Source organism: Strongyloides ratti, assembly GCF_001040885.1.
Source record: "Strongyloides ratti genome assembly S_ratti_ED321, chromosome : 2".
Lineage (NCBI taxonomy): Eukaryota > Metazoa > Nematoda > Chromadorea > Rhabditida > Strongyloididae > Strongyloides > Strongyloides ratti.
Window position 1 is genome coordinate 9,718,276 of NC_037308.1, and position 1,153,433 is coordinate 10,871,708.

The window sequence follows — 1,153,433 nt, forward strand, 5'->3', positions numbered from 1 at the left end:
ATATTTTAAATATAATATTTTATAAGATGTATAAAAAGCCATAAACTTTAAGACATTTTGCTAAGAATGTGTAGCATGCTTTATCTACTTACTTTTTATTGTAATTTTTAATGGAATACTTAATTTAGCATACAAATAGATAAGATGAAACTAGATATATGTTGGGATTAATTTTTTCAAATATATATATATATATATATATATTTTAAATAAAAGAATTACTTGTAAAAATGGGTAGAACATAACATTGTAAATAATAGTGTAACTCCATATATATATTAACATTAAATTTGATATTTGAGATTGAAGATATCAAAAAGTCATAATGATAATATGATTTTTAAATGTTTGGTCAATGTTGGTATTTAAATTATGGTTCCATATATACTTCAACTGATTCTATTACCCTGGAGAGGATAAAAAAAAATGTACTTTTTTGCAATTCTAAATTTATAGAGAAACTAAATACGTAGTTATTTTATTGCTTTTATTTATGAGTATATATATATAATATTATACAGTATAGGAGTAATTAATAAAGTATATTTAATTTTAAAATAAAAGATTAATACGTAAATAAAATACATTTAAGAACTACTATTAAGTAACTTTTTTTTTTTTATAAAGTTAAAGAAGTTTTTAATAAATGGTTAAATAAAAAAAAAAGAAACAAAAATAGATGAAGCGTATCTAATTAACAAATTGAACAAGTAAACCATAAAAATTTTAAACTAATTCTGAAGATTAGTTATTTTCAAAAAGAATTAACAAGGCAATATCTTATTATCTTAATTATACAAACGTCCTTCCTCTTCATAAAATATTTGAAAATACTTTAAAAAGAGATATATTAAATATATATGCATCTAATATCAATTAAATGTGCGAATAAAAAAAAAAAAAAGTAATTTATTTAGCATTTACAATACCATATTTTATAATCACACTGGTAGAATGATTAATTAGTTGTAAAACAAAACGATTATATTTAAACCTGTCCCTCATTTTACAATAATAAAACAATTGATTATATATTTATACAATTTTTTTTTTTATTAATGAACAATGATGTATGCGCATATAATTGAATTGTTAAAAGACTAGAAAAATATATACATATGTATATATTTATCAGTAAACATCATAATCTTCTTTACTCTTTTTCTATAATAAGAACTAACATTAGGTATAAAATTCTATAAATAGAAAAAATCCCTAAGGATTTTTAATTTAAACAAGAATAAGCATCCTACTAAAAAATATTTTCATGGATTTTCAACTGTATATATGTGCATATATGTTTTATTAACTAAATATATTGTTGATTTCTGTATGCAAGACCTATTGTTTTCTGATGGAGGGAATACATTTAATATAAGGTCAACATCTAAATAATATTATCTTTATTCCAAAAAATATTTTATTATCAAATTTAACAATTGATATTTTAAAATATATAAGCTATACCATATATATATATATATATATATATATATGTTAAAAAAAATCATTAATAAAATTTATTAAAAGTACAATACAATCGTTGGCAATTTTAAGTTTAAAAAAAAAACCCAAACAGTATGATTTTTAAATTTTAAATTTATTTTAAAGAATAGGTTGGAAAAATCTTTTTAATGTTTAAAAATTAAACACAGTCAGACTAAAAAAAACTCCCTTCTTAATTTTTTTTTATATTTAAAAAAAAAGAAAAAATTAAATGAACAATGTAGCTACTAAAGTAAACGGCATCCGTCAATTACAATCAAAAAAAAAAATATATTACAAATGACATGATTTATTAAAAGAAAGAAAAAAGGATATATAGGAGGGAAATGATGTCTATGAAGAATATATAAAATTAAAAAAAAAATTTACATATTTCAGAGATGATGTAATATCTTTAAATGGCAAAAAATCTTTTGTTAATATTAATGAAACCTTTTTTTTATAGAAACATGGAATCCTATCACAATAGAATAGTAATAATATGATATTAAGTAATTTTATCATAACTAAAATTTTTTTTACTAATAATAAATTTATATTTTAATATAAATACTATGACATTATATCATGTAATCAAATATCAATTAAATAACAAAAACAAAAAAATAATAATTTACAAGATAAATTTATATATTAACTAATTAAAAAACAACAACAAAAAAGTATTATATTGTTATAAAAAAAAATAATAACTACTACTATAAATGTTGTACAATTAATTACTAAATAGCTTTTGTATCAATTGTAACAGCATGCCATTGTGATATATAATCTTTTAAGGCTCCTGTAACTAACTTATGTTGTTGAATTCTACTTTTTCCCTTAAATTCTTCACTTTCAACATATATTTTAAAGTGTTGACCGCAACCTCCAGATACATCTTCAGTAGTTATTTTCACAGCTTTTGGAAAGGATTCCTTTAATACTTTATTAACAGCTTCTTCCATATTAGTTACTACTTGAGAAGATAATTTACGTAAACTAAAAGATAAATGTCTAAACATACGTAGTTAATTAAATTCTTTTATTATCTACAAAAAAAAAATCCATTATATTTTTATGATAGATAAGAAAAATTACAATATAATGAACATTATTCCATAACAATCAAAACATTCTTTTAAAGAATTAATCTTATCAAATATTAATTTTTTTATACCCAAAAAATAACTAAAGATTATTTCTGAATGTCATTACTTTCTAAAATTATTCCTTCATTAGTATCATCTAATTTTGTAGTAAGAAGAATGACACAAACATCAATAAATAGATGTAATCTTGTAGCTGTCCTCCAACTAACCAGTACCCATGACATGGAAGATAATTATAAAATATGTAAAGATATGATAATAAGAGCAAAAAAAAGAGGTGCTGCAATGGTATTTTTACCTGAGTGTTTTGATTATGTTGGTCGTAATAAGGATGAAACAATAAATATGGCTATTGATATTAATGGTGAATATATTGGAAGATTTAGAAAATTAGCTAAAGAAAATGATATATGGTTAAGTTTAGGTGGTTTTCATCAAGTTGATCCAAATAAAAAAGTTCTTCCTTTTAATAATCATTGTATAATTGATAATGAAGGAATCACAAGAGGTGAATATCAAAAGTTACATCTTTTTGATCTTGAAATTCCTGGAAAAGTTAAATTACTTGAGTCTGAGTTTAACTCAGCCGGTAAAACTATTCCATTACCAGTTGAAACACCTATTGGAAAAGTTGCTATGAATATTTGTTATGATGTAAGATTTCCTGAATTAGGATTAATTCATAGAAAAAATGGTGCTGAAATATTAACATATCCTTCAGCTTTTACAGTACCAACAGGTTTAGCACATTGGGAAGTATGTTTATTAATTTAAAAAATATTACCCTTTTATTTTTAATAATAATTTTAGAGTCTTTTACGTGCTCGGGCAATAGAAACACAATCATATGTAATAGCTGCTGCACAAACTGGATCACATAATCCTAAACGTTCCTCATACGGTCATGCTATGATTGTCGATCCATGGGGTGCTGTTATTGGGCAAGCTTCAGATACTGTTGATATATGTTTTGGTGAAATAAATTTAGATTATCTACAAAAAGTTCGTCAAAATCAACCTGTATTTGATCATCGTCGTAAAGATATCTATATGTTAGTTAATAATGAACAACAAAAATTATATGATAATGACAATTATATGTTTGCTAATATTAAAATTCCAAAAAATCACGTATTTTATAGGAGTAAATATACTTATGCATTTGTCAATATTAGGCCAATTGTTAAAGGCCGTAAGTTTAAAGATATCAAAATATCATGATATTAAATTGTTTATTTTATTTATTTAGATGTTTTAATATGTCCTATTAGATATGTAAAAAGGCTTAGTGATTTAACAGATGAAGAGACTTGTGATATATTTTTAGTAGCAAAAAAAATTCAAACAGCATTAGAAAAATATTTAAACAGTACTGCTTGTACAATATCTTGTCAAGATGGTATTGATGCAGGACAAAGTGTGGAGCATGTTCATATACATATTTTACCTAGAAATAAAGATGATTTTGGAGATACTCCAGATGCTATATATAAAGAAATTCTTGAACATGATAAAGATGGTAGAGTTGGAAGAAGTGATGAGGAGATGTCTCGTGAAGCAGATGAATTTAGAAAACTTTTTTATACTTCTTAGTAACATTTTACATATAAATTTTATTTAAAATTAAGATAAAATAAAATAAAATAATTAATATGTATATTCGGCTTTAAAATTTTTTGCCATAACACCAAAAGGATTATTTGCTACACAAGCATATATACCCTGGTCACCCATTGTTGCTGGATCTATTTCTAATTTACTCCAAATTTCATACTCATTTATTACTCTTTCATAATACTTAAAATAAAAATTAATTTTTTTTTTATTAATTATTATTTTTTAAAATAAAACATACATGTATATTATTTCGTTGTTGCATTTCAGCACCCTCCTTAAACCATTTAATATTTGGTCTTGGATCACCTTTAGCTCTACATATCAAAACTAATTTATATCCTAGTCTAAATGCTTGAGCAAAATGTGAACCTGTTATAATTTGTGCACTCTATTAAAAAAATATATTAAAAAAAAGGGCAAACTATTTTTCCTTACTCGATTATCAGAAAGTTCATTTTTAATTAATGAAAATTCAGCAACTTGTGCCATTTGTAAATTAGTTTTACCTTTATTTTTTCCACCTCTTCTTGCACCCCGAGACTGAATTAATATAGCAAAAGATAATATTATAAAAAGAATTATTAATAAAAATCTTGTTTTTATTAATATTTTAAACATTTTTATAAAATAATCAATATTAAAATATTCTTTCAAATAATATTTTAAATAAACCAAGAAAATAAAATGATAGAAAAGAAAGAAGTTTATCAATATGTTTTTATAAATATATTGACTGCCACCAACATTTTAGAAGAAGAGGGGATATTTTAAATATATGCCAATATAAAATATACATAGATAAAAATGAAAAAATATTTTACTACATATTCATTGTGATGATAATGTAAAAATAATTTGATAAAAAAAGTTTAATAAAAAAAGTTGTTATTAAGTATGTTAATTTTGTAAATCAGACTTCAAAGTAATTGTTTTTTTTTTGTAAGCTTTAATATATAATTAATCTATTAATAATAAAAAAATTTAAAAATGTACTTTTGAATATATTTTAAAGAAAACAAAAAAAAATTAGTGCTATAATTTTCCATGTGTTATTTTTAAAAATTACAATTATCCAGAAAAACAAGACATAAATAACTCCATAATAGTAGACTATGCATCAAAGACAATTAAAAACCAATAAAAAATGACAAAAGCAAATTTTCAAGCAACATTAAAAAACTAAACTGTATATAAGACAACATCTATTAAAAAAAACATATTAAAAATGGTGATAAACATGAATCGAGATACAAAATATCATTTATTTGCAAATATAAATCATATAGCTTTTATGGAAAAAATAGCATCACATAATATAATACAAGAAATATATAATAAAAAATCTACACTCAAAGATAATCCATATAAAAATTGGTTAGTATTGAACAAAGAATGAAGGATGAAATACAAAATTAGTAGGATCCTCCTTGGTGACAATATCCTTCATAAATAAATCAAAATTCTCATCCGAAGCCCATGAAGGGATATTTCTTTCATCAAAATTGTATATAAAGTTGGTGGCATCATGAAGTGAAACTTTTTCAATGTCAAAAGTTATAGTTGTTTCGTCAAAACGAACACTTTTATCATGTTCAGCTCTACCACAACTTTTCTTTTTTAAAACTCCTTTAATTGGTTTTGAAATTAATTCTTGATCTGCCTTATTTTGTTTTTTTTCCACTTTTTTTTCTACACAACTTGGTAAAACATTTGCTTTTTTCACAAAACTTCTCTTTTTGGTAGAACTAATTTTTTTCAATTTTATACTAGTTTTTTGGCGTTCCACCAAAGCACCATTAGCCTCCTTCAATTTTTCTCTTTTTAGATGTCTTTGGGAATTCCGTGGTTTTGGACCACTTAAAAGACACATCTTTGGTTTGATATTATTCGAAGCATTAGTAGGCTTTACTGAGCACATATTTCCTTGGATATCTACGCCTTGCCTACGATTTAATGCAGCATTTTGGCGCTTCTCACGCTCCCTACAAAGAGAAAAATAAAGTATATGAAATGATAAAAAAAATGATTAAACACACTCTTTGACTTTTAAAGCTTTTGCCTTATTACAATCCGCAATCGCTTTGCGAACTACACTTGTTCTTCTACGTTTCTTACTACAAAATGGAGAATGTCCCTCCATCTTTTTAAGGCAATGTTTGGTGACCTGTTTCTGAGAACTTTTTCCTTCCTTAATCTAAAGAAGAAGAAAAAACAACAATTATTAGTAAAAATGATATCAAACTTGCCACATGATTAGGAACATTTAATTGTTCTTTTTTTTCTTTGAGTAATCTCCGAGTTCTCCGACAATTCTCAGTACAACTGTCAGATATTGGTTTAGCAAGAATTTCATACTGTTTACTAAGTTCCTTGATAAAGTTTTCTATACGGGTATTTCCATGAATTCCACCAAGCATCTCATTATCAAATAGAGTACAGGTAGTATAACCAGGAACCAAAGTAGGATCCAATTCGGCTTCCGCAAGAAAACGATTACAACTGTTAGTTTTTAATGACATTGTTAGGAGAAAGTCAACCTGTGAAATGAATTTTAGTCAAATAAATATTCACTTTTAAATGACATAATCACTTTAGCATTATATGTTTGTCATTGTTTTTTTTTTACGAGTAATTGTATATTTTAAATAACTTTACTACAAAGTCTTTTAGGGTGACATTTCATTATTTTATGGCATTTCATGTACTCTTTTTTTTGACTAGATTAAAAGGTTAGTAAACAATTTTGTCAAGTATGGTTGCTAACACTAATAATGTTAACCTTATAATTTTAAATAATTTTCTTTAAAGTTTTGGTTTTGTTTTATCTTCAATTTTTAATATTTATAAATCTCACTTGAAAGTATATAGATTTTCTCTTCAAAAATTTACTGAGAAATTTCATTTGTAAACTCTGGGAATTAATTTAAAAAATGGTTGGTTAAACTTTGATAAAACTTTTTTGTCAAGTCTTTTTAAAATTTTCAATGTGTTTTAATCCAATTCTAAAGTTTCTGTCAATTTTTAAGTGCTTATAAGTTCTTTGGAATGAATAATATAGTATTTCTTTTTAATTGTTACTATTAACCATAATTTAAGTAATTTTATATTATTCTGGTATTGTACTATTTCTTGGAAAACCAGAATTAAATAGTGTGGTGAAGATATGCCGTCTACTTTAGATTAAGTACGAAGAAATTTGAGCAGTAGGTGAAAGTAACCATACTTCTTTAGTATAGTATTGTGTTTTCGTGAGATATACACGGAAAATTTTTCTTGTTTTTATAAAGTATTCAAACTACAAAGTTATCTTTTATGCAAATAATTAATAACAAAGTATATTAGAAATTCAAGAGTGGTTGTATGTGGCGTGGGGTACATCCAAGTTAAGTTTTAAATTAGGGATACTTCAGTGTTACTACATGTCTACAGGCTTATTAGGGGTCGAGACAGGAAATGGGGAATTGTATTTTTAATACATTTTGTAATATACTTTTTTTTGGTATTAAAAAGGATTTTCAACTCAAGTGATTTAATTGTTTTTTAATAAACTTTTGGATTTTATGTTTTTATTTATTGTATAATATATATTGGCAATTGAATTATTTAATAAATTTTTTATAACGACATATTTTTCAAGGTTTTTTTTTTCCAAATCAGTCTATCAACTAAGGAAATATGTAGTTTTCACCATTTCTTTTAGAAGTAAATTTATTCTGATACAAAAATAAGAAAAACATAAAAAAAAAATTATACACGTAAACAAATTTAAGTGACCATGTTAATGTTAGTTTACAAAAGTAAGTAAATTAATTAACCAATTACTATTTAATTTTCTAAGAGATGTGTACCAAATTTTCATTGTTGATTCTTGAATATTTTCATAATTTAGCAACTGCTCAGCAAACATCAAAGAACAAATTCAAAAAAGATTAAGCATTTAGAAGTTTTATGTTATCAATGATCTGTATATTAGTTTGTAAATTTACTTAAAACAATAAAAAAAAATAAAAGTTAATAAATAGAAATAAAACACGTTAAAATAAAATTGAAAAAGATTAAGATGTTACTGGTGTTGATGGCAGTTCTTCTCTAACAGTGATAACCAAATCGTCATTACCTACTTCTATTTCATTTAAATGTGCTAGTTCTTCGTAATTTGACAAAATAACTACATTTTGTTTGTCTTTTTCAACACTGAAAGTCGAAAGTAAATAGAAAGCACCAGAAATAATACAAATGAAATTTGGTAAAAAGAAAGCATACTGTAATGAACGGAATTTTAAACTTGGATCATCACTATCTCCTGATATCAAATCTGATATTACACCAATAATATATGGAGAAATAGCATCACCTAATGCATGTGATACAAGTGTTTGAAATGCTGTAGCTGTAGCTCTACAATTTGATGTTACTGTATACAATACCATATCTGCATTGACACTCCAATTCATACACATTGAAGCTATTCCAATAAAACATAATAACCATGCTAATGGTATATTAAATTGTAATGTTATTAAGGTAAAATATAAAAATGGAACAGCAATAAGACTACCAATGGCACAAATCATTGGATCAGCATATGGAAGTGGATTAATTCCATATCTTCCATCACGCCATATCTCAGATATTGTTGATCCAAATATAACTCCAACAATACCAGCCCCACATGTTATCATTCCAAAGATTAATGAAATTGAAGCTTTAACAGCATCAGTAATTGAATGGAAAGGAGATCCCATTCTATAGGCATACTCAACAAAAGTAGGTGCCCAGAAACTTAAAGCACCAACACAAAAAATTACACATGTTAATCCTAATGTATTAAAAATATATGTTCTAATTGACAAAAGATATTTTAAATCTTCTAGGTAAGTAGAATTTCTCAAATGTACATGTTCTGAACTTCCACGTTCTGGATTTTCCATATAAAAATGTATCATAAAAAGGCATAAAATACCAAGAATAGGTGTTGCTCTAATTCCCCATTGCCATGAACCAGTAATTAAAGAGATATATGATCCTGATATATAACCTAATCCACTACCAAATGGTATGGCAAAATAAAAAATCATCAAGGCATAACTTCTGGCTGAACCAGTAAAAAGATCAGCAATAATTGTTGGTGCAATTGTGGCATATGAAGCTTCACCAACTCCAACTAAACCACGACAAAACAGAAATAAAACAAATTGATTATTTTTACAGAAGGAGGATGCCAAAACAGAACACATCCATATTATTAAACCAACAGTCATTATTAATTTACGATTATATCTATCACCTAAATAACCACATAATGGAGCACACAGCATGTAAAAAATAATAAAAGCTGTTTGAAGAAGACCTAATGAAGTATCATCAATAGTATAATATTTTTTTAATTGACTTAAAACTCCGGATATTGTATAGCGATCCATATAGTTTAACAAATTAACTGTTAACAATATTAACAATGATCTTTTTGCACCATCTAGAGATAGAAATATGAAAAATTAAAATAATTATATATATTATTACCTCTAAAACAGTGTGTTAATTGTTCCCATCTTACTTCCATTATTATTTCCTCCTATTTATGTATAATTAAAAAAAAAAACAATTAATAAAGTTTCTTTAAATCTTTAATACAAACTATATTAAATCACGTGTTTTACGACAAGGAAATAATATCTTCCTGTGTATAAATAAAATGGAAATGTATTTTTAACACAAAATTATCTCACTTAGTTAGCAAAAAATTATAGCAGATAATAAACATTAAATTATTTAGTGTTTATAAAATTTAATATTATTTATCATTTACTTTAATATATTTATAATAATACAAAAGTTATTATATATATTTGATCTAGAAAAACATTTCATTTCTCAAAGTCTGCTTTATTCCATCAAATTTATTCCACATAAGAGATGCTAAATAAAAAATAAAAAAAACGTTTATTTTTTTAGTGATAATTTAATGAGTAGTATAACTATATAAAACATTAAATATAAAATAAATAAATATTGCCACAACTAATCTTTTCATTGATTCCATTGATAATAACATAAGATTAACTTTAAAAATAAATTTTTTAAATTAATAATAAAATATATCTTTATCAAACATACCTTTATCTACTTTGGGTGCTGTTTTTCTTATCTCAACCATAACATTTGATATAACAATCATAAATATAGATGGAAGAAATGGTATATTAGTAAGAGAAAATATAATAACAAGAATAAGTAGAGATATATTAGCCCTCATTGAAAAGGTATTTGGTTTGATAAGTTTACTTATATCAAGATTATCTATTTTTTTCAATGATTCCTCCAACTCTGTATCTTTATATTCATTATCATTATCATAAAAAGCTTTTCCTTTATTTATATCAGTCTTATCCTCCTTCTGAATATGATTATTTATTGTTTCATGTAATTGATTTTGAGTTATACCATCTAATGCTGGAGCAGCTTCAGGTCTAACTATTACAAAACATTTTTAGAAAAAAAATTATCAAAAAAATTTACATACCTCCTGCAACCCCGAATAATCTATTAACTCTTCCTTCAGTATTTCCTAAAATTTTTTGCCTCCTTAACTCTCTTTTTTCTGATGGAGTTAAATTTCCACTATTTTTTGATATATCCATAGTTATTCTTTAAAGTTAAACTAAAGATAAAATCATAACAAAATATATAATATTTACATATAACATATTAACATTTTTAATATAAAATTTTCATGATATTAAATAAAAAAAAAATATTAACAAGCTGGAATTAAAGGCCGTATCTTAATTTAACATTTTTTTTACATTTTTATCATACCACTCTTCTATATATGTTATCATTTATTTCTAAATATCTTTTTAAAAAAATTATATGTATCTCTATCACTTAAATATTCTTAACTATACATAGGGAAACTATAATATAAAAATATAGAGTGGCATTATATCCTACATATTAAAATAATAGCAAAATAAGGAAATGGTCAAGGCAACCTCTCTATTACTAATCTTGCGACGACATTTGGTATGAGGAATATAGCTTCATTTTTATGATTACCAAGAAAACTTCAGATATTTAGAAAAGTACACATATATAAGGCTGTAGAAATACAAAGTATTCCTAGTATTTTTACCAGCTATTTTCAATTGATTTCTCTCACCTACTTTTAATTACATGCAAAATGGCCTCCTCTGCAATTTTTATATTGGACCTTAAAGGAAAGGTAAGTTTATTAAAAAATAATAAAAAAAATATGGTAAAAATATTTAATAAAATACAAAAAAAAGAGTTAATAACAAAAAAAAAGAAGTTAAAAACAAAATTAAGTATATTTTATAACCCATTCATTAAATATACATCGGTAATTGGTTCAATTTTATTAAGTCCATCCATAGATTTATTTAATAATGAATCTGGTGAGGAACTTGAAACAGTTTCATTACTTGAGTAGGATGTTGATAATTGTTGATTATAATAATTTCCAGTATTATTTCCAAAAGTTTTGTCATAATAATCATTTTTAATGTCATCTTTAATTAAATTAATATTATTATAATTTTTAATACTATAATGTTCATTCTCTAGTTGTTTTATTTTTTCTTTTAATGTATAATTTTCTTTTTCTAATTCTTCCACTCGTAATTGTAAATTTCTTTCACGTTCCCTTCTTTTACATCGTGATTGTTTTGCTGCTTTATTATTTCTATCTCTTCTTTCTCTATATTTTTTTTGCTCCTCTGCGTTTGGTAGATTTTTATCATTAAACATAAAATTTGTTGTATCTTGAAAGACATTTGTGAATGATGTTTGGGGGACTAATGAATTTCCCATTACTGGTGGTATATTTTCTTGATATGGTGTTTGTAAATAGGTATTCATTTGATTTGTTGTTGAGTCAAATGGATTATAAAAATTTAATGATGATGACATTGGATATACATTGTTAGATGAGTAAGCTGCTTGTAACATTTTTTTTTTATTTTTTTATTTATTTTTTTTTATTTTCTAAAATAAAATTTTAATTAGATAAAAAAAAAATTTAATTTTTGTTAAAAGTTACGGTTTTTGTTGATTACTTATATATAGGTATCAGTATTAAAATGTTTAGTAAAATTAGTAATATATTAGATAATTATTGTTGATACAATAAGTTATACTAGAATAAATTACAAATGACGCAATATGAGGAAATATTATTGTTAGAATAAATAATTATTGTTAAGACATTGTTTTTGAAATTAAAAACTCCTCCCTCAGGAAAATAGGATGTTGGGTCAGGAATGGTTAAGGATTCTCCTGCCCTCCCGTAGGGCCATAAAAAAAACAGGTGGACACATACTGAGAATGAATTGGAAGTGATCATTAAATCTGTTCATTTTTAAGGACATAATAAAGGTCATAAAATAGAGATGATTAAGCATAAGATTAGGTAGATATAATTTAAAGAAAACATGAACAGTAAAGATAAGCTATGTAATAAACTTTAGATAATCCTAATATGTCAATCAAAGCAGATGTGGTAAAGAAATTTTATGGATAGGTATTTATGATAATTGTATTACATCCTTGATTTTAGGTAATGATCTCACGAAATTATCGAGGAGACATTAGCATGGGAATCATTGAAAAATTTGTTCCACTTCTTATTGATATGGAAGAGGAGGGTTTACAAAGTCCATTAATTGAATATGAAGATTGTTCTTTTGTTTATATAAAAACAAACAATATATATTGTAAGTTAAAGAAATATTAATCTTATTAAAAATAATAAAAAAATTTTTATTACAGTAGTCTCAATGGCTAAAAAGAACATTAATGTAACATTAGTATTGTCTTTTCTTTATAAATGTGTTCAGGTGTTTGGTGAGTATTTTAAAGATGTTGAAGAAGAATCAATTAGAGATAATTTTGTCATAATTTATGAATTACTTGATGAGATGATGGATTTTGGTTATCCTCAAACAACAGAGGGAAAAATATTACAAGAATATATAACACAAGAAAGTCATAAACTTGAAATAGTACCTAAATTACCTATGGCTGTAACTAATGCTGTATCATGGAGATCAGAAGGTATCAAACACCGTAAAAATGAAGTTTTTCTTGATGTCATTGAATCTGTTAATCTTTTAGCAAGTGCTAATGGAACAGTTTTATCTAGTGAAATTGTTGGAAATGTTAAAATGAGAGTATTTCTTAGTGGAATGCCTGAATTAAGACTTGGATTGAATGATAAAGTTTTATTTGAACATAATAATCGAGGAAAAAATAAATCTGTTGAATTAGAAGATGTCAAATTTCATCAATGTGTAAGATTATCAAGATTTGAAAATGACAGAACAATATCTTTTATACCTCCAGATGGAGAATTTGAATTGATGAACTATAGATTAACTACAGTAGTTAAACCATTAGTTTGGATAGAGGCTGTTGTTGAAAAATTTTCTCATTCTCGTATAGAATATATGGTTAAAGCTAAATCACAATTTAAGAGGCGTAGTACAGCAAATAATGTTGAAATATTAATTCCAGTACCATCAGATGCTGATTCCCCTAAATTTAAAGCTTCTATTGGTAATGCAAAATATGTTCCAGAACAAAGTGCATTTATTTGGACAATTAAATCATTTCCCGGTGGAAAAGATTATCTTATGAGAGCTCATTTTAATTTACCTAGCATACAAGGTGAACAGTTGGAGGGTAAACGACCTATTAAAGTAAAGTTCGAAATTCCTTATTTTACTACTTCTGGAATTCAAGTGAGATATTTAAAAATAATAGAAAAAAGTGGTTATCAAGCTTTACCATGGGTGCGGTATATTACCCAAAATGGTGATTATCAACTACGAATGGCATAATACTATAATGTATAAATAATAAAAAAAAATTATCTAACAATGAAAATAATTATTTAAAAATGCTTTAACAAATGTAACTAATTTATAATTTTTACTTACAATAAGAAAACAATAACATACTTACATTTCATATAAACGAATAAATTATTTTATATCAAATTATCATAATTATTTGTCAAAAAAAAGTTTATTACTTTTGTTTATATCTATTAATTACATCTATTATTCAATTCCTAATTTTTTTTTTACCTCTTTAGATGTTAAGTAGGATAAGGATAACAAAATCCTTGTTAAGTACTAGATTAATTACTTTTCAAAGATCTTTTTCAGTTAATGTCGATGAAGTGTTATTAAAAGAAAATGAAATTAAAGGTATACCTTTTATCAAAAAAATAACAACAGAATTAGAAAAACAAAAAGATATCAAATATATTTTACCTTTTCATGATGATGAGTTGATGAAAAAAATTACAACTTCATTTGATTATTTTACAAATGTTGGTATTCAACCAGAATTTCTTTTAGATGCATGTTTAAATGATCCATTATTTATGAAAGCAATGGTTAAGCAAGGTGATAAGATAATAAAAATTATTAATTTGTTAGTTGAGACAACAAATATGACCTTTGAAAATGCCATTCGTCTTTTTACTATATATAAAGATGATTTGCTAGCAACATCCATTGAAAATATTCAATCACACATTCAAGTTTTTACAAGTGGTGGTATTAGTGAACCTAGTGATCTTTGTAATATTATTTGTAAATGCCCTGTTCTTCTTTTTTCTGGTGATTCAAAAGAAATGCTTAAACTTGTTGGATCATTGTCAAATTTTTTTACAAAAAATCAAATTAAATGTATTCTTCGAAATTCACCTCAATGTGTTTTAATGAATTTTGAGCAAATTGAAGAAAAATATGAATATATATATTTTTTAATGGGAATAGAAGGTGATGAATTTAAAATGTGTAAGAAATGGATAGATATGCCACTTGATGAAATTATTAAAAGGCATGAGTTTTTATTAAAATGTGGACGTTACGTAACTCCTGATCCTAAAAGATTACAGCTGCAAAAAGAAAATCCTCCATTATACAGAATTATAGATACTGATTCAGTTATTTTTGCTACTCAAGTTGCATCTGTTACATATGAAGAATGGGTTATTTATGAGGGTCTTCATGAAAAATTAAAAGAAATGGAACAAAAAGAAAGACCATTTGAAAGAGTTAAACCTTCAGTTAGGAAAGCTTATGAAAGAAAAGTTAAAAAACCTGAACCTAATGAAGATTTTATTCTTGAATCTCAATAAATGATTTTTATTTTTTTTAGGTATTTACTACATTATATATATATAACACTGTTATTTAATTTAAAATTTGTTTGTTATATTTGTTATAAAAACTCTTCACATTTATTTTATTTTATTAATTTATATTTATTTTATTTAATATCTTGCTGTGCATCATGATTCCTCGTAAGTACACATCCTTAAACTCCCCTATTATGGCATTAAATGTTATCACAAGTTGTCTTAGTACGGTACCCTCTGACTGTTCTTCAATATTTAGTGTCATAGATAATGATTGGAAGGTTAAAGGTGAATTAATAACAGAGACAGAAATTTCACAACTTTCTACAATAAGTAAAAAAGAATTTTATAAAAATGAAATTGAACTTGAATATCAAGATTGTTCTGATGATCCATCAATACTTTTTTGTAATAATAATATTAAATCACATACATCAACTATAATTGATACAAAAAAAATTAAATCAGCTTTACCATTATGTTAGTTTAATTAATTTTTTTTTTTGTATATATTAATATAATATTCAAAATAATCATAATTATTATTTTATAGATATATTATATACATATCCTATCACCAGAGCACGTGTATATAAAAGTTTTGAAAAAATTATAAATCATGAAATAAGGTATGCCAAAGAACAAGCATTATGGAGTCAACCAAATAATCATGGTATACATTCTGTTGTTTTGATGGTTTCCAGTACAAATGGAGTAGAACAAAAAAATTTTCAACCACCTATTATTGAAACATCAGACAGTATTTTGAATGTTAGTTGTACTAATAAAAGTTGCAAAATTATTGTTGAGGAGGAATTAATTAATTCAGCAAAACTAGAAAATGATATTGAATGTTTTACAAATGAAGAAATTACCAGTATAATAGGAACAATAGAATATACAGAAATATCAGATACAAGTACCAAATATATTGAAAAGCCTAAGATAAAAAAAAAAAAGATAAATATTGAAAAAAATGATGATTTTGTTGAAGAAAAATTTATTTCAAAAAATTTTAAAGGAATTATGAACATCAGAGATCGTATTGCTGATTATAAAAATTCTGACATTACTGATTATACTAAAAAAGTAATCAAAAAACGTTGCAATATTGCACCACATCCTTTGAATGCTTTTTTTTCAAAAGAAAATATTCAATTTAAAGAATATGTTAACTATGATGAATTAACTGAAAAAATAAATCAAAAACCACATATTGATATTAAAAAAAGAATATATGCCACTAAAGATGAACACGAAACTTCAACAATCGTTAATACTATAAATGAAAATGAGGCTTTAGAAGAGGGTGATATAAACTATTCAATGATAACAACAGAATTAAGCGATATTGAATCATCAACAAATTGTAATACCACAATTCAGCAAATAGATTGTGAAAAATTAACACGGAAGTTAAATAATATCAATATTGATAATGAATATACAGATGACTCATCAAAATTAATTTCTCTTCCCAATACATTTTCATTTTTGTCAAAAGACTATACAACATCATGTGAAGTACAAAGAACTGTTAAAAGAAATTATACAGATACGTGTACCTTTACTAAATTTGAAAATGATGATGAAGTAATTATTTATGAAGATATGCTCCAACAACTTAATTCAATTAAAAATGTTTTAAATGATTTTGATATGTCATGATTAATTTAATTTTAAAAAAAATTTTTTTTAAAAAAAAAAAGATTTATTTTGTCAATTTAATAACTTTAATGAGAAAAAAAGATAAATTATACTATTAAAATACAAATGACATCCTTAATAATAATAAATTTTTAGTCAAATAATAAAATATACCACATTTAAATTGTACTTTTATCTAGTAAAACAATGACATATTATTATAATGAGTAGATAAAAATATGTTTTGTTTAATTATACTGTTATAAGATATGAAATATTTTAATAAAATCCCACAACTTTAGTATTTGTTTTTAAAGTTTATACTTTTTTGTAATATCAAAAAATAACACATATTGTTTATTAAAATACTTTTAAAATCAAATAGTTACATAATACATTTTTGAAATCTTATATTTAAAATTATTACTTTTTTAAAATTAATTTGCATATATCACTTTTTGTTAAATATAACCTAAAAATTTTGAAATTATTATAATTTAATTTTGTGTTATAGTATTTTTATTTTGTTACTATTAATCGAATGAAACAAGTTAAGTAACTAACTTATGTAAATGTTTTAATAATAATTCGACATTGAAAAAAAAAACTAAACTATTTTTTCTAGTAGATATAAGATTTATAAGAAAAAATAAAACTTTTTTATGTAAACTATTTTTTTTAAAATGATTGATTACTATTTTTTATAAATATATTTTTTTTAAATATTATAAATGTTTAAAAGTACAAGAAATTTAATAAATCTTACAGACTTTTGACGTACCATGTACATAGACAAAAAGTAAATGTTTTGAAAATTATACTCAAAATAATTCTTGCAGCGAAATATTTGTGTTGAATAGTGATACTCACATCAATGAATTTTTGTGATAACAAGAATAATTTTTTAATTTTTATTTTTATTAAGTTCCCCAAGATATGTACTATTCTCCAAAACATTTGGAAAAAGAGTTGTACAAATTTAATATATTTATAAATATACATACATCTAGAATATACTTTAGTATTTTTTTATTTATATATTGACACGTGATAAAAATTACCATAAAAGTTTGTTATGTTTTTTTTTTAAAACTTCTCTAATTTATAGAATATTAAATTTTGTTTATTAAACATTTAATTCTACTTTTTCTTCGTAATATATTATTATTATTACGTTCTTTTTTTTTTTTACATATATCCATTTTTTTATAGAGCGAAATTAATAACAAAAATTAATATGAGAGCTCCGGAAGATGTGCCAGTAACACATCTTATTGTTGATGCTGCCGGTTTTCTTAAAAAGGCAAAATTAATTGTATGTTTTTTTTTTGTAAATTTACTTTCTTTTTTTTTAAATTATTATATTTTTAATATTATAATTTACTATATATGTATAAATATATACTATTGTTTAATTAATTTAATCAAATTTTTTTTTTATCTTAGGATATTGGTTCAAAATTATATACAACATCATCTGTTGTTAATGAGATTAAAGATAAAGCTACCAAAGAGTACATTCAAAGTATTCCATATGATATTGAAATAAAAGAACCAACAAAAGAATCTCTTCTAAAAGGTAAATTTTTTTTGTTGATATTTAAAATATACACGTATTATTTATAAATTTTTTTTCTGTAACATTTATTATTTTGAAATATTTATACTCATTTTATATTATCATTTGGAAAAAAAAAATTTAGTTTAAACATTTTAATTTTAGTTATTGAGGTTGCTAAGAAGACTGGTGATTATCCTTCATTGTCTGGACCAGATTTAGGTATTATAGCATTAACACTTGATATTCATATAAATAATGTTGGAGAGGATGATGTTAACTATGATATAAAAGGGAAAGTACAGGAAAAAGGAATTGAAAAAAAGAGTGTTATTGTTGATAATTTTGTTGGATTTGTTAATCCTGAAAAAAAAAGTATAATTAAAAAAGATGATCATACTGATAGTAATGATGAAATAAATGATGATAATTCTTCTAAAGATGACGAAATTAAAAATGATATTGAAAATGAGGATGTTAATTTAACAAAAGTAGAGGATGAGTCATTAGAAGAGGAAGAAGATTGTGATTCAACAGATGAAGAAGGATGGATAACATCTTCCAATTTTACAGAAGCTGTCTCAAAAATGGATTCATTAGGAATGGCTGATAAACATCAGGAAGTTGCCTGCCTATCTACTGACTTTGCTGTACAAAATGTTCTTAAGCATATGAATTTGGGAATCGTTTCTGTTGATGGTTATCAAATAAAAGTACTTAAATCATATGTACTTCGATGTCGTGCCTGTTTTCAAACAACATCAATTATGACAAAGAAATTTTGTTCTAAATGTGGACACAATTCATTACATAGAGTTGCTGTAACTGTAAATGAAGATGGAGAAATGATATTACATATTAATTATGATAAATTACATTCTAAACGTGGTATGATATATTCATTACCAACATTTAAAGGTGGTAAACATAGTAAAGATCCTATAATTTTTGAAGATCAACGTGTTCCACATAATAGAATGGCAACAGTACATGATTCTAAACAAATTGATTCACCATTTTCTTTGAATGATGTCACCTCAAAATCAGCTATGCTAGGATTAAGAAGTTATGAAAAAGCATTAGGAGGAAATAGAAATCTTGGTGGGAGAGGAAGAAAACGTGGTGGTAAGAGAAGATAAATTTATAAATTGTTATCAAGTATTAATTTATAAATATACTATGTTGTTTTTTTATTGTTACATATATGTTATTTGTTAATGTTTTTTATATTGTTTAGGTTATTTAATTAATACTTTTACAAATTTTTTTATAATATCAAAGTTATCAGTTTTTAAATCTGTTTAATATTTTTATAATTAATATATTATGATTTATTAATAATGTTTTTAGATAAAATTCATTTATAAAAGTAAGAATGGACAATATATATTATTGCCACCATTGTCGAGAACCAGTTAGTTTAAGCGCAACCGTAAGATTATTATTTTTTTTTTTATATAATATTAATTAATTTATATTTAGGATATTGTATGTTCTAAATGTAATGGTGGATTTGTTGAACCTCTACAAGATTATTATGCAAATAATCCAAATGGACCAAGAGGTATTCCTTTGTTTACTCAAAATATACCTAGTGGAAGTGGTATAAGAAATGCCACAGCAATATTTGGTTTCCCTACAAATGGTTCTTCATTTGGTTTTGGTACAGCACATTTATCTACTTCTGGTGTAAATGGTGAACCTTCAGGTTCTAATAATTCAGGATCTACATCTACAAATAGAAATGATAATTTATCATTTACTGATATATTAAATGTTTTACAAAGAAATTATGGACAAAATGTGACAAGAAATAATCGAGGTTCTACAAATAATACTACAACTCCTGGAACTGATAGTGAAGTTCACCAAGATAATGAAAATACCACTAATACACATCAATCAGATGTGTCATCAGAACAAAATACAGAAGGAACAAATCCTAGAACTACAAATAATAGTAATGGTCAACCTAATAGTGAACAAAACAATTCAAATGTTCTTGTTAACTTTATTGATAGTATAATTCGACGAATTATTCCTGCTCCACGATTTAATATAAACATTAATAATTCAGAAATTCCAACACCTCCTAATACAACGAATAATTCTGAAGCATCAACTACTAATGTTACAAATGCCAATAATAGTCCAAATCACCAAGAAAGAAATGATGGAGAACAAAATCAACAACAACAACGTACTACAAGATTTGCTGATTTATTGGGTCAATTAAATAATGCATTTAATAGAAGAAATCAACAAAATCTTTCTGATAGCGAGACAACAGCTAATGTTTCTGTTTCTCAGTCAAATAATAACCATGAGAACAATGATAATTCTTTATCAGGAACAACAGAGGGAAGAGAAAATACTGAAGATGAAAATAGGAGAGATGAACAGGATGGAACAGGAAGAAGACCAGAAATTGGACAATTATTTATAAGGTTTCAAGAAAATACCAATGGAATTGTATTAAATGTTACTCCTGATGATGTTAATGTATCTTTATCTACGGAAGATCTTATAAATGATTTGACAGAAGCTCTTCGTAATGCTACCTCTACAGGTGGTGAAAATTTGACAACTGAAATAAATACAGCAACATTTCAAAATGTTTTACGTGACATAACACGATTAATGTCTGATCCACAAAGTGGAAATGTTTTAAATGTATCTAGAAATGGTATTACACTAGGTATTGCACCAAATGAAAATGTTTTTGAGGGAATTCTTCGTATTGTAGAAAATATTGACGAAGTAGCAAATGCTAGAAGAAACAGACTTTCAGATGTAGAGATAGCTCGTATACCAATTGTTGAGGTAACAGAAGAACAAGAAAAAAATGAATCCCAGTGTACAGTATGTATGGATATATTTGTAAAAAATGAACTTGTTTACAAACTAGCATGTAAACATATATTTCATAAACAATGTCTCAACCCATGGGTACAATCACATAGGTCATGTCCTGTTTGTCGTCAAGAGATAAAACCATATGATTTTCCAGATGTAGAAGCTGAAGAAAATTATACAGATGATATGGAATTAGATTAATAAAAATAATAATGATATTTTATCTACCCTTATTCTCATTAATATTCCCTTGTTGTTTTTTTGATTATTATTACTTGATACATATATTTGGTTTTAGAAAATGACTGGGGTGTCTTATCCTTTTGTATACATTTAACAATTATCATATGTACTCATAATAATAGTTTTTAATGATAAAATTGTTACTGTACAGGTTATTAAAAAAATAAAATTATATTGAATTAATTAATTTATATAAATTATAAACCACTTAAAGTTTTTGTAACATGATTTATTAGGTTTTTTTTTTTACTTTATATAGTAATATAATTATTAAACTTTGTTGTATGTCTTTTACGTTTGGTTTTTTTTTATTATCTACAAAATGCAAGTCTTAAATGTCATTTGTCAAAGTAATAAAAATCTGATAATATTTATACATGAAGTTATACAAAAGAGGTGTAAATATAAAAATCGATTTATTTCTTATCTTCAAAATGATAGTCAAAAAATTTTCTGCATTTCATATATTTTTATTTATTACATTTATAACAATATTTATAATTAATTTATTATTTGTTTGTAAGTTTTTACAACAAAAAAAAGTAAATTTAAAAGTAAAATGGAAATGGAAATGGAAAATCATAATGGAATGCATATGAAAAATAAAATGTGGATGTGGTTTCATACAACTCTTGATGATACAATCCTTTTTTCAAATATTATTATTAAAGATATTAAAGGTAAATTATATTTAATATTAAAACAAATTTTTTTTTTAGGAATGATATTATGTTGTGTAATATTTTTTATTTTATCAATTGCACAAGAATTTTTAAAATATTATAGATGGCGTTATGAAATAAATAGAAAATCATTTTCAAATTTAAGGTAATTTAATTATATTAAATATAATTTATTAATAAAATTAATTATTTACTTTAAAGCTATTTTAAAAGATTATTTTCAATTGATAGTGGTATAAGAACAATATTATTTACTATTCAAGTTACTCTTTCATATATTATTATGCTTGTTGTTATGACATTTTCTATATGGTTAGGTTTAGCAATAATTATAGGAACAGGTATTGGATATTTTATTTTTGGTAGTAGAATTCATGACTAAAAAATAATTGAAAGAAAAAAAATATTATGAAATGTTATTCTCTTTAGAAAAATATTTGATTATTTTTATATTATTATTAGTAATAAAAATTTAGCTATATAAAAATACTATAGTTTCACAGGACATTAATTTCAAAATCAGATATGCCTTTTATACATTTTAATTTTGAACTAAAATAAACTAATTTATAACTTCCTTTTGAAATACCGGGTAATTCTGCTGACATTGTATTTGAATCAATTTCATTTGTTATACATGTAGCAAGGTAAACCCAACAAATTGGATTATCCATAAAAAGTAATGATGAAAATATTCCTATCCAATCAAAATTTGATCCATATTGATTCCAAAAATTATTTTTAAAAGAAAAATTAACGATTAATGGTGTATTGGAGTACCATAAAAGGCGATTGTGAAATTGTATCGGAAATACCTGATGATATTTATTTGGAATATTTAAAGGAATAAAAAATTTCTTTATAAATAAACCAAAAACTGGTAAATGATCAGATATATTGATAGTTGTATTAGATGTGTAAAGAAGATTCTGTATATTATCACCCTTATATAATATTCTATCACACCATGATGATACTCTTGTAGATTCATAGATATTTGTACCTATTTTTAATTTATATGTTGGCATAAAAAATATTGATGGTTCCTCAAAATCTTCAAAAGCACTACCATCTTTTTGAGCTTTTTTTAATTGACAATTATTTTCAACAAAATCATTTATTTCTGTTTCTCTTAATTTTTCTAATTCACGTGATATACTATAGTGATCCATTGAATGTAATCTCCAATTAAAATCACCCATCCAAAATATTGAAACATTTTTTTCTTTTTTATCATTAAATGTGCATTTTATACTATCTCTATATTGATTTATCCTTGTTTGATATTCTTTAGCATCATGAATAAAATGAGATGATAAAAAAATTAATCTTTCATTATTACTAAGTGTTATTTTTACTGATAAAGTACCTTTATGTCCTGACAATCCCATAAGACCAAATCTATGAAACCTTGTTTCAATTTTTTCTACCTAAAAAAAATTATAAATGATAATTATAAACAAAATAATAATCACTCACAAGTGGTAGAATATTTTTTTTTGTAAATATAACAATCCGATTTATACTTAAATATGTTGAATGAAGTAATGTTAAATTTATATTTTTAAGTGACTGTGCTATCAAATATGGCCATGTTTCACTTATAGGCGTAGCTCCTGAAAATTCAGATAAAGCTATTTCTTGAAAACCAAATACTACAAAATGTGCCTCATGTAATTGATTTTTAAATTCTCCTAATAATTTTTCAACATTATTCTTATTAGCTAATTTAAGATTAACATTATATGTAAAACAACATATTTTACAATTCGTTATAACTTCAGACATATCTTTTTTTTAAATATAAACAAATAATTATATACTTTTTATTAACAACTGATCTAACATTTGACTCTTGATAGTTGTTTTTATTATAAATAATAGAAAATATAAAAAAATACTCATATGCTTTTGAAAATTTTTTTATTAAACATCGATTACGTCTCCATGATAAGCAGCTTGTTTTTAATTTGGTATGTCGTCTCTTGCTGATTTTTTTTCATTAATATTTATCATACATGTTGAAGAAATCGTCATCCTTTCTATAATCATTTTTAGTTCAAATTATATTTAAACCAATTTTTATATATAATATTTTTCTAAAAAAGAAACTTTATTTTGTGAAAATAATGGCCAGAAAAATTAATGGTAGTCAATCAGTTCAGAAGACTTCACATGTTCCTACACAAGATGAACTGGAAGAAATATTTAAAACATGTTTAACACCTGAAATTAGAAAATTATTTTTTAATCAACCAATTTCTAAATTAATACCTTCGTTGCAAAAATTATTAATTGATAGTAGTAGTTATTACAATAAAGGTGAATTTGAAAACTCACAGTTAATTGCCTCTAGAACTGTTGTATTAGCAAAAGAAGTTTTACAAAGAAATATGAATAACAAAGAATTATTAGAACCTATAAAAGATTTAATTTCTCGTTCTTTAAGAATATTAGAAGATTTAAAACAACTTTCAATAAAATATCATACTAGTAATAGTGATTTAGATGATCCCTGTGAACAATCAAATGATTATAGTAATAATTTTACAATAAAAAATGCAATAAAACCAATTGACTTACTTGATTTGGTAAAAAATAATAAAAAAATTCTTTTGGTAGATTATCGTGGAGATAGCAATAGTTATTTATCAATTCCTCAATATTCTAATTTAGAAACAGTTCAACTATGTCCGATGGTATTGGCAAAATATTTATCTTACAATGAATTATGTAATAAATTTCCTGTTGATTATCAAGAAAAACTTAAAAAATCATTTTATGATTTTATTATATTGATGGGTGATAAAACTGAAGATGATAACGAAAAAGATATAAGAGAAGAAATTTTAATTAAAGGTTTTACTGAAATTAAGAATATTTCACGTAATCAATGTTTTCTTCCAGTCTTACCTCTTCAAGGTGGTTTTAGAGATTTTGTGTTACATTATCCCAATTATGTTAAGAAGACAGATAATTTATATTCTAGTTTTAGTTACCATCAAAAATTCTTGGAATTTTTAGACAATCATCGAACTGAGAGTATTAAAAATATCCAAGAATATCCCAGGCTGGGGAAAAGTGTACCACAAAATAAATCAGATATGAAAATAAAGAAAGAATCTTTAGATGAGACAAAAGAAAATAATTCATCATTAATTAAAAAGTTAATTGAAGCAGACATGATTGTACCTCAAGCACCTATGCCTGTTAATTATCATTCACCTATATCAAAACCTATACCTCAACCAAGAGGGCAAATTAAAACACCTGATATAAAATATGAACCTGAATTAACACCACAAACGATATATAACATTTGTGATTCATTAGATCAATTAAATACGACTGTTGAAAAGCCAATAATTCCTGATAAAAGTACAAAACCTCAAATAATGGGACCAAAAATTCCTAATCGAGATTTAAAAGAAAACATTGTAAAGAAAAGAAAATTTTTTGATGATCGTATTATTGAGATATATTCTTATAGTTTGAAAGATTTACAAAGAAGATCAACTGAAGGAGGTGTTTCGCTAGGAATGACTGGACTTGTAAATTTAGGCAATACGTGTTTCATGAATTCTGTTCTTCAAGCTCTTTTTCATCTACCTGAAATGAGAAATTTATTTACAATTGATAATGTTATTAAATATATAAATGAAAACAATAAATTTGGTACTCAAGGAAGTATAACAGCAGTATTTACATCTCTAATGGACTTATTTTGGACAGGAAAATATCGAAAAATACATCCAGAATGTTTTTTAGTTACTTTTGCAAATCAAGTTAATAGGCGTCTTGCTGATCGTTGCCAACAAGATGCCCAAGAATTTCAAATTTACCTTCTTGATGCTCTCCATGAGGATATCAATTATATATCAATTAGAAAAAGTTTCAGACAAAATTATAATGGTACTAATTTATTTGAAGATTTTAATGATTACAAAAAAAAAGTAGAACAATTTTCACATTCTAAAGTGAACTCGCTTTTTAATCTAAGGACCGTCTCAACTGTTGTTTGTTCTGAATGCATGTATCAAAGTGTAACTTTTGAAGATTCTGTACAAATTTCTGTAGAATTACCTATACAACCACAGTCAACTAAACTTTCTGAATGTTTAAGTAATCATTTTTCAGTTGAAACATTAAATGATGGTTGGAAATGCCCAAAATGTGATACTATTAGAAAGTCAACTAAAACTCAAAGAATATGGGAGCTTCCAGAGATTCTTGTTATACATAAAAAACGTTTTGCTTACGTTAGCGGATGTTGTGACAAAAATAATGTTTTTGTTGATTTTGATATTAATAATTTTAACGTTAGTAGTTTTGTTCATGAAGAAAATGTCAAAAATGTCAGATATTTGTATGATCTTTATGCTGTTGTTGTAAGTTTAATAAAAATTTTATCTCTATTAAATTTAAATATTATTTGTAGAATCATATGGGAACATTAAATAGTGGCCATTATACCTCTTTTGTAAGATCAAATGATCAATGGTTTGAATGTGATGATGAGACAGTTAGACATTTGAATGATTATAATCAAGATATCAAAACAAAAACTGCTTTTATGTTATATTATAGATTAAAAAAATAAAATTGTCTACCTTATATTGAGATTAATGATATCATATATTAAACTTATATCTCTTATGTATTAACATACATTCAAGTGTACTTAATCTATAATTTTGTTTAATTTAAAATGAATAAAATAATAACTTAACAAGTCATCAAGTACATATTAACTCTGGAAAAAAAAAACATTATAATTATAAAATTTGCATATGATAAATGACAATTTATTAATACTCTAATGTATTTTTCTCCTTAAGATACAGCATATATTTTATATGACATAAGACAAAAAATTGTCATAGTTGTTTAGTTTTACCACAAAATTATTTTTTTTTTGTCTAATTTTACTACTATTTTATAAATATAGTAAGTCTTATTAAAAGTTATTCTAATGAATACCCGGGAAGTAGCTGGTCAGCCGTTAAGTCGTGAGTTTTACACCTTAATTTTACACTTTCTAATCACCATAAAAACTGTTATTTTTAGAACGTGATTATGAAAGTTTAATTTCTCAACTAAAAGATGACTGTTTTAAAAGTATGTTTTTTTTATCATAATCCAATTACTAACAATAGTTTATATTTAAGTAATGAAACAATTTAGAAAAAACAATTTTTTACTATCAAAAGAAACAAATATGGTAGAAATTTTAAATTTAAAAGAAAACTTGTTATCCTCAGAAAGGGATGCAATTGAAATGAAATGCAAAATATTTGATGATACTAAAGAGATATTAGAAAAGGAAGCTAATAAGTATTTAGTAAATATGGTTAATTGTAGATGGGTAATTGAAAATGGTTATCAAAATATTAAATCAATTTTGAATGATCAATTATCTAATGCCAAGACATATGATAGTGATGTAACTGAAGATATTAAATCAAAAAATCGTTCATTAAGAGAGGATATTTCTCAATTGGAGGAAGAAAAGAAGAAACTTCTTGAAGAGATATCCTATCATGAAGAAAAATGGAAGAATTTAGATCCTTCAATGACAGAAATTGATGTGAGGCTTCAGGTGAAAAAAAATGTAGTAAAATCTAACAGAATCGTTAGAAACAACTTGGCTATTCTTGATTATAAACGACGAAATACTTTATTTACAAACTCATAAAATATTGTTAAAATTTATATTTTGTTATTATACTATTTTGTGTTTCCCTATAATTTGTTTAAAATTATATTATTGGGATATATACATTAGAAAATAAAATATTTTATATCGTTATAATTGCAATAAAGTAATTTTGATTTTTTTACAATAAAATTCTATTTGTCATACAAATATTTAAACAGATGTGGTAACTTTTTTAAATAAAATATAAACATTATTAGCAATGGTCGATGGAATTTAGAATATTCAATAAAATACTTAAGATTTTTAAAAATATTGGATAAATTGAAAGATCTAAGAGTACAAACTATATTACTACAAAATGCAACAATATTTTTAAACTATGTTATCACACTTATTATGGATAAAATTAACGATGAATTATATATTTTATTTAAAAATATAATATTTGGTAATTGGGATATTATATAATAAGATAATTTTTCTTAACGTTCAACGGTAACATTAATACGATATTATGCAAAATAATTATTTAAATGATTATTTGAAACTTGTATCAATAAAACTTTTTATCAACATATAAAGTATTATATGAAGAATGTGTAAAATTTAATTGGTTCATATATAAATACTACACTATTTTTTTGCTGATACTGAAGTTTCACTTTTTTGAGTCTTGTCTAATTCATCTGAATTTGTAATATCTGAATTTGTTGAATTGGTACATGGTGATTTACTATTTGTCTTTTTTTTAATACCTTTCATTTGTTCTGGACTATTGGAAACATTTTCATTAGGATTTATAACATTACTATCTTCTTGAGATCCTCTTGATGTCATCTTTTTCTTTTTTTCTTCATATACATTTAATGAATCAAAACTAGGAGTTACAAACCGATTTATCACATCTCTAGTAGCATCCTGGAAAAATGTGTAACACACTAATATAAATGTTGTCAAAAATAATACTGTTATCATTTTAAAAAAACTAAGGTCACCATATTTGAGGTATTTTTGTTTTTTAACCACAATTAATGATTACAAATTTAAATATTATTTTTTAAACCACTAGTAAAAAAAATGAATAAAATATTAATTCAATCATTATGATGACAAAACAAATAAAGTATTTATTTTTAAAATTTATTTTATTAACTAAAAGTGTTCACTTCATTTATTGCTAACAAAATGTTGTGTAACAAATATTTATAATACTGTAACTTTTATAAACTTTTCTAACAGATTTATTGAAATTTTTGTACATTAAATTATTTTTTTTATCTGAAAGCAAAGAATGAAATCTAATATAATAAAAAGAATTTAAAAAAAATTGATCTTTTTATATGCAAATTTTAATAATTTGTTTAAATAAATATATTAAATAAAAAATAATAACTTTAAAAAACAATTAAAAAAATTTATTTGCATCAAATTTACAAAAATTAGAAGACATCAATTTTGCAAAAAATTTTGAAAAAATTTTAAAATACTTCCTGTAGGGTAATCAACTTGTTTTTATTGTTAGGATATAACCCAAGAAGGAACAACCCCGATAACTTTACGTTTTTCGCTATTTTTTTCGTTTATTATATTTGAAAGATGAGAAATAATTTGATTAGTGACATAATCGACATATCTTCTTTCTTTGGAAGTAGTAATATTATTAACAAAAAAGTTTATTGAAATATTTTAAACCTGTTATTGACTTTTTCATGAATAATTTTCCATTTCTTTTTATTACTACAGTCAGTACTTTCAAAGTATTTTTTTTTGTGTATTCCTTGAATGATTTTACTAGAATACATTTTGCATTAAAATGACACCTTAATTTTTGTGAAAATAGCAATTTTAAAAGTACGGTGTGTCACAAGTTTAACATTATCATCATTTAGTTTCCTCATTATAATATTTTTAAAATCACATTTAAATGTAATTTTAGAAATATCATCTTCAGTTATGTTTATAATCTTTGCTTCCTTATCCCTAATCATATTGTTAATCCATACTCATTGTTAATATTAATTTTAATGAGGTTCATTTTTTTCTTCTCTCTCTCTTTATTATCAGCTGAATAAATCAAAATTTTATTTATAATTTTTTATAACTTAGGTATATAACTGATTTTAAACTGAATTAATTTATCTTTGTTTATATCATAGACCCAGGCAATTCTTTTATTACTATATTTAATAGAATCTATATGTAATGAAATGTAGAAAATTATATTTTAACTGAAATTTTTCCAGAGTTCTTATCTTTGACGTTATCAATATTTTTAAAAATACTGATATCTTCCAGAGATAAAGTAACATTTACAATGAGCCATTTTTTTCAGACTTTTGACTATTGTTTTTTTAATAAGTATATCTACTTTTAAATAATTACTTAATCTGATTAAACTTTACAAAATTACTGTCATTTAAAACATAATTAAATATAATAAAATGTGTTATATCCCAAGACGTATTTATGCAACAAAAAAAAAAACTGAACTAAATAAAAAGATTTTTATAAGAATATTAATATTTAAAAAAAATTTGTAAAAAAGTTAAAAATAATCTAAGAAAATAAAATTTCATATTTGGTAAATATATTTTATTTACTTTTACAATTCGCAAAGGAAAGTAATATTAAAAAAATGAAAATGCAAATTTTGTGTTAATAAAAATAAACTTTTTCTTCTAAAAAAAAGATTGTTTTAAATGTTTGAAATAATATATCAACTAATGTAAACTAGGTCTAATTATTAATCATATTTTTAAGTTTTAAATTTTTATTTTTAAAAATTAAATCAAAATGAATGTTTTCCAATAAGATTATTTTTATGACACTAATGATTTTAAGAAAAGTTTTTATTTTGAATAGGATATTGTTTGATATTTAAACTTGTTAAGTGATTAAAACTTTATTACAACAATCAAATCTTTTTATAACATTTTATAATTGATATTAATGTTTGTCATTTTTTGTGTTAAAAAATCTACATATTAATTTAATGTAAAATATTCAAATTTTAGAAATTTTGAAAATTTAAATTTTAGATTTTATTAATGTAAGAGTTTCTTGAGTAACAAAAATGATTAACTTTTAAAATATAAAAATTAAACTAATAGATGCACAAATTACTTTTGATTTTTTTTATTTTAAATATATTTATAAATTTTATAAATGGAATTTTACAAGGAATTTATGTTGAAGGAAAAATTTTTTGCAAAAATCAACCACTTCAATATATTAGTGTTGAATTGATGGAAGAAGATAGTATGTTTTATTTTAATTCTACAAATTTAAAAGTTTTATTTTTTATAAAGTTTTTTATGATGATATACTTAATCAAGGTAAAACAGATAAAAATGGTTATTTTAGTTTGTATGGAAAAGATGAAGAGTTTACTGTAATTGAACCTTATATAAAAATTAATTATTCTTGTCCAATAAAAAATGAAACAAATTTAGGAAATATTATATTTTTATATTTACCAATTACAGCATTAAATTCATATAAACATTATAGTGAATATAGTCATAATTTTGGAAACATTGATTTATACAAATTATTGACATAAAAAATAACTATTTTATTTGCATATTTTTTAAATTATCTTTAATATATATTTATAACTCTAAAAGAGAAAATAATATTCTAATGTATTATTTATTTTTTATGTTAAATGATTAAACTTTTCATAATATATATAATTATTACTTTTGTACTTTTAAAAACCAATGGTTATTTACAAGGAATTAAAGTTGAGGGTCGTATTCTTTGTAAAAAAGTTCCTGTATCAGATTTAGAGATTATATTAAAAAATGAAAATTGTAAGTAATATAATATTTTATATAATTTATTTATAGTATTATTTGATAACATATTGTCAAAAGGAAAGACCAATAAAGATGGTTATTTTGTATTATCTGGTAAAGATAATGAATTAAGTAGAATTGTTCCTTATGTTCAAATTACTTGGACATGTCCCAAAGAATACATTCTATCACATTATGATTCTATGAAATTTTATGTATTAGAAAATGCTACAGTATACTATTATGATTATTTTAAATATTATTATAATTTTGGTGTAATTGATCTTTATAATGTTGTAGATGATTTGTATCAATTTCCAAAAACGTATGTTTAGTTTTTTTTTTTAATTCCTGTAACAGTAAATTTGAATAAATTTATGTACTTCTTTATCTAATCAGAAATTATTAAGAAGAGTAATTTGTTATTTTATCAGTAAACAATCACAACTTTTTTTTTACCATATATTTATATTTAATCTGTATAGTCAATTCAAAAAATTGGTTTATTATTTTAACAAATACTAACATTTTATATTTTATCATTTGACTTTTGTAGTAAAATATAATTTTGTCTATACAAAATAAAAATGAAATGAAGCATAAAAATAAGAAATAAGTTAATTTTAAAAATAAGATAAATTACCTTTAAATAAAAATATATACATTTTATAGATTTTAATAAAGTTAAATGATATAAATAAAAATTATTTATAGAATTTTAATATACTTTTTTTTTGTTGAATAAAATACTGAATCATCATTCATGTATTTCTTTGTTAATTTTATATTTATTCAGAAGTAAGAAAAGTTATTTTAATGGTATGCATGATTTATTTATTTACTACAAATTAAGAAAAATATACATAATAAAAACAGTAATTATATTTATTTTATTTTCAAAATGATATAAAACGTTTAAATGTGACATGATTTTTTGTACCCTTTTTAGAAAATGATATCAGCCGTTATAAAACACAAAGAACAAAATTTTTCCTAATAAATAAAACATTTTAAATTTAATATAATCAATTAGAAGGGAAATTTAATTATATTACACAATAATAAAATTGAAATGATAATATAAAATGATTGATAATAAAGTACTATATAATTTTTTAACAAACTTGATATAATAAATATTAAAAATATACATAATTTTATTATTTTTGATTTAATAAAAAGTGATATAAGATTAACTATAAATATAAATCTTCTAACATTTTGTCATACTCAAATATTTTAAAAACTCTTATCATATGGAATGCAGATTGTACTGTATTGAGATTTTCCTTAACACATGATAAAAGTAAAATCATGTTACCTATTTTCTCAACACCATCAATATTTCCTTGTTTGTGATAAAAATTCATCCACTCCCTAAATACTTGATTGCGCCTTTCTCTACATATATGTGATGCAGTTGGCGTCAACCCCGGTAAATCAGGATTAAAAAATGACACAAGAAAAACTCCAATATATTCAATTGATGTTATATCAATCTCTTTCATAGCATTTAGTAAAATGTTAAATGTCTCTTTGACAGAGACTAATAATATTCTTTTAACATTATCAAAATTTGGTCCGTCATAATGACTTTCTTCTTGCAAATTATCACTTTCACTACTTGAAGAATGATGTCTAGGCTTATTAAATAACTCTATATTATCTAAATTTGAGAGATCAACGTATGTATTATCTGGAAAGTATAAATGTTGGTTTTCTAGACCACCCCTTTTTAATGAAATAAAATGACGTTCAAGGAAATAAGAAAATAAAGCTATATTCTTTAATAGTAATTCTTTATCATTTCCTTCTATATTTTCATATCCTCTAATGTCATTAAGAAACATTATCAAAATTCCTAAATCAACTTTATATGCATCTGGTTTGATATGTTCTCCAAATTTAATTTCTTTAGCCTCAGGAACTTCATCAGAAAGAAGACTTTTAAAATTTCCATAACAATTAATTAATCTTCTTTGTTCCCATTTTCGATTAAAAAAAAAAATTGAGTTTTCAAATATATTATCAATATCAGGAATATGACTTTCACAACATGTTGATCCATGATTATTTTGTCCTGAAAATGATGGACTTAATGAAACTTCCTGACCATAATGTCCCTGATATTCAACATCATTAGGTTGATAAGTTGAAATATTATAATTTACTTCTGAGGTATCAATATATTGATGATTATTTGCTATTAAAGTTACTTGTTCATTTTTTAAAGGCAATCGACCAATAGGATCATGATGAGGTTGTACTGCGCTTGGATCCATACCACATGAAAGGCATTTTTTCATTCTACATGCTCTACAAGAATTTCTAACAAAAATTGTTACATCACAATTTCCATTAAATCTACATTTAAATACCCGTTTATGGACAATTGCTCTTCTAAAAAAAGCTGTGCATGCTTAAAAATATAAAAATTTTAATAATTATAAAAAATATTATAATATACCTGCACAACTTTGTGCTCCAAAATGATATCCTGTTGCAATACCACCACAAATACGACATTCTTTGTTTGTTTTTGAGCAAATATTATTCCTTGGAAGTTTACGATGAATAGTATAAATAACACCTTCATCCTCCCTTTCATTATTAATATAAGGAACATCTTGCCTATTTAAATAATTTGTATAATTTATTGTTTCATTCATTAACTAAAAACATTATTAAAAAAAAAATAAAATATAAACAAATATAGTTTTTTTTTAAAAAAAAAAATTGTCAATAAACAACAAAATATTTTAATGATATCGTTCTTAACTTGTAATAAATTGTCATCAATATTAAAATAAGTAATTATTATAAACTTTTTTAAATGATTTTAAAAACATTTAAATTAAATAAAATAAATATCTTTTTTTAACAAAATTTTAATATAACAAAAAAAAAAATCATGAAAATCTAAAGAATATAAATTTAAAAGCGTACTTTATTAACAAAAACTATTTAATTTTCAATCATTAACATTAAAAATAGAAAATATCAATATATCAATAATATTTATACATTAAAAACAAAAAAAAATTGATCAAAGTTCTTTATAAAATTTTGGCATACACTTTATAGCAATTATATATTATATTAGACTGTTTATCGACAATAATTTTAATGAATGAAGATGCATGCATATCTTGTGAATAAAACAGATAAGATTATTAAACCTTTAAATGATAGTATCTTATTATTACAACTTTAAACAGGAGACCATCATCACCGCAATATATATTTACTTTTTAGTTGTTCTTAAATATATTATAAAAATATAGATGTAGATCAAAAAGTTACATTTTAAATTAATAATAGAAAAAAAAAGAACTAATTTAAGAAAATTAATCATTTAAAAAGATAAATTTAGCAAGAAATTTTGATATATTATATATAAAAATAATACAATATTAAAAATTCATTAATCTTATATATAATATAAACAACCATAAAAGATTGTATAGTTAATAAATTTATTATTTTTATAAAAAGATCTATTTTCCAACACTAGAAAATATTAATAAAAATTATATTATAGAAGGCAATTATAATATTATATAACTTAAGAATTTCTAGACATTCAAATATGTATAACCATAAGATATATACTTTAACAACTGATTAATTAAACTCTTTATTTTAAAAATTACTTTGTACTTCGTACTATATTTTACCTAGTATTTTAAATTTTTAATGTGCAGAGAGAAAAGAAGGCGTAAATTAGTACCTTTTTGTGCTACTTTGTGTATACTATCATTTTGTTTATTATAAACTTTAAATAATGATATAATTATATATTTCATAGTTATATGTTTCCAATCAAATCCAAACAAGAAAATTATTCAAATAGATCTTTTATAACCACGTTGTCCTTTTTTAAATATTGTTTGTTTGCCATTTTACTTAAATAAATAAATGTTATCACCTATCTATTTTAGATTTTAACTATTTAATATTTATTATTAATAAATAAATTGTTTCTCATTTAGTATTTCCATATTTTATGGTTTCTTTTTTTATTAGCAAAATTTTAAAATAATTTAAAAATGAATATTTGTTATTATTATATATTTTAATTTTAATATTACCATAATAAGAGTCATAAAATATATATATACGTATTATCTATTATTTTATCAATGAGTTTTATTTTTAACATTTAAATTTATTAATTATTTTTAGATATTCATCACATGAAAAAAAAAAATTAATTTAATTAATCATTTAAAAATTTGTTCGTCTATGTTCAAACTAAATAACGATTAAATTATTCTGGAAAAAAAACCAGTATAATAGTAATAAAAATTACTAAATGATTTCATTAAAAAAAATTAGAGAATCTAATTTGTTTGAGCCGGAAGACTACTTTCAAGCACATAAACTATGGTCAAAGTAAGTTAATTATTTAAATTTATATACTATAAATTTTTTTTAGAACAGAAACACGTTTTTGGACGATAAATTTTTTTATAGGTACTTGTGTACTATATGCTTCAAGAGCAGCATTACCAATATGTGCAACTGTAATGGCTCAAGAATATGGATGGAATAAAGAAAGTTCAGGAACAGTTATGTCTTGTTTTTTCTGGGGATATGCATTAACACAAGTTGGTGCTGGTAAATGTGCTGATAGATATGGTGGTGAAAAAATTTTAAGTTTTACAACACTTATTTGGATATTTTTAACATTTTTTACACCTCAATTATTTGATATAGCATATTTTTTACCGTTTTATTCATTATTTTTTGTTTTATGTGTTAGAGTGTTTACTGGAGTTGGTCAAGGTTTTCATTTACCTTGTATGGCTTCAATGATATCCAGACATTTAAAGTTGAATGATAAAGCAAAAGTTTTTGGTTTTACTTTAAGTGGTACACATCTCGGTACTGCTATTGCCGGTGGTGTTGGCTCATTACTTTTAGATTTTTTTGGTTGGAGGCAATTTTTTCAATTTGCAGGATTAATAAGCTTTATTTGGTGGATATTATTTAGACGTTTAGTTTCGAATAAAAATTTTAGACTTAAAGTTTATAATATGGGAAAACAATATCCAAAACCTTATTTTAAAGCAAAAAATTCTTTTGAATCACTACCATTAAAAGAAAATATTGATGAAAAACCAATAAATAACGAAAGACAGCATGTTGTGTTACCAGCAGTTGATGTTCCATGGCAAAAACTTTTAGTACATCCTTCCTTTTGGGCAGCTGTTGTAGCACAGTATTCTGGAGCTAATGCATATTATACAATGTTTTCATGGCTACCCTCTTATTTCCATGACAATTATCCAGAAGCCAAAGGATTTGTTTACAATGTAATTCCATCTCTTGGAATTGTTGTGACTTCCGTTGTTGCACCAACAATAGCGGGAAGAATATTAGCCAAAGGTAAATCTGTAACATTTACTAGAAGAATAATGGAAGTTTCATCGTTGATAGGCATTTCATTATGTTTAATATTAGTATCATTAGTATCAACCACTAATTATATCATACCCGTATTAATATTTACAACGGCTATGGGTTTTCGTGGTTTGCATCATGGCGGTGTAGCGGTGAATGTCCCTGACTTTGCTCCAAATCATACTGGAGCAGTTTTTGGATTATTCAATTCCTTTTCAGCAATAACTGGATTTATAGGTGTTTTTTTTGCTGGGAAAATTCTTCAATTAACGGGTAATAATTGGAGTATGGTATTTTTATTTACAGCTTTACAATCTATTGTTGGTGCCATTGTTTATGGTTTTTTAGGCACTGGTGATAGAATTATTTAATAAATCAAATTTTATGTATTCAAAAAAGATCTAAATTAAATTAATAATTAATATATTCTATAGAAAAAAGTAGTTGTTATATTTGTTTTTTATTAGATTATTAATTAGCCAACATATTATACTATATCAATTATACATTCATTAACAACAAATACCCTTTTTTCCATTTTTACAATATTCAACTAATTCTTCAAATGAGTCAAAGGATTTTCTTTTTTCAGTTCTTATTTTAATTGTAAATTTATTCTTTGTCTTACGGTACTTGATTTCAGAATGAACAATAAGATCAACCTCATTCTTAAAAACATAATATAATTTCAAAGTTCTTGGATATTTTATAAATGTCTTTGAAGCTTTGAAGTTATGATAAAAACCAAAACTAGTACCAATAAAACTTCGTAGATATTCTTCAACATCACATTTTCTCATTATTCCCAAATATAATGGTTTGTTCTCTTTTCTAATCTGATCAACATTGACTTTTAAATTATCAACATTATCTTGTTTATTGTTATTACCACTGAAATCTTCTGATTCACTAAAATAAATCTCCCTGTCAAAAAATGGTATACCTTCAAATTGTTCTATAATATTTTTAGTTCTACAACAGTTTTGTTTTTCTTTGCCACTCATTGCCTGGAAATTGAAGTAAATGTGGGTCAAAATTAGGTAATACACAACAAATATTTTATAAAATAAAAATAAAAAACAAATTTATACACAAAAATTAGCGTATTAATTATTTTCTCCATGCAACAAATACATCATCAGTCCGGTAACGTTGAGTAAATGTAGCATCTTTGACATCACAATATTGACCACTTTTAAGCATCTCCCATCCAGCTTGAGCTATCATTGCTCCGTTATCTATACAAAAACGCATGTCAGTTGCAAATAATTTTGCTCCTCTTTCTGCAGCCATCTTTCCCATCATTTCTTGAAGGCGTTCATTACATCCAACACCACCCACAACTAAAACTTCATGAGAATCATTGTGTGCCATGGCACGTTCTGTTATTTCTATTAACATAGAAAAAACTGTTTCTTGTAATGAAAAACAAAGATCTTCAGGTGTATATTCACCTGAATCTATTAATTTTGATGCATTTTTTTCAATAGTTGTTAAAATACCAGAAAAGGATACATCCATTCCTTTTACAGAATATGGAAGCATTAGTAATTTCTTACCTTTTTTTGCTAATTGTTCAATATTATAACCTGGACTAGGATCATTTGGAAGTTTTAAAACTCGAGCAAATCTATCTAAACAATTTCCAACAGCAATATCTAATGTTTCACCAAATATTTGATATTTCTGATGTGAATATGAGATAACTTGTGTATTACCTCCTGATACATATAAAATTGTAGGATTATCTGCTCCAGTTATTAATCGACCCATTTCTATATGTCCAATACAATGATTTACTGGAATAATTGGTTTTTCCCACATTTGTGCTAACATTCGCGCTACCACAGCTCCTACTTGCAATGGAGCACCCATTCCAGGACCCTTTGTATAAGCGATCCCATCAATTTCTTTTTTTGGTTCCTATAAAAATAAAATTTTTAAAAAAATTTTTAAAAAAATACCTTAATCTTTGCATCTTGAAGAGCTTTCATAACCATATTTACACAATGTGTGCGATGATGAATAGCTACCTCACTTGGTCTGAAACCTTCACCAGATGAAGCATGAAAAGTTTCCCTTGGATTACTTAAAACAACTCCATCCCTTATTATTCCAACACCAATTTTATTTGCACTACCTTCAATTCCAAGAATACAAACCATTTTAAAAACTCATAATTTATAATTTCTTTTAAATAGAAAATGATAAACATATTTCCAAGTAGAATGATAAACTGACAATTTTACATTAACATAGTATAAAAAAGTAGACTTTTTTAATTACATGTTAATCCAAAGCAAACAAGTAAATTATATTTAGTGTTAACATTTTTTTTATTTATTTTACATGTCAAAAAGAGCTAAATTGATTTTGAGTATTTATTTTTCAATTATTTAAAAAAAAATATTTTCATAATTTATGAACATCTATTTTTATTATTTTAATCGTTTCAATACAATAAGTAGTTTTTATTTTAACTAGTTAGTAATTGCAATAAATTACTTTTAACAGTTTACTGTTTGTTTTAATAAATTTTTTATTTATTTTTGTAAAATAAGCTTTTTTACTATGAAGTAGGAAAATGTTACAAGAAATATTTAAAAAAAATAAATTATAAATAATTTGAAACTAACTTGAAACATAAATTTTTTATTATTTACATAAAGTTTTTTTTACCAAGTTTAAGGTATAGTATATGTTATTGTTTTTTTTTTTTAAAAATAAAATAATGCTTAAATAAATTGTAAAAGTATAAAATATATAACTTATAATAATTGATGAAATATGTGTACTAAGTAATTTTTTTTTGTATTACAAATAAATTATTAATATACACAACAAGTTTTCTCTGAAAAGACTATTTAAACACAAAAATTTAAATGATAATAGTCATATTTTTCAATTACGTTATTTAATTATGATATTCACTTTTGTATTAATTTTCATATTACCAGCATTAACATTATGTGGCCAAACTGCAAAAATTAGAATGTATCTTGTACAAAAACCTAATGAAGCTCCAAAAAAATATATTGGAATAATAAAGCTCACACAATATAATAGTGGTTTGATTAAATTCTATGGAACCGTTAAAGGTTTGAAACCAGGTGCACATGGATTCCATATTCACGAAAAGGGCGATCTAGGTAATGGTTGTAGAAATGCTGGAGCTCATTTAAATCTTTACAATAAGCCTCACGGTGGTTTGAAAGGTTCTAGAAGACATCAAGGTGACTTAGAAAATATTATCGCTGATAAAAAAGGAGTAGCAATTGTTAATGTAACTGTATGTGGACTAGGTTTTAAACGCCCTGTTGAAATAATGAAAAGAAGTCTTGTAATTCATGAAAAAGAAGATGACTTAGGATTGGGAAATCATGTAGATTCTCCTACTACAGGTAACTCTGGAGGTAGAGTTGCTTGTGGTCTATTTTCTAAAAAATAAAAATGGTAAAATGTTCGGACACATACAAGAATATGAAAATATAACTTTATAATAAACTTCAAGTGAATGGAATATTGGTTTTTAACAAGAGCAAATAATTTCATAATGATTATTGCTTAAAACCATTTTTTTAAAATATTTTTAATCATATCACTTGTTTATATATTGTTAAATTTAATATTCACAACTTTTTTTAGATAAATATTATTTTTAAAAATATAATTTATTAAGTTGCAAAATTTTTTACATATAATTTTTTTCATGACAAATTACATTAATTTTAAATGTAGTTAAAATGACTATTTGGATCATAGTAAAGTTTTTTTTTTGTGAATTGTTCTGGAATATATTAAAATTTACCTAATCTCCAATCTCTGTTATTTAAAAATTAAAGTGAATGCTTTTTTTTAACATTTTTGTTAAAATATATATATCAAATATTTAAATATGTTTCGTAAAAATTTCAACAAATTTTTTTCATAGTATAAATAAAATATTAATATTATTGATTAATAAATAATTAAATATATTTAAAACACTATTTATATAAATATATTTTAGCTGTTTATTCAATTTTATTATAAAATTATATGTTAAAACAATAACTTTTAAAATAATATTATTACTAAAAAAATTTTTAAAAAATTAAATCTCATTTTTTAATAAATAATATAAAGAGTTATAATGAATTTTTTATTTTTGTTAAAATTTGTCCATGACAAACTCTATTAGCCATATTTTTTGATTCACTATTTAATTTCACAACGAACTCTGGTATCACTTTTCCACGTATTTTTGGTGTATTCTAACTTTCTGTCATCTAAGTAAATTCATTTTAATCCAGGAATTTTGTATCAATGGCTACTACAGTTTTTTCGAATTATGAAAATATAAAAGAAAAGGGTGATCGTAAGTTTTTCAGTAATACTAATATTTTTAATGTTTAAAGTTGATTTTTCAAATTATATTCTTAAACTTCAAGAATATTGTAACAATATTGTTACACAAATGTCAAAAGATACAATTCTTAATTGTATAAATGAATCAGATACACGTACTAATAATATATTTCTTTGGCACATACTTTCAACTTATTTTAAAAAGTTTCATGACAATCGTTCTATTAAATCATTAATTGATTTTTCTATAATTATGAAACTTGTTTTTGATACTGATGCCAGTGAAGCAAGGCGAATATTTGATGTTATTGATAATGTTGGAAGAAGCTTTATAGCTCGTTTAGTGAGTTCTAATGATAATGATATGGCAAAAGATTTATGTAAGAGTATTATTAGTTTACTACAAAAAGGAAATACTAAAGTTATTACAAGTTTTCATTCTTCTCTTATGAGTATTTATGATAAAGATGAGGATGTTACGGGTGCATTAAAATATATTATTTTGGATGATTACCAATTACTAAATGAAAGATTTATGACAAAAGTAAAAAAGATACCTCCAGTTATTAATCCTTGTTCATTAGTGAGTTATTTCTACTACTCTGGAAATGTATTAATGAAAGTGAGAAAATATGTTGATGCTTTTGTCTGTTATGAATCTGTAATTCATATTACTAATAAAATATCTACACCAAATTCTGAAATATTTAATGCTGCAATTATAAAATATATTTTATCTGGTATTTTGGCTTTTCAAAGATCACCATTGATGAATTTTATTTTAACAAATGAAACAATACGGAATTTTAGCTTTTACTATAAAGATTATGTTTCAATTCATAAATATTTTAAGAATGGTTTAGTTATTGACAATATTACTTTTTCAAATTTCTCAACAATTATTGATACATTGGTTAAAAAGACGGATGATGAAACTAGAGAAAATTGTGAATATCTATTATTAATCAAAGATAATATTATAAGGCAATCTGTTATCAAATTTGCCAAAGTTTACAATAGAATGACAATTGATGAATTAAAAAAGAAATCTTTTGTACCTGGTACAATTAATATGAGAGAATACATTAATGATTTGGCTAATGAAAAACTAATTAATGTATCTGTAACTGACGGTAAAGTTATAACATTTATTGATGATGAAGAAATAGATACATCATCAGTCTACAAATTATGCGGTGAAATTGAAGTTGCACAAAGACGGCTGGATAAATTAAAGGATCTTTTACTTAGTAATTTTTCAAACGAAAAAAGTTTTGTTGATGAAAAATTTGACACTAGTTCGTTAGAAGTTATTGCATGCATAGAAGATTAAAATATCTAGCCTAATGAATAATATGATTCTATTTTATTTATACCATACTTTAAATTTATTTTTTGCAATGTTTAATTGTTTATAAGTTTAAAGTTAGAAATATTTGTGAATTTTAATGTCTCCAATAGTTGTTGTACTTTTTGTAGTCTCTTTAAAAATATTTACTAAATAATGGTTGTACAAAATTTACGCTTTTTCATAAATAATTCAACAATTTAGTGGATTGTTTTTATTCAACATTGGTACATTAAAAATTCTTTTTAACAATTCTGCCTGACTTTGTTTTACATTTTATAATATCTCTAAAAATCACTTGAAGTTAATGTAAAAAAGAAAATAGTAAAAAAACATTTTTTTTGTAGCATTATCCAATAAGTTAAAAATAAATTATTCTTGTTACTAAAATATATATAATTTACTCAAACTTTTTTTATTATTTTGTGTTATTAAATTTTTTTAAATACTTTAGTTATATCTTACTTTATTATTTTTTAAATTAGTATATAAAAATCAAATACAAGTAAAAATTTTCGGCTAATTTTATTATCTTAAATCACATAATTATAATAAATTTACAAGAAAATACGCAATCATTAAAAAGAAGGAAATATTATAAATTACTAGATTATTTTTTGCTTTTTAATCTACAAAATTTACAAATTGGATAACTAAAATCTACATAGAGTAAAACGATCGAAATTTAAAAATAATTTTATAAGTTTGTTCGATTACAGGAACTACTAGTCTCAATAAGCCTATATAGATGTTCCATTGCCTTTTTTCTCCCTTCTTCCGTCACAGGAACATCATCAATTGACCTTGTTATTCCTGAAATATTAGTGCTCCTTGGTTGTCTTATACCAATAATTGACTGTTTTGGTTGTCTCGATAATCTACCTGATATAGGTGTTTCACAGTTAAAATTATTTGATAATATATTATCTCTATTGTGTGTGATAGGTACAAAGTCATCTGCAAAACAAACTTTCTTGCTAGATTTTATTTTATTTACAGAATTTGTAATTCCACATGTCAATGTTTGTTCATTACTTCTAAAAAGTTAAATATATTTTAAAAAAATAAATAAAACATACACAGGATGGTGAGGTGAATTATATATGTGTTTTTCTTTGTTATCATTATTTGATTCTAATTTTTTCGAACAAAAATTATTGTATGAAGGCTTATTTAAAGAAAATTTACTCTCCGATACTTGATCATTTTTTTTTACTATTGTTTGTAGTAGCTCCATGGCTCGTCGTTTTCCTGCATCAGTAACAGCAACGTTTTCAATATTTTCTACTTTTCCCTTCAGAAAATCATTCATTACTTTTGTACCAGGGAATGTTTGCTTCGATTTTGGTAAAACACGACATGACTTTGGAGTGGCACATTCAATATTGCTTTCCAAATTTTTATCAAAATTTTCTTGTAACGGTCTAAAATTACTTTCAATTTTTCGTATTTGGCCAAGGTGAAACTCTCTGGAAGATGTTGTTTTGTTTAACTTTAATCGCGTCAATTCACTATAATAAAACTATAAAAAAAATTTCAATTTTATACATACGTGTATTTTGATCTAGCTTCTTTTAATCGTTTAATTTTTTCTTCACGATTATCCATAGTTAATTCTCTGAATTTAGGCATTTAAAATTTTTTACCAAATAATATATGAATGATATATAAAAAAAATAAACATTAGTTTGTTGGCGGCTAATTATATATAATATATTTCCATTTGAGATGAATAAAACTACTGGATGTAAACAAATTGGAGAGAAGATTATGTAACTTCATCTTACGACATTGCCCCGGTTTTTCTACTTTTTTTAAAGTATCTGAACAATATTTACTTAATTTATTATATATTAAATGGTTGTATGATAATTATTTCTAATTTTTAATATTTTACATATATAGAAGTTAATGATGAGTGGGGGTATATCTAAAGTTGAAGAATACGATGAAAATGCTGAGATGGTTCATGAGATTCCACAAATTTTGAAAGATTTAACGTCAATAATTGGGAAATTATTTTATGAACCTGTTAGTTTCTTAGCATTACAATTGATAATCAACAATACAATTATAAATGAAGAGGCACTAAGGGTTAAAATGAAAATTGATGCAAAAACTATGAAGACACTCTTGCAGGCATTAAAAGATGATAAAATTGTTAAAGAGAAGTGTACTTCTACAACCAGTGAGGAAAGTAATCGTGCAAAAAAGGTTTATTACATGTTCGTTAACTATCGCGCTTTATTAAATGTTACAAAGTATAAACTTGATCATATGCGTCAAAAAATTGAGAGTTTGGGTAAAAAAGAAGCTTCTAAAGCTTATTTTAAATGTGGTAAATGTGATACATCATATGATACAATGGATATTATGCAACTTGCACAACCAGGTTCGGATTTATTGATTTGTTGGCGTTGTGGAGGTGAAGTTATTGAAGTTGACGACAGAAATAAAGAGGGGAATTCTACTGGAAATTCCATGGCAAAATTCAACTCTCAAATGGAGGGTATTTTTAAATTAATTTCTAAGCTTGAAAATATTCGTTTTTCTCCGCAATTACTTGATCCACCTATTCCAGATGTAAAAGAAACTGTTGAAGTAGTCGACGACAAACCTATTATTGCTCCTGGTGCTAAAAGTTTTAGTAAGGGTGATAACAAAAGGTCTGATATGGTTGGAAAAGACGTTAGTATTAATTTTGATAGTGGAGAAATAGAAACTGCCAATAAGCCAAAAACCGCTGTTCCTTGGCTTACGCATAACACAATTGAAAATGGAAGTACGGATTATACGATGAATAATACAAATACAAGTGTAAATGGACCTGAAACTTCAAAATTTTTAGCTTTAAGCAATGATAAAATAGACACAAAAGAATACTTACGCAAAGTTCTTGGGGAAGATGATTCTAAGATCGAAGTACGAAGAATGTCAAAAGAAACTGAGGTGATACTTCGAGATGAACCACGACTTCAACGGGAATATGATGCAATGTTTGCAGAAAGAAAACAAGCTTTCAATTACTTCGAATACATGTCTGATGAGGAAGAAGAAGAAGAATATAAGAAACCAGATATATATTTTTGTCCTACCAGTTTTTCTGTTTTGTAAATATATCTTCATTGTTATGTAAAATGTTATAAATTTTTTAGAATGTAAAACTTTTGAATGAGAATGAAAATTCTTTTTCTAAATTATTACACAGTTTGTATTGCTAGTATTTAGTCCTAGATATTTCTTAAAATCTAAGAACGGTGGCAATTTATTTTTTTTGCTTTTATAAACATGATGTTTTTAATGAAAATACCTCATTAATTATATTGTCAATAACCATATGTTTCTCACAAAGATTTCCAAGTTGTTTGGGAAAGTGTTACTTCATTTTAAAAATAATTTTTATATATTTTTTAAAATATGGTTGTTATGTCTGATTCAGATGACGATGATATTAAAAGTCAATCTAAATTTGAGAGGTTAAAATTAGAATTAGTTAATGAATTTCGTGATACTACAAAAATTATTAAGAAAATATGGAAATTTGTTAATAAACACATAGATAGTGTAAGTTTCTTCTAATATTTATATAATTAAAATTTAGGATGAAGAAAGAAATGATATAATAAATGTTTGTGAAAAATTAGACTTTATTCCTCTTCTTCTTTTTAATTATACTGGTAGTTTATCAAAAAAGGATAAATATATATATGATATTTTAAATAAATTAGAAGAAAATTATGGTATTTCATTGTCTAAATTTATGCCATTTTCAATTGGAGAAAAAGCAAAGGATTACTATGAAAATTTACAAAAATTAGGAGTTATTCTTCACCAACGTCAGTCTTTTTCTGAAGCAATAGACCAACTTGACATAGAACGTATGAAATTTTCAATAAAAACTTTATCTACTATATCTTTATTATCTAAAAATGTTCAACATCATGTTTATGATCCTCGATTTTTATTACGCATGTTTTGTACTATGCTTGAACCTGGATCGGATTTAAGTTGTAAAGCTTTTATATCATCACATTGCTTAGCTTATTTATTTACAGTAACTTCTTTGGATGATAGTGATTTACGTGGATTAGGATATGTTTGTCTTCAAAGATTTTTTGGACACTTAAACTTATTAACTACTGATAGATTTGAAACTAAAAGATTGATTCAACAATTAATTAGATTATTCAAGGAAAGTGTTACATCAGTTAATCAAAAAGTACCTCATATAATTTCATATTTTTTTGCCAAAGCTTCAATAGAATTATATGATCCAACATCTCAATTATTTTCTAGAATAGTTAATTGTGTTATTAGTTCACCAATTATATCTTTCTCTCAACCATTACAATTTTATAATATGCTTGAAAGTTGTCCTGCTGATAAACCTAATATTGAAACTGAATGGATTTTGGAACTTTTATCTGTCTCAATTATTGATATGGAAGATTTTACTATTCTTGAACGTATTGGAGGATTCAAAGCATGTCTTTCATTATATGGTTCTGAAATTTCTTCTATTCCTGTGAGAAAAAATATACTTATTCTTATAAACAATATTACTAGTAATTCAGAGTGTTCCTTGATGCTTCTTAGAGTATATAATATTCATGCTTGGATAATACAAGTTATGATAAATGACAAGGCATCTAATTGGGAGTGTTGTTTTTTGTCACGTATATTTTTTAAAATTTGTTTATCTTTCAAAAATTATACTCTAGAGGGAGTATCTAATGCGGATTATGAAAAGATGGTATATTTATCTCAATCATTAAAATTTGTTGGTAGTATTATTTTACAAAAATTTAAAACAGCATTTAGTCAACAGTTGAATTCATTGAAAGATATTTCACAAAAATTAGATAACTCTAAGCCTGAACAATTAGAAGAATTGTTAAATGAAGAATGGATAATTAATAAAGTTTAATGAGATGGCTTTATTTTTGTTTTTATTATTGTAAATTGTTTTTTTTACTTTTCAATATTATTTTGTTGGTATTTTTTTTTATCAATGTTTTATTTTATAAACATCAAATTTATAGAAAAAAAAATTGGTATATAATTTTCTTAGAAACAACAATTGTGACATTAATGTTTAATTTGAGTTTAAAAAAAAATGAGTAAAAAATATTTTTAAAGAGTTTATAAGTGAATCAAAGGTGAATGATGATTTTTATTGTTATTATTGTTTTTTTTTTTTTATACTTTATCAATTATATAATATTATTTTTTAATATGTTTGTTTTCAATTTCAAATATCAAAATGTCATTTTGACGTATTTAAGGAAAACATAATAATAAAAAAATATTATAATATTATTATATTTTCAAAAAAAAGTAAATTGAATTATTAATAATTTATTAATGGTTATTTAAAAATTTCCATATATTTAATACTATGAAGTTAATATTTTTATTCCTTATTTTAATATATTCCTTAGTGAGAAATATAAAATCATCCCTGATACAAGTAGTAATTTATAACTATAATGATGAAATTTTGGCTAAAGGCAGAATTCACCATTTAAGAAGAGCATACTCCCTCAAGCGTTTAGTATGCGGAGATGAAAAATTATGTGATCCAAATTATGCTTGTTGTATAGATAAAGAAGGAAAACTAGGATGTTGTAAAAGAGAAAATTATCAAACTCAACCTATAAATAGATTGTAGTCTATTTTATATAATTAAAAAAATTGCAGTTTTTTTGAAAAAAAAATTTATAATCCTAATTATAAAATAAAAAAAATGTAAATAATGGCTAATAAAGTTTTCAAATAAATAAAATATTCAACACAGCTGCTATTTTTTTTTTAATTTTAAAAATGGTAAAAACTTATAAATAAAAAAAAAATATCTATATAGATATATAATATATACACATAATTAATCATTTTTGTTTTAAAACGATATTTTTTATTTAGTTATATTTTTATAATTATTTTAACTAGATGAAAACAATAAATAAAGTATTTACAATATAATTGAAGCTTTTTAGCTACTTGCACAGGTGGCAGTTATATTAAAATTACAATTTAACTTTTCCTCTTTTATATTTTGATATTACAATGTACCTGTGTAATGTTCCAAATTACAATGTAATCTACTATAACATAGTGGTTTATAGAAGACTGACTCAGAGACTGGTGTTATGATATAAAACAGAGGCGATCGATCTTTAATAGAAGGTTATCCAAAATAATGATGGCTTCACTTATAATTATACATATAACACTAAATTAATAGATATTTTTTTCTATAATTTTCAAAAATTATTTTTACTATTACACTTATTTATAATATATTTTTTTTATCAATATATTCTTCAAGATTTATTTAATTAAGATTTTACTATTTAATATTATTTTATATATTATCAAAGAATATTCACGTTTTAGTTAAATAAAGTTGTTTACATTATATTTATCTAAATTTTTCAATTTCTCCCACATTGCTTATGTTGATAAACTTGAACGATTTTATTTATTAATTCTATTCTATATATTTAACAATATTAGTTATTTTAAAAGTAAAATTTTTATTTAAAATTGTTATTGTATTTTTTTTTTTTAAAGTTTCTATTATTATTTAAAAATTAAATGACTATTTATATTTATAGATCATTATTATAAATACTTTTTCTTTATAATTTATATCTTTAAACGTTACATTTTTAAATAAATATATTTATATTTTAGAGTTATATTTATAATAGAAAAAAAAACAACATATATTCACACTTTTATCCTATAACATTCTTATTTTTAAAATAATGTTGGCATATTTTATTTAATATCCTTTTTTTTTTAGTATGTAAGATAGGTTTAATAATTTTATAATAAATTGTACAAACAATATTTATAAAGAAAATAGAATGCTTTTCTTATTTAAAAAGTGTCCTATACCAAACTTCCGAATAAATAATGTGCCTTATGATATTTCTTATATGATATATCTAAAATTTTTAACTACCATATCATTTCATTATCGCATTTCATTTAAAAATGCATTTCTTTTTTCAACAAATATATTTTTACTTCATTGAATATTTTGGATGGCATTTAAATACTGAAATTAATATAATGTATTAAATTTTTAACTTACTTACTAGTATTTATTTTTATAAAAATTTTATATATATTGAAAAATCATTACTATTTATGTTATTTGAATATATAAAATTTCTAATTAGTAGCAATTTCAAAGAATATTTTACAAATAGTTTTGACTAATTATAGGTTTAAAAAACAAACAGTTCTAGTTAATAGTTATGATATCTTTTATATATATATATAATTATTATATTTTGTAATTCAAGAAAATTATATTTATATTTTTAAATTTTTATATATGTATATATATAAATAAAATAATAATTTATTTATAGAATTAAAAGAAGTATAGTTTTAAAATTTTTATAAAACATTTTACTAAAAATATATATATTTTTAATTAAATATTATAATATTGTAATTAAATTTCTATTGTTTACTTTACTATACCACATGTCATCTTATTTTAATTAATTTTTTATAAGATATAAAAATTTAAAATACACCATACATAATTATATCTGTTTAGATCATTAATTAATTTATTTCCTTTTTCATTTTATATAGAAGCGTGTTATTGTTATGGTCCATTTTTATTTATTTCTAGTAATCTTTTGTTAACTATCAATATAAAACTATCAAGTACTTAATAAAACTCTCCCGCAAGCTTTCATTTTATATAGTTAATGGTCAAAATGTTGTATACCAAATACTGTTTGTGTCATCTTGTCTTTTTACATTTTGCATGGTAAAATTGTTTCTCTTCAAGATATATCCTACCAGTTATATGCTTAGATTGTGTGCCATTAGTTTTACGTTCTATAAGACTTTTGTTAATCATTTATAGATAAGACGTTGTGTTAAGAAAATAACATATATGCCTGAAAAAGTCTTATGATGGTAATTAAATGCCAATTGTATTGGTACTTTAAAGTTCTCTTCTCCATTTCATTGTTTTGAGAACGTTATACTATGATAAAATAACAAAACAAGCTTTTTTTTTATGATTCATATTAATTTTTATAACTTTTCTTTAGTAATATTTTGTTTTAAAATGTTTCTTGTTTTTTTACATTATAGTAATATATACTGTAATTTATAGTAATAGTTATATTTTATCATAATTTATGAGTTTTCTTATCATTTTAACCATATGTTTTTATTAATTTAGTTTAATTATCATTTATTATTATTTTTTTTATATTTTTTATAAAACTAATTAGCATACATTCTTTTTTATAATTTTCATTGATTTAATATTACATTCAATTTATATTATTATATTGTATTTCTTATTATTAAATTTTTAAATAACAATTATTTTTTTATCATATAATATTTTAAACTATTTTTTTCTTTATTTTTTTTCTAAAAAAGTACATTTTAAATCATTATTTATTATACTTTTAATAAAGATACATATATTTTTTTTTATTTATTTAAAAAGTTTTTCATAAACAAAACTGTCAATTATTCTTTTATATATACTTCCGTTTGTATGACTAATTAAAGATACAAACTCAAGTAAGAATATTAAATTATCCTATTTGTAAATTGGACTTATGACTAATTTTCTACTAAATTTTTATCTAAACTTTGTAAAAAAATATTTAATCGATTGAGATACTGGTAAAATTAGTAAAAAAATTATTAAATTTTTAAATAAAATTAAATATACTTTTAATTTCCTATTAATATTATTTATCTTTTATTGGTCTAATAAAAACATTAGATCTGTACTTTTGTCGTCTATTAAATATTTTATAAACTATTTGGTTTCTTTTATTAATTCATTTTTCTTATAAATGTTAAATTTGCAATTTTATCATTTATCTAATACAAATAATTAAGATGCACAATATCTTCAGTAGTCTTAACTTGGAATAGACATGAAAATAAGTTTATTGAATGTGCCAAAGAAACGTTATTTATATTTTTGTGTTTTCTATATGTTTTCTATTTTTTTTTAATATTTTACCATGCTTTTTAATTAACTTTATGATGCTTATTATAAATTTAAATTCTAGTTATTTTTTTTCTTTTAGATTTTTATTTAAAATATAAAAAATTATTTTCCAAGTTTATCTGTATATTTTTCTAAAAAAAAAATTTTTTTTTAATACTTATTAAAAAATAGCATTAAAGTTTATAATATGACAGAATTGACAACCGTAAATATGGCTACATCCTCAAATTTTGATGAGATACAACAAATTCATCGTGAAGTAAGTAATGAAAGTACCAATGTATCTTCCGATACCTCTCCTTCAAAGTTTTCTCAAATTTCAACGAACTCTGATAACTCACAAGTATCTCAAATTTTATCTTCTCTACAAACATCTATTCCACAACCGAACATATCAGATATTGCTCCTGACAAATTTCAAGAAGTTATCTCACAATATATGCAATCAATTATGTCTGCAGCAGCTAATCGTTTTCAACAAGATCCATCTGCTGCAGCTGCATTTTTAGCACAACAATCTGCTTTACTACAAACAAGTCCATTGACTTCTTTGTCAAGTCCCTCTAAAATTTCAACTAATAACTCAATAGAGTCAACGTCAATGTCTTCGAGTCCAATACCTATTAATAGTTCTTCTGATAATAATGGTAGGTTTCGAACAAATGTACATGCTTATTTTATTTAACTTATTTCTTAATATTATATATCAAATATAATTTTAAAAGTACGTTTATGTACATTATAAATCAAAAAAAAAATAACATTTTGTTCGTTCATTATGTTATATTTTATATTTGAATTGTTAATAAATTGTTAATAGATTTTATATTGGTTATCCAATATGTTTTTATGTTTAAATAGAGGAAAAAATATTTTTACAACATGTATTTTTCATTATTATTTATTCTTATACAAAGTTAATAATGACAGTAACTTTCTTTATATTAAATATTCTGATATAATAGCTTTTAAAATATTTACAAAATAATTTTAAGACATTGAAGTAACTAAACAAATGACAGTTCTTGAATTTCAATGTATACATATATTTTTTTATTAAAATACATTGCTTTTTAGTTATTCATCATTGTGATTTTTAGTAATTTTTATTTTTGCTGGTAAAACTTTTTTTATATTCATATAATTTTTAATACATAAATTAATTTATAATAAATTAATAATAATAAGTCTTAAAATATTTATATATTAATAATATTTTTTAAGTAGCGTATTAATATATCAAATATAAAAGTTTATCTATATTCCATTTTATAAAATATCATTTTATAATTAAATTTTTTTAAATTTTTAATACCAAGAAAATTTTAATTTATATTAAAAATGATTACTAAATATTTTTATTTTAAAACAATTTTTTATATATATATTTCTTAAGCACAAATGAACAAAAAAATATGCAGTCAATTTAATTTTTGTACAACATAAAATTAAATTAAAATTATAAAAATAAAGAAAAAAGTAATTTGGTATGAGTAGAATTTTCTAAATTAAATTTATTATTTTAAAATAATAATTAACTATTTGAATAAAATTACAATGTTTATAATTGAGATAATAATATATCTTTTTAATATTTAAAGATTTATTTTGTAACTCAATAGTGTTGTTTTTTTTAAGTGTAGCTTTAAAAAAAAATTTTTTTCTTTATTTAAATTTAGTTATTATTCATTTTTTAATAAATTATATGTCATAAAAATTTATTTTTCAATATCTTTTTTAACTTTTTTTTTTTATTATGTTTTGATATATATTTTATTTCTTCATCTTTAGTACTAATATTCTTAAGTGATGCTTGTTCTCATCAATAACATTCACTTGTCCTATTTTTCTTCAATTCTTTAATATATATTAAATAACAAACTTTATATCTACTTAAGAGTTAATTTATATTTCTTATCTCTTATTTCATGAATTATTTTGGTATACTTATATGTTATTTTTTTACTATTTAAAAAGAATTTTTATATTGACAATGTTTATATATATTATAAAAAAAATATCTTTTAAACATATATAATATTTTAACAATATATTTGATAGAAATTGCCATTTTTTTCTCAATATTTTTTTTTTCTAAAAAGTTTTTAAATTTAGAAAAGAATAAAGTGGCTAATTTTTTATAGATATATATGTTTTTTTTATATATATATATAAAAATATATATAAAAAAAAATTATATACATAAAAGAAAATATTTCATATTTAGATATATAGACTTATTTATGTTTATACCAACAAAATTCTTTATATATTGATATTATTATTAATGCCATTTTAACTTGTTTTTCCAAGTGTATTTTGTATAATAAAATCTGATGTGAAAAAGAGTTTTATGCTCCTTGTATCTATCAAAAATTTTATTTGTCAGAAAATTGTATACATCTTTTTTTTTTTATTAAAATTATATCTTATAAAATTCTTTTTTTAATTTAAATTTATATCTACCCGTGATATTTAAAAGAAGGAATATATTATTATATAGTAGAATTATAAAGTCAATAATTTGTTAAGATTTTAACTTTTTAATCAATTTTTAGTATTAGAAATTTAAATTTTCTATTATATTGTGAAATGGAGAATCTCACAATATACATACTTTTTTGGTCTAACTCTTATTTTGTTGCATATTTCTCTTTTTGTCACTCTTAGTAATAGAACTTACATAGAAATATAATGTAGACTATTAAAGGGAATACTACTCTCTTATATAAACTTTTACCACAATATTTTATAACTTTTTATTTAAAATCTTTCAACATCCATGGAATAAATTAGTTTCAGTTTGACAACAGTTTAAGAAATTTCCTTTTAATAATATTTTATTCCAAAACTTCTTATTTCTTTTAGTACTAATTTTATATTCTTTAAATAAAATAAGAAATGTTTTATTTAATAATATAAATTTATTATTAAGTTGATGAATACAAAATTAAGGGATATATGTATATTTTTTTATGTATTTATATATGTATGTATTTTAAATGAAAAATATAATGAATAAATATTTTCTTTATACAATATTTATAATTAATATATATTATTTTTAGATGCTCAGAAACAACTGGATACAATAGAATTTGATGAAAGTTCCTCCACATTACAAGATATGAATCAAGTAACTGTAACAAATAAAATAGATAAGTTAACTATTTTGGATGACGACAAATCTGTCAATGTACCTACTAATAAATATTCACGGGTGGATAAAGTAATTTTTGAAGAAGAGTATGTTAATGATAAAATTAGCCATAATGTGGAGAGTGACAAAAAGTTATGTTTTGATGACACAAAGCAATCCTTATCCAGTCAAGAAAGTGATATACAATTAAAAAATATTGATAAATCTTTGGAAAGTAATAAAAAAAATAGTAGTGTAAAAGAAAGTGATCCACATACAAGTGAATTAATTAAAAAACAAATGAATGAAATTGATAAAGAAATAAGTAGAAAATCTAAAAACAAAAATATACGTAAGGTATGTTTTATATTTATATTTATTTTTAGGTTAAATAATTAACTTATTATTATTTTTTAATCTATATATTAACATGCACACCACCATTAACTTATATTGCTTTTTTTTTACATTCCAATCTTTCAGATTGGTGAACAGGAATTAGCACAATTGTTATCTTCTATATCATCAGAAGTTGATGGGAATAACATATCTTCTAATTTTCCTATTTCTTCCCAATCAAATAATATGCTTCAAAATTCTAACCTTCATCAACTAAATATATCACATAACGCATCTGATAGCAGCGGGTCTTCTGTCAATTCTCATATTAATTGTAATAATGTACAGGTTGGGATTTATTTTATATTGTTTTTTCCTTATCCACCATAGTGTTTTTAATAATTTTTGAAGTGTGATGTCTTATCATAAATATATATATATATGCATATTTTTTTTATGTTTTATTAAATTTATTTTATTTTAGGCTGCATCACCATATTCTGTTGTTAGTAATTTACAATCTATTGACGATTTATCACAAAAACCATCATTAAAATCTTTACAAACATCATTTTCACCGCCAACAAATAATATTGTGCAATCGGAACATAATATTTTTTCTGGAACAACTTTCTACTCTGGTCAGGGAATATCTCTTCATTCACAAGAAACCTCAAATATTACATCTTCTACTTCAAATGAACAACCAGGTGTTATTCCATTTGTTCCTTCACAACATACTAATGTTGCTGGAACAGCAAGTGGTATTTCATATTCTCCATCAATGCCTTATTTTAATGGGCAATCACATCAAACAATGATAAATTCAAATTCATCTAATAGTATAAATCGTTTTAATCCATTTTTGGCGTCTCCTGAAACACCTAATCATTTTCAACCATATCCTATGTCCCATTGTCTTCAACAGCCTTCACAAGTACAGGAAAAAAATCAAGAATTTTATAATCCTTTAAGTTGTAGTCAATCTAGTCTTCCCTCTGCTGCCCCACCACAATTATCAAACATTACATCAGAACTTGCCGCTGAAATATTATCACAATTACATCAAAATCCATCATTACTTGAAAATATAGCTAATTCTGCTCCTAATTCAGCAGCTCAATCAGCTGCATCTATCCTTTTACAAGCAACTACATCTAAACCATCTCCTGAAACTGCAAATCATAGTTCTGATAATCAATTAACAAAATTGCCACCACCACCAGCTGCAGGAAGTAAAATTCAATCAGCAAGAAGTAATTTAATTACTTCAACACATACTACAACTAAAAATTCTCTTTCTCATAAAAAAAAATCAAGTCAAGATTGGGGTGAGAGTAAAAATGAACCAACAAATAAAGAAAAATATAATAGAGTATCTGATGATAAAGAAAATACTGATAGAGAAAGTGGAATATGGGTAATTAGAGATGGGGCAAATGATAATGAAACTTCTGATGGAAATGGAGTTCCTTCACTTGATCCTGACTCCGATATCTATGCTACAATTAATGATGATACAACAGTTGAAGATGAAGAAGTAGAGACAGACAAACTTTTATCTAAAATTTCAAATCCAACAATACATTCACCACAAATGGGAAATTACCAAAGCCATAATTCTCACAATGCTAAAAAATCAGGATCTTCAAATAAAAAAGAAGGTAAGTTTAAAAAATTAAAAATATACATCCATGTAAAAGTATGACATGGCTTGTAGCGAGCATCTACCTAGCTTTGCCTTTATTAATTTATTAAAAAAAAAATTTTTTTGCTATATTTTTTCTTAACTTTTTATATTTGGTAAGTTAATTTTAATATGATTTTATTTATTCTTTTGCATGTAATACTAAAAAAGTTTATAATGTATTTTTTTTTTATAAATTGTCGTCATATTTGTGGTTGATAGCTATCATTTAATATTTAGAAATTTTATTACATTTTTAATATTTTTTTTTTTAGTATTAATTTATGAACCTGCAGTTTTAATTGAGGGAGTATTATTTCGAGCAAAATATTTGGGATCAACACAATTGGTGTGTGATGGTAGACCTTCCAAATCCAGTAGAATGTCACAGGCACAGGAAGCTGTAGCAAGAGTAAAGGTTAGTTTGACTTTTTTTTTCGGATAGCTAACTACCGGTGTTTTCGCAGGCCCCAGAAGGAGAGATACAACCAAGTACAGAGATTGATTTGTTTATTTCAACTGAAAAAATTATGGTCCTTAATACTGATCTTCAAAGAATTTCTGATACTGATGTTAGACAAGTATGTTTATTATAATAAAAAAAATTTTTTTTTAATTATATTTTATAATTATAGGATATTTTGATGGATCATGCATTACGAACAATTTCATATATAGCTGATATAGGAGATTTAGTTGTATTAATGGCTAGAAGGATGTCCAATTCACCATCTTTAGATGATTCTGATGGAACTGATTCAATTAAAAAGACACCAAAAGTAATATGTCATGTGTTTGAAAGTGATGAAGCAGCTTTTATTGCACAATCAATTGGTCAGGCATTTCAAGTAGCATATGTTGAATTTTTACGTGCAAATGGAATTGAAGATCCTACCTATTTACGAGAAATAGATTATCAAGAAGTTTTAAATTCTCAAGAACTTTTAGGTGAAGAATTAGAAATGTTTGCAAGAAAAGAAACACAAAAAGATGTTGTTGTGCCAAAAAAAGTTGGTGAACAATTAGGAATAGTTGTTGTTGAATCAGGTTGGGGTTCAATGTTACCAACAGTAGTTGTAGCTAACCTAGCTCCAGGTGGTGCTGCATCAAGAAGTAATCAATTAAATATTGGTGATCAAATTATAGCAATAAATGGAATATCATTGGTAGGTTTACCACTAGCTGCTGCACAACAAAATATAAGAAATGCAAAAACTAGTACAGCTGTAAGATTAACAGTTGTTTCTACACCACCAGTTGTTGAAGTTAGAATTAAAAGACCAGACACAAAATATCAATTAGGATTTTCCGTACAAAATGGTGTTATTTGTTCTTTATTAAGGGGTGGCATAGCAGAACGTGGTGGTATTCGTGTAGGACATAGAATTATTGAGATAAATCATCAAAGTGTTGTTGCAGTTGCTCATGAAAAAATAGTTAATATTCTAGCTACTGCTACAGGGGAAATTCATATGAAAACAATGCCTACATCAATGTTTAGATTATTGACAGGTCAAGAAATTCCAAATTATATATAAAAAAAAAATAGTATACAGAGTAAGGTTATGGTATTAAAGGTTTTCTTCAAAATACATTAAAATTCAAATTAGATGATAATACCGTTTGTTATTTATTTTAAATTGTAATTTTTACTACTATAAAATATTAAATTTACACGCTAAATCTTTTTTTAAAAAATATATACATAAAAAATTTTCAATTTTATTAGATTAAAATGAATAATACATCAATTGAAAGTATAGATGATTGCCAAACTGCTCATATATTAGAACCTTTACATTATTTTGGACAAATTGATTGTACCCAAGAAACAATTAATGAAAATGAAATAAGTACTGCAAAAGAAGAATATCTCAATAAAAATTATTCAGAAATTTCATCTAACGGTTAGTTGTAATTTGTTCTTAGTAAACAAATTTTTTATTAAAGTGTCTTACATTTCTGTTGAAAGTTTTAGTGAAAGTCAATTTAAATATGATTTTTTTGAAACATTAATATATTCTCGATTACCTCATCATTATTTAGGAGACCTTATTGGTGAAGGAGGTTTTGGAAAAGTTTATGAAGTATGTTCTTTTAAATCAAGAAAAAAATATGCCATTAAATTGATTAAAAATAAATGTTCTTTTTTATTAGAATATAAATTGATAATGAAAACAATGGCAATATCACAAGATTACTTTTGTAAACTTTACATGGCTCATTGTAAATCAGATGGTGCATTTTTAGTACTATCTCTTGAAGGTAGAGATTTAAAAAGTGTAATGATTTCATTACCAAAAAAAAAATTTAGTACTCATACATTGTTACGATTAGCTTTACAGATGCTTTTAGCTATTGAAACTTTTCATAAAACTGGTTATGTTCATCAAGATATAAAATTGGCAAACTTTGTCTTGGCTAATGATCATAGAAGTAGAATAAAAATGATTGATTTTGGAATTGCCAAAAAATATAAACATTCAAATGGATGTATCATTCCAGAAAACAAATATCCAAAACCAAAAAGTTATGTAGGAACATTAAATTATTGTAGTTTAAGAATCCATAACCTATTTCATTCATCTCCAAGAGATGATATAGAATCATGGCTTTATTGTGTCATTCAAACTGTTGATGGAAATTTACCATGGCACAAAGAATCTAAAGGTGACAAACACGTCATAGCTAATATGAAACAAGATATACGTTTTTGGAGCAAAGAAAAATTAAAAGAATACAAGTTTCATGCTTTTCATAAGTTATTTGTAGTTATTGATAAATGGGAATATTACGATGATGTAAACTACGAGTATTTAAAAAAATTTTTAAAAAAATTAATGATTAGTAATAATATAAATTATGATGCAAAGTATGATTGGGAGTATTAATATTAAGTAGGTTATAATACATAGATAAAAAAATAATTATTAATAACAAAATTTTATTTTACAATTAAAATAAATTGCTTTATTCTTTATTTTTTCATAAGTGATGAGTGTCGTGGTGGAGGTATTGGTAATAACTTGACATCTGATTGTTTCTGTATTTCATTATTTCTTATAGATAATAATCCATACACGAAAAAAAAAGAATAGTTGAATTTACAAAAAATTAACAAAGGGACAACAAAAAATATAAAACCAAAAAAAATCATAAAAGACTGCCAAAATGTAAAACTATTAAAAAATAGTAGTATAATATTTACAAAGTTTTTAAAAATTTCATAAATATATTCCATAAACATAGAAATAACAACATTTAATGGAGATAATGACCATAAAATATTTCTACTAACAACATCTTCATATTTACTGCACTTTCTAAAACCAAAATATTCCAAATATGTATTAGAACATGAATGTGGTAAACCTTGTTCTAATGTAAATGATAATTTGTAGTAATATTTATAACCAAGTAAAAACATATGAGCTATGATAAAACTCGAAATAACAAAAGAAATAATATCAGAATTATGTAGTAAACGAGTAGGAATAATTTGTTTAGTGTATTTAAATATTAAGAATAAGAAAACAGACCAAATAAGAATAAAAATAATAATTTCTATTAGTAGAATAGACTCATTGCCAAAATTCATCTAAAAAAAATTATTTATTAATAATATAGGGAATAGTATATTAAGGTATTAATAACCGAAACGTTAGCGAAAAATAATAAAAAAATTTTGTACAAATAGTAAATATTTATTTAGTCATTAACTATCTTCAACAACATCTGTAATACCCTCAGCAGAAATCGCAAATCGACTTTCATTTTCAGCGATCCATGGTGAATCATATACTTTGCAAATTCTTTGTTCACCTTTAGCTTTCTTAAAATATAAACGGGTGGTTGAAGCATGTGCCATAATATGTCCACCAACTGGTTTTTTATTGTCACCTCCATACATTGCACTTCCGTCAACATTAGCCATAACTTGATTTGTCATGACTACAGCAACTCCAAATTCATCAGCTAATCTTAAAAGGTGACGCAAAAATTTGCCTAGATGTGCTTGTCTATCAGCTAACTCACCACGTCCTTGAAAATCAGTCCTATATAAAGCCATTACAGAATCAACAACAATAAGAGAGTGTCTGTATGCAGCCATCAAAGCAGCAGCTTCAACTAAAATCTCTCTTTGGTGATCTGAATTAAAAACACGTGCACATGAAACATTGTCCAAAGCTACACCAGGATCCATTTTATATCTTTCTGCAATTTGAGCAATCCTCTCAGGTCTAAATGTTCCCTCAGTGTCAATCCAAATACATCTTCCCTCGGCTCCTCCTCTGGAAATTGGTAATTGACAAGTTACTGCAAGATTATGACAAAATTGAGATTTGCCAGAACGAGATTCACCAAATATTTCAGTGATACTACCGGTTTCAATACCTCCTTTTAATAGTTCATTAACTCTTTCACTTCCAGTACCAATCATAATTATATCTTTACGTTTAACGTAAATTTCTGATGCAGATGTAAATCCCATATTCACATAAGAACTAACTAATTGTATAATTTTGTCAACTTTCCTCTCACTTAATCCTTCAATTGAAGCCAATTCTTTCCTTGTAGCATACATTATAGATTCATAAGTGTGAAATCCTCTTTCTTTCAATTTTTCAATATCACTTAATGTAATGTCTTTATCTGAACCCTACAAATTTTGTTAAAGTTAATCTTGGAAAAAAAAAACATACAACGAGGTTTTTTAGAAGATGATAACCAGATGTTTTTTCTTCTACAACTGCAGAAGCTCCCTCTTCGACAATGGAACATGAGTTAAAAACTTCTTCCGTGTTCATCGATCGTTCAGATGCACCAAAAAACTCATCTACATCCTCAGCACATTTTTCTCCTCTTCTCTTAGTTCGATTACTGCGTTTTTCCTTTGCACTTTGCATGACCTGAATATCTAAAAATTGAATTATTATAAACAAATAATTAAAATAAAAAAAGGATTCAAACCACATAGCGAATAAACGACACTTATTAATATATACAACAGTTATTAGAATCTTAACATTAGAAATATCGATAATAAATTATTGTTTTTCATAATCTTCAATACCACCATCACCAACTTTAAAAAGACATTCGCTTTCTGGTAAAACAGGAGAAGAAAATAATTTACAAATTCTTTTCCCCCTCTTTCCTTTTTCGAATGATGCTCTTGTAGTAGAAGCATGAGCTAAAATATGCCCACCAACTGGTACTTTCTCAGGTGCCCCCATTTGAACAGAACCATCAACTGTAGCAGACACCTGATTTGTCAAAACAATTGCAACACCAAATTCATCAGCCAGCCGAAGAAGGTGTCGCAGAAATTTAGCCAGATTACATTGTCTGTCTGCTAGTTCACCCCTTCCTCTAAAATCATTCCTAAATAAAGCCATAACACTGTCAACAATAAGTAAAGAATATTTAGAAGTGGTCATTAATGCTGCAGCTTCACCTAAAATTTCCATTTGATGTTCACTGTTATATATTCTTGCAATTGTAATATTGTCCAGAACACATTGAAAGTTTAAATCTAAAGCTTCACTTATCATAAAAATTCTTTCTGAACGAAAGGTACCCTCAGTATCTAGCCACATACATTTTCCTTCACCTCCACCTTCATCACCAGGGAGCTGACAATTTACAGCCAATGTATGGCATAACTGTGTTTTTCCTGAACCAGCTTCGCCAAAAATTTCAGTAATACTTCCCGTTTCTATACCTCCACCAAATAAACGATCCATTGCTCTACTACCTGTACGAATCTTAATCATATTTTCACGTTGTTCAAGAATTTTTGATGCACTAGAAAATGTTATATTGACGAGTTTTTTTGCTTCCCTTAATATTTTATTTACTTTATCTTCACTAAATTGGTTAATATTAATTAAAGACTTCCTTGGTACATATACTAGCGACTCGATAGTAAAAAATCCAGCATTTCTTAATCTATCAACATCCTTTGCATCTATTCCATACTTCTATACAACAATATTGAATATACTAGCAAGAAAACTTACCTCAAGAATTCCTATTTTTTGATATCCCAAATCTAATTCCTCTTCCTCTTCTACAACATCATCAACTTTATCTTCTTCCAAATTGAAATTTTCAGATATAAGTTCATCAGCCTCTATAGCTGCCGCCCGCTTTCCACGTAACTGACGACGATTAACTGTCGTTGCCATAATTATTGGGTGATATAAAATCTGACAATTAACAATGGCAATGTTTTTCTTAAAAATGATTTGATATAAAATTTAGGTTGTATAAATAATATATAACCCGCGTAATCAGATTTTCTTTCTAAAAGACAATGGAAAAAAATAACATTTTCCCAAAGTCTACATAATAATAATAAATAATGTGTCAAGTTATTAGATAACATGATTTATTATTAGCAACATAAATATGTGCCTCAAGCATGTTTTTTTTATTTCGTTTATTAAAGATTCACCATTTTTCAAAAACCAACAACAATATTTTTTTTCCTAACTTTTTTTATTTGTTTTAATTGTTAATAAATTTGAATTTTTATTACACCAATATACAACAAAAGAAAGTAAAATTATATACTTTTTTTTTAGCATTTACAAAAAATTTAATTTAAAAGTTTAGTAGAAGTTGGTGTATGTTAAATTTATTTGTAATCATTTTAAAAATTATAGTTAAACTTTGTTTCCAAATTATTATTTACTATTTTGATTAAATTTCTTTAATTTTTATGTGAAACTAATTTTAAATATTACATTATTAATTTATTTCTTCATTATAAAAAACTATGCTATATAAAGTGTAAATCTCGAAATCTTCAAGAATGTTGTCTTTTTGTTAAAAAAGATTTGCCTTGTATTTCAAGTATAAAATCAATTTGGTATCAATTCGAAAAATGAATATGTTTAAAGAATTTATTTCCATAATAGTTCTTAATCGAATATTCTATCATGTACATAATACATCATTTTAAAATTAATAATAGGATAATAAGAAATGTTTTGGATAACATAGGAAATTTACTAACTTTAAAACTAATTTTTTTTTTCTAAATATACGAACAACAAAATAATCAAAAATCTGATTTTGTTAATTTAATAGCATTTGTATTTGTAACATAGAATAAAAAAAAGAATATTAATGTAAAGATATTCTAGTATTAAAATAACATTTTAAACTCGTTTGATGTAAAAGTTATGACAACTCTAAATGTGATAAAAAAAATATTTTTTTTAAACTTTTGTATTGATAATTCGTGAAATTACACTATATCTATATTGTTATTTCATTTCCAACATAAAAAATCTTAGTTTCATCTCCTGATTGGAATAAATTTATCTTTTGGTAATAAGTTTATTATATTAGATATTTTAATTTGTCATATTGAAAATCTAAAATGGCCAAGGTAATTCGAAGTAAGTTTTTTTAATAATTGTAGTAAAATCATTTTTTAAGATTGCTATGTATTTCGCCCACATAACCGTGTGTGGAGGCATTTACCCAGAAGAGTAGAAGGTGTTCGTGAATATGATTTTGAAAAAAATCACGCTATGCCTAGAGATTTTCCTGATAAATTGCAAGAAGAACCTTCAAAGTTATTACTAGTTTGGCTTTATCGAGATTTATCTGGTGAACCAAAATGGACAAAAGACAAGGTTAAAAAAATTTTTGGAGATATAACAGTAAGTTTTTTGTTATTTTAAAAATATTTTATAACTATTTTCCAGCCTGGTAAAATGCACGTATTCAAAAATACAGAAGTATTTAACAATGAACTATGGCATGTTAAACATCTCATTGATGTTAAACCTTTGAAATTTCCAAATGGTGAGCCAACACTTGAAGATATATACAGATTAGAGGTACAACCAGATGGAAATTGTGTTATTAATAAAGAAAAAGAATGCAATCCGGAGAAAATCACACTGGCCGATCCAATGAAGCAAATGACGACAGGTTATTTAAGTTCAAAATTTGCTTCTAGGTACAACTCTCACAAGGAAGTGTATGAAGATACTGTATATGGACCAAAAAAAATAAGTGTAATTGATTAATTATTTTTAGTAGTTATTGACGTTTTTTTAAAATGTATCAGTTATAATAAACTTTTTTTCTAGTTTTAAAAATAAAAAATAAACAAATTTGAAATAACAACTTTTTTTTTTAATTTTTAACACGCGTTAGCAACAAAAATTATAACAATGCCAATCGGAAGAAAACGTCTTGTAGTTTTACTAAACTTAGGCGTTGCAAGCTTCAGCCCAATCGTCAATTTTGTTCAAGTTGAGGGACATATCTGCCTTGGCAGCGAACTAAAAAAAATTTGTTATTTAGATAAAAAATAATTATTAAACATACATCTTCAACTTTTTCTACTGGGAAGTCAGCTTTTTCGTTAGCAGCAACAGCATCCTCCTTTTCTTTCTCTTCTGGGTCACGGTAAAAGTAAAGATCAGGCATGATAATTTTATCTTCAAGAACAAATCCAGTAGATCTTGAAATTTTTCCCTTTAATTGAAGGATTTCACGAGCTAAAAGCCACCACATCAATCCAATTGCTTGTTTTCCGTTGTTATTACATGGAATAGCGATGTCAACTAATTTAAGAGGTGAATCAGTGTTGACGAAAGCAATTACAGGAACATTAGCAAAAGAAGCTTCAGAAACAGCTTGATGGTCGAGACGTGGATCAGAAACAATAATAAGTCTTGGCTCACGGAAATTTTTTTGCATTTGATTTGTCATGCATCCTGGAGTAAATCTTCCAACAATGGCGGTACATCCAGTGTGTTGAGCAAATTTAAGAAGAGCTCTTTGGGCGTATGGACGTCCAGATACAACACAAATATCAGCTGGATTCTCTATAGCAGCAAAAGCACGAGCAGCTAAAAGAAGCTTTTCCCAAGTTTTGTTGATATTGATAATGTGAACACCTAGAATCATTTTAATTAAAATATTTTTCTAAAGTAAACATACCATCGGCACGACGAGCATGAATATAGTTTTCCATTTGATAGTTGCCATTGGTAGATCCAAGATGAACATTTGTAGCTAACAATTTCAATGCATCATCATTTGTGAGTTGGAAAATTGGGTGTCCTCCGGACATTTTATGTGTACTACCCTAAAAAAGAGGTAAAAAAGTTAAAAATAATTAAATATGAGTGAAAAATATAAATTATGTCTCAAATTATATTTAATTGGGGCCATTAAAAATCGAATATTAAATTATATAGAGAATAACCATTTTTACAATTACAATAAGATCCCAAAGATACGTAAAAACAGGAAAACAAGAAGTTTTTTAAAATTTTCTTTTGACCATAATACATTATTCCACACTTCTCTGTTTAGATTTTTCTTTTGCGAAATAGCCTGCACATCATATAAATTTATTTCACATTATGACAACTATTGACCGCGTCACAAATTAACAAATATAATTTTTTTAATTTTGTACCCAATTAAAAATTATCTATTAAAAGTAATTGAAATAATATTTTTATATAGATTGTTATCAAATTTAATATATCAAAAAAATTTGTATATTGAATTATATTTTAAATTTTATATTCTATATTTTCACATTAAAAAATATGACAAATGCTTATATTTTGGTAATAAACGATTTTTTTATAGTAAAATAAAAGATTGATAGAGTTTCCAAAATTATTAACATTTTTTTTGAATTTTTATTTGATTTTTAAATATTTGATTTCCATTTAATTTTTCTATTTAAATATCTAATAACAAATAGATGGTTTCTTATATTTTCATTAATTTTTTTATATCCTTATAATAAGGTAATAAAAATCCCGCACAAAATTGTAATGAGAATTTTTTTTTGTATAAATGCTTATTAATATAATTTCATTCAAAAGATTTATAGTTTCAGAAAGTTTTTATAAAAATTATTTTAATGCTTCAAAATATACGTTATTTTTTAAATAAATAAAATCATAGAGTAATCTTTCATGTTTTTACTCAATTACATAAAATGAGAAAAGTTATAACTTCAAAAATTAAACACTAATTATTTTATTTGGTAAAGTTTAATATTTCCGTTTTTATAATTTTCCCTATTACATGGAATTTTTAAATAACAAATATGATTTGTTGCTTATGCGGTATTATTAATATAATCATATTAGTTGATTGTTATTGTATTTATGAATATTATTATTAAAAAAGTCACGAGATGAATGTCATGTTATCATAATTTACCATTAAAAATTTTTTCTATCAGAAAAATGTTATTTTTTTGTATGGCATTATAAATGAACAAATTTATAAGATATTAAAAACATATAAAAAAAATACTTTTTAATAAATATATTAGAATCTTCACGAATGCATAATTTTACACATAATAATATTTCAATAAGAAATATTGTTTTTAACATGAATTTTTAGTTGTGTATAACACAATACAAATTTTCTATAAATATAGACATTTTTTTATAAAAAAATAGATTGTCAAAGTTTTTAAACCAAATTTCAATTTTCTTATTATAAGTGTTTTTTAATATGATAACAACATAAAGATAACATTCAATCAAGACAATATTAAAATTATCAAGTTAAACTTAATGTCTCAGAGATTAGTTTTATAGATCTAGAAAGTTTTCAGAACAAATGAGATTTTTAAAGTATGAAATTGTTCATTAAGATGATGGTTGATAGATAGTATTATATTTATAGAAACGATATGAAAAATTATTCAACTTTTTCATTATTTTTGGAATTAAAAAAAAATGTATTCACGATTTTTATCTTATGAAAAATGTTTACGGTAATAAATTAATTATTAATATCAATTATTATTGAATTTCCACCAAAAAAAAATTTTTTTTCATCATTGATACTTATTTTGTCTCTACTATATATAATCAAATTACAACATGAACATGGTTCATTTCTTTTTCTGAGGATTATAAATCAAATTTAAAAAGAGATTATTTATATTTTTTTTATTAAGCCTAGGTTAAAGTAAAATGTTCTTGAGAATAATAGTTTTTATCAACATTTTTTCATTAAAATGTTTGTCCCCTTCCAAGAAAATCAAATGTTTTTCAGAATCATATGTATATTTAAAAGTGTCACTTTTCGTCATTTTAAAGTTTAACATTCAATTTGTTTTTTACACAAAATTTTTTTTCTATTTATAATTTAAAATAACTTTTGGTAATTTATACCAATTTTAAGAATTAGTATTTTTTTTACAAAAAAAAAGTAGAAACACATTAAGATAATACTTTTGAAACACATTAATCAAAAATCAGGAGCATTAAAATTTTTATGCTAAAATAACCATATTATTTTTTACGCTAGTAATGAAATAGAAAAAAGTTGAATAAAATAAATTACATAATAAAATTTTCAATAATCAAATAAAATATATTTTTAAAAATATTAATTTTAAATAAAAAAAAGTTTATCAATTTGACTATTGATGTATGTTTATTTATGGGTATAAAAATATAGTGTTAATTATTTTGTTATTTTAAATATTTTTCTAAAGAACTTTTTCAAATGTTATTTAAAAAATATTTAAATATGTTTATTGACAAAAATTGTAGATTAATTTTATTATTTTGAATTCATAAATATTTAACTTTAAATTATTAAATTTAATTAGTATAAATTACGGTAACTTAATTAAATTATTTATTCTAAAATTAGTCAAAAGTTAATTAAAACATAGACAGTTTTTAAAAAAAAATTGAACTGTTTTTAAAAATTAAAATATTTAAAATTATTTACAAAATTCTGACACTCATGCAATTTACCTTCTAAACTATGTCAAGTTTGCAACTGACTTAATTAAATATGATATCAAAATAATTTAAATTTTGATATTACTTTATTATTAATATAAACATCATATCAAAATTTTATAAATAAAAGTTGTCATAAAACTATATGTACCCGCTAACTTCTGTGAACATTATAAAATTAAATAAAATATCATGTTCAAAAATTAATTAAAATAAAGTATAAAAACACTAAACAATCTTACAAGTATAAAAAAAATAGTTTTTTTTATTTTTATAATTTGAATATTCATAAATTTATAGAAAAAATAATTTTTTTATTCACTAAATATTCAAGGTAATAATAAAAAATGTTTTTATTTTGGCCATTACATTATTATCATTAATTTTTTTAAACTTTAACTATCCTTGATCAATGTTACTTTTAATTGTATATTTTTATCTGAGCACATTTTTTAATTCTGTTAAATATTACAATTACTTTTTAAAACAATTTACCCTTTAATGAAAAATAAAAAAGTTCATTTAAAAATTTTCAACTTTTAAAGTAGTTATATTTTAACACAAAATAACTTTTAAAACATTAATATTTAAACTTATTTAAAAAAATTCTAAAAAATATTGATTGTCCCTCAAAAAAAATTTTTATTTTTATGATAAACCAAAAAATATGAATAAATTATGAAAATTATTTTTGTAAATTATTAGTAAAAAAATTTTTTCTAAGATACATATAAATATTGACAAATTTTCTCTGGATAAATTAAAAAAGTATTATTTGTTTTTTATATATATAATTTTTTATGAATATCATATTTTGTGATATCTTCTTACAAACCTCTTTTTTATGACATATTAAATTTTTACAAACAAAATTATATTTCATACAAAAACATTATACCTTTTAAAAATATAACCATCAATAAATAAAAAGTTTCTTGTCTAAAATAGAAATATTTAGATAAACTTTCAAAAAGTTATAAAATTCAAAAATAAAAAAAAATTAAATTCTAGAAAGAAAAATATGACAATCATTAATATGTATATTTTTTTTTTGTTTAAACTTTTTTTTTCTCAAATAGCATTTCGTTTTCTAAAATAAATTATGAGAAATATTAAGCCAGTTTCTAAATAATAATGTTAAATAAATAATATTTTTTTACATAAAATATTTATTTTTACAAATGTTTTCAATTTAATATTTGTATAGTAAAGTAATTAATACTCATTTTTTATGATATATCTGAAACATTACCACTGCATAATAGTTTGCAAAATAAATAATGATCAATCAACAATGTGATTGACAACTGAAACCAATTTTTTTCTTTTTACCAACTGTTATAATTTGTTTATGACTGAAAATATTATTATCTTAAAAGTAATTAATGTATATACCAAACATTATGAAAAAAAAAAAACATAAGTATGAAAAATACTAAAAAAAATCTGGTGTTTTTTTATTATATGTTTAACTACAATAAAATTTAGTTTTCATGTTTACAAAAATGTTCATTATCAATTAGTGTGGTACAATTGTCAATAGTCGCGGCAAGACCACCTACTTGATTGAATTGTTATTAATTATTGTATTCTATTTACGCATTTTTATCTCTATAAACAGTGTGATTTTAAAGAAACATCTGCTTTTAATTTTAAATGTTGTTATATCTAGAAAAAACTGTTATTAACACATCAATCACATGATTTTATAGACAAACTATTTTTTATTTTATGTACCATGGATATTTCTGAGAATTCAAATGAAAAAAATCAGAAGTCATTTGAGGAGGCATTCAATACAATGTTTGACAATATCTCTTTAGATATTGATAAAGAAAAAAAAAAGGATGTTAAAACAAAAACAATAAATTTTATTAATTCAGATATGCAAGAAAAATTGGCAAATACAATTGTTGGTATGGCAGATTTTCGGTAATTACTATATATATACATATTTTAGTATATTAAATCATATGATTTGTTATTATAGAGATTCTCCGTTATTTCCATCATCAACATCAATACATGATAATTTAATTATTACCACATCAGCATCATCTTCAAGTTCAAAGTCATTAAGTGAACTTAAATGTTTATTAGATAAACCATGGATTAAAGAGTATCTTAAATGTTCAGAAAATATTTGTAGAGACATATGTTCACAAAAACTTCCTGATATACCATTTGAAGTTGATGATGATGAAGGGATTGCTGTTAAATATGTAAAATTAGTTAAACATAATGAACCTCTTGGTGCTACTATTAAATGTAAAACAGATGGAAGAATTGTTGTATCTAGAATATTAGCTAACGGTATTGCTGATAAAAGTGGTGTTATTCAAGTTGGTGATAATATTATTGAAATTAATGACATCTCAGTTAGTGGTATGAAAGCTAATGAGGTAGCAAAATTGTTAAATACAAAAAATGAGATAACATTAAAATTAATTCCTGCTTTAATGAATTCAAATAATGATGGAAAAAATGTACATTCATTTTATAGGGCAATGGTTGGGTATAATGGAAAAAATGACCCAAATCATCCTGTTCCAGAAGCAGCAATTTTATTTGATCGAGGTGATATCTTAGAAATTTTAGTTGCTGATGATCCAATGTGGTTACAAGCAGCAAATTTAGGAAATGGTTCTCTTGCCAGTATTGCATCTATGACAAAAAAAGAAAATGAAAATTTTAAAATTGGTCTTATTCCATCAAATATATGTTTTCAAAAAATTGTTAGTTCCATTGAAAGTGAAAGAAAATTTCAAAGAATTTATTATGAAAATGTTGTTAAATTTTTCCCAAAAGTTGATTGTTGTAGGCCAATTGTATTAATAGGACCTGCTGGTGTTGGAAGAAATGAATTAAAAAAACGTTTAGTTTTATTGAATAAAGAAAAGTATAGTACCCCTGTTCCGCATACAAGTCGTGCTATGAGGTAAATTTTTTTTTTATTTATTTATATACATTTAAAAAAAAAAAACAAAATACTTTTAGACCACATGAAACAAATGGTGTTGAGTATAATTTTGTTTCAAAACGACAAATGCAACAATGGATTAATGAGGGTCGTTTTATTGAACACGGTGAATATAAAGGTAATTATTATGGAACTCTTGATCTCTCTATTTTATCAATTATAAATGAATCAAAAATTCCTGTTTTAAATCCACAACCAACATCCATTAAATTACTTAGAAATCATATTTTCAAATCAATTATAATATTTATTCAACCCCCATCATTTGATATTCTTAAAGAAACAAGACTTCGAAAACAAGCTAAAGCTTTATCTTCCAATCAATCTGCTATCTCTTATGGGGCTGGTTTTACAGATGCAGATTTAAGTAATATGATAACTTCTGCCGCAAAAATTGACCATATATATGGGCAATATTTTGATGCTAGAATAGTTAATGATGATCTCGAGATTGCTTTCAAAAAATTAAAAGATATTATCCATGCATTTCATACACAACCAAGTTGGATACCAAAAGATTGGCTTCCTGATTATCAAACTTAGTTATTTATTTAAGTTAATAATTAATTAAAATATTACGATAAAATAATTATTATAAGGAATTTATTAAAAATTTGTAAAATAATAATAATTTGTCATATGATTAAGTGTTATTATTTTAAATTCTAATATACCTGTTTTGATATAAATTTTATGAAGAGTCCCGTTTATGGAAAGCCACGAATAAAACATAATCTTTTTAATATTCGTTGAAAGGCTAACCGGAAGTCTAGGGAGAATACTGTATAAATTATTGGATTTATTGCTGAATTTAGATAACCTAAAAAATTTAAATTAATATTATTTTTTATCAGTTAAAAAAATAAATATATTTTAAAACTAACCTAACCAAAGTGTTATTCCTTCAATTATATCTGGTATTTTACATCCACAGATAGGACGATATAAACTAACAAGAAAAAATGGTGTCCAACATACTAAAAATGTTCCTGTTATTATAGCTAATGTTCTCCAAGCTTTTCTTTCTCTTCTACTTTCTGTGTTCATCTCTTTACTTCTTCGTTTTCTTTTAATTTTTTTAGGAAATTTAAATTTTCCACTGTTTATTGCCTTTAATGATGTTTTTGGTCCATTATTATTTGGATTAAAAAATGTTTTTATAGTTGGAAGACTTGACCTAGAATTTCGACGATCTTTTGTAAATGATTCATTTACATCATCTGATTCAATAAAATGTGATATTTTTACCATACTTTTATCTTCTTCATTACTACTATTACTTTCACTTTTTTTACTTATACTCATTTCACCATTATCCTCTTTTATAATAACAGGAATTGTTGGTAAAGAATCTTTTTTATTAATATGTTTATCATCATTTTTAGTATCATTTTTTAAAAATTTATTACTTTCTATTGATGTATGAAGACTATTACCACCATGACGAATAACAGTTTTCCTATCTCTTTCTCTTTTGAAACGTTTTTTTGCAGCTTTCATAATACGAAAATAAATGCATATTATAGCAATTAATGGTATATAAAATGCAGAGGCTGTTGAAAATACCTTAAATAAAAAAAAATATGTATGTATATATATACATATATACAATTAATAAAAAAAAATTTAATTTAATACCTGATAACTTATTTCTTGTGATATTAAGCATACATGTTCCTCTAAAACACGAGAAGTAGACATGGCATCTTTCCACCCAAATATTGGTGCTACAGAGATCAAAAAAGAGACAAACCATATTATAATTAGCATGCACGTGATTCTTTTTGGTGTTCTATTTTGAACATAATAAATATCTGTTATACTCCAATACCTTAAAAATAAAAAAATTAATTAAAAATTATATTAAAAAAAAAAAAAAAAATTTTTTTTTTATATTTATTTTAATTAACCTGTCAAGTGCAATTGCAACAAGATGTAAAATACTTGCTGTACATAAAAGAACATCTACACTACTCCAGAAATCACATAATGCTTCACCAAAATTCCAACCACCAGCAACTGTTATCCATGCTCCTAATGGTGTAACAACTAATCCAACAAACAAATCAGCTACAGCAAGAGAAAATATTAAATAATATTGTGGTCTACTTCTTAAATCTCTTTCTATTAATATTGCTAAAATAACCATAAGATTTCCTATAACACAAAATAATATCAGTACTACAAGAAGAGTACCAACAAATATATTTTGTAAAAGTTCACTTTCTTTTTCTGTTAAATATGGTAATTCTTGAATATCTAAAAGATGATCCGTACTAGACATAGAATTTTTTGTATGTATTGTTTGATTAATTGTTATATTAGAATATAAAATTGATGTATTAGATATCAAATTCATACCGTAAACATTTTTGAATCTTATTCTTATTATTAGAATTAAAAATAATTCAAGAAGTTTTGTTCAAAAATTATTAAATATACAAATATATGGTTTGGTAATTAAAGTAAAAGTAAAATTCAATAGAGACAACTGTTTCTGAAAATAATATAGATATATTTATATTACTCTGACTTAGCTTTAAAGTACAAATTATTAAATGAAGATTTGTTCTACTATTTAATACAATAATATAACGAAAAAAAAAAAAATATAATAATAATAAAAAAAAACTGTTATAGAAGTAATAATATAAAATTTAATAAAAAAATTTTTTTTTCTTAAGCTTTCTTAACTAACAATATGATATAAATATAAATGAATTAGATAAGTGTTAAAAATTGATAAATGAATAAGAAAACGAGAAATCGGGAAATAAAGTAGGTTGTCCTATGTTGGTTATAAAAAAATATTGTTATTTTAATAGCTAACAAAAGTGGATATTATATATGATATTAATTTTTTTTTTCTGTAAATCAAAGTTTAAAAATATGTTAATATAATATTTATTTAAATTTTTTTTTGTAATTTTTTTAATCAAATTAAAATATATTATGAATATGTGATGTAATAATATATGTAGTAATAATGCCATTAATATTTAAAAATAATAGAATTTTTAATAACATGGCTATTATTATGTTGTAAGAATGTAAAGAAAAATATTGAAATATGATTTGAATATTTATTAACAATAATTATATATATATATATATAAGTATTTATTTTTTTAAGTAAAAAAAAAAAAGATCTTTTTCAGTTGTTGTAAACTTAGAAATAATATCTTCTTTATGATATATCAAAAAGATTTATAGAAAAATAAATTGTAATGTAATGGATAAAAAATATAGAATAATAGAAGGAAAAAAAAAATTATGATGCATAGAATATAAATGAGAGATTCTAGTAAACGATTCTATGAAAAATATTTCTTTTTATTGAAATTAAATTTCATTAAATTATGAAGAGAAATTAGATATGTGAGTTTAGATAACCTGATTACGTATATTCATATATCTCTTTATTCAGTTCTCTCTTTCTCTTATAGTAAAAAGCAAAATAAAAGTTTCCCTCAAGTATCATCGTTAGCTGTTGAGGATTCTAATATGGTGAAAGAAAACTTAGAATAGAATGAAAGTAGACAAATTTTTGGTAATGCTCTTAGCTAAAAAAAAAAATCAAGAAAATGAGTAACTACTCAAATGCCTTATGTTGGTTAATCTTTTTATAGAATTGAATAATTCATAGCACGTATAAAAGTAAACTTATTTTGTTGTTCATTTTTTTTTTTTTAAGAAAAAAACGTAGGAATAAATAATGACAAAATGTCGCAATTGTAAGTAAACATCTGTGAAGATATATTTAAAGTTTTGTTCTAAAAGATTGACATTATTTGGAAGTTTGTGAGTATTTGTAATGTTTTTAAAATGGCACAAATAATCAAATAACTTTATAATTCTTAGTTTAAAAATGAAGGTTCAAGAAAGAAGCAATAAAATATAATAAGATTTGTTTACAAGATAAGTAGATTGCCGGATCATTTAAAGGGTCTTATAAAATTTCATTTTACGACTATATGTCAACAGCACAAAATACTCTATAATATTGGTAGATAGATAAAAAAAAAAATGAAAGTATTAGAAATTTTTTTTTCTTTTATCAACAAAATATATTATATTTTTCAACATCTTTGTAATTTTTAGATGGTTTCATTTTTTTATACTATTTTTATTAAGACCTCCTCACGACATATATATCTTAATAGTGTCATGAAATATATATGCAATTACAAACATTTCATCATGAACCATAACTCTTGTTTAATCATATTTTCTTTAAACAATTTTTATATGTAAAATAACTTTACCTCAATAATTGAAAAATAAAAATAAATTTAAATTGCAAGTCTATACTTCTTATACGTCACATCTAATTTAATTTTTTTTTATTACTGTCAACATTTTATCAGGAACAAATAAAAAATTTTCTTCATTTTTTTTTAATATTAAATAACATTATTAAAAAAATATTCATTGAAATTTGAATATTGTTTTAATAATTGTAAATATAAAAGATTTAATTATCAAAAATATTAAATTTTTTTTTTTAAATTGTCAATTATTAAATAGTATATTTGTAAAAAAATTGGTAAAATATTTCTAAATAGAAAACGTTAAAAAGTTACTAAATAAATTTAAAATAAAAATATTAGATGTTAAAAAAAAATTTATTTTTCATCTTTTTTAGTGTGCCAAAAAAAGTTTATGAAAACATTATCATAAAAACAAATAATAACATAGGAACAAAAATAAAATTGTATTTTTATAGTTGAAAAATGCGTGATGAAGAGTTATAATGAGAATGTACTTTTAAAAATATTAATTATTCTATGAATTAACGAAGTAAAAAAAAATACAAATAAAAAAAAAAGAAAAAGTTGAAATTCAAAGAAAATATAATTTAACAATATTATATAATAATCACTAATAAATATTTTTTTATTCATTATTATCACCTAATCTTCCCTCTTTTAACTTAAAACAATCTTTAATCTTCTTATCTTCTCATAAAAATTTTCCCTATTTAGTGATTCAATACTTATGAACCCACATTTTTGACAATGTTCTACTATTGTAAAAGACCCTCTAAAAATTTAAACATTACCACTTTTGAAACAATTCTAAAAAATTTTTAAATGTGTAAATATAAAAGTAAGATTGTAGACAAAAAAAAAATTTTTTACAATAAATATATTTTTAGACATGCTATTGTAAATTAAACATAGTTAAAAATATACTTATAAATAAAAATAAATACGCATATATAATATTTAACCACGTTAAAAAAATATATTGTTGATGAATTAAAATGGAAAAAAAAAAGATTGATTAAAATTTATTTACTCAATGAAACCAGAAAAAATGTAATAAGCAAAGATATATTTTTTGATTTATCCTAAACTTTTTATTAACCACCAATTATTAAAAAAAAATGTAAGTTATTTTGTGAAAAATTAAGTAAAAAAAAGAAGTTCCATTATGTTAAGAGAAAAAGGAAACTTTTTTCTCTTCTAAATATATCTTTTTATTATTTTGAAAGCATCCTTCAAAAACAATTTCTTTAAAAGGTTATTCAGAAAATATTTCAAAAGTTACCTCTCTATTTATTTACAAAAACTATAGTCTATACATTTCAATCAAGAAAAAAAATTTTTTTTTTATTCTTAAAGTAAAGATTTTCAACAAATATATTTATCATATAAATTTACTATCATTAACACATAATACTATTTCTTATCATTTTCATAATTCTTTCTTTTGAAAATTCTTTTATATTGTACATAAGTAAGAATGGGTTTGGAAGATGACAAAGTAAAATATATTATATATATAATAACAATTCCGGTAAACTTGTTTAACATTCTACTATTCATTAGATAATGGAACTACTATTTAGAATATATAAAAATTATATATATCTCTTTTTTTTAATCTTTTGTATTTATATATGAAATAAAATAAGTATATCTAATTAGAGATAAGTAAAAATTGATACATTTTTAATTTTTACAAATTTTAAAAGATATTATATAAAAACAAAGTAAAGAAATGAGGATTTATAAAATAAATAGTTAATTCCACTAAAAATTATCAATTTTAATTTTAAACAACATAAATATACATATTTTATTTACCGAAAGGTCATTTTACAAAGTTCTACAAGTATTACTTCATATATACATTTATAGAGAAAATAAAAAAAATATTGAATATGAATAATTATATAATATGTTACAATATATAATTATTTAACTTACTTGAAGCAAAAAAAAAAAATTTAATAACTTATATAATAAATAATTTTAACATCTCAATGATTAATAATTTCTCAATCACCATTTAATACAATGGATCAAAATGTTAATAGTACAAATGAAGTGTAAATTTACTCTCGAAATATTCTAAAAAGTCAAAGATAAAAATTAAAAATAAAAAAAAGAAAGAATGCAATATATACAAACAAAAAAGAGTTTTTTTTTTTTTAATTAAAATGTGTTGACTTTCAAAGAAATATTTTTTAATTCAATAACTGAGGTTTGTTTGGTAAATAGAACAAAATTATAAAAATAATAGAATAATACTATATAGTCTTTTGAAACAGGATATCAAGAATTATAATAAAACTAATTTAAAATAATTACAATTGATTTAATTATATTTGTCTACCAAATAATTTAATAAAATTTACGTTTAATGCTAAATAAAACAAAAATATAAGAAATAATTTATAATATATTTTTTCTATTTTTTTTTTCATAAAATTAATCGTTTAAAATTTAATATATTTTATTGAAGTAGAAAATGGTACAATTTTACACCACTAAACATCTTATTATTATTTTGCTATAAAGCATACCTAATAAAAAAAAAAAAGTTTAATCAAAAGTCAAAAGACATTATTTTTTTTTTATTTTATATATTAAAATTTATTTCTTATTTACATTTATAAACTTTGGTTTAAAACTAATCTCAAAATTTTGTGTTAACTTTTACCTTTTAAAAATACATAAATTTATTTTAGAAAGAAAAAAAAATGAATATTTAGTCAAGTATAAGATGTTTATCCTACTAAAAAATATTTTTTATTTTTTATAAGTTACTTATAATAATTTTAAGAAAAAAAAAAAATTTGTCTACCAAATATTTGTAAAGTACATTAAAAGATAAATAGAACGTGAATATAGTGTCATATTTTATAAATATCATAAATTTATTTAATGTTATACTTTACAATATCTGGTAATAATTTTTCATACTGAAAAATTTAATATGAATAATGAAAATGGTTATATATATAATAGTTTAAAAAATATATATATCATCGCTTCTTCATGTGCGGTTTATGACTTTGTAAAAAAAAGAAAAAAAAAAGAAAAAATATTAAAACATATATACATATATCATTACTATAAAACAAGAAAATTTGTAAAAAAAAAGAACTTTATTAGTTATACTATAAAAGACATTGAGAAAGATTCAAAACATTATCTAATAAACTTATTTTGGTTAAAGTTTATAGTATTCAGAAAAGTAAGGAAGAAATAGATTTATTAAATACCGTGTGAAAAGAAAGAATTAAAATAATTAGTCTTTTTCCAAATTACTCAATTAATGTAAAGAAATTTTTGAAGTATATTAATATAAAATAGAAAAATTTCCAAAATAAAAAATATTGGTTAATATAATCTTTTTAACATTAATATGATAATTTTACAAAGCTTTAGATAAAATTATTGAAAAAAAAAAGAAGAAGAAGGAATGGCGCCAACAACATATGTGTATTAATGCATTAGAAAGGCACCTACAGTATTATTTATTTATAGTATTTGATTCATAATAATAAAAATTTAAAAATATATTTTAGAAAACATTTTTAGACAAACAATGAGGCAAACAGTATAATGGATTATGAATTGTTGATAGAGTTACAAGAAAAAAAAAATAAAGAAGTCTTTATTTTCAATCACTAAAAAAAAAATCATCTCTTATCAGTTATTTATGATATTATATTTTTACTTTACTTACACCAAATGTAAAGATAATGTTTACTTAATTTTATAAATTAATAAAATTTTAAATTAATACCAATAAAATAAAGAATTAGAAAAATTAAATTTGTTATAATATCTAAAAACTTAAGAAAAAAAATGTCCAAAAATTTATTAAACAAACTTTTTATGACATATAAGTTAAACTTTAATTAATTTTTATATTAAAGTAAAATGATAATTTACTAAAAAAAATTATAAAATATTGATAAAGCACCTTAAGTGTCACGTTATGTATGAAAGTTTTTTTTTTTTTTTACTAAAAATGTCTGAAAAATGATATTTAATTATAAAAGATATTGACAGATAAAAAATTGGAGTATAATAGTGAATGTAAAGTGCAAAAAATTTGGCTAATTCTATTTTTGGGTCATATCAAGTTGTATAGTTTTTGTCTATATTTTATTTAATGTGAAAAGACCCTTAAATAGAAATTAACGCTATTTTGTCATTTGATCTTTTTTTACAATTCCCAATGGTTACCAGCATTCATTATAATATTTTTTTGTTTGAAAGATATCAATTTTTCCATTTATAATTGAGATTCCTTTAAAAAAAGAATCATATTTAAATATATATATATCATTGTAACCTTTATAATATATATTATATATATATCATTTTTAAATAATTCCTATTTTTAGCGTTTCTCTCAATAACATGAATTTATTATATCATTGTTGTCAAATAAAATTTACCTCTATTATATTTAGCACTTTTCATTACAAATGATAAAAAGAATAAATATATTGATGGTTTATTTAAAAAAGGCCTGAATATCATATTACTTTTTATCATAGGTTTACTAGTTTTAACATTATTTTTATTATATTTATAAAAACACAACGGTTTTTTATTTTCAAATTTTTATAATTTTTTGAAAAATGATGAATAATTTAAAATTGGAATGCTTATAAAATGTTAATAATACTAAATTAATAATTGAATTATATTCAAATATAAAATAAGTTGAATAGTTTTATCTTCATTTTTTTTTTGAACAATATTTTTATATAACAAAATACAATAAGGTATAAATTAATTAAATAATTTTTTTCTAAATAAATATAATATCTTCAATTAAATAAACACTAATATTATGTAATAATAAAATTATATTTCAAGCAATTTAACATCAAAATATGTCCTCATATTTAAATGAAAAAAAAAAAATAAATATAATATAGTTTAATGAGAAATATAATTAATTTATTAAAAAGTATGATGTAATTAAACTTAATATAGTTAAAGTAATTAAAAAAATTATATTTATAAAAAAAAAAATAATAAAAATATTACACTATGAAGAAAATTTAAAGGGAAAAACTATTTTTTAATTTTAACTGATAATCTCTTACTTCTTTATTATTAAAATGCGCAATATAATCATTTTATAAGTTAAAATATACGTCTAAATTTCCTCGTTATTTACTTATTTCTGAAGAAATATTATATGAGAGAGATAAAATTTGTCCACATCTTTATACAATTATTATCACTTAAAGGCATATAAATAGTGCATTAAACGAAGCATATCTTATCACAGCATCAAAAAGTAGATTACTTATAAAATAAAATGATAAATGGATAAAATATAAAGTGAAGAATCCTCTTTTGAAAGGTCAAAAATAGATAAGCTTGATTATGAAAAGTTTAATGGAATTTAAAAGAATTTTGGCACTTTATAATCATTATAAAAATAATTATATGTCCTTAAGCTTTTGTACTTATAAAAACTAGACAATTATTATTGAAAATGTTTTTCAAATGATAATTTAATTGAAAAAAAAATTCACAGCTTCATTTAGTTTTATTTTATATAAAAACTCTTTTACATATATTTTTAATAGTCTCTTTTTAAAATAAAGGTTTCTGAAAAAATCTTAAAATTTAATAATAAGCCTAAAGATAAGTTTCTTCTAGAATTATGTGAACTTATAATAAAATTTCTAGTATCTAATAATATTATTTAAGAAATAATATAATACTACCCATCTCATGAGACGTCTGATTTGAATGCTTATCATACTTTAAATAAATTAGTAAGTATCATAATCTAAATGTTCAAAAATCGTCCCCTAATGGAGGATAAACTTCCGTAAAGTAATAAAATTTATTTTTACAAACTAGTAATATGGCAAATAATAAAATATGTTTAAAATGATGGATTTATTAAAACACAAACTTAATCTTGGTAAAATAAAAAAAAAAAAGATAAATATTTAATTTTTATAATAGTTCCTTAATATCTTTTTGAAGAGAGAGAGAATAAAAAAGTTGGTTAAAAAAAAAATAATGCATGATGTTTAAGTCTTATAGATGTAAAAAAAAAATTTATTTATACTCTTACTAAATTTTATAACCTTAAATAGTAATAATGAATATAAAATAATACTTATGTAAAGATTTTCTCTTAATATTTTAAAAAGTTATAAATTGTAAGAAAAAAAAAATTTTTTTTAATAAAAATTTAAATTAATTATTTTAAACGAGTTATATATTTATAACATATGTTAGTTGTTTATTAAAATTAAAATAGACAAGTAGTATTTTATAATGATAGAAAACTATAAAAATTTTTAAATTGAAATTGATAAGTTTTAAAAAAAATAATAAAAATAAGAATTGATAAACTTTTAACTTTTTGAGGCAGACGTCAAAAGATTAAATAAAAGTAAAAATATGATTATATATATAAAGGAATAAATAAATTTCGTTGTCGTTTTATCAAATATCTTTTTAAAATTTATGTTTTATTAATTTTTATTAATCTTTTTCTATATATAATATATAATCATCATGATGACAGTGGACTTTTTTTTTATTGATTTTTCATCATCTAAGAATTATAATTAAATGTTTTATATAATAAGTATATTCTTTAGTTTTTTTTATTTTTTTTTTTGCAAAATAGATACTTTTATGAAATATCAAATAAGCAATTATAGTAAAAAAAAATATAAAGCAAAGAATTTTTTTTTCTAAAAAAATAATGTATTAATAAATATTTAATTATGGTAAATACAAAAATTTAAAAGATATAATTAGGGAAATAATGAGGTAATGATAATTTTATTGCAAATGTAAATAATGTTATTAAAATTATGATATATAAAAATAAATTATTATAAAAATAAAAGAAAAAAAGAAAAAAAATTCTGAAAATAATTAAAACAAAAATAAATTTAAATGTCTTAATTATTTTGTTAATAAAATTTGTAAAATAAATTATACAAATAACTTTAATATAATTAACTTACCAACAAATTCATTTAAATATATCTCTCCCAGTTAAAAACAATATTAAACAAAATGTTCACTATTTTGTTACAATTAACAGATAACAATTGATAATATACAGATGTAAAATAAAATATTCTAAAGAAATAGATTAAAAGATTTCTTTTTTTTTTCTAACGAATCGTTTTATAACAATTTAAAAAAAAATACATTTTCCAATTAATGTTATACTATTCTTCATGATTTTAAAAAAAATCAAATAAACAAAATTAGAAAAGTTTGAAAAAATAATATAAAAAAGAATTTTTTCTAAGTTTGAAGGAAATTTGTTATTTTAAAAAGACTATATTTTCTAATCAAGTAAATGTTCAAAAAAAAAAAAGATTATAGAAAGTAATATAGATAAGAATGTCATTAACAAATACATAATTTAGAAAAAAAATTTCACTTTATCCAGTACAATAAAAAAAAAAACTTTTCCAACTTCCTTTATTTTTTATTTTTTTTTATTTGTTATTGTAAATGAAATTATTTCAAATAAATCTTAGATATGATATATGATCTTCAAGCAAATATATCATATTATATAAAAATTTCCAATTAATTCTCTTTTGACAAGCAAACTAACTAGCAGTTAGTGTATGTTGTGTTAATAAAATTATGTAATAAAATCAAAAATTATCGCAACTTATTTTCAACCTAATCATAACTAAAAATATATTTTCAAAAGTTGTAAAAAAAAAGATGTTAAATTAATTGAATGTTATAAAATCAACAAACAAAAGAATAAATAGTTATTAAAATATAAATAAATTTCCAATCATAATTATCAACAACTTTTTTATGTTACAAAGAAAAAGTAAGAATATTTTGACAGGAAACAAAAAAAAAAACAAATATTATATTTCTAATATTGTTTTGAAATAAAAAAAAAATCTCCTAAATATTATATATTTATATAAAAAAGAATAACAAGTGAGTAAAGGAACATGATAGTAAGATTAATTGTTAAAAAATTTTCACACCATTAATTCGTTATTGTTAAAAAAATAACTAATAATTAGTTAAAAAAAATGATAAAATATTTTTGTAATTATTTATGTTCTGAAAGATTACATTTTTTTTTCCTATAAAAAAAAATAAATTAGTTGTTAGTTGGATGTTAATGAATGGTAAGAAAATAAAATATAATATATCATCATAACATTATTTAAATAATAAGAAACTAATTTTTAATAGGTACATTTTATATTAACTTAAAAATACTAATATACGTAATAGACAGGAGGATAGAAGTAGACTTTATATTTTTAAAAATAATTTTAAAGAAATTTAAATATATCTACTAAAATACAAACATTACTGAGATTAGTTATTTAAGTATTAATTAAAAAATTACATTTTTAGTTTTAATTTAACCACTTATTATAAGTTTAAATAAAATAACATTGATATAATAATTATAGTATATTTTAAAAATTAATAGTTATAAATATTAAAAAAAAAATAACATTTTATGACAATTACCAATGTTTATATATGCTAATAAAGAGACAAGAAAACTTCATTGATAAATTAAAAAAAATATATATATTATATTTCAAAATAGAAACAAAAAATTAATTTTGATGTCCAAAATGATAAATAATATATGCATATTTTGCAAATTTTTTAAACAACTAATTCTAATATAAAATACATATATCAAACAACCAAGTTAATTTTGACATTCGGAAATGTGATTGAAGTGATATCAAGTAATTCAGGAAGTATATAGCTTTTGCATCATATCAAACACCAATTCATTAATCGAATAGCCATCAATTTCATCATTGGCAATTATGATACAAATATAAAATTTGCAAAAAAATGTCTGTTCATTAAAAGAATAAAAATTCAAAATTAGAATAGTTTTATACTTATAAAAAATATTAGTTTAAACAAAGTAGTGATGAAAAGTTAAAATTATATGAAATTTAAAATGAAGATTCAATTAAAAAGTAAATATTTTATATAAAGTACAAATATCTAGTTAATATTTTATAGTAATAGCAAAAATAACTTTATTTTATATTATTTATGAAAAAAAAAGGTATGGTAAAATAATATTTTTATAAAAACAAATTGATAAAACATTATTAAATCTATTAATGGCAGGAAACATTTATTGCATAATTTCTACTTTTCCTTTTTTAACCAACTTTTACTACCTTTCGATGTTATTAAAATATTTTAACAGGATAAGGAATTTAGGAAAATGAAAAATAAATATATAATCATATAAATCTTAAAGCTTTCTAGAATTCCTAATTTTTTTATATGTGTTAGTTAATATATTATAGACTTGAGGGAAAAAAAAATGATATCATCATTTTATTTTTAAAAGGCATTTGTAAAAAGTTGTAGTGAATTTTCATGTACCCTTAAATATAGATAATAACCTCTCTATCCTGTTGCTTGTTTAAAAAAATGAGAGAACATACATAAACATCCTAAGATTTACAAAACACTAGGCGATATTTTATTTAGTATAAAACCATTGAATTTAAAAAAATGGGAAATTATTAAATATTCTGTATTGTAAATTTTTTCCATAGTTTTTTTTCAAATATATATTCTTAATTTTCATAATGTAATAACATAAAAATTGTATATTTAAGAAAAAATTTTTTTTAGCTTATAACAGGAGAAAAATGGAAACAAAAATTATATTTAAAAAAATCAAAAATAATAATGTTATATCAATAATATTATTAAAAAAAAATAAATATATTTAACTAACAAAATAGTTAAAAAAAGGTAATAATAAATAGAATAAAAAAATAAGTAAGTAAAAAATAGACTTAATTTTAAAATCGTTGTCATACTAAAAAATTTCCAATTTTTTCTTCTATTAATCATATAAAAATAAATACAGCACTGACTTCAAATTTGATCCAAAAAAATAAAATTACATTATAATAGTAAATGAGGTAGATCACGTTCTTTTGGTAAATTAAAGTTTTTTAACACATCTTCCAATGATTCTATCTCATCTGCAGAAGCTCTTTTATGACATTTTTTGTAATTTATTAGATATCTATATATACATTTTTGAAGTAGTGGTAATTTAAATGGTTTTAGAACTCTAACAGCGTCTGTTAAGTATCTTTCTAGAAAAAGAAAAAAAATTTTTTTATCAATATAAAATATTTACCTGCTTCCGGTGTGCCTACACATTCAGCATGCATATACATTGTCAAATGGTATAATGCTTGCTCTATTACCGGTAATTCTGATTCCATCTGACTACGATGGCTCATCAGTAAAGCACCAGCCTGTTGAATACGTCCAACTTTTAACTAGAAATAAAAGTATAATTATAATAATTCCATGAAACAAATTATAAAAATTTTTTTTTATCATATATTTTTATAATTATATCTTACCATTGATGTTGCCATTCTTCTTATCAACATTGTACATAAATTTCTAAGTCCATTTTCTTGAGCTAACTTCAAAGCTTTTTTAAAACTATCAAATGCCATTTCCCAATTTTTTATATGTAAATACATTTGACCTTGGACCATGAGACACCGTATATATTGAAGACTAGTGGCATTTTGATTAGAAAAATTTCCAATTAAATTATTTAATCTTGAAATTGCTTGACTTACATCATTTGTGCAACAATCAAGTATTCCAACTCTCATGTCATATTCAAAATAATTATATAAATTTATTTCTTCCAACAAAACTCTTAATGTTTCCCATTCTCCTTTAAAAAAATTGTAATCAAATTGTACTAGTAGTTTAGTTAAGCGTAATTGTGTATAAGACTCTCCAATTGAGTCTTTTGGAAAATATTTATCATATTTTTCTAAAACTTTGAGTGCTCCTTCATAATTACCAGAGTAGGCAAATGAGACAGCTGCATTAGCAACAGCTTGAGCATGAATTTCGGTTGCCAAAGAAGGAATATTACGTAATGGTTCAGTTATACTATTTAATGCTATTCCGGCTTTAAATAATGCCTCTTTGTAATATCCTTTTTCAAGGGACATTGTACTTAATGCTACAAGTGCTGCGTCCTTAATTAATTTTGTTTGAATAAAACGATCTGAACCAAAATCGCTTTCAAGAATTATTTCAAATAATTTAGCACATAAATGTTTATTTTTTCCAGCTTTTGACCATTCAATTGTTTTAATATATAAAAAATGTTTAGCCATTTGATGAAAGAAAGCTTCAGCATCATCAGGATCTGCATCATACTCAAAACAATGTTCTAATTTTTTTTTATCATGATCATTTATGATAAAATTAAATTCTTTACAATGAAGAACAGGATATACTTCTTCTAACTCTTGAATAGTATGATTTAATGCTGCATCCTCATCAATATTATCATCATTCCCAATACTATCAATATAAAATGTTTCACCAATTGTATCACCATACTTATCCATACAATATTTTATCATCAATAACTCAGCTTCAGCAATAAGATCATTGTTTACCATATTTTCACTTAAAATTTTTTCTAAAGTACATGCTCTTACACCAATCAAATCTCTAGAGGCATGACTATGTGTTGTTGCTTCCTCAATCAATGCCTGACAATTTCTTTTAGCTTTCTGTAACTTATAAATTCTTGAACAAATCAAAGGGCCATATATTAATGGTTTTTTTTCTGGAATATAAAAACTTGTCACCAAATTGGAACGATCTTTGATTATAAGTGATGCCTCGTTAAAATATCTTTTTCCGTAACTTTCTGCTTCTATATAGTTACCACACCGTAAAGCATTAAGCATTAGAAAAAAAGACTAAAAAAAACAATGTAATTTATTTTTTTCTTGATAACTCACTGTTTTTGTTATTGTTGGATATTCATCCTGTAAAATGGATTTCATCATTTGAATACATTTTGTTGACAATGCATTTTTTGGACATAATTGCATTAACAAACATTGTCTATTGATAAGATTTACAATATGATCATGAGGAATAATATCACATATCAATTTAGAAGCAGGAAGATTAAAATAAATTGGAAATTCATGAGGTTTCTCTGTAAAATGACTAATATATGAAAACAAAAAATTTAAAATAATATCCTTTTTTTCAGAATAAAATTCAGATATTTTAATATATGGTTTATATGGTTCAATGTCATTTTGACTTCTCCAATGTTCAAATGACTCAATAACATAAAAATCTTGACTTGGTGTTGAGAAACACTCTGATGCCTCAATACCTCTCAAAAAATAACCAATAATACTTCGACTTTTGGCAAATTTTATCTCTTGTCCCTTTCCTTCCTCTGAATTTGCCTTATTTACTGTTAATGTTTTCATTTCAAAATTTAAAATATCATTATTAAAATTTCTAATAAAATTGTCGTTGTTTGAAAAATTTTTAACAATTTCTATTAATGTTGAATATGTTATGTCGGGAAGATTTATTAATCTTGTAACTAACCATGACAATTTCTCCGCTTCCGACAATAATAAAATATTTTGTGTATATGATTGTTCAATTGTATTGAGTAAAATTGTAATTCCTAACTAAAATTAAAAAAAAAATCAAGATAAAAAATAAGATAAGATATTATTATTTATATATATTTTTTTAATTTACCCTATATGCAGTTTTAGGTACTCCTATGGGATATTGAGATGCCAATTTAAAACATTGTTTATTATTCATTTCTAAAAATATAAAAAAAAAAATTAAATAATAAATAAAATCTAAAGATAAAAAATAAACGGGGATATTCAGGAATGAAAAAGGATAACATTCCAATAAACAGTAATAAAAAACAGCCTTAACTAATATTGTTAAACTGAATGTACTCACTACACCAACACAATATTAGCGGTATCGTGTAAGGACAATATTTTTTTTTTATGTTTGTTAGAATAAATAATTTTATTTCAATACTTTTTTAGTTAATCTACAAATAATTTTATTAATTTAAAGTAAAAAAAAAGATTTAAAAGAATGATAAATTAATTTCATACTATTCTAACAAAATTATTTTACATACAAAAGTTTATTTAATTTTTATTAAATCAAAAATTAGTACTATTTTTAACAAAAATTTTTAAATAAAATAATTATTTATTTACAATAATATAATTATAAAAAAAAACTAACATATTTATTTAATAATATTATGAAAATAAAATATACATATAAATATTTTATAGTTAAATTGCAGTAACATCCTCCAAAGTTCAAATTAAATATTTTAATTTGCTGCTTTTTATAAAATAATTTTATATATACCAATGTAAAAAAGTAACATAAAACATCAATTACTTTATATAATATATAATTGCTTTTAAGGATACCTAATTTAAATTATATTGTGCTTTTTTTTAAAATATTTTAAATTAATAATCAGAAATAAATTCATTTTCTGAGTATTTTTTTTATATGAAAATGCAAATATTTTCAAGATATGCATTTTTAAATTTTTTTTCATAATAATAAAAAATAGTATTGAAGTTGTCATATAATTTTTAAGTATATCTTTAAAAGTTTCAAATAGTTTAATGAAAATAAAAATGCAAATATGCAAAAATACAGCAAATTGTCGTTTACAATTCAAGAGTTGTGATATGCAATATTATATGTTTTCATATAATACATTTTTCTTTTTGTTTTTGTAATAATTTTCAATCACATTATGGCGCATTTTCCTTTACCTTTTTTTTTTTTTGATAAATTTCCCGACAAACCGGTATTCACCAATGATGACTATAATTGAATAATTATATTAATTTTAAATAATAAATAAACTTACATCATCATCATCTTCAGATGGGAATGATTTGACAATTCTTACTAATTCATGAAATGCAGCATCAACATTAACTGGAGGATCTTTTGCAGACGTTTCAATATATGGTAATTTTAATTCTTCAGCAAGTTTACGACCTTGCGTTTCAGTAACCTTACGTTGTGAAATTAAATCAATCTAAAAAAAAATATTTATAATCAAAATAAATTTTTAAATATACCTTATTAGCTACTAATAAAACGGGATATTCTGTTGAATCTTTAACTCTAAGAACTTGTTTATATAACTGTACAGCTTGTTGAAAACTTCGTTCATCAGTAACAGAATAAACTAATAGAAAACCTTTTCCTCCACGTATATATTGTTCTCTCATGGCAGAATATTCTTCTTGACCTGCTGTATCTAAAACATCCATAATAACCCATTGCCCATCAACTTCACAATGTTGAATGTACTGATCTTCAATTGTTGGATCATAATAATCAATGAAATGTTTTTGAAAAAATTGTATTGTTAAGGAAGATTTTCCAACACCACCTTCACCAATAACAACAAGTTTGAATACCGGTAATTTAGAATCGTCTTCTGGAGGTTTTTTTTGCATTATTGATATTAATATATATTTTGATATATATACAGTTCTAAAAAAGGAAAAATTATATATATAAAATTTAAACTATTACAACATTGCGACAACTTCTTTTTTTTTTTAAAAATTACATAATTAAAAAAAAATATATAATAATAATTCATGTGATTTAATAATATATATATATATATATATATATATATATAAACTAAGAAATGTCATATGTGGACACTAATAAAAATATTAATAATTAAGATATCTTATGGATAAGTTGTGTGTTTCGATTTACTTTACAATAGATATTTGAATGGTTGATATGACATCAACAACTAATACATAGTTATTAAATAAGAAAATATTAAACAGATTAGTAACGTTTAAATATAATATTTATGATAAGTAAGAAAATTGATATTATTTTACCAAGTCTTATATATTTAAAATTATTCTAATTTACACTTGAACAATTACCTTTTCAAATCAACTATGTAAATGGATACAATCACTATAAATCTCCATTTTTAATAACTATATTTAAATAAAAATATTACGATGATCCCAAAAATAAGATTAATATAATTTAAATTAGTCTTAAAATTTCTTTCATATATATAATAAAAACGCTTCAATGGTATATATGATCAATAATAAAATCTTGCATATCATTTTATTTGATAGTTTTAATAATTAATTTTGCCATTTGTTTAAATAAGTATTGAAAGAAAAATAAAAATACAATATTATGTTAGAATAAATTTAAATTGATCAAATTATATTCTTTAAATAATTAAAATTTTTTTTTTTTATAAAAATTACAGCAAAAAAAAAGTGTGTTTTAATGATTTCTTCGACTATCAATAAATTTAATCACAAATGGGCAATAATTTTATCAGTAAATTAACATACAAAAATATATATAAATATATATATATTATTTGAAGGGTAATAATTAAAGGGTAAATAAATTGTTTAACAAAAACTTATTTAGAGAGTCATTACTTTTATGCAACACAACTACAAGGTAATTTTTAACAGGGACTGATAACTTACCCTGCCCTTTCAATGTCATTTAGATCAATTATTATTGAAAAAGTTTTGCCTCTAAAAAAAATGTTAAAGTTATAAATCTTAATATTACATATTTACAATATTTATAATAATTATTTTTTTTTATAAACATGTTACATTTTTGTAGTATTATTTTTAAATTTATTATATATAACTTGAATATTAGTGTAACATTATATTATACATAAAAAAAAATTTTTATAACTAATAATTAAAATATAAACTTAGTTAAAATTTTAAATACAATATTTAATTATAATAATTATAAAAATATTTGAATTATTATATATTATTAATATTAATGTATTAATTTCCTAAAAAGTTTAAATATATATATATATATATATAAGTGCATTTATATTAAATAATAATAATAATAATGATGTGATAGAAAATTTTCTATATTTAATATAAAAAAAAAGTAAGATCTTTTTGACAAAATATTTTGATTGTTATAATAATATATTATATATATATATACATATATATTGAAGAAGATGGCTGCCATCAATTGACTAATACTTTTACCGTTTCTACTACCCGTATTAATAAAAGTAAGTATAACGCTTAGACATGCTTTGCAATTATAATACACCTAAAACTTGTTTATTCCTGAAACAAAAAAAAAATTAGGTTTCATTCTCCAAAAATAGTATTTAAATTTATTATTTTTTTAAAGTATATTTAATAACGTAAAAAAATATTAATTAAAATAATTTTTTAACTTTATCAATTTTAATAATTTTTTTTCATTTACTTAGTAAAACTATTTATTAAAAAATAATTTTTAGTTAGAAATTTTGTACATATATTTTATTGTGTGATTTTTAACTATTTTCTAATTTTTTTTTATTAAAGTAAATGAAATATTATGTAAGCTATTGAAATATTTAATAGATGTGCACAACTTTAAAAGGTTTTTTTTTCTAAAAGGAAAATAAATAGAGTTTTATACAAAAATTATATAGAAACTGACGAGATTTTCTTTAAAAATATTAAACATTAAAAAAATAAATAGTAAAGTATATTTGTATATTTAGTATTTTTTTTAAATGACATTATATTATGGTTAAAGAATTGTTAAACAAAAAATAATAAAAAAAAACACTTAAAAATGTAAATTTGTAATATTAAGATTACAATTATTTAAAAAAGAAATAAACAAGTGAATAGTCAATTATAATTTTATTCACTTTTATTACATGTTATTTTGTATTTTGTACTTTTTTTTTTATTTTATTTTATTTAATATAAATAAAAAAAAAGTATATAAACTTATTGTCTACCTATTTATATTTTTTAATTCAATGATTATTTAACTTACCACTAACTATATTATTTCATTTAATCCATCTCACTAACTTTGAAAATGATATAAACAAATATTGTAATACTTTAATAAATTGAGGAATATACAAAAAATCATTATATAAAAATACAATATTTTAAAATAAAAGGTAAATTAAGATGATTTTTATAATACTTTTTTTTGTAAATAAACTTTTGTCAAGTTCTTTTATTTATTATTACATCTGTGTTAACTTTGTTATTTTTAATAAATATAATTATCGTAATGATAAGTTTTTTTACAAATATTATCATATAACTTCTTTACCATTATTTTAATTGCCCTTCTAAATTTTTGTTAAAATACATTTATTCTTCATATTTAATAATTTGAAGTATTATTTAAAAAACTTTATAAAATTATTATGATTAATATTTAATTTCAAAATTATGACAAAAATGCAAGTAAATATAAAAAAAATTGTTTAATTACTTATTTTTTGATTCATATTTTTTTTTAAATTTGTAATGATATTCTATTATAATAAAGTTTATCAAAATATTTTACATTCTTTTTTCAATATAAATATATTTTTTGTATATTTTATAATAATACTGTGAAAAAAAAATTTATCTTTTCATTCATTAAAAGTAAAATATTTTTTATACACTAATTTTACTTCTTAAAAAATAATATTATTTGAAATAATAAAACCATAAATAAATATTTCAATAATTGATAGCAATAATTTACTCAAAGTAAAAAAAATTGTTTTAGTTATTTGATAATAAATCATTTAATATTTTTTTGTTATAAAACTTTTTATATATTCCATACAGTTGTGGTAAAAGAAATTGTCAAAATACATTCTATCAAAATTAAGATACTAGTAAATAAATTTGATTTAAAAAAAAAGATAACTTTAGCTTTTTCTTTAAAAACTAATTAAATGAAAAAAAAAAGAAATTAATAGATAAACTTTAAACTATTTATTACATTAAATGAAATAAATATAATAGTATTTTCTTAAATTTTAATTTGTTATACTATTAGGAAGTAAATTTTTATGTAATCTCATTTATTGTTTAATGAAAAGAAAAATGGATTATAAATTATTAAATTAATTTTATTTTATTAATGCAATTTTTATTTATATTAGATATTTATTAGCTATAATATTTTAAAATTAGGGAAAATGTATATGTGTTTATATGTTTAATGGAAGTAAAATCAATTAGAAGATTTAGCAAAAATATGATTTGTTTAATTTTATCTATACTATAAAGAATTGTTGAAAACTTAATTTTTAATCAAATTATTAACGAAATATCATTATTACAAAGTTAAAATTATTTTACACTAAATAACTAAAAAAAAAACAATAAAACTTTTTGTTAAAAACATCATTTTCAATAATTAATAGTTAATGAAATACAAATACATGAAGATTTCGTGCAAAATTAACATCAAATTTCAGATTCAAAAACCATCTAAAATCTTTTTAACATTATTCTTTAAAAATTCCATTTTTCATGTGTATAATTTAAAATATTATTCAATTTTTATCATTCTATTTTGAAAGTTTAAATGTAGCTTAAGGATATAACTAATTTATATTCCAAACAAAAATTAAGCATCTTTTATTTTTTTTTTCAATAAAGTACACCAACAATATAATTTATTAATCTTTTATTTTTCCAAATTTTATAGTTTTTAGTTTAATTTTATTAACATTAAATTAATTATCATTGTTAATATTATGGTGATGAGATTTGAAATTGTATTATTTATAAGATATTTAGTATGATTATTTTTTCTTGTAATTTAACTTTTTTCACACAAAATTTGTTTTCAAATTTATCAAAATAAATATAAAATAATCTCTTTTTGGCAATAAATTAGAAAATCTTTATAATGTTAAATTATTTTAGCTTCTTGAAGTTTGAACATTACTTTTTATTTCCTAAAATTTTATGACTAAATTCTTTGTTCAGAAAATGGCAAATTTATTAATAGTTACTTTTATACTATAAATAGAAATTAAATTAAAATGTTATACTACTTAATATATATAACCATTTAATTTTGATTAGTCATCTCATATAAATTGACATTCTACTACGATAATCTTTTTAATCTTATAATAATTAAAATTTAGATTTATACAATAACATCATTCACCAATTAATTATTATTCTATATTTATTCACGTACTTTTTGACAACATAGTTAAATTCATTGTTTATTGATAAACTTATTATAATAAAATTAAATAAATTTTTTTTTAACCAACGTAAAAATTATCAACACATCTAATCAATATTTTTTACATAAATTGTATTTAAATAATGGAAAAATAATTTTATAAAATACAAATTTAATATTATCTAACTATATAATTGTCATAAAAAAAAGTGTTGGGTTTACTATGATACTGATACCAATAATAAAACTAAACTTTTTTATTTTTTTTATTTCAATATGGCAAAGTTTAGTAACATCAAAATCATATGTAGAACAGGTACATTTATCTTTGGCAAAAGATCCCCGTACTATGATAGTTTCATGGGTAACTTTTTATGATTATTCAGTTTCTCATAGAAAACCAATAGTTAAATATGGAACATCTAGTAGTTGTATGAGTAAAATAAGTTTTGGTAGAAGTAAAAGTTTAATTGAAAATAATAACTCATCAATTGTACGATATTATCATACAGTTTATTTAAAAAATTTAAATTATAATAAAAAATATTATTACAAAGTTGGTGATGGTAGAAAATGGAGTAAAAAATTTTATTTTAAAACATTTCCAGGAGGATCTAATTTTGATATGAAATTATGTGTTTTTGGTGATATGGATACAGGAAAGATGGCAACAATAAAGAAGGTAACAAAAGCTGTCAAAAAAGGAGAATGCCAATTGATTATTCATCTAGGTGATATAGCTTATCAATTACAAAAAAATGATGGTTTAATTGGAGATGATTTTATGAGAAAAATTGAACCAATTGCAGCATATGCACCTTATATGGTTATTGTTGGAAATCATGAATTTGATTGTACTGGATTTACTCATTATAATTATAGATTTATAATGCCATTAGATAATGATAATATAGATAAAACTGATCATTTTTATTCATTTAATCTTGGATTTGTTAATTTTGTTGGACTTTCTTCTGAAGTTTATGGTTTTTATAAAATGTATGGAATAGATCCTATTAAAAGGCAAGCAGCATGGCTTCACAGAACATTAAAAAATATTCAAACAAAAAGATATAATAGACCATGGATAATATCATACTTTCATAGACCATTATATTGTTGGTATAAATTCTCTAAAGATGAATGTAATGAATATGAATCTACAACATTAAAAAGTGGTACTAAATATATACCAGGATTAGAAAAATATTTGTATGATTATAGTGTTGATTTAGTACTCAATGGACATGAACATGGTTATCAAAGAATGTATCCTGTGTATAATCGAACAGTCTACAAATATGATAATGATATATATTATAATACACCTGCTCCTACTTATGTAACATCTGGTGTTGCAGGATGTGTAAGATGTACTCCAGTAGTAATAAATAAAACTATGATATCACCATTTTCAGCTAAATTGTAAACAAAAAAAAATGTATAAATATTTTGATAAATTTTTTTTTTTAGATCTGTTAAAATTGGTTATACACAAATTCATGTAATGAATAAAACACATATGAAATTAACCCAAATTAGTGCTGAGGACGATAAAATAGAAGATAAATTTTGGATTATTAAAAATCATAATTTGAATATGCAAAAATTAAAAAAGAAAAATAAAGGTAAATATTATCCTTATAATGGTAAAACAATATATCCATATTTACAAACTTCATCATTTATCCAGAAATGTTTAAATTTTTATAATGCTTCAAAATTAAAATAAAATTTTTTTTATGTAAATAGTTATAAAAATTTTTAATGAAAACTAGAAAAAGATATAGAAAAAGTAAATGATAATGAAAATAAACATGTAAATTATAATGAAAATACCATAAAAAAACGTAAATTTTTAAATCATACTTTATAAATTATGTTTTATTCATAATCTTATATTTATCATCTTTCTCTAAAGTAAAAATTTTATATTAAATTGGATAAATTTATAACAAAGTTTGTATCATATATAAATACTTTTATTTCATAAACTATAAGTACAATAAATTTTTTTTTGATATATAATATATGTAACATTACTTGATATAACCAAAAAATGTAAAAATTTCTAATAAACAATTTTTAAAAATAATTTAAACTTTTGAAAAGAAATGTTTTCTTTCAATTGAATGTTTATATCTTTTTATAAATTTAGTCATCAAAATAGATAAAATAAAAATTGTTAAAATTAAATAAACAATTTTTTTTAAAACTAATTAAAAAAAAATTAATATTTCAAAATTTGCCTCCATTAAACTTTTTATTTGTTTAAATTTTACTAGAAAAAACAAAACTGTAACATTATATTAATAATAAGAATCAAAACAGAATAATTTTATTTAAAATATCAATTAGATCATTTTTAATATTTTTAAAAAAAAAGATATTTAAACATACTCTACCAGGAAAAGGATATAAAAAGCAAACATGATACAAAGTAATACACAGGAGAAAGATTAAAAAAAAATATTAATTTAAAATATATCTTTCTTCTAACTATAACCAATTTTTAGTCTTAGTGATTTATATAATTGTATAACTTTAATATTTTTTTTTATGCCTTATTTTTATTTTATTTGAAAAAAATACAAAGTTTTTTATTTACTAAAACATTTTTTTAATTTATAACACTAGTCATAAAATTGTATAATGTTTAAGATTTATATTTAAGTTGTGATTTTATTTTATTATATTAAAGAATAATTTTTGAAAAAAAAAATAAAACAAAGAATTGTAAATAGTTTTGTTTTGAAAGTAATTTTGAATAAAAAAAATGTATTTTTTTAGTATACTTTTCTTTTATATTATTTTCTTATTTATAATTTTAATATCTATATTTTAAAAACTAATATAATGTATTAAATTTTCTTAAATCTTTTCTTATAAATTTTAGTATAAACTAATACACTCCCTTTTTATTACATATGCAAATAAAATATTAATAAATTGTCGATTAAGAAAAATAAGTCATTTTTCTTATTATAAATTAATTCATTTAAAAAAATTTTTTTTTTCCAATACTTAAATGTAAATAATAATTTAAACATATTTTGTTTAAATGAAAATGTTTGCCTATCCATAGAAATGATAATATTTCAAATAAAATTTATTTTATATATTTGTAAATATATAAATTTTAAGTCATTATGCTTATATACAATACTATCGTATATTAAACACAATTTATGACATTTTAAAATTACGATAATCTTTTCTTAAATTAATTTTAATTAAATTTTGATATGGTTATAGATTGTAAAACAAGCAAAATAAACAAATTAAAAATATTAATATGATAAAATAATAGCTAATTGTTCTTATCAAAAAGTTAAATTGCTTTTGTTATGTCAAAAATGAATAGTTTATTAAATTATTATGATATAAATCTAACTAATTTATATAGAAAAAAATTTCTTAATACTCATAATCTTATTATTATCATTGATATATAATTTTTATAATGATAATATAAAAATTTATATTAAAGTATATGTAGTTTGTCATATGTCAATTACAAGATATCTTATTTAAACTTTTCAATGTCAAAACTTATAAAATATCATATGAAACAAAAATTGTTTGATAACTTATATTTTCCCATTATTTTGTGAAAAATTTTTTATTAGTAATTTAATGGTATCATTTTTAATCAGTTATTAGCATTTTTTTTTACTTTAATTTAAAATTATCAAATATAATGACTAATAAATTTCAAAGATATAAGATTATTATTTATGAAAAAAAAAAAATTACTAGAAAAATCATTTATCTACTTTTGATACTTCACTTTGTCTTATACTATTTTGTAATTCATAACAATATCGAAAGAAAATATATCATATATTGTTTACAACATATACTAAGAATGAATAATGACATATATTTTTCACATATTATCAAAACACATTTTTTAATTACTAAATAAAATTCACATTTTAAAATTATACATTTTCTTTTTGTTTATTTTCAAATATACCTTTCAAATTATATAGAAAAATTTATATATTTAAACTTTGTATATTTTAAAATTTAAAAAAAATTTTAGAAAAGCTTAAATAATTATATGAAAATTATATTTTGACAGTAAAATATAGGTAGACTACTATAGTATCATTCTAGTACATTTTATAGATGTTTAAAAATTTTATATCACTAAAAAAAACTACCTCTAACTAATTATCATAGACATACATTCTCTTCTAAAACTGGCAACTATAAAACTTCATCTTTTCCTTTACTTCTAAAATTATCATTCATTTTCATATAAGTATATAAAAAATTTTTTGCAAAAAAATAAATGTAATATAGAAAATTCTAAATTATATTTATTTTTAGTTTTAATTTAATACTTCTATTGTAAATATTAAAAAAAAACAAAAATTTACTTATTATATTACTTAAAGTTAATCAAATAAATGTAAATATGCTCACTTTTTTTTGTAATGAAAAATATCATTTACATACGTTAACTACATTTTCCCACAAATAGAATAAATAAAAATTAATATGGTCCCGCAAAGACGGGAAAAAAAAATTAAAATTAGTGGATTTTTTTAGTATGAATAACCTTGAAAAAAAAGTAACTAAAAGCATATTTATAATAAAAATATAATTTATCTTTTAAAAAATTTTTTTTTTACATCATTAATTGTTAATCTACTATTTTTCAAATATCAACTAAAATATTATGATATCTTTTTATTATATTTATAAATATATATATACCTATATCAAAGTGATGAAAGCTTCTAGATATTAATTTATTTTAAAATTTAACCCATTTATAATTTTTTTTTACAATAATTATATAAAGTATTTTTCAAGATTATTTATAGTAAAAATTTCTTATTAATTTTTTTAATAATTATATTAAAAAAAAATATGTAAAATTTAATAACAATACTATTGTTTATTTTTTACCAAAAATAATTACTTTTTACTACATTATTTTATATTTAAAATCTTATTTATCAATTTATTTCTTGGAGTTTAGTCCCTCGTTTTAACTCAATCATCAATGAAAAAATAAGAATACTTTGCAAAGGGTAATTTAGTAGTGATATATTGAATAAATACATTTATAACTTTTTGCGATACATCTTGTTACATTAATCATTATAAAAGAAAATTACCTTTGGTATTAAAAAGAAATTCCATAAGTATATTTACCTTACATTTATATTCTCGCACATAATTTTATATTGCCATTTTATAAATTATTAATAAAATATTTATTATATCAATAATTTATATTTAATTTTAGTTTTTGGTATCTTGAACTGGATAAAAAAAAAAGTATTTTATTAATTAAGATTAATTTTTTTCAATTGATATTATATCTTGTTTAATTTAAAGATTTCTATTATTTGATATGTCAGAGAATTGTGATACAACAACTCCATTAGTAAAAGACAAAGAAGTGAACAATATCAGTTTGCTATCTAATGCACCTTCATCTTCTACTGATACAATTGGTATTCCAAGGCATAATTCTATTTCAAAAAGTAGTGAAAGAAAAATATCAAAATATTATGATAAACAAAAAGAATTATTAGAGGCATTCAAAGAGGATGAAGAACAGATACAAAAAAGTAATAGGAGAAGACATATCTCAGCATGTAGTGGTACATTAGAACAACAAACTTTTAAAGAGGAAGATAAATTACTACCTAACTGTCCAGTTAAAACTTCAACTGACAATGGAAATTGTCTTAAAACATCCTCAAATAATTCATCCAGAAAATCATCACAAGAAATTGTTCCAGCTGTAACGTGTTATCATGCAAATGACACATCAGATGATGACAGTAAACGTGAAGATAAAGCAGCTAAGAGATTGGCTTTTATAACACTTATCGTTAATATTACACTTTTAATAATTAAAGCAATTGCCTCATATCTTTCTGGATCATTTTCAATTATTTCATCATTTGTTGATTCTGCTGTAGATATTACTTCTGGTCTTGTTATATGGTTAACTGTTCGTGCCATTAAAAAACGTGATCCTTATCTTTATCCTCGTGGTAGAACACGTCTTGAACCGTTAGCTCTTATTATAGTATCTGTTATAATGGGTGTTGCTTCACTACAAATGATTATTCAATCATTGAAATCTATAATAGAAAAAAGCATTGACCCACATGTTGGTTTTATTTCTGCTGGCATTATGATATCAACAATTATTATCAAATTTATTTTAGTAATCGTTTGCCAGCGATTCAAAGGTAATGCATCAATTGATGTATTGGCACAAGATCACCGTAATGATTGTATCTCAAATTTTGTTGCTTTACTTTGTGCTGTTGGTAGTAGATATTTATGGATATATCTTGATCCAATAGGAGCTATAATTGTTTCATTGTACATTGCTTATACGTGGTTTTCTACTGGAAAAGAGCAAATGAAAATTCTTAGTGGTCGTTCAGCTAGTCCAGATTTTATCAATAGAATTATTAAGATCTGCCTTGATCATGATGATCGAATAAATTTTATTGATACAGTATATGTATACCATTTTGGTACTAAATTTTTGGTTGAAGTTCATGTAGTTTTGGATGAAAATATGTTATTAAAAGAGGCTCATGATATTTCTGAAGCATTACAAATTAACATTGAAGCTTTAAATGATGTTGAAAGAGCTTTTGTTCATTGTGATTATGAATATGATCACTCCCCAACTATTGAACATAAAGTAGTTTAATGCATAATTATTTATATATATATATATATGTTTTTGAAAATAATTTTTTTATTAATAATTTGAGTTGTATTTGTTATTATTATAAAGTTGGTTATATTATTAAAATAGATAAAAATATTATCAAATTAAATATAAATAGTTCCACATCTTTTTTTTATTGTCTAGATGTCAGTTTCACTATTTTTCAAAGTTCTTCAATATTTTCAAAAGTTTAATTTTCCATTAAAACCATACATACGTTTCTTATGAAGTTATACAATTGACAGCATTATCATAACTTCTTTTTTCTTTATTTCTTAATTTATGGTCTTCAAAATAAATATTTTGGAAATTCTTATTGCTAATAATTCATTAATTACATTTCAACGTAAATTTTAAATCAAAATCTTAATATCATTATTTAAAAAAACTCACTAGAAAATTTTTAAAATCAAATATAATCTTTTAATATTACAAGCATTAAATATTTAAATTAATTTTTTATTTGCATTTCCATAGTTACCTTTGAAATTTGAATTTTCGTCTAAATCTCTAGCATGTTATACTAAAAAGTCACCCTTATTTTTTTTATCAAAAAATGGCATATTAATATATTTGTTATCAATTACATTTTTTTATATCAATTACCTTTTTTTTGTGTAAACTTTTTAATCTGTTGACTTTTTATTTATCTTAGTAACTAGTTTTTAACAGTCCTAATATAAACATGTCACCTGTTGACAAGTTATTTTTTACTTTTACCAAAATATTATATATTACAATTTATAATAAATTTAATATGAAAGTATTTTCTTAAACAACTTTTTGCAAGACTTTATTTTTAGTATCACAAAACTTGTGTACATAAAATAATATTAGAAAATAACATCGTGATAAAAATATTTGAAAAAAAAACTTTTCAATCTTATAACATTTTTTATTATTTAAAAATAAACATTAAAACGGAATGTTAAAAAATATTTTATAGGAATAATAAATTGATATATATCATTAATTATAAAAATAAATAATTATTAAGATGAGAATTAGTCTTACAGTATCACAGTTAAAAACTTAACTATAAGTATTTGTTGCAAAAATTACAAATTTTAAAACTAATTTTTTAAAAGAATCTTTTCGAGTGCGATTTAGAAAGGAAAAATATACCTGAATATAGGTTTAAAAACTTAAAATATTATTTTCAAAAATGTTATTAATATTCCCCTGAAAACAGTTTTTTTTTTCAAGGATGCATGTCAAAATTCAATTTTCAAAAATAAATTTTTTTCTGTATATTTTAAGAAGTATAAAAAAAAATATAAAAATAATATTATACTCGAAATATTAAAAAAAATCCCCCTAAAAACTTTTTTTATTTCACTGATTAATGTTTTTTGAAGAAAGGGTAGGTCTTTAAAAATTATTTTTTACAATAATTTAACACCATAATTTACTTTAAGAAAAAAAAATTGCACTTTTTGTTATCATTCATTTTTTTTATATTAGAAAAGTTTATTAGAAATAAAAATAATCGAAAACATTTTTCACAGTTCATTTCTCGTCTATATATATTAAGGATATAAATGAGACCAACAAAAGTGGAATATATCAGTAATAATCAGAAGAAAAGTCAACATCTTTCTTTGAGGTTTGGGGCACAGTAGAATAGTTAGTTTTTGGTACTCGATGAGGTGGTATACCATAAATAGCACCATTCTCTGCAGAAATATTGGGATGCCCACCAGGGCGTTTTGTTACCGGCTCTGGCATTGCTTCTGCTCTGCGTTTTGTTCCTGCTAAATTATTACGTTGTTTTTTGTTTCCTTTTCGTGGTGGTGTTGGATAACTAGACATAATACCATTATAATCTTGATATCCTTCATATATTGGATGTGGTGGAGGATAATATTCATAAGGATCTTGGTAATCATAATATGGATCATAGGGAGAATATCCATGAAACGGCCTATACCCGTGCATTGGAGGCATAGGTGGATAACTTCTGTATGGTGGTCTTCCTCCATATGGAGGTATACGTGGTGGACCATGGGCAAAAGCCATGTGTTGTTGATAATAATTATAAACTTCATAATCTGGATGATCATAAGGTAACCTTTTTCGTTTATCAGATTTATTAAATTGTTTATTTACTTTTTTCTTATTTGGATCTAATTGTGGTTTAGCTAATGAAATTTCTAAAATACCTCCTTCAAATTCTTTATTATTCATCTCTTCCATGGCTTTTATACAATTATCACGTTCTTCAAAATCAACAAACGCAAAATCACGTATTCGTTTGACACTAAGAACATTACCAAAAGCAGAAAAAACTTCTTTAACTTTTTGTTCACTAGCTCCTTCTTTTAAATTTCTAACGTATAACATTTTTACATTTCTCATAACTTCCTCGCTAACTTCACTTTGTTGTTCAGCCCATTCACAAATAAGATCTGTATTAAAAATTTTTATCCTTCCCATTTGCATTTTTCTTTTACAATCTGAAGCATTCTTATGTTCATTAAAATCAATAAAACAAAATCCACGACTTTTTTTCTCTTTTGGATCATCTGGATTAGTATACATAATGACATTTTCAACACCCTCTATAAAAGTTAATTTATTTTTTATATTGTTATAAAAAAACTACATTCATAAGAACGTAGCACTTTTTAAATTTTTAAAAGTAAAATAATTAAATATCTAATTGTAACTTTTCTATTACCTGCAAACTTTTTAAACTCTTCTAAAATATCCTTTTGTGTTTTTGATTTGGGTAAATTCCCAATATATAAACGTCTATTAGCTACCGAAACATTTACTTTAAGGTTACATCCAGGTTGGATTTCGTAACCATTTAACTGAAAAATTAATTTTTGTAAAAGGGTGTAATAAAAATGCCGAAAAAAAAAGTGTTTTTTTAAAGGTAATATGTGTAATGTCACTTCCACTTAAACTAGTAAATATTTAAATTACTTACGTTATCTACAGCAGCTTGAGAAGCCTCAACATCAGTATACGCTAAAAAAGCATAACCACGAGTTCCACCATTTATAGGATCCATTAAAATTCGTAAATCCCATATTTGTCCATATTGTGAAAATAATCTAACTAAAACATCTTCATAAACATTTTTTGGTATTTGTCCAATAAAGACTTCATTTGAAACAGCACCTGGTGCTGGTCCTTCCCAGCCTGGTGGGCTATGGTACTTTCTTTGTCCAACTGTAACTTCTAATTTGTATCCAGTTTCATCAATAAGTTGTTTTATTGATTCATATTTAGGCCCTGGCATAATTTGTTGACTAAACGAAAATTCTAAACCTTGTTGTTTTATTCTATCATTCATATGCTTAACAGTTGCCATAAAATAGGATGGACGGCTATGGACACCAAAAAAACGAGTTCTTTTAGTTTCTGCAATCAAAAATAAAGCCGTCTTAGGGTGCATTGTAGTAAGTTTATCAATTACACGCTCATCATAATCATCATCCGTTACGATTTCATTAAAAAATAAATCCATTATAGCATTAGCAACCTCTGGATTACAATTTGATTTTATTAACAAATTTTTTATTTTTCCAAACTTTTCTTCTTGATCATCAGATAATCTGATTTGCAATTCATTAGAATTATCAATTTTATAATTATTATCAATACCTCCTTCTTCCATTTGAATACTCGTATCAATGCCATTATTATTAACATTGGTATTCGCCGATTCCATATGTACATCAGCCATCTCTAAAATTGTTCAAATGAATAATTATGCAACTCTTCCTTTAGTTTATTGTAAATAAATTAGTAAAACATGTAAAATATTTCTAAAAGAAATGACAAAATTAAAAAAAATAATTAAAAAAGGAACTAAAAAAAATTATAGCATTATAATATGATAAGTGTACAAATACATAGTACAAACTGTGATTTGTAAACGTAATGAACATTGATGCCGCAAATAAAAATATTAATGTGATGTTGTATTATTGAGACATACTAATTAATTGATTGGAATAATGTTGAAATTTTCGTTGGAGAACAATCAACGTTATTTGATCAAAAAGTTGATAAAAGAATTTAATATTTTTTTTTAAAATGGCCTTTCTACTATTTTATTTTTTTATTTTCGTTAGACTAATCAATAGTACATTTTACGTTATATTTAGTTTTATTTACCATAAAAATGACTATCGGTATTTATTAGATACTATTTTATAAAACATTAATGTTTTTTTAAATAAAAAATTTTGTTTATAATTTAGTTAATTTTCATTTTAACCAACTAAATATTAAAGTTTTTACAGTTTTACTCAATTATTTAGTTCAGAATTAAAAATCAAAAATAGTAGTAAACATAATATGTATAGTAATATACTAATCTGAAAAAAGTTATTTTTGTTTGAATATTTTGAATAAATTGTTACACAAAAAAATTTTAGTTTTATAAAAAAGTGTTTTTTTGACAGTTCTAAAGAAGAAGCATAATATTCAAAAAAAAAAATTAAAAATTAGCATATAAAAAAATAATTTTATTATTTAAAAATAAATCATATGTTATCTCAAAAATTGTTTATACTGATAATTTTAAAATATTTAAGACAATTTTATAATTGAAACAATATGACGAAACTTTTAAAAAACTTCTAGAAAATTTTTTTTTAATTATATATAAAAAAAATACATAAAGAATTTATTTTAACATGAATACATTTAATGTCTTTTTGCATATGATTCCCTTTTTAAAATAAGATTAACACCAAAAAGCATAAAAATGTTTTAAAAAGAGAAACCATAATTTTTTTGTGTAGTTAATTAATTATTAAAATTGTGGATTCCTCTGATAAATATAAAAGAAATTCTTAAATTTACACATTAATTATTACTGTATTTTTGATTAAATAATAACATTGGAAAAACGGTTTTTTTAATATATGTTACGATAACTTTTATTTTTAAATAAACTCATCTCGAAAAGAAATGTGAAAGATTTATATTAAAAAAAATACATGTATAAAATATTTTAAATTGGTTTAATTAGTATATAAAATTTTTATATAAACAAACAGCTAATTGGTCAGTTGTCGTCAGAATTTAAAAAAAAATATAAAATTATGTTTACAATGAAACTTAATATATCTGTAATATACTCATTAAATATGAAAATATTCAATTATTAAAATAATTCTGTTTAATATAATATTTATTGTTATCTTAAGCATATATATTATTTATTAATTAAGCAATTCTGTATTTAATTTTATATTATTATATAAAATTTATTATTTTAAACATTATTTTCATTTTATTAGATTTTTAAATTGTCTTTCAAAAAAAAAAATTAAAAACTAACAAATTTATATTTTTAAACAATTATAAAAACATCATTTGTAATTAAAATTTTATAATATAACTCCAAAGTAACATAAAGCACAATTATACAATCTATATACAAATATAAAAATTTATCAACAAAAATTACATGAACGAGCACAATCCCGAAACATGTAGATATGAGATGTCTGACATATTGATGGAGCTTGTTGTATCCAATGACTACACCATGATGATTTATCATAACAACCAACAGTTTGAGACTGAGAAGTTGAGAAAGAATTAATTTGTTGACGTAGATTATTTTGTCTTTCATTGAATTGCCTTTGTTCCATTTCTTTACGTTGTTTTTCTTCAATAAGCTTTCTTCTTTCTTCTAAAAACATTCTTTGTTGTAATTCACGTTGCTTTTGTTTTTCTTCAAAAAGTTTTCTTGCCTGAAGTTGACGATCACGTACTTCCTGTACTTGTCTATGTAATCCAGTTCTTAATGATACACCTGTCGATAAAATTTTATTAACTGGTTTGTTACTATTTGATTCAACGGATCCAATTACACGTTGCGTATTTCCTAATCGAACAAATTGAGGTTTTACTCTTGAAGATAAATTATTACTTATTTTTTGGGAAACCTGTTGATTACTAACTCCTATATTAACATTTGTTGAAATTGTTTTTGCTTTTGATTCTTCAAGAACAGCATCAATTACAACTTTAACACCTTCCCATGTTTCTTTTCCTGTAGGAATTAATTGAGATCTATCTAAAAGAAAACCTTCCCATTCTTCTTCACCAGGCCTTAATTCTAACAAATAAACATATTTAACTTTAGCTTTATCTTTTGCCCAGTCATCAGAACCTCCTGCAGAAGGATCTAAAATAATATCAAAAAAAAATTAATAAAAAAAAGTTAAAATAAATATTATACATAAAATATCAGCACCAGTACCAAATTTAAATTTAGTTCCATATACTTTTTCAATTGCTTTAACTCCAGCTTCTCCAACTTTTCTTAAATCATTTATATCATATGGAAAAGAATGTCTTTGATGATTAAAAGGATGAATCCACATTTGTGAATATGTATGTAAACTAATAAATGCATCTATTTTTCCATACAATTCAGAACTTAATAATTTATCTCTAATAGCCCGAGATTCTGGTTCACTAAAAACACTTTTTCCCTGATAGATGTCAGAACATAAATCATCAGACGAACCTGATTCAGCCCAATGAAAATCAAAATTTCTATTTAAATCAACTCCACTACAACATTTTAATCTTTTCCATTTATCTTTTTTACAAATTTCCTCACCTCTATTTTTTCTCCATAACCTGACTGTAGGTGTAATATCTGACTTGGTATATTCAAACCCATCAGGATTAGCAACAGGTAAAATATAAAAATTTAATGTTTTAACATAATCGGTTATTTGTTTATCAACATTATATTTTGTTATTAATTGTTCTATAAACCATAATGCTGTATGGACTGCTGCCCATTCTCTGGCATGCATACCACCATCAATCCAGACACCTCTTTTATTTGAATTTTCTATAGGATCACCAATTTTAATACCTTTAATATCTCTTCCTTCATGTGTCTTTCCTATTGTAAAAACTTTAGAAATTTGTGGGTAATGATATTCAATGTCATTTAACCATCTTATTATATCATTATAATCAGTATATTCACCAAAAGAATATTTTGCCTTATTAAATGATTTAAATATATCGTCTTTTAGTCTTGATTTTAAAAATGAATCTACTTCATTATTTCCTGTTAAAGTAACGTTCAATCGTGATTTTCTTTCTTTTTCATGAATCTTTTTTTCAACATCATTGATTAATGTTATATAGCTAATGTTATTTTTTATAAATAAATCATTAATAAAGAATGTCTTTGATGGTGGAACCATAATATCAGAAAAGTCAAGATACAAATATGGTGCTTTCCAAAAATTTAACTGAAACAGTACATTATTACTTTTAATTATATTTTTATACCTCTAGTTCTGTTGATTTCTTGAATAATTCAAGAATAAATTGTTGTTGTTTATCATTTTCTGGAAAAACACGAATTACTTTCCATGTATTTGAAGAAATTATTTCTAGCTTTTTGTCATTTTTTATATAATTAAATCTATTACAATAACTATATAATAAAAATGATAATATAAAAAAAAGTAGTCGTATACTATTCATATATATATATTCAAAATCTAAAATCAATTTTAAATAATTATATAAAACATTAATAAATAAAAGCTTTATCCAATTGAATATAAAAATAACTATATGAATAAAATATGATGGCGCAAAATTAAAATTATCCTTGACAACTATGAAACATGTTCCAAACAGGAAAAGACGTCTCTTTAAATAAACAATGGAATATTTTTAAAAAAGCTAAGATAAATCTTTTTGATTGTAGCTCAATAAAAATATAATTAAATATATATTATGTGTTATATATATTTTAATATATATATATAGATATATATTAATATATGTACAATTATATCAAAATATAGCTTTGACTAGTTAAAACGTCTCATTTTATATCAACTCTTATTTGATTTACCTTAGACATTTATTAAAAGCAAAAATTCAAGGCGTTTTCTAGTTATATTTGACGACCCAGACCTTCTTATTATCATGATATTTTAGTTATATGTTAACGGGAAGCATATTATGTCTATTCCGCCTTTTCATCTCCATTCTTAATATTACATTTTTTAATTTTATTATAACGCATTGTATTCTTTTATATATATTTATATATTAAATATCTTCTAAAAAGTAAGAAATAAATATTATGTAAAGTATAAAAATAAAGGGCAAAATTTTACTCTTTTAAAAAATGTTAAATAGAAAGTTTTAATTAAAAATGTAAAAAAAAATCAAATAGGTTTAGTTTAGTGTAATTTAAAAATCGTTTCGCTTTTACAATCACTTAAATTTCTTGAATTTGCCCATCTATTTTATTTATTTTTTTTTATATTTAGTACAATGTTAGATTAAATATATTAATAAATTACAATTCTCCACATTGTTCAATAACAACATTTAATTTTGGCTTGTTTCCACTACCAACAGCAACATTTTCAATTTTTCTTACAGTAAGAAGACCCTCAATAACTCTTCCAAATACTACATGTTTACCATCTAAATAATCACATGGAGCACAAGTTATAAAAAATTGACAACCATTTGAATTAGGTCCACTATTAGCCATAGATAAAATTCCAGGTCCACTATGAGTCATTTGAAAATTTTCATCATTAAATTTACCACCATAAATACTTGCAATACCAGTACCATCTTTCTAAAAAATTTATATAGTAATTATTAAGTAAAAATATTATATATAATAACTTACATTAACAAAATCACCTCCTTGAATCATGAAATCTTTAATAACACGATGAAATGTACTACCTTTGTAACCTATTGGTATACCATCTTTACGATATTCACCCGTACAAAATTGTAAAAAATTTTTTACTGTTTTAGGAACAATATGTTGATATAATTCCATAATTATATCACCAATTGGTGCACCAGCTACAGTAATTTGAAAAAATACAATAGGATTATCTGGATGTAATAATTGTTCTCTCAATTTTTCATAATCACCAATACTTCCACTTGTTGGTACAGCCATCTTTAAATTTAAAATAAAATAAAAAGAAACTTTTCAAATACTATTGAATATTTTTCCAACAAAAATTTTCTTATTCCAAGTAAGAGGACATTTTTTTACAAAAATTAAGAATTTTTCTTAATTAAAGTTTAAAAACTGATTAAATTTTTAATTATTGTTAAAATATTAGTAAACTTGTTTTTTTTTTCTTAAAAATTGTTCAGTTTCAAAATTTTTTGAATGAAACAATATAATTATTTTATTCTTTTTATGATTGATGTTTATGTTCCGTTAAATGACAATATTACAAAAAATATATATTATATATAAAGAAGTTTAATGCTTATCAATACTAATTGTTCCATATAAATGATTAATTGACATTCAGATGAATCATATTTGTAACGCAAGATAAAATAAGAAAAAAAAATACTTTTAATAATAAATTTAATAACTGTCATTTATCTTACTTTATGCAAATATAACTTTTTTTTTTACATAATTTTATTATTAATACTTTATAGATTTTAAGTAAACAAAGGATAAATATATTACCTTTAAACATGAAAAAAGTTTTATATTTATTTTGAATAATAACTTGACTAAGTAAATTATGAATCATACTTTGAACATTATATTATAAAACTATATATGACTTTTTCTTATCATAATCATATATCTTATATAAATAGCAAGAAAAGTTGATTGTATCACAATTATTAATATTACTATGATAAATTTAATTTTTATATTATTTTGTATAATTTATACAAGTTATGGTTTACAAAACTATGATCCTGATATGGCATTTAATGCATATAAATTGACAGCTGCTGCCTATGCTAATGATAATGAAAATTTAATTTCACAGTGTCTTAATAATGCTTATGGAAATTTTAAAGATCTTTCTCATTCAACTTTTAATTGTTATAAAGTATGTTTATTAATTTAAAATTATATTAAATATATATAAATTTAAGAATGATGATAGTTGTACTGGAATTTATGCCGTATTTCCTAGTAAAAATTTAACAATTATTTCATTTAGAGGAACAAAAAATTTTTTGTCATATTTCCATCAAATTGAGAATGCCTATAATTTTGTTCAGTATAGTGAGGTTACATCAAATTATGGATATGTTGAAAAATACTATAAATCTGTAGCAGATGATGTTTTTAATAAATTTATTGTAAAAAATATTAATGCTGCACCACAAAATATGAAATATATAATTACTGGTCATTCACTTGGAGGTGCATTAGCTGTAATGACGGCATTAAAACTTGTTGTTACATTAACTGCCAAACCAGAAGATATTCAGGTTATTACTTTTGGTGAACCTAGAATTGGTGATTATCAATTTGCTGAATTTGTTCAAGGAAACCTTCCAACTCTTTTCCGTCTTGTTCACAATAAAGATATCATTCCACATTTTCCTGGTTGTACTACAAAAGCTGGAGATGCAACAGTATGCCTTCGACTATCACAAAAACCTTTTCATCATACTCAAGAAGTTTTTTATAACAATGACAAAGATAATTCTCAATATACTTTGTGTGATAAAGATAACGGTGAAGATTCAAAATGTGCTGATAGTTTAAATGTTGTTGATAATATAGAAGGATTAATTTCAAATTATCATAATACTTATTTTGGCATTAATATTCAAAAATATGGAGAAAGTGGATGTCAAAATTCGGCATATCGTACATTTTCTTATATATTTTATATTTTTGTTATAATTAAATTATTAAGTAATATTTTGTGAATTTAAAAATTGTTAAATAAATAAAAATTTTTTTTTAATTTATAAGAAATTTAATATAATTTAAAATATACAAACATTTGGTATTGTAAAATTTATTATTTTTTTCATATGATATACAAAGTAATAAAATTTAATACTGTTATTTTTAATACTAAATAAAACATTATATTTTAAGAATATTGAAAATATTGAAGAAAAATTAAAATTACAGTGTAATTAATAATTTATGATAATGAGCAACAGATGATAATAATATTTAATTAAATTTCATTAGTTGCTTAGCATTGAAGAATAAACTGTTTTAGATATTTTATAATAAAACTTTTTTTACACAAAATTTATTTATTTAAAGCAATCATAAGATTTATTAATCAACTGTTTTGTATTGTAAAAATATTACTACGAATAAACTACTTCGATATATTTATTTTCACATTTTAATAAAAAAAAAATTATTATAAAATACCAAATATTTATCTAATAAAAAAGTTAATAAAAAATAATGGCTTTATTTCTATTTAAAATTTGTTAATTTTGTAATTGTATATAATAACTTTCAAGTACCATGTAATTTTTGTACATAAATTATTACAATAATTAGTTTAGATTATTTTTAATCATAATCATACTAAGAAGATATACATTTCTTTATCTATATCAAAAGTATTATAAAATTATTTGTAATCAAGAAGATGCGCAACTTTTTGTGACATTGGTAGAGTATAATTTAGTTGAAAAAAAAAGATGATTCATAAAGTAGATTATGACAGTATTATATAGAATCAAACTTTTTTATAGTAATTTATCTTTAATAATTTACACACATATTATTACATTCAATTTATTTTAACAATATTGTACAGAAAGAAAATTAATAATGAAAAATTGTAATTTTTAAAATAAATAATATTTCGTTTGATTAAATAATAAAAATATTCAAAATATACCATACTTATTATATACAGAAAAAAATATTACTAAATAGATACTATATTAAATAAACTGTTAGACACGAATTGATGAAGCAAGAATTTTATCTTCAGATTGTAAAAATTCATCGAATGGATGAGGTCGTGGTAAAGGTTCTGAAAAAATTACTGGTCCATTGTTTAAAGTATTCATATTAAGTGTCATAATTTTTCCACCCTCATTTGCTTCTTTGATTTGATCTGCCGTTAAAGAATAAGCAGAAGACCTTTGTAAAGACTTCTCATTTATTGTTTCATTTGCTAGATTATAAAGAAAATTATTGTAATCCATCTCAGTAGCTATTTTTTCATTTTCTCTACTCGTACACCATGATATTAAAACACAATTTAAAATTAGCATAAAGATCAATATACTTGATAAACCCAATATAATTATTTTCAAGGATACATTGTCCTCCCATATTACAACTTTACTTTTTTCCATAACACTACAATCTACAGTTGTTGCTTCAGATTCCAAATCAATACCAATAGAAGAAAACATTAAAGTACTACCATGTATAACAACAGGTGTTTCTTTATAACATATACCATTAATCTTTTTTGAAGATATTATTGACGTTGCAGAAGTCTCAATACATGGTTTTATATAAACTTTTCCACCAACAATATATCCAGTAATATTGTCTGAACCATATATTTGACGAATGAAATCTCTTGTCTCAGAAACTGCACGAAAATCTTTAGCATTTATAAAATTGATATATTCTCTACAAATAGATGAAGCAAGTCTACTTCCAGCTGCATTAGAAATATTAGTTATATAATTGTGCTTCTTAGAGGGTACATAATATAAACCATTAATCAAGTAAATAGCTCCATCTGGTACACAATTTGGTTTTGCTGGACCCTTCCCAAATAAATACATCTTTCTCACTTTAATTCTTAAAAGTCTTTTCTCCGATATATAAACATCTTCAGTAAAACTTTCACAATAATCTTCAATAAAATTAGCTTTAATAAATGTGACGCTTTCTTTTGTATAAATGTCACTGGAATCAAGATTTTCACATATATCAAGTTTTATATTTTTACCACCACCCAGATATATTTGGCATAGTTGAAATGACCAATTTAATGGTACTAATATTAAAAAAAAAGTTAGTGATAGAAAAATCATTATTATATAAGTTTACAAATAAAGTTAGAAAAAGATTTAAAAATAATGATATAAGTTTTTTTAATTTTATAGACCAAAAAAAATAATGATATTTTTTGGAAAATTGTCACAACTTTTAGTTTTTTTTTTTTTTTTTGATTATTCACTATCCATGACTCCAAATATGATGATAAATTGATCTATGATACTTTTGGCGGTACAATTATTGGATAATATTTCTATAACTTAGTCAAATCAAATTAAAATAAGAACATTTTCATTGTCTGTATGAATAAAAGATTTTGTATAAATAATTTGAAGATACCCTTGGTATAGAAATTATTATAATTATTTTTTCCTTTTAGTCAATGTGTTTTATTTTCATGGTATTTAATAATTTATAGATTAAATTTTTACAAAAGAATATGATGGATTTTGTTAAATCAAAGTACGGTGTTTTATTTAAAAAATTTTAGGTAAATTATACGCAGTTTCAACACAGAAGTTTTAAGTTAATGGAAAAAACTAATTCAAATTTTTGTTCAATTTTATACAAAGATATTTTTGCAAAGTTTATTTTATTTGTAGAAATTTTAGGATTTATTATTCATGTAATATTACCGTCACGTTTTTTTTATAAATAAAAATTTATTTGACTAAAAGATATACATATATGATTAATGTGGTAAAGTTTTTAAATCAAAACTATTCAGTACAGTTTATATATAGGATTGAAGAAAATAGATAGTGGAAAATTTGAAAAACAAAGAGATCATAACAATTTTAAATAATTTAAGTATAAAAACTTTTGCAAATATGAATTTCTTCTGAACAAATTTTTCAAAGACTTGTTATACGGTAGTCGAAACTCAGATCACTAAAACTACATATCTGAAAACTATATGAATAAACTTTAGAAACTCATTAAATATTATATAATAATACATCATAATCTATTAAAATTTGAAGAATGATTTTTTTCATGTTAGAAAGTTTTAGTATACAAGAAATTAGCGATTAAATGTTAAAATGAATATGCCTTGTGAGGTACATTTCTTATTAAAAATAAAAAAAACCTAGAATTTTTATATTGATAATTTTAATTAATTCTATTTTGTTAATCTAAAATTTATTTTACAAGTTATTGGTTAAATATTTATATTTTTTATAATGATGGTAATTAAATAAAATAATAACTACACATTTAAGTAGCTAGAATTTCGCGGTTAATATCTTTAAAATTTTCTCTGTTATTAAATTAAATTTATAGATGCTTCTCTTAATTTTGTTAGTTTTTTTTTGGTATTGGAACTAATATATTTATACGATAATTAATGTTAAATAATTTTAAATGATTTGATAACATATTCTTATTAAAAATTAAAAATAATTAATAAAAAATTTAATCGCTGTTCCACAATTTTTTTTTCAAATTATATAATACAGACATTGGAATGTCGCTTATGTAAAAATTACTTACAACGATTTTCCTTGAATACAATTTCAAAAAGCATTCTTGTTTTGGATCACTATTTAATTACTAAAATGTCTGGTACTAACAGTAAGTTAATATTGTAATTTTTAAATAATTTAATTTTTAACTTAAGGTAGTGGTTTTTCTTTTGGAAATTCAAATAACCAAGCGAAACCAACATTTTCATTTGGTAATAGTTCAGTATCTGGAAATAGTACAACGAATTCTTCTGTTCCAGTATTTTCATTTGGAGGTGCAACAAACACTAACCCAACACCAAATGCTGGTTCTGTAGGATCTTCTTCTGGTGGTCTTTTTGGTGGAAATATAACTCAAAATTCTGGAAGTTTATTTGGAAATAAAACATCAACTCAGCCTACAGGAAGTTTGTTTGGAAATTCATCAAACACAACTGCACCAACTAGTACTAATATTTTTGGTAGTGCAAAAAGTACGACATCTGGCGGTGGTTTATTTGGTAACAGTTCGACTACAGTACCAACTACTTCAGCCACAGGAAGTTTATTTGGAAATTCAGCAACAACTGCTGGGACTAATTCTGGTAGCTTATTTGGAAGTACGCAATTTTCAACTTCTTCTACTAGTAATTTATTTGGAGGTGGGCAACCAACAACTACAAGTACAACATCTGAAGGGTTATTTGGAAATACTACCTCTAACACTACTACAATTGCAAATTCCTCATCTGGAGGAATATTTGGTAAAGCAACACCAACACCTGCTACTGGTGGATTATTTGGAAACACTTCAGCAGTGACTTTACCTACAGGAAATGCTTTTAATAGTACACCAACAGCAAATAACACTTTATCTTCTGACAGTCTTTTCAAAAATACCTCTGTAAAGACATCTTTGCCATCAACAGGTAGCTTGTTTAATAGCACTCCGACACCAACCACAGAATCGTCTACTAAAGGATTATTTGGAACCACATTAACAGGTGCAACTGCTTCAGGTGGTAGTAGTCTTTTTGGTGATATAGCAACATCAAAACCCATAGCTTCTACACCTAGTAATGTTTTTGGTAGTACGACAACAGCTACAGCATTTTCCGGTCAAAGCACTGGTAGTCTTTTTGGAAGTACTCCAGCAACGACAACAACTGCAGGACTTTTTGGAAGTGCTCCAACAACAACTACTGTTACTTCTACAACTAGTGTTTCACTTGGGAGCGTTCCAACAACAACAACTTCTTCAACAGTTGGTGGACTTTTTGGAAGCGCCACTTCAACAAATAAAGAATCTACTACTGGGACATTATTTGGCGGTATATCTACAACTACGCCAAGTGATAGTAGTCGTTTAAGTAGTACAACAGCAACAACAACGACATCTTCTGTTTCAGTAGCCGGTAGTCTTTTTGGAAGTGCCTTACCAACAACAACAACAACAACATCATCGACTGGTGGATTGTTTGGAAGTGCTACTGTAGCTACAACAACTACATCTTCATCTGGTGGTAGTCTTTTTGGTTCTACACCAAGTTCAGCTACTCAATTAACACCTAAATCTGGAGGAAATTTAAATTCTATTTCAAGTATTGTGACGCCATCAAGTTCAAAACCAAATGACACAAATATTTTTAAAACACCTGTAACTAGTACTGCAACAATACAATCTCCACATGGTTCAATTTCATTAGGAGATCCAAAGGCATCATCCACACCACATTCAAATAGATTGGGAGGAACTGGATTAAATGTTAATGAAACATCATTGGCTGATTCAGGAAAAAAACAAACCGTTGACACAACAAAACCTATGATTTACAAGAAATTTGAACAACATCTTGATCGTCTAACAATTGATTTTATAGCTCAAGAAAAATCTTTTTTAAACAACGCTTTAGAATTAAATGCGTATGATACTGTTTTAAAACAAAATCAGAATAATATTGTTAATGTATCTAATGAATTAACACAATTGGAGAAAGACAAAGATGTTCTCAAATATGAAGTAGAACTTCTTGGTCAACAACAACGTGATTTAGATGCAATTGTCACTGAAATGGAAAAAAGTGTTGGACTTGGTGATTGGACACAGAACGAGCCTGTTGGTTTCAAACCTGGTACTAGTCTTGGTTATTGTGATATTAACAGACAAAAAATATTCCAACTTCAGCTTAATGTAGATGTGCAATTAAAACAAGCTGATGATGATATAAATGAAGTTATGGATCAAGTATATCAATTAATGAATCTTATTGAACCAACACCCTCACCAGCCAGTATTGGAGGTGAAAATGGTAAGGGTGATGATGTTGTAAAAGATATTCAACAAGTTCTTGTAAATCAAATAGATAAGATTCATTGGGTCAAAGAACAAACACAATCTTTGGTTGAAAAAATGAACAAAATACACGATACTTTAGGGTATTAATTTTCTAAAAAATATTGATCCACTTATATCTTTCTTGGTACTATTCAATTTTGGTAGGACCATTTTTTTGAATAAAATCAAGTAAATATATTTTTGTTTATTTTTAATATGTTAATTTTAAATTATAATTTTTTTTTACCTTTTTAAAAAAGAAAATTTCTTTAAACAAAAAAAAGTCTTTATGTAATATTTTTTAATATCAGAATAAAAAATTTAATGATAAAGTAAATCGTCTTTTAACAACAAGGGTAGTTGTAAAATAAATTTTACAAAACAACATATTAAAATTTCAGAGAATAAACTTAGCTTTTGAATTTTCCAAGAGAAAAAATTGAAGAAATAAAGTTTGTGATTAAAATTTAAACAATATAGCATGATAAAAAAAAGTTATAAACAAATATAAGTACAATCGTTAAAGTTGATCATGATGTAGAATAAAATAACTTATCAAAAAAAATTTAGTATTGCAATATAAGAATTTTTTTGTAATCAGAATCTTAAAAACTTTATAAGACATTCTTGGGAAAAAAATATTTAGAACAGTTTGATTCTTTTAATTTTGTCAATGTCAGAAAGATTTCTAAATAGTAACCGACAAGAATTAAAAGTTAATAAAAATCTAATTCTAAAAGATGATAGAAAAGAATTTAAAATACTTGATTTTAAGGAATCGAAAAATTTTTCATATTTGAAAAATTGTAATAACAATTCAAAAAAAATTTAAAATATGTTTCATATTTTAATAGTAAAAAATTGTATCTCTTATTAATAAATCTTAATAACTTAATTTCAGAGTCAGTGACGCACTGGAAATTTTTTTAAATATTTGAATATTAATCACATATATAATTTTTTTTGAAAATTACAATGTTGATTTAATAAAATAATTTTATACTAAAACAACAAATAAATAAGGAAAAATAAGGAATTAAAAAATTTTTTTTTTAATAAAAATTAAAAAAAACAACTTTTTTTTGAATTTGAATATGCCACTATGGTTATTCGATAGCCCTTGAGACGGGATGAATTTTGAATATAATCAACAATATTCAAAAGTTGAAACTTCAGGAGTTATAAGAAATCAAAGTTGAAGGGCGAAATTGTAGAATATTTTTTTTAAATTTTGATTTCCATGATTATATTGTAAATGCTTAAAATAAATATTTTTTTCTAGATCAATTTTTTACGACAAATTTATTTAGCCTATTCACATCTTTATAGGACTTCCAAAAATGAAGTTATGATAAGAAATATGATAAAAAAAAAAGTTTTAAGAATCGTGTAATAACTCAAGTTTATGAAGTCACAGAATCATGAAACTTGATGCGCTGGGCTTCTTTCATAAATTAAGGTATACCTTACGTTGAAAAGATTTTTAAATTTTCAACCGTTCTTGAAATACAATGCTTGGTACTTTTTCGCGCGTAATCCATTGTCATCATTTTTTTATATCTCGAAAGTAGTTAAAGGTATAAAAAAATTTTGAAGGTAGACTCTATATGAAAACTCATTTGAAAACAATTGCAGAAATCTGATTGCATTTATCTTCATTATGAAGCGAGATGTGACCAAAGGCGGAAATTTTTCTAAAATATTCATTGTTCCCGACTTTCCAGTATCTCAGCAAATACTTACCCTATAAAGATGGGACTAGTTTCATTCGATTTCTATTCAAAAGTAGGTCTAGAAAATAAATTTTCATAGCTATAACATTAAAATTTTCAGAGATATAAAAATCGGCTGAATATTTTCTAGATTTCCGAGTTTACCTCCAAAAATGTGAACAAAGAAAAACAAATTTTTTTTTTTTATATTTTTATTAATTCAGTACATCAGTGACTTTAAAAAAATCCAATCTTAATAACTTTTTTAAAACAACAATATAAAGATTTAAGTTGTAATATTATTTATAAATCATTTTCAAAATAATTCCAAAAATAAAAATTATATAGTTTTTAAACATATTCTCAAATATAAAGATACAAATTTATCTTTGTAATATAAAAATTCTTTATTTCAAAAGTATTTTATTAAACTTAAAAAAAGTCATTAATACCTTGTTGAAGATTAGATTTTTTTTTGAACAAAAAGCTATAGAAAACTGTTGATAGAGGAACAGGAAACAGCGAAGTAAAAGTAAAAACATTTTCCACAACAACCATTCTGAAGTAAGCTAAAAGAAGAAAATTTATTACTTTCCTGAAATTCAATATCAAAAAAAGTTGGACAAATAAAAAATTGGCTTCATCATAATTAAAAAAATATTTCTTTCATTTTTGTTTCTTGTATATTTATTTTAGATATTTTATTTATTAATTTTATTTATACCTTTTTTTCTTAAAATTATTACTTTTGACATATTTTAACATAAATATTTAAATTTTCATTTTTATTAAACATATAGAATTTATATAAAATTTTTAAAATATTAAAAAAAGTGATTAATAATTTTTGTTTAAGGAATAATTAAATAGATAATATAAGTTGATAAAATTAGTATTTCACCATAATTAAATTATTTTTATTTTAAGGATTTAAAAAGATATTATTTATAAATAACCAGACAAATAGTTCTGGGTATTTTTATAAAAATGTATATTTTGTTAAATTTTAAGTATCATCAATATAAATTTAATTAAAATACCATATTTTAAAATTATTTTTTATTATTAAATACAACTTTTAATTAGTCAAATATATATATACATATGTATTATATATAATGTATAACAAACATAAATCATAATAATATTTAATTTACAATTCAGAAGCTATATATGCTTCAGGTACTTTAACTATTATATCTCTGTATTTATTTGACGTTGTTTCATCATAGTTTAAACTACTTTCAGAAGTTTCTGATGTCGTTCCATCAATTTCATTTTCGTCAGCAAATTTAAGAGCATTAAAACTTGTAGGCATAAATGCACAAGTACTACGTCTTTTTGATGAAACAAAAATTTCATTATTTTCAAAATAAAATTCTGCTTTCATTTCTTGAATATATTCTAATATATCTAATGTTGTTATTACCTCCTTAGTTGGATATTTTTGACGTACTTCTTCAATAATTTTTAATAATTCTTTTACTTCATCATGTGATAAATATGCCTTTTTTCTTTTAAATTTTATCTTTCTTCCATAATAATGTATCTTCCAAAAAAGCCATTTTAACTCTGTTGCTGCTAACTCAGCGCACATAGATAATACTGCTAAGCCAAATATAACAAAAAATGCTATATAAAATAACGTCATTACATTTGAAATATCTGTTGGCATTTCACTCATTGTTAAATTTGCAACTAAATTAAATGTTACAAAAAATGATTCAATAAATGTTTTTTGGGAGCCACCTCCTACTATATAAACTATACCACCTAATGTACAAAACATTAATAAAATAGCAGCATTCACTGATAATGGTAAACTTTTTTCATTTTTTTTAACTTTTTCCTCCTCTTTATAACTTTTTTTTCTTTTACGTCTTGCCTTTAACCATTTTTTTGTTTTTGATTTTTTTAAATCAGCCAATGTCTTAATTTCTGATGAACAAAATGATGGACCATAAATTATCTTTTTATCATTTGTATTTTCTAAACCAGTTATTTTTTTTATTCTTTCTATTATATTTAATATTTTTGGGTAGGCAAATAATACACAATCTGATAAAAATCTACCAATATCTACTGCTGCAAAAAACATTAATGGAATACCAATAAGACCATATAATATTGAAAATAATTGTCCTAATGAGGTTGAAGGTGTCACCTGTGCATACCCTGTTGTTGTCTATAATTTATTTATTATATTTATTAAAAATACTTTTTTTTTATTACCAAAATACTTAAAGCATATAATACAGCTGATAATCTATTCCATCTTGGTTCTAACATTTCTAATAAATTTCCTTCATCTGTTTGGAGAACATAATGCTTACCTAACATATGACTTGATATTTTTGATAATGAATTAAAAATATGTTTTTTAAAATTTTCTGGATCTGTTTCAGCTGCATCAGGACATAATATTCTAGCTTCATTATATGTTTTATAATATATTTTTAATATATTTTGCATCTTATTTATTTGTTGTTGACGATCATTATAATATTCTATTTTTGTAAAAATTAATGCTCCAAATAATAAATAAAAAAATATTATAACATATAATGCAAGATGTGGTAAAATAATTGTAATTAACTAAAATTTATAATTTATTATAAAAATAAATATTATATAAAAACTTACTCTTCCTGTTTTACTATCTTTACCATTATTATTAAAAATTTCTGATAATCCCATACCATTTTTAGTCATTGTAATATAAAAAAAAAATAAATACTATATATATTTTAAAATATTTTTGAACTTAAAAATAAATTTCTTTATTTTAACTATAACTAACTCTTAGTAATATAGTAATCTTCATAAATAACTTTTAAATTGTAAAAATATAGTAAATAGTATGAATTAAGTATTCAGTTATATAAAAATTGGATAAAATAAAGCTAAATCAAATTACTTTTATATCGCACAATAATTTATATATTCTTTTGAAATCACAGTTTACGAGTATTTACAAAAATTATTAAATTTTATTTTCTCCATATGGTCTGTTTGAAGATAACTTCATTATATTATACCCACACTGTTATTATGCTTTCATTTTATTGTTTTATATACATAATTGTTTAAAATTAATTAATTTTTCCAAATAATTAGATCGTTTTTTTTTTAAATTTTTTGTTGTAAATAAATTATATTTATTAACACTATATTTTTGTTATAGAGAGACTTTACGGATATTTTTTCGTATCAATGGATTTACCTCTTGAGGATTAATTTGTTTTAATAACATTACTTCTTGTTCTATACGTGAAATTTTTTTTTCTTCATCCTCTTTTTGATAAGGTATTAAAATCTCTTGATGATTATTAAACATTCTGGGAGCTAAAAATTATAATCAAATTTTTTTTTGTTCTTAATTTCACATACATGTTTCTCGTACCAGTCTTGCGACTTCATCATTACGGCGCCTTCTTTCTTCAAATAAAATATCTAATTCTTCTGGTCTTCGATAACTAATAACATGACTACGATCAAACTTAGGTCGAGAACGATAATTCCAAAGACATAATATTAGATATACAAAAATTAATGTTAATGTTACTGCACCAAGTACAGATACAATCCATAAAATTACTAATTTTTGATCTGAATTTATTTTATTAAATAATTCTTCAAATAATCCAATACTTAAAATTGGAACTTCTTTTTCAATAGTAGATTGTGTTGTCGTTAATTTGTTATTATGATTTATTTCTTCTTTTGCTTTTAATCTTGGAACTTCATTACTTTTATCTTTTAATATATTTCCATCATTTTTAGAGGTTGATGGATGAGCAACTGCAAAAACATATGCTCCAGCTTTAGAAGGATTTCCTACTTCTTTTTTAAATATTGCAGAAACATTTATTTGTCCTGGAGGTTTGTAAGTAGAAGTAGGTTGAATATATATACGTTTTCCATTATAAATATGTTTCTCAAAATTTTGAGTATATTGTGGTTGTATAAAATTTAAAAAATTCAATGAGATCAAAATAGTTAATAGAATATTGAAATTTAAATAAAACAATTTCTTCATATTAGGAAATTTTATATTAACAATGTGCAGTGACATTGAAGTCATAAGATATAAAGAAAACAACAATCAACAATTTTTACTTTTGTTGTTAGCAAAAAAAAAAAAAAAAAGTAATGTTAATAACAAAATTTCTCTATCATATAAAACAGCAATGATCGGACTTTATAAATTATCAATACTACGATCCCATTTGATGAAGGTACACAAGAATGCTTGATTTACCATGCGATTATTAGTGATAAGAAATCAATCTACCCTCTAATTTAATGTTAAATTTCTTTTTCAGAACCCAAACAATAGACTTATTAAAAAGGTATAACTTTATAGTGTGTATAAATGAAAATATGGTAATAATATATAATTAATTGACCATTTATTGATAATATATCTTTGATTTAATATTATTTTTTCTTCGTTACAGTTTTTAAAAACTGAAATAAAAACTAAGAAATTTATTAAAAAAATTATGAAAAAAAAATAATATAAATATTTTATAAAATAAATTTTTTTTAACTTAGACGTTGTGCAATTAGTAAACTATTTATTTATCATCAAAATAAAAGAAATAAAGAAATTATATGATTGATTAAATCTCAATTCTATGTCTATTATAAGTATATTTTTCTTAACATGTATATATATAAATATATATATTATGTTTCTGGTAAACTTATAAATTGTCCGTAATATGTTATCTGATAAACATGAACATTAAATAAGATGTTAGATACTATTTTAATTTGCGCATTACCTAGTTGTATAACGAATGTTAGTTGAATTAAATAATATGAAAAAGTAGAAATTAAAACATCTTTTGTTGAAATGATTTGAATAATTTAAAATTTATATTTTTACTATACATGGATTATAATAGAAAGAAAGATAAAATTGTATATTTATTATGTAACATATTTTGTACAAAAACTTACCATTATTTACAAAATAAATTAGTTTGATTTTTTTGATTTTATATCATTTAAAAATTGTTTTTATTTATTTCAAATGTTTAAAAATAATAATTAATATCATTTTATTTTGGTTAACTTTTAATATAATAATTTAACAATTGAAAAAAAAATATAATAATATTCTTTTTTTTATATTTTTTAATTATAACATTAATTATCTTTTATACATATTTAATGAATTAATGTTTTCATTAATGTTAAATTACATTCATATATAATAAAAAAAATTTAAAAAAACTATCAATTATGAAAATACTATAAACATGTTTAAATGTAATTTGGTTTTTTAAAACATTTCAATTTAAAAAAAAAGTAAATGATAAGAAACTACTACTTCTTCACTTATGATTTTCAATTGTGTAAACGAATATTTCTATTTTATAATATAGCAATATAACTTAAAATTAAGAATGTCACACTTGTTTTGTTATTATTGGAAAAGTGGAATTCTATATTGTTAATTGCATCTTTTTATTTATTAATTTGCATACTATTTTCCTTTCGTCATTATATGATTCAAAATTATATTTTAATTTTAATAAAATTTTTAAAAATTTTTTTATCATAAAGATTTAAATATAAAAAAAAAATACTTTAATTTTAATAGATTTGCATAATCTATTTTTCTTATTTATTACTTTTTTTTTCCCACAAACAAAATTTACTTTATATCATTTTGTCATATCAACAAAAAAAAAACTTTTATTTTAAAATATGTTTGGAAAAGTGAGTAAACTTTTAAAATACACTCTAAATAGGACGATATTGTGTTATAATATATATTTTCATATATTGTACATATTCTTTATATTTCCAGTAAGACTTATTTCAAGTTACAAAAATCAACCATTTATTGTACTAAAAATGGCTTTCATGGATACTTTTATACCATTAATTCAATTTATTAGTGGTTTATATTTTTTAACAATTAACTATATTTTTAAGTTGATAAATTATTTAATAAATTTTGAGTATGTCTCAAAACCAAATGATCAGTTACTTCTTATCAGTGCAACACAGGCTGCAGAATTGATAAGAAATAAAGAAATTACAGCAACAGAGTTACTTAATGCTTATCTTGATAGAATTGAAATTATTGATAGTGTTATAAAAGCTGTCGTTGTCAAACATTTTGACACAGCAAAAGTAAAAGCTGCACAAATTGATAATTATCTTTCAAATATTGATATAAATTCTGAGGAATATAAAAATTTGAAATATACCAAACCACTTTTGGGTGTACCGTTTACATTGAAGGATTCAATTTCTTTAAAAGGTTCAGTTTTGTCATGTGGTATGGTATGTAGAAAAGATAGTGTTGCAGAGAGTGATGCTATTGTTGTACAGAGAATGAAGGATGCTGGAGCTATTGCTCTTTGTATAACTAATGTTCCTGAAGTTTGTATGTGGTGGGAATCTGTCAATAAAATTTATGGTAGATCATCAAATCCATATGATAATCGTCGTATTACTGGTGGTTCCTCTGGTGGAGAAGCTGCTTTAATTGCAAGTGCTGGAAGTATAATTGGTCTTGGAAGTGATATTGGTGGAAGTATACGTATGCCAAGTTTCTTTAATGGTGTTTTTGGATTAAAACCAACTCCAGGAGTTGTACCAATTGATGGACATTATCCTATGCCAATAGGTTTTAGAACTGAAATGCTTACAATTGGACCTATATGTAGGTATGCAAAAGATTTAACATTAATGTTAAGTGTTCTTACTGGTGATCTCGGTGAAAGTCAATTAAAATTAAATGCCCCAATAAATATTAGAAAAACAAAAATTTTTTATATGGAAGGTTTAAATCATCCAACAATTGAAAATGTATCATCAGAAATGAAAGAAACATTAAGAAAAGCAGTTAAATATTTTGAAAAAAAATATGACATTCATACATATAAAATTGATTTTAATTTATCTAAATATGCTATGGAATATTTTTTTGCATCAATGGATGTTGAGGGAGCAGATAAATTTGGAAAGATTATTCTTGATGGTAAAGGTGAACTTGATGTTGGATCAGAATTTTTAAGTAGTTTAGTTGGCCAATCAAATCACACATTACCAGCACTTGTCACAGCTGCTCTCGATAATTTTGGTTTATTTTCTGAAAAAAGAAAGAAAAATTTATATGCTAAAAGGGATAAATTAAAAAAAGAAATTACAAATTTACTTAAAGATGATGGAATTTTATTGTTTCCTAGTTTTCCAACAACTGCCCCATATCATAATCAACCATTATTTACTCCATTCAATTTTAGTTATACAGCTCTTTGGAATGTCCTAGGTCTTCCTGTTGTTCAATGTCCTATGGGTTTAACTAGAAGTATTAATAATCCAGGAGGAGTACCTTTAGGTGTTCAAGTTATAGGATCTCCAAATTCTGATGCTTTATTAATAGCTATAGCTAAAGATCTTGAAGATGGTTTTGGAGGATGGGTTTTACCAAATTAATATATATGTAACATGATTCATAAAAGTTTTACCATTGAATCAAAGTCGTATATAATAATAAAAATAATGAAAAATATTATGATACTATTAAGTTTAGTAGAATTATTTTTACAATTTAAATGTCAATTTTATGATTATTTATACATATTTTGGCAAATTATATAAATAAATTTCTTATTATTTTTTGTTTTTGAAAAAAATGTAAAATTGTATAAAATATAAAGAATAATCATAAATAAATTTGTACAATAAAAATATATAAAATAACAATGAAAAAAATATTAAAATAATGATAGGTAGAATTACTTAAATATTATATGATATAAAAATGTATAAATAACCTATTCAAAAAAAATTAAATTTTCTTACAGCATAGAAGACAATACAGATAGTAACTATACTTTTAACCTATAGAAAAACTTTGTACAAAAATGTATAAAAGATTTTACAAACAAAAACTTTTATAGATTACCCCGTATAATTATCAAATAATTTATTTTGATAGTACTTCCTTAGTATAATTATTTATTATGTAAGATTTCAAAACAAAAGTACATTTAATTTGTATATACCATTAAAAATAAATCTTCAAACTTCAATTTTAAATATTTACCTTTCTGTTATTTTTAATTTTCATAAACACAAATTTTGAATAATATTTTTATTATACTTTATCTATGTAATTAATATTTAGCATACTATAAATATTCATATTTATAATAAAAATACATTTATTTAATTTATAATAATTAAACAAACAAAAATTTAATAATTATTTATTTTAAATAAAAGTCAACGTTTAATTTTTTTTTTATATTTTTTGTTTGGAAAAATAAACAAATGTCTTCAAATTATGTAAAAAATTATCACAATTCTGATGATAATTGGATTAAAAAGAATCAACATATTTTATATGAATCATTATTATTTTGTTCTGATATAAATAAAAAAAATTGTCATAAAGATATAAATGAATTTGAGATTGTTGAAGAGATAGGACATGGTGCATTTGGAAGAGTTTATCAAGTGAAACATATAAAAAGTAAAGAAATTTATGCAATGAAAGTTATACCAACTGATGAAATAGTTAAAAGTAACCTGGAGCATCAATTAAAAAGAGAAATAGGAATTCAAATGAGTACAAAGTAAGTAAAAGTATTATTAAAATTATGATAAAAAAAAATTTTTTTCTTTTTTTCCAGTCATCCAAATATTTTAAAATTATATTCTGTTTTAATTTATCCCAATTTATGTATTTTAATAACAGAATATTGTAAAAATGGCACATTATTTCAACTTATTAAAAAAAATGGAGCACTTGAGGAGAGAATAGCAGTAAAAATATTTTTTGAAGTTGTAAAGTCTGTTGATTACCTTCATACATTTGACATTATCCATCGTGACATAAAGTTAGAAAATATTTTATTAACAGAAAATTTTCATGTTAAATTAGGTGATTTTGGATGGTCTGTTTGGAATGATCATAAAAAAAAAATTGTGTAAGTTTTAGAAATATCTTCTGCTGTCAAATTATAAAGTTATTATTATTAGATGAAATCTTTTTTAAGTACACTCTTAAGTAGCAGGCGTATTCTTTTAAATTTAACCATACATCTATCAAAAATTATGACAATTTAAGTTGACATCATCTAAACTTGTTTTTTTTTTCAGACGACAGTCTACTATATGCGGTACTCTTGAATATCTCCCTCCAGAAATGTTAAAAAAAAGCCGGCATTATAATAAAAAAGTTGATAATTGGGCACTTGGAATTCTTTTCTTTGAGATGGTTGTCGGTTCTGCTCCATTTAATATTAATAATTTAAAATCAAAATTTTCTAAACTTGTCAAGGAATGTGAAATTCCTTTGCCAGATTACATAAGTGAAAATGCTAAAATTGTTATAAAAGGACTTTTGAAAAAAGAACCTGAAAAACGTTGGAGTTTGGAGGATATATTTAATAGTGAATTATTTAAAATATATGGAAAACATTAGTTTGAATATTAAATTTACTTAAAATATAGTTATCCTTCATTCATATTATTAATATTAATTAAATGATAATTCTATAAATTACTTTTTTTTATCAAAAAATTGTTTTAACTTAAAAAAAAATTTTTTTTTCAAATGCAAATTTAAATATTATAAATAAAAATTTTTTATTAATTTTCAAATATTTTATTTTACATATAAATATTGTTTAATAACTTTTTAATATAAATATCTATATTATCTTGTATATCTTGAAATGTTTTATTAATTTATAAACTTTTTAAATAACTTTAAAAAAAATTATCAATTAAATTATTGTGTCACCAATAAAGTACATATTAATATTTATAAATATATATTAAAATAAATTTTCTGTACCATATTATCAAAAAAAATTTTTTTTTGTTTTATTAATCTATTTGATAGTAAGAAGATAAATTCTATCATCTTAAATTATCAAATGTCACATTTTTTATCCCAAAAGATTATATATATATATATGATAAAATATACTTTTGTCGGAATCTTTATATACTATCATTTTTCTAGTAACACTTTAAACTATAAAAGATATCTGTTCTTTTTATATCAATCAAACCTCTTGAAGATGATCATCTCACAGGATGAGGTATAGAAAGTCTTTTAAAGTTAATTTATTATATTTCGTAACTAGATATCTGTATTTCTCTTATATATATATATACCGAAAATAATCTCTTAACACTAATTTCGTAATTATTACAAAATCAAAGTTAAATATTTTTATATTAAAAAAATATATATATATTAAGAAGATGATCTTTTAAATTGAACTTTAAAGGCATGTACTTGAAAAAAAAACTTTTACAACCAAACATTGTTACATTATAAAGATATCATATTTCTAAATTGTATCTTATTCAATTAAACAATAATAAACTTGATATCATTTTTAAACATTTCTTATATAAATATAATTTCGAACAATATAAATCGTAAACAACAATTGAAAATCCTTTTTTGGTAGTATTAATCCTATATAAACTTTGAAGTGCTTATATTAAGTATGAGCTAAAAGTATGGTAACATAAACAATACGCAATTTATTTTTAACAATTTAATATATACATTTAAAAATGATATAAAGTTTATTTTAATAAACTTTTAACTTCTCTTAATGCTTATTCATTTTAATAAATTTTTTTAAAGTACTGTAATTACTCTTTATTATCACCTCAAATCATACAATAATTTGTTATGCGGTATTTTATATAAAAGAATTATTGTTGTAATATAATAACATTTTTTATTAATTAACTTTAAATTTTAAATTATATTAAAGATAGGTTGTAAAATTATATGCGACTGTCAAATAAAACAATCTTTTATTCAAACCGATTAAAAATTTTTAGTAAAAATAATTCATAGCATGAAATTAACTTTTTTATTGACATCAATGTTTTTTTTTTTTTAACTTTCTTTTCATAATAAATTTATTAATGAATCATAAATTTAAAAATAAAGCTATGATGTTTGATTCATTGTATACTTCTGTTTTTAAAATTAATGCTATTAATTTCTCTTGGCTTTGTATACTTTTTTTCAATCACTTTAAATTACCTTCTAGCTTTATGATACCCTTCTCTGTCCACGGCATTTTTAATAAATATTGTAAGGTATACCTATATGAATGTTACTATATAAATAACCGCACCCAGTTATTTTTGTTATGCTTTTCCTTAAACTAACTTATTTTAACTCCACCTTATTAATAAAAATTTAAAGAATATAAATAAGAAAAAATTTTTAAATTACTTTTATACTTTTATTAAACTTTTATAATTAATTATTAGAATGTTTTCACAAAATATAAATGTTTCCCCTACTGAAATTTTTAATGGCCCTTTTTCTAATAATGGAATGATTGATATTCAGGCAAATGATGGACATTCTACAAGTAATGAGATATTTTCAAATTCTTCACTACTTCCAATTGAATCAAAAATTCTTATAGAAACACCTTTGTAAGTCTATTTTATAATAATATTCTAATAAATATTAATTATTTTATTTTTAGTGTTCCAAGAAAACGTGGAAGAAAAAGAAAATGTGACAATGGATCAGGAATTCATGATGAGGAGTCAGCAGTAAAACATGCTAAACAAATAGAAAAAGTTAGAAATACACAAATAAATATATATTTTGATCACCTTCAAAAATTGGTACCATTTGTCCCAGAAAAACAGAGGCTTCCCAAGATTAAACTTCTTAAATTAACAATGCGTTACATTGAACACCTCAAAAAATGTATAAATGGTGAATTGATTGTTGATAAAGAACATAGTTCAAATGGTTATGATTATAAAAGAGTTATTACAAGAGAAGATTTTAAACAAACAGCTATTGAAGAGTTACAACACAAAAATTCATACATTTCTAGAGCTAATGAAGAATTAAAAAGATGGGAAGAAATTAAATCTTTAAGGGAAAAAGATGGAAGAAGTAGTGCAGATTCTCAGACATCTGCCTCAACACACTCATTAGATGGAAATTCAAATTTAACAACAATTGGAAATATATGTTATGAAACTGTTAATACTAATAATTACAATTTTAATTCTATTATTGATAATAATTATCATTACCCATCACATTCAAAAAATATGATGGTTGGTTTTTAGTAATTTTTTTTATTAACAATAATTATTTGTAAATACTTAAGATTATTTTTTTTTTACTTAATATAAATTATTATTTTAACTTTATTTAATTTAATTAACCTAAAAAGTATCAGAAAAATAGATAGCTGTTATTAATTTTAATTAAGTGATCATTATATTATCCAATTAATATAACCATGTTATTTCTGTTGATGAAAAGTGTAATAAAATTTCTGTTGACAAGTCAGACAGAAGTGCGGATAAAAATTTTGTGTATTGTAAAAAGATTAAACTTTTTATTATCTTTGTTTTAAAAGAAGCTTTTTAAAAGTATTATCTCTATACAACAATAGAAAAATTGTAATTTAATTTTTATTACCAATCTATTATCTTTTATTTATTAGGTAATTTATGGTGAACTTATTAATTGTAAATAATTTTTTTTTATCAATATGAGAAACATTTTATTTCTATACAAACATTTTTATTTCATTATTTATAAAAAGAATTTAATGTTTTATTTGTAACAATAACATTTATTCTTCTATTATAGTTATAAAAAAATTCAATAATGTTAACATCTAGTAATAAATTGTGAATAAATAAATATTTCAATTATATAAGTGTATTTGATAATTTTTTTTATAACTTAAAGATAATTTTTTAAGGCTTGTTCAAAGAAATTACTAACTAATGTTCGTATACATTTTGGTTCTTCATTTTCTATTAATTTACATATAATTGGAGCAAGAGATTTAGAAAATTCTTTTCCTTCAATCGTATTATTTTTGGTTTGTTCGACACTATGATTTAATATAAGACATATGATTGGTTGCCATGTTGTTTTGTGTGATGCAGAGTCTAATAAAAGATAATATGTAATACAATCCATACATGTTTCTCTAAGTGTTTTGTAAATATTTTCAACAATAGTTTGTTCTTTCTCACTAAATCCAGGTTCAATAAGTTTAAAAAGAATACTTAAAACACAATTTACTGTTTTTGTTTCTGATTCAACAACATTTAACTTTTTTTTTCCTTTAAATAATGCTTTCCATAAAACTGTACGACTAACAGAATTAGTACTAAATTCTCTAGATACTTTGTGGCTTTTTATTAATGATGAGACAAGTTTTAATAATTGATCTGTATTAAGAAGACCAAACACGTCTGTTGAACCATATTCCTCAATATTTTCTAATGATGTTACTCCTGTTACCTTTTTAAAAAGTAATGAATTTATGGAATTAACAAGTTCTAATTGTGCTATATACTGATTTAATAAAATATTTAACTCTTGATCATCTGATTTATCTTTTGCCGTTAATTCATTACTTTTTTTAATATTTTCTTCATTATTAATTTCTTTTTTGGTATGTGTAGGAGAGATAGAATTTAATAAATTTGTTGTACAATGAGGCATAGTAATATCAAAAATTCTTTCATACAAATCTATTGTATGATCCCACATTTCTGTATTAAATTTTTCACCACATGATAAAATTAATATTTCCAAACAATTTATTGCTGATCTTGATAAATTATCATTTTCAAGTTGTTCTGTAAAAAAATATAATAATTCATAAAAAGCTAACATTTGTGTTGGAATAAGTGAATTGTAAAATTTTGTAAAAACATCAACAACAGCATATAAAGCATGATTACAAGTTGTAGTCATCCATTCATTTTTATGATTTGGATTGTCACGTAATTTTGAAAAGTCAAAAATTTTAAATAATACATTAAATAAATCTTTCCACCATTCATCTTCAAATTCTGAACCATATGTTTTAATTATATCAAACATGACTGTTAAACTTCTTGTTCTAACATCTAATTTACAATCATTTATAATATAATATAATTCTGAGAATATAGGAAACCATCCACGAACCCAAACTTTTTGCATAGAATTTTGACGAATTTTTAACGGTGAAGAAAGTTCCATAGATGGTGTTGATGTGTTAGATCCTAAATCATCAAAACAATGTTCCACAAAAATATGTGTATTTTTAGAAACATGATCAGCACAGTAACGTATTAATTTTATTGATTCCATTGAAATATCTGGAAAATTATAATTACATGAAAATTCTGAAAGGCATTTAACAGCATCTTGGAAAAAATCAACAATAGAAATAAAATTATTTTTACAAACTTCAGTAATAATATGAGTTACCGTTTGAAAAGCACACTCAACAATTGGAGATCTATTATCTCTTCCAGCTACCATAAAAAGTGAAAAAATATTTTTCCATCCTGATTTAATTCTGTTTGAGTGAGAGTGAACCATATTTGCAATACATGCCAAAATCATTTCTCTACATTCTAAAGTACTACTTTTTTGCATAATAACTTCAAAAGGTTTCATAAATTCTTTTTGGAATCTAAAATTAGGTAATTCACCTCTTTCCAAAAATTTCATCGAAAGTTGTTTTAAAGCATCTAATGCAAAATGAGAAACATTTTCTCTTGAACTACAACCAGCAACATTAAAATGTTCACCTAAAATAAGCCAAATCCTGGACCATTCAATACGAATCCTATCCATATTGTAGAAAGAAATTTCAACAATTTTTTGGAGCATATATAATCTTGGTCTACCAGGAACAGTCAACTCCTCTAGTGAGACTTTACATAATTGAGTGACAAAATGAACAATTGCATCACCATTTAATCTAGAAGAATTTTGGAATATTTTATCAACAGCAACAATAACATTTTGACTAGAAGCTTCACCTAAACATTCTTGTAATGAATGTATCAACTTTTCATCAACATGTCCATTATTTTTTAACAATAATTGTATAGATTGTCCATTTGGAGCCATATTATTTTTTCCATTTGATGTAACGAGACTTTGAGCTAATTCTAATTGTGAAATACATTTTAATACATCATACCAACATTCCTCAAGATAATCTCCATCTTCCTCACCAACAAGCATAAGTAATTTTATACTTTCAACATTCTTTGGTTTCATTTCTCTTATTGAATTTTTTGCTGTTAACAAGGTAAATCTAGCCAATGCTTGAACATAAGCATTTCTTTCTAGTGACATTTGGAAAAGACATGATATTCTAATACCTAACTTGAAACCATCTAGACAGATACTCCAAATATCAATGTCGTCAGAAGCTTGTAATCCAATAGAAAATGCAGCTAAACATGGTGTCCATGTAATTTCAAACATTGGCCTAACATGTTCAATATGTGAAGCGTTGGTAAATTCAATGTGATTCCGTGCTGCTTGTTCCATTAAAGCAAAAGCATTTTCACTAATACTTTGAAGTTCCATATTTTGAATAAGTTTTCTTTGCCGAGCTGTTTGTTGGACTAAATTATTATTTGTATTTCTTTTTCCACTTAAAGTTGGTTTCATTTTTATTTCATTACTTGCAATTTCATCATAAATTTCACTAAGATATTCTTGAGGTAAATCTGCTGAATCATTTATACCTCTATTCATAGCAATATATTGTTCTTTTGTCATCTTATTTTTAACTTGAGGTGAATGTAAATCAGTTGTAAGCATTATAATAGAATAAGACAAAACATAAGCCGTATCTGCAGAAGCAAATAATCTAAGATTAGAATTACATTCACAAAACCGTGAGGCAAACTTTTCCATAAGACGATCAATTTTTTGCGCTTCACCTGGAAGACGAAACTTTTCTAGTAATAAACGTAATGCTGCAACAATATTCATATTTGTAAAATCAAATAAATCTATATATGAATACATAACTTCCTTATTAAAGGAATTTCCATCACCTAAGTAATCTCCAACAACAGTTTTATCTAAACGATCTTCACCAAAAAAGAATTTAGCAATTTGGGCAGGTTCTGTTCCAACTATATTTTTTTCTTGTAAATATTTTATTCCATGTGTTGCCTTTTTAGCAAATAAATCTATACCATGTTCAATAATACTTTTTTGTTGTTTTAATTGTGTAAATTGTGATATAGAAGTTGTCTCTGGATCACTATCTTGCTCATTATCAGCAACTTTTGCATAACTACCAACTTCAGAATACCATTCTGTTAAACATTGTAATATTTCAACTAGTGAATTTAAACCCAATACCTTCATACATTTTTCTTTTTCTTTTATTTGAACAACAGTTAAATTGGTTGGATCAATAACAGTCCCTCCCATAGCAATTTTTGCCAAAATAGAAATTAAATTTTCAAATATATTATAACTAGTTAAATGACAATCGTAATTTACATAGATATCAACAATACTTTGAGGAACTTCACATATTTTAGCAACAGTATTAAGGACTATCCATTTATGTTCAAAAGATGATGATCCACTTTCAAGAATATTTAGTATTATTTCACGAAAAAATACTTCAATCTGAAGTTTTAGATGTGTTTTAAATTTGTTTACAAGTAAAACGAAAATAGCAAGTGATTTTTCAAAAACATTAATAAATGGTGACACAGAATTTTTTGACAATGCAACACAAAGATAGTGTCTTATAGCAAAAACAAGGCAATGCTTATCTGGTAAATTAATATGAAAATTTTGAATTATTAACAATAACATTTCAAGTGACAACAATTTCGACCGTAATTCATGACTCTTAAAATCTGGATTATCAGGTAAAGCCTTCATTGACAATCTACATAAGGCCCTAAATAATAAAAATGCATCCTTCTCTTCTGGACAAGAAAAAGATACTTGTTCATTTAAAAATTCATTTGATATTGAATCTGAGCATTCACTATTATCTTCAATAATAGAACTATTACTTGATGTTGGTTTCTTTATATTTGGATCAATTTCATGAGAAATTTTATTTATTATACTTTCTAATATATCTTTAATAATATTTTCATCATTATCATCAACTTTATATAAATGTTTCTCTTTTAATTTTTTTTGCAATGCTTCAAATACAGTGTTTATAATTTGTGTTAATATACCTCTAGCTGTTGCTTGATTAATATTACTCTTACTAGCTAAATATATATTAAAACATGTTTTTATTGCTAATAGTAACGATCCATTGTGGACGTGGCAACTCGGTGACAATACAACTGCAAGAATTGCTTTTATAATTTGTAGTTGTACTGCATCATCTGTATGAGGACCTTGAAATGGGTAACAAATAGTTTCAACAATACGATCAATTAACATTCGATCGTTATTTTCATAATCAAGAATATTTCCCTGTAAGTGACCATATGCAATTAATTTTTGTAGACAATCAAGTGATGTTATAACAATTCTAGATGACTTGGCCTGACATGCCAATTCAAATGGTAAAAAAAAATTATCTGCTAGTACAAAACCTCGTTGGGTTGGTAGTATACTTCCATTACATATATTATTATCACTTTCTTCATAAGATTTTAACGCTTCTACAAAAGTAAACAAGTAAATATATTGTAAAAATATAACATACCAAGAGCTGTTTCACAGGCTTTTTTTAAATTAATATGATCCTTTTTCTTAATATCTTTATCATTATATATTCTTTCAATACTCGTTTTTAAAAACATTTCAACATACCTTTTAAAATAAGAATAATTATAGATTTATTTGAAATGTTTTTCTAAAGAATTAGGAAGACCAAGACGTGTTACAAATTACCACATACACTGATACATATATAACCACTTTGTAGTCTCAAAGCGCTTTAATAATGATAAGGCGTGTCAATGTTTGGTATTTATTTATGTATAACCAAATATAAATATTTTACAAAATATTTTATTATATTTATAGTATAAAAAATATCTATCTTACTGATTTAGTAAGTAAATAAAAAAAAATTAATAAATTTGTAGATAATTTTAAATAAAAAAAAGCATTTCTACATATGACGAGTATTTCCCATGTTAATACCTGAAGCATTGGCTCCTTTATTTGATCCTGCCTGAAGACCAATGATACCTTCACCAGCTTTTAATTGTTCCTCAGTCCATTCCCTTTTTTCTCCTTCAGCTTCTTTTGGACCAAGACCTGGTACACCAAAATGTTTTTCTGATTTACGTGCAAGAGCCCCAAGACAAACAAGGACAGAATTTAAATCTTGAGATTCATATAAATCAACTGTTTGAAATAATTCACTCTTATTTACATATTCCTGAGCAAAAGACAAAAAAAATGAAATATTTTCCATTTGTTTAAAAGCCATAGCACTATTATTAACTTTTTTAATAGCTCCTGATTTGAGAGCATTAGCAAAACTAAAGTTAAATATTATAAACATTATTATTTCTATAAACATACTTGCATAAAACAACACCATTTTTTAAAACTTGACCAAAATTTTCCATATTTCCATTAGTATCAAAATCTTGATTGGAAACTGAACGTATCCATGACAAAATTTGCCCAGCCAACTCAGGATCAAATTTTGATTGTACCTTTTGATGAGCTTCATATGCAATACCAGATTTTTCAGCACGAGACATTATTATTCAATAGTATAAAATTCTTAGTAACTAAAATAATTATAAATGAAAAATAAATTATAATTTTTATTAAATAAAATTACTGATTAATAATATGTAACCGATATTTTAGTTTAACATTAATTCTTATAAAACAATGCAAACATTATAAGAAATAAACAAAAATGCTGAATCATTGGTTTAGATAAAATAATTCCTCAACAATAATATATTTATATATAACTTTATCTCTCTCTCTCTTTTTTACCAAGTAAAGAGAAAATTACATGTAATGATAGAATATAATCGGTTATTAAAAAATTATTACCCACAAACAATACAAGGTAATCAATGGCAAAAGAATAGAAAAAAACTTTTTAAATAATTTTCTATTTTAATAAAATATATATATTATAATCACACCTATGATATATTTCTATTCATTAAAGTACAATATAATTCCTTTAATATAGGTGAATATATATATATATAAGAAGGGGTAAAAAAAAAAAATTATTATCAAACAATTGTGAGGAGGTTGAGTCGTTCTTGTTATGGTGTTTTATAAAATAAAATTATATTGGTGAATATAATTTAAAATTAAAATAAGAATATAAATAAGAAATAATTTCTAATAATGAATATAATGATGAAATTAAAAAAAAAAAAACATTTTGTATGTTGAAATAGATATAACATTTTAAAGGACAATAAATTTATATATTTTTCTTTATATGGCAAAATAAAATTAAAAATAGTAGGAAAAAAAAAAGTAAAGATAAAAAAGATGTGATTAAATATGTTAGTTTCTAAAAATTGTTTTAAATGAATGATTTTTTTTTTCCTATAACAAAAATAATTTATTTTGAGAAAAAAGAAAATTAGGAAAATGCGCGAAGAAGCAATGTCAAATAACAAAAAGAGAAATAATAAATATAAATGTTTATAAGAAAAAATGAAAAATGACGAAAATGTTAAAATATAATTGTAAATTTATACTGTGACTTATGGTAGTGACGACTGTTTTATAAATTTAACTATTACTCAATATTATTTTTTTATCAAATAGTAAAAAAGAAATAAAAATTCATGATTTAAGAATGATTACCCAAAAAGAGTAGGATTGAAAAAAGATTATAAAATAAAAGTATATGATAATGGACGATGATTAATAATTTATATTAGAAAAAAAATTTTTATTCACTTTTTAAATAAAATTTATGAAATTTATATACAAGACACTATGTCAAATTTGGTATAATGTATTTGCAATTAAAATAACTATTTTTACCCAAAAAAATATTATACAAAAATATTTAAACTTTTATTAATAGCAATTAATAAATAAAAAAAAAGAAGCAAAAACAATTGAAAAAAATGATAATTAAAATAAAATATTATTTTGTACATTCTAATAAAAAAAAAGTAATTTGATAATTGAATATTTCTCCTTGTATTTTCTATCATTATAAATATACAATAAAAAAAAAGACAATATAAAAGTTTTAAGATAAGAAGATTTAAATATATTATATTAGAATAAATTTTTTAAAAAAAAGTATGCTTTTTCTGCAACATCAAATATAATTGTAGAAGTAAATTCTAAAACAAACTTTCGTTTTGTTGATTTTTTTGATGAAGAAGATATTGTTTGTTTGTTAAAAAAATATAGATATTTTTATATATAATTATATTACAATGAGAAATTACACACAATACTTTGATTGAAAAGTCGCAACATTACATTGAAACCCGATAAATTCACGGAAAAGTGTGATTTTGTTGTAATGGATAGGTTATATTTAAAGACCACTTATGCACAACTACTTATTTGGTGGTTAGAAGATGACAATGTACGATTATTATTTTCATCTATCTCATCATTATTACTAACATCTTTAGACATTTGAAGTTTTTTAACATTCTCTTCCTCTTCATCTTCTTCCATTAAAACATCTTCCTCCTTATGTTTAATGCTATCATCTTCAGACATATCTTTCATATGTATATCATTTTTTTTTTCTGTTTTAGAATGATGTTCATCATAGGAGATTGAAGAGGATGATGGACTATTAATATCAATATTAGTACATGAACCTTCAATACTTTTTGGTGAATGAATTTTACTATCATTAATGTAATTATTTGGACTACCATTACCATCATCACTATTATTTCCTGAACTAATTGAATCTGAAAAACTAGTATCATTTGGATCAAAAGCTTCTTTTGGTACATCAACAAATTGATATACCAATCTTTGTCCATCAACTTTTTGAAGGATTCCTCTTTGATAATAATATCTTAATGCTCTTCCCATTGTTTCATAATTCATTCCTGGTTTATTTTTATGCATACCCCATAAACGTGAGACAGCCTTCGAGTCAACTAATTTAAATATTCCTTTACGATGATCAAGCCATTTTATATATTTTGGACAATATTCTTTATCTTGAAGAAGTCTTAATAAAAATTCCCAAAGATAAGTTACTTGACCATCACGACTACGCCTTCTTGATACATGATTAGAAAGTGAATAAGTACTATTAGAATGTACATTACTATTAGTTACAGGTTCACTAAATCTTCTATTAGATAAAGTTGTATTACCGGTAATTGTTGATTCAAGACCAAATGAACTATTTGTTTGATGTTTAGAAACTTCATACAATGAATTGTTAATTTGATTCATTTGTAAATTAGAAATATAAGAATTACCATTACAAAATAATCCATTAATTCCAGTGGTATTTATAGAATTTTGTTGAAGTTGTTGATTTTTTTGATTAGCTAACATTTGATCAATCAAAAAAGCATTACTTATAGTTGTTGATGATGTAAAAGGATTTTGTGATCTTTGTGATATATTATTATTATTAGAATTTCCTTGAATTGATGATGTAGCATTAATTGCCCATCCAGGATATAATAATGCTGCAGCAGATAACCATGGATTCAAAAGATTATTTTGTTGTAAATCTATAATAATATTTATTTATTATTTTGATTATAACACATTTTATTTATTTTGTTAAATTGTAAGATTTTATTATATTTATTGAGTAACAAATTATTTAAATATTATAAGTTTATCTATTATATAAAATATAAATCTTTACTTAATATAATACTTATATCTATATAATAATATTAAAATGAAGCTTCCCCTTAAAAATTTTTTTTTTTCTTTAACTATAAAGTATTATTGTCATTTTAATTTTGCCTTTATCCTTCTTTATAAAAATATAAATATACAATTTAAAAGCCACAAATAATATCCCCCTCTGTTAAAGTCTAAAGTAAATAAATGTTGTCTCTTCAATAACCTTACAGTCACGATTCTCTATTATTAAAGGCGATCAGGTTTAATGAAAATTTGAAATAATAACGGTTACAAAATTTAAAAAGTAAACTGTAATATTTTAACATAGACTTTTCCTTATAACTAATAGAAAGTAAAAATAAAGAAAAATGTGATGTATTATTCTATCAAGATTTAATGCTACCTTATTGAAAACTAGTTTTTATATAATGTTCCATCTTATTTTTTTTTTAAGATAATTATTGTTAGTTTAAAGTAAGATTAATAATGATACAATTTGAATCAATGATGTATTTTTATTATAAGCTTCATAAATTAATGGGTAAAAAAAAAATGTTAACCTTTTATTATATGATATAAAAGAAAAATATTAATAATTATTACATATAATAATAATAATATTTATCAAGGAATAATCCATATTTATTTTGTTAGAAAAAAAAAACCTCCTTTTAAAGGAATAATATCTTTTCTTATATTATTAACTATACAAATTTTCTAAACCAGTCATTGATAAATAAAAAACTAGGAAACAAATAAAGGGTATAAATTTAATGCATTCGGGATAACGAGTACATGGTGAATGTATTCCTCAAAAATCAATTCAATTCCTTATTATTTTTTTTTTAAATCTATTCTAAAAGTTAACTATTCTGGATATTAAAAATATTTGCCTAATTGTCTTTTAATTTTTTTTATTTTATAAATATCCGGTTGTTGTAATATTAAAAAATGGAGACAATTTATATAGATGAGATCATTATATTATATGATAAATTATGATCCATTTCAAGGAACAAATTATTTTAATAATAATAATAATATATAGTAAATATGATTATATTATTTATATATATAACTTACCTTGATTAGAAATATTTCTTTGTGTTGATGCTAAAAGTGAATTTTGATTTTGTTGAAGTAACCAATTCCAATTTTTTAAATTATTATTATTAATAGTTGTAAATGCAGATTGTGGTGTTGTACCAAGAAGTATCTGATTTTGTAAATTATTTTGTTCCTGCTGAAATTTGATGGCTGATTCAAGAGAATTTAATGTCATTGTATTTGTGGTATGTGCTGATATTGTAGAGGTATCACCACCAAGTCCACTATCTGGTGAGGATGACACAGATGTAGCAACATTTTGTGATGATGAATTTATATTAGAAGATGTTGAAATAAGATGATCACCTAAAACAGCAGTTGGTGGCATTAGTAATGAAGTAAATGCAGAAGAAATAACTTTAGAGGAAGTTGATGATGTTGCGATTTCTGACGATAATTTGTATTGTTGATTTTGTTGTTGTGAAAGAAGTAATTTTTGAAGAATAGCCAAATTATTATTTAATGTATTTTGATCAGTCTAAAATATTAATAAATCTTAGTATTATATATTTATAAATTATATTAATAAATTTAATATTTAATATAATATGAAAACATATATTAAGGAAGTCTATCTTTAGGTCATATTTAAAATAAAATCTCAAGATTTAAGAAACAAGGAAATGGGTCATCGTATATCATTATTATTTTGATTGAATAAGAGTTATAATTACTACAACTCTTTCTCCCATAAAGATCTATCTTTACATGGGGGTAATGAACTTGAACATCTTTTTCTTTTAATTAATTTTATCTTCTTAATAATGATGGCATTTTATAAAGACAAAAGGTAAACATTTCCTTCTATTTTAAAATAAAACCCTGGTGTTATTATTATATAGGAATGTTCTCATTTCCGAATTAATAAAATATAATTAAAGATAGGAAAAATTTATAATAATAAAAATGATATTTTTATACTTACCTTATTATCAGTTATTGGTGTATTATTATTGATAAGAGATGATGTTGACCAAAGACAAGCTGGTGCTGAAACTCTTCTACCATCATTATTAGGAATAAATATATTTTCTTCCATTTTTGATTGATTAGAAGATGATTTACCATTAATTAAAAGTTTTGGAGTTACATCTTTTGTTACATCAATTGAATCTTTTTTGGATGGACAATCACAATTAGGAGCAATAGTTAATAAACCTTCATGTTTAGGTGTAATACCATTAGGAAAAAGATGACAATGTGAATAATGATTTTTACTAGTACTATTAATAGTATTTAATGGTAAATTATTTAAATTATCTATGCCATTATTGTTATTGAGATCCATAGAAGTATTTAATGTTAATCCTGATCTTGAATTTAATATTTCTAAACATTCTTGATACCGTTTAAGAACGGAAGCATTATCATGTTCTAGATCCATAGAATAAATTTTTTTTTTTACTATAATAAAATAATATTTGTCTTAATATAGTTAAGATAAAAACTTTTCTGAAAATAGTCTATCAAATAATAAATGCTTCATAAAATTATCCTCACAACTAAGTGTTACTCTTTTCAATCAACGTTTGAAAGTCGTGACCAATGGTTGATATCAATCAACTGAACAAAGCAGCAAAGTTCATATGATGATAGTAGGAGGAGGTAGGAAACCGGCTGTAGGAATGAAAAAGGTTTGAGGACTGATATGAGGAAAAGGAGGACGAGTGGACTGGGAATAATAAATAATTTGATCGTGACCACAAATATATAAAATCACTTTCTTTTTGCCCCTTCATAGAATAATGTACAGAATTACATATACAAATACATTTCAAATGACTGTCAACAAAAGAAGTTGCTTGCGAGAAAATTACGTCATGAATGGTCAGTTAACATTATATATTTGCTAAGCTGATCTAATACAGAAGAAAGGAATACCACTACCTCAATTGTCAATAAGTATCGTTTAAACTTCTTCAAATAGTGAAAGTGAAGAAACATGGGATAAAAAGAAAATAAATATAAAATAAAAATTTATTACCTTATTATTACTTTGATATTCGAGATTTCCTTTTAATGTGTCAAAAATTTATAATCTTTAAATATTTCTTTAATTCTTTTTGAAAAATGATAACTTTGAAATTATATAATGAAATGAAATTTAATGATACCATAGAGATATCTCTTCTAAGGAACAAAAGAATCAAATTTTTTTAAAATAAATATTAATATATATATATTTTTGTTATTAATATGATTTATTACTAATAAAAATTTATACTTCAGATGTCTTTTAAAATAAAAGATTTATTTCCTGTCTTCAATTTTTTTTAAATGTTAATAAAATAAATAGATTTATCATTTACTATGTGATTAGAAGATATATCAATACATGAAACATTTTATCAATAATACATTTAATCATAATTTTGTTGATTTGGAACTAATTAATTTTATACAATTTTAATGTATAAAATAATATTTGTCAATTGTATACTAATATATTTGAAATAGAATTATATTTTTAATCTTAGAATAAATGGTAAATAATGAAAGTAATTTTAAGTTAAAAATTTAATTAAAGAAATGTTAAAGATATAATTAACTTTTGTTTAAAGTTTTCTCAAATACCGTTTAAATAAATAAAAAAAAACTTAGTATGATGTTCTAAAAAATATAACATTATTTATTTATTGAAAAGTATTCTTATAATTGTCTCAAGTTTCATATTCACCAACAAAAAAATATATATAGATAATAAATTTAAATAATTAATTATTTCATTTTAACACTTATTTAATTTTTATAACCAAAATTTTTGAATGTATAACATCTGGAAATATTATTTTATTGTATAATGATTAACTTCAAGAAAATCACCAATACATTTGTAGTCAATTAAAAAAAAATGAACAAACACAATCTATATTTATCAATAACTTATGCTTTTATTTTTATACAAAATTAACAAGTATATAGTTTTGTGTTAAAAAAAATTGCTTATTATAACTACCATATTATTAAGAATTTAAAAAAAGTTTGAAAACAAGAAAAAAAAAGTTTACTATATTAAAGTGTAAATCGTGTATTCATTTAACAAGTGTTAAAAAAAATTAAAATCATGATTTCAATTGAGCATGAATATTTCAATTAAAATATATTTACCAACTTCAATGATCAAGAATATATATCATACAAAAAATATTAAACAATTTTTATACTTTAAATTAATAGTCAAAATTTTCACCTATAATTTTTTTGAATTAATTGTAACAATATAAATGTAAATAAATCAAATATAAAAGAATTTTTTTTCTACACAAAGATTTTTAACACCTTTTTATATATATAAAATTATTATCTATCCATTTTTTTATACACATGATAAGGAAAAAATCATAAAATTTTCCAAATTAATATATATATATAATTATTTACTTCCAGTTGTTGTTTAAAATATTTAATAGAAAAAAAATTGATTTTTATTCAAATTATTTTATTTTAAAAAGAAAATTAAAAATTTTATTTATATAGATATGGTTAAAATAAAATTTATCAATTCCATGTTATATTATTTTTTTTATATAATTGTTTTTAACTATTTAGAAAATCATTCAAACAAATAAATTTACAACTCCAATATAAAAACATTGACAATAAATTTATTTTCCCTTTATTATTATAAATTCAATCATATATTTTTTTTTATTGTAATAATATTTATAATATAAATTAAAAAAAAAATAAATTTTACTATAGATTTATTTTTTTACTTAATAATATTTTGTAACTAGTAAGAATGTTTCTAATAAAAATTTATTTTAATAATAATATAAAGGTAAATAAGCAATAATATATTTATAATAAATATTGTATAAATACATTTAATTAAATTAAATAAACAAATAGTTTAATATTTATATATACTATAAAGATATAAATATATACAATTGTTTGGTTTCCTAAAATGATAATATTAATCATTAAATATTTTTAAAGTATATATTAAAATGTTAAATTGGTAAGTTTTAAAACTTTTTTAAAGTTAAAAAAAAGAGTATTTTTTTTGGTTTATTTATAATACAAATATTATTTAATATTCATATAGTTTTTTACTAGATAGTTTTTAACAATATATCTAAATATAAAAAAGTACTATTATAATTGTGAGTATTTATTTTATAAAATGCTTTATTGTAATTAAAGAAAAATCAATGTATTTAAAAATAAAATTGTATTGTAAGTTAATCTATCATTATCTGATAGTTAAATAAGTATCAATTTACCTCAATAATGATTATTATTCATTGTTTGAACCTTATAAATTTATTTGATATGTCTATCTTTATTGTTATTTTCTTCTTGAAAATTCAATTTTAAAATAGAAACAGGTGTGTTACTAATATTGTGATAATTTTAAAAGTTACTTGACGACATCAATGAAATTGAATGACTTTTTTTTTATAAAAAATTTAAATTTTCTGTAGAAAATTCTTTTGAAAATTACTTTAAGTAAGTTTCTTTTTTTGAGTAACCTGTATCAAAATATTAAAAGAAACTTATATTTCTTAATAAAAATTGTAAAAACTTTATTTATAATCTTAAGGTACCCTTTATTTGGATCACTAAAACTATAATTATGTATAGAAGTTTTCTAACTAACACTTTTAATTAATTTTTTAAAACTTTACTAAGAAAAAAATTTACCAAAAAAAATGATATTTGAATTGGAGTATTTTGTTAATTAAATTTAATGTAATTATTTCTTTTTAAACTTTGCAATAAACTATTATTAATATAACTATTACAAAAAATAATTCTTTTTCAATGAATAATATAATAAAATTATTAAAAAAAAAGATAAAAGTTTACTAAAATTATCTTCCACATGATAACAATTAAAAAAAAAAGAAAATTGTACAATGTTTATATGTAGAATTTTAAAAAAATTTATTAAAAAAAAAAATCTTTATACCAAATATTCAAAAGTTTTTTCCTAAAAAATTAGAAATGTGCCATTAGTTTAAATTACGTTAAATGTAAATAAATGAATAGTTAATTTATTGCTTAATCAGGTATATATATACTAAAATTCAATTGAAATAAATCTAGATTTTTTAAGAGTAAATATAGGACAATTATAAATAATGTTTCTAACATTAATATTTAACTCTTTTCCCCATTCTTCTAATTTTAAAAATATCATTCTACTGGCCTCTGCATCTAATGCTGCATATCGTATTTGAGACATACGTAAAGGCCTCCTATCCCATACTGAACATTGTTCAATTTTTTCAAGCTCTTTACCCAAAATTAATTTACATAATCTTGATAATCCAGTACATGTAATTACTCTATCAAATTTTTGTACATCTGTCAACACTTCCTTTTCTTTTTTTAATTTTTTTTCTTTTATGGAATTGTTATCTTCTGATGAACCTTCAATTTTTAAAGTATCATTATCATCCATTTCATCATTAACTATAGAAAGTTCCATTAAACTTGGTCGATTTTCATTGTCAGGTATGATATCTATATCTTCTTCAATTCCAACATCAGATTTATTTTCATCATTTTTTTTATTCTCACTACTATTATTATTTTTTTTTCTTGAATTTTTTTTATCATTAAATTCACTAAAAAATTCTTTCCAATTGGGTACAATAAAATCAATGTTACCAGTAATTTGTTCAACATTATTATCACTTTTAAAATTTTTACTATCAGCAACATTAAAACGTTTAATTAAATCTGTTAGGCATAATGTATGTGTAGGATTATATAATGCATCAACATTACAAAAAGTTTTTAAAAGTTCAATAATATCTCCTTTTGGTTTTATTCCTAATTTTATTAAATTTTTGGAAGAAAATAGACTTTCTAGAAACATACCAATTAATTCACGATCTCCATAACAAGCATCAATAATAAAACATGTGTTATTTAGTGATACTTGTATAAGTGATACACTTTGATTTATGGTAAATGGTGACCATTCACAATCAAATCCAACTATAGTAAAACCTGTTTTATTTGCTATTTTAATAGCATCAATAGCTTCTATAATTTCTTTGTCTGATAAACATATTTTTACAGTTATATTACTTGGTAATGTTAAGTAGTTTTGTTTTTCAGCATACAAACTATCATTAATTTTATCTTCGAATGGAAAATATTGAGGAAAAGGATCATTTTTAATATATAACTTTTTCCACCTAGAAAGTTCTTCAAAATCTTTTTCTTTTTCTAATAAATTTTCAAAAGTACTTTTAAGGGAAGGATGTTGAGAAATAATTATATAAGCAACATCATTAAGATAATAACTGTCTATTAATTTTTGATGATAACGCATCTTAACATGCCTTTTTAATTGAACTATAGCTGTAGTCATTGAAATAGGTTCTTTTGAATTGTTTTGCCTCTTTAGTCTTGTAAATAAATTTCTTACATTTTCCCTAAAAATATTAAAATATTCAGGTTTTACTTTTCGGCGAATAGTTTTCATATAAAATTCCTCAAATAAATCAAAATTTTCCATATAACATCTTAATTTCTTTAATACTTTAATTGTATCTTGAAAAAATGTTTCATCTTTTGAATCAACTATTTCTTCTAAACTTTTAGCATGTATAGGTCCTAAAAAAGCTAAATTTTCAAAAAGTTTTGGTGAATCAATAAAAGGGAAATTTCCCTTGTCAGTTAACATAAAATTTAATATTTGAAAATAGTATTTCCCTGAATTTATTAAATTGTATATTTCATTACAAAGAATTTCTCTTGATTTAAGTAATTCAAAATTGTTCATATGTAATTTAATCAGACTATTTTTATCATCATGTGCTTTTAAACAAATTATTTCTAGTATTGCAATGTGATCAGAAGTTTCAAGTGAAAAATTAATTTTTTTTTTCTTTGCTGTTGATTTTTTTTTTAATTTGGATGGATTTTCGTCATTTTCATCTTTTTCTAAATGATTGGTATTGTAAAATAGGTAAAAACTCTAAAATCAGTGATATTTAAAAAAAAAGAAATTAAAAAAATTACTCACGTGAATAACTACTTTTCTTAATACTTTTTGATTAGAAATATTTTTAGATCCATTAAAACGTGATCTATTGAAAGTATCTAATAAGTTACTATCATTACTCAAATTTTTAATATAATCAAAATAAAGATTAACATGTTTCAAAAACTGGTTTTTTGTATTAACATTTTTGTATAATTGAAAAGAAAACTCTTTGGCATAGTCGCAATGGCATTTATTAAAAAATTTTTGAGTATTAATACTTTGTAATAGCTTTGCATTTGATAAATTAATTTCTCCCTGACCTTCCATTAAAAATTTTTTTTAAATATGTTTTAGAGGAATATCAGTAATTAAATGAAGATTTATCAAAAATTTGAAAGTACGCAGAAAGCTTATACAATGAAACACCCTACCAATAAACTTGCCAAAATAATAACCTACTTAATTGACCTACTAGAATTTATTTTTTTTTAACAAATCTAGTAGATAAACTTTTTTCGTATAAACGATAAGAAAAATTTATAGAATATTATATCTTTCTTAATGTGTAATAATTGTAATAATATTGTTAATGTCAAATAGAAATACACTGTTCCAAATTTTTTGATTGTCTTTAACAATAAGTTGAAATAGTTTTTTAGTTACCTTCTTGAGAAGTAACCTTAACAATATATATTTGTAAAAGTATTTGATAATATAAATTTTTTAAGATAATACTATGTTATTTTTATGAATAAGCTAATGTAAACATATAGATATCAAAAAATTTTTAATTTACAAGATTTTGTAATTATACTACATAAGCCAAAGAGTATAGATTATAACAATAATAATAACGCTGAGAATATAGTTAGTTTTGTTATCCGTACAATTAATAATACTTCGTAAATGTTCATCCCGTATATCATAGTCATCTTGTGTTTTATCTAATTGTTTCTCCATTATTCTAATTCTAACTTTGTTACATTGATTTAGTATAAATTCTCTGTTATCTTCCGGAATCATATTTAAATATGTTGTAACATCCTCTTCTGGATAAAGAGCAATTGACTCAAAACAAAATTGTAAAAATTCTTTTGGTGAATTACTATTTCTTAAAAATGAAGCTAAGACCAATAATTTAGAACATGAAAGTTTCATTCTACATGCTTCATGATTATTTTTTAAAAAATGAATTAATGAATCTTCAAATTCTCTTATAAGAAATCTATTAGAGAAATACATTAGTATATGAAAATTGTCAACTAAAATATGAATGTATGATCATAAAAATTAATTAAAAAAAAAACTACCTGTTATATTTTTTTTCTTACTTCTATTGTCAACGGGGCAGATGTAATCCAAAAAAATATGTAACTCCCAACTATCAATAGAATCAAAAAAGACTGTTTTTGTTCTAGCTTCGATAAAACAATTGTTAAAAAATAATGTTTCAAAGTATGGAGATAACTCGGCTAAATAATAACCATTTACATAGAATACCTCACCATCAGCAAAAATACGATATTGTCTTTTAATTGATGGTTCAGAAAAAGTATTTACAAAGATATTTTTTTCAAAATATGACATTTATTTTGTATGAAAAATAAAAATAACACTTTTTTTATAAAATAAAAGAAATCCAAGTAAGATCACACCTATTTTACCTAGTAATGTAATCAAAAAATTTAAATAAAATATGTGGGAAACAATCCTACAATCATAAAAAAAAATAAAAAAAAAGTACCTTTTAATTATATAAATTTTTATCAATTTAAAGACGTAATTTTCCAAAATGTCGAGGAATCTGGAATCAGCAAAACTTTTTAAATATTATATTTTGAAATTTCAAATCTACTTTTTTTGGAAGAAAGGTTTACAAAAACAAATTTAAGTAGTGTTGAATTATATTAACTTCCATATTCTTTATATTAAAAAAGACAAATGTAATTTTAAATGGATCTTATTTCACTCACTTTAATATTTTTTGTTGTACTGTTATCCTTTGATTTTATATAATAAAATGATAAAAAGGAATCAACGTGTATAAAAAATGAATGTAAATTATATATACCATCTTAGATTAATTAAAAGTCTAAAGTTTTTTATTTAGAGTAACATTTTTCTTTGTCTTTGTCATTTAATGATGATATACTTTGTATCATTTATAAAATTATTTTTTTTTGATACAAAATAAATATTATCCGTTCCACTTTTTTTATATACTACCTGTTATTTTTATGATATTGTATTTTTTAATTTATTTTTTAAAAATATATAACTATTCTTTACAAACTTTTTTAAATGTTTTATATTTCCAAAATTTTTATTTATTATTTTTTCTCATATTCAGAAAGTATTTATAAAAGCTTTCAACCTTTGATTATTTTATTTTTAAAATATCTTCTTACCATAATTCATGTAAAATAAAAATAGAAAATTTATAGTTATTATCAAGATAAAATAAGTATGTAAAAATACATTAATTTCTTGTAAATTACATTGGTACAAATTATTTTGAGTCTCTAATGTAAACTTAAATAAGCAAAAAAAATTAAATTTGTAGTATTTTTAGAAGAAAATTGATATAAAAATACGTAGCTGGTATAATAAATGGTAAATAAATAAAAATTTTTAAAAACAATAGATTTGTAAACTAATAAATAGCATCTAAAACAATAAACAAAATAAATATTTCATTGAAAAAAAAATTAATTTAAAATACCATCAAGTCTTTTCAAAAATAATTAATTTCACCTATACAAAAGATTTCATCTAATTTATGAACCTTGTAATTTAAAATAAAAAAAATCAAAGAATATTAACGATAATCTTATATCCCAAAATAGGTTTCATTTTTTTATCTTATCCCGCAAAAAAATTTCAAAGTAGTTTTCTTACCACATATAAAACATAATCTTTTTTTTAATAATTTAAAATTGCTTTTAAATTTCCGGATATCTAGTATTTTATTTTTTTAAATAATCTATACAGGAATTTGATGTTTGATAAATATACACATCATGCTATTTTCTAATTTATTCTTACTTTTATTCTATGAAGTTTATTTTTTTTATATAAAATAAATGTTAGTCACAAAAAAATATAGACATTTTTGTTTATAAAATAATTTTTTATCTACGGATGTTGATAATTTTCTTTACATTTTAAAAATGATGTAAAAATTATTTAAAGTTTAGGAAAAATTTTAAAAAAAAATAATTAATTGTTACAAAGGAAAAAATATATGGATAAAATTATAAAGATTTTATTTTTAAAGTGAATTATATAGTATATGATAAACAATTCAAGTAGTGATAATTTTATTAAAATTTATTATTATTAATAAAGAATTTGAAAGAAAAAAAAACAACAAATTTTATGTTTGTTTAAGAATTGTTATAAAGAAATATTTTCATTTTATCACATATAATTTTTTCTTTTATTTTATAAAATATCTTAATAATTATATAAAGTAAAAAAAAAAATTAAACAACTCATTAGTAAAAACAAGATATATAATGTATTAAATTAACCAAATTACATTGAATTTACTTTTTTAACTATATAAATTTTTATTTATATAATTTTATTTATATCTATCATATTTACATTATTTTACAATCATCTTATTTTTGACTTAACTTATCTCTCTCTGTCATGAAAAATTTGTGTGAAACTTAACAAAATTATGGAATAACGTCTCTCTAAACAAATTATATTATAATTAGATACTTATAACATATTTTTTTTTTCAATATTCTTGTTACAAATATTTACTTTATTTTTGTTGGAGAATATATATATATATAATACATTTAAAAAATTGTATTTAAATTATCATAAGTTTGTTAAAGATTTTTTGTTTTTTTCTTTAATTTTTTCTATTAAAGATAAGTAACTTGTTTGACTACTTTAAATTTAAACAATTTCATTATGTCTAATCCTTTTGAGGATGATATAGATAATAATGAATCATTGGTTAATGATCAAAATTCAAGTAATGAAGGTTATTATGAAAATAAAAATTTACATATAATACAATCATCTCCAATGGATTCATTTGAACAAATTTTGTTAGAAAAACTTCAAAATTGTAATAATGTTGATAAGAGACAAGAACTAATAGAATTCTTGGAAAATAAATTAGAAAGTATAAAAAATCAAAATGAAGATAATGAAAAAATTTTTGTCCAAAAAGCTGTACTTATATTATATTTAGTAAATTTAAAAACAAAACAAATTTTAGATGCTGCCTGTGAAAATGATGATAAAGTAAAAATTTGTCTAAATAATCTTGAAAATTTTATCAATAATTCTGAGGTTGTAAATGTAATTAGAGAAAATAAAAATGCTGTTATGAAGATGATGGAAGATAATGCATGTTTGGAGGGTAAATTAATGTTAGCTAAAATGTTGAAAGGTATAGTATGAAAATGTTATTCTTATAAAATATTATTATAGATAGAGAGACTATAATTGATACATATATAAGAATGGAATTATTTTCAGAGGCTTTTTCATATTTACTTTCTCATTATGAATTTATGTACTTTAGAAAATATATGAATTATTTTATTGATAAAATTCCTGAAAAATTAGTAGAATCATTATGTAATGAACCTGTATTTAAAAATTTACCTTCAGCTGTTTATCAAAAAATTGTTTTTGAGTTAGCTGGTAAACCTAAAAGTAGAAAATATGCTTTTACTTATCTAGAATTTGAATCTAAAAAGATTACATGCTCTAAAGAGATTAATAATCTATGGATTGCATTAACAGCACAAGATGATCCTTCTTTGTTATATCCCTTTTTGAAAAAAAAATTAGAATCTTTTTCTGGAAAAATTGACATTAACTTTGCATTAAGTGTTGTTAATAATAACAAAAATCTATATAAATGTCAGGCATTATTAAATTGTGCACTAGGTCTTTGGGATAAGGCTGTAAGTATTTCTTTAGAAGCTAATGATTTTTCTTATGCAAAAGAATGTGTTATGAAAATGGTGGAAGCTGGAAATGATGATCCATTAGATGAATTAAAGAAAGAACAATTTTTGTTTGGTGAAACACAAAAATTAGAACTTGGTAAACCAACAAAAGCTGATCAAAATAGGGTTTGGAGAATTTTGACAAATTATGTCTTAGAACATGATGATTCTCAGACAGCTCTTAAGAAATGTTTATCATTTATTAAAGATTCTAATGGATGTTTAAAATTTGAAGAAATTTTAGCTTTATTTCCATCTATATCCTGTATTTCTGATATCAAAGAACCTTTAAGAGATTGCCTAGATTCATATCGTCGAAAACAAAAAAAAATTAGTTGTGCTATGGTAAAAGCAGAAGAAGCTAATAGTAACATTTCTAAATACTTGAATAAGTTAAAAAAATGCCCAATAATTGTAAGACCACAGGATAAATGTTTAAAATGTAAAGAAAAAGCAATGAGTAAACCTTTTTATGTTTTTAATTGCAAACACATTTTTCATGATAATTGCTTTGAAGAAATGGTATCACATGAATGGAAAAATAATGAAATAAGAGATAATTATGATACAAAAGATAATTTAAAATTTTCTTCAATTTCTCAACATTGTCCATTATGTGGGTTGGATGTTATTGAAGGAATAACGAAACCATTATTTTCCCCAGTGGATTATTTAGAAGAACTTCGTTCATGGTAAAATTACTGTAGTTATTTATATTATAAATTGATATATATTAATTATTAATATAATTAGCTTTCTATTCTATTATTTTGTTTTTAATATATATCAATTTGATTGTAATATTAAAAAAAATATACTATATTTTTTGTTTAATAATAAATAAGGGAACATTTATCATTAATATTAAAAAAAATAAATTTATTTTATAATTACATCGATCATAGGATTGTATTTTTTTATTTATTTTACTTTAAATGAAAATAATATTTTAATTATAATTTAAAAAATAGATTATTTTAAGTTAATTATGTAGGTTTTCTTAAAAAAAAACTTTATATAATATGGTGAAATTTAATGTTATTTCAGATGGGAAAAGTTTGCGTATTATATGGTAAAATCTTTATCACGCAATTTATTTTTATATTAATCTTTACCCTTCGGCATGAAATTCATGTTACATACAAAGCATGTACATATTTAATTAAAATATGTATAAATAAAAATTAAATTTTGCATGGAGTAATTATGTTATATTCATTTTTATCAAAACACCCATACTTTTATTTCTTTTTATAGTTATCATCACTTGTATGATAGTTCTTCCTATAATATTTTTCCAATTTTATCCTTTAATTATAGGCGGTTCTGACATCAAAAGAAAAAAAAAATGTTATTATCATTTTCTGAATAAGCATTTGTATTATAGTGATATATCATTTGATAAAAATATTAGACACATTTAATAAAGAAAATTAATCTTTTTAATAATTAAAAATAGTTTAAATTATAATTAATAAAAATAAAAAATTATATTTTTATACATTAATTATAAAAAGATCACAAAAATATTTTAAAGATTTTATTATTGATATTTTTTTTATTCCCCTTAAAATATATATATTTTAAAAGGTAGCTTTATAGATTTTATATTTCTGTCATCTGTTTTTATTTTATTACGATCGATTCATTTTAATTATCAGGAAATTGAAGCTACTAAAGACATTTTAAATACTAAAAGAATACTTATTTAAGACAATCGAAATAAAATTTTTGTCTTTTTTTTAATTAAAATATTTATATATATATATAAATACTTTAAAGATGATGATTAATTATCAATTAATGTCAATAATTTTTAAAATATAATATATTTATTATATTTTTTACTATTTAATGTACTTTTTTTTAGGAAAATAGATACAGTTGGACTAATAACCATTTTATACATGATAAACATTATATTTTTGAAATATCGAATGTCGTTTAGTTAAATTTTTTTTTTTTTTTTGAAATATATATATATATATATTTTAATTCTAATTTATTATTTATATATATATTGTTATAAATTTATATTGTTTTTTTTTAGCAATGTTATGTATGAGAGATTTACAAAAAGCTGTTGAAGATGTTATGATAAAACCGGAACAAAATCGTTTAGAAGATATAAGACAAAGAAGCACATTAACTGCACTTGATTTGTGTGAACCAACATCCTCAAATAATAATAAAAATATAATTATTAATAATGTTGTATGTGATAATAATCACAAAACATTAAATAACTTACATTCATGGGAAAAAGGAAATTTAGTAATGGGATTAACTGATTTACCATTGTCTATAGGAAACACTTATCTTCCATATAATTCTATTGATTTTAATATGCCATCTAACAATACTGAAATATATAAAAATAATGAAAGTATATTAAACCAACCACATTCAAATAATATCTCTTGTCATACTCAAATGTATAATTCATTTGAACAATTGTTATTACGTAGTTCTTCCTCTATACAGTCATCTAATACTACTCCTTATCATATAAAAATAACAAATCCTAATATAAATGAATTAAGTATAGATGGATTAATTGAAAGTCGTAAGAAACGTTCTAATTCAGTTTCTTCTTGCTGTCCAATAAAAAAGTAAATTTTTACTATTATTTATAATTATATAATTAATTTTTAGTTTTAAATTTAATATAAATACATTTAATGATATTTCTGAAAGTAATTCAAACCAATTATATGATTCATTAGAAATACCAAATACTTCAATTGATGGTTTTAATTTAACTACTAATGAATATAATGAAAATAACGAAGATATGGATATTGAATAAATCTTTAATTTTTTTTTATATTATAAATAACAATGGGTCATTAATCAGTACGGATTGGCAACAAAGATTACTGAAAATTTCTTCTTCTTCTTCTTTTTTTTATACTAATTTTTCATACAATAAGTTAAGAATATACTTTTTTTTAAATATTTTTTATTATTATTTTTTGTTATTAATATAATATGGAGTATATTAAAGATTAATTTTATAGTATATATACTATAAAAGTTTTGTTAAACATTTACCTTACCATCAAATCCAGTTATTATAGATAAATATTTATACAACACTGACACAAAAGATATTTATGAAACGGGTGTCAAAAACATTTTTTACTTTTATAAAACATTTACTATATAAATTTATTTTTGTTCAACTCTTTAATTGTATATCATTAAATTTTAATAAATTATATTTAGTACTATTAAATGAATTGATACATATGAATATATTGCTCTTCAAAATCTGGTTAATTGTTAAAAAATTGTTTAAAATTAAACAAAAAAAAAACCCAATAAACAATTATATTTATTATAGTAAGTTATGTATATATAAAAAAAAATTATTAATGTAATTATTATTATTTCCTATGGTAATATAAGAAATATTAACTTATTAATAAAAAGTGTAATTATCTTTCTTTAATATAACATTATTATTTAATTTTTTTTTAGATAACATATATAAAAAAAAGAAATATAATATTAGTACATAATAAATATGATTGATAATATTTTACTTTAAAATGAAAAATATAATATCAATGATATTATATATATATATATGATTATAAAGTATCATTTTTCTATATCTTGAAATCATTCTTTTATTCTTTACTAAAATTATCATTGATATCAAAAGTTATTCATTTTATATACATAAAATCTGGTAAAAAAAAATTAACAAATTATTACAAATTCTGGGAATTTTCAACGGTTAAAATATTTATATGTTGTAGATTGAAGAAAGATTTTAAATTGGCAAATGTTTAGAAGATAAAAAGAAAATCATTGATATACAAATATATCTACTGAAACCAAATAAAATGTTCTTCATAGTTTATAAGGTCTTCATTCTAGTAACCTGCAAATTTTTCTATATATAAAAAAAAAGACACCGCATCCAATGTTTTAAAAAAAGTAACTTTCTTTTAATTTAATATTAAGAACAATATTATTTACTATATATAAATATATCCCATTTTAATGATAAAAGAGACATTTTAATATATAAACCCATTTCAACAGATAGAACACCTACAACAGTTTGATCCTCTTTTAGCTTTTTTGAGACTATCATTAGAATTAGGTTCTGGAAGATTTTCTCTCGTCACTAGATGCATTACTGTTGTTTTACCTAAAGGCAATGAAAGCGCTGATAATGTTACTGTACCATGTAAAAAACGACCATGATAAATTAACTTGAGTAAAGAAGATGATGTTACTTTTTCGTCATCCCATTCTAAATATTAAAAAAAAAAAATTATTATTATTATTAAAATATTTCAATTAATAACTATACCTGGAGGCCAATTATTAAATACATAATCACATACATCAGCTGCTGATGTTGAAGGTGGGAATTGTATTTCACGTACTCTACCAGAAACAAGTATAAGTTTTAAATTAATCTAAAAAGTAAATATAAATATATAAAATAATTATTATTCAAGATAAGTAATTACCTTATCATGATCTACTTGCGTTTCAACCTGTGCCATTTTCACTACCAATATACATATAAATAACTAGCTAACACTATCTGCTAATTTTAATAACTATAATATATATACGTTTAATATTATTATATTAAAAATAACTCAAACAACATTGTAATATATAAGTAAATAATGAGCAAAATAATAAATATATATTTTTTTTTTTTCTACAAAGATTGAATAAACATTTAACTATTCAATTTATCTTATAAAATAACAATAATAAATAACTTTAAATCATCATATATATACATACATATGTATATTAAAATTAATATTATTACTGTTATCATCAATACAATTTTAAAGATTTTTATATATTTAAAAACAGAATTTTAAATTTTTTTTTTTTTTTTGAAATTTTATCTCCTTAATAATACATAAACTATTTTTGATGAAGAGAAAGTCGACGCATATATATATATATATAATATAATATATATATATATCGCCAACAATAATAATATAAAATATACAACGAATAGTGATATATACAAGGAAAGTAAAGAGTTGTGTCGTCAAAACAGACATCTATATGTTGTCAGTTGCGAACATCGATTAAAATTTTATATGTGGAAAGCTGAAGGAGTGACACAGTGCATATATATATATATATATAAATATATATATATATAAATATATATATATATAAATATATATATATATAAATATATATATATATAAATATATATATATATAAATATATATATATATAAATACATAAGATAAACAACAACTAAGGAGTAAAATAAAATTTTAGATATATCCTAAAAATGGTACTTTATTTTATCATTAAAGTTAAAAATAAAAATTTTTACTAATAAAATATAGTACATTTATAAATATATAGATATATATAACTTTTAATATATTAATTTAATAATAAAATCTAGAAATAGTAAGTTATTTATCATAATAACTTCTACGTTGATGAATACACTAACTATTGAAATAAATTAAAAGTAGGTTAAGATTTATCTTTTCAATAGCTTTTAAATAAATTGGACATTTTTTTTTAACTCTTATGGATTGATACTATTTCAACAATAAGTGCAATCATGTGTTCTTAAATTATAATATATTTATGAAAAAAAGTTTTTAGGAAAAATATATTATCATATGATTAAAAACAAAATTAAATTGAGTTTTAATGATTATTATGTAGTTAATTTAAATATATATATGTTATAATAAAATCAAACAGAAGGGGAGTAATTATTATTAATAATCTAGTATCATATTATAATATAATCAAAAATAATAGATTTAAATTTATTGTTTTAGTGTTTTTAAAATAAAAAAATACAATCCTTTTTTTATTGATATAAAAAAAAAGATAGATATATACAGTTTAACATTTATAAGTAACATGGAAAACAACATATTATGTTTAGTGTATTGAAAACAAAATATTGTAGCAGTCAGTAACTTTAAATTGTGACAGATATTGAATACAAAAACAACATTACTAATGAAAAACTTTATATAAAGTGAAATTAAAAAAAATAGATTATTATCAAAAATTATAATAATGTGCTTTTGTTCAATTATATGAGTATTTTGTTTTTTTTTGATAAAAAAAAATTTTTTTTACTAATTTAAACAATTTGTTAAAACTCAAAAATAAATTTAATAAAACATAAATATTAAATATAAATAGTTATATATTATATATAAAACAGGTAAACTTTCAAGGATTAATCTATAATTTATCAAGAATCTATTTTCAATAGATTGATACAATCAAATGAAAAGGTGATAGAAAATTATAAATGAATTTCTGGTTAGCATTATAATAAATAAAAGTATATTTTATTTATCTCATGAAAAATATAATATGTTATATATTTTTAAATTAAAAATTATAAACTTTATCTTGTACATTTTTAAAAATTTTCTTATTAAAATAAATATATTTAAAGAATAGAATAATTAATAACTAATGACAATTGTGTTTTAAATAACTTTTTAATTAATTTTTAAATATTTTATATAACATTTTATAGACAATAGTCTTTTAGTATAATACTTATTGTTTTAAAAATGATTGTTATATGGCAGATTGTAAAATCTTTTTGTTAAATAATACAAAACTTATAAATATATGCTATAATTATAATATAATTGTTTAGTAGTAACTTTTATTAAATAATAATACTTTTAAGCAACTTATCTTTAATGGGTAATTTGATCTTCTATAGATTTGATATAATAATTTTATGGTTAATCAATTTATTAATCCAATATAAAAATATATATATTTAAATAAAGAAAACTTTAAATTATAAAAATAGAAATTTTTATCAGATATAAGTTAAAACATTCTAACTTATTGATATAAAAACATTTTATATGATCCTAACATCAATCATTTTCAATAATATAAATTTCTAAAACTTTATAAAAAAAAAGAGTTTACGTTTAAAATCATATATTCTCAAGAGTCCATTTTAAATAAAAATGATAAAAACAATTTTTTTTTAAAGTTTCTAGTTGTTATCTTCTATTGTATTTAAAAAAATGAGCATTTATCTTACTTATCACGCCTACTCCCATTATATAATCTTCATCAAATTAGTATGTTCATGTTCTACTACGATTTATTTGGTAAAACGTTTACAATATGTGTTTTTTAAAATATACCACTACATCGAGATTAATTTGTATTTTTAATTAGTTTTTTTTTATTTCTTATAATATTTAATTTATAAAATTATCAATAATACGTTTTACAACTCATATTACAATTTAAAATTAAATTATTTTGACATTATTAAGCATAATTTTTCATATTGCGAAATACCTTAGGATAATTACATTATTTTTGTTAAAATATTTGTCATAAGCAAAGAATATATAGTACCTTATGATAGTATAGTTTTATAATACTATTTTTGTTTAACAATATAACTAATCTCTATAGAGTTTTAAATTAAAAAAAAAAACCATCTTTTTTATATTTAATCTCTTCTTTTTGGTCCTAGTAATTGATGGGTAAGATTAAATGATATTTTGACTACGTCATTTTAAAAAATATTTAAAACCCTTAGAAATTATTCTTATTTAGACAGTCTTATTATTATAGATATTTATATTTTAAAATATTAAATTGATTACTGTATTTCTATATATAATTTATGTGACTCATAATCATATCAAGTGACTTTCAAATATACATCTTTTGCTAATTTGGTCTCAAAGAGTAAATGTACTGGAGGAATATATGTAGGTAACGCGCAATCTTCTTTCATTACATTGAGTTAGGAAATTTATTGGTAAATTGTTTACCTTTTTTATATTTCTATCAATTTTAATTATCTAATATTATTAATAAAAAGTAATAAATTATATATTATTAACAATTTTTATTTAGGTAATATTTTTTTAAGTGGCGTCCCAATATATATACATACCATATAAGTGACTCATAAAACGCCACAATGGACGATGATATCAATAGTCGTTTCTCAAGAGTCTTTAGAGAAGAAGGTTTTGGATTTAGAGGTCTCCTTGATGTGAGAAGACCTCTTCGAACGAATTTATCCTATCATGAAGAGAATCAAAATTTTAATCAAGAAGGTGATCTTAATAGTAGTTCTGAGTTACCTTGCCATGAACCATCATCTTCTTCTGAAGGAGGTCCGAGTACAGATTTGCCAACATATGAAGAAGTAATTAATGCTGGTCAACCACCTAATTATGAAGAGGCTACTCGTACTGCGGAATCTCCTGATTTTGAAATGGGTAAATATCAATCACCTAAAGTACCTGCTATTGAATATACATCTTTATGTTTTCCAGATGTGAGTGATGAAAATGGGCATGCATATGTTGGATTGGTTAACCAAGCTATGACATGTTATTTAAATTCACTAATTCAATCCCTTTATATGACTCCTGAATTTCGGAATGCTGTATTTGCGTAAGTATATATTTTCTTATTGATCGTTATATAATTTTTTTTTCTTTGATATAGATGGAAAAGTAGTGATTTATCTTTAATAGATCAAGGTAAAAGTATTGCTTTTCAGTTACAAAAATTGTTTTTACTTTTGTTAACAAGTGATCAAAGGGCACTAGAAACAAAAGATTTAACAGCATCTTTTGGATGGAATAGTAATGAAGCATATGATCAGCATGATGTTCAAGAATTTTGTCATATTATGTTTGATGCTTTAGAACATACATGGAGAAAATCAAATCACAAAGATTTAATATCAAAATTTTATCGTGGTAAAATTGAAGATTATGTTAAATGTTTAAATTGTAAAAATGAACGTATAAAGGAAGACTTATTTCTAGATATTCCTTTAACAATTAAAAAATTTGGATCTAATGATTCTTTTACATCTGTTGAGCAATGTTTACGAGAATTTACTAGTCCAGAAATATTAAAGGGTAACAACAAATATCAATGTGAACAATGTAAAAGTAAACAAGATGCCATAAAAGGATTAAGATATAAAAAGTTTCCTTACATTTTATCCATGCAGTTGAAAAGATTTGACTTTAACTATGAAAATTGTAGTCGGATTAAATTAAATGACAAAGTTACTTTTCCAGATTATTTAGATTTAAATTTTCTCATTGGAGATGACAATGAAATAGATGACAAAGATATTATAAAGCTTAAATCCTCCACAGAGGATGATTCTAATGTATGTAGTAAAACGGGAAATAATAGTAATAAAAATAATTCTACAAGTAACGATTTTGCATATTGCGAACCAGATGAAAGAGATGAAAAAGTTAAAAAATTACTAGAAAATGGTCAATATGTTTATGAATTATTTTCTGTTATGGTACATCAAGGTAATGCTTCTGGTGGACATTATTTTGCATATATCAAAAATATGGAATTAAATCGTTGGTTTTGTTTTAACGACTCACTTGTTACTGTTGCTTCTTTTCAAAATATTTATGATACTTTTGGTACTACAACATTTCGATGGGGTGTTAATCATTCAAATGCATATATGCTTATGTATAGAAGAGTAGATCCAGAATTAAATGAAAAATTTACTAAACCATGTGAACTTCCATCACATCTTTTAGAATTACAAAAGAAATTACTTGAAGAAGATAGGTATTTAGCTGAACAACAAAGAATTCAGGATTCATTAGTAACATGTCAAGTTAAATTGAATTTAATAAGACCACCTTCATTTCAAAAAGATAATGATATCATTCCTTTTCAATTAACCTATCAACCAGATACTCCATTAAAATATATTCATGAAAATTTGGTTGAAAATTTTCCAAGATTTTTTGGTAAATCTATTGGACAATCATATCATTGTAATTTGAAAAATTCACGTTTATTATTATGTAAAAGTCATCAATTTGACATAATGCCATATCCAGATGGTGTTAATGTTAATGAAAATGTCTTGAGTGATGTAAATCCCGAAGTACTAAACACTGATGCTCATCATAGGCCAGAAGTTTTCTTCTTACTAGATATTATTTGGGAAGGTTACACCGACTTTTTATCATATGATTTTGAACTTCATCCTAATGAATTTGGTGTAACACTTTGTTTGTGCCTTGTCGATTTAGACAAAGATTGTAGACTTAGTAAATTATGTCAACTTGACTTTGCACAAAAATTTTATATTCTTGGATCTGTAACTGTTGGTGAATTAAAAAGAAGAATTTCAGCATTATTAAGATTATCATTTAATGATTTTGAGGAACAAAATGGTATGCGTCTTATTGCTGAATTTTGTAAAGATAAATTTTATGAATCTGTATATATGCAATTAAATGATACTATGACAATGAAAGATATTTATTCTCATTATAATTATGATCAACCTTGCCAACCAATAATTTATGCAGATTGTAAAAATTTTAGTCAAGATACTATTAATGATAGAATGAAACCAATTGAAGAGTCACGATATTCTAAAGTATTATCAAGAAAAAAGTTTGGTCACTATGTCACTGTTCATTTTCCTAATTCTAAAGAACGTAAACGTTTTGGATTATCAGATTTTCATGATTCTATTGCTTTTCGTGAAGACATAACTGATAGTAGTAGTTCTATTAACTATTTACCAATGGATTCAAAAGATTTGACGGAAGGACTTCTTTCTGATATTGATAATAGTTCTAATCCATCTCTAAGATCTGATGATATGTCATCGGCAGGTAACAATTCCGCCAACAGAAGTCCAGTTGTTTCTGATTGTGAAAGAGACAGTAGTAGTGAAGAATCTCCAAGGTATCAAGAATTTGAGGATGATTTTAATTTAATGACAGAAGATTTTCCATTAGAAATAAATAATGATAGAATATGGAATACTGAAGATATTCCAAGTTCAAATAATGTTCAATTATCGATAGATAATTTTTCTTACAGTCAAAAACCAATCAGTTGTAGTGACAGTTGTTTTGTGGAAGTAATCCATGAAAATTTAGCTGCAAGTAATGCTATATTTTTAATTGATAGAAGAGGAAAAATTCGTGATATTTGTGCGAGACTTGCAAGATATTTTGAAATTCCTCTTCAAAATTTTAAGCTTAACAGAGCTACAAGAGATCATGGTGGTCTTCATTATACAAATTATCCTATTTCTGTTGACAATGTTAATAATATAGGAAATATTCTAGATAATGGTGATGATCTTTCTATAACACTAAAACTTAATCTTAACACAGGAGAAGAATCTGTATCATTTTATTTTATTCATTTAAGTCGTGATACTATTCAAACATGCAATATATATTGTGATATAGCATTGTCAAAAAATGATACTTACAAAGGAGCAAAAGACAAATTGTTAAGAAATATATACCATATTGATGGGTTGGCTTTTGATGGAGATAAATTACGTTTATTGCAATTTAAAGATGAAAGATTTTCAAAAGTTACAAGTATTTCTGATTTTTTGGAATCTGCTTTTGCAAATAAAATACCGTTGTGTATATATGTTAACATATTTGAAGATTCTGATATTGATTCAATTGATGCAAATAAAAAAGATTGGCATTTCATTTATGCTCGCCGGTGGTTACCTTCTTCTAGTAGTTTTTCGGATTTAATTAATGTTCCTATCCCACCATATCAAAATGAAAATAGTCATAATGAATCAATACAATATGATAAATTTGGTTCCGGTTTTCACAGTTCCGGTGATGAGGGTTCATTTGATCCTTCTGCCAAAAGAAGAAAACCTTCACATTTTTATGAGGAATTGGATCCATCTTATGTTCAGTTCGTTGAATCTCAATTGAGTAATTTCTTATGTAACAGAGATGGTATAAAGCCATCTGATTTAGAATTTACAAAAATATTCCCATTTAATGCTACTGACAAATGGCCTTTTAATATTGGAAAACTCAGTTTTATAGATCAACAAGTAGAATTTTATAGTAAACTTGTATTTAAAAAAAACATAAAGAATTTTGATGGTTGTGTTGTATATTTTCGTGATGCTTCTGAACAACCTGCTGAAATTTGTCCTGATAGAAGGAAGGAACTTTATATTGAAGAAAAGCGACATGCAAATTCAAATATTAATGTATCAAGGCGAATTGAAAGACCTTTAAGAATTAAAATTTCTACAAGCATCTCTGAAAATTGACAACTTTCATTAATTCAATACTTTTTATTTATCGACTATCTATTAAATATAAATTTCTTTATATTTATTTATATGAACTTTATTTGTAAACATTTTGTTGACACTGATAAAGTTTAAAATAGTTTTTTTTTATTTATATGTTTGCATCAATTTATAGAATGTAAAATGATTAGAAATTTAAATAATCATTAATTTTATACTTTCAATAACTGTTTACATATTTTTGAACAATTTTATTTTAATCGCATATTTTTACAGTTGCAATTTTATTTTGTTTATCTTAAATTTTTTTTTTTCTTGTTTTATATAGAAATATTTGAAGTACAATGTTTTATAATAACTAACAATTTTATCCCATTTGTTTTTTTCTTCTAGATAAAATTTAATAACGTCATTTTTTGAATTAACTTGTCTCTTAAACCTAGTAGAGATAAATTTTAACTTTTTATATTATTAAATTATTTATCTAATAACTTTAAATTTGTTTATAACATAAAAATTAAATAGTTAAAAAAAATAAACATAATTTTTATAATAATTGTCAAACTAAATTTATAAAAAATATTAACATTGGTTTATTAATAGTTAATTATAAATTAAGGGAACGCCTACATATTTTTTTCAGATGCTTATTTGAATATTATAAAAAAAATGAAATCTTTAAATTTAAATTTAAATTTATTTACAATATTTTGGAATAAAAGAAAATAATTTTTAAAACTTTGGTTAAAATTTATAAACAATATCAAAATAATTATAACATTGTTAAAAGTTATATCTAAACTTTTTATCAAAAAGGAAATTAGAAAAATTAAACATTTTTAATAATCTAAATAAATGTTAATCAAAATTTAATTTTACAATAAAATCATATATTAATTATTTAAAATTTTTTTTGTAGAAAAAAATTATGATGCAAGAAAACTTTATTTGCAAAAAAAAATTATGGTTAATAATAATTTTAGTTTTAATTATGTATAGAAAATTTGTATATAATATTATTTTATAAGATTATTCTAATATAATTCAAATTTTATTTATTTTACAGATTCTATTTTTAGTATTTTAATTGCTGCGATAAGTTTTTATTTCTAAAATTATTATATCATTCTTTAGTATATGTATAAAACGGAAGATAATTTACATATTTAATAGTTAGTTTATTTTATTTGAAAAATAATTTTATAAACTACAATTATTTTAAATGTTACAAAAATTATACTTATACTTTTAATTTAATTGTTAATAAAATATTGAATGAAAAATAATTTTCGACATCCAACAAAAAAAAAATACATATATATTTAAAATAAATATATTTAATGAAATAGGGATTAAAAATATTTTGATTATCTATAAAGAAAAGCATGAATACTTAACTGATTTCGACATAAAGCATAACACCAATCATCTTTAGCTAAAACTGCACAAACTTCACTTCTTCCTATATCAGAAATAATTTTACAAATTTTATATGTATCTCCATTAAACCAAAACATTTTTCCAGCTGCATCAAATACTATTATATCTTGTTCAGTATCCCAAACTGCAAAACGTGGTCCTTGAATAATCCATTTTTGTGAATTTTTTCGTTTCATCTTAATTCTTCCTGTCTCCAATAATTCATCTTTATTAGATATTGTTAAAATAATTAATTGTGCTTTTGTTTGTTGACTTAATAATATTTGTCTTTCTTTATCATTTTTTACTCGTACATCAAAACCTTGATACTCACCACAGTCTTGTTCTTTTTGTACAAGTAATGTTTTCCATGATTCAGTTTTTAAATTTAATGACCATATAGCTGAGAGGTGATCTGTTGTTGCTAAAAGATATACAATATCATTTAAAACAACAATTCTATGAAGTGCCCATGATGGTATTAATGGTTTCGATGGACATTCATAAGTACCTATTTGAGAGGCATCTCCAATATTGTAAACTAAAATAAACCATTTCCCTTCTGAATAAGCAAGTAAAACAATCTAAAAAAATATTTATTTAAAAAAAAATGTATTTATAAAAAATAAATTTAATTTTTTTTTTAAATTATTTTTGAAATAGTTTTAAATTTTATAAAATATTACAATATTTATTAAAGGGAAAAAAAAATTTTTAAATTATGGGAAAAAAAACTTACATAATCATTATTTTCCCTAAAACCAACACCACAAATTCTATATGGTTTTGTTTCAAGATGCATAAGTACTCTTCCTTCTGTATCTATAAAAAGAACTCCATTATCATAATCAGCTATAGCTATACATTCAAAGCCAACAGCTAAATCTACTGGATTTTCCATAGGAGGAAATAATCTATATGATGTACATTGTTTATTTGTTGTAGGTACAGATGATGTTGTTGAATCAGAACAGGAGGCTGATGATGCAACTGATGATGGTTCAATTGAGATTGATGTTGGACTTTCTTGTGTAGATGTTAAAGAATTAACTCTTTCTTCCGAAATATTTATCATTATAATTTATTTCTAGAAAACTGAAAAGAATATAAAATGAGATTTAAAGAATGAGGAAACTAAAATAATATCAAAAAGTAGTATGATATAAATTAAATTTATACTTATCAAAAATTCATAAGTTTATATATATATAAATATTCTTGCTCATCTTATATTAGTATAAATTAAGCATAATAAATATGTATTAATAAATATAAAATTATAAGCAATAAATATTCCATTGAATCTTTATAAAAATTATGATAAATAAAAAGTGACATTATTTTCTGGTGGTATGTAAAAGACTACTCTACAAACACATCAAATGTATACTCATTTAAATTTTGTGATATTTTAATTTAACTTTCATAATATATTAAATTATAAAAACAAAAATTTTAACATAAATGTATTAAAAATGTATAAACATTTTAAAGAGTTTAAAAAAAGGAAGAAATATTTTTAATAAATTTTCAAAAAAAAAAAAAGAATTTAATAATAAAACTCATTCAAAAATATAAAAAAAAATTATTTAAACAGTTATCTTAACAAATTTATTTTAAAAAAACATTTTCCAAATTTTTTACTATAAAAAGAAATTTATTCAAAGTAAATCTAAAACTTTTGAATAAATACTTTAAAACATATATTTTTAGCTAAGTATATAAATAGTATGTTGGCACTCTTTTTATTATTTATTTCTTTATCAGGTTAAATCTTTTAAAGCACTTTTTTTTTATTTTGTTTTAAACATTATTTTTCTATACTTTTTATTAAAACTTATATTTTGCTTATTTAGTGTGGATAATTTTTCTATAAACCAATAATCGTAAAAAAGAATAGATAACTATTAACTATAACTTTACTTTTATATATGAAATTAACTTCCTTTTTATAGGGTAAGCGTGAAAGAATTGTGTACACAAAAAAGTTTATTTATTCTTTTATTTACTTGATACAACCGGCGTTCCCATAGGAAAATGTAAACGATACATTTGGATATTCATTCTGAACAATTATAAGATTTATTTACAAAAATTTTTATTTTTAAAAATAAAACATTTTGAATTTTTTTTTTATATAACCATAACAACATAAGTTAGAATAATAGACAATACAAGTGATCAGAAAAAAATAAAAAATTTTTTAAGAATTAAAATAAATAATTAAATAAAAATAATTTAATCTATAAGATGTAACGGTGCAATAAAAATTAACAAAGACAAATCTTTTTAATTAAAATTTTGTACTTTTGTAAATAAAAGAACTTTAAAAAAACAATATATCTAATTAAATGGGAATATGTTGTTGAAAAATATACACATATATATGTTTTATATAAAATTACTTACACTTATAGTTATGAAATAAACATTTTAATAATTAATTTTCCAAATATTTTAAAATTTTTGACATAAATAGTTATATAATTATCAATAACATAAAGTAAAAATAATGTGACTTAAATTAAATAACAAGAATAAGTTTAATTAACTACGAAGATATTAAATAAATGGCAATTTTAATTAAACTTCTATATACTTTCAATTATGTTGTTTCCAAAGTTGACAGCAAATAATTTTTAATTATGATTATATTAAGCAATCTTTTTATACAGACATAGAGAAATAATAAATTTAATCTAATAAAAAGTAACATATATTTTTATTTAGATAGATAATTATATTTATTGTTAATATTATAATATACCTTAAAAGTATAGTTAAAAACATATTTAGAGTATTATAAATTATCAAATCATATTTATAAAATATCAAACAGCAGTGCCTATTTAAGTGAAAAATTAAGGCAAAAGAAAATCAAAAAAGCATTAAAATTTCCATTAATGTTTTTATAGATTTTTTAAAATTGACATTAACTTTTAGATGAATAGACAAAAGTTAATAATGATAACAATAAATATAAAAAAGATGATAATATTTAAAGTTTCATTTCCTTACAATTATCAGAACTGCAATAAAATTAAAAAAAAAAACTTTAAATAAAATAAAAGAACGTAAATATATTTTTAAAAAAAATAAATAAAATTGTATATTGAAATTATTCTTAATAATACTAAAATTTAATATAGTTGATGTAAAGTTTAAAATTTGTCTATAAATAGAGAACTACTATTAATCATTTAAGCGATGACATTATTGTCAATTGCTTGAAAGCCAATTTACTTTCAATGCTCATATTATATGAACCAAATTAGAAATAAGCTCATTTTAATAATTAAGACTGTAGTTTGGAATAAAAAAGAAAAATATTTCCTTGTTAATAAGTTAAATATAATAACACTAAAAAGAAAAATGTCAAAATAATTATTTTATTTTAGATTAATCAAAATAATAGTAATAATTATTAAAATAAAAAACTAGGACATTATTATTTTATTCTTTTTTTTATCAAAAACATTAAATAAAAAATTTAAAAAAATAATTGATATTTTTCATCCCGTTAAAGAACAAATATAATTAATAATAATTATTTATATGAATAGATGGTTGTAAAGTAATTCTTTGTTCTTTTAACACAAGTTATTTAATTAGCATGCTTTTTTTTTAGATAAAAACAATAACATATTTTTAAAAAACTTTTTTAAATACTAGAAAAGTAGAGATTTTTTTTATTAATTTTTTTAAAAATTAGTTTAAATAATTTTTTTTCCTCTTTGTTCTGCTGTTATATGGATAATTAAATAATGTACAAGATAAACAAACTGTTTTTGATATTAAAAAGTTTTAACAGTAATTTATATATTCCAAAAAAATTATTATTTAATAATATTATTATTTTTAGCTGGCGTAAATAACTATTTTCCTTTTAAATTTTATAAATAAATAACCACCTCCTAAACAATAAATTATTTATTTACCACACTTTTTACTATTTTCTTGTCACGAACTTTTCTACTAGTAACTGGCATTACTCCAAATACTTAGAATTTTTAAAAACTTATGTTTTTAAAATCTTTAATTACCAAACTAATTTATTTTATATAAAATTATTTTTTATAATGGATGATCGAGATAAACATGAAAATCTTTTTGGAGATATTTCTAGTTCTTCCAGTGAAGATGAGTCAGATAATGAAAGTGAAACTTCTAGGCAAATACCTTTTGAAGATACTATTATGGTTTGTTTTACATAATATTTGATTATTAATTTTATAATAATATTATTCAAATTTTAGACGGAGGATGATTCAAATTATCCTATTGATAAAGAAACATTGGATGAAAAAAAAAAGATGAATTCTTTTCATGTAAGTATATCAGCACCAAATTTAGAAGATATGAATTCAAATTCTGGATTTACACCAATTAAAAGAGCACGACTACCCTCCACAAAGGGTGATGATATTTTTGAGGCTTTAGGAATGCTTGATGATGCCAATTCTTGTGAAACTTTTGAAAAACCTCCAGCATTTCTTAATCTTAATAAAGTAACAAAAACATCTATACTTCATAAAAGTGCAACAGTTGGAGGTAATTTAGCTGGACTTGACATTTTAGAGGAATTAGATGATGCTGGAGATTCTTTTAGAAGTACATTTTTACAGACAACATTTGAAGGTTTAATTGATGATCAAAAATTTACTGGTAACAATAAAGAAGAGAAACCATCAAATTTAAATGACTCAAATGAAGATTCTAAATTTGATACAACAGTTGCTTCAGAAATGGATTTAGATGAAAATATTAAAGATAATGATACTACAGATGATGAGGAGGCAGAAATAAAAAGAAATGATGAAGATGAAATTATTCATTTAAAAACACAACTGTTAGTTGGAAATTTGGACAAAGATCAATTAGATCGATATGAAGCATATAAACGTTCATGTTTTCCACGATCTGTCATAAAAAGGCTTATACAGGAGGCTACCAAATGTACAGTTAATGTAAATGTTGTTATTACAATTGCAGGAATGGCAAAGGTATTTGTCAGTGAATTAGTTGAAGAAGCTTTAGACATTCAGGAGGCACTAGGTGATACAGGTGAGCCATTATTACCTAAACATTTAGAATTAGCTTATCAAACATTACAAGAACAAGGGAAATTGTTTGGATGTAAAGGTTTTCGTAAAAATCCATTTTCTTAGATGTGAATATATGTAAATAATATAAAATAAAGATAGTATTGTGTATTTATTTTATTTTTTTACAATTTTTAAACATTAAAATGATAAAAGAATATTTATATTATATTAGCAAAAGGAAAATGGATCTTTTGGGATTACAAAAATTTAACAAAAAAAAAACAACCATATTTTCTAATGTTATAAAAATATATTTGAAAGAATAATGGAGAGTAAATTTAGAACAAATATTTAAAAAGAACAATTAATAACACCTACCATAGTATGGTACTTATATATTAATGATAATAATTTTTTAAAGATATTTATTTTGGCGAAGTATATTTAATAACAAAAGTTAAACAAAATTTCAAATTATAACTATTTGTAATTAAATAAAAAATGAATTAAAAACTTATTATAAAATTAAGAATTAATAACTAATATTTTTTAAAACTCAACTAATTATGTATGAAACTAAAGTATAAAATTATTAATTTGTTAAATTTTAACTAAATATAATAAATAAAAATAATATCTACTATTTGTTCTATACAAAAAAAAATTTTTTCAATTTATTTATATTTGATTAAAATTTGTTGGAAAATCTGTTGTTGTTATATGTTTTTCAGTAATAAAATTTTCCGACATTATAAAAGCCCTTATGTTCCTGTCGGCAATTGTTACATTTCGAATGACTAATGTTGCAATCCAACAATTTTCTTCATATTTTGTTGAGGTATTTGATACTATGTTTATATTTTCTATAATATTTGATAAAGGCATTGCTGAGTATCTATCACTTGATTGTCCAACTTGAACAATTTGATCTTCACCATACCATATAATATGTGGTTTTGGATTAGAACAAATTTTCATTATAATTTTACCTATTTTATTTAATATTAATGTCCTTGATATAACAGAAATTGATTCCACTCCAATAATTTGAATAAAAAATTCTTCACTAGAAATATTATTATTATTATTATTATCCTCCTCTATACATTTATAATAACCACTATTTTTAATTGTTCTTTGTTGTATATGACATTCTCCGTAACTTTTGTTATCATCAATTACTTCATTTTTGCACGTATGTTTAAAAATTTCCTCATCACAGACAAAAGTAGACCACTTTTCATTTCTCGATTTTCGATATTGCCACATAATTTCAGGTGCATGTGATTTTGATGAAAAACTACAACTCATTTTAATAATACCTAGCGGGGATAACTTTAAAAGAATTAATTTAAATAAAATTTAAATTTACACTATAATACCCACTAACGTAGGCTGAATTATCATCATTTATTCTTGATTTACAATAAATTGGTGAAGTTCCATTACAAATAGAATAACATCTTTTACTTTTAATAATAACAAAATAACATAATAAATATAGTAAGAAATGTATTAACATGTCTTAATAAAGTAAGCTAAATAATAATACCTATCTACATATTTTATTTAAAAACTTTTGATATTCTTTTATAAATAGAAATTGTTATCATTTTCATTTATATATATATTTTATTTTACTATTTAAGTATTGATAACAAAATTATATTTTCATATACTGTATTTTTATAAATTATACTACTAAAAATATAAACGCCTATTTTTTTTACTACTATTATTTATTAAAAAAAATACATCCTTGAATTATTTAAAATAAATTTGAACATAAATAGACTGTTTCTATTCTGTCTATGAGTATTATAAAAATATAATCATTTCATTGAGTAATTTTATTTTTTAAAAAAAATATTGCCACCCTTTGTTAGTTTAGAAATAGTATTGATTTCCTTTTTATTAACAATATTTTTTGGCTAAAAAAAAATTTGTTGTCAAAATATTTGTGAATAAAAATTGTTTACAAACATATTATGAGATCTGGTATATTTTTTTTAATATTAATATAGTCGTGTCAAGAACCAAAATTTTGATAAGAAGGGCAAAGTTTTTTCTATATATAGTGTACAATAAACTGACTAAATGATTATTTTTAATTTTTATATTTATTAGTTAAGATTTTTAATTATTTTTTGTTACTTTAGTAATGATTTTTTTAAAAAAAATTTTTTAATACGGAAAGGTTTTTTAAATTTAAATCAATTTTAGATTATATTATTTTTTAAGTTTAAAACTTTTTAAATTATTTATGAGAATGAGGTAATGGTTTTTTTTTTGTTACTTTTTTCTATCTTTTTATTTTATATATTTATTTAAAAAATAATTTTATCAGATGTTTGTAATCTTATGTTTATATCTTAAAAATTTTTAAAACTTATCATGATTTACATTTACTTATAATTTTTAATCGTCGAAAGTTTGTTAAAAGATGAATTTATTTTTTTTTTCACATTACAATGGCAAATTGCAATTAAAAAATTTACTAATATATTTTAACATTACAACTATTGCTATAAAATATTAAGAAGAAAAACATTTTTTCATGTTGTTTTGATAAATTATAATCATATAGTGAAATATTATGTGTGATTTGTGTATATTATATTGCATAGATGCTTTTGCATTTACATTTGACAACGAAAGTGATTTTTTTTTTTCAAAATTGTAAACATCTAATTTCATTTTATAACATTTTCATTCATTTTACAACTGAAAGTTTATATTATGTATTCTTTTTAAAATTTTTTATTATTCTATATACTATTTATGAATATTATATTGTTAAAATTTTCTAAAAAATATTACCGATTTTATTTCAAACAACTTTGAGCTTGTTTTTAATTAAACAAAATTTTGTTATGTTGAATTGTATTTGTGTGAAATTTAATTCAAGAATGTTAAATTTATTCAATTTACAATTTTTCATAGTATTTTATTTTATCTATCTTAAATCCAATATATATATGTTATAGAATGTATGGCAAAAAAAATAACATTTATATGTAAATATTAATTTTTATTATAAAAAATATGGAATTTTTATCATTTTTCTATGTTTTGTTATAGTTAAAATATATCTTATTGTCATTTTAATATTTTTTTTTTAAAAAACAACTTTTTTTAATGTATACATAATAAAATATTAAATTTTTTTTTATTCTATTTCAAAGATAACTCAAAGAAAATATTTGCGTAAGAATTATTTTACATTGTTAATTTTTGTAAATTAATTATTAAATATATTATATTATTTCTATATATAAATAAGACTATTTTAATTACAATTTAATCAGTAACAATATTTTGTGAATTATAAAATAATCAATGTTGCTTTATTAATATTTACAATCATTTTTATAATTATTTTTTTTCAACAATTTATTTATTTGTGTCATGTCAAATTATATGTTATAAATATTTTATAAAAAAAAAATTTTCCTTGATATATTAAATTATTAAATGATCATAAACGCTCATTTTCTAGAAAGTTAAACAAACGTTGAAAGCACATTTCACGTTAAAAAAAACGTTCTTTTATATCTAAATATTCGTTACTTCTTAAAGACCGTACCTGCCTCTTGACTTTAGAATTAAGAGACCTTGTGATTTTTCCTGCATCTGCTAATATATATTAATTTGTAAGTTGTATTTCAAAAAAATTTATTTAAAACTATTTATCTAATTTAATGATATAATATTTTAATCATTAAGACATATATTTTAAACTTTCCATGGGATATTAAATATAATTTTATTGCACCCCCCATTAAAATAGTCTATACTTTAAACGATTGACTTTTATCCTTTAAATATGAATTTTATTTTAATATATCTATATTATTATTAACATTTACATGTACATGTACCCCTTTTTATTTCTACCTAGATTATAGTTTATAAAAGTTGTTTCAAATACTCATTTATTTTTTGTTAATAAAAATTGGAAAAGTATTTATTAAAAGATATTTTATTTTTTTATAAGATTGTGAAGTGGTATATTTTATATCATCTTAAAAATATCTTCAATTTATGGTTACATTTTAAATAAGATTTTGCACTTATTATAAATCTTGACATTATTGACGTCACTTACACGTGAAAAAGTTAAGAATATACTAAATTTAATTTTAAATTTTAGTTAATAAATTTCCATTTAAAATTTTTATATTTATAGGATGCAAATAATTTCTGTCAAAAATTTCAATCACTTGCTTAAATCTATTCAATTTACAAGAATGTCTTCTCAAAAAGTTTTAAATCTAGATAATTTAAATCCAAATGTTAAGACTATGCAATATGCAGTACGTGGACCACTTCCTATTAGAGCTGTTCAAATTGAAAAAGAGTTAGCTTCTGGGGTAGTAAAGCCTTTTAAAAATGTCATTAAGGCAAATATTGGGGATGCCCATGCTATGGGACAAAAACCAATTACTTTTATTAGACAAGTTATTGCATGTATTTGTATGCCACAGTTAATGGAAAATAAAGATATGCCTAAAGATGTCATTGAACATGCCTCAGCCATTCTTAATGGTTGTGGTGGAAAAAGTGCTGGTTCTTATTCATTAAGTAATGGAATTGAAATTATTAGAAAAAATGTAGCTAAGTATATTGAAAAAAGAGATGGTTATAAATCTGATCCAGAACTTATCTGCCTTTCAGGTGGTGCTTCAGAATCTATTAGGGTATGAGGATTTTGTTTTTTACTTTTTATTTTACATTTTTAGAATGTTCTTAAACTTTTTATTAATAAATCCGGTGGTAAAAAAGTTGGCATTATGATTCCAATACCTCAATACCCTCTTTATTCAGCTACAATTGAAGAATTTAATTTAGGTCAAGTTGGTTATTATCTTAATGAATCAAACAATTGGAGTTTAGATGTTTCAGAATTAGAAAAAGCTTATGAAAAATCAAAATCTCAATTTGACACAAGAGTTATTTGCATTATCAATCCTGGAAATCCAACTGGTCAAGTATTAGTTAAAGAAAATATTGAAGCTATTTTGAAATTTGCATTTGAAAAAAAACTTTTTGTTCTTGCTGATGAAGTTTATCAAGATAATGTTTATTCAGAAGGTTCTAAATTCCACAGTTTTAAATCTGTTTTAATGGGATTAGGAGAACCTTATTCTAGTTCAATTGAATTAGCTTCATTCCACTCTGTTTCTAAAGGATATATGGGTGAATGTGGATTAAGAGGAGGTTATGTAGAATTTGCAAATATAGATGGAGATGTATTTGCTGAATTTAAAAAAATGACATCCGCAAAGTTATGTTCTACTGTTGTTGGACAAGCTGTTATAGATACCGTTGTTAATCCACCAAAGCCAGGAGAGGAATCATATGAACAATGGAATTCTGAAAAGAATGCTGTTTTAGCAAGTCTTAAAGAAAGAGCAACTTTAGTTAAAGAGGCATATGAAAAGTTAGAAGGAATTACATGTAATCCTGTACAAGGAGCTATGTATGCATTCCCAAGAGTACACCTTCCAACTAAAGCTATTGAAAAAGCTAAATCACTAGGCCAGGAACCAGACTTTTTCTATGCAATGTCTCTTCTTGAAGAAACCGGAATTTGTGTTGTACCAGGTAGTGGATTTGGACAAAGAGAAGGAACTTATCACTTCAGAACAACAATTCTTCCACAACCTGAACTTATGAAAGAAATGATGGAAAGATTTACCAAATTCCACAATGAATTTATGAAAAAGTATGAATAGATTTTTACTTTTTTTTTAATTAGTTTAACTATATTATGAATAAAAAAATACATATATAGAAAAATCATTTTTTAAAAATTAAAAAAAAAATTATTAAGTTTATAAAATCATAATATAAATTTTTTACAATATCATGTCAAATATAAATTAAAATCATAAAATTTCTCTCTAAATTAAAATAAACTGTACAGAAACAAAAATGCTAAAAAATTTTTAAAGATTACCAACAGTAATATAGATATTTATATATAGTTTAAATTTATAATTATGTAAAATCGAAAATAACATATATATACTCTTAATATGAACAACAACGATCTCCGTAAAGTTATACATAACAATTTTTACAAGCACCATAGGCGCAACGAATCAAGAAGAGTACAGGTATAAGCCAATAGTTATCTTATTTTAGTAAAAATATTTGTATTTGATACTGTAAAATAAGAAATATTCTTTGAAAAAGATACGCCAGCGTATCTGACAGCCCATTACTTTTTTTTGTCATTTGTAATTGTTTCAAGGTACAAATAACTTTTCATTCTAACATTGATAAATATACTGTTTATGTGCATTTTTAACATTAAAACTTAAGTATTTTATCATTAGCTTTTTTATACACTATTTACTTACAACACTTGTTTAACTTGATTAATTTATTTACACTATCCCTATTAAGTACTATAATTCTATATTGTTGATGAAGCTGGAATTTGATTGGCAACAGATTGTTGTTGTTGATTAATTATATATTGACTTGAACCAAATACATCTGAAATTTGTGTTGAAGTTTTTCTTGGTGTTACCATTTCTTTTTGTCCATCACTTTTTCGTTTTCTTCTTGGAGTAGATTGTGCCGATTGGGAAGAATATGGTTGCTGGTTTATCATTCCATGTACAACATCACCAGACATTGGAATTTTAGAATAATTACCATTATAGTATGGCATAGGCTGTGAAACTTGTCCTTGATCAAATTCAAATGACCCGTTCATATGAGATGCTGGTGTTACATGGTATTCAGTTGAACCATTAATCATTGGTGCTGGGGATGAATAGTTTATTGGACTTGTAAAATATGATTGCTGATGATGAGTTCCTTGTTTTCCACCATTTAAATTAGTACAATGCTGTGATGAAGATACAATTTGAGGTTGTGGAGTTGATGTTGATGGTGTAGAACAACTACTTGGTGTATCAATCATTGCTTTTTCAATAACAGAATTTATTGTACTTGCTATTTGTCTTTCTCTTTCTATCTCTTCTTTTGTTTGTAAAACATTATCATTGGATGTTATTGGTGGTCCTTTACCTGCTACAGGTGTAGATATTTGTGATCTTGGTGTAGCTGGTGTTCTTGCAGGTGAAGGAGAAGAAATTGTTCCACCACTAGGTCCTGATACAGAAGTAGATGTTTGAGGTGACTGTTGATGATAGAAAGAGTTTGGCATTGAATGACTAGAGGATGTACCTTTAGGATAACCTAACTGTTGTGGAGTAGGAACATTTGCCATTGGATTTTGATTGATATATTGATTGCTACCATAATAACCTCCTCCTGAAGATGGTGAAGTAGTATGTTGAGAAAGAGGTCCTTGTAAATAATTATTTTGTTGTGGATGCGTTTGTTGCGCCATAAAATGACTATTTTGAAGGCTACTATTGGAAGAGGTACTTGATGTTGCACCAAGATTACGCATTGGTTCTATTGAATCCAAATCAACTTCTTCTAACAAATCATCACCAATTGTACTACAAAAATTATCATCATGTAATATTTGTGATTGTACAAGTTGAAGATTTGAATTTTGTGAAGGTTGTGAAATTTGTTGAGGATGTTGAGGACGCATCACATGTTGCTGTTGTGGATGACCTGGGGTCATTGAGGGTCCACGTTGTTGAGCCATTTGTTGTTGATGAGCAATCTGTTGCTGCTCAGACCCGCTTTGATGAGGATTCATATAGTAATGAGGCTGTCCTTGAGGATGCTGCTGTTGTTGTTGTTGCCCTGATAACATTGATGGATTAGGATATTGTGGAGACGTATGAGTCTGAGCATTTGTTGGAGGAGCATTCATCTGTTGCATATATGGTTGTTGATGAACAAATTGGCGCTGCGAATCTTGTACATTTGCATTTTGCTGTATATGTTGGGAAGTTATTTGAGGACGTTGAACGTTCTGCCACATATGAGGATGATTACCTGGTGGTGGTGGATGCATTTGTCGTTGCCCAGCATATCCATCTATACTACCATATTGTGGTGGTCCTATTCCAGGTCGATATTGTTGATTATAAGGAGATCTCATTTGATGTTGAATTCTTTGTGTATGCTGATTTTGTTGAATAGCATAAAATTCAGGATGATGTTGTTGCATCATAGGCTGTTGTATTCCTCCAGGATGTTGTTGTTGTTGTTGTGAATGATATTGTGAAGGATGAGGCTGTGGATTTCCATAAGGATCTATATGCATTCCAGCACCTGGATGATATTGTGGTGGAGGTCTATGTCCAACAGAAATATTTTGTAAATGAGTAGCAGAAATTTGTTGTTGTTGTTGTGGTTGTTGTTGAGGTGGAATTTCTTTTATTACATGTTGTTGTTTCTTTGTCACTTGTTTTTTCTTTTTACCTTTAACCGGAGATGTTTGTTGTGGTACCTCCTTAACCATTTGTCCTGGTGCTTGGGATTGCACTGTCATTTGGGAAATTTGTCTTATCTGTTGGTTATGTTCTGTTGGTGATTGCATAATGTTCTGATGTTGATACATAGGATTTTGTTGATGATATTGAGGAGTGTGTTGAATTGGTTGCTGATTAACGTGTTCCATACGTTGTTGCACCTGGTAAGAAGGAAAATTTTCTGAAGGAATATTTGATGCCTGTGGATATGATGTAGGAGGTTGTTGAGGCATAGGATAACCATGTTGGTATTGTTGAGTCGGTGGTGGTGGTGGAGGCACATTACTGTATGGGCTCTGCTTTATTGGTGTTTGTGATTGCTGATGCTGTTGTTGTTGTTGTTGTTGCTGAATAGGCACTGAAGAAGAATGTGGCATACTCGGCTGCCTAAGCAGATTAACAAGTAATGAAGATTCTTTTGGTGTTGATGTACTAGGATCCGACGTACAATGCGACAATGGCCTTTTAAATTGACTGTCTGAATTTACTTGACTTTCGTAATGAGGTAGATTTGACTGCAAGTCTGTATCAAAATTTAATGTAGCAATACCAAGATTTGAAATAGCTTTAGGATGTTCAACATAAACACGTCTTAACTCCTCAGCAATAGCTGCAGATGTAGATAAAGTAATACAAAAGGCTTTCTTACTACCGTTTGAATGATCATTCAAAGGTCTTAGAGAATCATAAACTTCGCTATTAACAACAGATTCTATAATAATCAATTTAAATATAATTAAATATAAATATAAAAAAATCTTACGTTTATAGTCTTCATTAATTTGAGGTGGATCAAGATTACTGGGATAATAATAAGAATTTTCAGATTTATTTATTAGTGTGGTATTTTTGTTAGTGCGATTTTCGTCAAGACAATCAGACTTCGTCGTAAAGCAGTTCTGACTGATAGTACGGCCAGACGGCGAGACGTTAACAAAATGGTTCATACGGCATTCAGAACACTAGAATCTGTAGCACATCAATCTAAAATGATATGGGAAATATATTGAAATATAGAAGAAAAATGCTGTTTTAATATATTCCTAAGGATATTAATGATAATCGATTTTGCTTTCAATTGGACCAATACCAAAGAAAATTTGCATACTTTTGAAAATACTATGCGCAATAGAGGTCAAAAGCGCGCAAAACTAGCCCGTAGTAGCCAATCTCCGCCCCATATATAACGCCGACGTGCGTATGCAAATCAATAGAAATGCTCAATTGATTCTCGACACGAACGGCGCAGGTGGTACAAAACTTCATATCGTGGAAACTAATGGTTAGAGTGAGAGACATCGTCATTGCAACGACGTCGCAAAACTACACCATATATTATGCTTATCACAGAAGGGGGGATTTATTTTTAGAAAACCCCTGAGAAATAAATAATTAGAATTTATCAATTAAACATGTAGATGTGCAAAATTTTTTTTTTTTTTTTTAATAAATTAATGTTAATTTTCAAAAGATATAGTTGCTAGAAAAGTACATTTATTTATATACATTTATATATATATATATATAATTAAAAATAATTATAAATAAAATTTTATCAGGATATGTTTTATGCACATTTTCCATATTTTTAATAATTATTTAAAAGTAAGGAAAAACATCATGGTAATGCTATAGTAATCAAAGTTACCACAAGTAACAATATATGGATGACGCTTTACAGCCCCTTTGGTGTCACCATCATTAGAGTATGTATTATGCTTATACATCTACAGTTCCTCTTTATCACTACCAACTTTTGGCATTATCCCTATGTGTATTTGCCGGGTTAAGATATGTTAATTTATCAATGAAAATACATATCAATCAAAAATGACAATTTTGAATGATTGAATCAAAAAGGAGATAATATATATAACAAAATATAATAAATGCCAATGGTGTATCTTGCAGAACACTTATTTATGGATACAACAAAGATTATTTTTTAATTATGAAAAAATTGCTTTAGAAGACTAAGCAAAAAAAAACAAAAGAATAAAATTTTTTTGAATTTGAAACATACATAAAAAAATCTCCATACATTAAAAAAAATAAAGTATAGAGTATATGACACCGTCAGTGGTTATTTCAATTTTTCAGATAGTTAGCTGAATATTCAATAGATTTTATTTTTCTACAAAAAAAAAAATAGTGTTGAATAAAAAATAATAACAAATGTGTATAAAAAAATTGCACGAAAATTATGTTCATAAGGTGTGAGTGATCAAATAACAAATAGTAAATGAGAAAACAAATGTTGCATTTATGTACTACTTCTGAAATGACGCCAGATCCAATAGATCAAAAATAATTCAATAAGCTTTGTTCCACGAAACATAAATTCTCATAACGATAGCGCCACTTAAATTGAAAGCAATGCCTTCCTACATTTTATAATAATTTCCAAAAATAAATTATATTGATCATGAATATAAATTAAACAAAATAAAATAAATGTGACTTTGGAAAATAAACTATCATAGAATACTTTCCAGTTCTCATAAACTGCACTTGCTTTGTTAATAACTTTTACAAGATATTAGCATCATCATTATAAATTTTAACATTGGCCTGATTGTTCAGGTTATTTAAATAACACAAGATTCAAGACTATAGAATGAACATTTATTATTTTTCAAACATAGATAATTTTAAGAGATGAAAGATCTCACATTATGAAAATCAAATACCGTATCAATTTTTTTGTACTTTTATATTGATATATTTGGATGGTACTTATTGTTTTAAGTGATATAAAGCTTCATATGGTTCAAAATATGTGGAAAAAGTTTTACAACTTGATACGGTAAAACATATTATATAAAAATTCATTGGTAATAATATATTTATTTAATACTAATTTAACAGCTACTATCTTGTAATTTTAATATAATAAATTTATACTTCTTTTATAGCCTATCTTAAACATTTGTTCTTTGTTTTAAAAAAAAAAATTATAAAAATTAATTATTGATTTGATTGAAAATAAAAATTACAAATATATATTAAAAATGAAGCCATACATATATTTTAAATAAAAAAATTACATGTTACTTATTGTTACTACAAACAAAATAATAAAAAAAAAATGCAGTTGAAAATAATTTTTCTCAATTTATATATATATATATATATAAATAAGATTGTTAATTTTGAAGGATTAAACATTAACAAATGAAACTAAATAATGATAAAAATTTTTATACAAGCAAATGGAGATATCAAAAGGTATTCCATTTAAAAAGAATAGACAGTATTGTATATAAAACAAAAAAAAAATATTAGGTAAAGAAGTTATAGGAACACTTTTTACAATAGTAGTTAGCAAATAAAATGGAAATGTTTTATAGAGAAACGAGAGTGAAACATAAGAGTTTTGTGTCATTTTACGAGGTGGCATTTTAAAGAAATAAAAATATTTTGTACGAAATGACTTTATAGAAGAAACTATACGGCTGTTGAAAAAGACTGGTACGTGCAGACTATTCAATATAATGAGTGTTGGTATAATGTGTACATGAAAAAAGATTATCTCGATATCAATTGTGGTGGAAATTTTTCCAGTAGAATTATTATAAGATAATGAACAAAAAAAAAATGATATAATTTCAATAAGCAGAGAAAAAATTATGGCATAGAGTAATAAATTAGTTAATTAACAATTTTTTAATTTTTGTTTCATTATTATTGTTAAAAAAAATGAATAGATCAAAAATGATACTACAATATATATTACTTATGTAAAAGAATAAATATATTTTGTTTTAAAGAATTAAAACATTTGTTGATAATTATTTAACTTAACTTTTAGAATTAATAATTATATATACTTGTTAGGTTTTAAAATAGTATCTTAAATTAGTATTTGTTTGTTTTTTCATTTAGAATAATATTTTAGTATTTCTATAAATATTATAATAATTTTATACATCTAATTGTGTTTTTTTTAAAAAAAAAAAGTTAAATAAAAAAAAGGTGTAAAATATTAAAATTATATCTTTTAAAATATTAATTTAATGCTTTAAAATTGACCAAAGATGAAGTTAATATTTCTTTTAATCTGTAAATGTGTTGTAATTTTATATGATTTATTTTTAATAAATGTCCATAGAAATAAATTCATACGTTTTAATTTAAATTCAATAAGTAATTATTTGGTGTTATTATATATATATTTGTTAAAAACAATTTTCTTTCTTTTGTCAAGTAATAAAACATAAAACATATAATATGTAAATATATAATAATAATGAATATTAAGTAAAACATTTATGATTATATTATAATAAAAATTAATAATTCAAAAATTTTATCATAAAATTGTTTTAATTTTTACAGTTAATTCACATTAATTTAAAGAAATCAACTAGTAAAAATAAAGAATAAAAAAGCAATATAATTTTGTTAATACAAAAATGGCATTAGTAGAAAAAAAATTTTTTTAAATAAAATATGATAAGTCATTTTATTTATGATAATTTAAAATTTACATATATCCAATTTTTTTTGCAATTTTATATCTCTTTAAATAGCACCGTCAATATTAAATTGTCTATCAATTTAACTTTCTATTTATAACTTTAGATTAAATATAATTCATCTTTTTTATTGATAAGGCAAAGATAAGTATATCATTGATCAAACTATTTGATTGTATTATTAAATATATTACATATTTAATTATTTTTTGTTGAATGTTTTTAATTGAAAGATATATTTCTTATTGTTAAAGTTTAACTTTAACTTCTTAATACTTCCTTCAACTGGTTCACTTTCTAAAGAGTATAATATTTATTTTAAAAACAATAATTTATGATATTGTAAGAAATACTTTTAAATTCCAAACAAAGTATTTGATTAAAATAAAGTATTACACTAAGTTGTATAGATATATTTCATTAATCAAATAGTTACAAAGTAATATATTATATACCTTAAACAATATTATTATCTTAGTTTTATAAGATTGTCTTGAGTAATCTATCTTTTCTTTTTTTTATGTCTTAATCTTTGGCATTATTCATATAACATCTTATCTATTTTTGATATCATTTTAGTAATTAAAATTGTTTCTTCAATTATGGATTTCCAATTTTATTAAAAATTTAAGATAAGTTAATTAATGGAAGAAGTATTTATGCTTTTGCATTTAATAAATTATATCTTTTATAAAAAAAAGGGATTAGAAAATATTTTTTTTTTTATATATAAGTTTTGAATTGTTTTTACAATTTTAATTAGTTATTATAATGAATTAAAAGAATATATTTGATTAATATTTATATAACATGTAAAATCATTTGCTAGTCTTATGTAATTATTTGTTAATAATGCTATTTACTAGAAAAAATATTTCTAAGCCCAACAATCTAAATTTAGTATATTCTTGCAAAAATTTAAAGTGTTGTAAAATTAAATTATATAAAGTACCGGTTGTTATATTGCATTAAATGTTTACTTTATTATACGTCATACATAAATTATTTATTTTTTAATAAGTTTTCAATATATCAAAATACAATTTCTTTTAATTTTAAATTTGGACTATTTTTGAAAAATAAATGAAGTCATTATATGCACAATGAAAATTTTAAATATCAATTGTCTTTGTTAACTATTGAAATTATAATTAATATGTAATTTAATTTAAAATTGAAAAATTTTTTAAAATAATTATTTAAAAAACATAAACTTTTGTTTCTTTAAACATCAAAGTAATTAATTTAAAATAGTTTAAAATTTGAATATATAAAAGTCTAATTTAATATTATCCTGCACAGAAATATATAAAATGAGTGAATGAAAATGCATCCCAATATAGTTCTGTTGTCTTAGAACGATGGCCTGTCAACTATTCCACAAATTATTGGGCAAATTATTTTTACCTCTATTTTTTAGAATTGTGTAGTAAATTAGATTTTTTAGTTTTTATCAATACTCTTGACCTTATAGTACATCACATCTATATTTTTATTTTTTTAAGAATTTTTTTATTTTCATTATTTTTGACATTTTTTTGACTTTAAAAGTTACGAAATAATTTGTAATATATTTTTAAAATATTTTAGTGGTTTTAACATAGATAAAATATGAAATATCTCGCTGCTTACCTTTTGGCCCAACTTGGAGGAGTTGCTGCTCCATCAAGCAAGAATGTTGAAGATATTCTTGGATCAGTTGGAATTGATGTTGATGGTGATGCTCTTAAAGCCGTTCTTAAATCCCTTGAAGGAAAGAATGTTGAAGAAGTAATCTCTGAAGGATCTAAAAAACTTGCTTCCGTTCCATCTGGAGGTGCTGCCCCAGCTGCTGCTGCTGCTTCATCTGGATCTGCTGCCGCCCCAGCCCCAGCTGGTAAGTTAATTAAACATATCTTAAGTAATACAAATAAATTATTTTTTTTAGCTTCCAAGAAAGAAGAAAAGAAAGAAGAATCAGAAGACGAAGATATGGGATTCGGACTCTTCGACTAAGCAATTTACAATTAAATATTTTTGTTTCTTCTATTTGTTATAATTATAAATTGTTATTCTCACAGTTTTTGTCATTCTTCTTTTCTATTAATTGGGTTATGATAAAAGAGTGTTAAATAAGATTTTGTATAATTTATTTATCCTTGGCCTTGAAATAGACAGTTAATTTATCTTTAATAAATGTTAAATATTGGATAATATAGTTATAATAATTTTATTATGATTACTTTACGTCGTAATAAAAATAATTCTAATCAAAAAAATAGACATTCATGCTATTATCAAGGTAAGAATTGAGTAAATTTTTAAAAATTATATTATTTTTAGTTTCAAGTGGTTCCTTAATACAAATCTGTTTTTATCATGAACGTGAAGTTACATTTCAAAAAGATATGGGAACATTTCATTTTGATTTGTTAACTTCAGTTTTCTCACATGTTTTAAAATCATTCGATGATCCTCTAATAAATAATATTACTGTTTTAATTGATGCCAGAAAGTTAAATCAAAAATTTGTCCGTTTACTATTAAAGACAATTAAAATAACATTTTCTAATAGAATATCGCAAGTATATTTAATTGAACCAGAAGGATTTATTATTCAACAAAAGATAAATTTTGACATTTTAATGGATGCCTATGACTATAAGACAACTATTATTTCTCTTACAAAAATTCCTAAATATATAAATAATCGAGATTTGGCAGATCCATTTGGTCCTTATGGATTGTCAACATGGACAGATATATCAGAAAGTTTTATTGAACATCTTGATCAGAAAAAATGTTCAAAATTTGTTGACAAACACTATATTATAGGAGGTGTTACAAAAATGTATAAAAAAGATAAATCTGTTTTGGTAGAATTAATTTTAAATGAAATGGAATTAAGAAGACGTGGTGATCAAAGAAAAATTGCCAGTATTATGGAAATAAACTATCAAAGAAAAAAGACATTAGAGAAAATTGAAGATAATGATTTAATGTCAGGTAAAAAGTTTGATGATTTTGATGATGACGATGAAAAAGAAGAAAGTCCAAAACTTATACCAGCTTTATTACGAGAACATTGTGAAGGGATGTCTGAATTAATTTCTTGGGTACGTGGTGCTGGAGCTAAATGGTTTGATAGTTTAAATGATGTTGGAAATTCAATTGATGAAGTCAAACAATTAGATAAAGATCTAAGACAATTAGTAAAAAAAGCTGAAGAAGCAGTAGAACAAAGTAGAGAATTAAGTGATGGTGTAGATTTTTTTGTAACTACTAAACCTGAATTTACTAATGAATTGACTATTCTTAGAGATCAAATGGAAATTTACGTATTAGATTATGTTAGAAAAATAAAAAAACATTTAGCTTTTGTTCAACAAAGCTTAAATTTTCATAACAGTTTGAATAATTTTTATAAAGAAAGTGATATATTGTTAAAAATATTATGTTGTGAAAACGATGAAATGAATAAAAATTTAAATTGTCTTAAATTAGAAATTGAAGAACTTGAGAATGCTTTTAAAAAAATGAATGAATCATATCAAGAGATGGAGAGGATAGGATCTATTTTTTGTGATAATTTAAGTAATTTTACAACATTAGATGAGAAAGACAAACAGAAACGTGCTCGTGAATTTTATAATATTAGTGAACAAATAAAAAATGCCAAAGAAAGTAGATCAAAACGAAAAGGACTAGTTGAAATAAGAGTTCTCAAGCTTCAACAAATGCTTCAATTAAAAACCACAGAAAATGATATATTACAAGTAATTGAATGGTTAAATGAAATTTTAACATTCGAATCATCTACACCAAAATTGATATATACTGTAAATGAATTATATGATTATGGTAAACAACTTTTACAAGTTTCTTCACTTCTACGTCGAAGTCTTCGCTTACAAGGATCTGTTAATTCTAATTTATCTTCAAGTTTAAATAAAGTTTTTAATGCACTTGAAAGTAAAAATGAAATGCAGAGTCGGTGTTCCCTATTAAAAAATTAATAATTAAAATTTTATTACAAAGATCAATTTTTAATCGTCATTGTATTTCTACATCATTTCAAAGTTAAATAAATCTTTTAAAGTTTAAATATTAAAATTTATTTGTAATTTTTTAAAGCTTTAATGCCTAATTTTATAAAATTGAAAAAAAAAACATTTTCTAAAGTTTTCCTTTTGTTCTTTAAATGTCAAAATAACATTAATACTTATAAATAGTCTGATTTATTTTTTCAATATGCATGAAAAAAAAAAAGAAATAACGACTTTATACTAGATCAAAAATTAATTTTAGCAAAACACATTTCAACTGTAATAAGATAAAAAAAATATTTTTAAAAATTTATTAACAACTAACAAATTTAATAAAAGTAAATGGTTAATATCTACACAAATAAATAACATATTCTTTCTATTTTTGTGGCATTTGCCCAAGCATTGCCATTTGAATAGCTATTTGCTCTGGCATTTGCCCTCCTTGCATTCCCATATTTGGCATCTATAATTATTATTAAATAAAAAATAAAATTATTTAATAAACTTACCATAAACATTTGATTTCTCATTTGAGCTGCAGCTGCTGCCTGCATTACCATAGGATTAAACATGTTCATCATTTGATTAGCGTTACCTCCTTGATTATGGAGTCCTAATTGAGGTGTCATGCCGGCAAAAGGATTAGCACCAGGAGGAAATGCAAATGGATTTAACCCCAATGTCATACCCGTTTGATTGGCTAAAGAAGTGGAAACTGAAGAAGGGCGTAAAGGATCCATTTGATAATTATTTATTCCATTTGATGTTGAATTAGCCCTACTATTTTTTGATGTACTAGGAGAAACATTAGATGGATTTGGTTTTAATTCATGAATCTTATGCTTAGTACCACCATCAGATTGTTTTATTGGTGTTGAAGCAGTTGAAGAATTAGCCGATTGCCCCAAATTATTCTTTACCAATGATGGCATACCAGGAGGTTGAAAATTAAAAGAAGCCATTGATGCTGCCATAATATTTTTTGGATCTACAATACTTCCCTGCATAAGTGACGGCGTTCCATCCATTTTTGAATTTTCAATTCTATTATTTATCTTAATACTGGACTGATTATGTATTATTGGAGATATCTTTTCAGCTTTAGGTTTATGTAAAACATCATTATTATTTGGAGAAAGATTTTTGCTAATTATCATATCAGTCATAGTTCCTATTGTTGAATATTTAATAGGTTCTATGTTATTTTGACTTTCTCCTTTAATAGTTGACTTATTTTGTCCATGTTTATTTTTTAAATGTTCACAAACATCTATTAAATTAAGAAATTGATACGTACAATTATCAAGTGGACATATCATAACAGATTCCTTTTCTTTTGTATTATCCGTTATATTTGTTGAAGAGGTAAAAAAACTACCTTCAGTATTTGAAGTAGATGGCATCAAATCGTCTAACGTCCGATAACCTTTATTATTAAAAATATTTTCTTTTTTTATTGTTTTTTCATTAAGAATATAATTTTTTGAAGTAGATGGATCAAAGTTTTCTATTCCTTTCTCGGTTTTATCATTTGGTAAAGAAATGTTTGTAGTTCCACCGGGCATTAAAATACCATGCATTTCTTGGTTATTTATTTCAGTTGAAATAAAGATAGAGGAATTAAATTTATAGTGAATTTTTACATTCAAAGAATGAGTAGATTCATTTTTTGTTTCTGATGTATCAGATTGACAATTATCTGAATTATTATGTCTATTTTGAATAGAATTAGATTTATTATCAACCTCCAAACAATGCTTTCTCTTTCTGTTTGTAGGACCTATTTCCATATTACTAAAATAAAATAAAGATATAAAAAAAAGTGTTTAAAAAAAGCTACCTATTAAAATTATTATCTTCGATGTCACACGTAATATTACTATAATCTTTTGTACCTATCGTTAAACTAGGGTTATCTGAACAAAAAACTTTGTCTTTATGACTTCCAATAATCTTTGTATCATCAGATAGAGAAGTCTTTATTGATGGTAGATTGTCAATTTTCTGTTGTGATGTAGATGAAATAATATTATTAGAAGTAGATGATCTATCTAAAAGAAGGACAATTTGAAAAAAGATATTATTTGGCGCTATTTTCATTGTTGTTAAGGGGAGTAATGGAGAGAGTATAACATTAAAATATTTTACAAGGAAAAGAAAAGTATTACTTACTTGATATTTCATTTTTAAATGTATTATGTAATGAATTTGAGGCAAAGTCTTCATTTCCTGAAACTGAAGAAGGGCTTTGTGTCGAAATATTATTAGGTGATACACAATTAATAGTTCGAATAGAAGTATGTGAAGAAAAAAAACCTGGAGTATTAATGTCATTTTCATCAAATGATTCATCTATCTTTAAATCGCAATCCGAGTCATCACCAATAATTTCAACAGCCATAGTAAAAAAATATATATATATACGTTATGAAATTCTATATCAATATAAATTTATAAATGTAGATGAATAAAAAGATTTAGATAAATAACACGACAATATTTATAAAAAAAAAAAAAAAATCAATTGTTTATGTTTCTAAATATTGAATAAAAAAATTACAATCTCTACAAAGTAAATAGCATATTGTAAAAAGTTCATAAAACTAATTAATGTTGTAAAAATTTCTATTAAATGTATTCTATTTATAGTTAGAAGACTTGTGTATGTAAGAATATTTATCCTTCAAAATTATTTTAAGGAAAAATTATAAAAAACATACTTTTAAAAGCTAGCCTTTGTCCAGAAAAAAAAAAAAAAGCATTTAAATGAACACACAGCAAATATATTTAAGTTGATTCAGTTAAATAAACTAATGCAATTGTCATAAAGCCTAATAGTCGCGCCTTTCTTTTATAAATTAATACCATCGTCCTACTTATTTGCGGTAGTAAGCCTTACTGGCGGGTAATAAAATTTGTCTTGGAGCAATAACTAAATTATCGCATATTATATAGCTTGTGAAAAGTGTAGTCTTCCGATATTTTTAAACAAGTTATTGCCTCGAATGATTAATGATGTTAATTTGTTTCAGGTTGTTGTAAAGTGTTATAAAGTGATTGATATATATTAGAAAAAGTTTATTGTGATTATCAAGAGATTGACAAACTGATTAAAAATATTAAATTAGATAAGGCTAATTATGTTGTTTTTTTTTTGTCAAATAAAGTTTAGCGATAATAATATTATTTGTAATACGATTGGTGGAAGTTAATGAAAGTAGGAAGTTATGTTGCATGACATTGCAAATGTAAATATAAAAAGTAAAATTGCGGTGATATTGGAAAGTAAGCCTATTTTATGTGATAAAGTATAGATTATATACATATTTAAAAAGTATAAGACGATCATAGGATATTATAGTTAGATTATCATGTTAATAAGTTAAAAAAATACAAGATATTTTAAAGAAATAATACTTTATTTTATAGCTGTATATTTTAAATTATGGTTATAGCATTATAGATAAGTACTAATAAAACTTAATATGTTATTCAATGTTTATTTTTAAGAAGTAATTTGAGTGATTGTTAATTAGGCCATTTATTTCTTTTCTTTTTTTTACATTAAAAGATATTTTTCTTGGAATTTATATTATACAATTAAGAGTTAAAATATATATAAGTACTATTTTAATGACAACAAAAAAATATTATAACTTTTTTTTTATAAAATATATGTTTAAAATTATTACAACATAAAAATACAATTTAACTTTATGTATTGAAAATATTAATGTATGAAGGCAATAAAATTAATTATTAGAAACAGTAAGATTAATAGTTGGTCGTAGGATAAAATTAATATATAATAATAAAATATAGACAATCATAAAATATATATATTTCAATAAACATAATGTTAGAACAATTTTTGGTACTAAAAAAAGTAATATATATAAATAATGATATTTGGAGAAAATTACATTTTCTTAAAAACATGGATCATTACTGTAACAATATTAAGGCGATTAACATATCAGTTACAATATAGTAAAAAAGATTAAAAGATACCGATTATATTATCAACAAGTAACGAAATAAACATTAATAGCTGATATAAAAATTTCGATGATAATTTAACGATTGACCTTCATACAATTGTTATTCTAACACATCTTCGAAAACAAATTAAATTTTAATTTTATTGTTATTATTTGGATAATTTTATTTTCTTCGATTAAAAACACATAAAATCTAAAATTATATTAATTACATTATAAATATTTATTGTTATTCTAAATACATATAGATGAAAAAAAGAGGTGTGAAAAATCATTTTTGAATTTTATAAACTTTTCTAAGATTAAAAAATATGCTGATAACAAAAAGTGCGATCATTTTTTTTTAAAATTTATACTTCCACATGGATACTAAAGCAAAAAGTTTAAAGATAGGATTTACTGAAAAATAATAATTTTAAAATGGAATTAAATTTAGGGGTAGAAGAGACTGCAGTATGCATTTACATTGTTAATTTTTTTTTTTTTTGTAAAAATTTAATCTGTAACTAGACTTAAATTTTTAAAATATGTTAATATATTCATAATTATTTTATAAACGTAATTATGAATAAAATTAAAAAAAAACTTTAAGTGATATTATTATTTTCTTTATTTTGAATATTATATTATATTTGTACCTTTTTATTCTCTATATAATTTTATTGGCAATAGAAAATTTGTTACAATAATTTAACAAATTTTGTATCTTTAATCGATCATAATTTTTTTTCAAAGTAATTGTTTCAATATAGTGACGAAAGATAAATTACACATATTTCTTTTTGTCTTCTTTCATGAATGAAATAAGTACTACCAAAAAAGGGCATTTTGGTCTTGAGACAAAAACTAGGAAATATTTATAGTCATTTTAATGTTTTAAAACTTTTAGAAAATTAAAAAAAGAAAAACAACATAAAATTGTTTATATATATATATTTTATTATTTGAAAATATAGTAATTTTGATATATACCAATGATATCGACAACGGACAAAGCCCAAAATCGTACCTGGTAGAGTAAAATATAAATTAGTAAATTATGCCTGTTCTACACTTCTGATTTTGTTATATTACACTACTCAACGGTTACTGATTTAGCTAAATTTCTTGGTCTATCAACATTATGACCATTAAGCTCAGCAATGTGATATGAAAGTAATTGGAGTGGGATAACGGTAAGAATACTTTGAAGACAATCAACAGTTTTTGGTACGCGAAGAACCTTGTCACAATTGGAGATAAATTCTTCCGGAACAGAATCATCAACAATCAATATTGGTCTGCCATTTCTTGCCTTAACCTGTTGAAGGGCATTTATAGAACGCTTGAAGACATGATCGTTACAAATAATCATAACAATAGGAATGTTTTCATCAACCATTGCCAATGGACCATGTTTTAATTCTCCGGACATAATGCCTTCACAATGCATATATGAAAGTTCTTTTATCTTTAAAGCTCCTTCAAGGCAGGTGGCAAAGTTATAACCACGTCCCATAATTAATAAAGACTGTTCTTTGTAAATACTTTTGGCTATTTCAAGTATTTTTGAATCAAGTTCTAAGACTGATTTGATAAGTTCTGGAAGATTTCTAAGGCCATCAATTATCTCCTGTCTTCTTTTTACCAATGAAATGCGATCGTCAGATAATGATAAGGCAAACATTATAATAGAAATAATTTGTGATGTATAGGCTTTTGTTGAGGCAACACCAATTTCTGGACCAGCATTAATATGAACACCACAATGGGATTCTCTACAAATTGAACTTCCAACAGTATTTGTAATACCAATTAACAAGGCACCTTTAGGTTTACAGTATCTTAGAGCATTCAAAGTATCAGCAGTTTCTCCTGATTGAGAGATAAAGAAACATACATCATCCCTGAAGATAGGTGTTTCTCTATCAAGAAAATCACTAGCCAATTCTAGAATGACAGGAAGTTCGGTTAACTCTTCTATAATTTGACGACAAGCAATAGCAGAATTATATGAAGTACCACAAGCAATCATAATCAATCTGCGACATCTTTTTATGTCTTGAATATAATCTTTTATACCTCCAAGAACAATATTTCCATCAACAAGAACTCTTCCTCTCATAGTGTTGACAGCTGACTCAGGTTGTTCAAATATCTCCTTTTGCATAAATGTTTTGTATGATCCTCTCATGATTTGTTGGAGTTCCATATTAAGAGAATGTACGGCACGAGTCTCAGGTGTTTCACGTTCACTGTTAGAGCGTTTAATTCTATGAATTGACAATGAACCATCTGCAATCATAGCAACATCATCGTCTTCAAGATAGATAACCTGTTTTGTATGTTCAATTATTGCACTGGCATCAGATGCAATAAAGTATTCAACTTCAAAGTTTGGATTTTCAGATGCCTTAAAAGTGCTGAAAGAATCACGGCGCTGTTTAAGATCTAAAGAAATATTTATAACACAATTATTTATATATAAAAAACATACCAAAAGGAGTACTAGATTCAAGTGGAGTTTCAAATCCAGAACCATCATGTAAGTTTGAGTAATCTAAAACTCCATTCAATGAAGAATTCAAATTACGAGCTGAAAAATAAAAGTTACATATTATGGAAAAAAAAACTAGATAATCATATTATCCAAAATATTACTATACCATCTAATATATTCCTTCTTTCTCTATCAATTTCTATGCAAAAACTTTTCCTACGACTTTCATCAGTTAAATCAACAACAAAATCTGTAACATCAACAAAGTGTTGTGTAGAACTTTTGAACTAGATATTATTATGTTAGGTAAGTATGTTATAAAGTTAAGTCATATCAAAGGTTAGTTTGTAATATGTTTAGATGGAAAAGTATTATTTTTGGATTGATCATCGATGTTATTTATGTTAAAAAAAATTACCTTTACTGAAAATTACTGGGAAATGATTTGAAGTTAACTTTGATGCACTTTTAATGCCAACCAATAAAGGACTTCCACGCCTTGTTGCGGCGAGCTGTCCAGGGAACCTCGTTGATTTGAAAGCTAAAGCGAAAGCTCCTTCAAGCTGTTGAATTGTTGTTTCAACAAGTTGTCTAAAACTAAAACTCGGATATCTATCAGAAAGATGTTGAATGAGTTTAGCAATAATCTCAGTATCAGTTTCGCTCTCAAATTCAAACCCTTTTCTGATGAGGTACTCTTTAATTTCACGGTAATTTGTTAGTATTCCATTGTGAACAACAAGAAATTCATTTTTTGAGTTTGAACGTTGTGGATGGGAATTTGCTTCACAAGGGATACCATGAGTAGCCCAACGAGTATGAGCAATTCCACAATGGACATCATAATTCATTGTAAAATCTAAGTTATCTTTTGCATAGATATGCTGACGAAGAATATCTACCTTCCCTACAGAACGAAGTGTAACAACATTACCATGTGGATTTGTTACATCATTGCTTCCATCGATAGCAATACCTTAAATAGATTTGTTTAATATTTACAGATATTCCCCCTTAAACAAACCTGCAGAATCATAACCACGATATTCCATCCGTGCAAGTCCCTGTAGAAGAATATCTACAATTTCTTGCCTGGTTTTTGGAGTTAAAAAGTTAAGATAAGCAAAGATTCCACACATTGTCTGTTAAAGTAAGAATTAGAGTCCTCTAAAAGTAAAAAATATTTGAACTGATGATAGTGTATATATAAGGGAAGAAATCTATTGGTGAAGTCACGTTAAACAAACTTTGGCTTTGGTCAACAATAAAAATATTACAAATGTTATATATTGTGTTACTGTGCAGTATTTATGAAGAAGAAAGAATTCATCAAAATGTCATTGATCAAAAATTGTTTTAATATCAGATAGCGTATCTACGTGTCCAGGTAATTAAATACATAAACAATGATTTTATAAGGTCTTAAAGCGAAAAAATAAATTTAAACAATTTAGGATAATTCTAAAAAAGTATTTTTTTTAATTTATGGGGTTTTCATCATATATATTTTAGTTATGTAACCTCAGCTTTTGTGTTAAGTTTTATTTTTTCTCAAAAAAAAGTATTGTTATAATCTAGAATCTTGTTTCATATGTATCAACAGTACAAAATTTTTTAATTTTGACAAGAACTTGTTTTTACTAATTATTAATTTAATCAGGGAAGAAAAAAATTACGAATACTACTAGTATAATGAGTGGTTTTTGAATACTTACTTCTTATTCTCCTTTGACTGTGGTATTTTGAAAGTTATTCAAATGTTAATTTTAAAAGTTAATTGAAATTAAATTTAAAAATAATATTTTATAAAAAAAGCAACAAAATTTATGTAGCAAAGAAGTATTTTAACTATGAAACTGGATTGTTTTCTTTTTTTTTGATTAAATAAGCTTGGTATAAAGATTTTTCATAAACATAAAATGGTTTTAAATACCTTGTTTTTTTGTCATGATATTTACTACTAAGTTTTTCGTATGATTTTTAATAAATTTTCTTTAAAATGTCATACTCAAATCATCAACACATCATTATATATATATACATCATTTCTGTTATTCTTATTTTATCACCAATTATAGATTATTTAAATGTTAAGTATCATGTATCAAATCTACAGTATATAATTTCTGAATATAAGATTACTATGAAATTTTTTATATATATAAATAAATTATAACATTTGATACTAACTTTTTAATCTTGTTCAATTTTTTTTTTATTATTATATTGAAAAGATTATATATTTATTCTCTAATTTTAGTCTTACTTATGTCATAAGATTATTATAGTAGTTATTTATTTTATAAGATGATTATAGTTACGTAAATGTCATTTAAAACTACTCAGACATTTTTGTAATATTTTAATATTAATAAAATATATTTTTAATTATTTAAATAAGTAAAATTTCTCGTTATTACAATAAAACAATCATTACAAATTAAAAGAACTGTCAGTAAAGTTGAATCTTAGTAGTCATGCAACTTTAATAATAATTAAAATAAAATTAATTCTTAAAATAGATTAATTTTTAAATATACGAATTTTTTTTAAAATCAAAAGTATAATTAAAATATAAATTTCAATCAATTCATCGTATAAAAAAACTATAAAATACTACCTTAAATATTGAAGGAGTTACTGTATAAAGTTATTTATAATTTAAAATTGAAACTGAAAAATTTTTTTGAAAACCCTTATAGAAAAAAATCATGAATATGGATAAATTTATAACTAATAAAAATAGAAATACATTATGTAAAATAAATGTCAAATATACTATCTATCAACTATTTTAAAATATTCTATTTTTTTAGAATAAATTCTATATTGTATTTTCATCAAAAATACATACTTTTTGAATGACATGAATACATGTTCAAATATTTATTATTTATTTTTATATTCATATCATAAATAATTTATATTAAAATACAAATTAAATTTATCATTACAAAGTTGAGCGTTAGCAGAAATATGAACGTTGCATTTAATTTAATGTGAATTTGAAATGATAAAATGTAATATATATATATATGAAAAATACGGATGATAATGTTACATTTTGTCATATGACGATCGTTTCCTTTGTGTTACACAAGTAACATTAGGTCCCATAAGTGATTTGACTGCACTGCTACTGCTGTTTTCGGCAACTATAAAATAAAAAGTTATTCTGTTACATTAATATAGAAACAAAAAAGTGATAGTTAAATTGGTTTTTAATAAATTAATATCTATTATATATATATATTAGAAATAGAAAAAAAAAATCTGTATAAATATTTTTAAAATAAAATTTTAGGATAGAAGAAAAACAGCAACTTTTTTGGTATATTATGAAATTATCACACTGAATCTAGTAATAGGTAAATCAAGCAATATTCAGTGAAAGGGTAAAATTGAAGCAGAAAATGAATAAAGATTGTTATTAATACCCGAAGCAATAGATAATATAGTTATTTTTGGGTAACATAATTTCCAGATAATAATGTACCTTGAATCCATGATAAATGTCTTGCCTCTTCCTTATTTAATACAGCTTCCATCTGCTCAGGGCTAAATTTCGCTACTGTGCCAATAACTTTTGCCAATGTCACATTACCTTTTCCTAATGTTTCTCTTTCGTACATATAACGATAAAGAATATTTCGTAAATATTCAGCTTCTGTTGGCTCAGCAAATGTATAGTTTTCTGCAGATGTAAATTGATTAGACAATTTATTAATAGAATGATTCTGAAATTAAAAAAAAATTATGATGGATAAAATAGATATTTAACTTACAATACTTTTAATTTCTAAAGCATTTGCCAAAGTATTATTTTCAACAGATCTTGTCAAATTATTTTTCTTAATTTCTTCTTTCAAAGCTGTTGTTTCTTTAAGATACTTTTCTTCAAGTTCAAAAAGTTTAGCTTGATAATTTAATACTTTTTCTCTTAAAACATTTAATTCCTCATAATCAATGACATCAAAACTTCTCTTTGTAGTTTTGTTATCATCTTTACCTCCAATTTCAGAATTAAGATTAGAGGTAGTAACATTTTTTACACAATCTTCGCTTAGATTTTCAATTTGTTTTAGTTTTTTTATTTCTTCATTAAGGGCATCATTAGTTGATGATGTCTTACTTAATTCATGGTATAATTGTTTAACTTCTTTTTGAAGTTCTTTAATCATTCTTTTTTGATCACCATCAACTTTAGCCATAGCTTTTTTAACATCACTAGCTTTAGATTGCTCCATTTCAGTTATTTTTGTTTCAAGAGTTGATATTGTTATGGCACTTTTCTCTTTAAACTCAACATAATCTTGTTCAAGTTTAGTACATTGGTCACGAAGTTCAAGAATAACATCTTCTTTTTCAAGTAGTTTTAATGTTAAATCTTTATTATCTTTTAATTTCTCCTCTAAATCAACAACTTTTGCAGAATAGTTATTAACTTTTTCATTTGCTTCTTTAAGTAAATCTTCAACTTCCATTTTTTTTGCTTTCAAATTATCTATATCCTCCAACTTGTTTTCTAATGTTGCTTTTAATTTTTCTAACTCAACTTGATATTTTGAGCATCTGTCACTTTCGACTTGAGAAACTTTCTGCCTCATTTCTTCAACTTTCATTTCAGCTTCTTTTTTAAACTTATCCATTTCTTTTTTATATTTTTCTGTTACAGATAAAGCAATTTCATTTTCTTTAACTTGACGTTTTAAACTTTCTATTTCACTGGTTAATGAATCTTTCTCATTAACAATTTTTTCTTGTTCCTCATTTTTACGAGAGATTTCCTCCTGAAGAATATTAATATGTTCTTTATGACCAATTTCCATGTCTTTCAACTTTTCTATTTCTTCCATAAGCTCTGCAACTTTACTTTTAGAAGATTCAATGTCAACAAGATGTTCTTGTTTACATTTCAAAAGAGCTTGAATTTCTTTATCTAAATTCTCCCTATCATTTTTAACAATATTTAATTCCTCACGCAATTCAGATACTAAATTTTCTTTTTGCATGTACTCCTCTCGTAAATTGTCATTTGAAAGCTTTAATTCTTCCATTTCTTTGGTTAACGTATTGTAATCATTCTTTGATAAGTCATAAGTTTCTAATTTTTGAGACAATTCCTTTATTTCATTGTCTTTTTGTTCAAATTTAGCATTGAACTCTTCAGAAATAGAAATTTTTTCAGAAAGATTTAATTCAAGCTTACTTTGTAAATCATTTAACTGTAATTTTAGGTCTGAATTTTCCTGTTTGATATTATTTAAACTTGCTTCTATATTTTTTAAACTTTTTATGTTATCATTTAACATATCAATTTCATTTTTAGCACTTTCTAATTCATTTTCTAAATTTGATTTTTCATCTTCTAAACTATTGACTTTTGTTGCCATTTCATTTTCTGTATCTTTTTCCAACAACTTTTGAAATTCGTCTTGAAGAGCAATTAATTGCTGACTAAGGTCATTTTTTTCATTTAAAGATTGTTGTAAATTTTCTTTAATTTCATTTAACTCTTGCTTAAGTTGTTTTTTCTCACTATCTTCCTCTAATTTATTAATCTCATCTCTAAGATTATTAATTTCTCTATCAGCTAAAATAATTTTTTCGTTTAATTCTTTTATATTATTTTCATTGTCTGAAATAGTAACAATAAATTAATGGAAAAGTGATTTAATAAACTTACCAACATCATAATTTTCATTTTTCATCCATAAATCTTTTTCTGTTTTTAATATATTATTTTCTTCTAAAATTACATTTTATTAAGCAAATATATATATTGATATATACATACCTTTTAATTTATTTAACATTTCATTGTATCTTAATTCAGATTGGGTTAAATTTTCTGATGTTTCTTTTAATTCATTTCTCATATCCTCTAAATCACTTTCCAACTGAGACTTTAATTTCTTTACTAGTCTGGCATCAGTCAACTCAGCCTCAAATGTTTCCTTTTCATTAAGCAAATTTACTATTTCTTGTTTTTTTGATTCAATTAACATTTTAAGCTCTTCAATCTCATTCTTTGTTACTTCTTTGAAAGTACTTTGTCTAGAAAGAAAATAATAAAAACATAAATCTTTTTTCATAATTAGTAGTTTGTTTATACAATGAAAATGTGGTCAATAATATATTTAACAATTTTACGTTAGAAAAGAAAAAATTTTAAAATAATTGTTAATATTTATCTTCAATAAAGTATTGCTAATAAATATATATATTTATCCTAAAATAATATCATAATGACCTTAAATAATTTCAAAATAATACTAATGATAAATACATTTTTAAAGATATTATTAATAAAAATAATAATGGACAGAGAAAAATTACCATATATGATAGTACTAACACAACTATTGGTAATGTTTACCCAAATAGCAGAAGTTGTGAAACTAAATAAAAAAAAATTTTTTTGGCATGTTTTGAATAGAAACGATAACTTATTTTAGTATGTAGCTACTGATAAAAACGTATTTATCAGAGACAGAGAATTATTGTGGAAAATAAACTTACTCAATTATAATTTCCTCTAATTTACTATTAAGGGATTGGTTTTCATCCACTTCAGATTGATATTTTTCTTTTAAATCTTTTAAATTTTTATCATAATCCTTTATTCTTGTCAATAGATTGTTACGTTCCTCAGTAATAGTTTTCAATTGCACTTTTAATTTATTTAATTCAGTTGAAAGATCACTCTAAAAATATATTTTTTATATTTTAAAGTAAAAGGTCATTAAAATTAAAATTGTAAAAGATTCAAACATTTAAAATGTAAATAATAAATTTGAATGTTTGTTAAAAATGAAAATAATAAAATTTCCAATGTGTTAGTTTGTTAACTTATCATTGGCAAACAAAAGAATACACATTTAGTGGTATGATAAAAAAAAAAAAACTTAAAAATTCAACGGTGCAAGATAATAGAAACCTACTTTTTGAGTATCAGAAAGTTTTCTTAATTCTGTTATAGTATCATTATTATTAATCGATTCTAATTCTAAAAGCCTAATTTTTTCACATAACTTATTTCTTTCTTCTTCAACATTTTTTGTTAAGTCGTTATACTTACATTTCATATTTTCCAGCTCTCTTTTAAGGTCATTATTTCCCTCTTCAGCCTCCTTTATTATACCATCTATTTCACTATTATGTCTTTCAGATGAAAATTTTATAGATTTTTTTAAATCACTGATTTCTTTTTCAGATAACATTTTTAAGTCTAATATTTCATTTTTTAAACTACTATTTTCTGCTTTTAATTCATCTAATACTCTTTGGTACTCTTTATCAAAACAATTTTTATCAACAAAATTTGTTGAACAATTATCAATTCCTTCTTGTAAGTTGTTAATTTTTTGTTCATATTCCTCTTTTAATAGTACAAATTTCTCTTCCCATTTAGAATCATTATTTTTAAGAGATGAAGCTAATCTTTCATTAAACTCTATTTCACATTGTTCACGTTTATACCTTTCATCTTTTTCAACGGATTCTAAAACTTGTTTTTTAGTTTCAACTATCTGTTCAAGCATCTCTTTCTTCTCCTGTTCTAAACTTTCTGAAAGTTTTACTAAATTTTCATTTTCTTTTTTAATATTTTCATTGTCAAAAATTTGCTGCGAATATTTATTACGCCAACTATTTATTTCATTGTCTTTTTCTTCTAATTGGCTATGAAATTGTGCTTTAACTGTTGCCAGTGTAATAGCATTCTCTTCTTCTAATTTTTTGATAGTTTCATTATAATCCTTACAATTTAATTGATTTGACGTACCATCCTAAAATGAAAAAATAGTTACTATTTGATAAAATTATGATTTGTGGTAAAAGTCAATTATATATCATTAAGTAATAAAAGAAAAAAAAATTATTACATCCTAATTATCTAAAAAATTAAAAAAAATTACATTTACTATAGAAAATTAAGTAATGTCGTTGTGATATCATTTTTGTCATTATATACTATTCATTCCTTATTAATATTAATCTTATAAAATATAATAATATAAACCATACCTTGTTATTATCTATATTTTCTCGTCCTTCATTTAATTTTTTTTTTAATTCATCATTTTCTTTACTTAAATTTGCTATTTTTGTTTTATTCATAAAAATGTTATCTTTGCATTTTTCTAATAATTCTTCTAATTTTTTTATTTTTTCAGCATCAGAAGGTATAGCACCACTTTGTATATTTCTAAGTTTCTCTTCAAGTTCAAGTTTTTCATTTTTTAACTTTTTAATTTTTTTTACAGTTGCATCTTGTGTTTGTTCCAAAACAGATTGACATTTGGCATTCTCCGTAACTAACTCATTATAAGTAGCAATAAGATTTTTGTATTTCATTTTATATTTAGCACTTCTACTATTTAATTTATTTAATATCGAACTAATTTGTTCTTTACTGGCACTGGCAAATGTACTAGAACCTATGACACTTTCATCTGCATTTGATTCTAACTCCGTTAGTATTGCAGATTTTTGAGGTATCAAGTTTTCAAAAGAAAATATATCAGTATTAGAGTTTGTACTAGTATTTGAACAATTACTCAAACGCCTTGTCCTAAGAGTATCATCTATTGGTGATAGTGAAAATAAGGATGTTTCATCAAATTCTTGTGCTATTGTTGTATTATCTCCATTTTTTTTATTATTCCCCTTAGTATTAGTTGATTTGCTGTTGTCAGATTCATTATTTACTTTGTTAAAATTTAATAAACCACCAGTCCCTTCTCCCGTTCTTAATTGATGTGCCATATTTTCACCATACTGTGAAACAGCAGTTGATAATTTCTTGGCCTCATCTTCTAATTTTGATTTGAGACCTTTGAACATAATTGTTTTAAACTAAAATATAAATAATTTATAGATAAAAAAAAATATTTAAATAATAACTAGTCTAGGTAAATATAGGAAAGTACCTATATTTTAAAAAAGAAAATAATATATTTATCAAATTAAACAATTATTCTTTAACAGAAAATTATGTAAACAAAAATTTAACAAATATATACATATAAAATATGCATAAGGAGAATTATTTAATCCATAATTTTCGCTTTCTTTGTCGTAACTATTTCGTCATTCGTATTGTCTTGATATTTATACTTTCCAACAATATTTATTGTTGACTTTGCTAATAAGTACATTTCCATAAAATGTTGAATTGATTTTTGAAGACTTTTCTCATCAACACTACTAAATTTTCCTACAATATATTTTCCTTCTAGTTTAAGATGGCGAATTGTTTTACTTCTACTAGGTTCTTTATCAACATTTAATGTAGTAAAAAGTATTTTTGCATCATTCTCATTCTCAATGTTGAGTCTGCATTCTCTAAAAAACATGAATATATAAATAAAAGTAGATGTAAAATTTGTATATATTTATAACATAATATATATATATAATATCTATAAATTATAAAATATTTTAACTTACAAAGTATGTAATTTATCATAATTAACATTATTATTTTCATTTATTTTATCATTCTCATAATTTTTATTATCATACTCCTTAATCATTTCTACATCAGAAGGCATGGTAATTTTTTGATCTCCCATTCAATAATTAGAAGTTCTACCATTATACTACTAACGCTTTGACGTGTATTCCTCCTGTAATATGGCGTTTTTCCACTTGACAAATACTTTTTATCGTTTCAAGAGTATCTTCAAATTATTTTTAAAATTTATATTATTCGATATAAAAAATTATATTACCAAATTTTATTGTCTTAATTTTTATAAAATCAATTTTTTTAAAATTGTTATTAATTGAAAAAAATTATAATAGTTATTATTATATAATTATTAATACAAATAATAGATAATTTTTAATATTTTAAGATATTAATGTAAAAAAATAATTTTTAATATTTATTGTAGTGATATTTATAAACATAACATATTTTTTTTTATATAATTATTATATTATCATTTATAAAATGTTCACAGATAGGATAATTTTTAAAAAATATTGTTATATCAAAATCTAATTTAAAATATACAACTAAATGAACTTAATTTTTGCTTCGTATAACTTACATGATTAAATATTATATTAAAAAAAGTGGTTTTTGAATCTTACTAACAAGACCATCAGACATTACACTTTCTTTGAAAATTTAAAAGACCATATATTTTAAGATATTATCAACTTTTATAAGATGTATTCATTTTTGTTCTATAACAATGATAAATATATTTTGTATCCCATTGATGTGTTGTGAATTATTTTTATCAAGAATATTTTATACATCTTTTTTGATAAGAAACAACCAATCTAGTTTAGAAATTTTTTTTTTTATAAATTAAAAAGATAACTCGTATAAATTTAACATTAATTACTTTCTATAAAGAATTGTAAAGTTCACATATATGTATATATGTGTATATATTTGATTTATTTACAATTATGTAATAGTAATACTAAAATTGCTGTTCTCATAAAATTTCTATCACTTTTAAATGAGGTTGGTTTTTTTTTTGCCTATCAACCTATATGGACAAATTGTTTTTTATTTTTGGTCATAATATTGTAAATTTACAGATATATATATGTATCAATATTTTTTTTTAAATATTAGAATAATAACTTCATTTGATTAAGCTATTTTTAGAAATCTCTTAACATTTTTTTTTATTACAAATATATATATATATATACTTTTTTTTTTATTACAAATTACTGGAAACAACAACTTTTATTACAAAATTTATACGTTTTTAAAAATGTTGTTGAAAAAATAAATTTATTTTTATACATATCAGATATCTTAAAGGCCATATTTTAGTTAAAACTAGACGTGAAATACATCATTGTGGATGGGTCGGTCTTCTTATACTCTTTATGTTTATAAAATTAAATAAGCCTCATAAGAAAGGGTGTTATAAATTTTTTATACAATCTTATAGACTTGAGGGAACAATTTTTGTTATATGATAATTATAAATAAACAATAAATGTAATGTGAAAAGATCAGTTATTATCATATATAATCATTTTAATTGTTCCATTAAATACATTTTTAAGCCTGATAGAGGCCATTCATTTCTTCTATCATAAATAAAAAGCTTTTGCTTTTTGATTATAATCTTCTACCATTGTAATTTATCAATGACATTAGTTAAAATTCTGCTAATACCTTTGTCAACCCAAAGACTTCTTTTATAGTTTGACATAATATATTAAGGAAGTTATAATTTTATTATTAATAAAAGTGTAAAATTAGTTCATCTCATTACTTAGTGTCATTCACATCTATTTTTTTATAATCTTTTTTTTAATATACTTTATAAATATTATAATTACATTTAATTTAAATAAATTAATTTTTTTTTCTTTCATTTAAATCGGAAAGGAAAAAAAAATTTTTTTTCTTTTAATATATATAACACTCTTGCGTGATATAACATATCTTTGATGTTTAAATAAATAGGTGGCATAATTTTATCTTAAGATGATTCTTTAAGCTTGAGTGTTTGATTGTATAGTACTGTTTTATTTTAAAGATAAATGTTAACATTTAGATATAAAGATTTTAATCGTTGTGAAAAAAAAAATGTAACATGCAAAATAACTATGTAGTGTAATGACACGCGATAATTACTGTTTATATCAATTGATCTATAAACTTAACTTTTATTAAATTAAAATGGTGATTGAGTATGATAATTTTGTTTGTAAAACGAAGTTTATTGACGATTAAATTTGTCCTTTTATTTTTTAATTTTCCATAAGTATTGTTGCATGTATAATTACAAAAAAATTAGCTTTTGTATAGTTTAAAAGACAAGTTTATGTAAGTAGAATAAATTTGAGAGATTTATCAAGCGGAAACGTATGTTTATATAGAAATGATTTGTCTGGATTGAAAATTCTTTAATTTTATTATATATATTTCTATACACAAGTAATTATAGATATAGCGTAATAAATAATTTTAAAAGAGACACCGAATTCACGTTTATAGGATAATTATTTTAATGTTTTCCTCTTTGTAACTCATTCATCAAATACTAACATAACAAAGAAATAATGTATAAACAAATTTTCAATAAGACACTATTCATAGTTTAAAAAATGCCATCAACGGTCGTTAATCACTCTACCATTGACAATCATTCTAATATATTTCTTCATTTTTTTTATACTAATAAATTTTACTCCCTCATTTGAAAGTGTTTCTTCAACTATAATATTGTCACAAAAATATAAGACATAGTACATAATATGGGTAAAAGTTTCTGTAATAATCCAATGATGAGGTATACATCTAACCTAAGTATATAACATTTTTACTAATATATTTTATATTTATTATTAAATATTGATTATGATAATTCTAAATTACTAATAAATATTTTTCTTTGTGATAAATACACAACGCATGTTTCTATTGTTATTAACTAATGAAAAATTTTAAATAGACAGATTTCTCAATGACATTCATATATGTACTTCTTCTTATTCTTTTCTTTATTATATCCTATCATTTACATTTAAACTAAAATAGCTTTTTAAATAAAAATATTTCTTTTCTGACACTAACAATATTAACGTACTTTTGGTATTAAAAAACATTACAAATTAATCTTATCACAACTATCTGATAAGATTGTCTCTCATAAATATTATTATATATTATATATATATATATATACATATATACTAAGATATGTTTCCCCCTTATAACAATTTTTGTATCACAATTTTTAGAGAAAACAAAATTTAAATTTACTGTGTTGGGAACTCGTTTTTTTCTGATAACGAAAATAAGTAACCAAAAATCATGTTTCTTCTAATTCAGCGTCAAATAACTGACGCATTATATATATGTATATGTATATATATATATATTTGTCTAATTTTAACTTGAGGCGATCTTTGACTATCTCTTATCTATTAAATATTTTTTTTTTACAATTATTATTATATTTTGCCATTTTAGTAGTCTTTCGACGGATACAACCATGGTGGAAGAAATGTTCGAGCTGGATATGGATACGGAGCCGGTGGCAAAATATGGAAAAGATCTTAAAACGGGTGTTAAAGATGGCCTAGGTAATATTATATATATATTTATAAATGTTTTGATTTAATTTTTTTAATTTAATTTTTAGATCTCTCATACAGGGAACGCGACGATATATTGTATCCTTTGCCTTCTGATAAAGTTCATCCAGAACATATAGAGGTTAAGTTAGGTAGCTCACCAGATGACGTTGGTAGTGTTACCCCTGGAGATAACAATCATTTCTTCGATGATTCTTTGAATGATTTTGAGGATTTAAATTTTGAAAAAAATAAAAATTCAGATACCGATGTTTATGAAAATTCTACCCCAACCAATTTTCGTCCTCGAGCAGAGACAACGCCGACGTCGTGTGATCCAATAGCAATTGGAAGTAGGAGAAAGACTTCAAGGGCTGAACATATAAAGCCAGTAATTGGTGAAAATAATCAAATTGATATCTTTGCATCAATGAAATCGGAATCTCTTTCACTTTATGCATCGGATCATCCAATTGCTATTTTTGGTGAACGACCTACAGATACAAATGATTCCTTCTCCAGACACTCTCTTACATCTGGCGCTAGAAAAGTTTTCACGTCAACAAGCTATTGTCCCAGTTCATTTATTCATCGTTAAATCTATCTTTATCATCCTGGAATTCACTTCGGAGCGGAACTGTTAAACAATACAAAGTTGAGTCTTCATTCTTTTTATTTGTTACCAAGAAAGCATTTTTTTGCCACAATTGTTTAAGTATTTTTTTTGCTAGGTTCTTGTTTCACATAATAGCTATCTTGAATGATTGGCTTTTTAGTCATTTTATTACTTATATACATTTCTAATTCTATCATTTATAATATAACTTTAACCATAGAAAAAACAAAAAATTTTGTCTACTTTATTTTAAATTCAATAAATTTGTTGTCCACTTCATTATAAAATTTATTTTTTCTAATGATTGTGGATTGTTCACCTGCCTCAGATTATCGCTAGATTTGTATATGTCACTAATTCATTATCTGTTACATATTATTAATATTAATTTTACCACAATTTTTGTGCATTTATTCAGCACACTATAACTTTTTTATTTTTTTTATATTAACTTGATTTTGGACTATGGTTATAAATTCATAAATTCTCCTATCAGTAATGATATTTTTAATTTCAAGTTTTGTGTATTTATGGTATAAATGCTTCTTTAATTCTATTTTTTTATATAATAAAGCTAACGTACTTATATTAAATTTTACAAAAAAAAAAAAATAAAAAGAAAATGTTCATATGCAAAGAAAAATGAAAAAAATTTTACCATATGATTAGTATAAATTTAGTATTGTAAAACATTTTACTACTACAAAATAATTAAATAAAATCAATCATTAAACTTGAGTACATTTAAATGTTGCATTTTTATTTTATTTGAATAATGTTAACAAACTGATTAAGTTACATGATAAGAATGTTTTTTAACTATCTTAATATACACGAATGATATAAATAGGTGTGTTTTATAGATTGAAATACTATTATTTTTAAATATTTTACAATTAAACTTCAATAAATTAATAAAAATGAGTAATTTGAAGTTTGATCAGTTATCTGATAATATAGTTTTATACTGATCAAATCATTTTTATGGCCATCCAAAAGTAAGAAAAAAAAAACTTGAACATATTTAGATAGCATTATAAAAATTCTATAAATTTATATAAATATCATTATACATATATATTGTACCTTATGTAAATAAATCTTTAAAAATTAATTTTATTTTTTTCACGTGTAAATAAAACATTCATTTATTATAAGACATTTGACATTATTGATGTTTTTATATATCAAAATATATAAGTGAATATAAAATCAAAGGGAAAGGAAAAAAAAAAAATAATAATTGATGAATCAAAAATTATTATAAATAGTTTAATTTTGTCACTATTTGTTATAATAATGTAGAAAAAAAAATTCCATTTATAAAGAATAAAAGAGAAAATAAAAAAAAATCTTTTATCCTTTTAATAATTAAATTTTATTTTGTATTAATTCTTTTCAAACAATTTAATTGGTTAATTTTCAAATACAAAAGAAATAAAAATAATTTAAATGTCTATTTTTATTAAATGTTTTCAATGTAATAAAATTTGTTTTTCCAATGACTATGTGTTATTTTAAAAAGAATGTTTTTCAAATTTTCTTTTGTTATACATCAAAGTTTTTGAAAACAAACTAACGTTTAAAAATTAAAAATTTAATTTCAAATATTAGGGAAATGATATGAATAAAAATTTTTTTTTAAATGTGATTAAATTATATTTTTTGTAATGTTATTTGAGGTGAATTTAGTTATTAGAATATTTAATTTAAATAATGTTTATTGGAAAACAATGAATAATAACAAAAAGTAATGTTATTGAATATGTAATTTTGGTTATAAAATAATAACTTATAATAACCATTGTTCAGCTATTTTAAATTGAATCATCTCTTAGAATAATTTATTCATTTTTATAAGTAAAAAGAGTAGAATGTCGGCATTTATTTATCTTTAATTAAAAAAAAATAATGATATTTGTTCTTAAATAATGGCAAAACTTTTTTTTTTTTGTTCTTTATATTTTGGTAATAATAAAACACATTTTAATTTAAAAGTAAAGAATCTATGAATAAAATGTTTTACAATATAATAATAATATTATATATTGTTTTAAAATCAAATAAAAGTTTGAATCATAAACTATAAATAATGTTCTAAAAATAAAACCATTAATCTTATTTTTTAAACAAATAAAAAAAAATGTATCATTATAATAAGAAATTATATTTTCTGATATTTTAAAGTTTATTTAATATTATAAGTATATATTTTATTAAGAATGATAATTTATTTTTAAAAATACATTAAATTAAATAATTCACGTACACAATAATGATGTTACGTTTATGTATTGCCTTAAAATTTTATATTTTTTTAAATTTCATGTCTACTTAACAATCATAAAGAAATCATTTAAATGTTATTAATTTAAGTTTTTTTTTTTCTATTTAAATTTAAAATTTATTATTGAGGAGAAAAATGTTATAGCGTGTTTACTATAAGAAATAATTGGTAGTAATGTATTAAAAAATATTTATGATAATTAAATAAAATTCAAAATAAAAAAATTTTTAAATTTAGGGAGAAAAAAAATTTATTTTTTCATGTGTAAGAATAAATCAATTTTTAATAAATTGATATTTATAAATAACATATTATATCTTTTTGTTAATATTTCATATAAAACAAATATATTATTACCTTGTTATACAAATGATTTTTGATGTTTGGTAGAATTCTTTGATCGAAAATTAGTTTATGATTTGATAATAATTATAAATAATATATATATTTATATGATAATATACACAAGAAAAGTCAGGCAATATTCAAACTTTCAATTTTATCACATTTAACAAAAATATTTTTTTATAATTAAAATTTTTAAAATCAACAAAGTAAATATTCCATTTTCATATACAAATATATTTTCCTTATTTTTTTATTTTAATTGAAAAGAAAATGATGCATTAATATATAAACAACAATATATTATTGAATAAATTTTAGCATTTTCAAGTCTACATTTTAATAGCTCTTATATTCCAATGATTTTGTATTTATTATATTATGTTTCATTATAGATAATTTTTTAGTTTAACAGATTAAAAAAATAAACCTCTTATCAGTTGAAATAATTATAATTTTTAATCATTCACCTGATAAGTTTACTAAAGCTTCTTATTTTTTTAAGATAAAAATATAACAGATACTTAATTAAAAATTTATTTTGTAAGTAAAAAAAAAAATTTGAAAATGGCAGGTATAATTTTAAAAAATATTAATATATTTTTATAAAATATACAATTTTAAATATTAAAAAGCAATTTAAAATGTAATATAAAATTTTAAAACATTTTAAAAATGCAACAAATAAGTAGAAAACTTATACAATTGAATTTGACTTTATACAATTTACCATAAATGAATGTTTGTATGATAAAAAACATTAAGTTATTGATAAAATTTATATGATTTAAATTGTAAATTTAAAAAAAAAATAAATAGAAATATTTGCTCATAAATATTTAATATAACATAAAAGTAAACATTGTTTTCTATAATTCTCAATTTTCAAAATTTAAACATTTAATTCCAAATTCTGCATTTTTTTAATGAATTCATTGGTGTATCAAGTTTACAACCAAATGCTTCCATAAAATCATTGTTATTAGATACAGCACCAATAACTCGATAACGTTCACTGGAATATTCACCATATTTTATTAATTGAACTTCATTTTTTATTGAACGATTTGTACAAAAAGACATACCATATGCTATAAAAAACAATTGCTCATTTGTATAATTTTTCAATACACGAATGTTAAGTTTATTTCTCATTTTGACATTTGTTTTATATGCCATAAAAGAAATTTTTAATCCCTCATTATCAGCAATATTTTCATTTAATGTTGCCTTACCATTAATGTGCATTTTAGATTGCTTTCCTATATATTTATCATATTGTTTAACAAAACATTTTGATTTTTTTTTAAACTTCTCCTCAGTCTCTTCACTAAACCACTTTGTCATTTTACTATTTTTATCAAATTTTAAACCATTCATATCAAAAGCGTGCATAATTTCATGACCAATTAAAGAACCAAAAGCTCCATAAATCATTGATTTTGGAAGTTTAATATGATAAAATGGTAAATTGATATACCCAGCTCCAATAAATACTTTATTATCCTCATCAAAATAAGTTGCCGTAGCTTTGGAAGTCAAACTATTATAATCATTATTTTCATATTTTTTTTGAAATAAATCACTTACAACAAAAGATTTTAACTTATTTTTTATCTCATTAAAGTTGTCATCTTCTTTAATAAACAAATTTTGATAATACTCATCCAAAATTGTGTAATTTGTAATTATACTATCATATGAAAAATGAAAATGCATATTTTTTACCTTCATAATAATTTCATTTTTTTCTTCATTTTTTAACCAATTTTGTCTTTTAAATGTTGTGATAAAAATATTTTTTAAATTTTTTAATACTTTACTTACTTCATTCATATCATTTTTTGTAATTTTTTCATTAACATAAAGAGAATCTACAGCATAACTCATTTGATTATTTATAAATTTCAGGCAAATACTTAATGAATTCATGGGAAAGTTACTAATACACTTATCAAAAACTATTTTAAGCATTTTAATAGTCCTTGATTTGTTTGATATATTTTTTTTAAGCAAACCTCAAAAACAATTAAAAATTGTATATAATAACATACTCATTACTTGATTATTAACAAATTCATTAAGATTATCTTCATTATTATGTAAAGACTTTTCATTTAACATATTCCTTGACAACCATTTTCCACAAGTAAATTGATAAAAATCACTACAAGGATCAATGCCTTCATCAATATATTCTTGTAGAAAATTTAATATCACATTATTTTTAGAACTCTGATTATTTTGTGATAAATTATTTAGTTTTATTTTTGATGAATTAATGTGAATTGAAGTTAAAATAATAATAATAAGAAAAAATAAAAATTTCATTGTAAAATATTAAACGAATTGAAAATTTGAAATATAATATACTATTTGTTTCTTTTTTTTCATAAAAATAACGGGAAACATATTTGAAAAAAAAAGTCAAATAAATTAAATATTTTTACTGTGTGAATACAAATAAATTGAATCCAAAAATTCATGAAAGTAATTGTATAATCAAACAAAAAATATTAAAATTATTTTATTTTTAATTATTTTTGGTGAAGTACTGTAATTTGAATTTTACAGAAATAACAATAAATGTTTTGCAATAAAAAAAATTTAACGGTTAGAAAAATGATTGTTTTTTTTAAAAAAGTATCTTTTGTATAAATGCGAATTTTATCATAAGTATGACAATTTCTATTGTGTTAGAAATATTGGTACAAATTACATTAGCAATATAAATGTCTGTCATTACAAATAGTTAATATCTTTTAATTTTTAAACGTGAATAATAAGTGTAACCATTTTTTTATTACGCTTTAAGTAATTTGAAATATAACTGTAGAAATTGTAAACTTTAGCTTATTTAACACAAACTTTTCAGTATGTTTTTGATAAACCAGTTGATTAAAGTTAATAAAATAAATACAATATTCATAAAAATAGACTATTGTTAACACAAAATTCAAATTTTTTGTTTTTACACTATTCTTTGTTCCAACTATTAAAGATATTTTTTTTAAAAATAAATACGGTAGGTAGAACTTTGAAGAATAGTGTGAAATTTCTTGAAAATTTTGATGAATTAAACTTTATTGAAAAATAGAAATTAGCTAGGTTTTCAAATGAATAGTAGTAAAAAAAATTTAATTAAATTTTAAATTCCAAGTATATTGTCTAAAATTGCGGTATAACGTCATTAAGTATACTATCATTTTAAAAGAAAAGCGCCCTTTTTTCAGAAGTACAATGAACATTCAAAGACATTTCAAAAGTCCAATTCTCTCGACTGTCCATTAAATTAACAATTTGTTAGTTGTCAATAGATTTTAAAATATAATCTTTTTCTTAGTTATTACAATAGATTTCACGTCATCCTTTTGTTTCATTTTTTACTTTATACAAGTATAATGTCGAATGTATTTGGGGATATTATTTTATTTCTATCTTCTATACCAAAATTTGAGGACACCAAATTAATATTAAAAAATAGTAAAGTGGTTTCAATTAATAAAATTGTCTTTTCTGCATATAGTAAAAAAATTTTAGAATTGGTTTTTTTATCAGAAAATGAAGGTAACTTTGAATATTTATAATAATATATTATCTTTCTCCTTAGGATATCTTTGTCTTGATGGTATAGATGAAAAGTATTTTAACATATTAAAAAAATTCATTTATGAAAGAAATGAACTTGAATGGACTGAAGAAGTAGTTGCTTACATGATTTTTACTTTATTTATTTTTGATGTTCCACGAATGCAGGTATGTTTGATCAACATAGAAATAATTTCTCTAGTTATTAATTTGATAGTTTAATATATATTAATTAGTTTATTTTATGTTCTCCAATATAAAAAACACTTTTTTCGATAGAATTTTTAAATGAGCGTAAATCAATAGGAAATTGATTTTTTTTAAAAATAATAGTAATTAGATTCACTACGTCCCTGTCAATGTGGGACGAGTTTTTTTCCACATTACAAATTAAAACATAAATCACTTGAAGCGTTAAGGGTTTTCAAGGACAGATTTTATATATAAAATGATCTAAATTTCTAGGAAAATACAGGGTAGATATAGAAGAGAGGTTCTTATTCCTCCGAATTTTGTTTTGGAATGTGATTTTTGAAAAATGTTAGTGGTGTTTTTTTTTTAAATTAATTAGTTGTTACTTTTGCTAATTTTTTTAAATTGTACACAATGAAATTCAGTATTTATTATTTCACCAGCTCATATAAATTCTTAGTACATAGTTTTTTTTGGAAAAACAGTTGTCTTACTTTTTTGTTGTATTTTATTTATACGAGATAATCATTCAAAATAAGTTTTAATGTTATATAGAATTCCCTTTTTATTATAGCTTATATTTCATTTTGAAAATCGGTTACTTTTACCCTCAAAGGTTGAGAAAAACAAACTTTAAAAAGATAAAGGTTTATTTTTGTTTAACTTTAGAGGTAACCTTTGGGCTTCTTTTTGGCATTTATTTTATTTCAAGTAGTTAGAAACATTATATCTTAAATTTATTAAAATTTCAAATGTATTATAACTATTTGTCAAATATTGGTTTCAAAATCGTACTTTTAAATGTCGTTACCAATCATTAAAGTTGACTCCTACGCCACATATCTTCAAGAACCTTTTTTTCTCAGCCTAAATATTTTTAATTTTTTTTTGACATTGAAAAAAGAAAATTTGTATCTAGAGGGGGATTTTAGAAAGTTAAAATTAAAAACAATTAACTCTTTATTTTTACATGATTTTTTAGTTTATTTTGTGATGGAGTTTATAAAAATCTAAAAAAATTCTTTAATTAATTAAAAAAGTTGTTACTAACTATCAAGCATTAGAAGAATAATTTATTTTTTTCTTGAATAATCTAATCTAAAGTACTTTTCAATAGTTAGACGTCAAAAACTTTTTATTCAAATATTTTTTTAATATTTTATTAATTTTAGAAATTTGTATTATCTATTTTCAAGAAAGTTGATCCAATTCAATTATTTTATATGATCAAAGCGTTTGCCGCTAACGATAAATTAAATTCTGATGTAGCTAACAAATCTTTTATATTTTTTGCTGAAAATATTGATATTGATGTGATAAATGAAGAAAATATATTAATGTTAGGTAAAGAGTCTATTGAACTAATATCACGTTATTTACCATTAGAAAAAAAAAGAATCAGGGGGTTATTTCAAAAATATCAGTCGGAAATAAATACCATGCTTAGACAATTATCTATTTTTGGAAGTAAAGAAGCTATTGATGAAAGTACATGCTCAAAATTAAGTTTATTAAGGACTTATGCTGATAAAGACTGTATTGAAATATGTGGACTTAAGAAATGGTTTACTTATATTGTAAATTGGTTTTTTTATAGCTATGATAGGAATGTATATGATTTTTCTGTCTTCATGGATTTTGTGGTAGATTGTGATGAAATCTGCACTGGATTGATTAAAAAAATTTTAGTTGAGTTTGAACAACGATTAGGAAATGTTTTAAGCGCTGATGAATGTAAATATTTTGTCAGATGTTTCAACAAAATAAAGAAATCTACTGATCCTAGTAAATGTTGTTGTAAATATTGCAAACAATACTTTTTTTATACTATTTCAAATGATACAAAAAGTCGAAGAATTACAGAAAACTCTACAGATTTTTTTAATAATGTTTATGATAATTCAGAAATTACTTTAAGAGATAAATGTCATGAAGGAAGTATTTCTAGTACTAACTATACTATTAGCCACAAAACTTTTTCCACATATGGACCAGGTTCTTTAATTTACAGTTCAGCACCATCCATGATTACTACAAACGTACATACAGATGATACTTCAACTTTATTTGAGGAAAGAAGTAATTACATTGAAAAATTGAAAATATTTGATAATTCTATTATTATTGCTGGAGGAAATTTCGCCAATAATAAATTGTATGACTATGATATATATTCATATGATATACTAAGAAATAAATGTGGTATTGTTGATAGCATTTGTACTGGAAGGGAAGAATGTAAGATTGAATACAAGGATGGAAATATTTTTGTTTTTGGTGGAAAAAATAGATCTGGTGAAAAAATCCATAGTATCAAGGCATTAAATATTAAAAATGGAGAAATTAAAAATATGAATGATTCTTTTTCATGTGGACGGACAAATCATGCCACAATTCTCCAAGATGATTACGTTTATATTATTGGTGGGAAATTAGATGACAAGAATGAAACTATTGTTCAATATAATTTGAAATATGAAAAAAAAAGTTTAATTTTTCCTGATAAACCATTTGAAATTATTGACCATTCACTATGTAAATATGAAAATACGATTTATATTTTTGGTGGAATTAAGGAAAATAAACTAAAAAATATGTTAATTTTTGATCCTCGATCAAAAGATAGGCTGATTAAATGCAAGTCACCTCCAATACCAATTTTCAGAACATCAATTGTACAAAATGCTAATGTTATTACTTCATTTGGTGGAGCAGAATTTTCAAATAACAGATCAGAATTAATTGCTCATGATAAAATTTTTGAATTTGATCCAAGGGCAGATAAGTGGATACAATGTGATTTACATTGTGGACGTCCATTTTACAGTGGGGGGTCTTGTTATATTAATGAGTCATTCTATACTTTTGGTGGATATGATTTCAATAGTAATCCACAAAATGAAATCTACATTTTTAAAGATAAGTCATGGAATAATATAGCAAATTTTCCAGTTTCTTTAGCAGGTTTTGATTTTTTTTTGTTACCTTAGTATTTTATTTTTATTCTTTATTTATATTTTTATATAAAAGATTTATTATAAATTATTTCTTTTAATAAATTAAAGGAAATTTAGAAAAAAAGTGATAAACTTGAAAAATATTTTTTTGAAGTTTTTACTTTATCTGTTTTTATATTACTTCAAATCTGAATGCTTTAAAGTTTGGTCTTAAAAAACAATCGTTTATGTTTTTTTAGAAAATATATAAAAATAATATTTTTATATTACAAAGTTAAAAAATCTTTATCCATAAAAAACACGGAGAGAAAAAACGCTCTTTTTTGATCCTCTGAGATCAATCCGGTACATGCAATATTTGACCAAAAAAGTTATTTAAATTTCTTACTAATTAGAAAAAGTAAAAAAATGAAATTCGCACATTTTATTTTCTTTAAAATATATATATATCAAAACAAATTTATTTATTTTAAAATATTTTCTGTGTATTAAAAATAATTTTAAAAAAGAATAATTTGTATAATCATTTTTAAAAAATTCTTTTCTTTAAAACTGTTATATTTTTTAATACACTTTACTTCATCACTTCAAAATCGTAAATGAAACCACAAGTTAAATCAAAAAAGGCGCATTCTTTTTAATAAATAAAATTTTTACCTCTATTTAAAAAAAAAAAATAATAAGCTTAAATGGTAACATTGCTTTATATATCCTTTAAAAAAATTGTTTAAAAAAATTTAAATGATTTTTGAATTTTTTTACAAAAGTTTAATTTATTTCATTGATATAAATAAAAAAAAATAAAGCTTACTATGTCAAGCCCTGCGGGCAAGCGTGTTCGAAGTAGGCGCTTGTTTTAAAATAATCAAAAATTAATGATAAATTTAAAAAAACGAAAAAGCAAGAAATATTTTTTGAAATGAACAAATTACATGATAGGAACAATATTTTTGAAATGCATTAAATTATTTTACATTAGTTTTTTTTACGAGAAATCTATTAAGTTTAGTTTTTTTTTTTAAGAAATCTTAAACTTGAAATATGATAAAAAAAATTCTAAATATGTACTCATAATTTGAGATGGAAACTCTATGGATAAATAAAATTTGATATGGTAAATTTTTTAAATATTATTTGCGTCTAAAAGAATTCTTAATTTGTAAATTTTCTTGAAAGACAACATTTAGTAATTTAATTGTACCCAATCATTTATCCATGTAACAATAATAAGTAAAGATCAGAAAATTATTTGAAAATAAAACGTATACAAAAATGAAATAAAAATTAAACACAAGAATTTGTTTGCTTAAAATTTTAATGCGAAACAAGTTACAATACAAATATAAATACAAAAACAAAAAAAATTTTTTTTAATTTTACTTTCACTAAACTTCTGATATTCCAACAAAAATATACCATACGAAAGTAAAGATAAAGTCAATCAACTTCATCTAAAATGTTTAACTTTAATGAAATGATTCTTTAGAATAAGCTTACCTTTTAAAAGAATTTTATAATACAGTTATCTACAGTTTTGCTTTTATTTACAAAAATTATACAATATGTATAAATTTGGATAAATGTTATTGTGTGTTAAGAAATGCAGCATCCAAATATAAAGTTATGTAACATTACAGGTTAGCACACAGGAAAGAAGCCATTCCAGGAGGTGCACATGATGAGGTTAAGGAAACTTAAAGTTACTTCTTAAAAAAAAAGTTGACGTAAATAGTGAAATTTTATGACCGTTTTGAGCGAAATACTAAAAATAGATTCAGTAAGAGAAGAAACTAGCGGTCAAAGTTATAGTTTTAACTCTTTAATACCTACTAATGTCTTGAATGCTTAAATACTTGGATATCAAAAAGTCACAGCTACACAACATAAAATAGTGTGGTATAATTGGATGGCATCAGAATGTGTTTTTTTTTCTCAATGTAAAATAGGCGCCTCAAGTTAAAAATATTTTTAAAAAAATTAGACAACTAATAAGAATACTTTCATTCATGTAGTACTTCTGGAATTGAAACAACTCTCATAGTTAAAGATTCTAAAGGTCATAGAGTCACAGGTTTCTAAAGATTAAGTCATTTATTATAATATTAAAACTAAAGGAGATTTTTGTAAAACTTACTTGATATCCTGTGTTGATCCTCCACTGCTTTGCCCTCCTGTGATTTGTCTTTCTGAAATAAGTTTTCTATAATAATAATAATATACTTACATTTTTTTGCTGATGTTTCTGTACAGATCCTTCACTGCCTTGCTCTCCACTGCCTTGTCCTCCACTGCCTTGTCCTCCACTGTCTTGTCCTCCACTGCCTTGTTCTCCACTGCCCTGTCCTCCACTGCCCTGTCCTCCACTGCCCTGTCCTCCACTGCCCTGTCCTCCACTGCCCTGTCCTCCACTGCCCTGTCCTCCACTGCCTTGTTCTCCACTGCCTTGTTCTCCACTGCCTTGTTCTCCACTGCCTTGTTCTCCACTGCCTTGTTCTCCACTGCCTTGTTCTCCACTGCCTTGTTCTCCACTGCCTTGTTCTCCACTGCCCTGTCCTCCACTGCCCTGTCCTCCTCTGCCCTGTCCTCCACTGTCTTGTCCTCCACTGTCTTGTCCTCCACTGTCTTGTCCTCCTCTGCCTTGTCCTCCACTGCCTTGTCCTCCACTGCCCTGTCCTCCTCTGCCCTGTCCTCCTCTGCCCTGTCCTCCTCTGCCCTGTCCTCCTCTGCCCTGTCCTCCACTGCCTTGTTCTCCACTGCCTTGTTCTCCACTGGCTTGTCCTCCAGTGCTGTTCCTCCATTGATTTGTCCACCTATGGTTTGTTCTCCTGTGCATTGTAATCCAAAATGACTTTGAATTGTCCAGCAGTAGAAAAGCTAGACTGATTTTTTTAAAAAAAAAAGGTTATATTTATAATATAATTAATATTCAAATTTACTAAAATTAGAATATTATGATTTAATTAGTAATATTTCCGTAATACAGATTATGGTAATTTTGATTTTTCTAATTGTTAGAATTTTGTATCAAGATGATTAAGGAAATAGAATGTGTGATAAACTTTGAAAATTTCACGGTATTGTTAAAAATATACTATTGTCTAATTTGTAATGATTAACCAATATACAGTTTACACCAGTTTGAAGAACTTTTTACAATGCTTTTCAAAATCTCTTTTTTTAAGATCTAAGTTCATTTTCACTTGAGATCTACGTAAAGAATTAGATAAAAAAATCACTTAAACTACAAATTTTATTAATTAAATAATATATAATCTTCTATTAGCTGTGCTTGCTTTATAATATTAAAAATTAAGCATATATATATAAATATTAAATTCTTTGTCCAATTTAGTTTTGGTATGAATAATATAAATTAATAATTAATATTCATGAAAAATTTTTTTAATTTTTAAAAATACTACGTAAGAAATATTTTTTAATAAAAAAAGGGGATCTCTTTTAGTGTCACTGACGTAGTGAATTAAAAAAAATTTTTTATTATATTCAAATTTAAATAAAAAAAATAATTTTACATAAACAACCAAGATTATCATTTAAAAATTTAAAACAAATTTTAAAATAAAATTAAAAAAGTTGATAGTAGAATTTTTAATAAAATTTTTATTAAAAAATTATTTACTTTTTATTTATTTATTATATTAAATCATTATTGTATTTTTAAAAAAAATTTATACATATATTTAATATTCAATTTTTCAAAAAAAATTTCTAATTCAAACGTGACACTAGAATGAGAAAGTTGAGAGCTGTTTTTTAACTTTTATTGATAAAAAATTTTATTAAATCATTTTTGTAACTTTAAAAAAAATTTTACACATGTATAATATTCAAATTTTTAAAAAAAAATTTTAGATCATCAGTGACTCTAAAATTAAGGCAATTATTCCTATTAATTTTTGAAAATTTTTAAAAGTTTTGTTATGTTGTTTCAATCATCAACGTTATTATAAAGGCAAAAAAAAATTTGTTTACTTTTATTTTACATAAATTTAGTATAACTTTGATTATAAATTGATCTAAAAAATTTACATAATCCTATATATATAGAGGAGAAATAAATTTCAAAAAATTATTTTTGAAAATTAAATTTTTAATAAAAGTTTCTAATGTATAAAAGCACGCTGATAACGATAAGCACATTTATTTTTTTAAAAAATAAATTTTTCATTGAGATATTGTAGCATAAATATAAAAAAGTATTATCTATAATATTTGCTGCAAAATTGTTGTTTCAAATGTTTTTGAGAAAAAAATAAAGGTAATGGTAGAGAAAGGTCAGAGAAACCGATTTCATATTAACATGTTAAAAAAAATAATTTTGAAGCAGGATATGACCAAGGTCGGAAATTTTTCTAAAATATTCATTGTTCTCGACTTTTCAGTATCTCAGAAAATACTTGTACTATGAATATGGAACTAATTTTCTTCGATTTCTTTTCAAAAATTGGTCTAGATTAATAATTTTTATAGCTATAACGTTATTATTTTCAGAAATTGGCAGAAAATTTTTTAGATTTCTGATTCTACCTCTAAAATTATGATAAAATAAAAAAAAATTTTATTAAAAAATCTACTACCAATTTTCTTAATTTTATTTTTATTTATTTATATGACAATTTTGGTTATTTATGCAAAAAAAATTTTTCTTAAACTTTTTTTTTACTGTATATCAACTATCAAATATTCAAATCACTTTATATTTATTCAAATTTTTTAAAACTTTCAAATACTTTTTTATGTTATTTTTTATTAATTCAGTACTTCAGTGACTCTAAAAGAGATCCAAAAATAAACAAGATATTTCTAATTTAATAATGATATTTGATAAGAAATGTTTAATGCGATAAAAAAAGTTATTAACAAAAAAAAATTATTTTTTTAATTGTTGTGGATAAACTTCCATAATTTCAACCTTACATTTTTTTAATTATGACTTCAATAACTTTTTCTAGATATGTTTTCTTCTTAATTAAAGTACAATAAAGCTTTTAAAAGTCAATAGAATCTTTTTGCGTAAAAAGAAAATTAGAAAATTTTTAATTTAAAAAAAAACAATATATTATATTTAAAAAAATTTCTTTTTATCATAAAATTGATCGCAGAACACAATTAGGTTGTTATAAATTATTTAATTAACTACAATTATTTGTGAAATTACATAAAATTTAGTATAAATAATATTTTTATTTTTAAATTTTATAAAATATAATTAAATTTTTTTTACAATTTTTATATATCTATATTAAAATTAAGTTTTGTATTTTATTTGGTTGCATAATTTTTCTAAATACTTTAAAAAATTTTATTTTATGTAAGAGAAAAATAAGAAAATTTTTTTAAAAAAAATTATTTGGACAAGTTTTATGTAAATCTATTATTTCAACTTAATAATTTGTACTTTTAAAATTATTTTATAAATTTATTATATGAAAAGTAAGCTGTTCGTTTTTTTTATCATAAATATAAATATTTTTAATTTTTGAAATTGAAATATCTAAAAAAGGTATACAAACATGATTCGTTTTTTTATTTATTTGATTATCAATGCTAAGAAGCAAAATCGTTAAGTAATTATATTATAAATGATAAGATTATGAAATGGTTTCATCATTTTTTTGTTTTTAAGGAAAAAAGAAAATTAAAAAGTTTTTATTTAGGATAAATAATTAAATTATTAATTATAATAATTTTAGACAAATTTTAAATAGAATTATTTAACTATTTTATTAAAATTGCTGAAAAATAATAAAAACTTTTTTTATTATGATAAAAAATATAATACCCCTTTTATATATACATATAGAAAAAGCGTCACATCATTTAAAACAAAAAAGACTTTTTAATAGACGAATTTTTGAATTCAAAATATGAATATTCATGCAATATTGAGAACTAAAAATGATTTTTTGTATGTACTAAATTGATCTAAGAGAATCAAAAATGAGCGTTTTTTTTTTTATGTGAATATAAGATTAAATAAATAAGAGAAAATTTTTTTATTAAATATAATAGTAGAATTTTACAGGTATTGTATTTTATGTTTTAATTTATCTTCTTTTACTTGGTTTTCGTTTAAAAAATTCTTTCAAATTATATACAAAATTTTTATCTTTAATAGGAGGTTTTATAATATTAACATTACTACCTTCAGTTTTAATTGATATTAATTCATTGCTAACACTATTTGATATACTACGTGATCCTGAACATTCTCTATTTATTTTATCATCATTAGTTGTTGGTAATAAAATTTCTTTACGTTTTAAAAGTACACTATTATAAAGTAATTTTTCATCATCTGACATTATACTTATATCATTTTTATCTATTTGAAGCATATTTCTTTTTAAAATTTTATATGTTTCAATATAATTAAAATTATTACCATTATTTTGTGTTATTAATTTCATAATTGTAGTAAATAAAATAGGTGTATGAATAAAAAAATTATTAAATATATCATTTAATTCTTTTTTTTTATTAATTATTAATTGTTCATCATTATTCTTTATTGATGACCATGGTAATGTTCCTTCAAATACTTTTATTCCAGTATAATACCAGCTTTCAATGTCATTTATAATTTTTGGTAATGGACTTGTATGTTCTTTAATAGAACAATATTTTGCACAATTTATTAGTTTTTCTTTTCTATTTTCATATATATTTTTCATTTTGTTAATGTATTTTTGATCGTTTAATGATGAATAATCAATCCTATAACAACATTCAAGTTCCCATAAATATAATCTTTTACCAAATATAGTTCCATCTTTATTTTCTATACATAAACTTGAAGGTTTTACATTCCTATATACAAATCCTCGATTATGTAAATATTCTAAAGCACTAAGATATTCTGTTAAAGTATATAAACCTTCTAATGCTCCTAATCGATATGATTGTTTTTTATTTATATAATCAGTTAAATTTCGATGAAATATTTCATATACAAAAAAAGTTTGATCCAAAGTATTAGAAAAACCAACATCAAACATTTGAACAATTTTTCTTCCATATGCACATTTATAATCAACATTGTTTATTACATCTAATTCAACATCACAACTTTCTTCAAAAGATACCTTAAGACTATAGGTATCAAAATTTTTTTCACATTGGTAGATAGCACTAAATTTTCCCTGTTTTAATAATTTTTTTACTGTAACAGTAGTAGAATCAACTCCTTCTACAATTTTTCCTATAACAAATGGTATATTTACCATTGATTTTCAATTTGGACATATAATTAATTTATTAATAAAAAAAAATATATATATATAAATATTTTATTACAAATTTTCATTATTATATGAGATCAAAAGTATTTGAAATGTGAATATTAGTTCTTGTTTTTTAAATTCAAAAAAATAAAATATATGAATATTATGCCAAATTATAAAAAATAAAAAAAAAATGATTTATCATAATAAGTTTTTTTTTATTATTATCTTTTACAAATTAAGACAAAAATTATTATTTACATTTTGTTAAAGTATTTTATAATATTTATAGATAAATGTTACTTTTTAAAAATGTTTATTATTTTAAAAATTTCTTAGTTTGAGTAATACTTGTTTCTTACAGTATCGCATAGATTTTTTCTATCTTCTATTTGTGATTTTAATTTTTGATATTGCACTAAAGGGAGATTTTCATAAAATTTTGCATTTATTGGAATGTACTTCTGAAAATATGTTCTATTATACAAATACTCAGCCCAGCATGTTAAACCCCCAAAATCTGTCTCTGCCTTAAATTTATTTACAAAAAAATGGGGAAGTTTTTTTATAGTTGATAAAGTTTTTATGGTTTGGAGGCAAATCCAGTGTCGTGTTTCATTTTTATCACAATTTGTCTCATTATACCATTTAGTATACCTAGTCATGTAAGTATCATGATAAATATTATCTTTCTCAAAACATTCTGAATCAATACCACCAGGAATATCTAAAAATTTGTTAGATAATAAACTTTGAAAACTCATTTCATCATTGGCATAAAGTTTCATATTATTTAATTGATTTAAAAATGTTGTTATATTTAAAACATTTACTAAATAATCAACAGTTTTTTTTGGGTAAGCTATTTCAACAAATCCTTTTTGAAATTTTATCTCAGATGCTAATATTTCTTTATCTAAATTTCTTTTATCATCTATAAAATATTAAATAATTATTTTATTAATAAATATTATTACCTTTTTTAAAAATATTTAAATGATCTAGTGTCCAATTTAAACTTAAATCTATTCTTCCATTAAGATATGGTTTTGGATCATCATAATCTATATCAATAGTTCCATTGTATATTTTTAAAATTTCTATCATTTCTCTATTAGTTTTTAGGGGCATATCATCATTCTAAAAATATTTATATTAATTATAATTATATTAAAAAATTTACATTTAATACTATTAGATATTTGTAACTTTTAGAATTTAAGTATTTCATACATCTAAAATTTGCATGATTTATATCATTTCCATTTGAATCCATATTATATTGATTACTAATTATATAAACATTTTTGAAACAATTTGACAAAGCAAATATTTTACTATGAAAATCACCACTTTGTTTTTTGTCAATAATAAAACAATAATGATTTTGAGGAGCATATGATAATAGAAATTGATATTCTAATGTTAGATAATCCTAAAAATATTTTTAATTTGTTAATTTATTTTTATATATAATCATACCGTATAAATAGTTCTCACGTATGCCAAAGGAAAATCAGCTTCTTCTTGAGATAATGGTTTATCAGGATAATATCCTCTTCTTTTAATATCATGACATGATGTTGGGAATGTATTTTGTAAGTTTTTAAGTTTTCTTAAATTTTTTGCTTCATTTTTAATATATATATCATCTTCATTTAATATGGCATAACAATTAATATTTGAAACAATTGGATGTTTCCATAATAAAGGAATTTCTTTATTAACTACAGGAGAGTAATATAATATATCTTGAATTGATACATCATATATCTTATTTTTTAATTCTTCATTTATTTGTGTTAATTGATATTGATAATCATAGTAAATAAATTGTCCAATGAGAAAGGCAAACAATATTAGATTTAAGGCTATGCTTAAATGAATAGGAAATAATTTAAAACGTTTAATTATTGTAAAATTTTTTCCTTTTAATATATTACCTTTATTAAATGAATTTTTATAATTACTATTAGAATCATAAATTGATGTATCTTTTTTAATGTACATTAAATAAATTATTTTTTTAAACCAAATATTTCTAAAAAATAATACTACTAAAAAAATTAAATAAATATTTCAATATATTTTAAAATTACAGTTTTTATATGAATATAAATGTTACAATTTTACAAAAAAAAATTCAACAAAAAGATAACAAACTTTAAAAAAAAAATAGGTAAATGAAATACATATATATTTTTAATTTTTAAAAAAAAAATAGTATTTTATTATATAAAATAAAATTTTAATATTAATTTTAGATGTTTTAAAGAAAAATAAAATAGTTAAAATATTACAAATATTGAAAGAATTATGACCATTCATACTTATTCTTAAATAATAAAGATTGAAAAAACTAGAATTATGATTAATTTAATTCTTAACATAATATGCATTCATGTAAATAATTTAATAATCAGTATAATTTTTTATCCAAGTACTATATAATCGCTTTCTTAAATTTCTCATATTTATTATATATAATAAACATTCTATTGTAAAAAGTATAAATGGATTTTAATATATTATAACAACAAATACAACAATAATAATAAAAAGCTAATGTAAATACAAAAATATATCTACAAGAATATTTTAAATAATAAGACATTAACATTTTTGATTTAAATGTTAAAAAGTTAACAAAAATTTTTAATGACATAAGTATCTTTTATATTACTTTTAAATAAAAACCTAAATAACCATTTTAATCATTCAGCTTTATTTTGTTATAATCCTAACTTATATAATCTTTTTTTAGGTAAAACAAAAAAGAAATATATATATATATATAGAAAGTAGTAGTAGAATATTTTCTAGAAATTTTTAGTATCATTTAAAAAAAAAAAAAAAGAGATAGTTTAATCATATATTAAATTTACAATTTTATTTTATTATATATATTATTTACTATAATTATAATTAAGGATTTGAATAAATATTTTTAAAATCTTTATTTTTTTATTTCTTTAAAAAAAAATATTATGCCAGAATAAATATAAAAATATTTTATTAATAAAATTGTAAATAAAGATTTAACTTAATATCTCTTTGAATATGTAAATTCATCATTGAGATTTTTTGTGGTAAATTTTTTAATATTATTTGAAGATACAGTCATTTGAGATCTTTTAGCTAAAGTAGGTGGAATATTATAGTCACTTGTTTCAACAGCTCTACAATTATAAAATCCTTTTGTAAGATTATAACCATGTCGTAAACGATAAAATAAATTTAGAAGGCTTAAAGTTACGATTATTAAAAGTATTACTAATAACAACATTATTAATATCAGAAACGTTAGTAATGTTTTATGTAAGCACCATGAGGAAGACTCCGACGATTCTGAATTAAATTTTACAAATGTCGGTGGGTATATGGTTGTTGTTTGTTTCAGATATTTTGTAAAAAATTCATTATTATCAAAAAATGGTTTATTTTCTTTTGTTATAATTTCTGGATCTGAAATTATTACTGGATCTGTTGTTACATCAATAAGCTTTTTCTCTATCACAGTAGCATTTTCAAATGTTTTATTATAATTATTTTTATTATTCTTAAAAATACTTAGATTTCTTTTCACTCTATTTAATGTCTCGAAAATGTGCTCCGACTTTGGTCGTATTCTTGTTATTTTAGGTTTATCTATCAAATCCATATCATTATCCTCAGCTGTAGTATTATTTTCTTTTATCTCTTCATTATTATTTAAAGCTATCATATTTATTTTCTGCCTTTTAAATGGATTTGTTAAAAAGTGTTTGAATGTTTTTACATCATGAACAGATCTTACAATTTTATTTACTGCATCTTTCATTAATGGTGGAATAACTGTATTATTGATAATATTTTTTATTATCCCTTTATTTACATTTTCAATGATTTCACTTTTAGAAGATGAAGGTATTTCATCTGCAGTAAATGTTCCTATAACTTTATCTGGATCAATACTTGGATTAATAAAAGCATTTGGTACAAAATCATGTCTTGATATAATTGGACAATTTGGTGGCTATAAAAAATCATTTTTATATTATATTTCTTTTTCTTAAATTTACCGTTATACCTAAACATTCATTTTCTCGAATATTACAAACTTGTATTTGACATTTAAAATATATTTGAGAACGATCAGGAAATTTATATGCCCAAACAGGAACAAAAGCTAATTTTAAATTATCAGAATATGTTATTTGTCCCTGAATGACTGGAGAAAATATTGGACATCCTCGACTATCAACAACCTGTACAGCTGCAGAACCACCATCACCAACAAAACAATTTTTTACAAGAATTCCATATTCAGCTATAAAATAATTATTAAAAATAAATAAATAATATTATATTTACTAACGATTATCACATTCCCATCGATGAACTAATTGATCTCCAATTCTGGCAAATTTTACCGGTTGCCCATCAACAGTACTCATTCTTACAGAATATGCACAATTAGGTATATGTGTAGATGCTTGTTCTAAATTTTCTATTTGAATAGTTCCAATATCTATAACTGAACGAACTTCAGTATCAGCCTGAGCATAAAAACATCTAACATTATATGCTTTATCTACAACAGTTACAAATTGTGGATGAAATGTAGTAACAAATACTAATATATAATTAATTCCATGTGGTTGTAATTGTTTAACACGTTTCATTCCACAATCACCAATACGAACAACGAATGTGGCTGAATTTTCAGAATTTTGAAAATATTCATGTCTACAAGTTTCTAAACCATATTGTCCTTTAATATATATATTTCCTCTAAATATATTTTTTGTCTTTATACTAAATATAATTGAGTTATCTGTACATTGTATTAATGGAACACCAATAATTTGATTATCAATACTAATATTTTCAATAAATACAATAAAAATAGAAAAAATAAATAAATAATAAATATTTACTACTATATTCATTTCACATTAAAACTTTCTCTAATAATAACAACAAATAAATTTTGATAAATAATTTTAGTATATTTTTTAACACAACCTAATTATGACCTAATAAATCTTTAAATTACCTCATTTATTAATGATAAATGTTTAAATAAATTAAAATGAAAGAGAGTTAAACAATGATTAACCGAATTATATATATTACTGACCCAAACATAAAATAATAATAGTAATGGATGAAATGAAAATCCCTATTAAAAGATTAGCTTTAATTTTAAGTTTTTTAATGGATTGTAATATATTTATTAGATGAAAATATATCATATTACATTGCTTTACTCTCCATAACAATGTATTTATTTCATCTATTTATTATCTTTTAATTATCCATTAATATTTGTTATTTTAATAAAAATTAATAACCGAAAATAAGTTGTTATATAATTTTATTTGTAAATAATATATCTTTCCTAAAATAAAAAATATACTTATATAAAAAAAAAAACAGAATATCAATGTTCAATCTTTTTCTCTAATAATGGGAATTTATAACATGACTTTGCAAAATTACTAACAGTTGCTGGAAAATAATTAATTGCTGTAAATATCCCATCAACAGTTTTATTATATTCATCCCGTGCCCCATCTTTCATGGTTACTAGCTAAAAAAATATTTGTCAAGATAAATAAAAAAAATAAATAAACACACCTGTTTTTGTATTCCAAGTGTTCCTGGGACAATTTCAGTTACTAATTGTTGGAACTTTTCTTCAGTTTCTTTTGAATTTGTAGAGAAGGCATTTGTATCACATATAACTTTTATAGTAAAACCCACTAATGCGATTCTTGCTGTACTTCTAAAATATTAAAAATATTACTTATATTAAAATATATATCTTAAGAATAATTTTAACTTACTTTACTAAAAATTTTGTCAGAGTCATATCAACAATTAGATTAAATGAAAATCAAATGTTTTTTATATAACCACTGGTATTTGGTAATCTATTTCTTCTTTTGATACAAAATATTCGTTATAAGACATCTATAGGAATTTGAGGATAAGTTGTAACGGCATTTCAAACTTTTAGATTAATGCGACTTTCCAAATCACAACATATTTTAAACTTTGATTTAAGATTTGTATTCATTTTTTTTTTCTTTTTGGATATTGAAAATTTTATTGGTTTATATATAATAAATAATATTACAATGCATTACAGTAAAGCAACTATTACTTGAAAAAAATGTTTTTAATATTTTTGATTTCTTTTTTAATTTTCACTAATTTTGATCATTTAAATTACTTGTTATTAATAAAAAAAAAGAGTAAATGGTTGATTTTATTTTTCAATCATAACCTTGAAATATCATTTAATTAACTTTATTATGTTTTATTTAACAATTTATATCAATGTAAATGGTACTAAAATAAAAATTTTTTAACATTTTTATTAGTTATTTTTATTTTATATACATATATATAAAAATTAGTATTTTTATTTTTATAAATTTATCCATTTCTTATAGTTTATCCGTACCAACTGTTTTATCATTTAATTTAATCAACATCAAAGAATCAATTATAATATTTTATTAAAATAAATAAAAGCAAAGTTTTGCATTTATTAGAAATAAAGTAAAGTGATATGTAAATTTTTCTAATTTCTTTTAGTTTGGTAAATTTACTTTTAAAAGTTGCACTTTTAAAACAATTCTAGACATATAGTAATGTATGTTTATATAAAAGATATTAAAATCTTTTTTTTTTATTAATGTTTATATAATTTTGTTGTAACTGTAGGCAATCTTTAATTGTTTATTTTATTTTTTTTCTTTTTGTTTAACATTATAGTAGTTGTTTTTTTTATGATATATCTTTTTTTATATATTTATTTAACTGATTTTTAAATTTAGGATTTTTAAAAATGGCTGATAAGCCATTGTCTAAAACTTCAAATAATGCAATTAAGATGAAACCACGTGTTGGTTTATCAAGTGGTGTTGCTATTATTATTGGAATAATAGTTGGATCAGGGATTTTTGTATCTCCTAAAGGAGTCTTAGTAGATTCTGGTTCTGTTGGGCTTTCTCTTTTAATTTGGTTATTATGTGGTGGTTATGCAACATTAGGTGCATTATGTTATGTAGAGTTAGGTACAACAATACCAAAATCTGGTGGTGATTATATATATATTTATGAATCATTTGGTGAAACGTTAGCATTTCTTTTTTTATGGATTAATTTAATTATTGTTATACCAACTTCAAATGCCGTTATGGCTTTAACATTTTCTAATTATATTCTTAAACCACTTTTTCCATATTGTGATGTACCAGAAAATGCAATAAAATTACTTGCAGTTGTGGCAACATTACTACTTACATTTATAAATTGTTATAATGTTAAATATGCTACAAAAACTCAAAATGTTTTTACAGTTGGTAAAGTTTTAGCACTCCTAATGATTATTTGTTCTGGAGTTGTTTATTTGTTACTTGGAAATTATGAAAATTTTGAATTTCCATCAATATTTGAGGGATCAAAGACAGATGCTCCACATATTGCTTTGGCATTTTATTCAGGAGTTTTTTCATTTAGTGGATTTAATTATTTAAATTTTATGACAGAAGAATTAAAAGAACCAATAAAAAATTTACCAAGGGCAATTTTTTTATCAATGCCTCTTGTAACAATTATATATTTCCTTGTAAACATTAGCTATTTTGCTGTTTTAACACCAGATGAACTTTTAGATTCTAATGCTGTTGCTGTTACTTTTGCTTCTAGAATAATGGGACCAGTACAACATATAATTCCACTATTTGTTGCTATTTCATGTATTGGTGGTTTAAATGGTATTATTTTAACATCATCAAGAATGTTTTTTGTTGGAGCAAGAAATGGACAATTACCAGAGTTACTTTCAATGGTTAATATCAAATATTTAACTCCAATGCCAGCATTAATTATACTAGGATTATTTTCTGCTGGAATGTGTATGACTTCTGATATATATGCATTAATAAATTATGTCTCATTTGCTGAAACATCAGTTGTATATATTGCAATAGCAGGATTAGTTAAATTAAGAATTTGTAAACCAGATTTAGAAAGACCTATAAAAGTAAGTAATAAAATAAATTATTTTTTTTCTACTAAATATTTATTTAAAAAATTATATTCTTTTTTTTTAGTATAATATTTTAATTCCTATAATCTTTTTAATTATTTGTACATTAATACTTGTCTTACCATTCTTCCTTCAACCTAAAGAACTTTTGATTGGATTAGCAATTATTCTTTCTGGCTTACCTGTCTACTACATTTTTGTTGCATGGAAAAAAAAACCAAATTTTATAATAAAACCTTGGAGTAAGTTTATTTTATATAAATCTTTTTTTTTTTATAATTATTTACATTTAAAGTTTATTGTACTCAATTAATTCAAAAGGTATTATATTGTATTCCTGAGGAAGAAGATCACATAGAGTAAAAATGAAATATATAATATTATTGATAGAGATGATTATATAATAATGGTACTTAAAAAATATTTACCAAAATCAATTGTTATACTTCCTCTTTTCTTGTAAATAATATTATAAGACTTTTTAAAAAGTGATTATCTCATTTTTTAAAAGAACTGTTATTATTTTGTTACAATTTAATTTGTTGTTAATTATCCAATTTATTACTATTTCTTTTTTGATATAATATAATTTATTAATTCAAAATGTGTGGAAATAAAATGTTAGATATTTTTGAGTCAGAAGAAGTAGATGATGAAGAAATATTAAAAGGAAAAGAATTAGTTATGGTATTTTTTGTGGCATTTATTTTGTTTTTATTATTGACAATATCATATGAAATGGTAATGCCTGTAATCAACAATCCAAATTATCCATTTTATAACTATGTTCCAGATTATACATTTACCGTATCAACTACATCCTCAAAAACATTTACATCATTTAATTAATAAGTAAATAATATCTTTAATTTTTTTTTTTTCATCTATTTATAGTTTTTAAAATTTTCTTAACTAATACATTTTCAGTTATATAAATAAAAAATTAGTATAATATTCATTGTTAATGGCAAATGAAATAGATAAAAAAAAAAATTAATGAGTATTAAAAACATAATTTTTCATCAAACCATTAGCCAAAGATCCATGCATGAATTAAACCTTATTAATTATATAATATATAAATAAACAAAATATGAAAAATAGTTTTTATGTTATTATGGTGCATATAATATATAACTTTAATATTATTTATATATATATGATAAAAGTTATTAATGACAAGTTATCATATTTTAGTTTAAAAAGATAAAATTATAATATTTTTATTTTCATTGTTTTTTTTTTCTTTTTATAATTAAATACTTTAAAAAATATTTATATAATATGGATGTAATTGTTTTATTAAATAAAAGTGATAATTGTATTGGATACAGTGAAATGTATCCAGATCCATCAAATCATTTATTAGCAATAATTATAATTGCTATATACTATACAATAATATTTATTTTGGGATTGATAGGAAATTTATATATAATTATATTAACATTAAAACATAAATCTCTTCAATCTGTTCAAAATATTTTTATTTTAAATCTAGCTATATCTGATATTTTTCTTTGTCTTATGTCAATTCCAATAACACCATTTGTAAATATTTATAAAGAATGGATATTTGGTTCACCAGCATGCCGTATATCAGGATCTATTCAAGGTATTGGTATTTTTATTTCAACATATAGCTTATGTGCTATTGCTATTGATAGATATTATCGTCTTGTTGAATCACCTAAAACATCATTAACAAAAATACAAGCAATTTTTGCAACATTAACAATATGGATTATTAGTTTTATTATAACTTTTCCATATATATATAATATGAAATTAGTTACATATAATAATATATGTGGATATTTTTGTACTGAAGATTGGGATAATGATAAACATCGTCAAATTTATACAATAATACTTTTTTTTGTTCAAGGTATAATTCCATTTTGTATAATAACTTTATGTTATCAACAAATATTTGCTAAATTACACAAAAGAGCAAATTTTAAAATTTTATCAATTTCTCAACAAGTAAATTTGTTGTCAGTTTTAACTAATACTGTCTGTAATGATGTTTCATTAGATAAAATAAAGGTAAGAAAATTTATTTATAAAAAATGATATATAATTATTTTTTTTATCTTAAATTAATATTAATAAATTTAAAAAAAAATATAATATTATAGATTAATAAATTAATAGAAAAAAAGAAGAGAATTGAAATACAAAAAAAGAAGATAACAATTATTCTTATATTAATGGTTATGATATTTGCTTGTGCCTCATTACCATTGAATATTGTAAGTATCATAACAGAATTAGATTCTTCAGGTTTATTTATTTTAAATAATGGAACAGATATAACATATATAACAAATATTTGTGCTCATGGAATAGCAATGATTATATGTATAACTAATCCTATTTTATATGCTTTATTAAATCCAGAATTTCGTATTTTAGTTATGAAAAGTTTAAATTGTTATATATCATTATTTAATATTGGTGGAAATTCTATGTATTTTACAACTGAACAACAAGAATATGTCTAATATATATTTTATTTTTAATATTTTACTTTTTTTTTAAAAAATTGTTCTTTATTAAAAAATAGAAAAATAAAATTTTTCATTTACCTATCATTATATTTTTATTTTAATATTTTTATCGTTAATGTCATGAAATAAAAGTATATATCATTAAATAAAATATAATAAAATATCTATAAATATATATAATTATTTTTTTTTTTAAATTTTAAAAATGTTATCTCAATTGTTTATTTATAACATTATGTTCATTCATTAAATGAATCTCTTGACTATTATTAATAGGATCAGATAAATTTAATGTTGATTCAGGACCTAATGCCCATTTTTGAATTCTTGCAGATCCAAATATATGGAAAAATATACCCGTAGTTATTGAAATACCAGCTAAAAGTGCAAAGACAAACATCCATTCCTCATTTGTACCATTTTTTGTCATGAAACCAATTAATGTTGGTGCTAGACTAGATGCTAATTGTGCATAAATTTGTGCATATGCTGAGACAGTTGCTGTATAAGATGGTGCTATAGATACGAGACTTGTATTATAACCAGATACATAAGCTGATTGAAATCCTAATGTTAATATTATTAAAAATAATACAATTATATTACGTTCTTTTGAAAAATATATAACTAAAATAAAAAAGATTGCTGATCCAAATGAAGCAATACTATTAGAAAGTTTTGTTATTAATGAAGCAGAAATTTTTCGTTTTTTAAATCCATCAGCTATATATGCACATAAAAATTTTGTTGACATTTGCACTATAAATGGTATAGAAGACCAAAAACCATTCTAAAATTATTAAATTTTATACAGTAATTAAATATTATAAAAATTATTTTGATAATATTATATAATATAATGACATTATAAATTATATATATTATTTTAAACATACCGATTTTATATCCATTTTAAAAATTGATTGATAATATTGTGGAAGATATGATGTAAATGTAACCATAATAAAACTTTGACAAAATGAGCATAAACATATTGCTAAGACTGCTGGTGATAGGTATAATTTAATCCATGGAATATTTATTGGTTCTGATGTTGATGTAAAACGACTTTTACTATTTTCTCCTTTAATATATGCTAACTCAACAGCTGTTATTGTTTTTGATTTTTTTGGTGTCTCTGAAGCTAATGGTATCCATATAAAAAGAAAAACAATACCAACAATTGCATACATAATAAAACTTAATGGCCAACCACCAAGAAATGAAAATGTACAGAAACGTGCTGTTGCAAACATAGCAATTGATACACCTATCTGATTTCCTGATGTAAAAAGTGCCATTGCTGTAGATTTTTCCTGTATAGGAAACCATTTAGCAACTAATTGAGCAGCAGCTGGTATAACAAAACCTTGTGAAAAACCCATTAAAAAACGTATAGGTATTGATAAATAAAAATGTGGATATAAATATATTTGTATTGGAATAATAATTGTTCCAGTAATACCAATAATAACACCAAGTGTTATTGATAATTTTGCCCCAACATAAGGAATAATTCCTTGAACAATAAATGCTGATAATAATGATCCATAATAAAAACCTGAATGTATCCATGATTGTTCCTCATAACTCCAATTTGTTGTTATTTTAGTAAACCAAAATGATGTATTAATATTTTCTTGAATATTTATTTTTTTATCTATTAATAAATTTATTGTATCATTATTATTTTTTATTGGTATAACAAAACATGCAAATGCCATTGACATAAAATTTCTCATAATACCTTGAACAAGTAATGCCATACATAACATCATAGCTAATTGAAGTCTCACTGAATGAAAACTCCATAGTGCTAAATATAAATTTAAAAAAAAAAATTAAATTATATATATTAATATAAACTTACGAACTTTTACTTTTTCTTTCATTATTATTAAAATAATAATATTATTATTAATATAAAATATTAATAACAAAATAAGTACTTATATTTTACTTTTTATTATAAAATTTATTTCTATAAAAATTTATGACCACCTTATTTCTGTATAAAAATTATCTTGACATCATTTTATAATGATTCTATTATTACTTTGATGAATGAATTTTTTAACACCAAACACTTGATTATCCGACTCGAGAAGAGATTAGAGTAGATAAGAATTTTAAAGAAATGATAAGAAGTGTTTTACAAAAATTATTTTATATACTAAAATATTAAAATTTAAAAAAATTATTTTACTTAATAACTATAATATTATTAAAAAAAAATTAATTAATTAATTAATTTTATCTTTTATGGATTAATTTTAAAATTAAAATAAAGAAAAAAAAAGTATAAAAATTTTTTTCATTAATTTTTATTATTTTATACAATTTAATTTATATGATGATAATAGATTGTTATAATTTTAATTAATATATATGATAAAAAAAAAGTTTCTTAATTTAATTAAATTGTAATTTTTAAAAAAATTATGCATCAAATATTTAAAACTATTTTATATTAAAAAAATCTATTCAAAATACTAATCAGTTAACAAATTTATATTTAAATAAAAAATTTATTTGTAAAAAGAGAAAGATTGAAAAACATTTTATGGTCGTTGATATAAAATGGAGAGATTGATTGAATTTGTAGAAAAATGATATCAAAAAGGATATATGAGTTTTTTTTTTTTTTAAATATTAAATAACATAATTTAATGATTAAAATAAAATTTATATTTTTAACATATATTTTTATATTATTAAAAGATTATTATTATGTTAGTTAGTTATTTAAATAATTTCTAAGTTATTGTCACTTATTACATATTAATTATTTGTATTTTATATATATTACTTAATATTATACTCATAATTTTAGATAATAAATGTAAATAGAAATATAAACTTTATATTAAAATGATAACAAAAGGAATATTTTATTAGAATAAAATAATGATAATTAAATTGTTGATAGTTTTTCATATAATATTTTTATAAATATTATTTTCTATATATATAAAGTGACATTATGTCATAAAAGTATTTTATAAATTTCTTATCATACAGAAAATTTTTCATCTGCAGAAATTTTTTTTTTTTTTTTTATTTTATATGTAAAGTCAACTATACTTTTATAAAATAATTTTTAGTTCTTATCTGTTATAATAGCTTTTTAAATTTATTATATATTTATAATAAATAATCATGTTTCTTAATAATATAATTATTTTTAATACGGTTATAATGGTATAAAGATTATACTTTAAAGTAATGTTTACTATTCAAAAATTTTTATTGTATTTGAATTACTACTTAAAAGTGAAATGAAATATACGTTCATTATTATGATAAGAATAAAATAATTTTAAGGTAAAATAATTTTAAATAACGATTAAATAAAATATGATGAAAAAAAATGTAATATAGTATATTTTAAAAAATTATTTATTATTTTTCTAACAAAAATATAATATTAGAAGATGTTTTATTAAAATAACAAATTTATTATGCACTTTTATTTAAATATATCTAATAATCTTTTTATAGTAAAGTAAAACATAAATATTTTTCTCTTATAGTATGATTTTATTAGTGAAACTACAAATTATCATTTATAAAAATCTTAAATTAAATTCGTTAATGCTATCCTTTAATGATAATAGTATATACTAAGTTTAAAATTTTAATACTTTATTTATGCTTTAAAATAATAATAGTTTCTTATACAATTCATTTATTATATCTTTATATATTTAAAATATAATAATTATATTAATATTTTTATATAATATATCTACAAGTAACTGTATAATATATATAAAAGTTTTATTTTAATACAAAAATTATAATTATTAAAATTTTATAATATTATTTTGTTAAATAATATGTCCAATAACAAATGTTAAATATTAAAAAAACTAATGGAAATATGATGAATGACATTTTATCAAGAAATGTTCCTTTTTTGTAAAAAGGACTTTGCTCTGAACGTGCTGACATACTCTGTCTTCGGGATTTCATTGAATAATTATTTCTACTAAAAATAGAACTAATTCTTCTTCTTGATTGTCCTTTTTTATCAGGATATGAATTAGTATCTGCAAAAAATGAGAGTTCCTCCTCAAGATTTTTCTTTAAAAAAAATTAATAGAAAAAAAAAAGAAGATGAAAAGTGTACTTACGTCATTTATTTCCTGCCTTTCAAGTAAACTGTTTGTTGGTGAATCCTCCATTAAACATGCCATTTCTATTAAAGATGAAATAGGTTTTTTGGTTCGATAAAATTTTAAAAGTGCTTTTTTATCCTAAATTATATATAATAATAAAAAATAATTCTTTTTTTTTTGTTAATTAAATATACCTGATAAGCAACATATGCTAATTCTAGAAGAGATGCAAATATAAATGCAACACATGTAAACATCCAAATATCAATTGCCTATTAAATAATTTTTTTAAATGTTAAAAAAAAAAAAAATTTACTTTGATATATGATACAGGAGGTAGAGATGATATTATATTGCCAAATTGAAATGTTAAAGCCATTAACGAATTTACACCAAGAACTATTCGAGCGGGTAATGCTTTTAAGTCAATTAAAAATGCAATCCATGAAATAAATACACTAATATATGTTGGAAGATACATCTGAAGAATATAAAAACCATATTTTCTTTTAAAAGTTACTTCAGCTGTTAATCTATACCATTCACCGGCTTTGTAATACTCAACATGACGGATAGTTGTGTAATTTGTTATTTCAAAATCATTAGCTGATATTGAAGAACTATCTGGAAGTGTTATTGGATTATTTAACCAATCAACTTTAACTGTTGCTGTATTGTAAGAGTAACTTTCAAAAACAAAATAACATTTTTGATGATCCATCTAAATATTTTATTATACTCAATTTATTACTTTTTTTTTAAATATTTTAAAAACTTACAGGAAAATCTGATAAATCCATATCACATGGTCCTTCTACACGTACTCTATAATTTAACCAAACAGTTCCATTTGACATTAACATCAGAAGAACATTTGCCTTTGGACTTGAATGAATAGAAACAGACTTTGTATTAACTAGGCATACATTTGGTAACCATAACCTCTAATTGAAAATCATATAAAATTTTTTATTTATTTAAAAAAAATTACCTTTTCAAAAGTATCATCAAATGATAAGTTACTTCTACATTTATCAAATTTATCAAAAGCCAATCTATGGTCATACCAAATAGCACTGAAATAAATATCTGCCGAAAAACTATTACTCAAAACTGATAAACTCATGACATCTTGTATTGTCATTTCAACTTTGACATCTACAGGTTTATCTACATTAGGCATTCTACTTCTTGAATAATTTGTCATTATCAAATTAATAATATTTTCTGGTGTTAAATTTGGTTTGGTACAATTAGAATATATTGTTGAGGGAAAGTAAATAATAATAAATATAAACAAAATTAATTTTTGCCATATTATAAAATAGTTTAACAACATTGTATTTAATATTTAATATCATTTAACATTTTTTTTTTATTAAATTTAAAAAACCTAAAATAAACTTTAAATAATATAATTATAAATATAAATATATATTTTAACTTTTTTTTATATATATATAAAATATATAATTTAAAAGAACTAATCTTAAAATTTTCATAAGAATGTTTTTATATAAAACATTTTTAACCCTCAAAACTTTTTATTATAAAGTATATGTTAAAAGGAAATTAAGTTTAAATCGTAAATATTTATTTATAAATTGAGCATATTTTTAAATATAATTGTAACTATTTTATTTTTTCTATCGACTATCTAAATTATATATATATATAAAAGAAATAAAAATAGAAGTTAAATTTTTAAACTTTTAAAATTTAAATAATATTATGTATCTAATGATAAATTATTAATAAAAAAAAATAGTTTAATGTTTAAAATAATTTTGATCTAATTTAAAATTAATTTATTACACAGAAAAAAACTATTATTTTTTTTTAATAATTTTATTTTTAAAAATTTTTTTTGTTGTAATAAGTTGTATTAGTAGAAATATTTTATTAAAACTAAATTTAACCATTTCTAATTATAGATACTTTTGTAATATGAATATAAAAAATTATTCTTGTTATATATGATTATTTTGACATAAAAAAAAATATGATAAATATTAAAATTGAGATGTTTTTTTTTTGCTTTATCATAAATTAAAAAATATATTAATAATTAATTAAAAATTTTTATAAAATATAATTATATTTTACTAAATTACTCTTTAAAATTAGTAATAATAAATATGATAAATATCCTTGTTTAGTATTCTTGACTTACTAATATAATAAAATTCTTATTGATTTTTCAAATTAGTTTTTTAAAAAAATAATATTAGAAAATATTTAGGAAAAAAAAAAAATTTTTTTTGTCAACTATTATGAATATGCATAAAAAAAATGGTGTGTAAGTAATGAAAATAAATTATAGTTTTTATTGAAAAGATATTCTCTTTAATTGCTTTCTATGCTTATAAATTGCTTTTTAATTATGTTTTTTTTTACTTTTTACTTATTGATTAAAAATTTTTTAAATTTTAAACGAGGGTAGCAAATGTCAAAATCAAATTAAAGTAAAAACTTTTAATTTTATCTAGTAATTTTTATAAATACTTTTGTATGTTAAACTTTGATGTTATATTTGTGTAAAAAAAAAATATTTTTTTCTACTAAATTCATTATTTTTAATGAACAAACTTTAAAATGTGGTGAAAGAAGTTAGGCAATAATTAAAGTAAATTTATTTTTATTTTCGAATAATATTTATGATATAAATTTACTTAATTTTTTTAATTACTATTTTTATAACATTTCTGATGGTAGTCAAAAGATTTTATTATGATATGTTATCCAAATTTTTAAAGAAAAAATAGTATAAAATAACACAATAAATGACAGTAGTTTTAAAAAAAAAGTTTAAAATTTCATTTTATTTTATTTTAAAAACAACATTATTTGGTAATACACAGTATTAAATTTTATATAACAATCATATGTGCTAAAAAAAATATAAAATTTAGCATAAAAATAAAAATAAATGTATGATTTATGAAATTTATCTATGTTATACTATTGGTTTCTTTGTTCTAATTCTGTACTCTAAAATAGTCTTTGTTTAAAAGCTTACTAAAATAAAATATATATTATAGTATAATCTATAAAGTTACAAGTTATATGATAATCATTAAAGAAACAATTTTTTCTAACAAAACCAAAATTTGTTCCTTCAATGAATAGTAATAAATTATCTACTGGTGTGTATAGATCCAGTTGTTATATTCAATTTTCATTTCTAAGTTTTCTTGTAAAAAAAATATAATATTGTTTGTAAATTTTAAATTATTTACAAAATTTTCCATTGTATAAATGTTTAATGATCACTTACAAATATTTTTTCAATAAACAAATTAAAAGAAATTTACTTTTAATAAAAAAAAAATAAATTATAAAATATATTATAAAATTAAACTTTCCAATGAATGACTCTTTTGTCAACAATGGAACATTCCTTTTTAAATTTAATTGGAACATTCTCTGACCGTATAACAGCAATATCATAATTTTTTAAAGCTACCAAATACAATTTTTCATTATCTTTATTTACAAATAAAGCTATAATAAAGAATATTTCATCTGTTTCATATTTCTTTCCATTTTCTGCCTCTTTTATAAGTTCACAAAGAAGTCCATGGTCATTTTCATTGGATGAAACACTGTTAGCAATCTTTTTTTCATACAAATCAACAACACGTGAATCCTAAAAACAATTTAATAATATACTAAAAATAAATCTTAAGCTTACAATAAAAGTATCTGAAGTTTGCCAAGTATCTTCTTCCTCAGGAAAACCTTTCCAACGAATTCTATATTCTTTGATACCATCGTCTCTAATACGGTGATCGACAATTCCTTCAATGTCAAAAACCACTTCTACTAACTTTTTAACTTTACCTTTACTACCATCAATTTCTTCTGATAACTCTTCAGTACTAGTATCTTGTTGACTATATGACTCCTTTAATAATGGAGTATTATTAATTTTAGTTATATTATTCTTTGGTGTTTCTATCTCAGGAACAATCTCATTTCCTATATATAACATTTATAATGGAAAAAAAAACATACCTTCGATAGACTTAGATAATCGGGAACTAGTGCGTCTTTTAACAGACATACCACTGAGTCTACATTGTCTTAAACTTCTTCTTCTAACTTCGGAAGAATTATTTATTAAATCAGATTTTTTTTCACCAGACTCAATAGGTTCAAAATCTAAATTAGAACTTTTTCTGTCTGTTTTAACAGCAAAATTAATTTTTCTTTTCTTTTTAGAAGGTGACATCTTCACTTCATTATCATTGTTATCTTTCCTTTTAGAATCCAAACTCTTTCTAACAAAATTCTTTTCAAATTTTTTGATCAATGAAGGACCCTAAAATGTGTTAATTTAAAAATTCTCCAGTCAACAAACTTACAATATTACAACTAGGTTCCCATGTTGTTTCAACATACCCCAACCATTTTACCTCGTAAAATGTAGTACCATTCATTTTTTTCTTATCAAGAATTTTTTCAACATCATACTCAACACTAGAATCATCTGAGTTATCTTTTGATTTTTTCATCATTATACCTGAAAATTGACAAAATCTTACTTTAACATTAAAATTAATGAACAATGAAAAAAATATATTAACGAGTTCTGGTAAAATTTTATAAAAAAAATACTAACGTCAATGAGGATAAAAAAAATTAGTATAATAATAATAAAACAATAATAAGAAAAATATTTTTCATAAAATTTATCCTTTGTTTTTTTTTTTATTATATTCAATTTTAATAAAATTAATTTTATTTAAGGCAACTAAAAATAGCATATATTTAAATTCATCTCATTTAAAATTTATGAAAATGATACCTTCAATATAAAGTGGTAAAAAAATTACAAAGAAAATTATACTAATAATAAATGACAAAAATCATAAATAACCACTATAAATATGTACAGGTTAAAAAGTTTAATCATAGATATAAAAAAAAAACGATCAAATGTTATATTTTCTAAAGTGTGTGTGTAGAAGAAAAATTTTACAAAAAAAACCGCCAATAAAAAGTAATATTGGTTATACTACAAGATAATGTCAAAAGTAACAATGTAACATTTGAACTATACTACAATAAATTACTTATTCCCAATATTTAGAGAAATTTTTTAAAAAAAAACCAAATACTACATAAATAAGATATTAAAATTATAGTAAATCAAAAAAAAATTTGAATAGGGTTTATCAAGAAAGTATACCTTTATATCTAAGCAGTTAGGGATCAAAAAACGCGTGAAAAACTTTTGTAGTAACTTGCTAATAGTTGTTTCTCAGCAATTTTGGTTCAACCAAAACAATGATTTTAACGAAAAAATGTGTATTGACGATATTTATTATTACATTTTTAAAATTTTATTTTTTTTACATTATACTGTATATTATAAATTTTTTAGTAAGACTCTTATCTTTGTTTATATTGTTGTATTTATGTTTTACATCAAGATTGATATAAATAAATATTGTAGTTGCAACTTTAAAATTGCAAAAATATTTTTTTATAACATTAAAAATATATAAAAATTATTTTATTTTAAAGCAAAATCTGCTAAGTAACATATTAAAGTCTACCATATAGTATATTATTATTCTAAAAAGGCAAAAAAAAATATCAATAAATATCAAGATTTATCTAAAAATTTGTAATTATTTTTTTAGAGAATGATAATATGTATTCTAAATTAAAAATGCATTTTATAACAACATTACACAAACAAAGATTTATAATAGTTTAAATCTTTTCCAATCAAAGAAAAAACTTGAATTTATGCAAAACAAGTAGTACTTTTCCAAATATTGTTTCTTATTTTTCATTTGTTTATTAATTCTCACAATTTTTTCTATCACAATGTTTGTTTATTAAATAATCAATTTGTAATTGATTTTAAAACGTCAAGAAATGTTTATTAAAATAATTGATAAATATTATCAAACTATTGTATTGTATTTTTTTTAAAAATAAATGTAACTACAAACTTGAATTGCATATAAATAGTTTAATTACTTATATATTTACACATAAAATTTTATTATTTAAGTCATACGCCCGTCAATATATTATCAATACTAAATTATTTCATTCAACCATGTTGTAACGTATACACCAAAATTTCTTAAACACATATTGCTCTGATTTTTTATTTTTCACCTAGTCATCATTAAATAAAAAATAATATTCTCGCAACGACTTGTTAAATAACAATTTTCCAAGGAATATATTTCATGTAAAAGAAAATAGTGTTTACGTGTTATTAACTAGTATAAAATTAAAGGTTAACATTTATTTGTTGTTTAATTTACTATTTTTCTTTCAAATTTATAATAATCAACTAATTATACTTATTTATTTTTAGTAAAAATGTCAATTCAGTGGACTATTGTTGCCGGTATCCTTTATACAGAAATTGCTTTTGTCATACTTCTTGTTTTACCGTGGATACGACCAACAATGTATGTTATAACAAAGTTATTATCCTATTAAATATTTAAAATTAATCATTTAGATGGAAAAAATTTTTTAACTCACGTTTTGTTACGGCCATTTCACATAAATCGACAATAGCATCTTATTCAACAATTTTCGTCCTAACTCTCCTCTTCTTGGATGCTGCACGTGAATGCGCCAAATATTCAAATACAGCTATTGTCGAGAATACTCTTATAAAGGGTGCTGCAGATGTTGACACAGCTCTTCATATGCGACTTTTTAGATCACAAAGAAATCTTTATATCTCCGGTTTTGCTTTACTTTTATTCTTAGTTATTAATAGAATTATTGGATTATTAGTTAGATCAGCTCAACTTCAAGCTAGTGCTGAAGCAGCTATGAAACAAGCTGAAAGTGCTACAAAAACAGCCAAAACATTAATGGAAAGTGGAGATAGTAATGAAAGTGCTACTAAGATTTTGGAATTAGAAGAACAATTGGAAAAAGTTAAAAAAGATAGAGATGCTATGAAGGAACAGGCTGAAAATCTTTCAAAAGAATATGAAAGAGTTTCTGATCTCCTTTCAAAAGCTGAAAATAAAGAAGTTGATAAGAAAAATGATTAAATTTCTTTATTTACTATCTATTCAAAATACTAAATGTATAGATTACCTTATTTTTTTATCACTAATTGTTGAATGAATTAATATCGAGATATGATTACTTTGTAATTATGCTGGTATTTTTTTTTAAATTAATATAATTTAACTATACAGGAGAGTTGTTTATTTTACCAGATAAAACAATGTGACATTATCTAAAAAAATATCCAAGAACCCTATGGAAGTCGGATGTTTTTGATAACTTGGTTTTTTTTAACAATTGTTATTTTTTCCGTTATATTTTGATTAATTAAAATAGTAAGTACCATAAAATGTTTGTTTTTACTAAATACTTCATCTTTAATTTTTTCGTTTACAAATATATTATACTTCAAATTAAAAATAAAAAAAAAAAATACAGATATAGTATTGCCAAAACTTTATTTTTTTTTTGTTTTTTTTTTGACAATAAACACGTAATTAAAATACACAAATTAATAATAAGAAAATCCAAAGACTTGGAGTTGGGAGTTAAAGTATAAAAAAAAATTTACATATAATACAAATCTAATACAGTTTTATTATAAGTTTTTTTTTTCAGTTTTGGCAGTCTATTTTTATGTTTGTCATTGAAAAATTAATTGATTCACTACATACATACTAATATAAGATAAAAAAAATCTTGCATTCATAAAGCAACATATTAATATTGGAAAAGTAATTGAATTAAATCAAAAGAAAAATTAAAAAATATTTTTTTTGTGCTTTTTAAAGGCTTTTTCTTTTTTTTTAAGGTTACTCCACGTCTTGTTTAAAAATTTTCATTTTTTTAAAAAAAATATATATATACATGGTACGTTTGAATGAAGAAATAGTCAAGATATTTGTAAGTACCTGCTTAGCAAGTTACTTTTTGAAAGACTATTTTTTTCCTTAAAGTTTACTCTCTCTTATCTTCTTCCATTTTTTTTTCCTTTTGTTTTAATTGAAGATATTTTATTACCATTATCACCAAAAGCAATATCTATTACATTGTTAGCATCAATGAGACTCTTTAATTTTTCTACACCCGTAACATTTTCAGAGAATAATGCATGCATAAGAAGATTTTTTTGAGCCTGCTTAGCCCGAACAGCCTTTTTATGTTCCTCTTTTTTTGCTTTTTCTAACATTCTTTGTTTTGTAGCAAGTTGTCTCATTGACATTTTTGTTTGATTTTTAACATCATTATCTTTTGTTTCATTTCCTGAACCAGAAGTTTTTGGTGTTGATATTCCAGAGACTGTTGAAAGGCAATCATCCATATCATTTAACTCATATTCTGGAATTAATTCAGGTGTTGAACGTCCTGATTTTCCTTGATTAATCAAAACCCAGTCAACGTCTTCTCCAAAATTAGAAGATGATGAGGAACGTGAGATGGATATTGGATTTTGTTGTGATGTTATAATACCATCCATTGATTCATCTGAATAGTTACTATCCTAAAATATATTATATATTATTTATATTATTATATTATTTTATAACATACCATATCATTATTGCTATTATCACCAAAAAGATATCCATAAATATTATTCATCATTTCTTTTATTTTATCAAAAAAAAAATATAGTTAAAATTAGAAGTATTATTTATAAAATAATTAATAATCTAATAATTGAAACTGTCTAATTTATTTTATGTATAATAAAATAATATGTAATTTGCCTTTTAACAGTTAAAAGTAGAACCTATAAAAAGAATAAAAATTAATAACTGTGAACAATAACAACTAATTGAAGTTGTATGGACGGAAATAAAATTTAAAAAGAAAAGGAAAAATGAGTGAACGTTAAATAGGTGGAGATAATAAGAAAGTTGGTTTCATTTGTTTGCTCTCCTGTAAAAATGTGGCGTCTTACTGCCTAGACAACATTTGATATATGGTCATATATACAAACTCTTCAACTCACATTTTTATAATATAATAGTGTAATAAATATTATTGAGGATGTTTTAAAAATTATGTTTATATATAATGTAAAAAAACATTAAAATATTTTCATAAGTTAACTTAAAAATATTTATAAAATTTAATTGACACATTTTTATAAATTAAAAATAATTTGGAAATAATAATATATTATTATTAAGTTATCTTAAAAAAAAAATAAAATTGGCAATTAGTCAAATTAAAAACCCGTCTTTACTCTATAATATTTTGCCAATGTACAAAGGGCAAAAAAAGATTAAGTTTAATGAACACATCAAATTTAAAGATCAAAGTGAAATGTTTTAAAAAATAACAACGTATTTTAAAATAATATTTAAAGACACTTGTTCTATGAAATTCACCTAACTAGCCTGTAATGTAGATATCTCGTTAAATTGACGCAACGAAAAAATCATATGATCTGAAGATATAAAATAAATTATATATAAAATTTTCTTAAAAAAAAATCTTAATTTTATTGAATCTATGTGAATTTTATAATAAGTATTCTCATAGAAAAAAAAAACCTACGTTCATTTTTTATCTGTATTATATGCGCTCAACTACAAATAATATTTTTTTTCTTTTATCATAATATAAAAAACCTTAAATAGATAATAAAAGATAACTTATGATTTCATTATTATAATAATAATAATAATGAAAAAAAAAATATATATATATAATGAAATAGTTAAGTTACAACATTTAAAATATTCTTAAATTAATCTTAAAAAATAAAATTAAATTTTGTTTAAGATATTAAAACAAAAAAAAACAAAATTTACTTTAAATAAACAAAAATTTAATTTTATGCTTAACTTTTAAAAAAAAAAATATATAGTTAATAAAAATAAATTTCATGTTAGACATTATAATCTTTTTGGTTATATATTTTATTTATAAACAAAAGGTAAATTTTATTTCATCATAATGACCAATAGATTATATAAATGAAAGTATTACTATTATTTTTTTTATTATATATGTTTACATTTTTCAATAAAATATGTATCAAATGTATGTTATAAAAGATAAAAAAAATTTTTTTTTTTACAAGTGTGAAGAATACACACAAACAATTTAAATGTTTTTTACAAAAAAAAACTTTTGCACAATGATAATATAAATATGCATTGTGTAAACTTCCATAACAGAAAACAAAAAGAAATTATTTCATTTTTTTTTTATATGATGTTTGTTAAATTATCAATTTATAACATATAGTAAAAATGAAAAACTCTTCATATATTTTAAATTATATGTTAACAATAATATTTATATTATTATTTTATAAGTAAATAAAATATATTTTTCTATATAATAAATCAAATGTGGAATTAAATTTAAATGAATATAAATGAGTATTACCTCAACTTATTGACAACAACAAATTGGGTCAAATAGTCTATATGAAATATTTCATTTTAAAATATATAGTGGCTTTTAAACATTCACATAAAAACTTCTCTATAAAATGGGGGTATTGGATTACTGGTACAATAATAAAAGAATACCCCATATATGAAAAATTAGTAATGTTTTGAAGATATAAGTATAGTTTTAACATTATACTTTGTTCTTCTAAGACATTCAAAATCACATTTTATATATAATGGTTGTTTTTGTTAAAATATACAATGTTATGTTTATAACATCATTTATAATTTAAAATATCAATATAGTAAATAAATTAAATAAAACTTAAATTATTGTTTATAAAAAGTTGTGATAAAATCTGTATATAATATTTATTTAAACTCTAACTATTAAAAGAGTTTAAAAAAGACAAACTAAATACTGTTCAAAATTAGATTATATTATTGTAGTATAAATATACATATTTATTATTATTATTTTGATAAAAGATAAACAAGTCTAACAAGAAATAATTGCTAATATCAGAAAACGATTGTCAATATATTAATTTACGATTGTGAAAATTTCAGATAGTTAATGTCATATGATTTTATCATATTTTTATATTGAATCATTCTTTGGACAGTAAATGGACAATTAATTGCTCTGTAATAACAATTAATGGTTTAAACAAGAATCTTTTATTTATGTAGTAGATTCAATTTTTATTAAGAGTCATTGTTATATTTTCATAAAATTGAATACCTCATGTTTTATATTTTAAAATTTAATTTAATTATAATTCTATTATCAAAACAAATATTTATAATATATCAACAAGATTTTTACATTACTTTATTATAAAAATTAAAATATCATAAAGAAATTTTTATTTTTATTACTTAAAGGTGTAAATATATTTAAAGATATCCATATGAAAAATATTTATACTATTTTAAGAGTAAAAAATTATAGCTTACAGATAAATTATTTAGTTGTAAAAATTTTCACGTGATAATTTTAAGTATATAAAAATTGTTATTATCAGTGATAAAATTACAAATTTAAAGGTTAAATAAAAAAATGATGAATATTATAAGTATCATTAAGATGTATTAAGATATTAATGATCAAAAATATATGTATATATTGATGTTTAAAGTAATCTTTGAATTTTCAATATTCAAATAGTATCATTATATTTTAAATAAAAAAAAAGAAATAGTTTTCGTTTAATCTTTTAATATTATCATTATTTAACTAATATATTATAGTTAAAAATATTTTAATTTAAAAGTAAACCAAGTTAAAGATAAAAAAAAATATTATATATATTTTTTGTCTTAAATATTATAAATTAAAATTTATATTTGAAACAAGTATTAAAGTAAAATAAATATTATAGACGTAAATAAAAATGATTTATTCTAATATTAAACTACATTTATAGAATTTCATGAACAAAGAATAAATATGAACATTTATTTAATAAAATATAATGTTAGAAATTTAGTATTATCTTAAGTAAAGTATAATTCTATTGTTTATTTAATATGCCATATTCAGGAAAGACAAATTGAGTAAATATAGACAATATCATGCATATTGTGAACTCAAAAAGTATGATAAAGACAAGTCTAGTTATAGAAATTGAATTATCAATATAAATGAAGGAGGTATTATTATCTTTCAATGTTTTTCAGAATAAAAAGTGGGTCCACCTTTGTAGGTGTGACTAATTATTTTCTATTTGAATCACCAACTACAATAGATTATTATAGAACTTAATTAAATCATGTGATTGAGTATTTGGATATAACATCTGGAACACTAACTTATTTTAAAAGGATCTTTATGTTTTATTATGGATGGCGGGATCTAATTATCTTACATTGGTCATAAGTTCCAAAATCTTTTCATTTATCTTACTTTTACTAACAAAAAGAATATGGGTCACCAAATTACTTATACATGATCAAATTTTTTGTCAAAAAGATATTCATACAAAAAGATAGAAACATTATAATATAATTAAAATAAAATGTTAAAAAAATAAAATTTTTTAACTATAAAATAAAATAAAAAAAATATGAAAAAAAAGAAAAATATATAAACATACATCTGCAACAAACTAGTCAAATTCATTTTGGGGCCAGAAATTTTACTCCCACAATAACAAATACTTAGTATAAATTCGATATTTTTTAAAACATAATCGTTGTTTAAAAAAAATAAATATTCAAAATTTAGAAGATTACTCAATATTTAAAACTTTTGATAAATATTAATATCCAGAACATACTAAAAAGACATATGTTATTATATAATAATGTAAATTTATAAAAATTGAAATAAATATTTATCACTTGAAACAAAAAACATTTCATAATATTTGTAAAATAATATAATATTACTAATAATATTTATCAATAAATTGAGAATCAATTTATATATATCTATAATTTTCAGTATAGTATTGTGTTTTCACTTTTTTTAAAATATTCCCTATTTATAGATAAAAAGTCACATGTCCTTATTTTGTGAAGAATTTTTTTAAGTTAAACAAATTGTTTTATATTGAGGAATGAAATATTATTAGATTTAATAAATAATAATAGTTGTTGTGGATTTAAAAAAAAAATGTCATAAATGACAGTAATTTTGTTGAAGTTAATTAATATCCATTTTAGTTATTAATTACATTTTAAAATAATGTTCATAGACTGCTGAGTTAATTATAGTAAAAGAAAAAAAAATTACAAAGAAAAAAGATAAAACGAAATTTGAACCTAAATCATGCATTAAAATATAATAATTTTTTTTTAATTATTACAAGGACTTTTATATATAATAATTTACCTGACATAAATTATCCAATAATTATTAATGAATGCCATATAATTTCTAAACATAGAAAGTGAATCTAATAAAATTTGAAATAATAGAAAACAAAAATAGATATATATATAAATTAAAATTGTTATTAATTTATAATTAAAGGTGCTTATCATAAAAGTTACTACAATTTAAGGAACAAAGATAAATAAAAAAAAAATATGTATACATTTCTTTCACATGACATTTTCTTTGATTTTCATTTTCACCATTTAACATTCTCTTTAACAATTACAAGTTTTTTTTTATTGAAAGATTTACTAAATACAGGTTAATTGTTTAGAAGAAAAAATAATCACTTAAATGTAAAAGTGGATTTTATTTAAAATTATTGTTATTGAAACGTGATTGGATGCTATTAAAAAAGATAAAATATCAAATATTTTGTTTAAAGTTTTTATATAAACATTTTTAATAAGATACATGTCAACAAGTTTTCTATACATTCTTTTTTACTATTTAATATGAAACTTTACTAGGTCTCAATTATTTAATCATTCTAAGTATACACCGAAAGATAAATTAATCATATTTTTTTTAATTCAACCAGGTGTTGACGTGTCAAATTGCGCAATTAAGTGCTAACAAAGTAAAATAATAATACATATTTACTGTACTACATTTCAATAAAAGAATTTTACTAACAATCTTATGTCATTTTTATATTCTTTTTCATTAACTCATCTTTTTAATTGTCTTGTTGAAAAAAAAATAAACATTTCTTAATATATTCTTTTAAGTGTTAGTATAAAAGTACGCCGAAAATGTTATGATTACTATTGGTTACATAAAATAATTGGTAGTGAAAAAAAAGTTATTTTTTTAATAAAAATGCCATTATAAAATGTCTTGTTATAAAATAGTATTTTCAAAATAAGGCAAAAAAAAAAAAAATAAAAACAATTAATCTTAAAAATATTTTGATAACATTTGAAACTGAGTAATGTTAATGTTAAGAATAAACTCATTTTAATATAATGTTATTTTTTACAATATATAAAATAAATTAAACCACATTTATAATAAGTATTTCTTAAAATTCTTACTAATAATTACTAGTAATAAATTTCAATTCAGATAATTAGTCAACAAGTTAATGTATTTTTTTCTAGTAAAAATACTATATATGTATTTTTATTAATTATATTTTATAAAATTTATCTTTTCAAAGTATTAATGTTAAATTCCAAAAACAATACTATCAAAACTTTAAAATATTTAATAACGGAAGAAATTCAACTTATTATTATCATTAATTAATCATTATAGAAATTATAATTTTTTATCAAGAGCAAAAAAAAGTTTATAAAAGCTTATTATTTTATGAAAAATTGCTAATAAATAATTTAAAATTAGTTTAATTTACCATTATCTAGAATTAATTATATATATATAAATATATAAGTAGCTATTCAATAGTTATTAATTCAAATTATTTAAAAACATTTACAATGATATTTAACTTAACCTTAAAAGTGGTTGTTATAATAATATATTTCCTTAAATTGACAAAAAAAAGAACCAACAAACAATTAATAACACTTAAAATTTTTGAGATGCATATAAAATTATAAAGATAAACTTGATTTTTATTTATCGTAACACATATTCGAAAAAATAAAAACTCATTTTAAATATTATAAATTTTTTTTGAAAATATTTAAAAAATGAAAAAAAAAAAACAAATGACTAAAATAAATTTTATCCTTGTTAAATACTACTAATAGCAAGAATTATTTTTAAAATATAAATGTAAAATAACAGAACTAATAAATAAAAATGTAGAATACATTAAAAAGAATGGAAGAAAAAATTTATGAGTATAAAATAAATGTCCCAAAATATAAAAATTATATATAATATTATAATTAATTTTCTCTTATTTATTGTTAATTTACTTCTTCACATTTTTTTTTTTTGAAATGACTTTGTAATTAAAAATATATTACCAAACACTTTAATTTTAAATTTAATCAAAAATTTTGTGTTAAGTAGAATATAATAGTATTATTGTAAATATAAATCTTAATATTCTATTATTTTTTTTTGTGTATTAAAGCGTAAGTTATATATCAAATAATACTTTTTATACTAGGAAATACTTATATTATCCATTATCGGTGAGTTTTTGCATCATGTTCCGCAACTGTTTGTGATGCCGTAATAAGATGTACAATTGAAATTCCACTTTTAATTGCAGCTATTGGAAAAAGGAGGACGGCAAAAATTTTTAAAATTGATATAGATAAAAATGTTGGACCGCTCCAGAAATTTAAAAGATATAACAGACCAAAGAATGCTTCATTTCCAAGGCACATAAAAAAAAGTGTTGGCTTTGATGTATAATAAAGATTAAGAATTGGATTATCAGATGATTTATGAGAAGTTTTTCCTGTTAAATCTGTGGCATGAAGGTGAAGCCAATGAGAAGCAATATCAATAATAGCTACCATCTGGAAAAAGAATGTCCAAGATGGATAAAAAACAGAAAGACACATTAAAAGAGCCATAAAAGTACATCTGTCCGTCAATTGATCCAACATAGCACCAAATCTTGAAGCTAAAGTTAATAAATTTATAAGTAATAAATTATTATATACTTACATTGATTATAAGTTCTGGCAAGATGACCATCTAAAGCATCTAGAAAACCACTTGTGCCATATAAAAATGCTGTTAAAAATGGATAGGATCTCATTGTCATAAAAGATAAAACTGCCAAAATAATTCTTCCATATCCTAATAAATTTGGATAAAAAAGAAAAACATCCTGTGAAGTTACCATATTTAATCTGGAAAAAATATAATAAATCTTTTTTAATCTAATGTTCAAAAATCTTTAAAAAAAAATTAATTTCTTAGAAAATAAAAATTTTTAATAAAAGTTTTATAAAATATAAAAATGTATTATCACAAGTAAGAAAAAAGACTTATATTATAAGAGAACAAACATCATTTTATTTATTGCATGAAATATTACTATGTATCATTTTGGAAAAATGGTGTCGCGAAGACTTACACAAATTAACTCACTTATGCTAATGGAAAAATTAATTTTTTTTTTCTTTCTAAAAAGAAGTAATATACCTCATTATAAAATTTTCTATGGTTTTTAATATATTTATTTAAGTAAAAGACATCATTTATGAGGGAATTTTTTTATTTTATTTTATAATATATTTTAAATTATAACTAACGTAGATAAACATAATATTATGTTCTTTAAATATTCATTATTGATTTAAATTCATTTGAAACAACCGCAAAAGTTTTTCTTTACTGTATGTTTGTTACTTTAATCCTGATAACACATGATAATACTACAAAATATCTTATAATATACTTTTTTATATTTACATTTCGATAATACCATAGTAATAAAATGCAATCTGATAGTGGTTATACTACTATATATGTCATAATATATTTCAAAAAATTATTGGCATACTTTATATAATAATATTTTATGTTTGATAAATTATATTTTAACAATTGACTTTAAAAATTATTTTCATGTTTTTCTTAGTAATATTTAAATTTTTAAAATTTATTTTTCTTTTTTTTTTATTATATGTTAAATATTGATAAAATGTCTTATTTCAAAGGCATACTAAAGTTAGATAGATATAAAAAATTTCTTTTTCAAAAATTTTAAAATAAACTTTAATAATATTTTTGTTTAACGATTTCTACACTTTTCCAATTGACGTCAGCATACTACATATAAATAATATGTATATATATATATATATTTATTGCCTGATTTTATTCATTGGTATATTTTTATAATATTATAAACAATTTTCTTATTATTTATAAATTATATATTGTCTTTTTTTAGAAAATATGAATACTTCACAACGAACTCCTAATGTATTTGAAACAATTTCAAATGCTTTTAATACTTTAGATAGAAAACTTGAAAAAGAGGTTAAAGATCATCTTAAGAAAGTATATGGAACATTAGCAATTTCTATGTTTACAGCAGCAGCTGGAGCAGCTTTTAATATATACTTTGAATTATACAATTTACAATTTATATTTGCACTTATATCTTTTGGAACTCTTATTGCTATCCCATCAATTCCAGCTACATTAGAAAATGAAAATAAAAGATTTGGATATTTTATGGCTTTTACTTTTTCTTCAGGATTCTCACTTGGTCCAATAATTGCTTATTATGCTTCTATCAATGCTAGTATTATAGTTAATGCTTACCTGGTTACATTGATTGTCTTTTCTAGTTTTACATTAGCAGCTTTATATGCTGAAAATACCAAATATCTTCATCTTGGAGGAACTTTAGTTTCAGCATCATTTGCTTTACTAATTACCACACTCTTTTTTAGATCTACATTTTTAAGTGGTGCTATTATTTGGGGAGGATTATTGATTAACTGTGGATTTATTTTATATGATACTCAATTAATTTGTGAAAAAAGACGTATGGGAAATAATGATTACATCTGGCATTCGGTAGAACTTTTTATTGACTTTGTAAATGTATTTAGATACATAGTAAGAATACTTGGAGAAAAAGAAAAAAGAAATGATAGAAGACGTGGAGATTAATAAAGAAAAAAAAAAGAAAAATGATATTATTTTTAAAGTACATTATGTAAAAATTTTATTTTATGTTTCTTTGAATGATATATAAATTTTTTTTTTACATATTTAATTATAGTTTCTTATTAAACGATATGATAATAAATTTTTAAAATTTTGACTACAAAGGTTGCTGTATTCCAATTAAAATTTTTATATATTATATTTTTTTAACATTATTTAAGATGTTACTTACAATTATTGTAATTATATATAATTTACGTCCAATTGTACCTGCTTCTTTTTTGTCACTTTCAATAATTCCATATGTAACATGTTCATTATTATTACATGCTTCTGGTATAATTTTACCAAAAAGACAGATTGAAAATATAGATAATAAGATGTTTTCAACATATATGAAAATTTGTCTTTTTGTATTTGAAAATTGTTCAAATGTCAAGGTAACAAAGAATTTCTTATTGTTAATTTTTAAGAAAAAAAAAAATAACATTTTTATTTTTATAGATATATGTATATGGTGATTATGATGAAATAATAAAAAAAGAAGAAAAAGCAATTGTTCTTTCTAATCATCAATCCTCTGCAGACTGGGTTGTTTTTAGCATTCTTTCTAATCGTCAAAATACAGATTATGGTCTTCGATTTATTGTAAAAGCATCACTTCAATATGTTCCACTTTTTGCTTGGTATGTTTATCAAAGAGGTTTTGTTTTTGTAAGAAGATTTGGTTCATTTGTTTTGGATCCTGTTGAGAGGCAACTTAATTATCTTTCAACTTTAGGATCACCTTATTGGCTTTGTATATTTCCAGAAGGAACAAGATTTAATGCTAAAAGTTTTACCTCTATAGATAAAACACATGACTGGTGTATTCAACAAGGTATTCGTGCATTTATGAATGTTGGAAGACCATACTCAAAAGCATTTACACTTTCTTTTAATAATCTTAATCAACATATAGATGCAGTTTATGATATTACAATTGGTTATAATAGTACTGATAAAATGCCTATAAGAGGTGAACCATTAAATATGTTTGATTTATGCCTTAAAGCAGCAGAAAATAAGTCAATACATATTTATATCAAAAAACATCATCCTGATAGTATACCAAGAAGTATGTCTGGTCATAAAGTATTTATGATAAAAAGTTTTGAAGAAAAAGAATTGTTGATGGAAAAATTTTATGAAACGGGAAATTTCTCTGATCAATCTGGGAAATTATTAGAAACAATATCTCTTTTGGAAACACTACCATGTGTAGTATTATATACACTACCAATAATTGCATCTTTTTATTCTTCTAATGTTAGAAAATGTTATTTAACATCATTAGCTTTATCCCCATTTTTAATTTTATGGACACGTTTATATAGAAAATTATAAAGCAGGTCAATAAAAATATTTATTTTTAGATTTTGTTGTTTACATATAAAATTATAAATAAAAAAAACCAATGGTAAATTTATTTTCTTGCTGTTATTTGTTTTAATAATTTAATAATATGCTTACAATTTTCAGCATCATCAGGTACTATTGAAAATAAGAAATCATACTTTTCTCTATCTGTAAGATGTAAAAACCATTCTACATAATCTTTGTACCCCATTTTTTTTATTAAATGTGGTAATTTAATATTTTCAGCTTTGTTAATCAAAAAATGTATGTGAATCCATAATGGTAAAGATAATGGTATATTAACAGTTGAATTTTCTTTTTCATTTGCAAAACTTTTAAGATATTCAGTAATTTGTTGGTAATCACTTAATAATACAGAAGCTTTACAATTTAATGGATTTAATCCTTTATCACAAAGTGATACTAAATCAGCAGCAAATCTTTGATAGGTTGAATTTTTAATCGGTTTAATAAGAGTAAAATTTAAAAGCATATTTTCAATAACATAATCTATAAATTTTGAAAGAATTGTATTATTTTCTACTAATTCTTTTAATTCAGAAACATGTGTTTTAAAAACTTTTAGATGATCTCTCATTTCTCTTATATATCCACTACATGATGAATTTTTTAATAATTTATTCATGTCTTCCTCATGCATTGAAGCAATGACTAAAGACAATAATTCTTTTATATTTAATGAAATTGATGCAAGTGATTGATCAACTAATTGTGTTAATGGTTGTGCAATTGATCTCCATTCTTCTGCTATCAAATGTGCTACATGAATCATCTCATAATTTTTTTGTTGAATTTTGTTTACTCTTCCTGTTAAATGTAAATAATCAGATTCCATATTAAGATTATTTTCAATTTTAATAGCAATATATTTAACAGCTTTTGATATATTAGATTCAACATCTTTTTGTAATGTATGATCCCAATCAACTGAAGAAAATTCTAATTTAATTTCAAATGTTAATTTTTCAGCAATTGATTCGTATTGTAAATCTTCTTCATTAAATATTTCATCGATTTTTTCATATAATATTGCTAATGATTGACTTAATATAGAAGCTTTAATTGGAATTAATGCATCTTTAATAGCTTTAACATGATTTTCATTATGTGTTGAAATAGTTTTTGATAATGTTTGAACAACTCTCATTGAATTTTTAGTATTAATCGTAATACGATTTTTAATAATCGTAGCTATTTTTTTTGACATTATTATTATATATTCACTTCCAAGTAAATCAAATTGTTCTAGTACTGTATTTAATTTTGTACTAAGTGTTGGTAATAATTTACTTAATTTTTCATTATTTCCTGAATTTATTGAAACATTTAAAAATAAAGAATCTAATTGTTTTGATGTTTCATCATAAATTTTTGCCAATTCTTCTTTACTACAATGAAGATAGTCTAGAGCTTTTAAACATGATGTAACTTTTGATGCATTAATAGTATCAAGACCTTCCATTAACTCATTAACAACTTTACTTCTAACATTTCTTGTTATTTCAGGCATTTTATAAAGAAATCCCTCATTCATCCATTTAACTTTAGACATTTCTGGATTTTCTGAACTAATAGCATTTAATTTACATACAATTTCAGCTTTTATTAAAATATCATTTTCCTTAATGACATCATCAATAAGTTTTTTACACAATAAACCATTATTTAAAATTCTTCTTAATTTCATAGCATTCTCATAAATAATAACATCTTCTTGAATTTTTTTTCTACGATTTTCAATTTTACTATATAAATTTAATGTTTCATTATAAATTCTTGACATTGATTGATGATATTCTTCCTGAACTTCATCTAACACTTCAATAGCACTAGCCTGTTCCAATAACATTGGATAATTTTCATCAACCCTTTTTCTTAATTGTTTATTTAAATTTCCTTGCATTAAATCTACTTTTTGTAATAATTTCTCATCTGTCAACTCTGTACATGCACCAACATTTTGCAAGTATTTATTTTCATCAACTCTACCCCATACAAAATCTTCTAATTTACCTGAAAGTTCTTTAGTTGTTGACATTAAACTATAAAATAAAATTAGTATTATAATTAAATTCAAGGCTATTATATTAAGATATCTTAAAAAAAAGGATAAAACCTTTAAAGTAATTTTAATTGTTGCAAAATATTTTAATAATAATAAAACAAGTTATTATGTATAACAGAAATAAAAACAAATTTCTACCTATTAAATTAACTAAACATTTAAAGATACATTATAATGATGTAGCATTTTTAACTATCTCATTCATATCAATTTTATGAAATGAATCAATGTCAACTGGCTTTAATATATCAGTTATAATACCGCGAGCAATTGTCAAATTTCTCATTCCTTCTCTTAAAGTAAATGAAATATTTTTTTCTACTGGTACATGTTTTAGAAATAGTATATGAGCTGTTGTATGTTCTCCAGGCATTACCATATCTTTTGAAATATGAAAACGTCCCACTTGATCCCATGTAGAACAAAATACTGTGTCAGAATAATTTGTTCTTATACCAACTTTTCTACCACCTTCGCTTTCATCTAATAAATAAAGTTCAGCTTTAAGTAAATTTGTTGTTTTTATAGAACCAGGAGTACCAAGCCACATTCCCCTTCGAACGTCATCTGCTTTGACTCCTCTACATAATATGGCACAATGTTCTCCAGCTGAAACTGAAGGAACAGATTTATTAAATACATGAATATCTGAAGCAACAGCTTTAACATCTCTATCTAACCCTATAAGTTGAATTGGATCACCTTTTTTAATTGTTCCTTTTTCTAATGTACCAATTACAACAGTACCTCTTCCTTGAATTTTAACTTTTTGCATTATTGGTAAAAGAAAATTTGAATCTTGTTCTCTTTCAGGATCTGGAATATCATCTAAAGCATTTATGAGATCTTCAACACTTGTTTTATCAGTACCACTCAAAGCAGATAATGCTGATCCTCTAATAACTTTAGCATTATCACCATCAAAACCATTATGTGACAATAGTTCACGTGCCTCCAATTCACATAACTCCAGAATATCATCATCAACCAAATCTGCTTTATTAATAAATACAATAATATTTTTTAAACCAATTTGTTTTGCTAAAATTAGATGTTCCTTTGTCTGAGGCATAATTCCATCTGTTGCAGCAATAACTAAAATAGCAACATCCATCTGAGATGTACCACATATCATATTTTTAATGAAATCTTTATGACCTGGGCAATCAGTATGAGCATATCGACGTTTCTGTGACTCATATCCAACATTAGCAGCATTTATTGTAATTCCTCTTTTTTTTTCTTCTTTACTTTTATCAATTTCTTCAAATTTTAAAAATTTAGCCCCTCCTAAAATATTTATATTTATTTTATTATTATTTTTTTTAAAAAAAATCTACCTTTTTCTGATAAAACTCTTGTAATAGCTGATGTTAATGTTGTTTTTCCATGATCAATATGACCTATTGTGCCAACATTTAAATTACTTTTTTTAAATATATCAGATTTATTTTTTTGAGTAACTGCCAATGATATTAATGAAGTATAAATAGTATTTTTAAATACAATATTTGATATTATTCCATTATTAATTTGAAATGGATTTAAAGATTTTGTAATAAATGTTGACAACATTTTTGATATTTTATAGTGATAAGAAATTGACAAATAAAAAAATCTTCAAATGACGTTTTTGATAGAAAAATATTAAAACTATTTTCGTTATAAGACTCCATAACGTGATCCCAATACTTACATATTGTGCATATTTGTAGTCAAGGTGATACAATACACTAATTTTTTACTTGTCATTGTATATAAAAAGTATTATAGAATTTACATAATTTTTATCTAAATATATTATAATACTTTTATTATAAATATACTGTTTATTTATTATAAATAATATTATTTATAAATTTATTGTTATTTAAAAAAATATATATATATATATAAATTAATATTTATTAAATTTTGTATTTATATCTAGATTTTATATTGAATAAAAAAATATTTTTTTATTATTTGTTTATTAAATTTATATTAAAAGAAACTGATTAGTCACAATTAGTCATTTTCATAGTTATTTTATATTTTTTTTATTTAAAATAGAGTAACATTTTAAATAGTTTTAGTGATGCAAAAATTGGTCCAGAAAGAATAATACACAATTTTGATTATTTAATAATATAGAAAATCTTTATTTTTATAATATTTCTTTTTTTATATTACTTATTTTAATCATCAAAATTTTTCTTATCAAATACTTTGCTTTTTTTTATTTTTAATAAAGATTAAATATGTATATCTTTTACTGTAAAAATTTTATTTTGAAAATTATATAGTTCTTAGTCATTATTGATAGTTATAATAATAATTTAGTAGTTATTTAGAATATCATCATTATTTATAAAATTTATAAATAAAAAAAAAATTTTTTTTTTTTAATTTTTTTATATATGGCATTTCAATATCAGGCAACTGTACAGTACAGATGTGTAGTAAGTTACAAATTTATTTTTAATCCTTTTTTTTTAATATTATTTTTTTTAAAGCTAGTAGGAATAATAGAAGTTGATCATCCTATAGGAGGTTTAACAGAATCTGTTCAGAGAGATGTTGTTAGTAAGTGTATTGAATTAGTTGCTTATGAGGCAAATTTACTTCAAACAAACAATAATTTTTCTAATGATATTAGAGAAAAATATATTGGTATACATAATAATCCACTATTAATGAAAATAGATGTTGATATGAATATTACAAATAATTCATTTACTATTACTCGTGTAAATCCTGGACCAAATGAAAAACCAGGAGTTTCATATAATAATTGGATAGATATTAGTATAGCTTTTAATGGTGATGATGTATGTTAAAAAAATAAAAAAAATAGTTAAATAGAAAAAAAAATAACTTTTATAGGTTTTAAGTGATTTCTTTGCTTATATTGCAAAAAAAAAAGGCCATCGACGATGTTTTGTGTTTCATTGTGAGCATGGGCAACCTCCACAAATGATGAAGGCAATCAGAGATATTTATCACAATTTCCGAGAAAATAAAAAACATGTCGTTAATAACATGTTTAAACAACCAATTGCTCCTCCTGTTCCACCAAGTAGGTAAAAAAAAAAAATTTATTTTATAATTTCAACTAATTTTTTTTTCCTAAAAAAAAATATACAAATAATTTAACAATTTGTAAATATAATTATAATTTAAATTTAAGGAAAAAGAAATTTTCCTAAAGAAACAAATCCATTATTATCAAATTTAGAGACATATCCATGGTATCATGGTCATAAAACAAGAGAAGAAGCCACAGCATTACTAAAAATTCCTGGAGATTTTTTATTAAGAACTAGCCGTGGAGGTTATGTATTATCTGTTGTCTGTTCAGATGAGACTGTTGGAAATTTTATCTTTGAAAAAGATGTTAAAATATATAAAGTTAATGGTATTGAGTATGACTCTTTGATACATCTTATTGAATATTTTATGAGAACAAAAGAAAATATTCATCTTGGAAAGCATGCTGAAGTAAGATTAGTGAATCCTATTAAAAGAGATTCCAGTAGTCCAATTGTTTAATTAAGTCTACTCATTTTTTTTTAATATAAATATATACTTATATATTAATATCACAATTATTATTATTATTATTTTTATTAAAATTTATAAATTCTATTTATAATAGGGTAAAATTTTTATCAAGTAAACTAATTTATTATTTCTTCTTTTTTTTTAAATATTTTATAATTAATCATTTTTATTGTTAAAAATCTAAAATTTTTGTTAAATTTTCTTTTATTATACATGGGTTGTCCTAACAATCATTTCCTCATAACAAAAATCTTCTTTTGGTGAAGGTAGTTTATAATTACAGCCTATAAAAATAGTATATATATATAGACATATAAAAGGCTCACTCATTTCATATTGAGGTATAATATTATTATTACTAGTTTATTATTAAATTCACTACATTTCTTATTATATTTCAGAGATACCGTAACTTTTTTTAAGGCATCTTTTAATACATAAAATTAATTATGTTTCTTAAAATATTTTTAATATTATTATTTTTAATATTAACTTGTAATGCTAATAGATTAGTAGATACTTCAGTCTCCTGTGATCAGGTATATAATCATTATTTTAAAATCTTTTAATTAATAATTTTTTTTTGTAAAGGATAACTTTATTTTTAATGTTCATTTTCAAAAAGTTTTTTATGGTTTAATTTACTCTGAAAATGGCTATCCAAATTGTGTTTATGTTAATGGAACAATTCAATCCAAAGATATTTATACAATAAAAATTCCCTTAAAAGGTTGTTCATCAGTTAAAAATAATGAAGGTAACCTGGAAAATTCTATTATAATTCAGGAGAATGCCAAATTTCTTCAAAAAAGTGATAAAAAATATTTATTAACATGTATACCAACACAACCAATTAAAGAGACAGAAAATTTTATAACTGTTAATTTTGGTGGTGTAACAGTTGACTCCTCAAATACTGCTCAAGAAGTTATTAAAGCAAATGTATTAAATATCAAAGATAATATTCCATTAAAACCTCCAAATGTTAAATATTCTGTACAAATTTTAAATGGACATGACCTTAACGCAACGGCATTGAGAGGTCCTTTAAATATTGGTGATGATATAGTAAGTTTAAATTACAATATAATAATTATTAGTCAATGACAAAAGAATAAACTTAAATACTCTAGTATATAAAAAAAAAGAGTAATTAAAATGTGAGTTAGTTTATATACTATGCTATTAATATATTTATGGTTTAGATTATATTCTTTAGTATAATTTAAAGGTAGTCTTTTATAAATTAATTGCTTCATGTCACGAATTAAAAAAAAAAATTACTTTTTTTTTTTCATTTCCTACTTTACATAATCCATAAGTATATTTTTTCAATCAGATCAATTATATACATTATGTAAATAATTGATATTATATTAGACAACAAAAAAGTGATAATTATTTATATTATATAAATAATAATTAAGAAAATCCAGATTGTTTATTATAAAGAAAAATAAATAATTAATTTGAATAGTAAAAGTTATTTAATTTTTTAAATATATATAATAAAAATAAGAAATAAAAAAAGTAACACTATATAAAACTTGCTCAATTAATAATACTTGAGTTGTTGATAAAAAAAAAAAGTGAAAATAATTTATAATTATTATATTTATAGACATATCTTGTAAAACTGGATGAGCCATTAGTTGATACACAAATAGGAAGATGTTGGGCTTCAGATTCTAAAAGTGAATTAGAATTATCTGATAAAAATGGTTGTACATTACAAAAAGTTGGTAATATTTGGGGAGATTTTGAAAGACTTCGCCAAGGAAATGATATTATATTTGTCAATAAAATTAGAGCATGGGCTTTTCCAACAAGTAATGAAGTAAATATATTTTGTAATTTAAGAATTTGTATGAATGGTCAATGTAAAGATAAAGAGTGTGATAAAAATAAAAAACAAAAAAATGATTTAAGAAGAAAAAGAAGGCATCCGGAGAAAAGTTTTTCAGAGATTGAGGAAATTGAAACAGTAAGTGCTCATATTCGTATAAAAAGACATGATTCAAAAATGAAGACATCTCAATTAGTCTTGGCAACCACAAATGGTAATGATATAAATAATCCAATTTTTTGTATTTATCCAGAACATATTATAATAATTATTGTTACATTTATTGTATTTATTTTAGCTTTAATTGTAATAGGATATATACTTTATAGATCAAGATCAATATTACAAGAAAAAAATTTTTTTACGTAATGTAATAAAAAAAAAAAAAATTTATCCAAATAATGTATAGCCATTGTTTAATTATTTCTGATACTATTATATTTAATATACAATAAAAATTGTTTGCCTAATCTTTAAAAGATAACAAAATAGTTTATTGTTATTTGATTAATAATATATTTAAAATTATTAAATAAAAAAAAAAGTAAACAATCTATAAATCCAAATTCTTTACAAATCAGACATAGGAAAGTAATCTTAAAATACCTTAAGAAAAATAACTATATTTTTAAGATTATTGTTTAATTTACCATTAGTAATAAAATTTTTAAACATTTTCAAAATATAAAACGCGTCTTTTGCATAATTATAATATATATATATATATATATAATTATATCGTTATTTAAAAAGAGTTTAAGTATCTCGTACTTTTCTTAAAATGTTCAAATCTTACCTATTATAAACTACTTATAAAAGTGTGCTTATTTATTAAATTTTAGTTTATCTAAATGACACGAAAAATAAGATTTTTAATTACTAAAAAGTTAAAGGTAAGGCTAGTTTTTAAAAATTATAAATTATTTCTAAAAATAATTATAAAAATTTTGATTGATTTATATATTTTTTTTTGACATTTTTATAATTATTTTATCAATATAACAATAATAAAATTATTTTTTTTTAACATTTAACAGAAAAAGTCCTTGAGTTACAATAATGATGTAGTATAAATTTTTTTATTTTTAACTTTTTTTTTTTTAAAAATAATAATATTTTATTTTTATTAGAAATAAATAGTAATATGTAATGAAAATAGTTTATATAAAATGTTTTATATTTATATAAATTATCATATTTTGTTATTAAATAATAATTTGTAAATTTAATATTAATTATATATAGCTATTTTTATATAAAAATGTATATATATTATATTTGTCTCATCAAACTTGATCTTACTAATAATTCCTGTACATGTTAACGAAGAAATATATCCTATCATCTCCTATAAATACTCTTATTCCTATACAACCCAAAAATGACTGATCCTATAAAATATATTAAACTATATATTTTCTTTTTATTCACTATTATCCATATACTATTTAATATTTTATAATTTGTATAGATGACGTTGTATTAATTGGCAGATATCTATATTATCATAATAACCTGTTACTTTTAATTTATACATTTATATATCTCTTCCGTCATAATTATAACTATAATATAAATATATAAACATATATATATATATAAAGTATATTTCTTGATATAATTATTATTATACCTTGTGGTATTTAGAGGCAGAAAAGAATTCTAATAATTTTTGTTTATATGAACATGATGACTAAAAATTAGTTTTCACTTTTCTAACATTTTTGATGCGTCTTAGTAAAATATATAATTATTACAATGATGTAATGATAAAATTATGTAATGCCTACAATCACGTCTTCTTATTATATAATTATTAATATTTAAATTAAAAATTTATTTTATAATATATTTTTTTTTTATTTAAGAAATCATATCTGGTATCATTAACTGTGGATATTTTATTTTAAAAGGAAAATTTAATGAAATTTAAAATTATCAGTATATTATTTTTGATATTACAATAAAAATGTACCATTATTTGTTATTCTTTCTATCATTTCTCATAGTAGAAATTATATCATCTCAACAGTAAGTTATTATCCAATTATTATTTATTTTTATTGAATTACTTTAATATAATAATAAAGGTAATCATATATATATATATTTATTATACTTGTTTGTATAATTAAATTATAATTGAAGATACAAGTTTCACTTCAAAATCTTTTAATTATTAGCATTATATAAATAGATAATATTATTAATGTATATTGTTTTATTGAACAAATAAAAATCTCTTATCCTTTTTATAATATATAAAACTCTATTATTATATTTGTAAAATTATTTTCATTATTATAGAAAGTATTCCTTACATACTTTAAAACCAGAAACTCAAAAACAAGTAGACTTTTTAAAACATTTAGAAGTCAATGGAACTAATGGACTTTTAGATACAAAACTTGACTTTTGGCAAGAACCAACATCACCAGGAAGGATTGTTCAAGTTATGATTAAAGAAATGGATATAGAAAAATTTACAAAAATGATGGATATTTGGAAAATTTCACATAATGTTACAATTTCAGATGTTGAAAAGTAAGTATATATATAAATATTCTGAAATTTTAAAAAAAAAAAACAAAATATTAATGGATAATTTTTTTTTAGAATTATCAAAAAACGTGCTACTGAGGCAAAAGAACGTGCTTTATTTGAAAAATCTTTTAAAGATACATCACTTAGAAGGCAATCATCATCTAGGCGTCGTGTTAATCTCAGTCATACACAATACCATTCATTTGGTTCTATAATAAATTACTTAAATACATTAGCTATAACATTTCCAGATAGAGTACAAGTTCAACCAATTGGAACAACACATGAAGGTAGACAAATACCATTAATAAAAGTAAGTTTTTTTTTATATATAAATTAAGAAAAAAAAAAAAATATAATTATTTGTAGATAGGAACAGAACAAAAAGGAAATAAACCAGCTATTTGGATTGATGGTGGAATTCATGCTAGAGAATGGGTATCACCATCTGTTGTTTTATATTTTATTGATCAATTAGTTAATGAATATGAAAGAAAATCATATATAAGAAATTTAGTTGACTCAATTGACTGGTATATTGTTCCTCTTCTTAATCCTGATGGATATGAACATTCAAGAAGTAGTACTGATCCCGAAACTCGATTATGGAGAAAAAATAAAAGTCCACAATCTTGTATTACTGTTAATTCAGGATTTTTTGCACCACCAAAAACACAATGTTGCCAGGGTGTTGATCTCAATAGAAATTATGATTGGTTCTTTGGTCAATATGGTTCATCAACAGATCCATGTTCAGAAATATTTCAAGGTAAACATGCATTTTCTGAACCTGAAACAAGAGCTGTTAGAGATTTTGTATATAAATTAAATGGACAAATTAAAACATTTTTAACATTTCATAGTTATTCACAAATATTAATGTTTCCATTTGGTCATCAACAACGAACTTATCCAAGTGATGTTGATGATTTACGTAGTACTGCTAATAGAGCAGCTGATGCTTTAAGAAGAGTTTATGGTACAAAATATGTTGTTGGTACTGGTGCTGATACATTATATCCTGCATCAGGTGGATCAGAAGATTGGGCTAAAGGTAAAATGGGTATTAAATATGCTTATTTATTTGAACTTAGACCAGAAGAGAGTGTTTATGATGGATTTTTATTAAGAGAAGATCAGGTAATAAAATTATATTTTTATCATTGATATTTTTAAGATTCTTCCAACGGCACGTGAAACATGGGAAGCTGTCAAAGTAATAGCAACCCAAACATTAGTGTCTTTTCCAGCTGGTGATTATTCCTCACAAATTATACAATCAAATAAAAATAATATTGCATCTTTTACCAGGAATGATGATATTACTTCTCAATCAACGTGTCGTGATTTAGATGCCCTATGTAAATATTGGGCAAATAATGGTGCTTGCCCAAATTGGCCAAGTATGAGAGAAAGATGTCCATTATCCTGCGGGTTTTGTAGATGATCAATTTTTTGATCAATAAAAGTAATTATTATCTAATAATTATAACCTATATTTTTAAAAAGCATTATAATAAAACTATTTATTTTTAAATAATATTACTAAATATGGATTTTATATACAAAATATAAGTATATAAACATTTTATTTAATTTTATCCTACTTTTAATATTTTTCTATAATATAAATATGATGATTAATAATATGATCCACCAGTCCATGTGTCACATAAATGTTTCAAAGACAACTCATTATCATTTTGATTAAACATTGAAAAATGTATAATTAAAAACTTAGAGGTCATTCTAATAATAAATCACCATTAGCAATATTTAATGTTAAATGTTATTTTTTAAAATAAAATTAATCTTATGTCAAAGTTTAAATTTTAATCAAACAAATATGATATCTAAATAAATACATTTACCAAAAAGTTTTTTTCAATATAAAACATGTTATTATATTTAAAGTAATTTTTAAAAATATATTTGAAAAATTTATAACATTAAAAAATTATTGTGCAATTAAATATTTTACAAATTTTATTAATTAAAAAAAAACTTGATTTCTCTATCGTAAAATGTTTCAATGACTAATTTCTTTGTAAAATTATTTAATTGATGTAAATAAGATAATTCTTAGTAATAAATTTTATATCTTCTTTGTAATTATTTAAAATTTTGTTTTTATGTTTTTTAGTTTATAAAATTAATTTAAAAATTATGTTTAAGTTTACATAGTAACCAGTTATAAATGTTAAAATTATAAATACACTAATATTAAATTATAAACAAAATAATTAAATAGTAAATAAAAGGATAATTTAAGATATTAGTTTTTAAGTTATCATAGATGTATTTCAAAAGCTCGAATTAATATAATCTTTGTTATATTTTTTTAATTCTTTAAATTATACATTATCATGTTAAGTGATTGTAAGTATTTCTGTTTAACATGGGTCCAAAGTTAAGACTACATGTCAAATATATCTATATTAAAATTTATTCAACACAGATACAATTCTTGTAGTTAGGAATATCAAAAAATACTTTGTAATTGGTATGTATAAAAAGATAAAAAAAAATAAAACTTTGTAACTTATAACAATACAATTTTTAAGCAAAATTGACACTCTTTTAATTAACTTCATTTAAAAAAAACAGCAGACATTAAGTGGATACCTGTAATTCTTTCATTATTTAGTTGCTTCCATTTTAAAGGATCGTTGTGAGACTCTTAATTTTTAAAGAAAAAGTCATTGACAGTTAATACAATTAAGATCAAAAAGAATTACTTTTTTTTTCTTATCTATAAAAAAATTTTATTATATAATTTATTAATTTACAAAAGAAAATTTATTCAAAAGTTTGTTAATTAATTTTTTAAAATTTTGGAAATAAAGTTATCTTTGTACCAAAGAATCATTTTGGTGAAATACTACTTAGCTTCTATTTGATAACTTTCAAACAAAAGGTAAGTAAGAAATATTTTTTATATAAATTTATCTTAATAAAATTTGAATAATAATGATTAAACAAAAACATTGAAAATATAGAAACCTTTAAATTAAACCTAAACATAAACAAATAATTTCAAATATAAATAATATATGTAACAAATATATAGTAATATATATAACTTTCAGGTTGTAATAAAAGAAATTTTGTTTTAGTAAAATTTGTTAAAATTTTCAAATCATAGTGGAAAAAATTCCAAAAGGCACTTTACTTAAGAACATTATACCAAATACAACACAAGTGATAACATCCAATTTTCAATGGGTTTACATACAAATATTGAGTCTGGTGTTGTATCAAAAGATAATTTTCCTAGTTTGGTTCAAACAATAAGGCGGCAAGTTTTAAAACGTGGAAGAGGTAGACCAAGAAAATCAAAAAGTGAAAAAACTGTTTTAGAGGAAGAAATTGTTAGTAAGACTGATGAGGAGATGGCAGATATTGATGGAATAAATGAGGATTCTCTTTTAACTATTAAAGATTTGTTAATAGAAAGAGATAGTAGTGAATCTGGTAGTGATCATTCATTTTTTAAAGAAAACAACAGTGATAAATCAGATTTTGTATTTTGTCCAATTACCAACAATTTATCCATTAATAGGGGAAATTCAGATAAATTAAAAAATGCAATTGGAAAGTCACTTGACTGTACTTTAAATTCTCCAATAAAATTAGAGGTTAACTCATCCATTTATCAACCATTACCTTCCACAAATAATGGTTCTAAGGAAAAACGACAAAAAAATGATATCATTACCAATAGAAATGAATGTTATGTAGATGGTTCTAGAAAAAAATATCTTGTTCACAATAGTCATTTTGTCCCAATGCAATTAGTAGATAATGTTTTTTACAAAAATAATTCTGATATTGGTCTCGGTGTTAAGTATCATGCGTTAAAAGAAATGGAAACAAATGAATATGATAAGGTTCCTAAAATAGAAGAAGCAATCTATGGATCTCGACCAAATGTGTATACTAAATTTATCGAAGAAAACAGAGATATGTTTATGAATGATTGCAGCCTCAGATGTGTTTTTGATGAGGTGGGACAAATTAGAAAATTTCCCCTGCAAGGTGAATATAATAATAATTTAAAATAGCTTTTAATTATTTGTATAAATAAAGAAAAAATATATTTATGGTTATTGAATGCTGCTGGGGCTATTTTTTTTTTGCAATGAAATTTTTTGCATTTAACATTTAGAATCTCTATTAATTTATTAAAGACAAATAGTTTGATGGAAAATTTTTAAATGATTAAAGTGTGGTATTTTTATTTATTTTATTTTAAAAATTTATCTTATATTTATTATCACATAAATATTTACAAAATATAGGTTATCAACGAACATTTACTACAAATCTACTTTAGTGAATTTATTTATGTAATATAAAATACATTATAAACTTTTAATTCATCTTTTGAGATTGCCTATGGTAAAATTCATTTTTTTTATTTTTTAAATAAATCTATTTCGGATTCTTTTTTCAGTTAATTTGATTTTTTTTATAAAAAAAAAAATAATATTTTTATGAGGTATGAGTAAAATTTTGATTTGAATATTGTCAGTAACACAAGTTTTCATTGGTTACTTTCAGAAAATTTTCTTGATAAATATTTAAAGTTTAAAAATATGTTATGGATAATTGAAATCTTCTTTAGATTTACAGTAAATATAAAAAGCATTTTTTATGCTCAAGTTTAAATTATTTCCAAAATTTATATTATAAAAAAATAAACTCAATCTAATTATTGTTTATAACAATAAAATAAATATTACAATCCTAAAATTTTTTCCATTTCTTTTTTTACATAATCAACATTTTCAGCAGCTGTAGAGTTTTTTTGAAATTCAGACTCATAAAGTCTTATTATTTTGAATCCCATTTTTTCTAGTACTCTGATCTTAAAACTTACTGCCCCAGCTTCTCTGATACCAACACCAGTTTCAATATCACTAATAACATGTCTGTTTGAAATAAAAACAAATCCAATTTTTGGATCATTGCTATTGATAAGTTTGTCCCAATCATTAACAATTCCAATTTCACTATCTCCAATATAAGTAAAAATATTATTTACTAAAAATGCATCTTGTATAAGTCTAGGACCACTACATTTTTTTTGACTTCCTAAAATACGTTGAATAGCTGAATTTGCCAATTCAATATAATTTATAGCTTTTTTATCATAAATAATACTAGTTATTTCATTAATTAAGCCAGTGTCCGTTTTGATGTATTTTTTTAGTGAAAACTTAGATCTATCAAAATCATTTAATTCATTTCTAGCAGCACAATCAATCTGAGCAATTAAATTCAATAAATACATTTTCATATTTTCTGGTTTTTGATAAAGTAGATCATTAACAAATTCTTTTTTCAAAATACTTTCTGCCATTCTTGGAGTCATTTTACCAAAAATTGCCATTCCATAAACATATCGTAACAATATATTACTGTTGTCAAAATTTTTAATTGTAACAGTATTATTAAAATAATTTAAAGGTACTTTTATGGTTTCAGCAGGTAAATTAAGTTTACTAAAAGAAATTACCACTTGAATAATACCTTTAATATTGAGTTCTTTATAGTTTTTATTTAACCAGTTTTCCATTAATTCCCATAAGTCTTTATTTCCACAATTCACAGAACTTAATGATGAAAAGACAGTAGATAATTTACTTGCATTGCTAGTAGATTTAATATTTTCTGGTAAATTTTTACAAATTAATTTTAATATTTGACTGTTACTAAATGACAATTTATTAAGAGCACTTGCCAAATCTACTAATTGATTGCTTGACAAAGGTTCATCTTGTTTTAATTCCATGTGTTGGGCAATCTCTTGAAGAAATATTATTGGTCGTTCTTTTGTAGCAGCTATATAATGTATAAGAGAAACCGATTGACTAAGAGATAAATTTGGTAATAATTCTCTTGCTTTATTAAAAATTATTTTGCTTTGATCAGGTGTCAATTTAACTTTTCCAAGAAGACCAAGGATAAAATCTATTGATGTGGTGTTACTAAAAAGATAATAATTAAGATTTAGTATAAAAACACTTACTTTACATGTAGAATAACGCGTTCTTTAATAGCATCCATTAATTTTGGATTTATGAATTCTCCTCCATATTTGTGTAGTACAAAATATAATGGAACTAACTTTTCCATAGGAAGTTGAGAAAAAGAAACTTGTTGAATATCTAAATAACATTTATTTAAAATGTTTTGGAGTAAAATAAAACTTTTATTGGTTTTATTTAAATTTTCAAAATTGCCATAGTATGAACCAAACAAATTAGCAACTGTAGTTGATGTAACAATAATTGATTCTATACTTGATGTTTCACCTAATATATGAGCATTTATTGCAGTGTCAAGTTTATTATTTTCAAAGAACTCCTTCAAAGCTAAGGGAGTTTCAGAGGATAAGAACTTGCCAAGTTGTTCAAAAATTATGGATACTTCTAATTCATTATTTGGTCTTTTAAATTGAATTTTCTCTTCTAACTCACATAATGTATTACTATTAAAATTTTTATGTGTAAGTTTCCCTTTAAACTTATTATCAGAAGTAAGTACAGCATCAAGCAACTGGTCATCAAAATTCCAATTATCTGTAGAGAATGAGCATAATTGTACAGTATTATTTGGCTTGATTAATCTATTAAACCTATTTAATCTTAATATATAATGTTGAAGACGCATCATTTTTTCTAAAAACATTAAATTTAAATTAAATATATTATTATTCAAATAAACATATGTTTAAAAACACTTTTAAAAAATAATTACTTTAAAAAAAAACTATTCTACTAAAGTAAATAACAAACAATTCTATATATATTTATATTTACAACATTATTTGTTAATTTTTATTTGTGTCAGTAATAATTTTCTCCTGAGATTCAAGTTGTTGAGTCATTTTTTTTGAAAAAGATTCTTGAAATGCAATTAACAATTCCTGATTAAGTCCCATTTGTTTTTTAAAACCTAATAAATATAATTTTTGTAATGATAAAAATATTTAAGTAACTTACATGCAGATGTACACTCTGATTCTGGAGGTATAAGTGATATACTATTTAAATCATAAATACATGCATTAAAACACCTATTTGTAATAATATTATATACTGTAAGAAATTCTTTAAGCTATTAAAAATATTTATAAAAACTTTAATATGTTAATTACCTGTTCTGGAGAATTAATAGACATGATAAATAAAATTTTTTATAAAAAAAAATTTACCTTTATAATTCACGTTAAGAGACAATATTTTGGAATTGTGTTTGTATTCTGCATTTGACCAACACAATAATATTTATCATTTGTTTTGAAATACAATAAATTAATTTTGTAAATACTTCATTCTAAAGAAATTTTCTTTCGATTTCTTATAAGTATGAAAGAAATTTTAGAAGAAGTAAACTGTTATTTTCCAGATCCTAATTATGATTATTCTTCAAAAGAATTTTTACAAAATGGCCATTCCAAAAAAATTTCAGATTACAAGTCAATGAATATAAAAGAAACTATATCAAATCCTAATCAAAAATTATGTGCCCCTTTTTTACCATGTACATCAGATAGATGTGAATGCCAAGGATTTTCATATAATGGACTTGAAACTTTTGATTTACCTGATCAATTAATACTTGAAGAATGTTATGGATATACATTATGTTATAAATGTCAACATCCATTAGGTATTACATAAATATATATATTTTTTATACTTAAATTTATGATATCATTTCAGAGTATCATGTTGCTCAGTTAAATGAAATGACAGATCAACAATTGGAGATTATGTGTCGTATAGTTATGGATTGTCGTGATGTACATGATATAGTATTAAATGATGAAGATATATATTGCAAAGGTCTTGCAGTAATCATACGTGATGGAATGATTGAATGTTTAAGAAAACAAGACTTTAATTTAAATGAGAATCTTAAACCTGGTTTTGATTTTATTGTTACAGATACAGTTAATCTTGTTGATCTTGTTTCAATGGTTAAATATAATATGAATGAACAAAATCATCATAAAAAGATAGTTATGAAATTATTGGATGCATTAAATGATTATGAATTACCATGTCCTGATGATTATATTAATTGTGATGAAGATCCACAACAATTTATTGAGTATGTTGATTTTTATAAACAATGGCTTTTTAATGTTATTATACCTCAAAAATGTAATTATATTAAATTACTTATGAATGTTCAATTTTTTGGAGCTACATTTTTGATAAAGATGCGTAAAAGTTTATTGAATGATAATATTTTAGAACTTGATTGTGATTGTCTTGAATTACTTAATAAAGTTTATGATGTTGTGGATAAAGTAATTATTCTTGGTAAGGGTAAAAGACAAATTAACTTAAATATTAAAAATAGATTGGTTAAGTATGAAAAAAATTTACGAGAATTAGAAATGCAAGAAATAAAAAATGCAACATTATGTATTGATGATGGAGAAAATTCAAATGTTAAACAAGATTCTTTACAAGTACCAAATGTAAAAATTAATGGTAATAAAAATGTATATTTGGAAAAATTTAATGAAATTGTTGAAGAAAATGTTGTTACACCTAATGTACCTTTAGATATTCGTAATGATTATATTGCAAGAGTTATTACAACAGCTGAATTAGCTAAAAATGGAAAAAAGTATGGAGCTTATCTTTCACAATTTGAGAAAGTTGTTAATACTGCTTTACCAAATATGGGAAAAGATTATGTTAATAAGGTAGTATTTGATTTTAGACATAAATCAATTATTGTTTGCTCAAAACAAACAGCAATTAAAAAAGAGCAAGTTATTGCAGGTATATGTTTTCGTGAATTCAAATTACGTGGCTTTATTGAAATTGTATTTTGTGTCGTTCAACTCAAACATCAATCGCATGGTTTTGGTTCATTTATTATGGATTTAATGAAAACTTATAGTAATCATTTAAATATTCCATATTTATTAACGTATGCTGATAACAAAGCAGCAGGTTATTTTTCTAAGCATGGTTTTGTTGAAGATATTGAATTAAATGAAGAATACTATAAAAATTATATAAAGCATTATGATGGAGCTAAGCTCATGGGTGTTAGTGTTATAGAAAAAGTAGATTATACACTTTTAAAAGATCAAATTGAATACGTCAGTCGAATGGCTGATAAATTGGTAATAGATATTCAACCAGTACGTTCATATGTCTCAAAAACATATGCTGGAATTGAACATTTATTTAAAGAAAGTGGTAAAGGTAATTTAAAAAAATCAACTATTGTTGCTCTTTCCAAAATCTCTGGTTTTGAAAGATATAATATTAGAAAATTAGCAAGAATAGATCCTCCTGAAATAGATTTTGAAAAGAAATGTCAAACTATTTTAAAAGAGCTTAAAAGTCATAAAAATATTGTATGGCCTTTTGAAAATCCAGTTTCTGAGGAAGAGGTACCAGGTTATCATAGTTTTATTGAGAATCCTATTGATCTATCAACTATTAAAAGCAAGCTTGATAAAAATGGATATTCACATGAGCATCAATTTGTAGCTGATATAAAAAGAATGTTTGATAATTGTTATCGTTACAATGGTTCCACTTCTCCCTATTATGCAATGGCATATATTTTAAATAAAAAATTTAATGTATTACAAGAAAAATATTTCCCTGATTTATTTTTACAGGCTAAACTTCCAGAGGCACCTACAAAAGAAGCATTAGAATATTGTCGATAATCTTCAATCATTTTTTTTTATAACGATCTCATTAATTTATTAAGTATAACATTTTTATATTTATTGTAATTTTTTTTCTTTAAATAAATTTCATTTAAAATTTTTTATAATTATATACTTAATTATACTTTCTATTGGTAATGTCAAATTAAATATGAAATTAAAAATTGAAGATGTTAGTTTAATATTCAATAAGAAAAGTTTTGTTTTATTAATTATGCCTTACTTATTTTATCAACTATTTTTTATACCACTATTCAGCCTTTTAAAAGAACAATTACTGTTTTATAAAATGAACTATAAGAGTTTTTAGAGATATCTTCTTGTTATCTTTTAAATACACAAAGTAGGCATTCCTCAAGTGAGTTGTATAAAAAGGGCTTATTTTAGTTAAACATTTTTATCATATAAATAGTAAAAACGATTTCTTTATTTTGTATTATATAAAAATAAGATAGCTTAAAAGATAAAACATTTTTCTTTATACAATTTTCTATATTACATAAAATTAATCATACATTTTTATTATTTTATCTAAATAAATCATATAAATATATATTTTTAAATTAAACATATATCTTTTTTTTTACTCATATTATTGTTACAATTTAATATAAACAAATAAAAAAAAAATTAATGCTCCAATTTATGGAAAAAAAATTGGCATATTTGTTTTGTCATTAATATTATTTAATATTATTCATCATTTTTCTATAGATAATAAAAGTAATTGTTGTCATTGATATTTTAAAATTAAATAATTTTTCTTATTTTTTTTTTCCTTTTTTTTTATTTCTTTATTTCATCAATAATATTATAACTAATTATATACCATACCAAAATATAATTTTAAATTATAATATGAAAAAAACTTTTAATACAAATATATTATTAAAAATTTTATAATATATTTATAACATAAACCATTTCCTTTTCATAACTTGGTATGATCAAATATTCATTCAATTTTTTTTTCTACTATTATTAAACTATTTTATGATTAAAAAAAGTATAAATATATATGTATAATATATTTTCCCTAAATATTTTATTTTTTAGTTAAATAGAAAAGTAATATTTTAAAAATTTATTTATTGGTTCGGACAATTCATATGACTTAAATATTTCTTTTATACCTATATAATTAGTCATTAATTATTATTACATATTAAATTTATTTTTAAAACAATTGTTCATTAGTATAAATGTTGTTAAGTTAAATGCATTTGTTAGATATTTTGATTGATATTTTAATTTGTATTCGTTAAAATAACACAATTTTATTGGTATACTAATATATCAATTGTGAATATATTTAAATAGATCGAACAAAATAACAACACGTATATGTTCATATATTTATTTTTTTTTTTATATCATGTTTCGAAAATACATAAGTAATGATTTTTGTACATGTCTTCTATTTTTCACTGTTATTTTACTTAACATCTTAACAGCTTATTCTTTTATATTTATTTATTATTAAAATAAATCAATTTTTTTTTTAAGTTGATTTATTTTTGATAAAAATTTACTTTATACTTTATATTATTTTAAAAAAAAAAGTTTTTATTAAAAAAAAATGTTTATTAAAAATTTTAAATTCTTTGTTTTGTATAAAAAAAAAGGAAGACATTTTTAATTTACTCATTATAAGTATAGATGTTAATAATAAAAATAATTCTACTGTACAAGGTTAAATAAAAATATTTTACTTAAAGACATGATATCAAATATCAATATTGTCAATTTTTAATGATTAATGAATAATTTTTGTAACATTAAAATATTGTATAAAAAAAGAGAGAAACATTAACATAAATTAAACCAATTATAGGTAATATAAAATTGAGTTGTAATATATTAATATATATATTTCTTCTTATCTTAATACCATATTTATTGTTTCTATTATTCAATATAATCATAAATATAAAGTTTAAATATAATATTTTATATTTTATACTATTAATCCACATTTAATATATAGATACATTAATCTATTGTATAAATTTTCATTTTCTTCCTACATATTAGCATCTCATTTCAATAGTATGTATAATACTTTCATAATAAATAAATTAATTTTTTATCACATTTACTTCTACTCTATTAATTTTTGTAGTAAAAAAAAAAAGTTTTTTATTTCAAAAGAGTGATAAATTTTTGAACTACACAAAAATGTTTTATTTATTTGTAAGTTAGTGTTGTATATATTTTAACTACTTTTCTTAAACAAGAAATTTATATTAAAAAAAAAAAATTTATATATATTTTTTATGAATCATATTATATAAAAATATTTTTAATTATTAGGTAACATTTTATTATTAAATTATTTAATAGTTTTTTTTTTTTTCGTTATAAAAAATATTTTTTTAATGTAATATAAATATCATCATTACTTATCAATTGTTTTATGTTTAATTTTTAGTTAAGATTTGTAAAAAGATAGTTATTATTTGTAATGATAAATAAAGAATTACAGTGAGGTAAAATAAATGATAAGTAAAATAAATAAAATTTGACAATGATTATATAAAATATTTTATGATAAAAATAAATGTTAAGATATTATACTTATTTTATTATAAAATTTTGATATTTATATATATATACATATTTTAATTATATTATTCAATAAATTTTTACGGGTATATTTTAATGTTAATAACATTTACAATGAAAAATTAAATAATTTACATCCTTCATTAATCCCATATATTTTGTGTATATATGTTCAATGAACAAGTTATTTCATATCTTGTTCCTTTTATATATTTTTCAATTGATACAATTACTTTTTTACAAAAGTCACATTAATTCAACTAAATATCAGTGGTTAAAACTTTCAATTTTATTATCTTCAATCATTCTCCTTTCTACTCATCAAAATTTTATTCTATAAAATATTATGATAGTGTAAATAAATAAAAATTTATTAAGTAATTTCTTATCAAAATGTCATTCTTCAAAATGTTATATCAAATTTTTTGCACTTTCTAAAATTATCTTTTATAATTAAAGAAGAAAATTTTTTGTTGAATGGCATTGTTATGTGTTAAAAAAAAGATGTTGTAAAACTAATTTAATGCAGCATTCATTGAAGTGTTTTTTTTTATTTTGGGAGTAGATTTATTTTAAGACATTAACGCTTCTCCTATATTTTTATGTATAGTATTTAATGGAGCCGATATATAATTTAAGAAAAACCATTTTTATTTTAAACAATTCTTTTATATAATCAAAATATATATATATATATATATATATAAATATATATATATATACATATGAATATATATTGATTATATTATTTTTATTATTGTTATTAAAAAAAATATTATTAATTGTATTTCTTAATCTTTTAATATTGATAAATCAAAAATACACATTCTTAAAATAGTTTACCCAATAGATAAAGGTTAATTTATTTTTTTTTTTTTGTTTAATAATATAAATATTATGTTACTTTTGTTATCTTTTATTATTTATTATATATATTAAGAAGATTATTGAACTATTAAAATATATATTTTAGACATTGAATGCCTTTCTCTAGATCATATATAGATACTAGAATTGATTCAACAAATAGAATACCCCAACAAAATAATCATAATATTAATGTTAGACCTACATATACTAAAAATGGAAAAATAATAAGAAAATGGAGATATCATGAAGGTAGAAATCGTTTTTTTTGTGATGGAAGAATATTTATGTCAAAAGAGGTTTCACTTCTATTTTTAACATTATTTCTTATAATTACTGTCACCGGATTATTTCTTGGTTTTGATGGGCCTTATTTATTTAAAAATGTCTCACCAGCCATACCAATTATTGTTTGTATATTATTTATTTTTGTAATTACATGTTTATTAAAAACTTCTTTAACTGAACCTGGTATTATTCCTAGGGCAAGTTCTAGAGAAGTTATTGAAATAGACCGCCAATCTGAGGAAGCCGGATTAGGGAGAAATGTTAGGCAACCAAAGACTGTTGTTATTAATGGAATACATTTTAAGTTGAAATATTGTAATACTTGTAGAATATATCGTCCCCCCAGATCTAGTCATTGTTCAATATGTGATAATTGTATTTTAAATTTTGATCACCATTGTCCATGGGTTGGAAATTGTGTTGGATTACGAAATTATAGATATTTCTATTTTTTTATTGTATCATTAGCAATATTAGATTTATTAATTTTAGGTAGTTCTATAACACATATTGCCTTAGGTTTGTTTTTAATAATTTTATTATTATTATTATTAAATTATATATATTTTTTTATAGTTTCAAGTGCTAAAAAAGCTTTTATTGAAAGTGTAAAAGAAACTCCTGTATCAATATTTATTTCTGGAACATGTTTCCTATCTATGTGGTCTATATTAGGATTATCTGGTTTTCATACATATCTTTTAGCAACAGCACAAACAACCAATGAAGACATCAAAGGAACTTTTGATAAAAAATTAAGGCCTGGAACTAAAAATCCTTTTTCACAAGGAAATATATTTGTTAACTATTTTAGTGCATTATGTAGTCCGGAACCTGTCTCAATGTTAGATGCTCGAGGAATCTATGATCCATACTCAACAATAACTTCAATCTCAAATTTACCTGTTTTTATGCCAACACTAACAATCAGTAATGAGAGTGAAGAGATATCAGGAATTCAAACTATCTCTTCTAATCCTTTAAATTCAGTCTATTTAACTCCAGAATCATCAATAAATAATACTGAAAGCTCAAGACATAACAATGGATTACAAAAACATTATAGTAATGGAACGAAAAAAAGTGGTATTAAAAAAAATTCATTTAATCAAAAAATTACAAAAGTTAATTATAATTGTAATGAGGAGTATCCTCCACCAATAGAAATAAGAGTTTAGCATTATTCTTCAATTTTATGACAAATATGAAAAAAAAAGAGATATATATATTTATATATATATATATAAATGAATAATTAATAAGAATATTAATAAATTAAAAAGAAGTATTTTCAATGAAGAAAATAAATTTTATCAAAATTATGAGTAAGGGAAAAAAAAGGCAAGAAGAATTACTTTAAAAGATATACTATGAACATCTAATGATCTCATTTTTGGATAATTATATGAATTAACGGGTTTAATTATTTCATCTTCCTAAACGGTACATTAAAACTTCTACTCATACCAGAAGATGAGTATTTATTAAATAATATTATATAAAATTGTTAAATTAATGTTGATTTTGTTATTTAAATTCATGTTACATATAATATATTACTCAACATCAAATATAACATTTACCAATAGATAATTGTCATAAAAAATATTTATATTCTAAATATTTAAAATCTAAATATGTTGAATAAAAAATTTTAACAATTTTTGTTAATCTAAACAATAAATAATTTTATTTTATTCCTAATTACGTATGTTATATCTTTTTTTTTTTCAAACAAAAAATTGTTTAATAAATTATTAGTAAAAAATAATGAACATTTGTTAAAACAATTGCTTTAATAAAGTACTAACAATTTATCATTATTTAAAAATATAATCTAAAATTAAAGTTAATACACTTGTTACTGATTAAAATTTTAATATATTATTACAAAGTTTACTTTAAAATAAATTAAACTTAAAGATTATACTTCTTCTCTTAAAATAATTTATTTTTTGTACTATTTTTTTTTCAAATGCTGACGTTTGTTCGTATTTTTTATTATAATTAAAAAAAATACTTTTATTGGTAATTAATTTAAAGTATGATGATATATTTTTAAAATAATAATTTAGTGTAAAATACGTAAAGATTTTAAAAAATTAACCATTTTAAAATCATTCTATAAACAAATTTGGTTAAATTTTTTTTTTTTTGCCTTAAAACAATCTATTAATATAACAATTTGATGTATACTGAAACATCTTTTACATATTTTTTTACAAATATATAATTAATACTAAAGAAATTGTAAGAAAAAAAAAAACTATTTAGAAATTAATTTCTATTATTTATTTTAACTGAAATCAAACTAAATTTTTTTTTAATTTCATTTTATGTAAAATATATCTTATATATTTAAATATTTATCTTTCCTTAAAATCTAACGGATACTAATATTTTGTCAAGATTTTTTAAAAATAGAACCCTTGAGATGTTATAAAAACAATTTTGTATTTCTCATTATTTCAAGTAATAATATTTTCTTTTATGATTGTCACAAAATTTAACATTTAATCATTTGATGTGTATGTTCATTGTTACATAATACTTTCGTATTCTTTTTAACAAAATTTTCTACAATAATTAGTTTACATTATCCCAGTCTACCATAGTATATTTTATATAATAGTACTTAAGTATTGTTAAAAATAATATATTTGAAAAAAAAAAAATTTTTTTTACTACTTCTTATCTTTTATTCATAAATATATATATAAATTTTTTTTCTTTTAACTTTATTTTTTTTCTTTTATATTAATAAATGGAAAGTTTTTAATTATCCTAATAACAGAAAAATTATTTAAAGGAAAAATTTTATGTCTATAAAATAAAGTTTAAAAAATAAATTATTTATTCAATCAAATTTTAAATTAATTTTTATTGGTAAATAGAAGTAATTGGTTAACAAATAATATATCTTTAGTTTACTAAATATTCACTTAAAATAACAACTTTAAAATTTCTTTATATGTCATATAATTAGATTAGCTCAAATTTTTATCCAATCAATAACAAATGTACCTTTATGATGAAGTATATAGGAAAAATAAAATATAAAATAATAATTTTTTGGATATTTTATTTCTAACCATATCAATTTTTTTTGCCTATCAATATATCAATTAATGTAAAGAATATATGCTAAATTTAGCAATTTATCATTTATCCATATAATATATTATTTACATCAATTTGTTATTAATTTAAATAAATAATTTCAATCTTTTTATTAAAATCTTTTAATTAATTAATTTTTATGATAAATATATTGATGTCATTATATGTATTTTAATTATCAAATCATGTTTAAGATATCTTTCTACCATACTCAATTAAAATTTTGTTTTTATATATTGATACACAAAACAAGTGGTGGTGACAAAATTTTGAAGGTTATATGACACAAATTATGAGTTATTTAACTAATAAAACATGTATTCTTTTAAAGTTAATTGAAATTTAAATATATTTATATTTTAAATATTATATAAAAGATTTTTTTTATTTTTTTGCAAAAAATTTTGTTTTTATTGTCATGTTAATATTAATAGACAAATTATTATAGTAAGTATCTAATTAATTATCTATTATATAATAAATAAATTTTTTTTTACCCTGTCTTTTAAAATTAAAAAAAAGGCACATTTAAAATTATAATTTAAATGGTAAAAAGAAAATTTTATTAAAAATTTAAATTGCCAAAATTGTCAAATAATTTAAAAATATATGTATTTTTTTTAAAATTATAAAATTTATTAAAATATTTTTCTTATATAAAATACCTCATTTTATCTTTTTTTTTTCAACCACTTGACGGTTCCGCTTCTTTTTAAAATATACTATTGTGAGTACTTAAATATTCAAATAAATATTGTCAGGATATATATAATAAAATTATGTTTATCTTTAATTTTGATCAACATTATTTGTTAAAAAAGTTAGTAGGCAAAGAATTTACCCTTTTTTTATATATTATTATAATGACTGGTAATTGTGGGGTGATGTGTTTATTAAGATCAATGAAATTCTTGTAACAACATCCAGTTAAGGATAAATATTGATAATATTTTTTAAATTATATTTTTTTTAAAAATGTTTTAAAAAAAATTTAATAAGTCTGTAAATGAAATGTGTCATATTACAATGCTACTCATTTTTTTTTATATATCAACTAAAATAGAATAAAAAGTGTAAAACACTAGTATTTATAAATAAAGTTAAAATTTATTAATGTACATGTTGTTGTCAGAAGAATTTAATTTTAAATTTTTTTATTTGATATGATGTAATTTATTTGAATGTTAAGAGGTTTCAAAAAACAATATACTATAATTATATAACTAGTATAGAGTGAGTTTTTTATGTCGCAAATACATAATCAAAATATTATTTGATTAAGCAATATGATTTAATTATTTACTTTTTGAAAATATTGTTGTAATATAATTTTATAATTTTAAAATAAATAGCCTTTAACAAATAACTATTTTAGTACGTTTATTATAGATTTTTTTAAGAAATAAATTATTATATTCATTAAATATTTTCGTTGTAAAAATTAATTTCTTCTATAATTTTCATCAATCTTATTTTGTTTTTTTTATAATTTTATGTAACAGTAAAATATATTATGTATATTTTTAACAAAAATTATACCTATAAATATATTCGTATTTGAAATATAATTTAGATTTCAATTTTTCTCCATCTCTTGAATTAGTTAGATAAGATATTCAAAATAAATATCTTATTTGAATGATGTGAATCAACTAAAAATATAGAATAACATTTTGATAAAAAAAATTTTTTTTATTGAAATTCTATATAGAGAAATTTATACTATTCATAAATTTTTCTGTAACTTTATACGCCTCATTTAAGTTTATATACTTTATTTCTTGTAACAAGTAAATTACAAATACTTTGCATTCTGTAATCTTGTACTTGAATTATTTGTATAAATGTTATGTAAATTCACAATTATAAATAACTGTACTTTCAATTGTTATTGATCTTGAGAATATTTTAAGATTTAATATAAGATATTATTTCATTTAACATTGATTTCATTCATTCATTCATTCCTTTTATAATTTAATACTTTTATTTTTTCTTTTAATAAATGTTTAATATCAAATTCTAATTACTTTCACTAATGTGTTAAGTATTTCTTCTTTTTTTTTGAAAATTTAAAAAAAAAAACAATTTTTTTTATCCCTTACATTTTCTCAATAAAAAGATACGGTCTATAGGTACTAAATACTTTAAAATCTTAAACTTGATTTTTTTTTGTAGATTAAGTTAAATAAATTATCTTTACTTAAGTAACTGAAAATATCATTTGTAGGCTCATCCAAATAACATTATGTATATTTCATTGAAACTTAAAAAAAAAAAATTTTTAATTGATAAAACATTACCATTACTAAAAAGAATTCAATAATTAAAATTTTTACCCATAAAAAACAAAAGATTTTCCCTATCTATGTCAATATAAAAAGCACACATCAAATAATATTTTTTTTTAATTATCAAAAAAGATTTTTTAAATTATTCATTCCTATCTATTTATGTAGTCTTATTTATAGACATAATAAGATTAAATTTTTATCCATTTTTTAAATATTATTTGTACTTTATTAAATTTTTTTTTTTTTAATTTTAATATTTTAATCTTTTTTTTTGTAAACATTACTAAGAGATGTTGTTTTTTAATGATTTAAAATGATATCATTTATCATTTTGTGAGGAAATTTAAAAATCTTTTTTAAACATTATTTTTAAAGTAGGTGTAAATTTCAAATTAAGTAAAAATTTATTTTATTATTTTAATACAATTACATGCTAAAATCTTATTATCCTTTTTTTATTTAGTTTTAAAAATCCTTCTACTATATTTAATAAAATAATATATTTAAATAATAAACATTTTTAGTTTTTCTATTAAAATATTACTGGATCCTTAATATTTTTTTTTAAAGATATTTCCTGTTATTTTCAAATGGATGATAATATTCTACTATGTTATTATATACATTACTTACATTTATCTAATAATTTTAATCTTTTTATTATAAGCTTAATTTTCTTTTTTTAGTATATATATATATATGTGTGAATCGCATATAAAATAAGCTTTAAGCGTTGTTTTTAAAGTGATAAATTATTTTATTTAATAAAAAACAAATCAAGTGATATATTAACCTCTTTGTCCCTTTTTTTTGTCATCATCTGATCACAAAAAGGTTTTAAAAATTATTTTGAATTATTAATCTAAAAATTTTTTTTTTTTAGATAAAAACTACATTTTTACAATAATGAGATATCTCAAAAACTTTATTTCACTTAAGTTTTTAAGCGTTATTTGTTAAAATTACATTTGAAGAGTTCTAGGTAAGTGTAATTACTTTTAGTTTGTTAAATAATATTATGAAGAGGTATCACATCTCTATTAAAATATATTTCATCAGTTAAATATTAATTAACTACGTGTTATAGAAAATGATGACGTTATATATAATTTAAAAAATATATAGTGAGAAGAATAAAAGCCAGTTTGAAATAAGTGAATTGAAAACAATTTCATAGAGATTCATTAATTTCAATGGATATTTTTATCATTAAAATAATCATAAGGTTTACTTATCCCTTTTTTTTTGATAAATATTTAAAAATATAACAATTTAAAAAAAAAAAATTTTTATTTTCTGATTTTATTAACCATACTAACTAGAAGAAAATATATTTACTACTATATTATATATCTTCATTAGGTCCCCTTACTACTTTTAAATTTAATGGGATCATTAAGCTTGTTCCGTTGTTACAATGTAACTTTTTAACATTAAATTTGATCCAATCACTATGTTAATTTATTACAATGCTTTTTAACTTTCTTTTATATCAATCATTTTAATCAAACTTCTTCCACACAAAGATTGTGTCTTAACAAAATCTTTTAAATTTACTTTATTTAACGCAATCCTTTAACCTACAATAAAAGTGATTATCATTTATATAAAATTTGATCTATTTTCAATTATTTTAAAGAAAAGTACTACATATATATCCTAACCTTTAATCCAATTTAAAAGCTATAAAATTTACACTTTTTAAATTTAATTTAAACCACCAATTAATTACTAATTGTTAATTAAAACAATAAATTATTATAAAAATTTAAAAAAAAAATCTTTTATATTAACTTTTTTTTTTTATCATCTTCTAATAGTACCTTTTTTTTATATTATAAATCTGTGTATATCAATATCATTTGATATCAATATATATCCCAAACATAATTATAATAGATATCATCAATTAAAAATTTATACAGACAAATAATGTTTTTTTTTTTCATATACTATAAAAACCAAAATTTACACTTACTCATTTATTAATATTATTATAACTACTTTAATAAATATTTATCTTTTTAAATATAAGTATATTCTTATCATCATTTTTTTTTACTCATTTACATAACATGAAAATTTGAAAAGATTTAAAGAATAAACATTGTGTAAAAAGATATCTTATTTTTCTAATTATTCTCAAATTAAAAATATACAGTTACTAAGATACACCTGATATATATTATATATATATATATATATATAATATTCTTTTTTAACTCATTTGATCATTATATTTTGATATAATATATTATATTAATAATTTGTTATATATTAAATTATTTTGCTATTTTATTATTTTTCTAATTTATTATATTGGTTTATTTATTTATTTATTTTCTTTTTATAAATAATTTTTCTAATTAATTATGAAACCTTTAATATTTCAGAATATAAATATATCTCTCATATATTATAAACATTTTTTTTTAAAAATATAAAACAAGTAATTATTTAATCTATATTTTGAAAAATACATTATTTGTTATAATATTAATGGAGTGAAAATTATATTTTATAAAATACACCTACATATTAGAAATTTGTCTTAATTTTTAAAAATTTCAATAATCTATATATATTGTAGTTCTTCAATCATTCAACATACTTTAAATACTTTGACATTGATATTATATCAAAAATTTTTCCTCAACTTGTCAAAATCACCTTATCATATTTCATCGTAAATTTCTATTATATACAAATAAATCTATAAATATCATAAAATATACATAAAATGGGTAATCATCACTCAACATCTCAATATTCTGATCAATCAACAAAAAGGATCATGTCTTTAAGTAATTCAATAAATTCAACCAGGAACCAAAAGAAAACAAATATTTTTAAACTTTGTAATATTTTTGCCAAACAAAAATTTGATAATGCTGCTTTTGCACAAACCTGTCCACCACCATTAGGAGGAGAAATGCCATTAGGAGAGTCGTGTGTTGTGATGCCTGATAGGCCAGCAATGAAATTAGATCAAAGATTAGTTTGTAAGTATGAAGTTTTAACTGTTATTGGAAAAGGATCTTTTTCACAAGTTTTAAGAGTTCAACATCGAATTACTGGTACTTTTTATGCTGTTAAAGTAGTTACTCCTGATAGAGGTATATATTATAAATATAATAATATTAATGATAATGATATAAATATTATTTTTTTTTATAGATATGGGACAATCTGTAAATAATGAATTATCAATTTTAAGTCGAGTCTCTCATCCATTTGTAATTCGCTTAGAAGAAGTATTTAGAGGAGCTTCAAAATTATTTATTGTTATGGAAATGGCATCTGGTGGTGAAATGTATGATCGTGTTGTATCTAAAGGTAGATATACAGAAAATGAAGCAAAACAAGCATTAAGAATGCTTCTATCTGGTTTAGCATACCTTCATAGTTTAAATATTACACATAGAGATTTAAAACCTGAAAATCTTTTATATAGTGATAATCGACCAGATGCTAGACTTTTAATTTCTGATTTTGGTTTAGCACATCAAGCAACTAAACCCGGTGAAACAATGAATGAAACTTGTGGTACATGTGAATATATTGCACCTGAAGTTTTATTACGTATGCCATATACAAATAAAGTTGATATTTGGGCAGTAGGAGTTATAGCATATATTTTAATGTCTGGAATTATGCCATTTGATGATGATTGTCGATCTCGTTTATATACTCTTATTATAACAGCAAATTATGTATACTATCCTCAATATTGGTCTGGTTCTGATATGGCAAAGAAATTTGTAGATTTACTTCTTAATACAGATCCAAATGAAAGATTGAGTGCTGTTCAAACATTACGTCATGACTGGCTTACGGGTGAAAATAGATCAAATCATCTGACATATTCAATTAAATCAAGACCATCAATTGAATACAATAATATCCAAAGAACAAAATCAACAAGATCTATTAGAAGTGTAACAAGAAGTGATCATGGGCATAAAGTTGATCCAAGAGAAGTAGATAAATTAGCTAATGATTTACAACGTTTAGCTAAAAATCAAAAGTATAATTCTCAAAGGGATAATAATTTTGCGACTACTAAACATTACGGAGTCTTTTAAATATTATATATATATATACACCATTTTATGTGCATTTTATAAAAACAAAATTACAATAAAATTATAATGTTCTGCCACTTGATAAAAATCTAGCAAAATCATGACTCCCCACTGTGCCATTACTATTTTTTTCCACTTCTACTGGTTCTTTATACTCAATTTCATCAAAATCATGAATAAAATATTCTGAATAAACTTTATTTTCTTCATATGCTTTTTCTTTAACTTCTTCTCTTAACCTATATTTTAATTTCATTAATTTATTAAATGTTTCATATCCATTTGTATCTATAGGTTGAAGATTATCATTATTTCCATCTAAAAATATTTTATAACCTTCAAAAAGATTTTTAATATTGTCAGAAACTTCACTAGCACATTCAATATAATCATATTCAGAAGGGTCTATAGGTTGAAATTGTACATTATTTTCATTAACCATAAAAAGTGAAGAATAAGAAGGACAGAACTGTTTTTCAAACCAGTTTCTGTTATCTTTTTTTTTGTTTTCTTCATATGTATCTTTATTTTCATGTGAAATATTTATAGGTTGATTAACTAAATTTTGAATATTACGCTGATTGTCATTGCATCCATTATTTAACCAATTTTTTATCATATTATTCATATTTTCACATTTAATTGTAAACAATTCAAATTTATCCACAGTATCTTGGTTTAAAAGTTTTGCAATCTCTACGTTATTAATATTTATATTACTAGATATAATATTACTAAAACTATTATCCATACAATTTTTTCCAAATAATTTATCGTAAATTATTCTCATTTGGTCTTCATTTTTACTAAGTAATACTTTAAAAGCTTTATCCAATTTATATAAACCTTTTTGAATAGATTTATCCCATCGCATTAATAAATCTCCATTAAAATCATATGGCTTTATTAAACAGTAAAAAATTCCAAAATCATTTACCATTTTTAGAAGAGCATCTTTATACTCATTATTTCGACATCCTAAATATTCAATTAAACGAGTAACAATATTTGTTAGTCTGCGAACCAAATTAACATCAACATTTTTTCGTGTTAATATCATTATAAAAAATGCCATAGCTCCTTGTAAAATAAATTCAAAATTTTCTTTACTTTCACGACGATATTTTTGTATCCAATTTATAGCATTTACAACATTTTCTTCAGACTTTTTAAGTCCTTTACATATATCTATAAATTCTTTAAATGATATTTTTGAAAGACTAAGAGTTTTTGAAATATCCATTATCATGTTATTTGAACGAGAAACAACATTTCTAATGATAAAAGAATTTTCACACTTTGTAAGTACATTTTTATATTCTTCATTAGCATCTAACAAAACCTCTGAATGTTCTAAATATTTTCTATAAATTTTAATCCCATTTTTTTCTTTATTTATATTATTTTCAAAATTACTTTGCATTCCCAGTAAATCTATAATACTTGGATCGGGAAATTGTTGGCGAAATGGGCCAACATTATTATAATATGGTGGAGGATTGCTAAAATTATTAGGTACAAATGGTGGATACTGATTATTAACTGATAGATTACGACTTGTTGCTTCTTCTTGCATATAATTATTATAATTTTGATATTGATTAGGAGGATGATATCCCCTATAATTATTTTGTTCTTGATCATAAGAAGGTGTAAACTGACATTGGCGATCTGAAATAAAAAAAAAATAGATTAACAAAATAATATTGACATACAATTATTCTGCCTACTTCCATTAAATCTACCGTAGTGATTGTTTCTAAAACTGTTATTACGCATGGGATAATAATTAAATATAAGAAAATAAAAAGTTGTATATATTTATTAAGTTATTGTTAAATATTTTGGTAATATGTAACAATACATTCGTTAAAGGACATCTATAAAACTGGCGGTGGTATTTAGATTAGAAAAAAAAATTTTGAAATAAAATTTTATTAAAATCACCATTAAATTAAATAATATTATTTTAATCTAATGTTTCAATTTTTTTATTACAACTTAAAAAATAATTATTTATACATTTAATTAGTATTAATTATATAATAATATATTTATTTTAATTGCATAATATTTAAATTACTATACTTTTTTTTTAATTTCATCAATTAAATTTTTATAGGTAGTTGATAATTGAAAAAATGGACTTAGTTAACATTTGTGGATACACTATTTAAAATACATAAAATAGCATTTTTAAGTTTGATTTAAAATGATAAAAAAAAAAAGTATTTAAAATACATATATATATTAAAAATTCATCCTTAAATTATCAACTATTATTTCTAATAAAATACTATTCCCCTTATTTTAATAAAAATAAATCTTTATTTGCATTATTTATCTTACCTAGTAAAAAATTTATACTTTATATACAAATATATGTATAATATTAAAAGTTCTGCATAATTTAAAATTGACTAGAATTATAATTAATAATAAAAAAAAATAGTTTCACTTTCAATAAAATATACCATATTTATTTAATATGCATCATCTTCAACTAAATGTGTGCATTATAAATAATATAAGTGGTTTGTAATGTTTTAAATTATTTTTGCTAGTGAAAAATTTTTAAATAAGTGTTGTTTAATTTTATTTACTTATTTTGTTTCAAGTTTTATTATTTATTAAAATGAAATATGATTTATAATTTATTAATATTTTTTTATATGAAAATTTCTATTTTTTATGTGAGAAAACAATACCACCTTAATTACTTAATATGTTTTTTAAAAGTATATTTTTTTGTTTTACAAAAATTTGTTATTTTAATAAAATGTTCCTCTTAAGTTATAATTTTTTTTTATATAAAAGTCTATAAATAACCACTTTTACTTGTTAAATGCCCACATGAATTTTTTTTTTTACATTCTAAGAAATACTTTATCATTAAGTAAAAGTTTTTAAAAAGAAAACGCGATTTTTGCAATTAATCATATAAAATTAAGTTTATTTTTTTTATAATTCTAAAAAAGTTATAATATATCCAGATACATAATAATATATAACATTTATTCTCTTATTCAAAAAAATTATACATAAAGTTAAATCCTGAAAATGTGGTTGTTTTATTTTGCAAAAAAAAAAAAAGCTTTACATTTAAATAAATTTTACTTTCTCTCATGCTAAAATAAATTACCAAAAAGATGTGAATTTAGTAAAACAAAAAAAATTTTAGTTATTTATTTCAATGGTTGAAATATGATACCAATAATATTAACACAAACATTACTTTGCAAAAAAATCAATTTTTATTACTTTTAAAATTGGTGTATCAACCAATTAAAAAAAAAATTATATATCTTTTTTTTTTACCCTTCAATAGTTAATTTAAAATAAAAAAGTATTAGAAAATTTATTAGAAAATAAAAGCAACATGATTTTAAATGGCATGATTAAGTTTTATTTAAATTAAGAAAAAAAATTTATTATTAAAAGAAAAAAAAAAGTTTTATAATATATGTTATTAGCATTATATAGTAAAAGAAATTGTATTTTTTTTAACCTTTATTTAATTAAACTAAGAGTATATATATATGTATATATCACTTCTGTTTAAATTACCATTATTGGGAAATTTTATTGAAATTATTATTTTAATTATGTAAAGTACATATAAAAACGGCATCGTAAATTCTTAAAAAGTTTCTATCCTTTTTTTTATGTTATAAAATGTCTCTATATATAATAAGAGTAAAAAATGAGAATAACTTTTACATTATATATATTACTTCTTTGTTTTGCTTTTTTTTTATTTTTTTGCTTTTGATGTAACAAAGATGAAAAAAAAATAATTTTTTTTTTCATCAAAAATGTTATATCAATAAAATAAAAATATCTTATATTAATAAAATATTTTAGAATAAAGATATAAAAGAAGTCGTATTTTAGTAAATTATATATATATACATAAATATTATAATAAAATTATTGTTTTGAAAACAGAGATTCTTTTTTTTTTATCTAGTAATAAAGCTGCTTTAGTTTATATAAGATGCTAAAATATGAGGGTGGGTGTATTGAATAAATATTGTGTCGTTATCAATAATTAATGGTTTAAAGAAAAAAAAAATTTATTCTGATGATTATTTTGTAGCAAAATTGTTATCGTATTTCAATGATTCTTAGTTAATATCATTCTATTAAATTCTCTAAGTACATTCCATATATAAACTCCTCCTTTGAATCTTTAAGTTGTCATATTATATTCTATATTTATTATATGTATTTATATATATATATAATTTTTTTTCTTTTTCCATTAAAGAATTATGTTGTGTAATTCAGTAAAAAAATAATTTTACACAAAAGGAATTGATATATCTTTTATATGATGTTTTTACTATTGTTTAATATATAAATATGTTTTTTTTTTTCTTAAAAAAAAACTTCTTCTTTTTTTTTAACTGATCCACCTTTTTTTTTCTATAATTTATTATTCTTAAACTTAGAAAGTTATATATTCATGAAGAAGAATTTCTAAATAAATATTAAATGTTACCATGTTACATGGAAATACATTATAATTTTAAATTATTGTTTGTAATGTTTTAAAATACAATAAATATTACTTTAGAAAACTTATTCTATATTTTGAGGGTGGTGTTTTAATATTCAAAGTTGTTTTGAGAATATATAATAAAATACAGATGTGTTTTTATTAACATATTTAAATCGTTTAGTAAATAATTTTAAAAAAAATATATATATGTTTATTCTAGATAATCTATATATCGCAAGCTACTCGTGATTAAAGATTTTTAATTTTATGTAATAAATTTTATATAGAAAAGAAATTTTTTATATGTAAATACTTAAAATATTAAAAAATTTATTATTACTTTTTTTTTCCATTATAATAAATTTTTGATTTTATAATTTCTATATTTATAAGATATTTATAATTTTAGTTATTCAAAATAAAAATAAAAAAACATTATTTAATAATGCATTTTGTTTATAGAAGTATGTATATATATATAATATATCCTGTATTTATTCTTCTTCACTCTTTATTCTTCTTTACTTGAGGGTGGATATTTTTAGCATCAATTTTATGCTTATGTTATCTTTGTATGCGACTTATTTTTACGAATAATAATTTTTTTTTAAAGAAAAATTTTTCTCTTTATATTTGATTTTTTTTTTTATTATTTATTTATAATTAACATTTAATCAGTTTATTTATAATAAAAATAAATTTCAAATTACTTAAAATTATACTAAAAAATATAATAAAATAAGTAATATTTTTTAATTAATGTTGATATGTCTTATTAATTTATTTATATAATCTTTTCATTTCAATACTTCTAGTAAAATGGCATTTTTATAAAGTATAAGAAAATATATAATATGTAAAGAATAATCGTAAGATTATAATATGAAAAATGTAATTTTCTGCGAAGGAGGAAACATTATTGAGGAAATAACAATTTATATCTTTGATCGTTGTATATTATTATATCACATTCATTATATTATTTTATTAGTCTTGTGTCAAATTTTTTAGTATTTTTTATTTATTCACAAACTTTATATTTTTAAGAATAAGTATAGTAAATTTTATTTATAAAAAAATATAAAATTTTTTAAATGATTTTTTTTATATACATATTTTATTGATATAATTGTGTTTCATTAAAAATATATTATTATTATTATTATAATTTTAAAATAGCGATTTTTAATGTTGATTATTATTTATTAATTTTTTATTAAGCGTTAAGATATGTTAAAATGAATATATAAAAAAAAGTGACATTTTTATAGGTGAATATTATAAAAAGGATAAGCAAAAATATAAAATGTCAAATTTGAAAAGAGCAAACATTTTCATTAATAAAAAATATTTAATTTTACTACCATAAATATATATATATATTTTTTTTTTCAATTTATGATATTATTAAATTTTAGTCTTTTATATATATATATATTTATTTTTTTTTTGTTTCAATTATACTGCCCTTTCCTTAGTTAATTTTATTCTTAAGGATTGACTTTATTTTTAGAGATATATTTAAAATAAAGACAGCCAAAATAAGTTTGGTTCTGGTTGCTTTACTACTTATCATTTTTCCATCGACCATGGGGTACCCTTAAAGCTACTTTTTAGATGACAGCATTTTAACACCCACACAAAGAGTTGTGTAGAAATATATAGAAATATATATGTATAAATATATATGGTGCCATTGCTCTCAATGATAATGTAATTACTTTTTTGCGCATTATAATTTTATATTTAAGAAGAATTAAAGTTATTATTTTATATGGTTGACTTGAAATGTCTACTTAATTAAATTGTCATTAACAAAAAAAAATTTTTTTTTATAAAAAAACACTATTTCATTTATTTTAAGAATAAATATTTAAAGTATGTTAACCAAATTTTGAAAAAATAAATATATATACATTATAAAATATTCTAATATAGATTAAGTTAAGTTAATGAATTTTTGATATAAAATGATTATCTTTTAAAGTTTTTTCCTTTTATTTTAAAATTATTCTGATTATTCATTAAGAATATCGTCTTTTTTTTAACTTTGAAAGATACAAATATATAAATATAATATTTATGACAAAAGCTGCTTTCATTAAGTTATAATCTATCATTTTCTATATTACATTATTATTATTTTATGCTCATAAATTATTTTCAGAAATTAACAATTAAAATTTATATATTTTTATTTATAAATATACCATAATTTTGTAATTTTTTTAACTAAAAAAAAAAAATTAATTCCTATGAAATAATTTTGTATTCTGAAAGTCATGCCATTAACAAGCACAAACGACTTTTCCACTTCTACATCTAATACCAACACTCTAGTTAAAAGTGCCTTTCAAAATATACCAAAAATTGAGGAAAAAATGTTAAGGGAGGAGATGTCTCTTACTATGAAAATTGGAAGTAACAAAAGTGCATTTACAACAATTTGTAATCCACATATTGAAAATAATAAAAATATACTATCTATGGAAATAGATAATAATATTAAAGATATTGTTGATAATAAAAAACAAATTAATAAACCTAATAGTATAGATTTAACAAAAAATGCACCACCTAGAATATATGAACAAGGACCATCAGATCCCTCAAGTCCTGTTGATATGTATAATGATGGTTGTAAAAATGAATCACCATTTTTAACTGTAGATGCTATGCAAAGAATTAATCTTCTCTCACCAAGTTATGCAATTGATATAAATAAATTATGCCCAAATTATCAAAGTAACTATGCAACATCTGACTTGGGCTCCTCAACACGTAGTTCATTTTCTATTTCACCTACAACTGTTCAATTAAATTCATTATTTACTAATTTTAGAGATTCTAAAAGATCAACGTAAGTTATAATAATAATAATAATAAAAATTTTTGTTTTTAAATTATATTAATAATTTTAGTGATTATGATACTGATAGTGATTATTGTAGTAAAGATCTCTTATCACCATATAGTGCTTTTTCACCATCACCCTTTAATTCATCTGATAATTATCCAGAGTTACCAGAAACACCATACTCAGGTTTTGTATCAAATGATGGTCGATCACCTATACTTTCACCTCTTCCTTTTAATTCAAGTACACTTTCACTCCACTTTAATTTTGATGGTCAACAACAACAACAACAACATCAACATCAACAACGTAGTACTTCCTCATTGTCCACATCTCGGTGTCACGATGAAATATCAAATAGTCAACAATTTTTTTATAATTTTCTATCACCAAATAATTTATCAGCTATATCAAGAGAACGAAGTAAATCTGAAAGTGAAATGTTAGCTGAATCATTGAATGTATTTAGTGAATCAAATACGATGTCAACATTAAATATGCCAGTTACTCAACATAAACATCGATCAAAAATTGTTGCTTCTAATAATATAAAGAAAGAACATAGAATACGCAATTGCTATTCACCGCAAACACATTATTTAGAAAAAAAATTTTTAAAACCAAAATATGATGATATTATAATGAAGTCGACAAATATTTGGGATGCAATTAGTAATGATAATTTATTTGGTAATAGATCATCATCAACACCTCCTCCAACAACAAAAGAATCTGTAACACTTGAGGCAGCCATTTTAGCTAAAGAGGCAGCTTCTTTAAACAATGCATCTAATATTCTTTTATCTTCAAAGAGTGCATTAAATCTTAATACTTTTGATAAAAATTTATCACAACTTAACTTTGATAATATAAATTCTACAAACAATTGGATAGAAACACAGTTACAAGCAATAAATCGTGCTATATCTGTTAATAGTATATCACAACCACCACCACTACATGTTCCATTAATATCACAATCAATTGTACCAACATCACAATTGTTATCTCCCTCAATGGGAAGTTATACATCACAATTGTTAGCATTATCATTACTTCAAAATAATCCTTTATCAATATCAAAAAGTCATTCTGAAAATGATTTATCCAACTCAAAAACAACATCTCAATCTATATCCCAAAAGAATGTAGTGATTGATAATAAACAAACAAATACTTTATCAAAACCATTTCCTGATGTATCAATTACAACGCCTTTAACGACTCGTCTTACTCCAACAAAAACATCCTTAATACCACCAATTGGAGCAATTCCTATTAGTTGTGGAAATGAGGCATATGTCTGTTCTATTTGTGGTCAAGCATTTGCTTTAGCAGATCGATTAGCTAAACATATTGCTTCAAGACATAAAGATCCTAATATAGATCCAATAACTATTGAAGCAAATAAAATACATAAATGTAATCAATGTGGGAAAAAATTTGGAAGAAGTGATATGTTAACACGCCATTTACGCCTTCATACAGGAGTAAAACCATATAGTTGTAATATTTGTGGTCAAGTTTTTTCAAGAAGTGATCATTTGAGGTAAAAAAAATATTTATAATATAAATAAATAATAATAATTTTTTTTTAGCACTCATCAAAGAACACATACAGGTGAGAAACCTTATCAATGTCCACAATGCAACTATGCAGCTGTAAGTTTATGATTTTAATTAAAAAAATTTTTTTTCCCATTCTAAAAATAACTTATTTATTACAACAAATAAATTTTATTTTTAGTCAAGACGTGACATGATAACTAGACATCTAAGAATACACTCAAAAACTGAAGAAAATATGTCAGCTGAAATGATATCGAGAATAAATATTTCCCAATCTACATCTAACTTTGAAAAGGAGCAATTAAATATAAAAACAACACTTGATGTGCCAACGATCTCTCTAAGTAGTCCGATGGACACAAATAGTATTAATAATGAAGAAGAAATTAAAAATAGAGCTAAAATAATATTTAAAAGTAATGGTGACACTTAATAAATTTTATGTATATATTTTTTAATATATACATAAAATATATTAATCAAATTTATTGTTTTATTTGTATTATTCATAGTATTATAATATTACGGTAAATATTCTAATAAATTAAAATAAAAAATGATTTTTTAATTTTTTTTTAATTCATATCCATAATCTAGATCTGACATTGTTTCAGGTATATTATATAATGTTTCATCTTCTGGGAAAATAATAGTTGAATCACTACTAGTTTCATTTAATTTACCTGTTTCTAAGATTTCACTAATTTCTTTTTTTTTAACACATCTCTCAATTATATTTTTATCATCTATAATAAAAAAAAAAAATTTCATTTTATACATTAAATAAAAATATAATTATATCTTACCCTCTATTTGTTTGGATGCCTTCATTAATAATACTCTTTCTTTTAATATCTTATCATTATCTATAGTAAATTTTTCACTATATCTTAATGTTTTAACTTTTTTATACCCTTCATTATTTTTTTTATTAATACTACTTATATTACAACCCATTTTAAAAATTATAAAAAAAAAATTTTTTTTTTTTCATAATATCTATCAATTAATAAAAATAAATAGTGTAACAAATTATTTTACGCAAATTTTAAAATAAAATTAATACTTAAAAAAAAACCAATATATCTTTAACTAACAAATGGTGGTAAAATTATTTGAGTTATTATATTGTGATATCAAATATCATCAAATAAACATTTTTGCCATTAAATATCTATTTGATATTAAATAAATAAAAAAAAAAATAAATATCAAATTTAGAGATGTATTTATAAAACATTTTAACACCTAAAATGTAAAAAGATAAGTAGAAAATAAATTATTAATTGATAGTATATATGTGGGATGGAAGTGTTAAGGTAAAGTTTTGACAAATTAAAACACAATACATATATCCATATCAATACTTAATCAAATAAAAAAAGTCAAGTGTTTTAAAGGAAAATGTAAAAAGAGATGTTAAAATAAATTTTAGTACATTTTCATTAGTAAATTATTGTATATTACAATTCTCTTGTTGTATTTATTAAAAATGTTACCATATTTTTTTATTTTATCTATTTATTTTTTGTACTATGTTTTTGGTGATAATGATAAATGTGTTGATCAGAATCCATACTGTACAAAGAATGATTGTACAGTAAGGCCTGGTTATGCTATGGAGTATTGTAAAAAAACTTGTGGAGATTGTGATTATTTTTGTCAAGATTCTACCTATATTTCATGTGTTGAGGCTCGTAAAGAAGATTGTAATGATGTTCTTAAAGAATATTGTCCAATTCTTTGTGGTGTTTGTGAAAAAAAAAATAATACTAATATGTCAACAACAATAATATATACCTCTACATCAACATCTCTTCCAGAGGTAAAAATTTTAAAAGTTGAAAAAAATGAAACATTAAAACATGAAAAAACACTTAAAGATGATGCTATTACAAATTCTGATGAAACTTTTTCTCAAAGAAAAACTTTAAGAAATGATAATTGGTATGATAATCAACATAATCGAAAATTACAGGGACAACAAAATAGATATTATGGATCACAGACACGGCATTTACCTTCAAATATGAATTCACCTCATTCTTCAACTCAAATGATAGATCCATTAATACAAGATATGAGTGATTCATATGTAGAAAGAGAATCTTTTCCTAATCCAAATATTCCAATTATTGGAAATGATAATACAAATATTCAATTTAATAGTTTATCACAAAGAGAAATAAAAAGAAAAGAAATTGACAAAGAGCCACATTTTATAAATGATTATAAATTAAGAAGACGTCCACAAAATATTGAAAATATGGTAGAAAAAGAAACTGATATTGAGTATGAGGATTATGAAGATCAACCAAAAACAATACCAATTAAAAAGAAAAATCGTGGTAATAAACATGAAAGAATAGATGAAAATACCTTTCTTCAAAATACTATTCTTCCATTAAATCAAAAAAATTCTATGAATCAAGGTAGAGCTAATATAGAAAATGAATATATTCCTAGAACAAGTATAAAAAGTAACGAAGAAATAGAAGATAAAGTTAATAATTTACCACCTTTAGCTATAGCTGATTTGATTACTTTACTTGGATGCCGTGATCGTGATCAACAAATTTGTAATAAAATTACAGAAGAAGCTTGTAGAGCAAGACCAGGTTTTTATCTTAAAATATGTCCTGTACGTTGTAAAAATTGTAATGGTCTTTTATGTATGGATTCAAATAAAGTTGATTGTCTTGAAGTTAAAAGACTTGGAGGATGCCGTTTACAAATGAGTGAAGAATATTGTCCAAGGACTTGTAATGCCTGTCCAACTCCTACAATACTAGCTGAAACAACATCTGTATGTAAAGATGAAATGGATACATGTGAACAGTTAGCTGAAAGTGGTGTATGTAACAATCCGATAAGGTAAATAATATATATTTAATAAGTAATAATAATCTTAATAATATTTTAGCACGGCTGTTATGCGTGTATATTGTGCAAAAAGTTGCAATTTTTGTAAAAATACTCATCTTTATTTAAGTAACTCCGAGGAAGATGATCATCCTGTAGAATTAAATGCTTTATGGATGCTGAAAAAACAAGAAAAAAATATTTATAGATATCCTCAACGAAATCCATCAACAAATCCAAGACATTAATAAACTTGTAATAATATTATATATCTAATTTATTAAAAATAAAATGAAAATACAACTGGTATTTATTAGTTTTATATTTATTTTATCGTAATAATGTTTGAAACATTTCAACAAATGGTTGTTAATAAATATTTGCAATGATTTTGTATATTACATTGTTTTAACTACTAAAAAAAATACTTTTTTTATTTAAATTTTATACTATTTTTATTTAAATTTTTTAGTTAAAATTATTTCTAAAAAGTATTATAAAAAACTTTGTGAATTATAAAATTTTAAAGTTTAAACAAACGCATAAATATATTATTAGAAAAAAATTCGCTTATGATTACATTTCAAAACTTATTCAGCTTAATTATTATCACTTTTCTTATTAAATAACAATTTTTAAAATTGTTTTTATCTAGATATTTTTTACTGATATTTGATATCATTATTTAATGTTATTTATTTTTAATCGAAATTTGAATAATCGGTAAAATTTGAAAACTAATTTTTTTTTATAATTCATTACTATAAAATGATCCAAACTCTCTTTTACTGTTTGATTAAAACTGCCTATAAATTACATGACTTTTGAAAAAGTTGTTGATTATAATCTTTTATCAGCTATCTTATGGAAATTTTTTGTTTGAACAAAATATCGAGAACAAAATTTTTTTTTAGAATAGTCTTATACAGTTTCAATTTTTGATTACAATAAAATTTCTTATCTTGTGATGTAAAATTTAATTTTTCTTTTTTTCTGATGAGTTATACCATTCTACATCAGATACCATTTTTTAAAAAATAATTATAGTTAACAAAATTTATACTAATTACCGTTATATTCTAATATGTAAAAAGAAAAATTTTTAAACAATAATATTTATTTCTTTAAATTAAAAAAAAATGCTTTAATAATTATGTTAAAAATCAATAAAACGTAATTTTATAAAATTATTGTTGTATGATAGATAACATTTAACCCTTAAAAGTGGTTATCATTTTTTGGTCAAATACGTCTCCCAAAAAAGATTATAGTCATATAAAATTGTTTTCGGTCGAAATTTGATCCAAAAAGTTGATGTTTCTAACTTTTTTTTGAATAAATTTTTTGATTACATTCTACTTAAGCATAAAATTCCACTAAAAAAATCATTTTTTCTGAAGAATGATGTATTATTCCTCGCAGAGAAGTTTTTTAAAAGTTGAAAAAGAAAAAAAAAATTTATTAACTCGAATTTAGCATACATTATGTATAAGAATCAATTATGCTTTAATCTGCTTTTAAAATTTCAGTAGCATAAATTGATTCAGGAAATAGTTCATGGTAAGCCTCTAGTAAAGTATACGATGCTTGTACTGTTCTACCTTCAAAAAGCCTACCGTGCAAAGCGTTTACAGCTTTGGTTGCTACCTCTGGATTAATTGCCTTAACATATACCTCTCCATTCTGAGAATTTTTTTCAACGTGAACATGGACAGCGCCTCCATATCCATACATTGCATCAATAACATCAAGACGAATCTCTTTATCCCAATCATCACCTTCCTCTTTGGAAGCATCAAACATATTAACTAAAAGAAAACATTGATAAGGTTCATGTCTTACAGATGATACTGCCTGATTTACAGATGTCTGTCCGGTAGACTGCCCTTCAACTAAATAATTAGGAGTACTACTAGTAGATCCTGCATTTGCAACAGGTCTTTCCATTGTTTTTGGATCAAAAACAACGACCTTTATTTGTCTCTCTACAATAAGAAAATTGTGTAAATCAGCTAAAGCTTTACGTGCATGTTCAGCTTCAGCAAAAGTTACCAAACCAACTTGACCTATATTTGGATCAGGATTTGAAAATAACTCAACCTTTTGAATTTTTCCATAACTCCCAAACACTTGCTGCAACTGACTGTTTTTCAAAGCTGAATGAAGATTACTAACGTGCAGTGTAACTGGACCCTTTCCACTTTCAGTAGTTCCAAATCCAATACTGCTAGCAACAGTTCCACTGTTGACACGATTCTTCTCCGCTAATGAACGTTGAATTACCAATGGGCATCCATGAAGACGCTCTTGATTAAGACCTAAAGCTAATGCTACAGTTTCTCTTTTCCAAAACTCAACATACGCAATTCCCTTCGACCTCATTGTTTTTGCATCCTGGATAATACGAACATCTCTTACTGGACCAACAGCGGAAAAAAATTCCTCCAAATCACGTGGTCTAGTACTTTTAGATAATTGTAAAATAAAAATTGTTCTTTCTTCTCTTTCTTCTGGAGTTAAATTTGGATTTACATCTGGTGGTGCAGGTCTTGGCTTATATGGCATTACATCTCTCCTCTCTCTCACAGGAGGACTTCTTTTATTTCTTTTCACCTGGTCGCGTCTTCTGTCTTTCACATAATCATCCTTGTCACGTCTACGATAATTACGGTCGTAGTCTTTTGATGTAGATCGTGTACGACTATGTCTTCTATGTTCGCGTGATCTAAAATTAAATGTTTATTAGTTTAAAAACAAACAAAAAAAAATGTACTGCGTGCCAATTTATAAAATTAATGTGAAGGAGTCAATCTGTAACAAACTTTTAAACTTTCTGACCCTATAAACATACCACAGACAGCACATAATGGCATCCTCCAAATCTAATAAATCCTTGAGATCAACGTATATATTTATTATCTTTTTAATGTCTAAGATTTGTTGTCAGTACAATGATAAAATTTTTAAATCACCAAATATCGGTGATAGTTAAACTTACCGTGAACGATTACGTGATGACTTATGTTTTCTATCTTTCGATCTAGACCTACTCCTGTAACGCTTAGATTTTTCTTTATCACGTTTATGTCTTCTATCTTTATCATCATCTGCAGATCCACTCCTTGAACCAGAACCTGTTCGAATACGAGAACGTGATCGATCACGTTTCCTATGTGAATCTCTAGACTTTCTATCAGATTCAGCTAGCTTTTCTTTGTGCTTCTAAAATTGTGATAAATATTAAGAAATAAACAACTTACAGGTTTGTCCTCAAAAGCTTCTTCGAGAATATTATGAGCCAACTCTGTTGTCATATTCAAATTTTATTTATTTTAATATGCAAAAAGAGCTTTGATTAACAAAAAAAAAAACTTATTAGGAGGATAAATAATATAAAAATGACAATACTATATACACTATATTCCAAGCACTTTGTTTGAGTCTTAAAACGAACGAAACGCAGATAACGTTCTATTTGTCATTCAAATTGTTTGTATAAAGCCTCTTAGTCAGAAATAACTGCTATATATTACAAGTCTAACATGGCTCCAGACACTGTTTCATCTGTCGTTGCTTTATCTAACATTTCTTCTTCAATGACGGCATCTTCTGAACAAACTTTAAGAAATTATTATCGCACAAAAGTTGCTGATTTACAACAAGTTCACGCTGAAAAAATTCAAAATGTACGTAGACTTCAGGCTCAAAGAAATGAACTTAATCGTAAAGTGAGGATGCTTAAAGAAGAATTACAACAGCTTCATGAACAAGGTAGTTATGTTGGTGAAGTAGTCAAAGTTATGGATAAACAAAAGGTTCTTGTCAAAGTTCATCCAGAAGGAAAGTATGTTGTTGATATAGATCCTTCAATTGAGATTACTAAATTAAGTACCGGAGCCAGAGTTGCTTTGAGAGCTGATAGTTATACATTACACAAACTTTTACCAAAAAAAGTATGTTTTATTTTATTTAAATTTACATTATGGATGTATCGTTGAAACTTATTTAAATTTATAAGTAACTGAATTTGTAGCAGTTCATCCTATATAAATTTGATAAAAAAGGTACTAGGATCATAAATGTTTAGGTCCTTAGTGTTTACTTTATCAAACATTAAAATTCAAATAATAATATTCAAAATATGAAATATTGTTTTTTTTAGATTGATCCACTTGTAAGTTTGATGATGGTAGAAAAAGTTCCTGACTCTACTTATGAAATGGTTGGTGGTCTTGATAAACAAATCAAAGAAATTAAAGAAGTAATTGAATTACCAATTAAGCATCCTGAACTTTTTGAAGCTCTTGGAATTGCTCAACCAAAAGGAGTACTTTTATATGGACCACCAGGTACTGGTAAGACTTTACTAGCTAGGGCTGTAGCTCATCATACAGAATGTACATTCATTCGTGTATCTGGTTCTGAATTAGTTCAAAAGTTTATTGGAGAAGGAGCTCGTATGGTTCGTGAACTTTTCGTTATGGCAAGAGAACATGCTCCATCAATCATTTTTATGGATGAAATTGATTCAATTGGTTCATCTAGAATGGAAGGTGGTAGTAGTGGTGGTGATTCTGAAGTACAAAGAACTATGCTTGAATTACTTAATCAACTTGATGGATTTGAAGCAACTAAAAATATTAAAATTATAATGGCTACAAATAGGATAGATATTCTTGATCCAGCTCTTCTTCGTCCTGGTCGCATTGATAGAAAAATTGAATTCCCTGCACCTGATGAGAAAGCTCGTATTGACATTTTAAAGATTCATTCACGTAAGATGAATTTAATGCGTGGTATTGATATGAGAAAAATTGCTGAATCAATTCCAGGAGCTTCTGGTGCTGAAGTTAAAGCTGTTTGTACTGAAGCTGGTATGTTTGCTCTTCGTGAAAGACGTGTTCATGTTACACAAGAAGATTTCGAAATGGCTGTTGGAAAAGTTATGCAGAAAGATAATGAAAAGAATATGTCTATTAAGAAATTATGGAAATGAGAAAACTATATTTATTTTCCGGTACTATTTAACTTCATTAAATTTTATTTGAATATAACCTATATAAAAAATAAAACATTAATTTTTAAACTTTATTATATAATAACGTAAATAAAAACAATGTTAGGAGGGCACAACAATTTTAATTTGTTACAATTTCTTGAAAAACATTTTATTAAAAAAAACAACTTTTTTGAGTATCGTCTAGAGAGAGTAAATTACTATTGTTATAAATGAAACAATAGTAAAGTCAACAAGATAAGGTAACAATTTAATTTAATTACTAGAGTTTTTAAGCTGTAACATTCCTAAAATAGCTTCATATTCATGTTGCGTTACTTGAGTTGTACTTTCCATTAAAACTTCATTAACAGCTTCTTCATATAAACTCATTTCACTGGAGGTGTCACTTGTAATTGATGGTTCAATTTCAATTGAAGGTGAATTACATTGTGATTGTTCAAAAATTGTTTGACCAGATATAGGTGTTGAAAATCCAGAAGAATAATTACTTAAACTACGTTCATTATTTAATTGCATTAATTTAAGACGTTCCATGGCAACCTCAGTATTTTTAATAAGAATACGGGATAAATTTTCCGTTAAAATTGGAGATTGCATAAATAAACGTAAAAAATTATCTGCCAATACTTTATCACCTTGAATTATAAGACTATGTAATTCTTCTGCAGTTATAGATGTTGAAATATCATAATCTATAGTAGATTGTTCTTTAGAAAATATAGTAGGAGATACAGATAAAATAGGACTATTTAATGATAAAATATTGTTTTCACTATAATTTAAATTTTTAAATATACTAGAATATGTCGATATCTCTGATGTTTGTAAGTTTTTATTATCTACGTTCGTAGAATTATTTTCAACTTCGTATGTAGAATTTTCTTGTGCTAATTTTACAAGAATATCTGAACTTGTTGTCATAGTAAAAAAAAAACAACAAACTTTTATAAATATCTGAAATAATATTTAATATAGTTAATGTGAATATTTATAATAAAAAATAATAATAATATATCACAATAAACAAAAAGGTGAATACGAAATAAAATAAAAAAGATGTATAAAGTAATTAAAAGAATAATTTAACTATTCATACTTTGTTAATGATAAGATAACCATTTTACAATGTACTTTTGATCATATAAAACTACATTTAAACGTTTTATTATAAATGAATAAATTATGATAATGCTTGAGAAAAAAAAATTATAATTGTAATGGCATTTTATCAGAAAATAAATTATTTTCTTTATGTATTACCATTAATATATGAAACAAAGTATTGAGCACATTATTCTTATTTAATTTAATGCTTTCAGTTGTTGTAATATCAAATTGTTACTAATAAATATTTCAAAAATGATTTGCGCAGGTAGGCTTTTATTTATTAGTAATTCAATTGTAATAGATAACTCAATATTTATATATTTAACAGGTTTGCATAGTTCAAAGCTGTCTATACTTCACGGTCAATTGATAGTAATAATATATAAGTTGGGATATATCATATTTTAAAATAATTTCCACCTAATTAATGGCATTATTTAATCATTTGCTATTACTTTTAAAAATAAAGAAAAACTTTATACTATGAATATGAAAAAAAAAAAAAATTATTTGTAAGAATTATATATACATACTTGAAGGTTAAATCAACAAAATAATAGTTATTTTAGGTAGCATTTATTATATTGTATAAAATAAAATAACCACCAATGTAGACAGTTTGAAGCAAGGAAAATGTATATATAATAAAAATATTTATATATATGTACATATAAAATTTCTAAGTAATAAAATTAATATTATTGTTAATATATATTAATACTTATTAGAAAAGAAATCAAAATCAGAGTAATAAATTTAATGTTAATCAGATTCTAGTCTAGACGATAATAAAAAAATTTTTTATATCTAAATCTGCTAACATTTGATAAGCATAACATTAAAAAAAATAAATCAAATAATAAAAACTTAACTGATATATAAAGTACAGTTTACTTTATATATTTATATTGATATCATACATTAAAATTTTTTTTAGATATGTATATATATCAATATATGAAAAAAAAACAAAAAATATTATTAAAAAATAATGGCTACGTAAATATTCTTTAATTGAAATTTAATAAATATTAAAGTAGTAAATAAAATAGGTACACTTTAACATGTTCTATGATTGGCATTTCTAAGAAAAAATGTAAAATAATGTATGTTTTACACTACAACTTGTTTAATCAAGATATAAATATTTTTATACAGGTTCTCTTAAGATAAGCAAAAAAAAAAGTAAAAATAAAATGCATTAGAAAAAGTTTTATCAAGTTTACTTGCCTAATCTATCAATGTCAAATCTTGACTACTTGATTAGAAATTTATTTAGTTAATATCTTTTTTTCTATTTGTTCCTTGTATCATTCTTATAATCATTATCAAAGATATAAATATATATAAATCTTTATTTATAAATAAAATATCTAAGAATTTAAATATAATAGTATAAATATTATTATTATATAAATTTTCTTGGAAATAAATATTTGATAATAAATTTATACTTTATCTTGTAAAGGAAAAATTATTAAATGAATTATAAACAACTATCACAAGATTGTAGAAAAAAGGTATGATTTTAAAATTATTTAACCTTCACATATGATATCCATATGATTTTTTTTTTTATTAAAAAAATTGACAAAACGCTGTTGACAAAAATATATATTTTCAAACTAATATATTTCTCTTATTTAAAAATAAAACTCAAAACTAATGTTAAAATATTTTTCAAGGTTAGAATGATTTATCAAAATTTATTTAAACTTTTTTCTAAAACTAAATTATTTCTTAGGAAATATTTAATGCCAATTTTGAGATAATTATTTTTTTTTGAAATTTACAATCAAAAAAAAAAAATTGTAAAATTATTTTATTAATATACTATTACACTGATTTGTAGATAATTACACATATTAAAATATTTAACTCAAAGGATAGACTACTATGTACTTTAAAAACTAAAATATTTCTTATCAAATTATTTGCAAACGTAGCTTAAAACTTTCTCTTATCAAATATAATTATGAAAGTAAAATATATTAAGAGACAAAATTTAACGGAAACTAAAAAGTTGAAATAGTAATTAAATAAATAAGCAATGAAAGAATAAAAGTAAATTAGCAAAATTATTATACAATTTGCATATGTATATTCGATTCTACTATTCGGAGACTAAACAATAGAGAAAAAAAATCAAATAATGCAATTGATAGTAATGAAATGTCATTAAATTACAGTTTAGAAAAATCTGTACTTTAAAATTAAAATAAATTTTAAAGGATTGACGTAAGTTTTAATAAAAATGATTTTATCATTGAACAAAGAACAATAAATAGTTTTTTCACATTGATCTTATTATTTTAATATAAAAATATCATTATTTATAGTGTAATACATTTTTAAAAAGTATTTGTAGTTTCAAAATGATGTATTTTACCCGGTTAATATATATATATATATCTTAATAAACTAAAATGTAAGTAACATTATAGAGGGAATATAAATATAATAAAAAAAAAAATTGTCTAAATATACTAAATTTTTATATACGATGTCTAAAATTTGTATAGACAATAGTCTTCTTATTATGGTATACTTATTGAATGTAAATTTACATTTTTTAATAGAAAAAAAAAAGTATAGAATGAATTTTTATTTCAATATTTTTAATATTATTAGAGCTGGATGATACATCTATTTCAAAATAAATAAAAATATGATTTCGAAATATTTAAAAATTTTTTAAGTAGTTGTGATAAAAACATAAACATTCAAATTTTAATTAACAATTTAACTAAAAAAAATGTCCTTTAACAAGTTTATTCTATAAAAAAAAATAAATAAAAATTGTAATTGAAAAATATTTTTTATGTGGACTAATGTTTTATATTCATTTATTTTGAAAGTAACAAAATAATAATATTATATTTTTTTTCCTTAAAACTTTTTAATCATACTCATTTTAAAACGTCAAAATATAAATTATTTATTCAGAAAAAAAAAATAAAACCAAAGACAAAACAATTACTAATGATTGTAAACATTTTTCATGATTTATTTATAATTCTAATAACATAGAATCACTTTCTTAATGTTGGATAGATGGAAGATAAAATGAAACAAATATTATACAAAAAAAAAATTTTTTTTTTATAATTTTCTGCTGTGTAAAAAGTTACACTTTTAAAAAGATAAATATTAATGATTTTAAAATGTGTCAAAAAAGAATAAGTGTGCCTTGTATATTTACAACAAAAGCAATTAAATAAAATCATTTGCAATACATCCTTTACTTGTCTAGACATATTATAATAACTAAAAACGCTACGTTTTGTTGCAACAACTTATTATTTTTTTTTTTTGTAAATGAAAAGAAAAATAATTTAAGATAGTAATTGCCATATGTATATTTTATCGCCTGTTGCAGATAATATTTTTGGTTCCTTTGGATGAGATACAACAGAATGAATGTAAAGGTTAGGTTTGTGATCACACTTTGCAACAACTTTACCATTTGACATTTCATAAATATACAAATACCCATCCTCTGAACAACTGACAATCTCATTTTCTGATGCCATTATACATGATTCTAATTTATATTCTGTATTTATATGTGACTCTAAGTTTAACAATGACCCGCCATTTACTTTGTCGAGTAAGGTAACATTTGAATTGAGAATAGACACAAGTATACATTGATTATCTGAAGAAAAATTTATTGAAGAAACAGGGTAACCAAAATCATCTGAAGTCATTGTACCATTTCTTAAATCATATAATCTTAATTTACCATCAGCAGATCCAGTAGCTATTTCATGATTTTTTATTGATATACATAAAACGGCATCTGTTGCTTCATTAAAAATTTGAATTGGTGTTTTAGATTTATTTCTTAAATCATAACATCTAACAGTTCCATCTTGAGATGCAGAAAATGTCATTGTTCCTTCTTCATTAAAAGAAACAGAATTAATTTTTGCTAAATGCCCAAACCATCGACTAATGTTTCTTTTTGTTTCTACATCATGTAATAATAAATTTTTACTTACACCACCACTTAAAATTAAACCATTATCTCTACTACTACGTACATCTAGTATCTCTCCATAATCACCTGAATATGTACTTAAATGTAAATTTTTATAAGGATTCCATAATTTAATACTTTTATCACTTCCTGCTGTTAGTGCATATTTGCCATCAGAATTAAAACGAACAACTCTTACTTTTTTTTGATCACAATTTATTGTTTGTATTTTTTCAGCGACAAATTTTTTGTCACCCATCTATAATATATAGAAAGTAGAAAATCATTAAAAATTTAAAAGTTAAATAAAAATTGAAACGTTTTTATCGTTTAACAAATAAAGAAAAACATAAAAGTACTTTATACCAATTTAACTAAGCCATTTGGAAACTTTACAATGTTCAATAAATTCACCACTTGGAGCGTCATCATTAAGAGCACAATACAATGGTGTTACAGTTCCTTCGTCGATTGTTAATGGTCCTTTGTAATTTGTCATATCTGTAGCAACGTACCCTGGACAGCATGCAATAGCTCTAATTTTTCTATCCATTAATTGTCTATGATAAAGCATTGTCAAGGCAATTTCAGCTGCTTTGGATACTCTATAAGATGAGCATGGATAACCATTAGTAGTTCTAACATCAGGTTCACATGATGCTATGTATTTTTCTACAAAACTATCAATATCCTCCTCAGTATAGGTATTTTTTTTAAACAATTCAATTTTTTCTTCACTATAATAACCTGCCATCTTACCACACATACTACAAATGTTTACAATTCTTCCCTCATCTTTGATCAATGGAATTAAATATTTCGAAACCATTTTAGTTCCGTAATAATTAATACCAATAGTTGATTTTGCTTGAATTAATGGTGACTCAGTAGCATCAATATTAAAGGCAAAACCAGCATTATTAATAAGAACATCAATTTTATATTTTTCATTTTCTAAATAATTTTTAAATTTCTTACAACTTTCTTCATCAGTAATGTCAAGTTGGTGGAATTTTAAATCTACTGAAGAGTCCTTCATTGTCCCAACCTCCTTTAAAACTTCATCTACTGCCTTTAAACCGAGCTCTCCATTTCTAGCTGTTAAAAATATGGTAGATTCTTTAACGAGCTTCAATAAATTTCTTACAATTCCGTACCCAATTCCTTTATTGGCACCGGTTACAATAAAAACTTTCATAACTAGAAAAAAAAAATCAATTTTTCAAACAAAAAATACAACAATTGTTATGCGTGTTTACTCTTATCTTTTGGTATGATGCTAACTTTCAATAAAGTAATACATATATGACACTTTTCTTTTAAGATAATATTTTAATTGTTAAGTTAGTGAAACTTTTTTTTTTCAATATAACTTTGCAATAATAGAGTAGTTAATACAAAGAAACATTGGTCAAAATTTTGCTTTATATTTAAATAGTATTTCCAAAGATGATATGTAAATATTTTTTGTTAGATGAAACAATAATTAAAATCTTGACTCCAAACCAATACAAGTTTCTGCATAATGAAACATTGTTGCCGAAAGAATGCTATGTATTTGTGATGATTCCTCAGAGGCAAATTTACACATTTTATCAAAAACATTTGTTTCACACTTTTTTTGCATATCAATTGCAACTATATTATCTGTTCCATTTTTTGTTGTAATTGTTAATCTACAAACATTTTTTGTTTCTTCATCAGCATTTAAATCAAGAACATAATCACTATCACAATATCCCACAGTAACTGTTGTTGGAACATATCTCATTGGTATTGAAGATGTTGCCAAAGCTACGGATGCAGCATTCATACAAGCAGCCATGACAGAACCATCATTTAATAAAATATCAATATAGATATCAATTTGAGATCTTGGATAGAGTTCTGTAACAACACATTTTCTAAATACTGATTCAAGAAAACGTGAGATAGATTGTTGTTGTCTATCACGCTTTGTATTTTCGTTTCTTTTCCTATCTCTGGTAGCAAAAGGTAGTTGATTGACAACAATATTAAGATAAACTTCTTCACGACGCATACGACTTTTATTTCTACATGGACCTGGACCAAATACCGAACAACGAAGCTAAGATAACATAAATTAATTATTTACAATAGAAAAAAAAAATTACCTCTGTTAATCCTTGTTTCCATGAAACACTTCCTTGTGCCTGCCTTTGGATACCTGTTTCATAGGAAATATGTCGTATTTCTTTAGCTAATCGACCATCGGAACGATAACCTAAATTGGTTAGAACTTTTCTTCTATTCAGATCAATCTCCATTTTTTTAATCAAACGTTAAATTTTTATAAACTAAAAATTAAAAATACTATGTTTAAAAATCTTGGAGTATCGTGCACAATTATATTCTTTATAAGAGAGATGTGTTTTCAAACTACTTTATTCTTTTATATACGTAAAATTTGATCTAATAAATAAGATTTTTTTATTTATAATAATTTTAATTTTTTAAAAACCAGAAACAAATACAATAAATTTATTTTAACATTGTAAATGTGTTTTTTTTTGGAAAATTTATAGAATATATTTGAAACAAATAACCTTAAATAAGTTTTTTTTAATTATAAAATAATTTATGTAGCAATAAGAAATAGCATTATTGGAAATTTCATTGTAAACAAACAAAATTGAGAAAATTAAATATATTTTGGAAACAATTAAAAACATTTCTAAAAATTAGGATAATTGAAATTAAATATCACAGAATTGTAAAAGATACCTTTGAGAACAGTATATTAAAATTTCATAAAAAAAATCTAAAAACTTCTTAACGGAAAACAAAAGCATTAAAAATCATTTTGACTAAATTTTAGAATCATTAACATATTATAAATTTTTTTTAATATTTGAATATTATACATATGTAAAATTTTTTTTTAAAATTACAATGTTGATTTAACAAAAATTTTTATACTAAAACAACAAATAAATAAAGAAAAATAAATAATTAAAAAAAACAACTTTTTTTTAAAATTGAATATGCCACTATAGTCATTCGATAGCCCTTGAAGTGGGATGAATTTTGAATATAATCAACAATATTCAAAAATTAAAACTTCAGGAGTTATAAGGATTCAAAGTTGAAGGGCGAAATTGTAGAATATTTTTTTGTAAATCTCGACTTCTATGATAATATGGTAAATGTTTAAAATAAATACTTTTTTCTAGATCAATTTTTTACGAGAAACTCATTAAGCCTATTTATATCTTTATAGGACTTCTAGAAATGAAGTTATGATAAGAAATATGATGATAAAAAAGTATTAAGAATTTAGTGATAACTCAAGTTAATGAAGTCACAGGTCTATGAAACTTGATGCGCTAGGCTTCTTTCATAATTTAAGGTATATCCTAAGTTGAAAAAATTATAAAATTTTCACCCGTTCTTGAAATACTGAGTTTGGTATTTTTTCGCGCGTAATCCATTGTAATCATTTTTTTATATATCGAAAATGGTTAAAGCTATAAAAAAATTTTAAAGGTAGACCCTAATTAAAAAGTTATTTGAAAATGATTGCAGAAATCTGATTTCATTTATCTCCATTATGAAAGGAGATATGACCAATGGCGGAAATTTTTCTAAAATATTCATTGTTCCCCACTTTTCAGTATCTCAAAAAATACTTATCCTATGAAAGTGGGACTAGTTTCATTCGATTTCTATCCAAAAGTTGTTCTAGATTTTTAATTTTCATAGCTATAACATTAAAATTTTCAGAGATATAAAAATCGGCTGAAAATTTTCTAGATTTCCGATTTTACCTCTAAAAATATGACAAAAGAAAACAACCTTTTTTGAAAATTGAATATGCAACTATAGTGACTCAATAGGCCTTGAAACGTGATAAATCTTGAATACAATCAACAATGGCTTAATTTTAGAGTCACGTACGTATTAGAAATTTTTTTTCGAAAATTTGAATATTTTTAATATATGCATAATTTTTATTTATTCAATACATCAGTGACTCTAAAATAAATCCATAATTTTTTTTGATGTTGCTTCATAAGGAAAATATGTGTCATTTAATTGAAATGCAAAAATTCTAGAATTTTTGTTGGATAATTACATTTAAATGTATCGTAGTATATAAATATTTTAATATAAATATTTAAGTAAATTTTTAATTATAAATCTTTAAAGTCAAATTTTTATTCATATAAGTATAAAAATTTAAAATAAATAATATATATTAAAATGACCAATATTTTATATTTTCCAATGGGAGGATCGTACTTTAGTGAAAATGAATATTGGATTGCAGTTCTTGATTTATTTTTATTCATAACAATTCTTGCTTTATTAGTTTATATTATTATTAAATGCTGTAAGATGTTGTATCTACCTCCAAAAATAAAAATAAAATCAAAATTAACTGAAAATAAGGTTGTAGGAGTTGTAGTAACACCAGTATCATATACTACAAGTGATTGTATTTATTCTTCTTCGGACATTTTTAAATATCCATATAATGACACAAATCAAAGATTAATTACAAACACTTCTATTTCACCGGGATTTATTGATACTACAGAATCTGGTACTAATAATGTAAATATATTTCTAACAGTTGAAAGTAAAGATAAAATTGGATTATCTTCAAATGAAAAAGAACTTAGAAACATTGAAGAATTGACAACATCATCAACATTAAAAACATTACCATCAAATTTCAATAATAAAGAAATTAAAAAAAAAGATGTACAACAGGAGGGTGGAAAAATTATTATGGATAAAAAAAATATTGAAGTAAACAAAAGTATTACAAATTCTTCTTTTGTAGATCCATCAACAATTGGTTACACAACTTCTGGTGAACCTTTAAGTATTGTATCTTCAAAATGTACCTCTAATCACAAATAAATAAATTAAGCATATATAAAGTAAAATATTGTTTTGATAATGTGTTTTTGTTACCATAATTTAATTATTATAGATATAAAAATTTAAAATTTTATGAATAAAAGAATGTCATTAGCGTATATTAACTTTTAATTATATATATGTATATATTTAGCATCTAATAAATAAAAGTATTTAAATAGCTGTGTATACCATTTCTAAAGAATGCTAAAAGTGTATACTAACAATCTTTTTACATTATTTTTTAAATGAAATATTATTTCATTTTACTATTAACTACTTTCTTTATTTCTACACAATTAGTAGAATGTATTAGTAAGAAATTAAATTTAATTATTATTTCAAATATTTTTAGTTTATCAAGCATGTTGTGAAAATGGAATGTGTCAGTCTTTTGAATCTCCAGAAGCAATGTATGGATCAACTTGTTGTGGTGACAATTTAATGAATAGTAATCGCCAAATTTGCTGTGATGATGTTATACGTGAAAGAAATATTGGAACACAATATGCTGAAAGATGTTGTGGAAATCAAACTTTAACAAATTCTCAAACATGTTGTAATAATAAAATTTTTAATGTACAAAATGGATTATGTTGTGGAGATAAAGCATTTATATATTCTCCAACAACACAATGTTGTGGCAACATTTTGCATGAAAATGTAAACTTAAAATCAACTTGCTGTGGATCAAATATTTTGGATGGAGAAAAAGAACAAATTTGTTGTGGTGAAAAAATTTATAATATGACACAATATGATAGTTGTTGTATAAGTAACACACTTATTCCATTATATTCTCCTTATAATTCAAAAACACATGAATGCTGCTCAACTCCAATTTCAATTTCTTCAACATCAAAATGTTGTTACTTAAAAACAGGCAATACAACAACTCCAACAATTTATAATTCTTCTACACAATGTTGTAAATATCCTTATAAAAAAATAGGTAATATTGTAGGTAAAAATTGCCAATTTACATAAAAATACTTATACTTCAATTTTTTTTATTATGTATTATTTTATAATTTACTTTTAAGTTGTTTATCTGATTCACGAAACATAATGTCTATAGCATTTGCTATAACTGTAGCTCTAAATTTATTTAAAAAATGTCCTTCTTTTTCAAAGTATACAGAAACACCTTTTGCTCCATTTTTAAAATTAATAGAAATTTTATCAATTATTTCTTCATCATCATCATGTTTATGACTTTCCTAAAACAAACATTTATTTATTATAAAAATATAAAACTTACAATAAATTTCATATTGTTAAATAAATTTGCAAATTCTATTGTTATATCTTTTTCAATCAACCAATCTTTTCCTCCTCCTAATTGAAGAATTTTAGTATTCCTTTTATTGACTAAATCAACAAATTTTGTTTGTGAAGGAAGATCAAAACTATTAATAGATCTCAAACAACATGCAGACATTTCAGGAGAATTGGTCTTTAATCCAAGCATACCATATATAACATGTATTATTGGATTAATAATTTGTTTTCTAGCAAAAGGAAATGTTTCCCATAATTTTGAAAATAAAGCTATTGGCCAAAATGGTAGGATTCCTCTATGTTTTCTTATACCAACACCATTTATTAAAACAACACCTTTAGTTGATTCTTCATTATATGTTGCAGCTAATTCTAAAGCACTTTTTGTACCACGACTATGACCCATAAATATAACTTTTTCTGAAGGAGATATTTTTCTAGTTTCCATTATTTTTTTAATATAATTATACTTTTCTTTATTAGATTCAGTAAATCTATCATCTACTTTTGTAAAACCATACCCAGGAAAGTTTATCCCCACAAATCTATATTCTTTTTCAATAAAAAATGGAAGCATGTATTTAAAATCTAAATGAGAACCAGGAGAACCAGCTATTGCTACAATTGTTCCATTCTTCGAACCATTTGGCATTGTATCCTAATTAAAATAATTATTTAAAAAAAAAAAAATATAAAAATTACCAATGTTACAGCATCAACATTAACATTTTCATTTTTTCCTGTTAAGGCAATGATTTTATCTATTTTCAAAAATTTTTCACCACTTTCAGGAGTTGGAAGATTTCTTATTACTTTTTTTAATGGTTTTTTTCCCATTATATTAATAAATAATTTTGAAATAAGGGTCATATACGTACTGAAAAATCAATACAAGTAAATCTTACTTCTGATTAAAATTATTATAATATAAACACGTTACTTACTATCTAACTACAAACTACAACCGTTTTACTATAAATAACAAACTACAACTTTGAATGAATTTAAATGATAATTTAATAATTAAAATTAATACATTATGATTCAATGAAACATTTAAACATGATTAAAAATAAATAATTTTATAACAAATTTGTGGTTATAGAAAACCTTAATACCAAAATTTGAATATATATATATATATATAAATGCACCTTTTTATTAGCCATTAAGTTGTTAAAATAAAAATATCCTTTAATCTTTGTTTATAATCCTATACACTCTTAGATTTTGATAAATATATATAACTTTGATTCTATTATTATTTATCACAAAATTTATTTATATTTATTTTTGTTGTTGATTTGAATTATTTTAAAGTTTTCAAGATTTAATAATTAGATACCTACTCAAAAAATTAAAATGTTTATTTGTTGAATGAGTACAATACATAAAAAAAATAGATTCACTTCAATGTTTACTCTATTAGATGATTATTATTTTTATAGTAGATTTCTATGAATAATATATTGGTTAGATTTTTTGAAATTGTAAAAGTAATTGTGTATATAATTTGAAATAAATGGAAAACAAATTTGAAACATACATAAAATTTAAATTTTTAATTGTGATATTATAATGATGAAATCCAATATAAACAACATCACAATTTTTTTATATGAAAAATTATTTTAAAAATATAATAAATATATTTAACCAATATTAAAAATTTTTCATCAATTACGATTGTGACTTCTGATTTACTTGATATAAGTAGTTGTAGGGATAAAAAAAACTGTTTTTTAAAGTATTTGTTTTTATTTACAAAAAATAAATGTAATGATTTACAGTTATTTGTAGGAAGAAACCGAAGAATTTAAAATTTTTTTTATTTCAAACAAACTCATAAAATAATAAAAACTGTTAGTAAATCTAAAAATAATTATTAATTAGTGTAATCAGAAACGAGATGAAAAACCGATTACCCTCAGAAAACATTAACTCTTAAATATACTAGAAAACTATGAAAATTTTTCAGTGATGATTATAAGTTATCAAATTATAATTCTTTACTCTACCATTTTTTTTAATGTTTCTTTTTTTAAGATAATTTCCTTTTCTTTAAAAAGCTTTTAATTAATGGAAGCATACATTAATTATCACTATTTTAATATATTAAAAAAAAAACTTTATCAAGTCAAGTCACGGCAATATATATCTAAGAATTAAGTATAGTAAAACTAAATTAAAATGATTTAACAAATAGAAAAAAGTATAAGAATAAAATAAGATTAAGAAAATTAAATATTCAAAAATTTCTACAATACCCTATTTTTATCAATATGAAAATAAATTTTTACACACATTAAAAAGATAATAACATAGAAAACTGTTAATAGTAATGTAGATAAATTTTAAAAATAATTAAACAGATTTCCAATTCCTTCTAACACGAAAGTTAGGCGGTAAATATTTGAAAGATCGTATTTCTTTACTTGTCATTGTTCTATTAATTTTTTTCAAAATGACTAAGAGGCCTCTTGGCGAAGAACTAACCATTGCTACAAATGTAAAAAAGAATAAAATAGAACAAAGTGAAAAGCTTGAAAATGAGGATAAGTTAGAGTTTGCAGAAATATTGGCTCGAAATGATTCTTCAACAAATAAACGTATGTTTTTGTTGTATAAAAAATCACATGGTATTTTTTAGGTGAAACTTGGCCTCGTCCTGCTGTTCCTGATGTTTATAAACAAAGTTTAGATGCAGATCTTGTAGTACAGGTTCTTGATATGGATTATGTTATGGAGGATAAAAAATTCATTGACACAAGATTATTTGGTGTTAGTAAAGATGGGAATACTGTATTAATTCACGTTCTAAACTATTATCCATATTGTTTTCTTGAGTTACCTGATGAATTTAAGGAAGAACATTTGACATACGTTCAAGGAAATATAAATAAATTACTTGTTGATGTTGCCAAAAATTATGGTGTTAGTCAGGAACTCAAAGAATTTTGTCCAAAAGTTGAAATTGTAAGAGGAAAGAATATTTATGGTTTTGATAGTTCTGATGGAAAAAACTACTTGAAAACTTATTTTGTTCATCCTCGATTGTGTTCAGCAATAAACAATTACATTGAAGGACTATCCTTGATGCCTGGTCATTCTACTGGTGATGTAAAAGTGTTTGAATCTAATATTGATTATGAAATTCGTTTTATGGCCGATATAAATTTGGTTGGTTGTGGATGGGTTGAATTAAAAAAAGGAAAATATGAATTAACTTCTAATAAAGTGTCTATTTCTCAAATTGAAGTTTCTGTTGATGTAAATGATTTGATTGTTCATGACTCAAATGATCCAATGTGGTCTGGTGTTGCACCACTAAGAGTTTTAAGTTTTGATATTGAATGTCAGGGTAGGAAAGGTATATTTCCAGAAGCAAAAGAGGATCCTATTATTCAAATTGCAACAATGGTTAAAATTGAAGGTAAAGAAGAACCTTTTATTAGAAATATATTTTGTTTGAAGGATACTGCTAATATTCCTGGTGCTGAAGTTATAAGTTGTGAAACAGAAAAAGAATTATTGATAAGTTGGGCTAATTTCTTTAGAACTGTTGATGCAGATATTATAACAGGTTATAATATCCAAAATTTTGATATACCTTATATACTTGATCGTGCTTCGGCTTTAAAAATTGACAAAGAAGTAAATAAGTTAGGGCGTATAAGTAATTCTGTAACAAAGGCACGTGATCAACAGTTATCTTCAAAACAGATGGGTTCTCGAGTCAATAAGACTATTAATATGGAAGGCCGTGTAATTTTTGATGTTTTGCAAATAGTTCTTCGTGATTACAAACTTCGAAGTTATACATTAAATAACGTTTCTTTTTACTTTTTATCCACACAAAAAGAGGATGTCGAACACAATATCATTTCCGATCTTCAGAATGGAGATGCGCAAACTAGAAAAAGGTTAGCTATTTATTGTTTGAAAGATGCTTATTTACCACTTAAATTACTTCAAAAATTAATGTCTTTCATTAATTATATGGAAATGTCAAGAGTAACTGGTGTTCCTTTAAATTTCTTATTGACAAGAGGTCAACAGGTTAAGATTCTTTCACAATTAATTAGAAAAACAAGGAAAATGAATTTGTTGTTGCCTGTTATTGAAAAACAGTTTACAGATTCTAAATATGAAGGAGCTACCGTAATTGAACCAATTAGAGGTTTTTACAATGAACCAATTGCTACACTTGATTTTGCTTCTCTATATCCATCAATTATGATTGCTCACAACATTTGTTATACCTCATTGTTATCTACACCTCCACCTGGTTGGGTTGAAGGTGAAGATTATGTTAAAAGTCCTACAGGTAATTATTTTGCCTCAACAAAACATGTTAATGGTCTTTTGCCTGATATTCTAAGAGAATTGTTAGATGCTAGAAAGCAGGTAAAGAATCTTATGAAATCTGAAAAAGATCCTTTCAAACAGATGGTTTATAATGGTCGACAATTGGCTTTAAAGATTAGTGCTAATTCAATTTATGGTTTTACTGGTGCAACGGTAGGAAAGTTACCATGTTTAGAAATTTCTTCATCAGTTACTGCTTTTGGAAGGCAAATGATAGAGAAAACTAAAGAATTAGTAGAGTCAACATATAAAAAGGGTTACTTAGATGGTAAATGTCCAATTAATAGTATCGTCGTTTATGGTGACACTGATTCTGTCATGATAAAATTTGGTGTTAATACTGTAGAGGAAGCAATGGAATTGGGAGCACATGCAGCAAAAGAAATAAGTAAAACATTTAAAGAACCTATTAAATTAGAATTTGAAAAAGTATACTTTCCTTATTTACTCATTAACAAAAAACGTTATGCTGGATTATATTATACAAAACCTGGTGCTTATGATAAATTAGATTGCAAAGGATTGGAAACAGTTAGAAGAGATAATGCTCCACTTGTTGCAAAGGTCTTAAATGAATGTTTGAATAAATTATTAATTAAAAGAGATGAAACTGCAGCTTTAAGTCATGCAAAGAAAGTAATATCTGATTTACTTATGAATCGTGTTGATATAAGTATGTTGGTTATATCTAAAGAATTGACAAAAAAAGACTACAGCTCAAAGTTAGCTCATGTTGAATTGGCAGAACGAATGAAAAAACGTGATCCTGGATCAGCTCCAAAGTTAGGAGATCGTGTACCTTATGTTATTATATCAAAAGGAAAAAATGTTCCTGCTTATGAAAAGGCTGAAGATCCATTATATGTGTTAAAAAATAATATTCCAATTGACACTGAATATTACTTGGAACATCAATTAGCTAAACCATTGGGAAGAATTTTTGAACCAATTTTAGGAGACAAAGCTGAAAAGATGTTAATTCAAGGGGAACATACAAAGAAGAAATTTATTTCCCGTTGTAAGGTTGGTGGTTTATTCGCATTTACCAAGAAAGCATATAGTTGCTTGAAATGTAAAGCAGTTCTTAAGAATGACAAATTTGCTACATGTGATCATTGCCGTATTTATGAAGGAGATGTTTATCGCGAAAAAATTTCTTCATATCAAGATGCAGAAAGAAAGTATAATCAATTGTGGTCAGAATGTCAAAATTGTGCTGGAACGGTGTGTGAAGAGATTATCTGCTCTTCCCGTGATTGTCCAATATTTTATATGAGAGAAAAAGTTAAAGTAGATTTAAAAGATACAACAGTTGCTCTAAGACGTTTTAAATTTTAATTTTTTTTTGCCATTTGTATTGTAAAAATATCATAAATAAATTCTCAATATTTTAAAGTTCTGTGAAGTGCATTGAATTTGACAAAATAAGTTTAGAAAAAAATAATATATACTAATATGAATAAATAATTTTATACTTCTTAGCAATTTTAAAATTTATTCAAATGTGTTAAATTTGTTTAATATGTAAAAAGAAATTTAAACATATTTATTCAAAAATATAATCAAATTTTAATATTTAGAAATAATAATACCCGTTATAAAATAATTATATTTATAATTAAAATGACTTGTTCAGCAATATACTTTTGTGATGAAAATCGAAAATCTTTAATATCAAAAATATATCGAGAAACAACTAGTTCAATAACAATTTTTCGTGAATATTTATGGAAAAATCAAGATGCACTTGAAAATATGCCATTTTTTATTTTTGAAAATAATTTTTATATGTACATAAAAATCAATGATATTTATATAATAGGAGTTATGGAAGAAAATAATACTTCTAATGTTATGCTTATTATAACATTTTTATATAAAATTAAAGATTTGTTGGTGTCTTTGTTAGGTGAATTAACAGCTATAAATGTTAATAAAAATTTAATTTACATTTATGAGTTATTAGATGAAATATTAGATTTTGGTTATCCACAAATATCTGAAATTAATGTTTTAAAAAGTTATGTTATGCAGAATGGAAAGAAAACTAAAAGACAGATTATGGTACCTCCAACTGTTACAAATGCTGTTAATTGGAGGGTACCAAATATTTATCATCTTACTAATGAAGTTGGTGTAAAATTAACAGAAAAAATTGACATTACCATTAATAAAGAAGGTTCTATTGTAGAATATACAATTAAAGGATTTATTGACCTTTTTGCACAACTTTCTGGTATGCCAAAAGTTACATTTAAAGTGTGTGAAAAATTTAAAGAATTACTTGGTACTAGAAACATTTATGATCACCGTGGTTTTCATTTAGATAATATTAAATTTCATCATTGTATTTTTATGACAAAATTTGAAGACTATAAAGAGATACAATGTATACCACCAGAAGGAAAAACAAATTTAATATCATATCAATTGACACCAGAATTTTCACTCAAACCAATAATTGAATGTAATTGTACACTATTAAAACCTAGTTCTTCAAGAGTTATATATAATTTATCTTTAAAATCAAATTATAGAGCATATCGATATGCAACTTTTATACAGGTTGCTATTCCAATATCAAGAGATTGTTTTAATTTGAAATACACAAGTTCTTTTGGTAAAATTATTCATCAAAAAGATAATAATGCTTTGATTTGGATGTTTAAAAATTATCCTGGACAAAAGGCAAGCCATTCAAGAGCTGAATTTTCTTTATCTACAATTAAAAGTGAAATTGAGGAGAAGATTCCGAGAATTTTAACTTTACAATTTACAATAAATGATGTTTTAATGTCAGATGTTTCTGTAAGTATTACTTTTATAAATTCTGTTATTAGTTTTTTTTAGATCAAATCTGTAAATATCTCAGAAAAGTATGATGTAGTAGCTTACTGTCAAACAAAAACATCATCAGGAAATTATACTATTCGTTTCTAAAATATAAAATTATATTTTTTGTTGACTATTTTATTAGATACTTGAATAAACATAATTAAATTTGAATATTTTTTTTAATATATATTTTATATTTTTATTTAAAAAAATTTATTAACAGATTTTTTAATTTACAACCAATCAATCAACATGAAAAATTTACATAACAATATAATGTTTCCAATTATTTTAATCAAAAAAAAAATGACATGCAATAATATAAATGAAATTTCAGAATTACCAAAAAATAATAACGAAGTAAATAATAATAAAACTGTATTAATTAATTTATATCTTCCTATTTAAATAATTTTTAATATTTATATAAATATTTTTAAATACATTTTCAGAAGTTATTAATAAATAGAGGTACGGCCTTAGAAAAAGAAAATATTTAAATTGTTTTATGTATAACTTTTATTCGTAAATATGAGTAATCCTATTAATTTGATTAAAGTAACTAGATCTCTATATAATCCATCCAGAAATTCTATACATTTCTGGAAACAATTTAAACGTTGGCAAGAAATTGAAAAAGAAGGTCTTAAAGAAAAAAAATTAGAAGAAAGAAAGAGAAGTTATATCAAATTAAATGAAGGATTATATATTACACCAGAAAAAGAATCTGACGGTAATAATGATTTTTTTTTCTGTTGATTTTATATATCATATTAAAAATATTTTTTAATAATTTTAGTAATGCCAAAAAAAGATCTTGAAGATATGACAAGAAGAGAAACTGGAGCTTTGTCAATTGAATTTTTGACAAGTCATACACAAATGAGATATCTTGATCATTCATTTGATAATATTAAAAGATGCAAAGCTTATGAACATTTTCAACATCTTCAGTTTGATCAACGTTTTATACCTGAAAGATTATTATTTCTTGGTCCAGATTTAGCTGCTGCTTATTTTATTGTTCATCGTGGTGGGACAATTAAGTTTGTTGGTGATAATGCTTGGATTAGAAAAGATAAAAAAGGAAGATATTCTTTACCACCAAGGCGTGTACCTGGTTTATATCTTGAGGCAATTGATGCTTCAAATACAGAGTTGATGTTTGAAGGTTTTGATAATCTTTATGATTTAACTAAATTAAGACTTTTATCATTGGCAAATTGTAAATATGCTGATGATTGGACATTAAGTAGAGTTGGTACTATGTTTAGTGAATCACTTGAAATGTTAGATTTATCAAATTGTAAAAAAATTTCTCCCAAAGGTTTAATGGGATTAAGAAGTTTAAAAAATTTAAAGTATCTTCGATTAAATGGTTTAAATGATCCACAGGGTATAGCTAAAGCAACAATATTATTAGAAGAAGCCATACCTAATTTAATTGTTATGGGTGTTGATTATGAATCTGCATTAGAAAGTTTCCAAAAAGAAGCAATGTTATTAGAACATGAAAGAGCTTCTGTTGATGCCAAAGGAAATATACATATAGAAGATGATAATGGTAATTTATATTATGTTAAAGGATGTATTAATGAACGACCAACTGTTGATGATAATGATTTACCTATTGTTACAAGTACCATAAAAATGGATGTTCCAAAGATGTCTGATATTGAGTTTGAGGAACTTGATAGATTAACTCAAGGAAAATTAAGGCATCTTTTAGTTGGTTCACCAAGTGCCTATAGTTGGACGGAAGCCACTGAACAAATATTATCTTTTGAAGAAAAGTATAAATTAAAACGTGGTGAAATTGTTGATCCAAAATTATTACCGTTAAGCAAAAGGGAAGATGTAATAAGAGAAGTTGAAAAATTAGAACAAGCTAGATTACAAAAAAATGAATTAAATATTAAACAAATAAGTTCTTCATAATTTTTAACAAAAATTTATTTCTTTTTTATATGTTTAGTGTTTTATTATTATTATAGGAAAATATATAAATAATTTAAAATGATTGTGTTATAATTAATAAAAAATAATATGTTTTATTTTTTATATTTGAAAAAAAAAATGTAAAACTAATGAGATAATATATAACACGTTTTTATTATGTATAAAAAATTATTACTATCCTTTTTTTTTTACATATTATAAGCAATATATATAGGATCTAATTCTTCTCTTAAGAAAGAATCTCTTAAATGCATTCTTTGTTTTTCTCCTCTTGTATTTATTGGAATCATACCCGGATCAATAAGTACAACAACCCCAACTATTAAATGATGTTCCTCGAGAATTGAGGAAGTAATGGCTGGTACTAGATCTAATGCTTCTGCTTCATCACCTTCCACTTCTGCAACTATCACTAAACGATTTGTCCATTTAAAAGCAGCACTTTCAATTATCTTGCGATGTGTTTTAACTACTGTTACTTCTATATCAACTGGATGATATCTCATTCCTCTTAATATCATTGTTTCGTCTAATGAACCAACAACAAAAACTGCATCATGTAATTCACCATTTGCAGTTATTGAACTTGTTTGTTTTAAGAAACCCAAATATCCTGTCCTTGCAAAGACAGTTTTTGTATCACCGGTCTTTAATTTAGCATTAAAATGATCTGTATGTAATGTTGCTTCTTCACCAAATATTGAAAAATACCCATTTGCATTAAATGGTGAAGAAACCCATATTTCACCTAAATGACTATCAGCACATTGACCTTTTGTTTCTGGATTAGCAATAACTACTTTAACACCTGGTAATAATTTACCACTTTCCATTAATGGTACACTATGTGGAGATCCTTTTTCAACAAGGGAAACTCTATCATTTCTTAAAGCTCTAGCATCAACATAAACAGTAGCTGGATCTGGTGAAGATGATCCTTGCATACATATACCTGTATTAACCCGACAACCAAAAGATGTTGAAATTGCTCTACTTTGTAAACCAAGTGGAGCAAATAATTTGGCAAATGCTGTACATAATGCAACTCTTGGTCTTTCCTCTGCAACAGCAACACATGTCCTAACACAACTTAAATATATTCCTTTTTCTTTTAATGAATCTATTTGTGGTGCTAATTCTTTAACACAAAGTTCCATAACACCATATGAACAAAAAACATCACGTACTTTATGTTGAGAGACAACAGATAAAAATAATGATGGATTAATTTCAACTTCTTGTGGTGGTATTATAATAGAATGATAACCAGAATAAACAGAACTTAAAACAAATAATTCAAAACCTAAACCACAATATGGATCTAAAGATAAGGCAACATGTCTTGATTTATATAATTCACAGGCAACTTTTAATGATTTACATTTCATTATAACTGATGAATTATTTATAATAATACCAGCTAATTGTCCAGTTGTTGAAACATTAAAATCAAGATAACAAATATCATTAGGTCCTCTTTTACCAGTACTGAATATATTCTTTTTTTTGGTAAATGATGATGAATCTTCAATATCAAAAATATTTGGCCATGCTTTTGTATCAATTCTATGAGCTGCTTCTTTACTTTTTAATAATTTTCCTATATTTGATGATGTTAATATTGCTACACTTTTTGATATATCAACCATTAATCTTACTGTTGGTAAAGTTGATTGAAGATTACTTTGATGTGGTGGTCTAATACATACTGGAATAAGATTAGCTATTAAACAACCATAAAATGCTGTTATTAAATCTATACCAGGTGGAAAAATTAATGCAACATGATCTCCTTCATTTAAATGTCCTTTTTCTAATAATAAAAGACCAATTTTTTCAGCTTTTTTATACAATTGTCCACATGATAATGATTCTACTTCAATACCCTTAGAATTTATTAATGTATATAAAATATGATCTGGTGATGTTGTAGCAAGATCTTTTAAAATATCTATTAATAATTTATTATCATCAGATGAATGTTGTAATTCTCTTCCTTGTGCTCCTGCTATTCTAACACCTTGTACAATATTACCAACAAACATAGCTGCTGGACCAACTTCACTTTGTTGTGGTTCTCTTGGTTTAGGTAAATTTAATACACAATTATGTGGACACATTAATAATGTTGTTGGATGAAGTGTACAATCTAAAAATCTTTGTCTTGTTTCTGATACATGAATTCCACCAAGTGGTGTTTTAGGTAAATGATTTGCTGGTACAAGTGCTAAACAATATATACCAACTTGATGAATATTATCTACAGCTTGTAGAACTTTTGTTATCCAATTAAATGCTTCCTCTTCTTGAACATCTGGTTTTTGTTCTGCAACAATACATATTCTTTCATCTCTTAAAACATTTATTGAAAATACTGCTATTCTACCTCTATAAATAAATTTCATTGGTTCTACAGCTAATACAGTTGCTATAATATCATCAGCACTATGTGATCTTCCAGATACATTCATCATTGTCGATTTATTACCAATAACAAATACTAAACCATCTGGACCAAGAAAACCAATTAAACCACTTCTTACATAAGTTAAATTACCAATTGGTCTTTCATCAGGTCCAAGTGGTTCAACTTTAAATGTTCCTGAAGAAATACCATCTAAACCCCAATAAAATGATCCTGTTGATGGTGATGAGATACATATTTCACCGATTTCATCTGCTTTACAAATTTTTGGTATTCCAGAAACTTTAACAACAACTAATATTCCACCAGGTATTATTTGACCAGCATCTTGTAATGTTAATGATGTTAATGATGTTTCTTTATCAACACGTACAACTGAATGTGATAATGCTTCCATTGATAGGACTCCTCTACCACTAGGTGTTGATGATGATACACTACTACTTCCAGTATCACTAGAATATTCCATAACAAATGGTCTTCTTATAGCTATTAAACCACTTTCACTACTTCCAGCACATGGGCATAATACTTCTGGACGAAGACCTCTTTTTTGAAATATTGAACAAAATTGATCACAGGAGGATAAAGACCAAGGATTAGCACCATCAGCAATAATAATACTTTTAATGTTATTTAAATTAATATCTTTTTGATCTTTAGATGCTAATAAACTCCAATGTAAATCTCTACTTTTTAATACAACATGACTAGCATTTAATTTTGTTGCAGCAATCATCCAACAACTAGGATTACTTTTCATTAAATTATAAGGCACAAAAGCTACTCTCATACCATTAAATAATGATGTTAAAATACTTGTCCAAAGGCCAACTTCTCTTTTAAAATCAAGAACACAAATAATTGTTTCACCCTCCTTATAATTCATTGCAGCAGTAATTGATTTTGAATGAGATATTATACTATTTCTTGTTATAGCAACACCTTTAACATATCCTTTACGATCAGTTGAATGTTCAATATATCCAATACTTTCATCATTAATATTTCTTCCACAAATATTCCATTCTTTTCCTGGTTTTGAAACATACTCACTCATAACCCATGTCAATTTTGGCCAACTTTTTAAATCAATCATATCAGATGGATGAAGATTGGTACCCTGTGAAGAGGTTGTTGAACATTTCTTTGGTAAACTTTTAAAACAATTTTCTGTTGTTAGGGCTGTTTTAACACCACAACTTCCAAGTAAAAAACCAATTTGTTGAATACCAGCATCTTTTTTACTACTAGGAACTTCAATAGGAACAGGTATTAAACCACCAATAATACAACCATAAAAAGCAGTAATAAATGATAATGGTTCATTATTAGAAAATATTAAAGCAACCCTATCACCAGGTTTACAAATACATTGTCGTAAATTTTCTTTACTTATTGATGATTGATTTTGTGAATGTCCAATTACACAATTACTTGTAATAGTTTTAGTTAATAAAGTATATGCTATTTTATTTGCTCTTGAATATAATTTACTATAACTTAATGATTGTAACATTTTTCCATTATTATCTAATAATATTCCACATAAATTTTTAGGTGATGTTGTACCATATCTATGGAGAGCAGATTCAATAGAACGTGGAAAATTATTTAAAATACTATTTAAATTATTTGTTGAATTTGAATTACTATTAGATGATTGTGGTGTTGGTATTGTTGATGGTGATGATATAGGAAATTCTCCTCTAATAGGTTGTATATAAGAACCTTCAGGTCTTGGTGCATTAGGATCAACAATTTTAGCCATAGCCTCTAATTCAGCATCATCATCATTATAATATTCATGTAATGGTTTACTTCTAGGTCTCTGTAAAAAATGATATTTTTTTAATATTAAATTAGAATGCATTTTATCAATATTTGGAAGATCAGCTATTCTTATACTTCTAACATTTCTTCCCCCTACAGTTATCATTTTAGTTTTTGTAAAACTTTTTAATTCATTATGAACAAATATAAATCCAGCATTTGGATTATTTTTAGGATACATTATTATAGAAGAATCATTAAAACTTTTATATTTTTTTTTACGTTGTTCTTCAATTTTTTTTGGATCAAATATAGTAATAACTTGAGATATATCATAAGATAATGGTAAATTTCTAGTAAATGATGATTGAATTTTACCATTAATTGTCGTTTGTGAAGAATATTTTGTCTTAAGATTATAACTATTATTATTATTATTATATAATGATGGTGGAGGATTATGTGCCGTTTGATAAATAAAACGCCTTTGTTTAAGGGAATTTGATACTGATGTTTCAATTATTGTATTAGATTTAGATCTTGATGATGATTTATTTTTTATTTCATATCTTCCTCTTATTGATAATAATTCATTAATTTTTTTTGTATCATTATCTTTGATATCATTAAAAGAATTTGATGAGGAACTCCAAACATTTTGATTTAAAGATTGACACATCATACTTGTATTATTATTTTTTTCATACTTTTTATTATCATTATTCATTTTATGGGTAGGAATAATTGTAGAAGTAGCAAGAATAAACATTATATAATCAACCTTTAATAACTTGTTTTTATATAAAAAAAAATAAATGGAATGGAAATAAATTTTCTTAAAAATGTTTTGTAGTTTTAAATATTTAGAAAAATAAAAAATTTATATATATATATATATAAAGTAAAAATAAGTATTTAAAAAAAAAGAGTAGTAAATTCTAATAAAAATTGTAATAAAAAAAATTAAAGAATATATTTTATTATAGTGATGAATGAAAAATTCTTGATAAATCTTTTATTAAATATATATAATATATGTCACTTTTTTTTACACAGAAGAGGGAGAGAAAATATTTGAAAAAAAAAATAATAAATATATTAAAAGAATATATATTCTTTGTTAATATGTATATATTTTTATTTTATTGAGGAAATATATATATATATGAATGAATGAATGAATGAATGAATGAAGAATAAAAATGTAGACATAATGCTTTGGAATTGAAGGATGATGAAGAAGAAATAGAAGAAGAAAGATGATAATGAGTTTGGCGGAAGTTTGCTATTTTGTGAGTATGGTGTGTGAAAAGAGGATATATGAATTGTCAAAGTATGTGATCTGTTATATTATCAAGAACAGAGAGTTTAAATAAAATTTAAAAAAATGATGATTTAATTTTAATGATAAAAGAATGTTTATTTTTATGTGATTTAATAGAAATATATAAATATGTATCTTTTTAAGGGATTAAAATAAAAATTGTATATCTCTCTTTCTAAAACTAATTGAAAAGAGGAAGATATAGTAATTACCACTTAAGATATTATAAAGTGTCAATTTAAAAGATAAAGAATAATGTTGTTTCAGAAAGTGTAGAGAATTTACATTAATACTAATCCTTTTTGGAGAAAAATGAGAAGAAGTAAATAAATAACAAATTGCCTTTATAATAATAATTGCTTGTTAAATTAAAGAGAGGAAAAATTTAAATGATAATGATTGAAGAGAAAGATAATAGTAAATAGTAAGTATAGAAATTTAAGAATACTTTTTTTTTCCATTTATTTTTTTTTACTAATTTTAGTTATATAAAAAAAATTTTTTTTTTTTTCAATTAAAATAAACTAACCTGTAGTGATTCTAAAAGTGCTTGTATTTTAACAGAAACTTTTAGTGGTTTCATAGCTAAAAAAAATATATATTAAATTAAAGAAAAAAAAAGTAAAACAAAAACCCAGAAAAAAAAAACAACAATAAAGTAATACAATTTTAAGTAAATATGTGTAACTTACGTAGTGAATTATTTTCCAATTCAAGAGATTTAGTAGAATTTCTACTATCATTAGTATGATAAGAATTATTAACCTCCTGGCAACTGGAATTATTTGGTTCAGAAATATTTATTGAAGAGAGAGACTCTCCATCAACATTACTTTCTTTAATATTAAAATTTTGATAAACATTAATCTTTGATTGTGATCTACTGTTAATAGTACATGAATCATTAGATGATGTTGTATTTGTTGTGTTGGAAGAAAAAGTACCAGGAGATTTCAAAAAATTAACTAAATTATTACTACCAGGTTCCATTTCATCTGCAATTGAATTAGCTATTAATTGTTGAAGAACTGTTGGTGTGGAAGTTTTTAATGAATTATTGTCTATTTCTAGCTCAATTTCATCTATAATAATTAACATAAATATATTAATTACATTATTAATGTTAAGAATTATTATTAAAATATTTAGAATTAAGTATTTTGTTTACCTCTAAAAACTAATAAAATAATATTTTTATTTTTTTTTTTTAAAATAGTGTTTTTAATACTAAGACAACATACAATATATACATAATTTTTTTATATAAATACAGGTGTGATTTTAAAACTAGATAAAAAATATATTATAAAATTATAGAATGTGCTAGTATTATGAAATTCTGAAAAAAAAATGTATATATATGAGAAAATAATATGTATGTAGTAATATTATATTACATATTTTAAAAAAGAGGAAATTAAAAAGTATTATGTAGTTTAAAAATCTATCAGTAAATTTAAAAATATGTACATAAATTGAAAATAGATTAAATGTAAAAGTGGAAATAATTGATACAGTGGCACTTATAAAATTAATTAATAAATTATAAAGTAATAGTAGTAATATCAACTTGTAAAAAGAGTAAAAATCAATGAATATTAAAAAAAAAGAAGTATATTATAAGGCAAAAAAAAAACCAATTATTATAAGACATTAAAAAGCATTTAACTAAATAAATGTGTTTTAAAAAAGATAGAATATATATATATTTAGTCAGGAATATTATTATTTTTATTTCTATAAAAGAAATAACAAAAAAAATTGGAAAGAATAATCTCAATTAAAATTTTTTTTTACTAATAAATTTAACATTTACAATTACTGTTAAATAATTATATATTTATTACATTATAAAGTTTTTAGTAATACACATAATCAAAACTAGAAAAAAAATTTTTTTTTTCCATATTTCGTAAACAATGAACCTAACATTCTAAATATGTATAATATCATATTGCATAAAATTATTGTGTGTTTTATAACATATACATCTAATCAAAAAAAAAGTATGAGGTGGTGAATAATTTTTTTGTTTATTTAAATAAAAAGGTGAAATAACAAAATAATTCTTTTTTAAATTAATAATAATTTTTATTTTTAAAACCTGTTAAATAAAAAAAAAAATTAATATGTCCTCTTACCTGTGATGCTGTTTTCCTCTTTGTTTATATTACTAATAGTAATTATTTTATCTAAGGTAAATGTATCAGTATTTTTGTTACTTTCTTTTATCTTATCTTTACACTTTTTTGTGGTAGGTTTTTCAATATCAAATAAATTATTTTCTTCTAAAATATTTTTAAAAAAAAAAATTATTAAATTATTATAACAAAAATAATTTTTAAATATATATGTTTGTTTTTTTTAAATAGTTAATCATTATCTTCTTAGTACAAAAAAAATGTCTAAAAGGGCAATATTTCATCTTTGTAAAAATAAATAAATTTCTTAAACTTTAACAATAAAAATAATGTATATATTGAAAAGAGAAAAAGTATAAGAAGAGTAATTTCTTAAAATTCATTAATCATTAAAGTAGAGGTGTGATTAATGGAGGCCACTGGAATATTGAATATAAAAATATTCATTAAAAAGGGATAATATAAACTAATAGAGTATCATAAATATATTGAATAACAAAATAATTGAGAAACAATATATAATAAAATTTTTAGAACATACCTGATTCTTGATTTACAACTATACAACTATTTTCATATATTTGTTGATCTTCCTTCTTTTTATTAATTAAATTAATGGGTGAGATTGAAATTTCAGTATTTTTATTATTAGTTCTTTCACTATCACAATTGTTCCATTGCCTTAATGCAGCTTGAACTGACTCGTGTCTTATTTCTGATTTATATCTTGATTCCTCTCTCGTTAACCTTCTCTGATTTCTTCTTTTTGCTCTTGTCTGTGGAGTACTTGAAATTTTATGATCTTCTAAAAATGTGAGAAAAAAAATTTTTTTAAATAGTAAAGTAATAATAAAAATAAAAAAAATTTTAAATATGTAATAAAATTAAGCAATTAAAAACAAAGTATATATTTTAAATATTTATAAATGATAATGTGTAATATATACATTTATGATAAGATAATTTATACTTACGATTTAATTGCGCTTGAATATATGGACCAATTAAAAGTAATTTTTTCTTATCAAAACCTTTCTGTGTAATATCACCCTCTGCCAATTCTAACTCTAATTGTTTTAATTTTATAAGAACATCATCTGGTAAAACACCTAAATCTATCTCTTCCTGAGGCATTATATACTTTTTTTTTTAAATATATTAAATATTTTCTAAAAATAAAAAAAAAAATTAAGATATTAATAAATTATTAAAAAGTAACATAATGAAATATAACGATAAAATAATAATTGTATTTTAAAAAAAAAAAATATATATATATATATATTTAAGAAATAAATTATACTTAAATATATTACAATTTTCAATGTCATTTTAATGATTTTCAATATACATAAATCTTTTAGTGTGGAATATAAAGGAAAAAAAAGACCAATTACTATTTCCTTAATCAATTCTCCTTTAATTGTCCCGAAGTTAGTGTAATTTGTAGAAGTGACAAGACATGGCAATCGTTTCTATTATAAAAGAAATATATGTATATATCTAATATTTGTCGATCAATATACATATATATATATAAGTATAAAGATATATGGTATTAATTTTTCTCATTTACTTATATTCATGAAAATCGATGTTTTTATAAAACAATGCTTTTTAGGATTGTTTCAAGGACATTTAAGATTTTATATTAATTGACTATAGTATAAAAATATTCTACTAAAGGGTATATATTTTATATATATATATCAATATCAATATATAAACATATAACATTCTAATCTTGAGTTATTTTCTTTCTTGTTATAAAGTATGTCCTTTTCTTTTTCATCAGAAAACATAACTTCATATTCTCTTTATCTTCAATTGAAAGAAAAGTATATGAACTGATATTGTGGCCAGAATAATAATAAAACTCTCATGTTTCTGATAAGTGAGTGTATCTTTTCATCTTATCAGAATAAGTCATATACTACTACTAGAACCAAATACTAAATATATATATATATATCTATATATTGAGATTAAATAGTATGAAGAACATCATTGGTAAAAATAAAGTTGAAAAGTTAATAAAACATAAAAAGTAAATAAACTCTATTTAAAAAAAAATGAAAAAACAAAACATTAATTACTTTTTAATGTAAACTTTATTTTAATATTAAAAAAAAAAGTTTTTATAAATAATAATATTATTATAACACAAATGTACAATTGTGTTACAATTAATAATAAATATATAAAAATTTTTGTTAAATAAATTAAGGAAATAATAAGTTAATGATGGGTAAAAATAAAATGGCAATAAAAGTATACATCAATTATTAATAAATATTAAAATTATTAATAATGTCGTCACACCTGCAATTTCTTTTCTTTCACTCTGATCACTCTTTATCTGATGGTAGTTTTTAAGTATATTTATTGTAATACAACCATGAATAGTAACTATATATATCTAAATATATATATATATGTTATAATAATAAATAATATATTAATAAAAAGATAAATGGCATAAAAGACAATCAAAATAATCCAATATGACAAGTAAGATAGAGAGAGAGAAAAATAATATTTAATATATCTTAACAATTCTTCTTTATTTTAAAGATAGAAAAAGAAAATATGCCAAAATTGGTGGAAAAAAAAAGTTCTATTACAAATGAAAAGCTACGGAACACGAAATGTGACAATTATCAGTTTTAAATGACATATAGCATCTTTTATTTTCATCATTATATATTTCTACATTATATATTCAAGAACATGGAAAAAAAAAAGTATGAATTTAATAATAATATATATTAACTAAAAATAAAAGTTTGGACTAAAAAATAAATTTATACATATGTAATAAGCAATTAAATATATAACAACTAAACATAATTCAAAATTATACCATATGTTTAAGAAAAAATTAATAAAATTAAAATTTTTATCTATTTTTAATGATAAAAAAAGAATATTTTATAGAGAAAGTTAATAAAAATAATGTGGTACTTTAGATTATATTTTAATATTTTTTTTTTGATATACAAAAAATATATATTAATAAATGTACTAAAATTTTTAGATCCAAATAAATATAAAAGATATATTTTAGTTAAATCAATCATTTATAAAATGTATGTGGTTTATTGAAATAGTATGTTTTTATGTCTAGTTTTACAGAATCTTCTAATTAAGTAGCATGGTTAAAAGTAGGTCTTCAGTTTTTAAATAGATGCTGTATTATTAATAAATCTATATATAATTTTTAAAAGTGCCACTTTTGAGATATAGGAGGAATAAATAATATGATTATCAATAAATAAAATAAAAAGAACTGGTTAATTTAACTTCCTGACTCTATCTACTCAATATATATATAATATAATATAAATTTATACGAACAAAAACTTTTTACAAGAAAAGTTTATAAGATATCATATATATATATATATAAGTAAAGTATAATATAAAATACTACAAATGAGATCCACTAGTCTAATTATTGTTTTGTGAAAGGCACAAATTGTTTCTCTTTTCTTAAATGCCATCAATCACCAAAAAGATATGGTATGGCAAAAGATAAAAGAGATAATATTTATTTGTCCTAACAAAAAAATATATAATGAACAGAACTTATTATCAATTGGGCATTCTTCAAAGACATTATTATTTGTACTTTTTGTTAAGAATCACTTTTTATTTGTTACTTAAGAAAAAAAAAAGGAAAAACTATAATAAAATAAAATTTTACAAAAAGCAATTGGCAATTTTTTTTTTGCATATTTTTGATAAATATTAATATTAGATTAATTTGATTGTAAAGTATATTTGAATAACATAAAAAAAATCATTTTATAAATAAATATAAGACTATAAATATATATAATTTTTTTTTTACAATTTAACTCAATATAAATAATCACATTTATTTTTTTTTATAATTAAAATTACTAGTTTTAAAAAGAAATATAATCATGGATGAAAATAAATGTCGTTACTCAAAATATGAACGTACTATTGTTTATAGAGGTAAAAAAAAATTATATTTCTGGTTAATTAAAATTTCTAATATTTTATAGATAATAATAATAAAGTTAAGAGTTGTCTCACTGATTTATCAAGTATTGGTTTAAATGATGTAGAGACACAGTTACATAAAAAAACTGATATATTAGATGATTTTTGGGAACTTTTTAGTATTAAAAATAGTGTAGTACACACAGTTTTTTCAGTAACATTTGGAATGTTATTAGGAATATTTATAGTTTTACATTTTTAAAGATTAAAAATTGTTTTTTTTAAATAATATTTATATAATAACTATTTAAAAATAAAACAAAATTATTTTAATTGATTAATTGACAATATATTAAAAGTTAAAATCATAATTCAATACAAAACATCTGTTTACAATAATGAACAAATTTTATCTCTAAACTTAATTGTCTATCCTTTTGTATTGAAAGTACTAATGACTCTTCTTTGTTTACTCAACAAATTACGACCTTAATATAGAGTAATAATCATTCAAAACTATAAATTATTAATATAAAAAGTTCATATTAAACTATTTTATATAATATAAAATATGATAAATACTAGAAGAAATAAAATAGTAATACAAAAAAATTATTTACCTATTTTAAAGATACAAATTTAATTTAATTTCTATTAAATAAATTATCAACAAAAAAAAAAACTTAAGTTAAATTAAGATAGCAAAACATTGTATGATTCTGATTACGAAAATAAAGAAAAAAAAAACTTTCCTATTTCTGTGCCTCTTTATAAATTTAATTATGTTAACATATATATAATTTACCATACAAAAAGCAAACTACAATTTTTTTTTAAAATTTCAATTTAGATATCAAATAAAAATTGATTAATATAATTATAATTGTTAAAATAACCAATAAAAATATTTATATAAAATTAAATAAACTTTAACAATATTAAAATATTATAAAATGTTTGATTTTATCAAAATTTAATAAATTATTACTTATGACAAGAAAAATCATAATAAAAAGAAAAATTTTATGATTAGAAAAATGAAATATGACTAAGAATAAAAGAGTACCAGAGATTGAAGAGAAAAATAAAAACGACAGGAAATGACACTAAAAATGTTTTAAAATTTCTTTCTCATCATAGTAACAAGAATATTTTGATTAAATCCAAAGATAACATTTAAATAAATAAAGAAAGAGGGATAAATTAAGAAATCAAAATTAAATAGTTAAAATTATATTAAATATTTTATATTTCAAAGTTTATTTTATAATTATATAAACAACCTTGAAAGAAAAAAAAAACAGTATAAAAGAATAGAAAAAAAAAATATTTATTTTAAAATTATTAATATATTATTGATAAAAAAAACATTTTTTTTTTATTATGATTATATAAAAAGTAATGTAAGTTTTTGAAAGAAAAGAAAATATTACTCAAGTATACAACATATTAACTAAAAAAATTTTTTTTACACCTTAAAATATATAAAAATTTTTGTGTAATATTATATATATATAAAAATATTTAAAGAACTGCTATAATTTCGATCAGTCATTTTTAAACGAATATCTATTTATTAAAATAGTAAATATAATTGTTGAAAGATAATATTTATTGTGGAAAAAAAAAAAGAAAACTCCTATTATGAGATGAAATTGAATGTAAAAAGAATAATAAAAATGGATTGTTTTCCATGATATTATAAATGAAATTGAAAAGAAAATGAATAATAAATATAAATTATATGATTAAATATGGTTAGATAAAATAATTGATATAAATAAATAAATAAGTAACACTTAAATATGAAACATTTTTTAAATATACAAAGCGTAATATAATATAGTGATATCATATAAAAGATATAGTTGGGAGAATGTCCAAGTCAAACAACCATATTTTCACATAGTTGAAAAAAAATATATTACAAGAATTACTATCATTATTTTTTTCTTTTTTTGTAAAATTTTTTTTTTATACTAAGAAATTTTAATTTTGTTATTTCTATCGTTTGAAATACTTTCATGTTAACATATTTATAGTTTTATATATAAAAAGTATGTTATGTAATTAAATATACAAACAAAATTTTTTTATTTAAATTTTTTTAAATATATTTTTTCTAATGCTATATTTCTTTTACATTTTTTTTTTAAAAACATTACTTCAATGTTTCTCTTTTTATTTTTTTAAAATTTATTTTACTTATACAAACTAACATTATATATAAACTAAAAATAAAAAGTATAAAAGTTATGACAATTTATATATATTACTCATATATTTTGTGTGCATTAATAAAAATTTTGAAATTAAAAGAAATTTCACCATAATATATGAATGTAATCAAAAGTATAACATTTAACTACAAAAACAAAAGGTATCTTCTTATCAAGTACAGCCTCTATCACAATTATACTATTTATAAAATTAATTTTATTTTAATATTTGATTAAAACAGGTTTTTTGAATAAAATATTAATATATTATTTCTATTTAATTTTTTGGAAAGTTGACTATCATTTTTCTGTCTACTTTCTAGAAATATACAATTTTTTATTTTTGCTATTTTTGATCTTTTATTAATATATTTTTAATTAACTTACTTTTCTTTCTTTTTTTTTTCTAGATATTTTTGATTGAACTTAAAGGAAAAAAAAAAGATGAATGGTAAATTTGGTTTAATAAAAGATATATTATTTTTATATACTTGTTTCAGTTCAAAAATTGGTTAATGATGTTGATTTGTATAGAGGTGAAGAGAATGAAGGAAAAGGATCTAGTATTTTGAAGGGACATGTTGTAGGATTGTATTTTTCTGCTGGATGGTGTGGTCCATGTCGTCAATTTACACCAAAACTTAAAGTTAGTTATTTTATAACACAATTAATGTTATTAATTTATAGAGATTTTATGAAAATGTTAAAAAAGAAGGAAAAAAATTTGAAATTATTTTCATTTCTGTAGATAGAGAAAAGGAAGATTGTTTTGAGTATTATGAAGAAAAAATGGGTAAATGGCTTATGATGGATTACAATTTAGATGATGCTCAATCTTTAAAAGAACAATGTTCAATACAAACAATTCCATCCTTCAAAATTGTTAAATCAGATGGAACTATTGTAGTTGAGGATGCCAGATCTGCAGTTGTTGATGAGGGTTCAGATAACCCTCTTGCATTATTTGAAAAATGGGAACAATATGCATTCTAAATTACTATTCTTATTGATAACAACTTAAAATACATCATTTTTATTTGAAAACAAATAAAGACTTTTTGTAGATTATATATTGTTATACTAATTGATTTGTTTTACATGCATCATAAAATTTATCATTTTATTTACAAAATTTAATTTCTATTTTACACATACTTGAAAATAACGAATTGGGTTTTTTTTTTAAACAAATCAACTGTGTTTAGATAAATTTATTGATCAAGGATTATATTAAAAATGTACGAAAATTGTAAACACTACTTATGTGAAAGCAAAAAAATATGAAAATTTTTTTTTGATCTTTGTAATATTATTCTTTTAAAATAAATTTTTAGATAACTTGAATATTAAAAATACCATTAGTTTTAATTTTTTTAAAAATATTAAACAATTTAAAGTACCTTTACATTTGATTCATAGATTATTTTTAGCTTTTATTTGAAAAAAAAAGGAAACACTCTTTCTTTTAAAAATGATTATTGAACATTTTTAATGATACACAATAGAAAGTAAAATTAAATATAGAAGATTATTTTAAAACCATATTTGAAATATAGTATTATTTATTTACTCTGGTTGTAACTTTATAAGAAATGCTAATTTTTATCTCTAAATGATGTCATCTTTTTTTTTTTTTTAAATATATGATAAGATTAGAAAATATTTTGTTTTATAATTATATAATTGAAAATTAAAATGATATACAAATATAAAACTTTTTGTTTCTTAAAACATTTTATTTATTTTTGTTGAGAAGTACAAAGAAAGTGTTCAAATTAAATAAAAAGTTATATACAAAAAAAAATCAATTATATAAAGTAAATACAAACTTAAGCAAAAAAGTTTTCATTATCAGCTCCACAAACACCTTTTTCATCTTCCATAACTTTAAAGTTATGAAAATGTAATGGCCTATTATCTTCATGATAAAATTCTTTTGGATTACCTAATATTAAATCATATTCCATAGCTGCTTCAAATCTTACACCCATGAAATTATAATTCCATATTCCTCCTACAGGAACCATATAATAACCTAAAAATGAATCTGTCAATATCATTTGAACTTTCTCATAATGACTTGGTGTATATCCTTTTGGATTAACTCCTTTTTCAAGATTTTGTTTTCCCCATTCAAAACCTGATGGGGTTAATTTGTATGAGGCTAATGATACGGATCCAGGAGTAAAAGATGCTGTCATACATATTGTTCTTTCACCATCCCATTCTGTATTATTTGATAATATTCTTGAATGTGTAATCACAGAAACTGGTGAAAGATGTGATGATTCAGATGGTTGTGTATGAATCCAACCTAGAGGTTCCATATCCTTTAAAAATTCATGACGAGGAACGTGACTAGAGAAATTAACTAGTTGATGTGTACCCCATTGTGGTGGCATAACAATACAATGAATTTCTTTAACACTAGGATTATCAGGAGGAGAACAACCATATAAGAATCCAGCAATTTGTGTTCTAAGATCAGATATTACAATAAATTTTCTAAGTAAATTTTTAGGTAATACATATGTATATCCAGTTGCTCTGATGTCATCACTATTAACATATATTTGTTGAGTTCTTAAATGAAGATTTGTTGCAGCAATAGCTCTAACTCTCCAATCTGTTCGTGAAGTAAATGTTGCTTTCTCATAGTTAGTTGTAGTAACTGTAACAATTTCATCTCCATGTTTTGTAGTTGTTTTTGTTGTTGTAGCAGTTAATTGACTTTGTTCTTTAGTTTGAGCCTCAATTTCAGCTATCTGTTGACGTTGTTTAGATGGAGCACTAATTTCCATTCCAAGAATAATATCACGAACTTCAGATTGTGTAAGACTATTAACATTAACATTATTCTTTTTTCCATAATCTTGAAGTATCATATCTTTAAGTGATAATTCAACTTTCATCCAATCTTCATCTGATAATGTTGGCCAAATATGATGTGGTTGTGTTATAGATGTCTTATCAGGTTTCAAAATAATTTTTGTTTTGTCAGGATTAATATGCATTGCTCTCATTATTAAAACAACTCTAGAAAATGCTGTATATGATGAGATAGATGTTAACCAATCATCAAACAAATTAAATAGTACCATTTGTGGTTCTGTTGCTTTAAGAATTAAATCACCAAACTTTTCAATTTTCATAATTGACTGGAATGGTAACATTAATTCACTACCTTTAATAACAATATTAGGAAAATCTAATAAATGAACTTCAAGTGGATCCATCATTGCCTTTCTTGTAACAATAATTTGTCTTGGTTGTTCTTCAATTGGTAATGATCTAATTAAAGCAGCAACTTCTTCTGCAGTTTTCCATTTAGCAAGTTGTGATAAACGTTTCTGTCCAGCCCATACTGATGTATGAATAATTTTTAAAAATAGCTGTCCAGTTCTTGGATTAAATATAAATATAGCACCATTAATAGGTTTTGTTGTTAAATTTCCTTCAAATGTTTTATGAATTGTAACTCTATATACATTAGTATCATCAACAAACCATATAGTTTGATTTGAGAATAATTCACCATAATTCTGTGATGTTAAAAATGGTTCAGTTGGTTCTGAACTATATAATTGTAAACCTTTTCTAATTCTTTCTCTTAATACATATAAAGAAGGATTAGCTTTCATTATTTTAGCCATTGCTTGTCTAACTAATGGTTTCAATCCAGGGAACCAATTTCCAAAAGCACTGTATAAATTGTAAGCTAAATCAACAGCAACTAACACACCACAAGGTGAAGGATATACAGACATATTATCACTAGTATAATCATAATATTTAGCTCTAGAATATCTTTCAATATCATGTGAATCATAATCACCCCAACGTAACTGTACATCAACCCAAAACTTTTGCATTGTCTTATTTTCACTAATATCTTTAGTATCACCAAGTAATGAAGGTTGTGATATTGGCCATTTATATTGAGCTGTAAGAAGAATATCTGCACAACTAGAATTCATTTTGTAAGATTTTCTTGGATGAATAGTTTCTTTTTGAACAGTTTGAATTTCTAAAGCATCGAGTTCTTGATCAAATACTTGACACAAATCCATAACCATACTTTCATGAATCTTTTGCCATAAATGGGCACGGAATATTTGAATTAAACTAATTTTTAATGTTGGAATTTTACCATGCATAAAAATACCAGTTAAATCAAGTTGTACTTGAAAACCAACATAAACATTAGCACGATTAATTGTGGGTGACCACCATAAAGTAAAACGACGATTTGGAATTTGATTAAGACCAGAACGTTGAGCATTTGTTAACTTTTTAAATTTCATAGATTCTTCAAAACCAGAAGCTCTCTCCCAAAACAATCCTTCCCATGTACTAAAGTATGTTCCTTTGTAAAGAGTATGTTCCAAAATACCTTCTACTCCACCAAGAGCTTGAATCATATCTGTTCTATAGTTATTTAAATTCCACAATTTTCCATCATGACGTTGATGTGTCCACCAGAAAGGATTTAATTTTAAAATTTGATATTGTTTAAATTCAGTTCGAACTCTCCAACCTTTATCATAAGCTAAAGTATTACGATCTTTCTGGAAAAGTGTATTGATACGAGGAATACCTCTATCCCAACTATCGTCAAGATCTTCTAATGTTAATCTACGATTTTGTGCATTAGCTTCTTGTCTTTTTAAAGCATACTCAGCCCATACTCTTTGTGAATCCACAAATTCAGCTTCCCATGGTTGGATATAACGATAAAGATTAGGAATAAGTTGATCTTCATTATGAGACATTCCACTTCTAAAATGAGTAATACCACCACTGTCAGTTTGTTTCATCCACCTAAGATCAGAAACAGGTATAAGAACATGACCCATTGATAACATTCCAAGACCACCAATTTCTTTGGGTGTATAAAATACAACAGGAGGAAATCTAGCAGGCATCTTTGAGTTTAATCCAATTTTAATTCTTGTTTGAATTTTATTTTCACATTTAACTAAAAGATCAAGTAATTCTTGTGTATTTACAACAGCTTCACGGAAATAAGTCATAAGACCAATTAATGCTGTATTCCATTTATTAACTATTTTTGTAAATGTTGTTGCTCCAGAACTCATCAATATTTGTCTTATTCTATTATGGAATTTCTGCATACTATCATCATCAACACGTAAATAACATTGTGCTGTACGCTCCTTTGTCTCTTCATTTTGTAAATTCCATATACCATCACGATGTGTAAAATCTTCAGTTTCCATACGACATTTAGGTAGTATTCTACATTCAAATCCACACATATCAAAAAGCATATTTGGATTATCTTTACTATAAACAGAAACAAAACTATTTTCCCATTCAATTGTTGTTATACTTCGTGGTAAACGATTTTTAATATCCCAAAAAACAGCTCTTCCAAGATTAACATCATGTTTCATAAGTCTCATTCTAGCATCACGTGGCCAACATTTCTTATTATTGTAACCAACAATATTCTCATTGTTTGGATCCGGATACTCTGTGAGATAACGTTGAATAAGATCTTTTGTAAGATCAGCATCAAAACGAAGAACCATCCATATTTTATCAATATATCTTACGTATAATCTAATTGGATGACATGTTTCTATTTCAGAATCCTGGAAAGTCAAAAAATCGTTTGGATTTTGAGGTAGACCTGCAATTTCACTTGCTCTACGTAATCCAAGAATCAACAAATCTAATACTAAACCATAATATTGTACAATAAAAGATGAGAATTGAAGTCCTCTAACAATTCCATAAGAGTTTGTGTGATTCATATCTTTGTAATTAATTACAACATTATTTTTTGATGTCATATAATCAGCAATATTATGATCAACTATTAATCTAAGTAATCTATTGAGAAGTGTCAAGTCAATTTTCTCGTACATTTTTTCTAATTTAGACTCTAAAATTACATTACATTCTCCATTTGTTGTCTCCCAGACACCATTTAAATTATTGATACCTTGACAGAATTTATGAACCAATAATGGTGGTGGTTCAGTATCAGCAGGTTTAATCCAATTTGGAAACAATCGACGTTTATCTGCCTCATACCACAAATATTGATCTAAATAAGCATCTGTAACTTTTTCTAAAGCTTCAATTTCATAAACAGGTATAAGATGTGTATACAAATCCATAAACTCAATTCCTACTTCTTTGAAACTTCTTTGAGTAAGAATATGTCTTTTAATACGTGACAAAGCATCATGTGGATTATCATAAGCATGTTCAATTAAAGCTATTTCTTCACGTTGAGCTTGATTAAGACGATTTTTTACTGAATATGATTCTTTTAATTTTTCTAAAGCTAATATTAAAATTTTCTTATCATGTTTATAATTTAATGGTGGGAAAGGTATTGGTGAAAATCTTCTAGATTCAAGCCAATGAACAGTTGTAGTGTAAATAGCAACAGCTTCTTCCGGAGAAATGTATGGTCCATCTTTTAAATAATTATGTTGTCTTTCTTGTTCCGCTTTCAAATATAATCTAGTTAATCTTCCTAAATTTTTCTTACATACAGTCTTATCTACAGTAGCTCCTCTTCTAACTCTTTCTCTATTGTAATGAGTTGAGTTAGTCCACCAATCAGCTTTAGCCTTAACATATCTGAGAATCATATTTTCCAAAGGTGTAGGTAAACCAGGAATTTTCCAAGGTATATTAGCTTTCCAACATCTCCATGCTTCAGATAAATGAGCCAAAATAATTCTAGACTTATTTTGTTGAATACCTTCAGGCATTGTATCAATAATATCATGCATAACAGCTGCTCTAAGTTCTAAGTCAAAATGAGATTCAACACGTTGTTTTGTGACAGTTTTAGCAACACCTTTAGAAAATCTTCCTTCAAATTGTCTACTTAATAAATTTCCAAGCCATCTTTCAAGCAAAGGAGTAATACCACGCATAAAGAAAAGCCAAACACGCCATCCTGGTGCCCAAAAACCACAACCTGGTCCTTTTCCAACTGGTCCAGTATTAAAACGATAATATATAACATGTTTTAGATCCTTACAAAGACGAACTTGTCTCATAAGTTTGTACTTGTATCTATACATTCCAGTAAGTTGACCAACATGAGCAAAAATATACTGCAAACCATCTGCTAATTGGTAAGCATCAACATTATTAAGACGATACTGAACATGAGCATCTACAACAAGTTTTGTTAATCGAAGTATTTCACGGCATAAATGAAAAGCATTTCCAAAACGAGATTTTTTTCTTTCTTTAGTTGTCAATGTTTTAACTGGTTTAATATTAAAATTGTAGTCCAAATGTAAGTAGTTAAGATTTTTACGATGAATTAAAAGATTAAGCATAGAATAACCTTGTCTAACAACTTGAAGTCCAGCTTCAACCCAATCAAGTGTCGTTTGCTGAAAGAATTTTGTTGCTTTAAAACTTCTAAACAAATATCTTCGTTTTTGTGGTTTTGGAGGACGATGCTTCAAAGAATTGAGTACAAAAACTTTTAAAAGTTTTTGATATGATACACGAACTTTAACAGGCATACCAGCTGGGCAATGTTCTCTATACCATGACTTTATTAAAGGAACATCAACAGCTCTACGAGTAGCGCCAGAACGTAAATTGAATGGTCTTGGAGCAAATATTAGAGATAATCCCATAGATGTATTGTCAGTATATAATGGTGTTTCAGAAAACAATGGAACAACATCTTCAGGAAGACAAAAATCATCATCATCTGGTATATCAAATGATTCTTTTGTTCTTTTTACATCTCTGCTTACAATTGGATTGATTAAAGGATCAAAATAAAATGCAGGGAGATCTCGAACCAAAGCAGGATCTGGTTTCAAAAATACAACATTAGGAGTATGATACCAAGAGGCAACAACAGGTAATACATTTCTTAAATTGTTGTATAAGAAAGGAAAAGCAATCCTATATTCAGTTCTTATTGGACATCTTATAATAATTTTATTTATATCATTGAATTCATTCCAATCTTCATCATCATTATTCAAATGTTTAACAAGTGGTTCAAATTTTGGTCCACCAGGAATAGCAACATTTAATGCTTTTGCAGTATAAAAAGATTCTAAATCAAAAAGATAAAAATAGTTGTCATCAACTAAATCTGATAATAATTGATCAGATAAACGATAAAGTGTAGACATCACAGGAATAGTAAGTTGCCATTTTTTATAACTGGGACCATTTACAAAGCGTAAATCTTTACTTAAAGGTTTATGGTCATAAAACCAATCTGCCACAAAACCATCTTCTTCAGGATCTAATTCCATTTGAATACCATCTAATGGTTCAACATCTAAAATATTATCGGCATAATCCAATGGAGGTTCTTCATCATCGAAAGGTGGAAATCTCATTCTTTTAAAATGTCTTCTATCACGTTTCTCACGTCTCATCATTATCCACATTGTTGCCCATTGTGCAATATAAATAGGCTCAACAACTTTAGGAACTTCATTTACAAATGATACTGCTCCAGTAATATGATAAAGAACATTAACATCACGTATTTGCTCCCAAGGCATTGGCATATTTTCAAGTAATTTTAATATAGCATGTGGCATATATTTCAATGCACCTAAATAAACACGCTTATCACTTCTATATTTCTTTGATGTCATATCACCATGATCTCTAATAATTTTACGAACATGTTCTAAAAAATTGTTTATTATAATTTTTAAAGTAGGCATATTATAAACTAACCTGGTGGCATTTCTTCTTTTACACCATCATAAACACTAGCAAATTTTCTCTTTTCACTATATCTTTTGCTTTGAAGTTGTTTCCATTTTGCAGATTTTTCATTTAAATAATTTTCTCGAATTGTTGCATGGTGACTGGTTTCTGAAAAACTCGGACTGAGCCCAGAATGCTCCATAACATAAGTATTCAATTATTAGTACAAAATTATACCAGAAATCTAAAATTTTAAAATAAAAAAAAAATTGAAAATAAAAAGAAAAAGAAAAAGAAAAATAAGGGGCATCAATTCAGAATCAAAAGATACATGAAATGTAACTTAATTTGTTAATGCGCCAATTCAACATTGACACAACACCAAATTTAAATATTTTACAACTTTCGTGATAGGATGTAGCTTTTTTCCAACTTTTCTTATTATTTACTAAAAACTATACAATTAATTTTTCATTCTTCTTATTTTAGTTTTCTTCTATGGTATTTTATAAATTTGTTTTTGTATTCATTTCAGTTTTCCTTATTTATTATTGAAAATTTGAATTGTAAAAATTTTTTAAAATTCAAAAATTAATGCAATTACTTTTGATTTGCAAATACTTTATTAAATGACTTTTAAAAATAACATTAAATATAAAATTCTTGAAATTGAAATTCTTGTTAATGTTTTTATTGTTTCATGATTTGTTGCATTGCTTAAAATTTATTAAATTCAAAATGGAATATTTATCAAAAGAAAAAAATGTGTGAGTTATACTAGAGGAATTTGATTTTATTGTTTGATCATTTCAAAGATTAATTTATCTAAATTGATAAAGATATATTTTTATTAAATTTTTAAAATTTTATTGATAGTATGTTTTTTTATCGAATGATAATGATAATGATAATGCATGAGATGAAATATTAGAATAATAGTTGATATCAAATTTTGAACATCACAGTTATTTTATTATTATTTATTTAAGTGAGTGTTTTTTTTTAATACTCTATTTTACTTAAGTTTCAAATAAATGTCTATTTTCATTAAAAAATATTAATATCTTTTATATTAAAAAGCACTATTTCTAAAGTTTGAAAAAAATTTCGTCATAAAAACTATTGCTGATTTTATTTTTAATATAAGTTTATTTAGAATTCTTTTGACTATAATTAATCAATGATCATTTTTTAACTGATAAAAATTCTTTTGGTATTTAAAAAGTCATACATTATATGACATCAAATTTTAATGATAAAACCAATTTTTTCAAAGTATTTTTTTTAATAATATTTGAAGCAACTTTGATTATAGTATAATGTTATTTAAAAATTTGAATTTATTTTAAGAAGTTATTCATATAACTGTGTAATTAAAACATTTCTTTTAAAATTTCTATTATTTCAAGTTGTATAAAATTCATAAAATGACTCATTATAATAATTCATACTTTTAATAATTTGAATAATATTTTGAAATAAGCAGATTAAACGCTACATATACTATAACTTGCTTATTTTTAATTAGAATTTAATTTTTAATCTTGATTATGTTAATATAAATTCTAAGTTGTATTTTTAAATGCATTTATTTTGATAAATTATTACTATTCTGTCTTGGTTGAAAATTATTTCTTTATTAGTTAAAAGAAACAAAAATTTTAATATTAAATTATTTTCAAAATCATTTACATAATTGCTTCCATTTAAGATTAAATCAATATCTATGTTTAATGATAATATTTTTTTATTTTAACATTTTGTCTAATTAAATCTTTGTTTTTAAATTTTTCATCTTTAAATTGTAATATATTCAATTTTTTTCTATTACAAGTAATTTATTAATCTTGAAAATATAAAAATTACGATGTTTATTCTTAGCAAATATTTAATAGATTTAAATTGAAAAAAAAAGACATTTGAAATACAGTTTGAGACAAGATATTAAATTACAATGTATAGTTGTCAATCTTATATATTTTTTTTTCTAAAAAAATTATATAGACAAAGACAAAGCTTTTAAATAATGTTAAAATATAAAGGAAAGCAAAGCCAGAATAAGCAGCGAAAAAAAAGATTTATCTTCGAAAATATGTAATTTATAAAAACTTAAAATTTTTAATAAGTATAAAAAAATTCCACCATGAATTTACTTTGTTTTTTCCTTTTTTGAAGAGTCATCCAAAGAGTTGGATTGATTTTTTGACCTTCTTTCTACATTATCCAAAATTTCATTTGGAGATTCTTTTACCATAGAAATTCTATTCATATTAAACCTTTCTTTCATTTCTTGATATTTTTCGTGACACGTTTGCATGTACTTAAAATTTGTTTCTTTTTTATATGCAGATAAGCTGCCACTTGAAGTAACAAGATCAAAATTTTTAATTGATGGGAGTCTTTCTGATCCATCATTGGGTAATGTTCTACTTGAAGGTAATTTAAATGTATACTAAAAATATATAAAATTATTAAAAAATGACAAACATACATCATTTCCAAATGGAACTATTGTAAAAGCATCATGTTGTATTAGACAATAAAGACAATACATAGCTTCATATTGATTATTTTTCAATAAAACTTCTTTCATTAGTCTTTGAATTTCTTGAAGTTGTCTTACTTGTACATGAATATTACATACATATTGTGATGGTTGACTATTATAAAACATATAGCAAAGATAAATACCAAAAATAATTCGTTTCAATCTTTCTGGATCGTTATCCTTACTACGATCAATTTCATCTTCAGAAAGTGGTAAATATGGTTTTTGATTATCATCAACTAATGGAACTGTAAATTCAATAGCATATTGAAGCATATATTCAGATGTTTCTACTAATTCATATGCTGCAAATTTTCCCAAAAAAAGTACACTCATATTATGTTCAGCATATAATTTTGTAAAGCTACTAAAAGTTAAAGAATTTTCGGCACAGTAAGCTTTATAAAAAATTTTTATATCCTCTAAAATTCCATATTGTCTTAATATTTCATGTTTAGAAAATATTTCTGAAGTTAAATTAACTACTACCTCTTTTTCATCTTCATTTGATTCATTATTTTCAGTTTTATCACAAGATTCTAAATTATTTGTGGTATTATCTTTACATGTAGAAGTATCCATAGGTTCTAATCCATCATCTAAATTTTTATCTTCATCATTATTTAAATTATCACTCATAGTAAAAAAATTATCTCCAGTTGTAAATATATTAAAAAAAAATTATTAAAAAATAAATATTAAATAAATAATAAAATTAGGAAAACAGATATATAATAATTTGATATAAATATCAAAAAGTATTATTATTCAAAAAAAAAAAAACTTTTTCTATTTTAATATTAAACTATTACATTCTTATATTAAAAATAAATTGGTATTAAGCACCCTTGCTTTGTATTTCACTTGTTGGAGGTTTATATTATAAAAATATTTATTATCTCTTAGAATAGTGAACTGGTTTATTTTCAATTATTTAACTTTTTAAAAGTTTTGCTCAAAAATAATCTGTTACATTATTATTATTATTTTGTTGTATATACACTGATTTATCAATATATCAATAGTTGAAATCACACATATCGATGATTCTTTTTCACCCCTCTCTTTTTTATAACTACATACCTACTGCATATAATAATAATAGTACTATTGTCATTTGTGTATTCAAACTATATTTTTAATAACGTTATATTATAAAATTTTCAATTTTTTATTATAGTTTTAATGGTTATATACTTTAAGTATTTATAATATTCTTTTTCTTGCTACATTTATGAAGAAAAATTTTTTTCTCTACAATTTATTTAAAAAAAATATAGTTGAAAATTTTTTTCTTCCTCAGGAATATAAATTATGTCACCGGCAGCTGTGAAACCAGGTTCATTAAAAGATCCTTCTATAGCTTCTTTATTTTCAAAGGAAGATCCAGAAAATATATATGAAGATTTACGTGAAATTGGTCATGGATCATTTGGTGCTGTTTTTTATGCACAAAATGTTAATAATCAAGAAACAGTTGCTATTAAGAAAATGAATTTTAGTGGTAAACAGGCGCAAGAAAAGTGGTTAGATATTATTAAAGAAGTCCGATTTTTAAAACAAGTTAAAAATAATTATATTGTGGAGTATAAGGGTTGCTACTTGAAAGATTATACCTGTTGGGTAACTTTATTTTTATTTATTTATTTTATTATAATAATATATGCCATTTAGCTTGTTATGGAATATTGTATAGGATCTTGTTCTGATGTTATTGAAGTTTTGAAAAAACCTTTACTAGAAAGTGAGATATCTTCTATAGCATCACAAGCTTTGTTAGGATTAAGTTTTTTACATTCTTTACCCCGAATACATAGGGATATTAAGGCAGGAAATATACTTTTGACTGATCAAGGTATAGTTAAATTAGGTGATTTAGGTTCTGTATCAACAACATGTCCAGCTCAATCATTTGTTGGTACACCTTATTGGATGGCTCCAGAAGTAATAATGGCTATGGAAGATGGTTTATATGATGATCGTGCTGATATTTGGTCTTTTGGTATCACATGCTTAGAATTAGCAGAACAAAAGCCACCTCTATTTAATAGACCAGCTATGTCGGCATTATATCACATTGCACAAAATGAACCACCAAAGTTAGGGAGAGTAAAAGAGAATGGAGAGGATGCAGGGTGGAGTGAAGATTTCCATAATTTTATTGATAAATGTTTACAAACAGAACCAAAAAAAAGAATGACTTCTAATGAAAGTTTAAATCATTCTTTTATTGTTAATAGAGGTGGAAGTAATCTTCCTTCAACTGAAGTAATACTAAAATTAATTAAAAAAACAAAATTAATTGTACAAGAACAAGATAATAGTCAATATAGAAAAATGAGAAAATTAATGTACTTGGATGAACAACATCATCATCATAAAAGTGGTAGTAATGAGTATAACAATGTACATCAGTTTAGAAATTTAAATATTGCCGGTGATACATGTAGTTTAGATAGTCATGGTACTGATGATGATAATCATTCTAATTGCCAAAGAAATAGTAATGAAGATCATGATTCTTTATGTAATTCAATATCAAGTTTACAAAGTAATGATCTTAACAATGGAAATGGGTCGCTAAGGAAAATTAGTGGGCAGTCAAATGAATATTCTTGTAGAAAAGATTCTACTACTTCCTTTAATAACAAATCTACAGGTAACAACTCTGGAAAAGGTCAAAATTATTATTCTGTAAATCGTCATGACAATATAGCTGGTATTACTATAGCTGAATCAACTTCTGAGACATGTACACCTACAATAATATTTTCATCAAGAGTACAAACAGGAGATGAGTCATCAGACATATCAACATTTTCTGCACCATCAACATATCCTAGAATTTATGGATCATTAAAAGGTAAGGTTGCTACTATTCCTGAAGATATTCCATTAACTACGGGACAAATTTTGACGAGTAAAAAGTCGAATGCTAGTATATCAGCTTCAAATGATGATAGTACATCATCAAATGTACTTGCATCCTCTCAAGATGATGTTAGTTCTAAAGAATTTTTGAATCTTGATGAACAATCATATGGAATTGATAATGAGAAAATTTCACTTCATGGTCCTTTATCATTACATCGTTCACCACAGGAAAAAATTAATACATTAAGGCGATCTAAATTTTCAACACTTCGTACTACAAAAATTATTTCAAAAGAAGTTGATGAATATAAAAGAGAAAATAATATGTATGAACAAATGGTTGGTTATAAACGTCTACGTCAACAACATCAAAAAGAAATTAAAATTCAGGAAGATAAAAATAATGTAGAATTAGATGGATTAAGATTAAAATTAGAAAGAGAGTATGATCAATTGATACAGGCTAGTGTTAAAGAATTGAATAAGATTAGACAACAAGCAAAATCACAAATGGATAGATTAATAAAGGAACATGAAGAAGCAGAGAAAAAGATGAAAAAACAAAAGACAAATCTTAATGATTATAAATTTAAAACTTTCGTTAATTTACAAAAAAAAGAATATAAACATAATAAAGAAAAACTAAAAGTCGATTTAAAAGGTAGAGCTTTAACTAGAAGTGATTATGAAGCTGCACTTAAAAATGCCAAATTAATACTTCAAAGAGATAAAGAAGAAAAAGAAAAAATATTTTATAAAGAACAACAAGTTAATTTAAATACTGAATATTTTAAACTTAAAAAAGATCATTTAATAACACAAAATAATTATGAGCATAAATGGTTAGAGGATGAATATACTAAAAAATCTTATCAACTTGAAACATCTCATTCATTATTAAGGAAACATCATGAATTAACAAAAGATAAAGAAGTTAGGTGCCTTGCAATGTTAGAAGAAATCAAAAAACGACATTTGGGTATTCAACATGACACTGAATTAAATCATCAGACGGATCATAATAATAGAATGATAGATGATATGAGAAAGAAACATGCTTTACAATCAAAACAACAACCAAAAGAGCTTAAAAATAAAGAGATATTAATAAGAAAACAATTTAGACATGCTGTTAAAGTTCGGGCAAAACAATTTAAAACTTATCAAAGTCAATTATTAGCAACTGTTGCCAAGGAGGAACAAAAAGAGTTGATAAATAAATTGAAAGAAGAACAAAAAAGAAAAATTGCTGCATTGGCTGATGAGTATGAAAGATCAATTGGTAATATGGTTTCCGAACAAACAGTTCAATTAGAAACTTGGCAAGAGGAGGAAGAAAAGAATTTAAATGAAAAATTGAAAAAAGATATAAATGAATTGAAACAATTTCAAGAGAAACAAAGAAATAATCTTGAAATTACTTTAGATAGAGAAAGAAAAAGTCTTTTTGAAAAAATTGAAAATAGACGTATAGAACTTGAAGAAAAGGTAAAATTATATTATATTTTAATTATTTAAAATTTTTTTTATTTTAGATATCTCAAGAAATTTTAAATTTTAATGAAGAAAAACGTCAACGTTTTTTGGGATTGGAACAAAAACAACAATTAAAGATGGATGGATTGATTGCTCATGAGATGTCTTTTACAGATTCAACAATGTATGATCTCCAAAGTGAAAGTATAAAAGCATCAAATTCTCAGTTTTCAACTATTCATCATTCTGGTAGTAATGTTACATCACCGTCATCACATTCAAGTACTGGCAATATTACATCAACCCGAGTATCATCTACCTCTGAATATGGATCACCAATTGTCAAAACTGGTAGAAATAGTGATATCACAGATCAAACGAATTTTTAGTAATAAAATTGTAACGAAAAATGAACTGAGCAAAAAGGGATATGTCAAATAAGAGCTTTTTTTTTGTCATGGTTGATTATTATATTTATAATACCAATTATGTAAATATTAGTAGTATATGTACAATAAGTTTACATTTTGTGTAAATTATTTTAAAAAAAAGTAATATTTATTTTCATTTATCTTTTTAGATACAATTAAATTTTTTTAAACAAATGTTTTTTTTTAAATATAGGTATAATAATAATAATCCTTAAATAATAATATTTTTATGAATTTGTTTTTATATAATGTTTTGATTATCTTTTTTTAGTTTTTTTTTTTTTTTACATATGGGAAAAGAAAGATCTTCTAGGCATTCTGATAGAGATAGAGGAAGGGATGATGATAAAAAGAAAAGAAGAAGATCAAGGTCAAGAGATGATTCATATTCACCAAAAAGAAAACATTCGAAAGGATCTGAAAGTTCTTCAAAGAAAAATGAGGACAAGGAAAAAAGAGTAAGGAAGTCAGATACTTCTATGATTGAGGCGGAGGCTGATGTAAAAAAAAGAAAAGAAAGAGTTGAAAAGTGGAGGGCATTAATGAAAAAGAAGGAAGAGGAAGAAATGAAAGATAATAAAGAGGAGAATGGTAACATAGTGGATCAAGATAGTAGTAATCTTAACATTTCAATTTCAGCAGAAATTTCTACTGAAGAGAAACATTCTACATGGACATTAGAAGATGAAAATGATGATGATGATGAGGAAGAAATTGTCAATAATAATTTAGAGGAACATTCTGAAGAGAAAAAAGAACAACCTGTTGTTGAAGTTCAGGATGAAGAAGAAATAGATCCATTGGATTTGTTTATGTCAGAATTAGAACAATCAAATGAAACAAAACCAAAAATTGATACAGTAACAGTAAAGAGTACTTCAAAGTTAAAAGTTATTACAGCACCAGTAGCTAAAACAATACATGAACAGATAGATGCAAAAAAAGGTGATATAATAGAAAATGATGATACAAATTATGAAGCTAAAGATGATTTTGATTTAGAAGAAGCTAAAGAACAATTTATTACTAAATCAAGAACTTTATTACAGGTTGATCATGAAAAAGTATACTATGCACCATTTAACAAAAATTTTTATAGAGAAGTACCTGAACTAACAAAAATGACTGATGAAGAAGTAAAAGAATATCGTAAAGAATTAGAAGGTATTAAAATTCGTGGTACTGGAACATTATGTAAACCATTAAAATCATGGGCCCAATGTGGCTTTGAATGGAAACTTTTAAGTTTTCTTAAAAAATTAGGTTATGAAAAACCTACACCTATTCAGGCTCAAGCAATTCCATGTATCTTATCAGGAAGAGATGTTATTGGAATTGCCAAAACTGGAAGTGGTAAAACACTTGCCTTTCTTTTACCTATGTTTAGACATATATTAGATCAACCAGAATTAGATGAAGGTGATGGTCCTATAAGTTTAATTTTAACACCAACAAGAGAATTAGCAATGCAAATATGGAAAGAAACACAAAAATTTTCAAAATTATTAAAATTAAAATCTGTATGTGTATATGGAGGTGTTGGTATTAGTGAACAAATAGCTGATTTAAAAAGACAACCTGAAATTGTTATATGTACACCTGGAAGAATGATTGAAATGTTACATTCTAATAATGGTAAAGTAACAAATTTACGTCGGATAACGTATGTTGTACTTGATGAGGCTGATCGTATGTTTGATATGGGTTTTGAACCACAAGTAATGAAAATTATACAAAATATTAGACCAGATAAACAAATGTTACTTTTTAGTGCTACATTTCCTAAACAAATGGAAGCATTGGCAAGAAAAGTTTTAGATAAACCTGTTGAAATACAAGTTGGTGGTAAATCTATTGTATGTAAAGATGTATGTCAAAATGTTACAATTATTGAGGAATGTCATAAATTTTTAAAACTTCTTGAACTTCTTGGTATATATTATGAAACAGGAAATGTTATAATTTTTACAGAAAAACAAGAAAAAGCTGATGAAATTGTGAATATGCTTATTAAAGCAGGATATATGGCAGCACCATTACATGGTAGTATTGATCAATTTGATAGAGATTCAACAATTGTTGATTTTAAACAAGGTGTTGTTAAAATTCTTGTTGCAACTTCTGTTGCTGCAAGAGGTTTAGATGTTAAAAAACTTAAACTTGTTATTAATTATGATTGTCCTAATCATTATGAAGATTATGTTCATAGAGTTGGTAGAACAGGAAGAGCAGGAAATAAAGGATTTGCTTATACTTTTATATTACCTGAAGGACAAGAAAAAATGGCTGGAGAAATTTGTAGAGCTTTTGAGTCAGCTGATCTCAAACCACCACAAGAATTAAAAGATATGTTCAAAAAATGGAAAGAAGATATGAAAAAAGAAGGTAAAGTTGTTAAAATTGGTACCGGTGGTTTTGGTGGTTCTGGATATAAATATGATGCTATTGAAGATGAAGCTGCTGTTAATAAAAGAAAAATGGAAAAATTACTTCTTGGTATGGAAAATCAAGTTATGGATGATGATGATGAAATAGAAGAACATTTAACAAGTATGATGAAAAGTAATAAAAGATATTTAGAGAAGGGTGCTATAAATTCAAAAATAGCTACTCCTGCTGTTGGTAATATTGAAGCAGCTACAGCTGCCTCAGATTCAGCTATGGAAAAGGTAAAGGCTGTTGCAGCAAGAATTGCTGCTGAAAGAGCAATGGCTGCTGAGACAAAACCAATACCAATACAATCAGGTTCTATTATAACAGCACCAAATGTTATTACTGGATCAACTATACATATTAATGTATCTGCTGCAGAGAAAGCTAAACAAATAGCTGAAGCATTAAATGAAAAATTAAATTATATTCCAACAGAAAATAGTTCAATATTTGATGCACCAGAAAATATTCATTATTTTGAGGAAGAACTTGAAATTAATGATTTTCCACAACAAGTACGTTATAAAGTATGTTCACGTGAAACTATATCAAGAATTCAAGAAATTGCTGATGTTGGTATATCAGTAAAAGGAACATATTATCCAAATAATAAAGAACCTAAATTTGGTGATAGAAAGCTTTATCTTTTTATTGAGGCAAGAGATGAATTTAGTTTAAAAAGAGCTAAAGAAGAAATAATATATACTATGAAGGAGGCATTTAAACAAATAACTGGTGCAAATAAAGGTCCTCAAGGTAGATATAAAATTGTATAATTATAAATTTTAATAATTTTATTGTACAATAAAAAAAAAATTGATCAATTATCATATTATGTATCTCAAGTTTAATGTATTATTAATAAAATTTTGATCATACTATATATATTAATTTAAGTAAACATAATTTTCAATAATAATGATTTCTATTATATAAATATATATAAGACTCTTGAAACCATCTTATTTCTATTTTAAAAAGATATACATATTTTTAAATAACTAAATATATTTTGTAAAATGACAAGTCATATAAAATACTATTTATATATTATACAAGTATTTCTTTTCAAAAGTTATCAAAAGTTATTTAAAGTTTATTTAGAAAAAAAAAAGTTTGTTTTTCACATTTTACAAAAGAAAACTTTTTATTTTAACATTAAAAAAAACGTCCTTTTTTATTATGTAAAAATTTCAATTATTACGAAACCATTTTCTAACTAATTCTTGCGTTATTTTCATTCAATTATCCATAATAACATAAAAGTTAAATAAAAAAAAAAGAAATATATTAGTCAAATTTATATATCACATTTAATTTTAAAGAACTTTATATAATTTACCATTAAATATAAAAAAAAATATAAAAAAACTTTTTAACATATATAAATTTAAAACACATTTTTTTTAAAAATTATTTATATTATATCATAAATTAAATAAAAACTTTATATTGACAACTATTGCATGATTAAAATAGTATAAAAAATATTATGTTTAAAGCAAATTATTAAATAATTTAAAAGTATATAATTACTATTTTATATTTTATCAAAAATTGTAAATAACTTCATACCAACATTCTACTAACTTATAAAATTTTAAAAAGTTAATTTAAAAAAAATTTTTTTCTTTTATATTTACTATTATATTAAATACAATAAAGAAAATTACTTTAAAAAAAAAAGGTTATGATAAATGTAAACAGGTTATTTTAGTAATGATTTTTATATTTTAAATTCAATAATTTTTGTTATCTTAATATATATTTATCTTTTTTTTTTAAAGATAATTTAAATATTATTGGCTCACATGCATTTATTTATTATAAAAAAATTTTTTAACACAAGTAAATAAGGAAGCAAGTTTTTTTTTTTTTTAATCAAAAAAATAATAATGAATATAAAATATTAACGTACTATTAAAACAAATATTGTAAAGATCTAGTTCTTTAATTATGTTATATATAAATTATTGTTTCATAAACTTTTAATATTGTTCCTATAAAGAACGGTATAATAGATTTATATATATATATGTATATGTATATTGAAGTTCATACATCAATTTTATTACTGGTAATTTATCTTTTAACAATACATAATTTGAAATATTATGAGTTTTAAGTAATAATTTACTACAATTTTGTTTAATAATGTAGATAGATCTTTTATTATAATTTATTTATTCTTTTATTATTAACCAAAAATTTGTTTTAAATAAACTTTTATATTGATAAAAGGTCTAAAAAGAAATTGTTGTTGTCTGAAATTTAATTGAATCGAGGAAGAGTGATTTAATGTGTTAATGGAAATAAAGGTATGTTAATTGATCAATTATATATATATATATAATATTTATTTTATATTAATTTTAAAAGTATCATTTTTCCTATTTTGTTATATTATTTTTCAATATTTTTCAATTAAATATATATACAAATATTTGTGGCATTTAGGAGAGCTGTCTTTGTCGGTTGAATATTAGAAAGTCTACTGTCATGGAGTAGCTCTCTTAGATGTTGCCAATAATTCATGTAATTATATATTTTTAAACTAAAATATTTATAATTCTTTCAAAAATTTTATAAGATGTTTTAAAACATCTGTTAATAAAAGTTAACAAAATTCTTTTTTCACATGTTTAAAGTTAAAATAAGGTATACTTTATAGTTTAAAACAAGATAATCTTTATTACATAAAAAGTATGCTAATAAAATACTTGAATATTAATAAATTTAAATTTAAAAAAAAAAAATTATTATTAATAAATTATAAATAAAACGTTACTTTATAAATTAAAACTATTTTTTTTTTTTAAATATTATTTATAAACTAATGTTTCTACTTCCCTCTCTCTGGATAAACTTAAATGTACTTTGAAGATTATCAAAAATTAACTAAACTAAATTAAATACACTCAACTGCATAAGCCTAAAGCATTTTATTTGTAAAAGTTAAAAAGAGGAGTTGTAAGCACAAAAAAAAAAAAAAATAAAAATAAAAATAAAAAAGAAAAAGGCAACAAAGAATCATCTTCACATCTATGTATAGTTTATGTATTAAACACGATAAAGGGACTTGCTGCTCTTTTTCATCTCAATCCTAGAAGACAACTACAACAACTACATTAAAGCATGGACCACATCATTATAATGGCATTTTTCTCTCTTATGTATTTTCTCTTTTTAGTAAAGATACATCACCCTAACTGAAGAAACATGTCCAAAATATGGTCCTCAATTTTAACATTAAATTTTACTTTCCCTTATATATATATATATATATATATATATATATATATATATATTTATTTATTTTATAAATGGAAGAAGAGACATATATATATGTATATATATATATTATATATATAAAAATTTTTTAGATGCTTTTCCTCTTTTGTTTTCTTTCTCAAGTTATATTAATACTCTTTATATACATATATTATATGGTTGATAAAAGATTTTTGATGGTATTAATAAAAAATTATATTTTAAGAGGTTATATTTAATAACTATATATTATTCTATTTATAAAAAAATAAAAATTATATTTATAATATTTTTTCTTTATTAAAATTAAAAAAAAATCTTATTATCAAAATTAAATTTTTTTTCCTCTTCTTATTTTTTTTTTACTATTTTATTTTTTTTTTTCAAACTTATTTTATAAAAAAATATATCGTCTTTTATAGATGTATTTTTATTTTTTTATTTAAAACATGCCTCTAACAAATTTTTCTAGTGCCAATCAATCAATGAAAATGTAAGTTATTCTTATCATATTATTATTCTATTCATTAAATAAAAGTTTTATTATTAAATAAAAAATTTTTTTTTTTATATTTTTTAGTAACAATAGAAATTGTGGAAATGATGCATCTCCTGTACCATTACCAATACAAACTTTTTTATGGAGGCAATCTAATCCATTTTTAGGTTCTAAAGTTAAAAAATTACATGAAGCTAGTGCCGTTACCTTTGAAAGGGTTGTTGTTCAAAATATTTTACATGGATTGTCACCATCTCTTTCTGATGCAATAAATTCAATACCAAGATGGCAATTTGTTAAAACTGCTTTTCCTCATATTGTTCAATGTTGTGGTTCTATACTTGGAGAGAGAGTAATTGATGAGATTGGAAATGGTAATTTATCGAGTAGTTTAGTTAAATTACTATATATTCTTCATTGGTTATTAATGGATTCAAGTAATGAATGTAATGAAGATCCTGATTCTAATAATAAAGATAATGATGATTGTATTGAATTTAAAAATTATGTATTTTCAATATCAAATATTCAACATTTTGTTTATATGATTATACCTATGTTACAACAAATTAAGGAAAATGAACTTGTATCACATTATAGATTAGAATCTGGAATTAAAATATGGAAAGCATTATGGGCACATCGAATACCTGATGTTATTTGTTTTTATGCTCCTGTTAAACAAAAATATTCACCATTACCTTTAATAAAATTATTAACAAAAAAAACATCAACAGAAAGTATATCAAATTGTGGGATGGGTGTATATCTTGGTGATGAAATTAATAAAAATGATATAATTAATGCAACAACATCAAGAAGATTTAGTCATACAACATCAACTATTATTAATATACCACCACCAAAACCTCCTAGGACAAATGAAACATTAATGGAAGATTTATTGTCTGGTCCATCAATCAAAACTAATGAAAATAAAAATAATGGTAAAATACAAAATTCTAGACAATCTATTGATTATAGTAAAAAACAAACAGTTATTACATTTCAAAATACTTCATCACAACAATTAAATTTCTCCCGTCAAAATACTCTTGATTCACCGGATTCTTATATAGAATATCGTTCCTCATTACCTGAATTTCTTGATGTTTCTGCAGCTAATTATCTTGATGTTGCTGTAATTCGATGTCTACTTATACAATATTGGACAGAAGATGGTGTTTTATGGAGTTTACATTATTTATATAATAGAATACATGATATACAATATGAAAAAATACATTATAATACATATATAAGATCTAGAAGTAATAGTGTACCTGGTAAAAGAAAAGATACCAAAACATCATTAAATGGTTTTACAAATATTAATACAATGTGTGATCCATTTATAAGTACAAATACACCACAATTAACATTTGTTGATCTTCATAAAAGTAGTGAAATATTAGATAGAAGATTAAGTACAAAAATAAGTATGAAAAGAAAAGTTAGTGTAGAAAATAAAAATAATGATGATAAAGATAAAGATAAAGATAATTCTCAGGTAATTGGTATGAATGAAGGAATATCAATATCAACATTAGAATTACCATCAAAAAGTTTTATTGAATCAAGAAAGATGTCTTTAAGTACAATAGAATATTCAAAAACAAGAAGATTATCCAAGTCATCAGTAACATTATCACAATTATCATCACAAATTTTTGATAATACATTAAAAAATTATAGTGAGGAAAAGTCACCTGAAATTAATAATGCAATCAAACCATTTTTACCATCAATCTCAGGAAAATATTTTAGTGAAGCTGTTGGTTCATCATCATTTATAACACATGATGGAAAGTTATCTTTTACTGTTATCCTAAAAACAATTCTTAGTATAATTGATCGTTATCAAAATATTAAAATTTGTGAAATAGTTTTATCAATATCTGATGTTATTTTATCATTAACAACAATAATTCATTCAAATGAATGTAATATCTCTGTTACATATCCATTAATAATACAAATATTATCAAAAATATATATATTTATGGGATGTTCAGTTGGTTGTAATGAAGGTATGCGTACAGCACATGCTGCATTTTTAAAAGTTAAGGCTAAAAATTTGATTGGGCAGATGATTAGATATGATGAGAAATATTTTAAAAAAATTGTTGGTGAAGAATTTGAAAATAAAAGTTATCATCAAGTTCTTGATTTTATACATTCTATAACAGCATTTTGTGGAGAAAAAAATTCTTTAAATGTTGGAAAAAGACGTAGTACAGGAGTAAATAGTAGATTAAGTTTTAATAGTTCATCATCATATAAAAATAAAATAATTAATCAAAAGAAAAATGATGAAAAAAAAGGAAATAGTTATAAGAATGCTTTTAATGAATCAATGAATGGTATAGAGGGAATTATTATTGATATATTTTTTAATTCATTAGTATCTAAATTAAATGAAAAAGCAAGAGAATTATTATTACCTGAAAATATGTCAGTTTATCATGATGTTAGAATGTTTGTGGCATATGTAAATGAATATCATGGTAATCCACTTAGAAAAACAGCATTATCAGCATTAATTGATAAATTAAAAATAATTAAAAGAAAATATGAGGATGATATTAAAAAAACAAGTATAATTGATGATAAAAAAAATTTTATAGAAAATGATATTAGAAAAAAAAGTAATACAGCATCTATTACAACAATAGGTAGTGGTATTAAAGGATATGGTAAAACAGAAAAGTTTGGTATAGATAATAATTTTTCTACTTTAAATTATAATCATATAAATAATCATTCTATAAGATCAGCATCACATTTAAAACAACATTCATATCAACCTAAACATTCAACATCATTGGATCAATTTAATGATACTGATAGTAATGGTGGTATTGGAATAGATATTGAAAGTAATTCTAACACATTACAAAAACAAAATCATATTGATTCAGAAAATCAACCATCCAATGAATCATTAGGAATTGAAGATGGTGGTGTATCAACAATACCACATCCATCTCCAATTCTTCATGGAACATATGCAAATACTAAACGTAAACAACAAAATAATTTATGTGGTGGTTCCTCAAGTAGTAATGAAAATACATTAGGAAAAGTATCAGGATCTAAATTTCAATTTGCTTTTTCATTACTTAAAGGTACCAGTGCCAATAATTCAAATACCAATTTAAGACAAGATCTTTCTGAAGAAGATATTATTTCATTGGCATCCTCTAAAAATGGTATAGAAATGATGGGTAATTTTTCTACAGAAAATATTATAAATTTAGATGATGAAAATTTATCATACTCATCACCAGCAATTGGATCATTAACATCAAAAATTGATGGATATAATAATAATTTAACATTACAAAAAGAAACAATTAATGCTATAATATGTGATAAAAAAATGGTTAATTTAAAAAATTTACGTGAAGGTATAAGAAGATTTAACTTTTTATTAGAAATGTCAAATCCTGGTGATGTTTTAGATGCTCCATTAATTGGTGCATTAATAGATTTAAAATCACCAATTATTAGTAGAGCATGTATACTTTTAGAATGTTCATTTTATATAAATAGATGTAATAAAGGTGATTGGGCTGAATGGATAAAATCAAATATATCAATTAATAATAGTAATTTTTTTGGAAGAAGTGGTTGTACAACAAATTCATCAAAAGCCAACCAATCATATGGTTTTCAATCTTCTGGTTGGTATAATGCTATTGGTATTAATACATATAATTATGGTGGTAGTCAAATTGGTGGTACACATAAAAGTGGTACAAGTTTAGGTTCAAATTTAGGTGTTATTGGAAGAAATAAAAAATTACAAAGTATGCAAAGATTAGCTGGTAAAAATTTTTATCGTTGGGGATTATGTTTAGCTGGAAAATTAAAAGTTATACTTGATAAAGAAGATGAAAATGAAAAAAATTTAGATGATTTATCATTAAATGATAAAAGAAGTAATAAATTACATGAAGAATTGGAGTGTTTTCTTGATGATGCTACTGTTAATAATAGTTCTGGTGAAGGTGCACCAAAAGCATTACAATTACTTGGATGTTTTTTACTTTTACAAATTACAACATATTTAAGAGAATCTTTTCAAATTTTACCAAAAGTTAATAAAAATATTAATGCAAGAAATTCAGGAAATCAATTTACATTACAAAATTGTGGACAAATGGGACCTATTAATGTTAATGATAGTAAATATAATTCACAAAGACGATGGTCTATTTTATCAAATACATTCATTCAACATGGTGGTTCAGTTCATTCAATTAATGAACCATCAATACCACAAGTTGGTATTATAAGTAATGTACCTGTTGAAAGAAGAGTATCTTATAGTACAATTGATGATGATTCTAGTACAAGAGGAAGTCATGATACAATTGATGAATTAAGTATATCAAATAATTTAACTGAAAATTGTAGAAAAAGTGGTTCATCAAAAAGTACTAGAATTTCACAGGGAAGAACAAGATTATTTAAAAAAACATCACCTATTAGAAAAAGTAGTACTACTGATACTTCTGGTATCAAAACAACCCATAAACGTGATTTTTCATTTAAATTTAGAAGATCATCAAAACAACAAGTTGAAAGTCAATTATCTGTATCACCAACAACTGGACATGAAAATTTATCAGAAGAAAGAGAAAATATTGAAGATATTGATAATAGTACAGAATCAGGAAATCAAATTTATCATTCACCATTAATAACACAAAATGAAGGAAATGAAAAATCACCTGAAAGAAGGTGTACAGCATCAATAAGAAAAAATTCATTACTTAATCAAGTTCATCAAAATTTAAATTCAGTTCCATCAGCTCCAGTAACAACATCTACAATTGCAGAGGAAGATGATGAATTAAGTAAAAAAATTCCATGGATTCCTATTATTTTACGTGTATTAAATTCTTTTGATTTTTCATGTAATCATGAATTAATATGTAAAAATAATTGTTTTCTAAGATGTTACAAACAATGCCATAAATTACTTGAAGCATTTAAAATAATTCATGGAAAGGATGATGATATTTTATTAAATAATGAAACATTAGATTTAGAATCAATGACTATATTTATGCCATTATTTGATAAAAGAGAAAAAATATTAGAATCATTTGAAAATTATAAACGTGGTAATTATACATTAAATAAAGGTATAATAAATCATCCATCAATTTCATCAACAAGAAGAGAATCAGCTATTATAAGAGGCTTACCAAATAATCCATCAAATTGTAATAATATTTTTGATGATGATAAAAAAATTCCTATTAGTTTAAAAGGTATAATGGATAAATTAGGAGAAACAGAAGATACTATAATTAATAGTGGACAAGTTAAACAAGGTAGTGATAAAGGTATTGATAATAAAGAATTATTAGAAATAGAAAAAGTTGAAGAAAATGAATTAAATAAATTAAATGATATTTTATCACCAATAAGTGTTTTTATCAATACACAATTAAAAAATGTCATACATGCACCTATATCATTTTTTCTTAAAAGTGCTGTTATAATGAAAAATGAAGATTTTAATAGTTGTGTTAAAACTTGTTGGAATTTATTAACATTTAATGATACAAATATTTCTTCATCTGCTGCTGCTTTATTTATTTTATGTGCTATTAAAATACCTAATGAAGTTACTAAAATTATTACAGAAGATTTAAATTCATCAAATCCTGATACAAGAATATCTGGTATACAAAAATTTTATGTTCTTTGGAGAAATAGATTTCATGTATGGCAAAAAATGGAAGATGGTGCACAAAGTATTTTTAAAATACCACCACCATCAATAGATTTTACCTTACCATCACCAATGATTGGACAGTCACATGCTCCAGTAATTGATCCACCATGGATGCCATATGTTAAAACTAGAGTTGAGGAATTATCTATAAAAGAGGAACAACATTCAACATCACAAACTATTATGACAATGACAAGAACAAGAAGAAAACAAAAACAAGAAATGGTTAAAAAAGCGATACGTGAAGCTGAGGAAAAACAAAGTGAATTACGACAAAAATATATGATTAGAAGTACAGCATTAATACAACAGTCTGCCTATGAACCAACATTATTTCAACACTCAATACAAACATTACCACCATCATCACAAGGTTCAAATATTCCTATTAGTAATAGTAATGTAGAATTTGATATTCAAGAAATTGATCCACAAGTTAATATTAATGTATTACCACAAGCAACACATTCATCACAAAAACATATGCCAATGGCTGTTATAACACAACCATTATTACCATCATCTATATTAGCTGCTGTACCACATATTGTTGAATTATATTCAGATGTAGAAGTTTCAAGAAATGGTTTATCAGTATGTTGTTTAGCTAAACAAGTAACATGGAGTTGTATAATAGAAGAACCATCATTATTTTTTAGACATTTTTTAGAAAAATTAACAAATAAAGATAAACAAGAATATATGATATCATTATTAAGAAAACTTCTTTTAGCTTTTAAATATATTCCAAGTCAGACAGCATACTGTTTATTAAATTATTTTTTTGGTTTTGTAATGTTTTATGTACGATCACCATCTGATGGATCAGATAAAATTTTATCATTAGCTTTATCAACTATATGGCTTATAACACCATATGTACATGGTTTATATTTTAAAGATTTAAAACAAACATTAAAAAAAGAACAATGTGATCAGGCATTAATGATAACAGCAAATGTTCCATCAGCAAAAAAAATTATTGTTCATGGTCCAGATCAATCTTCAGGTGGTATACCATCACAATTTCCAATACATGAAGATACACAATTTCATCAAATATTAATAGATTCAATAGAATTTTTTAATATTCCTCAAGAGGAGGCTAATCAATATTATTTAGTAGATGCTAAAACTGGTATGGTACATGTATTAACAAATTATGTACGTGATTTTTATTTTTTTCATCGTTCATTTTATCCACAATTATATCTTGTTAAATTAAATTGTCATGAAGCAATGATAAAACAAAAATTAAATACATTTTATCAAAAACAAATTGAGAGTGGAAAAGTTTTATTAACACATAATGCATTAAAACATTCCCCTGAAAATGTAATACCACAAAGAATCTTTTTTTTACATGATGAATTTACACATTTATTATCATTCCCAAGAAAAGCAATTGAATCATCATTTTCAATGTATTTTGGTGATTATGGAGATGAATTAAAGGCTGTTGATTCAATGCATAAATTAACATGGGTAAATTTAATAACATCAATATTTGAAAAAATGGAAAATGCTTTTATGTTTGGTGATTTACATTTATTTATTAATGTTATAAATGGTGTTATGATTGTTCATTGTGAAGATATATTAATATTAAGAAGATGCCTAGCAACATACCTAACAGTAGCAATTCATTTTAATCAACATTTTGCATCACAAGGATTTTTTTTAATTATTCCAACTATATTAAGATGTTATAGTCAAAGGCAAACTAATAGAATGTTTTGTGAAAGTATTGAATTTTTATGTAAACAATTTTATATACTTCATCGTAAACCATTTTTATTACAAATGTTTGGTGCTATAGCAAATTTAATTGATATGAATAATAATATGTTAGATATTAATCCAGTAAAAATTAAAGGTAAATATTTTTTTAATCTTATTAAATCAATGGAATCATTGGCAATTATTAATGATACACTTGATATATTATCACTTGTACCATATCCTAAACCATTAAAACCATTAGATTTATGTTATAAAGAAGATCCTAATGCATTTAATTTACTTACTGATGCAATGGCAAGTTGTGTAACTGTATGTTGTTATGCACCAGAATCAAAAAGAAGTTATCAAATGATACTTGTTATGGAAGCATTTATGCAACATTATTTTGAAAATTTAGAAGAAGAAACATCTAAAAGTAATAATAATATTAGTTCAGTTAAAATGGAAATTAATTTTTTTAATACTATATGTGTTGAAATGAAAGCACTTATTAATGGTTGTGATATTTTAGCAAGAGGTCCTAATAGAACATTTGATAGTGTATTAATAAGTTCAGGTGTTGGTGATATGAAATCAAGAAATTTTGTTATGGCAGAATCACCAATGTTTTTTGATCCACCAACTATGGGTGAAGAAGAAACAATAGTATATGGAAATAATAGTAATGGTGGTAAAATAAATAATAAAGAAAAATGTAGGCATCAAATTAGTTCATCTAATTGGGATAGTGCTAATAATGAAAATAGTAGTGAAATTCAAAGAGAATTATATAGAAGACCTAGAGATGCATTATTAACATTATCTGCTTTATATATTGAAAAAGGTAGTACACGTTTAAAAGAACTTAGTAAATTAAGTAATTTAACTACAGAACATTTAAAACTTCCAGAATTATTTGATCATAAATGTCATATAAAATTAGCAGAAATAGCATTATCATTATTAAAATTAGCATCATCAGATTTAATTACAATGTCAAGTGTTGGATTACAAAAATATTTTACAATAATTCTTCCAATAACTGATTGGAGTATAGAAGCTAATCGTTCTATTTTAACAATTCTACTTAGACGTCTTGATAAAACAATATCAAAAATAGGTAAAAAACCATCATTAAGAAGGAGAGCTAATTGGAATGCATTAGCTGGTTGGTTGAGTGGTCTTCATCAAACTTTAGCATTATTTCCATATATAGCACATCTTCATCCAGTTAAAACAATTAGTCAAATGTGTTTAAGAATTATTGTTGGTGATAATTGTCAAGATGATAGTGGTATAACACAAACTATTACTACTAATCCTAATCAAGGAACAACTTATACTAATACAACCAATTTTAATAATTCTCAAGTTAATGTTAATTTTGCTAATACATTAGGTTTTAATACTATTATATCACCATTTGTACCTAATATTATATTTTCAAATACTGTAATTAAATTGGTACTTTTTTTAATGCAAGCATTAGGTCAATTAATATTTTCTATAGAAACAGTCTGTTCACCAGAATCTGTTGGTTATGCATCAACAGAAAGAATTGAAGGTTTATTATGTTATATAATGATACCAATGTTTTTTAAATCAGCACATCCTACAAAAGATGCACCATCAATGGCATCAAAAGATCTTGGATATTGTTTACAAATTATGTATAATTCAATACTTCCTGTAAATAATAAACAAAATATACAATCAAATATAGCTCCATCATTATCAGTTATGACAAGTACAAGAATTAATAATACTGGTGGAATAGCAGCTGAAATAAGTGGTAGACAAGGTAGTGTTTCTGTAACAGAAAAAGGTCACTCTGCAACAGTATCAAGTTTATTTGTTGTTCGTGAATCAATTGTTCAATCAGTTTTTTTTGCATTAAAAGTAATGATACTTAGTTTTCAAAAACAAATGACATTACATTGGCCAAAAGTTATAAAAATAGTTAAAGAACTTATTGGACAAAAATATATTGGAAATTCATTATTATCATTTACTGATTTTTTAATTCAAGCAAATTTACCAATAAGTATTATTGTATTACCAATGATTGAAACAAAATTAAAACAAAGAACTAATGGTGGTACATGTGGTTCAGAAAGTGATTTATATGTTTATAATGAAATTAAAAAAAAATTAGCTATGAAAGATAAACTTAGTTTATTAGAAAAATCATCACGTTCAATGTTAGAAGAATTGAATAATGAATTAATAACAATGAGAGAGGAATTTCAAACAAAATTATTTGAACTTGTTACAAAACGTGAAACACCAACAAAAGTTTCAGGTGTTTGTGAAGGAACATCTGACACCAGCTCTTCTATTGGTTCAATAATTTCAACTATGCCAAGAAACTCAACAACAGGAATTAATATTAAAAATTCTTTAAGAGATTCAACTAGAAGGCATTCCTCTATAACTGGAAAAAGAGGTAGTTTTATATATAAAAATTTCAATAAAAGTCATGATACTGAAATAGGACATTGTAATTCACAGGTTGATGCTATTTATGAAGATAATGAAGATGAAACACCATTAATGGCTAGTACACAAAGATCTAGACAAAGTTCTATTGGAGCTTTAGGTATATGGAGAAGTATAAGACATAAAAAAAAGTTAGATACAGATAATAGTGAATATTTAAGTGGATTAGAGGATAATAGTATAGAAATGATGGAGATGCAGAAACGGATGACTGGTGTACCATTTTCAAGAAAAACTGGATCATTAAAAGCAAAAGTAGTATCAACAGGTGTTATAAATAAAGGAAAAACAATGAATGATGACTTCGAGAAAGGATATATTAATGGAAGTCCCTCAAACAGTAATTCATTATCCAATTCATATAAATTAGAAAATGACAAAGAAGGTAATATAGAATTTAAAAATTCAATACATGATAAATGTAAAGTTGTTCAATTTTCAAGTAATAAACCAACAAATTATGATATAGAAGATGATGATGATAGTTATACAAGTATAACAATAACTCATCATCTCATTTAAAACAATTATATTTTTATGCTCTTTATTATTAATATTGATAAAACGCGGGAAGACAAAGTTTTTTTTTATTAAAAAAATTAAAATAATATATTTAGCTTTTTTTAAGTGCCAATGCATTTATATTTATTGTTTTTTTTTTCTTAATCAAATAAAATAAAAAAGTTTTAATATAATTAAAAAAATACTAGTTTTATATAAAAATAATAATAAATTATATAATTATTTTTAAATTGAATCCCACTTCAAGAATCCTTAACAGTTATTCATGTTTTATACTAAAGTAAAAAAAACTATTATCTTTATGGAATGTTTACATAAAGGAACTAGATGTATTTAATATATAAAATAAATTTAAATTATCCTTTTGTTGTTGGTTATTTTTTTTTAATCCTTTTTTTATATTTGACATAATTTTTTATTCTTTTTTTTTTATTAAAAATAGTAACGTATCAATTCTCGGTTCTTTATATATATTTTCATTATTTTTACCTTTACAAATAATAATTTAACAAATAATCTAATTAAACTTTATTTTTTTTAATATATATTTAATAATCAAAACATTTTTTAAATTTTTTAAATATTAATTAATTAATTACCTTTTTTTTTAAACAACATTACAAAAAAAACAACAAAATATAAATATTTTTGTTTATTAATATTAAACAATTAACAATATCCATAATGATATGTATAGCAATTAGGTAATAATTCTCCATAACATTTAAACCTGTTTCATAAATTATATATTTTTTACTAGCTGCATCCTTTTTGATAGTTAAAAAAAAAGAGAGAGTGTAAAGTGACAATAATTAACTTGATTTTGATAACAATTCAAGAGATTTTAGTTTTTTTTTTTTATACATAATACAAACTACCACCTGTATAAAAGGAAAGTAAATTTTTTTTTATAATACATTCATTCTTTTTAAGATATTGTCTTTCTATCATAATACTCAATATGGAGGAAAAAAATAAAATTCAAGAAGCAGAAAAACTTAAAAATTTAGCTTTTTGTGGTGTTGCTATTTCCACTGTTGCTACACTTGTTTGTGCTATCTCAATTCCTATGTTATATAGTTATTTACAAGGAATTCAATCAAATATGCAAAGTGAAATTGACTTCTGTAAAGCAAGATCAGGTAATATTTGGAAAGAAATTACCAGGACACAAGTTTTATCTAAAGTTACTGGAGGTAGATTTGCACGTAAAGCTGGTTATGGAAGAGGAAGACAATCATATGGGGATGAATTCAGAATACTTCATGACTCACCATTCGGTGGTGGTTGTTGTGGATGTGGTGTTTCAGGACCCGGTAATCCTGGACCACCAGGAGCTGATGGTATGCCTGGTGCAGATGGTGAACCTGGTCTTCCAGGAAGAAATGGACCTGATGGACCTTCAGCTACACCTCCTCCAAGATTTGAATTTTGTTTCGATTGTCAACCAGGACCACAAGGACAAGCCGGTAGACCTGGACCTAAAGGACCACCAGGAAAACCAGGAAGTCCAGGTAGTGATGGTATACCAGGAAATGTTGCATCAAGTGGAGAACCAGGTGCACCAGGTGAGGCAGGTGAACCTGGAAGACCAGGTATTCCAGGACCACCAGGACAACCAGGTATTATTTTGGATACTCCTGCTCCTGATGGTCCACCTGGACCACCAGGTCCACAAGGTCCACCCGGAATACCAGGTCAACCAGGTGAACCAGGAGTTCCAGGAAGTGATGGAAAACCAGGTGAGGCAGGTGAATCAGGAATTAATGGTGCTCCAGGAAAACCGGTAAGTTATTTTTATAAAAAAAATATTTTATTATTTACAATTTTTAGGGTCAAAATGGAAACGAAGGTTCAACAGGACCACAAGGTCCTCGTGGTTCTTGTACTCATTGTCCATTACCTAGAACTGCTCCTGGATATTAAGTATTTTAATTGCAAAAATTTGCAATTATTAACATTTTTATTATATCTTTTATCTTTTTATAAATATCAATTTAATTGAATAAATGATTAACAATAATATTATACTTTTTTTTTATTAAATTGACCAAGTTTTTTTTTTTTTGTAAATAATATTCATATAAAAATTACTACTTAAAATATAATAAATTGTATAAAAAAATTTTATAATTTCAATAGTAATAATATTTTTAAAATTATATTATTGAATGAACAATTATTAAAATTTTTTTATAAAATTTCTTTTCATTATAAAAATAAGAAATATTTTTTAAACAATTTTTATATTAAGTTTTGGACAATACAATAGGCCATCACTTTTTGAGGTTAAAATTAATTGATCATCGTAAATTGAAACATCATTTGCAAAAGAAAAATATTCTCCATCATCAGCAAATGGTTCTGTTGCAATCCAACTTTTCATCATAGTATCTTGAAATCTAATACGATGAACTTTTGTTTCTTTATCATGAATTGTTTGATTATTATAATCTTGAATAAAATCATTATATAATTTTTTCCATAAATGAACATATGATAATGACCATATATCACCACTTTTTTTATCAACAAATAATTTTTTTGGTGATGAAAGTATTGTATTAATATCTGAGGCCTCTTCAAGTGAAAAATCAGGCTTAATGTAGTATGCTTTAATACTCCTCGCTATTATCTGCCCCACAAATAATCTATTTCTTTTACCATCTATTGTTATATCTTTTGGATATGACAAACCGTCAACAACTTTATTAGCATTTTTACCATCATAAAAATATATACTGCCATACTTGAGATTAGTTATAATTTCAAGTGTTTGTAAAAATACATTATTTAAGGAATAAAATGATGAAACAAGATATAAACGATTAAAGGCAACTGGTGAGAGAGATGAAATTCGAGGAATGGCAGGAATATAGTATCTTGAGTTAAATATTAACCTTGAGTGTTTCTGCTCCCATGCAAATACAATTATCTCATCAATATCTTTTTTTTCATTTATTAAATAAAAGAATATATTAAAATTAACTCCATAATATGAGATAGATTTAATATTTAATATAATATCTTTTTCTAGTTTCCAATCTATAGCTAACTATAAAATTTTTAATTATATATATTTTAAATAATTTTTTTTTTTTTGTAAACTTACTTCATTTATTATATCTTTCCTCTCAAATTCAACACCATATACTTTTCCTTTTTGAGTAAAATAAAGAATCATCTCTATTTCATCTACAACCAACATACCAATTAATGGCTCTTTAAATGATGGTTTATAACATGTTGAAGGATGATGAGGATGAATATTTTGATTCGTATCTAAGATAAGACTTTATAAAAAATTTAATTATAATAAAAATTATTTTAAACTTACATCCATCTTATAAACCATGAAGTTAAAATTGTTACAAAAAATGTTAAAATTAATTTTTCAATAAATCCAATATTATAAAATGAATTTTTAGTATGTTTGAATGTCTTTGAAACATTATCTATAATATTTTCTTTTTCTATATATTTTTTAACTTTTTTTTCATCAAAAACATCCTTTCTTGCTTTTCTATTTTCAATATTATTCTCCTCCTTCTTCTCATCTTTCTCTTTCTTTTTAAATATTTTATATTTTCCCATTTTTGTGTTTCTGAAAAGTAAATGTTACAATATATCTTAAAATAATTTTCTAAAATATAAAATGAACCATTGTGTATGGATATATTTTTAATGAAAGTATACTAATATTTTAACAGTTTTTTTTTTCTTTTTTTTTTTTATTCTATAAAATATAATATTAGTTATTTTGTGTATTCAAAACTACTAGAGGAAACCATCATAATAATGGTTTTAAAAAAAAATTAGAAGAAATAATAGTTGTTACAAACTTTTTTCCGTTAAACCAACCATTATATTTCTTTTTGTCTCTTTATGTTAAGGTTTAAAATATTGTTAGGTTCATATATACTATTTATGGCCACCCCTATATATACATCTATGAATGAGGAAAAATATGCGTGTTGATAAAAATTAAGATGGGTGTGTAGTTTTGTTGCTATAGTTATAAGAAACATAATTTTAAGTTATTCTGTTAAAATTCTATTATTAAATAAAAAACTTTCTATGTGATTGGTTAAAAAAACATGTTTTTTATTTTTTTTTTATTTTTTCTACATATCTTATACATTGAGTTTCTCATACTATATGATAGATTAAAAAGGATTAACAAAAATATATCCAATGAATATATATTGCTGTCTGTATATTTTTTATGAATAAAACACACATACAAATAATTGAATTTATCTTCAAAAGCTAAATTCTTGTGATATATATAAAAAAAAAATTGTTTTAGTATTTTAGTAACCTTATATAGTAGCTAGTATAAAGAGAAATATCTACTCACATAAAAAAGAAAGTTTATAAATGTTGTAACTTTAAAAGATTAATCTTGATAAAGAAAGAAATATAAATCCTAGTGCTGTGATAAAATGCATCATAAAATATATTTTCTTTTATTATTTTCTTACTTAATATGTATATATATGTATATGAAAAAGAATATCTTTAAAAAGTCTCTTCATTTTTATTTTATATTTTTCAATATTTAATACTTATATATACAATTTTTTTTTCAAGTTTAATAATCACATCTTATTAAAAATTTTTTTATTTATGATAAAAAAAAATATATATATTATTTTTTTGCTTTATAAAATTTATGTGAATTGTATAATGAAGTGTTTTAAAAGAAAACATAATAATAATAATATATTGTAAAATGACTTGTTGATAAAAGCTACCCTTTTGCACAATTAGATGAAAGAAAAAAAACCAATTTACTTGAAAGCACTTTTATAAATATTTTATGAACTAAAGTTATCACATTCCTTTTTTAATTCAACATTTTTTAATAATATTTTAAAGTACTTTATAAAATTTCTTCCTTTTTGTTGTTGATTAAATTGAACAAACTTTTTACAACCTACTTCTTTTATCGATTGTTTATTTGGGGTATACCTAACACAATTACAATAAATTTATTATTTTAATTTTATAGATAAAAAATAATGGCTTCTTTTGTAATGAAACAAATGGTTGGTGGGCAACTTAAAGAGATGACTGGTGGTTTAGGTGACCTCACTGGTGGAGATGCTGAAAATAAAACTGAGACAGGTGAAGATCCAGAAGTTATTGCTGCTAGAGAGGAACAGGAAAGACGAAGAAAAGAGAAACATCGTAAAATGGAAGCTGAACGTGAAAAGATGCGTGAAACTATTCGTGGAAAATATAATATTCAAAAAAAAGAAGATGGAATGCAATTTAATATGAGTGATGGAAGAATTGGTTCATCTGTAAAAAAAACACCGGAACAATTAGCTGCTGAGATGGCTGCTGATGATGATAGTATAATTGGACAATTAGGATTAACTGAACATGTTGATAAAGCTAAACAGGTTGTTAATAACGCTGTAGATTTGGTTAAAGGATTCCTACCTTTTGGAAAATAGATTCACTTATTAAAAATTATGTAAATGAAAAAAAAAAGAATGAAAGTATATATGAATATGATTAAGCAATGTAAATGATATAAAATAAAAGAATATTACTTTATATATATATTTTTTTAAAATAAATTAAACCTTGAGAACATTATCTCTTTGAAAATTATCACCATAAATTAAACGATTAAGATCACTTTTTGTTGTAGCAATTGAATACCTTAAAACCCCAACATAAGGACTTTCTTTAATATTCTGTAATTCTTCAGCTTTACATTCTTTTGTTTTAAATCTACCGGGCATTTTATTTTTCATTTCTTCTGCTTTTTCTTTCATATTATTTACTTCAATTTCACGTCGTAAACAAAATGCAGTAAGATTATCCTCAACTATTTTATAATATGATGAAGAAATAGTATTTTTTAAAAGTTTAACACATAATTTAGCATTGCACTGTAATTTTATAAGCATCATTATAGCATTGTAATAAGTAGCTGCACCTCTATCAAAGTCATGATAATGTCTTGTTAAAATAATACTCCATAAGTCAATAAGCTCCTCCTCAAAAATTTTTGCTTTTCCTACTTCTTGACGATAGAAATCAATAAATATTGCAGACATATTAGCTTCATATGGTAGTTGATTATCACCACCTTCAGTTTGATCTAAAAATCTTGAAAAAGAACGTTTCAATAATATACAACGTGCCTCTGCCTCAAAACAACGAAGTATTTTTTTTAAAATTAAAGTTAACTCTTCCATAACATTTATATCAAACATACTCCTAGCAATTTTTAACGCTGTATGAGCAAAAAATTCAGCAAAGTCATGAACATTATTTCGACTATACACATCTTCTGGAATACTATTAAGTAACTTTTCTACAGCATATGTCACCTGATATGCCAATTCATGAGTCATATATTTTGTGGCTGGTGACAACATATTAATTAATAAATATGACTTGGAATATACTTTTGGCAATTTCTCTGGAAAATCACCCGTTATTAAGAATTTCTCCATTAAGTTTAATAATTCCATATCTGTAAAAAAATATTATATAAGTTAAAATATTATTTATAAAGAATATACCGTCTGGAGGGGACCAATATATAATATTTTAAAAAAATTAACAAATATAAAATAATTATTCATTCTTAACAAAACAATAAAAATGTATATTTAAAATTTTTTTTTCATTTAGCACCAGCGGTAGCCTCAGCTGCCCTTCTTAAAGCAGCACGTTTACCAACCATAGCTGTGAATCCAGATTTAATAGCAGAAACAGAGCATTTTGAACCACAAGTTTTACACTGTAAAAAGTATAATCTTGTATCTTTTGTTAATTCAGTATCTGAAGAACGACATGTATGACAAGTGACATATTCTTTAATATATTTTCTTAAGACATTTTCAAAATGTTTTTGTTGAAAACGTCCTTTAACAATTAAACAACTATTGCCATCCAAAGATCCAGTTGTACCTAATTCTGTTAACAAAAATTGTAATACATGCTTATGTTGACGTTTTAAAATTCTACATATTTCAGCAAAATTAGTAAATGCAGTTTTTTTAGAACCAGCTCTAGCAACCTGAGGAGGTTTCATGACAAACTTTTTCTTATCACCTGTAACTAATTCTGGATTTTTTTCACGCATTATACCAAAAACTAGATCTAGTAATTCTTCATAACTATAATCTGGCCATGAACCATTAGCATCAATAAGATTTGTTCTTCCAATTCCTGGTGCTATACCATCCTCACTTGCTGATACTTCCTCAGCAGCTGCAGATTCTACGGGAACCTTTTTTTTTGACTTTTTTTTTCCCAAAACAAGTTCAGTGTCACCATCAGCATTATCAACATCATCAAGAATTGGTTGTTTCTTCTTCTTTTTTTTTTCTAATTTTAGTGTAAGATCTTCATCAGACATTATGATTCTAAAAAAAAAATTTACCATTACAAGTTAAAAAAAAAAAGTTAAAGAAAAATTGTTGTAAAAATATGCAAAAAAAAAATTATTAAAAGATTGCCAATATAAAAAAACAATAATAACAAATTAAAAAATAAAATTATATATTTTTTTTTAATTTTGAAATATCCTCAATAGATTTAAGAATTAAAAATTCACAATAACCATTTTTGCAAAAACATCTCTCCAATTTTTGATAATTTCTTTTGCAAAAACACCGGCATAAATTCTTACAACGAATTTTTAAAAAACTTCTTGGAGCCAAGAGTTTTCTGTGAAAGATTTATTAAAAGTTAAAATATATTTTGAAATATTAAAAATAATTATTACTATAAAAATTGTCACCTATTTTTTAATTTAAAACATTTATTTACATATAGAGTAAAATAAATTTAAAGTTAATAAGTAAATATATAAATTATTGAAAATTTATTACTTATAAAGTATTCCTTAAAAATTTTACTTTAATAAATTCACACACTAAATTTATTTTAATTAAATAATTTTTAAAAAAGAACTACATGTAAGTAATATATTGCATGACATCTTGTATATTTATAGAAATATTAATCTCATAATTTATATGAAAATTTTGTGAAATAATTAATTACTATTTATTTTTTATAGTAAATTTTACTGTAACAATTAGTAACACATGGTTACCTTAAAAAGTAGTAGTATAATTTTATGCTTTAAATATTTAAATATATTAACTTATTTTAATATACTATGTTAATTCATTTTTTTTATGTAGATACAATTCTCAGTAATGGTATATAATTTTCTCATATTTAAGGAAAAGAATTTACATAATAGTTTTAAAAGTTTTTTTTTTTATACAAAGTATTTACTTCATAAATAATTTAAATTTCCTTAAAAAAAATTTTGGTAAAAGAAAAGAAAAATTTTATGCATATTACATTTTAAATTTTTGAATTATTTATGTATTTACACTTTGACAGAATAATTTTTTAACTATCTTTTTTTTATCTTTGACGTTAAAACATATGTGTAATATTAAAAAATATAATTATTGTTAGAAATAAAAAAATTGATGATAATATTTGTGTAATTTAAAGTAATTACCATGTTCCGATAATACATTTTAAATTATGTCATATATTATTTTTCTAAAAATTTTGAATTATATATTTATGCCTGCATTTGTTCACTAAATCCATTAGCTAAATTTTTTATTTACTTAATCTATCGAAAAAGTTAACATTATTTTAAAACATTTTAAATGCAAAAGATTTATAAATAAAATTTTGCTAGTATAAACTTTATTATAAAAAACATGAAAAATTTTATTCTCTTTTTTTATTATGTAAAAAAAGTAACGCTTATGCAATTTATTCTATATTAAAGTTTAAATATAATATTTAGTAAATTAGGTGTAGAAAATCTAGACTTTGTCAGATTTCAGCTACATTTTATCATCAGACACTTTATCCATCAAACATTGCATAGCTTTTTCAATACTCTCCATCTTTTTAGACATACTTTCAATTTTATCCTCAAATGCCTGTGCCAATTCCATTTGTTTCTTACTAGCCATTGTAATTATTGTTTCTATCTAAAAAATTAATGAAGTGAAAATTTTAATTATTATAATAATAATGAAAAAAAAAATTAATATTAGATAAAACGTACATTCATCAATAAATCAGCTGTTTCTGCAACGGCACCATCTTTCATTTGTGCAAGTTTATTTAAATTATCCGCATGTTCACTATCAGATATCTGAGGAACTGTTGATGGTTGAGACTCTTCAGCATTAGACATTATAGCAATAAGAAAAAACTAGCAATTCAAGCTATTAGAAAAAATTTTTTGACAATAAGTGGTCACTCTACCAAATAAACAAAAGTTTTTCGTTTTAAGGTTTAGACATATATTTTTTTTATATATTTTAATACTTTAAAATTATTTTTAATGTAAGTGTAGTAATATAATTATATGATTATATTAAATTGATTATATTTAATTAAAAAATTTTTTTTAGATAAAATGTATAGAATATTAAATAAAATTATCCAAACACCTAATCTTGTTTCAAGTATATTATCAAAAGAAGTAGTAAAAAAATCTAAATATGTAATTGACTATTCTTCTCCAAATGTAGCTAAAATGTTTCATATAGGAAATTTGAGATCTACATTATTAGGAGATTTTATAAAAAATATATATTTATCAGCAAATCATGATGTCATAGGTATTAATTATCTTGGAGATTGGGGAACTCAATTTGGTATATTATTATTACCTTTTATTGAAAATAAAGAATTATTAAAAGAATTTGATAGTCTTAATACTACAGATAAAATGAGATATATGACAAGTTTATATATAGATTATAATAAAAAATGTGAAGAAAATATTGAATTAAAAGAGAAGGCTAAAAAAATATTTAATAATTTAGAAAATTATTATAGAAAAGAAAATAGTAATTGTGATGTTGATCTCAGTTATGAATTAGAAATTATAAATTTATTAAAACTTTCAAGTTTTAATTATTTGCAAGATTTTTATAGTAAATTTAATATTAGTTTTGATACGTGGTTAACAGAATCTGATACTATAAAAGATGCTTTTAAAATTGTTGAGAAGCTTAAAAAAGAAAATAAAACACAAATTACTAAAAATGGTTTAACTATTTTAAAATATTCAAATTCTGATACTTATGCAACACTTGCTAAAAGTGATGGAAGTTCCTTATATCTTACCAGAGATGTTGCTTCTATTATAAATAGAGATCAATTATATAGTGCTGATAAATATATTTATATTACTGATCGTGCACAAATATCACATTTTGAATCTTTAAAAGTAGTTCTTGAAAATTTAGATAGAGATGATTTATCAAAAAAAATTTTACATATTCCTTATGGTAGAGTTAAAGGACTTTCTACAAGACATGGAAGGACAAATTTTGTTGATGATATTCTTGAGAATGGTATACTTTTATCTAAAAAATATATTGAAACATCTCCAACAAGTAGAATAAATAGTGACAGTAAATTAGAGGAAACTAGTGAAACATTAGCTATATCAACCATAAAAATTAATGAATACCAAAGAAAAAAAACAACTGAATATGAATTTTCATTTAATGATGCATTTAAAATTAAAAGAAAAAATGCTTTAATGTTTCAAGTAAGTTATTTTTTTTTTGTTTTAATCTAATTTTTGTTTTAAGTCAAGATATAGTAGATTATGTTCATTGATAAAAAATAACAATGACCTTTTATCTATGATAAATAACTCATCATTTAAATTTGATTTAAATATACCTCAAGAATATAAAAATGATATAGAAAAGTTAATCTTTCATATAGATAAAATTGACAAAGTACTACTTAATGCACATAATACATTGGAACCAGTTATTATTATTGTATATTTATCAGAATTATGCTCAATTCTTGGTCCAATAATTCAAAATATTCGTATATCTGAACAAGGAAATGATATTGGTGCTTCACGTCTTTTATTATTTTTATCATCAAAACATATTATTGAATCATTACTAAGGTTACTTGGTGTTACACCAATTGAAGAAATGTAATTAAAAAAAAATTTTTTTTTTAGATAGTATTATTATGGATAATTTAAATGAATTTTAAATATAAAAATAATTATCATGTTATATATATTATATAAATTATACTTTAATCATACTACATTGATTTAGTTTAACTAATTCAAAAAAAAAAAAAATAATCTATATTTATTAAAATAATGTTACATATATATAAATACTATCTCTATATGATTATTTAAAATTCTTCAAAATAAAGATTTTCCCAAGTTTTCCACTTATATTTACAAATATTATCCAATTTCTTTTTATACTACATATAATTATTGTTTTTTTTATAAGAACCTATTGCGAAATAATTTTTGTCTCTGACTAATAAAACATTTATTAAGTATTATATTGATACTTTAAAATTAAAATAATATATTATACTATTAACATTATTTTTTTAGACATGAATGGTAAATTAGCAGCTATTCTAATATTTGGTTTTATAATACAAGATTTTATTTATACTATTGTTAGTTTTGGATTCTATGATAAAAATAATGGTTTCAAATTTAATATAACTATCTTAGAAAAAAATTTATTACAAATCAATGGTTATAATTGGATGTCTTCACCTTTTGATTTTATTTTTTTTCCAATATTAAGAAGTTCATTACTAATTTATGGTTATATATTTTATGTTCGTAATATTTTACTAAATTATGGTATATTTATTTATTCTCTAAATTTTATTTCATTTTCATATTCATTAATTAAATTTGAGGCATTTGCTGATAATAGTGTTAAACTTCATTTTACTCTTGGTTCATATTTAAATGTTATATGGAATGTTTTTGCTTGGTTTATTGTTACAAGTATTTGGGTACTTTTTTTACATAGAAGAAAACTTCCATTTTTTATTGAAAAAGTTGTTAGTAGAATAGAGAAAGTTTTTACTAGAAATGATTCATCAGATAATCAAAGACTATTAGAAAATCCTGAAATTATAGATGGAACAAATGATGATGAAAAAATTGAAAGAATATCAACATTTGAGACTGCCTGGAGATTATTAAAATATTGTCATAAATTTAAATTTTGGTTTTCTCTTGGATTTATCTTTTTAATTATTTATTCAGTTGCTAGAATATTTATACCATATTGTACTGGAACATTAATTGCTGGAATTGTAAATAAAAAAGGAACAGAAGCTGTTGTTAAAGCAATTATTTTAACGGGAATCTTATCTGTTATAGCATCAATTTTTGGTGGTATGCGTGGTGGGTGTTTTGATTGGTCAACAGCTTTGATACAAAAACAAGTTAGAGATGATCTTTTTAGATCACTTGTTCAACAGGAAATTGCTTTTTTTGATGAGGCACAGACTGGTGAGGTTGCTTCAAGATTAACTTCTGATTGTGAAGTTATGTCATCAGTTATATCAACAAATTTTAATGTATTTTTACGAAGTATAGTTATGATGATAGGATCATTTATATTTATGTTTACAATGTCATGGAGATTATCACTAGTAACATTTATTTTAATACCACTTGTTGGTTTTATAACAAATGTTTATGGTTCATATTATGATAAATTAGCTGAGGAATGCCAAAATACAATAGCTGAAGGAAATAAAAAAGCTGAAGAAGTGTTAAGTACAATGAGAACTGTAAGATCATTTGCCTCTGAAACAACTGAATGTAATTCTTTTGAAGTACATCTTTTTAATACACTAACTATTCTTAAAAAAAGATCATGGGCTTATTTTGGGTATACAGTTATAACAGAAATGTGTGAAAATGTTATATTAATTGGTATTTTAACATTTGGTGGATATTTATGTTTAACTGATAATATGACAACAGATGATTTAATTAAATTTTTACTTTATCAAATGCAATTAGGTGAAAATTTTTATAATCTTGGTTGGGTATTTACAAATTTAATGCAAGCTGTTGGATCAAGTAGAAAAGTATTTGATTATATTTTAAGAAAACCTAAAATAAATAATGATGGAAGTTTAAAACCAATTGTTAATGGTGATATTAAAATAAAAAATGTATATTTTAGTTATCCAAGTAGACCTAATCAAATGATTTTACAAGATTTTTCACTTCATATTAAATCTGGTGAAACAGTTGCATTGGTTGGTTCATCTGGTAATGGAAAAACAACAATTGTATCATTATTACAAAGATTTTACCTTCCACAAGATGGTGAAATTTTATTAGATGATATTAATATTAATACAATTTCACATCAATATTATCATAGTAAAATTGCTCTTGTAGCACAAGAACCAATTTTATATTCAGGTACAATAAGAGAAAATATTTTATATGGTTATGATAATGGTACAGAGGAAGAGATGATTGAAGCTGCTAAATTAGCTAATTGTCATGATTTTATAATTGAAATGAATGATGGATATAATACAACATGTGGTGAAAAAGGTATAAAAATGAGTGGTGGACAAAAACAAAGAATTGCCATTGCAAGAGCATTAGTAAGAAAACCAGCTGTTTTAATTCTTGATGAAGCAACCTCAGCATTAGATGCTGAAAGTGAACATAAAATACAAGAAGCATTAGATAAATGTTCTAAAAATATAACAATAATAAAGGTAGCTCATAGATTGAATTCTGTTGAAAACGCTGATAGAATATGTGTTGTTGATAAGGGAGTAATTATACAGGAAGGTAACCATCAAAAATTGATGGAAAATAAAGATGGTATGTATTATAATCTTGTACAAAAACAATTATTATCACAAAGTACTAAAGATTCAAAAATGGAAGAAGATATAAAATTACCATCACAAACAGCCTCAAAATCATCATCAATCAGTGAGTGATTACTTTTTAATACAATTTTTTTGGTTATCAAAATTTTTTATAAAAAAAAAGATATGTTTACATACCAACATATATCATATTTTGTTTGTTAGGAAAATATTAAAACTTTTAACACATAAAAACTAATCATTTTCTCCTATCATGTTAATGATAATTAGAAATAATCTTCATATTCTTATCTTCCTTTTAATAAAGGTTTATCAAATAAATTTGTTTCTTTTTAACAGTAATTGTAATCATGTAGAATTATTTATAGTAATTTTATTAATTTTTGACATAGTAGAAAAATTTTTTCTATATAATTTTTTTTAACAATTTATATTTATAGGTTTTCGTTTTACCAATTTTGTAATGAATAGGTATATTTCAATAAAGAAAATTGTTATTCTTACAATTTTATTTTCATTTGTTGATATTTCTGTTAATGTTATTGGTTTATCATGGCATGGTACCAATTTTAATACTAAAAATATTCTAAAAAATTTTACAGAACCATTTAATTTTTTAACATCTATTGTTGATGTAGCAATCTTAGGAGTAGTAAGAATTGTCATTTTAACTATTGGTGTTATTTTATTAGCATATTTTAATGATATACAAAATCAAATGGATAAATTAAGGCATGCTTTATTTTGTATTGTTATATTACTTTGCTCATATTCTCCAACAAAAGTTCTTTTTTTAGCTGAAAAAAATGAAATATTTTTTGTTGGTGATTATATATGTATAGTAGGAAATTTTGTTAATTCAGTTGTCTGTTATATTATTTGGAAAAAATATTTTTGTTGTAATTTTAATGCACCAGAAATTGATTATGATGACTATGATACTTTGTCAGATAATAGTTTTATTGAAGAAGGTGAAGATAAACAAACATTACAAATAGTTTACCGATTATTACAATTTGTTAAAAGAGAATGGATCTGGCATGTATCTGGTTTCTTTTGGTTATTTATATATTCATTAACAAGAATATTTGTACCATATTATACTGGTAATGTTATTGCTGCACTTGTTCCAGGACAAGGTTATACTGCATTAATTGAAGCTATAAAGTTAATGTCAGCATTAGCTATAGGAAGTTCTATTGCTGCAGGATTTCGTGGTGGGTCATTTGAGTATGGTGGTGCACGTGTTGCTAGAATAATAAGAAATGATTTATTTACTTCATTAGTACATCAAGAAGTTGCATTTTATGATGTTCATAAAACAGGTGAAATTATTTCTAGACTTGCTGCTGATACACAAACAATGGCTGATACTGTACCATTAAATCTTAATGTTTTTCTTCGTAATACAGTAATGTGTATTGGTTCAATGCTTTTTATGATGGGTCTTTCATGGAAATTATCTCTTATAACATTTATTGTTGTTCCAATAATATTTGTTGTAACAAAAATATTTGGTTCATATTATGATGAATTATCAGAATTGACACAAGATGCTATTGCTAGTTCTAATGATACAGCAGAAGAGGTTATATCAACAATGCGTACAGTACGATCTTTTGCTTGTGAAGAATTTGAATCTCAAAGATATTTTGATAAACTTACCGATACACTTAATGTTACATGGAAAAAAGCTATTTCTTATCTTATCTTTATATGGGCGTCAGAAATTTTTCAAACAGTTATTGTTGTTGCTGTATTATGGTATGGTGGGCATCTTGTATTAACAAATAGATTAAAAGGTGATCTTCTAGTATCGTTCCTCCTTTATCAAGTTCAACTTGCTGATAATCTTCGCCAAATTGGAGAAGTTTTAGCTGCTTTATTACAAAGTGTTGGAGCATCTAGAAAAGTTTTCCAATATATTGAAAGAAAACCAAATATTGAAATGAATGGTAAATATAAACCTGAAAAAATTGAAGGAAGAATTGAATTTAAAAATGTTCGTTTTAACTATCCTTCCAGACCTGATTTACCAATACTTCATGATATATCATTTGTTGTTGAACCAGGTGAGACTGTAGCACTTGTTGGACCATCTGGTAGTGGAAAATCATCATGTATTGGATTAATAGAACGTTTCTATGAACCACTTAATGGTAAAATTTTAATTGATAATATACCAATAGAAGAGTATGAACATCATTATATTCATAGAAAAATTGCATTAGTTGGTCAGGAACCAGTACTTTTCCATAATTCTATTAGTGAAAATATATCATATGGTTTAGATTATTGTCCTGAAGCTGATATTATTGAATCAGCCAAAAAAGCTAATGCTCATAATTTTATTGTACAAACAAGAGATCATTATAAAACTAATGTTGGTGAACGTGGAGGTAATATGAGTGGTGGACAAAAACAAAGAATTGCCATTGCAAGAGCATTAGTCAGATCACCGACAATTCTTTTACTTGATGAAGCAACCTCAGCTTTAGATACAGAATCAGAAGCATTAGTACAAGAAGCATTGGCAAAAAATATGAAACAAAGAAGTGTCCTTCTTATAGCTCATCGTTTATCAACTGTTGAGACAGCAGATAAAATTATTGTTATAGATAAAGGACGTATAGCAGAAATAGGAAATCATCAAGAATTAATGGCTAAAGAAGATGGTATATATAGACAATTAGTACAAAGACAAATGATTGGACAATCACCTGAATCATCAGTTAAAAGAAATAAAAAAGTTAGCCGAGCAGAAGATAGTAATATTCATAATTATTTATTAAGAGATAGTTCAATTCCAGTAGGTTCTAGAGGCATGGCTAATAGTTTATTAGCAACTAGCTTCTCTAATTCAAGTGTTTATTCAAAATAATAATTGCTTCAATAATATACATATGTATAAAGTTAAAGCCGTGGATAATAAAATATTTTTCTATGAAAATTTGTTTATATGCATTTTGTATGTAATAACATTATAAAGTAAATAATTTCTCAAAAATTAACTAAATTAAAAAAGTTTTTATCAGATGAATTTTTAATTAATTAAAATATTATATTTTTTTATAACCCTTAAAATAATTTTTTATACTAACACAACAAATAAATAAAAAAAAATAAGTAAATAAAAAATTTTTTTTTAATAAAAATAAAAAAAACAACTTTTTTTGGAATTAGAATATGCAACTATAGTCATTCGATAGCCCTTGAAATGGGATGAATTTTGAATATAATCAACAATATTCTAAAATTGAAACTTCAGGAGATATAAGGATTCAAAGTTGAAGGGCGAAATTGGGGAATATTTTTTTGCAAATCTCGACTTCTATGATAATAATGTAAATTTAAAAAATAAATACTTTATTCTAAATAAATTTTTTACGAGAAATTCATTAAGCCTATTCATATCCTTATAGGACTTATAAAAATGAAGATATGATAAGAAATATGCTTCAAAAAAAGTTTTAAGAATCTAGGGATAACTCAAGTTGATGAAGTCACAGAACCATGAAACTTGATGCGCTGGGCTTCTTTCATAATTTAAGGTATACCCTACGTTGAAAAAATTTTAAAATTTTCACCCGTTCTTGAAATACTGAGTTTGGTATTTTTTCGCGCGTAATCCATTGTAATCATTTTTTTATATATCGAAAGTGGTTAAAGCTATAAAAAAATTTTGAAGGTAGACCTTAATTAAAAAGTTATTTGAAGATGATTGCAGAAATCTGATTTCTATTATCTTTATTATGAAGCGAGATATGACCAAAGGCGGAAATTTTTCAAAAATATTCATTGTTCCCGGCTTTTTAGTATCTTAGAAAATACTTAACCTATGAAGATGAGACTAGTTTCATTCGATTTCTATTCAAAAAGTGGTCTAGTTAAGTTAATTTCATAACTATAACTTTATTATTTTCAGAGATATGAAAATTGGCTGAAAATTTTCTAGATTTCCGATTTTACCTCTAAAAATGTGAACAAAGAAAAGCAACTTTTTTCAAAAATTGAATATGCCACTATAGTCATTCGATAGCCCTTGAAGTGGGATGAATTTTGAATATAATCAACAATATTCGAAAATTGAAACTTCAGGAGTTATAAGGATTCAAAGATGAGGGGCGAAATTGTGGAATATTTTTTTGCAAATCTTAACTTCCATGATGCAATGAAAAATTTTTAAAATAAATATATGATTCTAGATCAGTTTTTTTCGAGAAGTTCATTAAGCCTATTCATATCTTTATAGGACTTCTAGAAATGAAGTTATGATAAGAAATATGATTAAAAAAAAGTTTTGAGAATCTACCGATAACTCAAGTTAATGAAGTCACAGAACCATGAAACTTGATGCGCTAGTCTTCTTTCATAAATTGAGATATACCTTACGTTGAAAAGATTTTTAAATTTTCAACCGTTCTTGAAATACTATGCTTGGTACTTTTTCGCGCGTAATCCATTGTCATCATTTTTTTATATCTCGAAAGTAATTTAAGATATAAAAAAATTTTAAAGGTAGACCATAATTGAAAAGTTATTTGAAGACGTTTGCAGAAATCTGATTGCAATTATCTTCACTATGAAGCGAGATATGAACGAAGGCGGAAATTTTTCTAAAATATTCATTGTACTCGACTTTTCAGTATCTCAGCAAATAATTATCCTATGAAAGTGGGACTAGTTTCATTCGATTTCTATTCAAAAGTATGTCTAGAATATTAATTTCCATAGCTATAACATTAATATTTTCAGAGATATAAAATTTGGCTGAAAATTTTCTAGATTTCTGATTTTACCTCTAAAAATATGACAAAAAAACAACTTTTTTTAGAATTTGAATATGCAACTATAGTTAGTTGATAGTCTTTGAAACAGAATAAATTTTGAACTTAATTAACAATGGCTTAATTTTATGTCACTTATGTATCAGATATTTTTTTGAAAATTTGAATATTAAATATATGTATGATTTTTTTATAAATTTAAAACTAACATATTAAATAATTAAATAAAAAAAGCAAATCATTTTAAAATTTTATTTTCATTTATTTATATGATAATTTTGGTTATATATGTAAAAAAGTTTTTATAAATTTGAATATAATAAAAAAATTTTTCTAAAACTTTTTTTTTTCTTGTTTATCAACTATCAAATTCTCTAATTACTATATTTAATTAAATTTTTAAAAACTTTTTTTAAATACTATATTTATCTTATTTTTTATTAATTCAATACATCAGCGACTCCAAAAGAGATCAAAATTGAAGCATTTTGGAAACTGGTGTATTACAAAACTGGAAAAGAATCTGTATTGAGATAAATAAAGTAAATAAACTTATATTTTTACCAAAGAATGCTGATAAAATGAGATATTTCTTTTGATGGATACAGGTAATGCTGTAAGTTTTTTTTTTCACAAGCTTTTTTTGCTATAGTTTATAATTATAATCATTTAATATTCATATTTTTCAATGTAGTTCTTTTAATTCTATTATTTAGAAAAAAAATAAAACAGATGAATCTTGCTTTATGTGTATTTTTTTTCAAAGTGTTTAATCCATTGAATGTTCATTTTCAAAAAATTAAAAAATTTTGCATATAAAAAAATAATGTCTTCGTAACAAGTAACACAAATTTATAGTTACCTTTCTTTGTCTGTTAAATATATATTCAATTTTAATGCCCATGGTAAAATTAATTTTAACAAAATATTTTCTATATATCAAATTTAGCTATTTTTTTACATTTAACCAATATATTATCTTATTCATAATCAAATACATAATTCTTTTAAAATATTCTATAAGAACATTTTTACAATTGTCTAAAATTTTTCTATTCATGTTAAATTTCACTTATATTAATTTTATTCATTATCATCTTTTAAATTTTTGTTATTTATATTTTATTGATGTGTATATTAAATATGCATACATTAAATCATATCTAAATATTTTTTATTTTTTTTTCAGTTATATACTATATCATATTTTTTAAGGAATGGCTTATCAACAATATAATAATGTAAGACCTCATAATATTAGACATGATCAAAATGAAATTAATGACAATCACAATAACAGAGGATTCAATAATCAAAACAAAGGTAGTTTTCAATTTTCTAACAATCATGATTATGATTTTTACAATCAAAATTATGATAATGAAATAGTATCAAGAGGAGGTTTTGATATGAAATCACATCCACATACTCATAAGTCAAAGACATGTTCTTCATCTGGATCATTTGGAATTGTAAAAGGAGACTCTGCTGATTTCAAATGTTTTGAATGTTCCAAAACTATTTCTCACTTGGAAAAAATGCCTTTTTCATTTAAAAATCTTCAGGGTATAGATTCTATTCAACCATTTATACCAAAACATTTAGAAAAAAGGAATGGTTTTACAATGTTTAATAATCAAAATGAATCTAATAAGAATGCAGAAAATTTTGAAAAATCAAAATGTGAAGAAATAGTAAAAGCAGATGAAAAAGAAGAAATAGAACAAAAATTATCTAATGAATCATTACATGTTGATGCTAGCAAAACATATAAAATAGTTTCCCCTGAGGTATCAATACCAATTTCTTCCCCTCAAAAAACTAAGGATGATCCTAATTACAATTACTTTGATAACTATAAAGTTGTAGTTCCATCATTTAAAATTGAATCACGACGTGAAATTACCAATTATAAAACTACACTTTATGATGGAAAAAATCTTTCCAATGAATTTGAACATAAAAATATAGAAAATAATTCTATTAATGATATTTCAACTGAAGCAATAGTTAAAATTAATAATAAAATATTAGAAAAAGCGAATGATATTATACAATCTCCAGTGGAAGAAAAGATGGAAATCACTAGTAGTACTCAGGAAACAAGAGATAAAAATTTATTATCACCGATAGAAGATAAATTTAATACTATACAGGTTTCCTTAAATAAAAATAATGTTGATAAAGTTATCGATATAGTTAACAATAAATCAGAAGTTACAAGTTATTTTGAAAACGAAAATAATAAAACAGAAGAAAATAATAATGTAAGAGCAAATATAACTAGTGAATCCTATGAAATATATAAAAGCTGGTTGCAAATAAATTGTGATGAAGATATTATTAATAAAATCATTGAAACAGGATATAAAATTCCAGAGGAAATAATTTCTCTTACCGTACCAACAATTTACAAGAATCGTGATTTAATTTTTGAAATTGTAGATGGTCAATCAAAATATGTCTCTTTTCTAATACCTATTGTTGATGATATTTTAAAAAATAATTTTGAAAATCAACTAAATGAACCAATTGCTTTAATTCTTAGTTCATCAAAAGAATCAGTAGTAGGAATTTCTAAAACAACTGAAATTTTAATTAATAATACTAAAATTACTTTTGCAAAATGTTTTGGACAATATCCTTTTAGACAAAATTTAGATGAATTAAAATGTGGATGTAATATTTTAGCATCAACTCCTGGAAGATTAATACATTTCCTCAAGTCTGGTGATATTTCATTAAAAAAAATAAAATATCTTATAATAGATGATGTTAACAAAATGTTAGAATGTGGATTTCATGAAATCATTTCAAATATTCTTAATGATTATGATTGTTCAAAAAAAGAAAATCGTGTTAATATTGCTACTATTACAAAATTTTCTCCCATTTTAAATGATTTATTAGGTTTGATAATTAAGGATACTTATACAATGATTTTAAAAAATACTACTGATGATTTATTTAAATTTAAAGTTAGATATGTTGAAGGACATATAAATATTTTTGAATTTTCAAAATTGTTAACAAAAAAATTTTATGAAATGAAAAAAAATAAAAATAGTAGAGGTATATCATTGTATGTTGACATACCTAATGATACAAAAGATACCATTTCTTTTGATCAATTTTAATTAATTTTTGATAATTTTAAGAATAAAATGTTTAAGTTTAATTATTTTTTTTTTCTATATATTTAATAAAAAAAATTAACTCTTCAACTATAAATTTTTTGTTTATTTATTATAGAATTTTATGGGTAATTACCTTTCATAAATGTTTAAACATAACAATTATAAAATGGTTTAAAGTGAAAAAAAAAATGAAACAATTTTAAAAGACATGTGTAGTGAAATATTATTAGTAAAAAATTTAACTACTAAAATCTATTGTTTAATTAACCGATCAATGGTTACCAAAATTATATTTTTATAAAATTTACATATAAATTTAATAAATAATCTTCTACTTTATCAATAGAACTATCAAATAATATTTTGAAGTTCTTATTCTATTTGGTTTAATTATATTAAGTAAGAGATCTTACACTCGGAAAAAAAAATATTTAAATGACTATTAAAATTATATAATTATATCATTTTTTTTTACCAGATTTATTCATTGTCATTAAATTTTATCCTTTTAACGGATGCAATTTCCATTAACCAAGGAAAATCCCGCACAACATACTTCATCACATCTTTCATTAACTATTTTATCTGTTTTACATTCAACACCTTTAAGTAATGCTAGAAGTCCACCACATTGAGTATCTTCAATTCTTCTTCTAGGACAAATTCCTTTACATGGTTGAGAGTTACAAACTTCTGTTTCTGAATCATTACCAGGACATAAATTTGAATGAAAACATTTTCTTACTCTTCTTCGAGTACCACATGAACCACAACTTGCTGTACAAGCACTCCAACTTTCCCATGATCCCCATATTCCTGGTTGAGGAATAGCTCTAAATTGTGCTTGAAATCCTTTACCACCTCTATAAAATGATCTAAATAAAACTACCATATCTTCTGTTGCTGAAATAATTGAATTTTTTGGAGTACCAGAACAACAATATCTCATACCAGTATTTGCAAAATCTGTTGAATTTCTTACTTCAACATAATCCATACATAATGAATGACGAATTTTACAATACATTTCAAATTGACCTATAAATTGAAATTGAATATGTTGACCTTTTGGTGCTGTTAGCAACCAGGAACATTCCATTCCCTCTTTAAATTCACCAGGATAATTTGGTGAAGATATTTTTGACCATGTTAATGATGCTGATAATTTACCACCACATTCAACACCAAATCCAGGCATTATAACATCACAATATGTTCCTGTAAAACCATCAGGACAACGACAACGTTCACAATGCCTTGGATCTGTATAACCACCACGTTGACATGGTAATATTCTAGGGCATGTATTTGTACAATATATCCTATTCATTAATCTTATATCATTAAAACTTAATTGATCTCTTTGACCAATTGTTCTTTGATAATCAGTTATATATGTATTTATTGTAAAAAGATCATCATATCTAGCAAAAGCTTTACTTCTATAATGCATTATACTACCATAGTCATATGGAACATTTGCTGTATCAACATCTGAAGGTTGTTCTTTTAAAAATTGTCCTTTTGATTCTCTATCAATATTTTCCCATCTAACATTTACATAATAATCTCTATCAGGTCTTGATTGTTCATGCCAAAAACCAAGAGCATGTGCTACTTCATGTGCAATAACACCTAACTATAATAAAAAAAAAAGATAATAAATTTGTTTATATATATATTATCAAATATTTAAAAATAATATAATATAAATAACCTATACAATTAAATACTATTATATAATATATAGATAAAAGTATAATAAAAAAATGTTTTATTGAAAATATCATCTAGATTTGATTTTTTTATCATATAAAAAAAAATATTACTATAAACTTTACTATTTTTATATTTTTATCATCATCAATAAATATTTAAAGATAGTAATATTTTAATATAAAATATATAACTTTATTAATACTCAATCTAAAAGACTAGAATTATGATATTTATGAAACATTTAAACAAAACCAGCATCAATTTTTGCCTACAAAGATTATAAATGTGAAAAATAAATAATTGTTTAAAATTAAAATGATACACAAAAATCTATTAATTTTAACATAAAAATAAAATATCTTTTGAGATGGAAGAGCGCAATATATTTTACTTCCAACTGTCAGTTGATAATCAACTAATAATAATACAAGTTTGTATGTAAAGAAATTCCAAAGCTATTTTATGAATAATTAAAATGTTAAAAAAGGTTATGAATTACTAAAAGGTAAATATTTTATCTTTTTAATATTAATATATTAAAAAGTTTAACAAATAAGTTTTTAAATATTATAAATTGTTATTTATATATATATATATATATATATATATATTTTTATAAATTACTTACACGAATACATTCTGGTGCCAATGATACATATTGAGGTTCACCTAATGGATGCCTTCCAACATTTGAAGCACATCCATCAACATCTGTAAATACAAGACGATTACCTTTTGGTTCATCATCTCGTCTAATAAAATTAAGACATGTTATATTATGCCAATGTTCTAATGCTAATTCAATAATTCTTTGTTCCTGAACACTATGTGATCCATCAAAACTAAAATATATAGGTTTTTTTGGATCCCATCTTCTACTTTTTGTTCCTATAAATTTTCTTTTAACACGCCGAGCCTTTTTTAATGCTGATTTATATAATGTTTCAGCTTGGTCAGGAAATAAAACAATATCACCTTAATTTTAAAATATTTTATTTATTTAATTAAAATGTTAAAACTAACCTTCAAAATAACTTTTATTCTCTTCAACTTTAATTAATACTGAATCTTTAAATCTTTCACTAAATTTATTTTTATTTATATTATCACTATTTTTTTCATTTACTAAAGAATCCTAAAATATAAATTATTCATTTAATTAGATTATCATTATTAATTAATGATAAATATATAATATCTTAAAATAATATTTTTTTTTAAAATATAAACTTACCGTATGTTCATTTAACATTAAATTATTTATTTTTTCTAAATAAAATTTAACATTATCTTCTTCACTTTTTGTTAATCCCATAAGTATTTTTTTATCATCATTAATATATCTTTTTTTTCTTTTTCTAATATGAATATTTTCATCAATTTTTTCATTATCATAAATCTGTGTTTTGATTAAAGGATCTCTTAAAAAAATTTGCCCTTGTACATTTTCTAGAGTAATAATGATAAATAATAATACATGTATTAAAAACATGTTCCAGAAAGGCATAACATTTAATGTATTCATACCTATAAAGAAGAGTTTCGGACAAAGAAATTCTTTTTTTCGAGACAACCTTTTATGCTTTCAAAGGCAGCCTCCTTAAACTTCAAAAAAGCTCAACCAATCACCTTTCTTCTTTTTTGACGCACACGTAAGATGATTATATAAAAGAAGACCCTTTTTTGCACCCTGTTCCTTGGAGGGCGGCCTAAAGACGCGCAGCAAACATACACAGTAGAGACTTTAAGATGTCTCGTTGATAGATATATTCAATTAAAATTATCGTTTAAAAGGCAATTAATAATATATAATTTTAAAATGGTTAGTGATTATTGCGGTAACTTTGATACACAATTTTTCTATAAATATATGTTATATACCTTCTAAAAATAATAGATTTTTGAAGAAGGATATATATATATATATATGTGATATGATATTATATTATATGATTGAAGAATACAGGACAATAATATAATTTTAATTGATATTACAACTTTTATAATAGAAGAAGCCTAAAATAAAATGAATGAGTAAAACTTAAATATACATTCTTTATAATTATAATAGTACTATATATTTATTAATAACTATAAAAGAGTTACTCTTTATTATAAAACTTATTTAAATAGATAAAATATTATAATATATATCCTTATTTAATATCTAAAACTAATTTGTTTATTATTAAATAAATTTAATAATTACTATATTAAGAGACTCTTCATATTGGATATTTAGATATAATTTGTCAAAAACTACAAAACTATGTCGATTGACGTTCAAATATAATACATTTGCATAACTCTTATCAAAATTTATTTAAACTAATATATTATATTTAGATGAAAACATTGCTTATTTATTATTAGAAATATATATATTTTAATTAAAGATAAAATTATTAGAAAATAAAAGTAAATAAATAAATAAATTTTTATAAAATACTTCTTCGATTAGCTTTGCACACTTTTTAACAAAAAAATAAAGTGTGACGAAATTGATAGAAAAAAAAAGTTTGTTCATGAATCTTAAATATATAAATTATTCCATGGATCAAAAATAAACTCACACTAACTTGTATAATATATATGGATGTAAATAAAATAAAAAAAAATATATATATAAGAAAACAGATTCTCACACCAACATGTTATTATTGAAGAAAAAAGTGAAGACATATACAATTAAAAATGAATCATATTGTCTAGCTTCCAAATCACTTATTTGGAATATAAAAAATTAACTAGTTTGTTGAAACACATTTTTATAGATATAACTAATGCGCAGATCAAGGTGAAGAGGAGATGATAATAAAAGCAATTAAATGAAAGATTAAATTTTACTGCTGATTTTAATAATGACAAGTTAATTTTTTAAATATTATTTTTTTTTTAATTACTATTGTATAATTTCTTCTTCATTATCCTCTTGTTCTGTCTGGACAGTAAAAGTTTTCTCTGATTCAATAAATTTTTCTTCTTTTTTTGCTTTTTTAATTATACTAATTTCTTCAAATCTTTCTTTTTCAGCCTCCAAACGACGTTTTTCTTTTCTTTCAGCCTTCTTTCGTGCTCTCTCCTCTTTTTCCTCTTTTGTTCGATTTTTCTTTTTAAGTCTAACTCCAGCTAAAAATAAAAAAAAAATATATATATATAAATATTTTAAATTTTATATAATATAAAAACATACAATCTAATTTTTCATACATATCAAAATTAAGTGATGATATTCTATCAGAAGAACCATTAGTTGCAATTTTACCTTGAGCACCATTTGCATTACATTCCATAGCATATTTTGAAGCAATCTCTTTAGCATCCCCTTCTAATTGGTACTTTTTATCTAAAGCCCCCGGTTGGAGGTCATAAAATTTTAACATTTGATCAGTAAAATTAATAATTTCTTTATCAACAATAGGAGGACGTTCTATTAACTTCCTTAGTGAACTATTATCACTTTTATATGTTTCATTTTCAAGAGGTCCAATTACTTCATCAAGAATTGAATAAATACTATCCCCTTCATTTACTTTACCACAAACTTTATTAAAACATTCCCGTAAATTATAAATTGATAAAATATCATCACTACCAAGCAACTTTTGTGTATCTAGTATAATTATTTAACAATTATTATTTAATTAAATAATAAAACTCACTTGGTGGTTTTTTCATAACACCGTAAAAACCAGGAAATTTTTCACCAACTTTTTTGTTTTCTTCTCTAACTTTTTTAGCTAATTCTATTTTTTTAGATTCACTATATTTTGAAATATCATTATCATCTTCAGCTGTTGATGTAGATAATAATGCCATTTCCATTAGTTGTGGTGATGACTTATCAGTAATTGAAGTTATTGTCGGCTGAACTTCATCAACCTCCATTTGTTTATTTATTATCAAGAAAAATAGATGAAGTAACAGACATAGATAATGTTAAGTATTTTATGTTTAGATACTAATGATTGTTTAAACAAGTCGCGGATACACTAGTTACATTTCTCCAAAATATTAAAATTTTTCAATTTCCAATTTTTCTTCTACTTTTAATTTCTTTCTTTAATTGTACAAATGACTTCGTCTAATGAAGTAATCGATACATTGGATCCCTCATTAGTTGAGGTTTTTAAAACCAAACTAGGGCACAAAGAATTAACTCCAGTTCAGGTAACATAGAAATTTAAAAAAAAGACTTTTTTCTAAATAATCTTAATTTCATCCATTGGCAGTGCGCTTATTTTCATCTCTTTATATTGGTTTTTTTTTTCGTATCTCTATTATTTTAGTAAAATTTGTTAATAAAACTTACTAGTCTTTTAGATGAAATATTATTTTATCCCCAAAAATGAATAATTTTGGTAGTAAAAAAGGCGACCATAATTGGGGTGATTATTATTTTGGTGGGCGGAAGAGTAATGCCAAACGTTCTTGGGCTCTTGAAGTTCTTCATTCTCTTAATCAAATGATACCAACATTTAATGAACTTTTTGATAAGGTATGATAATAGTTTATTTTTTGACATTCATATATTTTTTATGTGACTTCAGGAAACATTTTATATGTTTGCAATATTTGTAGTTCTCCTTACAATTTTGGTAGTTGTCATTTTGGCTAAGTTTTTTAAAATCAAAATTAAAGAACATCCTATACATATTAACAGAGAATGGAGGGATGGTAGGCCAGCGAATCCCTTTAAATTTCCATGGCAAAATGCTAAAATTGATAAAAAAAGAAAAATTGAGTAACATCTTAAATTGGATGAAATTAAAGTATTATTTTTTTTTCCATAATAATAAAAATTTTATACTTTTTATAAACATATTTTTTAATAACTTTTTTTTTATCTTATAGAAAGCAACAATTAAACATATGCTTTCTAACTATGATGTCATTTGTCAAGCACCTACAGGATCCGGAAAAACATTAGCTTTTGCTTTACCAATTTTTCATTTGTTACGTAAACAAATAAAAACAAATCAGATAGGTGAGGGTGTTGGTGCAATTGTTTTGTTACCCACACGGGAATTAGCCATACAGGTATCTAATGTTTTAAAGCCATTTTGTGAAGCCTTAAATATTCCAATGTCCTTGTTGATGAGGGATAAAAAATTGAATGAAAATAATTTTACCAAGACAAGTATTCTTATTGCTACAGCAGGAAAATTAAAACATTTTCTTCAACAACAAAAAGAACCAAAACAATTATTTAAACATGTTGAGATTCTTATTATTGATGAAGCTGATAGATTTGCTGATTTAGAATTTAAAGACAGGTATTATTTTTTTTATAAGTAAGAACTTTATAATTAAATTTTTTTTATAGTATTTCGGCTCTTTTAGCTGCTCTTCCTAAACAACGTAGAACAAGTTTGTTTTCTGCTACACAAGCTAAAGATATGGAAGAATTTTTAAAATATGGTTTACGTAATCCATTGCGTATAACAATAAAAGGAAAAGTAGATAATATTAAACTTCCAAACAAGGAAAATGATGAAGAAGATGCTCCAAAAAGCAGTGAAAAGATTGTAGGAGCACCTAAAGAATTATCGAATTACTACTTAACTGTTCCAGCTGAGAAAAAAATAATTACATTGGTTAAATTCCTTCAAAAATTGAAAAAATCGAAAGTTCTTATTTTTATGTCTAGTAGTCAATGTGTTGATTTTTATTACAGTGTTTTGAGAGCTGAAATTCCTGTACAAAGAGCTATTTTTAAGTGTAAAGGTTTATCAAAAACTTCAAAAGATGGTACTATAGCCAAATTTGAAAGAAGTGGTCCTTCAATACTTCTTACGACTGATGTTTTAGCTAGAGGTATTGATATTAAAGGAATTGACTGGGTTATTCAATTTAATATTCCTAAAAAAAGTAGTTGGTTTATTCATCGTGCTGGAAGAACTGCTAGAAATGGACGTAAAGGTAATGCTATCGTTTTTCTAACTCCAGAAGAAATAAATTATGTAAATTACATTCAACTTCATGAAAAACTTAAACTAGATGAGTATAAAATGGATGACATTTCGGATGAAGAAGTTGAAGAATTTAGAAATAAATTAATTGAGAAACATTCACATGATAGAGATGCATTAGAACTTGTTACAAGAGCTTATATGTCGTTAGTAAAAGCTCTAGTAAGTCATGATTGTCAAATTGTTTGTAAAGGAAAACATATGGATCTCGTTGGATATGCTAATTCATATGGTTTATTAAGATTACCTAAACTTCCTGAATTAGCTAAAAGAGATTTATCTGGATTTAGAAGGCCAAATGTTAAATGTTCTGATGTTCCCTATAAAGATGAGAAAAAAGAACTTGAAAGACAAAAAGCTTTAGAAAAAAGAGCTGAAGAAACAGAAAAAAAGTATGCTGAAAGAAATGCTAAAGATGCTCAAAATGGTGGTACTATGAAAAGGAAAAAGATAAACAAAAAAGAGGAAGCAGAGAAAGAGCTTAGAAAAAAGAGAAAAATTGCCAATCAAGAATGGAATGAACTTGCTCAATCACAAAATATCTTAAAGAAATTAAAGAAAGGAAAAATTTCAAAAGAACAAGCTGATGAACTTTTATAAATATCTTATTTTTATATTTTGTTGTTATTAAATTTTTGTTAATTTGTTTATTGAAATAATTGTTTTTAATGTTTTTATAAATATTTTTTTAAATAACTTTTAAACAAATTTTTTGTATCATAGTTAAATCATGTTATGAAATTTTGTATAAGGATTTCATAAAATTATTGTGTTTTAGTGGCATATAAGTATCTTCTTCAACTACGATAATAAATAATATATATTTTATTTTTAGAATATTTTGCAATCTACAGTAACTTTATATTATATTTTAAAATGTTTAAGATATGAGATTATTGCTAAATTTAACATTTCTTTTATTATTGAATAGCATATATACTTAAAATACTATTTTATCAATTTCATTTGTATTTTTTATTATTCCAATTTTTATCCAAATACTTCTAGTTATTAATTGATATCAATATTTATATAGAATTGACAATTAGTAACATACATATTCTTAGAATTTTAAAAATACAATAATTTTTAATATATGTAATTTAGCTATGAATATATCATACAAATAGTATGAGTAAATATTTAATAAAATGATAAATCCATATATAAACTAAAATATCTAGTTTTTTTAACTAAAAAACTTTCTGATTATTAGTTAAAATACCTGTTTTTTTATATTAGAATTAAATTTTAAACATTTTATAATATTTCTTTTATATGATATTCTAAATAACTTAAATGTTATAAAATGTAAAAATATCATTAATATGTTTTTTTTTTTACATTTATTAAACTATTTTCATTCATTTATATATTTGTGCAAATAAAATAAAATTTTACTAATAAAAAATTAGATTACAAATTTTAAACATATAACAATATAATAATTATTTCTAACAAAAATATTTTTATTTAATTCCAAAATGTATGTATCAAAAGCTAATATTATATACAATTTATTATTTATATAAAAATGCATATGGAAAAAATAATAAATTTTATATAGTTAATTCGCAATAAGATTAAGTATATGATTTGGCACATCCATTGACTGATCATTAACAACAACAATATCATATCCTTGCATGTATTTTGGTAATAAATTATCCACATCAAAATTAAGGAATCCTATTTTAAGAACAACACCTTCTTGTTCCACTCCAACATCCATATGAAGATCACCGAGTGAATCACCTAATAGTAAAACATTATGTCTGTTACATAATTTATGAAAAAATGTTTTTTCACCTTTGATGGCAGATGAATTTTTACAAAAAGTATGTATTAATGGTTCTGAAAAAGAACTACAAATATCATTATTATTAAATTCCATCATATTTGCAATAACATGAATGTTTTGTGGGGAATAATGAAGTTGTTGCTTAAAAAATATATCTATAATATTTCCAATTCCTGCTGAAAAAATTATTAAAGGAATATGAAAATCTTTATCTAATTTTTCAATAAATTCTTTTCCACCATCTCTTAATTCAATCTTTGAATTTTTGACAAACTCTTCAATTGCCTGATATGTAAATCCAGCTTTACAAATTTCATCATGAGACTTTTGCCACCATTCAACCATGTAGGGACTTTTTTCTTCATCACTCATAACTGGACAATATTCAATTGCAGTATACTTTTTACACATAACCAATAATTTTTCTGATAGTTCAGGATACATTTTTTGTGTACCATGAACAAATAGTTGATGGGTTGTCCAACAAGTGTTACCCTTACTATCAAAGTAACGAGATAAAGTATAATCAAAATCAGATATTACCATAAGACCATCTTTCCCATCATTACACATTTTGAATAATTTTTCTTTAACCAATTCTTGGTTTTTTATATAAACATGAGGTTTTTTGATCAAAGAATCCATTGATTTTTTAATTATGTCTACAAATTTGTAAGACATAAGAATACTGAAATTTCATAAAAGGAAATTTTCACGCTAATTTTATTTTAAAAAAAAAACAATATATTTAAAACTTTTTTATGTCAAAGTGTAAAGATCGCATATTCAGGGCAAAATAAGAGGATTCATTAAAAAAAAAAATTGAAAAAATGCATAATAAATATAATTTTTTTTAACCAGTGACAATATACCAACATAAAAATATCCGACAAATCAAATTATATAAAAAAAATAATACTTTAATGTCTGAATTATAATAATATTTTTATTTTGAAAGAATATTTAATAAATAAATTGATTATTGTGTTTTTACAACTGTTTGTGTGTCATCTGGGGAAGTGAAGTATGGATGAAGTAGGCATCGTTCTGCATCCATTCTATGAATCGGATTTGGTACTAAAATATTTTTTAATAAATCAATACCGAGAACATTAAGTTTTGGAATTGCTTGCGATAACGACATTCCTGGTAAAAATATAGGCAATTGAATATAATCTGGCAGATTTGTTACTCCAGGCCATGTTTCTTCTGTTGGTGTACCAAGTAGTCTAAAAATCCTTTTTAATTGATCTTCTACATCAGCTCCTGGAAAAAGAGGTCTTCCACCATTAGCTATTTCTGCAAAGATACATGCTGCACTCCATAAATCTATACTAGTATCATAAAGTTTTGCTCCAAATAAAACATCTGGTGGTCGATACCATAAAGTAACTACTTCTGCTGAAAAACATCTAACAGGAATACCAAATGCTCTAGCTAATCCAAAATCTGCTAACTTTAAATGTAAACCATTATTTGTTAATAATAAATTTTGTGGTTTCAAATCTCTATGAAGTACATTATGAGAATGGCAATAAGATAAACCCCTTAAAAGTTGTTGCATCAAATGTCTAGTTTGTGCTTGAGAAATTTTTCCTTCACATTGATCAAAATATTTTTTTAAATCTTGTTCACAACATTCAAAGACAAGTGTTAATTTTTTTTCAGCATGCATAATATCAAGTAACGTCACAATATTAGGATGTTTTAATTGTTTCAGTAAACATATTTCACGTAATGCAGAACTGGGTACTCCTTCATCTTCATCATCCAATTTTATGACTTTTAACGCAACAGCATTATTACTACGTTTATCAATTGCTTTGTAAACAGTACCATATGTACCTAAAAATATAAATAAATAATATGAAAAATAAATTTACCCTGCCCAATGTTCTGCAAATCACTATAATGAGTCATCTTATTGAAAAATATAGTTTACCTTAATATATTTGAAGAAAAGTCTAAAAATAGAAGTTGTTATAGAAAAGAAAAATTTTTAGACAAAGGCATAAATTTTATATCCAGTAAAGCAGTTCGCCATATTGCATCTTTATGTATAACAACATAATACTATATTTTAATTTAACCACATAGTCTAATAACAATTTTTAAATAATATACCAAGATAAACATCTTACAATGGAAAAGTTTTACAATGCATATAAAGTTTTTATCTAATTGTATTTGCTTATACAATTGTTGAGTCATGAAGGTGAAATTAAAATTGAATAATATTGTCAAATTTGTAGTTTTAATATTAATACTAAATACATGAAATATAGAAAGAAAATAACATTCTTATTTTTACTTCTAATGACTTTTCCCTTTGATAATATAAATGGATATAGTGAACCTAAATGTTGGCCTAGATTTAACTTAGGAAATCCAAATCCAGCTCCAGTTTTCTGTCCACCAGAAGATTTTTTTACCTATTATGATTGTTGTAGTTTAGAATATGGAGACTGTTGTAGATATCCAAAATGGGGAAATATGTAAGTTGACAATATATACTTTAAATGAATAATATAAATTTATAGAATTATCATAATCATAATAGTCATTGGATTAATAGCTGGGTTTTGCTGTTGTATATGTTTTATATTTCAATTTGCAAAAGCCAAAAAGAAAGATGATAAACCACCTAGAGAACAACAAACAGAAAGGGAAAGAGAAGTTGAATGCGGAGGTACCGAAATATCATTGGCACCAGAAGATAAATATTATCATAGGAATACGAAAAACACTTATATATAATATTTCTTTTTTTTTTGTGTAAAATATATTTAAATGTTTTTAAACACTTATATAAAAAATTACATTATAAATGTTAAAATTATTATTAAACAAAAAGTTTAGCACATTAAATATAAAAAAATGGGCAAAAGTTCCAGAATAACTTTTAAGACTTCAAAAGCCGTTAACAAATAAAGCAAAATTTCAAAGGATATCTTAGAAAAATTTTAGAAGCAGCTTTTATATAAAAAAAAATATTTAATTATTATCTAGGCGATCTCCTTTGAGATTTGAAAGTCCAGCCCTAACAACTTCATCAACAAGCAAAAGATTTGATCCAATACTCGTACAAGCATTAAGAGCATTTAGTTTAACAACATAGTTATCCCAAATTCCTGATGGTTCAATTGGTTTGCCATTTTCCAAATCAATTCCAACAATAACATTGCGTTTTTTTCTAGCTTCAATTAATGAAATAATTGACCTAACACCGTCATGTCCAGCATTAATAGCAAGAACTTTTGGAATAACAAGAAGAGCCTCAGCAAAAGCTTGAACTCCAAGTCTTTCTCTTCCTTCAATTTTACTTGCTTCATCCATTAAATGTACATGACAACTAACTTCGAAAGATCCTGCACCTGGAACAACACATTTATCATTGTAAACATTTCTTATAGCACGAAGTCCATTCTTAATAGCATCCTTTTGTTGAATAATTGAATGTCTATTAGGTCCTTTTAAGAGAAGTGTAACAGATTTTGGAGATTTACAATCTTCAATAAAAGTAAATTTATCTTCTCCAAGAATATGTTCATAGACTGTTCCAGCAAATCCAAGAACACTAGCATCTAAATTTTCAATAGCATTTATTGCTTCTCCACCACAAGCCAATTGTAATCTTTCCATGTTTCTTCTTTTAGCTCTACGAAGAGCAAGAATACCATTTTTAGCAAGTAAATCTAAACATGGTGGATCAATTCCTTTTTGATTAATAATAACAAATCCTTCACCGTTTTTGCATACTTCATTTTTTAAATCAACAATTTTTTGACAACGTTGTGTAATATAATCACGTTCACATTGTAAAAGTTTTTCTCTTTCCTCTGCAGTTTTGTAAAAAAGTGATGAATTAACTTCAGTTTTTTCAAATTCTAATGAAACATTGCAAGTTAAAATAAAAGCATTCTTAACATGTTTTGGCATATCTGGATGTCTACCACCATGATCCAAAACAAGACCGCTAATAAATCTTGAATCAGTTTCATTTTCATGAAGCATTTCCTACAAAAAAAAATAAAATAAATAAATATGTATTAATAAAATAAAATTTACCATAATTTCAATCATATGTAAATCTGGCTCTTCCAAATTTTCAGTATCTTTGATGGCATTGAAAGCATCTACAATACACTCAGATAAATGATCAGCAATGTTTTTTCTTAATTTTGTTCTCAAAGCACCACGGGCAACCTCAATCAACAAATCTCTATTTATCTCTGGTGACTTTTTAAATGTTTCTAAAAATTGAAGTGCCATAACTTTAGCTTTTTCAAAACCTTCAGAAATTAACCTAGGATGAACACCATCAGAAACATATCTTTCAGCCTGTTTTAAAAGTTCACCAATAAGAAGAACAGTTGATGTAATACCATCACCGGCAACATCATGTTGAGCAGTACATGTCTTTGCAATAAGAGATGCTGTAGGATGAGTTATTTGCATTTCATGAAGAAGTGTATTTCCATCCTTAGTTAATTTAACATCCCCAGCTCCAGAAACAAGCATTTTGAGTGTTCCTGATGGTCCTAAATTACTTTGCATTACCTTTTGTAATCCTTTTGCACCAGACATATTTAATTCCAGTGCTGCAGCTTGACGTGCCATTTCAGCACGTGGATTAAGACATTGAAGAGACGACATACTTCTACAGAGATTCTATAAAAAAATAAAAAATGTTAAATTTTAATGACAAAAAATAAAATATAAAAATGCACTATTATCTTATCGGGAATATTAAACAAAGTAATACCCTTGGAGTATAATGTATTCGTAATAAAGTTGCCTAGTAACTTCTAGAACAATTGCCAAAAGATAATTTAAAATTAATATAAAATGGCTCATCAGAGTGGATATTTTATCATATAATAAGTAATAATAAATTTGTAAATAAAAAGTTGGACAGAAGTTGTAAAAATTAATGCATTGTAAATAATATTTCAATTGGAATAATATTAATTATGAAACAAAAAATTTATTATTTGTATATAATATGAAATATCAAATATAATAAAGTAAATATAAACTACCGAAATTCTACAAGATCATTTTTTTTTACATTATAAAAATTAGTTATCATTAAACTTTTAAATTATTTATTATTACATGTCTGGTTTGCCCTTTTGACAATATAATTCTTTTAATGTTTTTAATTCTTCAATAAGAGCTTTATTTTGATTTTCCAAAACAGAAACTCTATTTTCTAAACATTTAACATATTCTTTTTTCTTTCTTCTACATTCTTTTGCTGCTTCACGATTTTTCATAAGACGAACTTGGCGTTTCTTTGTTGAGTCATCTCCATCAGGAATTCCTATTGAACTTTTTGATGATGCTGATGTTGGAGCACTATTAATATGATTAGAAGGTGAATTATAATTAAGTAATCCAGGTTGCCAATCACTATTGTTGTTACCTACACCGGTAAATGGTCCCAAAGTTAGAGAATCATTAATATTTTTTAAATGCAAAAGATCTGCGTTCAATGGAAGCATGATACCGGTAGGATTAGACATAACAGATGTAGGAATAGATGATGGTGGAATAATATTTAGCGAAGAACCCGTGACTGCATTTGGATCACTAAGTAATGATGGCATTCTTAATTCTGTTGAAGAAGAAGTACATTGTTGTTGTGGTCCTGAGACAATTGGTGAGACATAAGAATTTGTGCCATCCATTTTTAAAGGAAGAACTGGAACTGGTGTCGGTAGTGTTGGAACATTTTGTGGTGACAATTTCGATGTATTATTTGTTACAACAACTATATCTGATTCATTTGAATCTTTCTTATTAATACTTTTATCTGTGACTGTTTCTAAGTCTTTTAGGATCATACTAAAGAAAATATTATATTTATTCATAGTAGAATTAAAAATTTTTTTTAGATTAAATTACTTTATAAAGAGATAAACACCAAAAAACTTTTAATATATATTTTATAACTAATGGTTAAAGATGGATATTCAAAAATTTTTTAAAAGGCTATCATTTCTCAAAGGTATAAGTATGACCAAAGTTTGTTAAATGGTTTATTAAACTTATTAATTTTAATAATTTTATAATTAATGATACCTATGTTGAGTCATATTTCAAAATTTTAATAATAAATAATTACATATAGTAGCATTAAATTTGGTATTTTAAATAATCTATTAAAAAAAAACATACCGATAAGAAGGCCGTCTATTTAATTGTTCTCTACGTTTCCTAGCTTCATCTTCTGAGATAACATCTTCACCAGTTCTTAAAATGTCTCTGTTTGATGCACTTATAGTAGCAGTTTCATTCTAAAAAATATATTTTAAGATAATAATTTTAAAATATTAGAAATATAAAAAAAAAATTACCATTTTTAAAAAAATAAAAAAAAAATTATTTCTGATTTAATAAAGGTATATTAAAAAGGAATTATATTATCGTATTATAATATGTTCAGTAGAAGATATGAATTATATATATATAATAGTAGTATTTTTTTTTCAGCAACTTTGCTATTTTTCTGTGTTATACAGTCAACCTCCAGTCCATGCAATCTAAAATAAAAATATAGAAGAAAGAACTTCATGATAATTAATCTTTGTTTAAAACGTTAATATTTTAGGCTTATCTGCATTGCCTTTTAACTTATTGAAAAAAGAAAGATGACTACTTGTTAAGTAAACATAAAAATGATATTTCAAGTCACATTAAAAATATCTTATATATTAAAATGCCAATATTTAATAATTATAAAATATGATATAAAATAAATTTCTTGTAACAAAAAATCTGTGAAAATTATAATAATGTAAAATAAAAAAAAATAAAAAAAAAAAATTGTTGTTTACTATCAAATATTTAATAAGGTAAAAACATTTATTTTCTATATACAATCAAGATAATATAATGTATCATCATTAAGACATATATAATATATCGTTGATTATCTTGTTCAAGGAGGATTTATTATAAACAAATCCCTGTTTTTGCATAAAAATATTTAGAAGATTTGACAAGAATATTTAACTATAATGAATGTTATTATAAATTGATCATTAAAAAAAACACCCTTATAATTAAGTAATTGTTAGAAAAAAAAAAATTGGTGAAATGATGTTAAATAGATCATAAAAAATGTTATATTATATTATAAGGGTGGGTGGAATATTTATATGATTTAAACCATCATAAGTTATTATCCCCTGATAAAACAAATTTATTTATCATACAGTGTTGTAATATTTCTTTAAATTTAAAAGTAAAAAAAAAAAATCAAGCATAATCTTATCATTTTGAAGGCTAACAGAGGCAATACATATATTTCGTCATTATCATCTATAGTGGGCCATTCACATATGATATAAAATGTTGCTGGTGCATCGATTGTAGCGTGTGTGTAAATATAAGAGAAGAAGCTTTTAGTTGTTATGTCTCTTTCTCTTTTTACTGAATGTTTCATATCTTGGTATTCATTTTATGATGCGTGTAGTCACATATTAGCCTCTATGCAAATGATGAAGTAAGTGATAGAAGATAAAAATTATAAAATAATATCAAAATTATCTGCGTATGTAATAATGTATAGGAAGGTGAAATAATATTATTAAAATTGCACTTTTCTTATTGTTATTAATACACACCCAAATAACATATAAAATATTTTTAAAAATAAAAAATAATTAACTAATGATTAGGATAGTGTAAAGAAAAGTTGATTAAATAAATAATATTTTAAAAAAATGTCAATGAATAGTAATATAAACTTTTTTTTTTTATAATAGTATATATATTAACAGTGCTTACAAATATAAGATTTAATAAAAACCTAGATAAATAATTGACAATATGTAAATTGTTGATCAAAAGATATTTGTTTTATTTATCAATAAACTTTCTAAGAGACTATAATAGACTAAAATGGTAGATTGACAGGAATTTATTTATAAATACATTATCTACCTACTCCAGCATTTATTTTTATATTATATTAAAAATCATTCGTACCTCATATCTGTCTTTCTTTCATTGCCTCAAAAAGTCCTATTACAATATAGAATATTAAAAAAAAAAAATTTTTATTTTTCTGTATATTATAGTTGTTGTAACCAGGGAAATGAAAAAATATAATTTAAGAAAATATTACCTATATATATATATATCTTAGATATGCTTGTATAACTCTTTAATTTAACCAAGAAACAAATGTTTCGATGATGCCTTTTTAAATGTTTTATACATTCAATAAATTATTTCACAATTTTCTATAGCAACACGAAATATTATTTTTAAGTACAAACTATAATTTTATTGTTTCTAATAAAATATTGTTGTGATAGCAACCATCAACAGTCCATTAAATGTGTATGATGTTGCCTACAAATTGCTTCAATAAAATAAACATTATTATTAAATAAAAAAAAAAAAACATTAAAAAAAATGAAATAAAATATATGTATTCAAAAACTTGAAAACTCATGAAAAATAAATAAAATTCTTTAAAAAGTTTTTGCAATAAAAAAAAAATAATGTTAAAATTATATCTATTAAAACAATAAAATAACATATAAAAAAGATATACAACATTTATAATGAGTGTAATTATATATTAAAAAGAAAAAAGACAATCATATAAAGATTGACTTTATATAAAGTTTTCAAGCAATTATTAAAAAGATATAGCTACACTAGTTGTTAAATATAATCTCAATAACCAAATTTTAACATATTATCTAAATCACATAAAATTTTCTAGCTGATTAAATGAAACACGAAATATATAAAAATTTAGTAAATTAGAAATAGTAATTCACATCATATATAAATTAATTATATTATTGGTAAAAATATTAGAATATTAAAAGAGAATAAAAAATAAAGATTGAAAATTATATTTGTTAAACGTTAGGTTAATAAATTAAAAAATAATTGAAAACATTAATAAGCGAATCTTATTTTTAAATTTTGTATTAAAAACAACATAAACAAATGATGCGTTAAATGCACTTTTTTCCGTTAATTTTTCACACACTAATTACACTGTTCAGTTTATAGTCTGAATATTTTATAAAAATCTCACGTAACAAATAACACTACTTACTGCAAAACTATAAATTGTTATCATTAATTAGTCCTTAAAAATTAAATTAAAAGAAAATTATATTAATAAATATTTAATAAATTAGTACACAGTTAAACATATCACACAAATAAAAGCATATGCAAAGTAATTTCTATTTCTCATTTATTTACACATAACATAAACATATTTATATGGTAAATACATGAATATATATTAATTAACAATTAATATAATTTTTTTCTTTTCTTAACAAAAATAATATAAATATATCATTAATGTATTAAAAATATATCCATTTTTAAGGAATTTTAACATAAAATAGATCTTAAAAACAATCATTTTAAAATTAATTACATGTATTATTTATATAAAATATATGAAATATTTAATACAACATAAATTTTATTCATAACACAAAAATATTGTGAAGAAAATTTTAGATGATATATTTAGAAAAAAAAATGTAGAAAAAGAAATATTGATGATATGTAAATAATAATAATTTATAATAATAATAATAATGAAAAGTAAAAATGTAGTTTTATATGATAAAAAGGATGCCACGAGCCGGGATCGAACCGGCGACATTTAGATCTTCAGTCTAACGCTCTCCCAACTGAGCTATCATGGCTATATAAGGGGAAGAACCTTCGTGTTCTAAACGGAAAATCTTTGAGAAATGTTCCTAATTTGATGACAAAAAATCAAGATAAGTTATCAAAAAGTATTTTTATATTATATTAGAAATTTAATTTAAAAAAATTTGTTTATTAACAACCAGATTAATTACCTGTTCTGGAACTTTTTTATGATTTTAAAATATAAACATAGAATTTTAATGTGTTTGTATTTAAATATTTATAAAGTTTTTTTTTATGATTTGTTCTATTAGTATCTTTGAAATAATTTTTTTTTATATCTTTAAAGGCAAAAAAAAAACAAACTAGAAAAGATTTTTCATATGAAATTTTAATTTAAAATTTTGTTTCCTTTTTTATATACATTTTCATTTTTTAAATTTGATATTAAATAGATATACTACTGGGTAGCATATTAAAACTATTGATAATAACAAAAGTTTAACAAAACAGAAAAATGATTTAAAATTTTTAGGCAAAATGAGTTTTCTTAAATAGAAAGAATAAATAACTAAAAGAAAAAGGATGCGTGATTTCTGAATCAAAGGAAACTATTAAGTTGTTAAAAACTATTTTTAATAATGAATAATTTTAAAAGATTTTAAAAAAAATTAAAAATTTTGCCAAGCTTTTAATAGAAAGTATTTAGAAAGTATAATTTTTAACAATTAAAATGATCAACATTTTAGTATTTATCTTAAGTATTTTTTTAAAAATTTTATTTCACTTAATGTCAAAATCTAAAATTTACATATGTTGTATGATAATAATAAAATTTTACCAGAAGTAAAGACTAAATTTTTATTTCAAAACAAGTTTTTGTTTTTAAAAAATAAACATTAAATCATTTAATTAATGTTAAGAATTTTTTGATAAGCTTCTTTAACACCTTCAACAGCTGATCTTATATCAGGTTTATGGTGGATTATTTTTCCTGTGTCAAGTATACAATGAGCTCTTGTATTAACCATTTCTTTATTTGTGGATACATCAAGAACCTCATATTCTTCATTTTTTCCACTTAAATTATTATAAATTTCTTTAAATTCAGTAAAGTTAATTGGTCCAGGATTAACGAGATTTATAGTACCTGTACTTTTTTCTAATGATAAATTAAGAAGTACAGGTAAGCAATCTGGAAGAATAGTTATTGAATTTGGTATATCAATAACTTTGTTAAACATAATCATTTTAGCTGCAAGGTTTCTTGGACTATTTTCATAATTTACTGGTAATCTTATTCTTGCATTTAAACAATTATCCAAAGGTCTAAGTAATCTATCAGTAAAAAGTTTAACAGCTGAATAGGAAGTATTTTTGAAATTTCCATCATCTAATTCTTTATATCCTGGTCCTGTGTATCCATGTTCTTCGTTATATTGAAATATGCACCCTGTACCAAGATATGTATAATGAATTTTAAATTTTTGGCACATTTTTCCCAAAATCCATGGACCAAAACAATTGTCTCTTATATTTTCATTTAATTTATCTGGACCACCTTCTAAATAACTAATATTACCACATCCAGGACCTTGTGTTCTTCCAATCATTGAAACAACATTACTTGGAGCTACAGCAACAATTTCACTTTCAACTGTTTCATCTTTATCAAATCCTGGTTTAGTTTGACTAACCACATATTCAATATTATTTTTACGTAAAAGTTCACAAAATTGATTTCCTATCCATCCTTTTCCACCGAAGATTAAAAATTTTGCCAATTTTGTATTATTTTCAATAACACTTGATGTTGTTGGTTCTTTTTTAATTTTGTTAATTCCTTCCTCAAGTGTTACAATTGGTTTCCAGTTAGTTTTTTTAAATATTTTATCACTTGACATCTTAACAGTTTCTTCTTTTAATTTACCATTATTACAAAATTCTTTTAATGATTCTTCTGTTAGGCAGATGGCTGATGGAATATTATAAATTGAGGCACATTCATCTGGTGTTTCTGCTACTGCTAAAATTCCTTTAATAGCATCATCAATATATAATGGTGATAATATTTCTGAAGCTGATGGTGCAAGATTAGTTTGAACAATACTTTTAATTATATTATTTTTTCCCATTTTACCTCCATATACATGTTTGGCAAGTCTAGCAATTTTTATATTTATATGATATCCTTTAGCATAAGCATTTAACATCATTTCACATGATCCATGATTAGCAGCAACAGGATTTAATGGATATGTAGGTTCTGTCTCACTCCAAATTTTAGATGTTCCATAGACATCTTCTGTAGAGATGTGAATAAAATTGATTTTTGATGAGTTGGAGGAATGACGAACACCATCAAGAAGATGTGTAAGTCCTTCAAAATTGTTACGACAATAACCAATCATATCTATAAATGATTCTTCTATATTGGTATCAAATGCAAAATTGAAAATTGTATCAATATTATAATTTTCAATAATTTTTTTAACTAATAATTCATTAGATATATCACCAATAATAATTGAAATATCATTTTTATTATTTAATCTTTCTAAAGATGAATTTTTTGATACTTTATCAAGTATTACAATAGAAGGTTTATCTTGAGATGATAAAAGATAATTGGCAAAGTTTGTTCCAAGGTATCCTAAACCTCCAGTAATAAGTATAGATTTCATTTTTAAATTTAATAAAGTTAACAACTTTTATAAAATAGGAATTTTAATTAATAATCAATCTATTTATTTTATTATTATTAAAGGGGTGTAATATATTCTATGTATATAATATAATATAAAAAAAAATGAAAAACGTGTCAAGGACATTATTTTAAACATTTAGATTATATTTACTGATAAAATTATTTTATTATTATCAATATTTTGTTATATTTATTTATCTTTTGCATATATAAGGTCTAGCCATAAAACAAAAAATATCATTTAATTTTCCATAACTATCCTGTTCAACACAATTTTCATTATGTTCTTTATTATCAGGTGAACCAGGTTTCCAATTAATAAAATTAGTTTCTGAATTATCGGTAAAAATAAAATTACCTTCATTTTGTATATCATTTAATCCCGTCCATATAACTGTTTTGTGTAACATTTTAACAAAATTATTTTCTTCTTCTGATAAAAATGAAACTAAATGTCCATCCCATTTTGAACAGGCATGTTCAGCTGCATACCATGAAACTTTATCTTCAATAAATATATACTCACTATTATTAAAATGATGAACCTTTTTAGTCATTAATTTTATATAACGCTACAAAAACAACAATTGATAATTAAAAATAAAAAAAATTTTTATTCTACAAATTATCTACAAAAAAAAAATAAACTTACTTCATTTTTAATTTGTTCATTTTCTAATTTAACATTAATTAATTTTAATTTTTGTTCATAATTTTCTATCATTTTTTCTATTTCATTCTTAAATTTACCCTCAATATCCTCAATTTTTTTATAAATTATATTTTCTATATCTTCTCTCATCTTTCCACAACATGACATATTAGTAGGATTTTTAAAATTTTCATAATTATGATAATTATAATTAATACCATTACCTTCTAAACATAATGTTAATTTTTGCCTTAAACATCTTATTTCAGCAGGAAAATTTCCCTTAAAATCATTACATTCATAAAAATTACCATTAATAATGGTAATAAAAGTTATAATAAAAATTGTTAAAATAAATAGCATTTTTTAATAATATAATATCTTTACTTTTATTAATTTTATAAAATTAAAAATATAATATAAATATTTTTATATTATAGTGATAATTTAAAGTGAATTAAGATTATTAATAAAAAGATAAAACATATATAATAGATGTTAGCTTAATCAAATTGTGATTCATTATATTAAAATTATATTTATAAATGTCTTTTACCCTCTTCTGTTATTCTATTATTTTAACAATGAAAAAAGTGATGAAGTATAAAAAAAATTTGATTTGTTATTTTAGATTAATATATAATATTATTTTAACTGATAAAGTGTATAATAATTTTAGATATTTTACTACATATCAATTATCAAATAAAAATATAAATTTTTAACAATATATATAATTAAATATTATGGCAAAAATGACGTCACTTTTTTGTCATTTTTAAATAATTCTTCAAATTTTTCTTTCGACTCATCATTATCATCATTTTCAAGCATTAATCTTCTATATTCATTATCCCGGAGATCAAGTGAAAATTTTCGAAGTTGCATTCTAAATCCAATATTTGGTGAGGCAGATAGTCTTTTTGATGTTATTAAACTTAATACTGAATTATATGATATTGTGGTAACACTTAAAATATATAATGCTGTTACTGTGACACTTCTTGATGCTCCAATAAAACAATGAATAAGACAAGCTTCTAAATAAATAAAAAAAAATTTTTTTTTTAAATTATATTAATAAACATACCATTATTCATTCTTCCTTTATGTATAAAACTATTAATCATTGGAACAAATGTCAAAATATCTTGACAACATTTATCTTCAACTTGAATTTTTAAAGTTTTAATATTAGTATGATGGGGATGATCTTGTTTAGGAAAATAACTCATCAAACTAACAATTCTTTTAATTTTATTTTTAGCCAATTGATCTATACTAATAGAATCTCTTAAACTTCCAACAAATAAATTTGGAATTATTTCATCCATACTACTAGTAAATAATTTTTTACGATATTTTTTTAATATATCTAAACTTTTTCTATTTTTATCATCCACTACCTCCTCCTCCTTCAAAACGTTATTTTCTTTTTTATTATCAAATTTTATAGTATTATTTGTTGTTGAAATAGTATCCGTTAATGGGAAAATATTATTAAGTTCACAACTAAAATTGTTATTTAATGTCTCCTTATTTATATTTGTCATATTTCATCTCTTAAATTTTAAAATATATCAATTTTTTCTTTTTTAGTTTCCATTAAATATAAAAAATACCATAAGATATATGATGGTAAAGATAAAATATCATTAGTATTAAATTGATAAAGAGTAAGAGACAAAAAAAATTCTTTAAATTTAGTTAGAAAAAATTTATTATTCTTCTAAAGTTACACCAAAATTTTTGCAAAGAAAATTTTGACAAAAAAAAAAATGTATAGAATTTTTGCACTTCTTTTTGGTTTGTTACAATAAATATAATAAGATAACTAGAAAAGAATTACTACAAATATAATAAAAAATCGATGCTGTAGATGGATAGAGAAATATGTTAAACACTAATGTCAAATGCAATATTTTCTATCTTATTCTTACTTTTCTATTCATAATAAAACATAATACATAACAGATATTATATTATTGAATAGTGCTAATGCTCTATTTTATAATTCTTTCAATTTAATAAAATGTCAAATAAATATATACAAATATTAATAATAAAAATTGAAAAAAAAAAATTATCATACTATAACTTTTTTAATCACATATGATAATATACTGATAAAATTAGTTGATATACAAATAAAAAAAAAAACAACAATTTTTTCAAATAAAAAGTATAAAAAGCAAAAAATTTATCTAATCATATCTAAAAAAAAAGATAAGATAAAGTATTTATACATGATTTTAGAAAATGTAAAAATATTCATAAACATTATATATCATTTTTAACAATAACTATTATACTATCAATCAAAAATTAAAAAAAAAAAATTTTTTTTTTTCATATTTTTTAATCAAAAAAAAAACAAATATTTAAACATATTACTAAAAATAACGTTTAATAATAAATATAAAAAATATGTCTACTATTTATAAAAACTCTAGCAACACTTATGGCATATTTTATTTCGCCATTATTTTTACAACTTTATCATTTGTTATACAATTTGGGGAGTTTAAAAATTATTTGACTGATGAAAGAATTCCCCATTGGATGAATGGTAATCCAAATGTTGGTCCTGATTTTTCACAACCGGAACAGATCCATCTATCATATGGAGGTTTGTTTATAAAAATATTTTATCATTTAAATATTGAATAATTTTTTTTTTAAGGGGATGTAACAAAATTAATTGTAACATGGTTAACTTTTGATGATACATTCAATAGTTATGTTGAGTATGGAGAAGATATTGATAAATTAAATAATATCATCAAGGCAAAAGTTCATCTTTTTAATGAAGGAAAAAAAAGGTATATTCATACAGCTACAATAGAAAATATACAACCAGGAAAAAGATATTTTTATCATGTTGGTTCTAAATATGGATGGAGTTCTATATTTTGGTTTTATGGATTACAGGAAAGACCTGATGGTGGATATAGATATGCTGTTTTTGGTGATATGGGAAATATTAATGCTAGATCATTAGGAAAATTACAGGAGATGGCTCAGAGACATGAGATTGATGTTGTCTTACATGTTGGTGATTTTGCTTACAATTTTAATACTAATAATGGAGATTTTGGTGATCAATTTTTTAGGCAAATAGAACCTGTTGCAGCATACATTCCATATATGGCAGTTGTTGGTAATCATGAATCAGCAAATAATTTTTCACATTATGTTAATAGATTTACAATGCCTTCAACTGATGATAATCATTTCTATAGTTTTAATCTTGGTCATGCTCATTTTACTGCTTTTAGTACAGAATTTTATTTCTATACTAATTATGGATGGATGCAAATTTTTAATCAATGGAAATGGTTAATTAATGATCTTCATACAGCAAATGATAACAGAGAAAAATATTCTTGGTTAATAAGTATGGGTCATAGACCAGCTTACTGTTCAACATGGGATGGTGATGATTGTAGGTATTTCAATTCAATAATACGTACTGGTCTTCCTATAACACATGCATATGGGTTAGAGAAATTATTTTATGAAAATTCTGTTGATATTGAAATTTGGGCACATGAACATACATATGAAAGGATGTTTCCCGTTTACAATAGAACAGTTATGAAAAAAGGTCCAAATCCATATATTGATCCAATAGCTCCAGTACATATAATATCAGGAAGTGCTGGATGTCAAGAGAATACTGATACATTTATTAAACAACCAGGTCCATGGAGTGCTTTTAGAAGTAGTGATTATGGTTTTAGTGTTATGCAAATTTTTAATAAAACACATATTCATTTTCAACAATTATCAGCAGCTGAAGATAGAATAATTGATGATTTTTGGGTAGTAAAAAATAATAAAGATGGTTACCATAGAAAAGGTGCAGCAGAAAAATTGTTTCGGGAGGGTGAAACATACCTACCACCAAAAGAAAATGATGAAAAATAAAAAAAAAAGTACAACAAAAAAATTTAAAAAAATTGTTTATATTTATTATTATCAACGATTTTAAAAAAAAAATTATTTTTTAGAAGAATTAAATTCAATTTGGGTTTTTTTTATCATTTTTTAATTTTTTGTTCTAATAACAAAAATTTTACGAAAAAAAAAAAAAGATATAGGCAGATAAACATTATAGTAGAGTATTTTTAATTTAATAGTGTTAATACATACATAGAAAAAAAAAAAAATGAATCCCCAAATAAAAATGGGAATTGTAGTTAAAAAATATAATTTAAAAAAATATTATATTAACGAGTAGTAGTGTTGTGAATAGAAATACAAGATACTCCATTTTCATCAATATTTACTGTGGAATCATCATTAGTATTATTAATAGTAGATTTGTTATCCGTTGAAGATTTATTCTTTGAAGAATTAGGTACATCCAATATAAGATATCTAAGAATATCACTTAATGATACTATTCCTAATATTTTATCTTCATCATCTACAGCAACAAGTCTATGTACTTGTGATTCAACTAAAATCTGTACAATATTAATTAATGAATCAGTTGTTCGGAATGTCTTGACACCTTCAAAAAGATCATTCCTATGACTAAGTGCATCACTAACAGTAATATCAAGATTAATGTATGCCTTATCACTACACAAATTTATGGCATCAAATTTAGCATAAATATCTACAACTTTTCCATCATCATCAACTAATGGTAATGCAGATACTCTTTTTTCTAAAAATATTTTTAATGCTTCAACAAGGGGTGTATTAATAGATATTGATATAACATTCTCCCAACAACCAATACCAAGTTCTTTTGGTGTTTTATCCATAAATGTAGGTTTTGGAAGATCATTAAGATATAAATTCAGAAATTTAATCAACCTTTTATGTGTTAGAATATAGTTTACATTACCCGTCCCTGAATTTAATACTGGTAATCTATGAATTTTCTCTTCACACAACATTTGAACTGCCTTGTACAAACTATAAGATAGATTTAATTAAAAAAAAAATATATATATATATATTATAATATTTTATATAAATATTTATATTACTAACCTTTCTTGTGGATCAATAGTAATAAATTTTTTTAAATTACCATCCTCTTTAAATTGTTCTCTCCATTCAACAATTTTTTGTTCCTCTAATTCTTTTATACCTTCATGTGTAGAATCCTTATTATAATATTTAACAAGAATAGATATAAAATCTGTTATTGTTAACATTCCTACAAATTCTTGTTTTTTTGAATCATATAAAGGAGCTGCTCTGACACCATTATATATTAAAGCAAAAAATGCTTTTTTAACTGGTAATTCAATATCCAATATTACTAATTTTGATGATGTTGGTATAACATCATAACATTTGTGAGCTTTCATAAATAATGAATATACAGCATCTTGATTTTCTGTAAAAAAAAAAAAAAATGAATTATATTATTAAAAAATTTTTTTATAAAAGCCAACCAAATATAATCTTATTTATCTCTGTCAGTCCCATATGATAAGATGTTGAACTTATCCCTGGACTGTTCTCAACATGCATATGTGCTAAGGTACTCTAAAAATAAAAATTTGTTAATATTTATTAAACTTACGTGATTCAAGAGCATCATTCCAATCTTCAAAGTCATAAACACTACTAGAGTCAAGTCTTGTTGCAATAAATAAATTTCTGTTAGAATAACTTAATGAAGAAGATGTTCCACTACGAGCAGAATTTGATCTTAATGGTATTAATATTGGAACAGAAGTATTTGTTGGGTTTCTGGGTGATACAGGACCACTTAAAAAATTTTGTGAATTGAAGATATGTGGTGAGGCACTATTAGATCGAAAATGTAATGGATTCTCATGTAAAGGACATATCAATGATAATTGTGAATAAACTGGTGTAGATTTTTTTTGTTTAATTTGTGGAAAAAAATCTCCACATGTACAACTAGTTTCAATATTAATAGTAGAAAGGTATGAATCTTTTTGAGAAGTATCTGTAGAACTTTTCACACGTCCTCTTGGTGATTTTGTAGCAGAAGGTTTACGTAATATCATAAAATTATCATGTTTTTCAACATCCTCAAGAATCGGAGCTGGTGCTAAAGAATTTGAATTTTTTGATGATGAACCGGAGGATGATGAGTCTGACTTATGACGTTTATAAAGAGCATGTCTTAGGGAATTTGCTTTACCAGCAAACATTCCAATAATAGATTTTCGTTTATAGATATATTATTAATAAATATAACAAAAAAATAATAGCACTAAGAAAAGTAATAATTTATATTATTGATAATTAATTAATCAAGATAAAACAATAGAAAAATGATAAACTGTTTAAGAAAATATTATAAAATTAATATTAGTAAAAAAGTAATAATGTTTTAATGTAGACATACTTTTGAGTGCTTCGTAATTTATGGTGGTACTTGAATAATTAAATCGTTATGTAAACTTTACATAATTTTTATATATATTTCTTTCTGTATATTTTTATCATTTAACAAGAGTAGAAAAGATAAAAAAAAATTCCACTAGTTAACTTCTATGCTATGATATTAAAAAATTTTATAATAAATAAAACTTATTTTAATACTAATAAAACTAAAATAGACGTTTAACAATAGTAATATTTTGCTAAATAACAAATGAATTCATGACATTAAATATACTAATTAATATATATATCTTTATATTTAACAAAATATTAATAAAATATCATAGATACAAAAATATATCAACACAATTAACTTTTTTTTATATAACTGTCATATAAATATAATGGTATTTATCCTTTAAAATATTATTTTTCTTATAACAATAGTTTATATAATTCTTTTTTTTTTTAAATATATCTCATTAAGAATGAATTAATTAATATATAAAAATAAATAAATAAATAACTATATATATATTTAAGTTATTTATATAAAAAAATAACTACTCTACAACAATATAAATAATTTTAAATATTGTTAGTTTTATGGACTAATAATGTAAAAGTGAAATTAAAAATCTATTTATATATTTTTTTTTTTATTAATAAAGAAGCATTAAAAATTCAGATTTTTATTTTATATCCTTAAGTTCTTTCATCATATAAGTACATTTATTATATATATATATTTTTATTAAATTTACAGTACAAATAAAAAAAAAATATAAAAAAAAATAAAAATGCTTATTTTATAATAATGGGTGGAATCTATTGACTACTAAGTAGGAATGACAAAAAAAAGTCAATGCATTGTAACAAATATATATTTACTTGTTAAGGATATTATAAAAATAAACAAATAAAAATTTATTTTGACATCAGATTACTTTTTTAAATAACAAAGTTTATATATATACATAGGTAGACACACATATATATATATATATTGGCAAAATTGAAAAAAAAAAATAATTTATAAAATTAATTTTTTTCTAAAAATAATCTACTATTAGCCACATGTGAAGGATATGTGGAATGTGGCATATAAATATCTATAACTATATCATATAAAATTACATACACATTTACTTTCTTATCACAAACCGAAAACCACCGCTCACGTGGTGTTTGATGCATATAGAAGGAAAACAGTTAAACGAAAATGATTTTATACTATTTAATTTCTTGTTTGTTAGAGTTAAATATTTAATAATAATAAAAAAGATTTATTATAGTCCTTTTAAAGAATTAGAATATCTATTTGTACGTAAAACTTAAGTTTATCATAAAAAAAAAATAAATATAAAAATGTTGTATCGATATTTACAAGTATATATAGATAAAAGATCATTTTACAAAATAAAAAAAAGTACTACATTGAAAAATTAGAGCATTTCAAAATTAACTTTAGAATACTAGTATTGAAGCGTAAACAATTGATATTATACTTTTTATCTAGTGATAAGCTTTTACCATTAAATGATGGTAGAGATATAACGATTATACTACAAGTTTTTTTTTTTATATTTAGATATCTATTTTAAAAAGATAGTAATGGTACATTGGCTTAAATTTATAAATATTATTAAAATTATTAATATGCTTATATAACTAAAATATATATATATATTTTAGTTCTAACGACAACTTTTAGGGATTAATCTGAAAATATATTTTAACTTTTTATGATGAGAAAAAAGATAGATAAGCATTAATAAAGATTATATTAACAAAAAAAAATTAGTTACATTTTTGTTGTATGACCATTATAAAATTAATTTTTCAATGATAGCTCAAGGTAATATTATATTAATTGTAAAAATTTTAATTTACTTAATAAAAACAACAAAAATGTATTTTAAAAAAAAAAAGAACACTATTTTTTCAATATAAAAATTAATTAATGAAATAAATTAATACATAAAAAGAATTCAAAAAATAATTTAACAGATTTAGATGATAAAAATTTTTTTATCAAATTCCATTCACAATTATAAAAATTATTGCATAGAAAAAGATAAGAAAAAATTAAAATAATAACAGCAAAAAGAAGAGAAACAAATATTAAAGATTATCGCTAGTTAATATATAAAAAGGTGAAGGTAAACAAACCAAAATCAAACAATTATGGAGAAAAATCATTCTTAGTTAAGGTTTGATTAAAGTATATAAAAAGGGAAAGGAAGATTGAAGCATTTTAAAATGTGAAAAATAAATATATTGAACATATATATTCATTTATACTACACTATAAGTTTTATGCCTTCTTTTAATTTCCTTTTGATCATTGAGAAATAAAAGTATTAAAACCTTAAATAAACTTTAACTTTTAAAAATGTTTTGTTTATGGTCTTTGAGCAATTATAGTTTGTTATCAAAAAGTTTCTTTTTTTTCATGATGAATAATAAAATAAATTAATGACCAAAATATAATCAAATGAATAATGTAATATTTAACTTTCATCATATTATATATATTTTATATTTAAAATCAAAAAATTAAAGATTTATTTCTCTTATGTTTTTTTTTAGTATTAAAAAAAGAATATAATAATAAAAAATGCATAAATTAGTAGGAATAAAAATATTGAAGAAGCGTCAAAGAGATATTCATTTTAAAATACGCCACTTAAAGTTCATTTTATCAAAAAAGAAGGAAAATATTTATCTTAAATAAAATTTATGTAGTAAAAGAAATTGTCATGTTTAAAAGTTATTAAAAAAAAGAAAGGGAAATTGAGAGAATAATTAACTTAGTCTTATATTTTGCACTATTATGTTCTTTTTTAATATAATTACTACTTTCTAAAATTGTTTAGAAAAAATATAGAATAAAAAAAAAACATAAGCATTATGTATTGGAATATCATAAAAATATAATTAAAGTTAGTAAATCTATTGCCTAAAATATCTAGAAATTTATATAATAATGTAAAGAGAGAATAAGAAAAATTAGCATTTAAAAGTTTTAAATGTTAATAAAAATTTGTACTTCAAATCGTAAATGGCAAAATGAAGGAAAAAAAAAAGGAGGAAGTATAGTGTGATATGTTAAATGAGACAAAAAAGAACCTCATAACAGAATAATATATTGTTATATATAAGATATTACACAACAACAAAATTACTTGTGCAAAGGAATATTTTTATAGGAGGATTAAAAATTTTTTAACTATTGAATTTTTATTGTTCACCACAAATATGTGTAACAATATGTTAAAAATAAAAAAGAATAAGAGGAATTATAAAAGTATTTCAAAAACAACTTTATAGAAGGTAAATAATAAGATGCTTAAGATAAAATTACATTGGCTTTAAGATAAAATAGAATATTTCAATATTTGGACAAAAAAAAATAAATTTTAAAGTTAGTTGATATAATATTAAAATAAAATAAAAAAAATAATATTGAAACATTTAGAAAGTAATTGTTGGATATAAATATTGTCCAACAAAACATTTAATAAAGCCAAAAGAATTATATAAAAAAAAACTATTTCATTTATGATATACATATATATATTCAATTACATCATATTAAACTGAAAGAGTTAAAAAGAGGAGATCAGAAGATCAGTAGATCGGAAATGAATATATTGAAAACTTGTAAGTTTTTGATTTTAAATAATATACACATTCGTCGCTGATAAATTTTAACATATGGTATATACGGGTTAAAAAGAGAGATTACATAAACGAAAAATTAAATTCAGTTACTATAAGAGAAATGATGGATTAAGAAGGTTTAACAATACTATTAATAGTATATATATATATATGTATTGACTACAAATCCATATAAAAATAAACTATTTACAATTAATGACAACAATTTATCATATATAAATTTTATAAAAGAAAAAAATAATAATAACATATTTAGAAATAATTTTTATGTATACAATGGAATTTATTCATTTGTATACATTTATATATTTCATTTATTTGTTAAATTGTAATAAATTATAATAAATAATTTTCTTAGAATGATGAAAAAGAAATTCAGTGTTATAAAAAAATTATAAATAATATTAACAATTAATAACTAGAAGAAAAGGTCAATCATTTAATATTTAATGATATGGAAAATAATAAATTAAAAAAAATATATGAAAAAAGAACAAAACAAATAATGTGTAATAAATATTAAAAAATTTATTAATTTTAATATTAAGGTTAAACATTAACAATAAAAAAAAAATTATTAAATTTTTGTTCAAGTATTAAAAAAAAAATAAAACATCAATCTTGTATATTGGTACATTAAAATACCTAATGATATTTTTTAATAGAATAAAACAACAACATTTTTCAAATTATATTTTCCTCATAAAATCACATGCTAATACTAATATATAATAAATTATTATTGAAAACTAGAATGTACTACTGCTACTACTACTACATCATAAATAATAAAATGAAATTTTAGTGAAAAAAAACTTGACTTTTAAATTGTAAAATATTTGTTATTACTGTTTATAGAAGAAGATGCTCTTGAATCTATTAAAATTTTTATTATAATAAAAACATACCTCTTTGATAAGCAATCCTTTACCACGGGGGCTATGACTAATTTCTTCCGGTAAACCTTCAGTAGATTTTTGATAAGGCCGATTATACATCATATTAGTTGCTTTAAATGAATGAGATAATCCAGAAGTAGATCCTGATTTTTTAGTATTGTTAGATATTTGAACTAAAAGAAAAAAATATTAACAAGACAAGACGACATTTTGATTAAATTTTAAACCATAGTGTAAATATATATATATATACAATTAAGTGTAATAAATTATCTAGCATCCATTCACTATATCATAATTAAATATGTACTTTTAGTGATTTAATTACTGTTTGTCAAAAATATCAAATTAATTTGAAAGGATTAATTTGAAAAAGTAAAAAAAAGTTTTATTTATTTATTTTTTCTTATACTAATGTGAAATGATATCAAATAAAAATATTTTACTATCAAAAAAGAAACTTACTGGCCTCTGACATATTTGTATTGTTATTGTTGAATTGTTCAGAGCTAGAATCTCTAAGTAAAGTTGATGTACACTAAAAAAAAAAATTATTACGTATAAAAAATATTATATATAATTAAAAAAAAAATATTTTTAATGTTTGAAATTAATTATAAAAAAAATATATGATTAGAACAAATGTTTAAAACACTAAGATATTGATTACAAAGCTGTTTCATAGTAGTGATACAATGTAGAACCAATTATCATCACAATTGAGAGTAACATTGTTAGTAAATATATAATGTCTAATGATAGATGATGAAGTTGAAGACAATGTTTACATTGCTTTCTTTTTCGACTCCCTTAGTATTTAAATAAAAACGTTTAATACATTTTATTTATAATAACATAAAAAGAAAATTTTATTTAATTCTGATTCTTAAAAATTCATTTTATAGAAATACATTTGTTATTATAAAATTTACTATAAAAAGATTTTTTATTTAAAATTCTAATAATTTTTATGGTATTACTTTATCATTATTTAAACTAAAAATAAAATATGTATTTTTATGAATAATCAACATCTTTTTTTTTAAAATATCTTATATATATCTATTGTATAATTTTTTTTTTCTCCTAATGATATAATTTTTACAATTTTATAAAATATATATATAAAAAAATATATTTAAAAAAGTGAAAAATAATATCTACCAAAAAAAATATATCTCTTAAAAAGGAATAAAAAAAATATAAATAAAATATTTCTATAGAAAATATTTTTTAAATAATATATAAAAAGAGTGTCCATTTACTATAAAAATATATGTTTTGTTTACAGTGTATCAAAAAGTAAAATTATTTCCAGAGGTTCTCTAGAGATTTAAAATAGTAATAAAATATTTTAAAGTACTTTCAAATAATGAAATAGGATGATGTCTAATAGTTATAAAAATTATTTATCAATTGCTACCTTAAAAATAGATGTGATGTGCAGAAGTGGAAAATAAATTATTTCTACGAATAATTAAAATAAAAAAAAAAAAGAAAAATAGCTTTAGATAAAAGTGCATGGAAAAATGATAGATATTTAGTATGGGACTTTAAAAGTTATAAATTTAACAGATTGTATCTTATTATAAAATGATATATAATGTTTGACATTTTTAGAAATATATTTAATTATAATAGAGAAACGTGTATTTTACCAGTATTATATTAATTAATTAAGTAGTATATATGAATAAAATATTAATTTAAATGGGTAATTAAATTTTTATAGTCTAGTTTTATACTTTGATTGAATAAAAAAATATTTAAAAAAAACATACCAATGAAGCTGCTCTATTTCTTCCTTTAAATGTAGCTTTCATTTTTTGTGCCAATGAATGCCTTTTTTTAGTAATTGATGAAGGAGGATGTTGAAGTGATAATGGGTGTGTTTGATCATTAATTATTGGAGAACATCTTGGTGATATATTTGAATCACTATCATTAATAGAACATTCAGATAGAAGATTTGAACATGATATGTAGAGATCTCCCTCATTTGTAATATCATTGAATAATTGAGGATTAGAAGAAGCATTAGAAGGTGTAAGGTATTCAATATTATTCTGCTCATTATTTTGTGGAAAAACAAGAAAAACTCCCTGAGATTTAATAACACGATTCTGTCGTAGGAGACATGTAGCAACAGTACCATTGTTATGACTATTCATACTTCCTCTTCTAGGTTTTTCTTTATCAACACCTTCCTCAATAACATCATGAAGAGATCTCTGTAATGGAACAATAACACTAGGTGGACTTTCATGTTCCTCTGGTGGAAATCCTAAATCTTCATCAAGTGAATTAACCAATTTATGAGGGATTGACTTAAAAATATTACTTGTTGTGGTAGATCTTCTTGGTCGAATATGAAGCTTTTCCATGACATTTTCTAAAAATCTTCTACTTGGTGATCCATTATGATTAATAAAGTCATCTGAATGAACATTTCCCTTCTCAGATTCAGAAAAATATCTCCTTCTACGATTTGATAACTTTGAATTATCATGAAGATGCATAATAATATGTTAAAATTAAACTTCCCTAAGATTACTATGTCAATCTAAAACAAAAAGGAAGTCAGAAGTTTATTTGATAAATAAAAGGATAAAAATGACATAACACTGCTATCTAAAAAAATTAATATCATTTCTTTATCACAAAACGTTGTGTGAAAAATGCATTATCACAATTAATAATAAAATCAAATATAAATTATAAAGAAAAGATATATATACTTTAGTCTTCAACAAAAATAAAAGTTAAAAATGAAATAACAAACATTTAGTCAAAAATAAGACAATTCAAATGTTAAGCTACCTTTTTGTTTTCTTTTTATTATTAAAAAAAATAATAAAAAAAAAACCACAATTTATTTGACTGTTAAAAATAATGATAATTTATATTTTTGTATGACACTTGAGGTATTAAAATGATAAAATTTAAAACAATCATCAAATGACTAACTTCCGAATGAGATAATATATTCATGGATAAAGAAATGCAAAAAATATCAATCAAAAATATTTCAATAATTTATAAACAATATTGTTGTTAAATATTTTAAGAGTAACTGGACTATAAAAATAATATAAAAAAAAAATATTATATATATATACATATAACATAACTTAAAGAAAATAAGAAATGTTTTAAAAGAGAAAAGAATAACATAATGAAATGATAAATTAAATATTAAAATTTGATTATTGTTATGATATATAAAAAAATTATGTAACATCAAACTTTATAATACATTAAATTTTTACCACTATTGATATTTCAAATAAAATATTATATATAAAATATTATTTATACATTTTTAATAACAGTACATAATTTACAATTAAAAAATGCCAGCTAAAAATAAAATGTTTATTTTTTTTTCCTTAACATCTCCCACATATGCCATTTTTATCTAGTATTATAGAAAAATATTAATTGAAATCTCTCATAACAATATTTAGATATATAAGAGCAGGTGAAAATAAATAAATGTATAAAATGTTATAGGAAATGAAAAAAAAACTTTTCGATCAAAAGGTCATTTAGATATAAATTGATTTAAAATTTCTTAATGATAATTATCTATAAAGGATAATAAAAAAAAAGTAACATAAAATAATAAAATATCTCATCAATAAAAAAAAAACTCAATAGTAAAGAAGATAAAGATAAATACAAAAATTAGAATAAATAGATAAATTTAAAAATTTAAATATCCTACTAAATATCTTTCACTTTTAACATATTGAAAAATGTTTTTAAATAAATGAAAAAAAAAGACAACAAAAATTTGTATTATTTAAAAATATAAAGTGGTATCATTCTTCATTACAAAACATTTATCATACAAAATATTACATGCTTAAATAAACTTTAATTTTGTAAAATTTCTAAAAAAATTTCTCTATCAATTTTTCTTGATAACTAATCATAATAATTCTACTTTTTTTTTATGCCCAATTAAAGTATAAAAAAAAAAAATATATTTGTCAAATAATTGAATGTCAACAAAAGAAAATTTTAGTACTTTTTAACTATGAGAATATCATAATTTCTATAACAACTATAGGTATAAGAGATAATAAGTTGATATAATATTTTAAAAGTTTGTTGAAGAAAAAGAAATATATGTGGAAAAAGAAGGCAATTGTTATTAGATAAAAAAAAACATTTTTTTTGGTACCTTTTTTTTTATTACACATCTAATTTACATATATAAAAATATAAATATTTAAATTATAAATCTCAACATTAATCATTAATAAAAAAAAAAAATGTTTTGGTCATTTTAATGGAAATGATCTATTAAAGTACACACTTTAAATTAAAATAATAAGTTTATACAACTATATTTTAAATTATAAGATGTGAAATTTTTGACAAGAGAAAGGGAGAGAGAGAGACAAAATAGTCATTCAAATGACAGACACATTTTTAATGCCTTATGACAATTTTTATAGATAGACAAATTAAATAGATTAAAGATTACATTTATAGGTAAATGTTGCCAAACAGTATTATAAAAATAAATCTTTTTTTTTTATATATATATTTAATTGTAAAAAGAAAAAAAATATATATATATATATTGAAAATAGTTGTTTTACTATCATTATTTTCTTTTTTTGATTATATTATTTTAAAATGATATTGTGTGTTGTCAAAATATATTATACTACATTATTTCTTCTGTAATTTATTTATTTGTTATAAACTAAATAATATACATTAAAAACATTATCATACAGAGTTGTTTATTTTATCGGAAATGGTTAAATAAAAAATTTATCTTAAAAATCAAAAAATACTAAAGAAACATTATCGTTACATATACTAAGTAGAGTTTATTAAAAATCAACATATTAATCAGTGAAGACTTTTCTCAATGCGGCTATACCAACATATTAATAGTATTTAAAAATATCATCTTACAAATAATAAAAAGAAGTTTCCTGTTGTTATTAAAATATTTTGATATAAAGTAAAAAAAAAAACATTATATCAATAAATATGTTGTCACTATTTACAATAAATTATTTAACTTCTATTTTTTGGTATTATATTTTATTGGTCCTATTTGAAAAAGAATACACCCTCATATAGTGAAAATAATAGTGATATATATATTTTATTGTTAACTATATATGTATATTATATCATTTCTAAATAATTTAATAGTCATAACGATGAATGTTTTATGAAACAAGAGATTATCTGGATAAAAGATGATTTCATTGGGAAGTAAATTGAAATTAATACTATGCGAAGATAGTTAATTAAATAAATATAAAGAAAAAAAAGTAAATATAATGAATATATATATATAAAAGATTCAACTACAAATTTATCATAAATAAAACTTTTAACAATTGTTGCCATTTATTTCCTAATTATTTATATGAAACTAAAGAAAAAAGTTTTACTTAAAATGTACCTTAGTAAAATTTTTACAAACATAAAAATGTATGTAATTTTTATAATTATTTTATTGACAATTTCGGTGATTCAAAATGTTGTTGATGGAAAATATTTACAAAATGACAAAATTGGAATATTTAAACATAAATCAACATTTAATGACAATTTTAATAATAATATTGATAAAATAGATAAGGTAAATATATATTTTAGAATTATATAATATAGTTATATTTTTAGGATGTTTTATCACTTACACGCATATTAAATGAAATAAAAGAATATTCACCAAATTCTGAGGAAATAAATTATGATACTATAATACCACAAAGAGTTCCAAAAAATATTAAAACTCGTGAAGATAGTGATAATTATTCACATCTTCATATTTCAAGATGTTATTTTAATCCAGTTAGCTGTTAACTCATATTCATAAGTATATAAGAAAAACAAAAATGTTCATTAAAACATTGGTTTATATGTACTATGAACATGCAAAAAAAAAAATGTTCCTAATTAGCAAAACTAATTATTTATAAATACTTTTTTGACAAAACTATTATAAAAAAAAAACACTATACCATAAATAAAAAATTAAATGAAGCCAATATATTAGAGTGTGGAGAGAAACTATATAAATATTATGTTATGTTATGTTACAAACAAAAATATATTTTATCAATATTTACAAAATATAAAAATAAAAAAAAATTTGTCTTAATCTATCGGATAATATTTATATCTTAATAAATTTTTTTTCTACAATATTTCATTTTTATTTTGACATACATGTATTAATTAAAAAGAAAAAACTTATTTATCTACCGTATAAAATACTTGAAATATTACTTACTTTAAAAAAAGTTATATAAGATTTTTTTTTACAAAATGCATGATCAGTAAATAAATTTTCTTCTAAAATTACAGTAAATAAAATTAGTATTGCTTTTAAAATATTCTTATCAATTGTTATTTACTTTGAATATTGAAGTAATAAAAAATGATATTATATGTATAATAAATATTCATGATATTTTAAATGTATTACTAATTTTTGTTATTAAGATAATATACTTTATTATCTAATTATAATTTTATCAGGATGACATTTTATTATTAAATATTTCTTATTTTAATACTATTTTAGCTATAATAATAATATCATGTTGTAAAAAAAAAACTTTTAAAAATATTTTTACCATTTAATAATATACTTTAATATATTCTCCAGACTCTTATACTTTGTTTTTATCATTAGACAAGAAATGTAGTCTTTTAAGGCCCCCAAATAAACATTTATAAAATGCAATATATTAATCTAAGAATATTTTATATCACTTATTTTAAATTATGTTAAACGATAAAGTACATTTTGTATATTACTTGTATTATAATTTATTACATCAAATCTAACATTTATACATTTTCTTCCTCTCATAAAATAAATTATTATAAAATAAAGGAAAAAATATTATTCATTATTTCTAGAATAATGTAAAAAAAGTTAGTCTATAAGTTGATGAACAATTAATAATTGGTCTTTGAAATTATTTTTTTTATTGTTACTGTTTTAAAGAAAAATGTCTTTTATTACTAGAAGTCTGACTTTTTTTTTATTTTCATTTAATTGTACTTTAACAATGATTAAATAGAAAGTATAATTTAAATGTTAGGGAAAATTTAAATAGTCTAATTGAGATCATTGTAAGTTTATTTGCCTATCGAAATTTATATTTTAAAATATATTTGGTGAATTTTTATTATTGAAAAAGATTCAATATACTAATATATAATTAAAAAAAAATTTCGAAGACATCAAATATATGTATAAACAAATTACAACTATTGTGTTTAATTTACCAACTTTTGAAAATATCATGTCTATTTATTTCATCAAGTAAAATGGATGTGATTATATATTGTTAAACGATAATTTATTTTAAATTAACATCCAATTATATAGTTAAATTTTCTTTTTAATAATTATGTAAGAACAACTAAACTTTTTAATTACTTTTATTTTAACAATTAAAAATTTTAAAAAAAATAAATTCAAATTTTTTAACAAAAAAAGATTTTTTTTTTTAAAAATAATATTGTTTTTTAAAAAGTATTTAAGTAATTGATATAATGAAAAAAAAAATTTATATAAAGCACACAAAAATAGTCATTAATGTTAATAATTTTAAGCAGGAGATTGAATTGTTTCACTATTATCATTTTCAATAGGTCTCTTTTCCAGGATAAATCTTGGAATATCTTCTGGATTAGGTTCAACTTCAAAATCATAATTATCATCTAAATCTTCTATATTACCCAAATTTTTATATATATCTTTACATAGATCTAACAATTTTGGATAAACCATTGAATCATACTTATCTGAAGAAGTAATAGTCTCCCATATTTGTTTATACTCTTTAGGAAGTTCTTTAAAAATTTTTTCTCTCAATATAAATTCTTTTTTTGTTGATAAAACTTCATTTCTACGTAATGATTTCCAGGGAAGATCTCCAAGTAAAAGATCAAGTATCATATAAAAGGCAGCCTCTAATTCATCTCTTGCAAAAATTCCTGGTGGTGGTGGAAAAACATCAGCTTCAAGGAAGTAAAATGGTGAGTAGTCTGATGAACCAAGATATTTAGAGGGATTCTTGTACAAATCTTTAACAGGTGGAATTAATTTACTTTGATCAGGTTTGATATATGTATAGTCATTAAGATATATAGATCTTGAACAAGCATCAAAAGTAAACTTTTCAGTACCAATATTATGTAAAAGATAACCATATTCATGAACTTTTTGAAGAATAGAAAAAAGGTCAAAAGCAAATCTTCCAATAGTTCCGTGTGAAAATTGCCGTTTTCCCATAAATCTAGTGATATCTTTTAATGTTGGACCACTTTTGAAATAGATAGCCATATATATAAAATCATCATATTCACCAACTGAATGAATTTGTGAAAAGTATATATGTTTACTATCATCTTCAGCTGCTTTTAAAAGTTTATACTCAGTCTTAAGAACAGTTTTAGTATTTTTTTTTTTATCAATGCGGACAAATAATTCTAATTGATCACAATCAATATCTGTACAAAAATAGCCAATTCCTTGTGAATCAATATAAGTTTCACGTTCATAAATCTAAACATAAAATATATTTTAATTTTTAAAAGTATTTTTTTACCTTAAAACGTTCAGCAAAAACTTCATTAGTTTCAAAAATTGGCAATCCATTTAAAAGTTCATAAGTATTACCATTAATAATAGTTGTCTCAGTAGCTTTATATTTATTTATCGGTGGAATACATTCTTTATTTTCAATGTTATGAGATGGTTCTTCGGCAAGTGGTATAGAATTTGAAGGTGGTAGTAAATCAATTGAATCTACTTGAGATAATAAGTCTTTTATAATAGGTGTACAATTCAAAGATTCTGTCATTTCAGTAGAATCGTTCTTTAATTTACCATTATCTTTTGTACCTACTTTTTTAGGATTTTTCTTAACAGTTGAAGTAGGTTTGTTTTCACAAGGAGTTAAAGTACTTTCAGCCATTTGTTAAAAATTGAATTAAGCAATTTCGTTTGAATATAAATGAACAATATTTTAATGAATATGTTGTCACTTATTTTTTTTTTTTGCATTTTATATATAAAAAATTTGATTACAATTTAAATTTAAAAATGCTATATAAATTTTTTTTACGTATCATATTAATTTGTCAAAAAATTTCAATACAAATATATATATGTATGTTATTTAAATGCTCTATACGAAACAATGTTTTAAAAATTTAAATTTTATTACTTTAATGATAAAAAAGTAAATATTAGATTAAGGAGTTACAATCGACACTAATTATATAAAAGATCTGCATTATCACAAAACTAATTAAAATGGTATATTATCAGTGAAATAAATAAAATGCAATGATATTTATTGGCTTATCATTTCATTTTTACATTTATTTTACAAAATTCCTCTTATGAAATTATGTTAGTTTTCTATATAAAACTATATAATTATTATTATTCATTTTTAATTTTTTTTAAATTTTAGTCATGAAAATAGTTTTATTCTTTTTGGTTTTAATTGGAGCAAGTAATGCTTCTTTGATTATTGATATTATCAAAAGTTTAAATCCTGAATTGCTAACAACATATTTCCCTATTGGTAAAGCTGCAGCAAGTAATTGTGTTGATACAAGTTTTAATCATTGTCAATATAATTTTAATAGTGCTATTGGTATTAATACAGCTCTTAATTGGAGAAATGGAAGTTCTTTACAATATCAAGTTGATAAAGTTTCACAGGCGTCACTTACTTCATTTGTCAATGTATGTGCTGCTAGTACCAAATTTCTTCAATGTTTAGGTACATCTTTCTACTCTTGTATTGATCCATTTGCCTTAATGCAAAGACCAAATGCCGATTATTCTCAAGTACTTCAATACTCAAATATTTGGAATCATCTTTTTTTCACTTGTAACTCTGGATTCGAAATTATTACAGATATGGAAACTTATAATAAAATAGTTGCTCTCGGTAAAACTCAAGGAGTACAAAATTGTATGACTAATTTCCAATCAGGTATGGCAAGTAATCCAAATGGTCTTTGTTCTAATGGAGATGTATTCATTCAATGTATGAAAACTCAATATGATAGAGTTTCTAAACAAGCTGGTTGGGCACTTTGTGAAGATGCTCGTGTTGGTTTTGCTTCAAACTGTCCAAACCTCCGCTGTTATGTTTAAATTTATACTAAACATTTGTGTTAACAATTATGTAATAAAAACTTTTAAGTGACATTTAAATCATTTTATATAATAACTCATTAATTCCTTATTATTCTAAAATTTTATTAACAATACTATTGATTTTAAATAAAGTAACTTTATGTTATATATTTATATAAAAAGAGCTTGACCAATAGCTTTTAATGATGAATATGTTCCTGTAACAAATCCCAATAATCCAAAGGACATCAAAAAAATGTTTTTGATCCATACAATTGAAGTTAAACGATCTTGAGAATAATAAACTAACAATTCAATAACTGGTGGAAAAAGTAATGCTAGTGCTGTACCAGCAAAACTTCCTACAAGTGAAATAAATAAGGCAAGATGGGGAATTAATTCAGCTAAAGAAAGAATAAAAAGAACTAGACATCCACGTGCACTATATATTAACATTGTTTGTTTTTCTGGAGCAATTTTTCTAGTTATCCATTTTTCTATACGCTCAATTGGTACATAAAATTGTAAAGGAAATGATACCATTATACAAAGAACAAAAAGAATTTTAATTCCTTGATAAAAAAGTTCATTTGGTAAATTTAGAGTAATAGTATCTAAAATAGTATCTTGGAATGTTAAATAACCAAAATATCCAATTGTACAATAAACAGCTAAAACAAGAGCACAAGAAGTGTTTAATACACCTGTATATGAAATAAAATGTTCTGGTTCTGACATTTGATTTTCAATAGGTAAAATAACGCAGATTCCTTCAAATGCAAACATTACTGTACCAAAAAATAATGGTAAATCTCTGATATCTCCAATAGCTGGTACTGACCATGATGGATTGATATTTTTAAATAAATACGATATTACAATTCCTACAGCAAATACATAAACAAAATTTCCTGCTAAAGCTAATGGAGCAAGTACTTTTAAATGTCTTATTAAACATAGACCCATTATTGGTATAAAAAGTAATGCAATCCATGTTGCTTGGGACAATTGAATTGTTGATGTTTCATCAAAAAATTGTTTCAAATTATCAGCCATAAAAACAAAATATACGCAGCAAAATCCTATCTGAGCAATAAACATATTTATGTTGACAAGTTGTTTAGCAGCATAACCTCTATGTTTAATCCAATTTGGTCCCAATTCAACAGCTGTTCTCATAACATTAGCATAGTCAATTTTTTGTAAACCTTTAATTGTACAAACAAATTTGGCAGAATGAACTAATTGTCGACAACAGTATGTGCATACGAAACATATAACGATTAACAAAAATAAACCTAAATATAGGCCAGAATGTTTAAAAGCTAGTGGTAATGAAAGCATTCCTGTTCCCATCATTACTTTAATCATATGAATTAGTGCTTGTTCTGGAGTTAAAGAATTTTCTGTTTTTTCCCTCTGTGTTGGGGTTTCATTCCTATCATAATTATGATGGTTCCTAAGTAAAGGTTCTACATCTGAACTAAAAAAAATAAAATAAATATAATTGGTTTCATTATAACTTACACTCGTACTTCTTCTGTCATTGTTAAAAAGTAACTAATCAAATCAAATAATCAAACTTTTATTTATATATAAACCCCTATTACCTTATCATTATATGCTTTTTCTACAATATAAAGAAAGAGATAAAGTTTTCTTTTTATATAAAAAAGAAATTGTCAAACATTTAAAAATAGAAGAAAAAAAAAAGAGATATTTATTGATTTAATAGACTATTTGTACAATAAGACATTAGTTCATTATCAAAAAAATTACAACAAAAAGTAAAAAAAGTTTAATTGGTCAATCAAAATCTGAACGGTCTAGCATTCTTCGTTTCTTCATCGGATTGCCAACATCTCCACCAGTAAATCCTCTTTTTGAATTTGACGAATTCTCATGCTTTGACCTGTCATTTCTATCTAAACTGAATTTAGTCGTATCATCCTAGAATAATAAAAAAATATTAATACAAAATTAAATTCAAGTATGAAACTTACAAACAACGGAAGTTGAATAGATCCACTTAACGATGTAAAGTGTTTCTTTACTCCATTAACTTCATCAGAATTGCGAGAAGCGAAAACAAACTCATTCGGAGCACAACAATCAACGTAGAAACATTTTAAATTCTTGCTTTTCAAATAATCCATGAAATCACATGGACCAACACTGCTATCAACTACAAATAATTTAAAAGATTCAATATTCCCTTCTCTAGCTGGTCCACGACCTCCACCACCGTAATTACTTCTACCATTATCATTGCGTCCACCATTGTAATGACCCCCCCTTCTATCATCCCTTCTACTACTGTCGCGTCTATCTCCGCCACCATTTCCATAATGTTTACTTTGATAACTGCCACCATGACGGTTTCTATCATAATAATCTCTTCTATCATAAGAATCTCTTCTACTACTTCCTCTATTTCCTCCGTACGACATTTCTAATCTGAGATTAAACAAAAAAAAGCTATGCAGAAACACAAAATATGAATAAATGCTCACAAATACGAATATAAATAATGCAAATAGTTAAACAAAAATTAAAATTTCAATAGAAAAATAAAATACGTACTATGACAAAAAAAAAGAATAGAAATAAAAAAAAATCCAAAAAGTAAAGCTTTTTGATCACATATCCAAAAAAAAAAAAGATTGGGAATACGTCTTTGAACAGAATGTTACAGCTCAAAAGTAAAATTGTCTACGATAAACTAAAATTTAATATCACTACAGAAGTTGATATTTGGACTTTATTATTGGTGAAAGAAAAAAGAACATATAAATAAAGTAAAACAGACAAGCGGCATTATATATAAAAAAATAAAAAATGCTGTAGGGATTAAATCACTAATAGATTTTAAAACACTGAAAAATAATTTTAATGGAAACAAAAAATAAGAAATAATTTATTTGTAAAATACCATCCAAAACATAAATAATATTAAAAATGTACACATGCCCTTTGATCTATCCTCAACCTGCCAATATATAAATCAAATTTATGCATAATAGTAAACTCAAGGCTGAGAAAACATACATCCATCATCAATTTAGCAGAGAAAAAGGCAGATCAACAATAAATGCATGATAAAGATTAAAAAATAAGTATACGTAATTTGGAATTACGATATGACACTTGATATTAAGCTTCTTTCGTATAAAGAGAATATTCTTATAAAACATGAAGAAGAATTTCAATTCTGAAGATTTAATTCAGAGTAAAATATAACTTTAATTAACAACTGATTCAAAAAATTACCGCGACTATTTAATTTAATTTGTTATGATATTGTCGTACACCCTTAAGATTTATGTGTAAGACTTAGTAAAAAAAAGTATATCTGAGCATATTGTTATGCATGTAAAAAAAATAATATTATAATAATGAGCAACACTTTATGAAGAAAATAATGTTGTAAGTATAGAACTAAACATAATTGTCCCCATCCGTTAAAAATGTAAAAAAATCAAGATAAGTTTTTTTATACCTAAGGTAAAAATATTGTATTCATTTACATTACTATTGGAAAGAAATCAATCTTTGTAAGGGAAAAAATTAAAATAATTAAAGTTTTCCCTGTTTTTTTGCAGCTTCATACATCTCATCTTGAAGTGCTTCCATGATTTCAAGGCGTTGATGTGTAACACCTGTTGAATCAAAGAGTAATGTTGGTTTTTTCCAGTAGTTGTCACGAACACGTTCCCAAGACCATGGAGCTGTTTTTGTGGATCTATCAAACCACACTTCTATTTTTTCAAAAGAATAGTAGGTTGTAAAGAAGAATAAAACAACCCAACAACCAGTAAGGAAAAATAAAGGATATACTTCATAAGCATGTCCTAATTTACGTACCAAAAATCTAGAAAAATAAATAAAAATAGCAATAAAAAAAATAATATTCTACCTCATTGCAGTATCTCCTGGCTTTTGTGGATTTGAATAACGTTTGTCTCTTGAATAATCACGTTCATATTTGAAGTAACCACTTTCTGTAGCTGGCATAACTAATTTCTTAGCAGCTTCCTTTGGTTTGGGTGCTATGACATTTGATCCAGCTCTTCTAGCAGCAAATGAAAGAACGTAACGTGGAAGAAGTCCAACAGAAGCTTTAGACAATGACATCTACAAAATAAGGTATATAATTTAAATAACAAGTGAAATAAAATTAAAAATTCTAGTAAAAAAAGCGGAATAAAGTGCAAGCATAGAAATAAATAACCAAATAAAAATTGAGGACATTGTGTACATATTTTTCCAAGAAAATGTTGTTTTCTTTTGACAGTCGTTATAAAAGAAAATATTTTAAGGTTAAGGTACACATATTCAACTTGAAACGTATTCACAGAAAAGTTTTAGTTTAACGAAAAGGTGTTTTTTTTAATAATTCTAAGGGAATCATAATAATTTTTGTAAAAAAATAGAAGATAAACATGCACAAAAATCATTTTACTATTTTTTGGAAAAATAATAATGTTTGTTATCTTAAAATTTATTTATGATAATAATTATACAATTGAAGCAGCTTAATAGAACTTTTAAAAAAAATTTTCTAGACAAATTTTAAAAACACAAATAATCATTTATAAAATAAACAAATTTTGCACTTTTTTGTATACGATTACACTTTTAAAATAAAATTGATAACAAAAAAAATTAAAAGTTGTTTAAAAATTAAAAATCAAACTTTTTCTATATATAATTGTAAAATTTTTATTTTTATTATATGTTATGTTTTAAATTAAAATAATAATAATAAATATTTAAATTTTATTTCCATATCATATATTACGAGCTTCAAAACCATCTGCGACAACAGAAAATATATCGTCTAAATTTACAGGTCTGAAATTGTAATCAAGTATTAATTTTTGTTCAGATAATTTTTCAATAGTAGATAATAAATCTTCAAAAATATTTTGATAATACTTTAATTTGTATGTTATTAAATTATATTGTATAGATAATTTTGAAGCTGTAGTAACATGAGATTCAATAATGTTACAAATAGTAAGTTCTGAGAATTCTTTAGCTTTTATTTTTAATACATATTGATAACCAAGTTCATTTTTTAAAGATTGCATTGTACCTATTATTTTAATTCTTCCATCAACCATTATACATATTTTTTGACACATAACTTCACACTCTTCCATAGAATGTGAACACATAATAATTGTTTTTTTATGTTCACGTAATTTTTCAATCACATTCCATAAAAATGTTTGACTTTTTGGATCCATACCAGATGTTGGTTCATCAAGATATATGATATTTGGATTACCTATAATAGCTATACCTGCTTGAAGTTTTCTTTTATTACCACCAGAAAGATTTTTAGATAATTTATCAGCATAATCTTTTAATGACATTTGTTGTAATACCCATTCTACAACATTATCTATTGACTCTTTTGATATTCCTCTTAATAAACCATACATTTTAAAATTATTTTTAACTGTTAATCCATCATTTAATGAATGAATTTGTGGACAATAACCATATGAACCAAATGATTTAGTTTTTCCCATATCTGGATAAACTATTTGTGTTAATATATAAAATGTTGTTGATTTTCCTGCACCATTGGTTCCTAAAAAACCTAAACATTCACCTTTAAGGGCAGATAAAGAAATATTTTTAACAGCTAACTTATTATAACTATAAAATTTTGAAATATTACAACAAACAACACCATAGATAGAAGAGTTATCATTTAAATCTATTGTTTTAACTAAATTTTGTTCTTTTAAAACAGTTGGATGAGTATACTCTTCATGAAATAATGTTTTTGCAAAAACATGTTTTAAATACCATTTTCTTAAAATTTTTAACAAAGGAAAACAATCAAATCCATTATCAACAATTAATAATAATATAATTCTTATAAAAAATGTTATTGAAAGTATAACTATATGAATTGTTAATTGATCCCAACTATATAAATTTGGTTGTATATGCATATCATTCATTAACAAATTATCTTCTTTATTTAATGAATTTTCTAATTTTTTCATTATAAATGTATACATTAAAGTTTTATAGATTGTCATATTAATGTTAAATTGTGGACATAGTGCAAAAATATATAAACATATATTTTTTACTAGTATAAATTGATTTGATTCTGTTGCTAATTTTTGAAGAACAATAAATAAAACTTGTAAAAAGGATCCAAGAAAAAAACTTGATAATCCTATAGCAATATATCCTTTAGCTGGATCACTATATAAATGTTGAATTATATAAATAGATAAAATATAATTTAATCCAAACAAAAAAAACACAGATGTAACACCCAAAAAACATTTCATATTATAAATAATAAAAGTTGCTTCAAAAATATAACATATTACTAGTATTAAAATTGTACCTATTGTAAAAATAAAATAATCAAAAGTAAAATAACTAATCCAATAGACAAAACGTCCTGTCCCAGAACATCTAATAAGTTCATTTATTAATGTTTCTCTTTCTGTTATAAGTAACTTAACATTACCAGCATTCATCATAGTAAAAGAAAATAATATACCTAATGAAATGACTCCTGAAGATAACATATTTTCAAAATCTTTATCAGCTTGTGATTTTAAACCAACCATAGGATTTTTAATTGTAAAAACACCCGAATTATTATACATTTTTCCTTGTTTATTATAATTTTCTCTTAATATTGCACTTGATAATGAATTTAAAAAAGCTGTTGATGAAATATAATATCTATTGTTAAACCATATTTTTCCAACTTTTTCTTCAGCAAAATTATTAATTAATGTTTTAAATAACAAATCTATAGAATAATGAATTTTTGATAAATTATACTTTTGATGTTCTTCTAAATAAGTTAAATTAATTTTTGTGAAATTTATAAATTTTGGTATAATATATTTTAATCTTTGATAACCGATATTTTCAAAATACTTTTCTCTACTATTCCGTGACAAGTTATTTTTTAAAAAAAATTGATAACCACCAATCATAAAGTTACCTGATGATCCATTTATTATCATTCCATTTATATCTGATTGACCAAGTCTTACTTTTGATATATTTACAGAGGAATAATCTTTTAATGTAATATTTGGTTGAATTTTAAATGTTGCAACTTTTACATAAAAATTTGTTGAAGAACAATTCCAATATTTGATTCCACATCGACAGGTAGAGTTACTTACTATTGATAAAGGAAATGTCTTCTTGTCAATTATTGTTGATATGGCATTTTTTTCATAATTTTCAAATTTATCACAATCTCCATATTTTAAAGATGTAGAATTTTTGTCAGATCTTTTCACTGTACAATAATTACCCAATCCAGGAGATTTTATTAAATATTTTATAGTTGAATTACTAGACCTAATATTATAATCTTCATTATATTCATTATAAGAAATATATGATTGTAATGGATAAAAATTTAAACCATCTGAAATGTCAATATTTAATGGTACATCAACTACTTTAGTATTCTCAAAAACTTGTGATTTTTCAACAACAAAAGAATATAATAAGGCAAGAATTAATGTAAATAATGGTAATGTTCTTTGAGTCATTTCCAAAGCAAAATCATTTTTAAATAAATAATATCGTTTTTTAAGTAAGACAAAATATCTAGTCCAAAATAGTTTAAAAGTATTCATTTCTTGTTTAAATTCTGGATGTTTAAATTCAGAAATATTATTAAATGATTCTGATGAAGTTGAACTTTCATTAATATTATTACTTATTAAATTTAAATCAAATGTACTTTTTTTTTCTGAAAGTTTTAAAAAAAAATCTTGAAAATCTGATAAATAAAGTTGAAAATCACTACAAGGCATTCCAATATTTTTTTTTAAATATGACAAAAGATCTGAAATTACATTGTTTTGTTCTTGTGGTATTCGATAATGCATATATAGAGGTGAACATTTTTCTAATTTACAATATTTTGAAATATATTCTTGACATTTTGAATCTTTACATTTTTCAATACATTCTTTACGAATTTTTAAAAGAATTTCATTACCAAGTTTTTCTTTTAAAAATTTTATAGAACCCTCAGCACCAACCTTGCCAGATTGCATAACTAAAATTCTATCACCTAATACTTCTGCTTCATCCATATAATGTGTAGATAAAATTATAGTTCTATTTTCTTTTATCTTAAAAATAAGATCCCAAATAGATCTTCGTTGTAATGGATCAACTCCAGATGTTGGTTCATCTAATATAATTAATTTTGAACCACCAAGTAATGCTAATCCCATACAAAGTTTTCTTTTCATTCCTCCTGAAAGATTATATCCCAGGCAATCTTTTTTAAATATCATACCAATATCTGTTAATATATTATTTATTTCATATTCTAATTTATCATCAGGTATATTCATTAAACCACCAAAAAATTTAAAGTGTTCATAAACTGTTAAATAATAAAATAATACATTTTCTTGTGGACAAATTCCAATCATTTTTCTTATTTCATTCATTTCATATCTTGAATCTTTACCATATATAATTGCATATCCAGATGTAGCTTTTTGCATTCCTGATAAAAATCTTACAGTAGTACTTTTACCAGCACCATTATGACCTAGGAATGCTGTAATTTGATTATTATAAAAATTCATTGATACACCTTTTAATCCATAAACACCATTAGGATATCTTATAACAAGATTATGTATCTTAACACTACTAATATAATCATTTGGTATATCTTCAATAATTGAAAAATTAATTTCATCATTTTCAATTTTTTTTGAAAATATATTTATCTTTTGAATAATACATGTCCAAAATTTTGTATGTTCTAAAGTTTTTAATAGTGGAATAATAATAAAGGCAAAAATTGTATAAAAAATAACATCAATAAGTATCATTAAATATGCATGCCAATAATAAAGTCCAGTATAAAGTTTTAATGTATCAAAATATTCAAAAAATGATATATCACCTGGATACTTATTAATATAAATTTCTAAAAGTGATCCTATAGCTGATTGAGGAAATATTAACTAAAATAATTAATATTTATTAATATTAAAAAAAAAAACTTACATATATATAAGTAAATCCAAAATTACCAATAGCATGTAAAGCTGATGGTATAAAACCAACAATATAAATAAATGAAGATATACCTAAGGCATAATAAGAATTTTTAAATATACTACATATAATTATTATTTGTGATGATGTTGCTATTACATAAAATATCATAGGTATATATAGGGACCAAAAATTAATATTCATTAATATTTTTCCATAAACAAGCATTAGACAAATTAAACAACTTATAATTGAATTAACAATTATAGAATCCAAAAAATATGCTAAATAATATAGGACTTCAGATAATCCACGGATAAACATTATATCTGCAATAAAAGATTCTTTTTCACCAACAACATTTTTAACTAATAATCCAAAAGTAAAAATAAATGAAGATACAATACATAATGAAATACTATAATTAATGTCAAAAGAAGTATCATATAAAACACAAGGTGATGGTTCTTGTTGTGTATAAATACCAAATTTTGGTATTGGTAATTTAGTTTTTTGTTCAATTAAAATTCTATCAATAATATCTTGTAAATAAATAAAACCTGATGTAAAATATTTGAGATCTTGAGTATAATCATTTCGAGGTAGATGTCTTACATGAAATCTACTAAATATTTTTGTTCCAGTATCAATTAAATAATTAACAGGTCTTAAACTATAAATAATAGAATTATTTAAACTTGTAAAATTATAAGTATTAAGATCTGTTGAATTAAATACACTGATATCATGTAAAACAATTCCTGTATAAAACATATTATATTTTTGTAAACATAATGCCGTATTTTCCATTTCTGTTTCATTTTTAACAAATTGTATTCTATCAAAATATAAACATGGTATAATATTTTCTAATTCTTTAAAAATATTTTCATAAATCATATCTATAATTGTGTCTGTAAATGATAAAAAAGGATAATGAATATTATAATATGATTTTAAAATTGATATAGTATTTGTTATTTCAAAGATATCCAAAAAATAAAAATTTTTTTCTTCCTTTTCAAGAATATTTATTATCTTATTGATGTCACTGTTATTTAGTACTGATTTAATTAAATCTTTGTTTACAATAAAATATTTAATATATTCTATTATATCACTTAATTGAAATAAACCTTTACTAATTTTATCATAAATAATTTGACTTTCATTATTTTTTGGTGTTATCAATATATAACCAGCAGCAAGTGGTTTAATTTTAGCTGTTATTTCATCAAAATATCGATAATATTTACATCCAGAAACTTAATTTAAATTTATAATAAAAAAAAATCAAAATTTTTTACTTACAACTTGGTAATTTATAACCCCCACAAATTGTTCTTTCCATAGTTTTTGTCTTATGTATCCTTTCATTCATAAATTTTTCAACATTAAATACATCCTCAATATTATTTGTAAGAGTTTCAAAATCTCTCTTTAACTCAGAATCAATCATTATACTTTTACCAAAATTATTATTATCTAAAGATTTATATTTTATAATTTTGTTAAAATGATAAGATAATTTATTTTTTTTTTTAAACTTAATAGAATTATTAAATTTCTTGTATAATGATTGATTAAAGTTTTGTTTAAATTTAGATAAAAATGACGTATTATCATCATAATCAGTTTTATATTTTGATATATATAATTGTAATAAATTTTCTTGTGTTAATGTTTCAAAATTATCTATTTCACCAATAAATTTAAAAAATTTTAAAGTATACTCTCCTCCTAATGATAATTTTGATCGTAATATTTTTGTATTGATATATCTTGTATCTCCTCCAGATGTTTCAGATATTCTACATGGATTTTTATATGATATTAAAATACCATCTAACATTGGTTGTATACCAGCTGATAATAAACCTTTGGCATCATAATGACAATGTGATTTTGGATAATCTTGTGTAAAAAGGCGCATTATAGTTAAAATTATAAACATTGATATTGGAAGGACAAACTCAAGTAATATAAATCCCTTTATAAAAAAAATTTAATTAAATATTATAAATATATTATATAAAACAAACTTTTTTTCTCCATCTCTGTATCCATATTTTTTTCAATAACAATAATAAGTGTCGCAATATATTATTCATCTGTCTAGGTAAATTTTCAATAGAATTATTAAAAAATTATAATAACAAATATTAATAAAACAAAAAAAAAAAGTTTATTATAATAACAAAGAAAAAATTTTGCACTTAATAATTTATAAAAATATCTCTAATAACATCAAAGCAAAATAAATAATTGTGTTTATTACAAAACGATAACATATTATTACTATCTTATTTTAAACGCTTACCTTTATCAGTAGAAATCTGTTACATACAAATATTAATATATATATATAATAATATTATTTTAATTTTTCTTTAGTATTAATATATTAATTTTCCACATTAAAATAAATACGTAAATGGTATGAGTTTTTCATAAGTATTCAATTTCTCTTTTTAATTTTCTAATTACATTCTACATTCTTTAGACTTACTACAATAAAAAAAAATTAAATGACATTTTTATTTTCCTCTTTTTATTATTCAGTTGAAATTTTTTTTCATAACTCATAATAAAAAAATGATAATATAAATTATGCATAAAACATTGATAACACAAATATAACAATATCATAATCATGATTAAGTATTAAATAAATTTTAATTATTAGAAAATATAAATTGTTTTAATGTATAAGTTTAACATTTACTAAATGTCATGTAAAATATTTAAAATATAATGTTGATAAATAAAACCGATATTTGGAAGGAAAAAGTTTATTAATAAAATTGAATATTATTAATAACAACTTTATAATTAATAATACCTTTATAAGGTAAATTCATTACTTTTTAAATTTTCTTTTTCTATATATTAAATTTTTATCTTTAACATTGTCAATGTGACTATATGATGTAATCTTTTTTTTTTGAGTAATCCATAAAACTTTTTTCCTGACATTTTAAATATATAAATAGCAGTTGATTAAATAAATTTTATTAAATAACAATTTAAAATGTTTTAACATTTTATAAACATATCAAAAAATTTTGTAATAAAAATATTGTTTCATATTATAATATCAAAAATAAAAAATTTATTACAATTTTATTATACGTCATTAAAATTTTTTAAATCTTTTTTACTTTGTCTATAAAGATGACTAACAAAAGAAAATGCATAACATATGATAAGAAAAATTTATTGGGTTACAATTTACAAAATTACAAAAAATAAATTTCATATTACAAATATGGTCATTATTTTTTATCGTTGTTTTTGGAGTTAAAAATTGTAACTTTTAGGGAATTTTTTGGTATGTGATTTTATAATTTTGTTTCAATATGAATATTAAATATGAATCTTTAAATTATTATCTTCCAAAACTCTATTGAAATTTTTTAAAATAAGATTAAATCTTATACTATTAAAGTAAGAAACGTTTTTTACTTCCTTTGAATCTTCATATTTACTTTTAAAAGTTTTAATTCTTAAGACTATTTGCTCTAAAATCTTTTCCGTTTTTCTATAAAATCATACTGTTGGTATCTTCATTTAAAAACTTTTAATTTTTCTCTATTGTTGATTACTTCATTATATTTTCCGTCATAAATAATGTTTCCAGAAATAATTTATTATAGTTTTCAAGATTGAGAAATTAAAACATTTTCTATTTTGTAATTTCAGAAATTTCTAACTAATTTTTTTAATTTTCTAGATGAATTGCCTATATCATTTTATATTTTTCAAAATTGAATCATATGCATTAATACTTTTGTTTTTCTTATAAAAAATTTAAGAATTAAGATTTATTTATGAAACCTTAATAGAAAATTATTGAAGCTCTTTTATATAATTTCATAATATTTTATTTCAATTATTTTTGTTTTCATTAAATATGATTTTACTTTTTGTAAACATATAATTCATTTTTTTTAAATCTTTTCTTGTTGCAATAAAATTTTAAAAAATTGTTTTTCATTATTATAAATGATTTTCCTTTTTGTTCTACCAAATAATTTTAAATTTAAAAGTGTAATTCAAAGATATTTGTCAAAAATATATTGTTCAAAATTTTCCGAAAAAACATATTGTTATTGTAAAAATTCATTTATTTATGGTGATTCATTTTTTTGTGATTAATAAAATTAGTTTTCTTCTGAAATTAAAAAAAAATTCGTAATTAACATATTAGAAAATGTTTTCGGAATTATTTTGGCAAACAATAAAAATAACTTACTAAAATTATAGATAATTAATGGATAATTTTAATACCAAAAATGTTTTTTCAATTTTTTGACAAATTAAGTTGAAAATCTTAGAAAGTTTTATTAGCTAAAATTTCGCCATTATAAAATAAAAACAAAAAATTATATTATTACCATATTTTTTTTAAACCGCCCGTCGCGACTTCAATTAGCAATGGAATAGTGTTTATGAAAAATGAAAGACTAAAATTTTATATGTCTCTTGTAAAGAATTTGATTTGTACATCGTAGATGTACCATTTTTTATTCTCCCCTAATTTTGTTAGTTTTTGATGGCATTTTTTTCTAATTTTTGTTTTTAATATTTCAAAAAATTTAATATTTATTGATAATATTTTTTTGTATAGTTTCTTAAGACTTTTACCCTATATTTTGAAGTTTATACTTTTTGTTTGTGATAATCTATATTTTTGAAGATAACATTTCTTTCTACAGTTAACTGGTCTTTTATTTTATAGGTTTAAATAATTTTAGAAAATGGTTGAGGAACAAAAGAAAAAAAGAACATTTCGTAAATTCTCCTACCGTGGTGTTGATTTAGATCAACTTTTGGACATGAATCGGTATTTTACATTATTTATTACTTGTTATATTTAATTTTTTTTAGTGAACAATTTGCTGCCCTCCTTCCAGCACGTCAAAGAAGAAAGCTTGCTCGTGGACTTTCTCCAAAACACGAACGTTTTATTCAACGTATTCTTAAAGCTAAAAAGGAATGCCCAGCTCTCGAAAAACCAGCATGTGTCAAGACTCATCTTCGTGATATGGTTATTCTTCCAGAAATGGTTGGAGGAGTAGTCGGAATTCACTCTGGAAAAACCTTTAACCAAGTTGAAATCCGTGCTGAAATGATTGGACATTATCTTGGAGAATTCTCTATCACCTATAAACCAGTTAAGCATGGACGTCCAGGTATTGGAGCTACCCACTCTTCACGTTTCATCCCACTCAAGTAAATAAATATATATTTGCTATCGTTGTTTCTGTTGTTTCATAAAACTTGTTACGATAATTATTTATATTTACATCAAATTTTTAGTTTAAAAGTTTACATATTTATTTTTGGATATAACTTTAACAAAGAAAAAAATTTTTATAGTAAAATAGGTCAATTACGTATTTATATTAAAAAAAATTATACATTTTATTTTTTTTTTGGTAAATTATCTATAAGCGAAAAATTATTTTGATTTAGTTACAAAAGTGAAATTACTTAAAAAATGTATATAGTCATTATATATGTATATTAAAAATCTTTTTCTTCTTATACAAAGGGCCGTTCCTAATACTTAGCCAACACGATAAATAGTCTTAGTACACATTCTGTTACTTTTTTTTATTTTTAATGGATTTAGCTTATTGGAGAATTGGAATGTAATTTTCAATTTTAGCACGATGTCTTTGTGATATACATTCAGCAATCCAAACAATATTTCTCATTTCTTGTTCTTTCAATTTTATATAAGCATAGAAAACTCCATGATGGAATTGGTATAAATAAGCTTGGACGTTTAATTTTACTTCATGTTCAAAGAACTTATCTTCCAATGTTTTATCACCTTGATTAACTCCAGTTCCTTCAAAAAGTCCCTTGTAATCAGAGTAGAATTCACAAATTTGTTTAACTTGATCGTAATCATCAGCTCTAGCTAAACTAGCTAATCCTTCAGGATAAAGTTTTCCAACACGTGGATAAAGTTTTTCTCTGTCATCCTTTGATAATTCAGTATCAAAAGAGTTGATGGTAATTGTGATAGCACGGCGATCAGCCTCGAAAGCAAGAATTCCACACATAACCTCAGCTGTTGTTCCTCCAAGTGTTTTACAAAATTTATAAAAATCTTCAATGTAAGCCTTGTATAAAGTATTTCTAATAATTTCAACATTCATTTCATCTAAATCTTGTTCATTAATACAATCAACAAAATATGGAGCTAATGGTGTATCAACGAGAACAGCATTATACAATTCAGCTGGAGTTGAAGCAATGTGAATAGCCTCCATTTGTTCAAAAGATCCCAATGGGTGGCATTTAGATATCAATTCATTTATTGGTCGTTGATGAAGTGTTCCAGTAATGAGAAGAATTATATTATCGATCATATAAGAGTATGTAATATAATCGAGGAAAGTAGCCAATGGTTCAAGGGCATTGTTACGAATATGATTGAATTCAACAACTAGTTTTTCTTTCAATCTTTCTTCAATAATTCCAACAGTTATGCTACCTGGTTCATTAGCAAGAAAATTTCCATAATCAGTTGATTGAATATGTAATTTAAGGTCTATAAATTAACTTATCAATAATATATTAAGTATAACAAACCTTCTAATGTTTCACATTGAACTAAATTAGCATAATCTGTTGATGTAAGAATTCCAGATTTTAACCCTCTTACTAAAGCCTCTAAATATCCATGATCAATATTGAAAGTAAATTCGGACATTATTGGTTTCTAAAAAAAAACATATATATATAAAATAAACTTAATAAACAAAATTGGTTATCGATAATTGAATAAATGAATCATACAATTTTTATAAAACAAATTTTTATTAGTTATATATAAGTTTACCAACTTATTTAAAATTTTTATTGAGTTGAAAATGGAAATAGTTGGTATGTATGAGATCAAAGATTGCTCCCATAGAATTGTTTCTGTCAGACCATCGATCTTTACACCATAACATCAGTTTTTCGTTGTAAGAAAAAAACCTTTAAATAATATCTCTCCACAAATTATATTGGCGCGACAATAAAAAATTATTAAAAAATTGTTTGCCATTAAATTAAATTATGTAAAAAGTTTATCAAATGGCAATAGTTGAAATTCTAAGTTATTCCTATTATTGAATAACTTTATGTACGATTAAAATGAAACAATTTTTTTATCTAAATTATATATTTTTTTATTCTCTTTTAAAATCATATATAATTACAGTATTAACTATATAAAAAAGAAAGCAGGAAATTTAAAGAAATTTATTAAATAAAAGAATTAATTTTTTTTATTAATTAGTAAACAATTTTTTTAATTTTAAAAATATTATTAACTTGAAAAATAGACATATTATTTTACATGTTCATGATTAATTAATTTTTTCTGACAAAGTAATTTATCAAATTAGATACAACTTGTGATTATATTTATCTTCTCCATTATAATCAACATATATCCTTAATATATTTACAAAATATTTTCAAAGTTGTTTTTTTCTTTTAACAACTTTTTTTTTATCAAATAATTTTTTATCTATAATATATTGTATGGGTTTTAACATGTTTTTATTGAAATAAATTTAATTTAAATATTTATAATATAAACAAGATAGTGCTATTATTTTTACTAATATTTTATTATTTTTCTTTTATACTTTAAATTTTCTTTTATATTGTATTTTTTTTTGTATTATTTAATAAATAATAATTTCTATAGTTATAAAATTACTTTTATTAAAAATCAACAATAACAATTTATTATTAAATTTTCTATGCAACATTTAAAATATATAAATATATTCTGATGATTTAATAAAGTGTCTTAAATGCCTTGTTTGTGTGAGGTGTATAATAATAAATATTATCACATTTTTATATTCTTTTTTTTTTTTTATTAAAATTTATAATGTATATGTTATTAGGTTCGTCAAAAAATCAAGTTGCTAATATTTATAATATTTTTTATAACTCTCTTGCTATCTACAAAATAATGATTCTTTTAATAAAAATAACACTCTTTAATATCTCTATTACTCTTTTCTAACAACTTTATATATATATATTTTTTTTGTTTTTCTAAATATTTATCACACTATTTGTCAGCTTCTAAAATGAAGGAATAAATTTCAAAAGCAATTATATATTTTTTTAATTATTATTAACATTTGAAAAAAAAAACCTAACTATATATAGTATTATGCAATTTTTTTTAATATTGCCAATTTAATTTAAAAGTGGCATTTAAAAAATTTATTTTTTTTTTCAGCATATATATTATTTATACAAATTTATTTATCCTCTAATATTATTCATTGGTATATTTTTTTTTTGTATTTTGAAAAATCTAATTTTTTTTAAATAGTAGATTTTAAATAACACTTTATATTATTATTTACTTTCTAATTTCTTATTTGACATATGTTAGTGTTTTTGAAATCTTATCTATTACTGAAGATGGAAGAAGACAGTTTGTTTTATTTGACTCCGTTGTTATATATATGTATAAATGTATACGTTTTAAGTTTTAGAAAGTGTTTAATTGTTTACATACAATATATATATATAAATTTATAGTCCAATTTTATTTCTATAATTTTTATATGAACTCTTAATGTTCATAAACTAACTACGTATATTTAGTTTATATTTATTTACAAACCGTGTATATATATATATATGTGTTTTATTCATGCTCTTCCAATATTATTATAAATAATATGTATTATAAAACTAAAATATCACGATATTTACTAAAACAATTTTAAAATAAAAAAAAATAAAACATATTAATCAAGATACTACTATATTTTTTGAAGATTAAAATGAAAGAATGAGATAAAATAGTGTATACCATTAATGTAAAAAGATGTAGTAATTTATTATTTAAATGACATCAATATTAACAACAATTAACAGATTCTTATATCAATAATAATAAACACGTGCGAGGGTAAATATTTTATAAATGATATTGGGTCAAAAAAATTAACTCTTCTCTTTTAAAATCACCATCACTTTCTTGGAAGATGTTAATTAAATATGATTGCAACATTTATTTGTTTTACTAATTTTTATCTCTGACTATTTTGAATATAATAATGTTTCACAAAAAATTTACGTATATATATATATATATATATATATATTAATTTTATCTTTATTTTTACACATTTTTAAACTTTTAATTTACAAAATTCTTTTTTTAAAAAGTATCATTTATAAATTATGTAGCTATTTGTTTTTATATAATATTATTCTTTTTTATTTTCTTAACTCTTTTGACATACATTTTTATCATTTTATTATTTTAAACTTATTTATTTTATAAATTTTTTGACACCATGCCATTAAAATTTTATTTTACTTAAACTATTAATCATTGGAAAAAAAATTTTTTTTTTATTTATAGAAATGTAATATATTGTATTATTTTAACATCATTTTTTTAAACTTTTTTTTTTTTTTATTTTAAATAATATTTGTAAAATTTTTAACCTACTTATTTTTATACCTTTTTTTTTTAAAAAAAATACACTTAAAATATTTAATAATAATTTATAAAAATAAAGGATGTTATATCATAAGATCTTTAAAATAGATAAGCGGAACATCTTTATAAATACAATTGTTTTAGGGTGACAAATTGTGATGATAGAAGAAGTGTATACTATATATCGAAGTGGATTTTTATTGTATTTTAAATTCTTTTTTACAATATGCGTTTTATATTTACGCCATTGACAAAATAGAGTAAAAGTAGTGCTGTAGTCGGAAGGAGTATTTTTATAATTTATTAAAAGAAAGCTTGTAAATTTTGTGTACAAACTATTGATGGGCTGGCATAAAGTTTTCTTTATTATTTCTTTTCCAGGTCTTATTTCTTTTATAATTAACTTCAGCTGTTTTAATTTCATTTAAATTATATTAAAAAAGCAACTTAATAATATATATATATATTTCTTTTTTTTTTATAAGTATAGAAAATATATATATATATTTTTTTAATTTATTTTTAAGATTTTATAATTAAATTTTATATAAATTTTTATAGCTAACAAAAATATATTATAAGCAAATAATCAAAATAAATTATTATCAAGCTAATAAAATATAAAATTCTTAACAATTGATGACAACAATATTCTTTTGTGTGATTATGTTGCGTTAATCTTTGCAGCTGTTCATAAACATAGTATCCCCTGGGCATGTTTTATTAAGTAGCATTAAATAAATCATTTTATAACTTCCTTTTATTTACTAAAAATATGTATTTAATGTTTTTATTAATAATTTATAAGAATAGATTTTTAATATAAAAATTGAGTTGATTATGTTTACATTTTTGTATACAAATACAAATATATAAGTTTTTCAAATAATATTTTACCAATTTTATATTTATTCTTTTTTACAATTAATATATCACTTTTTATTTAAATATTTAGTAAAAATATTTTTTACTTTTTACTTAATTTATATATTATTTGTAAAGATAAAAATTTTATTTTTTCAATAGTAATATTTAATATATATTTATTTCTTTTAAATAAATACAAATCATAATTTGTTTCTATTATTTTTAAAATAAATTGTATTATTTTTATTATTATTAGGCAAAATTTTAAAATAATGTTTACTAATTTTAACAGACAGATTGAGTCTATTATAATTGTTTTATTTCTTATTGTTTCAATCCATTATTCTGCAAACATAAGACACATCATACATTTATTTATCAAACAAAATTGAACTTTTATTAACATTAAATAACTTACACATTTTATTGATAAAATATCTCTATAACATTAATTAAAAATATTTTTATTTATCTTTATTTTTCTTTAAACTTTTAGATATAATTTTAAATACTTTATTCAAAAAAAAAAGGGGGGGGGAAAGAATGATGCCCTTGAATTATTCGATATAATTTACTTTCAATATTTTAATTATATAAATAACATTTTTATATTATTTTAGATTACTAAAAAAAAGAATAATAATTATATTTGTATATGTAATAATATATAAAAATATTTATATTTTTCAATGAACTACTCTTTACGTCATCGACAAAATTTTCACAATACATCTACACCAGAACATCATCATATTGATAGAAATTCTTATTTTTCATACAATTCATCATCTCCACCCTTAACCAGGTATAATAATACAGGTTTAATAAAACAACATAGAAATATCAATTGGCAACAATTAAATCAATTTCATAATTATCATCATCATTCTCAAGATATTAATCATATCCCTAATTTTCATACTACATCATCTTCTCCATATAACTCATTATCAAATCCAAAACCATTGTCTTTAAATGACAATGTCAATAGTATGAGTCCCACTACCACATCAATTATTAGAGTTAATTTGGTTAATGGTACTTCTAAAAGTATACGTTATGACTCACATACAAATATTGAAGTAAGTTTTTTATAAAAAAAAATAATATTTATATTTTATTATTAATAATATATTTTTAGAGAGTTATACAAGTTTTATTGGCTGGTTTAAATATAGATTCTGTCTCTAATTTACGTTTTTCTCTTCGTCTAATAAAATTTCCACATGGTCAATCTGTACAAAATAATGAATCTATATGGTTACATCCAAAATTAATAATAAAAGATGTAATTAATTTATATTTTATTGATAATACAACAAAAAATCATTTAAAATTTGAATTAAGAATGCGTTTTATTCCTGATGATTTACAGGAGATGTATCAAGTTGAGACAGATGCATTTTTATATCTTTTTGAACAACTTCGTAGTGATTATCTTGCTCAGATTGCCTGGAGAATTGATTCTACCTTAGCAATAGAAATAGGTTCTATATTATTAAGAAAACGTTTCTCATCATTAACATCATGTAATATTGAAAAAAAATTAAATTTTGATATTATTGATAAGGAGGGTGGACTTAAGGCATACTTTCCTGAGGGTCTTGTAATTAATGAAAAACCAAAACATTTAAAAAGAATTATATTAAATTCTGTTAAAAAATATAGTAAATTTTCAGAAATTGAATGTATATTTAAATTTATGCAACATATGATGAAATTGTCGCATTTTGATACTGAAATATTTTGTGTATCATTAGATTATGGTAAAGGATCATCAGCTGAGTTATATGTTGGTTCATCAAAAGATGTCTCATATAAAACAGAATCTATGGCAGGACCAGTTAAATTATTTCTATTTAAAGAGATAGTTGAAATTCGGGTAAAAAGAATTGATAAGGGTAGTGATAAATCTCTTATTATCATTAGAGTTAGTGGTAATAATCAACCAGTTTTATTGGTTCTTTCAACATTAGAAATGGCTTTTAATCTTGCTCACTTGTTAGATGGTTATCAAGCATTAGTCATGCAACATGGTAGTGTATGGAATGTAAAAAGTATGTATTTATTATTTTTTTAAAATATTATTATTTATTTATTTATAAAATATTTATAATTTATTTTATAGATATTTTACTTGGATCTCCATATTTAAATGATAATAACATTTACCATACAAATTTATATTTATCAAATAGGAAAAAAAATGTTATGTTTCCTATTGATACTACAACATCCTCATCATCAACCTCTTCACCATTAACGATAAGAAAAGAAGATTTAAAAATAGATAGAACAAAAATATTACTTGAAGAACTTTTAGGGGAAGGTCATTTTGGTAATGTTTATAAAGGATCATTTACAGATAATTATAAAAATATTCATAATGTAGCTATAAAAGTTTGTAAATCAAATACTGAACAAAAAGAAATTGATAATTTTATAGAGGAGGCACATTTAATGTATAATTTTTGTCATCCACATATAATAAAATTAATTGGTATTTGTGATGATAACCCTGTTTGGATAATAATGGAATTATCACCTTTAGGTGAATTAAGGCAATATCTTATCAGACAAAAATATAGTATTGATCTCTATACACAAATAATGTTTTCATATCAATTATCAACTGCTTTAAAATATTTACATGATAAAAAATTTGTTCATCGAGATATTGCTGCAAGGAATGTTCTTGTATCATCAGATAAATGTGTAAAATTATCTGATTTTGGATTAAGTAGATTTTTACAAGATGAAGATTATTATACATCAGAACATTCAAAATTATTACCTATTAAATGGATGTCACCTGAATCAATTAATTTTAGAAAATTTGATGCAATGACAGATGTATGGATGTTTGGTGTTTGTATATGGGAAATATTATCATATGGTTTGAAACCATGGCAAGGTATAAGAAATCATGAAGTAATTTTGAAACTTGAAAAAGGCATTCGTTTAGAAATTCCAGTAGGATGTCCATTAGTTATTTATGATTTATTATATAATATGTGGAATTATGAAAAAAATAAAAGACCAACAATGGAATATATTAAAAATAGTTTGTATGATATTCTTTTACAATTAGAAAAAGGAATTCCACATAATCAATTAGAAATGATAAAACCTATCAAACGTAGTACTATAAATAATATATATAATGACAATAAATGTAGTATATATAAACCAATTGGTTCAATAAAATTAGATACAACTCAAGTGGAACCTACATTTTTAATAAAAGCTCTTGAACAACAACGTCTTCAAAGTGAGGAAGATGAAAAATGGCTTAATGAATTTGAAAGTGGAAATTTTAGTAAAGATGAAAGAGATATAGATTCAGGAAAAAATTCAGAAAGTAGTGGTTGTGGATATCAATTTGATAGAGATAATGATGCTATTTATAAAACAGTAACAGAATTAATTGAATGTATAACAAAATTTAATCAAAATTATAAAAAATCACTTTCAAATGATGATTTTGTTAGATATGTTAGTTATATTACAAATGCATTAAAAAATCTTTTTCATGAATCAACAAAAAATCTTATCTTGTTGGAGGAAGAAGATAGAAAATGTGTAGAAAAAGCAGAAACACTACTTGCAGATAATATGAATGAAATGGCAAAAGCTATGGCGTATGTTGTTGAACCTTTCATTGAAAATTGTGATATACTCGAAGAATCAAGATTAGAAGTTTTAAAGATAACTCATATGCTTGCAATTAATTCAAAACATTATCTAGAAAGTTTTGACAATGCAAGATTAAAAACAAGATACCAGAGAAGGAGAAAACGTTATGAAAGACATTTAGAAGATCAAGAAAGTTTGAAACCAGGTAAAATTAGCTTTTGCTAAAAGAAAGTATTGTGTTTTTTCTTTGTTAAAATAAAAGATATAACTATTGCCGTAAAAATACATTTTATATATATTCTTAAATATATTAATGTTAATATTGTAACGACTTTTTTTGTTGATACTTTCTAATAAATACAAACAAAAATTGGCATTATTTAAATTATTTCTTAATTAATATTTCTTAAAAGATATTTCAGTGATTATATCAAAAGTAGATACAATTTTTTTATGATTTTATCAATACTAAAGTATTTTTTAATTTTAAATACATTTTCGTAGTGATAAAGCTTTATTGTACTGTTAAAACATAAATTTTTACATTAAAATATTGATGAAAAGGTCATAACCATAATTATATATTTTCTTCCATGTCATTATGTCAAATTTTATTCTACATTTTTATAGTTATAATTTTAACAATAAAAGTAATAATTATTTCTATACCTCTGATAATTGTCTTTGTCACTTGTATGATTTTTCTCTATTTAATTACCCTTATAAAGCTTTTGAAATACACTTTGATAAATGAAAATGTATAGTACTTAATTTTATATACTAGTTATAATCGTATTAAAATTTCTTGGATGCTTATTACTTTTATCCTTTTCACTTATCAAAAATGATACGGGTTTTTGGAGTCATTCTACTATTCAACATTTTCATTAATGTTTGGGAACTCTTGTTTTGGAACCGGCTTCACAATGATTTTTTTGATAATCCTGCAGATCTCTTCAAAGCATTATTGTTGCTTCAGTATTCTTCCACCAAAAAGTGTTCATCAGTTTCTTCTATTGATGATATAAAATAATTTTCATTATTTCTTCTGATTTTTGAGCTTTCTCTTAAACTTAATTATGAAAAACTTTCAGAAGATTCACATTCATTAAGTTTTCTCTTAAGATTTCTTGGTTTGATGATTTTAATAAAAAATTTAGATGAATTAAAAGGTGAAGTTATGTAAAATTTTTATTCTTATTTACCAAATTATTTTTTAATTTATCGTTTTTTCATCATTTATTCTTCTAATATAATATCTTTTTTAATAATATTTAATGATAAATCACTTTATAACTTTTATAACAAGTTAATTTACTTTTTTTTATATGTAAAAAATCTACTTCTTTATTGTAAAAGAAACAATAATTGCTGTTTATATCATTTATCACAAACATATCTATATCAAAAAATATAGATTTAAACAGAAAAGATCAGGGTATAACTTTTACTATAAAATTAAAATAAAAAAATTAACATAAAAGATGTAAAAAATTTATTTATTTTAAACACTAACAAATTATCTAAACTATTAATAATATGAAAGTTTAAAACAATATTATTTTAAAAAATGAATAAAATTATGAAACATTGTGACTTTTTCTTTTGTCAACATAAATTCTTCATCCCTTACTATTGAAAATTGATTCTTGAAGTTGGTGATTTGGTGTAGAAATAACATTTTTATTATCGAATAACAACTGTTATGAAGTTTTGTTTATTAAATCTAAATTTATCCTATATTTGTTCAATGTTACATTCTTTGGCAATAATTACTTTCACTAATTTTAACTTTTTTTTTATGTATCAAATATTTATTTAATATATTTTTATTTATGAAAAAAAATTGTTAGCAATATTATTTACATAATAAAATATATTGGTTATATCCAATATGTTAATTTTCATTAGTAACCAGGTATTGAAAAAAAATTCATTACTATCACTTTAAATTAACAATTTATTATTTTAAAATATAAAAAAAACTTTATTATCAATTCCCTTTGACTATTTAAAAAACGTGGGAGATAAAAACAATACATATAATTTATTAAACCACTTTACTCTGTAAATTTTTCCTCCACGTTGTTTTACAAAGTTAAATTAAAGTTTTATTATAAATGTGCAAAAAAATAAGAAAACGACCAAAAAAATACCTTATTAATTACGTGAGTTGCTTCTTGAACGACTACGTTTTCTGGAATAACGATCGTCTCTTCTGTAGTCATAATCTCCACGCTCTCTACCATGTCCTCTGTCGTGTCTTTTGTAATAATCTTTGGTATAATCTCTGTTACGCCTAAAATAAAAGTTTAGTGATAATAAGTCAAAAATGAATTAAGAATTACTTGACACAATAAACAATCTTTCCATACATATTGAAGATATTTGTGTGATTATAAAAAAAATGTTAAAAATCTTTTTTTTTTGCAAACTTATAATGTTATTATAATTAAAAAATAATAAATTACCTGATCACCGACAATATACAACCCAAAAAAATGTTGCTCTTCTTATAAAATTTATATCAAATCCTAGTATACATAAATATTTTTATAATCAACTTACCTGTCATAATCTTTTTTATCAGTTCTTCTTCTATCGTAATCACGATCTCTTCTTTCTCTTCTATCATTTCGATCACTATACAGTATATCACCATACTTTTTCTTTAACTCATCTAATGTCTCATTTATTTTTGCATATCCCATATGCTGTTTACCTTGAAAATGCTCTTCCATTCTAGTTTCAGCATCACCTACAACTAAAAAGCAACTGCATATCTCACATACCTCCATTTGTTTTTGTTTATTTCCCATCTCATCAGTAGGAGCCAACATAGCTTCTATACGTTTTTCTAAAGTTTTCTTTTCTTCAACTAACCTTTCAACTATTGTTGTAATTTCAGCAGCTTTCTCTATCTCTCCTTGAAGTCCATAACTTTCAGCTTGTTTTTGATTTTCCTCTATCTCAATTTTTATCTTATTAATTTTTCTTTCAATATCACTACGTTGTTCATATTTTTTAGTTTCATCCTTAGATTGAGTAATAGCTAAACGCTCCTTGTTTTTAGCAATTTTCTTAGCCATATCCTCCTTAAGTCTACTTAATGTATTATACAATGAACGTTCATATCCAAGCTTACAATATCTAGAACTTCTTCTGTATTGTTCACGGAGAGATTCATCATGAATATAACTACATGGTCCAAGATCAGATTTAGTGTTTATAAATAAATCATGTGGACAATAATCTACTAAGAAATACTTACAAATCTCGGGATCCTATAAAAAAAAAAAAATAATATTATGAATATAAAAATATATAAAACATACATCAAAACGAGCACTAATATTTGTACCAATATCAGCATTCCTACGAGTTCCCATAAGTTCATTAAGAACAGCTGCCATTTGTTCAGTTGCCGTCATCTTCGTTAACAAAAGTAATTAAAAAATAATAAACAATTTCTTTTAGTGGTCTAAAAAAAATATTACTATAAAAAGTTATACAAAGCAATATATATATGTAAAATCGATGTATATATAATACCAAAACAATAAGCGTGGCAAAACAAGCAGTTGTGTTAATAAATGATTTACAGAGAGAAGTATCAATAATGTTTTATATATACCTACTGTGTCTAAAATCCATTGAATAAAAAATATCAATATGTTGTTTGTAATAATAAAGAAATAACTATGTCTTTTACTTAAATTTTATTATTTTGTTCTCTAATATAGATAAATAATAAACCTTTTATTATATGAATAATATAAGAAGTCAACTAGAGGAACAATGCTATATTACAAAGTAAAAAAAAGGAAAAATAGTAATAACTTTAATCATTATTACTATTTATTTTTTTTTATTTTTAAGATTTTAATAAGATAATAAATTATTAGTAATAAAAAAAATAATAATTGTATAATATTATTAGGGATATTTTAAAAAAATATAACTATTTTGGAAATTAAAAAATTTAAAATATAGGTAGAGAAAGGGGAATCATTTGTAAATTAGTGAAACCAATGACAATCTGTTGTACGTGCAGGAGAAACAGAAAATGTGGCCGCGTCTCAATGTATTATTTTTTTTAACATATATATTTTTTTTATCTATTTACTATATGTTCACAAATTTATGCATATAGCATAGATACTTTTCTTCCTCTCTCTTTTTAAAATATTTCTTCTTGTTTTTTTTTTTTTTTTTGACCGTTTTATGGTTATACCCTTGTTTAAAGATGTGAATAATTTGATTATTTTGTTACTTATTTACTTTACTATTAATAATTTTAAAAATAAAATTTACTATTTTTATATTAGTTGTGGTGTATTTTCATAGATTTATTAATTTAAATAGATAGAAAACATGATTTTAAAAAAAAATATTACTCTATATTTGTATTAGACAACAATATTCATTGATTAATGTCTTCAATTAATAAAATTTTATCTTTTTTTTATAGGACTTTGTTCTTATTATTAAAAGAATGAGTTTGACTGCCAATAAATTGAATATTTTGTATTCTAAATTAACAAGAGTTAGTGGTTTACTTTCACAGAATAAATTTTATTGTTCAGATGGAAAAAAAAATTCATCTTCGACTGGTAAAGGGTTTTTATCCAAGATACTTCATGGGCAACCTGTAGATCATGATGGAATGAGCCAACAAAGTCATTCATCTTTATTAAGTGATAATGATAAAATCTATGAAATTGTTTGTAAGCTTTAGCATTATGAGTTGGTATTTGATAAAAATTTTTTTTTATTTTTTTTAAGTTCATAGAACAAAATGTGGTGAAATGGATAATTATATGAAGGCGTATCAAAATTATGTAAAAGTTACAGAAAAATTTAATCCGAATGTTGAATTAATTGGTTCATGGAATATAATATATGGTGATCAAGATCAGGCTGTTCATTTATGGAAATATGATGCTGGTTTTGAAGATGTTGATAAAATAGTAGATGCAAGTGTTCATAATACAGAATTTAAAAATGCTTCAAGTGAGGTTGGAAAATTGTGTAGTAGAAGAAAGGCTATTTTAACAAAAGCTTTTAGTTATTGGGGTGATCCTAAACCTAGAGAAGGTAATCATGTTTATGATATGAGAAGATATATTCTTAAACCTGGTACTGTTCTTGAATGGGGTAATGCTTGGGCTAAAGGAATTACATATAGAAGAGATTTTAATCAAGATGTTGGTGGCTTTTTTGCACAAGTTGGACAACTATATGTAGTTTATCATTTCTGGGCTTATAAAGGAATGGCTGGCCGTAATGATATTAGAAAGAAAACTTGGTCTAAACCAGGTTGGGACCAGACTGTGTCGTATACAGTACCATTGTTGAAAGAAATGAAATCACAAATAATGGTGCCAACTGAATTATCCAAACTTAAATAGTTTATTGCTTTACATTTTTTGTAAAAATAAATTTTATGTAGTAGAAAGATTATTTACAACTTCTAAATTAACTTTACACTGTTTGCTTTATCGATATTTTTACTTTGAAAATACTGAGTATTTACATAAATATTTATATTTTATTATATGTAAACTTATGAAGTATTAATAAAATTAGATTTTTTATTTAATAAATTTGGTTTAAAATAGATTAGAAAAAAACATGTTAAAGAGTACATATTGTATTAAATAAAGTATATGAAATAAGATATTGTACTTTTGAATGTGTTTGTGATTTCAAGAATATAAAAAATAAAATTTAATTTAAGCTTCATTTATTTGATTAATGGATGATGTAATTGTTTTTATATACAAATAAATTGCTATACTTTTATTTAAAAGAGTGTAATTTATATTTATTCCTAAAAAATGTTTATGAAAGTTAATCGATTTTAAATAATTTTGACATTTAATTTTGGGTCAGCCAATATTTTTTATCACATGTTTAAAATGTGAATAATCTAGCACATTTTAAGTGAATTATATTTAATCAAGTGTTAAATTTTTTAAAAAAACAAATAAACACTACTATTATTATATAACTTTTGACAAACTCTAATTTATAAAAGTACAAAGATCATTTTTTATGAGAAAAAAAAATATTAACCTATAATTTGTGATGATAAAAAACTTTATTATCTGTAATTGTCACCAAAATTTACCTCTATAGTAAAAAGTACATTTTCAATAATTGTGAAAACTTGCTTAAAAGTTATTAGATTTAAAAAAACATTAACTTTTTGCCTTCAATTAATTGAATATATCAACTTTTTAATCTGTTTATCCAATTAAAATTTGTCAGAAAAAAAAGTGTAGAATTTACTTTAATTAAAGTTTTTATAAGAAAAAAAAATTTTTGTTATTGTATCAGTAATAACTAAATTATTTTGGTGGTAATTTTACTCATATATAAACATGTTTTCAAGTAACAAAAATTTGCCCCTATCAATATCTTTCAGGTTTTTTGATAAATATCTTTATATTTTTGACAAAAAAAATATTTTAATTCTAAGTAATATTGGCTAAGATAAGTTAACTAAAAAAAACAAACTAAATTTGAATTCAGAGGCATCACTTCAAAATGTTATTAATTTTTAAATTATTTTTGCCATTTTTAGTACTTTATTTTTAATGTAGTTTATATATATATATAATTCTATTTATGTATATAAAAGATACATAAAAAAATTAATTTAAATTTTTATCGTATTTATAGTATCTAAAAAAACAAGCTTAATATCAACAGGTGCATTTTTATACCATATTTTTGTATATATTAACATTAGAAATAATAATATAATCGTATATATATAAAGGATATAAATCTAAAATTTATAAACTATTATTATAATTGTTTTAAAAATTATTAAAATAATTTTATATTAAAAAAAATAAATATATATATATTCTTAATAATTTTAAATGAAATATCTATTTTAAATATATATAATAATTACAATTATAAAAATTTAAATTACCAAGTAATCATTTGTTTATTTTTGATATCTTTGTTCCAAAACACTTCACAAGGTATATTTATATGGTGAATGTAAAATTATACTTTATTAACAATAAATATTCTTATGTAATTTTATTATAATAATTTTTAGAAAGATTTTATTTATATATTTAATAATAGTAGTTAACATTTATACAATTTAGTTTTTATAACAATATCCTTTTCATATATGTAATAATTATACTGTCTTTGTCGTGCATGTATTCATATATTGATAGTTTATAAATTGTTAAAACCTATTTTATTTATAAATTTTTATAATTCTATATTTCTTTTTAATAACACATATAGATATAAACATTTTACACAATATAAAAATCCTAATTTCTTTATATTTAAATGATTTGATTTCAAATCAATAGAATATATATTTTTTTAAATCAATTTACATGTAATATTGTCATGACATACTTCAAAATCACAAGCTTAGTTATTCATTATACATTGTTATAATATTATAAAATATTTCAATATTTCTTTTTGTATAATTATTTTTTTGTAAATAATATTTTTATATGTTTATAGGTTTGAAATCATGGCTAATCCATTTGATGATGATGATGATGACTTACCAAAAAGTTATTCAAAAGTTGGAAAAAAAACTGGTGGAAATGATATTGATTATTATGAACGTGAAATTGAGAAATATATGCAAGAATCTCTTGATAGTACACAAAGATCTAGAGCTCATTTAGAAAATTCTGAAACTTTAGCTATTAAAACGGCTCAGGTATGTTTATTTATATTTTTATGGTAAGATAAAATTTTTTTTTATAGGATTTACTTGAACAAAGAGAAAAACTTGAAAGAACTGAACAAAATCTAGATAAAATTCAACATACAACATCTATGACACAACGTAATTTGAATAGTTTAAAGTCTGTTTTTGGAGGTTTTTTTAAGAATAAATTTAGTAAGAAACCAGCTGAACCTACACCTACAGTTACTCCATCAACAACATCAGATAAATTATCTTCATATGTATCAAATGATATAAAAAGTACTTCATTTAACAGTAATACAGGGCCGTCTCAACCAACATTAAGTCAGTCATCAAGAGATGCTATCAAAGATACCAGATGGGAGGAGATGAATAATGAGATTGAGGCTAATTTTGACTATATGTCAGAAAGTCTTTCACGTTTAAAACAACTTGGTACAGCTCTTAACGATGAAGTTGATGATCAAAATAAATTACTCGATAGAATACAAGTAAAAGCTGATAGAAATGATTCTGTTGTTAGAAGTCAAGATGCTCAAATGAAAAAATTATTAGGTTATAAAAATGTTACTAAACCTGAAGACACAGCAGCTTTTGCTGGAAGGAAAAAGTAATATAATATTATATGTAAAAATGCATCAAACATATCCGTTAAGAAAAAATTATTTCTTTGATTATTTCTTTAATATATACAATTAAATATATAAATTTTTTTATATCTTTGTTTAACAAATTTTGTTATTTTTAAGGAGACAAAAAAGATGTTAAGAATCTAATATTTGTTATTTGTAAATGTTTAATTTAAATTTATTATAATTTTAATACAAAATTTTTTACTATATAAATTATTGCATTAACTATTTTACAAAAAAAAACAAGAAATTTAATGATAATGAATTAAATTTCTCTTATACAAAATAAATTTTAATTTTTCCTGCTTAAAAATAATTCTTCTGATATTTCAAAAAAATTTTATAAATTAATTATAATTACACCAATTAATATAACTATTTTATTTATTAATAAAAAAAATATAATAAATTATTGAAATTAAAATATATGGCATTTTTCTATAGTAAACAATAATGTACAATAAAAGCAAATAAATAATATATACTATATATAATTAAACTGTAACTGAAGTTTTTTTATGTAAATTAATTAAACTATAATTTACATTATACATATCTTTTTCCTCAAAATTGATGTTGTCCAAATTTAATTTACTACTGTTACTTATACTACTGTTATAAAAATTATTTGAATTGTATGAATTTGAAAAAATATCATCATCTGTAAAATGTATTGGATGTTTATATTTTTTATAAGTTAATATAACTATAAATATAGATAAAGAAACTATTAAAGTAATAAGCATAATTGAAATAATTGGTCCATCAAATTCTTTATAACTAAAGTTACCATTATTATTTACAAATTTTTGTGCTCCAAAACGGAATGATTTTATTATTTGTAAAATTGTTTCAACATCATTTTCAAGTGCTTGATTTATTAGATTTATTTGACGGTCCTGTCTTATAACTGCTGACATTAAATTATTTTCAGTTTTATTACATTGTGGCGGCTAAAAATTGAAAGAAAAAAAAAGATTATAAAACTAAAAAAATTATATAAATTTACCGTAATTCCATCACAATCACCATTTTGTTTTAAACACAAACCTATTTTGCATGAAAATTTCATATGTTCAACATCTTCCAATGAAAATACTTCACTTTTAGCATAAGCAATCATTTTTTCAGATTCATAATTAATACCATTAATAGTAGTATTCTTAGTGACACAACCATTATTATCAACCATCTGAAGAATATTTTTCTTTTCATGTGTTCCAATAAAACAATCATGTATAAACATTCCATAATAATTTTCAACATTTTTCATACCATGACATTCCCATTTATGGAATATTGTTTGCCCCAATACAGCCATACTAACAATTGGACCATCCATAGAATCTCTATGTAATGAATATTTACATGTTGGTGGAACAATATCAATAGGAATAGTATCAAAGACAACTTTTTTCTCATCATTCTCAATATTTTTATTTGATGAAAAACATTGAACAAGATAACTTTTATCATTTTGACTAATCTCTTTATCATCTTTTAAAACATTCATAACAATAGTATAATTTTTTCCATTTAATTCATTATCATGAATTATATTTAAACCACAATCATTATTTTTAAAAGTAAATCCTAATTGTTTGTAACCATCACCAATTTCCATTGGTACTTTCTTTGAACAAAGACTATTATTAGAGAAATTTTTAGTAGTAAATATTCCTTGATATGATTTTGGTACTTCTAAAACTACTCTTAATTCATCATTCATACAATCAGTCTTAATTATATTAATATCATCATTATTTTTATTTTTATTACCATACTTTTTTATATTATTTGTTATAATATCAACCACATTTTTATTATTATCATTAAATGACATAACATTTTTTGGTGGTAAAATATCATTAAATATATTTTGACTATCTTCATCTTCACAAATAGCAAATACTTCAATATCATTATCTTTTATTTTTTCTATAGCATTACCAAGATTGGTATTTTTTTTGTTATCTCCATTAAATATAATTAAAAAATCTTTAGCTTCTGGTCTATTTCCTCTTAGATATGAAAAACCAAATTTATTAACTTTTTCAAGTACTATATCTAAATTATTTGTATTATTATCTCCTTTCATATAACTTGTTTCAATGATATCTTTTAAAATATCATCTCTACAGGAGTGTTTTTTAAATGAAAATTCAAAGAATGGTTGTGAGGTATATTGAACCAATGAAAATTGTGTTCCATTTAAACCAATATTATCAAATTTCATCACAAAATCACCCATCATTTTTAATGAACGTTCAAAATTTTCTCCTGACATTGATTTTGTACCATCCACCAAAAACATTACATCTGTTGGGGGTTCAGAAGATACATATGGTTCATAAGGACATGTTGGTACTGTTACATCATCACTTCTAAGTATATTAGAATCAAATACCTTATCTTTAGGTGGATTAAAATCAGGATAATCTCTATCAATAAAATTTTGTTTTAACAATTCTTCTTTATTTTTTCCATCAACATCATCATTATTTCTTACCTCTTTCTCTAATTCTTCTCCAATACCTTTTTCTAAATGTTCACCTAATTCTTTAATTTCTTTTTCCTCTTTATCTAATGTTTCTAGTATTTTTGGTATCAATTTATCTAATTCTTTTTCAAGTGTTTTTTCAAAATCAATATCTGCCAATTCAACAGACTTCTCCATATCTGTTGTAACTTGTATTGATACAAGATTTGTTTTATTGGTATTTTTACCATTTGGTACAAATTTATTTGTTGATTTATCTAATATTTTTGTTATTGTCATATTTGGAGATATAAATTCTATTCCTGTTGTTTCAGGAGCCTTAACTACGGGAACTTTTTTATTACCATTTAATATGACTACTGATTTAATTAATGTTGTTGTCGTTTCTGAAAATAACATTTCAGTTGTTGTTTCTATAGATGTTAGTGTATGTGAAAGTAGTGTCGTTTTTAGTTTATTTGTGCTTGAATTTATTGGCAATTGACTTATGTCTTCTAAAACAATTGGTAGTGGTTGTTAGTAATGTGTGAATTTAAAAAAAAATATGAAGCTTTATAGCATTTTTTTTTTAATAGTACAAAATATTGAAATATAAGAAAAAAATTATTATTAAATTTTATTTCATTTCTTAACTTACCTTCGGTTGTTGGTATACTTGAAAAAAAGAATTGTTCAGTAGTATTTGTGGTTGGTGTTGTTAACTCTCCAGAAGAGAATTCAGTTGGAAATACTTCATCTCCTGGTGTTACCTTTTCTGATGTTGATATTTCAGGGATAGATGTTGAAATTGTTACTGGTATAGATGTTGTCTTTTCTTCAATTTCACCTTCTTCAGATGTTGTTAATTTAGAGGTAGTAAATTCTAATATTTCTGTACTTTCTTTCAAATTTTTATTAGTTGTTGGCACTCTTTCTGTTGATAAATTTTCTTCCTCTGATGGAAATGTAGGAAATAAAATTTCTACAACAGGTGTCGTCGTTTCTTCACTTAATTCTATTGGAATTAATGTAACTTCAGTAGATTGATTTTCCAAAGTTTTAGCAGTTATATTTTCTACCTCAGTAGTTGAGATTGATTGTTCAGTTGTACATAACTCAGTTATATTTTTAGTTACTGTTTCAGAATCAAAATCAACAACAACCTTACCATTTGTAGTTGTTTCAGTCACTCCATTTAATGTAAATAAATTATCGATTGGAGTGAATGGTATAGAATCAATTTCAGTTTTTTGTGTAGAATTTATTTCAGGCTTTTCTGTGGTGAAAGCATGTGTAGAAGCTAGAAATATTGTTAGTTTTTTAAAAGCAATTTAGTTAAATAAAGCAACGAAAGAAGAGTGTTAAAATATAATTTACCTTCAAATATTTGTGTTGATTGTGTAGAAATTTCAGGTGTTGTTTCAAATTCTTCCAACAAAGAAGGTGTTGTTTCATGAGTATCTGTGGAAGATTGTGTAGAACTAGAGAATATTTCTGTAGGAATGACAGTAGACTCAATGTCAATGTTTGAAATAGATGTTGTTTCAATAGTTTTAAATGATTTTGTTTCTATAGATGTAAAACTTTCATTTAACATTTCTTTTGTATTCTGAACACCTACTGTTGTAGTCATTGTTTCTAAATTCATTTCTTCAGAGTTTTCTTGCTCAGGGAAAAGTGATTCAGAATGTTGTTGTGGAATACTTAAAGTTGATGTTTCCTGAGTATTTCCTTTTACAAGTTCAGGAGTTGGCTTATTGTCATCTTCTTCAAATAATTTAGTAGAAGTATCTGCAATATTAATTTTTTGTGTTGTAAAACTAGACTTTGGTTCAATACTTTCAACAGTTGAACTTTCAATATTTAATTGTTCTGTTGTTTCTTTAACTGTTGAAGATTCAAATGAAGGTTCTTTTGTTTTTTTTTCAGTAGTTGCCAAATCAATGAATGATTCTTCTGTTGTTGGTATCTCAGTAGTTTCTTTTTCAATTGTTTTTGTATTTTCTATAGATTTTTCTGTAGTTGTTGATTCAAATAATCTACCTTCAGGAATAAAAGGTATTGAAGTAATTTCTATTTCTGGTTCTTCAGTGTTTGTAATTTTTGTGACAGTTGTTTTTGAAGTTTCTACATTACTATTCATTGATGGTTGAGTTTTAACTGTAGTAGTTGTTGTAGATACAATATGATCATCAGATTCTTTTTTATCATTTGGTATAGTATTTTTTGGTATTTCATTAGTTATAACTTCTGGAATTTGTGGTAAAGTTGTTGTCCTAGAAATTATTTTTGGTGTCATAGTAAAAGTTGTTGTATCAATTGTGTGTCCTTTAGTTGAATGTACAGATGTAGGATTTATTTTTATAGTTGGAGTATTTTCTTTTGTTGATTCATTAATTTCATGATCAATAATACTTGGCTCAATTTCAATTGTAGTAAATTTAGATGTAGTTGTCTTTATGTTGTCCTGTTTTTGTGTATGATCTTCAAAAATTACAGGTGATTTTGTTATAATTTTTTCTGTTATAACATTTGATCCTTTTTCAAAGGTAACTTCAGGTGAAGTAGTCATTAGTGTTGGAAAAGTATTTGTCTCAAAGTTAAACTCAACATTACCTTTTATACTTTTTATCTCTTCTTTGTTTAATTTTTTAGTTTCTCCAAAGGTCACCGTTTGCTCTACTTTTTTTGTAGATGGTACAGTTGATAAAAATTCAACAGTTGTTGTACCAGTTGTTGAAGAAGGTAATGATATTGCTTTTGTAGATTTTGAAAATACTATTATAGATGGATTAATTTTTGTTGAAGTAGAAATGATTATTAGAGGTTTTTTCGTTGTTCTTTGAACTGGTATGGTTGAAAATTTAACTGTGGTTATTGTTGTTAATGGAGTAACAGTTTTTAGAAATTGACTTGTTAACTTTACTGGAGGATTAGTTGAATAACTTTTACTTATTTCTGTAACTTTTGGTCTTCTTGTTGTTATTGTAGAAAAACCTTTTTCGAACTTTACATCATTAGTTGATAAAATAATTAAAGGTTTATTTGTTGTAGAAATCATCCACCAAGGTTTTTGTGTTACTATTTTAGAGGATAACTTTTGATAAGGAATATTTTCTGTTGTTTTTATTGGTTTAATTGTTGTAATTGTAAAAGTTTTATGAGTTGTAGTTGTCTTTTTATCTTTAATTTGAGAAACAATTGAATTTATATTTTTTTCAGTTATAGGACTAATAGTTGCTAAATGTGGTTTTGTTCTAGTAAAGAATGGAGTTAAATTGTTTGTTTTCTTTTTTGTAACCGGGAGTTGTGGTCCATAATATCCACCTGTCATTGGTGGAGATGGTTGTAAATTGTTATAATTTGTATTAGAATTTCTGTCAAAGTTACTGTAATACATATCTGGTGATATAGGTATTGCTTCATAACTATTACTATTAGATATACTATCCGGATACTTATTATATTTTGTATTAATCTTTTGATAATTATATTTATTTATTTCAGGTATCTGTATTGGGGTTCTGGCATAAGGTGTAGTATTCTGTTTAGTTATATCAACTACTGGATAAGTCTTTGCTGTTGATTGCGTATTTAATAAATAATTACTTGTAGTTACAACTTTAGATTTTCTATCTTTAATTACTTCCGGAATGTCATTCTTTTTTGTCGTTGTGGTACTTTTTACTGTTGTTATTACACTTTTTTTTGTGGTAGTAGTTATAATGATATTAGTGGTAGAAGTAGTAGTTGTTGTTGTTGTTGTTTTTGTTGTTGTTGATAATTTATCATCTAAAATTAAAACTTTTTGAGATTTTACTGATTGTGTTACTGGAACTTCATAGTATGGGACATTTACATAACCAATCATATCACCATCATGTGTTTTTTGTACAGGATAAAATATTCCCGTATCTGACACAATTTTCTTAGTATTTCTATCAACATTTTCAATTTCACCATAATATCTATTATTTTTAAGTTCTTCTAATAAATCTTGTGGATTTTTTAATTCAATTTTTATTGGAGATTCAGTAATAGGAACATAAGGAAATGGTCCTCTAGTAAATGGTTTTGTTGCTTTATAATATCCAGGTAAAGGTGGTCTTGTTGCAAAAATTGCTGTTGGTGGTTCATATGGAGATCTTGGAATATTTGATGAACCATCTTTAGATATAACAGGTCTATGTTCTTGTTTATATTGTATAGAAGAATCAAAGATTGAAGGATTTATTCCTGGTGGAGCAAAACTGTTTACCAGAAAATTCTATAAAAGTAATAATAAATTTAATTTCTTATTAATAAATAAACTTACTATGCAAAATATTAATAAGAGGAAAATATTCCTCCAAACCATTAGTATATAACTGATAAAATTTCAAACTCTCAAATTTAGTTATAATTATTAATTTTAGATAATGAAAAATAAAACTTGTTAAGTATGTCAAAATTACAATAAACAGTCAATATTTTTATTAATATACTCTAGTTATATCTAATAAAAGTGAAATGAAGAAATTAAAAGTATGCCCGAAAATATTCATCCACAAACAAAATATTATCCGTTACCGCAATAATGTTTATTTTAATGATGGTATTTGATATTATATCTTATAAATCACCCATTAAGAAATTTTCTCTTTTATTTTAAATTACAAATAATTGTATATTTTAAACAGCGGTAAGTAATTTAGGTGAAAAATTTTAAGAAAAACTTTAAAATATATATAAGGGAATAATTTTGAAAAGTATAATATATATTTTTAATTATATCTTGTATATTTAAAAACTAATGAATTGAAACAATAAGTATTAATGAAAGAATTCTCCTTACGGCGACCGCTATCCTTGTTCAAAATGTCACATAATCTTTTTTAAAATCTTTATAATATCTAACAAAAAAAAAATCATTCCTCTATCCCAATTACTGTTATATAAGAAAAAAAAAATATAACACTATATATAAAAAATCAAAATAGATCTCTTTAAATAAAAAAAAAAGACTTTGGTTGATAGGAAACATTATTATATCCAACAAAATATCTATCAATTAATATAGTTAATTAATCATTTTATATTTTAAAGGATATATCTCTTTTATTGATATATGATCAAGACACAAGATATATTGTCTTTCAATTCATTAATATATTTTTAACATTTTTTATTTAATTGATAATTTTTAATGTTTTTTTGTTTTGTAAAATTATTTATTATGAGAAATTTTTCTTTTCTATTTTATTTTTTAATTTTTAAAAATAATTATTATCTTGATTAAAAAGGACATTTTGACACTATTATTAGTTAACGTGTAATAAATACTAAAATTTTATTACATCATCTCTTAAAATAGTTTCAAATTTATTTAGTTTATAATAAATTATTAATATTTAATATTTTTATCAAAAATTATATATATATAATATATATATTTTTTTAAGGATTCTCTTATTTAAAATAGGATATGATAAAATTTACAAATATTGGGAAAATTAAAAAAAAAAAAAATAATAATAATAATTTTGTAAATGTTATTAAAATATTTTTGAAGGTATTCATGTACATCTTGGTGGCATTGGTGTATGAGCAATTTGAAGTTTTGGAGAATATCCAAATACTTCCTCATCAGTATTGCTTTCTTTACATGGTGAAACAATTATTGTGGGGCATTCTATACCACCCTCATGAACAGAATAGTCATCTTCCATTGAAATTGCTGCTAATTTTGACATTAATTCTATATCACAAATAACAGGAGCCATTTCACGTGTCTGTTCCCAGAAACAAGGTGGTGATGCTGGTGGTGAAATAAGATATAATTTATCATTTGTAGGTAATTGTAAATGTCCAAATGAATCCTGACATGTTTTTGCTTGTAATCTTATATTCTAAAATTTATATAATAATAATAATAAAACATCATCAAATCAATATAAATTACCCTAGCAAAAAATGCTTTTAATTGTTTTCCTTTATAATTATGATGTTTTACTAACATCAAAGCAGCCGTAGCATGTTCTGGAGATGAAAATATTATTCTAAGTCTTTGAAAAGAACGAAGAAAATCAAAATGAATATCAGGTTGAAATTCATCAAATAAATTAGTAAAATGTTGTTTCTCTGTTTCATCATCAAAAACTTCCAATGGAACTTCAGTTATTATAATTGCTGTTGGTAAGTCTTCATCAGTTGTCACAATTTTATGTTCAGTTGTTGGTAAGGACATTCTTCATTAAATGTTTAGAATAAAAATAAAACAAATAACAACTATATCTAAAAAAAAATATTTTATATTTCTTTAAATAAATCATATTACTATGAGGAATATGATGTAAAAATAAACAAACATTAAAAAATAATTATGAAAAGAAATTTAAAACAAATATCATAAATTGAGATAAAGAAATGATAAAAAAAAAAATTATATGAATTAGACAATTTGCCAATCATTTCTATTAATCTTAACAATATATAATTCTTTTTTTTAATTAGTAAATAGTATAAAATAAAAAATTCTTTACTATTATATAAAGTTCAATGTTTAATTTTTCTTTATCTCAATCGTAAGTGAGTATAAATAATATTAAATAAAATAGATACATGTATATGTTTAACATATATCTCCGATAAATAACACTAATAAGTTTTCTAATTTATTTTAATTCTATTTTTAAAGTCAAATAGTTGCTTAAAATACTCTATTTAAAGGCAATCATTATCAATTGACGTAATTTGACAAAAATGTACTCTGATTTTAAATTTTTCAGATTACGTCAATATACATATGCAAATGATACTGGAAAAATAAAAAAGTAATACATATTACTTTTATAAAACTAGAACCAAAATATTTTTACATTAAAAATATTTTTTAAATCAAAATTAAAGTGTAAATGGAGCATATCGCTAAAAAGTATTATAAAGTGCTAAGTAGTAAAAAAAGTAGCTATAAAATAATGAATGAGAAAATTGTAAAAATAAATTTTTTCTGAAAACTAAAGGATAATGCAAAAAGTGTCGGCTTGGGCTTTTATATAAAAAAAAGTACACATTAAGATTATATATATTATTGATAAAAAAAAAACTTGATTGTTCAATATAAAATAAATTTAAAAAATACTGAAAAACAGTAAAAAAAAATATTAAAAGATATTGTTATAAATTTTTCTAACAACTTTTATAATAATTTATTTAAATATAACATGACAGAATAAATGATAAATACTTTTATGTTCATTTTTTTATGTTAAAAAGATTATCAATAAAAAAATTTTTATCATAAAAGTTAAGAGTCTTGAACTTTAAAGAAATTTTTTATATTATTTAAATAATGATATAAAACACTCTTTTACTTTCATTTCAAATAAATCTTTTTTAAAAAATATATTTATATGTTATATAAAATTGTCAATGTAAAAATAGATAGCTAATTATTTTCTCATGAACATAAATTTCTTTAGTCAATAAACATATAAAATATAAAAATAAATACTTTTTTAAATGATAAAAAATTATGACAATAGAAAAATTTTCTTTTTATTTTTTTTAAAATAATTTTAGAAATTATATACTAATCATTAAATTGTTTTTAAAAGAAACTTAATTTTATTGACCTATTTAATGATATAAAATATTTTTATAAAAAGTCCTTTGAATAAATTTTTTAATGTAAATAAGAAAGTTGAATTATTATTTAAATAACAATAATAAAAATTTTTTAGAAAAATAATAATTGAATAGACTTTTGTTTAACAAAATAATGTTCAAAAGAATATGAAGATATATTATCAGCTGTTCTACAACATTTCGTGCCAAGAAACTCTTATAGGTTTTTTTTTTCAAATGAAAAATATTACTTATTGATAAGAGAGTTCAGAGAAATTAAGAGGAAAGATAAAACTTTCAATTCATTATTAAAAATTGACAGTCATCTAACCATAAGAAAAAGAAGTGTAAAGAAACAAGAAGACATAAGCATTAAAATAATTAAATTTAATGATAATTTTTCTTTTCACCGAGTCTTTTTTATACTAAATAAAACAAATAATTTTATATTATTTTAAAGCAAGAAAAAAATAAAAAAGGGATTCTTTTATTGCAAAAATAATACTATGTTAGATAATAATGTCACAATAATTAATTAGATTTTAATATATTTTATATTTTATTTAAACCTAATTTATAATTAGCTTTTTTATTTTTATATTGAAAATATATAAATTATACTAATATAAATTTTATATTAGTATATTCTTCATTTTCTTAGTTAGTATTATTAACTGTGTTTAAGATATATATTTAATTTTTTTTAGAAAATTAAAGATGAAATTTTAAAATTAGTCTTATAAAAAAACTTCTTTTGTACAAATAGATTTATTAAAACATCATAAATTTGGAGGAAGTGGTGGTGAAACATCAACGGCACCTTCAAATAAACGTGGCGGGGGTGGCGGTGGTGTTATAATGTTAAATTCATTATCTTTTAAATCTTTGTCAGGTGAATCCATAGACATATCAGAATCAGAATCACTAATATCAACTGGTCCCAAATTTTGTGACGACTCCTGAGAACAAGTCATCGATGCGGGTTTCGATGAAATACTATTATTTACTGTTTCCAATACTACATTTGAAGAAACAGTATAAACATTATCTACAATTATGGGTGGTGGTATATTGGGATTAAAAATTGGGGGAGTATTATAATAATTTACAACATATGAATGATAAGAATTTGTCAAGTTAACTGGAGGAAGTACTTTTGGTTTCATTTCCTCTTTCATTTGTGCATAAACATGTTTAATAGTAGTTATATCAATTACAGATGGTTTAGAAAGATTCTGATTTTTTTCTGGTATAGTCGAAGAAAATCTTGATTTTCTTGATACACCACCACCTAAAACATTTCCTATAATTTTTTCTTTTTCCAATGCAGTAATAATAGGACGGAATTCTTCTCCCTCCGGTACAAGTTTAATTTTTTGATCAACCATCATTTCCATTATCTCTTTTTTAACATCATCTGAGTTACGATAATTTTCAAAAGCTATATTTATCTTCGTATTCCAAACACTATTTTTTAAATAATATTCAGCTATCTCTTTTTTCATTTCTTCTTTGCTAATAGGATGTTTACTATTTTGAAGTTTTTCTTTAATTAGTTGTTTTACTTTCCATTTTGTCTCAGTTTGCCTAAAACGGTAAGCATCCTACAAATTAATTAAAAAAAAAAAGTAAAAATATATTTAATAAGTAAAAAAAAAAAATAATAAATAAATAACATATAAGATTTTCATAAATTTAATAAAAAAATATATGTAATACTACCATTTCATTTTATATGTGTTATGCTATTTTGTTTTATAGACGAGAAAATGAATGTAAAGAAGTTAGAATATTCAAAAAAATTTGAAATCTATTATAATTCCAAAATTATTATTGTTTTTATATTCAAAACTTTATGAACTAGCAAAAAATCTTTACTAGTTTCATAATTTTTCTGGTTAAAAATATATATAAAAGTAAAATATTTTGGAAAAAAAAATCTAAATTTGTGATCTTTAATCGTGCGCGATAAAAAAAACAGTATAAAAAATAAATAAACAAAATATTTTAAAAATTTTGTTCATTTTAAAATTTTGTGTTAAAATTGTGTTTTACTCTCTCTATTTTGTTTTAATAAAAGATTTTATCTGACTAATACTACCTAGAGGGTCGCCAGATAATACTTAAAAATTTAACATAAACACATTTTAATTAAGTACATAAAAAATTTGAATTTAAAAGCTTACCAAATTAGAAACAGTTGAAATATGTTTTTCAACAAATTCATCAAATAATCCCGAACCAAATATATATTTTTTAAGAAATTCATCAGTATCTTCTAGTATTTTTAATTGTTTTTCTATAACATCACTATTTTCAACGGAATCTTTTTTACATCGTTCTTCATATATTTTATTTGCTACACAATTTTCATTTTGTTGAGAATCATTTGTAATACTCTGTGACAGAATTTCATCAAGAATAAAGTTTGAATCCATCCGTAAATAGTGATATAAACAATGTTAATTGTGAAAACATCCTACCATTGCATAATAAACAAATTTCTTTTTAAGACCTTAAAGTTTGTAAAGGAAAAATTGTTTAAAAATTTTTGAAAGATGTTAAATTTCAAACGTAATTAGAAATGCAATTTGCACTTTTTTCCAATATTTTCATCTTGAAACTACACTCTTGGTTCTGTTTAAAATACGTTTTAATTGAACTTTGCATTTTTAAGTCAATTATTTTGAGTATATTTTATGTTACTTACTTTCTTTGTGTTTCAGCGCTCGATTTGACTTTATTTTAATAAAAGCTTTCTTGATTATCGTTAAAATAATTTATTTCATTTTATATCTAATTTTTTCAAAGGAAAAATTATGGGAAAAAGTAAAAAGAACATTAGTGAAAATGAGGAAGAATATGTTGTTGAGGATATCTTGGATGACAAATTTGAAGATGGAATAAGGTTTTACAAAATTAAATGGGAAGGTTATCCTATTAGTGATTGTACCTGGGAACCTTCCGAAAATCTCGTAAGTATTGTGTTTTTATTAATAATTATTTTGTAAAATTTTTAGTCTAAATCTTTAATCAAGCAGTATGAAATAAGTAGAAAAAAAAAGATTCCTTTTTCTAAAGTTAAATTAGATAAAGGTGAAAGTGACAGTGGTGAAGAAGACAATGAACCAAAAATGAAAGAGATTTTAGATAGTTGTGAAGAAAATGGTAAATTAAAATATCAAGTTTTATTTACTGATGGGGAATCTAAATGGTTAAAGGCCAAAAAGGTCAAAGGTAGACGTTTAGTGGAAGCTTTTCAAGCTAAAAAAACTAATGAAGAACTCAGTAGAAAAAGATCTAAAAATTTTTCAGAAACTGAAAGCGAAGTTGAAATTACTTCTAAAAAAAGAAATTATAGTAGATCTATTTCGAGTTTTGACGAGGTAAACTCGCCCGGTTCAAAAAAAAGTGAAGGGACCAGGAAAAGTTCTAGAATTTTGGCAAGAATTTGGGACAATACCATTGAAAGAGGTAGTTGTACTCCAACTTCTGCTCTTGTAAAAGGTAAATAAATTTTTTTTTGGTCTTATTTTTTTTTTATTATTTTTAGATTTTAGTTCCATTCCAAATACTCCATCTACTCCTAAATCTCAATCAAAAGGAAATTCTTTACCAGAAAATCCTACTTCTTCTGAAGTTAAAAATAACGTATTTTCCAGTGAATTGTCTAATAGCAAGAAAAATAATAACAAAAAGTCAAAAGTTAAATCAAATGAAAACAAAAGAGAACATTACAATATTGAAAAAATTGTCGATCATCGTGTTGTCGATGGCATTAAAGAATATAAAGTTCGCTGGGAAAATTGTTCTTCTGAAGAAGATACATGGAAACCTTTAGATACTTTTAAAGTAAGTTTATAATATTTTGTTAAGATTTATTTATAATGTGTTTAAGGATTCAAATTTGGTTACTGAATACGAAAATTTAACAGTATCTTTGAAGTCTAGTAAAAGCACAAGCAAAGCAAAATGTGGTTTTCTCCAAAGACTTATGAAGAATACAAAAAAAGGAGTAGCCTATAATGAGTCAGAAATCATTGGAATTCTTGATAAACATTACAACAAAGATCATGATGGGTTTTTTTTGGTTCTTTTAAAAAATAAAGAAATAGTCTATATCTGTCCAGATGATATACCATCAAATTTTAAAGAAGAATGCATTCATGCTGAAAGAAAAAGAACTTTTAATTGTTGAAGGCACACCTATATTTTTTTAATTATTAAATGCGTCGTATTTTTACAAAATGAAATAATGATAGCTTTATCTTTATAAATGTTGCTGCTAATTTCATGGCTTCTAATTTTTTTTTTTACAGTTTTTGTAGTTTATTTAAAATTGCGACCTAAAATTGTGCATTTTTTATACTAAAACAAAATTTTTTATTTTTAATATGGCACTTCCTTCTAAAAATTGTTATTAGGTGTTTTTAAAACAAAAATGTTCAAGGTTTTTAAATAATGTATACTGAATATTTTTTTTCTATAAAATTACTTATTCAACATAAATATTTTAAACAAAATTACAACTTTTGAAGTATTTTTGTTACAATATTTATATTTTACGTGATGTAAAAAGAATTGAAATGAAGTACACTACATTTTTTTGAAAAAAAATAAAAACCTGTAAAGAGTACTATTTAGTATAAATTAAGAAATAATTATTTTAGTTGCAATCATTATTATATAAAAAATTAGAGTCTCCTTTAATTTGTGTTAGTAAAAAAAAATTAAAAGATCAAGTGAAGGTAACTGATAAATTATAAAATAAAAATATTTTAAACAATTTATTATAATGTTTGTGCTAACATTCATTTATAAACAAAAAAATATATAAAATATAAAGTTTACATCTAAACAGATAAAATAAACAAAAATTAACTTTTCAAATATTACCTATTAAATATATACCATTAAAAAAATATATTTTTCAAGTGATAAATAAATATATGTTTCATCCTGCACAGAAATATAAGTAAAATAACCTTAATAAATTTACGTGTCACCCTGGAACAGGAAGTACTTTTGTCACGAAACGCGCAAAATTTTGTATTTTGGAGTATCATCTATTGTCTTTAAAATTTTTCAACTTAGTGTTTGTAGAAGTTATAATAGGAAATTTTTTTTATTACTATGACTATTGAAAGTTTCAAAGAAAAGCTATCAACATTAAATAAATGTTTTGTAGATAAAATAACAGAAGAATTTAGTAAAACTCCTCATGCTGATTTTGTAAGTTTTTATCAAACTTTTCTTTAATTTAATTTTTTAGACACCTTGCATGTTAGATTATATTAAACATTTAAGTGGTATTGATGATGAATGTTGTGACCACTTTTCTAGGACTAATGGTGTATCAAGTCCAAAATTTCCAGCTCAAAAAATTACAGAGAATCCTTTACTGCCGACAATTGTTCCAAAATTACCTCCACCAGAACCAGTTAAAAGTGGAAGAGTAGGAGGAAAAATAAAAAGAAAAGCTTCAAGTAGTATAGATGATGAAATGAATAATGATGAAGATAGTGGATCAAGAAAAAATGGCACCTTTGTTGTTCCTGCTGCTCCAAAATCTACGACATCATTTGAATCTAAGCCATCTTTATTTGGTAGCAATGCTAAGCTGCCAGATTCTTCAAAACCAATTCCTATGTTTAATTTTCCTACAATGGACTCAAAAACAACATCTACAAATATTTTTACATCACCATCTAGTTTGACAGATGAGAAAGATAAAAATGTAACAAAGGAAAAAACGTATAGTATTTTTAACAGTGGTACTTTATCAGATATTTCTAAAAAACCTGAGGATTCTGATAATGATAAATCAAATACTAAACCATCTTATCCAAGTCTATTTGGTTCTACTGATAATACAAAACCAATGTTTTCTTTCATGTCGGCTCCTGTTAGTCAAGAAAAAGATGGAAAAACTCAAACTAAATCAACATTACCAACATTTTGTTTTCAACCTAATACAACAGTTAGTGAAAAAAAAAATGAAGAGGAAAACAAAGGTGAAGAAGAGAACGACGAGGAAGAAGAACAGCAAGAAAAGTATGATCCATTACAAGCAGACAAAGATGCATTATATAATGTGAAATGCTCTCTTCATCAGCTAATTGACAAGCAGTATGTTAAAAAAGGTGTAGCTTTCATTAATGTAAAAGAATTAGATGGAAAAAAAGTTATAATTGTAAGAGCAACAAATGCAATTGGATCAATTCTTATTAATACTCATATAAATGAAAACTTAAAAGTAGCCAAATTGGAAGGAACCAAAGTACGATTATCATTTCCAAATAGTAATGGAAGTGAAATGGAAACGTGGATTGCACGTGTACCAGGAGAAAATGACGTCAAAGAACTACTTGAAAATTTGAAGTTTTAACTCTCTTTTGTCTAGTATATACTATAAATAAATATTTACTGATGTGTTTGGCAAAATGATATTTTTTCTATCATATTTCAAAAAAATGTTTTTAAAAATATAAAATTACATCCATGAATGTCAAGTACGCTGCCGTCATAGTTCCATTTTTGTTAATTTTATTTCAGATAATAGCTTAGGATATATGTTTTCTAAATACCATTTAAAAGGTTTACAATTTAATCTCTTTCTTAGTTCTATTCTCTCTTGAATACTTGAAATTTCCATATCTTTTGCTTTGGGTCTTGCAAGGTAAAATTGTTCCTGGTACTCATCAAACCATACTTTAACAGTTCGAAGGCTATTATAAAGATTGCTGTCAGTAAGTTCAGGTTTAGATTTGTATGGTCTTCGATGTCTAAAAACGTGGCCTACTCTACTACAAGGGACTAATTTAACACCATCTCCACACAACCATGCCTAAAAAATTATAGCAATGAAATATTGAAACAAAAAACCACAAAAAAAAATACAGCATTCTTAGATAAAAAGTTATCTGTATTTTTTGTTCTTAGTAAAATGAAATTAATACTTACTCTAATACTCATTTCAACATTCTCTGCCCCCCATATCTCCATTCCCATATCGTATTCTCCTTGTTCTTTAAAGAATTTTCTATCAACAGCTAATAACCCTCCTGGCATCCCGGGAGAGTCTACTGGAATAATATGATTTTCTTCTTTATCAAAGTAATCCCATGGAATGTATTCCCATCTAAAATATAAACTCCAATCAAAGCCACTTTTTGCAAACATAGCTTTTGTATAATCAAATTTATTGGGATTAATTAAATCTACTATTGGTAAAGCTATAATTTTTGGATTTTTTTGTATTTCATGAAGTAAAGGTTCTAACCATCTATCATTAGGTTCACAATGTGAGTCTAAAAATACTAAGACATCTCCTTCTGCATGCCTTGAGGCTAAAACTTTAGCCCTTATTAAACCTTCTCTTTGTGATGATCTATAAAATTTAAAAATATCCATATTCCATCCTTCTATAGATGCATATTCTTTCAAATATTCATCAATTATTAGCTCACTATTTGTATAGTCATCAAATAAAATAATTTCTTTTAGTAATTCTTTTGGTGTTTTATTTAAAATTCCATTTAACATTCTAATTAGCACACTGAGAGCTTCATTATGATAAACTATGACAATTGATGCTTTTAAAGTTATTGCATATTCAAGCTTATCACATCTATAATATATTAATATATTAAAATAATTATACCATCTTATATTTTTATTAGTAATACTTACAAAGGATGTGCTTGTTTCATTATATCTCTTTTTGGGCCTATTTTATCACTAACATAAGTGTTAAAACCAAAATTTATATATCCCCATTTTTGTTTTTCTTCCTCTACAGAAGATTTATTTTCAGTAATAGGAGCTTCAAAAATTGTTACATTACATTTTTTAAAATCATATTTAGCCCATTTTTCTAATTCTTTCATAGGATCTATAAAAGGGCATTCCGGAAGACTATTGTTACTATCTTTTATTTCATTATTATTTTCAGCCAATGTTAAAGATAGAAAAAATAATGTTAAAAAACTAAAGGATTTCATTAACATTTATGAAAAAAAAGGATATATATATATAGGTATTTAAATCAATTTAAGAAATTTATGGTTATTATTTATCTCATTTCCAAATCATTTTCATATTTTTTAAAAAGATAGTAATGTGACCTACATTTATATTGTGTGAAAGTAATATATTAATTTGTATACGATACTCTAAAATCAATCTTCTTAAGATTCATCATTGGTCTTAATGGTATCATATATATAAAATAAATATAATATAATACACTTTTTTTTTTTTCTATAATATATATGCCCAGAAATTATGTGTACAATATCCTCTCGTCATCGAGTTTTATCATTATATAAAAAATTTATAAAATTAGCTAAGAATTGGGAAGCTATAGAATCATCAAAAACATCCATTGAAAAAGAAAATTTTTTAAAAGAAATAAAAGAAACCTTTCGACAAAATAAATCTGTAAGTCTATTTTTTTTTATTATTTTATTTAATCTTTTTTTAATTTAGCATTATTAATTTTTTTTTTTATTATAGATAAATGATGATATCAAAATTAATGAACTTCTTCTAAAGGGTGAAGAACGTTATTATTTAGCGGAAACTTATAAAATTCCATATGGTAAACTAAGTTATTTACCACCATCTAGTATTTATTGTAAGAATTATGCTAATGTTATATAATATATATTTTTTACTTATTAAAATATTTATAAATTTGATCATATTTTTTATCTAAAATATGATTTTAATTTTTTTTATTTAATTTATTTCAGATGTCCATAGAAAAAACAAAACTTTCAGCCTTCGAGGTAGAGTGTCTGATGGAGAAAAGATGGTTGATGGATAATTTTGAAAATTCTTTAGAACATGTTTATAACTTCATTAGATGTTATTACTCTTCTTCTAAAATTAATGATGATTTGTTAAATGAAATAATAAAGATTTTAAAAATAAATAATAAATATATTGATAACATAATAGGACATAAAATTTTGCTTGAATTTCCATGTAAAAAAACATTTGAAAGAAATGTATTAAAAAAGATTATTTATAAGGCAAGTTATAATAATATGGATAAGTGTATATTTTTATAATTATACATTTGCCATATATATTTATAGTTATTAAAATTTTATTTAAAAAAAAATGTTTACAGTTGGAAAAGGAAGGATTCTCTGGTAGTGATAAGATGTATGAAAGATTATCATTAGTAATGGTTGATGATAAAGATAAGGATACAGTGTCATATAGAATATATTTTGATGATAAGTTAAATAATAAAATTATTATACAAGAGTATGTTGAACAATTAAGTTGTGGTACTACGGGTTTGTCGTGTTGGCAAGCTGCTTCAGTTCTAGCTTCGGTAATTTGTTTTGACAGTGAATTTAAAGAAAAATATAATTTCAAAGATAAGAATGTCCTGGAACTTGGTGCAGGATGTGGATTAACTGGTATTGCTGCTAAAGTATTTGCTGGAGTTGGTTCTTTAAAGCTGACAGATTGTAATGAGTTAGTAATTAAACAATTAATAAGAAATGTTGAAATAAATAAACTGGATTGTAAAGAAGTTTCCGTTTCGTACCTCAACTGGAAGGATGAAATAGAAAAAGGTTCTAATTACGATTACATCATTGCAGCTGGTTAGTTTTATAAAGAAAATGATATTAAAAAATATAGATGTGTCTACTTATTTATTCTTATTTCTATCATATAAATGATAAAAAAGTTTTATCAAAATGTATAAAAGACATTATATACATGTTTATTAAAATATATACTTTTAGATGTTGTTTATGATACATCAATTCTTGATTCACTTCTAAAGACAGTATCTAACCTTTTGAAAGAAACATCCGGCATGTTTATTATAGCAAGTACATTAAGAAATCAGGATACAATAAGAGAATTTGAAAATCAAATTGGTAATTTCTTTTTTCTATATTATATTAACATTTTATTTAATATTATATTTTTATAGATAAAAACAACCTGTGTTTAATGGAAAAAAGGATTTTTGATTATACTAAAAATGTTTATCTTCCTTTTTCAACAACCATTAATGCTCCAACCATAATACATTTTTTAAAAAGCATTTGAGCATGTCCTAATTTAATTGGACTTTATATTTTTTTTTTATTATAAATACCTCTATACAAATTATATTTTTATTAAATATAATTTTTTTTTATGTTGTTATTTTGTGATGTGAGGTAAATTGTTGTTACTTTTTTTTATATTTTTTGTAGTAATAATTTTTAATATTTTTAAAAATAATTGTTCTGTTAAATAATAATGATTCTATTGGTTATACGAGTTTTTAAAAGAAAAGTTTGTGTTTTTTTTTTAAATTATTCATTTTTATAGGGTTTATTTAATGCTAATAAGTATATTTCATTCTGCTTATTTAAAACTAGATTCTTTACAATGGTTGATATACCAAAAAAAAGAGATGGATTAAATGAGGTTTCATTGAAACAAATTAGTGAAGCATTTGAAATGTGTGATGAATGTGGAAAAGGTTTAATTTCGATTAAAAAGCTTAAAGTTGTAATGAGAGCTTTAGGATTTGAACCCAGACAAGCTGAAGTTGATCATTTAGCGGATGAGTTAAAAGAAATCTCTGGAAGAAAGTCTAGAAATAAAGGTATTAGAAAAGATTATAAATAAAATAAAATATTTTTTTTTTATTTATAGAGGAATTTACTGTAGGAGAATTAAGTGAATTATTAACAGAAAAATTTGTAAAATGTGACATTAGTGAGGCAACATCTGAATTGAAGAGTGCATTCATGATGTTTGACAAAGATCAAAAAGGATATATTAATTTTGAAGATTTAAAACGTGTTGTTGCAGAGTTAGGTGAAAATATTAATGATGATGAGTTGTGGGATATGATAAAAGAGGCAGATGCAACAAAAAATGGTCATGTAAATGAGAATGATTTTATGGCTATGATGAAAAAAACATCACTTTACTAAAAAAAAATATTAACAATAATTGTAGCAAAGCTTGATCTCCAACTAGTTTGTGTAAATTTTTATCAAGTTTTGATTAATTAGTTCTTTTGTATGACATTAAAAAGTAAAACTTTTTTTAATACATTTTTTTTTTACTTTGTGATAGTATTCTTACATTTGGGTCATTTGCATTAATCTAAAAGGACGTCTTTGAACTTTTAGATACCTTTTTGCTTTCTTATATTTTATTTGTTAGTAAATATATAATGTATAAATTTATATATGTCAGACTACGCACTTTTTCTCTACTTTTACCTAAAACTCCATTGAAATTGCTACTAGATAGTAGGAGACAATTTATACAATTTTTCTCTGTACATTCTTTCTTTCACTAACTTTATGTCTTTTCATTCCACATGACCAATTTTACTCTATTCATTCTGTGCCAGTCACTAGTCGACACGAATATAAAACTCAGCTGCACACATCAATAACAGTTGATTTTTTTACTATTTTATGGATTCTTTTAAATTTTATGTGATAAGTGTTCTAAATTGATAATAAAAACAATTTTTGTATATTAATGTTCATTTCTACATCTATAGAATAATTATTGAAATTATATTAAGCTTTATATATTTAATGAAAATGAACATATTTACATTTTCTAAACTAACTTTTATTGTAATACTTATAATTAAAATATCATTAACTTTACAAGGAAAAAATAAATGCAAATATATTGATTATCATATCAAAAAAATAACAGAAAAAGATGAAGAAGTAAGTTTTTTTTTTTAATTTATATTTTTTATATAAAAAAATTATTTTGTTAGAGAGCTTGTAAATGCTATAGTAATCCAAGAATATTTATGCATCCATCAACAGCAGATAAAAGTTATGGATTTTCTGATTGGATTGGTTGTACAAGAAAAAGTGTACCTGCAATTTTTAAATCATTAACATCAATAAATGAGACAGTTAAAGCAAATATATATATTTACAATTCTGCGTTATCAGTACTACCAAGAGGAATGTTTGATAAAATAAGACCTTCAGCATTGGCTATTGAAGATAGTAATTTAAGTATGATAAGACCTAATTCTATTAGCGTTATTGGATCACAATTAAAATCTCTTATATTAAGGAGAAATATTATTAAAACATTTGAAGCTAATGTATTTGAAAATGTTACACAACTTGAATATCTTGATTTAAGTTTTAATAAAATATCTGCCTTGAAAAAAGGAATGATTCCAAATCTTGAAAAATTAGAAATTTTTTATGTGGTAAAGAATGATATTAATTTTATAGAAAATGGATTTTTTGAAGGATTTAAAAATTTAAAAAAATTAAATTTAGCAAAAAATAAATTAGAAATTATAAATTCATCAACTTTTAAAGGACTTGAAAATCTTGAACATTTAAATTTAGAGGGTAATGAAATTCAATTCATTGAAAAAGATGCCTTTATTGGATTAAAAAAACTTCAATTTTTAAATCTTGGAAATAATAATATTTTCCAATTATATTTATCTAATTTACCTGATCTTCAAAAAATTCATTTATTTTATAATGCAATTGACAATCTAACGGAACTTGTCTTTAATAATCTTAAAAATTTAAAATATCTTAATATGGATAATAATCCAATTGCGCGAATAAATAATACTGATCTTGAAACATTAAAAGAATCACCAAATATAGAATTCATTTCTTTTGCTCACAGTAAAATTGAAATTGTTGAGGCAAAAGCTTTTGAGCATATCAAAAATCTCAAAATTCTTTCTATGATGGATAATGAAATTTATGAAATTGGAAATAAAGAATCATTTTTGAAACCATTAACAAAATTAACGACATTAATACTTTCAAGTAACAGAATTGAAACAATTGAGCAAAATGATTTAAAAGGACTTTCAAATCTTCAAATATTAAATTTAGAAAATAATATGATTGTAAATATTTCAAGTGGAGCTTTAGATTCAATGGAATCAATAGAAAATTTATATTTAAATGGTAATAGATTATACTATTTACCTGAAAAATTATTTAACTCATTTGACAAAAGTAAGTTAAAAAATGTTGACTTATCAGACAATCCATGGGAAGCAATTTGTGGAAAATCTTGGATTTCACATTGGTTAGAGGATATTGGTGATGCAAATAGACCAACTGGAGATTTAAATTCACTTACAACTAAATGTGGTACTGTAGCTTTCTATGAAAATGATAATGACCCAATTTATATAACTATTGTCGCTACAATTTTAGCGGCACTATGTTTGATTAGTCTTTTAACAATAGCCTACTTCTATTTCGAGGATTCAAGGCATACATTTAGGTTACATCATTCATTGAAACAATTTCCAGCTGAATTATTAAAAAAGATATCAAATTACACAGCAAACAATGTCAAGCCTGAAACAGATAATCAAAGTCTCATTAAAACAACATTAGAATCTAAGTCTGTTATCAGACCGCTAAGTACCATCTACGAAACCGAGTCATTGTTAGAAGAATTCAATGAAGTTAAAACAAGTCATGAGGGACTTAATAATGATACAAGCAAGAAACGGGTTCGTTTTGACGGTGTTTAAGATATAATGTTTCAGAACACTTGAGAACATTCAAATAAACTAATGGACAACTAACTATAAAAAATAATTATTGTGGAAAAATCTGTTACAACTGTATCCTGATCTCTTGATCATCTATAATTTTATTTTTCTTCATTCATTGTATATAAATATAACATCTCATTGCCATGTTAAAAGTGCATTTTTTTTTAGATATTTGAATTAACTTAAAATTGGCAATTAATAAATATTCAATTATTTTTCTTATTCATTAAAAAAAATTAATATTATATTTATTTATTGATTTATTTTGTCAATGAAATTAAGTATTAAAAATTGTATTAATAAAAAAAGAATTACAGTTAGTTCAACATTACAAGTTATATTAATTTCAATTAAGAAATTTATTTTGAAACTAATACTTTAGCATTACCCCATTGTTTGCTAATCCATTTTATAGTTCTTACTGGTATTTGAGGTCCAATAAGTGGATTTAATTGATGGAGAAATACTATAATCCAAAACATCCAACAACAGACGGCTGTCAAAATAATCATAGTTCTAATGATACCTACAAACTTATTAAAAAAATTATCTGTAGAAATTAATAAAAATCTAACCTTTATTAGGGCCATTTGGAACTAAAAATGGACCCAATAAACCAACAATAAGCCAAAAAGCACTAACAGATACTAATGGTATCCATATAGCCATTTCTCTGTATATTAGTCTAAAAATAAATAACTAAATAAATATAATAAAAATATGTAATATAATGATTCAAAATTATATGTTAAAATAGTAGTTAAAAGACAAAGATCAAAAACTAATAAAAAGAAAAAAAAATTTGTTCTATAATGATATTTAAAAATGTAAATGGTATCAATGGTATAGTATTGTGATCCAAAATGATAGTGTAATTTTTTTATTTTTAACTAAAAAATATACTATTTGGAAAAATGATTTTTGTTTATGGTAGTCTTAAAAGGAATTTTCATAAAAAATTTGATAAGAAATAATAAAAATATTAAAAGTAAAATTTTTTTTTTATTTTTTTATCATGGTATCTGCATTTATTGGACCAAAATTGTCTGCCTTTCTCATTTTTATGTCTGGATCTGGGGTGATATTTCTCGGAATTTTGGGAGCATTTTTTTATTCTAATGCTGTAACACTATTTCCTGATCTACACTTCGCAGAAAACACTATTGATCCATCAGTTTTGTAAGTTTCTTATCTTTTTTTTTTGTAAAATCAATTTTTTTAAAGAGAAATTGAAAGTAAATATTATGAAAAAGCAACTCAATGCTGGATTGCTACAGCAATGTATGCTGTTACCTTCATTTTAGTACTTTGGCAAAACAGATATAATACAGTTTCAATGTTTTGAAATTATAAATAACTTTTTTAATCACCATATATTATTTTTTGGTATTTTATCTACGAGTATCAAATAAATTGATGGTCATTATTCTTACTGATAACATATTATTTAACTTTTAATTACCATCAAATATAAATATATTAAGAATGACCTTACAATATATTTATTTAATCTGTTTTTTATAACTTTCATGAAAATTAAATATAATATGACAAGAATTTTAATATAAATGTTTGATTGATAGAGAAAATTAATTTTATTTTTTTTTTGAAACAATTTTTTTTATCATTTTATACGCAAACGATAACATCAAATAATTTTAAATATTTTTAAAAAGAAAAAATGTTAGTGAAAGCTTTTAAGTGAACTTTGTTTTTTTTTTCTGTGTATTATTAAATATTATTAATGTGCAAGCTTATTTTTTTTTCTATTTGTATTAATTTATCAAGCAATTTTTTAATGTTTTTTTTTTTAAAAAAATACATTATTGTAAATTAAAAACAAATTTTTTTAAATAAATATATTAATATATTTATTTTTATTATTTTTAAGTGAATGAGATATTTTAAATGATAATATATTTTGAGATCGAAATATGCTTATATATTTTTTGGATTATTTGTGTTTCATAATAATATTAGATTAGTACAAAATGTAAATATTTTATTACTAATCTATTTACATTTTCTTTTTGCTTTGAGTGCCTTTAAATATAATCGTGTGATGTTTAATTTTGAAATTTGTAATATTTATATATTAACGTATTCAATTTGTCTTTTTGAAGCTTATGTTTTGTTGATAGCATATTTTCATCAATATACTTAATAATTTTATTTTATAATTCTGTCTTTTCAATTCATAAATATTTTTTTGTACAAGTATAATATATGCATCATGGTAAAGATTATTAAAAATTTATTAATTTTTAACATTGATAATACACTGATTATTATGATTAAATAATAAGAAATTATAATATATAGATTTTTTATTTTTTAAAGTATTAAAAATTAGTTTAATATTTAAATCAATTACATTTAAAAAGTAACCATACTAGTATTTTAAATTTTTGTAGGATAAATTGTGTCAGGAAATTTTTTTGTAAACTTTAAATTATTAAAACTATTTATCTTCTTGGTTTTAACAAAATATTGCAACACGCAAAAAAATTTTTTTTATAATTTTCGTAGTACGGAATAGTTTGTTTTTTTTATAAATTTTTTAAATAAAATCAACAACAAAAAAAATGACAGTAAATTATCGGTACACACGCAAACACTTTTTCTTTACATTTATGCACAATTTTAACACTTTTTTTGTAGTAATTAAAGGAATTAATTTTCAAATTAAAATTTTGACTTTATATTTACGATAAAATTTGTAGAAAAATAGGTAGAAAGTTAAAATTATATGAAAAATTATGATACTTTAAATAAATTGATAAATATTTGATATCAAAAAGTGACATTTTAAAAGATCAAAAAATACGAATAATATATATAAGAAATTAAAAAATTAACATACTAAACAAATAACAAGTAAAATTAACGATAAAGAAAATATTTAGAAAGTGATTGATATATTTATTAATAACTTTAGTTAAGCAATAAACAAATTACTCTGTAAACAGAAATATTAAACAACTTTACAAAAATACAAAATTAGATGTACTTTGGTAAAATAGTCAGATGCTAAACATTAATTTGTCAAACACATCAAAAATAATGTTATGGTTATAAAGAAACTATCATTATTTTTATTAGTACTTTAAATTTAATATATAAAAATATATTTTAAAAAGTTAAGATAAAATATCATTCTTTAATGTAATTTTTATTTATACAGAAAAAGCACTTGAAACTTTTTAAAGTTATTTAATTTTATAAAATAATTATAAATTTAAATAATTTTTAATAAAAATAAATTAATATTTACCCGATATTTTTAAATATTAAAAAAAATGGAGGTGATTTAAATATAAAGAAAAATTTTAAAAAAAGGTTAAAAAAATTTATTGAAAATTTTAACTAAGATCTTAAAAGAGTATCTATACAAAAAGTAAAAAAAAAGGTTTTAAAGATATTAATATTTTTTAATATCCTGATGGTTGAGTTTCTGGGACACTTGGGCTTGGAGCGGCATTGTATTCTTGTTTGGTTTCTGTAACTGTTTGTTCAACAGGTGCTGGAGCTGGAGCAACTGGAGCTGGTGCACCATATCCAGGTGCTGGTGCTTCTGGTACTGGAGCTGGTGCTGGGGCTGGAGTAACAGCTTCATCACCATATGCAGCTCCTCTCTTCTTTCTGTATCCAGATTGTTCAACTTTAGCTGGCTCAACAACGGCATTGTATTCTTGTTTGGTTTCTGTAACTGTTTGTTCAACAGGTGCTGGAGCTGGAGCAGCTGGGGCTGGTGCACCATATCCTGATGCTGGTGCTTCTGGTACTGGAGCTGGTGCTGGGGCAGGTGTAACAGCTTCATCACCATAAGCAGCTCCTCTCTTCTTTCTGTATCCAGATTGTTCAACTTTAGCTGGCTCAACAACGGCATTGTATTCTTGTTTGGTTTCTGTAACTGTTTGTTCAACAGGTGCTGGAGCTGGAGCAGCTGGAGCTGGTGCACCATATCCAGGTGCTGGTGCTTCTGGTACTGGAGCTGGTGCTGGGGCTGGTGTAACAGCTTCATCACCATATGCAGCTCCTCTTTTCTTTCTGTATCCAGATTGTTCAACTTTTGCTGGTTCAACAACGGCATTGTACTCTTGTTTGGTTTCTGTAACTGTTTGTTCAACAGGTGCTGGAGCTGGAGCAGCTGGAACTGGTGCACCATATCCAGGTGCTGGTGCTTCTGGTACTGGAGCTGGTGCTGGGGCTGGAGTAACAGCTTCATCACCATATGCAGCTCCTCTCTTCTTTCTATATCCAGATTGTTCAACTTTTGCTGGTTCAACAACGGCATTGTATTCTTGTTTGGTTTCTGTAACAACAGTTTCAACTGGTGCAGGTGCTACTGGAGCTGGAGCGCCATAACCTGGAGCAGGAGCTGGAGGTGCTGGGGCTGGTGTAACAGCTTCATCACCGTATCCAGCTGAACGACTAACAATAGATTTTGCTCCAACTGAAGCAGCAAGACCAATAAAAACAATATTAAAGAATTTCATTTTTGATTATGAAAAGTAGATTATTAAGTTATACAATCTTTGACAAGAAAGAGTATATTTTTGATAACCTCTCGAATACTTATATATACATTCTTAAATTTTTTTGGAGTATCTTTTTTATAAACATTACTAAATTTTTTACTCCTCATTGTAAAGTTCCACCCATTTGAACAGCTTTTTGAATGATAATGAAACTGGTATAATTCCAAGGTTTTTGTTGCAACCAAATATTAAGAAAAATATTGAGAAAAGTTTAGATTGATAAAATAATATAAATTACCTTGAAGATTTTAATCAGGCACTTCTTTATGTATAGGTTATTTGTTTATCTTTCAAATTCTGATTTAATTACTTTTTTTATAATAATAAAAATTTAAAATTACACTTACTATTAAACTTTGCACTCCATTGATAAAGGTTAAAATGCATAAAAGGTACAAACAATTTTTGTAAATAACTTTTATAGAATTTTTACTCCTTCGTCAATAATGATTTTCTATTATTTTTAACCTTGAAAAAGTATTTTCGTAAAAATAAACTTTCAAAATAGTAACAAAAGAAAGATAATTAAATTAATTTTTGAAACATTTTATTTATCTTTAATATTTATTATTTTAAATTATAATATAAATAAATATTGTTATTAAAAATAAAATTATATCTATTATATATTTTGGGGCAAATGTTGACCATACCATTATGTGATTTTGAAAAATTATCAATGACAATTCTGATACAGTAAGTGATAAAATTCTTACAAGTATTTGGTAAAGTAAAAAATGTTTTATATGTACATCATTAGTTGATATTTTTTTTTCTTTTAATTTATTCCTTAAAAATTTATTATTTATTTTTTATATATAAACAAAAAAAAAATTTACCAAATATATCCATAAATGATAAGATAACTTGAGAAAGTATGTATAAATAAGCGTAAAGACATTGATAATAAATTATCGCTTATTAATGCCACACTTGTAACTGATAAATCCAATGAAGAAAATGTAAGTAAATTTCCATTAAAATAAAAAGCTGCTTCATTTAATAATGTTAATGTTATAGCAGTACATTTTTGGGTTAAAAAATTATTCTTTAAAAGAATTTTTAATATATATATAAGTAAAAGTAAATATATAATCAGATATGGTGGTGTAAATAAATATGTTATAATAAATATTTTTAATATTAGTTTAATTTTCGATGATGGAATTAAAATAATATATAAAAGTGGTATAATATAAAGTAGAAATAGATAAGATATATTTGAGATTGAAAAGATTTTAATTAATGTAAAAGAAGTAAAAGGATAAAAAAAATGAATACTAAATGATTTTTTGTATAACTTTTGAATAAATATTAAAGATAAAATATATGAATAAAATGATATACTATAATGATTAAAAAAAGTAATATTATCACTAATACTAATAATATCCCTCATAATAGGTTCTAACCAACGTCCCTTTCCAACAAGATTTGAATTATTTTGTGGAATCAAATATCTTCTACGTACATGTTGCATTAAATTATGCATTATACTACATAAAAACATAATTTTTAAAGTTTTAAACATTCTAATACTATCCTTAAATTGAATCATTTTTAAAACAAGAAATGTTTGAAGCAAAAAAAACCATACATCACTAGCTTCATCAATAAAACTAGAGCCCATAAAAAATAATGATATAATGATAAAAAGAATAATATTTAATCTTTTAAGATTTTCAATTTCACTAAAGATATAACAAGATACTCCAATTAATGCTAGTGTAAAAGCAAAATAAACCAGAACATAATTTGGTGTTGGTGTATTCAGAAGAAATGGCTTTCGTAAAGTTTTTATAATTTCTTCACATTCTATTATATTTTTAATGTTTATTTTATTTTCTTTCTCACATTTAGTTATAATTTCATTAAACATTAAATTTATACATTCTTCAGCTTTATGAAGGATTTTTTTATCTAATTTAAAATTCAAAATAAAATGCTTTAAATTAACTATAACTAAATACATTTTTTCATACAAATCTGATGTAAAATCATATGCAATACCAATACTATCATTAGTTGTTTCAATACCATATAAATTTAAAATTGTTGGAGTAATATCTAATTGATAAATTTCATTTATATTTTTACTATTATTAAATATTTTATCTTTTATTGAAATTAAAAATCCAGATTCAATTTCATCTTTTTCAGAACCACCATGACTTCCAAAAGCATTCATACCATGATCACCACTAATTACAATTACATAACTATCATTTTTAGATGACATTTCATTATATATTTTAAAAATATATTCATCTAATTCATTAATTTTCTTCTCTATCATTTTACCTTTATCATTATTTAGGAAATGCCCAGCCTGGTCTAGTCCGAGAAAATATATTAATAAAAAATCCCAATTAAAATATTTATCCTTCATTACATAATTAATATGGTTACCAGTTATTAAGTCAACCTAAAAAAAATTTTTTTTAATTATTTACCAAATTAAATCATAATATAAAATATTTTACGTCGTTAAAATGCTGAAGGTCTGTTGTTGTAATTGTTTTGACAGAATCTTTTGTAAAAATATTTGGAAACCAAGAGAAAATTAAATAATCCCCTAAGCATAACATTTTTTTCCCATTTTCTTTCAATTTATTAAATAAAGTATCTCCGGAGATTATTGATGAACCAAGGTTAAAAATAGAATCCATAAATGATGCATCTCTTCCGGTAAATAATCTTTTCATTCCAGATAATGTAAAAGTAGGATAAGAACAAAAGTTTTTGTATAATGAAAATGTACCCGAAGACACTAATTTCATAACTTTTTTCATTTTAATGGATGATGTGGTATTGGAGAGAAAACGAAATGCTAATCCATCAACAAGAATAAATACAACTTTTGTTTTATTTTTATACTCAAATAAATCATTATATTTATTACATTCTGAAAAAAAAAAAATAAAAAGTAAGTTCAGTATTTTTTTTTTCATTACGCACTTTTTTTTAAATAATTAATGGTTTCATTGTGTTTTAACTTTAAAACAAGATGACTTTTATCATTGAAAATATAATTATTTCCTAGTTTAATTTTTATGTTGAAAAATCCATAGGTAAAAAAAATTATTGATAAACAAAAACATCCAACAAACAAAAATTTTTCTTTCTTTTTCATAATACTTTAAATATATTTTCTAAAATTAATATAAAAATAATTTTTAATTGTAAAAGAAACTATTTAAAACATAGTTATCTCTCATTAAAAGTTAATTATTAGTATATCAATACACGAGTGATTTTAAAACAAAAAATGAATATGCAAATTTTTCATAGATAATTTTAATTTCTATAATAAAAGATATAATCACCATTATTCTGATCTCTGGATTTTTATTCAAATTGAAGAAAATCTAAATCATGAATACAAACAAAATTATTTTTAAAAAACTTATTAAAAGACTAGATAGTAAGAATGAATTTCATTTTGTATTTATCAAGATAAAAATCATATTTCACATGTTTTTTTAAATATTCTACAAAATGGAACTAAAAATATTTCTAGAATAAAAAAATCAAAAAACAATAGTTAATTTTTAACGAAAAACGACAAATCATCTTAGCACGATATCTAATGTTCTTTTTTGGAATTTTGTTTTCCCAAATATTTTTTAATTTTTCAATTTATTATTAAATAATGTTTTGTGTTCAATTTTTTGTTTTTATCTTATTAAGTATATTTTTTCAAATTTTTTTTTTCAGTTAATTATGACATTCTCTAAAGATTCAATTAATACTACATCTGCTGCTGATTTAGCTGCTTTTAATGCTTATCTTGGAGATTTTCCATATGCCGGAGGGTAAGTTACTAATTAATATAATATTCAATAAAGTATATTATTTAGATATACAATTTCATCCAAAGATTTTACTTTATTTAATCTTTTTAAAAGTACACCATGTTCTAAAGCTTATGAACATCTTTCTCGTTGGTACAAAAATGTAGCATCATTCTCTGATTCAGAAAAAAAAGCTTTCGGTGAACCTTCAACAACTGCCGGTGCTAGTAAAGGAGATGACGATGATTTCGATCTTTTTGACTCAGAAGAAGAAGATGAAGAACAAGCTAAAGTTGTTCAAGAACGCTTAAAGGCTTACCATGATAAAAAATCTAAGAAACCAGGTCCAATTGCTAAATCAAATATTATTTATGATGTCAAACCATGGGATGATACAATAAAAATTTCTGATATCGAAGAAGGAATACGTAAAATCGAAAAAGATGGACTTGTATGGGGTGCTGCTAAAGTATTACCAGTTGCTTTCGGTATCAACAAACTTCAAATCTGTTGTGTTGTTGAGGATGACAAAGTTTCATCTGATTGGTTGGAAGAACAAATCACCGATATGGAAGATCTTGTTCAATCTGTTGATGTTGTTGCCTTTAACAAAGTATAAATTTTTTTAACTATAATTAGTTGTTGTTTTAAAAATTATATATTATATAAACAATTATTTAAAAAAAAAAAGTTTTTTTGAATGAAATAATTTATCTTCAAATTTTTAAATTTAAAATCAAAATAAGATCAAAAACGTTTAATGTTTAATGTTTAAGCCTTTTTCAGATCCATCCGATACCAAAACAAAATATATGTATCCAATAATACTTTTTCCATGATAAAACAAGAAGATGAAACCACACACATAAAAATGTTTATTATAAAAATACTACTCTTTTAATCTCCAACCATCATCATACTTTTTTCTCCAAATTTGAAATTTTTAAAAATGAATAAATAAAGCCAATAAAATGAGAAAAGTCAAGAATTATAATGTCATTTTTGACATTCATATAAAAAAAATTTGTTTTTTTAATAAAAAAAGAACCACTCACTGTGTCATTTAATTAGGTAAGCTTTTAATTAAAGAAGTTACTTCTTCAGCAAGACAACTGAAAACCATTTTATATTGTTCTTCTGTTTTTACTGCTCCATTACGATTATCGCGAAGGTACTCAAGAGATGCAGCCATATTAATTTCTTTAACACCAGATGTTATACGATTAGCTATCATGTCAAGGAGGAGGTAAGCTCCAGTACGTCCTAAACCTTCTGAACAATGAACAAGGATAGGTGATGCATGACCTCGATAAGATTTGTTTACTTTTCTAAAATTTTAACAATTATATAAAGAAATTTTTATAATGAACTTTACCTTCTGAAATCGAGAAGTGTTTTTTGATTAGGTACAATTTTATTTTCAGGCCAAGCAAGATAATGGAATTGTGTTACAGTTCTTGTTTCATTTGTTGTGATATTTTTAAGATAAAATGAACGAACCATGTAATCTTCAGACCATATATGTTCTGATACAAGATGAATTTCATAATTGTCATAAACTCTACTTCCATCATCTGGCCAATACTTCTCACATCTTCCAATTGTCATGTCTTCTTTGGTAGTCAAATTAACAATAATTGTTACTCCCTTCTCCCAAATCATTTGCCAAAAGTTTGGAATTGTTGCAGAAACAGGTGACTCAGCAGCAATATAACTTGGATGTTTTGGATTGACATCAAATATACTTGAAGCATTAATGTAAGTATTTTTTAAAGAAGGTGAAGATGTTGGTGAACCTAGGCGAATCAAACTTTCATCATAAGGTAATATTTGTTGATTTCTATTTTTTGGAAGATTCTCAGGTTTTGAAGCAATTGTTATTTGGTCATTTGGACTTTGGTAAGAAGCAAGAGATTCCCATTCTTGATGAATTTTTTGAGGATTGTCAAGATAACTTTGAAGGAAACTTAAAATAACATGTCCTGTTGAGATATCAAGATTACATGAATTCAAAAATGCTTCATCTGGCCAAGAAGAGACACTAGAATTTTGAGAAGAAGTTCCACCAAGCTTTGTTTTATTTGTAACACTACCATCATGATTAAATCCATTAACTCCTATTTCAGACATTCTACGACGACATAACTCCTAAAAATATAATTATTATACTTTAGATATTATAAACATACTTCATAAGCACCACTAGTTCTTCCTTTTCCATTTTCAAGATTGTCTATATGGTCTATTACTTCTGGATAAAATCCTCCAGCAAGTATATTTTTCTTTTTAGTTTTACAAACTTGTGTCAATAGAACAATCAAAAGTGAGGTTACTGTAGCCATACAAACAAGTAAAATTGGTTTAAAAAGCCAGTCACTTCCAGCTTTTGCAATAGGAACAACATTCTACAAAAAAAAAATATTTTTTATAAAATTAAAAACAATTTTTTTTAATTATATACTACCTTTCCGCTTCCAATACCTGCTTCATTAACATCAATTCCTGATAATGTCATAATATCTTTTCTTCTTTTGTCTAAAATAAAAAAAATAATAAAATTATAAAAACAATATTTTTAAACATACAAACAGCCTGAGCTACTCCAGAAGGACTATCAAGGCGTTTCTCTTTTTTATCTTTACTATTATCAGAATTTTCAGTAATTGAACCAACAGAACTAGCTTTAAAAGAAAGTTGATTATTTTCAAATAAGAAATCATAAAAATAAAGATCATTTGGATCACCAATTTTATCTTGAAGATAATTTGCCAATGCAATAATTTGTTCATCAGTTAAGTTATCTCTTTTAATATTAATATAAATTCTATTACCTTCAATCATAGAAACTTCACTATTTCCTTTAACAATTTTATGTTCAGTATTATCTAATCCAAGATCATCTGTAATATATTTTTCATCATCTTTTTTGAGAAGAATTTGTTGGCCATTTGCCTCAGAATTTAATGGTATAGCTTCTTCAATTTCAATATTAGATTCTGGATATCTTTCAAGTAAAAATTCATCCAAAGCAAGGTTATCAAAAAGTTCTGGTGATATTATTTCTTTTGATAATGGAATATTTTTATTTGGTAATTCATTAGTATATTTCATTGGAATTTCTTCAACTAATGGAATTTCTTCATCAATTGGTTTTTCATAGACGGTAACTTCTTCTAATTCTACTGGAATTGCTATAATATCATCTAATGCATTATCATTATTGCTATTGTCATTGATATTGTCTAAACTTGAATCAGAAACTGTAACTGGAACAACTTCAATAGAATTACTTTCATATGGTGTTTCAATAATGGTAGGAAGTTGTCTTTCTTCTCTATAAAAAATATCATTTCCATCTGTTGGTATTAATTCTTCATCATCATCATTCTCTACCAATGGATTATTTAATGGATATTGATAACTTGATGGTAAATCAAATTCATCATTAATAACATTACCATTAGAAGAATCTTTAAGTAATTCATCTAATGGTACAACAAGTAACTCTGATTTATTATCACTATCATTATTATCAATTAAATCTCCAATTTGTGATATTAAATTACTTTCTGGGATGTATATATCATCAACATTTACTGGTAATGATTCATCTTTCTCAACATACATAACAGGAATAAATTCATTTTTGTTTGTATCAATAATATTATTAACATTTTGTATAGGTTCATTTTTCTTATTAATTTTTTTAATATCAATATCAGATGTTTTAATTTTATTTTCTTGATCATTTTCATTATTTTTTATCTGATTATTATTTATAAAATTTTCTTTAATCTTATTAAACTCTTCTTCATTTATTTTTTTAAAATTTTGTTGAAAATTATTAATGATATCAATGAATTTTTTAACATTTTCACCATTACATAAAAATGGTTGGTATTCTAAATTATGGAGAAGAGAAAATTTGTAAAGAGTAATGTAACATTGAGAAACATCATCATCCCAGTTTCCATTATTGTTGTTGTATTCTAAAGTAAGGAAAAGAAATTCTTTGTTGATTTCATTTGGAAATAATGACAAATCCATAATAGAAGAATATTGAGACTGCTCTGCACATTGACCAAAAAAGCCATCTTTAAAAAAGCGATATTTTTATAGAAAAAAAATGTATATATTTTTTAATTACCTGGAAAACATTTTTCATTCTTTTCACATAAATCAGATTTTACATCACATCCTATAAATTAAATATGTAAAGAAAATTTTAATATATTTTTAATTATTTATAAAATTTCTGACAATCATTTTTTTTTCTTTGAAAAGCTTAATACTTAATATTAAAATTTTGAAAAAAAAGTTAATATAAATTTTATTATATGGCAAAATTTATTTAATTAAAAATAAATTATTGAATTTGACACTTCAAATTTACAATATTAAAAAAAAAATTTTTGTTTCATCTAATAACTTTAAAAACATTTTAATTGATAATTAAAAATTAATTAAACCTTATACAACTATTATCAAAAGGATGTTTACAATTTTCTCAGATTTATATAACATAAATCATGTTTTTAAAAATTCAAATTTCAAATAAAAACTTTTTTAAACTTTATGGTTAAAAAAAAACTTTAAACAAGTTTGAGGAAAATATGTTTAATTTTACATATGTTTTAAAATGACGTCATAAAAATAAGTTTAATTATATTGTTCATAATTTAAATAATAAATATAATATTTTTATTTTTTTCAAGATGTTTAACATGATAATTATTATTTTTATTAAATTTCAAGATATGTATATTTTAAAAAAAGAAAATGTAAAACATAAATGATATACTTTAAAATAATTTTTAAAATGATTTGAATAAAAAAAAAGTTAAATGACGTTATTTAATTTAAAATGTATTTTAAAATTAATTATCTATAAACATTAAAAGAAAAAGAGTTTTATATTGAATTTAGAGTGTTGTAATATTATAAAACACGGATTTAGAAGTATAAAAAAGTATATCGTTAAAAAAGATTTTTTTATCCTTTTATTATTACATCATACTTTTAGTTTATTTATTTGTTTTTTTAAGAAGTTTACAATAAATTATAATATTGTCAGGTGTAATATAAAATGTTCCACTCTTTTATATTATGTATATATATATATATTTTTTATAATATAAAATTTAAATTAACTTTTATATTTTAATATAAAAAAGTTTTATTCATCTAAATTTTGTTGTATATTAAAAAAAATTTTTTTTTTATTATAAAATGAAGCTATAAAAATGTTATTAATTTCTTTTTAACTAAAATATATATATTGTTTTATAATAAATTTTAAATCTTTTAGCAATGTGTTTTATTAAAGACTAAAATAGTAGTTCTAATAATTAAATTTAAAATTAATAACGAAGAAATATTATTAAAAATAAATAAAGATATATGTTTATGATTAATAAAATTAATATCATATACTAAATAAAATTATTTTATAAATTTTATTAAAATTAAAATTGATACAAAAAAAATTATTAAAACATACCTTGTAAAAGTCGGCCTTCAATTAATGTTGTTTCTGGTAGAAATGTACTAATTATGATGAAAAAAGTTAAAAATAATTTGATTATTTTAGGAGAACGATTAGATAGATTAACTCTATTGAAGTATAAATAAGGTCTTGCAGAAAAAACGGCAGCCCCAGTCAATGTTTTCATACTTCTTCATCTAAAAAAATAATTTTTTTTATTATTAGAAATAATGATAATTTAAATATTTAAAAAAAAATACGACTTTTTTTTAATTCACAAGCTTCTTAAAAATATTTATATATAAGAATTAATATAAAAACATCATAAAAAAAATAAAAAATTTTATTAATTAACTAAAATAAAATTTTTTTTATTAACCATCTAACAATTTATATTATACTATATTATAGAAAAAAAAATATAAAATATATATATTTTTGATATTGAAAAAAAAAAACAGTTTTAAATTCTTTAAGACTATTTAAATATCTTTTATCAGCTAGTAAAATATATTTAGAAGGAGGGATAATGTAGATTTATTATTTATATGAAATATTTTAAAAATTATTTCATGGACATAAGTAAATAAAAAGAAATAAAAGATGTATATCTTTTGAATCTTCAATATTATTACACAAATAAAATTATATGATACACTCTTGTGATAGAAATAACCTTATTTAGAAAATTTTTTTATCAAATATACAATGGAAAAATGAGTATGTTGTTAGTTGTAATAAATTCTTACAATTTATATAATTAAAGATATATAAATGAATGAATATAGTGAAAGAATATTATCATTTAAATTATTTTTGTCCTCGGGAATAACAATTAACGGATTTCATTAATCCTAATTTATTAATTAAAATATTTTTAAAAAAAAAAATATTTTATATTTTAATAGTTTTATCTACCATATGATTAATATATAAATAATTTTTAACTAATATTTGTGGTTGTTTTCATTTTTATATTAATAAAAAAACCGATTTTTGTTTAGATGAATGATGATGTCAAGTGAAAAGAATATTAAGCATTTTTATATTTATATACGGTATTATAAAATACTTGGATGTACTATAATATTTATACGTAATGGTGCTATTAATAGAATGTGATATTTAATAAATAGTAATATAAAAATATAATGTGACAAATTATAAATAAATATATTGACATTATTAAAATATTCATCTTATAATTTTATAAAAATATTGAAGTAATTTTATTTTAATTTTAATAGTATATCATAAAAATTAGTATTTTAAAGTATTGGTAACTCTAATGTTTTATACTTATTGTAGAGGCAGAAATGTTGTACATAGATTATAAGTACCAGTAACTAAATATGTCCCTATTAAATTTTTGTTAAGGCGAATATAAATTTTATGTTAGTTGAAAAAGATATGTTAAAATGTTAATTTTTAATGTCTTAACATAAGATAGTTATTTTAATATCTTAAAACTTTAATTTATTCATATAAAAAAATAAACAAGAAAAGAATTTTTTTTATAAACAATCCTTTTTTTTATGGTGGAATATTTTAAAGAAAATGAAACATTAAAAATACGCATTGAATAATGAATCTTCATATTATAAGATAAAAAAAAAAAGATTAAAAGTACATATAATTTAAATTTTTAAATAATATTTATTTTTAAAAAAAATATATACATATATATTAGTTATGGTAAAAATTTATTTTTTTTATAAAAAATTTATTAAAGTATATTACTATTTATAATAACTTTATATATAAAACTTTAAAAGAATCTATTATAATTATGTTATAAATAATATTTTATGAATATTTACTTTATGAAAAGGATACTAAAAAATTTGTAAACTTTTATTAATAAAAAATATTACATAATTAAACATGCAAAGAATAAAATATTATTATAAATATTTCTATGCTTATCTCTTTTGTTAAAGAAAATATAATTTTTTTTTTAATATATATAAAAAGATTTTAAAATTAATGGTAATTTTGATAAAATTGTTTAATAACACAAACGTTCACAATTATCTTTTTTTTTAATTTCATATATTATAATAAAAAAAAAATTAAATTTACTTGTATATACAATTTTAATGGTCAAAAAAAAAATGAAATTATAATTAATGGATGTACCCAAGAGATTTTATTCCCATTGAAGTTGTTTACAAAATAGTGCCTTTTTTTTAATTATGAATTTAAGAATTAACTTTTTTTTTTATGAGTAAACATAATTATCGTAATTAACTTGTCTCTAATATATTATTGAGATTTATTCCACTAGATTAGAGAAAAACAGTAAATTAAATGAAGGTAAATATGAATTTGTTTTTAATAATTACGATATTTTGTTGTGTAACAACAAATATTAAGTAAAAATTAATTAAAAATACATATAAATATAATAAAAAAAAAGGTTCACAACCATTAAAAATAAATTTTTTTCTTATTATTTTCAAAATAAATAAATACAAGAAAGTCTATTTTTCTTTAAAGTAACAATAAAGAAAAAACAAATATATTTTATGATATCATTTATAATAATACTTTTTTAATCATCAAATGTCTTTCTTATATCATATTTAAGATATATAATTCTTTTACATATTAATATAAAGAATATAAAATTTTAATTGACAATATAATAATATATAAAATTTATTAAACAAAATATATTTATAATTGACAAAAGTATCAGGTTTTTTTTTTGGCAACAAAGTAAAAGAAAATATTAAATTTTTTTTATAAAAAGTTATTTATAGAAATATATCCACCTACTGGAAAATTTTTATATAAAAAGAAAAAACATTTCATCGGATAAAAAACATTTTTTTAACTATGTCACATGGTAAGGCACGAAATAGAAATGTTATTCAATATTTATTTTGTTAAAGTTATATTTGGATGTTACTAAATTTTATGCATTTTAACATTTCTAGAATAGATAATATAATATATGCCTAGTTTGAAATAAAATATTGTTTTATAAAAATAAAAAAAATAACAAGTTGTAAAATGTAATTATTACAAGTATAAACAATAATTCATTTTTACTTTTGATTAAATAATAGCATTTACAATAAAATATATAATTATTCAAAACATTATTATCCTTGTTTCTGTACATCATTATAAAAAAAATGAAGTTTATAATTGATATTATTTATTATTAATAGGATGTATGTACTTTTTAAGATAATAATAAATCAAAAAAGTTATCCATTACATTGATAATTTTTAAATCTTTTTTTCAAACTCATTTTCAAACTTCAAATATTAAACACTTAATTGGATGATACTGTATCCATTTATATTTTTTTCTTCTTTATAAAACATGGAATTTTCCATTAAATTAAACTATGCATGCTGTTTAAATAATTATCAAAAAGAAACAAAATATAATAACGGATAAAAGTTAGTAATTTGTCTCAATTTTATTTAAAAAAAAATGCATATTATAAAAATTAAAAAAAAAAAAATAAAGTATAAGATATACATCAAAATAACAAATAGCCTTTACAATCTTATATTTCATAATTTTTATAAAAAAAATTTTTTTATTATTAAAAACAAAATAAAGTATACTCAATTTTGTTTTATCATTTGAAAAAATCATGTATAATAAAATAAAGTTAAGCTAAAAAAAACTCTTTAAAATAATGATTATATATCTAAAAAAAAAGTAAATAATATAGATATTTATGTAAAATATTAAAGTTATTATATAAACAAATTTAAAGAGAAAAAAATTTATAAAGTTGAAAAAACTAAATAATAATAATTTAGTATTTCGAGGGGATGTTTAAGAAATAGGAGGATGAAAAATACTAGAAAAAAAATTTAATGAAAGCTTTTAGTTAAAAATAGGAAACGAAAAATGATTAAAGAAAAATGTAATAAAATGTAAATTTAATAGCAATTTTTAAAATTAGAAATGGTCTTTAGATATTTATAATTTTATTTTATAAGATATTTGATATACTAAACGGAAAGAAAGATTGACAAGATCCAATAAAAAGATATCATGAATAAACTATAAATAAGCTAAAAATTATAATGCTTCTAAAATTTCTATTAGAAAAATAAATGAACAAAATTTCAATTTTTAAAAACTAAGAATAAAGAAAATATATTAAATTCTATTTAAAATTTCATCTAAAATGAATAATCATCTATCATATACCAAAAAAAAAACTAACAAAGGGATAATATTAATAATCTTTATTTTTTTTCTAAAACTTTAATACTCAAACTTTTCAAATATACAAATCTGGATAATAAAATGGTTGAAATAAAATATAATAAATATCAATACTTTTTACATTATTTAATTCTTTTTAGATTATTTTCACTTCACATAAAACTTAGCATGCAGTTTCAATCAACTCTAATAATAGAATTTTTATAAAACATTTTTTTTTCCACTTTAATAATAAAATAATATTTCTAATCATTTAAAAATAAAACATGAATTCATTATTATACATCATTTAATAACAACAAAATAATTTTCACATAATTTTCATTCAAAAAAAAATATTTTTAAAAAGGTATATATTAACTTATTTTTTTTATATGATATCAAAATATACATATGAATAGATATTGAAAATAGTAAAAACAACTGGTAATAAATTATTTATTTTATAAAAATGAAAATTTCAGGTATTTGAAAATTAGATAAAAAAACTTTTCAATTCCAGAATAGTGTTACAAAATAAAATATTTGTTAAAAATGTTATATTATTATGTGAAAATGTTACTTATTTAAGTTATAAATTTTTTAACAAAATAATTTTATTAATAATATTTTTTTTCTATTAATTTTTAATTATTTTGTAATTATACTTGAATATTTTTAACAAAATTTAACATTAATAAAAATTTGCTTTGTCACACTAGTGAAAAAAATTATTTAATTTGACAAACATTTTATGAATTCTACATATAATTTCGATGCTAATTAAACATTCATACAATGTCGTGAAATAACTACATTCACAGATGTAAATATTAAAATGAAAAGAATTATAATATCTTTTAAAAACGCTATTTTAAATATAAAAAGAAAAATAATAATAATACTTTTTAGAGATGAACAATACAAATATAATAATAAAATCTTCTAATTATTATTTATTTTTATTTTTTTTTATTTTTGTTAAACATAGATGACTAAGTGGCGAGAAAATGCCTTCATTTAATTTTGAATATGAAAAAAAAAGTAAAAAACTGATGTTTGTTGTTAGACATATTTAAGAGTTGGAAAAATTGCAATTAATCTGACAATGCCAATTGTAAATTACTCTATATTTACACTTTTTTTAATTAAAATTTTTTGGATTGTAGGCTATAAGTTTTAAAAATACATTTTTATATATTAATAAAAATTTTGGTATAAACAAAAATTTTTGCCCCAATAAATATATATGAGAAAGTAATTAATAATTTTTTTGTTTATCTTTTGTTATGGAAATTATAATTGTAATTTTTTAAGTTATTATTTTTGTTTAAAAAAACGATTGAATGAGAAATATTTTATCAAAAATTCTATAAGAAATCTTACAAAGAAGTTAGAAAAAGATTTTGGAGATTTACTTACTTTTTTTTAAATGAAATTTATTTGAAAACAATATTAATAATATTCTATAAATCTAATTGAGATAATGAGTAATCATAATATTTTTACAAAAATAAGAAATAATTTAGTGGTTATTGGTTTTTTAGCTACTATGGGAATTACTGGTTATGGATCGATTAAACTTGGTTTATATGTTAAACGTATCATGTCATCACATGAAAAAAATCTTAGCGTAGAAATGGAAGATTATTTATACAACAAAGAATTGGAAGAAAAAAGGAAAGCAACAAATACTTAAGATATGCAACAAATAATTTTATTACGTTAGCTTATATTTTTGTATTTATAAAAAAAATAGGATTTTAATAAATTATTCTTTATTTTGAATATTTAATTTTTTTAAACTACCTTTATACTGTTTACCCCCTCATATTACATTTTTTTTAATTTAAATTAGAAAAATTTTTTCTCATATTTAAAGTAGTATTTTTCCAATCCTTTTTTGCATTTCGTTTTAGAACATCTTTTTTTTTAGTTTAAAAGTAGAATTTTTTTGAAATGAAAATTAAGGTATATTCTTGGCTTCCTAATCAACCATGTTTTTATATTCAATTTGATGATTGCAATATTCTTCTGGACACAGGACTTTCTATGTCTTCAATGGATGTATTTATGCCTTTGCAAGAATTTACAAAGTAAGTATTATTTTAATATACCTTTTTTTTATATTGTCTTTTAGTTATTCTTCAGATTTATTTCCAATTCCTCATCAGGATCATAAGGAACATGATTTTTTTAAAGTACTTGAAAAACAAGCATTTATTACAAAAAAACCTCTCCTCCATCCAATAATTCCTCCTGAATATGTTATAAGAAGTTTAGATGCTATTCTTATTTCAAATGTTGAATCATTTTTAGCATTACCATATTTAGTTCCTGTAGATTCTTTTCGTGGTGTTATTTATGCAACAGATGCTGTCATTGAATTTGCCAAACTAGCCATGAACGATTTATTAATGTATTTTGAGAGAGCAGAAAAAGTTCAGATAAATGTTAATGAAGAAGATGAATATGCTCCCTGGAGAGAATATAAATTTTGGCATTCATTTTTAAATAGACCACTTACAAATCCTAAAGAATGGAGGGGAATGTATAGTAAACTTTGCATTGATACAACAATTGCCAGGGCTACACCAATTTATTTAAATTCAAAAGTTTCTATAAATAATAGTATAGAAATTATGCCAACACCATCAGGATTTCAAATAGGTTCTTGTAATTGGTTAATTTATAATGGAGTAGAAAAAATATCTTATATAACAAATTCAAGTGTAATAAGAACACACAATAAATGTATGGATTTAAAAGCTCATGCTAAATCTGATATATTGTTACTCAATTCTGTCAATCCAAATCCTATGTATAACTTTAATATCAATGTATCAACAATCAAAAGTATTGTATTTCAAACATTGATGGATTTAGGTACTGTTATTTTTCCAGTTTCCTCAGTTTCATTATTACTAGAACTTATTATAAATGTGTCACAAGTTTTGAGGCATTCTACAAACTTTAGAGATATCTCAATATTTTATGTCGCTCCAAATGCAAGAACAACAATAGCATATGCTTCAAGATTTCCTGAATATTTAATAAGTTTTAGAAAAAATAAATGTTCAAATCCAGAGGATCCATTTGAATTTGATGATTTAATTAAAAATAATCGTTTGAAAATTTATGATAGTTTTACAGATGTTTTAGCAAGTGAATTTCGTTCTCCTTCAATAGTTATTACTGGACATCCTTCTCTTCGTATGGGTGATGTGATTCATTTCATGTATATGCTTGGTAAAGATCCTAGAAACAGTATAGTTCAGGTGGATCCTGACTATCCATTTGAAAATTTATGTGGACCATTTCAAAAGTTTTCTATAAAATGTTTTACCTGCCCTTTGGATTATACATTAAATGAAACATTTGTCTCATCAAATTTGCTAAATTTAATTAATCCTAAACAAATCTTTTTATCCGATATATATAAGCCAGATTTAAATTCAGGATATGTTACAATAAGAGATCCAAGAGTTAGATTTTTTAGATATGGAGATGTCATTAATACTAAATGTAACAAAAAATTTAAAGATGTTTTGTTTTCAGAAACAATGATTACTGTTATTAATATGGAGTCAGATGTAAAAACTAATAATTTATATTCTGTTAAAGGTTTTTTGAATGCAACTGACAATAAATTTATTGCAACAAGTGAAGATTCAAGAAGAAATTTCAAACCATTAACTAAAGTACCTTTATATGGATCAGTAGATATTAGTCAATTTACTAAAGATTTAAAAAATGATAAAATAGAGTTTGAGGTTCAAGGATCTGGTAGAAGTAACTCAGTAACAACAATTATTATTTCAAAACCTAAAAATGCTACTGTAAGAGTTAATAACAGAATTAATAAAACTAGAATTATTTGTGATGATATGACATTAAGAGATAAGTTGATTAAATTATTATCAAAAACTCTTGTTTGTTTTTAATTTTTTTTTTTTTGAATGTATAAATTAGTTGTAAATAAATGTATTAAAAACAATAGGTATAATTTTTATTTAGACAATCATTATATGTATATTAATAGTATTATTTTTTGAATTATCATTATTATTAATTGGAGTAGATGTTAATTTGTAACCATCAACAAATGAATCCATTGTTAACAAACTACTTTTATCAAAAAATTCACATTTTATATCATTATTATTATATTTCACTAATTCATCATTTTTTTTATTATTATTTTCACAACTGATTACAGTATTGTTTAAATTTATATTATGTAATGGTTCATGATATAAGGCCATCAAATCTTGACAAAAACTACTTCTTTGATTTTGATTAAGTAATAAACTTATCTTTCCAAAGTTGTAATTTAATGTAATACCATGAAATTTTGTTTTTTCTCCACTAAATGTTATTGTAAATCGGTCAAATTTTAATGATTTTGCATGTTTAATATTTACTAAGATTCCTTGATTGTTACTTTTATATATTAATAATAAACCTGATTTTGTAAAAACTACAAATCTTTCTTTACATTTTGTTGATTCATTAAAAAGTAAACCTTTTATGGTACATATTACAAATACAAAATCTCGGCGTACAGGTTGAATAGAATCTAAATCATTAGAATGAAAATCTGGTAAATCAACATCCTAAAATACATAATATATAAAATATTTTTTTTTGTAATAAAAAAAATGACACAAACTTTTTTTAAATTGTTAGTAAAATGGTAATTATGGTTATCTAATCTAACTAATTTTCCAAGATATGGACGTTTATTCCAAATCATACGTTAAGAAAATCATAAATTAAAATTATTTAATAATAATAGTAAAATAATATTTAAAGTATAGATTATTTAAAAAAAAATTTGAATTAAAATTTATAGTATGTAAAAATGTTTTGCTTTTTATTGGTAATACTGTATACATTTTTAATCAAAGATTAATGTACTTTTGAGTTTATAATAAAAATAATAGTTTTTGTTATCAAAAATGATAAAAATAGATTAGAATGTATTCATATTAGATACAAATATATTAAAGTATAGATAAGATTCTCGTATTTAATATTAATAGATTCCCAGCACTTTCATAATATTCTTCTTAAAAAATACGATGAAAAAAATTTTACTAGCTATAATTTTATCACTTCTTGTTATTAATTATGGTGATTCATATAAAATATTATCTGTAGTACCACATTTTGGTGGTAGTCATGTAAAATTTATGGGAAAAGTTGCTGATATTCTTGTTCGAGGAGGTCATGAAGTTGTATGTTTTTTTTTAAAAAAATATTTTATAATATCTTTTTTTTAGACAGCTCTTATGATACCACTTGAACCAGATCTTAAAATGGTTGGTACAAAACTTGCTAAAATAATAAATATAGAAAAAAATAATGAAACAATGAAGTTGGTTGAACAATTTTTTAAAAGTAAAAATGTATGGGAAAGTGGAATTAAAGATATTATTAATGCTAGATCACTTGTTAAAAATTTTGTTTTATCATCTAAAACTAATTGTAGGGGTGTAATAACAAATTCATCACTTATTGAATATTTAAAAAATGAAAAATTTGATTTAGCTATAACACAACATATAGATTTTTGTGCTTTTGGTCTTTTTAAATTATTAGATATTCCAGCACATGTAAGTTTATTTGCTGGTGGACTTATGCCTTCACATTTCAAAAGATTTGGTCTTACATTTCCTTTAGCACAACTACCTGATATAACTTTAGGTGTTAATGATAAAGAAATGACATTTTTTAATAGACTTAAAAATATTTTTTCATTTATGATGCTTGAAATGTATAGTAATAATATGATGTCTGGAATAGAAGAAGTTTTTAATGAAGAATTTGGTGATGGTTATGTAGATATAAAACAACAACTTCGTGATGCAACATTTCATATCTCTAATTCAGATCCTTTTGTTGATCTTGCATATCCTACTTTAAGTAAAATAGTTCAAATAGGTGGTTTTTCTATTCCTAAACCTAATGCATTAAACAAAGAATGGGATTCATTATTATCAAAAAGAAAAAAAAATGTATTAATATCATTTGGAAGTATAGCAAAAAGTGTATTAATGCCAAAAGAATATAAAGAAGGATTAATTGAAACTATTAAACAATTTCCAGATATTACATTTATTTGGAAATATGAAAATCCAGAAGATGGTTTTGCAAAGGACATTGAAAATGTATATTTAAATAAATGGGTTCCACAGACAGATTTACTTAATGATCCAAGATTATCAGTATTTATTACTCATGGTGGTTTAAACAGTTTATCTGAATCAGCACACTATGGAATGCCTTTAATTGTAATTCCATTATTTGCTGATCAACCTAGAAATGCTAAAATTATTGAAAAATTAGGATTCGGAAAAATACTTGAAAAACATAATCTTAAAAGTCCTGAAATAATTAAAAAAACTATAGAAGATATGCTTGAGGATAACAATATTTATAGGGAGACGGCAAAAAATATTAAAGAAATGATAAAAAATAGACCCTATAATCAGACGGATATTTTTATTAAACATATAGAATTTGCCGCAAAATTTAAAAAACTTCCTAATTTAAATATGGAAGGTCATCAAATAAGTATTTTCCAATATGCTCTACTTGATGTTATATTATTTTTAATATTTATTATAGTATTAATTTTATCAATAATTTTTTATGGAATATACAGTATATACAAATGTATAAGAAGAAAAGTTTGTGTTAAATGTAAAAATAAGAAAGAATAAATTTATTTATAATTATATATATTGTTTTCAAATAGTTAAAATTTAAAAAAATAAAATAAAATTAATTTTGTTGTGATATTTTTTTTATGATTATCAATACATATAAATAATACTATTGTATCCTTAGTTTAAAAAATTGTATAATATTTTTATCTATTTTAAAATAATTTTTTAATTAACATAAATATTTAGCTATCATTTTATATATTTAATATTAATTTTTAGTTTTATTTATTTTAATAGTTTATTTTTTATAAAATATAGTAGTAATTTTAAAGATAAAAAAAGTAATGTTCTATATTTTAAAACAATGTAATTTTTAAATTTTTAAAATTACTCTATAAAATTTAAATATTCTACATTTATATAAATATTTGAATTTGGAAAACTTGATACAATTGCAACAAAGTTACATCTTGAAACAAAAATTAATTCCCTCATACTGGGACAAAATAAAAGGCCACTAGTAGATAAATTACATTTAATTTTTACTTCTATACTATTATCTTCAGTACATTTTACTGAATTAGGATATCTAATAAATTTAAATTTTATTTTTATTTTCATTTTTTTATCTGGACCAACTTCAAACATATAAAAACATTTTCCTCCAACTTGAAGAGTAACGTTGGATGATCGACGTGTTGCAAAATATCTAGAGGGCTGTGTACATTGAGGACTATTTGGTGTCATTATTTCACATCGTTGTCCTGAAGTAAATGGTAAACATTTACACATAAATGGATATCTTGGATGTTGATATCCATAATATAAACATTGAGGATGCCTTATTTGTGGATGTGAACAGTATCTTTTATTTAAAATTTTAGCATCATTAAAAGTTAGATATCTAGATTGACCCAAAAATGGTTGAAATAAATAATCCTTGGCACTTATAACTTTACCAAAACTTCTTGCATATTCATAGGGTGCAAAATGCATAATTGATCTATAGTCATATTCTGTACCATATGTAGTTGTTAAAATTGAATTTATTTTAGAAAAATATCTTCTAAATGAAAATTCTGCATTATCTTTTGTTACAACAACATATCTATTTCTATCAAATCTTTTATGTTCATACTCAGCACCTAATGCTCTCATCGTTTCTCGAATAATTTTTCCAATATGTTGTGAATTTGGAGGAATATAAATTTTATGAGGAATCTCAAGTCTTTTACCTAAATTTGTATGATAATGTGTACCAGGTAAATAAGCAAATAAAGATTCTCTTAAACTCATTTGACGCTGAAATATAAAACATGTCTCTTTTTTTATTCTAGAAACTGCCATTTTAACCAAAATATGATCTATTTCAGGACTAACATAATATAGTATTTCTCTTTCACTCCATATATTTGACATACTTGTTAACATAGCTCTTTTTTTTCTTTCTATTTCATGATTGCTAATTAATGATATATTCTATATAAATTAAAAAAATTTTATTTCACTAAACTTACACTCACTGTAAAAATATGTGAAATTTCAAAAAATATTATTATTAAAATAAAAATTATCATATTTTGTATGGAGTAAAATTATTTATGTTACATATCAAACAAGTTTCAAAGTTTTTATTAATATTAAATTTATTCATTTAAATATAACATTAAAAAAAAATATTAAAATTAAACAATTTTATTTACTAAAATATTTTTTAATAGTAATATAATTTATTAAATGCACATTATTGAAAAGTACAAATTGAGAATAATTTTTAACTTTAATATATAAAAAGTTTTTATTAATTTAGTTAATAATTTGGCATTAAAATACAACGTTTCAGTAGAAGTATGATTTAGAAATATGGTACAACTAAATTAAATAAGTATAAAGATAGTTAAGATTAATAAAATAGTTATTTTTCAAATACTTTTATTTTTAACTTAATTAATGTAATAATGTATTTATATATTTCATTGCTTATTTTAGTAAGTTTAACAGAATTTTTTCGAAAAAATTTTTTATTATTTGACAAAATATATAAGATTATATTTTTAATAACATATAGAAAAAATCAAAAATACTTTTTTACAAAAAAATGTCTGTAATAATAAAAATAACTTTTTTTTGTTTTAAATAAATGTGTATAAACAATAAAAAAATGTTTGTTAAACTAATTAAAAGTATATATTAGATTTAAAAAAATTGTTTAATAATACACGAAATGAAAAAAATACTAATAATGAATAAAATTAATATGTTCAGAGATTTTTATAACATAAAATAGGATGTTAATGAAACAACTGACTCTAGGGTAAAATTCAAATAAATGTTTCATCACAAATCAATTTGAATTTTTGTGCACTACACAGACAGCAAATATTAGTTTCAAGATGATAAGTTTATCAAAAATGTTTATCCTGTACTTAAATATTTTTTTAAATTTTTCCAATGCCAATATAAAAAAAATTTATATTTATTTTAAAAAAAAACATATTTATTATATGAGATACAGACATATCAAATAATTTTAAAAAGTGTATAATTAAAGAATTTATAAAATTTTGATGTATTTAAATAATTTTTATATTTTAATCAAGTCATTATTTTTATTCATAAATTTGAAAACTCCAAAATTATTATTTTAAAAGATTCTTTTTGAATTTGATTTATAAATTATATATTAACATAAATCTTAAATCAAAACTTCCATGTTTTTTTATGCAAAAAAATTATTGAAATTTTTACTTTATTTGTATTTTTTAAGATAAAAAATTAAGTAGTAAAGCAAAAAGTATACTTGTAAAAAGATATCTTTTTTTTTGTTAAAAATTTAAAAATAACCCAACAAAATATTTAAATAATATAAATAAAATCAAGAAATTAATTTTTTTTTCTTTTATTTATAATAAGAACAAAAAAGAAAAGTCTTTGAAAATCAAATTTTGACTTAAATCTTTAAAAATAAAGTGCTTTCAAAAAATTGTTTACAATGTTCTTCAAGATAAAGCTATCATCTTGCAATTTTTAACAAGAAATTAAAAAAGAATTTATAGCACAACATATTAAGGATTATAAAATATATTATTTTTCTAAGTAATTGCTAAAAAATTATAATGTTAAACTAAAAAAAAACTCACAATTAGTAATTTTTTTAATTTTACTTAATTAAAATTTATGCTTTCATATAAAAACGTTTTATAAAAAGTAAAGATATTATAGATTAATATTTAAAAAAACGAAAATTTAAAAAACACGTGTTTTTTTTATTTTAAAATGATTTAAATATATTATATAAAATTCAGTATATATTGGGTTCTTCTATATGAAACGTAGTATTTAAAATACCCTAGCATTCATTTAACATTTTTAACTATTTAGTAATAATTAAAAAAAGTTAAGCATTTTTTTTTTGATTCTACAGAATCTGCTTTATAAAATAACAAGGAAAAAGTTATAAAAATGAGGAAAAATTAATTTTTTTACATCAATATTTATTGTCTTTTAAATACCATATAAGCATTATTTTTATATATAAGCCTAAAAGAGGAACAATTCTAATAACAACAGCCCGGAATAATTATTAACTTTATGAGGAAAATTTTCTGACTCAAGAAACAATATATAAGTTGTTAAAAAAATTTAGGAAAGAAAATAAGAAGCTTGAAAATAAAAATAATTGAAAATTACTATGAAATGTTGATAATGAAGATTAGAAAAACGTTATTAGAACAAGTTCTTGACAAGCAGTTAGAAAAATGTCTAAAGTCTTTAGAATATCTCATTCTAAACTTTATCTCTGTGAGAAAATTTATTTTTGATTCTGATAGAATAAAAAAAAATTGATCTTGTTAGAAACAAAATGTTCTATCCAACAATTTTTATTTAAAAAATTATTTATTTATCACTAAATTATAAGTGTCACAAATTTTTTTTTTAAAAAATAATTGTATTTTTTGTGAGTAAATTCAATATTTTCATATATACCATTAACATTTTTTAATATGTTTCAATTTAAATAATAATATGTACTATATCTTCATAGAATATCCAAATTCAAACAAACATTTAACATAATTTCTAGTAAATGTTTATTTAAATGATAAGTAATTTATAAATATTAACCATAATTGTAACAAAAGTTTAAAAAAAAATTATTGTTTTAAATCTTGGTTATCTTATTTTCTTTTGTATAAAAATATTTGTTCAGTGAAATATAAAATTTGAATATGTAAAATAAAAATTTTTATTTTAATAAACTAATTTTAAGAAATAATAATTAACAAAAAAATTGTATATTTTTTTAAATCTAATAAGAATCATATTTCTATTATGGACAAAGTCGCTATTTGTTTGTACTATAAATTAACAATGATTAAAATAATAATATTACTATTAAAAAAATTGTAGCACACAAAAAAATTTTAACCAAAAAATAATTTTTTTTGTCAAAATAAAATATAAATAAAAAAATTAATATTTTGTTTTATATCATTTAAAAAAAGCCTAGTTTAGAGGCATAGTTTTTTTTTTTACAGATTTCACGTAATATTTTATCTTGAAAAACAAGTATGTTACTTTTTTTTATAGTAATTGCTTTGTTTAAAATTTTAAATATCATTATTGGAAATGTAAGTTAAATAAAAATATAATTTATAATTATTATAGGATATATCATTTATTTATAGCTATGAAAGACAAAAAAGAAACGTCTATAGACCTTCATTGTTTAATTGGAACTTTAGAGATTCAATTAATAAATGGAGAAATAATGATAAAATGCTTAATATTAGAAGAAAAATGACTCCAGCCAATTGGAGAAAAAATAATTCATCTACGGTTAAAAAAGAACCAAGTATTCCACAAATTACCAAAGTCAGTTCTAATTTAAATCTTAATAAAAAAAGAAATAACATAATATATTATGTTGATTCTAAACTAAGGGTTGAAACTATTCAAACAGCACTTAGTAGAATTGAAAAAGAAACATGTTTAAAATTTATAAGAACAAAAGATTTTAAGAAAACTGAAATAAAATATTTACCTGGTAGATTTTTTGAAACAATTTTTGAAAAAAATCTTGATAATCCTTTTAAAATATATGTTCCATCCAATTCACAACATATTGGAAAAATTATTCGAGAAACGATGCATGCATTAGGTGTTGAATATGAACATACTAGAAGTGATAGAAATAATTTCATATCAGTAATTAAAAGAAATATAATTGCTAGTTATAGAAAATATTTTGAAATATTTAAAGAAAAATTTAAAAAAAAATACAGTACTCCATATGACGTTAGATCAATTATGCATTATGCATCATATGAATTTGCAAGCGGAAAACAAAAAGTTTTAAATTGTAAAGATAAATTGTTGAAGGAATCAATGGGTAAATCAAATTATCTTACTTTTAATGATGCCAAACAATTAAATGAAAAATACTGTTCTTATCCAAGTATCCAATATCAATCTTGTTATTTTCATGGATATCAAAATCCGAAATTTCCAAATAAATGTAAATGTCTTCCATTTCTTACTGGTAATAGATGTGAAACTTTTTTACCAAATTCAAACCGTTGCACAAAACATAACGTACGTGTTATGGGCAGTAGAGTAGAAGTATATAACTTTATTATGGGACCAAATTGTTCATTCATTATTAGAGGAAGTTCATCCAAAAAAATTGCAGTGGATATAAAATTTACTGATATGAAATTTAAATATACATCATTATGTAGTGAGGCAAATAGTATTGAAGTTAAATATAAAAATGATTTATCCATTAGTGGAGCTTTAGTGTGTCCAAATGATAAAAGTTTTCGAGTAGTAGCACAAAACAATACTATAGTAATTGTAGGAAGTAATTTTAAGCAAGAAACAGAGTTGAGTGTGGTAGCAATAGAAGTATAAAATTAGTTTAATTATAAAAGAATTATTTAAATCATAACACTTTTCGTATGTCAAAGCTGATAATTTTGCATATAAATAAAAAATTGTCTTAATTTTATAGTAAATTTTAGACTAAAAAAGTTTTTAAAAAAAATGTTATTAATTTAAACAATTTTAATATATTAAATAATAACAATTATTGTATTTTTTTTTAAATCCTTATATTAAGTTGAATTATTTATTAATTTTAATAAAAACATTTTTTAAGACAGGTTTAGTTTTATTTATACTTAAACTTATTTAAAAATTAGTAAGATATCAGTTTTAAAATTGATTTAAAATATCTAATGCACATGATAAATATAATAATGTTATTATTTAAAAAGTATCTTTCAAAAACTTTTTTTCCAATGAAAAAAAAGTTAAAATATATTATGATCAATAACTTGATACAAAAAGTTAAATGGATTAAGTTTTGTTAAGAATGATAAAATCATCTATATATTTATAATCATTTAAGTTATATAAAACAATGATAAAATCAATACATTATTTAAAAAAATTAATTATTATAAATAAAGTAAAATTTTTATTAATTTAAATTTCTAGATTCTACACTAAATAAAAAAATAAACATATTAGTTAATTTAAAATACAACTTATTAATCAAAATTAAGGTTATTCAATTTTAGGGTTTTAATGTGAATTAAGCAAAAACATACTTCAAACTTTTTTCTTAAAATATAACATCATTTTAGGATTAAGAAATTTTATTATAAGAAAACAGTTTGAAATATGTAAAGCTATTTAAAAAATTTTCCTGGAAACATTTTCCAAAAATTGAAAATTTTTTTATATGCTATCTTTTATTTTAATTTAGGCACAATATTAACAATAAAAAATTTCACCTGTATTTGCCTTAAAAAAATGTCTTATCATGATATTTAAAATAAATAAACTTTACTTTCTAAAATTTAACATATATTAATACTAAGGATTTACTCACTAGTACTTACACAATTATAATATCAAAATACAATAAAGATAAATTTAAACCATAGGCTTATAATATATATTATAAGGTTTTTGTCCTGGTAATAAATATTTTAATAAAATAAAAATACAAAATCCATTCAATTGAAAAAAAAGTGTAAGAAAATTTTTTATTAAATAAAATTTCTACCCATTCTAATATTTTTTTAAAAATAGATTTTGACATTAACTTTTTAAAATGAAGTATTTACACCCAACTGTTTATAATGTCTATAACAATTAAATTATTAACATATAATATTCAATAGAAGATAAAAAAGACTCCGAAATACATCTAACTGAAAGTTTTAAAATATTATAATTTTCATAAGTTACTGTAAAAAAATTTTAAATTTATTTTAAAAAATTAAAAACATTATGTCTATATAATTTTATAAAATTTATTTATATTAAATGATTCTTGTAATAATAAACCAAATAATAAACTTACATGTAATTTTAAAGCCATTTTTATAAAATATAAAAATATTTTATGCTTGTACGTATGCTATGTTTAATATATAATTATCTTGGATACTATTCGTTACAATTGAAATATGATTTTGTTTTGATTTTATATATAATTTTTTTCCATTTGGACAAAACAAAGTTCCACTAACAGTAAGATCATTTCTATATTTAACTTCAATGCTATTATCTTCATTACATTCTATCGGCCTTTGTACTCTTGGAGTAAGAAATCTTAATTCCATTGAAACTTTTAATCTTGGATGTGATCTTATAAAGTATGCACAATTTGGTCCCAATCTTAATCTTTTTACTGATATGATGTACATTGCTGAATATATGTTTCGTTGTGTACATTGAATGTTATTTGGTCCAATATGTTCACATTGATTACCAATTAAAAAGGGCAAACATTTACATGTTGTAGGATTTCTTGGATTTTGATATCCCTTATTACGACAAACTGGATGCTGAATTCGTAAAAATGAACAATATTTATTATTTAAAAGCTTGGCATCATTAAAAGTAAGATATTGAGATTTACCAATAAATTGGGACATTAATTTGTCTTTAGAATGTAAAACTTTACCGGTTTTTTTTGTATATTCATAAGGTGAAAAATGCATAACTGATCTAAAGTCATATTCTATATCATATGTAATTGTAACTGTAGAATGTTTTTTTTCAAAATATTTTCTATAATCAGAAAGTATATGTCTTGGTGAAACTGTTATATACTTATCTCTGTCTCTTCTATTATGTTCATAATCAATACCAAATGCACGTAATGTTTCTCGAATAATTCTTCCAATATCATGAGCCCTCAGTGGTAAAAAAATTTTATGAGGAATTTCTCTTCCTTTACCTAAATTTGTCTCAAAATATCTACCAGGTATATATGAAAAAAGTGATTCTCTATATTCTTGTGTTTGTACAAATGTTAAACATGTTTCTTTTGCAATTCTACTAAGTGCCACTTTAACTTCCATATGATTTAACATAGGATCTACATAATACATAATTTCTTTTTCTTTCCAAGCAAATTGTGAATGCCTTAAGATTTCTCTTTTTTTTCTTTCATCATAATTGCTAATAAATGATATATTCTATATAAATTAAAAAATTTTATTTCACTAAACTTACACTCACTGTAAAAATATGTGAAATTTCAAAAAATATTATTATTAAAATAAAACTTATCATATTTTGTATGGAGTAAAATTATTTATGTTATATTTAAAAAAATTTTAAAGTTTTTATTAATATTAAATTTATTCACTAAAAAGTAATATTAAAAAAAAAAATTTAAAATTAAACAATTTTATTTAATAAATAATATTTTTAAATAGTAATATAATTTATTAAATGTACATTATTATAAAGTACAAATTGAGAATAATTTTTAACTTTAGTATATAAAAAGTTTTTATTAATTTAGTTAATAATTTAGCATTAAAATACGACGTTTCAGTAGAAGTATGATTTAGAAATATGGTACAACTAAATTAAATAAGTATAAAGATAGTTAAGATTAATAAAATAGTTAATTTTCAAATACCTTTAATTTTAACTTAATTAATGTAATATTGTATTTATATATTTAATTGTCTATTTCAACTAGTTGAACACAGTTTTTTTATAAAAAAAATTATTACTATTTGATAAAATATATAAGATTATATATTTAATAACATATAGAAAAAATCAAAAATACTTTTTTACAAAAAAAATGTGTTTGTAATAATAAAAATAACTTTTTTCTGTTTAAAATAAATGTGTATAAACAATAAAAAAAATGTTTGTTAAACTAATTAAAAGTATAATATAGATTTTAAAAAATTAATTAATAATACACGAAATGAAAAAAATACTAATAATGAATAAAATTAATATGTTCAGAGATTTTTATAACATAAAATGTGATGTTAGTGAAGCAACTGACTCTTGGGTGAAATTCAAATAAATGTTTCATTACAAATAAATTTAAATTTTTATACACTATGCAGACAGCAAATATTAGTTTCAAGATGGTAAGTTTATAAAAAAATTTTCATGTTGTACTTTTCATATTTTTAAATTTTTCCAATGGCAATATAAAAAAATTTCATATTTATTTTAAAAAAAATCATATTTATTATATGAGATACAGAAATATCAAATAATTTTAAAGAGTGTATGATAAAAGAATTTATAAAGTTATGATGTGCGTAAATAATTTTTATATTTTAAATAAGTTGATAATTTTACTTGTAAATTTGAAAACACCAAAATTATTATTTTTAAGAAATTTTTTTGAATTTGATTTATAAATATTAACATAAATCGTGAATCAAAACTTTCATGTCTTTTTATTCAAAAAAATTATTAAAATTTTTACTTTATTCGTATTTTATTAGATAAAAAATTAATAAGTAAAGCAAAAAGTATACTTGTAGAAACATATCTTTTTTTTGTTAAAAATTTCAAAACAACCCAACAAAATTTTTAAATAATATAAATAAAATCAAGAAATAAATTATTAATTTTTTTTTATAATAAGCAAAAAAAGAAAAGTCTTTGAAAATCAAATTTTGACTTAAATCTTTAAAAATAAAGTGCTTTCAAAAAATTGTTTGCAATGTTCTTCAAGATAAAGCTATCATCTTGCAATTTTTAACAAGAAATTAAAAAGAATTTATAGCACAACATATTAAAATTATGAAACATATTATTTTTCTAAGTAATTTTTAATAAATTCTAATGTTAAATAAAGAAATTCTCAAAATTAAAAATTTTCAAATTTTACTTAATAAAGAATCATGCTTTTATATAAAAACGTTTTATAAAAAGTAAAGTTATTATAGATTAATAGTTAAAAAAACGAAAATTTAAAAAACACGTGTTATTTTTATTTTAAAATGAATTAAATATATTATATAAAGCTCAATATAATGGGTTCTCCCATTTGAAACGTAGTTTTTAAAATGCCCGAACTTTCATCTAACCTTTTTAACTATTTAGTGAAAGATAAAAAAGTCATGCATTTTTTTTTTGATTCTACAGAATCTGCTTTATAAAATTACAAAAAAAAAGTTAGAAAAATAATCTTTTTACATCAATATTTATTGTCATTTAAAAACAATATAAGCATTATTTTTTTATATAAGATTAAAAGAGAGAAAATTCAAGAACAACAGCCTGGAATATTAAAAAACTTTTTAGAAGTAATCTTGTAACTCGAAAAACAAAATATAAGTTGTTAAAAAATTTAGGGAGGGAAATAAGAATCTTAAAAATGAAAATAATTGAAAATTAACTTGAACTGTTGATAATGACGATTTGAAGAACGTTATTAAAACAAATTCTCATCAAACAGTAAGAAAAATGTCTAAAGTCTTTCGAATATCTTAATCTAAACTTTATCTCTTTAAAAAAATTTATTTTTGTTTCTGATAGAATAAAAAAAATTGATCTTGTTAGAAACAAAATGTTCTATCCAACAATTTATATTTAAAAAATTATTTATTTTTTATTAAATTATAAGTGTTATAAATTTTTTAAAAAAATAGCTGTATTTTTTATGAATAAATTCAATATTTTCATATATACCATTTAACTTTTTTTACTATGTTTTAATTTGAATAATAATATGTACTATATTTTTATAGAATATCCATATTCAAATAAATATTTAACATAACTTCTAGTAAATGTTTGTTTAAATGATAAGTAATTCATAAATATTAACTAAAATGTAACCAAAGTAAAAAAAAAATCTAATTTTAAAAAATAATATTAGCAAAAAAAATGTGTATCTTTTGAAATCTAATAAGAATCATATTTCTATTATGGATAAAGTTGTTATTTGTTTGTACTATAAATTAACAATGATTAATATAATATTATTACTATTAAAAAATTATAGCATAGAAAATAATTTTACAAAAAAAAAAAAATTATTTTTTGTCAAAATAAAATATAAATAAAAAAATTAATATTTCGTTTTATATCATTTAAAAAAGCCTAGTTTAGAGGCATAGTTTTTTTTACACAATTCACGTAATATATTATCTTGAAAAATAAGTATGTTACTTTTTTTTCTAGTAATTGTTTTATTTAAAACTTTAAATATCATTATTGGAAATGTAAGTTAAATAAAAATATAATTTATAATTATTATAGGATATATCATTTATTTATAGCTATGAAAGACAAAAGAGAAACGTCTATAGACCTTCATTGTTTAAATGGAATTTTAGAGATACAATTAATAAATGGAAAAATAATAACAAAATGCTTAACTGGAAAAAAAAATTTAATCTAGCCAATTGGAGAAAAAAAAATTCATCTACGTTAAATAAAGAACCAAGTATGCCACAAATTACCAAAGTCAGTTCTAATTTAAATCTTAATAAAAAAAGAAATAGCATAATATATTATGTTGATTCTAAATTAAGGGTTGAAAATATTCAAACAGCCCTTAGTAGAATTGAAAAAGAAACATGTCTAAAATTTACAAGAACAAAAGATTCTAAGAAAACTGAAATAAAATATTTACCTGGTAGATATTTTGAAACAATTTTTGAAAAAAATCTTGATAATCCTTTTAAAATATACGTTCCATCCAATTCACAACATATTGGAAAAATTATTCGAGAAACGATGCATGCATTAGGTGTTGAATATGAACATAATAGAAGTGATAGAAATAATTTTATATCAGTAATTAAAAGAAATATACTTGCTAATTATAGAAAATATTTTGAAATGGTTAAAGAAAAATTTAATAAAAAATACAGTATTCCATATGACGTGAGATCAATTATGCATTTTGCATCATATGAATTTGCAAAAGGAAAACATAAAGTTTTAAATTGTAAAGATAAATTGATGAAAGAATCAATGGGTAAATCAAATTATCTTACTTTTAATGATGCCAGACAATTAAATGAAATGTACTGTTCTAATCCAAAAATCCAATATCAATCTTGTTATTTTCATGGATATCAAAATCCGAAATTTCCTAATAAATGTAAATGTCTTCCATTTCTTAGTGGTAATAGATGTGAAACTTTTATATCAAATTCAAAACGTTGTACAAAACATAACGTACATTTTATGAACAGAAGAGTAGAAGTATATGACTTCATTATGGGACCAAATTGTTCATTTATTATTAGAGGAACTCCATCAAAAAGAATTGCAGTGGATATAAAATTTACTGATATGAAATTTAAATATACATCATTATGTAGTGAGGCAAATAGTATTGAAGTTAAATATAAAAATGATTTATCCATTAGTGGAGCTTTAGTGTGTCCAAATGAAAAAAATTTTCGTGTAGTATCACAAAACAATACTATAGTAATTGTAGGAAGTAATTATAAACATGAAACAGAGTTGAGTGTTGTAGCAATAGAAGTATAAAATTAGTTTGATTATAAAAGAATTATTTAAATCATAACACTTTTCATATGTCAAAGCTGATAATTTTGCATATAAATAAAAAATTGTCTTAATTTTATAGTAAATTTTAGACTAAAAAAATTTTTTAAATAAAAATGTTATTAATTTAAATAATTTAAATTTATTAAATATTAACAATTATTGTATTTTTTTTTAAATCCTTATATTAAGTTGAATTATTTAATAATTTTTAATAAAAAACATTTTTTAAGACAGGTTTAGTTTTATTTATACTTAAACTTATTTAAAAATTAGTAAGATATCAGTTTTAAAATTGATTTAAAATATCTAATGCACATGGTAAATATAATAATGTTATTATTTAAGAAGTATCTTTCAAAAACTTTTTTTCCAATGAAAAAAATGTTAAAATATATTATGATCAATAACTTGATACAATAAATTAAATGGATTAAGTTTTGTTAAGAATGATTAAATCATTTATATATTTATAATCATTTAAGTTATATAAAACAATGATAAAATTAATACATTATTTCAAAAAATTAATTATTATAGATAAAGTAAAATTTTTATTGATTAAAATTTCTAGATTTTACACTAAATAAAAAAATAAACATATTTGTTAATTTAAAATACAACTTATTAATCAAAATTAAAGTTATTCAAGTTTAGGATTTTAACGTGAATTAAACAAAAACATACTTCAAACTTTTTTTCTAAAATATAACGTCATTTTAGCATTAAGACAATTTATTATAAGAAATTCTTATAAAATATGTAAATCAATTTGAAAAAGTTTGTTGAAAATATTTCCCTGAAATTGAAAATTTTTTTATATACTATTTTTTTATTTAACTTTAAGCACATTATTAACAATAAAAAAATCAACAGTATAAAATTTCATCAATACCCACCATATTAATAGGTTGTTTTCTATGATATTCATGATTAATTAACTTTAATTTCTAAAATTAAACATATATTAATACTGAGAGTTTACTTACTAGTATTGACATTATTATAATATCAAAATACAACAAGGATAAATTTAAACCATAGTCTTCTAACATATATCTTATGGTTTAAGTCCTGGTAATAAATATTTTAATAAAATAAAAATACAAAATCCATTCAATTGAAAAAAAAGTGTAAGATAATTTTTTATTGAATAAACTTTCTACCCATCCTAATATTTTTTTAAAAATAGATTCTGACATAAACTTTTTAAAATAAAGTATTTACACCCAACTGTTTATAATGTCTATAACAATTAAATTATTAACATATAATATTCAATAGAAGATAAAAAAAACTCCGAAGTACATCATACTGAAAGTTTTAAAATATAATTTTCATAAGTTACTGTAAAAAATTTTAAATTTATTTTATAAAATTTATTGCTACTATTATTTATCACATATCTATTACCAAATAAATTATATGATAATTTATTTCAAAAATTATTATAAAAATTTATTTATATTAAATGATTCTTGTAATAATAAACCAAATAATTAACTTACATGTAATTTTAAAGCCATTTTTATAAATTATAAAAATATTTTATGTTTGTGCGTATGCTATGTGTAATATATAATTATTTGGGATTCTACGCGTTACAATTACAATATAATTTTCTTGTGATTTTATATATAATCTTCTTCCATTTGGACAAAACAAAGTTCCACTAATAGAAAGATCATTTCTATATTTAACTTCAATACTATTATCTTCATTACATTCTATCGGCCTTTGTACTCCTTGAGTATCAAATCTTAATTCCATTACAATTCTTAATCTTGAACGTGCTCTTATAAAAAATGCACAATTTGGTCCCAACCTTAATCTTCTAGTTGCTATGATGTACAATGCTGTATACATATTTCGTTGTGTACATTGAGCGTTATTTGGTACAATATGTTCACATTGATTACCAAAAAAAAAGGGCAAACATTTACATGTTGTAGGATTTCTTGGATTTTGATATCCCTTATTACGACAAACTGGATGCCGAATTTGTAAAAATGAGCAATATTTACTATTTAAAAGTTTGGCATCATTAAAAGTAAGATATTGAGATTTACCAATGAATTGAGACATTAATTTGTCTTTAGAATGTAAAACTTTACCGGTTTTTTTTGAATATTCATAAAGTGAAAAATGCATAACTGATCTTAAGTCATATCCTATATCATATGTAATTGTAACTGTAGGATGTTTTTTTTCAAAGTATTTTCTATAATTAGAAAGTATATGTCTTGGTGAAACTGATATATACTTATTTCTGTCTCTTCTATTATGTTCATAATCAATACCAAATGCACGTAATGTTTCTCGCATAATTCTTCCAATATCATGAGCCCTCAGTGGTAAAAAAATTTTATGAGGAATTTCTTTTCCTTTACCTAAATTTGTTTCAAAATATCTACCAGGTATATATGCAAAAAGGGATTCTCTATAATTATGTGTTTGTACAAATGTTAAACATGTTTCTTTTGCAATTCTACTAAGTGCCACTTTAACTTCTGTATGATCTAACATGGGATCTACATAATACGTCAATTGTTTTTCTTTCCAAGCATATTGTGAATGTCTTAAGATTTCTCTTTTTTGTCTTTCATCATAATCGCTTAAAGATATATTCTATATAAATTAAAAAATATCTTTTTTTCAAACTTACCATCATTAGAACAATATTTGTAATTTTACAAAATATAATAAAAAAAATAAGCATTTTCATATTCCTTATTTGGAGAAATTGACTTGTCCAATTGATAATATAATAAATTTTTTAATATTACGTTTTATTAAATAACAAAATCATTACCAATACATGATTTGTATTTAAATAAAAAAAAAAATAAAAAATAAATATGGCATTATTAAAGTAAATATATTCAAATTTTTTTTTTTACATATTTCACTGCTAATCATTAAGTTTTTTTTAATATATTGTATATGTTTATTAATTACCTGTGAATAAATAACTTTTTTTTAAAATTTTTTTTTAATATATAAGAATACATTTAATTTAAAACTACAAAAATGAGTTTAACCCATAATGAAAATATCATTGTTGTTACTTTTGAATTGTTATTATTATTTTTTCTTTTTTAATATAAACCTTTTCTAAAAGTTTAATTTTACAAATAAATATTTAAAATATTTTTTAACTTAATTTTCAAATTTTGTTAATAAAAAAAAGTATAATATTTACAATGCATTTTTAAATATATAAACATAAAAAAATGTACCTTTTTATTAATTTGTTATATAATAAATATCTATTTAAATAGTATAATTTGTTATTAATTTTATATAATATATGTGTAAAACTATATTATTATAATATAGTCATTAAGTTTTTTTCAAACATTTTTATCAAAACTTTTAAGTATTTAAGTTTTTAAAATTTTTAAAAAGGTTACATCATTTTTTTAGAAAAAAAAAATTTTAAGTTATTTATTTTTAAAAAGTTTTATATATATTATTTAAGATGTCCAGAATTTTTCTATATAAAATATTTTCATTTTTAACCTTATCAGGAACGCACCAATAAACTTTAACTATAAATCTTTATAATCATAAAATATATTTTAAATAAAATTTTACTCATGAAATAAAGTTTAACTTTTTTAAAATCTATTAAAATTGTGCTACTAAAAAGCATCAATATTACCTGGTATTGATAAAATAACAACGCAATTAAAATAATTTTGGCGAAAAAAAAAATTACTAAACTAAAGGATATATCAATATTGAGGAAAGGTTTGCAAGTTATCTAATTAAATATTTACAATTTTGCTATCAAATTACTAGAAAATTTATCATGATATTATTTTTTTTTAACAAAAAAAATAATTTTTATAAATGTCTTCATTCAACTTTATATGTCATTGATCAAGAAAATTGTTAGGTATACTATGGTAATATGTTTTAATGGAGATAATATATTTAAAAAGTTTATAAATTTTGCTTTAGTTATATTTCTTATTCTTAAAAATTACAACAAACATTAGTTTTTTTTATACATTTTTAAAAATTATTCAATAAATAAAAATAATAATTGTTGTTTTAAATTGATTTAAATTTGTAAAACTTTAATATTTTTTTATTGATATATAATAATATTGTTGTCTAAAGGTGTACACAAATTATAAATTATATAATAACAATAAAATCAGAATTGTTATATTTATTTTTTTAATTGATAAAGTATATTAATTTATGATGCAATTATTATATAATTACATAAATATATTAGAACATTTAAAAGTTAGTAAATAATTTTAAAAAAGAATTATCATGAAAAATATATCCTTTACGCTAACATAATTTTATGAAAGAAAAAAGCTAAAAAATTTACAGTATATTTATATAACAATTAATATAAATCTATGATTTTCGTTGAACGAAATTTTAGTCTTAAAATTTAATTATAATAATAACCATATTATTTTAACTTTTTTTTTGTATAATTTACTAATTAAATTATTTAAAAGATTGCTTGTCAAAATAATTTTTTATATTACATTTTATTCCTTGGAACATTTATATTTAAAAATTATTAAAAAAAAATATTCATAAAAGTTAATAGAAAATATTGTAAATAGGTTTGGTAAATAATTTATAATAATAAAATAAAAAGTACTTTTTTAAGTAAGTAAAAAAAGTTTTTAACACATAATTTATATAAGATTTTTGGTGTTGGCACTTTACATCAAATGAATATATTTTCACACATATATCTAATTAACATTGAGATATCTAAAGTTTTTTTTTTCAATAAAGCATTACTAATCTATCTATTTTATGTTTATCAAAAGGAAATGTTTAATTAAAACTACAATTAAAGTAAAAATAAATTTCCTTTTCATTAACCACCACCATTATTTGTATCTTCTCATTTTTCAATTCGGCTTTTTTCTCTAATGTATTTCCTCAAATCCCATAATTACATTCCATTAATTCTTTTCATTTTTATTTGGCAATACTCACCTTACAATATCATGTCTATTGTTCTTCCTTTTCTTAATATTTTCTTTATCAAACTTGACATCAACCGGTCATTGAAAATATATACGATCCTTCTATTGTATTAGCTTTTCAAATACCTTCTTTTTACAACTCCTTTATCTGACACACATTTATTTGAACCTTTTTACACTTTAGATTTCACGCAAAGCTTCTTATTTTTTTTTTTGTAACATCAATACTTCAATTTGCAATATGGTTTAAGAAAAGATAATAATTATTTTTTCTTTTGACCTTGGTAATTTTTCAATTTTATTTACCTATTGATATTTTAATTTGTTGTACGGTCATGAATATAACGCTATCATATTGTACTTTTTTTTTTTATTCTTATAATTTAGTATTTTAAAAAAAAATTATTTTACCTCATTATTTAAAGAATATTATATCATTTACTATTTATCAATTATATAATATATTTTAACATAACTATATTTTTATGGATTTTTAAATTTATATTTATTAAATATAAATTATAATAATAATTGAATAAATTACCCTATTAAAAGGTAAATTAAGTAAGAACACCTGATATTTACCTTTAAATAACAAACTAAATCTAAGGCTGAGCAAACATTAAAATCACATATGTCTTGACATTTCTTCATAAATTAAAAATTATTCATAAAACAAATGATTACAAGAACATACATATATATATATTTATATCATTAAAAATTATACCCATATTTTGTCCTTCTCAATGTCAGCTATTTCTTTTTATTATCCAATCTTCAAAGTAAATGAAGTATCACTAATGGTATTTAATCATACCGTTTCATGTATAAATTTATTATATCAAAAAATATTAATTTCTCTCATCATTTTTAATTTTAATTTATATATAATATATTTTTTTTAACTTATAAAATAATTATTATTTTATTTTTTCTTAAAACAATTTTATCATTAAATTTCTTTTACATCATAATAACCTTTTAATTATCGTCAATGTTAAATTAAAATTTTTTTATCATTTATTTTTTTTTCCTAAAAATAACTAGACAAATTGGCAGGTGATAAAATAAATGTTTTCTTTTTTTTGTAAATTTATAGAAATTTATGAACCATAAAAATTAACTTTCTTATTTATATTAAAAACTAAATATTTGGTGTGGAGAATTTAATGGAATTTATCGTAATTCTTTTGAAAAAATATTTTTATTTTATTTTATTAATATTTTATATCATTTTGTTGGCATTAAATATATTAAAAGTGTTTTTTTTTTATAAATTTTTTACTTTTAGTTTTACCAATTATTTTTAAAATCAAATCTATAACTATATTATAAATGTCTTTATTATATATACCATAACTATATACATATATATATCTTATTGGTTGTTACCTTTAACTAATTATATTATAACAAGACTAATTTAAATATGGTTCCATAAATTGTTCAGGTACTATTGTATATCTTGGTCGGTAGGGTAAATAAAATCTTTGCCAAAACAAGAAAGCTATTGTAAAGAATATAACCTTTACTTGACCCTTCTTGACATTCCAACAAAAAAAAAAACACTGTGTGGCAATTTATGGCAATTAGGTTTTAGATTTAAACTTATATAGATGACCATCAAAGGTTTTAATATAAAATCTTATAGTATTTCTTAGAAAAAAAAATTTAATAAGTTTAAAAATAATTCTATATATTTTATATTTAAAAAAAAATGCCTTTAGTATATTTATAAAACCTGAATTTTTATATATAATTAAATATATTTAAATTTGATTGTTTAAACATCTTATTTTAATTTTAAATAAAATTAATATATTCAATTTATTTTCATTGATATAATAATTATCATATATATACAATATAATCTTGTTTCTATTTTATTTTTTTTTTATTTAAAATATACCTTATAAAGAATAATAAATAATAAGACAAAATTTTCGTTACATCTTTAAACCAGCTCATTTACTTATATTTTCCTCAATCAATTATGCTTTTCGCCTCTTCACCTTCCTTCGAAAAATTTCACCTTGATATGATTTTTTAATTCCAATAATTTTTTTTTTTTCTGAATTACCTTATCTCTTTCATATATATATATATATACTATTCATGTCAGCTTTCAATTTTAAAAAAGTTTTTTTTTTAACTGTAATTTTATTATTTGATTTTTATTATATACTTATTTTAAAGAAGATTATAATAATTCTTTTATAATTTAAATCTTCTAAGCATTTTCTTTATACTTTTATATAAAAAAAAAGAAAAGTTATTCACCTTAGGCTTGATATTTTATTATTATTTAACATTATTTTTACCGAACGAGATATATACAATAAATTTCAAGGTTAAAAATTTGTTTATTATATATTTTTATTAAAAGTTTTCTTTTTAATTCTTAACTCTTATAAATAATTATTAATCAAATTTCTTTTTTTTTAACTAAAAAGGACATTTTTATTTTAATTACTTAATATATTAATTTATTACCATTATTTTATTACTTTAAGAATTTTCTTAACACCTTAAATTTTATTAGTATTATTATATATTATCATATAAATATAAACTTTTTATTTTATTAATTATTTTATAAAATATAATAAATAGTAATATATATCACACTTATAATGTCCTTCTTTTATTTCTTAAGTAGAATTGAATTAAGATAATTTAAAAGTATGGCACTTATTTTAATTGTTTCATAATTTCGTATATGTATTTATTTATATATATATATATCATATAATAATATAATAGTTAAATAAATTATTATTTTTCTTATAAAATCTCAAGATATATAATGAAGATGATATATATATATATATAGTACATATTTATTATAGTACCTTTTAAAGATTATAATTGAAGGGATAAGCGGATGTATTAAGTGTTAAATATAACTTAAAGATAAAGGTCATTTTAAGAATTTATATACATTTATATCAAACAAATCATTGACTAATATATATATATATATTTGTGATTGATGAATAATATACTTACATTCTTTATTAATAAATACCAAAATTTTTGAAGAAGTTCATCATATGATCATTTATTATTTTTATATTAAAATATCTTTATGATTAATAATATATCTTATTATTTATAGTTTTGGTTGATAAGTTAACAATTAAAAGTGTAAAGTAGGATATATGTACAAAACTTTTTCATATATTATTTATTATATATAGTTCTTGAGTATGATAGTAGCGTGATTAATTATATAACAATCCTGATTTTTAGGCAAATTATGTCATATATTGTTTGATCTAAATACTTTTCTATTAATATGATAATAATTATTACAATATTGAAACATAATATTTGATAGATCTATTGTAATATTATCTATATTGTTTAAATCCAACTGTTTAAAAATAATAAATTCTCTTATTCTTTTCTTTCATTTACTCTATTAAATATATATACCTATATATATATTATATATATATTTTCTTCATATAATTATATTATATAGTGAAAAATATTTAATTTATATTTTACAAGATTTTACTCCCACTTCTCATTAATAATTATATAGAAGATTTATTTAATCAACTAACAATTAAATTTTAAAAATATTTTCTTATCAAATTCTAAAATATTTCATGTCCATTAAAATCCTTGTTTTTAATACTTCAAAAAGATATTATTAAAATAGTTTAAAAATTTATTCCACTTCAACATCAATTTATTTCCATTTTTATATCTACCTCGATCTCTTTTTTTTATATATATAATTTACTATATACAAATAGAAAAATATTTTTTTTTAACCATATTACAATACCCTTAAATATATTATCTCAGATATCAATTAAATCAAATATTTATAATTACAATTAATAATAAAAGTTTTATTAAAATAAAAATCCTTTCTATTATTATAATTTAAATTATTTTTTTTACAAATTTTTATATAAGTGTATTGTAATTTTAAAAAAAAAAATTATGATAACAAAGATTAAGTTATTTTTAATTTTTTTTTTATATTAGATATAAAAAATCTATCTGCTTTTTATTTTATTATTTTATCAAATAATTTTAAAAAATTTTTTGTATATATTAATGAATTTTATTAATAATAAAAGTAGAAATTTAATATCATGTACCAAGCTTAGTAAAAACAATAATTAACTTTACTTATATATTATAATTTAATTACTATAAAAATATTATGATCATTGTATTGTTAAAAAAGAATCAAATATAATAATTGTAGGCAAAAAAAAAAAATTAGTTTCTCTTTAAAAACTGGATTAATAATATACATTATTTAATATTTAATTTCTTTTTAAATATCTTTTTCTTAATGAAATAACTTTTCATTGTATTTTTTTTTTCATAAAAAAAGAAAATATTATTGTTATCGACAACCATATGATAATATTCTATTATATTTTTATTTTCATTTTTGTATGCTTATTTTATTTTTAGTAAAAAAAAAAGAAAGAAGGTAACTTCAAACATTCAATTAAAGAATGAATTTGAAGTTTAATAGTAATTGCCATTTATTTATTTTATATATTTTATTATCTAATATTTATTTGTCATTATGTATGAAAATTGATTCAGAACGTATTGCAGCTAGACTTAGAATTGAACAAGAGATTCTTAATGATAAATTAGAACAAAATAATATTAGTAGAAGTAGAAGACAATTGGGTGGTGGAAACCCGGCAGAAATTAATATTCAAGTATGTACTTTATTTAATTATTAACATTACTTATATATATTTACCTTGATATGGTATCTTTTATTTACACATAGCTAACACATCTTTTTTAAAAGTATCAAGTTAAAAATGGGGGTAAATATATAAAAAAAAGTTTATTAAAAAGATGGGTGTATTTGATCTAATAGACAAATTAAAATTTTTTTGATTAAGTTCAAGAGATCGTTACTAAATAATGTATATTTGCTTAAATAAAAACTTATTAATAGAGTAACAAAAAATTTTTTTATAATAATTCATGAGGAAATGATTTTAAGTGTTTATTATGTTATTATCTTTTTAAAAAATCACATATATCACTTTATATCAAAGAATGAGTAAAAATAAATTAGGTCAAGTAACTTTTATGTAAACTGTTGGATAAAAAGAAATAAAAATTAAGATAATATCATTGAAAGCACCTTCATGATATACTATTTTCATATTTGTATTTTTACAGGTCACAGCACCACTATTTTCAAGTCGTCTTTTTGAGTATGGTATCGATGCGGGAGATGATGAATTACCCCAACAATTAGATGCTTATAAAAAATTTTCACTTAGATATCCAATTAAATTTTATGGAAGAGAATATACAACAATTAATATTTTGGCAAATGGAGCTATTGGATTGGATGAAAATTCAAAAGTATATAAATTAAATGTTCTTCCAGGAAATATGAAACTTATTGCTCCATTTTGGAATAGAAATAATCTTTTAACTGGTGGAGCTGTATATTTTAGAGAAATTACATCTGGACGTGTTTTAGAAAGAGGACAAAGTGAAATAAGATATCAATATGATAAGTCAATTCATGTAAAATCAGCTGTTGTAATAACATGGGACCGTATGCAACCTGTTGGGGATAAAGTATTACCAGAAGAGAATACCAATACATTTCAAATGGTTATATTTAATACAGATGATGGAAGTTATGCTAATTTTGTTTATTCAAATATTGGATGGACTCAGGGTGCTGAAGCTGGTTTTAGTAATGGAAATAATCAAGATCATTTTGCATTACCAACATCAGGAACTGGAAATATTATGTATCTTGAGGAATATGGTAATACAGGAATTCCAGGTGAATGGATGTTTGAAATGGGTGATAAAAGAATTATAAGATGTAAACTTGGAATTAAAGGTAATACTTGTGATGAACAATGTCCTCCTGGAGAATGGGGTTCAGATTGTGCTAATTGTTGTCATTGTCAAACTGGAAGTTGTAATACATTAAATGGAGAATGTGCTGTTGGAATTTGTAGTGAATGTTACACTGGTCCATCATGTTCAATTAGAAAAGATAATTGTCAAAGTTTTAGTAATTTAACTTCATGTGCATCAAATGCCATTGCATTTATTGATTTAGATAAATGTGGAGAACCTCAACAAAATTGTAAATGTATGTCTGGATATGAAGGTGATGGATATCATGTATGTACAGATATCAATGAATGTAATGATCCAAAAGTTTGTCATGAAGATGCTATATGTACAAATACTCCAGGAAAATATTTTTGTCAATGTAAGGATGGATACATTGGTGATGGAATAACAACATGTGAAAGTAATTTTCTTTACAAAGATACAACTGGTAGTGTTCAAGAACTTCATAAATCAAAGAATTCTAAAATAACTTGGCAATTAAGAAATCCATTAGTTATTTTTGGTATTCTTAAGAAAGACATTCTTATAACATCAACTGGTTTAATTTCTTTAGTAAAAAATCCTTCTCAAATAGATATTTCTAAATATTTTAATGAAAATAGTCATTTAGAAAATTTGGATGGTCAAATAATTGCACCATTTTATGCTCCGATTGATTTATCCAAAAACGGTCGTGTAACAATTTCTGAAACTAATGACCCAAATTTATTAAAAAGAGCAACTAGAACTGTAGCTGATAACATACCAAATAATGAAAGTTTTATGGCAACTAGCTTATTTATTGTTACTTATCGTGATGTTACCTCATTCTTTAATCCATCACTTAAAAATTCTTTTCAAATTGTATTAATTGGAGGAAGATCTAGAAATGGAGATGATGTTACATATGCTCATATATTATATAAAGATATTTCATGGAGTGAAAATGCTGAAGCTGGTATTATTTCAAGTGAAAAAGATTCTTTTGTTCTTCTTCCAGGTTCTGGTGTTGATAGATTAGATCAACTTGTTTCTACTTCAAATATCAACCTTCCTGGAGAATGGGTTTATAAAATTGATAAACATCAAATATCAAGTTGTTTAAAGAATACTCTTCAACCACCTTATTGTGATAAAGTATTACATCAAAATAAAAATATTCCATTAAGAGTAGAAAATTCTAATACTTTCAAAAGTCTCTCAACAAATCCCACACCATTAAAAGTAACAGATACTTCTGAAGAAACTACAAAAGAAGAGGAAGATGACTTGGATACAGATTCATCTGTTGTTACTTTCCCACCATTCTTAACAGTTATTCCTCAAATAATGGTTTCCTCAGAAAAACCTAAATTGTCAATTAATAAAAATTCTCAAGTAATAGAAATTTTAAATCCTGTTCAAAAAATTGTTCCAGATACAAATTTTATTACTAGTGAAAAGTCAACGAAAAAAGTACTTTCAACATCATTGCCTCAAAAGACTACTGTTACTTTAACATCAACAATTCCTACAGAAGAAAGTACTACAACTCATTCCTCAATTATTAAATCTAAACCAACTGAAACACTTTTTGCCAATGATGATGGTAGTCATATTACACAAGGAAAACCAATTTATATATTTACTACAGCTCGTCCACTTCCAACAAAAACTACTAATATTAATTCATTAAGAACAACACTTTTACCATCTATATCAAAATCATCTTCACAATCAAAAAATGCTCAATTTGATATTACAAAAAGTAATAAAGAAAGTACTAATTCATCATTCTTCTTTATATTTACCGTATCTGGAGTTATTGCACTTTGGCTTCTTATTGTTATTATTATGGGAATTGTTATATGTTGTAAGAAACGTAAGAGTCAAGTTGGATTTGCTACAATATATGGACCAGCATATCATGTACACCCAATTACTAATACTTTAAGTGCCCCTTATGGAATGGTAAGAAAAAATTCAACAACAGGTTATGATGACTATGAAGATGGTGTTGATAAACAAGCTAGATTATCAAATGAGTTTTCTTCATATAATCAAGTAAGTTTTAATTAAAAAAAATTATTTTTGTTTGATTTTTCATACACCTATATGTCTATGTGGTTTTTTTTATAACAAATTTTACACTTTTTTTTTGTATTTTTAATCTTATGTGTGTTTTGCCTAAAATAAATTTTAGACTACTGGAAGAATTTCTTTATATGGATCTCATTGGAATCTTCCAACACCTTTAGCTGGTGCTCATATTGGTCCAGCTGCATTTATTAATCCAAATATTCGCTTCCATGAAGCTTTACATCATCATAATAATATAGTTATTCCATCTAGTGGTGGATATAACTATTCTGTTAATTCACATGCTACAACATTAAGTATGGGAAAAAATTTTGATGGAGTAAGAAAACTTGGAAATTTAAATGGAATGAAAAATCAACAAATGATTAATGGACATGGTGGAAGTTTAAATACAGATTCTACAATATCTGATTCAATATCATCAACTCCACCACTTATAAATGATACTAATCAAAGAATGTCTCCAAAAATACTTACTGCAACTTCAATGGAACCAGCAAATACTAAGGTGTTTAGTAATACTAACAGTTTTATTTTTTGTTTTATGTTGTTTGTGTTATGCTTTCTTCTCTTTTTAAATATCTTTATTTACAAAAACTAATTTATTTTTTTTTAGACTTCACCAAACCAAAGATACTCACAAGGAACAAGTGGATTCATTAATTCCAGATATTAAAAGAAATATTCAAACTTCATCAACAAAGACTTCATATTTTCGTGAAAATCTCATTTAACAAAAACAGATGAAAATAATTAATTTCAAGGAATAATAATTTTTTTATGACGAATAATATTTTTACACAACCTTTCGGGTGCCATCCTTTTAAATATTTCATTATTGTTTTTTTTATAATATATAAATAAATTTTAACTTAACTATAAATATTTATATTTTTAATGAAATTATTAATATTAAAATTCAATTTTTTGTTTTTTTTTTGTAGATTCTAGCTATAGCAACATATTTATATATTTTTATGGAAAAAAATTTTTTGTCTAACAATTTTATAATAAAATTTTAACTCATTTTTTATTTAATAATTTAATAGTTGGATAAAAATTATTTGCTGTTAATCATTTATATTTTAACTATAAATATTGAAATTTGATTATTTTTTCAAATCAAAAACTGATAATATTCAAAATTCATCCCGTCTCAAAGGCTATCGAATGACTATAGTAGCATATTCAAATTCCAAAAAAGATTGTTTCTTTGTCACATTTTAGAGGTAAAATCAGAAATCTAGAAACACTTTTAGCCAAATTTTATATCTCTGAAAATATTAATGTTATAGCTGTGAAAATTAATATTCTAGACCTACTTTTGAATAGAAATTGAATGAAACTAGTCCCATCTTCATAGGATAAGTATTTTCTGAGATACTGAAAAGTCGGGTACAATGAATATTTTAGAAAAATTTCCGCCTTTGGTCATATCTCGCTTCATAATGAAGATAATAACAATCAGATTTCTGCAATCGACTTCAAATGAATTTTCAAGTGGGGGCCACCTTCAAAATATTTTTATATCTTTAAACACTTTCGAGATATAAAAAAATGGTGACAATGGATTACGCGCAAAAAAGTACCAAGCTCAGTATTTCAAAAACGGTTAAAAATTTAAAAATATTTTCAACGTAGGGTATACATTAAATTGCGAAAGAAGCACAGCGCATCTAGTTTCATGGTTCTGTGACTTCATAAACTTAAGTTATCGTTAGATTCTTAAAACTTTTTTTTATACATATTTCTTATCATAACTTCATTTTTATAAGTCCTATAAAGATAAGAATAGGCTTAATGAATTTCTCGTAAAAAATTGATCTAGAAAAAAGTATTTATTTTAAACATTTACAATATAATCATGGAAGTCGAGATTTGCAAAAAAATATTCTTCAATTTCGCTTTTCAACTTTGAATTCTTATAACTCCTGAAGTTTCAATTTTCTAATATTGTTGATTATATTCAAAATTCATCTCATTTCAAGGGCTATCGAATGACTATGGTGGCATATTCAAATTCCAAAAAAATTTGTTTTTTTTATTTTTATTAAATCAACATTATAATTTTTAAAAAAATTATACATTTGTATAATATTCAAATATTTAAAAAAAATTTCATGCCCGTCAGTGACTCTAAAATCAAGCCTGTGAAAAGTTGTCAAAATCGTTGCTTTCATAGTATAAATAAAAACTTCAACGATAAAAACTTTTTACAAAAATGAACGGTTGAACTTCAGACCTGGTGTCCCCTGTTGTACTTCCATCTACCCATCTTGGCTTCTTCTATTTCCACTATGATGCCTTCTCCGCCGATAACAAAATCTTCGCTTTCCAAAGCATCCGCTACATGTAGGACAATCCATTTTCCTTTTAATTATTTTCTCATCTTGGAGAAACTCGAAAGATGCTTTCTCGTCGCAGAAAATGTTTTTTAAAGATTTCATTGATGGAATTGAAGCCATCTTAGATTCGTTGTTTTGATTGAAATTTAGAATTGAATACTCCTTCCTTTTTTTTTGAAAACTACGTTAAAAGCATTTTTTCTTATCAGATTGGTATATTTATCATTTCTCAATACTACTTTATAAAAAAAATTTTTTTTCTATTTTTTTCTTATAATTTTTTGTTTTTAGTGTAAAAAATTTTTTTTTTCTGATCCCCCATGTTTTTTCATATTAGAAAAGTAAAAAAAATTGAAAAAAAGTTCATTTAAAAAAGTTATTTGAAGTGTCTCCAACTTTAAAATAGATCCATTTTTAATATATAGAAAATTGGATTCCAAAATTTGAGAGATAAAATAAAATAAAGTAACAATTGTTATCAAATTTCTAGCTTTTATATATAGTAATTAAAAAGAAAGAACAAAGTATTTTAACTAAAAAGATCATAAATCCCAAGAGTTCATTAAATAAAGTTAAATGATAACAATGATATAATATCACAGGGTTATATTATTATAAAATAGAATAGAAAAGAGATTAAAAAAAGTGATAAAAACTAAAAATTATTTAACTATATCTATGAAATTATTTGGTACAAATCAAATATCAAATATCATTTACATTTTCTTTACTTATTTTTCACCAAAAAATTCAAATATCAATTATCTTTTTTTCATTTATTTTATTCGTTTTTCAATAAAAAAAAATCAAATATCAAATACTTTTTTTCATTACTATTAATTAATAATATTTTAAGAATTGACATTAAAAATATATTTATTTTTATTAATTTATAATATTTTTTACAATTTATTATGTAATCTTTGAATATGCAAAAAAAACCAAAAAAGGGTGAGGCCTAGTAGAAAAGTACTGTTAATTCTTTTTAGTTAAAATAACAATTTGTAATTATTTAATTTAAATGACAAAATATAAATAAGAAAATTTTTTTTTCTCTTTTTTTCTTATAATTTTTTGTTCCTTAATGTAAAAAAAATTTTTTTCAGAATTTAAAATTTTTTTTCTGATCCCCCATGTTTTTTTATGTTAGAAAAAGTAAAAAAAATTGATAAAAAATTTTATTTAAAAAAGTTATTTGAGTGGTCTCCAACTTTAAAATAGATCCTTAGTTTTGATTTAATAAGTTTGCTAAAATTCATGATCAAATATCAATTTCTAAATCATTTTACCTTTTTTTTTTTATTACTTTTTAAGAAAAAATACTTTTTTTTGATAAAAATAAGTTGTTTTTTTTAATGATTTTATAATAAGATTTAAAAAAGTTTTATTTATGTGATAAAAAAATTTTTTTTTTGTCTTTTTTCCTATTTTTTTCTTGTAATTTTTTGTTTTTTAGTGTAGAAAAAAAATCTTTTTTTATCTGATTCCCCATGTTTTTTTATGTCAGAAAACTAAGAAAATTTGAAAAAAAATTTTATTTAAAAAAGTTATTTTAGAGGACACCAGATCTAAAAGAAATCCAAATGAACATTTATTTTTTATTGTAATAGGTATCTACAATAGAAGTATCAAATAATGCTTAACAAGCATAGGATAATAATATATTTAAACTATTCAATTATTAACATTTTTTATTAAACATTTAATTTTACTTAGTTGTTTATTTAAATTTTCTCCGTCTACGTAATAAAATTTACAGGATAAAAAAGGTATAATTTGTAGAATCAGTTCCCCATAAAAGCCTCACGATGCTGGTATTTTATGAACCAATGTTTATTTTTGTATAAAAAAAATAAACATTTATAAAATTATATAATAAATGTTGGAAAAATAATTGCACCACAATTTTTTTGTTTTACTTATTTTTTCCATCTTAAAAAAATTCAATAAATTTTTGTTAATTATTTTTATGTTTCAATCATTTTTTATCATAAAGTTGTAAATGATATATCAATCTTTATAAGATAATAAAAAAAGATTATTTCTGTCCAATTTTGTAAAATATTATGTGATAGTATCATTAATTTAATTAATATTTGCTTTTGTTAGTATTATAGTTTTCAAATAGTTATTATTTGTTGTAAGCAAAATAAATATTGAATTATAATTAAATTATAATTTATAAAAAAAAAACGTGTTTTTTTCCAGTTTTTAACTTATTTTCTTGATCATTAACTTTGAATGTTTCTTTAGTAAACATAAAACTCTAATAGATTGGTAGATAAATGTTTATACCCGAAATTGATATTCTTCGATAAAAAAAGTTTTATCATTTACTACTTCAAAAATTTAGTATAAAATAATAAAAATGTAAATTTAAAAACATCTAAATCATTTTATTTTTTTTATTTCAAGTTTATTATTTTATTAATTATAAAAACCATTTTTAATATTAAATTTATACTACATTATTGATTGTTTATTTTTATATTATTGACAAATAGGCGCTATATCAAAATTATAAAACGCAGACAACAAGAGAGACTAGTAGTTTAGCATTTTATTGAACATCTTTTAATCCAAAAACTCACTTCATATTCTAGTTGTAGGTTAAATTACTCTGCGAGAAAAAAGCACAGTTGGAAATCTAGGCCACTAAGTTACATTCTTATCGAATGCACATAGTTTGCATTGATATTTTTGTAAACGTTATTAGTTAATTTAGTTTTAAGATAGTAAAAATTATTTTATATTTAATATTTTTATTACAAATTGAGGTAAATAAATTTAAATATATTTAATACCATCAAATATAATAAATTTTATTTTTATTTTTTATTTGCTTCGTTTAATATTTTTTTTTTAGTTTCCACATATCTTTAAGTTTTTTATTATTATTATTTTATATAAATTATTAAATAATAATTATATTAAAATAATATAGACTCTAAAAAAATTATTTTAAATGCCGTCTACAATTTTATCAAATATATCCAATATCGATGGAATGAGAGAAAATTCTAAAAAAAGTGGAATAAAATCTTCGACAAAGCAGAAAAAACAAAAAAAAAATTCTCAATCTAAAACAGTTACGTCAAATGAGGATAAAAAGAAAGCTTTGAAGAGATATTTTAGAAAAAAAGTTTACAGACCAATAATAATTAGAAGAATATTATCAAGCAAAGTTGTTAAAAAGAGAATAATATTTACTTACAATGATGATAAAGGAAATATAATGCAGGGAATCATGGAAGATTTAATAGAAAATGAACAGTATGCGAATCTTGTTTTTGAGTTTCTTAACAGAAGACGTGGTTCACTTACAACTCATTTTGAATGTGGTTTATACGATGACATGAACGGTTGAATTTTTTTTATATACTTTTTTTGTAAATAATAAACGAGCAATGTTTTGGCTAGTTTTATATGTTACTAAATATATATTAATGATTTTATATTTTTTAAAATAAAATGTTTATTTATAAGTATTTTTAAATTTTTTTGTAACTTGAAAATTAAAATCTTGAAAATACCTTAAATTCATAGTAAATATTTTTTAGATTATATCTCAAAAATAAAATATCTGTTTCTAACAATAGTTATTTCATTTTAAAGAGTACCTAAAATTCATAAAATACCACTTTGTCATTAAATTGGAATAATTACTTTGAAAAATATAACTTATTTCCTTACTAATAAGATGATTATTTGAAATAAAAAAGTTATAAAAATGTTATAGTAATCAAAATGTAAATAAAACATTTTCCATAGTGATATATTTATTTATTTTCAAAAGTGTGATCTTTAAAAATTTTTATACCTAAACTTCTTAATTAATATTTACAAAAAAATTAACATTAAAAGTTTTTTCAACTTTAAACTATTCTTAGACTCAATTTTACTTAAATAAACTTTTTGTAGCAAATACTAACTCTACACCTTTTTTTGTTATATTTTAATAAAAACGTAGTTAGTGGAAAAAAATGATTATGCTTTTTATTATTAGTGGATTTTTTTTATAAAAGTTTATTAACATTATCAAAAAAATTTTTCGCATCATATACTTTGTTTATAAGTAGTTATAATTAAAATATTAAATTTTACAAAAAATCTTGTTTAAAATGTTTTTTTAGGCTTTTTCATAAATTCTTCATATTCTAAATTCTCATTTCCATGAAGAGGGTTTAAGATTTTGGCATCTTGAAGTAAAAAGTCAAAGTTAACTTTTGAAAAAAATATTTTTGCCTCTTTGTCTTTATAGAAATTACATTTTTTAGGAAGTTTTGAATCATAACACACAGCAACTGAGTGATTAGAATCAATAAAACTTTCTTCAAACTGAAAATTAGGTTCATTTTTTCCATCAACATTAACTTTAGTTGATTTTATAAATGATCCGGGTCGATAACGGTCAGATGTATTAATTTGAAAATCAATTGTCGTTAAATCATTAATCATTCCCTGTCCGGTAGCTTTTAGAATTGATTCTTTAAGACACTAGATATTTATACATTATTTGCAAAAAAAATTTAATGTACTTACCCAAATTCGGTAAAAAACTGTCATCTTCATAGCATCTGTAGGTTGTGTTTTCATTAAGCTTAACTCATTTGGTGAAGCTGATTTAGACATTGAATTTATATATTCATCGGCAGTTTTGTTATTTCTTGATATGTCAAGTCTCATGCAATCAACACCAACATTTGGAGAACATGAACTTGCAAAAGCTACATAATCTCCTTGATGAGAAATATTCATACCAAAATTAGTATTAGGTGGAAAAGATAAAAATGGTTTACCACGTTCCGTTCTATCAAATTTAATTTCATCCCAACTTGTACCAGTAATTTTTTTAGCCATTTGACGAAGAATTAATTTTCCTGCCAAAGATGCTAAAGAATCTTCTCGATAACGGAAACGACATATTTTTTCAAATTCTTCTTTTGTAACAGCTTGTATTCCAAGTTTAAAATTTTTTTCAAACTAAAAAATAATAAATAATTAGACTATTATTAAATTAATAACATACATTTGGAGAAGAAATGGCATTGGACAGGGAGAAAGCATATCTATGACAAAGGCAATTATTAGAATTATAAGGTGTATCCATTACTTTATTATTAAAATTATAACACTCTAAAAATATAAAATAAAATTTAATATGATGACATGGAAGAAAAGAGATAACTATAATTGTGACCTTCCATCAATATTTTAATGTAAAGATCTATGTTATAATATTAAAATAAAGCTTTATCACTACCAAAACATATTTAAAAGTAAAAAATATTTTTGTATTTTTAGTAATAGTAAAATGATAATAAATAATTGCACCTACTTTTGATATGACCACTGAAATATCTTTTTAGAAATGTCAAAGATTTGGTTTGCCCTTGAAATAAATTTTCATTAAATAGTAATTTAAATATGCCAATTTTTGTTTGTAATTTTCTTGTAAATATCATATCTGATAAGATAATACTATTAATTCTTGTAATTAATAATAAATTATTGGTTATTTTTGATATTTTTTTAATTTAAAATATCTAACACTTTAATAACAACTAATAAATCAATAAAAAATTTAAGAGGATCATGATAAACATTTACCTTATAAGTATTTTTATTAAATTCTAATAATACTATAACTTATTTATACAGTGAATAAAGAAAATTATTATAATTTCTTGTAACGTTATTATTTGAAAAGTATGTACAATTATAAACTTTTTATTTTTATTGAAATAAGATTAGTCTACTTTTTTTATTAAAACTTTATCTGGAATTATTTTATATTCAAAATAATATTAGAAATTATTAAATCATTTTTAGACTTTGTTTTTTTTTTTAACTTTTTACAACAATTGGACAATTCTTAAAAAGTTTTTATAGAATTTTATATAAAAGTTATAAATATTAAATCATATATAACTTAAAGTAAAAATAGAAACTTTTCAAAATGAATATAGTAATTTTGTAATATCTAGTTTAGAGGAAATTGATTACTGAGTAAAATTTAAATAATTTATAAGTTTATTAAGTAATATTCAAATTTTAAATGTGAATAAAATCAAAAAAAAATAAACCATTTTTAAAATTAAGCTTTAATTTATTAAAATTATTTATAAGAATATTATTAAACATCTATAAAAAGTTAAAAACTATGTATTTAAAAGGTAAATTTTAAATTAATCAAAGATTTAAAAAATATTCTGATAACGTAATAAGTTTATGATCAAGAGTAAATAATGACGAGAATATAAAATGTATTAATAATATTAAAAAAAAATTTTTTTTAGTGTAATTAATGATGAAAACAAATTTTACGTTCACTTTTTTATAAGTATTTCAAATTTTAATATTTTCCAAACCATTTTTTCCATAAAGTTAATCCACTTTCAATTGCCTGTTCCTCACATGATCCTGAACTAATTTTATTAACAGTAACTCTTGAAATTCCATAAAAATGCAAGGATGCTGCTATTACAACAAAAATATGAAAAAATTGATGTGAATGAAACTAAAAATTTTATTTATATATATTTATATATATTTAACTTACCAAGTAATCAAATTTACCCATACAAAATCTTTCAGGAATTCTTAAAGCATATTGGAGAGCTCCAATTACATACAAAGAACCCATAATAATATTCCATTTTAATAATTCTTTTTCAACAATTATATCCCAACTTTCAATTAAAAGTAAATGAATTCCAGGAAATATGGCACTAAGTCCCATAGTCAAAAAAATACCAGCTCTAAGTGGTCTAAATCGAGGTTGAGCAAATTTATCAAATAATGATACGATAACTGCTAATATTCCTATAACAGTAATCATTGAAATATAAATTATAACTAAATGAGGTTGACATTCAAAAACAAAATATATCCATGGTATAAATGATCCTAGAAAAAAATTGAAAATGTATTCATCATAACATACCTATTATTAATAAAGCAATTCCAGAATAATCTAATTTTGAAAATATTGCACCAAATTTTTGAGATTTAAAGAAAAATAAATGAAATGCGGCTGAACATGTCATACACATAATTGAACCTAAAAAAAAAGGAAGAAAAATCCATTTAACATTTGCTGGAACTAAATTATTTGGTCTAGACATCACCCATATACATGCACTAAAAAACATTATAGATCCAACTAAATGTGTCCAAATGTTAATAGTTTCATTGTGAAATTGAATAAGTGAAAAAAAAACATATTTTATTGAATCTGATGGAGCACGATATCCACTGCGAATAAATTGATTGTCTTTCAACCAATCAGGTAAATTTTCAAAATTAATTAATTTAGGAAAAAAATTAAATATATTTCTTATTTTTTTTTGTGTCTCTGATCTGAAAACATCAATTGTCTCTTCTTGTATACTTCCTTCAAAATCATAATCAAGTGTACTAATTGAAGAAGCTAACGACACTGTATCTTCCTGTACATTAAATATATTATTACTTTCTTCTAATGTTCTATTTGAATGATTGTTATCATCTAAAGATACAATAGTAGTTAGTGTCTCACAACTTGAATGTCTTAACATTATAAAAAGATAATCTTTGATGATATTATTTATTTTCGTTTTATAATAATGAAATATTTTGTATAAATAATTTTGAATTCAAAATTAATTCTATTAATAAAATTAATTGTTAATAAAAACAAAAATAAAAAAAATTTATTTAAATTTTTTATTAACGATCAATATAATATTAATAAAAAAGAAAAAAGAAAGTGACCAGTAGATTACATTTCAAATGATCGATGCAATTGTATTAAAAATATTTATATGATAGTGTCACCTTGTTTTATGTATTGTACATATGTCTGATAAAAAAAAGGAGGCTAATATATTTTTGATTGATATAAATACTATTCAATTGTTTTATATATTTTTATAGTTAAAAGTCTTGCTTGAAAAATAATATTTTGTATTATAAAATCTTGTGACAAATTAAATAAGTTAACATATGATTACTTTATAAAATAAATGAAGTAATTTAATGTTTAAAATAATATACCATGTCTACAAATTATTATAAACATTATGAAAATAAAATTAATCAATTATTTATAAATAAAAATTTTATTCTTTATAAATCAAGTTTTATTATTGTTAGATATAAATAAGTTTAAATATTTTAAATTAATTTTTTTTTATCAATCTTGAAATATATAAAATATAATCATTTATTTAATCAACTTTGTTTACACTAGGGAAGCATTATATACATTAAAACTTCTCAATTTTTACACAATAAAATAATGTTCTCTATAGAAAATCGGCAAAATGCCTGAAACTTTATTGATAAAAAAACCATTTATGATATTTAAAAAAAAGATTATGTAATTTTTAGTTATTAAAAATTAGTTGTTGTATTTTTAATATTTTTTATCATTACTTTTGCTTATTTCAAGAAGCTTAAAAGTTTTGTTCTGATATAGGAATTAATTTCTTAACAAATAAACAACTATGAAAGAAAGAATCAAACAAAGTTGTCACGAAAGTATGATGCAGGAAAAAGATGTGAATATTGTACTTGATAAAAAAATTTTTTTTTTAACAATTAATAAATGCTTTTGTTAAATTTCTTTTGTCTTTGAATATGAAAAAAAAAAAAGATTATTCAATTATTTTAAAATGTTCTGTAAATAATTTTTTATAATACTGAATTGGTCTCTTTTTTTTTAATTTTATTATTGTTTTTCTTTTTAAGCATTACCATGACTTTTTTCTTAGCTTTATTATAATTTTAAATTTAAAAGTTAAAGCTTTTGTTAAAATTTTTTTTAACATCATTATGAAAAAAAGGCATATGTATTACCATAAACGATATCTTAAAAGAAAGTTTCAACTTATGTTTTGAAAGCTAAACTATTGTCACCTTTGTTAAAAAAAACATTCTCATCAAGACATTTTTTTTAAAAGATAATTCACTTTTTCTTACATCTGTCATTTTTTTTGATAATACTTCAATTGTAGTATCTTTAAAATTATTTTCAAAATTTTTTTTTTAAAATAAAATCAAGTGTTTTATTTTTTTTTAGATAAAAATAGCTTAAGATACTATTAAGTTTTTTTTTTATTGATGAATGATAAAATACATGAGATATAGTATTTGTTTATTAACATTATGTAAACTACTAAAACATTGTTAATACTTGAACTTTTAGATTTTTACAATTTAAAAGAAAATTTTTTTTATCAGTTGATAAAATATTTAAAACTCTATTTAAAAGAAAATTTCTTTTATAATATTATAAAATTTTATTTTAACAGATGTAGTAAATGAAAAAATTTTATGTTAAAGTGTAAATATTAAACTATATAAAATAGATTTAAATATATTATTTTTATTATAAAAAAAAATGAAATTAATTTCATTATTTTCACTATTTTTAGTACTTTCTATAATGAATGTTGCATTATCTCAGAATGCTGATACTGATGATGCTAAAGTTTGTAATGATATAGCAATTGATTGCCTTGCTAAGAAAAATCTTTGCAAAAATGCGGCATACAAGAATCTTATGGCAAGACAGTGTAAAAGTACATGTGGATATTGTACTTAAAAAAAATTGTTTTATTTTTTTAACAGTTAATAAAAATATTTTCATTTAACTTATTTTAAATTTAATTATGAAAAAAAAAATTTTGGTTATTCAATTAATTTTAAATGTTCTGTCATTAGGCCTTTAAAATATTTAACTGTTCTAACTTTTAATTCCATTGTAGCTTCTTCATCAGAAATAAACATAGTATTAGGATGTAATTGAAATGCTGAAACAGTCCACATATGTGAAACACCATCTTCAATAGCTTTATGTAAAGCAAATGCCTTAGCCTGACCAGTTATTATTATCATAACCTCCCTTGCATTCATTATAGTTTGTACTCCAACTGTTAAAGCTTTTGTTGGAACTTTTTTAATATCACCATCAAAGAAACGGGCATTAGCTTGAATGGTATCCTGAGCAAGTGTTTTAATTCTTGTTTTTGAAGCTAAACTACTACCAGGTTCATTAAAAGCAACATGTCCATCAGGACCAATCCCTCCAATAAATAATTCAATACCACCTGCTTCTGTTATTTTTTTTTCAAATTCATTACATTCATGTATAAGATCAGGAGCATTTCCATTTAAAATATGTACATTTTGAGGATTAATATCTACATGACGAAATAAATTATCATACATAAAAGAGTGATAACTTTGTGGATGGTCCCTCTCAATTCCAACATACTCATCCATATTAAATGTTTTTACATATTTAAATGAAACTTTTTTTTCTTTATAATATTGAACTAGTTTTTTGTATGTTCCTAATGGTGTTCCACCTAAAAAAATAAAAAAAAAACCAATTAAATATAATATTTTTTTATTATTACCTGTTGGTAGTCCCATAACAAAATAATTATCAGGAGAGGGATTAAAAGAGTTAATTCTTTTTACAATATATTTTGCAGCAAACTCCGAAACCTCATCATAATCATCTAGAATAACTAATTTCATTTTTTTTTTATAAATATATTCAATTATTTCCAAAAATAGTATGTTTATTAAAAAGTACTGTTAATGTAAATAAATATACATATATATATAAAAGGGAACAATAATTTCCTGTTTAAATACATTTGATAAGACATAAAGATTTAATACTATTTAATTAAAAGATAATATTTATTGATAATGTTTTAAACTAGTATAGAATGAAAATAAATATATTTTATTTTCAAAAATTATTAATATTATATCAATAATTTCTATCAAGTTCATTTATAATTTCACATATTTTATCAATCATATCAGTTGCTGTCATACTTCTTCCTTTGTCATTAAAAGTTTTTTGTGCTGTATATCTAATAAGATCACTAGCTGCACAAACTCCATCAATAAGAGTTCTATTGTCATTGACATAACCAATATTATCATATGTTGATTGACTTTTTTTTAAAAAATATGTAAATGCTGCAACAGCACCACTTAAAATATCTCCTTGTCCTCCACATCTTCTTGGTGAACCACCCATTTCACCTGTTTGAAGTAAATTACCATCACTAATAATATCAATAACACCTTTACGCATTACAATAACTCCTAACTCTTTAGCAAGTTTTTTTACAGCATTTTTTAAATCACTTTCATCAACAAGTTGATTTTCTGGAAAAATAGTATTATATAATTTTTCAAATTCAAAAGCATTTGGTGTTAAAATAACTTTAGAATGATTTTTAATTATATCTGGATATTTTGTACAAAAATGTAAACCATCTGCATCTATTATAACTGATGTTATATTATCTTTTTCTTTTGTAGATGAAATAACATATGCAATAAATGACTCATTAATTACTTCTCTTCCCAAACCAGGACCAATAACAATAGAATTGATCCTATTACATACTTTTGAAAAATTTGTTTCATTTAATGCTGGATAAACAATTAACTCTGGTGAGTAACTTTTAATAATTGGTGCTGCTTCTTTTGGACATATGACATAAGATAAATCACAACCCTATAAAATAATTATAATCAATTTTTTTTTAAAAACTTCAAATAATACTTACAATTTTTAATAATGTTATAGCTGAAAAATATGGAGCACCTGTATATTCTTCAGATCCACCAATAACAGCAATTTTACCACAGTCACCTTTTCTATAACAAGGTGATAGAGCCGGTAATAATACCTTTACTCTAGGTAAAATTTTTGTTATTGGCATTTTCATTTATAATAAATTTTCTCTTTACTATTATGTAATAATACAAAATATAATTCTAACAATCTGAAAAATAAAATTTATATTTTAAAAGTATAAATTTAACAAAAAGAATATAAAAAAGAATTTGGAATAAATATTTTTGTAACATGAGACAAAAAAAATAAGACAAAAAATTTATGATAACTATAAAATAGTTATAAAAGATTACGTAATGTGAATATTTGAAAAGAGAAGAATTTTAAAATAGACAACGGAGAAAATAATATTTAAAAAAAGAATTAAACAAATTTAAAACAATACATCATAAAAAGAATCTCATGATATTTATAAGTTCAAACAAAAAATTTTAAAATAATTTCAAAGATTATAAAATTAAAGCACTTTTATCAAAAATTATAATTTAATTTTTAGTTATATCTTTTTTTTTTATATTAAATATACATAATATATGCATTAAAATACATATTGTATTAGAAAATAAATATATTTATACATTAATACTATACTTAATCAACCAAAAATACATTATATATTTATATAAAGTCTATACTATAATTAAAAAAAAAAGAAATTTTCTAACAAAAATTAAAAAGGCAGTCTAAATTAAAATAAGATATATAATGATGTCTAATAAAAAGATAATTTAAAAAAAAAAAATAGATAATTCAGTTTTCATGAGATAATGGAGGACTCAATAAGAAAAACTAAGCAACAATCAAATTGTTTATATGTTTTCATTTCTTTTTAAAAAAATTTAATTTTATATATTATTATGATAAAAAAATAAATATTTTAGTTTAAAATTAAATGTACAAATAATTTTTATAAATATTACTTCTTGTTAAAAAAAATCCTTTTAGTGTTTTAAAGGTTAATTTTTGAATTAAAAAAATGTTAAAAACAAAAAAAAAAATTTTTTTTAAAGTGAAAAAATACGATCTTTTTGATTTTTAAATAATATAAATTAAAAAATTGAGGAAAAAACTATGTGTGTTTTAAAAACAAAGCATGACAAAAATATTAAAAAAAAAATGTATGAAAGAATCTATAATATAAAAAAAAAATAAAGGAAATACTAAAGTTTAGAACTTGACTTTGTTATTAAATTATCAGCTCCAAAAACATTATTAGGATCTATTTCTTCTTTCAATGCATTAATAATTGATATCCCAGTTACTCCTATTGTTTGTGGAAGCCAATGTTTTCTAATTTTAGCTACACCATGATGGTGAGATATAGAGCCACCACATGCAAGAATTTCATCTCTAGAGGCTGCCTAAAAATATATAATTATATATTATTATTTATTTTATTTATTGACATATTTATTTTTTATATTCACATACCTCAATTGTATCATATGTTTCTAATGGATTTTCTAGTCCCTTATAATTAAAACCAAAATAAAAATAAATGCAAACTCCAGAGTCATATACTTGTGTTACTCTAAAAAAAAATAAAAAAAATATAAATATATAATTAATTACCTGCACGAAGCTATAACTCCTGTTCTGATACCACATTCTTTAGCCTTATGTTGTATGACAAGTTTAACATTTCTACAAAGATCTTCAACTTTGTCCCATGGGCATGAAGTTTCAAAGCTTTCACCAATAACACCATAGTCCATAGCTAAGTCACGAAGGTATGCAATAGAAAATGTTAATCTATAACCATATTTTCCATTTTCTTCCCCACCTTCAATTCCATGAAAATCTAATGCTAATGCATATATACCTTTTTCCTGAACATTAACTTCTGAAGCAGTACCCTCAAAAACACAGGTTGCCACAACCATCTCATCAACTTTGAATCCTTTAATTTTTGTAACATAAAATTTAGCCAATTCAGAGGTAAAAGATTTCCAATATGAAGTATTTTTTGTTTTCATAGCTTGTCCCATTTGAAATTGTACATTATCTACAAGTCTAATTGAGGAAGGTTGAATTCTTTGTTTAGCAATTTCTCTAAGAAAACTTACACCACATTTAAAATTAGGAAATACAATACTTCCATATTTTCGGACATCCGGTAAAGGAAAAATTTTAATAACAGCTGATGTAATAACACCAAACATTCCTTCTGAACCAAGAATAATTTGATGGATATCTGGACCAGCTGACATTCTTGGGACTGTACAACTTTTTGAAAGTAATCCTTTAGAAGTTACCATATTTACATGTACAAGTAAATCTTCAATATTTCCATATTTATTTTTTTTCATACCACTGGCTCTGGTACTAATCCATCCACCAAGAGTTGAAAACTCAACTGAATCAGGTTCATGTCCACATGTATAACCTTTCTTAGCCAATTCTTTTTCTAATTTTTGTCCAATAATACCAGCTTCAGCTTTAACAAGAAAATTTTTTTCATCAATCCATTGTATTTTATCCATTAATACCATATCTAATGAACAAATAGAACGACTTTCATTTTCAGGACATGATAAAGCATTGGTAACAGACGTTCCACCACCAATAGGAATAATTACTGTATTAAATGTATTAGCTGCTTGAATAATTTTAACAACATCCGTTTCAGATTTTGGCCAAACAACAATATCTGGTATTCTAACTGGTTTACCAGTACGAACCATCAACATATCATGAAGAGTTTGTCCATGACTACGAACCAAACGATACATTGGACTATTTGTAAATGAAATGTTATTTTCTTTTAAAAAATCAATAAATTGTTGATTATTAATTGCTTTTGGATAATTAATTTCTGTTTTCAAAACTGGCTCAATTTTATTGTTAATATCTACATTAAGATTAGCCTCAATCCATGGACGTAAATTAGGAAGAATCTCTCCACTAATATCATATTTATTTCCAGTCATTACAATATCACCATCTTTGTTTATTTCAAAGCGAGAATCATTATAACCCCAACCATTCCATTTTATAATATTATCCCTATAATAAAAAAAAAAGTAAAAAATTATTAAAGAAAAAAAAAAGAGACATACCTATATGAATGAGGAACATTAAAATATTGTAAATCATCATTCATTTTTAGTTAAAATAACAAATATATTAACGAAAAATTAACAATTAATAAAGATAAAAGAAAGAATTAACTATGTATATACTATTTAAATTACCTTGAATACTTTTAAAAGGAAAAATTATTGACGAAAGACATCTTTATTTTGATAACATAATGTCTTATCAATTAAAACACTTAAAAGATTATTACACACTTGAAAATAAAATACATATTTATACTAAAAAATTAAGGAATATTCTATATTAAATTTAAACATGAACAATAAATATGATTGACATAAATTGTTCATTAAAATACTTGATAAGATATACTTAAAAGAAGCTTACTTTATAATATATAAAAAAATTATCAGGTGATACTTTTTTTTTCATCCTTACGTTAAAAATCTAATTTTGATTTTAATAAATCTTATGAGGAAATTTATTAAATGTAAATAATAAAATATTTTACAAAAAAAAATAATAATTTCATTAGTCAATCCAATCAGCATAAAATAAATTCAAATCTTCCATACTTTTGCCATTTCTACTACTCCCAAAGATTAAATTATTTCCAGAATAACTTATCATGGGAAAAGAATTGAAACCGTTTGGATTATGAGTTATCTAAATATAAAAATAATATTACATTTATTTGTTATCAATAAACACATTTATTTTTAATTAAGATAAAGACATTTTTCAGAATATGTTTTAAAACAAGTAATTATTTTAATATTGGAAGAACGCATCTCTCTTAATAAAACTATATTTTTTAATATTTAAAAAAATTTTTTTTCTAGAATGGGAGGTTGTCCACAACAAACACAATCACCACCACCAGGATGTGGTGGTTGTCCTATGAGTAATACTGATGAAAGTTCTTTAAATAATGTAAGTATAAAATATACTTTTGTTATGATCCAATTTAGATGCCGCCACCAAATCAACAACCATCACCTGGTCAACCATTTGTATTACCAACAAAAAGAGAAATATCAACAATACCAAAAGCTCATGAAAATGGTTATTGGGAGTATCCATCACCACAAATGTTTTGGAATGCAATGATTAAAAGGGGATGGCGTTGGAAGGAAGAAGATTTATCACAAAAAGATATGGAAAATATAATTAAAATTCATAATTTAAACAATGAGAGGGCTTGGCAAGAAATTCTTAAATGGGAAAGAGTTCTCCATCCAGAGTGTGCCGAACCAAAGTTAAAAAGTTTCAAGGGTGATCATGAAAAGTTATCCCCTAGAGCTCGTTTTTACAAACTTTTAGGTTACCCAGCTCCATTTGATAGGCATGACTGGATTGTTGATAGATGTGGAATAAAAGAAGTTCGTTATGTTATTGATTACTATGATAATGGTTCAGGAAAATTAAAATCAAGAAATTTAACACATCTTGATGTAAGGCCGGCACTTCAGGATGCACAAAGCCTTTGGGATCGTACTGTGGTTGCTTATCATAGTTTTAAACAAAACTACTTGGGTATTACTCCTAAATTTGTTAAAGATTCAACTAAGAGTACTTAGTAAATTAATTATTGTTAGGGAAATAGTTATTAACATATTTTTTATTAATTTGTTATGTTAATATTAATTAAAAAAATTGTTTTAATTGTAACTTACCTGTTCAAGACCGGTACCATCTTCATTAATCATGTAAATATGAAATTCTCCAAAATGTGCTTTTGTTGAATTAAAATTAGATGAAAAAAGAATTCTTTTGTTGTCAGTTAGGTAGTATGGTGCCCAATTCGAGCCTCCAAGATTAGTAATTTGGCGTAAACCAGTACCATCTGCATTTATTACAAACAATTCCATATTTAACGGTTCAACTAAACCATATCTAAGAAGTAATTTATACTTCTTTATTTCTTCATTACTTTTTGGTCTTGAAGCTCTAAAGATAATTTTATTTCCATCAGGACTAAAGAAAGCTCCACCATCATAACCTAATTCATTTGTAAGTTGTTTCTTTTTACTTCCATCTGAATTCATTATCCATAATTCTAAATCTCCACTTGCCATTGACGTATAAACAATCTTTGTTCCATTAGGATTAATAGTACCTTCTGCATCGTAACCATTTTTAAAAGTTAATTGTTTTATAAAATTTCCATATTCATTTACCAGATAAATATCATATTCAGGAAAAACATCCCAAACATATGATGTATTACATAAATTTTTTAATATTTGATCAGTTTTAGCTTCTTCACTTTTACATTTTTTTGGTGGACAGGCACCATTCAAAATGTTATCATTCAAATTAACTGTCCTAATAGTACTAGCATGTATAGATTTTTTATTTGAAGGAAACAAAAAAGAACATGTTGTTGTCCCAAGACCAACACTTATTTTTTGTGGAATTGATGATTCTGATGGTAAATTTGGTTCCAAATTATAACGATATATTTGGTCACATCCTGTATTATAATAATTTTGTCCCATTGCTTGGAAAATAAATGCAGAATCATTTCTAATAAAATATCCTTCAGCATTTTGTCCACCATACGTCAATTGCCTAATATTTTTTAAATGAGTTTCTCCAGGATAATGTGTATCATGAACTTTAATATATTCATTGACATTATTTATATTTTTTTCATTTTCTTTATAGAAGAAAGGTCGATTTGATGGTTTACCAAGATATGCTACAAAAATATTATATTCTTCACGTTGTTTTACTATTTTTAATCTATTAGAAACCCAACTAAGTATGTTAAGTTTTGGATTATATGAAGGAAAAGAATCAAAACCTTCATCATTCCAAGTGATTCTTTTTATTTTTCCTGTTGTTAAATTATAAATATATAGATTAAAGTCATGAATTCCACTTTTTCCTTCCTCAAAATTTGAACTAAATATAAAAGCATCAGATGAAATCCATGTAGCACCAAAAGTAGAAGCATTGAGATAAGTTAATTGTTTCCATTTTAAACCATCTATTGATATGAGAAATATTTCTGTTTTTGAAATATCAAGAAGATTCAAAGATAACAATTGGTAGAAATCACTTATTTCTTGTTTTGTCTGTGGTATATATCCTGTATAAAGAATATATTGACTATCAAAACTCCAAGAAGGTGATCCTTCATATCCTTCAATATTTGTTAATTGTCTTTTTTCAGAACCATTTGAACTCATTAACCATATATCTAATGTTCCCAATTTCCCTGAGGTATATGCTATCCATTTTCCATCAGGACTTTGAGTTGCTTCACTATTGTAAGAAGAATCATTTGTTAGAACAGAAACAATGATGCCATATTTATTAATTTTATAAATATCATAATCTGAGAAAACATTTTTTAGAAGTGGTCTTTTACATATTTCATCTATTGTTTTATTAGAATATCTTTTTTTACTATTGCAAATTGATTCAGGACATGTTTTTGAAATATCAAAATCTTTATTATCCATTGAAACATTAAGAGTTCTAAAAGTTCCTGAATATATTACATCATAATTGGATGATATAAATTTTCCATTTGAACTACTTCCCAAACCATTACTAATTCTATGAATCTCAGTGTTTTCTTTTCCATCGATTAAAGATAATTTTTTTCGATATATCTAAAATTAGTTATAAAAATATAAAGAAAAAACATACACCTGAACATCTTGTACCATATTCATTAAATCCACTTCCTTGAAACAATATAAATTTCCCATCATCGCTAAGATTTGGAAAAAGATTTACCACACCGGAAGTAATTCTAGTTATATTATGAAGCCATTCTTCTTTCCGACAATAGACAGTTAGTAAAATGGAAAATAATAGAAAAATATACATTTTAAATTTAATACTTCAAAATATAACAAAATCTAAAACACATCAGACAAAGCAAATTTCAAAGTAAAAAACATTATTTTTTCCTTATCTTAAAAAACAAATAATGACCTTTTTGTTTACCTGATAAATGATAAAACAAAAGAATTTATCAAACTAATGAATTTAAAAACTAAACAACACAAAATATTTTTTATTATCTAAACAATTGTAAATAACACTTGTATTTTACAAGATAAGATAACAATTTTAATCAAAAAAAAAATCATAAATAAATATATAATACTTCATAAAAAGCTTTAAAAAATTAAACTTTAAAATAATTTTTTTTATTATAACAATGATTATTTATAAATATATCATAAATCAGGTTGATGTTAAAACATTTTTATCAATATAATTAATTTTCTTTATTAATATGGCAATATTTGATATATAAATAATATAAAATAAATTTTTATGATATTAACTTTAATTAAAGTATTGAATTATTATAACAAATAAAAATATTTTTAAAGATCTTTTTTTTTAAAGCAACCGGTATATTAATTTCTTGACTTAAAAAGTCTAATTTAGCATCTTGTTAAAGAACTTGACAAAATATTCATAAGCAGTCAAAGATATTGCTGAATTTGGTACTGATCTTATTAACTATAAAAAGATTTTAACAATTTTTTTAAAAGTATATACTTACAGTAGTTCCCATTCCACGATATAAAGTTTTAAAACCTTCATTTTTGGTAATTTGATATATTAAAGTCCAAAAACCTTGTCCTTTATATCCAACTTCTCTAGTTCTTGTTCTTATAACTTCTTAAAAAAAAATATTTTTAAATATTAAAAAAATAGTTGTAGGATAAAATCTTACCATGAGGATATGTAGTAACAACAGCTACAAATTTTGATATTGCTCCAGCAATCATAAAATGAGCCACTTTAGGATCTTCACTTAACCAATATAAAGAAACATTATACTTAGAAAGCCAAATATGTAGATCATGTTTAATTTTTTCATAGATCATAAATTGAATAACCATTTCAGAAACTCCATAAGCAGAAGCTTCCATACCTCTATAAAAACCAGAAATTCCATGATGTTTAAAGGTATATTTCAGACATTCCCTTACATTCATATTACCACTATTTAATTGAAGTCGTGTTTTTATTACATGTATAGGGTTAAACGTTAAACATACAGACAAACCTATAATAATAAATCATTAAGCATATTTTACTTCATTGTTAAATATTATATATAAAAAAAAAATATTAAAGATTAACATACCGGCAAAGCCAGCCGCAAACATATGAACGGGTGCAGTATTTTGTGTAAAGTATTCTTCTTTATTTAATTCACATTTTGCAGCATTATAACAAAAAAAGTATAATGCTTTTGTTGGTATGAAGGCAACTACACTAGCACCAAGACCTTTATATAATCCCCGAACACCTTCATTAATAATTATTTCTTTAACATTTCTAATTAAATGAAGATCAGCAAGTTGTTTATAGATATTTGAAACTATTGGTACATGAAAGGAAGCTGTTGTAATAGGTATTTTACCAATATTATTTCTTAATACATTATTTATAATAATATTATTATTTAACTTATTACTATGATATGATTCACCTTTAATACCAATTTGAGATTGAAGGCGTATTCTAATTAAATCTAATGGATATGTAACTAATAATCCAACTCCAGATCCAAGACCTCCTGACATAAAATGAATCATATTATCTTTGTAAACCATTATATTTAAATAAGTTATCAATAAGGAAGTAAAATAGAACAATATCCTATGTACTATAAAATAAAAAATAAATTATATAACAAATGTTATAAGTTAAAAGAAGAAAAAACAGGAATAGATAAAATTTGAAATAACAAAAAAAAATGATATTTATTTTTTTTTATATTAATTACCTACAAAATAATACGAGTAAATATAAAAAACATAATTTATTTCAATTTTAACTTTGATTCTTAAAAAATATATTTAATTTCACCAATGAACACACTTCAAACTCCTTTCGTCTCAAGAAACTATTATTTTTTATTTTAAAAGAAAATTTTTATTTTTAAAACCGTTAAAATTTAATACAATTAAATGAAATTAATAAAGTTAACTTAAAAAATAATTAGAAAAATTTTTTCTAGAAGATATAATAATAATTAAATATAAAATAAATAATTGAATCACTTTTTAAATAACTTACATACTAAAGTTATATAAAAATTAAAATAATAAACTTTTTTTAAAAAGTTTTTGGTAATTTGATAGTTTAAAATAAAAAATTTAAATTTTTGTAAAATTTTTATCTTATATTCAAATTAAAATAAAACAATTATACATAAATAGCTAATTTTACCATATAAAATAATAAATAAACAAATTTTTAAAGTATAATATGGGAAATTGAACAAGAATTTTTTTTTACAAATTTTTTTTAAACTTAAAATGTCAGGATAACCACCAAAGAAATTTTTTTTAAAATCTTTTCCTAATAAATATTTAGCTTGAAAATCATTTGAATATATAAAATTCTTCTAAAAAAAAGAATTTCAAACTTACAAAGAATAAACAAAGTTTCAATTGGTCAGTCTTCATTTTAAATGCTGAGAATTGAATGCCAAAAATCAGTCTCAATCAAAAAAAGAAACTCTTTTTACTGTCAAATTCTTTTTACTGAATAACACATTTTTTGACATATTTATGTCTTCTTAAAATCTTACTGATTTCTGCAGTTCTTCAAGTTGAATGTAGCAACGCTACTGCCACTGCTTTTAATGGCTATTTTCGATAGTTTGTTGCTGATTTTTTTAAAAAAAAACCAGTTTATAATTAGTGGAAAAATTAACGTTGTTGAAGTCAACGAAACAAAAAAAGTCAAAAGAAAGTAATATAAAAAATATCGTGTTAATGAAATTTGTCTAGTGCCGGACAAATAAAAAAAAATTGTGAGTAACCTTTTCTATTTGTCTGAAGAAAGGTATATTTAAAAATAAAAATATTTTTATTTTTAATTTTTTTTAAAAAACAAATTTTTTGAATTATTTACTTATCTTTTTTTTGATTAAATGTTATGTAAATATAAAACTATGCTAAATCACTATTATTTTCTTAAAAAATATATATATATATATTCAAATTTAAAAAATTTTCCAGTAGGCAAAGGACTCTAAAATTAAACCTAAATAATTAGTATTTGATATTCAATTATAATTTACATTAATCAAAAGAATTTATTTTAAACTTCTTTATAACAAAAGACAAATTTTTAGATGTTAAAATAATTAAATAGAATTTGAAATAATTCTTTGTATATATTTAATAGTATTTAATGGTGTCTAATTTTTTAAATGATCATTATTGTATGTAGAAAGAAAATTCTCAGAAATTGACGTTCTATGAAGTAAAGTTTTTAATAGATAATATATTTATATATATAAAGAGAATAGTTTGAATTTTTGTCTCATTTATAAAGTTTTAAGATATATACTAATTATATATTTACATTTATTGTAATTGTAATCATTAATGTTTAAATATTTTTAGAGGTTCTTAATATTATTTAGCGATAATTGAAACAATTATATAAGTTTAGAAAAATTAAGCTCTAAAATAATTTAGTTATGATTATATTTATTGTATTGTTTCATATAGACAAAATATTAATATATAATATTTATTCATAAAAAGCAATGTTTTAAATTGATATTTTGTTTAAAAAAAATCAACTTTATTTTACCTTTAGAGATTACTTTTTTTTTAAATATGTAAAAATTTTGAATTTAATATTCATGTAAAATGTATAAATTTGATAAAATTAAAACAAATATATAATTTAATTTTTTTTTAATATAAATATATATTACTTAATCAATGTTTAATGAAAATCCAAAGAAAGATTTTATTAATCCGGAGAAAACAAATAAATTTTATCCTAAACAAATTGAGTATGGAAATATTTATTTTAAAAAAACTCCAATTATTTTCACTATGAAACATGAAGAAATTAATCATAAGTCCTCAAGTAATTTAAATAATATTTTCTTTAATTTTATTTTATATTTTATTGGTGGAGGTTGTATTATTTATGTTTTGTTGAAATTTATAAAAGTTAGACTATCAAATAATAGTTTCCAAGATTTCAAGAGTGTAGAAGATAGTGAAAGTATCAGTGATGATAGTTATTAAAATGTATATAATCAACCAAATAGTATTTTTTTTTTAATTTCTTGTAATAATAATATAATTAATTTACTAATAATAACAAATTTATTAATTAATTATTACTAGTTCTTTTTGTATGTGTTGCTTTTTCTTCTCCATCTTTATTATATAAAATAGTAACAACATTATGACCACTACCAAATGAATCTTCTTTGTCAAATACCAATGTTTCTGGTGGATTATGTGGTCCTGCTCCTTTGGCAAATATTTTGACAGTTTTAAATGGTTTAAGTATAAATTCTTTAGGGAATGTATAAACAATTTCTTGTTTATTGTCAATTTTTCTTTTAAGTTTCCATTCACCTATATTTTCTTCTTTAGCTCTATGAGTATTTTCAAGTAAAATATATGTACCATCTTCAGCTGTTTCTTGAATAGAAACTATACCTTTAGCTGATCTAGAGTATGATGATCTTGATGAAGTTTCACCTTTGACAACACGCATTGTCTCTGTATCAGCAACCTCATTAATACCTGTTGTTCTAACTACTTGTTCAACAAGTTGACGTAAACCTGTACCATCACCTTCACCTTCTAACATTTTACGATAAATTGCCAACTCAGAATCAAGTGTTTGTTTTGTATCTAAAAGCATTTGTAATTCAACCATCAATGCTTGACATTCTTCACGCATCTTTCTTATTTGTACATCTTTTTCATTTAATGCAGCCTCATAACTTCTTTGATCATCTTCAATTTGATAATTTAAATCTTCAATTTGTTTTTCAAGTAATGCATTTCTTCCTTCTAAATCTGCTAATTTACTTCTTAAATCAGTAACATTGGTTTTTAATCTTTTTAATTCATCTTTTTGATGATTTTGTTCCATATTTTGTCTAGCTGATTGTGTATTAATTTCTTGAATTTTAAGTTTATACCATGATTCTAAATCATTTCTATTATTGTTATTTAATTTATCATACTCATCACGAATATCTCTAATGGCACTAGCTAATTCAGATTTAAAATATTCACGATTTTCACTTGTTGTATCTCTTGAAGCCATTGCAAGAAGATCTTTAATTTCCTCTTCTTGATTTCTTTTAATAAAATCAATTTCTTCGAGTAATGTTGTCAATTGATTTTGAAAATCAATTCTATCTAATGTTTCATGATCAAGTGCTGACCTTGTTCTTTTAAGTTCATCTTGTAATGATATATTTTCTTTTTTTAATAAACCAATTTCCTCCTCAAGAAGAGCTATTCTTCTTTTAAGTAAATTAATTTCAGCTTCAATATCAGAAAGACTAACCAATAAATCATCGATTATTTTTTTATTTTGTTGTCTTAATTCATATGCCTCGTCATACTTTGTCTTATAATCATCAATGTCTTTCTGTAATTTTTTTAATTGATTCTCAAATTCTTCTTTTTGTTTCTCAGTTGTTTCAATTAAAACTTTAGCTTCCGTCAATTCATGTTCAAAGATGACACGAATTTTTGATGCATGTGTTCCAGTTTTTCCTTTTAACATATCAAGATCAGTATTTAATTTTCTATTTTGAGCCTCCAAAAAACGAACTTTTTCAATGTAATTAGCTAATTTATCATTTAAATCACTCATCTCTTTACGTTCCCTTTCTCTTGTATCTCTAATAGTTGATGCAGCATTTTGACCATATGAATGTGGTGGTCCACCATTTCCAGAGGTACGTGATGAATGTACTTCAGTCACTACTTTAACATATTTATTTCCAGATACTATATAAAATTTTTGTTATTATTTTTTTAATTAATAAAACATACATCCAGGAGATAAATTAGTACTACTGGTACTCATTCTATGAAATTCAGGTCTAGCAGAAATAGAACTAATTCTTAAATCTTCAACAGACATTTCTTTTAATAATAAATTTAATAAAAAAAAATACCCTAAAATATAGAAAAAAAAAATAAAACTTTAAAAAGTAATAAAAAAAAAGTATAGAAAAAGACAAAAAAAAAAACAATAAAAAGTTTTGTTAATTAAAGAAATATAATATATTATTTTATAAAAGTAAAAAAAAAAATATTTATCAATTCAAATTAACAATTAATAAATAAGTATATAGTATTATGATAAAAGATTTTTAACTATTTATAAATGATTGTCAATTGTTAAAGATGGTTATAGTAATTTATCTTAAAAGACATTTATATTAAAAAAAAATCCAATACATCTAACTGTGTAAGAATAATAATATGTTAATGACTATATGAATGAATTTAATAAAATTACTTTTTAGGGTTAATATTATATATAGAATGATATTGAAAAATGATGATTAAAGAAACTAATAAATTGATAGGAAACAAGGAGGGTTATTGTAGTAATAATGTCATTTAAATTGAAATCCATCTATGGCAAACACATTTATATATACAACCCATCACATTTAGATCAATTTATTTTATCATTTAATGGTATATATAATATAATGTAACTGTAATTATGGTTAATAAAATATTTTAAGGAAAATATTTTGTCTTTGATTGATGAAGAAAATAGTGGGCTGGACAATGATTGTGATTATAAATTATTTTTAAATAAAATGTAATGAGTTTTATTTATAAAAAGAAAATATTTTTTTTTCATATTTTTATCATACATAATGATTAAAATGAAAACTATTTGATATATTTTAATAAGTTATAAAAATATATTGTATAGTTTTAGTCATTTAAAAATAAATTAATTACATTATATATTATAAAAAAAAAATAATAATATGAGAAAATTAAAAAAATAAAAAATGATTAGTAAGTATTAAAGTTATAATTTTATGTAAAAAAAAAAGATATATATATAATATAACTACAGGTAATTAAAAAATATATATAATTTTAAATTACTTTATATAAATTTTATTATTTTTCTTTTTATTTAACTTTACATTTTAACAAATTTTATTTTCTAAATATTGAAAAGAAAATATTTATTATAAAATAATTATGATCTATGAATAAAATTTAATGTAAAAGAATTATAATTTTAAGTGTTGGAAATTTTATAAATTATGATAAATTATTTATATTAATTAAGAAACGATAAACATATCTTAAAGTGTATCATATATCAAGGTGTATGAAGACATAATTAAAATATAATAAAAACTTGCCTTATAACATTTTTAATTTCACAATATATATATTTAATATTATACCTTTATATTATGTAAAGAATTTCTCAATTAAACATTACAAATAAACATTCTTCCTACTCATAAAATTAAGGTTTTCCTAATTTGTTTATTTTATATTTTAGTAATTCAATGATTACTCATGATTATGACTTTTACAAATTAAGAAAAAGGTCGTTGATGTAGTTATATTAAAACAAAACATTACTTATTAATTTTATTTATTTTAACAATTATATATATATATAAAAATTTATATATATATTAATCTTTAAATATAGGAAGAGAAAAATTAAATAATATAAAGTCATAATAATACATTTTTGTAAATATATCAATTAAATAATTATCATTTAAAAGTAAATTAGTAAAATAAATTTTATCTGTACTGTTCCAGGTTGAATGAAAAGTTCTTCCAATATTAATTTCATTTATTATAAAATTAATAGATTCTTTTGGTATATGTTTTGATTTAAAATAATTTATAAGATTTTCAATAAAATTACTTTTCCTACTTTCTAATGAGGAATATTTAATAAAATAAAATTTTTTAAAATTTTTATAAAACTCACATCGCCTAAAAAGAAATTTTTTTTTTAATTAAAACATTAAAATAACTTTATTAACAAACCAATTTTGGGGAAAAAAATGTTGATCATCAAAATTATTTAATCTTTCTCCATTATAACTTCTCCTATACATTCTATCGTATATCTTTTCAATGAAACATTTCATATCCATTTTACAACCACCACATATACCAGGTTTTTTCATCCATTCTCTGTTTAGAACACACTTATCAACAAAACCAGATATAAATCTTTCTATAGGATTTCTTATAATAGCTAAATAACTCCACTCCCCATTAATATCATTTTTATTAAATTTTTTCTCCAACTCTTCAATAGAAGTTCCCTCATTTGTCAAACCACAAGATCTCCTCCCAAAAATTTCATCTTTAAAATGTTTCCCTGACAAGATATATTTTGTCTCATTATTCAAGAAACATATTATTGCTGTCATCATTGTGGAAAAATTTTTATCAATAGCACAATAATTAATTTTGTATTTTGTTGATACACGAAAACGTGGATAAAATGGTGAGAAAGGTTTTATGCATACTTTTTGAGATGATAAAAGTTTATTTTTTGGTAGAAAACTTTCATCTATGATACTACAATTTATTGTTTTTTTATGTAATGATAAATGGTATATTCTATTAAAAATCAAAGAGTAATTTGAAATATTAAATATAACATAATATAGAAGAATAAATAAAAATAATATTATGGTTGTTTTTAATAAATGTTTCATCATATATTTAATTACAATAAATAATTTTCATATGATCAATAAGTATATCATTATATTTTTAGCGGATTTTTAAAAGATTAGTATTTTTAATTGATAAAAATTGTGTATTAATATTATTTATATATGGTTTTAAAAACAAATCTTTAAATTAAAAAATTTAATTAGTAAATTGTAACTTTATAACTACAGTACAACTTATTGATAATTATTTATTTTAAAATTTTTATAAATACTTTTATTCTTATAATTACTTTGTATTATTTATCAACAAAAAAAATGTTTTAATTTATTAAAATTTATTAAATATTATTATTGTTTTAGGAAAAAAAAGTTATTATAAAAAAAGTGATAAAAATCTATGAGAAAAATTTTGAAATGATAACTGTTATGAGAAAATTTTTTTTATCTTCCTGCTCTAATTTTTAAAAAAAAAAAACTATCTTTTCTTTTTCTATGGCACATGAAGATAATGTGATATATTTTTTTTTCTTATTAAATTGTTATTTGTAATATTAGATGATTTTTTTTTATTTATTAAAAATATCTTCTTTGATTATTACCAGTACTTCCATTATATTGATGATGATGGAATGATCCTGCTACAGGTGTACTATTCATTGGATAATTTTGTGGATATGGAAAATTAATTGCCCTCCATGCATTCATCTGTTGAACTGTTATCATTGGATTTGGAGGAGTAGGAGCACCCGTTGGTTGTGGGTAATTATAACGATAATTTGTTATTGGTACCTCTGGTCTACAACCATTTTTAATATCATTTTCCATTGCCTGTTTAGATAAAGTTTCAATATGCTTTTTTTTTGTTAATTGTTGACCTGACTTGGTGGAACGTTTTTTATTTGGTGGTGGTGTTTGTGGTTCCTCATAAATACTTTCATCATTCTCAAATGAATCATTAAAATTTCCCCCTATTCTTGATGATGGTATTCTTTTAGGTTTTCTGGACATTGTTGTAGATGATTTTTCATAATCTGGTGGTGGCATTATCATATGTCTTGTTGGAATTGGTGTTATTATATTACCATTATAATATTTTGAGATACGTCCATCAATCCCATTTGAAACAATATATATTCCATCACCTGGTTGTTCAATGATACATGATGGTGCCATTGGTTCCTCACACATTTGACCAATTTTTACACAACATGTTGCAACAGATTCTGTTAAGAAAATTATTGATGATGGAACAAATAATAAAATATTAATAATAGTAACAATAGATGATAAAAATATAATACAAAACATATGATATATCAATGGAATTTTTGATGATAATAATGGAACAAATGTTAAACCAGTAATGACAGAAGCTAATGCTACTGGCATAAGAGTACACTGAAAAGCATATTGTATTCTGGCTCCAGAAGTTATATGTGTAAATCCTGAATTAGTATAATTATAAACAAAATGAATAGTTGAAACTGTATTAAAAAGTATTCCCATTAAGATTGCCGTACCAGTAAGTATATTTAATGGAATAGAAAAATGATATGAATATCCAACTAAACAAAGGACAGCAATAATATTTGATAATAAACATGTTAAAGCCATAGCAGGATTATTAAAAAAAAGAATTGTCATAACAAATACAATTCCACAAATAATACCAAGACATGTTAGAAGAGCTCCACTTAATTGAAGATCATGTTGAAGAGAAAATATGAAAGGAGTTTTTAATGTTATAGGTAAATTATATTTTTTAGCTAATTCTAAGATTCCTGATATCATTTTTAATTGTTCACTTGATCCTTTACTACTCATCTCCAGATACATTCTACTTTTTATTATTTGTGTATTAAATTTATCAAAAACAATATCAGTTGAATATTTTTTGTAACTGTCAGATTGAAGGAAAATATATGAAACTATAGGAACTATTGTATCAGCATTAACATCATATACTGTTGTATGTTGAAATCTTTCGAAATCCATTAACCAACTTACGGCTTTTGTAGCATATTGTTGATCTAATGGCCATCTAAGTAATGATAATATTTCTTCTTTTTTAACTCTATCATAATAATCTAATGGAGCATTAAGAACAATTTCTAAATAATTATCAGATTTTTTGAATGATTTTCTATATGTATTCATAAATTTATATGATGTAGTATTTGTATTAACAAAATGTTCCTCTTTCAAGTCAACTGATGTCTGATAGAAACCCCATACACCAATAATTATATATATTGTCATTGCAAAAACAACAAGACTTCTAACATTAGCATTAGATAGTACTCTTCCAATAATTCTACTTTTTGATGATTTATAATCAGTTAATTTTTCATGAAGTACATTGAAAAAATTTTCATCAAAATCAGGTAACGTTTTTTCATTAAAATTATCATCACCATTTCTACAAAATTGGTACCATTTAACTCCTTCAGCTTCTTTTTTACCACTTGTATACATACATAATGTAAGGTAAAATAAGGCAAATACTAACATAATAGCAAATGATGCTCCAATAATAAAAAGTGAATATTGTAAATGTTGATTTATGGCAAAAGTTCCTGCTCCACAGGTAGCAATAACAATTATAAGAAGTGATAATATGACAACAGGACCATCCCATGATAGTATAAAAACTAATTTTTCAACTGGATGTAAAGCAGCCATACAATATCTTGACCAGGAATCTAACATTGAATAAAAAAGAACCAAACCAATTTGTATAATTGGAAATGAAACCAAAAATGCAAGAGTATAATATTGTCCAACACCTGTAATTTGTACAAAAATACCTGCACCAATAGAAATTATTAAAACTAAAGCAATTTGAATTCCAAAAAATGGTCTTGATTGATATGAATCTTTTCTAAATCCACTAAAGAAACAAAGTGTTATTAATGTTATGGCACAATAAAATAATTTATAATGTGCATTTTCTAAACCATCCAAAACTTCAACAACATATTTTCTAACACTCCAATAATTTAATTCTAAAGAATGTTTTTTAATTTCAATTCTTTCTTTTTCAACAGCATTTCTAAAATTTTTCTCATATTCTTCAAATATTTCATTTTTTAAATTATCTTTCATTTTTAAATTTAATTGTAGAGTTCTTGCTCTAGATACAATTCCTTCTGAATCTTGAATAATATCTCCAAGTAAATTTGCTATATATATTCTACTAATATTTAATCCAGAAATTTTCATATCATCACTATCATTATTAAATGTTTCTCTCATTACAGCTTCAGGATATCTTAATAATAATTCTTTATCTAATAATTTTTTAACTAATTCGTTTTTTTCACTACAATCCTCCCTACAAACATCTTTCCATTTATATTTTGTATCTTTACTTGGAGTAAATCTTAACTTTTGCATGTTACTTCTTATTTGTTGATATAAATCAATTACATCACTATTAAGTACAGTATCATATTGATCAATTGTTGATATTAAAATAGAAAATTCAGCTTGAGATGTTTTTTTAAATGAATTAAACATTGGATTTGTACTATTAAAATTTAAATTATTTCCTAAATTATTTCCACCTATCCTATAATTTTCAACAGTACTTCCACTTTTTTCATTATGATTCATAAATGTTGGAAATGGTATTGTTAATGATAAATTATTATAATATATTATTGGACCAATAATTGATAATGTTGAAAATATTAATGGAAGAAGGGTAAAAAGAATTTTATGTTTTGGTACAGTTTTACCTAAAAAAAATAATATTCTTTTAACACCAACTTCTAACCATCTAAAAGTATTTATTTTTACAATTGGTATATTATTATGACGATGATAATTATTGTATGTTGGTAATAATTCCTGATTTTTTGTTGTACTGTTATATTTTTGCAATGAATTATTGATATCTGTAGGTATTGGAGGTAATGATAACTCTTTTGATTTTCTTATTAATGGACCAGAATTTGTTGATAAATTTTTTTTTTCCTCTTCATCATCACTACTAAAAATTTCTTTTTTTTGATTTCTCTGAAATTCTCTTGGTGAGGAGGATGTCTTTCTTTCACAATCACTATAAACTGTTTCTATTTTTAAATCAGCATTTGGTTTAAATATTTCATTACCCTCTGACTCGAGATTCATATTTTTTTCAATTGATTTATACTTTACAGATGGTGGATTGGAGTAATTTGAATTATGAGGAGAATTATCATGATCTTTTGAAGTATAACTTTTTAAAGTTATTGAATCATCTTTTTTTGATCCTCTATTTAATGATCCTGAATTTGATGGATAAGAAGTTGAAATAGAATTATTAGTATTAGCTGATGCGATTTGTTGTTCCAATTTCCAAATGGAATTGGAAACAAAACGTTCAGCCATTATTTTTAGTTATATTTTCTTATAATCTAAAAAAAAATAATAATAAAATATATTTTTTTTAAATATATATATATATAGTATTATAAAATTTTAAGAAATATATATTATAAATTAAGTAACAAGATAAAAGAAAATTAAAATAAAATGGCCCCATGGAGTGATAATGAAACAAAGAAAGTATGTTATTAACAATATTACCAGACACCAAAAATGTCGGTACACTTCTAGAAGGTGGGAAATATATTCTTTTTCATAATTTGGAACAATAAAATAATATAACATAATTGATATTATTATCTCTTACATAATAAATAAAAAGTATATATAATAAAGGCATTTTATATTATATATAAGTATCTATTTATATACAATTGATAATATTAAATTGAAACAATTTAAAATTATTTGTAATGTTGATAAATGATAAAAGATAAATAATATAAGGTAAAGTTATTACAAAAGATGTTTATAATAAAGGAAATGTTTGAAATCTTATAATATTGCGGTTAAGGTCATCTTCTTTCTTCAAAACGAATGTCAAAAATTTTTTTTATATATTATTACATTTCGTTCTTTCTTAATTTCTCTTTTACTTATATATAGTAGTAATATATGATTGCCATTATTAAGTATATACCATATATATATATATATATATTATTTATTAGGTATATAAAATAATTTTAGTTACATGAAAGTATACCTATATTTGTCATTTCATAATAATAAAATTAAAGAATATAAGTTTTAAAGATTATAGAATAACTTTAATTATTATGTTTACCTTCTTTAGATAAGATATATAAAGAAAAAGAGAAGGATCATATTATGTTTCAAAGAATCATTTTATATTTAGAAATATATATATATTATTAGGGAGTATTTTAAGAAATGCCATCATTAAGAAGATAAAAAGATTGTTATTATCTTTTCTTTTTATCAATTTATCAAAGTTTAACTATATATTGGCATTAGAAAAAATTTTTGACAAGTGATAGGAAATAAAATTGACATTGTTATATTTCAAGGTTATAAATGGAATGTAATTGTTACAAAAATATATATTTATTAAAATCATAAAAATGTCAAAATAATATAATAAATATTTTAAAAGTTTTTAATAACAATTATAAATAAAAATAAATATAAATATATATTCTCTTCATATAATACAAACTAAATTAATTATAATGAAGTTCAGGTAAACTTAAGAATTATATAATATTTTAAAAAGATAAAAATCAACTAGTTTTAATTTAAAAAAAAATATATATTGGTTATTATTATTAATTTAAACAGTTTCAAAATGAATGATCAAAAAATTGATAAGCTTATCTAAATTAATTAACTTTTTAAAAATTGTTACAAGGTTATCGAGTTACTTAAAATAAATATATACTTATTATAATATTTGTGATTTAAAAAAAAAATGTTTCTTCTCAGGTAAAACCACATTTTTCAAATGCGTTTTTTTCTTTTTTTATAGTTTTATTTGACCTTTATTTTGTTAAATTTATTTATATAAGATTGTACTACCATTTGTTTTTTTTATTCTTTGATACAATAAAAGTGCTTTAAAATAATGAAAAAAAATCTTTTTTCTAATTAATTACCTTTATTTATAACTTTTTTTTTTCTGGTAAATGACATTATTGCCAACAATGTGTAATAAAAATTATTTTTTTAAATAAAATTATTTGGTGTTAAATGTTTGATTTACCTAATTTAATTATATTTAAGCTTTTAATTTATTTTTATTAAAAAAAATATTTAAATTTAAATAAAAAAAAATATTTATGGTAAAAAAAAAAAAAGATGACTTCCGTTAATTTAAGGAATGATTAATCAAAAATTGTTAAAACAATTATATATATATAAACATTTTTTAATTGCATTAAATGGAGTATTATAATATGTTCAAAGACCACTTCCGCTAATGCCTTTCTTTTTAGCAATCAAAATAATTATTGTGATTGTATTTCATGAAATATATTAACAAAAAAATGATGGATTGTATTTATTTTGAGGTAAAAACAATTGACTTCGGTAGGGTTGCTTTGATCTTTGTATAATTCAATATGAATCATCATATATTAGAAGTCTTCTCATCGAGTGCCATTATTAACCACCTTATTGACCTCTGTTATCTTTTCTTAAAAGAGGATTTAACTGCTAATCGAGTTATATTGTTTATTTATATGGAAAGTTAGAGGATAACAAGAGATTTAACATATTAATAGAATATATCTCTTTTTTTAGATGCCGAATGCATTTTATTTTATTAGTATAAAGATTTAAGATGTTTTTCGGTGAGTGATAAAAGTGTTTTTAAGGATAATAAAAGTGTGAAGATATAAAAAAAAAACAAACAGAAGGATAGCTTCTTTACAATTAAAGTTCAATCAAATAAATTGAAAACTAAATTAATTCAATTCATGTGTTAATAAGTTATGGTTTTATTTTATGTATATCATACATTACTTTTTTTTTTAATAAAAATTATTTTATTATTTTTAACATACATTTTTAAATAGTATCATAATAACATTAAAATTATATAATTATATCTAAAAATAGGCATATGTTAAATATAAAATAAATCATTTCACTTCCAATTACCGTAATCATTTTAAAGAAGTAAATTTAATAAGAAAAAAAAAAGTCCAGCTGAAAGTTAACTTTTTACAATACTCATTATCAATGAATTCACCTTTTTTTTATAAGTATATCACATTATAAAAAGATGTATAGAAAATAAAAATACAACTACTACATGTTTATGTTTCCTGCTGATTCTATATATGTATCACAATAAATTACATCCAATAATAATTTGATAATTAGATTTTTACATTTTACAACTTTTTTATTACCTCAAAATGTATACATGCAATTGATTGCATCTATCTAATAATTATTTTTTTATTACATTTAAAAAAAAAAAACTTTTTATAATTAATATTTTTTTAATTAAAAAGTATATTATTTTTTTTATATAATAAACTAGATAGTTATTATAATGAATTAAAATAATAAAACAAAAAGATATATTAAATAAAAATAAATTAACCATGATTAATTTTATCATACATAAACTCTTTATACTTTTCCGATACTTCATATTTATTTATCTTTAATAAGTAAGTTGAGTTTTTATATTATATATGGATATATAAATAAAGCAATCAAAATTGAACTGTATTTTAATCCTCAATAAATGATAATGGTGATGACAGAAGGCCTTATGCCACGATATATTAGTAAGAATGAAAAGATTAATATGTTTTTGAAAATTGAGATTTTATACAAATGATAATTAGGAAGAATTATTTTTTTTTATTAGTTCTTTTTTTTAAAAACATACTTTTATTTAATTTAATTAAAAAATTTTTTTAAAAGTTTTATTTAAAATAATGTCTACTTAATATATGTTTTTGTTTATTTATTATAATTATTTGATCAAGATCAATTTACTATTATTATATATATTTACATAAAACTTGTTGAATAACTTATTAATCTTGTCTCATACGATAAATCATTTACAAATAAGTATACTTTTTATCATCTGTCACTAAAAAAGATAGAAGAAATATGTAAATACCAATGACAAAATTTTTAACTCATTAAACATTATAAAATCTAATAAATAAACACATTATGGTAAACTAATTGTTATGTATAATTTAATTATACAAAATCATATAAAAAAAAATACATCACATTATAATTAAATATCAATAAATAATTTTTGATTATCATACTTATAAATGTATTATAATTTTATTCATAATCATAACATAATAAATCTTTTCTTACCACAATACAAATAAGGTATTTAAAAAAAACACATCATTTAAGAAAAGAAAACAATAGAATCAACAACTTTTTTATAATTTCATCATAATTAAGACACTATAACAATACTATTATCTTTATAAAACATTTTATCCAATTATTTATAAAAAAAAAAATAAAGTTATCATCAGGACAATTAAATTATTATCTATACTTCTTCCAACTAAAAACTATCATTATCCTATTCTTGAACTTTTTATCTACAATAAAAATTTTGTTAAACTAATAACTGAACATGGTAATTATTTATCAAGTGGTAATTTTAGTTTTATAAAGTAATTTATATAATAGATTAATAAAAACAATCACTATAACTGCCTAAAAATGATAATCACTTTTTTTTTCACATTATGTCAGACTACTTCTATTATATTAAAGTATATACCATTTAAGGTACTTGAAAAGTTTAAGAATAGGTTAATAAGTATCAAGAGTTTTTATAGGTAAAGTATGATTGATTATACTTAAATTTTAAAAATCATATTTAATCATTACATGTATGTTTAATAATAATAATATATATATATATATGGTTATTATAATTATAAAAATAAATTTTTATTATAATTAATTTATTTTTACTTTTAATTAATTGAAAAATCTTTTCTCTTGAATAATTTAAAAAACTTTGATTGTAATTTCTTTATATTTTATAATGTAGGCACTCTTTTTCATTTTCACTTTTGACATCTGCTTAAAATAAAAAGAATTAATTAACCTTACTAATTATGCAATATTTTTATTTTAAAATATATTTTATATACAGTTAGATAGTGTCAAAATAATGTGCTATTTTGATGGTGCTCATATAATATATATATTATATATATGTAACTTATTAACATATTTTGTATTTAATATTTCCGCTAAGCGGTATTGTTTCTTTCATAATAGCTAATAGGTGATGTGATTTGGGAGTATCATGCAGAGAGAAAGAGATAAATATATAGATGAAATGCATTATTATTTCTTATTTTTGGGTCTTCAAATATAAAGATGATTGATAGGAATAGGAACCGTAATGTTAAAGGATTTAGAGAAGAAAGATGAAAGTGTTACAAAAATATAATATAGTTTAATCTTATTAAATATATTGAAAAAAAAAACAGTATGTGCTTGATTGACTTAAGAAGAAAATGAAGGTGTTCATTTTAATATTAAAAATTTATACCGACATATCAAGTAAGCGGAAGTAAAGAATAAAATTACAGAGTTCTTAAGATAATCTAATCAAATACTAAATAGATTAAAAAAAAATTTTTTTTTCCCTATTATTATTATTATTATTATTGTATCAATTACTATTAAATATTCTAATTTTATCAAATGTTAATATATAATAAAATTAAACTATTTATGTAACAGTTGACAAAGAAATAAAAACTTGATATGTTTTGTAAAAATTTATCAATAAAAAATTAATGAGATTGTCAAAATGTTATACAATTAAAATAGAAAAATCCTTATCTATTAAGAAAATATTTTAAATTAAAAATTTTTTTTTTTAAAAATAATCAAAAACCATATGCTTTTTAAGTAAATTGATATATAAAGAAAAATTATTTATCATATCCAAAACAATTTTTGATAATTCATATATAGACTTTTTTTTTTTATTAAAATTATTAGCTATTTTTAAGGTCAGTATCCTCATTACCATGTCCTTATGGACAGGCGTGTCAATCACAACTCCTACCATTCTTTATTTATACCATTTAATTTTAGAGGTCCATATATAAATGAAACAGAAGGTGGAGTTTAAAAAGAATGAGGTACTATATAAAATAAGTTTGATTTGAAACCTTATGTCAGTTTTTATCTTTATATTTCATTTCTTTTACATAGTTTCAATAAACTAAAAAATTTTTTTTTTTTACTTTATAAATTATTAAAACTACTATATTATTTTTAAACATTATTTTTTTTTGTTGTTAAAATGGATTCATCAAAAAGTAAACAATTGGTACGCCGTATGAAAGCTAATAATCGTGAGAGAAATCGTATGCATGGTTTAAATCGTGCAATGGATAACTTAAGACAATGTGTTCCGTTAACTACACATCATCAAAAATTATCAAAAATTGAAACTTTACGTCTTGCTAGGTATGTTAAATTAATTATATTAATAAAAAAAAAACATAGGTGTTAATAATTGCACAATACTTTCTTTTATAATAATGTTGATTAGTAATAATTATAACACATTCTAAGAATGTCATTACATCAATGAATAGTAAATATAGATAATTATAATATTTATAATAACATTTAATTATAGAAACTATATAACAGCTTTGAAGAAGATTCTTAATGATGGTCAAGTATTAAATAATTTAGAATATGCTACAATTTTGTGTCAGGGAATGTCACAAACAACTACAAATCTTATAGCAACATTAACTGGTGTCCAACCTAGATTATTAATGATTGCTCAAAAACAAAATTCATACCTTACACCTCATTCAACATCTCCAACGCCTTCAAATATGTCAAGAGAATGTAATTCTAGTACACCAGATAGTTATGATTCAATAAATTCAACAATCTCATGGAAAGATGATCATATAATAAGAGGACAAGAATTTTCTCCAAATTCAAAACCATCAACAATTAATACATTATATCCACCTTCATCAACAAGCATTCTTCAAACATCTTATAGTAATGTTACATCTCAAATATATGGATATGAAAATATTACAAATTATGAAAATGGATACACAAATATTCCATACTATCATAGTCAAAGATATTCACCGTATTAAAAATTTTTTTAAATATATATAAAAAAAAAATTTAAAAGTGGATCTCTTATACTTTTTATTCAAATAGTCATGATTTTTATTTTGTTATGTAAATTTACTTTTGGTGAAAAATAAATTATCCCAATAAATAATTTATTTTAATTTTTTTACAAGGTCTTTATATTTTTAAAGATATTTTTGTTATAATAAATTTTTTTAAAAATAATAACTCACGCCTTTTCTCAACTCATGATTCATCATAAAATTCTTATGTAAATAAAATTTTACTATATAAGAAAATAAATTTTTATAATTTAATATCACTTTAATAATATTAATTTAAAAATATTTTACTAATATGATTTCTTTTTTCAAAAAATTATTTATTTATCTAATTCAAGGATTTTTTATATTTATGTTTATTGAAGGAAAAGATATTACTATAGCTATAAGAGAAAATATAACAACACCATGTCCAAATATGGATTCAGATATTGTTGATCCTGATTCAATCAAATTTAAATTTAAACCAATTTCTGATCATCATTCAAATAATGGAGATTTAGTAACTGTTATTTCACAAGATGGTAAACAATCAAAACTTCAATTTCCAGGTTGTTATAAAGTTGATTTATCATTTAAAGTTAAAAAAATAATAAAAAATCCATATGTAGAGGCATTCTTTCAGATGGGTACAAATTTACCATGTCAAACATTTGAACAAAGAACAAGTAAAACTTTTAATAATATAAATAATATTTGTACTAATATAACTTATCATAATTGGTGTCCACAATCATTAAATAATGAATTAAGAGGAATAGTTCAGGGAAAAAATACATGTAAATTTTGTAATTTATGTGGTACAATAATTGAGGAAGAGGATAAAATAAAAAAATATATAACTAGTCTTGATAAAAATACTGAATGTGATACTTCAAAAGATAGGCAAAAATTAAGTTTTAAAATGTGTACACCATCACAAAGTGAACTTAGAAATAGTTCACCTGATGTTGAATCTAAGATGTCAGAGTATTGGAATTACTTAAAACAAGGAGTTTTGACAGCTGTTGTACATGTAGTTGATCGTGGTATAATAAGTGGAAATAAAATGAAACAATGTCAAAGAATGTGTACAACCAATGAAAATAAAAATAGTGTTTCAGAGGGATATACAACCAAACTTTTTAAAACATTAACAAAACTTTGTACCCCAAAAGATAAGTATGTAGCATGTGCTTATCATACAATGAAATTTGATGTTTTTGGTGACTTTTAAAAAAATTTATTTTTATCTAATACATAATTTATAATAAAATTTAATACTTTTATATCTTTAAATCAAGTTTTAAAATTTAATAGAAAAAAAAAATATTTTACGCAATTTATTTTTACATAATTATAAAAAATTTGATGATAACAAAATTATTCATATATGATTATATTATTAATCTTCTCAAAAATATAAATTAAATCATTAAAACCTATATTATTTTGATAAAAGTATTATTATACTTTTGTAAAAATATATCTTATAAAAAAATTTTTTTTTTTTATTTTTAAATAAATAAATTTCTTTTAATATTAAAATAAATATATAATAAAATTATTTTATACCAGTACTAAAATTTCTAATACTACTAAAACAAGAAACATTTGGGTAAAGACAAATCTAAAATATCTATTGCAATATTAATTCTTCTTCACAGGAAAAAGAAAGATTAAATTCTTCAGATAAGAATAGGTATATAGGAAATAACAGAATAAAAATATATATTTTACATCATTCAATGTAGTAAAAATCAGGTAAAAAAGAAAACGGTGATATGATTTTTATCAAATTGTCTTTTTTTTTTCTTTTTACTACTGGATTTTATTTTGAATTTTGGGATAAAAAATAATATACATACATTTTCATTTATAATATTATTTTGATATATCTATTTCTTAGTAACTTTCGTTTAATAATTCTTTTTAATGATTTATATTTATATTTTAATAAATGTTATTTAAAATTGTTTCTAAATAAATAAAAATTAAAATAAATAGTTATTTTATTTAAAAATTATTAATGTATTTTATATAAAGTAACTAAAATCATAAAAATAACTGAATATATCTAATTTAAACAAAATTCTTTGACATCATAAATAATCTAGATGATAACCTTTCCTCTTATCAAAAAAAATTTTTTTGTTTTCTTTATAATGACTATTTATATGTATGTACGTTTCTATCATTTTTTTACTATACAATTTGTTTTATTAAACACATGCTCAATTCATTGAATTTTCATTATTTCTAATCTATTATTTTATTCTATCATAATTTTTTTGTTAATACTCTGTAAAACCAAAGACAAATATTATGATTTGTTAAAACTTTATAGATGTTAATATTTCTTGAATTAAAACCCTATTTATATTATTACTATTAACAGTACACTTTCGTCAAAGTATTTAGTTAATTTATTCATTTTATATTTTAATATTAAATTGCCATTTCTAAGAATGAAAACTATAATTTTTTATTTTAATATTAAAAAAAAAAACAAATCTAATTATAAGTTTTAATATAAATGTATTAACTTCTTTTTTTTTATAGAATTTTAAAATATTTATATATAATCAGTATTAACATTTTTTAATAAAATTTTAAATAAATGTGTTAGTATTAATAATAACTATAATGAAAGTGCTATTAATTATAAGCTATATATGTGTTATAATTTTTGGATTGGGAACGTGGCTCAGCATTAATTCTTTATATACACAATTACCACTATTAGTTGATATTGTATGTTTTATAATAATTTTTTTATTTATTTATTTTTTTTATTTAGGTTCCAGAATCATGGAATTTTGCAACATATCTAGTTACTGTTCTCCAAGGTATTTGTCTATTATCAATTGTCTATGCATATTTTGCATCAAAATCTTCTGTAAGTTATTTTAAAAAAAAAAATTTCATAATATATATTTTATTTAGAAATTAAAACAAGGAAATATTCCAGCAACAATAATATTAATATTTCTAAATGCTGGAGCATTATTAATGGCTGCTTTTGTATATCCAAATACAGTAATAATTGGTGGTGAAGAACATTCAGTTTATTTGTTAATAGCAATAGCTCTTATGTCAATACCATGTACATTATCAGATGTCATATATCTTCCTTTTATTAGTAGATTTAGAAATAATAATCTTGTAGTAGCATTTTTTCTTGGAATGGGATTAAGTGCTCTTGTACCATCGGTAACAACTTTTGTTCAGGGAACAATTACTACTAAAAATATTACAGAAACAATAATACTTTCAAATGGAAATTTAGAAAATATAACAAAATTAGTAACAGAAGAACCATTATTTGGTGTACAACAATTTCTTATAGGAATTTCTATACTTTCTCTCTTACCATTACTTGCTTTTATTGTTCTTTTAAAAGTTCATGAAAAAGAAAAAGAATTAGAGGTTAAATCTCCTGATTGGCCACATCCTGGAATAACTTCAAGATATGTTGATAACTCTCTTTCAAAGGGAATGTTTTTATCATATCTAATTCTTGTTTCTATAATTGGTGCATTACAAAATTCAATTGTACCATGTATTATTCCATATTCAACATCAAGATTTGGTGCTAATATTTATCATATTACAAATACTTTGTTTGTCATGATTAATCCATTCTTCTGTTTCTTACCATTTGTTATTAAGATTCGAAAATTTATCTATCATTTAGGAATATTTCTTATAAATATTTCAGCATTTACAGTTTTATTTCTATATGCATACATTCCAAAACTTCAAAAAACTGATAACTGGTTTTCACATGCCATTTTATACATAGCAACTGGAATTTTGTCAGGATTTTTATCTTGGCAACGTGCTGGAATAGGAGAAACTCTCAGAAAAGCATCAAAAAAAAGTGGATTATTTTGGTGTGGTACATTTATACAAATAGGATCATGTATCGGAGCTATAACATCGATACTCATAACAAATGTCTTTAATATATTTGAAAGTTAGAAGTCATATTTTTTAAAAAAAAAATTTTAAAAAGTATTTTCAATAATTTTATTTATATGTTAGAAAATAACATTTAAAATGATAATGTAATTTAAAAAAAATGATCAATTATGTTAAAGTAATTTCATAGATTAATAATATAATTATACTATGATTTAATTAAAATAATTACAATCAATACATTTATAGTAATTTTATTTTAAATTAAAACTTAAATAAAGTAGTTACCAACATATATTGATTAATAGAAATTAAATAAAAAAAAAACTAAAAACCATTCTAAATGAACTATCCTATAAAACAACACAAATAAACTTATCATTTGATAGAATATTTATTTAAAAAAGATAATCCATAAGATATAATTATATATATACATAGAAATCTATAGAACTCTCTTTGAAACAACACAATCTTAAAAATTCCCTCCAAATATAGATGATTTGGTACTTAGTAGGTTAAGACAATAATTTATATCACTTTCGGATGGTGATGGACAGACAGGAAAAGGTGTACAGGCACTTTCTTTGCGGAAACATCTTTTAGATGTTGAACAAACATACATATTATATGGGTGAACAGAACATTCTTCACAACCACACTCCAACTCATCACTATGATCAGGACACTGTGAAATCCCATCACACCTTGCAATACTTGGATAACAGGTAGATGTTGAGGGACAATAAATTGCATCTGGATTTCGACATTCTTTACAATTCTTTTCATCATCTCCTTGTGGACAATCTCTAACCCCATCACAAAGAAGATTTTTATCAATACATTTATTAAAGTTGCTATCCATGTCACTGGCACATTTATACTGTGTAGCCTCATCACATCCACAATTATCTTCATCTGATCCATCAACACAATCTGATACTCCATTACAGCGGTCACTTCTTGAAATACAAGCTCCATTCTTACAGGTAAAAGCAAGCTCTGTATCACAACCATTGTCACAAACTCCGTCACATTGTCTTAAAAGTCCACTACAGGCATAGTTTCTAATATAATCTTTTCCATCATTACATTTGATAAAGTCATCAGCCATCAAAGCACGAACTAAATGACTTTTCCCGGATGAATCTTTTGTGTCAATAGAACATGTTCCTGGACAACCTTCCTCATCTTCACCATAAGGACAATCAACATTACCATCACAGACACGGTCTTTTGTTGTGCAGAAACCAGACTTTTTACACATAACTCTATCATTTCCTGAACATTTATTACAACTACAATTTTCTTCATCAGATCTATCTGAACATTGAGCAGTTCCATCACAAATATTCCATGCTGGTAAACATTTTTTAGTTGATGGACATAAAACAGCATTATTGTTACATGAAGAACACTCAGCCTCATCCTCCTCACCAGGGCAATGAGGATCTCCATCACATTGGTATTCTTTCTTTATACATGAACCATTTGATTCACAGTAAAATTCATTCTCTGTACAATTTCTTCTGTTACAAAAAAGTTTTTCATCACTTCCATCATCACAATGTTCAATTCCATCACAAAGTTTATTTCCTCTTAAACAAATTACGACACTTGGATCAGATTTGGAAGGGCAAGAGAAACCTGAGTGACATCCATGACAATTTTCTTCATCACTTCCATCCGTACAATGAACAATTCCATCACATCGTTGCATAATACCAATGTATTCATTTGGATCATTATTACAGTTAAATCCATATTCAGGACAAACACCAACAGCTGGAGGAAGGAAACTTTCATAGAAGTTCATTGACCTTGCGGAGACATTTCCAGTCTGAGGAACCTCAACATCCTTAGAGAAATCTGATTGTGTTAACATGATGATAGTAAAAGGTATACAAGATACAAGAAGTAAGATTCCAATAATTGAAAGAACAATACTTAGTAATGAATATCTTCCAGCAGTTTCAATAATTGAATCCCAAATACTTCCAAGACAAAATAAACATGAATTTACATTTTTCGGCCTTGAGGAATCTTCACTGTGTGGACGAGAGACATTATTGCCCCTAGACCGCGGCGTAGTCCCGTTACTCCTTGTTGCACTGGTATTTACATGATATGTTGGTAATGGAAGAGTTGTGTCAACTTTCGATGACACTGAATGATCGCCGTCTCCTGTAGAGTCTCCAGATGCATAAGCTACTGCGTATTCCCCATTCGAAGTCATACTTTGTGTTAGTGGTAATTCTAAAGAAAAACATTGAAGAAATTTTGCTATGATTCGAGAAATAAAGATAAACTTACAGTTAACTTCAAGTTAGTGTTAGTTAAGAAGAAAGTGATGACACTCGTCAGAAGGTGCACCACCTTTAGATAGATCAAAATAATGACAAAATAACACGATTTTCTGATTATATATTTTTTACTTCGTTAAAATCAAGCGTGTTTAATTCTTTCAAACATTTAAAGATATCTACAATCAAACAAAGAAAAAAGTTGTGGTTTTTTTACAGTAGGATTTTCTTTTAATATATAGATTATGTAATTACAATTAAAAACAAAAAATAATTTTAAAATAATGGTTAAAAAAAAAATAAAATTAGATACAATAATAAATTTTTACAGATTATACAAGAAGATATTTAAAATCTTCTACTTCTTTTCATCTCATTAGCCATGAATCCTTGGGGAATAGTTGATTTTCTTTTTCTAGCGTGTGAACTAGTAACTGCTACAACATCAAGTAATCCCATTAACTTTCTTGAACTACTTGGATACCCTAGTTTTGTAACTTCATTTATATCATTTGGAATTCCATGTACATTGTAATAATCATCAATACCAAGTTCCATTGCTGTTGAGGCGCGGAATCTACTTTCAATATTTAATGGTGGTAAACCTTCATTTTCAAACTGTTGGGATAATGTTTGCAGACTGGCTTCAGAAGAAAGAAGAAGACTTTTAAGCTCATGAAGTTGTGTAATTTCATCTCGAAATTGATTGTACTCACTAACCAAATCTTCATGTGAATCAACAACATATGGAAGTTTAAGATGTAGGAATATTTTATCAATGTTAGCTGTTTTCTTTGTACCAATACTAGATGGTAGTTTTTGTTCTGCTGATCTAGCATGAACACCAACACCTTTAAATTCAGGCCACCTGATAGATGGAAAGTCAAATGAAACAGGAGGTACTTGTGGTAGAATTTTTGGAGTTACTGCAATTGTTCTGCTTGTAGTTGCTATTGAATTCTTTGTCTGAATCTTTTTCTTTGGTATAGTTGCAAGTGGTGATAAAGCAGCTGAATTAATTGCTGGAGAATTAGGATTACTTTCATTACTCCTTATAAGTTTCTGTAAATCTTGAGCCCTTCTTTCTCTTTCACGTTTTCGAGCTTCAATTTTTTTTAACTCCATTAATAACTCTTCTTCTTCTTCTATTTGTTCTTTTGTACGATTCATTAATAAAGCTAACTGTTTTTTCCTTTTTTTTTCATGCTCATCGTCATATCTTATTGGAGGAACATTTAGATCTCTAGCACTATTTAACCAATTTAAAGAAGTGTAATATCGTGATTTCAAATCAACTAAACTTTTAGTTTTCTTTTTTTCATCTCCATTTTTAAAAATTTCCCATCTATCATGAATTACATACCACTTTAGATCAAATCTTCTGCATAGATCAAAAAGATGATCTGTTTCCTGGCGTGTCCACTTTGGATCTTGAAGATGCCTCATATATTCAATATCTGTATATATAGGAATATTTACATGTTTATCTAACTTTGCAAATACATAAGGTTCATTCTTTTTAAATTGAGACTCTTTAATCCAATGTTTAAGTGCAAGCCCATCAGATCGTGCAGGATTTGTAAATTCTTTAAAAACCCACTTCTGACAACGCTGTTTGGAAAATGTTATTCTTTTATTAACGCCATAATCATTACCATGAATTTTATAAGAAGTAATTCCATTTCCTTCTTCTAAATGTATTCCAAGTTGTTCAACTTCTCTATTATATTTAATACGTTTTTTTGATACATTATCAAGTTGTATTGTTTTCTAAAAAATTTAAAAAATATAACACAAATTGCAAAATTACCTTTAAAGATTCAACAGAAGTTATTTGAGGGACCGACCAACACTCGGTTTGAGCTAAAGTCATTATTAAACATAAATTTGCTTTATAATTTGATTTTTCAAATAAATAAAGAAAAACAAAGTTTTAATGACAAACATTTATTTTATGGTAAAATGTCCAAATATTCTGCTCAGGACCATTTCGATTTTAAAATTTGTGTTTACATCATACATAAGTAGTATAAATTTTAAAATTTATAGCACGTGTATTAGATTTTTTTAGTAAATTTTATGTTATTTTAAAAGTAAAATGTATGAATTTTTTTTTGTAAATTCTTTAATAAAACATATTTATTATTTTATTTTTTTTATGATTATTGTTGTTTTACAAAATTTTTTTATTACAGAAAAATTTGGTTCTTATTTATTATTTCAAAACTTTTTAATTATCTTTTTATTTAGTTTTTTTTTTTAATTGCATCATCACTTACAATCTATAAAAAACTTTTCTTTAACAATGTCTAAAGATAATAATAATCTATTTAATAATAAATGTGAGTATGACTTTACAACAATTCTACCAAAAGAGATTTCATTTAAAATATTCAATTATATACCAGCAAAATATTTAGTTAAAGAATGTTCTAAGGTATGTTAATAAAAAAAAAAAATAAGACGGTTCTAGATTTGCAAAAATTGGAATACGATTATTAAAACTCCTCAATATTGGATTAGTCGTTCTTTCAATGAAAGATGTCGTGAAATCTTACCACCACCCGAAATGATTAATGACCCAAAGTATAGGTGGAATTTAAGTAAAATATTCATACTACGTCCATTCAACAGAAATTTGATAACTAATCCCTCAGGTGAACATGGTTTAGAAGGTTGGGAATCTTATCCCGCCTCACAACCATTTGAAATAGAAAGACCTTACGGTTCTATGCAAGCATCTTTTCCAGGTTTAGAAACTTGTTTTGTATCATCATTTTCCAAAAGAACCAAGTTTTGTAATATAAATCTTCATGATTATGGTTTAGATTCTACATTTTTAGATTGTTTCAAACCAACAATATATATATCTGAAATGAACAGTTATAGAAAAGATGCCGCTGCATATTATTCATTAAGGGTTAGAATTCATTGTGGAGATATAAATTTGAATCGTATGGATACTACTACATTTACAAATAATCGAAATACTTTTGCATATAAAAAAAAAGTAGATCAATGGACTGATCCCGTTTGGGAAAAAGTTGAACATAACTTTTCTGACTACTCATCAGGGAATTACCAGATATTTTTTGAAACAATTGGTAAGGATAGAATGTTTTGGGCTGGTAATTATGGTTCTAAATGTTGTAATGCAACAATTATTATTAAATATGAATTCAACAAGCCTTATCAAGACAAGAAAAATGATCAATTTTAAATTTAGTATTGTATTTTTTTTTGCAGTTTAAAAATAAATAAGATTTGTTTTTTTAATATAAAAAATTCATAAAAAACAATCGTTAAGTTAGATAACTTATGTAAAAAATAAAACCTTTTAGTATAAATAAATTTCATATAAATGTTAGTACAATAAAAAATAAGTTTGTGTCAAAATTTGGTTTTTCTTTTAAATCATAACAATGCAAAAACAAAATTTTTCTATTTGATTTTTTAAAGATTAGTTAAAAAAATATTTAAAAAATTGTATGTCTACTTGTAAGTAATTTAAAAAACTTTAGGAAAAACTAAAATATACAAGTTTTAAAAAGTTTTATTAAATTAAAAAAAACAACGTAAATTAATATATAATTTAATAATATTATTAAAATTACTACTTTTTTAGTACGACAATAATTCTAAAATTAAATCAAGGAGTATAATAATAATAATTAATTAATTAAAGTTCGTTTATTTTTTAATTTATTTAGAACTAATATTTTTACATTACAAATTATATATCTTTTTATACGATGATGAAATATATATCGAAATTTTATACTAAACATTATGAAAAATAGAATAAAAAAAATATACATTAAATTAAAAAATTTTATTACAATATTAAAAATATATAGGTAGAGGTTGTTAGTTATGAGGTTATTTATTGATTCTCAGGTTGATGAATAAAATTTTGCTTAGGTTTAAGTCCAAAATTACGTTTTTGAAAAGTTCCCTTATTTGGTTGATATCTTTTTTCTTGAGAATTACCAGCTCTAGAATTATTATCAGCGTGGTTTACTCGAGGATTTCGATTGTTAAAATTGTTGCCGGAACCATTGTTTCTAAAATTACCATTAACGACGTTATTACTAAATTGGTTATTTGTATTTGAATTATGGTGGACATCTCTACTGTTTCTAAAATCGTGAACATCTTTTCTATTATTGGTACGGAAATATTCATTTTTAGTAGTAGGCTTATGATAACTTTTTCCATTGTTAGATTGTTGTTGATAATCTTTTTTAACATTGTGTTGTTCTTTTCTATTATTATATTGATGGTACTCCTTTTTATTATTATATGGTCTACGACCATTAAAAGTTGATACGATTCTTTCTGGTTCGATGACACCTTCAAGACGATGTACTGGATAATGATGCTGGTCAACAAAAAATGGATCTCTAACTAATGCCATTGCACATGAATTAGTAAAGTCTTTACAAATCATGGCTTTTACTGGTGAATAGTATGGTTCATCAAGATTGATACAATCCTCCATTCTTGAAATAAGTAAGGTAACACCATTATTAGAAGTTGGATTTAATGAAATCCAAGTTACATCTTGATTGGTTTCGTAAATTTCTCTAATTTTTTCAAATGCTGAGTGAACTTTTGAAACATAAATATGATTTTCACCCCTTATATTTCTTTTTTTTTCGTCCTCTGTTAAACCATCGGAATATTTTTCAAGGCATGCAAGGAGACGTTCTTGATCAACAAATGGAAGTAATGCCACTCCCATCCAGGAGAATTTCTTACCATTTAAATCTATAGCAAAATCTGTTGGATAAAAGTCACTAATTTCACTATCAATATCAGTCATCAATTTTCTCCAACATTCTGGAACATGTTGACTACTTGCAGCAGGAAAAACTCCCATAAGTTGTTCTAGTGGATTAAAAGGTTTAGTATTTCTGGGGAAATTTGGTTTGTAATGCTCAATTTTATCAAAATCAGAGGCAAATGGAGCATAATGATATGGATAAAACCAATCCCAAGAAGGACAACCACTGTAATAATATTTTAAAACCCAACAAAGACCTTCCATATATGCTTCAGCTACAATACGACGGAATTCTTCAGAAACATTACTAAATGAAGCACCAAACTTTTCTTCATAATATCTATTTTTCCATCCAGGTTCATAAAATTTAACATTATCTTCAGGTTCTGAGTCTGATTCCTCACCAATTGTTTTACCATTTGGACCGACAACTTGAAAAACTTGTGGATTTAATGGTGGTAATTCAGCAACTTTATCTGGTTTTAAAATACTAAGTAGTCTTCTTTCTGCAACTAAACAATCTTCTTGTTCAACACGTGCCATGTAAGCCTTTATTTTTGTTTCAGCTCTAAAATTATTCAAATTAGCATTTTCAATAGGTACTGGTGTAATTAAACCACCATCAACATTTGGAGCAATGAATGAAGAAGCTTTATTGTAATTAGTGTTTCTACACTTCATAGACTTTTTTTTATCTTTAAACTTTTGTTCATTTTCTTGCCTTCGTTTAAATATATCATCTTCAACATCACCAAGTTCAGCTAATATCATTGATATTCTCTGCATATTAACTTCACCGTTATCTGTTAGATATCCACCACACTTTGAAGCCATCTGTTTGTAAAGTCTTACCAATCTGCATATAGCATTTTCACGTATTTCTAGTGAAGGCAAATGTGGTAAAAAATCATTTCCTACTAAAAAACATAAAAATACCCAATCGTCAATGGCTCGTTCTAAATCAAATTTAAAATTAATTTCATACATTATTAATTCTTTTTCGAGATATTCTCTAAGTACTGGAAGCCGAATAAAAATAAAATTTGTTCTTCTTTTTACAGGTACTGTTTTAACTATTGAAGATTCAATGATCCCACCATCACATTCCTGAAGTGTATGACCAACCAAGTTACATAATTCACAAGGAGACATTTGTCTTGGAATAAATTCTTCTCTAATTATAGTAAAATTGGCTTCATGAGTAGCGAGACCCAACATAATGAGATCAGCATCAGCTCCACAAAGACAATGTGCAGTATTTGGATCATGTCCTGAGGAAGCTCTTTGCTTTCTAATAAAGTCCATTATTTTATGTTCCCCTTCTCCCGGAACAGAAGCATCACTAAGTATTACAAGAATATTAGCCCAAGCAGGATCAGTTTTGATTTTTAAAGCAATATAGTATCTCAATGCTTTTGCTAGCCTTTCCATAAATGGAGTTCCAGGTGTAATGCAATTACTATCAAACCAATTTGTTTCTTTTTTTCTTTGAATAACAGGAATACCTTGTGACATCAACTTATCTTTTACTTCTTGAATTTCTTTTTTTTTATCAGCACTCTCTTTTGCAGTCCTAAAGCGACGAGATCTTTGTTGATTCATTTTAGCTCTTGGTGCAACACCATCAATAGCCATATAAAGTAATTTTCTTGGCCTTATAATAGCCATTAATCTATCAATATACTCAAAAATAAGAACAAAAATATCATCTTCTGTTTCTGGAGGGGGTCGATCTTCTGGGTGAGCACATGGATGAATAATTCCATTCATGTCTAGATACAAGTTATCAAATTCTTGAAAATTAAGATTTGGTTTTGTACAATCTATAGGTATTCTAACTCCATCGACAATTTGGCATTCCTCTTCTATAACATCGCTAACAATTGACGGATATTTTCTAGATAACCATCTAAAGAATGCAGGTACACCCATTGTCTACTAATTAATTTACTAAAATATAAATAAATATAATACTTGTTTTGCATTTATGACAAACAAAATAAGTTTGATAAAAACCAAATATTCAAACTTTGTAAATAAAAAATATTATATAATGAAATCTAAGATTTGCTAACTTACATAAATTAATATGTTAATTAAATTTATTTTTTTCACAAAGAAATAAATAAATAGCAATATCTGTTGGTAAAACAGTACGAAGGAGAATTGACTATTACTTTTGTCGATAAATAACAGTACAAATATGGAATAAATCGTATGACGCTTTGTCCGCCAGGCGGAGAAATACTACATAGTAACATAAACATAGTGACTTTACTCCAAACATTGTGTAAAGAGTCAATGAATATCTCTTGTACAGAAAATTTAAAAGATTTTGTATTTTGTCTTGTTTAAATACCTTTATATATGCTTTTTTTCTGGTTTAAGTTTTCTTTTAATCATACTCTTATTGTTTATAAGAAAGTTCAATTTTACTCATTTTAGATGTTTGTTTTATTTGAAAATCCAGCAGGTTTTGCTGTATTTAAAATTTTGGATGATGGTAAAGTAAAAAAGGCAGATAAAATTTTTGAAGAATTTGGAACACCAGAAAAATGTCAACAAAAGTAAGTTGGGTCTTTAACCTTTATTGATTATAATTTTTTTTAAAGCTTGGAGTTAGTTAAATTTCACAAGTTTAAGAATGTTGATGATGCTGTTGAATCTTTGACTGCTCTTCAAGATGGCAAAATGGCTAAATCATTAAAAAAAGCCTTGAAAAAAACTGAAGGATTATCTCAACTTGCTGTTGGTGATACAAAATTAGGATCTATTGTTAAAGAGAATCTCAGTATTGATTGTGAATTTTCTGGAGCAATTGCTGAACTTTTTAGATGTTTAAGATTAAATATGGATGAATTACTTAGTGAACACAAAGATGAATTACATGCTATGCAATTGGCTATTGCTCATGGTGTTTCAAGATTTAAGGTTAAATTTAATCCAGAGAAAATTGATACAATGATTGTTCAAGCTGTTTCTCTTCTTGATGACTTAGATAAAGAGTTAAATAATTATACTATGAGATTAAGAGAATGGTATGGATGGCATTTCCCCGAACTTGGAAAAATTCTTGGAGATCACCAAGCTTATGCCAAAACTGTTAAATCTATTGGGATGAAGGAAAATGCTGTAAATACTGATTTGTCATCAGTTCTTCCAGAAGAATTAGAACAAAAGGTAAAGGAAGAAGCTGAATTATCTATGGGAACTGCTATATCTGAAGAAGATATGATTCACATATCTGCTCTTTGCGACGAAGTTCTTGGACTTACACAATATCGTTCAGAATTGGCTGAATATCTTAAGAGTAGAATGAATGCTCTTGCTCCAAATCTTACAGCACTTGTTGGAGAATTAGTTGGAGCTCGTCTTATATCTCATGCTGGTTCTCTTGTTAATTTAGCTAAGTATCCAGCTTCAACAGTACAAATTCTTGGTGCTGAAAAAGCACTTTTCCGTGCTTTGAAAACTAAGAAAGATACACCAAAATATGGTCTCATTTACCATGCACAGCTTATTGGTCAAGCTGGACAAAAAATGAAAGGAAAAATGGCTCGTAAATTAGCTGCCAAAGTATCACTTTCTACAAGAGTTGATGCTTTATGTGACGAAAGTCTTGGAAATGAGACAGGTGTTGAAGCACGTGCTTATCTTGAGAAAGTTTTAAATGATGATCAAAATCGTATGTCATCTGCTGCTGTAGGTGGTGTTAATAAAAAATTAAAGAATCTAAAATTTAAATCAGAAGTATATTCTTATGATGACGCTAATGATGATACAACCAATAAAAACAAAAAGCGTAAAAACGTAGAAAATGGTACAAATAATGCTAAGAAGGCAAAGATGGATGGGGGAAATGAAGAAGAATAAATTTTTTGTAATAATAATTTGTATGATTGTTTCTTTTTAATTTTGTTTAATTTGTTGTTACTTGGTTTGTTATACATTTTTGTTTGTCTTCTTTTATTCCTAAAGATAAATTTTGATATATATATATCATTTATTTTATTAAAATATTTTATCATAAAATTTTAGAATATAATTTTAATTGTTATACATTAAAAAGTTTATTAGTGATGTAGTTACAGGTGGGATTTTTTTTTATAAAGGAAAGGTATGTAGGAAGTTTTATATGTTTTCAAATAAAATATTTTATCAAATATTTAACAGTATCCACAAGTTTTTTGACATTGTTGTTTCATTAGATTTCTGTATAATAAGTTTTTACAAAGATGTTTTAAATTGGGGCATTTAGGAGAAAGATCTACACAACCAGAAGAAATAATAGTACCACCTGACGTTGTATCACAGTAACCACAGGTTTTTGGACATTTAGACTTCATCAAATCAAGCCATATTGGGTCTTTGCATTGTGCTGCATGAGCCTGACAATCATTTCGACCACCAACTATTAAATCTCTACACAATGTTTTTGTAGTTGTTCTAGCAGTAGTACTTGTAGTAGTGGTAGAAACTTCTTTTTCTACACACTTAAGTGTGTATAAATTACAAATTGGTTTCTGAGAATTCATTTTTTCACAATAATTATCATTAATACATTCAGCAGACTTAACACATGTCAAGAAATCTACATCATTAACATCTTTTTTTAATTCACAGGTTTCACTATCTCCACATTGTTCAGCTACTTTGTTTGGTACACATTGATTAACACAATACATTTCTAGGCTATTATCTAAAGCTCTGGGTACATCTTTCATGCATTTAAAACCACCCGTACAATCAGGATTTTGTGTACATGTAATAGTGTCATCAGCTTCAATGAAGGAAACTAAAATAAAAAGAATGGAAATAGTGATATAACAGGTAGAATGGTACATCAAATAAAAGAAAATCCTTCTATAATAAAAACGAAATTTACTAAATCATTTTATTGTCTTTTATACATAATAAAAACATTTTTGATGCTAAGCAATTATCATATTGCATTAACAGTTGTCTAAATACTAATAATAAATAATTATAGTATTTTAAACTTAAAAAAATTTTTTTCAATGTAAGTAAAATGTTCTGATTATATATTCAATGTATTAAAAAAAATTCAAATCATTCAACATTTGCCAGATTATTTATCAAACTTTCATATATTTCTACTCCTTTCAAAAAAATACTTTCATTCAAACATTCATTATGCTCATGAAGGAGTGTAGGCGTTTTATTCATTGGACTGAAACCAATTGATTGTATACCAGTTTTTCTTATAAATCTTGAATCAGTTGCACCGGTAAATATTTCAGTGACATATTTACATCCCATACTTTCGAGTGTTGTAGCGAATGTATTAACAAATTTATTATTTCTATCAAAAATGGCTTTACATGGTGGGTAATGTTTTTGTAAATATTCTAATTCAACATTTTTTCCAGCTTCTTTTGACCAATTATCAAGCATTTTTTCAATTTCATCAAAATTATAATTTGGATTTACTCGCATATCAATAGTCACTTCAAATTCAGTTGGTAGACAATTAGCTTGAACTCCTCCATTAATAATTGTCACATTTAAAGTAGATACATCTCCTAAATTTTTATTAGAATCACTTTCTAACTTTGCTTTTTCTGATGCTCTAAATTCTAATGCTTTATTGAGAATATATTGTAATTTTTCTGCTGCATTATCTTCAATAAATCTTGATCCATGTCCTGGAGATCCATGGCAAGTAAATTTAACCCACCATGGACATCTTTCTCCATAATAAACTTTAAAAACCTCATCTTCGGTAGCAAGGCCTTCATCTAAAGCAAAACCAATGTTAAGTTTTTTGAATTCTTCAGTTTGAACAAACTTTTCCATTCCATCTTTACCACCAATTTCCTCATCAGGTCCAAATATTAAATGTATTGTTCTTTGAAAGCGTTTTATACCCTTTTGATGTAATCTTCTTAATGCTTCAATATATTGAATACCAACACATTTCATATCTTGTGTACCACGACCATAAATAAGTCCATTTTCTTCTTTAACCCCTTCATATGGATCATATTTCCAATCTGATTTAGACGTTGGAACAACATCTGTATGAGAATATAATAAAATTGCTTTCAAATTAATGTCTGCTCCAGGAAGGGTTAGCCCAATTATTGGTTTACCTTTTACACATTCATGTTCCCATGTTTGACAACCTAATTCTTTACCCAATTTAAAAAGAAAATCTCTTGCTTCATCTAAAAATAATAATCATATATATATATATTTATTTACTAAAGTTAAGTTATAAAAAAAAACATACAATATTTTGGATTTGGTTGTTCAGTATTAATTCTAATGTAGTTTCTAAAATTTGTAACAGCAATATCTTCACCCATTATTTTCTAAAAATGTTTAGATAAGATAGTTTAATTAAAAATATATAATTTTAAAATAATTAGGGCAATAAAGATTCATTATAAATGATAAGATGGTAGATGAAATTAGAAAAAGATCAATGATTAGATGGTATTTTGATAAAAATAATATTAAACGATGAAAAACTATCTCATACAGAAAAAGCTTAACATTATACCAATTAATATAAATCAAATGATAAATAAAAAAGTGATAAATATTGATAAAAATTTATTTGATAAAGTAAAAAATACTTGACTTGATATTTATAGGTAATTTTAAATAAAATTTGATTAATATCTAAAAAGTATTTTTAACCAATTTTTTGATATTTTTCTGAAGCAGCTGTACTTTGAAGGTCATGACTGCTATGATGATGAATATTTGGTGGAGGAGCTGTTCTCCTAGTACTTGGTGTCCTTCTCCAAAGTGTACTTTCTCTACTCATTCTATGATGTGATGAATCTCCTTCATTAGCTGTAGATCTTGTTGAACCAGTACCACGAAACTCTATTTCGAATTTTGTTGCGCAAACGAAACATGATGTTACTAATTTAGCTATCTCATTCATTAAATTTTTAGTTTCTTGTATAACAGAATCCACCTTTCCAAATGTTGCACTTTTACCAACTGTTGGTGATTTAACAAGAACCTGAAGTTGTTGACAATGAAGAGGAATCCTTTCAAGAACATTCATTAAATCAGATTTTTCTGGTGATCCAGGAACCTCATAATGAAATTCTTTGACAGTTTTATACATTTTGTTAGCTTGTTCGGCAAAAAATTCAGCTTGTGTAAATAAATCATGAGTTGTTTTAAGTGGACCATCACCCCTTGTAAATAAATACATATTATAAGCCATTGAAGACATCGATTTAGCTCTTTTAACAATATCATTTTCTGCATACTCATCCCATTTCTCTGCTTCAGCATCAACTTCAGAAGTTAGAAGTTTCATTTCTAACCCAACTTTAGCTATTTTTTGCTGATCTTCAACATCAAGTGTTATTGGTTTTGATGGCTTTGTTGTAGTACCATGTTTCTAAAAAATTTTTTTATCATAAATATTATAAATATTTAAATAATTAATAATTTTTTTCACAATAAAAATATATTAATATTTCATATATACATAATCAAATATTTATATAAACAAAAAAAAGTATATAAAACAAACACATTCACAATTATATTACAAAATATATCAAATTAATAAATATTAAATATCAAAAATGGGACTAATATTTTGGAAAAAGATCATTCATATCAGTTAATACATGCAAATTAAAACATTCTTGATATATATTTTTTTTGTTATCTATGAAAATATTTGTTTTTGTAAAAAAAAATTATTTTCCATTATTTTAAAAGTGTTTTTTCAAGATGTTTTAACTTTTGACTTTCAATATATAAATTTTCAAGAATTATAGACATACAATCTTCAAAATCTTCATTTTTTTCTTTCATTGATCTTCCTCCTTTTTTTCTCATTTCAACCTTAATTGGAAGTGGTGGTGTACCTAATCTTTTATCTTCAACTATTTGTTTATTTTCATCAAGACATCCAGTAAGAACTTCTTTTGTTATTGGTGATAAAAGAAGTGGTGATGTAGAATCATGTTGATTTCTTTTAAAAATAGTGAAGGCACTTTTACTACAATCATGCTCTTTTAACAAACAAAATTCAATATCTTTACGATTATCACTAACACTATCATTAACTTTTTCTTTTATTGGAGTAGTAGGTGAATGATATGTAGAATTTTGAACACTATTATTATAACTTTTTGACATATCACTACTATATTCAGTTATTGATGACGATAAACAAGAATAAGGCATGGAAACAAAAGCACTATCACCAGTCATAGAAACAGAAATTTCAGGAGATGGTTCACTATAGAAAGAAGATGATGATGTATGGGAGGCATAAGATTCAGATGGAAAGTTATTACACATATTATTTAAATTAGAAGACATGCTAGTTGATGGAAAATAGTTACAAGAAGTTTCATAATAACCTACTCCTGGACGTGGTAGTGACATATATGCTTGTTTCTCTGCTGCAACTCTACCAGAAACTACAGTATCAAATTCTCGAGCTAATCTTGAAAGATCACTAATATTTTGTGCCCATGTATCACAGAATACTTCAAGATTTTCACGGGCTATTCGTGAAGATGGATGAATACATAGTGTTCTTCCAGCAAATAATGTCTAAAAAATTTTTAGTTAATTAATAATTTTTATTACTTACCAATGGAGAAAGTGCTCTCAAAGTTCTTTCAGTTTGTCCTGAGTAAACATGAAGAGAGTCAGTTAATGATACATGGTGTAATAATCTACAAACATCTTGAACATGTTCAGTATGATTTTTAAATTTTTGTAAAAACTTTTCTACCCCATCAATATCCCCCGAAACAGAACATGCTTTTATTGAAGTCAATATATTATGATCTTCATTTTCTCTAAATATTGAAGCAACCTGTTCTAATGCAACTGCTTGAAGCTGTTTTTTTAAATCCCCTAATCTTCTATTTAATCTTTCAACACTAACTTCAACATTATCATTACACAATCCATCTTTATCATCCATAGAAGCTGGTACTATTAAATTACTCATTTCAAAACGACATTCTTCTAGATAATCTAGTATTTGCTCCCTTTGATGATGTGGTGTTATTGGAGAATCAGTAAAATCTTGTGTCATTTCACATAATTGATCCAAAGCTCCTATTAATCTTTCTCTTATACCAACATTTGTAGATCCCGTTAATCTTACCATTTCTAACATTTCATTTAGCTGTTTTATTGTTACACTTGCTGTTAATTGTAATCCAATATCTAAAGGTTCATCTGATGGAAATGATAATGGAGTATAGTATCTTGAAATATCATATGGTACAACTCCATCTGTCACACAAAGTCCTATTAATTGTAAATTAAGTCGAAGGTAATGGAAAACTCCATCTCGACATTGTTTGGCTCCTTGATCATCTGGATGCCTTAGTAATGTTTTTGAAGCTGTCAACAATAACATAGTTAATCTTTCAAGGCTAGTTCTAGCACAAGCCATTTGAGCTCTTCTTTTATCACTTTTTAAATCATTTTGTCTGTCACCAGATCTGTGCGCTAAATCAACCATTTCACCACCAAATTCAGTAAATATTTTGACAAATTCAGTAAAATGTGAACAATTTTCTAATTTAGTTAATGAAAAAGCTACCTTATCTTCAGCTCTAAGGATATGCTTAACTAAGACTCTATCCGCTAATAAAAGAACTCTTGTAACAGATGATAATAATTGCCTTGCAGCTTTAACAAGTACAGCTTTGTCAACAGCACCAGAACCTCCAGATGAAGGATCTTCAAGAAAAATACTACCATTCAAGTTAGCTATAGATGAACCGGCATACCTAGCCTCTCGACAGGCATCATACATCTCAGGTTGTATATCAGGATTTTCATCAGCTATAGTTTCACCAACTGCAACAAAACGTTCTATTGCTGCCTCAACTGCTGATCCCACTTTTAAAGCTCCTCTTATTGCACGTTCAGATTTTGGTTTACCATTAGATATAATATTTTCTTTAAAATTTACCAAAGCAGTTATCTATATAAAAAAAATCAATTTTTTTAAAATATTTTATAAAAAAAAAAATAAATACCTGTGTAACAAGAGGAACAAGTGTTTGTTCAATAGATTTTGTCTTAATCTCCAAATTTTGTGGATCAAAAGTAGTTCCTATTGTATTATCTATAGTTCCATTATCGAAGTTCATTTTTATACTTTTTTTTTAATTCAATTTAATAGAATTTTAGTAAAAAAACAATTGACAAGTAATATAATAAATATTACAACAATTAACACGTATTAATAATATTAAAAAAAAAAAAAAAAAAAAAACTGGAAAACAAATATAGGAAATTTTAATAAATAAATTTTTTTATCTTTAATCAGTTTTCTTTATTGAAAGCACCAATTAAATTGAACTTAATAAATAGATAAATATAAAAGTCTTCACTTATTTTTTTAAAAAATTAAATAAGCATTTGGCGGTGTTTTCAGTTAGTTCTGGTAAAAAAAATATTTGATATAAAACAAGATTTTAAGATATATGCTTAGAAATATAGAATAGTAGAAAAAAAATATATATGGATCTGTAAATAAAATATTAAATTATTTTTTTAAAATATATCTTCTTTTTTTCATAAAAAAAAAAGTATTTATAAAAAAAATTTTTTTATAACAAAAAGTATCATGACATCTAATATGTTTATTTATCAAAAGAAATATTAGATAGATAAAAAAAATAAAAGCATTATTAAATATATAATATAAATGAATTATTAATAAAAGAGGTGTAATAAATATATTCAAGATAATGGAAAATTGATATAAAATAAACATATTTTATAAAAAATAATTTATTTTATAATAAAATTAATAAAGAAAATTGTAAAAAAAAAATTATAGAATTTTTGAGCCAAAAAAATATGAAAGTACATTTGTTCATTACAAAGTTGTGAAATAAGATTATGATTAAAGTTTTAAGATTAGTCCAGGAGAAGAAAAAGAAGATAAAGATATATTTATAAATATACATATAACTATAGCATACTTTGGGTTCATTAGCAAATTGATAATGGAGGCCTCTTTATCATTACAGCAAGCTAAAGGAAAGTAATAAGAAATAATGAAAATAATAAGTGCTAGAGATGGTTGACATAAACAAAATGAGGTAAATCTTTTTCTAAAAATATTCTATCTTTAGAGATGATAAGAAGAAAGTTAAAAACTTTTAAATGATGTTAGTGTGAAACAATACACATATTTAAAATAAAGATTGATTTGTGTTAAGAGAAATGATGAAAGTGAAAAGTAAGAGAATGTATCAATGTTTAGTTTTATAATTTAAATATTTAGGAAAAAAAAAACTATACAATAAAAATATATTAGATTACTTGTAACTAGTTAAAAATATTTAAATGAAAAAAAAAAACAAACTTAAAATTATTTCCCACAACAAATTAATACTAAAAATTGATAACATAAAGTTAAAAAAAAAATTATAAATAGAGAGACAAAAGATGTATGTTTCTTAAATATACTTAAAATTTATAATCATTGAATAATCCATTATAATACTATAAGTTTAATATTTGAAAGATCTATCATAAATAATACAATAAATATACAATACATATTCTATTAAATTTAATATTTCCTCTACCTAGAATGATTTCTATCAATAGAATATATTTATATATTTTCTAATCTATAAACAATGATTAAAGAACTTTTATACAAAGTTATTAATATATTAACAAAATTTTTCTTTTTCCATTTTTATATAAAAATTGAAAGAAAAGAATATATACTTAAATATTACTATAATAGAGGGAATTTCTACCTTAAATATACACGGTTAATAATTCTTTTTACAATACATATAATCATTAAACATTAATATATACTTCAAAATTTTTAACTTAAATATTCTTGTGAATGGTAAATATATAAAAGGAAAAATTATCTTGTTTACATATTTATATTTTTTCTTTTAAAAAAAAAATAATAAATTTTTAAGAATCAATTTAAGTTACGATTTGCTAATAAAACAAACAAAAATAAAGTAATAAGAGAAATACACCTAGTAATTTCAATAATTTTTAAAATTAATAATAATAAAAATATAAAGAAAACAAGTTTTATATTATAATAAATATTAATTATTAAGTTAAAAATAATTTAAGAAACAACTTTAGGAATAAAGGAAACCTTAATATTAGTAAAATATAAATAGAATAGTAGAGAAATAAAATGATATATGTCTCATTTATCAATAAAATGAAACATAAACTTTTAAACGAAATTTAGTTAATTAGTAAAACTTGAAAAATATTATAAATTTAAATTAAAAGAAAAGTTCATTTATAAAATAATGATTTTAAAATTAAAAAAATAATAATAAAAAAGAAAATAGACATAAGAATAAAAAAATAATAAATCTAAGTTATATTTTATTTTACTTTTTTTGATTATTTTATCTCTTTTATTTAACTATATAAACATTATGCCAATATTCATCTTTTAGTTAGGTTGATATATTTATTCTCTATCTACCAGAGATGAATGTCATATATATATATTTGTGCCAATATTATTTATATTTTCTCTGTTCATTTTTATTTTAAAGATACACATTTAGAAGAAAGGGTCAAGAATGCCTAATATTTTATATGGATATTGGAAAAATGTTTTTTCCTTGTAAACGTTCTAAAAAGACTTTCTGTTTGACTACGTAGATTATAACTTGTTAATTTTGATTTGAAATATTTATCGAGTAGAAGATTATATATATATATATATATTTATAAATTTTAACATTGTATTATATTATTATTGGATATTTCTTTAAAATTTATTATTTTAAATTAAATAATGAATATTATATTGAAATTCTTTCATTTAATATTACTTCTAAAATTTTCTCAAAGTATAGAATTAACATTTGAGTTACCTGATAATGCAGTAGAATGTTTTTATGAAGATATGAAAAGTGGTGTTGAAAATGTTTTAGAGTATCAAGTATGTATTAATATAAAAATTATTATTTTAATATTCTATAGGTTATTACTGGAGGTCAGTATGATGTTGATGTCTCAATACAAGATCCATCTGGAAAAGAATTATATAAAGAAACTAAAAAACAATATGATAATCATGCTTTTACAACAGCTATTGAAGGTCCCTTTAAAGTATGTTTTAGTAATGAATTTTCTTCCTTTACCCATAAAGTGGTATATTTTGATTGGCAAAGAAGTGATAAACCAGATCCATCACAAACTAAACATGCGGGACCAGTGACTGAAATTGAAAATTCTGCTAAAAATATCAATGATAAACTGAAAAATATAGATGATTTTCAGACACATCACCGTTTACGTGAAGCAACTGGTAGAAAACGTGCAGAACAATTAAATGAAAGAGTTATGCTTTGGTCTTTAGGTCAGACTTGTGTAATTATTTTAATTGGAATTGGTCAAGTCACTCTTCTTAAGTCTTTTTTTACAGACCGCCGTACAAATTATTGATAATCTATTTTTATCAGTAACAGAAAAGGGTAGTGCATAATTAATGTAATATTTATTTGTTTATTTGTTATTTCTAAAGAATTCACTGAAAATATTTTTTTATTTTATAGCATATATATAGTAGAAGATTTATTAAATATTATTTAAATTAAAAATAAAGAAAGTATATATGAAAAAAAAGTACTTTTACTGATTAATGAAGAATTAAAGAGGCGTAAAATGATTTATTTATTTTATACAATAATGACTATGTTTATAGATATTGCCTTTAAATTATTTACTAAAATTTCCTATTTCTAAAAATAGTACTTTAAAATAAAAATTTTATGCTATATCATTGTAAATATGAATGATTACTAAAGAATATAATTACTTTTAAAAACAATAATTAATTCTAAAAATCATTTAATTTTATTTCTATGCGAATTTATAATTAACAATAAACTATATACATTATTCATATGACTTTTATTTATTATTATAATTTAATTATGTACCAGTATACTTTTAGTAATTTATAATAAAGATTTTCTTTCTCGAGTTAAAAAATTATTTATGCATAAACTTTCTACTATAACAAAAATTTAATAGTTTTAAAAATAATTCGTTTTTCTGCTTTTTTTAATGAATAATGTATATGTATGATTACATAAAATGACTATGGTAAAATATGTAGTCATTCAACAACACCTTCTAATAAAAATTTTTTATTATGGGTAATTATTCCTTTAGATAGGCAGACTTTTCGTAAAATAAATTTTGAAATATTTATAACCAAAAGAATGTTTTCTTTTTCTAGTAATTGAGCAAAAAAGTAAATAACAAAAATTTTCTGTTAAAATATTTTTACTAAAGTTTATATGTTAATAAAAAAGAAATTGATGTATTAAAAAAATATTTTAAAATTATTATGAAATAAAAAATGATATAGAAAAAAGTGTGATATAACAAAATGTTTAACGTAAAGTAAAAAAAAAACAAACTTTAAAAATAGAAAATAGTTGAAAAAATTTGATGTTGAAATTTAGGTATAAATCATATAACCATAATTCAAAGTTTATTTAAAAATAAAATAGAACAAATGATAAAATAAAACAAAAACTCAATATGAGATTAGTTAAATTTTACATATATATTTATAATCAACGCATACCACGCCTAATGGGTCTGTTACTATAATCGTTTCTGAATCCTCTATTAACATAATTGTTACCGCGATATCCTTTCTTATAATTATAATCATTTCTATAGTTATTTCTAAAATTAGAGTCATCTCTGCTTCCATTATTTTTCCGATAATCTCTTTTATAATCTGAATTATAAAAATTTGTAAGTGGTAAAACTCTTTCTGGTTCAATAACACCTTCAAGACGGTGTACAGGATAATAATGCTGATCAACAAAAAATGGATCTCTAACTAATGCCATCGCACTTGAATTGGTAAAATCTTTGTAAATCATTGTTTTTATTGGTGAATAATAAGGTTCATCAGGATTAACACAGTCTACCATTCTTGAGATTAACATACTAACACCATTATTAGATGCTGGATTTAACGAAATCCATGTTACATCTTGGTTAGTTTCATAAATTCCCCTGATTTCTTTAAATGCTTGATGATATTTGGAAACATAAATATGATTTTCACCCCTTATATTTCTTTTTTTTTCGTCCTCTGTTAAACCATCGGAATATTTTTCAAGGCATGCAAGGAGACGTTCTTGATCAACAAATGGAAGCAATGCTACTCCCATCCAAGCGTGTTTCTTACCATTTAAATCTATAGCAAAATCTGTTGGATAAAAGTCATAAATTTCACTATCAATATCAGTCATCAATTTTCTCCAACATTCTGGAACATGTTGACTACTTGCAGCAGGAAAAACACCCATAAGTTGTTCTAGTGGATTAAAAGGTTTCGTATTTTTAGGAAAATTTGGTTTGTAATATTCAATTTTATCAAAATCAGAAGCAAATGGTGCATAATGATATGGATAAAACCAATCCCAAGAAGGACAACCTGTATAATAGTATTTCAAAACCCAACAAAGACCTTCCATATATGCTTCAGCTACACTACGACGAAATTCTAGAGATACATCACTAAATGAAACACCAAACTTTTCTTCATAATATCTATCTTTCCATCCAGGTTCATAAAATTTAACATTATCTTCAGGTTCTGAATCTGATTCCTCAACAACTACTGTGTTGTTAGAAACCATACCTTGTGGAATCAATGGCGGCACATCGTCACTTTTTTGTGGTTTTAAAATACTCAATAATCTTCTTTCAGCAACTATGCAATCCTCTTGTTCAACACGTGCCATGTAAGCCTTTACTTTTGTTTGACTTCCAAAATTATTCAAATGAGCATTTTTAATTGGTACTGGTGTAATCAAACCACCATCAACACTTGGCGCAATGAATGAAGATGCTTTATTAATGCTAGAGTGTTTACGTTTCATAGCCTTATTTCTTTCTTTAAATCTTTGTTCAGTATCTTGTCTTCGTTTAAATATCTCATCTTCAGCATCTCCAAGTTCAGCTAATATCATTGACATTCTTTGCATATTAACTTCACCATTATCTGTAAGATAACCACCACATTCTGAAGCCATTTGTTTGTAAAGTTTTATCAATCTGCATATAGCATTTTCACGTATTTCTAGCGAAGGTAAATGTGGTAAAAAATCATTTCCTACCAAAAAACATAAAAATACCCAATCGTCAATGGCTCGTTCTAAATCAAATTTAAAATTAATTTCATACATTATTAATTCTTTTTCGAGATATTCTCTAAGTATTGGAAGGCGAATAAAAATAAAATTTGTTTTTCTTTTTACTGGTTCTGTTTTAATTATCGAAGATTCAATGATCCCACCATCACATTCCTGAAGTGTATGGCCCATCAAGTTACATAATTCACAGGGAGACATTTGTCTTGGAATAAATTCTTCTCTAATTATAGTAAAATTGGCTTCATGAGTAGCGAGACCCAACATAATGAGATCAGCATCAGCTCCACAAAGGCAATGTGCAATATTTGGATCATGTCCTGGTGAAGCTCTTTGCTTTCTAATAAAGTCCATTATTTTATGTTCCCCTTCTCCTGGAACAGAAGCATCACTAAGTATTATATGAATTTTAGCCCAAGAAGGATCAGTTTTTATTTTGTAAGCAATATAATATCTTAATGCTTTAGCCAACCTTTCCATAAATGGTGTTCCAGGTGTAATACAATTACCATCAAACCAATTTGCTTCTTTTTTTCTTTGAATAACAGGAATACCTTGTGCTGTCAATTTATCTTTAACAGCTTGAATTTCTTTTTTTTTATCAGCACTCTCTTTTGCTGTTCTAAAACGGCGAGATCTTTGTTGATTCATTTTAGCTCTTGGTGCAACACCATCAATAGCCATATAAAGTAATTTTCTTGGCCTTATAATAGCCATTAATCTATCAATATACTCAAAAATAAGAACAAAAATATCATCTTCTGTTTCTGGAGCGGGTCGATCTTCTGGGTGAGAACATGGATGAATAATTCCATTCATGTCTAGATACAAATTATCGAATTCCTGAAAGTTAAGATTTGGTTTAGTACAATCTATAGGTATTCTAACTCCATCGACAATTTGGCATTCTTCCTCCACAACATCACCAACAATTGTTGGGTACTTTCTGGATAACCATCTAAAGAATGCTGGTACACCCATTAATAACTTGCTAAAAATATATAAAAAAATTATGTTTAAAAATTTTATTAATAATTTATACTTTATGACAATATTGGTATAAAATATATTTATTTATTTAAAAAACGATTTATAGAATTCTATCAGCTTGAAAAATAAAGTTTAAAAAACTCCTTTTGTACAAATTTAATTTAAAAAATTTAATTATTAGTAATATAACTATTCAAATATGAAATTAATGATATCTAAAGTATTCTGAATATACCATTCAATTAAAAAATGGGTGTCTTCATTCCACCCTTTGTAATTTAAATACACTACTTCAGGTCATTATAGTTATTTCTGCATTTTTTTTTTCTGTGCAAGAGAAGTTTTTAAAAAAATAGTAAGAAATACCTATTTTAGGATAAATATAAAATTTTATAAATAAAAGAATGATTAAACTTCAATTGTAAAAAAGAAAGTTTTATTAAAATTAAATTTAAAAATAAAAACACGATTAACCAAAAAAATAAAATTTTATTAATAAAGTTTAATGATCAATGATTAAGCCATTTATCACATTTTAAATTTTTTTAAACTAGACATTATTTTCAAATAATGGAGACATATTTAATATATTTTACATATTATGGTTGAAATTCTCAGAAATAATTTTAAAATATAGGAAAAAAAATATAATAATCAAAATTTACATAAATAACCGCATTTATCAAAACAACTAAATATAAAGTTATTTTTGCAAACAAAAAAAAAAGAAAAATCTTGATAATTTAATATATTTCCACAAATATTTTGATTTGTACTTTTAGTAATAATAAGGTTTTCAGATGTTTATGACTTTATAAATAGTTAAAATGGTAACATTGATTTTTTAATCTTTACTACATCTTATTTTATAAAAATTCCCAAAGCGTAAATTATTTTATTTTTTGATAAAAAAAAATTTAATTATGACATGTTATTTTTTGTTTAATAATTATGACATCATATAAAAATTAGTATTTTTATTTTTGTAATAAAAATTTAAGACAAATTTTATATATACAAAAAAAATGTTAAATTTTAAGCCGTCATAAAACTTTCCAAAGATATTAAAATATCTAGATATCTGAGATTATTATAAAGTAAATTTAAAAACTATTTAATCGTTTCATTTCAAAGCATTACGTAACGAAATTTCAAAGAGATAATGATGAAAGTTGTATTAAAAAATTTTATTAATCAATTTTTCAAAAATATTATCTTGTATTAGTTATTTACTTCAACTATTTAAAAATAATCCATATTCAAATATAAATCAATTTAACAATCTAAAAAATACAAATTCTAAGGTATTTTAAGATACATTAGTTATCGGATTACTGATTAAAAATTGTTGATATTTAATTATCTATAAATATGAAATAAACATAAAAGAATGAATAAAATTATTTTATTACTAAGAAATATATTTACACTGAAAATATATTATTAACATATTGATATAAGCATCCCTCTACTATTGCTTCAAAACTAATTATATAAATTATTGTTATGCTTAAACTAATCTTGACATGACAGTAAAAAGATAATTTTCAATTTTTCTACCTTTTTCCGCAACTATGTGACCTACACCATTATAAATAATTGCATTATCACACATCTGTGCTACATCATCCATTATCTCTTGCATATTTTGATATATTCTTAATTTTAACTTATGATGAATAACAGAAGTTAAGTCTACTGGTTTTTTAATAATATCATAATAATCACGAACGTATAAAGAGTTAACTGAATGAACAAAATCTGCTGCAATTGGATTACGAAACAAACTAACTATTGTATCATTTATTGTTGTTTCAGCTTCATATGTTAAATATGGTGGTTTCACAGGACCATTTTCATTTGTTTCATTACCAGTAATAAATACATGTAAATTATCAAGATGATCTTTAGTAATTTTTTTCGTAACATCTTCACTTGATAAACAAGTATCACAATACATTGTAAAATTGTCAACATACATCAATTTTTGACATCTTGAATGATATGTTTTTTTGCAACACCTACAACGATGAAGGCGTAATGAATGAAAATAACGATTTTTGCAAATAAAACAACGTTGAAATATTATCCTCCTGTCCAGATCAATTGCAATCTTAAACATTTTAATAATTTTTAACAATTCAAAGGGATTTGTCAATTTAATAATTCTATTGTGCCAATTTTTCATTTCTTCAACAGTAATATCAGGTTCTGATCTTGGTAATAATTCTTCAGATTCAGTTTCTCGAATTTTTTCTAATAATATCATAACAAATGGTACAATCATATCTAGAAGATATTTTTCTTTACATGAATATTCTTGAATATTATATATAAACTCTTCCATCTTAACATTATTTTTATTATAACAATCCTTCCATTCTTTAAGATGTCTGGTATATCTAACAGCTTTATAACTAATAATATCGTCAATTAACTGCATAATTTCATTTCTGATCATTTCGCTAACATGTGGTTTGACATCAACTTCATTATACTCTTCGTTCCAAGTATGTAAACCTAATCTTTCTATGATATTTCCATTGTCTTTTTTTACTATATCACCAATAATATCAACAAAATGTTTTAAATTTTTTAATAAATTCCCTTCTCTATAAGCATTTTTATTTAATGATCCAACAAAATCATTCCATTCTTCTTTTATATAAAAAATCCTTCTAGGTGTAAGATCATAATTTTTTAATGGACAAGAATTAGCATGCCTATTAAGAAGATGTTTACATGGTAATACAACGTTTTCTTTAACATTCTCTACTAACAATAAGGATAGATTACTAAAAAAATATATATTTCTACATGCTCTATCTTTTCCAAAAATAACTTTCCCTAATCTTGGATAGTATCCAAGTATCTTCTTATATAAACATTTTTCATATTTATTTTGTATTTCCTGTATACGACCTTTCATTTTATCTAAAATATCTTTTCCAATTTCATCAATATTTATATCACCATCATAAATTTTTAAGATATTTTCGTAGTACTCAATCTCATCTTCAATCATATTATCATCTTTCATAGTAATATCTTTAATAATTACTTTTTCATTTTCACCAAAAACTTTTCTAATATTTGTTACAGTTTTTTGAACTTTTCCATCTTCTATTACTTTATCAACTAGTCCCAAAATTGACAAAGAACTAGCTTTTGTTTTAAATTCCTCTATCTTTCGTTTGTTTAAGGTTATCTCCAAAAAACCATTATCTATTGCTTTCTTAATTTTTTCATTAGACCTGTTTAATATTTTTATCATTAAGCATATAATGTCTGCTCTATCTTTTGCCTCCATTTCAAAAAGTGTTTTTTTGTTAAGTTCTTCAACAATTTTGCTCCATTTCTCATTTTTACTTTCATTTAATGTTTTTAACCATAAATTAACATGATAAGATACTTCAAAATTTGTTATTAAAACACTTTCACAACTTGGAGCCCATAAATGTTCTAATTCAGTAGAAGCTTCAATACATATATCACGTTGATCTATTATAGAATTATTGCCTTTATCAATACTAGCTAAAAATATTTGTTGAAACAATATATTAGCAATAACAGAAAAGGTGCTTTTAATAATATTTTTACAAAATATAGCACATTTTACCATTTCATAAGTAAAAAAATCTTTACCATGTGAAGAATCGTTTTCATTTAAAACATCTTCAAATGCTTTTAAAAATGTATAAATAGATAAACTTTCCATAAAAATTTCATTACTACACCATTCCGGTAATGATATCTCATTTAAAACTGGTGGTTGTTTAGAATCAAGACATAAAATATCTTCACGACCTTTCTTCTCTTCAACTTCACTTGCTTTTAATAATTCTCTTAAATCACTTAATACATTTTCATCAACCTCATCAAGTTTATATTGATAAGGTACATAAACTTCCTCAGCAACACCATAATATTTTAATTTTTCACATATACCATTTAATTCTTTTTTTAATTTCTTTCTTCTGGGAGATAACGATATATCATCTTCCGAAGAATTATTCATTCTAGGTATTTCAATTTTTTGCAATGTTATAGGAAATGATGGAACAGGTCCTCCAAAAATATCATCCCATCGTAAAGTACTTATTTTGTACTTTTCAATTATTTTTTTCTAGAAAAAAAAACAAAACACATATATTTATATTACATAAAACTTACAGAAATTTCAATTTGTGTTCTATCAAGATACCAATTTGTGTGAAATAATATAAAATTTTTAACTAATTTTGAAGTAACTACATTTCCATCTCTTATAATTCTATTACTACTAACATTTTCAATTTTTCCTATCCTCGATACTTGTAAATCATACTCAACACATTCACTATCAATAAATTGACAATCTTCATTTTCATGATTAACATATTTAATATTTACCATATCTATCTTAACACCAACTACAACACCTTTCTTGTATGAATCTCTATCTTTATATAATATTTCTTCACCGATAAAAAATCTTTTATTTGTAAAATGATAAATATCATAAAGGATATCAATAATTGAATATCTTTGTAAATGAAATTTAATTAGAAAAGTTATTCCTTTTTTTAAACCATCACATAACACACTAATTTCCTCAAATGCTTCATCTTCTATATTTTTAGCTTCATCATATGTACATCCTTCTTTTATTTCTGTAAAAGGTGAAAAACTTCGTGATCGTAAAAATAATTGGTGATTGCAAAAATCATCAAAGTTATTAAATACCATTCCTGTTTTTTCACATAAAAAATATCGAGAATGACCTTCCAGTTTTTCCAGCGCTTCTAATGAACCAACATATCTTTTTCCACGAAATACTGGCATTTTGGTATTTTTTGATAAAAATATTAGTAGTTATGTTAAATGAATAAGAAAAATAAAAATATATTAATAATAAAACAAATGAGAAAAATGAAAAAAAATTTAAACCAACAAAAGACACTGTCCCAAATTGGCGGTAAACAAGGATAGTCAAGAGACTTTTTCTTTAGGTAGGCTGATAAACCTTTGAGGGTTTATTTTGATTTATGTGATAAATTTAAAGTCATTAATTTATCTGTACTTTGTGTTATGATATTACTAATATTTTATCCAATAATATTTTATTTAATTTTTTAATAAAAATATATTTAAATGATAAAAATTCATTAAAATACTTTACTTTATTTAATTTATAATATTAAAAATAACCTTTAATCCCATCTTTAAGCAACCTGTATTAATTTTCTATCGTTTCCCTATCACGGGTATCAGTTAGAAAAATTTTGATACGTCTAACAATTTAATGTGCTAATAAATTTTCCCATTTAACAAAGCTGTTTTTACATCAAACATATAATATACTTTTTAATCAAAGTAAAAATATATACATCATATATATAAATGTTTGGTATAATTTTCTTAGCGTGTGATGAAATATATAAACTATAATGATCATTTAAAATGTGATGGCAATAAAACAGTTGAATAATTGTGCACTTTTGTTACAAATTTTTATTTATTTATATATTTCATTTTTATTCCTACATATTATATCCCTATTACTTTCTTTTTGTTACCTTATTATTTGAAGGTATACTTATCTTTTAATTTTGCCACTTTCTTATTGTATTGTTATATTCCAGACAATGTGTTTCTCAATTGTAAATATAAAGATTTTTTTTTTCTTCTTAATCTTATCATTTGTTTAATAATTTTTTTTTTTTATAAATAAAATACATTGAAACATTTATTTTTTTTTCCCCATTAAACACAATTTATGATTATTTCATCTTACATTTTTAGTTTAGTATTTATGAATGTCCCTTAAAAGTTACTGTTTTCTTTTCAAATGTAAATATATGCGATAGTATTAATTTTTGGTATTTGGCATTTGATTACAAATTTTTAGTACTTGATATAAATGTTTATCTACCTCTGATCAGTGTTTTTAGAGACAATATTTTATTAGTTGTCACTTCTTTTTATGAAGTTTGTGATTCAAAGTACTTTTTTTTTTAAAAGAAATGCTACTTTAAATAAAAGGAGGCAGTTACCATAGAAGGCAATTTTTTTTTTCCTAATATTATAGTTATATTTTTTTAAATTATTTATATTTAGATATTAAAATAATGTTATTTAAGATTTTTGAATTAATATTTTTCTTATATTTTCTAAATTTTAATGTAATTTTATAACATTGATATATATACGTATATATTATACATAAATATTCTATTTTATTTATCTGATTTCACGGTACTTTGATATATATATATATATTTTAGAGTTAAAAAGTATGGTGATATTGAATATATATAGGATTTTGCAACATTTACTTTTAAAGTATATTTTTTATGATTGTAATTGATAGTTATATTATTTTATAAATAGGGAAATAGTTAATTAAATAAAATAAGAATGCAACTTTTCAATATTATAATGGTCGTTAATTAAGTACAATTAGTTTATGTTCAATCGTTCAGTTTATTATCAAGTCTTCTGATTAATTTAACTATTTCCTAACAATATTTTGTAACACAAATAAATGTATCTTTAGGAAGAATGGATGGGATAGAGTTGAAAAATGAAACATCTACCTTTGTTTAAAATAAAATATGTAGTTAAAAGTGATTAATTATTTCACATAATCATAAATCAACTGTACCCCTTTAATTCCTCTTTCTTTATTTGGATCTTTTATCTTGACATTTTATTATTGTTTCTTTTGACCCCCTACTTTATGAGTTTTGGCCAGAAAAAAATGTTTTTGAGGAGAAATAATTTCAATATAAATGTTTCTTTTCTACGCTTCATCACATTATAAGATATATTTTATATATATATTATTTATTTATAGTAGATATATATATGGTGGTTATGTGAATAATATAAATGAGTAATAGGGGACAATTTTAATAGTTCTTTTGTATTGAGACTTCTTTATTTATTAAATCTATTAACGTTTATATTTATATATATATATATTTTATTCTTTTATGGCACATCTTTTTTTTTGTATGAAGTTTACATTTTATAGATATATCTAACTACAATATCATCAATAACAAAACACATCTTTAGATTCTTCTTTTTTATCACTAACAATATATAGAAAATCGGCTTTTCATCTTTTTATATTCTAATTGTTGATTCTAATAATAGTCATAAACATCTCAAGGCAAGTAATTATAGTTGTAAGCTAATTATTATTATATTATTATTATTCACTAATGGCTTCAATATATAGTATGAAAGATATGGAAAAACAATAGAAGGTATAAAATTTATTATCTACTGTAATAACAAGTAAAAGTAATGTTTTATCATAAAAGCTGATCTTTTTATGATATCTACCGACATTAGTTTTCTTTTAATATTTCAAAGAAATCAAAGTTATCATTTTATGGCCATTTGACATCTGAGTATGATTTTATTTATGGGTTTTTCTATATATTAACTAATCTACCATTTTTTAATTTACCCACTTCTCTTTTTTTCTATCAATCAAATATTTTTAACTTATCTTTTTCATATCTAGGAAAGAGGATATAAATCGTCAAGTAACCCTATTCCTTCTTTTGATTGTATTATTTATTATATTTAATATAAAAAGGAGAATCATGGCCATGTTGTCGTTGTGCCTGTTTTAACCATAAATAATGTTGTGTATCATTTACATATCAATATAAAGGTACCTTTTAAAACATAAATTGCCCCATACCGCTGTTGTCTAGAAAAAAAAAGAGTTTAGAAATTATATTAAACTTTCATCACCTTGAGTCTAGGTGTAATCAACTACTGATTTAGTACTGTGGTTGTAATTTTAAAAGAGTTCACAACTGCGCATCATTAAGTTATAAATTTCAGAAATATTTATGGATCATTTTTGTATTCCTCAAATTTTTATATCATGCACTTTGAAATGTAACAGACTTTTTTAAATTGAAAAAATTGTTTTGTTTTTTTTTATTATTATTAAATACTTTATAACAGAAAGTGCAATTTTAAATAGTATTTTTAAAATATATTAAAAAATAATTTTTTATTTAAAATTTGCGTTATTTATTATTTCCATATGTCTTTTTTGCTTAGTCTTTTCATTACAATTTTATACTCCCTCAAAAAATTGTAACATTTATGTAATTTTATCTTTTCTTATTCATCCTGTTATTTTAGAAGTTTTTTTTTTTTATAAATTTATTCTTATACACATTTTATTCTAATCATTTATACTTTTTTTAATAAAGTTAAATGAATGTCATTCAAAAAAGAAAATTACATTTTTATATTTAACTTCAATTAATGTTATCTCCAAAAAGTTAATATTTTGTAATTTAAAAATAGATCAGAGGTCAAAATATATATAATTTTATGGGATTACCTTCTCGCTTCATTCCTCATACCTATTAGAAGGATGTTAATATAAGTATTTAAGAAGAAATAATACTAAAAAAAAAATAATAAATAAACTATTCATTTATTATATCTTATTTTACATTTTTATTTCATCATATTCATTTATATTCTTTATTTATCTTTTGTAATAATCATTCATCAAATGTAAATGTTTAATTTTTTTTTAGGAAAAAAAATTTTTTTCTAACATATCAAAGTTTCAAAAGAGAAAGAGGGGAAAAATATTTTTATCATTTTATATTAGTTAAATTATAAATATTTTTTAAAGATATATTAAAATACCTGCTTAAGTGTGTAAATGTTGTAATAAGATGATGAGTGTTATAATAACATATACATGATTTTCTGTATCTCTTTTCTAGGAGAAAATTTAATGTTATTTTTATGATGTTAAATGATAATCTTGACGATGGATTTGTTCTTTTTCTCCCATTAGGTTAATATGATGACATGAAAATCAGAAGGTTAAAAAATATCTATATAAATCATCAATCAACTAAATAGTGTGGTGTAAATTACACTAAAAATATATTTCTCTTTATAAATTTAATAAAAAAGAAGAAAATATTTAATGGTAGAAAAAGTATAAGAAAATTCTTTACTTTATTTTTTTTTTGTTTCAAAATTTAGATTAATGAAAGTTTGATATTTATTTAAAGATGTATTAATTACCCTTTCTAAAGGTTATATAGGAAATAAAGAAACATTAATTAAAATTACATTTTAAATATAATATTTTAATCAAGGTTTTTGATAAGAAACAATTTTTTTTGTTTTTATAAGGTAAATTAAAAATATTAAAAAAAAAAAAGATCAATCAATCAGTATTCTTACCACCATTTGTCTAGATAAAGATTATATATCAATCTCATTAAAAAAAATATATATTTTAATAATATCAGTTACATCATTAATTTCTTTTCTTATTAAAATATTCATTTAATCATCTTCTAATCCCCATAATTGTAATTTATCAGGGCTAGATAGAACGTGGTGAAACAAAAAAAATATACTGACACTGATTAGCTATATATATTATTTTCTATTCTATTTATCTTTTAAAATATTATACTGTTTCTAGTTTCATTCTTTATTTCTTTCCATACTTCCTTCTTACCAACTTTAGTTTTAATATTTTTTTTTTTAGGAAAGTGAATAGATTATATTTTAATATTTTATACTCAAATGTTATTACTTAAATTTTTAATGTATTATTTTAATTAAAGACGAAGAAAAAAATATTAATATATTTTAAGGTAAAACTAGACATTGACAAAAGTTGGTATTTTTTTTTCTGTATTTGAATATATTATCAAGGGAGCTCTCTATAACTGGCTTTATTTATAAGTATTTCAATCTTATTGCTACATATATATATATATATTTTGAACTCAGAACACCCAGACAGGTAAATTTACTTAATCATATAAATATAAAAATTGCACTATTATTAATGTAATTTTCATTATAAATTGTTTTAATAATATTTTTAATGTTTTATATAATTATGAAATTCATAATTTAAAAGATGTATTTTGATGTCTTACTTATCATATATGTTAATATATATTGATATATTTAAATATTCAGGTTAAAAATTAATTGATTATTTATTTAAATTATTTTAATAGACATACTATCAATTAAAAATTCTAATAATACATTTTCATTTATCTTTTCAATGAATTTTTATTGTTAAAGTTTAAAAAAAAATGACAAACAAAAAAAAAGTTTACTTTTTAATCAAAAAATATTCGGACATTACAATGTGTATATATATATATATTTTTATTAATATATTTTTATAATAGAAACCCCATTCATATCTCCAACTCAAGATTATGGAATATTTAGTTTATTCTTTTTAAATTACAAGAACGTCATCTCTATGTCTCTTTTTTTGAAATTACAAAGTTACATATATTAGTATATATGAATAGGAGAATAAAATAGAAGTGGAAGAAATATATATATATATGTTATACAAAAAAAAAGTCTACTGCAATGTGTTGAAGATTTTGTTGCATTAATTTTGTGGACGATGTGTGTGTTTGACTTCAATTATTTGTATATTTTCTTTCTCTCTCTTTTATCTACTTCTATCACTCTTTAATTTTTAGTATTTTCAATGAAGTATAATAGTAAAAATACATACGGATTCTTTAATTTACGTCTACAATTATATAACGTCAGTAGTTTTTTTTTAGCACTTTCCAGACTGCCAGACAATCCCCATCGCGTCTTCAAAAGAGAGAGATACTTGATGGAATGTGTATACATAAATATGTGAATATTTATATATAAAAATGTGTATAAATATAAAATATTTTATATTACCCACATTGGTAGAAGTGAAAGTAGATAGATGTTATGTTTAACAATATTACTAAAAGGAAACATATTATCAAAATGTCCTGATAAAAGATTTTTTTTAAAATAAAAAGTTATTCTTTTTAATGATAGTTAATTAAAGAAGGTAAATGATACTAAAATATCAACAAAATGTCAGGTAGGGTTAGGTAAAAAAAAAAATAATATGATTATAAAATTTATTTTCTTATCAAAAATGATAAAAATGTATAAAAATTTTTTTTTATTCTTATTATCATTTTAATAAAAATTGAAAAATTTAATATATGTAATACTTTAATCAATCATTTTTGAATATAGAATGGTGTTTGAAAAAGTTGAGTTTGAACCTTGACAAGTTTTAATAAATGTAGCAAAAATATTTTAGTAGTAAGATGATATGGAAAAAGAAAAATTGATAGAGTACCCATATTTGTATGTATATATTAATATAATGAAAAAAGAATAGATGATAACATTTTTTTGTTAGGTAATAATGTGTTATACATTTATTAAAAATGAATATCTTTGATCATGGATAGTGATATAATTTTGAAAGAAGTAACAGTTTATTTGTTATACTTTACTATCAAAGTACATCTGGGTGTCTGTAACACTAATTAAAAGTGCTCTTATAGTGGTATTTTTATATTTTATTATTTATATGTGGTTATCAATTAACAACTTTTTCCAAGCATTTTTTTTAGAACAGTATACTTATTAAAGATTTCCTTGAAACAAGTTTTCTACTAACATCTCATCGTCGCCACAATTTCTTTCTTTTCATCAGTTTTAATAAAAATTTGTTTTCATTTTTTTAAAACTTTTTTCAGCTACTAGGTACTTATTTATTAGATGAATATGTTGATTTATTTATAATAATCACAATTAATGCTATTATTTTGTTAGTATTAATAATTGATAACACAATAAAACATTCTCTCTTATGTTATATTTTGTCAATAAACTATTTTAAGGTAATTTTTTAATATATATTTTGTACTTTACTAGTGAAATAAAATATTTATTTATTTATTTGTATTATTCTATTTTATTTTACCCCTTCAATGATTAAAGAAAAAATTTTTTTTAATATGCGTGAATGAAAATATTTTTTACTGTCCCTTAAATACATATATCTCTCTATTTCTTTCATGCTTAGTTGAATTTTTAAACAATGTTTTTTTTATCTAAGTACAAAATTGATAAAACCAAAGTTTAAGAATCTTCCCAAGTTCATTTAAAGTAATAAGATGTAAAGATATATAAAAGGAAATTAAATATATGTATAAAAAAATCTTTTTCATTTAATCTTCATTTATTTAGTTTTAAATTTTGTCATATTTTAATTTAAATTTTCATGAACGTTTTTGAAAATTTAATATGATAAGTATAATACTATATAGATTAAAATTAAAAAGAGAGAGTTATATATATATATATATATATATATAAATAAAATACATATATTTATATCCCACTTAGTGTGGTGTTCTTCACGACGATGTGTAAAATTTACCAAGTAGAAATAAGTATGTTTCATTTTTTAGACAATCATACAGAGGCCGCCATAATTTTTTTATCATACGCTTCCGTAGGCCTTCTGATGTATATTTTGCATCTCTAAAAATATATTTATCTGTGTATATTATATGTATATATATTCATTAAAGATATAAATGGAAGAAAGAAGAGTAATGCTTCTTTTTTAAAAAAAAAAAAACTTTGATAATTGTTGTGTATATGTTTAAAAATATCTATCATTTTGTAGCTGAAATAAATAGTTTATGAAGGACCTGGCTATTTGGTTTTTTTTTTTTTCTTAACTTCTATCTCTCATAGATCTCTACCAATAGAAAAATTTTTTTTTTTTTAGATTAGAAAATTTTTATTTATACAGACAAAAATTATTCATGTATTAGAAAACAAAAATGTTGCATGTTTTATAGTTAATAAGAGAGAAAAATGAATGTATACATATAGAAGGGTGTAAGAAATTGTTAGTTTGAAAAATTTTATTACCCCAACATTAGAATTAAATTGTTTTTTTTTTTTTATCATTGTATGATAAGTGATTTGAATATATATATATATATATATATATTGTGGTACTACAAAAATTCATGGATAAATATTGTTAGTGTTGCGACAAAAGCTTTTACTTTTAAAATGTACTTATTGGGCATAAGTTTACTTGAAAATTTTTTTTTTTCATACATCAAAATTATTATTATTTTATAGATTTTTTTTGTACTTTTGCAAAAAAAGGTCATACTTTGTAAACTTAAGAGTTCTAAAATTTTCAAATTTTATATTTACAGGTATTAATGAATAAAATTAGATAAAAAAAACGGAAGTGTATATTTGATATAAAAAGCTATTATTTAAAAAATTGTTCTTGACATTTATTTGATGGCATTTTTATAAATATACTTACATACACAATTATGCACCACCCAACATGTAGAAAAAGAATTTAATGAAGCTAATAATTTTAGCTTCCAGTGTTGATAAGAGAATAATTCTTTTTATTCACATATATAGGAATGTAGTTCTTGGCATGTACTTTTATATTATTATCAAAACGAATTTTTATCCTACACCTTTCTTTTTTTAAGAGTTTCTTCTAAAGCTGTTTTTTTACTATCAATATGTATGTAGTATGATAAATACATCTGTACAAATATGGATATATTTATGAAAAATAGGGGAAATTACATGTAATTTTTAATGAATGCCTGAGAAACATATGTACTTAATATAAACTTTTTTCTCCTGGAAGATATGCATTTTTTTACTTTTTTTTCTTTTGAAAATTAAGAATAAAGAAAAAATATATATTAGTAGATATTGCATGTTAAAATATTATAGAAGTAATAAATTTATTCTTTAAAAAGAAATGACATTTAAACTTTCTTCATAATAGTATATTTTTGATTTCATTATTTTAATTACTGCTAAAAAAAGATTTTTATAACAAAATTTAGATTTTGTCATCAATTTATATTAATTCACCACTTCTATTTCTTTTTTACAACCATCTTATAAATTATTAATTAAGACATTTTTTCTCTCTATCTCATTATATTTTTCCTTAACTCAACTACTTTTTTCAATAAGATTGTAATATGTTTTTTACATGAATAAATGATATATATACATATAATACGAAGATAGATAGTACGCTTGTCCTCATCCAATTATTTTGACTTTTTGAGATAATACATCTAAATGATTCTTTTTTTTATATATTATTTTTTTTTTCTTTTTTTTTAACTTATAGCATTTGAAGATATTTTTATAATTTAACTTGGATTTTTAATTTTATAGAACAATTGCAATTAATATATAAAATGACAAAGGATATTATAATACTTTTAATATATATGTTTATATAATAATCTCATTAATATATATACAAATTCTTCTCATTACATAAACATTTCTTTCTTTATTATAAAATAACAAAGAATTCAATAACATTATTATATTTTAAGACACCTTTTCTGTAATTTGATCACACTGTTTCAGTATTATTTTCAAAAAGAATAACCGTTTATTAAATGTTTACGGCATTTTTTAATCATAATAATTAAATTTGTATATATATCTATCAAATTTTTATAAAACAAAAGAATTTTAAAAAAATATTTAATGTCAAAAAAGTTGTTTTGTAATATCTTATTGTTGTTACAGTACCTAAACATTCATCTCTAATAATTGTATTACTTTTTTCTTTTTTTAATTAGAATGGCAATTAATTGACAAAATGGGAGGATGGATAGAAGGAGATAAAATGTCTTTCATCAGAGATTGTAGATCATTTTATTTTATATATTTCTTAAAAAAATTACCAATATACAAGTGTTTGAGCAATTAACATTTTTACGACCCGCCAATATGTTGCATATTGGTAGTAAAAAATGTAACATTTTATTTATTGATATTAGTAAATTACACTTTCTGCTATCTAACGACAAAAATCAAAAAAAAAAAAAAAAACCTAAGATGTGTCTTTATTGCTTCACATGAAGACATGATAGTGATGATTGATAAAAAATGACTACTTTTACACATTTTTGTTAACATATTTATTTACCACTATCTTTATATGCCTATCAATTTTTATGAAACCATTTATCTCATACGTTTTTTTTTTTACCTGCAACATTGAAATGTTTCATTTTTAGGTATTAAATTTATTTTACAAAATAAAAAATGATAATCTTTTTTTATAATGTAAATTACCTACTGATAATATGTAGATATAATATCTTTTACCCTTCAAAAATAAAACATAAACATTTAAACCAATTTTCGTTAATTATTTTATGGGAGGATGCTTTTCATTTTTTGATAATGTAAACGTCAAAAGATGTCTCATCACTCTTTAGTGTAGCTTCCCCATTACTTGATTAATATGTAGTTTTGAGCATTTAGATATGTTTATGAGATTATTTACACATCTACATACACATCTTCATTCGTTCACGAAAAATGACTGTGTGGACGACAAAACATACATATATATATTATTTATATATATATATATATATATCTACATACTCATCGTTCTCTTTATGGAAATTTTTATATTAAAAAATTTAGGGGTGGTTATTCTTATTTATTTTTTTAATATATATTTCATATTCATGATCTTTATCATTGATGATTTTTCTTATTTTTTAATATTTTGATAGCTTTTATCCATTATCTTTTTAAAATAACTAAGAAATTTAAATTCTTTAATGTTAATTTAGTAACATAAAGAAAAAGTAACTTTTATCAGTATTATTTATTCTTTTTTAAAAAATTATCTTATTCTTATCTTAATTACCATTCTAAAACTCTTTTAATTTTTTAATTTTATTTTTTAGTTATGTAATACTTTATTCAAAAAAGAATTATTTGAAAACATATATATATTTATTGTAGTCACAATTTTATTATCTTTGTTTACACTTTAAACATATTAATAATTATTTATTTTTAAAAAAATATATTTATACATCGTTTCTTTTTTTTTTTTTTTACTTTTTAAACAATACTATCAGATATAATTTTATTTCTCCTTTTTCAGAAAACTATATATTTATACGTATATACATAAATAAATATTTTACAATTTAAAACTTTATATGTTTTGAAATTGATAAAAGTAAATCTGCTGCTTTGACATTTTAAGTAATGACAGCAGACTGCATATCATCATCAACGAAAAAATCACCTGTGTCGGAGAATTCAGAAAAAAAACATTCTGATAAAGAAACTTCACTTGGTGTTGAAATCCAAATTGATCAAAATTCTAGAGGTGAACTTGGAATGTCTACAGTTAATTCCAATAATCAACAGTCATCAATACTTAATAATATACTTAATTTTCAAGCACAAAACGGTTCTTCTGGTGGTAATAATTTTTTATTACAACCACAACAAAATAGTAATCAATTAAATCAACGACTTTTTCCTACAAATAGTAATGGTATTAGTAACAGTCATATAAATGAAACCAATTCACAATGTAATACTCTTGGTAATAATGGATTTTTTCAAACTCCAGGACCTTTAATACCATCTATCTCTGGAAATGTTCCTCAAGATCATGATATAAGTTTGTGGGCACAACAATTTTTAAACAACTATCAAAATTTTATACATCAATCACAAGCAGTTGCAGCATCCCGCCCCCAAAAGTACGGTAACTTCCATATAATTATGTCTCTTCTTTTTATTAAATAGAAAAACAAATATAGGTGTATCATTTTATTAAAAATTTTAATTTAAAGAGTTCTTCTTTAAACTAAAATTTAAATTTTTGTTAATTTTTTTGATAATCTATTATTTTAATTTACATAATTTATCAAAAAAGTCTATAATAAGATAGAATCTTCATTTTTTAATATTGAAATTTTTTACTCTTACTTAAGTCATCTCATTATCATTCATATGGGATTCATAGTACATAACCTCTTGATATCTTTACTTATTTTTAAAATAGTAGAAAAAAAAAACTATTTCTATTCAAAAGAACTTTAATATATTATATTATATATATTCTATATATTCCCAAAGCACGATATCTTATTTAGAAATATAAAAAAATATAGGATAAAAGGAATAGCATGTTGATTTTTTATACTTTAACTTCATATTTCTTTTTATTTTATAAATTTTGTTTTTCTTTTATTAAGGTATTAGTATAATTAATAATATTTTTTTTTATAATTCACTTTATTCTTAACACACAACTAATTCACTTTAAAACAAAAGAACATTAAAAAACAAATATTAATAAATAAAGTCTAAAAATTTTTATTACCCTTAAGACTACTTTAAAAAATAAGTTTCACAATTTTTTAGTTAAAAAATTTATCATATATATAGACAAAAGGCAAAGTCATAAGTTATTTCATCTTTTTAATCTTTATCATAAAAAGAATAAAGAGATACTAAAACTATTAAAAAATATATAAATTACTTTCTGCATATAAAAGTATTATGTAGATATTTTATTTTTTTTTTTTCTATCTTGATCGAATGTCCCTTAACTAACATATAACCCCTTCACTTCTTCAATAGATATATTTTTCCACCATTTTATTAATCCTCCTTATTTGCTTTTTGAAATAATAATGTGGAAGAAAGAAATAAAAAAAAAAAAAAGAGAGTATAAAATAAAATGTACTTCCATCACATAGAATAATATATAAATACTTTAATCTTATTGCAAATTTTTTTTTAATTAAACGTGTTAAGATATACCTATTAGTAGTATTATAAAACAATTTTTTAAAATATTTTGGAATTTTAAAGTAATTATTTTATTTATTCTTTAGCTTACAATTGACTATGCTAAATGGAAATTTACCGCTTCAACCATCATTGTCAGGTGGTACCCCTATTGATATTCAAAGTACATTAATGGAAAATATTTTAAATTGGAATAATCATAATAGTATTACTTTTAATAATCAATTTAATAATCAAAATAGAAAAAGAAGAAATCTTCAGGCATTGTCTTTGTCATCTAGTTCCACTAATTCTGGATCAACTTTATCTCAAAGTTCTGGATCCTCTTCTTCTAGGACAATTAATACACCATTAGTGGATCCCTCAACAATTATTAATAATAGTGGTGGTATATCATTAAGAGGAATGTCATCTTTTGATATTCATAATACATTTAATCTTGCAAGTCAAATGAAATTAGTTCAACAGATGAATGCTTTACCAGCACAATTAATAAATAATTCATTTTCATCGACACTTCAACCAACGACAAATTCTTTGAATATGCCTTTTAATGGACAAGGACCTAGTCTGGGAAATTTAATTACTGGAACTAATCAAAATTTTGATAATACATCTCAAAATATTGTTCCACCATCTCAACAACATATGCCATCATTTCAACAACAACAACAACCACTTCGTCCCACTAGACGTGGTCGACCTCCAGGCGCTAATAATAGTTTTCGTCATCTTCTCCAACAAGTTCATCAATTATCTCCTACAGTAGTTGGAAGAAATGATGATTTACAACATTCTCAACCTAAAAAAGAAGATGTTGAACAGACATGTCTATGGGACAATTGTAAACGTGTATTTCCTAATCAACAAGGACTAGTTGAACATTTATCAGCAGATCATATCTCTCATTTGGACAAATATTATTGTAAATGGGAAGGTTGTGATAGAGATTACCCATTTAAGATGCAATATATGTTAGTTATGCATATGCGTCGTCATACAGGAGAAAAACCAAATGCTTGTACATTTCCAGGTTGTTCTAAATCTTATTCAAGGTTAGAAAATTTAAAGACACACCTTCGTACACATACAGGTGAAAAACCATATGCTTGTGAATTTTATAATTGTGATAAGGCATTTTCAAATGCTTCAGATAGAGCTAAACATATGAATAGAACACATAGTGATAAAAAACCATATATTTGTCCAGAAGAAAATTGTACTAAAGCTTATACTGATCCAAGTTCTTTAAGAAAACATATTAAAACTGTTCATGGGGAGGAGGCTTATGAAAGAGCTAAACAAAATAAGGCTAAAAATTCAAGAAGAATTTCTCAGGATTATAGGAATGGAGAAAGATGTAATAGTATTTATAAAAGACCAAAAGTTGATGGTGAGGAGGGTAATGATGAAGAAAATGGTAATTGTATTAATTCAACAACTGGTAATCAAGATTCAAAGGGTCCTGATGGTGAACATTATTCAACTTTAACACGATTGCTTAATAATTCTTTATCACCAAATATTAATGGTATTCATATTGATAATCAATCATCAGGTAATGATACATTTATTACACCATCAACATTTTCTTCAACAACATCATCAAGTTCAGGATTATCACCATCTGGATCAGGACCTCATAGTCCAGAGTCAACATCACCAAATAAAAATGGTAATAGTCAACCAAAATTAAAATTTTCTGTGGAAGGTAATATGTTACCAGGTTTGATGCAAGAACTTTCATTAGGTGGTACTTCAATGACAAAAGAACAATATTCACAGTATCAACAAGGTAATTATAATGTTTATTTAACACCACAACAGCATGACTCTACTAATAATTCTTATATTTATGATGGTGATCATGATATTGGGCATGGGCATCATTATACTAATGCTAATGTTAGATTAGATAATCATAGATTTGAAAATTTTACAGGAGAAGATTTAGTTAGTCATCATCAAAATTCACAGGAATTATCTGGTAGAAATAATGGATTAGGACGGAGTAATAAAAAAAATTATCATAATACTCAAACTACAAATATTGGTTTGGAGGATTCATCTGGTCAACAGATTAGAAGAAATTTTAAAAAAGGTGGTATAAATGTTAAAGGTAGAACACAATTACCAAAAGACAATCTTCGACAAAATATAACTGAAGGGTCATTTTCAAATAATTTTACACAACCTAATCCTCAAAATTACCATCAACATCATCATCAACAACAACAATACCAAGGAAACAATTATTATTCTAATAATACAAATAGTAATAATTATGAAAATTTTTATCAAAGACAAGAAGTAAATTTTTATAATAGAAATTATCAATCTCAAGAATATATAGGTCCTCAAAATAATATGATATATTCTCCATATAATCAACAATATTATAATAATGGTAATTATAGTACAGTAAATTCTATTAATAGTTCTATTACTATTGTTTCCAATCCATCATGTCCACTAGGACATTCCAGAATTCATCCACAAATATCATTTGTAACACGTAGTAAACCAAATCCTACACCAACTTCAGAATATGAAGATGGTACACATCCTTATCAATATAATAATCCATATGCTTCTTCAACAATAGATCAATATTATTGTAATGATACAGAAACTGGTAATGAAGTTATGATGGGTAGTGAATATATGGTAACATCACCACCTATTTTGTATCATCAACAAAATGGAGTACCAAAAGATTCTAGTGAGTATTATAATATACAACAAGAATATGAGGTGCAACAAAATAATATATATCAACAATCTTCATTACAATTACCTACTATAAAAGAAGAAAATGTTGAAACAATATCAGAATGTCCATTACATGATTCATTACCAGTATCAAGATTTATTACAGATATTCATGAAGAGATGGAAGAAATTACACCAACATTTAATTTGTATACTGAAACTGTTCTTCAGGAAGTCTCTTCAGGAGAATTATGTGATTTAGGAGCAAATGCATTGTCTGGAGTAGTAGAACCTGAACCACATCTTCAAATATTGCCAAATTCTCATTCTATTAGTAATCAAGTTGTTCCTCTAAATAGTAACAATAATCATTCTGGTGTGTTATCATCAGATATTAATGAACAAAGAAGAGAGAAGTATAATGAAAAATAATTTATTATAATTTTTTTTTTATTTCAATTATATATTTAAATAAATTTTTCTTTTTTGTATTATAAATTATAAATGCATTCTTAGTTTTAATCTTTCAAAAGTACATAAAATCATAAAACAAGCAATTTTTAATTAATTGTTTGATATTTTAATAATAATAATAATAATTATACATAATTGTTGTTATTTTTTTTAAAATAATTATAATATCAATAATTATTAAATATTTTTTCTTTTATAAATATAACTTTTATATAATATTTATAATATATTAACAATCAATCAAAGATAAAGATGATGTTTGTATTTTATTTTAACAAATATAATAATATTAAAATAATAAAAATTATAGTAAAGAAAATATAATTAAAGTTTTGTTATTAATTTTCATTTCTATTAATTAAAAATATCATACATTTTATATGAAAAGAATATTTTTGGAAAAATATTAGTTTTTTTTTTTGACTATTTATTACTTCTCATGAGTATATAATGTTAATGAAATTATTGTACAATATTTGAATATGTTATTAAAATAAGAAGTTTATAAAAAAAAAAATTTTTTTATTCCTCTTATTAATTTCATATACATTTTTAATCTTCTCATATATTAATTTGTAATTTTTGCATAAAAATACATGTATAATTTAAAATATATATATTTATATGTGAATCTTACCATAAAATTACACTTACAGTATCCTTTAGAAAAAAAAAAAACAATATAAAAGTATATATGGAAGATGTTGAGTTAAAAATATATAGCATACTCTAATTAAAACCACATATCATAAATATAAAGATTTCTGAATATAAACTTTTGAAAGTAAGAGATAATTAGTACTTTTTAATTATAAAAGTAATTTTTTTATATAAAAAACAACCTTTGAATTTGTCAAAATTTGTAAAAATTTATAAATGCTAATTATTTTTGAAACCATAGAATAATGATGACTAATTATTGTTAAGATTAATTAAAGGGATATACTTTTAAAGAAATAAGGTAAAAATTATTTGTTAAAAAATTTTTTTATTTTAATAATGATTCATATAGAGGGAATGTCTATTTAAAATAAAATATAAAAGTTTTATAAAAGTAATTGAATCTTTTTTTTACTTTTAAATAAAAGTAATATTTGTAATAAATTTTTTTATTGTATATTTTTAATAAAATAATGTATATGGCATCGTAAAAATAAAAATCTTTGTTAAATAATATTTTTTAATATTTTTCATTTTAATAATAAAGCAGCTAATAAAAAAATATTAAATTAAAGTAATACATTTGATATTAAGATTTTATTCAAATTAAAAAAAGTTATTACATAAATTTATCAATAAATAACTTCATATTGATTAAAATTTTTTTTTTCAAAATAAATAACTTTAATAAATAGTAATTTTTTAATTAAAAAAGAAAAAATAATTTGGTTTTTAAACTTTTTAAACTATTTTGTTAAAAATAAATATAATTAATTTAAATTTTTATTCAGAAAATATGTACTTTTATTTCATATTAAATGCATAACTTGATCAAAATTTTTAAACTAAAAAATTTTTAATTAACTCATATCAAAAAATATAACTTTTTTATCTTATTTTAATAATTTTTTAAAAATCACATTGGTAAAGATTTAACTTAAACTAAAAAAAAGTTTGTAAACATTATTCTAATATAAAATCTTTTAAAGATATATAGGAAATAAATAGTTTGATTAAAAAAAAGATTCCACTTTTTTTTTGTTTCATTGTTTTGGCAACCTACGTTTAAAAATAAAAATATAATAAAATGCACAATGATATCATTAAATAATTTATTGTTTAAATTTCAATAAAATATACATTCAAGATTTTATTTTTGAAAAAAAAAGGAATTAGCAAGAATGGTAAAAGATTTTAGGTATAGGTTATTTTTTTATTTTTCTTAAAAATATATTTTAAAATTAGGTAATCATAAAATTTTATTAATAATAAATGTTTTTCTTGTTATTTTTTTTTCTATAGTAGTGTATGAATAATAAGTTTTATTAAGAAATTAAATGTTTAGCTGAAGTTATAATTAAAATAAAAAAAGTGTCATGAAACTTTTGATGTTTTTAATTACAAATAATATAAATTTTATCTTATATTAACCAAATTTTCAATTAATATAATTTGAATAAAAAAAAAAACCAAAAAGAAATTGATAAAAATATAATTGTTTTCTGTGATTTTTAATAACATAATGATTTTAAAAAATTTAAATTAAATTCTATTATTTAAAAAACTTTGAAAGTTATTTAATATTAACCCCTAAACTTTAAGAAAATATTAAAAAAAAAAGAAACATAAACATAACGTAAGTAAAATCTTTATAACATCCAAATCAGTATCCGTTTTAATATATCTTACCTTCCGGTACTTAAAACTTGAATATTACTTTCCGGAGTACCTTTTTCTAAAGAATATATGTAAGTGAAAAAGAAATATTTTTTTTCCATTGGCTTCAAATATTATTGGAACAATTACAAGGTAAAAATTTTATAATAATATATTCCTTTTTACCCTTCAATAACGGTTGTGTATACTATTGAAGATATAGGAGAAGAAAATTTTCAAGTTACTTTACAAAAATTTTTAATAACTCAAAAATTATCAAAATATGAATAGCAAAACATATATATGGATAGGTAAAATTATGAAACTATAATAAAAAGGTATATAAAAATAAGAGTATTTAAATAAAGTTTCATTCAAAATAGATTTAAAGTTTTAAATGTATAAAATAGCTTCAATTTATAAGAAAAATTGTTATTTAATAACAGATTTATATTTAGATATTTCATTTTTATAATATAAATAATTTTCTATTTAAAAAATTTGTTAATAATCTACCGATTTTTTAATATTTAATTTGTTAGTTTACTTTTTTTTTATAAAATTATAATTCAACTACTAAAATAAGGAGAAGAAAAAATTTTTTTAATTAAATTTCGTTGAAGTCAAATGACTGATGGTGATCGAAAAAGATTACTAAATAAAAGTATTTTAAATAAGTATTTTACAATAATCTTTTTATATTTTTTTCATTAAAGATTCTACATATTCTGAATGCAGTACCACAATTTACAATTCTTTTAATAATATTATGGATGAAAGAAATGAAATACCCAATCATGGTATTCCTGCTTCAATATCATATGATAAAAATGAAGTTAAAATAACACTTCTTCAACATTCTAATAATTCAATTGGTAGAGAAATTATTGAAGAAAGAGAAACATGGGGTAGAAAGATTGACTTCTTGTTATCAGTTATTGGATTTGCTGTTGATTTGGCAAATGTATGGAGATTTCCATATCTTTGTTTTAAAAATGGTGGTGGAGTATTTTTAATTCCATATACAATGATGGTTTTACTTTGTGGAATACCATTATTTTATATGGAACTTAGTTTAGGACAATATCACCGTAAAGGTGCTATCACAACATGGGGAAGAATATGTCCTTTAGCTAAAGGAATTGGTTATTGTGTTATAATGACTGCTTTTTACACTGATTTTTTTTATAATGTTATCATTGCATGGGCATTACATTTCTTCTTTAGATCTTTCACACTTAATCTTCCATGGGCTTCCTGTAATAATACATATAATTCAGAAGCATGTTATGAACCTACGTGGTCTAATGATAATTCTGATGAATGTTTAATAAATAGTATGTCAAATTATTCTGTTAAGAAAATTTCTGCTGCTGAAGAATATTTTTATAAAAGTTTTTTAGCACTTCATGATCCTGGTAGTACAAATTCACATGTAACAACTACATTAGATAATTTAGGTCCAATTAATTGGCAAATTGCTATTTGTCTTTTTTTAGTTTACATTATATGTTATTTTTCATTATGGAAAGGTATTAAAATGAGTGGAAAAGTTGTATGGTTTACAGCAATATTTCCATATATTGTTTTAACAATACTTCTTATTAGAGGAGTTACACTTCCAGGTGCTGAAAAAGGTATTCAATATTATTTAAAACCAGATTTTGATAAACTTTGGGAGCCATCTGTTTGGCAGGATGCCGCAATTCAAGTTTTCTTTTCACTTGGACCTGGTTTTGGAGTTTTAATGGCTTATAGTAGTTATAATGAATTTAATAATAATGTTTACTTGTAAGTTATAATTTTTGATTATTTTTATATTTTTTTTATTTAGTGATGCACTTTTAACAAGTACAATAAATTGTTGTACTAGTTTCTTATCCGGATTTGTTATATTTTCTGTTCTTGGATATATGTCATGTAAAAGTGGTAAACCAATAGATGAGGTAGCACAAGAAGGTCCTGGTCTTGTTTTTGTTGTTTATCCAGAAGCATTAGCAACAATGCCTGGTGCTTCAGCATTTTCAATTATATTCTTTCTGATGCTTCTTACATTAGGTTTAGATAGTTCTTTTGGTGGATCAGAAGCTATTATAACAGCATTAAGTGATGAATTTCCTATATTAAAAAGTAAACGTGAATTATTTGTTGGATTATTATTTACTTTCTATATGATAATAGGAATGTTTATGTGTACTAGTGGTGGAATATTAATTATGGAATGGATAATATTTTATGGAAGTACTTATGGTCTTCTAGTTTCTGTTCTTCTTGAAACAATTGTAATTTCATTTGTATATGGTATAGATGAATTTTGTAAAGATGTCAAAGAAATGCTTGGATTTACACCAGGTTTTTATTGGAAATTTTGCTGGAGAATAGTTGCACCAATTTTTCTTTTTATAATGATTTCTAGTAGTGTTATCAATTACATGCCCCTACAATATCAAGATTATGTATTTTCATCTTTTTCAAATTTTCTTGGAATTCTTTTTGCTCTCTCATCAATTTCTGCCATTCCAATAACAGCTTTAATTGTTCTATATAATACTAAAGGCCAAACTTTATCTGAAAAATTTAAAAAAGCACTGACTCCAATGATATATCATAACAGAAGTGAAAATGATCATCAATTACTCAGCAATGACATTATGCTTTAACTTTTTTTATTAAAATAAAAATAAATGTACAAAAATAACTTTTTTAGAATCTTACTTTTTCATTTAAACTACGTACACCTTTCTCATGAAGATAAACTAATTAATAGTAGTGTCGTAGTTTATTTATAAACATATTTTTATTTCTAAATTTAAATTTTAAAAAATCATCATCTTTAATGTATTTTTTTTTGTAAATGATTCAAGAATTAAATGTCAATATGAATTTTAAATCAGAATTCTAACATTGTCACTTTTAAAAAAGTTATTAGAATATTTTTAAATTTAAATAAGATATTTTGTTGTTACAGGTATGAAAAATGTTCAAACTTTTTTTTACTTATACTTCCATTCCTACTTTTGGAATTTTTGTTAATTTATAAATATTTAGTATATTATTCTCCAATGTCTTCTCTATCTTTTATTGAAATTTGCATATTATTAATTTCATTCTAAAACGAATTATTAATGTTATTGTAAAATTAATTTATTTTTAAAGATTCATGTTAGAATCCGACTTTCAAAAATAAAATTTTTTTTTGGAGAGAGTTAAATTTTTTACTAATGTGTTAAGTAGTATCATATTTTAAAGATTTTTTAATCATTACTTTTGTATTAATTTTTATTTTTTCATCATTTACCTCTTTTTATCAATTGTTTTTTATAAATGTACATTTTTTTTATTTTTTAACAGGTTTTTTTTCAATAATTACTAAAAATATTACACATTATAATTTACAGTAAATTTTATATTAAAAACATTTATTTAAACAATCTTTTGAAAAAACATTATCTCTTATATCACAAATATTTATATACATATGTAATATTACTTTAGTTTTGAAGTTTCTTTTGAAATATTCATGTGGAAAGAGTAATGTTTTGAAAGAAAAAATACTTTATTATTTTATCTTAGAAAAAATTTATTAAAAATTAAAAAATCAAAACAATTTTCACAGCTTATTTTTTGTCTATATATAGTAAAATATAAAAATTAAATATATTAAAAATAAAAATTCAGATATAGAATAATAAATTAAGGCTGATTATTATTGCCATAGGTCACGAATGGAGTATTATACGTATTAGAGAGATCCAAATTTTGGCCTAATTGTGGAAAATTTTGAGCAGACATCATAGCTGCATACGGATTCATCATAGGATTCATAGCAGCCATTGGATTTACGGTATTCATATGATTATTAGCTAACATATTAGCATAAGGATTATGTGACATTTGTTGTTGAACGGCATTCTTTTTTGCATTGTACAGTGAAGCTTCCTCTTGAGCTTTTGCAATATTTTTTTTATAACGAATTCTTTTGTTACCAAACCAATTGGAAACTTGAGAAACTGTTATATTACATTGCCTAGCTAATTCTTCTTTTACTTCTTCACTTGGATAGGGGTTACTAAGATGAGCATAGAAATATTCGTTCAATAAATCAACAGATTGCTTTGAAAAATTTCTCCTTTTCCTCCTTGCGTCCATGAACCTAGATTTAAGCATCATAAAAGATTCACAAGTCAATTGTTTTAATTGAATTTGTATATTTATAAATTTTTTCCTAATTGTATGCACCATTCTATCTATCTCAGTACTGAGAATAGGTCTAATAGTCGATTGTTCATTTAACAATGACACAACATGCTGATTAAATTGTTTTTCAGCCTAAAAAAAATAAGAAAAAAAAAATAAACAACAAAAGATAAAATTACTTACATCCTCATATTTTTTTAATTCTTGGTTATAGAAACTTTTTATTTGTTCAAATCTAGAGTTAAAATCATTTTTGTCTCCAACAACGTTAGATACAGAAACACTATCATTTTTTGATCTTCCTGCACCATTAGCAACTCCCTCAGCAATTAACATGTTGTCAAGACGTATCAATTGTGGGTCTTCTTCTTCAACATCTTGCCTTAAATTTGAGGATATATTAATTTTTGCCTTACAATCAACAAAACAACTAAATAAAGCATTCTTGAAAGGATGACTTCGAATTTCTGCTTTAATTTCACTCGCTTTTTCATTTATTAATGGTTCATCTGCAATAATTGCCAATTTTTCTAGTAAATCGGTAACTGGTCTTTCTGGAAGTTGAGATTGGGTAATATCTATCATCGGATCCATCATGATTAAAAAAATAATAATAAAATAGCAAAATATAATCAAAAAGTTAGATGTTTAAAAAATGTTAAATATATATGTAATATTATAAATTATAAATGTCAACACGCAGGATGATTGAAACAAATTAATTTTTATGCCTGGAAAGTTCAATAAGTTAGACAATGTGAATTAAAAAGTTTGTAAATTAGAAATAGATAGGCATTAAACTTTCCCGCTCGGGGGATATAGAGGGGGTAGAGTAGTAAATAAAGTATACATTGCATACAGAAACATTTCTTAATTTCTATATATCTTTCATTTATGCCATCTAATTATAAAATAAAACATATATATGTATATTACAAATATATAGATTAAAAGGATATAAAGATTGAGATAAGTTTAACAGCAAAATAAAGTGGTCTGTTCAAACGGTAAATGAGTCCTCAACAAGATTATAAAACTTGCAGAACAGGTAAGACGTTTGACCCTTTGATCTAGCACGAAGATATCAATAAACTAATGAGTGATAATATACAAACATAGTTAATATTATACGTGCCATAACATCTATAGTATAAAGAACCTGGGTGATTCATTTACTGTTTCATGAAACATCCATTATGCTACTAGTAGATAAGACGAAGCTTAGTCAGTATAATATGTTAATTTAAAAAGTAAAAGTAATTTCAATGCAAAATAATTACAATTATCGAAGTACAGAGAAAAATACCTCTCCAACAGACATTGTTAATATAAAATAGTAACCGCCAATAATATAAAATACTTTATTTTATTTTTGTTGGAGTAATGGTTTTTTTTTTTATTCCACTAATTTAAAAATTCCCTTGAAGCAAGAAATGCTATCAAACTAGAATGCATTGGTATATACCATTGATGAATGGGTTTTTCTTTTTAATTTCTATCGTTACATATTAATTGTTGTAACTTTTTTTTTTGAAGTGTTTTTGTAAACGATTACAAAATATATTTTGTATTAAAAAAAATACATTTGTATACATATATATATATATATAAATATATATTTAAATTTTTTCTTTTACTAATACCAAAGATTTTTTTTCGGAGAAAAAAAAATCAGAAGAAAGGCAGAAATTATGGAAGTTCGTAGGATTTCAATTATTAAAGATAGTAGAAAGTCCAATAATATGTTATATATAATAGGGTTATTGGCGGTTGTAGTCATCATGATCAGTGTCATGATACATTATTATCACTATTCAAAAGATGACACAAACCATCTGGAAAAACATAAGGAGAATAAAAGTAAGTGATGGTATTATAATAAATAAAGAATATAAGCTATTAATAATAACTACTTTATTTCCTTTCTTCCAGAATCAAAGATTTTGACTGATGACATGTTAACTTCTGGTAAAGTAAAGAAAGAAAAAAAGGGGCTGTCTTTGTTGGATACATTTTTTATTTGTTTAAAAAAGATTTTTCACTTTGTATGTCCGTCCCTTCAAACAATGAATAGTATTAATAATGATATGAAGATGATTGAAGTGAGTAAGAGAAGTGAGGTGGCAGTTGGTGAAAAATTAAATGATACTACTACAACAACAACAGCCAATAAAACAATGCCAGTTTCGACAATTGTTGTAGATATAGGAGAAGAGAAGTTAAAAAAATTAAGAAATGAGCTTATAGAAACATTCAAAGATGAGTCAAAAAAAATGATAAAAGAAGAGTTAAAAATATTAAAAGATATTATTGATGAAAAGGTAAAAATAATTGGGAATAGAATAAATAGTATAGAAAATAATGACAATAATTTTGGAAAAAAGAAAGAGGAAATTGTAATTGACTACACAATTGTAAATGATCTGATTGAAAAAGCTATTCAAAAGTATGACTCTGACAAGACGGAGTTAGTAGATTATGCACTAGAATCTACGGGTGGTCGTATTATAGAGGCTTCTGGTGATAAGGGTTTCTTTGATAGTTGGTATAACATAGCAAAAATACCTTTTATTTTTTTAAAACCTTCACCTAGAATTGTCATTCAACGTACCAGTTTAAATTTGGTTCCTGGAAATTCATGGTGTTTTGAAGGTGATACTGGTTTCTTGACTATTGGCCTTTCATATGAAATTTATGTAACATCATTTACATATGAGCATATTCATTTTAAAAATAGTCCTTCTAACAATTTATCTTCTGCTCCAAAGGAATTAGAAATATTTGGTATTGATGGAAAAAATAATTCATGTGACAATAGTACTTCAATTGGAAATTTTACTTTTAAGGCAAGTAAATCTCCTTTACAAATGTTTGAAATTAAAGTAAGAATATTTTTTTAAGATATTATATTTTATTTTTATTTATAGGGTACTAATAATAGGACCTATCCAATGGTAAAAATTGGAATTAAATCTAACTATGGTGCTTCGTATACATGTCTTTATCGTATACGTGTTCATGGTCATCGAGATTTTAAGTAATTATAGATTGCTAATTTTCTTTATTTTTTGTATATATTTATCTATTTTTATTTTTTTTAATAAAAATTACTACAAACTTATGCTTAATTTTTATTTATTTAATTAGTAAAAAAAATTTGAAACTATATATTTTTTGATATGAGATTTATATAGCAAAAAATATAGAATAAGTATGAATATATATGTATATATATATATACTTGAAATTAGAATATAAATTAATAGATAACTAAAAAATGTCAAAGTATTTTGTTAGAAAGAAATGATAAAAATAGTTTTATTATTAATAAAAAAATTTCGAAGTTTAATTTATTTTAGTTAATTGATAATTATATTGTTATTAATACATAGTTATTAAAATAAAATAAATTTATAGTAATATATGGACGTTTATATAAAAGTTATTTATCACTTTGCTAATGCATATTAAAATGACATTTTACTTGTTAAAACATCTTGTTTCATTCTTTATTTATAAAACAAATTTCAAATTATTGTTGTTTTATTACAACAGATTTTAGTTTAAAAAATCTTTTTTTTTAATTTAATTACCATATCAGTTAAATAATTACCTTATTTTTATTGTAATGTAACATATTAGATTTTAAAAAATGTTGTATTACTTATTATAATATAAGGATTTTTGCTTAAACAGATACTTGATTACTGCTACCATTTTCATTGACTAATTCCATTGAAACATTTCTTGAAGATGGTCTGGTAAACTTTGGTGATTTACTAAATGATCGTCTTAGATAACTACCGCGTTGCATTACCTGCAAATTCAAGTGGAAACTATTAAAAAAATAATATATGTTAAATATCATACCCCCTTTACCTGCGCTCTAAAACTTTCAATTCTACTAAGTGATTTAGCATCTTCATCCATAGGTAAGTTTCCACAACATCTAAATGCACAGACACAGCAAGTTATTAAAATTGTTAATGCTAATGCTACTCCAACAGCTATTAAAAGTGATAATGTTCCTGTATCAACACGATCTTCCGGTTCACCAGTTAATTCAATATGTAACTCTTTTGTAATTTGTTTTAATGCCTCTGCCCATTGGTCATTTTGTATGAAGTGATTAACTTTTGATAACAATGCTTTTCTTTCATTAACAGTAATATATTTTTCTGCCAATCTTGCAGGCCATATAATAACTTTTTTATAATGTTTCCAAACAAAAACGATAACAGAATTACCACAATCTCCTAAAGCCCATCTACCACTAAGAGTTTTAGAAAAACTTTCAGCCTTATTTGTCAATTGTTCCTCTGATGGTGAATGAATATTCATCTCAATATTATCAAGAATAGCTATTGAAACAACAAAACCATGAAAAGGACTTCCTTTATCATCTCCACTAGAACATTGAGATCTTCTTTGACAGGGACATGGTGTACCTACAGCTAACTTTTCTAAACCCGCATTTATCTGAGATACTTTAATAATAAAATATTATTAATTATAAAAAAAAATAATAATCATACATTCAGTGACATTTATGATATGATCCGGATCACAAATATACAATAAACTTTTTTCTGGTAATTGTTGTGCACATTTTTTATAACTTTTACCTCTAATATCAGGATACGAAATTGAGGTCCAATAAGTAGTTTTAGAAGAAATAATTTCGTTAAATAAATTAGAAATAAAAAATATTCCTATTATGTAAACATATCGTTTCATTTTAAGGGAAATTAAGATTCCAAATTATACAAAGTACCATCTATAGTGTTTTGCCATTCGGACGAAACTTTATATATATAAAATAAATACTCAATTAACAATAATATTTTGGTATAATATAATAAAACTAAAAAAAAAAATTTTTTTTAATGTTTTTTAATCAAATATATATATATATATATCAATTACCGTTATTAAATTAAAGAAAATATTTACCTTTTTTTTAAAAATAAAATTTAAAGAAATATATGTTAAGATAATAGGAATGTAAAATATGTGTATATTATTATACTTGATACATTCCAGAAAATATAAATAATAAATATAAAGAACAAAATATATGATATTAGATAATAAAAATCATTTTTAAACAGTACATATTAATGATAGATATTGTCTAATGAATAAAAAAAAATAAAAGTAAAAAATGTAATCATCTTCTAATTTTATTTTTTTTATTTTTTTTTATATTATTTTATAGTATAGATTATATATATATATATATATATAAATAGACAATTTTTTTTTCAATTACTAAGAAAAATGATAAAATAAATTATTTATTTTCTTAAATAGTAAAAAAAAATATATTAGTTTTTAAAAATGTAATAAATTTAACAAGTAACAAATATTAAATAAAAAAAAATATTTAAATTATTGATATTTTTAAAACTTTTTAATATAAATAGGTTTATAAGATAATAAATATTAAAAAAAATTTAATCGTTTTATCTAAAAGTTATATAGTAATGTGAATTGTTATTTAAAAATTATTCAAAATATTTATAGAAGAGAATTTGAAAACAATTTATTTCTTAAATAGATATATATATAATTTTAATTCAATTTGATTACTTATTTTATCACCAAATGAATATATGATATAGAGATTATTATTAGCACATAAAAGTGTAAATAAGTACCATGTGGTGGATAAAATAGAATATTGATATATATATATATTGTGAAGGAGTTAAAATAAAATAATTAAAATAAGTTGTAAAAATGTGTATCATTTTAATAATAAGAATATTAGATGGCAAAAATTTTATAATATAAAAAAATACTTTTATAAAATCTTTTTTTTTTTTATTTATAAATTATTTTAATGATTGTTAATTTAATTATAATATAGTATATTTAAAAAAAATTTTTTTTTGTTATTAATTATAAAAACAAAATATCATAATTTTATATAACATTAAATTATTTATATCATGATTTTATTTTTATTTTTAATTTTTATATATTATAACGGTATAAAAATTATAATACAATGATATATTCTTTTCTTAAAAACATTCTTCATTAGTTATTTTTCAAATCAAGATAATAATCCAACACACTCTAATATTGTGGTTAGAAGCATTATTTTATTATAAATTTGTTTCTCCTCAACTTAAAATGACATAATTGTCAAGAAAGTAGAGAATATAACATTTTAAAGCAGCATTTTCTTTTTTCTTGGTTCAATAAATAATAAAACTTTTAAATAAAAGACAATTTTTAAAAAATTAATCTTTTAAGATAAATATTTTCTTAAAATAGTATTAAATTTGATTAATATATAAATAATTTGTAACATAAAACAAAAGATGAAAAATATTTTAAAAGAATTTTTTTACTAACATTTTATTATAAAGAAAAAATAATATTAGATGAAAAAATATGTCACAAAGTTGTTGAGTAGTGTGGTTTGTAACAATCAGTTAATGATTATATTATATTTCATTAACAAATATCAATGCTGAAAAATAAGAAATATATTATATATATATATATATATACATAGTGTATTTAATATAAAAATATTACATAATTCATTTTATATAAATAAGAGATATTTAAAAAATGTAAAACATTTAATCATTCTATTAGAATTAATAAATAAAAGTTTAAAAGAAAAGTAATAATGACAATTAAATTTGATAATTATAAATTAAAATGGTAATATAGTTTAAATAATATACATTAAATATATATATATATTTGAATAATCAAAAATTAAATGATCATTCATTAGGATTAAATAAAGAGATTTTTGCTATTGCTTCAATTTTAACTCTTGCTTGTAATGCTTTAAATGGTTCAATCATTGCTTCTTGTATTTTTTTTATCATTTCCTCTGGTAAATTTATACCATGTCTTATCAATTCATTTCTACCATATTCACTTAAAAAAAAAATATATACATTTATTAAAAAAAAAAAATTTTATGTATATATATATACTTACTCTAAATTTTCTTCATTAGCAAATTCAACAATATCATCTAATGATAATATAAATACTTTTCCATTCATTCTTGTAGAATATGAATGATTAAATAACCATTTTTTATCATCCTCATCAGCAACATATCTAAAAATCCTTGGTTTTTTTTGAAAAACATATCCTCTTTGTCCTTTACCAATAATTTTTCTTACTTTAGAATATAAAATAAATTTTGAATCATTATTAAATCTAATTGGATTATACTTTCCAGCTTCAATAAATGAAACAGGTTCAATACCACTAAATATTGGTGTTCCACATCTTCCTGAATCAACATCAATTTTTCTTGGTCGTCCTCTTTTTTTTGGTGGAAAATTATTTGATACAATTGTTGCTTCACTACGACATTCCTCATTATCATCACTCTCATATGAGTCATCTTCATCACTTTCATGGGGACGTTTCATTCCAAGAGACTTACCTGGAGTATTATTATGTTCATTTCTTTTTATAAAATGATTATTTAACAAATAACTACTTGTTATATATTGATATTCTTTACATAACACATCACTATTTGATATACTTTTAGATGTATTTCTTTCATATGTTATTCTTTGATTAATATATGTTTTATGATAAGATTGTCTTGCATTATCAAGTATATCATAATATAATTTATTAATATGATTTTGGCTTACACACTATAGTAAATAAAATTTACAATATTTATATATAATAAATACAAAAAAAAACATAAACTATAAAATTTTAACTTACTTCACCCGCTTTTTTAAGATTTTCAATTGCTTGATGAAAAGTTGTACGAAGATGTCTATCTAATATTTGTTTAATTTCTTCATTAATTTCTAATTGAAATACCATTCTAAGAAGGTGAAGACACTGGTCAACACCTTTAGGACCATATGCATTATTTATTTCTAATGAATGTTTTAATGAATTTATTTTAGCAGATTTTGTCTCTTCATTAGAAACAATAAGATTTTTAATAAATTCAATTCTTCTATTTAATTTATTTTCATGAATATCATTAATATTATTATTATTATTGTTATTATTAGTATTATATGGATATTGACTATACATGATACAATAAAAAAAAAAAATCTCTTATATTAAATCTAGAATAAAAATAATATAGTATTGTAAAAGGAAATAACTAATAATAAAAAAGAAAATTATAAAAATAATGACATATGATTTTTTTATACATTATTTATAAAAAAAAAGTAGTTAACTTGAAAATATAAGTTTAAATTATTAACATAAATATATAGAAAAGAAAATTAATGAAATGAGTAGAGTAGCATGGTAGTATAACTTGCTGATAAGTTTTTGAAGCTTTCTTGTTCTATATTATATATCACTATGGGAAACAAATAGCTGTCACCTAGTAAATAATTGATATTAGAAATATTGATCATATAAAGTTGGTTACAGACAATTTTCATGTTATAAATTATAATAAAAAGTGAGAGTTTTCCTTTTTCACCATGTTTGAGAAATAAAGACATGCACCGTGTTAAGTTGCAATTATTATTATAGAAAAATATTATTCTGCCCCTTTATTTTCAATATAATTGTTACTTTTTTTTTTTGCAAATAATTTGTAAATAATAAAAAATTAGTTCTTTTTTTTTTTAATATTATATCATAATTTTATATATAAATATTTTATAATTTAATTGTTAGATGTAATAAAATTACTTTTTTTTAATAAAATAAAAAAATAATAATAGTAATAAAATATAATTTTACATAAATAATTTATTTTTATAATAATATTTTATTAAAAAAAAAATATATATATAAAGTGTATAAATATAACCAAATAATAAATATCTTGGTAATAAAAATTATTTTTCAAAAAAAAAGTATTGTAACAAAAAAAAAAAAAAATTGTCGCACAATATTGTTTTTGTAAATTAATATACAATTCGCTTTTTTATAACTATTTCTATATATCACAATTTTAAAATATGTATAAAATGCTTTTCTAAATAGAGCACACACGTCAAAATAAATATTAACACTATTTCTCTATTAAAATACCAACGATCTTCTCATCTTATATATATGTATATAAATTTCGTTCACTCATTCAGACATTATTGTGATTTTTATTTTTTTAACAACTGATTTTGTTAATCACAATATTTGCGTTGTACAAAAAAATATACTCAAAACATTATTAAACCAAGTTGTGTTTTTTTTATACATATATATATATATTAATATCAATTTTCATTACAAAAATAAAAATGTTTTGTATCATATAATAATTATTTTTTTTTAAATTTTTAATAAAAAAAAAAGCATAAATACATTGTGAAAATTTGATTATAAATCTAGATAAAAATATTTATTTATAATAATATAAAAAAAATACATAAATTTCTTTTGTGTAAGAAATCTAATTTAAAACTTTCGTCTTAATTTGTTTTAATCTGTAAAAAAAAAATTATTTTTTCCTTAATTGATAGTAAAACTTTATTTAAAAAGCCTAAAATTATTGGTTTACATATTATTGGAATAAAATACATTTTAATGGACTAATAATTTTATTATGACAAAAAAAATTATTATTTTTTTAATATCAGATTTTTGGTCAGATATATATTTTTTTTTATTATTAACATGTTTAGAATATTTTAATTTTAACTACATTTATTTTTAAAAACTTCATTGAATGAATTTGATGTTATACAAAAAAAAATTGTTACATATTATAATGCACTTTTAGTTTATTTTTAAATATAAAAAAATAGTTATTTATCTATAATTATTTACATCTTTATCAAATTTTCTAATTAACTAAAAAATTTAATGGAATAGAAATTATATAAAAATGAAGTATTAAGGGATCAAATAGCAAATTTTTATTACTATCCCAGGAATTTAATGCATTAGTTTTAATTTTTTAAAAAATTAGACATTTTTATTTAAGAATAAATTTAAAAAAAAACCAGAATCTTAAAGTTTTATTTTTAAATTAAAGAAATTTTATTAGAAAATTTTATTCTTAATAGCTATAATAAATTATTTACATCTATGAAATAACTTTTTAAAAGATTTTTAAAAGTTTATATTGCTTTTAAAATAATATAAATAAAATTTGAATATATTTAAATTATTTATTAATAAGTTTATTATAAATATATAAAATATTTAGTACTAATAAAGATATAAATAAAATGAAGAGGAAATCAAGTATGTAATTGAGCCATCATGAATTTTTATGATAGACATATGTTAATGTATATTTCATTTTGCTTAAATTATCTTAGTCCATATTTTGTTATTAAAGAGGTATTCTGAAACAATTTAATATAGAAAGTTTATAATATTAGTTGTATCAATTATGATAATCAACTAATGTCATTGGAAATAAAACATAAGCTGAAAATGTTTACACGGACTAACTAGAAATATCAAAGGAAAATTTTTACTTCAATACAACAACAATTTATGAAATAAAAAAATAGAAGAAGAGGGTCTCTATTTTGGTATCACAAGATCAACAGTTCTTACTTATTCTCTAGCTTCTCCAACTCTTCAATTCTCTTCTGCATTCGATCTCTCTTTTCCCAGTTATGGCATCATATTCGAATTCCAATACTAGAAAGAGAAGCACTTTGTTATATAAAACTACCTTACTTGAGTTTACTTTTTTTCTCAGGTAAATTACTTTTGGAAATAAATAACGATTAGTAATGAAGCAAAGTTTATGAAAATAGCACAAGAAACATGAATTTTACAAAAAAAAAATATATAGCAACTAAGAATTAGAGACGAAAAGAATTTGTTATTAATATGTTTTTCTAATCTTTACAAAACAACTGACAAAGTTATCTCTTCAAGTTTCTAATCAGTTGTCTCCTTTTTTTGTCTCGTTTTTTATTTTGTTTATACTTCAATATTATTTAATCCTTTTCTTCTCATTTTTTTTATTACAATATTATCATTTTGGTAACATTTTGAGATTCTTTTAAAATATTTTATTGTTTTTTTCTATTTTAGATTTTTTTTTACAAAGAGAAAGTTTTTTGATTTTATATAGTTTGTACTGATAATTTAAATTATTAATATTGTTCTATGTTACATAAAAAAGTAATTTTAACTTTAAAGTGTAATTTATTTTTTTGTAATTTCTTTAACAATTATTGAATGTAATAATTTATACTTACACTCTATAATATGTATACATTTTGATTATTAAAAAATATTTACATAAATTTTCAACATATACTTTAGACCTCATGATTTAATGTCAAATTTTAAAAATAATTTTTAAATAGAAACATCAAAAGATGATGGTGTTGGAGATGTTATTATTGAACATCAATACATTTAATACTGTTTTTAAATTTTTAAAAAAATAAAAGATTATTCTTGAAGTATAAGTATAGAAACTTATTTATTTAAAATTTTCATGAAGTTGAAATTTAATGCATGGTTTGTTTCTTGGTAAATTAAGTAATTTTTAAAAGTTAAAAAACTTATAATGTTTATGTTGAAAGTTATTCTATTTTTAAATGTACAATATAAAAAAGTTTAAATTAAAAGAATCATAAAATGTTTACTTTAACTTTTACCTTAAATCGTTTAATGAATATATAAATTTAAACAATGTTAACTATTAATTTTATTTTATTTATATTATTTATAATATTATGTTTTTATGATATCACAAAATATTTGGTTACATTAAAGTTATTTTTATTATATGTTTAATAAATTATTTACGGTTGTTTGATTATTTTTTAAAAGATTTTTTTTTCACATTATTAACTTTTTGTTTATTTTTTAAGTTGATTTCTCTTTTTCACTTACAAGTTCTGTTACAATTATAAATTTGTTATATGCTTTTGGATCCATATAATTTATTTTTGTTTTAAAGTAATAATCAAAACAAAGATAAATTAACTAATACTTTAAAATGTTTTGTAAAGTTGTTGTCTAAACTTTATTAAACATATTATTGAATCAAAAGATTTTTTTAAATTAATTATATCAATTATAAAAATAACTAGTGCTAGAGTTCCAGTTCTTCTTAAGTCTTCACTACAATGAATAGTGATATAACAGTCATCGTACAATTAAAAATTTTTTTTCGTAATTTGATGAAACTTTTTTTATCAGAAGAAATATCTAAGAGAATATATTATTTTATCAAAATTTGAAATCGCTTTAATTTGTATTTTATAAATTTCACTATCTTCATTTTAACTTTCTCATCTTTGTAAAAATCAGGTACAATAATTTCATTATTTAATTAAAGTTTTATAGAATACGATTCTATAAAATATTATTGTTTTATAACATTAAATTTTTCATTCTCTTGATTTATTTCAGCTGAATTATGTTCACGAATTACTACTTTTGGCATTTCATTCATAACATTATTAATTTTCACACAGTTTATATTGCTCATTTTTAATGTTTTTCTAGTTATAATATAAGAATAATACAGGTTGTTAGCTTGATCCAATTCGTCATCTTCTTTATTGAGTTTCTTCGGATTATCTTGACAATCTTTAATATATTTTAACATACCATTTAAACTATTATTATAATATTTGTAAGTTGAAAGACAAATTTTTCTTATTATGACTGGTTTTGAACTTTCTAATGAATTTGGTTATTTTATCTCATCTTAAGTAAAAGTTCTAACAATATTTATAATACTTTTTATTTTCTACCATTATATAAACATATCCACAAGTGATAAGATTACATCCAAATTATCTTCATTTATTCCATATTTATTACTAGTGTATGTACATTTTGAAAAAACAGCATTTAGTGAAGAGTAGACTTTGAAATTAATTATAAAAGTTGTATTAGTGATTTTTTTTAAAATCGAAAAGAAGAAGATTCTGTGGATATTTTGTTTACAGTAGACGAAAGATTGTACAACAGCCAAGTAGCAGTAAATCATTAATAATATAGAAACATTTTTGTTCATTTTTTGTAAAAGAATTTTGTGTTTAAATCATTTATTTTTTATTTGAAATTTAAATTTAATATTAAATATTCAAATATATAACAAATAATGTAAAAAAAGTGTTGTGGAATGAGTAATATTTTTCAAAATCAAATATTTAAAAGGTACTATAATAAAATAGTAAATTTTCAATAAGTTTGAAAGTTCAGCTAATTAGAAAAAGATCAGAAAGGAAATAGTAAATTATAAAAAGTTTTTACTTATTAATAATTTAACATCTTTCAACTATTAAATGGTTGATTTTTTTATAATATTTTTATAGAATTTTATAAATATATTAATTAGATTGTTGTCCTGGAAATTGTTAAATTAGTATAAGTTAAAAAAAAACCTTATCTCATTTCAATTTTCAATTTTGATTTTTTTTTTAAATTTGAATTTTATCATTTTAATATTAAATTCCTTTTATTCAATTTATTTATAAAAATTTGTAATTTAGAAATAAATTTTTATTAAAAGAAACTTCAAAACAAAAAATTACGTAAACTTTACTAAGTTTAACAAATAAATGAATAAAAATTAATAGTACTTTAAATGTTTATCTTAAATGTTTCAAGTAGCATACTCATTGACGTGGACTAAGTTCACAATTTTTCCAAAATTATGACAAACTATTCATTTTAAAATTGTATAATGATTCAATTGGTAGGTTGGACCACCTGAACTTTAAACATAGTAAAATCAAAAATTAAGTATCCAAAATTTTAAACTAAATATATAAAAAAGTAAAATATTTATTTATTTTTTTTCAATTACTTTTAGATTAATCTTTGTAATGTTTAATATAATTGTATTAATATACTTGATTAGTACTCAGAATTTGTATTTTTCTAAATCTACTTTTGAAGGTTTTTTAATTGATTCACAAAACCATCATTTGGTCTGGCATTCTTTCTTACTTTCTTAATTTTTTCGTATGCTTCATTATATGACATTCCACAAGATAACATTAAGTAAGCAATTGTGACCGAAACACTTCTGGAAATTCCAGCATTACAATGTATAAAAATTCTTGGATTATCAAAATTTGCAATTGTTTCATTAATAAAATTATTGATACATGTTATATAATCATTTAAATTAGTGTCAGGTCGATCATACATTTGTAATTTCAAATAAACAATCTTGTCCGGAAAATAATTAGGTACATCTATGGATACATTGATAATATGAGTAATATTATTTTCTTTTAAAAGATGTTCATTCATAGCTACATCTTGACTTCTGAATAATAATGAAAAAAGTCATGTTATGTTTGGTTTAAAACATACCCAAGAAAAATATGATCTGTAACTTTTGCAATCTCAAAATCAGGTTTTAAATCAACTACAAAACCCTCTCTTTTTTTAGCGTTGTCTTCTCTTACTTTAAAAAAACATCCTTCGTTATTTCTTGCTTCAACACTCACATTCCCATTTTCATTTGTAACAATAGTTTCAACATTTTTTAACCTAGATTTTACTTTTGAAATTTCATTCATTAAATTACTTTGAGAATTCATTTTAACTAATAAATTAAAAAAAAAATTAAAACACTTCTTACACAAAAGAGATATAAAGAGATAAACTTATTTATCAAACAAAAATTTAAACAATTGATTATCTAGACATACATAAAACAACAAATGCAATAATAATGATAGTGATTTTAATTTAAATGCTATAAGGTACTAATGCTAATATCCCTACAAACATTAACAGTGTCCAATATTTCTTGTGTAACATTATTATAAAGATTATATAATGCATCAACAACCTCTACTTCATCTTGGGAGTTATTTCTATCTGACCCTAACATATATTTACCAGAATTTATTTTACACCCTGAAGTCAATCTTTTTTTTAACTTGACATTCCAATTACTTATTGTATTTTGGTTGTTCTTATCATGAAAAGATTTAAGATAAGATAAATACATTTGTGTGTGAATATTTCTTCTAATTTTTATTTCTTCAACATTAGCTGCTACAAAGACAGGTTCTAAAACTTGTGTTTTGATAGAAGGTACATGTATCTTATGTGATGATTCTTTGGATACTAAGAGTACCATGTTTGGAGGTTTCTTATTTGTAACACTAAAATCTTTGTAAATAAATTAATATGTCAAAACAAACCCAACAACCACTTTTTTTCCATTATTTTCTTCACCAAAAGTATTTTTTGTTACTTTACGACTCTTTTTTATACCTTTTTCACCTGTAATTTGAAATTCTTTTCCATGTTTACCGAAATTTTTACTATTTGATTCTCCTAAAATTTTTCCCCTCCTCAATCTTTCACCTTCTAAAGAAACGCTCAGTGACATAACGATGATTAAAAAAATGAACTTTTAAAATATATACTACGCGCAGCGTCAAGGCTTTTGAAAAGAAATAATAAGAAACATGATAAACAGTAATTGGAAGAAAGTTTATACATTAAATTTAAAAATTAATTAACTTATTAAGTTTTCATTTCTAAGCCTAAGAAATGGGGAAAATCGTTAAAGCTGATAAGAAAAAGTGGAGCGATGTTGAGGTCGATGGAAACTTGTTGAAAGACCCTGAATTTGCGAATTTAGTTTCTGTTGAGGAAAGTTGCGACGAACCTACGTCAAAAAAATCTAAGAAAGATAACGGAAATGTAAGTTTTTTTTTATTTTAAGAAGGACTGTTAAAAATACTATTATTTCTTCTAAGAATGACATAAAAAAAGGAAGTGGAACCCAAAAAAATAAAGGTGATGAATATTTCGATGATTATGTCAATGAAGAAGTTGCTCAACAAAATTCTAATGGTCATGAAGCAGAAAAGAAAAACGGTTCGGGAAACAATGTAGAGGATAAAGAAGAAAACAAGAACAAAACTAACAAAGAAACTGATGCTGAAAACGAAGATGTTAGTGATGAGGAACTTGAAGATGAAGAGCTCGAAGGAGAAGAATGCGATAGAGAATTAGATGAAGAGATAGAAGGTGAGGAAGCATTTGATGAGGAAGCTGATGATGAGGTTGAAGCCGAAGAAGAAGAGACTGAAGAGTAACAAACTAAGCATACCTCATTATGTTTTATTTTTAATTTTTTATACTTTTTTTTTTTAAATAAATATAAAAGATATTTTAAATCGGAAACATTTATAAATTCATAAAAATAATGGTAGAACAATTCCACTTCACAAAATGAAAAAATAGGGCGACCTTCCAATTTACCGTCGAGATACAATTTATTTGGAATTGTGTTAATTAATTTTGAAATTTTTGTTGCTACTATTTGCTAATTATGTTTACCATAGAATAAATGCTACATTTTTTTTAAAATTTAATTTATATAATTTTTAGATTTCAAAATGGAAGAAACTTCTGTTATTTCTCCATGGGTGAATTTAAATCTCCCAGATGTTATACTAAACAATTTAAATGAAGTTAATTTTGTAAAACCAACAAAAATTCAGGAGTTGGTTATACCAGCAGCAATACGTGATCATCTTGATATCTTGGGAGCAGCTGAAACTGGTTCTGGAAAAACTATGGCTTTTGCAATTCCAATGGTATGCCGATTATTAGAAGCAGATTTGTCTATTAAACATTTACGTGGATTGGTTTTGGTACCAACACGCGAATTGGCAGTTCAAGTAAGAAAACAATTTGATATTGTAACAAAAGGAACTAATATTAAAGTAGCTCAGGTTACTGGCGGGTTATCTCAACAAAAACAAGAAAGAATACTTCGTTCTAGTCCTCATATTATTATAGCAACTCCTGGTAGATTTTGGGCACTTGTAAAAATAGCTAGAATTGATGGATTTCTTTCAACATTTGAGCATATAGAAATGTTTGTAATAGATGAAATTGATAGAATGGTTGAACGTGGACATTTTGAAGAATTAGAACATATAGTAGAAGGACTAAAAAGAGACGTCAATGAACGAAGACAAACTTTAGTTTTTTCTGCAACATTAACTTTCATTCACACAGCACCTAAGCGTGAAGGAAAAAAAATGGCTCAACTTACAACTCAAGATAAAATTAAACAACTAGTAACACTTTCTGGAATGAAAAAAAATAAAAAGATTATTGATATTACAAGAGTAGAGGGGACTGCAGAAAATTTAGTTGAAAGTAGAATGAACTGTAATAGTTTGTTAGATAAAGATACTAATGTAATTTATTTATTGAAAAGATATCCTGGAAGAACACTTATTTTTACAAATTCTGTTGATGCATCAAAAAGATTGTATGGAATATTAACCAAGCTTAAATTTAATCCTATACCTTGTTTACTTCATGCAAAAATGGATCAAAAAGCACGTTTGAAAAATCTTGAACGTTTTTCAGAGATTGAAAATTCTATATTAATTGCAACTGATGTTGCTGCAAGAGGTCTTGATATTAAAGGAGTAGAACATGTTATACATTATCAGGTTCCAAATACTACAGAATTATATATACATCGATCCGGAAGAACAGCTCGTGCTTTTTCACATGGTATTACAGTATTAATGGTTGATGAATTATGTGCATCAAAATATCACAGAATTCAAAAAAGTTTAGGAAGAAAAGAAGAACTTCCTATATTTCCAATAGATTCAGATGAACTTAAGGAAGCGATTAGAGCTAGAGTAGAACTTGCCACTGAGTCAGAGTCTTTATTACATAAAGTCAAAAAAACTACATCAAAAGAAAATTGGTTTAAGAAAGCTGCAAGAGAGGCAGACATTGAGCTTGATGAGACGATTATTGATCAAGAAGATTTATATAATGATAAAGATTATCAAATACAATTAAGGAGAAAAAATGTTGATAGAGCTTTACTACGCCTTTTGAAAGAAGAGTTACCAAAAGTAAATGATAAAAATATAAAGGCTCGTGTTATAACACCAGAAATTATTAAAGAGTATAAAAATACACAAATTTCAACAGCTATTGAGTCATTTTCAAAGGCTCGCAAAGGTGATGTTGATTTTAAAAAGAAGATGCATAAATTAGATCATTCTACAATTAGAAGAATTAATAAAAATGTTAAATTAAAGATTAAAAAGAAAAAAAAGTAGTTTCATTTTGTTTTTTTGTTATGTATTTAGAAATTGTTTTAGAATATTATTGTTTACATTTTTTATTTGTTTTTTTTTTGTATATCGTTTTTACGATCCAAATTATTTAATTTTTTTTTTTTTTTTTTATTAAAAATCATTTCTTAGATAAAATATGAGTTCTATGAAAACGAGAAATAAGGCTATAAAACGTGAACATCGTGAAAGGCCACAAATAAAAGAACGTGCTAATCTTGGACTTCTTGAGAAAAAAAAAGATTGGATAAAGAGGGCAAGAGATTTTCAGGAGAAGAGAGATAAAATAAGAGAATTAAGGGAAGTTGCATTGTCAAAAAATCCTGATGAGTTTTATCACCATATGATAAGGAGTCAAATAGGAAGAGATGGTATTCACAGAGATTTTGATATGGACCAGGTTTTGGGAAAAGATGCTAAAGATTCGGAAAGGAATCTTAAAAAAGATCTTTGTTATGTTACATTTAAATTAGTTAATGAAAAGAAAGTAAGTTTCAAACAATTAATTAATTAATATCATAATTTAGAAAATTGATAAACTAAAAGGATCTCTTCATTTAGCAACAATTGGGAGACCAATTAATAAGCGTATTGTTTATCAAGATGATTCCGATGATGATGGACTAATAGGAATAGTTGAAGAAAGTAAAGTTTCTCTTCCTGATTCTTCCCAAAAATTACATGAAATGAATGAAAGCTACAAACTTCTAGCAGAAAAAATAAAAAAAGTAAAGGAGTTAGAAATTGTTAAAAGAAAATTAGAAAAACTTTTACATAAATAAATTTTTTTGTAATAAAAACTTTTAATTTCAATATACATATATTTTACATGTCCTAATTATTTAAATATTTTATTTTTCGATTTAATTAATCATTATTTTGTTTGAAAAAATAAATTTTTTCAGTACAAAAATATACATTTTTAAAATGTACTGATTAATATCAGACTGTTGTATGTTTAAAAAAATCTATTTTTCAATTATCAAAATAATCCAAGAACAGAAATAACATTTTTTTTTTAAAATTAACGATAGACTAACTATTTTTTACTATTTGTTAAAAAAATATAAAAAAAAGTGTAGATACTTTGATAAATACAGATGCAATAATTAGCTAATATAAACAAATTTAATAGTTATTTTCAATAAATTCATTTGAAAAAATTCCATTGTTTATTTTTTGAAAAAAAATAAATCATGTTATATGCATTATAAAATTTTTCCTTATTTTTTTACATATTTCTTCAAGAACAAAACTTTTAGAAAAAAATTTTAATTCATATTTTTTTTTCATTCAAATAAACGTTGCTCCAATCAAAATTAAACTTAGGTATATAGAAATTTGTCTGTCAATTATTTTAATCAAAAAAAATTTATATTTCTTATTATTTATTTTAGACATAACAGTTATGAAAGAAATAAAAATTTGTTCAAATAAAGATGATCTAATTGCACAGTTGCCAAATTTTATAACAAAGAAAGAAGTGGTTGAAGGTGATAGTGAAAATTATCAAGAAATCACTTCTACATCTGAAGATTTTCAGAAAATTTTTGATTTTTTTAAAGAAGAAAGATGTGATAAAATTGGTAAAAGTTTAGCAAGTGCTGAGAGATGTCGTATTATTCGTAGATACATAACAAAATTTGATGTTGATTTGAAAATATCTTCTGATGATAAATACTTAAAAGCTTCAAATGATGTTGATGAAAAATTTCATAAGAAATATCAAAAAAATATAGATGATTTAGAAGATTATTGTAAAAATTATTACAAATTACGTTTAATGCATGAATTATTGTTAGATAAATATATGCCAAAATTTGAAAGAAAAATTATTGTTGATGAAAAAAAAGATAACAATATCAAGAGTCATATATGTTTAGCTCCATATTATTGTAAAGAATTAGATGATAAACATTGTTATTACGAGTATATTTCTCCTGATTTTAATTTGTAAGTTTTAATTTTTATTGTTTTATATATTTTTTTAATAGTAAAGAAATCGTTAATCATATTAATCAAACTTTTTTACATGATATTATATATGATTTGTCTAATCAAAAAGAAATTATTGATGAAGACAGTGGAATTGTTTGTAATTTAAAAAATAAAGATAATTTAAAAAATAAGATGAATATGTTTTATAATAATTATTTGGATTTGAATTTGGAATTTGAAATTTTATTTGAAGACAATAAAATAGATTTTGGTTTAAAATTTACTTCAAATGATTCTTTTACAAATGATAATGATAAATATTGGGAAAAAGATGAAAAAAAATTATATAAAACTATATCTGATGAAGACTTAAAGACAAACATCCAGAATGTACTTAATAGTTATTATAAAGATTTAATAACAACAGATGAAAATGACTATAAAATAAAAGTTGATTCAGATGATGATTGGATTAGTGATAATGAATCTGAAGAAGAAATTGTGGAGAAAAACGATGAAAAAAATATTCAAGTAGAAACAAATATAGCTGATAAAAACGAAGGAAATGATAAAATATCAGAACCACAACAATCTCATATTATTAATATTGAACCAATAAAAATAGAAAAAACATTACAAGGATTTCATACACAAATAATTAAATCAGAATATTTAATGGCTCATACTATATCACGTCAAGTAACAGAAGAATATTTTGAAAAAATTGATAAACAATTTTTTGCCCCTTACAAATTTGAATTAGATTTATTCCAAAAACAAGCATGTGTAAGTATAGCAAATAATGAAAATGTATTTGTTTCTGCTCATACATCAGCAGGTAAAACATTAATAGCTGAATTTGCCTGTCGTTTTCATACACATGCTTGTCAAAAAGTTTTTTATACCTCTCCTATTAAAGCATTGTCAAATCAGAAGTACAATGATTTTAGGGGAATTTTTAATGATGTAGGTCTTGTTACTGGAGATACACAAATAAATAAAGAAGCAGAAATTATAATTGTTACTACAGAAATTTTACAATCCATGTTATATAATGATTCACAAATGTTAAATGATTTAGCATGTGTAATCTTTGATGAAGTTCACTATATTAATAATGCTCAACGTGGGCATGTCTGGGAAGAAGTACTTATTATGTTACCAAAAGAAGTTAAAGTAGTAATGCTTTCTGCTACTGTACCAAATTATATAGAATTTTCTGATTGGGTTGGAAGAGTTTTAAATGATAAAGTTGTCTGTATAACAACATTATATAGACCTGTTCAATTGAAGCATCAAATTTATGTTGAAGCATATAATAAACAAGAAAAAAATTTTATTACTATTATGGTTGGTGATAGTAAAAATATTAATTATAGTGGATATGCTAAAATGAATCAAGAATTAAATGAAAAAGACAATTGTAACAAAGGAAATAATTCTACAAAAAAAGGGGCTCCAATAAAAGTTCAATATCAAAATAAAGGTAAACAAGCAGCTAACCGTGTTATTAGTAATTTATATCAAGCCAGTGGACCAAATAGTTTAGGTTCATATGATGGTACACATAGAAATTTGTATTCTACTTTAGTAAGACATTTACATTTTCCAACAAATGGAGAGAAAAAAACTCCTATGGTAATTTTTGTATTTTCAAGAAAACAATGTGATAATTATGTTGCAATGCTTCATAATGTAGATTTAACAACAAGTGAAGAAAAGTTTCATATTAGTACAATATTTAAAAATGCTAAATCATTTTTGGATGAAAAAAGTTTAGATTTACCACAAATTAATTTTGTTGAGGAGTCTTGTCAACGTGGTATAGCTATGCATCACTCTGGAATGTTACCATTTTTAAAAGAAATTGTAGAAATTGCATTTTCTAGAGGTTATGTTAAAGTACTATTTGCAACAGAAACATTTGCCATGGGTATAAATATGCCTACAAAAACAGTTGTCTTTGATGATATTAAAAAATTTGATAACTCAAATAAAAGACTTCTAACACCAACAGAATATACACAGATGGCAGGGAGAGCTGGACGACGAGGTCTAGATAAAGCTGGTCATGTAATAATACTAGCAAAAAATAGAAAATTACCAGACATTGAAGATTTAAGAAAAATAATGACTGGAAAATCAGTAACTTTATCATCAAAATTTAAAATTACAAATGAAATGGTTTTGAATGTATTTCAAAGAGAGTGCCGTTCTATAAGAGATTTTATAACTAATTCTTTTGCTGAAAGTGATACATTAAGATTTGTTGAAAATATTGAAGAACAAGTTAAAGAATTAAATAGAATGTTAGAAGAAATTAAAAATGATAGATGTATTCTTTGTGACAAAGATGAAAATTATTCAACACATTCTCTTGTACAAACATTTGCTACATTGATTAAAGCTAGACAAGATTATAATAGATTAGTTCTTGAAGTTTCACCTTTACAACAATTAGGAGTAGGAAGAGTTATTGTTGTAGATATTCCTGAATATCAATTAAGTCATGTTTTAGCTATTGTTGTAGGAAGAAGTACTGATGATGTAAATCTTATTGTTGTTGCCCATGAAGATGAAGGATATGATAGAAAAAAAGAATTTAATATTGGAAATATTCGTTTAGAAAAAGATAATCTCTTTTTGCATACATTATTAATGTTTGCCTATTATAATGGTGCTGAATATGTAGATGATAAATATTCTATACTTAAAAAGAACGAATTACGATACATGAATAATGTACCAATTAAAAATATTGTTACTTTACTAAAATTACAATTTAAAGCAAATGATGTTAGGGAGATGATTGATTTAATTCACTTAAAATCTAAAAATAAAAATAACTCCAATTATAGAAATATTGACAATGCCAAATTAAAACTTCAACAAGTATCTGAAAAATTAACAAAAATAAATTTTGATCCTAATTTAATTCTAAAACCTGTCTCTTTAAAAAATACTGATTATTCATATTTTCTAGATATTATAACTGATTGTAAATATGAATTAACTAACAAAAAATATCCATGCTTTGAATGTAATGATGGATGGAAACATTATCAAAATGCTGTAAAAGAATATTTCATCATGGATCGACTTTCAATGATAAATAATAAAATGAATGTTGAAACATTAGAAGTTTATGAAGAGTATATTAATAAGGTAAAAGCATTAAAAAAATTAGAATTTCTTGAGAATGCCTCACGTCATGAAGAAGATAATGAAAGTAATACTATAATATCTTTTAAAGGGCGTTCTGCCTGTCGAATGGGATCTTTCCAAGTATTAATAACAGAAATAATATACAGAGGATTAATAAAGAATAAATCACCCGAATACATTGCTGCAATGATTGCAATTATAGCTTCAGAAGGAGACAGAGAATTTAATGAAAATAAAGAATGTGATGAGAATCTAGAAAGAGCTCCAATCGAAGAGTTAGAAGAAATACAAAGTGTTTTTAAAATGGTACATGATCATATAAATGAGGCTTTTGTTTACTATCAAACACCTAATAATGATCTTATTGAAACATACTCTCCAAGTATGATGGAAGTTGCCTATTTATGGATGAAAGGTGTGTCTTTGTCAGATATTATGAAAATTCATACAATTCCAGAAGGAAATATTGTTAGAAATCTCAGAAAAATTTGGGATCTATTTAATGGTATGAAGAAAGTGTTAGAGCATATGGGATCAAGAGATGAAGCAGCGAAACTAGATGACATGAGTAAGAAAATGGCTCGAGGTATTGTTTTTAGTGCGTCTTTATATACAACTGGAGGAGAAGATGATAAAAAAAATATTCATAAAAATTAAAAGCTATTTGTATAATTGATAAATATAATAAAAAAATTTATTATAAAACTAAAATCTCTAAATTATATCATTAATTACCTACATACTTATTATTTCAATTAGGGAAAAACTTAATTTGTCGTTGATAAAAATAATTTACCAAAGAAACTAAGCTCCAAAATGAATTATGTTCAGTTCCTATAACGAATTATAGATAAAGCAACGTTTTATTTTCGTCACCCTTTTGTGAAATACACGTCTTCATTAGTGTTTTTGAAGTATTTTTTTTTATTATTACTAAATATAACTTAATATTTATTTTCAGAAATCATGTCTGAAAGCAATAATACTAATGTCAAAAGTGAAAGTGCCGAAGATAAATTCACTTTTACTGAAGATGAAAAGAAATTAACTATTGCTTTTCTCCAATTTGTTCGTAATAAGGTTTCAGATATTCAAAACTTGCACAGTGGTACTCTTCAATTAGCTGATGAATTAACTCAATCTCTTGAATCTCTTTTTCAAATAAAGGATATTGATTTTGCTTTTGAACCATCGACACCTTTATTAAATTCATTTATTGAAGGTGAACGTAGTTTTAAAGAAAGATTAGCTTCAAGAAGTTCTGAAGAAGTTGCTAGTGAAGCAGAATCTTTAAAAGAGAAAGGAAATAATGAACTCCAACAAACCAACTTCGATAAAGCATTGGAATATTATAATGAGGCTATTAAACTTAACCCAAAACCAGTGTACTTTTGTAATAGAGCTGCAGCATATTGTAGAATTGGAAGACACGATAGAGCTATACATGATTGTCGTGTTGCTATTGGTTTAGATCCAAATTATGGAAAGGCTTACGGTAGATTAGGTTTAGCTTTGTCCTGTAATCATCTTTATGCTCCGGCTATTGAAGCATATAAAAAAGCAATTGAATTGGAACCAGAAGTTCAATCATATAAATCTAATTTAGAAATGGCTGAAGCTAATTTGAAAAAAATGAATGATAAAAATTCCGGTCAAGGAGGAAGAGGTGGTGGACTTTCAAATATGGATGATATTATGAGCTCAATTAATCGTATGGTTGGTGAGAATGGCATGCCAGATTTATCTATGGCAGCAAATTTCTTTCAAAATCCACAATTTACAGAAATGGCCAACAGGTTTCTTTCAGATCCAGAAGCAATCAATATGGCTAATAATATGTGGGGACCACTTTTAAGAGGTGAAGCAGGTGCTGGTGCAGCTGGAGCTGGAGCTGGACCAGGTGGTAATTCGTTTATGGATATGGTAAACAACTTCAGAGATTACATGCAGAACGCCAATCCAGATGTCTTTGAGAATTTGAGAAATATGGGAGCAAATCAACAAGGAGGACAGAATAACGGAAGTAATAATGATGAAGCTGGTGGAAATGGACAAAATTAATAGTTCTTAATATTCGATAATCATTAGTTAAAAAAAATGGTTCTTGGTGTAATATTTTTTTAGTAATATATAACTATTAATTATGCACAAGAATTATTCATTTATTTTTCTAAATATAATTAAGAAGTAATATTAGTATATAAAATTTTTAAAAAAATAACTAGTTTTAATTAACAATAATGTGTTTTTTCTTCCTCACTAGCTTTGTTCATGCTTTTTGTTTTATCTGAGGCCATCGTAGTGATATTTTTACTGGATATAACCTTAAAAAATTAATTAATTAAGTTTTTATTATAAAGAAAAATTACCGGTGGAATAGTGGGTTTAGCTCTATATGTATCAACAGCTTCAATATCAAATTTGAACATTTCAATTTGACAACTATATGCTTTGGGTGTTAACTTAATAACAGTATGAAGAGGAATTTTTAAGTATGGCAGTTCTTCACGATTTTTGTTGTCAAAATATGCTAAAATACAACGAAGAACAGCTTGATGAGAAACTACAAGAACATTTGATTGTCTTTCAAGTTCCATAATTACAGGTTCTAATCTAGCTACCAAATCTTCATAACTCTCTCCACTAGGATATCTATAATGATATTTATCTTTATCTCTTTCCTGAAATTGTTTTGGATATCGTGTTTCAAAATCTTCATAAGTTAATCCTTCACAAATACCAGCATCAATCTCATCAAGGCATTTCCAATATTCTACATGGGCACCAATATCTTTAAGATGATTAGCTGTTTGAACGGCTCTAATTTTTTGTGATGTCCAAATACGAAGATTTGGTACATTTTCTTTAACAAAATAATCTTTAAGTTTTTCAGCGTATAAACGACCATTGGGACTTAATGGTGAATCACCACCTAATCTTCCAATTCTATTGTAGTCGGATTCACCATGTCTTGTAAGATAAATTGAACGTGGTAATAAATGAATATTCATAAGAAAGTATACTACACGACTTTGAATATGCCCAACAACATTATGAACATAAAAACTTCTCCCAGCATTAATAACTTTTATATATGATAAATCATCATCAATGTCATCATCTATTGGCTCATATTGTTTTTTATAATTTTCAATTCTTTTTAAAAAATCTTCTTTAGCTTGTTCCTCAGTCATAATTCCTTTGTAATCTGGGGAATTAATTTTGACTTCTGTAATATTTGAATTAATTATATCTGGATCATCACAAATACTTTCAATAAATAAGACACGAAATTTAATTTCTTTTGAGGCACAATAATTAACCAACCATCTTCTTCTCTCTCTAGTTGTATTTGTAGCATCAAAAATTGCCACTTCACCCTCATTACCTTCTAAATATTTTCCCATATCATCCATAGCCATTCTAGCACACTCATCTCTAATTTTAACACCATCTTCATTTTTTGGATTAAAAAAATCAAATTTTCCTTGCTCTTGAAAATTACAAACTTTTCTTCTATAATCTCCAACATTAAATGCTCTAGTTTTAATTCCAATCCAATTAAGGTAACGGCATAATTTTTTTGAAATATATGTCTTACCACGAGCAGGAAGACCAACTAAACTAATGACATTTGGTACACGAACTTGTTCATTTGGTGAATCTACAAAATATCATATAAAAATTTATATACATACAACTAGAAAAAAAAATGTCAAAATAAAGCAATTATTTATTTTTATATCATTCTAAAATACATATGTAATTTAATTTTACCGTTAATGCAAATAGTGCATGTTAATATTGATGAAGGTATTTATTATTTAAAAAAATAAAATAAAATAAAATATCACTTTATAATATAAAATATTACAAAACACTTACATTTAACTCGTGAATTCATGCTCCAATTTTATAAGAAGAATTTATTAAATAATAAATAACATTAAATAGCAAAACTTTTTTTTGAGAGAAAAATTAATATTTTCGCAAAATATCTGAAAAAAGGCGCGGTTTTTTTTAAAAAAATTAAAATAATTATAACATATTTATAGAATAGAAATTTTTATATTTTATTGGAAAATAAGTTAATAGAAAACGAAATTTATTTTAATTAAAGGTAATAAAAAAGAATGATTCTTAAAATGCTAACAAAAAAAATTGATATATTTTTATTTGAAAAGAAGACAAAAATCAATGATTGAGTTAATAGATACACTTTAAATAAACAATAATAAAATTTTTAATACATTAATATAATAATATAATTTATTATGTTAAGAAGAATTCAATTGAAATATTAATAGTATGTATTAATGTATTAATATTTAAAATATAAAGAAAATATTACGCAAATATCAAACGTAACTTTTATAATATATATATATATATATATAAACAACTTTATTATTTAAATAAAAAATACTTACCGCTTTTAGGATCTTGAATGAAGGTCATCTTACGTTGTGGAACCATTTTACGAATGGGCATGATTATATAATTAATATTTTCCTTTTAAATGTAATTTGATTAGATCAAGAGTGACAAGATTAGATTGTTAAATATAATTTAATACATATATATATCATATAAATAGATAGAGAGATGGTAAAAGCTTATTGTCTATTCTTATCATTCTTTCTTCTTTTACTCCAACTATTTTATTTTTAATCAATAGATAAGTGGCATAACACAACTCTTTATAATTTAGAAGAATAATATTGTCATTTATAATAAAAAAAATATAATATTACTAAAGAATATTTATATTCTAAAGATGTAAAATATTATCTTTAGAGAAACAAATTAGATATTCAAAAAAATAACAATAAAACATTACATAGTTAACTCCATAATCGCATTAACTATATCCTTGTCAGTCTTTTTCAAAGCATTAATAGCTTTTTTACGGGATACAGAAGCTTGAGACATAACTAATTCAATGTCTTTTTCTTCAATTCCAGTAGCATCAGCATCCTCACCATCACTATCATCCTCCTCACAAATTGGTTTTGAAACAGTTGGTTCTGAGACAGATGGTTCAGTTGGCTTTAATCTTTCAGCAGCCTGGAATGGAACATGTTGTGAAAGATCTTCAATCTTAGCTTCTCCGAAAACAATGTATGTATCAGATCCAGGACTTTTGTAAACATCTGGTTTAGAAATAACAAAAAGAATATTTTTGGATTTTCTAATACAAACACGTGAAACTCCAGTTATTGGTTTAAGGCCAAGTTTAGCAAAAAGTTTGCGAGACTTTTTTTCATTACGTGATTGTTTAGCTTCACGCTCACTTCCTCCTTGAAGACCATTGGCAATTAATGATTCGATTTGAGCAGCTCTTTGTTCTTCTGTCATATTTTCTAACTCTGGAACATCTTCAATATCAGAGTCATTTCCTTCCTCATGCTTAACTTCTTGAACTGGCTTATCTCCAACCATTTTTTTTATTTGTTTGTTATGTTACCTAAAACAAATATTAAAATGTAAATAAACAAAAATTAAAAATATTCTAAATTAAAATAAAAATAAAAACATAAAAAATTCATTTTTTAAAAGAAAAATAAAAATATACCCAACGACAACAAAAAATAAATTTTTTCATATTTTATTTAATCGTTCCAAAAATTATTTAGCCTGCACATCATGTAAATTAATTTATTTTGGTATAATGTTACCTCAAGGCAAATTAATACTCTTCAAGTATGTCCATCAACAAAAAAGTTTTGCGCTTTTATTACAAAGTTATTTGGTATAAAATAAACTATGATTCATAAGCAGATAAATTGGAAGTAAAGTTTTATTTTAGACACAAAGTTGTCTTTTATAACATACACATATAATAATTTATAATTTTTCATAAAATATTTTAAAGAAAAAAAGTATTTTTCTTCATACATTTTTTATCCATTTTAAAATAAAAGACATACTTAAACTGAGGTACTATATGTATGATAAATTCGTTTTACAATTTATCTATAAATTCTTGTTTTTGAGAACTTTATAAACACATCATTCTAGTCTTATGATTTTTTCATTAACTATAGTTTAAAACATTTTATTTTAACTATTTAAAAGTATAATTCTTGATATAAATCAATTTATCATAATATTATATGGTTTATATATTTAATATTATTTTAAATACTATGTGTTTTTTTATTAATTTAAATTTTATGTCAATAATATTTTTACAGTTTTTTTTTTCTACTAATAATTAATTATCTATGCAACTGGTATCATCATGTAATGCATTTTATGTAAAATCAGAAACATCAATATTAAAATGCTGTAAGAGAAAAAAAAAACTTTTTGTTGTTTCTTTAAATGGTAAATATAATTAAATGAATCAAGAATAATAAAGACAACTTGAATTTATTTATCTGTTCTACTTTTTTTAGAGTTTGCTGATGTAGGAGATATTGAAAATATTTGTGATATTTATGGTGTTCTTGGTACAATTGATATAAATGGATCACATTTTCTTTTAGTTATTACAGCTGTTTCAATTGTAGGTTCTTTCAGAACGGAAGTAGTAAGTTTACTTATTTTTATTTAAAAACATTATTTAATCAGGAAACAATTTATAAAATAAATAAAATATCAGCCATATCAATAGATGATAATAACAAAGTTGATGATGTGCAATTAATTAATAATTCAAATGCCTTAGAGAAAATAATAAATTCGCATAAAAAAGTAATTCAATTTGTTAGTGATAAAATACAACCACAACAATATCAAAAAACATTATTGGATGATGTCTTAAAAATGTTTAATGAAAATGGTGACTTTTATTTTAGTTATAAACATTCATTAACATTAAATACTCAAAGGTATGCAGAGAAAGAAGTTTTATTTGATAAAGCATTTTGGTGGAATAAAGAATTGATAAAAGATTTACCATATGATAGTGAATGGTCATTACAGGTGATACAAGGGCATATCTCACAAACGGCATTAAATATTGATGTTGATACATTGTTTCTTTTTACAATTATCAGTAGAAGAAGTGTTGAAAGAGCTGGAACAAGGTATATTAAAAGAGGTGTTGATGATGATAGTTATGTAGCCAATTTTGTTGAAACAGAGACAATACTTTCCATTTTTGGTCATCAATTAAGTTTCATACAAATAAGAGGAAGTGTACCAATATATTGGTCTCAAAAAGGTATAAAATATAGACCACCATTAACGATAGACAAAAGTATGGATAAATCACTTCCAGTATTTTTAAAACATTTTGAAAAATTAAAAAAACGTTACAATACACCAATTGTCTGCTTAAATCTTGTTGATCAAACTGGAAGAGAATTATGTTTAGCAAAATCATATCTGGAACATTTTTTAGAAACTGAAGATCCTGATTTATGTTTTGTTTCTTTTGATTTTCATTATCATTGTAGAGCATTAAAATTACATAAAATACAAGATCTTATACTATCAATTGAAAATGAACTTAACAAAATAGGATTTTGTTGGTTAGATAAAAGTGGAGTTTTATTAACTAAACAAGTTGGTGTTATCAGAACAAATTGTGTTGATTGTCTTGATAGAACAAACGTTGTACAAGGAGCAATTAGTCAAGTTGTTTGTTTAAATCAAGCTAGAAAACTTGGAATTATTGGACCATTAACAGAAACTCCACAACAACTTATTCAAGCATTACAATGGATGTGGGCTGATAATGGAGATGCTATTTCAAGACAGTATGCCGGAACAAATGCTTTAAAAGGTGATATTACCAGAAGTGGTCAAAGAAAAGTTCTTGGAATAATGAAAGATGGATATAATTCAGCATCAAGATATTATTTAAGTCAAATAAAAGATAATCAAAAACAAAAAGTGATTGATATGATTTTAGGAAAAAAAGGAACTCAAGATGATATTGAAATAGATGAAGAAGAGAATGAGAACATTGGAAGGTTAGTCTCTGAAACAATTCATTTTGTTCTTCCTAATGAAGAAGTACTAGTTGGAGGATTTGCCCTTGTTAGTGGTAGCACAACAACAGATCAAATTGATACGGTTTTACTTCTTTCAAGAAATGCTATATACATTTCTATATATGATGAAGAATCTGAAAAATTACTAGAAGTTAAAACTATTCCATTTCCTAATATAATAGCAATAGAATGTGGTAGTCTATCTAAAAATGGTAGAATTCACCTTCGTATTAAATATAAAATGGATCCTGAAGAAACAACGATTAGTTTTGTTAGTTATCGTACAGCAAAAATAAGATTATTTAACAATGCAGTAATACCTTTAAAAAATGAAACTGATGCTGATGATTATGTATTGGCAATAGGTGAACAAATATGTATGACAATGACAATGATGGGATATGAACAAAATTTGCAAATATTTAATAGACTTAATCCTTCTTCAGCTACAAATGTTTCATCACCAACAAAAATTGTTTCAAAAAGAGCTATTATTAGTAATGCACTAAAAAGTATTGTTGGAATTAAAAATAATGTTGGACAAAAAGTAGATGTTAAAGATGGTGATACCTCTGATATTGAAAAAACATGTGAAGAGAAAAACGAAGATAAAGAGATAGAAGAATTAATTACATCATCGAAAATTAATTTGAAATTAGGAAATTTAAAAATGGAATCACCATTTAAGGAATATGAAAAAAGGATTCTGGCTTCAAAAACACAATTCAAAATTTTGTAAATAATTACTAATCGTTTATTTATGTAAATTCAACTAATGATTGAAAATATTCTTATTATTTATATTTTTTTAAGTAAAAATACAATATAAATATTATTAACAAAAATTTGTTTATTTATATTGAAATAAATATTATTTTAAATTAAAAATACTAGTAATCTTTTTTTTTAAAAATTATAAATTAATTAATATAACTTTTATTACTGTATAATATATTTATTAAAAATTAAAGTAATTAAATTTTAAAAAGTATTGTAAACAACATTTTATTTGGAAAAAATAAATATGACTTTGGTAAAATGCATCTGTAGTTTATAAAAAAATATTATTTATCTCAGAAACTCAATATAAATTTTACTTTTATTAAATGGGTTCAATAATATCAGCACCAATTCCTGATGAAATATATCCAGTAGAATCATATGTATCTAATAATCCAAGAAAAGATAATGTACATAGGTAAAATTTTTTTAATTTATCATAATAAGTATTAAACGATACTTTTTTTTAGCTTAGGAAGTACAAGATTTATGAAAGTTGCTAGAGTTGATAAACATAAACAAGCAAAAGTGATGAAAGTATTTGTAATAAATGATCAAAAACTAAATCTGCAACCATTTGAAAAAGAAGTTGTGCAAATAAAAAATAAATTAGTAGGTGCTCCAAATTGTTTGCCTTTTTTTGCTGTAAATAATTGTACAAAATATTTATTATTATCAAGACCTTATATTAAAGATTCATTATATGAAAGGTTAATGTCAAGACCATTTTTATTAGAAATTGAAAAAAAATGGATTGCTTACCAACTTATAAAAGTACTTAAACAATTAAAAGATTCTGATGTTTGTCATGGAGATATAAAATCACAGAATGTTTTAATTTCATCATCATTATGGGTTCAATTAACTGATTTTGCTTCATTTAAACCAACAAGACTTCCCTTAGATAATCCATCTTGTTTTAATTTCTTTTTTGATACTTCTAGAAGGAAAAGTTGTTATGTAGCTCCTGAAAGATTTACAAATGATATTGATATGTCAGAGAAATCTCTTTTTAGTCAACCACTAAATCATAATATGGATATATTTTCTATTGGTTGTGTTTTATGTGAATTATTTAGTGATGGAAGATATTTATTTAATCTAGCTCAACTTTTAGAATATAAAGCTTCTGATCAAAAGATAACTGAATTTAATGAAAATATTAAAAAAATTATGAAACATGTACCAGAAAGTATGAAAGAATTAATCTTAATAATGATATCAAAAGAATCTGATACAAGATTGGAATATACTAAATATTTATCAGTAGCATTTCCACCTATATTTGATGAATTTTATAGATTTTTTCAAAATTTGGCTCCAAAATCACTTACTGGTGTCTCAACAACTTTATCATCAAATGCTAGTTATTTAAAGGATGTTACTGATTCAACATATGATTTTGATTATATTTTATCTATGTCACTTTTTAATAATGAAAATTTTGAAGAAGATGAAACATCATCTATTTCTCCATGGAATATGTTAACAAATGCTCTTGAAGAAAATTCTGATAATAGTGTAGTACTTTTAATAACATTTATAAATTCTAAAATGCGTGTAATAAGGAATAGTAGTGCAAAAATAGCTTGTTTAATGTTATACAAAAAACTTGCTAAATTATCAACACCTATACTAATAATAGATCGTATCTTACCATATATTATATATTTTTTTAATGATCCCAATGATTCTGTAAAAGAAGAAGCTTTTTTTGTAATGTGTTATGTACTTTCATGTATTGATGTTGTACCACAACATGAACATAGAATATTTCCAGATTATATATTTGGTAAAATTGATTTATTAATGAATGATCATTCATCAATTATTAAAATGGCAATAGCTAAAAATTTAGGATTAATTGCTGTTACAGCATTAAGATATTTAAAAACATCTAATCCAGCATTACCTGATATGGATATTAGTGAACAAGATCAAATAGCAGAAATGCAAAATGATCCAGAAGCTGTTTTTAAGAAAGAAAAAAAATATTTACAAAAATTTATTTTAGAAAAATTTATTATTTTATGTGATACACCATCTGCAAGACCATGTTTAATAACAAAACAAAATTTAGCATATTATTGTGATTTTTTTGAAAAAAGTGATATAACTGATATTTTTGGGCATATGACAAGATTTTTAAATTTTGTTGAAAATTGGAGATTAAGAGTTAATTTTTTTGAAGCTAGTAGTACATTAATAATATCATCAGGTTCACAAATAACAAAATTTTTAGAAGTTCTTATTACAGATACAGGATTTAAAAATAGTGATGAATTTGTTATATATAGTGCTATGAAATGTTTTGAATCACTTATTAAAGAAAGTCAAATAGATAAAAATGTAATTATAGAAATATTTAGGCATGCATCACCATTTCTTATTCATCCAAATACTTGGCTTCGTGCTGGTGTTGTTAGAATTCTTGGATTATTAGAATCAAAATTTAATGATGTTGATATGTTTAGTCTTGTATCACCAATCATTGAACCATTTATTAAACAAACTATTTATAAATATAGTAATCCAATTGTTGTAACAAAAAATTTAATTGATCCTATACCAAGAAGTATATGGAAAATACTTATACATTCAGAATATTGTATACAATTACTAGATTCATTAATTAAAGCAAGAAGTTTACATACACCTATTTCTAATTCACTTAATGTTAGTAATATTTCAACATCAACTTTAAAGTTGTATGAAAAATTAAAAACAAATGGTCTTGATAAGGATATGGAAAATAAGTTAATATATTTTAATAAAATTTTACCTGTAATATCAGATTATAAACAAAATGAAGATAAAAATCATCTTAAATATGTACCAACAATAAATAATGTTGATTTATCATCAATACCAAATCTTACTAGATGTAAATTAGATCTTGTTTCTGGAGTTAATCAAACATTAAAAAATAATCATGAATCAAAACAAAAAACTAATGATAAAAATTATTCAAATGACAATGGAACATTTAAAAATTTAAATCTTGATATTAATTCAAAATATGGGAAATATACAAATATTCATACAGGTTCTGTTGAATCATTTAATTCACAAACAAATTATCAAAAAAATTTAAAAGATCTTCTTGAATATGAAATAAAACGTTTTAAAGAAAATAGTAGTTTATATAATGATTCTAATGCTTTATATACAGGAACTATGGTTGAAACTGAAACTTATAATATAAATTGTCCACCAAGATTAACATTACTAAGTAATGTTTATGAACATTATGATGCAATAACAAAATTAGCTGTTCATAAAAATGGAAATACATTTGTTTCAGGAAGTGAGGATGGATCTTTTAAAATTTGGACTGCAGATTCATTTAAAAATTTACAAAATTGGACAATAAAATCAAAATTTACTAAAAAAAATGATGATGTAATTGTTAATTCTGTTCAATTTGTTACAAATAATAATTGTACAATTGGTGTTGCATATTCTGATGGATTATTACAAATAATTGATCCTGATAGTAAACATCCAACAAGAAATATTAAGTATGATTTTGAAAAACAGGGTCCTATATTAGATATGTATGGATCAAATAATATTATATATGCTATAACAAAACAAAGTTTTATTAATATTTTTGATTTACGTGTACATAATAGTGGTGTTAGTGATGCTATATGGAATGATTGTAGTAATAATTTAATAACAACATTAGCTGTAGATCCATTAAATGAATATTGGATGGCTACAAGTGGTCCCAGTCGTCCAAGTGTCATTAATATTTGGGATTTAAGATTTAAAATAAAAATAATTAATCATAATTCTAATGATAAATATAAACAATATTATAAAATATGGCCTTATATTAGATCTGGTCAATGTAAAGAATTTTGGGCATCTGATATGGAATATTTTCATTGTGATTTATATTCTCTTTATAAATTAGATCCTGATGAAGATAGAAATTATAGGATGAGAATTTTTGATCAAATAACTGTTTCATCAAGACCTACAGAGCAAACTACTAATAAAATATCTAGAGTAACTAAATTTAATAATGTTGTTAATGCTATGGCTATTTGTCCTTTAACTGGACATATATTTACTGGTGACTTTTCTGGAGCAATAAGATATTGGGATGTTGAAAATAGTAATCGCTGTAACTACTTATGTGGACATTTAAAAAAATATATAAATGATGATCTTTATAATGTTACATATGATATAAACCATAGTACACTTGACAATAATCCATGTCGTCTTGTTAAAGAAATATGGAATGAAAAACCTCATCAGACTACCAAAGACGATAGATATAAAACAACAAAAGTAATTTTAATCATTACTAATTATTTATTTATTTATTTTTAGGTTGATTATGGACATACAAGTTGTATATCAGATCTCTTATCCATTCCAAATAATCTTCTTGTCTCTGGTGATCAAAGTGGTGTAGTAAAAGTGTGGAAAATAAATGTTGATTAAATTAATGAGTATAATTTATCAAAATATAAAAACCGAATATATTTATTTTAAAAATAAATTTTTCAAACTTTTGTTTAATTTTATTTAGTTGTTAACTATCTATATAAACAAAATAACAAATACATTTTTAATTTCAATAAAATATATATTGATAAATTAAATAGATTGCTATTTTAACATAATCTGTTAGTAGTTATAAAATTAACAGATACCAATTTTTTATTATAAGATAATTAATTCCAGTTCCAAATGGAATCTTGTACAAATTCAATGAAACAATCATTTTCACCATCACAAATATCACATTTCTCCAACTCCAAAACCATTATTTTATTTTTTCCTATTCGTAAAAATGATTTAGGTACATATAAACTTTGTTGTGGTCCCATATCATTCCAATATCTTCCTAAATTATGATCATTTATTAAAATTATTCCTTTATGAAAACCTTTAGATACAATATATGTATCAGCTAATTGTTTTATTTCAAGAATACCCAAGAAAACTGTAGGACCAAGTAATTTGTTTTCAGATGTTAAATTTATTTTTGTTGAAACATTTTTTCTATAATATTCATCTCTTATATAAAGACTAAGCCAACAAGACTCCCATTTATTTATTTTTTTTCCATTAACTGTAATATTATTATCAAGAATACCTTTCCAATCAACAAATGTTTCATAGTCAGAACGTCCTTGATTTTCAACTAATATTTCAAGTCCACCACATCCTTTGTGATCTGTTTTTAAAGTATAATTTTTTTGATCAATTTTTCCAATATAATTATTATTTACTGATATAAAACCAATGTCTTTAATTCCAGGTACTGATATTTCTTTTAAATCATTTACACTTGTTTTGTATAAAACAAATCCATATGGTGTTCTTAATTCTTCAAATGTTAATGGCCTATCTGAAAAGGCACATTTTTGTTCAATGTGTGAAATTCCATCTTCAAGAATTTTTAATTCAACTTTTCCGTAGGCAATTCTTGTATAATTTTTATATCCTTTAATAGGTTTCCATTTCCAATCTTTTAAATTATTTACCCATTCTTGAATAGCATAATATTTATCACCTATATCACCATTTTCTTTAATTGGAGCATCAAAATCATAAGTTGTTGCTACAATTGTTCCATCATAAATTGTTCCTGTAGTAAAACCAAAAGAGGTTCCACCAGTAACAGTATAAATATTAATATTTCCTCCAGCTTCCCACATCCATTGAAGACTATTAACAACTTGTTTTGATGTAGGAAAACTAAATTTTCTTTTCCCCCATCCTACAAACCATCCAACATAATATTCTGAGTTTACTTTAGGACCACCATGAGTAAATTGATTTTGAAGTGCAAATTGTTTATTAACATCATCTTTAGAATTTCTTACACCAAAATCAACAGTACATAAAACTTTATCAACACATCCACACTCAAGAAAATCTTTATTTATACCATCTGTTGTATATAATTGAATATCATTTCCAAGTAATGTCCAAGTTAAATCTCTTAAATATGCCATATATTTTTTGTCACAGGCAAAATAACTGCCATATTCATTTTCTATTTGTACCATTAATATTGGACCACCATTTTTTATTAACAAAGGCTTAACTTTATTCATTAATATAGACCACCATTTAGACATATGTTTTAAATATGTAGGATCAAAACTTCTCATAGTAATATTTTTATCTTTTACTGATAACCACCATGGTAAACCACCATTCTCCCATTCAGCACAAATATATGGACCAGCTCTTAATAAAACAAATAAATCTTCTTCTTGTGCCATTTTAATAAATTTAACAAAATCATATTCACCATTAAAAAGATATTGTCCCTCAAATGGATTATGATAATTCCAAGGAATATAAACTTGTATACTATTTAAACCAAGACCACGAGCTTTCTTTAATCTATCTCTCCAGTAAATTGATGGTACACGAAAATAATGAAATTCTCCAGATATGTATCTAAATGGTTTACCATCCAAAAGAAATTGATGAGTTTCATTGTCAGCTACAAAGTACTTATAACCATTGAGATAAGAAAAAAAGACTAATAATATTGTTAATTCAAAAAACAACATCACATTAAAAAAAAAAGTAATTAACTAAAGGAAGATAAAGTCACTTTTATATTAACATTTTTATTAAACATAATCATTATTTGAAATGTAACAAAAAAAAATTACACTAGCCTTCTTAAATTTCAAACAAACCAATATATTTATCCCAATGTCAAATCTTATTATAATGTTTTCTTTAAGAAAAATTAATCAAAATGCATTGTAAAAAAAAGAGATTAAACAATAAATAATATGTTTATCAAATGTATGTAAAATTAATTTTTATTGTTACACATTAAATTACTTCCACTCACTAAAAACAACAACAAATAATAAAAAATTTTACATTTTTAAAATCACCTCAATTACATATTTACTCTTATAATCTTTTAATTAACAAAATCACATTAATAGTAAACATTCTTCCAATACTTTGTCTTATATATCCAACCTTTGGAATAATATTTCATATTATTTAAAAAAGAAGTTATATATCACTAAACTTTTACAGAAATTTTATATCTATAATTATGTTTGGTGAAGAGCCATCATTTCCTAGAAGTAAAGGAGATACTACTGATAGTAATAACACTAATAGACCACAAAAAAGAAAATTTCCTAGGAAGTCAGAAGTAAAAAATAAATCAAATCAAAAAGTAGACAAGTTTCTTGATGTAAGTTTATTATTTTTGATTAAATTAATAATTTGTAATATTTTTATAGGATGAACAGAAGAAAAAAAATCTTTATATTAAAGAAAAAGAAGAACATTCTTTAGTTTGGAAAAAACAATTTTGTTTGTCATATGCTACTCCTGGTGTTTTATGCCTTGCAGTTGTTAAAGAGATCCGTGAACTTTATGTTCTTTTGGAGACATCAAATTCAGTTAAGTTAAAACTTCCTGCTAATATGATCTCATATCAATTTGCCAAAGCTTCAACTAATGAAGAAATTTCACTTTCATCAATTGTAACTAAAGGACAAATGTTAGTTGTTAAAGTTGTTAAAGGAATAGAGGAAGGTGCAAAAACAAATGAAATTACAGTAACATGTATACCAAAACAAGTAAATTCTCATGTTGTTTCTGGTAATATTAATATTGGAACAGTTCTCGTTGGGGTACTTGATAAACTTGAAGATAAAGGTAAGTTTATTAATATTTTTTAAAAATATTAATGTTTTTTTTAGGTGCTATAATTGATCTTGGACTTAGTAGTGGTTCTAAAGGTTTTGTTCCATATAATAGTTTACCATCTTTTGTTGATTCTTCAAAGTTACATTTAGGACAACCATTTTTATTTTCAGTAACTCAATGTTCCTCCAGAATTATTCAATTAACAGGATATATTGAGGGCAATGTTCCATCACCCGAAGTAGCGATGCATTTTGATAAGGATAAACTTTTTCCAGGTATGGTAATTATGTGTTCTCCGGATGATTTTACTAACACTGGTGTTTATACAAATTTTGGAAATAATGTTAAAGGTTTTATTGATAAATATGCAATGCCACCAAGATTCAGAGAAGATCTTAGTACTTTTAAAAAACCAATTAAAGGAGTAATAACGATTTCTAAACCATCATCTCCTATGTTAATAATAAATTGTAATCCAGATATTGTTGCTATTTCAAAACCAGAAAAAAGATTAGTATTTGATGGTTATAAAATTGGTGATACTATTGAATGTGTTGTTAAAGATATTCTAAATGTTGGTTATTCATTAGATCTTCCAGTAAAAGAAGATGGAAAACCATGTTTGACAAATGCATTTTTAAAAGAAAATTATGGTGGAAATTGTGAAAAATTAAAAGTTGGTGATAAAATTTTAGTTAGAGTGATTAACTATAAAATTTTTGATAAATGTTTAGTTGTCACAAATAAACCTGAAGTTATGAAACAAAAAATTATGTCATTAGAAAATGTTGTACCGGGAAAACTTATTGTTGCAACTGTTCGTGGTGTAACTGATTCCTGTGTTCGTTTAAAGATATCAGATACAGTACGTGGAACTATTCCTAAAATTCATGCTACAGATAGGCAAGTAAAAAATTGGCAACAAAAATTTGTTGTTGGCAATATGTTAAGAGTTCGTCCTTTGTTTATTGATGAGGATTCTGATAATGTTATTTGTACTGCTAAACCAACTTTATTACAATCAACATATCCACCAGTAACAAGTGTAGACAAAAAGTATTGTGATATGATCACACATGGTTATATAATAAAACAACTTCCAAATGGATATTTAATTTCATTTTATAATAGAGTAATAGCATTTATGCCTAATAAATATGCAGAAACTTTGACACAAACAAGTATTGGATCTCCAGTAAAAGTGAGGATTATGAATGTTGATGTTGAAAAGAAAAAAGTTATTGTTTGTCCATCACATATTAATCCTGTAGATCATACAAAAGAAAATTCAAATAATGAAAAAAAAGAAAAACAAACTAAGAAAAGTAGTAATTACAAGATAAAGATATATACAACATATGAAGCTGTTGTTAAAGGACCATGGAATCACGAAGCAGGAAATCCTAGTTGTAGTATTGAATTAATCTTACCAGAAGGAAATATTGGAAGATTACATGCTTCAGAATTAGATCTTTCTAATTATAAACTTTATGATAATCCTGTTAGTATGTTTCTTCAAGAAAATACTGGAAAATCAATAAGAGTTAAAGTTATTGAAATGAAAAATTTGATGCTTAGTACAAATTCTGAAAATACTAAGAAAAAAGATAATCCTGTAAAGCATGTTGAAAAGTTTAAGATTGCTGAATGTACATTAAAGAAACATAAAATTGAGTTAGGAAGAAAATCGGGAAAACTATTAAATTATGCCAAGAAATTTAAAGTTGGAAGTATTGTAAGATGCTTTGTTACAAAAGTTACTAATCCAAAAAGTTTATATGTTGAAATTAATCCATACGTCAAAGGATTTATTGCTAGAGAAGTTTTAAAAGATATTTCTAAAGATGATGGAAAAGAATATGAAGAAGGAATGTTTATAGAAGGTAAAATTACAAGTATTAGTAAAGCTCGTACTTATCCAACATTACAATTAGCAAATCTTGAAGATTTAACTATAGGTATAAATCAAGAAGTTACAGGAAAAATATTATCCGTTAAAACATGTCCACTTCGAATTTTAGTATCATTACCTGGACAACAACTTGGTGTACTTAGACTTTTTGGTATTTCTACAGATTTTAAGGAGGCTCTTGAGCTTTTTAAAGAATTTGAAGTAAATGATTGTTTTACTTTTAAAGTTATATCTTACAACAAAACTAAAGAATCTTGGAATCTTATTTCAAAACTTGTCTCTGATACTATAGCAAATAACCCATCTTTAGCTGAAAAAATATATTTTTCTAGAAGGAAAATTCCTTTTGAAACAGAAATGATAGGTCATGTAATATCAATTAAGGATAATTCATGTCTTGTTGATATTTCTCCTTCAGTTACTGGTAGTATGACTATTACGGAAAATGATAAAATCCACATTAATGATATAATTAAATGTGCTACCGTTAAAGGAAAGAAAGATGAAATGCTTAAACTTAAATATGTTAGCACTATTTTCGATGGTAGCTTAATAAAGATTGATAATAGTGAAATTGAGGATAAATCTAAATTTGAAGATGTTAATAGTGGTCACAATTCAACAAATGATACTGTTATGGATGAAGATATTCCAGTTACTGTTGTAACTTCAGATAGTGAATTAAGAAATCCAGATGAAAATATTTTTAATGATTCATCGGATGGAGAATCTGAAACTGAAGAATCAGATAAAAAATTAAAAAACAAAAAAAGAGAGAAAGAAAAGTTTGATAATAATAATGAAGAGGAAATAGAGGAAGAAGAAGATGAGGATGATGAAGAAGCAGAAGAGAATGATGAAGGAGAAGAAGAAGACGATGAGGAAGAAGAGGAGGTAGTAGTGAGGAAAAAACCAAAAATTGATCTTGCTAAAGAAATTAAAAATCTTAGTGAAACTGAAAAGGAAAAAATTATATTTGAAAGACAAGAACAAATAAATGAAAATAATATGGAAATTAATAATGAAGATGATTTTGAGCGATTACTTACAGGTTCTCCAAATGAATCAATGCTTTGGATTAATTATATTGGTTTTTATCTTGCCAATGAAAATATAGAAAAAGCTCGTGAAATTGCAGAACGGGCATTGAAAACAATCAATTATATGATGGAAGATGAATTATACAATATATGGGTTGCTTATTTAAATATGGAGTCTAAGTTAGGAGATGAAAATAGGATTAAAAAAATTTATGAAAGAGCTGCAAATAATGTTAATGAATATAAAATTAGTATGCAATATATTAAAATTTTAAGAAATGCAACACTTTATGATTTACTTGAACATCACATTGAGAAATTTCTCAAAAAATACGGTCATACTGAACCTGAAATATGGTATATTTATGCTGAACACTTGTATTTTGTTGAAAAAGCTGAACTTGCAAGAGAATTACAAAAGCGTGCTTGTTTTTCTTTACCAAAAAAAATGCATGTAGATGTATTATGTAAATTTGCTCAATTAGAATATAAACTTTGTGATCAGGAGCAAGGAAAAACAATGTTTGAAAAAATTGTTCAAGTATATAAACAAAGAACAGATGTTTGGAATGTTTATTTAGATTTAGTTATAAAAAATGAATCTCCTAAAACAACAAGAGATTTATTTGAAGAAATAATAAAAATTCCATTTGGTCCAAAGAAATTAAAACCATTCTTTAAAAAATGGATAAAATATGAGGAAAAACATGGAGATTATAAATCTCAAAAATATGTTCATGAAAAGGCACAAGAAATTGTCAATGACTCAATGGTGAATTTGGGTTTAATATAATTTTTTTATTTATGTATATTATTTTATGATGTTAATTTTTTTTTTAATAAATTTATCAATTTTCAATAATATTAGAAAAAATTGAATACTTTAATAATATTTAAAATATAGTTACATAAGTTTTCTTTTAAAAGTTTATAATTATTTATCAATTCTATTATAGGTTTTCCTGTTTTTGATTTAAATATGTATTAACGTAAAAAGAATAATTAAAAAAAATTATATGATAGTATTTATTGACTTCAAAATATTATAAAAAAAAAACCACATATTTTTTATGCAATTTTTTAAAGCTTAAATAATGAATGTAAATTAAATGGATAGAATAACAATTTGTTGTAATTATTTTACATATTTTAATATCTTAAACTGAGAGTAACAATATAAAAAAAAAAAATAAAATTCTATATTTTATTATTTATATGTATATAAACTCATAGTGATAAGACCCCTCCTTCATATATAGCTTATATTGCGTAATTTCATTTTCAAAATATATATACTATACATCTTAATATTAAGTGCAGATGATTGAAGTATACATATTTTATATGCAAAGGTGTTTATTAAAAATATATTTTTTAAAAATATTTATTTAATCATATTTTATTAAATTTTTTTTTTCCATTTATAATACTATAAAACTTTATGATATTAAAAAAAAATTATATTTTTATATGATTTATTTAAATATTTTTTTTCTTTAATTATTAATCTACTGTTTTGTTTTAAATTAATTTTTTTTTCAAAGCAAATTACTTTTAAAATGAATAATAATATTATTAAAAATTCTATCAACTACCACTTGATGTGTATGAAGTACATAAAAATACATGTATTTTATTATATATAAATGGCACATTTTTACATTTTATATGGTCTTTTTTTTTAATTCACATTATATTTAAATATAATAGAAAAAAAAATTGTGGTTAATATCAGTGTTTTTAAAAAAAAATAAATAAATAGTTTTTAAAAACCAATATTTAAAATATCTAAACACCTTTACTTCATATGCATAAAAAATTTTTTTATTTTTAATTAATTATACAAATATTTGTACCATCATTAAAAACAAGACTTGACTTTTGTTCCTATCATTTATTGAAATATAAAAAAATTCATAATATTATTAAATATATTTTGGATTAAAATTATAATAATTAAATATAATTAATAATAAACTTTTTATCTTGCTTAAAATAATAATATAATATATTTTTGAGGTTATTTTTATTCTTTAAATTTTTTTAAATGTTACATTTTACTAGAATGATATAGAAAAAAAAAGTATATTATCATAGTGGTAAAATAATTTAAAATTAATCAAAGTATATTTTTAATTACAACAATAAATTAAACTTTTATCTTATTCTTTATTTTTACTTATCACCTACAACATAAACATTCGCAATATTTTTGACATCTATATCACTATAAAAATTTCTCAAAAATTCATCATAAAACATATTATAGATGGCGTTATTTTTTTGAATATTTTAAACATTAACACATATTATTAATAAATATATTTATATATATATATATATTTATATATTAAATTTTTTTTTTCTTTTTTATTTTTAAATCATTTAAAAAAAAATAATATATTAAAAATTATTTATTAATATACATTAATGGTAAAAATTTTTATTATTATATATTTTAAATACTCTCTAATTACATTTTATATTTTAAGAATACCTTCATATAATATTATATGTCAAAAGTTATCATATTATTATTATTAATATGAAATATAATATTTAAAATTTAAAACAGTTTATTGAAACATTTATATATAGATACATGAATTAGTTTTTCAATATAATAGTAAATTACAATTTAAAACTTTTTTAAAATCACTTTACACCTAAAGGTGTATATATAAACGAATATTTAAATGTAATTAACATATGTTAATGATATTCAATCTTATCAATATTTAATTTAATATTAAAGTAATGTAATTTTGAAACAACTTACATTTGATAATTATATATTTTTATTTATTAAAAAAAAAAAATTTTTTTTTATTATATTTTCTATACTATATTATATTACTAATATATAAAATTTTCTTAATTAATGTTTAAGATTGATGAAAAAATAAAACAATTTTATATTATATTTATGTACAAAGATATAATAGAAAGGCAAAAAAAAAAAAGTTTATAAAGTTTAGCAATGAAAATTCTTTTTTTGGTATACTTTATTAGATTATTGTCTATTATTTCTTCAGATTCCTCCTGTCCAGATGGATGTCTATGTCAAGATGATGAAGATCTAGTATGTTTATTTTATATTTTAATTATTAAAAATTTATTAAAAAAAAAAAAGAAGTTTACTTAATTTTCATTATTATTATAATTTAAGTATATTAAAGAAATAATGCTTTAATATAGAAAAAAAGATTTCATGACAAATACTTATTCTAATAGTGATTCTTAACTTATGACCTAAAGAAATATTGTTAAGATGAAAAGAAGGATTTTTCTAAAGTGCAAATTATAATTTTAAGGATAATGACTTTTGACTTACCACTTAAACGTATTTAACTAAAAGATTATTATTTTATTGAATGAAAGAAGAGAAATCTATATTATAATATGTATATTTTTGCCAAAAATTAAACATTAAAAAGGGGACCGATTTATGATTATAAGATGTAGTTTTTAGTTACTAATATAACATATGGTAATAAGATATTAAATAATTATTTTAACACAAAAATTATTTTATTATTTTGAAGTTAAAAAGATTTAAATATAATTAAGGGAGTTTTATTTTATATGAAATAATATAATAAAATAAAAATAATTTGTTAATATATAAATTAATTACATTTTATTTAATTTTTAGATAAGTTGTTTTGGTTTAAATATAGATAGAATTCCAAGTAACTGGCCAGCACACTATAAAAAGATTCATTTAATTGAGTGTGATTTAACAACAATACAAAAAAATGCCTTTCGTCGATGGAATCAATTAGAAGAAATACATATAGAAAGAAATCAAAAATTAGATTTAATTGATAAATTGGCTTTTAAAGGATTAAAAAAATTAAGGTATAGTTTTGTTGTAAAGATTTTTTTAAAAAAAAAAATTTTTTTTTAATATTTAAGAGAAATACATATATTACATAATCCAAGAATAACAATATTATTAAAATCTACATTTTCTTCTATTCAAAATGAAATGGGATTAAATATTCACATATCAAATAATAGTTTGGAAATGATTGAAAGCGGTGCTTTCAAAAATGCAAACAATATAAGAAATTTAAAAATAGAAGAAAAATGTTTTATTCTTCAAGAAGAGGCATTAGGTTCTATAACACAAATAGATTTTATTTATCTTTCTGGATTATGCTCTATTAATCAATTTGCCTTCACAAATACATCACGAGTACATTCATTTAATATTTTCAATTCAAAATTTTCAATTTTACCAAAAGCTTTCTCTTTTCTTAATCATGTTTATCAGGTATGTTTTATTTTATTTAATTATGTTATGATTAAGTGGGTGATAATATTATGAATTAAATATGATATACTAAAAATTAAGAAAAAATCTATTAAGTAAATTTAATGATTGATGATAGTTGTTTAATAAAGTTTGTTAAGAGTATATCTTATTTATATAATCATTATTATCACTTTTAAAATTTGATAACATATATAATGTAGTAGTATCTTTAAGTTATCAGTTTAAAATAGTTTTATATATATTTAAATGTCACATTCATCAAAAATATAATATAATAGTTCCTCAAATTTTGAGGATTAAGAGTTAATGAAAATAGATAACATAAAATAGTTGGTATTTTGAGGAGTAATTTGTCATTAATACTCATATCAATATTTCAGTTATCAATATATGATAATACAATTACACTTATCAGTGAGGATTCTTTTTCAAATATCAAAACTATTGGAACAATAAAAATTGAAAAAAATACAATTGATGTTATTAAAGGGAGAGCTTTTGTTGGTATGGAAAATGTTGGAAGTATAATTATATCAAATAATAATATTATTAGTTCTTTATCAACACCTGAAATATTATTAATTGATCCTGGTTCAAAAATTGAATTTAGAGAAAATAGTGTTAATTGTAATTGTGATATTATTTGGATGGATAGATGGGAAGATAAAAGTTTTGCTGAGGAAAATTATTGTGGTCCTAATGAGGGAAGAAAAAGTGTTTTTTTTTATAAACCTCCAGATTGTCATTTAGTTTCACAGGGAGATTTGATCTCAGAAAATGATAAAAGTTCAATAAAAGTTAGAGACAAAGAATCTCAATTTGAACATGTTCAATCATCAAAACTTCTAACAAATTATGTTACCTCTGGATATTATTCTATATTCCACTTAAATATTAATTTATCATTAATTATTCCATCAATATTTTATATCATTTTTAATGTATCTCGAAATTTTTAATTATTGTACAAAATGAAAAAAAAAAAATAAGGTTAGAGTAAAGTATATTCCAGGAAGTTATTTGTTTATTTATGTCATTTAATTTTATTAAAAAAGAAAAAATAAATAGAAATTTATCTTAATTATTTGGAAGTAATGTTAATATATACAAGAATTTTTATTAGAACACAAATAGAGTGAAGGTAAATATGTGCTTCAAAACTAGTGTTAATGTACTTAAAAAAGATATAATTGTGTAAAAGATAGAATGACGTAACAGAATTTTAAATATTTAAGTGCACCAACAACTTTTTAAAGGATAATTAAAAAATTATTTTTATAACAAGAATCAAAAAAAAAAAAAAAATAACAAGATTAAAGTAGTTTTAATAATAAGTATAATATTTTTTTTTTTTTAAAACAAGAAATTTTTGTCTGCTAATAATTGGTATACTCAATCATTTAACAAGTAAATATGTTTAAAAAAATTAAACTAAAATATATTAAACTATATAGGTAAACAAAAATTAAAAAATTTATTAGATTAACAAAAGTAAGAATAACATTTAAAATATATAATTTTTTGTTAGAAACATGGAGAAAAAGTCAATTTGTAAATTCTTTGAAACAAACTAGTTATCTTTGGCTATTTAATTTTTCACACAAAAAATGTCTAAAACTGATACTTTTTAACAATATGAGTGATTTTAAGAAAACTAGAAGTTAGAAGATACTTGGTAAAAATTTTTCTTTATCTTTTTGCTAAATAATACATTAAAATATAAGATAAAGAGTTAAGAAGTGACTCATACACACCTCTACAGGTATTTTGTATCAAATAGTAATGATAATATAGTTAACAAAATGTGACAATATGGAAAATATGTATGAGATCTTATTTTAAGAGTACGGAAGAGAAGGTTGTTAAGATTAGGGAATTAACTTGTGATTCAATTTTTTAAGATTTTAAATAATTTTTCTTTATTCAAAAGTATTTTATTGTTGAAACATTGATATTATATTACTTAAATAAATTATACTTCCTTTTAACTATTTAATAAAATTTAATATTATAATAGTTTTATAAGAATAACAGGAAATATATCAATTTATTTTACATATGTAATAAATTATGTACTCAACAATAAGTTATTTCAACAAAAATTTAATTTTATTGTTATTTATTATTTTTATAAACGTTTATTGTGATTTTTTGACAAATGAAGATTTTTATAATGCTAGATTTATTTTGAATGATGTACCATTGACACAACGATTACATGATATGAGAATTCCTAAAACTGTAAGTTTATTTTACAATTAATTATTAAATTTATATTAAAGAGATTTAAAAGAGGAAGTGTAGTAATTTATGATCAAGATAAATGGCCTGATGGAAGAGTTCCATATCAATTATCATCACAATATACCTTAAGACAACGTGCAGTTATTGCTAAAGCTTTTAATGCTTATTATACTAGAACATGTATAGAATTTGTTCCCAGAAATTCTACTGATATTGATTATGTTTATATATCTAAAAAAGATGGATGTTATGCTGATTTTGCTAGAGTTGGAGGAAAACAAGAAGTTTCATTGGCTGATGAATGTGTTGACTATCCAACAGTCATCCATGAATTAATGCATGTAATTGGTTTTATTCATGAACATCAAAGAAGTGATAGAGATGAATATATTAAAGTTATCTGGAAAAATATTATTGATGGTGCTAATACAGATTTTGAAAAATTAAATTCACTAGGATTAAGTAATTATGGTGAAACATATGACTATTTTTCTATTATGCATTATGAAAGTACTGAGGGTTCAAGAAATGGTCAAAATACACTTGAATCATTGATACCTGCATTTACCACATTAATGGGAAAAGCACTAGATTTTACTGCTGGAGATTTAAGAAGAGTAAATAAAGCGTATAGATGTGATGATTCAATTAGATTTAGAAAATGAAAATAATTGTTACTTTATTGTTTTATATTTGTATATGTGAATAATGAAAAAAGAAAAATAAAATAAATAATTTTTATATTACAATGATGTTCTTTTTTTATATTTTTAATTTCAGGGACTTTAAAATTATTATTTTTTTAAAAATTTTTTTAAAAGGTATTCATGGATTTTATTGCAACGTGAATCTTAAAATTAAAATTTTAATATCGTTATTTTCTAAAACGTTTACTTGTATTTTTTTTTTCTTATAACCACTTTCAGAATTTAAATTTGTTTTTAAATCTTTTTTGTAAGTTCAAATTGTTAATATTTTTATTGTAAAAACAATTATCAATTTTTTCCTTTAATCAATTATCTTTTTAAAAATGTTTTTATCAGGAAGAAATATTTTAAAAATTAAATTATTTTGTAAGAAAACAATTTTATTATTATAGTTAAAAATTTTATACATCTTTTCAGTTACGTTATTTATACTATTATTCATCATTTACACTTTTTTGTGATTGCACTTATTTTAATTTTAATATTCTTTTTTGTCATTATTTGTTTTTTAAATATTATTACTAATTTTTAATGTTTTTATTTTTTTAAAAAGTTTTAACATGCTGTTTTTGAAGGCCTTTTATACAACTCCTTGTTTTCTTTTTTTTTTAAATGCTGTCAACTTTTGTTTAACATATGTTTCTTTTTTACAATCTTTTTTTTTGTTATAAAAAACTTATAGAAAAATTGGAAACATATTACAATTAATATACTATGAATAAACGAAAATTTATTTACTTATTTTTTATTCAAAAAAAAGATGGCTTTATCAAAAAATTGAATAACAGCGAAATTATTTATATATGATCATTGATTGTATGACTAATTTGAAATTCTTTCATAAATTCAATAAGTTCATTAACCTCATCTATAGTTATAGAATTATAAATACTAGCACGAATACCACCAACAGAGCGATGTCCTTTTAATCCAATCATTCCTTTTTTTAAAGATTCTTCAATAAACAATTTCTCTAAATCAACATTACCTTCTTTTCCTCCTATTCTAAAAGGGACATTCATACTTGAACGATATTTCTTATCAATAGGTGAAAAATAAAAATTGTTACTTTTATCAATTGTATCATACAAAAGTTTAGCTTTTTTTCTATTATTTTCAAAAATATATTTTGTTCCACCAATTTTTTTAATCCAACATAATGTATAATAAGTCATATGTATAGAAAACATACTTGGAGTATTGTAGAGTGATTTATGTTTTGCTGTTTCGGTAAAATTTAATATTGATGGACAATATTTTGAAGGTTTATTAAGAAGATCTTTTCTAATAATAACTAATGTTACCCCTGAAACACCAAGATTTTTTTGTGTTCCAGCAAATACAATACCATGTTTTGAAACATCAAATGGTCTAGAAAGAATGTTTGAAGAAACATCAGCAACAATTACCGTTTCTTTAGGTAAATTAATATCTTTAATTTCAATTCCATGAACAGTTTCATTAGCACAATAATAAAAGTATTTTGCATTTGGTGTTAATACCCATTCTTCACGGGGTGGTATTGTTGTATAATTTTTAGTATCCGGAATAACTTTATTAACTTTGACATATTTAGATGCTTCCTCTGCAGCTTTTTTTGACCATGTACCAGAAATAAGATAATCAGCTGTTGCCTCTTTATCATCACCAATTAAATTAAGAGGAATAGCGGCAAATTGTCCTGTACCACCACCATGCATAAATAAAATTTCATAATTATCTGGTACTAACATTAATTCTTTTACTAAATTAATTGTTTCTTGAAGAAAATTTCCAAATTCATTTGATCTATGACTATGTTCTATAATATTTTTAAAATTTTTTATTATTTTTTATAATTAAAAACATACCAAAAAGAGCTAAACCTGTACCATTATAATTACAAAAATCACTTGATGCTCTAATCATAACCTCAGTAGGTATTTTTGATGGTCCAGCACCAAAATTAATTTTTTTAGTAGCATCTAACATTTTCATTAGTAATTAACTATAAATAATAAAATATTAAAATTATTATTTTTAATTTTATGAATAAAAATTTTGTTTTAATTAATTTTATATAGCTTAAAATAAAATGATAAAATATATTTCTAATCTTATCAAAATTTATAGACAGGGAAATTCTTACTACAACATAAAAATACTTAATAAAATGATTATATATTAAATAAATATTTAAAGTATTATATCATAAAGGTTATATATAAAAAAGTTATTTAAAAATATAAAATATTTTTATTGATGGTCACTTTATATTTAGATTTATAGTGTCTAAGTTTGTCTGTTAATCACAATTTATTACTGCCTACAGTTGTTGTAAAAAAAAAACTTAGTGATTTGTTTTATATATCTTAATTTATAACTTAACCAACAGCTACAAGCTATATTTGATTACCGATAAACTAAGTTATATTGTTAAAATAAATTTGAAAAAGTGTGTTTATCATGTGAAGTTGCATTTTTAAACTAAAGTTATATTCATCACCCTTATAGCATCCTGTTTTAAATAATTATTTTTATATAACTATCATTAATTATCAAAATTATAAAGTTAACATATATATTGAAATTTTATTAACAAATAAAGTTATTACCTAAAAATAAATTTTGTTTTGAAAAATAAATAATCATACTTGACCAGTGAAACTTTTAATTTCTTTTTTTTTATTCTGAAAATTTGATATGCAAAATGTTATCAAATTATGACATATTTCAATATTATATTAAATTGATATAAAATTAAATATTTTAAAATTTTAGAAAAAATATGTAAAGGAAATTTCCGTCCAAAAATTTTAAGATTGATAAAAAATGAAATGTTTTTAGTGATACTGGAAAGAAGTCTTAAAATAATAGCTAAAATCATAAATTTAAATTTTATTAATGATTATGGAAAAACTTTATCTTTAAAAATAGTAATAGTTAAATAAAATATCATAAATCTGTTTTTTTTTTCTGTTAAATTCCAGTTACAAAACTTTATGAAGTTAAAATTTTACATTTAAAAAAAAACAATTTATTTATTAAATTATTTATTAAAACGATAAAAAAAAAACTTAATATTTATCTTTTGAGAGCTGAACATCAATATCACTTGGATTTTTTTCATTGAATACTCTAAAGAAAAAAAGACATAATTAGAAAAAATAAAGTAACATACCTATTAACATTAAAATTGAAAACACTATCAGTTGTTGTATCTAAAATTTCGACTTCCTTTAAATTCAATTCATATTTACCTGCATTACTTTCTACCTTAATGTTTAAACTAACTAATGGTCCTAGAGAAACAGCTTCAAATTGAAATGTTTGTTTAACTTCATTACTAAACCATTCATCAGAATCATTTTTCATTTCTCGATATCCTGAATTACCAAAAGTTCCAAAAACATTTAGGTATACTTTAATTTGCCCAATAATGTTGGCTATAATAGTTTTAACTTGGTAGATTGTCGTTGCCATAGGTGGTATATCTGGCCAAATGGCAGAAAATTCTTTAATTGAATTATTATATAATGTTTCATTTAAATCACTAAATCTTAATTCATCACCATTTATTATGTCTGTTATTCGTATTCTTTCAATATATAAATGATCTTCATTTTGGTTTAAAACTTCATCTTCCTCTTTTGACATTAAACGATCCATTTTTATTGAATTAACAGTTTCTATTCTTATTTTTGTTAATAAACCTAAATCACATTCATTTGAATTAAAACTTAATTTATTATCAATTGGTGTTAAATTAACTGGATTTAATGTTATATAACTTTTTTCACCACAAATTATAATTTGTGGAAGTAAATTTGAGGTATTATCAATAGTCATTGTTAATAACCATTTTGATACATTACTATTTTTTTGTTTCTTTTTTGATATTTTTGTTGCAAGACCTTCCATATTTGATACAAACATTTCTTTACAATATATAACATTTTCTTTTTCATCATTTAATGGTAGGACAAAAAGTTTACCTTCTTTAATAACATATCTAAATGGATTATGTAATGATTCTCTTATATAAATTTTTTCAATCATCCAATTTGGTAAAACATTAATTTGACAATCATGTGCATCAAAAATATTTTGTAAAATATTCATTCCTTCTAACAAATCAATGGATGCCTTACTTGGTTGATAATATATTCTAACACCTTCAATATTTCCAACACTAACTGCTTCTACTTTAAATACAAAATCATATCTACCTTTTTTTATAATATTAGAATTTTCAAAACAAATTAATATTCTTCCAGTTTCACCTAATGTTCCAAATATTTGTACCTCAGCTGAACTTTCATTTAAAAATTTACTTTCATTATTTAAAATAATTTTACCCTCATATTTATAAATTTGTAATGGTTCAAAACCAGGTCTATAAATAGGAAATTCTCTAAATGATTGTTCACTTTTTTCTAATGATTTATATTTTAACCATTTATTACAAAATAGTACAAATTCTTCACCCGTATCTAAATCTTTCATCTCAATTTTTCGTATAAAAAAATTTGGTTTAATACCAGTACCATCAATATCAATTCTAATTTTTAATAATTGTCCTATATCACCTAAATCTATTTGCATTAATGCTTTATTTGGAGGATTATCAAGTTTTGAATCATAAAGATTTTTACATGAATTTTTACCCATTGTTCCATATCCTGTTATTTCAAGATTTGATGTTGTACCACCTTCTCCTTTCTCTGTACCACCATAAATTAATAATTCCCAACGATTAAGACTTTTAAAATTTTTAGAATCAACAACATTATCTAAATAAAATAATGTTGTTGGTTTTACTATTCTTGAAATTTTTCCATCAACCTGTACACTATCAAACCATTTATTTATTAAAAATAAATATTGTTTAGGTCTTTCACATGTTGTATCAGAAATAATAATTCTATCAATAAATACACCACTACCATATCCCTCAGAATCATGACTAATTTCAATTTTTTCTACATCACCTAAATATTCATTTAATATTAATAAAAAATTTTCCATAGAATTTTGTTTAAATTTATATGTATTAGATTCTTGTTTTAAATATTGTTGACCACTATTTTTTAATGTTCCATAAATTATTATACATATATCAGCTTCTGTATCTGCAGCCCATCTATTTCCAATAAAAACTGTTACCATATAATTATAGGTTTCCATTGTATTTGTAATTATTTCACCAACAGTTCCATCATTATGAATTGTTACTTCTTCATTACTTGATTCTAATGATTCTGCACTACTTGTTTGATCTTTAATATCAACATTATCCTCCTTTTTTAATAATTTTTTTCTTTCTTTATATTCACGCCATGATTTTTGTATAACTTTTGAAGCATTATTTTTTTTAACATTAATATCATTATCATCATTATTTTTATTTTCAGAATTATTTTTTTCAGGAATTTCATCATCCTTTTTTGATGATAACATTTCTTTATATTTTTTTCTTGCTAGATATGTACGAACATTTTTTTGTATAACAATTGCCGCTTCATTTATTTTTTTTTCATCTTGCTCTTTGATTGCATCATTACTCTCCTGTTCATAATTAAGTGATAATGGAACATTAGCAATAATATCATTATTATCTTCATCATCCGTAATTAAATCTAAATCAACTTCTATATAAAAAAGTTAATATATATATAAATAATCATAATAAAAAAAAATTAATAATTTTACCTTTATTTCTATCATCTGAAATATAACTTTCATTATCATTATTATTATCATTTTCAATCTTTAATTCATTAGAATTTTTTATTTTATTTTCTTCATTTCCATCATCATCTTCTTTTTCTTCTTCCTGCGAATCATCATCATCATAATCATCTTCATCCTCTTCTTCAAAATTTTCTTCCCTCACATTAGAGATAGGATAATCCATAGATGGAGCTCTTCCATAATTTCCATTATAACTTCCTTCATTTTCACTTGTACTATGAGGTCTACCACTATCACTATCTTCATTTTTAATATCTTTATCATTCTTAGAATATGGTGTACTTTTTCTATTTGAAATAGCAATATTTTGTTTATGATTATCATATATCTGAGGAAATATACTTTGTTTTGTTAGTTTTTTTGATGCTAAATTAGTGAAACCATTTGCACTACTACCTGAATACCCTTCAAAAACGAAAATAAAAAAAAAATATCATAAATTATTAATTACCTCTATATGTTGGTGAACCTGATATTTTATCAGTATCTTTCTTATTTTTGGGTAATTTATTTGCCTTTTTATCATTATTAATTTTTGGTAATTGATTATCATAAACATATTTTGAATCATAAACTTTACCACGAAATATTGGTTTTTCATTTCTAGGAACTGCTAATACTCTTGCTTCATTTAATTCTAATAAATCTTGTATTGATGTTAATCTTTCACCTTGGTAACTATAAATTTTAAAAATTGCCACCTGAAGACCTCTACTAACTTCTTCAAGTAAATATTCAAAACTTAATGGACGTAATGGATTTAATAATGCTCTATAAATTTTTGATGGTTTACCATTTCTTACAAAAAATAATTGTTTAGCAGTTAATGGTAAACTAATAATATTATTACTATTTCTATCAATTTTTTTTTTATAAGCATCATATGCTTGTGATAATGGTATTGTACTTCCTAATGTAATTTTTTGGTCTACTTTTCCTTTTAATGTATCTTCTTTGAGACGACGAAATTTCATAACAGCATCTAAATCTACACCACGACATCGTTTTGTTGATGACCCTGCCACATATTTACCACCATGTTGTAATTCATCTAAACTTTTTATTGTATTTTTTCCATGAGGAGTTGTTAGGCGACGAACACCAAATGGTAATGATATATTAGAATTTAATTCATCTAATAATGAATCCATGTTACGATATCGATATTTTGATATTGGTACACGAATACCCTATATATAAAAAAAATTAATAATGACATCATTATTTAAAACTTACAGAAAAATAATTATCACCCTCTTTATAAAATACAACTGTTTTGGCAACATATGGTTCATTAAAATTAGAATATTTTGTATTTGGAATCATCCTATTATTCATAATATATTTATCATTATTAGGTATATTAGGTAATAAGTTATTTTTACCATCATTATTTTCTACTATATCTTTATTGTCATACTTATTATTCTCCATATAAACAGTAGATTGCTATAAAAATAAAAAATTAACTATTTTACAATTAAAGTAACAAAAATTTATCTTTAAAAAATATCAATTAATAAAGTATTAAATATTTCAATAACAATATTTAAGTTTTCCTATTAACATGGAAAAAATAATTAAAAAAATATATATTTAATGTATTTATATACATTATTTCTACAATATTAATATATTAAAATAAAATAAAAAAAAAAAAAACATATTTAAAATGTGCTCATTTTGTTACCTAAAACTAAAAAAAAGCAATAAAGTTTTCATGTACTTATATATACATATATAATATCAAAACATATTGTTTAATTGAAAGTTTTATAGTCTTTTAAAATAAATGCTTCATTTAATAGGAATAAAAATATTTATTTTTTTAAATATTTAAAAAAAACTAAATTAATTCTTTTATTTTAATCTTATTTAAAACAATATTGATAAAATAAACTTTAGTTTTTACAAATTTTTAATTTATAAGATAACTATAAATTATTAAAAAAATTTGATATTAAATATATTAAAAATCTCATAGTATTTCTATTGAAAATGATATTAATTTTAATGAAAAAAAAAATATTAGGTGGTTTCCAAAACACCAAAAATGATTTATGGATTTAAAAAGAAAAAAATTAAGTTAATTATTAATAAAATAACTAATTACAACATGTTTTCAAAAAAGTACACAAAAAAAAAACATACCGTAGAGGAAGATCCAGATATAATATTTCTGCTTTCCATTTTATAAATTAATATAAGTGTATATATTTAATTTTTTGATTTAATTTCTGAAACGTAAAATGTATAAAATTCATTATTTATTACTAGAATTCTTATCTCTTATACATATATATAATTATATTTTTCATTATAACATCTTTTACAATATAATAAATTTTAATCCATTGAAAAAATTTTTAATGCTTATATTAATAGTTAATTCTAAAAATTAAATAATACTGACATTTTTTTCTATTGAAATTTTTACATTTAATATTATCCTTTAACTTTTATCTTTATAATTTAATATTACGCAACATGTTACCATGTGAACAATTTTTTGCCAAGTTAAATTTATTTACAGTAAAATTTTCGCTATTAAACGTTTATTTATTAAATTTAAATAGAAAAATTAATTTTTTTTTTATTAAATTTTGATTCCTTAAAATAGGTATATAAAATATTTTCTATTTATTTTAATGATAATGTAAATTTACACGGCATAGGGTATAATTTTTAAAACAATTAAGAAATATATTTCATTTTGTTTTTATTTAAAAAAAATAATAATGTTTTAAAATAATTTAATAAATGAATATATATATAATTTCTATATATTTTAAATTTTGAAATAACAATAAGTTTAATATAACAAAAAAATTTTAAGATAATTTAATGATGAAAATTGTAGTGAAATATATTATGTTTATAATATAAAATAAAAATTTTATATACTATAAAAAAAGGAGAAACAATTCATGAAAGATTAAATAAAAAAAATAAGTTAAGAAATGGGAAAATTAATAGGAAAATTACACAATATTTCAAAGAAAAAAAAAAGAAATGTATAATGTAAGCAACAAAAATCTATTTATTTACATTTATATATATATATATACAGCAAAAGAGACATTAAAAATCTATACAATATATTTTGGCTTCTTACTGTAAGCAAAAGGAGAAAATATACTAGTATTAGTATTAATTTTTGTAGAAAATGTAGAGTAACATTTTGCAGCCTGAGTATTATTTAGTGTATTATATTCACTAAAAATTGTATCAGAATGTGTTCTATCATTTAAATCAACTGAATTTAAAGAAGCATTTCCTGCATCTGAAGATGATTCCAACTGTATACTATCCATATTTGATGGTGTCCTAGAAAGAAACTAACATTTTTAGAAGATCAATCTAACAAACCTGTTAATCATTGAAGTGTCATTTAATTGAAAATTAATTCTTTCTCTTGAAGATGATTCTAAAATACTTTCTGGAATGTCTTTTGAAGTAGTATTTTTTTTCACCCTAATCCATGCTACAATACTTTGTCCCACTGAAGTAATTATTTGAGCAACTATATTACTTATTATAACAATAACACCAAATCCACATGATAAAAATAATATAATTATACAAATCATTGTTGTATTAAAAAGAAAATAGAAAGAATTTTCAACAACACTATCAAAGATATCATTTCCACCTTGCATTTTTAAATTAAGTTAGTGATGAGAGATGGTTAAAAAAAATTAAATAAAAGACATCATTTTTATCCTTTTATATACAAAAAAATATCATCGTTAATTTATATGTTATTTTTATTGAATAAAAACTAAAAAAGAATACTTAGATTTTATAAAATGCTTATGATTAAGTTAAAAAAAAACATAATTTTTAAAGTATTACAATTTTAAAAAAAAAGTATGACATTTAATGATACTAAAATTTATTTTATTAGATACATAAAAAATATAAATTAATTTCTTTATTTAATAATATTAAATTTTAACATGAAAATTTAGCATGAAAAAAAAAAGTATATCATTATTACCATAATTAAAAGTTAAAATTATGTCTTCATTTTCCGTTTTTAATAAATAATAATACATTTAAAAAAAATTATTATGTGATATTTTAAAAAATATTTTTATAAATGTAATTAAATAGTGCAAAACAATCAAAGTTCTATAATAACTTATAAATTATCAAAAAGAATAAAATAATTTTTTTTCCCATAATAGTCTACCAATTCTAAAAATAATTTTTTTTCACATGGATAAAAAGTTTTATTATATTTTTACTTACAAAAAATATTAACAAAGGCAATTGAGTTTATCATCGAAAGTTTTTAAATTATTATTGTATAAAAAATGTAATAACTTGAAAAACGTTTTAATAAAAAAAAAGTAAAAAATTTTATATATATATTTTTTTTTAAATAATAAAGTATTTGTTTTCAATTCTATTTAGTTTAATGGAAATAAAAAATAATGTATATTTTTTTTTATTATTGTGATTAATAATATACTAAAGAATATTTTATTTTAAAAAATGAATATTATAATTAAATAATAAGAAATTAAAAATTAATAAAATTAAGATTTTGTCATTTAAATAAATTATTTATATAAATTAAATATAAATCAATACTTTTTTTTTAACAAAATGACAGATCAACATAGATTAATATACTGGTTTGGGGGTGGATTAATGATGGGTCCAAATTTTTCAGAAGTTACCCAGGAATCATGTCAAAATAATATAACGAGTAACAGGCCACCATATAAAAGAAATGCTGCTTTAAGAATGAATTGGTTATATACAATTGAAAAAAAACCTGTGTATTTAAATACAGGAGTTGCATCATTAGCAAAACTAATATTTACATATCCTAAAGAATTTTTAGAATATTGTAATACAAATTGTTTCTCAACTAAAGAAAAAAATGGACTGTTATTGGCATGTAATAAATATTTAAAGTTTGATAGTAGGACAAATCATTTTTCACCTGAAAATTATCGAAGGCAAAAAAGTGGTGCTAAATTTTTTCAATGGAGAATTGGTAATTCAAAGATTCATAGATGTTCTTCGATAACTTTTTGTAACACAAGTATAAAAAGTGCTCCTGATAAAAGTAATAAAAAAGAAAAACCAATATACGCAAATAACATACAAAATTTACTTAATGTATCCAAAAATAAATGTAATACTACAAGTGCTCATATAGATGATTCAAAAAAAAAATCAGTAAAATTTTCTTCAAAATCTGTAACCACTGAAAATAAAGAAGATGCACTTGATTCATATAGTAAATGGTTAATTGAAATGAATAAAAAAGCTTCAATAAAAAAAAATTGTAAAAACAAAACTGATGAAAAATCTCATCCAGTTTATGATGATTTGGATGATTTAATTAATAATGTTGATGCATTTGACTTAAAAGAAGATAAAAGTAATAAAACAGAGGAAGGATCAAATCCTACTAACAAAAATTTAACGGTTGAAAAAGATTATAATAAAGTCAAAAAATAGATCACATAAATATAGTTAACATTTTAATAGTAATTAAATATGTAAATATTTAACACAATTATTTACACTTTTTTTCAACCTTTCTATAATAAACCATATAATGAAAATATTTACATGTTACTATTTTTACAAACAAATTTTTCTCCTTTTTTTATTCTTTTAATCCATGGATAAAATTTTTATTGTAATTAAATTTACTAACAAAAACAATGAATGAATGTTTACTTCAAAAAGAAATTCAAAATAGTTTAAAAATTCAAATGTCAAAAGATAGTAAGTTTAATCGAACGATAGGAAAAATTGGAAAATATTTAAATTTATTAAGACATGAAGTTATTTATTGTAAGTTAACATTTATACAAAATAATCTATATTTTTTTAGTATTTGCTGCACTACTTTCATTATATCTTTTGATAGGTCAATCAGCTTTGCTAATCTCAAGATTAATGACAGTTTCTCTTCCATTGTACTATTTTTTTTGTAACATAAAGAAAAAAGAAAAATATGAAACTGGAAGACTCTTAATTTATTGGCCTTTTTATGCTTTTTTGCATGTATTGGATTATTTTTTAATCCATATTGAAAACAAAATTCCTTGTTATGTATTTTTAAAAACAATTTTTCTTATTTACCTTTCCTCAGAATGGAGTAGAGGTTCAGTTAGAATTTACAGATCATACATCAAACCATTTCTTCCCATTAGTAAATATTCAATGGTCAACGGACGATTTTCTTCTACATTCTAAGATTATTTTAAGAAGAAAATTAATTTTACAAAGGGGAACTAACGAAAAAATAATTTACATTGAAATTTGTAGTATGTCAAAATAAACATTTTAAAAAAAATATTGACTACATTTAATATAAGAATTCATTTACTTTTAAAAATTTTATAAGGTTTCCAATTTTAGTAAAATCTCCCTTTTCCAATGAAGCCATACATATATACTTTTTTTAATTTACACTAATTTTTAATAGCATCGTAGCTTATATAAAGTCCTTATTTCATAAAAACTTATTGAGATTATCATCTAAATCCATAAGAAATTTAATATTATTTATTTTCAGCAAAAGAAAGTCTTTAGAAATTCATAATTGTAAAGAACAAATTATTACTAAGAATTTTAAAATATAAATTTTAATAAATATTTAACTTTACTTTTGGAAAAAATTTTTAATTATGGCTAAATTATTTAGCTTGTTAAATTTAATTATTATCAATTATTAAAATTGTTTTTTAGTAAAAGAAGAAATTTCATTTTAGTTTAGAAAATAATAAATTATTTTATATATATTTACATAATATAATCTTGCACGGTTTTTTTATGCTTTATAAATATGACTAAATATTTTCATTTAAAAAAAATGTCTATTTTTGGATCAAAAAATTCATTTTCTTTTTTTAAAAAAATATTTGTTGATGCATTTGAAATTATATCTAAGTGAAAATGAAATTTTTTATTTTTTAATTTTACTAACCCAAACTTTATCTATGTATAATTATTTATTTCTATTGATGATGGCAGAAAAATACCAAGTTACGTTAAGTTATGCAAATTATTAAAACAGCGTTGTTTGTAATTCATTTATTAAGGACACTTTTCCAAATATTTTGTCGGTTTCTTTATAAGAAATCTGATGGTGTCTACCGTTTTTCTGATTGTTTAAAAAGGCGCCTTCACTTAGTTTTCTATGATTATTTCATCATTTTTATTTCATATCGTCTCTGTAGCATATTTTTCTTCGTTCCTTTCACCTTGTAAATACAAAATATTAAATTTTTAAGTTTTAATTTCTAGGGGTATATTTTGGATTTACGTTTTTAATCTTTTTTTTTAACTTGCATAAATTTTATCCATTTTCAGGATTTATATCAATAAACTAACTTTTGTCAACGATATTTTTAAGGAATTATAGTATTGTGTAAGAAAAAAAAATGAACAGTAACGTAGAAATGGTATTAAATACATTACAAGGAACACTCAGCAGCGATAAAGATGTAAGACTAAATGCGGAAATGCAAATGTCTCAATTTACTGAAAATGCTGGTTTTTGCAATACGTTATTAAAGATTTGTGATACGCGTAATGGTATGAATGCTAATTTTCCTGAATCTGTTATAACATGTGCAGCTGTAGCTGTAAAAAATTTTATTAAATACCAATGGACAGGTAATGGAACGGCACCTCTTGATCAATTGGAAAGAGAAAAAATTAGACAAAATGTTTTGGAAGTATTATTTGGTAACTCCAGCGATAAAAAAGTTAGGGATCAACTTTTATCTTCTTTAACATTGATAGCTAAAACAGATTTTCCTGAGCAATGGCAGAATCTAGCTACTGTATTAAGTGAAGGTCTACGTGGTGGGATATCAGACAGTGCAAAAGTTTCTGTAATTTCAATGGATGAATTGTTTAAAAGATATAGGTACGAAATGAAAAGTGAAGAATTATGGAAGGAAATTCTTTATGTTTTAACTATTTGTGCTGAACCAATAACAAAGTTTTTTGTTGATACAGTAAAGTTAGTAGTTGAAAGTTCCGAACAAAAAAATCATACTCCTGAACAGTGTAGAGAAATGTTTGATTGTATTTTTTATTGTGCTGAAATATTTCACTCATTAAATTCACAGGATTTATGTGAATATTTTGAAGATAATCTTAAAGTATGGATGGAAGCTTTTCTTACTTTAATGAAAATAAATATGGATTTTTATCCATTTGTAGTGTCCGATGAAGAAGATCCTTACAATAAATTAAGGGTGGCTTTATGTGAAATTTTCACATTGTTTTCTCAACGTTATGAAGAAGAGTTTCTTCCTTACATGCAACCTTGTGTTGAATTGATGTGGGAAAAATTCTTTGCCAATAGTAATGTTAATAATTGTGATTCTTTAGTTAATGCTTCAATGAATTTTCTTGGAGCTATTTGTATTAGGCCACAGTACAAAGAAATGTTTACTGCTGAAGGAGTTTTGGTATTACTTTTGAGAGATATTGTAATTAAGAATATGGTTATGTCACAAGATGATATTGAAACATTTGAGGATGATCCAGCTGAATATTTAAAAAAAGATCTAGAAGGAGGTGATGCACACACTAAAAGAAGGGGTGCTGCTGATTTATTAAAAATTTTGTCAACAGATTATCCTGCACAAGTGAGTCCAATAATTCAAGATTTACTTAAGGAGTTTGTTGGTGCATTTTCTGCAAATAGGAAAGCAAATTGGCTTCAAAAGGAGATTACATATTCCATGGTAACTTCAATGTTAGTACGTGGTGAAACAGCTCGTATGGGTGTTACAAAATTAACAGATTTTGTAAATCTAGATGATTTTTACATTCAGTACGTTCGTCCTGAAATTGTTGAAAGTCTCCCTGATGAACTACCTATTATTACATGTGCTGCGTTAAAATTTGCCTTTAATTTCCGTCATAAACTTCAGCCACTTGCCTTGAAGGAACTTGTGTCTGCACCAGTTGTTGGAAGATTATTGTCATCAAGTAATCAAATAATTCATTGGTATACAGGAAACATGATAGATAAGTTGTTAAACACAAAATCGCAGGATAATAAGTTACTTTTTACTACTGCTGATGTTGATACACCAGCATTAATCAGTTCAATTGCTCAAATACTAGAATTAAAATCAACAAGTATCACACCCTATGTTATAAAGGCATTAATGAGAGTACTGAATTTTATGGATGATTCAACAGCAGCTGGTGCTGATAATATTATTAATGCTTTAGCAAAATTGTCATTTACGGCACTTAAACAATCAGCTAATCCAGTTTACATTCATTACATTTTTGAATGTATGTGTGTTGTTATTAAAAAGGCTTATTCAAGGGTTGCCGGTGGTATTGATCAAGCTGTTCTCCCTGTTATTGAACATATTTTTACAGAAAATATGGAAGATTATGTTCCATATGCTTTACAAATATCTGCACTTCTTATTTCTCAATGTTCTGCGGCAATTGCACGAGGAGAAAATGTCAATAGTGATGCCTATCATGGGTTTATACAATTTGTTTTAACACCACAAATATGGCAACATGGAACAAATGTTCCTGCTGGTGTTATAGCTCTTGAAGCATATATTAAAGCTTTTCCAAATCAAATGTTTTCTGAAGAAAATGTGAAGAAATTGTTTGATATTTATAACAAATTAATCGGATCTAAAGCCAATGATCAACATGGGTTTACTCTTGGAAATATATTATTGCCATATTTAAATAAGTATCCAACCTTAACTTTTCAATCTTTATTTATCCCTATTTATTCAAGACTTTCACGTTCCAAAACATTTAAACTTCAAAAGAATATGATGATTTTTGTTTGTCGTTTTGTTCTTATTGTAGGTGCTAGTGAATTTGTAAACTGTGTCAATGTCATTCAGAATGGCTTAGCTTTAATGACAATGAATCGTATATTTGCTCTAGAATTGGCAAGTATTGCACAAATGACAACTTCTTTTGAAAGAAAAATTCTTATTCTTGGTATGGCTAAAATTTTCCAAAATGAACCACAAATTATTAGTGAATCATTTGTACCATTATTAAATGGTGTTGTGAAGTTAATTGGAGCTTCTATAAAAGGAATTTCAAATGTTAATTCACAAGTTGAAATGGATGAAGAGTTATTATTTGATGAAGATAATTTCAATAATAAATTTTGTCGTCTTAGTGTGGCTAAACCGGAAGAGGATATTTTCAAGGAAGTCAAACAATATCATCGTATTTTTTCCGATGCTATTATTAAGTTACAGAGTTCTGGCGTAAATTTCTCACCTGATTGTAATGAAAGTTTAGAACTATTAAAGAAATATGTTCAAACTACGTTGTAATTTATATCAATTAACTTTATTTTTTTATACTATCATTTTTTAAATAATTTTTTTTCGATGATTTATTAAAGTATCTTGTAAATTTTTTTAAGTTTATTATAGACTAACGATAAATATTTTTTATGATCAGCGTATAAAGATAAAGATTCAGAGTATGTTATCCAATCTACAGCGCAAGCATCTGATCCAGCTTTAAAATTTGTATGTGAAAGTTGATTATTAGCATCATGGAACAAATATACTGAAGTTTCCATCCATGCATTATCTGTATTCCTGTGGTCATCAACATATCCATTATATAACATGATACCACTTTTAAATAGTTCTTCGATAACAGTTGATGAAATATTATCTAATGTTTCCTCGGTAAATTCTCTTTTTAAGGTATTTGAGACATTTTCTCCTTTGTCAACCATGCCTCCTGGAATTGCCCATTCACCAGTATCTTTTCTTTTTATGGCTACAAATTGAAGTTTATTATCTAATATTCTTGTAACAATAGGGTCTGCTGCATGATTAGGTCCCCATCTTCCAAGAACACCTCTTCCTTTTAAACCTGTTCTTCCAATTGGATTTAATGGACGATTATCAGTAGATATTTGATAATGTCCCACAAAAGATATTCTATTGATATCTCCATCAATAGCATTCCACTTATAATTTTCAACATTTAATTCTTTGTCATCAGACCAACTTTTATTGATAGCATCTATTGAAGTATAATCAGGAGGATTATAATCATCCCATTTAACATTCCATTGTAAAAATTTTTCAGGTACTTTTATACGATATACATTTGAGAAAAAATATGGTTTTGTTGTTACAAGACAATTTTTATTAATACAGGTAAACATTATCTGAAATACTACAAGTCTTTTAAAACGAAAATGTAAAAATTTTTGATTGGGATAACGTTAACATTTATTTCAAAGATATTTTAATATTCATATTTTAAATTAAAATTTATTTATAAAAAAGAAATGTACCATCCAACAATTCATAGTGATAGTGAAGAGGAACTCAATATTATTAGATCCTCCTCAGATGAAAGTGATACAGAAGTAAGTTTATAAAACAAAAATTATATATTTAAATTATTTTAGGGTATCAAAATTAAAAAAAGAAAACTTTCAAAGAATAATGACTTTAATTCTGGCTTTAGTTTTAATGTAGAAGATAAAAGAGTTATGAAAGATGATTTGGATGGGTTAAAAAAATATTTAAGAAATAGTAGAATATCAACACTTCAAGAAAAAATAGAAAAAGAAAGATTAAAAAATAAAAAATCTGAATTACAATTAGCCAAAGATTTAAGTGAATATAAGGAGGATGAAAATGATTTGGTACAAGAAATGGATGATATTTTAGATAAAGTTAAAGTTAAGGAAGTTAAGAAAAAAAAGAAAAATACTAGTAACAATTTCTTTGATGAAAGTGCACAAAAAAAATTAATAGACAATGAGTGTCAAAGTATTACTTCATTTCATGATATGGATTTATCAAAACCTTTACAAAAAGCTGTAAATAACCTTGGTTTTATTGAACCTACACCTATTCAAGGAGCTTGTATTCCTGTAGCATTATCTGGTAAAGATATTTGTGCTTGTTCTTCAACTGGTACTGGTAAGACAGCAGCATTTATGTTGCCTATTTTAGAACGATTATTATTTAAACCAATAACAAAAGAAAATTATATTCGTGTTTTGGTTTTATGTCCAACAAGAGAACTTGCTATACAAGTCTATCAAGTTACAAGAAAACTTGGGGAATTTTCAAAAGTTAATATTTGTTTGCTCGCAGGTTAGTTTAAATAAATTTTATTTAAAAATAAATATTAAAAATAATTAATTAAAGTTAAGCAATTTGTAAACTGGGTAATAATGATCTAACACGAGCATTATAATGTTTAGCAATAACAGATACATAAACTAAAAGGCATCCAATAACAAGGGCACTTGTATAAAAAGCGTAATGAAATTGAAAGTATTGTACTAATTGAGATGTATAAATAGGTACAATTAAATGTGTTAACCATTGTGTCATAGAAGCTAAGCCTGTAGCTTTTCCAAGATCTGTTGATTCAACGGAACTAAAAAAAAAAATTTTAATATGTAATAAGTTAAGTTGACTATATTTACCTTGTTATTTGTGTACATGATTCAGCATAACAAATAGCATATGCTGCTGTTTGAATTGCATTTATAACAAGAAATTGTTCTAGTCCAGTAACAAAATTTACGCCTAAATAACATACTAATAAAGTTCCAAGTGCCATTTGTAAAAGTGCTTTAGGGGTAAATCTTTTCTGCAAGAATGGTAATACTAAAAATTGCATTGTTAAAAGGGCAATTCCCATTACGAATAATACATAAGCACTGTCGGTAGCTCCATGCATATATTGACGTAAAAGAAAGTTTCTAGCGATAAGTTCATAGCATACATAAGCTCCAACAAGGAAACCACGTAATATTAAACTTTCACGTAATGCTGGATTTCTAGTTATCATTGGCCAATATTCTTGTGGTCTAAGTCGTGCTGCAGCAATTTTAGGTATTCCATGAGTAGCTGGTAATGCAAATACAATAACAGGCATTATAGCAGCAAACATTGTTACACCAGATAAAAATTGTGATGTTCTAAGATCTGTCCATACAGCTATCTTTGAAGCTGTATATGGTCCAATAAACATAGCAATTGCTTGGGGAATAGTTAATATCATTAATGTTCCAGTTCTTTCTTTTTCAGTAGTAATAGTAGCTAGGTACATTTCAGCTGTAGAATCTAATTGATAACCAAATCTTAAAATTTGAAGTATAAAAAAGGCTACCCATGTATGACATAAAGCTAAACCACAATAATAAAGTGAGGTACAAATAACAGCAAATATAAATATAGTTTTTGGACCGGTAGTATCAGTCATTTGTCCTAAGGCTAATGCACCAATTACATTCATGAGTGATCCAAAAGATTGTATATATCCTAAATCAACAATTGACATAACTTCTGTTGTATCCCATTGTAAAAATGATAAAAGTGTTGTTGTCCATTGGGTACCAAAATGCCATATACCAAAAATAAGGCAAAGTGTATAAAGAACTTTTTGTTTTTTCTCCATTTTTTAAAACCTTTAAAATGTAAATTATTTTACTTTATATATATTAAATATAGTGTTTATGAATTTTAATAAATAAAATTTTTTGCTTATAAGTTTGCAAAAATTATAAATAAATTAGAAAGTCTAAATGAAAAAAGAAAAATGTAAACTAATAACATATATCATCTATATAGAAAAGATTAATCAGGGCGAATATATCTCGTTGCCTTACATATGATTTCCAATTTATGGAACAAAATTTTGATATATAAAATTATAGAATATTAAATTTGAAAAATTGAGTTTTATGTTAGGTCATTGTTAAAATGTTATCGCAACGCGTTGACATACTTTCTATATGACTTCTTTCTAAATCCTTTTGTATAATATACAAGAAGTAGTTGATAATAATGGGAATGATGTGGATTCTAAAATGGGCTTTAGAAATATCATGATAAATAAAGGGGAGATTTTTTTTTTCATTTTGTTAATTTCTAAGATTTTATAATTTGATATATAATAATTACATAGTAATAAAATATATTATTTATATTTTTTGACAAAAAAGTGAAAGTTTTAATTAATTTATATATAAATATATATATAAGTAGAAAAAAAAATATATATATATAACAATGAATTTATTTAAGTAACTTTTATATTTAAATATATCATAATAGTGTAAAATAATTAATTGTATCAACTGATTGATATAATTTAAATAAATGTCAAGATCTCAAAATTGATATCTTTTGATATTGTAAACCAAAATTTACCATAAAGAGATACAATGATATTTTGTATTGGACCGCCAATTTCAAAGAAAGTTGGATGGTTATAATCTATTAGAAAATACAAGTTTTTGATTTTAAATTGAATGTATTACAAAGATAGAGTTTAATGAATAAACATTAGACAAACAAGTTATATTTTATTAAAACATAAAAATAATAAAAAGTAAAAACAAGAATATTTTTAACATATTGATTATATGTATAGTGAAAGGAATTTTTACTAATCATTCCTTAATAATGTTGGTAAATTCATTATATGAATCTTCATAAAATTTCCAAACTTGTATACTATTGGTATTGACAAAAGTGTTAGAGCTGTTGCTACATAACATATTAAGGAGATTTCTGATCGTTCTACATAATATCCAGTAAGAATAGGTGTTAATGACATTGATGTAATTTGTATAATTCTATTAAGTGCTGCAGCTTTAGCAAAATAAATTTTAGGAACAGATGCCATAAGTGTAGCTGTTAAACATCCTATAGTTATTGTTGATCCTATAGCTTGTAATGGGCAACCAAGAAGAAAATGATTAAATTCTGATACTTGTGATAAATATAAATATGAACAACATAATATTCCTGCACCAAAAACAACAATATTTTGTGGACCAAATTTAGAGTGTAAATATGGTAAAATTAGTAATGAGGTAATTAATGTTGATAAACCAACAACAAAAGCTAAAAGGCACATACTATTAGGTGAGATTAGCATATGTGTTGATAATTGAAAGCGTAAAATTTGATCATAACATGAGGCTGGCCCGTATATTAATGCAATTAAAGCCAATGTAATAAATACATTTTTATTTTGTAATAATTCAATATATATTTTTATGTTAGATGATGTAAATATTTTAGATTTTTCGGTATTTTCACTAGGCATAAGAAAAATTATAGGAATAAGTAGTAATAAATGTAATATTCCACATGCTAAAGCTGAATTAGTAATATGTGGTGATATAATAAAAAGTGATTGTATTGCTAAATATGGTCCTAAAGCCATAGCAGCAGAATATGGAATATTTTGTTCTGTTATACAATGTGTAATTTCATTAAGATCAGCATACTCTCCTAACATGTTTGCCATTAAAACATTTAAAACTGTAGGCATATTATTAAAAATTAATAATATTTGATATACTCCAAAAACATAAAAGTTTGATGTTTGTGTTATAATTATTTGATAAAATCCAATGACTAATGTACAAATAAGAGCTGTTTTTTTGCCACCAATAGTTTCAATAAAATAAGCAGTTAAAAAAGTTCCAATTGCTGTTGCTAAACCACCAATAGAATTTAATGTTAATATTGTAAAAACATCTGGAACAGGACGTAGTCCCCATTGTAGGAATGGTATTAATGTTCTGATCCATTGTTCAAATGAATGAAATAATAATGTTAAAAGAAATATGAAAATTCTTCTTTTATTTATTTCATTTTTTGTTAAAGCACTCATATTATATTTTTAAGGAAATTTTTTTTAACCACAATTAGAGTGTAATATTTTTCCTTTTTTTTTATATATATATAAGACACTGGAAAAATTATTAAAAATGATTGCGTGGACAAAAGTTTGGAAATCGACAAGATTGATATGACAACATGATAAAAATTATTGTATATAGAAGTGAAATTTTTGATACATTCATTTATTATACAAAATTATATACATGCAAAACTATTGTGCTACTTTTTTGAGTGAGGGAAATAAAATTAAATAGATAAAATACAATACATATAACTAAAAATGGAAAAAAAAGAATAGTATTTTAGATAGTGAAACATTATTCTCTATAAATATCAATTAAAATGTAAATTGATTCATATATTAATATTTAAAAGAGGACAATTCTTTTGATAATTAAATATCTATTATACACAATTTGGTGATAAATGCTTGAATAATATTTAAACGTTTTATATTATAAGATTGCAATATAATTATGATCAAAAATATTTGTACAAGAAGTTCTTAAAATATTTTACATGAATATTAATATTTTCTATAATATGTATAATAATATCATGAATAAGAAAACATTCTAAATAATAAATTTAAATTTGGAAAAAGGATACTTAAAGTGTTTAATTATCTTTTTTATTATGTATTGTAACATTCTTGTAAAAAAGATTCTTTTTATCAATATATTTACCTAATAAGTTGACGAGAGATAACTGTATATATATATATATATGTATTACTTTACTTCTAATCAAATATGATAGAGATAACAATTAAAATTATATAATTTTAAAATATGTATAAAGATATGTAAATATTTAATTTCCAATAAAAATTTCACAAATTAATCTAATTTTTTTTAGGTGGTTTGGATGTAAAAAAACAAGAAAGTAGTGTATTAGAGAAGCCAGATATTTTAATTGCAACACCTGGAAGATTAATAGATTTAGTTAAAAGAGTTGATGGTTTAACATTAAAGAAAATTGAAGTTCTTGTACTTGATGAAGCAGATCGTATGCTTGAGGAAGCATTTGCTGATCAAATGAAAGAATTAATTTCTATGTGTGGTAAAAAAAGGCAAACAATGTTATTTTCTGCCACTATGACTGAAGAAATTGAAGATTTAATTAAAATGTCTCTTGATAAACCTGTAAAACTTTTTATTAATGAAAATACAAAAACAGCAACAAATTTAAGTCAAGAATTTATTAGAATTCGTGAAGGTCAAGAAGACAACAGAGAGGCAATTGTCTCAGCATTAGTTACTAGAAATTTTATCAATCATACTATTATATTTGTACCAACAAAAAAAGAGTGCCGTAGACTTAATGTAATTCTTGGATTATTGGGTGTCAAAGCTGGTCAACTTCATGGAAATATGAATCAAACACAAAGAGTTATGGCTTTGAATGAATTTAAAAATGAAAAAATTGATGTTCTCGTTTCTACAGATCTTGCCTCACGTGGTCTTGATATTGAAGGTGTCACTACTGTCATAAATTTTATGATGCCAAAAGATGTCAAGATATATGTTCATAGAGTTGGTAGAACAGCACGTGCTGGTAAGGGTGGTAGATCTATATCTCTTGTTGGTGAAGATGAAAGAAAAATATTAAAAGCTATTATAAAGTCTAATCAAGATGGAAGTTTAAAACAAAGAAATGTTTCAAATGTAGTAGTTGAAGCATACAAAAAGAGAATAGATTCTCTTGAAAATTCTATAAAAAGAATTGATGAAATGGAACAAGCTGAGAAGGAGATTGCAGAAGCCTCTAAAAAGGTTCAGGAGAGCGAGAAAAAGATGGCTGAGGATGGAGCGTCAGGTTATGATGATTGAAAGAAAAAATTGTTCTTTATCTTTGTTTTTTTTTTGTTGTTTGTTTCCTCTTATTGTTAAAATTTTATTTGTTTAATAATTAAAATTTCAAAAATTTTTATGATAGAAATTGATAAATTATTAAACAATTATTTAAAAAAAAATTAATCGTGGTAATGTGTAAAACTAATCAAGAAGTCACTTTGTAATTTCAATCTGCCATCCCCATTCACAAAGGTGATCTTCATCATCATCTGTAAGTAAACTTTTAACCTTATACTTTCCACGATGAAGCATGCCTTTTGGAGCTTCACAGACAGTTGTCTTGTATGTGTAATATTCTGATTTTGGTGCATATGATCCTAACATAATAGATTCCTTGTCAACTGGAAGACCATGACGTGAAGTCTTTTGACAATATTTTAATCCAGTAATAATTTCTCTTTGAACATAGAATTCAAAAACAATTCTATAATTGACACCTTCTTTGATAGAAATACTTAAACCTGGAGGTGGCTGTGATTTGACAAACTCAACTTTATTTGTTATCTCATTATCAATTTCTAAAGCGATGCTCTTAAGTATACAATTAGATTGGATAGATGGATCAATAACTAGATTCTCAGCATTACTTCCAAGTAGTTTTTCTTTATATCTAAAAATATTGATATTAAAAAAACATTCTTTTTATTTATTATACACTTACTTAACAAGACTCTCATCATCTGTATCAGTAGATAGAATCTCATTAAGAGATTTCTGAGCTGGTTTTACATAATTTTGAGGAAGTTCAAATTCTTTAGCTTCAATTTTATCAGCCTCACTCATTATAATTAATTATAAAAGCTCTAAATAAAGTAAAAAAAAATTATTTTTAGAAAAAAAAAGTTAAAAATAAAAATAAATAATCTAAAAAGATTAAATTTTTCTATTAATTATTACTTATAATACAACTTATTTTCTAACCAATAAAAAATAATTCATATATAATACAATCCAAAAGTGAAAAAAAAAGAAGTTTTTTTTAAGTATATATAATTATAAAAGAAAAAAGAACATTAATATTTTTTGTAATGATATTTAAATAAATGGATAGATGAAGTATATTATATATATTTAAAAGTAACAAAAGAAATGCGATGACTAATTATTATATTAAAAAAGCAAAAAAATACATGCGTAAAGAATTTTATACTATTGTCTATTTCATCTTTTTTGTTAATATTATTGACTTTCTTGTTTATCAAATTTAAAGATTATAGAAGGAAGATTTGTTATTATCATGTAATTCTATGACTATGAAACATTTTTATTTATTTATTTTTTTTCAAAATATATGTATATAATTTTATAAAATCAAATACCCCAAATAAAAAGGTTATATAATAAAATCCATTATATAGAAAAATTCTCAATAATATATTCAACTAAAATATATTTATATTGTACAATGCTAGAGAAAATAATATTATATAGATTTTTTGAATAAGCATTGAATTGATTAAAGAAAGTGAAGTTGAGTACTTACAATTAGAAAATATAAACAAAATAAAGAAAAAAAAATTTTTTTTTACAAAATATAGTTAAATGACTGTAAACGATACAATAGTCTTTGACAGAGATGATAATGATTGATTTTGATGGGAAGTATTTGTATGGAAAAAGTTTTTATAGTAGTAATAGGTAGGCATAGAAAAAGTAATTTAAAATAATTTTTCTTTTATAATTTTCACATAAATCATACATTATTTTACAAAATATCAGAAAGTTTAATAATATTTTTTGTTTGTAAAATAATATATACAAATAAATAGAAATATAAATCATTGTAAGTAATTATTTATAACTTTCATATTGCAAGTTACTTAGTTTTTTTTTTTTTTTGCTTTGTTTAAATTTAAATATATACAAAATAATTATTTTTAAATAAATACATCTTAATGCCATTTTAAAATTTCTACTATAATTTTAAATAATAATTTCATTTACATATATGTATATATTAATCATATATGTTTTTAAAAAAGTTTACTATCATTCATTTATAACAAAAAATGACTAATATAATATTTTAAAAAAAAAAAATTTCTAAGAAATGATTTATTAAAGTAATTTGAATTGAATCATAGTTGTATAAAATATTACAATAAAAACTTTTAATATAAATATATTTAAAAATTAGAATTTTTGGTTATACTAAAATTCTTAAAAATGAAAACAATTATTATAATAGTATTATTAATAAATATAACTTATTCTTATTTGGGTGAAAAATTTTGGACCAAAATTTATTATGGAATTCCTGATGAAGGGCATATGAAAGTTATATTTAAAGATCATCCTGTTAATGAAAAAGGATTAGTTGATGAAAATAATCAATTAGCTTATTTGTAAGTATCAAATTATTGTATATTTCATTCCAATATTTAGCGTATACGTTTCTAAAAACCATCATGAAGGTTTCTTTGGTATGACATATCTCAATAATGGATCATTGTGTGGTAGATTTAATATAAATAATACATTATATGAGACATGTGAAAATTTTAGAATCCTAAAACATAATAAACATGATAAAAGTTTGTTTGAAATTGCTTCCGTGAATGAACCAGGTATTACAAAATTTTGTATTGAATTTTATGATATTTTTGCTGCAATATTAAAAGATCCTTATGATGGTTCAAGTTTTTATGGATACATATCAAAAAATGGTGATGAAGCTTTTGGTATTGACCATAATGGTGGAGTTGTTAATTATGTTGGTTTTGATGTTATTAGTAATTTTGGAATGTATCTAATTTACAGGAAATAATAAAAAGTTTTTGCAAAATAACTTTTTTTTTTTTTGATTGATGATTAAATAGTTATTTATGAAAGGACAATTTATATATATTTTTTTATATATATATTTGATAAATTATACAATTAATCAAGTAATATATTAAATAATAAACAATTACTATTGTCAAAAACAAAATATTATTTTTCCTCTAAAAAATTAAATTTAAAAGTATTTCATTTTTGTTGTTATACTCATTTTTATCTTAATTGGAACTATAATAATGTAAATTTTAATACATGCCTTAAGAAGATTTGACCTATATATAAATATATGACTAAGATATTTTAATAGATAGGAGTTAAATTTATTTATGTATCATTTTTAATTTCATCAATACTATATATATATATATATATTTATGATAATTATTTTTAAATAAAAATACTATAATATTAAAAAAAAATTTTTGTTACTTATTTTCTCACATTTTAATTTAAAATTAATATAGTTTTATAAAAAAAAATTAATCTTTCATTTGTAATTTTATGTTTACCATTCTTTTTAATTTTACATGTATAAATTATTGATAAATATAAACGTTAATTTATACGTTAGACCACATTTTGATAAATAAGATATGTTAAAACGATAACTTGTTTTTGATTTTTAATGTGTTATGTTAAATGGTAATATTGTATGGAGGCAGGGTTTTGATAAACTTTTAATATTATGAAATGTCTTAAATCCATGTTTTTGAATTTATAAAATTACTATTAAAGTCTAAGTATTTCCTTGAAACAAGTTATTGTTTTTTTTTTAATCAAAATAATTTAAAATTATTATTATTTTACAATATTTTACTAAAATATGCTAATAATTTCTTTTATTTTTTTTTAATTGATTTATATAATATAAATATATTATTACAATATATTTTTTTTAACTATTTAAATAAAAGTTTAATCTTGTATTATAAATAAAAATAATCTAGAAAATATATATTATGAGATGATTCAAAATATTAAGAGTTAGATGTATCATAATATTACCTGTTTCGGTAAACAATATATATATATTATTATTTGTAAATAATTGTACTTTATCCTCATTATTATAAAATTTACCATTCAAACATATTTTTGATATATCAAAAATATTTTATACGTTACAAATAAATGTTTTTAATATAAATATATATATATATATAGTTTGCTTAAATAGGTAATAAATTTAAAGCATTTAGTGTTGTCATGTAAAATATATACTGATGATAATAATAATAATAATTTGAGGAGGAACACATTGATTTGAAAGTATTTTAACCTTGATAAACACCTATTGACAATATAAATGGCCATTATCTTTACTAGAAAAGTATATATGTCTTTTCTTCTGTTTTATTTTATAATATAACATAACAATTTTTGTTTTACTTACTTATTAAGTAAGATATATAATACGATATAATTATTTTTTTTTTATCAAAAGACAACCTTAAAATTAATTTAATAACTTTTAGACTTTTGTAATTTAAAAACACTTTATTTTTTCTACATTTTTCTAAAAATAATTTTAATAATTTTCTATGAAAAATGGCTAAAGTAGAGGTTCAGATAAGAAAATGTTTTTGTTGTGGTTTAACTCCTGGAACTTTTTTTTCTGCATTATATACATTGGTAATTATAATAATTTATATTTTAAAAATAATTATTAAACTTTTTTTTTAGTTAATCTTTGCCCTCCTAACAGGCCTTGGTTGTTGGGGGTTATCAGATACAGTAAATAATGGTGATAAATCACACTATACATCATGTGAATTAGAGGCACAGGGCAAAATTCGTGCTGGTTTGTTTCTTAAAAAATCTTTTTTTTTTTTATAAATACAATATTTATTTAGATAATAGGAAGCTTGTATTTCATGAAGGAACAACAAAAGTTATTGTAGAAGATTCTACCTCTTATCATTGTTCATTTGGTTTGTATACAGAAGAATTAAAATATGAAAAGAATGGTAAGTTTTTATTAATTAAATTATCTCCGCAAGAAGTCAAAATTATGGTTTAAAATATTTCAAGGACATATTTATATGTTGTTTAACCATAATCTTTATATATAATATATTTATATTTGATTGATGAAATTATTAACATTCTTATTCTAAACAATAATATATTAAAGAAAAATATATAATTATTATTTACCTTGAATGATTATTAATATTTATTTTAGTAAGATATGTAACATTATTAGTTGATGTCTTTCTTTGGGCAGCATTAATTGTTGCATCAATATTATGTTTAATTGGACTAGCTATTTATAATGAATGGCTTTTGATACCATGGATTTTATTAATGTTGATTGAAGTTATCAGAGGAATAATTAGTGTTGTATTTATTTTTATCTTTAGTCATGGAAATTTAGCTAGAATAGCAACAGGTATTTTTTTCCTTGGTGTTCAATTTTTCCATGTAAGTTTTTTTTTTTTTTTAAAAGACATTTCATCTATAAATTTTAAAATCATTTAAGGTATCAATATTAATGGTTATGATTGCTAAATTTCAAAGAATGTATAATCGCAATAGAGGAATAGTGATGGATGCTGATAAACAGGTACCTTTTTGAATGATTTCTCATAATATTAATATATTTTTCTCGTTTCAGTATATACCAGATTCAAGTCGTGTATATCCTGTTAATAATACAATGTTATCTACAACTCCATATGGTGATCATGGTTATAATAATTATTCGCCTTCACAACATTACAATAATGTTCATCCATACAATGTTCATGATCATATGGATTATGGAAATGTACAACCTAGATATTATAATAGATATTAAAATGAAATCATTTTTTGTACATTCTAAATTTTTTTTTCACACTTTTACATTAGATTTTTATCTGTATTTTATAGTAAATATAGTATTTAATAAAATATGCAAAGAAAACTTAACAATTTTTTAAAATATTTATTTAAAAAAATAATAAAATAGATAGTTGCTTACTATTATTTGTTATTTAATTAAATTTTTACTTATGAATTTCATACTTTTCATGACAAATTATTTTGTGAATTTTTCTCTGATTTCTTCAATTATACAATTACATAAAATTGCATCATCACTGGAATCTAATGCAAAATACTAATAAAAAATGTTTTTATAGTATACATCCCTATAATTTAATCATTTTAAATACATCATTTAACTAATTTTTATAGTACACCACACATAAAGATGGTAATAATCATTGTTTCATTTTTAAAATTTTTTTTTAGAACATTAATAATTGAAACTAGTAAAACTTTTATTCACAATAAAGTGATTTTTATATTTTAGAATTTTAATAAAAAAAATATATACAAATAATAATTAATATAATCATTATTTAACCTTGTAAAAATAATTTAAAAAATAAAGGTTAACATTAATAATAAATATTAGCTTATAATAGAAGAAAAATTACCTTAATATTGAGACTAATAAATAAATCAACAAATTAAATAACAATTCAAAAATAGTTTATTATAACAATTTACTATTACTTTTATAAAAATTACAGTATTAAAAACTTTCTAACAATAACTTTATTTTTCATAGATCAAAAAAAGATTGTTCCATTTTTGCAATTAATACATCAAAGAACAAATTTTGTAATTTTAATTAACATTAGTTTATCTATTTATGTTATTCTGTTGTTGATTTTCAATATTTCTTCTTAATTTCTAAAAACCAATGACACATTTGAACTGTTCAAAAATGTTTGATTTTAAAAAAAAAAAAACAGTTTATATTTACAGTAATAAAATGTTATCATAATATGTTACCTTTCTATTATATAATCTTTCATAATCTTAAAAAATCTAATTAAATAAAAATAGTAAACATAAATATTTTACTTTTTTTATACATTATTTCGATAAGTCATTTCTTTGCTTTAAATATATTTCAGAGTAAAACATTTATTAACTAATAAAAAAAAATCAACAACATGTATCTTCAAATTAAAAAAAATAAATTTTGATCTATAATATACAAACTATTTCATAAAACTATACTTTTAGATATAATTCCTGTTAAAAAAAATGTCTTTCTTTTAAAAATATTGCTTATCATAACATAAAATTAATTGAATTGAAAAATAAATAAAACATTTTATCCAATAAAATACTGGAAGTTCTGTATTGATTGAAGTCAAATTTTCTATTTTCAAGTTTGTTACATACAAAGACTTAGACATTCTTTGTTTCAAGCACTTTTCAATGTACAAAAATTAATTATGAACAATGACATCTTTTCCACTTGCCTTAACTTTTCTTTCTTTTGCTATCATACCAAATCTTTGTAGGAAAAAAGGTACCTCTTGATACCATTTAGGGTATTGTTCCCGAAATTTATCTATTTCTTTTTCAAAAACAGGAACAAATAATAGTTTTGCCTCAACACGTTCCTCCGGTGTTTTTCCTTTTAAATTTGTCAACAATTCATCCTTAGTTTTTGTATTTACCAATGCAATTTTTGATAATGGATCTGGTTTTATATTTTTAATAACATTTAATTCCTCCTCAAGACGTTCTATTTTAGGTAGATTAGCATCATTTTTTGAATTTTTTAACTTTAAAATGGCTCTTGAATGATGGCGAAAAAGGTGGACTTTGGCTTTTTTTATAACTTTTCTGAGACTTACTATCTTAAAAAAATTTATCATTAGAACGTTAAACTTTATACTTACTTTTTCATTTAATTTTTTAGGATCTAATGCAGACATTATATATTTTTTGATTATCTGTAAATTTGTTTTAATGAAAAAGTATTACAAAATATTTAGTAAAGTATGCGTAATACCATAAAAAATAATTTATAAGAAATTAAACTCTGTTATAGATATAACTCTTGAAATGAAAAACAATTGGTAAAATATCACTTAAGTGAACGAAATCATCAAAATTATTTAAGTAGTGTTAATATCTATTTCTAACTGTTAAATTGGTCATGGCTGAAGTTGTTGATGAAAGAGCAAGAGCGTTAGCTAATTACAAACGTAAACTTCTTGACTATCGTGATGTTGAGAGGAAGTTGAAAGATTTACGTAAAAAGGTAAGCTTTTTTTTTATTTAATTTGAATGATATTATTGTAAAAACATATATAGGAAATTGAAATGAATAAAGAATTAACCAAATCAGAGAATGACATAAAAGCTTTACAAAGTGCTGGTCAAATTGTAGGAGAAGTTTTAAAACAACTTAGTGAGGATAAATTTATTGTTAAAGCCACAAATGGACCAAGGTATGTTGTTGGATGTAGAAGATCTATCAATAAAGAAACCTTGATACAAGGTACACGCGTAGCATTAGACATGACAACATTAACTATAATGAGGAGATTACCCAGAGAAGTTGATCCATTAGTCTACAAAATGAGTCATGAAGATCCTGGAAATATTGCTTATTCTCAAGTTGGTGGTTTAGCTGAACAAATTAGACAACTTAGAGAAGTTGTTGAACTTCCATTATTAAATCCTGAACTTTTCAAACGTGTTGGAATTAATCCACCTAAAGGATGTCTTTTATATGGACCACCTGGTACTGGTAAGACACTTCTTGCTCGAGCTGTTGCTTCACAATTAGATTGTAACTTTTTAAAAGTCGTTTCATCAGCAATTGTTGATAAATATATTGGTGAATCAGCACGTATGATTCGTGAAATGTTCAATTATGCGAAAGATCATCAACCATGTATCATTTTCATGGATGAAATTGATGCTATTGGTGGAAGACGTTTTAGTGAAGGTACCTCTGCCGATCGTGAAATTCAACGTACATTAATGGAATTACTTAATCAAATGGACGGTTTTGATTCATTGGGTAGAGTTAAAATTATTATGGCAACAAATAGACCTGATACCCTTGATCCTGCTTTACTTCGTCCCGGTCGTTTAGATAGAAAAATTGAAATTGGTCTTCCAAATGAACAGGCGCGTCTTGAAGTTCTTAAAATTCATGCTAGTAAGATGACTAAACATGGAGATATTGATTATGAAGCAGTAGTAAAATTATCTGAAGGATTCTCTGGCGCTGATTTACGTAATGTTTGTACAGAAGCTGGTCTTGTAGCCATAAGAGCTGAACGTGAATATGTTATTTCTGAAGATTTTATGAAAGCCGTTCGTAAAGTTGGAGATGCTAAACGTCTTGAAACAAAACTCGATTACACACCTGTCTAATTAAATTAAAGTTTTTAATTTATAAATTTTATTACTATTTATTTACAGTAATCTCTAGTTTAAAAGGATAACTGAAAAAAAGAATAAATGTTAAAATACTTTACTAAAAAATAAATCCTATCTCTAAAAATTAAAACTAAATAATTGTAGAAAGACTGATTTTAAGCACTATCAATGTCAATATCTTTGCTTCCATCATCTCCAAAAATATAATTTTTGTAAATATCGGTAAATAGATGACCACAAGAAACAGTTGCTTTTAATCTTGTTGCCAAAAGATATGATCCAGACAATTTTCTATGTAATGAGTAAATTTCTTCTGGTGGTGATGTTAATCTATGTTCTAACATAACAGGAATAAGTGCATGTATTCTTTTTGTAACACTTTGTTTATTAAAATCGTAGGGTTTTTGACTTGCTAATGTTTCACCTAAAATTGATACTGAATCACAATGTGCATCTTCCATAACTTTACTTTCATATCCAGTTAAAAATCCTATTTCTCGGCTATATTTAAGAGTTTTTTCTCTATCATTGTCATATGCAGCTTTAATAATTCTCATATATAAATCTGTAAATTTTTTAGAATATGATCTTGAAGCACCAAAATCAAGAAGAACCATACGTGGCTGTCCTGTCACTGGATGTTTACCTAAGTAGAAATTTGACCAATTAGGATCAGTTTGCATAAATCTCCAAACAAATATTTCTTTTAAACATATTTCTATAAATTTTTCTGCTATATAATCTCGAACTTCTTGTATTTCATCTTTACACATATCAACAGGTTTACCTTCAATTAACTCTGCTGTCAAAACAGTTTTTGTTGAAAGCTCAGGAAATGCTTTAGGAACATAAAAATCCTCTGAATCTCCTATTAATTCTCTAAACTTTTCCATAGCTTTTAATTCTCTTATGTAATCACATTCTAATTTTAATTCTCTTCTTGCTACATCAACGAAATTTTCTAAAAACATTCCTTTTGGAAATAGCCCACCAAAACTAAGAATAGATATTAAATTATCTATATCAGAATCAATACCATCTGCTACACCTGGATATTGAATTTTAATAGCAACATTTTTGCCATCTTTTGTTACACCTTTATGAACTTGACCTATACTTGCTGCAGCAAAGGGTTTTTCATTAAATTCTAAAAATAAATCTCTCCAATCATTACCAAATTCCCTTTTCATAACTTTGTGAACTTGTTTTACAGGCATAAAATCTGCTTTGTCTCTAACTCTTTGAAAAATATCAAGAAGAGGTTTTGAAATAATTTCTTCATCTTGAAGACTCAGCATTTGCCCTAATTTTAATGCAGCTCCACGTACACGGCATAATGTTTGTACTATTCTTTCCGCATTACTAGATGTTAAAAAAAGATTTCCATCAGTTACACTATCATTTGATTTTATCTTGTTAATACCAAAACTTCTTCTTGTTAATTCAGCAGCAGCACCAGAAGCTAAACCAATACCAAGAAAACCAAAATTCACAAGTCTACCTATTCTTGTACTTGGTACAGTTTTACCAGAACCGTGTTTAGATAACGAATTAAAATCTTGATTTATTGATAAATCATAATTTTTCGGAATTCTTGGTTTATACACAAAATCTTTTTTACTTTCAATATTTTTTATTTCTAATTTAACAAATGGATCATTTGAAACAACATTTCCCATTAAACTAGCTTCTTTTATTAAAAATGTTTTCTCTTCTTCCTTCAATCCACTTTCATCTTTACGTTGAATTATTTGATTTTTATTTGAATGATAATCATGAGTTTTTATTTTCTCATTTTCTTCTAATTCATTTTTAATATATCCTCCATCTCCAGGAAATATTCCTTTAACAGCTAATGATTTAAATATATCAATACCTTCTTTGACAACTGATGCTCTTGATAATATATCATCTACCATTGATTCATCATTGCGTTTTTTATTACTATCAAATGGCCTTACAACATTTCCACCCATTACAATAGTTTGTAAAGTTTTATCTTTTACTGTATTTGATAATTGTTTTACTTCATAAGGACATTGTGATTCAATTAAGAATTGTAATGTTTTTGAAATTTGATTTATTTCTTTGATACATTTTTTACCATTCCAAGCCATAGATTCAGATTTAACTATAGAATAATAAAAAAATGTAATTTTTAATCTATTGTAATAGGTGAAATTATTTGATTAAAATAATTATTTAGAAACTTTCGTTACAAGAAAACCCTCATTATTCCACAATTTAAATTTAAACTATTTTATTTTTTATTTTAAATAAAATTAATAATTTAGGTAATATCTACTTATGAATTTATCAAGAAATATAAAAAATATTATTTACGATGTGATTGTTGTAGGTGGAGGTCATGCTGGATGTGAGTCAGCTGCTGCAGCAGCAAGAATGTCTGCTAATACACTTCTTGTAACACACAAAAAAGAAACCATCGGTGAAATGTCATGTAATCCATCTTTTGGTGGTGTTGGTAAAGGACATTTAATGAGAGAAATTGATGCTCTTGATGGAGTATGCCCAAGGATTTGTGATAAATCTTCTATAACATATCAAGCATTAAATAGATCTGCTGGTCCTGCTGTTATTGGGTTAAGAGCTCAAATTGATAGAAAATTATATAAAAATGCCATTCAAGATGAAATATTTAATACAAAAAATTTAAATATATTTGAGGGTGAAGTTAATGATATTATTGTAAATACAAATAATAATAAAAAAAGTATAGAAGGAATAGTTTTAAAAAATGGTGAAATTTTAAAATGTAAAACATTAATATTAGCTACTGGAACATTTCTTGATGCAGAAATATGGATAGGAAATTCTCGAATTAAAGCTGGTCGAATGGGTGATAATGCTTCAATTGATTTGGCGAAGAGTATTAAAGAATTAAATTTTGAGATTGGTTATTTAAGAACAGGAACTCCAGCAAGATTATCTAAAAAAAATATAGATTTTAGTAAATTTACTTTAATGCCACCTGACAAAAAACCAATTCCATTTTCTTTTTTGACTAAAGAAATAAGTATACCTATTGAAAAACAGTTACCAACATATCTTGGTCATACAAATTCAAAAGTTAAAGATATTATTGTTAAATATTTAAAAACAACCGAACATATACGTAGAGAAATAAATGGACCAAGATATTGCCCATCATTAGAATCGAAAGTTGAGAGATTTCCTAATTTAGTACATAGAATATTTCTTGAACATGAAGGCTTAGATGTTGATGAAATATATCCTCAGGGAATGTCAATGACTTTTGAACCCGAAATACAGGAGAAAATATTTAGACAAATAGATGGTTTAGAAAATGTTAATATTACCCATCCTGGATATGGTGTAAAATATCAATATATTAATCCGAAACAATTAAAACCAACTTTAGAAACTAAGCTTGTTTCAGGATTATATTTGGCTGGTCAAGTTAATGGGACAACTGGTTATGAGGAAGCAGCTGGACAAGGTATAATTGCTGGTATAAATGCAGCAGGAAAAGTTCAAGAAAAAGATCCATTTATTATAGATAGAACAGAAGCATATATAGGTGTTTTAATAGATGATTTAACAAGTTTAGGTACAAATGAACCTTATAGAATGTTTACTTCAAGAGCTGAATTTCGAATGCATTTAAGGCCAGATAATGCGGATGTTAGATTAACTGACAAAGGTATTGAGTATGGTTGTGTTGGAGAAGTTAGGACAAATTATTGGAAGAAAATGAAGGGTGATTTAGAATATGTTAAAGACATCCTGAAAAATGACATTAGGTCGGCTACCAAATGGGAAAATGAAATTAAGAATTTAAAACGATTATCTCAAAATAAAATTTCAGCTTTTGATTTACTTCATAAATGTAATCTTTCATTTAATGATTTCTATTTGACAATCCCAGAATTATCACATTATAAAGATAATATTGAATTGGAGGAAAGAATAAAAATTGAAGGTAGTTATGAAGTGATGCATAAACGTTTGATGAATAAAATGGAAGAAGTCAAAAACAATTCTAATATGAGTATACCAGATGATATTGATTTTTCAGATATTAAAAGTCTTTCATTGGAATGTATAGAAAAGTTAGAAATGCTAAGACCTTTAAATGTTGCTGCTGCTTCAAGGATACAGGGTATTACTCCAACAGCATTGCTCACATTAATGATATATTTAAAATCAAGAAAAGTTACAAAATAATTTATATTTTAATTTTGAACTTTGTTATTTTATAAATAAGCAATATTTTATTTAGTTATTCTTTTTAGGGAAACATATTATCTGTAGAAGTTTTTAATTTGTATAGTAATTAAATAAAAATTTTTAACAAAATTGATAACAATCAAACTTATTGGAGTAAAAATTGTTATTCTTTCTTTTAGATGTAGATTATATTTTTCGTTCTCTATCAGAATTGATAAGATATAACATTTACCAACAAAGTTAAAATTGAAAGCTTCTGATAACAACCGATTTGTTAATTACTCATTTTGACAAAAAATTTCTTTTTAACAAATTGAATAGTTTATATTTTTATTGATCTTTTAATTTCTTTTTAAAAATTAGTATAAATAACTTGATTATATTTTTAGTTACAAAAAAATGGGTACAGTATTTTATTCACCAAAACAAGCACTAGTAATAACTTTTGTTTTTTCTATTATTGATATTTTTATCAATCTTCTTGGTTTAACGTGGAATGGAAGTTTTTTTACTTTAGGAAATTTGATACATTGGTTTTCATGGAAAAATTATGACTTTACTAAAAATCCTGTTGATTTCTTTTTTATTGGACTTATAAGAATTTTAATTTTATTTTTAGGTTCAATATATTTGTATTTTCATGGAAAAAGTGGTGCAGTAACGTGTGCCAAATGGAGTAATCCTATTTTTGCATTTCTTCTTCTTCTTATAGCATTTTCTCCATCTAAAATGTTGGCTTTTTATGAACATAGTGATCCAAAATTAGTTATTGGTGATTGGATATTAATGGGATGGTGTATTATTGCATCATTTGCTTCATATGGTATATGGACAAATATATTTTGTAAAACAAGAAAAATTGATGATGGAGGAGAGGATAGAAGAAGATTAGTTGATGATGATGGATTTAGTGATGATGATGATAATAACAGTGGAAGTGCTGCAGAAGAATACTTTAAATCTGTTCAAAATGAAGCAGAAGAAAAAGAATTAAAGCAACGAGAGACATTTTCTATGTTAATGAGACTTTTTAGTTATATGGGTAAAGAAGGTCCTTTCTATTTTTCGGCTTTCTTTTTTTTGTTTCTTTTTGCATTATCTAAAGTTTTTACACCATATTATACTGGAGAGGTTGTTGCTAGTGTTATTCATGCAAAAGCTGGTGATTATAGTGCACTTAATAAAGCTGTATTAATTATGACAATACTTTCTCTTGCAGGGTTTGTTTAATAAATAAACTTCCTACTAATTTTAAAATTATAATTTTAGTGCATTATTTGGTGGATTACGTGGAGCATCATTTACATATGCTCAAGCACGTGTTGATAGAAGAATACGTGATGATTTGTTTCGAAGTATTGTTAATCAAGAAATAGGTTATTTTGATGGAAATCAAACAGGTGAAATTTGTTCTCGTCTTAATGCAGATTGTCAAACAATGTCAAATACTTTATCACTTTATATGAATGTTCTTACAAGAAATCTTACTATGCTTGTTGGATCACTTATATTTATGTTTTCTCTTTCATGGCGTTTATCTATGGTTACTTTTATTGCTATTCCATTAATATTTTTCGTCTCTAAAGTTTTTGGTGTTTATTATGATGTACTTGCTGAAGAAACACAAGATTCAGTTGCAAAAAGTAATGCTCATGCTGAAGAAATTCTTAGTGCAATTAGAACTGTAAAAAGTTTTGCATGTGAAAAATTTGAAGCTAAACGTTTTTTGGGTTTTCTTGATGCTACATTAAAAATTGGAGGTAAAAGAGCACTTGTTATTATTGGATATATTTGGGTTCTTGAAATTTTTCAAATGGGAATTCTTACAGCAGTTTTATTTTATGGTGGTCATTTAGTCTTAAAGGGAGATATTAATGTTGGATTACTAGTTTCATTTATGCTTTATCAATTTCAACTTGGAGAAAATATGAGAGAATTAAGTGAAGTTTTTAATGGATTAATGCAAGCTGTTGGTGCATCACGAAAAGTTTTTGAAATGATTGATAGAAAACCTATTATTAGAAACAATAATTCGGGGTTTATGGGGTCGGCAATAGACAATGACAATAATTCTAGACATTCTGGTGATGGAGAAAGAAAGCCAACCAGAGGAAGAATTGAATTTAAAAATGTACGTTTTGCTTATCCAACAAGACCAGATATTATGGTAATGAATGGTGTTTCATTTACTGTTGAACCTGGTGAGGTTGTTGCATTAGTTGGACCTAGTGGTGGAGGAAAATCAAGTTGCATATCACTTTTAGAACATTTTTATGAACCATTAAGTGGTGAAGTTTTATTAGATGGTATTAATATTAAAGATTACAATCATAAATATCTTCATAAAAAAATTGCTCTTGTTGGACAAGAACCAATTCTTTATTCAAGAGCAGTTCATGAAAATATTAGTTATGGTTGTGATGAAGTATGTGAAGATAAGATAATAGAAGCAGCAAAAATGGCAAATGCACATGATTTTATTATGGGAACTGTAGATGGATATGAAACAAATGTTGGTGAAAAAGGTAGTACTGTATCTGGAGGTCAAAAACAACGTATTGCTATTAGTCGTGCTTTAGTAAGAGATCCTGATGTATTACTTCTTGATGAAGCAACATCAGCTTTAGATTCAGAGTCAGAAGCATTAGTTCAAGAGGCAATAGCAAAAAATTTGAAAACAAGAACAGTACTTTTAATTGCTCATCGCCTCTCTTCCATAGAAACAGCAGATAAAATAATTGTTATTAATCATGGTAAAGTTGAACAAAATGGAAAACATTCAGAGTTAATGGAACAGGAAGGTTTATACCGACAATTAGTACAAAGGCAAATGAAACAAGAGGAAGAACCAGTTGATGTAACTTATGATAGACCTGAATCTGTAACTGAAAGTGGAAGCTTTTATGGTAGGTCAATTAGATCAAGAAGAATAAATGTTACCTCACCACAACCTCATCATATTTCACACAGTTATTTAGGATCCAGTTTTGCTGCTAGTAGCTTAATTTAATAACTTGTTTTAATGTAATTTAAATGATGTTGTTCTGGTTGATATTATTTTTTTAAATAAAATAAAATAAATAACTTATTTTTATATTTTACAAAGAAAACGAAATTTCTTAAATTTAAGCATTTTAATTAATACTATTTGAAAGTGAATATATTTCAATTATTTTAGAAATATAAAAAAGTATTTGAAAATTTTTTTTAAAATTTGAATAAATATATAGTAATTTGAATATTTGACAAACAGTAAAAAAAGTTTTAGAAAATATTTTTGCATAAATAACCAAAATTATCAAATAAATAAATAAAAATAAAGTTAAGAAAATTGGTAGTAGATTTTTTAATAAAATTTTTTTAAAAAAAATTGATTTTATTTTATCACAATTTTAGAGGTAGAATCAAAAAACTAGAAAATTTTCTGTCAATTTCTAAATCTCTGAAAATAATGATGTTATAGCTATAAAAATTATAAATCTAGGCCAATTTTTGAAGAATAATCAAAGAAAAAAAGTCCCATATTCATAGAACAACTATTTTTCTAAGATACTAAAAAGTCGGGAACAATGAATATTTAAAAAAAATTTCCGCCCTTGGTCATATCTTGCTTCAAAATCATGATAAATAAAATCAGATTTCTGCAATTTACTTTAAATGAGTTTTCAAGTGGGGTCTACCTTCAAAATTTTTTTATATCTTTAACCGTATTCGAGATATAAAAAAATGATGACAATAGATTACGCGCGAAAAAATACCAAGCATAATATTTTAAGAACGGTTGAAAATTTAAAAATCTTTTCAACGTAGTGTATACCTTAAATTATGAAAGAAGCATGGCGCAACAAGTTTCATGGTTTTGTGACTTCATAAACGTGTATTATTACACGATTCTTAAAACTTTTTTTTTATCATATTTCTTATCATAACTTTATTTTTAGAAGTCCTATAAAGATGTGAATAGGCTTAATGAATTTATGGTAAAAAATTGATCTAGAATAAAGTATTTATTTTAAAAATTTGCAATAATATCATAGAAATCGAGATTTAAAAAAAATATTCCATAATTTCGCCCTTCAACTTTGAATCCTTATAACTCCTGAAGTTTCAATTTTCGAATATTGTTGATTATATTCAAAATTCTTCCCATTTCAAGGGCTATCGAATGATTATAGTAGCATATTCAAATTTCAAAAAAAGTTTTTTTTAATTTTTATAAAAAAAATTATTTTTAATAATATTATTATTGTATGACAAACTTTAGTTGAAATATTAAAATGTCGGAAATGATAAATATTTTTATATAAGTTACATTTCTTGAGATATAATAAATGATTACAATGAATAAAACGCACAAAAATACCAAACAATGTATTTCAAAAAAGATTAAAAATTAGAAAATCTTTTAAATAGCCTAGTGTATTTGGTTTCATGTTTCTAGGATTACATTTATTTAAGTTATAAATTCTGTACTTTAAACTTTTTCAATTTACATTTTTTATCATATCTCAATTTATAAAATTTTTATAAAGATCAGACAAAATTCAGTTAGTTTCTTTCAAAAATGTTATTTATATTAGTTAATTTATTTTAATTGTTTTATTTGTATCATGAGAGTATTGTTTATTCAAAAAATATTTCACACTTTCACCTCTAACTTTGATTTATCACAACTTATAAATTTTTAGTTTTTTCATGATAATGATTGTATTTAAAATTCATTATTTTTCAAAAACTAGCATATAGGTACAATATTATTATCATATTTAAAAAAGAATTGTTTTTATAATAGTGTAGTTGAAGTAATATAAAAATTAATTTCATATATTTTGTAGGAATGCTTATTATAGGCAACTAAAATTGATAGGTTATTTTGTGTTATTATTAAATAATGTACACAAATATTTGTATAATTTTCATGTTATAAATATATTCATTTTCAAATATCATAGTTATTTAGATAATTTCTTATTAAATTAGTGGTTGTAAGATTTTTTGCTACAACATTTGTACAACACATCTTTATTGATCAAATAATAAATTGTCTTAATTTATGTTAAATGAAAAGTTGAATAAAAACGTAGTAGATTTACCTCAATGAAATAGAAGTGTTTCTACATTAAATACTATACAATAATTAAAATAAACTTATTTATTTATATCTTCATTTAATTTTATATATTAAATGATTTTTATCATTTACACACTTTTACTTTTCATAGTTTTTATATTATTCCTAAAATTCTTTCTTTTTTTTTGATTTTTTGAATATTTATAAAAAAAAAATACTTTATACTTATTTTAGTAAATTTTGCATAATACATTATTAATTTAGTTCTAGGTAAATATATGCACATTTGACCAAAAGTAACTGACGTGGTCTGACAAGAGAAATACAGAAGTATGATACGTTTTTTTTTAAATAAAATTGTATTATTTGCTTTTTATACTTTTTGTCTAAATCGTTAGTCTATTAATGGATTTTATATTTCAGTTATCAAGTTTTAAAAAAAAATGAATAATTTTATAATAATTTTATTTTTTTTATCTTTTCAAGTAATATTATCAATAAATAATCCTTCAATAGAATGTTCAGCTTGTCTTATGATTGCAAGAGAGATGGAAAATGCTATTTCAAGTGTTGATCCAAATGAAAAAATTGAAAGTGGTAGTTTTAGACTTTCTCCAGATGGAGAACAAAATCTAGTCAAGGTAAATTTAGGTTATAGTAATTTAAAGTATTTTTTTTATTCTTTTAGACAAGTTATGCTAGATCAGAACTTCATTTAATGGAAACATTAGAAAGTATTTGTAGTAATGTTCAAAATTATGGTTATTCATTAAAAAATTCATCTGGTAAAATGCATTACTTACCAAAAGATTGGATCTCAACAGAAGACGATAAAATTACAGAAGATTTAACAAGAAAATTATTAGATGGTTGTGAGGAATTTGTTGATGAATATCATGATGATATTCTTAAGATTATGAAAAATGAAAACCAAGAAGTTTTTAAAAATCTATGTCATACTAAGATAAATGTCTGTTCATTAGTTGATGTCAATGTTTTTTCCACCAAAAAATTAAAGGAAGAGCTTTGAATTGGATGTTTCAAAAAAGATAACTTAAAATTATGAAATAAAATAATGTTAGATTAAGACTATCCGTAAATGTAAGAGCAGTGTATTTTCATTCATTTAATATTTTTTTTTTGTGTACTCTTTTATTAATTATTCCTAGGATGCTATTATAAGGAAAAAAAAATATATATATTATATATATATTTAAATAATTTATTTGTGTTAAAATACGTTCTAATATATATACCTTTACAAGTTAACTCATTTTTTTAGTTTCTTCAAATCTTTCATGTTCTATTAATGTATATACATATATAGAAATTATATAAAAAAATAATAAAGAAAAAATGATATTATTTTAAAATCTCAAAAAGAATTTTTTGGAAAGTTAGAATTTTAATATTTTTATTGGTTTTTGATTAAATTTTCATTATATTAATTTATGTTTGATTGGAAAATGTTGCGTTTTTGTCTATATTTATAGTATTAAAATTATTGGTATATCCATTTATATATATATATCTTTTTTAACTAGTAATTTATTAAGTCATTACGAAATAAGTGTTGTTTTTGATTAAATTAATTAAAATTTTAGGAAAAAATGCTCTATTTTGATAAGTTATATGATTTATTCGACAAAGTTTTGCCAGACTCTTTTACTCCAAAATTAACAGACATTGGTGTATCATTAGATTCAGTATATAAAAATAGAAAGATTGATGGTGGGCAGATTATGATTTGTCATGATATGAAAGGAGGTTATCTTCCTCAAGACAGGTAAATTTATATAAACCTCTTTAAAAAATTAAAAAAGTCTTTAACATGGTCATGAATTATTAATATACAAAAATAAGAATTATTATGACACTTGCCAATAGAGAGATTTCAGTAGGATAAAGCTTTTGTGTTTTGTTTCTAACAATTAATTAAAATAATTACAACTTTTAACACAAATTCGTAAAAATTTTAAGTGTCTCAAAATTTTTTCAATAATTTGCTCACGTTAAGAATGAATGTGTACTTCACTTTTCCCTTCTAAATAAGCTTTTTTTTCAGTAACTTTGTTCTCATCATTATTAGCTTCAAACCTTTTCTTATACTCCTTGTAACGATCAGTTTTTTTCCAAAAATAATAAAATTGTACTAATTCACCAACAGTACGATTATGCATAGTATTAGCTTGAATGCTAAAAAAATTTTTACCATATATTCTTATAGCAGTTTCAAATGTATTAATTTCACATTCTGTAAAAGGTTTTGATATTCCTGTAGGTGGTATTGTTTTAACTGGCAACTGTACATGTTCCAAAGCGTCTGGTATTAAAGATAAGGCGAGTTTTATTTCATAGTTAGATTTTAATAATAAATACAATAAGTCTTCCTCACGATAACTCTTATCACCATTTAATAATTTTGTTGCTTCTTCAATATATTTATCCATTTCAGTGTTACTAATTCTATCTGTTGGAACCCATAATTTAGCTCCTCTATATTCACACCAATTGTTTCCAGAAGGTGCTTTTCTCTTTCGTGAAATTTTATTTGGATTATATTTTGGTATGACTGCTTGGTATCTTTCTCCAATTTGTAATAATCTAAATCTTGCATAAGTTTCAGGAATATATTCCTCATCTTCTTCATCATCTAAAGAACTATCGTTAAGATCACTAACTAAAACTGCAGTCTCTGAAATTTCTTTGACAGAAGATGTAGAGACAACTTCATTGTATTGGATGTCATTAATTACAGTAGATGAAACATCATCACAGTTAATAGGATTAGTTTTTTCTTCATCTTCATATGAATTTCCATAATATTTTCTTCTCAATTCTTCTACACTCAATTGATTATCATTTTCTAATTCTTTTAATTCATCAACAACAGACTCTGTTAGATTTTTTTCTTCTTCCTCAATAGTAGCTAAAAATATAAGTTTTATTGTTTAAAATCAAAATTTATTGAATGAGAATATATTATTTAATTAGATTAGAATAACTAACCTTCATCATCTTCATAATAATCTTCATCATCATATTCAGAATTGAATGAGTCTCTTGATTGTTCAGATTCCATTTTTATTATATATTAAATAGTAAATATTTATTGATAGTAATATTATTTGTAAATAATACACTAAAAATTTGAATGAATTACAAAAATAAAATAAGGAATTAAGAATAGTTATGTTTAATGGCTATATAAAATAATAAAGTTTGTAGAAGATTTATTGTGATTTTTGATGAATTATTGAAAATAAAAAGAGAAATCAAATTTTTTAAAGTAGAGAAAGGAGTTGTAAAAAAATAGGTAAAATATTTTGAGGAAATGTATTACAATTTTGCATTGAGACAGTCAGAGTAGGGTAGATGTTAAAGTTAGTATGCGTATTAAAAGATGTCGCGCTTTTCAACCTACCACACTACACTGGTGGCACCCTTTGTACTTGGAAAAGTGTTTGAACATCCTGATAGGAATTTTGGAGGTTTGGATTGTCAAGAAGTTTATAATTATTAATAAGAAAGAGAAGACAGCTAAAGATTTTATTATAGATTTTATTGAAACATAAGTATTTATTGAGTAGAATTAATTAATCTTTAAATGAAAATATGATAAATGATTGATATGTTTAATTTTGGCGGTATAAGGTTAAATAATTATATTATAAGAATGTTTACAGTAATATAATATAATGAATTATAATTTGAGTTCATATATATATGAATTTAAAAAAAAAAAAAAAAATTATTGATATTAGTTTAAATTAATTATTATAGATATGAAGGTTGCACTTTGAATGACAGTAAAGAAGATCCTTTTATAATAACTCATTGGTGGAACATTGATAGTTTTTGTTATTTCTCTCATCATTTTATTAGTATTCCTCCAAAAGTATGGATTGATCAAGGACATGCTCATGGTGTAAAAGTTTTAGGTACTCTTATCACAGAATACAAAGATGGATTTTTATTGTGTAATGAATTATTTACATTTAACAGTAATATTGACAACTTAATTAAATGTTTGGTAAAACTAACAAAACTTTGCAACTTTGATGGCTGGTTAATTAATATTGAAAATCCATTAATTGATGGTAAAGTAGATCAAATGTGGAGTTTTTTGGAAGTATTAACTTCTGAATTAAAAAAATTAGATGAAGGAAATATTGTGATTTGGTATGATAGTGTAATTGATACAGGAGAATTAAAGTGGCAAAATGAATTAAATGAACACAATGTGCAATTTTTTGATGTTTGTGATGGGATTTATTTAAATTATTGTTGGGATGGTAAAAAATTAGATAGATCAATGGAATTAGCAACACCAAAAAAATGTAAAAATGTATATGTTGGTATAGATATTTTTGGGAGAAAAACTTTTGGCGGGGGTGGATTTAATGCTAATGTAGCTATGGAAGAGATTAAAAAAAGAAACATGTCAACGGTATTATTTGCTTTAGGTTGGCTTTGTGAAGCACACCAAAATACATGCATTTTTAGACAAAACGAAAAATTTTTTGAATTAATAAAACACTATCTTCCTAGTAGAAGTATTAAGAAACTACCAATAAAGACAAACTTTAAAAATGGTTTTGATATTGAATGTAATAAAACATTTTGTTATGCAAACAGTGACATTCAACCTTTGATTCATGATAAAAATAATATCTTTAGAGAAACTCCAAAAATGAAACCGTCAGGGGGATTTGAGATTACTTTTAAAAACCATGAAAAATTTGGGAAATATGTAGTTTGGTATTTTGAATTCAATGAATCAGAAAATAAGACATTCAATTGTGAAATTAGTTATGAAAAAGTTAAAGGGAAGGGAGAATTAATTGTTAATTTTACAAAAGAATCTGGAGAAACAATTAACCTTGAAAAAAGAGACGTTACATGCGATAATATTTTAAAAGTAATGTTCAATGCGGCACCAGCGTCTTTAAAAAGTGTAGTTTTGAGCTGTGAACAAGGAGAAGATTCAGAAACAACATTTCTAGTTAAAGGTTTTTCTCTTTCATTAAATAATTAATAAAATATTTATTTTCAAATATATTTTTATAATATTTTCACGAATCATTTGAAAAATATGGAGCACTTTCTCTATTCAATAAAGTATTACAAACCTGACATATTCGTACCTTTCTTCCTTTTGGTCCACTAGAAACAGACTGAGACAAACATGATCCGCAAAAAATTTTTCCACAATGTAGGCAATTCATTTTTATCCGTTGTTTATTAAAAAGTACTTCGCATCCATTACAATTGTCAACATCATCTTCGAATTGCCATCGTACCTCTTGTTCAGCTTGCCTTATCTTTTCAAGTTGAATCTGAAGACTTTGTGATAGCCTTACAAAATCTCTTTGAACAGTTTCACTGTTGTCTAACTCAACTTGAAGATTTATACATTTCTGTCTTGCTTCCATAAGTTTATTTTCTAATATTTTTGTTGTTTCACGTTCTTTAGTTAAAGCGACTTCAAGTGTTTTTATTATTTGCTGTTGATGAGCTATATGATGTTGACATTTTTCATAATTTTCTTTAATCTGGAACATTGAATGATATTCTTCTCTATCTTTAGTTAGATCTCTTATATTATCTTCTAGAAATGTATTTTCTGCTTTTAAATTATTAACTTCATGCTCCCTAGCTGATTGAACTTCTATCAATTGTTCACGCAATTGAAGAGTATAAAACTGTAAGTCATTTAAATCATTTGGTAAAACAATCTCTTCCTCTCTCATTTTAGCAGCATTCTTTTTGTTAATTCCAAGTAAATTACGATAGCTAAAAAAAGTTAGAAAATAATAATAAAATATATATTGAATGAATAAAAAATGAATAATAATTTATGCTTCATACCGATTCCCAAGATCAAGAAGATCACTTTCAAGACGATTACTAACACTATTACTTCTAGCCAACTCGTCACGTAAAGTTCCTATGTTTTTTGTGTAACTCTTTTCCATCAAATTAACGCGTTCCACCAATTTGTTATACTTTTCCTCACTTTCTTTAAATTTTTTTTCTAGTGCAATAACATTTTCAGACATTTGTGTTTCTAATTCTATACGATAGAGGCGTTCCGAAGATAAATCACTTTGATATTTTGTAATTGTATTTTCAATATTATTTGTCAAAGATGTTTCATGTGCTTCAGTGTTATTTACAGTAATGATAGAATCCTTTTTATTTAGAGTTTCATCGTTTTTTCTATTATTTTCTTTTGATGTGTCACCACCAGAATCAGAAGAAGCTTCAACAGTTTCTTCCTCTGACATTTTTAATAGTTATATACAAAAAATTAGTTAAATATATTTTCAAATATTTTTAGAATATGTCAATTATTGATGATAAGATCAAAAATATGGCTAAAATTGGAATTAAAATTAATTTTTACAATATAATCAAAAGGAAAAAATCAATTAAATGTCATTATAAGAAATGAAAAAGTTAAGAAAATACATAATTATAAAATCTTATTTTTTAGATAATACCATAATTATACTAAATACGATGATATTATTATTTTCATAAAATTTATGATTAAAATATTAGATGAAATCTTTTTATCGATACAGATATATTTAGTAGTTAAGAATACGAATATTTGGATTATTATATTACATATAAAGAAAAGTTTAGTTATGAAATGAATAAAAAAAAATACAAATATAAAATTTAAAAATAAAATATATTATTTATTGTTGTTGGGTAAATATTTTTTAAAAATATGAGTACAATGTTTTGCGCGTAAGAGTTAACTTTCCAAAAGTTAATTGTATATAATTTCTTTTTGAGACAAGTTAGTTATTTACTTCAATTCTTTTCTGACTAGAATGTATGTACGTGGCAAAATAATGTTCTATTTTTTATATTTATTCATCCTGTTGAAGCAATTTTGAATACTTTTTTGATAAAATTGTTTAAATACCTTATTTTTTTACAAATAACTATTGATTATTTCTTTTATATTTTACTTAATACTTATAATGATCACTCTTATAAATGTTTGTTACATAATATTTTATTTATTTTTTAATTTTGTAATTGATTTTAGACAGTACTATATCAACAAATATTTCTACTATAAAATAAATTTATTGCTTATTTGTTTTTCAGTTTATATATATAAAAAAAATGGCTAGTTGGCTAAAAAATATTCATGGCCATATTCAAGAATTTGCTCAAGATGTTCTTAATGAAGCTGTTGTAGATAATGTTGACGCAGAGGCTGAATTAACGGTACGTTGTCACATGAAAAATATTTTTATATGCATATAAAAAATTGATATAATATTATGATACAAATAATTTTTGTTATTTTATATTATACAATGACTTTGATAATAGGGAAATTAGCATATAAGAAATTATCAATTATTAGTTGATATTTTATTAAATAATTTCAAATATAAAGACTATTGACAATGTCTTTTTACAAATTTCAGGTTTTGAAGCAGAAACTAATTGATGCAGAATTACGATTATCTTCGGAACAAGTGAAGATTGCTCAATTAGAAGCTAAATTAATTGGATTAAGTGATCAGGCTAATGCTAGTGAAGATAGCAGTGAAAATATAAAAGCTAAATATAAAAGTATTTTATCACTAAAAGAAAAAGAAATTTTAAATTTAAAAAATGAAAATGAAAAGTTAAAGGAAGAATTACTTGTTATGGAACCTTTACCTGATTTTAAAGAAAAAGGTAATACTAGTAATAGTAGTATTGTACAGGATTTAAAAAATAAATTAAGTAAATGTAAAAAAGAGTTAGCAGAGGCAAAAAAAATTATTAATTCCAAAGATAATCGTGAAAACATGATTACAAAACAAGAGTTAGAAGATAAAATAAGAGAGATGAAAGAATTGCACAATTCAGAAATTGCTGCTTTAATGGCAAACCATGAAGAAAACTTAAAAAATTTTAAAAATGAATATGAAGAAATGTTAGGAAATAATAGTAGTATAAATAATGACAATAAATATGAAGAGAAAATACATGAATTGGAAGAGAAAGTTAAAGCTTTTGAAAATCAACAATTTAAAATTGGTGATGTAACGAATGATAATGAACAAATTGATTCACTTGAAAAGGATAATGAAAATTTATCACATAGAATATTAGAATTAAAAAAAGAACTAGATGAGAAAGAAAAAGTAATTCAAGATTTAAGTAATGACAATGAAGTACAACAAACTGCTTTAGAAGCAATGAAAAAACATTTAGAAAATGTTAACAAGAAGTCTTTAGATAATGCTAAAGAATTAAAAGATTCATTAGAAAAAGATCTTTTAGGTAAAGAAGCCGAAAATAAAAAATTGTTAGCAGAAGTTCAAGAAAGTGTACAAGCCAAACATTTAATTGAGGAAAAAATGAATAAAATGAAAGAAATACATACATCCGAGTTAGATGATATGAATAAACGTATTCAAGAATTATTAAGTAGACTTGAATCAAGTGAGAAAATTATTGGAGAAGCTACAAGTAAATTTGATAGTGAAAAGAATTCTGAAGAAATGATTGAAAAAAAAGAGTATGACATTTTATTGGAAAAATATAATAATATTTTATTGAACTATGAACAGGTGCAACGTGTTGGTGCTGAAGAGAATGAAAAAACAAATGAGTTACATTCAAGATGTGATAAGTTAAATGCAAGCCTTCTTTTGTTCAAGGCAAATGGGCAAAAACAAGAAGAAGAAAATAAAAAATTGCTTCAAAAGTTGAATGATCTTAGTAAAGAATTTGATGTTCTTAGGAATGGACTTGAGCGAACAAAAGAAGTTCATCGTGTAGAAAACCTAAGGTGGCTAGAAGAAAAGGATGATTTACTAAAGAAGCTTGAGAGTGCAACCAAATTCAATTTGAAGGAGAGTGAAGATGAGATAGCAGAATTAAAGGAAAAATTAAAAACTGCTCAAGAAGAGGTTGAAAATCTTAAACGTAATAGAATGTCTCCAATAAATCATGCAAAGGATAGTGATGGTGAATCAAATAATGGATGGAGAAGATTGGGAGATGACCACCATGAAATAATGAGCGTTAAGACTGGATCTGAAGTTGAAAGTACTGAGGTTAACGATATTGAAGGAATCGTTGCTGCTATGAATGTTGAGCTTCAAGAACAAAAAATAATTAACAATGATTTACAATTAAAAGTAATTGATCTAGAAAGAATTATATCTGAAAAAGATAAAGAAATGAATGAAAAAGATGAGACACATAATGTTGAGATTGAAGCATCTAATGATGAACTTATAAAATGGAAAGATTTAGCTGAAGATTTAAGAGCAAAATATGAAGAAGCTAAAAATTATGAAAATGAGTTGATTGAAAGATTAAACAAATTTGAAAACAATACAGAGGAGAACTCAGATCTTGTAGCAGCAAAGAATGATGTTGAAAATATGAAGAAAAGATTATCTGAACTAGAGGAAGAGAAAATGAAAATTCTTGACAATGAAAGTGAATTAAAACAAGAGGTTGAATTATTAAAAGAAGAATTGGAAGAAATGAGGAGGAAAAATCAAGGAAATCAAGAGGGTTTCAAGACTGAAAAAGAAATTATTGAGAGAAACTTGAGCGAAAGTATGAAGAAGATTATTGACCTTGAAAACTTTTTAGCTGCAAAACACCAAGAAAGCCAAAATTATTATAATAAAATTCAGGAACTTGTTCAAGAGTTATCGAATAAAGATGAAGAAATTAAGAGACAAGAAAAACTTTATGAGGGATTACACACTCAAATGTGTTATTTAGAAGAAGAGAAATGTAAATATCAGTCAGAGGTTGGACGTCTCAAAGATCATTTAATGGTTATTGAGGAACAAACAACTGCTGATCAAATTGCTGCAGAAGATCGAGAAACAGAATTGAGGAAGAGAATAAATGAACTAGAAAGAATTAAATCAGAAAGTACAGATTTTGCTGCTGAGTTTAAAGATGAATTTAATAGAAAAATCAATGATTTGACAACAGAAATAGAAATGTTAAAAGAACATAAAAATATTTTAGAAAATGAGTTACTTGGTAAAAGTGGAGAAATAGAAGCTGCTAATGTTAATTTGAGAACTCTTCAAAATGCTCTTCAAGATTTAACAGAAGATCAATTAATGGAAACAAAAAAATATAAAGATCAAATAAATTTGTTAGAAATTGAAATAAACAAATTCCATCAAACTATAGATGAAATGAATATGGTTAAAACAACTTTAGAATCTGAAAAAGTTGGATTGAATGGAATAATTTCAGAATTGAAAAAACAATTGGAAGATAGAAATCAAGATATATCAGATCTTGAAATGCAACTACAAGATATACATAATGAAAGAGAAAAACAAAGTAATTTAAGTCATAGAAGTGTTCACAGTAGTCATGGTGATCTAGGTGTCTATAATGCTCCATCTACATATAAGATAGATGACAATACCTTGAGACAATTATTCTTATCTTACTTTTTGGCTGAAGAAGATAAAAAACCAGAAATTGCTGTTTTATTAAGTTCTATTTTAAATTACTCCTTAGAGGTAGGGAATAAATAATACTTTTTAAAATATTTTTTTTTTAGGATCGTGAAAAAATAAATATGCATGCAATGGCATTAAACAATCAAAAACGTGGTTGGATAGCATCAATACTAACATCACCAAATAGTTCTTATTCAACAACGCAATCTACAACATCAACAAATACTTCATTAACAGAACAATTTGTTAGATTCTTGGAAAACGAGTCGAAAATTAAAAAAAATTCAATTGCTATTACAGAAATGAGCAATGAATTAAATGAAACACAACTTGACATGGGTTTCTAGTAACATGCACTTTAAAAAGTAATGTTTGTTATTAGAATAAAAAAATATTATATATTACAATAAGCATTAAAAAATAATGAATATTAATTTTTAAGTATAAATTTTATTTTTAAATTATTTATTTTTAAATTGTATCATAATTTGTTAGAAACTATTATTTACTAGTAGTATATAAAAGAACTTTTTTTTTACATTATAAATAAAATATAATTGAATTTTAAATATAATATACCAGTTTTGTTATAAAGTTTTAGATTATTTTAAAATATCAAAATATATAGATTTTTTTTAAATGAAATATTGAATACTATTTTAGTAATAAATTTTGTAAAACCAAAATTATTATTAACACGAAAGCACCTTTTTATTGAATAAAAACTTTTGATACTCTTACACAATAACATGTTAAAAAAAATTATATTTTTTTTTGTCAACAGTTGATAAAAATTTTATAAATTGTTATAATTTCTTTTAATTTTATTTGTTTAATTCATTTAAAATAAAAAAATATATATACAAAGTATTAAAATTATAAATAAAAAAAAAACGAATTAAATTTTAATTATCATTGTTTATTGAAAAAATAATTTTAAATATTTTTGAACCACCATGTAATGAAAGACTACATAAAACTATGTTAAAACAATAGATTTGAAAGATAGTGTAGTAGAAAAGAATAAAAAATATGGTTGTAAAAAATATACAAATAATAATATTAAGAATGTCAAATGTTTTTAAAACTAAATTCTTATATATATATCTCTAATATGTACTATATAAAAAAAACTCTATAACTTTTAAAGAATTAATGTATAATACAATTAATAAAGAAATAATTATAGATTGCTATAAAATTAATAGCAAAATAATAAATGATAAATCACAAAGATTTAATTTTGATTAAAATGAACTTCATTTTTTTCATTTTTGAAAGTATTGGTATAAACATTGTTGTTATATTTATTGAGATTTTATTTTAATGTTTCATTAACATTCTTTTAAAGTTTGTACCATTGTTAGACTTGATTCAGTATAAAGACATAATTGTCTTAAAATTATATTTATCAAATATGATAATTTTTAACTTTGTGTGGAGAAAAAACATTTGTACAGAAAAATATTCATTAATATTTAATGAAAATAGTGGTTAAATTAAAAAAAAAAATAATTATAGAGTTGTACATGCTTGAAAAAAGAGATATACATTTGGTTGTAAATAAATATGTATATATATTTGGTAAAAATTTGTTAATAATCTCTTTTGTAAAGTGATTTGTAAATACAACTTCTTTTGAAAGATAAAAAATTTGAGTATTTTTTTTTTGTTCGATTGAAAGACAGGGCAGAAGAACAGTCACCGGTTCTTTAATGATGATATTGCATTAAATATTAAAGTGTCAGTCTTTTTTTTTCATTTAAATTAATATACATTGAAAAATTAATGAAAATTTATATTTTTACCATACAAATTTATTCCTTCTTTTCTACACTATTTTTGGCCTTCTGATCCATTTTTTTTTCTATTACAATTTCAGTAATTATACTATATAAAATATTAATTTTCTATTCCAAAAATTTGTTCAAGTTCATTATTTATTAAAAAATATAATTTTCGTCACTTTAGTTATATGTATATATGTGTATAAATATAAATTTTACAATTACTCTTCTAAATTTTCATATTAATATTTCAATTTTGCAAAAAAAATTGATAAAAATTTTATTTTTATTTTTAATCCCAAGCATTCGGTGATGGTGGTAGTTCTGAAGCCTGTGCAACTGAACTATTAACAAAATCTCTGTATGAGGCACTGTTTGTATTGATACACAGTGGAATTCCAAATAATGGAGTTCTTTCAGTTATATATTTATAAAGACGTTCTCTTAAATCAAACATTGATAATCTTGTTAATTCTTTTTCCCATTTTGGATCAAATGGCATTTGATGCTAAAAAAATATATATATAAATAAAAAATATTTTAAAATATATAAACATACACCTGGATCAGAAACTTTGGCAAATATTCTTTCTTTTCTTGGTGTAGTATAACAACAACTACACATACAACTATGAAATCTCATTCGGCCTTCTTCTAGATATGGATGAGATAATGCATCATCAACATTCATTCTTTTTTCTGGATCAAACATTAACATAGATATAAGAAGATGTACAGCTTCATGACTAGCTTGATGTGAAAGTGAATAAAATTTCATTGTATTTGGTTGTCTATAAGCACTTCTCATTATATAATTTTTGGCACCATCACAAGCATTTTTCATTTCATCAGTATTAGGTGTTCCAAGTAAATCAACAATCATATTTAATTGTTCAATTGGACCTTGAGCTTGAAATAAAATTCTTCTACCAAGAAGTTCAGCAAAAATACATCCTACTGACCATACATCAATAGCTCCTGTATATTTTCTGGCTCCCATAAGTAATTCTGGTGCACGATAATATTGTGTAACAACTTCATGTGTCATATTTATTTGTTCTTTAGGATTCCATATTCTAGCTAAACCAAAATCACAAATTTTTAAAATACAATTAGAGTTAACAAGAAGATTTCCAGGTTTAATATCTCTATGAAGTATATTAGCTGAATGAAGGTATTTTAAACCTCTAAGTATTTGATAGACGAATACTTTAATATGATCTGATGTTAATGGTTGTGGAGATACAATAATCTTATGAAGATCAGATTGCATAAGTTCTGTTAATATATAAATTTCTTGAAAAAAATGTTTATCAGTTGGTTGAAGAATATCTAATAGACCGAGGACATTATCATGCCTAAAACTATCTAACATTCTTATTTCTCTAAAAACTCTTTTACATGATGCTAAATTTTGAAAAACATTAGGCATTTTTTTCAAAGCAACTTTTTTATGATTTCTTGGATCAGTAACAGACCATACAACACCAAATGCACCATAACCAATTGGTCGATCTGGTTCATAACGTTTTGGTGATGTCTGATCCATAAAGGCAACATTTTGTTCATTAAAAATTGCTTTGATTAAATTAGTTTCTGTTTTATTTACAGTATCAGTATAATCATTATTGGTTAATGTTGAATTGTAAATAGCTTCAAGGGTTCCCTGCCCCCCTCTTTGATTATGATGATGTGAATTAGAAGTATGATGACTTTTATGATGTTGTTTTTGTAGTCCTCCATTACTATTATTGGTTATATTTTGTCCATTAGAAGAATTTTTATCACTAACTGGTGTTCCAAATAAATTGGCAGATGGTACATTGGCATTCATATGTGATGTAACTAAAGCCATTGTTTTTTTTTTATTTGACAAAATAGAAAATTAATAAAATTTTGTATTATTTAAAAATATATATATATATATATTTTGTCCTGCTTATGGTGTTCTATTTCTATGTATATATTATATAAATATATATATATATATCCTTGTAATATTTGAAAAAATATTTTAGTAAATATAAAAATTAGATTTAGAAAAAAAAAAAGTGTAACAAATATATGTTACTTTATAAAATATAAAATTTTTTTTTCAAAAAGGTTAGTTAAATAACAGTTAAATATTTCCGAAATTTATTGCAATCCAGTGAACAATAAGTTCTTCCTTTTTTTTAATGGTAGTATTATTAATAACTTTTAATTAAATTGACAGTTTTAAATATTTCTTTGTGTAAGTAGCAGTGTTTATTTTTAATAAATAATATTAAGAAAATATTTTAAACAATAAAATTGAGGATTTTTTTTTTAGATTTTTTTAAGAATAAATCCACTATTTCCTCAAGAAATTGTTTCTAGATCTAAAAATAGGTGATCATTAATATTTTAAATATATAAAATGTATTAAAAAAAAAATGTAGATAAATAATAACGTGTAAATGGTGTATCGGGAATAATAAATTTTGATAGATAAACAAATATAAAATTATACCCAGTATAAACTCAATAAAAATAAACAATAAAAAAATAAGAAAATACATAAGAAAAAATTTATTTAAAAGATATTTATAATTAATTATATTTTTATATATTATTTTTAATATTAGATAACATCTAAGAGTAATTTTTTTTAGCATATTATGAATAGCTATTTGTTTTAAATTTATAAATAAAAAAAGAACAAACTTATAAATAAAAAATTAAGAGTGAAAAATGTTAAAATGAAATATAATAATTACTATTATTATTATCATCAATTTTTATACTTTTCCTTTAAATAATAAAAAAAAAGTTAGTGAAAAATTATTATAAAAAGGACGATTATTTAAATTTTTATAAATGTAACTGAAATTTTGATTTTTTTTTTATCATTTATATTTTGAAAAACAAAGTTGTTTGATAAAACAAATTGGTTTTATTTTATATTTCATTTTATTATATATTATAAAAATATACGAAATTACTATATATTAATAGTAAAATAATTGTAAAAATTTTAATAGATAAAATTCTTACTTAAATATACTATCAATTATTATTATTTGCTGTGTGAATTTAAAGTTACTATTTTAATAGAATGATTGAAAAAAAAATTGATATTAAGTAGACAGTTATTTACTTGACAATTAATAAAAAAAAAAGACATCATGTAAAAAATAATAAATTATTTCTCAAAAAAAAATTTTTTATACTAAAAAAATTTAAAAAATTGTATTGCTAGTATATTTATTGTGACGTGAAAGATTATGCATTAAAATATATGTGTATTCCTATAACATGATTTTAAATAACAAAAAATATAAAGTGTGATATTATAAATGATAAAAATGGTAAATTTAATGTCAGTATAAATTTTATACATGTTCATGAAAATGAAAAATAATGAAGCTTCTTAAATAACAAAGCTTGATAAACATATCTCATAACACAAACTCAAGAATACTTTTTTTTTATATTATAAAGCAAAAAGTTAATCTATTATATATTTACGTACAACATAATCAACAATAATAAAAATTTTTTAATAAACATTAAAAAAAAAATGTTTTTAAGATTTTTACAGAATATTATGTATTTTTGATATTTATTATATTATAAATAAAAAAAAAATTTATATTTTAAAGATACAATAGTAAAATATCTAGTAACTATTAATGAGAACAAGTCTACTCAATATATATTGTATACATTCTTTCCTAAATATATCTTCAAACAATATATGTATATATTATTATTATTCACACAATTATTGGAATATATATTAAAATTTAATATTATATATCTTTATTTCTATATATTCTAGTATATCAAAACTTTTGATCAACAATTTATTTTTGCACATATAATAAGTATAGTGAATATAGAAATTATAAGATATTACATCCAGATATCTTATTTGATTTTATTAATTAATTAAAAAGGATATACAATATTTACAATAATAAGATTAAAAAAGAAAGAAAAATAAAAAAAAAATTTTTTTTTTTTTAAATTTCTATATTTCTAAATATAAAATTGTATGAGAAAAAATCATTTAAATATGTTCAGATATTTTGTTGATAGGGGCAAAATAAAGTAAACAATATTATATAATGCTTTTATTATTGTTATCTTTGTTAACAAAAGTATAACTCTGTTTTTTTTATAAATATATATGTAGATATATATATAAATATGTGTAAGAAAATTTAATTTAAAATTGTTATTTATAATATTTTATAATTAATTAAAAATCATAAGGTATTGAATAAGTTTCATGTTAAATAATTTAATAATATAAAAATAAATAAAAATGATTCTTTTAAAATATAAATAAAATTCATACATTTTGACAAAAAAAAATATTGAGAAAGTAGATGCAAGTATATTAATATTTACTATATAAATCATAAACTAACATTTTTTTTTGTTTTAATCTTGAATAAACTTAAATAAATTAAATAATAATATATATTAAATGTAACATTAGAATATTTATTAACTAGAATATAAAATTATATTACTATTAAAAAAAAATAACAATAGTATAGTTACAAAAGTTAAAAAAAATTTTTTTATTTACAACATGATATGATGATAAGAAAAAAAAATGTTATTAAAGGTATGATATATCATTGTATTTTAAAAAAAAAAAATAAACAAGACTATATTATGGTAATACTATTTATATCAAAACAACAATCACAGAAGGAAAAAATTGTGTCTGAAAATTTAACATTTTTTTTTTTGGAGTACTTTAGAAAAGGAATAGCATAATTAAAATATTTGACAAATGTAAAAACATGTTACTTTTACATCATACTATTTTTACATAACAAAGAACGATTAAAAATTATATTTACAGGTTTGTCATCTCATGGACTGACTATATTTTTTATTTTTATTTTTGTTTTTTTTTTTTATTTTGTTTATTCCTTACCAGACTAAAATATGTATATATATATATATATATTCGTATATATATATATAATAAATTGTATAAGATATATTATTAAGATATATATATTTTGGTAATGTAAAATGAAGAAAATATTTATTATTATATGCTAGTAACAAACATTATAGAATCGTTAAAAGCGTAAATAATGTTTAAGAGAAAGTGTATATATCTATCAGCTGATTGGGTATTATTACTAGGATTAATAAAATTTTTCTTAATAATTTTGTGGACAATTTATTTCAATAAAATTATTATAAACTTTAAAAGATAAAATATAATTATAGTATATAGTAATAAATTTTATATAAATATGAAAAAGAAATCATATAATCAAAATATAAATATGATTTAGTGCTTGTTTAATTTTTAAATTAAAAACATTTATTAATTGAATCAATTAATTTAAAAAAGAAAACTTTTTTCATATAACTATTAATTTTTGTTTTATTTTAAAGTTATTGGTTTTGAAGTAATTATGATTAATGAAGAATAACTAACAAATATTTTTAAAAAAATAAAATATTTTAGTTTTATTTATAAAAGTGTAATCAAAATTATATAATTAATATATTTAAAATTAAGGAGAAATAAGAGTTTGATATCATGAAATATAATATATATATATGTAGCATTCTTATAGTAATTATATATATAATAATTTATATTGCTTTATGACCATGAAAAGCGATTTCTTGTATTCAAGACAAGTTTTAAAGATCATCAAGTAAATCATTCTCTAAAATTACTACTTTATAATATCTTTTTAAATATGTACATAGTTTATAATATATATGTCTGGTCTGTATAAATATATTAATATTATAATAATAAATAAAAAAGAAAAAATATATACTAAAATCTAATCAAATTAATAATTATATTTTAACTTTTATTTCTTTGACCATATAATAATCACCATTTGACAAAAAAAAAAAAGATTATCTAGTTAAAATTTTATCTAGTTAAAAAAGATGTAACCATAAAAATAAAAATTCACTTTTATAAAATATCTTTGTCTAAAAAAGATATATTATATAAGTTTTAATCTTGAGTAAAACTACCAACAAAAAAAAGGGTATACTTTTATATATTTATCAATATCAATATTATTTATCTCTCTAGTTTATTGATAAATAAATAAAAAAAAAATAATAAGTAAAAATAATATAAAAAGTAAATATTTTTGGAAAAAAATTAAAAAACTAAAATATAAAATTAACTATTAAAAAAAATTTTTTTTAACCAATAAATGACAATACGGATGTATACATCTATATATATATATATATATATGCATACACACACATAAATATACATATTTATAGAAAGTGCAAAAAATGATCATATATTCTCTATACTCTTAAAACTTTTTTTTAATCTAGCCCTCCTCTTTTAACATAAAATATGGCTTTTTAAAAATTTTATATATATATATATATATATAGTTCTTGAAATGTTCTTTTTGTTTCCTTTTTTTTTAATATAAAATAATTATGCTTTTTATGCCAATTTTATTTTCATGAAAAATAATAATAAAAAAGATTTTTGATGAAAGAACTTTATGTTGATATTTTTCATCTATACAGTTTATTTTTTGGTAATTAAAATTTCATTTAAAAATTGTACTTTATAATGTACTATTTTTTTTTTTAAATTAATTTAAAAATAAGATGATAAAAAAAAGTTAAAGAAAAATATATAAAATTATAAGATACATTAATTTTTTAAAAAAAAAAAAATTTAAACAAATAGTAAAAATTTAAATGATTAGTTAAATATTTTTTTTTTCTAGTAATATTGTAAAAATATTTAAGGTGAAAATGTTTAAAAAAAATATATATATATAATAAAAATCACAATATATATTGTTAATGATGTATGTAAATAGAAATTTATAAACAAATAAAATACATAAATGAATAAATGTAGAATAACAAATTTGAGGAATATATAAGAAGTAAAAGTTTTTATATTAAGCTAAAATATCTTAAAAATGATTTAATGTATTATATTTTTTTCTTTTATATATTTAATATTATTTAATATATTGTATTTATTTATTAATATTAAAAAAAAATACAAATTTGTTATAAAAAATTGAAATAAATAAATATTATTATATATTTCTTTTAACAATTTATTTTTTTTTTATAAGTTATTTTATATTAAAAAAATATTATTTCTATTATAAAAAAAAATTTTAAACTACTATATTTTAAGAATGTTCTTTGACGATTTTTATTAACTAGCAAATTTCTTCATTCTTTATTTTAAAAAAACACACGTCTTATTCTTGGTAATTGAGAGATAAACTTTAAGAACAGCATAATTTATATGTCCTTAATATATACTTTTTTCACGTCGTCTTTTTTTTTTTTTATTATTTTATAAGAGAAATAATATTATATATTAAATTTTGTATAATATGTTAAGATTACAATTTGTATGGACTGAATAATTAAATTTTTATGTGTTCTTATAATGACCTGTTAAAATAACAAAAATAAAGTTTTTTTTAAATTTTAGTATTAAAAATCTAAATAAAATACTATATATTTTTCTTTTATCTATATAATAACATCTAGAAAAAAAAAGTACATTAAATATCTATATTTAATATTTAGATGAGTAAAAAGAATAGAAATTTATATAAAAATATTATTTTAAAAATAAGTATAATACAACAAAGGTACTTTATACTTTTTTTTTTAATAACACTTATTTGTCTTAAAAAATAAATAAGACAATGAAATGTAATCTTAAAATAAGTTTATATTATAGTTGGCATCAGAAACAGACATTATGTATATTTTTAGATAATATTACTCAATGATTTTTAAAAATTATGTTATTAAAATATAGCATTTATTTTATATTAACTTCCTATAGGATAATTTATTTAGAGAAACTAAATATATCACAAGAATAAAATATAAATGTGATTTTGAAAATAATGAAGTGGTATATACTTTTATTATTATTGTTAAATAAATAATAGGTAGCAAAATATGTTAAAAAATATTATAATAATTGTTTAATTGTATGAAAATTTAGATAAAAATTATAAATAGTAAAAAAAAAAAATTTTTTTTTAATATTGGATATAATAATAATAAAAAGTTATATAAAACATCCACTTTTTATTATCAAAATCATATTTCCATTAATATATCCTCTTAATAAAATAGATAATTATCTATTTTGCTTAAATAAATCTTTTAGAATTATAGTTGTAATTTATTTATCATCAAAATATTTATTAAAAAAAATTTTTTGCTATTAAATGAATGAAAAAAAAGAAAATTATCTAAAAGTAAAAGTGTTACAAAATATGGTTAAAAAAAAGATAGTTTTTGATTAAAGATAAAGTTAAGAATTAACTTATTTTTTTAAAATAAATATATGTATTAGTATTTTGCCATAAATATTGATAAATATATATTAATAAATAAAAAAGATATTCTAAATCATTATTGATAAATGAATAATGATAAAGTCAAAAAAGTTATTGCATAAATAAATAATGATACATTTAAATTCATATAAATATAACTTCAAATAATTTAGGTGTAAAATTTTTTAAATAAAAATATAAATGTGTTTTTTTTTTAAGAAAAGATAATAAAAATTAATTTAATAAAATAAACTTTCTATATCTTAATACTCATATATTAATATATGTTGATTGTAAATTTTTTTCAAAATGTTACTTTGAAATAAATAATTATAAAAATAATCATAATTGATAAATTATTTAAAAAAATAATAAAGTTATTAAAAGTAATAATATAACAAAATGTTGCTAAATAAAATGAGAAAAAAAAATGTAATGAAATATAAGACAACAAAAGATTTGAAAGTATTTTTGTTTATACATAAAAAAGGAATATGAAAGAAAGAATAAAATGTTAAATAAAATATTACCAGTTTATTTGAAAAGTTTTAGACTGTTAATTGAAAAGAGACTAGAATAAGGAATATCTTAACATACATATTATGTAATGTTTTTGTCAACAAACAAAAAATAATATATATAACAAACTGATAAATAGAAAATAATAAAATAATAATAAAAAAGGCTAGTTTTTTGATAAGAGAATAGACTATAGAAGTAAATAATCTAATGTCTCTTTGAAGCATTTTCAAATAGTGGTTTAGGAAAAGAATGAGGAGAAATGACTTTAAAATATACCTATATATATATAACTCAAGAGACTTTTTTTAATAACTACTGATTTTAACAAACTAGACTTTTGAAAAAAAAAATGGTTCAATTTGTCAATATTATATAATGTGGTATGTCTGTTTGTATATGTCAAAGAAATTAATAAAAACAAAATTAAAATAAAAGCAAGCTGTTAAGATCATGTTTTTGAATAGTATATAGTAGGAAAGGAGGAAAAGTTTTCAATGTTCTTTAACAATCTTCAATTCAAATACTAGTGGTCAAGTAAGCTTATTATAAATTTTGAAAAAAAAAAAAAATTTCCAGTTCAGGGTAATTTTCACAAGCCTGTTTCATTATCCTCTTCTCTTCATTTGTAGGCTTTTTTAAATATTAAAACTTACCTTCAATATATATATATTTATATTTCAACATGATACTACTACTTTATTGTAATCAACATCATCCAGAATTAACAAATTAAAGATTTATAAAGATAATACAGTATTTTATATAAATTTTCAATACTACTATTAGAATGAGTAAAATAAAATATATCAGCCGCTTTAACAAAATAACTAATAAGTTATCAATAATTAATTATTAATACGTGTATCAATCATTAAGATGTAAAAAAAAAAATACATTCTACTGGAGCCTCCATATCTCTTGATTATCAATTTCATAAATAAAACTCTTTTTTGAAGGTAATATAAATTGATAAGAAAACATTTACTCTGTAAAAAAAATTTTTATAATTTTTGTCGTTTGCAAGTATATTAAAAACATATATTGTCTCGTATAAATAAAATAAATATTAAGTAATAATTTATTCATAATTGTTAATCTTAAAAATGTTCATATATTTTATTACAATTAAGATAATTTATATATAAATATATATGTAAAGAAATAATACTATATATTTTATCATTTAAAAAAATAATAAAGAATAAGAAGTTTTGCATAAATATAAAATTTATTTTATCTCGTTACAAATATACCTCATAATTATTATAATATATTATTTAAAACTATTAATATTTATATTCTTGCATATATATTTTGTTTAAAAAAAAACAACAACAAAAATATAGTAATAATGATAGTTATATTAAAAAAAAAAACGATATATTATTTTATACTAAAGAGAAATAAAATTTTAGTATGATAAAGTAATAAAAAAGCCATCGAACCTCTTAGTTCTTCAAAAACAATATTTAAAAAAAAAAAACAAATTGCAAATATTTATATATCATATACCACAACTCTCTCTTTGTCTCCAAATATAAAAAAACACATAAAAATGTCTGGTATAAAAGAAAGTTGATTAGATCACAATAAATAACAAACAAAATAGAAAACGTTATAAAAGGAAAAATAAATAAATAACAAAAATAATACAAAAACTTTTCATTAATAGTAAAAGAGTAATAAAAAAAAAATTATTTTAAATGTTATATATAAAAAAAGAAAAAATTCATTATTTTCAATTTATCTATAATTCAACATTTTTAAATGATAAAAAATTTATTATTTAAAAAAATGATACCATAGATTAAATAATAAAAAAATTACTTGTAATAAGTATTTAATATTATATAATTTTGAAAAAAAAAAAACTTTTACATTTATTAATTCATATTTTATATAATACCAATAAAATTATCTTTATAGTTTTGTTCTCTTAATAAAGATGTATAAATTTAGGAGAATTTTTTTTTATAGTATAAATATTTAATAAAAAAAAAAGTTTTATTTTATATAATAAAAAATTTTCTTAATATTTTATATTTTAAATATTTTTTCTCATAAATAACTTTATATATAAAAAAATTTAAAAAAAAAAAAAGATTCTTTATTCACTACAAAAAAAAAACCTATGTATTACAACAATATATAAAACATAATAAATTTTCTTAAAGATAAACACAATAATTAAAAAAAATAAATGAAATTATTTACAAATTTTTTTATATACAATTAATGTTTAGATAAAAATTTTTAATTACATTTAAAATTGTGAAATAAGCTTTGTACAATGCAATTTTATGTAGCAAAGTATGCCTGTACTTTTTTAGTTAAATTAATTAAAATAATTTTAAACAAATAAGTACTATAAAATATTAAATTAAAGTGGCTTATTATATTTCCTTTTTTATAGGAAAATAATATTATTTATAAAAAAAAAGATAATTGTTATATTATAAAATAACAAAATAAGATAAATTATCATGTTACTCAAAAAACTTGTGCTTTTTTTCTGTTTTAAAGATCAAAAAACATTGTTTTAGGTGAATTATAAATTCTTTTAAAAAAAAAAATGAAAGTATATATAAGTATTGAATATTTTAGTTTTTTTTATTACTTGACAATTTTTAAGAGTGATAAATATGGTTTATTGTAATAAAAAAAAAACTTTTTTAAATGATGTGAATTTTGATGTACATTATAATGCAAATTATTTGTACTAAAACAAATGTTAAGTTTTTTTTTTTATTTTGTTATATTATTATTTTTTTGTTTTAAATATTATCTACTCAAAAACCATTTTTAGAAAAAAAAAATGTTAAAAAATTAAATATAAGTTTAAGTTTAGTACGTTTTTTTACTAAAATATAATTGTTTTTTTTTCTCATTTTACAAATGATATCTTAAAAGGAATTACACAAAATAGTAAATGATACTTATTCTTAGTTATAAAAAAATTATATCTATATATATATAAGAGAAAGATTAAAAAATATGAATAATATATGATTGCTTTTTAATATATAAAAACATATGATATAAAATGTGAATACTTCAGACATCTTGGTAAAAAATATTACTATTGTTATATTAAATGTCAAAAATCAAAATATCACATATTCAAAATAGATATACAAAAGAAAAACAATTTTTTAAAAAAAAAAATATTTAATAATTACTTTATATAAGTAACCTTTTATATTTTTATAAAAATAAATAAAAGTATATTTTGTTAAAAAAAAAAATTTTTATGATTAAATGAAATTTGATAACTTCCTATTCTTATATTTTCCTCTCAGTACATTTATATAGTTAATTATCCTTAAATAGATGGATAAAAATAGTATAGAAACATGAAAAACGGGTTATAAAAAGAAAGAGAGTGAAAAATAAATTACTAATATTCGAAGATGATTTAATAGAAAGAAAAGTATTAATTTAGGTTTGTGTAAAGAATAAAACAAAAATAACTTTTTTTTTTTCTTAAAATAGCAATACTTAAAAAGAAATAATTTTTAAAAACCGTTATACTAAATGATAATGATGCCAAGAGAAAATATCAATACCATTTATAATATAAAATAATTGTATAGATAATATCATTATTAGTAACAATATAATTCTATAAATATTTAAATAATAAAGAATTATTTTCAAATAAAAAAAAAAGACAAATCAAAAAAAAAAAAAAACAAACCTAAGTATATAAGTTGTGATGTCCAAAAGAAGTAAAAAAAAATTTTTTTTCAAGTATGTTTATATAATAAAGATAAATCAGAATTATTCTTAAAAAATTAAAAACTAGCCAAATGTGTTTTTGTCTTCATCACATATTATATCTGAAAAATGTGGGAGACAAGAAAAAAAAAAAGTAAAAATGGCCAAAACAGTAAACAAGAATAGATGTAAATATATTCTTCAAGAGTTAGACCAAAGATAAGTTATATTATTTCAAATAAAAACTAATGTAACGGATGATAAATAAAGTAAATTGATGTAAAGAATTGTCTGAAAAAAATCTATTTTTGATAAAAAAAAATTTGTATATATATATATATATATATACATTTTGTTGGGACAATTTGAAGGTATTACAAATAAAATAAAATCACTTAATATAGTATTAAAAATAAAGTTATAAAAGTAAAAAATGATATTTTAATCAAAGTAAATGTTATCAACAAAAAATATATATAAATATAAATCTCTTAGACAGATTAATCCTCCAATAATGATAAGTATGATAAAAAAAAAATTCTAAAAAGCAAAAGAAAAAAAAAATAATAATGTTCTTTGAGTAACTAAATTAAAAGTTAAAGAATTAATATTATTTAGTAAATAAAATGTAGTATGCCTTCCCAAAATAATTCTTTAAAATTATTATATAATTATTAATATTTAATTTATTATAGATAACATAAAAGTGTATAGAAAACCATCCATTTGTAAAAAGTGTTGCATATAAATCCTGATTTAAAAGATTTTTAAGATTGTCAATTATTTTATATACTATTATTTATATTAAATAAATATGATACATAAATCTTTGAAAAATGGTTGTAATAAATAAAATAAAAATATCTTTTTAAAATATATCAGTAAAAACAGCTTCATAAAAATTTATAAATAAATATGTTATTAGGAGAGAATTAGTGTTTTGAAGAAAATATTATAAAATTAATAATAAAACTTTTTAATTTTTTTTTTTTTTTTTTTGAAACAAATTAAATAAATTTTATATTTAAATTAATAAAAAATAAAATGATAAGAGACATATGATAATCATATTTTTAAATTTGAATAAAAGTTCAAAAAATTTACTTTATCTAAAAAAGTACAATGTTTTTTGAATTTATATGTAAATATCTTCTCTTATTTTTTTTTTTTGTTTATTTTTTTAACATTTATAAATTTAATTATTTTATAAACATATTATTTGTTTTTAATATATATGTTGATAATAATTAATCTATTTAAAAATATAAACAAATTTTTTTTTTTGTATAAAATTAAATAATTAAATGAACAATTATTTTAAATAAAAGAGTATTAAATGATGAGATTTATAAATGTATTAAATATACATTTATTATTAAGAAACTTTTAATAATATAACATTTGATATATATATATATAGTTGTATCTTTTTATAGAGATAGTTATAAAATTAACCTTATAATAACATCTTTTTATAGATAAAAATTGTTAGCATCTATCTATAACAATACTAGATCATAGTTAATGGCAGAGAGGGGAACCGGTTGGCAGGGTATATAATATATATATATATAAAATTGTTGTATCTTATATTATGAAATGTTCATAAATTTGTGGTCCATAACATATAGAATATATAGAGAAAATTTTGTATTAAAAGAAATGACCTTATATAGTTTTAGACTTGTAAAATCATAATTCATCAACCATTTTAAAATGTATGGGAGAGTTATACACTTTTAAATGGGTTTGAAAAAGTCTTGGACCAGTTAGTTTATGCATAGTTTTTAAGTAATGATATATAAATTGGTACAATTTGAACGGCTTTGATTGTTTTTATGACCTTCAATGTTGAGATTGTGCCGGGTGGTGAATATGTGTAACTATCATTATTGAGACAAACATAAATAGAAAAAGGGTGATTTGATATATAAAGAAATTAATAATAAATTATTAAAAGATAAAAAAAAAAAGGTAAAAGAATTGTAAACATATAATTAATATAAAAAAATTGATTTTTTTTTATAAAAAAAAAATTAAAAAATTATTTAAATTACCTTGTATATATATAATAAAAAAATATTAATATTCCTCTACAATAATTATTTTATATTTTTATTTATAGAAAAAAATAATTTAATCTTAAAATGAATAAAAATTCATTAAATATTAAAAAATTTTCCCATTATAGTTTTGTTATAGTAAAAGAATACTAAATATATATTTAGATAATCTTATGTCAATTGGTATAAGTCTTAATATTTTCTGCCACACTTCCCGATATAGAAATAGAGAATAGCATTTGCTAATAAAATTATGTATGCAAATGGTACATAATATTTCTGGTAACTTAAAAATTTAAAAAAAAATATATATATTTTTTTTAAATTATTTAAAAAATAATTAATTTAATGATATAGCATTTTACAAAATATAATTAAATGTTTACTTTTTTGTTTTTTAATTAGCCAATAAAAAAAAAAGATTATCGTTGTTATTTTACAAGAATTTTGAAAAAAAATTTTTTCATTATTAAAAAGTTATTTATTTTCTAAAATAATAAAGTTATTTAAAATATTTGATTATTGTGAGATATTATATAAATATGACGCAGGTTAAAATAGTTGATTTGTAATAATAAAGTGAAATAAATAATAATAAAAAGTATAACAATAGAAATTATAGAAATATTACTATTAAATAGCTTAAATACAAATGTATAGATATAGTTAAAATTATTAAAAAGATATACAAAATCTATAATAAATAATAATATAATAGTTTTATCTAAATGAAGTTTTAGCAGTTCAATCATAATGATAGATCACTCACGACATATCCCAATATTTAAAAATCTTTTTTAATTAAAATTCTTTTTAATTATAATGTACCAATTAAAATGTTAATATTATTTTGAAAGTGCAAATAAAACAATAACATGACTAAAATTAAGATCTCCAAAGTTTTCAAAATCAATATAATAAAAGTAAATGAGACTGCCATAATTAATATCTATTCATGTAAATTTAGGAGCCAATTATAATGTTTTTAAATGTAACAAGAATGTTGGAGAAATAATCAAGATGTACTTCATGTTATATACTTTAATATAATGAAATTTCAAATAATAATCAATGAAAAGAAAAGTAGAACATTAAAATGTTAAGAATGAATTTATGATCTATTTTATTTTACAATAAATAATAAAAATAATTAAGAAATTTTTTATAAAAAAAATAATTAATGCTTTATAAAAAAATATATTTTTAAAAAAAAAAAGACAATCTTTTTTATTTGTTAAAATAAATTGTAATTTTTCTATTACTATAAGTAAAGTATGGTAATATAAAATTTTCTTGTCAATATTTTATATTATATAATATTAATATTTTAAAAACAAATTTTCATTTCTATCAAAATATAATTTACTTTTATTTAAGTAATTTTTATATATAAAAAAAATATGAAAAATTATTAATTAAAATTTATTTTATTTACATAAACTTTTAAACTTTTAATTTTAAAACCTTTCACACAAAAATTTTTCTACTTCTTTTCTCTATACTATTACATTTATAATTGCACATTTATCTACAAAATTAAAGTTGATCTTCATAATATTATTATTATTATTTAGAAGAAATATAGAAAAAGATAGAGATAGAAAGAGAGTGAAGATGACAGAAGGTACGTGTAAATGAATATGACATTTAAATATAAAATACAAAACGACGACAGATCACGAATTTTATATCATATACATATATGTGATTTGATAAAAAGAAAATTTTTGGAATTAAATTATCAAAGGAGAAATTAGTTATAATACATGTTAATATATTCAAAAAATGTTTGGTATTTTTAGATTATGGATATATATATATATATATAAAGTAAAAAAAAATTAATATTTTAAATTTAAAATTATTATTTGAAAAAAAAAAATGATTAATGATTAAATTGAAATATATTTATATAATAAAATTTTAATAAAAATTTAATATTAAAATGATATCACTTTTTATTTAAAAATATTAAAAAAAAATTTAACTATATTGAAAGAAATAAACTTAATTAAAATATAAATATATTTTTTTTTTATTAATATTTAAAACAAATTAAAGAAAAATGAATAAAAATTAAACTGTTAAAAATATATATATATTTTATATTATATTAAAACAATAAATATGAAGAAATTAATTTAGTAGCCAAAAGTTAGTAAAATCTTTAGATCAGAATACCATAAAGAAGAGGGGAATAGACATGTTTTATTATAAGTTGTAGTATTCCTCTCCAAATCGGATTAGGTTAAATTTGTTGTATTGTTGATTTAAAATTTTATATTAACATATTTATAATATAATATTTTATTTTTGCACTTTTTTTAAATATTTTATTTATATGTATATATATTTTTATTATTATTATATATATATATATAAATATTATAAAAATATAAGTAAGAGTTAATGTTAGGTCTTTAAAATAAATAAATATGTTTTCCCCTTCATATCCAATGGTCAGTTTTACAAAGTTTCTCTTTTATATTATAAAGAGTGATAAGAAATATTGAGTAGTCTCTCGTTATATATATATATATATATATATATATCTTATTCTTATATGATCGTGTTATATATTTATTTTTACATAACAAATATGTAACTTTGAGATGTCTGTAAATGTTAAAATAAGGTTTGGCAGTTAAATTGCTTGAAAAAGTTTTAATATTCCAAAAAGAATATATAAAGAAAGTTAAGAAGGAGAATTAAAGGTTATATAAAGCATTATCATTGTTCAAATTTTTATATGGATTCTTTATCATAAATATATCTTTTAACTATACCGAACATCTTAATATATTATTATATATTATTAGTTACATTAACATACCCCATACTTTTATGCATAAAAAATTTTTAATAATAGATAAAAATTAAGGTCAAAGGAGGATTTATATCAAAAATTATTGAAAGAACTTTTTAAAGAAGTACCATAAATTTAAAAGGTAATTTCTTTTTCTATGATACAAAAAAAAAATTCCCCTCTAATTATATATATATATATATCTTGACAATTTTTAAAAGATACAAAGATAAGATTAAAAAAAAATAAATAAATAAAAGTTAAAATAATTTACTACCATAAAAGTATGATTTTTTTTTTCATGTTTCATTAAAATAAAAATCCACATTCCATTCACAGGTTTGGCACATAACAGAATGAAAAAAAAAAGATAAATGAAAATACTGGATTTGAGAAATTAAACAAACATGTGAAATTAAATTGGAAACCAGTGGAACTAGAATTTGTTAAATATTTTTGAGATATAAAGTCTGGTTTGTTTAAAAGAGAAAGAGAAAATATAACGAAGTGGTCATTATACTTTTTAATATTACTCATCTTACAAATATAATTTATTTTGAAATAAATTACTTAATACATTTTTGGAAGTAAAAAAAAAAAGTGATTTAAAAATTAAATTAAATATTTTGTTATAAAAAATAATTAATTATTAATTAAATAATATTAGAATATGGGGGGGAAAAAAATTAAAATTTTTGTCGTGGTAATTTAATATATTATGATAGATGATGGTTAAAAATTTTGTGAAAAATAAAAAAAAAATTTTATATTGTAAATGTAGTTAATTTAAATATTTTAAAAAAAAAAACAATAAAAATCTTCTTTTTTTTTTAAAAAAAATATGAATAAATCACATTAAGACAAAATTAAGGATATAAATTTTGTTTTAATATTTATTTGTAAGGATCTCTTATTATTACTGTTTCATAAAAGATAATACAATACTAGCTTTAATATTTAAAAGTATCATCAAATGAATGAATTATTTTTATTTTTGACAAATATCAAAACCAATACCATTGTTCCTAGAGATAGATGGATAAATATATATATATAATATAAATTTTGTGTATGTGCTTCAATATATCACATATATATTATAATAATAATAATAACAAATATATTGTTAGCTTTTAATTTACATAAACACATAAACATATGGTGTTTAAAATTATTTGATATAAATTTAGGAAAATTATCAATTTAATTACTAAAAGATAACAATAAATTATATAAAATCACTAAAATATAACTAATTTTTAATATAAAAATTACATAAACCTATTAGCAAATAAAAAATTTTTTATTATAATAAACATGTTTTATTAAAAAGAAGATTAATATTTTTTTTTATATATAATATAAAATGTTTAAGATTTTAACATAAAAAAGTTATAATATAACAATTATATTAAAAAAAAAGAGAAATAATAAATAATGTAAAAAGAGAGTATTTTTGAATGGTATTGTATAATCATGAAAAAGGATAGTATTGACAAAATCAACTTTAGAGTAGTGGACATTATATAAAAGTGAAAACTGCAAATAATATAAAAATATTAATCCAGAGGATGACTATAGGTATATTGTATTATAAAATTTTTCAATGATTTCATCAAAATAATAATTGAATAAATAAAAATATTATAATTATATATACATATATATATATATATATATTATTAATATATAATATGGATAGATTGATTAAAATAAATTCTTTTTTTTTTATCATGTATTTTATAAAAGTATAATATATATATATGTAATATATTAATAAGAGTAAAAAATTGATGTAAAATACCTTATATAATAAATAGAAAGTAGGATAAATTTTTTGGTAAAAAAGATGGGAGGTTAAAGATACTATTAATTTTTACTTAATTTTGTATAGACATTGTATCACGAAAAATCAACATTATTATGATTAATAGGTAAAAAAAAAAAACTTTTGTAATAATTGCGATAGTCCTGCTTACATCTATATGATATAAATAAAGAATGTGAGGAATTATTTAGAAGACAAGAGTACGTGATCTAAATTTAGGTGTCTAATTTTGCAAGAATGCTAAAAATAGAGAGATGAAAACTGGTATTGAGTGATGTATGTTATTAAATAGTTTAATGCGATTCACAAAATTAAACATATCATCACTCCTATAGTCCACTCTTATAATCATTATCTATTTATAGATATTAAGTATTGAGAAATAATATATATTTATATTTTAACTTTGGTTTGTCTTGTTGTTTACATATTGTCTAGAATTTATAGCTATATATATATATATATAATAAAGAAATATTGAAAAGAAAAATATAGTAAATTAAGTTAGTGAACATTAAAATCTTAAGAAATAAAAATACTAAATTATTTATTATAAAAGATTGTAATGATATAAATTAGATTAATAATATAATATAGATATTTTTCAATCAGAAAAAAAAAATTTTTTTATTTTTATTTTTTAAATTAATATTATATTTAGTTTGATTTCATAACATGTGTTGATTACTAATAAATGGACATTATACACAAAAACGATTATATATGTAGAGACACATATACTAAACTCGTGCACAAAAAATATAGATTCATTGTAAAACTTGTTTGATTATATTAAATTATATAAATATATAAAAGACATTCACAAAAATTTTGAAAGATTTAATAAAATAATAAAAAAAAAAGTACAGATAAAAATAGCCTACATCTTGTATCATAATTTCAGTATTACGAAATATAGATAAAAGACTGTCTAGGTTAGAAAATAAAAAAAAAACATATATTTTTAAAAGGGTTATTTTATGATTGTTATATATAAATTAAAATATAATTTTTATTATTAAAAAATATATTGATATAATAATAAATAATAATTAATTAAAAATTTTTATTACTTATTAATATACTTCCTCTTTTTTATTAAAAAATGATCCTCTCCTGATTTAGGAGGAATTTTAATTTAAACCCAGTAAAAAAATTTTTTTTTTTCTTAATTCAACCTTCGCTCCTGATACTGAGTAGCATAATTTGTAATAAAAATTTATTATAAAATAAAAAAATGAATGTTATTTTATTATGTAAAATTGGTTAAAAAATTTATAGTAAACATTTTGTAGTAGGAAAAATTTAGAAAAAAAAAAAAAAATTATATGATAAAAGAATAATCTATTTATTAATTATTTTGAAGGTATACTTTAATATTATATAAAATATATTGAAAATAATATTACTATTTGAATTTTTGTAGGTTTAATAAAAAAGATTACAAAATGGTAAGGTACCATGATTCATATAATAAATTAGATAGGCATTTATATATTATAAAGAAATACCTTTTAGTATATAATTTGTATTCCAAAATATGTATATAGTAAAGGTATAAGATGACTGAAGGTCGCCTGGTACCAAAAGTTTGAAGGACCTTTGAAGCGATAGAAGAATATATAAATATATATTTGGGATAATATTATTTGTAATTAAAAAATTAGTATCTTTTTTTTTTTTGCTTCTATAAATTAATTAGCTATGGATAAGCATATGTTGGTGGTAAGATTATATTATTGTTTTAAAATTTTTTTTTTTTTTTGAAAATTATGGACTTTATTTTTACAGTATTAATATTAAAAAAAAAAGTTATATGAAAAGACTATACTTACTTTTATAGTAATTTATAAAATTGTATATAAAGTAAAATAAAGCATATTTAAAAAGAAAGTATTCCTATCAAAATAATTAACAAACAAATATCCCGTATATATATAAAAAAAAAAGTTATTAGCTAAAGGAAATTATATAATAAAAACTTTAAGTATATGTATCTGCTCTTTTGAATTTTAAATTTTTATTAGCTCTGTTTTCTTTCCTTTTGTTAGCAGTTAAAACAATTCCCCAATCATAGGACTTTGTAGCAAGTGTTGTTACATCATAATAATTAGGTAATTTATAAACTTTTCTAACTTTTTTAAGTCTTTTTGATGTATCATCTAAACGTGAGATGTCTCTTGAAACAATTAATGCTATCATATTAAGTCCTTTTATTACTTCTAGTTCCATTCTCCAAAAACAGTTACCATTCATTGAGGTATTTGAAAGTCCAACTTGCCAGGCAAAATTAGATTCAGATATTTTTTCAAATTTTCTTGTTGTATTATTTGAAACACCAGTACCACCATTATTAAATGGTAAACAGACAGTAAATGCCTCTGCTGTATATAATCCTTTAGCTACACCCTCATTACAATAAGGCCAATCCCAAGAAAATGACTTGGGATATGGTAATGGTTCTTCTTTACTAAAAAAAAAAGATTTTAATTAAATTTAAGTATATATATAAAAAAAAAGACATACTGAATACTCATAAATCGTTCTTTTTTAGCATTTTTTATTTTTAATAATGGATCTTCAATACAAAGAGTATGTTTTATTCCAGCAACAGCTAATTGTATACCACTATCGTTTGAATTTGATGAATCTGATTTTTTTAATATTTTTTTAGAAAATGTCTTTATTGAATTAAGTTTATAAATTTTTGATGGTATAATAGTAGATTTTTGTATAATTTCTTTTTTAGAATTAGGAATAATACTATTTATCTTAGTTGATGGAGAGAACGACAATAATTTGGAGGAATTACTATGATCGTCAGAGGATATGTATTCATACTCCTCATTTAAATTATTGACAAAATTTTTTTTTTTATCAATAGATGTGATTGAATTATAAAGAGGGCTGGTATTAAGTAAATTTTGTATATCACTATCCGGTTTATCTAAAAGATCTGTCATCATTTTATCTTTTGTCAAATTTTTTTCATTCTCGTGAGAGGATTTACTATCATTACTTTCATTATCGAAGTTCATTTCCGCAATTGTGTGAGCACGAACCAAGTGCGAATTTTGAGGTGTATGTATAGGGTTAATAATTTCTGTTGTAGTAGAAGAATTATAATGTATTTGGAGATCTTCATCAGAAGATATTTCAAGACTTGAATCATAGTAATCCTCAGTTAACATTTTTTCTTTCCTGAATATATATAAATAAATATACTTTTTTTTTAAAAAAAAATCTTAAATATTAAGTAAATGTTATATATTTCAAAAATAATTAATAATTTAATTGATATAATTTATCTTTCTAAAAATATTTATAGATTATAGGTTAAAAGGTGATTGATATAAATTGATAAATGATATTTTAAAGTTTAACAATCAAAATTCAATTGTTTGTTAAAGATAAAAAAAATAAAATAGTTTATACAATCTTAATTAATAAATATTCAAACAATAAAATACAAATATAAGAGGAGCGTGTAAACAATTTATTCTTAATACTTATTATTTTAAAAAATTTTTTTAAATTATATAATTTTACAGTTAAATATTAAAATACTAAAAATATTTGTTGTTAATACGTGTATATATATTAATTAAAAATTAAAGCAAAAACATTTTTCAAGAAAGTAAAGTCAAGTATTAACTTTTATTTTTAAAATAATTTCTAGTTTAATTACACAATACAACTAGTAAACTTCAATAGTAAAATGTAAATTAAAATACAAAATAAAAACACAAAATTATCACAAGATTAATATAAATATTTTAATATAAATTTATAATATTTTTAAAATTTAAAAATCTGAAATTTGATATATCTTAACATTAATAATAATGATAAACGTATAACAGTTAGCTTTTTTAATCCAAACAAAAATGTTTAAAAGTTACAGATTACACTTTTTAAAAAGAATATAATATAAAATAAAATTGATAAAAAGAGTTAAACAATCTATGAAGAATTAAAAGACGATAAAAATAAACTTTGATTGATACATTTCATTACTCAAATACTTTTAACAATATTTTTAGTATAAAAAAAAAATAAGTGTAATTTAAAAATATAGAAAAAAGATAGTGACCATGTCATTTTAAAGAATAAAATACATATTATATGCAATAAACTTCTTATATTTTAAATAATATATTATTACTATCGTACATCATTTAGTATGGGATACTCCTAGATATTATGAAAATTATCTTATAGTTAAAATCACTCTTATTTTATTGCAATTATAAAAAGAGTAATATTAAGTATATACTATTAAATAATATTTCAATTATTATGTACAATTGACAAAATTATTGCAATATAATATGTAAATATAATTGTTTTCTTATAAATAGTAAACATTCATAAATAGTTGATAAATTTTTTTTTTTTTGCTACAAAATATTTTTTTTATTGAATGAATAATATATCTCATTAAATGTATAATAGTTAATATGAGATAAAAAAAAAATTAACAAAAACATAGATTTTTTTAAAACTAACATTTAATATTTCTTTTTTTTTGTTATACTTTTTATGATAACATATTCAATATATTCCCATATAGCTCAAAGATAATATTTGTAAAATACTTAATGTTTCATAACAAACAAAATGAAAATTTTTATAAATCTAGAAAGTTCACAAGAAAAAATACATATGTTTGAAGTGTCAAATATTTAGATACAAAAAAAATATTATTAATTTTTATTTTGACAAATATTATTATATGAGCCAACCTAACACTACTAGTAATATGAGATAACAATAATATAAAATTAAATCAAATGTTTATCAAATCTACAATATTTTTAAGTTTATTTTATATTGAATTGAAATCATATTTTTTAAATTAGTAGTATTTATCATAAATTTTATTATAACTTATTATATTAAAATAAGAACTATATCTATTACTTACTTTCAAAATTTTTTACGTTGATAATATCATTTATAAAATGGTACTACTTCATATATATATATATATATATATAAATTAATAAAGATATCTCTAGAAGCATTTCTTTCATTATAAATAAAACTTTAAATTTTGTAGTAAATAAAAAAAATTTATTACTTATAATTGAATGATAAGAATTAACTATATACATACGATATATAAAACTTAATTTAACTATTTAAAGTTTTACAATAATATAGAACATATTGTGAATAAGATTAATTATAATAATAAAAGACAGTATTTATAATTATTAATTTTATACTAAATCAAAATTAATTATCAAAATATTGGTAATATATAAAGTTATTTGTTTCAGTATCTGAGGAATAATAAAATTTTTCAAAAAATTACTTCATCATAATGAATTTTAAATAAATAAATCTAATTAAAAATAATATAATAATTTTCATTACTTCCATCATATTAATTTTATAAAATTTGCACCATTAAAATTATCAAAAGTGTTTATTTCCTATAAAAAAATTATAACATTCATAAATAAGCTTAACTAAAATTTTCCTTATCATAATACACATAATTAAAAATATAAAAAGCAGTAAAGATTAACAGCATAATAAACATATAATTTTCTACTCTTCAAAAAGCAGTTAAAAACTATAAACACTTTTAAATAACAACATTAAGAAAAATAAAACAATAATTTAGATAAAAATTTTTTACCTTTGTTTTTTTACATAATTAAAAATTTAACAATTTTAAAATATTCTAAAATTATTTGTTTTATAACCCGTTTTTAAATATTTTTTTTTAAATTAAAAATAATTTTAAGAACTACTGTACTTTAAAATATTTTATTTTTTTCTAAGATAAACTTATGATTCATAGAAAAACATTTTTAAGTACAAACAAAAACCAATTTATTTTTTTAAAAAAAGTACAATAATGTTCTTAGCATATGACAAAAAAAAAAATAGTTATATTATTTGCTCCTCACCAAAATAGTTAATCACTTGAGTTTCAAAATCATCTTTTTGAAGAAAAAATTATCTTAAGCATTATTTGCTTTTAAAAGTACCAGATTAATTTTATATGATTGATTTTTATATCAAATACAATTTTAAAATAATTTTTGTTACAAATTATTAAAAAATCTGAATAAGAAAAAGTTTTTGCAACCAATTATTAAAGAAATTATTATTTTTAATCATTTGAAAATATACTTTTATTAAAAATATCCTAAATTTAAATTAAATTACTTCGCGCCATTTCAACTTTTAAAACGATTGTTAAAAACATTATTCCAATTGAAAAAGTAGGCTGCATTAATTTGAAACTTTTATTTCATTTTTTAATTTTAAATTAATAATATTTCACTTACTACTATAACTTGATTTTTAAAATTTCCTTCAAATGGCTTTGTACACAGATCCAAATTGGAAACCAGCTGTTAATTATGAAGAACTTGCAATCAAAGGTTGGAATCATGGAATTGCTGAAATAAATGGTGAAAATCTTGCTTTTAAGATTGAAGATAAATTAGCTTTTGAGTTTCCATTAAATAGTGTATCAAATTGTACTGGACAAAAAAATGAAGCTACATTAGAATTTCATAGTAACGAAGATGCACCAATAAATCTAGTTGAAATGAGATTCCATATGCCTCAAGATGTTAATGCTGAGGAGGAAATTGATAGAGTAGAAGAGTTCAAGAAAGCTGTTATGGAATATGCTGGTATTGTCACTGAAACTGATCTTCCATTAGCTTACTTCTCTCAACTTTTATGTGCTACACCTAGGGGTCGTTATGACGTTAAAGTTTTTCCAACACATTTATCATTTCATGGAAAGACATATGATTATAAAATTAATTATCGTTCTGTAGATAGAATGTTTTTGTTATCACATAAGGATGGTAGACATGTTTTTTTTGTCTTATCAATTAATCCACCAATTCGTCAAGGTCAAACCAGATATCCCTTTATTGTTTTTGAATTTTCAAAAGAGGATATTGTTGAATTTGATGTAAACATGTCACCTGAATTATTGGAAAAAACATATGGTGGAAAAATAGCCTCCCATCACTCAGGACCAGTTCATGAAGTTTTTTCAAAATTTCTAAGGATTTTAACAAACAAAAAAGTTACTGTTACTGGGACATTTGTTAGTAAACAAGGAAATCAATCAATTGATTGTGCCTTTAAACAGGCTGCAGGATTTCTTTTTCCACTGGAAAAAGGATTTGTTTATGTTCATAAACCACCAATGTACATTCGTTTTGAAGATATCTTATCAATTAATTTTGAAAGGAGTGATCTTACCACTAGAACTTTTGACTTTGAAATTGATCTCAAGAATGGACAAACTGTAACATTCAATAGTATAGATAAGGATGAAAACAATCACCTCATTGATTATGTTCGTAGCAAGGGATTAAATGTTCGTAATGCTAGAAAGACACAAGATATTAAAGGAAGAAATGGTGGAGATGACTTTGATCCTTATCGTGAAGCTTTGAAGAAGGATGCCGTTAGTGATGATGATGAAGATGAGAGTGAAGATGAAGATTATGATGTTGAAAAGGATGAGAAGAAACTTGAAGAAAGTGGTTCATCCGAAGATAGTGCTGAATCTGAAGGTGATGAAGAAATGGATTAATCTAATTGTCATAAAAAAATGATGTAAAATTTTTTGGTTTTTGTAAAAAAAAATATTTAAATTTACTATAATCGTTTTTTTTTATTGCATTTTAAATATTAGAATATTTGAAATTTAAAAATATTAAGTGGTCTTCCAATTCTCTGACTTTTAAAAAAGTTTTTTTAGGGGGATAATCGGGTCGTTACAAAAAAAAACATTCGTTCTATTCAGCTTTGGTGGAGTCATCTTTTTCACAATTTTTATTTTAAAATTTTAATTATTTATTCAAATTTTGAGTAGTTGTTATTTTTAGTGGATTTTCAATTTTATTTTTGAATAAATTTTTGTTTACTTTTAATATGTTAGAAAAGATATTTTTTTTAATTCAAAAGGAAAATAATTTTCTATAGCAGCAAAAAAGAATCACTACAAATGACTCTTTGCAATAGAAAATCTATTTTATTTTCAAAAAATTTCAAAATAAAAAAACTATAGATTACAAATATCATAAACGTATTGATAAAAAATAATTTGATTCTTGAGATTTTAATATTGGAAGAAAAATCTCTTTTATAATAAAAAAATTTTTTATTTATTAAATGTTAAAAATATTATGTATTTAAAATGTTTTACACAATAAATTATATATGCAAATTTATATAATAAAACACATGCTATTTATTCTAATAAAGAGTTACTTAGGCATTTTTCATTCAGAAACGTATTTTATTTGTACAAGTGTGAATAAAAAATCATATAAATTAAAAAACTTTTTCAACTTATATTCCTAATGTCAATATTAATATTTTTTTATATTTATTATTGGAATTATTTTTATTTATATTCTAAATACAACAAAATAAGTGTTATTTTTTTGTTCATAAATATTTATATAAGCTAAACAGATTGAGAAAGTTTTTATTTAATTTGAAATAATGCTAACTTTAAACAACTATTAATAAGTAAAGCTTAAATAAAAATATATTTTTAAAGCTTTTTAAAATATTTCATATAATCTTTATCTAATTTTTTCACTGATTATTAAAATTTGTTTTATGGTGATTAAAATTTTCTAATTTATATAATTTATAATCTTTTAAACTTACATAGTAAGTATTCATATTTTTAAACTTTTTTTTTATATGGTATGTATATATAAAAATGTATCTAGTAAAAATATATATATATCAAAATAGATTATGTTGTTAAATAATGATAAATAAAATATCTTTTTATATTTCATTTAGCTTTTTAATGTACTTTTCAGCAACTAAAAACAAATTAAGAAATATCTGATATTTCAATATCTTTAACAAAATAGGAATTTTTTTATATATTTTGTTATGTTATTAAAAAACTTATATTAAATTTAATGCTATCCTTCTTCAATAACTATTGAATAGTACTACTTCATGTAAAATTTATTTTAAAATTTTTGACTAAAAAAAATAAAATTTTAACCTTCAACAATTATTTGTTTATTTTTTTTTCTTTCATTTTTATTATACAACAGCATCATATCTTAGCGGATATGAATTATTTGTTTTTTTTTTTTATATTTTTTATAATTGAAAAAAGTGCAGAGAGGAGAAACTTTGTTGATGTCGTCAAAGCTTGTACGTGCAATTTGGCAATATTTTTTAAATATAAATAGGAGAGAAATGTTTTAAAATATTATTTTATGAGATAAAATGTATGCATATAGTACATTAGTAGTCAGTTTGTTTTTTTAGGTGATAATCAATATATATAAATATTATTTTATTTAATTTATTTTTTTGTTGTTAAAATTGTTTATAATTTAAATATATTTAATAAAACTTTTTTTTTTTTACTTTAGATAATATTTTACCATGGTAAAACCAACTGTTGGAATTAATGGATTTGGAAGAATTGGAAGACTTGTTCTTCGTGCAGCTGTTGAAAAAAATACTGTTCAAGTAGTTGCTGTTAATGATCCATTTATCAATATTGATTATATGGTTTACATGTTTAAATATGACTCAACACATGGTAGATTTAAAGGATCTGTTACTCATGATGGATCTAATTTAATTGTACAACAAGATGGAAAAGATATTCATAAAATAAAAGTTTTTAATTGGTAAATAATTTCATTAATTATATAGTAATTAATTAAAATATTTTTAGCAGAGATCCAGCTGAGATTCAATGGGGTGCTGCTGGAGCAAACTATATTGTTGAATCAACTGGAGTTTTTACTACAATTGAAAAAGCTTCTGCCCATATGAATGGTGGTGCTAAAAAAGTTATCATTTCTGCTCCATCTGCTGATGCACCAATGTTTGTCATGGGAGTAAATCATGAAAAATATAATGCAGCTAATGATCATATTATTTCTAATGCATCATGTACCACTAACTGTTTAGCTCCATTAGCTAAAGTTATTCATGATAACTTTGGAATAATTGAAGGACTGATGACAACTGTTCATGCTACTACAGCTACCCAAAAAACTGTTGATGGACCATCTGGAAAATTATGGAGAGATGGAAGAGGTGCTGCTCAAAATATCATTCCAGCATCAACTGGTGCAGCCAAGGCTGTAGGAAAAGTTATTCCAGAACTTAATGGAAAACTTACTGGAATGGCTTTCCGTGTTCCAACACCAGATGTCTCTGTTGTTGATCTTACTTGTCGTCTTGAAAAACCAGCTTCAATGGAACAAATTAAAAATGTTGTTAAGGTTGCCTCTGAAGGTTCAATGAAAGGAATACTTGGTTACACTGAAGACCAAGTCGTCTCAACAGACTTTGTCTCAGATACTCATTCTTCAATATTTGATGCTGGAGCCTGTATTTCTCTCAATCCAAACTTTGTCAAACTTATCTCCTGGTATGACAATGAATATGGTTATTCAAATCGCGTTGTTGATTTAATCTCCTACATTAGTACCAGAAACTAAACAAAATATCCTGTAAACTTCTGTTTAGAAATATCAAAGTTTGAAGGAATACTATAAGATAAAACTTCTCCCATATATTTTTTTTATTTTTCTTTTAAAAATAAAGTTTTTGTAAAGTAAATTTTGTTAGACATTCTAATGGTTAAAAATTTGATCAAATATTTATAATTATTTTTTGCTACAACTTTTTATTTTTTTTTATTGATAAACAATTTTCAAAGTATAATATAACATCAACTAAAATAAATTTTACACAAGTACAAATTTTACAATTGTTTTGTATATTTATTTAATTTTTACATTTATTGTACCATTTTTTTTTTCGTATTTATTAATATGTCTATTAAATTTAAAAAATTACTTTTTCTAATTCACCAAATACTATGTCAATTTAAGTAATAGAAGTTGTTGTATCAAATTTAATATTATATAACTATCTTTTGAATTTAAAAAAATAATTGGAAATTTAAGCGATACAATAAAAATAGCAATAATATTTTTAATATATTTAATGTTTAATGTATTTTTATTAATTAAAGATAAAGTAAAATAACATTGTAATTGGTAAATAAAATTGAAATTATTTATCTTGCGCTAATTTGTTTAATTGGTGCCAAAATAAAAAAAAAAGTATTGTATGTTGACAGTTTGTGTATAATTATAAATTTCCCATCATTTTACTTTTACTTTATATCACAGCCAAATCAAGTTTTTAATTTTTTTTTCTATAGTTTATTATTACATGTTAGTACTAGATTTTGTCAAGATTCTTTTTTTTTCTTTTGGTATTTATTCCTTATTTTTTTTACTAATATTTTTAGTTATTACTTTTTTCTATTGATAAACCACTTTTAAAATTTGTGATTGGGGAAAAGATTATATTACTACCTGTTGAGGATTTATCATTTTAAATATTTGTATCAACAAAAAAAAATACTTATAACAAAATAATTTTTAAAACTTTATATAATATACAAAATTTAAAATTGAATAAAATTTTAAAATTAGTAATTTAGAGCTTTTGCATCTAAAATAAGTGATGAAGCACAGGGGAATGTAGAAAAAAGTTCCTTAAATTTATAATTAATAAAATACTCGTCTTTAATTCCAAGGTGAATGATTTTAATTGTTAATTTCTTTAAATAATCCATATCCTTCAAATTTAATTTAAAAAAACTAAAAAGTAGTGGTATAATGATGTTGTCAATAAGTATCTTCGATTCATATACTTTTTTATTTTTCAGAATTTCAATAGTTGTCTCAAGAAATGTCTGGGAACATTTTATTAAGAGTGACTTAACAAGAAGTACATTCTGTTGCATAGAAGTTAATAATTGTGTTAGATTAGAAAATAATTCTACTGTAAAATAAATAAAAAGATCAGTTTTTTCATAATTATCATTTTTAAAAGATTCTTTAATAATTTCACAAAAGTCATTTGATAAAATATGTGATATTAATTGTTTAGCCAAAACATTATTTACATCACTAATTGATTTAATACCACTGAAAACATAGTTGATTAAATATTTATTTCCTTCATTTAAATTTTCAATAGATGGATTTTCTAAAAATTCATCTGCCGTTGTAAATTCATCACCCACAAAATTGCACAATTGAGCAGATATTGAATATATCTTATCTTTTTTAATTTTAGGTGTTTCATTATATGTTAACAGTATACAAAACCATACACTTATAAAATTACTATGCCTAGAAAATATCTTTAAATCATTAACTAGTTTCAAATATAACTCAATTAATTTTATCAAATCATCTTTTGGAATGCGTTTAAATGTGAACTTGTCGTTGCATTTTAAAAGTATTACTTCAAAATATTTAGATAAATCAGCAGGAATCTCTTGAGATACAAACTTTAATTGTGAAGATATTACATTGTAAAGAGTTAAATCAATTTTATCCAAAAAATATTTTCTAGGATTAGACCAATATTCTATTAAACTCTTCCAACAACTATGCCATAATATTAAACTTTCATTAGTATTAAAAATATCTAGAAATGCATTAATGTTTCCACGGTAAATTTCAGTTAATGATGTTAAAGTAGTTTCAAGACAAGATTTAACATTGCACATTTCATATAAAAATTTATCGATTTTAATGCATTCTGGCAACATTGAAATACAATTAACTATACTAATAGCAAACTTTTTAAATGATTCAATATACTCAGTATTTTTTTTAACATTATTTAATTCCTTCTCAACGACAAGTATTGCATAAAGACGTAACCTTAAAATCCGATTTTCAATATCACATTTGTCCACATCATAATATAGTAATTGACTTATATTTTTAAAATGATCACCCCTTTGAAGAAAGTGTATGCCAAAATATAGTAAAACCAATTTCTTCAATGTTTCATTTGTTACCTGTTTTAATCTTCTAATATTCAATAAATGAAATATTTTACTTTCATTCTTTGTCCATACATTAGTATTCTTCGAAATTAGTAATATAAGTTTAACAAAAACACACCAAGAATGTTGATTTTTCCCATAAATATATTTGTCTTCAGAATAAAAATTTTTCAAATTACAATGTAAGGTATAAATATCTTCGGAGTCAAAAATATTTTCAAGAATATTGTCAATTGACGATTCATTAAAAGTAGGTATTAATGCATGTATTGAATATGTTATCAATGTATCACAATATTCATACTCCTTGACCGGTTTATTTAAGAGCATTTCATAAATGGTAAAAAGATAAACTGATAAATTTTCTTTTCTAGTTTGTACCAGCGATGGAAAAACATTCTTAGTTATCATTCGCAATGGAAAACACAATTGACTGTTGATATTTACAAATAGGCATAATGATTTATAAAAATTATGAAGAACCTCTAACAAAATAAAAAAGCAAGCTGGTGTTAACTTTTTATTTGAATTGTATAATGATATAACAAATTCTTCGTAAATATCACTTTCTTTTATTTTTGTTATTTGACACTGTGAAACAATTTGTATTGTCCTATCAACATGTTTCCAGAATTCTTTAAAATTTTTTTTACTTATTTGATAAATTGAATTGTGAAAACATGTACATAATGGTGTGACTATGAGCTTATCTGTAAACCAAGCTAACCCAATCAAGTAACCTTCAATTACCACATTTAATAATTTGGGCAATAAAATTAAACCATCTTCTAGATAAATTTTGTCTAAAGTTTCTTCTGTAGGAAAACTAAATATTTCTATTATTGATGAATAGAAAATTATATATAGATGGAATTTAACGTTCTACAATAATATTAAAAAAATAAATAAATAAATAAACAGTAAATATACCTCGTGAATATTATCATAAATTCTAACTCCCATCATATTTTCAACAATATCTCCCATATGATATAAACATTTTAATAAAAACTCACATATTTTTTTAAAAGATGCCAAACTATTTTCTTCAATAAATTCATAAGCTAAATATTTTAAATATTTAAGAAATTTTTTAACATCTGATAATAAATTTTTCTTTCTTTCATTTGATATTTTGAATTCAAAATCACTTTTAATTTCATCTAAAACAAATAAAAATTTGAAAATTATATCATTTAATTTATCTACTGCATCATTTTTGTTTATATATAATTCACCATCAAAAATTACAATACTATTAGGAATATTACTACATAAATTGTCAGAATTGTCATCAATGAGATTCAATGCTTCTTCTGGTACATATATTTTACATTCCAAGAAATCTTTTTTCTCCCAATCAACAAATGTAGATGATGAATTTTTTAAATTTAATTCCTGAGACATTTTAGCAAAAAAAAAAAAAAAGTTATAAATCACTTGAACAAGAAATGACAAAAATTTTTGTTAAGAGATTAAATATTGCGCGGGTATGTATATTGGAAAAAAGCATACATTATTATTTAAAAAAAATTTATTACTTAAAAAGATTATCAATTCTTAATAAAAAAAAAAATAATTATTTTTTAACTTTTTTAACAAAATCTTTTATTTCATTTTCAGCATTTTTTGTGGCTTTGTTAAAACTTTGAGCTGTATCATCACCAACATTCTTTACTTTTTTAGCAACATTTTCTGTTTCTGAAGCTCCTCTTCTAAAGAATCGTTTTGTTCTTTTCCAACATTTTTGACATTTAGTTTTCTAAAAAAAAATATAATTTTTTAATATTAATAATATTTATAATAATTGTAAACTTACAAAACTCATGACTTTTTGAAATAATTGATATGTATAATTTTTATTATTTATATTATATTTTAAGTATTTATATTCTATATTTGGAGTGGTTGTTTCTAATTGTTTACATCATAATGTGTAACCTTTTTAATTAAAACATTTTTATCATTCTTTAACAATATGTCTAAATTTATGGTTTTAAAGATTGGGTGTATTTTGTATTATAACTTGTTTTTATATAATCTTTATATATCAATTGTCAAGTTTGACTTTTTATTTTGTATAAAATAATTATATGTACAGAAAATGTTTTAGAAGATAAATTATATAAATAAAATTATCCCATAAATGGATTATTGGGATAATCATAATTGGGTTGACCTCTACTGAAGCTATCAATGTATCCTTTGTGATGCATCAAGGGACGCTTTGCAAAGATTATCTCAGGTTGACGATTCATTCTTGACATATATGCACCCATTTTAGGATAGTGTAATCCTGGAAAATACTTGAAAGATGTATATGGATTAAGAGTTATTAATTCAAGTCTTTCTAAGAAAGGCCATAACATTATATCTGCATAACCAACTTGTTTACCACCAAAAAAGGCATCTGTTAATAAAGCTTCAGCAGTTTGGAGGGCTTTATTTAAATTTGAATCAATGTTTCTCATAGACATTGAATTTGAATTTTGGAAAAATTGGTACATTACATTGGGAAACTAGAAAATAATTTAATAGAAATAATAAAAAAATTATAAAACATACTTGATTAAGTTTTTCAGTAATAATTTTTTGTTGTGCTTTAAGATATGGATCAGTAGGTAAAATTGAATTTGCTGAAAATATATCATCAAGATACTCAAGAATAACATTTGACTCTGTAATATATTTTCCATCATGTTCAAATAGTGGTACTTGTCCTGTTGGAGATTTACTTAAATACCAACTAGGACTTTTATCAGGATTTACATTAACAATCTCAACAGGAATATTTTTTTTGGCCAAATATATTATAGCTCTTTGTGCATAGGGGCAGAATCTCATTGCATATAAACGAAAAGTAGAAGGAGCTAAGTATGGTTCATATGATCCTTGATGAAGTGTTTTTGAATCAAAACCAACTATATTTGTACCAGGGAGTATATTTTTATTAATTGGAAATGAATTAAATGATCCTGATGTTTGTAATGTTGATGGAACATAGTTACTAAATGATTGTTGATATTTATTATTATTGGAATATGATCTAAATTGCCTTCCAGCAATTGATCTTGGCCTGGTATTTCCTTCAATAGCATGATATTTTTCATAGACACCATCAGCAATAGATTGATTTATGACTGGAGTTCCATCAAATGGTTGTTTTAAAATAATTATAGATGCCAATTCTGTTAAGAATTGCATGCATATAGCAGCAGAAGCGGTACAATTTGGTGATACCATTTATCTATAAAATTGATAATAATAAAAATAAATTTATAAAATGCATTTAAATATTATTTCTAGTAGTTAAAAGTTGGAGGATAATAATAAACAAGCTTAATCTTGACTAGTTTCCTACTTTTGTCAAGTGGTAAGTTGCAACAATATAATGTATCTTATGTATTTATTTATCCCTAAAAATATATCTATTGATCCTTAGGAGAAATAAAGTAAAAAAAAAAAAATTTTAAGGGGTGTGTAATTTTAAATTTTAAGTATTATTTGTTACTTTAAAGGAACATTTAAGTAAATTAAATGTAACAACTATGAGTATCGCTCTTAGTGATAATTGTTATAAGAGGTAGATTATAACTTCAAAATTTGATTGATATTTAAAAATCAAAAATTATTTTTATCATCAGACAATTAAAAAAAAATCAAAATTGTAGAAGATGTTTAGTTGATTTTGATAGAAGATATAAAAATGATAAGACTTGGTCAGTTAATAGTTATCTGACTACAATGAAATGTGATAATAACATTGCAATAATTATTAAGAAAATAAGATACATAATAATTGTATAATGTATATAACTTAGATAGAGGTACATTATAAATAATAATATGAAATTATTTTCTATATGGTTATCATTTTATCTATGTTTAGTAATGATAATGGATTTAAAATATTAACATTAATCTATGAGTAAATATATTATAACAAAAATATAATTATTTGAAGAGTATCTAATTACTAAAAAAAAAAATTTATTTACTATTATATACAACTTTAAAAAATAATTAATGAGGAAAATATTTAATAGATTTACATTATATAGAAAACAAAGGAAGAGTTAAAACTTTGCTATTCACAACTACTGTTACTTTCTTTAATATAATCTCATCAAAAAGATTAATTTAAAACTATTATAAAGTTATTCTTATGAGGATAAGATGGTACAATTAAAGTGCACACCATTTGTTAAACTCAAAAATTAATTTTTTAGACACTTTATTGTGTTTTGAAGTATGATAATAAAATTTACTCGTTATGCTTCGCCTATCATTAGTCTATATGAACAGTTAATACTTTAAATATATCTTCCTTTATACATTATCACTTTCGTAAATCTAAATCTTTGGATAAATATTATAAAATTTTAAAGAATAAGTATATTTAGGTGAAGCTTAATAATACCAAAAACCAAAAGCCAAAAAATAAAAACATTCAAATGGTAAAAAAAAAGAATATTATTAAAATTAAATAAAGTTTAATAATTGAAAGATGCCAATTAAGATATCAAATATAATTTCCTATCAAAAAAATGTTAGAAATTATTACACTTTTTTTTTAAATATTAAAGTATTTGATTACATAAAAAAAAATGGACACAACTTTTTTGTAAATAATAATAACATATCTTTTCAATGTTATAACATACTGTCCATTCAAAACTTGATATATAAATAAAAAAAAAATTTGAAAGAATATTGTAATTATATATTTAATATAAAGTTTTATTTTGATTTTAAAGTTTTTGAAAATAAACTTGTTTTTATTAGTCGCTGGAAGTTTTAAAAAATTACAAAAATTTTATATTCAAAAGATATGTAATGAAAAAAAAAATTGTATATATTTACCTAGTGATAAATGATAAAATTCTTTTATTGAAAAGCTTGAAGACCGGTAATAGCACGCCCTAGAATTAAAGCATGGATATCGTGTGTTCCTTCATAAGTATTTACTGTTTCTAAATTTACAAGATGTCTCATTATATGATATTCATCAACGATACCATTAGCACCAAGTATGTCTCGGGACATTCTAGCTATCTCAAGTGCTTTTCCACATGAATTTCTTTTCATCATTGATATTTGCTCTGGTAAAACTTTTCCCTCATCTTTTAATCTTGTTACTCTTAAACATCCTTGAAGTCCAAGTGTTATTTCTGTTATCATATTAGCAAATTTCAATTGAATAAGTTGTGTATTTGCTAATGGTCTTCCAAATTGTTTTCTTTCTAATGCATAATCTCTTGCAATGTGAAAACAATTTTCAGCTGCCCCCAATGCACCCCATGATATTCCAAGTCGTGCATTGTTAAGACAACCAAATGGTCCAGATATTCCTTGAGCATTAGGGAGAAGATTATCCTCTGGAACTGGAACATTATCCATAGCAATTTGTCCTGTAATACTAGCACGAAGAGATAATTTTCCTTCAATTTTAGGTGTAGTTAAACCTTCCATTCCTTTTTCAAGAATAAAACCTTTTATGGCATTATTGTGTCTGTCAGATCGGGCCCAAACAATCATTATATCAGATACTGGTGAGTTTGAAATCCATGTCTTGGTACCTAATAATCTATAAACTTTATTTTTTTCATCCCAAATTGCTTTAGTTTCCATACCAGCAGGATTTGAACCATGATTTGGTTCAGTTAACCCAAAACATCCAACTTTTTCTCCAGAAGCCAATGGTGGAATATATTTTTCTTTTTGTTCTTTAGAACCATAATTATATATTGGTCCAATGACTAAACTTGTCTGGACAGACATTGTTGATCTAAATCCAGAGTCAACTCTTTCAACTTCACGAGCAATCAATCCATATCCAACATTAGAAACTCCAGCACAACCATATCCTTCATATGGTGATCCTAACAATCCCATACTTCCCATTTCAGGTATTAATGTTGAATCAAATTCTATATAATAAAAAAAAACAAATAAATATTATTTTTTATTGAAAATAAACATACTTTCTTCTCTATAAGCTTTAGTAACCCGTGGTAAAAGTTTTTCTTGACAATAAGCATGTACCTGTTCTTTTAATGCTAACTCTTCCTCAGTTAACTGTCCATCAAGATTAAATGCATCTTTATAATTAAAATTAGAAGATAATCTAATATTTTTTAATGAAGATGATTGTCTTAATATTTTACATGCGGTGATCATAATTGAAAAAAATTGATATTATAAATAATAATATATGTGTAGTGTCACGTTTTAATTCTTCAATTAAAATTATTAGAATAATCAATGTAATTTGATTGAATAAATTTTATGATAATGATCATATATTAATACAAAACGTTTCTTTCAATGAAATATATCTTAACTACTTACAAAATGGGGTGGATGTTAAAATATTGTTACAATAGTTTACTAAATATGGGTAGTTAAAATCAAATTAAAAGATAAATTAATATGTCATTGAAAAATACTTTTATATTGAAAAGAAAACAAATGGTGTATAATGTACAGATATTTTTAAATATATATTTTTATAATAATACCATTTACTTATTTTGATATTTTATTTTATGATAATATTTGATAAAACATCTTTGATGGATACATTAATAAAAGTTAAATTGTAAAAAAAATCTTTAATTATTTTCATGATATCAATATTTTAAATATTATTTATTTACTTTTACTTTCTTGATTAAAAATTAAAATAAAATGATAAAATAATAATGACAAGATAATTAAAATTATTTATTATTCATATTATTCAAGTAGCTTTTCCATTTATTTACATATGATCTTGTAATATTGTTTACTTATTATTAAGATGTGACATTAAAATAATTTTACCTTAACATTTTAATATATAAGAACTTTAACTAATCTAAAATTACAAATATTATATGATTTTTATAATTATATATATATATATATGTATATATTAAATAATTTATGTTGTCATTTGGTTTAATATAATAACAATTATAAATTAATTTTGATTCATTTTAATTTGGTTTTGTGTCAGGTAAACTAAAGAGATGAAAAAGCGAATTTAATGTTTTGAAAGCATCACAATTATATATTATTAATATACTCCACATACACTACCAACTATTGTAATCGACTTAAAAATATAGTATTTTAAAAAAAAAAATTTTTTTTTTTACTTATTTATTATTATTTCTTAAAGTTTTATGAAAATAAAATTTAGAAATATTCTTCATATCATAAATCATCCTTTCTATTTTTCTTCTTTATCAGTAATTTAATCTCTCAGTTGTGTTAACATTGAGAAATACCTTTTAAATACTAAAATGCCTTTTTCTCTAAATTTATTATCTTTTATTTAAACAATAACGACCTTTTAGTTATCATATTTTAAATGCCGCTATCGTATAGATCCTCTCTATTTCATGAAAAATGTGTATGTAAAAATATGTAGTATAATAGAATGATGATGATATCATTCCATTCTTTCCTCTCTTTTTCTCTCTAAATGTATTGTTGAAAAATGATCAGAATTTGGGTGAGTTTTTTTTTTTTTTTGTCATATATATTATGTTAGAAAAATTTTGAAAAAAAGTTTTTTCTATAATTGTTTAAAATTAAGTATTACTTTGATTAATTATTTGTATATTATTTCTAAAAAAAATTATATAAATATAAAACCGTATTTTATAAAATGTATTACTTTACTTTTTTTGACACTTTCCTATTGAGTGTATTTATTTATTTTTTATTACGATGAAACATTATTAGAATATTTTCAATTGACTTGATAAATTAATAATTTTCTTCTAATATTTTGGTATTACATTTTATTTTAACATTTATAATATAATAATAATTTAATAATATAAATCTTATCCATTTTATTATTTAACTAGTCTTATATTTCCTTTCTCCTAGAAACAATTGGAAAACACTAGAAGACCAGCTTTTTAAGAGTTAATAATTTTCACAAATAATATATTGTCAACTTGATTCTTGATTACAATGACATATCTTTCCCCAACTAATAATGTACATTCAAAATATTTTTATACTTGTATTTGAAGACAATATTCATTTCTTCTTATTACCATCAATTAATGTCATTTTTTTTTTCACTTTATAAAAGTAGTAATTTCTCTTTTATTGATGTATAGTGAAGAGAAAAGTGAACTGGATTTAAATATATATTAGAAAAAAGTAGATTTTTAAATAAAAAATATAACAATTTAAATACAATAAATTATTGTTATAATAAATTTGTTTTTTTTTATAATTAATTAAATATTTGGGAAATGTCACTTTACTTGCCTTTTTTTTATCTTTTTTTTTAAATGACGTATTATCAATTATTTTATCTTAATTTTTTATTAAAATATTTATATATTTTCATTTTATTGTATTTTAAAGATCTATATATATTTAACAACTAAAATATATTTAATTATAACTTTTTTTTTGTTTAAAATACATAAAATTTTATATTTTTGTATAATTAAATTCTGGTAAATAAAACAATGGAAAATAAACATTTTTTTTATTATTATATTTAGAATAAGGTCGATTAAATGGTATTCTTTTTAACGATATTTTTCTATTTAATCTATGTATTCACTTTTATCTTGCTCATTTACATTTATATGAAAGAATATGTTAATAATTATTATGACCTTTGTTACTGTTACTCAATTGTATCTTTGTTAACTGCATTTTATTACACTTTCCCTACTTTTGGCGTCAAATGTTGAAGATGGCATTCTCCTATGAAGGTCAAGCTTTTGTTTATATGAGTTTGAACTACCAATTATAATTGATAGAATACTTTTGCCATTTTAACTAATGAAATCACTTTTATTTATTAATCAATTTATTTTTATTCACATAAAATACTTTTTCTTTTATTTTTATTTATCTTTGAATTATGAATGAATTTATAGTATTAAAAAATATTAAAAACTATTGTTTGAAAATAAATAAAAAGTATTTTATTAGTTATAATAAAGATATGAAAGCTCCTTTTCTTATCATAAAGTAATCTAAAATCAGGGTGTTTACAAACATTTAAGTTATCATTTTTTTTTTAGGAAATAATTATTTTAAAAGTAATGCTATTCAAATTTGTTTATATATTTTTGTAGACATGCATAATTATTATTTCATCCATCAAATAACATATTTAAATAGTATATATATATACGTTATATAATAATATTTATTTTAAATAAAAATAATGTATCATCATATAATATTTTATAATACAATATCATAATCTTATTACACAAAAGTAGTATTAGCTTCATAAATCTTTCCTTTCTCAATACTTAGTTATTATATGAATCTTATTATTGAAGCGTATAATACTTTGTTAAATACTTTACAGTTTTAAATGTTTTATTAAAAGACAAAATTAATGAAACGTTTCTTTTGTAAAATAAAAATTACTCTTATTTTTATTATATAAACATACTACAATGGAATATATATTCTTAAGATTGTAATATTGCTATAAATTGATCACTTTTCTCCTTTCTAAAATCACTCACGCATTATATATATAAGTATTTTTGCCATACAAAGAAAAAAACAATTATATATGTTTTTTCTTTTCATCTAAATATATTACAAAAATGAGCACCATACATTTTTATATATTATTATATGCAGATATTTTTACACTATCTTTTTTTTATTATATAATTGATGTGTAGAAAATATATTAAAAAAAATATTTGCTTTAAAATAGTCATTTTTTTTTTGACTATTCCTTTTATTAGTCATTTTTTTTTAATATTAAATATATAAAATATTTAGTTTTTAAATATTAATATTATATCAAATTAAATATTTAATTATTTTTTTTAGAAAAATATCATAATAATCAAAGTAAAATATTATTATCAATGATAGGTATAATTTTTTTTTTTCATCTATTAAAAATATTTTATAATGAAAGTTAATAAAATAGTAATAATTTGTAACCTTTAAATGGAATATCTTTTACAGAATCATTTTTTAAATACTCTTATGAATCATATTTATGATAGTGATGCGTCTGTAAATACAAATTTGTATTGATGTTTGAACAACCCACATAAATAAATCATTTTGAAATACTATTATAATTTGTCTCTATCTTTTTTGTGGTACTACGAATAGCTATATATATATATTTATTATTGTTATAATGACATGCAAATTCATCTATCTACTTTTAGGCTCATAAAAGTTTTGTATTTTATTAGCTTTTATCAAAAGATATTATCATAGCAAGTATTGTATATACAAGAATATATTTTATCTTTTAATATTTTAATAAGATAAAAAGAGATTCTTTTCTCTATTAATTTTACTATTTTATTGTGATATATAATTTCATATATAGATATATTATATATATAATAATATATATTTATACTATATATATACATATATAATATCATCAAATAATATCAGGTCATGTCCGCTGATCTTGCATATCAATCAAATAATAGAGAAAATTTAAGACCTTCTTCTAATGGCACCATGTCAAAACCATTACTTGAATTATATGTTAAAGCATCAGGAATAGATTCACGAAGAATTGGTGCAGATCTTTTTTGTCAAGAATTTTGGATGGAACTTTTTGCCTTATATGAAGTTGGTGTTGTTCGTGTTGAAGTAAAGACTGTCAATGTTAATTCTGAAGCTTTTAAAAAAAGTTTTCTAGGTAGTCAACCACCTATAATGGTTGAAGCATCAAAAGATGCAACATATTCAGATAATAGAGATATTGAAAGTAGAATATTTCATCTTGCTAAAGAATTTGACGTGGCTCTTTTTGAAAAAGATATAACTGTTGAAAAAATTATTCAATCACTTTATAGGGTAATTATTTTTTTTTTACTTTATAAGTAATAATAATAATATTATTTTTTTGTATTATAGAATTTTAAATTATTTCTTAAAGCAAAAACTGATCATGATAAAGTAAAGAAGATTAATAGAAATAATATTTTACAAGAAGGTCTACCACAATCTGTTGTAGCTTGTCGTACAAAATTGTTAGAACAATTGGCATCAATTGACAATTTGTTAGCACAAAGAGGTTCAAGATATTTGTTATCACAAAGTTTATGTGAATATGATTGTGAGTTAATGCCAAGATTACATCATATTCGAATTGTTGGTCAAAGATTATTAGATTTTGAAATTCCACATAATTTTACTTATTTATGGAATTATATTCTTACTGCCTATAGAACAGCTGCTTTTATTGAAAGTTGCCCAGCTGATCAAGATATCTTACACCATTATAAGGTTTGTCCTAAATATTTTTTTTATCCACTTTTATTTTTTTAGGAACAATTAAATATTTTTACCAATCAACGTGAAACATTACAAGCACCAACAAAAAATCACACAATTCCAGAGGCGGTGTTAGATGAAATAAGACGATTAAAACTTGATATTTAAATTTTATAAAGTATAAAACTACTTTATAATATAATTTCCCTGATTTTTATCATTTTATGTATGAATAAAATTTCATCAATTAATGTTACTATTGAAATATTAATAATTTTGTGCGATTACAAAATAATTAGAAATCACGGAAGTATTATACTTTTGATCCACCAGAATTATTGCCTCAAAAAAGAAAACAAAAAAAAAATCTACTTATTGATAAAATTCTCTTTTACAAATATATATAATTACTAACATTTTAAAATAATATTTGTCATTCCATTTTTAATTATAAAATAAATTAAATTGATTATAATAATAAAAAATGTACTTTTTTTTTTATTTATTTAAAAAGAATAGGATAAAAAATGAAGGACATCTTTTTAGTCTGAATCTGAGTCACTATCAATAGCATTCCTCTTTCTACTATAGTTAACTTTAGTTTCTTTTTTTTCAGTTTGATTATTTACACTGTTAAGTATATTCCTGAATTTGTCATCATCCAACTTTTCTTGTAATTGCCCTCTTTGTGCCATCTGTATTAGAATTTGTTTAATTTGCTGGCCTTTGGCAGGATTTGCTGCATTCAAGTTAGTGAGACGAAACATTGCATCTTTATCAAGAATCTTTAAAAAAAAATAATTTATTTATTTTACTAATAAATCAAAAACAAACCTGCGAAATTAATGTATTATTCATCTGTTCTTGTTTTTCTCGTTGTTCTTGAATCTGTTCATGATTTGGAGCCTGTCCACCCATTGTAGGTTGGAAATTTGGTACTCCAGACATTATATTATTAGATATATTTTATTTTAAAAAGAATACCAGAAGGAATACTTTTTTGATTAATATTTAATAAAGAAACAATGTACCAAGTCATAAGTGAATTTCGCTCCAGGAACTTGGAACAGAACAATCAAAATCATTAATTAAAATGATTTCAATAAATAAAAGTATTATCCTTTCAATTAAATACCAATGTAGTAAAGTATTTATTAAAAAATATTTTTTTTTACATTTAAAATTTAGTTCATTAACAACTTTATATGATTAAGTGTTAAAGATAGTATACATTTTTTTTTTAATTTTGATTATATTCATATGGGATTTTTTTAATACTAATGATACATTGATAAAGAATATCAAAGAACATTTTTTGAATAATTGGTTGCAATAAATTACAATTTCTAAATTGTATTATATAAATTGTAAATTAATTTTTAATGATACAATGGCCACGTTTCTTTGAAAAATAATATCATACATATATAATTAGTTTTCTTATTACCAATATCATTCGTTATAAACTAATAACATGATACCTTTATGTATGTTCTTTTTTTTTATTAATATATTGATAAGACTATAAAAGATAATATTTTATTATATACTCGTTGTTGTGTAAGATAACTTATGTTATCAAAAATTTGATGATAACATTTTTACATATATAAAGTTTATATATTTTAAAAAGGTTTTATTATTTAATTTCTTTACTTAAAATTTTTACAACTTTATATATTTTAGATATTTGAGTATGACAAATTTCAAGGAAGCTGCTGAACAAGTAAAACACCTTAAAACTTCACCAACAAATGATGAACTTCTTCATCTTTATGCTCTTTTCAAACAGGCTACCGTTGGAGATAACAATACACCTAAACCAGGAATGCTTGATATGAAAGGAAAAGCTAAATGGAATGCTTGGAATGAGAAAAAAAATTTAAGTAAAGAAGATGCTGAAAATGAATACATTTCACTTGTTGAATCATTAGTTGCTAAATATGGACTTTAAAAAAATATTAATAAAATAAAATTTTTTATTAAAAACTGACATATATAAATTAAAATAAATACATACCAAAATTTATTTTAATATTAAATTACTTATTGTTAAACTTTATAATATAACTAACTACAAATAATACATTTACATTTTTAAAAAGACAATGACAGTTTTACTCACATCAATGATATATCTTGTAATTTTTAAATGTGTGTGAAAGAAACAAAATCTAAATGTATAAAAGTACTTCATATAACAAGATTTTTTAAAATATAATCTTAATTCTTTTAAAATATTAATCATATGAGATTGATGAATGTATTTTGGTGAGATATTAAGTTTTCTACTTTTTTTTATAAATAATGTATATTGTAATATTCATGAAGAAAGATTATTTAAAAATTTAATGGATAATTTAAGTCCTATGGAAAGACCAGTATTTAATTCATCTGAAGCAGTAGTTGTAAAAATGAGATTTTTTTTACAACAAATTATGGATGTTGATGAAAAAAATCAGGTAGTACAAGTTAATGCATGGATAAGATATAGTTGGAATGATTATAAATTAAAATGGAATCCAGAAGAGTATGATAATATTACAGATATTAGATTTAATGGTAATACAGATAGTATTTGGAAGCCAGATATTTTACTTTATAATTCGTATGTTTGTTTAATAATTTATATAATTTTAAATTTTAAAGTGTTGATGAAGATTTTGATACAACATACAAGTCAAACTTTGTTGTATATTCAAATGGCGAAATAACATGGATTCCACCAGGAATATTAAAATTTTCATGTAAAATTGATGTTACATATTTTCCATTTGATAATATATTTTGTTCTCTTAAATTTGGTAGTTGGACATATCATGGTTTAGATTTAGAATTACAAATTGATACAGATGATCCTAATCATATCCATCAAATGGATTTATCAGATTATGTTGCAAATGGTGAATGGATTCTTGTTGGATCACCGGCAGCAAGAGAAATAACTTATTATAGCTGTTGTCCTGAACCTTATCCTACAATTATCTTTTCTTTACATCTTAGAAGACGAACAATGTATTATAGTTTCAACTTATTGATACCAGCTTTATTAATTACTTCATTATCAATATTTGGTTTTACATTACCACCTGATGCTGGTGAAAAAATTAACTTACGTATGTTTAATTATAAAGTATAAAATAATTAATTTTTTACTTTTAAGAAATAACAATATTGTTATCTGAAATGTTATTTTTATCAATGGTTGCAGAAGTGACACCGTTATCAGAAGAAATACCATTAATAGGAATATTTTTCAGTGCTTGTATGCTAGTAATATCCGCTTCAGTTGTATTTACAGTTGTAGTCTTAAACTTACATTTTCGAAATGCTGATTCTCATTTTATGACTCTATTTATAAAAAAAATATTTTTAAATTTTTTACCATGGTTATTTATGATGAGAAGAAAGGGATATGTTTTTAAAAATGGAAAGTCATATAAAAATCCAAATGATTCTGATTTAAAACTTACACCACCATCAAATTTAGAATCATTTAATGAAAAGTTAACATCAAATGACTCATTAAAATCTGCACAATTGATACTTTTACATCGAATATATGTGGAACTTAAAGAAATTACAGCAAGAGTTGCTGATGATGATGAAAAAGAACAGGTAGAAAATGATTGGAAGTTTGCTGCAATGGTTGTTGATAGAGTATGCTTAATTATGTTTACATTTTTTTTACTTATTTTTATTTTATTCTTTCTTATTGCATCACCCCATTGGGATAACTAGTTTAAAGATTATTTTAAAAAAGTATATTTTGTCGTTTCTGCAAAAATAATACAAATAAAAATAACTTTTTTTTCATAACAATTTGTTTATGAGTTAAATTTTAGAATAATTATAAATACTATTCGTGATAAAAAAGAATTTGATGATAAAAATTGTAAAATTTACTTTTGGGCAAATGAGACTTGAATATATAATATTATATTTTTTCAATAAGGTAATTTTTTGTTAAGACAATTTTTTTAACTAGAACATATTTAATATTCTAACTATAACATAAGACCAATTTTTTAAATAAAATTAAAAAAAAATTATTTATTTACATGCAATTATTTAAAAATTTTATTAAATTTTATTAATTTTATTTTATTTATGTGTTAAAGTGTTCTTTATATCAAAAATCATTGAAGAAGCTAGTGTTAATGAAAACAAATTAAATGATGAATAAATAAAGATATTAATCAAACTAAATTAACTACATTAAGTTTTATTTGATCGTCAATTAGGTACAAATGGCCCATCCCGTGCCTTGATGCCAGAGTGGTTAATGGGACAGACTTGAAATCTGTTGGGCTTTGCCCGCGTAGGTTCGAATCCTGCTCAAGGCGTTCTACTTTTTGATGTTTCCATTTGTGAAACAAAATTTTAAAGTTGATATATCTTTCATGCTATTGTTTAAAATCCACCATTCTTAAATTAAATTACACTAAAAAATTTTCAAAACTTCTTCAACTAAAATAAGTTGCCTGTTATTACAAAGATAATATAATTAAATTTCTTTTGTTAAATTTAATATAATTTTTTGTATTTAAAAAAATACTGTAATTTCAATGTTTTTATTAATTTAAAAAATTAAAAATAAGCTTATTTCTTTATTTAAATAACATATTTGAAAATTTTTACTTTTTAATTTGTAATGACAAACAAATCTTTTATAATTGAATTTTCTTTTGTAAGAAAAGGTGTCCAATGAAATTTTTGTTATTTTCAAAAGTATAAATTTATTTTTATATCAAATTATTTTATCCTCAATGCAAATGTCATTTTCTTAGAATAATTTTTAAAAAATTTCGTACATAAATTTTGTGTGACACAAAATAAACAAGTCATTGAAGCATAATATATAATAATAAATTATTTTTATATTTTTTGTTGATTATAAGAAATTGTTACATTTCTGAAATTTTTTCTAATTATTGCATTTAAAAATAATATTTTTTTGATTAGATAATGAAATATATTTATCATTTATTGTTTATATTATTTTATAATCATTCAAATTATAAATATATTATTTGATAAATTATGTTACATTCCAACTACTTTTTTATTCAAAAAAAATTTCATATTTTAAAGTAAAAACATTTTATTGAAATATTTTTATATAATAATAAAGTATTTAAAGTAATTGTATCATTCAATTTTTTTTTACTGTATGTAATTTTATTAAAATATGAAGACAAAGTGAATTAAGTTGTATGTTAATAAAAAAAAAAGAAAAAAAAAGTATATCATTGCAAAAATGGCAAAATTATATTTTATCAGTGAAAAATGAATTTTTGTTATCAAATATATTTCCCCGTCTTCAGTTTAAAGTTATGCACATCCTCCGCATCCTCCACCTAAAAAAAAAATTATAAAAATAATAAATATTTTATAGTAATAAAAAAACATACCTCCACAACCACCACAATTACCACAAGCAGCAACACCATCAAAACTATTGAAACCATCACACATGTCAGTACATGACACAAGGAAAGCTGGTGTTATATCCACAAAATTATTCCAATCATTATTTGAAGATTGATGATCAGTATATACTACATGTTTACCATATCCAGAAGCTACTGTCATTGGCCATTTATGTGAGCTATAACTTGAATTATGTAAAAATTCTGATTTATCAGAAACTCTATCAGGATTACATAAAACAAAAAGTGTTGAAACAGCAAAAATTGAAGCAATATGTTCAGCAACCATTGGACTACGACAATGAAAACGTTTACCAGATAATCTTGCCTGTGCATCACCAATAATAAAAAGTGTAGAACCATCTGGAGCAGGTAATTGAAGTTTTTGAACAGTATTTCTAAGTAAATTAAATAATTCAACTTTTAAATAACCATCATGTGATTGTTTACAATTTTTATGTTTATCAGAATGAGGTTTTTTCATATAACCAGTCCATGATCCTTTAACAATAGAAAAGTCACCATCTCTATTACTAACAAGAAAAATTCTTTCTTCTGAAGCAGAAAGATGTGGTAAAAATTGAAGATTTATATCTAATTGTCCTTTACATGGTAAACTATCAGAACCTATCAAATGAGCCATTGATAATAATCTTTGTTCAGCATCATAAACAATAATCATTGATAATAAAAGAGATGCTGAATGTACTATTTGTACAATATATGTAGCTCCATCTCGATGATCAATTAATTGATGTGTAGCCATACTAACTTGTACTTCATCCTCTAAGGCACTTTTATTTAATGATGCTGCATGGATGAAAGACCATAATCTGGTATCTTTTTTAATCTTTGTATCAATATACTCACCAGCCTCTAATTCAAGTTCTCTATTTAATGAAACTGTACATGAAGCAGTTATCTTTGCAACATATTCTTTATTTACATTATTATTATTAGAGGAAGTTAATGTTATTTGAACATTCTTTTGACATGCCTTAAAACCTGGTGTTGGTAAAAGACTTTCTAAATTAACTTTACCACTTAACTTTATTACATCTTTCTTTTGAAGAAGTAACTTGTCAAATAAAGATAATTCTATTAAAAGATCTTTTGGTGATGCTGTTTCAAAAGGAAATTTAACAATAGATGTCATTGAATGGTTAGAATATCCACTAATTGTATCTCCATTAACGTCACTTGGTTGCCATAGTAATGAAAAACTATCTTTAGTTACCTAAAATAAATTTTGTAACATAATATTAAATTAAAAATAAAAAATTTAATATTTTAAGTGTATACATACATGTCTATTTGAGAGATCTGCATTAAAAGTAGTAATTTTTTTTGTTCCATAATATAATTTAAGTCTTAACTGTGAACGATGTATTGGAATTTCTTTTAATGAAATTGAAGGAATATGTATATGACCATAAGTTATATTTGTCATATCTTGATGTTCAAATCCAATAAATACAGGAGCTTCATGTCCTCTAAATAAAATAATAATATATTTATAATATTTTATACTTACCTATACATACATCCTCTTCTCCAAAAACCATCTTTAAAATGTGCTGCCCATAATTTTTTTGTTATAGCTTCACCTTGAAGTAATTTAGAATTTGGTGTTCTATCATTTACAGAATCGTCATGTTTTAATAAATGACCAAAGATTGCTGTACAGTCTCTTTGATATGCTAGGCAATGTATTTGATGTGTATGCCATATAAGATCAAAATCATAACATGGTGTAAGAAATTGGTCATCATATGTTTGTTTAAGAAGCAAAAAATTAATATATCTATCAATTGCTTCTTTTAAAAAAAGAGGAGATGTATAGTGAGGAAGAGAAATCTATAAAATGTCAAATTACTTAGTAAAGTAATATCTTACTTGATAATTAAAATTTCTTTGCCTTGAGACTGCTGCCAAAATGTCATAACTACTTTTTCGTTCATAAATAGAGGTCAATGAGGAAAAAGATGTATTTGAGTAATTTTCTCTTTTGGGAGTTGGAGATGTAGTAGTATTATTTTTACTATAATAAGTCGAACTAACAAAATCGTATGGTTCTGGATGACAAAAATTATTCCATGCACAAACTGATTGTTCATAACGTTTTTGTATTTCTTCAGCAGATTGAAGTTTATGATCAATAATCTTACCACAAATCTTTTTACAATCCTTCAAAATACAATATTATTTTAAAGTAAATATAATAAATAAAAAAAAAATTAAATTTATTTATACATATCGCATTAAAAAAAAAAACTAACCATTTCATAATGATAAGGGCTTAGCATATGAACGTGCCATACCCAATGCACATCTAGAGGAGGAATTCTCTCCACATCTGGAGAAGATGCCTATAAATAAAAAAAAATGAATAATATTAAAAGAATATTTTTAGTAAAGTATAAAATAAAAAGTAAATTAATAAACAAACCTGCATTGGAAGCCAAAACATTTCATATCTTCTTATTGCATTTTTAATAACATTATTATCATACAATATTGGAGCTTTTCTATCAATCATTCTTAAAAAATTAACTTCTCTTTGGCATGCTTGTAACAAATTAATTGATATACATTTTTTTATTTGATCTGAAGTAGATTTTAAATTTGATAAAATTTTTACTTCCCCAACTTCAGTATCACCACTCATTTTACCTAATAAATGACTTGAAACAATTAATTAATATTGAAGGTTCCAAAAAATGCCTTTAGAAAAATTTTATATTAAAAAGAAAGATAAGTATAAGTGAAATATAAAAGTTAGTAAAATTTGTCGAGGTTAGTCAGCAACTATATATATATATATATATATAAGAGAGGAAGAACATAACTAATGGCCCAACAAAAATTTTCCTGCTACATAACGAGTAACAACAGAATATTCTACTTATAATCAATATAGAAAATTGGCATACACAGACATAGTATAGTATACTACATTCCCAGCTAATTATGAATATAAAAATTTTTGATTTAAAAAAAAAGAAAATTGTTAAAAAAAGAAAGAAAATTATAAAAAAATATATTTATTTTGATACACAATTGATTCATCTAACAAAACAATTACCATCTATAATTAAATGTCATTACCTAAGCTTTGAAACCAGAAAGGAAATTTTGAACTAAAGCTTTAAGTTTAGCATCACTGTCTGGAGAAATTTGTCCTTCTTCGCGAATAGTTTTAAGAAGTGCTTGTTCATTGGCACGGATATGAGCAAGGAATTCTTTTTCGAATTTGGTAACCTTTGATGGGTCAATTTTATCAAGATATCCACGAACACCAGCATAAATAACACAAACTTGTTCCTCAATAGCCATTGGTACATATTGACCTTGTTTAAGAAGTTCTGTAAGACGTACACCACGTTTAAGAAGTTGTTGAGTGGCAGCATCGAGATCAGAACCAAATTGAGCGAAAGCAGCAACCTCACGATATTGAGCCAATTCAAGTTTCATAGAACCAGCAACTTGTTTCATAGCTTTAGTTTGAGCAGCTGATCCTACACGTGAGACAGATAAACCAACATTAATAGCTGGACGAACTCCTTTGTAGAAAAGTTCACTTTCTAAGAAAATTTGTCCATCAGTAATTGAAATTACATTTGTTGGAATATAAGCAGATACATCTCCAGCTTGGGTTTCAATAATTGGAAGAGCAGTAAGTGAACCACCTCCATGAGAATTGTTCATTTTAGCAGAACGTTCTAAAAGACGTGAGTGAAGATAGAAGACATCACCTGGATAGGCTTCACGACCTGGTGGACGACGAAGGAGAAGAGACATTTGACGATAGGCAACAGCTTGTTTTGATAAATCATCATAAATAACAAGAGCATGTTTTCCATTGTCACGGAAAAATTCTCCCATAGCACAACCAGAGTATGGAGCTAAGAATTGAAGTGGAGCAGCATCAGAAGCTGTAGCAGAAACAATAATTGTGTATTTCATGGCGTCAGCATCTGTAAGACGTTTCAAAATTTGGGCGACAGTAGATCTTTTTTGTCCAATAGCAACATAGATACAGTAAAGTTTCTTGCTTTCATCTGATCCTTCATTGAATCTTTTTTGGTTAATAATTGTATCAATACAAATAGCAGTTTTTCCAGTTTGACGATCACCTACTAAAAGTTCACGTTGTCCTTTACCGATTGGAACCTAAATATTAATAATATAGAACTATTATTTAAAAAAAAGTTTTTTTTTTCAAGTTTACACTTAAAATATATAAAAACTATACAAAAGATAATTTTTTATCAATTATATAGATAAAATAAACAAGTTATATAATGATAAGTGAAAAATTTTTATATATAAAACTTACGAGAGAATCAACACATTTAATTCCTGTGAACATAGGTTCACGTACTCCGATACGTGGAATGATACCAGGAGCTTTAACTTCGACACGAGAGCGTTTTGCTTGTTTGATTGGTCCTTTTCCATCAATTGGGTTTCCTAAAGCATCAACAACACGTCCCAATAAAGCATCACCAACTGGTACATCAACAATAGCTCCAGTTCTCTTAACAACATCACCTTCACGAATAACTTTGTCGTTACCGAAGACGACAACACCAACATCATTAGCTTCTAAATTAAGAGCCATACCTTTGATTCCAGAGTCAAATTCTACCATTTCTTCTGATTGAATATTTTTTAATCCATATACACGAGCAATACCATCTCCAATAGAAAGAACTCTACCAGTTTCTTCAAGATTAAATCCAGTATCTTGACCCAAGATTTTTTCTTCGAGAATCTTTCCAACTTCAGCACCACCAGCAGAGCAAGTAGTAGTGGTGTGGAGAGCACCCGATGGGACCTTAAATTAATACTATTATGGCATTCACTATAATAAAACTTACTTTCAATGAACTTTTAACAACAGAAAGAATCCTTTTAGAAAGCATGCTGAATTATCTTCTAAAAATATATTAATTAAACGTTTTTGCAGAATAAAGTGAAAGAAAGTAAATTAAAACATAAATCTAAGTAAGAGAAATTGATTAGAAGAGAATGCGCCGTGTGTCAATGTACCGACTATTCTCTCTCTCTTGGAATGGTTCATTGGGTTGGCCATCTCAAAACGACAGTTTGGTGTTATATATATATCAAAGATATTTAAAAATCAAATAAAATATAACAAAGGAATAAATAAGTAAAATTTTATTTTTATTTCGACTATTTATTCAAAAAGTAAAAATATTTAATAAATTACATTTTAAGAATAATTTAAAATTATAGTATAGTTATATTGTTATAAACGTTAAAAAAAAATATATTAAAAAAAGGAATAAATTAATTTTTTTTAAAACAGTTAAGATAACTTTTATTCTTTACGATATAAAAAAATACAACAATTAATTAGTATTTACAATAACTAGTTAAAAAAATAACATTTTTTAAATAATCCAAAATTTTAATAAAACATTAGGAATACATTATTCCATTTCTGTTTACTTTATTATTAGCATTTCTTTTTAGAATTTTTAACTGGTTAAATTATAAACTATCCATCGTTTTATATTTAATAATTATTTATGATAAAATGTCTCCAAATGTTTCTGGTGGTAATCCCGCACCTCCTCCGAGAAAAAGAAATAGAACAAAAGAGATTCCAACACATTTAGATCCAGCTATAAGTGATAGTGTAAAAAAATGGACTGCAGAAGATGATGTATTGTTGATGGGAGCTGTATCACATGTAAGTCTTTGTAGTAAAATGTATTTTATAAAAATATATTTAGATTGGAGATCTTCGAATAGTACATGCAATGTCAACAGGATTAAGTAAAAAATTTTCTTTACATGAAGTGGAAGAACGGTGGTATGATTTAATGTATAATGATACAATAAATAAACAAGTTAAAAAACGTATTGAAGTAATGAACAAAGATGTTATAAAAGAAATTCAATCAAAAATACCATTTTCAGTGAAAGAAGAAGATATAATTGGTAGAATATCTTCAACAACAAAAGTAAACTTAGGAACATTTGAAGATCTCATTCATCAGCATCCAAATATTTTTCATGTGGCGAGGACACCAAAAGTTCTTTTAGATTTTTGGACATCTTTAAATAAAGTTGGTTATCTTGAAGACCAAAGAAAATCATATTATACTGATGATACTAGTAGTGGAATTGGAGCAGAAAAATTATTTGATATATCACAATTGAGAGATGATAGTGATAGTGCATTACAAACTCAGGCAAGTGGTATTATAAAAAATATTAATGCAACAAAAAGAATTTTTCAAGATTGGGAAAAAGTAAAAACTGAAATAATTGATGAATATCATAAATTTGATAATAAAATATTTGATCTGAAAGGTATACAGGCTTTATTAAAAGGAAAATTTAATTATTTTATGATAAAAGATGATAAAATAGTTGTAGGAAGGCAAACATTAAATCATCATGTTGATGTTAATTTGGCATTAGAAGGTCCTGCAGGAAGAATTAGTAGATGTAATGCTATTATTAAAAAAGATAATAAAAATAATGAATGGTTTATACAAAATGTTGGTTCAAGAACAATATTTGTTGATTCAAAACCATTATTTTGTAATGAATTTGCTAGACTTCTTGATGGCAGTGATATACAAATTGCATATATATCTTTATTTTTTATTACTGGATCATCCTTAGAGCAAGAATTAAATATAAGGTTATCTGATTCTGAAAATAAGATTGTACCATAATTATTTAACTGAATAAATTTGTATAGTATGATTGTAATAAATGTAAATAACAATAAATGTTTATAAAATTTATATCAAGATTGGTAAAAATTTATCATAATTTAAATTATTTTTTATCTTTCGGATTCATATTAAATCTTTGTGGATTAGCTTGTTGACTTTTTAGAGGTAATGAATCACTACTAAGTTGTTTTGGAAGAGCATTATTTAATGTATCATCTCTACTCGCTTTATGCTTATTTCCACTTGTACCACCACCACCAGCATTAACTTTTTTTTGATTTCCAACATTAAAAACGAAATTTCTCCATCCAAGTCTTCTGGAACCTTGTTGTTGTGCAGCTGACAAAACTCCTTTATAAATTTGTGAACGAATAAAACGGGGATAAGAATCTTTACTCATTAATGTAAATACATGTTCTTCAGCTACCCAAAATGCGTGCCTTCTAGCTATACGAACGTCTTTTAATAATTTTAAAGTTTCATCAAGTGTTTTAGAATCAACATTAACTTGACATGGTGCACCTGGTGCCAAAAATTCATCATGAATTTTTTGTGCTTTCTCCTCAACTTGACTATTAGGTGAATATTTTAATTCTTGTATAGCTATCCAAAATCTAATATTTTCAGAAGAAAATTCTGATTCTAAGTGAGTTTCTAAAACCTGCCTACCAATAGGATCTCTAACAAGTTCCTGAACACTTAAACCCCAACGTTTAACTCTTCTTTCTGTTGGTACATCAACACTAAAATTATTTTAAAAATAATATATTATATAAAAGAAAATAAAAAAAAACATACGAATCAGCATTAATAGTCCAAAGAGTAACATCATCAGAAATCCATGGATTACTAGGTTGTGAGGTAGTAATAAATGGATCATAATCCTGAAATTGTTCACACCATGTAACCATTGTATCACTAGCTTTTAATGCTTTTAACCATGGTTTTGTTTTAATGCTTAATTTTAATCTATTAATAGTTTGTTTAACCATATCAACAGTATTTTTTCTTATTTTTCTTTCTTGTTTCATAACATGTTGTTCTAAACAATTAGATGCACCGGGACGTCGTGATCTCCAAAAAGCACGTTCCTCTGAATCATAAACAACTTTATCTTGTTTTTTCTTTTCTTTTTGAAGTTTAAGTTGCATTTCAGCTTGAATTTGAATAAAATTCCACATATGTCCAAGGAGTTCAACAAGTTTATTGTATGCTTCAACTTCATCTTCCTCAAGACCATGTTTTTGTTCATTCCTAAGTAATCTTTTATTAAGATATATAGCTAAAATATATATAGTTATAAATATTTTTTTATATAAAAATTACTATATTAAATGACATACCATATTCAACATTATCTGTATGTGTGGCATGTGAAGGCCAATAATATGGTAATTGTATCCTATAAAGAGTATTATCATCTTTAACAAAATTAGATTGTTCAATAACTGGAAAAATATAACCGTACTGAAGAAGAAGTGTGGCTAAGTGAAGAGCTTCTGCATTATCATCTAGTTGTAGAAGATCATGAAGAAGTTGCACAAGTACTTGTCCTGTCATTGCCTGTGGAACTGCAATTCTAAAGTATTTATGAGTTTTTAATGGAGCAGCTTCAGATATTCTAAGTGAAAGTAAGTCAAGCTAAAAAAAATCGTCATATTTCATAAACAAAAGATAGAAACTAACCTTTGATAATGTTGAAATAGACATTTATAAATAATTTTTTTTTTAATTGATCTCGCTCTAAGAATAATATATATATGAAAAATATTGTTATAATAATTTTTTTTTTTATATATAGCTTTGATGGCAAAAAAATAATATACAATACAAATATTCAACTAATTTTTTCTACTATTTTGGTGTTTATTTAGAATTTATATATATATAGCTAGAGTATATATTTGTAATGGGCATATATATATATATATTTATGCGGTTGTTGATGAGAGGAAAACGTGCAGATACACACACACATACATACACAAATATATATATATATATATATTTTTATTTCTTTAAAGAAAAGCTTTGATAGAGTTTTGAGGAAACTGCTTCGTTATCAAAAATTTATCACATCTTCACTAAGCCTGTTTCTATAACATTACTTTCACTGTATGTTTCTTTTTATAAAAATTTTTTTAAGAGGAAAGTTAAAGAGAGAGAGAAAATTAAAAATTATTCTTACTAACAATGTAGCTTAAATGTAAATTTCAAGAAGGAGAGATAATATATGTGTATAGATATGTGAGTTAAAATATTTATTATTATATAGAGGATATATATATATATATATATATTTTGTGTTATGTATCAATTAAATGTTAATAAAATTTGTATATTTTATTATAAAGTTAATTTTAAATTATTTTTTTTTAAATAGATATCAATAAAAAAAAATCGTTTTATTATTTAATTTTAAAAAAAAAATTATATATTAATAAGGAAGGACTTATTAAAGAAATTTATAAATATGTTTATTTTTTTTTATATACAGAATGATATTTAAGGATTACTTTCTAAAATTTCATTTATCTCAGCCTCCCATTGTTCATTACTTTTATTACCTGTTTCTTCCATAACTGTATCATAATCTAAGTCTCCAAGAATTTCTTTTTCCCAATCATCATCAGTTGTTTCATCAACAGAATTTTGAGTTTTATTACTTGAATTAGTCTCTTCCATAAGTATTTTTCTTACAATATAAACTTTATATGCATAATTTTTCCAAAATTTTTCCTCATTTATTTCTTTTGGTACAAGGCTCATTCTCATTTTTCTTAAATGAGGATCTTTTTCTATCATAACACCAGCAAGTGCATCTATTTCCCTATTTGTATATCCAATAGATTCAGGAACATGACCAGTAAAGTTTTTTGCATCCAATGATAATGATAATATACGTTTTTGAGCTAATCCTTCATCAGGCATTCCAATCCATGGCAAATCAATTGTTTCTTCTGATTTTTCTTTTTCTAATTCCTCAATATATTTTAAATTTTCTCTATCAAGTTCTCCAAGTAATGAATCTTTGGCAACTTTATCAACTAAATTTTTCAATTCACCAGCTTTTTTAACAGTAATGTCAGAAGCTTTTCTAGCAAATTTAGAAAAATCATCAGTAGCTTTTTTTGTAATTGCAGTTAAACGATTATTTATAGTTGAATTAGCTTTGCCTTCTTCATTATTTTCATCTTCTTCTTTGGTTGTAGCAATTTCATTCATATATTCCTTCCATTCGTTTGCCTTACCAACAGCAACATCTTTAAGACTAACAAACTTTGACTTTATTGAATTTTTTCTTTCATTTTTAACTTCTTCAACATTTTCAATATCAAATTCTTCCCCTTTTATTACTTTTTCTGTTTCATTATCTCCGTTAATATTTTTTTTAACAAACTCTGTCAAAGTTTTTCCATATAATGTGGCATTAGACCACCAGGACATTTTTTATTTCAATGTTAATACAAATAAATTAGTTTTCTAAAAATAAAATTTTAATAAAAAAAATAAATTTCTTAAAATATTTCAAAATTTGTGTTTAGAAATAAAAAACAGTAATTAAAAAAAATTAATAAACAAAAAGGAGTGGATTTGAAACGTTGCAATTGTGGTCTTATAAAGAAAACAAAATATGAAATGTACCTTCACTCAACTGATTTTTTAATGTTAGAGATCCATCTAGAGAAATAGAGGGAAAAATTGATTATTATATAATAATATATTATAATTTTTTTTTTCATACTGATAAAATAGACATTTTTTTCAAGTATATATGTATTTTATAAAAATTAAATGGTTAACTTTAAAAAATTAGTAATAAAAATTTATCTACTTTATAAAATTTGATAAAGACCGCCTCCTGAATTTGAATAAAAAATTTTAGAAATTTACATTTAAACTTTAAAGATAGTAGAAAATATGATTGAACTTCATTGCTTTGAGTCTGATTTTAATATCATTCTAGTTACTGATATGACTTGGTTATTAAAAAACTAGCAATAACTTTTTTTGAGATGTCTGTTTTTATTTACGATATATAAAGACAATCAACTACAGTATTTAAAATGTAGAAGTTTATGACTAGTTTTATCATTTTTCTATTACTCTTTCTTTTTTTAAAAATTATTTCCTTTGTTTTTTATTTAATAAAAGTTTTTTAAATGTTTGAAAATCGAGAAATCTTTTATTAATTCAGATAGAATCTATACAATATAAGGAAATGATTAAACTGCAAGGATACTATGATGTCGCTGTCTTTTAGGTTTTACTTTATTTATGGAATAAATTATAAAAAGCAACCTTTCAGCTTTATATGTATCACCGTCCATTCTAAAAAAGATGTTGGAAAAAGTTTCCAACTCTTTATCAAATTCTTTATTAACTTCTCTGGCATCTTTTAGGAAAAGAAGTATTTCTCTAAAAATATCTTTTTGATGTTCAGGAAATTGTAATATACATCTACCGTAAACTTCATCATCGGAACATTGGAGTAGTGTAGTTTTTAAGTGATTTGGTATTATACTTTCTTTGTAACTTGTTAGTAATCTTATCAAAACTGCATATATGTTAATAGGTTGAATATCTGTGTTACTATTCATAAATTCAAAAATGTTTCTTCTCTCATCAAGACAATCTCTAATTTTAAAAAATGCATTATCACTGTAAGGTTGAGATAAATCTATATTTTTAAAACCAATTGAACGAAGGTATTTGAGTAATTGGTGAACTTCATAAGGGATAGTAAGTTTAACTTCTTTTTCAAAAATTATTAAAGAATCTTCATTATCTGATGGAGTAGAAATATTTGCTTTTAGCATTGCTGTCTCTAATGAGATTCCAAAACAAGATGGTTTGTAGTTTGCTTGTACGGAAATAAAGTAGTCTCTGCCACTTTCTAAGTGAATTATAACTATACATTCAACTTTTGATATATCATCAGGTGAAAGTCTCCATGCCATTTGTCTATCAATGAGAACTTGAAGACAAACACTAAATTCATGATTAACATCAATTGTACCTGTGTATGGTGTTAAAGTAAGCCAATCATAAGGTCCATAGTCGTTTTTGGGCTCTGCTGTTAAAGTTGTAGAAAATTTTACTCTTGTTTGCCCAGTATTTTTTATCTTGAGATTCATAATAGATGGTTGTAAAAATTTAACAATATTAAATTCAAATTCAGTTGCTGAGAGAGAAATTTGTGGTAATAAATCATTAGATTTTTTATCGACTTCTTTTTGAGCCTCAATTCTAATTTCACGCATTTTATCTTCCCATATTTTTTTAATATCCATTTTAAATAGTGCTATCACTGGTTTATGATCACTAATAACCACATTTGGACAAGAATGATATTTTAATTGCTTAACATTAACGTTATCAAATTTTTTCCAATATAATATTCTATCAGTCCATGCAGGTGTACGTTTTTTCTCACTGGAATCCCATCTACAAGTACCGACATCAAATTTATATGTTGGAAGAAAATCAATATCTTTATGTTCTTCATAACCATAAAAAACATGTCCAATTTCTTTTGCTTTAGTAAGTTGGTCATATTGTAAAAGCTCTTTGAATCTTCCAGTATCACACATATAACAAATTTCTTCTTGTGTTAAAGGAGTATCTAATCTATAATTAAGATCACCAAGCCAAAAAACAGAATCATGATCTGTTAATGTTTTACCATCTTTAAAAGTCATTCTAGTAATATCTCTAAAATCTTGATTCCTTCGTTCTGTTTCACGATTACCTGCAGCTAAATGAGAATTAATAAAAAGAACTGTTGAATTATTCATTTCCATTGAAATACCAACACCACCTTTATTTCCCATTTTTAAAAAACCTGTTGGCACATAATTTGTTTGAATGTTAGAACAAACAATTTCAGAGTGAATATATTGAAATATGACTAAAAAAATTCCCATTAACCTGGCACTTTCAACAACTTTATACATTCCAGGTGGAAGAGATCTTGCTATAGATTGAACCCAATCATCTTTTTTTGTTGAATTATCTTTAACAAAAGACCCAATATCGAGATCCATTTCTTGAAGACCTATAACAACAAAATCAGGTTTTGGATCGTGAAATGCCACATCTATCCAATCAGTTAGTATAAATGGTGGGGGTTTTCCATTAACATTAAATGTTGAACAATAAAAAATAGCTGATTTATAAGAACAATACCTATAAATAGTCATAATTTGTAAAAATATCACAAAATTAAGAAATGTTTCTCTTATCAGTAGTAATAGATCGAGAAAAATTTTCTTATCATATTTTTACTTACTTATACTCCCATTCTTGCATTAATTCTTCAACTATAGCATCATATGCAGTTTCTGTTTCATAGTTAAACAATTGTGGATTTGCATAAAAAGTCATTTTTCCTATCAATAGTTTTATACATAAAATTATTTGAATGAAAAAAAACTTTAGTAATTTGTATAAACGAATTTTTGACTAGTAAAATATTTAATTCATAATAATAAAACAATATCCGTTTTATATTTTCATGCTGTAATTTGAATATATATAATGTAATAAACAATAGAGTTCTTTTCCAAATAAACAATAAAAAGTTCTAATCGATGGTATACGTGTATTAAAAATTAAGCAAATATTGAGTATAATACAGAACAGGAATTTTTGGCTTTGATCTTTAAGAAAAAATTCTTAACAACAATGTTTACAAATTGACGTATTTTCGTTGTAAGATTTTAATATTGGGAAAATGCTATAAGTAGATTAGTATTCAATGAATTACTATTATGTTTATTATATAACTAACATTTTTGAATTGTAGATTATGAAAGCTGTTTCAAGAATAAACGTTTATTCTCCTATGTTAAAACAAGTAAAATATCTATGTTCTGGAAATACTAGTACACTACCAACAGTTAGTAAGGCTGATGCTGTAAAAAAATCTGTAGCTGAAATTGTTGGAGATGAAAAAAAAAGAGTTCAGGCTGTAAGTGTATTGGATACAACATTAGAAGTTGCAACTATGGCAGGAGTTCCTGATGAACATAAAGAGGGAAGAACAGCAAGAATTTTTAAGCCAGCTCGTGAAGCAACTCAAACAGCATGGGGAAATACAAAAGTTTGGAAAATAGAATTAGATAATCGTGAAAGATGGGAAAATCCTTTAATGGGATGGTCAGGAACAGCTGATCCATTGTCAAATATTTCAATGAATCTTGACTTTGCTACAGCAGAAGATGCTATAGCTTTTTGTCAAAAAAATTATTGGAACTATGAAGTAGAAGAACCTCAAGAACGTAAAATAGTTCCTAAAAATTATGGTCAAAATTTTGCTTGGAATAGGCGCACACGTGTAGGAACAAAGTAAATATTTTATCAATCGAGGTTTACATAGTGTAATAAAAAATTTAGTATATCTTTTTTATTATTGAGTAAATTGGTTAAACAAAATCCATATATATATATTTTTAAATATTGTTTTCAGTTTAATTGTATTATAATATTTGTAGGCTATGTCTCATTCAGATAACACAACGCCAGTTACATCTTCAACCACTACTAATAATACAGCAGGTCCTTCTACAAATGTAAATATTCCACCTGTCGAAGAGGATCATGCAATCACAGAAGAAATGACAATCAAACAAATGTTAGAAGAGAATGCTCATTTAATAGAGAATTTATTGCAGTATCAAGCAAATCCTATGGAAACAAATACAATACCATCAATGGATTCAAGTTTAAAACAATTGTATAAAAATATAATATTTGTATCCAGATATGCAGATCAAATTACACAAGAAGAAGCTAGTGGTTTACAGGAATACAAGGAAAATGATAGCGTGAAACTATGATGTTTTTTTTATATTAAATATTTGTAATACAAATAAACGAATTTTGTTTTATTTATTTTCGATGATCACAACATAAAAATTATAAATATTTTAAGATAGATAATATTCACTGATCATTATTAAAAGCATTTTTATTATTTTGCAACTATGTATTTATATTTATAATATTAAACTGAAAGTTTAAAATATGGGACATTTGATTTATAAACGACTACACACAAACGTGGTAGATATTTAAAGTGAAATGTATTGAAACAGTGTAATAGTATAAAAAAGCATATTGTACCTCTATTTATTGTAAAGAGTATTGACAAACTATTAAATTTAATATAGAGGAAGTTTATAAGATGTGTCAGAGGATAAAATTAAATATAAACTTCTTTATAATATTGATAATATATAGTTAAACTTTAGTTGTTTAATTTTATTTAGATTAATAGATCTGGAGTTACTGTAAATACTATATCTTAACATGTTAGCTTTTGTATTATTGGAAAAATGTAATTTTTTTTCAAGGAAAATTAAAATATACCCCATATTTTGTCTATAAAAAATTTGTAATTATTAGTATATTAATATAAGACATTTCAGATAGAATATATTGAAAGATGTTATCTCGTCTTACTCTTTCAGCTCGTAAAACTTCACTAGTATGTGGAAGAAGATTATTGTCAGCAGATTTGAATGCTCATGAACAAGTTAACGATGAAATGAAAAGTATGGATGAACAAATTAATCCATCATTTTTCAAGGTAAAATTTTTTTTTTTTTTTAGATAATGTTTTTTTTTTTTAATTAGATGACAGAGTATTACTTTGATAAAGGAGCTGCTGTTCTTGAACCAGCACTTATAAATGAATTCACTCAAACTTCTATGAATGAATCAGAAAAGAAAAATTTGGTTAAAGGAATTTTAGGTGCTATAAAACCTGTTAACAAAATTCTTTATGTTTCATTCCCTATTAGACGTGAAAATGGAGAATATGAAATGATTGAAGCTTGGAGAGCTCAACATTCTGAACATAGAACTCCTACTAAGGGAGGTATTCGTTATTCAATGGATGTTTGTGAAGATGAGGTAAAAGCTTTATCAGCTTTGATGACTTACAAATGTTCTGTTGTTGATGTACCATTTGGTGGAGCTAAAGGTGGTGTTAAAATTGATCCAAAAAAATACACTGATTATGAAATTGAAAAAATTACTCGTCGTGTTGCTGTTGAATTTGCCAAGAAAGGTTTTCTTGGGCCAGGTGTAGATGTTCCAGCTCCAGATATGGGAACAGGAGAGAAAGAAATGGCATGGATTGCTGATACTTATGCTCAAACAATTGGACACTTAGATAGAGATGCTTCAGCTTGTATTACAGGTAAACCTATAGTTTCTGGTGGTATTCATGGACGTGTTTCTGCTACTGGACGTGGTGTCTGGAAAGGAATGGAAGTTTTTATTAATAATAAAGAATATATGGATTCTGTTGGTTTAACTACTGGATACAAAGGTAAAACAGCTATCATTCAAGGATTTGGTAATGTAGGTCTTCACACTATGAGATATCTTCACAGAGATGGAGTTAAAGTTATTGGAGTACAAGAATACAATTGTGCTATTTACAACGAAAATGGAATTGATCCAAAAGCTCTTGAAGATTATAATATAGCTAATAAAACTATCAAAGGTTTCCCAGGAGCTACATCATTTGAACCATTTGAAGATCTTATGTACGAAAAATGTGATATTCTTGTTCCAGCCGCTTGTGAAAAATCAATTCATAAAGGAAATGCTGCTCGTATTCAAGCAAAAGTTATTGCTGAAGCAGCTAATGGACCAATTACACCAGCAGCTGATAAAATTCTTCTTCAACGTGGCGATTGTCTTATAATTCCTGATATGTTTGTAAACAGTGGTGGTGTTACTGTTTCATACTTTGAATGGCTCAAGAATTTGAACCATGTCTCATATGGTCGTTTGACATTCAAATATGAACGTGATTCAAATCACTTACTTCTTAACTCTGTCCAAGAATCTATTTCCCAAGCAATTGGAAAGGAAGTACCAATTAAAGCTAACGAAGCATTTGCCAACAGAATTGCTGGAGCATCAGAAAAAGATATTGTTCATTCTGGACTTGAATACACAATGAATAGATCAGCTAAAGCTATCATTAAAACAGCACGTAAATACAATTTAGGAATGGATCTTCGTACTGCTGCATACGTAAATGCTATTGAAAAAGTTTACCACACCTACAGAACATCTGGATTCACTTTTGCCTAATAAATAAATATTAAAAAGGGATAAAATAGTTTTTTATTATTAAATTTTATAAATGTCTCTTTTTTAAAATTTTACTATAAAAAATTTGTTAAACAACTATTTAATTATAAAACTTTATTATTAATCATCAGGATCTAAGTAAGATTCATTGAAATGTACAACAATAACAGTCATATCATCACGATATGACCTTGCTACACCCTGGGGATGAGTAAGTTGCGTCTTAAGATTAGCATACTGCTCATCGAGACTTTTTGTTACACCACCTAGTGCATGTCTTATAATATGAGTTGCTGAATTTTTATCAATTGGATTTTTATGTGTACCAGTACGCCTTTCTTGAAGATCGCAAATTACATCACCAAGTGTAGAGTTAGCAGAAGGACTATAAGGGGTAAGTGTTTCTATACCACAACGATGATCATGAACAATCCTAACAGTTGTATCAGCATCTAAAAAATCAAATACTCCATCTGAACAAATAATTAAAAATTTATCATTTGGCGTTAATTGATGATAAAATACATCTGGTAGAGCACTTAAATATGGTGGTGTTAATAAACCAGTAGGTATTTTGTATCCTAAAGGAGAAAGTATAATTTTTTGAAGATCTTTGGTAAGTTTAAATTGAACATCTCCAAATGCACGTAAAGGAATTAAATCACCTAATAATCTGCCATCTAGAAATTTAGAAATAAAAAAAATATTACATTAAGCATACTTTTAAAAATAGTTCCTCGTTCATTTTGAGGATGTTCTTGACGAATTCTTTTCACTTCATCAGCATTATCAGGATTATGAAGGCGTGACAATTGCCTAGAAGAAACTCCATCGTTACTTCTAATTCCAAGAACAGCAACAGAATCTCCAATACTTGCCACATGTAAATTTGACTGCCTTATATGTGCGACAGTAGCACAGGAACCTGTTGCAGCTATAGAAGCACTTTCTTTTGAAAAAATACCACGATTATCTGGAAGTGCAGCTTTTTCAATATCCTTGTCTAATGCTATAAAAGCAGCTTGAATAGCTTTTCTAACTGTATATTGGTCGGTGTGACTTTTTATAAAACTATTGTAAAATGATTCAATATTCTTTTTATGTCTTTCTTCTCTTTCCTGAGGAACACGTAATGAAGTACTTGTTATAAGCCACTTCAATCTTTCCATTAAAGGTATATTCTCTTTAACAATATGTTTTTGTAATACTGCTGCACAAAGATAGTCAAAAAGACGAATTGATACATATCTACTACAAGCATATCCACCATGTCCATCAAAAACTCCACATAAAACAGCATCTGAAGAAAGACATTGACCAATAGAAAAATTATCTTCTGAAGGTGAGTTAGCAGGAAGACTACAAACATCGATTTTTGAAATTGGTCCACCACCATCAATAACAAAAGTTCTCTCTAAAGCTCTAATTTGAGCATCTATTTGAGCTCTTGTTGAAACATTCCGAAATTGATCAATAAAAAATATATTTTTAACACACTGAAACATACTAAATTGCTTTTACTCATAGATAGAAAATTATAATTAATGAACCAGTATCATAGAGATGAATAAAAAAACATATCACATGCACTTAAAAACTAGATATTTATTACTTTGCAAATTAAAAATAATTAAAAAATTATGAAAGTCATAATAATAAAATTTTAATTGATATAAAAATTAGATTGTATAAACTAAAAACAAATATTATCAAACATATAAAAATTTTACACGGTAATTTTTATATCACTTAAGGTCATCTTGGGAAGAAAAATATTGGTAGAATATCTTTCTACACATCCTCACTACCTCTAAACAAAAATAAGAAAAAGTAGTAGAAAATAAGAAAGTCATAAGGGTGTAATATGTTCAGTCTTGCTTCAGGAATATATAAACAATTAACTGAAAAAGTGGAGTATAATGTTATTATTGTTGGACCAGATAATGCGGGTAAATCAGTAAGTATGAGATGGAAACTAATATATTTTAAGATTGATTACAGACATTTGTAGAGAATGCCAAAAATATATGTAGTATTAGTAGGAACTTGGTAAAAAAAAATCTTAAAAAGATACATACAACAGTTGGTTTAAATTTAGGTAAAATTGAAAGAAATGATATGATAATAAATTTTTGGGATTTGGGTGGGCAGGAAAAACTTCGAAGTTTATGGAAAAATTATATTAATGAAGCACATGGAATTGTTTATGTAATTGATGCAAGTGATAAAGATCGTTTTGAAGAAGCAAAAAATACGTACGGTAAAAATATAATTTTATTATTAAAAATAATGTTTATAGAATCTTATATTGTTAATTCTCAATCATGTCCCGTATTGATAATTTTTAATAAACATGATTTAGTAAATTTTGAAGAAGCAGAGGAACTACGACGATACTTTGAGGAGAAAGTGGAATCAGAAGAGTTTGCTGTTTTTTATTGTTGTGCTATTGAAGGAACAAATGTTGAGAGAGGTATCATATGGCTGGAGAATGCATTACGCGATCGACATACGCCTTAATCATAATTCTTTGACGTGGTTTAATCTTCTCAAGTGCCTCGTTTAATGGAATCCAAAATCTTGTTCTTCCTTTACAACGATCATCCCATTCTTCCAAAATTTTTATTGGTTTGAGCATATATAAAAATGTTCTTTGTAATTTAATATCATCCTAGAGTTTTATTATAAAAAAAATTTTACTATAAATGTACCTTAAATTCTCCAACACTCCATAATATTTCACAAATAACTCCTGCTTCTTCTTTAACTTCTCTTAATGCTGCTTCTTTGGCATCCTCTTCTTTTTCAATTCCTCCACCAGGAAGAACAAAATTTGATGGATTTTTAATACCAGAAACAAGTAAAATATTTGGATTTGTAGGATTATTTGTAGGTAAAGTTACAATACCAGCAGCTCTTAACCTATAGCCATATTTGTCTCTCATTCTTTCACCATTTTCTGTTAAAAGTAATTTATCCATAATTAGAAATCCATCATTGAATATCATTAATCAAATGTTAAAATTAAAAAAGAAATAGTTATTGGTTAGTATAAAATAATCTTAAATAGCTATATTTAATAAATAACAATATCTTCGTGCCAGGATATGAATGAAGTGAAAAATGTGCGCGTCATTCTCATTCTTAAAAATATATATATATAGACACTATATATGTGTGATAAGAAGTAAAAATTAATGTCTACTTCATCTAATATTAAGGCTGTATCAGCAGTTTCTCTACATAATTTAGCTCCACAGAATAGTGATTTTGCATTGAAAAATGTTAAAATGTTAATAGAGAAGTATGGTTACAATGTTTCTGAAAAAAGAAATGAAGATGGAATGACAGCATTACATTTGGCAGCAATAAGTGATAATCTTCCTATGGTAAAATTACTTCTACATATGGGAGCAGATTATAATGTAGTTGATGATTTTGGTAGGACACCAATAACATTAGCGGCGGGTGAAAGTTATTCATATTTACAATCATTAATTATTAAATCAAAAAAAAATGATGGTAATGATAATAAGAAAAAAAATGGTAAATTTTCATTTATTAGACATTTTTTTAATAGTAAAAAAATGAAAAAATTATTTTCAAAAAGTGATTTTCAAAAAACAAATGAAGATACAAAACAAGTGGATATTCAAACAGTGAAAACTGATGAAAATAAAAAAGAAGATTATTATACTCCTATTGTAAAAAAACAACCTCCATTTAATCCAAACTATTTGTCAAGTATTACTAATAAAATTGAATCACCACCACCAGCTCTTCCACGTAAAGATTATGAGTCAATAGACGATGTGATAAATAAAAGTTACGAAGATGACATAAAAAAAGACGTTTCTATGTTATGTAACCAATTAAAAGGTACATTATTATTTGATTTGGAAGAAAAAACTACTCATAGACGATACTCAATAACTTTAAAAAATTTTTCAAATTTTAACAATGATGATTTGATAAATGAAGCAACTAGATTAGATAAACTTTTAAAAGAGGAAATGAATAATTTAAATACACCAACTAAAAAGAATAAGTCACCTAATTATTTTAATTATTTACTTTTGGATCCTAAAGTAGTAAATGCAAATGATTTTATAGGATTCATTAATAGTATTTTCTATGTTGGTAAGGGTACCAATTCTCGTCCCAAAGCCCATTTCATAGAAACTGTAAAGAAATATGAGGAAAATGATTTACAATGTGAAAAAATTAAAAAAATATCTGAACTTTGGAAGAATGGTACAGGTGTAATATCATTACAGATTAATCAAAACGTTATTGAAGCGGAAGCATTGTCACGTGAGGCAGCTATTATAGAAGCGATTAACATTAACAATTTGACTAACAAAAAAAAAGGAGAATACCATGGAGAAATGAGTAAATGGAGTGTACGGGAAAAAGAACTTTTAGGATGTATATGTTTGAAAAAAGCCTTTCATGTATTTCAGATTGATGAACCACGACCAATATTTGAATCTGACTTTATTTCTAAATAATTTTTGTACCATGATTGTTAATTTATATTTAAAAAAATCAATAGAAATAAATTATTAAGATAATATTTTTATTTATTATAATATTTATTTTTAAAACAATAATATATTAAAAACTTTACAAAATAAAATGTATCATGAGTATAAAATATTGTAAAAAAAAGTAAAAAGTAGTGTTTAATACTACTGAGATAGATTTTTTTTTACTTTATATAATAAACAATATAACTGATGGTTTTTTAATTTTCTTGACATAAAAAATGATATAACCAATCATCATATGAATTCTTAATGATGTTACAAAAATTATACATTTTTTTTTGATAAAAAGCAATAATAAAAACAAATAGAATTATTTGCAAAAAAAATAATTATACTATTTTTTTATAAAATATAATTAGTCTTTAACTCTTAACTTTTATAAAAATTTATAACATATTATTTCATGTATATAATTAACTAATATTTATTTCATTATTTATTAAAAAATTTCTTTTTCAACTTTCTAATAATTATATACCTTTAAAATATTTGCCTAAATTAATAATTGAAAACTTTTATTTTCCAAATTTCTATAAATATCCGTTTTTTTCTAGTATAAATTTAGTTGAAAAAAAATAAAATATGTTCATTAAAATTGCTTTTAATATTCTAAAGATATGTTTAAATGTTTTTATCTTTTTTTCTATATTTAGAAAGTTTCTTTATTTTTCTTTTAAATTTGAATTATTTATGCAGTATCTTGAAAGACAATAGTATTCTTATATTTTTTATACTCATAAATTGCCTATATTTGTTATATCTTGTTTAATGTTAAAAAACTTTTAAATATTTTTCTGCTATTTAAATTTTTTTTTTTTTTTTAAATATTTAAAATTTTAAAAATTGCTTTCTTTAATTAAAAAATCTGTTAAGACAAGTGATTGATATAAAGAATTTTTTTAATACTAAATATTAAGTTGATGAATTAATTGAATTAAGGAAGTTAATTTTATTAAAAAGATTGTATTAAAAATTAATTTTATTTATCGTGAAGCTGTAATTTATAATAATTAATGTTTATTTATTCAATAATTGTTTACGGTAATCAAACTAATTTTTAATAATAATATATCACGTAATACTTTAATATTAAATATAAAAAAAAGCTTTTTAAATTCTATTGCAAGTTTTTTTTTGTGGTTGTACTATTAGCTAAGTAACATAATTTTCACTCATAATAATTATAATATAAAATTAAACAGTTATTATAAAGATGTAATTTATTTATATGATAATGATTCAATTAATATATAAATTTTTAAAATAAATTAACTTTTAACTGATTTTTAATATATATTTTTATTTTAATATTATTAAATTGAAACAATAATATAAAATAAAATTTAATTGGTAAAATTTTTTAATTTTATTTATATATCTGTTTTAAAAGAGTAAACAAAAAAAATTTTTATACTTAATATGATTATTTATTATCCAGTTAAGGTAAAATATATTTTAGTTTGAAAATAGATGATAATATTAAATAAGAAACTTTATTTCTTGTATATTTAAAAATATATAAATGAATACGATTCTCTAGAGAAATTTTATATTCTAGTATTACTTTCTTAATATATGTTGAATATCATTAAAATGTGGGAATATAGAATGAAGTTGTTAATCAAAAAAATTATAGTCGGAGATTCCCCAAAAAATTTTTTTTTTTCTAATATTCAATAACTATTTAAATTTATAACATATAATATATAATATATATATATAGCAGAAACTCTTAAGAATAATTAAGAAGCAAATGTCCATATATATATATATATAGACTGAGACATTTTATTATATAATATTATTTATGTAGTTTGGTAAGAATTATAATTATATATCTTATTAAATTATTATTATTCTATAAAAATTGTTTTGCAAAATATTGTTATTTTTTTTAAAAGATCTTTAAACGTGATAAATATCTTAATTTTATATCATTTACATATATTTTTTATTTTTTTAAAATATTATCATTTGTTAACATAATAAATACTATATTTTATGATAACATTAAATGCATTTTACTTCTAAAACTTTGTTAATGTTAATTACAAATTACCAAAGATTGAAAAAATTTATTTATTTTAATTTTTAAAAAATTCAGAAGTGTGGATTACATATATGAATAAATAAATAAATTTGACATTATATTAAGGATAAGATATTATTTTAGGATAAATTAAAGATTTTAAAATTTTGTTATCTTCCATTAAATGTTTTATAGTATAAAAATTCTTTCTTATCGTTTCTTTAATCATATACATCCGGTCCAGTTTCTAAGAAATTTTTTTCTTTAAATTTTTGATATATTGGTAATGGTTTTTATTCAAAATTAAAAGCCTACTTTAAGTAATACAATTTAAATTTTTTTAACTGCTAATACTTGAATTTAGTATATAATTTATCTTAAAATCTAATTGTATTTACAATTCAACCTTTAATTTAATAAAAGTTCTTAAGGTATATCTATTTAGATATCTAATGATAGCTCAAAAAAAAAAAACTTTTTTTTTCAATTTGAAAATATTCTATTTTCAAAAATTTTAATATCTAACAATATTTTTGACAATATGTTTGTCAAGCTATAAATTCATTAATTAATTATTCTTCTGGTAAAATATTTAACCAAAATATATTGTTTTTTTTTTTTGAGATATAAATGTTGTTTTTGGAATACGTACTTTTAATATGTGTTAATAAAGATAATTGTACAATTTTTTCCTTTTATATAAATAATACATATATATATATTTTTTTTATAAAAAGTTATTTATATATGTTTTAAAAAAAAATTATCGTATTTTTATTTTATTTTAATCATTGATTTCTAAATTTTATATTATGGTTACGATTAAAAATTCGTTTAATTAAAAATTGTCATTAATGCATTATAAAATAAATATTAAGCATTAATTTCAGATTGTCTCTCTCCTTAATATAGTTTATTGGAATAAAAAAAAAAATTTTTTTTTAAATTAATTCTTTTTATAAATATAATGGGGCAAACGGCATCCAAAGAAACTTCTAGTATTAATAAAAATTATTCAAAAAGAGGTAGATGTAAAAGTAGTGATGGAAAATTTAAGAATCATGTTCATATAAAAAATATTGGTAAATATTATAAAATTTTTAATAATATATAATCATTATAATTTTAGGTTCTCCTGAAGATAATCATTGTATTATAAATAATGATCCATATGGTAGAAGAATATCAAATACCTCATCAGACAATTCATCAAATGCTATTGAAATAAAATTTAATAGTATTATAAAAAAAAATTCATCAAAAGAATTTTTAACAACACATCAACGTGCACTTTTAGTAAAGTTAGTTGTTTTTATTCATAAATATTATTAATAATCAATAAAATTTAAGATCTTGGAATAAATCCCAAAAAACTGGTCTTGATAATATTGGTGCTATGATATTTTTTAAAATTTATGTTAATGATAATTCTGTTGGTAAAATGTTTGGCCTTCAAGGAATTCCTTTATCTGAATTAAAATATAAAAAAATCTTTCAAAATCATGCTATGACATTTACTAGATCATTAGATTTTTGTATATCCAATTTGGATAATATAGATGTTCTTTGTAAATATTGTTATAATTTAGGTAGAAGGCATGTTGCTTTTGCTAAAAGAGGTTTTAAAATGTCATATTGGGATACATTTGCTGAAGCATTAACTGAATGTGCAATAGAATGGGAAGGAGGTTTTAGGTGTAGAGATGTATTACAAGGATGGAGAAAATTAATAACTTTTATTATTGATAACATGAGATATGGTTATATTGATGAAAAAAAATCAGGTGGAACTGGTGATATAAGTGTTATGGGAAATATGGTAAATTATCATAATCGTCATTTACCAAATAAAGAATATATCACAACTGATATAGAGTATAAGGATGAAAGTAATTTAGGAAATGCTTATAATGAGGAGGAATTTAATTTAAGAAATGAAACTTATATAAATGAAATAGAAGAAAATAATATTGAAGAATCATCTTCCGGATGTCCGATGGCTCATATGATGATAGTAATGAATAATGCCGAAAAATTGTCATTAAATGAAGAGAGACTAAGTAACTTTGCTAATACCTACCAAGGCAATTTATCTATTCCAAGATGTCATAGAGTAATTCGAAGATCCAGTCCAAATTAAATTCATAAATATTTAAATACTAATTGTGGTAATTTAAGTAATGGAAATATTAGTTATACATTTTTATTAAAATCAAACATAAATAATTAATTAAATAATAAATAAAATTTTAGTGGCTTATCTTTGAAAAGATAAATATAACTATAAATTTGTTTTTTTTAATATTGATATAAATTATAGATAAATATTCTTATGTATTTTTATATAGTAACATATCCTTCTTTTAATTTAAATTTATTTTTAATTTTTTTTTAGAAAGATTTTACTCGACTATTTTTATTTTTTAAATTGTCAATTAATTAAAATTGTTTATTTTTAGATAAGTAAATTTCCATTTATTTCCTCAAAATTTTGTAAAGCATATATTAGTTTTTCGATAGCCTATTACAATATTACTTTTGATAATTATATACTTTTCTTTCAATTTATTCAAATGATAATATTTTTAAAATTGTTTTAACAATTTAATAAAATATATTTAATGTTGTTGTTAAAATATAAATATTTAATTGTTATTGTGCAAATATAAATGTTTCTTCCATCAAAATATGTTTTTATCATTTTGTTTCCTAAAACTTAGTGAAATGTGTTAATTTTTTTTATCAATACTAAATTTTTAAAATGAATTAAATGTAACATAATATTCTCCCTAAAATAGGATCTTTTTTATAACAAAAATTTTTTTCTATAATGTCGAATTGTATTAAAAAAAAAAGAGACATTATTATTTGGTAATTTATGGTAAAACTTTTTGAAAGCTGTCTCTAACAACACTATAAAATGATATTTCATATACATTGTTTTGATAAATTTTAAATATTTGAATTTATCATTTTTATTTTAAAAACTTTACATATTTGATTTTGAAAATATTGCATTTTTAATAAAGTCCTATTAAAAATTCAATAAATTAATAGTCTTTTTTAAATTAAAAGTTTTACGAACTTTCCAGTAATAAATACATTTTTTAATAAGGCGCAGTTTCTTTGTTTATTGTTTTATCTACTAATTTGTTTTTCCTTAAGACACAAGAATTTTAAATAGATATATATATATACATATATGTGAATTTTTAGTAATATAAAATATCGTATTTGTCATTTTAAAAAATAAATTTTATTATAATAATTATCAAAAAAAAAAAAAAAAAATTTTTTTCTTCTAAATTTTACTAATCTTTCACCCCATTCTTTTTTATTTTAATGATTTTACTTAATATTTCTGACCATTTTTATTAATAAAATTTTGCACTTACAATATATCAAAATATTTTTCATTTTAATATTTCAAAATAAATATTCCCTCAAATTTATATTTAATTCACAATATTACATTTAGTTTAATTACATTATTCTTAGAATGAGCCTTCTAACAAAATTGACAAATAATGTTAAAAGTTGTTTTAACACTTCTGTCAAAGTTTCTGAAGAACTACCTAAAGCAGACAAAGATATTATTATATCTACTTATAATATTCTTCTTCAAGCAGATCCAGAATTATTCTCCAAAGCATGGATAATGTCAGCTTCAAGATCTACTTCAATTAGAGTTTGTTAATTACATTTTTTTGTAGTTATCTTATATCTACTTTTCTCTTTTTTTTTTTTAGAAAGCTTTTAGTCTCATTGACCCAAATAGTACGCATATTGAAGTTGATTTTACTAAATTTTCAGCTGTCATTGAAAGATTTTTTACAAGAATTATATGTGAAGAGAAACTTGTTAATGAATCATTTGAAAAATCTTGTATTAATCTTGGAAAAAAACATGTTGACTTCGTACCAATAGGTTTTCATTCCAATTATTGGGACATTTTTATGGTAACTTATATATGTACATATTTGTTATATTTATTAATTAATTATAGAATTGCATGATAGATGTAATTGCAGAAACTGTTATTATAGCATTTAATGAAGACAACAAACAACAGCAACAAGTTCAAAAATGTTGGAACAAATTTGTTGGTAGAATTGTATTTCTCATGCAATCTGGTTTCAAACAAAGACAATTAGTCGAAAAAAATGTGGATAAAAAAAACAATGACAAGGGAGCTAATGGAAACAATTTTTAAAATATGATGTATAATAACAATGAATTTAATAAATTTTCATTAATTTACACTTTTTAAAAAATATATTTTATTGCATTTGGCTTAATTGGTAAGCATTGTCAATTAGAGATCAAACTCTGTTTTAATTAAGGAAAATATATGTAGTTTTAAAAAAAACTACTCTTTTTTAAAATTAAATATTAATTGAAGCGTGTTGATTATTAATTATAGATTTGTTGGTACTTTCTTCTTCTAATAAGCCTAAAATAATCATTTGCCTATGTAAAGATGATATAATGTCATTAGGTAATGAAAGTGCTGAATAATAATCTGGTAATGGGGGTATTTCTTTATCATCTAAAATATGTGCATAACAAAGACCATCATCACCAAATTGAATTCTAATAGGTTTACCATCATCTTTTAATGTTGGAGGCGGTAGATCTATAGAAATATCTGGTATCTCTTCAAAAAAATGTATGATATAATATGTTTAATTAAATAATTAATTTAATTTACCATGTCTATTTTTTGGTTGAAGCAAACATGCACATGCGCTGATAGAACACACAACACCAAACAATGTACCAAAAACAAAAAATTGACATACAATTCTTGATGTCTTTGAGTCCCATTCTAAAAAAAAATATTTATATATATGTAATTATTTTAAAAATTAAAATAATACCTGAAAACAATGTTGTTTTTTTCGTCAAAGGTTTTGTTTTTGGCAATTTTTTATTTTTGACAGCTAAAACAATAGATGTACTATTACTTCTTAAGCTTTTTGAAGCTTTGTTTTTATCTGCTTTATAAAAAATTATATCTTCTATACTGTAATTTTTGTTAGAAATAGAAATTCCATTAAAATTAGAATTTGAAATAACAATATTATTTATAAAAAACAATAAATAAAGAAATAACAAAATATTATAATCTATATAGTAAATTTTCATGTTAACTAAAAATATATATAATTATATAATAAGGAAGTACACAAAACATATGATAAATTTCTTCTAATAATATATATATTTTTTTTTATTAGAACATTCATTATATTTTAGTGAACTGGCAAAAATTTGTTATCAAGTATCTTATTTTAATAAAATACAAAACAGGAGTAGAAAAGTAATCATTATATTCATTAAATATTACTGCTATTTAAGTAATGTATATTTATCAATAAAAATTTATAAAAATTAAACAAAGAAATTTAAAAAGGTCATAGTATAAAACCGGAGAAACATGTCCTTGATGAATATTAATTTATTAATAAATTTAATAAACATTAATTAACACTTTTTATTAATATATAAACAAAAATATAAAAAATATTATAAAATATTTATTTTTAAGATAACTCCTACCTAACATACATAAATAACTACAAGTAAAAACAATATATAAATAATTCATTTTTATATAAAACCTATAAAAAAAAAAATTTAATATAGAATAAAGATGAATTTTTTTTTTTTTATTATTCAACAAGTTTAAAATCTTCATATTTAACTTTCATATCATCTTTATCAGATTTTAAGTTTTCCCAAGGTTCTACTTTTTCTGCTTCATTAATCAATACTGTGATTAGATATGTACCATAATCACGATTTTGTTTTCTTGTATAACAACGATCAATCTCAAGAGTTAAAACATCCGTTTCATGATTATAATACTTTCCAGCAAGTCTTATAATTTTTTCTCTACCATGATCTGACAATTTTAATGATTTAAGAGAAACTGTTTGTGTAACTTTTCTTGCTCTTGGATCTCTCAAAGATGGTCCTTGATGAACATAATCTGAATATTGTACTTCTAGTGGAAAACATTCCTCAATTAAAGATTTATTTTCTATCAATTCTTTAGGAAATGGGGTACAAAATTCTAAAAAAAAAAAAATTAAAAATTAGTTAAAAAAAAAAGACAAATTATTTTAAAAAGTTACTTTTAATTGCAGCACAATGATTTTCAATAGCTTTTGGAGTAAGATGTAAAAAATTAGGTATTTTTACAAGTTCCAAATTTCCCACCTTCTTAAATGGTGGTCTTTTTAAAACATCTGGTCTACTTCCCATACGAATAGGTAATGGAACAGAATTAGCATTAAATGATCTTGGCCCAGGCCACACACTTGGCCAATCCTGATTAACATCCATATCTTCTGTTCTTGGAGCACGTAATGCTAAGCGATCTTTAAAATCTCTTTGAACTTTTTTTTCACCTCGTAATCTTCCAGTTAGTCTTTCTATAACCAACTGTGAACTTAATTTACGGTTGGGAATTACAAAACAAGGACGGAATTCATCTTTTTGTTCCTTTAAATAGAAGTAAAAATCATAAAATTAAAAACTTACATCTTGATTGCAATCCTTCTCATCTAAACTATTGATATTAGATGCTGATGATTGAAATCTAGTTGAAGGGAGAATGAAACTTCGTGATGAAGTCAGGAAATTATATGCCCGGACCATATATTTTAGTTACTATTAATATACTATTCTTATCTAATTTTAAAGATATTTGGAAAATCGTTACTGTTTCATATATCTTAAAACAATTTTTTTTGGAGCAGTATGTGTTTTAACTACGGTATACATTTTTTACCCATTATTGTTTATTTTTTTAAATAATTACTTGTAATCATGAATGAGAATGTTAATACTGAAGATATAATTGAAGATGTGGATATGGATGAATCCAAAAGTTCAGATGACTCTGATAATGAAGAACAAAAAAAGAGTGTTTATTTACCAAGTATTGAAAAAGGTCTTCAAGAGGGTGAAGAATGGGATTATGATCCAAGTGCCTATAAACTTTATTATTCTTTTGAAACCAGTAAGTATTAAATTAATTTATTAAAATTTTGCAAATTTAGATCAGCCTTGTATGTCATTTGATATAATCAGAGATACTCTTGGAGAAAATAGATGGAATATACCAGAAACATGTTATATTGTTGCTGGAAGTTATTCTGGAAAACCTAAAGAAAATGAAATTGTTGTGGCAAAGTTAACAAATCTTCACGGTAACAAAAGTGCTGTTCCTATGGAGGGTGACGAAGACGATGATGAATTGTCTGATGATGAAGATGATAATGAAACTCTTGGAAAAAAAGATGCTGTTATGCATGCAGCCATAATTCCATATTTTGGTGGTATAAATAGGGTAAAATCAACATGTTTAGGAGGACAATCTAATATTGTGGCTGTTTGGAATGAAAAAGTAAAAGTACAAATTTATAATCTTCAAAATAGTATTGCTGCTGTTGAAAATTTAGAAGGTGCAGAGACAAAACATGTTAAGATGGATAAGGAAAGACCTCTTCATTCAAATATTTTACATACAACTGAAGGTTATGCATTGGCATGGAATAATATTCGCCTTGGTACTTTAGCTTCTGCTGATAATCATGGAAAAATTTATATCACAGATATGCATGAAGGTGGTAAATTTGTAACAAATTCAACTCCATACAAAGGTCACAAAAGTTCTATTGAAGACATTGAATGGTCTCCTACTGAGGAATCTCTTTTTGTTACAGTTTCATCAGATCGTTCTATTAGATTATGGGATTCAAGAATTTCAGGAAAAGAAGGATGTGTTTGTGTTGTAGAAGATAGTCATTCATCAGATATTAATGTTTTATCATGGAATAAGTATGAGCCTTTAATAGTTACTGGTGGTGATGATGCAAATATTAAAGTTTGGTCACTTCGAATGCTTCAACATAAGCAATCATTAGCAGAATTTAAGTATCATAAAAGTCCAATTACCTCACTTGAATGGCATCCAACAGAGTCAACAACATTTATGGCTAGTGGAGAAGACGATCAAGTAACTATTTGGGATATTGCTATGGAGTCAGATATTGATGTTGATAAAAAAGAAGAATCTCTTCCTGTTCCACCACAATTAATGTTTATACATATGGGTCAGAAAGAATTAAAAGAAGTTCATTGGCATAAACAAATTCCAGGACTTGCTATCACGACAGGCGCGTCAGGATTTAACATTTTTAGGACAGCAAATATTTAAATTATGTTTGTTGTATTATATTGTTAAATTTGTATTATATTTTTTCAAATAAATTTTTTTAATATTGGTCATTTTGGAGTGTTCTTGCTCTCTAATGAACGGAATATGTGAGAACGTATATGATAATGCAATAACTTATAATATTGAAAAGTGTTTCATACTTTTTCTTGACTGTGTGCTTAACGATGTAAAAATTAATATGAATTTTTGTTTTAAGCATATTAAATGAAGCAATTTAAAGTAAAAACTTCTGTTGTTTATACGTGTTAAATTTATTAATTTTGATCACGTAAAACGGGGCTTAAGTTTAGTATATATATATATATAAAATAACTTTGTCTGTTTTACAGGGAACAACAGAAAATATTGCGAAGCGCACCACGCGTCACTTATCAGTACGTTAAGATGCGGCAATATAAACAATGTTTTGAAGCGGTGTGTCGCAAAAGGGTCTTTCAAACCGCATTTCACCAGTGTCATAGAAGACATATAGTCTCTCTCTCTTTTTCCCCCCCTCAAAGTATTAAAATATATAAGTAAGTATTAAAATACAAGTACTAAAATATAAGTATTAAAATATATATTGCCATTTCTTCCAAATAAGCAGTTAATAAATACTTTGTATTGTTTCTTTTATTATTTTTTCATACTATTTTTTAAATAGTAATTTTTATTGATAATTTCTAATATCTTTAAAATTTGTAAAACTAGTTTTTAATTGATTTGTTCTATACTTGAAAAAGATTATTATTTTACATATATATCAAGATATACCAATTTTTTAAACATATTTTTATAATTACAGCTAGATTCTATCTTTTATATACATTCTTTAATGCTCGAAATAGATAAATTAAAATTAATAGAATGTTACAAATCAAGAACAGTATTATGGAAAACAAATCATCCTGAATATCATAGTCAAAAAAGTAGAGATGAAGCATTAAGAGAAATTGTTGAAAATTTTGAACATAAATACTCTCAGGAGACAATCAAAAGAGAATTCAAAAATCTACGTGACACATGGGTTAAAATAAGAAGGCGAAGAGATAAAGAAAGAGAAGACAGCAAAAAAACTGGTCAACCTGCTCGCGCTATAACATGGCATTTCTGGGAACCATTAGCATTTCTTGATGAAATAAGTGGCACTTCCAAAAGATATTTTGCTGATAGATGTCATACAGATGAAACAATTAATATAAAAGATGACTTTAATTCAAATTTATCAAAAGATTTTCCCAATGAAAATTTTAATTTACTCAGGCTTGTAACTTCATCAAGATCTGTAAAAGAAAATGAATCTAGTAATACTTCATTTTTATACAACAGTGACTCCGCCTACAATTCCCCAAAGCAAAAAAAACCAAGAATAGAAGAAGATCTTATCCACAAAAAAGAATTTTCTCCTGAATCACAATACGAAAGTTCGAATGATCTCTCAGCAATCACAAACATCCGTTCTAATGTTAGTACACCTCCTAGCATTACTACAGCAATGGTTTCCTTGGCGGGTCCAAGTAATAATTCATCCATTCATCATGTTTCTAATCTTGTTACAAGTATCTTAACTCAAATATATGAAAGAGATCCTAAAAGTGCTGATGAATTTTGTTCTGAAATGCTGAAAAATGCCTATAGTAAACTTATAGAAGTTAAATACAATACAAAAAATATTTAGTCCAATAAATGTTCTACTCTGTATTTGTTTTGAAAATAGAAAAAAGATGAAAATAAATTTTTAAATGTAAAAAATAAATAAATGGAAAGTTGTAAATATATATCATATTTTGTTGCTCTCATAAATCCAAAAAATTATTAAAAAATAAATAATTGTTGAATATTTTATTAAAATAAATTTCATTTGTTATATAAATAAAAATTTATATTTCTTACCGCTTAAAACAAAATTCTGTTTAAGAAATCTTATTGGTAAAAAATGTCTTTGTTATTTATAATAATGTAAATATTTTGAAAATGTACAAGTAATAATATTTTTTCTAATTTTTGTTGACTACTATAATAAATAAAATAAAAAAAAAATTTATTAAAATATTTTTTAATAAAAAATAAAATTAGTATACTAAAATTTTAAATTATAAAAAAAACAGTTAATATTTATGATTTTTAATTTTTAATTATTTTTTTATAAATACCGAAATTGTTTTAATTTTTACTGATTCAATGACATATGTAACATTAAGTGGCAATTACAAAACAATTTCAAGATATTAATTATCTTCAGAAATCGTAAAGAAGCAATTATATTTATCAATTTTTTTTTGACATAATATATTAGCTCTTTTTTTTATAATTAAATTAAATTTTATTTAAAGAATTAAATCAATTGATGATACTTATAAAATTAAAAAAATGATACAAAACTTTTTCTTCCAAGGATCATTAATACATTCTTTAAATTAAAAATTAAATATATATTCTAATTCAAAATTGATTGTGGAAGAAGAATAATAACAAAAGTTAAAATTTTGTTAAGGCAACTAAATAAAAATAAAAATTTTAATGTAAACAAAGTTAAACTATGAATATGGAGAAAAAAAAAGATTCTAAAAACTAATAATTTTACATTCTTATATGATAAGAAAAATCAAATTACATTAATATTTGCTATAAATGGAAATTTTTACATAAATCCCATTGGTTAATATACTGTAATTTTGCAAATTTATTTATATAATATATCATGATATTTATTTGCATTAATAGATAAAATTTTTAATTAAAATTTAATGTTTTTAGTTGGTATCCAGGCATATGACTGTGAGTTATAATAAATAACTTCTTTAATTTTTTCTAAAATATTATCAAAAGAAGGGCCTGTAATAATTGTTGTAAAATGATCTTTGAATGTCTTTTCAATTTTTAATATTCTTTTATATATTTCTTTAGCATCCTCTTCTAATAAAGAAACATCCCATTCTATTAATTGATAGAAATTTTTTGGTCTAACAAATATAGCAATTGGATGTATATTTGCTTGTGTTTCAAGTCTTTTAATTGCATTTCCACTGACATCTAAAATACAATGTTTACCAGTATTTGCAACATCTATTATTGATGCTATACTAGTACCATAAAGATTATTTTGAAATTGTCCAGCTTCAATAAAAATATTATTACTCTTAACATCACGTTCCATTTGTTCTTTACTAACAAAATAATAGTCTTTTCCATCTACTTCATTTTCTCGTGGGAGGCGTGATGTATGAGGAATTGAAAGTGCAAAATTATCTGAATATTTTGTTACTAATTCATCAATTATACGATCTTTTAATATTCCAAGAATGACAACTGGTCGTTTATATGTTATATGGTGCAATTTAACTGTTTGATAAGTAAAAATGGTTTCATTTTGTGTTAGAGAATATCTATCACTATCACTATCATCTTCTGTTGTTGTAAAATCTGTACCTGTATAATCTTCTCTATGACGTCTAACCTCTTTCCAATATGAATCCTTAGAAAACTTTTTTTTTACTTCTAAATTATAATTCATTTTTTTATTATTATTAAATTCTTTTCTTCTTCTTTGTTTTTCTTTTTTTTCAACTTTTTTTTTTGATGGAATTAAACCTTTTTCAGATATACTTTCACCAGAAAAATTAACTTTTTCAGCAGACCACCAATCATCATTTTCATTGACACTAATTAAATGTAAAATATCACCATACTGAAAAGGAAGCATTCTATTTTGAGGGGAAGAAAAGTCATTATCAAACAAAGCTTTTACAAACACTTCACCTTCTGATACTATTTCTTCTAAATATTTACTATTATTTCCAACTAAAATCATATCATTTCGAAGTTGTTCTAATTTTTTTTCAAATGCTTCATATTCATTTGGTCTATATTGAAGAGTTAAATTAACTGGATTTAAAGAATTTTTTAATGTTTGTGCTGCTTCTGAATGAGAAGAATGTTCTAAAGATATTCCATTAACCTCTAAAAGAACATCACCTTTTTGGATATGTCCTCCAGATTGATCAGCAACTCCTCCTGGTAATACATGAGATATAAATATAGGTTCACCATCTTCTCCACCAACAATATTAAAACCAAGTCCTTGATTATTTTTTATCAATGTTAAAGATCTTGGTTGATTATTTTCTGTTGAACAACTGTTATAACTTTGTGTAACAAGAGAATTATTACTGCAATATCGTAAGGTAACTTTATTTCCTGTTGATTTTAATGTTTTGACAGCAAAATCATGTGAAACATTTTGTAATGATACACCATCAACAGAAATAATTTTATCACCTACTTTTATTCTTCCATCAAGAGAAGCTGCTCCACCTTCTATAATTCTTGTAATATATATACCATTATCTCCAGGAATATGTTCATTTCCTATTCCTCCAGTAATTGAAAAACCTAAACCTTCAGAAGATTTATGAAATACAACTTTTTTTATTCTTTCTTCTTTTTTACTACCATTTATTAATGATTCAGATATATTCATGATTTGATTTTTTTTATTATTAAAATTATTATTTTTCTTTACATCTAATTTTACAATATTTCCTGAATCCTTTAAAGCTTTTACAGCAACACTATGAGGTACAGAAGTTATATCAATATTATTTACTTTTAATATTATATCAAATACCTCCATTCTTCCATCATTTGCCACAGCTCCATCAGGTGTAATATTTGTAACATAAATATGTGAATCATTTGGAGCAATTGGTTGATCAAGTCCTCCAGTGATTGATAAACCTAAACCCGTTTGACCTTTCTCAAAAACAATGTGTTCTATTTTTTCTTCTTCTATATTTTCTTTAAATAGATTTAATGTAACAAAATTTGCTTCATCAACCTTTTGATGATATGTTTTTTCATTATTCATTAAAGTACCATTATATAAATCATTTATATCTAAAATAATATTAATAATTTAAACATTATAAATTACCTATTAATGCTTTTATAAGATTTTTCCTAAATTTTTTCGTTAATTTTTCAATAGCAAAATTAAGTTCAACATTTTTGTTAATAGATTGAAATTTTTCAAGTTCATTTAAAACTTTATACACTTCTGAAAGATGTACTACTTTTTTATAATTAAAAACCATAGATACAATTTAAAAATTTTAAAGTCTTTTCAAAGAAATCCCATCTACTTAACTAAATTATAATATTAATCAGATCAATAAAATTGTGTAAAGTTTAGCAATAATTAGTCTACTTGCCATTAAAATATATTAATCGATGCTTAAACAAAATAACTTACATCTTTGATGTTTTTACACTTTGAATAATAATTATAATAATAATATACAACCTCCTTAACTATTTTAATAAATTACTTAACAAGATATATTTAAAGTAATTAATCAAAAAACTCATTTTAATGTATTTAACAATATATATAAATATAATACAAAAAAAAAATTATACACTTTATGAAGTTAATTATTTATCTTCCAACATTTTAAGAATATTAAAACATTCATTAATTCTTGGCCATTCTTCAAGAGTATCCTCATCTTCAACACTCCCCTCAATTTTTGCTTTTTTTCTATTTTTAATAGCAAAAAATAATTTTTCATTATCAATATGATTCATAATACTATTGTATGTATCATCTATATGTGAATCACCCATATCTTCAAGTAAATTTTTCATAAATTGTGTCAAAACATCTTCTAAATTTGATAATTTTTCTGCATCAGATTCTTTAAGTTTACAATCCCCAGATTCTCTAGTTTTACACTCCTCAAATTCTTTAGTTTTACAATCATCAGATTCATAAGTACCATTTAAATAATTATTTAAAATTTTTAACTGACCAAAAAATACTAGACGAAACAGTGGATTGGCAAATTTTTTAAACCTAAAATCTACACCTGTATAAAGAAGGCTTGTATTTCTATAAATTTGATCAACATCACAATTTTCTCCATAAAAACGATCACATTTAATTGAATTTAACTTTCCTAAAAATGATCTTACTACATTGCAATATTCTTCAATCATGTCTTTTTGTGAAATTTTGTATGGATCATTAAGATAACTCACAACTTTTAAATAATCTTCCTCCAAAAATTTTCTATATGATTTAGGAGCTCGTAAAACAATTCCAAGTTGAGTAAATACATTATCTTCTTCAACAATTTCACCATCATCTGAACCACCATCATCATCCTCAAAGTTATTCATGGATGAATCTTTTGAACTTCCAAGTATATCATCATCTTTCATATTTGATGAAAATTCAACAAAATTTGCTAAACTTTTATAAACATCATTTCGTTTATTAATCATACTTTCATGTCCCATTCCTAAAATTTCAATCTCCAAAACATTTAAATCTTGAAGAAACTCTGGATCATTAGTGTAACGAATTTTAGATTCCATTAAATTAAATATTGATACAGCTATTTGAGTTGCAATTCTTGTATTTAAACCATTATATTTCATAGAGAAGACATATCTTATTGCGGGAAAAAAATTTTTCCATTTATTGGGTTGTGTTAATGAGAACAAAGTTTGCATTAATTTATGAGGAAAGATTGAAAATTTTACGATATGCTCCAAGTATAATTTTCTAGCAACATCAAAAATTGTATTTAGATCATCTAGTGAATCAGTAGAATTTAACAAAAGATCTAGCAACACTCCTGTGCATTTATTTACAATAATATCATCATTTGGTTGTCTAAATATTTATTATTTGGAAAAAAAAAATTAAACTTACACATCACATTTTTCTTTTACTTCACCTAATTCCTTAGTAATTTGATGGAAAAGTACAGAACCATCTACTTTTGAATTCCCCATTATTTTTGAAGAAAAGTAATTAAAGGTACAAAATAAATAACAATATCAAAATAGTACGCCTTTTGGTAAAATGTTTGTAATTCCGTATAAGAAAAATTTATGCTTATCTTCATTATTATTTACTGTAACTTATAAAAATTCAACATTTTTTTTATACATAACTAAATATGGATAATTTATATAAATATAATCATATAACATAAACATTGTAAACATTCCTATCATTTTTTTAAAAAAATGATTTATTATTTTAATGTGAATGCATAAATTATATCTTAAAAAAATGTTTGGTTAATTTTTTTATGGATAATATCAAATAAACTATAAAAATTTTAAATTTACTATGTGATAAAAAAAAGTAAAAATTCATTTACAATTTGTTTAAATTATTTTTAACAGTAAAAATGTTACTTTTTTTACTTTACTCATGTATTAAATTTATATGATAATAAAATTTATTTAAAAAAAAACCTATATCTATTATATATATGATGGATTTTAAAAAAAATATGATTTATAATTAGCTATAACATTTTTTATATTAATATGATAATTTCATATTACTGTTGTTGATGATAAAGCAGCAATTAATAAATCATTTAAGTTTACTATCACTTTTACATTTCAATAATAATTAATATTCTAACTCTTTTGCCATGCTAATGTACGAAAAAAAAAATAATTATAACTGTTTGTTTGCCTTTAACTATAATGACGATTCCACTTTTGCTTCCTACAATACAAAAACAATTAAAAATAAAGATACTATTTCCTGAAGTTGCAAAATATGAATTGGTCATTCATATCTTGATTCTTTTAATAGCATGTCCAATTATATTTTATTTTATTATAAAAATTGCATTAAGTTGGAGTTATTCTAAAGAATACAAATCTAGTCTTTTCAAAATTATTGTTTTTGGTAAGATTTCTGATGTTATAACAGCACTTCTATATTTCACTATAAGATTCATCAAATATTATGTTCCATTAGTAGATTCATTGGTTAATATGAAAAATGAAGACCAAAACGTTTTAGTAATAATGTTTACGTTTATAAGTAATTTAACAAACTTTTTTAGTATTGTTCAGTTAACACAATGTTGTTATATGACAACAATTAGATTTGTTACAGTTTGGTTTCCAGTAAATGGAATTTTCTATATAGAAACTACTTCTACTTATGGAATAATAACTGTTGTTTTACCAGCTTTTATTTTAGCTCTTCTTCGTTTTGAAAAATGCAAGGCCCCCTTTGAATATAACTTAAATTACATGAAATATAATGATAATAGATCAATTTTATTTGTTAATTGCACGTACGTTGTCAAAGATGGTTATTTTGATAAGACGATATCACTATATCGCTATGTGATGTATATTTCAGTGTCATTGGCAATTGTATTAATAATTCTAACATACTGGAGAATGTATTGTATGAAAAGTAGTGTCAGTAATGGTAATATAAATAATAAAAGAGAAGACCTTAAACGACAATTTGGTATCCGTATAACAATCTATGTTTTTATTGATATTATTAATAACATTTTTCAATGTATTGTGGAGCAAATTTTTATTTCTTATAAAGATGAAGATCCAGACATAAGTTGGAAATTGATAGCGGGAATGATAAAACCATATATGAATGATGTAAACTTAATTACTACAACAATAGCATTGTTTGTTCTGGTAAAAAATTTAAGACCAAAATTTTTAACATTTAATTATTTAAAAAAACTATTTATCAAATCTAATCACGTATTTCCTATTTAAGACTTAAAATTTTGGTTCTATTCCTAATGAAGCATTTCCTGCTGAAAGTAATTTCTCCTGTAACATATCAGTTAATATTTTTCTTCTTTCAATTTTTTTTAAATCAGATGGAATTTTATTAATATATATTGATGAATCTATTGGATCACCAATTATTACTTTAACTGTTTTTCCAAAACGTGGATAAAATGGTTTGGTACTTGGCCATACCTTATCCATACCATTTATCCAAATAGGAATAATTGTTGGTGGTTCTTTACATTCATCTACCATCCTCCCAATACCCCATTTTATTCGTATAGGTCTTGTTTCTACCTTTCCTTCTGGAAAAATATGAATCCACTCTTTTTCATTTAATTTATCAATAGAAAAATCAACTCCTTTTTGGAATACACCTTCACCACGAACACATGGAACGCATCTACCCGCTGAAAAAAATCTAAATACTGTTTTACATCAAAAATAATTATTATTTTAGTTACTTTGTATATAATGGATTTGTAAAACAAATATTTGAAGCAGCTAATATAAACCGAAATCTAGCAGCATTTCTAAAATATTCAGGAAATGTTAAAAAAGCTAAAAAATGAATTATGCACAATATAAGAAAAATAAATTAACATACACCACATTAATGGATCATCAATATTACATCTATGATTAGACATAGTTATCAATGGTTTACTTTTATCTTCTAAACATTTTAAAAATTTCTCCTTTCCAAAAACTTGAAGCTTATTAATATCTAATAAATATTAAACTATTTCAACTTATAGAAACTTACCTCTGATAAATAATAATTTGGATAAGGAGAAAACTGCTGTTGTTACTAATCTAGTTTTTAATTTAAAAAAAAAAGATTCCTTTAGGGGAAAAGGCCAAGGATATTTAAATTGAGATATATTTGGTGGTTGAATATCTTTCAATTTCATTATTATATAGTCTGTTAAATGCTATCAGTTAATGTACAGATCACAACCAGAACAAAAGTACCAAAAAACCTCTCATACAGATAATTGGAGATATGCCCATTTGGGTAAAATCTTATAAAATGATAACTATTAAGAAGACAGTCTATATTAATAAATAAGTTTTTTTTTTTCAAGTACAATAAACACCAACAAAAAAAAAACAGAAGTTAAAGTAAATTAATTTTTATTTGTTAATATTGGGTATATATGACATATATTGGAAAGTAATACAATAAATTTTTAATTGAAGTTGATGGTCAGTTATATAATAAAATATATATTTTATTCTATTGGAAGACAGATTGTCTAATATGACCTTGGCCTTTGCCAACTCCATAATCTAAAAAAAAAAATAATTTAGATTTTTAAAAATGATAAAGAAAAAAAATACCTGACTTGTAAGCTGATCTATTGTTGTCTTTTTCACCATGGAAAACAGCGCCATTGTTAAAACGTGCAATTAGATCATTGACTTTCTCTGAAATTTTTTTTATTCATTTTTCTACATATAATAAAAAAAACTTACTTCCAGATTTGGAATGTTTTCTTGCCCAGTCATCTTCATCAGGTTCTCCTGATTTAACAACCTCTGGGTCTCTAACATATGTAGCCCGTGGATCTTCATTTTCCATATCTTTTGCCTTTCTAATTTCTTCATACGCAGGAAAATCGGCAGGTCTTTTTACTTTTTCATCCTCTTCATTAACTGTCTTTTGTGTTTCGGTTGGCTTAACTACTTTTGAAACAATAACATCTTTTGGCATACCCTCTTCACCATTAACATTCATAACAGTTACAGCTCCTTCAACAACACCATCTTCCACATCATCCTCGACTTCTTCATCATGAACTACTTCATGAAGTGGTTCTTCAGGAACTAACTCATTTTCATCAACGACAAAATCAAAACCATCTTCCTTAGGATTATCTTGAATGTTTTCTAAAGTATTGTTTTCTTCATTAAGTCCCCCAGAATTACTGATAAGATCTTCTTCAAGAATAACAATGTTGTCAGTATGATCGCGGGTTTCTTCAACTAAAATATCGGTAGAAGACATTGTTGTTAATAAAAAAGGAATGAAATCTAAAAGAATGATAATAAATTATTGTAGTGAATATTAAAAAAAAGATGACTTTAAAAACGAAGTTTTAAGCATTTTAATATATTTCATAAGATTATTTTTGTTAATTTTAAAAGTAACATTGCTTATAAGAAGAATTAAAATAATCTTTATTAAAAATATACAATAACAAGTTTAAAAGAAAGAACAGATAAAAGAATAAAAGTAAAAGAGTTCTATGATAAATTCAGTAACCCTACTCTTCCACTAATGAGCAGTCCCCAAAATACATTTATGTGTATATGTTATATATATATATAGATGAATTTATACAGATATATATATATATATATACAATGGCGACCATGACAATGACTGTCTCAATCTCTTTATCTCTTCATCATTTCAATCAAGTAGCATTGAGTGAGAATAAATGGATCTTTGAAGAAAAACTTTACTATAATTCATGCATCACTAAAATAAGTGATACTGTTAAGTAATGAATGTGTATTTATTTGCCATTTATTTAATCAAAAATAAATATTTACTACTTATTTTTTCTAATATAAAAATTATTATATAAATATCAAAATATAAACAAAATATAATTAGATATTTTGAAATGTTTAATTTTGTCATATTTTATAAAGCATCATTCAAAAACTTAATACATATCTTGTAATTTGGTCATTTTTCAATTTAAATACTTAATAAATAAAATAGTAACGAAAAACTAATATATAAATGAAGGGTTGATTGATATACGTAATTGGATATGATAATATCTTATTCACAAGAGATAATTTTTAATGTTTATGTGATAAAAAGATTTTTAAGTAAAATATTTTATGATTAGAAAAAAATTTTTTTTTTAAATTATAACATTTAATATAATTAACCAATGTTTCACAAAAAAAAATGATGTCATAATTCAGATGACTAAATTAAAAAAAAAAAAAGTTATTTGAAATGGCTATATAAAAAAAATGTAGTGACAAAAGTAAAATTTATCATAAAAAAATAATACTTAATTACAATTGTTATTATTTATATTTTAATATTATTTAACTTATGTATTATTTAAAAGAAAATGAAAATTTAAATTTAAAAAGTTTACATTTAGTTTAGAAAATACTGTGACATTTTATTCATTTTTAATCCCTTATTTATTAATTTCTTATAATATGAAAAGAGAATTAAAAAGGAGAGTTAAAGTAAGAATTTAATTTGCCAGATGAATAATTAAATGTTTAAAAATTATCATAATTTAAAAATTTTACATTTTAGTATTAATAGAAATAAATGACTATAAATTTTGTTCTTAAAAATTAAATTGGAATAGTCAAATACTTTAAAATTGGTACAAAAAGAAAATTGTTTATAGAAATTTTTATAATAATTTTATGAAAAAATTAATAGTAAAATTTGGACTTTTTTATTAATATTTAAGATTTGACAAATTTTAATTATATAATCTTTAAACTTTAAAGGAAAAAAAATACTTTTAACAAAAATTAAAACTTTATTTGATTGTTGGAACATCTATATTAAACTTCTTATTTTCTCATCTAGTAGTAATAATATAAGTAATCATTCTAGTTGTTTTATTTATGTTTACAATAGTATTTAAGTAATAAAATATGTTGAAAATGTAGTTAAGAAAGTTTATTTAAATCCAAAATATAATAAATGTTTGTAACTTTCATGATTATAATAATTTTTATACAAATTGTAAATTAAATTATATCTTTTATACTGTTATCCTTTCAATAATATTTTGTATCTATAAAACATCAATTTTAAAAGGATAAAAATAATTTCATGTTAATACACAATAAATATGATGAATATTAAATTTTGAGATAAAAAAAAAAATGAAACAATCGGATGTAATTTTAAAGTTGATTTCAAAAAAAAAAATTCTAACATAAAGAAAGAAGAACAAGTGTAGATACAAAATATTTCTTGTTTTTAGTGTATATAAAATAAGTTTACAAAAATAGTGCCAGTTTAGATAGATAAATAATTAATAAAAGAATCAATATGTATTAAATTTTATTCATAAATCTTATTTATGATTATATAGTTTATTAATTGACATATTGTCAATGTTCAAATATATATAATCATTTTAATAGTTGTTTTGCGTAAAAAGTAATTATATTTATCAATTACTATTTGTCATTATTTTATATTCGTTTTGTATAAGATAAAATACTATATGAATAAAATTTATTATAAAGTAATTCTAACGTTCATACGATATAGCTAGTTATCTATTTATAGAATTTAACGATAAAATAATAATTTCTTATAATTATATATATAAAAAAAATCTTATCAAAACATTCATTTTTTTTAAATATAGTTTACATTGAAAATGAAGTATGTATTGTAATATTATTAAAAAATTATTTTTATTTGTTATACAACAACTTCTAATAATTTTTTTTGATAGTTTAAAATGAATTTTTTGCATACTCTTAAAAAATGAAAGTGGAAAATGATAATTATTTTTTTTTATGAAAAAATAATTTAAATTTTTTATAATAAATCCCTTGTTCTTTAACTTCTTTTTTGTAAAATTATATATACTAACAACTTTAAAAAAAATTCTATTTAAAAATTACTGATACAATGGAAAACATTTCATGTTGACTTTGACATTGTTACATGAAGCCAACTTTTTTTTTGGAATTTTAAAATAACATTATATTTATCTTAAAACTTTTGAAAAGTAGTGAATTTTTAATACAATCATAATTATATCAAAATAAAAATTTAAAAGAATGTGATGAATGAAAGTTAGAAGCAAACATAGGGAATATTTTTTGAAAAAAAAATACAACTTTCATTATGAAATTGGAAATATTAACATTAAAGTGACTATTCTAAATCATATTTTTGCAAGGAATTGATTGAACCTAATTTTATCTTCATAAAACTTTGACAAATTAAAATATGATCAAAAATTATCTTGAATAAGTTTGAAATTCAAAACTTATAACTTGAATAAAAAAATTTTATACTAAAATAATAAAGAAATAAAGAAGAATAAGTAACTAAAAAAAAACAACTTTTTTTGGAATTTGAATATGCTACTATAGCCATTCGATAGCCCTTGAAATGGGGTGAATTTTGAATATAATCAACAATATTCAAAAATTGAAACTTCAGGAGTTATAGGGATTCAAAGTTGAAGGGTGAAATTAGGGAATATTTTTATGTAAATTTCGACTTCTATGATACAATGAGATATTTTATAAATAAACAGTTTTTTCTAGATCAATTTTTTACGAGAAATTCATTAAGCCTATTCACATCTTTATAGAACTTCTAAAAATGAAGATATGATAAGAAATATGCTTGAAAAAAATTTTTAAGATTCTAGCGATAACTCAAGTAAATGGAGTCACAGAATCATTGAACTTAGTGCGCTAGGTTTCTTTCATAATTTAAGGCATATCTTACGTTGAAAAGATTTTTAAATTTTCAACCGTTCTTGAAATACTATGCTTGGTACTTTTTCGCGCGTAATCCATTGTCACCATTTTTTTATATCTCGCAAGTACTTAAAGATATAAAAAAATTTTGAAGGTATACCCCACTTAAAAACTCATTTGAAGACAATTGCAGAAATCTGATTGCATTTATCTTTATTATGAAGCGAGATATGAACAAAGGCGAAAATTTTTCTAAAATATTCATTGTTCCCAACTTTTCAGAATCTCAGCAAATAATTATCCTATGAAGATAGGACCAGTTTCATTCGATTTCTATTCAAAAGTAGGTCTAGAAAATTAATTTTTACATCTATGACATTATTATTTTCAAATATTCAGAAATTGGCTAAAAATATTCTAAATTTCCGACTCTACCTCTAAAACTGTGACCAAAAAAAAACAACTTTTTTTGGAATTTGAATATGCTACTATAGCCATTCGATAGCCCTTGAAATGGGGTGAATTTTGAATATAATCAACAATATTCAAAAATTGAAACTTCAGGAGTTATAGGGATTCAAAGTTGAAGGGTGAAATTGGGGAATATTTTTATGTAAATTTCGACTTTTATGATACAATGAGATATTTTACAAATAAACAGTTTTTTCTAGATCAATTTTTAACGAGAAATTTATTAAGCCTATTTACATCTTTATAGGACTTCTAAAAATGAAGATATGATAAGAAATATGTTTTAAAAAAAGTTTTAAGAATCTAGCGATAACTCAGGTTAATGAAGTCCCAGAACCATGAAACCAGATGCGCTAAGCTTCTTTTACAATTTAAGGTATACCCTACGTTGAAAAGATTTTCAAATTTTCAACCGTTTCTGAAATACTATGCTTGGTACTTTTTCGCGCGTAATCCATTGTCACCATTTTTTTATATCTCGAAAGTGGTTTAAGGTATAAAAATATTTTGAAGGTAGACCCCATATGAAAACTTATTAGAAGACGATTTCAGAAAACTAATTACGTTTATCTTGATTTTGAAGTGAGATATGACCAAGGGCGGAAATTTTTCTAAAATATTCATTGTTTCTGACTCTTCAGTATTTCAGAAAATACTTGTCCTATGAATATAGGACTAATTTCCTTCGATTTCTTTTCAAAAATTGGTCTATATTAATTATTTTCATAGCTCTAACATCATTATTTTCGGAGATTCAGAAATTGACAGAAAATTTTCTAGATTTCTGATTCTACCTTTAAAATTGTGATGAAATAAAAACAACTTTTTAAATAAAAGTTTTATTAAAAAATCTACTACCAATTTTCTTAATTTTATTTTTATTTTTTTGTATGATTATTTAACTTTTTACAGTGACTCAAAAATTGAAAATAAAAAAAATATTAAAAAGTGTTATTTTATTTTTACAGTTTATATTTCTAAGATATATAATATTAAACTTGATAAAATAAACTTCCTTTTTAACACAAAATATATTTTATATAGAAGAAAAATTAAAATTAATAAAATTTCTTATCCATATTACTTTTTGTATTAAGAAATAATGCCTTATTTTTAGGTTTAAGATATACAGTTCTTGAAAGTTCTTTATCACCAATATCCCAATTATTTGTGATTTTCTTATTATTTATTATTTCAGTTTTACAATTTTTATTTATTAATATTGTTTGTACAAATTTTCCAGGATTTTTATATGAATCACTGTAACATGTTTTTCCAAAAAAAGTTTTATTATCATTTTTATTTTCATATTTAAATTGTTTTTGATTGTTTTGGTTAAACATTTTGATAGTTGAGCCATTTGAATAGTTATATTTTGATTGTTTTATTGTATAGTCTTTCTCTTCTGGTATTTTATATTTGAATTTTTTTACCTCTGGACATGAAGAACATATACTAGGACATAATGAATCACAAGTAGACAATGTATCAAATGAAAATTTGTTCCGGTAATTATAATATGAAATAGTATTAAAAGTATTCATTAAAAATATTTTTAAACAAAATTTTAAATAAATTTTTAAATTTTTATTTCAATGTTGTTGCCTTGGTTAATTTTTTTTATGTTTTTTTTATTATTACTAATAATTGATGGAAAAAAAATAGTAAATCAAATAAATTTATTATTTATTTTAATATCTTTAAAATTAAGTAACTTAAATATATTTTATATTTATTTAATTATAGATTATTTTATCTATCTAGTAATTTTTAACTTTTATTACATATACATATAATACAAATAATTTATTTATATCTAAATTTCCTATTAATAATTTCAAAAGTACATTATTTTGAATGTATATATTTGTTTTAAAAATGATTGTGTTGTAACCTAATTAATATTAATTTAATTATTTTTATCATTAAAGTATTATTATTTATGTAGAACAATTTTATAAAGCATCCTATGGTAAAATGTAGTTTATAGTAAATAGTTATTATATATTTTACTTTATTTTTTAATTATAACCAAGATTACCATCAGCCTATTTGCTATTGAAATGACAGAGGTTGTCATATAACGTGTAAATATAATTTATTATAATTTAAAATTATTAAAAAAAATGTTTTTGTTACATGTGTTAACTATAAAAGTTAATGTGATTAATAGGATGTAAAAAAAAAATCTACAGTAATACTATATTTAACTACCCTTCTGAGAAGTTTATAGTTTTTTTTATGCTAATATATATTACTGTATTTACTAAAAAAAATTCATTGAAAATTAGATAATATATAATAGTTATACTAGTATAAATATATTTATTGTTATAAAATAATTAATATTATATATCATTTTAATAGTTTAAAAAAAATCTTGATATCTTTCTTAATATTAACATTATTTTTTTTAATATATGGTATAATCTTATATGTTATAGTAGTCAATGTAACTGATATATATGATAATAAATAATTTTTTTATACTTGTATTTTAATCATTCAAGTAATAATAAGAAAAACCATCCAAATTATTTAAAATTATTATACATATTGATAAAAACTTTTTTATACAAATTATTTTATAAAATATAGTAAAAATTAAATGTTCCCCAATCTTATTATATAAAATAAAATAAAATTTTTATTTGATATGTTTATTTATGTGAAATATTATTAATACAACATCCTTTTATATTAAAATTTATGATGGTATATTTTTAATTATTATGTTAAAATATTATGTCAATATTATATTTTATCTTAAAATTACCCCATTATTTACAAATACAAAAATAATTAAAATGAAAATTGTTATTTTTCAATGTAATAATTAAATATTGAAAAACTTTATATTACATAAATTTAATAATTTATTATACTTTATTAATAAATAAATGTCATTCTTGGTAAAATGGTATCAATAAAATATATCAATAGTTATGTTTCTTTGTCAAATTGTCATTTTATATGATTAATTAATATTAAAGCTATTTAAAAAAAAAGAAGATATATATATATAATTATATTATATGTCTAAAAATATGTATCCCAATTAAATATTTAAAATGGAGTAAATAATATGTATCAATTCAGCTTATTTTATAAGATGTGGAAGTGGAAAAGTATGTATCTTTGGTCTTGCATTTTTTAAAATTGTATATAATATAAATTAGTAAGCAAATATATAAAAAATATTGGTATGAATTTTATTTTTTATTTTATATTCAAATATGGTCAATTCTAGCAAGTTTTTTCACATTAAAAGGTTTGAAAAAAAAAATTTTTTTTCTTTTATTTTTATATATTTTTTTTTATATTTTATAGTTGCAAAAAGGAATGTGTACAGTATTTTAATTATTTTTTGGTAATTGATTTTGAGGCAACTTGTGAAATTAATTCTGGACCAGATTATTATCATGAAATTATAGAATTTCCATGTCTTCTTGTTGATGGTAAAACTAAACAAATACTATCTACTTTTCATTCATATGTTAGACCAAAAAAAAATCCTAATATAACGGCATTTTGTACGGAGTTGACTGGAATTTCACAAAATGTTATTGATGAAGCACCACCATTAGATAAAGTTTGGGATATGTTTTTAGGTTGGTTGGAGGAACATGGTGTGGATTACGATAAAGTATCAACAGAATTTGTAATAATAACAGATGGTGATGCTGATATAGGAAGATTTTTAATACCAAATCTTCATGATTCTAATTGTTATATTCCTAAATCTTTTTACTATTATGTTGATTTAAGATGTTCAATGCTTAAAATACTTCCAAAAGTTTCATACCTTCAAATACATAAAATGACTTTGAAGGCAATATTAATGAAATTTTCTTTAGAATTTGAAGGAAAAGAACATTCAGGTATGGATGATGCTAGAAATATATTAGCCTTATTAAAAATTTGTATTGAAAATAATGTGGATATACTGCCAAATTCATTTGTTGAAATAAAAAAAGAATATGATGAAAAAACAATGGAAGAATATAAATATTATCAATGTGCCTTGTTAAAAAAAGAAATGTGTTTCACAATTTTTGGTTTAACTCGTTAAAAAAATCTTATCTTCCTAAATTACTTTAAACATGAATCTTGATATCATACATATAAAAATTTAACAAAAAAAAAAGGGCAAATAAATTTATAACTATAAGATTGAAAGTAATAATTGTAAATTTCTTTTTTAATTAAAAAAATGATATATTTACTAATTCATGAATTATAAATATATTTTAATTGTTTGTCATATTGAAATAAATGTTTTTTTTTAAACCTATTTATTTATTATATCAACTTTTTTTTTCCCAGTTAATTAGTTCTATAAATATTACTTATATCTTCAAAAAGAGAGGAAATGAGGAGAAATATTTTAATGTAATAACCTATTTTAAATATGAAAGTGATTTTTTACATTTGAAAATTTGTACAAAGACCAGTGTATGCATCAAATTACCTAATATATTATAATCCTGTTTTATCTTCTTCCATATATCTATCTCTCCTTTTTACAAGTTGTTAATATATACTCCTATGTTCGATTATATTATAATTTCCCTTTCAGTCAAAATTTTTAGATATATATTTTGTTATGAAGAATAAATTTTATAAATTTCCTAATCTTCAATGGGGTATAAAATGGTTCCTAAGTATTTTATATTTAATAAATATTTCTTATGTATGTTTTTTTTTTCTTTATCATAATTCATTTTTTTTTTGATTATTGTAATAAATATATATATTTTTTTAAGGGATTTCATCATAAATTAACAAAACGGGAATTACTACACACATTTGGGGTTGAAAACTACAGAGACACTCCAGAATATTTATTTATTAATGCAGAAAAGAATATTGATCATGTAGGGAATAAATATATAAAATTTAATGCATGGAATGATACATTTTTAATATTATTAAAACCAAATTATAACATTATTGGAAAAGATATTACAACCGTGATAAGAGATGGAAATAAAACTACTCAATTTGATTTTAATTTTAATGATTGCCATTATAAAGGTGAAGTAAAATCTCATGGAGTTAATTCAGCAATATCAGATTGTTCTGAACAATTATTAGGAACAATTGCAATGGAAGATCATTTTTTAATACTTCAAACAATTCCTAGACGTATCAAAAATATATATAATAAAAAACATATAATATTTAAGCGATCAACAGCCTTAATTCCAGAACAGGTTATTATGGATATAGAAAAAAAAAAGAAGATGAATATATTAAATGACTCACCAATCACTAATAAGGTAGAAGAATTTTGTGATGTTGATTCAAAAAATCTGGTTATTAATTATACTTTGCCCCCTGAAGCGAAAATTGATTCATTATTTATATTTCCTCAAATGGATCCAATGACACTTGAAATTGCTCTTTTTTTAGATTCTGAATTATATAAATATTTTAAGAGAGAATTTGCCTTAGAACCAGAAAAACATTTAATGGATTTTAGTTTAGCTTTAATAAACAATGTTCATCTTCTATATCAACAACCAACACTTTCACCTAATCTTGAAATTGTTATTGTACATTTTGAATTATGGAAAAGTCAACCAAATGAGTTAGAGACATTTATTCATCGTAATGGTCAGGCACAAACATTATTAGATGCATTTTGTAGGTATCAAAGTAGGATAAATCCTGGTACAGATTTAACGGATAGTGGTCATTGGGATCATGGTGTTATGTTAACTGGATATGACATATATCATACAACAAAGTCAGTTGCTGGTGTTGCACCAGTTGGGAGGATGTGTGATGATGTCTTTTCATGTTCACTAGTAGAGGGTCTTCATTTAGGTAGAAGTTTTGTATTAGCACATGAAATGGGTCATTCATTTGGTATGGTTCATGATGGAGTTCAAAATGAATGTCATAAAAGTTCATATCTAATGTCTAGTGTAAATGGTGCAGGAAAGACTACCTGGAGTGAATGTAGTTCAAGAGAATTTACAGCATTTTTAAGGCAATTAGATGAAAGTGGTAGAGGTAATTGTTTACGTGATCCAGCAGTATCTATATCAACAGCAGATCACCTAAAAGATGGTAGATTACCTGGACAAAGATTTACCCTTGATCAACAATGTAGTTATTTTTGGGGGACTGATTATCAGGTTGAAATTCCAAATGGAAGAAAATTAGAAGATATTTGTAGAATATTATGGTGTGGAAATAATGGATCAACAATTTCAACAGCACACCCTGCATTAGAAGGTTCATGGTGTGGTGATCGAAAATGGTGTAATCATGGAAAATGTAAAAGATGGAATTTTGATGGTGATGAACCAAAAGTTATTAATGGTGAATGGTCTTCATGGTTTAGTAAAGAATCTAGTTGTCCAATAACACCATGCCAAATTACGGGTAGTATAAGTGTTAGAAGTCAAATTAGAACATGTAACAATCCAGCACCTAATAATGGTGGTAGAGGATGCCAAGGAAATAATATTAGAGGAATAATATGTGGTTCACCACATTGTAATGGATTCAATCAACAACAATATGGTGATAAATTATGTAGTGCTCTTAAGAATGATAAAACAAAACCAGATCGTCAATTGAGTGGAAAAAGTTTTTTACATCATCAACAACCATGTAAAGTTTGGTGCCATTTAAAAGATTCTGAATTAATAAGAAATAAAGGACAATTTCCAAATGGATCACCATGTGGTGATGGAAAATATTGTGTTGGTGGAAGTTGTTTAAAAGTTTCTTGTAACAGTACAATGTTAACTAATGATGAAGAAGATTGTGAAAAAAATTTATCAGATAAAATTGATACATCTAAAGTATGGGGTCAATGGAGTAGTTGGTCAAATTGTTCTGTTGACTGTGGAACATCTGGTGTACAAAAAAGAACTAGAGAATGTGTGGTAAGTTTGAAAAATAATATAAATAAAAAGAAAATATTAAAACCAAAAATTGATGCAAAAAGGCAGGCGACAAATTTTTTAAATATTTTCAAACCACAGTTACCTAAAAAAAATCCTAAAAAAGTAGCCCCAAAAAAAGGAAAAAAAAATAAAAATAATAAAGGAAAAAAAGGAGGAAAACCAAAAAATCCAATATTATTAAATGAAGATTTGGTATGGTTTACTGTCATCTTATATGTCTTACTAATATATAATTAACATTTTTTTTGGATAATTATTTTTTTATTTTAAAATTTATTTTCATTTTAGAATTGTTTTGGAAATTCATTAGAAATAAGACCATGTGATCCAAAACCACCACCATGTATTATTCTTGGAACATGGGAAGAATGGTCATCATGTAATAATGGTGAACAGGTAAGAAGGCGAATTTGTTTATCTGGTGATAATTGTATAGAAGAAGAAATGGTAGAAAAAAAAAAGTGTGATACAGTTAAAGAATGGTCATCATGGCTTCCATGTTCTGTATCATGTGGTATAGGATTTCAAGTTAGAGAAAGATTATGTAATGGTGTAACTTGTAAAGATTCACAAAAACAAGCAAAAACTTGTAATATACAAAATTGTATTTCAATAGAAAAAGAAAAATATCAATTAGGTGAATGGTCAGAATTTTCAGAATGTTCAATGACATGTGGTGAAGGATTAAAAACACGTATAAGAAGTTGTATAAAAGGTGTTTGTCCAATTTCATTAAAGTATACAGAAACTGTTACTTGTAATGTTGGAGATTGTGATAATAAATGGAGTGAATGGAAAGAGTGGGGAGAATGTGATGCCATATGTGGAGAAGGAAAACAAAAAAGATTTAGAACTTGTAAAGCTGACTTTGTATTTTTATGTAGTGGTGATAGTTTTGAGGAAAAACCTTGTTTTGGAGAACCATGTATTATGAGGAGTTCAATAACATTGCAACATACAAATTTACCAACATGGTCAGAATGGTCTTCATATTCAGAATGTTCCTGTTTTTCACAAACACAATATAAAAGAAGGTATTGTCAAATTTCAGATCCATCACTTCAAGGATTTTGTATAGGACCAATAACAGATACAAGATCATGTCAACCAATTAATTGTAGACCTATAAATGGTGGTTGGAGTGAATGGAGTGAATTTAGTGAATGTAGTAAAAAATGTGGTACAGCAATAGGTCATCAAATAAGAAATAGAATGTGTTCTTCACCATTACCTGCAAATAAAGGTGCTTATTGTTCTGGTTATTCATTTGATCAAAGACCATGTCGTGGAGATATTGAAAAATGTACAGAACCACCAGTAGATGGAGGTTGGAGTGAATGGACTGAATTTGGAGAATGTATAGATTGTAAATATACTTCAAGAACACGTTATTGTAATAATCCAATACCTAAAAATAATGGAAAATCATGTAAAGGAAAAGATTTTGAAATGAAAGAATGCTCATGTAATGGTATGTTTTAAAATTTTTAGTTCCAAATTTTTTTAGATGATTCAAATATAAATGTAGAAGGTTCGGGTAATATTAATCATTGGGGTGAATGGAGTGAATGGAATAACAATAATACTTGCCTTACAGAAAGATTTAGAGTTTGTTTTGGATCTTGTACAGGAGAAGCATATGAAAAAAAAGATAAATGTTATAATGAAATAGATAAGTATAATGAATGGAGTGAATGGAGTAATTGTCAAATCACAAACTGTTCTACCTTATCTTCTACTCGAACAAGGTTTTATTTTAACGCTTACTAACATCATAATTTATTTATTTTTCAATATTTTAATATATTTTTTTTAGATCACGAAGTTGTGTAACATCATGCAAAGAACATTACAAAATTGAAGAAGAGTCTTGCAATCAAAAATTTCAAGTTAAGGGAATTAAAAAATTTTATAAGTTAAAATCATGTTCTAGTTTTGTTAAAAATTTAATAGCTAATTTTTAATTTGATCCTCATATAATTATTTTTAACCTAAATTAATTTATTCAATTTTATCTTTTTTTTTTAATAAACTTGTATATAATATATAAATAAATAAATAAATTTGAAATAATATTTTTTTATTATCTATAAAATACTACAATTGATTTTTTAGATAAAAGAAATTTTTTTAATTGAAGCATTTAATTGAGAACAAAAATGTTTTTGTTAGAACAAAAAACTTCTCATGAGAAGCAAAAATTGAAGAATACTATTTTAAAAGACTATTCTAGTTAAACACAAAACTAAACGACATTCATATATATAATTTTTTTTTACATAGTACCGGGAAACATGCTCAAAAAAACAGAACATTCATAAACAATTTTTAAAAATGTTAATCATGTTTCAGATAATGAAAATCGGTATTTACAAAATCAAAACCAGCAAATTCTTCTTGGTTTATTGATTTTAAGATTCCAACATCTGTTGGTGTCAGTACAGGTTCCTCTTTAGTAAAATCTGCATCAAAATTATTTACATCACGTTTTGATTTCTAAAAAAAAAAATTGTTAGAAATAAAAAAAAAATTATTAAAAAAAAAACATACAATCTTTGGTTTAAATGGTGGTTTGACTTTTCTTGCTTCTAATGCTTCCCAATCAATCTCTCTGAAGAAGGGATGAGCTTTTATTGCATCTTCACCTCCTTGTGATTGTACACAACCTAGTCTTTTTAGAGGATTCTTTGTCATAAATGATTTTAATATACTAACAGCTTCTTTACTCAACCATACAGGATATAAAACATCATCATGTAAAATTGCTTCAAATAAATCATCTTCATTATCAGCTTCAAATGGTGGTTGACCAGCCATCATTTCATACATTAAAACTCCTAATGCCCACCAATCTACAGAAACTCCATATTCCATTTCTTGTAATATTTCAGGTGAAATATAATCAGGTGTTCCACAAAATGTTGATGTCAATTTATTAGCATTGATTCCTTCTTTGCACATACCAAAATCTGCTATTCTACAATGACCCTCAGCATCTAAAAGTATATTATCTAATTTTAAATCTCGATATATAACTTCATGTTTATGAAGAAATTGTAGTGCGCACGTCACTTCTGCAGCATAAAATCTAGCTCTAGCTTCATCAAATTTCCGAGCTCTTTGAATTTGAAACATTAAATCACCACCATTGACATATTCCATGACAAAAAATAATTTGTCTGGTGTTTGAAAACAACTATGAAGTGCTGTTAAAAATGGATGCCTTGCAGCTAATGCTAATATACGTTTCTCACACATAGTACATTCTACATCATCATCCTGAAGAATAACATCTTTTTTAAGAATTTTAACAGCATAAACTTCATCTGTTCCTTTTAATTCTGCTAACATAACTTTTCCAAATGATCCTTTACCAAGAACTTTTATGAAATTAAAATCTCCAACTGAAACTTGATTTGGGAGACGTATTTGTGCTGACATATTACCAGAAATACATGAAACACATTTAACATTTGATAAAAATGTTTTATTTGTTGATGGTATTAAAGGATCTTTGATGTCATCTGTTGAAACATTGTATGCTACTGAATATGAATCACCATCACTTGATGTTGATTGTTGAAAATTAGGTTTTTTCTTAACTTTAATGCTCATTTTATCACCAGTTAAACCTAACTGAGCAAGTTCACTAGCCATTTGTTTAGCATTTATACCACAACAATTGGCAACATTTTTTTGACATCTTTTATGAACATTAAGTTTACATGTTAAACATTGAAGTCCTTGATTTATCAACCCATAAAGCATACTTCCGCAGTGATCACAAAATGTTGGCCGTTTATAACTATGTACAGCAAATCTATGTGGAATATTTATATTAAATCTACCCAATCCTTGTTCTTGAATATCTGATGCTATCTCATCAATAGCATCACCTTTATTTCCAGGGCATTTCCATACAACATCTAAATGACATCTTTTATGAACAACAACTGTACAAATTTGGCATTGATAACCTTGTTTTCCAATTCCCCAAATAAAATCTTTACAATGGGCACAAAATGTTGGTTGGCGAAGGAATAGTGCCATAAATTTGTGTCCTGTTACTTCATGAATTTTACGACGCATAGCTCCACGTCGTTGTCTATCATTGAAAGCATCTGTCCTTTCACGGAATACTCTTTGTTTACCCGGATCATTACTTCCTTCTGAAATATTATTATATTTAATATATATATATATTATATATAAAGTTTTAATATACATATTTATATATATATGTATATATATATATACTTGTAAAGATTTTGATAACAAATAATCTTAAAGTGAATCATCATTTTATTATAATGATAAATTTTATCTCTATAAATATTTTTATTTAAAGTTAAAGTTTTTTTTATCACTTCTAATGTTAGTTATTATTATAAAGCATGATATAAATGATTCTATATATAAATATATGTACATATTTAATATATATATATATATATATACATGTTAAGAGTAAAATTATAATTATATCTCTCGTAGAGTTACATTGATAATCTTTACCAAAATAAAAGAGTTACCTAGGATACTAATTATTTCACTCAATATTTTACCCTTCTTTGACCTAATAATTTATATAAAATATCTATTAATTAATATTTCCTATCTATTAATTAAAATTATTATTATTATATTATTATAATTAATTAATTATTATTTATTTATTATAAATATTTTATCCTACTTGTATAAAACTTATTTTAAAAAAAAAAATAGAAAAAAAATTTTTTTTTTATTAGGTGAATTTAAAAATTCTAAAAATGTTTATTATATATTATGGAAAATTTATCCTTCTATTTATTATATTCATTTCATTTATTTTATGGTTACGAATGTATTATATTATCAATACTGATGACAAAATAATATTTTATAATATGGAACAACAATTCAATAATTTTATTTCTAATCATGTAAGTTTTATAGACTATTAAAAAAATTGTAAATATTATATTATTAGACAAAAAGTTGTATCATTCCTAAGTTAGATCCATGGGATTCTAGTATAAAAAAATATATTTATAATATAAAAAATTTTAAATGTAAAAATATACAAGGTGAATTAACATATTTATATGATGGAAAATTAATGATAAATAAAAGTGAATTAGATAATTTTGGATTAGATATGAATAAATTAGCATTTCAATATAGATGTTTTTCACGTGGTAATGATGATTTTACCTTATCTTTTAATGAATGGAAAGATTTTAAAAATAAAACTAAAATAAATTGTGAATTTATGGAGGTAAGAGGATTAAAGTCATACTTTAAATTAAATATATACTCAAATCATCATTATCAAATAATTAATAATCAAAAAAAGAAAATAATTAATTCAAAAAAACCAAGTGTTTTTATCATTGTACTTGATTCATTGTCTCATTCAAATTTTATTCGTAAATTACCAAAAACTTTATCAGTATTAAAAAATGATTATCAAAGTATTATTTTTAATGGAATGACTAAAGTTGGTGATAATTCATTTCCAAATGCAGTAGCATTTTTAACAGGTAAAAGAACAATGACATCTGGTTATGAGGATGAAATAAAAATAGATATAAAAAAAGAATTTTTTGATTCTGTACCATTAATATGGAATGATTTTGGTAAAAAAAATTATACAACATTGTATGCCGAAGATTATACTGATTATAATTTATTTACCTATCTTGCTAATGGTTTTAAAAATCAACCTACAACATATTATTTAAGACCATATTGGTTATCTATATATAAATCATGGCTTATTCATAAAAGTAGTTATTTATGTTATGGTAATAATAAAATGCATAACATTCAACTTGGGTATTTAGAAAAATTTATTCAATTTTATTCTAATTTAACTCCATTATTTTCATTGACATGGTTTACAGAGATAAGTCATGATTATATTAATCAAATAGAAATAGCTGATGAAGATTTTGAGGGATTTCTTAAAAGAAATATAAAAAATTTAGAAAATAGTTTTCTTTTTATACTTGGTGATCATGGACATAGATTTGATGAGATAAGAAAAACACCTATTGGTAGAATGGAGGAACGTTTACCATTCTTTAGTTTATCAATACCAAAAAAATTAAGAGAAAAAAGAAAAGATATATTAAATATAGTTAAAAAAAATTCTAATATTCTTACATCATTTTGGGATTTTTATGTAACATTAAAAGATATATTAAATATGGGTAATATCAATTCATTTGAACATAATCATAATTCAATAAAAGGCCTTTATAATATACGGGGTGAGAGTTTGTTAAGAAAAATTAATGAAAATAGAAATTGTATGGATGCTGGTATACCTGATGAATTTTGTCCCTGTCAAAAGGAGATTCCATTATCAATAGATGATGAGAGAAATAAAATTTTACCAAATATTTTTATTAATTATTTAAATAATTTTTTATATAATAGTACAAATTTATGTGAAAAATTAAAAATTAAAGAAGTTAATGGTATTGAAATGATTTTACCATCAACAGAGATGGATGAATCATTTCTTTCAAAATTATTTTATTCATTTAAAAATAATAATAAAATAACAACAATAAAAAGAGTATATCGTGTCACAATACAAACATCTCCTGGTGATGGAATATTTGAAGGAATACTTCTACCTAACTCATCATCATCATATAAAATTTATGGAAATATTAATAGAATTAATAAATATGGAAATAGTTCTTATTGTGTTAATAATCAAATTTTAAAAAAAATTTGTTTTTGTAAAAATTTAAAATAAAACTAACCTTCAAGAACAAGATCTCCTTTAATTTCTATAACTACATGCAATCGACCATGTGGTTCCAAGTCAATCCAAACATCTTGTGGAGTTGATATGTTGAGATCACTAAAGTACAATCTACAATTAGCTACAAAATCATCTGGTGGTAGAGCGCAATCATGAAATACTGAAAACCCCATAATCTTGCCTTCATGAACCTCATACTAAATAAATAAATATAAATATATATATAATAATTTAAAAAAAAAAAAAAAGTTATAAAATATAATAAAATTACCTGAAATTCTTCATTCCATATAGGGTGATTAGTTTTTGGTTTTGTAGAAGATTGACCAATATGATATTCATCATCACAATCAATATTTACATATGAATCTAATAGAATATTTTCAGCTCCATTATTATTATTGAATCTTTTACTCCATTCCGTAGGTCTTATATCAACAGCCTCAATAAGACGAATTTTTAAGTGTCCATTGAATAATTGTGACATTTTTAATATCTTTTTTTTATAAGTTCATAGTAAAAAGATATTTTTTTTTTATTTTCGTTGTTAAAACTTTTTTTAAAATAAGTGAGATGGAGAATAATTGAATATAATATATACGAAATAGAAACTTTAGATATGTATATCAATTACTAAAAATTATTTTTTAAAAAAATAGCCAATTAATATTATATATCTATAAAAGAAAAATATTATAACACTTAAGTTTTAATATTAAAAATAGTATTAAAATATGAAAAATTTTATATACTTAAAATTTGTATATAAAAATAATAAAGAATTTATTTTATTTTAGTTTTGAAATATATATATATATACATACATTTTTTTTTAACGATAAAATAAAAATTTCAATAAAATATGTAATTATTTCTAACAACATATATTAATAATTTATAAAAAAAAAAATGATTTTTATACTATATTGTTTTCTTAAATTATAAATTCTATAAAATTAACAGTAATATATTAAAATAAAAGGTAAAACGGAATAAATAAATAAATAAATATAAATCCTTTCCAGATAAAATATCTATTTTATTTACTTTATCTTTTATTCTTCTATCTTTAAAATCCTAATAATCTTTTTTATGAAAAGATAAGGATAATAAAATGTATTAAAACTTTATCATTCCTACAAAATAAAAAATTCTTATTAAATAAAAATAAAGAGGAATAATATGTAACATCTCAAAAGACAATATTTAATAAAATAAATTGTAAAGAGATTGTTAATTTATATTAATATTAATAAAGATTGAAAATTTGTCATAATTATTAAAGGAAAAAGGCAACCCCCACCCATATTATTCTTATTTTGTTTATAAATTTAATTAAGCTAATTGATAAAAATAAGAAAACACAAAAATGACTGTTTTAAAAATAATTTCTTTTCAAATATTATCTCTGTAAGATTTAATATAAATTATATATTTTAAAAAAAAAATGTTGTTTAAGTAAATATAGTTGTTTTTTTTTCTTATTTTTTTTTTTTCTTATTTTATTTAAGAAAGAACATTAATAGGTCAATAATTTATGTAATATAATAAATAAAAAATTTAAAAAAATTTTTAATATTATAGTTAATAATTAATTTTTTAAAATAAATAAAATTTTATTTATAAAAATTTTTTTAATGTATCATTTTTAAGGTATAATTATATTAAATAACCATATATCTTATTACATAAAATAAAAAAAATATTAAATTACCCTCAAAAAACGATGACTAAAAGTTGATATGTAGAGAGATTATTGATATTAATGCCTCAAGAAAATAGGATTATGTTAAATAATATGATCAGAGACGTTATTAGAAGAACTGTTAAAAAGCTGCAATGAAATGATATATATTTATATATATAAATATATATATAATGAAGAAAAGGAGACAAGAATATTTCACATTAAATGTATATATATATATATATATATTATAACGGCATAAATGTGTATATATTTAATATTTTATCAACAGAAGTTGAACAATTTGACAATTGTGAGGGTGGTATAGTATAAGAAATAGCATAAAAGTATATAATGTTAACATTAACTATTTCCATAGAAAATATTTTATATTTATCAGAAGAAATATACATATATATATAGATGAACGGCATATACATAATACTATACTTAAGGGGAATTGATAAGATGAATGAAAAAAGCATACAAATTTATATATTACTTTATTCTCTCCCTCTATAGATTATATAATATAATATTTTAAATAAAAAAAAAAAAAAAAACCATTAAAATTAAATTAAAACATATGTGAAATTACTTCAAAAAAGAAAGTGACATCTGGTTAAAATGATTATATAAAAAATTTTTTTGATCATTTATAATATATAAATGTTTTCAAAACTTTATTAACTTTTTCATGATGTTTAATAAAAAGAAGGCTTATAGTATTAGTTTATATGTGATGATTTTAATTTAACGTGCCACAGATCAAATAATGCTCTTTGTTAAGCCTCTTTTGTTATTCCTTCAAAATTAGGAATGATAAATGTATAAGTTTTTTTTTTACTTCTTATTATATAATTTATGATAAGAAAAGATGTAACATTGTAATATTAATAGAAATATGAAATAAATATTTTTGTTAATGAGTAAAGTTTAATAAAATAAAATACCAACAATTTTAGACATGATAAAGACTATTATATACAAAGTTTGTCAACATTTTAATAAATATATCATTCTAATGAGATGATTGTTAGAAAATACTTTTATTTCTTGTCGAATATTGACAAGTTTAATAATAAGAATATATAAAATATAATATGAGAAATGCGTATATATATATATATATATATATATATATTCAACTCTTTTTTTCTCCTCTATTGCATGAGGGGCCTTGAAACTTGAGTAAATATAAGCTAAATATGCATATATATATATATATAACTTTTCTTCTATAATCAATTCATTCTTTTTAAATTTTTGAAGAATCTCTTGTTTTATAAGAAAAATATAAATATTATAAAAACAAGATATCCACATGTCATGGAAAAAAAATATGGTAAAAAAAAAAAATAAAATTACTAGTCATATTTTGGACTTATTTTTAGAAAATAAATTCACTAAATAAATAGAATAAAAAAATATAATTAATACTAATTTAAATATTCATAATTTTGTTTTTACTTAATGGTATGCTTTTTTTTTTACAAATAATTTTAGTAAAATCATATATTTTAAAAATAATAGTTATACATATAATGTAAATTAAAAATAAAATTATTTAATAATCATTAAATTAAATCTATTTTTAAATATTTTATAAAAATAATATAAAAAAAAAAGTTTAAAAATAAATGGATTATTGATGTTTTGAGTGGAATGAGAGACATGAAGCAAACCATATAGGGAAAAATAAATAGATATTGGTGTTGCGCAAATGCCAATAATATAAAAAGGAGAGATATAAACTGAAGAATGAAGTTCAGATAACATATAACAAGTTAACAGACCAAATTTGTAATCTTTTCTTTTCAACAATATATGCCAATAATATTGACACGTGATAAATAAAAAATCTTCTCAAATTTTTTTATGTTTTCCAATGTCTTATGAGGATTCTAATTAATTTTTTAAAGATTTAAAAAGGAATAAGAGTATAAATATATTTTTAATTTAACATTATTTTCAGATTAATTGATATACTAATACTCGTTAAATATATAATAAAATAAAATAATATATTACATGTATCGTTAATTATATAATATAGAGTTTTTTATTATAATTATAAGATACATGTCATTTTGATACTTATATGACACTACTCATATATATATATATATATATATATAACAAAATATAATGTAAAGAGAAAAATATACAACAAATTATATAAAAATATCTTTAAAATGTAGTGGAAAATATAAATCCTTATATATGATAATTTTTTAAATGTTAAATAATTATTAAATATAAATATATTTATTTACTGTGTGAAATAATAAAATAATAACAATTGTTTGGTTAACTAAATATTTAAATTAATAAAAAAAATAATTTTTTGAAGGTCTTTCTAAATGTTATTTTCATAATTTCAAAAACTTATTTAATTATTCTTTTTTCCTCAATAATTTTTTTTTTATTTTATTAAAATTTTAAATTTAAAAAAGAAAAAAAAAATTAAAGAAACAATACATATATTATGTGTTAAATTTTTACAACAAGTTTAGTTAACTAATTTGTCCTTTAAAATGATTTATAATATAATAAAATAATTATATAATTTATAATATTTGAGAAAAAAGAAAAAAGATGATTCATGAAAAAGATTGATATCAATAAATAAAAGTTATAAAAATAGTTAGTTATATATATATAACATACAGAAATTATTATAGTATCAATGACATATGATGTATCTTGATTATATAAAAAGAAGTGTTCAATAAAAATATAACTATCTTTTATAATTACATTTTATATAAAACCTATATAACATTTATCTAATTAATTTTTTTTTAATATATCTAAATATGGCTAATACAAAGAATGCTATACAATATTTACTTTCAAGTAATGATAATGAACCAAAAAAAATTAGTAATTTTATAAACAATCAATTTATTGAAACAAATTACTATATTGATTCAATTAATCCTGCAACAGGAAAAGTTTGGCTTAAAGTTCCAAATTCAACTTCTAATGATATTAACAATGCTGCTAATATTGGTGAAGAAGCATTTAAAATTTGGAAAAAAATACCAATACAAAAAAGATGTGAACTTCTTATAAATGTTTCAAATATTATTGAGGATAATTTTGAGGAATTTGCTATAATTGAATCACGAGACCAGGGAAAGCCTATCTCTCTTGCAAAAGCAATAGATATTCCCAGAGCAATTTATAATTTTAGATTTTTTGCATCATCAATTATTGGTAAAACAACAACATCAACAAATAATATGTTACCTGTAAGAAGTATTAATTATGTTAAAAATGATTCAATTGGGATAGCTGGATTAATATCTCCATGGAATCTTCCATTATATCTTCTTACATTTAAACTAGCACCAGCATTAATATGTGGAAATTGTGTTATATGTAAACCAAGTGAAATAACATCTGCCACAGCATGGCTTCTATGTCATACTTTTATTGATGCTGGATTTCCTAGTGGTGTTGTTAATATGATATTTGGTGATGGTGTTAATGCTGGAGAAGCATTAATAAGACATCCAAAAATTCCTATAATATCATTTACTGGAAGTACCAAAATTGGAAAACATATTAATGAAGTAGTTGCACCAATGTTAAAAAAAATTTCATTAGAAATGGGTGGTAAAAATAGTTGTATTGTTTTTCCATCTGTAGATATGGATGAAGTTATTCCTCAAATTGCTAAATCATGTTTTATTAATCAGGGTGAAATTTGCCTATGTACTGAAAGATTATTTATTCATCAAGATATTTATGATGAATTTATTGAAAAATTTGTTAATGAAACTAATAAAGTAAATTTTTTATTTAATATATTTTTTTTAATAACTTTAATCTTTTAATTATTAGATGACTGTTGGAGACCCAACTGAGAATTATACACTTGGAGCGATAGTATCTAAAATGCACTTTGATAAAGTAACCATATAAAATTTTTAATTAATTAAACTATTCTTTAGGTTATGTCCTATATTAATGATGCTAAAAATGATTCCTCTCTTCATGTATTATGTGGGGGCCAATATAAATATGAAAAAGGACATAAATGTGAAAATGTATGTTTACAGAAGTATATTTTATTAAAATAATTTTTTTTTTTTGTATAGGGTTATTTTATCAAGCCAACAATAATAGCTGGTGCTAAAGATGATTCAAAATATATGAAAGAAGAAATATTTGGACCTGTTGTTTGTGTAACAAAATTTTCTACTATAGAGGTTATTTTTTTTTTGTTTTTAATTTTTCTCTTAACTTTAAAATTTAACATTATTTATAGGAAGTTATTGAAAGAGCAAATAATACACCATATGGTTTGTCAGCTTCTGTTTGGTCTAAAAATTCTAATGAATTACAAATTGTTGGGGATGAATTACGTGTAGGAACATGTTGGCTTAATTGTTGGTTAGTTAGAGACTTAAATATGCCTTTTGGTGGAACAAAAGAAAGTGGTATTGGAAGAGAAGGTGCTGAAGATTCTATTCATTTTTATACAGAACAAAAAACAATATGTTTAAAATTTTAACCTTCTTTTATATTATATATATATTATATTTAAAATTTCAATGATAAATAATATACATTTAAATATATAAACTATATGTCCTTGTAAAAACTTTCTATATATATATATATATTTAGTTAAAAAGAAACAATTCCCAATTTATTGAGATGTCGAAATTTGTATTATATTTTTAATCTTCTTCAAATTTTTAAATACTTTTTCTCACTTTTGATAATAATGATTTGAAAAAAAAAGTAATAAAATGTAATGATTTTTTTTCATTATCATAAAAATTTCTAATTTATAAATCTTCTTTTTAACAATTTTAATTTCTGTAATATGTTGTATACACATTTTTTTTTCACGTATAGTATATCTTTTTTTTATATTCAATGCACTTTGATTCTTTATGAAACTAATTAAGAAAACATTGCATTATTTCAAGGTGACATTTAACTATCACATTACAAAACGATAAAATAAAGAAAATGTTATGATTATAATATATATTATAACTCCATCTTGAGTATAATAAGTATTTACTTTATATTCTCATTTTAAAAACTCTTATAATACCTTGATTTTATTTTAATTTTACACTTATATTTTACTATAAAATTTTTTTTTATCATCTTTTCTTTACATTGAGGTAATCTTTAATAAGTTTATATTTTGATGTACATAACTATGTATTAAAAGAAGATAAGTGTAACTAGAATGAAAAATAATATATTTAATCTCTTTGTAAGCCTCAAACAATCGTTATTTATATATTTATAATTTTATTAATCAACTTTATTTTTAAATATATATATGTATAATATGTGTATATCTTTATTTAACAATAATACATATGTTATTATAATTATTTATTATAATTTAAAGATTTATAATAGTATTTATTAGGTTAATATATTTACTTATATATATATTTATACATTTTTATTAATTATTTTATATTAAAAAGTGGTACTTTAAAACAATATAAAAATTTTTCTTGACTTTATTTATTTTATAATATAATAAAAATTTCCTTAATAATGTAACAAAATTTTTATTGATAAATGTATACAATCATCATGAATATATAGAAATAACTTAAATAACCTATCTTAATATTTATTGTATAAATATATATATATATGTACATGTGAGGTGGTATATTATTTATTTTAAGACTCTTATTAAAATAATATCAAAAAGTAAATATTAGGTAATACATTTTCACCTGAGTAATTTTTTTTTTTTTTTTTTTTACCATTAGTATTAGTCATACTTTAAAACTCGGAACAATTGAATTGATCATATAACAGGCATTTGACTTTAATTAATCATTATTCACTAGAAAAAAAAAAATGAAACAAAACAACTTAACTATTCTTTTATTACAATCAAAAGATTTCTTTACAATTTATCTATTGGTCTTTGACAAAAATTTTAATAAATCATAAAAAATTTTACTCTAGTGTATTTAGTTATGACAATTTTATCACAACCAAATATGTGTAGATAAATGTTTTATATATTATATATATATTGAGCTTTATCTTTTCTATATATATATATATTATATTATATTGTACAATTCATGTTGTTAGTCAACTTTTTGATAAAATTTGTATATATATATATATGTATATATAAAAGTATTAATAACATTAAACTTATTTTTAAAATAAATTATTTTCCTCTTAATAGAAATACTATAAAAATTATATCATAATAACTTTGATTATAACTATAAATTCAAAGAACTTATAAATTTTTAAATAATATTATCTATATATGTTATATTAAAATCTAAAATACTATTTACATCTTTTAAAAATAATAAATTTTCTAAATATATAAAATTATCATTTTCTTTTTAATATCTTTTATTATTTCCTTTAAATGGATTGATTGAAAAAGATGGTGGCAAATTAATTTTCCAGCTGTATAATTTAGTAGTTTCCCTCTCAATGTATTATAATATTTAAAACTAATAGATCATCTTTCTCTTTTTTTTTCCAATATATATATATATAAATTTATGTATTTTCTTCAATTAAAATAAGCTTTTTAATTATCTTTTTGAGGTAGGAAATTGATTTAAAATAAACAACTATTTAACTAACATTGCATTTATCTTATAACACATTTCTCTAGTCTTTTGTTGGAAAACTTTTTAGTATATATTTCATTGATCTGATATAAATAAACATTACTGCCATTCTTATCTATTATAATTTCATACTACCTATTTATAACTATCCATCTTAAGAATGATTTCTTTTTACAATATATCAATCTCATCATTTAAAATTATTATTTTAATATTAAATCTACTATCAATATTTTAAATGAAGTAATAATTTTATTATTACAATGTAGATAACAAGTTTTTAACTTATAAATAAATGTATTATTTATCTTTTTTATTTTTAATAATTCAATGTATATAGTGAAAATTTAGAAGTTTTAAAATATTTTCATTAACTTTTTATAATATTTTAAAATATTACATTGTTTATGAAATAAAATATAAATATATTTTATAAATATTTTTATTTATTTAAAAAAAAATATATAATATTATTATTTATATTTTAATTTAATATAAGACATTTTTCTATAAAATGTAAGATATATATTCTTTGTAATCTCTTTAACCTCATAATTGTTGTGAGACATTGGCCTCAATTTCAAGGCATACTATCATCTATATACTATATAGTTAATGACAGACTGTCCACAATAACACATTATACTTGGCCATTTTGTAGTATTTCCTTTTTATTCACTCTCACTCAATTCTTCTATTATTTTTATTTTTCCTTAAAATGGTTCCTCTTTTTCTTTTGTTCTCTGAATCCTTTTCTTCAATTTTATTTTGCACATTGGATATTACTTTATCTTTTTCCACTATTATTAGCTTATATATATTTTGGATGGCTAAATAAGTATGCAAAGTATGCTTTAATAATAAGACAACTCATGAATTTTTAAAAAATCAATTTAAATATATAAAATTTCACTTTTATTAACATAACAATATCTACTATATATGAGTATTATATATTTTTTTTGTTTAACTCTCATCTATGCTACAGTTACACATAATGCACTTATTAGTTTTTATTGAAATAAAAAAATGATCCACATAATATATATACTAAATGTGTCCTTTTTTTTTTAAAAAAAAATTGAATACCATTAATATAGTTTAAAAGCATTGATATATTATATAAATTCTTTTCCATCAATGAAGAACATATTTTTTTTTCTACAACAAAAATTTGTCTTTTGTGTACATTTAAGATTTTAAAGTTTATTTTTAAGTCTAATATTCATTCTATTATTTAGTTTAAAAAGTATACTTTTCATATTACACACCATCTTCTATAAAATAAATGCGCACCTTTATATTTTATAAAATATTTTTTATTTATAAAAATAATTATTTTTAAAAAAAATATTTTAATAATTTATATTTTTGCCTTTTAATACTGTCAAAATGTTGTATCACGTGAAATATAATGTATTATATATATATTTTTATTTATTAAAATCACTATTTACATCTTCTGGTTTATTATATATATATATTTAAGTTTTTATTTTCAATGAATATAAATATGCCTTTAATTATAAAAATATTTTTAAAAGTTAATTTTTATTTTGATATTATTATTTATTTTAATTTCATATCATATCTATAATCATTATGTAATGGTTCTCGTCAAGCTTATTTTTGGAATTGTAGGAATAAAACTTTTCAATATATTTATATAAACAAATTGCTTTCATCAATATTTGATTGTGATCATTTTTTCAATCATTAAATAAAATATTATCTTCAGCATGTCATCTTTTATAGGTATTAAACTCACAATAAAATTTCTTTATGATTAAACAATTTTATTTGAATCATTACTAATTTTTATTTGAACCTTTTTTTTTTTCTTAAATACCATTATATATTTTTTTTTTATTACATTTTAGGTATACAATTTCTTTTTCAATATTATTATTATTATTTTTATTTTTATAAACTTCTATGAAAGAAATTATTTATTTTTAAAGGAAAAAAAAAAAGATGTGTACAGAAGTAAGCTCTATTAACACTGGATGGGGTTGTTTATTTGATAGACCTGAAGATGTTCTTAATTACTCACTAAAAGGAATTGAAATTTTTGAGCGTTTTGGTAATTTAATTAAAGATAGAGCAATAATTGAAGAGGAGTATGCTAATAAATTAAAGTAAGACTATATAAATATATTTTTTTTTGTTTTATATGAAAAAATTTTCTTTTTTTTTTATTTCTAGAAATTTAACAAGGAAAAATTTAAAATTAATGAAAAATGAAGATGAATCATTTACTTTTGTTACATCATTTAACGCATACATGACAGAGATCAATAGTCTAGCAGCCCAGCATGAAATAATAGCTGAAAAAATGAAAAAAGACATTTCTAACAGTATTATAATGAAATGTCAAAATTTTAAACAAATGCGAAAAAATTTTATGGGAGATTTACAGAAAGCACAAAATGATTTACAAATAGAATTTGATAATTTAGCTAAACAATTAAAGTATTATACAAAAGCATTCAAAGATGCAGAGAATGCATATTTAAAATTTGATAAAGCTGAAAAAAATATGGATATTTCGAGAGCAGATCTTGCTAAAGCAAAAAATAATGCTGAAATAAAACATCAACAATGTAGAGAAAGTCAAGGCAATTATTTGAAACAACTAGAAAGAAGTAACAAAATACATGAAGAATTTTTTACAATAAAATTACCAGAATTATTAAATAATGTTAAAAAAGTTGACATAGAAAGAATAATTGAAGCTAAAAATGCTATTTATACATCTGTTAAAGCTGAGATGGATGTGACTAGTGTACTACAAAGGTTTGTTTATTAGATTAATAGTAATGATAAAATCTATTAATTACAGATGTTATAATGATATGAATGAAGCGGCAACATCTATTGATCCTGAAAAAGATACAGGGACTGTTGTACAACAATATCGTACAGGTTATACTTATGGAACACCTGCTTCTGAAATTAATTTTGGATGTCCAAGTAATATATTAAAAACAGGTCAATCTGCTGTCACATCAGATGTTGTAAGTGATTTTTCTGGTGCTACATTAAAAAGAGGTATATTGGCAAATGGTAATAATAATGCTCTTAAGAATGGTTCAAATAAAGTTGGTAGAAAACAAAGTATGCATCAAAAAATTTTTGGTAGTGATAATAAAGGGAAACAAAAAGAAAATGGTACATTTTCTAATGATCCACCTCAACAAAAATTAAGAAAATGTCAAGAAAAATTAGACAGTATTGAGAAAGAAATTTTTAAAATTGAAAGTTCTAAAAAAGGTTTAGAAAAAATGATGCATGCATATGAAGAAAATCCTAAACTTGGTGATCCAAAAATTGTTAGTGATCAATTAAAACAATATGACATTGAATTATCTCATCTTAAAAAAGAACAATCATTATTTTTATCAATAATTGATGAAACAAAATCTCAACTACATTTAAATTTATTCATTGATGGTAGTACTCCAAAAAATCCCTCAATATCTTCTGGCATCTCACCGAGAACATCTTCTAATACAGATTCTCCAATAACAACACCCCGAACAATAAGAGCTAACAGAACATCATATGATGCAGGAAGTCTTTCTAGTGAGGCATCTTCTGCTAAAAGTGTCACAAACAATTCTCATACATCAAGTTCAGTTGGAAGTAATAATGAAAAAAATTTAAAAAGTAGTCATATATATGATTCTAATGTAGAAGTGTATGATATTTGTGAGTTACCTCCATTAGGTAGAGCTGTAGCATTGTATCCTTTTGATGGATCTAGTGAAGGAACTGTACCATTAAAAGAGGGTGAAGAATTGTTAATTATTGAAAAAGATGAGGGTGATGGATGGACAAGAATTAGAAATAAAACTGGTGATAAAGAAGGATTTGTACCAACAACTTATTTGCAATGTATTTATTCTTCTACAGATATTTAAACATATTCAGTTATCTTATATATGTATAGGCGAGAAATGAGTTGTGAAAATGTTTTTCAATTTTTTAATTTTTAATAAACTTTTCTAAGATAAAAAAAAATGCGCTGGTAACTCTAAACAAGGTGAAATAATTTTTCCAAAAAAAAAACTACGTTTAATATAGATTTGCAGCAAGAAATACATGATTAGCATTTGCCTTAAAATGGTTATTTAAAGAAAAAATTAACCTAAAGGCTAAGATTTTGGAAAAATACTTTTAATATTAATTTTTTATAAAAAATATTTTTGAAGTTAAACTTGAAATTTATAGTATTTTTGAAAGCCATAACTTTTTTTAAAAATCACTTGTCAGTGAAAACAAAAAATTATTCCTAGGGAATTTTTTTCCTAAATTTTGAATACTATACCACTTTTATACCTTTTTTTAGTTTTTGAGATATTTTATACAAACCAAATTTTTTTTTTTGATTAACTTTAATTTATTTTGTACTTTTTATCAATCATGACATTTTATAAAGTATTTTTTTCAATGCAATGATGGAAATATGTAATTTTTGGTGCTTCTTAGAATACATAAAAGAAAAAAAAGTCTTTCTCAATTATAAAAGATAATACTCAACAATGTATTTTTTTTGCTTCATCAACAAACTATCTTTCTATACTACAGAAATTGATTTTTTTTATCTATGAATAATTTTAAATTAAATTTTCATCCTTGAAAATCGGATTCTGATGTGAATCTTGACAAATGAACAACTCTCAGGATAATATTAATAACTTTCTTGAAATCAATATTTTAAGCTTATAATTCCGAATTCAAGTATGTATTTTTTTCCTGAATCATAATAAAAAAGATTTTTCAAAAACATTTATTTTGAAGTCTTTGATTTTTGGAACGAATATTAATAATTAAATTCTAAATTGTATTATTGAAAAATTAATTCTCATTTTAAAAATTATTTATTGTAATCATAAATGTTGTAAACCAACTAATTATTCTTCTCAAATATTTTTTTATGTTATATTTTAAAGTTTACTTGTAACTAAAGAAATAATTTTGAAAGATTAAAGAAAAAATATTTTTAAATACTTTTCATTTCAATGTTATTTTGTGTATTAAAGATGACTGTGATAAGAAAGATAAAATCTTTCAAAGCATTATTGTAAAAAATTTGCACAATATTAAATCTCTTCTAAATTATAATGTACAATATTATAGCATATGTTAAAAAAAAAAGTTTGTCTGCAACTAGTGATGCTTAGATTAAAACTGTTATATAGATAATCAAGTTAATCTATAATTATAAAAAAAGGTATCTGATATCAAAAAATTTAATTGATAAAGAAAAGTTTAAATCAACTGAAAAATAATAATGATAAGAAATGAAAATAAATTAAAAAAAGATTGTATTTGAAAATTGGACACTAACATGAATCTTCAAATATGAATTATATTTAAAAAAATGTTAATAACCTTTATCAAAATTAAGACATTGATGAGAAATTTTTTAAAAAATTTAGAAAAGAGTTTAAAATACAACATGCTAAATATTCAGAAATGATTGCTAATTTTGAAATCAGTCATAAAAATGCAAATAAAGTAAAAAATTTACATATTTTTCATAATTTTAATAACAAAAAATTTAATTTAGTTTTAAAAAAATGTTGATAACTTCTTTGAAATAAGGAGATTAAAGTTCTAATTTAAGATTCATATTTACATATAATCTATGAATTACTTTAAAAAAATTCTTGAAAATTAGCAATCCTATAGTTTCTAAATTTAGAAATAAAAATAAAAAAAAATTCATTTTTGTAATAAAAGATATTCTTTGTAAACTATTTTACTATGCATTTTTAGTTATTTTTACATAAAAGTATAAAGATAAAAAATATTTTTAATCAACTATTTTATTGTTTATTTCAAGATTATATTATATATGTGGATTTTAGATAAATCTTCAAGAAGACAAATGAATGCTTTCTGATTAATATGCCGCATCGTGTAATAGAAACTTTTTTAATAGATATCATAAAAAAAATTGACTCAGGAAGAATTATCTTTTTCAGATAGTTGTAGGTCAAACAAAACCAGTAGACTTGAGACTCAGTGATTTGTAAATTTAAAAGTAATTCACAATTGTCACTTTTTGGTATTGAGTCTGAAGCTTACACTTGAAAAATTATAAAAATAAAAAAAAATTTCAATAATATTGTTTTTTTTTCACAAATTATATAGTAAATTTTTTTTTGCACAGAATTCAATAAAAATGTGGTTCTTCAAAATAAAAAGTAAGAAAGATTTTATGCTATAAAATGTAGAGAAAGAATATATATATATATTTTTTCATATTTAGGTATTATGCTTAAGAACAGTAAAACAGTCATTGTAAATAAACCATTCTCCACAACTTTTTTTCCATACCTGAAGATAAACACCACATTCAGTTTTTTTACCACTCAAATAATAACTTCCTCTTTCAAAAGCCCAATCTCCAGATCCATTTACTTCTTCTGTTATAATTGTTACTTTGTATGCTCCATCAATCATATCTCTTTTAAAGTATTCCTCAATTCCAGTTCTTCCACGTAATGGTTTCTCAAGATTAGGCATAAAATAACCTTCTGGTGAGTATATTTCTGCAGCTTTCTGAGCATCACCAGCATTAAAATATTTCATAAACAACATTTGTCGTTTTTTAATATCCTGAAAAAGTGCTATAAAATGTATTTAATTAAAAATTAATGTATTTCTTAAACCTACACATATTCATATTTTCAATGACTTTTGAATTCATAGGAATATGTTTGAATAAACTTTGTTCTGGAGAATGATTCTGTGGACTTGGTGTTTTACTTTTCTCATTATTCATCATATTTTTAAAATATTGTGAGAAGAAAATAGTGATAATATATTTTTCAAAGAATGTCATAATAATATTATTTTCATATTTATATATACATATACCCTTATCTTATGATAATATTACTACAAATTTTCTATGTTATGAGGTAATAGATTTTTAAAATATCTTTTTAGTGCCAAAATAAAATGAAATTCTGCAATTGACATACTATTGAATTTATATATATATTTTATACAAACTAATCTGAATAACATTCTTCACATTGAAAAGAGTACTTTACTATTTTAAGAGTAAGAATCATTGGTAGCATTCTTATATATATATATATATATCATATACATTCATTCACTTACCATCTTTTTTTTTAATTTTAATTTTCTTTTATTTATAAAAAAATATATTTATATAATATATGTATAAACAGAAAATCATTTTAAATATACGGATGAATATATACATATATTATAAAAGACTTAAAAAAAACAAAAAAATATTTAAAACGCCTTCTTTTTAAATAGATTACTGTAAAAAATTATTTTGACAAATTGTTTTAAATAATAAAAATCAACTTAATTATTGTTATTTAATTATTGTATTTAATTTGTCAATTTATTAATAATAAGACTAATATTAATTTAAATTAAAAATTAAATAATATTATGAGAGCATTGTAAATGATAATTTAAGTGAGAAATATTATCAAAACACTTATTACATTTTGTACATTTATGAACATTTGAATCATCTTGATTTAAATGACTTCTAGCTTGATGTGAACCAATTGCAGCATGTGAAGCAAAACATTTACCACAAAATGTACACTATAATATTATAAAATATTTTTTTTCTATATTAAAACTTACTTTAAATGGTTTTTCACCACTATGTTGTCGTATATGGGTTCTTAAAATACTTGAAGCAGTAAAACTTTTTGTACAATATGGGCATTTGTAGGGACGTTCCCCAGAATGAACTCTAAGATGTTTATTAAGACTAGAACTTTGGGAAAAACTTTTTCCACAAATATTACATGCATGTGGCCTATGATTTTGATGAACATGTAAAATATGTATTCTAAGTCTATCTCTTTTTTCAAAAGATCTTGTACATAATGGACATGGAAATTTTCTATCACCATTATCAACACATCTTGTATATTTTAAATGTTTATCACGATAATATGAATATGTAAACATTTTACCGCATCTTTCACATTGATATCCACTATCAGTTGTTTCTTTTTTTGATCCATCAATTTTTGTTTCATTTAAATCAATTATATCAGTTAAATTATGACTTTTTTTATTTTTAATAAATTTTTTTTTAAATTCATTTTCACTATCAATTTCAATATTTGTATTAATTTCATTTATTATATAATTTTTATCTTCTAAATTATTACTATCCTTATTTTCTGAATAAAATAAAACAATTTCTTCAAAAAAATTAATATCTTTAAGAACTCTGTTACACTCTCCATCTAAATTAGCCTCATCTGGATTATTTGACTTAACACATAATGATTTCCATTGAAATGGTAATTCTAATATATCTCCGTGCTTAAATCCATTTACTGAAACAGATATTACACTTAATTTATTAGCATCTGACAATCTTAAAACAGCAATTCCCTGACAATGAATTTGATCAGACAAAATATCATTTAATAATTTTTCTAAAAAAAGTTTTTTAATTAAAAAAAAAATAAATATTAACTTTTTTTTCCTTACCATCAGATATTTCACATTTTTTTGGTGATAAACTTTTAACTGATAAATCACTACCAAATATTAAATGATTTTTATTATAATAACCATTTTTTTTTACTTGTTCACCCATTACTTTTAATAGTAATGCTGCATGTGTCTGAAAAATACAATTCATTGCCATCTGAGAACCCATAAATGAATTTCCATTTGAAAGAATATTAAGATAATTAGTTTTGTGATTTCCCATTAGAAAATGATTAGAAAAAGATGGTATCTGTGAACATGGATTTGGAGCTCCAACTGAAGCAGGAAATAAAGATCTATCATTTGATTGCATCTAAAAGTAGTTAATAAATTGTAATAATATCAAAATATATCACCAGAATAGGTGCTTCAATTTTTAAAATAAATCAAATGTGTACTAACGGTTAATAACAAAAAGACTTGTCTAAGGCACTTGAAGCAAATAGGGGCATGAGCATACTTGACAGCCGGATATTAGAATAGAATTGTGGAATGAATAGGCCATAAAGAGTAAATATCACGACAGTGTTAAAAGACAACTCAAGAGGTCCACATTGTTAGGTACTACGGTAGATATATATATATATTTTTATATATATATACATATAATTGAAGGCGTAGAGACAGCCGAATAGTGAATAGATACAAACCCAAAAGATTAATCTTCATAAATGACTATGGATGTAAATGAATAAATGATAAAAGTTAATGAAAAAAATAATAAGATAGTGCCGTTAATGGAATCAACATATCAGGCTTAGAAAAATAAAAGAGTATTTATATATAAAGTGTATATATATATATATTTATATGCATCTATATCCATATAAAAAGAAAATACTAGGAAGAGGAGAATAATAAAGAGTCATTATCTAATGTAAATGATTCACTCAAAACAAATGTTAATTTTATAAATAGAAAATATAATAAAACTATTACGTAAAATTAAAAGTTAATCTTTATATACAAGTAAATTTACTGCAAAAATATGTATCCAATTTTAGATTGTATTAACAAAATTGAACTCTAAGATTACTGTTATCCAATTACAGAATCAAATACACAGGTCAATTTATGCCTTTCTTTATTTCAACATATTGTAATACCGTGATAATTATATGATAATCCTCTCCCAAAATAGAAACAATATTTATAAAGACTTCTTCTTTTCAGATGTTCAGACATATGTTTATTAGGAAGTTATCATTTTTATTAGATAATTACAATTCTTTTCACTTATGTAATACAAAAGCAAAAGAATATTACTATAAGTTGTCAATTGGATAATCATTTTTATCATATAAATTTCATTAACAGTCAACTCTTTATAATACTTCTATTTCTTCTTTTACAAAAATAATTTTATTTTTCATAATTATTATTCAAAACCTATTGTTTTCAATTTACAATCTTCAAATATTTATGATAATTTTTAACTAAAAGTCTGATAATATTTTTAATTAATTATCAAATTTTTAATTTAATAATCACAATATTTATATTTAAAAGCTATAATCTAAAAATTTTATAAATGTTAAAGCGATGCAACTAAGTTTTTTACTTTTTACACTATTACTTATATACTATAACAACCTTGAAAATTATCAAAAACTTTTTATAACATTAGTTAGTGGTGAAGAATAAATAAAAATTTTATAAATAACTTTAAAATCAGGTAAAAATGTTACATAAAAATCGATTGTGTAAACTATTTTTATTAAATATGATTTTTTTTTGGTGTAAGAAATTATTAAAAACAAAGAAATTTTTTAATTTTAATTTACTTCAAAAAAATACCAATACGAAAGGTAGTTTTTTTTTAATTATATTTTATATAAAAAAATTATTATATTATAGATGTTTTGGAACCAAAAAATGAAAAAAAATCTTTAGAAAATAAAGAAAATTTTGTTATATTATTTGGACCAAAACCATTGGCTGATTATAATTGTCCATATAATTGTCGTTTCTCTTCAAATGATCAAGAATTATTAAAAAAACATATTAAAAAATATCATTCATTAAGAAGTAACAAATTTCAATGTTCATACTGTAAAGTTTCATTTAGAAATGTTAAACGACTTGAAATTCATAAAGTAATCTATTGCACAGCAACAAACATTTCACTTTCATTATAAAATGTAATTATGTATAATTGACTTAATAAACGTTAAAATGTTTTTTATATTCTTTATTTTTAAATACTAAAATTATTAACTTTTTATAAAAAAAAAGAATAAATAAAAAAGATTATAAAATATTAAAAGAATATTATATTAAAAAAATTTATTAATATTATCTGATTCTAAAAATATTAAATAATGTTTAAGAATTACAATGTATATAGATTCTTTTATATAAAATAATTTTATATTAGTATATTCAATCTTATTTAATAGAACAATTAAAAATATTCAAAACTTTAATTAAGTTTTAAAATTAATATCCTCATAAATTTAAATGATCTTTTTTTTATAGTTATTTGAGAGACTTTTCCTCCTGTGTGAATTTTATTATAATAAAATGTTAAGAAGGATAAAATGTTTCCATTATTATGTCTATAATGATAAATAAAAATAAATGTTATTATTTTATTGATCAATTATATTTTGAATATTCCTATTTTATGGATACTATATATTTTAAAGAGAAATTTTATTAATTAATATAAGATTATATCTTCTTTTTTTTTAATAAATTTGATTCTAGAAATATATTTAATCATTCATTGATATGTATAATTTTGTAGTTTTATTTTTTTCTATTCAATTATATTCAATATTATGGTGTTTTGGTGATCAAAAATTTACAGAAGAGGAGATAATTATGTTGAAATTGATTGTGGTGGAATGCAATGTACCAATGGCTTGTAGAGGGCAAATAATTAATGACTTGGAGAATAGATATCAAATAAGTACATGTGATAAATTGAGTAATGATAGTTATAATATATATGGAAGATGTCTAGATTCAAGTAAGTTTTTTGCCAAAAAATTTTTTTTACATATAATTTGATTTCTTTTTTAATTATACAGAATTTCATAAATATTTTAAATTACCAAGAAAATATTTATTTATTCATGGTGAAGTTTGTTGTGAGAATGTTCCTAATGCAAGTGGAATTTGCCAAAAAGCTTGTAGAAATGCTTTTTATGGAATTTCAATGAAACCATCCTTAAAAGAACAACAATTGAAAATGTTATGTAATACAGTAAATTTTAGTGGTGATGAAAAAATTATGAAATGTACAAAATACATTCAAAGAATAAAATAAATTACTACTTTATATTATTATTTTTTTACCCAATTTTGGTACCTTTTAATGAAAGAATATCTTCATTTATATTGATTTTATCATCTAAACCATAAAAGTAATCATCATTATTTGTTCTCCTTTCTCTTCTTAATGGTTTCAAATCTTTCCATTTTGGTTTTATTAAATTAAAATTATTACCTTCCCAAAAGAAAAAATCTTCTCTATATTCTTTTTCAGGTCTATTTTTTATTACTAAATATTCTGTTGGATGTGATGATTCTTTTACCTTTTTTTTGTTATCCTCAATTATGGCACAATTTTTTCCAGTTTTTATTGGACCTAATATTGTTGATAAACTACTAACTTCAATTGTATCAAGAATTTGTAATGATTTGCTTTGACTTTTTATAAAATCAATGTATACTTTTCTAGTTGTTACTGGATTTCCCCGACAATCTAAATAACTAAGTTTTTTCATTTTTGATATAACTTTAAGTGATGAACATGTTATTATTTTGTTATTTGATATATCTAAATGTACCAATTCAGGTCCCTGAATTTGTTCAATTTCTTTAATTTTATTTGATGATAAATTTAAATAACTTAATTTTGGTAGAAGACGCCGAACAAGAGTCTTAATTTGATTATTTTGAAGACATAACTTTTCAAGATTAGGTAAATTTGAAAAAATTGAAAAATCAATCCTATCTATAATATTACCACTTAGATCAATTTCTTTTAAATTTTTCAAGTATTTTAAATTTAACTTTCCTAAAGTTGATGATGTCATCATGTTTTTGGATAATTTTAAAATTTCAAGATGAGGTAAATAAAGATTTGAAATGGGTGTTTGTGTATTTACCAATACTAATGATGTTATTAAATTTTCATTTAAATTTAATTCAACTAATTTTTCTAAATTTAATAACTCTCCAATTGAAGTCAATTTATTTTTGGATAAAATTAATTTTTTTAATTTATTCATTTTTTGTATTGTATCTAAATTTAATGCTATTGTTTGAATATTTTTGTTCTCTAAATTTAAACATTCACAGTTACTCCAATTTTTGTCTAAATTTTCTATCAATTCAATTGTTAAAAGTTTTCCATTTTGTGTGTTACTATTTTTTTTAATATAATTTTTATCTATATATTCTCGATCCAGGTAATCAATATTCTTATTTAACATAAGAATTTTTTTTTTATATCCATCAATAAGGCAAATTGGATTATGTACCAAATCTAAAAATTTCATAAATTGAAAATTTTCAAATATATCTAATTCACGTTTATCAGTTATATTATTATATGATGCTATCAGATAGACTAAATTTATTGCATTATTTAATCCTTTTAAAGAATTCAGTTTATTATTCGATACATCAACATATTCAAGATTAATAAGTTTTTCTAAAAATTCAATTTGTGACAAATTATTTCCAGCTCCATTAAAATGCATTATACTTTTTGGTAAATCTTCAATTTTTGATATTAAATTATATGAAATATCAAGATATTTTAATGTTTCTATATCATCTAATTTTTTTATTGTATGTAAACTATTTTTAGAAAGATCCAGATATGTTAATTTGTTAAATTTCTGAAGATCATCCAATTTTGTTATTTTCATAAAAGATAAATCAAGAATTGTTACATTTGATTGAAAATCAATCATATCAATGAATAAAGCTCTATTTCCAAAATTAAGCAATAAATTCATAAAACTTCTTGTAGTAAATATTCTTTGACAATTTACATATTTTTCTTTGCTCCACCCAATCCAATGTATTTTTTGATTAATTGCATCTGTCATTTTTTTAATTTTTGAAACTTCTTTTTTATCTTTATCTTCTTTAATTAATTCAGATAGGTCAGCTTCATCTTGATTTGTAATTTTTTTGTTTATAGAAATATCAATACCAATATTTGGAAATTTTTTGACTTGACTTGTTACTTCTTTTTCAAATATATCATAATCCCTAATCATATTAACAGAATATTCATCTATAACTTTAATTTCTAAAATTGTCAAAATTTTCAAAGTTAAATCACTCCAATGAACAATTTCTTCAGTATCTATGTCATCAAATTCATTTTCATTAAATGTTTTCTCATATTTTTCTTCTTTTTTCTTAAAATATTCCATAAATGGTACTATTATAATTTCACTCTTTTTAACTTCTTCATTTCCAAACATTCTTGCAAGATTTTTAAATATTTCTAAATTTTCTGCATTTTCACTTTTACTTAATTCTTTTTTATCAATTAATTGAAGAATGAGTGATAAACTCCATGTTAAATTTGATTTTCCTAATTTTATTGGACACCCTAAGCAATAAATATTTTCTATATCTTTCTCTTCTATTAACTCCATATCACAACCAATTTTATAAGAAAATAAAATTTTTACTTTATGACTTTTTGATAAAGTGAAATGATGTGTTAACATGTTATCTAAAATTTTTTCTTCTGATTCATTTAACATGCAGAATTTTTTTTTTCCAGTTGATTCAAGTTTATTAACATAAATAAAATATTTTCTAAAAATATATGATAAATATTCATATTCAATTGCCATATTTTTTATTTTTTTTAAATTTCGTAAATTATATAAGCACTGTTCATATAAACGATTGGCAACATGTCTTCGACCCTCACGTTTTGAGGTATTTGTTCTTGTTTTGTTTAATCCTAAAACATAACAACAAAGTTTTTCTCTTATATTTATAAAATTTTTTTCAATATTATTTAATCCATTTATTAAAATATCATTTTGTTGTATTACAGTTGCCATAGTTGTGTGTAATTTTTTTTCAGCAGATTCTTTAATAAGTATTTTTTGATTTTCATTTATATATTCTCCATTAATTGCTTTAAGAGAAGGAAATTGATAAAGTAAAAATTCCAATAATTCCATAGAACATTTTAATAAAGATTCATTCTCAAAATTCCAATCAATATAAATATTTTCTAATTCTTTACATCTACCAAGAAGTAATAATGACTGACTAGAATGTAAATTATTACATGATATATCTAAAACTTTTATTTTTGATGGCCAAATGTCAATACTTAATAAATTTGAATCTGTACATTGAATTCCATTTATTTTTAATTCTATAATATTTTCTAAATTTATTATAAAAGAAAAACTTTTAAGGTTATTGTCACCTATCCATAATACTTCCAGATTAATTAAAGTTCCAATTAATTTTCCATCCTCAATTTTGTTTTCATATAAATATAATTTTTTTAATTTTTTACAACTTTCAATTCCTGTTAAATCACATAATATTCCCTCAACTAACCAAAATTCTTCTAATGTATTACAAAGCTCATTTAATGGACGAAGACTTACAATTTCTTGATTCACCAATTTAAGTATTTTTAAATTTGAAAAATATTTTAACCCTACAAGAACATTATAACCACCAAAAAACATTTCAAGGCAATTTTGTTTGTTTCCTTCATTTTTTAATTGTGAGATATCTATTCCATTTGAAATACAAAGTTTTTCCAAATATTTATAATATCTAGATTTCAAATTAGAAATTCCAGAAAATATTTTTTCTGCTGTGGAAAGCATAATAAAAAGAAAATAATGAAGTAATATTAATAAGAAATATTTATTATTGTAATAAAAATAAAAAACTTTATTTAATCATTGTACCATATATGAAAATTCTAATATCCGGAAACAAACCCTAACTAGTAGTTTAAGATTTCATTTGAAGCAAAATAATTTACCGCTCAGTTAAAACTTCTCATCATTATTATTCTGAGTTGGATTATAACTATTCATCACAGCGGCTGATGATAGTGCAGACATACATGATAGTGTTTTATATCACTTCTCAATTCAATTGGGTTTTATTATAAATATTAAACATTGAAACAAATTTATTTAGTTGAAAAAAAATGTAATTCTAGTAAATTTATAAATAAATAAAACTTTTATATAAAAAAAAAACAAATTAAAAATTATATTAAATGAATATTTAATATAATTTTTTATAAACAAAGTTAATACATATTTTAATAGGAAAATATTAAAAAATATTAAAAGTATTTTTTTTCTTAATTTCTTAGATTCAACATGAATTCAACAAGGTAACTGTTCAATATGTTTTTAGAAGTACTTTACAGATTCTTGTTCCTCCACATTTTTTCATTAGTTTAGATGTAAATTCCTGAATCTCAAGCTTACTGATCTTATAAGACCTCCAGCTTCATTTGATAACCTCCTATGCAAATTTTTTCTTTATGAAAAATTTCATCCTTGTTATAAAAATTTATGACATCTTTTTTATTTCCAGGCAACTTAATAATATTTTTTTTACTCAAAAATCTAAAAAAAACTGTTATTTTTGATTAAAAATATTTTTTAAAAAATAGACATTATAAATATTTTTTTGTAAAGATAAATATAAAAAAAAATTTTTTAATCAAACATTCGTTATCAAATCTATTATCAATTATCAAATACCTTTTTTTAAACTTTCAATTTTTTGCAAAATTTTTTATCGTTTTTAAATGACCCTACCAAATATTATATTTAAAAAAAAATGACATTATACTATAAAACAAATTTAATTATTTATAATATTTTATTGTCATTTAAAAAAAAAGTACTTGCAAATAAAAAATTAAAAGTAAAAGAATTTATTAATATACTAGTAAAATAATTAAAAAAACTTAGGTATTAATATATATAAAATAATCGAGACATTAAAAAAAGTATGTTCAACATCAAGTCAAAATAATTGGACTTTTTTATAACACCTAGTTATCTTTTAAAAGTTTCGCGTTTATCTATTGTTTTTTTTTTGTATTTTTATTAAGTCAATAAAATTCTTTATACTGTCAAATAATTACTGTGTTTTTTTAATTATTTATTTATTTATATAAAACAATGATTTTATAAAAAAAAAGAATATAATAATTTTTTTACTATTAATTCCCGTCAAAATAAATAGGAGAGTTTTTTATTTGTGTAATATGAATAGTAAAAGTAAATGGTATATTATAATAGATTTAAAATAAAACTATTTGTACTTTTTATATGATAGTTTATGGTAATTTTATTTTGTATAATATTTTTCATTTGAACAAAATATAACTGATTGTTATGTTGGAAAAAGATAAAAATATTTTTTTTTAATTTTATGAATATTATTTGTTTTTTTATGGAAAACTAATATTAGTTTAAAAAAAATTTATTTTTTATAATAAATATTTTTATATTAAATTATGAAATATTTAAGCGTGTTTTTTTCCGATTAAAGAACTTGCAAGTAATCCTAATCCCATAACAGCTCTGTCAGCAGGATCAGCTCCGTGATGTCCTCTACTAGGTAAATATGAATTGTGTCCATGTCCATATGAACTATATGGACCACTGTTAAATCTTTGACCTGGATAATATCTTGAATAATATGGACTATATTTGTTATATCCAGAGTATCCAAAATTAGAAGGTGGATAAGCACTTTGTGGCATATTGTATGTTGTCAAAGTTTGTGTTCTTACAACATTTACATTTTCAGGTTTAGAATATCCTTGATAATTTGAATATGCATTACCAGATGATCCATAACTAGATGGTCTTGAGTTAGGTAATCCATAACTAGATCCTCCATAAGTTGGTGGTCCATATTGTGCAAAAATACTGCAGCAAAATATAAAACCAAGAATTATATAGTAGAAATTTTTTTGACAATACATTCTAATATGGTATAATAAATATATAAGATATTAAATAATATCATCTTTTATACTTTTTATAAAAATAATCAAGTCTTTTAACTTATATAATATCCTGATAAGCTTGTTTTTTCTTGTTTGATGTTACTTTAAAAAATGCAATGATTGCCAATGAAAGAAAATTATTTCATATTTCTGATTGATTTAACATAAAATATAATCAGGTTCCAAATGTTATCAGATTTATTGAATTATTTTTACATTTTAAATTGACAAAAACAATTGATAATTTGGATAATACTTGATAATTGAAGATTAAAACTTTGTAATAATAAAACACAACATGTTATTTACAACAAAAAAATTTACTAACAATAAAATTTTAAATGCAAATTTTAAAATTTATTTTCTATATGTTTACTTTGATTGTCATTACACGACAATATTCTTCAACATTTCCTACATTGGAAGAAAATAATTACTTTGATCAGAAACCTTATGATATACTTAGAAGCATTTTTAATAACATCTATTCAAAAATTTCGATTGAAATAAGTAATCTTAAAACAAATCTAACACAGTTGATTTACAATGAGTATATAAATTCAAGACAAAATATATCTGAATCAACACAAAGTTATATTAATAATCTCCTTAAAATTGATAGTGATTTAAATGAAAAAATAAATAATGAAACATTGACACAAAAAATTGAGAAAACTTTTAAAAATGATATTGGAAAATATATTAAATCTATATAATATGTCCGTAGAAAACAATAAATATTTTAATTTAATTTTACTAGAATTTTTGTTTTTGTGCTGCATTCATCTTATCTCCCATTGATAATGCCATACCTTGACTTTTTGCCCTAATTTTAATTTGACCAATAATTGGACTATTTGGAACATTTACATCAGTCTTTTCAATTGATACATTTGCCAAGGCATTTTCACCAAAGATAGAGTGACAACAGAAATTTGCTGCCAAGAAATTACATTCTCCAGCAAGTGCTCCATCTGTAGTAAGGCACTTCATATTTGTACTTGCAGCAAGATGTGCCAAATAATCACGTAAATCAGTAATTGGTGTTTGAACAGCAACTTTGTTTTCCCATTCAAATTCTGCCCATTTTTTTCTAAATTCTGTATCGGTTAAATTACCTGGTTCGATGTAATCCATAATATCAATATGAATATCTTGAAGATAGATACAATTACGATCAGAAGTTGAACTTCTTATGTCATAAGAAAGAGTTGAAAATATGACTCCATTTTCTGTACTTGTAACTTTGACAGTTGCTTTAATGTTAGTAAAATCATGTGGACCAAGATTTAAAGGTGTCGGTTTATCAACTAACTTGAGATCACCAACTGTTGATAATTCTAAAGTTAAATTTTGGAGTGTATCACCAGTTCTATTAACAACTAATACATCAAGTACAATAACATATTGATTAACATTAACAAAAGCTTCAGCATAAACAGGATCTGAGAAACCAGCAAGTTGAATTACTTTTCCAAGTTTTGATGAAGCCAAGTTAAACTTCGTGGTTTTAGGTGCTGTACCTAAAGCTTGTGATAAAGATAAATCTATTAGATTAGTTCCGGCATCACCATCAGCAGATCCGGCATTTAATTGCGTAAAAACAATTGTCTTATCTACTTCTACTTCATTAACTTTTTTATTTTTTGGCAATTTAACTTCTTCATGTCTGTCAACGTCACCTTTAGCTTGCAACATGAGCTCCAATGACTCACGGCAACATCCAAGATAGATATTAAATGCATCTGGCCAACGATTATTAATAACTTTGATAGAAGCAGATAATCTATCAAGATCATCTTCTGTAATACTATGTTTAACAAGTTTTGATTTTCCTGCATGAATAATGCAAGCAAAAATAAATAAAACTTCACCAGCTACTCGATTAATTCGTTCTGGTTGTGATTCATTTTCTTGTGCAAATCTAAGAACAACCTTAGTCATTGTATTAGCTAGAGAAGCTGCAAGGAAGAAATCTCCATCAATTAAAGCCTTTCTTAATACAGGTTTATTATCCTGTTCTGTTGGAACAGATGAATTGATGAATGCTGACTGAGCAGCATAAGTTCCATCGGCAGATATTAATGAACTATTTTGTTTTCTTCTTTCACTTTTTTCTTCATTGCAATTTTCTTTTAATTCAGTTTCATCTTCATCTTCATTAACAATTGGTAAATCACCTAAAGATTTCTTAACTAGTTTTAATAAATGAACTAAAGATTCTGATGTTTGACAATATTCTCCTAAAATCCACAAAGCACTACGGTAGACTGAAGGATTTTTTATATCACTAAAAACTTCAAGTAAATGATTAATAATAGATTGTCTTAAATCAGGAAGACGTTGAACTGCTTCACGAATAAATACTAATACATCAGCAGCAGCACCTTCAGTAACATCAGACAGAAAAGCCATAAGAACTGGAATTATTTGTGTAGCAACATTGGGAAACTTAATAGTAGCAGAATGAAGAGTTCTAACAAGTAATTGTCTATATTCCTGTGTTTCATCTTGAGTATCATTTGTTGTCTTATCAATTTCTTTTTTTAAAAACATAACCATTTCATGAACATTTCTTGAAGAAGCCAAATCTAAAGCAAGGTATAATGTTTTGCTTCTAACTTCGTTGTCAGGTGCAGATAGTACACGAAGTATATCCATAACCATTTCTTGAATTACTCTATCATCAGAAAGATTTTCACGAAGTTGTATTAATTTATCAAGAACAATAATCTTTACATTATTATCACTCTCTTTAATAATTAAATCTATATAGGCACCTGCAGCAGCTTTTACAGCACCTGGAGCTGTTGATAAAGTAATTAATGTTCCGGCAGCTTCATATCTAACAGCTGGAGATGATGATTGTAATAAATTATAAACACAACGAATATAACGAGAACGCTCTCCAGGATTGTTATGACAAACTTTGTAAATTAATTCAACAATAATAAGTTGAAGAATTTCATTGAATGAATTAACTTGTTCAATACAATCTGCCAAAAAATCAAGAGCTTTTTGTTGATCAACATGTAGAAGCATCATAAAAGCATTTCTTTTACAACTTGAATCTTGTTCAGTTTCCAAAAAGTTTGCAATTACTTCTGGTGCATCAGGAATAAGAAAATCAAAGTTTTTGTAAATTATAAATATAGCTAAAACAGCATTTCTTCTTACATAACTATGTCTATGTTCAAGACATTGTCTTATTGAAGGCATCAAAGGTTCCAACAATTCTGGTTGTTTTAATTTACATAAAAAGCGTAATGTTGAACCTCTGACAAATTCATTTGGATGCTGAAGATCTTTTCTATAAGCATCACAAACAAGAATCATTTCTTGTAATAATTTTCCATCACTGTCAGTTTTTGGCACAATTTCCCAAAAAACTAAAAGAAGCTTTTTGAGGTAATGATCATTTGTAAGAAGGCAAAATCTAATGACATGCATTATCATTCCATTTCCAATTTTTTCACCATTTTGAATAAGAAATATAAGTTTTTTTAAAGCATCAGTTTTTGTTTTAATATCGCCTATAAATGATAAAATATTTTTCAAATATATAAATGGCTATTACCTTTTTCAATTAATTGTTTCAGTTTACCCTCTGATGGCAGATCATAATCATTTGGAACATGAACCAATGCATAACAAGGCTGTTCAGCTGTCATTTTTTCTAAAAATCTAAAATAATAATTTAAAATTACTATAAATAAATGTTAATTTGAAATGTTTACGTGGCGTATGTATACACTATTCAAATCAATTTTATTTTCTTTCCAAGATATTGTTTGCGCGAATTTTTAAGCTTCTTCTGACATTCATGGCACTTTACATTAAAAATAAAAATGTATGCCTATTTTATATGGTTTCTTATATTTTTTAAAATTATAAATTTTATTTTTGCAAAAGTTTTGTTAATAGATTATTGTGGCAAAACAAAAAAATATTAATAAAATATATATTTATTATTTTTTTTTTTTATATTATTTTTACTTGCATATTTATTTACTTTTATTAAATATAAAATAATTAAATTTAATCTTTTTTTTTATAAAAATTTTATTTTAAAATAATTTTAATGATAATCAAATAATATTAAATTTGCCTTTTAATGTATCAAAAATTATGTAATATTTTAAAATTTTAGTAAAGATATCTATTTATGGATAAACTATATTTTTTAATAAAATATTTAAAAGCAACCATTATATTATTTTTATTCTTCTGATTTTTTAAATGTTTTTTTTAATAAAATAATTTATGATCAATGATGAGAAAAGAAAATAAAAAGTGTTATTTTATAACTTATTTATTATATAATATATTTTATGATAATATTTATAATTTACAATCCCTTTTCTTTTATAGCTATAGTCCTAAACTGAACAAGTTTTTTCGTTCAGATCATATATTAAAAATGATACTACTAAATACCTCCTATTTTTTATACTACCAACTTCTGACTTTTTAATCAACAATGTTTGCTTGCTCATGAATATAATTATTTTCGATCACCACAACTTTACCATCTGTATATTAAATTTTTTTTTAGAACATTCTCCTCTCCTTTTTATATTCTTCATAATTCTTACCGTTATTAATAATATTTGATACATAGAAAAATTTCTTCTGGCATCATGCTATTACAATTTTTATTTTAAAGCTAAAAACATAAAAATTTTGTTTACTTTTAACATAAATATATCTCTAACTAGTTATGGTAATAGGCCTATATAAAATATAACGTTATATAGTTGTGATAAGTAGGCTTTCAGGATTATATGTTTTTTTTTTCTTATCATTTTACAAATTTTATCCACTATATCTCAGGAGTTACATATTCAGTCAGTTTAAATATGTCTTGCTATCTTTTTTTCTGTAATTAACAGAATATATAATGATAAGTAATTCCGTTATGTTTGACTTAGGATATAGCATGTCAATTATACATACCATAACTATTTTCTATTCAAAATTATACTTTTTTTTTCCAGAAAATTAACAATGAAAATACTTATATTGTTCAAATATTTTATATTTGTGATCTTTTATTATTATTATTTATTTTTATATTATATATTTAAAGAGATATATATATATATATATACATATATATATATACAAATAACTCCCAGTAGAATTTTTAAATTATAAAATTATTGAGATCTAAGGTTGACGACCATTTATACAATTTTTTAAAACAAAAAGGGAGGCCTATAGTTGTAAGTTGTATATATAATATTTTTATATAAATAGGATGAGATGAAGAGAAAGTCGAACATTGACGCAAATATATATAATTTTTCAAAATATATGCGACCTGGCAAAGGCGTCTATATTTTATAACCATCATCTCTACTATCACAAACAACACCATCAACCTCTTCCTTTCTCCTCTCCATACAAAATATATAATGGTTGTCGTGTTCTTTTTTATACTTTCTTCACTTTAGTACAGAAATATTATGTATACTGCATTCCAGAAAGAGTTTTTGTACTTGTATATGCCTAGTTACTAGTGTCGTTTTAATGGTCGCTGTATCTTTGTGGCGCGGCAACCATTTCAAGATATATTATATTTTAACTAAAAAGCCGTAAACGACTTCATCAACTGCCGTCCTTGTAATATATTGATATATTGAAAAAGAGAGAGAGAAATATGTTATGTTCTTTAAAACTATCTTCTCCATTCACATACATTTTTCTAAGGAGAGAAAATAAGATTTTGTATAATATTGGCAAAGGTTATTTTGTTTGTATGTCTGTCGACATCGTCTTTTCATATTACAATAATAATAATAATAATAATATGATTGAGAAAGTCATTGAAATTTTATATTCACAAGTATAATTAAAGGATCAGCTAATGGATATAAGTTGTCACAATTAATTGACAACTATATATTTTATTTATTATTATTTTTTTTTTATTATTTTAAATTTAATATATTATTTTTAATATTTCGTTTTTAATATTATAATAAAATGTAATTAATACTAAAATTAAACTATTATATGTATTTTATGTTATTGTAGACTGATGCAGAGAGGCGCCTATCAAATGGGACCTTCACAAATGCCGCCAAATGGAATGATGATGAATACTATTCCTTCTAATACAGGAACACCACCACTTCAACATTCAAATTATGGAATGCAGGGGCAAATGCCAATTCATGGGCAACCTCCTAGTGGTATGGGACCACAACATCAAATGGGACAACAAATAAATTTAGAAAGTAAAATATATGATATGAATCGTCGTTTATGCTTTTTTCATACAGCTAATATTCCTGAACAAGACTGGGGTGCATGGTGGAATGCTTTTGCATTTGAATTTTTTGATGATATGGCAAAAATTCAACTCCATTTGTATGATGAAAATTTACCTCCACAAAAATATATTTTTGGGAGAGCAATTATACCAAAATTTTTTAAGGCATTATTTGAAGGTGGAATACGTGAAATGTATATAGCTCCAAGAATGCCTTGTAGAGAAGGAATTTCAAATAACTATCCATTAATATTTTTAGATTGTGATAATGCACTTTTACACACAAAACATGAAAGACCCGCAATGCTCGATGTACAGACTGACATAAGATTTCTTATGGAATTTTCTTTAGATATGTCAGGATATAGAATTAGGAATTGGACATTAGAATTAAAACATTGTTTATATTTTAATTGGAAAGATCAAAATCAAAAAAATGATAATATGATATTAGATAAACTAAAATTAGGATTTGCTCATCTTGGTTTAAATCAACATGCTTTAAATACCATAAAAATGGCAAGTATATTAGAACCGATGCAAATATTATTTTCTATTCATAAAACACAAGGAATTCAACCAAAAGAATGTGTTGGACATGCTGTAATGCAATATCATTTGAAGACGCAGCAGAATCAAAGAATACAGGAGCAACGAATAGCACAACAAAGAGTAGGAATGCCTGGACCATATGGACCTGGTGCTCTTCCACCACATATGGTAATGGGAATGAGACCTGAAGAGTCAGTGCCGCCACCTAAAAAAACAAGAAAAAGGAATAAAAGGAATGCTGCTGCAACAAATTCAGGAACAGCAGTTACAGATTCTTCAGAATCTGCTAGTAAAAAAAAAGCAGATGGAAGTTCTAATAGTGTAAAAAATGCTCAGATAAATAATAATTTAATACCTGCCACAACTCCAAATGGTTCACAAATACCACAAGCACCTTATAATGATTTGATGGTTGTTGGTGAGCCAACAGTTATGGGAGGAGATTATGGTTCAGGGGATGAAAGAAAAATATCTCGTGTAGAAAATAATCCTATAAGTATAAATGACCCATCACACCAGCAACAACCTATTTCAAATCAACCTATGATGCAACCGAATTTTCAAGGTATGCCTAATCAGCAACCATCTGGATCACCACAATCACAACAACAAAATTTATTTAATTAGAGATATTATTACTACTAACTTAAGACAAAATGTTGCCGTAGGAATAAGTTTCTTTAAGAAAATAGCAGCGTTGTCAAATGGTGAGTATTACGGGTTTAACATAATTTTTAATTTTACAACTTTAACTTATTTAAAAAAAAAATCACTCATAAATTATTAAACCTTTATTCTTTTTGTTGTTATTTATTTTCTACACTTATACATTATATTAATTGGAAAGAAAGGTGTTGGAACAATTTCAATTTTAGAAAATCCTGCCTCTTTTAACATCTTTAATGCTCTTTCTTGACCCCACATAGCTCCAAGACCTAATGCATCTTTTGTACTATTGCCAACAGGAAGGCAATGGAAAAGTGATATTCCATAAAGTAATGCCGATCCAACAGGATTAATTTTTTTATCAGTACAACAATTGGAAGAACCTTTTATCTCGATCATTGAAAATACTCCATCCGGTTTCAAACATCTATGAATTTCTTTTAAGGCTAAATCAGGTCTACATTGATCATGACAAGCATCAAAAATTGTAATCCAATCAAATTTATTAGTCCATTCTTCTTTTAAATTTGCAGCATTCATATTAATAAATACAGCATTTTTAAGATTTTTATTATTTTGTTGTTTTAATTTTTGTTCCGCAATTTCAATAGCATTTTTTGTAACATCAACACCAGTAAAAGTAGCATTGGGATAGTGATGTGCTAATTCAATAACATGAAAACCATCTCCACATCCTACATCAAGACATTCTACTTTTTCTTTACTTTCCAATTTTTTATCCATTTCAGAGAGTGGAACAATATTAGGTTTAAGGTGTTCCTTATGTAATGATTCACTAAATGCAGACATATTTGCATAAAAATTTTCATATGAAGAATATTGCATTCCAAGTGGGCCATCTTTTTTACAAACTTCTTTTATTTCATTAAATACTTTACCAAATATTGGTATTTCAGGAAAGATAGTCATTGCAGGAGTGGAGGTTGGATTGACAAGATAAGGTTTTTTGTCCTCTGTAATCCAAAATTTTTTTCCACAATTAGTAACTTCAATAATATTACCACAGGCAAGAGCTGACAAAAGTTCTTGAATATATCTTGGTTTGTAGTTTCCTTTTAATGCAACTTCTTCTGCTGTTGCAGGACATTTTTCAGATGATATGGATCCTAATATTGGAAACATTTTTAATTCTAAAGCTAATGCAATAGACATACTAACCATAGACATTGATGCCATCATTGCTAATTGATCACCAAAGTCTTTACTTACTTTTTCACTGCTAGTTGACATTTTTTTATTTCTTAAAAAAAAAAAATAAAATGTTAAATAATTGATGAAAAATAAATGTCTTTTCTTCGTATCACATCTCTATATATATAATTTTAAAGACCTTTTGATAAAGGTTAAAATACAAAGATAGAAAAATAGTTGAAAAGTTTAATTACAATATTCGTGCAGTTGTTGATTTAATTTTTTTCTATGTGTAATTAGGTTGACACGACAAATAACTGTTAAATTAAGGCAATGCTTTAAATATTTTTGTATTGATTTTAATTTCTACTAATATATTCATGATTTTTTTTAAAAAAAAATAATGATAAAATGTCTTCTTAGTTTAAAAAGAAAAATTCAATGAAATAATTAAAGTATAAATTATATTCAACCACTTTTGTTATCATACATTTGATTATAAATTTTATTTATCATATTAACATGTCAAATAATATTTTTGCAAACATGGATTGTATCATGAAATACAAACAAAAGATTTTTTTTTTGCTAAGATATTATAAAAATAGATTATATTCATGAAAGTGGAAGTGGAACGATTGTTGATACAAAAAAAGTAACATCTTCACATAGATAGAAGGTGAGCCCAACATGAAGAAATGATATATATTATTTATTTATCCAATATTTTTGTTATTTTAATATTTCAAAGAATATGAGATTTTTTATCTTTACTATTTTTACTTTGACTTATGGTCAGATATGGAATCCTATGATTCCACAACCTATAATTTTACCACAACAAATGCCAATGTTAAATTTTCAACAAGGTGTTCCAATGCAACTTGGTTTACCTATTCATAATTCAATTCCATTACCAATGTCATTACAATCATCAATTTTATCAAATAATATTGTTGCTAGAGGAAGACCTGAAATTGGTGGAACAATTGAAAGTATTGCAGCAACTCAAAATATGGTAAATACTCCTGATTTTGCTAGAGTTAGTTTATTAAACTTTTTAAATGATAAAGATAACTTTCATGCTCAAGGATGTGGTTATGATGGAATCAGAGAGTATTGTCATGATGCATTAAACTTATGTAAAGGTGGATGCCGTGACTTTGGAAATTCTGCTGGTATTCATGATTGTAGATGTGTACCTCTAGGCTATGCTAATATTATAGCAAGCTTAGGATAATAAATATAATTTATTATTTTTTTTTTATAAACTATTTATTTTGATTAAACTTTGTAATAAAAAAAAAAGTTTTTTTTTCTCTATTTTACAAACAATTTTTATTATAAATTTTTTTTTTTTATATATTTTCATTCATCATTGAAAAAGTCTCTTGATTTATTGGAGATGCCTTTTTAGAAGCTAAAGGTGAGTAAATTGATGAGCCACCAAATCTTGAAAAGGGTGAATTTAAAGAATTCATTGAATTTAAACCATTGAAATTATTATAAGATGATAAAGCACCAGCAAGTATTGGATCAGAAATAGGATAATTAGATAATGATGACATTCCATTATATAAACTACTTGGTAAATTATAATTTGATTGAGAATTTATCATACTAGATGGATATCCAATTCCAGAACCAATTGTAGAAAAAGGATCATTTCTATATGTATTTATACTACTTACAGGAGCTACACTTCCAAAACTTGATAACCCACCAAACCCAGATAAAGAAGTTCCATACATAGTATTATAATTTCCACAACAAGGATTACTCATCATTCCATAGCCTGATGTTCCATAACCAGGACTTCCATAGGTAGAACTTCCATAACCTCCTAAACTTGGTGTATTAAATTGTGCAGAAATTAATCCAATAGAAGCAAAAATAGAAGCAGCTGTAAATTTCATTTTTATAACTAAATTATATAATATATTATAGTATAATTTTTCTTTTTATACTAGACATAACTCTCTGATGCATTGAAAACTAATCTCTTATCAAAAAAACTATATCCTATTATTATCAAACGTGTTTACAATCATTCTTTGGATAAAGCATATTCTAAAATTATTTAATCGCCTTATTAATTATTAATATTTTTTAATCTTTCCCTTTCACATATAAAAAAAATTAAATTGTTAGTGCTATAATAAAAATTACATAAATGACCTTATAACAAAAAGTCGTCACAATTAATATAATAAACCTAGTTATTAATCATAATAATTTTAACTAGTTTGATATAGATCATCATCTATTAATGTTCAAAAATTAGAAATGAATGGAAATATTTATTTGATTTTTTAATTTTTTTTTAATAGTTAATAATTTGCCAGTTCAATATGATAATTTTTTTTTTGTAAAAGTAAAGTTCAGAAGTAAAGTACAACTAAATTAAACATATACAAAGAATATAAGAATAAATAAAATAATTAATCTTCAAATACTTTTAATTTTAAATTAATTAAAGTAATATTTTATCTATATGTTTAATCATTTAATTTAATAAAGTTCTACTAAATTTATTTTTTTAATAAAAATTTTTATTTAATCATAAAATGTTTTTATTTATAGATATAAATTTTTTTAATCAGTAGAAATTTTTTTTATATAAAATTATCCCCAAATTGAAAATCCGGTGTTATGTGCTCCAGAGGCTCCTTCTAATGCACCATATGCTTTATTGAAACCATTTCCAAAGTTATCAGCTCCATAAGCAGAACCTTGTCCACCATATCCAGCACGATCATATCCTCTACCAAATCCATCTCTTGCAGCAGCTGCTTTGTCATAGAATTTTCCACCATGTGAATTATCAACACCACCACCAGCAAAAGCTTTTTGATAACCAGCTCCTTGAGCATTGGCATTTTGTGCAGCTTTAGCAGCTTCATGTTCAAATCCATTTGAACCATAATATCCCTTTGAGTAAAAACCATTAGGACCTGATCCTTGAGTAAAGTAGGAATATTTTTTTGTTCCAGCAGCATCATTAGCTGCTCTGGCGGCAGAATTTCCTGCAGATTCACCATGACTTGCTGCCGAGTTTTTGGCAAAATCAGATCCACCGTTAGTCCATTGGTTATGTCCAGTTACTCCAGCTTGTGAAGCAGCATCACCAATTGAGTGTGCACCTTCTTTACCATCCCAAGCTCCATTGTATCCAGCATTAGCTTTATCAAAACCACTCCATGCACCAGATGCATCATTTAATGAACTTCCATGATTTTCATATCCAGCATTTGAATTACCCCATGGAGCTGTTCCAAAAAATCCAGCTGAAGCAGTAGAAGCACCAAGAGCAAGAATAATTATTGATGTGGTTTTCATTATTGTAAGAAAAATGTTTCTTAATGTAAATTTTTAATAATCAACTACTTCTTTATATATTCTTTTTGATATACTAAAACTAGGCAAGAAATACATTAAGATTCCAGATTTTTCTATATATTTATATTTTATTTAATGTGAAAAATAAATGAATGATATGACATCTAGTATTTAACATTTTAGTTAAAAATGAAAAATAAATTGGTGATAAAATATTTATGAGGAAAATTCATAAGTAATGTCTTATTATAAAAATAATATTATTATTCATGTAGGTAAAAGCATAATAATTTTATACATCATTGATTTATTGTTCAATCTTCTATTAATAATTTTGGAGTAGAACATAAATTATAATCTGACTAGTAATAGAAAATCTCATTCTTTATTTAGGTAATATTAATCATGGAATTTACCTATTTTGGAAAATCTAAACAGGATGAAGATTTTTTTAAATACCATACAAATAATAATGTTAGTTAAAAAAATTAATTTTTTTTTAATTTTATTTTTTTTTAGTCACGTAAAAATAAATTTACTATAATTAATGGGGAAAGATTTTTGTTAGAGGATGAAAAACAAAAAAATTGGATTCCAAGAAACATTTATAATCTTGGAAAATTTAATTTAAATTTTACAAATACACTTACATATAATGTTTATTGTACAGAGTCAGATGGATTATATAGAGAATTTTTAAAAATTCGTCCCATGAAATTATTATATCATTTAGATGATTCTACATTTACCTTATATGAACCAAAAACTAACAATTCTGGTTACCTTCAGGGACCAGTATTTAGAAGAAAAAAAGTACATAGAAAAAATATTATAACTGATCAATTTCTTTCATGGCAAGATTTTAATATTGGAGATGATATAAACCTTTTTGGAACATATTATCACGTTGCTTCTTGTAATCAATTTACTAGAAATTTTTTATCAGAAAATGGAATTAATGTTAATCCTGATGAAGGAATACCATTAGATTCATGGACAATGTCAAGAATGGAAAAAGCTAATGTTAAAGATAAACTATTGTCACATCATAATATTTCACATTTTCAAATGTTACCAAGACAAATTACTTTTTATTTAGCATGGCTTGATAAAGAAAATGACTATTGTAATGGAAAACTTAAAAGAACATTTAAAATGACAATTGATACATATACCGATATTGTTACAATGGTTGAAATGACACCAGAACTAAAAGATCAACTTTTTTTAAAAGGTGTCAGGTTGTCTTATCAAACTTCTGATGGAACAGAAAGATACTATAGAGCATCTAATTTATATCCAGGAATGTGGATAGAAGTATATAAAAGACCAATGTTTATTTATAATGTTGAGGGAGAAGAAGCAAAGAAATATATAATGGAACAATTTGGTAAAGTAGATTTTGGAAATTGTCCCTATAAACTATTAGAGTCAGGACCACCACCTAAACATTTTGAAATTTCATTAAAAGAACTTGTCTTTGAAGCTCGTACAGAATCATTGAAAAATTTCAAATTTTTATTAATATATGATTCAGAAAACAAAATAGTTAATGTGTATGAAGAAAGTAAACGTTATCAATGGCACAAAGGAAGGCCTTTTTTAGAAGAAATAGATGTATCACATCTTTCAATAGATAATTTTAATTTAAAAAAACATATAAAATTATTTAAATGGGATTTCATATTGGAAGATTGTTCACCAGTTACCAAGGAGTATCTTAAATTCAGATCATCAATAAAACAATGACATAGACAATTAGTAGAGTATAAAAAACTATTTTTATATCAGTTATTGATAACCATTTGTCATCATTGGATATACTTCTAGGTTGTAAACAATAAAATAAATTTCTAATCATCCATTGAATCATCTTTTTTATTTCCAAACAAACGGTCATAGTTAGCTATTCCTTGTTCTGACATATCTTGTAGAGATTCACCATTTGTAGTATCATACCAATTATTACTTCCTCCATTTAACACTTGAAATCCTGAACTAACTTCATCTTCCATATCATCTTCATCTGGATTCATTTCTTGACATTCTGTCATCATTTGAAACATGATACTTAATGAATCATTTGCAGGAACCATTCGAAGATATATACATTCATATTCATCATCATCATCATCATTCTCCATATCTTCTACAGAAGATGGAGCTTTAAAATTAACTTTTGATGCATCAATTGTTAAAAATAAACACCTATCAGGGAATGCATTAATATCATTAGAAATACCATGTGTTACAAGAGCCTGATATGGAATTATAATACCCAAACCTTTTCCATCTTCTATCCAAGTGACATTTCTATAAAAATTAAAAAAAATAATAATTCATTAGATAAAAAAAAATTTAACAAACCTCTCTCCAATAAAAAGTGTACCGCTTGCAATTCTTTCAACTTCATGAAATAGTTGTACGTCCTCCTCAGTATAACATATTCCTTCTGTCGGAAGTGAAACTTCTTGAAGAGTAATCATTTTATGTTCGGAATCTTTTTACCATATAACTAAAAACTACAGTACTCATAATTCCAAATTTGTAATATGTTTCGCTACGAAACATTCATGTATCATACTTATTTTTCTAGCTTCTAAAATGAAAGGAGAAAAATGTAATAATTTTAGTAGTAATATATTAAAAATATATTCTATTCTAGACAAGCCTTTATCAGTTGATGATTGTAAATTTATTCTTTATAATTTTCATGATTCAAGTAAGGTACAAATTTTTAATCAAAATCATCTAGTTAAAAATAAAAAGGATGACCGCAATTTGCCACAAATTGAGGATGATTTTGTTAGAAAAATATCTAAAGATGGAAATTTACGTGTACTAAAAAATATGATTAATACAGCAAAACATATTATTAACAATTCTGATACAACTGCTGATGGGTTACAAAAACAAATTGTAAGAAAACGTGAAAAAGATAGAAGAAAACGAAAACTTGAGGCATCGCTAGAACGGCAAAGAAAAAGAATAGCAGATTATAAAAGGTTGATGTCTATTGAAAACAAAGTTTTGGTTTCTGATAACAAGGAGAGCAAGTTAAAAATATATAAAATTACAGAATGATTTGTGTTTACTTTTTATTTACTAAATGACTAATTTTTATTGTTGCTTCCTCGTTGAAATCTACTTCTGCTAAAGTTTCCTTCTCAGGAATATTTTCTTCAATTACTTCTTCTACTATTTCATCATTTTCTTGAGTTGTTCCTGAAGTAGTTGTTGTTGTTGTTTCATAAGAAGTAATTGTTGTTTCTATACTTTTATTTAGTAAATAACTATTAGCATCTCGTATTGACTGTGGACGATTATTGTGACCATTTATATAATTACTTAGTTCAGGATCTACTCCTTCTGCTGACATATCTGAATAAAGTTCTTTTGCTGATATTTCATTAGTTTCAACTTGATAATTAGGTGGTTCATTTATATTAATTTCATTTAAAGAATTTCTGTTTTTGTAATTCATTCGTATTTGACATACGACTCTTCTTAGATGTTTACAGTTTCCATTTGTCCAATAGTAGTCGTTGGTTGTAGAGAAACACGAAGACGACAAACTATTAATTGCAGATGGTTCTTTAATTCCAACATAATCCATTTTTGATTTATCACTCCAAAAACAATTTTTTATGTTAATTGGACCACTGGAACATTTTAAACCAATATGAATATCTTCTCCATTAGCTAATTCATTAACAACAAAATGTTCCAAATGATTATGAATAATTGGAAGGTTAGCTCCATCATCTCTACATATTGATTGTGCCACCCGTTTTGAAAATTTTTCATTTGGATGTAGTATTTTATAACAATGACCATCCGGTTTTCTATGGTAATCCTTATTTTCACAATTAGGCAAAGAGATGGATTTTTTTTCACATACAAAAATAATATTTACATTTTCTTCTATTTTATCAATACAAGACCATGAACTAAGATGATTTGTTAATATTCCATAACAAGGCAAATTATTTTTTGCTGTTTTGAAACCGGATTCTAAAACAAAGCGAGATCGATCAATCCATACACATATTTTGTTATTAAAACATTTATAACCGGACATTATAATTGCTTTCTCATTACGAATTTTATGTTTTTCAATAAATTTTATAAAATTATACTTGTCCTAAAAAATAAAAAATAATTAAAATATAATTTTTAAAATAAAACAAACCATAAATGAATGTAGTGATGCAATAGTTGAATTTAATTTTTCACAAATAGCTTCTGCTTCTTTGAAACTTTTACCATGTTGAAATGCTTTATAACATCTATTTCCTTCAGTGAAAATGAATCCATCATTGGAACATGAAGTATAAGGCGAAAATACATTACTATTTTCAATATAAAATTCTTCTGTATATTTTAGAAAAAGTTGTAAAATTATTGTTATGTAAAAAATTATCATTTTTTAATAAATTAATAAGACTCCTTGATAATTAATTTTTAAATTAATCAAAACCCATCTTGATTGACCTTCAGAAGGGTATTTTATGATATGAAATTTATAAACAACCTATATTTTTTTGCCTTTATATAAAAAAAAGAAAATAACCTAAAAAATTATTATTTAATGATAAAATATCAAGAAACAAGATAATAAACCCTTAGGATAAAAAATAAATATATTAATCAAAAATAAAAAATGATAAATAGTTTTTATTACTATAAAAGGAATTTTTTTTTATTTTAATATTATAATTTGTAAAATGACATTAACAACAGCTACTTGTTGTGCCATTGCTGCATCAGGATTAACACTTCTTGTGTGTCTTCTAGCCATTTCTAATGTTTACAATGATGTTCAATCTATTTGGGCAGAAATTGATCGTGAAATGGATACATTTAAAGCACAATCCGTTGATTTATGGGGTGATATGTTAAAATTAGGAGCTGACACTCCAGCACATCGTATTCGTAGACAAAACTATGGTGGTTATGCTGCTTCACAACCTGTTGAAGCTCCTCGTGTCACACAAGTTTGTGTTTGTCAAGCTGCTCCAGCTTCTGGTGCAGGAGGAAGCTCCGGTGTACCAAATGGAGCAAGTGCTGATTCTGCATTTGACTATACAAAAGATACTTCTGGAGGACACTGTCCTGCTGGACCAGCTGGACCACCAGGAGAACCAGGTGCTAATGGAATTCCAGGAATACCTGGAAAAGATGGTAAGAATGGTTTAGATGCTGAAAGTGTTAAAAATACACCAACAAGTGGCTGTTACACATGTCCAACTGGACCACCTGGAATTCCAGGACTTGTTGGAAGATCTGGAGCACGTGGTCCAAGAGGACCAAGAGGAACACCTGGAAATCCAGGTTTTGATGGACTTCCAGGTGAATGTGGTGAACCTGGACCTGATGGAGCTCCAGGACCTGATGGTGAAGCTGGAACACCAGGAATTAAAGGACAAGATGCTGAAAGAATTATTGGAAGAAAAGGTTTACCAGGAGCACCTGGAGATGTTGGTCCAGCCGGTGATGAAGGAGAAGCAGGTGATCCAGCACCTCCTGGCCCACCAGGTCCACCAGGACCTCTTGGAGCAGAAGGATTTATTGGACCAGCTGGTATTGATGGAGATGAAGGTGTACGAGGAGATCAAGGTAAGTAAATTCTTTTCTATAAACATAAATTAAAATTTTTTTTTAGGAAAACCTGGAAAAGATGCCAATTATTGTCCCTGCCCACCAAGAGGACAAGATAAACATCAACCAATACATAGAAAATCATCTTCTAAATCAGCTGCACCTCATGGTGTTAATTCTGCTTCTTACAACGCTGGTCCAGAATATAAAACTGGATATGATTCTCCAGTAAGAGCTTAAATATTTATAATATTTTATTGTAAATAAATAATTTATAATATATACATTTTCAATTTAAAAGTTCTAAAACCTTACATTAAATTAATGCCTTCAATGAATAATATTTTGTCAATATTTACATAGTAAAGTTATTGTTGCACTGTTTTAATATAAAAAAAAAAGTTTTTTTTCTTCATTAATCTATAATAAAAATGTTAAGAAGATTATTTTTAAAAATTAAGTATGTTAAACCGAAAATGCACTAATCTTATTAATTCATAAAACTATAAAACTCAAAAATAAAAATTAACAAAATATAAAAAATTGGCTTCCTCGCAATTAAAAATCATTTAGTTAAATTATTTATAGTATTTGTATTGTTAATCTTATAATTATGCTAAACCACCTACAAAATACTCCTACTATAAATAATGAATTTTAAAAACATCAAACCTTTAATTTAAATGGAAAAAACATAAAATTTATTTAAAAATGTTTCCATTTAGGTATATTATATTAGTGATTACAACACTTACATTTGGTTGGTTATTGTCAAATCCAGTTTCATTTAATTTTGCCATTGTTTGCGATGAATCTGAAAACGCTAATGGAACGAGGTTGATTAATTATGATTCAACAGAAATAAGTAGTTTCTTTTCTGTTGTAGCAGTTGGTAATATAGCAGGGACTATATTTTTAAATGTTTTAGAAAAATGCTTAAGTTTTAAAATGTGTGTATGCCTTTATCTTATTTTATCTGCAATTGCTACAGCTTTATGTCCATTTTTTCTTCAAGTTGGTTACTGGCCAACAATGTTTTTAAGATTTGTTCAAGGAATAGGTTGGGCTATGTGCTTACCTGGAACTGGATCTGTTTCATTTGCCTGGGCTCCAAATGATGAAAGTACTATTTTTGCATCTGTCTTAACATATAGTGGTCAAATTGGACCAATGATAACAATGTATTTATCAGGAGAATTATGCTCAAGAGGATATGGTACAGAAAGTATTTTTTATTCACATGCACTTTTAACTACATTTTTTCTAATTATTTTCTTTATTGTTTATAATGATAATCCATCAGATAGTCATTTTGTTAAAAAAGCTGAAGTTGCGGTAATAGAAAATGACAAAGAAATAACAAGTGATCATAAAATAGAACCAGTCCCTTATAAAGAAGTCATTTGTCATCCAGTTTTGGCAATTGCCAATGTAACATATTTTGTATTTTTTTGGACAATGCATTTGTGGCTTCAATATGCAGCAATTTATATGCACAATGTTTTAAAATTCGATATAGCAACAACTGGAATACTAACATCAGCTCCATATCTAGTTTCACTTGTCGTTAAATTTATTATTGCATATCTAAGTGATAAAGGAACATTTATGCCACAAAAAAAAAGACTTCAATTTCTTCATGGTATTACACAATTTCCACATGGAATTGCATTTATTGTACAAGGAATTTTCCCAGCAGTCTGGTATCCACTAGACGTTATATGTTATACAATACAAATTATTGGAAGTGCATCTACTGGTGCTTCACTTTTCAAAGTTTGTCAATTAATATCAAGACAACATTTTCATTTCGTTATGTCAATAGCTTCTTTTTCAAGTAGTTTAACATTAATTGTGTTACCAACAGTAATAAGTTTTATAATGCCAAACTTTGAATTATACGGTGTATGTTTTTTTTTTTGATATTTAAAAAATTATTAATTATATTTTTTAGTGGCGTTTTATATTTCTTTTGATAGGATTTTCTACTGTTGCTTTGAATTCACTATTTATTGCATTTATGGATGTCAACGCAGCAGCATGGACAAAACATGGACATTCTGAAGAACCAGTAAAAGCAATAAAAGTTTATCCGATTAAAGATAAACCACTTAACGAGGATAAATAATCATAACGTTTACCATAATAATATATAATACATTTTATTTACCTTTACAAAAATTGATGCATTAAAAATTTATTTACATATCTATACGTGAGAAAGTTTTGCTTCACGCGCTTTTATTAAAGTCGCACGGTGAATGAATTGTTCCTGTGAAATAATTCGAATTTGTTTTAAATATTCTGACAAAGTAATACGTCCTTTCTTCAATGCCTGTGATATATAATATTGTGCATCTTCTAAAACACAATCTGCTACATAACTTCGAAATATTTGATCATCTAATGGGCAGGTTGTTAATAATGCTTCATCAATCCATTCACATGGTTTAGCTGTTGCTGTTTTTTTATAATTTACTAAATAATTATCAATTTCTAAAATTTTTTTTTCACAATCTTGTACAAAAATATTCATTTTTTGTTGATCATTATTAATACTTCGTAATGATTCATGAAGTGTTTTTTCACCCTCAATTAATTTTTCATAAGAATTTCTTAAAACAATAATTTCTTCATAAATATCTCTTACTTGATTATTTATCTTTTCTCTAAACTTTTCTTCTAGAGCAGTAAGAAGACTAGCTTTAAGTGCACCGTCTAAATCTGAATCATTCTTTGGTTGTTTGTTTCTTTGTGGAATCACTGGGTGAGTAGTAGAAATTTCATAAGAAGGTTGTGGAATAGGGCAACCACTAATGGGATAAGGTAAATTGTTACTTATTTGAGGAGGTGATGGTCTGGCTGGTGGAGCATGTCTTTTAGCATAAACAGGACAACCATTTTCAAATTCACGACACATTACCTATTATTTGATGTAAAAATATCAATGTTATAACAAAATTACCTTTAATAATTCAACTAATGAGTGTGATGGCCATTTCCACTCATTAAGATAAGGCAAATATATCCTACCAATGCTGTCTACAACTTTACTTTCCTTTATTTCCATTTCACTTGTTGGTTTTACATAACAATATGGAGCTTGGTAAGGATGTTTTTGATCTAAATACAAAGCTACAGGAATATGATAAGTATTATTCTTATACATAACAGGAATTGTACCGGCAAGAGTTAATACATTTTTTGTCTTTCCACTAGGGTAAGTAAACAATTCAACTGAATCTTTAAGATGAACAAAAGAATTTAATGCCCGTTGGATATCAGTGAAAGCTCTTTCAAGATAAACACTTCCAACTTGTGTTAAATTACTTCGAACTGTTGATGACATTTCTCAATTTAGAATTTTAAAATATTTTGTGATAACAAGTAAAGCAATAAAAATATCGATAACTTTGTTGTCACTGATATGAAAATTTCCAACAAAACGTCGTATTAGCAAAAAACATTTTTCCAATTATTTATTCAACATTAGTCGTTATAAGATAAATAAATACAATATGAAAAACTATATAAAATAATAATTAATGTTTAATAAAGCTGAAATTATGAAACAGTAGCAAAAAGATATAGTAAACCTTTTGCATATTGAACAATTTCACTTCCGCTTAATTTGGATTCTCCATAAAAACGATCAACAAATGTAATTGGAACTTCCTCAACTAAGTAACCAAGTTTCTTTGCTCTAAACATCATTTCCATCTGAAAAACATATCCTTTTGTAACAGAATCCGCAATTAATCTAGAAAGGACTTCTTTTTTATATAATCTAAAGCTCCCTGTGAGATCAGAAACACCAGGTTGCAAGAGAAATTGTGCCAGAAAATTGGCGCCTTTACTAATAACTTTTCTTTTTATATCCCAACCATAAACACCACCGTTACCAGCATACCTGGTACCGGTAACAATATCTGCATCACGTATTTTTTGCTTCTTTACCATTTGTGGAATAAATTTTGGGTGATGAGATAAATCAGCATCCATTATTACTACAAAATTTCCACGTGCAAATTGAATCCCATAAACATATGCTGATCCTAATCCTAATTTTCCTGATCTTGGTTTAAGAATAATTTTATTCTCTCCAAGTTCTTTTTGAAGTTTTTTAGCCATTTCCAATGTACCATCAGGACTAGCATCATCAATAACAATTATCTAAATTAGACATTGATCAACAATAACAAGTAAAACAAAACCTCATAATTAAGCTTTGCCTCTGTCATATATTTTTCAATTAACCAAATACAAATAGGAAGATTTTCAATCTCATTGTATGTTGGAAGGAGAATTGTATATTGTGGAACATTTGCATCATCCATTTTAAAAAATAAAACTAGATAAAATATTAGATTAAAAAGTAGTAAGGAAGTCAACGTTGCAAAACAAAAAAGGAAAGATAACTATGAAATGAAATGTTGGCTGTGTGACACTTTACCAAAAAAGATATTTTCAAGAAAAAAAATAAAAGACTTTTTTAGAATCAAAGCAAAATGATAAATTTTATCACGAGTTGGTTAAAAAAAAATAAATTAAAAAATCTGTTATATTAACATTATCAAAAAAGTAATGTAATTATTATCAAATGGGTGATAATTGTTAACGTTAAAATGATAGTATTTTTATCAGAATAATTTGTAATATTAATTATCAAACTTTTGGATACAAGATTTTTAAATACTATAAAATTAAAATTTACATGTATTTTATTAAAAATGTATATTTTTAATTACTTACTATTATTTTCTTTATCTTTTTATACTTGGTCATACAAAATTCTTTTATACAATCCAAAATTTAGTCATTCACATGTAAATTTTGTATCACAAATTTCAGATATTCTTGTTGAAGCCGGACATGATGTCACGGTAATAGTAACTGAAATGGATATTAATGTTAAACATCCTGGAACAAAAAATGGAAAAATTTACAAAGCTTCATCACATCCAACAACAGTTGAATTAATGACAAACAATGTTCTACTTACTGATATGTGGAATAGAACAAATGATTTCAATAGGCAAGTAGAAATGATGAATCAATTTATGAAAGCATGTAATCTTCAAGCAAGGCACACTTTTTATGATAAAGATTTAGAAACATTTGTAAAAAGTCAAAATTTTGATATTGCCTTCAGCGAACTTCTTCATTCTCATATGTTTGGACTTTTTAAAGCTTGGGGAATTAAAACTCATGTATCAGGATGTGCTACAGCTTTATTTGATGCAATGTATGCACCATTTGGTCTTCCATTTCCTTCTTCTTATGTACCTAATTTAATGAATCCATACACAGACAAAATGACATATAAAGAAAGATTCAATAATTTAATAGCAAATTTAATAAACAAACTTTTTATATTTTTTAAAGGAAGAAATATGGTTCTTCAAGATTTGTTTGATGAAAAATATGGAGAAGGAAAATATGAGATTCGGGAATTAGTTGGAGATTCATCTTTTGTATTTATTAATACGAATCCTTTATTTAATTTACCCGGAGCAAAAACACCTAAGATGATTGAAGTTGGAGGAATTGGAATTTCTGAGTCAATGCCATTAGATAACTTTTGGAATAAAACTCTTAGTCTTCGTCAAAAAAATGTACTTATATCTTTTGGTTCTATTGCTAAAAGTTCTCTCATGCCAGAACATTTTAAAAAATCTATTATTAAAACAATAAAAACTCTTTCAAATATAACTTTTATTTGGAAATATGAAACTCCAGATGATGGGATTAGTGATGGAGTTGACAACTTAATATTAAGCAAATGGATTCCACAAAATGATCTTTTAAATGACTCAAGAATGTCATTATTTATTACTCATGGTGGTTTGAATTCATTAACTGAATTAGCCTATCAAGGTGTTCCTGCCTTAGCAATACCAATGTTTTCAGATCAATTTGCCAACTCCAAGTTATTAGAAAAAGCTGGAATTGGTGAGAGTATGCCAAGAGATGATCTCAAAGATTCAGATAAACTTATTTCAACAATAATAAGTATAATAAATAATAATGTTTATAGAAATAATTCAATGAAACTTTCTAAAATGATGAAAAATTATCCATTTAAAGCTAGAAAAGAACTAACAAAATACATTGAATTTGCTGCAGAATTTGGAAAACTACCAATGTTAGATTTAGGTAGTAGAAACATGACTTCAATTCAATATTATAACATTGATATTATTATACCAATAATCATTATAATCATAACATTTATATATTTTGTTATATTATTATTAAGAATGTTATTTAAAATACCTGAAATATTTTCTTTAAAAATTAAAACTGATTAAAATATAATTATATTATAACTATATTTTTTGTATTTAAAAAAATTAAACCATCTGAATATTGTAAATAACGTTCATAATATATTTTTTTAAATTAACATAAAATAGTTAACATATAAATTTTTAAAAAGTATTTTTAATAATTTTATAGATAAAATGATTAAACAAAATATTTTATTTATTACTTACTTAAGTATAATCATAAATTCTTTTGTTATTATCCAGAAATAAATAAGATGACATGGCAAAAAAAAAATAATACTAATACTTTAAGAATTTATACCACGTAAAATAATTTTACTTTTCATATGATTTTAAGTAAAAGAAGTATTTAATATGAATATTATATAACTAAAATAAAAACAAAACTTTTAAAAAGATGAAAAATAGAAAATGACATATTATTTTATCTATACAAATATCTGATAAAAAAATTTTATTAAAAAAGTAATAAATTATTAAACAAATAACTTGTCAAAATGATTCAATTAGTATAAAAAATAATTTTTGATAAAAATATTTCTCTTCGGCACAATTTAAAATTAATATTTTTAATAATTATTATAAAAAAAAATTTTTATTGCACTGATATTAATTGTTTAATATTTAAAATTGTCAAGTATAATAATTAAACTTAGATAAACATTTTATTTTCTTCATAATAATGTTTTTTTTTATTAAAATAATTATTAAATTTAGAAAGTAATTAATTTTTATTACTAGTTATTTTATAAATAATTATGTATAACATAATTTTTATCACTTTTTTTTTATCAGTTACATGGTTATTAGCACAATTTTAAGGAAACGACATCTATTTTACCATTCATTTTTGTAAATTTTTAATAAACCGATTTTATATTATAAAGCAGAAAAGTTTTACAATGATGTTACGGCTTTTTAATATATATATTTTTTTTATTGTTTTATTTAAAAATATAAATGGATCTGGGAGTCCGGTTCCTGTCTGGGCTTATGCTGATAATAATGTTGAATGTATAAAGTTAAAAGTTTCTGCCACACTTACTCTTGCATATTTTCAAAAAGGTGAACAAACAAAAAGTTATGCTTCTGTTCCTTTATTATCAAATTCAGCTGTTGATAAAGATAACTCATCATGTCAAATTTTAAGAAAAGTTAATTCATTTAATATAATGAGTCAAGTTTTATCATTAAAATATCCAGTAAGTTAAATTTTTTTCAAATTTGTAAATAGTTTAAGAGTAAATATCCTGGTTGGGGAATAACTTTTTATTTTACAAATGATACTAAATTATTCAAAATTACTGATAATTATTTTGGACTTTATCAAATTCAAATAAATGCTAATTTTAGTAGTATGCCAAATACATTTATTAATCCACAATTGAAAACACATGTATATACATCACGGCTAAATCTTGATGATAATGATAATTTAATAAATTCTATTTATGCACATAAAGATCATTCATATTCTTGTCCTAGTAGTCAAGTATTTGAATTAATAGGTCCACAAGAAGACATTTTAGAAGCTAGTATTAAATTAAAAAATTTTCGAGTTCAGGCATTTACATCTATTGATGTGTCAAATGATGATGGTAATTTAAAATATTCTTACAATTATGAAATAAAAAAAATATTATCAACTACTACTTCAATTTTTCAAACAAAAGAAATATGTCCAATTGATCAGACGGAGGTGGATTTAGTACCAATTGTAGCAGGAAGTATTCTTGTCGGATTAATTTTAATAAATCTTATTTTTTACCTAGTTTATCGTTGCCGATTAACTAATGAAGCCCTTATGATAGTAAATGATAATTCTCATTTTACAGATAAAATTTATGATAAGAAGATTGGCGATTTTAATAGCCTTGATAATTTTTTTATTTCTAATACAGAATAATATTTTAACTCACACCTTTTTTTTTCATGTATATTATTTACAATCTTTTAAATGATAAAATTTTATATTAGTTTTATAGTATATTTCTATTGAAACATTATAAAAATAAAATATTTATATATTAATAGACGATAGTTATATTATTACTATGATTTACTTTGATATATTTATATTATTTATAAAGTTAAAAATTTTTAATATATTATATTTTCTAATAAAGTTTATCTTTATTATATTACTTCAACATTGACTTTTCTATTTTGACTAGACTTAGTTATACTATTTATATTATTGTTATCAGAAATATTATTTATTATGAAGTATATTTAAATTTACTATAAGCTCCTTCTGATATCAACCAACAAATATACTCGTGACTATACAAAAATAAAAGAGAAAGAGGCGCAATATGTTTTGCTTCATTATCTTTCTTATATCAATAATTCTTATTCTATATAAGTGTATTTAATCATATAACTATAAATTTTTGTAAATATAAATTAATAATATCTAATTTTAGATTGAAAATGACTACTATTCCATTAATACCAGAACCTGATTATGATTCTATTAATATTTGTGATCGAGGTCTTCATCATCATTATATTCCATTAATTCCTAAAAAAGAAATTTCTGATATGTCAAAAAATTTATTAGAACGTTATGAAAAAATATCACAACTTCAATATAGTAAACCTGTAGATAAAGAAAGAGCTTTAAGAATAGCTAAAATTCAAGGTGTACCTGTTCTTCCTCATAATGATTTAGATGAAACTTCTAATACTGGTATCTTAATAATATTCTTTTTTTTTATCATTAATATAATTTATAAAAATTTATTTTTTTTAGATAAAATAGTAATAACAAACAAAGCAATGTTAATTCATGTAAAAAATCATAAAAATTTTAATGATGATGATCATAACTTAGAAAGTTGTAAAAATTGTATTATATGTAGGTGTACTGCAACTGGCAATTCTAATTCTTTATATCATAAAAAATATTTAATTAATAGAAATGAAGATGTCATTGACAATTATAATTTATCAACAAATCCTCCCAAAGAACCTGGCTATTCACCACCATTTTTGATAGATTTATCTAATGATAATTATAATGATTTAACATTTACAAGATTTCATCATAAACGAGAATGTAAACAATTAAATAAGGCAAACAATAATCATTTTTTAAATAATGATATAGATAATGAAATAACACGAAAAGTAATAATAACAAAAAATTTCAATGCTTCTAGAATAGATGAATTGTCTGTAGTTTATGGAGAGGTTGTAGAATTAATAACAATAAAAAATTCATGGTGTTTAGTTCAAAATTCTAATAATCTTAAAGGTTGGATTCCATATCCAGAAAGTTTTTCTTAAATATAAAATTTTAATAAATTTTTTTTTTTCAATTATTATATTAAGTTATTCAAATAAATATTTATAATATTAAAAGTTATAAAAATTGAATATATACAATTTATGTTAACAAAATCAGGTTAATAAATCATCATATGACAAGTTATATGCATTATAAAAAAAAATGTAAAAATAATTTCCTCAACTTTAGCATTTTGTCGTAAAACAAATATAATATTTTAATGTTTAATTAAATATATAAATATTTAATTGTTAATTTGTTCATATTTTCAATGTTTAATTTTTAGTTTTATAATATTTATTATTTTTAAAAAAAAAAAACTTACCATACAAAATATATTTTATTAGTTATAAAAAAAAACATATTCATTAAAATGACATATAGTGATAGTCTTTCTCTAAATAATATCTATTATATTTATTGTTTCTTTTATTTCTTTGTTTCATTTAAATATAAATATACTAATGGCAATTGTTGTTTAAAAGAAGTGATAGTTGACATATAAATATACACTAATTTTAAACATTGATCAGCATGTATTATTTCTGTATATACACATTTTTTTTTTAAATAATATCTTGTTTATTTTAGTTTTTTAAAATGGTCAATTATTCTAAAGCAGATTCCAAAAGAAATTTTCAATTGATTATAGGTAATAAAATATTATATATTAATGCTCATTACCTTGCAACATTATCACCATACTTTGATAGTTTATTTTTTTCTACATTTAAAGAATCAACTGATAGAAAAGTTACTTTATATGATGATGATCCACAAGAATTAGAAATATTATTTAATTATATGTGTCCTAATGATGATTATACATACAATAAAAAAATTACCGAAGATAATCTTCCTATTTTAATATATTATTCTGCAAAATTTTTAATACCTGAACTTAAAAAAGAAATTGTCAAATTTATTTCAACAGATTTTGATGAACAACTTAAACATATAACATATGAAAGAAGTCTTCAAATTTTAATTGAATGTATCAATGCTCAATATACTCAATCAGAATGTTGGTCAATCTGTAGAAATGTTGGAAGACATGGTGAACAAAAAATAAGAAATACAATGAAAGATATGCCAAATGAAATTATTGATTTGGTTATAAAATATGCCAGAGCACATGTAAGATATTATTATTATATAAAAATATATATATTTTTTTATTTTAGTTTTATTTATTAACAGAATCTCAATTACCATTTATTACAAAAGGACGTACACATCAATGGGGAGTTGATAATCTTTATTTGTTTTTATAAAAAAAAAACTTCATCTTAAAAAGTTATGTTTTTACATTTTTTTTTTCTAATTCAATTTTACATTACATTTTAAAAATTGTTTACATTTAATTATCATTCTTATCTCCTTTATTAAGGTGTTTTAATAATAAAAATTTAATCATTACTCTGATATATATTATCATTAATAAAACAAATAAATTTTAAATTAAATTTTTTTTTTCTCTTATAAACTACAGACAAAATTTAGCACAATGTTTATCAAAAATTACTGAATAAAAAATTTAAGCGAATCCATTTTTTTTAGTTTTATATTAGTAATATTTAGTGAAATATGACAACTTATTTTAAATCTTCTTCATCATCCTCTCCCTCCTTACAAGATTTTTTAATTTTTAGAAGTAAAGCTGTATGCCATTTATCTAATCTACTAATTTTATCATAATTTTTTACACAAGCTGTAAATCCATCAATATCTTGTGCCTCCAGTGATGCAATAATATCTTTTATAAGTTTACATTCACGTGATTCAGCCAAAGCAGGATGAATATCTTCGTACTTTTTTAATGCTTGTTGGGAATCTAATAAATCAATACATAAGTGACAAAGTAAAGCTTGGAAAAAGTGATTTTTGGCATTATATTTTAATGTTGAATGGTCAGCTTCCCAAATAGCAATTTCTTCGAAAATTTCAATTGCCTTTCTGTAATGACCTAACTCAGCAGCAATCTGAGCAACTCTATTTAAACATTTTGTAGCACTACTTTTTGCTTCCTCTCCTTTATAAAAATCTGCTGCTTTTTCATAATGAAACATGGCTTTTTCTTTATCAGGAAAATCAGAATCATACAATTCTGCCATTCTAAAATGTTCTTTTGCAGCCATACTAAAACGTCCCATATCAGTGTAAATATCTGCTGTTTTTGTGAAACAATCAATAGCCTTTTGAGGGTCTACTTTTTGATAACAATTACCAGCTTCTGCGTAGTTAGAGGCAGAGTCATGTTTTCCATCTGTTCTTTTACCATGGAGTTCAGCACAAGAAAGAAAACTATCACCTGCTGCATGCCAATTCTTAGCAATTTTAAACAAATTACCAGCCTTAAAAATATTGTATAACTAATTTTTAATTAAAATAAATACCTGAACATAAAGTTCACAAGCTTCTTCTCCATTTCTTCCACCACCAAATAATCCAAAAAAGCTTTTACCTCCTTTAGCTTTCCTTTCGGCTTCCTCAAATTTTTTTTTAGCAGCAGCTTCGTTTTCCATTTTGTTTTTCTAAAAAAGAAAACAAATCTCAAGAATGGAACAAAAAAATATTAAAACAATGACGAAAAACATGTGGATAGGATAAACTTTTATGAAACATTACCACATGATAAAGAAAATGTTGTTGTTATAAACATTATTCCAACATTATTCAATTTTGTTTGTAATTTTGAAGAATGATAGAAATATATAAATATGAATATTTTGACAATAAAACAAAATAATGTTTCATAATATGGTGATTGTTTTTTTGTCATGGAAACATTTAATAAAATGATTCATTTTTTATTAAAAAAAATACAAAAGTGTTTACAATTTTAATTTCAAAATATTATTGTAAAATTTTTTTTTAGAAAATTTAATTTTTGCAAACAATAATTTGTTAACATTAGTTTTTTTTTTTTACAAAATAGACAAATGGTATTATAATATACTATGAGCAATATTTCAAATAAATTAATCTTTTGTTAAACATTTACCCTTATGGCTTTTGTAAACTTTTGATTTTAAAGTAGTACTAAAATAAAATTTTTTTTTATAAAAAGTAGTAGAGAAGTTACTATCAACTTTGTAAAAAAAATTCTAACTTATAGAATACCACATTTCAAATTAATGATAAATTAAAGTTTTAAAAAATAAATAGAAAAACTAATATTTTAAATTTTTGATTTCTAAAATTTAAATTTTTACAGTATTATAACTTAATAAAATAGTTATTAAATTTGTGAGAACTGCCAACATGTGTTATTTAAAAATTAATGTTAAATGAAGGTGTAAATATTCAATAGAAAATATTTAACTCAAAAGGTTAGACTTCTTGTTAGAGAATAAAAAAAATTTAATAGAAATTGGACAACAATAAAAAGGATATTAAACTTTAAAAAAAAACTAAACATTTACTTGGTTCATTCAATATTAAACGTGGTGGCAAATAACAATTTATCATACATAAATATTAAAAAAAATTTTGAGATTGAAATATATTTTTGGTTATAAATATAAAAAAAAATTTTTGTATTTTTTATAATTATATATTATTCTTTTTTATTTATTAATTTCACATCGTAGATTTGTAGTTACATATAGTAGAAAGATTTTTACATCAAAGCATTCAAAAGAATTAGAGAACAAATCATATATTTACAATGTGTATGTATGTTATATAATAACTACTTGGAGATTTCAACATTTTCTTTTAAAAGGAAAATGTTCAAAATGTTGGTGAGAAGATTCTTTGTTATTCTAATTATATCTTTAATGGCATCAAAGGTTTCTTTAAAATTGGGAAATATATTTTCTGTCGTTTATGTAACGGTACCAAAGATGGAAAATGCTAAGGTTATAGCAAGGTAATTGCTTAAAATTTTGTATATAGTATAATTCTTAGGAATGTGGTAAAAGAGAAACTAGCAGCATGTGTCAATATTATTCCTGGCATCACTTCAATATATTCTTGGAATGGAACTATTGAAGAAGACCAAGAATGTTTGCTAGTAATAAAAACAAAAAAAAATTTAATTAATGAATTAAAAAATGAAATACTTAAAAATCATCCATACGAAGTTCCTGAATTTATTGCACTTCCAATTGAAGAAGGAAGTGATCCATATCTTAAATGGATTGAAAGTCAAGTAAAAACTATATAATATTGTTATTTATTGCTAAATAAAGATTTTTTTTTATCTTGTTTAGAAATAGTTTGGTATAATATATACTCATAGTTTAATTTAAATCTTTTTTATATTTCTAAAAGTATGTCTTGTAAACTTGATTTAGATTCTGACGACGAGGAAGTTTCGTTGACAATTAATAAAAACTATGCTAGCCGATATGAAAATTGGCGTAGAAAAGAGGAGCTCCAAAAGTGTAGGTTTATGATTTTATGAATAACGTAATCTTTTATTAGTAAAAGATAAATATGGAAATGATGCTGAGTTACCTGAAGAGGGTTCTTCATCCTCTGAAAGTGATGTTCCAGAATGGACTACTGGAGATGAGAAGACATTTTTTAAGTCATTAACTGCTTTAAAAACAAGGGACCCTTCAATATATGATAAAAATTGTGCTTTTCAAAGTGATTCTGATAGTAATGAAGCGGAACCAAGTACTCAAAAATCTAAGAAAAAAAAAGAAAAAACATTTTCATTAAAAGATTATGAAAGGAATCTTATAGTTGAACGTCAAGGTATTGTTGATTCAGATGATGAAATTAGTGCTAAGAAAGATCCTAGTTACCTTGAGAAACTTAAAAAAACAAAAGATGAAATTAAGGCTGCTTTAGCTGAGATGTCTGATGATGATGAAAGCGATGGATTGTTAAAAAAAAGAGTAAAGACTGAAGAAGAAAAAAAAAAGGAGAAGGATGATATAGTAGATTGGTTGAAGCATGAGAAACCTGCAAAAGGAAAGCAAGCTGCAATTGTCGGAAAATTGAAACAAGTTTGGATGAGAAATGATTTATCTGAGTCAGATAAATTTCTTCGTGACTATATTCTTGAGAAGAAGTATGATGTAAGTAGTGATGAAGAAGCAATTCCTACTTACGAAGAAATTGTTAACTTAGACAAAGAAATAGAAGAAGAAGAAAAAATGGATCAGTTCGAACAGAAATTTAATTATAGATTTGAAGATCCAGATCAAGAGTTTATCAAACAATACCCAAGAACAGTTAGTGATACAGTAAGAAAAACAAATGAAAAAAGAAAAGAACAAAGAGAAAAATATAAAGAAAGGAAAGAGGCAGAAAAAAATCAAAGAAAAGAAGAAATTATGCGTTTGAGAGCTATGAAAAAGAAAGAAATTGAAGAGAAACTTGAGAAATTAAAGAAAATTGCAGGAAAAGATGAAATTAATTTTTCCATCGAAGATCTTGAGAAAGATTTTGATCCAGTTGAGTATGATCAAAAAATGGCAAAATTGTTTGAAAATGATAGAGTCAGTGAAAATGAAGATTTGGAAAAACCAGTATTCTCGGATTTATCATCAGATGAGGACTCTGATTATGATAATATAGATGTTACAAAAATAAAGAAGACTCAAAAAGTAGATGAAGAGTCAGATGATGAGGAAAAAGAAGATGAGGTAGAAGAAAAGAAAGTACGTGGGCGTCCTGAAGAATTAAAAGCATCCAGAAGAAAAAGAAAAAGGAATACAAAGTTGATGGAAGCTGTTAGTAAAGAAAAACCTTTGTTTAATCCAAAAGAAAAAACATTTGAAGAGTACTTTAATGAATATTATGCATTAAACTATGAAGATATTGCTAAAGATGGAACTATTCACAGATTCCACTATCGTACAGTTCCTCCTAATGACTTTGGATTAACAGTAGATGAAATTTTAAACGCAGACGATAGAGCGTTAAATTCTTGGGTTTCTATAAAAAAGGTTTCTGCTTACCGTTCTGAAAGGGAAGAAAAATCTGACCTTTTTGCTTATAAACATAAATCTAAAAATATTAACAAGAAGAAACAAATTCTTTCAACAGACTTTGGTGGTAAGAAGAGTAAGAAATTGAAGGAACAGGAAGATAGAATAAAAAAGGAGGTAAAAGAACTTGTAGATGAAACAAATTTGCCATCTTGCGAAGTAAATGTAGAAGAAACAGAAGATCAACAGAATATTATTGAAAGTGAACTTACGAAAAAGAAAAATAGAAGAAAAAAGAAAAGTAAAAATAATACTAAACCAAATGAGGAAGAAAATAATATTGAAGAACCACCTGCAAAAATTCAAAAAACTGATGATAAAATAGAAGGTGAATCTGAACACAAAAAGTCAGTCCGAAAGAAGCATAAAACACAAGATAAAAAACAAGCTCCAAGAGACAATACATTGGATATCAATGACGATCGTCTAAGAGCCTACGGAATAAATCCTACTAAATATCACCGCTCCCGAATCTACGGTAAAAAGAAACACCAAGATAAAAATTAGTTAAATTTTATTTGTTTTTACTATTATTTTTTTTGTTATTGTTATTAAAATAAAAACCAACTAATAAGTTTTTAGCAATGGTCTTATTTGTAGATGCCCTATTTATAATTCTTTCAAAATTTTTAAAGTTTCACAACAAGTTAGCTAAAAAGTTTGCACTTGTTTGATTTATTTTTACACAACAAAAAGTATAAACTTCAAATTTCTATTTTATATATTTAGCCAACTAGCATGATTTTCTAAGTTCACTTTTTTTCTACTAAACGTAAATAATAGTTTTAAAATTACAAAACACTACATAACTTTTAAATACATACTTTACTATTTTCCCGTCAAGATACTTTGCCTTTTTGTTTGAAAGTTATTTCATTTGAATTGTTATACTTTGAATTTTTTTAATGATAAACTAACAAAATAAATAAAGATATTTATCTGTATAAAATTATTAAAATTAACTTTGTTTTTTTCATAATTTTTCCGTACATTTTTTGTCTTATTTTTTCGCTCCAATTTTAACCTAATTGTTTTTAGTTTTAGTATCGTTTTTACTACATTGTCTCTTTCGTTAATTCTTAATTACATCCTACTAATATTTACATAAAATTATTGAAAATAACAGGATGAATCCAGATGTATCTGGATATCTTGGAAACGATGAATTTGAAAATCGTAGTTTTGTAGCTAATAATTCTGAAAAAATTAATATAGGATTGTCTAATCCAGAAAAGGATCTTGTAAGTGATATTCTTTTATCAGACAGAGCGGGTAGTGATTTTTTCTCTGTTTTAAAATTACAAAACTCCTTTAATCCTAATGGATTTTTAACAACTGTTTCTGGGGCAAGAGACGAAGATTATTGTTGCTTAGAAGATCATGATATCAATGAATTAAGAGATCTTAAATGTACTAGTATACCAGAAGAATTAAAAGATCAATTTCATGGTATGTTTTTTTAATATATAAATATTTTAATAAGATTTTTTGTAGGATCTACTGGTATCAGTAATTATGGAACTTTTCCAATTATAAGTCGATCATGGATGTCAATTGACAATGAATTTTTTATTTGGCAAGATGAAACACGTTCAGATATGGCAATGTTTCCAATGACTTCTATAATTCATCTTGCTAAGGTTGGTATAGTTGGTTCAGGATTGTTTAAAAATGATGAGTTTCCTTATATTCTTGTTTTAATTACAGCAAAAGAAGCTGTTATTATTCCACTTAAATTTGAATCTCCAAATCATTTACCCATAACAGACTACAAAAAAGCTATGCTTTATTTTGGTGCAGAAGCTAAATTATGTGTATCTCTTGGTGGTGAAAAAATAAATGACTTTGTAATAACAAATGAGGGACGTATTTTAATGATTAGTGGAAATTCATTATTGGAAATTGAATATCGAACTAAAGGGTGGTTTGGTGGTCGTCAAGCTAAACTTATAAATCATTCTAAAAGTTTTTTATCTTTTCTTGTTCCATCAATTCCATTTTTAAGTTCAACTGATGAATACATCAAAATAACCGTTGATAATAGTCGGGGAATAATTCATATTCTTTCATCTATGGGAAATATTCTTGTATATTTGTTATCAAATGATGGAAAAACAATCACAGAAATAGGTGAAATTACCAATGAAAGAGTTGTTTATCTGGCTGGAAGATTTTGTAAAGTTCATGAAATGTTATTTCAAAATATTGTGTGTATTGTTCCTATTGAATCATGGGTGTCACAATTTATTTCATTTATGGCAGTAACTGCACTTGGTACTAGATTGTATTTTGGTTTACAAATGGATCAACCAAAACGATTTTTGAATGATGGTTTAAGAGTTGATAGCAATTATAATGCAATTGTCCTTGCTCATATACGTTTAGAACCACAAAATGAAAAATTTAGCCATTTACTTCCAGCATCTAGATGTGTTTATAATGCAATTATTACCAAAGAATCAACAATTGTTTGTTATGGACGTGATAATCATTGTACAGATTCATTTGTCGTTGTTTATAGTAACGTACATTTTCCACTTCATTCACCATTATTAGAGAATTTTCAAGTTGTACGATTTAAAGGTGTTGTATGGGATATGGAAGAAACTACAAGATCAGAATTAACTTCAAGAGTAAATAGGTCTTTACCTTATATAATTCCTAAAACAATTGTTCCTATAACATTTATGACTGATGAACATTTACTAACGTATCGTTACAAAATTGTGACTGCTACAACAATTTCAACTTTTGAACAAGTATCTCCATTATCAACACTCCAAAACTTTATACAAGTTGAAGAATTTGATTCAAAAAAATTTGAACAATTTGTTGCTATTCATGGAAGAATTAATATTTTATCAATGACTTTACAAATTATTTGTTCTGATGCATCTCGAAATAATATGATTAAAACAAATGCAAAAAAATTATTTGCTATGATGCATGGAGAACCATTACTTGTACATGAAAAAATAAGTAGACCATCTTTTGTTACTCGTTCAGTACCAAGTCAGTCTCAAGCCTTAATTCCTAATCAACAAGTTGAGTTTCATGCTTCTCAAAGTTTTAAGAAAAGTGAAATATTAGATTCTGGATTTGGAACATCAAATGTTATCTATAGTACAGCTCATGATGCTTCATACACATTTTTTAGTCGTGTTATTAGTTCATTGTGGGTATCTGAATTGGTTGTTGTCAAAAAGCAGAAGGATAGTGAATATTATTCAACAATTGACAATGAACAAGCTATGCGTATTATTCGCCAACTAACAGCATTTCTTCGTGAAATTGAAACAGCACCTTCATTCCTTCGTAATTTTAAACCACTTGATGTATTAAGAGATGCAACAGATCATTTTTCAAAACAAAATCTAGGTTCTCAATCTGTATCTGAAAAAAATTTTGCTAAACAAAGAGAACGTGAAAGTATGGTTAATTTTGTTTCTATGGTTTCTAACACTGTAGAGTTATTGCAATTGTGGAGTATTTTTGTTAAAAGTAATTTAACTATTGTTTGTAATCAATTACCTGTTGATTTGAGGACAATTTTAGTAAAATCCAAATTTTGTGAACTACTCTTTGAAAATGAAATTGTAAGTAAAAATTTATTTATAAGTATATGTATATTTTTTTTTATTTAGATTATTAAAAAAATGGTAAGAGGATTAATTAGAATGCATTTGAAGGATAATGCTAGTGTAACTGGAATATCATCTGATCTTAGAAAGTTATGTCCAACATTATTTTCAAATGATGATTATAAATTGTTAAAAGCAGAAGAGATATTAAAAGAAGCTAATGAAGCTGTTAATATTGAAGCAAAAGAATACCTTGTTCAAGATGCTACTAAAATTCTTCTTTCTGTTTCTGATCAAGTAGATATTTCCAAGTGTGTTGAATTTCTTGTTGGTCTTAGATTTTACAAACATGCAGTACAATTTTGCATTAGATTAGGTGAAAAGTTTGATCAAGGACATCTTTCTGATATGTATATTGAGCAACCTAAAAGTGCATTATCTAATGAGCGTGTAGCACATGCTGTTGAAAAAGTTAGACTTTGTTACTCTTCAATTTCATATGTTCTTTTAGAACTTGGAAAAGAAATAAAAAATAAATCCAACAAATTGGCTACAGAAGATCTTCGACAAGATATTATTGCTATCATTTTAAGAAGTGCATCAAAAACTGGTTTATACAAAATTTATGAAGATGCTGTTTTAGAAGATGATAAATTCTTAATGAAATACTTTTCTATTAATGATTTTAGAGATTATCTTCTTTGGTACATACGACAAAAAGATTGTCCTAGCCATTTTGAAAAACTTGTTGATGTTCAACGATCTTCAACAAATGGACATGAGTATATGGCTGAATTATTATATCAAAAAGCACTGGATCAAAAATTGGCTGTTGATATGGATACAAGGATATTTTGGTTATCACAAGCAGTTGTTTTCATTCAATCAGGTAAAGGATCTGCTGGTCAAACAAAAAATATGTTAGCTATAAAAGAAGCTTTAGAATGTGCAGAAGTTCAAAATTTTGTAGCCAAAGAATTGGAATTATACATTAGTAGTACTGCAACAAAAGTAACTGATAATTTTGATCATGAAGAATTAAACTATGGAAAACAATTACTTCATGAACTTAGAAAACACATTTGGCGATTAAATGATGTTATAGAAAAAGTTGTAAATGAATTTAATATACCATTGGCTAACCTAGTTATTTACAAAACTGTTATTGGAGGAAATATTTCTGGGGAAGATATTTGCAATCTTTGGGATGCTATAATTGAGAATGCTTTAATGTTCTACAAAATGAAGAAAGAAAATGTAGATCAAGTGTGTAATCGTCTTTTGAGTATTTTCAAACGTATTGAGACTGCTCCTTCAATAAATTCGGCTTCTATTCCTAAAAAACATATAATTATTCGTTTACTTGACTTTTTTATGATATCAGGAATGGATTTTTCTGATGTCATTAGTTTTTGTCACAATTCAATTCTTTCACTTGACAGTTTAGTTGAAGGAATAGATCACTTATTACGCTATGAAAAATATGACAATCAAGAAGATGTTCCAATGTTAAAATATCTTGTTGGAATTATTGTAGAACTATCAAAAAATATTGCTGATGGTAAACTTCGTCTTCCTGTTGAACGATGTCAAAAATTAAAAAGGAAGTTACTTGATGCTCATGGATCAAGTCAGTTACTTTTTCAACGCTTAGATATAGAAGATTTTGAAAACTATTCCATTTCATCCCTTTTCAAATATAATTAATAAAGGGTATTTTTTATAACTAGTAGAAGGCGATAAAGAACTTATTAAAAATAAAAAGATAGTTAATGTTTTGGATATTTTTTTTTATATACATGATACCTTTTTTTTGCTAATAAAATAAATATTTTAGATAGATTATATTTTTTTTTGATATGATATGTAAATATTTTTAAATATAATAAATTTAAAAAAAAAAAGATTTAATAAATTTTAAAACAAGTTTATTTATATAAACATTTTGAAATTTATAAAATTATTTTTGTAAATGTCAAACTTTTTTTTAAATAAAAATTAAAAAAATACCTTTTTTGGAATTTAAATATTCCACTGTAGTCGTTTGATAGCTCTTGAAATGGGATGAATTTTGAATATAATCAACAATATTCAAAAATTGAAAATTCATGAGTTAAAAGCAGTCAAAGTTGAAGGCGAAATTGGGGAATATTTTTTTGTAAATCTCGATTTCCATGATAATGATGTAAATGTTTAAAATAAACAAATGATTCTAGATCAATTTTTCACGAGAAATTCATTGAGCCTATTCACATCTTTATTGGACTTCTAAAAAAAAAAGATATGATAAGAAATATGTTTAAAAAAAGTTTTAAGAATTGTGTAATAACTGAAGTTAATGAAATCACAGGTCTATGAAACTTGATGCGCTGTGCTTTTTTTATAATTTAAGTTATACCTTACGTTGAAAACTTTTTTAAATTTTCAACCGTTTATGAAATACTGTGCTTGGTACTTTTTCGCGCGTAGTCCATTGTTATCATTTTTTTATATCTCGAACGTATTCAAAGATATAAAAAAATTTTGAAGGTAGACCCCAATTGAAAACTCATTTAAAGACGATTACAGAAATCTGATTTCATTTATCTTGATTTTGAAGCAGGATATGATCAAAGGCGGAAATTTTTCTAAAATATTCATTGTTCCCGACTTTTCAGTATTTCAGTAAATACTTATCCTATGAAAGTGGGACTAGTTTCATTCGATTTCTATTCAAAAGTTGGTCAAGATTAATAATTTTCATAGCTCTAACATCATTATTTTCAGAGATTCAGAAATTGGCAGAAAATTTTCTAGATTTCTGATTCTACCCATAAAATTGTGACGAAAAATTAGCAACGTTTTTTAGAAATTGAATATGCTTTTATGGTCATTTGATAGCCCTTGAAATGGGATGAATTTTGAATATAATGAACAATGGCTTAATTTTAGATTCACGTATTTATTAGAATTTTTTTAAATTTACTATACCAGTAACTTTAAAAGAGATCTCAATAAGATTAATGTTATTTCATTACAGGCAAAAATAGAAATAAAAAAAAGATAAGATATTTGTTACAAAATTGAAAGAAGAAATTTGGGATCTGAATCCAAACATTAGTTGCTGATATAAAATAGATTAAAGAACTAATGAAAACTTGTTTACAAAGAGAAAAAACTATTGTGAAGGTATTTTAGAATAAAAGTTATGTTATGTAATTTTTAACTTTTTAAAATGTTTATATCTAAAGTATATTGTTTTATAATTTACATTATTGTTTTTTTTCATTTAAATATTACTTTATATAATCCATGATAAAATATTTATTTTTTTTGCAATATATCTTACAATTAGGTCAATCTTCTTTAGGGTATTTATAATTATGTAATATATTTATAAGATTAAATTAATTATATATTTATTTAATATTTTTAATTATGAAGTGGTATCTTATATATTTATTTTTGCTACCATTTATTGCTAGTGATCCAATAAGGTTATTAAATCAAAAATGGGCAAAAATGTTTTCACACAATTCGTATAATAGGAATATTGATCCTTTGAATTTTTCAAATGAAGGTAAAAATTATTATTAATTCTATAATTTATTAAACTTTTAGATGAATATCAGGATGAAGCAATGAAAGAAAATTATGGTTATAGTTCTCAAGGTATGAAAGATTTAGATGAAGTTGGAACATTGACAGGGGGTGGTGATTCATCAAATCTTCAAGTTATGCGTCCATATTATACAATGGCAGATATGACAGCAAATGGAAATAAACAAGGACTTGGTTCATACATACATATTCTTCCTGATGAAGATTATGGCGATAAACCAATATATACGTTAGGAGGATCTTTTTCAGGAGGTCTTGAACCCGCAGGTGTTAAGATGGGTCATATTGCCAGACCATTTGGAAAATAATTATACATAAATATAGTGATAAAATCGTTTTCAATGTAATTGTTTAATAATATATAATACACCTTTAAACTTATCTTTAATTATTATTTCGTTACTATGTATAGTAAAATATCTTCGTTGAAAGTGCCTTTTTATTGTATCACGATGACCTAGAAAAAAGTTTCACTTTTTATAATCGTGTTGACGTGGAAGAGGTTAGATATAAGAAAAGGATAATATATTTTATTTAACTTTTAATTATGAAATTTTATATAATTTTTATATTTATTATATCTAATGTTTTTGGTGAAGAAAGATCATGGGAATTAGATGATGGTACTACAGTTGAGATTATTAAAAAAATTCCAGGTATATTTAAAAACTAATTATTATTTATTTATATATTAAGATTCAAAGTGTAAAATTAAGGTAGAGAAATGGGATCATGTTGAACAATTTTTCAAATTAACAGATAAAAGTGGTAGAATTATTGGAAATAATTTTGGAAAAAGTCCTTTTAGTTTTGAAGTTGGTGGAAATCAAGTTTTACCATCAATGAGTGAAGCAATGTTAGGAATGTGTATTAAAGAACAGAGAAAAGTTATCATTCCAACAGAAGCATTTGAAGATTATGAAGCTCCACGTGGTTCTAAACCTGGAGAAGATTTATATTATTTTATTGAATTAAAATCTATTTTTAGACCAATTTCTGGAGCATCATGGTATGAAGATAATGGATTACATATTACACAAACACATGTTATCTCTCCTGAAAATTGTAGAAAGGCTGAAAATGGCGATAAAATTCATCAACATTATTCTGTTTGGCTTCAAGATGGAACACTTGTAGATAGTAGTTATACCAGAGATAAGCCATTTATTTTTAAACTTGGTGCAGGACAAGTAATAAAAGGAATGGATCAAGCAATGTTAGGTATGTGTGAAGGAGAAAAAAGAAAACTTGTTGTTCCACCAGAATTAGCATATGGTGAAAAAGGAAGACCACCACGTATTCCAGAAAATAGTCCACTTCATTTTGAAATTGAGTTAGTCAAACTTATAAAGAAAAATGATGAGTTATAAATGACAATTTGTTACGGGAAAACTTAAACATTCACTTTTTACAAATTGTATCTTGTTTTATTAATTTTTATAAAAAAAAGGTATATGTAAATTAAATTAAATTAAATATTGCTTATATTTTAAAATAATTATAATAAATAAAAGTGATATGAATTTTAACTAATTGACTCATTATATATAATTAATTAGTAATATTTCTAAAAATTTATCTTGTATACATATTAACTTTTGAAAAATTTCAATGTTATTATTTATTTAAATTTATTGAAATAACAAAAATGAAACGTGGATGTTTTTTAACTTTGATCTTCATATAAGAAGAAATCAAAACTAGAGGGTTTGACCGGTAATCGAAACCGGAACCTCTCCGACCCGAACGGAGAATCATGCCATTAGACCATCAAACCGGTCCAGGAGCCATATTCATACTGTAAACCAAGAGGTAGAAAATCTAGTAATATTTTAAAAATATTTAAAATTTATAACCACTTTATATCCTTTATAGAAAATTTTTTCATTCTATATCTCAAAAAATAAAAAGAAAGTGTATTATTGATTTAATAAAATATTATCGCGTCTAAAAATAAAATGCTAAATGTAAAAAATAAATTTATAAACTAATTTACTTTACAATTATATTAAAAAAATTACTTTTTTTTCAATATCTTACTACAAATTATACTTTTGATACTCTTACGTTTATTGTATCTATAATATATTAAATAAAAATTATTGAACATAATGGAAATTTTTTTATAATAACTCACGAGACAATTTATATCGGTAAATTTTTAATAGATAAAAAAAATTCTACTACACATCTTATCATTGACACAAAGAGTATTAATAAAATTTTTAATATTATGTATGTTTAAAATAATCATTGCATTTTAAAAAATGTTTGATGTTAGTATTCAAATTTATATTACATTAAAAAATTTTACTGTTAGATTTTAAAAAAATAGGATTTTTTTTAGGAAATAAAAAATTTCTTTTTTTTGCAAATTTTTATAAATATTTATATTAAAATGTAAATTATTGAACAAAAAAAATCAACATTTTTAATTTTAAAGATGTCCTAACAAATTTTTTTTTACTACTAAAATCCTATCTAATATACATTATATATATGATAAAAATAAATATAAGATTAAAATTTTAATGGTTCTATTAAAGGTTGTCTTTTCATTATCCTACGCATATCATATTTTCTAAGATTTACAGAAACATATGCACCATCAAATAATTTTTCAGCAAAACATCTTGCTGCACTTAATTTAAATTGTATACCATACCTTCCATAACCACACATCATGAATAAGTTCTTGTAAAGTAAATGTTCACCAATAATTGGAGCATCATCAAATTCATTAATATCCTCATATCTTGCCCATGCATTCACTATATTTATATTCTTAAATCCTGGTACTCTTTCAACTAATGCAGGCCATATAACATTATAAAAATAGTCATAGTCAACATCTAAATTACTATGATTAATTAAATTTTCTTCCTCCAAAGAATATTTTTTTTCTACAATAAATTTAAAACCGACATCTTGTGGTCTAACATAAATTCCAGAAGGATCTACAAGAGCTGGAAAATCAACAGCAGGTACATCTGGTGCATGTATAACATAAGTCATCTTTTTTTTTGCCTTTACAGGAACTGGTACTGATAATAAACCTTTTCCTTTACCAATTCCAGCAAGCTCAGCAATTTTTCCAGACCATGGACCGGCTGCATTAACAATCATATGTGTTCGTATAGGTCTTGGAGAAGCACCAGTCATTTTTGGTTTAATAATAACTCCATTTAGTTTTCCTTTATAAGGTGTATCATCATCAGGATCTTCAGAATCAGTCATATTATCCGATAATCTTGGATCTCTTTCAAATAAAAAATCTTCAACTTCTCCTTTAACATAATGAACTCCTAATGTAATGTTTTTCTCACGAAGAGCTGAAATTAACTGCCATGTATCAATAGATCCCTCATTCTCAAGACCATAAGTTCCAGCTACCACATCTTTAAAATTCATATACGGAAATTCTTTTTTAAGTTCTTCTTTATTATAATATGCTACTTTCGCATTCATTGAAACTTGAGTTTTCCATATTTCTTTTAATTTATTAGCTTCTTCATCAGTTCTAGCTAAATGCATATGACCATTAGGAAGAAGATTAATATCTGGAGTAGGTGAATCTAAAATTTGAAGATGTTCCCCAGCATGCCTTAAAAATTCAGCCGTAAATTTAGACATTTCTATAAATTCTTTGTGTGAAAATTGTTGCGTAATACTTCCTGGATCAAGCATTGTATTGGATTCATTAAACTAAAAACAAATTACTCGTTAAATAAAATAATAAACTAACCGTATCTGGGTTTTCAACAACTACAACTTTAAAATCTTCATCTCTAAAACGTTGCTTGATCCAAAATGCTGTTGCGCTACCAGATAAACCACCACCAATAATCAAAACTTCAGTTCTAAATGGTAAAAGTTCCCAATCTTGAATCTCTCTTTTTGAATGTGCAATTGGATTCATCCTTTTCCAAGCATCTCGTCTAGCATCATTGTATCGTCGCCTCCATCTTCTAATATCATAGGTAAATGCATGCCAGATTCTTCCAACAACATCATCACCAGGTTCATGATGTCGTTCATTTTCAAAACGTTGCCAATATTGTAACTGAGTAGTTTTCAAACTTCTATAACAAATAGTGGATGTAGAAGACTTTGTTAAATCTAAAAAATGATTTGAGGAAATTATCCTTCTCATTATTATTTGTTACAATTACTAGTAAACTAATAAGAATTATTTACCAATTTAAAAATGTTTTGAAAAGAAAAATGGAGAAACGTTGTCATTAATACTTTAGACAGAATATAATTTTCTTGCTATTTTCTTAAATATTTTAATTCTTCAAAATAATTTTTCAGCCTTTTTAGGATGCGTTTAGGTGTAAGACTCTTGCGCCCAGCAGCAAATCAAAATGTAAAATCTCCAAAAATGTGGCAAGATCCCACTTTTGGATACTTTGAAAGTCATGGGAAAACAGAATTTCTTCCTGGAGAACAATATAATCTTTCAGATGAAGAAAAAAAAGCGGTTCTTTGGAGATATAGGGTAAAAGAAATTTTAAAAAAAGAATATCTTAGAAGAGAATACAATCCACACGAAATGAAACATAAAGTAAGTTTTGGAAAATGTAAAATATATTTAAAAAATTTATAGGAGGGTGTTGTTATGTGTCCTGCAATGTTTCGATGGTATTCAGCTGACATGAATCAAGTAGAATTTTTCCGTCTCACTCCACGTAGTGTGTTTCTTTATGTTGGATCAACATGTCTTGCATTTTACCTTTACACTCGATTCGTTTTGTCATCTTCTGAAAAAAGAGCAGAACAATCCTTGAATGGAGATCTTCTTTGGTGGGATCGTCAAACTGGACGTCTTGCTCTCACTGCAGGAAATGGTCATCTTTCTCCAGCATATGGTATCGAATATTAGACAATTCATGTAAAAAAAATAAAATCTAAGAAAATAGTTTTAAAGTTGTTCATTTAGGAATTACATTTTTTAAAATTAAATATAACAATTAACTTTTAGTGCTTAACTTTTTATTATTTAAATATGAGGCCATCATTTTCAGGTGATTCATTGAGTAGTTCACCATAAACTTTATGTAAAGGATGTGTTTCGAGAAAATAGTATTTATTGGGTAAATTATTGTATACTTTCTTTAATGTTAAAAGTGATTGTAAAATTTTTTTTGATTCTTTTGACATATAGTATGCTTGATCAGTTAGATCAATCATTGGTTTTATAATAAGATGAGTTATTGTACGCAAGCAATTTATCTGAACTTCCAATTCTCTCACATATTCTGTTGGATTAATATAATTAATATGTATAGGTTGGTTTCTAAGGACATTCTTATTTCTTTCTTTAAATAATGATATTGGAAAATGTTTTCTTATTTCTTCATCAATTGATTCATATTCAATAACATCAAATTTAAAAATATCTGGAATCAAAATGCATGACCATAACCCTTTTAAAAAGTTTTTTATCAATGTAGCAATGTTAGAATCTTTTTTAGAAACTAATTTGTCATAGTACTTTTCAATAATATCAATTTGAAAATCCTTTAGCGTAGTAAAAGTTCCTATCATTTGAGATAAAATTCTAATACGATGAAGTACTGATAATTCGCCAACACTCATCCAGCGTTGCTTTTGTACTGGTATATAGAATTCTGTACTTTGAGATAAATCTAATGTTAATTCTACAATAAAATTGAAAATATTAGATAAATTAGTAATTTTTTACAAATTACCTTTTATTTTTGCTTTGAAATCGTTATCTCTTTTTGATAAATTATCATTTAATTCATTTTGTTCTTCTTTTTCATTGTTGCAGCTTCTTATTAAAGATTTTAGTGGAGGTCTGGTAGAATGTTTAACCAATGGAACCACATAAAATGTATTAATATCAGTAGAATATTTTTGCAACCATTCAATTTGTTTTTTAATTAATTTAATTAATATATTCTTCTCTGGTAACTCTTTTAGAGATTTATTTTTGATAATTTTTAAACTATTTTTATCACTGTCTTTCGAATTGGTTCCCATTTTATGGTTACATTACTATTAAAAAAATTATTTATTTGAGAAACTTTTGAATATAAGGTTCACAATAAAAATATTATTTAAATTTTAGAAATTATTTTAAGAGCAATTTTTTTTTATTAAATAATATTCTGTGGAATGATCAAAGATACATTTTTATTTATTCCATTAGTACTAAATTTCTAAAATTGGCAAACTTTTTTTTTCATTTTCAACAATTATTTAATTGTTAGATATGTTTATTAAAAAAAAAATTAAATATTGAGGTTATTTGAGAGATATCAATGAAAAATAAAGTTCACAAAATGGTTACTTTTTATTAATGTTTTTATTGTAATTATATTATTATTATTAAATATTATATTAATCATTATATAAGCATTTATTAATGGAAAACTTTTCCTTTAACAAATATTTGCTAAACAAAAAAAAAATTAAAAAAGATAGTAGGGATAAAATCATACAAAAGTTTTTAATTTTAGCTTACTTTTAATCTAAAATAAAAATTACCATTACAATTTGTGAGAAAATAAGTGTTTTTATTGTTAACAATTTTCTGAGGAGTTAAATGAAAGTTATAGATATTTATATTTTTTTTAAAAGTTATCTAAAAACAACTAAAGTTAGTTAAGTATATTAAAAATTTTGTATCAGTATGTAATAGATTTAGATAAATGATAAAAGTAAAATTTTAAATAATATTAATAGTATAAGGAATAAATAAAAAACAGTAATGATTATCATAAATCATACTATATTCTTTGATAATTAATTAAAAATTTAATTTTTTTTATGCTTAAATTTTAAAAACTTTAATTAAATTAAACGGATTAATTATTTTTGCATACAGAATTACATTTATTTTTTTAAATTATAAAGGCATTTGGTACTACGCGCATCCTAAGAACGGTTTCACAACGAACTTATATTTTGTTTTGATTTTTTAAGGTATTTGATTTTTTTAAAGTAATATTTACATTTTTGTAATCATTGTAGTACATTATTTAATGTATCTTAATATCATAGTTGTTCAAGAAGTTTAAAAGTATTGCATTTTCCTTTGTAGATCACCATTTTCAATTGTTTTTACCATTTATGCGTGAAATCATCTCTATTCATATTGGACAAGGAGGTTGCCAAGTTGGAACTAGTTGTTGGGAACTTTTATGCCTTGAGCATAATATTGATCCAGCTGGTTTTGAATATAATAAAATAAATAAAATAAAAAATGAATCATTCAAAGCATTTTTTAATGAAATTGAGAAATCTAGATATGTTCCAAGATCATTATTTTTTGATTTAGAACCTTCAGTAATTGATGAAATTAGAGTAGGTATATTTAGAAAACTTTTTCATCCAGATCAATTAATTAATGGAAAAGAAGATGCAGCAAATAATTATGCCAGAGGATTATATGGTCTTGGAGCAAAACATATTGAAGAAGTATTATCAAGAATTCAAAGGATGGCAGAGACATGTAGCTCATTAGAAGGATTTATTATTTATAGATCATTTGGTGGTGGTACTGGTTCAGGTTTTACTTCTTTGTTACTAGAAGTATTAAAAGATCATTTTCCAAAGAAATTAATAATTGAATTTGTAATTTACCCATCTCCAAATGTATCTAGTGCTGTTGTTGAACCATATAATTCTGTTTTAACAACACATTCATCTATGGATTTTAGTAATTGTACATTTTTAATGGAAAATCAAGCTATATATAATATTTGTGATAATAATCTTGATATTACTTTACCTACATTTACAGATCTTAATAATCTTATTGCTCAACTAGCTTCATCAATAACAATCTCTATGCGATTTGGAGGTTCATTACATGCAAATTTAAATGATTTACAAACAAATCTTGTTCCATTTCCACGAATTCATTTTCCTATAGCATCAATTTGTCCTTTAGTATCACCAGAAAGAATGATACATGAATCAATGTCTGTTAATGAAATTACTAATATGTGTTTTGATAAAAATAGTCAAATGGTTAGATCTGATTTAAGAAATGGAAAATTTATGTCAATATGTCTTCTTTATCGAGGAGATGTGACACCAAAAGATGTTAATGAAGCTATTAATAAATTAAAAAATAAAAAATTGTTAAAATTTGTTGATTGGTGCCCAACTGGTTTTAAGATAGGTATTAGTTCATATGAAATGAAATCTATACCAGGAAGTCATATTGGAAATGTTCCACGAACTGTTTGCATGGTATCAAATAATACTTCAATTGTTGAAATATGGAAAAGACTAAACTATAAATTTAATATTATGTTTGCAAAAAAAGCTTTTGTTCATTGGTATTTAAGTGAAGGAATGGAGGAGGGTGAATTTACAGAAGCTTTAGAAGATTTAAGTGCACTGGAAATTGATTACAATGAAATGATGGTAAATTCTAGTCAATTGTTTGACAACCAAGAATATTAATCAATTTATAATTGCTTTAGTTTTTTTTTTTACATCTTATTTTAATAATATATTGTATATAATATTATATGTTACTATTTATTTTAAAATTATAAATAATATGGTATTTAAAAAAAAAGACATTACTTTGTATTAATGTATTATTTAGACTTGTTATTCTGACTTCAAGAAACTTTTTTTTTAATGATTTCTAGTTTATGAATTTTATGGCTTATTAAAAATTGTATCATACATGTATAAAAGTTGGATTTTTCTTATTTCAAACATAATCTGTTTCATCAATAATTTGAAAAATGATTAAGACTATTCTTTGTACCTCTCTTTTTGTTTCAACTGTTTTTGGTGGAGCTATTCCATATCTTGGTGGTAATGCATACTCAAAAGATGCTGCTGATACTTTTTCTGCCTATGGAAATCAAAATGGAGGACATATTTCTGGATATGATGGTGCTGCTAATGGTGCTAAATTCAATTCAGCCAATGTCTTTGGAGTAAATTCAGCTGAAAAAGCAGCTCTTGCTGCTTCAGATGCTGCTAAAGCAGGAGCTTCACACGCTAATGCAGCCTCATCTGTTTCAGGGGCAGCCGCTGCTGATACTGCATCTAAATATGGAAAAGATGTCAATGGAAAATCTTTTGGTTTCTTTGATTATAAATACCTTCAACCACAATATCATGTTGAACAATTTTATTCTGATGAAAAACAAGGAGCCAGATATGGTGCTGATGCACAAAATTCTGCCAAAGCTGACACTGCTAATGCTGCTAACAATGCTGCTGGATTTGATAAATATGCTATTGATGATGGTGCTCATAGACAGGCTGCTGGTTCATTTGCTGACGGTGCTGCTGATAAATATTCAGCTGGACATGATGCTAACAATGGATATACTAATGCTGGTAGAGGATCATGGGATCAGGGACAAGCTAAATTTGGAGCTGGTTATGGAAAAGCAGAATACAATACCCCAATTTATCATGGATATCCACAAAATACCTACCCACAAACAGGAAATGATTATAGAGGATTACCTTATGGTCAACAATGGTAAAAAAATAAAATAAAAATGTTTTTTTTTTTCCTAAAAAAATATTATCCCTTGATAATAACTTTCTTTTGAAATAAAATTTTTTGAAAATATATTTTAATACTTATCATTGTAATTTCTAACAAAAAGTAATCAAACATTAAACAATAATTGTTTAAAATATGTAGTGTCACTCATTTTTATTGAAAAAGAAAAATAAATTTATAATACTCATAAAATAATTCAATCTAATTAGCTTCTTTCATTCATTTGATAAAACGTTTAAAAGTTTTAAACAATTTAAAGTAAAGGATTATATATATATATATTTTTTTTTTAAATGAGAAATTATTTATTTTAAAATTGTTTCAATAATTATTTATTTGTAATGAAAGTTTTAAATTATACAATATAAAATTTATGAGTAGTGATAGTATTTAATATATAATATTTAACTTTTGAAAAGGTCAAGATCAATTTTATCATATTATTAATATTATTTTATACTAATAAAATATTTAATAGATATGATATGAATAAAAAAAAAAGTAAATTTTTAGAAGATATAATAACAATATAATATAGATTATATTAATAATTCAACTATAAAAAGTTATCAAACTTGTATATCTATTTTGTTTTTATTATTTATACAAATTTTAACTATTAATAATCAAATTTTTTTTAAACATTTATTATTTTGAAACTACCTTATTTTTACATTAATATATCCATAACTTTTTTTAAATAGAAATGAATAAAAGAAAGCTATTATTATTATGGTATTGTAGTATTACCATAAATTGTTACCCATATCTAATGATTGTAAAGAATTAATAATGATACTATTTTTGGTATTTGATATTTTTAAGATAAAATATTAGTTAAAAGAATAAAATTAAAATATATGTATCTATTTGACTATGTTATTTGATCTACTTAATTAGCATAGTAATTTATTATTTTTAAAATATTTTATGGTTGTTTAATTAATTGAAACCTCAATTTTATAGTATATTTTTCAAATAAAAGCTTTGTCTTCTTCTTAATCATTCATGAAATTAACATATATAAATAAATAAACTTGTCCCTTGACTCTTAACATATTTAAAAATGATATTAATCAAAGAAGTTTAGTAAAGACAATTTGTTGAAAAAATACTAATAATATTTATTGTAAATTTTTTTGCTTTATAATTAAGAAATTAATACACAATATATATATATATATATAATTTAATATATATTTATAAATTTTTTTTAGGTATCCATCTTTAATTTCCATCGTTAAAAGACAATTGTACGTGAATTATTAATATGCCATTAACAATTAATTTTAATACATAAATGTCTGGTTGATATAATATGATAAATAATATTTATTTTATTATAAAAGAATTCATAAAATGTTTTTATAATAATTAATAAAATAGTTTAAAATATTTTTTTTTTATAATTAAATAAAGATAGTTAGTATTTGTAATGAGATTACTAATATTTTTCCATATCATTAAACTGTCTTGTAGAAGGAAATACCAATAAAAATTATATAATAGCTCTTTTGATAAATAATAGGTATATACCAAAAAAAAAAAACTTCCAACTGTTATATTACCTTGTTATATTATACTTGATTCTTGTATCTTTTTGATATTAAGATATCTTTATCATTTACCTATAAATTTATTTCATTATACAAAATATTCAATTTTCACATATCAATTTTATTTTTCACCTTCAAATATAATGATGTGAAAAAAAAATTGTCCTTTGTCATCAAAAAGTTGTACCTTTATTTTATATATATTTATTAAAGAATAAAAAATAATTATAAATTTGGTAAATGAAGTTGGCACCAACCTGGGAGAGTATAAAAAGTTTAAAGTATTGTTATAATTAATATTAACAAATATTATATACGATATTTTGTATTATATTTTTACAATAATAAAATGCCATTTTTAAATAATCCTTATCTTAACATATTATTTTAAATTTAGGATTATAAAATTGACATGCTTTAATAATTTGAAATGTACATATATCACAATCTTAAGTTGTTAAACATCAATTCTTTTAAACTTTTACTACACCATATATATATATATATATATAGTATGAGAGGCGTGCCCATGTTTCTGGGGTTACTTTTGCTGTTATATTAATCTACAAAGAACTTACAACAGACATTTTACTATTTTTATTTAACTATATTCATGTTTAGAATTTATTATAAAATAATAATAGAATTTACATGGGGTTAATCTTAAGGACCATTTATTAAATATGAACTCTTTAAATATGTTTTCTTTTGTTTAATAAAAGTTTGATATTTTTATGTTAGAAATATTCTATCATTACAAAAAGACATTATAAATTTTTCAAAGAATAGCATTTCCTTCTAATTAACGATCTACTTTAATATTTCTTTTTGTTTTTTTTTTGACAAAAATTATTTCATTTTATATATATATATATAATTAGATATATTATACTTTTCAGCAATTTGAATGATTTATTCTCTAAAGTGACCAGAATTTACTTATCTTTGAAGGAAAAAATTTTAAAAAGTTATATAAAATTTTTATTTAAAAATAAAATCAACTATTGAAAAAAGATTATCAGTATTATTAATTTTTACAAAGAAAAAGTATTATTATACCAGTATCATATTCCTAATTATTAATTAAGATTCTTATTTCTATTGGCTTTTAACATGAAACTTCTACTTTTACATTTGTTTGATCTTCTCAAAAGTCTCTTTATTTTATTCTTTATACTAATTTCCATATGTCCAATTTATGGTAATGTTGAGATAAATGTTGAAGTTGATCAATTAAGAATAGGAGAGTAAGTTTTTTTTTTTTTAAGATAAAAAAAATCTAATTAAAATTTATTGCTTTTGAAAAATTTTTTTGTTTATATATCTATATAATTTTTGTTTTATTATATTGTGAATATATTATGTGATTTTAAAAGAATATACAATAATTTTGATTGATATTTTAACAATAAATATCTTTTGAGTAATATTTGTTGAAAAGACATAGTTAAATTTTTATTACTTTAATGACTTGAATCATATAAAAAAAATGTGAATAATGTATCATGTTATGAAAGTAAATAAAATAACACATATCATCCTTTTTAAATATGTGAACCTTACATCATATGGTTCCTATTGTAGATCTTATTACCACCTTGAAGTATCATTATGAGTAATAACTTTTATCAACAAACATTAACAATATAATATAACTTTATTAATAGATTATACAAAATTTTATTTAAAGAACGGAAAGTACATGAAGGATTACAATACCACTTTAATTGAGTGATTAATCTTTCTTATATTTTTACTACCTTTCACTTTTAATAGTTAAAGTTTTTAAAATTATGAGTAAACTTTTCTTTTGAAGTAAGTATCATTTTAAACTACATTATGACTTTAAAATTTATTTAATAATTATTATTCAAACATTAAATATTACACAAAAAAAAATTATTTCATTTGTAATTTTCTTCTTTTTTTTTTAATATATAAATCATTCTTTTCAATGCACACTTGACACATAATGTTTCATAGTTTTATCCTTCTAATTATAAAAAAAAAATATCTATTGACAAGGAGGATAATAATTATATATTGATATTTTCTTTTAATCTAATCACATTAGCCATATGCTTATTAAAGGATAAAAAGGATATTACACAACAGGTAGTACTATTAGTAATTTTATTTTTAAATCTATTATAATTTCTTTTATATTATAATATAATAGATCATTATTTATTAACTTGACACATACCATAATTTATCCTCAAACAATATATAATCAAGATTAATGTATTAAAATATTCTTTTTATAAAAAAGAAAAAAAAAATATTATATTAAAAAATTAATTTATACATAAAATAAAAGAAAAATAAAATAACTTTTACTTAAAAGATTTAAATAAAATACATTTATTTATCATTTTTAAGATTGGGAATTAGAAGTTTGTATAAGGATTAAAAGAAAATATCAAAAATAATCTTAAAATTAATTTTTCCTAATATTTTAAAATAATTTTATAATTTCTTTTTTTTTATTATCTAAACTTTTCTTTTTTTTTTCCAGTGCAAATGTTTGCCCATTTGAGGAGACGGAAATTGTTACTGTTAAAGAACCTTGTGTTAAAACATATACAAAATATATAAGAAAAAGAAAACCAAACTGTAATGGTCCAAAAGTTAGTTGTATAATTAGAGAACCAAAGTGAGTTAATCTTTTAATTTAACAATAAAAATATATACATATTTAACAAAGTTAAGTAGATTTAAAAGTAATTTTTAATAAGTACATGCTTTTTATAATAAACCAACTGTATAATTTTATAGATGGCATTGATTAATTTTACTAAAAATAGTTGAAATGATTTATTATGGCAAATTTATTGTATTAAAAAAAAAAAAGTCATCGGCATATGATTGATTAAAAGAACAAAAATTGTACTTAGTAATAATATTAATGATTGAGTCATAAAGTTGTTTAATACAATGAAACATTAAATAAATGCCGATGCCAATGTATAAAAAAAAAATTTGACAAAAAAATTAATGTATTTTTTTTTTTTATTTTTAGAACTGTTTATTATCAAACTTTTAAAAAAGTCAATCGTACAAGAAGGCATACGGTAGTTAAATGTTGTGATGGAATGATACAAAAACCTGGTTTTCCGGGGTGTGTAAAAGGTATGTTATTTGTGTAATTTATATATTCTTATCAGTTTAATTGATATGACTACTATAATAAATGTCAATTAAGTAGTTTAATATTTCTTGATTTATTATATTTCCTTAATTTGATAATCTTTTAATATTATTTACACAAGATTTTTATCTTTTAATAAATAATATTTATTATTTTTTTTTTTTAGCTGAGTGTTCTTCTGACTTGTGCCATAATGGTGGAACTTGCCTCAAAAATATTGGTATTGATGGTAAAATTTGTGAGTGTATGGAGGGATTTACAGGAGTTTATTGTCAATATGATGTTAATGAATGTTTAGCAGAGGGAAGATTTTGTCAACATGAGTGTGTCAATACAATTGGTGGATTTTACTGTAGATGTCATTATGGTTATCAATTATCAACAGATAACAAAACATGTATAGATATAAATGAATGTGAAATAGAAAATGGTGGTTGTGAGGGTCGTTGTATTAATTTAAAAGGAAATTATCGTTGTGAATGCCCAGGAGATAAAAAATTAGCTGGTGATGGTAGGAGATGTGTTGGTAGGTTACTTAATGATAACAATACAACATATTACTATTTATCTTTTTCTAATAAATTAAGAGAATTAATTATTTTATTAACTATTAGTTAAACAATTGCTTAGAAGTATTAGGCACTTCAAAAGATAGCTATACAATTTCATTAAAACTTCTTAATATGAAAAATTAAACAATAGATAACATACAATTAAGAGAATAGTATTTAATTCCGTACAAGAAAAGTATCATTACTCTTCTTTATTTACAGATTCTTTCAATTCTTTTAACAAAACACTTCAAAGGGAGAAACTTTTTTTTTTTCTAATAAGAAAAATTTTTTTTAATGACTTTATTTATTTAATTAATATAGGGATATAATGAAAGTAAAAAAAAAATTTGTTTTTTAATTTAATTTAAATATATAAAGAAATATAATAATTAGAATATTAATTAATAAAAACATCTATTTATAGATAATAACAGCTGTTCTATTGATAATGGTGGATGTAGTCAAATTTGTGAAGAAAAAGATAACCAATTTTATAGGTGCCGTTGTAGACAAGGATATGAACTTAGTGAAGATAAAAGGCATTGTCATCGTAAGTACCATTATTATTCTTTTTTTTTTTTTAATTTATAAACCTAATAATTATTTTTTCATGTTTTTAATTTAATTAATTAAACATGAACAAATAATATACTATCTTTATTATATATATTATAATACTTTTTTTTTTATCTTTTTTTAGCAATAGATCCATGTAAATATAATAAAAGTGGTTGTCAACATCATTGTGTTAATCATAATGGTCAAGCAAGGTGTCAATGTTATCCTGGATTTAGATTAGATAAAGATTTAAAATCATGTATAGGTAATTAGAATAAATAGAAAGAGAGAGAAAAAAAAAATATTTTTTTTTGTAATAATTTATATTTTTAGATATTGATGAATGTTCTGATTTTAAAAATGGAGGTTGTGAACAGATATGTGTTAACGTTTATGGAACTTATACATGTAAATGTCATAAAGGTTATAAATTAATGGATGATGGAAGGTCATGTCAGGTAAAAGAAAGTGGTTGCCTTATTGGAAATGGTGGTTGTCAACATGAATGTTATGATCAAATGGATGGAGAAATTATATGTGGTTGTAGAGATGGATATGAACTTCAAAAGGATGGTAAAAGTTGTAAAGGTAATTCTTCCTATTCTAATTCCTATTTATATGATTATGCTTTTGTAACTAATGCTTCTCCTTTTTTAACTAATTGTTATGAGCCTAAACTTGAAAATGATGTTGAAGGTTGTCATAAATTGTGCATGAATCCTGTAACAAAAGAAGTTGTCTGCAAGTGTAGACATGGATTTCAAACTAATCAAAGAAATCGCCATGTTTGTGAGGGTACATATTACTTTTTTTTGTTGTTGCTTTTGTTTTTTTTTTTACCATAAATTATTGTTTAAATATTATTTATACTATTTTTTTTATCATTTAGATATTAACGAATGTTCAAAAGATAATGGTGGTTGTGATCAAATATGTAAAAATACAATGGGATCTTTTATATGTGAGTGTAATGAAGGTTATCAACTTGACAAAGACTCTAAAAATTGTTATGATATTAATGAGTGTCTAATTGATAATGGTAATTGTTCTCAAATATGTAAAAATACTGAGGGAGGATATTTTTGTGATTGTATTGGAGGTTATACTCTTGGAGAGGATGGTAAAACATGTTTCGGTAAGTTTTAGAAAATTAAAAAAAATATAATTAGAAATATAAAATGTATAGATGATAAAAATTCATTCCGTACATTGGCATTATCTTTAAATTCACTTCAAAGTAAGTGGTTATTTTTTAATATAATAGATATTGCTTTTTTGCATAAGTATTGTATTTTTTTTTGTGTTTGTTAATATTTTTATATTTAGATAATTTATTATTGCCATTACGTACCAATGTTCCTGAATATTATGATGATGATGGAAATTTTTACCAGTTAATTGATAAAAATAATAAATATATTGATGGGGTTAGAAATTATGAAATTTATCCTATGAAAATGGGAAAATTAAGAAGTTTGCATGGTAAAGTAACTACTAAAGGTGTGTGCATGATTAAATTATAATTATTGCTTTTGCCTGCTAATGAAAAATTTTTAATTAATAAATAATTTTTTTTTAGCATTCAAAAAAGGACATTTTGGACCAGATAATCAATTTACATGTAATGATTGTCAAAATGGTGCTCCATGTAGAAGTGATTTACCCAATCCTTCATGTGAATGTTTACCTGGTTTTGAAGATATTTTATGTAATGCTACCTGTGCAGCTGGTACATATGGTCTTGGTTGTGCTTTTTCATGTGATTGTGGTGGTGGTCCATGCCATCATATAACAGGAGAATGTGAATATATTAATGATGATTGTAAAGATGGTTTCTATGGACCACAATGTAATTTGACATGTCGTATGACATGCCCAAATAATAAATGTGATAAAGTATTTGGAGATTGTATTTGTCCAGCAGGTTACTATTCTGAAAAATGTGATAAACCTTGTACTTCATTTACTTATGGAAAAAATTGTCGTCATACCTGTAAATGTTCTAAAATAGGAACAGAAATTTATGATATTCGTAATGGAAAATGTAAATGTAAGATGGGATATTATGGAAAATATTGTGAAAATGAATGTCCTATTGGAAGTTATGGACATGGATGTTCAGATAAATGTAACTGTAAACATGGTTGCGATAAAGAAACAGGAAAATGTTTAAAAAAATGTCCTCCAGGAAAACATGGAGCAAATTGTGATGAATCATGTCCTAAAGGAATGTTTGGATTAAATTGTAGTAATAAGTGTAGTTGTAAAAATGGAGCACTTTGTAACCCAGTTGATGGCTCATGTGATTGCCAACCAGGATTCTATTCTGCTTCATGTTCAGAAACTTGTCCTATTTCACGTTGGGGTAAAGATTGCATGAATATTTGTAATTGTCAAAATGGTGGAAAATGTGATCCTGCTACTGGTAAGATTTTTTTAAAAATATTAAAAATAATTTTTGGTACTTTTCATTTTTACTGACCACCAAATTTAACATATAAATGGTGATTAATAATTGATAAAATTTGAATAAAAAAAACACTTTTGCTAAAAGCAATAGATAACTTTTAAAATAATTGTAAAAAATTTGACTATTATCATTGATAAAAGTAAGACTAGCAACTTATTTAAGTAATAGCATAATAGTGAAAAACATGAGGGAATCGATATTTGAATTAATTAATTCTTTTTATAAAAAACTTTTTTAACACTTCATTGTTAAAAAATGTTTTCCTATTTACATTTCTTATCTTATTTTTAAAAATATTACTTACTTTTTTATCATGATAGAAAGTAAAAATGAAAAGTAAAAAAAATTTTCTTAAAATTTGAATTTAAAACTTTATATATTTTAAGGTGAATGTACTTGTCCATCTGGATATACTGGAGAAACATGTTCAGTACCATGTCCTAGAGGATATTATGGAGAAGGTTGCCTACAAGAATGTAATTGTGGAATAAAAAAAAGTTTTTTTAGTTCACTTTTTGGATCATTTGATAATGATTGTGATATCTATGATGGGTCATGTATTTGTGCACCAGGATTTAAAAGTAAAAAAGGTTGTGATGAGGTATGTGATGAAGGAACATTTGGAGCAGGATGTAAAGGAATCTGTAACTGTAATAATAATGGTAAATGTAATCCAAAAACTGGAGCATGTGAATGTAATCCAGGATGGAGGGGAAAAAATTGTAACAAACCTTGTATTGATGGATTTTTTGGAATTAAATGTCAAGAACGTTGTAATTGTGGAAGTGATGAAGATTTTGATTCAGATATTGTAATGCTTTCTAAATGTAATCATGTAACAGGACAATGCCAATGTCCACCTGGATTTTTATTACCTGATTGTAGAACTCCTTGTCCTCCAAATAGATGGGGAAGTGGTTGTAAAGAAAAATGCCAATGTGTTAATGGTGATTGTGATAGGATTACGGGTGCTTGTACTTGTTTTTCTGGATTTATGGGAAAATATTGTGATAAGAAATGTCCATCATTAATGTATGGACCAAATTGTCAGAATCATTGTCTTTGTCTTAATAATTCTACATGTAACAGTGTAACTGGTGAATGTGAATGCAGTGAAGGAACAACTGGAAATTCTTGTGAATTCAGTTGTCCATTTGGAACGTATTCAAAAAATTGTGAAAAATCTTGTGATTGTATGAATGGTGCTTCATGTGACCCCAAGACTGGAGAATGTTTATGTTTAGATGGTTGGACAGGAGAACGTTGTGATAGTGTATGTGGTAAAAATACATTTGGAAAAAATTGTTCACAAGCTTGTACATGTGTTCATGGAGATTGTGATCCAATTTCTGGACACTGTACTTGTAAACCTGGATGGAGGGGAAAAAATTGTAATAAACCATGTTTAAATGGTTATTATGGAAAACATTGTTCACAACCTTGTAGATGTCCAGGACAGAATTCTTGTGATCATATAACAGGAAGTTGTAATTCATGCTCTAAAGGATATACTGGTGAGAGTTGTAGTCAACTTTGTAAACCCAATTATTATGGACAAAATTGTTCTACAAAATGTGAATGTGGTCCAAATGCTGAATGCGATAGAATAACAGGAGCATGTTATTGTAGAGCTGGATTTATGGGAACAAATTGTACACAAGGTTGTGTTCCACAAATTAATTTTGGAGCCGATTGTCAAGGTTTATGTCAATGTGAAAATCAAGGTCTTTGTAATCCTATTGATGGATCATGTACTTGCTTACCAGGTTTTTATGGAGCAAGATGTGAATTAAAATGTCCTGATAACAGATGGGGAGAAGAATGTAATAATATCTGTGATTGTGAAAATGGAACTTGTAATAAAATAACTGGAAATTGCCAATGTGAACCTGGTTTTCATGGTGTTCGTTGTGACATTCCTTGTACTGACAATAAATATGGTATTGGATGTAAAGAAGAATGTCAATGTCAAAACCATGGAAAATGCAACAGAGAAACAGGAAATTGTAAATGTTTACCAGGGTTTTATGGAAAATATTGTCAAGAAGTTTGCCCAAAAGGAAAATATGGCATTGATTGCAGTTTTGATTGCGAATGTCATGGTGCAGATAACACTTGTGATGCTGTATCTGGATGTTGCATGTGTTCAAATGGAAGATATGGTAACCGTTGTCAATTTACTTGTCCTGAAGGAATGTTTGGTTGGCAATGTAGTCAATTTTGTGATTGTAAAATGGGTCAATGTGATCCAATAAATGGGCAATGTCATTGTGATATTGGATGGAAAGGAGAAAATTGTGATAAAAAATGTGAGAATAATACTTATGGTCCAAATTGTAGGTTATCTTGTGATTGTGGAGATTTCGGTTGTAATCATATTACTGGAGAATGTCAATGTCCTCCTGGAAAAACAGGAAAGCAATGTACTGAAGAGTGTGAACATGGTACATATGGTGAAAATTGTAAGAATCATTGCAAATGTTTTAATGGTGCTAAATGTAACAATAAAACTGGAAAATGTATTTGTGCTATTGGTTTCCTAGGCCCTACATGCCAAGATGAATACATTGATCCAGAAAGTGTAGCTAGTAGAGGAGATTTGCCAGAAAGATTATAAAATTTATTGAAACCCTGTGTAAACAATTATATTCTAATTTTCTGGAAACATTTTTTTTTATTTTTTTTTAAATTGTACTATAAATTTATTAATAAAAAATTTTTTTAATTATCCAATTTTTACAATATAAATATTTGTTATTTAAAGTTTTAAAATTTAAATTAATATTTAAAATTAATAAAAATAAATAAGTTTTGTTGCATGATTATTCCAACAAAGAATAAAAAACAAACTATTAGAACATTAAAAGTAAAAAATATTTATTAGCAAAAAATTAAAGAATTATTAATTTTTAATTTTAATCTATAATTTAAACATTAAAAAAAGTTTGGTTCAAAAAAATAATTATTTTTTTATTAAATTTATTAATTTATATAAAATACTTGTAATAAATATTGTGTATAGGAATGTAATTTTTAAATAATTTATGTATAACTTAACATTTTTTTTAATTTCATTTATTTTTATCTTTAAAAATCTTATAAATATATTTTGTCAAAAATATATGCTTAACTGGAAGACTAAAAAAGCATAAAAGCATCCATAAGGCTAATATACTCCATATCCAAATCCATACACCAACATCTGTTTCTAATTCAGTAAATTCTTGATTATAGTTGTCTTCTTTAATGTTTAAAAACTTTTTCCATAAATGACCATTGTTACTTTTTTCTGTATATAAACTGTAATCATTTCTCATACTATTATTAATATAATTAAATTTTACTTTAGAAATATTACTAAATTCAAATAATAAAAAAGATTTAAATGTCATTTCTTCACTTTCATTTTCCATTTTCTTTTCCTTTTCAAGTGTCTTATATAAAACTTTTGCATTAATAATTTTTGAAAAATCAATTTTTCCTGTTTTGTTTATATCTCCACATAAATAATTTGCAAGATATGACGGAGTGTTGAAAATATCATTTGTAGCATTTTCAAAATTTGAATTAACATAAACATTTATGACATGTTTTCCATTTATTTCAATTGAAAGTGAATTATTGATACTTCTTAAATGTTGATCATAGTTTTGCTTTAAAAAATTTGGAATGTAATGACAATCTTCAGGGAAAAATTGTAATGATCTAGGTTCCCTTAATTGTTTAAATATTCGTGTAATAAAAGTTTTATATATTTGAAAATATTGATCATATATATTTAAATATACTACTTTTATTATAAAATTACGCTTTAATTTAGTAATATCTATCATAATATGAATATAATTATTTGGATTTCTTTTTAAAACACAATTTGATGGGTGAGTACTTATATTTTGGTTTATGTCAACTGAACATAATAAATTTTCTGAAAAGTTTTTATTTACAAGAAATAATAAAATTTTTTTATGTTTATTGCTAAGCATAAGTTTAAGATCAACGTTTTTTTTGTTATTTGATTCTAAATAAAAAATTTCATTTGTAGCATGCAAAAAATACGGTTGTTCAAAGTTATTATCAATGTTTGAAACTTCAAATATATTTCGAAATTTATTTTTTTCTTCATTAAGTAACTTATCATGATTACTATCCATTTTTTCAAAAATACTATAATTTGAATTTATGGCATCAGAGCAACGACAAACATATCCTTTATCAGAAAAAGATGTGTTTTTTAAATTTGTAATATATGTTATACATGTGTAATCTCGAAACTTTTTTGAATCATCAGCATTAATAATACACAAAATTGATAGTTTTTCCTCAAAAGCTGAATCAAAATCATCAATCTTCATTTTTTTTTCTTTATTTATTTGAAATAAAAATGGCCTAAAAAAAACATTAATGTTTTAAATTTAATACTTACGGAATAAAAAAACGAGATTTGATGTTAATAATAATTTCATTCTTTTTTGGCATATTTTTTAAATGGAAAACGATATTTTCAATTAGATATGGACCTGCACGTTTCGACAAAACGTCAAGAAAATTTTTTTCTGGTTCATAAGCATCAGTAAGCTTTATATATTCTTCTTCTTCTTCTTCTTGTGTTTTTATTAATTTAATTTTTTTTGTAATTTTTTTATAAAAAAAACCAGATTTTTTATCAATTTCAAGATCATAAATGTTAAAACGAGCAAGATGAACATGTGTTGATTCTATGCTAAATATATTACGAATTTTTGCGTTAATTTCAATTGAAAAATAACTACTATAATTATGTATGTCATTTATAAATCCAGTAATTCTAAAAAATTGAGATGTTGGTTTAATAAATTGTGGTTCTTCTTTCTTAAAACAAAATATCGACTGAGTCAACAATAAAAGATTTATAAAAAAATATTTCATAATATGAATAATGATTCATTATAAAAAATTTGTTTCTTTTTATATAAAAAATATTTGAATAATTAGATGTTTTTATTAAAATAATTGCATATAATTATTTTCTAATTTTGTAAATTTTAAAATGATACATTTTTTATGAAGATAAACATATAAATCCATACATAATAATAATAAATAAACAATTTTTTAAGCAAAAAAAAAACTATTATTTCCTACTTTTATACTTAACAATATTTGAAAAAAAAACAATAAATAGAAATATTATTATAATCTGAAACTTTTATTATATTGTAAATTAGTCGAAAAACACTCAATGCATATTCTGAATTTTTACAATTCATAATTTTAATAATCAGTGTTACGATTAAAAGAAAAAATATGATATATTTTTAAAATTGGTTTATGTTTCTATTCTAAAATTATTAAATTTAGAAAAATAAATAAAAAGAATATTAACCTTAATGTTGAATCATATAATTTATTGTTAAAATATTTGAAATTCTAGAAAAATATATATATAAATTGTCAAATGTCAATCATCAAATTAAAAATTTGTTTGACAAAATTCTTAATCTCAACAACAACTTTAATTTATTACTGTTAAGATTATTTATTATAGATGATTTTTACAATTAAAATATATTGGTATTATTTTTTGTTAGCGTATGATAAATTTTACATGAGATATAGAAATGTTGAAAAAATTAAATATTTAGAAAGAATTTCCGTTTTTTTTTGTTATGTCTTGTTTCAAAATAAAAATAATAACAAGCAAATTTTTGAGATCAACTTTTAATAATTAGTTTATATAAATTGTGTATGTTAAAATTTATTTTATATCTCCAGCAGTTATTAAGATATAAAAAATGATGGCAATAATTTAAGTGCGTAAAAATACTAGTCAACTTATTTCAAAAACAATTAAATTATTTAAGAAATTTTCAATGTATTCTATATCTTAAAAGTCAAAAAAAATTCAGTACATTTAAGTTTATTGTTCTAGGAGCTCAACTATTTAAGTTTTAAGTTTTTTTTCCAAAATTTTTTCAAGATACACTTTTAATGATATTTTGAATTAAAAGAATCTTATGATAAGACGACTATGCTAAAACAAATTGTCGCAAAAATTTCATTTAAAATAGTTATTTCTATTTGAATATTTTTAATTGCATTTTAGAAGTTGAATTTTTTCAAAAAATAATTTCAAACTTTTGTTCTTTAACTTTGATTCACCACAACTTTCGAAGTTTTGTTTTTGATATTGTTATGATTATATTAGAAATTCATTATTTTTCAAAGACTATCTGATAACTTTATTTTAATTTTAAACTTTAAAAAAATTAATTTTTTTCATAAAAAGTAAACTTTATATAACAGTACTTTAAAAATTTTCTACATTTTATCATGTTTTATTTAAATTTCTGCTTAAAAAAACAAACAATTACTATAAATATTTTTATAAATGTTAATAAAATTATAAATAATATAATGTTCAATTAAATATTTATTGTAAGTAATGTAGCAAAAGTCAAAATTTAAATGCATGAAAAATTATCAAATTAATATTAGTTGAAATATTTTTTTATCTGAAACTTTGACATTATATTACTATTATTATAAATTATTAAAGATGAAAACAAGACTATTTAATAAGTAGTACACACAGTATTAAACTTATATCTAATATGAAGTTTTTTTTTTAACTTTATAAATGTATGTCAAAGCAATAAATAGATAAGACAATTATTAAAAAAATTATAATTAAAAAATTGAAATAACATTTGACATAAACTTTTTTCTCTCAAATTAATCTTTAAAGTATGATAGTATATTTTTCATATAATTTTTTTTAATTAATGTTTATGCTAATATTTGTTGCCATTTGAAATATTAGATACTACTTTTTTTTCTATTAATTTCATTATTTTGAAATGTTATAACATGAGTAATAGATTGTTTTTAATTTTTTAATACTTTTTCTTTCAATAAAATATAATAAATATTATAAATCTTTCTAATTATTAGTATAACAATTATACCTAAAATTTTTAAAAATAAGATTTTTTTTTAAACTTTATTATAATTAATGGGGTTACCATTTGATTTATTTATTTTATATAATCGTATTATTTTAATTTTTAACTTTAAAATAATATCTATACACAAAAATATTTTTTTTAATGTTCATTATGTTTAATTATATAAATAGTTCAATTTTTCGCTAACATAATGATGTATTTTTATAATATTAATTTTTAAATGTTTTATTTTATAAAAAAGTTTTCTACTAAGTTTTTTAGGTGTACTTAAATTATATAACAATATAATATAATATTTGTTATTTACAATATTTTAAAATTACAACATTTTGTCATTAGATCAAGAAAATATTATATTTAATTGCAAATTGATGTTTGTCATTGAAATTATTTTATTCACAAAAAAAAATTTCATATTTGGATCAAAAATTAAGTTTATACATATTTGTTAAATCTGGAAATTAAATTTTAACTAAGATAATCTATCTATTGGTTAATGATACATTGACAATTAATATTAGTTCTAACAATTATTATCAAATTTATTTTTAAGAAATTATTTCTAAAAAATATTTAATATTTTTTTTGTGAATAATTTTATTATAAATTAGATATAATTTTTTGTTTACCATTTGATAATCTTTTTATATCGTATGTATTATTTACAATAATTTTTGTGTTAACAAAAATTTTTATATCTAACAGTTTTTGTTATTATTATATTTACCATAAAAAAAAGGTTTTTAAATCAAATTAGGTTTTTCTTTTTTTAAAACTTAAATTTTATTTATCTAAGAATTGTTAAATTATTATTTGTTGTTTAAAATTTTATATTTTGTTTATTAATAAGTACCTTAGATTCACCTTAAAAAAATATATATATTTTTTTTAATTTGATATAACATTTTGTAATAAAATGTTATTAATAATATCATATAAATCTCTTGATTGTAACATTTAATATGAAAAAATTATTTTTCATCCTATTAGAGATACAATTCTCTTTATAATCAAACAATCATAACATGTTTAAATTATTATTTTATTTATTAAATATTCAAACAATTGTTACAGTAAATTTACTCTTTTAGTTAAAAAAAATATTTTGAAAAGTGATTAAACAAATTAATATAATCAAAATATTGAAATCAAGAATTGTTAATATTACATAATAAAAAATAATATAGTAAATTAAAAAGTTAAAAGAAACTACAATAAAGTAAAGAAAACCACTAAAACAAATTAAAAATGTATATATATATTTTTTTTGATTTAAAATATTAATTATATTTTACAGTAAAAAATAATTTAATAAAATATTTAATACTTTTTTTTTTTCTAGTTAATTTGTAAGGAAAAAAAAAGTAGATATATAATTATATGATATTAAATATAACATTAATAAGAAAAAAAACTATTGTAGTGAAAAATTTTTTAAATATCATAAAATAGTTTACATTTCATGACAATTTAATAAAGCACGCTTTTAAACAAAATCATATATATACAATCATACCATTTTATTTCTATAATTTATTTTTCACATGAAGATACCATAATTGTTTATACTTGACAAAATTATAATGATAAAACAATTTAACTAGACTAATATATATATATATAAATATATATATATCTATATATCTACAAATATATTATTTGATTTTTATCTTCTATAATAATAGTTTCAAGTGTCACAGACAGGTAATATGTATCAATTTTTGTATCAGAAAAATTCTTTCCAATTATAAGAAAAATAAGATGTGATGGAGTACAAAACATAGATAAAATTATAAATATCTAATATTATAACCCGATACCAAAATAATCATTTTACAGTGACCTTCACTGTAAAATAGTATGATACATTTTTGTTATTATTAATAAATATTAACAAAGTAAATTTAAAAAATTGTTTTTTTTTAACTTTTTATTTCTACAATTATTATTAAAAATTGAAAATCAAAAAAAAAAAAAAACAAATTGATAGATTACTTATACTATATATATGAATAATATAATATAATTAAACAATGCTATTTTATTAATTTATTTAATTACCTTATTCCATTTAAATATATAACTTTTAAATTTATTATTTATAATTTTTAGTATTATTAAAACGTTAAACAATTGACCAGTATATTATTCTTAAAAAACAACAATCTCAAAACCAGCTTTATGTGATAATTAAAATGTTTTTACACTTTTTTTTTGCATAATTAAAATATTTAGCACATGTATTATTATTAATAATCTAGGAATAAAAAAAATTTCTTAACAACAATAGATTAACTTAATTTTTTTTTCAGAAATAATATACTGCTAGATCATTAATCACAGAAAAGTATTGTTTTAAAAATTGTTCAAAACATCACTAAATATAAATTTTTTTTTAGATATTTTACAATATTTTAATAAATATTTATATGTTATTTTGGATGACAGTTTCATAATAAAATATACTTCTTTGAATATAAGTATTTATATAAAAATATTTTTTTTCAAGATTATAATTTAATATTATTAGAAACTATTATTAATTAACTATTTATATTATTTTTTTTTTAAGATTAAGAAAGTTAAGAATTTTGCAAAAAAAAAGGATAAATTTAAATCAAAAAAGTAATTAAAAATTTAATTAAAATAAAACTAATCACAAAAGATTTCCGCCTAGATACTTTATTTCACATGACTCATTATAACACTATGTACTGCACTGGGAATGTCATAACTAGGTCGTTCCTACATTACCAAACGTCATCTAAACATATTCGCATACGATCACCATAAATTCATTTATTTCTTCCACAAAATTACCAATAATTTTTCAATCTACTTTATTATACATATTCTATGTATGACTTTTTAATTTTTATTATATTTTATTTAATTAAATAATATAACATTATTTACCAAATCATGATCGTTAAATAATATATGCCAATGGCTACTTTAAGTTTGAAAATCACAGTTCAAAAATTATAAAAAAAAAAATTCTTTTTTCAATCATCATTAAGTACTTTTATATATTATTTGTTGTCCATTTTATATAAATATATAATAATATGCGCAGGCATATTTATATTACTACAAAATCATCCTCTCTATTTTTATTATTCATCACCAATATTACCTTCAAAAATTTCTTCTTTTGTAAAGTTGTCATGAAAAATGAGAAAGTATTGATAATGATATTGGCTTGTGAAATAAAATATTAAAAAGTATATTCTTTATTATATTTTATAAAAATACAATATATAAGAATAATTTATAATTATGTATTTTTTTTAGAATATCTTAATTATAACAAAATATTTATATATATAAAATAAAAATATTTTTAAATCAAGTCTTTTAAATTTTATTATCCCTCTCTTTTTAATATCTCTTTTTAATCTAAAAATATTTTTAAAACTTTTATTTCTATTTATTTTCTGTAAAAGTAATTGATTGTATAAATCTCTATTAAAAAAAAAAAATTATATCTTTTTCACTTTTTTCTACTATTTATGTCTTTTTTTTTCTCACTGAAATAAACACTACAAAATACATTTTTAATAGACTACCTTTATTATTATGTGTATAAAATTTATAGTTTGTTGAAACATACTTTATTGTCTTTTTTTAATTACATTTTTAAAAATTGTCAAATATTTAATTATATTTTATTTCTAGGTTTTTAACTTACAATCAAATTATTCTAAATCATTTTTCATCCGTCTTTTTTATTATTTTTAACATATTTTTTTTTGAATTAAGGAGGAGCCGGCCATATTTATTATAATTATTTAATATTTAATAATATTTTAATATTTTATAACATTATATTATTAATTATATTTAATAATTATGAAAGTTCAACCTGAAGATGGATTAGCACCTGTTGCAGAAGATAAAACTAATTTTGTTTTTAAAGTATGTTATTTTATTGGTTTATATTTTTTATTTTAATAAAATATGGATTAAGGGGTTTCATGATTTTATGGATTTTATCCATTTTAAAATTCATACAAAATAATATAATATTAATTGAGCCATTTTATACATATAATAATATTATAAGTGTTTAATTTTGTACTTTGTATTCATATATAATAATGCATCAATTCCCTTTTTAACATTTTACATTACCGTTTAGAAAAGAGTTGTTTTATATAATAAATTACATTAAATTAGGTTACCAGAACCGGTAGTGTTTAATAATAACTGCCTCAGTACTTTTTAATATTAACTCTAATAATATCATTCTAATTTTAATCTTTAAATTTAGTCTTTGAATCGTTTCTTGATAGGACACTCCGACACCGACAATTATTCTGAAAAATGGAAGGAAGAATTTTCATACTATCCCTCTTGGTTTGATGCTGATTTATCCCTACAACTTATAAATGCGGGTAGAGCTAAAGGAAATACTATTGCTTTATATGCTAGATCATTTTTTCAATTAGTTCTTTATAAAATGGGAAGTTTTATACAACGAAATCCTGTAAAAATTTTATGTTTCGGTTTCCTGTTATTTACTTGTTTTATGGGTGGATTAAAAAATGTCACTATTGAAACAGATATTGTTAAATTATGGGTTTCTCAAGGTGGTAGATTAGATGAAGAATTAAATTTTTTATCAAGAGTTCAACATGAAGCATCTAAAATTGTTGTAAGAAATAAAAAATCTACCGAAAAATTGAATGAAGTTTTAAAAAATAATAATATTAGTAATGTTTTATCATCAATATCATTATCAAATAATTCTATAAAACCATTTGTTGTTAAAAAAAAAGAACATTCCTCCTCAGCACCAGAAATTCCTAAAGGTAATGGTTTAGGTGGTGGTTTTCAGGTTGTCATTCAAACACCAGAAATTAAGGGTGAAAATGCTTTAACAAAAGAAGGTTTATTAAAACATGTAGAATTGATGAAAGAAATAGCACAATATAAAGTTGAAATGTATGGTGAATCATGGACATTAGCTGATATTTGTTTTAAAACTCCAGCACCAAGTTTTCCTCCAGGACCTCTTAGTGGTGCACTTTCAACATTACTTGAAAAAATTATTCCATGTATTTGGATTACACCTATTGATTGTTTTTGGGATGGATCAAAACCATTAGGACCTTTTCCAGAATTAAATTTAGGAGATGATATTTCATCTTTTATAACATCACTTCCAAAAGGTAATATAACATGGAAAAATTTAGATCCAACAGCTGTAATTAAAGAAGTTGAAAATTTATTTGATCTTGGAGGTATTGGAAGTCTTTTTGAAAGAGCAGGTATTGACAAAGCATATCTTGATCGTCCTTGTATTGATCCACTAGATCATGAATGTCCAAAACAATCACCAAATTATTTTGATAAATGTAAAGCATTAGAAAAATTTAATGCATGGAATAATGATAAACCAATTGATGAAAAAGTAATATTAGAACCAGAAATTTTTGTTAAATCCAATGGTTCTGATGTAAACAATATATTTTCTGGATTAATTGGAAGAAAAAAAAGGGAAACTACTACTAATGAGAGTGAGACTGAAGAGAAAGTTGTTAATCCAGAAAATAAAACTTCTAAATCTCGTGATGATGACTATTATACATATGATACTGATGACGATGAAAAAGAGGCTGCTGAGAAAGCAAAAGTTAAGAAAAACAAAGACACAGAATGTCAAACATATTCTAAAAGTTTATTAAAATGGATGAATTATAATAAAGATAAATGGAGTCTTTTTCTTTCACCTGAAGAAATGCCAAAATATCCTGATTATGGAAAACTTATGACAGGTGGTTGTTATGGTTTTGGAAAAAAAATTATGAAATGGCCGGAAGATTTAATTATTGGTGGTATTGAGAGAGATGAACATAATAATATTAAAAAAGCTGAAGCTTTTCAATCAGTATTTTTAGTTTCTGGAGCACATGATGTATGGTTACGTTATCGTGATAAAAAAACTGATGTTAAACCTAATCTTGATCATTCTATTTGGACTAGAGGAGTTGCTAATGAAATTGTACAAGCATGGCAAAGAAATTTTACCCAAAATTTGTATAAACATCCTTTAAATATTAAAACAAATACAAAACGTGTCTTCCATCCACTTGCTTCAACATCAATTGCTGATATGTTAGAAGAATTTTCAGAATTTAAATTTTCTATGATTATTATTGGATACCTTCTTATGGTTATTTATGCTGGTTTTGCTCAATATGATTGGGATGGATTTTGGTTTTCTCACAAATCTACTGCTGCAATCTCATTTTTGGGTGTACTTATTATTACTTATTCTTCAATAGCCGGTTTAGGTTTAGCAACATATTTTGGAGTTCAATTTAATGCTGCAACAACGCAAATTGTACCATTTCTAACGTTAGGTTTAGGTGTTGATGATATGTTTTTACTTCTTCATAATTATAATAATTTATTAAAAGTTTCAAGAAATAATGAAATTGGACTTTTAATGAAAGAAACTGGAATGTCTATATTTATTACTTCTACAAATAATATTTTAGCTTTCCTTTCAGGAACAATTCTTCCTATTCCTGCTCTTCGCTCTTTCTGTGCTCAATCAGGAATTTTACTTACTTTCAATTTAATTACTATTACCTTCTTTTTCCCAGCAATTATAACTCTTGATCTCAGGCGAAGAAAGCAAGGATTTCGTGATTTTTCAATATTTTTTCCATGTCTTAAAAAAGATGCTGAAAAAAATGTAAAAAAAGATTTTGAATATTTTGATAGTCATAAAACACATAAAGATGATGTTCATGTTAGTTTAAATCATGATGCTCCAATATATACATTGGTAGGATTATTAGAAAAAATATATCTTCCATTTTTAATAACAAGAACAGCTAAAGTAATTATTATTACAATAACTATAATTTTAATTTCTCTTGGAATTTATGGTTTAAGTAACTCAACATTAGGTTTAGAATTGTCTGATGTTTTACCAGAACACACTGCACCAGCACAATTCTTAAAAGCAAGAGAACAATATTTTTCATTTTATCCAATGTTTATTGTTCTTAAAGGACCAAATATTGATTTTCCAAATCAACAAACAAAAATTGAAGCATTACGTCAAGATATAGCAAAATCTAATTTTGTTATTAAACAAGATGGTCAACCATCAGAACCATATTGGATGTCAATGATGCAAACATGGTTAAGAGCTCTTCAAGAACAATTAGATGAAGCAATAAAAAAAGGATCAATTGATAAGGAGACTGGAGCTATAAAAAAAGGAATAAAATTAGAAAATGACATTTATATTGCTCGTAAAATGATATGTTCATATGGTACTAAATTTAATTGTACAGGAAGAATTGGTTCAGTAAAATTAATAGATGATAGTAATATAATTAATCCTGAAGGATTTTATAATTATCTTACAGCTTGGTATCATGCTGATAATATGATGTATTATGTATCACAAGCAGCTTTCTATCCAACTCCACCTCCATGGAATTTTATGGATAGACAAGATAAAGTTATTCCACCAGCTAGATCATTATCATACTCACAAATTCCATTTTATATGACTGGTCTTATTGATACACCACCAATTGTAAAAATGATTAGAGAAGTAAGAGGTATATGTGAAAATTATACTGATCAAGGATTACCAAACTTTCCATCTGGAATTGCATTTACCTTTTGGGAACAATATCTTCATCTTAGATGGCATCTATTTTTAGCTATATGTACAATTGCAGGATGCGTTTTTGTCGTAGTTTCTGTTATTATTTTTAATCCATGGGCTGCAACAATGGTTATGTTGATTGTTGTATCTATGTGCATAGAGTTAGCTGGTTTTATGGGTATTTTTGGTATTAAACTTAATCCTGTATCTGCTGTAACATTAATTACTGCAGTTGGAATTGGTGTAGAATTTACAGCTCATGTTGTCTTAGCATTTTTAACATCATTAGGAACTAGAAATGATCGAATGGTTTCATGTATGAGGCATATGTTTATTCCTGTTATGCATGGAGCTCTTTCGACCCTCCTTGGTATTATTATGTTAGCATTTTCAGAGTTTGAGTTTGTCGTTAAATATTTCTTTGTTGTCTTAACAGCCTTAATTCTTATTGGTATTTTTAATGGTCTGGCTATGTTACCAGTTATGTTATATTATATTGGACCCCCATCAGAGGTATATTTTAACATTTATTTAATTTAAAAAAAAAAAAAACTTTTTTAGATAATATCAATGGATGGATCAGATAGATTAATAATACCTGAATCTTTTATAAAAAGAGGACGAAAAACACAAGTTGCCTCTTTGCAAATTCCTTTAAATAAAGAGTCAAGACTTGATAATGAAATGTCAGAGTTTAAAGAAATAAAAACAAACATTTCATAAATAAAGTAGTATTTTTTTTATATCAAATATCTTAATATGTAATATAAAATATGTCAAATTATATTTTATCTGTTAAAAATTATATCCATGATTTTAAATATGTCGAAATAAATGGTAAATTTAAATATTATATGTAAAAATAAATTATCAAAAATTGATTAAAAAAAGTTAATTGTTTTAATGTATAGAATTTTATTTATGTAAAATATTTTACATCAAAGTAACTGAAAAATAAATTATTTGTAGTTAATGAACATTTCATTTGTTTTTAGTGTCAATCTAAATTTTTTTATTTTTATATCCTAATATAATTTATAAAGCATTCTTCCATAGTGAAGTTGGATCTTCCATTTCTTTTTTTCTACTTGCTTTAGCAGCTATATCAGGATATAAAATTGGTCTTTTAATATCATTTATATGTTGTTCTATACAATCTTGACTAAATTCACAATAAAACTTTTTGTGATGCTCTTTTAATGCATTAAGAACTCTAAGATTTGGTTCATAACTATGTTTCATTTTAGCTTTACTTTCTTCCATAAATTCAGAAGCCATTTTAATAACATTTTTTTGTGCTGATAATTTTGCTTCTTTATTAGATTGACTTTTTGTTCCATAAATTTCAATAATTTCACCCCATGTAGTACATTCAGGATGAAGAAGTTTAATAAATTTTTGTGCAGCTACTTGTTTGCCTTCTTTCTTATTTTTGCATTCATAATCAACAGCCAAATTGCCAAATGATAAAGAAAATATATGTCTTCCATGGGAAGTTGTCTGACAATCACTTTGAAGTTTAAAAGTTCCAGCATTTGGATGATTTCTAATAGCAATTTGAAGAATGGCATTTGGTGTTAACTGACCAGATTTTTCACAAAGATCAGCTAACTTTGCATGTTCAAGATCAATTGATTTAAAGAATTGAATTATATCACTTTCTTCTATAGACTTACCTCCAATAGCTTTGCATGTTCCATTGTCATCAAATGTTAAATCTTCTAAAAAAAGTTTAACAGAATTGACTCCGGCGGCAAGTTTAGCTTCACGTTTACTTTTGCCTTTTCCTTTACCAATAAAAATTTGTTCTTCATCTCTATAAACTCTTGTTTCAATTTTACCTAATTTTTCTATTATTCTTTCATTATTAATAATATTTCTTTTTACTATTTCATTAATTATTAAATAACAACTACAATGAAAAACATATGCATCAAAATCAAATTGATCTTCAGAATAAAGAACTTTTGTTTTCATTGATCTTTGAACATATTCATGTAATATATTTGTTGAACTTTTTCCAACTGGATTAAATTGAACTGTTCTTGCTTTTTTACCATAAGTTCCTGGACATTCGATATTAATTAAATGACCATTAGAAGGAAAACCACTTTTTGGTTTACAAGGAAAATGATCTGGTATTTCTTCTTCCTCAATTTCATCATCTTCTGCATTAAAATAATCAGCAAACTTCCTTTTTCTTTCTGATTTGGGCATATTTTTATCAATTTTAGTTATATATTTTGTTTCATACTCAAAAAGTGAAGTAGAATAATTTTTTAACTCTTCAGGTGAAATAACTTCATATTCAGATATGTCTGTAAGTTTTCCACTTTCTTGTTTTAGTTTAATTTTTTCTAAATGTTTTTTTTGCTCTAAACATGGTATGGAAGCTAATGGCGTATCATGATGCCTAGCTGATCCATCTTTTAATTCAAAAGGTTTGGAATACGTTACAACACGTGTACCAAGGTGAAGATAGACAAAATGTCCAGAATCGTGAGCTATCGCTTTCCAACCTTCCGGAAGATTTTTAGTACGAGTAGAAACGCAATTTGTAATGAAATTTTTAGGAATTTTTATAGGTGGCGCATATGGTTTTACCTCATTGTTAGGAATAAAAAAAGTTTCATTGTTTGGATGTTTAATGGTTATTTCAGTATTTTTATTTTTTTCTTTTAATAAATCTTTTTTGTCCATAGCAATGTCCACTAAACTATCATCACTATCCTGTGATTCTACAGATGATGTTTTATTTTGTTCCTTGATATATAATGGTTCATTGGAAAACGGACAAATTTCAGGCGGTGGTGGAGGTGGAATGTCCTTGTCAAATTGCGACATATCCATAATAGATTGATAATAAAAATAACTATACTTATCAAAAATTTGCAGATAACAAGATTAACCGAATATCTGAAATTCGCTTATGCTTAGTACCCGTAAATTTAAGATAAGTTTATAAAACAATATTTGACAAAATACTTTTGCATAAATATTACTAAAATACAGTTTATATAATAGTGGAAATATATTACTTCATATTATGCTTCTCGTATGGATTTGTCAAAAAAACAATTTTACATTTCCCTTATTTTTTTGAAAATAAAATATCAATTGAATGTATTTTATTATTAAGTAAAATAGTATTTTTTTCTGTTAAATGATAAGTTGTTCTTAAAAGTACATATTTTTAAAGCAAACATATATTTGAAAATATTAAATAGAAATAACTATTAATATGATATTTTTTAATTTATTAATTTTTGTTTTTGTCCTGTGATTAATCTTAAAAATATATATCTATGAATAAACCAAAATTTACAACAAAGAAATTATTTTTTTCTATAACAAAAAAATGTTTATTATTGTATCTATAAAACAATAAAAAAAAAGTTTTCTTAAAAATAAAATTTAAATATATATTCATAGTGATAAAAAATTCCAAATTTCAAATAATAAATGTTTATTATTAAAAAAAATTATTACAATTGGTTGTAATTAGTTACAATAAAAAAATTTTATGATAAAATAAATTTCTTTATTCTGTTTTAAAAAGTAATTTATTTCTAGTCAATGATAATTATGTTATAAAATGTTACAGATCTATTTTATTATAAAAACATTTACTAAAAATATATTCAATTACTCATTAAGAAATATTTTGGATACAATACTTGTTTAAACTTGAAGAAAAAAAAATTAATTTTTAAATTAATATACAAAATAAATATAAAAACACGATTTCATTTTTGTCAAATATACGTTGTGTGTTGTTTAACAAAAAAATTTTTTTTTATGTATAACCATATTTTAAAAATTTAAAAGTATTAGAAATTATACAGAAATACTTGTTTGGATAAAACTATTATTATGTTTTAAAATACATTTTCATAATATATTAAATGTTTTTTTTAATATATTTCTTTACAAGAAAAATCATAAAAAAAGGTTAATGATATAATCAATGATAAAGTACTTTATAATTAAAACAATTTTGTCACTTTTACAACTGATATCAATAAAATAGAAACAGACAAATTTATGTTTATTTCAATGATTAGTATAGAGACTACATTACAATTTATCTTTTTATCAATCATTCCAAAAAAAATAAAAATAACTTCCTAGTAAAATTTTTAACATCAGTAATGTTTGAAAAGAATAAAATACATAATAATGATAATTATAAATAATACAATTTTTAAACAACGTACTTCACTAACAAAAAATAAACGATTTTACAAAGATTATAATAAAGTGATTGTATTATCTTATAAGACATAAACAATAGATAACTTTTATATTTATTATTTAAAAAAATTCATGTTATTAATACTATTAATGTTTTCATATAAACAAAAATACTCTTGTATAGCACTTTACTTTTTCATAAAATAATATTTTTCTTTTTAATTTATAAAAAAAGATATGTTTAAATAAAAATAAACTACTGAAATCATATGATTTTACCAAATTTCATCTTCTAATGTTAATCCCAAAATTTTTGAAATAATCTAATACAAATTATAAAGTTATTAGTGCTATACAAAATCTAAATTTTTTAAACCAACAATAAAAATAAAAAAGATATTATCTATAATTTCCAAAATATACTCTAAAACAATTAGTTATCTAAAATAAAATTATTTGTTATTTAATTTTAATTGTGGACATATTTCCAAAGTTTCTTTATAGAACCATACTTTTCACATCCTTATTTTTATAACTTTTTTAGTATTTGAAAGTAAAATAAAGAAAAAAATTTTTTGTGAGGTGCCGTAGTCATTTGACAATGGAGATGACGTCTTTGCCAAAGTAAGTTTTAAGACTTTTATTTTATGTATTTATTTTATTTAGATTTGATTGGTATCAAAATGAAAACCTCGTTACGATTACAATTTTGAAACAGGGAACTTCCGTTGTTGATTGTACTTTCTCATATGACTTTGACGATAATAGTCTTATTGTTAAATACAAGGATGAAATAATCTTTGAATCTAAATTGTATGACAAAATAGATTTTTCCAAAACAACTTTGAAATGTACAAGAAGCAGAATTGAAGTAAAATTGGTAAAATTAAATGGTACACATTGGTCGTCATTATCTCCATTACCTGGTCCAGCTCCTATAGTATTCAAGGCAGCCAAGGAAAAACCAGTTGAAGTTAAACCTAAAAAAGAAAGGAATTGGGATGCTATTGAAAAGGAAGTAATAGCAGAAGAGGAGAATGATAGCAAAGATGACATTAATCGCTTATTCCAAAAAATTTATGAAAGTAGCAATGATGATACAAAAAAAGCGATGATAAAATCTTTCTCTGAGTCTAATGGAACTGTTTTGAGTACTAATTGGGATGAAGTTAAAAAGGGAAAAGTTGAAACAAAACCACCAGATGATATGGAGTTTGTTAAATACCCTACATAATTATATTTTTATTTCTACTACCGGTTGATTTTATAAAATATTTTTTTTTGATTTTTTCTTTTTATCTAATAATACCTTGTTCTCTTTTTTAATCATAAATGACGATAAAACCACGTCAACGACAATTTGTACTGTTTAAAAACAAATAAAATTGCATCAGATATTTAATGTACATTTTTCAGAATGTTTAATCTTGCATCTTTGTCAATGTTGTTATTTTGACAATGCTATTTTAAAAACATAGAGATTTCTCTTTGATAATTTTTTATGCTATTATCTATGAGTTTAATGCATGATAAATATTATGTTAAAAAAATGACTTGTATTATTTTAACAATATATGATAATATTAGTAATTGTTTCACCACTGAACTTTTAATGTACTTCCAGAGAAATACTATACGGCGAGATAGCTTTAAAGGTCATAAAAAATATACTATAAAATGAAAACGTACAGCCTCCAAACACTATAAAAACGATATTTTACCATCAACTATTTCATTATATTTCAAAATCCCTGCCATAAATACATCATTCATTCGTAAAATCTTCAGATTTATGAAACGAAGATTTTTTTTTATTCTACATAATGTCTATGTTCTACACTAAGGTATAATTAAAATTTAAAAATATAAGCTATAGTTGACTGTCCTGTAGTTCTAATCAATACAAAGCTTATTTTTAAAAACAAAGTTTTACACTTCTCAACAGATACCTTTTTGTAATTTTCTCTTTCTTTAAACTACGATAAAATTTTTAAATATAAAATTTATCCCATTTGATTATTAATATATTTTAAGCTTTTCCCTTTGTAGTAAAAAACAAAAGTTGAAAGATTATACTTTGTTTGTTACATATTCTACCCTTTATTAGTCACCCAAGTACAAGACAACGTCGTCATCTTTTTTTCTCTATATCTTCTAATACTACTGGAATGATGGAGAAACTACTAGAAAACTGGTGGAACATTCATAAATATGATAAAGCCACTAACGAGTATTAAAATTGTTATTTAATAGATTCACAAATATATAGAAAAATATTGTATGTTCTACTGCATTCTACGGATGTTAAAATTTCCACATTCTATGTTCATGCTCCGCCTATGCAACGACGACAAAGAATATGTAGTGTTGTGCATTTAAATGAAAAGAAATTCATCATACACTTCAAAAATTTATTATAGAATCTCAAACGCCTTATAAAGTAGCCAGATTTCAAAACCTGGCATTTAAGAGTATTTATAGCAATGAATACTATTTTTCTTTAAAATTATCAAACAACTTTTTTGTTACTCTTATTCAGAAATTAAATATTTTACACTACCAATAAACCCATTTTATTTTACATATCCTAAAATAGTTTTATTTTAAAGATTATCCACTTTAAAGTAATTCTTGACTATTCATATTTATACTTGTAGTGCTCGAAATTCAAGGATTCTTTTTTTTTCTATGATTAAGCTATAAATACTTTAGTAATTAGCCTGGCATATCTAATACAAAAAATATTTTTCTAGGAATTATTTTAAAAACTATTCACATATTGAAGATCAATTTTCTTTTTTTTTTAAAAAAAACCATTTTCTTTTCCTTCTGCTAATCAATTATCTTTATCTTAAAAAAAAAAACTTCTTTCCCTTGTCGCCTTGTCATTATAAAAGTTCACATCATTTTTCATTATTTAAAAAAATATATATTTTCTTTACTGTTAACCAAATATCTTTAATGAAGAAAAAAATTCTTCCCTTATCATCTTATCATTACAAAGAAAATATATAATTAAATATTAGTGTATTTTTTATTTCAAAATAATAAAATATTACACATAAATTTTAAAGTTCTTTTTATTGGTACAGTATATACTATATAAAGTCTAGGGAAAAGACTTTCGTGAAACACCTTGTGTATCTATTTGTTGAAAATACCCATATCCATAATTGATATTTACTCAACCTAATTTTTGTGATCACCGTTGATGGATTTAAAACCCCCACCCATAAAAACTAACAATGGACAATATATTGTCGTCAAAACATAATTGTTGGGAAAATGTAGTTTTTCTTGTGCGATATTGTATTTTGTTTATCCTCACCATTTCTTATCGATTTCAAATTTCGACGATAGATGTTGTCATTCATTTTTTTGTTCATAAAATTGTTTTTTTTGATAAATTTAGTTATATTTAACTTCTTAATAATTATTTGTTGATAAATAGCTTTGTTTACATCTCAAAAAAATTTATTTACTGTTTATTATTTCTTAATGTCCATCTAGTTGTATCTTTCCCTTATTTATTGTTATTTTTAACATATTTTCGTATATAATTTCTTTAACATGTTTTCGATGACGGCAGTGTTTATATCGTCTCTTATACCGATATCTGTTGTTCTTAAAAAGAACATATGACCATGTGATAAGAGTAAGATGACGATGACAAATATTTAAATGATGAGTAGTATATATTTTTAATTTTAATCAACAATTTTTACATATAAAAATTTTTGTCTCTTAATATTTTAATACTTTTATATTCTATTCTGTTTTTCTGTTTATATGAGTCTATTGTTTTGAGGTAGACATTAAGATACCTCGTGATAGCCTTTTTGACCCATATGGTCATTTTGAAATTACAGTCTCTAATGTTCATTTAAGTTATCGTACTGCGTTCCTCGTTGTTTTCACTTATATTGATTAGCAGTATTAGTGAGAATTAGTTTATGTTTGTCTTTTTTTTCCTGGTATGGCGCATTTATAAAATACTTTGTTTTGCGGATTATCAAAGTCGATAGATAGTAATTATATATTTTTAGTGAAGTTAGATATTTTTACTAAATTTACAACCAAAAATATATATATTTTTTTAAAGTCATTATTTTGCATATAACTTATTCGTTGTGGTCAATATATATGTCACGTACAATTTTATTTTTATTAATAATTTAGTAAATTTTTTTTTATTTCAGAATTTGTACATTACTAAACTTTAACCATGCAAATTTTCGTTAAGACTTTGACAGGCAAAACTATCACTCTTGAGGTAGAGCCTTCCGACACTATTGACAATGTCAAGTCAAAGATTCAAGACAAAGAAGGAATTCCTCCAGATCAACAGAGATTAATTTTTGCTGGAAAACAACTTGAAGATGGAAGAACTCTTTCTGACTATAATATCCAAAAGGAATCAACTCTCCATTTGGTTCTTCGTCTTCGTGGAGGTATGCAGATTTTTGTTAAGACCTTAACAGGTAAAACTATTACTCTTGAAGTTGAACCATCTGACACTATCGACAACGTCAAATCAAAAATTCAAGATAAGGAAGGAATCCCTCCAGACCAACAAAGATTAATTTTTGCTGGAAAACAACTTGAAGATGGAAGGACTCTTTCTGATTACAACATTCAAAAAGAGTCAACTCTTCACTTAGTTCTTCGTCTTCGTGGAGGTATGCAAATTTTTGTCAAGACTTTAACAGGAAAGACTATTACTCTTGAAGTAGAACCATCCGACACCATTGACAATGTCAAATCAAAAATTCAAGATAAGGAAGGAATTCCACCAGATCAACAAAGATTGATCTTTGCCGGAAAACAACTTGAAGATGGAAGAACTCTCTCTGACTACAATATCCAAAAAGAATCTACTCTTCATTTGGTTCTTCGTCTTCGTGGAGGTATGCAGATTTTTGTTAAGACCTTAACAGGTAAAACTATTACTCTTGAAGTTGAACCATCTGACACTATTGACAACGTTAAGTCAAAGATTCAAGATAAGGAAGGAATTCCTCCAGATCAACAAAGATTAATCTTTGCCGGAAAACAACTTGAAGATGGAAGAACTCTCTCTGACTACAATATCCAAAAGGAGTCAACTCTTCACTTAGTTCTTCGTCTTCGTGGAGGTATGCAGATTTTCGTTAAGACTTTGACTGGAAAGACCATCACTCTCGAGGTAGAACCATCCGACACCATCGACAATGTTAAATCAAAGATTCAAGACAAAGAAGGAATTCCTCCAGATCAACAAAGATTAATTTTTGCTGGAAAACAACTTGAAGATGGAAGAACTCTTTCTGACTATAATATCCAAAAGGAATCAACTCTCCATTTGGTTCTTCGTCTTCGTGGAGGTATGCAGATTTTTGTTAAGACCTTAACAGGTAAAACTATTACTCTTGAAGTTGAACCTTCTGACACCATTGACAATGTCAAATCAAAGATCCAAGATAAGGAAGGAATTCCTCCAGACCAACAAAGATTAATTTTTGCTGGAAAACAACTTGAAGATGGAAGAACTCTCTCTGATTACAATATCCAAAAAGAGTCAACTCTTCACTTAGTTCTTCGTCTTCGTGGAGGTATGCAAATTTTTGTCAAGACTTTAACAGGAAAGACTATTACTCTTGAAGTAGAACCATCCGACACCATCGACAATGTTAAATCAAAGATTCAAGACAAGGAAGGAATTCCTCCAGATCAACAAAGATTGATCTTTGCCGGAAAACAACTTGAAGATGGAAGAACTCTTTCTGACTATAATATCCAAAAGGAATCAACTCTTCATTTGGTTCTTCGTCTTCGTGGAGGTATGCAGATTTTTGTTAAGACCTTAACAGGTAAAACCATTACTCTTGAAGTTGAACCATCTGACACTATTGATAATGTCAAATCAAAGATTCAAGATAAGGAAGGAATCCCTCCAGATCAACAAAGATTAATTTTTGCCGGAAAGCAACTTGAGGATGGAAGAACACTTTCTGATTACAACATTCAAAAAGAGTCAACTCTTCATTTGGTTCTCCGTCTTCGTGGAGGTTCTTTATAAATGATGGCTCATCTAACCATTCACACGGATATTTTAAGCTTATTTTATTGTCGATTTCTAACAAAATTGTAAAATCATTAAAAACATTTATTTACAAAGTACCTTTAAAATATTCTCATGCATTCATGTGAATAGTATGAATTATAATTATTTTTTTATATTGTCATTGAATGGTTATAAATAAAAGTTAATCGACCCTCAGTAAAACTGATACAATTTTTTTTTTCTATTAATCACGATTTAAAAGAGTTATCTGAATTTCTCTGGTTTCATCCATTACCTCATCGTGATTCATTCTACTTTTTTTAATATATCCATCGCCTCCTATAATTGGACTCAGGTATTTCCCACATCCATAACTTCCAACTTTGTCATCATGTATACTAAAAATACTATATATTTTTTCTCCTTCATATCTTTTTTCAGAATTAGTATCTTCCATAAAAGTTGATCCGCAATATAGTCCATTTAATTTGTTACAGGCACTTATTGGAATAGGATAAATACATAATGAAGAACCATAGTTTGCTCCTGCAACACTAATAAATGTATGTATTACATTTTTTAGAGGCAAACCCAAATATTCTCCGGTATCTACACATTTGCCTCCTTTAATGGCTTTTCTAGCTAATGGGGAACCCATTGAATATGCTATTATATCTACTTTGTTATTTGTATATTTGGAGACAGCTATTATAAATTGTCTTATGACTTTAATGTATTCACATCTTGCTGTAACTAAAGTTGCCGGTGTTTTACCCCCATCTCCCCATGTTGTTCCATATACTTCCCATGGTTTATATCCTTTTTCTTTTAATTTATTTATCATTCCCTATAGTAATTATTACATATTTATACACATACATTTTGTATATTGTTTTACTTACTTGGAACCGTTGAAGTTTATTAGAAATACCATGTATAATAATAACAGGTCGTCTATTAATAACATTATCATCATTATTCTTTCCTCCATAACTTGCTTTTTTTCCAAGATCTTCTCTTGTAAAATATTTTAAATAACCTGGATCAAGATTATTCAAAATGTACCTTTGAAAATGATCTGATAATGTAGCATTTGTTAAATATTTCAAAAATATTATAGAAAAAATGATAATAAATAAATTGAAAAAATTTTTGATTCTCATGATATTAGGTTAAGAAAGATATAAATTTAATTAAACACAAATTTTTATTAATTTATATTCTTATATGAATATTCCTCGAAAATCCAGTGTCATTGTTTTATTCATTCAATTAATAGTAGATTTATTTAATTGTTTATTGTAAAAAAAGTTTCCTTTTATGAATAAAGAAATATGATTATTTCGTTAAAACCTGTTTAATTTTAATTCTTATATTGCTTCGTATATTATTTTTATCATACATTAAGAAAAAGAATAAAATACAATTTTAATGTAATTTAGCATCTTTTATTAAAATAGTACAAAAATATGACAAAATATTTGCTAACATTTATATAAACATATTAAAAAGGAAAAAGTTTCTTATCATATAAATATACTGGTAAATATAGATTCAAAGAAGAAGACACATCATTTATTAGTATTTGGAAAATATATACACACGATGCCTAACTTTTTTTATTTTATTTTTTTTAAATTATCATAGATGAAAATTTATTTTTGTTATTTTATAAATGGATAATAGCTTTTTTTTCTTCTTTAAATTCATTTATTCTACACAGACATTTTTTTGCTTTTATATCTTTAACATATATAACAAATAATTATTTAGTTTGCTAAAATTTTTTTTTCCCAATAAATTTATATTATTTTTTAATATGCTAACCAAGCATTAGAATTTAAATTGTATTATTATCTAAATATTAATTCATATGCAAGTAAAAAAAAGTGATGACATAGTTTTTTAAATTTGTTAATATTCAACACCAAATAATTTGTCTAATATAATTGTTTACTTAAATTTATTATATATTATCAATGTCCACGGCAAACTACTATAGAATATTATTCATTGTATTTATTACTAATATATTGTTTACTAAAAACTTTTTTTTTTTGGAAAGAGTCAAAAATATTTAAGTTAGGTCACACTAGAATGAATACACATATGATATCAATAAACAGTATAATTTTCATTGATCTTTTCTTTAAATAAAATTTAAGAAAATACTTAAGCAATGTAAAAAAATATAATGTTAAGCTATATTTAATTTATTTATATCTTTTTCTATATTATTTTTATATAACTAATATAAAAACATACTAATATTTTTTTTTATCATCTTTCTTTAACAAGAAGTGTTGCTTTTTAATTAAATACTAACAATTTCTTCTCTGTTTCCATGACACTTTATTAAATTTCAATACATATATTTTATCACTTGATTATACTACTAACTTTTTATTATTTTATATATAGAATTTTTTACTATTTTTTATCACCTTTTACTTTTTTTTTCTAATAATTAATATTAAATTTGATTTAAAATAGATAAAGTATCATTTATCATTAAAAAAGCAATTTTACGATTCTTTAAGCCTTTTATTTTACTTTTAATCATAACCGTATTATATAATAAAACAGTACTTAATTCTTATCACTTTTTTTTTCTATAAAATATTATATATATCTTCTTATTTTATTATAAATATTTTAAAATATTTAAAAACTTTATTCTAGACTATAAATTTGTTATTAATTATGTCTGATGAAATATCAAAAACTTCAGTAAATTTTTTTAATCCAACTGATGAGACTTGTTCTGATTCATTAACTTTTGACATTGAGGAGAATGAAAAGGATTTAGATAAAATGATTAATAAAAATAAACATTTTGTTAATATAAATGATATTTCATTAAAAAGTGTTGATTCTGAGATATTTGATTCTGGTCCTTTTCAAGCTTCTAATAGTGATGCAAATCATGTTGTATCATCTCCATTTGAAGTACCACATTATCCTATTGAGATTCAGGAAGGAAGAATGCAACGACAAAGAGAAATATCAACAAGGTAAGTTTTCAAAGCCATATAAAAAAAAATTGTTTTTAACTTTTTTTTTTGCATTATTAATAAATAATTTTTAATTAAATAATAACAAAAACATTCCAGTCTCGAGTTTAAAAATAATGATCAAGAAAAGCGACGATTTTCTTTGCAGTGAGTTAATGATATTTATAATTAATATTTGTCTATCTATATGTGTTTTGTAAAAGTTGTTTTATTTTTTAAAATTTTTGCGTGATTGTATGCACTTAAAACCTATTTTACAATTAATTTTTTATTCAAATATATTTTAACATTTAAAAATATTGACATTTTAAACATTAAATTAATATTTAGGGCACGTCTTGAATCATTCAATAGTCATCCTCCAATACATTCTAAAGTGAATGATACACCTCAAAATAAGGAAATTCCATTGAAAAATGAAAAAGAGATAATACCATTTTCTCAGGAAATTATTAAAAATATTAATAATAAGGATTTAAATGAAGAAGAAATGTTACAAATTGAAGATTTACAACATGTTGAAATGCATACATTCCGAGATGCTATTGATGTTAATTATCAAAGAATGGCTATTACTGGAGAAGATATGTCGGGTTTAGTTTTAGAAGATATTGTTAAAGCATCTCAACAAATAATAGAAGCTTTACAATTACGTGCTGAATATATGGAATTAATAGGAAACTACTTTCCAACAACAACAAAAAATTTTATATCTGGTGTATATCCTAAAAATTTACCTAAATGTAGAAGAAAAAATACAGATGCCAGTAAGTTTTATTATTTAATTAAAAATTCGCATAATATAATTTTTTCAATAATCTTATTTTTACAAAAAAATTACAACTTAATATTTATGCTTCAGTACTTTCAATATGTAGGTAAAAGAGTATCGTGTTTTTATACATGTTATTATTTTCTATATAAGCACATTTTAATTTTAACTATAGTATTCACTTTTTCAAGGTTTTTTTTTTTTAATAATATTATTATAATTTTCCATTTTTAAAATTATTTAGTTTCTGTACCTGGAAAGGAGGATAAAAATGATGCTGGATACAGTTCAATATTTCGTCGTGATTCATCAATTGTTAGCCTTAGTTCTTTAAACAAATTATCAATTAATGGAGGTAGTAGTTTTGAAGATTTATGTATCTAATAACTAATATAGAAAATACCAATATTAATCCTGATTTTTTGCTAACCTGCATGATATAAAATATTTATATCAATAGATATTCTGCTAGTTTTTTTTTTCTTTTCACATTAATTTTTTTTTTCTATCCAACATATAAGTTATAACATTTTATGTAGTCTATGCTTAGCACTTCTTATTTTTTTTTTAAAATATTTTATAAATTTATTTATATTTATCATTTTTTTAGTGTCCAGCACTTCTTTTCATCCACCACAACCTCCAGAGGATCATTGGGAATTAAATATTGATGTACCAAAATTTCCTGAAAAATATATATTAAAAAATGATCGTGGAATAACATTAATTTGTGATGAAAATGGAAAACCTGTAGAAAAATTTAGAAAATATTATCTTACAAAAGAAAAATTTTTAAAAGATACAGAAAAAATGGTTGGTCTTATTGTAGATGGACCATTGAAATCATTTTGCTTTAGAAGATTAAGTTACTTACAAAATAAATTTCAACTTCATGTTTTATTAAATGAACTTCGTGAACTTCATGAACAAAAATCTGTTCCACATAGAGATTTTTATAATATAAGAAAAGTTGATACTCATATACATGCTTCAAGTAGTATGAATCAAAAACATTTACTTAGATTTATTAAGAAAAAAATAAAAACTGAAAAAGATGTCGTTGTATTGGTTAAAAATGGTAAACCAGTTACAATGGATGAAGTTTTTAAAAATCTTGGTATTACACCTTATGATTTATCTGTTGATATGCTTGATGTTCATGCTGATAGAAATACTTTTCATAGATTTGATAAATTTAATCATAAATATAATCCTGTTGGTGAAAGTACTTTAAGAGAAATTTTTATTAAAACTGACAATTATGTCAATGGTAAATATTTTGCTGAAGTTTTAAAAGAAGTTTTTACTGATTTAGAAGAATCTAAGTATCAAAATATTGAACCAAGACTTAGTATTTATGGAAGAAATAAAAATGAATGGAGTAAATTAGCTAAATGGGCTATTGAACATGATGTCTGGTCTACAAATTCAAGATTCTTAATTCAAATTCCAAGACTTTATGACATTTATAAAGCTTCTAAAATGATAGATAATTTTGGTGAAATTTTAGATAATATTTTTACACCATTATTCGAAGTTTCAAATGATCCATCATCTAATCCCGATCTTCATAGATTTTTAACTCAAGTTTCAGGTATTGATTCTGTAGATGATGAATCTAAACATGAATATGTTCATTTTGACAAGTCAACACCAGAACCAGCTGAATATAGAGATAGTGAAAATCCACCTTACAATTATTATTTGTATTACATGTATGCTAATATAACTGTTTTAAATGCTTTAAGAAGATCTAGAGGATTAAATACATTTTCATTAAGACCACATTGTGGTGAAGCAGGATCAATTAATCATTTAATTACAGGATTCCTTACATCTGAATCTATTGCACATGGTTTAATGCTTCGAAAAGTTCCTGTTCTTCAATATCTTTTTTATCTTACTCAAATGGGAATTGCTATGTCACCATTGTCAAATAATTCACTTTTTATCCCTTATCACAGAAATCCATTACCTGAATATTTGATGAAAGGACTTAATGTTTCCCTTTCAACTGATGATCCATTGCAATTCCACTTTACAAAAGAAGCTTTGATGGAGGAATATTCAATTGCTGCTCAAGTATGGAAACTATCAACTTGTGACATGTGTGAATTAGCTAGAAATTCTGTTATGCAATCCGGTTTTGAAGATAATGTTAAAATTCATTGGTTGGGACCAAATTATAAAGAAGAAGGAGTATTGGGTAATGATGTTTCAAGAACAAATGTTCCAGATATTAGAGTATCCTTCCGTCATGAAGCATTAGTAGATGAATTATCAAACATCTTCAGTCATCGTCTTGATTAAAAAAATATATTATTGTGTATTTTAATCAACAACGTGTATTATATACATTCATAAAATTTTAATCATGATAACATTTTCATTTATTTTATAAAAAAATTATATTACTTTATAAATTAAAATTGTTATTTCAATATTATTTCTTTTCTTCTTTAGATAGTTGTTCACTACTTTTTTCTGACTTAATACTGTTTACATCTTTACTACGTGGATTAATAAGTTGTGGATTTGACACTTTAATTTCAATTGTCCTTCTACTATTATTATCTTTTTTTTTACAGCAAAATGATTGAGTAATAGAAATAAAAACTATTGTTACTAAAACACTTAAAATAAAACTATTTACCATTTTATAAAGTTAAATATTTTCTGAAAAAAAATTATAAATATATATGCATTTCTTTTTAATTTTTAAAATAAATTAATGTATTCATATTTACTGATTTTCTTTGCTAATTATAATCGCGTAATTTGAATAAGATTAATTTATAAATTTACCATTATTCGAATTTACGATAAGTAACTAAAAAGTCTAAATTATCCGTTGACAATTAAAAAAAATCTTGATAATTAATGACAAATTATTTTTTAATCGTCGTCAATTTATTTTTTCTAGTATTAAATAAATAAAGAAAAGACAAAAGTAATTCACAAATCAACAGAGGAGAAAAATTAATTTCATTAGCAAATTTAGACGATATTAATCAAAATTAATTAATGGTTTTAAATTCTTAAATCGTTCTTCTATTTTTTCATGATCTTGACTTGTAATATAATTTCTAAGATAAATATAAAATTTACACAATATCCATTTTTTATCCATAGTTTTATACTTGTTATGTTCTTCAGAATATGTCATTAAACATGTATTATGCATTTTTCCGACATATTTTAAAATGTTACGAACATTAACTTTAGAATAATTTCTACCTTTTTTTGGAGGTGGTAAATCACCAAAATTTTTATAATCTTCCATAAATTTCTCAAAAACTTCTTCAAGACTATGAAATTCATGATACACACCACAACCAACTTTTTTTGAATTTCCTTGAAATAGAATAATATGTCCATTGGAATAATTCTGCCCAACTTCACACTCAGTAGACATTTCGTTAACCATTTTAAAAATAAAGATACTTCCTTTGACTATAAATAAAAATAATAAAAAAAAGAAAAATAATAAAAATATAGTTTTTGGTAAAAAAAAATGAGATTAATATATTCTAGCACGAAGTATGTTGGAAATAGTAAAATGTAAAATAATAAGGTATTGTCATCAATTTTGCGTTATGACCTTTAAAAAAGACAAAAGTTTTAAGGAAAACGGCGCCAATCTGAAACATTGAAAATTTTGTTAATTTTAATATACTACCGTTTTCTTTCTTGCTAGAGAACCAATATGAATACTTTCTAATTACATCATATCTTTTTTAAGTTATCAAAAAGGAGTTAGAAATTTATTTTATTATTTTATTTATTTATGTAAGCTCAATTGAATTATTAGTTTTTACAATAAAATATCTAGTACATAGCACTGATTTCACATTCTGAAAAACTACAATCAAAGATACCAAAAATTTTAGCTACCAAAAATGTTTCCTTTAATTTTTCACTATATTGTTGAGCATTTTGAAGAAGTTTCATCATTTCAGCTAATCTCCAAGCATAGTTATCAAGTTTTTTATGATGTACATAATAATTATGAAGTTCATTACTAGCAAGTTTAATCATTTTTTCCATAAATAATTTTGTCTCATCTGATAAACCAGGGTTTTTTTTCTCTGACCATATTATTTGTAAAGTTATAAAAGCTATTTCATTTTGGTCTAGTTCCATATTCTGAATAGGTGTATACAAATGTCTAATAAAAAATTCATGTGTTGGTTTAACTAATCGTGACATTTCTTGAGCTGTTTCTGCAGTTATAAGATCTGGTTCAAAGGAGAAATTTTCTAATCTATAAGCTGTGTCACTACTCAAGATAAGTAAGTGACTCTGAGATTGCTTTCCAAAAATCATATTTGATGATATAATTTTTTCAAAAGTTGAGAATAAAGGCCAAAAATGTCTATAGATATACAATTTTTCAGTCAATTCTAGTTGTACAAATTCTGGAAGATGCATTAACAATTCTGCCATAAATGTTAGTGATTTTTGCTTATATTCTAAAAATTGAATTGCTTTAACTGTGTTAACAATTTTTATTTCAGATATATGTTTGAAATTCCACTTTTGAAAGTAATTTTCTATTGCCAGGGCTACTCTTTGAATACAAGTTATTGGTAAATTACCTAACTTTGATGTTCCTAACAATGGCATTTTGAAAGTATTTTTAATATTTTGAACCATTAATCGAAAATCTCCTTCAAGTGGAAGAATAGGATTGTCAAATGATGCATATGGGCATGACTTTGGAGTAGGTGGTATCGAATCATCTATAGACATATATGTAGATTGATGGGAATTTGTCTTCTGCATATTATTTTGGTTATAATCTAAAGTGACGTATTGTTGTTCAAAGTTATTATATGATTTAAATTCAGTATTTCTTATTTCTTCTGTTGTTTCAACAACTTTTGATATTTTATTATTTGTTTTTAATGTCATACCAACTTTAATACAACGCATGTATCTGCAATACCGACATTTTTGAAATTTATCTTTAAATAAATTAATAATTACATTATTTAATTATCTTACCAAAAACAATTTCGCAATTTTTTAATCCTCTTCTACATTTATAATCTAAATTTAAAGTTTTTGTTCTTTTAAAAAAAGCAGCACAACCTCTAGACAAAAAAATAAATTAGTAACTTTACTATTTATTAAACATACCTGCAACTATTTACTTGAAAGTGAACACCATTACTTGGAGCTCCACATATTAAACAAGTGTCATTATAACTTTTACTAGTACTCATTATCACTAAAAGTATAAAATCAATTTATGATTTTAAAAGTATTTTTAATGTTAAAATTACTATAATTGTATATACAACTTATGTCGAAGTCATTCTAATACAACATCTATTAATCTTATCAATTGTAACTGATAGATTATGAAATATGAAATTGTCTTATTATTTTGTTTAAAAATGATAAACTTTTACAGTCATAAAAAGTAAAAAATTCTATTTTTTTTATAAAAAATTATATTAAAAAAATTTTTATTTTTAAATGCTTATTTGTTAAAAAAATATAAAACTAAGAAAATAAAGTATGGAAATTTTAAAATTTTAATAGTTTGAGAATGATTTACACTATCTTCTTTTGATTTTGTATTGTTAGTGGTTGAATGTTCCTGAGAAATAGGTTCAACGGCATCTTCTTCAGTTGGTGCTGATGAAGTCATTGGAGAATGTACCATTTTGTCTGCTTCATGATCAACTGCATTAGATTTTTCTTTATCCATATTATTATGGGCTGATTGCATTAAACTATTACTATTTTTTTCATCACAAAAAGTAGCGGCAATAAAAATAGATACCAAAGCAAAAATTAAAATAACTTTTTTTACCATAAACATTGTAAAGTGGTACTATTGTGTAAAAATTTTACCTTTAAATATTTCATAAATCAATAAATTGAAGATTAATTAAAATTAAATATCATTTGTAGATTCTCCAATATTTATTAATAATTTGACCTCAAAATAACTAGTTATTTTGTACAAAAATCTGATTATAATGAATGTGACAAAACTTACCATTCAAAAATATCTCATAACTAAATGGATATATGGAGCAAATATAGTAATTGTTGTATCTTTAAGCCTACTAACTAGATATATATAATTACATTTTATTTCCAATAAACAATAATAATTACCTTATCATACAAAATATAAAAATTACTTTATTAATTATTTATGGAAAAAAGTACGCAAACAATAAAATTTAGAAAAATTAAAAGAAATTTTACACTATTTATATTATTATTAATAAAAAAATTCTATATAATATTACTTAAGAGGATATCTCATTTCATGATATCTTTCATTAACACTCCAATCAGTTGTGTCGTGAAATGTACTTCGTGTCCCCTCATCTTCTGATTCGTCTTCTTTTATACTTTTTCGTCGTGTTAACATAGCCGAACGAATCAAATGTAGAGGAGATTGAGCAGTAGAAAGACTGTGTGGAGTTGCCATATTTCCATTAATTTTTGAAACACCTCTTAATTGAGGAGCTGAGCGAATCTCAGCTAGTAAATCAGAAGGAATTACTTTTGTTGTTGGAGTCTTGTCATTATTAACTAAAATTCTATTTTCTAAGGGAGGTGGTGGTGGAGGGTTCCTACATGGTCTTGGAACAGTCCTAACAGCCCCCTTTAAAGTAGGTGGTGGTGGCAAAAGCTATAAAATAAAATATACAAGTACTTTATGAACCTACAGATTCCGAAGGACCTAAAGTAAAAGCTTCAGTAGAATTAAAATTTACTTGTTTGATTTCGCTTTTTACTACATGTAAAGTTTCATCGTTACAATTATTTAAAACTAATTTAGTTTGACCATGTCCTTTTAGAATTCCCCTAGGTGTTTCAGGTGGTGATGGAGGTAAATTAATAAGTTCTGGGGTTCTTCTTGAAGTAGGTGTTTTAGGAGAATAAACAGTATAATTAACTACCCGTATTTTTGAATTTGTTTGATCCTTTGCTTGTCTTTTTACATCACAATAAACAGAGTCTTGGTCATTTACTGTAATCTTCCTTTTAATGCCACAACGCTGCCCTCTGTCATATTTAGAAAAATCACCTGATTTATTTTTCCTACTTAAAAGTTTAGATGACATAGGTGTATAAAACTGATTTGAATCATTGTATGAATATTCATTAACTGAATTAACAATTGCGGATTCATTTGACTTTTTCTCGTGTATAACGTTTCCAAGTATTTTCTTTGTATTATCCCAACAGTTTTGAATCCGCTTTACAAGAGCTTAAAAAATATATTTAAAGGATTTGTCACTAGCAACCTACATGGTTTAATTTTTTCAATACCAATTCTACACAACTTTCTTTTAAATTGCAACATATCACCTCTTTCAGCAAAAATCATATCAGCGTAATGAATACCCATTTTTATTGTCAATTTTTTCCGATCACTTCTATGTAATTTAAATAAAAACATATCCAAGCTAAAAAAATGACATAACAAAAATTACTAAAAACTCACAGTTCAATCTCATATAATAATTCAAATGTCGTTATATGATAAATTCTTATAAAATTACATCGATGCATAAAATCTTTAGCAAATACTGCAACACCTCGGAATTCTTCATATCCTAAAAAACCTTTCGAACCACACTTTAAAACACACAAACCAGTTGCAATGGTAAATGTATCTACACCTAACTGATCAAAAAATTTATCATTGTCCTCTTTTGTATGCCATGTTGATGGAACATTTTTTGGTCGTGATAATTTATCAACGTTTGAAATATCACATAAATATCTTCTCCTTCTCGGTGATCGGATATCATCTAAACCCCTACTCAACATGACTTAATTTTCAAAAAAAAATATTGAGTATATAGTTTTCTAAAATAGTTACTAGTAAAATGTTGAACAAAAAAAACTAACGATGATACTATGATTATTTTTTAATATTACGTGATATAAGAAATCTTCTATGATACAAAGTACAAGATATGCGAATAAATTGTATATGAACGACACTATAAAAATTACTTATCTCAAAGTAATATATGTACAGTTTGACCAACTAAAATATTCGTTTTTTATTAATTATCACTAGATTAAATATATTTACTTTTACCATTTATCAAATTCAAATTTGCCGCTTCGCGTTTTGATCTTAAAACGAACAAATAAAGCCTGTTTGGAAAAGTGATTTTAAATGCGATATAATTCGTTTCATTTTAAGGAATTCACTGCAAAATAATTTTTATTTTAAAATTTTTTTCTACAAAAATTAATGAATCAATTTTTAGACTAATTCAAATTGTTTTAGTTTACAACTAAACATGTCAGATAACGATAAAACACCTGATAATTCTGTTGGTAATAATACCGCATCATCAACTGCCGGGGAAAATGAAGATGATTTTATAAGGCTTCGCGTTATGGGACAAGTAAGTTAAAAAAGGTAATTTAAAGTATAACATATTTTAGGCTTCTAATGAAGTTCACTTTAAAGTTAAGAAAACAACAACTATGTCTAAATTAAAAAAAACATACGCCGATCGTATGGGTGTTAGTCCTAACAGTTTACGTTTTTTGTTTGATGGAAAACGTATCGAGAATACGGACACTCCAAAATCTTTAGAGATGGATCAGGATGATGTTATTGAAGTTTATACCGAGCAAGTCGGAGGGTTCTGCTGATCTCGGATTTTTTTTTATTTTTCTCATTTGTACTATATAATTGTAAACTTTGATTAAAAATTAACTTTTTTTTGAGCTTACTTTTGGTAATCTAAATAAAAATTAATTAAGAGTTCCATTTAGTAGTTTACATCAAATTTTTTGTTGATTTTCTTACATGTGATTTTTTATGCAACCAATAAGTAAAAAATTTATTAAGACAAAATAAATAATAAAATAATATTTTCAAAGTCTACTTTTAAGGTTTAGTTGTATTTTTAAATTTTAAAAGTTGTATTGCAGAAAACGCAACTCCTTCAGCCTCAATTTCTCTTGCAAATAAACCTATTTCATCATTTTTTAGTTTTTCATATACAGCGGCATCATCACCTATTAAAAATGTATCGTTGGCTTCCTGTACTTGCAATTCTTTATCTTCATCACTTAAATTGGCATCATTCTTAATTGTCTCTACAATGTAATCCCTTTTTAAAACCCTAACAGTAAGATTGCGATGTTTTTCTGCTTGTGCATGCCTTCTATGAATTAAATTTCTTAGAGCTTGAAGACAATACATATAAAGATAATTAGCAACATGTTTTAGGTTAACTGAGTAAAGATATATTGTTTTAGATGGTGCAAAATCACCTGTTTTTGAAATGTGCCTTAATTCTATAAGACTTTCATTTAATAATAGTGAACATACTTCCTTTGCTTCTTTAGAAGGTATCATAGCATGTCTTTCTATTTGATCTTCTTCAAGATATCCTTTTTTAATTAACAAACAAAAGATCCTGGCTGCTCTATCATCTATTCTTTCTCTAATAAATGCTTGTACGTTTTTAACCAATAATTCTTCAATAGCTTTTTCATAGTCAATTATATACAATCCACCATTACCTTCGCCCATTCTTCTTAAAACACCATTACTTTCTTCACTTAAACACCTTAATAAATCCATACATTCTTTAGATTTTGCATTTGATATACTTGCAGATTTAATAACATCAAAAGCAGATATTGGTTGTGAACAAGCAGCATCCAAATTATTTCTAGTATTACCAATTCTCATTAATGCTGAAATTATCCCAACTGTATCAGGATGAGTTGGAGCAAAAAGTATAAGTAATTGTGTAATTTGTGAATCCCTAACAAGATAATCACAACGAAACCAATTTACAGTCCACAAAATATCACTATCACCATCATCGAATACTTTTTTAATTTTTTTAATACAATTTATACCCTCTACTACAATGCTTTTCTCCTTTCCATCACAAACAATAATTGGACATTCAGAAAGATCTTCATTTTGAACATATGTTGGGTAACCAAGATCATTATTAAGAACCGTTGCTTTCCTCTTGATAACACTTTGCTCTGCTAATTTTCTAAAAACTTTTGAAATATCGCTAATATCACCATCTAATTTTTGTGTTACATTTCTAATACAATCTGACATACTTGTTTGCCCTCGTGTGATTAAAAATTGGACAATTCCAACACCATATTTACCAAAAAAATTTTGAATATCCTTTAATAAACGTGGTACTCTAGCTAAACGAATAATATTTTCAGCAACCATAAAATATGTATTTATTTTTCCAATGGAATATGTTAAAATTTGATGATGATCAAAAATAAGAAGTATTTCTCTAATTTCTCCAATTGTAAGTTGTTTTATCAAAATTTTCTTCAATTCTAAAAGTGTTAGTGGTTCAGAAAGAAGTAAATCCGCGACAAGAACAGATTTAGAACCGAAATGTTCATGAATTAATTCTTTACAAAGAGCAATTTCAGAACTTGTCATATTACCTAAAATATTATTAATAAATTTTTATAAAAAAAAGACTACATTTAAAAAACTATCAAAATAGAAAAAAACAAAAAAAAATTTAAAAAATGTTAACGTTTAAAAATTTCTTGTATACCCTATTCCAACTTTCCACTTAGAACAACCATCTTATTCTAAAATAAGCTGAGTTTTTTAGATTTTTTTTAAATTCAAACAGATAATATAAAACTATGGATGTATTTTTATTTACTAACGATAAGAAAGTTTATTTATGTAAATGAAAAATGGTTATTTTAAATATGTGTATACAAATTTTATTAGACCCATTGATTATGGAACACGAATTTGTATGAAAATTTCAGAAAAAGGCATTATTGAACACACAAATATAATACAGATACAATACATATATAAAAAAAAGTATTTATATGAGACCAAAAATAAAACTCATTCTACAAAGTACCGTCATTTGAAGATTTTGAGTCATCTTGTAGACCAGCATAAATATGATAGTAAGGATTTTCTTTCGCTAATCTTTCAACTTTTTTCCACATTTTTTCTTTATTTTTTTGTTGTTCCTCTTGTCGTTGAAGTTCTTTATTGAAGTTTTCAGTACATTCATTTACTAAACATTGATTAGCTGTCATAAAAACCTTCATCGCGTTATATATTAAACCACCAATTGTTCTAAAATAATAATCTAACTTATCTTTTAAATTATAACTTACTTGTTCCAATGAGTTTTACTTGTTTTATAGAGAGCAGGGAAAACAATTGGAATCAAAGTTGAGGCATATTCTGTAATAAGGTTCATAACATACTCATTATTAAAAAAAAACAGTGCTCTTTCAGAAACTTGAAAGTGAGGAGATGACACTGACTTTGCTAATTGTTGACATAATGGTATCATAACACTTTCAAAATGTTTACTTTCCATAACATCCAATACCTCTTCAATTTCATTTAAAAACATTATTTCTTTTGAACTATTATTTTTTGGCCAATATCTCAATAAATTAAGGATAATCTGTTCAGACAAACTTGGGTCTTTTTCTACAAATTGCACCACACAATATGAGAGTGGTATTTGATAAAGGGATAAACATTTGGGCTTGTGTAATGGCATAAGGACACGAAACAAAAAACATTTGTGCTCACTTTTCAATGGTAAAGCAAATCCATTTATTATACTTCCCAATATTTCTAATAACTCTCCTATTCCATTATGTCTTTCGGTTTCATAAATAAATGTATAAAAAATATTATTTATGTGTTTTCTTAATGTTGTTCTAAGAGGAAGAAACTTTGCATAAATACGATGAATTGTTGATTTTAAAATATCTCTTTCTCTTGGATCTTCACTATCAAAAAGATCCAGTATTTTGACAGCAAACATATCACGTTCCATAAAAGGTTTAGCCACTGGAGCTTTAAAATCAGTAGATCCAATAGCTCTAAGAAATATCTCATACACAAGTTGAAGATGGGGCCACGAAGGATCTGTCTGAGGTTCATCTTCTTCTGGATCAAATTCTCCACTGGGACCAACTGTTGGAGGTGATAGAACTCTAAAAACATTTTCTGCAAACATTTTTGTTAAAGCATCCCATAATTCTGGTGTTTGTTCAAAACCAGGATGTGAAAAAATTTCAACTAATTCCAGTAATTTTCCTCGTTTTCTCTGAAAAAAAAAGATAATTTAAAAAAAAAATAGAAACTAACTTCTATCTCTTCTAAATTAATATCATTAGTGAAGTCACAAACTTTACAACATTCATTGAGCATTTGAATGATATACTTTTCTGTTATAGGTTCATCATCATCTGAAAATATGATTTAATATAATAAAATAATAAAAATAAACTAACCATTATCTGCTTGAGATGATGTAGAAGCTGAAGAAGCATTATGACTAAAAGAATTTAATTTTTCTAATTCTGTATTTTTATTAACATCACTTGAGTCTTCCTGAGTTTTATTATCTGCATCATTATCTTCCCTCAATTTTTTATCCTCAATCTGACTATTCATTTAAAAACTATAAAAAAAAAGAAACATTTATGTAGATGAATAAAATCTCTCGAATTAGAAAATGAAAAGAAAAATATGATACATTTTAAAACATTCTTTACACGATTACCAAGCCGCCCCTACTAATAAAGTGGAGTTTTATGTACTCTTAATACATTCACACTACAGCCATAGACTTTGGCAAAAATAAGAGAGAAGAAACGATTGAGAGGTTTGTTAAAAAGATGATGGATGCCATATATAATTAATTTAATAATTAAAATTATGGTCCTACTTAGTTTTTAAACTTTTAAACTATTTTAATAACTATTTTCTAAATTAAAATATTTAAAAAAAAAATTAGAAAAAGAAAATGTTAAATTTACATTTTCTATACTTTTAAATTAGACAGACTAAAAATGATATTCCAAAGTAAACATATTAATTTTTTTTTCAAAAATTCTTTTACTTTATTTAAAATATAATAAAATTACAAAATAAATTTATCTAAAAATTTTTGTTTTTTTTTTATTTTTTAAAAATAACATATACTTTTGTTAAAATTTATGTTATCATTAAAATAAATATATTTTTCTAAATATTATAATTTTAATAAATTTTGAATTTAAAAATAACAAATTATAGTAGTAATGTAAAAATATTACAATAAAAAGTTATATATATAATACATTTTGAAAAAATAATGATGATATGTTTGAAAAAAAAGACAATAAAGTTGAAAATAAATAATTGTATAAGATAAATATAAATAATTTTATTTATTGTATGGATTTAGAATAATTTTTTTTAATTATTAACGTTTATTTTTATTAAAGTATATTAGTTACATTTTAATAAATCTTAAAATGCTATAATATAAAATGAATAATAAATTAGGTGAATTAAATATTTAAATTAAACATTTTTCTAAATTTATATTATATTTTTAAATGATAAATTAAAAATGAATACAAATATAATAGAAAAATACTGAGACATATACTTATTTGATAATAAATTTGAAAAAGAGATGTGAATTATTACTTAATGTTAATATATATAAATAATATAAGAAAGTAATTATCATAATTATGATAAAAACTATTATATATAATATAGCAAAAAAAAATTTTTGTGAAAACTTTTTTTTAACTTAATAAAATGACAATTTGCAAGATCATAAATACTTACTTAAAATATACGAAAAAAAAATTGTAATAATATGTCAAATAAATTTATAATAATTAACTTTACATTAATTATTGTTTCTAAAAAAATTATATATTAATATATTTAACGTATATATTTTTTAATAGTTTTCTATTTCATATATCTTTAGTAATAAAATTGTTTTTAATTAATATCTTAAATCTTCTAATATTTATTAAATCAAAAAAGAAAAAGATTATTAAGCAAATACATTACTTATCATTATCATTATTGTCATTTCAGGATAGATTAAATTTTAAAAAGCTTAATTTTTGAACATTAAAAAATATAAAAGAAATTAAATATTATTTCAATTATTTATATTTATCTAGCTATTTTTTTTAATTTTAATTATGTCATTAGAATGTTTTATGTGTTTTTAACAAATTTTTTTTCTCATAATTTATTAAATAAAAAATATTATAAACTTTATTTTAAATTTTCTTAACAATGACATTATATGATTTTATAAAAATACTTTTTTTTAACACATTCTTTGTCAAAATAAACTAAATAAATATATTATAATATTTTATTTTAAAAATAAATAAGCAAAATATTTAAAGCAGATTATAAAAAAAAATTGTCAATGAGAATATTTTATGTAATTGTTTAATATTAAAATTTTAAAAATATTTAAAATTATAAGTTAATCATGTATATTGTCAGAGTTATTAACATTTATTAACATTATAAATTTATTATATAAATAAATTATTATTTGAAGTAATGTAATAACAGAAATTCCTAGAAAGAAACCAAATTGTCCTCCTATTTCAGCTATGAAAGCTGGAATACTTGTGGTATAACTTTCTATAATTTGTTCATACTAAAAAAAAAAGAAATACAAATCTTTATAATTATAATATTTTCTTACTTGTAAATTCATAAAAGACATTTCAAGGTTAAAATGATAACCAGAAAAATGAGTTAAATCATTTCCTGTTAAAAGTGTTGTAAAATATTGCCATCTATAACAACCTGGTAAACATTTAACTTTTGGCTTAAATTTTAATTTTTTATTAAACAATTTACGATTATATAAAGAAATTATTGTTGATAAATTACAAATGGGATAATTTTCACCAAGATAAAGATGTTTTAGATAAGAAAAAATACAATGATGAGTTTCAATAACTCTTGAATTGAGAAAATTTCTTACAAAACAAATATTATTATTACCCTCAATCTAAAAATATTTTATAATTAATATTTAATTAATTTATATTACCTTATTAAGACAATTTTCATTTTTTTCAATAAGTTTAATTTTTTTAGCCTTAATATATAAAATATTATAAACATTTGGTAATATATAAAGAGGATGCCCACTTGTTAAAAGATCAAAATTAGAATCAACAAAAGCAATTAATTGTGTTTGTTTATTTTTTAAATTATTTGTTTTATTTATAAATGGAGCTTTAATTTTTAAAATAAGTTTTCCCAATTCATCCTCATCTTCCTGTTTCAATCCTTTAATATTTTGATAACATATACCTCTACCCAAAACAGGTATTGGTTTAAAAATATCTTTACAACAATTTACAGTTTTTTTATTATAAATACACTTTACAAAAATTTCTTCACATTTAAAACCATATTTATTTTGAACATGAAAATAAAAGTCATAATTTGTATAATTTTTAGACCATTCATTATATAACATTCCAATGTGTTCAATATAATTTCTTGGTGAATATTTAATTCTTTTCATTTTTATATAACCATTACCAGCTAAAAAATATTGTATAAGATCTTTTACTTCATTAATTGTGACATTAGGATAAAATGACTGTACTTCATTATAAATACCATTGGTGTTTAAAATATTATGAACATCAGGACAAATTGTTAAAGCAGGTAATTCTAATGATTGTACAATTTTTAAAGATGTAAAAGTTATCGTTTCACCTTTTTTATAATCTTTAATAACAAATGCCACTGCTAAAAATGTTCCACCAACACAAAAAATTAAGAGAATAATCCAAAAAAATTTTCTCAAAAAGCTTTGATTTATCATTAACTTAAAATTCTAAGAAAATACTTTTTTTTTAAAACTTACCTGCTTAATACCATGACATTCATTAATCCATATTGGATATACATCAGAATAAAAATAACGAAAATCACAAATATGATTTTCAAAATTTTTTTTATCATTATTTATCAAACATTTTTTTCCACAAAATTTGCATATTTTATAATTTTCTTTAACACTAGATAAAGAATATTCATTTATCATGTTTAGTTTAAATGAATTTTTTTTTGTTTTTTAAAAATATATTTTAAAATGCTTCATGTTTTTTTATTAAGTAAATACTTTAACATATTAAATTACATATAAACATATAAAATTTTTGCAAATTAAAAAAAAATCTATAGTCAATTACCACTACATCTAAAAATAAAACACATAAATCTTAAACAAATATTTCATGAATAAGTTAATTTTTAATGATAAATGTGTATAGAAAAATTTTTTAAGAAAAAAAAAATTTATCTCTTGAACAAGTAATAGTTACATTTTTATGATATATTTATTAACAAAAAAATTACCATTTCTAATTGTTATTTTTTAATGACAAAAATATTATATAATTAATTGGGATATTTCCAAGTATGATGTATAACAAAAATTGTTGTTGTATGTATGTTATTTAACAATTATAGTTTGATTAATAACTTTTTAAATAAATACTTTATCGTTAAGTGTTATAAAATCTTCAATAATAAATATTAAAAGATGCACTATATAAAATCAAAAAGAAAAAAAATATTAAAAAGCATACAAAATAATTGATGAAAGAATTATAAAAATTTTTAATTAACTGAAAGGAAATTTGAAGATTGTAAGATAGGAGAGAATTTTAAAATCAAAATAAAGTTATTTTTTTATAAAATGATTTTTTTTTAATTTCATTCAAAGTTATTTTTTTGCATATTTCATTGATTGTAATTTTATAATATTTAACCAGATTAACGATTTTTTTTTTTATTTTTTTGTAATCGAAAAAATAAAAAACTAAATTTTTTTTTCTTTAAGAATGGTATTTAAAAAAAAAGTATAGATAAATATTTATTTTTGATATTTTGTAATTGAAAACAAATAAACTTTAGAAAATAGATAAAAAATAATTTTTTTTTTATCATTTTATATTATATAAAGATAAAATATCATATAGTTAAAGTAAAAAATTTTTTTTCTAGCCCAAATAAAAATGTGATTAAAATTGATGATATGATTATATTTACTAGTAATGTTCAAAGACTAAACGATAAAACAAAATTTTTGTATATTTTATTATACATCAATAAATATTGTTCTCTTTTTATTAATACTAAAGATAAAAAAAATATAATTAATTCATTGTTAAAAGGCATTATTCATGAAAAAAAAGGATATGTAAATAATTTAATTTTTTTATTATGAACATTATATGTAATAAAAAAAATATAGTTTACAAAAACAATATATATTTTTTTGTTTATTTCTTTGTTTAAATACAATAAACTATAGTTGTTAAATTTATTATTTTTTTAATAAAAAGTATTTTATTAATATAAAGAATATGATGTTTACTAATTTTTGAGAATGACTTCGTTACGTCTTATATAAACAAACTCTGACACACGAGAATATTTTTAACAAAAAAATTGAAAAAAGATTTTAAAATTTGTCATTTATTTTAATAAAAAATTTTTTTCATATAACAAGAATATATAAAAAAAAAATTTAGGGCAAAATAATTAACACCATCTTTAAACCATTTTTATTTCATTTTTAACAATATAATAAGAATAAATAGAATTTTCTTATCATGTGACAATTTAAACATGTTTTAGTTTTATAGAAAGAAGCCATTTATTAAAACATTTTTTTTTACAAAATTAAGAAATTATAAAAATAATAATATATACTTTATCAAAAAGTTAATTGTTACCGTGATAAGAAATACAAATTCTTTAAAAACGTAACAAAAAAAAATTTTTATCAGTAAATGAATAAATTTTTCATTTTCTCAAAGTACAAAAATTTTATTTAAGTTATAAAAATATTAAAATTAATTTTTTTTTTTAAAATTTAATATAATATTTAAATGCAAAATAATACATTAATTTAGATTGTTATTGTAAAATAATTCATTATTTTTTTGTAAACACCTTAAGTTTTAGATAAATTGATTCTATCAATGTTTTTAACCAAGTAATTCATATATTTGATAAACTTCTTTCTTTATTAATTACATATAATTGATTTAAAGAACCAAACAATCTTCTTTATTGTCATGATGCATAATAATGTAGAAATAAAATAATGATAAAAATTTAAAAAAAAAAAATTTAAGAGAATAAATAAATATATTAAGTTAGACTTCTTTGATTTTGATAAATATGTAATTTTAAATATGTTATAGAAAATAAAATAAAAAATATTAGTGGATAAATTAAAATAAATTACAGAATCGTACAACATGTACATGTGCTTGAATTTTCGCATTCTTCTAATGAATTGTTACATTTAGCAGTAGTTTTATTGTTATCATCTTGTTTTTCATTTCCTCTTAATTTTGTTTTATCAATTTTTGGTAGAAAAAGAATTGTCTTTCTAACGAGACTAAAATTTTTATCATCTATTTTTTCCATATTTTTGTGATCATTTTCATTATTTAAATTATTTTTAGAGTGATTTTCTAATAATATTGTTGACTCATTATCATCATTTAATTCTAATTGTGAAAGCTTATCAATAACCACAATATCATTGTTCATTATACTTTTATCTGAAGTAGATGTTAGAATAACATTATTTTTTTCTTCTTTATTTTCCACTTTTTTAGTTTCAATTATGGCATATCTTAAACAAAAAAAAATATAAAAAAAAATAGAAAACTAAATAATGTACTTACGTTGTTATTTTTTCAATATTATCTATTCCATTGTCATCTGATAATTTAGAATGAACAGATATGTTTTCATCACTTATCTCAACCAAAGAAGAAGAACTTTCGGATATGTTACAACGTATTCGGTATTCTTCTCTGACTTCATCAAGCATCTCTGGAGTAAGTTCATCAAAGGATTCCGTACGATTATTAGAATTAATATTTATTAATTCAGCATTATAATTGATAACAGAATTAATGTCAGATGGTACTTCATTACCATCAGAAGATACCGGAACTATATCAGTTTCTGTTGGTATTTCAACAAAAGTAATATCACTATTAGGTGGCATATGATTTATATTATTAATAGACAACTGATTGCTTCCATCTTCAGGAACATATTTAGCATAATCAGATAAATCAATAGAAGTTTCTAAATCTCCATTAATTTCATTATTATTAAATTCTAAAACATTTGATAAATTGTCTTGATAAATCACATGTCTATGTGCTTGATTTGATTGAGCATTAATATTATCTTGTGTTTGTTGATCAATCACCATACGTTGATTGTCTTCTCCATTATTAATAATTTGATTAGAATTAGAATTAACGGAACTACTCATGTTCTCTAAAAAAATTTTTCAAAAAGATTTAAAAATGTGGAAAAAAAAGTCTTTTTATTGAATAAAATGTTATCATTCGACAAATAAATACAAAAAAAAGTAATTAAATCGAATGTAAAAAGTAATATAGAGAGAAATAAAAAATACAAAATTAAATTCCTTATTGGTATTCTCTTGCAATATATTTCAAAATATAACTACTACTATATCTTTAACGATCAATTTAAATATATATGTATTGAGTTAAGTTAAAAAGACACGAAACATTATATATATTTTTTCAAAGGCAGTGATAAAAAATTTAAAAACTACATTTATGAGATTATATTTATTAATAAATTAATGTGAGCAATATTATAATTCTAAGAATAAGATACTGTTTTTAAAAACCTAAATACATCATTTGACAATTAAAAATATTCTAGAAAATATATATTAGGGGATGTGCCTATGATTTTTGTAGACTGATAAGTATTATATAATATTGTTTGTTTGGGAAATTTTTTGTTGATTTTACTTTATGGAAAGGCATTCATATTATATTATATGCTTTTGTTATACGAAAAAAAAAATCATTGATAGAAGATATGAAGACAATTTAGATAAACAGATTTTTATCTTCAATACAATATTAAATATTTATATATAAATATTATTAATAGATATTATTTTTATGCTATCATTAGTATTTAAAAATATATAATATATCAGCAGTTCATAAGAAAGAAAAAAAAAAAAAAAAAAAACTTTACGATTAACGTCACTAAATACAATAATAAATATGTTAATATAGAATATAATTAAAAATACGTTAAAGTATATGTAAAAGTGTTTGTATTTTGTTGGAATGACTTTTCAAGTGAAGGGTATTTTATAAATAAATGTTAATATAATGGTGTAACATCACCAAAAAAAATTATAGTGAAGAATTAAAAATATACATTCTGCGGAACACTTACTTCCCTGCAAACTATATCACTTTAATATCAATAATTGTTCCCTCTATCTTTATTCTTCATGAGTCACCATTTTGATTTGAAATTATTTGTGAAGTGTCTTTTAGAATAATTGTTTTGTTCAAAATATATGTAATAATGATATCTTCTCTTTCTATCAAAAAATGATTAAAACATACTTTTAAATTATATATTATGCACATTTTTATTCATTTGAATCTTTTTGCTCTTTGATATTTAATTGAGACGTCAGCTTTTCTTCTAAATTAGATATTTCATTTCCGATATTATTTATAACATCAAGAACATTTTCTTTACATCTTTTTTGTATTATATTTTTCTTTTTTGCACTTTCATGTAATTTATTAAATTTTAATAATTCCTCTTTTTCTTTGTTTATCTCATCTTCATTTGAAAGTATTCTGAAAAAAAAAAAATTTTATTTTGTTTATTATAAATATTAATCAATAAAAAATACCTTTCAGGTATAACCATTAAATTAAAAAATCTTCTTGGAATACTATTTGGAATTATAAGAAAATCTCTTCTTCTATTAGACTTTTGTAGTAATGGAATACTATGAAGTCCTAGAATATCAATCGGTGTTTCACACATTTCACAAAGTCCACCTTCTAATTGCCTAGTTCCTATAGAAACTTCTGAACTATTGGCTCTTGAAGTAGTTACATTATTAGAAGTAGATATATTTTCACTATTATTTTCAATAACATTAGTCTCCTCATTACTCTCCTCTTCATTTGTAATAGTTGTATGAACATTTTGACTACTATTGCTTGCCATGGTAACTAAAAAATATAAATAATACCATTAAAAAATGTATTTTAAAAAATAAAAGTATAAAATATACAAACGTTTCTTAGAAAAATGTTTTTCAGATGATATATTATAAAAGTGTAAACATAGTTTGTAGATATGTATACATATAATTATACATAACAATAGGAAAAGATAGCAGGAACTTATAATAATAATAATAATAATAATAATAATAAAATAAAAATATAAAGTGTAATTTCTGCCTCTCACTCTATCTCTCTTTTAATTTCAATAATAAAATAATTTTTATCTTTTATCTTATTGTTTCAATCAGAGATTTTTGTAAAAAAAAAAAATGGTAAATTCAAAATAAAAAGAGAAAAGCAAAACTGATATGACAATTAAAATATACATGCACTTTAAAATTGTTTACCCTAAAATTTATTGATTATTCATCATTATTTTACTAAAAAAAAAAAAAAAAATTTTTTTTTTAAAGATGTGCATTTTAATAAGAATGTATACTTTTGTTGCAAAACATTTATTCAATATTTGTAGTTTAATTTTAAATAACTAAAATTGTTAGGGATGAATAAAGAATATTAGATAAAAAAAAATATTTAAACTTATATAAAACATATAAACTTCTTTTTTTTCTTTTTTTTTGTTCTAAATAAAATTAAATAATTTTTTTTTCTATATTTTTAAGAATATTAAAAAAACTTAACCAACATTATTTATAGATATTTTATATTATTGAATACTAAAATTAAAATGTCAAAAAAATAAATCGAAATTTGCTTAAAATGAATATTTATAATATTGAAAAGTTACACTTTTACTTTTTTTTATTGGCAATAAAATATTTACACATAAAATATAATCATTTTAAAGTATATATATATTATATATATATATATATATTATTTATAAACTAACTGCTTACTTCAACAGTTTCTTTATAATAACAATAATATATCAATGTTCAAATAATAGTTATCCATTTCACATGATTATTTATTTAAAATATTTTATTTATTAAAATATTTTTATATGTACATCATCGGTAAAATAATATATATATATATATCTTTAAGTATTTAAATATAAATTTCTTTACAATTAAAAAAAAAATAGCTTTATAAATGAGATTCTATATTATTAATTACTAATCTATTATTTGACAAAATTTTTTATTTATTTATTCTTATTATTATGATGAATCCTTTTTTTATACAGTCACTTGATTGAAATAAATAGACATATTATACATATAATTTTATGAAAATCCTCCATTCAGAAAGTTTTTGTTATTGTTTCTTATACAATCATCTTTAAATAATTTATTTGTTCTTGTAAGATTATCATGGCTATTTAAAATTGAAAACTTTGATACAGGTTCATTTCCATTAATAATATCAATATTTGTAGCGACTGTAGATGTGTAGTTGTCTTCACTTAATATATTTGAATACTGAAGGACATCAATTAATTAAACTTTTGCTGTAAACTTTATGAAAATGGTGATAGAAAATTTAGATAGTATAAAGTAGGGTTTATATATTAAATTTTTATACAACTTATTTTACAAAAACAGTTACTAATATCTTACCTCAAGAATTTTTTCTTCTTCATCTATTCCATGAAGTTTAGAGTTTAACTCCATAATTGGTGATACAAGTGAACTAACTAAAAAAAAAAGTTATTAGAAATGAAATGTAAATAGTACACAATTTTACAATAGAAATTTGTACAAATAAAAAAACACTACAAACATATTTAGATCATAAAAAAAATTACTATATCAAAAAAAAAAGAAGCAATATGTTAACACATACGTTTGTGATGGTTATTGCTTATAGTACTCTTTAAATTAAGAAAAGTTGGGCGAGCTGAAAATAAAAATAAAAAATTGTTTGATAATTCATGATAGATATATAAAATTTGAATAATTGGTTGAGAGTTTCTTTTATTAGATAAAAATAAAACTTAGAAATTTATGACATTAAGATAGATATTTTTTATCCTCCCAAAAAAGCAAAGGAAACATTTAAGGCTAAGGTTTGATAGATTAGCTTTATTTTAAGGAAAAAAAATTTCATTAAAACTTTATATTTCATTTGTTAAAAGATAAAAAAAAAACTTACACATTGATGAGACACCAGAAGAAGATACCATTGATGAATCCATGTTTAAACGATCAGAAAAAGATGATTCTAAGATATCACTTATTCCATTTGCTGAGTGTTTTGAAACAATTGGTGGAAGCTAAAAAATATCTTAGAAAAAAAATAATTTTAAAAACATACTGAATTACTAATTGAATTTGGTAAACTAATAGTACGTTTCATTCTGAAACTATTTGAAGGATTACCAAAATTTAATCTTTGAGCTCTTTCATTTCTTGGTATCATATTAAACATTGCAGCTTCTTGCCTTAATCTGTCTAATTTTAGCATACACTCAACATCTTGAATTGTTTTTGTATATGTTTCAATATATTTCATTTGTTTTTCAAGAGATATTATTTCTTCTTCATTTGATGAGTTATACAAAAGTCCATTAGATAATTTAGTTTTGTTAAAATCATCATCACCAGTAGAGGCAGCCAACAAAGCAAGAGATTCTCGATTTTCCATTTCTAAAGAACTTTTTGGTATCTGTGCCACAACATCATATAATACTTTGGTACAATAAACATTTTCACTTCTAACAATTTTTTTAATTAACATTTCTGTAAGACTAGGTTTTTTATAAATACTCATACAAATTCTTTTTCTTAATATAATTTCCATAGGAACTGGTTGAGAAATTCTAACTGATACTTTAACAATTCCATAAATTCTTTCATTAGAATTGGAAACACGATTTAAACAAGGTTCACCATGAATTGAACTATCCCATGGACATGAAACTTTCATATCAGCAACATTTCTTTCAATAATATGTAATTGAAGCATAGTCATAAAATTTTCTTTTGGTAATTGAGATGATAAACCTATTATTTTTGTTGGATTATTATGATCATGGTTTGATGAGTAATCATTAAAAGCATTCATTTCTTCAGTATCAATATTTAAAAATATTACTGGAACGTGTTTTTCACATCCTTGTGGTACTAATAAATCTGATGGTGCTCCTGGAATAAAAGAATTAGTTGCTGGAACAGAAACTGCATTTCTTTCTTCTGTTAATATCATCCATTGAGTTATTAAAGACCTCTCACGTTCTGTATCTTTTCCTGTCTTTTTTGAACCTTTTTCATTTATCATTGATATTTGTTTTGATAAATATTTATGTCTTTCTTTTAATGCTGTTGCCCATAAATCTTTTATCATATCTAAATCTTCTTCCTGGTAACTATCAAAGTTTTCATTTTTATCACAATTCGTAGTAAAAATACTACCAATACTGACAGAAGTAATCTCAAATAACATCAACGGAAGATTTCCATGGTCATTACGTTCACTAACAGAAACATCTATTCTTCTTTGTTGACCTTGTTTTAATTGATAAATACCACCACAACCAACATCATTATTTGTGGAAACTTCAACATTTTTATATTCACCATTATCATTTAATTCTTTAATACTTAAAGAAAGTTCTAATCTTCTTGTAACTTCAATCCAACGTTCTTGTAAACTTTTTTGTTTCTGCACCAAATCAAATTCTTCGTCATTGTTTATTGTTGTATCAGGTCCAAAACCAGAACTTCGATGACCCCAAACTTCAATTGATAAAGCATCTTCCTGAATGTATTCTAAAAATTCTTCATTAACAACAACTTGGAAGTCTTTTTCATGTTCAAATTCAAAATTTCCATTACTGCCAATAACATTAGGATTATATTTCGGAGCAACAACTAACATTTCAGAAATATTAAAAAAAGAATACTGACAAAATACAAAATTAGACAAAGCTATAGGCAAATTGGATGCTTTCTTTATTCTAACCCTACATGTTATAGTTTTACCAATAAAAGTATTATTATCACCACAACCATGAACACGCCAATTTCCGCTATCAACAGATTCTGATGAATCAGTGGATTCACTCATTGAGTCAATCATTTTATTACAATAATGATCTGGTAAACGATAAACTTCTATATGCAATTTTCCACAAACCTCTCCTTGTTGAGAAATAATAGGAACTTTATAATTTAACTTCATTTCATGAAATAATACTTCTAAAAATACATTTGCTACACCTATTAATGAATGTTTTTCCTGACTATCAAATACATAATTTCTTTGAAGTTCTTCTATATTATGGATTTCTTCAAAACAATCTACATCACTTTCTATGGCTTCATCACTACTAGGTGTTGATGTGTCACTAGATACACTACTATCTATATTCATATTAAATCTTTCATTATACACTTCTCTCATATCTACAAGTTTATTTTCTAATTGTTCTAATGACCAAAGTTGATATCCTGACATTCCATCGCGTTTTACAACAATCACCGGTTCGCAAACAGAATTTCCTACTTTTATCTTAGATGGTCTTAAATTAGCTGCTGGAATTTGTAATGTTACATCATATCTTATTAGTCCACGTCTTTTTCCATTAACTTCTTCAGAAATCATATTTGCTTCACGAACCAAAGCATGAGCACGCATAATTTCTTTCTTTAATTTTTCTAATGACTCTTTAAATAATTCCTCTCTTTTTTGAGCCCATTTAAAAAATTTAGTTTTATCAGCAACTTTAGGATTTGATGGAAAAGAAACAGAAGGTAAAGCACAAGATGGTGTTCCAGCAATTGGAGAAGTCAAGATAAATCCATTACCTGGTGTCATTGGAGTAGATGGAGCTGTAATACTAGTAGATAATGTGTGAATATATCTTTCAAATTCTTCATATTGTTTTTCTAAAGCAGCTTGTTTATCTTCATGATGCTTTAATGTTAAATGTTCAATGTAATCATCAACAGCCTCAATTCCACTATTACAACTTAACTCAGAAGTATTAACTTCATTCCAAGCTTTGTCATAATCAAAGAAACTTTCTTCCATTATTGAAGCAATCATTGGATTTGTAGCAGTCAAACCAGAATTATTATCTTTTGGACAATTTACCTTAAAAAAATGATTATTACCAATCAATAATCTATATCCATTTCTAAGAAGTGTTCTTTGATTAATTACTCTTCCATTAACATAAATACGAGCATTTTCATGAAGAGGTTCAATAAAAAGTTTTTGTTGGCCTATTCCCTCATCATCACAAACTTCTAATTTTGCATGATAAGGTTGAACACCAAGTCCCTGAAGTACAAAATCATTTTTAATACCATTTTCTGATGACTCAGAACAACCAACATAAGCCATCTGATTAATATAATATACCAAAAGTTCATTCATAGCTGGGTCGGCATTTAAATTTACCAAATAAAAACGATCTTTTTCAACTTTAATACCACTCCCAGTTAGTGCAATTCCTATTTCGGCAAGATCTTTTTGTCTTTCAGCATAAATAATATCAGTTTCTTTTAATCTTTCTTCCCATGACTTATTCATTTGACTTACAAGTCTTTCTGATTCAGCTAAACGTTCTCGCAATTCTTGTGTTTCAGTTTTTTGTTCCATTGTTTGAGAAATTTGTTGACGAAGATTTTCAACTTCTTCACGTAACTCACGAATAATTTTGGCATTTGGATCTTCATTAATAACAGCATGATTTTCAATTGATTTGGCTCTATCAGCATACCTTAAAGTAGATAAAGTTTCATCATAATTATCACTTGATGGTGATATTGTTGCTATCATTATAGTTTTACTATTACCACCTAAATTATCTTTTAGTAACCATGTTAAAACAGAATCTCTATATGGAACAAATTTGTCTTTTTTACCACTTTTTTCAGCTAAAGCACTTATTACCATTCCTAGTGTTGTTAAACTTTTATTAATATTTCCACCTTCTTCTAATCTTTTTCCAACAGCACCCGTTTTTTGAGCTCTTTCACTACCTGCTAAATCAACTAATGATATTTTAGCAACTTTTTCTCCACTAAAATTTTTTTCCAATTGTTTTACTGTTTGAGTTAAACGTATTGTAAAAACAGCATGGGATCTACTACTTTGAGCATTCATATTAGTAGCAGCAACTGTACGACTTTTGTTACCCTCATCAATTAATTGATTTATTTGTTCAAAAGAGCTTACTGCAAGAACACTTAACCCATCAACAGTAGGACCAAGAATTTTATGTTCTCGTACTTTAAGAGGTCTTTTAGTTGAATTTTTTGGATCTAATAAATCTCTAACTTTTTCATTATAAATTTCCATATATGATACTTCAACTTTACAATTAACATCATCTATATTTTCAATATTTATTCTTTCAAAAATATTATTACATAATCTTGGTATTATTCCTGGATTTGTTGATGTACCCATCATGGTATAACTTTTACCCGATCCTGTTTGACCATAGGCAAATATACATGCATTGTAACCAGAAAAAGCATTATCAACAACATCTTTGCCAAGATTTTCAAAAACATCCTCCTGACTTATAAATGTAGTAGAGTGAGGATCTGTAGAATTAAAGCAATGATCAAAAGTAAATACTTTTGGTGATTTTCCTTCATCCAATGATTGAGATAATATTACCTGAGATGTACTTGAAAAACTAACACAACATTTTGTTCCAAGATCAATTTCTAAAAAAAAAAAAAATAAATAAATATATATTTTTTATTAATTATATAAAAATAAAAAAAATTTTTTTCATACCTCTTTTATTTAATGGCCTTGTTCTTATAGCCACTTTAACACGCTCCACACCATCTACTGTCATCCTAAAATAAAAGAAAAATTGGTACTTTTTTTTTGGAAAAATATGAACAATTTTTTTTTTGTAACGTCACGATAAAAACAAATGGGGTACCGTTATTAATATTAGTGTTTTAAAAAAAATAATAATAAGAAAAATATATTAACCTAATCCATAATTAATTATTTAATTTTATATTATGTTAAATAAATTTTATCATATAATTTATAAAAAAAATAATAAAAGTAAAAAATAAGTCATCAGGATAGGCTAACTTAAATATTTATATTTAATTATATACATAACAAGAAATTTATCAATAAAGGGAAATAAAAATTTATAGATATTAAAAAATAACATAAATAAAGTTAAAGCTTATGATAATAAAAGAATCTTTTACAGTCAATATATAGTATCAATAATTTTTTTACTAAAATTATTATTTTAGTAGTAATCTCCGGTGACAGTTGAATTTTTTTTTTTTAGAAATACATAGAAAAGAAATAGTAAATAGACAATTATGATATAAAATAATATGTTTATTTGTTTCTAATTTTTTATATGATAAATGTTTAAATATAAAAAGGAATAAATAAAGCTAAAATTATAAAAAAAAAGATTATAAAATAAAATTTTATTATTGTTCTACTTCTAAAAAGATAATAAAAAGAAATGGTAAAAAAATTTCTAATTAGTCTTTCAATTTGTTAAAATATGGAAGATTAAATTTACTAATTGTAACAGAATAGTAGAAAAGTTAAACCTATACCATTAAAATATATATATATTTAAATGTAAAAAAATAAAATACTATAATATTTATATGGTAAAGAAAGATATTTTAACAATAATAAATAGTTGATTATTGTGAAAATAAAAATGATAAAAAATAAGAGAATTTAAGAACCATGTAATAGAGATTTTGAAAAAAAGGCAAATATTATTAAATTCTATTGTCATTATTTATTAGCCAATTATGTCTTTTGAAAATATAATTAATACTACTAATTTAAGATTTTATGTTTATAGGAAAAAAACATATATTAAATTTTCTTTCAATAAATAAAAATAACATAAAATTAAAGAGTAGCCACAAAACAATATTGTTAAAAAAAAAAGTTTTAATTGAAAAGTAAAAATAATTTTTAATATATAATTTAACTTAATTGTAAGAATATTATACGGGGTTAAATAAGTGTGTATCCTGTTTAATGATAAATATTTAAGTACATCTTGAAAATGATTACGTAGAGTATTATGAGATAATTTATATAAAGTTAAAATTTAAATTTTATAATTACAATAAAAATTTAGAGATGTAGTAAAATGTATGCTAATTTTAAAAATACTATGTGTTATCTTTAATAATAATCAATCAAAATAAAGCTATGATTATTATTAAAAGTTAATCTTTTTACCTCTTTATTATATATTTCTAGATATACATCTGCCTAAATTTTAACTGGACTTTTATATAAACAGAACATTTAATATATATATATATATATATATGATAACAGCTTTATTTCTATATCTAAAATAACAATAAAATCGTACTTTAAAATGCAAATTTTCTTTGATCCATTGAAAAAAGAACAATCTTTGACTTGTTTTATTATGGATTTTGATGTTCATTTCAATCAACAAGTATGGTTATCTTTTAAAATTTTAAGATATCTATGGTAAATAAGTATAAGAAATGACATATTAAATATTAAAAAATCTAAAGAAAATAATACTTTTACTATCAAGAGAAAATCTTATAATAACAATAAAAGATAAAATCATATTGTAAAAGGAAGGAAATTGTAGAAAGTCAACACAAATAATATTGTACGTTACTCAAAAATGACATTTCCATCATTTTTGGAGATTTTAAATGTCATACTTCACAAATAACGAAAAATGACAAGCTTTTACTTTATAGAGTTTATTTTAAGAGGTTATGTTTCAGGAAAGTTTATAAAATAAATAAAAAAAAAATCAAAGTATAAATTCATTTTTTTGTAAATTAAAGAATATAAAAAATTTATAACAAAAAAAAAAATTATAAGAAGAAGAAGGATAAAAATGTTGTTGATAGTGTAAAAAAATTTTAAGTAAGTCTTCTTAAATTTTACCATCTGTTAATTAAAAGCAATTAAATAGATGAAAACAATAGTTTGGAAAAAAAATTAAAAATAATTTTTAGACATTTATTTTTAACAATAAATAACACAAGATCATTTTTTTTCCTTTTATTTTAACTCAAATATTTTAAATAAAGGAAAAAATATTCATGTAAATAAAAACAATTTAATGTGAAAAAAAAATAAAGATATTAAAAATATTAGGAGAAAAATATGATTATATATTGACAGGGGTAAAAATGTGAAGAAGCTTATAATGTATATTGTTGATTAATTTTAGAATAAATTTGTACACTAAACTTTAGAATAGTAGTATTCTTTACATTTGACAACTTTTATTAATATTCTTTTTGATCTTAACTTATTTATCAATCATAGATAATTAATGAAATGTTGAAAGTAAAGTTTGTTTTAAAAAATAATACCAATGTATCATAAAAAAAACTCTGAATAGTCATATGAAATATTTAATATTTGTTATTTTGTTTCTAAAAAAAAATTGATATTTATTTTATTATGAGGAAAATATAAAAAGAATGAGATTATTATTGTGATTTATTATAAGAAATTAAACATTTTTCAAATTATCTTTATGTTATAAATATATTAAAAGTGTTAAAAATTTATTTACAATATATAAATATAAATTATATTTTAGAGAAATAATTAAGATAAATTTACAAATTTTTGTTAAGAAAAAAAAAAAAACTTTAGATGAAAATGTAATTACAAATAGTACAAATAGTATTAAATAAAACTTTCATTTCAAGTTTATTTATTAGGTGAAACAAATATATTTAGATTATACAAATATATATATATATATAAAGGAGTGACCAAAAGACAAAAGTTGTTTGAAGTACCTTTATATAATATATAAAAGAGAGTGATTGTATCAATTCTTAAATTAGTTTTTATAATATAATTATATAAATATTAACTATAATCTTTGTATTTTACGATTTATTAAAATAATTTTTTAAAGAAAGGCATCAAATTTATTATATAATAATATTTTTTAAGTTATAAATATTCAATAAATATAAATATCATCAAAATTATTAACTAACAAAAATAAAATTTTTAAAAATTATATGGCGTATTATAAAATATAAAAATGATTATACTATTTTATATAAAAAAAACTATCTAAAAACTAATATATTTTATATTAAATATCTACGGAAATATTTACATAATTTAAAGATATAAAGCTTCCGTAATTTAATAAATTTTCTATATCACCATCTTCAAGCAATTTTAATAGTATATATTATTAATGTACTTTTAAAGAGGAAAGAAAGATTGGAGAATATTATTATTTACATTGACAATCTAATCATTTAAGAAAAATAAAATAAATAAAACATAATTATCAATTTAGATATTAACAAAATAGATAATAAATTTAATTATAAATATTTGGTAAAAAATTTTTAATTTTATAAATCTTTTCTACCTTAAAATTTATTAGTCGTTATATAATAAATTTAACCAGAATTTAAATGTTTAAAAGTATAAAATAATAAAAGGCGAAAAATTATTTGATAAAATTTTATAATCTATTTATACTATTGATCTTAATATAGATTATAACATTGATAATTATATCAGAAGAATAATTTTTACTTATCACTTTCATATAAAATGTAAACATTATCATATATATATATATAATGTTATTTATGAGTAATAATTATAAGCCTAATCAAAATAAAAATACTTATTTTAAAATATTTCACTGATCATATATAATTTTTCTTTATTTACGTATAACTAAAATATATAAATATATACATACACAAGTACAAAATATTTTTTAAAAAATATTTAATATATATATAAAGTATTAAACTAATATTATTTTAATCTTAGTCATATTGACAAAAGTAAAAATCAAAATATACTCATTTTACATTTTAACTTATATATTTTTTTTTTTATAAATATATTTTCTTTGGCATTCCTTTATTCATAAATATATAACTATTTATTTTTCTTAACATACACACACATCCACAAACTTATCCATCAAAATTTAAATGAACAAAAATTAAAAGTTAAAAAGATTTTACATAACTATATTACATTATCTCTTCATTATCACAAAAATAGTTTACTTTATATCTCTACTTAATACTTTTAAGAAATTCTTGTTACTCTAAAAGTTAAGATATATGACAAAATAAATTTTATGATAATAAAGAAATGATGTGTACTTTGAGGAAACATAAGATTTTAGTGATAAATATCCTTCTATAGAATTGTAGAATGCCATAGTCTACATTTGCCTCTAGTTAAGATACAGAAAACGGAAATTAAAATAAGAAGTAATGCTTGAGTATGATAATCCTTGAAATTTCAAGTTATATTTAAAGTTAAATATTTTCATATACGTTTTTTTTTTCTTTTTTTTATATAAAATAAAAATTTTTAAAATTTATTTTGATAACATAATTTAAAATTCATATTATATTATAGTAAAATATGATGTCTTAATGGGAATATATTTTACTAAATTTGATGACAATTGAAAGTATAAAATTAGGGGTTTTGCTAAAATAGATTTATTTTTTCTTCATCATATATATATATTTTGTGTTTTAAGAAAAACCTAAAATATAATAGAAAGATTAGGATAAAATTATTTTTTTTTTTCTGTAGACGTTTAATGTTTATTTATTGTAAATTTTAGTTATATCAGAATAGTTAATAAAGTCTCCATTTTAAATTATTTATATCATTTGGATAAGTTTTCTTAAAACACGCGCAAAATAATTTTACTATATTTTTTTAAAGTTTATTTTTACAAAAAAAATTTTTTTTAATGTTAAAAAATATTTTTTTTAACAATGATATAAATATAAAAAAAAAGAATATACATATATTAATAAAATAAAAATAATTTAAAATAAGGTAATAATATATAAATATTTTTTAAAAGAAATTAAATAAAAAAAATTTTTTAAAGTTAGAAGAGGTTCTTGCAGCTATTTACTATCATGAAACAATTATATATCTTAATTCATTAATTTATAATAAAAATAGAAACTAAATATTTTGAAAAGTACTATTTTTTATAATACAAAGTACAACAATTTAAAAATGTTAAAGATATAAAATGTTTCAATGCTAATAAATAAAATAAAAATTATATTTAAAATCAGAATTGTGTAGTTAATAGCTGTGAATAGATAATTTAATTTTCCAAAAATGGATAGATATTTTTTGTTATTAAAAATAGATTCTTTTAAAAAGAGATATATTTTTTTGAATAAGGTAAAGATTTGGTAAAATAAATTATTAAAATAGATATTAATATTAATATGTCAAAAAATTTTATATCAAAAACTTTTTGAATTTAATTGAATAAAATATTTGGAAAAAATATATATATATAGTTTTTTTTTTAAATAAATCTTCATTTACCATAATAGCAACATTAAAATTATATTATAGTATGACTAACATATTAAAAATTTGATGTATTGAAATGAAAGTTTAAAGTTACTTTATGAAAGAAAAATGAGATAAGGTTGAAATTTATATTATAAAAGAAAGGATGTTTAAAAGTTTTATTATCTTACCACTATTTTTACATGTATATCTAAAAACAAGTAGTATCAGTTTCATTTATATAGATATAACCCAAAAATATAATATAAAAGTTGATGAAAAAAAAAAAGAATAAGATATACTTTTTAGAGAATGAAGTAATTTTAAGAATTAAACTTATGAATTTAAATAAAAATTAAACACGGGATAAAAAGTTAATTTATTTTTAAAAGGACAAGCTTACTTTTATAATAATAATGTAAAATACTTTTTAGTTAAAAATAATCTACAAAATTATATATTTAATTTTATTTTTCTTCATCAACATAGATAAGACCATCTTTTCTACACCCTTTTTGTAATAAGATTTTTTAATTCAATGACATGGTTAATAAATTTTTTAACCAATCTTTTTATTATTCCAAGGAGTGGATGAAAAAATATGCCATTATTGAAATGATATTTTTATCAAATCATATAAAACTACAAAGATATATTGAAAATGGAAGAAAATTAGTATGATAACAAGATTAAGTTTTGTCATTTTAATATATATATATATTTTGGACAAAGCCTTTTTTTTAACCTAAAAATAGAGTAAAATATAGTCTGTTTCTGAGTATACTTTATAATTATTCAATGATGGGAGCTTATTCTTTTAGACAAAAAAAATAAATAAATAAATAGTTAATAAATATACTAGTAGGAATCAAACAAATAAGAAATATATCATTTATAAAATTACAAAAATAGATATATAATTTTTAAAAAAAATATTACTAAAATAATATTAAAATTGACAAAATTTTTAAGTTAAGAATAAAAAGAATCATTAAAAAAAAAGAATATTTTATTATACTTTATTTTTAATATAAAGAGTATCCTTAACTTATTCTTACCATTATCAACTAAAAACAAAAGTACATGAAAAAATATTAAACAATCTAAATATTTACATAAACATCAAATCATTTCTAAACTATAAAATAGGCAAAATTTTGTCAAAAAGAAATAAAATCTTCTTATAATATTAGTTATGTAAACATACTTAATTATTTATCCTAGAAATTTTCATTTAAATAACAATTATTAAAAGGACTGGTTATGGCATATTTTATAAATGTATTTATACAAATCAGTAAGATAACATAAATATATAGTATAAAAAAAATTGGATAATGTTAGTAAAAAAATTAAATTAAAAAAAAATATCATAGTTTGTTTATGTAAAATTTAGGAAAAAAAAAATAAAAACAAAATAATAAAATGATTTGATAAAAGTTTTTTTCTTTATTAAATAAATTTTTTAAATGCCTTTCTTCATTTAGAAGACAAAAACATTTTGGTATTTACAATGATATTTTTAATGATATTGTCATAGAAAACAAAAGCAGATCTTCAATTCTAATTTTATAATAAATTTAAAAAAAAAAAAACGAATAAGAAAAATTAAAGATTCCTATAAAACTTTTTTTTTTTTATAACATATTCTCCTAACTTTATTTTTTTTAATGTCTTATTTTAATACTTTTTTAACTATCTATACTTTTTTTTTATGTAGTTTCAATTCTCTAAATAATTATTTCTAAATTGTCTTTTTTTTTTGCCTTATTTAAAACATTCATAAACATATTATTATTGTATATGAATGGCTTTTTCATTTAAAAATAGCTATCATTTCAAATATGGGTATATATATATAATAAGTATAATAAACAATTATATAGAATTGCAAGTAGCAAAAAATAAATTAATACAATTAAGATTTTTTTTTTAGTTAGATTAAAAACAATGAATTTGTATTTTGAATTCTTTTTTTTTTTTAACTATTCTATGAGAATTTTATATCATATTAAAATGACCAATGATGACTTTTTTTTATGTAAACAAAAGGATAATGTTACAACTTGAATTTTGTTGACAATATATCTATTTTGTATTGAGAAAAAAAAAAAACTAATTAAATATTAATTAAAAAAATATTTTAGACAAAAAGAAGAATCTTATCATTCTTAAAAATGATCTGATAAATTTATAATAAATAAATGAATGTATATAAATAAATTCTTTTTATTATAAGGCAATGAATTTAAATTGTGTTTATGTGTGATAGTACTTACGGATGGATGGTTAAGCAATATAGAACTATTCTAATTAGATTGGTTCATTAAAATATATATATATATAAAATATAAATGAAAAGACAAGAAAAATCTTAAGTATAACTTATGGAGGAAGTTGAATTGAATAAGCTTTTTTATACCCAAGACCTGATGCTTCTATTGTCCTTCCATTTAATTCTTTTTTACTCCCATTCATATTGACACATGTATTTTTATTATCAAAAACTCTAACCAGATGGTATTATAGTTAAATGTGAATTTACAACTTGGTGTACAAACAACCAAAAGTACATGTGGAAATTTAAAAATTTCACATTTTTGGTTTTGAAACTAAATATGATGGTAAGATGAAAAATAAAATAAAAGAATAGATTAAGAGGGGATAAAAAAATAAAATATTACTTCAAATTTAAAGAACTAATCTTTAAATATTTTATCATGATCATCTTTCTTTTTAATATATATTTAAGAAAAAAACTAAACTAATGATATTTTTTATAGTTTTACTTACTTTAAAATTAGAATAGAAAGTTATGAATATTTTAAATTTACAAAATAATAAGATTAAAAAATTATAAAAATAAAGTAATAAAAATGAGAATGAAAATTTTAAAATAATTTCAAATATAAGGAACATACTTTTATGATATAGAAGTTTCTAAAATTATTTTGTAAAATAAAAATGATAGTTAATGATAAAAAAAAAACAAATAGTGAGAAACAAAATTTATATCATAATAAAACATTGTTATTAGAAAAATAATAATTTGTTATACACTACAAAAGTAATTTTGAATGTTATATATAATTAAATGTAACAATTTGACACATATTTTTACTTTCTAGTAAATAAAAGTTAAATAATACATAAATAATTAATATTACTTTTATATAAGATACAAAAGTACCACTTAACTCATGGTAATTGTTAATTATATATATAAGGCAATTCTTTTTCTCTGTTAATTACCATAAATTCATTGTATAGAAACGTTATATCTATTCATTCATAACAATATTATTATAAAATGAAAATTTAATTTAAAGATAATATTATATTATCATATTTAAAATAATAATAAAATATCAACAAAATACAATTTATGGTAAAATTATTATTTCATTTATCATAATTATATATCTAAAAATAATTTTTTCTTTTTGATTTAATTAAAATTTATTATTCCCACCACTTCCTCCACCTCCAAAAAGTATAAAATATTGTTTATATTCTATTTAAAAAAAAAAACTTTTAAATATATACTTATTTTTAATATAAAAAAAAATACTACAAAAAATTAAGATATTTTAAAAAGTTATGAGAAATCAAAAGTTATTTATATCATTCTACATAAAAATAAAATAAGTTGATAGATAAATAAAAGCCCATGGAAATAAAAAATATATATTTTTATATTAAAGAAAAAAAAATTGAAAAAAAGTTATCCAAAATATTAATATTGTTGATGAAAATATTGCTAAAAATACTTTTTTTTCTTTCAATTTAACTTTCAATAAAAATGGAAAAAGAACTTTTAAAATGTGTCAGCTTTGATTAAACTCAAATGTTCAAATAGTCTTCTTCTTTTCTTATCATATTAGAAGAGTAAAAAAAAATTAAAATATTTTGAAAATTAAGGAATAAAATTAGATGTACAGGGAGAATTTATACTATTTTTGATGAGAGGAAAATTTTTTTTATCAAGATTTGGATATTGTTTATATAATTTTTTTTGTTTTGTAAAATAATTGGATAAAAATTTTTAAAATATATTTTGTAAAATAAAAAATTTTTGGAATTATAATTCAATTGATTTAGATAATTTTTTTTTGATAAAAATAATTAATAATGAAAGAAAAAAATATTAACAAATACAATGTGGAAAATTTATTAATACAACAATAAAAGTTATTGAAAAAATATATTTTATTATGTAGTGTTCAAGTAAAAATCAGTAATACAAAATACTTAAAATTTTAATTTATTATTATAAACTTATTTAATTTTTTTAACATCATAATACTTTATGTCAAAAAAAAATATTCATATAAATATTTTATTTATAAACATATATTAAAAATTTATAAAAATTCTGTTAAAAAAAATAATAAAACTATTAATATATATTACTTTTTTTTATATATTTATATTTTTAGGTGTTTTAATTTTTTTTTTGTTTTTAATTTCATTATTATCATCTAAATTCTCTTCAATTTTTTGCTTTATATTATTGCCATCGTAAATAGTTCTTATTTTTTTTTTTGACCCGTAACTACTATCTTCATCTGTTGTAGAGGTGTGATTACTAATAACAATTGAATCTGTTTCTACATATGAATCTCTATTATTTATATTATCAGAACTTTCATATACTCTTATATTTACTGGAGACCATTTAGATTTTCCACCTTTAATATCTGTTTCATTTTTTACTGGAATTACTGGCATTCTACAATAAACTGTTAAAAGTCTAAATAGGAAAAAAGTTATTTCACATATTGTTATAACACTAGCACCAAGCCATAAACCAGCCTGACCACCTATATCTGAAATAAGATTTACAAATAAATAAGATTCAGATTCTTGTAATTTTTCATAACTCATTTGTTCATAGTATATCTCAACCATTGCAGCATGAGAAGAGTAATGATTTATACAATCTTCTAATGATTTATTACATGATCCTACTTTAAAAGATCCTGAAGGCCATTTGGCTGCAGAGTATGTTGTTGTCCATACATTTTGTTGACATGGATGTCTACATTTACAACTATTATTTTTTGTAAATTTCGTGCCCTCCTGCAATAAACATTGCCTTTCCATCATATCTAAAATATCACAATATCGTGTTTGATTATTTGATGTTGGATATCGAGGATCTGCACATTTACATTTATTAATAATTGTTGTTTGATAACAACTTCTATAACAACCTTCTGGTTCATAAGCATTATTTTTAAATATATAATCTTTTGGTAATGTTTCATTAACCTCTACACAATCACCATATGGTGGTCCAAGACGACGAAATTTTCTTAATGATAAACCAAATGAAGAAATAGCACCAGTAGGGGCAGAATAACCAAAAGTATCAGGAAATGGCCAAACACTTTGATCATGAATGGCAATTCTTACACCTGTTGCTTCTGTTGTTGGAAGGTAATCTGATGAATTGACATATAACATCATTCTTAATCCATATGAAGGACCAGCTCTACTACTATAAAATATTTTTGATTTATCTTGATTATAATTAAATGTATAACAATTTCCAAATGCAGGATCAACATGAAGTTTAAAATCTTTAACAATATCACATTGATTTCCATTAAAAGAACACATTTTTATAAATTCACTTTTACCATAACCTAAAGCAATTCTCCTTTGTACAGGAAGGCCAGCCATAGTTAAAACTAATTTTTCTTTTGTTTTTGTTGTTATAGCAACTTCATCAGTAGTATTTTCATATCCTAATTCTTTAAGTTGTTTTAAAAAATCATCTCTATATGGAGAATCTTCACTAGGAACAGCTGTACCCTTAATTTCCCAAACTTTTTTTATTCTATCAGGTTGTAATAAACAATATCCAATATCATTTTGACATAAACAAGGAAGTTTTTGGGTTCCATTGGTATCTGGTAAATTACAATAACCTATATCATTACACTCAGGACAAAAATCATTCCTCCAAGTACTTTTACTATAACATGGCCAGATAGAAGAATCTTGTCTATCAAAATTACATATACATGTTGTAATATTACTTGTTGGAACTCCATCTTTTTGTAAACATTCATTATCTTTACTATCTTTTGATTTACTAACATAAGAAGGACATTCACAATCTGATATAACAGGTTCATACTGAACATACCTAAATCCACTCCTTTTATTTCGTTTTTTTACATCATTTTGTAGGTGATTTGAGGCACCTTTACTAAAACTAACAGCCTGCCTAAAAGCATGTAATGTATCTTGTAACTCTGGTACTGTTTTAGCAAGATGTTTCTTAAAAGCATTTAAGTTACATATTGTGATAGCAGGAAATTTAGCTGAATCAAATTGAAGCTGTAAAAGTACATATAAATATTTTAAAATAAATTAAACATTTGTCAAAATATTTGTAAAAAAAAAATGTTTTAACTTAAACCACACTATTTTTTTTTTCTAAATATAATATAATACAATAAAAAAATATCTTATATTTAATTTATATAAAAAAATTAATTAAAGTTTAGTTTAAATATAAATCTTAATTTTTTATACATAAAGTTAAGTTGATGTATTCTTTTTTTAATTAAAATTTATTAATATTTCTAATGATTAATTTTTTTTTAATAATATGTATATTTATTAAAAAGTATTACTTAATTCTTGACTTAAAGTAGTATATTAAAAAAAAATTTAATTTTTTAAATTAATACTGTAATAATAGAGTTAAATTTCAATTTGATAAACATAAAATGTTTTAAAAATCATTTTAGTATACAATTTTTTCAATTTTTATTATTGCAAAAGTGCATTTTTTTTATTATTCTGTATTATTACATGAATGTGACATTTCTTTTTGTTTTGTCTTTTTTTTTTTCTTAGAAAATTTTAAAATATTTTTAAAATATATATATATAATTGATTATTCAAGGAAACTTGCCTCAACATTAACTATTTTTTCTTTTCTATTGTACTTCTCTGCTACTAATGTGCATTGGTAGATAAAGACAATTGTTGAACAGATAGATAAAAGAAACCACAATGTTTTGCTGTACCAATGGGTGGAATTTACAACCTAAAAGTATTTAATATGATTAATTACTTTATTTAATAAATTTAATTATAAATTCTTTAATTTGATTTATTTTAAAATATTTTAATTTAAAGAATGATGATAAATTAATAATTTTATTAAAATAATTAAAACTTACTAATGGTAGACCATGTGCTGATGTTGTTCCACCAAATTTTATAACTTCATGGCGAACAGTCTTACCAGCAACATTTTTAAAAGTTTCACCAAAATCTTTTGATGTTTCAATAACTTTTTCTTTTAAAGTCATTATAGAATTTCTTTTACTTCTTAATTTAGGATGAAATTCATCAAATTTATATGAATGATCAGAAAATGGTGATAAATAATTATAGCTTGTATATGTATTATTTTCAATACAATCTAAATTGTTAACATTTAGAAGATTTTCATCTGAAAATTCGTTACTATTGCCTTTTCTTTTAAAACAACCCATTTCATCAGTGAACTCATTTTTTCCTTTTCCCATCAGAACCGCCTCATTACGTAGTCCCTGTATTGTTTTGGTATCATCAGTGTCCCTGATATTGCCAATATTATCAATAGATGTATATTCTATATTTCTTTTTTTTTTATCTGATAAGCAATTTGAAACTATTTTATCATCAACTATTCCTTCTTCTACACTTTTTTTATCTATTAGTGATGGTAATTCTTTAGACACATTTTTAAAAACCATTTTATCTAGATATAAATAATAAGAAATAATAACAAACTACTTAAAAAAAAAGAACATTAATATTATTTTAATATATTATCATATTTTTTTTGATAAAAAAAAAGAAAAATATAATAAATATATAGGAAGAATTCTTGATTTTTAATTAAAAGATTCCAATCAAAATTCTAAAATAAAAGACCTGTGAAAAAAAGAGGTTTAATTATAGAAAAAACTAGTTAAAATATTTGTAAATTTAATATATAAAAATAATTTTATATAATATTTTGTTGCAAGTTAAGAAAATAAATTGGAAGTTAAGATTAACAACCTACTCAAAGTTTACCTATAAGTTTGAAAAGATACTTTTATAATAAATATTATACTCCCTCAAATTAAAGTAACACCTCATTAGTAATAATAAATTTGACAAGGGGGAAAATGAAAAGTGGGTATAAAAGACTGATGATTAATATAAAAAAAATTTTTTAATCTTTTAACAAATATTTTACCGATAAAATATCAATAACAATAGTAAATTATATTTTATCAGAATTATAATAATATTATAAAATATGTTGTTTAAAAAATAAATAAATAATATTTATTTGAAATTATCTTTGAAAAATAAATAAAAAATTTTTGTAGAAATACTTACCTCCCTCTGACTTTTTAAATAAATGTTTCATAAAATGAATAATTAGAGTTTTGGGAGTTACTTTTGAAAGGGATAACTTAATTACTTTTTACTAAATAAGAGCTAAAGTTTATTATTCATAGTTTGAATAATTGAACTTTGTAATACCAATTAAAGTTCTCTCAACATAATAAAAAAAATGTATATATTAGATAACAAATATTAGTGTACTTTAATTTATTAAACAATTTATTTTTATTTTTAAGTTATTTGAAAAAACTTTTTTTTTCCAATTTGTAAATTTTAAAATTGGAACAAGGGGAATAAATATATAAATATATTGCTAAAAAGTAGTTTACACTAACTTGTTGAAAACTATGAAATTATATCAATCATCTTTGGCATGTTTAAATAAATAAAGATATTAAGACAAAAATGTTTCAATAGAAAAAGTATAATATGTTTAGTATGTAAAAAATATTTTACTTATATTATTATACATAGATTTATAATCTTTTAATAAAATTTGTCATTTTTTGATTTTAATACATATTAACATTAAATAAAAATAGTTATTCATAATAAAATTTAAAAGGTATTACATAAAAATTATTAAATAAAATTGAAATATTTATATAAACTTTTACTATGAATAGAAAACTTTTTTTAATGAATAAAACAATAAAAATAATCAAAATTTTTATAACTTCTATATTAAATAATATTTCTTAATAAAGTATTTGATCATAATTAGAACTTATATTTCAAGTAAAATAACAAATTTTAAGAAGTAACATGATTTAACTTTTTTACCAAAAAATAATAATAATTAGTTTTTAAACCCAAACTAGAAATGAAAAAAAAAGAATATATAAATAAAATAATAGAAAATAAATAAACTCAAAACAAAAAGAAAAAGTTACCTTACCGATTTATGACAAAAAAAAAGTAACGTAATCTTTAACTATATTAGAATTAGATCGACAATATTACAACAAATAGCTTAAAAACTAATTAAGCTTAGGCATTTAAAAGTTGTAAAAAAGTTAATAAGAAATAATTAATTTATCCTAAAAACTAAATTCCTTTCACTATATTAAATTGATAAATGTATGTTACTTAAAGTTATTTATTTTAAATGATAAACTTAATTAATTTTTCTTTGTCTAGTCTCTTTTTTTTTGTTTTCCTGTAATACTCAAAATAAAGTTAAGTTTCATCTTATTTTATTTCACCATTTAAACAATATTTTGATTTTTAGTTATTTTTTAAACTTATCAACAATTTAATGCTATTATATTAAACTACATTGATGTTAAATTTCTCCTCTCAAAGAATTATTTTTAAATATTTTTGTTAGCACTAATATTAAAAACTAGATTTTTTTTTTGACAAAAATATAAACTTAAACATTTTTTATCTTTAAGAGAAAAATTAAAAAAAATTATTTTGTTGTTTACAAGAATAAACTTTATCTAATCAAGATAATAACACTTTCTTTTACAAATAAATTATAATATAACATTTTTTGAAAAAAAAATTTAAGTAAAAAATGGTAACTTTTACATATTTATAAAATTACAAAATCAATTGATAAATTTTAATTCAAAGTTTTTCAATGTTATGATATTTTTTAATTAAAAAAGTGCAATAGAAATTTCTTTAAAAAAATTACCCAAATTTTCAAATAATTATTATTTTTTTGAAAAAAATATATATTGTTAATTCATATTTAAAATTTTTTATATGAATGGCTAACAAGAATAACAAAATAAAAGTTTTACCTGTTATTTCTTACAATAAGTTCATGTTAATTCTCATAATTAAAACTTTACTCATGCATTAACTTTTTCAATAAACTTATCTACGCAGTTATTTTAATCATCATTAAAAAAGATAATTTCCGACTTTCAAATAATATTTTCTTTTTTTTAATTAAAATACTTTTTAAAATAGTCTATACATTAAATTTTATTTAAAAATCATAAATTATTACATATATTTCATAAATAATAATAGCATATTTAGATGTACTTTAATCTATTTTTAAATATCTTGTGATATAATTCTAAACTCCTTATCAAAAACTTTTTTATTTAACACTTAGATAATTAAATATACTTGTTTATTTTTAAAAGAAACTGTTATATAAAAATAATTTAGTCAACTAATTTCTTTTTGTCATAATTTGGTTAGTCTTTTTTTAAATGATAACATTTTAAAACAATTTATAACTATAATTTAAGTTTACAAATTTTTTAATTAAAGCAAAAAAATTTTACTCAATATAATGAAATTTAAATTTATCGGTAAACATCATAATTATTTCTCATGTAAATTTTTTAATAATTACTATGTTTTATTTCTTATCCATATAAAGTTTTTTATATTTTTATAAAATTTTACATATTTTTAAACATAAATTTTAATTTTCTTATGTAAAATATTGTAGATGGATTTGCCATTTCTAAAAAAAACGATATTTTTTCATGTAATTTAAATTTTTTAGATAAATTTTAACTAAGAATAAAAATTTTTGATGTAATAAAATATAAAATATATCTGGTTGTTATTGTACTTTGTGATTGAAAAGTTTTTTTTTTCAAATATGAATAATATAATTTATGTTATCATTAAAAGTTTATGTTTAAGGGTAATTTTTTATATCCATTTAAAATTATTTGATTTTATAAATAGAATGATACATTTAAAGTTTCTATTTTTAGCTTATGTTAGTGATTTATATTTATAAAAAAAATATTATATTATATCTTTTAAGAAACCGATTAATTTTTTTATTATTTATAATATAACGAAAGTTGAAAAACTTTTATCATAAAGTTAAAAGATTGAAAAATGATTTAACATAGTTATACATTTAATTTTTTTTTATACTTTTTTTTTTTTAAAATTTAACATTACACTATTAGAAGTAATAATGTTTTAAAAATTATGATAAATATAAGATATAAATTCTTTTATTTTAATTTATCATTTAATTAATTGTCTATATAATTTTACAATTTAATGCACATATACAAAGTAAATCAACATACCATAGTTATAAAATACCATTTTTGATAAAATATCAAATTAGGTTTTTACTACTATGTCTTATTTATATAATCTATAGTCGGAAGTATGGTTTATTTTTACTATTATAATATAAATGCCGTAAGTAGCGACCCTAATTCTAGATGCGTTATCCCATTTATTTGTTTTCTTTATGTGGAATGGTGTTTCACAACAAAAAGTTATAATTGATAGTATTTATCATTGTATAAATTTTTATCTCAATTAATTATATTTATCATAATATATTTGTTATTTCTCGTAATTTTAATTACCAACTCTTGTAACGAATGTTTTGTTTTATGTTAATAAAATACTTGAAAAAAGTTGATCGAATACCTATTTTTTTTCCAATATCAAAATCTACAATTTTAATTTAATTTTAATTATTTTAGATTTATTAGAAATTAGACAAAAAAAGATGCCAGCCGTCAAGGGAGACGGAATGCGTGGTTTGGCAGTTTTTATTTCAGACATTAGAAATTGTAAATCAAAAGAAGCTGAATTAAAAAGAATTAATAAAGAACTTGCTAACATTAGATCAAAATTCAAGGGTAAATTTATTTTTTTATTGTTAAATTTTTTAATTATTTAATCTTAGGAGATAAAACGCTAGATGGATATCAAAAAAAGAAATATGTTTGTAAACTTCTTTTCATATTTCTTCTAGGTCACGACATCGATTTCGGATATATGGAAGCAGTCAATCTTCTTTCTTCAAATAAATATACTGAGAAGCAGATTGGTTATTTATTTATATCTGTAATGATAAATCTTCAATCAGATTTAATGAAATTAATAATACAAAGTATCAAAAATGATGTCGGTTCGAGAAATCCTGTTCATGTTAATTTAGCTCTTCAATGTATATCAAATGTAGGAGCTAGGGATATGGCTGAATCTTTTAGTGTTGATCTTGCAAAACTTTTAGTTTCAGGTGAAACTATAGATTTTGTCAAGCAATCTGCCGCTTTGTGTCTTCTCAAATTGTATAGAACTAATAGTGATGTTGTTCCACCAAATGAATATGCCTCTAGAATCGTTCATCTTCTTAATGATTCTCATTTAGGTGTTGTTACTTCGGCTTGCTCACTTATTGATGCCTTATCCCGTAAATATCCAGATGATTACAAAGGTTGCGTTTCTCTGGCTATTTCGAGATTATCTAGAATCATCACTTCGACTTACACTGATCTTCAAGATTATACTTATTATTTTGTTCCCGCTCCATGGTTATGTGTTAAACTATTGAGACTTCTTCAAAATTATCCCCCACCTGAAGATCCAACAAATAAAACAAAATTAACTGAATGCCTAGATGGGATTCTTAACAAAGCTCAAGATGCTCCAAAATCAAAGAAAGTTCAACATTCTAATGCAAAAAATGCCGTTCTTTTTGAAGCAATTTCACTTATTATACATCTTGACAATGAACCTCATTTACTTGTTCGAGCATGTAATCAACTAGGTACTTTCTTAGCACACCGTGAAACAAATCTACGTTATTTAGCTTTGGAATCAATGTGTCTCTTAGCAACTTCTGAATTTTCTCATGAAGCTGTAAAAAAACACCAATCTACAATAATTCAAGCATTGAAAACTGAAAGAGATGTTAGTGTCAGGCAAAGAGCTGTAGATCTTCTTTATGCTATGTGTGATAAATCTAACAATTGTGAAATTGTAGGTGAAATGTTGTCTTATTTAGAGAATGCTGATTACTCTATTAGAGAGGAAATGGTTCTTAAAATTGCTATACTTTCTGAAAAATATGCTTCTGATTACACTTGGTATGTTGATGTAATTCTTAAACTCATAACAATTGCTGGAGACTATGTTTCTGAAGATGTTTGGTATCGTGTGATACAAATTATTACTAATAGAGAAGATGTACAAGGGTACGCTGCAAAAACTTGTTTTGAAGCTTTACAAAGACCTGCTTGTCATGAGAATCTTGTTAAAGTCGGTGGATATATTCTTGGAGAATTTGGTAATCTTATTGCTGGAGATGCAAGATCTGAACCATTAATTCAATTTCAGTTGCTTCATTCTAAATATCATTATTGTAGTATTGCAACTAGAAGTTTATTACTAACATCATATATTAAATTTTGTAACCTGTTTCCTGAAATCAAATCTGAAGTTCAAAAAATTTTCCAGAGTGATCATAATTTACGAAATCCAGATGCTGAGTTACAACAAAGAGCTATTGAATATTTGAAATTGTCTCTTGTGGCAAGCAATGATGTTTTGGCAACTGTTCTTGAAGAAATGCCACCATATCCTGAAAAAGAATCAAACTTGTTGGGAAAATTAAAAAGATGTAAACCTCAACTTGAAGAGATGGAAGCTGGAAGTGGTGAAAGAAAATCACGTCCTTCTGCTATTATGAGTAGTACTTCATTTACTCCAACACCGGATCATATTGGAAATCAAAGTAGTGGTAATATTGTTGACATTAATCAGGATGGTCTTTCTGATACTGGAGTTAACATTAAAAATGAACTTATGAATGTTCTAGGAACCTCTTTTAATAGTGATCCACAATTGGAATCTGATAATAAAGAAGAGTGTGCCAAATTTGTTTTAAAAAATAATGGTGTTCTTTATGAAGATGCTATTATACAGGTTGGTGTGAAACTTGAGACAAAGTCTAATCTTGCTAGATTGGGAATGTTTTACGGAAATAAGACTGGACATGATTTTATAAATTTTGCATCTTCAATTACTACTTCAAAAGTTTTAGAAGATCAATTAATGGTTCAAGAAAAACCTGTAGATTCAACAATAGCTGCAGGAACTCAAGTTCAACAATTAATAAATTTTGTTTGTCTCAATGATTTTTCATTGCAACCAGTCATTAATATTAACTTTACCTATACACAAATAGATGGTAATGTAGAACAATTTTTCAAAAAACTTTCACTTCCAATATTTATTAACAAATTTAGTGAACCAACTGATATGAATTCCGAGCAATTCTTTGCTAGATGGAAACAATTAAATCAACCATCTCAGGAATCTCAAAAAATTTTTGTTGCTAAATGTCCAATGGATAAAGCAACAATTGAACAAAAATTGTCATTGTTTGGTTGCAAGATTTTAGTAAATGTTGATCCAAATCCTGATAATTTTGTTGCAGCTGGCATAATAGAAACTCAAAACTTTAAGGCTGGTACTTTAATAAGACTCGAGCCAAGCAAACAAACTAAAAGATACAGATTAACAGTTAGAAGTAGTCGACAAACTGTTGGAAAAATTATCTGTGATCTTCTAAGTGATCAATTCTAAATTTAGCTTTGATTATTTTAATATTTTACAGAGTATAATATAATTACAGTGTGGTTTACAAATGTTTCTCATTGAATCAAAATGATATATATAGCACAGATAAAAAAAATTTGGTACTATTCAGTTTTTATAGGACCTTTTTTTTTTTATTGTTTTCACAATTTCAATGTCAATTTTGTAATTATTTATTCAGATTTTGGCTAATTGTACTTACAATCGAATTTTTAAATAAATTTCTGTTTATTTTTAATTGTAAAATTATTTTCAAATTTATTAAAATTTTATATAATTAAATGATTTATATATTTTACACTTTAATTTACTGTAGATTTATAATTAGGAGAACAAAAAATGTAAAGTACAAAAAAGTATTACACAAAAAAAAAATTTTATAATGTTAATTGTTATAGGCCTAAAAATTTCTTCAAGCGTAAATGTTTACTTTAAAAAAAAATCAATACATAAATGAAAATAAATGTTATCTAAAATTTGTTAATTATAAATAGTTATAGTATGATGTTATTATCGTATACTTGATGATGAGAATAAATGTCATAATGACATATTATATAAAACATTATTAAATTATTTTCATTAATGTTATTATCTTTATAATAAATATTTTTTGTTGAAGCCGTGAATTTTGAATAAATTGATTTCATCTACATTGACAAATACTACAATGATTCTGATCTTTTATCTATTAGTCATGTCATACATGTCGTAAACTGTTTCAGTAATTATTGTTATAAATTACCCAACACAAGAATTTTTCTTTCATTTTTTTCATTACAATTGTAGATAATTATATTATCATGAATAAATTTATGAATACTTTTAAAAGACAATTTTCTTATCATTTATTGAGTCAAAACATAAAATATCATTATAGCAATTTTTTATCAAAGGATTATTTTAAGCGACCATAAAAAGTTAGTAATTTTGTTGAAGAACATCAGATTTGAAAATTCTTATTGTAATAATTTGATCACAAAGTTCATTCAATTTTCCATTATCCAATATATTAAAAAACTTTTTAAAATATTTGAGTACTTCGTTTATGTTACTTTCATGATCATCCAACTTGTAAATATAGCAATCACATTTATTATAGATAGTTGTTTTCATAAAACTGTGTAACAAGAGCTTTCATTGCATATTCATATTCCATTGAAAAAATATTTTTATCATAACGTTTTTCATGAACTTATTTTACAATTTCTATTTGATATTAATAATCTAAAATTTTTTTTTAAAAATTTAAATATTATACATGTGTAAATTTTTTTTTAAAGTTACAAAAATGATTTAATAAAATTTTTTATTAATAAAAGTTAAAAAACAACTATCAACTTTCTCATTCTAGTGTCACGTTTGGATTAGAAATTTTTTTTGAAAAATTGAATATTAAATATATGTACAAATTTTTTTAAAAAATACAATAATGATTTAATATAATAAATAAATAAAAAGTAAATAATTTTTTAATAAAAATTTTATTAAAAATTCTATTATCAACTTTTTTAATTTTATTTTAAAATTGGTTTTAAATTTTTAAATGCTAATCTTGGTTGTTTATGTAAAATTGTTTTTTTTATTTAAATTTAAATATAATAAAAAATTTTTTTTAATTCACTACGTCAGTGACACTAAAAGAGATCCCCTTTTTTTATTAAAAAATATTTCTTACGTAGTATTTTTAAAAATTAAAAAAATTTTTATGAATATTAATTATTAATTGATATTATTCATACCAAAACTGAATTGGACAAAGAATTTAATATTTATATATATATATATATATGTTTAATTTTTAATATTACAAAACAAGCCCACAGCTAATAGAAGATTATATATTATTTAATTAATAAAATTTGTAGTTTAGGTGATTTTTTATCTAATTCTTTACGTAGATCTCAAGTGAAAATGAACTTAGATCTTAAAAAAAGAGATTTTGAAAAGCATCGTAAAAAGTTCTTCATACTGGTGTAAACTGTATATTGGTTAATCATTACAAATTAGACAATAGTATATTTTTAACAATACCGTGAAATTTTCAAAGTTTATCACACATTCTATTTCTTTAATCATCTTGATACAAAATTCTAACAATTAGAAAAATCAAAATTACCATAATCTGTATTACAGAAATATTACTAATTAAATCATAATATTCTAATTTTAGTAAATTTGAATATTAATTATATTATAAATATAACCATTTTTTTTTAAAAAAATCAGTCTAGCTTTTCTACTGCTGGACAATTCAAAGTCATTTTGGATTACAATGCACAGGAGAACAAACCATAGGTGGACAAATCAATGGAGGAACAGCACTGGAGGACAAAGCAGTGGAAGACAAAGCAGTGAAAGACAAAGCAGTGGAAGACAAAGCAGTGGAAGACAAAGCAGTGGAGGACAAGGCAGTGGAGGACAAGGCAGTGGAGGACAAGGCAGTGGAGGACAAGGCAGTGGAGGACAAGGCAGTGGAGGACAAGGCAGTGGAGGACAAGGCAGTGGAGGACAAGGCAGTGGAGAACAAGGCAGTGGAGAACAAGGCAGTGGAGAACAAGGCAGTGGAGAACAAGGCAGTGGAGAACAAGGCAGTGGAGAACAAGGCAGTGGAGAACAAGGCAGTGGAGAACAAGGCAGTGGAGAACAAGGCAGTGGAGGACAGGGCAGTGGAGGACAGGGCAGTGGAGAACAAGGCAGTGGAGAACAAGGCAGTGGAGAACAAGGCAGTGGAGAACAAGGCAGTGGAGGACAAGGCAGTGGAGGACAGGGCAATGAAGGACAGGGCAATGAAGGACAAGACAGTGGAGGACAAGGCAGTGAAGGATCTGTACAGAAAGATCAGCAAAAAAATGTAAGTATATTATTATTATTATAAAAAACTTATTTCAGAAAGACAAATCACAGGAGGGCAAAGCAGTGGAGAACAAGGCAGTGGAGAACAAGGCAGTGGAGAACAAGGCAGTGGAGGACAAGGCAGTGGAGGACAGGGCAGAGGAGGACAGGGCAGTGGAGAACAAGGCAGTGGAGAACAAGGCAGTGGAGAACAAGGCAGTGGAGGACAAGGCAGTGGAGGACAAGGCAGTGGAGGACAAGGCAGTGGAGGACAAGGCAGTGGAGGACAAGGCAGTGGAGGACAAGGCAGTGGAGGACAAGGCAGTGGAGAACAAGGCAGTGGAGGACAAGGCAGTGAAGGATCTGTACAGAAAGATCAGCAAAAAAATGTAAGTATATTATTATTATTATAAAAAACTTATTTCAGAAAGACAAATCACAGGAGGGCAAAGCAGTGGAGAACAAGGCTGTGGAGAACAAGGCAGTGGAGAACAAGGCAGTGGAGAACAAGGCAGTGGAGGACAAGGCAGTAAAGGATCTGTACAGAAAGATCAGCAAAAAAATGTAAGTATATTATTATTATTATAAAAAACTTATTTCAGAAAGACAAATCACAGGAGTACAAGGCAGTGGAGTACAAGGCAGTGGAGTACAAGGCAGTGGAGAACAAGGCAGTGGAGAACAAGGCAGTGGAGAACAAGGCTGTGGAGAACAAGGCTGTGGAGAACAAGGCTGTGGAGGACAAGGCAGTGAAGGATCTGTACAGAAAGATCAGCAAAAAAATGTAAGTATATTATTATTATTATAAAAAACTTATTTCAGAAAGACAAATCACAGGAGTACAAGGCAGTGGAGAACAAGGCTGTGGAGAACAAGGCAGTGAAGGATCTGTACAGAAAGATCAGCAAAAAAATGTAAGTATATTATTATTATTATAAAAAACTTATTTCAGAAAGACAAATCACAGGAGGGCAAAGCAGTGGAGAACAAGGCTGTGGAGAACAAGGCTGTGGAGAACAAGGCTGTGGAGAACAAGGCAGTGGAGGACAAGGCAGTAAAGGATCTGTACAGAAAGATCAGCAAAAAAATGTAAGTATATTATTATTATTATAAAAAACTTATTTCAGAAAGACAAATCACAGGAGGGCAAAGCAGTGGAGTACAAGGCAGTGGAGGATCAACACAGGATATCAAGTAAGTTTTACAAAAATCTTCTTTAGTTTTAATATTATAATAAATGACTTAATCGTTAGAAACCTTTGACTCTATGACCTTTAGAATCTTTAACTATGAGAGTTTTTTCAATTCCAGAAGTACTACATGAATAAAAGTCTTCTTATTAGTTGTCTAATTTTTTTAAAAATATTTTTAACTTGAGGCGCCTATTTTACATTGAGGAAAAAAAACACATTCTGATACCATCCAATTATACCACACTATTTCTTTTTGTGTAGCTGTGACTTTTTAATATCCAAGTATTTCAGCATTTAAGACATTAGTAGGTATTAAAGCCATAAAACTATAACTTTGACACTAGTTTCTTCTTTTACTGAATCTGTTTATAGTATTTCGCTCAAAACGGTCATAAAATTTCACTATTTACGTCAACTTTTTTTTTAAGAAGTAACTTTAAGTTTCCTTAACCTCATCATGTGCACCTCCTGGAATGGCTTCTTTCCTGTGTGCTAACCTATTATGTTACATAACTTTATATTTGGATGCTGCATTTCTTAATACACAATAACATTAATCAAAATTTGTACATATTGTATAATTTTTGTAAATAAATGCAAAACTGTAGATAACTGTATTATAAAATTTTCAATACTTTTAAATTCACTGTAGAAATAGGATAAAAAATAACGAAAACAGATTAGTTAAGATATACTTTTTTATAAGAAGATTTTTTTGGATCACTAAGTAAATAGTATCTGTAGAAACATATTTTATTATGGGAATGATATTTAGAAGTGATCAAACATTAAATGTATGGTTTATAAATTTTTTTAAAAGGTAAGCATATTCTAAAGAATCTTTTCATTACCGTTAAACATTTTAGATGAAGTTGATTAGCTTTATCTTTACTTTCGTATGATATATTTTTGGTGGAGTATTAGAAGTTTGGTGACAATAAAATTTAAAAAAAATTTTTTGTTTTTGTATTTGTATTTTAATTTGTTTCGCAATAAAAATTTCAGCAAACAAATTCCTGTGTTTAACTTTTATTTTATTTTCGTATAGGTTTTATTTTCAAATAATTTTCTGATCTTTACTTATTATTGTTATATGGATAAATGATTTGGTACAATTAAATTACTAAATGTTGTCTTTCAAGAAAAGTTACAAATTAAGAATATTTTTAAATGCAAATAATATTTAAAAAATTTTCCATATCAAATTTTATTTATTTCTAAAGTTTTCATTTCGAATTATGAGTACATATTTAGAATTTTTTTTTATTATATTTCAAGTTTAAGATTTCTTACAAAAAAAAGTAAACTTAATAGATTTCTCGTAAAAAAAACTAATGTAAAATAGCTTTATGTATTTCAAAAATATTGTTCCTATCATGTAAGTTGTTCATTTCAAAAAATATTTCTTGCTTTTTCGTTTCTTTTAATTTATCATTTTTTAATTATTTTAAAACAAGCGCTTGCTTCGCACATGCTTGCCCGCAAAGCTAGACTTAGTGAGCTTTATATTTTTTATTTATATCAATGAAATAAATTAAACTTTTGTAAAAAAATTCAAAAACCATTTAAATGTTTTTAAACAAATTTTTTAAAAGGATATATAAAGCAATGTTACCATTTAAGCTTATTATTTTTTTTAAATAGAGGTAAAAATTTTATTTATTTAAAAAGAATGCGCCTTTTTTGATTTAACTTGTGGTTTCATTCACGATTTTGAAATGATGAAGTAAAGTGAATTAAAAAATATAACAATTTTAAAGAAAAGAATTTTTTAAAAATGATTATACAAATTATTCTTTTTTAAAATTATTTTTAATACACAGAAAATATTTTAAAATAAATAAATTTGTCTTGATATATATATATTTTAAAGAAAATAAAATGTGCGAATTTTTACATTGCATTGCGAATTTCATTTTTTTACTTTTACTAATTAGTAAGAAATTTAAATAACTTTTTTGGTCAAATATTACATGTGCCAGATTGATCTAAGAAGATCAAAAATGAACGTTTTTTCTCTCTGTGTATTTATCATGATTTTGAAGCAAGATATGAACAAAGGCGGAAAATTTTCTAAAATATTCATTGTTTCCGACTTTTCAGTATCTCAGCAAATAATGACCTTATGAAGATGGGACTAGTTTCATACGATTTCTTATCAAAAGTTATTCTAGATAAATAATTTTCATAGTTATAACATTATTATTTTCAGAGATATAAAAATTGGCTGAAAATTTTCTAGATTTCCGATTTTTCCTCTAAAAATATGACAAAAAAAAAACAACATTTTTTGGAAATTTAATATGTCACTATAGTCATTCGATAGCCCTTGAAACGGGATGAATTTTGAATATAATCAACAATATTCAAAAATTGAAACTTCAGGAGTTATAAGGATTCAAAGTTGAGAGGCGAAATTGTGGAATATTTTTTTTAAATCTCGATTTTTATGATAATATTGTAAATTTAAAAAATAAATACTTTTTTCTAGATCAATTTTTTACGGGAAATTCATTAAGCCTATTTACATCTTTATAGGACTTCTAAAAATGAAGTTATGATAAGAAATATGATAAAAAAAAAGTTTTAAGAATCGTGTAATAACTCACGTTTATGAAGTCACAAAATCATGAAACTTGTTGAGCTGTGCTTCTTTCGTAATTTAAGGTATACCCTACGTTGAAAAGATTTTTAAATTTTCAACCGTTCATGAAATACTATGCTTGGTACTTTTTCGCGCGTAATCCATTGTCATCATTTTTTTATATCTAGAAAGTAGTTAGAGATATAAAAAAATTTTAAAGGTAGACCCCATATGAAAAGGTATTTGAAGACGATTGCAGAAATCTGATTGCAATTATCTTAATTTTAAAACTAGATATGACCAAGGGCGGAAATTTTTCTAAAATATTCATTGTTCCCGACTTTTCATTATCTCAGCAAATAATTGTCCTATGAAGATGGGACCAGTTTCATTCGATTTCTATTCAAAAGTAGGTCTAGAATATTACTTTTTACAGCTATGACATTATTATTTTCAAAGATTCAGAAATTGGCTAAAAATATTCTAAATTTCCGACTTTACCTCTAAAACTGTGACCAAAAATAAACAACTTTTTTTTTAATTTGAATATGCCACTATAGTCATTCGATAGCCCTTGAAACGGGATGAATTTTGAATATAATCAACAATATTCAAAAATTGAAACTTCAAGAGTTATAAGGATTCAAAGATGAAGGGCGAAATTGTGGAATATTTCTATGTAAATTTCGACTTCTATTATACAATGACATATTTTACAAACAAATAGTTTATTCTAGATCAATTTTTTACGAGAAATTCATTAAGCCTATTCACATTTTTATAGGACTTCTACAGATGAAGATATGATAAGAAATATGTTTTAAAAAAAATTTTAAGAATCTAGCGATAACTCAGGTTAATGAAGTCGCAGAACCATGAAACTAGATGCGCTGTGCTTCTTTTACAATTTAAGGTATACTCTACGTTGAAAACATTTTAGAATTTTCAAGCTTTCTTGAAATACTGTGCCTGGTACTTTTTCGCGCGTAATCTATTGTCATCATTTTTTTATATCTCGAAAGTAGTTAAAGATATAAAAAAATTTTGAAAGTAGACCCCACTTGAAAACTTATTTAAAGTAAATTGCAGAAATCTGCTTGTATTTACCTTCATTCTGAAGCAAGATATGACCAAGGGCGGAAATTTTTCTAAAATATTCATTTTTCCCAACTTTTCAGTATCACAAGAAATACTTATCCTATACAGATGGGACTAGTTTCATTTGATTTCTATTTAAAAATAGGTCTAGAATATTAATTTACATAGCTATAACATTATTATTTTCAGAGATTTAGAAATTCGCTGAAAATATTCTAAATTTTAGACTTTACCTCTAAGAATTATAATAAAAAAAACAACTTTTCTTGGAAATAGAATATGCTACTATAGTTTTTCGATAGCTTTTGAAACGGGATGAATTTGGGATATAATTAACAGTGGCTTAATTTTAGAGTCACGTAAGTATTAGAATTTTTTTTTGAAAATTCGAATATTAAATATATGCATAATTTTGGTTATTTTTGTAAAAAAAATTTTTTCCATAAGTTTGAATAAAATAAAAAAATTTTTCTAAAACTTTTTTTAATTTAATACTTTGGTGACTTCAAAAGAAGCCCGTATTTTTTTTCTGGAAAATGTTATCAATGTAGTGGACCCTTGTTTCTCCAGAGATATATTTGAAGGACTTGACTAAAGAGGGATTAAAATAAACATTCATGTTGAAATCGACTTTTTACCACTCTCTATTTTTTATTAAATTTTTGCTCTTTTATATATTCGGGATATTTCATTTATATTTTTACTATTTCAAACTATTTTTTTAAATTTGCATTTAATATTTTATTCCAAAATTTGAATATATTGGGATGGCATAGATTAAAGTCTTCTTCTTCTAATTCATAGTTTTAATTTTTTAACTGAACATAATACATATTCACCCATAATAATTATCATGACAATAGAATCATCTTCGAAAATGATAAGCTCCTTGCTAACGAGTTCAATTTTATTTCTAATTATTTCATACTATCACTTCTATAATTCCTTTGAATCTCCATTAACATTCACTGCTTTATAAACTTTTTCTTCAATCCAGTAAATTCTTTGTGTACTTTTTTAAACGATTAAACGAAAGTAAAATGTTCATTCGGTGTTTTGTAAGTAGATTTTAATGTTACGTTGTACATCTAAACATGAAATAACTTCCAGAATGATCCAAATGATCTTGATTTACTCTATTACCATCCAGCTCATTTAGCTTAGTCATTTTTCTATTATAAAAACCATATCGAAAAATCCAAACTTGAATAGATATATTTAACAATTTGGCTTAAGCACTGTCCCGATTGTTAGAAAATTGGTACTCCACTGTAAATTTATAATTATCATTTTCTGATCCAAAATAAAATTTTTCCATTATCATATCATTATCTTCTTGCGTTGGACAAGCATGAGAAAACTATAACAGTATAACATCTTTTTATAGAAAAGAATGTTTGATAGTTCTTCGATTTTGGTATTTTCTTAATTCCAGAGACATTACTTCCAAATGGGATCTTGTTAAAGTAATAATTGACGTTATGAAATAATAACTTTCATGTTTGCTGTTATATATTCCTTCAGAAGTTATCCTTAACATTCCTATACATTTATCCAGAACCCTAGCATTTTATAAAAAAGAAGGTCCGACTTGGATAAAGACATGAACTTGATTTGAAGATACTTTGAGTGATTTGATCAAGAGCCAAAAAAAAGGTTCCATGAATATTGGAAGCGCCAGCAACCAAAGAGTTGTAGAATGATATAAACCCAGAAAGAGTGTAGTGATTTTTTGTTGAAAAACGTGAATTATAAATAACATTTTGATAGATAAAAATTTGAATATTTCTTTCAATTATTAAAAATTTTTAGCAAAATTAACCTTTCTTTTAAACAATATTCATATTTTACAAAATATGCAAAAAAACGTTTCGAAGTAAATAACTTTTTTTAAAGTAAACTAATATTACAATGATATTTTAACCAAATGATGTGTTTTTCCTTATCATAGAAAGTGTGATAACTTCTAGAAAAATTAGATTTGAAAAAGTACAGTTATTAATGAAGGCATTTATGTTATTTTTTTTATTATACATTCTTTGTTCTAACAATAACTAATTAAATAATGTGAAAAGTAACATTTTAATATCATAAAATGTGTAATCACTAAAAATGTTTCTTTTTTGGTGTAATCATATTTCATAATTTACATAAAATCTTAGTACTCTTATTTTTAAATTAAGTCTTTCTTAAACATTAATTTTTAAAATTTGTGATAAAGTATCAATTTTAAAGTCTGATGATATGAAAAGTTGTTAAAATTAAATTCAGTAGTAAATTAATGTTTATTTTGGATATTAAGATAAATGTAAAATTTATGTTACTTTGTGATAAAACATTAGTTATAAAAATTGTCATAATAAATTTAATGGATATGCAAAACAAATTAAATGTAACAATATTTTTCAGTTTCTCGAACTTTCTATACAAAAGATTTCTTAATATCCTTACAAATTTTTCAAAAATATCACTTCAAAGATAGAATATTTCTACAATTTTTTTGCATCTAATAGACATATTCCAATCAATTTCTACCGTAAACTTTCAGTCTTTTACGTTATTGTAGTATTAGAGAAAATGTTATTCTATATTTATTAGTGATAAAAATTGATAATACTTTTTAATATATTATTTTTATCTTTTACCTGTTCTTTATATTTACAATGATTAAATGTTTAAAAATTGTCTACATTTTAAATAACTTTTTGAGATAAAATGTTCTGGAAATTTCTATAATTAATATTTAAAAAATTATTAGTAATAAAAAAAAATTTGTTAATATGCAAAATTAAAAATAGATCTAAAATTTTTATAAATAAATGAGAATTAAAAAAAACTATTTAAGGTATTTGATATATCTAATCATTATCTTTAAAGAAATATAATTTTTTTAAAATTGTGATATTAAAATAGAGATTTAAAATTCATATTAGGGTATAATCTATAAATCACTTCTAAAAAGATTTTTATAAAAATAACAAATTTAAATCTTCTAAATTTAGAAACAAAAATAATCAAAAAAGTCATATTTGTGATATAAACTTTTTTTTTTAAATTGTAAATTATAGTCGTATAAATAATTCTAATCATATATTTTATGCTTCATATCATTAGTAACTTTTAGACAAAGTACAAAGATTAAAAATATATTAAAGATATATTATATTATTGTAATGATATTAAAACTTTTTTTAATCTGTGTATAAAGTCGTATTTTATCATACATTTTTTGATAAGATATATCTTATTATTTTAAAACGTCAAAAAATATAAGTGAAAAAATATTTAATCAATTAAATTATTTTTTTCAAAATTTTTCTATCAACAGAACATAATACCATTGGCATTCTGATGAAACATGGTTTTTTTTGGAAAAAAAAAATGTACAAGATTTTTAATGAAACAAATTTATCATGAAGAAAAGAAAAAATTCTTGGAACTGAAGTGGCACAAATATGAATAACACTAGATGGTAATGAATCTGTTCCAGAAAACATTCTTAGAAAGATCAAATTTATTGCCAACATAAGAGACAACAAATATGTTGTTTACATTTATCTAATAAACCAAAACTTTTTAAAAAAGTGTACAAAATGATTGACAAAGAAATAATTTTCTGGACCACCCTGTATATTAATATTTAAAAGATATATTATATCCACATAGTTAATCAATGAAAATTGTTTTCATCTTGATAAAGTAAGACAAAAATGTTGTCAATTTATGATTTATTTTAATTTAATTAAAAACACAACTTAACTATAACATTCAATTTAAAATACTTTTTGATAAGTTATTGTAATATACATTTTATTTTAAAGTATCATTCACAAATTTTAAAATAAAGGTGAAAAAAAATGTTTGTAAATTTATAGTTATTATTTTTTTTTAATTAAAGTTAACATGTTTTAGGATCAAAACGTAAACTTGTTGTATTTATCTTGTGCTTTTATTTTTATAATTATTTTAATATACTTAGATGATAAATGATTTGTTATAAATAAAAATATTGTCAAAATTATTTATCATTCAAAGACAATCACTAAAAAGATTCTTGACAAATACATATTTTTATTCAATTTTATAATTCATCAACGTGGTATACATTATTTTTATCTTTTCTAAATAAAATATATTTTAAGAAACCTCATATTTTTAAACTATTATAACAACTATGTATTACAATTCATTCATATCATTTTCGTTGGATCAGTAAAATAAAACTACTAGTCTCATTCTTATTTTCTTTTTTGTTAACAAATATTTTAAACTTTTTCTTCCAATAATATCTCAATAAAATTAGAAAAAGTGAATAGTAGAGAGAAAATGAGTGTAGGCGGTATAGAAAAATAAACTTATATTTTTGATTTAGCTTCATATATCTCAATATACACATAAAATTATATATCGTTCTTTTATAAAATATAACTTCTCAATGGCATTTTTAATTTTTACCTAAATCTACTAAACATTTTTACAACATCACTACTTACATTTATAAGAGACATCTTGTTAATCGAAAAATGAGAAACCTCCTCTGATAATATTATATATATATATATATAAATCACATCTAAAACATTCTCTATGTTACGCCATCTTTTTATCTTTTTTAATAACAGAAAGCCTTCTTGAAGATCATATGGCAACAATATATAATATAATATACATACACCAACCTCCTAACTTTTATCACAATATATTATGATAAATTCAATAGTTGATAGCTTTTTCTTTTCTTTTTCGTAATAACATTTTTCTTATCATATATATCTTCACCACACACACAATTAAATATATTTTTCTTTTAATATTATATCATATATATTTTAATTTAAGTTATCATTGGATAAAATTAAATATCATCACGTTCCATTTTACAATTATTTTAAATATTTCTTTGTAATATTGGATTTATTTAATATTTTTTTATTAATATTTGAATTATTTTTACAATATTTTATATATATATATTTTTTTTTGTAGACTAGAAACAATTTCCATTATGTCTGACGTTGAGGATGAACAAATTAATGACGAGGTTGAAGATCAACAAGTTGATGAAAATGATGAACCAGTCCAATCAAATCTTGATCCTAGTGTTTTATCACCATCATTAAAATCTCCAACACCAGGAAAACAACATGGTTTACCAAGTTTACCAAAAACTCTTCTTAAAAAAAAAGAACTTTATTCTCAAGGAAAACCATCTAAATTTGATAAAGCTAAGCTTATGAAATCTGAAGGTATTGTTCCAATTCAATCTGGTTCAAATAAATATGCCTCACAAAAAGGTATGACTGGTTTTGGAGCTCCACGTGATGTACTTTATAAAGATAAACATCAAAATCTTAAAGAAATTACTGATGAAAAAAAAATTGAAAATCTTCGTGGTTCAACATGGCTTCAATCTGGTACAAATAAATTTGCTTCACAAAAAGGAATGACTGGAATGGGAACACCTCGTGATGTTAATTACAAAAGTAAAGGAACTGGTGGTGCATCTGAAGTTCCAGAAGAAAAAGCTCGTCTTTCTGATGGTATTGTTCCACTTCAAATGGGTACCAATAAATTAGCATCTCAAAAAGGTATGACTGGACTTGGTATGCCAAGAATTGTTGATGTCAGAAAAACAGATGAACAAGATCGTGAATCACAAGGATTCATTCATCTTCAAATGGGAACAAATAGATTTGCTACTCAAGCTGGTATGACTGGTTTTGGTATGCCAAGACATAATATTACAAAATATACTGATGAAGTTAGAGGAGAAATGCCAAATGATGAATCTGCAATATCAAGACAGACTACAGGATGGAAAGAAGGTAATATATTAATTATTTTTTTTTATTTATACATAATTTTAATTATTTATTAATTTTTAGGAGCTAATCAAGGTGGTATGACTGGATTTGGTGCTTTCAGAAATAATACAATTATTACACTTCAAGGTCAAGATCAAAGATCCCAAGGAATGATTCCATATCAAATGGGTGTAAACTTTCTTGAATCACAAGCTGGAAAGACAGGGTTTGGTATGCCACGTAGAACATATACTCCATATGTTGATGATACCCATGAAGATTTACCAGCTGAGTTAACTCGTGATCCAGAAGTTCCATTTTGGTCAGGTCAAAAAGAATCAGATTTTGCTTCACAATGTGGTATGGGAGCTTTTGGAACACCACGTGATGTCAGAGGAGAATATGTCAGAAGACTTTGGTAAATATTTTTTTTCAAATTATATTATCCTTAACGATTTCATTTTATTGTATCTTAATTTTTTTTACTTTACTACCATTTCATATTGCATTATCAAATCTTTTTTCTTAAAAAAGGAAATATTTTATCAATATATTTTTTTTAGTTATACATAGAAAATATTAATATTTTCTATCAATTATTTTTATATTTATAAGCAAAAAATATAGTTTAATCTAGTAAATATATCAATAATTATAATATGAAATATTAAAAAAAAAAGTATAAAATTAAATTGAAATATATTTGAATAATTATATTAATTAATTTACATTCAAATTATATTAATAATATATAGAAGATAATTAATGAAATAATCAATGAATGTAGTTGTATAATTTTTTTTTATTTTATTTTTAATAATGTCATTTTATTTAGAATATATTTTTATTTCTATTAAATGTATTCTTTTTATTAGTAATTTACTTTATCTAATTGTTTATTGTGGTAAAACATCTATTGAAAATAAAAGGTGTAAAACAAAAGAAAATAATGTATCAAATAAAAATTGTTGTATTCCTTCTGAATTTGAAAAAGTTAATGTTAAAACAATAGATAGACAAAAATCTTGTAAAGATATTAGTAATAAAAATTTATCAAGAAGACAAAATTATACAATTAGTACTTCTAGTAAAAGTAAAAATCAAATATCTTCTTCATTTAGATCAAAAAAAAATTTATCAAGAAAAACTATATCAAAAAAAGAAGTTATAAAACCTTATAAATCAGTTAAAAAATTTATGGCAAGTAAAAAATCTATTAAAAATGTAGGACGATCTATAGAAAAATCAAAGAAAACCATTTCAGAAGAAAATATAAAACCAATAAAATTTCCTAAAATTTTAGTTCCAGTTGAGGAAAGGATACGTTTACCTAATCTTTCTTTAGAACAAATTAAAAATATTGAAAAATTTAATGTTCCAAAAGCTGATTCTTATTTCAGAACAGAATATCTTACTAAAGAACCTCGTCTTGTTCAAGCTTTGGATAATATACAAGCTTACTTAAGTCAACGTAAAAAATTATTGACATATTAATAAGTATAATAATATTATAAAATTTATTAAGATAAATATATTTTTACATTAAAATTTGTAGGTACAAAATTATGAGCAGTTAAAATTTTATAAAAAAACATTTTAAATAAAAAAAAACGTTTTTTCTTATTATTATTTTTTAATTATTTGACTGGAAATATTTTTTTTATAAATGAAAGGTTTTAAAATAGTAAAAGAGCATGCTAATTCACTAGTAACTGTCATGTATGCTCCACTATTTGCGTATTGACCACAATAATGTGGTGCAGAGAAGATTGTTACCATTTTACGATCAGCAAAAAATTCATAACCATCTTGAACTACTTGATGTCCACGGCAAATTAAATCTACTTTAAGATCTTCACATATCTTATTTACAACATCAGCTCCAAAAAAATAAGAAACACCTCGTATGCTGGAAGAGAAACCTTTAGTAAGTGGATCTGGATCAGACCAAAGTAAGTCACAAACAAAACTATTATTATATGGACAAACAGGTCTTTTAATTTTCATTAGACATTCTCTATTTTTTAAATCTGGTGATAATCCTCCATGCATACAAAGAATCTTATCACCAACAATTGCAGAAATAGGCATACGTTCAAACATTGATCCAAAAGCTTCAAACAACTCCATACATTGATATTTTCTTGATATTTCATCATAAAATCCATAATGACGATTAACTTTATAACATTCATGATTTCCACGAAGAAGAAAAAAATTATTTGGAAAAAGAATCTTATAACACATTAAAAAAATTATAGTTTCCAAACTTTGTTTTCCTCTATCAACATAATCACCAAGAAAAAGATAATTTGTTTTATTTGGAAAACCACCTTGATGAAATAGTCTTAATAAATCATGAAATTGACCATGTACATCACCACATATAGTTACTGGAGCCTGAATTTCTAGACAAACTGGTTGTTTCATAAATATTTGTTTTGTCCTATCTACTAATTCTCTGATTTCATCTAAACTAACAATCTCCTCAAGAATCTGACCCTCTTTAGCAACTGACAAAACACGTGTTATTATTTTTTCAACAGAAAATGATAAATTTGATTCTATATTCGTTGTTGTAGTAGAATTCACAACCATTTTTATAATCAATATAACTTTTTTTAATTCTATTTTTATTTTTCTTTAAATACATTTTATTATATTAAAAATTTACAAAACATTCAAATTTATATTTAAAAAATAAAAAAAATAATGTTTATGTATGATTTTATTAAAGAATTTTAATAAATATCAATTTTAATTTTAAAAAAAAAATTACAACAATGATTAGTAAATCATATACTCAATAATTAATAAAGTCTGTAATTCTAATATATTTATATGGCATTATAAAAATAAAATTACCTAAAACATTTATTTTTTTTATTACTTTTTTAATTTTTTTTTTGTCTTTCATTAAAAATTTAAATCACCTCGTATATTTAAATATGTTCTTCTTCCTGTCAATCTATTTACCCAATTTCTTTAATTTATTCCATAGTAATGGATTTTGGAAAGAAACCAAATAAACTTGGAAGAATGAAAATACCTTGAAAAAGTATAATTAAAATAGTACATTCCACAATAACTGAAGCTTCATAAAAAAGAGAAACTTTTGAAAATATTAATGGTAATAAACTACAACCCATAGAAATTGTAGAAATTAATATTACATACATAACATTTGTTATTGTAAAATTGATTCTTTTTCTTCTTCCATGAACATCATTAAGGTGATAAAATTCATAAAGAATTATTGACAATGAAATTGATAACATAAGAAGACCCAAAAATACTGATACGATACTAAATGGTGTCAAATGTTCAATAAATAGAAATACCAATATATATAAATATTCACATGATGATATTATTATGTATAATCCTATCAAAGCTAATCCTAATTTTGGTGTTATAAATGTTTGTCCTATTATTAATGATACAACAAGGCATACATTGATATAGATACTTGTTTGAAGTGATTGATCTACAATATCAATATTTAATGCATCAGTGTCATAAGGAACAACATCATATTTTTCACGATATTTTGAAACTTTATTTCTTATTTTTTGCATAAGAGTATGTTTTTCTTTTATTGATGTTACATTATTATGAGTTGCCATAAAAAGCATCTTAGTAATTACTGGTGTTTCTTTATTTGTTATTGGATCAATTAAAAATTCAAATCGTGTTCCTGTTTGCCAATCTTTATATGGAAATGTTGTAATAAATTTTTTAAAACCTGACATATTTAAACTTTTTGTTTCAATCCAATTTTGTTTTGTTACTCTCATATAATCAAATAACCACATTTGATTTGCATTTCTTCCAGCATTTTCTTTTACTAATTCTAAATCATCTATCATTTCTTTAAATGGAACAAATTCAGATTCATCACTAAAATTTTTTGGTGGTTTTTGAATAATATAAACTGTAGCAAGTGAATCTGGCCATACTCTATGTTCAACTATATTAAAACCATCAACTGTCAATGAGTCAGGCAATACTAGTTGCCTAAAATTTAAAGAAATAAAATTGGAATCTGGTGAGAAGACTAATGGAAGATAGAAGTATGGAATAATAATTGATAATACAATCATTATACTTATTGATATTATTGCAGCAACTTTAGTTGTCATAAAATCAGAATATGGTTGTATTATTTTTTTTCTTATTTGCCTACTTCTTAAAACATTTTTTGGTAAATTTAATTCTTCATCATGATTATATGAATTTGTATAAGAATAATGATTAATATTATTATTTTTTATATTTTTATTGTTTCCAATTGAAGCCATCCTATATCCTAATTCAATCATTTCTGTCTTTTTACCTTTTTTGAAAAATTTTAATAATGGTGTTAGGAGGAATAGTATGGTAAAATTAATTGAAAGAGATAAAAGTAACATAAAATATAAAAATTCACTATATGCTGAAGGAACAAGTAATGCTCCAATACAAAGTCCTGTTACATCACAAAACATAGAAGTAAAAAATATTTTTGTGAATCTTCCAAACATTACTGTTATTCTTAACTGAAAATCAGAGACAACTGTTTGTGTATATACTGTTGGAATTGAATTATAATACATCCAATATTGAAGAAGAAGTAATGATTTTAAAGTTGCTAATAAAATAAATATTAAAAAAAAATATATAATTAATAACTTACCTAAAAAATATGCCACTGTAATCCATGGAGAACTAATAAATAAAAAATTAATTTCAGATGAAATTAATACTTGAATTCTTAAAGCAATTATAGAACTAAATATAGGAATTAATAAAATTATAATTCCAAATAAATAATTTGTTTTTTTGCCAAAATCAAATTTCCATGATATAAAAAAATGAAACATCATTAAAAAGACAACAATATACAAACAAATTCCAGTAAGATAAAATTTGCTAACATGTAATAATCCTTCTTTAACATCCATTCCAACTCTAGCAGTACCAATACATACTAAATTAAATTTTCTTTCTGGATTTTTATTAAATTCTTCAACAACTTTTAAAACATTTTCCTCTAAAATATTAAGAAGTTTTCTTTTTTCAATTGATGTTACCATTGTTGTAAAGTATAGAGCTGATATATTTGCACCAATCATCTCATCTTTTGAATCATATGTTCTTTCAAAAAAATGTTTTCCAATATTTACATCAAATCCTAACATTTTTGATGTTGGATAATAAATTGGATCAGGTTCAGAAAATAATGCTAGAAGACCTCTTGTTGCGTAACCATCCATAAAACCAAAAACAACATCATTGAAAGTACAAAATGGATCACAAATATCAAGATATGTTACATTTTTTACAATATCACTATCATTTAATGTAGATAAAGGCGTCCTTAAAATTTTTAAATATTGTGATTTAAAAGTATTAAAAGTTTCTACATCAAGCATATTATTTCCTGGTAAGGCATGAGCAAAAAATCCCATATACCATGGTTCTCCCTTAAAATATATAAGTAAAATAAATAATTATATAAAACTTACATTTCCACCAAAAAAATTAATATTTGAAAGAACTTCTCTTCTTGCTTCAGCATCAAATTTAGTAAAACCTAAATCAGGTTGTTTAGGTTCTTTTGGTGGATCACTAATTATTGTTAAAGATGTAAGAAAAACAATCAACCATAATATCATATATTTATATGGATGTCCTCCAATTTGACTACCAACAAAAGAAATATTTTCAAAATTTTCACTCATTCCTAGAAACAACTAAAATAAATAAATTTAGATAAACTTTTATAATATTAAATATAAAATTAAAAAAATATATATATATTTAAATGAATATTTTGAAAATATTTTTGTTCATTTAAATTTAAAAAAATTACAATTATTTTTTTTTTATTTATTAATAAAGAGATTATTTTCAATATAATAATTTTTAGATATTTATTATTATTTTTGTTATTAATTTTTCAACCCAATAAAAATTAATAAAATAAAAAATTTATTATTTTTAAAAAGATTTTTTTTTTACTACAATTAAAACGAAATAGTTGGAACCAAAAAGAATCATTCATCAATAGATAAAAAGAATCAGCATTTTATTATATATATTTATGATAAAAGAAAAGTATAGAAGAAAAATTTTATCAGTATATATAGTTTATTACAGAAATATATTCAAGGAACACAGTAATGTTATCATTTGTACAAATATATATTTTAGACCCCAGATTGGTATTATGATAATGTTATCATATTTTAGTTAAGTTTTAGCATTCAAGCTAAATGTACTATACCACCACGATATCAATCAGTTCTTCACTACAAAAATAATACCATATATTGTAGTTCAATTTATGAAATTAATATGTTATTTTTATATATAATAAGAATATAGATAAAGAATTAAAAATAAAATGTACTTTTAATTCTACATTTATTTTTATCTATCCATCGTTAAATACATATATATATATATATAAGAAAACATTTTTTAGTATTTGTAGTTCTACATTATCTTACAGGTGTTTTTATTTTTAATATGAATCAAAAATTACAAATAAATATCTATTTTAATCTTAACAATTCTCCAATATCAAAAATACATTTTTATTTGATAAATTCTATTTATTTAATAAAGTCTATTTATTGATAAAAGGAAAAAAAAATTAATCAACTTGTGAAAATTTTAATTTTTACAAAATTATAAATGTAATTTAAAGAAAATCAATCATTTCACTATAAGCTAATATATTTTAAAAAATTGATTATTATTAAAATATATTAAAAAAAAAAAAAAGATACAAATAATAAATTTCTTTGACATGAAACAATTAATAAAATCTTTTCAATTTGTTTAAATTGATATTTCCCAATAAAACCTTAAAAATATTTTATATATTTTGATAACAAAAGAGAACATTATAAACAAAAATGTCAATATTTTAAAAAAGAATGTTTCATATTTTTAAGGGGTATTGTAATTAGAAGATTAGATGTATTAGATGTTAAATAAAAATAAAACACATTTATATGGGGACCTTTTTGTAAATTGCGTCAGTAATGTATCTTGAAAATCTCACAAAAAAAGGTATATAGTTTTTTTTTTGTTATTTCAATTCTCTATTAAAATAAATATACTAAGGATTTTTTTTTGTCTATAAATTTATTATCAACATCCTATCGTTTTTATATATAAATTTGATATGATGATTATACATCATCAATATTTTATATCAAAATAAAACTAATTTTTTTTTTATTAAGAAAGTTTTTTTTTTCTAAAATATACGCTTATATGTAAATTTTTGTCAAAGTATGTATTTCTTATCATTATCTTGTTTATTATCTTTTTATATTACCTATCAATTATATTTGCGTACTTTGTATTATTATAATTAACAAATGTTTTATATTTTAATATAAAAATCATGCCATTTATTATTTATAAAAATATTATCAATAAATAAATAATATCTTACCTTTTTTTTTCTTATTTTTTTTCCAGAATTTAAATCTTTTATCAAAGTATTTTTCTTTCCACCTTCCCATGATGGAAATTTAAAAGAATTATGTTGACTTAAATAAAGTTCTAATTTGTGATCCAGAGTGATTGAGTTTCAAGAAAAAAAAAACAATAAATAATTTTAGTAATAAAATAAATATACGATAATTTTTCTTCCAAATTAATATCGTTATATTTTATTTAAATAATATTGCAATTAATATTTTTTTTAATAACCTTATAGCTAAAAAAAAACGATTAATAAAATAAATGAAATTATTTTTTTACCACCTGCAAAAAGTAATCGGAAAAAAATATATTTTAAAAAAAAATTTGATTAAAATAAATAAATATTTGTGATGTTTACTACGTCATTACTAATTGTAACTATATCTTCATCAAATAATATTTATAAAACTAAACTGTTAATAGAAAAAATATGACTTGATTAGAGTAATGAAAACAATTGAAAAACAAAAAGTTTCAGTGGTATGTTTAATGTTATTATTTATAGTAGAAGTGTACTTTTTTGAAGCACATGTTTTATCCCTATAGGTCATTAGAACATAGAAAAATAAGAAATAGATGTAATAAATTTTGGTAAAAAAAGAGGGGGGGGGGGTAAAAACAAAACTAACAGATGATTTTAAAGTTTAATTTTTATTAAAAGTACCATTTTTTTTAAAAAAAAATTAAGAAATGATAGTAGTATAGAAGTTAAAATAAAAGTCACATTTGAAATATAATATTGCATGACTTTATAAGTTTTAAATATACTTATTTTTGTTATTAATATATTATTATTATTATAAAATCCTTTAAATCTAAAATAGGTTATAAATAACTTATTAATAATTGTATAATATTGAAGAACAAAGGATAACAAATAAAAAGAAACTTTTATATCATAACTTAGACTTGTTTACTATATTACCATTCTTTTAATTATTTTCTCATTAAATATCAACAACAGAAACATAATAGAAAATTGCAAATAAATATTGTTTTTATCTAATTTTTTAAAAAATAAAATGTTAAATTTAAAAAAAAAAATATATAAATAGAAACAATATATATAATAATAAAAGTTTAAAAAATATTATGGTCAAAAATTTTTATTATAATAAAAAAAAAGTAGATGAAAGTTGTTATTTAATTAAATTAATTAAGTACATAAAGTTTCAATGGTGATAAAAATTTGAAAAATAACAATTTAAAATATATAATAATTTTTGAACTATTTATAATTAACAAACTAACAAAGATAATGTTAATAAAAATTAAAAAAAAACTTCTTAATGTTTAATAGACAAAAATTTTAGATTAATTAAGTTTAAACAAATCATTGTTAATATAATTTTTATTTTAAAAATTATAAAATGTAATAGTTGTAATATAAAAGATAAAACATTATTATTTTTCACAATTAAATGTTATTAAAATTAAAGTTGATTTTTTTTTTTTGACAAAAATCAAGCTATCTAAATGTGTGTTAGAAAAATCTATTAATAATAGTTTAATTTTAATACATATTTTAAATATCTTAATAAATGATATATATGACATAATAAAAGAAATAAAGGCATTCTCAAGAGAAGTAAAATAAAATGTGATCTAGAGTACTTGAGTAGAAAAAAAATTAATATTACATTTTTGTTGCCTATCTAATATCTTTATTGTTGGATATATTCTATTAATATCAAACTAATTGATGGTAATAATAATTTCAACAAAGAGTAATTTATTTGTGACATGATGTTAAATTGATAAAAATATTATAAATTTAAAAATATACTCAATTCTTGCATATTAATATGATTATAATTCATTTTCTTTTAACTCTTATCATCTTCTCTTTTTATTTTAATGTAATAAAAAGAAATATTTTATAAATTATTTGGCAATAGACATAATAAATAATTATATTAAAAATTACCATCCAAAAGTGTGTTTGTATGTAAAATGAAATAACTTTTTTTTTAATATGATGTAGTTAACTTTAATTAAGCATAATATAATAAATATAATATAATATTAAAAAACAGATAATCACTGTTTATTATTAAATGATGAGAACAATAAATCAAAAATAATGATAAATGAATTATAATAAATATAATATTAATGAATACATATCCATAAATAAATATTAAAAATTAAATTTTTTTTTTAAAAATAATATGCATACAATATATATTCTTGATATTAAACACATTGACTAACTCTGTGGTTTCTAATAAAAAATTTAACCAATTTAAAAGCAAAAAAAAGAAACATAATATTACATTGTGAAAGAGTAGTTAAAAAAAAGAGGATATATAACTGATGGTACAAAGATTGTAAAATCTACCCATGACTTTTATTCACTATACAGAAAACTGTTTAAAATGTACTTCAGCTTATCTAATGTAATATTTCAAATAGTACTCTTTTTTTTATGGAACATTTTGATTTTTATTGTCCTAGCTTTATTTAAATATTATTTTATTTAGAAAATTTATATTGTGTTGGAGCATTGTGACATTATAACTTTTAAATATACCAATTTATTCCTTATTTTAAAATTATAATTAACTAAAAAAATAATTTTTTGGTGTTATATATTATTAATATTATTGGTAATTTCAATATTTATTTTGTACAACAAATACGCTTTATTTTTTTTACTTTTATAATAAATAATTTTAAACTTTTAAATTAATTTTAAAGAATTTATCATTAATTATTTTATTTATTTATCTCATTTAAACAAATAACTAAAAATTCTATGTAAATTATTTTAAAATATTTATTAATATTTTAATATAAAAAAATTGAAATGATGAACACATTGATATAATTAAATAACAGACGATACAATCATTTAAATAAAATTAACACATCAAACACCACAACATAGATTTTTTTATAAAAAAAAAAAACTTTATATTTTTAAAATTTACGATTGATTAAAAATCATCTTAATAAAATATCAAAAATGTAATATTGTTATGTTAAAAAAAATCTTAAGATTACTTATTTTTTACTACTTTATCTGATTAAACTTTGCTTAAAAATAACTATTTTTAAAGTAAATTAAAAAAAAATAAATGTTAGTTTAAAATATATTTATAGTTGTTCATAAAAAATTTTAAATTATTTAAAACTATTATCAAGTAAAATTATTGAATTTAAAATTATAACTTTACTTTATTTATTGTATATTTTTTTTTCCACAATTTATATAACATCTTTTTAAAGTTCATTAAAAGATAAATTTAAATTTTTACAAATAAATTTTTACAATTATCAAAAATTGTTTAAAACAAAGAAAATTACCTAATTTGAATATATTTTTTCAACATATAGTCTATCAAAATGTTAATTCTCTGAATTACTTGTCTTCCATTATCTAGATTAATTTAATATACACTTTTTTGAAACATCACCAACTATCTTCTTCTTCCCCCTACTTCATTTCAGCTCATTTATCCTTTCCTCCTACAACATTAAAATATGTTTGTTTAAGTGTGATATTGTATATTTATTAAAAAAAATTTTTTTTGAAAAATTTTTATTTATATCTACAAAGAAAATATTTTGACTTTATTATTTGAAAAGTTATCATAATAATCTCAAAATAATCTATAGATTATAAATAAATAATTGTTATTTAATGCCTGTTAATGATACTAAAGAAATATGAACTTTTTAAATTTATGAATTACTTTAAGTGATAGGATTTTTAGATCAAAAAAAAATTTGTTGTAATATTAAAAAAAATTAAATTATAAAGATTGTTTGGTGTTTTTAAGTTCTGATAAATATATATTTTTGTTATCCTTTCCTTTCTTTAATCTAAACTTTATAAAAAAAAAAAGTAATCAGTAGTCATTTTTTAGTTTGATGGAAGATTTTGAAAATAAACAATTTTTATAATACAAATATGAGTTTGTTTTATTATTTTTGTTTCTAAATTTGGAGAAACAAAAATTGTTTTTTTTTTGAAGAATCTTTTTAAAAGAGAAGTATAAATTATATTTTAATAAAAAATTTAAAGTCTAAATTTTAATATTTGTTAATTATTAAAAAAGGTTATTAGAATTTGTTGATACAAAATAATTTTTGACTATTAAATATGAAACCTTTGGAATTTTTTTACTTTATTTAGATTTCTATTTTAAGTTTCAGGACAAGAATTATATTCTAAATCTTTTTAATATCATGCATACCAAACGCTTTTATGTCTTTATACAAAATCAGAATCTTAGTATCTTCAATTTAAAGAATGTTAAGAATTTATTCTTACATCGTTTACATTTTTGAAATTTTCTTATCAGAAGCAAAATCTTATGAATCAAATTTTTATCCTCAAAAAATCGCCTAAATTATTATAGTTAGAATTGTATAAGTAGTTTTTTTTTCAAAAACGATTTCCTGCAAATTTTCAAGATTTTGAATACAAAATTTTTTTTTTCATGTGTTTTCATGAACTTTAGATTTTTTTTTTGATTAGTTATTTATATCATTGTTTATCATATATTATTTTAATGATTGTACTATAGAATAATAAATTTCTTTTTTATTATAATAATTTGTTTTGTTTATTTTTTTTTTCGTGAAAATTTCAAAGTTAAAATTCCTTTATGAAAAATTTTTCCCTTCAATTTCGTGGTATTTAATCTTAATTATTTTTATTTTCAGGAATGTAACAAACTTTTTTTCCAGTGTTTATTTTATTTTTCTTCTGTTTACTTGCAATAATAATGAACAAATGAAAAATGATATTTTTCATTATTATAAAAATTATTTTCTATAAAAAGTTAGAAAAAAATGTCGTAATTAGAAACTAACAGATTAAAAATAATATAAAATTTATTTACATATTTTTATTAAAAAAATAATTTTACCAAAACAAAATGATAACAAAGATTTTTAATTTGTTGCTGAAATCATGTTAATTATTGTTAAAAAAAATGTAATACAGTTATTTCGCCAATCTTTTTGGAATAAATGCTTCGGGCTCTTTCCATTTATGTGTTTTTTCTCCATGAACTATCTTATCTTGTTCCCGAACAATTTTAAATAATTCAATATCACGCCAATCTGCCTTCTCAAAATTAGGCCTTACATTATGTGAAGGTGGAGGTGGGGCAAGTTTCTTTTCCTTATTGAACATAAAGTTTGGATTACTATTGTAAAGATCTTTTTCACCAATTACTTTATCAAGTTTAACTCGTTTCGAACTCCAATGATCAATTTTATCTGGGTCACCTTTGTCTGCCTCCGCCGAAGCAAGACGTTTCTCCAGTTTCCGTAACTTTTCTTCGCGTTTTGCCTCTTTTTTCTCACGTTTTTTAATTTTCTTCATTGTTTTTAATAAGTCAGGATCAACTGAATCTACATCAAAAGGTAACACTTCATCACACTTTTTAACAACATTTTTATATCTTTCTTGTTCTTCTTTCTGTAACCTTTTAACTTCTTCATCACTTAATTTTATTAGCTTTGGTGCGCAACCTTCTTCTAAAATTTTCTTCATATCTTTATCAAGAGATTCCTTAAATTTAGGAACTTTATACTGTTCTACATGGTCAACTTTTAAAATTCTTTTACATAACTAAAAAAATAAATTTAAGAATAAATTTTTAAAACTTACAGTTATTCCATTTAAATTATCAACAGCCAAAATAGTTGATCTTTGATCTTGATAGCATAAAAAACAAAATCCTTTGGATTTACCTGTTTTAATATCTCTAACTAAATTTATATTTACAATTTCACCATATTGTGAAAATACAGCAATAACATCACCTTCTGTTAAGTCATAAGACAGACCATTTATATGTATCCAGGCTGAATCTTTATATTGTCGATGCCATGATTTAGTATAATCACCAGCAGCTCCTGATGTTAATTCTTTTTCATTCAAAGTTTGGATACTTCTTATATTAGACACGCGATTCATTTTAACATGAATACAGTTTAACTTTTGATGTAAATAATTTACCAAAAATATATCTTAAAACGATAACTTTGAACACCCTATTTAAATAAAATTATCATTTCAATTATTCAATTGTAATTCTTATATATTGAAAATATCTGGGAACTTATATTTTCCAAAAATTTAATTCTTGTTTTGAATAATATACGAGAAATTTCAACCTTTTTTTTTAATTCTTTAAATTATATTAATTATAATAACTACTCTTTTTTAATAATTTTTTACGGTTTTCTTATTCATGGGCTTTTTAAAAACAAACTTTTTTATAGGTAAAAGAAATATTTCTGGTGGATTCTAATTATTATTAACTTTTTACTAATAATGAAAAGACGCCAACCCAATAAGGACTCATTATCCTCTGAATATGCTAAAAATAATAGTATGTTTTCAACTTAAAGTATTAATGATATTTTTTTAGAAAGAAAAACAAATAATTCAGAATCAACTGATTGTACTGATAAAGACAATTTAACTCCGATAAAAAAACATGTTAAAAAAGGGAAAAAATCAAAGAAAACAGCTATTGCATCAGATAGTAGTGATTCTGAGATAGAAGTAAAGAATCAAAAATCATCATTAAAAGTAGTAACTAATGATTGTATTAATGATTCTAAAAGTACCGAAGATGATGATATCATTGAACTTCGTCGTGAAGATGCAATTTATGAAGAATATGAGTCATCGTATGAAGATTTCGCTGATGAAGAATATTTCGAAGTTGATGATGACTATGATGACGTTGATTTTTTTGATGAGGCTTTAGAAGTTAACGATTCAGATATTGAAGAAGAACATGAATCCGAGCCATCTGACTATGAAAATCTTGAGGATACTGAAGCTGAAGATTTAGCTGATTTAGAAAGAAACCGTAGTTACATTTATGATCCACCATATGTAGGAGAGGAGGAAGAAGATGAAGACATGAATGAAGATGACGATGAATTAAACAGAGGAGATGCTGTTTTAAAAGATATTAAAAAGTTGGAAAAGAAATTATTCTCAGAGATTGATGTTTATCAACATACTTGTGATTTATCTGGAATTGAACAATTTAATTGGAAAAAAATGCCATTTTCTACAAAGGATGGTAGTGTAGATGATGGAAAAAATCTTTTTCAATGGATAATTGATGGAGTACCTCTCACTGATTTTATGAAAGATATGTATGGAAAGAAATGTGTAAATGTTAAAAGAAACAATATATACTACTATGGAAATCTTTTTTCAACAGATTGTTTTTACAAAATGATTGAAAAAAATAATTTAGAATATGGAAAAAATATTAACGTTGCATTATACAGTAACGGAGAAAGAACTACACATAATGGAAAGGGACGTGTTTTATCTAAAGATGTTAAAAAAGTTTTAGCTGATGGAAAAAGTGTTCAATGTGTTAACCCACAATCATTTTGCGATAATATTTGGTATGTATGTGATCTTTTACAAGAATATACAAATGCATTTGTTGGCGCTAACAACTACATTACCCCACCTAAAAGTTCTGGATTTTCTCCTCATTGGGATGATATTGATGCCTTTCTTTTACAAATAGAAGGACGCAAATTTTGGACTGTTTGGGCTCCAATTGATATTCATTCAATGTTTCCATTGCAATCATCTGGAAATTTTAGCGATGAAGATATGAAAAGTCACAAAATTATATTTCAAGGATGGCTTGAGCAAGGAGACTTACTTTATATTCCTCGTGGTTTTATTCATCATGCTAAAACTGATTCTAAACGTACATCTCACCATGTAACAATCAGTTTATCCCGTCAAAATACTTTTATCAACATATACCAAAAGATTGCTCCTACTATTATAGAATCAATGGCTGAAGAATTTCCTTACTTTAGACAATCACTACCACCTAACTACTTTACTTATATGGGAATAGCAGATACTTTAAATGAAAAAGATGAAGGAAATGCTAAAATTATAAAAGATACTCTAACTGTCTTGTCTACCACTTTTAATACATTATTTAGAGATAATCTTGATTGTGCTGCTGATAATATGGCTAAGGAATACTTCACAAACGCACTTCCTCCAAAGTTAACTAAATCAGAGAAAAAACATAGTGTTGTTTGTGAAAAAGAACTTGATGTTGAGCCATATACAATTAAATTATCCTCATCCATTAGATTTATCCGTCAACATACACAAAGACTTTTGTTTGATAGTGACGGTGGTTCCTATATTATTCATCGAATGAAAAATTCTCGTAATTTAGAAAATACTCATGAGCATACAGTTGGAGTACCACTAGATATATGTTCACTATGTGAATTGATCATTCGAAATTATCCAAAATATTCTAAAGTAAAAAAACTTTTTAATTCTTGCAATGTAAATGAAACTATAGGATTGAACTTCTTGCAACAACTTTATGAAGAAGGTATATTGTTGGTTGAAGAAAAGTTATAATATTTAATAGGTACTAACCTTTGTTTTTTTTTTCTTTTGTTGCATTCCTTTACATTTTTGTAGTTGTGTTTTGTAAATAAAATATATTTACAATATTAATTATGGTTTTAATAAGTTGCACTTTTCCAACTATTTTTTGTTTTGAAAATAACTTTTGCAAAATTTTGTTGTTAAAATAGATCAAAAAAAATTTTTTTGTTCATAGGTATGTTCATCGTTGGGTACACATACTATATTTTCAATGTGTCTTACTTTTCCCGCCTTTGCGTTCGTCGTAAACTTTAAATTGCGATAGTTGGTCGCGCGCGCTTACTTATAAAGCACTGACCTGAATGGTTGACGAAATGCTTTCTTCTTACTTTTATTATTTTTTTTTTTTAGGATTTTTATATTGTAATGGATTATCTTTTAAACGAGTACTTTTTTAAGTACTTGCCTATTGGTGTTGAGGAATCAACCAAAAAAACAATTACTGAAAAAGTTGTTAGTATTGTTAGAGTAAGTTTATTTTTTATTTAATGTTTCATTCACTTATTTTATTTAGATTGCTGATTGGGCTTGTAAAGCTCAAGACTATAGAAAATTATACGATAACCATGCTAGTTTCTTACTCGCTGAGGGAATATTTGTAGTTCTTTCGATCTTAACTTTGGTTCATGCCATACGTCATGGTGGAAGATATATTTATACATGGCTTGGAATTTGTATTTTTTCTATTTCTTCTGAATTATTAAGAATCAGTTATGGTAATGAATGGGATTATGTTTTTCATGGACAATCACTACTAACACTTTTTGGTATGAGGATTCCACTTCATGTTGCTTTTGGGGTTATGCCAACATTTATATATTCATCGTACATTCTTGCTGGGCGTTTGAAACTTCCCTATCCACTTGAAGCAGTTAGTGCTGGTTTAGTTTATACACTACTTTATTTACCATATTCAATTATTGGTACTAAGTTGCTTTGGTTTCAATGGCATGAATGGCATCCTATGACTAGTGAAAAGACTTCGTTTAATGTTCCTGTCGCTGAATACTTTATACAATCATTATCTGTCATATCTTTCTTTTTTATTTTAAATTTTTCAAGAATAATATTATTAAAAACTACTTTTGACTGGAGATTGTTTGTTCGTGAATTTGGAGTTGTTCTGTTTGCGGGTTCTACTGCATTTGGTTTTACAATTTCAACTTTCTATCATTCAGTGTTCTATATCCATTCTAACTATAATATTAGCTACTTTACTATTGTTACATTATATTTTGTTATTCTTTCTACTGTTATTTATTCATTTGATAGATCAAATAACTATGGTTTGGCTAAAATTGGAAATCCATTTTGGTTTGACGAAATTTCTGCTACAATTATTTTTATAGAATTTATTTTTATTTCCCTTGTTTTGGTTGGAGATCCTTTTAATACTGTTTCTGAAGGTCTTCACCAACCCATTGGATCGTGCAAAGAAGTTGGATTGTTTAAAGGGATTGAGTACCAGAAGTTTGTTTGTCCTATTAATATGAAAGTTACTTACTACGATTTTCACTGTCTTCCTGGACAAAACCCACCTCAACAACAAGAAAAAAATGTTCCATTAGAATGGTATGCTATTTGTGGAACAAAATACGATAACAAAAATGAATTTATATTTTCTGTTGTTTCAATTATTATTGTAACGGCAATCATTCTTTACCAATTTGGTGCTCGAAGTGGTGAAACAGAATATGATGAATTTTTGATTATTCGTAAAACACCAATAAGACCAATTCGTCAGGTAGAACGCCAAGAGTCGACCACTGGTTCAGATGAAGGTTCTTCTACATCCACATCCATCAATGAAATAAAAAGTACAAAAGTTAGACAAAGCCGTTGCACTCCATCATATGAATCTCAATATTTAAGTAGAAAAAGACTTGACCAAGTTGATGATGATTTAACTCCCAAGAAAGCTCCTGGTACTGTAAGTATGGAAAAATCAAGATCTCGATCTAGAGGACTTTCAATAAGTGCAAAAAGGAATATTACTAATGAAGTTACTTCTGAGACACCTAAGAAGGCTTCTACAAAGTCTGTTGATCACAGTAAAAATGTAAAATCTGGTGACAATGCTTTTAGTGGAACAATTCGTACTCGATCTAAAGCCAAAGGAATTTTATAGTTAACAAGTTACATTTAACCCCGTACACTGAAAATCAACTTGCTACAAAAATTGACGGCAATTCGAAAATTCACCTCTAAATATCACGAAAAAAACATTGTTAAAAAAAATCATTTTAAGAGAAAATTTGTAAATAACATTGAAAATATTGTTAATTAATATAATAAATAATAATTTTAATATTTAATATAAAATAAAGCAATAAATTAATACAAAATAATTTTTATTATATAAATTAAAATAAACAATAGACGTAAAAAAACAATTAAATAGTTTTATTTAATTTTATACTTATTTGTGTATAAGTAAACCTGAAAAATAAAATTTAAATAGTAATAAAATGAATTTTTTTAAACTTACATGCTAATTAAATCGACCTCCAAAATATACTTATATGAATATCTAAAAATTGTAATAAAATTTTTTAAAACTCACTCTTTAATATTTTCTATAAATATTCTTAACCTATTTTAAAATCGTTTTCAATTTAATTTTTATAAATAAAAAATTTAAAAAGGTAGTATTTTTCTGTACGTAAACATTTTTCTAGAAAAACGTGTTAAAACACAAATAAAGTTGTAAATAGTAATAGTATAAAAACTTTTTTATTATCACTTCAAAAATAAAGTAATTTGGTACTATTCGGTTATATCCCCTCTTAACTTAAAGTGATAGAAACATATCTTAAAAATATTTTTTTTGAAAAATAAATAAATCTATCAAATTTTCCATCTTCCTTCCTACAATATGAATAAAAAAATTAAATTTATCATTAATTTCTATCATAAAATGAAAAAAAAATGATTCAAATATCAAATCCCATCATGTTACCTATTATTATCAGTTAATATATAAAAAAAGTTTATTTATTATTTGTATTTTATATTATGTTCATTCTACTTCCTTTATGTAATAAAGATGTTATTTGAGAAAATGTTATCAAATATCAAGTACTTTCTATCACTTTAAGTTGGGGGGGATATAACCGAATAGTACCAAAATTGTTTACATTAAAATATATAAAAAAAGTTTGATCTATCAATTAAATTCAACGATTATCTTCTAACAAAAACTAATTATTTGACAAAAACAAATAACAGTTTATTTTAGTTTTAGTGAAATTAATATAAGTTTAAAGAAAAATATATGAAATAAGAAAAAAAATTTTTTTTCAATTGCTTGATACTAAACTTTAATTAGATTAATTTGATATTAAAATTTATTTTTTGAAAGTAATTGAATTATTCTATCCATTTAAATATGTATGTATAATCCTTAAATTTATTACTTTTCAACTTTTTTCTTCAAAAAAAAAATTTAATGAGTGCTTTTAAGTAAATTTTCTTTTTGATTAAAATACTGTACTCCGTTAGAAGTCAATAAAATCTTCTTGCGTAAAAGAATGACTCTCTAAATTTTTAATTTCAAAGAAAAAAAAAGATAACTGTTTGTTAAAAAAATTTTTTTACTTCATAGGGTATGTGTCGTTAAATATCTTATCAATTAAAAAATCTATTTTTTTTAAGCTATAATCTTTTTACATATTAATTACTAGCTTATATTACTTCCACATAAATTAAAATCTGCTAAATAACAACATACTTTTAACATATTATATGATTTTAATAAAAAACATATGTATTATATTTTTTTTATCACTAATAAAACAAATTAATTTATAAAATTATTTTAAAAATATCTGCAATATATGTATATCCCTTGTTAAAATTTTTTCCCTCTCATAGAAATATATTTTTTAATAAATATATTTTTTTTGAAAAACTTTTTTTTTGAAATAAACTTTAAAAACAATTTTATAAAAAAATATTATAAACTAAAATTTTTAGTCATAACTATTACATAATATTTAATGACCTTTAAATTATTTTTATTAAATTTTAATCACAAAATAAAACTATAGTTACTTGATTTTTGTGTATTGGTAGATCAAAATTCAGATAAACAAAAATGAATTTTTCAGCGTCTTGTACAAATAAATTAAATTAAAATTTTTATTTTAAAATTGTTATTATCTTTAAAAATAATATTTTTTTTGTTGGTTAAATATAAAATTTATTTGTTATACCATTAGACATTGCACATAAATTAGAATGTTGTTAAATTAAATGTGATTTGAAAAATGAAATGTAAACACATGGCAAGTGTCTTTATTTTATTTATATCTGTTTGTCAGAGTTTTAAGTATAATACTTTATATATATAATTCAATAAATAAATGTGTGGTGTTTCGTTTAAAACGATGAAGGAAATTATTTAGTGTTGATTATATTAAATATTTTGATAAATAATTTATATATCTTTGAAATATATTATATTATTTTCATTTTTAGTATCACTTTCAAATTTTAACAATGATTTTGAAAAGCATTATATTTTTATTAGTAATTTTATGTTGTAATATTTATGGAGCTGGCTTCATTGGTAGATTACAATCAGCTGGAGCTAGAGGAAGATTGACTTGTAATGGGTCACCAGCTAAAAATGTTAAGATTAAACTATATGATGTAGATACTTTTGATGTTGATGATTTTATGGCTGAAACAAAAACCGATAGTAATGGAAACTTTGAAATTTCAGGAAGTCATAAAGAAATTACAACAATAGGTAATTTTTTTTTAAATTTAATATAATAATAATTTATATATTAGATCCAAAACTTAACATTTATCATAAATGTGGAACAACATTAGGAATCTGTGCCAGAAAATTCTCAATAAAAATTCCTGATAGATATGTTTCATCTGGAAATAGAGTACAAAGATGGTATGAAGCTGGATCACTTGAATTGGCTGGTAAATATCCAGGTGAATCAAGAGATTGCATCAACTAATTACTAATAAATTTGATAAACACTCATTTTTACAATAATCATTAATAACAAAAAGAAAGTATTTTCATTTTATTTGAAGATAATGATAATATATTTGTGTAAAAATATTTCTATAGAATAAAAAGTATAAACTTGTACTCCTTTAATCTTCTGTTTTTAATTAGTCACTTTTATTTTTATCTATTCTCTTTACAATTAAATATTTTAAACAAAATAACAAGTCATTTTATATTTTATTTTTACAGATTATTTTTATTAGTAGTTGTCTCTCTTATACAACATATAAACTTTCACTTTGCCAATAATTTTCATTTATCTTAAAATAATAACATTTTAACTAATGATTTGGAAAATAATTTTAATTTCATTTTGTATTATTATTCCCAATATTCTTGGTGCTGGTTTTATTGGAAGAAAACAGTCTGTTGGAGTTAGAGGTACATTGAAATGTAATGGTGTTCCAGCAAGAAATGTGAAGGTCAAACTTTATGATGTGGATACTTTTGACATTGATGATTTCATGGGTGAAACAAAAACTGATAGCAATGGAAGATTTGAACTTCAAGGAACACATAAAGAAATTACAACTATAGGTAATTACTTTTTTCTTTTATAAACTTTACATCTTATATTTAGATCCAAAAATTAACATTTATCATAAATGTGGATCACTTGTAGGAGTCTGTTCAAGAAAAATTTCAATAAAGATTCCTGACAGCTTTGTTGCTGATGGAACACAAGTAAAAAAATGGTATGATGCAGGATCTCTTGAATTGGCTGGAAAATTTCCAGGAGAATCAAAAGATTGTATTAATTAATCATTTAAATACTTAATATTTTTACTTGAAACAATATAATTTCATTCTTGTTTATTCCATTAAACATTAAGTGCAATAAATAAAATCATTTTTAAACAGAAACCACTTTTTAAGTAAACCAATATTTTAAATTTTATTGTTTATATATTTTCATTGAAATTAATATAAAAAGGTTAAAGAAAGAAATTTTTCTTCATATATTAAAGTAAAACAAAATATCAAAAATGTTTTTAAAAATTTTTATCTTTATTTTATTAATTTCTATACATGTTGTTCATGGAGCTGGTATCCTTGGTAGATTACAATCTGTTGGAGCTAGGGGTACTCTTTTATGTGACAATAAGCCTCAATTAAATGTTGAAGTGGAACTTTATGATGTTGATAGATTTGATATTGATGACTTGATAGCCAAGAAAAAAAGTAATAGTAGAGGGTACTTTGAAATTTCTGGAAGTCATAGAGAATTTACAACTATTGGTAAGTTTTAAAAGACTGTTAAAAATTTATATTTTTATAACAGATCCTAAAATTGTTATCTATCATAACTGTAATACAAGACCAGGTTGTTTAAAAAAGATTTCAATGATTATACCAGATCGTTTTGTTGCACATGGTGACAAAGTCGAAAAATGGTTTGATGCTGGTGTCTTTGAATTATCAGGGAAATATCCTGATGAAACTGAAAAGTGTGTTCATTAATTATTACCATTTCTATACTATTTTTTTATTTTATATTTTTATAAAAAATAAACCAATATTAAATAATGCTTTCTTTTATTCATATATAAAAAGCGAAAATATTTTATCAATATTATATGATACACAATTGCTAATTATGATTCATCAAAATTATTTTCAAATAATTATTATTTTTTTTTAATTTTTTTAAAATATTTCAAATACTAACTATTTAAAGATAAAGTGATTCATAAATTCAAAGTAAATAAAAATTTTTTTTTTTTAAAATACAATCATTATTTAATAAACCAAAATTAACAAAACATTTAATACACGTGATTGGCAAACTAAATCGGAATGAAATATATTGAAAAGATATAAATCTAATGATATCAAAATAATTACATAGATAACGATGCTAACGGAAATAGGTAGGTAACGTGTTTTTGAAAATTGATAAGTTACCCTTCAGACATACAAAGAATAATTTTTGAGGAAAGTTAATATCTTTTAGAAACATTGTAAAAATGTGGAAAAAAATTTTTTACAAACAATTATTTTATATATATACTTCATAAAATGTGTAAAAAAAAATGTATATTCTGATAATTTTTAAAAAGTAAATATTTTTAAGCATTCAAAATTTTTATATTGTTTACTTTTTTTTTAATTTTTTTAAAATATATAGTTTTTTTTTTATCCATAGTTATAACTTCTCCGCTATGTAATAAAAACAAACAAGAATTTGGAATTGTTATATATTTTAAAACTTTCACTATTACTTCTCTTTATATATTAAACATAGTTCTTTAAAGTTACTAAATAATTTTTATAAACTTTTATGTTAATAAAATTGATTTAAAATATTAAATAATATAACTACTAAATTTTTGTCCTTATAAAGCTTATCGAAACCACATTTACATATGCAACATACCAAAATACACGAATATATCTCTTAATTCTGTGTAAGATTTATCAATAATTCATCCTTAAAACTTAATTTTTCCACTTAATTTTATTAATTTACATTTATTCTAATTTAATTTATTTATTTTTTTATATTATTGCTTCTATTTTTATACTTATATATTTTATCATATTTAATAAAAAAAAAACTTATATTATTTATAAAGAAAAAATAATATTTGAGATAACTAAAAAAGTTTATCCAACATAATCTTTCTTTACATGTATGATTTTTTAACAATTCAAGTTTAAAAAGATATACACATTCTTAACACAAAGATAATCTTTAGAAAACATAAAAAGCAATAATATAACTTGTGTGTTAAAATTATAGATATTCTTATAACTATAGTGCTTCTATTATATAATTTTTAATAATTCTTTGACTTATTTATGATATGATAATAAAAATGTTGAGAGAAATACTTATCAAACTATTTATTTCATCTTGATAAAAATGAATTAAGTTATAATTTCAGGTTAAATATATTTCTAACAAAAATAAAGAAAGGTTATTTTAAATAAATGAAAACTATTTTATTAATTATACAATTTACAGTATTAAAAAAGGTCATTTTTTTACTAAACAATTACTTTTTTTTTAAAAAAAACTTTTTTAATTCTATGATAATTTTGACTTTCTTGTTTTCCTCATAATAGTTTTATTTACTAAACCCAATCCATTTAAATTATTATAATCAAAATAAAATGTTCTTTTTTTTCATGAATTTTTATTTTTCAGGAATAAATTATGGGCGTAATAATGGTTTGATAATATTTAAAAATATTCTAATAAGGTTTATTTTTATGAAAAATATAATTTAAAATAAATAGTCAATTTGTAACATTGTTTTACAATATAAATACGAAAATTACAAACAAATACACTTTCCAATTAAACGTTTTTGTAATTACTTTATTTTACCTTAGTGTATTTACAAAGTAAATAGTATTGACAATTGTCATTTGCATTATGTTTTAAAAAAAAATACTTTTTTGTTTTTATTGATTCCCATTAATTTTTTTTTTTTTAAATTTCAATAATAATAATTTAGCAATTATATATATATATATATTTTTTTTATTATTTTGCATTTAAAAAATATTAATCTTTCATTATATGTTTTGCCTATACACTGTTGTTAGGTATCAATCGTGTATACATTTTTTTGGTCCAATTATTATATGTAATTATAAAACATGTTATTGTCAAATATTTTGTTATTTAATAAAATGATATAACTAAATTTATGAACAGTGATAATTATCACGTTTTGTATAAAAAATAATTTAATTAATACTAATTGTATTAAATCGAAATATAAAAATACATCATTTTAATTGTATTTTTTTTTTAGAAAATGAGAGTTCCTTTTGCTACTCGTACTACAGCTGCTTATCTTGACTTAGCACATAATGCAATTGTTAAAAATAAAATTTATGGAAGTCGTTCTTTGTCATCAACATCAGTTTTATATGGACGTATGCCAGCTCCAGATCCTGATGATCCTGAAGCTATAGCTATTCATAAATTATATCGTCCAGAAAGAGTTACACCAACTAAAAGAGGATATGATATATTAAAAGATCCTGCTATTAATAAGGGTATGGCATTTACTTTATATGAAAGGCAATATCTTGGTATGCATGGACTTCTTCCACCTGCATTTATGACAGAAGAACAACAGGCATATAGAATTATGATAAAGTTAAGGCAGACGAAAGATAATTTAGAGAAATATATTCAACTGTCTGGACTTTTAGATAGAAATGAAAAATTATTTTTCCGTGTATTATGTGATAATATTAAAGAACTTATGCCAATTGTATATACACCAACTGTAGGACAAGCATGCCAAGAATTTGGTTTTATTTATAGAAATCCAAGAGGTGTATATATTACACCTAATGATAATTCAATATCAAAAATTCATCAAATTCTTTGTAATTGGCCACATGATGATGTTAAAGCTATCGTTGTTTCTGATGGTGAAAGAATTCTTGGACTTGGTGATTTAGGAGCATATGGAATGGGTATTCCAATTGGTAAACTTACATTATATACAGCTTTAGCTGGAATAAAACCATCACAATGTTTACCAGTTCTTATTGATGTTGGTACTGATAATCAAAAATTATTAAATGATCCATTTTATATTGGTTTAAGACATAAAAGAATTAGAGGAAAAGAATATGATACATTACTTGATAATTTTATGAATGCATGTGTTAAAAAATATGGACAAAATGTACTTATACAATTTGAAGATTTTGGTAATCAAAATGCATATAGACTTCTTGATAGATATAGAGATAGTTTTACTGTTTTTAATGATGATATTCAAGGGACAGCTGCTGTCGTTGTAGCTGGTTTACTTGGTACAACTCGTGTAACAAAAAAAAAATTATCTGAACAAAAGTTTGTTTTTCTTGGTGCTGGAGGTGCTGCTACAGGTGTTGCAGAGATGTGTATACAACAAATGTTGACCGAAGGTTTATCACATGATGAAGCTTGTGATAGAATTTATCTTATGGATATTGATGGATTAATTACAAAAAATAGAGTTAATACTATTGGAGAAAGGCATATACCTTTTGCAAAAGATCTTCCTGATACAAAATCATTACTTGATGTTATTAATACAGTTCAACCAAATGGAATTATTGGTGCATCAACAGTTAAAGGTGCTTTTACACCAGAAATAATTAAGAGAATGGCTGAAATTAATCCTAATCCAATAATTTTTGCTTTATCTAATCCAACTTCTAAAGCTGAATGTACTGCTGAAGATGCTTTTAGACTTACTAAAGGAAAAGTTCTTTTTGCAAGTGGTTCACCATTTCCAAATTTAGAATATAATGGAAAAATGTATAAACCTGGACAAGGAAATAATGCTTATATCTTCCCTTCAATAGGATTAGCTGTATGTTTATTCAAGATCAAACACATAAAATCCAAGTATTTCCTTATTGCAGCTCGTCGTGTAGCAGCATCAGTAACACAAAAAAATCTTGATGAAGGTAGAATATATCCACGTTTAAAAGAAATTCGTGAGATATCTGTTAAAATTGCTGTTGAGATTGCTGAAGAAGCATACAATGATGGTTTAGCTACATTATATCCTAAACCAAAAGATATGGAATTGTATATAAGAGCTCAAGTTTATGATGTAGAATATGATGAATTAATTAATAAAACTTATGTTTGGCCAGAAAAGGATTGCAAACATGGATTCCCAGTACCTGTTATGAGAAGAGATTCCATGGATGATTAAGATAGCTTTAGAATTTACATTTTTTGTACACTCGAGTTAATCGAAATTTTTTAAAAAACATTTACATTTATTAGAAGTTTTTTTTTAAAATTATGATAAAATTTTTGATTTATATTATTGGTTATAAAATAATTTTTTAAAATATTTACTTTACAATGATAGGAAATTAATATATTTGTATCATATTAACAAACAATGTATAATTAAATTATACATTATAATCTTTTTTTTTAAATTAAAGTTATATTTTATTATATTAAAAATTTACTTAACCTGAATTTAATTTTGTTTTTAACATTATAATAATAATTTTTATATTTACTTAGGTGTTAAAAAGTTATCTTTTATTTTTATTTGACAAATTCATTTAGAAAATATATTCAATTACTAAATATCTAAAAAAAAAAATTATACCTATTGATATGAAGGTTATTTATGCTAGGTAAACTTTATGAAAGAAATCATTTGACAATACTTTTATTATTATTTGATAATTTTTAGTTGAGATATGAACAAATAAGAAAAAACAAAAATTTAGAAAAAATTTTCCATCTTTTGTTGTTTCTTGCTTCAAAATAGAAATAATAAAAAATAAATTTTTAAATTCAACTACTAATTAATGTTTATGTAAAGTTATCATGTAAAATATTTTTATATTTTTCAAAAAATTTTAATATATAGAAAATAGTGACAATTAATTATATTAACAAAAATATTAAATATAATATTTTAAAAACTGTTGAAATTTTAAAAGCATTTTTAACGTGGATTATACCTTTGATGTCTAAAAAGTTCAGTACATCTAGTTTTATGTTCATAACAATTTATGTACTTAAGTTATGAATACATCTTTTTAACCCTCTTTGAACTATATTTTTTTTATCATATATTCATTTTTAGAAATTCTACGAGGATGAAAAAAAGTATAATGGGTTTCTGGTAAAAAAATTTATCTAAAATAGATTTTTAATTATGAACTTCTTAATTGCTCCACAAAATTTTGATGTTTTTTTTTTCAAAAAGTACTCATCATTTATGCTTTTGGTTTTGACTGATAATATTGTTTTACATTTTTTTATATTAAAAATTTGTTATTTTTTGTAAACTACAAAATATGTACTAATTTTCAAATTCTATAAAAAATTTTATTTATAATAAAGTATAAAAAGTGAGGTGGAAATTATTTCCAACATACGTTATTTTTAAATAGGTATCATATTCAATTTTTTTATAAAAAAAACTTTAACAGGTAAAGTTGAAGTATAAAAAATTTATTATTAGAATATTTCAATTACCACATATGTAAAGAAAATCCCATCACTTCACTCAGTTATGCCTATTAATATACAAAAATAATATCTATTAATGAAAACAAATTGTCATGGTAGATGTAAAGATAATTTCTTCAATATATTATGCCATATTTTTAATTACTTATATTTATAATGTAAAAGATAAGATAAATATGACAATTGAATGAAATAAGAATTATAGATTAATAGGAGAATTTTTTTTATCTATGACGAAAATGATGGTTTCTTATTATGTTTGGTGTTTCCTAATAATTTAAGGTGATCTTTAGTGAGATAGAAAAATACCACAAATTTTTTTAATTTGAAAAAAAACCAATAAAATTGAAAAACACTGTTAATGTTAAAATATTTTTTTATGTAAGTATAGATATATCAATTTAAAATTATGATTACATACAAATATAAAGTTTTATTTTCAAATACAATTTTATGATTAAATAATTTTGAATTGAAAACCAAACAAAATAATAATGGTACACTTCTAGTATTATTTAATCAGTTAAAAATTAAATTTTTACCTTTTATAATAAAAACAAAATTAAAGTAAACTTCAATGAGAAAGTTTAAGAATCAAACTATAAATATTTTTTTTGTGATTAAAATAAAAATTTGTTTGCAATTCCAATAAACCTTAGAAACTTTTTCTCATCATTAAAAAGACTTTAAACTTTAAATCATTTAGAAAATTAGTATTCCATCTTAAAAATAATTATATTTTCTCATTAATAAAGTGAAAATAAAAAAAATATATTTTTAAAGTTAATTTTATTTAATGATAACATAAAATGTTTTTCTTTTAGTAAACCAATAAAAAAACATTTTTTTTGTTTCCGTTATTATTCATAATTAAATAAAAGTAAATATTTAATAACTTAAAAAGCATTAAATTAATCATAATAATAAAGTAATGATATTTTATCTTTTAACTCTAGCTTGTTCATTAATTATTTTATTTCCTACAACAATAGTGTTTATTTCAATAACAAAACTATCTGGATATCATAATAATTTTAAATATTTATTAGCGTGTATCTTTGTCAATACTATTTTTTACTTTTTAACAATTTTTTGCTGTTATATTGCTTATCTTATTAAAAAGGATGCTATAATCTTTTCATATAACGCCGAAATACGATATATTTTTACATACGGTGGAGTTCATTTTGTTCAAATATTTTTCATAATTGAACGAATCTTGGCAATTATTTACATTGATAAATATGAAAAATTCAATTCAACTATACCATACTTTGGTATTTGTTGCCATTTTTTATCATATATTATTTATGGAATTCAAAGAGTAATTTTTACTGTTTATAACATTTATGAAGAATCACTATTAATTGAAATCATTATTTTAATGTTCATTGCATTTGGAGTAAGTATTTATAAATAAAATTTATTTTTGTTTTTTTTTAAGATATATTGTGTGGTATTTAAAAAGCAAAAAAACAAATTCATTCACGATAAATCATCATTCATAAAAGTTGACCTATCAACAAAATATCAGCATATTGAGAATCAAAGAACATACTATATAGTTACAGGCTTACTTCTACTTTTTGCCATTTTTACATTTATTACAAATATTATTAAAATTTTATTTACAAGTATCTTCAATAACATTCTAAAGGCTGAATCATCAAATTACATATTTTTTATGGGAGTTTTCCTTAAAACAGCCGGCACAATATCATATTTATTATGGAAAATTCCTTCCCTTTTGAAAGATGTCGAAAAAATATTAAAAATAAATACAAGAAGGGAAGTAGGCAATCAAACTGAAAAAAATAAAAATAATGGAAGTAATATAGTAGTGCCTCAGGCAACACAAAACAACTATTTTAATCAATATGGTAAAGAATGGTGATATTTAACTAAGAAAATTTATCATAAAATTTTAAAATATTCTGATTGATGAAGCTACATACAATGACTTAGTTATAAAAAATAAAATATCCTATACAGATATTTGGATAAATGTAGACATTGCCGGGGGACTTTAAAAAATTCATTTTTTTTATATTAAATTTTTAAGAGAAATATTTCTTAACTGATCATCATTTGTTTTTTTTCTTATTTTATGTTGATAAAGTTTGTTTTTAATTTTTTATATTAAGCATGATTTATTAAATTATTATGTAAAAAACTAATAAATATTATTTAATTTTCTGATTACTATACTTATTTTAATTATTAGATCCTTATACTTTTATTCTACCATTATTTAAATTCTTTAATTAAAATTTTATATTACTTAAATATATTATTTTTTATTTTGTAAAGTGATTTCTTATTAAATAGCTTTTAATATTTGTAAAGTTGGTATTATTATTTTTAAGGGTATTTATAGGAATATTTATAAATTTATTTATTTATTATCTATAATTTTACATTGTACATTATAATGCCAAAAAATAAGTTTGGAAGAGAGGTAGATCAAAAATCAATCACACTTTTTGCTGAAAGGTAAGATTTAAAAAAATATATTAGTAGAAATTTATAATTTTTAAAGCGACAAAAAGAGAGCTAAGAAACGCGCCAAAATTAGTATTCGAGTTGAAGCTGAAAAATGTCAAAGTATTGTGATGCATAACAGAAAAATACAATTTCCAGGAAATCTTACTCCTTATGGTTCTCAAATGATGATTATTCACAAAAATATTTACTCATTCGATAGAGGTTTAAATGTTTTACTTGAAAGTCCTACAGGATCTGGAAAAACAATTGCATTACTTAGTTCAGCATTAGCGTGGTTACATGATTATGATACTAAAAGAGAATTATCTATGAAAAGTTGTCCAAAACATAGTAAAAAAAAGAAAGAACAAGATAAAGTAGAAAAAGTTTTTCAAAATATAATTAATAAAGATAAAGAGGATGTTAAAAGGAGGAGAACTTTAAATTTATGCGAAAATATTGATTTTGATGAAATTTTTGGAATGAAACAAGAAGTAGGGGAAAATAATGTTTCTGAGATATTTAATAAAAGTTGTTTAGATGTAATTCCACATGCAAATAATTCGGAAAAAAAAGACAACTCAAGTATTATAACACCATATTCTACAACTAAAGACACTTCATTAGTAGAAAGTTTTGCAAAATTAACTAAAGTCAAATCAGACGTTTCAAATAACGGTAATGAAATGTATAAGATCAAATCTATAAAGTCTGAAAGCATTAGTCGAGAATCTAGTACAAAAAGTGAATGTACATCAGATTCTTTGAAAGATGAATTAGAATGTACTTGTCTTAAAAAAGTGGTTATTTATTATGCTACTCGTACACATAGGCAAATTGCTCAAGTTGTTAAAGAGTTTAAAAGACTTCCATATGGTCACGACAAATCTGTCCGACATACAATTCTTTCTTCTCGCGAAAATTGTTGTGTTAATAATGAAGTTAAGTATAGTTCTGAAAATATTACGACTACTTGTATAAATATTAATTCGACGGCAAAAAAAGAATCTTTTAAAACTAATGGATGCTCTTTTAAAGAGAATATTGTTAAAATATTTAAAGGAAAATGTGGAAATTTAAGAAACGATTTAATTGAAAATGACACTCCTGTGTGGGATTTAGAAGAAATAGTTGATTATGGAGAAGCACGGGGTTTTTGTCCATATTTTGCTACATTTTCCTGTTTAAGAAATGATGCAAATTTAGTTTTTTGTCCCTTTCCTTATCTTATTGATCCTGCCATTCGAAAATGCTCACAAATTTTTTTATCAAATGATATTGTTATTTTGGATGAAGCTCATAATATTGAAGATTTTTGTCGAGATTCAAGTTCTTTTGAATTTTCTGAAAAAGAATTAATTCATTCATTAAATGATTTATATAATAAACATCAGCAAATTTTATCATTTTCTAATGTAACTTGTTTTAATATACAAGATAGTTCCGATGCTCTTGCTAAATTAAATGTTTATAAATCTAATTTAAAAGTTTTGTATGAATTTCTAAAAATGGTTCTTCAATGGTTTAGAAGTTTTGCCAATGAAGTACTAAATGTACCCACTAAGGACAAAGTACGATCGAAAGTTTTTACAACGCATTTCATATATCAAACAACGGAGTTATTTAGATTGGATGGTTATCTAAAATCTTCAGAAATTTTAAAAGAATTAGAGAAAGTATTTAATGGTTTGTCTAATGACAAAGATGAATTTATTGATGATAAAGAAACAAAAGAAGGTTTGAAATTGATAACAGAAGATTTAGAAGTATTTAAGCCATGCAGATTAACTTTGAATTGCATTGGAAAATTTATTAATTTTTGCTATTTTTTTAACTTTAATCCGTCCGCATATAGATTAAATTATTCAATTACTGAGACATCTAGTGATTTTAATATATTTAGTTTTGACTATCAACAAAATTCAATGATTCATGATTCTGATGTTCTTTATTCAAATGAACATCAATATATGAACAATGTTGGTTTAAGTCAACACCCTGTAATGGGGCATTTTATTGCTGGAGAACCTTATACTGTTATAAAAGAAAATTGCGTTGTTAAAATGAATTTATGGTGTATGGATCCAAGTATATGTTTTAAAGATGCTTTTAAAGACACCCTTTCTGTAGTTCTTGCAAGCGGCACACTTTCTCCAATTAAAACGTTTGCTTCAGAATTGGGTACACAATTTACGCAAATTGGTCAAGGAAGACAAATTATACCAAAAGAACAAATTTTTACTTGTATAATTCCAAAAGGACCTCATGGAATTGAACTAACTTGTTCCAGCAGTTGTTTAAAAAAATCAGATCAAGGTGGAGGTGTAACAGTTATTGAAGAACTTGCCTATCTTATTTTTGATATTTGTCAAACTGTAGAAAAAGGAATATTGGTTTTTGTACCAAACTACAATTTAATTGATCTTATTTGTAATGCAATGATGAATTTAGGGTTAATGAAGGATCTCAAAAAAGTAAAAACTGTTTTGAAAGAACCAAAAAGAGGAGGAGAACTTGATCGGGTAATAAATGAATATAAGCATGCAATAAAAAATCACCACAAAATATCATCTACATGTACAGGTGCTGTTATGTTTGCTGTTTTTCGGGGAAAAATTTCTGAAGGAATTGACTTTCCAGATGATTTGGCTCGTTGTGTAATTTCTATTGGTATTCCATATCCCTCTCTTGGACAACCACAAATAAGTGAAAAAATAAAATATAATGAAACATTTTACAAAAATGAAAATCTTTTAAATGGTTCAGAATGGTACAAATCACAGGCTTATCGTGCTTTAAATCAAGCACTTGGCCGATGTCTTCGCCATCGTAATGACTGGGGTATAATTTTATTAGTTGATTATAGATTTATTGAACAAGTTTATAAAAATGATGATTCAATGATTTCAAATTGGGTTAAAGAAAATCTACGAAAAATTGATAATTTTCCTTCACTAATAAATCAAATAAAAATGTTTACAAAAGAGAGGTGTAGAAGTTAAGAAAACAATTATTATTATTTTTATTTTTCACATTTTTTTGAAGAATCAAAAGAAATTAATAATCAATTTTTTTTTATTTGAAATAAAAAAGTATTAATTGAAAATAAAAGAATTTCTAAAGAAAGAAATTTTTTTTCAATATCTGATTATCAGTGAAAGTTAACATACAATGTATAATCAATATATTTATTACATAATCTATACGGTTGAAATACTGTTAGCAATTTATTTTTATAAAAATATATTCAATAAATATTCAATAGATAAAAAAAGTTAAAATTTTTTAAAATAATTAATTTAAATATGTTTCGTAGAATATAACATTGGATAAATATAGTTTAAATTAGATTTTGATTTCATAAACAAAACTTCTCAATATGTCTTTTTTTATTAAAAACTACTGTTATTCAAGGAATGGAAATTTTATTTCTATACCAAATCACCAGTTTTTGACAGTAAAGGAAGAAAAATTTTTTGCCGACAAAAGAAAATTATTATGATTTATAATTTAATTAATTTTTTAAATAATATTGCTTTAAACTTTTATATTTTTAATAATTTATATAATGTCTTAATCTTTGAAATAAATAAATTATTACAACGTCTTTTTTAATTTTAAATTTTTTATTTTAATTTCATAGAAAAGGTGATATTCAAATTTTTTCTGTTTGAATTTACATATAAAAAAAAGTAAAATAACAGATTATAAAAGTTATAAAGTAATTTGTCATTGAATATTGTTAAAAAAGATATTATATTAAAAGATAAAAAAATGTACATTTAAAAAACAAATTAATTCAAATGAATAAAAATTTCACATAAATTCAACTTTAAATTTATCTTAATCTTCTGATAGTTTTTCAAAAATTAGCTCAAGAGAAACGTCAAAAATAAAAGATACAATAAATAATTTTTTATCTTTAATGGATAAAATTGATGAAACTATCTTTGCTAAGAAAAAGAATCACGGTAATAGGAAGTTGGAACAGCAATGGTATTTCGGAAGAATCTGCAAGAAGATTAAAGAAAGCCTTGTGGAGCCGGTTCCAGACAAAAGCTTGACAACATTGGTAAATGTGTTGAAAGAATGATGCTCCAAAAACACTTGTCATGTTTGATCTGTGGAGAGGATAAAACAACAAGTACCTGGAAACCTTTAACGTAAAATATATTTTTATTTAATAATAAATTATCAAATGTATAAATAAAATTGTTCATTTTTTTCCTTTCCTGATTTCATTTCTTTTCTCTCTTAAAACTTTGTTCCATTCTGTAAATGGAACTTCAGAAAATGATTTTTCTGTACTGTTAAAAAAATCTGAAAGATCTATATTGTATTTATTTTCATAATGAAATGCTTGGGCTATCATATCATATTTATCCAATTGCTTAACACATCTTGCCTCAGCTGTTTCTTGTTTTTCATATTCCATCCAATAATTAAACCATTCTTCTCCAGTCTTTTGTGGAAGATATTGAATAATTTTTTCAAAACCTTCTTTCTCCAAGGTAAATTTATCTTGATCTGAGACTCCACAATAAGGTGTTATATCACCAACCAGAGCTTCAGCTAAATCATGTACTAAACATATTTTAATTACACGATTTATATCCAAGTCTGATCGTACCTCTCCAAGAGACATAGAAAACATAGCCATTCTATACATATGACAAGCAACTGTTTCAACATCTTCAATTTCACTCCATTTTGTCCAACCCGTTCTTTTTAAATGTTTTAGATTTCCTATAATTTCACTTAGTTTTAAAATATCAATAGAATTCATCATTAAAAATACTGAAAATATGAAAAAAATTGATATAATTTTAAAATGAGTAACTATGATATAAATACCGTTTAGTAATAAAAGGTAAAAATTAATTATAAGTTTAAAACTTTTTTATCTGAAACAAAGCGACTTTACACCAATGCCTATTGAAGAAGTAGCGTCAGAAGATGCAGACATTGAAATAGTATCTAATTCAAAGTTGTACGCAATTTACAAATTGTCTACCATGTAATTAATAATAGATTAAAATGTTAAAAGTAAAAATTGTAAATATTAAAAAAAAAATAATATCTATTTATTTTGGTTAGAACAAATTTTATGAAAAAATTGGATCACTTTAAGAGTCACTGACGCACTAAATTAATAAAAAATTAAATAAAAAAGTATTTGAAAATTTGAATGAATATATAATGATTTGAATATTTGATAAACAGTAAAAAAAGTTTTGGAAAATTTTTTTTGCATAAATGACCAAAATTATAAAATTAATAAATAAAAATAAAATTAAGTAAATTGGTAGTAGAGTTTTTAATAAAATTTTTATTAAAAAAAGTTGTCTTTCTTTGTTCACATTTTTAGAGCTAAAGTCGGAAATCTAGAAAATTTTCAGCCAATTTTTATATCTCTGAAAATAATAATGTTATAGCTATGAAAATTATTTATCTGGAATAACTTTTGAATAGAAATCGAATGAAACTGGTCCCATCTTCATAGGATAATTATTTGCTGAGATATTGAAAAGTCGGAAACAATGAATATTTTAGAAAAATTTTCGCCTTTGTTCATATCTCGCTTCAAACTGAAGATAAATACAAGCAGATTTCTGCAATCGTCTTCAATTGAGTTTTCAAATGGGGTCTACCTTCAAAATATTTTTATACGTTTAACCACATTCGAGATAATAAAAAATGGTGACAATGGATTACGCGCGAAAAAGTACCAAGCTCAGTATTTCAAGAACGGTTGAAAATTTAAAAAAGTTTTCAACGTAAGGTATACCTTAAATTATAAAAGAAGCACAGCGCATCAAGTTTCATGGTTCTGTGACTTCATAAACTTGAGTTATCACTAAATTCTTAAAACTTTTTTCTAAACATATTTCTTATCATATCTTCATTTTTAGAAGTCCTATAAAGATAAGAATAATCTCAATGAATTTCTCGTAAAAAATTGATTTAGAATAAAGTATTTATTTTTAAAATTTACAATATTATCATAAAAATCGAGATTTAAAAAAAATATTCTACAATTTCGCCCTTTAACTTTGAATCCTTATAACTCCTGAAGTTTCAATTTTCTAATATTGTTGATTATATTCATAATTCACCCCGTTTCATGGGCTATCGAATGACTATAGTTTTGTATTCAAATTCAAAAAAATGTTGTTTTTCTTTTTTCACATTTTTGATAATAAAAAATTTTTTAATTACTTATTTTTCTTGATTTATTTCTTGTTTTAGTATAAAAAATTTTTATCAAACCAATATTGTAATTATAAAGAAAAATATACATGTTTATATTATTCAAATTTTCAAAAATAATTTCTAGAACGTCAGTGACTTTAAAATTAAGCCAAAAAATTATTTAAAAACATAAAAATAAAAAAATGTATTTATTTTTATTATATAAAACTATTCTATTTTTTAGATAAAAAAATGAAATTTTTAATTATTTTTTTTTTTGATATTTCTCTTACAATTTATATCATCTTCAGAAAAATTAAAATGAACTAATTTTTTGATAATATCAAAAATCTAAATATTTCTTATGATTTTGAAATTAAAGGAAATGGAACATATAAAAATAATTAAAAAAATATAAATTAAAGTTTCCAAGATCGAAATTTTTTTTTAAATAAAAAGTATTAATAATATTATTATGAAAATTTGTAAAATATTATTACAATAAAAAATTATGTTATTTCCATGGTTGTTTTGTATTTCTGTATCACGTTGATAGTATACTAGTTCATGTTCCATTGGATCATCAGATGGTAGAATATGTGCATTTTCAAAGTTATGAGAATTTATATCATGGACAAACGAAGATGATTCATTAGATAAATGTTCTTTAATATCATTAATTTGTATTTCTATTGAATCTAGAATATCAATTAAGGATGTTGTATTATCTAAAAATGATACTTTTAAAGTAAAATATAATATACATACCAGAAAATGTTTCAGAAGTTAGAGAATTTTTATCCAAAACATCATGAATATAAATATCATCTAAATAATCATCATATTTATGTGTTTTAGGAATTTTTTCGAAATCAGTTTTTTGATAATCTCCATTTTTTGTACATTTTAAATTAAATGCACCATAATATTCATCTACCCTATCATCAAATCTAAAATTGAAACCATTTTTACTATCATTACAAGTTTTTAAATCATAAGATACTTCAGGCCATTTCATAAAATTATGAATATTTAAAAAATTTACAAATTCATCAAAACATCCAACAAAGTTTCCATGATATGTATTATTAGTATACTTGTTAGTTAACCTATCCAAATGAATATTAACAATAATACCATTAAAATAAATACAATTTTCTGTATCACATTCCCTGGTGCCATAAATATCAGTATGATTAACTTGATTAATTATATAATCAGAATAGCCATTACATATAAGTTTACAAAAAATACAATGAGAAAATAGTAGTGTTAAGTAGCAGACAAATTTTACAAACATATTTTAAAAAAGATAAATTTATTATAATTGTCACAAAAAATTTTTATATATATTTATATTATATTTAATAATATGTAACAATTGTTTGATAGAAATTTATTATACAAAATTTTAACGAGAAAAAGCAAAAAAAATTGATATTTTTATTTAAAGAAATAACTTTTACAAAATTAGTAATTCACATTCCTATCAAAAATACTTTTTTATAGTTAAATTATTACAAATATTTTTTGAATATTATAATATGACAAACTTATGATAAATGAAAAAGATTGTATATTTAATAACATATAAATTATTATTATATATATATGAATCATTTCTAATGCTAACAAGATGAATGAATTGATAAAATTATATTTTTCTTTTGTATTCATATTTGTAAATATATTAAAACTTTTAAATTATTTCAAATTTATGAATTATATTTGAATATTCATTTTGTTTGTAATTCATAAATGATAGTATTTTATGTTTTTTTTTAAGGAAATAAATTTTTATGATAAACGATGGAAAATGATAAAGTATTTTTTGAATAGCTTAAGTAATTTAATTCATAAATGTAAATATACAGTACTTATATATGTAATAGACAAACATAATATCATTTATTTATTTCAATGTATAAAATAGTGTTTTGAGTATTAGATTTATTTACTAATAAATTGAACTTTTTATTTAAAATACAAATTTTTTATTTAAATCTATAACTTTAAATATTTTCCTTCATTAAAATTTTTTTTTTACCATAAATATTTAAATAAAATTATTCTTAAAATAATTAATCTTTTTAATAAAACAAAACTGATCAACAATTAAGAAAAAAATAAAAACAGGAAACTATTATAACAAATATTTTGATATAAAAAAAACATTAGCATCATTTAGTTTTTTAAAAATGAACTTATAGATACTATGTTTTATACTATTTTTGACAATTTATATATAGATTAATTAAATTTATAGAAAAATTCTTGTTATTCATTTATATTTATAAATATCTACTTTTTTTTATTTTCTTCGTGCTAAGATTTATTTTTTGGAATAAAAATATTTCCAGAAAATAGTGCTTTCTTTTTGTTTTATGAACTTTTTTATTATTATTTAAAATTTTCACATTCTATTAAAAAATGGTTAATGTATTGATGGTTGCAGAAAAGCCGCTTCTCGCTGAAACAATTGCGGGAATTTTATCTGATGGTAGGTGCAGTAAAAGAAAAGGTTTCAATGGAGTTTGCCCAATTTTTGAGTATAATGGAAATTTCATGGGTCAAATGGCTAGATTTAAATTTACATCAACCTGTGGACATATTATGGGAATGGATTTTCATATGAAATTAAATAATTGGGATATCACTGATCCTATTGAATTATTTCATGGGCAGATATTAAAAAAAGAAGCAAATCCAAAAATGAAAATGAATACTGTAAGTTAAATTTTTAATTTATTATTCTGTTACATATATTTAGTTTTTAGCATCAGAAGCAAAAAATTGTGATTTTTTAGTTTTATGGTTAGATTGTGATAAGGAAGGTGAAAATATTTGTTTTGAAGTTATTGATGCTGTTTCTGGATCTTTGAGATCCTACAAACCAAATGTTATGGAAAATGTCTTTCGAGCCCGTTTTTCTGCATTAACTGATAAAGACATAAAATTTGCAATGAATAATTTAGTTAAACCAAATTTAAATGAATCCTTGTCTGTGGATGCTAGACAGGAATTAGATTTAAGAATAGGTTGTGCATTCACACGTTTTCAAACAAAATACTTCAATAATAAATATGGTGATCTTAATTCTGCTTGTATCTCATTTGGACCATGTCAAACACCAACATTAGGTTTTTGTGTAAAGAGAATGGATGAAATTATTTCTTTTAAATCTGTTCCTTATTGGCAAATACAATGTTCATTAAAAGATTCTACGGGTGAGGAATTAAAAGTTCAATGGTTAAAAGGAAGTATTTATGATAGAGAAGTTATAAACTTTTTCTTTAATCGAATAAAAAATGAAACTACTAGTGTTTGTTGTGATATTACTTTAAGTAATGGTGTAAAAGAACCACCTAAAGCTTTGAATACAGTTGAATTATTAAGAGTTGCTTCAAAAAATTTAGGTATTGGTCCACAAGATACCATGTCTATAGCGGAACATTTATATACACATGGTTATATATCATATCCACGTACTGAAACAACACAATATCCATCTCAATTTGATTTTAAAAGTATTTTATCAAATTTAACTAATAATTGTGGAGTTGGAAAATATGCACGACAAATTCTTGATGAAGGTATAAGACGACCTAAACGTGGTGAAGACAAAGGTGATCACCCCCCAATAACTCCAATGAAAGGAGATAATGGAAAATTATCAGGAAATCAGGCAAGACTTTATGAATATATTTCTCAACATTTTGTAGCATCTCTTATGAAACCATGTAAATATAAGACAAAAAATTTTAAATTTAATATTGGTGAAGAGGTATTTTCATATAGTACAAAATGTATTGAAGATCCTGGTTATACAGCTGTCATGACTTGGCAATCTGTTGATGAAGGAGGATTATTAAATAATATAGAGAAAGGAAGTAAATTAGATATTAAGGCATTAAGTATAATAGAAAAACAGACAACACCACCAGGATATTTAACAGAAAGTGAATTAATTACACAAATGGAAAAATATGGTATAGGAACAGATGCTTCTATATCTGTTCATATAGCAAATATAATTCAAAGAAATTATGTTACTGTAGAAACTGGTAGAAAATTAATTCCAACAAAATTAGGTGTATCATTGGTACATGGATATTGGAAAATAGATCCAGAACTTGTTTTACCAACAATGCGTTCTGAAGTGGAGGAACAATTAAATTTAATAGCTAAAGGGCAGGCAAATTATCAATCAGTTACAGAACATACATTAAATATGTTTAGAACAAAATTTATTTATTTTACTGAAAATATTCGAGGAATGGATGAATTATTTGAAGATTCTTTTACAACACTTGATGCATGTGGTAAACCATTTAGTAGATGTGGAAAATGTTTAAGATTTATGAAATTAGTTGATTCTAAACCACAAAGATTACATTGTAATAATTGTAATGAATCTTATAACATACCATTATCTAAAACAGGTCAAATAAAACAATATAATGGTGATAAAAGATGTCCAATAGATCAATTTGAAATATTACACTGGACTGAAAATGTTGGGCAGACAATAAAAAGTTATCCATTTTGCCCAAATTGTTTTAATAATCCTCCATTTGAGGATATGGATAAGAAATCTGGTTGTAATAAATGTCCTCATATTAGTTGTGAATTTTCTTCAGTTGGTTCTGGTTTAACAAAATGTATAAATATTGATTGTAAAGGTACTTTGTATTATGATAAATTAACTAAACCAAAATATAAAATTAATTGTAATATTTGTCCTATTACAATAGAATTATTTAAAGGTGCTCATAATTTAAAGATCAATGACAAAGAATGTTTCAATTGTGGATCTAATACAATTACCGTAGAATATAAAGAATCATCTCCATTACCAGATGGTGAACTTAAATTTAATGGTTGCCTTTTTTGTACACCTAATATATATAATAATAGTACATTAGTTAGAGTTAAAGATTATACGAAATCAATTGAAGATGCCAAAAAATACCAATATTCTAGAGGAAATCATTCCCGAGGAAGGGGTGGTAAACGTGGTGGTTTTTCACGTGGTAGATCAAGTGGAAAGTCGTATAATAAAAGAGGTAACTAAATTTTTGATACTTATACATTAATTTATTCCATCTTTTTTTATATATAAGATAATAAAGAACATATTAAATAGAAAATATTTTGTTTTTTTTTTTGTAAATATATTTTTTGTAAATTATTTAAAACTAAAAATTTGTTATAAATAAAATTTATTCATTATTTTAAATATAGAACATTTCTTTTAAAAGTATTTTGAATTTTCTGTATATTGAAAAAAATTTTGAAGTCCTGAAAAATGTTTATATTCTCATATAAATTCATCATGGATATAAAAAAGTATTTTAAACAATTTTTTCCAAAACTATCTTTAATTTTTAAAAAATATAAACATGGCACAAAAATAATATTAACAAACTTAGACTAAAATTTTTCCAGAAACTAATAAGACAAAATTTTATAAAAAATATTTATATTTTTTATTACTAGTTCAAAAAATACAATATTAACATTATAAGACTAAAGAACAAAATCCTTATATAAAAGTTTTGCACTTTATATTTTTACTAATAAATATATATATCAAATTATTTTTATTTTTATTATTATTTAAAAAAAAAATATATAAATTATTTTCTATTGATAAATAATAAATAGTAAAATAATCCAATTGTTAACCATATAAAAATAATTATAAAATTATTTAAATCAAAATATACTATTCCTAATTGTAATATAAAAATGTTAAGTAATCTTTGTAATATTTCTTTTCTTTTGATATATTTTTTATCAATTATTATGTCATTTAAATTATCATTGACGTCAGACAAAAAAATTGATAATAGTACATAAATAATACCCAATAAACAAATTGTTAAAAGTATATATACTAATACTGAAATAGGAATTGGTTGTTTCTTTAAAACTTTGTAATTATTATGTGTTATAATTATAGTTGATAATGTTGTGCAAAAAAGATACAATATTAACCACCAATTAGCTGTCCTATTTGTTAAATGTTTTTTAGATATACAATTAAATATTTTATCGTCATTTTTAGAATTTGTTAAACGAACTTCTGTTTGAAGGGGTGTCTCATAAACATGTCCCAAAATATGTTTCCCTGATGTTTGACATTCTTGAAATAAGCAATTGTGAGATTTATTTATTGTTCCATAACGGAAATCTTTTATTTTATATTGTCCCTTAAAAACATAGTCTAACTCTTCATCAGTTGATGTTTCCTCATCACTATTATAATTATTTTCACTGTCACTTCCTTCTGAAAATTTTCTGTAAGTTAATTCATGTGATTGTAGGACTTCTGTTCCTGTAACATGTTTCATATCATTAAAAACTAAATAGTAGTATGTTATTGAGGAAATGATATTTTTTAAAGTACCACAAAATATCATTAACTGAAATATTGTTTCTATATATTTATGATTGATAAATAGTAATGGTAATTGGATAAAAAAACTTAAAATTACAGCTATTCTTGGTGAACCACCTTTACCAAATATTTTATTAGCTAATGATATTTTTAACATATTATCATTTGCCATTGTATGTATTAATCTTGTTATTGGTATAAATGATACAATAACTCCAGCAACTAATGAACATACTCCACCAACTGTCATAAGATATGTTCCTGCTCCAATATTATGTATATTAAAAATAAGTGAATATATAAGAATATTAAAATCGTTAGAAATTATTTGACTATCTTTAAACTTTAAATCCGATGAGATAAAGATAAAAGATAGCAAAGTAAGATAAATTAGAAGCAAAAAGTGTGATATTTTAATGGCATATTTAAAACTTTTATATGGTCGTGTTGTTTCTTCTGTAATATATTGTAAATTTGTTATTCCATTAAATGAAAAAATTAGTATACATGAATTTTTCATAATTTCTGGTATTTGTTCAATATTAATAAAATCAACCCATTTTAGTGGTAATTTAATATATAAACCTGCTACAATAGTACAACATGTTGTTGTAAATATTGTAACTAAAACAATTATTATTGATATTGATTTTATCACTCTTTGACTACAAAATAAAATTAATGTTACAACAAAAAGTGATAGTAATTGGTACACATCAAAATATGAATTTAAAAAGTTAGAAAATGGTTTTATATTTATGTTGATACTTAAATTGTTATATAATTTTCCTCTAAACAAAAAATTAGTGTAACAAGATAAGCTATGATTGAGAAGAAATATAAGAAGTGTGTGTTGTAGTAATTGGAACCATCCAAATAAAAATCCACATAAATATCCAAAATTACATGATATTGCATGGTATAATGAACAATTTTTAGGATATTTTTTTATTAAATAATGCATATTTTGATTGTTTATTTTAATATTAAAAATAGCTAGTAAAAAAATATAGATAAATCCAGAGATATCTGTTATTGTAAAGATTATTCTTGGAAGTATTATAAAAATATGTAGTGATAATACAACTGTTGCTGCTAGAAATACTAAACTTGTTATTCCTAATTTTCTATTCCATTCTGTATGCCAAAAGTCACCTTGAATAAAAATTTTTTTAGTTAACCATAACATTTTCCTTTTTTTCTTAAATTGTTAAGTTTTTAATTTTTTTTTAATTATTAAAATTTTCTATAATTAAATTGCATTAAAAAAAATGATAGTTTAAAAAAAATATATATCTTTTTAAATATTTTAAAGTATAAAAAGAAATAAAAGAATATCTTAAAAAATATTATATTTTGGGTGGGGAAAAACTTAGGCATTAAAATATACATCTGGATATATATGTATTTATGATAAATGATAAGACAAGAAAAGCTTATTTGTGATGATAAATATTTTATAATATTTCTTTTATCAACATAATTTATATCTATCAAATAATTTAAATAAAATTTACAGCAAATAAAGTAACTTACTTTTAGGCCAAATTTATTGTATTATTGAGAGAAATAATTTTTACTTTAATAAACAAATGAAGAAAAGCAATAAAATTCTAATTGACAGTCAAACAAGAGTGCCTTAAAAAAAGAGAGAGTTGACAATTTGATTTAAAAAGGAAAAAAAATAAAAACTTGAGATTTGATAAAAACCCAAAAAAAAAATTTGAAAGAAAAATTAGTAAAACAAAAATTAAAGAGTTTTTTAACTCAGTAAATGTATATATAAAGATTTTATTTACAAAGATGTTTAAAATGTTATCAAGGCCAAATATAGACGCATGGGAATTGATAATGATAGAATTATTTTGGTCAAATATTTTAAATATAAATATGATATTTTTTTTATACCATGTTTTACTTTATTGTCCTATTTAAAAAAATTTTTTTGAATAATAATATAATAAGTCTATACAATAAAAAGATAAATAAAATTTAAAATATAATTTAAAATGTATAAATAAATATTATCATTAGGTAGCATTATAAATAATTATAAATTAATATTAATATAAAAAAAAGAAGTTTATTTTTTTTTAAATTTTATTTCATTTTAATTAAATTCTTTAATGATTAAAATACTTAAAAAAAATTGTTTTTTTAATTTATTTCTTATCTCTTGGAGCAACTTTTTTTAATTTTCTTCCTTCAGTATCACAGGAGATTAATTTTTCAATTACTTCATCATCAAATTTCACAACATCACTATAGTCATATAAATGAGAAGCTTTATGATTATCAATTAATTGCCCTTTTAAAGGTTTTGGTTTTTGTTTAATCATTTTAATTGCTTCACCACATATTCTTTGACAATCTGAATTTAATTGAAATGATTTAACAGAACTAACTTGTTGTTTCACCTCATTTGTTTCTTCATCTTTATATTTCTTTATATCATCTAAATCTCTTTCTATTTTAAATTTTACACAACCTTCTTCTTTAAGATGTTTTATAACAACATTTCGAGCATCTTCTTTTCCTTTTATTGTTTCACCATTTATGGATAGAATTTTATCACCTACCTCAAATATATCCTCTGCATATGATAATGGTTCACATTTTGATACAACAACATAATTATTTTTTACCATAAATCCAAGACCAACTCGTTTAGATTCCAGTTGATTATTCCAATTAATTTCTACCTCTAGTTCTTTTTTTCCATTTTTTTGACAGGAATTGTCAGTCTTCATCTCGTAACATTTATCATTTACTACTTTAATTTTTTCACTATGACTTAAATCATTCATAATATATAGATATTCAAGAATATGTTAATAATATAAATTAGTAAAAAAAAATATATATATGTATTTTAATTCCAGTTATAAGGAAAGTTTATTAAAGTAACATAAAAATAAGATATATTTAATTAAAATCTTGTTCTAACAAAATAAATGAATAAATTTATGAGCCATTCTCTATTTATTTTAAATCTAAATGTTAAAAATTTGTGTTCCATATAAAAATATTCAAATGTTCCAGTTACAATAAAATATTTTATAAAAATCAAATAAATTTTAAAAACCAATAATTGTTATTACTTCTTAAATAACCACATTTATTTATATATATATTTTTTCAATTATAATAATAAAAGTTTGTGATAAAAAAAAAGAAAGTGTTTTGTACTATAATTGTTCAATTTATCTTATAGAAATAAAGTTAATATTATTTAATGTTTATATGATAGATAATCATTATAATTATATAAAATTAATATATTATTATAATATAAAAGCTTGATTGTTAAAGATCATTTTCTTTATATTTTGTAAAAACTTTTGACAAATGAGAATAATTGTAATAAAAATATTTCTATTTTTGATTAACTTCACCTATATATGTTACTGATACTGGAGTTAAATATAATTTTCTTTTTTGATAGATGGACAATAGTCAAGGATAAATATATATATTTTAACAATACATCTATCTATTATTATTTTGTTCCTTTTTATTATTATTTTTATATACATATATATATATATTATGATCATATATAGTGATTATTGAGTGTAGACTCTAAATAATAATCTCTATAATAATAATATTCCTATTAACTTATAGTTTCTTTTATTATTATTATTATTAATATTGATGATATATTTTTACTTCCAACTTTTTTTTTTTTAAAAATGTCCTAATTTGTTTAAATATTTTTCTAAAAGTAATATTTATAAAAAAAAAATAAAAGTATATTTTTATCATCGAGAAAATCTTTAACATATTAACATAACTAGAATATTAATAGTTTAACTAAAAATTTTTAAATATCTTCCGTCATTTATTTAAAAAAAAAAAAGTAGTATCTTATTTTAAGAAAGTATATATTTTGTCTAAATATCTTTTACCAATAATTACAACAATAACTTTATTACTTTCATTACAAACTCTAATTCTCGTTATATAATACTTAGTTTATTATTATATTTCTGTAACATGGTTAAAAAAATTTTTTTTTGTTAATGTATACCAGTTAGTTTATGTTTATTTCAAATTAGAGGTAATTTATTTAACAAAATATTAGTAATATGATTGTATAATACACTTTTTATAAAAGTTATGGACCAGTTTTGTAACATATTTTTAAAAATAAAATTTCACCTTATTTTAATAAATAAAAACGTTTTGTTTTTGTAAATTTTTTTTTCCCTATTAACTGCTACTTTTTTTTTATATTAAACTTTTTTATCATTTGTTATTTAATAATAAAATTTCAATTTAGATATGTAGGTGATTAATCCACTTCCCTGATACCATATAAACAGAAAAAAAAAGTTTGTAGGCAATTTTATTAGTAATGTAATTTTTTTTTATTCATGAAAAAAAAAGAATGTTGTTTTATTTATATAATAAATTATCAGTTGAACATCTTTTTTGTTTATTGGTGGAAAATTAAACATTATATTTAATTTATCTATTAAGTTATTTTGTGCTTTATTTCTTAAAATTTATAATTAAATATGATTGTATCATTTTCTTTTAACAAATAATTATAATAAAAATTAGTTGGTTTAATTTTTTTTTATTAACAACATATTTATGATATACATTGTTTTGTAATTGTCCTTGAATTATTTTTAAAAAAAATCCTAATAATAATAATAAATATCAAAAAAGATAAATTACATATTAGTAGCATGTTATTTTGGTATAAAAATAAAAGATATTTTAAATTTTAATCGGATTTGGCGATTTGATAATACTGTTATATTATTAATGTATTTAATTTTATATAATAAAACATTTTATGGATATTATAATAAAGATAAATCAAGTCCAGTTTTTGTTGTATGTATTTGATAATGATTAACTTTTTAGCTTCTATGAATCTTAATCTTGTATTGTAATAGAAGTTATTATCATTTTTAAGAGAAATCACATTTTTCTTTTATTGTAATAATAGAAAAAAATTTTTAATTATTTCTTTGAAACAATTATGATACTGTCACTTAATACTTCTTATCCTTAGTATTTATGGCAATTTGAGGTTTCGATTTTATAAGTATAAAATTATATATTGATATAATAAAAATATAAACTTTCAAAGAATTTGTATTATATTATTAATGAGGAATCATTTAACAATACTTTCATAAAAATTTTTAATACCAATTTCGAGATTAAGTTTTTAAAAGACCTTGAAGATTCAAATAATTGCTTACTCTTTATTGTCTTTTATTAAAATGATATCACGTTGTTTAAATCATATTTCTTTAAAAAGTTTACCACTTGATTTTTATTATTAAATGATATATGAGTATTTTATTAATAATTTCCTCATTAATATAATAAATTTCAATTATCAAATTAACTAAATCATTTATACAATGATACTCATTTAAATGATATTTTAAATTATACAAAATTTGATAATCTATTAATGATATTCTTACAATTAATTATTCTATCTATTAAGTTGATTAAAATACTATATAAATTGATGGTTATTTTCTTCACAAATTGAATACAAATTAAATAGTACTTCAAAAATATCACGCATTGATATTATCATTTAAATAAATTTCATTGCTTTAAAGGAACACTTTTAATTTATTAAAATATATCTTATTATCAAGAAAAAAAAATTAATATATAATACATTATCATTTGTAATTATCTTCATTTTAATTAAAGATATATTTTATAAATAAACTTTCCTCTTTACAATACAAATTTTTAAAACCATCTTTTGGTACAAAAATTTTTTAAAATCACGTTTCTTTTAATTTTAACAAAAACTATTTATTTCACCTTCATATTTAAAAATTTCTTAATCTTTTTTTTTTTATTTATATATATATATATATTATTTGTCATTAAACAATACAAATTTTTTATTTTTAAAATATCACAGTATGCCTACGTTAACTTTGAATTATATACTTCTATCTTAATCTTACCTTATTCATATAAATAATACCTCTTAGACGAGTTTTTAGATGGAGGTTTAATTATGTTTATTACAAAGAACATAACAATAATTCTTTTATTGCAAGGTTGAAAATTTATATTAATTTATCAATAGAAATAAAAATAATCTTTAAAGGGTATATCTTAATAATAATGATATAGCTTTCATTATTATATCTTTTTATATTATAAAAGTTTGTTACTAAATTAAATTTTCACGTACACGATAATATCATTGTTATTTTGTAATTTTATAAAAATATTCAAATATATCTTTTTATGTTTTTATCATATCATATATCATTTATATTTTAATAATTATAAATAAAGTTATGAAAAATTGATACTAAACTTTTAAAATTGTGTCATTACAAAAGAGACTTTTTATTTTTAATAAATTTCAATACTATTGTATTTATTTAAGTACCTTATTTTAATAATCATAACTTATTTATTTACTCCTAAATATTAGACTTCTTTATAAAAGTTACCTCGATTTAATAAGAAAATAGGTAATTGATATCACCTTTTACAACTTATCATCTTTTTAAATAAATTTTATCTATTCTTATTATTATACTTTAATATATTAAAATCATAAAGTTATTAATCTTCATTGAATTTTAACTATTTTTAATATATTTTAAAATATTTTTTATTATTATAATAAAACGTTAACAATAATTAAAAAAAAAAGATTATTTATTTATTCTTTTTTTTCTCTATAAAAATTTATTCCCTTCTTTTATATTATCTTTTTATCTTTATATTTATTATTTTTCTAAAATATACAAATATTAATAATAAATAACTTTTTATTATTTTTTAAAAACAAAATTTTACACAAAATATTAGTTTTATAAAAACATCATTTATAACAATTATTTTTTCTTACATCATTTGATTAACTTGGAAAGAATCTTTTTTTCATTTTACCTGTTTAATACTAGAAGCCTATTATCATCATCTTATCAGGAGATTTAAAGTTTTAAGAAAACTTTTACACTAAAAATATATTATTATATAATCGTTATTACAATAGAGAAATATCGAGAAAGTTAGTTATTTTTATAATATGTTTAAAAGAAATTTATTTTATTTTTAACTTTTAACTTATAATAAAATATTTTTGCAAATTTCTTTTATTTAACTTTTTAATTTACAGAATTTTAAAAAAAAGAAAGGAAAAAGAAGCACAGAGCAGATTTTTTTATTTACATTTTTGACATTTTTATTACATCAAATGTTAAGAGATGATTGAAGAGTTGATGGAAAAGGCATATTCTTGTTTTAGTAAAACATCTACCACCGAATCAAGAGAGGGATACAATAATTCTGGTAAAAATTTTAAGAATAATAATAAAATTGGATCAATTAATGTTTTACCTAGACTTCTTAATTCATTTCAACTTCCATATACTCATAACAATGATATTACCAATAAAAATAATAATAAAATAAATGATTTTACTTATTCAACTCCTGAAATTTTATTACCAACCTCCTTACCATCTGATGGTGATTTAGATCAGGCATTTGAAAATTTATTAAAAGAATTTGACTTGTCAAATGAACAAAATGAACATCTTAGAAGGCAACCTAAAGAAAAAAAATGGTTAATGATTGTTGAACAAACCATTCGCCAGGTAACTTTTACTTTTAAAAATTAAATAATATATAAAATTTTCTTTTTTAGGGGCAATTATCACGCCAGGAGTCTTGTGAATATTATATTGACTTATTATCTAGATATATTTTATTATATCCAGATGGAAATGATGCTAGTGAGGCATCACAACAAATTGAAGAATTAGCTATTTGCCTTAGAACCGGATCAACTTCATATTTAGAAAATTTTATTTCTCTTGGTGGTTTAGAGAAATTAACTAAACTTGTTGAGTTATCATTAAAAAAATCTTCCAGATATAAAACTGTCCTTCCAATATTACAATGTCTACGAGCATTGATGAATTCTTCTGTTGGTAGAGAAGCTGTTTTGTATAATAATTCAAAAACATTATATTACATTGCTGGAGCTATATCATTTCCAAATGCCAGATGCAAGGTATGTTTTTTTTTAAATTAATTAAAAAATATATTATAATACATTTATAATAAATTTATAATAACCTTTAAAGGTAATATTTTTAATTGATTATTTATTACTTTAATAAGTACTATTAATAGTTTAATATATAAAAATACAAATTTTTGTATAAGTTAATTAAGATAATGAATACTTATATAGTAGAGTTATTGTATCATTGTATCATTGAAAAAGATGTATTAGTACTTTTTGACACATTAATGTTAATCTTTAACTATGATTCATTCTTTTTTAATGATATACTTTAGAATTTATAAAAATTTTTATTAATAAACAATCGTTACCAATTAATATATCATTTATGTAATAGACTTAATAAATCATTATTAACATTCTTTTTTATCAATAGGAAGCATTTATCAAAGAAAAATATTTTTATATCCACCAAGTTGGTTCAAGTTGGCACAAGTAGAAATTTTATTTTAATATAATATTATTGTTAACATTAATTAATATCACAGTTGTAAAAGAAACAAAATACATTTATTTATTATAATATAGATTAATGTTTATTTAATGAGATTTATATTGTATTGTATTATCATTTCTTAAAACATTTACCATACTTTTGTATTATTTAAACATTATAATTTCTAACAAATCATCTTTTATATTTGTTTTTCTCATTTTATATATATCCCATGTTATCATGCACTACTGGCCTTATCTTTAAGATGTATAAATAAGGAAAAAGGGTTGTGATAATAAATAATGGATGATTAATTTATTTTCCTCATTTCTTATACTACTAACTTTTTTGATTTTTTATTTTATTATAATTTAATATAATATATATATATATATATATTTAAGTTTTTTTTTCTATAATAATATATTAAGGATATAAAATAATTTAATCTTTTAGTTAACCTCTATTAAATTATTATTTTAAAAAGCAATTTATTTTTTATTGTAATAGTAATAGTTGAAAATAAATTTATTATAATGAATCAAATTGTCTTTCATAAAATACATCATAAAAATATGTATCATAAATAGAAATATTAAACAAGGTGCTATTGAATCATTTTATTTAGAATATTATTCATATGAGTAAAAAAAAATTTATTTATTATTATACTATAATTTATTATTTTTATTTTACAAATAATATAATAGTAAAAAAATTATAATAATTTATTATTATTTTTTTTTTAGTTATTGGCTTTATCATTACTTTCTGGAGTTTGCCTGTTATCTGAAGAAGGACATAGTGGTGTATTGAAAGCTTTTACAAAAGCTATAAAAATTTTTGGAGAACGTAGTCGATTTCAAAGATTATTAGATGAGTTAAATAGAGAGCAAGAGGAAAAAAAAGATACAGAAAAAGTTAGAATTGCTGTTATGGGATTACTTAATGCACTTCTTAAAAGTGGAATTTCAGAGGTAATAGATTTTTTTTCTTTTTAAATTAATTTCTAGAATTCTTTACAATTCCGTCTTCAATTACGTTATGAAATGTTAATGTTAGGATTACAAGAAGTTATTGATAAATTAAAAAATAGTAATAATCAAACATTAGAAGATCATTTTGAGTTATTTGAAATGATGAGAGAAGAAGATGAATTAGAATTTGCTTCATCACTTTCAATAACATCAACTAACTCATCATTTGACTATGAATCACCAAATATCATCGTAGATACTATTTTACGAAAATTAGACAATTCAATAGCATTACCATATTTTATTAGTATCCTCCAACATTTATTAATGTTACCTGGTGATGTGAAAAATATACCTATATGGAAATTATTTAACCTTATCTTACAACAACTCATATTTCAAGTTAATTCTGATGAATTTAATTATTCAGCTTATATAGATGATGCATATAAAATAAATGTTAATCAGTTAATGGAAAAATTAAAAACACAAATTGAATATGATCAATTACAAAGAAAATTTGAGGAAGTACAAAGAGATTTATTGAATGAAAAAGAAAAAGTAATTGAATTGGAGAATCGATTAGCTGATATTCAAGATGGTAGTAGTTTAGATTGTTTTTCTAGAATATCTGAAACATCCTCAAATCCTTCTGATCCCTGTCATTCACCAACACCAACTATTACATCTAATGCCTCAAATTCATTATCATACATCAATAAAAATGCCCCACTTCCACCACCATTACCATCTGCATTTGGAAAAGTTAAATTAAAACATATAAAATATAAAAATGTCCCAAAGTCAGATAACTCATTAAAATCAATAAATTGGTCTGTGATACCACAAGAAAAGATACCAGGTACAATTTGGGAAAATTTAGGTGATGAAAAAATGTATGAACAATTAGATTTACCCTCAATATCATTAAATTTCTCCTCACAAAAACATGATGATATCTCTTCAGATAATGGTACAATGAATACATTAACAAGAAGATTAAAAAATGATAATCTCATTTCTGTTATTGATAGTAGAAGAGCACAAAATTGTAATATAATGTTAAGTAAATTAAAAATGACAAACAAAGAAATTAAAAATGCCCTTTTAAATATGAATGAAAAAAATAAAATACCAAAAGATATGATTGAACAAATGTTAAAATTTGTTCCAACTATTGATGAAGTTGATCATCTAAATGAAGTTCTTCAAAAATATAAAACACCAACAATTCTTGCTCCGGCAGATAGATTTTTGTATGAAGTATCAACGTAAGTTATAATAATTAAAAAAGTTTTTTATTAACATATGAGTATTCATGAAAAATTACATATTTTTTTTTATAACATTAATCTTAAAGATATTTCAAAAGTTGAAATTAAAAGTTCTTTGTTATTATAAATTATCATTGCATTATTTTTCTATATACATTTTTTTTAATAATAATTTAGTTTAAAAATATTAAAAAAAAACTCTACTAACAAAATAATATTTTTTTTTGTTTTCAGAATAATACGTTATGAACAACGCTTAAAATGTATAAATATCATAAGAACATTCTCTGAAAAAGCAGAAGAATTACTAAAATCAATGGAATCTGTATCAAAAGCATCAAATGCATTATCATCAAATCTACGTCTAAAAACTTTACTAGCATTAATTTTATCTATTGGTAATTATTTAAATCAAGGAAAACACAATGGAAATGCTTTTGGTTTTCATTCACGATCCTTGTCATCAGTAACAGATGTCAAATATTCTTATAAAAATGATAAAAATTTATTACATTATATTGTTGAGATGGTTGAGGAAAAATATCCTAATGTAGTATCATTAAATAAAGATCTCGCAGTTGTTTATGATGCAAGTAGAGTAAATGAAGCTGAAGTTAGAAATGAATTTAAAATTTTAGAATCATCTTTACACTTTTTAATAATTGAATTAAAGATACAAAAACAATTAATTGAAGAAAATAAAGAATGTAATGTGGGATTACCAGATATTATTGAGGAAATTGATGAAAATGGTATTTCAAAATCAACGATACCATCAGCAAAAAATTTCAAAGAAATGGATAAGTTTGTTAATGTTGTAACATCATTTCTTTCAACAAGTAAGGTAACTCTAAGAAATCTTCAACGTAATTATACAAAATTTCAAGAATCTCTAAATAATTGCCTAAAATATTTTGGTGAAGATAATAAAATGATAACAGGAGAAAGCTTTTTTAGTAATTTTTCAAAATTCTTAAACTCCTTCGAGGAATGTAGAAATACATTGGTGGCAGAAAAGGAAGAAAATGAAAGAATTAAAAGGAATACACTTATAAAGAAACAATTTCCTAAAAAAATTGGTAAACAAAATAAAAACCATTTTAAAAAAAATCAGGAGAAAGATTTTGAAAAACTTCTTAATGCCATACAAAGCGGTGAGATATTCCATGATGAATTAAATAGACTTAGGGCAAGTTTTAGAGAAAGTAAAAGAAGTAGAAAAATAATATCAATATCATAAGAATAATTTTTTAACTAAGTTATATTTTTTTTTTTAATTAAAAAAAAAATGTTTATTTTTTAATTTTAATTTAAAAATGTTTTCTTGTTTATAATTTGAAATAAAAGCTTTAAGCATCTTATTAAATTTATTTTTATCTTAAATTTTATAAATTAAAAAAAAAAATTTAAATAGATGTTCTTGCATTCATGATAAATACTTATTATATTAGAATAAATTTTGTAATGCTTAAATTTATACACAAATGTTTACAAATGTTTGGTAAACAAAAATGAATACTTTTTAAACAGAAATGTAAAGTTTTCTGTAATTTTTCTAATACCTTATAGTTAATAAAAAAAAAGTATATTTTTTTTTCAAAAAGAATTAAAATGTTGCTTTATGTTCTTTTTTAAACAAATGACAAAAGCTGTGTTTGAATATTATGAGGTGGTATTGTAGATTTTTTGGAAATTTCTAGAAGTGATTGAGTTGGATGGATTATGTCTTTTTCTAAACTTGGTGGAACAGCTGGTTGATGTGGCATATCTGTTGTTGCCATCCTAACTTTTTTTATTTTCTAAAAAAAAATAAATTTTTTTTGTTATTGTTTTATTGAATATTACAAAGAATTAGTACTTACAAATTTTTCATAATTTTCTAACGGTAAGGCAATTGTAGATATAATTAAGAGTAATAGAAAAAATAAAGAAAATATATCAAATTTTTTAAACATTTTTGACAATATCTTCAAATATAGTTTTATTAGATAACTGAAGGATTATTCTTTGATTCAAAAATTAACTTTCTTTAAAGTATATTTATATACTAAATTTATAAAATTTAAAATGTCAAAATAAAATAAAAATAATTTAATTTAAAATATAAATTAAATTACTTTCTTAAGCTTTTGATAAAATAAACTTTAAAATTGTAATTATTCTTTGTAACGTTATCTATTAAAAAAAACCATAAGTATGTGATTTAAATTAATTTTTAATATGACAAAGTAATAAAAAAATTAAAAATTTATAAATAAGTAAAAAACGGACATAAATAAATAATTTATATAAGAAGCAGTTGTCCGTAGTTAAAATATTTATAGGCGGAGTATAATTATGGATTATTTACTCAAAAATAATGAAATCTTAACTTAAACATTGAATACATGAAGGTTATTCTTAATAATTTTGACCTAATTGTTAAATGTTTAAAAAAATTTTTTTTATCACCTTAAATAAGAAATAAATCTTATGATAGTGAAATGAAGCATTTTAATCAAAAAAAGATTAATAATATTCACTTGATATTTAATTTTTCATACTAAAAAATTTTATATTAAAAAGATTTTTTAAATCTTCTTGTAACAAAATTTTATCTTATATTATTCATAATATTTAAAAAGCTTTTAAGGTGTATTTCTTTAAAAGTAGATAATATATTTTGAAAACTTTTTATTGAGATAATATAAAAAATTTATATTTATTTATATTTATATATATATATTTATACATATATTTGTACAATATTTTATATAAATTTATAATGATATTAACTATCAAATTATAATTGTAAAAGCTGTTATAAAAATATGATGCCTAACTAAAAAGATATTCTTGTGAATTTAATAATATCATATGTCAAAAGAATATATCTATCTTTTTGTAATATCTTTTTGACATTTTGTAAAAGACAGGTATATAAAGGAAGTCCAAAATATGATTGAAAGAATTTAATTATAAAATAAATATAAAAGTATGATCAACTTGTCATATTAATTGATATTTAATGTAAATAATTCATAAGTAAATAAACTTATTGAAAAAAAAAGAAGAAAGAAACTGTTTCTAAATTGTCATTCTTTAAAAAAAAATATTATTAAATTTAAATACAATAAAAAAAAAACGGCATTATTTAAAAGTATAAAAGAAGTATACATATATATTGACAAAAATATAACTACTCAAAGAGAAGGTCAATAGGTATAAAAAGATAAAACATTAAAAATTTTATACATATATTTATATTATATATATATCATAACTATGGTAATTATAATAAAATATTAATAATAATAATAAAAATTATAAAAAAAAATATAAATTGTTTTTAAATTAATTTATAAAATATATATTAATATTATATCTGAATAGATATAAAACAAAAAATTATTTTTAAAATATAAAATTTCATGATAATATAAATTTTTATAAAAACTAAATGTAAGATGAGTTAAATTTCTCATTTTTCTCCTCCATCTATCAATTGGCATTAAATAATATTTGTTAAATAATATATTAAAAAAAAACAAAATAGTTTCTCTATATCTAAATTTTATTACAGTTATCAATATAATTTTTTTAACTAAATATAAACTAAATTTATTTAAACTAAAAAATAATAAAAAAAATATTTTTCTTTTTTATAATATAATAAAATAATTTTTTTTTCCCTAGATTATTTTTATCTTTATAAAGAATGTATAAATAATTATTTGTAAAATGATATGTTTAATATGAAATAGTATAATATTTGTAATAATAACTATAAAAGATATTTGTTATTTAATATTATAAATCAAGTTTACAAATTTTTTAATATAGTATTTAAATAATAATGTTATGATTTTTTTGAAGTCATTAAAATAAAGATTTTTTTTATAATTTTTTTTTTTAATCATGTAGGCTTTTCAACCTTTTTGTTGGTTAATGGATTATTTAATTTATCTTCCTTTTGTGATTTTATATCCAGTTCTTTATTTTTATACCTAGTATTTATTATAATATTATTTATCTTCAATATTAGAAGATAATGCATGTTGATATGGTATATAAAAATTATTTATCTTGTATTGTTAGTGTAAGATATGTTTAAATTCTTTATTTTGTAAAAAACATATAAATAATTTTTTTTTGAGGAGTTAGTTACGGTTTAATTAAATTGAATAATTTTATTTTATTAATTTGTTTTTTTTTTAAATATATTTTCTTGTGTTTATAAAATTTATATAATATTTTATTAAAAAAAAATATATTTAAGTGATATTTTAGAACTATAAATGAATGTTTTTAATTTTTAAATTATATTTATTTGTTCAACCACGTGACGTTTAGTAATAAAATTAATAATTAAGTAATATCTATTTTACTACATCCTCTTGTACATAACTTCAAAATAATACACATTTTTAAAGATATCAGAAACTACAAACTATAAATTATTTCTGTTAAAAATATTCAACATGTATCTAAATAAATAGAAGAAGATGAATAAAAGTAACATACTGATAAAAATATGTCTAGTGATCGGGTCAAAGTTCATTCTGGTAAAGGCATAGTTCCTTTTAAATAGGTTAAGAAAAAGTGATGGCAATCATTTCTAATCATTTCAACTATGGAAATTATTGATGTATCAAAATCAACATAAATATATTAAAATAATTATGTAAATTTTTAAATCAAAGAAATTTTATTTTTCTATTTTTTACTTTATAATAAATTATTACTTAACTGAATATTCATATTTATATTATTTTTCTTTAATAATAAAAATAAATAGATAAACAATGAATTATACTGTTTACGTTACAAGGTGTTTTTAATAAAATTTCATTAAAATATTAGTATATATAATATGTATCACGTATACATTATTCTACTATATAAATATTTTTGATGATTTGGTTGTTTTTATTTTTAATTTAAAATTTATTTTTTTTTTTTATTTATAGAATACAATAATGATTTTAAATACTTTTAAAAACATTGGAAAAAATGTCAACATACCAAAGAGATTCTGTTCATCTTTAAATCAGGGATTATCTTTTAGTAAATAATTTTTTTTTATGATAACTAACAATTTTTTATATAAACAAATATTTTAGATTTTACTGAAGATCAATTGGCATTAAAAGATGCAGTTCAGGCTTTTGCAAAAGAAGAAATTATGCCATTTGTTAGTGAATATGATAAAACAGCAAAATTTCCCTGGGATATTATTAAAAAAGGACATGCTGCTGGGTTAATTAATACCACTATTCCTGAGAAATATGGTGGTTTAGGATTAAATAGTGTTTCAGAAGTTATAATAGCAGAAAATTTAGGATATGCATGTACAGGAATATCTACATCATTTCTTGTAAATGGTCTTGCTGCTGCTCCACTTATTATTGCTGGAAGTGAGGAAATCAAAAAGAAATATCTTGGTTGGTTGATTGATGAACCTATTGTTGCTTCTTATGCTGTTACTGAACCAGGAGCTGGAAGTGATGTTGCTGGAGCTAAGACAAGATGTGAGAAGAAGGGTGATGAGTACATTGTTAATGGAAACAAAATGTGGATCTCTAATTCAGGTCACGCAAAATGGTTCTTTGTTCTTGCAAGATCAAATCCAGATCCTAAAGCTTCAGCTGGTTCAGCTTTTACTGCATTTGTTGTTGATGCTGATACTCCTGGAATAACTGTTGGAAGAAAAGAATTAAATATGGGACAAAGGTGTGCTGATACTAGAGCAGTAACTTTTGAAGATGTTAGAATACCAGCTTCTCAAGTTGTTGGAGCTCCAGGTGAAGGTTTTAAAGTAGCTATGAAAACTTTTGACAAAACTAGACCATTTGTTGCTGCTGGTGCTAATGGTATTGCCGCAAGAGCTGTCGATGAAGCAACAAAATATGCTCTTGAGAGAAAAGCATTTGGCACAAATATCTGCAATTTCCAAGGAGTTTCATTTATGTTAGCTGACATGGCTATGAATCTTGAGATTTCTCGTTTAATTACTTATAAATCTGCCAAATGTATTGATGACAAAGTTGAAAGTAGTATTTATTCTTCAATGGCAAAGTGTTTCGCAGCTGATACAGCAAATTTAGCTGCCACAAATGCTGTTCAAATATTTGGTGGTAATGGTTTTAACACAGAATATCCAGTTGAGAAGTTAATGAGAGATGCAAAAATATTCCAAATATATGAAGGTACATCTCAGGTTCAAAGAATGGTTATTTCAAGACATCTTTTGAGAAAAGTAAAGGAAAACGGCTCATTTTTTTATAATTAAAATATAAAAAACATTTATACTCATGTGAATAAGGTTTCAAGTCATATTATTTATAAAGTGAAGTACACTTTTAATGTTTAATTTTCTTTTTAATTATTTGATGCCTTTCTAAATTATTTTAGAAATTATCCTTTAATTATTTTTTTTTTTATTTTATCTTAGTGAAAATTTCATTAAAAAGTTGTATTTATTATACAGTAGATACCTTTTTATGTAGCATATAACAACATCAATTCATTTATCTTTGTCAATAAAATAGTAATGTTTTATAAAGTTTTGACCGTCATAAGACTTTATAACATTAAAAACATTATTTTTTAATATAAATAATATATAAAATTTTCACGTAGAATTTATATATTATTTATTTATCAAATGGCTCACTGGAAAAGTGGAAATTAAACTTTTTGAATAAAATATTAGTAAAAAAAATATCTATATTTTAATAAAACAGGTAAATTAACCTATACAAATGAACCATCAAAATAAAAATTATTTGTTAAATTTTTAAAATTATTTAATTTAATAATATTAATGTACTTTTAGAAATTTTTTTTGTTGTTGTTGTATGTTTAATAATAAATAATATATAATAGAATTATTATATATAATTATAACTTTTTTTTTAATATTATAAATCAAATTAAATTATTATATTTAAAACAACAATTTAATTTCAAAAAATTATATATAAAATGTAGAGTATAGTATGATTATTTAATAAATTATATATAATATTAAAAAAAGATTTATAGTACTTTACAATTTTCTTATTTTTTAAACAAATAAAATAGTATAATACTTAAAATAAATATATATTTTTTTATTTTTTTTATTATGCAAATTATTTACTTATATAATTATTTTATATTACAATATTCAATGAAATTTATATTTTCATTGAATCTAAACAATAAATGTATCCTATATTATAATTATTGTACTTTTTAAATTTAATTTTCTTCTTTCATACTATCTAATATATTGTCTTTTTTTTTTGTTACATTCATTTTTATAGTATTACTTGTTTGAGAATTTCTTTTATTTTTACAAGATGCCTGTGGAACAGGTAATGAAGCTCTTCTAACATATCCAAGAGAATTACGTTTAATCATGTGATGACTTTTTGCTATTTTTGCTAATGATAAACTTGTAGCTATATCATCACTAGTACCTGAAAATCTTCTATCTAAATAATCTCTACCAGCAATATTATTTATATAATCTTCTGTTATCAAAGGATAATTTGAGCTTTGTCTTCTTGTATATATTTTTGTTAAATTTGGTTGTGAGGATGTTCTACTTTTTTCTGATGTATATTTAATAAAATTAACATTTTTATTTATTAATGGTGTTAATGTTTCTGATGTTTTGTCTCTTTTTATCAATATATCTTTAGTATGTGATGTTAATAATTTTTTTGGTGGTACAAATATTAATAAAAGTGACATTAAAAAAAATGTTGAATGAATAAATGAGACGGTTGCCATTGTTATCATAAAAACACCAATTTGATGAAATGATAATGTTGATGCTACAGACATAGCTAAACCTGTAACAGAAGTTGTTGCTGCTGATACAAAAATAGGATAAATTACATCATTTATAGCTAATAATATACTTTTACTTTTACTATTTTTTAATGTTATAGTTGATATTGAATTTGTTCTTTCAATTGATGGTGTATTTAAAAAATAATTTCCATCTAATATATTTGCATATGAAATTGAATAATGAAGAACAAAATCAAAAGATAAACCAACTGTTAGAAGAATAATTGTCGATTCAACAACATTTAAGTGCCAATTAAGAAATGGCATTACTGATAATGTTGTTATAACAATATCAATGATAACAATTAAAGCAAATATTGTTATCTTAGTATTTTTTATACTCATCCATAGTATAATAAAAGCACATAATAAACCAAGTATTGTTGATATTAATGTTTCTGTCAATAAAGATGAATGCATATCATAAAATCTAAATTGTTCTAAATCAATAATTGGATTTTTAAGAATTTCATTAGGTGCTTCAGATAAATTTTGTTTAATAATACTAATAATTTGATTGTAATTATTTTTCATTGTCCAAAAATCAAAAGAAAATGTATATTTTGTTAAAAAAGCACATTGATGTATAGAATAAATATTAAAATTAGATTTACTGGAAAATTGTTTTATATGAAATATTGGTCTACCAATTGGATACCAAAATTGATTTGTTAATTTATTTGATAATGATGTTTCTTTATTATAAAACATCTTACTAACACAATATTGTATCAAATTTTCATGATAAGGTCTTTGACTTTTATTACAACATATCTCCTCACTAGAGGTACAATTTTTCTTCATATAATTATTATAAAATTCATCAATAAAAACATAGTTTAAATCTGGAGCCAATGAAAATAAGTTATAATTTAACATGACAAAAGATTGTTTACTTATATGATTACAATAATTATTAATCCATTCAAGATTTTTATCTTTTAATAATTGTTTACCCTCTCCAATTAATGTTATTTTTTCATTTTTATATGTTGGTGTCAAAAATGGTGCATAATCAATTTGTTCAATACCAAATAATATTCTTATAAATATTGGATCATGTTTCTTTTGAAGTACTTTAAAATGATTTCTATATCTTAAATCAAATTGTTCAATAATACTATCTTTTCTAAAATATTGAAAATATTCCTTATTTGGAAGACTTAAACCAGGAATGTATGTTAATAAAAATATACTTATTAAAAATGTTATTAAAAAAAAGGAGCATGTTATAAGTGGAATAACAGTTACAAAATATTTTATAACAATTTCAATATTTTTTTTAAATAATTTTTGAAATCTACTATATTTTGAATCAATTTTACTATTAATGATTGCAAAATTTTTACAAATACAATTTGTATGTTTTTTTTGGTATATATATAATGCTGGAAGATATGTTATAACTAGAAGAAAATTAATTAATAAACATAATGATGCATATATAGCAAAACATTTAATTGCTGTAATATGTGAAATAAAATTAAAAAATATTGCTGAAACAGTAGTTAAAGTAGTAACTAACATTGATACTGTTGATTTTTGTAATGATTTTGTTAAAATATTAGCTAATGGTAAATCATTAACATGATTTTTAAATTTTTCAAAATTTTCTCTTAATATAAATGTATCATCTGAACCAATACCAAGTAAAAGAATTCCAGCTAATAAATTAATAAAAGGAAAAAATTCAATTTGTAATAGTACTCTATATATAAAATATGAAAAATTCAATGACATTAATATTATTAAAATCACATTAATTGAATAAATAATAGATTCAGAACTAAAAATAAGAACAATAAAAACTAATAATGCTCCTAGAATTCCATAAGGTACATCAGTTAATAATGTATCAACAAAAAGTTTTTCTTTAACATCAAAATCAAAAGCTAATAATGAAGTTTTAAGCTCCTTTTCTAATAAATCAACTTTTTCCTTATTAATTCTTTTTCTAATTTCATTTTTGTTTTCTAATATTATAATTAACGATACATCATTAATTATATATTTATCGGTAAGTAATATTTTTTTAAAATTTTCTATTACTCCCTCTATACAATTCATTTCCAAACAACTAATAATTTTTTCTTTCATCCCTTTCCATTTTTCATTTTCTAATTCACAAATATTTTGTTTAATCTTAGATTCATTAAAATAATTATATATATATGCATATAATAATTTCAATGATACAATATTATTACATTTTTCCGTTATGTTGCACTCTTTAAAATATCATAAAAATGATGCACATAAAAATAAATACTTACTTTTAGATATTATTATACCAACTTTTTCTAATATTTTTGGTAGTGAGCAAAAGAATTTTAATGATTCATATGAACCAATGTCATGATTTTTAACAACAATTTTTCCAAAATTATGTATAGATTCAATTTTTAAAGTCTCTAATAATGATGTATTTTTCTTTTTTCTTTTTTTTACAGACATATGTCGTGAATTTTTATGTACTTTTATATCCCTTGAGTTTTTAACATTAAAATTATCAAAAGTTACATTACTAAAAAAGTTATTTTGTTTAATTAATTGTTTCCAATGAACTATTTCTTGATAAGTGAATTGAGGAATTAGAGTAAATCCACCATTACTTTTTAAAATAGCTTTTTGAAGTAATCTTGATGTTGCTGATTGCCTAGATATAAATGTATTTTGAGTTGAGAAACCCTAAAAAAAAATATAATGTTAATAAAAATAAATATTTATTTATTTACTTTTATTGGATTTGAAAATGTTGGTAGATCATATATCCAAAAATTAATTGGAATAATTATAGCTGTTGCAAAAAGAAAAAAAAGTATAATTACTTCAGGATATTTAATTAATAAATTTCTATACCAATTATTTTTTATTCCTGAAGTTCCAGTAAAAGTTGTTTGTTGTGTAGACATTTATTTATAATAAAAATTTTTATAAAACTTTTATAATAACTTTATAAAACACTATAATACAATGAAAAATTTATAATATTCAAAGTAATATTTTTAAAAAAAATAAATTTTTTATTTAAATTTAAAAAAAAAAGTATATAATCTTATGTATACAAAAAAAAAAAAGTTGATGTGAGAATTTTTTAATAAAATTTTTACTATTTAAACATATATAATATAAAAGTTTTTGAAATAACATAGGGCAAGTTTTTTTTCTCCAGAAAAATAGAATATTTTTGCATATATTGCATTAGAATATAAAATATCTATTTATATACATAGAATATTTTTATATGGTATTTTACCATCATCATCATCATCATCATCCTCATTGATAAAATGGAAGAAAAATGTAAAAAGAAACATCAAAGGGTATATTCATATTTTTTTATTTTATAATACATGATTGAGTATAATAATTTGAAGTTTTTTTTTTTTTTTAAAAATGATTTAGAGGAAATCAAATTATTTTTAAAATAATTGCATTTTAAAAAAAAGCTTACATAAATTATACATCATAAATATAGTTTCTATAAATTATTTTTTTTATTTTAGTAGAAAAAAAAATATTTTAAAAATTTTAAAACTACTTTAACAAAATGATTTATATTTTAATAGTAATGTTTAAATGAAATAATAATAAATATCCTTATAATAAAATATATATATAAATATATATATATAAAAATTATAGAGATACATGTATAGATGAAAATTAATCATTTTGCTAGTGAATATATTAAAAGAATTGATAATTAATAAATTATAGAAAAAAAAAAGTTGTATATATATAAGTTTATATAATGTTAAATTGTTATACATGATGAAATATGAAATAAAATTACTTATATAGGAAGACCTTTTAAATATTTAAACATCTTATGCAAACTTAGAATCCAAATAATTGCAATTAAGGTAATTAAATGACATAATCTACACTTTCTATTAATTTTAATGTTTTTATAAACATAAAAAAAAATATTTTGATCTTTTTTTATTATTTAATATACTACTAGTACAAAAAATAAAATAAAAAAAGGAAAATTAATATATTTACTATAAAAAAATAAAATATATTTTATTCAACAAAATTATAAATATTCCACTTTATAAATATTTTTAATGTTATTAAAAGGTATCAATTGAAAAAATTCTTTTATTTTTATATTTATTTATATTTCATACATATTTAATAGTAAAAAAAAAATTTTATTAATAAAAAAAAAAAAAAATTTTTATATAAAGATGATATAAATATTTTGGTTTAGAAAAGTAATAGAAGGTAATTATATTAAATAATAATAGGCAATAAATATAATCTTTAATATATGAAAATAAGAAAATTATTTGCAAAAAGATAAAGAAATTATAAATTTATATATATATATATATACTTAATTAATTATATAAAATTTTATAAATATAATTTGAGGTATTTAATTTTTAAACTTTTAACAGTTTGATTTTATAAATAATATTATTCTTTTTATAAAACATTTTTGTTTAATAAAGTTTTATATATCTATTATTAATAAAATATTTTTTTTTTTAGTTAATAAATATTTATTATCATAATGGATATTATGTATCAAAAGTTAATGAAAAATTTTGATTATCCTATAGAAATGAAGTGTGTTTTTGAGGATGTACTTGGGGAAGAAAATGAAATGAAAAATCTTGAACACCAATATTTAGATAAATATCAATGGCCAACATTTTTACAAGAATCTAGTTTGAATTTTACCCTTGGCCTGGATTTTAATAATTGGAGTCAAGGCAGTGAAAATACCTATTTTTGTCATTGGTAAATTTAATTGCTTAAAGACTTATAAATTTAATAGTAGTAGTGAAATCTTCTTTTTTTTTATCAAAGCCGATTTTAAATCATATATTTTATCTATATTAATATGTTTTCGATTAACACAAAAAAAAACCTAATCTATATATAGAGTGTAAAAATCATTTATTAATGAATTCCTCATTTTTAACCCATATATTTTGGATAGGATAAACTTTTTTAATAATTAATTTTAAAAAAAAATGTATATATATGAAAAATTATTTAAATTTATATATATATATAACTAGACTTTTTTTTTTAAAATCTTTTTAGTTCTATAAATATAATATTTTTTTTAGGGAAGGAAATTTTCGTGATTTAGAAACATCAGATTATTTTCATATTACATCAGAATCTTTTAAAATTATCTTTCAAAAAACATGCCTTTTATTTGATATGTTTAATATAAAAAAAAATGACATTATTTGTATGTTTACACCAACTATTATTCAATTACCAATTATTATGTTAGCAGCTATTTCCAAAGGTATCATCTTTGCACCTATGGTAAATATATTTTAAATGTGTATTGAATTAATTAATTAATGTAAAAATATTTTTTTTTTTCTAGAGTCCAGAGAATTATAAAAATATCACAGAAATTAAAGAATATTTAAAAAAATTTTCTATATCTCCTAAACTTTTTATTACCATAGATACCTTTTATAATGGAGAAGAATGGGTAGATTGTAAAGATATATTGGACAAAACATTTCATGACATAACATTGTATAATGATGTAAAAATTATTGTTATACGACATGGAGGTCCTCATCCAGGTGTTCCACCTCCCTCATATACATATGTTGGAAGGAGACCTAACTACAATGTTACTTGTATAATCAATGAAGGGAGGGATTTCAGGTGGGGTGAATTAATGAAAAATATCAAAGTTCCATTAACATTCAAGTTTCCTATAAATAAAGTCAAACCATCTGATATCGTATTATATGTAAATTATGAATATATTAATAGTTTACAATTTTTAATTCTTACATTCTTTCATAAAAGACTTTTTAAAAAAGAATGTCCTTCAAGATATTTGCATTTTGTTGGTACTCCTCCAGATTGTCTATTTTTTATTATACAAATATATGCACTTATAAGTATTAACAAGCCATTTTTAATTACTGAATGTTATATAAATATTAAAGATAACAGTAAAAGGATAAAAAAAATACTTACAGACTATGAACTTAATTCTGCTGGTATACTTTATCATACATCCATAGAGAAAGAGATAATTGAATTAATAAATTCTCTTCAAAAACTCTTCATTACCTCTGGTGATGAAACATCTGGTTTAAATAAGATGGTAAACAAAATTATTTATTCCTAGTAATGATACTCTATTTATAGTTTTTATAATATATTTTTAAATTATTATTTATTAAACTATACTTAATAAAATGTAACCTTTTTTTTGTAATTTATTTTTTTGTTTTTTTTTTGTAAAAAAATATATTTTTAAACTTTTAATTTATTAAGTAACCGTCTCAGAGAAATATTTTTTTTTCCATAAAAAAAAGCATTTTTATTCATTATCTTTTTTTTTTCTATTTAAATAGCTTATATTATAAATTGACTATGTCATTTTAATATAATATGAAACTTATATAAACATTATTGATGCTTCAAAATAATTTTTCTTTTCTTTATTTTATATCTTAAAGAATATACTAAAGATATATCATTATTTCAATAAAACAGTTCTTTTAATAATAATTTCTATTTATGTTTATTAGTCTATAAAAAGTTCTTTGAATGTTATGTAGATGATAAAACATTATATACTTATTTACCATTTTGAAAAAAAAAAAATTTTTTTTTTTTTGTAAGGGTTATGATAAACTTTATTGACAAAAGATGAATAATTGAAAATTTTAGTCACTGTTAATTACGAATATCTTTTTCATTATTTTTTTCGGTCTATTAATAAATTTTATATATATATATATATATATTATATCTTTTGAAATCTATTTCAATATAATACTTTTAATTTAAGGGAATTTTTTTTTTTTTTGTAAAAAAAAAAGCTGTAATTTTTTTTATTAAATTATGTATAAATATTTATCATGTTACTCCTGCCCTGGGTTTGTATACACTTTTACAAGAATTTTTTTATTTTCTTCATCATCATCATCAAGAAAAAATGATGAGGTAAGTGAATGGAAAGATTATGGAAGTTATGGTTTTGGTGATAAAGAAAAAATCAAAAATTCTTCAATAAAAAACAAGTTACAAAATGATAATAATAATACTATAAAAAAATATGATGATGATAGTTTTATTCCATATTCTGAATGGCAACTAGAAAGAAAAAAAAGAAATAAAAAGTACAATCAAGTTGAGGGTGAGAAAAGTATGAAGACAACCGAAAAACATATTCATTTTGATGAGAATAATGTCAAAAATAATGAATGCTTAATCATACCAATATCACTAAACATTTCCAATATACCAGAAGCTATAAATGAGGTACGTCTATTATTTTTTTTTATTTTTTTTTTCCTTCTAATTATTCCAACCATATAATATACCCATAATTACATTTATATTCTTTTTTTTTTAATCAACATTATAATATTTTTTTTGACTTTTCAATTACCAAAAAAAGTTATTCTTGATTGGTAATTTATCAAAATTGCTTTTAACCATTATTTCAAGCTATTTTAATTTCCGTAAAAATGTAAATAAAGAAAATTAGCTTTTTTCAATTTAATCGTTCGTTCTTTATTATTATCATAATGGAATGTTATTATTATTCTAACATTATGTATAATTTTTTGCTCCATCATTGTCCTTTGAATAGTCCACGTAACATACATAAATATATAAAAAAAAAACATAATTATTCTATTTTTCTTTGGTTCTACTATATAAAATATATATTTATTTATTTTTGAAACAATAAAGAATAAGAAAGAATATTCTCCTTTAATAGGAATAAAAAAAAAAAAAACCTTTTAAATTTATAATCATTGTTTAAATTTACAAAAAAATAAAATAAATAATATTTCTTATTCATTCATCACTTTCATAAGATAAATGTATATGATATTAATTTTTTATCGTTTTGTAGACTACAAATTAATAATAAACGATTTTATAAAGGATACCTAACAACAGAAATAAACTAATAATTATATGTTTTTTATAAAACATTTTTTAATAGAAATTAATTTTCTAAGATTTTTATACTATTATAAATAAAAGTTTTATTTTTTTTTATTCATTATATATCTTTACATGTGTATATATGTTGACTCCGTTAAGTCATTTATATAATTTTATTTGTTGTCCCTGTCTTTTTTTTGGAAAAGCAATCTGCCAAAAAAAAAAAGTTATTCTTCATATTTTTCTGGCACTAGTATTCTTTTTGTTAGTAATTTATAATCTTCTTATATTATATACTCATACACTTATATTGAGAAATTTGGCTCTTATCAATGTAAATAGAGACAGGCAGGCTAATTAAAATTTATTCTTATATTGAAACTGAATAATTTAATAAGTAATTTTTAATATTTCTTATACTAAAAGTGAATTTAGTTTAGATATCATTATAATTTTATTTCTTAGACCCTCAATTATATTTAATTTTATGATATCTTGTTTTTTTTTTCCTTCTATCCTTATCAATTTAATTTTATGTTATTTATTTGATATTATTTCTAACAAATATATATAATGTACATTTTTTGTAACAATAATTTTATTTTATTTTATTTTTTTTTGACTTTTCAGGAGATAGATGACATGACATCCTTTTCAACAACTTCTAACTTTGATAATCAAGAAAATTTAATTAATTCTTTAAAAATGTCAGAAAAAATAAAAGAAGTTAATGGAAGAAAAATTAATCATGAATCTCGACTTCGTGTAATCAGTCTTTATAATGAAAGGAAATCTCAGGTAGTATAAAATAAATTATAATTTATACTTTCTGTTAAAAATTTATTTTTATAAAATATAATATCTTTTCATATATACAATATAATCTTCTACTATGTAAATAACTAGTTCAGAAGGATTATAATTTATTTAGTTTTATCCATTATTATATATATTTAAAATTTCCAAACATTCTTAATTTTTCTCACTCCAAAATTATGTCTACATTTAATTTTAGGTTGAAATAACAATAGTTGAAGGAATACATATGCCATTTGATAAAAGTCAGGTAAGTAATATTCATTTTTATTCACTATATTTTTACAATATTATCCTTATATAAAATTTTTTTTTTATAACTAAAGAATAGAGTAAGGCAAATTTAAAAAAAAAAAATAATAATAATAATAATAAATTAAATAGAATACTTATTCTAAATATTTTTTTTTCTTATTCTAACTATTATAAATATTTAAGGAAAAAAAATATATAGAAATATATTTTTAATATAATAAAAAATTATTATAATGTTAAAAATATATATATATTCTTCCTATCATTAATTATCCTAAATAATGTTTTATTTCTTCCTAAGTAAAATTTTGTTTTTTTTATATTTTTTTTTAAATCTTTTGTCCCAAGTATTTTTCGGGAGTAAAGAAAAATACTTCATTTATTTGACTATTTTAAGTAATTTTAGTTTCTGTTCTCAATAGAAATAAAATAAAAAAATTATATAAAAGATTCATTTAACTACCAATTTATGTTTATTTTAATTACCTACTTATTTTACGTAAAAGCTTTCATCCAAAAGGAAAGGATTCATAAACTTTATGATTATAGAAATTTAAGTTATTTTAAATTATAGTGCCTTTTTCTATTTATATAAATATTTTCAATCTTGTTTTTATTATATGTAATTAATATATATTTATCTATTATAGATAAGAGTTTCATTTATTGGAAATAAAATTTTAAAAGTTTGTACACCTTTTAAAGAAGGTTGGAATCCTAAATTTAATCAAACGTTTTATCTCAATTTGGAAAACGGTATATTTTTATTTAATTTTTTTTTTATAATAATAAAATAAAAATTATATATTATTTTTAGAAGATTTAAATAATTCTGTGATATTGTTTCGTATTTATACAAAATCTAAATTTTCAAAGTCAATTGATACTATTCTAAAGGTAGAGGCAGTGGAAGTAAAAACATTAGTCCCTGATGAGATAAATGTGTTATCAATTGCTGAATGTACCTTGCCCTTATCATTAGTTGACATCAAAGACGGTAGTGAAACATTACACAATTTAAAGCTTCACGCAGTCCAAGAGAAAAATGTAGGTTTTTAGTTAACTAAAAATTTGTTTCATCTAAAAAGATATTTAAAAAAATATTTTTCTTCTATACTGACTTTTTTCTTTTTTTTTTTTTTTTTTTTTTTAAATACACACACCCATTATTTAATTTACAAAAATAGTAACTTCGAATAATAAGAAATTTTTATACCCATAAAATTATTTAATTTTTTGTTAATTTTTTTTTCTATATATTTGTAAATTTTTTTCATCTATCTTTATCTATATATTAAAATGTGAAAATATAAAATTTATATCACTACAACTTTAGTAGTTATGTAATTATGTTTAATGTATAGATAGAATAATCTTAATTTTGTTATGATAGTCAAGCAACTTTTAACAATGATAATTTTCTATTTTTATGTTAATTAAGTTTATTTGTAAAGGAGATACATTTATATCTAAATCACAAGGCAATTTAAATCTTCTGCTTTGTAATTTAAAAGCATATATTTTTATAAAAAAGATTTAATCTTTCATATTTGATGTCAATTATTTAGCTTTGTACTATTTTATTCATGTGTATATAAATTTTAAATATTAACGAATATCTTATTTAACAATATTAATTAATTTTTATAAAAATAAAAAAAAAAAGTGTTAAAAATCTTTTCAATTAGATTAGATTTCAATTAATAGTTTGTAAATTTTTAGAGAGGCTCTGTGCCTAATATTAATATTAAAGAGTTTGATAGAATGACAGTTGGTCAAAGAAAACGTTCAAATTCGGCTTCTGGAAATAATTTAAAACTTCAAGCACCTATAACTTCTATGAGACAAAATCTTTATTTTAACGATAAAACATCACCAATACCACCTAGTACACCAAAAGGAAGAGGATCTATTTTTGAAAGAAATAATAATATGCATACTGGAAACGGTTCTAGAAGAGGATCAACAGTTGATGAATCTGGTAGATTTTGTTCATTACCAATGAATTCTGATACAAAGGCAGAACTTCTTGTTACATTATGTTATACATCATCATCTGGACAATTAGTTGTTGGTATAGAGAAAGCCTCTGCTAGTGTTGGTGCATGGGGTATTAAACCACCAGGTTAATATAAATTAATAAAAATAATTTAATTTTTTTTAAATCTTATTTTAGAGACATTTGTTAAAGTTACTGTATTAACACAATTTCAAGAAGAAATAGGAAAACAGAAGACAAATGTTGTAAAAGAAAGTTTTACTCCTATATATGATTCAACATTTGCATTTGAAGTAAGTTGATATTGTTAAATTAAATAAATCTTATTTAATAAATATAGATACCAAAAGCAGATATTGAAAGTCATAGTCTTCTTTTACAAGTTTTTACACATTGTGGTTTATTAAGGAGAAAAGCATTACTTGGACAAGTAATCCTAGGTGAAGCTGCCAGTAGTCCGGAAGCACAAGATCATTGGGATGATATGATAAAAGGAGACTCCATTACATTATCTAAATGGCATACATTACAAGGAAGAGATGAAATTAATGTGAGTAAAGGGGGAACTTTAAAACCATCCACTAAATAAAGATAATTTTGTCTTTTAATCATCTACATATACAAAAAGATACATAAATGTAAAAATATATCTTTAAAAATAATTTTAAATTTATAAACACACACTTTTATCATTAGTCAAACAGTTTATCTACTAACAAAAATTCATTAATGTATTAACAATTTTTCTGTTTCAATCTTTAAAATGATATCATAATTTGTTATTTTGTAAAAATATTCTTAATAAACTTTTACTGCAACATATATATATATAAAAATAATTATTTTAAATCAATGCTCTTTACAAATAAAAGTTCTTTTTCACTATTAAAAAGTTTTTTTGAAACATAAATAAATTGAAAAAAAAGTATAACATAAAACATATAAAGAAAAAAAAATTATGTATATTATCATTTTCAATCAAATTTAAATAATTTCTTTTTTTATTTGTTAATAAAAATAATATGGATTGTTTATAATTATATGAGTTTTATATTTATTATTTATTACATTCGTTAAAAACAAGTGATGCTAAAACTTTTATTTTTAAAAATATTTTTATAATATTTATAAAACAAAAATGAGCTTAATTTTATTCAAAGATAATTTTATAAAAATTTTTTCTTTAAATATGTCTAAGTTTATTATAGCAGTTGGTAAAAAAAAAAAATTATACGTTGTAAGAAAATAAATAATATCTATTTATAACAATAATAATATTTACATATTAAAAAAAATCAACTTTAATTTTATAATAAAGATAATAATTATCAAATAGAAATAAATAATTATTTCGACAAAAAAAAAAGTTTTAGTATATTTATGAGAAATTACTACTACAATAATTTAGTTTCTATTAAACACAGAAAATATGAATCATAATATTATATTTTTAAGTAATTCAATTTTTATTTCCATAATTTTTTTTGTTGGCATATACTAATTTTTAATTGAAATCTTATAAAAAAAATTGTTAAAATTTTTAAAATAAATATTTTATATAAAATTATATATTTAACCACAAACTGTCACTTTCTTTTTCACTTAAAAAAGTATTAATTTAATAACCTGTTTTGTAATAATATTTTATCATAATTTAATAATCACTCAAATATTACATTAAAAAATATATAATTTTTAACAGTTACAATTAAAACAATTTTTTTGTAAAAAAAAAGAAACATTCATCTTATCATCTCCAGTATTTTTGATGTTAATTATAAGTATAAAAAATAAATACAAAGTGTAACTATAATTGTGGTTTTGTAAATATAAATTAAAAAGGAAGTCACAGTTTAAAGTTATAGAATAAAAAAAAATTTTGGATGATTTATATAATTTTTGAAAATGATATGTTAAAATATTCAATAATTTCAAGTAGTTTATTAAACATTTCACAACGAAACAAAAATTATTTCATACTTTTTTTTTACGTCGTGGCGGTAATTGTTATCGACAAAAAAAAAACTAGAACTAAATATATTTTATAATATTTACAGTTTAACTATTAACTACTATTTTATAGATTCTGATGCTTATATTTGTTTTAAAAAAATTGTTTATTCTATTCATCATTTTTTGAATAATAAATCGCAAAGTGCAATAATATTTTTTTAATTAAATTTTGTAACAAAATAAATTTAAAAAAAAATAATAGACATCAATTTTAACATGATATTCTTAACAGTTAGTTATTAGGAAAAATGTATATATGTATTACAGTCAATTTATTTATTTTACAAAACAGACTATAGTGTACCTTGTAGTCTTATTGATCTTCTCCTAGAAAATTGTAAAAATATAATTGATAAGGTCAAATACATGTGCAATCAAAAAATATGCTTATAAAGTAATAAATAACTTGTAAAACATTATTTATAATTCATTTTTCTCCAAATTTGCCCAAAACTAATCTTTAAGGATATTAACATCATATTGTTTATTTTTATTTTTTTTCTTTTATTCTTAAATAACATTAACTTCAGATATAACGAACTTTAAAACTGCGTTAAATATTGCTTGTTATAAATTTATACTTGCTTTTAATCCTCTTTTTCTCTTGCCATTTTTTTTTTAATAATGCGTTCACATTTATTATTTTCTGTTGTACGTGCAATTTTTAACAAATGTTTTTATCTTTGTAATATTTTGAAAATATTTTAGTATCATTTATGATTATTCTCTACATATGAAATTTTAAAACTTATTTAATCAACGTAAAAATTATTTTTTGCGTGTAATTTTGCTATTGCTTTAACTTATTCATTTTTTTTTTCTTAAAATCGATAATCTATCTAAAATTTTTTAGAAGTAAATAATTTTAAAGATGTCTCCAATTAGAGTTTTGGTTACCGGAGCAGCTGGACAAATTGGATATTCATTGGTTCTTCAAATTGCCAAAGGAGATGTCTTTGGAAAAGATACTCCAGTAACATTGGTACTTCTTGATATTGCTCAAATGAAAGATGCTCTTGAAGGTGTAAAATTTGAATTGATCGATTGCGGGCTTCCAAATCTTTATGATGTTGAGTGTGCCGTTACTGAAGAAGAAGGTTTTAAAGATATTGACTATGCCTTTTTAGTTGGAGCTATGCCAAGAAGACAAGGAATGGAACGCAAAGATCTTCTTGCCGCTAATGTTAAAATTTTCAAAAGTCAAGGAAAAGCTCTTGCTCAATACTCTAAGCCAAATGTCAAAGTTCTTGTTGTTGGAAATCCAGCTAATACAAATGCATATATTGCTGCAAAATACGCTGCTCCAACAATTCCAGAAAGAAACTTTTCTGCTATGACAAGACTTGATCATAATCGTGCTGCTGCTCAGGTAGCCATCAAATCTGGAGTCACTGTTGGAAATGTAAAGAATGTCATTATCTGGGGTAATCATTCTTCAACACAATTTCCAGATGTTAAACACGCAACTGTTACGAAAAACGGTAAAACAGTTGGTGCTTACAGTGCTGTAAATGACACAGCTTTCCTTCAAGGACAATTTATCAAGACTGTTCAATCACGTGGAGCTGCTATTATTGAGAAAAGAAAATTGTCATCAGCAATGTCTGCTTCTAAAGCAGCTTGTGATCATATTCATGATTGGCACTTTGGAACTAAACCTAATGAATGGGTTTCTATGGCTGTTCCATCAGATGGATCTTATGGAGTTCCACAAGGACTAGTTTTTTCATTCCCAGTAACTATAGATGGAGTCTCCAAAGAATGGAAGATTGTTCAAGGTCTTGAACTTGATGATTTCTCCAAAGAAAAAATTGCTACTACATTGAAAGAACTTGAAGAGGAGAGAGATGAAGCTTTAAAAGCTTGTGAGGAATCTAACTTGTAATGCATCGGCATAAGGAGATGAAGAATAAAAGTAGAAAAATAACGGTTGATTCTTGGAAAGATGAATTACTAAACAGAAACATGTATTTTTTTTTCATAGTTCATCTTATACTTATTTGTTGCCGTTTAAAATATTTTAATAAAATCTATATAGATTATTTATATTTTATATTCTAAATGTATATAAAGAAGAAATGAATTTTAAAAAATTAACTTGAATACTTCAATATTTAATAAACTTTTTTAACATAAACATATCTGGTGTTAACGGAAAGTGTAATCGTTTTTTTTTGTAGATAAATTGCAAGGTAAAGTGTAGAAGAGAGTAACACTAGAATCTGCTACAAAAATGTTATTGGAAGTAATTTTGAAATTAAATTTATTCTAACATTATAAAAAAAGTTTGATAAACTGTTTTTGATGTTAATGTTTTGTGAATGATAATTTTAAAACAAGAGATAAATTTTTAAACAGCTATAGTTTTTTAAAAAAAAAAGACTTTTCAATGAAAGAATAAATGATTTCTAGAAAAATGATAGTCCTATATTTTAAGTATTATTAGATTTCTAAATTTTTTTTAATTTTTGAAATATAGATTAAAATAAATTTTTTTTCAAATTTAAAAAAAATAAAACACTTTAAAATTAACTTTTTTAGGGAAATTATTCCAGACAAATTTTGTTATCCTCAATTATAAAGAAAAATCATAGAAAATTATTGTAATTTAATATATAAAATATTTTGAAATGCAAATTTCTTTAAGAAGTGTACATTTGTACTATTTATTATTACTAAATTATTAATTAAATTTTTTCCTAATAAAAAACAAAATTTTACAAAAAATATTTAAAGTAAACTAATTAATTAAAATAAATCTATTGTAAAGTATGATTTAAACAAGAATTTTTTTTAAAGTTATTTTATTGCTACATTACATTCTAATGTATATTTCAAGTATAATATTTTCTATTCTTGAAATATGAATGATATGTGTATAATCTTGATTTATATTTTGTAGTTGTATAATGCTTTTAAAACAAATTATTTATGAAAAAATTATATTTAATAAACAGAAATATTACAAAAAATATTTTATTAAAAAGTATATATATGTATAATACTTTGCATAAATTTCATTTTTGTATAAATGTTTTAATTTTAAAGTCATTCTCTATTTTTAAAATAAAAAACAAATAATAATTTTAAAAAAACATTAATTATATTGATAATAATATTTTGACAATGTATTTTTAATTTTTAAAAATCTTTTTAAATTTTTTCAAATCATACTGATATTTTTTGTTATAATTACACACTGTTTAAAAAAATACTTGAGACAATCTGTAATTGAGTCAATTTTTAAGTATTTACATGGCAAAAGAAAAAAATAAATAAAAAATGGGCAAAACTTAATATTAACAATACATTGAAAAAAAAGCTTATTATATTTGTTATCTTTATTCAAAAGCAACATTATCATAAATTTAAAAATGACTCTAATTTAATTTTTATTTGTACTAAATAAACGTCACCTACTTTAAAATAAATTTAATACAATTAGAGTTGATGTTTTATCTAATAAAGTATTTAAATAATAATTATTAAAATTTACAAAAATTTTCTATTACATAGGTTATTCTAAAATTAAACTAATTTTGTATTGTAATTATTTTGTTGAAATTCAGAGAAGACTACTTTAGTAATTATTTTATTTTAAAACTTTAATAACCTATTTAGGTAAATATAATAATTGTTGAATTGATATTCATGACAAAACCGCTTACAAGCATTATTAATTTTGTGTTTAAAAAATTTTAATTTGATTTGTTTTAGAGAAGTGTTAATATGAATTTCTATAAAATTGAAAGATAATGTTTCAAAAAGGGGAACAAAAATAATTAAATAAAATAAAAAATTTGTATTGATATTGCAATTTTCATATATATAATCACAAAAATGATTAGACAATTAAATCTTTTTTTTTAATCTTTTATTTTGTTTACTTATATGAAATCTTATTTTAAAATTATTATTCTTTTAATGTATTAATGTTTGATTATTTATTAAAAAAAATAATTAATACATTAAACTTTTTTAAAAGCACAATAACTTATAAAATTTTTTTTTAATATAAGAAATTTATTATGATTATTATTTAATTAAATGTTGAAATTGTTTATTTCTCAATTAGTTATTATTGAAATTTATGTAATGCTTATGTGTAACTTTTAATTCAAAAAGCAGCATAATAATAATTATTTAAATTTTAAAATATGATAACATAATATTACTAGTAATTTGATTAATAAGCTTATCACAAGTAATCAAATTATTATAAATGAACAAGTATGCAAAGAAAAGTGGAACAGGAACTAACTTTAAATTTGATTTTAATCAATGATACTATAAGAAAACATAAATCTTAAAAAATTAATTAATTTTTTTTATTATATTATTAAAAAAGGAAGTCTTTGTACTATTATATTACAACAATTTGTTTTTTAAACAAATAACTAGCATTAAAATTATATAGCTGTTCATCAAAGTTATATCAAAAAAAAATTAACAATAGCATCTAGAAAATGCCAACAGTTAGAGTACAATTAATCTATTCATGTTCACATACTAAAAGGTAAATATAATTTTTTTCTTTCACTACTTTTAAATAGCAAACATTTGACAAAACTTATTAGCATTAATTTAACAATATTCATTAGTTACAGGTAACAATTTTAAGTATACTTATAAGATTTAATATTCTTAATAAGCTAATTTTTTTTATAAAAGTAAAAATATTTTTAATATGGATAATTATAATGGAACTTCAACAAATATGAATTCATTTAAAGCAACAAATCTTGTAAGTTTTATTTTATCACATAATAATTTTTAATTATTTATTTAAGCTTAATTTAATTAAAACCAAATTTATCAACAGTATGCCTCTCAAAAAGCATCGATGTTATCTAAAAATATATGATGATTCATTTACAGGAAAAGAAGCTGTAAATTTTATGCTTGAAATATTACCTTCGATTGTTTCAAAAAAAGTTGTATTGACTAGAAGTAATTGTGAACAATTGTTAAATTTTTTGATGAGTAGAAATATTTTTTATAATGTTCGTAAAGAACTTGATACAAAGTTTAAAGATGATTTTAGTATTTACAAATTTTATGATAATTATTCTGAAACAGTAATTCCTGTTAAAAGATCATACTCTGTAAATGATGGTAAAATACCATTTTTCAATAAGAAACCTTCAAAATCTATTAGTGAAAATTCTGAAACATCAACAAAAAGATCATTATCTACTTATGATTTCCCTGAGTTTGCCACCACAAACATAAAACTTATAAAATTTTTTGGTTTGAATGAAGAAATTAGTAATGAATCTAAAAATGTTGAACAAAAAAGAAATTCTATTCCAGAAAAATCATTTAATACAACTGATAATGTTAATAAACGACTTTCTTTCAATGAATTTTCAATTAATAAACAATTTAATTCTTGTGGTGAAGATACATGTACATTTCCAAAGTATGGTTTTGAAGAAATATCAAGTATTAATATAACATCATGGAAATATTGTATTACATCTTTTATTCAACAAAATTATTATGGAAAAGAAATATTTAAATTACTAGATATAGAGGATGATCTTGTAGCATGGAATTGTGAAAAAATTGGTTCAAAAGGAATTGTTAAATGTTTTAGAGAACGTGAAGAAATTTCAAGTCATTTATTAAGAATGATGAGATTTTTGGCTAAATATCCAAATGATTCAAATAATATTATTGAGTATGACAAACAATATTATGGTATTGAACTTGATACATATAGAAATATCTTATCGGAAATTTCTAGAAAAGGTATAATATTACCTGCTGTTTTTGGGAATATTTTAGTTGATATATTTTCATTAAATTCAATGACCAAACATAAAAATGATTTTTCTCCAATTATTAAAAAAATTAAAGAAACTCAATTAACCAAATTTTTTAACAGGACATCAAATAAATCTGTTAATTTTGGAGTTTTTAGTAAAAATCAAAATAGATCAAGTTTTCATAATTTTGAAAAGAAAAATAAAATAGGTTCTATCAATGATGAGACGGAAACAATTTATGAGAAAGAGGATGATGCAAAATTAGATAAATATACTTATATTCAATTTGTAAGAAACTCACCTTCATTTATCAATAGAAAAAATAATTCTCCAGATTCATCATTAAAAAAAAAAGAAGAAATTTTTAATTCTCCAAAAAAAAGAATGATAACTGATGACTTAAAAAAAGAACTTTACTCTTATGTTCTTCTTCTTCTTCCACCACCAATTCGAAGGAAACTTCATATAATTTTAAGATTTATGAAAAGAATCTCTGAAAATAACAATATAAAACTAAGTCAAAAAAATTCAAATAAAGTGGCTGTCTTAAAAACAATGACTCCATTGTTAATTACAACAAAAAATCAGGCAAACTTTTATTTTTTATCTAGTGTAGTGGAATATTTGATGGATAATGAGACAGAACTTTTCAAAATACCGGATAAGTTAATAAATGATCGCAATGTCATTATTAGTGATAGTAAATTAAAAATTTCTTATTAACTCAAAACATTTTAGAAACCTTTTATGGTTTAATAGATTTTTATACTTATCCTTTAAAATTATATTATAATAAATTGTTTTAAATTTAATCTTTACTTTTATTTTTTTTTATTAAAATATTATTTGAAATTTTATTTTTATTTAAACTTTGATAAAATATATCATAACATTTATATCCTACAAACATCATTATTTTTTTTTAACAATTTATAGAACTTTCCTTTTTAACATAAAAACATTAAAAATTATATTTTATATCAATAACATAATTATACACAGTATTTTTAAATATATCAATATATTATTAACATTAATTTTTTATTAACTGTCTCATGTACTAATTATTTATTACTATAATCATTTTTCTATTTTTTTTTTATTCTAATGTACTTCTTTCTATCAAAATTTTAATGGTTTGATTTTTCACATAACTAACATTTTTGGCTAAATAACATAATTGACAGATATGTCAAATGTTTAATTTACTAAAACGTTTATATAAATAAATAATAAATACATTAAACATTTACACTTTGTTATTAATTAATGTATATCAATTGAAATTTAATCTTGTTTAAGTTATTTTTAGTGTCATGAATTATGTATTATTTATATATATATATTTTTTTATCTAATGCATAAATATTTACATAAATTTTCTTTTGATTTTTATTACTATTATAATATATAACTTTCTGGAAAATTTATTTTACTTTTTTGTATTAATTTAGTAATATTATATGAAGTGATTTCTATAAATTAATATTTACTAATATTAATAATTGATAATTTTTATAATTTCATAAAGTTTTTTTTGTCTTTATGATATTTAAAACTAAATAATAGAAAAATATATTTAAAAAAAATATCATTGTAATGCTGTATTGTTATTAGTTAAATTAGTATTACCAAGACTTAAGCCATCTCAAAACGTAAGAGGCTATTATTTTATTGGATGTTCGTATACTAACTTCTCAAGAAGAAACAAACTGGAATGTAGAGTCTTATCCCATTTTTGTAGATTAAATATAATTAATATATTTATTCTTTTTTTAATTATTATTTTATTTAATTTTTTTTTAGGTATTGATAAGTAGCCGATAATCATGCCGAGAATCGATAACGAACCAAAACTTGATTTTAAAGATGTCCTTCTTCGTCCAAAAAGATCATGCCTAAGATCTAGAGCTGATGTTTGCCTAATTAGGGAATTTAATTTTAGAAATTCAAAAAAAACATATTCTGGTGTTCCAGTTGTAGCTAGTAATATGGATACTGTTGGTACATTTACTATGGCTTCTGTATTAGCTAAAAATAAAATGTTTACAACAATTCATAAACATTATACTGTTGAAGAATGGATTGATTTTGCTGATAGATGTAATAGAGATAAACAAATTTTTGATAATATTGCTATTTCTGCCGGTATGGCTTCTGAAGATTTTGGAAAATTAAAAAGTGTATGTGATGCTATACCTGAATTAGATTACATTTGTCTTGATGTAGCTAATGGATATTCAGAACATTTTGTTGATTTTATACGTAAAGTTCGTGAAGAATTTCCTCGTCATACAATTATGGCAGGTAATGTTGTTACTGGAGAAATGGTTGAAGAATTAATTTTAACTGGTGCTGATGTTGTTAAAGTAGGTATTGGTCCAGGATCTGTTTGTACAACAAGAAAGAAGACTGGTGTTGGTTATCCTCAATTATCTGCTGTTCTTGAATGTGCTGATGCTGCACATGGTCTTAATGGTCATGTTATGTCTGATGGTGGTTGTACTAATCCTGGTGATGTTGCTAAAGCATTTGGTGCTGGTGCTGATTTTGTTATGATTGGTGGACTTTTTGCTGGTCATGATCAATCAGGTGGTGATATTGTTGAAAAGAATGGAAAAAAATATAAAATGTTTTATGGTATGTCTTCTGATACAGCAATGAAAAAACATCAAGGTTCTGTTGCTGAGTACCGTGCATCTGAAGGTAAAACAATTACTATTCCATATCGTGGGGATGTCTCTGATACTATTCAAGATATTCTTGGTGGTATTCGTAGTGCTTGTACATATACTGGATCTAAGCACTTGAAAGAACTTGCAAAACGTGCTACATTTATCCGTGTAACCATGCAAACAAATGAACAATATACTGCTTTCGAAGTATAGGAATAAGTTGAATTTTTTTTTTCTCAGTTAAAACAATATTTAAAGGAAGGAAAAAAATTTTTTTTTCTACTATTTTTTTTTTATCAATATGTGTTACTATAAGTTTTTTGTTATTATTATTGTAGGGATTTATAAAATTAAGTGTATTTGTGTCTTATATTTTTCTTACAATAAAAAAAACTTCCTTTTTATCTAGTTTATTTTTAACGGATGTACTTTTTTATTGTTTTTTTGGTTTTTAAAAAAAATTATACAGAAGAATTTCTAAGTACTTTTTTTTTTCTATAGAACATAAATTGTTAGTCAAAGAAATATTTAGTTTTTGACGTATATACCTAATACAATGGGAAATTGTTTTTTTTTATAATTTATAACAAGACATTATATTAGAAATTTATTATTTTTATTAAAATTGGTGTAAACAATGAAAATAATAATTATATAAATTTAATCAACATTGAAAAATTACTGTTTTTAATATGCATACTTAATTTGATAAATTTTAATTTTTTTTTTACTAATTTTATAACATATATGAATTCAATTTTTTTAATCTATTATATTATTTATTTCTATTATAAAATTGTTTTCATTGAAATGTATTTTTGTTTATTGTACTTAAACAAAAGTTATTATATATATATTGAAAAAAAAAACAATATAATATACTTAAATGTTTTAATTCATTTTCACATTTATAACAATTTATTACTTTATAAAGTAAAACGAAATGATAATATAAAAATACTTTTAATTATTGGTATATTTTCATTACTTTTAAGTTAATAGAAAACTAAAAAAATACAGTGTCATACTAAATATTGGGACAAATTTTTATTTCATTAGAAAGAAATGACGTTATTTTTAATTTAAAATATTTTTTAAATATACTTATGCCTACGCTTTTTAAGTTTCTATTATTATTATCAATTTTTAAATTTTCTTTCTAATATTTTTTATAATTTTAAAATTGTTTAACTTTAAGTTTGTGTTCATTCAAGTTTTATGTAATAGTTTTTATTACTCCGTATTTATATATATATTTTCTGGTAATTAATTTATATGCATTATTATTCTATATACAATTATTTTTCTTTATATAAAAATAAAATATTAAATAATAATTGTTCATTTTATATCTTTAAGGGTTATTTGTAGTTTAAGTTTTAAAATATAAAATTAAAAAAGAAAATCATATTTTAGGTGTGTTATATATTTATTTTTTTCTTCATATTTCTTATTATATCATTAAAATATAATGTGAGGTAATGATAAATAAAGTTGAAGGAAGTTTGTTTACATGTCCAATTTTATTTTTAAAGAAAATTTATATAATTTATAGTTAAAAGACTTAAAATATAAGGAAGTAATTTTATAAATTATTAAAAAATATACTTTTATATAATATAAAATTTTCTCTTTATCTTCTTATATCATTCTAAAAATTTTTCACTGTTTTCTATGAACTTATATAAGAAGATTAAAATTTTAGCCATTAATATAAAACTTTTTCAACACTTTGATGTATATTAGTTATTCAATGCATTTTAACTTTGCCTTATTTTAATTTTCTATTTAAATACATTTGATAAGTTAAAATATTATTTTAGCGGTTTTAATGATTCATCTATTATTTATGCACTTATTAATTATTCATATTAAGAATTGTTTATAGTAGAATTTTTATTTACTAAAAAGTATAAAATAAGAAATACTTCTAAACTTTTTCAGTATTTTATTAAATTGTTTCTAGTCAAAAAAAAAAATAAATAATATATATATTTATAAATGTATATTTATTTTGGATGTTTCATTTGATACACTTAAACAACTAATATTTTTTAATAAAACGTTTCTCAAACAACAATAGATAAGTTACGTTGATAATGTTACTAAGAAGTCAACAAATAATGGTGAAGTTAAGACCATTGGGGGTATTATGTAAAAATATAGATATCAGATCTCATTTGAATTTCCATCATTTTTCTATATATATTTCTCCCTTAATATATCTTTACTTTAATGATGCTAAAATAATAAAAATTATTACTTATTTTATAAATATATTTCTCATTCTTACAAAATCACACGATGTTATATTTAAAAAAAAATAACAGTTATAACTTGTATATTTTATGATAGTTTAAAAAAAAAATAATATTATGTAAAGAAATATGTTACTATTTTGTAATATAATCTTATTGATATTTTAACCAATATTTTGCTTTTTTTTTAATAAAAACAATTTTATACAAAATGTCAATTTTACTAATTATAAATTTTATTATATTAATGAATTTTAATTTTTAAGAATTTAATTTACTTTTTTTAATAAAGTAGAAATTTTTAATAGTCATTTTCAATTATTATTTTTTTTGCCAATAACGCATTATTACTTTTTTCATCATAATTTCTATTGTGATAAGAACCTTAGTTAACAAAGATTATTAAATTTGGTAAGTAAATGGTAAAGCATTTATGCTTTTGAACAAAAAAAGTTATTATCAAGTTATATATTTTAAATTACTATAAAATTACTTTTTTTGAATTAACACATAATTAATAAAAGGAAATAATAGGAAATAAATATATAAAGAATCTCGGTAATAATAAATAAAATAAAATGTACTTTTGTTGATTGCTTTTTTTTAAATTTTACATCATTGTTTTTTTTTTTATTATTTAGTATAATGCATTAAACTTCAAACTTTATATTTATAATTTTTAAAAGCATTTTACTATAAAAATTTACATAATTATATCTTCTAATTAAATGTTATAGCATTAAATTTATTCATGCTTTTAGGATGACTTCTTATTTATCAAAAAGTATGAATATTGACTATGGTGATAAAGAATATAAAGAAAAATGTCATTATCCACGTGAAATTAAGAAAACTTCTAATAAGAAAGGACAAAGTAGTTCTTCTAAAAATTTTGTTAAATCGCCAAATCTTATGTCAACAAAAAAGTTTAACAATGAATCTTTAGATAATTCATATGCTTTACCAAATACAGGTTCCAAGATTCGACCACCTCCAATTCATCAAATATATCAGGTAAGTTGAAATTTTTAAAAACAATTAAAAATAAAGAAATAACAATATTTTTTTTTATTTATTTTATCACATAAAAACTTAAAATCTTTTGTTTCAAATTCAATAAAATAATTTATAAAAATATATTATTTAAAAAATTTATAAAAAAAAAAATTCTTTTATACGTAAACATTAAAATAATATTATTTTTATTTTTAAAAGGGAAATTGTAATAATTACAAAGAAAAAATAAAGTGTAAATATATAGATACAAAATCTTTTATATATATCTCAAAATATTTTACATTTTTCATATTTCATATTTCAAAGTTTAAAATATTGAAATATAATTTATTTTTGTTTTTTTCTTTTTATATTTCTTCTTTTTATAGTTATTTAATAAATTAATTTGAAATATTTTTAATTTAATGTAAAAAAAAATTTATTTTTAATTATCTAATATTTAAGTAAAATTTAATTATTATATAAAAATAATAATATTTTTAATAATATTACAACTTGACTATTAAAAAACTTTATGTAATTTTTTTTTCTTTATCGTTATAGCATATGTTGTACAGAATATTTAAAATGCTAAAGTTAATGTTATGTAAAATATGGGAAACAAGAGTTTAAGATAGATTAAAGAATAACAATATTTTTTAACTGGTTACATTTAATACTTATGTATATTTTATAACTAACTATAATAGTAATTTTATTTTTATATAGTATAACTTTTGAAATAAATATAAAGAATGGTATAAATTTGAAATTTGAAACATTTTTTAAATAATAATTTATTTTTCTTACTAACTAAAAATGATTTAATTTGGTAAACTAAAAATAGTTTATCTCTTAACTATGGTAAAAAAAAAAGACCTATAATTAGAGAGGACTAGCTTTACTAAATTTTGTTCTTTTTTGTTTAACTCTTTTCCAAATTTTTCTTTCCAACTTAAAAATTTTAACACTATAAACAAAAACTTGAATAAATATTTTAGTTATTTTGGTGGACAATAATTATGCCATTTTATCACAAACTTTTGATTAAAAATATTTCTTGTTTTTTTATTTTTTTATTTTTTTTTTAGAAATTTATTAGGAAATTGAATAAAATTATTATCATTATAAATATTATTTTATCTTTATTTTAAGTCATTTAAAATTATACATTTTTTAATCTATTTACATTTCTCTTAAAATTCCATATTTATTATTTTTTAACTTTAGTTTATTATCAATATAGTATATTGTTATATATGTTATGGACAATATTTTTCAAAATTTTATTAAAAAACTAAACAATATTAGTTTAAGACGTAGTAATTCACAATATGATTATTCTTTTGAATTAATGAAAAGTTCCAGTTCTAATGATATGGGTGAAAATATTGAAAGTGAAAATGAACAACATTATATTCCTAGATTTTATAGTCAGTATGAGAATGCTAACTTAGTTGAACTATCCGATATTGTGGATAGAAATAAAAGATCCCAAAAATCTATAGCATCATTAAAAATCTCTCATATCAACAATTTTAAATCAATGGTGAGTTTCAAAAAGGAACTACAATTTTTTTTTAGAAAAAAAAAATGTTGTTAGTAGATAAATACAAATTAACAAATTGTTTTTTAATGTATTTATCACTTAGAAATTGTTAAAAATATTTATTGTTGCATTTAAAATGTTTTTAAAAAAATAATGCTATGTATTATTGATAAGTTGATTGATAAAATACATTATTAAGATGTTGTTACTTTTTTCTAATTTTTAAAGATGTTTTTTTTACCTCTTACCCAGCACAGATTATTTTAACATTTCATATAAAGGAATTATCTGTCACATTTTTTTTTATGATAAAGAAATATTATCATTTAGACTTTTTCTTTAACTACTTTTTGTTCTAAGTATTTTAAAGTCTATAATATATACATATATATATAATAAAAAGGTTTCACTATATTGAAATTAAAGTGCCGCAAAAATTTTTTTTTTAATATTTGTTTTTTAATAAAAGTTTAATCTTCTCTTTTTACAAGAAAAAGCTTTATTTAAAGCTTTTTAACTATTTCAAAATGTCATGTTATAAAAGTAAAAATTTTACACCTCAAATGTCTTATTCAAGAAGTAATTTATCTATGAATTATTTTGACCCTCTAGGTACATATAAGCTCAATATTATTAAGGTAATATGGTAAACAAAAATTAAAATAAATAAAAAAAAATATTGTTAAAATATATTTTTATTTTTTATCTTATAATCTATCAATAAATCATTTCATTTTTAGAATAGTGAAGAAGTAATTGAGATTGTTGGACGTGATAAACTTGCTTTAAACAATTATTCAATATTACTTGGTTTTATTACATCTACACCAACAAGTTTTGACTCTGGAGATTTATTTTCTTCTCTTGAACAATTTAATTTAGGTGAATCATCTCTAGATAAAGCAATAGCTGAATGTAATAATATTAAGTATTTACCAAATTTTCAAGAAGGAATTTTGTTAAAGTGTTTTGACAAAAATCCAATGTTTTCTTTTATTCATTATAATATATTTAAAAATGAGTCACTATATGAAAGAACAACAACTATTGATAATTTTATTAAATCATTATCACAAAATTCAACGACATCTTATGGATTGTATGAGGAAATGTTTACTATAAACAAAATGTCTGCAACTACTAAGCCATCACTACCATCACATCGTCATTCAGGTTACATTATTATAACATTCAAAATTCTTGATGATTGTTCAAAAAAAAATGATTTAGAAAAAACTTGGCTTAGTTGGAGTGGAGCAAGAGAAATTTATAAATATTCTCCAAGAGCATGGAATTTAAGGAAAATTTCACTTCTTAAATGTGATTCAAAAATAATAATTAGTAAAAAACCATTATTTGAATATGTTTTACAATGTGAATTTGGTAGTATTTTTCATCCTGCCAATACAATTCAGGCATTAGATATGTGTGAAAGACTTAAGACAAGAAATTGTGGTCATATATCATTATATCAAGTACAATATGGATATGAAACAGAATGTAAAAATATTTCTAATTATCAATATAATGCTTTTAATCATCTTTCTTCATCCCCACTATTATCGTCATCATCAAATATGACAACAAATTCAAGAAAAGAAAGAAATCCCCTTTTGAGAGGAGTATCACAGGATGTTGATTCAATTCCAAGAAATTCAAGATATCGTCCATCTTTAGGAAGTCATAATTTAGGATACTCAATCGATGAACAATCAAGATTCAAAAGTTACTATGAAAATGATAACTTTGAATAATTTTAACAACCGGGTTAAATGATAATCTTTATATAAAAAAAAATAATAATAAAACAAATAGACGTTTTAAAACTATTTATTTTTACTTATCTTTTGCAAAAATATATAACTTTACGCGTTTTTTTTTTAATTATAATAACTTAAAAATATCGAACAAATATTCATCAAACTTGGATAATCTCAAAAATATTGTACTCTACATTTTATTATATATAGCTATTTTTTAATGTATTAAAATTTAAATATTTTATTACAATTTTACTTTAGTTCACTTCGAACTGTTAAAAAAAAAAGATCTTTTCGTCCATCACAAACTTGTTGCTTACCAAAAGGCAGAACACACAACTCTATTGTTGCCTGCATTCAACACCACCATGACCATGTCCTGACTCATTGTCCATATCTTCGTCGTCATAGTCTTCTTGATATGCTTCTCCTCTACGACCACCACCACCGCCACCATTAAGGTTAACGCCTTCACACTCATTAAGTGTCACATGTTCTGCAGCACTAAAGTTCATACCTTCAGGTTTTGGTCTAGGTGGTAAACATTTTTCAAGTTTTTTGTAGTCTTCTTCATTTTTCAAGAAATAACTTGTTGGGAATTTAATATCAAATTTAATATAAAGATTACCTTTTTGTGTACGATTTTCCACCCACGGCATACCTTCACCATATACACAACGAACTGAATCAGGTTCAATGACATTTCCTGGTCGATTTTCAACAAGTAGAATGCGTCCATCTAGCTGTTTGATTGTAAATGCGAATCCACACAAAGCTTCAGTTAAAGTTAAAGTTTTATTGTAAACCAAGTCTCTTCCTTGCCTTTCAAATTCGGGATGCTTCTCAATTTCAACAATAATTTTGACATTACCAGTCTCAACACCGGGATACTGATCACCCTCACCCTTAAAGACAAATTCTTGATTTTGCTTAACTCCCGGCATAATGTCGACAGTAAGAATTTTAGTTTCATCAACAATTTTCTCTCCAGAGCAACTACGGCATTTATCTTTTTCTGCCAGAACTTCTCTTTCACCTCTGCATTCATCACACCTAACCTGTTGTGATGTTATCATTCCTGGTCCAACACGTCTTGTCATCATATAAACACCACGACCATGACATTTAGTACATGTTTGAGGTTTAACTCCATTGGCTCCTCCAAAACCTTTACAAGATTGACATATAACTTTTCTAGAAAGTTTTAATTTGGATAATTTTCCTTTGTAAGCATCAACTAAAGAAATCCTTAACTTGTGTAAAGTATCTCTACCGCGCTTCTTCTTTGGTGGTCCAGATCTTCCCCCACCAAAGAAACTTCCAAATGTTGATTCCCCAAACATGTCGAAAATGTCAAAGCCCGGGCCGCCATCACCGCCGCCGCCACGAAGTCCTTCCATACCTTGCTGATCATAAATTTTCCTTTTATTTTCATCAGATAATATTTCATATGCTGCAGAAATTTCCTTGAATTTATCACCATGGTCAGAATTTTTGTCAGGATGATATTCACGTGCTAATCTTCTGTAAGCCTTTTTAATTTCACTATCACTAGCATCTGGCTTTACTCCAAGAATATCGTATAATTTGGTATCAGCTGGAGAAGAACTACCATGTCCTCCATGATAGAAACTTCCACCGGAAGGAAAGCCACCACCCATATTAAAAAACATTTTTATTTCTTAGAGAGTTAACGGCTTAAGCCAAAAATAAAACTAAAAATAAAAAATTGCATCAATTCTTATGTAGAAAAAAAAAAAAAATCTATTACGACCAGTTGAAAATCTAACACACGGCGATAATTTAGATACTAGAGTAAATAATTTTAAAAGAAATATAATAAAGTAAAATCAAGATTTATATATATGGTTTGACATTTTTTTATAGAAAACTTTAATTTACAAAAAAATATCGTCGATAGAAGTCATTTTAAAATTAATCAAATTTAAAAAAATAAATAAAATGTAAAATTTACAACGAACCTTCTCGTAGACAAGAATTGTATGTAATTTCTACTGAACTCTATATATCCCACAAACTATGTGTTATATTTGACTGTGGGGGAAGAATATAACTCTTCTCGAATATTCTAGAAAGATCGATGTTGTGGAAAACTGGATGTTGTGCTAACAGACATATAAATATATCGTTATGAGACCAAGCCTATGGAAGTATACGTATAAAGTAAAATTTCACTAAATGTGCGCACAATGTGTAAAATGACAACTCTTAAACATAACTTTATTTTTTGAGGCCGTAAGAAATATGCATATTTTAGAGACGTATATAGAGATTGCTGGAAATTACATATAACACAATGAAACTACCTTTATAATAATATGCAACATCAATAATTTGACGCATTTTTTACTATGATTAAACAAAGTTCATGTATTTTCTATTGTTTGGGTCTATTGGTATATATAAATTAAACAACGAATTTGATTATCACGTGAATGAAAATTTGTTTTTTATTTTTGTTAGTACTGAGAAAATATAAATTTTGTAAAAACAAATTGATTATATATATATAATGATTTCTTTTTGATTTTATTGATATTTTTTTTTTCACTCAATGTTAAAACGTTTTATTGGAATTGGTTTGAGAAAAAAAAAACCAGAAGGGGGTGGAACAATTTCATCTGAAAGTGGTGTAGATGAACTTAATGGTGGGGATTGTAGTGTTGTATCTAAACATGGTGTAACAAAAAAATTGAATGAATCTACAAATAGTATTATTGAGTCGAATGGCAAAAAAACAACCATTTTTCAAGGTATAAAAATTGCAACAAAAAAAAACAAGACTAAATCTAATAAAAAAGAAAATACTGAAATTAAAAAAACTAGAGTTCCAACAAAAAATATTTCTGGACAAAATTTAAATAAAGTACCTGAAAGCACAAATAGCAATTTTAGGGTAGTGAGTTTATCTAAAAAAGAAAAACTTAAAAGTATGTCAAAAAATGAGATAATAAAGAAAGAATCAAAAAATGAACGTTTAAGAGATACTAGTAATAATATGGCTAATGTTAAAGTTAGTGGTTCACAGTCAAAGGTGGATTTTCGTGAATCAAAACAACCTAATAGTACAAAGGTGGAAAAAGATTCAAAATTGGTTAAAGAACCAAAACCATTAACAGAAGGTACAATGATAGCATTTAATTGGGAAATTAAAAAAACTCTTGGAAAAGGATCATTTGGTCAGGTTTATCTTGCAGAACATACACAAACTCATGTTAAGATAGCAATAAAAACTCTTTTAGCTTCATATCAAGAGTTTAGAATTGCAATGGAGAGAGATGTATTAAAATTATGTTCAGAAAAAACATATTTTCCTAAAGTGGTATGATTTAAAATATATTCAAATTTTTTAGTATTAATTTTATATAGTATCTTTCAGGAATGCATGATATATATTATTGTATCGGAATGTCATTACTAGGTCCATCATTAACAGATGTTCGAAAATCTACAAAGTTACTAAAAATCGAAGCTCATTATTGTATGATTGTTTGCAAGCAGATGATCTATGCTTTAAAAACATTGCATGAACTCGGTTATGTCCATCGGTAAATAATTTTTTATTTTATATCAATATTTTTTTAGTGATATAAAACCATCAAATATATGTACAGGATTTCCAGGGACACCGGAAGCTAAGAACATATGTTATTTGATAGATTTTGGTATTGTCAGAAAATTTATTGTTGGGGGTGTTATTATACACCCAAAAGGTAAAGGAAGACTTCGTGGTACAATGAGGTATTTATCATTAAATTGTCATCAATTATTAGAATTAGGACCAGCAGATGATCTTCATAGTTTATATTATTCTATTGTAGAGTTAGGAACAGGTCATTTACCATGGAAATGTTGCAGTGATATAAAAGAAGTTGAAAAAATGAAAAAAGAATTTGATTTTTCAAAACATCGTGGAGATTTATTAATTGGTTTTCATGACTTTTGGACTGTTACTAAAGATGTCACAAATATTCAACTTCCAGACTACGATAAATGTGTTGAAGTAATTGAAAAATGTATTCCAGATGAATATAAAAAAGATAATTTTATTTTTCCATGGCATGATATATCTACATCATAAATTTTAAGTGCAAACTTTTACAATAATTAAGAAGATTTATTTATGTCTAATATTTTTTATCTATATTAATATTGAATTTAAAAAAGTATATATTAACAAATTAGCAACAATTATAATTAAAGTAAAATTTCTACAATGTTTATTATAAATTATAAAATTAGTTTTAAGTAATTATTTTTTTTTTTAAACTTATAATTTGTTTTATAGATTTTGGGCAGCAAAGAGTACGTATCAAAGATTGAAAAAATAGTCTTTACAACTGAAAACAGTAAAATATACTTTTATTAATATTCATGTTCAATATATATTTGATAATAATATTAATCTCTAGAACATTTTTAAACACTTATATTGCAGTTATATTTTAATTAACTGAAATTAAAATATATTTTATAACTTTATCTATTATTTTCTTATTTGTTTGTTTTTTTATATATTAATAACTTGGAAATATTACAAAAATATGTCAATAATTTTAGACAAAATATTTGATTTTTCTACTAAAATATTTTTTAACACTAAAAGTTTCTATAGCAACATCTTGTAAAAAGGTTAATATTATTATATATTATTTTTAACACGTGCAATGACATATTTATTAAAAATTTGTGATAAAGAAAAAGAGTTTATGGTATCATAAGCAATCATTATTAAGATTTTGTACATACATTCTTTTTTCTATGTATTTTATTTTTATTAACAAACATTTATAGATATTTTAAGATTTAACATATATTAATAGCTATTTCTTAAGTTATAATTAATTAATGATTTTTTAAATTCTACTAAAAAAAAAAGTTACAAACTTTATTTTATGTATATAATAGCTTTTTATTGCTAATAAATATAAAGATCTCAAACTATTTGTCAATCAATAGTTTAATTAAGATAAAAATCTGTCATATCGTCAATGTGTATAAATAGTTTCATTAATAAAAAGAAATAATTTTTATTTTTTAAAAAGAATAGTTATGCAATTATGAATGAAAAACCTGCAGAAGGTATATTTAATAAAAAAAAATTTTTTTTTATAATACATATTAATAATTAAAATTATTACAGGTACAGTTTGCCTGGTTTGTGGAGATATTGCTACCGGTAAACATTATGGAATTTTTAGTTGTAATGGATGGTATGTTGATTATAATTATTAAATATTATATAAAAATTAATTAATTTTTTTTAATTATTTTAGTAAAACATTTTTCCGTCGTGCCGTTGTTAATAATAAAAAATATGAATGTATAGGAAATGGATTATGTGAAATTTCTAAAGGTGGAAGATGTGCATGTAGATGTTGTCGATTTTTAAAATGTCTTAAAGTGGGTATGGATAAAGAATCTATTCAAAAACATCGTGATAGAATTGGGTATACAAAACGAACTAGAAAAGCAACATCAAAATCTTTTTTAAATAATGGAACAAATATTTATGATAAAAAAATTGGTGGTTATGATAGTGATAATAATAATGAAATTCATAGTGATAGTGAAGGTAGATCAAGAAGTATAACTGTAAATAAATCACAATCATATTCACCAAAATTGTCATATTCTATTACAGAAAATATGAAAATTTTTGATCCTATTCTTGAAAAATTAAAACAACTTGAAGAAAATTTTTCATTACTTTTAAGTCGTGGATCAATTGAACCATATGCATCATTAAATGATGCTCTTAATTCTCAATCTATATTTAATGGTCCAATAATGGTGACGTATGATGATCCAATAGTCCAACCACCAAAAGGAAGTGATCAACATAAAATGCCATTTTGGAGGTCAAGAATTATAGCTTTATATATAGACTGGGCTAAAACATTTCCTATATTTAATAAACTTCCTTACTCTGATAAATCAGCTATAATTACAAATCATGCAAGTAGTTATATGATAATGTGTGAAGCATTTAGAACACCTGAACACATTTCTGATAAAATTGTTCATCCAGATGGGCATTGTTTTACTCAAAATCAACCAGAAATATTTAAACATCTTCCAAATTTTAATACATTAACTCCAATAATGACTGTATGTATAGATTTTATAATGAAACCATTTAGACAACTTTCCATTTCTACAACAGAATTTGCTCTACTCCAAGCTATAATGCTTTTTGATCCTGATACAGATGGTTTAGATTCAGCATCTCAAAGAAATATAGGTGCTGAACAAAAGAAATACCTTAATGCTTTATTTTATTATATTACAACAACATTAAAAGATGAAGATGAGGTATCACAAAGATATGCAGAAATTCTTCTTCGAATACCAACAATAAGAAAAGTAGCTGCTAAAAAAAATGAAACATTACAAATAATTGATATGTTTAATTTTTATACATTAAATAGTTTAGTTAAAGAAACAGCTCTTGGTATGAAACCAGAAAATCAAACTGTGACGCACTTTACTTTCACAAATTCTAATTCATTAAATGGTGGAGTTGATTTAGGAATCGGAGAATATTCGAATCAATATGGGTGTACAGAGTAATAGTAATAATTAAAAAAATAATAACGATATCTAAAAATGAAACACAAATGGTAATACAGTATTAGAATTTGTTATCAATACTTTTTATATTAGGTATTTATATGTTGTTTTTTTTTTTTCGTTAGATTTAGTTTTTATAAAATTTATATTAGTTATATTTTTATTCTATAATAATTTTCTTTTTCATAGTTTAATTAAAATTAATAAACAAATATTTATCAATTCATTTATTTCTTTTTAAAAAAAATATTTTTTATAAATAATTAACTTTTAAAATTATTATATAAAAAATATTTTAATTTTATAAGTGATATTTTTTTTTGTTTGACATTGAAATAGTCTTTTTATAGTAATTAAAAACATTTTCAAAGACTATTTACATGCGCAAAAAATATGAATAATGTCTATATTTTTATTTTAACCATTTAATAAAAGATTGCAGTTGATAATAATTATTATAAAATAGAAAAAATAATTAAAATAAATTGATAAATAGTTTTTTTTTTGTTTTTGAATATTACCATGCTATTATTTAGTTATTTTTTTAAATAATCATTAATGATGTAATTGAGTTTTTTTTTTTATTTTAATTTAAATTCTTTAATTTTAATATTTAATAAAAAAAGAAAAATATTAATATGAATAATAAGTTATTTATTTAATTTTTTAAGAATAATTTTAAATACATAAATTAACTTTTATAAGTCAAAGTCTATTTTTATTAGATTAAAAAAAAATTTCTAAAAAGTTTATCATTAGTAGGAAATAATTAAAATCTTATCTAAATGTTTATTGTCTACAATTTAATATGATACATCTTTCATGAGTAGATGTGTAAAGATAAAAATTTTAATATCAGTAAATGTTGTCTTTATCATAAATAAGGAATATTTTTTATGGAATTTTCCCATATGTAAAAATATAAGTACATATTTATTAATGTTCTTTTAACTTGCAAAAAAGTTTAGAACAATTAAAATGATTAGTATTTAAAATATTTTTAAAATAACTTGTTTTTATTCATTTTAGATTATTTTTTTTGTTATATATTTTTAAACAGCATAAATGCCTCCTAACTTGGGTGATCCTAAAAATACAGAAGTAAATTTTAGTATTGATGATGATAATTTAGAATTAAAAAGAAATCCAAGTAGTGTTTATTCTTTTTATGATGAAAGTGAAGTAAATACTTATATACCATTAATTAAAAGAATTAATAATCAAATTGAATCTGGTGTACCATTTTTTTCACTTGAATTTTTTCCTCCAAAAACAGCTAATGGTGTAGCTAATTTTATCAACAGACTTGATAGGTTTCGTGATGGTGGAACATTTTTTTTAGATGTCACTTGGCATACCTCAAGTGATCCAGCTAATCTTGATAAAGATACTTCATCAACTTCTATTGCAAGATGCGTTTTAGATTATTGTAGAATAGATACAATGCTCCATATGACATGTACACAATACACAAAAGAACAAACATTAAGTCATATCAAACAATGTAAAGATATTGGATTAAGAAATATATTAGCTTTAAAAGGTGATCTTGTTATTGATCCTAATATTCCATCAGAAGAAAGACCACAAAGTAAATATTATGCTTTAGATATGATAAAATGGATCAAAGAAGAGTATGGTGATTATTTTACAATTGCTTGTAGTGGATATCCATTAGGGCATCCTTCTGGAGAATCATATGAAAAAGATTTAGAATATTTAAAAGCAAAAGTAGATGCTGGAGCTGATTTTATAGTAACACAATTATTTTTTGAAGTAGAAACATTTGAAAAGTTTGTTAATGATTGTCGTGAGATAGGAATTAATGTACCAATATTACCAGGAATTATGCCTATACAAGGATATGCTTCAATTAAAAGAATTGCTGAATTATCTAATTTATTAATTCCACAAAATATACTTGATGATCTTGAAGGAATAAAACACAATGATGAAGCAGTTTTAAAATATGGAATTGATAGTGCTGTTAAAATGTGTCGTTATATTCTTGATAACAAAATTGCTCCTTCTTTACACATGTATACTATGAATAGAGAGGGACCAACACGTGAAATATTACAAATGTTAGGATTATGGAAACAATATCAAATAAAACATTTACCCTGGAAACCACATGGAGGACATCATCCATTAAGGTGTAAAGAAGATGTTAGACCAATTTTTTGGTCAGCAAGACCTAAAAGTTATATTTTTAGAACACGTGAATGGGATGATTTTCCTAATGGTAGATGGGGTCATAGTTCATCACCAGCATTTAATGATTTAAAAGAATATTATATGTTTTATTTGAATGTTTCAAATAAAGAAAAAGAGATACAAATGTATGGTGATAAACTTTATTCATTAGAAGATATTCAAAATGTTTTTATAAATTTTTTAAAACAACAAGAAAATGAAAATGGTATAAAAGTAACATGTTTACCATGGAATGAAGATGAAAAAGGTGTGTCTTTTGAGACAAATCTAATAAAAGATCAATTAATATGGGCAAATAATAATGGATTTTTAACAATCAATTCACAACCTAATGTTAATGGAGCAACAAGTTCTGATCCAATAGTAGGATGGGGAAAACAAGGTGGATACGTTTATCAAAGAGCTTATCTTGAATTTTTTACTAAAAAAGAAAATGCACAAAAATTAGTTGACATTATAAATTCTAGATATAATGAACGTATTAATTATCATGCAATTGATAAAACAGGTAATTATGAAATGTTTAATTACAATGGAACTAATCCTATTGCACTAACTTTTGGTATATTTTCTGGATCTGAAGTTGCACAACCTACTGTAGTTGATCCTTTATCATTTCGTGTATGGAAAGATGAAGCATTTGACGTTTTTAATATCTGGTCTTCAATTTATCCTCCTGAATCAAAATGTCGTGAAACTTTAAAATACCTTCATGATAATTATATTCTTATGACTCTTGTTGACAACGATTATGTTAAACCAACTATTATATATGATTTATTAAAAGAAATTGTTTCCACATAAAAATAATTTAAAATTTTTTTACTAATAAAGTTTACTAAAATAATAAAACAAAAAACTTAACGATATAATGAAAATTGTAAAAAAAAAAATTTAAATATTATCTGCTAATATTTTTATTTCATTTTCGAGTCTTTCTATTTCTTTCTTGAGTTTCTTTACCATATCAGAATCATTTCCTGAACTTTTATTCTTTGATTCATTATATGACTTGACTGCTGTATCATAGTAATGCTCAAATATTTCGTCAAGTCGTTCTTTGGTAATAAGATCTAAATTTTTAGATGATATATTCGATAAAACACCAACAACTCCATTAGGATCACTTAATACTCTTTGGAAATAAGCAAATTTTCTTTTTGGTAAAACATATGTTGAACTATGAAGAGAATCCCAATTAGGAACAAATTTTAATACACGAATTCCATTTTTCATGGTTGAACTTTTTATTGTCTGTCTACTGGCAATATCCCATATACGATACCCACCATTAATATCCCCAGTTGCCAAAATTGAACCATCTGTATTAACGGCAATAGTTGTCACAGCACAATCATGTCCCTCCAAAATAGGAATTGTCACTTTATCACCAGTTGTTACAATAAGTTTTTCAGTAGTACCTCCAATATTATACAAATCAACAATAGCTATATTTCCCATATTATTTCCAACGAACAACCTAGATTCAGCTGCATCAATTTCACAACTTTTTAATGGTTTATCAGCTGTAACTTTTAAAATAATTTTTTGTTGAGACATAGAATATATGGCTAGTGAATGATCCTCTGAACATGTAATTATTCTTGGATTTTCACCTTTTGTAATTGCCATATCAGTTATTGATAATGAATGAGGACGATACTCAAATAATGATGTTGGTTTAGTATTTGGAGACTTATAAAAATTATACAAATCTGTAACATTATATACATGAACATTTCCATCAGCAGAACTAGTAAAAAGTAAAGAATTATCAGAAGATAATCTTAAACGTGTTATTTTTTGGTAATGATCATCAAAAACTGCCAAAAGAGAACCATTAATAATCTAAAAATAAACAATAGTTTTGATATTTAAATAAATAAAACATACCTGCCAAACATAAAGTTTACAACCTGAACTGGAAAAAATCATTGAACCTTCAGAATTCATTATCATATTTTCTAATGGTTCACTTAAATGACTTACTTGGTGAAAACGATTTTTACTGTTAGTAGATATAATATGAAGCCATTTACCCTCATTTTCTGTACAAATCATATAATCTCCATCTATTCCTAGAGGTAAAATATCTTGACATCCATTACCAGATCTAAATTCATGACCTTTTAACCCCCAAACAGCACTTCCAGATGATATATCAATGATCAAAGTAGAAAATGGATCTGAACTTGTACATGAAATAAGTAAAAGTTCGTCTGATGATTTTTTTGCAAGCATCTTTTCTTTAAATAATTTATATATTAAAAAAAAATTTTATTTTTAAATTTATTTTCGTTTTAAGAATAGATTGTACTCATTTGGAATTTCGTATATGTGTGTGAAAGTGTTATCTTTTATATAAAAAACAAAAGAATTCCTTTCGGAATGACTACAGTGTCTAATCTAAATAAAACAATAATTGTTACACCTAGAAATTCGAGGATTTTACGAGAAGAAAAAGCTAATGATACATCTTTTATTGGAACAGCTGTGGTAGGTGAAGAAGCAGCTTCACAATATAGTGGTAAGTTAGATTTCTACAAAACTTTTGTTATATCTTTAAGAACGTTATTATAAATATGATCCAAAAAATTGGAATCCAATGTTATTGTATAGAACTCCAACTGATGTAATAAATCAAGTGCTTCGTGAAGCAGGTGGTGATGGTGCAGATAGATATGAAATCGGTCATGCACTTGGATTAAATTGCCATATTAAATCTGGAAATCGAATAGTTTCTCAATATATTCAAGAATTAACAAAAACTTTTCCAAATGAAATTGGACAATTTCATAAAATGAATGGAAAAATAAGATCTATAAGATATTATATAAAAGAATGTCATGTGAATGCTTTCCAAGTTTTATACGATGAATTTAAAAAAATAACTGGAAGAGATTGCCCTTTTAAATGTGGTGATGTATTTAAATTTCCAGGAGCAAATTTGAATACTCTACGTTTGTCAGACATTACATTGAAACGAATGAATTATGTTCTTAAGAAACTCGAAGAAGAAAAAGTTGTTGTTACATATTTTAGATTAGTTAAACATATTCAAGATATTGAATCTAAGGAAGGTTATAAATTTCAAATGGATAAGAAGTCTTTAGTAAAAATTATTGTTGCTTTAGAAAGAAAAGGACTTCTTAAGATTACTGAAAGCGTTGTTAATTATGGAGATAGTGAAATATCAGTAAAATGTGTATGTCATCGAAGTATTATTGATAAAAATGATCCATTAATTCCTATAGCTATTGCTAATTTAATAAAAATTTATGAATCCGAATCTAGGCTTTTTCCGAGTGGTCAACTTCGTTATCCAACTTCTACTAGGCAAAATAACGAAGATGAAGATCCAAAAAAGAAAGCTCAAAGGCTTGCTAGTGCTGAAAGGAAAAGATTAAAAAGACAACGTGATAAAGAGTCACGGCTCAGTAGTAGTAATGCTAAAGATAAAGAAGTTAAACCTCCAAAATCAAAGAAACGGAAAGAGTCTACAACAGATAGTAGTAGTGCCCGTGAAACATCTTCTGAAAGTAATGTAGAATGTGAAGATACCCTTAATGAAACTGTTTCTACGAGGAAAGTCATCAAAATTAATAAGTTTGTAGCCAATCAAGGAAAGTCAATGAAATTAATGATGCTCCACGAACTGTTATTTTATTTCGTCAATTGTTACAAACCTGGGATGAAGTCATACCAAGATAGATTTCCTAGAGTAAATGAAGTTAAATTAGAACTTGTTGGTAAACCAGATTCAGAATTGGATGCCTCATCTTTAGCATCATCTCTTTCTAAAAGAGTTATTCATTGTATGGAATCAATTGATTTTAAAATACCAATAAATGAAATTCCTGTTGTTGTAAATGAAGAATCTTTTTATAGGTTTGTAACTCCATTAGCTCCAGGTTCAGAGATTCCAGATGGATGGTTTGCTATAAGTGAACTTTTAAATGTTTTACCTCTAACAATAATAGCATTTATTTCAAAATACTCTAATGACCATCCAATTTTAATGGAGTTTCTTAAAGATCCTATAAAAAGATACATTATGTATGCTGATCTTCCACCAATATTTAGACATAAAATTTTTCCAATATCTAAACTTACAAGAGTTATTGAACATAAGTTAATGTTACTAGCTGGTATGGGTCTTCTAATTTTATCAAAAAAAGATGAAAATAAAAAGGAGATTGAAGTAGAAACATCACAAGATTTGTTTTACTTAACAAAAGTTAAAACTATAAGAGACACCAGTACTGCACCACCAAGTTATATGAAAATTACTGGAGATATGAATGAATACAAATCTTATATTCATAAATTAGACTCAATAGAAAAAATAACAAAATTCTGGCATCATGTTAGGGCAATATCATTGTCAACACATTTCAGTTTTAAACGACTTTTAGGAGATGGTGATCTTGATTGTAATAGGCAATTTCTTACAGGATTAATTGAGAAAGATAAATATAGAAGACCAATTCAACAATACAATGAAGAATTAAATCTCAATGATTCTGACAAAGGATGTGGAGGATTTCATCCAAGTCTTTTTATGCATCTAAAGCGTCATTGGGATATTAATACAGGTCCTGATGATATCTTTAAATGGTTTAGTGCAAAATTATCATTATCTGGTGAAAGTGTAAAAGAATTTATTCAAAAATCTGTAGCTAAACTTAATAATGGTTGGAATTCATGTATTCATCTTCTTATGGCTTCAGATGGTCTTATTTACAAAGGATACAAGAAAAAGCAATCCAAAATTTCTGATCCAAATTGTACTGGATTACCTATATTAAAAAGAATTTCAACACAATCTTTATCAAATAACATAAAACATAAGAAAATAAATGGTGAATCTGTTATTGATGACAAAGGATATCTTATTGTAAAACGATCTAAAACTAAACGTAAACATTTAGATGAAAAAGACATTCGTGTAATTCAGGATCGAACTCAATTACGTGTAAAATATACAAAACGTGAAAAAGATCTTTTAATAATGATAAGAGCTGTTAGTTATTTTTTAAAACCAATATATCGTATTTGGGTTTCACCATCATTGATTCGTGATTTAATGCATAATTATGTTCCAGAATCTAGAACAAAAACAATTCAAAATATTCTTTCAGCTGGTACAAGAGAAATGGGACGAGCTCAGGGAAGAGTTGAATTTTTCCGCTACGTTGGTGTTTTTGAAGGAAATCCAGGAATGGTAGAATTAAGAGGAAAAATGATTGATACAACAAAATCAAAAGAAAATGAATCCGTAAATGATAATGTATTTTTAGATGCTTTTAATCTTGCTTATAGTATAATTTTTGATGATGACAAAAATGTTCCAGAAGCTTCAGTAAGTGATGAAAACTTTTTTAACTATTACAAAGAAAAAAATGAAGACATTATTGATGGAGATACATCAATACCTAATGATATTTTTTCTCCACCAAAAAATCTCATTGATATTCAACAAGAATTGTCATTCCATGTTATGTTATCATCTTTGCTACATAATACAACAGAATGTTTTTCTGATGAAAGTATAAAAATAGAAAAATTAGCTTTTACTTTAATTAAAAGTCGTTTATCTGATGTAATTATAAAAATGAAATCTGAGAGTATTATTTGTAAACCAAAAGGTATGGAACAAATATTAAATAATGATTCAATAGTCGTGTCTGCAAGTATGGCTATTTTATCAACTCATTTTAGATACATGTTTAATGTTAGATATCATAGTGATATTATATTACAAAGTATTAATGATTACAAAAATATTATTGAAACAAAAGATTGTACCAATATATATACACCAGGAGGATTAGTATTAGTTGGAGATTTGATGGAATCTCGTGGAATGCATTCTTCTATAACCATGGGAAAAGAATTTAATAAAATAATTGATATGGAAGAAGAATTAAGTGGAAGTAGTGGTTTAAAAAGAAATAAACATCTTGAAAGTGCTAATATGATGTTAGATGATATTCATCTTAGATATACAGACATACCAAAACTTAATTTTAAACCTGTTGATCCAATAGAAGTTGCATCAGAAATGATACAAAAGGTACCATTTTCTGAAATTAAATGGTTGGATGAGGATACATTTATTAAAGATTTTAAAAATGACACAGTAAGAACAAAACAATTATTAAATCTTTTTCCAAAACTTAAGGATGCTACTAATATTGGTTTGACTGCTGAAGAAATTAGTGATATTTTAGAATTAAGCTATAAAGAGACAGTTGAACTTTTAAATATTTTAATTCAAAAAAATTTAATTTTTGTTTGTGGAATTGACAAACGACGATATATTTCTATAAGACATTCAACTGATTGGGTTGTTGCTAGTGAAGAACGTATATGCTTTATGATGCGTCCATGGCTTAATTCTAAAGGTGATGTTAATATATCAATTTTAAAATGGATGTCAGAATGTATATTATTAAAAATTATTGACAATCCAGGTATTAGTATTAATAATTTATATCTAACATATGGAACTATCTTACGCCCTAATTTAGTTTTTGAAATTTTGGAATTTTTGGAAAAAATTAAAACTGTGATTCTTGAAAGAAAAGTTACATCAAACTCTGTTGTATTAGATCCATTTACCAAAGAAAAAAAAATGATTACTATATGGGAAGTTCAACCATTTCATAATGCTTTAACTCGATTTGCACAAACATTTGCCAATGTAGACTATAAACCACTTTTTACTAAAGAGTGTTATCAGTATTTTTAAATACCAAAATCTCAATTTGTATGTACTTATATTTGTTATATTTTAAAATTTTGTACTTAATTATTTTTATGTTAAATTTTTTTTTTATTATTTTCATAATAAAAATATTTTTTAAGAAATAGAATAAAAATTTAAATTGAGATGACAATGATTATTAAAACTTTTTAGATAAATTAAATATCCAAGATCAATATATATTGTTAATTAAATATAAAGTTTGATAAAAATATAAGAGTTTATAGTTTCTTTGTTAAATTATTCTTTAAAAATATAATTAGATAATTAAATTTAACTTTGTTAGTTAAATTTTTGCAAATTTTTTAAAATATACAATCAATCAAAATTAACTAATAATGTCATGTCGGGGAAATCATTTATAAATAAAGTTACTTTAAGAAACTATTTGATTATATATGATCATTGACAAAAATATTTAAAACTGTATTTTTTTTATATAATATTTCTATTAAAAGTTAATTTATAGTTAAATTTCATCAATTAAGTGTTAAAAATATAAATTAAAACAGTTTTTTTTTGTGATGTTATTTTTAGAACAACAATTTGTTTTTAAAAAACAATATATGTTACAGAAAATTTTTATTATCATATATTTTGTAGTATCATTAAACTATAAACTAGTAACAATTTTTTGTTTTTATTTTACTAAATAATAAAAATATAACCTTATAATTATCTTTTAAAAATGAAATTTATTTTATTTAATGATTATTACATTTATATTATTTTTTTTTTGTCTGCACTTGAAAAATTTATTGAAAACTATTATAAATCACTTTAAAATATAATTGTTTTATAAAATTTTTTAGTTTAAAAAGTTAACCTTAATTTCTTAGATTTCTAGATATTCGTTTAAAAGATATTCAAACAATATAATTTAGGATATAAACTTTCTTGCACTAAATATTTAAAAATTTGGATTAGTAAAGTAAAAAAAATATTTTTATGATTTACATTATTTTACCAAATTTTTTTTTGTCAATTTAATAGTTAAGAATCTTAATTTGCTAGTAAAAATATTCTACAATATTTATCTAAATTTAAAATATTTCTGTTTATATATTAGGTTGTCCCATATGAAATGTTGTTTTTTTTACGCGCGACGTTTACAGCTAGTTTTAATTAATAACTAGCTATGTTTAAAAAATTCTAAAATATTTGCTAGATTCCTATGAATTTCCTCTACATAATGATATAAAGATTATGCCAAAATATAAAGTTTAATTATTTTTATTTTAATTTTTTACAAAGCCTTCTAAGCGTCGATTTCCCAACATTTTCCTTTTTGAAGTTAAAAAAAGGACAAATGAAGCAAAAATAGAAAAAATTTTTGATAATATTTTTGAGGTGAATCTTGTCAATGCTTCTACCAAAAAAAATTTTTTTATAAAGATTCAGGGTGGGAAAAGAGAAGCTTAAGAATGCGCAGCATGGAGAAAAATTTCATTCTTTGATAAAAGCGTCTTGAAGAGCGATTTTAAAGCATATTTTTTTACAAATTGTCAGAAGGACATTTGAAGCTTCAGATGTTTCAAAATCTAAAGTTTCTAACCATTTGTAGCTAAATGGATACTCAAAAAAGAAAGGTCAAAGGTTATCGCCAGGGTTGAACATAAAGCAAGCAATTCATCGTATTGATGTCTGTTTTTTTTCAACTTTTGAGAGTAAAAATGACTCATTTTTTAAATGAAACATAACCTATGAAAAGAATTTGATTCTAAGCAGCAATAGTATCCATTTTTTATTATAGTTTCATAAAAATTTTGTCTTAAAAACTACAATAAATCTTAAAACAGGAATATGGTAGTATTTTAAAAAAATTGTGCACTGGAGATCTATGAAACCTAGTAAAACTTGTTGAAACTATAAACACTGAATCCAATTGTGCACAATTTAAAAAAATTTTAATAAAAATAGCCCTAGGACAAATCTTTTTAGCAAAAATAAACAGCTAATTGATTTTTATAAAAAATTCTCTTTCATAGATTTCGGAAACTATGCTTCAAAAACTGAAGGATTCAAAATAAAAAATTCTTCTTTTGCCCAAAATATATCCCTAATCTTGCCCTCACTTACCCTCATTTTTTTTAAAATTTGAATCATTCTTAAAGAAGAAATTCTTCAAAAACGATAGGCTTTTAGAATCTGCCCTTGAAGCTTCTATCGCTTCTAGTTTTTAAAGTTTTTTGTCTAAACGCTTGAAAAGCTAGTTATACGATAGAAAACAATTTGGTGAATCTAATGACTGTTATTAGAAGAAAAAATATTAATTTTCCACTGAGTTACGCGCATTTAAAAATTTAACAAAAAAAACAACATTTTATATGGGACAACCTAATATATATATATATTTTTTTTTTCAAATATATTATAATTAAAATTTTAATGATACTGATTTCTATTATAATAAACATTAAGTTTATAATTATTTTAAAATTGCTTGTTATTTTTAATACAAGAATGAAAAAAATATTTTTTCTAAGAAATGTATGCTATCATTTTTTTTAATTATATTTTTAATATTTTGATAAAACAATCAGTTTTTTTTATCAAATATGCATATTAAGATTGTTAAAATAAATCAAAGATGCTGTTATCTAATTTTTAGTTGTAGCATTTTATAATACCTACTTTTTAATTGTAACTAGTTTTAAGATGACAAAGTTTAAAATATCATTTTTAAAAGTTTAATATAGTAAATGTTAAAGAAAAATTAGCTGGAAAAAAATTAATGATTATTAGATGCTCATGAATTAAGATAAAATCACATAATAAATCTTTATTTAAAATAGAAGGTCAAATCTTATACTTAGGTTTAATATAAATACATTAAATTACAAACCTTCATATAATTATTAACAGTTGTATAATTGAATAATTGCAGAAATACTTTTATCTTACCAATAATTGTATGATAAAATCAAATATTTTTCTTATATATACGCCTATTTAAAATATATATTAATATGTGAGATAAATTGTTCTTTAATTAGTTATTATTTCTTAATTATATTAATTTTGTTTACTTATTTAGCAATAAAATGCCAAAAGTTTTAATTGCTGGTGGTGGATTAGTTGGTGCTTTAAATGCTTGTTTCTTTGCTAATAGAGGTTGGGATGTTGAAGTTTTTGACATTCGTATGGATATAAGAAAAATGGAACATGTTCCAGGTCGAAGTATTAATTTAGCATTATCTCAAAGAGGTAAAGCTTCCTTAGATGCTGTTGGGTTAAAAGATTATATAGCTAACTCTGGTGTTAAAATGTTTTCTAGACTTGTTCATGACATAGATGGAAAAACTTTTCATAGACAACCTTATGGTCAACCTGGAGAACATATTGTTTCAATTAATAGAAGACATTTAAATGAAATAATGATAACAGAAGCAGAAAAATTTAATAAAGTTAAATTTTATTTTGAACATAAAGTAATAAAGGCTGATTGTAAAAAAAAAGAACTTCATGTTATTGATCTTAATACAGATCAGTTATATAAAATAAAAGGTGATCTTATTATTGCATGTGATGGAGCACACTCAGCTGTTAGAAGAAGTTTAATGGCATTACCACATTTTAATTATTCTCAAGAATACATTGAACATGGTTATGTTGAATTAAATATTTTACCAAAAAATGACGATTATGCTTTGGAACCAAATGTTTTTCATTTGTGGCCAAGAGGTGATTTTACATTAATTGCATTAGCAAATAGAGACAAAACATTTACAGTTACTATATTTGCTCCATTTAAAATTTTCAAAAAATATATGTATGATGATAAAAGTGTTTTAAACTTTTTTCAAAAATATTTTCCAGATGCATATAAATTACTTGGAGATAGTCACATTATTGAAACATTTAATCGTATGAAACCACAAACTTTATTAAATATTAAATGTTCACCACATAGTTTTGGGGATTGTATACTTTTAACAGGAGATGCAGCTCATGCAATGGTTCCTTTTTATGGACAAGGAATGAATTGTGGATTTGAAGATTGTTTAGTTTTTTCAAAAATTCTTGATGAATTTAAAGATGACATACCAAAAGCATTGGCTGCCTATAGTGAAAGAAGAGTAAAAGATTGTCATACAATAAACAACTTAGCAATGTATAATTATAATGAATTGAAAGATCTTGTAAACAGAATGGGATATAAAATCCGCAAAAATTTTGACTTAAAAATGAATAAATATTTTCCAAATTTTTGGATTCCTTTATATTCAATGGTAACATTTACACAAATACCATATTCTAAAGTTGTTGAAAAAAGAGAATGGCAAAATAATATTATATCAAAAACACAAAATATTATTTCACTATTAAGTATTATAACTATTGGAGCAATTATAATTAACAAAAAAGAAATAATCAAAAATATATTTACTAAATCATAAGATATCTTATATATTTTGTTACAAAAAAAAATAGTACACATTTGTCACAGGAGTGAACATTTTCGAGAAAATAAATATAAAATTAATATATCATCACGATATGAAAGCTAAAATAAAAAAATCGAAGTATCATGCATTAAGCTGCTTCTTTGTTTTTAAGTTGTAGTTTATATAATTAAAGTTAATAAATTTCCTCGTATTGTCACCATTCAGCTTCACCTGAACATTTTTGAAAACAATAATCTTTTCCATTAATGTGCATGATACCATCTTTTAAATTAAACTTCCATTTTGTGCGGGTACGCGAAACTTTCTCAAATTGACACATAATAATGTTATCTGACTCAAATAATTTTACTACATCTTCGTCATCACTTTGATCATCTTCAGAATTTAGTGGATCTTCTTGATTATCATCACCACCTCCTTCTGTATCTTCATTTGCATATTGAATAAGACCATCCTCATTACCTTCATCATCATCAGAATCACTGTCAGACATATGCCCAGTATGACTACCATCTAATTGAATGATAAATTTTTTTTCTATAGCTTTCTTTAAAGCTTTTACATTTTTCTCTTTTGATAAAGCATTTTTAGTATTTGTTTTACATTTCTTAACATTAATGTCCTCTACTTCGTTATTACTTTCATTTAAAGTTATTGCACCATCTAATTGTGGAATATTTCCACCTTGATTAATACTACCACCATTATTGGTTTGTGGAACTATGGTACGTTGTTGAAGTAAATGGAATAACTGTTGTTGAGAAGAATTTTGAAGAAGCGCAGCATTCTGGTCTAAAGCAATATTGCCAGTCATGACATTATAAGGATTACCATTCATACTAGTACCATCATTTCTCAAAGGAGTTTGTTGAAGCATATTTGCAAAATTGTTACTTCCCTGTGTAGCTATACCACAGCTAATTGTACCAGCGTTTGTTGTTAAAAGATTTGACAAATTTCCAATATTTTGTGTAGTATTTAAATATAACAATTGACCTCCACCAGGAATATTTGAAGGCTGGATAATAATCTGTTGAGGAATTTGTCCATTCTGTCGTTGAGCCAATAAATTATTTATAGTCTGCTGATTTGTTTGAGAATTTAAGTGTTGCAAGTTGGTAAATATTGCATTTGGCATTTGGGATGTCGGTGGATTAGGATTACTATTTCCATTTGTTGTATTAGTAGTTAACATCCCAGAAACATTACTAACAATTTGTTGTGGTTGTTGCTGTTGTTGTTGTTGTTGTTGTATTGGTTGTTTCACATGTGACTGAGATGGAGCTATATTTTGTCCCATAATCATATTTGAGGTTGGTGCTGGGCGAATCATTTGATTTGTTATAAGCCTTTGTGGAGGAGAGTAATCAACACAGCCTGATTGTTTTAATTTTCCCCACCATTCCTTAAAAAAAAAATAATCGTTAAATATTTCTAAACTTACATCTTTAAGTTGTGTCAATACCTCTAAATCTACATTATCATCCAAGAAACTTTCTTTACATTGTGCAATAACATCATTAACCACACTTAAATAAATTTCTTCCTAAAAAATGCATCAATAAATTGTGATTATATTATTAAAAAGCATACCACTGTATTTGAAGCAGCCGACATGATGTTATGTTAGATATATTGCAAATATTAACAAAATAACTTTAAAAATAATTAAACTTTGTCTAAAAAAGTCTAAAAACACCCCAATAACTATAAATATTAATAAGTGTATTATCTATACTACACCTTAATTTCTTAGTAAATATTTTTCCAAACTTGTATAAACTAGTCTTACTGGGAATAAGTTTCGTTCTGAGAAACGATAATTTTTGGAAAAAAGGTTATAAATATAATAATATTATGTCTCTTTACAAAATTCAATTTTTAAAAGGGATTTTTTATCACCATCAAACAGTAGCAAAATAATTTTGATATTTAACAAAGGTCTCGTCAAAAGTAAAACATATGTATTTTTAATTAGTTTTATAATTATATTGGTTTTTTGAATCCATATAAAAAAAACAGTATATTATTAGATTCTTTTATTTGTCAACATCATGTATATTTGGTGTAATACATTGAAAAGTGGTAATTTCATATTTATAAAGTCACACTGTAAATACAAAGTTCTGTAAACAAATTTTTTGATGAGCTAAAATTATTTAGCATCATAGTTTTTTTTTTTAATATGATAATAAAAGTAGTATTGGCTTATTTTAAATCATTAATCTAATCAAGTTTTATATCTTTAACTTTCTTTTAATTTTTTTTAAATAAAAAAGAAAGTTTACTATTCATATTTTAATTGCTTTTTAATAGATATAAATATGAAAGTTAATGTATTAATGATGCCTTAATAAATAAATGTTGAATATTTTGTTGGTGTTACAAAAAAGTGTATATTAAATAAATAATTATTGCTCTCATTTTATAACATAAATGCTCTGATATATATTTATCTATTATGTTTGTATTATATCACAAATTATTAGTTGAAACTACGTGTCAATGTTTAGTAGAAATGTTTATCTTTTTTCTATCATAACATTATACTCACGTTCTATTTTTGTAGATTTCATAAATCACCTTCAAATATTTATAATTTTTACAATAGTTAAAATCAATATCTAAGCTATGATGTCTAATGTGATTTTTCAGTATTTTTATTGACATTATTGTTTAATTTATATATTTTAATTAATTCGTTAAAAAAAATAAACTAAATATAAAATATAAACTTTTTGATAATGTATGAAGTACAAGTTTATTATTTTTTTAATAAATTTTTTGATTGAAAAAGTAGCATATAAAATAGTTATTAAAGTAAAATACTTGACGTAAAGTTGTTTAATTATTATAAATATATAATTAAAGAAAATTTTTTTTTTGTTCAAGAATTGTTAATACTTGTTATTAAATAACATGTTAATTAATTTTTATTTGTGATTTTTATTAAAATTATGATTTAATTAAATTTAATTTTTAAAATATCAAATAATTTATTAAGATTAAAAATATTTTATTAATAAAAATTTTATTTTACTTTACATATTATATTTTATCATGAATAAAAATGTTGTAATTTTTCTATTTGGCAGTTTCTTCTATTTTCTTTTTAATAAATTTTTTTTATTAAATTTGAGTTAAACAAATAATTTATCATAAAAGGAAATAAAATGACATTATCATTTTAATAAATAAAATAAACATAATGAGTAGGTGTGTATTTGTGTGACAAAAGAATTTATTCTATGCTACATTTAATAAATAACTATTAAAAAGACATAATTATAATTTAAAAAATGATATGAATTTAAAAAATTTTTTTATATAATTTAAATGTATTCAATGATTATATAAAATAAAAATTTTTTTTTTTTTACTTATAAATAATTAATTTTGTTAAATACTTGATAAATACATAATCCTTATTTTACACGCAAGAAGAAAATATTTAATTAATTAATAATATATTGGCGTCATAATTTCTTGAATGGAAAAGTTTAGTATATTTGTTACATTAATAATATATCAGAAGTACATACTTAAATAATGTTATTCTTAATCTTATTAATACATTTAAAAAAGTTTAATCACTTTTGACTAGATAAAAGCATTATTAAAATTATTATTTTATGCACTCAGGAAAAGTTCATTTGTTAAAATGATATAAAGAATTAAACTTTCCTAGTCAGTCACAAGTTATGTCTGGCATTTTCTATGAAAAAGAGGATAGCGTAATAATTTAATAAAAAGACGCCAATTAACAAAAAAGAAAGAAAGCATTTAATTGTTTCCTATTTCAAAAGATAAACTACTTTTTTATTCAGGGAAAAAGTTGTTATAACACTTCTTAATAATTTTTCATGGCTGTTTTTTTTGTAGGGTACTTTAATCATTGATGAAAAATTGTTAGATTATTTTACAATTGAATAAAAATATTTTAAAAAGTTATCAGGCATTTGTCTACTACTTTTCAATATAAAAATACTTTCAAATTGTGTATTTGAATGATTCAAAATGATTTGTAGAGAAATTTATACACTTTTCTTTTTACATATTCTTTTGATTTCATTTATCATATCTTCTATAGCTAATCATTCTGTACCATTTTATCCTAAAGGTAATTATTATTTTTTTCAGCATTAAATTTTTTTTCTAGATTCTCGAGTTGTTATATACAATTCAGAATATCTTTTCATACCAAATATTATAAAACCAAAAACAGATTTCAAAAAAGAAAGAATTACATTAGTTCTCCATTGTAGTCATGATTATTTTTCCACAAATTTCTCCAAACAACTTGAAAATTGGGATGGACCAATTTCATTAGGAATTTTTCTTCATACAAATAAAATTCATTCTTTTGAAACTTTGTGTACTTATTGTAATTTGAAAAAAATTCCTAATATTGAAGATAAATCTCAAATTCATTTTATTTATCGTGCCACATCTTTTTTAGATGGAAATATGGATACAAATATTAATGATTATTTTTCTCTTATCAATTGTAATGATACAAAATTTTTGGAATCTATATGTCATTCTAAAAAACAAACAGAAAATCAAAAAATTAAAAATATGATTAATTATCCTGTAAATGTTGTAAGAAATATAGCTAGAAAAATGACTTTTACAAAGTATATTCTTTTGGCTGATTTTGATCATATGTTTTCTAAAAATTTTGAAGCTAAAATGGTAAAAGTGGCAAATAAAGAGTTAAAAAAAGATGAAAATAGTGTTTTAGTATATAGGATATTTGAAGTTGATGAAAATGTAACAAATTTACCAGAAAATAAAACAAGTTTATTTTCATTAATGAGTAAAAAAAAAGCAAATATTTTTCATTCATATTATCCGATGGGCCATGCAATACCTGGTTTATATGAATGGATAAATACTAAAGATTCAGACAATCCAACAATTCAATTTGAGGCAAAATATTCTAGAGCTGCATGGGAACCTCAATTTGTTTCAACAAAAAGTATACCATTTCATGATGAAAATTTTTTATATCCATTAAGAGATAATACTAATTTGGTTTGTTTAACTGTTACTTTAATTATCAAATAATGTTATTTTTAAAGAGATGGACAATGTGTAGAAAAGGATATCGTTTTTTGGTTGTTAATGATGTCTTCATGTATCATATAGGAATCAAACAAGAAAATGCTAAATTGTTAACTGCTAAAGCTAGACAATGGATATATAAACGTATGAAAACTGTTGTAAATGAATATAATAAAAGACTAGATGAATTATATCCTGAAACAAAAAAAAAATGTCCCCCATTTACAATATAAATTATCATGACATCTTTATTTTAAACTTTTTTAGGTAATCAACTCATTTTTTATGCATTTATTTTTATTGTTAATATTTTTTTTTCTAGCAAATTTTTTTATTTTTTAATCATTTTAAAAAAAAATTCATTAAATATAAACATTTATAACAATAGTAATATACTCAACATTATCAACATTTTAGAAATTCCGGGCCTCATGCAATATTTAATATAAGTCAAGTATTAATCAGGATTTTGGATAAAAAAAAATACAGATATTTATAAATATTTCTTGAATTAAAAATTGAAATGTTTTTTAAAATATCCGAGTTTCATATGTTTTTCAATTATATATTCATTACGATTATGTTTTGTTGATTGTGTGTAAAAGTAATGTCTATAAATAAGTGATTGATATCTTTCAAAATATATTAAAAAAAATTTTATATAATTTTTATTATATTTTCTGTAATAGATAATTTCAATAAATTTTTTTGGTCTTTTTTTTATCGATTATAATATATTTAATTTATTATGTATCAAAAGACAAACCAAAAATATTTTTTCTTCAATTTTAGTATTTTACTTAAATAAATTGTTAAAAATTTTCAAGTAATTATATTTCTTATAAAATCTGTTTTATAGTATAATAAAAATTATATATAATATTTGTGAAAAATTTTTTTAAAGAATTTGATAATTTTAACTTTTACTTTAAGAAAATTTATAAAAATAATATTTGTCATTTCTTTAAATTTAAAAAAAAAAATAAAAATAATTTGTTTATAAAACTATCAATATACAATATATTAAATGGCTATATTTTTTTAAGTTTATATGTTCAGTATTTATTTTTTAAATAAAATCATTATTTATTAGCAAAAACTACACTGATTTTATCTTAATAAAAAAATACTATATTTAAAAAAATTATTTTTTAAAGGTGTTCCATTTTACTATTTTAGGAGTATATACACAAGCATATATTTCCGTTATTTATCAGGGAAACATCCTCTTCATGATTTCCTTCCATTTGCCTACCACCTAAAAACTTGAAAAGAGACTTTTATATATTAGACATGCATTTGTTTTAATCCACTGAAACATATATTATCACAATTCTTAAAGAGACAAATTTTAAATAGTTAACATCTTTCGATGATATAACTTTATATTTATATATTATTTTTTATCTATATCAATTTTTGTTTGTGTCCATATATACCTTTTATATTCTCATTTCAACTAATACTTTTTTTAAGGTAAAATTTTACTAAACTCAAGAATTATATCTTCTTCTTTTTTTTTAACTTTCATAAAGAATGAATGAAAGAAAATTTTCTATTTATCAAAATAGATTTCATTTTCTTAGAAAAAGAAGGAGAATTCAGAGGAAGATTGTATTGTTTGGATTTATAATTCTTATTATTATTGCATTTTTCTACCTTTCATTCTATATTATTTTTTTAAATTATTTTAAAAATATTAAATTAGAAAAAAATAATAATAATCATATTTTACAAATATATAAAGATTCTAGTAATCAGAAGGAAGATTCATCAAAAATATTCAAAAATAATAATATTTATAAATTATTATTTCCTATATCAAAATTTTATCGTAAAAAACGTGACATTTATTCTGACTATGAATATGATACTGAGAAATCATTAAAATTAGAAGGATGTCCATTATCAGTCAAAAATCCAACTAATACAACAACAACTGAAGTTTCATTATTTCCAGAGGATTTATTTACACAACAACAACGTCTTAATGGAGCTATCATTCTCCATGTAATTGGTTTATTTTATATGTTTACAGCTTTAGCAATAGTATGTGATGAATTCTTTGTTCCAGCCTTAGGAGTTATTACTGAAATGCTTCTAATATCAAATGATGTTGCTGGTGCAACTTTTATGGCAGCAGGTGGCAGTATGCCAGAATTTTTTACCAGTGTGTTTGGAGTTTTTATAACTTCAAATAATGTAGGTATTGGTACAATTGTCGGTATGTAATTTTTATTTTATTATGATATTATTTTTAAAAAATTTTTTAGGAAGTGCTACATTTAACATTTTATGTGTTTTGGCATTTTGTACATTATTTTCAAAACAAGTTCTTAAATTGACCTGGTGGCCATTATTTAGGTAAAATTAATTTAAAATTAAATATGCTTATACTTTTTTTTAGAGATATAACTTTTTATATTACCTCACTTTTTTTTCTTGTAATATTTTTTCTTGATGAAAAAATTTTATGGTATGAAGCATTAATACTGTTTATTATTTATATTTTATATGCAATATTTATGAAATATAATGAATCAATTGAATGTTATGTAAAAGAAAGATTATTTTTTTGTCCAATTATTAAAAAAGAATCTATTGATAAAGATCAACAATTAATAAATAAAGCAATTAAAAAAAAAAGAAATTCATTTCAAGTGGCAAGGATAAAAAATATTTCAAATGATATGCATTCTGATGGTACATCACATGAAACAGTCAGTCCATCTTCAGAACAAGCGACTATTCCGGTACTACATGCGGGTACATTTTTTAGGCAAAGTCTTGCACAAATGGCACTTGATATAGGTGATGAAACATCTAGAAGTATTGAAGATGGTCATGCTATACATAAAAGTGGAAGAAGAAAAAGTAGTAGTAGTGGTGATAAACAAGCTAAGACAATTATTGTTAAAGCAGCACCAGAAAATGCTACATTAAATTATTGTGATGGTGATAAAAAAAAATTTGATCCACCAAAAATTAAAAAAGTTGGTGACTGTACAACTATTAAAAAAAATAATCGTCCAAAAAATGATGAAAAACATGCTAAAATAACAAATGCTCCACCAGTTGTTTCTATTATTGTTGAACCACAGTCATCTGATACAATAGATGATGAAGAAAATAATTATAATAATAATAATATTAATGATAATGATGATATTATAAAAGAAGAAGATGATGAACCATTAGATTTAACATGGCCAAAAACACGTCAAAAACAATTAGTTTATTTAATACTTTTTCCAATAACATATTCACTTTATCTTACACTTCCTGATGTTAGAAGAACAGGTTATAAAAAATATGTTGTGGTAACATTTATTGGTTCAATTCTTTGGATAGCCTTATTTTCATATCTAATGGTTTGGTGGTCAGCTAGAATAGGAAGCACCTTTGGTATTCCAACAGAAATAATGGGTCTTACAATTTTAGCAGCAGGAACAAGTATACCAGATCTAATAACAAGTGTAATAGTTGCACGAAAAGGATTAGGAGATATGGCAGTAAGTAGTAGTATTGGTAGTAATCTTTTTGATGTCTGTGTTGGATTACCAATACCATGGTTACTTTATTTTCTTGTAAATTGGATAAAGAAAAACCAAATAGATGGTGAAAAAAGTATAGAAACTATTTCAGTTAGTTCTAATGGTCTTGTATGTTCTGTTGGATTACTTTTTCTTATGCTTCTAATTTTAATATTCTCCGTAGGATTATCACGATGGCAAATGAATAAGATATTTGGTATTATAATGATTGTTGCATACATTTGTTTTTGCATTTTTAGTGTATTCCTAGAAATTGGGTATTTAGTTTGCCCTTTAAAGTTTTCTATTAGTGAAAAATGTTAATATTTTATGTATAAAACTATCATAAATTAATTAAAATTTTAAAATATCATAAAAGCTCAAAAACTAAAAAGTTAACATATATTTAAAGATGTTAGGTATTTGAAAAAATATATTATATGATTATATATGTATCGTTTTCCATTCTATACTTCATTGAAAATGTTAGGAAAGTAAGCATGTTATATATATATATATATACATATATATAAATGTTAGCGGGACCGTCATTATTTTCATGAAAAGGTTAATATTGTGGTAAAAATATATATAAATAAATATATTGTAATTTTGATTAAAAAAAAAATACTTTCATCGTTGCTTAAATTAAAAATCCAAAAGGTTAGCAGAGCTTCTATCTAATTTTGTCAATGCATAAAATATATATATATATATGAAACCCATATTTTTTTTTATACAAATGTAATATTCTTTTTCTTCTTAAATTCTTTTATATTGTTTCATTTGAATTATTATTCACTATAAATTTATCACTCTCTTTTTCTTTATATTTTGGTGGTGGTGAACTATTTCTAATAATTGGTCTTGTTTTCATAAAATGTTTTCTTTTATCCACCATTAATGGTCCTGATACCACTAGAATATCAACATTCTTTAATTTTATCCTAGAACAAATTAAAGGCCTTAGTAGTACAATAAGAAAAAAAATCAATAAGATAATGAATAATACAATAAAAAAAAATAACCAAACAACAGTATAATTATGAAATACCAAAGAATAAATAGATTCTATTATACTTTGACTTTTTTGTTCAGGATATTGTTGAAATTTTTCTTCTATCAAATCATACTTACTAAATTGTTTCATTAATAAACTTCGACTTTGTGAGAATCTTAAAATTCCTTCAACTTGATCTTTTGCTTTTATTTCATTAATTGTTGGAGAGTATATTGATAAAACAATTACATCAACCTTATTAATAGTAATTTTGTCAAAATAAATAAAAATATTAAATAATTTAGATTTTTGTAGAAGTAAAAAAATTTCTCTTATAAAATCTGAAAATTTTATCTTATCCTTTAATGGTGAATCACTTAAAACAAAGTAAAGTTTATTTTTTGATCTATGTTTCATTCCCTCTAAAAGCCATTTTGAAAATGACAAACATTCTGTACAATTTTTATTAACCATATCACAAAAATATTGTTTCTTTTTTAACGAACATGGACCAGATAAACAAAAATCAGGATACCTTTCAAAGGGTAAACATTCTTTTACTGAGGAGCAAAGAGATTTCTGAATTCGACAATTATGTGAAATACATAAATCTTTAATAATATGAATTTTTGTATTATTACACAATACTTTTTCACATAAAAATTCTTTTACTTTATTGTTTGGAATAGATACACCATTATATATACATTCATTATTTGAAATTAAATTATTATTTGATGATTCTTTATTTATCAAACAAGATTCCTCACAAATTTGACATTCCTCTTTAGCTTTAGTATCATTACATAAACATATACCTGGTGAAATACATTTACCACCACTTTTGTGACATGATTCAAGACAAATTGGTATACAATATTTCATATCTTGATCACGAAATTTAAAACCATCTTTACAAATTAATTTACCATTTGAGTCACAAAGTAAATTAGAATCAAGAGGACTTTCACAAAATTTTGTACATGTTGGTCCATAACTTCCTGGTATACAGGTAAAATTAAATGTAAAATTAATGTCTGATGGATAAGATGGATATTTCCATATATTACCAGAAGAATCAAGATTTTGAGGTATTGTTATGACAAAATCTTTTAATTTCATTATTGGACATTCTGATTGAATTACTGTATGCAGTGTTTTACTCTAAAATTAAAGTTTATTTATGATTATAGTAAGATATTAAATAAATTTGTAATTTTTTGTTTACAAACATAAACTTTTACTTCCGTTATATCTAAATCAACAGAGTTAATAGTGTGAAAAGTTATAATAATTATGTAAAATGCATTTAATAAATGGAACAATGAACCTAATTCAGAGAAAGTTACACATAAATAGAAGATAATTATTAAAAAGCGATAATAAAGTGTTTCAAAATGTAAGTAATAAAAAAAACATATGAAATAAGGCCGTTATCACAGTTAGAATTAAATATTATAATTTTTTTTTTCTTATTTCAATTCAACTTATACAGTATCCCTTAATGGTTATATTTCTTAATTCTTAAAATAATATTTATATAATTTAAAAGTATATAAATAAAAGATACTTGTAAAATGTTTGATAAGATAAAATATAATAGAATTATATTATATAAATTATGTATATAAAACATGATCAAAACATTAGATATCTTTGATTATAAAATATTATTTTAAAAATTAAAAATATATCCCTTAGACAATATAAAGTTAAATCTTATAAAATATATTAGAATGTTACAGTAAACAAAGGAGCAGATGTTAAGACGAGTGGTAGTTTGTGTGATAAGCAGATGGATTAAAGAAACGGAAATATTGAATTATTTTAGTCTATAAAGACATATATACATATCAAGGACAACTTAATAGTGGGATATTATATAGAAGATAAAATAAGATTTTTTTTTTTTTACCATCTTTCTAATATTTAATTAAATTGGTTTTCTAAATGATTATAGTCCATTAAAGTTAAAATAATGAGTATTTTTATAGACTTTTAATTTAGGATATAAAAAATTACCAGATTAGTCCAGTTTCCTTGAAAATTTGCTTTTATTAGTTTTTTATATAAATGTTTAGATAAATATTGCCCAAGAACAGTTTTTGAATTTTGATCATTATTTCTAGGATCAACAGATATTGTTACATAAACATTTGTTGTATAATTTTGACAAAATTCTTCATATTCTTTATTATTAATTATTATTTCCATTCCAACATTCATTTGACTTTTAATTGTCTGAAAAAAAAAAAAATGATCACACAATTCATCATTTGTTTATAAAATAAAGTAATACTTTTTACACTTACATGTAATAGTGACAGAATAATTATAAATAACAGTTTAAAGTCCTCCATTTTTAACAATAATAATTAAATATATATATATATATATTAATATATATATATTATCAATGAAATAAACCAACCGGTATAATAAAATTCTGAAATTAAAAGATGATATTATAATGATTATAATATATTATATAACTCTTTTTGTAAATGCCCTAAGTAATTTCTTTTCATGATTTTGTGGCCAAATAGTATATAGCACAATATATAATAAATCAAACTATGATTTGTAAAAACATTTACATATAATAATTTAAATATTCTTTTAAAATTAAAACAATCAGACGATATTGAAAAAGAAGATGTTAAGAAAAAAAAAAGTTTATAAAAACGTTGCGGCATTAAAAAAAGAAAGACAAAAAATAATGTCCTTAAAAATAACTTTTAATATATTTGAAGACAAAGCAAATATTGATGAATGGAATCATCATAATAAATGTATAGAGAAAGAAGAAGGCTGTACATCAGGTTAAATGTTGGTTTAAAGGATATTACGATTTTAATTTTAAAAAAAAAAAAGTAAGATTAATTATATATTTTTAAATAATTAATTGAAATTTTGGAATGATTAATTAAAAAAAAGAAAGAACATTATTTTGATAGTATATTATTTTAAAAGGTAAAAAAAAAATTAATATATAAAAAAATAAATTGTAGTAGTTCTTTAGTAATTAAAAATAATTGTAGGACATCAGGTAATTTAAAACAATAATAAAAAAAAAAGTCAAATAATTTTTATAAATAGGTATATATAATTATAAATATGTATCCATTTAAAGAAAATCTTTGATTTGATTATAATATATAAACATAACACTGTGTTTTAGATATCAAGTAGTCAGGAAGAGCATAAGCTTTTTCCTGGGACCGCCTCCAACTATTAGTTAAATGTAGATACATGAATAGGGACAAAAATATTTAATGTACGTTTTTACTAATTTTATAATTACAATTAATTAATAAAAATTTTATAACACTATGATAATAATAAAATTAATTTAAAACTGTTTTCATCAAATGTATCATAACATTTTTATGGCCAAATGAATGATTAATAGAGGAAAAATTAAATGAATAGACAATTGTCAATAAAATTAATCCTTTTAATTGTATTTTTTTTTTAAATTTTATAACTATAGTATATGACAAAAAAAAAATTTGATTAAAAGATTTGTGAGATCAAACAATTATATAAGAAGATAATATTAATATCCTGAAATTTATATTTAAATGGAAGGTCATAGATAAACTTAAAAAAAAACATACATCGAGAAGCGGTGGATATTACAAGTAAATTAAGTAACAGGCTATAAATATTTTTTTTTTCGGCATATTAAAAGTATCTATTTTGATTGGCATATAATGTTTACATATGTATCTATTTCAAGTGGTGTTAACCTTTTTATCTCAAGATAATCATGAAATAAACATGACTAATAAGTATATTAAAAGAAACGACAAAGTAAAAAAAAAAAAAACCGATTTAAATAAAAAGGTATATTATGTTGA

The 1,153,433-nt window shown here is 22.9% G+C and overlaps 386 protein-coding genes across 386 annotated transcripts; 195 read left to right on the forward strand and 191 right to left on the reverse strand.

Moving 5' to 3' along the window:
* Positions 1–2,228: 2,228 nt before the first annotated feature.
* Positions 2,229–2,510, reverse strand: SRAE_2000308000 (BolA-like protein 3; the record flags this gene model as incomplete). The annotated part of the gene is made up of 1 exon (XM_024654231.1): positions 2,229–2,510. The coding sequence occupies one exon, from the start codon at positions 2,508–2,510 to the stop codon at positions 2,229–2,231; it is 282 nt and encodes a 93-aa protein (XP_024507623.1).
* A 183-nt stretch (positions 2,511–2,693) lies between these two features.
* On the forward strand, positions 2,694–4,190 carry SRAE_2000308100 (Nitrilase homolog 1; the record flags this gene model as incomplete). The annotated part of the gene is made up of 4 exons (XM_024654232.1): positions 2,694–3,353; positions 3,408–3,649; positions 3,740–3,789; positions 3,847–4,190. 4 exons carry the CDS (start codon positions 2,694–2,696, stop codon positions 4,188–4,190), a joined length of 1,296 nt encoding a protein of 431 aa, XP_024507624.1.
* Positions 4,191–4,244: 54 nt separating this feature from the next.
* On the reverse strand, positions 4,245–6,733 carry SRAE_2000308200 (Immunoglobulin subtype 2 domain and Immunoglobulin-like domain and Immunoglobulin I-set domain and Immunoglobulin-like fold domain-containing protein; the record flags this gene model as incomplete). Its single annotated transcript, XM_024654233.1, has 6 exons — positions 4,245–4,394; positions 4,453–4,602; positions 4,650–4,754; positions 5,623–6,196; positions 6,251–6,408; positions 6,461–6,733. The coding sequence occupies 6 exons, from the start codon at positions 6,731–6,733 to the stop codon at positions 4,245–4,247; spliced, it is 1,410 nt and encodes a 469-aa protein (XP_024507625.1).
* A 1,536-nt stretch (positions 6,734–8,269) lies between these two features.
* On the reverse strand, positions 8,270–9,777 carry SRAE_2000308300 (Protein spinster; the record flags this gene model as incomplete). Its single annotated transcript, XM_024654234.1, has 3 exons — positions 8,270–8,408; positions 8,478–9,690; positions 9,738–9,777. 3 exons carry the CDS (start codon positions 9,775–9,777, stop codon positions 8,270–8,272), a joined length of 1,392 nt encoding a protein of 463 aa, XP_024507626.1.
* A 399-nt stretch (positions 9,778–10,176) lies between these two features.
* On the reverse strand, positions 10,177–10,855 carry SRAE_2000308400 (Hypothetical protein; the record flags this gene model as incomplete). Its single annotated transcript, XM_024654235.1, has 3 exons — positions 10,177–10,277; positions 10,332–10,688; positions 10,738–10,855. The coding sequence occupies 3 exons, from the start codon at positions 10,853–10,855 to the stop codon at positions 10,177–10,179; spliced, it is 576 nt and encodes a 191-aa protein (XP_024507627.1).
* A 694-nt stretch (positions 10,856–11,549) lies between these two features.
* On the reverse strand, positions 11,550–12,185 carry SRAE_2000308500 (Basic-leucine zipper domain-containing protein; the record flags this gene model as incomplete). Its single annotated transcript, XM_024654236.1, has 1 exon — positions 11,550–12,185. One exon carries the CDS (start codon positions 12,183–12,185, stop codon positions 11,550–11,552), a length of 636 nt encoding a protein of 211 aa, XP_024507628.1.
* Positions 12,186–12,828: 643 nt separating this feature from the next.
* Positions 12,829–14,074, forward strand: SRAE_2000308600 (AP-47; the record flags this gene model as incomplete). The annotated part of the gene is made up of 3 exons (XM_024654237.1): positions 12,829–12,949; positions 13,005–13,033; positions 13,073–14,074. 3 exons carry the CDS (start codon positions 12,829–12,831, stop codon positions 14,072–14,074), a joined length of 1,152 nt encoding a protein of 383 aa, XP_024507629.1.
* Positions 14,075–14,331: 257 nt separating this feature from the next.
* SRAE_2000308700 (Hypothetical protein) lies at positions 14,332–15,387 on the forward strand (the record flags this gene model as incomplete). The annotated part of the gene is made up of 1 exon (XM_024654238.1): positions 14,332–15,387. One exon carries the CDS (start codon positions 14,332–14,334, stop codon positions 15,385–15,387), a length of 1,056 nt encoding a protein of 351 aa, XP_024507630.1.
* Positions 15,388–15,542: 155 nt separating this feature from the next.
* On the forward strand, positions 15,543–17,055 carry SRAE_2000308800 (Hypothetical protein; the record flags this gene model as incomplete). The annotated part of the gene is made up of 2 exons (XM_024654239.1): positions 15,543–15,867; positions 15,941–17,055. 2 exons carry the CDS (start codon positions 15,543–15,545, stop codon positions 17,053–17,055), a joined length of 1,440 nt encoding a protein of 479 aa, XP_024507631.1.
* A 1,216-nt stretch (positions 17,056–18,271) lies between these two features.
* SRAE_2000308900 (RNA-binding protein NOB1) lies at positions 18,272–19,731 on the forward strand (the record flags this gene model as incomplete). Its single annotated transcript, XM_024654241.1, has 3 exons — positions 18,272–18,349; positions 18,481–18,613; positions 18,758–19,731. The coding sequence occupies 3 exons, from the start codon at positions 18,272–18,274 to the stop codon at positions 19,729–19,731; spliced, it is 1,185 nt and encodes a 394-aa protein (XP_024507632.1).
* Positions 19,732–19,967: 236 nt separating this feature from the next.
* SRAE_2000309000 (Zinc finger, RING-type domain and Zinc finger, RING/FYVE/PHD-type domain-containing protein) lies at positions 19,968–21,649 on the forward strand (the record flags this gene model as incomplete). Its single annotated transcript, XM_024654242.1, has 2 exons — positions 19,968–20,024; positions 20,075–21,649. The coding sequence occupies 2 exons, from the start codon at positions 19,968–19,970 to the stop codon at positions 21,647–21,649; spliced, it is 1,632 nt and encodes a 543-aa protein (XP_024507633.1).
* A 601-nt stretch (positions 21,650–22,250) lies between these two features.
* On the forward strand, positions 22,251–22,756 carry SRAE_2000309100 (Ctr copper transporter family-containing protein; the record flags this gene model as incomplete). The annotated part of the gene is made up of 3 exons (XM_024654243.1): positions 22,251–22,371; positions 22,411–22,519; positions 22,576–22,756. The coding sequence occupies 3 exons, from the start codon at positions 22,251–22,253 to the stop codon at positions 22,754–22,756; spliced, it is 411 nt and encodes a 136-aa protein (XP_024507634.1).
* A 115-nt stretch (positions 22,757–22,871) lies between these two features.
* SRAE_2000309200 (Inositol polyphosphate-related phosphatase domain and Endonuclease/exonuclease/phosphatase domain-containing protein) lies at positions 22,872–24,162 on the reverse strand (the record flags this gene model as incomplete). Its single annotated transcript, XM_024654244.1, has 2 exons — positions 22,872–23,804; positions 23,854–24,162. 2 exons carry the CDS (start codon positions 24,160–24,162, stop codon positions 22,872–22,874), a joined length of 1,242 nt encoding a protein of 413 aa, XP_024507635.1.
* Positions 24,163–24,503: 341 nt separating this feature from the next.
* On the forward strand, positions 24,504–26,974 carry SRAE_2000309300 (Ubiquitin carboxyl-terminal hydrolase 21; the record flags this gene model as incomplete). The annotated part of the gene is made up of 2 exons (XM_024654245.1): positions 24,504–26,762; positions 26,813–26,974. The coding sequence occupies 2 exons, from the start codon at positions 24,504–24,506 to the stop codon at positions 26,972–26,974; spliced, it is 2,421 nt and encodes an 806-aa protein (XP_024507636.1).
* Positions 26,975–27,346: 372 nt separating this feature from the next.
* Positions 27,347–28,069, forward strand: SRAE_2000309400 (Hypothetical protein; the record flags this gene model as incomplete). The annotated part of the gene is made up of 3 exons (XM_024654246.1): positions 27,347–27,383; positions 27,442–27,492; positions 27,543–28,069. 3 exons carry the CDS (start codon positions 27,347–27,349, stop codon positions 28,067–28,069), a joined length of 615 nt encoding a protein of 204 aa, XP_024507637.1.
* A 597-nt stretch (positions 28,070–28,666) lies between these two features.
* SRAE_2000309500 (Hypothetical protein) lies at positions 28,667–28,870 on the reverse strand (the record flags this gene model as incomplete). The annotated part of the gene is made up of 1 exon (XM_024654247.1): positions 28,667–28,870. One exon carries the CDS (start codon positions 28,868–28,870, stop codon positions 28,667–28,669), a length of 204 nt encoding a protein of 67 aa, XP_024507638.1.
* Positions 28,871–31,278: 2,408 nt separating this feature from the next.
* SRAE_2000309600 (Transthyretin-like family-containing protein) lies at positions 31,279–31,595 on the forward strand (the record flags this gene model as incomplete). Its single annotated transcript, XM_024654248.1, has 2 exons — positions 31,279–31,291; positions 31,342–31,595. 2 exons carry the CDS (start codon positions 31,279–31,281, stop codon positions 31,593–31,595), a joined length of 267 nt encoding a protein of 88 aa, XP_024507639.1.
* Positions 31,596–31,700: 105 nt separating this feature from the next.
* Positions 31,701–32,168, forward strand: SRAE_2000309700 (Transthyretin-like family-containing protein; the record flags this gene model as incomplete). The annotated part of the gene is made up of 2 exons (XM_024654249.1): positions 31,701–31,848; positions 31,885–32,168. 2 exons carry the CDS (start codon positions 31,701–31,703, stop codon positions 32,166–32,168), a joined length of 432 nt encoding a protein of 143 aa, XP_024507640.1.
* An 861-nt stretch (positions 32,169–33,029) lies between these two features.
* Positions 33,030–35,639, reverse strand: SRAE_2000309800 (Transcription factor HNF-4 homolog; the record flags this gene model as incomplete). The annotated part of the gene is made up of 4 exons (XM_024654250.1): positions 33,030–34,252; positions 34,301–34,505; positions 34,780–34,793; positions 35,564–35,639. 4 exons carry the CDS (start codon positions 35,637–35,639, stop codon positions 33,030–33,032), a joined length of 1,518 nt encoding a protein of 505 aa, XP_024507641.1.
* A 509-nt stretch (positions 35,640–36,148) lies between these two features.
* On the forward strand, positions 36,149–37,610 carry SRAE_2000309900 (Solute carrier family 17 member 9; the record flags this gene model as incomplete). Its single annotated transcript, XM_024654253.1, has 3 exons — positions 36,149–36,228; positions 36,272–37,224; positions 37,276–37,610. The coding sequence occupies 3 exons, from the start codon at positions 36,149–36,151 to the stop codon at positions 37,608–37,610; spliced, it is 1,368 nt and encodes a 455-aa protein (XP_024507642.1).
* A 141-nt stretch (positions 37,611–37,751) lies between these two features.
* SRAE_2000310000 (Hypothetical protein) lies at positions 37,752–38,243 on the reverse strand (the record flags this gene model as incomplete). The annotated part of the gene is made up of 1 exon (XM_024654254.1): positions 37,752–38,243. The coding sequence occupies one exon, from the start codon at positions 38,241–38,243 to the stop codon at positions 37,752–37,754; it is 492 nt and encodes a 163-aa protein (XP_024507643.1).
* Positions 38,244–38,349: 106 nt separating this feature from the next.
* SRAE_2000310100 (Probable tRNA N6-adenosine threonylcarbamoyltransferase) lies at positions 38,350–39,404 on the reverse strand (the record flags this gene model as incomplete). The annotated part of the gene is made up of 2 exons (XM_024654255.1): positions 38,350–39,162; positions 39,204–39,404. 2 exons carry the CDS (start codon positions 39,402–39,404, stop codon positions 38,350–38,352), a joined length of 1,014 nt encoding a protein of 337 aa, XP_024507644.1.
* A 755-nt stretch (positions 39,405–40,159) lies between these two features.
* SRAE_2000310200 (Superoxide dismutase [Cu-Zn]) lies at positions 40,160–40,687 on the forward strand (the record flags this gene model as incomplete). Its single annotated transcript, XM_024654256.1, has 1 exon — positions 40,160–40,687. One exon carries the CDS (start codon positions 40,160–40,162, stop codon positions 40,685–40,687), a length of 528 nt encoding a protein of 175 aa, XP_024507645.1.
* Positions 40,688–41,544: 857 nt separating this feature from the next.
* Positions 41,545–42,919, forward strand: SRAE_2000310300 (Hypothetical protein; the record flags this gene model as incomplete). The annotated part of the gene is made up of 3 exons (XM_024654257.1): positions 41,545–41,596; positions 41,637–41,929; positions 41,972–42,919. 3 exons carry the CDS (start codon positions 41,545–41,547, stop codon positions 42,917–42,919), a joined length of 1,293 nt encoding a protein of 430 aa, XP_024507646.1.
* A 712-nt stretch (positions 42,920–43,631) lies between these two features.
* On the reverse strand, positions 43,632–44,566 carry SRAE_2000310400 (Hypothetical protein; the record flags this gene model as incomplete). The annotated part of the gene is made up of 4 exons (XM_024654258.1): positions 43,632–43,971; positions 44,014–44,068; positions 44,123–44,445; positions 44,487–44,566. The coding sequence occupies 4 exons, from the start codon at positions 44,564–44,566 to the stop codon at positions 43,632–43,634; spliced, it is 798 nt and encodes a 265-aa protein (XP_024507647.1).
* Positions 44,567–44,845: 279 nt separating this feature from the next.
* SRAE_2000310500 (General transcription factor IIE subunit 1) lies at positions 44,846–46,096 on the forward strand (the record flags this gene model as incomplete). Its single annotated transcript, XM_024654259.1, has 2 exons — positions 44,846–46,044; positions 46,090–46,096. The coding sequence occupies 2 exons, from the start codon at positions 44,846–44,848 to the stop codon at positions 46,094–46,096; spliced, it is 1,206 nt and encodes a 401-aa protein (XP_024507648.1).
* A 255-nt stretch (positions 46,097–46,351) lies between these two features.
* On the forward strand, positions 46,352–47,861 carry SRAE_2000310600 (Nucleolar pre-ribosomal-associated protein 1; the record flags this gene model as incomplete). The annotated part of the gene is made up of 4 exons (XM_024654260.1): positions 46,352–46,498; positions 46,536–46,611; positions 46,663–46,944; positions 46,990–47,861. The coding sequence occupies 4 exons, from the start codon at positions 46,352–46,354 to the stop codon at positions 47,859–47,861; spliced, it is 1,377 nt and encodes a 458-aa protein (XP_024507649.1).
* A 4,276-nt stretch (positions 47,862–52,137) lies between these two features.
* On the forward strand, positions 52,138–58,653 carry SRAE_2000310700 (PDZ domain and PTB/PI domain and Pleckstrin homology-like domain-containing protein; the record flags this gene model as incomplete). Its single annotated transcript, XM_024654261.1, has 7 exons — positions 52,138–52,597; positions 55,019–55,446; positions 55,573–55,776; positions 55,913–57,092; positions 57,391–57,533; positions 57,583–57,696; positions 57,751–58,653. The coding sequence occupies 7 exons, from the start codon at positions 52,138–52,140 to the stop codon at positions 58,651–58,653; spliced, it is 3,432 nt and encodes a 1,143-aa protein (XP_024507650.1).
* A 197-nt stretch (positions 58,654–58,850) lies between these two features.
* Positions 58,851–60,006, forward strand: SRAE_2000310800 (Protein kinase domain and Serine/threonine-/dual specificity protein kinase, catalytic domain and Protein kinase-like domain-containing protein; the record flags this gene model as incomplete). Its single annotated transcript, XM_024654262.1, has 2 exons — positions 58,851–59,022; positions 59,066–60,006. The coding sequence occupies 2 exons, from the start codon at positions 58,851–58,853 to the stop codon at positions 60,004–60,006; spliced, it is 1,113 nt and encodes a 370-aa protein (XP_024507651.1).
* Positions 60,007–60,830: 824 nt separating this feature from the next.
* Positions 60,831–62,022, reverse strand: SRAE_2000310900 (DNA repair protein Rad51 homolog; the record flags this gene model as incomplete). Its single annotated transcript, XM_024654264.1, has 2 exons — positions 60,831–61,775; positions 61,819–62,022. 2 exons carry the CDS (start codon positions 62,020–62,022, stop codon positions 60,831–60,833), a joined length of 1,149 nt encoding a protein of 382 aa, XP_024507652.1.
* A 141-nt stretch (positions 62,023–62,163) lies between these two features.
* On the reverse strand, positions 62,164–63,306 carry SRAE_2000311000 (DNA repair protein Rad51 homolog; the record flags this gene model as incomplete). The annotated part of the gene is made up of 4 exons (XM_024654265.1): positions 62,164–62,923; positions 62,977–62,981; positions 63,031–63,099; positions 63,139–63,306. 4 exons carry the CDS (start codon positions 63,304–63,306, stop codon positions 62,164–62,166), a joined length of 1,002 nt encoding a protein of 333 aa, XP_024507653.1.
* A 1,202-nt stretch (positions 63,307–64,508) lies between these two features.
* Positions 64,509–65,166, forward strand: SRAE_2000311100 (Hypothetical protein; the record flags this gene model as incomplete). Its single annotated transcript, XM_024654266.1, has 3 exons — positions 64,509–64,527; positions 64,568–64,794; positions 64,840–65,166. The coding sequence occupies 3 exons, from the start codon at positions 64,509–64,511 to the stop codon at positions 65,164–65,166; spliced, it is 573 nt and encodes a 190-aa protein (XP_024507654.1).
* Positions 65,167–65,352: 186 nt separating this feature from the next.
* SRAE_2000311200 (40S ribosomal protein SA) lies at positions 65,353–66,221 on the reverse strand (the record flags this gene model as incomplete). The annotated part of the gene is made up of 3 exons (XM_024654267.1): positions 65,353–65,424; positions 65,471–66,045; positions 66,089–66,221. 3 exons carry the CDS (start codon positions 66,219–66,221, stop codon positions 65,353–65,355), a joined length of 780 nt encoding a protein of 259 aa, XP_024507655.1.
* Positions 66,222–70,627: 4,406 nt separating this feature from the next.
* On the forward strand, positions 70,628–72,412 carry SRAE_2000311300 (Varicose; the record flags this gene model as incomplete). The annotated part of the gene is made up of 3 exons (XM_024654268.1): positions 70,628–70,821; positions 70,880–71,827; positions 71,887–72,412. The coding sequence occupies 3 exons, from the start codon at positions 70,628–70,630 to the stop codon at positions 72,410–72,412; spliced, it is 1,668 nt and encodes a 555-aa protein (XP_024507656.1).
* Positions 72,413–72,576: 164 nt separating this feature from the next.
* SRAE_2000311400 (G protein-coupled receptor, rhodopsin-like family and GPCR, rhodopsin-like, 7TM domain-containing protein) lies at positions 72,577–74,153 on the reverse strand (the record flags this gene model as incomplete). Its single annotated transcript, XM_024654269.1, has 4 exons — positions 72,577–72,689; positions 72,754–73,435; positions 73,508–73,700; positions 73,780–74,153. 4 exons carry the CDS (start codon positions 74,151–74,153, stop codon positions 72,577–72,579), a joined length of 1,362 nt encoding a protein of 453 aa, XP_024507657.1.
* An 11,917-nt stretch (positions 74,154–86,070) lies between these two features.
* On the reverse strand, positions 86,071–88,806 carry SRAE_2000311500 (Tetratricopeptide-like helical domain and Tetratricopeptide repeat-containing domain and Tetratricopeptide repeat-containing protein; the record flags this gene model as incomplete). The annotated part of the gene is made up of 5 exons (XM_024654270.1): positions 86,071–86,267; positions 86,312–86,456; positions 86,544–87,923; positions 87,966–88,664; positions 88,738–88,806. The coding sequence occupies 5 exons, from the start codon at positions 88,804–88,806 to the stop codon at positions 86,071–86,073; spliced, it is 2,490 nt and encodes an 829-aa protein (XP_024507658.1).
* Positions 88,807–89,784: 978 nt separating this feature from the next.
* On the reverse strand, positions 89,785–90,509 carry SRAE_2000311600 (Ras-related protein M-Ras; the record flags this gene model as incomplete). Its single annotated transcript, XM_024654271.1, has 3 exons — positions 89,785–89,862; positions 89,909–90,082; positions 90,126–90,509. 3 exons carry the CDS (start codon positions 90,507–90,509, stop codon positions 89,785–89,787), a joined length of 636 nt encoding a protein of 211 aa, XP_024507659.1.
* A 4,895-nt stretch (positions 90,510–95,404) lies between these two features.
* Positions 95,405–96,787, forward strand: SRAE_2000311700 (Iron/zinc purple acid phosphatase-like protein; the record flags this gene model as incomplete). The annotated part of the gene is made up of 2 exons (XM_024654272.1): positions 95,405–96,480; positions 96,529–96,787. The coding sequence occupies 2 exons, from the start codon at positions 95,405–95,407 to the stop codon at positions 96,785–96,787; spliced, it is 1,335 nt and encodes a 444-aa protein (XP_024507660.1).
* Positions 96,788–100,429: 3,642 nt separating this feature from the next.
* On the forward strand, positions 100,430–101,758 carry SRAE_2000311800 (Cation efflux protein family and Cation efflux protein transmembrane domain and Cation efflux protein cytoplasmic domain-containing protein; the record flags this gene model as incomplete). Its single annotated transcript, XM_024654273.1, has 1 exon — positions 100,430–101,758. The coding sequence occupies one exon, from the start codon at positions 100,430–100,432 to the stop codon at positions 101,756–101,758; it is 1,329 nt and encodes a 442-aa protein (XP_024507661.1).
* A 1,587-nt stretch (positions 101,759–103,345) lies between these two features.
* On the reverse strand, positions 103,346–105,476 carry SRAE_2000311900 (RNA recognition motif domain and HnRNP R/Q splicing factor family and Nucleotide-binding, alpha-beta plait domain-containing protein; the record flags this gene model as incomplete). Its single annotated transcript, XM_024654275.1, has 5 exons — positions 103,346–104,340; positions 104,460–104,595; positions 104,715–105,274; positions 105,322–105,345; positions 105,395–105,476. 5 exons carry the CDS (start codon positions 105,474–105,476, stop codon positions 103,346–103,348), a joined length of 1,797 nt encoding a protein of 598 aa, XP_024507662.1.
* Positions 105,477–107,199: 1,723 nt separating this feature from the next.
* SRAE_2000312000 (Peptidase M14, carboxypeptidase A domain and Proteinase inhibitor, carboxypeptidase propeptide domain and ShKT domain and Proteinase inhibitor, propeptide domain-containing protein) lies at positions 107,200–109,658 on the reverse strand (the record flags this gene model as incomplete). Its single annotated transcript, XM_024654276.1, has 4 exons — positions 107,200–107,939; positions 107,994–109,032; positions 109,073–109,441; positions 109,650–109,658. 4 exons carry the CDS (start codon positions 109,656–109,658, stop codon positions 107,200–107,202), a joined length of 2,157 nt encoding a protein of 718 aa, XP_024507663.1.
* Positions 109,659–110,102: 444 nt separating this feature from the next.
* Positions 110,103–110,732, reverse strand: SRAE_2000312100 (Peptidyl-prolyl cis-trans isomerase H; the record flags this gene model as incomplete). The annotated part of the gene is made up of 2 exons (XM_024654277.1): positions 110,103–110,393; positions 110,448–110,732. 2 exons carry the CDS (start codon positions 110,730–110,732, stop codon positions 110,103–110,105), a joined length of 576 nt encoding a protein of 191 aa, XP_024507664.1.
* Positions 110,733–111,513: 781 nt separating this feature from the next.
* On the forward strand, positions 111,514–112,480 carry SRAE_2000312200 (Lipase, class 3 family-containing protein; the record flags this gene model as incomplete). The annotated part of the gene is made up of 2 exons (XM_024654278.1): positions 111,514–111,645; positions 111,692–112,480. The coding sequence occupies 2 exons, from the start codon at positions 111,514–111,516 to the stop codon at positions 112,478–112,480; spliced, it is 921 nt and encodes a 306-aa protein (XP_024507665.1).
* A 1,005-nt stretch (positions 112,481–113,485) lies between these two features.
* SRAE_2000312300 (Hypothetical protein) lies at positions 113,486–114,527 on the reverse strand (the record flags this gene model as incomplete). The annotated part of the gene is made up of 2 exons (XM_024654279.1): positions 113,486–114,461; positions 114,505–114,527. The coding sequence occupies 2 exons, from the start codon at positions 114,525–114,527 to the stop codon at positions 113,486–113,488; spliced, it is 999 nt and encodes a 332-aa protein (XP_024507666.1).
* Positions 114,528–116,113: 1,586 nt separating this feature from the next.
* SRAE_2000312400 (Nuclear pore glycoprotein p62) lies at positions 116,114–118,442 on the forward strand (the record flags this gene model as incomplete). Its single annotated transcript, XM_024654280.1, has 2 exons — positions 116,114–116,129; positions 116,176–118,442. The coding sequence occupies 2 exons, from the start codon at positions 116,114–116,116 to the stop codon at positions 118,440–118,442; spliced, it is 2,283 nt and encodes a 760-aa protein (XP_024507667.1).
* Positions 118,443–121,199: 2,757 nt separating this feature from the next.
* SRAE_2000312500 (Potassium channel subfamily K member 18) lies at positions 121,200–122,758 on the reverse strand (the record flags this gene model as incomplete). Its single annotated transcript, XM_024654281.1, has 3 exons — positions 121,200–122,231; positions 122,279–122,641; positions 122,690–122,758. The coding sequence occupies 3 exons, from the start codon at positions 122,756–122,758 to the stop codon at positions 121,200–121,202; spliced, it is 1,464 nt and encodes a 487-aa protein (XP_024507668.1).
* A 466-nt stretch (positions 122,759–123,224) lies between these two features.
* SRAE_2000312600 (Hypothetical protein) lies at positions 123,225–124,130 on the reverse strand (the record flags this gene model as incomplete). Its single annotated transcript, XM_024654282.1, has 2 exons — positions 123,225–123,391; positions 123,437–124,130. 2 exons carry the CDS (start codon positions 124,128–124,130, stop codon positions 123,225–123,227), a joined length of 861 nt encoding a protein of 286 aa, XP_024507669.1.
* A 1,787-nt stretch (positions 124,131–125,917) lies between these two features.
* Positions 125,918–127,510, forward strand: SRAE_2000312700 (Fatty-acid amide hydrolase 2; the record flags this gene model as incomplete). The annotated part of the gene is made up of 1 exon (XM_024654283.1): positions 125,918–127,510. One exon carries the CDS (start codon positions 125,918–125,920, stop codon positions 127,508–127,510), a length of 1,593 nt encoding a protein of 530 aa, XP_024507670.1.
* An 840-nt stretch (positions 127,511–128,350) lies between these two features.
* On the forward strand, positions 128,351–129,506 carry SRAE_2000312800 (Protein kinase domain and Serine/threonine-/dual specificity protein kinase, catalytic domain and Protein kinase-like domain-containing protein; the record flags this gene model as incomplete). The annotated part of the gene is made up of 3 exons (XM_024654284.1): positions 128,351–128,655; positions 128,713–129,009; positions 129,182–129,506. 3 exons carry the CDS (start codon positions 128,351–128,353, stop codon positions 129,504–129,506), a joined length of 927 nt encoding a protein of 308 aa, XP_024507671.1.
* A 1,830-nt stretch (positions 129,507–131,336) lies between these two features.
* On the forward strand, positions 131,337–132,163 carry SRAE_2000312900 (Myc-type, basic helix-loop-helix (bHLH) domain-containing protein; the record flags this gene model as incomplete). Its single annotated transcript, XM_024654286.1, has 2 exons — positions 131,337–131,506; positions 131,560–132,163. 2 exons carry the CDS (start codon positions 131,337–131,339, stop codon positions 132,161–132,163), a joined length of 774 nt encoding a protein of 257 aa, XP_024507672.1.
* A 628-nt stretch (positions 132,164–132,791) lies between these two features.
* On the reverse strand, positions 132,792–137,656 carry SRAE_2000313000 (LD29171p; the record flags this gene model as incomplete). Its single annotated transcript, XM_024654287.1, has 2 exons — positions 132,792–137,515; positions 137,560–137,656. The coding sequence occupies 2 exons, from the start codon at positions 137,654–137,656 to the stop codon at positions 132,792–132,794; spliced, it is 4,821 nt and encodes a 1,606-aa protein (XP_024507673.1).
* A 314-nt stretch (positions 137,657–137,970) lies between these two features.
* Positions 137,971–138,574, reverse strand: SRAE_2000313100 (Chd64; the record flags this gene model as incomplete). Its single annotated transcript, XM_024654288.1, has 2 exons — positions 137,971–138,346; positions 138,390–138,574. The coding sequence occupies 2 exons, from the start codon at positions 138,572–138,574 to the stop codon at positions 137,971–137,973; spliced, it is 561 nt and encodes a 186-aa protein (XP_024507674.1).
* Positions 138,575–140,366: 1,792 nt separating this feature from the next.
* SRAE_2000313200 (Ecdysone-induced protein 74EF) lies at positions 140,367–144,147 on the reverse strand (the record flags this gene model as incomplete). Its single annotated transcript, XM_024654289.1, has 3 exons — positions 140,367–141,532; positions 142,740–143,241; positions 143,689–144,147. The coding sequence occupies 3 exons, from the start codon at positions 144,145–144,147 to the stop codon at positions 140,367–140,369; spliced, it is 2,127 nt and encodes a 708-aa protein (XP_024507675.1).
* A 3,645-nt stretch (positions 144,148–147,792) lies between these two features.
* Positions 147,793–150,042, reverse strand: SRAE_2000313300 (3'-5' exonuclease domain and Ribonuclease H-like domain-containing protein; the record flags this gene model as incomplete). The annotated part of the gene is made up of 4 exons (XM_024654290.1): positions 147,793–148,550; positions 148,599–148,766; positions 148,812–149,706; positions 149,755–150,042. 4 exons carry the CDS (start codon positions 150,040–150,042, stop codon positions 147,793–147,795), a joined length of 2,109 nt encoding a protein of 702 aa, XP_024507676.1.
* A 486-nt stretch (positions 150,043–150,528) lies between these two features.
* On the reverse strand, positions 150,529–151,302 carry SRAE_2000313400 (BTB/POZ-like domain and BTB/POZ fold domain and BTB/POZ domain-containing protein; the record flags this gene model as incomplete). The annotated part of the gene is made up of 2 exons (XM_024654291.1): positions 150,529–150,977; positions 151,026–151,302. 2 exons carry the CDS (start codon positions 151,300–151,302, stop codon positions 150,529–150,531), a joined length of 726 nt encoding a protein of 241 aa, XP_024507677.1.
* A 2,346-nt stretch (positions 151,303–153,648) lies between these two features.
* Positions 153,649–157,512, forward strand: SRAE_2000313500 (Vacuolar protein sorting-associated protein 18 homolog; the record flags this gene model as incomplete). The annotated part of the gene is made up of 6 exons (XM_024654292.1): positions 153,649–154,135; positions 154,177–154,392; positions 154,432–155,395; positions 156,574–156,650; positions 156,754–157,315; positions 157,359–157,512. The coding sequence occupies 6 exons, from the start codon at positions 153,649–153,651 to the stop codon at positions 157,510–157,512; spliced, it is 2,460 nt and encodes an 819-aa protein (XP_024507678.1).
* Positions 157,513–158,587: 1,075 nt separating this feature from the next.
* On the reverse strand, positions 158,588–159,232 carry SRAE_2000313600 (Ubiquitin-like protein 3; the record flags this gene model as incomplete). The annotated part of the gene is made up of 4 exons (XM_024654293.1): positions 158,588–158,595; positions 158,773–158,973; positions 159,034–159,142; positions 159,197–159,232. The coding sequence occupies 4 exons, from the start codon at positions 159,230–159,232 to the stop codon at positions 158,588–158,590; spliced, it is 354 nt and encodes a 117-aa protein (XP_024507679.1).
* Positions 159,233–162,669: 3,437 nt separating this feature from the next.
* Positions 162,670–166,818, forward strand: SRAE_2000313700 (Ubiquitin carboxyl-terminal hydrolase 47; the record flags this gene model as incomplete). The annotated part of the gene is made up of 3 exons (XM_024654294.1): positions 162,670–162,973; positions 163,031–163,151; positions 163,206–166,818. The coding sequence occupies 3 exons, from the start codon at positions 162,670–162,672 to the stop codon at positions 166,816–166,818; spliced, it is 4,038 nt and encodes a 1,345-aa protein (XP_024507680.1).
* A 1,349-nt stretch (positions 166,819–168,167) lies between these two features.
* On the reverse strand, positions 168,168–169,294 carry SRAE_2000313800 (Quinoprotein amine dehydrogenase, beta chain-like domain and WD40/YVTN repeat-like-containing domain-containing protein; the record flags this gene model as incomplete). The annotated part of the gene is made up of 2 exons (XM_024654295.1): positions 168,168–168,803; positions 168,959–169,294. 2 exons carry the CDS (start codon positions 169,292–169,294, stop codon positions 168,168–168,170), a joined length of 972 nt encoding a protein of 323 aa, XP_024507681.1.
* A 3,004-nt stretch (positions 169,295–172,298) lies between these two features.
* Positions 172,299–173,387, forward strand: SRAE_2000313900 (Transcription initiation factor TFIID subunit 11; the record flags this gene model as incomplete). The annotated part of the gene is made up of 2 exons (XM_024654297.1): positions 172,299–172,418; positions 172,476–173,387. 2 exons carry the CDS (start codon positions 172,299–172,301, stop codon positions 173,385–173,387), a joined length of 1,032 nt encoding a protein of 343 aa, XP_024507682.1.
* Positions 173,388–173,942: 555 nt separating this feature from the next.
* On the reverse strand, positions 173,943–174,786 carry SRAE_2000314000 (Immunoglobulin-like domain-containing protein; the record flags this gene model as incomplete). Its single annotated transcript, XM_024654298.1, has 2 exons — positions 173,943–174,599; positions 174,637–174,786. The coding sequence occupies 2 exons, from the start codon at positions 174,784–174,786 to the stop codon at positions 173,943–173,945; spliced, it is 807 nt and encodes a 268-aa protein (XP_024507683.1).
* A 2,728-nt stretch (positions 174,787–177,514) lies between these two features.
* On the forward strand, positions 177,515–179,002 carry SRAE_2000314100 (Alanine aminotransferase 1; the record flags this gene model as incomplete). Its single annotated transcript, XM_024654299.1, has 2 exons — positions 177,515–177,964; positions 178,007–179,002. The coding sequence occupies 2 exons, from the start codon at positions 177,515–177,517 to the stop codon at positions 179,000–179,002; spliced, it is 1,446 nt and encodes a 481-aa protein (XP_024507684.1).
* A 686-nt stretch (positions 179,003–179,688) lies between these two features.
* SRAE_2000314200 (Hypothetical protein) lies at positions 179,689–182,628 on the reverse strand (the record flags this gene model as incomplete). Its single annotated transcript, XM_024654300.1, has 2 exons — positions 179,689–182,393; positions 182,445–182,628. The coding sequence occupies 2 exons, from the start codon at positions 182,626–182,628 to the stop codon at positions 179,689–179,691; spliced, it is 2,889 nt and encodes a 962-aa protein (XP_024507685.1).
* Positions 182,629–187,770: 5,142 nt separating this feature from the next.
* SRAE_2000314300 (60S acidic ribosomal protein P2) lies at positions 187,771–188,154 on the forward strand (the record flags this gene model as incomplete). The annotated part of the gene is made up of 2 exons (XM_024654301.1): positions 187,771–188,035; positions 188,087–188,154. The coding sequence occupies 2 exons, from the start codon at positions 187,771–187,773 to the stop codon at positions 188,152–188,154; spliced, it is 333 nt and encodes a 110-aa protein (XP_024507686.1).
* A 219-nt stretch (positions 188,155–188,373) lies between these two features.
* SRAE_2000314400 (Hypothetical protein) lies at positions 188,374–190,154 on the forward strand (the record flags this gene model as incomplete). The annotated part of the gene is made up of 2 exons (XM_024654302.1): positions 188,374–188,440; positions 188,482–190,154. The coding sequence occupies 2 exons, from the start codon at positions 188,374–188,376 to the stop codon at positions 190,152–190,154; spliced, it is 1,740 nt and encodes a 579-aa protein (XP_024507687.1).
* A 409-nt stretch (positions 190,155–190,563) lies between these two features.
* Positions 190,564–192,588, reverse strand: SRAE_2000314500 (Zinc finger, C2H2 domain-containing protein; the record flags this gene model as incomplete). The annotated part of the gene is made up of 4 exons (XM_024654303.1): positions 190,564–190,650; positions 190,697–191,981; positions 192,028–192,238; positions 192,360–192,588. The coding sequence occupies 4 exons, from the start codon at positions 192,586–192,588 to the stop codon at positions 190,564–190,566; spliced, it is 1,812 nt and encodes a 603-aa protein (XP_024507688.1).
* Positions 192,589–195,263: 2,675 nt separating this feature from the next.
* SRAE_2000314600 (Glutamine--fructose-6-phosphate aminotransferase [isomerizing] 1) lies at positions 195,264–197,806 on the reverse strand (the record flags this gene model as incomplete). The annotated part of the gene is made up of 4 exons (XM_024654304.1): positions 195,264–196,618; positions 196,665–196,763; positions 197,086–197,643; positions 197,692–197,806. 4 exons carry the CDS (start codon positions 197,804–197,806, stop codon positions 195,264–195,266), a joined length of 2,127 nt encoding a protein of 708 aa, XP_024507689.1.
* A 1,918-nt stretch (positions 197,807–199,724) lies between these two features.
* SRAE_2000314700 (GRIP domain and EKC/KEOPS complex, subunit Pcc1 family-containing protein) lies at positions 199,725–206,245 on the reverse strand (the record flags this gene model as incomplete). The annotated part of the gene is made up of 12 exons (XM_024654305.1): positions 199,725–199,822; positions 200,164–200,404; positions 200,453–201,831; positions 201,877–201,892; positions 201,941–202,305; positions 202,354–202,416; positions 202,465–202,724; positions 203,190–203,374; positions 203,612–204,457; positions 204,696–205,526; positions 205,796–206,015; positions 206,121–206,245. The coding sequence occupies 12 exons, from the start codon at positions 206,243–206,245 to the stop codon at positions 199,725–199,727; spliced, it is 4,629 nt and encodes a 1,542-aa protein (XP_024507690.1).
* Positions 206,246–207,151: 906 nt separating this feature from the next.
* SRAE_2000314800 (Hypothetical protein) lies at positions 207,152–210,336 on the forward strand (the record flags this gene model as incomplete). The annotated part of the gene is made up of 3 exons (XM_024654306.1): positions 207,152–207,156; positions 209,635–209,747; positions 209,807–210,336. 3 exons carry the CDS (start codon positions 207,152–207,154, stop codon positions 210,334–210,336), a joined length of 648 nt encoding a protein of 215 aa, XP_024507691.1.
* A 3,550-nt stretch (positions 210,337–213,886) lies between these two features.
* SRAE_2000314900 (Phosphate-regulating neutral endopeptidase) lies at positions 213,887–215,317 on the reverse strand (the record flags this gene model as incomplete). Its single annotated transcript, XM_024654308.1, has 2 exons — positions 213,887–215,004; positions 215,041–215,317. 2 exons carry the CDS (start codon positions 215,315–215,317, stop codon positions 213,887–213,889), a joined length of 1,395 nt encoding a protein of 464 aa, XP_024507692.1.
* A 1,070-nt stretch (positions 215,318–216,387) lies between these two features.
* On the forward strand, positions 216,388–219,756 carry SRAE_2000315000 (Galactose oxidase/kelch, beta-propeller domain and Kelch-type beta propeller domain-containing protein; the record flags this gene model as incomplete). The annotated part of the gene is made up of 3 exons (XM_024654309.1): positions 216,388–216,553; positions 216,597–216,742; positions 217,939–219,756. The coding sequence occupies 3 exons, from the start codon at positions 216,388–216,390 to the stop codon at positions 219,754–219,756; spliced, it is 2,130 nt and encodes a 709-aa protein (XP_024507693.1).
* Positions 219,757–221,727: 1,971 nt separating this feature from the next.
* On the reverse strand, positions 221,728–222,556 carry SRAE_2000315100 (Acrosomal protein SP-10; the record flags this gene model as incomplete). The annotated part of the gene is made up of 3 exons (XM_024654310.1): positions 221,728–221,798; positions 221,858–221,909; positions 221,948–222,556. The coding sequence occupies 3 exons, from the start codon at positions 222,554–222,556 to the stop codon at positions 221,728–221,730; spliced, it is 732 nt and encodes a 243-aa protein (XP_024507694.1).
* A 3,235-nt stretch (positions 222,557–225,791) lies between these two features.
* On the reverse strand, positions 225,792–226,970 carry SRAE_2000315200 (Protein kinase domain and Serine/threonine-/dual specificity protein kinase, catalytic domain and Protein kinase-like domain-containing protein; the record flags this gene model as incomplete). Its single annotated transcript, XM_024654311.1, has 1 exon — positions 225,792–226,970. One exon carries the CDS (start codon positions 226,968–226,970, stop codon positions 225,792–225,794), a length of 1,179 nt encoding a protein of 392 aa, XP_024507695.1.
* A 332-nt stretch (positions 226,971–227,302) lies between these two features.
* Positions 227,303–228,977, reverse strand: SRAE_2000315300 (Glycosyl transferase, family 14-containing protein; the record flags this gene model as incomplete). The annotated part of the gene is made up of 4 exons (XM_024654312.1): positions 227,303–227,901; positions 227,945–228,107; positions 228,151–228,402; positions 228,450–228,977. 4 exons carry the CDS (start codon positions 228,975–228,977, stop codon positions 227,303–227,305), a joined length of 1,542 nt encoding a protein of 513 aa, XP_024507696.1.
* Positions 228,978–230,010: 1,033 nt separating this feature from the next.
* SRAE_2000315400 (Zona pellucida domain-containing protein) lies at positions 230,011–231,898 on the reverse strand (the record flags this gene model as incomplete). The annotated part of the gene is made up of 3 exons (XM_024654313.1): positions 230,011–230,982; positions 231,029–231,276; positions 231,325–231,898. 3 exons carry the CDS (start codon positions 231,896–231,898, stop codon positions 230,011–230,013), a joined length of 1,794 nt encoding a protein of 597 aa, XP_024507697.1.
* Positions 231,899–232,392: 494 nt separating this feature from the next.
* Positions 232,393–232,824, reverse strand: SRAE_2000315500 (Hypothetical protein; the record flags this gene model as incomplete). The annotated part of the gene is made up of 3 exons (XM_024654314.1): positions 232,393–232,542; positions 232,590–232,737; positions 232,799–232,824. The coding sequence occupies 3 exons, from the start codon at positions 232,822–232,824 to the stop codon at positions 232,393–232,395; spliced, it is 324 nt and encodes a 107-aa protein (XP_024507698.1).
* Positions 232,825–233,808: 984 nt separating this feature from the next.
* Positions 233,809–235,377, forward strand: SRAE_2000315600 (Large neutral amino acids transporter small subunit 1; the record flags this gene model as incomplete). Its single annotated transcript, XM_024654315.1, has 3 exons — positions 233,809–235,008; positions 235,079–235,256; positions 235,310–235,377. 3 exons carry the CDS (start codon positions 233,809–233,811, stop codon positions 235,375–235,377), a joined length of 1,446 nt encoding a protein of 481 aa, XP_024507699.1.
* Positions 235,378–235,617: 240 nt separating this feature from the next.
* On the forward strand, positions 235,618–235,915 carry SRAE_2000315700 (Hypothetical protein; the record flags this gene model as incomplete). The annotated part of the gene is made up of 3 exons (XM_024654316.1): positions 235,618–235,755; positions 235,808–235,866; positions 235,909–235,915. 3 exons carry the CDS (start codon positions 235,618–235,620, stop codon positions 235,913–235,915), a joined length of 204 nt encoding a protein of 67 aa, XP_024507700.1.
* Positions 235,916–236,298: 383 nt separating this feature from the next.
* Positions 236,299–237,521, forward strand: SRAE_2000315800 (Prolactin-releasing peptide receptor; the record flags this gene model as incomplete). The annotated part of the gene is made up of 2 exons (XM_024654317.1): positions 236,299–237,063; positions 237,156–237,521. The coding sequence occupies 2 exons, from the start codon at positions 236,299–236,301 to the stop codon at positions 237,519–237,521; spliced, it is 1,131 nt and encodes a 376-aa protein (XP_024507701.1).
* A 214-nt stretch (positions 237,522–237,735) lies between these two features.
* Positions 237,736–239,419, reverse strand: SRAE_2000315900 (Sialin; the record flags this gene model as incomplete). The annotated part of the gene is made up of 4 exons (XM_024654319.1): positions 237,736–238,094; positions 238,134–238,317; positions 238,424–239,343; positions 239,398–239,419. 4 exons carry the CDS (start codon positions 239,417–239,419, stop codon positions 237,736–237,738), a joined length of 1,485 nt encoding a protein of 494 aa, XP_024507702.1.
* A 1,930-nt stretch (positions 239,420–241,349) lies between these two features.
* On the reverse strand, positions 241,350–242,855 carry SRAE_2000316000 (Gamma-aminobutyric acid A receptor/Glycine receptor alpha family and Neurotransmitter-gated ion-channel transmembrane domain and Neurotransmitter-gated ion-channel family and Neurotransmitter-gated ion-channel ligand-binding domain-containing protein; the record flags this gene model as incomplete). The annotated part of the gene is made up of 6 exons (XM_024654320.1): positions 241,350–241,613; positions 241,664–241,786; positions 241,843–241,920; positions 241,965–242,369; positions 242,428–242,592; positions 242,640–242,855. 6 exons carry the CDS (start codon positions 242,853–242,855, stop codon positions 241,350–241,352), a joined length of 1,251 nt encoding a protein of 416 aa, XP_024507703.1.
* A 2,148-nt stretch (positions 242,856–245,003) lies between these two features.
* Positions 245,004–246,168, reverse strand: SRAE_2000316100 (Chromo domain/shadow and Chromo domain-like and Chromo domain-containing protein; the record flags this gene model as incomplete). Its single annotated transcript, XM_024654321.1, has 5 exons — positions 245,004–245,297; positions 245,343–245,449; positions 245,492–245,629; positions 245,666–245,972; positions 246,016–246,168. 5 exons carry the CDS (start codon positions 246,166–246,168, stop codon positions 245,004–245,006), a joined length of 999 nt encoding a protein of 332 aa, XP_024507704.1.
* A 1,831-nt stretch (positions 246,169–247,999) lies between these two features.
* Positions 248,000–248,694, forward strand: SRAE_2000316200 (B-cell receptor-associated protein 29/31 family-containing protein; the record flags this gene model as incomplete). Its single annotated transcript, XM_024654322.1, has 2 exons — positions 248,000–248,091; positions 248,145–248,694. 2 exons carry the CDS (start codon positions 248,000–248,002, stop codon positions 248,692–248,694), a joined length of 642 nt encoding a protein of 213 aa, XP_024507705.1.
* Positions 248,695–249,620: 926 nt separating this feature from the next.
* On the reverse strand, positions 249,621–250,258 carry SRAE_2000316300 (Hypothetical protein; the record flags this gene model as incomplete). The annotated part of the gene is made up of 2 exons (XM_024654323.1): positions 249,621–250,154; positions 250,205–250,258. 2 exons carry the CDS (start codon positions 250,256–250,258, stop codon positions 249,621–249,623), a joined length of 588 nt encoding a protein of 195 aa, XP_024507706.1.
* A 6,758-nt stretch (positions 250,259–257,016) lies between these two features.
* On the reverse strand, positions 257,017–258,111 carry SRAE_2000316400 (CDP-diacylglycerol--inositol 3-phosphatidyltransferase; the record flags this gene model as incomplete). The annotated part of the gene is made up of 4 exons (XM_024654324.1): positions 257,017–257,462; positions 257,507–257,641; positions 257,685–257,694; positions 258,100–258,111. 4 exons carry the CDS (start codon positions 258,109–258,111, stop codon positions 257,017–257,019), a joined length of 603 nt encoding a protein of 200 aa, XP_024507707.1.
* A 637-nt stretch (positions 258,112–258,748) lies between these two features.
* Positions 258,749–259,474, forward strand: SRAE_2000316500 (Bax inhibitor 1; the record flags this gene model as incomplete). Its single annotated transcript, XM_024654325.1, has 1 exon — positions 258,749–259,474. One exon carries the CDS (start codon positions 258,749–258,751, stop codon positions 259,472–259,474), a length of 726 nt encoding a protein of 241 aa, XP_024507708.1.
* Positions 259,475–259,692: 218 nt separating this feature from the next.
* SRAE_2000316600 (1-acyl-sn-glycerol-3-phosphate acyltransferase epsilon) lies at positions 259,693–260,857 on the forward strand (the record flags this gene model as incomplete). The annotated part of the gene is made up of 2 exons (XM_024654326.1): positions 259,693–259,911; positions 259,976–260,857. 2 exons carry the CDS (start codon positions 259,693–259,695, stop codon positions 260,855–260,857), a joined length of 1,101 nt encoding a protein of 366 aa, XP_024507709.1.
* Positions 260,858–260,936: 79 nt separating this feature from the next.
* On the reverse strand, positions 260,937–262,928 carry SRAE_2000316700 (Hypothetical protein; the record flags this gene model as incomplete). The annotated part of the gene is made up of 1 exon (XM_024654327.1): positions 260,937–262,928. One exon carries the CDS (start codon positions 262,926–262,928, stop codon positions 260,937–260,939), a length of 1,992 nt encoding a protein of 663 aa, XP_024507710.1.
* Positions 262,929–263,124: 196 nt separating this feature from the next.
* SRAE_2000316800 (Elongation factor Tu, mitochondrial) lies at positions 263,125–264,530 on the reverse strand (the record flags this gene model as incomplete). Its single annotated transcript, XM_024654328.1, has 2 exons — positions 263,125–264,245; positions 264,296–264,530. The coding sequence occupies 2 exons, from the start codon at positions 264,528–264,530 to the stop codon at positions 263,125–263,127; spliced, it is 1,356 nt and encodes a 451-aa protein (XP_024507711.1).
* Positions 264,531–265,354: 824 nt separating this feature from the next.
* On the forward strand, positions 265,355–266,486 carry SRAE_2000316900 (SH2 domain and PTB/PI domain and Pleckstrin homology-like domain-containing protein; the record flags this gene model as incomplete). The annotated part of the gene is made up of 4 exons (XM_024654330.1): positions 265,355–265,396; positions 265,451–265,765; positions 265,821–266,013; positions 266,125–266,486. The coding sequence occupies 4 exons, from the start codon at positions 265,355–265,357 to the stop codon at positions 266,484–266,486; spliced, it is 912 nt and encodes a 303-aa protein (XP_024507712.1).
* A 461-nt stretch (positions 266,487–266,947) lies between these two features.
* On the forward strand, positions 266,948–268,713 carry SRAE_2000317000 (Zona pellucida domain-containing protein; the record flags this gene model as incomplete). The annotated part of the gene is made up of 3 exons (XM_024654331.1): positions 266,948–267,037; positions 267,090–267,566; positions 268,120–268,713. 3 exons carry the CDS (start codon positions 266,948–266,950, stop codon positions 268,711–268,713), a joined length of 1,161 nt encoding a protein of 386 aa, XP_024507713.1.
* A 1,600-nt stretch (positions 268,714–270,313) lies between these two features.
* On the forward strand, positions 270,314–274,004 carry SRAE_2000317100 (Peptidase M14, carboxypeptidase A domain and Proteinase inhibitor, carboxypeptidase propeptide domain and Proteinase inhibitor, propeptide domain-containing protein; the record flags this gene model as incomplete). The annotated part of the gene is made up of 7 exons (XM_024654332.1): positions 270,314–270,375; positions 270,652–270,888; positions 270,961–271,201; positions 271,258–272,028; positions 272,066–272,291; positions 273,735–273,805; positions 273,978–274,004. 7 exons carry the CDS (start codon positions 270,314–270,316, stop codon positions 274,002–274,004), a joined length of 1,635 nt encoding a protein of 544 aa, XP_024507714.1.
* A 105-nt stretch (positions 274,005–274,109) lies between these two features.
* Positions 274,110–274,952, forward strand: SRAE_2000317200 (Hypothetical protein; the record flags this gene model as incomplete). The annotated part of the gene is made up of 2 exons (XM_024654333.1): positions 274,110–274,209; positions 274,249–274,952. The coding sequence occupies 2 exons, from the start codon at positions 274,110–274,112 to the stop codon at positions 274,950–274,952; spliced, it is 804 nt and encodes a 267-aa protein (XP_024507715.1).
* Positions 274,953–275,629: 677 nt separating this feature from the next.
* SRAE_2000317300 (Hypothetical protein) lies at positions 275,630–277,566 on the reverse strand (the record flags this gene model as incomplete). Its single annotated transcript, XM_024654334.1, has 2 exons — positions 275,630–276,881; positions 276,923–277,566. 2 exons carry the CDS (start codon positions 277,564–277,566, stop codon positions 275,630–275,632), a joined length of 1,896 nt encoding a protein of 631 aa, XP_024507716.1.
* Positions 277,567–277,726: 160 nt separating this feature from the next.
* SRAE_2000317400 (Tim10/DDP family zinc finger domain-containing protein) lies at positions 277,727–278,077 on the reverse strand (the record flags this gene model as incomplete). The annotated part of the gene is made up of 3 exons (XM_024654335.1): positions 277,727–277,851; positions 277,899–278,013; positions 278,054–278,077. 3 exons carry the CDS (start codon positions 278,075–278,077, stop codon positions 277,727–277,729), a joined length of 264 nt encoding a protein of 87 aa, XP_024507717.1.
* A 187-nt stretch (positions 278,078–278,264) lies between these two features.
* Positions 278,265–279,302, forward strand: SRAE_2000317500 (Histone acetyltransferase KAT2B; the record flags this gene model as incomplete). The annotated part of the gene is made up of 3 exons (XM_024654336.1): positions 278,265–278,568; positions 278,622–279,227; positions 279,268–279,302. The coding sequence occupies 3 exons, from the start codon at positions 278,265–278,267 to the stop codon at positions 279,300–279,302; spliced, it is 945 nt and encodes a 314-aa protein (XP_024507718.1).
* Positions 279,303–279,304: 2 nt separating this feature from the next.
* On the forward strand, positions 279,305–280,606 carry SRAE_2000317600 (Histone acetyltransferase KAT2B; the record flags this gene model as incomplete). Its single annotated transcript, XM_024654337.1, has 1 exon — positions 279,305–280,606. One exon carries the CDS (start codon positions 279,305–279,307, stop codon positions 280,604–280,606), a length of 1,302 nt encoding a protein of 433 aa, XP_024507719.1.
* A 3,548-nt stretch (positions 280,607–284,154) lies between these two features.
* On the forward strand, positions 284,155–285,507 carry SRAE_2000317700 (Palmitoyltransferase; the record flags this gene model as incomplete). The annotated part of the gene is made up of 2 exons (XM_024654338.1): positions 284,155–284,848; positions 284,906–285,507. 2 exons carry the CDS (start codon positions 284,155–284,157, stop codon positions 285,505–285,507), a joined length of 1,296 nt encoding a protein of 431 aa, XP_024507720.1.
* Positions 285,508–292,483: 6,976 nt separating this feature from the next.
* Positions 292,484–293,828, forward strand: SRAE_2000317800 (Protein kinase domain and Serine/threonine-/dual specificity protein kinase, catalytic domain and Protein kinase-like domain-containing protein; the record flags this gene model as incomplete). The annotated part of the gene is made up of 2 exons (XM_024654339.1): positions 292,484–292,859; positions 292,921–293,828. The coding sequence occupies 2 exons, from the start codon at positions 292,484–292,486 to the stop codon at positions 293,826–293,828; spliced, it is 1,284 nt and encodes a 427-aa protein (XP_024507721.1).
* A 61-nt stretch (positions 293,829–293,889) lies between these two features.
* On the reverse strand, positions 293,890–295,607 carry SRAE_2000317900 (Hypothetical protein; the record flags this gene model as incomplete). Its single annotated transcript, XM_024654341.1, has 2 exons — positions 293,890–295,499; positions 295,544–295,607. 2 exons carry the CDS (start codon positions 295,605–295,607, stop codon positions 293,890–293,892), a joined length of 1,674 nt encoding a protein of 557 aa, XP_024507722.1.
* Positions 295,608–300,614: 5,007 nt separating this feature from the next.
* On the forward strand, positions 300,615–303,191 carry SRAE_2000318000 (Klumpfuss; the record flags this gene model as incomplete). The annotated part of the gene is made up of 4 exons (XM_024654342.1): positions 300,615–301,192; positions 301,254–302,738; positions 302,788–302,851; positions 302,937–303,191. 4 exons carry the CDS (start codon positions 300,615–300,617, stop codon positions 303,189–303,191), a joined length of 2,382 nt encoding a protein of 793 aa, XP_024507723.1.
* Positions 303,192–303,322: 131 nt separating this feature from the next.
* Positions 303,323–303,715, reverse strand: SRAE_2000318100 (Hypothetical protein; the record flags this gene model as incomplete). The annotated part of the gene is made up of 2 exons (XM_024654343.1): positions 303,323–303,504; positions 303,565–303,715. The coding sequence occupies 2 exons, from the start codon at positions 303,713–303,715 to the stop codon at positions 303,323–303,325; spliced, it is 333 nt and encodes a 110-aa protein (XP_024507724.1).
* A 535-nt stretch (positions 303,716–304,250) lies between these two features.
* SRAE_2000318200 (ShKT domain-containing protein) lies at positions 304,251–305,868 on the forward strand (the record flags this gene model as incomplete). The annotated part of the gene is made up of 2 exons (XM_024654344.1): positions 304,251–305,632; positions 305,682–305,868. 2 exons carry the CDS (start codon positions 304,251–304,253, stop codon positions 305,866–305,868), a joined length of 1,569 nt encoding a protein of 522 aa, XP_024507725.1.
* A 1,258-nt stretch (positions 305,869–307,126) lies between these two features.
* Positions 307,127–308,934, reverse strand: SRAE_2000318300 (RNA-binding protein 39; the record flags this gene model as incomplete). Its single annotated transcript, XM_024654345.1, has 3 exons — positions 307,127–308,345; positions 308,619–308,842; positions 308,881–308,934. 3 exons carry the CDS (start codon positions 308,932–308,934, stop codon positions 307,127–307,129), a joined length of 1,497 nt encoding a protein of 498 aa, XP_024507726.1.
* Positions 308,935–309,162: 228 nt separating this feature from the next.
* On the forward strand, positions 309,163–310,616 carry SRAE_2000318400 (Proteasome (Prosome, macropain) 26S subunit, ATPase, 5; the record flags this gene model as incomplete). The annotated part of the gene is made up of 2 exons (XM_024654346.1): positions 309,163–309,573; positions 309,783–310,616. 2 exons carry the CDS (start codon positions 309,163–309,165, stop codon positions 310,614–310,616), a joined length of 1,245 nt encoding a protein of 414 aa, XP_024507727.1.
* A 276-nt stretch (positions 310,617–310,892) lies between these two features.
* SRAE_2000318500 (Hypothetical protein) lies at positions 310,893–311,561 on the reverse strand (the record flags this gene model as incomplete). Its single annotated transcript, XM_024654347.1, has 1 exon — positions 310,893–311,561. One exon carries the CDS (start codon positions 311,559–311,561, stop codon positions 310,893–310,895), a length of 669 nt encoding a protein of 222 aa, XP_024507728.1.
* Positions 311,562–315,082: 3,521 nt separating this feature from the next.
* On the reverse strand, positions 315,083–315,988 carry SRAE_2000318600 (Mitogen-activated protein kinase organizer 1; the record flags this gene model as incomplete). Its single annotated transcript, XM_024654348.1, has 2 exons — positions 315,083–315,816; positions 315,868–315,988. 2 exons carry the CDS (start codon positions 315,986–315,988, stop codon positions 315,083–315,085), a joined length of 855 nt encoding a protein of 284 aa, XP_024507729.1.
* Positions 315,989–316,099: 111 nt separating this feature from the next.
* Positions 316,100–316,927, reverse strand: SRAE_2000318700 (Short-chain dehydrogenase/reductase SDR family and Glucose/ribitol dehydrogenase family and NAD(P)-binding domain-containing protein; the record flags this gene model as incomplete). The annotated part of the gene is made up of 1 exon (XM_024654349.1): positions 316,100–316,927. One exon carries the CDS (start codon positions 316,925–316,927, stop codon positions 316,100–316,102), a length of 828 nt encoding a protein of 275 aa, XP_024507730.1.
* Positions 316,928–317,215: 288 nt separating this feature from the next.
* Positions 317,216–318,291, reverse strand: SRAE_2000318750 (Exosome complex component RRP41; the record flags this gene model as incomplete). The annotated part of the gene is made up of 3 exons (XM_024654350.1): positions 317,216–317,793; positions 317,846–317,994; positions 318,242–318,291. 3 exons carry the CDS (start codon positions 318,289–318,291, stop codon positions 317,216–317,218), a joined length of 777 nt encoding a protein of 258 aa, XP_024507731.1.
* Positions 318,292–319,977: 1,686 nt separating this feature from the next.
* SRAE_2000318800 (Hypothetical protein) lies at positions 319,978–320,619 on the forward strand (the record flags this gene model as incomplete). The annotated part of the gene is made up of 2 exons (XM_024654352.1): positions 319,978–320,083; positions 320,153–320,619. The coding sequence occupies 2 exons, from the start codon at positions 319,978–319,980 to the stop codon at positions 320,617–320,619; spliced, it is 573 nt and encodes a 190-aa protein (XP_024507732.1).
* A 248-nt stretch (positions 320,620–320,867) lies between these two features.
* On the forward strand, positions 320,868–321,606 carry SRAE_2000318900 (Hypothetical protein; the record flags this gene model as incomplete). The annotated part of the gene is made up of 2 exons (XM_024654353.1): positions 320,868–320,934; positions 320,975–321,606. 2 exons carry the CDS (start codon positions 320,868–320,870, stop codon positions 321,604–321,606), a joined length of 699 nt encoding a protein of 232 aa, XP_024507733.1.
* A 6-nt stretch (positions 321,607–321,612) lies between these two features.
* SRAE_2000319000 (Protein of unknown function DUF1057 family-containing protein) lies at positions 321,613–322,737 on the reverse strand (the record flags this gene model as incomplete). The annotated part of the gene is made up of 4 exons (XM_024654354.1): positions 321,613–321,617; positions 321,656–321,839; positions 321,881–322,558; positions 322,603–322,737. The coding sequence occupies 4 exons, from the start codon at positions 322,735–322,737 to the stop codon at positions 321,613–321,615; spliced, it is 1,002 nt and encodes a 333-aa protein (XP_024507734.1).
* Positions 322,738–324,364: 1,627 nt separating this feature from the next.
* SRAE_2000319100 (DNA polymerase delta catalytic subunit) lies at positions 324,365–327,606 on the forward strand (the record flags this gene model as incomplete). The annotated part of the gene is made up of 2 exons (XM_024654355.1): positions 324,365–324,509; positions 324,551–327,606. 2 exons carry the CDS (start codon positions 324,365–324,367, stop codon positions 327,604–327,606), a joined length of 3,201 nt encoding a protein of 1,066 aa, XP_024507735.1.
* A 285-nt stretch (positions 327,607–327,891) lies between these two features.
* SRAE_2000319200 (Clathrin adaptor, mu subunit family and Clathrin adaptor, mu subunit, C-terminal domain and Longin-like domain-containing protein) lies at positions 327,892–329,208 on the forward strand (the record flags this gene model as incomplete). Its single annotated transcript, XM_024654356.1, has 2 exons — positions 327,892–329,076; positions 329,119–329,208. The coding sequence occupies 2 exons, from the start codon at positions 327,892–327,894 to the stop codon at positions 329,206–329,208; spliced, it is 1,275 nt and encodes a 424-aa protein (XP_024507736.1).
* A 426-nt stretch (positions 329,209–329,634) lies between these two features.
* SRAE_2000319300 (ATP synthase subunit s-like protein) lies at positions 329,635–331,041 on the forward strand (the record flags this gene model as incomplete). Its single annotated transcript, XM_024654357.1, has 2 exons — positions 329,635–329,836; positions 329,903–331,041. The coding sequence occupies 2 exons, from the start codon at positions 329,635–329,637 to the stop codon at positions 331,039–331,041; spliced, it is 1,341 nt and encodes a 446-aa protein (XP_024507737.1).
* Positions 331,042–331,250: 209 nt separating this feature from the next.
* Positions 331,251–339,859, reverse strand: SRAE_2000319400 (Disco-interacting protein 2 homolog C; the record flags this gene model as incomplete). The annotated part of the gene is made up of 6 exons (XM_024654358.1): positions 331,251–336,041; positions 337,114–337,169; positions 337,277–337,666; positions 338,726–338,872; positions 339,267–339,530; positions 339,700–339,859. The coding sequence occupies 6 exons, from the start codon at positions 339,857–339,859 to the stop codon at positions 331,251–331,253; spliced, it is 5,808 nt and encodes a 1,935-aa protein (XP_024507738.1).
* A 2,795-nt stretch (positions 339,860–342,654) lies between these two features.
* On the forward strand, positions 342,655–342,959 carry SRAE_2000319500 (Hypothetical protein; the record flags this gene model as incomplete). The annotated part of the gene is made up of 2 exons (XM_024654359.1): positions 342,655–342,709; positions 342,760–342,959. The coding sequence occupies 2 exons, from the start codon at positions 342,655–342,657 to the stop codon at positions 342,957–342,959; spliced, it is 255 nt and encodes an 84-aa protein (XP_024507739.1).
* Positions 342,960–345,360: 2,401 nt separating this feature from the next.
* Positions 345,361–345,909, forward strand: SRAE_2000319600 (Nucleoredoxin-like protein 2; the record flags this gene model as incomplete). Its single annotated transcript, XM_024654360.1, has 3 exons — positions 345,361–345,367; positions 345,417–345,562; positions 345,604–345,909. The coding sequence occupies 3 exons, from the start codon at positions 345,361–345,363 to the stop codon at positions 345,907–345,909; spliced, it is 459 nt and encodes a 152-aa protein (XP_024507740.1).
* Positions 345,910–346,745: 836 nt separating this feature from the next.
* SRAE_2000319700 (Pre-mRNA-processing-splicing factor 8) lies at positions 346,746–353,812 on the reverse strand (the record flags this gene model as incomplete). The annotated part of the gene is made up of 2 exons (XM_024654361.1): positions 346,746–353,587; positions 353,638–353,812. The coding sequence occupies 2 exons, from the start codon at positions 353,810–353,812 to the stop codon at positions 346,746–346,748; spliced, it is 7,017 nt and encodes a 2,338-aa protein (XP_024507741.1).
* A 1,947-nt stretch (positions 353,813–355,759) lies between these two features.
* Positions 355,760–356,797, reverse strand: SRAE_2000319800 (Small nuclear RNA activating complex (SNAPc), subunit SNAP43 family-containing protein; the record flags this gene model as incomplete). The annotated part of the gene is made up of 2 exons (XM_024654364.1): positions 355,760–356,062; positions 356,102–356,797. 2 exons carry the CDS (start codon positions 356,795–356,797, stop codon positions 355,760–355,762), a joined length of 999 nt encoding a protein of 332 aa, XP_024507742.1.
* Positions 356,798–357,472: 675 nt separating this feature from the next.
* Positions 357,473–360,897, forward strand: SRAE_2000319900 (Serine/threonine-protein kinase TAO3; the record flags this gene model as incomplete). Its single annotated transcript, XM_024654365.1, has 3 exons — positions 357,473–357,781; positions 357,833–360,520; positions 360,568–360,897. The coding sequence occupies 3 exons, from the start codon at positions 357,473–357,475 to the stop codon at positions 360,895–360,897; spliced, it is 3,327 nt and encodes a 1,108-aa protein (XP_024507743.1).
* A 332-nt stretch (positions 360,898–361,229) lies between these two features.
* SRAE_2000320000 (Hypothetical protein) lies at positions 361,230–362,050 on the forward strand (the record flags this gene model as incomplete). The annotated part of the gene is made up of 3 exons (XM_024654366.1): positions 361,230–361,530; positions 361,579–361,988; positions 362,039–362,050. 3 exons carry the CDS (start codon positions 361,230–361,232, stop codon positions 362,048–362,050), a joined length of 723 nt encoding a protein of 240 aa, XP_024507744.1.
* Positions 362,051–362,060: 10 nt separating this feature from the next.
* SRAE_2000320100 (Probable ATP-dependent RNA helicase DDX46) lies at positions 362,061–364,148 on the forward strand (the record flags this gene model as incomplete). Its single annotated transcript, XM_024654367.1, has 1 exon — positions 362,061–364,148. One exon carries the CDS (start codon positions 362,061–362,063, stop codon positions 364,146–364,148), a length of 2,088 nt encoding a protein of 695 aa, XP_024507745.1.
* A 12,051-nt stretch (positions 364,149–376,199) lies between these two features.
* Positions 376,200–377,639, forward strand: SRAE_2000320200 (Protein unc-80 homolog; the record flags this gene model as incomplete). Its single annotated transcript, XM_024654368.1, has 1 exon — positions 376,200–377,639. The coding sequence occupies one exon, from the start codon at positions 376,200–376,202 to the stop codon at positions 377,637–377,639; it is 1,440 nt and encodes a 479-aa protein (XP_024507746.1).
* A 961-nt stretch (positions 377,640–378,600) lies between these two features.
* On the forward strand, positions 378,601–379,565 carry SRAE_2000320300 (Nematode cuticle collagen, N-terminal domain and Collagen triple helix repeat-containing protein; the record flags this gene model as incomplete). The annotated part of the gene is made up of 2 exons (XM_024654369.1): positions 378,601–379,425; positions 379,473–379,565. 2 exons carry the CDS (start codon positions 378,601–378,603, stop codon positions 379,563–379,565), a joined length of 918 nt encoding a protein of 305 aa, XP_024507747.1.
* A 307-nt stretch (positions 379,566–379,872) lies between these two features.
* SRAE_2000320400 (Arylesterase family and Six-bladed beta-propeller, TolB-like domain-containing protein) lies at positions 379,873–381,233 on the reverse strand (the record flags this gene model as incomplete). Its single annotated transcript, XM_024654370.1, has 3 exons — positions 379,873–380,694; positions 380,752–380,932; positions 380,977–381,233. The coding sequence occupies 3 exons, from the start codon at positions 381,231–381,233 to the stop codon at positions 379,873–379,875; spliced, it is 1,260 nt and encodes a 419-aa protein (XP_024507748.1).
* A 1,430-nt stretch (positions 381,234–382,663) lies between these two features.
* On the forward strand, positions 382,664–383,104 carry SRAE_2000320500 (Complexin; the record flags this gene model as incomplete). Its single annotated transcript, XM_024654371.1, has 1 exon — positions 382,664–383,104. One exon carries the CDS (start codon positions 382,664–382,666, stop codon positions 383,102–383,104), a length of 441 nt encoding a protein of 146 aa, XP_024507749.1.
* A 126-nt stretch (positions 383,105–383,230) lies between these two features.
* On the reverse strand, positions 383,231–384,118 carry SRAE_2000320600 (Hypothetical protein; the record flags this gene model as incomplete). The annotated part of the gene is made up of 1 exon (XM_024654372.1): positions 383,231–384,118. The coding sequence occupies one exon, from the start codon at positions 384,116–384,118 to the stop codon at positions 383,231–383,233; it is 888 nt and encodes a 295-aa protein (XP_024507750.1).
* Positions 384,119–384,291: 173 nt separating this feature from the next.
* Positions 384,292–385,029, reverse strand: SRAE_2000320700 (Eukaryotic translation initiation factor 2 subunit 2; the record flags this gene model as incomplete). Its single annotated transcript, XM_024654373.1, has 1 exon — positions 384,292–385,029. The coding sequence occupies one exon, from the start codon at positions 385,027–385,029 to the stop codon at positions 384,292–384,294; it is 738 nt and encodes a 245-aa protein (XP_024507751.1).
* A 1,465-nt stretch (positions 385,030–386,494) lies between these two features.
* Positions 386,495–386,853, reverse strand: SRAE_2000320800 (Hypothetical protein; the record flags this gene model as incomplete). Its single annotated transcript, XM_024654375.1, has 2 exons — positions 386,495–386,644; positions 386,722–386,853. The coding sequence occupies 2 exons, from the start codon at positions 386,851–386,853 to the stop codon at positions 386,495–386,497; spliced, it is 282 nt and encodes a 93-aa protein (XP_024507752.1).
* A 225-nt stretch (positions 386,854–387,078) lies between these two features.
* SRAE_2000320900 (ATP-binding cassette sub-family B member 9) lies at positions 387,079–394,224 on the forward strand (the record flags this gene model as incomplete). Its single annotated transcript, XM_024654376.1, has 5 exons — positions 387,079–388,224; positions 388,268–388,632; positions 389,062–389,070; positions 389,267–391,446; positions 391,784–394,224. 5 exons carry the CDS (start codon positions 387,079–387,081, stop codon positions 394,222–394,224), a joined length of 6,141 nt encoding a protein of 2,046 aa, XP_024507753.1.
* A 3,123-nt stretch (positions 394,225–397,347) lies between these two features.
* SRAE_2000321000 (DNA/RNA helicase, DEAD/DEAH box type, N-terminal domain and Helicase, superfamily 1/2, ATP-binding domain and P-loop containing nucleoside triphosphate hydrolase domain-containing protein) lies at positions 397,348–399,267 on the forward strand (the record flags this gene model as incomplete). Its single annotated transcript, XM_024654377.1, has 1 exon — positions 397,348–399,267. One exon carries the CDS (start codon positions 397,348–397,350, stop codon positions 399,265–399,267), a length of 1,920 nt encoding a protein of 639 aa, XP_024507754.1.
* Positions 399,268–399,775: 508 nt separating this feature from the next.
* SRAE_2000321100 (Astacin-like metalloendopeptidase) lies at positions 399,776–402,511 on the reverse strand (the record flags this gene model as incomplete). The annotated part of the gene is made up of 4 exons (XM_024654378.1): positions 399,776–400,906; positions 401,615–401,961; positions 402,010–402,121; positions 402,221–402,511. 4 exons carry the CDS (start codon positions 402,509–402,511, stop codon positions 399,776–399,778), a joined length of 1,881 nt encoding a protein of 626 aa, XP_024507755.1.
* A 1,377-nt stretch (positions 402,512–403,888) lies between these two features.
* SRAE_2000321200 (Mediator of RNA polymerase II transcription subunit 19) lies at positions 403,889–404,874 on the reverse strand (the record flags this gene model as incomplete). The annotated part of the gene is made up of 3 exons (XM_024654379.1): positions 403,889–404,115; positions 404,180–404,599; positions 404,649–404,874. 3 exons carry the CDS (start codon positions 404,872–404,874, stop codon positions 403,889–403,891), a joined length of 873 nt encoding a protein of 290 aa, XP_024507756.1.
* A 186-nt stretch (positions 404,875–405,060) lies between these two features.
* Positions 405,061–407,558, forward strand: SRAE_2000321300 (ATP-dependent RNA helicase DDX55; the record flags this gene model as incomplete). Its single annotated transcript, XM_024654380.1, has 3 exons — positions 405,061–405,156; positions 405,841–406,262; positions 406,313–407,558. 3 exons carry the CDS (start codon positions 405,061–405,063, stop codon positions 407,556–407,558), a joined length of 1,764 nt encoding a protein of 587 aa, XP_024507757.1.
* SRAE_2000321400 (Hypothetical protein) lies at positions 405,335–405,734 on the forward strand (the record flags this gene model as incomplete). Its single annotated transcript, XM_024654381.1, has 2 exons — positions 405,335–405,484; positions 405,537–405,734. The coding sequence occupies 2 exons, from the start codon at positions 405,335–405,337 to the stop codon at positions 405,732–405,734; spliced, it is 348 nt and encodes a 115-aa protein (XP_024507758.1).
* A 967-nt stretch (positions 407,559–408,525) lies between the features above and the next one.
* On the reverse strand, positions 408,526–409,404 carry SRAE_2000321500 (7-methylguanosine phosphate-specific 5'-nucleotidase; the record flags this gene model as incomplete). The annotated part of the gene is made up of 2 exons (XM_024654382.1): positions 408,526–408,713; positions 408,768–409,404. 2 exons carry the CDS (start codon positions 409,402–409,404, stop codon positions 408,526–408,528), a joined length of 825 nt encoding a protein of 274 aa, XP_024507759.1.
* Positions 409,405–409,738: 334 nt separating this feature from the next.
* On the reverse strand, positions 409,739–410,679 carry SRAE_2000321600 (Cyclin-dependent kinase 5; the record flags this gene model as incomplete). The annotated part of the gene is made up of 2 exons (XM_024654383.1): positions 409,739–410,604; positions 410,643–410,679. The coding sequence occupies 2 exons, from the start codon at positions 410,677–410,679 to the stop codon at positions 409,739–409,741; spliced, it is 903 nt and encodes a 300-aa protein (XP_024507760.1).
* A 396-nt stretch (positions 410,680–411,075) lies between these two features.
* SRAE_2000321700 (Hypothetical protein) lies at positions 411,076–411,516 on the forward strand (the record flags this gene model as incomplete). The annotated part of the gene is made up of 2 exons (XM_024654384.1): positions 411,076–411,254; positions 411,300–411,516. The coding sequence occupies 2 exons, from the start codon at positions 411,076–411,078 to the stop codon at positions 411,514–411,516; spliced, it is 396 nt and encodes a 131-aa protein (XP_024507761.1).
* Positions 411,517–411,753: 237 nt separating this feature from the next.
* Positions 411,754–413,415, reverse strand: SRAE_2000321800 (T-complex protein 1 subunit zeta-2; the record flags this gene model as incomplete). The annotated part of the gene is made up of 2 exons (XM_024654386.1): positions 411,754–412,776; positions 412,828–413,415. 2 exons carry the CDS (start codon positions 413,413–413,415, stop codon positions 411,754–411,756), a joined length of 1,611 nt encoding a protein of 536 aa, XP_024507762.1.
* A 458-nt stretch (positions 413,416–413,873) lies between these two features.
* Positions 413,874–416,762, reverse strand: SRAE_2000321900 (Cyclic AMP response element-binding protein B; the record flags this gene model as incomplete). The annotated part of the gene is made up of 4 exons (XM_024654387.1): positions 413,874–414,609; positions 414,943–415,061; positions 415,122–415,152; positions 416,758–416,762. 4 exons carry the CDS (start codon positions 416,760–416,762, stop codon positions 413,874–413,876), a joined length of 891 nt encoding a protein of 296 aa, XP_024507763.1.
* A 2,556-nt stretch (positions 416,763–419,318) lies between these two features.
* On the reverse strand, positions 419,319–421,094 carry SRAE_2000322000 (dTDP-D-glucose 4,6-dehydratase; the record flags this gene model as incomplete). Its single annotated transcript, XM_024654388.1, has 1 exon — positions 419,319–421,094. One exon carries the CDS (start codon positions 421,092–421,094, stop codon positions 419,319–419,321), a length of 1,776 nt encoding a protein of 591 aa, XP_024507764.1.
* Positions 421,095–421,311: 217 nt separating this feature from the next.
* Positions 421,312–423,322, reverse strand: SRAE_2000322100 (AT07276p; the record flags this gene model as incomplete). The annotated part of the gene is made up of 4 exons (XM_024654389.1): positions 421,312–421,689; positions 421,770–422,051; positions 422,535–422,809; positions 422,860–423,322. 4 exons carry the CDS (start codon positions 423,320–423,322, stop codon positions 421,312–421,314), a joined length of 1,398 nt encoding a protein of 465 aa, XP_024507765.1.
* Positions 423,323–424,331: 1,009 nt separating this feature from the next.
* SRAE_2000322200 (Iron/zinc purple acid phosphatase-like protein) lies at positions 424,332–425,699 on the forward strand (the record flags this gene model as incomplete). The annotated part of the gene is made up of 2 exons (XM_024654390.1): positions 424,332–424,398; positions 424,453–425,699. 2 exons carry the CDS (start codon positions 424,332–424,334, stop codon positions 425,697–425,699), a joined length of 1,314 nt encoding a protein of 437 aa, XP_024507766.1.
* A 302-nt stretch (positions 425,700–426,001) lies between these two features.
* On the reverse strand, positions 426,002–427,921 carry SRAE_2000322300 (IP17340p; the record flags this gene model as incomplete). Its single annotated transcript, XM_024654391.1, has 4 exons — positions 426,002–426,701; positions 426,780–427,131; positions 427,190–427,273; positions 427,321–427,921. The coding sequence occupies 4 exons, from the start codon at positions 427,919–427,921 to the stop codon at positions 426,002–426,004; spliced, it is 1,737 nt and encodes a 578-aa protein (XP_024507767.1).
* A 4,633-nt stretch (positions 427,922–432,554) lies between these two features.
* Positions 432,555–435,201, reverse strand: SRAE_2000322400 (Hypothetical protein; the record flags this gene model as incomplete). The annotated part of the gene is made up of 4 exons (XM_024654392.1): positions 432,555–432,557; positions 432,692–432,855; positions 433,148–433,220; positions 434,464–435,201. 4 exons carry the CDS (start codon positions 435,199–435,201, stop codon positions 432,555–432,557), a joined length of 978 nt encoding a protein of 325 aa, XP_024507768.1.
* A 2,948-nt stretch (positions 435,202–438,149) lies between these two features.
* On the forward strand, positions 438,150–438,529 carry SRAE_2000322500 (Hypothetical protein; the record flags this gene model as incomplete). Its single annotated transcript, XM_024654393.1, has 2 exons — positions 438,150–438,302; positions 438,347–438,529. 2 exons carry the CDS (start codon positions 438,150–438,152, stop codon positions 438,527–438,529), a joined length of 336 nt encoding a protein of 111 aa, XP_024507769.1.
* A 1,762-nt stretch (positions 438,530–440,291) lies between these two features.
* On the reverse strand, positions 440,292–441,663 carry SRAE_2000322600 (Protein kinase-like domain-containing protein; the record flags this gene model as incomplete). Its single annotated transcript, XM_024654394.1, has 2 exons — positions 440,292–441,251; positions 441,295–441,663. The coding sequence occupies 2 exons, from the start codon at positions 441,661–441,663 to the stop codon at positions 440,292–440,294; spliced, it is 1,329 nt and encodes a 442-aa protein (XP_024507770.1).
* Positions 441,664–442,093: 430 nt separating this feature from the next.
* SRAE_2000322700 (Aspartic peptidase domain-containing protein) lies at positions 442,094–442,862 on the forward strand (the record flags this gene model as incomplete). The annotated part of the gene is made up of 2 exons (XM_024654395.1): positions 442,094–442,103; positions 442,168–442,862. The coding sequence occupies 2 exons, from the start codon at positions 442,094–442,096 to the stop codon at positions 442,860–442,862; spliced, it is 705 nt and encodes a 234-aa protein (XP_024507771.1).
* A 153-nt stretch (positions 442,863–443,015) lies between these two features.
* Positions 443,016–444,391, reverse strand: SRAE_2000322800 (Amino acid transporter, transmembrane family-containing protein; the record flags this gene model as incomplete). Its single annotated transcript, XM_024654397.1, has 2 exons — positions 443,016–444,327; positions 444,372–444,391. The coding sequence occupies 2 exons, from the start codon at positions 444,389–444,391 to the stop codon at positions 443,016–443,018; spliced, it is 1,332 nt and encodes a 443-aa protein (XP_024507772.1).
* A 259-nt stretch (positions 444,392–444,650) lies between these two features.
* SRAE_2000322900 (Hypothetical protein) lies at positions 444,651–445,294 on the reverse strand (the record flags this gene model as incomplete). Its single annotated transcript, XM_024654398.1, has 2 exons — positions 444,651–444,794; positions 444,848–445,294. The coding sequence occupies 2 exons, from the start codon at positions 445,292–445,294 to the stop codon at positions 444,651–444,653; spliced, it is 591 nt and encodes a 196-aa protein (XP_024507773.1).
* A 1,126-nt stretch (positions 445,295–446,420) lies between these two features.
* On the reverse strand, positions 446,421–446,978 carry SRAE_2000323000 (Hypothetical protein; the record flags this gene model as incomplete). The annotated part of the gene is made up of 2 exons (XM_024654399.1): positions 446,421–446,715; positions 446,761–446,978. The coding sequence occupies 2 exons, from the start codon at positions 446,976–446,978 to the stop codon at positions 446,421–446,423; spliced, it is 513 nt and encodes a 170-aa protein (XP_024507774.1).
* A 656-nt stretch (positions 446,979–447,634) lies between these two features.
* On the reverse strand, positions 447,635–453,997 carry SRAE_2000323100 (Retinal-specific ATP-binding cassette transporter; the record flags this gene model as incomplete). Its single annotated transcript, XM_024654400.1, has 6 exons — positions 447,635–449,187; positions 449,227–449,688; positions 449,842–451,852; positions 451,896–453,151; positions 453,198–453,876; positions 453,929–453,997. The coding sequence occupies 6 exons, from the start codon at positions 453,995–453,997 to the stop codon at positions 447,635–447,637; spliced, it is 6,030 nt and encodes a 2,009-aa protein (XP_024507775.1).
* A 2,649-nt stretch (positions 453,998–456,646) lies between these two features.
* Positions 456,647–457,125, forward strand: SRAE_2000323200 (40S ribosomal protein S15; the record flags this gene model as incomplete). Its single annotated transcript, XM_024654401.1, has 2 exons — positions 456,647–456,732; positions 456,777–457,125. 2 exons carry the CDS (start codon positions 456,647–456,649, stop codon positions 457,123–457,125), a joined length of 435 nt encoding a protein of 144 aa, XP_024507776.1.
* A 400-nt stretch (positions 457,126–457,525) lies between these two features.
* Positions 457,526–458,616, reverse strand: SRAE_2000323300 (V-type proton ATPase subunit d 1; the record flags this gene model as incomplete). Its single annotated transcript, XM_024654402.1, has 2 exons — positions 457,526–458,454; positions 458,496–458,616. The coding sequence occupies 2 exons, from the start codon at positions 458,614–458,616 to the stop codon at positions 457,526–457,528; spliced, it is 1,050 nt and encodes a 349-aa protein (XP_024507777.1).
* A 4,319-nt stretch (positions 458,617–462,935) lies between these two features.
* SRAE_2000323400 (Focal adhesion kinase) lies at positions 462,936–466,107 on the forward strand (the record flags this gene model as incomplete). Its single annotated transcript, XM_024654403.1, has 4 exons — positions 462,936–463,328; positions 463,388–464,303; positions 464,375–464,584; positions 464,639–466,107. 4 exons carry the CDS (start codon positions 462,936–462,938, stop codon positions 466,105–466,107), a joined length of 2,988 nt encoding a protein of 995 aa, XP_024507778.1.
* Positions 466,108–468,042: 1,935 nt separating this feature from the next.
* SRAE_2000323500 (Luc7-like protein 3) lies at positions 468,043–469,313 on the reverse strand (the record flags this gene model as incomplete). Its single annotated transcript, XM_024654404.1, has 3 exons — positions 468,043–468,181; positions 468,451–469,166; positions 469,218–469,313. The coding sequence occupies 3 exons, from the start codon at positions 469,311–469,313 to the stop codon at positions 468,043–468,045; spliced, it is 951 nt and encodes a 316-aa protein (XP_024507779.1).
* Positions 469,314–470,377: 1,064 nt separating this feature from the next.
* SRAE_2000323600 (Protein NipSnap) lies at positions 470,378–471,293 on the forward strand (the record flags this gene model as incomplete). Its single annotated transcript, XM_024654405.1, has 2 exons — positions 470,378–470,609; positions 470,668–471,293. The coding sequence occupies 2 exons, from the start codon at positions 470,378–470,380 to the stop codon at positions 471,291–471,293; spliced, it is 858 nt and encodes a 285-aa protein (XP_024507780.1).
* Positions 471,294–473,407: 2,114 nt separating this feature from the next.
* SRAE_2000323700 (Synaptosomal-associated protein 29) lies at positions 473,408–474,207 on the forward strand (the record flags this gene model as incomplete). Its single annotated transcript, XM_024654406.1, has 2 exons — positions 473,408–473,602; positions 473,650–474,207. The coding sequence occupies 2 exons, from the start codon at positions 473,408–473,410 to the stop codon at positions 474,205–474,207; spliced, it is 753 nt and encodes a 250-aa protein (XP_024507781.1).
* Positions 474,208–474,719: 512 nt separating this feature from the next.
* On the reverse strand, positions 474,720–481,061 carry SRAE_2000323800 (Zona pellucida domain and von Willebrand factor, type A domain-containing protein; the record flags this gene model as incomplete). Its single annotated transcript, XM_024654408.1, has 5 exons — positions 474,720–475,178; positions 475,235–477,219; positions 477,363–478,004; positions 478,082–480,971; positions 481,020–481,061. 5 exons carry the CDS (start codon positions 481,059–481,061, stop codon positions 474,720–474,722), a joined length of 6,018 nt encoding a protein of 2,005 aa, XP_024507782.1.
* Positions 481,062–482,259: 1,198 nt separating this feature from the next.
* SRAE_2000323900 (Protein sarah) lies at positions 482,260–482,930 on the reverse strand (the record flags this gene model as incomplete). The annotated part of the gene is made up of 2 exons (XM_024654409.1): positions 482,260–482,592; positions 482,646–482,930. 2 exons carry the CDS (start codon positions 482,928–482,930, stop codon positions 482,260–482,262), a joined length of 618 nt encoding a protein of 205 aa, XP_024507783.1.
* A 2,158-nt stretch (positions 482,931–485,088) lies between these two features.
* SRAE_2000324000 (Hypothetical protein) lies at positions 485,089–486,747 on the reverse strand (the record flags this gene model as incomplete). The annotated part of the gene is made up of 2 exons (XM_024654410.1): positions 485,089–485,913; positions 486,496–486,747. The coding sequence occupies 2 exons, from the start codon at positions 486,745–486,747 to the stop codon at positions 485,089–485,091; spliced, it is 1,077 nt and encodes a 358-aa protein (XP_024507784.1).
* Positions 486,748–487,128: 381 nt separating this feature from the next.
* Positions 487,129–488,507, forward strand: SRAE_2000324100 (Chromo domain/shadow and Chromo domain-like and Chromo domain-containing protein; the record flags this gene model as incomplete). The annotated part of the gene is made up of 4 exons (XM_024654411.1): positions 487,129–487,284; positions 487,330–487,816; positions 487,863–488,161; positions 488,208–488,507. The coding sequence occupies 4 exons, from the start codon at positions 487,129–487,131 to the stop codon at positions 488,505–488,507; spliced, it is 1,242 nt and encodes a 413-aa protein (XP_024507785.1).
* Positions 488,508–489,442: 935 nt separating this feature from the next.
* On the forward strand, positions 489,443–490,697 carry SRAE_2000324200 (Pleckstrin homology-like domain-containing protein; the record flags this gene model as incomplete). Its single annotated transcript, XM_024654412.1, has 2 exons — positions 489,443–489,541; positions 489,582–490,697. 2 exons carry the CDS (start codon positions 489,443–489,445, stop codon positions 490,695–490,697), a joined length of 1,215 nt encoding a protein of 404 aa, XP_024507786.1.
* Positions 490,698–490,832: 135 nt separating this feature from the next.
* On the reverse strand, positions 490,833–492,318 carry SRAE_2000324300 (Glycosyltransferase 2-like domain-containing protein; the record flags this gene model as incomplete). The annotated part of the gene is made up of 4 exons (XM_024654413.1): positions 490,833–491,156; positions 491,273–491,939; positions 492,002–492,104; positions 492,228–492,318. The coding sequence occupies 4 exons, from the start codon at positions 492,316–492,318 to the stop codon at positions 490,833–490,835; spliced, it is 1,185 nt and encodes a 394-aa protein (XP_024507787.1).
* Positions 492,319–492,595: 277 nt separating this feature from the next.
* SRAE_2000324400 (EF-hand domain and Complex 1 LYR protein family and EF-hand domain pair and Nicotinamide N-methyltransferase-like family-containing protein) lies at positions 492,596–495,273 on the forward strand (the record flags this gene model as incomplete). Its single annotated transcript, XM_024654414.1, has 12 exons — positions 492,596–492,751; positions 492,827–492,947; positions 493,066–493,101; positions 493,157–493,347; positions 493,449–493,588; positions 493,648–493,658; positions 493,705–493,935; positions 494,080–494,217; positions 494,274–494,326; positions 494,660–494,813; positions 494,859–494,939; positions 494,990–495,273. The coding sequence occupies 12 exons, from the start codon at positions 492,596–492,598 to the stop codon at positions 495,271–495,273; spliced, it is 1,596 nt and encodes a 531-aa protein (XP_024507788.1).
* Positions 495,274–495,894: 621 nt separating this feature from the next.
* SRAE_2000324500 (Leucine-rich repeat and Leucine-rich repeat, typical subtype-containing protein) lies at positions 495,895–497,852 on the forward strand (the record flags this gene model as incomplete). The annotated part of the gene is made up of 2 exons (XM_024654415.1): positions 495,895–496,035; positions 496,089–497,852. The coding sequence occupies 2 exons, from the start codon at positions 495,895–495,897 to the stop codon at positions 497,850–497,852; spliced, it is 1,905 nt and encodes a 634-aa protein (XP_024507789.1).
* A 383-nt stretch (positions 497,853–498,235) lies between these two features.
* Positions 498,236–498,545, reverse strand: SRAE_2000324600 (ATPase, V0 complex, subunit e1/e2 family-containing protein; the record flags this gene model as incomplete). Its single annotated transcript, XM_024654416.1, has 2 exons — positions 498,236–498,402; positions 498,452–498,545. 2 exons carry the CDS (start codon positions 498,543–498,545, stop codon positions 498,236–498,238), a joined length of 261 nt encoding a protein of 86 aa, XP_024507790.1.
* A 346-nt stretch (positions 498,546–498,891) lies between these two features.
* Positions 498,892–499,221, forward strand: SRAE_2000324700 (Hypothetical protein; the record flags this gene model as incomplete). Its single annotated transcript, XM_024654417.1, has 2 exons — positions 498,892–499,055; positions 499,101–499,221. 2 exons carry the CDS (start codon positions 498,892–498,894, stop codon positions 499,219–499,221), a joined length of 285 nt encoding a protein of 94 aa, XP_024507791.1.
* Positions 499,222–501,307: 2,086 nt separating this feature from the next.
* SRAE_2000324800 (Hypothetical protein) lies at positions 501,308–502,375 on the reverse strand (the record flags this gene model as incomplete). Its single annotated transcript, XM_024654419.1, has 1 exon — positions 501,308–502,375. One exon carries the CDS (start codon positions 502,373–502,375, stop codon positions 501,308–501,310), a length of 1,068 nt encoding a protein of 355 aa, XP_024507792.1.
* Positions 502,376–503,800: 1,425 nt separating this feature from the next.
* SRAE_2000324900 (GPI ethanolamine phosphate transferase 2) lies at positions 503,801–505,550 on the reverse strand (the record flags this gene model as incomplete). Its single annotated transcript, XM_024654420.1, has 3 exons — positions 503,801–504,842; positions 504,901–505,322; positions 505,376–505,550. Coding segments are annotated over 3 exons (1,639 nt in total), but the record flags the coding sequence as incomplete, so codon positions are not given.
* A 590-nt stretch (positions 505,551–506,140) lies between these two features.
* Positions 506,141–506,830, forward strand: SRAE_2000325000 (Elongation factor 1-beta; the record flags this gene model as incomplete). The annotated part of the gene is made up of 2 exons (XM_024654421.1): positions 506,141–506,232; positions 506,278–506,830. The coding sequence occupies 2 exons, from the start codon at positions 506,141–506,143 to the stop codon at positions 506,828–506,830; spliced, it is 645 nt and encodes a 214-aa protein (XP_024507794.1).
* Positions 506,831–507,274: 444 nt separating this feature from the next.
* On the reverse strand, positions 507,275–511,883 carry SRAE_2000325100 (IA-2 ortholog; the record flags this gene model as incomplete). The annotated part of the gene is made up of 7 exons (XM_024654422.1): positions 507,275–507,539; positions 507,587–508,359; positions 508,401–508,616; positions 508,676–508,746; positions 508,797–510,305; positions 510,359–510,409; positions 511,712–511,883. 7 exons carry the CDS (start codon positions 511,881–511,883, stop codon positions 507,275–507,277), a joined length of 3,057 nt encoding a protein of 1,018 aa, XP_024507795.1.
* A 5,482-nt stretch (positions 511,884–517,365) lies between these two features.
* On the forward strand, positions 517,366–517,578 carry SRAE_2000325200 (Hypothetical protein; the record flags this gene model as incomplete). Its single annotated transcript, XM_024654423.1, has 1 exon — positions 517,366–517,578. One exon carries the CDS (start codon positions 517,366–517,368, stop codon positions 517,576–517,578), a length of 213 nt encoding a protein of 70 aa, XP_024507796.1.
* A 260-nt stretch (positions 517,579–517,838) lies between these two features.
* Positions 517,839–519,823, forward strand: SRAE_2000325300 (Integrator complex subunit 9; the record flags this gene model as incomplete). Its single annotated transcript, XM_024654424.1, has 3 exons — positions 517,839–517,975; positions 518,020–518,765; positions 518,808–519,823. 3 exons carry the CDS (start codon positions 517,839–517,841, stop codon positions 519,821–519,823), a joined length of 1,899 nt encoding a protein of 632 aa, XP_024507797.1.
* A 69-nt stretch (positions 519,824–519,892) lies between these two features.
* Positions 519,893–520,635, reverse strand: SRAE_2000325400 (Hypothetical protein; the record flags this gene model as incomplete). The annotated part of the gene is made up of 2 exons (XM_024654425.1): positions 519,893–520,495; positions 520,552–520,635. The coding sequence occupies 2 exons, from the start codon at positions 520,633–520,635 to the stop codon at positions 519,893–519,895; spliced, it is 687 nt and encodes a 228-aa protein (XP_024507798.1).
* A 328-nt stretch (positions 520,636–520,963) lies between these two features.
* Positions 520,964–522,607, forward strand: SRAE_2000325500 (UDP-glucuronosyl/UDP-glucosyltransferase family-containing protein; the record flags this gene model as incomplete). The annotated part of the gene is made up of 2 exons (XM_024654426.1): positions 520,964–521,119; positions 521,165–522,607. 2 exons carry the CDS (start codon positions 520,964–520,966, stop codon positions 522,605–522,607), a joined length of 1,599 nt encoding a protein of 532 aa, XP_024507799.1.
* Positions 522,608–522,940: 333 nt separating this feature from the next.
* On the reverse strand, positions 522,941–524,130 carry SRAE_2000325600 (Astacin-like metalloendopeptidase; the record flags this gene model as incomplete). The annotated part of the gene is made up of 2 exons (XM_024654427.1): positions 522,941–524,032; positions 524,071–524,130. 2 exons carry the CDS (start codon positions 524,128–524,130, stop codon positions 522,941–522,943), a joined length of 1,152 nt encoding a protein of 383 aa, XP_024507800.1.
* Positions 524,131–527,124: 2,994 nt separating this feature from the next.
* On the forward strand, positions 527,125–528,466 carry SRAE_2000325700 (Astacin-like metalloendopeptidase; the record flags this gene model as incomplete). Its single annotated transcript, XM_024654428.1, has 2 exons — positions 527,125–527,184; positions 527,222–528,466. 2 exons carry the CDS (start codon positions 527,125–527,127, stop codon positions 528,464–528,466), a joined length of 1,305 nt encoding a protein of 434 aa, XP_024507801.1.
* A 1,502-nt stretch (positions 528,467–529,968) lies between these two features.
* Positions 529,969–531,148, reverse strand: SRAE_2000325800 (Astacin-like metalloendopeptidase; the record flags this gene model as incomplete). The annotated part of the gene is made up of 2 exons (XM_024654430.1): positions 529,969–531,051; positions 531,089–531,148. 2 exons carry the CDS (start codon positions 531,146–531,148, stop codon positions 529,969–529,971), a joined length of 1,143 nt encoding a protein of 380 aa, XP_024507802.1.
* A 2,861-nt stretch (positions 531,149–534,009) lies between these two features.
* On the forward strand, positions 534,010–535,351 carry SRAE_2000325900 (Astacin-like metalloendopeptidase; the record flags this gene model as incomplete). Its single annotated transcript, XM_024654431.1, has 2 exons — positions 534,010–534,069; positions 534,107–535,351. The coding sequence occupies 2 exons, from the start codon at positions 534,010–534,012 to the stop codon at positions 535,349–535,351; spliced, it is 1,305 nt and encodes a 434-aa protein (XP_024507803.1).
* A 1,566-nt stretch (positions 535,352–536,917) lies between these two features.
* On the reverse strand, positions 536,918–538,094 carry SRAE_2000326000 (Astacin-like metalloendopeptidase; the record flags this gene model as incomplete). Its single annotated transcript, XM_024654432.1, has 2 exons — positions 536,918–537,997; positions 538,035–538,094. 2 exons carry the CDS (start codon positions 538,092–538,094, stop codon positions 536,918–536,920), a joined length of 1,140 nt encoding a protein of 379 aa, XP_024507804.1.
* Positions 538,095–544,913: 6,819 nt separating this feature from the next.
* SRAE_2000326100 (Epidermal growth factor-like domain and EGF-like calcium-binding domain and Nidogen, extracellular domain and Green fluorescent protein-like domain-containing protein) lies at positions 544,914–549,029 on the forward strand (the record flags this gene model as incomplete). Its single annotated transcript, XM_024654433.1, has 4 exons — positions 544,914–545,051; positions 545,530–548,259; positions 548,399–548,805; positions 548,912–549,029. The coding sequence occupies 4 exons, from the start codon at positions 544,914–544,916 to the stop codon at positions 549,027–549,029; spliced, it is 3,393 nt and encodes a 1,130-aa protein (XP_024507805.1).
* Positions 549,030–549,861: 832 nt separating this feature from the next.
* On the forward strand, positions 549,862–553,584 carry SRAE_2000326200 (Hypothetical protein; the record flags this gene model as incomplete). Its single annotated transcript, XM_024654434.1, has 3 exons — positions 549,862–549,932; positions 553,366–553,417; positions 553,507–553,584. 3 exons carry the CDS (start codon positions 549,862–549,864, stop codon positions 553,582–553,584), a joined length of 201 nt encoding a protein of 66 aa, XP_024507806.1.
* Positions 553,585–553,605: 21 nt separating this feature from the next.
* Positions 553,606–554,007, forward strand: SRAE_2000326300 (Hypothetical protein; the record flags this gene model as incomplete). Its single annotated transcript, XM_024654435.1, has 1 exon — positions 553,606–554,007. One exon carries the CDS (start codon positions 553,606–553,608, stop codon positions 554,005–554,007), a length of 402 nt encoding a protein of 133 aa, XP_024507807.1.
* Positions 554,008–554,756: 749 nt separating this feature from the next.
* On the reverse strand, positions 554,757–556,105 carry SRAE_2000326400 (L-aminoadipate-semialdehyde dehydrogenase-phosphopantetheinyl transferase; the record flags this gene model as incomplete). Its single annotated transcript, XM_024654436.1, has 4 exons — positions 554,757–555,137; positions 555,183–555,623; positions 555,670–555,776; positions 555,979–556,105. 4 exons carry the CDS (start codon positions 556,103–556,105, stop codon positions 554,757–554,759), a joined length of 1,056 nt encoding a protein of 351 aa, XP_024507808.1.
* Positions 556,106–556,186: 81 nt separating this feature from the next.
* Positions 556,187–558,199, reverse strand: SRAE_2000326500 (Adiponectin receptor protein; the record flags this gene model as incomplete). Its single annotated transcript, XM_024654437.1, has 5 exons — positions 556,187–556,204; positions 556,251–556,282; positions 557,037–557,160; positions 557,203–557,549; positions 557,587–558,199. 5 exons carry the CDS (start codon positions 558,197–558,199, stop codon positions 556,187–556,189), a joined length of 1,134 nt encoding a protein of 377 aa, XP_024507809.1.
* Positions 558,200–560,025: 1,826 nt separating this feature from the next.
* SRAE_2000326600 (ShKT domain-containing protein) lies at positions 560,026–560,229 on the forward strand (the record flags this gene model as incomplete). The annotated part of the gene is made up of 1 exon (XM_024654438.1): positions 560,026–560,229. The coding sequence occupies one exon, from the start codon at positions 560,026–560,028 to the stop codon at positions 560,227–560,229; it is 204 nt and encodes a 67-aa protein (XP_024507810.1).
* An 86-nt stretch (positions 560,230–560,315) lies between these two features.
* Positions 560,316–561,170, reverse strand: SRAE_2000326700 (Glucosamine-6-phosphate isomerase; the record flags this gene model as incomplete). Its single annotated transcript, XM_024654439.1, has 2 exons — positions 560,316–560,995; positions 561,047–561,170. 2 exons carry the CDS (start codon positions 561,168–561,170, stop codon positions 560,316–560,318), a joined length of 804 nt encoding a protein of 267 aa, XP_024507811.1.
* Positions 561,171–561,411: 241 nt separating this feature from the next.
* SRAE_2000326800 (ATP-dependent (S)-NAD(P)H-hydrate dehydratase) lies at positions 561,412–562,381 on the reverse strand (the record flags this gene model as incomplete). Its single annotated transcript, XM_024654441.1, has 2 exons — positions 561,412–562,173; positions 562,226–562,381. 2 exons carry the CDS (start codon positions 562,379–562,381, stop codon positions 561,412–561,414), a joined length of 918 nt encoding a protein of 305 aa, XP_024507812.1.
* A 2-nt stretch (positions 562,382–562,383) lies between these two features.
* Positions 562,384–565,399, reverse strand: SRAE_2000326900 (Alkyldihydroxyacetonephosphate synthase, peroxisomal; the record flags this gene model as incomplete). The annotated part of the gene is made up of 5 exons (XM_024654442.1): positions 562,384–562,444; positions 563,476–563,657; positions 563,728–563,827; positions 563,869–565,302; positions 565,356–565,399. 5 exons carry the CDS (start codon positions 565,397–565,399, stop codon positions 562,384–562,386), a joined length of 1,821 nt encoding a protein of 606 aa, XP_024507813.1.
* A 779-nt stretch (positions 565,400–566,178) lies between these two features.
* On the forward strand, positions 566,179–566,915 carry SRAE_2000327000 (Cytochrome c-type heme lyase; the record flags this gene model as incomplete). Its single annotated transcript, XM_024654443.1, has 2 exons — positions 566,179–566,268; positions 566,307–566,915. The coding sequence occupies 2 exons, from the start codon at positions 566,179–566,181 to the stop codon at positions 566,913–566,915; spliced, it is 699 nt and encodes a 232-aa protein (XP_024507814.1).
* Positions 566,916–566,996: 81 nt separating this feature from the next.
* SRAE_2000327100 (WD40-like Beta Propeller repeat and WD40/YVTN repeat-like-containing domain-containing protein) lies at positions 566,997–569,181 on the reverse strand (the record flags this gene model as incomplete). Its single annotated transcript, XM_024654444.1, has 2 exons — positions 566,997–568,961; positions 568,999–569,181. 2 exons carry the CDS (start codon positions 569,179–569,181, stop codon positions 566,997–566,999), a joined length of 2,148 nt encoding a protein of 715 aa, XP_024507815.1.
* Positions 569,182–569,745: 564 nt separating this feature from the next.
* On the reverse strand, positions 569,746–570,215 carry SRAE_2000327200 (Mitochondrial substrate/solute carrier repeat and Mitochondrial carrier domain-containing protein; the record flags this gene model as incomplete). Its single annotated transcript, XM_024654445.1, has 3 exons — positions 569,746–569,829; positions 569,873–569,991; positions 570,047–570,215. The coding sequence occupies 3 exons, from the start codon at positions 570,213–570,215 to the stop codon at positions 569,746–569,748; spliced, it is 372 nt and encodes a 123-aa protein (XP_024507816.1).
* A 1-nt stretch (position 570,216) lies between these two features.
* Positions 570,217–570,935, reverse strand: SRAE_2000327300 (Mitochondrial substrate/solute carrier repeat and Mitochondrial carrier domain-containing protein; the record flags this gene model as incomplete). Its single annotated transcript, XM_024654446.1, has 3 exons — positions 570,217–570,249; positions 570,306–570,382; positions 570,464–570,935. The coding sequence occupies 3 exons, from the start codon at positions 570,933–570,935 to the stop codon at positions 570,217–570,219; spliced, it is 582 nt and encodes a 193-aa protein (XP_024507817.1).
* Positions 570,936–573,068: 2,133 nt separating this feature from the next.
* Positions 573,069–573,383, forward strand: SRAE_2000327350 (Hypothetical protein; the record flags this gene model as incomplete). Its single annotated transcript, XM_024654447.1, has 1 exon — positions 573,069–573,383. The coding sequence occupies one exon, from the start codon at positions 573,069–573,071 to the stop codon at positions 573,381–573,383; it is 315 nt and encodes a 104-aa protein (XP_024507818.1).
* An 88-nt stretch (positions 573,384–573,471) lies between these two features.
* Positions 573,472–575,256, reverse strand: SRAE_2000327400 (Lamin Tail Domain domain and Intermediate filament protein family and Intermediate filament, ifa/ifb family-containing protein; the record flags this gene model as incomplete). Its single annotated transcript, XM_024654448.1, has 2 exons — positions 573,472–575,120; positions 575,166–575,256. 2 exons carry the CDS (start codon positions 575,254–575,256, stop codon positions 573,472–573,474), a joined length of 1,740 nt encoding a protein of 579 aa, XP_024507819.1.
* Positions 575,257–576,802: 1,546 nt separating this feature from the next.
* SRAE_2000327500 (Sulfotransferase family-containing protein) lies at positions 576,803–577,855 on the reverse strand (the record flags this gene model as incomplete). Its single annotated transcript, XM_024654449.1, has 2 exons — positions 576,803–577,115; positions 577,170–577,855. 2 exons carry the CDS (start codon positions 577,853–577,855, stop codon positions 576,803–576,805), a joined length of 999 nt encoding a protein of 332 aa, XP_024507820.1.
* A 531-nt stretch (positions 577,856–578,386) lies between these two features.
* Positions 578,387–582,187, reverse strand: SRAE_2000327600 (Patched family-containing protein; the record flags this gene model as incomplete). The annotated part of the gene is made up of 1 exon (XM_024654450.1): positions 578,387–582,187. One exon carries the CDS (start codon positions 582,185–582,187, stop codon positions 578,387–578,389), a length of 3,801 nt encoding a protein of 1,266 aa, XP_024507821.1.
* Positions 582,188–587,981: 5,794 nt separating this feature from the next.
* Positions 587,982–588,810, forward strand: SRAE_2000327700 (Myc-type, basic helix-loop-helix (bHLH) domain and Neurogenic differentiation factor, domain of unknown function-containing protein; the record flags this gene model as incomplete). The annotated part of the gene is made up of 2 exons (XM_024654452.1): positions 587,982–588,148; positions 588,324–588,810. 2 exons carry the CDS (start codon positions 587,982–587,984, stop codon positions 588,808–588,810), a joined length of 654 nt encoding a protein of 217 aa, XP_024507822.1.
* A 394-nt stretch (positions 588,811–589,204) lies between these two features.
* On the forward strand, positions 589,205–590,068 carry SRAE_2000327800 (Hypothetical protein; the record flags this gene model as incomplete). The annotated part of the gene is made up of 1 exon (XM_024654453.1): positions 589,205–590,068. One exon carries the CDS (start codon positions 589,205–589,207, stop codon positions 590,066–590,068), a length of 864 nt encoding a protein of 287 aa, XP_024507823.1.
* Positions 590,069–591,477: 1,409 nt separating this feature from the next.
* Positions 591,478–592,815, forward strand: SRAE_2000327900 (Solute carrier family 52, riboflavin transporter, member 3; the record flags this gene model as incomplete). Its single annotated transcript, XM_024654454.1, has 3 exons — positions 591,478–591,585; positions 591,632–591,730; positions 591,778–592,815. The coding sequence occupies 3 exons, from the start codon at positions 591,478–591,480 to the stop codon at positions 592,813–592,815; spliced, it is 1,245 nt and encodes a 414-aa protein (XP_024507824.1).
* Positions 592,816–593,230: 415 nt separating this feature from the next.
* Positions 593,231–596,931, reverse strand: SRAE_2000328000 (Low-density lipoprotein (LDL) receptor class A repeat and DNA methyltransferase 1-associated 1 domain-containing protein; the record flags this gene model as incomplete). Its single annotated transcript, XM_024654455.1, has 4 exons — positions 593,231–594,992; positions 595,065–595,074; positions 595,421–596,828; positions 596,869–596,931. 4 exons carry the CDS (start codon positions 596,929–596,931, stop codon positions 593,231–593,233), a joined length of 3,243 nt encoding a protein of 1,080 aa, XP_024507825.1.
* A 432-nt stretch (positions 596,932–597,363) lies between these two features.
* SRAE_2000328100 (F-box domain and F-box associated (FBA) domain and Galactose-binding domain-like-containing protein) lies at positions 597,364–598,278 on the forward strand (the record flags this gene model as incomplete). Its single annotated transcript, XM_024654456.1, has 3 exons — positions 597,364–597,495; positions 597,532–597,856; positions 597,902–598,278. 3 exons carry the CDS (start codon positions 597,364–597,366, stop codon positions 598,276–598,278), a joined length of 834 nt encoding a protein of 277 aa, XP_024507826.1.
* A 663-nt stretch (positions 598,279–598,941) lies between these two features.
* SRAE_2000328200 (5'-3' exoribonuclease 2 homolog) lies at positions 598,942–601,776 on the reverse strand (the record flags this gene model as incomplete). The annotated part of the gene is made up of 1 exon (XM_024654457.1): positions 598,942–601,776. The coding sequence occupies one exon, from the start codon at positions 601,774–601,776 to the stop codon at positions 598,942–598,944; it is 2,835 nt and encodes a 944-aa protein (XP_024507827.1).
* Positions 601,777–602,289: 513 nt separating this feature from the next.
* On the forward strand, positions 602,290–603,717 carry SRAE_2000328300 (Nucleolar protein 58; the record flags this gene model as incomplete). The annotated part of the gene is made up of 2 exons (XM_024654458.1): positions 602,290–602,411; positions 602,457–603,717. 2 exons carry the CDS (start codon positions 602,290–602,292, stop codon positions 603,715–603,717), a joined length of 1,383 nt encoding a protein of 460 aa, XP_024507828.1.
* A 293-nt stretch (positions 603,718–604,010) lies between these two features.
* On the reverse strand, positions 604,011–606,173 carry SRAE_2000328400 (Peptidase M20 family and ShKT domain and N-acyl-L-amino-acid amidohydrolase family and Peptidase M20, dimerisation domain-containing protein; the record flags this gene model as incomplete). The annotated part of the gene is made up of 3 exons (XM_024654459.1): positions 604,011–604,639; positions 604,947–606,032; positions 606,098–606,173. 3 exons carry the CDS (start codon positions 606,171–606,173, stop codon positions 604,011–604,013), a joined length of 1,791 nt encoding a protein of 596 aa, XP_024507829.1.
* A 332-nt stretch (positions 606,174–606,505) lies between these two features.
* SRAE_2000328500 (Alpha-catulin) lies at positions 606,506–609,974 on the reverse strand (the record flags this gene model as incomplete). The annotated part of the gene is made up of 4 exons (XM_024654460.1): positions 606,506–607,234; positions 607,690–608,409; positions 608,450–609,805; positions 609,861–609,974. The coding sequence occupies 4 exons, from the start codon at positions 609,972–609,974 to the stop codon at positions 606,506–606,508; spliced, it is 2,919 nt and encodes a 972-aa protein (XP_024507830.1).
* A 2,663-nt stretch (positions 609,975–612,637) lies between these two features.
* On the forward strand, positions 612,638–613,290 carry SRAE_2000328600 (RE49489p; the record flags this gene model as incomplete). The annotated part of the gene is made up of 2 exons (XM_024654461.1): positions 612,638–612,784; positions 612,826–613,290. 2 exons carry the CDS (start codon positions 612,638–612,640, stop codon positions 613,288–613,290), a joined length of 612 nt encoding a protein of 203 aa, XP_024507831.1.
* Positions 613,291–614,432: 1,142 nt separating this feature from the next.
* SRAE_2000328700 (5'-3' exoribonuclease 2 homolog) lies at positions 614,433–617,009 on the reverse strand (the record flags this gene model as incomplete). The annotated part of the gene is made up of 1 exon (XM_024654463.1): positions 614,433–617,009. One exon carries the CDS (start codon positions 617,007–617,009, stop codon positions 614,433–614,435), a length of 2,577 nt encoding a protein of 858 aa, XP_024507832.1.
* A 1,519-nt stretch (positions 617,010–618,528) lies between these two features.
* On the reverse strand, positions 618,529–621,842 carry SRAE_2000328800 (Bromodomain and Zinc finger, FYVE/PHD-type domain and WSTF/Acf1/Cbp146 domain-containing protein; the record flags this gene model as incomplete). The annotated part of the gene is made up of 3 exons (XM_024654464.1): positions 618,529–620,552; positions 620,664–621,144; positions 621,192–621,842. 3 exons carry the CDS (start codon positions 621,840–621,842, stop codon positions 618,529–618,531), a joined length of 3,156 nt encoding a protein of 1,051 aa, XP_024507833.1.
* Positions 621,843–632,951: 11,109 nt separating this feature from the next.
* SRAE_2000328900 (Transcriptional activator cubitus interruptus) lies at positions 632,952–637,658 on the forward strand (the record flags this gene model as incomplete). Its single annotated transcript, XM_024654465.1, has 3 exons — positions 632,952–633,457; positions 634,601–636,309; positions 636,457–637,658. The coding sequence occupies 3 exons, from the start codon at positions 632,952–632,954 to the stop codon at positions 637,656–637,658; spliced, it is 3,417 nt and encodes a 1,138-aa protein (XP_024507834.1).
* Positions 637,659–640,643: 2,985 nt separating this feature from the next.
* SRAE_2000329000 (Sodium-dependent dopamine transporter) lies at positions 640,644–642,676 on the forward strand (the record flags this gene model as incomplete). The annotated part of the gene is made up of 3 exons (XM_024654466.1): positions 640,644–640,680; positions 640,733–641,807; positions 641,851–642,676. The coding sequence occupies 3 exons, from the start codon at positions 640,644–640,646 to the stop codon at positions 642,674–642,676; spliced, it is 1,938 nt and encodes a 645-aa protein (XP_024507835.1).
* A 1,033-nt stretch (positions 642,677–643,709) lies between these two features.
* Positions 643,710–644,810, reverse strand: SRAE_2000329100 (Pre-B-cell leukemia transcription factor 4; the record flags this gene model as incomplete). Its single annotated transcript, XM_024654467.1, has 3 exons — positions 643,710–644,345; positions 644,397–644,590; positions 644,630–644,810. The coding sequence occupies 3 exons, from the start codon at positions 644,808–644,810 to the stop codon at positions 643,710–643,712; spliced, it is 1,011 nt and encodes a 336-aa protein (XP_024507836.1).
* Positions 644,811–645,994: 1,184 nt separating this feature from the next.
* Positions 645,995–647,254, forward strand: SRAE_2000329200 (Sperm-associated antigen 4; the record flags this gene model as incomplete). The annotated part of the gene is made up of 3 exons (XM_024654468.1): positions 645,995–646,073; positions 646,146–647,095; positions 647,141–647,254. The coding sequence occupies 3 exons, from the start codon at positions 645,995–645,997 to the stop codon at positions 647,252–647,254; spliced, it is 1,143 nt and encodes a 380-aa protein (XP_024507837.1).
* Positions 647,255–647,901: 647 nt separating this feature from the next.
* On the reverse strand, positions 647,902–648,950 carry SRAE_2000329300 (Hypothetical protein; the record flags this gene model as incomplete). The annotated part of the gene is made up of 3 exons (XM_024654469.1): positions 647,902–648,030; positions 648,084–648,700; positions 648,749–648,950. 3 exons carry the CDS (start codon positions 648,948–648,950, stop codon positions 647,902–647,904), a joined length of 948 nt encoding a protein of 315 aa, XP_024507838.1.
* A 2,012-nt stretch (positions 648,951–650,962) lies between these two features.
* On the reverse strand, positions 650,963–652,271 carry SRAE_2000329400 (Deoxynucleotidyltransferase terminal-interacting protein 1; the record flags this gene model as incomplete). The annotated part of the gene is made up of 3 exons (XM_024654470.1): positions 650,963–651,122; positions 651,186–651,868; positions 651,945–652,271. The coding sequence occupies 3 exons, from the start codon at positions 652,269–652,271 to the stop codon at positions 650,963–650,965; spliced, it is 1,170 nt and encodes a 389-aa protein (XP_024507839.1).
* Positions 652,272–656,493: 4,222 nt separating this feature from the next.
* SRAE_2000329500 (Hypothetical protein) lies at positions 656,494–656,739 on the reverse strand (the record flags this gene model as incomplete). Its single annotated transcript, XM_024654471.1, has 1 exon — positions 656,494–656,739. One exon carries the CDS (start codon positions 656,737–656,739, stop codon positions 656,494–656,496), a length of 246 nt encoding a protein of 81 aa, XP_024507840.1.
* A 1,289-nt stretch (positions 656,740–658,028) lies between these two features.
* SRAE_2000329600 (Dual specificity protein phosphatase 19) lies at positions 658,029–658,693 on the reverse strand (the record flags this gene model as incomplete). Its single annotated transcript, XM_024654472.1, has 2 exons — positions 658,029–658,416; positions 658,464–658,693. The coding sequence occupies 2 exons, from the start codon at positions 658,691–658,693 to the stop codon at positions 658,029–658,031; spliced, it is 618 nt and encodes a 205-aa protein (XP_024507841.1).
* A 158-nt stretch (positions 658,694–658,851) lies between these two features.
* SRAE_2000329700 (Hypothetical protein) lies at positions 658,852–659,496 on the reverse strand (the record flags this gene model as incomplete). The annotated part of the gene is made up of 2 exons (XM_024654475.1): positions 658,852–659,266; positions 659,306–659,496. 2 exons carry the CDS (start codon positions 659,494–659,496, stop codon positions 658,852–658,854), a joined length of 606 nt encoding a protein of 201 aa, XP_024507842.1.
* A 164-nt stretch (positions 659,497–659,660) lies between these two features.
* SRAE_2000329800 (Hypothetical protein) lies at positions 659,661–660,211 on the forward strand (the record flags this gene model as incomplete). The annotated part of the gene is made up of 2 exons (XM_024654476.1): positions 659,661–659,813; positions 659,870–660,211. 2 exons carry the CDS (start codon positions 659,661–659,663, stop codon positions 660,209–660,211), a joined length of 495 nt encoding a protein of 164 aa, XP_024507843.1.
* Positions 660,212–660,514: 303 nt separating this feature from the next.
* SRAE_2000329900 (ATP-dependent RNA helicase DDX24) lies at positions 660,515–662,218 on the forward strand (the record flags this gene model as incomplete). Its single annotated transcript, XM_024654477.1, has 1 exon — positions 660,515–662,218. The coding sequence occupies one exon, from the start codon at positions 660,515–660,517 to the stop codon at positions 662,216–662,218; it is 1,704 nt and encodes a 567-aa protein (XP_024507844.1).
* A 154-nt stretch (positions 662,219–662,372) lies between these two features.
* On the forward strand, positions 662,373–663,015 carry SRAE_2000330000 (Probable U3 small nucleolar RNA-associated protein 11; the record flags this gene model as incomplete). Its single annotated transcript, XM_024654478.1, has 2 exons — positions 662,373–662,720; positions 662,761–663,015. 2 exons carry the CDS (start codon positions 662,373–662,375, stop codon positions 663,013–663,015), a joined length of 603 nt encoding a protein of 200 aa, XP_024507845.1.
* Positions 663,016–663,641: 626 nt separating this feature from the next.
* Positions 663,642–669,397, forward strand: SRAE_2000330100 (LD24721p; the record flags this gene model as incomplete). The annotated part of the gene is made up of 3 exons (XM_024654479.1): positions 663,642–664,186; positions 664,228–667,922; positions 668,298–669,397. The coding sequence occupies 3 exons, from the start codon at positions 663,642–663,644 to the stop codon at positions 669,395–669,397; spliced, it is 5,340 nt and encodes a 1,779-aa protein (XP_024507846.1).
* A 170-nt stretch (positions 669,398–669,567) lies between these two features.
* SRAE_2000330200 (6-phosphofructo-2-kinase) lies at positions 669,568–671,240 on the reverse strand (the record flags this gene model as incomplete). The annotated part of the gene is made up of 3 exons (XM_024654480.1): positions 669,568–669,660; positions 669,706–671,000; positions 671,222–671,240. The coding sequence occupies 3 exons, from the start codon at positions 671,238–671,240 to the stop codon at positions 669,568–669,570; spliced, it is 1,407 nt and encodes a 468-aa protein (XP_024507847.1).
* Positions 671,241–672,172: 932 nt separating this feature from the next.
* Positions 672,173–672,778, reverse strand: SRAE_2000330300 (Nascent polypeptide-associated complex NAC domain and Nascent polypeptide-associated complex subunit alpha family-containing protein; the record flags this gene model as incomplete). Its single annotated transcript, XM_024654481.1, has 1 exon — positions 672,173–672,778. One exon carries the CDS (start codon positions 672,776–672,778, stop codon positions 672,173–672,175), a length of 606 nt encoding a protein of 201 aa, XP_024507848.1.
* Positions 672,779–673,563: 785 nt separating this feature from the next.
* SRAE_2000330400 (Phosphatidylinositide phosphatase SAC2) lies at positions 673,564–676,021 on the forward strand (the record flags this gene model as incomplete). Its single annotated transcript, XM_024654482.1, has 3 exons — positions 673,564–673,666; positions 673,738–673,871; positions 673,913–676,021. The coding sequence occupies 3 exons, from the start codon at positions 673,564–673,566 to the stop codon at positions 676,019–676,021; spliced, it is 2,346 nt and encodes a 781-aa protein (XP_024507849.1).
* Positions 676,022–676,388: 367 nt separating this feature from the next.
* On the forward strand, positions 676,389–680,523 carry SRAE_2000330500 (Phosphoinositide 3-kinase regulatory subunit 4; the record flags this gene model as incomplete). Its single annotated transcript, XM_024654483.1, has 3 exons — positions 676,389–676,480; positions 676,533–680,367; positions 680,410–680,523. 3 exons carry the CDS (start codon positions 676,389–676,391, stop codon positions 680,521–680,523), a joined length of 4,041 nt encoding a protein of 1,346 aa, XP_024507850.1.
* A 233-nt stretch (positions 680,524–680,756) lies between these two features.
* Positions 680,757–682,616, reverse strand: SRAE_2000330600 (Glycoside hydrolase, family 35 and Galactose-binding domain-like and Glycoside hydrolase, catalytic domain and Glycoside hydrolase, superfamily domain and Beta-galactosidase 1-like family-containing protein; the record flags this gene model as incomplete). Its single annotated transcript, XM_024654484.1, has 1 exon — positions 680,757–682,616. One exon carries the CDS (start codon positions 682,614–682,616, stop codon positions 680,757–680,759), a length of 1,860 nt encoding a protein of 619 aa, XP_024507851.1.
* Positions 682,617–683,125: 509 nt separating this feature from the next.
* Positions 683,126–687,475, forward strand: SRAE_2000330700 (Protein RRP5 homolog; the record flags this gene model as incomplete). Its single annotated transcript, XM_024654486.1, has 3 exons — positions 683,126–683,269; positions 683,319–683,739; positions 683,784–687,475. The coding sequence occupies 3 exons, from the start codon at positions 683,126–683,128 to the stop codon at positions 687,473–687,475; spliced, it is 4,257 nt and encodes a 1,418-aa protein (XP_024507852.1).
* A 2,187-nt stretch (positions 687,476–689,662) lies between these two features.
* SRAE_2000330800 (Leucine rich repeat 5-containing protein) lies at positions 689,663–691,923 on the forward strand (the record flags this gene model as incomplete). The annotated part of the gene is made up of 4 exons (XM_024654487.1): positions 689,663–689,764; positions 690,338–690,543; positions 690,601–690,961; positions 691,345–691,923. 4 exons carry the CDS (start codon positions 689,663–689,665, stop codon positions 691,921–691,923), a joined length of 1,248 nt encoding a protein of 415 aa, XP_024507853.1.
* A 1,111-nt stretch (positions 691,924–693,034) lies between these two features.
* Positions 693,035–693,873, forward strand: SRAE_2000330900 (Astacin-like metalloendopeptidase; the record flags this gene model as incomplete). Its single annotated transcript, XM_024654488.1, has 2 exons — positions 693,035–693,205; positions 693,247–693,873. 2 exons carry the CDS (start codon positions 693,035–693,037, stop codon positions 693,871–693,873), a joined length of 798 nt encoding a protein of 265 aa, XP_024507854.1.
* Positions 693,874–694,712: 839 nt separating this feature from the next.
* On the reverse strand, positions 694,713–695,886 carry SRAE_2000331000 (Phosphoserine aminotransferase; the record flags this gene model as incomplete). Its single annotated transcript, XM_024654489.1, has 2 exons — positions 694,713–695,716; positions 695,766–695,886. 2 exons carry the CDS (start codon positions 695,884–695,886, stop codon positions 694,713–694,715), a joined length of 1,125 nt encoding a protein of 374 aa, XP_024507855.1.
* A 1,085-nt stretch (positions 695,887–696,971) lies between these two features.
* SRAE_2000331100 (PLAT/LH2 domain and Doublecortin domain and Lipase/lipooxygenase, PLAT/LH2 domain and Myosin-like IQ motif-containing domain and P-loop containing nucleoside triphosphate hydrolase domain-containing protein) lies at positions 696,972–701,838 on the reverse strand (the record flags this gene model as incomplete). Its single annotated transcript, XM_024654490.1, has 7 exons — positions 696,972–697,032; positions 697,076–697,115; positions 697,155–699,545; positions 699,607–700,053; positions 700,100–700,838; positions 700,885–701,097; positions 701,800–701,838. 7 exons carry the CDS (start codon positions 701,836–701,838, stop codon positions 696,972–696,974), a joined length of 3,930 nt encoding a protein of 1,309 aa, XP_024507856.1.
* An 899-nt stretch (positions 701,839–702,737) lies between these two features.
* Positions 702,738–703,307, reverse strand: SRAE_2000331200 (Hypothetical protein; the record flags this gene model as incomplete). Its single annotated transcript, XM_024654491.1, has 2 exons — positions 702,738–702,975; positions 703,018–703,307. 2 exons carry the CDS (start codon positions 703,305–703,307, stop codon positions 702,738–702,740), a joined length of 528 nt encoding a protein of 175 aa, XP_024507857.1.
* A 955-nt stretch (positions 703,308–704,262) lies between these two features.
* SRAE_2000331300 (Hypothetical protein) lies at positions 704,263–705,129 on the forward strand (the record flags this gene model as incomplete). The annotated part of the gene is made up of 1 exon (XM_024654492.1): positions 704,263–705,129. The coding sequence occupies one exon, from the start codon at positions 704,263–704,265 to the stop codon at positions 705,127–705,129; it is 867 nt and encodes a 288-aa protein (XP_024507858.1).
* Positions 705,130–705,338: 209 nt separating this feature from the next.
* SRAE_2000331400 (TB2/DP1/HVA22-related protein family-containing protein) lies at positions 705,339–705,876 on the forward strand (the record flags this gene model as incomplete). Its single annotated transcript, XM_024654493.1, has 2 exons — positions 705,339–705,471; positions 705,512–705,876. The coding sequence occupies 2 exons, from the start codon at positions 705,339–705,341 to the stop codon at positions 705,874–705,876; spliced, it is 498 nt and encodes a 165-aa protein (XP_024507859.1).
* A 1,208-nt stretch (positions 705,877–707,084) lies between these two features.
* Positions 707,085–709,979, forward strand: SRAE_2000331500 (Exportin-2; the record flags this gene model as incomplete). Its single annotated transcript, XM_024654494.1, has 1 exon — positions 707,085–709,979. The coding sequence occupies one exon, from the start codon at positions 707,085–707,087 to the stop codon at positions 709,977–709,979; it is 2,895 nt and encodes a 964-aa protein (XP_024507860.1).
* A 65-nt stretch (positions 709,980–710,044) lies between these two features.
* SRAE_2000331600 (ADP-ribose pyrophosphatase, mitochondrial) lies at positions 710,045–710,833 on the reverse strand (the record flags this gene model as incomplete). Its single annotated transcript, XM_024654495.1, has 1 exon — positions 710,045–710,833. The coding sequence occupies one exon, from the start codon at positions 710,831–710,833 to the stop codon at positions 710,045–710,047; it is 789 nt and encodes a 262-aa protein (XP_024507861.1).
* A 126-nt stretch (positions 710,834–710,959) lies between these two features.
* Positions 710,960–711,784, forward strand: SRAE_2000331700 (Probable ATP-dependent RNA helicase DDX27; the record flags this gene model as incomplete). The annotated part of the gene is made up of 2 exons (XM_024654497.1): positions 710,960–711,040; positions 711,083–711,784. 2 exons carry the CDS (start codon positions 710,960–710,962, stop codon positions 711,782–711,784), a joined length of 783 nt encoding a protein of 260 aa, XP_024507862.1.
* Positions 711,785–711,833: 49 nt separating this feature from the next.
* SRAE_2000331800 (Major facilitator superfamily and Major facilitator superfamily domain, general substrate transporter-containing protein) lies at positions 711,834–713,094 on the reverse strand (the record flags this gene model as incomplete). Its single annotated transcript, XM_024654498.1, has 2 exons — positions 711,834–712,068; positions 712,118–713,094. The coding sequence occupies 2 exons, from the start codon at positions 713,092–713,094 to the stop codon at positions 711,834–711,836; spliced, it is 1,212 nt and encodes a 403-aa protein (XP_024507863.1).
* Positions 713,095–714,087: 993 nt separating this feature from the next.
* SRAE_2000331900 (Major facilitator superfamily and Major facilitator superfamily domain, general substrate transporter-containing protein) lies at positions 714,088–715,326 on the reverse strand (the record flags this gene model as incomplete). The annotated part of the gene is made up of 1 exon (XM_024654499.1): positions 714,088–715,326. The coding sequence occupies one exon, from the start codon at positions 715,324–715,326 to the stop codon at positions 714,088–714,090; it is 1,239 nt and encodes a 412-aa protein (XP_024507864.1).
* A 1,021-nt stretch (positions 715,327–716,347) lies between these two features.
* Positions 716,348–717,169, forward strand: SRAE_2000332000 (LD15481p; the record flags this gene model as incomplete). Its single annotated transcript, XM_024654500.1, has 1 exon — positions 716,348–717,169. One exon carries the CDS (start codon positions 716,348–716,350, stop codon positions 717,167–717,169), a length of 822 nt encoding a protein of 273 aa, XP_024507865.1.
* Positions 717,170–717,346: 177 nt separating this feature from the next.
* SRAE_2000332100 (LD16419p) lies at positions 717,347–717,976 on the reverse strand (the record flags this gene model as incomplete). The annotated part of the gene is made up of 2 exons (XM_024654501.1): positions 717,347–717,803; positions 717,855–717,976. 2 exons carry the CDS (start codon positions 717,974–717,976, stop codon positions 717,347–717,349), a joined length of 579 nt encoding a protein of 192 aa, XP_024507866.1.
* Positions 717,977–719,359: 1,383 nt separating this feature from the next.
* SRAE_2000332200 (Hypothetical protein) lies at positions 719,360–719,960 on the forward strand (the record flags this gene model as incomplete). Its single annotated transcript, XM_024654502.1, has 2 exons — positions 719,360–719,538; positions 719,579–719,960. The coding sequence occupies 2 exons, from the start codon at positions 719,360–719,362 to the stop codon at positions 719,958–719,960; spliced, it is 561 nt and encodes a 186-aa protein (XP_024507867.1).
* A 1,562-nt stretch (positions 719,961–721,522) lies between these two features.
* On the forward strand, positions 721,523–722,774 carry SRAE_2000332300 (Hypothetical protein; the record flags this gene model as incomplete). The annotated part of the gene is made up of 6 exons (XM_024654503.1): positions 721,523–721,606; positions 721,658–721,775; positions 721,828–721,941; positions 722,160–722,398; positions 722,457–722,540; positions 722,592–722,774. 6 exons carry the CDS (start codon positions 721,523–721,525, stop codon positions 722,772–722,774), a joined length of 822 nt encoding a protein of 273 aa, XP_024507868.1.
* Positions 722,775–724,206: 1,432 nt separating this feature from the next.
* SRAE_2000332400 (Hypothetical protein) lies at positions 724,207–724,701 on the reverse strand (the record flags this gene model as incomplete). Its single annotated transcript, XM_024654504.1, has 2 exons — positions 724,207–724,623; positions 724,666–724,701. The coding sequence occupies 2 exons, from the start codon at positions 724,699–724,701 to the stop codon at positions 724,207–724,209; spliced, it is 453 nt and encodes a 150-aa protein (XP_024507869.1).
* A 224-nt stretch (positions 724,702–724,925) lies between these two features.
* SRAE_2000332500 (26S protease regulatory subunit S10B) lies at positions 724,926–726,157 on the forward strand (the record flags this gene model as incomplete). The annotated part of the gene is made up of 2 exons (XM_024654505.1): positions 724,926–725,030; positions 725,084–726,157. 2 exons carry the CDS (start codon positions 724,926–724,928, stop codon positions 726,155–726,157), a joined length of 1,179 nt encoding a protein of 392 aa, XP_024507870.1.
* A 161-nt stretch (positions 726,158–726,318) lies between these two features.
* Positions 726,319–728,280, reverse strand: SRAE_2000332600 (UbiB domain and Protein kinase-like domain-containing protein; the record flags this gene model as incomplete). The annotated part of the gene is made up of 2 exons (XM_024654506.1): positions 726,319–726,587; positions 726,633–728,280. The coding sequence occupies 2 exons, from the start codon at positions 728,278–728,280 to the stop codon at positions 726,319–726,321; spliced, it is 1,917 nt and encodes a 638-aa protein (XP_024507871.1).
* A 190-nt stretch (positions 728,281–728,470) lies between these two features.
* Positions 728,471–730,372, forward strand: SRAE_2000332700 (Protein MTO1 homolog, mitochondrial; the record flags this gene model as incomplete). The annotated part of the gene is made up of 1 exon (XM_024654508.1): positions 728,471–730,372. One exon carries the CDS (start codon positions 728,471–728,473, stop codon positions 730,370–730,372), a length of 1,902 nt encoding a protein of 633 aa, XP_024507872.1.
* A 402-nt stretch (positions 730,373–730,774) lies between these two features.
* On the forward strand, positions 730,775–733,385 carry SRAE_2000332800 (ATP-binding cassette sub-family B member 9; the record flags this gene model as incomplete). The annotated part of the gene is made up of 2 exons (XM_024654509.1): positions 730,775–731,595; positions 731,645–733,385. The coding sequence occupies 2 exons, from the start codon at positions 730,775–730,777 to the stop codon at positions 733,383–733,385; spliced, it is 2,562 nt and encodes an 853-aa protein (XP_024507873.1).
* Positions 733,386–735,979: 2,594 nt separating this feature from the next.
* SRAE_2000332900 (Saposin-like domain and Domain of unknown function DUF3456 domain-containing protein) lies at positions 735,980–736,476 on the forward strand (the record flags this gene model as incomplete). The annotated part of the gene is made up of 2 exons (XM_024654510.1): positions 735,980–736,087; positions 736,135–736,476. 2 exons carry the CDS (start codon positions 735,980–735,982, stop codon positions 736,474–736,476), a joined length of 450 nt encoding a protein of 149 aa, XP_024507874.1.
* Positions 736,477–737,458: 982 nt separating this feature from the next.
* SRAE_2000333000 (ELM2 domain and SANT/Myb domain and Homeodomain-like and SANT domain-containing protein) lies at positions 737,459–738,528 on the reverse strand (the record flags this gene model as incomplete). Its single annotated transcript, XM_024654511.1, has 2 exons — positions 737,459–738,375; positions 738,456–738,528. The coding sequence occupies 2 exons, from the start codon at positions 738,526–738,528 to the stop codon at positions 737,459–737,461; spliced, it is 990 nt and encodes a 329-aa protein (XP_024507875.1).
* Positions 738,529–739,068: 540 nt separating this feature from the next.
* SRAE_2000333100 (Cytosolic endo-beta-N-acetylglucosaminidase) lies at positions 739,069–740,484 on the forward strand (the record flags this gene model as incomplete). Its single annotated transcript, XM_024654512.1, has 2 exons — positions 739,069–739,100; positions 739,230–740,484. 2 exons carry the CDS (start codon positions 739,069–739,071, stop codon positions 740,482–740,484), a joined length of 1,287 nt encoding a protein of 428 aa, XP_024507876.1.
* A 37-nt stretch (positions 740,485–740,521) lies between these two features.
* Positions 740,522–741,736, reverse strand: SRAE_2000333200 (FYVE zinc finger domain and Zinc finger, FYVE/PHD-type domain and Zinc finger, RING/FYVE/PHD-type domain and Rabaptin, GTPase-Rab5 binding domain and Zinc finger, FYVE-related domain-containing protein; the record flags this gene model as incomplete). The annotated part of the gene is made up of 2 exons (XM_024654513.1): positions 740,522–741,242; positions 741,318–741,736. The coding sequence occupies 2 exons, from the start codon at positions 741,734–741,736 to the stop codon at positions 740,522–740,524; spliced, it is 1,140 nt and encodes a 379-aa protein (XP_024507877.1).
* Positions 741,737–742,595: 859 nt separating this feature from the next.
* On the forward strand, positions 742,596–746,271 carry SRAE_2000333300 (Thyroid receptor-interacting protein 11; the record flags this gene model as incomplete). The annotated part of the gene is made up of 3 exons (XM_024654514.1): positions 742,596–742,700; positions 742,907–745,984; positions 746,026–746,271. The coding sequence occupies 3 exons, from the start codon at positions 742,596–742,598 to the stop codon at positions 746,269–746,271; spliced, it is 3,429 nt and encodes a 1,142-aa protein (XP_024507878.1).
* A 1,732-nt stretch (positions 746,272–748,003) lies between these two features.
* On the reverse strand, positions 748,004–749,566 carry SRAE_2000333400 (Nemo-like kinase; the record flags this gene model as incomplete). The annotated part of the gene is made up of 2 exons (XM_024654515.1): positions 748,004–748,219; positions 748,271–749,566. 2 exons carry the CDS (start codon positions 749,564–749,566, stop codon positions 748,004–748,006), a joined length of 1,512 nt encoding a protein of 503 aa, XP_024507879.1.
* Positions 749,567–768,963: 19,397 nt separating this feature from the next.
* On the reverse strand, positions 768,964–772,308 carry SRAE_2000333500 (Hypothetical protein; the record flags this gene model as incomplete). Its single annotated transcript, XM_024654516.1, has 3 exons — positions 768,964–769,450; positions 769,507–770,181; positions 772,301–772,308. The coding sequence occupies 3 exons, from the start codon at positions 772,306–772,308 to the stop codon at positions 768,964–768,966; spliced, it is 1,170 nt and encodes a 389-aa protein (XP_024507880.1).
* Positions 772,309–773,320: 1,012 nt separating this feature from the next.
* SRAE_2000333600 (FACT complex subunit SSRP1) lies at positions 773,321–774,565 on the forward strand (the record flags this gene model as incomplete). Its single annotated transcript, XM_024654517.1, has 1 exon — positions 773,321–774,565. One exon carries the CDS (start codon positions 773,321–773,323, stop codon positions 774,563–774,565), a length of 1,245 nt encoding a protein of 414 aa, XP_024507881.1.
* A 1,835-nt stretch (positions 774,566–776,400) lies between these two features.
* On the forward strand, positions 776,401–777,473 carry SRAE_2000333700 (Glyceraldehyde-3-phosphate dehydrogenase, testis-specific; the record flags this gene model as incomplete). Its single annotated transcript, XM_024654519.1, has 2 exons — positions 776,401–776,651; positions 776,699–777,473. The coding sequence occupies 2 exons, from the start codon at positions 776,401–776,403 to the stop codon at positions 777,471–777,473; spliced, it is 1,026 nt and encodes a 341-aa protein (XP_024507882.1).
* Positions 777,474–778,477: 1,004 nt separating this feature from the next.
* Positions 778,478–781,261, reverse strand: SRAE_2000333800 (Hypothetical protein; the record flags this gene model as incomplete). The annotated part of the gene is made up of 3 exons (XM_024654520.1): positions 778,478–780,736; positions 780,785–781,017; positions 781,093–781,261. 3 exons carry the CDS (start codon positions 781,259–781,261, stop codon positions 778,478–778,480), a joined length of 2,661 nt encoding a protein of 886 aa, XP_024507883.1.
* Positions 781,262–781,989: 728 nt separating this feature from the next.
* Positions 781,990–783,097, reverse strand: SRAE_2000333900 (Glutathione S-transferase, N-terminal domain and Glutathione S-transferase, C-terminal domain and Glutathione S-transferase, omega-class family and Glutathione S-transferase, C-terminal-like domain and Thioredoxin-like fold domain-containing protein; the record flags this gene model as incomplete). Its single annotated transcript, XM_024654521.1, has 2 exons — positions 781,990–782,373; positions 782,420–783,097. 2 exons carry the CDS (start codon positions 783,095–783,097, stop codon positions 781,990–781,992), a joined length of 1,062 nt encoding a protein of 353 aa, XP_024507884.1.
* A 1,644-nt stretch (positions 783,098–784,741) lies between these two features.
* SRAE_2000334000 (Glutaryl-Coenzyme A dehydrogenase) lies at positions 784,742–786,034 on the reverse strand (the record flags this gene model as incomplete). The annotated part of the gene is made up of 2 exons (XM_024654522.1): positions 784,742–785,784; positions 785,839–786,034. The coding sequence occupies 2 exons, from the start codon at positions 786,032–786,034 to the stop codon at positions 784,742–784,744; spliced, it is 1,239 nt and encodes a 412-aa protein (XP_024507885.1).
* Positions 786,035–790,276: 4,242 nt separating this feature from the next.
* On the forward strand, positions 790,277–791,272 carry SRAE_2000334100 (Chloride intracellular channel; the record flags this gene model as incomplete). The annotated part of the gene is made up of 3 exons (XM_024654523.1): positions 790,277–790,684; positions 790,745–791,116; positions 791,159–791,272. 3 exons carry the CDS (start codon positions 790,277–790,279, stop codon positions 791,270–791,272), a joined length of 894 nt encoding a protein of 297 aa, XP_024507886.1.
* A 374-nt stretch (positions 791,273–791,646) lies between these two features.
* On the reverse strand, positions 791,647–792,052 carry SRAE_2000334200 (Programmed cell death protein 5; the record flags this gene model as incomplete). The annotated part of the gene is made up of 2 exons (XM_024654524.1): positions 791,647–791,889; positions 791,939–792,052. 2 exons carry the CDS (start codon positions 792,050–792,052, stop codon positions 791,647–791,649), a joined length of 357 nt encoding a protein of 118 aa, XP_024507887.1.
* Positions 792,053–792,800: 748 nt separating this feature from the next.
* SRAE_2000334300 (Acyl-CoA-binding protein) lies at positions 792,801–793,058 on the forward strand (the record flags this gene model as incomplete). Its single annotated transcript, XM_024654525.1, has 1 exon — positions 792,801–793,058. The coding sequence occupies one exon, from the start codon at positions 792,801–792,803 to the stop codon at positions 793,056–793,058; it is 258 nt and encodes an 85-aa protein (XP_024507888.1).
* A 397-nt stretch (positions 793,059–793,455) lies between these two features.
* SRAE_2000334400 (Nicotinic acetylcholine receptor family and Neurotransmitter-gated ion-channel transmembrane domain and Neurotransmitter-gated ion-channel family and Neurotransmitter-gated ion-channel ligand-binding domain and Nicotinic acetylcholine-gated receptor, transmembrane domain-containing protein) lies at positions 793,456–794,845 on the forward strand (the record flags this gene model as incomplete). The annotated part of the gene is made up of 4 exons (XM_024654526.1): positions 793,456–793,712; positions 793,754–794,220; positions 794,268–794,369; positions 794,412–794,845. 4 exons carry the CDS (start codon positions 793,456–793,458, stop codon positions 794,843–794,845), a joined length of 1,260 nt encoding a protein of 419 aa, XP_024507889.1.
* A 1,593-nt stretch (positions 794,846–796,438) lies between these two features.
* On the reverse strand, positions 796,439–799,204 carry SRAE_2000334500 (Protein of unknown function DUF1399 family-containing protein; the record flags this gene model as incomplete). Its single annotated transcript, XM_024654527.1, has 7 exons — positions 796,439–796,464; positions 796,519–797,773; positions 797,843–798,029; positions 798,071–798,393; positions 798,433–798,723; positions 798,816–798,905; positions 798,986–799,204. 7 exons carry the CDS (start codon positions 799,202–799,204, stop codon positions 796,439–796,441), a joined length of 2,391 nt encoding a protein of 796 aa, XP_024507890.1.
* Positions 799,205–799,644: 440 nt separating this feature from the next.
* On the reverse strand, positions 799,645–801,464 carry SRAE_2000334600 (ATP synthase subunit alpha, mitochondrial; the record flags this gene model as incomplete). Its single annotated transcript, XM_024654528.1, has 3 exons — positions 799,645–800,709; positions 800,876–801,376; positions 801,420–801,464. 3 exons carry the CDS (start codon positions 801,462–801,464, stop codon positions 799,645–799,647), a joined length of 1,611 nt encoding a protein of 536 aa, XP_024507891.1.
* Positions 801,465–802,102: 638 nt separating this feature from the next.
* SRAE_2000334700 (Microspherule protein 1) lies at positions 802,103–803,255 on the forward strand (the record flags this gene model as incomplete). The annotated part of the gene is made up of 2 exons (XM_024654530.1): positions 802,103–802,258; positions 802,302–803,255. 2 exons carry the CDS (start codon positions 802,103–802,105, stop codon positions 803,253–803,255), a joined length of 1,110 nt encoding a protein of 369 aa, XP_024507892.1.
* A 106-nt stretch (positions 803,256–803,361) lies between these two features.
* Positions 803,362–804,968, reverse strand: SRAE_2000334800 (Regulator of G protein signalling domain and DEP domain and Winged helix-turn-helix DNA-binding domain and G-protein gamma-like domain and Regulator of G protein signalling superfamily domain and Regulator of G-protein signalling, domain 1-containing protein; the record flags this gene model as incomplete). Its single annotated transcript, XM_024654531.1, has 4 exons — positions 803,362–804,001; positions 804,057–804,540; positions 804,602–804,899; positions 804,945–804,968. 4 exons carry the CDS (start codon positions 804,966–804,968, stop codon positions 803,362–803,364), a joined length of 1,446 nt encoding a protein of 481 aa, XP_024507893.1.
* Positions 804,969–805,763: 795 nt separating this feature from the next.
* SRAE_2000334900 (Synapse-associated protein 1) lies at positions 805,764–806,705 on the reverse strand (the record flags this gene model as incomplete). Its single annotated transcript, XM_024654532.1, has 1 exon — positions 805,764–806,705. One exon carries the CDS (start codon positions 806,703–806,705, stop codon positions 805,764–805,766), a length of 942 nt encoding a protein of 313 aa, XP_024507894.1.
* Positions 806,706–807,484: 779 nt separating this feature from the next.
* On the reverse strand, positions 807,485–808,960 carry SRAE_2000335000 (EG:86E4.5 protein; the record flags this gene model as incomplete). Its single annotated transcript, XM_024654533.1, has 1 exon — positions 807,485–808,960. The coding sequence occupies one exon, from the start codon at positions 808,958–808,960 to the stop codon at positions 807,485–807,487; it is 1,476 nt and encodes a 491-aa protein (XP_024507895.1).
* A 1,109-nt stretch (positions 808,961–810,069) lies between these two features.
* Positions 810,070–811,099, forward strand: SRAE_2000335100 (NADH dehydrogenase [ubiquinone] iron-sulfur protein 4, mitochondrial; the record flags this gene model as incomplete). Its single annotated transcript, XM_024654534.1, has 2 exons — positions 810,070–810,597; positions 810,755–811,099. The coding sequence occupies 2 exons, from the start codon at positions 810,070–810,072 to the stop codon at positions 811,097–811,099; spliced, it is 873 nt and encodes a 290-aa protein (XP_024507896.1).
* A 608-nt stretch (positions 811,100–811,707) lies between these two features.
* On the forward strand, positions 811,708–813,374 carry SRAE_2000335200 (Glutamate dehydrogenase, mitochondrial; the record flags this gene model as incomplete). The annotated part of the gene is made up of 2 exons (XM_024654535.1): positions 811,708–811,851; positions 811,899–813,374. The coding sequence occupies 2 exons, from the start codon at positions 811,708–811,710 to the stop codon at positions 813,372–813,374; spliced, it is 1,620 nt and encodes a 539-aa protein (XP_024507897.1).
* Positions 813,375–813,494: 120 nt separating this feature from the next.
* On the reverse strand, positions 813,495–814,879 carry SRAE_2000335300 (GM14286p; the record flags this gene model as incomplete). Its single annotated transcript, XM_024654536.1, has 2 exons — positions 813,495–814,054; positions 814,096–814,879. The coding sequence occupies 2 exons, from the start codon at positions 814,877–814,879 to the stop codon at positions 813,495–813,497; spliced, it is 1,344 nt and encodes a 447-aa protein (XP_024507898.1).
* Positions 814,880–815,238: 359 nt separating this feature from the next.
* Positions 815,239–815,689, forward strand: SRAE_2000335400 (ADP-ribosylation factor-related protein 1; the record flags this gene model as incomplete). The annotated part of the gene is made up of 3 exons (XM_024654537.1): positions 815,239–815,331; positions 815,376–815,629; positions 815,674–815,689. The coding sequence occupies 3 exons, from the start codon at positions 815,239–815,241 to the stop codon at positions 815,687–815,689; spliced, it is 363 nt and encodes a 120-aa protein (XP_024507899.1).
* Positions 815,690–815,850: 161 nt separating this feature from the next.
* On the reverse strand, positions 815,851–816,355 carry SRAE_2000335500 (Aps; the record flags this gene model as incomplete). Its single annotated transcript, XM_024654538.1, has 2 exons — positions 815,851–816,045; positions 816,086–816,355. 2 exons carry the CDS (start codon positions 816,353–816,355, stop codon positions 815,851–815,853), a joined length of 465 nt encoding a protein of 154 aa, XP_024507900.1.
* A 216-nt stretch (positions 816,356–816,571) lies between these two features.
* Positions 816,572–817,885, forward strand: SRAE_2000335600 (GIY-YIG nuclease superfamily domain and Ankyrin repeat and Ankyrin repeat-containing domain-containing protein; the record flags this gene model as incomplete). The annotated part of the gene is made up of 1 exon (XM_024654539.1): positions 816,572–817,885. The coding sequence occupies one exon, from the start codon at positions 816,572–816,574 to the stop codon at positions 817,883–817,885; it is 1,314 nt and encodes a 437-aa protein (XP_024507901.1).
* A 3,035-nt stretch (positions 817,886–820,920) lies between these two features.
* SRAE_2000335700 (Globin family and Globin-like domain and Globin, structural domain-containing protein) lies at positions 820,921–822,093 on the forward strand (the record flags this gene model as incomplete). Its single annotated transcript, XM_024654541.1, has 3 exons — positions 820,921–821,035; positions 821,083–821,254; positions 821,304–822,093. 3 exons carry the CDS (start codon positions 820,921–820,923, stop codon positions 822,091–822,093), a joined length of 1,077 nt encoding a protein of 358 aa, XP_024507902.1.
* Positions 822,094–823,452: 1,359 nt separating this feature from the next.
* On the forward strand, positions 823,453–824,166 carry SRAE_2000335800 (Globin-like domain and Globin, structural domain-containing protein; the record flags this gene model as incomplete). Its single annotated transcript, XM_024654542.1, has 3 exons — positions 823,453–823,641; positions 823,703–823,912; positions 823,960–824,166. The coding sequence occupies 3 exons, from the start codon at positions 823,453–823,455 to the stop codon at positions 824,164–824,166; spliced, it is 606 nt and encodes a 201-aa protein (XP_024507903.1).
* A 172-nt stretch (positions 824,167–824,338) lies between these two features.
* On the reverse strand, positions 824,339–825,101 carry SRAE_2000335900 (Hypothetical protein; the record flags this gene model as incomplete). Its single annotated transcript, XM_024654543.1, has 3 exons — positions 824,339–824,610; positions 824,665–824,781; positions 824,834–825,101. 3 exons carry the CDS (start codon positions 825,099–825,101, stop codon positions 824,339–824,341), a joined length of 657 nt encoding a protein of 218 aa, XP_024507904.1.
* A 527-nt stretch (positions 825,102–825,628) lies between these two features.
* SRAE_2000336000 (28S ribosomal protein S35, mitochondrial) lies at positions 825,629–826,619 on the reverse strand (the record flags this gene model as incomplete). The annotated part of the gene is made up of 3 exons (XM_024654544.1): positions 825,629–826,032; positions 826,094–826,463; positions 826,503–826,619. The coding sequence occupies 3 exons, from the start codon at positions 826,617–826,619 to the stop codon at positions 825,629–825,631; spliced, it is 891 nt and encodes a 296-aa protein (XP_024507905.1).
* A 171-nt stretch (positions 826,620–826,790) lies between these two features.
* On the forward strand, positions 826,791–828,992 carry SRAE_2000336100 (Lethal (2) 09851; the record flags this gene model as incomplete). The annotated part of the gene is made up of 4 exons (XM_024654545.1): positions 826,791–826,983; positions 827,024–828,146; positions 828,534–828,719; positions 828,989–828,992. The coding sequence occupies 4 exons, from the start codon at positions 826,791–826,793 to the stop codon at positions 828,990–828,992; spliced, it is 1,506 nt and encodes a 501-aa protein (XP_024507906.1).
* Positions 828,993–829,018: 26 nt separating this feature from the next.
* On the forward strand, positions 829,019–829,861 carry SRAE_2000336200 (MADF domain-containing protein; the record flags this gene model as incomplete). Its single annotated transcript, XM_024654546.1, has 1 exon — positions 829,019–829,861. One exon carries the CDS (start codon positions 829,019–829,021, stop codon positions 829,859–829,861), a length of 843 nt encoding a protein of 280 aa, XP_024507907.1.
* A 1,059-nt stretch (positions 829,862–830,920) lies between these two features.
* On the reverse strand, positions 830,921–833,276 carry SRAE_2000336300 (Discs large homolog 1-like protein; the record flags this gene model as incomplete). Its single annotated transcript, XM_024654547.1, has 2 exons — positions 830,921–833,079; positions 833,117–833,276. The coding sequence occupies 2 exons, from the start codon at positions 833,274–833,276 to the stop codon at positions 830,921–830,923; spliced, it is 2,319 nt and encodes a 772-aa protein (XP_024507908.1).
* Positions 833,277–833,616: 340 nt separating this feature from the next.
* SRAE_2000336400 (Hypothetical protein) lies at positions 833,617–834,984 on the reverse strand (the record flags this gene model as incomplete). The annotated part of the gene is made up of 2 exons (XM_024654548.1): positions 833,617–834,862; positions 834,902–834,984. The coding sequence occupies 2 exons, from the start codon at positions 834,982–834,984 to the stop codon at positions 833,617–833,619; spliced, it is 1,329 nt and encodes a 442-aa protein (XP_024507909.1).
* Positions 834,985–835,695: 711 nt separating this feature from the next.
* SRAE_2000336500 (Hypothetical protein) lies at positions 835,696–836,754 on the forward strand (the record flags this gene model as incomplete). The annotated part of the gene is made up of 1 exon (XM_024654549.1): positions 835,696–836,754. The coding sequence occupies one exon, from the start codon at positions 835,696–835,698 to the stop codon at positions 836,752–836,754; it is 1,059 nt and encodes a 352-aa protein (XP_024507910.1).
* A 3-nt stretch (positions 836,755–836,757) lies between these two features.
* On the reverse strand, positions 836,758–837,686 carry SRAE_2000336600 (Tafazzin; the record flags this gene model as incomplete). Its single annotated transcript, XM_024654550.1, has 4 exons — positions 836,758–837,193; positions 837,237–837,333; positions 837,380–837,499; positions 837,539–837,686. 4 exons carry the CDS (start codon positions 837,684–837,686, stop codon positions 836,758–836,760), a joined length of 801 nt encoding a protein of 266 aa, XP_024507911.1.
* Positions 837,687–838,012: 326 nt separating this feature from the next.
* Positions 838,013–838,783, reverse strand: SRAE_2000336700 (Hypothetical protein; the record flags this gene model as incomplete). Its single annotated transcript, XM_024654552.1, has 3 exons — positions 838,013–838,065; positions 838,117–838,203; positions 838,252–838,783. 3 exons carry the CDS (start codon positions 838,781–838,783, stop codon positions 838,013–838,015), a joined length of 672 nt encoding a protein of 223 aa, XP_024507912.1.
* Positions 838,784–843,758: 4,975 nt separating this feature from the next.
* On the reverse strand, positions 843,759–844,244 carry SRAE_2000336800 (Hypothetical protein; the record flags this gene model as incomplete). The annotated part of the gene is made up of 1 exon (XM_024654553.1): positions 843,759–844,244. The coding sequence occupies one exon, from the start codon at positions 844,242–844,244 to the stop codon at positions 843,759–843,761; it is 486 nt and encodes a 161-aa protein (XP_024507913.1).
* A 1,692-nt stretch (positions 844,245–845,936) lies between these two features.
* SRAE_2000336900 (ERI1 exoribonuclease 3) lies at positions 845,937–846,772 on the forward strand (the record flags this gene model as incomplete). Its single annotated transcript, XM_024654554.1, has 2 exons — positions 845,937–845,971; positions 846,031–846,772. The coding sequence occupies 2 exons, from the start codon at positions 845,937–845,939 to the stop codon at positions 846,770–846,772; spliced, it is 777 nt and encodes a 258-aa protein (XP_024507914.1).
* Positions 846,773–847,306: 534 nt separating this feature from the next.
* SRAE_2000337000 (Stall) lies at positions 847,307–851,590 on the forward strand (the record flags this gene model as incomplete). The annotated part of the gene is made up of 5 exons (XM_024654555.1): positions 847,307–847,393; positions 847,467–849,818; positions 849,915–851,097; positions 851,134–851,374; positions 851,443–851,590. 5 exons carry the CDS (start codon positions 847,307–847,309, stop codon positions 851,588–851,590), a joined length of 4,011 nt encoding a protein of 1,336 aa, XP_024507915.1.
* A 373-nt stretch (positions 851,591–851,963) lies between these two features.
* On the reverse strand, positions 851,964–853,853 carry SRAE_2000337100 (Protein kinase C epsilon type; the record flags this gene model as incomplete). Its single annotated transcript, XM_024654556.1, has 3 exons — positions 851,964–852,122; positions 852,177–853,552; positions 853,604–853,853. 3 exons carry the CDS (start codon positions 853,851–853,853, stop codon positions 851,964–851,966), a joined length of 1,785 nt encoding a protein of 594 aa, XP_024507916.1.
* Positions 853,854–854,515: 662 nt separating this feature from the next.
* SRAE_2000337200 (Protein of unknown function DUF229 family and Alkaline phosphatase-like, alpha/beta/alpha domain and Alkaline-phosphatase-like, core domain-containing protein) lies at positions 854,516–856,380 on the forward strand (the record flags this gene model as incomplete). The annotated part of the gene is made up of 2 exons (XM_024654557.1): positions 854,516–854,551; positions 854,599–856,380. The coding sequence occupies 2 exons, from the start codon at positions 854,516–854,518 to the stop codon at positions 856,378–856,380; spliced, it is 1,818 nt and encodes a 605-aa protein (XP_024507917.1).
* Positions 856,381–856,382: 2 nt separating this feature from the next.
* SRAE_2000337300 (Protein kinase C) lies at positions 856,383–856,876 on the reverse strand (the record flags this gene model as incomplete). Its single annotated transcript, XM_024654558.1, has 2 exons — positions 856,383–856,586; positions 856,661–856,876. The coding sequence occupies 2 exons, from the start codon at positions 856,874–856,876 to the stop codon at positions 856,383–856,385; spliced, it is 420 nt and encodes a 139-aa protein (XP_024507918.1).
* A 4,019-nt stretch (positions 856,877–860,895) lies between these two features.
* On the forward strand, positions 860,896–862,601 carry SRAE_2000337400 (Aldehyde dehydrogenase family 8 member A1; the record flags this gene model as incomplete). Its single annotated transcript, XM_024654559.1, has 5 exons — positions 860,896–861,873; positions 861,929–861,997; positions 862,039–862,134; positions 862,186–862,296; positions 862,356–862,601. The coding sequence occupies 5 exons, from the start codon at positions 860,896–860,898 to the stop codon at positions 862,599–862,601; spliced, it is 1,500 nt and encodes a 499-aa protein (XP_024507919.1).
* Positions 862,602–866,658: 4,057 nt separating this feature from the next.
* Positions 866,659–868,607, forward strand: SRAE_2000337500 (FCH domain and SH3 domain-containing protein; the record flags this gene model as incomplete). The annotated part of the gene is made up of 3 exons (XM_024654560.1): positions 866,659–866,822; positions 866,890–867,480; positions 867,527–868,607. The coding sequence occupies 3 exons, from the start codon at positions 866,659–866,661 to the stop codon at positions 868,605–868,607; spliced, it is 1,836 nt and encodes a 611-aa protein (XP_024507920.1).
* A 2,353-nt stretch (positions 868,608–870,960) lies between these two features.
* On the reverse strand, positions 870,961–871,483 carry SRAE_2000337600 (Domain of unknown function DUF4440 domain-containing protein; the record flags this gene model as incomplete). The annotated part of the gene is made up of 2 exons (XM_024654561.1): positions 870,961–871,325; positions 871,372–871,483. 2 exons carry the CDS (start codon positions 871,481–871,483, stop codon positions 870,961–870,963), a joined length of 477 nt encoding a protein of 158 aa, XP_024507921.1.
* Positions 871,484–872,121: 638 nt separating this feature from the next.
* SRAE_2000337700 (PR domain zinc finger protein 14) lies at positions 872,122–873,520 on the reverse strand (the record flags this gene model as incomplete). Its single annotated transcript, XM_024654563.1, has 3 exons — positions 872,122–872,295; positions 872,338–873,149; positions 873,205–873,520. The coding sequence occupies 3 exons, from the start codon at positions 873,518–873,520 to the stop codon at positions 872,122–872,124; spliced, it is 1,302 nt and encodes a 433-aa protein (XP_024507922.1).
* Positions 873,521–876,069: 2,549 nt separating this feature from the next.
* On the forward strand, positions 876,070–876,481 carry SRAE_2000337800 (Hypothetical protein; the record flags this gene model as incomplete). Its single annotated transcript, XM_024654564.1, has 2 exons — positions 876,070–876,181; positions 876,243–876,481. 2 exons carry the CDS (start codon positions 876,070–876,072, stop codon positions 876,479–876,481), a joined length of 351 nt encoding a protein of 116 aa, XP_024507923.1.
* A 25-nt stretch (positions 876,482–876,506) lies between these two features.
* On the reverse strand, positions 876,507–880,049 carry SRAE_2000337900 (Leucine-rich repeat-containing protein; the record flags this gene model as incomplete). Its single annotated transcript, XM_024654565.1, has 2 exons — positions 876,507–879,592; positions 879,635–880,049. 2 exons carry the CDS (start codon positions 880,047–880,049, stop codon positions 876,507–876,509), a joined length of 3,501 nt encoding a protein of 1,166 aa, XP_024507924.1.
* A 1,673-nt stretch (positions 880,050–881,722) lies between these two features.
* On the reverse strand, positions 881,723–882,187 carry SRAE_2000338000 (Hypothetical protein; the record flags this gene model as incomplete). Its single annotated transcript, XM_024654566.1, has 1 exon — positions 881,723–882,187. One exon carries the CDS (start codon positions 882,185–882,187, stop codon positions 881,723–881,725), a length of 465 nt encoding a protein of 154 aa, XP_024507925.1.
* A 780-nt stretch (positions 882,188–882,967) lies between these two features.
* On the reverse strand, positions 882,968–885,882 carry SRAE_2000338100 (Coatomer subunit beta; the record flags this gene model as incomplete). Its single annotated transcript, XM_024654567.1, has 2 exons — positions 882,968–885,744; positions 885,789–885,882. The coding sequence occupies 2 exons, from the start codon at positions 885,880–885,882 to the stop codon at positions 882,968–882,970; spliced, it is 2,871 nt and encodes a 956-aa protein (XP_024507926.1).
* A 2,372-nt stretch (positions 885,883–888,254) lies between these two features.
* SRAE_2000338200 (LIM domain-binding protein 2) lies at positions 888,255–889,667 on the forward strand (the record flags this gene model as incomplete). The annotated part of the gene is made up of 1 exon (XM_024654568.1): positions 888,255–889,667. One exon carries the CDS (start codon positions 888,255–888,257, stop codon positions 889,665–889,667), a length of 1,413 nt encoding a protein of 470 aa, XP_024507927.1.
* Positions 889,668–889,850: 183 nt separating this feature from the next.
* SRAE_2000338300 (Winged helix-turn-helix DNA-binding domain and Methyltransferase domain-containing protein) lies at positions 889,851–890,957 on the reverse strand (the record flags this gene model as incomplete). Its single annotated transcript, XM_024654569.1, has 1 exon — positions 889,851–890,957. One exon carries the CDS (start codon positions 890,955–890,957, stop codon positions 889,851–889,853), a length of 1,107 nt encoding a protein of 368 aa, XP_024507928.1.
* A 712-nt stretch (positions 890,958–891,669) lies between these two features.
* Positions 891,670–892,098, forward strand: SRAE_2000338400 (Hypothetical protein; the record flags this gene model as incomplete). Its single annotated transcript, XM_024654570.1, has 1 exon — positions 891,670–892,098. One exon carries the CDS (start codon positions 891,670–891,672, stop codon positions 892,096–892,098), a length of 429 nt encoding a protein of 142 aa, XP_024507929.1.
* A 118-nt stretch (positions 892,099–892,216) lies between these two features.
* On the reverse strand, positions 892,217–892,774 carry SRAE_2000338500 (Hypothetical protein; the record flags this gene model as incomplete). Its single annotated transcript, XM_024654571.1, has 1 exon — positions 892,217–892,774. The coding sequence occupies one exon, from the start codon at positions 892,772–892,774 to the stop codon at positions 892,217–892,219; it is 558 nt and encodes a 185-aa protein (XP_024507930.1).
* Positions 892,775–893,483: 709 nt separating this feature from the next.
* Positions 893,484–894,197, reverse strand: SRAE_2000338600 (Hypothetical protein; the record flags this gene model as incomplete). Its single annotated transcript, XM_024654572.1, has 1 exon — positions 893,484–894,197. One exon carries the CDS (start codon positions 894,195–894,197, stop codon positions 893,484–893,486), a length of 714 nt encoding a protein of 237 aa, XP_024507931.1.
* A 405-nt stretch (positions 894,198–894,602) lies between these two features.
* On the forward strand, positions 894,603–895,946 carry SRAE_2000338700 (Uncharacterised domain DM10 and Protein of unknown function DUF1126 repeat-containing protein; the record flags this gene model as incomplete). Its single annotated transcript, XM_024654574.1, has 2 exons — positions 894,603–894,671; positions 894,717–895,946. The coding sequence occupies 2 exons, from the start codon at positions 894,603–894,605 to the stop codon at positions 895,944–895,946; spliced, it is 1,299 nt and encodes a 432-aa protein (XP_024507932.1).
* Positions 895,947–896,050: 104 nt separating this feature from the next.
* Positions 896,051–896,683, reverse strand: SRAE_2000338800 (Methylosome subunit pICln; the record flags this gene model as incomplete). Its single annotated transcript, XM_024654575.1, has 2 exons — positions 896,051–896,510; positions 896,565–896,683. 2 exons carry the CDS (start codon positions 896,681–896,683, stop codon positions 896,051–896,053), a joined length of 579 nt encoding a protein of 192 aa, XP_024507933.1.
* A 118-nt stretch (positions 896,684–896,801) lies between these two features.
* SRAE_2000338900 (Hypothetical protein) lies at positions 896,802–897,281 on the forward strand (the record flags this gene model as incomplete). Its single annotated transcript, XM_024654576.1, has 2 exons — positions 896,802–896,817; positions 896,863–897,281. 2 exons carry the CDS (start codon positions 896,802–896,804, stop codon positions 897,279–897,281), a joined length of 435 nt encoding a protein of 144 aa, XP_024507934.1.
* Positions 897,282–897,288: 7 nt separating this feature from the next.
* Positions 897,289–898,623, reverse strand: SRAE_2000339000 (C-type lectin domain and C-type lectin-like domain and C-type lectin fold domain-containing protein; the record flags this gene model as incomplete). The annotated part of the gene is made up of 2 exons (XM_024654577.1): positions 897,289–898,341; positions 898,390–898,623. The coding sequence occupies 2 exons, from the start codon at positions 898,621–898,623 to the stop codon at positions 897,289–897,291; spliced, it is 1,287 nt and encodes a 428-aa protein (XP_024507935.1).
* Positions 898,624–898,924: 301 nt separating this feature from the next.
* Positions 898,925–900,038, forward strand: SRAE_2000339100 (Nematode cuticle collagen, N-terminal domain and Collagen triple helix repeat-containing protein; the record flags this gene model as incomplete). Its single annotated transcript, XM_024654578.1, has 2 exons — positions 898,925–899,816; positions 899,863–900,038. 2 exons carry the CDS (start codon positions 898,925–898,927, stop codon positions 900,036–900,038), a joined length of 1,068 nt encoding a protein of 355 aa, XP_024507936.1.
* A 471-nt stretch (positions 900,039–900,509) lies between these two features.
* Positions 900,510–901,926, forward strand: SRAE_2000339200 (Major facilitator superfamily and Major facilitator superfamily domain, general substrate transporter-containing protein; the record flags this gene model as incomplete). The annotated part of the gene is made up of 2 exons (XM_024654579.1): positions 900,510–901,703; positions 901,753–901,926. 2 exons carry the CDS (start codon positions 900,510–900,512, stop codon positions 901,924–901,926), a joined length of 1,368 nt encoding a protein of 455 aa, XP_024507937.1.
* Positions 901,927–902,007: 81 nt separating this feature from the next.
* SRAE_2000339300 (Tumor susceptibility gene 101 protein) lies at positions 902,008–903,147 on the reverse strand (the record flags this gene model as incomplete). Its single annotated transcript, XM_024654580.1, has 2 exons — positions 902,008–902,721; positions 902,764–903,147. The coding sequence occupies 2 exons, from the start codon at positions 903,145–903,147 to the stop codon at positions 902,008–902,010; spliced, it is 1,098 nt and encodes a 365-aa protein (XP_024507938.1).
* Positions 903,148–903,362: 215 nt separating this feature from the next.
* Positions 903,363–904,135, reverse strand: SRAE_2000339400 (Dolichol-phosphate mannosyltransferase subunit 1; the record flags this gene model as incomplete). The annotated part of the gene is made up of 2 exons (XM_024654581.1): positions 903,363–903,971; positions 904,013–904,135. The coding sequence occupies 2 exons, from the start codon at positions 904,133–904,135 to the stop codon at positions 903,363–903,365; spliced, it is 732 nt and encodes a 243-aa protein (XP_024507939.1).
* A 393-nt stretch (positions 904,136–904,528) lies between these two features.
* On the forward strand, positions 904,529–907,994 carry SRAE_2000339500 (UDP-glucuronosyl/UDP-glucosyltransferase family-containing protein; the record flags this gene model as incomplete). The annotated part of the gene is made up of 3 exons (XM_024654582.1): positions 904,529–905,943; positions 907,062–907,290; positions 907,329–907,994. The coding sequence occupies 3 exons, from the start codon at positions 904,529–904,531 to the stop codon at positions 907,992–907,994; spliced, it is 2,310 nt and encodes a 769-aa protein (XP_024507940.1).
* Positions 907,995–908,521: 527 nt separating this feature from the next.
* On the forward strand, positions 908,522–909,379 carry SRAE_2000339600 (SH3 domain-containing protein; the record flags this gene model as incomplete). The annotated part of the gene is made up of 2 exons (XM_024654583.1): positions 908,522–908,780; positions 908,844–909,379. 2 exons carry the CDS (start codon positions 908,522–908,524, stop codon positions 909,377–909,379), a joined length of 795 nt encoding a protein of 264 aa, XP_024507941.1.
* Positions 909,380–909,980: 601 nt separating this feature from the next.
* Positions 909,981–910,654, forward strand: SRAE_2000339700 (BTB/POZ-like domain and BTB/POZ fold domain and BTB/POZ domain-containing protein; the record flags this gene model as incomplete). Its single annotated transcript, XM_024654586.1, has 2 exons — positions 909,981–910,517; positions 910,565–910,654. The coding sequence occupies 2 exons, from the start codon at positions 909,981–909,983 to the stop codon at positions 910,652–910,654; spliced, it is 627 nt and encodes a 208-aa protein (XP_024507942.1).
* Positions 910,655–910,975: 321 nt separating this feature from the next.
* Positions 910,976–911,905, reverse strand: SRAE_2000339800 (Soluble NSF attachment protein; the record flags this gene model as incomplete). The annotated part of the gene is made up of 2 exons (XM_024654587.1): positions 910,976–911,734; positions 911,777–911,905. The coding sequence occupies 2 exons, from the start codon at positions 911,903–911,905 to the stop codon at positions 910,976–910,978; spliced, it is 888 nt and encodes a 295-aa protein (XP_024507943.1).
* A 1,257-nt stretch (positions 911,906–913,162) lies between these two features.
* Positions 913,163–913,551, forward strand: SRAE_2000339900 (Novel protein; the record flags this gene model as incomplete). Its single annotated transcript, XM_024654588.1, has 2 exons — positions 913,163–913,254; positions 913,293–913,551. The coding sequence occupies 2 exons, from the start codon at positions 913,163–913,165 to the stop codon at positions 913,549–913,551; spliced, it is 351 nt and encodes a 116-aa protein (XP_024507944.1).
* A 108-nt stretch (positions 913,552–913,659) lies between these two features.
* Positions 913,660–915,838, forward strand: SRAE_2000340000 (Protein KRI1 homolog; the record flags this gene model as incomplete). The annotated part of the gene is made up of 2 exons (XM_024654589.1): positions 913,660–913,771; positions 913,812–915,838. The coding sequence occupies 2 exons, from the start codon at positions 913,660–913,662 to the stop codon at positions 915,836–915,838; spliced, it is 2,139 nt and encodes a 712-aa protein (XP_024507945.1).
* Positions 915,839–916,458: 620 nt separating this feature from the next.
* SRAE_2000340100 (Nuclear pore complex protein Nup155) lies at positions 916,459–920,619 on the forward strand (the record flags this gene model as incomplete). The annotated part of the gene is made up of 4 exons (XM_024654590.1): positions 916,459–916,780; positions 916,826–918,832; positions 918,887–918,927; positions 918,976–920,619. 4 exons carry the CDS (start codon positions 916,459–916,461, stop codon positions 920,617–920,619), a joined length of 4,014 nt encoding a protein of 1,337 aa, XP_024507946.1.
* Positions 920,620–922,329: 1,710 nt separating this feature from the next.
* Positions 922,330–922,820, forward strand: SRAE_2000340200 (Hypothetical protein; the record flags this gene model as incomplete). Its single annotated transcript, XM_024654591.1, has 2 exons — positions 922,330–922,471; positions 922,513–922,820. 2 exons carry the CDS (start codon positions 922,330–922,332, stop codon positions 922,818–922,820), a joined length of 450 nt encoding a protein of 149 aa, XP_024507947.1.
* A 239-nt stretch (positions 922,821–923,059) lies between these two features.
* SRAE_2000340300 (Peptidyl-prolyl cis-trans isomerase, FKBP-type, domain-containing protein) lies at positions 923,060–923,882 on the forward strand (the record flags this gene model as incomplete). Its single annotated transcript, XM_024654592.1, has 2 exons — positions 923,060–923,168; positions 923,209–923,882. The coding sequence occupies 2 exons, from the start codon at positions 923,060–923,062 to the stop codon at positions 923,880–923,882; spliced, it is 783 nt and encodes a 260-aa protein (XP_024507948.1).
* Positions 923,883–925,032: 1,150 nt separating this feature from the next.
* On the reverse strand, positions 925,033–926,665 carry SRAE_2000340400 (FAD dependent oxidoreductase domain-containing protein; the record flags this gene model as incomplete). The annotated part of the gene is made up of 2 exons (XM_024654593.1): positions 925,033–926,217; positions 926,258–926,665. The coding sequence occupies 2 exons, from the start codon at positions 926,663–926,665 to the stop codon at positions 925,033–925,035; spliced, it is 1,593 nt and encodes a 530-aa protein (XP_024507949.1).
* Positions 926,666–926,836: 171 nt separating this feature from the next.
* On the forward strand, positions 926,837–927,397 carry SRAE_2000340500 (NADH:ubiquinone oxidoreductase, subunit NDUFB4 family-containing protein; the record flags this gene model as incomplete). Its single annotated transcript, XM_024654594.1, has 2 exons — positions 926,837–927,079; positions 927,122–927,397. The coding sequence occupies 2 exons, from the start codon at positions 926,837–926,839 to the stop codon at positions 927,395–927,397; spliced, it is 519 nt and encodes a 172-aa protein (XP_024507950.1).
* A 113-nt stretch (positions 927,398–927,510) lies between these two features.
* SRAE_2000340600 (Hypothetical protein) lies at positions 927,511–928,521 on the reverse strand (the record flags this gene model as incomplete). The annotated part of the gene is made up of 2 exons (XM_024654595.1): positions 927,511–928,175; positions 928,227–928,521. 2 exons carry the CDS (start codon positions 928,519–928,521, stop codon positions 927,511–927,513), a joined length of 960 nt encoding a protein of 319 aa, XP_024507951.1.
* Positions 928,522–929,613: 1,092 nt separating this feature from the next.
* Positions 929,614–930,957, forward strand: SRAE_2000340700 (Tubulin family and Alpha tubulin family and Tubulin/FtsZ, GTPase domain and Tubulin/FtsZ, C-terminal domain and Tubulin/FtsZ, 2-layer sandwich domain and Tubulin, C-terminal domain-containing protein; the record flags this gene model as incomplete). Its single annotated transcript, XM_024654597.1, has 1 exon — positions 929,614–930,957. The coding sequence occupies one exon, from the start codon at positions 929,614–929,616 to the stop codon at positions 930,955–930,957; it is 1,344 nt and encodes a 447-aa protein (XP_024507952.1).
* A 3,744-nt stretch (positions 930,958–934,701) lies between these two features.
* SRAE_2000340800 (MIP14095p) lies at positions 934,702–942,938 on the forward strand (the record flags this gene model as incomplete). Its single annotated transcript, XM_024654598.1, has 11 exons — positions 934,702–934,835; positions 936,107–936,244; positions 936,611–936,720; positions 936,906–937,265; positions 937,718–937,843; positions 937,994–938,116; positions 938,185–938,646; positions 938,741–938,986; positions 939,178–939,351; positions 939,431–940,276; positions 940,708–942,938. The coding sequence occupies 11 exons, from the start codon at positions 934,702–934,704 to the stop codon at positions 942,936–942,938; spliced, it is 4,950 nt and encodes a 1,649-aa protein (XP_024507953.1).
* A 454-nt stretch (positions 942,939–943,392) lies between these two features.
* On the reverse strand, positions 943,393–945,229 carry SRAE_2000340900 (Hypothetical protein; the record flags this gene model as incomplete). Its single annotated transcript, XM_024654599.1, has 2 exons — positions 943,393–944,710; positions 944,748–945,229. 2 exons carry the CDS (start codon positions 945,227–945,229, stop codon positions 943,393–943,395), a joined length of 1,800 nt encoding a protein of 599 aa, XP_024507954.1.
* Positions 945,230–951,120: 5,891 nt separating this feature from the next.
* Positions 951,121–955,630, forward strand: SRAE_2000341000 (Protein patched homolog 1; the record flags this gene model as incomplete). Its single annotated transcript, XM_024654600.1, has 3 exons — positions 951,121–951,186; positions 951,542–955,420; positions 955,469–955,630. 3 exons carry the CDS (start codon positions 951,121–951,123, stop codon positions 955,628–955,630), a joined length of 4,107 nt encoding a protein of 1,368 aa, XP_024507955.1.
* A 312-nt stretch (positions 955,631–955,942) lies between these two features.
* SRAE_2000341100 (Microprocessor complex subunit DGCR8) lies at positions 955,943–957,757 on the reverse strand (the record flags this gene model as incomplete). The annotated part of the gene is made up of 1 exon (XM_024654601.1): positions 955,943–957,757. The coding sequence occupies one exon, from the start codon at positions 957,755–957,757 to the stop codon at positions 955,943–955,945; it is 1,815 nt and encodes a 604-aa protein (XP_024507956.1).
* A 1,945-nt stretch (positions 957,758–959,702) lies between these two features.
* On the forward strand, positions 959,703–960,335 carry SRAE_2000341200 (Suppressor of G2 allele of SKP1 homolog; the record flags this gene model as incomplete). The annotated part of the gene is made up of 2 exons (XM_024654602.1): positions 959,703–959,725; positions 959,768–960,335. The coding sequence occupies 2 exons, from the start codon at positions 959,703–959,705 to the stop codon at positions 960,333–960,335; spliced, it is 591 nt and encodes a 196-aa protein (XP_024507957.1).
* A 2,991-nt stretch (positions 960,336–963,326) lies between these two features.
* On the forward strand, positions 963,327–965,159 carry SRAE_2000341300 (Polyubiquitin-C; the record flags this gene model as incomplete). Its single annotated transcript, XM_024654603.1, has 1 exon — positions 963,327–965,159. One exon carries the CDS (start codon positions 963,327–963,329, stop codon positions 965,157–965,159), a length of 1,833 nt encoding a protein of 610 aa, XP_024507958.1.
* A 229-nt stretch (positions 965,160–965,388) lies between these two features.
* On the reverse strand, positions 965,389–966,307 carry SRAE_2000341400 (Lipase EstA/Esterase EstB family-containing protein; the record flags this gene model as incomplete). Its single annotated transcript, XM_024654604.1, has 2 exons — positions 965,389–965,991; positions 966,047–966,307. 2 exons carry the CDS (start codon positions 966,305–966,307, stop codon positions 965,389–965,391), a joined length of 864 nt encoding a protein of 287 aa, XP_024507959.1.
* Positions 966,308–967,847: 1,540 nt separating this feature from the next.
* SRAE_2000341500 (AMP deaminase 2) lies at positions 967,848–971,240 on the forward strand (the record flags this gene model as incomplete). Its single annotated transcript, XM_024654605.1, has 5 exons — positions 967,848–968,158; positions 968,258–968,305; positions 968,489–968,925; positions 969,175–969,285; positions 969,541–971,240. The coding sequence occupies 5 exons, from the start codon at positions 967,848–967,850 to the stop codon at positions 971,238–971,240; spliced, it is 2,607 nt and encodes an 868-aa protein (XP_024507960.1).
* A 133-nt stretch (positions 971,241–971,373) lies between these two features.
* On the reverse strand, positions 971,374–971,586 carry SRAE_2000341600 (Hypothetical protein; the record flags this gene model as incomplete). The annotated part of the gene is made up of 1 exon (XM_024654606.1): positions 971,374–971,586. The coding sequence occupies one exon, from the start codon at positions 971,584–971,586 to the stop codon at positions 971,374–971,376; it is 213 nt and encodes a 70-aa protein (XP_024507961.1).
* A 351-nt stretch (positions 971,587–971,937) lies between these two features.
* SRAE_2000341700 (Enhancer of rudimentary family-containing protein) lies at positions 971,938–972,357 on the reverse strand (the record flags this gene model as incomplete). The annotated part of the gene is made up of 1 exon (XM_024654608.1): positions 971,938–972,357. The coding sequence occupies one exon, from the start codon at positions 972,355–972,357 to the stop codon at positions 971,938–971,940; it is 420 nt and encodes a 139-aa protein (XP_024507962.1).
* Positions 972,358–972,758: 401 nt separating this feature from the next.
* SRAE_2000341800 (Nuclear hormone receptor, ligand-binding, core domain and Zinc finger, nuclear hormone receptor-type domain and Nuclear hormone receptor, ligand-binding domain and Zinc finger, NHR/GATA-type domain-containing protein) lies at positions 972,759–974,670 on the reverse strand (the record flags this gene model as incomplete). Its single annotated transcript, XM_024654609.1, has 4 exons — positions 972,759–973,897; positions 973,938–974,026; positions 974,073–974,163; positions 974,499–974,670. 4 exons carry the CDS (start codon positions 974,668–974,670, stop codon positions 972,759–972,761), a joined length of 1,491 nt encoding a protein of 496 aa, XP_024507963.1.
* A 528-nt stretch (positions 974,671–975,198) lies between these two features.
* SRAE_2000341900 (Pleckstrin homology-like domain-containing protein) lies at positions 975,199–976,739 on the reverse strand (the record flags this gene model as incomplete). Its single annotated transcript, XM_024654610.1, has 4 exons — positions 975,199–975,591; positions 975,629–976,173; positions 976,215–976,372; positions 976,411–976,739. The coding sequence occupies 4 exons, from the start codon at positions 976,737–976,739 to the stop codon at positions 975,199–975,201; spliced, it is 1,425 nt and encodes a 474-aa protein (XP_024507964.1).
* Positions 976,740–977,224: 485 nt separating this feature from the next.
* Positions 977,225–977,585, forward strand: SRAE_2000342000 (Small ubiquitin-related modifier 1; the record flags this gene model as incomplete). Its single annotated transcript, XM_024654611.1, has 2 exons — positions 977,225–977,332; positions 977,373–977,585. 2 exons carry the CDS (start codon positions 977,225–977,227, stop codon positions 977,583–977,585), a joined length of 321 nt encoding a protein of 106 aa, XP_024507965.1.
* A 238-nt stretch (positions 977,586–977,823) lies between these two features.
* On the reverse strand, positions 977,824–981,390 carry SRAE_2000342100 (Serine/threonine-protein phosphatase 2A 56 kDa regulatory subunit epsilon; the record flags this gene model as incomplete). The annotated part of the gene is made up of 5 exons (XM_024654612.1): positions 977,824–979,379; positions 979,823–980,046; positions 980,088–981,040; positions 981,082–981,182; positions 981,228–981,390. The coding sequence occupies 5 exons, from the start codon at positions 981,388–981,390 to the stop codon at positions 977,824–977,826; spliced, it is 2,997 nt and encodes a 998-aa protein (XP_024507966.1).
* Positions 981,391–983,227: 1,837 nt separating this feature from the next.
* Positions 983,228–984,820, reverse strand: SRAE_2000342200 (Na+ channel, amiloride-sensitive family-containing protein; the record flags this gene model as incomplete). The annotated part of the gene is made up of 4 exons (XM_024654613.1): positions 983,228–983,407; positions 983,456–983,767; positions 983,810–984,601; positions 984,641–984,820. 4 exons carry the CDS (start codon positions 984,818–984,820, stop codon positions 983,228–983,230), a joined length of 1,464 nt encoding a protein of 487 aa, XP_024507967.1.
* A 2,213-nt stretch (positions 984,821–987,033) lies between these two features.
* Positions 987,034–996,639, reverse strand: SRAE_2000342300 (Kinesin-73; the record flags this gene model as incomplete). The annotated part of the gene is made up of 10 exons (XM_024654614.1): positions 987,034–987,433; positions 987,486–988,095; positions 989,050–989,060; positions 989,295–989,468; positions 989,525–989,852; positions 991,150–991,297; positions 991,436–991,512; positions 991,971–992,091; positions 992,133–996,502; positions 996,576–996,639. The coding sequence occupies 10 exons, from the start codon at positions 996,637–996,639 to the stop codon at positions 987,034–987,036; spliced, it is 6,303 nt and encodes a 2,100-aa protein (XP_024507968.1).
* Positions 996,640–1,006,559: 9,920 nt separating this feature from the next.
* SRAE_2000342400 (Na+ channel, amiloride-sensitive family and Degenerin family-containing protein) lies at positions 1,006,560–1,009,906 on the reverse strand (the record flags this gene model as incomplete). The annotated part of the gene is made up of 3 exons (XM_024654615.1): positions 1,006,560–1,008,491; positions 1,009,075–1,009,209; positions 1,009,346–1,009,906. The coding sequence occupies 3 exons, from the start codon at positions 1,009,904–1,009,906 to the stop codon at positions 1,006,560–1,006,562; spliced, it is 2,628 nt and encodes an 875-aa protein (XP_024507969.1).
* A 4,109-nt stretch (positions 1,009,907–1,014,015) lies between these two features.
* SRAE_2000342500 (AP-2 complex subunit alpha-1) lies at positions 1,014,016–1,016,882 on the forward strand (the record flags this gene model as incomplete). The annotated part of the gene is made up of 2 exons (XM_024654616.1): positions 1,014,016–1,014,148; positions 1,014,196–1,016,882. The coding sequence occupies 2 exons, from the start codon at positions 1,014,016–1,014,018 to the stop codon at positions 1,016,880–1,016,882; spliced, it is 2,820 nt and encodes a 939-aa protein (XP_024507970.1).
* Positions 1,016,883–1,019,169: 2,287 nt separating this feature from the next.
* Positions 1,019,170–1,020,949, forward strand: SRAE_2000342600 (Acrosomal protein SP-10; the record flags this gene model as incomplete). Its single annotated transcript, XM_024654617.1, has 7 exons — positions 1,019,170–1,019,713; positions 1,019,787–1,020,083; positions 1,020,157–1,020,258; positions 1,020,332–1,020,513; positions 1,020,552–1,020,643; positions 1,020,686–1,020,818; positions 1,020,857–1,020,949. 7 exons carry the CDS (start codon positions 1,019,170–1,019,172, stop codon positions 1,020,947–1,020,949), a joined length of 1,443 nt encoding a protein of 480 aa, XP_024507971.1.
* Positions 1,020,950–1,029,609: 8,660 nt separating this feature from the next.
* On the forward strand, positions 1,029,610–1,030,830 carry SRAE_2000342700 (Calponin repeat-containing protein; the record flags this gene model as incomplete). Its single annotated transcript, XM_024654619.1, has 2 exons — positions 1,029,610–1,030,429; positions 1,030,490–1,030,830. The coding sequence occupies 2 exons, from the start codon at positions 1,029,610–1,029,612 to the stop codon at positions 1,030,828–1,030,830; spliced, it is 1,161 nt and encodes a 386-aa protein (XP_024507972.1).
* Positions 1,030,831–1,031,605: 775 nt separating this feature from the next.
* SRAE_2000342800 (Hypothetical protein) lies at positions 1,031,606–1,031,902 on the forward strand (the record flags this gene model as incomplete). Its single annotated transcript, XM_024654620.1, has 1 exon — positions 1,031,606–1,031,902. The coding sequence occupies one exon, from the start codon at positions 1,031,606–1,031,608 to the stop codon at positions 1,031,900–1,031,902; it is 297 nt and encodes a 98-aa protein (XP_024507973.1).
* Positions 1,031,903–1,032,034: 132 nt separating this feature from the next.
* On the reverse strand, positions 1,032,035–1,033,006 carry SRAE_2000342900 (Serine/threonine-protein phosphatase PP1-beta catalytic subunit; the record flags this gene model as incomplete). Its single annotated transcript, XM_024654621.1, has 1 exon — positions 1,032,035–1,033,006. The coding sequence occupies one exon, from the start codon at positions 1,033,004–1,033,006 to the stop codon at positions 1,032,035–1,032,037; it is 972 nt and encodes a 323-aa protein (XP_024507974.1).
* Positions 1,033,007–1,033,398: 392 nt separating this feature from the next.
* SRAE_2000343000 (Patched family-containing protein) lies at positions 1,033,399–1,037,931 on the reverse strand (the record flags this gene model as incomplete). Its single annotated transcript, XM_024654622.1, has 4 exons — positions 1,033,399–1,035,038; positions 1,035,084–1,035,873; positions 1,035,916–1,036,133; positions 1,037,862–1,037,931. 4 exons carry the CDS (start codon positions 1,037,929–1,037,931, stop codon positions 1,033,399–1,033,401), a joined length of 2,718 nt encoding a protein of 905 aa, XP_024507975.1.
* A 4,919-nt stretch (positions 1,037,932–1,042,850) lies between these two features.
* Positions 1,042,851–1,043,831, reverse strand: SRAE_2000343100 (RNA-binding motif protein, X-linked 2; the record flags this gene model as incomplete). Its single annotated transcript, XM_024654623.1, has 3 exons — positions 1,042,851–1,043,483; positions 1,043,523–1,043,569; positions 1,043,606–1,043,831. The coding sequence occupies 3 exons, from the start codon at positions 1,043,829–1,043,831 to the stop codon at positions 1,042,851–1,042,853; spliced, it is 906 nt and encodes a 301-aa protein (XP_024507976.1).
* A 360-nt stretch (positions 1,043,832–1,044,191) lies between these two features.
* Positions 1,044,192–1,048,455, forward strand: SRAE_2000343200 (Bifunctional lysine-specific demethylase and histidyl-hydroxylase NO66; the record flags this gene model as incomplete). The annotated part of the gene is made up of 4 exons (XM_024654624.1): positions 1,044,192–1,044,249; positions 1,044,289–1,046,192; positions 1,046,727–1,046,795; positions 1,046,842–1,048,455. The coding sequence occupies 4 exons, from the start codon at positions 1,044,192–1,044,194 to the stop codon at positions 1,048,453–1,048,455; spliced, it is 3,645 nt and encodes a 1,214-aa protein (XP_024507977.1).
* A 2,372-nt stretch (positions 1,048,456–1,050,827) lies between these two features.
* On the forward strand, positions 1,050,828–1,051,306 carry SRAE_2000343300 (Transthyretin-like family and Immunoglobulin-like fold domain-containing protein; the record flags this gene model as incomplete). The annotated part of the gene is made up of 2 exons (XM_024654625.1): positions 1,050,828–1,051,080; positions 1,051,125–1,051,306. 2 exons carry the CDS (start codon positions 1,050,828–1,050,830, stop codon positions 1,051,304–1,051,306), a joined length of 435 nt encoding a protein of 144 aa, XP_024507978.1.
* Positions 1,051,307–1,051,646: 340 nt separating this feature from the next.
* SRAE_2000343400 (Transthyretin-like family and Immunoglobulin-like fold domain-containing protein) lies at positions 1,051,647–1,052,124 on the forward strand (the record flags this gene model as incomplete). Its single annotated transcript, XM_024654626.1, has 2 exons — positions 1,051,647–1,051,899; positions 1,051,943–1,052,124. The coding sequence occupies 2 exons, from the start codon at positions 1,051,647–1,051,649 to the stop codon at positions 1,052,122–1,052,124; spliced, it is 435 nt and encodes a 144-aa protein (XP_024507979.1).
* A 224-nt stretch (positions 1,052,125–1,052,348) lies between these two features.
* On the forward strand, positions 1,052,349–1,052,823 carry SRAE_2000343500 (Transthyretin-like family-containing protein; the record flags this gene model as incomplete). The annotated part of the gene is made up of 2 exons (XM_024654627.1): positions 1,052,349–1,052,601; positions 1,052,645–1,052,823. 2 exons carry the CDS (start codon positions 1,052,349–1,052,351, stop codon positions 1,052,821–1,052,823), a joined length of 432 nt encoding a protein of 143 aa, XP_024507980.1.
* A 1,473-nt stretch (positions 1,052,824–1,054,296) lies between these two features.
* On the forward strand, positions 1,054,297–1,057,046 carry SRAE_2000343600 (NAD-dependent malic enzyme, mitochondrial; the record flags this gene model as incomplete). The annotated part of the gene is made up of 2 exons (XM_024654628.1): positions 1,054,297–1,054,341; positions 1,055,130–1,057,046. The coding sequence occupies 2 exons, from the start codon at positions 1,054,297–1,054,299 to the stop codon at positions 1,057,044–1,057,046; spliced, it is 1,962 nt and encodes a 653-aa protein (XP_024507981.1).
* Positions 1,057,047–1,059,719: 2,673 nt separating this feature from the next.
* On the forward strand, positions 1,059,720–1,060,229 carry SRAE_2000343700 (Hypothetical protein; the record flags this gene model as incomplete). The annotated part of the gene is made up of 2 exons (XM_024654630.1): positions 1,059,720–1,059,737; positions 1,059,780–1,060,229. 2 exons carry the CDS (start codon positions 1,059,720–1,059,722, stop codon positions 1,060,227–1,060,229), a joined length of 468 nt encoding a protein of 155 aa, XP_024507982.1.
* A 537-nt stretch (positions 1,060,230–1,060,766) lies between these two features.
* On the forward strand, positions 1,060,767–1,063,821 carry SRAE_2000343800 (Fanconi anemia group J protein; the record flags this gene model as incomplete). The annotated part of the gene is made up of 2 exons (XM_024654631.1): positions 1,060,767–1,060,828; positions 1,060,875–1,063,821. The coding sequence occupies 2 exons, from the start codon at positions 1,060,767–1,060,769 to the stop codon at positions 1,063,819–1,063,821; spliced, it is 3,009 nt and encodes a 1,002-aa protein (XP_024507983.1).
* A 1,214-nt stretch (positions 1,063,822–1,065,035) lies between these two features.
* Positions 1,065,036–1,068,311, reverse strand: SRAE_2000343900 (HD domain-containing protein; the record flags this gene model as incomplete). The annotated part of the gene is made up of 4 exons (XM_024654632.1): positions 1,065,036–1,065,403; positions 1,065,450–1,065,480; positions 1,067,573–1,067,739; positions 1,067,780–1,068,311. The coding sequence occupies 4 exons, from the start codon at positions 1,068,309–1,068,311 to the stop codon at positions 1,065,036–1,065,038; spliced, it is 1,098 nt and encodes a 365-aa protein (XP_024507984.1).
* Positions 1,068,312–1,069,441: 1,130 nt separating this feature from the next.
* Positions 1,069,442–1,072,157, forward strand: SRAE_2000344000 (DNA topoisomerase 3-beta; the record flags this gene model as incomplete). The annotated part of the gene is made up of 4 exons (XM_024654633.1): positions 1,069,442–1,069,738; positions 1,069,782–1,071,693; positions 1,071,778–1,072,077; positions 1,072,135–1,072,157. The coding sequence occupies 4 exons, from the start codon at positions 1,069,442–1,069,444 to the stop codon at positions 1,072,155–1,072,157; spliced, it is 2,532 nt and encodes an 843-aa protein (XP_024507985.1).
* Positions 1,072,158–1,072,650: 493 nt separating this feature from the next.
* Positions 1,072,651–1,073,664, reverse strand: SRAE_2000344100 (Hypothetical protein; the record flags this gene model as incomplete). The annotated part of the gene is made up of 1 exon (XM_024654634.1): positions 1,072,651–1,073,664. One exon carries the CDS (start codon positions 1,073,662–1,073,664, stop codon positions 1,072,651–1,072,653), a length of 1,014 nt encoding a protein of 337 aa, XP_024507986.1.
* A 1,912-nt stretch (positions 1,073,665–1,075,576) lies between these two features.
* On the reverse strand, positions 1,075,577–1,076,221 carry SRAE_2000344200 (PDZ domain-containing protein; the record flags this gene model as incomplete). Its single annotated transcript, XM_024654635.1, has 1 exon — positions 1,075,577–1,076,221. The coding sequence occupies one exon, from the start codon at positions 1,076,219–1,076,221 to the stop codon at positions 1,075,577–1,075,579; it is 645 nt and encodes a 214-aa protein (XP_024507987.1).
* A 4,419-nt stretch (positions 1,076,222–1,080,640) lies between these two features.
* On the forward strand, positions 1,080,641–1,085,394 carry SRAE_2000344300 (Delphilin; the record flags this gene model as incomplete). Its single annotated transcript, XM_024654636.1, has 5 exons — positions 1,080,641–1,081,033; positions 1,081,084–1,081,452; positions 1,082,653–1,082,880; positions 1,082,917–1,084,151; positions 1,084,389–1,085,394. The coding sequence occupies 5 exons, from the start codon at positions 1,080,641–1,080,643 to the stop codon at positions 1,085,392–1,085,394; spliced, it is 3,231 nt and encodes a 1,076-aa protein (XP_024507988.1).
* Positions 1,085,395–1,085,785: 391 nt separating this feature from the next.
* On the reverse strand, positions 1,085,786–1,086,109 carry SRAE_2000344400 (Hypothetical protein; the record flags this gene model as incomplete). Its single annotated transcript, XM_024654637.1, has 2 exons — positions 1,085,786–1,085,953; positions 1,086,017–1,086,109. 2 exons carry the CDS (start codon positions 1,086,107–1,086,109, stop codon positions 1,085,786–1,085,788), a joined length of 261 nt encoding a protein of 86 aa, XP_024507989.1.
* A 3,003-nt stretch (positions 1,086,110–1,089,112) lies between these two features.
* Positions 1,089,113–1,090,425, forward strand: SRAE_2000344500 (Medium-chain specific acyl-CoA dehydrogenase, mitochondrial; the record flags this gene model as incomplete). The annotated part of the gene is made up of 2 exons (XM_024654638.1): positions 1,089,113–1,089,200; positions 1,089,257–1,090,425. 2 exons carry the CDS (start codon positions 1,089,113–1,089,115, stop codon positions 1,090,423–1,090,425), a joined length of 1,257 nt encoding a protein of 418 aa, XP_024507990.1.
* A 953-nt stretch (positions 1,090,426–1,091,378) lies between these two features.
* Positions 1,091,379–1,094,890, reverse strand: SRAE_2000344600 (Protein dispatched; the record flags this gene model as incomplete). The annotated part of the gene is made up of 3 exons (XM_024654639.1): positions 1,091,379–1,094,206; positions 1,094,252–1,094,666; positions 1,094,714–1,094,890. 3 exons carry the CDS (start codon positions 1,094,888–1,094,890, stop codon positions 1,091,379–1,091,381), a joined length of 3,420 nt encoding a protein of 1,139 aa, XP_024507991.1.
* A 1,613-nt stretch (positions 1,094,891–1,096,503) lies between these two features.
* Positions 1,096,504–1,098,108, forward strand: SRAE_2000344700 (Hypothetical protein; the record flags this gene model as incomplete). Its single annotated transcript, XM_024654641.1, has 3 exons — positions 1,096,504–1,096,733; positions 1,097,069–1,097,276; positions 1,097,341–1,098,108. The coding sequence occupies 3 exons, from the start codon at positions 1,096,504–1,096,506 to the stop codon at positions 1,098,106–1,098,108; spliced, it is 1,206 nt and encodes a 401-aa protein (XP_024507992.1).
* A 722-nt stretch (positions 1,098,109–1,098,830) lies between these two features.
* SRAE_2000344800 (AT15369p) lies at positions 1,098,831–1,103,548 on the forward strand (the record flags this gene model as incomplete). Its single annotated transcript, XM_024654642.1, has 8 exons — positions 1,098,831–1,099,250; positions 1,100,520–1,100,687; positions 1,100,905–1,100,955; positions 1,101,611–1,101,716; positions 1,101,778–1,102,007; positions 1,102,683–1,103,085; positions 1,103,137–1,103,252; positions 1,103,300–1,103,548. 8 exons carry the CDS (start codon positions 1,098,831–1,098,833, stop codon positions 1,103,546–1,103,548), a joined length of 1,743 nt encoding a protein of 580 aa, XP_024507993.1.
* A 2,295-nt stretch (positions 1,103,549–1,105,843) lies between these two features.
* SRAE_2000344900 (Malate dehydrogenase, cytoplasmic) lies at positions 1,105,844–1,106,857 on the forward strand (the record flags this gene model as incomplete). The annotated part of the gene is made up of 1 exon (XM_024654643.1): positions 1,105,844–1,106,857. The coding sequence occupies one exon, from the start codon at positions 1,105,844–1,105,846 to the stop codon at positions 1,106,855–1,106,857; it is 1,014 nt and encodes a 337-aa protein (XP_024507994.1).
* A 2,802-nt stretch (positions 1,106,858–1,109,659) lies between these two features.
* On the forward strand, positions 1,109,660–1,111,466 carry SRAE_2000345000 (Rho GTPase-activating protein domain and DEP domain and Rho GTPase activation protein domain and Winged helix-turn-helix DNA-binding domain-containing protein; the record flags this gene model as incomplete). Its single annotated transcript, XM_024654644.1, has 2 exons — positions 1,109,660–1,109,716; positions 1,109,763–1,111,466. The coding sequence occupies 2 exons, from the start codon at positions 1,109,660–1,109,662 to the stop codon at positions 1,111,464–1,111,466; spliced, it is 1,761 nt and encodes a 586-aa protein (XP_024507995.1).
* A 1,106-nt stretch (positions 1,111,467–1,112,572) lies between these two features.
* SRAE_2000345100 (GMP reductase) lies at positions 1,112,573–1,113,631 on the forward strand (the record flags this gene model as incomplete). Its single annotated transcript, XM_024654645.1, has 1 exon — positions 1,112,573–1,113,631. The coding sequence occupies one exon, from the start codon at positions 1,112,573–1,112,575 to the stop codon at positions 1,113,629–1,113,631; it is 1,059 nt and encodes a 352-aa protein (XP_024507996.1).
* Positions 1,113,632–1,116,462: 2,831 nt separating this feature from the next.
* SRAE_2000345200 (Hypothetical protein) lies at positions 1,116,463–1,119,975 on the forward strand (the record flags this gene model as incomplete). Its single annotated transcript, XM_024654646.1, has 2 exons — positions 1,116,463–1,116,690; positions 1,118,962–1,119,975. 2 exons carry the CDS (start codon positions 1,116,463–1,116,465, stop codon positions 1,119,973–1,119,975), a joined length of 1,242 nt encoding a protein of 413 aa, XP_024507997.1.
* A 347-nt stretch (positions 1,119,976–1,120,322) lies between these two features.
* Positions 1,120,323–1,121,642, reverse strand: SRAE_2000345300 (DnaJ homolog subfamily A member 2; the record flags this gene model as incomplete). Its single annotated transcript, XM_024654647.1, has 1 exon — positions 1,120,323–1,121,642. One exon carries the CDS (start codon positions 1,121,640–1,121,642, stop codon positions 1,120,323–1,120,325), a length of 1,320 nt encoding a protein of 439 aa, XP_024507998.1.
* Positions 1,121,643–1,122,556: 914 nt separating this feature from the next.
* SRAE_2000345400 (Casein kinase I) lies at positions 1,122,557–1,124,083 on the forward strand (the record flags this gene model as incomplete). The annotated part of the gene is made up of 3 exons (XM_024654648.1): positions 1,122,557–1,123,324; positions 1,123,372–1,123,550; positions 1,123,588–1,124,083. 3 exons carry the CDS (start codon positions 1,122,557–1,122,559, stop codon positions 1,124,081–1,124,083), a joined length of 1,443 nt encoding a protein of 480 aa, XP_024507999.1.
* A 979-nt stretch (positions 1,124,084–1,125,062) lies between these two features.
* Positions 1,125,063–1,126,575, forward strand: SRAE_2000345500 (Transcription factor HNF-4 homolog; the record flags this gene model as incomplete). The annotated part of the gene is made up of 3 exons (XM_024654649.1): positions 1,125,063–1,125,084; positions 1,125,146–1,125,215; positions 1,125,279–1,126,575. The coding sequence occupies 3 exons, from the start codon at positions 1,125,063–1,125,065 to the stop codon at positions 1,126,573–1,126,575; spliced, it is 1,389 nt and encodes a 462-aa protein (XP_024508000.1).
* A 1,065-nt stretch (positions 1,126,576–1,127,640) lies between these two features.
* SRAE_2000345600 (Methylenetetrahydrofolate reductase) lies at positions 1,127,641–1,129,596 on the forward strand (the record flags this gene model as incomplete). The annotated part of the gene is made up of 1 exon (XM_024654650.1): positions 1,127,641–1,129,596. One exon carries the CDS (start codon positions 1,127,641–1,127,643, stop codon positions 1,129,594–1,129,596), a length of 1,956 nt encoding a protein of 651 aa, XP_024508001.1.
* Positions 1,129,597–1,129,686: 90 nt separating this feature from the next.
* Positions 1,129,687–1,131,033, reverse strand: SRAE_2000345700 (WD40 repeat and Quinonprotein alcohol dehydrogenase-like superfamily domain and WD40/YVTN repeat-like-containing domain and WD40-repeat-containing domain-containing protein; the record flags this gene model as incomplete). The annotated part of the gene is made up of 2 exons (XM_024654652.1): positions 1,129,687–1,130,640; positions 1,130,686–1,131,033. 2 exons carry the CDS (start codon positions 1,131,031–1,131,033, stop codon positions 1,129,687–1,129,689), a joined length of 1,302 nt encoding a protein of 433 aa, XP_024508002.1.
* A 147-nt stretch (positions 1,131,034–1,131,180) lies between these two features.
* Positions 1,131,181–1,135,546, forward strand: SRAE_2000345800 (Hypothetical protein; the record flags this gene model as incomplete). Its single annotated transcript, XM_024654653.1, has 3 exons — positions 1,131,181–1,131,319; positions 1,131,360–1,135,268; positions 1,135,326–1,135,546. 3 exons carry the CDS (start codon positions 1,131,181–1,131,183, stop codon positions 1,135,544–1,135,546), a joined length of 4,269 nt encoding a protein of 1,422 aa, XP_024508003.1.
* Positions 1,135,547–1,138,605: 3,059 nt separating this feature from the next.
* SRAE_2000345900 (Kynurenine 3-monooxygenase) lies at positions 1,138,606–1,139,961 on the forward strand (the record flags this gene model as incomplete). Its single annotated transcript, XM_024654654.1, has 1 exon — positions 1,138,606–1,139,961. The coding sequence occupies one exon, from the start codon at positions 1,138,606–1,138,608 to the stop codon at positions 1,139,959–1,139,961; it is 1,356 nt and encodes a 451-aa protein (XP_024508004.1).
* A 202-nt stretch (positions 1,139,962–1,140,163) lies between these two features.
* SRAE_2000346000 (Transcription initiation factor IIA subunit 1) lies at positions 1,140,164–1,141,587 on the reverse strand (the record flags this gene model as incomplete). Its single annotated transcript, XM_024654655.1, has 4 exons — positions 1,140,164–1,140,762; positions 1,140,802–1,141,375; positions 1,141,415–1,141,516; positions 1,141,564–1,141,587. The coding sequence occupies 4 exons, from the start codon at positions 1,141,585–1,141,587 to the stop codon at positions 1,140,164–1,140,166; spliced, it is 1,299 nt and encodes a 432-aa protein (XP_024508005.1).
* A 2,400-nt stretch (positions 1,141,588–1,143,987) lies between these two features.
* On the forward strand, positions 1,143,988–1,145,270 carry SRAE_2000346100 (N-acetyllactosaminide beta-1,3-N-acetylglucosaminyltransferase; the record flags this gene model as incomplete). Its single annotated transcript, XM_024654656.1, has 3 exons — positions 1,143,988–1,144,090; positions 1,144,130–1,145,007; positions 1,145,055–1,145,270. 3 exons carry the CDS (start codon positions 1,143,988–1,143,990, stop codon positions 1,145,268–1,145,270), a joined length of 1,197 nt encoding a protein of 398 aa, XP_024508006.1.
* A 1,303-nt stretch (positions 1,145,271–1,146,573) lies between these two features.
* On the forward strand, positions 1,146,574–1,148,894 carry SRAE_2000346200 (Sodium/potassium/calcium exchanger 1; the record flags this gene model as incomplete). The annotated part of the gene is made up of 3 exons (XM_024654657.1): positions 1,146,574–1,147,261; positions 1,147,311–1,147,401; positions 1,147,445–1,148,894. The coding sequence occupies 3 exons, from the start codon at positions 1,146,574–1,146,576 to the stop codon at positions 1,148,892–1,148,894; spliced, it is 2,229 nt and encodes a 742-aa protein (XP_024508007.1).
* Positions 1,148,895–1,149,512: 618 nt separating this feature from the next.
* SRAE_2000346300 (Hypothetical protein) lies at positions 1,149,513–1,151,930 on the reverse strand (the record flags this gene model as incomplete). The annotated part of the gene is made up of 4 exons (XM_024654658.1): positions 1,149,513–1,149,517; positions 1,149,708–1,150,734; positions 1,151,593–1,151,811; positions 1,151,883–1,151,930. 4 exons carry the CDS (start codon positions 1,151,928–1,151,930, stop codon positions 1,149,513–1,149,515), a joined length of 1,299 nt encoding a protein of 432 aa, XP_024508008.1.
* Positions 1,151,931–1,153,433: the final 1,503 nt, after the last annotated feature.